At 45.0% G+C, this 1,120,854-nt stretch overlaps 13 protein-coding genes, 3 long non-coding RNA genes, 3 other non-coding genes and 4 pseudogenes across 38 annotated transcripts; 10 read left to right on the forward strand and 13 right to left on the reverse strand.

Annotated features, from left to right (window-relative positions):
- Positions 1-19,040: 19,040 nt before the first annotated feature.
- Positions 19,041-83,140, reverse strand: CCDC180 (coiled-coil domain containing 180). Its single transcript, XM_064379791.1, is given in 37 exon segments — positions 19,041-19,212; positions 20,421-20,556; positions 21,365-21,470; positions 24,392-24,503; positions 24,981-25,118; positions 25,666-25,826; positions 29,027-29,168; positions 30,051-30,117; positions 31,562-31,639; positions 33,293-33,420; positions 33,422-33,545; positions 33,843-34,015; positions 35,629-35,748; positions 38,010-38,108; positions 40,557-40,673; positions 40,851-40,995; positions 44,954-45,100; positions 46,698-46,878; positions 48,480-48,655; positions 52,493-52,719; positions 57,143-57,579; positions 57,708-57,747; positions 59,442-59,568; positions 61,139-61,254; positions 62,602-62,775; positions 64,227-64,349; positions 65,161-65,249; positions 67,841-67,920; positions 72,519-72,638; positions 73,880-74,043; positions 76,166-76,261; positions 76,384-76,494; positions 76,591-76,719; positions 77,737-77,846; positions 78,876-78,964; positions 81,487-81,677; positions 82,923-83,140. Coding segments are annotated over 37 exon segments (4,974 nt in total). The 5' UTR covers positions 82,992-83,140; the 3' UTR covers positions 19,041-19,080.
- Positions 83,141-93,800: 10,660 nt separating this feature from the next.
- On the reverse strand, positions 93,801-527,541 carry LOC105733377 (stimulated by retinoic acid gene 6 protein-like). Its single transcript, XM_064379820.1, has 28 exons — positions 527,463-527,541; positions 501,571-501,740; positions 434,332-434,472; positions 412,354-412,688; positions 355,971-356,115; positions 248,725-248,871; positions 176,964-177,084; positions 172,595-172,837; positions 166,348-171,976; positions 148,567-148,906; positions 146,669-146,875; positions 133,806-133,881; positions 131,554-131,654; positions 127,879-128,009; positions 116,821-116,941; positions 114,856-114,901; positions 113,267-113,395; positions 112,335-112,405; positions 110,508-110,619; positions 108,345-108,498; positions 104,518-104,593; positions 103,414-103,495; positions 103,179-103,227; positions 102,593-102,710; positions 101,413-101,532; positions 99,992-100,155; positions 99,110-99,256; positions 93,801-98,469 (listed from the first exon to the last, which is right to left on the reverse strand). The coding sequence occupies exons 11-28, from the start codon at positions 146,686-146,688 to the stop codon at positions 98,324-98,326; spliced, it is 1,863 nt and encodes a 620-aa protein (XP_064235890.1). The 5' UTR covers positions 146,689-146,875; positions 148,567-148,906; positions 166,348-171,976; positions 172,595-172,837; positions 176,964-177,084; positions 248,725-248,871; positions 355,971-356,115; positions 412,354-412,688; positions 434,332-434,472; positions 501,571-501,740; positions 527,463-527,541; the 3' UTR covers positions 93,801-98,323.
- LOC135274617 (armadillo repeat-containing protein 8-like) lies at positions 136,067-137,099 on the forward strand (annotated as a pseudogene).
- IGFBPL1 (insulin like growth factor binding protein like 1) lies at positions 159,513-174,160 on the forward strand. Its single transcript, XM_021671501.2, has 4 exons — positions 159,513-159,960; positions 169,643-169,752; positions 170,500-170,616; positions 172,610-174,160. The coding sequence occupies exons 1-4, from the start codon at positions 159,513-159,515 to the stop codon at positions 172,757-172,759; spliced, it is 825 nt and encodes a 274-aa protein (XP_021527176.2). The 3' UTR covers positions 172,760-174,160.
- ALDH1B1 (aldehyde dehydrogenase 1 family member B1) lies at positions 184,170-190,260 on the reverse strand. Of its 2 annotated transcripts, none has more exons than XM_064379832.1 (2): positions 190,140-190,260; positions 184,170-187,692 (listed from the first exon to the last, which is right to left on the reverse strand). In XM_064379832.1, the coding sequence occupies exon 2, from the start codon at positions 187,404-187,406 to the stop codon at positions 186,138-186,140; it is 1,269 nt and encodes a 422-aa protein (XP_064235902.1). In that variant the 5' UTR covers positions 187,407-187,692; positions 190,140-190,260; the 3' UTR covers positions 184,170-186,137. The 2 variants fall into 2 exon arrangements, with proteins under 2 accessions (XP_064235902.1, XP_064235897.1); XM_064379827.1 differs by having other exon boundaries at positions 184,170-187,699.
- Positions 316,301-325,082, forward strand: LOC135274869 (uncharacterized). The gene is made up of 3 exons (XR_010342589.1): positions 316,301-316,410; positions 322,768-322,843; positions 324,992-325,082. It is a non-coding gene; the product is annotated as an uncharacterized LOC135274869 (long non-coding RNA).
- On the reverse strand, positions 318,647-320,960 carry LOC135274867 (armadillo repeat-containing protein 8-like; annotated as a pseudogene).
- On the reverse strand, positions 405,108-405,213 carry LOC135277453 (small nucleolar RNA U13). The gene has a single exon (XR_010345047.1). It is a non-coding gene; the product is annotated as a small nucleolar RNA U13 (small nucleolar RNA).
- Positions 448,472-448,605, reverse strand: LOC135277396 (U8 small nucleolar RNA). The gene has a single exon (XR_010345000.1). It is a non-coding gene; the product is annotated as a U8 small nucleolar RNA (small nucleolar RNA).
- An 874-nt stretch (positions 527,542-528,415) lies between the features above and the next one.
- SHB (SH2 domain containing adaptor protein B) lies at positions 528,416-667,755 on the forward strand. The gene is made up of 6 exons (XM_012463408.3): positions 528,416-529,147; positions 571,965-572,085; positions 612,434-612,649; positions 630,716-630,887; positions 637,958-638,077; positions 666,845-667,755. The coding sequence occupies exons 1-6, from the start codon at positions 528,431-528,433 to the stop codon at positions 667,026-667,028; spliced, it is 1,530 nt and encodes a 509-aa protein (XP_012318831.2). The 5' UTR covers positions 528,416-528,430; the 3' UTR covers positions 667,029-667,755.
- LOC135277392 (U7 small nuclear RNA) lies at positions 649,964-650,025 on the forward strand. The gene has a single exon (XR_010344997.1). It is a non-coding gene; the product is annotated as a U7 small nuclear RNA (small nuclear RNA).
- LOC135276261 (uncharacterized) lies at positions 659,218-683,191 on the reverse strand. Of its 4 annotated transcripts, none has more exons than XR_010343833.1 (7): positions 683,087-683,191; positions 677,740-677,833; positions 676,865-677,073; positions 664,897-665,216; positions 664,653-664,735; positions 663,151-663,257; positions 659,218-660,541 (listed from the first exon to the last, which is right to left on the reverse strand). It is a non-coding gene; the product is annotated as an uncharacterized LOC135276261 (long non-coding RNA). The 4 variants fall into 4 exon arrangements; XR_010343832.1 differs by having other exon boundaries at positions 659,218-662,062; XR_010343834.1 differs by lacking the exons at positions 659,218-660,541; positions 663,151-663,257; positions 664,653-664,735; positions 664,897-665,216 and adding an exon at positions 667,556-673,350.
- A 45-nt stretch (positions 683,192-683,236) lies between these two features.
- SLC25A51 (solute carrier family 25 member 51) lies at positions 683,237-702,741 on the forward strand. 3 transcript variants are annotated; one of them, XM_012463411.3, is made up of 3 exons: positions 683,237-683,295; positions 687,278-687,402; positions 698,191-702,741. In XM_012463411.3, exon 3 carries the CDS (start codon positions 698,233-698,235, stop codon positions 699,124-699,126), a length of 894 nt encoding a protein of 297 aa, XP_012318834.1. In that variant the 5' UTR covers positions 683,237-683,295; positions 687,278-687,402; positions 698,191-698,232; the 3' UTR covers positions 699,127-702,741. The 3 variants fall into 3 exon arrangements, with proteins under 3 accessions (XP_012318834.1, XP_012318835.1, XP_012318833.1); XM_012463412.3 differs by lacking the exon at positions 683,237-683,295 and adding an exon at positions 683,490-683,579; XM_012463410.3 differs by lacking the exon at positions 683,237-683,295 and adding an exon at positions 683,701-683,836.
- Positions 702,742-704,706: 1,965 nt separating this feature from the next.
- LOC105724639 (bifunctional phosphoribosylaminoimidazole carboxylase/phosphoribosylaminoimidazole succinocarboxamide synthetase-like) lies at positions 704,707-707,849 on the reverse strand (annotated as a pseudogene).
- Positions 707,850-722,183: 14,334 nt separating this feature from the next.
- Positions 722,184-771,580, reverse strand: DCAF10 (DDB1 and CUL4 associated factor 10). Its single transcript, XM_021671502.2, has 7 exons — positions 771,019-771,580; positions 759,536-759,649; positions 742,855-743,052; positions 730,156-730,358; positions 727,175-727,285; positions 724,599-724,744; positions 722,184-723,670 (listed from the first exon to the last, which is right to left on the reverse strand). Exons 1-7 carry the CDS (start codon positions 771,555-771,557, stop codon positions 723,302-723,304), a joined length of 1,680 nt encoding a protein of 559 aa, XP_021527177.2. The 5' UTR covers positions 771,558-771,580; the 3' UTR covers positions 722,184-723,301.
- Positions 725,583-725,701, reverse strand: LOC135277461 (5S ribosomal RNA; annotated as a pseudogene).
- Positions 771,581-771,705: 125 nt separating the features above from the next.
- Positions 771,706-776,507, forward strand: LOC135276262 (uncharacterized). The gene is made up of 2 exons (XR_010343836.1): positions 771,706-771,757; positions 772,088-776,507. It is a non-coding gene; the product is annotated as an uncharacterized LOC135276262 (long non-coding RNA).
- An 11,375-nt stretch (positions 776,508-787,882) lies between these two features.
- EXOSC3 (exosome component 3) lies at positions 787,883-804,230 on the forward strand. 2 transcript variants are annotated; one of them, XM_012463414.2, is made up of 5 exons: positions 787,883-788,250; positions 788,911-789,060; positions 790,793-790,944; positions 792,057-792,263; positions 792,732-804,230. In XM_012463414.2, the coding sequence occupies exons 1-4, from the start codon at positions 787,921-787,923 to the stop codon at positions 792,256-792,258; spliced, it is 834 nt and encodes a 277-aa protein (XP_012318837.2). In that variant the 5' UTR covers positions 787,883-787,920; the 3' UTR covers positions 792,259-792,263; positions 792,732-804,230. The 2 variants fall into 2 exon arrangements, with proteins under 2 accessions (XP_012318837.2, XP_012318836.2); XM_012463413.3 differs by having other exon boundaries at positions 787,885-788,250; positions 792,057-804,230.
- TRMT10B (tRNA methyltransferase 10B) lies at positions 792,007-820,374 on the reverse strand. 6 transcript variants are annotated; one of them, XM_021671504.2, is made up of 9 exons: positions 819,721-820,275; positions 811,983-812,197; positions 811,425-811,533; positions 810,672-810,796; positions 808,335-808,487; positions 806,328-806,406; positions 805,298-805,365; positions 802,561-802,684; positions 792,007-801,660 (listed from the first exon to the last, which is right to left on the reverse strand). In XM_021671504.2, exons 1-9 carry the CDS (start codon positions 819,800-819,802, stop codon positions 801,554-801,556), a joined length of 1,062 nt encoding a protein of 353 aa, XP_021527179.2. In that variant the 5' UTR covers positions 819,803-820,275; the 3' UTR covers positions 792,007-801,553. The 6 variants fall into 6 exon arrangements, with proteins under 6 accessions (XP_021527179.2, XP_021527180.2, XP_064235935.1 ...); XM_021671505.2 differs by lacking the exon at positions 819,721-820,275 and adding an exon at positions 820,320-820,374 and having other exon boundaries at positions 799,810-801,660; XM_064379865.1 differs by having other exon boundaries at positions 799,810-801,660; positions 811,425-811,571; positions 812,087-812,197; positions 819,721-820,278.
- Positions 820,375-824,946: 4,572 nt separating this feature from the next.
- On the reverse strand, positions 824,947-915,166 carry FRMPD1 (FERM and PDZ domain containing 1). 7 transcript variants are annotated; one of them, XM_012463403.2, is made up of 17 exons: positions 914,580-915,166; positions 891,624-891,666; positions 887,179-887,283; positions 868,258-868,415; positions 867,326-867,428; positions 864,508-864,553; positions 856,852-856,959; positions 845,765-845,860; positions 839,819-839,944; positions 838,598-838,717; positions 837,257-837,393; positions 836,104-836,230; positions 835,505-835,600; positions 833,634-833,816; positions 832,453-832,600; positions 828,619-829,422; positions 824,947-827,455 (listed from the first exon to the last, which is right to left on the reverse strand). In XM_012463403.2, exons 3-17 carry the CDS (start codon positions 887,277-887,279, stop codon positions 825,081-825,083), a joined length of 4,728 nt encoding a protein of 1,575 aa, XP_012318826.2. In that variant the 5' UTR covers positions 887,280-887,283; positions 891,624-891,666; positions 914,580-915,166; the 3' UTR covers positions 824,947-825,080. The 7 variants fall into 7 exon arrangements, with proteins under 7 accessions (XP_012318826.2, XP_021527187.2, XP_012318827.2 ...); XM_021671512.2 differs by lacking the exon at positions 891,624-891,666 and having other exon boundaries at positions 887,179-887,279; positions 914,796-915,166; XM_012463404.2 differs by lacking the exon at positions 891,624-891,666 and having other exon boundaries at positions 914,796-915,166.
- Positions 915,167-997,102: 81,936 nt separating this feature from the next.
- TOMM5 (translocase of outer mitochondrial membrane 5) lies at positions 997,103-1,001,663 on the forward strand. The gene is made up of 2 exons (XM_012463401.2): positions 997,103-997,295; positions 1,001,434-1,001,663. Exons 1-2 carry the CDS (start codon positions 997,175-997,177, stop codon positions 1,001,466-1,001,468), a joined length of 156 nt encoding a protein of 51 aa, XP_012318824.1. The 5' UTR covers positions 997,103-997,174; the 3' UTR covers positions 1,001,469-1,001,663.
- Positions 1,001,664-1,018,189: 16,526 nt separating this feature from the next.
- Positions 1,018,190-1,078,945, forward strand: FBXO10 (F-box protein 10). 2 transcript variants are annotated; one of them, XM_021671514.2, is made up of 11 exons: positions 1,018,190-1,018,234; positions 1,048,373-1,048,963; positions 1,052,401-1,053,234; positions 1,058,492-1,058,641; positions 1,061,565-1,061,701; positions 1,065,861-1,065,931; positions 1,068,226-1,068,378; positions 1,069,440-1,069,709; positions 1,072,338-1,072,651; positions 1,074,662-1,074,843; positions 1,078,207-1,078,945. In XM_021671514.2, the coding sequence occupies exons 2-11, from the start codon at positions 1,048,379-1,048,381 to the stop codon at positions 1,078,379-1,078,381; spliced, it is 2,871 nt and encodes a 956-aa protein (XP_021527189.1). In that variant the 5' UTR covers positions 1,018,190-1,018,234; positions 1,048,373-1,048,378; the 3' UTR covers positions 1,078,382-1,078,945. The 2 variants fall into 2 exon arrangements, with proteins under 2 accessions (XP_021527189.1, XP_021527190.1); XM_021671515.2 differs by having other exon boundaries at positions 1,074,785-1,074,843.
- Positions 1,078,946-1,081,556: 2,611 nt separating this feature from the next.
- POLR1E (RNA polymerase I subunit E) lies at positions 1,081,557-1,098,355 on the reverse strand. The gene is made up of 12 exons (XM_012463400.2): positions 1,098,180-1,098,355; positions 1,097,490-1,097,593; positions 1,096,337-1,096,413; positions 1,094,544-1,094,629; positions 1,092,106-1,092,164; positions 1,091,171-1,091,315; positions 1,089,271-1,089,378; positions 1,088,578-1,088,674; positions 1,086,684-1,086,817; positions 1,084,053-1,084,134; positions 1,083,142-1,083,273; positions 1,081,557-1,081,952 (listed from the first exon to the last, which is right to left on the reverse strand). Exons 1-12 carry the CDS (start codon positions 1,098,253-1,098,255, stop codon positions 1,081,793-1,081,795), a joined length of 1,260 nt encoding a protein of 419 aa, XP_012318823.1. The 5' UTR covers positions 1,098,256-1,098,355; the 3' UTR covers positions 1,081,557-1,081,792.
- Between the last annotated feature and the right edge of the window lie 22,499 nt (positions 1,098,356-1,120,854).

Here is a 1,120,854-nt window from a genome sequence, read left to right on the forward strand (position 1 = left end):
ATGTGGCAAAGTGAAGAAGAAAGTAGCAAAAGAGCCTTCTCCTGGGGCTGTTTGGTGAATTTCTACTCATCAGTGGTTATCTATGGGAAATAACCACTCCCCATAGATACTCAACCACTCTTGAGACAGTGGGCTCTGCCCCAACCCACACCTCCCGCCCCCTGCCCCTGAGCCTGGGGCACTTTGTTTTTTACTTTCACGAGGTTATTTCAGTTGTCAAAAGATCAGGTGCACCTCCTGGCATTGAGTGGGTGGGGCTGGGATGGAGGGGGAAGTTTCCCTTGTCTCAACCAACATGTGAATGTTGTGCTGGTTATCTATGTAGGTGACAGACCTCTGCCTTATATATAAACACAAATAATTTTCCCCACAGTTTCACTATACAATGAATTTTCCAATGCTATTTTTATCTGTGAATTTCACTTTAGGAAAGTAAATAAAGGGATTACAAAACATTTGTCATAAAACGGGGGTGCTGGGTCAGATTATACTGCTACTTAAAATCCCCCAACAGCCAACTCCACCCAGAAAGAAGCTAATCAGGATATTCTTGTTTATACCAATAGACACAGGCATACACAAATTTATCTTTATTAGAATTCCGCATCACCCCACTACAAGATCACCTTACCTGCCCTAATGCTCACACCAGTTGGGGAAGTTAGAATCATTCTTTTTGGGGGTCTTTCTAGAGTTCACTTAGCCCCACATTATATTTCCCCTACCATAAGTAATCTTCCTCCTAATTCTCCCTCAGCCTCTCACACTCAGTCTTTTTCATTTAAAATTGGAATCATTGCTCTCAGCAGAAACTTTCTTAAAACAGGATGTTTTATATTTATAATTAGAAAAATATAGCACCTGGGAGCTAGCAGTTGGCTAAGGAGAGCTAGCAAACTGTTGACTGGAGTGAGACAGTGCAGGAGGTTTCCTCTAAGAATGTGGTTCTTAATCTGAGAGTAATAGAGTGTGTCAGCACTAACGTGGCATTTCCCTCCCTTTGTACACTACAGGTTGAACTATAAACTCACTTGTAAATTTCACTGTAATTATGGGAGATTTCTTTACAAGCAATTTATGTGTATGTGTGTGTGCATGTGCAGCCTTAGGAGTGGCAGCCCACATTCCTGGTGTTACTTGCTGGAGCAAGGGTAAGTAATAAGGACTTTGTCCTTCAAATATTAGGTTTTGTGTTCTGAGTGTTGATTTCTGCTTTTGATTGTTGAGGGGCCAGCACAGAGGCTGACAGCCATTGTTTTAACCTCCATGGGCTGAAGCAGCTTCCAGGTGATTTAAAGAGACAATACTCATACTCCCACCCCTCCCTCTTTTGGGAGCCAGACATTTAAGGAAATCTTTGTCAGGTCACTGGTTGATTACAGAAATGATGGAATAGAAACTTTAGTGACCACACAAAACAATATATATCTTGTAAAAATAGTTTTAAAAAGTCATAAATAGGTGGCCCAGCCCTCATAAAATATCAGAAATCTCTGAGGCATTGAAGAATTAGATTTTCAGTTACTACAACATGGTATTTAAAATCTCTAGCTCTCAACAAACAATTACAAAACTTACAAAGAAAGAGAAAAACATGGCCCATTCATGAAAAAAATGTTTACAGAAATCATTTCTAAGAAAGACTAGACATTGGAATTATTAGTCAATGGCATTAAGTCAACTGCCTTAAAAATGTTTAATGAGATAAAGAAAACCATAAACAAAAAACTAAAAGGAATCAGTAGGATTATATATGAACAAAGAAATAATATTAATAAATAAATAGAAATAAAAAAGAACTGAACTGAAATTCTGGAGGTGAAAACTGTAATAATGAAATGAAAAATTCACTAGAGGCATTCAACAGCAGATTTGAGCAAGTGGAGAAAGTGTCTATGAACTTGAAGACAGGGAATGAAATTATTCAGTCTGGGGAACAGAAAGATGAAAGAATAAGTAAAAGTGAACAGAGGCTAAGGGCCCTGTGGAACACCATCAAGTGAATCAAATTTACAATATGAGAGTTTCAGAAAGAGTAGAGAGAGTGGGGAAAGAAAGAACATTTGAAGAAATAATGACTAAAAATGTCCCAAATTTGATGAAAGAAATGAATCTACAGATCCAAGAAACTGAACAACCCCCCCAAGGATAAACTCAACAAACTCCTAGGATAAAGTCAAAGAGCTTCACCCCAAGACATATTATAATTGAAGTGTCAAAAGTCAAAGACAAAGACAGAATCTTGAAAACAGAAAAAGAGAAATTATTAATCACACATAAGGACTTATCAATAAGATTAAGAGCTGCTTTCTCATCAGAAACTATGGAGACCAGCAGGCAGTGGAATAAAAAAGTGCTGAAAGAAAAAACTCAAGGAAGAATTCTCTCTCTGGCAAAACTAGCTTTCAAAAATGAAGGATAAATTAAGGCATTCACAGATAAAATCTGAGGAAGTTCATTACCAGTAGACCTGTCTTCACAAGAAATGCTAAAGGGAGTCCTTGGGGGTTGAAATGAGAGGACACTAGACAGCAAATTGAAGCCATATGAAAAAGTAAAGATCTCTAGTAAAGATAGCTGCATAGATTAATGTAAAAGCAGTATTATTGCATTTTTTGGCTTGTAACTCTTCATTTCTTATGTGGTTCAAAAGACAAATGCATGAAAAGTAATTATAAATCTTTTAATGGGCATATATGTAAAATGTGTAATTTATGACCAGGGACAGTGGCTCATGCCTGTAATCCCAGCACTTTGGGAAGCCAAGGTTGGGCAACCACTTGAAGCCAAGAATTCAAGACCAGCCTGTGCAACACAGAGAGACCCAACATCTAAAATTAATTAATTAATTAATTAATTTTAAAAAATAGCTAGGTATAGTGACATGGGCCTGTATTCCCAGCTACTCAGGAGGCTGAGGTGGGAGGATTGCCAGCAATATAAAAGTAGGAGGGAATGAACTGTACAGGAGCAGAATTTTTGTATGCTTTTGCAGCTAAGCTGGTATGACTTCAAACTAGACTGTTAGAAATTTAGGATGCTGCAGTGGATGTTCATTTTTTTTTTCTTTGGTAGAGACAAGGTCTCATTATATGCTCAGGCTAGTCTCAAACCCCTGACATCAAGCAATCCTCTCACCTCAGCCTCCTAAAGTATTGGGATTACAGATGTGTGCCACCAGGCCTGGCTTGAAGTTATTTTTATTAAGATCAATTTTTTTACTTAAATGACTTGATTTCTGGGGGGTCCACATCATAATTTACTGACTTTAGATTCTGCTATTGTCAGCTTTCTTTAGGTATTATTCCTACCAAGTCAGTTTTCCTTGGTCAAATTATGCATAGCAAAATGTTAAATATACTTTTCTTACATCAATTTTCAGTGAATGATAAATTTTACCATGTGCAGTTTTAACCATGATCGGTTTTTGTGGTAGACTGAATGTTTGTGTCCCCCCAAAGTCCTGTTTTGAAACCTGTCCCCCAGTATGATGGTATTTGGAGGTTGGACCTTTGGGAGGTGATAAGGTTGTAAGGGTGGAGCCCTCATGAATGGCATGAGTGCCCTTACCAAACAAGCCACAGAGAGCTCCCTCTCTGCCTTGCCATCTGAGGACACAGCAAGAAGACAGCTGTCTGTGAACCAGGGAGTTGGCCCTCACCAGATACCAAATCTTCTGGGACTTTGAGCTAGGACATCCCAGCTCCCAGAGCTGTGAGGAATAAATTTCAGTCATTTACATGCTATCTAGTTTATGGTATTTTATTAGAGGAGGCTGAATGCACTAAGTTTTATTTTGGGTGGATTCATTTTACTGGTAATATTTACTATGAGGGTCAAAGTGTCCTTGGGGTGAATGCATTCTACTTTTTACATTTACAGACTTTCAATTTTGACCCAGCTTTGTAGGGACATGCTGCTTGCCTTAAAGATTTCACAGCTCTCAGCCCCTCCCTGCCCCATTTATGAAATAGGAAAGGATGTTCTCAGATTTACTTACAAGGTACAAACAGAAGCAAGCCAACACAGTGGTTCCAGTCATTCTGCTTGGGAATTAAAAGCAGGGGTCCCATTCATATATCCTGGTTTGGAACCAAGCTTCTCTTTCTGTGAATGAATAAACAGTGAGAAAAGAGCGACTGTGATAGGTAAACAAATGCCCGATTCATCTGAAAACAACCCCATCCCTTCCTCTCTATCTTGGCACTTACTGTAGAGAGAGAGAGAGCACTGTTAGTGCTCTCGGTTTTTATTCTCTCCTTATTCTTATGTACAGATACTCAGTTTTATTTAGGGCAGCAATTCACTACACTAAAAGACTAAAGTTGCCAACCTCTCTTGCAGCTAAGAATGACCAGACTAAGTTCAGGCCCATGAGATGTGACCACAGTGTGGTGTGGGACTTTGGGGAGACTGCTCAGATGGAACTGACACAGCTGCGGGGGTGGGGGTGGGGGGGTTGCCCTGCCTTGCCTGCTGTCTGAAATGCAAACATGGTGGCCAGTTGAGGCTGGAGCTCCAGCAGCCACATTGGACCATGAGACCGCACTGAGGATGGAAAGCACATACAAGATGCTAGAACAGAAAGACAGGTGATTCATGAACCATGGCAGTCAGTCCAAGGTCAGTATGGACAGCCCGTCTCCGTTATTTTACATGAGAAAGAAATAAATCTGTCTCTTGCTTGTGTCACATGATGGTTAATACTGAGTGTCAACTTGATTGAAGGATGTAAAGTATTGATCCTAGGTGTGTCTGTGAGGGTGTTGCTAAAGGAAATTAACATTTGAGTCAGTGGATTGGGAAACGCAGGCCCACCCTCAATCTGGGTGGGCACCATCTAACCAGCTGCCAGCACAGCTAGAATATAAAGCAGGCAGAAAAATGTGGAAAGAGAGACTGGCCTAGCCTCCCAGCCTGCATCTTTCTCCTGTGCTGGATGCTTCCTGCCCTCAAACATCAGACTCCTAGTTCTTCAGTTTTAGAATTCAGACTGACTTCTCCTTGCTCCTGTTTGCAGACAGCCTATTGTGGGACCTTGTGATCATGTAAGTTAGTGCTTAATAAACTCCCCTTTATATATACATCTATCCTACTGGTTTTGTCCCTGTAGAGAACCCTGACTAATACATGTTACTATTATTTTGGTGATTCCAGTATATGTAGCCATATTAAATGTTAACCAAAGTATGAGTGTTTTGCCATTGCTCACTGTGTGACCTTGGACAAGACACCTCCCTTCTCTGAGACATACATATCCCCATGAGCCTAGTGGCAGAAGTAGATATGGGGCCTACATGTGTGATTCTGAGATCGAGTGCTTTTATCTGTCTGACATCCAACTCCTCTTCTGTTGGAGACAGCACCTCCATATTTTCTTGAGGAACTATCCCTCTCTGCCCTCACTCTTAGTGCTTAAGTGAGACTGACACCACTTCCTGGCTCCAGTGGTGAAGATGTGACCCAGGCCTCTGCAAGTGTAGGAGGTTACACTTGTATTGCCTGGGGATTTCTTGTGTACTGCACTTGTGGACACAGTGTAGCAGGAACTCACCAGCATGTTCTCTTCTTTGTCCAGACACAGGGCCCCTTGAGCATGCCTGTCCATGGACACTAGGCCTGGCTGTTATATGTGGTGACCCTCAGCATCTGCCTGAGTTAGTGAGGCTTCTGCACCATATGCACCTGAGCCACCCCACCCTGACATCCCATCCTGTTGATGGAACTTGACACTGCATCCTTGCTGAGCACGCTTCGGCAGTTTCACGGCCAACCCCTCATTGTGCGTTTGGGAAAGTGAATCCCAGAAAGAGACAGGGCCTGGCTTAAGCCACAGATGATGCACAGAGTCTAGAGGGTAAGGGAGGGCTCCAGCTTCCTAGGCCAGTGCTCAGCCTCCTCCCAGAAGGAAATCAGAAAGAGGTTGGGGGCAGCTCTGTTATGGGTCAGTGGCATCAGCCTCCTAGCAACATGCCCAGGAACCCAGGGCATGAACAGGGCAGACATAGGGCTCCCTAAGGGCCCCAGAACAGCCTTGAGAGGACAGTGCTGGGCTTCTCAGGCCACTGCTCTGAGCACCTGGAAGCAGGATGAGCCCTCTCCGCTAGTGCAGACAGAGGTTATGGGAGAGAAAGCCTCTGTTTCCTCCTGTATTAATTAGGGTACTTGGGTGGGTGACCCCAAGGGTTCTACATACTCAGAAAGTGTCTGTTGATGTGGGTTATCCATCAGTGCCCACTGTGCTCTGAGACCCTGGGAAAATGTTCTCCACTCCCTGGACATCCTTCAGAGCAGAGAGAGGTTTGGGGCTTGGGTGATGAGGGCTTGCTATAGGCAGAGGGTGCCAGAGCACTGGACACTGAGTCTTTGGCCCAGGGATGAGGCTGGTCCTTGTTGGATTCTCAGTCTGCATTTGAAAGTAAAGGGAAGCATTGCCCTGGCCAAGGTAAGGATGCCTGACACCAAAAGAAGTGGAGGCAAAGAGGGTTCAAGGGAGGCTTCTGAGGTTTCTCACACTGCCCTTGGAGGCTGCGGACCTGCTCCTTTGCCCCTTTGCCCCCTGGAGACCCCTGAACAACCACTGCCTTGAGGTCACCCAGCCAGAGTGTGTGACTTAAGTCGAGGCGCTCCAGCTTGGGGCTGCAGTGGTAGGGCTGGCCACCAGAGGGCGGTCAGCCTCCTGTGTCCACGGTGTTGCCCACCTTGCTTTGCCAGCAACTAGAACCAGGGATGAGTCACGCAGAGGTCATGCTGTCCGGCCTCCTGCCTCAGGCTTAACTTGCACCTCTTATTTTTATTGATCATCTCCACAGTCTTAGCTAGTCAGAAGGTGGGGAGGTGGAAAGTCTGCGATCCTCCCATTTATTCATTCAACAACCATGCCTGAGCATTCACCCTGTGCAGGTGCCCTGGTGGGCCCAACGTGCTTTGCTGAGATCAGCCGAGTGGTCCCTGCCCTCCAGGAGCTCACAGTCTGGAGGGGAGATGGACAAAGGCATGTGAAAGAAAAGAGCAAGTGCTGTAGAGAAAATGAAGTAGGGTGCTGAGAGGTGGGGCTGGGAAGTCACTGGGTGGGGGCAGAGGGGCCTTACATTTATGCCGTGACCAGAAAGACCAGAGGAAGCCAGCCCTGCACACGTTGGGGAACAATGTGTCAGGGAGAAGGCACCACCAAAGCAGAGACTCCCAGGCAGCAGTGAGTTTGGCAGCAGAGATTAGAAAGAGTCAGTGTGTGGGCCGGGCGTGGTGGCTACACCTGTAATCCCAGCACTTTGGGAGGCCAAGGCAGGCGAATCACCTGAAGTCAGGAGTTTGAGACCAGCCTAGCCAATATATGAAACCCCATCTCTACTAAAAATACAAAAATTAGCCAGGCATAGTGGTGCACACCTGTAATCCTAGCTACTTGGGAGGCTGAGGCAGAAGAACTGCTTAAACTTGGAAGGTGGAGGTTGCAGTGAGCTGAGATTGCACCACTGTACTCCAGCCTGGGTGACACAGTGAGACTCCATCTCAAAAAAATAAAAATAAAAATAGCCAGTGTAGCTTGGGGGAGCCCCTAAGGAGAGGCTAAGAGAGGAGGGGAATGATGGCAGGGCTAGATCCTGGGGCCTGGTAGACTAGGTGAGTTGCCCATTCTTCTCACAACATTAGCAATGTGGAAGTACAAATATTTAATCTCTCACAATCTGTGGATCAAGAACCTGAGCACAGCTTACCTGGGTGCCTCTTCCTGGAGGTCTCTCAGGTCTCTCACTGAGGCTGGACTGTGGGAGGAGCTGCCCCCAAGCTCACTCACGTGGGTGTTGGCAGAACCAGTCTGGACTGAGCCGGAGTTCCTTTCTGTCTGTTGGCCTGGGTGTTTCTCAGCTCTTTGCCATGTGGGTCTCTATGTTGGGTAGCTCCTAACATGAAAGCTTGCTTTCTCACTTAGAGGGCTGTGACAGAGGCAGTGAGAGGAGAAGGGACAGAGAAGGAGAGGGAAAAGGGAGGGAGAAACACAGGAGACAGCAAATACGAGAGAACTGGCACTTTTTTGTAATTCAGTATTGGAAGTTGCAATGAATTGAATGTTATGTCTCCCAAAAGTCATGTGTTGATAGCCAGACTCCCAATGTGATAATATTAGAAGGTGGAGCCTTTGTGAGATAATTAGCTCCTAAGGGTGGAGCCCTCATGAATGGGATTAGTGCCCTTTTCAAAGGGACCCCTCACCTTTTTTCAAGCATCTGAGGACACAACAGGAAGCTGGCAGTCTGCTACCCTGAAGAGGGACCGCGGCAAAACTGGACCATGCTGATACCCTGATTTCATACTTCCAGCCTCCAGGACTGTAAGGAATACATTTCTGTTATTGATGAGCCACCCTGTTTGTGGCACTTTCTTACAGCAGCCCTAGCTGACTCGGGCAGGAGAGGCAACCCATCACTTTGCTGTATTCTCTGAGTCCGAAGGGGAGTCACTAACCACTTCACGGTTACACAAGGGAATGAATCCCAGCAGTGAGGTTCATTGCAAGTTGCTGTGCATGATGCAGCCTACTACATGGGCTGGGATGAGACACCTAGCTCTTATTTTATGCCACAGGATGACCATATATGAGCTTCATTTTATATTAACCCCCTCATGGTGCAGAATGAGAAATGAGGCCCAGAGTGGAAGTAACTTTTCTAATATTACACTGGTGGAACCAGGCATGTCTTCGGTTGTAAGTCCATACTGCATCCCATCCATCTTATAATTCTTCCTTCTCTTAAGTTTGTGCATTTGTTACTTGTGACACCAACCCGTGAGTGTTATGAGAATTATCTCATATATGCCTGATGATGCCTCTGGGAACTAGATGCTGGGATGATTCGCACTGTGCAGGTTGGGAGACTAGAGAGGCTCTGAGACATACAGTGCGTTTTCCAGGCCACAGAACTGGTCAGAAAAAGAAGGGTTAGAACCTAGCTATGTCTCCTCAAAACTAGGGCCCTAGCTGCATTTGGGTTTTCCCAGAGAGATGGTGCTGGCAAAATTGTGAACAGGTAAGGAGGTGACATAGGGGAGGAGGGTGAGCAGTCAGTAGCTCAGAGAGACCTTTGGGGAAGTCTCTGAAGGAAGGGGGTCAAGGTAATGGAACCTTGAAGAAGTGACCTAACCTCCTTAGTGGTGGGCCCCAACAGAACTCAGAACTTTGATAACCAGCTCCCACATTCTAGAGGGAGCCCCCCCCATCCAGCTCACTCCATGGGAGCCACTAAAGAGAATAAGATGTTCTCCTGCTATATCCCAACTTTCTGAGGCTCTGACCCCAGGAAAGCCCAGCATGAGAGCCTTTTCCATTGCTGCAGACTTTTTGGTTCAGCACTCAGTTCTGGCACCTCTGGCCATTTGGCAGGAAGTACCTGAAGGTAACACAGAGAAGTCCATGGCAGGCCCATCCAGGCCAGGCCACAACTGTGATCCCACCTGGGCAGCCCCCCACCTCTCCCCATCACCGTGTTTGTGGAGCGAGGCAGTGGAGGGAAGGCAAGGGATGAGTGGTGGACCCTTCCGGGGCCAGAGCAGGTTGTTGGGTGTTAGAACCCCGGTGGGCCTGGCAAGCTGGAAGGTGAGTGCTTGGTGAAGCACGTTTCCCCAGATGTTATCCTGTGTCCCTGAGACTTCAGCTCATTTCCTCACTGGCTGAAATTCTATGCAGTTGCCCTCCTGTGCCTTATCTGGGGAGCAGAATTTCTAATGTGGGTGTCCCGCTGCAGTGAGGCCAGGCAGGGCCCTGATGTCTGATGATCTGGCTGCCAGGCACCATCTTTGCAGAGCTCCATGTGGGAGATTAATGAGCAGCTGGTTGATGGGTTCAACTCCTCCATCTTCCTGGACAAAGGGTAGGTGCACCATGCCATCAATAATGGCCAGCACTGGTCTGGGGTGAGAGTGGGCATGGGGGTGGGATGGGGGGTGTCTCCACTGCCAGTACCATGAGATGACCAGCATGGGTCCAGAACCCAGTTTTGTATATAAGGACTCCTGGGGTCTCTCTAGCAGGGCCTTCCCACTGGATTGGCCCACAGTTCTACCCCTCAGAAATCTGGGCTCCCACTCCTCCCTCACCTGCAAGTTGGGAAGGTGGAAAGACACTTCGCATACTTGTAGGAGTATCAGAGAAAACACTTTTTCATTGTTTTCATATCAGGCTAGGCCATAAGTATTTTTGCATGTTGCTACTATTTTTGTTTTTTTTAACCACCTGCCCCAGATATCCCATGTAAGAATCAGCTCCTCTGTCCTTCCAGACCTGCTCCAAGCGTTAGAAATCATCAGGCTTAATAGGGTGGTTTATACACAAAAATGGGGAGTGGGGAAGGGTTGGTTCAGCTGTTCTCTATGTGTCTCTGCAGTTTGTCATGGCCTAGAACACATTGTCTTAGCCTCTTAGCCCACCAGGCCCAGAGCCTTGGCCTCACCTGCCTTCATCATATTCGATAAGGGGGGCTTTTTTGCCACAGCGATTCAGCCTTCCACTGCTGGTGAGCCTGGATGTGACTGCATTCTGCTGCCATTTCAGCAGGGCTTCAGGGAACACCTTATGTGTGTCCTATTAGAGAGCATTGGTTTGCTAGGGCTGCCATAACAGTTCCCAGATTGTGTGGCTTAAACAACAGAAATCGGTTTTCTCACAATTCTGGAGGCTAGAATTCGGAAACCAAGGTGCGGGCTGGGATGGTTTCTTCTGAGGCCTCTCTCCGTGGCTTGTAAATGGCCGCCATCTGTCTCTGTGTGGACACTGTCTTTACTCTGTGCCTCATTGTTTTTTTTTTCCTTGAGACAGTCTTGCTCTGTCACCCAGGCTGGAGTGCAGTGGCTCGGTGGCAACTCACCACAACCTCCGCCTCCCTACTCTGTGCCTCTTTGTGTCCTAATCCCCTTTTCTTGTGAGGACATCAGTCAGACTGGATTAGAGTCCACCTCAATGAACTCAAACTTAATGACCTCCTTAATGAGGACTGTCTACAAATACACTCACATTCTGAGGTCCTGGGGTTAGCACTTTAACATATGAACATTGGGAGACATAATCTGGCTTATACCACATACTTATTCCCGACAGAAGATAGACTCCAAGCATGGGATTGCTTGGTAGAAGGATATGCATGTGCAAAATCTTAATAGCTTCAGCCAAATCACTTTCCAAAGAGGCTGTGGCAGTTGTGTTGCCACAGAAGTCTCCAGTGGTGGCTGCTTCCCTGCATCCACCCTGACACTGGGGGATGTCATTCCTTTCCATTTCTGCTAATTCCGGTGTCCACGTGGCAAATGCCATTGTATGCTTCCTTTGCTTTTTAATTTCCCAGTTACAGGCTTGAGCCACCTGTCAGTTGTTTAACAACCATTTGGTTTTCTCTTTCCTGAGTTGTCTGCTTACATTCTTCATGCTGTGACAGTCCTTCTCCCACCCTGGAACCTCCAGGCCTTTGCCCCTCTGTTGGATCTGGGATCCTCATAGCTCAGTTTCTCAAAACTGCCTTTATTGTAAAAGAAAGAAAATTAAGTGCCTTGCTTTGAAGTCTAAAGGACTCTCCTAGGGTGGGTGTTGTAGTCTATTTTGTGCTGCTGCAATAAAACACCATTGACTGGGTAATTTATAATGAACAGAAATATATTTCTCACAGTTCTGGAGGCTGGGAAGTCCACAGTCAAGGTGCTGGCATCTTGTGAGGGCCTTCTTGCTGCATCATCCTATGGCAGAAGGGCAAAGAGAGGGTGAGACAGAGCAAGAGAGGGCAGACCCACCTCCACGATACTGACATTAATCCACCCATGATGGCAGAGCCCTTGTGACCTCAACACCCCTTAAAGGTCCCATCTCCCGATATGGTCACAACGGCAACTACTTTGCAACATGAGTTTTAGAGAAGACAAACATGCACACCATAGCAGCGGTTCCACACTGTAAACTGTCTCTCAACTTGGTGGGGGTGGTGAGGTGGGGAATCAGGTTCCCCCAGATCCTCTCCCTCCATGTCAGAAGCAGACCAAGCTTCAAGTAGCTTAGGGGGAAGGTGATGCAGCCCTAGCTTTGGGCAGTTCTTAGTTCTGCTCTGTGTGACCTTGAACAGCCATTTGACATCCCTAAGCCTGTGTTTTCTGATCTCAACAATGGGGATGCTTTTTGAGGACTCGCTAGAGCAAACAGGCTCTTAATAGGGGCGTGCTAACCTCTCTTGCTGTGGGCATTCATGTCCCTCTTCATGTACAAATCCCTGAGGAGTTGGGGCTTCCTGGTCTGAGCTCTAGCCCATGATTCTGGTGGTTTTTGGTGCTGCCTCTGACTCTGTGTCCCTCCTTGTTCCACTCAGTATGAAAATGAATTAACCCTGTACCTGGGCGAGATCTGCACAATGTGGACCCTCCAAGTAGGCATTCAGGAGCATATGGTGGCATCACTGGACCAGGCTTCCAGGGCAGACACCTCCCCCAGCACCACCTTCCTGTGTACCCACTGAGTGTTTGCCTCCATCCCACAGTTCCTGGACCAGGTGTTCAATAGGTGGGAGCCCGTCCCTTCCACGGCACAGTAGGGACTCTGCCACCAGCTAGCTGTGTGTCTTGGAAATATTGCTGCACCTCTCTGAGCCTCAGTTTGCTCCTCTGAGAAGAAAGGTGGTAAGAGGATGAACCTCACAGGGTTCTTGCAGGGACTAAATGGGGTGAGCCATGGCAGGTGCGGACCTGGCGCCTGGCTCTGTGGGAGGGGCTGCCAGATGAACTGTGGTTATTTATTTTTTGAACATGAAGTAGCTCTCTGCCTCACTCGTGGCGTTCCTACGTTTGGGAAAGCATATGGAAAGCAAACCTGTTTTCCCATTTGTGAAGAGGTTTGCGTTTCCACATAGCTGGTCTCTGTACTTGGGATATCCAAAACAGGGATCCCTGGGGGCTGGTGGAGGGGCCCTATGCTAATTTAGATATCTGGGAAGATTCTGGTTGTGGTTCATTCTTTCAACAAATATTCATTGAGCACTTACTGTGTCCAGATACTTTTCTGCCTGCAGAAAGCACTCCCTGGGGATTGTCTGAATTCTGGCTGGGGAGTCACTGGTACACTAGACATCATGAGCAGGCCATGTCCACAGTATGCTGACACCGTGATGTCCTCCTCGCCTCCTCTGGATACACATGCATTCTGCCATGTTCTCACAGATATGGTGGACCTCAGGATCAACTAAAATTGTCAGTGGACTTCAGCTCCAGAAGGAGGGGCTCCTGTTTCCCCAGAACAGTTGGGGGTATATGGGAGTCTGTGGCTGGAAAGGCTGGCAGAACCCTGGGTCTCATATGCCTTAGGGTTCTCATGAGAGGGCTGAGGTCTGGGGGCTTCCTCTGCAGGAGGAAATCAGTCAGTGAGAGTTATGGATGGGATCCAAATTCCCTGGGAAGCGAAGCGGAAGCTGGGGCTCAGAGCCATCCCCACCACAGTCCCATCCCAGCCCTGTCCACCTCCTTCCACATCCACCCCTCCAGACCCAACCTCCAGGGGACCCAGAAGAGGAGCTGTAGTGAGCAATCCACGCACTTCTACCTCAAACCTCATTCCTGAGCATCCCGGTCAGGTAGCCCATCAGAGCAAGAGTAACTGACAAGACCCAGCCCATGCAGATTCTGTGCCTGTCCTGCCTGAAGACCAGGTCTGTCTCTGCCAGGACAGCCACAATGGGTGGAGCCATCTCTGGACAGGCAGGACAGGCACAGGGGCCCACATCCAAACAAGGGTGCCCCAGGAGAGCAATGTGGAAGGAAAGGCCAGGCTCTGACTCTGCTGCCCCCACCCCTCACTACCCCAAACACCTTCTCTTCCATCTTGGGCACCTGGCCAGAAGAGTACCTTGAAGGAGCTCCATGGAAGGAGCCTGCTGCAGTGACAGCCCAAGCTAGTCAGTCCCAGAGCCCTCCTGCCCCTAGCCTGGGACCACACAGAACTGGCCTAGTGAGGAAGTGCCCAATCTCTTGGTGGGTTCCCTCCATGCTGGTGGCAGAGCAATTGACTCTGATGGATGCGTTGAGTGCTGGGCTCTTGGGGCAGGGTGGGGGCAGCCTTCCCTCTGGGACCTTTCCCTGAAACTCAGATGATATGGGCCAATCCCAGCTCCACCTCTTACCAACTGTGTGGCCTGGATGAGATTCTTAACCTCTAGGCCTTCACTGTCTACATGTGGAGGGCAGAGATGGGACATAACAGCACCTGCCTCACACAGTGGCTGTGCAGAATGGGAGGACAGAGGGAAGACAGGGCAGGACCAGGCCCCTTTGTGGGTGCAGGGTGCTCACTGAGGAGCAGCCAGGCGCATGGGTTGCCCACCCATGTACTCAGGAAACCTCACCCGCCTCAGCACTTATTAGGCACCTAATGTGGATTCTAAGACAGACACCCAAACAAAACTGCCCCTGGGGGTGTGAGGGGAAGATGTGCACCCGAATGGGGAGACAGACTAGACAGCTGATCAAGAAGGAGGCAGATGTCACCTGGGGAGGGACAGGCATGAGCCACCTTCTGGTGCTTGGAGTTAGTGAGGAAGGGCCAAGTGAAAATCCAGTCTCCCTCGCCTGCCAGTATTGGATCCTGGGTCATCACGTGCTGGTGCCCTCAGTGAACAGACACCAAAGCTCAGGGACTCCCACAAGGCTCAAGCCACATCCTCAGCTTCCTGAGCTCCAGCTCAGACCAGTGGCCCCTGCCTGGGCTGTGGGGGACTGGGCCTCTGAATTGAGGTGGGTCATGCCTGATGACGGTCCCCCTGTCTCCGGAAGCTGTTCAAGAAAGGGCTGCCCCATCACTGCCAGGACTCCCTCCGGTACAACAGAACAAGAAAGCCAAGGAGCCCTGTCACCCACTGTCTGCACCTCCATCACCCGGTTCAAATGTGGGGAAAACTGCATCATCGCCATGTGATGCAGAGACTAGACCGTATCCAGGGCCCCAGGGTCAGGGGGCTGGGAGAATAAACGGGTGAGGAGGATGTCCTCACTGACCTTGCCCTTGACCCTGGCAGGAGGGGACCTTCACGGTGGCCACCCTGGAGATGGAGCCCCAGAGAGCCCAGAAGAGGCAGCAGCCACATGCAGGTGAGGTGGGAGAGCCTCCAGGGAATCAGAGGACAGGGCTCCTTCCTCCCTCCCGGCGGAGGCCTCACATCAAGAGAGAGGGGGCCTTACTCCTCCAGCAGTGCCTGAAACGCCTCCAACAGAAGTGGCCAGAGCAAGGGCCAGGGAGAGCTGGGCTGGTGCAGGGAGTGGGAGAGGAGCAGGGAGGAGCAGGGCTGGTCCCTCCTTTGTAATCGCCAAAGCTGACTGTGGCAAGTTTGCTAAGCAGAGGGATAGTGTGGGGAGGGGCTGTGGGGAAGGCAAATCTTGGCTGCTCCAAGTAGGAGGCCTGGGTGGGTCGGGGAGCTGAGTGTGAGGACTTTGCTTAGGTAATTAGGGAACTGCGGCTGCCCCAGGTGGCTGAGATAGTTTGATCTGATCAACCTAAGGGGGATACCCGAGAGCCAGTGCTCATCAACACCCCCACCCCGTGGACACAGGGCCTGTCCCCTCCCTGACCCGTTCCACCTGACCTGGTGATGCTTGGCACTCGATAACGAATTATCCGGATATAAGTGAGCCTGGGGAGGGGCAGGGCGGGCCCAGGGTCCTGCGCTTGGGAGGAGAGAGACCCTCGCCGAGCCCTGAGCTCTCGGCACACCTCCTCTCGGGCGGTCCTCACACTGCCCCTGTGAGCCAGGCGTCGCGCGCACCGTACTGATGGAGGAACGGAGGCTCCACGGAACCACCAGCCCCCGTTCCCCACGTGGTGAAGCGGTCCAGCTGCCTCGCTGCCCAGCTGCTGGAGATTGTGGCTGCTCTGGAGTCAGACGCTCCCCAGGCACTGTCCATGGTGGCAGGAGAGTGACGTCAGGGAGCTCAGGAGTAGGTGAACAATCCCTTTCAGCTCAAGGCCTCAGTTTCCCTGTCTGTCATCTGAGAGGCTGGGCCAGAAGGTCCCTGAGCCTCTGCTCTTGTGACCGCCTCCTCTGGAGCTTAGTCTGACCCAAGTCCAAGTCCCGTTTTGTGCGCACGCCCTGCCCCCTGGTGGAACCCAGTGGTACTACAACGTGAGAGGCATGTGGTCGGGACGTGGTCAGGGGTCAGGGACATTTTTGAGGGGTTTTGGCTATCTGCCTTCCAGGAGAATCTGATCAACCTCCAGGAAAAGAGTTAGGTAAGCAGCTGTGGCATTCACTGCGGGAGGCTGGGGATGTGGAAGTCGGAGACTCTCCACTTACCAGACACTTCCTGGACCCATCCTCTGCATCTTAGACTCATAGGAAGGGCTTGATACAGAGCAGAGGAGGAACCATCCCACTGGAGGGTGAGGGGAGGCGCTGGAATCAAGGACAACTTCCTGGGGGCGGGGCTGTTTGAACTCATCTCTGAGAACAGGTAGGGACTGTATGGGATTGGAGGAGAGGTGGGAGCCCTTTTAAAGAAAGAGCTAGAGACTGGCCCTTGGCCCCACACCCCACCCGCACCAGGGCTCCACCATCATGCCCCACCAGGCCCTGTCACCCTGCTGTTCTTCCCTCTGGCTGCAGCTGCCCCAGGTGGCTGCGATAATTTCCAGTTGAGGACTTTGGAACCTGGTTCCAGGCCAAGGAGCAGCTCAGTGAGGATGGAAGATCAGGCTGGGGCAGGACTTGGGTGAGAGCAGGGGTGGACTCTGCCTGGTGGCCAACAGCAGGAAGCCTGCAGCTGTGGCTCCTGGTCAGAATCCTCCCCTAGTATGTGGTGACAGCTGGGCCATCCAGACTCCAGGTGCTGGGCAGGCACTGAGAGGGAGAGTTGAGGTGTGGCTCCAGGTACTCCCAGAGCTGCCACTCTGCCCTGTGGCTACAACCAGTCCTGCCAGTCAGAACCACCACCTGGGTCAACCAGCAACGGCCTCAGAGTCAAGGAGAAAGGCCGCAGTCAAGCTCAGGTGCCAGTGAGTGACCTGATGCATTGGGCAGACTGTCCCAGGGCTCAGTGTGGCTTTGGGCTAAGTGTGGGCTCGGAGTGTCAGACAGCTGGCACTGGGATCCCAGCTCCATCACTGAATAGCCCTGTGACTAGGGCAGGTCACCTCACCTCTCAGGGACTTGCTTTCCTCCTCTGTGAAATGGGCTGATGCTAAATGATCTGGATTAATTTAATAAGTATGGGTTATAATTGCTTTCCTCCTCTGTGAAATGGGCTGATGCTACATGACTGGGACATGGGTTGCCCTTGTCCGATAGAAGTGAGCTGGTTCCCCGGGCAGTGGGAGCACTCCAGCTGTTTAGTCAAGTCCAACTCTGCTTAGCTTCCAGGCCGAGGTGCCCTCAGGCTGCTAAGGCCCCTCTGCAGCTGTTTAAATGACAGTGTCCCACACTGCAGTCAAGACCCCTTCATGAACTGAGTTAAGTGGACTGGGCTAGGATTTAAAAAGCAGGGAGAAAATACTAGAAAGCAGACTTCTAGTAAGGTTAAGTGCTGTCCTGTGACCTGTTGGTCCCAAGTTGTGTATATGTGTGCAGGGACCCTGTGTTTAGAACATGTTTATTCTGTACAGTGGGTCAGAGTCAGAAAAGTGTGAAAACCGATGGTGTAAATGAATACTTAAGGATATGGCATAGGGTTTATCCAGTTAAAATTTACCAAGCACTTTATGCAACCTAATGCACGTTATGATTCCATTTTGTAAAAATAACTCACATATGTGGAAAGATGCTATGGACAGTGGCTGTCTCTAGATTTGTTTATTTGAGATAGAGTCTCATTCTGTTGCCTAGGCCAGAGAGAAGTAGCATATCTTGGCTCACTGCAACCTCCATCTCCTGGGTTCAAGTGATTCTCATGCCTCAGCCTCCCCAGTAGCTGGGATAACAGGTGTGCACCACCATGTCTGGCTCATTTTTTGTATTTTTAGAAGAGATGGGGTTTCACCATGTTGCCCCGGCTGGTCTCGAACCCCTGAGCTCAGGTGATCTGCTCACCTTGGCCTCCCAAAGTGCTGGGATTACAGGCATAAGCCACTGCGCCCAGCTCAGGAGTTTAAAGTTATCCTTTTGTTGGTTTCATAAGTTCTTTTTTCTACAATGCACATATATTCCTGTTGGAATAATAAGCAATGAAAGGTAGCACATTGGGGCAGGGGTGGTGGGAGTGCAGAAAAGAACAGAAGATTGCTTTTGCCTTGATGGAAGGGGGCTCCTCACTCTCCTGGCTTCAGTGCACCAAGGTCACCAAGCTAACCAAGCAGGGCCTCACTAGGTGGAGCAGACCAGGAGGACAGGTTGAGTGACCCCAGGTGAGGGAACTGAGCTCAGAGGGTCACACAGCTGTGAGGGGCTGGAGATTTATGGGCTGGGGCCTCCTAAGTCTGTGGCTGAGGAAGCCTGTCCAGATGATACACACAGCTACTGACAAATGAAACCTGTACGCTCAGGCCACTTAATTGAAGAAGAGAAAGTTGACAAGCAAGATGCCAGCAGGCTGGAGGACTCCAAGAGAATGATCTGGGCATCACAGGATTAAAGGGGCCTGGAAGATTTTTTTGTCAAATATTGCAATTTGCTCAGACAAACTGTGGCACAAATACCAATCAACATTGGATGGGTTCTTTTTTGGGTCTAGGAACCAGTGCAGAGTTGCAATTATAACCCATACTTATTAAATTAAAATATCCTTTTCCCATGACTTTTAATTATTTCATTTTTCAAGATGAAGTGCCAAGTCTGCTGTTTGGAGGTGATGTCCTTTGAAGTTCTGGTGTCTATTTTAAGTGACCAATAATTCCTGGTACTCACCCTCTCTGCTAACCACGAGGACCTCCCCTTTCATGCTTACCTTTCTCATGGGAAGTGGGCTCCACGTGGGCAGGGACTGTGCCGTGTCCTGTTCACTGGTAAAGCTACAGTGCCCAGCACAGAGCAGTGGGGGATGGATGAAGGGAGGGAGGGATGGACCAGAAGTAGGTAGGCAGGTAGATGGACAGGAAGGGAGTCTGCATAAGAAAGCATTTATTCTTGGTGGGTGGAGGGGTCACACATACAGGGCCTGGAGGGTGTGCATGGACTGCTTCCAGCTGTCCTTCCAGCGCTGAGCCTCCTTCATCTGAGATATGCAGTCATCGTGGATCCTCTTCAGCTCCTCCTCAAATGATGCTAAATATTTCTAGAAGGAAGGTAGCAGTAGGGATCCACATGAGGAGAGGCTTCTGGACCCGCTCCCCTAGGGCAATGCTGTAACTTGCTGGCAGGTGGCTGTTAACCCATTCCAGGCACTGGCAAGAGTTCCACAAGTCACTTCTCAGGTAGAAACTAGGTAGGCCTAGTTGTTTCCCCCATTTTACAAGGCAGGGAAACTGAGGCTCAGAGCCTGGCCTGGGGTCACCCAGCTAGAAGGAGGCTGAGCAGGGACTAGGACCTGTGTCTATCTGACTCTAGGCTCAGTACTCCTTCCTAAGCTCTGTCCCACACTGCGGCCTCCCGGGAGCTCAGGGGTCCTGGTTTTTTGGTAGGCTGGGTCTTCCAGGCCTCCCACCCTCATCGAACTCAGCAGACAGAGCTGCTCCCTCTGCCTTGGGCTTGGAGGGGAAGCTAGGGAAGGCTGACCCTGGGTACTTCAGGCTCTCCCAATAGGGGGGCCAGCTGGTCTCTGGGCAAGACAAGGTTTCTCTCTGGGCATCAGGACCAAAGGTCCACAGATCTTCAGAGCCAAGAGGTCCCTCAGGTGGCATCTGGGTATAGCCTCCTCTTCAGGCTGTCCCCAGCAGGTCTGACAGGCACTGGGATCAAATTCTGGCTCTGCCACTCTGTCGTGGCATAGAGGGGACAAGTTTCTTTAAGCCTCAGTGTCCTCATCAGTGAAGAGAGGAAGATAATTTTACTTCCCTTGTGGAGTTGTTAGGAGGATTCAGTGAGATGACTCATGTCAAGAGCAGAAGCTCCCAGTAAGTACTTCCCAGTAAGTTCTCAGGAGCTGTGACTGCTCCTGCTGCTGTGTCCCCCACCTGAGCCCACTGCTACCATCACTTCCGTGCCTGGTGACAACATTCTCTAGCTCTGACCCTACTGTGCCTCTGGAAAGCCTTTCTTCACCCCCAGTCTGGGTGGGGTGTCCCTCAGCTGGGCTCCCGCAGCATTGGGATCACACCTCAGACCCACACTAGCACCGGGATGGGAGATGGCCCATAGCTGCGTCCCCATGCCTGTGCACAGTGACCGTCCTGAGTATTGAGACCTGCAGCTCTGGGGTGCACTGACGTGTTGCCTGCTATACCAGCCAAATGTTGGGGTGCCAGGTGATGGGAAGCTCCCCCTTCCCAAGGCAGCCGGCCTGAGCTGTGCTCCCTGGGACACGCTCACTCCACCCCGTCTCACCAGGTACACAGCATCTCGGGCTTCCACGGCCGCCAGGTGGCCCAGGGTGGTTTTGGTGGTGGATATCGATGATGTTGGCTGGAGAAGAATCTTGTTTTGGATGGTGACTTCAGTGGGTTTGATTCCTGGCCACTTCCTACAAACAAACGTGTGTGAAAATCTCACAGGCTTGCCTTCACCATTCACAATCTACCTACCAACCCTGTTGGAAAAGCTTAGCATTTCTTTGAAAAAATTGTCATGCTTTAAATATCTTAATGAAAAGAAAAAAACGTACTGAGCATTAATGCTGCACTTCTTCAAGCTCTGTTTCATATTAGCCCATACTAGTCTAATCGCCATGCACAGTCTTGGGTTCTGGTGGGGACAGGGAAGTGTCACAGCTCTAGTTGCTTCCCCTTTCTGGGCCTCAGTTTACTCACTGATCTGCCAGCCAGGCGGTGGTTACCAGTGCCTGGTCTGCTTTTCTTACAATGCTCTAAAGACCACTTCCGAGAACACAGCTGGGCAAATCGCTGCTCTGCTTCTTCTTGCAGAGTCACACTCTTGGGGCAGAGGGGACAGGCACATTGCCAACTCTCTTCGCACACGACAGACAGCTGGAGTGGCTCACAATGGCAGCAATGACCCAAGAATGCGTCTCCCACTGAGCCAGGCCTCCCTTCCATCATGGGACCCTTTGGTGGGTCCTTCTCATGTGAACTCATAGCTGTTGAGCTGTTCGTATGTGCTGCGGCACTCTGTGTGCTACCTCATTTAACTTTCTCGGGATAACATCAAGGTAGACTGCCATGCCCATTTCATAGCTGAGGAAACTAAGGCTCAGAACACAGTACCTTTCCCAGGTCTGTCTCACTTCAGAGCCCAAGCCCCTAACCATTACACTGTACGACCCCCAGCAGATACAGCCGTTTACAATAGCCCTTGCTGCTTTTAGCTCTTACCTGCTTCCACGTTCAATCAGGGGTTGCTCACTCTCATCCTTCAGGGAGAGCCCAGCAAGTTTCCTTCGTATGAGTATTGATATTTTCTGTTTGGGGGGCTCCATTCCTAGAGGCAAGAGAAAGGCTACTGACTGCAGCCTCACCGACAGCCTGAGATCAAGGGAATTCCCCTGGCATTACATTTAGAGGAGGGAGGACGGTGCCCCTCCTCCCCAATTGCAGTTATGGCAGGCAGAGCCCTCTCCATGGAGAAGCTGAATGCAGCGGCCGTGCAGCTCAGGTGGTGGCGGGGGCAGGAGGTCATGGCTGAAGGAATCTGAGCAGTGGTGTGGGTGCTGTTCCCAGCTCCAAATCCGAGCCTGATGCTCTGAGCTTCCAGCAGTTTCCATGAGTCCCGGGATATGCTTCATAGAGCCTTCTCTGGCTTAGACTAGCTCATATGGGTTCTGAACTAAGAATCTCCCCTGGAACAAACATGTTCAAGGTTGTCCCTTGACTATCTAGCTCAATAATCCAATCTTTGATGCTCTGATGTTCTTTCTAAATCGGGGGCGAGGGGGTGGAGGGCTCTGTGTGCAGAGAGCCAGCAGGCAACCTGTACGCTCCTCTGCCATGAATGGCAGGGCCCAGTGGCCTGGCTCAGAAATCAAGTTACAGAGCAGGCAAGGGCCTCCTAGGGCCTGATGCAGGGAGTCCTCCTGGCTCAGGGGTTCCTTGCAAGGGACTGTGATCTGCTCCACTGCCAGTTCACCTGCCTGTTCTTCCTAGGGTCTCGACCCCAGTATCTCTGCAAGGCCCTGCTTTCCCAAGTGAGGCTCACCCTTGACAGAGGCCTCTGATACAGAAAAGTGGCCAGCACTTCAAAAATGTGTATACACTTTGACCCAGACCCAAATGTGTATACACTTTGCACGTCTAGGAGTCTGTTGCCCTAGAGATGCATGGATGCAGAGAGTCTCTTCAGCACAATGACAGGAGTGGGAAACTGGAAATGATCCAAAGTTCAATAGCAAAGGGACGAATTAGTAAGTTACAATGCTTATTAAATTATGGTGTGCAGCAACTGAAAATGCTGAAGAAGAGGAGTGTTGACTGGCCAGCCTGGCCAAGGTTCACCTGCAGGGAAATCAGGTCACAAAAGCGTCTAGGCACCTGCAGGGAAATCAGGTCACAAAAGCGTTCAGGCCCTACAACCTTCCCCAGCCACCCTGACACACAGGCCTGTGCCCAAAGGGAAAGGTCTGGAAGGATGAACAGCAAGTGCAAAGAGCGCTGCATTAGGGCGGAAGGACTGTGCTCTTCACTTGCTGCTTGGTTTTCGATTGAATTCCTTGTTTTACTGGAATGAACATTTATTGTTTTTGTAATAAAAACCTTTAAAAATAAAAAGGATGCATTTTAATTACTTTATAGATCAGAGATAAATGGATATTTAATGTATGATTTTAATTTTATAGTTATAAAATATGTACATTATTAAAAATGTAAATATCACTTCATGATGGAAAAAAAAGGTTTTAGGGAGATTTCTCTCCATCTCACCCAGCAGAGGTGATCATCAGCAGCTTGGTACCTGTCTCTTTGTCTCTGTCTCTCACACAGATTCATTTAAACAGATGTGAGTATGCATGTTGATATCACATATGTGTTTTAAAAGATGGGATCATAGGCATGTTCTGTTTGTCAATTTGTTTTTTCACACGACAGTCCTCCTTCATGTCTTTCCATGTCAGCACATGCAGACCTACTTTAACAGCTGCTTGGTATTTACCCGCACATCTGGCACCTCATTTACACATCATCCAATTTTCTTTTTTTTCTTTTCTTTCTTTTTTTTTTTTCTGAGTCAGGGTCTTGCTTTCTCACCAGGCTAGAGTGCAGTGGTGTGATCAAGGCTCACAGCAGCCTCGGCTTCCCAGACTTAAGCGATCCTCCCACCTCAGCACTCTCCCAACCCCACTGCCATCTCCAGGAGCTGGATCTGGAACTACATGTGCATACCACCTCACCGAGCTAATTTTTAAATTTTTAGTAGAGACGGAATTTTGCCATGTTGCCCAGGCTGGTCTCAAATTCCTGGGCTCAAGAGATCCACCCACCTCAGCCTTCCAAGTGCTGGGATTGCAGGTGTGAGCCACCATGCCTTTCCCATCGAATCTTCTGTATATTAATGTTAGTGTTGTTTCCAATTCTTTGCTATTTCAAACAGTGATCTGACGAATATTTTGGGCATACACCTTTGAAAAAGTGTCCAATATTTCTCTCAGATAAATTCCTAGAATTAGAACTGCTAGGCCAAATGTCTACACACTCAGAATTTTGAAAGGGACTGACAAATTGTTCTCCACGACAGTGGTATCCATGTACACTCCTACCAATAGTCTCTACGGAGTCTCTGTTTCTTGACATTCTTTTACAATGTTACCAAATGTCAAAACTTTGCCAGGCTGTTGGTGAGAAATGATATCTGAATCATGCTTACATTTTCACTTTTCATTATCAATAAAACTGAGCTTGTTTTACAGTGACTAGCCATAGGAACTGCTTCTCTTCTGAAGCGCATGTGTTTGTCCTTCGACTCTTTAAAAGTCTGACCTGTGAGAGTTCTTTGTACCACAGGGATATTAACCCTTTCTCTGATCTACAGGTTGTGAGGAATACTTTTCCTGTTTGTGGTTTGTCTTTCCATCTTTTGACAATTTTCCGTTTTTGTTTTGGCTACAGAGAAGGGCCAGCTGTTCCCTCTATGGCTCCTAGCTCTCCTGTCAGACCTAGAAAAGGTGTCCCTAATCCCAAAAGTATGGAAATGTTTACTTAATAGGGTTTCATTTTTTATATATAAATGTCTGGCCATCTGGCATTTGCTTTTTAATCAAAAAATTATTTTTAATGAAAACAAAAATTAATCAGTTCCCTCAATGGATAACCTGTTTTCACTCTGATGGAGCAGAGGAAAGCAGAGCCCTGCGTGACCTAGCCCTCACCAGCACCCCGGGGCCAGGGCACAAGGCTGACGGTCTCTCTTACTTGCAACTTGGACATCGTCAATGGTGACCACCTCATCCAGCTGCAGTAGGAGCTTCTCAGTGAAGGCGGCCAAGTCGGTTATGAAAACCTGGCTGTTCTTTCTGGCACATTCCTGGAAAAAACACGGTGAGCACAGTGCTACTGGGAGAGGAGGCTAGCTGAAGAGGGACTGGGTGGACTCTGCAGGGAGATCTGGGGACCCAAGCCATTATATACACTGTGTCCAAGTAACCAGCATCTGGCCCTCAGCCAGGAGGCCTCTCCCGAAACATGGTCTGGTTTAAAGATAAGAAATGATTCAGAAATGGCCAAGGGAAACACAGACAATTCACAGAAGACGAAATAAAACTAGACATGGATCATGAAACAAAACTTATCATTAGTAATTTTGTAATTAATTAATTTAGAAGTCAAAAAGGATACAAGTTAAAACAGCCAATAATGGCCATTTTTACCTACAAAACCCACCTACTCTCATGCCTTCTTTGGCGAAGATGACAACAAAGGGCTGCCCCCAGCGCCATCAGTGGCTGTTCATTGGGCCATTTTTGGAGCGTGCCTGGACTGGGGAATCAATGGTATCACTGACCTGCAGCTTCTCCCTGTTCATCCTAATCATGCTGTCCAGCTCTTCCTGCCTTTTCTCTTCATTTAAGTGTAGAGACTCCTTTTCTTGGAAATGTATGGGGTGTCCAAGATTTAGATGGAGCTTCTGGGCATTTTTGTCCTTTAATCAAACAATCCAGAATTCAGCGGTGATGTTGACCCACCAAAAGTCACTGGCCTGTGTCTTCCATCAATTATGATTATGGCCAGACTCATGTGTCCTCTGACCTGGGTGTGTGGGGGCAATGGGTGGGCAGAATAGTGGCAGAGGGGTTAACAGGGGGCATGGCTGGAGATGACTCAGGGGGTTTGGAAGAGAGAAAAGGCTGAGCATCTGCCCAGCACAATCAGAGCTTTAGTCCAGTGCTCCATATTCCACAGCTCCAAGGACCACCTTGGACAATTATTGTTATCTCAATGACTACAGCCCCATAGAACCCAGCACACCCATTATAGCCAACAAGAAGTTTACTGAACACCTTCTGTATCAAAGCTGTTGGCTCAGTTCTTATCTCGCCAGTGGCTCCTGTCCCTCATCCCCCATCCAAAAATCCCAAGCCCAGCTTACCTTCTTCCCTTGGACGTGGCCCTGCCCACCACCTGCCACCATTTCTGAACTCCCAGTTCCCCTGGTCTTGGAGTGGAAGGGCTGGTCCAGGGGCCCTCACCTTTCTTTTCTCTAGCTGCTTGTGGCATTCCTCAAACTGTCCTTGGATCTCCTTCATGGAGGTGCAAAACTTGTTCCAGTGGTGCTCCTTCAAATTTTCCATCACTAACCAACACACTTGGGGCAGCAGCTCCTCAAATCTCCTCATCTGGATTCGTAATTCTGCCAGAATTGCAGGTAGGAGGTCAAGAGAGGGAACAGAGTAGAATCAAGTTGTGGAGGCGATCTCTCCAATAAAGGCCCAAAGCACTTCCCAAAGAGAAAATCTTGGTCTCCAATGTGGTAATAGCTAGTCCATCAAAAGGGGTCCTGAGGTCAAACTAGTACAGAAAATATGATAGCCAGGTACAGTGGCTTACACCTGTAAGCCCAGTACTTTGGGAGGCTGAGATGGGAGTATTGCTTGAGGCCAGGAGTTCAAGACCAGTTTGGCAACATAGCAAGAACCTGTCTCTAAAAAAAAATTTAAACATTAGCAAGGCATGGTGGTACATGCTAGCTATTCAGGAGGCTGAATTGGGAGAATTGTTTGAGTCCAGGAGTTTGAGGCTATGGTAAACTATAACTGCACAGCACTCTAGCCTGGGCCACAGAGTGAAACCCTGTCTGTAAAATAAAATAAAATAAACAAAATAAAATAAAATAAAATAGTGGCTTAAATAAATTCAAGGGGCTCCTATATACTCTTCAGACTTCTCATCTCATTAAAATGCATTGTATCTCTCAGCATTTCTGGCAAGTTCTCATCTATTATTTCAACTATTGCTTTGATTCTAGGTCTCCCTCTTTCTCTGTATCTCCAAATTGCCATATGTTAGACCTGCTCTTTCATTCATATCTCTTTATCTCTCTCCCATATTTTCATCTCTTTATCTTTCTGTGTTACATTCTGATTATTTTCTTTGGATTTGCCTTCCAGTTCACCAATTCTACTTTCAGCTGTATGTAACCTGATAATAAAGTCATGCATAGTTTTAAATTTTCAATTCTTAATTTTTCCTTCATAGAAGTTCTATTTTATTCTCTTTCATAGCTACTTGGTCATTTTCATAGTCTCTTGCTTCTTATTCATGTTTCCAACTTCCTTTTTTATTTAACTAGAAGTCTATTATTTTATATTCTGTGTCCAATACTTTAATATCTGAAGTCTTTGCTGGTCTCCTGCTGCTGCCTTTTGCTCAAGGAAATTTGTTTCCTTGTGTTTATGGGAATTTTGTTGCTCTCTGTTTATTACTGTGAGTTGTTATTCTGGGCATTTTATCTGTGGGAATCCTTTGAGGCCTGAAGTGAAGATAGGTTTTCCTAGAGAGAATTTGTTATATTGCTAATAAGCAAGTTTCTGAACACCACCAACTCAAGATCATTTTAAGCTCAGGTATTAGCTTGAGGTCTTTTGGATGATCCACAAAAGCAAAACTGAATTCATGTTTAGATAAGTGTAAATTATCTAAACATAAATTTAGAAACCACACAAGGGCTGGCATATAGTTCTGGATTTCTTTTTGGAGTTTTTTTTCTTCACCCAGTACCACGGTTTTTGATAAGACAGTTTCCCTCTCATTGCTGGAAGGAGAAAGGGAAGAGCTTGGTTTCTGTCTCATTTGCCTTACTCTGGAAGCCCTGTTGGATTCCACCTTTAGGTAGCTTGCTCCTTTTAGACTTTCCACCTTGGAGGTCCGTGGATTTGTCTCTTGTTCTCAATACTCTGGAGGCCATGAAAATAGAGGCTCAAGTTCACCTGGGAGTCAGCAAATGCCCCTAGGGTAATAACCAGGGTTCCTACTCAATTTATCCTCAGAGTTTCTATTTTTACTTAATTTTTTGCTTTTGTGTGTTTTTCAGTTTACAAATAGCTCTCTAATGCTTTTAAAAGATTTTATTAAGAAAATATTTTATGCAGCATTTTACATGTTTTTACTGGGAGAGTGGATCCTCCATTAGCCTGCCAAGCTGCAGGAAATAGAAGTCTTCACTTAACGTGAATTGTGAGTTTACCAGAGAGGGATGCAGTCTGGCAGCATTTTCCAAGCCCATTTGACCATGAAACCTTTGTTTTGAGGACAATCATGTAGGATGGGATCCCACAGAGTTTACATGGGGGAAATTCTGAGCTAGAGAAACAAAACGATGCCTGTAGTTTCAAGTCCAGTCACTCAACAGACACAGCTATGAGTACTGTAGCTGCTTAATTCCCTGTACATGCCACGTCTGTGTGAGGGAAGGACTTAAACCTCAAGAAGGCCTTCTGTAGTAGGTGTTAGTAATATCTGCAGTCCACCGACAAGAAAACTGAGGCTCTGGCTGGGCGCCGTGGCTCACGTCTGTAATCCCAGCACTTTGAGAGGCTCAGGCGGGCAGACCATCAGAGGTCAGGAGTTTGAAATCAGCCTAGCCAATACGGTGAAACTCTGTCTCTACTAAAAATACAAAAATTTGCCGGGCATGGTGGCATGTGCCTGTGGTTCCAGCTACTCAGGAGGCTGGGGCAGGAGAGTCTCTTAAACCCAGGAGATGGAGGCTGCAGTGAGCCGAGATTGCAGATCGTGTCACTGCACTCTAGCCTGGGCAACAGAGTGAGACCTCATCTCAAAAAAGAAAAAAAGAAAAAAAATCGGAGAGATGAAATCATTTGGCCAAGTTCATATAGCTGGGAAGTGGCAGTGCTGGGTCCTGGCCCAGGTCTGGCTATCCCCTAAACTCTCCTCCTTCTACCCAGGAGGCCTCTGAAACAGCACAGTAGACCACAGCAAAGTGTGGCAGATTCATACAATAGAGTATTATTCATTGATTAAAAAGGAATGAAGTATTATTACCATCTACAACATGCATAAACCTTGAAAATTTATGCAAAATGAAATAAGACAGTCACCAAAGACTATATACTATACAATTCTATTCTCATGAAAGTAAAGAATAAGGAAGTCTATAGAGACAGAAAGTAGATTGGTGGTTGCTGCATGCTGGCGAGGGTTGGCCGGTGGGGTTTCTAAAATTGACTGTGGTGGTGATTGCCTAACTCTGTAAATAAGCTAAAAACCATTGAGTACACTTCACAGGTAAATTTTATGGTATGCAAGTATCTCAATAAAGCTGTCAAAAATACCTGTGGAAGAAGCAAAATATTTTTAGAGGTACAAATCACCATATTTCTCAAGAAAAGTGAACTTTTTTTTTGCATTGTCGCTTTTCCCCAGTAAAATCTGATTGTTGTTTTTACCTAATTTTAAGAGGTCAGCTTTTCACAGGGAAGCTCCTCTGCCTCCCCCAGATGAGAGGATCCAGGCCACGAGGCCAAGGCTGAGCTCCACCACTGGCTTCTCACGATGCCCCGCTCCCGGTGCCTACCTGCTACCCATACCCACCTATGAGGCAGGAGTTGTGGTACTCATCCGCCTGGCTCTGGTACTCCAGGATCTTTTTGCCGATGTTCTCAGCGCACTGGTCAAAGGTGTCATACATGCAGTCAGGCCTGGTGACTGGGCGTTTTTCTTTACAGTAGAACTCCTGTCGGAGAGGGTCGACCATGTGTGGGTGAGGACCCCATGGGACTCTGGCCCTTGCTCCTGGGATTCACCAGCCTGCCTTCGCCTCCACACTCCCCAGCCTTTGCTCGTGACTTCCCCTGTGGAAGTAGCACGGGCAGACACTCCTCCTTCCCTGTCCGCCCGTGTCACCTCCCTGGGCCCACCTAGAGTGACTGGGGCCATGGCCAGCCCTAGTTATTTCTCGAGGGCCCATCTAGAGTGACTGGGGCCATGGCCAGCCCTTGTTATTTCTCGAGTGAGTGACTGGCGAGAATCCTATTTATTCTTCAAGACCCAAATAAATGGAATCTCGGATTGGTGACCAGGTTGGGAGCTTATAAGGAAGTGCCAAGCTGGGTATAGGCTGCAGGCCACAAAGATGGATGAGCCAGGAACCCTGCCCTGAAGGAGGCAGAAGCCCAGTGGGAGGCAGACAGGAGAATGCACCCACATCACGGTGCAGGATGTGTGGGTGCAGGGCATGTGGGAACAGGGCCCTGGGCAGCTTGTCTGGTGCCTGCTCCCACTGCCCCACCTCTTTCTGTGCCCCCGCCATGTCTGTCAGCTTCCCACTGGGCCTGGGTGCCTTGGGGACAGAGGCTGGGCTTGTTCCTCTTGGCACACACAGTACCTGACATGTGAGTGGTGTCTAAGTAATGTTTGGTGATCAATTAGATGAATGAATGAGGTTTAGTTTCTAGAAGAAAAAAAGTCATAGGAGGTAACAGAAGCTGGGATGCTGTGGTCATGGCGGGGGTAGAATCCTCTCTTCCTCATTTTCCCCCCAGTGGCCTGATCAGCAGACTGCAGAAGTAAGGGGTGGCTTCCAGGGCAGGCACAGGCCGTGGGTGGTGGTCCTCACCTCTGCGACTGTCAGCAGGATCTTATTGCTCTCCCAGAGGAGGGTCAAGATGATCCCCTTAAAATCCCTGCAACACACACAAGACAGATCCCTGAGGGGCCTGGTCTAGACACATCAACATGGACAAAACCAAAAGAGCAGAACTCTCCAAGTGCTCTGTTTCAAGGTCACTTCTTGAAATTACTCACTGCTGCCCCCAGGACCTCTGCACACTCTGATTCCTCTCCATGACAGCAGCAATTTCCAACCACCTGGTTTTAATGCTCTTTGATTAATGCCCCCTCAGCCCTATGGCATGCTAATCAGGTGGATTTGGGCTGATTAACCACCATCTCTCCCAGCAGTCTGCTCCATGAAGGCCACCAGGGTTTAAGATCATAAATGGGAGGCTATCAAGCTGAAATGACTCCAGTGCCTGGAGTTCCTACCTAGAAAACAAATCCAACTCAGAATGAACGGTCAAAGTCTAGGAAAATGAAATGTAAGCTTAATCAGAAATCATCAGCTAAGAACTTCTCACTTTAAGCAAATATTTTCTTTGCCTTGCTTCTGTGAACACCTTATAAAAGGTTCCCCCTGGTGTCCCCTCAGTGGATCCCTGCACCGCTGGGGGTCTGGCACTGCCCAATGCATGAATAGCTGACTGCTCAAATAAACTCACCAACATTTTAATGTGCCTGACTTTATCTTTTGACACAGGACATGGTCCTGTCTGTATTTGTTCACCACGGAATCCCCAGCCCCACTGCAGTGCCTGCAGCTGGCAATGCCTTGATTAGCTGAAAGAATGATTACTCATAAATAGTTCAAATGAACAGGATTTCATGTAGGACCAAACATTCTCCTGCATCAAGCTATAAAGAACAGAAAGCCAAAGTATTCATGGTGCAGGAGTGTCCCTGGGTGTGGGACGAGGGAACTGTCTACCTGCCAGCTGGAGGCTACACCTGGGCTGCCTGATGTCACAGCCACACTTATTTTCAAAGTTCATGACCCCGAGATGAGGTCCCCAGGGTGAAAGGGCTGATGAGAGGGGCCATGGTATGGGGGTGATCTCTAATATAGAGGGAAGGGGAGCTCCTTTGTGGAGTTTGACTTTCTCTGAAGGCTTTTCATTTTCTGAACTTGGAATTTTGCTTGTTTGCTTGCAATGAAGCTATACTAAGTTTAACAGCTTTTGTTTTAATCACTAGAGTTACAATAAAGGAAAAGAGAAACGGGGGAAAGCACTGAAAAACATTACAAAAAAAAAGCTCAGATCTCGAAGGGGATCTGCTGCCTTACCACCTGGAAATGCTTGTTAGCTTGGAGAATGTGAAATTTTGATGAAAATGTTTCTCAACAAATTTAGGTGAAATGGGCCAAAACAAACTGACTTTGACCTTTGCTGTCCCCTCTCACCCAACCCCTGCTTGAACATCCCTTTCCCCTTTCTGATTTTTCCTCACATTTGCTGCTCCCCAACCCAAAACAGGCTGAATACAGTCAAAAGGAAAGGCATTGTCACTCACTCGGCGGGAGGAGGAGGCTTGTCCCCGAGCACCTGGTACTTTCTCTCCATTCTGTTGGGCTTGGAGTGCTGCATGAGGCTGTGGGACAAAGGTGGGTGGGTGGTCTGGAGGCTGTGGACAGACACAACGCAGGTCTGAGCCTGCAGGATCCCTGCCTAAATTGCTAGAGGTGTGGGACCTGCCCGTGGGCAACCCAGCTCCCATTTCTAGGGTCCAGCCCTTTGAGACGTGTCCCTTCTCAACAGCTGTGAGTCTCTACCTTATCGTCGGGTGAAACCTTTATCACCTTAACTGCTAAAACCCAACCACGGCTGCTGGGAGAGGGTGAGGGGCAGAGGTGCGCAGGTCCAGAAATTTGCATTCCTGCCTCCCCGTGATGAGGACCCAAAGAAAAAAACGTTGAGCCACAAGCAGGGTTGCCAGATTTGGCCATAACAATACAGTGCACCCATTTAAACCTGAATTTCATATTAACAGAGTGATTTTCATCATTAGTATATCATGTGCAGTATTTAGGACATACTTATGCTAAAAAAATTAGGTGGTGTTGATCTGAAATTCCAGTGTAGATGGGCGCCCTCTCTTTTATCTGGCAGCCCTAGTGACATGGACTTCCTTTTGTAACCTCAGAGTCTGAACATGGAAACTGCTCATGGCTGGATCATATAAAAATAGAGCTCCGACCCACGATGTGCAGCAACCTACTCAGGAGACCACCCCCTTATCTACAAGAAGCCACCGAGGAAGTCAGCCTGCTCTAAGTCAGACTTGCAGGAAGTGAGACTGTCATCTCTGGGGACAGTCTGTATCATCATTAATCAAGTCCTGCCTGTTTGGGGCCTACTGTTATAGGCGATAACAATAAGCCCCTAACAGGCAGGACTTGATTAATAAATGACAGCTTTCCTAATTTTTGTCCTCATTTCCAACTTCGGACCAACCAGAGAAAGTCAAACATGTCCCCTCACCAATCACCTGGGATGCCCTGCTTTCAGTGGGCAGCCTCCAGCTTCCCCGTGCCACAACTCCCAACCAGGGCACAGCTGGAGAGGAGGGCAATGCTTCCCACTCCTCTCCTGCCCTGGGAGCTCTGCTGACACGCCCTGGATGGTGGCTGACTCCCTGCTGCGGTCAGCCCTAAGTTAATAGCCTTTGCTCTTCTCCTGGTGGCCGGTCTTTGTTTCGCTCCACATTGCATGCAGCACACACGTGCAACGAGACCTTCTGGAGGGAGAGGCAAAAGAGGGATTCCCTTCACCTTCTCAAAACCAGGAATGAACCCGTGTCAACCAGGTTGACACAAAGAGCTAGCAAGTCTGCTCAGCCATGGGGCTTCTGATATGCACCTTCCATAAAATCTGCATGTGAGGTAAGCTTCGAGTTTAATGACCTTGCTGAGGCTTGGTGGGCAGGGCGCCAAGGCCCAGAACTCTTGTGCGGCTCTGTGATGTCCCTCCAGGAAAGCGATCGGCCCCCTCTTTCTAACCATGACCGTGTGTGGGAGGTGGCCGGGCTGAGATCCACCAGCACCATGGACAACCAGCAAACCAAGGATGGCGCCTGATTAAAGCCGGCGTCAGAGCTCACTCCTCACTGCGCCCCATCAAGTCCCAGAGCCGTGAGCTCTGTGGTGCCTTCTGAGGAAAAGCCTGGGAAAGCCATGGGTCATCTCCTGCCTTTGTGTGGAGAGATGGACTGGGAAGGAGCGATTCTGGCCGCCCTGTGTCCTACCTGCCTGCAGAGGTGGCAATGGCATTGGACAGGAGCTTCTTCCCAGAGTTTTCTGGCCGACACCGATGTCGCTTAAAGCCTTTGGGTGACGAGGCCCCAGGACAAGAGCAGAGGACAGGAGGTGAGGATGGGCCACACGGCACCACCAGCCTCACCCCCACTGCTGCCCTGAGACCCACAAGTCTGTGCGCCTCTACCTGTTTGGGATCGATCTTTGTCACAATGGTGGGTTGGCCATTTTGTGTTGGGAAGTCTGAAACCAAAGGAAAGGGTCTGAGCTTTTTCACGGCGACCATGAGGACTGCTCAGGCTGGGGTTCTGAGCAACATCCCAGTTAGTCCTCAGCACCATATTAGTCAGTCCTGTCACGAGCCCCATTTCAGATGAGGAACTGGGGCTCTGGGTGGGAAGCCCATTGACTGAGGTTGCAGATTCTCAGGGGTGAACCACATGGAACCCCAGTGTGCGGGGCCCCAAAGTTGGTCCCTGAAGGTCCAGGGCCAGGGGCCGGGGCAGCAGGGCCTCAGGTGCACCCCGGGGGGCCACTCACTGCAGGATCTTCCTGATCACGCCCACAGCTGGGTCCTCAATCAGAGGCTTCCCCATGTGGCTCAGCTGGGTGAAGGACTCAGGGGTGACCGGGTCCAGCTTGGCCTCCTCTTCAGGGGCTTCTGAAGATGTCAGGATGTCACTCTTCTCCTCCGGGTCCTTCAGGATGGCGTTCTGCAGGCCAGAGAGAAGGGCCTGAGTATGTGAGGACCGGCCCAGGTGCCAGCAAGGCAGCAAGCCGAATTCACGTTCTCTCCCACCCAGCCTCAGTGGAATGGCTGCAGGAAATCTAGCTGACCTCATTGAGCTACTGTTTTCTCCTCTGTAAAGTGATCTCCATTACAGAGCCATTCATTCATTCATTCATTTGATTATTCATGCTTTTAGAAGTGTTTCCCTGAGCCTGCTCTTCACAAGTCTCTGCCCATGTTCTAGGAACACAGGGGCCAGGAGGCCATATATGACCCCTGCCCTCTCAGAGCTTGTGTTTTAGACAGAAGAGAAAGACATTTAACTTGCACGCATACCAATAAATGCTTCTCCAAAATTAGAACCAGTGCTGTGAAAGAAAAGTTCCAGCATCTTCTGTGACATTGAAATGAGACCTGCAGATGTGCCCGGTCAGTGTTTTTGACCCGAGGATCGGGGGAATGAATGTCAGGCTGAGTGGGTGGCTAACTCTCCTTGAGCAGGCTCTTAGAGAAAGGGTGGAATTGGTGCCCACAGTGCCTAGGCTGGTCCCTGTTTCATTCTGAGTCTCATCTTAGTGATGGCCTGTCAACCTCTTGAGTGAGGGTCCTAGGCTGGACCCTTGGAGCCCCGTGCTGCTGGACACCCCACCAGAGGTAGATGGATGCCTCATGCTGGCTGCATGGTGGGAAGGGCCTCCCCACAGAAGGAAGGCTGGTCAAGGCTTGGCGGTGAGAGCAGGGCCTAGCAGTGCTCTACTTTGCAGCCATCAGCTCTTGGGGCCTTCCGGAAGTTCACTGAGCATCTCAGCCCAGTGTGAGGGGTGTGCAGGGGTGGGGGTGACGCAGGCTCTGCCCATAGAGGCTTGCAGTCTCAGGGCAGACAGCCTCCGAAATGGAGACCCCCACCACATGGTCTGCAGGCTGACGGGGAAGTAAGGCTGGACTACAGGCCAGGAGACCCTAAACCAGTCCAAGGGGTGAGAGGAGCCTAAGTGGGGAGTGACATCATAGGCAGAGTGAGAGGGATGAAGGGGCATGGAAGACAAGGCATGGAGGACAAGCCATGGAGGCTGCTGTGTGTCCAGTGAAAGGGTTTGGACTTTGCCCCAAGGGTAGGGGAGTGACATGGTCAGACCAGCCTCTTCCAACCATGTTCAGGGAAAGGACCATGGGAGACGTGAGAGGATGTGGGCACCAGGAAGGCAAGAGGCAGGGGGTCTGGAAGAGGTGTTGGGATGGCATGGGGAGAAGCCAGGGCTGCTCCTGGGTGCAAGTGGGAAGGAAGAGGCTGAGAGGTGGGGCTGGCCTGAGAGCCTGTGGACATGGTGAATGAGGGTCCTGATGGAGCAGGGGAGGTAGTGCCAGGAGCTGAGGGGTCTCCTCTGAGACCAATGCAAAGGAAGTGGCCCACTGGGGATTAGAATCCAGCTCTGACTTCACAGCTTGTGATCTTTCCACGGCATCTCAGTAGACCTGATGTCCAGCGGAGGCCTGGGAGTCCCCTCTTCCCTTTGGCTCTCCTGAGCCCTGTGGGTCTCCTGGGAGCCCAGACAACAGCTCACCCACCCTTTCCTGTTACCCTATCCCCTTCCTTACGGTGAAGACCAGTTCAGTCATGGACAACCTGTCCAGGCTGCAGTTGAGGTACTGAATCCTCTGGCTGAGTTTTTCTTTCCAAGTTTGGATGAAGCCAAGGAGTTCTTCTGTGGTCACCGTCTAGTGAGAACAGGGAGGAAGAAAGCCCCAGGGAAGCAGACTGCAGGAGGATGGGCAGATTCTGTGGGAACTGCAGGAACAGGGGCTGGGCTGGTGAGGATGCCTCTTGGCTTGATGGAGGCTCCTCATGTGCAGGGAGGGCCCTGGGGAGTGGGGAAGGCTGGGCTGGCTCTGCTGGTGGTCTTTACTTCACAGTGAAGGACAGTGCATACTTCACTGATGGGGACATCGGGTGTTCTCTTCCTGGATCTACGGGTTCAACGCCGGGCAAATGACTTAAACTTGCTCAACTTGGTCTCCTCATCTGTAAGATGGGGACACAAAATATTCCCTAGGATCTCCCCTGGCTCTAACATTCTATGTTTAGAAGGAAACATTTGATCCAGGTGGCAAGGGTGTGCAGGAGTGTGTAAGAGAGTGATCTGGCCATCTCCATGGCAACATCTAACACACACCACCTCGGAGCAGCACCCCACAGGTGTGCAGGAATGCGACTGCAAGGATCTTCCCTCTCGCCATATATTCAAGGCATCACTCTTGTCCCCTGATCACTGCTTTGCAGACTGTCCAGCCAGCCTCCTCCATCAACACAGGAATGCCTGCACACCCATACCCACATGCTCCTCACCTGGCTGGGAGGCTGGGCGGCCCCTGGCACCCATCCAACACCCTAACAGGAAAGGACAGAGTAGGGGTTGGGAGGTGGGGATGTGAGAGACTGGATGTTTCTGTTCTGGAGAGGCAGAGCTGCCTTAAAGAGCCTGTTGAAAAGTCACAGCTGATTAACCGCATTTTCCCCCTGCTCCCCATTTAGGGGGCTCACAAGGGAGACCAGGTAAGTCACGGACAAAATATAGGGACCACCTTTCCTCTGCACATCTGCACTGCAGGGCAAGTAATCTCAGTGGATATGTAGAAACACGTGCATGCATATACATAAGCGGGTTTAGAGGGCCTCTGTGAAAATGAGAATAGTGAGAGGGACATTTATTCTGCAAACTATGCTTTGTGAGTGTCTACACTTTTTTCAAAAGTCATGCAATATACTATATAAGAAAAAGCAATAAAGACAAAAAAATAGATGTCCTCTCAGTGCTAACAATAGAACTGCAACTCAGAGTCACTGAAATGGTAGAGAAAAGACAGGGAATGGTGAGGAGGAAGGTTCTCACTCCTGAACCTTCAGGCTGGGGTGTCTGGTTCTGGGAGCACCTGGCTGGGCTGCTGAGGAAAGGTTCCCTGGAGTGGCCTGGGTGACAGGCCAGGGAAGACCGAATGGAGCAAATTTAAGTCATTTGCCCGGAGTTGAAGCCACAGATCCAGGAAGAGAACAACCGATGTCCCCATCAGTTAAGGGTGCGCTGTCCTTCACCGTGCAGACTTGGGGATAGAGTCGTGCACTCAAGGCAGAAAAGCAAGCACATAGACACCCAGAACCCTGCTCTGAGGTAAACGCTTAAAATCACGCTCCCTTCAAACTCTGCTCCAATTCTGACTTTCCATACTTTAAACAGAGAAAACCAGTTTCTGTGCTATGATCAAAGGAAGCAAGTAGGGCTGGGTGTGGTGGCTCACGCCTGTGATCCTAGCACTTTGGGAGGCCAAGGCAGTCAGATCACTTGAAGTCAGGAGTTTGAGACCAGCATGACCAACGTGGTGAAATCCTGTCTCTACTAAAAATACAAAAATTAGCCAGTGTGGTGGCGGGTGCCTGTAGCCCCAGCTACTCAGGAGGCTGAGACAGGAGAATCACTTGAACCCTGGAGCTGGAGGTTGCAGCGAACTGAGATTGTGCCACTGCACACTGCACTCCAGCCTGGGTGACAGAGCAAAACTCAGTCTCAAAAAAAAAAAAAAAAAAGAAGCAAGTGGAAAGTCAAACAAAAAGTGGTTGTTCATGGGGCAGGGCCCTGCTTCTGTCATGCATCCGGAACTGAGTTTTCCTTACAGCAAGGGACACCTAGTGACATTCCAAGGGAGTGAGGTCAGAGGAAGCCAGACTCAGGCCTCCCCCATTACTAGATGCTGCTCCATGCCTTCTGGGAGGGGTTGGGGGTGGAGAACAGTGGCTGCTTTCTCTTCTGTTCCTTTCTTCATTCCATGAAACAGGGGTTAAGTAGGTAGGCTCGGAGATGTCCCTGCCCCACCCCACCAACCTTGTGCTGGAGAAATCCTGTACACACATGTAAGTTTATTTCAGGTTTGTGATTCTAGCATGATCTATCTTTATTATTCACATGCAGGATCTATTGAACACTTACGGTTTTCTCTCCCCTGGACTCTTGACAAGTTTTGATCTTGCTCTGAAGCTGTTGCAGAGAGAAATTTAATCCATTTGTTTGCGAATTGGATTTTGCCACCTAGAAAACCAGAGGTTCCGAGATTTTGTTTCTAGAATACATATTGTGATCTGGGGAATGTTCGGTGAAACATACCATCTGAGAAACTGATTAAGCACTGAAAAAAATGAAATCAGGGGAAGATATGCAGTTTTACTGCATTGAAACGATTTTTTCCCCTCTCAAATAAGTAAGGTTCAAGCAAAATTGGCACCCCAGAGTGTGCTGAGGGAGTTGGGAGACCAGGCTCTGCTCCAGCAGTGCAGGGCCAAGGCTGTAAAAACTCCCTGGAGAGCTTAGAGAACTGTGGAAAGGTCATGCTCTGACCCAGGACTGTGGCTTCCAGGAGGCGTCCTAAGGATGTGGTCAGATTGTCCTGGCAAGGGCACTTCTCACAGTACCACCTTTCAAAACAAGAAGCGAAATTCACCAAATTTTCCTCCATAAAGGAATGCTTAAGTAAAAATGTCAACACATCCATGGCAGAGAAGCCATCAAAATAGTGTCTTTGCAGAATATTTAAAGATTATACAGCTTATAAAACTGGTATAAATAGCAAGCAGCCAATTTTAGTATATCCCCATCTTTTCATGTATAGAAAAAAAGCTTAAAAAAAATCAAAATCTTAAACAGGAGTTATGCTATGTGGTAGAATTATGGATTACTCTCTGTTATGTATTTGTTATATATTTCCAATATTGTACACGATGGAAATGTATTTTGTTTATCACAGGTGTTAGATATTTTGAAATGCAAACCCTGTACCCTGTGAACAGTCCCCAAATATCAGCTCAGAAAAAAGAATCAGTGCCAGCACCAGCTGGAGGCTCATTAGGAATATGCTCCTCAAACAAGAGTGCGGTTACAGGCCCTGGAGCCATGGGCTCTGCTCCTTGCTGCCTCCTGCTCCTTCTGGAATGAGTGGAAGCCAGTCCTAAGCGGTTCTTCTGGGGCCTCTACCAGAGCCTGCCTTCACTGAGGATTCACTATGCTCCAGGGACTATGTCATTAGTTTAGCACATATCAGCTCATTTATTGGTGCCATGATATTTGGAATTGCTTTTATGATTCCCATTTCATAGATGGATGAATTAAACACTTCCTAGGGCAAAAGGGGGCAGGAGGCTGGGACTGGAGTCCCTGTCTCAGAGCCTGAGATGCCAGCAAACCCTTCTTTTATCAAATTGCACTTGCCACTCTCAAAAGACAAGTCTGTCTTCCTCAGCTCAGCTTGTCCTAGTCCCAGTGGGTCCTCAAACATTGTTCCCTGAATGGTCATTGACCTACGCAGATAACCCTTCGTTTCCAGTGTACCCCAAGTCTCACCCATCCCACTTCCACTCAGCTCTGGAATCAGAATGTGTCCCGGATGACCTTATGCCTAGGCCAGATTCTCTCCCACTCGGCCTCCCACTTCTGCCTCCACTCCTACCCACCTCCAGCCTTTCTGTGGTCAGCAGCCAGGACCCCACACCCTCCAAGTGCAGCCCTGAGCAGATGGCCCCACCCAAACCCTCCCCAGGCCCCACTGCCTGCCAGCTGGTGCTCTCCAAACACAGAACTTCCCACTTCCTCCCTCACACTCTTGCAGTCCTGGGCTCCAGCCCCCTGGATTTTCTCCATCACGCTTCACTTCCCACTGCCTACCTGGCTGGCTCCTACTTCTCTGGCAAGCCTCTGGAAGCCCCCCTTTCTTAGTCCAGGTTAAGTCTTCGCCTCTGAGTCCCTTCATCCCCATGGAGCCACCTTCTCCTTCTGTTGCACAGATGGTCTGTTTGTGGTTATGGCCATAAGCTCTGGTGTCGGTCAGACCTGGGTTCACGTTTTGACTTTACCCTTCAAGAGCTCTGTGTTCCTACCTAAGTCACTAAAATGCTCCTCAGTTTATCTCTAAAATGGGGATAAAAACAGCACTTGTCTCCCATAGTTCTTATGAGGACTAAGACAGCTAATTGAAATAAGTTGGTTAGCAGGATGCATGGTACTCAATAACTAGTAAATATTTGCAGTTATTAAGATTTCATTTTTGGCCAGGCGCAGTGGCTCATGTCTGTATTCCTAGCACTTTGGGAAGTTGAGGCAGGAGGATCGCTTGAGCCCAGGTACCCGAGACCAGCCTGGGCAACATAGGGAGACCCCATCTCTACAAAAAATAGAAAAAATTAGCTGAGCATGGTGGTATGTGACTGCTGGCTGGAACTACCAGCTATTTGTGGGGCTGAGGTTGGAGATCGCTTGAACCCTGGGAGTAGAGGCTGCAGTGAGCTGTGTTCACACCACTGCACTCCAGCCTGGGTGACAGAGTGAGACCTTGTCTCAAAAAAAAAAAAAATTGTGTCTGTCTTCCTGGCTTGAGAGCAAGTCCCACACACATGACAGAGACCACACTGGCATCCCAGCACCTGGGACAGTGCCTAGTGTGCAGGTGTGTGTGATAAAGATCCTTGATGAAGAATGACTCTATCCTACCTGGCACTTGATGTTCACTTGCAGATTCGTCAGCAACCGCTGGATTTTCTCTATGAAAATAAGGTCCACGAACAGGTTATGGAATTTGCTTTCAAACTTGTTGATGACATCATTGGCCTGTACAGAGAGATAAAGGGTAAACGACAGGGGCTTAATCTGGACCTTCTGGACTCTGAAAGAGGAAGGGGACAGGCCCAGTGAATGGTTGGATGAGGGCTTGGCCTTCCCTTCAGAGGGAGCTGAGCAAGGGATACTGCAGAAGGGGTTGTCCTGGGGCCTGGCTGGGGGCCCCACCTGGTCCAGGTACTCGCTCTCCATCTTCTCCATTTTGACCATGATTACACTTTCAACTAACTCTATCCGGGCGGTTTCCTTCTCCAGTCGATGAGACAGTGAATTGATTTCTTCAGGAGAAAAGTTGCCTCCCTCTGAAAACAATCTGAAAAAAATCAGAGAGAAATAAAAGCCAAAGATCAGACTTGAGAGTTCCCATCTCTCCCAAATACTGTGGCTAACATATACTTTTAATCTAGGCTTCAGGTTAGAGTTTGAGACGATGGGAAAATGAGTGCAGATGGCTTAAGGACAGGAGTAGGATTCATCAACAGTGCAGAATCTCTGTTTTTGTCAGTTTGTCAGGTTGGAGGCCTTAACAGACCCAACTGAAACAAAATTCAAAATAAAAATAGATTTTATGGAGCTGCGTAAAGGTAAGAATTCTTCATGAACCAGCTGGGCGCAGTGGCTCACGCCTGTAATCCCAGCAGTTTGGGAGGCTGAGGCAGGCGAATCACTTGAGGCCAGGAGTTCAAGATGAGACTGGGCAACATAGCATAACCCTGTCTCTATAAAAAGTAAAAAAATTAGGCAGGTGTGGTGACATGCACCTGTGATTCCAGCTACTTGGTGAAGATGGGAGGATTTCTTGAGCCCAGGAGGCAGTGGTTGCAGTGAGCTGGGATAGCACCACTGCACTCTACCCTGGGTGACAGAGTAAGACTCTTAAAAAAAAAAAAAAAAAAAAAAGAATTCCAGATGAAGTGAAACTAGAAGGGACCTTGGAATCTGGGTGGCACCAGAAGCCAAAACTTTGCACCAGAGACTTGGAGTTCAGTCTTGATGACTGCACACGTGAAGGGATAGCCTGGAGCTGGATGCAGAGGACAACGCTTGCATTATGAGACCGAGGAAGAAACGAGCCCCACCAGATTCCAGGACTCTCTCCTGTCTAGATCTGAGGGCAAGGAGGAAAGAAAAGATATCTCTCCCCTGAAAATTCATCACACAAACTAGACTTCACATACATTTACAAACTGAATTCATATTCTCTGGAGTGACCTAAAAAAACTCAAACAGAGAATTCTAATTGGTCCTGGGTAGGTAGTGCCCCTTGGCTACCCAGCAGAAACAAATAAGGATTCTCTCTGAAGGAATGCAATGTCCAGTCCAGGCCTCAAAGAATGCCACAGATGAAGTCCCAAAGAAAATGAGTGACTCGTAGTTTAAAAAATTGATAAGGAAACAAGATACAAGATACCATAAACAATAGAGAACAGAAACGGACCTCCCACAAAACCCTCAGATATTAGAAATATCAGATATAAACTACAAAATAACTAGGCTTAAGATGTTTAGAGAAATAAAAAGCTTCAAAATATGAGGAAGGAGCAGGCAGTTTTGAAAAAGTATCAAATATAACTACAAATGGGCCGAGCGTGATGGCTCACATCTATAATCCCAGCACTTTGGGAGGCCGAGGTAGGTGGATGACTTGAGGTCAGGAGTTCAAGACCAGCTTGGCCAATATGGTGAAGCCCTGTCTCTACTAAAAATACAAAAATTAGCTGGGCATGGTGGCGCATGCCTGTAGTCCCAGCTACACGGGATGCTGAGGCAGGAGAATAGCTTGAATCCAGGAGGTGGAGGTTGCAGTGAGCCGAGATCATGCCACTGCACTCCAGCCTGGTTGAGAGAGCAAGAATGTCTCAAAAAATTTTTATATGTATATATATTTTTATATCTATATATTTTTGTATGTATATACATATATACACATGTGTGTATATATCTACAAATGGAAACTATAATAATTAAAATTGAAAACTCAGTGAATAGATTTGCAGAGGGTTCAACATAGTTACAGAGTGAATCGGTGACTAGGAAGAATAATATAAAGAAATTAGCTAGAATGAAGCTAAAATATGCAAGACTGATGTAGAGATAGGCAAGATAGAGACGATTAACATGTCAAATTATAGTTCTAGTTTCTGCTACTTTCCAAATTTTCTTTAAAAAATCTATATAATCAGAAAAATCTTAATAATATTTAAAACAAATGCAAGCTTTGCAGATACCGACATGGAAGGTGCCCACTGTTAGGGCTCAGAAAATGATACACAAAAATGTGCTGCTTTAAACTTCAAACTGAGAGTACCTGGGGAGCAGCAAAGGCAGGGAAGAGATTTCTCTAAAGTTCACCTATCAGCCTAAGGCTGGATCCTCCAGAGAATACTCAACTGCTGTGAGACCCTTCCCCAGAGAGCTCATCCACCAGAAGAAACTGATGCATAGTTGCGGGAAGGAAGACTGGAGTTGACACTGTGCCCAGAGCCCAGATGGAATTGGTCCCAGGCTATTGTCTGTTCTTTGGGTCCATTAATCTTCCCTAAACATCATTTTCTCTTCCTCTAAAATTTTCTATATCTCCCATTTCTCACTCCCTTCTGAAGAGGATATTTAAGCTTCAACCATCTGGCCTCTGTTTGAGTTTCAAACTCTGTGTGACTCCTAAACACTTGCATGTTAATAAATTGGTGTGCCTTTTTCCCGTTAATCTGTTTATTGTCTTTTTTTTTTTTTTTTTTTTTTTCAAGATGGAGTCTTGCTCTGTCTCCCAGGCTCGAGTGCAGTGGTGCGATCTCAGCTCATGGAAACCTCCACCTCCCAGGTTCAAGTGATTCTCCTACCTCAACCTCCCAAGTAGCTGGGATTACAGGTTCCTGCCACCACTCTGAGCTAATTTTTGTATTTTTAGTAGAGATGGGCTTTCTCCATGTTGGCCAGGCTAGTCTCAAACTCCTGACCTCAGGTGACCTGCTGGCCTCAGACTCCCAAAATGCTGGGATTACAGGCATGAGCCACCACACCTGACCTTGTTTTATTGGCTCAAACTGTTGAAATTTCAGGGGTGGAAAGGAAATTCTTTTAGTCCCTACATCACCTTGGTTTGGTGATGGTGGTAGCGGGGACTGTGGGTCAGCATGTGTACTAGGATTCCATTTCTGTACAATACTATAAATTTTTTGCTCATGTATACATAAGTACAGGCACATAGAAAATATATTTTTGGAGGGCTTCCACTTTGTACTTTATATAAAATCTGTGTTTGATTATGCTATAATGATTAAAAGATTTGTGATTTTTAAAATAGCATATAAGCTTTAAAAAATAAATATAGCCTTCATAAATGTCAAAGACTAAATCCAGGATTACTGTCATCCAGGATTAAGATTGTAGGGGTAAAAATAAGGGGAAAGAATGGCCAATAAACACATGGAAAGGTTAACATCATTAACCATCAAGGAAATGTAAATCAAAACCACAACATAGTACCACTTCACACCCATTAAGAGGTCTATTATAAAAAACAAAAAATGCCAGAAAGTAACAACATTGGTGATAATGTAGAAAAACTGGAACCCTTGTGCACTGCTGGTGAGAATTAATCTGGCACAGCTGCTGTAGAAACAGTATGATGGTTCCTCTAAAAACCAAATGTAGAATTACCATTTAATTCAGCAATACCTTAACCAGGACCTTGAACAGGTATTTGTACACCAACGTTCCTATCACCATTATTCACAATAGTCAAAAGACGGAAACAACCAAATGCCCATCAATGGATGAATGGGTAAACAAAATGTGATAGACGCATACAATGGAACATTATTCAGCCTTAAAAAGGAATAATTTTGTGACACATGATACAACACGGATGAACTTTGAAGACACTATGCTAAATAAAATAAGCCAGACAAGAAAAGGACAAATATATGATTCCACTTATATGAGGTACCTAGAGGTTTCAAATTCATAGAAACACAAAGCAGGATGGCGGTTGCCAGGGACAGTGGGGAGGGAGGAATGGGGAGTTCTTGCTTAATGGTACAGAGATTCAGTTTGGGAAGATGAAAAAGTTCTGGTGACCAATGGTGGCGATGGTAGCACAACAACCAGGATATCCTTAATGCCACTGATCCGTGCACCTAAAAGTATTTACGACAGTAAGTTTGAGGTTATGTATATTTTGTCAAAATTAAAAATTAAGGGAGAAACAAGCCCACATCCCTACAGAGGAACTCAGGTGGCCTGAAGAGGTCCTGGACAATGGCTCCCACCTGCAGTGTTTGATGAACTCAATATTTGAGGAGCGGAGTTTGCCCAGACTCTCCTCCAAGTACTGCCGGAAGCTGCGCAGGGACACCTGGGTGACATCGACATAGCTAAGCAACTCCCGGTGCAGTGTGTTGCTGAGAATGACCAGCCTGTGAGAGACAGAGGAGGAACAGGACAGTGATGGGGGACAACCCTGGGGGATGTGGGAGGGGCAGGTGGTGATGGTGACCGGCCTGGGGGACGTGGGAGGGGCAAGTGGGGATGGCAACCAGCCTGGGGGATGAGGGAGGGGCAGGTGGGGATGGTGACCAGCCTGGGGGATGAGGGAGGGGCAGGTGGTGATGGTGACCAGCCTGGGGGATGAGGGAGGGGCAGGTGGGGATGGTGACCAGCCTGGGGGATGTGGGAGGGGCAGATGGTGATGGTGACCAGCCTGGGGGATGTGGGAGGGGCAGGTGGGATGGTGACCAGCCTGGGGTATGTGGGAGGGGCAGGTGGGGATGGTGACCAGCCTGGGGGATGTTGGAGGGGCAGGTGGGGATGGTGACCAGTCTGGGGGATGTGGGAGGGGCAGGTGGGGATGGTGACCAGCCTGGGGGATGTGGGAGGGGCAAGTGGGGATGGTGACCGGCCTGGGGGATGTGGGAGGGGCAGGTGGGGATGGTGACCAGCCTGGGGGACACAGGAGAGACAGGTGGTGATGGTGACCACCCTGGGTGACAGGGGAGGGGCAGGTCATGATAATGATGAGCCTGGGGACACAGGAGGGACAGATAGGGATGGTGACCAGCCTGGGGACATGGGAGGTGTGGGTGGTGATAGGTGACCTTCCTGGGGTGGGCATGAGAGGGCAGGGTAGTGACCTGGGCCTGGAAAGAGGACATCCTGGGAGTCTACTTGGGCTCCATGAGCTGTGCCCAGCCCAGCTCCTCTGGGTAGCAAAGGGGGCAGTAGAAGGAAGTTCAAAATTCCAGTGTCTGCAGGACACACTCTGGGTGTGCTGGATCAGAGAGGATCCTTCTCTCTCTGACCCTTGCCATCAGATTAGTGAAAGAATCCCAGAAGATCCTACTGGATCTTTGTCCCTGCTCCAGTGGGCTGTGTCTGACCCCCAGCAAGGTGGTTCCTGCACCCGTGATCCCCCAAAAGATTGCCCTGTGTGTATCCTCTTTATAACCAAGTCCACCAGAACCAGCTGTCCCTCATGTACCTGATGGCTCTGTAGACACTTGCCAGCCTCCTCCTTGTGACCTGCCTGAGGCTTCCATCTTATATCCCAAATGGCCTCTCTAGAGCCCCCTGCTGAGTGTGCTCTGGCCTGAGCACACTCCTGCACTGAGCTGGGCCAGTGCTCTTTCCCTGATTGCGGAACTCAACCCTCTCCCATCTTTCTCCATTCAGGGCTCCTCTGAGTTCATCTTCAATGCTGTCTCCTTCAGGAAGCCCTCCCTGATTTTCCCTGATGGGACATGATCTTCCCCACCACTGATATCTCATAGCACATGGTTTGCACCCTTGCATGGTGCCTGTGTGTATTCTTTGCTCTCTGGCTGCTCATTCCCTGTCTTCCCAAGCAATATTCCACATAGAGTTTGACTTGACTCTCTTGAAGAGTTTAACTCAAAGAAGGCTCTGGAGGTGCCTTCTGCTCCTGTGTCTGCAGGGAGGGTGGCTCCTTTGAAAACATCAGCCTAGCTGGGATTCCAGAGCCACACAGCTAGGATGGAGACTCGCAGGACCCCTTACTTTTGGCTCCTGGTGGCATTCAAGAAGATGTGCTCCATGTCATAAATCTTGAGGCGGAAGTTTTTGCTCCTCACGTTTTGCTCTTCTTGGAACTGGCAGAACATCAGCTGCTCCTTCTTCAGGGTCTCGGTCACCCCAGCACAGTGGCTGTCCAACCGCTCTTGATGAAGCAAGAGCTCAGCTGAAAAAGGATTAGGAGAGCTGGGGCCCTTGGGACCTGACTCACCTCAACACATTGCTTTCCCTGAACAAGGCCCGCCTGCTGCCTCTCCCAGGCCAGCTGAAGAACAGGAATGATTTAGGTCAAGGCCCCTTGTCCTGCCCCTGTTGCCTTCGTCAGGGCTTGGGCTAGAGAGGAGACCTGGCCAAGAGCAGGGAGGTCCTGTTGGTGGAGACACCCTGCCCAGAGCAGAGGAAACAAAGCCAGGGAGATGGAGAGTCTGGGGAGCAGCCGAGCAGCAAGCAGGTTGCACAGGGGGTACTGGGGAGGGCTGAGATCTAGATAAGAGGGTCTGGGGGGGTAACAGCAAGTACAGTACTGAGCAGTCTGGGTTTGCTTCTTTATATCAGTGGATACTAATGTCCAGTGAGCCTGAATTCCAACTGTCTTCCAAAGTGGACTAGTAAGAACAAGGACTGGGCTTCCAGGGCTCCATCACAGGCCTTTAGATGAGCAGAGAGTCCCTAGACCCCACCCTGTCCCCCATCTGACCCCACTATCATCTGAAGTGGGAGAAGTGCTGTGGTCCTGGTGCTGCCAAAAAATGAATGGTGTAAAGCTGGGACTTCACTTCTCTGGCCTTGTTTTCCTCTCTGTATATGGGGCCAGGGGGCCTGGGAAGGAAAAGGAGCCAGCCTTCAGGGAGCTTCTACTCAGTGCATGTAGAATCCTTTTTATTCCTCAGTGCATTTAGCACACACATTTTCCAGATGAGAACGATGAGGTTCCAAATGCCACACAAGTTGCCTGAGCCCACAAGCACTGGGATTCAAGGCCAGTTGTCAACTTGCACAACTCTTTTCCTGCTCCAGGAATAGAAGTCTGCATGGGTTCGTGACAGGGCTCTCTGATAAAGGGCTTTGAAGGAGTTGGAGTATAATGTGGGTGAAAAACCAACAGAGGTCATTGAAGGATCCTATTGAAAACATGCCCACCCTCATTAACAGAGCTTACCATGTAGGTGTACAATGCATGTCTTTTTAAGTATGATAAATGATAAAGTAGAAATAATGGCTACCACTTTTGGAGGCTGTATCTTGTACCAGGTGCTAATGATTCCTTAATATACCATTTAAAGAGGGGTTATTTCCACCTCCTTAACACCTCCATCAACCCCTTCTGCAGGTGAGAGAGGGGTCAGAGAGGTCAGGTAACCTGTACAGGGTCACATGGTCACAGGAGTTGAGACTGAGAGCTCTAATCCTTGGGCTATGAGCTTGCCTCTAGAACATCCACCATGCAGGTGTATATCTGACAGGTGTATGAGCAGATCTGAGGTCCAAGAGCTAAAACAGTACAACACTCTTCATTTCCAACTCTAACACCCTCTTGAAAAAAAACGGAAATGAAAAAAAAATATCTCACAGGAGGATTCTGAGTACTACCTTTCTCTGCAAGCCCAGGAGGTGAGAACCCCCATGTACACCTTCCATGGTGTGATGAGAACATGCTAAACATTGCATGGTACAAACTAAGGCAACTAATGAACACGGAGCCTCGGTGGAGCAGGCACTGAAGGAGGGGCTGGGGGCAGGGCAGACCTTTCCAGGCAGCGTCTGTACCTGCCCTGACATTGTGGATATCCTCTTCAATCTGCTGGGCTCTTGGCTGGTGCAGGTGTAGACGCAGCTCCAGTTCTGAATCCAGCTCATCGATCTTGGTGGCCACAATGACCCGGGTGTTGAGGGAACACTGGTCAAACCACTTCTCAAGGTGCTCGAAGAAGCCAGCTCGAAGTCTGAGGGAGAGACCAGCCAGGGTCAGCCCTGCCAGCAATCATGACCCATGAGAGGTCGTTACATGTGGAGACCCAAAGTGCTTCCCCCTTTTGCTCCTTCCTCATTTCATTTCCCAACTACATTGCATTTTATCACGTAAATGGACCGTTGCTCGCTTAACCGTACTACTGCTAGAGAACATTACGTATGCCAGATGTAGAAGTGTTTCTTTGGATAAATGACCTTGAACTGGAATTGCTGAATCTAAGATTAAAATACATTTGTGGTTTTGGCAGATATGGTCAAACTGTTTCCACTGGAAAGCAAGTTGTATTCCCATCAGCAATGAATAATAGTTCCTGTTTCTCCACAGTCTCAGAGCGTATTGTCAGACTTCCAAATTTGACAATTTTGTCATATTATGATTGAGACTGAGTACATTTTCATGTGTTTAAGATTATTCAGTCTGGGTGCTGTGGCTCGTGCCCATAATCCCAGCACTTTGGGAGACTGAAGCAGGAGGATTGCTTGAACCTAAGAGTTTGAGACCAGCCTGGACAACATGGTGAGAACGCATCTCTACAAAATACTTAAAAAATTAGCTGGGCATGGTGACATGCGCCTAAGGTCCCATCTACTCAGGAGGTCAAGGCTGCAGTGAGTCACACCACTGAACTCCAGCCTGGGTAACAGAGTGAGACCCCGCCTCAAAACAAAAAACAAAGCAAAACAAAACAACCACAAAAACCAAGAGTATTTAATTTCTCTTTCTGTGTACTGTCCCTGAATGTCTTGCCCATTTCTCTGTTGTGAATAGCTGTTTTTTTTACAAATCAGTTTCTAGGAGCTCTTCATATACTGGGGACATGAGGCTCGTTGACTTTGATGTAAGTTGCAAATATTGTTTCTCAGCAGAAATTATTTGGAAGAAAGAAATTATTGTTTCTTCTTTTTAAAAATTTATGGTGCTTCTTTGGCCATGTATTGTTAAGGATGTCAGTTTCCAAAACCTGATCTATAGATTCAATGCAATAACAAGAAACAACATAGCAGCAGACATCTTCTTATGGAAACTTGAGCTAATTTTAAAATGTATGTAGAAATACAAAGGGCCAAGAATAATGGAGGGAGAAGACTAAAGCTGGAGGACTTAAACTATCAGATATTAAGATTTAGTGTAAAGCTGTAGTGATCAAGCAGCGTGAGGTCATTGGATAGACACAGAGAGAACTGGAAAAGACGTGGCATGGCAGAGAAGTGGAGGAGAGGAGAGTCTCCTCATTAAGTGACCCAGGATCAACTGGTTATCTATATGGGAAAGAAATGGATCTTGACCCCTATTTCACATGATGAACAAAAATCAATACCAGGTGGATTGTAGATGTTAATATGGAAGTTGAAAACAATAACATTTTAAATATATAACATTGGAGAACATCTCCATGTCCTTGGGGGCAGGCAAAAATTTCTAAGAAAAGACACAAAGTAAATTAACCCTAATAGAAAAATTGACTAATTGGACCTTATTAGAAATAAGAACTTATGTTCATCAAAAGATATACCTTGAAAGAGAGTAAAAAAGGCAAGCACAGAGAGAAGATGAACATTCATCATTTATTTACCTGACAAAGCTTCATACAGAATATATAATTCAATTTTTTGTATGTTTGTTTGAGATGGAGTCTCACTCTGTCTCCCAGCCTGGAGTGCAGCAGCACTATCTTGGTTCACTGTAACCTCTGCCTCCTGGGTTCAGGCAATTCTCCTGCCTTAGCCTCCTGAATAGGTAGGATTACAGGCATGCACCACCACGCCCGGCTATAGAATATATAATTAATTCCCATAAATTAATAAGAAAAAGGACCGACAATCGACCAGAAAAATAATAGGCAAAAGATTTTGCTAGGCATTTCACAAAAAGATAACCAAATGGCCCAATGAGTATTTTAAAAGGTATACAATCGCATTACTCATCAGGAGAATACATATTAAAACCACAATGAAACACCACTATAATTACACCAGAAAAGCTAAAATAAAAACCACTGACAATACCACTGAGGCTGTGGAGCAACTGAAGTTCTCATATGCTGTTGTAAACTGTAAAACTGTTAAAACCACTTTTGAAAATTCCTTGGTAGTATCTCTTGGCCATATCACCTAAAGATGGATATGGACACACATTCTGTAAGTCAACAGTTCCACTCTTAGTTGCATATGTAACAGAAATGTATACGTATAGTCACCAGAAGACTTGTACAAGAATGTTTGGGGCAACATTATTGGTATATTGCCAAATTGGAAAGACCAAATGTGTATCAGTAAAGTTGATTAATAAAATAGATTATATTTTTTTATAATGGGATACTATACAGAAATAAAAACTGATCTCTAGCCACATTCAAGAATATATATATCTCATAAACATAATAAAAGAGTGAGTTCTGTATGACTTAACATAGGTAAAATTCAAAAATAAGCAAAATGAACTCAGAAGTTGTAATATTTGTTATCTTTGGGGAAGAGATAGTGGTGACTTGGGATGGGTACACTAAGTGGGTTCCTGGAGGGTTGGTAATGGTTCTATTTCTTGTGGGCTTAGGGTATCAACTGTGTCCTATTTAGGCAATTCATTGGGCTATACACTTATGATTTTCATACTTTTATGAATGCATATTATTCCTCAGTATGCAAACCCAATTAGTTGGACAGATAAATTGTTTTCTGGTTAGTCATAAGGCCAGATTGCATAGTGGTTGGTGCAAGATTCTGGAGTTACAGGGTCTGTCTGGATTCATATCTTGGATCAAACTGCTTTCTGTCCTGGAGATCTAGGCCAAATGACTAACTGTCTGAGCCTCAATTTCCTCATCTGTAAATGGAGTTAGTTATGGTACCTCTCTCACAGTTATTAAGGGGATTTAAATACATTCAGTAAATAATAGCTCCTGTGGTAGTCCTTGCTGACCTTTGTCCTGTCTGCTATGGAGAGGGCAGATGATGGCCTCTCCATGTGGTAGGGGAAGGAGAGGGATGACATTTGAGTCAAGAGACATTTCCAAGGTGAGATGCTGCTGAGGTGTAGGAGAAAAAGCCCAGAGAGGCCTGGCTGCACTCCTTTCATTCCTTATCTCTGCCCTCCTGCCCATGTATGCATGTGGGAGGTAAATGAACCAGGAGATCTCTAGCTGATGAGTCCTCCTATGACACTGTAGAGGCAGGAGGACAATGAGAATGTCATCCAAAAGGCAAACACAGATGTCCACATTTGATCCAAACTCAAACACAAAGGCCCAGAAACTTGGGAGTTAGGGGAAGTAAATTATCCATGGTAGGATTATGGGTCATTTCTCTATTCTTCATTGTTCGTGTATTTTCTACAGTGAAACTCTTTGGTAGTATCTAGGGATGGATATGAACACACTCTATGAGTGAACAGTGCCATTCTTATATTTTGCACATATTGAGTACAAAATGCCATACATGATATATTTATGTATGGTGTATATCTATAGAGTTAAAATAGAAAAAGAAAAGAAACCTTAAGATTACAGATGTTCCAGGAACTAGAAACCAGAAGTATCTGGCAGGGAAAATACTGTATCTCATGTCCAAAGCCCAAGCCAGCAGAGAGTCTCCTGAGGTGGGTGCAGGGGATCACTCTTACAGAAGATATCTGTGACTGCAAATAATTCCTGGATTTTGCTATTTTTTATTGTGTTTCTCACCCCTACCTTCCTTCAGTTACCTACAATTTTTTCTTTATCCAACTGGGACTTTTTTTTTTTTTCACAACATTTCACCTTGCTAACAAAACTCAGAACAACAGGATGAGAATAAAATAGTTTTCTACTCACTGTTTCTTAATTTCTAAAATTAGTCTCGATGGAATTGTCACTTGTTCTATGAACTTGGCACTGGAAGTGTCATCAATGAACATGGCTGAGAAGGTGGAATGAGACTTCCTGCAATGCTCTTCTTCTTCCAGGGGTACGAAGACAAAATAAGTGTTTCCACTGGAGGTTGTGAAGGACTCCATGTCCTCACAGTATATCTCCTCCAGACTCTCTTCCTTGTCTTCGTCCTAAGCAGGCAACAAGACTAAAGTTGACTTGATATCATCAAAACTTGGGAATGCCAACCACAGATACCTTGATATCAGAGGTTGTAAACCAAAATTTTGGGCCAAGATTATGGGCCGAATCTTGTCTATTTTTTTTTCCCAACACAGTGCTTTTAAAATTGGGAAATTCTACATAAAAATCTGGGCTTCCAATTTCTCTTTTTTTTTTTTTTTTTGAGACGGAGTTTAGCTCTCGTTACCCAGGCTGGAGTGCAATGGCGTGATCTCGGCTCACCACAACCTCCGCCTCCTGGGTTCAGGCAATTCTCCTGCCTCAGCCTCCTGAGTAGCTGGGATTACAGGCACGCGCCACCATGCCCAGCTAATTTTTTGTATTTTTAGTAGAGACGGGGTTTCACCGTGTTGACCAGGATGGTCTCGATCTCTTGACCTCGTGATTCACCCGCCTCGGCCTCCCAAAGTGCTGGGATTACAGGCTTGAGCCACCGCGCCCGGCCCCAATTTCTCTTAAAACATCAGAAAATATATCAATTCTGAGCCTGCATTCCCACATGGCATCTTTAGTTGGAGCTGAGTAATGACTGCACAGTCTTCATCATTTGTCATTATTCTGCAATTGGTCTCCAGCCCTCTTTTCTTTTACAAACCTGTGTGCATTTGAGTTTGGGATTCCTGCTTAAAAAGAAATCTAATATACCAATTATTCCACAGCAATATAGGAAATTATTCTTCTGCAATTCTATGATTATGAAATTCAAGTTATTGTTCTGTGATTTTGAATGTGTTTTGAGGACAAGATTTATTTTATGAGAGTTACTTCCCTGCACTCAAAGGAGAGCTCTGTATGCCAGCTTGGATATGGAGCTTTTGAAAATAGAAAGAGAGAAGAAATAAATAGGCTGAGGTGAAGCAAGAGAGTCTAAGTTGATCTATTCAATAAAGAGGAATTCAGAAGGAGAGAGAACCAGGGAGGGTTAAGGAAAGCCATACAAAGTCATGAAGAGTAACTTTAGAGTAGGTTGCAGGAACATGAGGAGAGGAAAGTGAATTTTAGAAAGCACTGCTGTGGCTGGGTGCAGTGGATCAAAAAAAAAAAACTGGATACTTATGCCAGTAATCCCAGCACTTTGGGAGGCTAAGGCAGTGGATCATTTGAGATCATGAGTTCAACAGGTGAAACCCTGTCTCCACTAAAAATACAAAAATTAGCTGGGTGTGGTGGCAGGCACCTGTAGTTCCAGCTACTTGGGAGGCTGAGGCAGGAGAATAGCTTGAACCTGGGAGGTGATGGGAGCCGAGATTGCACCACTGCACTCCAGCCTGACTGACAGAGTGAGACTCCATCTCAAAAAAAAAAAAAATCAAAAATGTTTTTAAAATAAAAAGCATTGTTTTGAGTAAAGAATTAGATCACTGTTGGCAAAAACAAAGTATTAATACATTATCACTGACCCCACAGAAATATTAAAAAACTTCCAACATCCATCAGCATACTATGAACACCTCTTTGCACACAAACTAGAAAATATAGAAGAAATGGATAAATTCTTGAACACATATACCCTTCCAAGACTGAAACAGGAAGAAAATGAATCCCTGAACAGATTAATAATGAGCTCCAAAATTGAATCAATAATAAATAGCCTACCAACCAAAACCAAAACCAAACCAAAACAAAACAAAAAAACAAAACCACAAACTCAGGAACAAATGGACTCACAGACAAATTCTACCACATGTACAAATAGCTGGCACCATTTCTGGTGAAACTATTACAAAAAAAATTGAAGAGTACAGGCTCCTCCCCAATTCATTCAATGGAGCCAGAATCATCCTGATGCCAAAACCTGGCAGAAACACAACAAACAAAGAAAACTTCAGGCCAATATCCTCAATTAACATTAATGCAAAAAATTCTCAACAAAATACTAGCAAATTCAATCCAACAGTACATCAAAAAGCTAATTCACCATGATCCAGTAGGCTTTATCCCTGGGATGCAAGGTTAGTTCAACATATACAAGTCAAATAATGTGATTTATCACATAGACAGAACTAAAAATAAAAACCACATGATTATCTCAATAGATGCAGAAGAGGCTTTTGATAAAATTCCACACCCCTTCAAGTTAAAAACCCTCAACAAACTAGGCACTGAAGGAAAATACTTCAAAATAGTAAGAGCGATCTATGACAAACCCACAGCCAACATCATACTGATTGGGCAAAAGCTGGAAGCATTCCTCTTGAAACCAGCACAAGACAAGGAGACCACCTTGCACCATTCCTATTCAACTAGTATTAGAAGCTCTGGCTAGAGCAATCAGGCAGGAGAAAGAAATAGGAAGAGAGGAAGTCAAACTATCTTGTTTGCAGATGACATGATTCTATATCTAGAAAACCCCATAGTCTCTGCCCAAAAGCTCTTTCATCTGATACACAACATCAGCAAAGTTTCAGAGTACAAAAGCAACATACAAAAACCAGTAGCATTCCTATACCAACAACATCTAAGCTGAGAGCCAAAACAGGAATGCAATCCCACTCACAATCATCACAAAAAGAATAAAATATTTAGTAATACAGCTAACCAGGAAGGTGAAAAGTCTCTACAAAGAGAATTGCAAACCACTGCTCAAAAAAATCAGAGATGACCAAACAAATAGAAAAGCATAAACATCCCATGTTCATGGATAGGAAGAATCAATATCTCTAAAATGGCCATATTGCTCAAAGCAATTTACAGATTCAATGCTATTCCTATCAAACTACCAATGACATTCTTACAGGATCAGAAAACCTATTTTAAAATTTATATGCAACAAAAAAAGAGCCTGAATAGCGAAGGCAATCCTAAGTAAAAAGAGCACAGCTGGAGGTATCATGTTACCTGACAGGTCTACAGTAATCAAAACAGCATGTTACAGGTACAAGAACAGACACACAAACCAATGGAATAAAATGCCTCACACCTAAACTATCTGATCTTCAACAAAGCTGACAAAAGCAAGGAATGAGGAAAGGACTACTCATTCAATAAATGGTACTGGGATAGCTGGGTAGCCATAAGCAGAAGATTGAAACTGGACCCCTACATTATACCACATACAAAAATCAACTCAAGATAGATTAAAGATTTACATGTAAAGCCTAAAACTATAGAAATCCTGGAAGATAAAACAAAAAAACCATTCTGGGGACTTGGCAAAGATTTCATGATGAAGACACCAAAAGCAATTGTAACAAAACCAAAAATTGGCAAATGGACCTAATTAAACTAAAGAGCATCTGTACAGCAAAACAAACGAAAACTATCAACAAACAGACAACCTACAGAGTGAAAGAAAATAACTGCAAACTATGCTTCTGACAAAGGTGTAATATCCAGAATCTATAAGAAATTTAAATTAACAAGCAAAAAACAACCCCATTGAAAAGTGGGCAAAGGACACAAACAGACACTTTTCAAAAGTAGACATACATGTGGCCAATCAGTATATGAAAAGATGCTCAACATCACTTATCATTAGAGAAATACAAATCAAAACCACAATGAGATGCCATCTCATAACAGCCAGAATGAATATTATTTAAAAGTCAAAAAACAACAAATGCTGGCAAGATTCGAGAGAAAAGGGTATGCTTATTTACTGCTAGTGGGAGTGTATTCCAGTGTGGCAATTTCTCAAAGAACTTAAAATGGAACTAACTACCTTTTGACCCCACAGTCCCATTATTGGGTATATACCGAAAGGAATGTAAAACATTCTACCATAAAGACACATGCATGCCCATACATTCATTGCAGTACTAGTCACAGTAGCAAAGACATGGAGTCAACCTAAATGCCCATTGACAGTAGACTGGATAAATAAAACGTGGTACATATAAACCACGGGATACTATGCAACCACAAAAAGAATGAGACTATGTCCTTTGCAGCAACATGGATGGAACTGGAGGCCATTATCCTAAGCAACCTAACAAAGGAACAGAAAAATCAAATACTGCATGTTCTCACTTTTAAGTGGGAGCTAAACAAAGAACATATGGATACTAGGAGGGAAACAACAGACACTGGGGCCTATTTGAGGGTGAAGGGTGGGAGTGGGGAGAGGATCAGAAAAAAAAAACAAAAACCTATCGGGTACTATGCTTATTACCCTGCTGACAAAATTATCTGGATATCTAACCCCCATGACAAGCAATTTACCTGCACATGTACCCCTGAACAATAACAAACCTGCACATGTACCCTGAACCTAAGATAAAATTTTTTTTAAGTATGAATATTTTTGTAATTCTCTTTCTACACCTCTATGGATACTGGGCCACTGAGGACCCCAGCTTACACTAGGGAAACACACAGAATGAGCATAGCAAACTTTCTCAATGCCCAAGAATGAATCTGTTGCTGGCCTACCTCACTCACAGATAAACTCTGTTGCTCTTCCTGTGCCTCCTTCTCCTCCTTCTCTTCCTCCAGCTTCTCCTTCTCCTCCTCTTCCTCCTTCTCATGGTCTGACTCCTCCTTTTCTCCTTGACCCTTCACATTCTTCTGGTTCAGGGATGGGTTTAAGGAACTCTCTCTTTCAACCTGCATTTCTTCCAATCCCTGAATAGAGCCTTCTTTGGACTCATCCATCTCAGCATGCAGAGGAGATTTTTTCTGCTGGCCCAGCTCCTCTTCAGTTATGAAGGACTCCATTTCTTGAGTGTTTTCTTCTTCCATCTCTTCTACTGACCTGGCAGCACTTGTCCCACTACTTATGCTTTCCTCACCTCTGCTCATGTCCTCTTTAGATCCTTGCTTCTTCCTCAGTTTTCTCATTCTCTTCTGGAAGCATTTTTCATGTGCTTCTGTTGATGATCAACATCAAAGCACAAGGACAGACAATTTACTGATGCTGCCTGGATTGGGCCTCCCAACCCACAAACGCCTAACAGTGAAGTCTTGGAGAATCAGACTTGAATTGAAAAAGTGTTACCTGGTTTCCTGAATTTGAAAATGACTTCTCCAACCAAGTTCTACAAGGAAAAACCATGAGTCACCAAAGGACATTTCTTCAGAGTGCCACTTTTAAGTGCATCTCTTTTAAATAGAAGGACCCATCCCTCCCCTTTAATATCTGATGCAGGCTTTGACCAACTCAGTTCACTGTGGTAATTGGGGTGTTCCCAATCTGGGAAACCAGTTTTTCTTAATTCCAAGAAGGCTAGTAAACCCTTACAGCACACAACAGGTAGTCACGGAATAAAAGCTCATTATGACATATTTTTTGGCAGTCATCTGGAGCAAAGGGCAAGAAAAATATAAACTGAGGGATGCAAACAAAGGGGCAGAAATCTGCTGAATTCTGTGCTAGATGGAACAGACAGAATGGGCATGATTTACATGATCCTGTGAGCCCCCTTGTAAACCCTGTAAACCTGTTTCCCAGGCTCTGGCTGAAGTTTTGGATATACTGTGTTATGGATAACAGTGCAAGCTATAGAGTGTGCAGGTCTGGATTTGATTCCCAGATCCTTATAAGCTAAGTGATCCTGGGCAAGTCCTTTAAACCCTATGGGGCTTAGTGTTATCCTCCATGAAATGAATATTTTTTAATAGTGCCTATTTTACCTTTAACCCAGATGACCCGAATCATCTCAAAGGGCAGGCAATGAGCTCACCATCCTATAGCTTGAGCTTCCCCTTCAAACTAGGTGGCACAGGGAGCATCTATTAGCAATCTAAACAGGATTCTCTTCTGGGAGGAAAGATCCTCGGGGAAGGAGCCAGGTGTCCTGTATATATGGGAAACCTTTGGCCAGGTTCGGTGCCAACCACAAGCATTTCCATTCTGGCCAGGCAGGACTATGGCTAGTGTGTGGGAAAAGAGCCAAACTCTGGGGGATTCAAACCAGGGAATCCCAGGTATCCATGCATTTGCCCAGGGAACATTTATCATATCTGAATTATGTGTAAGACCCTGTGCTGACAGCAATCAAAGTTGAATAAAAATTAATAAGGCATACATGCCCTTTAAGAAATACATTATAGTTGGGTGCTCTAGACTCCTGTATTTGACAGCAACCAAGCACAAAATGTTCAGAGCCCAGAGAGGTGGCAGGGGCTGAGCAAGGTGAGATGAAGGGTCATGCTGAATGAGTGGGAGCCTTTCCCTTGGTAGTGAACTGGAAGTATGGGTGGGTTCGGGATGTGTAGAGACAGAGGGGCCCCAGCAGAGGGAGCAGGATGAGGAAGGGTAGCAGGCAGGGGGCACATGCAGGAAGAGGGATGAGCCTCCTGGATGGGGAAGAGTCAAGGCGGGAAGCAGAGAGTGTGGGACCTTTGTGTTTATCTAGGGACTGTAAGTTGGATTTGGTGGGGGCTGCAGAGTTGATGAGGGATTTTTCAGGAGAGTAGGTGGGTCAAAGCTATATTTTAGGAGAATTATGTGGCAGTGGTAGGTATGATAAATGGAATTCCAAGAGCCCTATAAATTAACCTTTTCATTATAAGTCCATTCAGGCTTGAGCCCTGAATTCTGAGCCCTTCAGTCTCTTTTAAACTGAGAAAGAGGTGGTCTCTTTAGAGACACTTTCAGCTTCTTTCTCCTTACATTGATTTGAACTCTGCAGGGTTAGGAATGGCTTTCAAAGTCTAGACAGATCATAAGAAGAAGTCAGCCTCTCTCTTAGCTTCTTCATGAGTAGCTGTATCATTTCCCTCTCCATACCTGTTCAAAGATTTCACGCACAAAGAAGTATTGGCTGAGGGTGGAGCTGTAGGAGTTGAGTTCTTTCAGTACGATCGCTGGGTACTCCATCACTTCCTTTGTCACGAGGGTGTGAAAAGATTCATACCTGGGAGGTAGGTAGGTGAGACAGGGGACCCCAGCCAGGAACCACACCCCTGACCCCAAGGAGACGGGCTGAAATCTGGCACTTAGCTCTGTGTAGAGCTGCTGTGAGGCTGCTTTTATTGCAGCAGTCCTTGGCTTGTTTTGCTATTTTTCTGATCATGCAAGAAATATATACTTTTTGTAGAAAGTTTGGAAAACACACTCAGAGAGTTTTCTGCTTGTAACGTGAGCTTCCTTTCCCTGTCCAGGGTCCTAACCCTGTCCTTGGTCTTAATGCTGTCCTTGAACTTTACAATACCTACATTATTCCATCAAACCCCCAAATCCCCCAAGGTCCAGACTTCTGTTTCTCAGATACGGAGACCAAGGCTCATGGGGTTACTTGCTTGCCCAAAGTAATCAGAATTGCCTTCTGAATCTAAGTCCTGCAATCAATTGGCAGTATAATTCCATTTCTGTGAACAGTCCTTATGGAATCAGTTGTACAAAGTCACAAAGACCAAAGAAAATTCACAGAGAATTGTTTGTCATATTGAGGAGTTAGAACAAATAGAAACAGCTAATCAATTGGGGTATTGCTAAACCATCACGAAGTATCTATATTTACTTCACAATGCTACATGGTATTTAAAAATGGAAATGTATCTGCAGTTATGGAACAATTTGCATAGTATAATCCAACCTTTTTTTTTTTTTTTTTTTGAGATGGAGTCTCACACTGTTGCTGGGCTGGAATGCAATGGGGCGATCTTGGCTCACTGCAACCTCTGCCTCCTGGATTCAAGCAATTCTCCTGCCTCAGCCTCCCAAGCAGCTGGGATTACAGGCGCCCACCACCACGCCTGGCTAATTTTTTATATTTTTAGTAGAGATGGGGTTTCACTATTTTGGCCAGGCTGGTCTCGAACTCCTGACTTTGTGATCTGCCTGCCTTGGCCTCCCAAAGTGCTGGGATTATAGGCATGAGCCACCGTGCCCAGCCAATCCAATCTTTATTTTAAAAACACTATATATGTGTATGTTTGCAGTGATTAACTTATTTTTCCTGCTTTGACAAATAATGTACATGTTTAATTTTTTTTTTTTGAGACAGAGTCTTGCTCTGCCCCCAGGCTGAAGTGCAATGGCATGATCTTGGCTCACTGCAACCTCTGTCTCCAGGGTTAAAGTGATTCTCCTGCCTCAGCCTCGCAAGTAGCTGGGATTATAGGTGCCTACCACCATGCCTGGCTAATTTTTGTATTTTTAGTAGAGATGGGGTTTCACCATGTTGGCCGGGCTGGTCTTGAACTCCTGTTCTCAGGTGATCCACCTACATCTTTAAATTTTGAAAAGGAGGCCCCATGTTCTTGAACTTGAGCCACATTTCTTTGAAACCTCCCTCCACAAACTTTTCAACATTCTCCCTAGAAGCTTCTTTGTTGGCTGAGAGCAGGGCTGCAGAGGGCCATAATGCTTTCTAAAGTGAAAGGCATAATTTTCGTTTTAAGGACTCTTGTGCAGGCTGACCTCAACCTTGAAAATGAATTCCTGACCATCCCCTCCTGCCTTTTAGGGCCTGTTTGGCCTACCTGTATTTCATGTTCTTCAGATAATCTTTGACCTTTTCCAGGTGAAACGCCAGTGTTTCTTTGTGGCTCTGCTGCCTCAGTTGGTCCAAGAGCCTGTCGAGGTGGGCTTCCTGGGCCTGCAGCCACCCCCAAAACAAGAGCAGACGTGACCTCCAGTGATCACGGAGTGTGAGTGACCTGCACGGACCCTGCCGCTGGAACTGAGGCCCAGGTGCCTGGCAGACCTAGGACTTCCTTTCAACAAATGGGGCACCTAACCTGCCACCACCCTCTCTCTCCACTACAAGCCTCCAGACACTTCTCTGCCTGCAAGGTTCTTCCCTGCCCACATAATACCCCCAGGAAACCAGGTCAGATGGGACACCCCTGGGGACATGGCCCTCCCACCCGCCTGGTCAGGCCTACACTACACCTGCTCCTTGCTCTCCTTCTCACCAGTCGTGCTTGAAATCAGATGCTGAGTTTGTTCCCCCTACCTCCTGGACTGTGTGAGAGCAGGCAGGGCGGGGGCCAGTTGACCTGTGCAGGCAGGAGATGGCCCCAGTTATGGAGTTTTGAAATGATTCCCAACACGTGCACAGTTTGCTATATGAATGACACGTCTGACTCTAAGAACTTGGAGTGTCTTCCCCCTTTTCTTTCAGAATGTGATGTCTTAACAGATCCCACATATGAGAACTTGGAGCTATTCCCCCTCACCTTGGAAATGTTATGTCACCCTTATCAGCCCCCGATATGTGAGTTACTGACCTTAACTACTGGACCTCAAAAAACTCAAGAGTTTGATACTTTGAGAACTTAGGCTGAGGCAGGTTTCACTCTGTGAAACCTTTGAATGAAAGAGAGCTCAGGCTGTGACAGGATTGAGGCTATGAAGCCAAGCCACCAGCACCGGCACTACCCTCTGGCTTCCAGGGACCTATGTGCCATTACCGATGTCCACTGTGTTGGCTTGCAAGCCAGTTTCTCCTGAGAAACCACATGTGGAAAGAAACCATACCTGAAGCTTTTATTAGACTTTACTTCCCATGGAAGTCTGCTTCCATCCTAATTGAGCAATTAGACTTTAATAGCTTTGCAACTCAAAACAGGCTTGAAGTACCTTGTCTACGCCCTGTGGACCTATTCCCTTTGAGGTTTGTTCACGTTATTCTCCCCCTCTTTAAGCATTGTGAACCTACAAAAAAATTCTCTTTGAATGGCAATAAAGTGTGTGATTTGTGATCCCATCCTTTAATCATCTCCTTATTTGAACCATCTGTCTGTCTCTCATGCACGCTCTTACAGACACCTTTGGTTCCGGGAGATTTCCGCTGTCTCCATCTGATCCTATGACCAACGTGAGCCTCAGTGTCCCCATCTGCACAAATTTCACAGCTTAAGGTTTTCCATTTGGGTCAAGGATCTGTTTGAGTTCACTGGTGTTTGTGGTGTGAAACATGGAGACCTGGGTGGGGACATACCTGGCTCTCCAGGCTGTGCTTCTGCCGGTGCTGCTCCATCCTCTTCTCCAGCTCTAGCTCCTGCACCAACAGCTCACTCTGGTGTGCCTCCCACAGTTGCACCACCTCCTGGAAGTACCTGAAGAGGTTCGAACTCTGCCACTCTGTCTGATCTGCCAGGGTCTCGAAGGATTTCTACAATGGCAGAACCCAGAGAAGGGACCTTGAGGGTTGACAGTCCCAGGGCCAGGAAGAGGGCCCACCTGTGGGACCCCCATCTCTAACAACTGAACAGCATTGCCCAGACACCATCCCTCAAGGTCAACGTCCAGGCCACACCTGGGCTCCGGGTCCTCCCTCCCTGGAGCAGCATTTCAGGTCTGCCCAAGGCCATGCCCTTGGTCTTGCTGATCCTCAAGTCCCATCTCTAGACATGTCCTATGCCCCACAAAAGTCTCTGACAGGAAGATGGAGTCTGGGCCTAGAAGAAAGAAGGTCCATTCCTAAAAACCAGGCTGGGCACTCAGGAGGCCACAGCAACGCTGGCCTGGGTCTCTTTCCTTCTCTGGAGTTCCCTCATTCATGGCATCGGGGCCAAACACCACACCTGCTGTGAAATCCTCACACACCACTTACCTTTGAAAAAAATATACGTGTTGGCTGGGCGTGGTGGCTCATACCTATAATCTCAGCACTTTGGGAGGCTGAGGTGGGTGGATCACCTGAGGTCGGGAGTTTGAGACCAGCCTGACCAACATGGAGAAACCCTATCTCTACTAAAAATACAAAATTAGCTGGGCATGGTGGTGCATGCCTGTAATCCCAGCTACTTGGGAGACTGAAGCAGGAGAATCACTTGAACCCGAACGGTGGAGGTTGTGGTGAGTCAAGATCATACCATTGCACTCCAGCCTGGGCAACGAGAGCAAAACTCTGTCTTATAAAATTTAAAAAAAAAAGTACATGTCCTATGCCCTCATCTGGGCCAGGGGTAGGCAAGCTGCCACCTGTAGACTAAATTTGGCCCTCCACCTGTTTTTGTTTGGTCCTGAGAACTATACACAGATATTCCAGTTTTAAAATGGCTGGAAAATAATCAAAAGAAGATATTTAATGAGATAAATATTATATAAAATTCAAATTTCAGTGTCCATCAACAAAGCTATTGGAACAGTATTTAAAACAGCCATGCCATTTGTTTTTGCATTGCCTAGGGCTGCTTTTGCATGGCGCTCGCAGAGCTGACAAGGTGAGTCAGAGACCTGATGGCCCACAGACCCTAAAATAGTCACGATCTGGCCCTTCACAGAAAACATGAGCCAACCCCGGCTCAAGACAACACACATCTTGGGCTAGGAGCTTATTGTGCCTCTGCAGCCCTTCAGTGCCCAGGGTCAACAATGGCTGGGAGCGTTCATGGCCTGGAGTTCTGCGCAGCACCCATGTCAGTGGGTGGCTGGGAGGAGTCGGCTGGGTGACGCTGGAGTGGCCAGCATAAGGGGGCTGCTCTGAGAGGGGCTGACAAGGGCTAGTAGACACACTAGGAACATGCCAGTTGGAGCTCCTGCACTCTCCTTACAACCCAAGACCCCCAGGAACCTGCAACCCCACCTCAGCTCCCCAGCGGAACAGTCCCCAGCACGCACGTCCAAGAGCTCCAGGTCCTCCTCCACCTTGCCCTGGAGCGCTCCCACCATCTGGAGTAAGAACTGGTTCACCAGGGTCTCTGCCTCCTCCTCAGTGAAGGCCTCCCAGTCCAGCAGCTGCTTCTGGGGTGTGTAGGACAATGCAGAGCCTGGATTAGGGCTGCGGTCCCCACAGGCATCAACCACATCCTATGGGCCTCAGCATTGCTCAAGTCAGGCCTGGGCTTCAGGTGAAGGGCCCTGCGCCCCATCAATTCTGTTCCCCTTAGGGTCTGGGGGGCTGGGCGCAAGCTGGCTGGAGAGGTGTGCAGGAGCTCCCTGGGGGCTCCCCAAGTGGGGCCCTCAGCTCAAACATGCTTCACAACAGGTTAAGGTTTGTGGAGAGGAGTGGGGGTTGCTTACCATCTTACCAAGGAAGCAGAAGGGGATATTCTGACTCAATAGTTCCCCTACCCCAGAGAACTGGTCACAGCCGTGCTGGGGTTTGGGAGCAAGTTTACTGTCTCACTCTGTTACGCAGTGGGCATGGTGGAGAGGAAAGTAAGGCCAGGCCTATCTACGAAGGGGGTGCATCACAATAACCCCAGGACGTGACCTCCATTCATAAACAACGCTGTGTGTGACACAGAGTCAAGGGTGAAGTCTGTGGTGATCTGAGAGTGCACACACCATCTGACATGGGCTTCCTGGGGGAGGCAATGGGCTAAAACAGGAGAGATGGCAGGGATAGCTAGGAGGGGATCTGTGCAGAAGGAACAGCTTCAGAATGCCCAGAGCCCATGAGGAAGAAAAGCCTGGATGGAGGCTAAAGGGTGTGTGGGAGTGAGGTGGGGACATAGCTGGGGAGGGGAAGGCATTGGGGATGGGGCCGGGGAAGGCACTGCAGGTCCTGCCCAGGCACTCCTCTTCTTGGGCCCGCCGGAAGGGTGCCCACCTTACAATTCTGCAGATGCATCAGGCACTCCTGCCACGTCTTCTCATACAGCAGGCGGATCCGCATCAGGCAGTCCAGGTGGTAGGTGTCTCCAAGGGCAGAAAACAAAGCGTATCAGTCCAGAAGGAAGAAGGGATGAGTAAGGGGAGTGTCCCCTTTGCAAAGGAGCAAAGGTTCTCCACAGCAACACTTATTTAGGTGAAGATCAGTGGTCCCGATTCAGACCAGGGGCTGGCATCCCCTTACAAAGTTCCTGACACCCCAAGATAAGGATCTTAAATGAAGAGCTTGTCTTTATCTGTTCTGAATTCATTCTGGCCCTGACTCTTGACTCAGTTTCAGGGCTGGTGAAATTCCTTTTAGGCAGCTGCACCAAGTTGTAAACCAGTAATGACAGTGGAGATCAATGAGCATCTACTGATCCCATCTGTGGTTCATCCCTGAAAAAGTGAATGCACTAGCAGAATGCCCAGAAGCTTGCTTATTTATTTATTTTCTCTATTTCTCCTCCCTTCAGTTTCCCAGCTTATAATAAACTCAGTGTGACTCTGATGTCTAACATAAGCAACTCTGGGTTAGTGCTGCTGGCAATTTCTAGAAACTGAAAGACCACACAGAGATTTTGTAGTGGCTGTTCTTTGTCCAGGGCTGGGGAGGAGGGCAGGGTGATGGCAGCTGCTGTAGATTTAGGATACCTGGGAGGCTTGACAGATGCCCGAACTGATGAGAAGAAGCTGTCAATCTGCTTTCTCCTGTCCCCAGGGCTAGTTCCTAGGCCAAGGTGTCCACATCCTTCTGTGAGGCCACTGTGAGGGGCTCTCCCAGGTCCCCCTGCACCCCTCTGGGCGATTTGCACCCTCTGACGTCATCACCTTCAGCTCAGAATCTTCCACTGGGTTACCACTGCCCTCAGGACAAAGCCCAGACTTTCCCATGCAGCCCATGTCGCCAGCAGAGTCCGGCTGCTTTGCATCTTCCAGCCTCCCTCCCTGCTTCCAAAGGCCCCAGCCTTGTCTTGGCTTGGGGGCCCCCTACACTGTATCCTTGCTTGGAATGCCTCCTCCCTCTTGGCCTGGCTGACTCTTACCTCCCTTCCAGTTCTCAACCAGCTGTGTCCCTGACAATGGCTCCCAGGGCTGGGGACCTGTCCATTCCCTGCTTGCTCTGACTTTTGCTCTGGACTGGAAGTGCCTGAAGGCAGAGCCAGCTACTGAATGCCAAGGCCCAGCATAACACCTGTCCCTAGGAGGCACTAAATGAATGGCAGCCATTGCTATTATTTAGGGTCTCAGGGCTCATATAGAAACACCCTTAGTATTATAAACCTGAGGGCCCTAGAAACGGTGGCGGGTACTACTAGCCAAAGTACCCAAGCTAAGTCCAGCTGTGACACTTCATTGGCTGTGTGACCTTGGGCAGGATACTTTACCTCTCTGTGCCACTAAACCCTTCTCTTGCTACAAGAGGACAAAGATACCACTGACCTCACTAGGTTGCTGTGATCCTCTAAGGAGATGAAAAACTTATTACATATCTTCCAGAGCAAGTCGTGGCAAACCTTTTCTAACAAGGCTAGAGAGTAAATTGTTTTTGCTTTGCAGCCATACAGTCTCCGTTGTAACTACAGATGTTCCCTGATTTACAATGGGGTTATGTCCCAATAAACCCACCATAAGTTGAAAATATCTTCAGTTGAAAATGCCTTTAATATGCCTAACCTCCTGAACATCATAGCTTAGCCTAGACTACCTTAAATGTGCTCAGAAAACATACATCCGTCTACAGTTTGGTGAAATCATCGGGCAACAGAGTCCACCTGTTTACCCTCATGACCGCGGGGCTGACTGGGAGCTGCATCTTGTCACCATTGCCCAGCGTTTCCAGGGAGCATCGCACCATGGATCCAGGCACCATAGCCCAGGAAAAGAGCAAAATTCAAAATCTGAAGTATAGTTTTTGCTGAATGTGTATCGCTTTCACACTACTGTAAAGTCGCAAAGTCCTCAGTTGACCCATCGCAAGTTAGGGGCTATCTGCATTCATCTCTGCAATTTAGAGCAAAAGCAGCCAGAGATAATATGTCAGCAGATGAGGCAGCTAGAGTCTAACAACACTTACTGACCAAACCAGCAGCCAGCATAGGCTGCAGCCTGACTGCCCTCATTATAGAGCATTTTGAAATATCGCCATTTGTGATTGAGGACTCTGTGTAGGCAAGGCACTGGACTACCACTGGACATCCACTCCACAAGCAGGGACTATTACTCCTCTTGCCATCACTATTTTACAGAGGAGGACACTGAGCCCACCAAAGGCCCTGATTTTCCCAAGGTCACACACTCCTCTGGGAGGAGCAGAGTTGGGCGTCAAGACCATGTGCTCCACCTCACACTCTCGGGATATGCCCCTGAGCCTTCCTCAAAGAGGGCATCAGCGCCATCTCTCTGTCTCCATGCTTGGGTCAGGGGTCAGAGGGTGTGCCTTGTGTAGCTGCAGGCTGGGCAGTGAGGAGAGGAGGCCCTGGGAAGGGAGGAGGGGCCTTTTGAGCCCTCAGAGCTCACTCTTCCCTCCACACACCCGACGTGATTGCTGCTCCACCCACTTGGCTGAGCTTCGACAAAGCAGCTGCTTGAACAGAGTTCTGGAGAGATGCAGGTGGAGTCCTGCAAATGTCACTCACCTAGTTCCTTGTTCAGGGCATTGAGAGAAGAATGCCACTCAGTCAGCTGAGTTTTGTTGTAATTAGGGGGCAGGAGGTCACTGGGGAAGGAAGATATGGCAAGTCAGCCACACAGGAACAAAACATTTACTCACCAAAATGGATAGCATCTTCAAGGAACATAGCTCCAGAAAATCACGGATACAAATACTGAAGAACAAAGGGAACTGCTGGGGATTTCCTGGTGCCAAAACACCACCTGGCTGAAAGGTCTTTTAATTAACAACTTCTAAGTAATCAGTTTGTTACTTAGAATAGAAAACAAAACAGAATTTTTCCAGTGGAAAAAACAAACTGTTCATATCCCTTGACCAAGGAAGCCTACTTCTGGGAATTAATCTGAGATGGCATTATAAAATGCACAGAAACTTTATGTATTAAGATGTTCACTTAACAATCCTGTTCATAAACTCACATGATGATTTAAAAACCTTCACATCAACAATAGAAAACTGTCTAAAAAAGGTACAGCGAAATCTCTTCTGAAGTCATTAGAAATGGTGTCATAAAAAAGAATGAGATCATGGCTTTGCAGCAACATGGATGGAGCCAGAGGCCATTATCCTACATTAACTAACACAGGATCAGAAAACCAGATACCACAGGTTCTCACCTGTAAGTGGGAGCTAAACTTCGAATACATATGGGCATAAAGAAGAATACAAGCACCAGCGCCTACTTGAGGGTGCAGGGCGGAAGGAGGGAGAAGATGGAGACACTACCTACTTTGTATTATGCTTATTACCTGGGTGACAGAATAATCTGTACACCAAAACCCCACAACATGCGATTTACCTGTATAACAAAGCTGCACATGTACCCCCGAATCTAAAATAAAAGTTAAAAAAAAGGACACTGAATTATTTTTTAAATTTTTATTTTTATCTTAAGTTCCAGGGTACTTGTGCAGGATATGCAGTTTGTTACATAGGCAAACATGTGCTATAGTGATTTGCTGCACCTATTAACCAATCACCCAGATATTAAGCCCAGCATGCATTAGCTATTTTTCCTAATGCTCTCCTACCCCCCATCTCACCCCTAACAGGCCCCAGTGTGTGTTGTTCCCTTCCCTGTGTCCATGTGTTCTCATCGTTCAGCTCCCATTTATAAATAAGGACATGTGGTGTTTGGTTTTCTGCTCCTGCATTAGTTTGCTGAGGATAATGGCTTCCAGCTCCAACCATGACCCTGCAAAGGACATGATCTCATTTTTTTATGGCTGCATTGTATTTCATGATGTATATGTACCACATTTTCTTTATACAATTAGACATCTAATTAAAAAAAATAGTGTGGTAGATTGAAAAATGGTCAGCTCCCTCCCATGGGGGAGGTGGAGTCTATTTCTCCACCCCTGGAATCTGGGCATGGCCATGTAACTGGTCTTAGCCAATAGGACATTAGCAAACACAAGCTAGCAGAGGCTTGGGAAGGGCTGTGCATGGGTTTGCCCTCTCCTACTTCAGTGACCTTCTGCCACCCACTGTATGTAGGATCTCAGGTTGGCCTCCTGGAAGCTAAGAAAATATATGGAGAGAGGACCCAACTGACCCAACAGAGACTCCAGACACATGGGTGAGGCCGTCCTAGACCTTCCAGCCTTTGCTAAGCCAGCCCACACTAGGGGAACCACCCAGCTGACTTACAGAATTATGAGAGACTAGACATGATTGTTGTTTAAAGACAATAAATTTGGGGTGCTGTTGAATGGTGTGGAAGAGGTGTATTGCTAGAGGGATCATATGATTTATTGTCTAAACTAGGACATTTTTGACAGTGAAAGAAGTCACTATGAATGATTATGCCAGAACAAGATGTATAACCCAGTATGGTCTTGGGCAAACAGGGATTCAGATAACCCTACTCATAACTGGACAGTAATGAGCAAAAGGTAAGTACAAGAGTATGCATAGCATAATCGCAACTCTAAGCATTACACTAAATGTAATGTGGTCTCCTGGAACAAAGGAAGGACACGAGTGGAAAAACAGGTGAAATGCAGATGAAATCTGGGGTTTAGTTAATAGAAATGCTTCATAATGAATTTGTCACTTTTAATGAATGTCCAGTGGTACACAGGATGGTAACATTAAGGGAAACTGGGTGAAGATTTAGGGTTAGGAATTCTGTGTGCTACCTTTCTAACTTTTCTGGAAATTGAATATAACTCCAAAATACAAATTTTATTTTTTGAAAAAAAATATTTTACAATCATATGCACATATACTTACTGGGGCCAAGAAAACTCTTGGGAATTCTCCCAAGTCTTAGGATATCTCCCTGTCAAGGCCTTGGGGAATCTTAGCTAGACTTTCCCCACTGCCATCACTACCACATGCTCCTAGCAGACCCTGCATTTGAGTAGTAAAGGATCCCCACCAAGTTTCTAGAGCTTTGGGGGTTCCAGAAGAAGGGCCTGAAACTGTGGGCCAGCATGGGGTGTGGGATCCCCAAATTGCCCAATGAGATAGTCTTCTTGGTACAGCTCGTCAGGCTTGATTAGAAGGCTCCCCACTGCCTGAAAGGTCAGGGAGGAAGAGAGGACCATCTACACAGTGTTTTCTGGGTGCTATCAAGGCCTCAAGACCCAGCCTTCTCTACTGATGTTCACTGAATCTATGACCAAGGCTTTGCAACTTTACCTTTAGTCCTGTGGGCTCTAGCCTTGTGTTCACAGTACACACTTCCGGGTGCTAGAATTGGGTTCTGAACTCACCTCTCTACTGCAAAGGAGCTGTGTGGTCCTGCCAACACTCCCTCTCCCTCTGATTTGCAGAGTTGCCCCCCCTTCCTCTAGGTCAGGCCCAATGGCCTCCCCGCTTTCCCTACAGACACTGCCATTGCACAACGTCTCCAAGCTACGGCCAGAAATGTCTATGGATACATTTTTTCTCCTTGTATTTGATCCCGTCTCTCTCTTCCATTCAGACAGGTGACCAGCCAGCCCACATTGACACCCTGTGAGAGAGGGATGTGGCAGGGCAGCCTAGAAATTTTCCTGGCTTTCATTTTCAAGAGCCTAATTTCTTGGGAGAGCCTAGTGCATTGGTGAGAAGGATTTTGTGGCACCAGGCTGAGAGCCCTGGGGACCAGGTATTTCCCCAACCCTATACAAAGGGGCTGGGGAGAAATGCAAACAGAGCAGGACAGGCAGGTGCCTGGCAGTGGCAGCCTGGATTCTGCTTCCTGGTGGCACTATGGAAGCATCTGCAAGACCCAGGGCCCTGGAGGGAGACACTACCTAGGCGTGAAGACTCAGGGGCTCAGAGCAGCCTCCTTGAGGAGGTTCCTATGTTCACTTGTCTGGAGGTAGCAGGAGCCCAATGGCATTAGAGTGAACTATCACTGAGAACCAGACATCTCAACAGCAGCCCTGGCATCACATGAGATTCCAGAACTTCACCTCAAGGGATAGGATCCCTAGAAAGACCAAGTTCTGTCCAACTTAAAGAACAGGGGCTCAACGTTGGAAATAAGTTGAATTATAGAAAACAACACAAGGACTTTTCCTGTCCTGAGATGTGTATCCACCTTGTTAATTTTACAGCTCAATCCAGATGTCCAAAATGTCAAACGCAAGGAGAAAAGCTGGCCGGGCACGGTAGCACATGCCTGTAATCCCAGCACTCTGGGAGACCGAAGTGGGTGAATTGCTCGAGCTCAGGGGTTCAAGGCCACCCTGGCCAACATGAAGAAACCCTATGTCTACTAAAAATACAAAAATTAGCTGGGCAAGGTGGCTCATGCCTATAGTCCCAGTTACTCCAGAGGCTGAGATGGGAGGATCACTTGAGCCTGGAAGGCAGAGGTTATAGTGAGCCAAGAGCATAGCACTGCACTCCAGCCTAGGTGACAAAGCAAGACCCTGTCTCAAAAAAAAAAAAAAAGTTACTGCCCATGGAAACAGGAGGTTCCTGCCTAGGGGCAGCCCCTCTAGCTCAATGTGGAGCCTTAATAGTTATTTATATCCTAGGAGAACTTAGGACCTTGGGGAGGGGAGATGAGAAGAATCTGTGTCCCAAGGTTCCAGGGAGCATTTCCCCAACACACAGTACCTCCACTTTGCAGTACCATGCAAGCTCCATCCTGCTGCTGAGGATGAAAGCTACAAACTCCCCAGACAGTGGATTCCAGGATCTAGAACAATCAGTGGGTACCCTACTTAACAGCTTTCTTATGAAATCAGAGCTGGGTGGACTCACACCTGAGGAGAGCATCCACAGCCTCTGACAGGTGCCCCCAGCCTCCAGTGTCAGATGCCTCTTACCCACACCTCCAAACTGCAAAGCTCTTGAAGCCACTCTGCTCCCCAATGCCCTCCAAACCCCTCCACCTGGCCACAGGCCCTGCGTGCTTTGCTCTGTGCCTCCTCCTCCCTCACCCCTGTTCATTGCTTCTTTCAAGCTGTTTGCCAGTTACAAGAAGCTTCTTTCTGCAGCAAATGGGCCATGCCCTTTCTTGTGAGTGGGGCTGGAATGCTCCAGAATGTGGGCCCAGGTGGTCAGCCCAGGACCAGAGAGCTAGGAGTTGGCCTGCCTAGTCTGAAGGATGGCTTAGGGACAGGGTGCAGGCCACACCTGCCTCCCACACTGGACCCCCAAAAGCACCCCTCCTGGGTGACCCCTCCCACCCATACCAGATGGTGCTGAGGTGCTTCAGCCGCCTTTGCTGAAGGATGTTCTGGGTCTTCAGCATGACCTCTAGCTCCTTCTTCACAGCTGGGGGAGTATGGATACTCTCATTGGCCATGAATTCACTGGGTGGCCAGACATGTTGGCACCATAAAAGGGAGAGGAGGAGCAGGGCAGGTGTGAGAGCGGGGAAGAGAACCATGGTGAGAACATTCAGAGCCCCAGCACCCCTTCCCTGACACCACCCCAGCCCTTTCCTCCCCAGCCTCTGCTTCTCCTCCAGGACCCTAAAGAAAGGAGAGAGACAGGGAGAGTGGGAGAAACAGAGGAGGGAGAAGTGGAGGAAAGAACGGAGGGATCATCAGGTCAGTAGAGCTCTGGCACCAACAGCATGAGACCAGCAGGCTCAGACGTGGCAGGGTCCTGACCGCCGCCTGCCTGCTCCGTTACTTTGGTCAAGTCCTTCTCCTACTCTGAGCCTCCGTTTCTTCTTCTGTAAAATGGAATGCATGATCATGCCTTTCTCATTGGCACTTGCAAGCACTCAGTAAAATGATGGAAGCAAGGCCCCTAGCACTGTGCTTGGCTCATGGGAAATGCCCAGTAAACGGCAGCTGTTGCCATCACTGTTGACGATGTTTGGCATTTATAACAGCGTCCCAGTTCCAAACCCAGACACGCGCTTTCCATGCAGTATCTCGCTGGATGACTGAAGTTCCGTCACAGGTCCATTAGGATGCCTGCTTTGTGTAGGAAGAGATAGACTTCGAATATTCAAGGGCTTGGTCAAGGTCACATGGAAAGGCAAGGTGGAGCTAGGCCCTGGTACATTTTTCCTTCCACCACAGCAAAAGTGCCACTTGGCGGAGGAGGCATGGAGAAAGGACCTGTCTTCACCCTCCCTCCCACGGGAGGGAGGAAACACTCTCCCCAAGGGTGGGAAGTGTTTGCCTGAAAGATGTCCATTCGTTCGGGCCGAGTGTCCACAGGGTTATGAGTGATAATAAACAGTGGAAATTATACAGATAATTAGATGAATGCTTTCCAGCTATTCATAGGGAGATCAGAGAATGGTCATGAAACAAGGTTCATGAATAAAATATGAAACTGCATATAGCATATGGATCCAGAAGAGCCTGGGAGAAAATATACCAAAATATTTGCTATGTTTCTCACTGTGAGAAGAGATTAGTGGTGATTTTTAATTTATTCTTTATACCTTTATCTATTTCTAACTTTAAAAAGAACACAGAGAAACAGCAGCATTTTTAGGTAATGTGAAAAAGGAAGGAGAATGCCACCCCGGCCTCTGCCAGCCCCTGACGGGCTGGAGAAGGAGCTGTTGTGTGGTGTAGGCAGCACTGACCTGAAATTCTGCAGCAGAGCCTCCTTCTTGAGAGCCTTCCAGGTGTCCACCAGGCCTTGCCAGCGGTGGCGGCTGTCCAGCTCCTGTTGCAGGGTGGACTCCATCAGGTTGACAAACAGCTGGGTGATGGCTTTCCGGTTGCCCAGCAGGGCATAGTTCATGACCTGTGGTCACAGGTGGACAGGGCTCTAGGCAGGGCAGGGTCTCTCTCAGGTCAGGGCAAGGCTCAGTTAGAGAGGGGCAGTGGGAGGCTGGAGGGGGTATGTGGAGGCTGAGGGCTGTGAGTGGGGTGGGTGCAGGGCCAGAGGGGAACTGAGGGGTCAGTGGGCACTCAAAGAAGCTGCCTGGAGCTGAGTAGCCACGGACAAGGGTCTTCCTTGAAGGCTTTACCACAGACTCTGACTGCATGAGCTTCAGCCCAGCTCCAAGGTCACTTTAGATGGTTTGTTAAAGAAGGTGAAAGGAGATAGGCACTCAGTGAGCTCTAAGTGTTTACTCTTTTTTATAAATTTCTTCCAAAAACAGAGTGCGTGTGCCATCAGATACGAGCCACATAAGGTTGTTAGGAGAACTGAGACTCAGTGGGAAAACAAGGCCAGAGATAGAATATTCTTCAGCAGTCCTCCCATGGGGTCTTACCTGGGCACCCCTGGCATGGGTGTGGGGATGATCCTTCATTGCATGGCACTGTTTTGCCCTTTAGCATCCTTGCCCCTGCTTAGATGAGAGTAACTTTCCCCATCCTCCCCAGCTCCAAATGCCTCCTTGAATTTCCCAAAGCCCTCTGGGGAGGTGGCAGTATGCTGGGGCAGTGACTGAGAACCCTGCCAAGCTCAGAGGCTAGAAATTCCAGTAATGCTTTTCAGTGGAGCCTGAGGCTTGATGTTAGCCGTACTTCCTAGCTGGGGGCATTGGCAAGTATTTCCTCAACCTACAGATCCACAGCCCTAAGATGGGGTTAATGCTATTTATAGCATAGGGATTTTGTGAAAATAAATGAGAAAAATGCAGGTAGAGCAGGTAGCAAATGCAAGTTGTAATAATGAGTAGAAGCATAGGGAAGTGAAGCAGTGAAATGTACTCGGGACACTGAAATCCTTGACTTCCCCAATGGATAAAACATGTACAACTTAGGAGCCCTCCCTGATCTCAGAAGACAGCTACCACAGCTGAACTCTTTTTAATTATCCTCCCAACAAGTCCTGACAGGTATTACAGGCAGTCCTCAACTTACGATGGCTTGACATGATTTTTCAACTTCATCATGGGTTATGGAGGTGTTAAATGCATTTCTGACTGACAGTATTTTCTACTGATGATGAGTATATTGGGAAGTGACCCTATCATAAGTGGAGGAACATCTATATCATCTTCATTTTATGGACGCAGTAAGCTCCAGGGTCCGGGCTGAGCCACTTCGGAAGCTTCCACATCTGGGCAGTGGAGAAGGTCTGTGCTCACTCCTTGCTTGTGCTTTATCTGGGTCACCATGTTGTGGACGTGGGCTGGACCTGTCTGTGATTCTAAACACTGTCCTCTTTTCAGCCTGCTGTGCTGCCAGGAGGCCCGTTATCCAGCAAGCTCAGCTCACTGCACAAGACCGGGAAATGCGCAAAAGCAAAATGTGCCTTTGGCCAGCCAAAAGAGGAGTCCTCTCTCACAGCAGAGGAGTCGGGCTTTGCTCTGACTTTGGAGACATCATAAACAGCCTTGAATTTTGTGTTTTCCACCCCAAGGGAAGAAGCAGGGGGAGGCTGGGGGCATGGGCAGGGGAAAGCAGTGGGGACAGAGCCAAGAGGCAGGCTCAGCAACTGGTACTGACCACTGGTAGGAAGAGAGGCAAGAACAGGCAGAAAACTAGGCATAGCAGGCAGAGCAGGTCACTCATGAAGGTGGGAACTGCCCTGAGACAACGGTAGCCCCAAGGTGACGACTTCACAGGGTGACGCCTATTGCACTGCACACAGTAGCTGAGACATGGCCTAGTAGGTGCTCAGTAATGTCACCAGCGCTCCAGATAATAGCACTATGTTAAGTATGCCTGGTTGAAGATGGCAAGGAAATATGAAATGCACTTTAGAAAGATCTCTACTGAAAATGCTTACAATAGCAAGGTCTCTGCTTCTCTACCTAAGAGGCCCACCTGAGCCCCTTAGAAATGTAATAGATGAGAAGCCCGCCATTCCTGAGACACCAGACACCAGGCTTGGGGTGCCCCGGGTTTCCTGGGTTCCTGATCCTGCTCCTTCCCCCATGGGCTGATTCCTGCACAGGAAAACCACTCACCATGGCTTCTTTATTTATCAGCCTGTACACATCGGGCCGCATGAGGTAGGAAGTTTTCTCTATGATTTCCGCATATTTCTTCAACACGCTTTTTAGCTAGAAATGACAAGGCATCAAACTTAGTGGCTCATTTCCTGGAGAATTAAAAGGAAACAGAAGGATGCCTAATAAACCTGGCAAGTGAAAGTCACCACGGAGCCCATCTGCAGCCAACTCACTTTATTGGCTCGGGAGAACTCCAGCGAGTGCAGAGCCTCATCCAGCTCCTTAATCTCCTGCTTCTGGAGCAGGAACATCCTGGCCACCTTATCCCACAGCTCCAGCAGGGCCTATGCAGAGAAGTTTGGGTCTGGCTAGGAGCCGGTGGGAGGGAGGGAAGAAGCAGGACCCGGGTGGGGCAGGCCCAGCCACAAAGGGACCCCTACTTGGATGGTGCAGTCCTCAAGGTTGGTGTCGTTTTCCACCTTTAGGAAGAGATGATTAATATCTTCATCAGATTCGGTCAGCTTCGTCAGAAAAAGTCCCCCTGTGTCCACGATAAGAGGTTCCATTTCCTGCAACAGGCCAGGGGGATGATGGCCACGGCATCAGCACCCTGGGGAGGGAGGGACCCCTCCTTGTCATGGGGGAAGTGCCAGGCATGGTCCCATCTCAAAAATCATGATCAGTGAGTTAAGGCTCACTAGTCAGCTTACAGCCATGCCACACGCTCTGCGCTGAGCCCTTCTTCTTGGCTCATTTGATCCTCATCTCACTCTTTGAATTGGCTGCTGACATCGGGCCTAGCCTACGGTTGGTGCTCAACAAATATTCATTAAAGAAGTGGCCAAAGGAAAGAATGGCAAGTTTACTTCAGATGAGGAAACTGGGGCTCAGGTAGATGGCTTAACCAAAGCCACAGAGCTCAAGGGTGAAAGCAGACCTGGTACCTAGTTGGGACGTATGAAGAAACATGGCTGGGAGCCTGTTCTTGGTGCTTCAGGCACAGAGCCAGCTCCAGGAATCCAGAGCAGGGCAACAAAGGTCAGAGAAGACTCAGGGAAAAGGGGACAAATGGAAATCCAGGGCTCAGGGCAATCCAGAAGGACAAAGGCTGGTCTTGTTTAGGGAACATTCCAGACACCAGTGTGTCTAGAGATGAGGTCTCTGGAGAGGAATGAGAGCTGAATGGGGGGCAGTGCTGGGCTGTCGTGAAGGATGTGCCATTCTGCTCTTCATCAGCAGGACTGAGCAGGGAGGCCAAAGGCTAGGCTTTGGTATCAGACCTGGACCTGGAGGGCAGTTCTGACTCGGGCCCTTATGTGCCATGTTGGGTGAGACTCTGGGCCTCACTGCAAAATACGGTAATAATGGCACATGACTTGTAGGGCTTTTCCAAGAACCGCAGGAGCTGTGCTCACAAACATCATAACGAGCCACTCAGGAATGGCCTCTAGGGTTCCACCTGTCTACAGCTCTGTAAGCCACAGAGGTCCCCTCAGCTGGCAAGCGGAAGGGAGGCTGGGAGCAATGACACACCCACCTTCGGAATGGCACAGGAAGGGAAGAGGAGGGAAAGGGAGGATTCTCACCTTTCCGACCTGCGCGATCTCCTCCTGAAAGCTGGCCAGAGCGCTTTCGTAGCTCCTCCTCTTGTGTTCTTCTCGCCCTTGAAGGGTGCTGGTGCTTATCTTCTCAGGAACTGCGGAGCAACAACAGAGGTGATGAGGCTGCCCTCAGAGCTCTCGGGAAAAGGCAGCACAGGCAGACAGCCCTGCACGCCAAGGCCTGGCTCAGAAGGGGGACCTCAGAGCCAGACCAGGGTGGCAGAGGCCTAAGGAAAAAGAAAAAAGATGATGGTGAGCCATGAGTGCTAGAGGGACTGAGGCCTCAGATAAATAGTTAAAAGCTGAAAAAAGCTCCAAATTAGTGTGCATAGAATGTCTTTTAAAAAATTTCTATGGAAGCAAATACATATAGAAGTGATAATTGCCAGCACTTCCATAGCACTTCCTGTGTAGTGGGTATTGTTCAAACTCAGCTAGTCTTCATGCTGAGGCCAAGAGGCGGCTTCCATTCCTAGCCTCATTTTACAAGTGACTCAGTCATGGCGGTTGAAGAACCAAGTCGGCCAGCAGCTGAGCAGGGATCTGGGCACTTGCTTCCAGGATGGTGCTCTCGCCGAATGCTCTGCTGTCCCCTTTATTCATGTGGGACGCCGGATGCCACATGGGTTAATGGGGGTGGGTTGGGTAGGGGCTGGTGACTGTCTTTGGAGAGAAGAGGTGTCATGGTGAAGGGGAAGGTTTTACTTTTTCTCTCCTTTCTTTGTTTTTCTACAGTGAGCATGTATTACTTTTTTAATCATAAAGAAAAAAGGCTTCTATATTAGGATAAAGTCAAACTAGGACAATGCAGTAGGAAGGAAGAAAATGCAGATGAGAAATACTGTTGGGAACTTGCGAGAAAGCCAGTGGCATCCTTTAGCCACCCGTTTTTCATCAGTAACTGCCCTCCCTGCAGGCAGCCCCTGTCCTCCTCCAGCTCCCTGCACAGGGGCGGACTCTCGGGTGAGATGCTCAGGGAGAATGCACTCCGGGTGGCTGGGCTGAGGAACACAGTGGGAGCCTCAGGGCCCTCCTCAGAGGAGTTGCTGGGAGACCTCCCACCTCCCACCCAGGGCTCTCCCTGGCCCAGGATGGGCTTGCCTCGAGGGTGAATGGAGGCTCACCCACAGTGTCCATGAGACCCCGCACTTCTCGGGCAGCGATGGTGCTCTCACTCTCCCGGGCTTTTTCCCTCTTGGCTCTTTCCTTTTCCCTGAGACACAAGCAGAGATGAGTGAAGTCCCAGCTCCTGATGCCATTCATGGCAGCTCTGGCACATGAGGGCACCAGGAGGGTGTTCTCTAGAGGGACTGTGGGCAGCAGCAATGGACTAAGCACACCCCAATTCCAGAAAGCCCTGAGGCAGTGCCCAGGCTCCCAACAAACACCGCCTGGGTCCCCTGACAGCAGACACCGTGGATGCCTAGGTGAGAGGTCAGGTCCCTGCCTTCAGGGAGCTTGCTCTGGCTCTGGTGGTAAGCCAAGTGTGGATGATGAGCCTAAGCCACTTGCCACCTGAGGAAACTGAGGATCAGAAGGGGTACGAGCAGCCCAGTGAAGCCAGATCATGCTAGCTCTTGGCATTCATCTTCATTTGCTCCTTCAGCAACCCATCCTATGAGGTACTTGAGGTAACCCCATTTTCGAGAAAGGGGGAAGGGGCTTAGAGGAACCACAGAGTGCAGCAGAGCGGAGACTCCAAGATCAATCCTTGTGACACCAAGGCCCATGGAATTTGAGTGAGGGAGGAGAGAGCTGGGGTCCCAGGAGGAACAATTTCAACAGGGTGGACCAGTGGGTGGATGTGAAGTCAGCTTTGGAATTGGTGTCTGTCAATGCCCTGTCCATGGGACAAGCACCACAGAAATCCCACAGTTCTCAGTGACCGCTGCTATTCCTTGGGCCCCCTACATGTCCAATATTTTCCAGCCAACTTCTCATTTAGTGTTCAGTGCAGACCTAGCAGGGAGGAAGCTACTGGGCCTGGGCTGCAGCTGATGGGGCCCAAGTCAATCTTCTAGAGACAGGTCTTTCAGGCCTCATCATTCTAAATGCCCCTGGACCAAGGCAGCCCTATAGGAGTGGAGATGATGACACCTGCTATCAACTCTGGCTTCTTGGTCACTTGCCCCAGGGACTTGGGGCTTGGTTTATACCAGTGGTGATTTACTCCCTGGCCCAGGCTGGTCTTTACCCACCCAGGGGTCTGCGCACATGGGTAGATTGGTCTTGGCTGACTGAATCTTCAAGTACCTGCACCCTTTGCTTTGATGCCTGAGGAAGACAGGGTGCCCTGGCTCTGCCACTCATGTTCAACCCAGTCTTGCCTCTGCTTAGCCCTGCAAAGTGTCTAGAGGGAGTTAGCCCCAATGGATAGTTCCTCTAGATTCCCACCTGGGGCATCAGGCTGCCTGTAACCCTGGATCCCCATCTGGGGGGCATCAGGCAGGGTGAGATGGGCTAGAGAACGCTGACCTCAAGTCTGGCCTTCAGTGGGCCAGCCAGTGGATTTTTCAATCTGTCAGAAGTTAAGGGCATGAGGGTCAGAAGCTTTAGGGGTGGCTTCCCTGGGAAAATTCCAAGGCCAGGTCAGGGCAGAGAATTGTACTCAGCAATGGGTCTGTCCCTGCCCCAAAGAGGGTGAAAGGAACAATCAAGACAGGCAGAGGAGGCCTGCTTTCTGTCTCAGAGTCCCAGGCCCAGCAAGGGCTTATGGCTTGTGCAGAACTCAAAGTGCCTAAGGGAAGTTCTGCTCCTGCTCTCTTCTCTCAAGAACCCTGGGAAGATCTGTTTCTTCCTTTTTCCCATAGCTGAGAGTCAGAGCTCAGCAAACTAAAATGGCATGCTTAGAAACTTCTGAACTTGGAAGTTCACCAGAAACTCCTGATCTCCAAACCTGACTCCACCTGCTCTCATCTCAGGGAACTTCATTTCCACTGTTCGCCCAGCACTCAGGGCAGAGACCAAGGGCTCTCAGGAGCCCTCTCCTCCCCTCCAGTTCATCACTAGGTCTCATGAGTTTTGCCTCCAAGAGACACCCAAGGCCTACCCCTACTTTCCCTCTCACAGCCACCTGCAAGGTTACAAGGACAACTGCAGTGTCTTGTGCCCTGGCCTTCTGCCTCTTCCTGAAGCCCCCTACATTTTGCACAGAGCTGCCTGAGGGACTTCAAAAATGCAAATCAGCTGCTCACAGCGGTAAAGTTCAAAACACTGACCGTGGCCTGAAAGGCTGCTCCCAGCCTCATCTCCTGCCCCCTCTCAGGGTCCCTCACCTTCAGCCTTCTGGAGTGAACCAAGACCACCTTTCTCAGAGCCTTGTCCCCATACTGCACCCTCTGGTTTCGGCTGAGGCCCTTCCTCAGAGAATACTCTTGGGAATGGTCCCATACAGTCCTGACCCCTGTCCCATAGCCCCTTTCCCTTAGTCAGAGCTTTCTGCCATTGGGGGGATGTGCTTATTTATTTACTTTTGAGGTCTCAAGTTTCTTAGGGGTGGAATCCCCATACCCAGTGCCTGCCCTTAGGCACTTAATCAATAATGATTGTGGGAGTGGGAGAACGGGGTAAGAGAAGTAAACCATCCTGCAAAGTAGGTATTAACCTCCCTGCTTCAGGGGTGGTACTAGAGACTTTCTTCCTACAGGCTACTCATCTTGTGCCAGCTCTTTTTGAGTTTTTGAAGGCTCAGGGTACCCTAGTGCATGAGGGCAAGGCATGGACAGCAGAACCCACCTGTAGAGAACAGGGTTTTCCATAATCCAGTCACTGGGGAGGCCATGCATCCACCTCTGCTGTCGAGGAGACACCACCTCCCCTTCAGGAGCCTCCACCTTCCTCATCATGGGCGTCCTGCCACTCTTCAGGGTCACAGCATGCTCTGCAGCCCGCTTCCTGGTGGCTGCCAGGGAGTGGACCAGCTGCACCTGAATCCAGGGAAGACCAGGGATGGGGAAGTGGTCACAGCTGCTGACTCCCAGCACTCTCAGGCTGATGGCGGCTGTCTAGAAAGACATCTGGAGGGCTTCCCCCAGGAAGGCACTTTTCAGGAAGGCCATCAACCCCAGGGCCCTTCCCTACAGGAGAGCGCTCCTCCCTGTCACAGTCACTCAGCCACTTCAACGAAGGCCTGTTTTTAAGAAACTTAAAGACTGAGATGAACATCTCAGTCTTTTTTATAATCACAAGAAATTGGAAAAACAGAACTCACTAATAGTAGGAATTAGCTGAGTAAACATGGCATGTCCCTTTGATGGAACGTTAGGCATTTATTAAAGACGAGACACACGAAGATTTTTTTATGACCTGAGGAAATTCTTAGGAGACGATATATGGTTAAACATATCACTTAAAAACATACATTAAAAATTATAACCAAAATTATACAGTATGATCTCAAAATTTAAAATGCATAGAAAAAGGCCCTGGATGAAGTACGCCAAGAGTTAAGAATGGCCTTAGAGACAGCAGTACGTGTGAGTGATGTAATTGCTTTTTGGTTTCTTTATACTTTTATAATTTGCAGAGGTTCTACAGAGAATTATTTAGGGCTCAAATTAGGAATGCAAATCCCTTTTAAATAAGCAGTACAGAACTTCAAAGGAAGATTCGGGTCTGTGTGTTTCTTTTAAGATCTTGTTTTGTTTATACAGTGCTTTAGAGAGGACAAGGCAGTTTTAACAACCTGCACTGTTGTCAAGAGGGCTTTACTTTAATACAGTTATGGGAGTCCTAGATAAACGGGCAGGCAGTCACTCAGCATGGTGAAATACATGGTGCCCACGGGTGTGGAAAAGGATCTATGAGATACTGTTACAGAGATAAAGCAGATTTCAAAATACTAACACAGAATAAAATCTATTTTTTACATACAAAAATTAGACATGCTTTTATGCATGAGAAAAAGACAGGTCACCCAGTGGTTCCATCCGGGCTATTTCTGAGTAATTTACATTTAAAATTGTAATTTAGGTTTTCTAATTTTCAAGAAATGACATTCTAATTTTGTATTGGTACAATTCAAGAACCAGTAAGAATTATTTTAAAAATCAAAGTAATCTCAAAGCCTTTGTTTTATTCAGTTTCCAGTAGGGAAGTCCTTGGAGGGAGGGAGGTTTGGGAGAAAGCAAGGGAAGGGGGATGGAGACAGGGGGACAGAGGGCAGGCCCTACCTCTGCCTGGAAGATCTGCTGGTAGGCTTTCCCATTCGGAACCTGGGTCACCTTCCCCACTGACGACATCTTGGCTGCTGGCTGGATGTCCTTGCCGGGAAGCTGTCGTCCAGGAAACGCGTCTGGCGTCTCAACTCCAACTTCTGAGGTTGGGAAACCGCCTGACCCAAGCTCAGGTTCAGGTCCAGGCGGGATGACGTCTGGCCTCGAGGGGGCACCCCAGGGCTGGACTCCCGGGGAAGGACCCTCTGCTGGGGGTTGAGGGGGTGGGGCACGCGACTCAGGGTTTTAACTTTCAACAAAACAGTGAAACTAACCTCAGATGAGCCCCGAACTAGAGGAGGAGTCCGGTTCTCCCCGCTGTGCAGGGCGCAAATCCGAAGGGACTTTGGGAACGTGAATAATACAGGATTATTGTCAGTGCCTCACTCTGCCATGCTCTTCTGGGAAAAGTCAACAGCGCTCAAGCTGTCAGTTAGGCCTGGAACCCCAGCGCAGCGCTGAACTTGCATCCGGGACCCTAACCCACCCTCCATGGGACACTGGGAGGGCGAAGTGGAGGGAGAGTGGCCTGATTCACGCTAATTAGGCGCCTATTGTGTGCTGAGAAGACTCAGCCAGCCCCTCCCATCCTCCTCCCTAGCTCCTCAAGTAGACTAAGCAGCCCCTGGACGTCCCCCTGAGCCCGGCAGATTGGAGGGAGGTCTTGCGCCTGGCTTGGCCGCGTCCCCACCTGCAGAAGGCACCTCTCAAGGCAGCAAGGGCCGATCCAGCAACTGCAGCTGGACGCCCATGGTCTCCAAAGCAACGTGGAGGGGAGGGACTGTGCCGGCCCCGCCCACGCTTTTCTTCCCAGGGAAGGGAGGTTGCCCTTAGCAATGGGAGCGCCCCATACAGAGTAGTGAAACTCAGCTACTTCCTTCAACGCCAGTTTCTCCTCTCTACAAGGACTCCAACTCCAGGGCTGCCAGGAGCGGCACAATTAAATATTCTGAAAGGTGATAGGATATATGAGATGTAGCATTGAGCCATCATGGTCCACAAAGTCCATCCTATCTTATTTGCCTTGGTTAAAACCAATCTCTGCTGGGAGACAGCACACGGTAGTGTTTGCCTGTAAGTAAGAAGCTGAAAGACTCTGGAAGAGACCATCTCTTTCTCAGTTTAAAAGAGGTTGAGAGTTCAGAATTCAGGGATCAAGGCTTGCCTGGCCAGAGATGAAAATGCTTGTGGTTGGCACTAGACATGGCCTAGGGTTTCCCATATATATGAGACACCAGCACCTTCTCAGAGAATCCCTCCCTTTGGCAGTGATACGTTACAATTGCTACCAAATGCTCCCTATGCCAATTTTCTAGAATCAGTGATTGTTCTGTCCAGACTAGAATCAGAAATTAAGACATGGTGAGTATAAAACCCTTTCATTCTCATTCTTTGGTCCTGGTTTTACTAACAAGGGGAAGTACTATAACAATTATTAGATTCATGTTAGCTGGAAAAAGAAAATGAGGACCACCATAAGAGCAAACATTTAAAGAGAAGATTTAATACCTGCAATAATCATAAGAGGGGTACCTTAATTAACCCATTTTACAGATTAAGAAACTGAAGTTCAGAGTCAGTAACTTGGCCAAGATCTCCAAGATAGGAAGATCTAGGATATGAATCTAGATCCTGTAATTCGAGTCTTGAACCATCTGACCTGTGACTAACCAGAAAAAAAGCCAACTGATTGGATGTGCATATTGAAGCATAGTAAACATATCTAAAAGTATGAAAATCATGTATATAGCTCAATGAATTATCTGAAAGGAACATGCCCAGTACCCAGTACCCATAAGAAATAGAGCATTACTAACTGTCTAGAAGCCCCTTTTGTGTACCCGTCCCAAGTCATTGCCCTCTCTCCCCCAAGGAGAACAAATATTCTAACTTCTGAATTAATTTTGCTTCTTTAAAATTTTTATTTAAATGGAACCATACAGAATGGACTCTTTTGGGCTTATTTCATTATGTTTGTAAGTTTTATACTTTTTTTTTTTTTGAGACAGGGTCTCACTCTGTTACCCAGGCTAGAGTGCAGTGGCACAGTCATAGCTCATACTGTAACCTCAAACTCTTGGGCTCAAGCAATCCTCCCACTTCAGCCTCCTAAGTAGCTAGAACTACAGGCATTTTAAAATTTATTAAATAAAATAATAGCTAATTTTTATTTATTTTTTGTTGAGATGGAGTCGTACTATGTGGCCCAGGCTGGCCTTGAACTCCTAGGTTCAAGCAATCCTCCTGCTTCTATCTCCTGAAGTGCTGGGATTATAGACATGAGCCACCAGGCCAAACCCATCCATATTTTTGAATGTGTCTAGAGTTTACTTCTGTATATATCCCATTATTGAGAAATATATACCCCATTTTATTTATCCTTTCTATTATTGACACACATTTGGATTTTTTCAATTTGGAGACTGCCAATAATAATGCTGCTCTGACCATTCTTTTGCATGGTGAACATATGTAAGCATTTTTATTGGGTGTATACTTAAGAGAAAAATTGCTGATTCATAGAGTATGTGTATGTTCATCTTTAAGAGATAATACCAAATAATTTTTTAAAGTGGTTGTATCAGTTTACCACACAGCAGTGTATAAGAGTTCCAGTTGCTCTACATCCTCATCAACACTTGATATTGTCTCCTGTTTTTATTTTAGCCACTACATGGTAGTATCACATTATGGTTTTAAGTTGCATTTTCCTGATTAGTAACAATGTGGACACATTTCATATACTCGTTGGCCATTTGGATGTCTTTTTTCTTACTAATTTATGGGAATCCGTTACATATCATAAATATGAGGCTTTTTCACATATATCTGGCAAATATGTATTCTCATTGTGTTCTTGCCTTTTTACTCTCTTAAAGGTATCTTTCGATGAAGTGATGTTCACAATTTTAGTAGGTCCCAATTTATCCATTTTTGTCTTTATGGCCAGTACACTTTGTATCCTACCTAAGAAATCTTTGCCTGCATCAAGGTCATGAAAATATTCTCTGATATTATCTACTATAAATATTATTTTAAACTTTCACATTTAAATTTACAATCCACCTGGAATGGGTTTTTGTTTACAGTGTGAGTTAGGAGTCAAGATTCATTTCTTTCCCATATGGAGAATCAGCTGACCTGGGCCATTTACTGAAAAGACTATCTTCTCTCTATTGTTCTGCATACCTCTTTCATCATATATAAAGTGTCCAAATGTGTGGGTCTGAGTTGGGCTTTCTATTCTATTTCTCTTAGTTTCTATCCTTGCACCAGTAGAACATACAGCCTTCACTACTGTAACTTTAAACTGAGTCTCAATATCTGGTAGTGTAAGTCCTCGACTTTATAGTAGGGTGCTGAGAGTGGGGCTGGAAAGCCATTGGTAGAGGGGTCAGACAGGTTCTCATGGAGGTGACATTTATTTTTTTGCTGTGACCAGAAAGACCAGAAGTCTTTCTCTGTCAACTTGACTAGGCTAAGGGATGCCCAGATAGCTGGGAAAACATTATTTCTGGGTGTATCTGTGAGGCTATTTTCAGAAGAGATTAGCATGTGAATCAGTAGGCTGAGTAAAAAAATATATATATATGACCTTACCAATGTGAGTGGGCAACATTCAATCCTTTGAAGGCCCAAGTATAACAAAAAGGTGAAAGAAGGGTGAATTTTCTCTCTCTCTCTTTCTCTCTCTGAACTGGGACATCCTTCTTCTCCTGCCTTTGGACATCAGAGATCCTAGTTCTCATGCCTTCTAACTGTGGAATTTACACCAGCAGCTCTCCAGGTTCCCAGGTCTTCAGACTCAGACTGAATTACATCACTACCTTTCCTGATTCTTTTGCTTGACTATAACATATTGTAGGACGTCACAGCCTCTGTAATCACATTAGCCAACTCCCATAATAAATCTTCTCTTGGCTATCTATATCTATATTTATATATCTATCTCTCTACTTATGCTATTGGTTCTGTTTCCCTGGAGAACACTAACTAATACAGATTTTGGCACTAAGAATAGAGGAAAAGAATTTTAAGGATTAGTTTTCTGAACTGGTTTTGGGGTTTCTGAAAATGGCTCTCTAATCTGTTTAGATATAAAGATGCTAATGAGTCTATTTCCAGTAGTAGAGCACTGATAGTCCATGTAGTGAACTATTTATAGAGATGTGCAAAATATCTGGATTGGGTATTTCCAATTAACCACTTATAAGAAGGAAAGAGCTAAGTAAGTCTGTGTATGATACTCCAAACATTTTTGAAAACTAAGAAATATAATAGTGTTGGTTGACTGCTTCCACTACTGGATAAAGGGATGAAAGAAAAGCTATTTGAGTCAGATATTTGAATTCCAAGCTTAAGAGCCACATAAATGACTTAATTAAGAGAGTCTAGGTGTGCCCTTATCTCCTGTAGACAGAGGATTGAAATTACTGAAAATCAGACACAGGATCTTATCCCAGTAATTGGATGAATTAAAAAGCAAGCCGAACTCCAAGCCTCACAGGCATCCACTAAGTTCAGGCCTTCACTGGGAAATAAGGTCTTATATGTTGGGATGGAGATGTGTGAGAAAAACGTTGATGAAGCTGGAGACGCTGAGCTGCTAAATTTTGATGTTTTCTTTGCCAATGGAAGAGGTATCCCCATTCCCAGAAAAAGTGGCTTTCCCACCCCCAACAGAAACGGCTTCCCACTCACAGTGGTATCAGCCTTTCAACCTCCATCTGAGGGCATCAACCCTCCATCGCCTGAAGAAATAATGGCCTTATATGGGATCGTTACCATGAAAGAGGATAATGATGATTCTCCTCAAGATCTACCCGAACCACCCGTCTCTAGACCTCTAACTAGACTCAAGTCCCAGAAGGTCCCTAAGGTCAGGTACAAAGTGTGACCCATGAGGAGGTACACTACACTCCAGAAGATCTGTTTGAGTTTACTAATTTATATATGTAGGAATCCAGAGAACATGTGTGAGAGTGGATATTAAAGGTGTGGGATAATGGTGAGGGAGCATAAAGCTGAACCAGACTGAATTTATTAAATGGGATCACTAAGCAGAGATTTTGCAGCTTGAGGAGTTAGAAAGAGCTCTAACAATTTGTTTGGTTAGTTTGCTGAGTCATGGATCAAAAGATGAGCAAATTGGAAATGAATGATCCTTCTTGGTTTAAAGTAGAAGAAGGGACTTAAAGGTTCAGGGATAATAGACTGTTAAATTGAATTTGTCATTTAAAACCTAATTACCCACACTGAAAGGTCCAGAAGACATGCTTTTCTCTGATACTGTGAGAAATAAATTTATGAGAGGAGTTCCAGTATCCTTAAAGAGTTCTGCAATCTCTCTTCTCTATAGGCCAGACCTTACAGTGGAAATAGCAGTCATTCAATTGGAAAACCTAAATGAAATGGGAGTAATTGAAGTTTGAACTGGCAGGGGTCAAGTGGAGGCCCAACAGCCCATTCAAGGTGGGCTAAATTACCATAATAAATAGCTGGGTCAAAGAAACAATCAGAATTATCTGACTTGCACCTAGATCTATAATGTTGGCTACTCATTTACACCAGCGGCTTTCCAGGTTCTCAGGTCTTCAGATTCAGATCGAAATACATCACTACCTTTCTGGGTTCTTTTGCTTGACCAAAGCATTTTGTAGTACTAGTTAATTACAGTGTTCTTAGGAGTGAAACAGATAGTAAGTCTACTAAATTCTTATATGATCCATATAAGCAGAAAAATTCCAGGTCAAGTCACCAAAAGTCTAATTTGAAGCTAAAAACAATCATGGCTCCTCAATCAATTCCCAGTTTTGAGTCTGTTTATACACTTGGAACTCTTTGAATGAAGGGGAAGTTGGGCCCCCTCAAGGAAGGACACAACTGAAAATTAAGACAGTACTGTTAATCTCTCTCTCAGCCTTCCACAAGGGACAGACAGCTCTTTACCAAGGTAACTGTGCATTGACAGAAAGGAAATAATCAGACTTTTCAGGAACTACTGGACACTGGCTCTGAACTGACATTGATTCCAGAAGAACTGAAATATCTTTGTGATATCTTGATCACCCTTTCTTTCCATAAGATGTCACACTAGTCTAATATTACATTAATGACATTAGACTGATAGGACCTAATGAATGAGAATTAGCAACTACTCTAGACTTATTGGTAAGACATTTGTGTGTCAGAAGGGAAATAAATTTATAATTCATAAGACTTCTACCTCAGCAAAATTTTTAGGGTTTGGGTGGTGTGGGGCATGTCAACCTATCCCTTCTAAAGTGCAGGGGAAGATGTTGCATCTAGCTCCTCCTACAACCAGAAAGAGGCACAATGCCTAGTGGGGCTATTTGGATTTTGGAGGCAACACATTCTTCATTTAGGTATGTTACTCTGGACTTTCCAAGTGGCCCAAAAAGCTGCTAGTTCTGAGTAGGTTTGAAAACAGGAGAAGGCTCTGCAAAGGTCCAGGCAGCTATCCAAGCCAGTCTGCCACTTGGTCTGCCACAAGTACCATTGATGCAGCAGAACCAATGCTACTTGAGGTGTTAGCAGCAGGTAGGGATGCTGTTGAGAGATCTTGGCTTCCTATAGGTTAACTGCAGGTTCTGTCTTTAGAATTTTGGAGTAAGGCCCTACCATCATCTGCAGATAACTAATCTTCTTTTAAGAGATAGCTCTTGACCTCCTACTGGGACTTAGTAGAAACAGAATGCTTGATCATGCATGGGCTACCAAGTTACCATGTGCCCTGAGCTGCCCATCATGAACTGGGAATTATCTGATACATCAACCCATAAAGTTGCCATGCACAGCAACACTTCATGATCCAATGGTGGAAGATATATATATATATATATATATATATATATATATATATATATATATATCTTCCACCATATATATATATATATATCCTGAAGACTCAAGTCAGTTACAAGAAGAAGTGGTCCAAATGCCTGTGGTTCCTACTCTTGTTACAATGCCTTCTCTCTCCCAGCCTGTACCTGTGGCCTCATGGGAAGTAAACAATAAAAAGTGGAGTTACCCCACACAATAATAGTGGGAGACCTCAACACACCATTGTCAATATTAGACAGATCAACGAGACAGAAAATTAACAAGGATATCCAGGACTTGAACTCAGACCTGGACCAAGCAAACCTAATAGACATTTACAGAACTCTCCACCCCAAATCCACAGAATATACATTCTTCTCAGCACCACTTACACCTACTCTAAAATTGACCACATAATTGGAAGTAAATCACTCCTCAGCAAATGCAAAAGAACGGAAACCATAACAAACAGTCTCTCAGACCACAGTGCAATCAAGTTAGAACTCAGAATTCAGAAACCAACCCAGAACCGCACAACTTCACGGAACCTGAACAACTTTCTCTTGAATGTTGACTGGATAAACAATGAAATGAAGGCAGAAATAAAGATGTTCTTCGAAACCAATGAGAACGAAGACACCACATACCAGAATCTCTGGGACACATTTAAAGCAGTCTCTAGAGGAAAATATATAGCAATAAGTGCCCACATGAGAAGAAAGGAGAGATCTAAAATTGACACCCTATCGTCAAAATTGAAAGAGCTAGAGGAGCAAGATCAAAAAAACTCAAAACCTAGCAGAAGACAAGAAATAACTAAGATCAGAGCAGAACTGAAGGAGATAGAGACACGAAAAACCCTTCAAAAAATCAATAAATCCAGGAGCTGGTTTTTTGAAAAGATCAACAAAATAAACAGACCACTAGCCAGATTAATAAAAAAGAAAAGAGAGAATAACCAAATAGATGCAATAAAAAATGATAAAGGGGATATCACCACAGATGCCACAGAAATTCAAACCATCATCAGAGATTATTACAAACAACTCTATGCACATAAACTAGAAAACCAGGAAGAAATGGATAAATCCCTGGACAGTTGCCTCCTCCCAAGCCTAAACCAGGAAGAAGTCGAAACCCTGAATGGACCAATAACAAGGTCTGAAGTCGAGGCAGCAATTAAGAGCCTACCACCCAAAAAAAGCCCAGGTCCAGATGGGTTCACAGCCGAATTCTACCAGACATACAAAGAGGAGCTGGTACCATTCCTTCTGAAACTATTCCAAATAATCCAAAAAGAAGGAATCCTTCCCAAATCATTTTATGAGACCAACATCATCCTTATACCAAAACCCGGCAGAGACTCAACAAGAAAAGAAAACTACAGGCCAATATCCATGATGAACATAGATGCAAAAATCTTCAATAAAATACTGGCAAGCCGATTGCAACAGCACATCAAAAAGCTTATCCACTGTGATCAAGTAGGATTCATCCCGGGGATGCAAGGCTGGTTCAACATACACAAGTCTATAAATGTAATTCACCACATAAACAGAACCAAAGACAAAAACCACATGATTATCTCAATTGATGCAGAGAAGGCCTTCGACAAATTCAACAGTCCTTTATGCTAAAAAACCCTCAATAAACTAGGTATCAACGGAACGTATCTCAAAATAATAAAAGCTATTTACGACAAACCAACAGCCAATATCATACTGAATGGGCAAAAACTGGAAGCATTCCCTTTGAAATCTGGCACTAGACAAGGATGCCCTCTCTCACCACTCCTATTCAATATAGTACTAGAAGTTCTAGCTAGAGCAATCAGGCAAGAAAAAGAAATAAAGGGTATTCAATTAGGAAAGGAGGAAGTCAAATTGTCTCTGTTTGCAGGCGACATGATTGTATATCTAGAAGACCCCATCATCTCAGCCCACAATCTCCTGAAACTGATAAGCAACTTCAGCAAAGTCTCAGGATACAAAATCAACGTGCAAAAATCACAAGCATTCCTATACACCAATAACAGACTTAAAGAGAGCCAAATCAAGAACGAACTGCCATTCACAATTGCTACAAAGAGAATAAAATACCTAGGAATACAACTAACAAGGAACGTAAAGGACCTCTTCAAGGAGAACTACAAACCACTGCTCAACGAAATAAGAGAGGACACAAACAGATGGAGAAACATTCCATGTTCATGGTTAGGAAGAATTAATATCGTGAAAATGGCCATACTGCCCAAAGTAATTTACAGATTCAACGCTATCCCCATCAAGCTACCAATGACCTTCTTCACAGAACTGGAAAAAACCACCTTAAACTTTATATGGAACCAAAAGAGAGCCCGCATAGCCAAGTCAATTCTAAGCAAAAAGAACAAAGTGGGAGGCATCACATTACCGGTCATCAAACTCTACTACAAGGCTACAGTAATCAAAACAGCATGGTACTGGTACCAAAACAGAGATATAGACCAATGGAACAGAACAGAGGCCTCGGAGGCAACACAACATATCTACAACCATCCGATCTTTGACAAACCTGACAAAAACAAGCAATGGGGAAAGGATTCCCTGTTTAATAAGTGGTGTTGGGAAAACTGGCTAGCCATATGCAGAAAGCAGAAACTGGACCCCTTCCTGACACCTTACACTAAAATTAACTCCAGATGGATTAAAGACTTAAACATAAGACCTAACACCATAAAAACCCTAGAAGCCAACCTAGGCAAAACCATTCAGGACATAGGCATAGGCAAGGACTTCATGACCAAAACACCAAAAGCATTGGCAACAAAAGCCAAAATAGACAAATGGGACCTAATCAAACTCCACAGCTTCTGCACAGCAAAAGAAACAGTCATTAGAGTGAATCGGCAACCAACAGAATGGGAAAAAATTTTTGCCGCCTACCCATTTGACAAAGGGCTGATATCCAGAATTTACAACGAACTAAAACAGATTTACAAGAAAAAAACAAACAAGCCCATTCAAAAGTGGGCGAAGGATATGAACAGATACTTTACAAAAGAAGACATACATGAGGCCAACAAGCATATGAAAAAATGCTCATCATCACTGGTCATTAGAGAAATGCAAATCGCCGGGCATGGTGGCTCACGCCTGTAATCCCAGCACTTTGGGAGGCCAAGGCGGGCAGATCACGAGGTCAAGAGATCGAGACCATCCTGGTCAACATGGTGAAACCCCGTCTCTACTAAAAATACAAAAAATTAGGTGGGCACAGTGGTGCGTGCCTGTAATGCCAGCTACTCAGGAGGCTGAGGCAGGAGAATTGCCTGAACCCAGGAGGCGGAGGTTGCGGTGAGCCGAGATCGTGCCATTGCACTCCAGCCTGGGTAATAAGAGTGAAACTCCGTCTCAAAAAAAAAAAAAAAAAATGAGTAATGCAAATCAAAACTACATTGAGATACCATCTCACGCCAGTTAGAATGGCAATCATTAAAAAATCTGGAGACAACAGATGCTGGAGAGGATGTGGAGAAATAGGAACACTTTTACACTGTTGGTGGGAGTGTAAATTAGTTCAACCATTGTGGAAGACAGTGTGGCGATTCCTCAAGGACCTAGAAATAGAAATTCCATTTGACCCAGCAATCCCATTACTGGGTATATATCCAAAGGATTATAAATCGTTCTACTATAAGGACACATGCACACGAATGTTCATTGCAGTACAGTTTACAATAGCAAAGACCTGGAACCAACCCAAATGCCCATCGATGATAGACTGGACAGGGAAAATGTGGCACATATACACCATGGAATATTATGCAGCCATCAAAAACGATGAGTTCACATCCTTTGTAGGGACATGGATGAACCTGGAAACCATCATTCTCAGCAAACTGACACAAGAACACAAAATCAAACACCACATGTTCTCACTCATAGACAGGTGTTGAACAATGGGAACACATGGACACAGGGAGGGGAGCACTATACACTGGGGTCTGTTGGGGGGGAGTGGGGAGGGACAGTGTGGGGTGGGGAGTTGGGGAGAGATAGCATGGGGAGAAATGCCACATATAGGTGAAGGGGAGGAAGGCAGCAAATCACACTGCGACGTATGCATCTATGCAACAATCTTGCATGTTTTTCACATGTACCCCAAAACCTAAAATGCAATTAAAAAAAAAAAAGTGGAGTTACTTATGTCAAAACCCTAACCAAAATGGTGTCAGGGAGGAGCCATAAAGAAGAAACCCTCATACTTGCATTCTGAAATGCCTGCATATCTCCTTTATACCTCGTTAACAGAATACCAGAATAGAACTTATCACAGAATTTTTCTCCGACCTGCAGTATTTCAGGTAAGACACTTGGGCCAGGACATTTGTCTAGCAACAGCTGTCTTCTCCCAGAGAACTAACACCAATCCTGAAACCAATGAGCTTTGTTTCAGAGCAGTTTGCTTGTACTTCTTGATGACTGTATTATTTCAGTCTTTTAAAATTTACTTAGACTTTTTAAGGGCCTAACATATGGTTTATCCTGGAAAAGGTTCCATATACACTTGAGAAAAATACACGTTCTTTTGTTATTGTATAGAGTGTTTTGCATGTATTGGTAGAACTAATTGATTTATGGTGGTGTTCAAGTCCTCCATTTCCTTATGGATCTTCTGTCTGGTTGTTATGTTATAGCCATTGAAAGTAAGGTATTGACTGGTCACAGCGACTCATGCCTGTAATCACAGCACTTTGGGAGGTCAAGGTGGGTCAATCACTTCAGGCCAGGAGTTTGAGACCAGCCTGGAAACATAGTGAAACTTTGTCTTTACAAATATACAAAAAAAAAAAAAAAAAATTAGCCAGGCACAGTGGCATATGCCTGTAGTCCCAGCTACTTAGGAGGCTGAGGTAGGAGGATTGCTTGAGCCCAGGAGGTGGAAGTTGCAGTGAGCTGAGATCACACCACTGTACTCCAGCCTGGGAAATGAAGTCAGATCCAGTCTCAAAAATAAAATAAAATAAAATGAAGTACTGAAGTATCTATTGTTGTAAAACTGTCTATTTCTCCCTTCAATTTTGTCAATTTTGCTTCATATGTTTTGGAGTCTAATACATATGCATGTTTATAATTATTATATATTCCCAGTGGGTTAAACCCTTTACCAATATATAATGCTCTTCTTTAGCTCCTTAACCCATTTTTTCTTAAAATCTTTTTGTTCTGATAATATATAGTCACTCTGGCTCTTTTTTGTCTATAGATCTAGAGTAAGTCTCTGGTAGACAGCATATAGATGGATCATGTTATTTATCTTGTCTGCCAAACCCTGCCTTATAACTGGAGGATTCTAATATATTTAAATTTAAAGTAATTACTGAGAAGGAAGGATATACTTCTGTTATTTGTTTTTTGTATGTCTCATATGTTATTCTTCATTTATTTCAGTATTTTTGTGTTTAGTTGATTTTTTGTAGTGTACTATTTTGATTATCTTTATTTCCCATTTCTGCATGTTTTCAGTTATTTTCCTAGTCATTGCCTTTGGTATTAAAATTAACATCTTAAACTTATGACAACCTAGTTTGACTGATACCAACTTAGTTTCAGTTATAAACAACTCTGCTCCCATACATCTTCATCCCTTCCCCTTTATACAGTTACTGTTTTAGATTGCATCTTTATGCATTGTGGGCCCAATAACATATATTTATCATAAGTGATTTATGCTTTTGCTTTTTTAATCACAGAGGAAATAAAGGTACTCTAAATTTACAATAATACTGGGTTTTCTATTTATTGATGAAGTTGCCTTTATCAGCGCTCTTTATTTCTTCACATGGCTTTGAGGTACTATATACTTTTACTTCTGCATGAAGAACTCAAAAATTTTTTTCATGGCAGTTCCGTTAGTGAAAAACTACCTTGATTTTTGTTTATCTGGAAATATCTAAATTTCTTCTTCTCCCAAAGGAAGAGATTTTCCAGATATAGAATTTTTGATTGACAGTTTTTCTTTCATCAGTTAAAATATATCATCACACTGCCTTCTGCCCTTCATGGTTTCTGACAAGATATGCACTGTTAATCTTATTGAGGATCACTTGTGATGAGTCTTTTCTCTTTTGCATCTTTAATTTTCAACAACTTATCTATAATGTGTTTCAGTGTATATCTCACTGAGTGTATCCAGCTTCATTAAGCTTCTTGGATGTATAGATTCATGTCTTTCATCTGATTTGGAAAGTTTTCAGCCATCAATTTTTTCAAATATTTTTCTTCTCAGTTTTCTCTTTCTTCCCTTACTGGAACTCTTATAATATGTATGTTGGTTCTTTTGATATGTCCCACAAGTCCCTCAGACTGTGTTCATGCCTGTGACCTAGAAGGCCATCCTGGTGTCTTCAGACACCCTTGGTGTCTTGTCTCAGCCTGCCTGAGGGTGGCATGGGAATAGAAAGCAGTATAGCAGGTATTCCTGAAGCTCTACTACCTAAGATTGACACTGCATTCTTTTAAATATTATGCTTCTCTTAATACATTATATGTCTACCTCATTTGATTCCTAGAAATCAATGAGGCCTAGTAGTCCCAAAATAAAGTTTCTTCATGTTGAGTGTCTTCCTCTAGCATGATCTCCAAACTCCCAGGAAACTTCAAAACTGGAAAGTGTGCCTTGCCTTTTCCCCAAGACAAATAAGAAATGCCCTATTTCATACCCTGTAGATTTCTGCTCCCATGCTGTTTCCTCTTGGAAGTCTTCACTAACTTTACTCAGGCAGAATTAGTAGTTTTCTTTTCCAAGTCTCTATAGAACTTTGTACAAGCCCATGTTATTAAATGTAATGGGTTGGATCACAGACAGCTGTTACATATTAGCTTCCTCAATTCACTACAAGGCTTCCCACTGGTATTCACTCATTATTCATTCAAACCATGATGCCAGGATTGATTTTGGTAAGTGAATTCATAGTCAAAAAGGTTTATTCACCTTGATCTCATTATTTTATTCATTCCAAGATCTTATTATAAGTGTGTGCTTGGTGATAGGGAGCAAAACCTGAGAAAGCCTCTTTCTTCATGGAGCTGATATCTTAGTGAGGGGGTGAGCGGATATTAATCAGATCATCACAAAATGTTATATGACAATTAACAATAGCTAATATCTACTGAGGGTTTAGGATGTGTGAGGCACTATCTTAAGAGTATTTATCTCTATTCATTTTTTTCCTCAAAACAATTTTGGGTATTAGAGGATATTACTCTCTTTTTATAGATAAGAAAAGTGAATAGAGAAAGGCAAAGTAATTGGGCTACTGTTACACACCTACAAAGTGATGGCATGGGAATCCCAACACTTTGAGTCTTTCTTTTCTCAGTTTCTAAAAAGCAGTATGATAAAGCTTAGTTACAGAGATTAAACTAAAAGAGACAACTCTGGCAAACACCTAGCAACAGGACTAGGTTTACATTAGGTGCTTAACAATGGCAACTGAATTACAATGGCTCTGGGACTCATGAGGGGAATGGGGATTCCCTTTTGCCCTGATGGTGGGATCCTCATAATAACTGCAGAAGCTTCAGAAGGAATTTTGAATGGACAGATTTTGTACAGGTCCTGGGCCGGGTTTTTGTGCTTCAACATGAAGTGTGGTTAAGTGCTTGGCTCTGCACAGGACAAATGTCCAAGCCTCCTGGCATGACATTTGGCCCTTCTTGGGATGGTCTTGGCCGGCCCCTAGAGCTCTGTAACCTGACATGTCACATTGCTCACCCTCCTCAAACATGCGTGGGGCTTTCTAGCTCATACAACTTTACTCTTGTGATCCCCCACTAGAATACCTGCCCACCCTGTCTTTGTCTCTTCAGATTGGTGGCTTTTCCAAGTAATCTCACCCTTCTCAGAGAGAATCTGTGCATCTGCTGTATGACTAAGGCCCAAGTTAGCTCTGATCCATTCCCCTCCCATACCAGTGGTGATGGGAGAGAAAGCCTGTTGTGTGCCTGCAAAGGTCCAACAAAATTGGGGGCCAGGATCATGGTGTTCCTTCTTACCCATCTGTGATAAAGCCTGGCAAGATGGAAGCAATGAGGATGCTGTTGGATTGAAATCCACATTCTGTTCCAGAGAAAAATGGGATCTGATGGTTAAACTCTCCTGATGTACATATTTTACTACCTTCTCCAGTGACATAAAATTCTGCCTTGTAGGTAAACTAAGTGCTTTTTACCAGGTAACTCTCCAAGGCTGCCTACCCACAATGGATAGTGGAAGTCATTAATGGGCAAAGTTTGTTCAACAGACTTTTCTTTAGTTTTTTAATCTTTTTTGCCAAGGGAGTGAAATAGTCCTGAGGCTTCATCCCTCAGCCCAGGTGGCCATCCCATGAGTAGCCAATGTTGTCTACCATCTGCATGGATGGTGCCTGTGCCATACCATTTCGTTGCAGGAGACAGCTGCTGGTTAGACTGAGCCTTCTCTTGGTGGCAGATGTCCTAGCCTGGCCTTGGAGCAGATGATGGGGGCCAGCATCAGCTCTCTGAGCATGTCATCAGAATTTGGGACTCCTGGGAACTGTGCCCTAATTTTGATTTTCTGAGAATGACGAGTCTTGGGTTGTTGATTAGGGTCTGCAATAGGAGCCACCTTGTTCTGGACCTAGCTGAGACACGGGGACCTAGGATAGAATCAGAGCAGACAGACTGAAGAAAGGAGGGGTCTCAGGGAGGGGAACTCCCTCTCCAAAGCATTTGAAAGAGCTGCCTGGAATGTGTAAGATGTGGTAGAAGGAGCTAGACTGGGACTCCTGGGGACATGAGGGAGGTTGGAGGGATGTAAGTTGTCCCTCAGAATTGAGTATCTACAGTGTTGGAAATAGCAATGAATGTTATTAATCTGAGCCCTAGAGAGTCTGAGCCCTAGAGGGGCAGAGAGCCTCAGAGATCTTGTGGTAAGCAACAGGGCAGAATCATCAAAATGTAGCCTCATCTTGGAGGGCATCTGCCATGTAGCCTGGGATATGGGTTGGAGACTCAAACAAATGAAGAACTCCACTAGCAGAACTAGAGTTCATTTCCAGGAACAAGGCAGGAGGGCAGTTAACAGGACAAGGACACAAGGCCTGAGTGGGTCCCATAGTCAGGTTGACTGGGAGCTAAGCCTCCTGGGCTTCCTAGTTCAAAGAGATCCAGGGCCTGGAATATGGAGAAAAGGAACAGGAAGAGTGGACCGTGGGGCACCTCAGGGATCCCAGGGAGTCTGAGGGTATTTATTTCCTGTTGTCTGAATCCAGCGTAGGTCCAAACAGGAGCTATTACCTGCCAATTGATTTAGGCACCAGTATTTGGTGGTCTGCTGCAGCTTCCTCTCCCTGTGATCTGTGATCAGAATGTGGCAAAAGCTGACGAGCACAGGGTTGGTGTGATAATGGTCCACGTAGAGCATGCCGATCCATGCACTGAACCCTGAAATCCAGAGGCAGGTCAGGCCAGGCAGTACCTCGTGACATGGCCCGATTTGTGCTTTTCATGATATAACTGCAGAGCCAGTTTGCTCTCCAATGGTATCTGAGTCTTTTCTGAGAATCTAGAAAATGAGGTATAAAGATCTGCAGTACCCTTATAGATCATATTCTAATCTGCCCATTTTATGGGGAGCTCAAAGCTCAAAGGGTTAGGAGCTGCTGTGGCTAATTCCAAGCAAGCATCAGTACATTTATTGAATAGATGAGTGAATGAATGACTGTGGGCTCAGAATAGAACAAAAACTACTTTTGCTTCCTCAGAAATGGCTTTGAATTTGGGGCATTTCAACTGAACAGAATATCTTCTGCACTGTTTCCAACTAACAATACTAATAATTCTGAGATGTGTTCTTTCTAAAAATTTCCAGAGCTGTGCATTCATAAATTAGCTTCTAAGTGTTCAGATAGAATGTGACTACCTTTGACTCCTCTTCCCTTATACCTCAAAGGTCTGCCAAATGGGCAGGAATTTAATAGCCTTGAACTCCCTTTTGACCAGCAGGCTGCATGTGTCTTTATTACTCAGGCTTAAAGCCTCCGCTGGAAGATAAACTCTGAGCATAAATAAAAGGCATGAACTCTGGGCTTCTGATACTTGTCTTCCCAGGCAATTGCCACAAACGTGAAAGACCAGCCCTCTCCAGAGGATGTGGCCGGGTGGGTGCTCATCACTTACCCATGTCTGCTCCCTCATAGCCACTCTGCATGATGGTCCTGTCAATGCGGGCAATCAGCCACGTGCCCAGGAGGCAACTGATGAGCAGCCTGGAGAGGCAGGCACCCAGGCCCAGCATCACATTGTAGAAGAACAGGAAGTAGTTGAAGTTGTGGAACGCTTTCCTACAAACAGAAGCCGGCCCAAGGCACCACCTTTCAATAGAGCAAGGTTGCTGGGCTGAGGGACTCTGGAGTCCCCCAGACACAGGGTCAGATCCTGCAGGTCCAGGCTCAAAGCTTTGTGACCTCGTGCCATCAACGGGAGCTGACTGCCTTCACCTCACAGCACTGGTGTGAGGAATGGCTCAGGTAGTGTGGGGGCCGCTAAGCTCAGTGAAGGACGAATGTCAGTGGGGACAACCATTGTTTCATGCAATCCTTGGGGTCTGAGGCTTCCTGCATGATAAGAAATTGCATGGGGCTGCAGCTGGGTCAGTGATTATGGCAGAAGTGGGGCTTCTCCATGTCTGTTGCACCAGGGACCTATTCCCAGCTGCAGCTGCTCCAACATCTTCCAAAGGAAATTTCCCAAATGACCACCTGATCCTGTGGTTTCCTGTTGCCTCTGGAATAAAGCCCAAACGTTGCATCCTGAGTTTCAGCCCCCTCACTGCCCCCAGGGGTTTTCTGGTCTTGTTTCTTTGTGTTCCCTTCCTGTCACTCATTAAGGCCATTGCATGGCAACCATTTAGGATTCTCACTCTTCTCCTAACACATCCTGGCCTTTTGTGGCTTCCTGCCTTTGACCTTGTGGTGTTGACTGCTGGCCATACGCTCTCCTCTTCTCTGCCCGTAGAAATCCTACTGTCCTGCTGACCTCATCTCCAGAGTCCCATCTGCAGTGGCGTTAACCACCCCTGCCTCTCCTCCTCCGGTTTCTCTTCTATTCCTTTGCACTCCCTGGAGTCCTCTGTCCTTGTTGTTTATGTGCCTGTTGTCTGTTCCAGTGGACCAAGCTTCTCACAGGCAGATTGTGTTGGGATTATCTCTTTACCCTCATGCCCATGTTATTCCCACAATGAATGGATGGCTTTGAATGAACGAATTAGAAAGGATTTCCATGTGCCGAGCACTATTGTTCTAAGTTCATATTTTAACATATTTCATCCTCACAACGCCCCTTTGAGATATACACAATTATTTGTAAATGGCGAAACTGAGGTTCATAGTAAGCTCCCACATGTCACATGGCTCCTAAGGGGTAGAGCCAGGATCTGGACCCCGGCAGTCTAGCTCCAGAGCTCACCACTGACCCACTGTACCTGGCCCTCACAGAGAGTGTGGGGCCTGCCCAGGAACCTGCCATGGGAGACAGGGAGGGACTTAGAGACAGCCAAAGGCAAAGGCCCACAATTCCCTCGTTCCCTCCTTCACCATCACCTGTTGTTGAGAGCCAGGGGCTTCTGCTTGTCAGCTGTGCCCAGCTTTGGCTGTAGGAAGAAGCTGGCGGCGATCCACATCTGCAGGATCATGAGACCCACAACAATGGATATGGTGAGGCTGAAACACAGGGTGGGGCCATCCTGAGGTGGCCTTTTCCCCTCTGCCAGGCCCTTCTCTGATGCCCAGTGAGAGAGAGGAGAGAGGCTGACCACCCGGCAGAACAATGGTAATGTGAGCCCCATGCTTTATGCTTACAATGCTCACTGTGCAGAGGAGAAAAACGAGGCTCACAAAGGGGAGGTGACCTTCCCAAGACCACACATCAGGTCTTGCGGCTCCAGATCACAGACCATTACTCCAAGATTTCACTGATGTCCCTTTCTCCAGGGGTGGCAACTGAGTGAGCGGTTTAACAGGCTGGGAACTAAAGAATGGAATGGGGTTTTCGGAAGTTCCTGAGAAGACCACAAGAGAGTGGACAGGACAGTCTCTGCCCCCAACTCACAGGTGGCTTGAGGCAAGTATGGAATCAAGAAGCTTAGAGCAGGGAGGGTCCCCAGAGAGCACTGCGTGCCGTGTTGACATCCCCTGAGTGGCAATGAGAGACAGTGGCTAAAAGGAGGCATTGGTTTCAGACTGCCCAGCTCCCAATCCTGAGTCTTGCCCCTGCTTGGAGGAAATGCTTAGTCTCTCTGTGCCTCTGTTCCCTGGTCTGCAAAATGGAAGGTAACATAAGTACCAAATTCATAGGCTGTTATGAGAAAAGGTGCATACTAAATGCTCAATGAAGCCAACATTCACTTTGTCTTCCAAATGTGTAAACTAAGGCCCAGAGAAGTGGAGTAACTTACCCCAGGTCACACAGCAGATCCAAAAGCGTTGCCAGGATTCCCTGCCTCCTTCCATCATACTGCCTTGCCTCCCATTTTACCTTCCTAAACCTCAATTTTCCCAGCTGGAAAATGGACATACATGTATCCCATACATACACATGGTTGTGAGGGCATAACGGAATGGTGTGAGACGCAGCTTTTTGTGAACGCTGTTTCCCCTCCCCGTGAGTTGCTATGATGGCCCATCTTTAGGTCAGGGCCAAGACCATGTGTCCACATAGCAGCTCGAACTGCACCCCAGCTCTCAGAACATGGCAATGACAGGACACCCGCCCAGCACTTACATCCCGATGCCCAGACCTCGCAGCATCTCCAGGCCCTGGTTGTGGACGATGGGCAGCACCAGGCCGTACATGATTGCCATGCCACATAGGCTCTGCACCACATGAATGATGAGGTAGCCTGGGAGCGAAGGGGAGCTGCTGGCAACTCAAGGTCCTTCGTGAGCCACCACCATACCCCTCCCTACAGGCCACCCTCTAGCCTCCTCCCACCAGACACCCTGGCATGCTTGCTTATCTCTTTCTTCTACCTGGCAAGGCCTCACCTTCCCTCCCGTTCACTTCCTACTCCACCTGTCAGGCGCAGTTTGAGTGTTAACTCCCCTAGAAGGCATCCGAAACCTGCCCTGGGGCTGGATAGTCACAGTCTCCTCTGGGTCACCACCACCCTTAGCATACACACTCCCTGGGTTCAGGACGGTAGTGAGGAGGACCTTGAGACTATGTTTCTCCTTCCGTCCTGAAAGTTCCTCAAGGGCAGGGGCTAGGGCTGCTTCTGACCACCTCTCTCCTCCCCACTCACAGTCAGTACTCCCCAGGTGATGAGGGGATGTGTGATGAATTGAATGGGTTACCTAATGGCACTTACCCCATAGAATATAGGCTATTTGCCAGCCAGAGTACCTTGCAATGGCCACCTGAGGTTTAAAAGGAAAAATGGGTTTCAGAGCAGGAGGAAAACTTTATTACCTCTGCCACATGTGCCCAGTATCCCTTTCTCATTGGAAGTTCACCCACAAACCCAGTGAGGTGGGTGTCATGCCCACCCTCAGGTTTTGGCATAGGGCTTAGTCTAGATCAGAGAGAGACCTCAGCAGACTCACCACGCTCTCCGACGAGGCAGGGTTATGGAACTTCAAAGGCAGAAAGTGTTTATTTCCTGCCCACAGCCTCTTTATGTGCTTTCTGGAAAAGACATGGGACATCAAGTAGTGCCCATAACTGACAGTTCTTTGTGAGTAATTAGAGTCCCAAAGATAGCACAGGAAGGCCTGCAGGGCTGATGGTGGGCAGCCTAGCCTCCCTGTGCTGACTGCAGCTCACTGAGGATCTCCAAGTTGCTTTAAAATTCTTGAACTTTAGTCTAGATTACATCTTGTAAAAATAATATGTATTTACTGAGTCATAATAGTGACTGAATCTGATAGATGAGATTATGTGATAGATGAGAATATGTGTGGCCCGTCTCCCCTCCCCTCCTCTCTCCTCTGCCCTCCGTTCCCTCCCTCCCCTCCCCTCCCCTCCCCCCTTTCCTCCCCTCCCTCCCTCCCTTTTTCTTTCTTCCTTCCTTCTTTTTCTTTTCTTTCTCTCTCTCTTTCCTTCCTTCCTTCCTTCTTTCCTATTTTTACAGTTGAGAAAGCTGAAAATCAACAAAATTAAATAACTTGACCAAGCAATTAGCAGATGATCAAGTCTTTCTGACCCCAGAGACTTTTTCTTTCTCTTTCCCTTCCTTCCTTCCTTCCCCTCCCTCTCTCTCTTTCTTTCTTTCCCTCCCTCCCTCTCTCCCTCCTTTCTTCTTCCCTTCCCTTCCCTTCCTTCCTTCTCCCTTCCCTTCCTCTCTCTTTCTCTCTCTCTCTCTTTCTTTCTTTCCCGTCTCAGTTCACTGCAACCTCTGCCTCCTGGGTTCAGGCAATCCTCCCATTTCAGCATCCCAAGTAATTGGAACTATAGGCCCATGACACCATACCCAGCTAATTATTTTATTTTATTTTATTTTTGTAGAAACAGGGTCTCACTGTATTGCCCAGGCTGGTCTCAAATTCCCAGACTCAAGCCATCCTCCTGCCTAGGCCTCCCAATGTGCTAGAATTACAGGTGTGGCCACTGTACCTGGCCTATTTTTCTTCCTATATTTTCTTGTTTTTCTATGATATCATACATATTCCTGGTAAAGGAGGCACAAATGATTCTGAAAGTGATCTTACCTGTAACAGACCAAAATGTGGAACAGATAGCTCACACACGTGAGTGAGGCAGGCAAAATGGTCGCCACCCAGACTCCTGAAATATGAAAAGTGATATGAGAAGCCTCAAAAAATTAACATGAAACAGAATTTTCAAAATGCAGAATACTGCACTACAAAGTACTAAGCAAATGAAGTAGACTTTAACACATTTCTTGTGTAAGTAAACTTTTGCTCATTTTCTGTTTTATTTTAGCTGCATACACCCTTAGTATATTTCCTGCATAATCTTCTCATTTTGTGCTAATATTTTCACTCTACAGTGAATAAAGGAAGAAAAATTATGGAGTATTTTCCATATATCATACATAGCCTCTGTCCATGAAAAACATATTTGACCTCTAATTGCCACTTTCTGGGAGGAGTGTTGGTTATACCTCAACTGGGTACAAAGGTAACTGGGATCAAGATGTCTTGACTATTTACTCATCCACCCTTCAGCAAGTTTTGATATTGAGAATCTCTAATGTGCTTTTACAGAGATTGTGCGAGTTCATGAGAGAGGGATGTAGAAACAGGGAAGGAAGATGATTTGTTGGTTTAAAAACTTCTGTAGAAGTTGATTATCAATAGGTGCAGAAAAAACATTTGACAAAATCCAGCATCTCTTTACAATTAAAAACATTCAACATCTAGTGTTCTGCTGCACAGTACAGTAGCTATAGTTAACAATAATGTGTTGTATATTTCAAAATAACTAGAAGAAGGATTTTGAATGTTCTCACCACAAATAAATGATAAGTGTTTAAGCGGATGGGTCTACTACTTTAATCATCAGTCAATGTATATATGTATCTAAACAATTGTATCTAATAAGTATGTACAGTGTTTATGTGTCAATTAAAAATAAAACAAAACAACACTACTCAACATATTAGGAATACAAAATAACGTCCTTAGCCTGATAAAGAGCATCTGCTAAAAACCCACAGTTAACATCATACTTAATGGTAAAAGACTGAATGCTTTCCCCCTAACCTCAAAACACCTTATCTACTCTCATCAATTCTAGTCAACATTGTACTAAAGGTTTGGGCCAATGCAATTAGGCAAGAAAAAGAAAATAAAATGCATCTAGATTGGAAAGGAAGAAATAAAACTCTCTAGGATCTCATATATAGAAAAACCTAGAAATACACAAAAAACTATTAGAACTAATAAATGAGTACAGCAATGTTTATAGGACATAAGAGAAATATATAAAAGTCAATTGTATTTCTATAAACAAGCAATAAACAATCTGAAAATGAAATAAGAAAATGATTACATTTATAATAGTATAAAAAAATAATAAATTTAGCAAAGGAATGTACTACTTGTACACTGAAAATCACAAAAGATTTTGAAAAAAATTAAAGAAGACCTAAATTACAGGAAAGACTTCCCATGTTCACATACAGGATATTCACTGTTAACACAGCAATACTACCCAAATGGATCTATAGATTCAACTCAATTCCTCTCAGAATTCCAGTTCCATCTTAGCATTAATTGACAAGCTAATGCTAATATTCATATGAAAATGAAGGGACCTAGAATAGGCAATAAAATCCTGAAAAAGAGAAAGAAAATTAGAGGACTTACTGTTCCTAATTTCAAACTTACTACAAAGCTACAGCAATGAAGGCACTGTGATACAGACATAAGAACACACAAATAGATCAATGGAATAGAATTGAGAATCCAAATTGAACCCTCATACTTATAATAAATTTATTATCAACACAGATAACAAGACAATTCAATGGAGCAAAAATGTGTTTTTTGAAAAATGGTGCTGAAACAACTTGATATTCACATGCAAAACAATGAAGTTAGACTTCTACCTCACACCATACATAAAAATGAGCTCAAAATGGATCAAGGGCCTAAACATAAGAGCTAAAACTTAAAAAGTCTTAGAAGAAAATATGAGAAAAATCCTTGTGACCTTGGGTTAGGCAATGGTTTCTTAGATAAGACACCAAAAGCACAAGTGATATAAGAAAAAACAGATATATTTGGCTTCATCAAAATTGGAAACATTTGTGTTTCAAAAGACACCATCGAAAAAAGTGAAAAAGCAACCTGAGAAGTAGTAGAAAATATTTTCAAATCATGTATTTCATAAGGGCTTTGTAAAATATTTTCAAATCATGTATTTCATAAGGGATTTGTATACAAACTATGTAAGCACACTTATAGCTCAATAAATAAACAGACAAATAATATAATTTTTAAATGATCAAAGAATCTGAATAGATATTTCTCAAAATAATATATACAAATGGCCAGTATATGTAAAAGTACATGTAAAGATACTAAACATTATTGGCCACTAAAGAAATGAAAATAAAAACAACAGTGAGATTCCACTGCATCTCCACTAGATGGCTATAAATAAAAAGATGGATAATAATAAGTGCTGGTGAGGATTCAGAGAAATTGTAATTCCCATGATGCTGGTTAGAATAAACAGTGATGCAGCTACTTATGAAAACAGTCTAGTAGTTCAACCAAAGGTTAAAGATAGAGTTGTCATATGTTTAACCAGCTATTCCACTCCTAGATATATACCCAAAATATATAAAAATATATACAAAAAACTTGTATATCCATAGATATATCACTGGAATAGGTCATTTCCATTTTAAGACAAAGTGCCTTTCTTATTGTCTAGGGCAAAGGACCTGAATAGACATTTCTCAAAAGAAGACATACCAATGGCCAACCAGCATATAAAAAATGTTCATCATCATTAATTATCAGGGAAATACAAATCAAAACCACAATGAAATATCACCTTATACTTGTGAGAATGGCTATTATAAAGAAGACAAGAGATAAGTGTTGGCAAGGATGTGGAGAAAAAGGAACTCTAGTATACTGTTAGTGTGAATGTAAATTAGTACAACTTTTCCTCAAAAAAGTAAAAAAGCAATTACCATATGATCCACCAATCTCACTACTTGGTACATATCCAAAGGAAATGAAATCAGTATATTGAAGAGATATCTGCACTCCTATTTTCAGTGCAGCACTGTTCACAATAGCCAACATATGGAATCAACCTAAGTGTCCAACAAGAGATGAATGAATAGAGAAAATACGTCATACATTGTATACAATGGAATACTACTGAGCCTTTAAAAAGAAGGAATTCTGCCATATGTGACAACATGGATGAACCTGGAGAACATTACATTAAGTGAAATAAGCCAGGCACAGAAAGACAAATACTGCATGATCTCACTTATATGTAGAATCTAAAAGAGGTGAACTCATGAAAGCAGAGTAGAATAGTGGTTAGCAGGGGCAGGCAGGAGTGTGAGGGGTGTAATTGGGGAGATGTGGGTCAAAGGATACAAAATTTCAGTTAGACAAGAGACTAAGTTAAAGAGATCTATTTTTAAGTGACTTTCAAGTAAAATTTGAAAGACATAAATGAACATTTCATAAAGAAAGATCAAGGCTTGGTGTTTCACTTTTTCAAAATAGAAAATAATCATTTTAGTATTTTCCATTGGCATTGAGGCAAAATGGGCAATTTAAGATAAGAAAATTTTCAGGGCATGTTCATTTCAGCACCAGTTTCATTAAAGAAATGGCTGTGTCTTGACCCCTTTGTCTTTCTAGTCAACCCAGGGAGGTAAACTAGCTCTAACACATTTTTCTCCAAGTGTGGTCATCTCAGCCAGGTATATCAATACTAGAAGCCAGAAATACTACACATGTGCACCTGCCATCAGTTACAAGCCCCTCACTCAGTTTCCCACACAGGTGTGGGAACAGGTGGCTTATGATTTTACCTTTGGTAACGCTGATCAGCTCTTTCACCTGCAGGATGCCTGGGATCAGGATCCCTGAATGGTTCATGGAGGTGATGTAGCTCTCCAGCTTGTTTTCAAACATGTCCAGCTCATCTCTCACATACACAAACATGCAGAACTCGATGACAATGAACTGGGGACAGAGAGCAAAGTTTCCAGATGTTACTTTAGTCCATCTCATCATGGGAATAACACGTGGATTTTTCTTTGAGGTTGAGGCCAGGGTCTTCCAGGGACTCAAAACTCTTCTGAAAATGATTCTAGACCCTGGCTATTCTAAGATGAATGGGATTTTGAGTTCTTGGGAGATAGGAATCACTTCATGATCTGTTCTTTACCCTCCAGAAAACAAGACAAGGGCCCATAAGGGCTCAAGAAACTCTACAAACATTCATAGAACCAGTAAAAAAGAATGACTAACTTTGAATAAGGGGTGATCTGGGGAACAATTCCATCCCTATCTCCCACTGATTCCCTTCACTGATCTTGGCACATTGGAGAAAGCACTGTTTCTTGTACAAATGTCATGGTTGCCCAACATCTTAGCAACCTGTTGTTATGCCACTGCTTCTATAGTTCCTGCTGTCATTTCACTCCAACAACCCAATTGTGTTTATCTCTGAAAGTGGGGCTCATACAGAATCGTGTTCAAGCAGCTGCTAGATCCTGAATGATTTGCTAAACTTCTAGAGCATTTCACCTTATCCTTTTTCTCTCTTAAGATGGCAGGTACCTCATACCATGTCTTATCTCCTTCTTATAGACCATGAGGTTCTCCTAGCCCAGGACTAAGCTGAATCAGTTCTTTGCCCTCTTCCAACTCTTAGCACAGTGCTGGCAGAGTAGATATTCCATAAATACTTAAGAAACAATGTCATTCTAAATGTGTTATTCATTGTTGCAGAGAACTTGAAAGTTATTGTTGTCCCTTAAAATCCATCCTCACTTCTTTGGGCACGGAGCTAGACTACATTGCCCAGTCTCCCTTATGGCCACATGACTAGGTTCTTGCCAATGGAAGAAGAGTGGAAGCAATATTTGATACTTCCACACTTAGTCCATGGAAACCCTTCACATGCATCTCTCCTTGCTTTGCCCTCTTCTTGACTATGTGCAGATGGTGATGAGGTTCTCCAGGATGGTGAAGGCACATGATGGAAGAATTCTGGGTTCTTGAATGAGTACATCTTCCCCTACCTGAACACCCAACTCACCACTGTTGTGTAGATAAAAAGTATATACTGTTAAGCCACAGGAATTTAGGTTATCTACTTCAGCAGAACCTAACAAATACACTCACCTAAAAACTTAATCACAGGATTTACTTAAATAGGTATTTTCCTGGTACATTTAAAAGGAACAGAAGACAATTTAGCCTTGCCATTTTCATGCATCCATTTTGACCCTACTTTTAACTCAGCTATTTTATCTCAGATAACTTTGACCACACAAAATGTTTTGATTCTATGCTTAATAAAACACTGAAGTCAGAATTATGTCAGTACTTAAAATTTCTTGTTGAGAAAGCAAACTTAAAAAAGAATGTTTAATCTGCTTAAAAATATAGTACAGTAAACCAACTCTAGTTATCTGCTTTTATTTTTAGTTCAATGAAAATAAATTCAACTATTAATTTATAATAAATTCAATCATTTTAAATTCGAGTATTGAAAAATAATTGAAATTATTTTTGTCAGAATCAATTATTTTACATTTAAATGATTTGATTTTTGCTCACAGAAGAATTTATTAATCACAGATTCTACTATCGTGAGTTTTCTTTAGGGATCATTAGTTCTACCAAGTAAACTTTCCTGGGTCAAATTTTGCATATCAAAATGTTCTTAACTATATCTATTTTTCATCAGGTTTTAGTTGATACTAAATTTTACCATGTGGCACCTTAACCATCATAAGTTTTATTTTTTGTGGATTATTTTTACTGGTCATATTCACCATGTGGGTAAAAGTGTCCTTGGAATCAAAACAATGGGATTGAAGCATTGTACTTCTTTGATTTACCAAGATTCAATTTTGACCCAACTCTTTCAGAACACGCTGCTTGCCTCAAAGACCCCATAACCCTAGCCCCAACCCTGTGCCATTCATAAAATATTAAAAGCTTTTCTTAGAGCTACTTACAAGGTACAGGCAGATGAAAGCCAATACAATGGTTCCAATCATTCTGCTTGGGAATTGAAAGCAGGGATCCCACTCATATATCCTGGTTTGGAACCAAGACTTTTTTTCTTCTCTGTGGATGAGAAATAAATATCAAAAGATGAGAGGCTGGTAGGAAAACAAATGCCTGATTCATCTGAAAATAGCCCCACCTTCTTTTTATCTTAGAGTATATTGTAAAAAGAGATCACTGTTAGCTTCCACGGTTTTCATTTTCCCCTTATTCTTAAGGACAAAAACTGGATTTTTTTATTTATCAGAAATTCACCAAACTAAAAGATTAAAGTTCCCAACCTGTCTTGCAGCTCAGAGTGACCAGACTAAATCCAGGCCAACAAAATGTGGCCACAAGTGTGGTGTGGGGCTTTGGAGAGAACGCTCAGATGGAACTAACATAGCTGGGAAAGCTTCTTTGCCTTGCCTTGCCTGCTGTCTGAAATGCAGATGTGGTGGGTGGTCCAAGCTGGAGCTCCAGGAGCCACATTGGACCATGAGACAGCATTGAGGATGGAAAGCACATACATGATGCTAGAGCATAAAGAAAGGTGATTGGTGAACTGTCATGGTAGGCAGTACAGGGTCAAGATAGATTGCTCACCTTTAGAGTTATTTTATAAGAGAAAGTAATAAATCTCTCTCTTGGTTGTGCCACTATTACTTTGGGTTTTCTACTACATGTAGCCAAACTGAATTCTAACCAAAGTACTAGCTTTGCCACTGTATGACCATGGACCAGACACATCCCTTCTGGGGCATATGCCCACATGCATAGTGAAAGGGGCAGATGTGGTGGTGGCTTGTATGATTCTGAGATCTGGTGCTTTTGCCCGGCAACATGAATATCCTCCTCTACTGGTAACAGCATCTCAGTTTTGTTTTTTTGATACAGGGTCTTGCTCTGTTGCCCAGGCTGGAGTAATGTGGTCACTGCTGAATGCAGTAGCGTGGTCACCACTTACTGCAGCCTTGACCTCCTGACTCAAGTGATCCTCCCACTTCAGTCTCCCAAGTAGCTGGGACCACAGACGTGCACCACACCTGCCTAAATAGTTCATTTTTTGCAGAGATGGGGTCTCGCCATGTTGCCCAGGTTGGTCTTGAACTCCTGAGCTCAAGCGATCCTGCCACCTCAGCCTCCCAAAAGTACTGGGATTACAGGCATGAGCTGCCACGCCCAGCCTAACACCTCAGTTTTTATTTGGGGAACCACCACTCCCTGTCCCTGGGTAAGAGATGCTGATTCCACTTCCTAGCTCCAGAGAAAATGGAGGGACATGTGACTCAGGCTTAGTCAATCAGTGAACTCCAATCCCTGCCACAGTAACTGGTTTCAGGGAGGTGTGTGATCCAATTTGATCCAGTGAAACACGTTCGTGGGACTTTTGTTTGAGTAACTGGAAAGCAGCATTCATCTGTCTTCTGGGCTTAAACCAGGAGTGTATAAACATAGAGAGTCTGGGCGCCACCATGTGGAGGAATCCCACTTAAATGGGAGGCCGACACATTAAAGCAGAGCTGAGGGGAGATGGAGGGACAGAGACCTGGTTTTGATCATATCAGTTAAGCCTGTGGATCCAGCTTGCCTGAAACTGACTACCTCTAGACTTTTTAGTGATGGGAGCCCATAAGTTTCCTTTCTTGCTTCAATCCAGTTTGAGTTGGGTTTCTGTTTTTAGAAAATGAGGGTTTTGATCACTACAGTGCCTTTCTGGTCATCCCAGGTTCTGTCACATCATCAGGGCTCATCAGAGTGGATGCAAACCTGCAGGGAACAGAACTGTGGCTTACTGTGGGCGCGGTTTCCTCAGGAGCTGCTTGACATGCTCTGCCTGGTGCGCTTCCAGGACAGGCTTTTCTTCCTGTGAGACAGCAGACAGGCTTACACTCTGGCTCATAAATTCTTGTTAGGCTTTCGATCTCATTAAGTGGAGGCAATGGCCATAGAGGGCAGGATTTTGGGTAGGAGCTGCTCTTTTGGATTTAGCCATGCTGTGGTCAAGATACGTCTTTCCTCTCCCCCACACCCCACTGTTGAATTTGCCTCATGCCAAAGAGGCTATGTTTGCCAGTGGTTAAGGAAGAGGCTCCATAACTGAACTGTCTGGGTTCCATTCCTGGATATGCTACAGGTTATCTATGTGAAAGGAAAATATCTTGGCCCCCCAAAATCACTAAGCTAAAGGGAAAAATCAAGCTGGGAACTGCTTAGGGCAAGTCTGTCTTCCATGCTATTCCAAGTCACCCCTCTACTCACTGAGATAAATGCATATCTGATTGCCTCCTTTAGAGAGGCTAATCAGAAACTCAAAAGAATATAATCATTTGTCTCATCTACCTATGCCCTGAAGCCCCTTCTAGTTGTCCCACCTTTTCAGACAGAACCAATGTTTATCTTACAACTGTTGATGGATGTCTCATGTCTCCCTAAAATGTATAAAACCAAACTGTGCTCTGACTACACGGGGCACATGTTGTCAGGACCTCATGAGGCTGTGTCATGGGTGTGTGTCCTCAACTTCGGCAAAATAAACATTCTACATTAACTGAGACCTGTCTCAGATTTTCATGGTTCCCAGCTAGGAACTTCAGGCAACTCAACTCACCTCCCTGCATCCAAGTTTCTGAATTCAGAATGTGAGGTGTAGTAACAGTACTTGCCTCCCTGGCTGTTGTAGGGATGAAACCCATCAGTCCATGCAGTGCTCATACTTAGTACTCACCACCTGGAGCTCCCAGCCAAGGTGCACTCTCAGAGCCTTGACAAACATATACAGGAAGCGGCCCAGCAGGAAGGCGAGGCACAGCAGCGAGGGCCAGTAGAACACGAGGGTCTCGTACTTCCCCACAAACTGCAACAGAAGCAGACCACAACACAGCTCCAGGCAGGTGGGGCCAAGCCACCTGCTGAAGCTGCAGGACTCTGCCTGCCCCAGCTTGCTCCAGCAAGGCCCCCTCTCTCAGGCTTGGCAGTCAGTGGCCAATCCCCCATCTCCCAAACCCCCAACATCAGAATGGGCAGTGAACTTGGAGCACAGCAACCCTGGATTCAAGTCTTGGCACCCCCGTTTTATTTTATAAAGCTAGTTTTCTAGTCTGGGTCACAGAGCAAGACCCTGTCTCAAAACAAAACTAGTTTTCAAGGTGTTTTGTCTTTATTACGAGCTATTAATAAATGCTTCTTTGGGAAAATATACGAGTAAGAGAGCCAGAGGTGGGTAGGTAGATGGAAGGAGGAGGTAAAGTGGGAGAGAGACTGAGAGGGAGAAGGAGAAACAGAGAGGAAGAAATAGAAGGAGGGAGGTACAGAGGAAGAAAAAAACCCGTAATTGCCATAAGGCTAGGACCAATACAAGCTGAAGGAAGAGTAACAGTTCTCTCAAGAAGGTACTCATAGATTTTCTGTGTTTTTAGTTTTATTTTGATGAAAAAGATTGTTTTTCGCTGTCTCAAAGCAAATAATATTGTGACTTATCTTTTACACTTTACTGGTTGGTTTCATGTTTTTTACATTTCCAGAGTCATATTACCTCCCATGGGAAATCGGGATTTGAGGTTGTGATGTTCAGGTGTAGGATGGAGATATGCTGAGATGCAGGGCTCATGTCTTCCCTTGAGCCTCCTCTCCAACATATGCTTATGGCTAGATATAACCACTGCCAACATTTCTGTGGCTTTCATCTATATATCTATATGCTCTATAATTGAGGTTGTACCAAACATAAAGGTCTGCACATATGCACTCCTGGCCCAGGTGACTTTCGTGCAACCTGCCTGGTAGCATTTCTAGGTCCACTGTTACATCCCTCTTTACTGGAGTCCAGGGCTAAAGAGATGAACCAGTTCCCACCAACTCTGAGGACAATGCATGGCAAAATTGGAAGGGGCTCATCTGGTCCAAGTCTTCCATTTTATAGAAAAAGAGATTGGAGCTACATAGAGTGAAAAGAAATTGACTTTGGAGTCAGTCAGACCTGGCCTCAATTCCCAATTCTGCTGCGTCCTATGAGTTACTTAACGTACTTGACACTCACTTACTATACTAGTTCCTCACCTGTGAACTAGGTTTGATGAACTTCCCACCCTCACAGGGCTGCTGCGAGGAGTAAATAAGAAAACGCCTGTCTGTGAATGCACACCTTGATGAACATGGGTGCTATATAAATGGAAGCATTGTGAATGATAACAACTACCTTTTTACACACATGAGGAAGTGGAGCCCCAGAAGTGACAGAGGCTTGTTCAAGATCACACAGCAAGATGACCACAGTGATAGGACTGAAAACCCCAAAAAAGGCCGACAGAGACTCACCTGCCCATGGGGACACTGTGAAACTTGAAGAATGGTGACAGCAAACCTGCAGGAACAGAAACAGAGTTTGGGGCCCTGGGGTTCTCTCCCAGCACAGCCCCAGGAACAGCCCCTGTAAAAATGGCTCAGATTGCACCCACCCGCACCTACTTGTCCCCTTCAGGAAGGCTGATTCCCAGGCCTCCATGGACACCTCTCCCTGATCAGCCACCCTGCTCATGCCAAAGTAGGCGCACACTAAATTCATTCATTCACCTGCCCTCATGGAGCACGTGGAATGCATGATGGCAGAGCAGGAGGCCCTTAGAGAGCTCATCCTCCCTCCCGTCATCATTCAAATGGGAGCTGGAAGTCCAGAGTTGGCAAGGGATTTATCCAAGTCACACATGGGAATGGGCAGACCCAGGTTTCCTGACTCTGTGGCCTAGGCTCTTCTTGCCTCTATGTGACCTGTTTGTAGCCTCTGCTCAGAAGTAATAAGCCTTGATGCTTTACCCCACGCCCGCCCCCACATGCATTCCCAGTCCTGTTCCAGCTTGGGCCATACTCCCATGGTGCCCAAGCTGCTGAGCAATTCCCACCACCCTGTTATCTCCTGGGCAAACATCTGTCACAGGCTGATGAGATGATATTACGCCACATCTAACTGGATACTTTCCATTTAAATTTTTAAAAAGCAAGTCACTTACAAACTTTACAATTGTAGCCACTGGTGTGTCAGTTGCTTGTGAGCCCCCTGCCCGTCATCTCTAAGTGGAGCCTGAGAATCCCAGCCCCATAGAAAATGCTGGATTGGGGAAAGAGCCCAGCAAAGGAGTTGGGAACAAAGAAATGAGTCTCAGAGGCTGGAGAGTAGAATTGTTGGAGGGGTTTTCAGTCAACAACTGTTCTCTGGTGTCAGTTCTGTGCCAAGTCTGGTGCCAGTTCTGTGCCAAGTCTGAGGTCACAGAGCTCAACATGAAGGCCAAGAAGCTTGCATCTGGTGGAAGTGATTGTCCTCGAAGCAGGAGTGTATACTTATCCCTAGACATGACCCACACAGGAAATGGGGACATACAGACAAAGAGGCCAGAATACTTGGTCCACGCAAGTCTGTCTTGTTTTCCAGAGTATTTCCTGTCTTATAGTAGGGATGTAATGGTTGTTGAATGAATAAGTAGATGGATGAAGGAACGTAGGAGTCTTGTGTGGCTGGAGGTGTGTGCTAGACACGGTTGGGGGAGGGAGGGAGAGGGAAAGGCTAAACTGTGATGGCCCTGAATGCCCAGCTAAGGCACGGGAACTTTCTCCAAGGCTCCCGAGAGAAGCCATGGCAGCTTTGATGAGAAGCCTCGAAAGGGGCTCCTTTGTCTTCCAGTGGGGTCCCCAGCAGCTTACAGAAATGAGTTTTCCTCAGGAATGGAAAACAAAATACTGTATTCTTACTTCTAAGTAGGAGCTAAGCTGTGGGTGTGCAAAGGCATACAGAGTGATATCATGGACTCTGGAGACTCAGAAGGGGGAAGGGTGGGAGCAGGGAGAAGGAGAAAAAGCTTCAGATCAGTCACAGTGTCCACTACTAGGCTGATGGATGCAAGAAAATCTCAGAATTCACCACGATACAATTAATCCTTATAATCAAAAACCACTTATACCCCAAAAGCTATTGAAATAGAAATAAATAAGATTATAATTTATCTGGAAAAAAAAAAAAGAAATGAGTTTTCCTAAATCCTTGACTTCTAGGAACATTCTAATCATAAGCAGCCTTGTGTAAAGCAGATAGAATGCCAGCCTGGCCTTCTGAAGCCTCCAATGCAGTCCCCACAATGGGACCATGGATAGGTCACCCTTGCCCTCCCTGGGCCTCAGTTCAGGGCAAAGGTGTCCCCCAAGGGGAGCTCCCAGGTCACCTCCAGCCCTACGCCCAGAGTTCAGTCATACATAAGGAGTCGGGGGAGTGGGGGCAGGCAGAGACCGTCTTACCAGATAAGAGAGTAGCAGAAGCCCAGGGTGGAGCTGACCAGCTGGAACTCCGACGAGAGGCAGGCAAAGAAGGGGAAGTAAGACAGGCCAACTTCAAGGCCTCCAATCAGAAGCTCAAAGGCTGGGGAGACAGGGCCAGAGACACTGTGAGCTTCTCTTACCACTGGGTTCGGGGAGTCCCAGGGAAGTTGTGGTACCTCATGCTGACCTCTAGTCAGAGAGCTCAGGACCCAGTGAAAAGAATGGAACAGCCCCAGCCTAGGGCCAGCAGGAATGCAGGAATGTCTTTCATTCGTTCATGCAATAGACCCTTCCTGGTCCCTATTCGGTGCCAGGCACTGGGCTTACTATTGACATGAAGGAGACTTGGTCCTTGTACTTGGTGAGCTCACAGTGTAATGGATGGAAACACACTGGATAAACAAACAGACAAATGAACATGCAAAAATAGTGACTGAGGGTCAAGTATTACAAGTGCACCAGACTCAGAGAGAGGGGCTATAGTATGTGCAAAGCTGCTTGTCAACTACAGTGCACTTTACACATAAGGGAACAGCCATGTTAATCCTACCACTAACTAGCTCTGAGGTGGACTAACAGCATCCAGTATAATCTAATCATGCATGATGACCTTTTCAAAGTGTCTACTCTACCCAGGAGGCAGAGGTTGCAGTGAGCTGAGATCGTGCCACTGCACTTCAGCCTGGGAGACAGTTCAAGACTGTCTCAAAAACAAAACAAAAACAAAGTGTCTACTCTGAGCTGGGTCCTGGGCCAGGCACTCAGGACAGGAGGAATGGACAAGGTTCTTGCTTTGAGATGCTGACCATCCAACAGGAAAGACAGGTGGGAAAGTCAGTGGCATGAAATGACCTGTAAGACAGGGACATTCAGCCTGCTGCGAGGACACAAAAGATGAAGCTACTGATCTCACTTGGGGCATCAGGGAAGGCTTCCTGGAGGCAATACAACATAAGCAGGAGACTGTATGATGGAGAGAAGTAGGGAAGGAAGGACATCAAAGGATGGGAGATAATTGGCTGGTCAGTATACATGTGAATGTGAGCGGTGGAGGGTTGGCAGGAAAGATCAATACAAAAACAATAATTGCAGTGAGGATAGCAGTTGCAGCAGTAAAACATTCTAATCTCTCTGAATTCCTCCCATAGAAATAGACAGAGCAGCTAGAAAGACAAAACCAAAGACTCACAGATAACATCTGCAACAAATCTAGGTGACAGGACCCATTTGATGTCAATGTCTGAGTAAGAGGAAGCAGAAGAAAGGCAAGAGGGGGTCTGAAGGCCAAAGAGCTGATGAACTCAAAATTTCCAGCAGATACTAACTAGAAAATGCAGCTGAAGGCCACGATTCATAGGTGAGTATAAGCAGACATTAGCAGGATCTGAAGATGCTGGAGTTGTCTAAGCCCCAGGAAGTTACTACACTAATAATCTAAGGCCCTTCCCAGGACAAAGCCCCTTACTGAGCATCAATTGCTGGCAGTAGAATCCAAAATGAGGAGTAGCTGGGAAATAATGTGTCTGGACAAGGGTGGAAAAGAGAGGTAGACTCAGAAAATATGAGGAGATAGATGGATGGATGGATGGATAGATGGATAGATAGGTAGATAGTGGAGAGATGATAGTGGATGGATGATAGACAGATATTAGATAGATTATAGATAGATTGATAAAAGATAGATAGATGAGACAGAGATATAGTCACATTGTGAAAACTAAAAAGGGAACTCTAGAGACATAAAGCAAAAAATAATATCTGACCCATCCTTCCTACTTGAATTTATAAGAAAACTTATTTCACTTAAAAATGAGCCACAGATGTGTGTCTGTAGTTGCAGCTACTGCGGGGCTGAGGCAGAAAAATCCCTTCAACTTGGGAGGCAGAGGTTGTGGTGAGCTGCGATCATGTCACTGTACTCCAGCCTGGGCAACAGACTGAGACTTCATCTCAAGAAAAAAAAATTCAAAGTTATAAGAAAAAAAAGGATAAGGAGCAGAAAAATATCACTACAGATCACAAAACCACTCCAGAAAGAGGCCTGTAAGACAGATGGAAACAAAAATCTAATATTTCAATATAAGCTAAAAGAAATTAAGAAAATCATAGCATCTATGAACAAAGAATCTATAAATCAGAATTTGAAAAACTAATAAATGAAGTTATTAAAAAAAGATTTGATGACATGTTAGATAACTCAGGAAAAAATTAGAAATACAAGAAAAAAATCATTTCAGAAATGAAGACCAAAGTAAAACAAATGGAAAATTGATATCCTGAATATATGAAGAGCATCTGAAAATAAAGAACACACTATATTTACACTTCCACCTAAAACAAACAAAAACCAGACAAAATGTATAAAACAACTGCTTTCATGGCATTCGACTTCAGGCAGCAGAGGACGATAATGACTGAAGGACAGTAAACAAACAAGGTGAGCCCCACAATTTCCCTACCTTAACGTAGAATGCAGTATAGGCAGGGGAAACCCAGGCAGAGCCCTGCAGGTTCCCTGAGTTGAGGAGATAGAACTGAGACTCTAGGAAGACAAAGACAGCTAGAATTTACAGGAGATAGTACTGGAGAGGAGGGAGCTGCACAAGAGAGAGTTCTGGGAGACAGGGATCTGCGAAGGGTTCCCCTGAGTCTTCAGCTGAGTGCTGACCAGCACAGTTGTGTATGACAGAACCACTTGAAAAGACTAAAAGTAACCATGACTGCAACTCACATAGGTCCAGTATAGTGCCTGTTCTCACCAATCAGACTGAAAAACTTCATGACATCAAAAGCACAAGCAAATTTGTACTTCCTCAAAATATAAAACTTTTATGTATGAAAGGGCATTATTAAGAAAGTGAAAAGAAAACCTACAGAATAAGAGAAAGCATTTGCAAGTCATAGAATATATAAAGAAGTCCTACAACTCAACATCAAAAAGACAGAAAACTCAGTAAAAAGATGACCAGGACTTGAATAGACAAGTCCCGAAACAAGACATACAAATGACCAATAAGCACATAAAAAGATGCTCAGCATCACTAGTCATTAGGGAAATGCAAGTCAAGACAACAATGAGATACTACTGCACACCTATTAGGGTGGTTATAATCAACACACACACACACACAAACACACACACACACTCTCACACAGAGAGAGAGAGAGAAAACAACAAGAGTTGGCTAGGATGTGGTGAAAGTGGAACTCTTTCACATTGCTAATAAAAATAAAAAATGGTGCAACCACTGTGAAAAGCAGTGTGCTCAAAAAGGTAAGCATAGATTTGACTTCACAAGTGACCCAGCAATTCCACTCCCAGGTATACAACCAAAAGAATTTAAAATGGGGACACAGACACCTGTGCACCAATGTTCACTGCAACATTATTAACAATAGCCAAAAGATGAAAACAACCCAAGTGCTCATCAACAGATAAATGGATTATCAGCCATAATATAATGCAGTATCAGTCATAAAAAGGAATAAGGTTCTGATCCATGCTACAACATGAATGATTCTTGAAAATATTATGCTAAGTGAAAGAAAGCCAGACACAAAAGTACAACTATTGTTTGAATCCATTTAAAAAGAAATATCTCAAAGAGGCAAATTCACAGAGATGGAAAATATATTAGAGCTTATCAGGGTGATATAGTTTGGCTGTATCTCCACCCAAATCTTATCTTGAATTGTAGTTCCCACAATCCCCATGTGTGGTGGAGGAACCCAGTGGGAGGTAACTGAATCATGGGAGGGTGATTTCCACCATAATATTCTCCTGATAGTGACTAAGTTCTCACAAGATATGATGGTTTTATAAGGGGTTTCCCTCTTTGTTTGGCTCTCATTCTCTCTCCTGCTGCCATATGAAGAAGGACATGTTTGCTTCCCCTTCTGCCATGACTGTAAGTTTCCTGAGACTTCTCCAGCCCAGTGGAACTGTGAGTCAATTAAACTTCTTTCCTTTATGAATTACTCAGTCTTAGGTATTTCTTCACAGCAGCATGAGAATGGACTAATTTACCAGGGTCTGAGGAGAGGGGGAAAGAAAAGTTATTGCTTAATAGTTAATGTTTGGAGTGATAAAAGGTCTTGAAAATAGATATTTGTAATGGTTGCACAAAATTGTGAATGTAATTAATGCCACTGGGTTGTATATTTTTAAATGGTTAAAATGGAAAATTTGTATTATATATATTTTACTATAATAAAATTATTTTAAAGGAACAGAGCATCAATTAACTATGCAACAACTTCAATGCTCTACAATTGGAGTCCTCAAGGAGGGAAGAGTGAGAAAAAAATTTAAATAATTAATGGCAGAAATAAAGATGTTCTTCAAAACCAATGAGAATGAAGACACAACATACCCGAATCTCTGGGACACATTTAAAGCCGTGTCTAGAGGGAAATTTATAGCAATAAATGCCCATATGAGAAGTGAGGAAAGATCTAAAATCAACACCCTATAATCAAAATTAAAAGAACTAGAGAAGCAAGACCAAACAAATTCAAAAGCTAGCAGAAGACAAGAAATAACTAAGATCAGAGAAGAACTGAAGGAGACAGAGACACAAAAATCAATAAATCAAGGAGCTGGTGTTTTGAAAAGATCAACGAAACAGATAGACCAATAAATAGCCTGACTAATAAAAAAGAAAAGAGAGAAGAATCAAATAGATGCAATAAAAAATGATAAAGGGGATATCACCACCAATTCCACAGAAATATAAACTACCATCAGAGATAACTATAAACAACTCTATGCACATAAACCAGTAAATTTAGAAGAAATGAATAAATTCCTGGACACGTACACCCTCCCAAGACTAAACCAGGAAGAAGGTGAATCCCTGAATAGACTAATAACAAGGTCTGAAGTTGAGGCAGCAATTAATAGCCTACCATAAGAAGTCCAGGTCTAGACGGTTCACAGCCGAATTCTACCAGATGTGCAAAGAGGAGCTAGTACCATTCCTTCTGAAACTATCCCAAACAACACAAAAAGAGGGAATATTCCCTAATTCATTTTATGAGACCAACATCATCCTGATACCAAAACCTGGCAGAGACACAACTAAAAAAGAAAATTTCAGGCCAATATCCATGATGAACATTGATGCAAATATCTTCAATAAAATATTGGCAAACCGAATGCAACAGCACATCAAAAAGATTATCCATCATGATCAAGTAGGCTTTCATCCCAGGGATGCAAGCCTGGTTCAACATACACAAATCGATAAATGTAATCTATCACATAAACAGAACCAAAGACAAAAACCACATGATTATCTCAATAGATGCAGAGAAGGCCTTTGACAAAATTCAACAGCACTTTATGCTAAAAACTCTCAATAAACTAGGTATTGATGGCATATATCTCAAAATAATAAAAGCTATCTATGACAAACCCACAGCCAATAACCATACTGAATAGGCAAAAACTGGAAGCATTCCCTTTGAAAACTGGCACTAGACAAGGGTACCCTCTCTCACCATTCCTATTCAACATAGTATTGGAAGTTCTAGCCAGAGCAATCAGACAAGAAAAAGAAATAAAGGGTATACAATTAGGAAAAGAGGAAGTCAAATTGTCTCTATTTGCAGATGACATGACGCTATACTTAGAAGACCCCATTGTCTCAGCCCAAAATCTCCTTAAGATGATAAGTAACTTCAGCAAAGTCTTAGGATACAAAATCAATGTGCAAAAATCACAAGCATTCCTATACACCAATAACAGAAAAATGGAGAGCCAAATCATGAGTGAACTCCCATTCACAACTGCTACAAAGAGAATAAATACCTAGGAATACAACTAACAAAGGACATGAAGGACCTCTTCAAGGAGAACTACAAACCACTGCTCAAGGAAGAGGACACAAACAGATGGAAAACATTCCATGCTCATGGTTAGGAAGAATCAATATTGTGAAAATGGCCACACTGCCCAAAGTAATTTATAGATTCAATGCTATCATCATCAAGCTGCCATTGACCTTCTTCACAGAACTGGAAAAAAACCACCTTAAACTTCAGATGGAACCAAAAAAGAGCCTGCATAGCCAAGACGATCCTAATCAAAAAGAACAAAGCTGGAGGCATCACATTACCTGACTTCAAACTATACTATAAGGCTACATTAATCAAAACAGCATGGTACTGGTACCAAAACAGAGATATAGACCAATGGAACAGACAAGAGGCCTTGGAAGTAACGCCACACACCTACTCAACTGATCTGTGACAAACCTGATAAAAACAAGCAATGGGGAAAGGATTCCCTGTTTAATAAATGGTGTTAGGAAAACTGGCTAACCATGTGCAGAAAGCTGAAACTGGACCCATTCCTTACACCTTATACAAAAATTAACTCCAGATGAACTAAAGATTTAAACACAAGACCTAATACCATAAAAATCCTAGAAGAAAACCTAGGCAATACCATTCAGGACATAGGCATAGGCAAGGACTTTATGACTAAAACACCAAAAGCAACGGCAACAAAAGCCAAAATAGACAAATGGGATCTAATCAAACTTAGAAGCTTCTGCACAGCAAAAGAAACAATCATTAGAGTGAACCGGCAACCAACAGAATGGCAAAAAATTTTGCAAGCTACCCATCTGACAAAGGGCTAATATCCAGAATCCACAAAGAACTAAAACAAATTTTCAAGAAAAAAACAAACAACCCCATCAAAAAGTGGGTGAAGGATATGAACAGGCACTTTTCAAAAGAAGACATTTATGCAGCCAACAAACATATAAAAAAATGTTCATCATCACTGGTCATTAGAGAAATGCAAATCAAAACCACATTGAGATACCATCTCATGCCAGTTAGAATGGCAATCATTAAAAAATCTGGAGACAACAGATGCTGGAGAGGATGTGGAGAAATAGGAACGCTTTTACACTGTTGATGGGAGTGTAAATTAGTTCAACCATTGTGAAAGACGGTGTGGTGATTCCTCAAGTATCTAGAAATAAAAATACCATTTGACCCAGCAATCCCATTACTGGGTATATACCCAAAGGATTATAAATCGTTCTATTATAAAGACACATGCACATGTATGTTCATTGTGGCACTGTTTACAATAGCAAAGACTTGGAACCAACCCAAATGCCCATCAATGATAGACTGGATAAAGAAAATGTGGCCCATATACACCATGGAATACTATGTAGCCATAAAAAAGGATGAGTTCATGTCCTTTGCAGGGACATGGATGAATCTGTAAACCATCACTCTCAGCAAACTGACACAAGAACAGAAAACCAAACACCACATGCTCTCACTCATAAATGGGTGTTGAACAATGAGAACACATGGACACAGGGAGGGGAACATCACACATGGGGGTCTGTTGGGGGTTGGGAGGCTAGGGGAGCGATAGCAGGAGGTGGGGAGGTTGGGGAGGGATAACAGGAGAAATACCTAATGTAGGTGACGGGGGAATGGAGGTAGCAAACCACCATGGCATATGCATACCTATGTAACAATCCTGCAAGATCTGCACACGTACCCCAGAACTTAAAGTATAATTTAAAAAAAGAGAGAGGAAAAAAAATAACTAACGGCCAAAATTTCTCCTTTTCCCATCCCTCCCTCCCTCCCATCCACCCTTCCTTTCTTCCTTCCCCTTTTTTTTTTGAGACACAGTCTCGCTTGTTACCAGGCTGGAGTGCAGTGGCATGGGCTGGGCTGACTGCAACTGGGTTCAAGTGATTCCCTTGCTTCAGCCTCCCAAGAAGCTAGAACTACAGGTGCATGCCACCACAGCTGGCTAATTTTTTGTATTTTTAGTTGAGATGGCATGTCACTATATTGGCCAGGCTGGTCTCAAACTCCTGATCTCAAGTGATCCACCCACCTGAGCCTCCCAAAGTGCTGGGATTACAGGCTTGAGCCATTGCGCCTGGCCTTTCTTCCTTTTTTCTCTTTCTTTTCTTTTTTTGTGACAGGGTCTTGCTCTGTAGCCCAGGCTGGAATGCAGTGGCACAGTCATGGCTCACTGTAGCTTCAACCACCCAGGCTCAGGTGATCCTCCTGCCTCAGCTTTCCAAGTAGCTGGGAATACAGGCATGTGACACCATGCCCAGCTGATTTTATTTTTATTTTTGTAGAGGTGGGGTCTCACTATGTTGCCCAGGCTGGTCTCAAACTCCTGGGCTCAAGAATCCTCCTGCCTCAGCCTCCCAAAGTGCTGGGATTAGAAGTCTGAGTCACCTCACCATGCCCAAAACTTTTCTAAATTTGAGGAAAATCAAAATGCAGAGATCAACATACCCCAAGCGTGAGAAACATCAAGAAAATTAGACACATCATAATACAATTGTTCAAAATAAGTGCTTTAAAAAAACAAGATTTTTCCCTAACATGAAGAGCAAGAGAAGGATGCTTGGTCTGATTACTTGTACTGGGCATTATATTGGAAGTTTTACCCTCTGCAATTAGGAAAAACAATAACAATAAAATAAGAGACCTCTAGAATGGAAAAGAAAAAATAAAACTACTGCCTTTATTCACAGATGATATGATATAGTATATAGAAAATACTATACAATCTATAGAAAAAGCTACTGGAACTAATAAGTGAGTTCAGCAAGGTTGTAGGATATAAGATCAACATACAAAAATCAACTCTATTTCTATTTATTAGCAATGAACAATAAAAAATATAAAACATATAAATCTGACAAAAGATGTGAAAGGTCTATTCACTGAAACCTACAAAATGTTGCTGAGAGAAATGAATAAACTCTAAATAAAAGGAGAGATATATTGTGTTTATGGGTCAGAAGACTCACTATCATTAAAATAACAATTTTCCTAAAATGGATCTAAAAATGTACAAATGATATAATCTTAATTTCAGCATTAATACATTGACAAATTTATTCTAAAATTCATGTAGATATGCAAAGAACCTAGAATAGCAAAAACAACTTTGAAAAAAATAAATTGGAAGGTTAATACCACCTGATTTCAATATTTATTATAAATCTAAAATAATCAAGGCAGTATGATATTGGTGCAAAGACAGACAAATAGATAAACAGGAGAAAACAGAGAGTCTAAAAATAGACCCACACATATGTGGCCAATCGCTTTTCAACAAAGGTGCAAAGGCATGTCAGTGGACAAAGGACGGGTTTTTGCAGCAAATAGTGCTAGAATACTTTTTATTCAGCAAACCAAAGGCATAAAAGAACTTTAATCCACATCTTCTATTATATACTATATGCAAAAAGAAAAAATAGCTCAAAATGTATTGCAGACCTCAAAGCAAAATTTGAGGCTATAAAACTCTGGGGAAAAAAACAGAGGAGAAAATCTACATGACCTTATCTTAGAAAAAGATTCTTATATGACACCATAAGCATGATCCATAAAAGAAAAAAAACAGAATCAATTGGATTTCATCAAAATTAATGTCAGCTTCTCAAAATAGTTTGTTAGGAGGATGAAAATTTGAGCTACAGATTAGGAGAAAATATTTGCAATTGATGCATGTGTACAATAATAGTCTTACAACCAAAATATATTTTTAAAACTCTGAAAACTCACTAGAAAGAAAGCAAAAAACCCAATTTTTGACAATAGACAAATGATTTGAATAGATGTTTCATCAAAGCAGGTACAGGAATAGCAAATAAGCACATGAAAATAGCTCAACGGCATTAGTCATTATAAAAATGCAAATTCTATATAAGCACATGAAAATAGGCTCAACAGCATTAGTCATTATAAAAATGCAAATTAAAACCACAATAAAAAACCACAACACACTTCTTAGAACCGCCAAAATTTTAAAAATGGACTGTACCAGTGTTGGAGAAACTGGAACTCTCATACTGATGGGGATAATCTAAAGTGGTACAATCACGTTAAAAAGCAGTTTGACAGTTTCTTTAAAAGTATGATCTACTATATGATCTGTGTAATCCAACCATTCTACTCACAGGTATTCACCCAAGGAAAATTGAAGCATGGGTACATGAAAAGACTTGTACACAAACGTTCACAGCAGTTTATTTACAATGGCCAAAAGTGGAAATAAATCAGATATTACTCAAGAGGTGAATGGATAAACAAACTGTAGTTGATTTATAAAGTGGAATACTACTCAGCAAGGACCAGGATAAGCTAGTAGCACGTTACATATGTATGAATCTCAAAATAGCTACGCTGACTGAAAGAAGCCAGACTCCAAAAAAAAGTACATTCTGTATGATTCCATTTATACAAAATTATGGAAAATGCAAACTTAGTAGATTACTTGTTGCTTGTAAATGAGGGCAGTGACAGAAGAGGGGAGGAAAGGGGAGATTACAAAGGGGAACAAGGAAATCTCTGGGATTCCTTATCCTGATTGTGGTAATGGCTTCATTAATGTGAACATTTGCAAAACTTCTCAAACTGTGTACTTCTAAGAGGTGTGCAAGGATATATCATTTTGGTTTTAATTTGCATTTTCTTAAAGACTAATGACCTGTTAGTAGGCATTTGATTTAGGCTCAGAGCCCATGAGAGGGAACTGTACTAAACAGAGAGGTTTTAGAATGATTGTATAAGGGAACAGTGAACTTGTAGCTTAGAGTTACTCCTTCAGATGGAGCATGAGGCATGGGAAAAGATGAGGCCTCAGACTAATGGCCAAAAACATAAGCATTGACCTTTGAGGAGGAATGGTGCTCATCAATATCAAGAAGGCAGCCATGGCTATGACACAGGAGAGCTTTTGACAAGTAGGTGAGGAAGAACTTACTTCCTGAGACTTGGTACCTCATGCCTAAAGGACTTCTGAATCTAACTGGGCAGATCCCCACAAAGAAGCTTTGAAGATCTGTGGGCTAGGCATTGACCCTGGGCAAGTGACAGGCTAGCAAGAACATGATTGTTCACAGAGTTTATGCCCTGATCCCAGAGAGCACGGGCCACGTGGTCTCTGAGAGCAAGAATTTCCATGATGCAGTTTCTAGCAGTCCTAGTACCTTGGACTAGGCATTTAAGTCCTAGTACCTTGGGCCCACTGTGGGATCTGCAGGGGCTGGTAGCCTTCTGAGAACAAAAACATGACCTTATTAGCTGTGGCCCCAAAGGCAATTCCATAGGACCATCGGTTACTGAAAGTGCCCACGAAGTCCAGAGGCCTGCAAACAACAGAAACAGTGTGTGAGGCCAGAAGGTGGCTCTGAGACATTCCCACAGATCATCACCAAAGTAGTGATCCCACCCTGAGGAGGGATTATTGAAGTCAGCTGCTCATTGCAACTGACATTTCACAGGGCCCTGTGTGCCAGGCCTAGGGCTAAGCATGGATTCAGGGTACTGAAGTGAGGAGGACAAAACTCTTGCTCTGGAGGAGCTCCAAGACTAGCAGGGGATACAAGCAAGGACATCAGAAGCCATGAAGGCAAAATGGGACGAGTTTCATCTATAAGAGACACAGACAGAATGACTGAAGGACCAAAACAAGGAGTATGTGTCCGAGACAGATTAGGGGAAGCCTGCCCTCATCCAGCCATATTCTATGAGAATTTTCCTACCAATATCCCTGATGAGGGTCTAGGTACAGGTGTCACTTGCTATGTCTATGCTTGAAGAAGTAATAGGCCACCCTAAAATATGCCACTCTGGCTTATCAATTGCTTTGAGTTAAACACACTTAAAAAACAGCAGGTACAAGATCATTCTGACCTTCATGCTATTTCTCAAAAACAGGAGATGAAATTTCTGTGTAAAAAATGCTCTCCCTATACAGAAGGAAAATAACATTCTTATCATCAGGGACAGGAAGTTGAGACCAAGAGAACTTGGTACAGACCTTATTTAAATAACTCTTGCCTTCTAGTCTCCCTGCACAATTTAGTTACTTTTTCACAACTTAACTATTCTTCGTCCAATTCGATGTGTACATATTCAACTCTAACTGTGTATTTGGGTCTTCATTTCCTTATAAGGGCTCCTGTGTCACATAAAACTTACATTATAATTCTCAGGCCCAGATGAAAAATCTAAGAGGGTAGAGATAAACCTTTGCCTCCCCTAAATAACCATGCCTTCCTAGCCGCAGTTGGCTGGACTATGGGCCTGTCTTTGGATGGGCTGATCAGATGTCTGGTCTTACATTTTGAATCTGTGGCCCTAAGGACAGGAACGAGTTAGCTGTTAAGGTCCTTGTCTGGAAAGTCATAAGAAGTTGGGATCAGAGTCAACGCCAGAGGACAGCCAAGGCTATAGGGAAGCAGAGATTCTAAGTCAGTGAGGAAAATGGCAGAACGGTGCTGAGGAGGCACCAGTGACACAGAGGGGCAGAGAGAGAGAAGAAAATCAATCTCCCACAGATTCCCATCTCAAGAGATTCAGTTTCTATGAGGCCTGTTCTGTAGGTTTATGTGAGACCTCTAAATTTGTTTAAAAAAAATCCTTTCTTGCCAGGTGCAGTGGCTCACATCTGTGATACCAGCACTTTGGGAAGCCAAGGCAAGTGAACGGCTTGAACCCAGGAGCTTGAGACCAGCCTGGGCAACTTGGTGAAACTCTGTTTCTACAAACACACAAAAATTAGCCAGGTGTGGTGGTGCCCACCTGTAATCCCAGATACTTGGGAGGCTAAGCTGGGAGGATCACTTGAGCCCAGAAGGTTGAGGCTGCAGTGAGCCAAAACTGTATCATTATGCTCCAGACTGGGTAACAGAGCTAGACTCTCTCAAAAAAAAAAAAAAAAAAATATATATATATATATATATATATATATATCTTCCTTTAATGTAAACAAGCTTGTGTGAATACCTGTTTCTTCTAACCAAGACAGCTTTGTATAGGTCAGAGGAAGCAGTTGCATTTGGGAGAAGAAAAAAGGCTCTTTGAATGAAAAGGGCCATTTAAAGTGAGTCTTAATGAAAACTCAGGAGGGAAGGGAGAGCCAGGCACGGCAGGCAGGAAGTCTCATTGGCTCACTCACCTTCACCTTTAAGGCTCAGCAGGAGCACGCCTTCTAGGAAGCCTCCCTGATCACCCACCTCCAGTGAGGCTGCCCCATCTGTGTCCCCTCAGCATTAAGTTCATGTCCCTGTTCAGCACACCTCTGTCACCCAGGCTGGAGTATAATGGTGTAATTTTGGCTCACTGCACCCTCAACCTCCTGAGCTCAAGTGATCCTCTCACCTTAGCCTCTTGAGTACCTGGAACTACAGGTGGGCGCCACCACACCAGACCCTTTTGAGACAAGGTCTAGCTCTGTCATATCATTTCCTCTCTGACTTAGAATCTCTGCTTCCCTATAACCTTAGCTCTCCACTTGTTTAGTAAACTATAAACTCCTTTGGGGTGGGGACTGAGCACAGGACCTTGGAAAGAGTAGGTACTTAGCGCAGGTTTGTGGACATACATTTTGTTGAATTGAATCGAATTCTAATCAAGATTCCATCTGTAGTACTTAAGAGCTATGTGAGACACAGTTTCCTCATCTTTAAAACAGAGATAGAATCGCCTACTCTACCCATATCATAGTCATTGTGGACAGCAAATGACGAACTGCTTTATCAGCTGCACAGTGCCACACACGTGTGAGGGGTCATTGCTTGGAAAAGACGATGGGCCAAAATTATCAGATAAGCAGGGTTTTAGGTGGGAAAGTAGCCAGGGAGCAAGTCAATTGTGTCATTATCAATGTAATTCAAAGCAGTTGAATGTAATTGCTATGGCCTCCTACTTCTTATAAAGTCCTGTGCCAGCCCCTACATGCTAAATGCCCAGGACAGAACTGAAGGTCTTTATCCACCAGCTTCAGTTTTTTTTCAGTGCCTCAATCAATGGCTCTCAGGCCTGGCAGCTTGAAAAGTACGGACTGCCCAGTGGGTGGTATCCAGAATGAATCTCTCACCTGCAGCTTAGGTACCCCTTGCCTCACTTCTGACATCTGTTTCTCTCTCTTCTCCAGAGTCCTTGGCTGAGACCTCAGCAGGTCCACAGCTTGAGCCTGCTCAGGTTATAACACTGGGGGATTCAAGAGAATATAAAGCTGATCTGGGCTAAATCTCCTGTTACTTGTTAGCTTTGTGGCTGTGGACTGGTCACTTAACGTCTCTGAGCATGAGTTTTCTCATGCATTGCACAACAACTTCTACCATGCTAGATTGACAAAAGGATTCGTCAAAATTCGGCAAAGCAGATGGTTCAGTGCTTGGGTCACAGATGGTATGCAATAATGTTAACTGCATGATGATGAAGATGATGATAAGAAGTGATGAAACAGATAAGAGCAATCAGAACTCAAGGAAAAATGTGATACAAGCTGCAGAGACTCAAAATGGCAGAGCTAGAAAAGCTCTGAAAGCTCTCGTGGTGCATAACCCATGATGCCATCCTAACAAGCTTTGCTGTCTCCAATCACAGGGAGCTCTCTCCCTCCTGCCTCCTGAGGTGGCTATAGTCTCAAAGGTGGGAAGATCTTTTCCATAGTGAGCTGGGTCTCCAAGAGACGTTTTAAGCATATTTCAGCAGCCCTGGGTGCTGAGAGCCGCAATGGCTTGGAAACCAATTCTGAACTCTAAGAGCTTTGGTTGGGTTGGGGCATGGAGGGGCAGGGCTGTGCAGAGTGAGGTAGAGGTGGAGGAGGGGTCCTAGGAGCTCATAATTGGTGTTGGCTCCAACCACAGGGTACCCCAAGCTGTAGGGGTTGACTCAACTCACATGATAATTCCAAAGCAGTTCCCCAGGAGGTAAGAGGTATCGTCTCTCTGTCTACGATGCTCTCGTCTTTGGAGGAAGGACAAGATCAAAATGATGAAAAGCTGTAAGAAGAGAAGATGAGAGAGTTAGTGGGCATGTTCATCCTCAGTGTGGCCTCTAAGCCCTCCCTGAAAGCAAATGTGTGGGTCAGCAGAGTGCACAGAACGTTAGTGACACCTCAGACTCCAGAGTCAGAGGGCTGACTGCATGCACCCTTGAGCTACCAGAATGTTCTGTACTAAGCTTTCCCTCCTGTTGCCCTGAAAAGATGTAGGTTCAAATCTGGTCTCTCTCACATCCTGGTTGAGAGGGAGATTTAACTTTCCTGTACCTCAGTTTCCTCATCTGTCAAAAGGCAGTACTAACTGCCAGGTTGCAAAGCCTTCTCTGCCGCTTTCCTGTGGATTCAGTCATGTTCTCACAAACTTCATGCTCTTTCTCTCTCCTGCCTTTATCAGAAACTTCTTGAGAATTTTCTACATTTGTGTCTCCATTCCTTTACCTCTCACTGGCTCCTGAATCCCCTGACCTGGCTTCTACCCCCATCACTCTGCTGAGAAAGCTATGGCTAAAGTCACTTGATTGTTCTGTGGTTCGGTCCCACGTATACTTGAAGTCCAAATCTAGCTTGATCGCTCAGCAGCATTCTACAGTGTTGACCATCCCTCCTCTTTGAGTACTCTCTTCCCTAGGCCTTCATCAAACATGCTTTCCTGATTTTTCCCCATTATTTCTCAGTATCCTCTGCCGGATAGTTCTTTACCCCAGCCCTAGATGCAGAGTTCCTTATAGCTCAGTCCAAGGGCTACTCATCTTCTTACCTGATCTTCCCTTCCTTGATGATCTCATTATTTGTTGCCCAGGCTGGTCTCAAAAGTCCTGGCCTCAAGTGATCCTCCCACCCTGGCCTCCCAAAGCACTAGAATTACAGGTATGAGCCATTGTGCCTAGCCTCATCTCCATGTTTTAATGACCATCAATACACAGAAGACTTAAATATGAATCTCCAGCCCTGACCTTGTCCATGAACTCCAAAACTACATAACCAACTACACTGTTGAAACTTTTTTTGATGTATTGAAAGCTCAAAGCTTTTATCAAAAACTTCAATATGTCTCTTGTTTTGAGACAGGGTCTCACTCTGTCACCCGGGCTGGAGTGCAATAGCACAATCACGGCTGATTGCAGCCTCAAACTCCCATACTCAGCTGATCCCCCCACCTCAGCCTCCTGAGTAGCTGGGCCACCATCCCCAGATAATTTTTGTACTTTTTGTAGAGATGAGGTTTTGCCATGTACCCCATCCTGTTCTCAAACTCCTAGACTCAAGTGATCTGCCTGCCTTGGCCTCCCAAAGTGCTAGGATTACAGGCATGAGTCACTGTCTTATATCTACCTTAAACCTGGATCTCTTCTAATTTTCCTTAATGAGTGAATGGCAGCTGCCATCATCTTTTCAGTTGTGCAAGTTAGAAACCCAAGTCATCTTCAACCTCCTCCTCTCTGTAACCTTCCTACCCAGCCCATTACAAGTCCTATTGTTTTTACCTCCTGAACTTCTGGAGTTGACATCATGATCTAGGATGAGATAAAATCATGTCTCATCTGGATCCCTGCAACAGTCTCTCAATTGGTCTTCCTGCCTCATCTCTTGCCCACTTCCAACTCAATCTCCACATTGTAACCAGAGAGACCGTTTAAAAGCATAAATCTGATCATACCACCTTTATGGAAACACTTCCATTACTTCCCATTGTACTCAGAATGAAGGCAAAACTTAACACAGAGCCCCATAGGGCTCTACCTGGCCTGCCCTGCCCACCTCCCCAGACCTCTCCACTTCAGTTCTCTAGTCTGGCCATGGCTGAACTTCTCAGCTCTTCCCACTCTGCCTTCTCACTCCCTCCACAGAGCCTTTGCATGAGATCTCCCCTGTCTGCAACATACTTAACTACATCTTCCAACTGACATCAGCACAGTCATTACTTCATCAGAAAAGCCGGTTTGACTTCCCTAAAAGCCCATATGCTTGATTCTTGGGCCCTTAAAAGCCTTCTACTGTCATATTTTTGGTATATAATGTAAGAAATTTTGGAAGGAAACTCAGCTGATCTCTCTCCCCTGACTTTTTCAGGTCTGTTTGGGAGTCTGTGTTTGGCAGTGGCCCAGCTGCCCTTTCCTGCCCTCCTCATCCTTCCCCTGCCTTTACTTACTGATGGGATGAGGGAATAATGGAGGAAGAGCTCCATGTCCACCAAGCTGGTACAGGTGCCATTTAACCGCCCGGTCCTGCAAAATGGCCAAAAAAAAAAAATCACATTCATATCATCAGTCATTGCTGTATTCATCCACCCTTTAGTCTTGAACATCAATGTCAAGAAGTTTGTCTTGTAGCCCACTAAGACCATCTGATCTTTTTAAACTTCACTTTCTCAGAGCCAAGGATGCTCACCTGTAGTGCATCTTCCCTAAGTGGCATAATCCTCTTTCATCTTTTTTTCTCCAGCTTGATTATTTATCCAATGTCTCTGCTAACTGGAATTAAGTCCTTCATTTAGGGGCGGAATCCAGTTCTATGGGGCTCAAAGCTTATATAATTAGGGCATCCTTTTAAAGTAATACTACAAAATATCTTACTTGTTCATATTTTAAGGGAAACATATGACCATGTAAACACTTTATCAGGGTTCTTCCCACTCTCCCAGAGCCTTGGAAGGGTCCTGTGTGAGTGAGGGGCCCTGAGACTAATCGTTCACTTCACAAGAAATTAGCGTTGTCAAGATCAAGAAGCATCAGCTCACTCCTGAGCCACTGCTGAGCTGCTGGGGCGAGAGAGAGACTCCTGGACTACAGGCTGCAGACGCTGTTCTCTCCAGCCCCCACTATCTGCGGGACAGGACTGTCACTGTCTCATGTCTAAAACACATGGCAGCAGCATTATGGCTTCTCTTCAAAGAGGTGCCTCCTTTCTGGGACTCCCACCACATTTTGTTCTTTCTGCTCTGATTTCCACAAGGCCACCACAGCACATACTATCATATATGTCCACATCTTTGTTATGCTCTTCCTAACTCCAGCAGCATCCTCCAGCCATCTGCTGACCTTCGTTCCCTAGCCAGCACCTACTCTTCTCTCAGACATCTCAGAAAAGAGGACTCCTCTGGAGATTCCATAAGCATGGCATATTACCCAGTAAGTCTTTAAAATGCCAGTGCTCCACAGTTATGTCTAACCATGGATCTGAAATATCTGATAAGTGATGGGGTGGGGGTGAGTGAGACTCAAGCTATCAGATATGTGATATAACTGTAAACTTTTAGGAAGGTAAACAGACCATATAAACCAGTCTCCCCATCCCATAGAAAACCCTTAAACTGATGGATGGATGGAGGGAGGGAGGGAAGGAAGGAAGGAGACAAGAGAGAGAAAGAAAGAAAGAAAAGAAAAGAAAAGGAAGGAAGGAAAAGAAAAAAGAAAAGGAAGGCAGGAAAGAGATAGAGAAGGAAAGAGAAAGAAAGAAAGAAAAGAAAAGAAAAGGAAGGGAGGGATGACGGGAGAAAAGGAGGAAGGAAGGGGGAGGAAGGAAAGAGAGAGAGAAAATGCATAACCATACTAGAAAACAAGAAGGGGCTGTATCAGGGACATGGAAACTACCAGAAGACCTTGAAAGATGGAGGGCAACTGGGACTAAATCAGAGTAAAGGCATCAGCCAACATGGCTACAGGCTGTAGGAGCACTCAGGATGTGCTCAATACCCACATTACAAGAAATGGAAGCAGAATAGTGCTGGCAGTGGACCATGGGATGATGAATTGTGGTATCATAGAGAGGGCAATAAAGCAGGATGTCCCTGTTCAAGTGTCCTCCCACCCTCACTCATCAGCCAGTTTCTACACTGAGACTATGAACAACATAATCCTGAGTTATTAGAAGTGGTCATCTCTGGGTGGTAGAATTAGAGGCATTCTATTATCTTTTTCTTTATATAAAGAGGTACTGCTTAACAGCTGCTTATCTACCCATAGTGCTTAAGACAGTGTCTCACCAGGCATGGTGGCTTATGCCTGTAGTTCTAGCTGTTTGCAAGCTGAGGCAGGAGGATTATTTGAGCCCAGGAGTTCAAGGCTGCAGTAAGTTATGATTATACCACTGCACTCCAGCCTTGGTGACAGAGTGAGACCTTGTCAAGAAGAAGAAGTTGAAAGAGAAGGAGGAAGAGGAGGAGAAGAAGGATAAGAATAAGAGGAAGGATGAAAAAGAATTCTGAAACTTTAAGACAGATCTTTTGAAATAACGTAGGCAGAAAAGAAAATGAGAATAAAAAAGAATGAGAGCAGCCAGGTGGGAAGGCGCGAGATCGTGTGCTTGTTGGAGATCCCAATCCGTATTAGCTTCCTTTTAGACCATGAATGAAAGTTTCTGGAAGATAACTTCGATGGATTTTGCAACAAATTTGAGCTGTCCGACTCCAAAATGAGACATAAAAAATTCTGTAATTTGAAGCAAACAGAAAACAGTCTCATTGTTTTCAGAGCTGTTCCAAGATTGTTGCGCTTGCTTCAGCAAGAAACCTCAAGCGCAGAGCTGAAAACTGAATGTGCAGTGGTGCTGGGAAGTCTTGCTATGGGTACTGAAAACAATGTCAAGTCTCTACTGACTCGTATAATCCCAGCCTTACTGCAAGAACTACTGTCCCCAGACCTGAAGTTCACTGAAGCTTGTCTCCAATGCCTGCATACCATTTTCTCCAGACCTGTCACTCCAAAGGAGCTACTGTATACAGATGCCACAGTGACACTGCACTTCAAGGCACTGCTTAGCAGGTTCCACTATATCCAGGAGTACATCTGTTGGATTGTCTCACACTGCTGTAAAGGGCCAGATCATCAAACAATTTTATTTAGCCATGGCGTAGTTCAGAACGCTGCTCAGCTACTAACCTCACGGTTCTACAAAGTTCAAATGCAAGCCCTGAACTGTTTCTCAGTTTTACCAGGAGCACCCTACATCCTGGTGAATGTTTTGGTTGATGCAGAATTGTTATCACAGATTTTTGTGAAGATGTTACAGAGGGCTAAGTATATTGAGATACAACTTACATCAGCAAAATGTTTAACTTACATGCATACAGCTGGAACAATTCAGACAGATAACAACTGTATTAAAGACATTGCCTTGTTTGTGCAGTAAGAAGAGATTACTAGAGGAGAGAGTTAAAGAAGCTGAGACACTTGCCTATCTGACGGAACCAGATACTGAGCTACAGAGAATCACCAGCATAACTGCTCACCTCATTGCCATGTTTGTTGACTCTTTCCAGTATCCCAACTCATTAAATGCCATCACTGATATTAAAAGGCTTGATCATGATTTAAAACATGTGCATGAATTCTGCTAGGCTGCATTCAAGCTCTATGACTCTCTTGGAGCAAATGATGAAGACATTCAGAAGAAGAGCATTCAGACTGAAAAATACGATGGGCTGAATTGTGGCTGGCTTGTCTGAGTCTAGTGTCAAGGTGCGTTAGCTGCTGTCAGATGTTTGCACCCTTTATCGAGATCTGTGCAGCAGCTTCAAAACAGTTTCTAGGATCACATTGTCTGAAAACATTTAATGAAGGTTTTACAAAATGCACCAGATGAAATCTTAGTGGTAGCATCTTCCACGATATGTAATCTTCTTGAATTTTCTCCAAGAAAAGAGCCAATTTTAAAATCAGGAGTTGTAGAGCTACTTTGTGGATTAACCCAGAGTGAAAATCCTGCTTTACAAGTGAATAGAATTTGGGCTTTAATGAATATGGCATTTCAGGTTGAACAAAAATAAAAGCAAACATTTTACAAAGTTCGAATACTGAACAGATATTCTGGATGTTATCAGATTCAGATTTGAATGTGCTGATGAAGACACTGGGACTTCTTAGAAATCTCCTCTTGACCTGGCCTCATACAGATAAAATAATGAGTACTCATGGAAAGTGAACTATGCACGCTGTCACCTTGTTCTGGAAGGAGAACAAAACTTTAAGGTCAAAGAGTAGATACGGTGCATCTTAGTCAACACAGCAGATGAGACAACAGCAAAAGAATTTATTATGACCAATGATGATATCCTTCAAAAAATCAAATATTACGTGGACCAATCACATCAGACTGAAGCTTCCAGCTATGTTTTGTATATCAAACCTCATATGGAATGAAGAAGAATGTTCGCAAGAATGCCAGGATAAATTATGAGACATAGGCATCATAGACCTTCTACATAAACTGAGTTAGCCATGAGATTCAAACCTTTGTGACAAGGCAAAGATGGCACTGCAGCAGTACCTCTCATGATGGGAGTGCCCTTAGGCACCAGCAAGTATCCTGCATCCTTGTTTAAGAAAGTACGGAAACTAGCTTTATCTGATCCCTTCTATTTGTACAAGTCACGTTGGACTGCAGGAGCTATTTTGCAAAAGTAATTTTGTAGGCTTAGATCTCAAATTTACCTTAAGAACATTTTTGAGGTAGTAATTTCCTCAGAAGATTGCTTTTTGAGCTACATGGACTCTTTATTAGAACAATCAATCATTTTCCTTTGGGCTTACAATCTTTTGTCTATGCTGTAGCCACTTTGTGAGTGAAAATGAATATGTCTGTGTGAACACACAGAAGGGTGTGTGTGTGTGTGTGTGTGTGTGTGTGTGTGTGTGTACATGTACATCGGCCAGAATGAATGCATATGTGTGTGTGAGAGATATCTCAGATTTTTCTTTTCTTATTTTGGGTCTAAATCTCTTTTCTACAGATTTTCCAGGTTTTAAGCATTGCTTGCTGTACACAAATTTTACTGAATTATATACAGTTTGAATGAAATGTTATTTTAAATAGAAAACAATTGTTAAGTGTTCCATAAAGGTTATGCTGAATTTTGGTCAGATGAACATTTCTAAGTAAAAAATATATACATTTATGAACCTCAAAAAAAGGAATGAAGAAAGTCTATGAGAGTTAAGGACATCATTAAGCAAACAAATATTTTTAATATAGAAATGCCAGAGGGATCAGAGATAAACAAAGGCACAGAAAACCTATTTGACAAAATAATAGCTGAAAAGTTTACAAGTTTTGAGAGAAACAGACCTCTAGATCCAGGAAGCACAAAGATCCCCAGTTAGATTCAACCCAAAAACATCCTCTCTGGGGCACATTGTAATGAAATGGTCAAAAATCAAAGACAAAGAGAGAAAAAAGCTTTAAGACAAAAGCATCAAGTCACATATAAGGGAATCTCCATTAGACTCTCTGCAGATTTCTCAGCAGAAACCCTGCAAGCAAGGAGAGAATGGGATGACATAGTGAAATTGCTGAAAACAAAAACAAAAACCCTGTTACCCAAGATTACTATATGTAGCAAGACTATCATCCTTCAGAAATGAAAGAGAAATAAAGACCTTCCCAGATAAGCAAAAACTGGGGGAATTTATTACCACTAGATCAGTCTTACAAGAAATTCTTAAAGGAGTGCTACAACTGGAAGCTAAAAAAATAAATAAATAACCAGTAGAGGTACATTCGTAATCGAACTGATACTACCCCAGTGTTGTAATGGTGCTATGTAAATCTTTCATTTCTTTAGGATGAAAAGTAAAAGTCAAATCGGTCAATAAGAGCTACAATTAGTGGCTAAGGAACATGCAATAGATAATGATGTAAATTAAAGCAATGAAAATATAAATTGTGGAGGGAAAGAAATAGTATGGAGCATTTTTATGCAGCCAAACTTTAAATTATTGTCTGCTTAAAATAGTCTTTTATAACTACCAGACTCTGCATTAACCCACATTAACTATGGGGAAAAAGAAATTACAACAGACACACAAACAAGAAAAAGAAAATAAATAGAGCTTAATACCACAGAAAACCACTGAACCAAAGGTAAACAGTAAGAGAGGAAAAAAGAATCTACAAAACAGCCAGAAATTAACCAAATGACAGGAGTACATCCTCACTTATTAATAATAATTGTGAATATAAATGGATTAAATTATCCAATTTAAAGTAAGCTCCTGAATGGATTTAAAAACAAGACCCAACGATATGCTGCCCACAAGAGATAGCCTCACTGGTAGACAATCACAGACTGAAAGTAAAGAAACGGAAAAAGATATGTCATGCTAACAGATACCAAAAGTGAGCAGGAGTACTCATACTCCTGATAAAGGATAAAGGAGACACATATTTTATCTATTTTATCAGATAAATAGACTTTAAGTTAAAAACTACAAAAAGCAACAAAGGAGATCATTACCTAATGATAAAGAAATCAGTCCAACAAGTAGATTAATAACTGTAAATATACACTCAACACTGAAGCCTCCTAATATCTGATGATTACATTGTATTATGAATAATATATCGTGAATCACCCTAATATAATATAAATGAATATTGTTAGATCTAAAAGGAGAGATAGATTGTAATACAATAACAGTGGGGTACTTCAGCATCCCCCTTTCAACGAAAGACAGACCATCTAGACAGAAAATCAAGAAAGAAACATTAGACTTGGGCCAGGCATGGAGACTTATGCCTGTAATTCCAGCACTTTGGTAGTCCCAGGCAGGAGGATCGTTTGAGGCCAGGAGTTCAAGATAAACCTGGGAAGCACTGCAAGACACCTTCTCTACAAAAATTATTAGCTGACCTTGGTGGCACAGGCTTATAGTTTCAGCTACTCAGGAGGCTGAGGCAGGAAGATCACTTGTGCCCAGGAGCTTGGGGTTACAGTGACTTATGATCACATCACTATACTTCAGCCTGGACAACAGAGAGAGACCTGTCTCTATAAAAGAAAGAAACAAACAAAAAACAACAACAAACAAAGAAAAAAACAAGAAGCATCAGACTTAAACTGCACATAGACCAAATGGACTTAACAGACATGTACAGAACATTCCATGCAACACTTCAGAATACGCATCCTTCTCAACTGCACATGGGACATTCTCCAGGATAGATCATGTATTAGGCCACAAAAAAAAGTCTTAACAAATGAAAGATGATTGAAATCATTTCAAGTATTTTTTCTTCACCACAATGATATAAAAACTAGAAATCAATAACAGAAGGAACACTGTAACAGAAGTACAAGTTTATGGAAATTAAACAACATGCTCCCAAACAACCACTAGGTCAGTGAAGAAATTAAAGAGGGAATTTTTAAATTTATTGAGGAAAAATAAGAGTGGAAACACACTGTACCAAAACCAATGGGACACAGCAAAAGCAGTTCTAAGGGGGAAGTGTACAGCCATAAATACCTACATCCAAAAAGAAGAAAGACTTCTAATAACCTAATGATATACTTCAAAAAACTAGAAAAACATTGACAAACCAAATCCCAAATTGGTGGAAATAAGGAATAAAGTTGAGGGAAGAAATAAATGAAACAAGGCCAAGTAAAGCAATTTTTAATGTTTAAAAATCTTTTACTTGAGATGGAGTCTTGCTCTGTCACCCAGGCTGGAGTGCAGTGACATGATCTCAGCTCACTGCAACCTCCGTCTCCCGGGTTCAAGCAATCCTCATGCCTCAGCTCCCCAGCAGCTGGAATTACAGGTTTCCATCACCATGTCCAGCTAATTTTCATATTTTTAGTAGAGATGAAGTTTCATCATGTTGCCCAGGCTGGTCCTGAACTCCTGATCTGGTGACCCACCCTCCTCAGCTTTCCAAAGTGATGAGATTACAGGCATGAGCCCAGCCAAAAAAAAAAGCAATTTTTAAAAATTAGCAAAAATCTTTTTTTCTGAAAAGATAAAATCAACAAACCTTTAGCTAGACTAACAATAAAGAGAGAAGATGTAAATAAAGTCAGAGATGAAAAGGGGGACATTACAACTGATACCACAGAAACACAAAGGATCATAGCAGCCTCATGAATAACAACTATATGCCAACAAATTTGAAAACATGAAAGAAAAGGATAAATGGACACATACAACACCCCAAGGCTAAATTATGAAGAAACAGAAAACCTGAACAGAGGAAAAGCAAGTGAGAAAATTGAATCAGTAATAAAAAGTCTTGCATCACAGAAAACCCTTGAATGGCTTCACTGTTAAATTCTATCAGATATTTAAAGAAAAGCTAACATCAATTCTCCTCAAACTATTCCAGAAAATCGAGGGAAGGGGAATAGTTCCAAATGTATTTTACAAGGCCAGCATTATAGTGATTCCAGGGCACACAAAGAAACAAAACTATAGGCCAATATCCCAACATAGATGTAAAAATTCTTAACAAGGTACTGGAAAACCAAATTCAACAGCACATTAAAAATATCATTCATTATGATCAAGTGAGATTTAACCCAGGCATGCAAAGATGGTTCAACAAATGCATTTCAATACATGTGAAACATCACATTAACAGAAAGAAAGACAAAAACCATATGATCACTTAATTAAATGCTGAAAAACCATTTGACAAAATTCAATATCCCTTCAAAATAGAAACTCTCAACAAATTAGGCACAGAATATATGTACCTCAATTCAACAAAGGCCACGTATGACAAGCCCACAGCTAACATAATGCCGAATGGGGAAAAGCTGAAAGCTTTTCCTCGAAGATCAGGAATAAGACAAGGATGCCCACTTTCACCACTTCTATTCAACATAGTACTGGAAGTACTGACCAGAACAATTAAGCAAGAGAAAAAATAAAAGGCATTCATATTGCAAAGGAGGAAGTCAAATTGTTCCTATTTGCAGATGACATAATCTTATATCTAGAAAATCTCAAGGACCTCACAGAAAAAAACTATTAGAACTAATAAATGAATTCAATAAAGTGGCAGGATGAAAAATCCAAATACAAAAATAAATATCATTGCTATACAAAGAAGGAAAAAAGAAAGGAAGGGAAGGGAAGGGAGGGAAGGGAGGGGAGGGGAGGGAAAAAGAAAGAAAGAGACAGAGAGAGAAAAACAAATAAACAAACATAGGAATAAACCGAACCAAGGAGGTGAAAGATCTCTACACTGGAAACTATAAAACATTGATAAAAGAAAGAGGACACAAATAAATACAAAAATATTCCATATTCAGAGATTGGAAGAATTAATATTGTTAAAATAGTCATAAAATACCCAAGGCAATCTACAGATTTAATGCAATCCCTATCAAAACACCAATGATATTCTTCACCAAAATATAAAAAAAAATTCTAAAATGTATATGGGATCGCAAAAATTTCCCAATAGCCAAAGCTATCCTGAGTAAACCTGGAGGCATCACACTATTTGACTTTAAAATATACTATTAATACAAAGCTATAGTAACCAAAACAGCCTGGTGTTGGCATAAAAACAGACTCATAGAACAATGGCACAGAATAGAGAGCCCAGGAAGAAAGGAAGGAAGGAAGGAGGGAGTGAGGGAGGCAGGGAGGGAGGGAGGAAGGGAGGGAGGGAGGGAGGAAGGGAGGGAGCCAGGGAGCCAGGGAGCCAGGGAGCCAGGGAGCCAGGGAGACATACACTCTGCACTGTGTGTACTTGGCGTGCATATGGCTAAGCTATCTCCTGGCCCCTCATCCATGGAATCACTGACTGGAATCCACCCATGCGAAGTGTGAATGCCTCTGCACTCTCCGCCACTCTCCCACAAGATAATATTTAACCTAGTTGTCACTACAGGGCACCCCTGAAGCTCCATTTGGGCACTTTCAAGGGTGGGAACCCTGTACTTCCCAGGCCGACTCTGCTATCTTGCTGAGTCAGCCAGGCTCTGTGGAAACGCGTGGGCTTTGGAGCCAGGAAGACCATGAGAGTGAGTCTCAGCTCCACCACGCTCAGGCTATGTGACTGTGGGTGAGCTGCACCCCTCTCTGGGTCTTACTCTTCTCGTCCTGAAAATGGATTCAATGTCTGCCTTCCAGGGCACTGTGTGGATGGGATACAATGAGAGTCGAGTGCCCAGCCCGGCCTCATGCCCAAAGAGTAGTACTTCTTTTCTCAATTTTTTCCCTGCTTTTAGACAGCTCTGACAAAAGAAAGGTATTTTCCCTATTGCAGAACTGAAAGGGGGCTGTCACTGGTTGCATTTCTACCTCCTCAGAGCCTGGACCCTGTCTGCTCCTCTGTCCCCAGAGTATCTGGTAAGCGGTAGCAACCTCTCCCATTCCCCACAGGCTCTGCCTTCCAACCCCAGCCCTAGTCCAGTGCTAGGCATGGCAGTGCTTAGCCGGGCTGGCATCCCTGGCCTTCTGCTAGGGCTCAAAGTGCCAGGGACTCCACTACCTTTGGGCCCCTGATCATATAATGAATTGCAGTCCCCCACCTGGTTAACCAGTAGCCAGAGCAGCTGCCCACGCCTGACCCCATGACCAGTCTTACCCTTCCCTACTGCAGGAAGACTGACCCAGAGGCCAGCACCTTTGCCCAGCATGGCCCAGGTGCCCTCCTGAGCCACCGGCCTTCTTTGAAGCCCTCATGTGAAGGGGCCCAGCCAGGAAAATCTGCTTTGAGTCCAACCCAGCTCTGCTGCTAAGTGCTGTGGCTTCTTAGGCTCAGGGGACCCATGGGTCTCAGTTTGCTCACTTCTGAATTGACAGGATGGACTGCTTGGAACATGGCTCAGTGTCACAGCCACCAGTCCACTGTTTGGAACTAACTTTTCATAGGTCTGTGTCCGCCACTGGATGGGCAGCTCCTCGAGGGCAGAGGCCCTTCTCATTCAACTCCTTGTACCAGCCCCTGCCCATACCTCTGGCAACAGTTGGCACTTACTGATGTTTCCTAAATGGGTACATGGAAAGTTAACATCCCTCAAGGGTCTACTATGTGCCAGGCTATGTTTTAAACATTTAGTATATTTACTACTTCAGTTCATCCTCACAATAGCCTTATGGGAAAGGCACATTATCCCTCCATTTCACAGCTGAGAAAATTGAGACACCAAAAGATCCAGAATGTTGTCCAAATTTACAAAGCTAGCAAGTGGGGGAGCCAGGCATTGAACTCTAACAATCTGGATGATCGTAAAAGAACTCTCTGCCTGCCAAATTCTGATTTCAATGTAATTTTCAGCTCCTAGGGTCAGGGCAGCCCGGGCTCTCTCAGAATCAAGATGAGAGAATAGCAGGGGCGAGTGAAGCTTTGAGAACTAACTTCTGTGCCAGATCACTTATACACTACTTTAAGAATTCCATGGAGAAAGCAGAATTCTTTTCAAAAATGAACTCCCATGAAAAAAAAAGGTTGTTGAAGAAGACAAAATCTTTTCTTTTCTACCCCATTCCTTTTTTAACTGTCCAATGAGGCCACACTCATTTTCATTTCTTTTCACTTAATAAAAATAACAACAATAATAATGGCCATTGCTTATTGAATGTGTGCCATGTGCTGGGCATTTGGCTACGGTTCTTATAGTTATTGTCTCATTTAACCCTTAATGTCCTGTGTAACATGTACTAGTATTCCCATTTCACAGATGAGAAAACCGAGGCTTTAGAGAGGTTAAGTAAAATCCCAAAGTCACTTAGCTAGAAGGTAGCAGAGCTGGAGTTTGAACCCTTCTTATATATTCCAAATGGGAAACATATTCAGCCACTACAATGACATTAAGACATTGACAAAGGGTTCATGTCTGGGGTCCTTGGAGGGGACAGTGACACCCCTCCCCCACCCATCACTGATAAACAAATCTGAACTACATGCTCAGACTGAACCCTGCCCTGTGACAAGGGTCCTAACCAGCTGAACTCTACCTGGGAAGAGGACCATGACGGAGAGGAGGCCCTAGGAGGGATGGATAGAGGCTCTCAGGGGCATGGTGCTGACTTCAAAAGAAAGTCAAGGATCCATGGGGCACAGCTGGCACCAAAGGGTAGGCCACATTCTCTGAGTCCATGCTGGACTGTCCCTCTAATTCCAGACCACAGGGTCAATTGTCAGCCTCCTGGTTATCTGTCTCTGGAGGTCCCATGGGCACCCCAGTCTCACATGTCCCATCTGAACATCCCACCTTCCCACTCCTCTTCTGGCATCCTCATCTCAGGAGTGGCACTACCCCCAAACCATTCATCCAAGTTAGGGACCCAGAGTCATCCGCCACTCCTTCCTCTCTAATCCCCGCCGAATCGAGACATGTCTCTCCACCCACACAGCCACCACCTCTGTCGAGGCCACCGTCCTCTTTATCTGGACTCTCTCAGTAGCCTCCTGCCCGGGCTCTTCCCTCTCACCCATTTTCTACCCTGTGACCAGAGGGATCTTCCTAAAAATCCTCCTCTTAGCCTTTCTCTTCTCCCAGCCCAAGGGGCCAGCTGGAGAGAAGGAAAAGGAATAATGCTCTCAGACCTTCCAGTTCCAGGCCTTGCCCACCTCTGGCTGCCCCCAGTGCTCCCTGTCCACTGGTCCTACAAGGCATCCCTCTGGTCTATTCCCTGCCTCAGGTCTTTTCCATCCACTGTGCTCAGGCTCCCTCCCTCTTCCCGTGGGTGGGATTCCACGTATCTCCTTTTCCAAGTAACTCCTGTTATTCCTGTCGGTGTTTTCATGGCTCATTTCCCTCTTTTGTCCTCCACAGTTCTAAACAGATACTGTGAAACCAGAAGATGATGGTTGGATTTTTTGTTATATTTTGGAGTAGGCTTTCAGTTCTTGGATCTAAAACATCTGAAGGTTAGAATAAGAATTCTTAATTCCTGCCTTCGGGGCAGGACTTTACAGATCTCGAATCCTTTCACATTCTTGTTCTCCTAGGATCTTCACAAAGCTGTTTAGGTAAGGCAGGAGTATCACACCTGATTCAGAAATGAGGAAACTCCAGGATTTGAACCCAGGCCCCCTAACAACACACCTGGGTTCTGCCCACTCCACTCTGTCTCTGAACTGAAGATGAACAAAAATCTATTCACTGACCAAGTAACCCATCTATGTTATTTCCTCCATGCCAGGCTGTCCACGAATTAGCTAAAACGTGCCTTTCTCCCAGTTTTCATTAATCACCAGCATCAAAGAAGACAGTTGCTGGGAACACACAGCTATCCAGCATGGCTTGCCTCAGATCTGCCCCTTAAAGCTCACCTGGTGGTTTTGGGAAGCATCTTGGAGGGGAGGTACTTCGTGCAGCTGCGGTGGGCAACCCACTGGCAGAGGAGGCTTCTCGCAATTGTTCTCCGGGTTCCTTCAGGCTCTCGGATGTCACTGCTTCTGATGAGCTGATGTTCTGCCCAGTTCTCGTCACAGCACCGAAAAACTCAGAGAAAAGGCAAACTTTCCACAAATATTTACCTAAGAAATGAAAGCAAGCAGACAGCCCGCTTCCTCATTCCACAACACTGCTGACTGCTCAGCTCTTCCTCCCCTTCTCGTGCTGCAAATTCAGGAGTCACGCTCCTGTTTCCTTTCTCCTGGGCTCTTGCTGGCCCTTTCAAGCCCCTGCTGTGGACACCATTCCCCTGAACTCTCAGAGCTTTGCCCAGCAGCCATGGCCCCTTCGGTTAGCTGTAAAAATTATTACAGGCAATAAACTAGGACTCTGCCTTAAGGCAATAAACTAGGACCACTGGCTTCCAGATTCTCTCGGAAACAAGGCAGCTGTTTGCAGGGAGAAGAGGCTGGAGACAAGCTCAGAACTAAATTCCAACCACGTGGGAGGACCTCCTAGCTTTCTACCAGGTGTTCCTGCTCCCTTTCTATAAAGTAAGGATCTATTCATCCCAAGTCTTACTCTCCAGCCCCCCTGACATCTAGGGACAGACATAAATCAGGTCTCACCCATGGAGTGTCAGCTGAAGTGATATGTGTCACTTCTAGGCCAAGATGACCAAGGAACAAGTGTGTCTTTCCCACCTTCCTCTTCCCTATCTGCTGGTTGGATTCTAAGGCGCTAAAGGATATGAAATCACAGGATGGAAGGCACCTGGGTCCACGAATCGCCACACAGAGAAAACCGTCCTCTACACCAGCTGTCCTCTCACAGACTAGTGCATAAGCAACAAGCAAAGTTCTTTCATAATAAGCTGGTGAAGTGTGGGGCTTATTTGTTATAGCAGCTGGTGTTACCCTTACAGACACAGCACAGAATGTAGAGGACTCACAAGCACCATGTGGTCCATCCTTTACTTGAAGGATAAAGCTTCATTTCGATGTAATTACCTCTTTAAATGACCCATCTCCAAATACAGTTACATTCCAAGGTACTGGGAGTTAGGGCTTCATCATAGGAATTTGGGAGAGAGACATAGTTCAGTCCATAACACCCCTGATCAAATCAGCCATGGTGGAGTGGGAGAGGGTCATGGAGGCAGTGAACAGACACCATAACTGACAAACCCAGGCCATCTGTGTTTGCCAACCCTGACCTCTTCACTCCTGCCTGGAATGGTTCCTCTCACCTCTACTGATCCGCACTGCTCTTTTTCATTAAGTCCTGCCTCAAGCAGAATCTGCCATGAAATATCTTCTCATCACTGTGATGCAATCTTCTGTCGTGGCTTGGCCTACATCCTTCTCATGTCAAGCGTTTATTTGTTCATTTAACACATACTTCTAAAGAAGTAGTCAGGTGCGGTGGTTCCAAGTGTGGATTTGAGGGCCAACTCCATCATCTGTCAGCTGTGTAACTTCAGGCAAGTTTCACTGTTAACCTCTCTAAGCCTCAGTTTTACTTAAGATAAGCTATACCTACTTTATGGACAGTGGGGCTGAAATGAGCTAATAGACAAAATACTTAGCATGGTGCCTAAGCACTCAGTGAACACTGGCTATCATTGGGAGCCAATTATGTGCCACGTACTGAGCACACAATCACAAAGTCACAGTCCCCTTCTGGGCCAGAATGGCTTGGAAGCCACAGCTAGATCTGATTCAACATGATATCTGGGACACAGGGAAGGCCCCATACATACTTATTCTCAAAATGAAAATGATGAAAGAAAAACAAAAGGGAAAGAAAAATACAAAGATTGAGTACAACATACCTCTTGGGCTGGACGTCTAAAAGCAAAGAAACACTGTAAATGCATTTCCTCTGAAACCAGGAAATCCGTCTCCTTCACTGGAAGAAGCAATTCTTGGTGCATCTTTGTCACATGATTCATAGAAAAGAATTGCAAAGGTCTCCTTCTAGGCACATGGAGATGTTATCTCTTCCAGGAGTGCCCATCCAAGGCGTGCTTCCTGGCTTCATTGGTATTTTAAATTCTTGGATGATCGTGGCAATTTTTCTCAAAATTTTACAATTCCTCTCTTCATACCATTAAGGAAGAGTCATTATTGCGTTATCACCTACTGCTCTGGGGACATCGGGAAGGCAGCCATCTTAAAGTGGGAAGAAAAGCAACAACATGGGTTTTAAAATGCTTAAATTCAGGAAAATTTGGTTCACAGTAGTAAGGACTCACTTCTGAGGGGCTGCCATGCTCTGTACTTGGACCGTTTTGAAACTAGCATGATAGATTTCATTTGCCCTCTCTTGGGCTTTCTCACTGTTGTGTCAAACTCAAACATAGAATGCCACATTTATGTCCAGAACATTTTGACATGTGATTTCTCTTTACCATGCTAAGCTACACAAGACTTTTTGAATAATGCTTTTCCTATCCAACGTATATTAATTTCTTTGGGGGCATTTTAATACTCTCTCTGAGTTCATCTAGGTTATCGATAAAAACATTGTATAGAACGGAGTCTTCCAATCAGAGGCTTCTTTCCAGGAGTTATGCAATGGTGCTGCAGTTGGCAGAGAGTGAGGAAAGAGATTACCCACTACACCAGACCCAGGTTAGGAAGAGTTACTGTACTGAGGCCCAGTATGTAGCCCTCTATGTAGCCGGGTTCACAGCCTGGGTGATGTCGCAAAGGAAATTCAACAGTGTATCACAAAGGTTGTGCTTGTTTCCTGCGTGCTGTGAGCTTATCACAGGACAGCCTCTAGTTATTCTCCAGGGATATGGTTTAATTATTAAATTTAGAAACAAAAGAACTCAGATATCTAGAAGACCTAGTGCAATTTCTTCATTAAGTTTTGAAAGGAAAATAATTCTTGGACCCTCACTAAGCTAAAGGGAAAAGTCAACCTGGGAACTAAGTCAGGCAAACCTACTTCCCATTTTATTTTGAAATAAGATCACTACGAAGCTTTAATTTAAAAAAAAAAAAAAAGCTATACACTTTCCTCATAATTTGCCCACAAGGAAATTCTTTGTGGGCCTCAAGGTCTTTATCCTAAAACAGTTCTGTTGAATTTCACCTTGGCTATGTAAATTGATGGCTTGTCTTCACAGGTGCAGGACAAAGGACAGGCAGGACTCAAAGTTACCCCTTTGCTCCCCTGAGACAAATGCACATCTGATTGCTCCCTCTGCCCTACTGTTTATGTAAAAATGCAGGTTCACTGAGCCAGACTAAGGGATAAGCGACAATTCCTCTACCCTCCTCTCATGTAAACTGTGCATTCAGGGAAAGGCTAATCAGAGACTCAACAGATTACAACCATTTGTCTCTTATCTACCTATGACCTGGAAGCCCCCACTTCGATTGTCTCGCCATACCAGACTGAACCAATGTACATCTTACATGTATTGATTGATGTCTCATCTCTCCCTAAAATGCATAAAACCAACCTGTGCCCGGCCACCTTGGGCACATGTCACCAGGACCTCCAGAGGCTGTGTCATAGGCGTGTCCTTGACCCTGGCAAAATAAACTTTCTAAATTGATTGAAACCTGTCTTCAGTATTTTGGGGTTCACAAAGTAATATCAATGGTTTTCTGGGAGAGACATGACTTTTGACTTGGGACTATTTTTCTCTCTTTGATGAGGAATGAAACCAACCTATATTCTGATCCTGCTCCTTTCCTGTTCTCTAACAGGTTTGCTTTCCCTCTGATAGTAGAAAAAAAGCAAATCTTTTTAGCTGGGCATTCAGTGACCTTTGTGATCTGTCCCCAGCTAATCTTTCCAGACTATTCTAGAAAAGACTCAATTCTGGATAAGCCCACAGGAGAGCTGGGACTGACCTCTCAGGCTTACCCACCTCCCCTGTCTTCACTCTTTCATTCCTATCACAAATATTTACAAAGTATCTACGTACCAAGGACTATGCTAGTCCCTGAGGATAAATGCTCTTGGGACACACCTTGTTTCTTCTTCCCAGGGAGGACAAGATCTTGGCTTCAGTACAGTATCCACCCTAGGGAGAGTTTCAGCATTTTGCAATTTCACACAGACAGAATGCAGATCACTGCCCAGAAAGCTGGCTGTGACAAATTATCATGATGAGGCCTAGAAACAAGCAGGAGCAGAAGATCAGATTCTGCTAAGGCCATTTCTAGAGCACCAGGAGTGGGATCCACTTAAACTGAAGGCCAACCATGTACAAGAAAGAGCTCTGGGCTGAGATACCCAGAAACTTGGGTGCTTGCCCCAGGTCTGCCGTGAAGAGCTGTGCGACCTTGAGTGAGTCCCTTCCTATTCTGTGCTGCAGGATGGAAAGTGAATATGGCCTTTAAAGACCCCTTTTTACCTGACCCAATGCAGGTGTCATCTCTGAAGCTTTCCATGACCTCCCTCACCAACCCATTGCTTCAGGCATACCTCTGAACATTCAGTGACTTCTGTATGCATTTCTATTCTCTCCATGTGATAGATGGCTCCTTATCCCAGCACTTTGGCTTGTAATTACTAGGAAATATGTATTGAATTGAGAAATAAGGAACATTTTTAGATCTGTAATTCCTGCATTACCCACAAGGTGGCGGTTTTCTACAGGTGGTCCCAGCACAAATCTTGTATTTGGATAGAAGCCCCAGGAAGGGCCAGGTACAGTGGCTCAAGCCTGTAATCCCAGCACTTTGGGAGGTCAAGGAGGGAAAGACTGCTTGAGTCCAGAAGTTCAAGGCTACAGTGAGCTATAATTGCACCACTGCACTACAGCCCGTGAGACAGAGAAAAGGAGAACCAGAAGGACTCTTCAAAAGGCTCATCCTCTGGCCCCTGGTGGGTACGTGCTGTCCCCTTCCCCTCCACCTGTAAAGTGTCCGTCTGTCAGAAAACAATACAGGCCTGCTCTACCGTGGCCAAGCCTGGGTTGTACTATTTCCAAGCTTCTCAGCTGGCCGGGAAAGACCAGTGGTCTGGCTCCCCCTCCCGCGTCTCCACTCCCCACACAGCACTGCAGCTGTGCTGAGCTTGCTCCTGCTCCTGACTGTGCTGTGCTCTCTCTGATCCTCATGCCTTTCCACACACTGTTCCCTCCATGTGGACTCCCCATCTCTGTCGTCCTTCCAGGCCAACACCTACTGGCTCTCTGAGATTTAGTTTAGAAAGTACTTTGTCCAGGAGCTTTCCTTGACTTTCTTTTCTCTGAATACTCTTCAATATTAAAATTTATTGCATTGAAATTGCTTCCCTATCCGCCCCCCGCCGGGCCACCTTCTTGAGCACGTAGAGCATAGCTTCCTCATCTACTCCCCAGTGACCAGCACAGGCCAAGTATACAGTGAGCCAAGTATACAGAGAGCTTGCCGGATGAGGAACGAATGAGTCACTGTATCAGTGAATGTACAGATTAGGGATGTAACGTGGCAAGATGAACTGAGAGCTGCACCCCTCCCCACTAGAGGAGACATTTGCGAATAAGAAAGGGGGGAAGCTACAGCAAGTCCTTGAATAAAGCTGTCACGCTCAATGTGATTTTGTTATAACATTGATGAGAAAAAAAGAAATCACCTCCAGCCAGGACCACTGTCTGTGTGGAGTTTGCACATTCTCCTGACGTCTGCGTGGGTTTTCTCCGGGTGCTCTGGTTTCCTCCAGAAACCAGAAGATGCATGAAGATGTGCACTGGTGAGGGGAAATGGCATGTCTGCGTGGTCCCAGTGTGGGTGACTGTGGTTGTGTGTGAGTGCGCCCTGAGATGGTCAGGGTTGGTTCCCGCCTCGTGCTCTGAGCTGCTGAGATAGGGTTCAGCCCCTCGCAACCCTGAGTAAATCATTATCTCGTTATTAATCTTTCTTAAATGTACCTAAAGTTCACATTTATTTTAATGTTTATGAATAGAACTGTTTGGGGATCTTTATTTAGAAGGTTGGTAATGTTTTTGTAACCAGAAATATGCCATAGGAGCTTACCTCTTGTCTATATCACTTAGCCTATGTAAAATTGGTTTTGTTATATATTGTTGCACTTAAACTCAATTTCCAAGAACCTGTCCATGGTGTTAAATAAGGACTTGCTGCATAATTTCATGCTGATCTGGATCAGGAAGCCATCAAATGCTCCTTAGCACAATAATGGTACATTATTATTTTGAAAGGAGTACAGCCAAGGGCATATAAAAGGGGCCAACTGCTTTCCTCCTGTGAGACTAGGCTGTGCTGCCTTCTAAGAAAGTGAATCCTCCCATTGGCAAGATGAATTATCTTTCAATTATTTGTGAGAAAACTAGCAGCAGATATTTCACCCTCCTGGTTGGAAAGGAAATTCCAGGGGCTTCCAATTTGTGTCACAGAGCTGACACTGGGATTTTGCGGGTTGCCAAGTGCATCTATTCTATTTAGGAAGCGGGGAAGTAACCACAGGCTGCGTGCTCTGTGATCTGAACTTGGGCCCTGAGCACTGTCTGCCCTGACTTTGACTTGGGCTATGGTGGTTCACTCTAGTAATGGTCAGAGGTCCTTCTAGGGAGGGTTTACAGAATACATTTGTAAAGAGTCTTTCTTTAAGGGGACCCAGCCATCCTTTCAAAGAAGAGGATCTGGGTTAATCCTAGGTCTAAAAATGGGACAAGAAATTCTGGTTCTCCACTGTGGTGACTCAAATCAGCTTCTGGAAGCCAGATATAGAGTTTTCCCTGTTATATGGAGCACAAAGCCTTTTAGTAGCATTCTCATCTCTTTCAGTCCTATGGACACTGTGACAACTAGCCAATGCCAGGATTCCTGTTAGTCAAAACACTGTGATGCCCACCATCTACTGCCCGTTACAGTGTATGTGCCCTGCTCTGCCTTTGGCAGTTGGATGCTACCACTTGGCCTCTGCTATTCTTGGATCCCATTATCCCCAATGGATCAAGGAGCCCATCTCAGTGGTGACATCTCTTATCTTCATATGTGGCCAACAGAGGAGAGCCACCACTGAGTCTTCAAGGATAGTAGTGGTCCCCTCATTAATGAATTTCCCAATGTCACAGTGAAGGGAATGTCCTCTGGGACCCCTTGGAGAATGTAGTGGGTGGGTGGGTGTGTGATTTGTCCATAAAAAATCTATTCCAACATCTCCCTAAGCCTTTTTATCCCATCCCCTACAACATACCAAGGATGTTCTGGCATCTCAGTATCTTTAAATATAGGTCACCATTGAGTCCCAGTTCCACTCAAGCAGCTAAGTAAACAATAGAGTCCCTTACCCCTACAAAAATCAACACATTGAATCCAGAATCGCTGATCAGTGCACCTGAATCAATAAATTTGACCTAATGCTAAGTTCTATTCTGTCTTCCTTGGTCTAACACCCTAAGAATCTATCCATGCACATATTCTCCAGGTTTCTACAATGTAATGTAGCAAACTCCTGCCATTTTTTTGGTGGCAATCTTAACACAGGGTCCTTAAGCGAGGGAAAATGAGTCTTAGACATGACAGGCAAGCTGATTCCATTAGCAAAGGAAGCACAGAATGACTCAAGGGTTCAGGATTCTCAGCTTCATCTGAGTCCACCCAGATTTCCCAATTCCAAGTCTCAGGTTCTCATTCCCTAACTTCCCCATAAGAGACTGGCAAGGCTGTGAATTCAACTTATAATTATGCAACACACACAATTACATTTTTTGTGTCATTTTCAGCAATATTGACCCTGTTGCTGCAATAAACACATTTCTTATTTATCATTTAAGCAAATAATTTATATTACATTTGAAGCTTATTTGTAGTTAAGCTTTCTAGTTCTCTGATTTTGACCCATCTTTGACAGTTGTTTCCTGGGACCACTCCTGGTTCTAGCGCTAGATCAGTCAGGCCTAGGCAGATGACAAACGGAATTCATTTCTCTTTTTTTCTTTTTCAGGCAGGCAACAGCTCTGTTCCCTACACTGGAGAGCAGTGGCCTGGTCATAGCTCACTACAGCCTTGAACTCCAAAAGTGACCCACCCACCTCAGCCTCCTGAGTAGCTGGGACTATAGGTGTGTACCACCTTGCCCAGCAAACTTTTTATGTTTTTGCTAGTAGAAAAGAGGTCTCACTATGTTGCCCAGGCTGTCGAACTCCTGGCACAATCCTTCCACCTTGGCTTCACAAGGTGTAGGGATTATAGGAATAAGTCACTGTGCCTAGCCTACAAATGGAATTTAATACAAAGAATTATTGGCTGGGCATGGTGGCTCATGCCTGTAATCTGAGCACTTTGGGAGGCCGAGGTGGGCAAATCACTTGAGTCCCCGGCATGGTGGCTCATGCCTGTAATCTGAGCACTTTGGGAGGCTGAGGTGGGCAAATCACTTGAGTCCAGGAGTTCAAGACCAGGCTGGACAACATGGCAAAACGCTGTCTCTAAAAAAAAATACAAAAACTAGCCAGGCATAGTGGTGTATGCCTGTAGTTCCAGCTACTCAGAAGGCTGAGGCAGGAGGATGGTTTGAGCCCAGGAGACAGAAGTTACAGTGAACCAAGATCATGCTACTGCACTCCAGCCTGGGTGACAGAGCCAGACTCTGCCTCAAAAAAAAAAAAAAAGAAGAAGAGTTATTAACTAGGTAACTTAGAGGTAGCAACTGTGAAGGAGCTACCACCATTAGGGCTAGGCGAACAATGGGAACGGCTGGAATTACTAAAACTTAGACGCATAAAGGAGGGGTCCTTGGAGCTCAAGACCTCTGCAGGTCTGTGCAACTCCAAAATGTCATCAGCACTGTGTGAGCCCCAAATCTCTGCTCAGCTCTCACCTCCCAGCAGCTACCCTCTGCCAGGCCCTCAAGTCTTGTCCTGCACTTGTGCGGTACAGGGTCAGCCGAATGTCTAAGACTTCTGGGATTCCCTCTCTGTGGTTCCTCATTTTCTGTCCTAGATCCCCAAATCTCTGCCTTAGTCCTGAATCCTGATGTCTGCCTCTTCTGTCCAGTGAGACCTCTATGACCCGCTTGGCCTCCACCTCCCTGCACAGTGGCCTGGAAAGTGTCCTCAGGGAGAAAGCTTGGGTAGATGTGGGGCTCACATTGTGTGCCCCCTGCCCCTCTGAAGCATCACAGCCCTGTATTAGAACACTGTCCAGTGCCTGTCCACAGTTGTTTTCTTTAATTTGTCCAGGTTATATAATGGTTTACAGCACGACAGCAAATCCTCTATCATTCTTTTTTGGCTGCTCAGTAACTGAATTCCCATCTTTACAGGGCTCTACATCTTGCTACATCCCCTTGCACACAGTATTGAAGTGAAATCTGTCTCCCTACAAATCCCATCTGTCGTTTAGGGAATTTCCTTCTAGAAACCCACCTCACCTTCTGCTCTGTAATGGCCCACCAGAGGTCTGGAGACAGGGTTTTCACCTTCCTTTAGCTGGGAGGAAGACCATCTATGATTGCCCTGACTGTTAAAGCTTGAAGTTCAAATCCCTGGCCTATTTATGGAGTGGCCTTTGCTCACCTGAGCTCCTGTTCTCTTCCTCTGTGCTGGAAGCTCCCCAAGGACAGAGAACGTCTGTCATTTATCTCTACATTCAAGAAAGGAATGAATGGATGGGACATTCATGTCCACTTCAGCAGCTGCTGGGTGGGCATACATCTGCTCTGGACGGGGCATTGGCTAGTCTCCCCTGTGTTGTGTTTGTGTTCAGGCTGGAAGCTGAAGAGGAGAAAATCACACCCATCCTTGTTGCCTGATTACTCACCCGCATGTGTGGGATCTCTCTACCTGCCAGACAACAGAGGCACCTCAACCCCCTTCCCGACTGGAGAATTTGTCCCTACTTTCTCCCATTGTCTTAGGGGGCCCATAGGTGTGGCCCACAGTGTTAATTGGTACTCTAGGAACCAGAGAGATGGAAAAGAACTAATGTATCTGCTGGGCTATGGGCTTGTGGGCAATTTTAAAAGGAAATAGACACAACTGATCACCTTCAAAGTCTTGGAATGTTTTCTCCACCCAGATACAGGGGCTTTGATGCCACAGGTTGAGTGTTAGAAAATGAGTCTTCTGATTCAATTCTCAAAGAGTCATTATGCATACATAATGCTCTTCCTACCATTAAAAGGAATGTAGATCATATGTAAATGTACCTCTGTGAGATTGTGTATCCTAACCTTCATTAAGCACACATTAATTTCATTATAATGACACTGTTCACTTATTGCTCCTTTAATGTCTGCATAAAAAGCAGGCACACCATTTCTGTACACATTTCTCAATCATGACCATGTTTTGAACAGTCCAAGTCTCAGGGTCAGGCACTGTACTTCGGGAATGGTGGCTCAGTGTGAGGTAATTAAAGATCAACTCCCCTGACCCCAATTCTCTGACCCCCCCTCTGCTCCTTGCCAAGATTCTTTCTTAAACTCCTTCTTTTGACAAGGACCTCACTACCTCTGGAGCAGCCTAATCTCTCTTTGGACAACTATGAACCATTAGAAAATTTGAACTTATCAGGAAGGTTGTCCCTGAAAACCAGCATGGAGTTTGCTTATCTCTTCTGTTTGCAAATCCTGCTTTGTTCATTTAACAGACCTCATCTCTAAAAAAAGAAAACACAAATTGTTTAAATTAGCCAGGTGTGGTGGTGCTCACCTGTAGTTCTAGCTACTCAGGAGGCTGGGAGATGGGGGAGGATTGCTTGAGGCTCAGGAGTTTGAGGCTGCAGTGAGCTGTGATCATGCCACTGCACTCCAACCTGGGCAACAGAATGAGATAGCATCTCTCTCTCTTTTTTTTTTAAAGTGTTTCCTTCACATCGTTAGACAATCTTAAATTTTTGCATGTTTACATATTCACATATTTACAAATATCCTATTACACTAGATGTGCATTTCATAATTGCTATTTTACTAAACGCTGTATTATAAACATGTTTTCATTTCTATTAACCCATATCTTCTTTCTCATTTTTAATGCCTACATAATCCTCTATTGTTAGATGTATCATAATTTATTTATGAATGCTCTCAGTGGGCATTTAGGTGGTTTACAATTTTTTGCTGTAGTGACCAACTCTAGGACAAAATCTTCACACACAGCGATCATCTTTTTAGGACACATTCATAGAAGCGCACAGAGGGGTCAAGGAGTGAGAGCACTTTAAAAGGCCACTCCCGGTAAAGACAGCAGCCTCCAGGTTGAAAGTCATCATCGTTAGTAAGTACTGAGAGCTGCGCTGAGTGCAATACTAACGCTGTTATATGTATTCCTTCCCACCACCCCTGCAGGGTGCCTAACCACCCCTGCTCTGTGTGGCTGATTGTAAGGTAAGGCCTGGGGTGGACCAGGCAGATGACCTCCTCTGATCACCACATAAAGTGACCTCAGAAGAGGCTCCTTTCTGGGGATAAAAACATCTCCCAGAAGCCTGCAAACTGGGAAGGAACTGGGCTTGAAAAGCAAAATGAACCCCGCACAAAAATGCTGTAGCTGGTCTTCCCAGGCGGCAAGAGGCTTTCTCCATCTCTAGGAGTTCAGCAAAGAAAAAACAATACAGCACAAGGCAAATGAGGGGTGGCCAGTGAAGGCAGGAAAAGTCTCCCAAAAAACCTGGTCAGCGAGTCCCTCCCTCCATCCCATGCCTTTACCTGGCAACACATCAAATCCCAGCAGCCACGACTCTTAGGTTTTTCGTCTGGGTCCCGTGCCAGGACTTGGGCAGGATGAGTGCACAGAGCCTGACCGAGAGAAGGCACAGCGGCGCGGCATGAATAACTGACTGTAAGAACTTGCGTCTTTCCAACAGGCATTCCCCACTAAGCCACAGATACACTGACCCTTGTGCACCAAGACTTCATCAGAGCATTATTCATATCAACAAAAGGATGGAAAACAACTGATTAAATAACTGCAACTAAACACTGTGCAAAGGCCACTCTATATGAAGTCCAGAATATATCACCGTATCTCATCACAACAAAGTCACTGTGAACGGAGATGCACCATGACTTTATGTAGCATTAAGAAACACACTCACAGAGCCAATGAACTACACTCCCATTAATTGTAGGAGAAACCCAGTTTCAGAGACGACAAGAGGTGGGGAAACTGTGAAATATTCTAAGTGGAAAAACCAAGTGCAGACTAAGGTGTATGCCACACTACTGTGTGTGAGAGAGAAACAGTGTGTGTGTTTTAAAGTAAGGGACTTTTATAGGCACACGTGCTTTTATAGGCATAGAGAACATTTCTGAAAAAATACGCAAAAACACGATAGTAAGAGTGGCCTCTGGAAGCCTAGCTGGAGAATTGGGATACAAGGTGGTAGGGAAACCCTCTTTTCATCCTTAGATGTGTATGTGAAATCTGACATTTTAAACCATATAGTCTCCTTATAAAATAAAACTTAAAAAACTACTTAAGGCAAAATTAAATTAAATAACACATCCTTCTGTGAGGATTTACGGGCTTACTATCTGCAGCCAGCCTTGGATCCGGAGACCGTACGATTATCCAATCCTGACTCTACCACAGCGACCTCGAGCAAGTTTCCGCCTTCACTAGGTCTCGGTTTTCCCAAGAATCCAATCGGACGGAGGTCGGAGAGCTGCTCTCCGGGCGTCCCTCCAGCTCAGAGCCCCGGGCCTCAGGCACCGCGCTGGTCCCGGGCCGGGGCAGCGGTCTACGGGCGCCCCGCGGTGCAGGCCCGGCCAATCAGCGGCCGCGGGGAGGGCGCGGTGGCTGCGCGGCGGGCGCCGAGCAGAGCGCAAAGCAGAGGCGCCGCCGCTGTCCCGGAGCAAGCCATGCCGCGCTTGTCGCTGCTCTTGCCGCTGCTGTTTCTGCTGCTGCCGCCGCTGACCTCGAGCCTCGGGCTCCGCGACGCGGGCGGCCGGCGCCCCGACTGTGGTCCGTGCCGGCCCGAGCGCTGCCCGGCGCCCGCGAGCTGCCCGGCGCACGGGATCTCGGCGCGCGACGAGTGCGGCTGCTGCGTGCGCTGCCTGGGAGCCGAGGGCGCGAGCTGCGGGGGCCGCGCCGGCGCGCGCTGTGGCCCCGGCCTGGTGTGCGTGAGCCAGGCCGCGGGGGCGGCGCCCGAGGGCACGGGGCTCTGCGTGTGCGCGCAGCGCGGCGCCGTCTGCGGCTCCGACGGCCGCTCGTACCCCAGCGTCTGCGCGCTGCGCTTGCGCGCCCGGCACACTCCCCGCACGCACTTCGGTCACCTGCACAAGGCGCGCGATGGCCCTTGCGAGTTCGGTGAGTCGGGGTCAGGTCTCGGGTGGGTAGAGAAGAGGAGACCCTAACCTTCTGGGATGTGGAGCGAAGGACCACCCCCTGCCCAGTAGCGGATGGTGCTGCCTGGGACTCAGTTTCCCCTTCGGGAGCAGTATTTCTTATTTCTCCTTGTGCTCAGAGAGACTGGGGCCAGAATCCTTGGAGGCCAGAATCCTCACCGTAGTAGTCGAAGTTTTGGTGAGCCTGCTGCCCTTTTTGATACATAAGTACTTGGTGATGCAGTCAGTTATTTGTAGGCATGGTATGTTTGCCCCGCAGGAGACTGGGAGTTAAGGAGGGGGATCTGAGTTCCCAGGTATCCAGCTCCCGTTGGGTTGTTTGAATGGGGAGGAAGGGAAGTTGAGAATGGGGGAGGAAGATGAGTTCCAGAGTGGGGACTCGGGAGTCACCAGGCCATAGCACCAGAGCGCCAGGGCCTCAGGTGTGGGATGGGGCTGACCTGGGATGCTGAGGGAGCTCCATCCAGGAAAAGTGAGACCTAAGATCTGAAAAGATTGTGGTACTTCCCGGGCAGACCCAGGTCTCATGGTCCTAAAACATACATAATTTGGAGAGTCCTGCCTTAAGCAAAGGAACAGAACTGCCAGGGACTTAGAAACTTATGATATGCTAGGGACTTAGAAACCTAAGCTTCATTAACATTACAGTAAAATTATCTCTGAGTGCCATAGTTGCCCACCCTCTTTATGTACCTTTTGAAAACCAAACAAAAAGAAACCAAAACATTAGCACAGGGATGTCCAGCGAAGCACCCTGCTTTACCAGCTTCCTAAGCATGAGCATAGCCTACCCATTACGTTTTGGAGAAGCGCTCATATGTACTCTGCACGGAGCGGACAGTGCCGAGTTTAGGGTGAGTGAGGTGGTGAGTGAGTCCCAAAGAGCCTGGCTTTTGGCCTGGGGTTCAGGCTTCTAGGAAATAATTCTGGCCTGAGTCCAGCGACCAAGTCCAGACTTCAGTGCCTAAGTCAGTGTAATGACTTAGCTTCAGGAAAGAAGCTTAGGGTGGGGTAAGACCTTTCTAAGCCTTATGAAGTATCTAGTAGCCTTTCCCCTCAAGTAGTTCAGGTAGATGTACCTGAGTCCAGGAGATGCAATGGGTTGTTGATGGGGTGGGAAGCCTCCTGTCCTGGAAAACGTAAAACCAGTGTGTGGCTGGTTGGGCACAGAAAAATCACCATTGACTGTTCCTAGCTGAAACTCCCCGTGGAGGACAGAGCTGGCTGGGGGTGCCTCTGTGCTGCTGCTGGCTCCCTGAGTGGCCCTGGATGGGTCCCTTCCCCTCTCTGGCCATATCAGCCACAGTGGAGTCATTGTTGAGGTCCCTTTCACTTGGAACAGTTTGTTTCTGCCCTGTGGCACTTAAACAGACCTGTCTCTTTCCTTTTGCTAGTTCCTATCACTCTTTTTTATAATCTGCTTTCCTCGGCAGTTAATTCACGGGCAATTCTCTTTGTCTCCAGACAGGTAACACTTTAACTCCACATGCAGGAGACAAGAAATGCTGACCAGGTCCCCAGACTCTAAATGGTGCTGATGGTCTCAGCTTATTTGTCCCCAGAGTGGGATTCTCTTTCTAAGAGAAAGGCACCTTAAAGACATTCAGACCAAATCTGCTGTTACTCAGAGAAAGAGATGGAGACCCAGCAAGGTCAGAGCCCTTGTCCAGGATGACCAGTAAAGGGTGACCAGCTCCCAGATCCAACACCCTGTCCAGTAGTCTTTCGGCACAGGACTTGATAGTATTAAGTCAGGCAGATGGTGGTTACCATAGTTACCAGAGTGAGGCCAGATGGCAGATGGAAACTCCACACCCCTAATTCACTGAAAATTACCAAATGACAAGTAAATGTGACAGCCCCTCCACTCTGATCTATGGGCTCTGAGGCCCACCCCAGGCACAGACCCAGGGAAGAAAGATGTTTGTGGGGCCACACAGAAGCAACTCAGGATGGCTTTTCATGATCTCATTAGTGACAGGCATCAAGCCTCCCTGGGGTTCAGCCCTCCTTCTGCACCAGCCTTTGTGTCATCCACCACAGAACCAGGCGCTGTTGGCCTGTCACTTTCTGTCCTGAAGTGCTGGCGTGGTCCCTGCCCTTGTGTCTGGGATAAAGCATGAAGGTGTGGACAGGGGACGTTTCCTAGCCCAGGCAGCAGCTCATTCTGTGCTGCCCTATAGCCATCTTTTATTCAGAAGACACAGCCGGAGCGTTTTTTAACAATGCCCCTGGGGATGCTGGTTGAAGGAAAACAGACTGTGAGTCAGAGTGGGGCTGTTTCTGCTTCGAGAAAATCACCCCTCCTGACTCTTCAGTTCCCAAGCACCTAGATTTAATGGAATGAGGCCTCAGGAAGTATTATGTTGCTCACAGTGTGGGAAGGGTCCTTACACATGCCTCTGAAGAGCCTGGGGAAGCAGTTTTCAGGCTTAAATTCTGCCCTTTCCTCCTATGCCCTGAAATGCCCTGAACTGCCTCCTAATGAGAGCAATCCTTTGATCTGCACACATGTACAGAAGACTCACATGTGAATAATTCTTACTGTTGGAAATTGCTTTTGCATCCATGTTTTTTTTTTTTTTTTTTTTTTGACAAGGTCTCACTCTGTCTCCCAGGCGGAGTACAGTGGCATGATCACAGCTCACTGTTGCCTTGAACTCCTGGCCTCAAGCACTCCTCCCACCTCAGCCTCCCAAAGTGCTTAAATTAGACATGACATGCCATACCTGGGCTGCACCCATCTTTTTACACAATTTTTACAACTGCCCTGGGGAGGTCTCCTTCTCATTTAATAGACGTGAAAGCTGATGCACATGGAAAGAAATTCCCTGGAGCCACCTGGCTGGTCCCAGCTGAGACAGGGCTCCAGGGTAGGCTTGTCTGGCTGTTTTCAGATGGGCGCCTCAAGGCTAGCCTGCTAGCAACCTGATCAGGAAGGTGCTGTGCACCAGCCAGCCTTGAATCTTGAGGGTTTCTCAATCTGGATCCACCTCCCTATTTTTCCCAAAGTTTGTTGCTTGTCCCTCTATTTAGCACCGGGCTAAAGCTCCCGAGAGGAGCCTTGAAGGATGGGGAGAGAATCCCAAGACTGGCAAGGAGGAGGCACAGCATGAACCGAGGCTCAGAGGTGGGAGCCCTTTGGTGGATGTGCAAGTGGGCCGATAGGGCCGAGGCCTGGTAGTATGTTTGGGAAAGGCAGACAGAGGTAGGCCATTGCAAGCCTTGGGTGCCAGGCCGAAGGGGGAAGCTTCATTCTGCACTTTGGGAGGCTGAGGTTGAAGGATTGCTTGAAGCCAGGAGTTCGAGGACAGCCTGGGCAACACAGCAAGATCCTATCTCTACAAAAAATTCCAAAAATTAGCTGGGTATGATGACTTGTGCCTGTAGTCCTAGCTACTTGGGAGGCTGAGGCAGGAAGATTCCTTGAGCCCAGGAGTTCGAGGCTACAGTGAGCTATGATCATGCTACCATACTCCACCTGGGAGACAGAGCGAGACCCTGTCTCAAAAAAAAAAAAAAGAAGATGGTGGCGAAAAAGCAATTTCCAACAGTAAGAAACAGTAAGAATTATTCATATGTGGGTCTTCAATACATTCTGAATTATTGGTTCAGTTTCTCACTGGTAAAGTGGTATGGCCTTAGTATTGTGATGATGATGATTGCTCTCATTACTTTAAAAGGCTGGAGTGTTCAGTGTGTGTACCCTATTTGTTAACATTGGGAGTGGGTTGGGGTCCTACAGACAGCAAGTTAATGTCATGTTTTGAATGATAAATTAGATAGGAACAGGGTCCCAGCCAGTACCCACCAGGGCATTGAGCGCTGGCAGCTTCAGTGAGCTCCTGAGACCTTGAATCAGGAAATTCACCTTGGTTGAAATTCCAGCTCCACTTAGAAACCTAGGTCTGTGCTAGTGCATGTTACCAGGTAACCAGGAGAGGCAGCGAATGCCACTTTGTGAGAGGGACAAAGAAGGGGCTTGTGCTCAAAAGCCTTTCATGCTGTGGGAGGAGATCTGAGGCAGAGGCTGCAGGGAGCAGGATTAAGCTGTTTCTCATTCCACATCATAACGTGACTATTAGCATAAATTATCAGGGCTGTTCAGTGCATTGATTATTAAACTCTTTGGTTGTGTGCTTTTTAATACAAGCAGATGGGGTCCTGGGGGATGACTTTTGATACGCTTTCTTTCCCTAGCACCATTAACTTTAAAGAAATCTCAGGGGCATTTGGGAAGATTTTTTCATTCCAGCCATCAACGACCAATATAACTGACGAGGTAGGGGGACAGATCACCACACACTATAATAACAATATTGATGCCTTTCATTTGTACAGATCCACACAGTTAATAACGCAGTCACATCCATTTTCTCCCTTCACCTCGAGGATGTGGGGCTGTGGTGGTTATCATTTGCAGATAGAGGAGATGATTAACAACTTGCCCAAGCTAAAGTGGTTGGCAGCCAGACCCCTGGGCATTTGAGTCTCCCTCTGGTACTGTTTTGCTCACCCCACAGTATTGCCTCCTGTGACCATGTGCATCTGGGTGACTATCTGTCTTACATGATGGTTAGCCCTTGGGTGGGTGGATTTGTGCCATCCCTGAAATTCTAGGGCTGTTGCTGGCACAAGCGGAAGGAATCCAGTATCAGCAAGGAAGAGCTATAGGGGGATGAAGCTTCCACATTTGCAGGCTGGGCTAGCCAGAAGCCATCCTTCCTCCTGCAAGTCACATCACTTTTGTCAAAGGTAGAAAGGAAAGCCCTGGTGCCTCCAGCAGCACTGCAGCTCTGGCAACAGTAACAGTATGTGCTTGGCTTCCCAGAACGAGGGCTGTAGTCATAGCCCCTGGTGCCTCTCACTTGAGGCCAGAGGGTCTCATGCAGGCAAGGCGCCTTAGAGGAGACTGCCTAGGGACAGCACACCCTGCTGAGTCCTCCAGTCCCTCTGCAGAGTTGACAGTTCGTAAGGGGTTTTGCAAGTGTTCCTCATAGCAGCCTTTGGGGAGTGGGCTGGGGAGGGAATAGATTCCTGGGCCCTTTTTTTTTTTTTTTGAGACACAGTTTTTGTTCTTATTGCCCAGGCTGGAGTGCAATAGCTGGCTCACTGCAACCTCCACCTCCCACGTTCAAGCAATTCTCCTGCCTTAGCCTCCCAAGTAGCTGGGATTACAGGCATGTGCCACTATGCCTGGCTAATTTTGTATTTTTTTTTAGTAGAGACAGGGTTTCTCCATGTTGTCCAGTCTGGTCTCAAACTCTCGACCTCAGGTGATCCGCCCACCTCAGCCTCCCAAAGTGCTGGGATTACAGGCATTAGCCACTGCACCCGGCCTCTGGGCCCCTTTTAAAGAAGAAGAAACAGGCAAAGGCTGGGACCTGGCAGAGAAAGGATTTGAACCTGGACTCTTCCACCCCTGCCCACCACGCTGTCCTTCCTGCCTGAGGTGGCAGTCATGACATTGAACACTCCAGTGCCATGCTGGAATGAGCCCTTGGAGATAGTAGGGACTAGAAGTGTCCTGCTGGTGTCAAGGATACATTGCTTATGCTATGGGTATCTTCACAAGAGCTGTTCCCTGAGGGTGATGTTTGGGGTGTTTCATTGTTGTGTAGAAAACAGCTAATGTGACAGGCCTGTGAACGTATCCTCAGAAAGACCTGCTGGCAAGGTTGGCCCTTGGCTGGTATCTGGGGACTTAGATTTCAGGGGATTCCACTATTCTCAGAATTGATGAGAGTGGCTCACTGTGCCTGAACTGTACAAACAACGTGGTTTATGCTGAACACCCGCTTTCCTTCTCAGAGTGTGGAATTTTGGTATTCAGTTAGGCAGAGAGTGCATCTGTGGCCAGCTCCCAATAAAAACCCTGGGCACCGAGTCCCTCTTGAGCGTCTCCAGTGGACAGCATGGTTGTCACTCCATGGGGAGGGCTCTTGGAAGCTTGTGCCTGCTTCCCCCACCCTGACTTTTTCCCTTGGCTGATTTTGCCAGATGGGAAAATACTTTCACTGTAATAAATCACAGCCTGACTACCACTACATGCTGAGTCCTGTGAGTCCTCCTAGTCTTCCTAGGACATCACTGAACTGGAGAGTTGTCTTGGGGATCCCCCAACACAATCCCTAAGCAACTCATCTCTTACTCTGGAACAGAGACCATATAGATAACAAATGTTCCACTTTAGAAACCAGTGTGGAAGTCAATGGAATCATGGTGCCTGGGTTTGAGTCCCTGTTCCTCCATGCACTTCACCTTTCTGAGTCCTGGTTTTCTCATCTGTAAAGTGGGGATGCAAGCAGCTACCTTACAGGGCTGGTGTAAGGATTAAAGGGTAGTGTACCTGGAAGGGTCTTCTAGGGAAAAGGCAGGGTGGTGTTAGCACAATGGTTCAGAAGAGCTTCGGTTCTGGAGCCAGAGCGCTGGGCTCATAGCCTCCTCACTGCACCCTTTAATGCTGGGTAACCCAGGGCAGCACCACCATCTGGCAGTTGGTGAGACTGCTGGAGAGAGAAACAGGTGAATACCTGTAGGCAGGAGACAGTGAGCGCTGTGCTAGCTGACGGCATAATTACTGTTATTACTGGTACTGTGATAGTTATTGATCATAAAGAGCTACTATGGATACAAATATTTTAAATTTAAAATCAGATATGTTAAAATTAAAAGCAGGGCTGGGAATAGTGACTCATGCCTGTATTCCCAGTGCTTTGGAAGGCCAAGATGGGAGGATTGCTAGAGGCCAGGAGTTTAAGACCAGCCTGGGCAACATAGCAAGACCCATCTCTACAAAAAACATTTTTTTAATTAGCTAGGCATGGTAGTGCACACCTGTAGTCCCAGCTACTCAAGAGGCTGAGGCAGGAGGACTGCTTGAGCCCTGGAGTTTGAGACTACAGTGAACTGTGATTGTGCCACTTCATTCCTGCCTGAGTGACAGGATGAGGCCCTGACCAAAAAAAAAAAAAAAAAAGTATTACTATAACAGGAGCATCATGAAATTTTTTGAGGTCACAAAACTGTTCTGTATCTTGGCTGTAGTAGTGATTACATGACTGTATCCATTTGTCAAAACCTAGAACTGCACACCAGAAAGAATAAATTGTGCTTTTTGTAAATTTTTAAATAAATAAATAAAAATTTAAATGTCCCTTTAATGTGCTTTGACGTCCCTTTAAAAGCAGGGCCTCTTTTGTAAAAAAAAAAAAAAATTGGTATTTTCTGCCACAAAATCAATTGCAGAGACAGTATTTCTAAGGCAGTCTTTCTTTTTTTTTTTTTTTTTGAGACGGAGTTTCGCTCTTGTTACCCAGGCTGGAGTGCAATGGCGCAATCTCGGCTCACCGCAACCTCCGCCTCCTGGGTTCAGGCAATTCTCCTGCCTCAGCCTCCTGAGTAGCTGGGACTACAGGCACGCGCCACCATGCCCAGCTAATTTTTTGTATTTTTAGTAGAGACGGCATTTCACCATGTTGACCGGGATGGTCTTGATCTCTTGACCTCGTGATCCACCCGCCTCGGCCTCCCAAAGTGCTGGGATTACAGGCATGAGCCACCGCGCCCGGCCCCAGTCTTTCTTAATTGTAGTTGTTGAAAGATAGAGAAATGGAAACATGAGGAGAGAGAGATGAATTGTGATTTACTGGCTTATTCATTTAGGCCTGAAGGGATTGATGAAATCAGTTAAAATTTGACTTTACATGAACAAAAGTAAATCACACTGATTGAGTATCCCGTTGGTATCCAGGTCCTTCTGATTGTGACCACAGCGAGCCACTAGAACACCAGTTAGGGTTCTGCTGGAGGCAGCATCCCAGTGCCTGTGTGGTTGAGGAGACGCTGGCGGGACAATGTGAATAAATTAGACTGTCTTTGTCATCACAGATACATCTCCTGCTAGAGAGCTCAGTGCTGTGGCTTTCTGTGGCTGTCAGGCAATGTTAGACATCTAGAATCTCAGTTCCAGGGGCTTTGGTGACAGTCAGGCATGTGGGTTGGGCACCACCCTTCAGAGGGCCCTCAGATGGGCACAGCTGAAGGAGTGGGTGGATCAGATAGAGGGGGAGGAAAGCAGCCCAGGATGGGGAAGGCAGCCTGTATTCAACTCACCGGAGGGGTGCTGGGGCACCCAGGGGCTATGGGCTCCAGAGGGAAACCCTAGGATCAGCAGGTGGGAGTCACAGGCTTTAGCTCTAGGTGAGGATGTGCTTTTTACCAGTGGAGCCCTCCAAAGGCAGAATGGCCTGGCTCCATAGGTGGTGAGTTCCCCATTCCTGGAGGCTTGCAAATGGAGGCTGGGTGAGCATGTCATACATGGTCAGGCACAGAATCATGGGGAATTGGGATGCTAAGGAGCTCCTCTAGTTTGAGACTGTGGCTCTAAGACGATTTCCCAGAGAATTTTTGGCACCAGCTTGACAGGGTCTACTTCCTGGTCTGTCTGGAGGGGCCAAACTAGTCTCCTTTCTGTACCTTGACGCTCCTGTGTGTTTGGGTGTGATGCGACCCTGTCCCTCACCTCCTTCCTCCTGCCTTCTGCCTCCTCCCTTTGCTCTCTTTTTATATTGCAGCCTTACCGAGGTGCAGGCTTATGGATAACAACAGGGCTGTCCTTGAGTCACCAGGCAAAGCCCTAGGAGTTCTAGACTTTGCAGTTTGGTGGCCTGGAAATGAACGTGTTTGCTCCTTGATTTGTCACGTGTTTCTTCATCCAGTCATCTATTTGCTCCTGGCCCTCACTTGCATATCACGTTAACTTAAGCTATCACTTCCACGCTCATTCCATGGTTAGATCAGCTCGACTGCCCTAGGAAGCAGGGGTGTGATCCCCACCTTACAGATGACAGCTGGGTACGAGCATTCCCCAGCCAGGCCTCCACGCTGCACCTTGCCCAAGACACTGTGGCACTGGATGCCGGGGTGGCTGAGCTTGCTGTCCAGTGCAGGTGAGAGCAGGTAGAAATGCCTGGCCTTGATTCTTCCAGGCCAGCATGAGCAGAGCAGATGCCAGGCACAGGGAGGAAGACAGAGTGTGGAGTAGGAGCTTGAAACGTCTAACACCAGGTCCTGTCCAGAGAGCCCACACCCCTCCCTCTCCATCACGTTCTGGTAGTCTAGAACCACATTTGCTTGATTTGCCCAGGCTGGGGGTCAACTTCTGGGGATGAGGAGGTGGAGGGAGTGGGGAGGCTTGGGGAGTCTTTGCTCTGTGCATGCAAATGGGCATCTTGAATGGACCGCAGGGGGTTGAGCTCCAGGGTGTATGCAGCTGTTCTGCCTGGCATTCTTCTTCCCAACGCCCTCCACATGGAAGGAGAAAAGCCCATCTGTTAGAAGATTCTGCCGTTGGTGGTGTGACACCAGCCCCTCTCGGAGTCGGCTGCCATGTCTCTTGATTGAGCTATAGCAGACGGCAGCTGGAGCCTGAAAGGGGCCCTGGGAGGGAGCACTGAGGCCCTAGCTCTGCCACAGACAGCTTTGGGGGACTTTGGGAGGTCACCCTGCCCTAGCATGACTCCTGCCTAGCTCCCCTCCTGTCAGGACATTCCAGCAGGCTCTCAGTGGGCTGGGGAGTTTAGACGTGGGTTGCTTGAAACCCAGCACAGTAAAGGTTATGTCCCCTTGTCTCCTCTTCCCAGCTCCTGTGGTCATTGTTCCTCCCCGGAGTGTTCACAACGTCACTGGGGCGCAGGTGGGCCTGTCCTGTGAAGTGAGGGCTGCGCCTACCCCAGTCATCACATGGAGAAAGGTATTTCTCTCCAAGAACTCTTGTGTTGCGCGTGCACGTGTGTGTGTGTGTGAAAGAGACAGGGAGAAACAGAAAGACATGAGTGGTAAATGTGTTTTTCTTTTAAGTGTGTTTGTATATATGCCTTTATAGGTGGGCCAGAGGATGAAGAAAAGACCTTCTGTACCACTCCTTTGCCTCGAAACTTCTACCCCAAAGTTCTTCCCTTAGAAGGGGACATTGCAACCCTTCCTGTGCCATTGACACCCTTGGCCACTTAGGGACCCAGAAAGCTCTGCTGTTATCCTGTCTGCATCAGCTGCAGTGGCTGTGTGTGTATGTGTGTGTGTGTAAGTTCTACTTCACTTCAGGGCTGTGTTTTAGACAGACCTGGCTGGTGGCAGAATACTCAGTTCTATTCTAAAACCAAATCTTCCTAAAGACCAGTTTTTCAGAGACTGGCAAGAATCACAGTATATGTTGTCCCCTTGATGTCAACAGCCCTCAGACAGGTGTTGAAATTCTGAATCCTTCTATGGGATAGTGGTGATGTTCGTGTCTTTGCTGTCCAGCAGAGCGTGCTGTCTATATGTACAAGTAGGCTTAAAAAATGGCTGATGTCATTCGCATAGGAATGAGCAGTGCTAGGGTTTCAGTCTTTGAGTCAATGGGAGGAGGAGGAAGGAGGAGAATGAGGAAGCCTGTGGGACGGTTTTTATCCAGAAATGCTTTTTCTAAGCCCCCTCCTGGTGTTTATGTCCCCTGTAGATCACGCAGTCCCCTGAGGGCACCCAAGCGCTGGAGGAGCTGCCTGGGGACCACGTCAATGTAGCTGTCCAGGTGCGAGGGGGCCCTTCCGACCATGAGGCCACAGCCTGGATTTTGGTGAGTGTTTAGGATTATTGGATATTATCGACTGACCCTTATAAGCCATCCTTTATATTTCAACAACACATTACATGTTTCAAAGCTATTCTTACCCATTTCTCACTGGCCCCTCCAGTAACTGTGAGGCAAGCAGGGCAGGTTGCAGATCTGCTGGGAACATACGTGATCTGCTGCTGGGGGCAGAGTGATGGCCCCACAGGGATGTCCACGTCCTCACCCCTAGAACCCTACGATGTTACATGGCAAGTCGGTGGGAGGGAGGTCATGGTTGCTAAACAGCTGACTTTAAGATAAGGAGATTAGGCTGGGCACGGTGGCTCACCCCTGTAATCCCAGCACTTTGGGAAGCCAAGGTGGGCGGATTACCTGAGGTTAGGAGTTCAAGACCAGCATGGCCAACATAGCGAAACCCCGTCTCTACTAAAAATATAAAAATCAGCCGGGCATGGTGGTGGGCACTTGTAATCTCAGCTACTTGGGAGGGTGAGGCAGAAGAATCACTTGAACCCGGGAGGCGGAGGAGCTGAGATCATGCCACTGCACTCCAGCCGGGGCGACAGAAGAAAACTCTATCTCAAAAACACACACACACAAAAAGATAAGGAAATTAGCCTGGATTATCTGGGCGGGCCAATTTAAAGGTGGGTCTTAAAGTGTGGAAGAGGGAAGCAGAAGAGTCAGAGGCAGACTGAATTGATTTGTTGTGAGGACTTGACCCACCATTGCTGGCTTTGAAGATGTCAGAAGGGGCCACAGCTAAGGAGTGCCAGCATCCACTAGGAGCTGGAGAAGGGAAGAAAACAAGTCTTCTGAGAGCCTTCAGAAAGAATGCAGCCCTGCCGGCACCTTGACTGTAGCCCACTGATTTTAGCCCCTCTTGGGCTTCTGACCTCCAGAACTGCAGATAATAAATGTGTTTGTTTTAAGGCACTAAGCTTGTGGCAATTTGTTACAGCAGCCCAAGGAAACTAGTACACTTGCTTCACGTCACCCGCTGGTAAAGGAGGAAGAGGGCACGTTCGAGTCCTCCTCCAGAGCTCTTTCCTGCCACTCACAGCATTTTTGCTGAAGAATGCCACATGTTTGAAAGAGTGACGGAATGAGGAGCTAGGGGTCCATGTTGGGTCAGTCACTGTACTTTTCTGAGCCTCCATTTCCACTGTTGTTAAAAGAGGGCTTCAAACTGAATCACCTCGGAAGGCCTTTGTGGCCCTGACAGTCTGTGACTTACCTGTGAGTCTCCTGTAAAAAGAAGATCATAATACTCACCCTTTCCCCACGACTGGCATGAGTTTAAAATGAGCTGGTGTGCATACCCTGCTGCATGGTCCATAGTGTGATTTGTAATTGATGGAAGCTGTTGGTTGTAACAAGAGAAAGCAAAAGAGAAGTGAGCTGGTTATGGACCTGGCCGTGAGCATCCTCGGGGTGCTCTCTAAGGACGACATCCTCATTCCACCCACAGCTCTGGGAGGCTTGGTGACTCTTCTCCACCCAGCTGAGAGATGGGGATTGCAGTTGGGTGTGTGGTTTTTTCATATCAAGCATATTCCCCCATTTTCGTATGAGAAAAGACAGGGAAAAGAGGTTATCTTTGGTGGTATTTTGTAGAGGCTGCCTCTATAGGGAATACTTTGTGGATCATTCTTTGATCAGTAGATTTTTGTTCTTCTTTTAACTTGAGGTATTTTCCAAATAATCTATACCTTGCACCTTTAATAAAAAGTCCAGGTAGCTCACAGTAAAAGGCCAGTATGCAAAGGAATCATTCAGATGAGAGCCACAATAGGGAAAGTGCCTTTCAAGAGGGTCCCTGGGAAGGAAATTTAGCTCCGTGCTCCTTGGCAGCCAAGGCAAGGAGAGAAATAGAGCACATTTTACCTTATTCTGAAAAGGAGGAAGTGTGCAAACTTAGCATTAAGAACTAACTAAGGAAGTCATTTTTACTGTACCTTATATAACTGTATAAACTTGCCTGTTGTATTTCTAGATCAACCCCCTGAGAAAAGAGGATGAGGGAGTGTACCAGTGCCATGCAGCCAACGTGGTGGGAGAGGCTGAGTCCCACAGCACGGTGACGGTTCTAGATCTGAGTAAATATAGGAGCTTCCGCTTCCCAGCTCCTGATGACCGCATGTGATGGAGAAATGTACATGTTCTAAGTCATTTTCAGTATTTTACATCCATATTATGAGATATTTGAGGTGGCTTATAAGACCTGTAATTAAAAAGAAGAAAAATATATAAATGGAGGAAACCAGGGAGAGAGCAAAAGAAGAATAGGAATGTACTAACATGAGCAATAGCATCAGGTATATTCTGCACATATCTCCCTCTGAGCTTCCTAGCATGTAAAGGCAAGAGCCATGAATATGATGCGTGTCCATGAGATAAAAAGACCAGATGTATTTTCCTGTTTCTGAGGCTGGAGGGAATATTTCCTCTGTGTTCTTTTAGAAAGAGCACTGAGAGAGGTAGCAGATAGTGTCATTGTGATAGCATCCATGTGAAAATATTCCCGCAAAGGAGATGCCTGAGCTTCCTTTTGTTCAGGATGCCTGAGCTTCCTTCCCAGAGCTCAGGCCTTGCTTTCCTGTCCTCAACACTTAGCAGCACATCTCCTTGTGGGTGGGGACAGAGAGAATCTCTGCATCCCTCTGGCCAGGGTCTCCTAGTCCTTGTAGTCACACAGGTGACAGCTGGGGTTGCATCTGTTCCCTGCCTACAGGTGAACTGGGAACTCTGGAAAGGAATCACTTTATAAGCCAGTTTTTGCTCCATAAAAATCCCAAAACCTTGCTGTATCACAGCCACAGATGCTGATCATTTGCTCATGTTCCATGTTATAGCTGTGAGCTGGCTGTGGCCCTGTCCCATATGTCCCCTCATTCAGGACCCTGCTGGAGGAACAGCTCCAGTGTGGAACACGTCCATTCCATGGCCAAGCTGCACACACCACTGCATTTAAAGTTTCTGCTCAGATATGATGTGTCCTGCCTGCTTACAGACCAATCAATAGGTCTGGGTTGGAGAGGAGGAGTGGTCCCAGTGGGGATGGTGTGGGAGGATGTGCATTTCACTCGCCAGAGGCCAAAGGGCAGGGATTGCATGATCCTCTTACAGGAATCGGGGAGCAGTGGTGAACAGGCACCATCACCAAGGCCAATCAACAGGTGCTTAATAGAACAGGAAAAACTGGAAACAAGTCTGATAGGGTTTCTCAAAAGCAGGAGGATTTTGCCACAGTTTTAATCATATTATTCTTTTAGCCACTACTGTTGCAGCCTTCCATGTGCAAGGCCTTACTTCTGGTCTGTAGGGGCTGCACAGAAAAACAAAAAGTGGACATCATTATAATACAAGGAATGTGATGTTAAGGGAATGGGAAGAGATGGTAAGGTAGGAAAAGCAGCTTAGAACTGGGGAAAATGAAGGAAGAATCGTGGAGGAAGTGGCATTAGGGTTGAAGGATAGGTGTATACGTAAATAGTTAGAGGTCCCAGAAATGAGGAGAAAACTATGAAAATGTAAAACTGTGAAATAGGAATTCAACAACGAATTATGACATTGGGTCTTAAAATTGTCTTCCTGGTAATACATGACTTGTTTTTTATAGATATGTTTCCAGTTTTAAATATATATAATTTTTAAATATACATATATTTTGAGGCAGAAATGATTCTGGGGTGTCAATACATCAAAAGGATACCATCAAAAATCCTTTTTAAGGATTTTAAGACCATCACTGCTGCCTGGGTCTTGAGTTCCTTCTGCAACACACAGTATTGTCAGCTCTGGCTTGCATACCTCCAGGCACACAGAGCTCACTACCACTGATAGCCATCTGTGAATTTTCCAGTGGTTGAAAAGGTCTTCCTCTTATTAAGCTGGAGTCTGCCACTCTGAAACATCCACCTTTTGGTGTTAAAAGTACTTCTTGGGCCTCCACAGGGCCCTTCACTCTCCACTGGCACCATATCTTGCTGGGGACAGATTTGAAGTGAAGGATCATTTCCCCCACCTTCCACGTAACACATAGTTGATTGTAACAGAGCAGGTTTACTTTCTCTAATTCTTTTTCTCCTTTTCTTTGTAGGGTCTTAGAAACATTGCTCATGGGATGATGGAAAGGTCAAATAATGGATCTTTGTGCTTTGTGAAGAGTTGGAAAACCTGTGTTTGTGGATGATCCCTTTTGTATGTTTTTAAAAATTAGATGCAAACTAGATTTGTATGCAGATGTAGTTTTTAGTGGGGCAAACAGTGAGAAACGGATTTGCATGTGGCTTTTTTATATTTTTGAAATGAATTGCTCCATGAGAAGTCTTTTTTTAATTAGTCTCTTCCAGGGAGATCTCAGAATGGCATGTTTGCAATTTCTAAAGGGCTCATTTCAGCTGTGACTCTTTACCTCATTTGTCAACAACCTATTAGTGGTGCTCTGTGACTTAGTGTGTGTTGTAGAAAGAGGGACGAAGGTCCCAGCTGTTTTCTGCCTGACTGTAACTTGCTGTGTGACCTGGACAGGTCCCTTCCCCTCTCTGGGCCCTGGTCTCTTCTTCATCTGTGAGTATGGCGTTTTAACTGGATGTTACCAGTGTCCCTTTTAGCCCTGCTATCCTAGAGTAAGATGGTCCTTTGGGAAAAATACAGGAAGGTGTGGTCTGATATTTCCTCAGAAACAAATTCCATTGCTTTATAACAGGGTGTGGACAGCTGGCTGTAGCTCTCCTATTCCTACCCTTTTCCCTTTTAAAGAGATTTAGTTTTAGGTGGGATGCTTTACTGGACTCGGGAGCACCTTGGCTGGGTCTTTGGAGACCAGAGCATCCATTTGTTAGCCTAGCATTCTCTTTTTTAAAATTTTCTTTTGAGTCAGGATCTCACTGTATCACCCAGGCTGGAGTGCAGTGGTGTCATCATGGCTCACTCCATCTGCGGGGCTCAGGTGATCCTCCCCGCTCAGCCTCCTGAGTAGCTGGGACCACAGGCATGCCCCACTATACCCAGATTTTTTATTTTGGAGAGACAGGGTCTCCCTGTGTTGCCCAGGCTGGTCTCAAACTCCTGTACTCAAATGATCCTCCTGTCTTGGCCTCCCAAAGTGCTGGGATTACAGGCATCTGCCACTGTGCCTGGCCTAGCCTAGCATTCTTTAAACAAGTGGTTAGAAGCAGTGGAGACCAGGCTTCTGAAGATCAAATTGTAAAAAGGGGGTCAGGTGTTATTTCCAGACTGTGAAACTAGATTGTAGTAGAATATATTTTACTTACAGACATTTTGACCTCACCCAAGAATAAAGCTCTCCTTTTTCTTTTTTAATGAAAAAAGAAAGAATATTTGCTATCTTGTCTTTTAAAAAATAGATCATTAGGTGATTACAATTTTTAAAATAAGAATTGAGATCCCTTACTGTGCACAGTTCTTTAAGTTCATAAAGCATGATCCCAACTCTGAGAGGGGGCAAGACAGGTGTTAATGTCCCTGCCTTTTGCAGATGAAGAAACCAGGCTCTGATAGGAAAAGTTGCTTGCCAAGGTCTGAAGGCCTCTGAAAGAGGAGCAGAGCTCAGGGCACCTGGCCTTCCTTGGTCCCCTTTCTACTCCATGGTGCTGCTTCTCAGGGTCATCTCAAAACTATGTAAAGGCAGATGTTGCCAATTGCACAGGCTTCAGGGACTCTTATCAAGGCTCATCCTAACTTTTAGGGCACACTCTCATGCCACTCACATTGTGCATTACATTTTAGAGTCCTTGTTGGAAGTGAACTTTCTGCCCATAAGCCTTCCATTCCAGCCATTTCATGTCTAAAATACTGGGATGGCATCACCCTCTGTACTATGTGGCAGAGGAGACTGGCCTGGGATTCTGGAAACATGAGATCCATTTGCATATTAATCCCTGGCTTGCTGTGTGACCCCAGCAAGTCTCCTTCACTTTCTGAGCCTCAGTGTCCTCATTTGAATAAAAAGGGAATGAAACTAGATGAGTGGTTTACAAACTTTAAAACATCGGAACCTCTCTTTGAAAACAAGAGCTCAGAATTGAAATGGATGGCACTGGATGCTGCTCTTGTCTGCTGGGATTTGGGGCTGCCAGGGGGACCTGCTCACATCCCCTCCTCACGCAGCACCTCCCGCCCCTCCCTTCTCCATGCACTGTGACTTATTTCCACATCTGAGGGCCTGCAGTTAATTCTCCCACGTCCTGAATGGTTGCGAGATGATTTGGTCAGACCCTTAGGGAAATGACATCAGAAGGAATAGGGATGCTATGGCTCTGAAGAAGGTAGCAGAACATCCCACACCTGCTAATAAGTACATTTCGCAAACTCAGTTGACTCACCTCAGATTTCCCTAGTGAAAATTGAAGGGCTGGATCTCGACACAGAGAGCAGGGTGGACAGAGCCCATGGTGGAAGTACTGAGCATCAAGACTGTATGGGGCTGCCTTTAGCATCCTAATTCTGTGCAAAGACAAGTAAATAATTAATGTCATGCTGTCTGAAATTTTCACCAAAATCAAAAAGGCGCATTAACATGAGTGTTCCAACCTAATGGTTTTTCAAATATGAGTGCCCAGAGACTTCTTCAGAGGCTCAGAGAGCATGTGTGCAGCAGCTGTTATATAATCACAACCCCCGTCCCCTCCCCATACCAAACATGTGTTTTCCTACTGTTTCTATAGATGACATGATGTTACGACCTCTGCACCCTGAAAATAAATGTGTTTAAGGACAGTCTTTGTGGTGCCTTTGTCCTAGGAATGCTGTATGGGTGGGTGCAGGTCCCACTGATATTCCTTTATCATCCCTCACACCTTTCTTCTGTATGCCCACTTCAGCTATGTAGTCCAGACCCTCCTTCCCTCACACACCTGGGCTATGATCACAGCCCCACCATTCACCTTGCCTGCAATTTTTAACCAGCCCTAATCATCTTACATGACCACCTTTGACCATGTGTATCCTACTGTATAAGCATTCTAGTACCTAATTCACTTGCTGAGACATGCACTCTGTCCCCTCCCACACATTGAGTAGCATTCTCCATGTGCCAGCCGGGTACGAGATGCTGAAAATCATACGGATTCCTCCCATATGAAAGTGGGTAGAATCAGGTCCTGAACTCAGAGTCCAGTGGAGGCATGGGTGGGATAAGGTCACTATCCCTGGCGGCATAAGGTGTCTGCTTTGTGCTTAGAGCAGAGGGAGATCAAGGAAGACTTCCCAGAAGAGGAGGCAGGCATTTGAACTGGCAGGAGCGGGCATGGGGGATTCCAGGCTAAGGAACTGGCATGCAAAAAGAAGTCAGGGTAGAGAAATGTAGTGTAGTTTGTGAACGGGAGGAATAGCCAGTTGCTGCTGCTCAGAGCTGTGGTGGTGGGCGGGTGGTCGTTTTGGGCCACACCCCTAAATGCCAACAGAGGAGGTTGAACTTGCCGTAAGCAGTGGACAGCCTGAATCTCTGTCTTCTGTTGTTAGCTGGGCTTGACGAAGACAATTCCATAGCCTGTGTTCAATCCCAAATGTATCTGCTTTTCCTTTTAAACACAAATAAGGCTAGTTTTTAGTTAAGGTGGCCTTTTTTTTCCTTCAGGTTTTATGGTGAAATTAATTCCAACATCTTTAAAAACACTGCCCTACCCTCTCCTCCAGGGATGGATGGTGCAGGAGAAATGAATAAGAACAAGGAAATCCAGTGACAGTAAAAGTCTCCTCTAATGAATTTCCTCCTTCCCAACCTTTACCAGGGCCTCATGAACATTAAATCAGACAATGATAATTCTGTGATATTTTAATTAATTAAGGGAAATCCAAGTGCTCTGGCGTCTGCAGTTTAATGAATTCAGAAAGTAGAAGCCCAGCGCCCAGGGCTGAGTTGGACACCACCGCTTTGCCTACGCTCTGGCTCCACGGGGCTGACTTCTCTCCTGGAATGTGAACTCCTTTGCGATCAGGGCTCCTTTTGAGTTCAGCCTCCACTGCATCCAGCGGTGAGGAGTGTGTGGGACCAAGCAGGCTGACTTCCCTGTGTTGCCTTTCACTACGGCTGTCTCTTCCTCATGCCTACATCTCCCCCTGCCGTATTAGGGAACAGTTGATTCTTGAGGGAAGAGTAAAAATCCTGAGTACTAGGGAGTGGGCGAGCACCCTCCTCTCTTTTCTCCATGCATAAACTCACCCATCACACACATTTACAGAGCTCCTCCCATGCACCAGGCATTGCCAGGTAGCAAAGGGTCTATAGTTGCTCCCGGACCTCCGAGTCTCAGCTCCAGCACAGAGGGCTGCCCATGGTGCCAGGCAGGCATGCCCCGGTCTCTCCACTGCTGAAGGTGTATGCAGCTCTTGCTTGGGTGGAAAGGGCACTAGCTTTAGAGTTGGAAGACCCACAACCAGGTCAAGCCCTGTCACAGACTGCAAGGCCAGGTCACTTCCTTCAACTCTTGGAGCCTCCATTTCCTCTTCAATCCAGGAAGGGTCGCATCCCTGCCCTGCCCTGTTGCTCTGACAGCCCCATGTGTGAATGGCCACGCACTGTCTGTTCTGCCCAGATCTTGGAGGGCTGTGTGCTGGTGGCAGGGGGCAGGGAGAGAAATCAAGCATGCTCGGAGTATGTGAGACATAGTCTAGCAGGACAAAAACATTAGACCCGTTTCAACCAACGAGAGCTGCTTCAGGACAAGACTAAATGAAGGGTGGGTGCTGTTAGCTCAAAGGGACCAGAGATGGCTTAAATGAGCTTGGAGGAACCGTCCTGGAAGGGTGGCCCTTAAGCAGGGCTCCAAGAAAAAGGAACAGCATGAGCACAGCTGGATGGGAGGCAGCAGGTGGCCCATGAGAGCATTAAACTCAAAAAGCGTCCTTGTGAGAAGCAGCGTCCATGGACGTGCCACGAGCAGCAGGCTGGGGCGAGCTGCCACCAGGGTCTTCCACAGTGTTGAACTGTCCTGTCACAGACGATACTTCCAGTCTCCTCTTGCATCTAGACTGGGTCACGTAGCTACTGAAATGTGAGCAGAAGTGATGTGTTCCATGCAGAGCCCAGGGCCTTCAAAAAGTACCTGTGCCTTTTCTGCCCTTTTTTCCCCATTTACCAGCTGACATGGACATCTCTGAGGCCCTGGACAGGGGTTTTCACCTGGATCTATAGACCCCTTGGGATTCTATAGGTAGATTCACAGATTCTGTGAACTCCTTGAAAGTGTGCAAACTGTGTGCATGTGCATGTGTACATTCTTTTCATGGTGAAAAGGACTATTGCTTTGATTACCCTTTCAAAGGAATACAAAACATAAAAATGGTTAAGCACAGGCCGAGCGCAGTGGCTCACGCCTGTAATCCCAGCACTTTCGGAGGCCGAGATGGGTGGATCACCTGAGGTCAGGAGTTAGAGACCAGCCTGGCCAACATGGTAAAACCTCATCTCTACTAAAAATACAAAAAATCAGTCAGGTGTGGTGGCGCATGCCTATAATCCCAGCTACTTGGGAGGCTGAGGCAGGGAGAATTGCTTGAATCCAGGAGGCAGAGTTTGCAATGAGCTGAGATCATGCCACTGTACTCTAGTCTGGGCAACAGAGCAAAGCTCTGTCTCAAAAAAAAAAAAAAAAGTTAAGAACCATTGTGGATGGTGTAACCACAAGATGAAAGGGGACCTGTATCCTTGAATTTCCATGTGGAAAGAAAATGCCAATTCTCCAGGTACCTGCATTAGATTGTTACATAAGCAAAACTCAATCATTGTTGTACTGAACTCTCAAACTTGGGGGCTTATTCGTATGGCAGCTAACATGCTAGTATACATGGGAAGAATGCTTGGCTGGGAGCAACTCGTCCAAGTTGCTCTGTCCACATTTCTGGCTAAGTGAGGTGGATACAGCAGACTCTCAAAGGGCCTTATACCAGGACTTCTTGTTTTCCCTTGAGGGTCTTCCTAACTCCAGGATTAATGTACAGATCACTGGGGCTTGGGAGAATTAAGTGACACTCACAACCCAGGCTGGTCTGGCTTCTGTGCCCAACTCCACCAAGTGCTCTTAACCAAGGTCTCCAGGGAGTCCTGGTGGATGCAGCCAGGGACACTGCTCAGTGCTCCTCCCACTTGACACCTTGGGAGCCTCAGGCTTTGCGGAGGGGGGGCGGGGAGGCGGGGGGAGATGTCCTCCTCCTGGAAAGTACCCCGCCTTCCTTGGCTTCCTGCCTCCTCTCTCCCAGGTCTTCCTCCTGCTCCTCATTCTCTGTTCATTCTCTCCTTGTTGGCATTCTTAAGGTCAAGTGCTTTTGCTCCCCTTACAATCCGTTCTCAACACTGCAGCCCCAGTGATCCTTTTCAAACAAGTCATATCATGTTGCTGCTGTGCTCAAAAGCCTCTGGTGACTCCTTCCTCAGAGTAAAGGCCCCCATCAGTCCATCCACATAGTGACCTCCAAATGCTAGCCCTTTGCCCCCACCCAGGCTGCAACTTCTCTGTCCTATTTTCCCCCCTGGTTTCCTAGCCTCCTCCTGTGTTCCTGGAGCCTCCAGGCATGCTCCAGTCTCTTTCAGTCCCTTTGTCATCTCTTTGGTAGATGACCTCTGAACACCTTACTGAAAATTACACTGTCTACTCCAGCCCACCTGCTCTCCCTATTCCCTTCCCAGCACTATTGTTCTCCATAATACCCTTCACCTCCTGACAGACTAATGATCTCACCTGTTTTGGGTATGGTCTGCCTCTTCTATCACAAAGCATGTTCAGGATTTTTTTTTTCTTTTTTTTTAGTTTCCTGCTGTATCCCCTGCCCTAGAATAGCTCCTAGCATGCAGGTGACATTCCGTAAAATGTGTTAAACAAGGAATGAATAAGTAAGCATCCTACCATGTCCCTAAATGTGCAACCTCCAGGGTAGTCGCAGTGGCTGGCACCACCCCCGACGTGGTTACTGCAGCCAGAAACATGAAGTTACCCAACTTTCTCTCTTCTCTTGTGCCAAACTGTCCATCTGTCATCACGCCCTGAAGCCTACTTTCTGGCTGTCCAGGCTCTGCCAGGACCTATACCCTGGTGTACCAGCATCACTTTGGGCACAAGCAACAATGTCCTGAGAGGTGCTGACTCCAGGTCAACTCCCTCAATCTGTCCTCCACATCGATGCAGAGCCAGCTTTGGAAGCTGAATGTGATCCTATCACTTTTCTTTAAAAGCCCTTGGGGGCAGCCAGGCATAGTGACTCACACCTATAATCTCAGGACTTTGGGAGGCCGAGGTAGGAGGATTGCTTGAGGCCAGGAGTTCAACACTAGCCTGGGCTACATAATGAGATGCCCCCCATCTCTACAAAATATTTAAAAATTAGCCCAGCATGGTGGCATACACCTGTAGTCCCAGTTACTGAGGAGGCTCAGGTGGAAGGATCCTTTGAGTCCAGGAGCTTGAGACTGCAGTGAGCTACAATCAAGCAACTGCGTTCCAGCCTGGGTGGCAGAGGAAGACCCTGTTTAAAAAAACAAAAGCAAAACCAAAAAGTACCCTCCAATTGCTAGACCAAGTGTGAGCTTTCTGGAAGGATGTACAAGCCCTTCACAGTCCAGCCCTTGCCTGCCCTCTGCCCTCAAGTTTTTCCTCCCTGCCTCTTTCCTCCTTATGGGAAAACTTTCCCTTCCTCCAACCCTTCATATTTCTCAGACTCCAGGAGCATTCTTCCCTTGCCCCTCTGGTCCCCTGTTAGTCATTTAGCAGGACCCCGTGCCCACTCCCACTGGGCCTGTGCCTGAGCTGAGCTGGGAGCCCTGGGAGGCAGTGGTGTGCAGCAGTCAGAGGGCCTGAGCTTCAGCCTGGCTTCACTCACTGCTGAATATCTCCTGGGCTTGATGCAGGAGGATAATACTAAGTGCCCTGACGGCAGTTAGAAAGAAGCATGGTGAAACCTCGTCTTTACTAAAAATACAAAAATTAGCTAGGTGTGGTGGCATGTGCCTGCAATTCCAAATACTCAGGTGACTAAGCAGGAGAATGTCTTGAACCAGGGAGGTGGACGTTGCAGTGAGCCAAGATTATGCCACTGCATTACAGCCTGGTAGACAGAGCGAGACCCCATCCAAAAGAAGGAAGGAAGGAAGGAAGGGAGGGAGGGAAGAAGGAGGGAGATGGCCGGCCCACTGTGGGTGCTTGATAGAGATGTTTGCTTTCCGCTCATGATCTCATGGCCTCTGTACTTCTCACTGCACTTTCCACCTTGTTCTGTAATTGTCTCCTCTGCCCAACTGTGAGCTCCTGCAGGGAAGGGACTATCTTACTCAATTCTCTTTCCCTCAACAATCGGCCTAGAGTAGGATCATCGCCCCCCATGCCTTTGTTTTTTCTTAAGCCAAAATTATTGGTGTAAATTCATGAACTAGGTGGCCACCAGAGGTCAGCCTCACACCCAGAAGGGAGCCAATCCAAATGCAAGTTCCTAAATGGCCCTGGGGTCTGATGAAGAGAACCCTTGGGACTGAGCAGAAGCTCGGATGCCTCCAGCACAGTGGCTGGGTGTGCAGGGTTTGATGGGCTTTGCCATGGGTTCTCCAGGCTTGGAGGGTTGGTTACATGCGTTTGCCAGTATGCCCCTCTCTCTAGTCCCTCGTGCATGCTCATGGGGAACTGAATCCAGATGAGTTGCTTCTTAAACCTCTCCACTTTCATTTCCTCACCTGAAAAAAAGTGGAGAGGTAACTCCACGACTCTACTACCTGCTTTATAGGATGGTTGTGAGGCTTCTATTCCATGGCAAGGTGCCTGGCATAGTGTTTATAGAGTAAGATCTTGGTAAGACTTTGCTAAATGGATGGAAGCCCCAGAATGGCAACATCACCCTCCAAGTGTGAGTCTTGTGGGCAGTGTCTGGCCTGAATGAGGACACCCAGTTAAACCTCCCTGCTCACAAGTGTACATTCAGAACAATGAGTAGAGGGGGCCGGGCTTGGTGTCTCAGGCCTGTAATCTCAGACTTTGGGAGGCCAATGTGGGCACATTGCTTGAGCCCAGGAGATCAAGACCAGTCTGGGCAATGAGGCAAAACCCTGTCTCTATAAAAAATACAAAAATTAGCCAAGTGTCATGGCACATGCCTCTAGTCCCAACTACTCAGGAGGCTGAGGTGCAAGAATTGCTCAAGCCCAGGAGGAGGAGGTTGCAACCATGATTGTGCCACTGCACTCCAGCCTGGATGACAGAATGAGACCCTGTCTCAATAATAAATAAAAATAATACATTTTTAAAAACTTTTTTAAATGGGTGGAGGAGCTGTGATGGCTGAGTTTATTAACAGACTGACCTACTGGCTCTGTACTCTCAGAATTTCAGGGCTTGAAACAAGGGAACTTGAAGATTGTCTCTTCCAATCCCACTCCAACCTGGAACACTGTCTACAGAGTTCCTCTTTGGTTAAGGAGTACTGAAACTCAAATGAGGAATGGATTTATTAAAATACTGTGACGTTGCACATTAATCATTGGAGACACCCATCCACCAACTTCCATTTCCCAGTGTGTTTGTTCATGAGAAACTTTCACTGCTGTGTAACAGAGGTGCCAACAGCCTCCAAGAGAAATTGGTAGAACGTGCACTTTGTGAGGGGAGTTAAAGTCACCTTAGCTGCAGACAAATGGTGTAGAAGGGAGGTCCTAGGAAAGGTGAGGGACCCAAATAGACCCTGAACCCTCAAGCAGCAGTTTCCAGCCAAACTCAAGTTATGTTAATAAACAAGATCATCATGTTGCCTAGGAAAGACAACAGCATGTTTAAGAGTTGACTGGGGCCAGGCACAGCAGCTCGTGCCTGTAATCCCAGCACTTTGGAGGCTGAGGCAGGAGGGTTGCTTGAGACCAGGAGTTCGAGATCAGCCTGGGAAATATGGTGAAACCCCATCTCTACAAAAAATCCCGGAAAAAAAAAAAACAAAAAAACAATTAGCCAGGCTTGGTGGTGAGCGCCCATAGTCCCAGTTACTTGGGAGGCTAAGGTGGGAGGATTGCTTGAGGCTGGGAGGCAGAGATGATGGGGGTGTGCATTTACAGGAATGGGTGGACCTGAATGTAAGGTGACTTGTAAGCAGCATGGTCTAGAAAGATGGACCAAGAGAGGGAGGCTCAGCATTCTGCTTCTGTACTGTGACCTGACTGGCTTGGATTTGCCTTCACTCCCATCAGTTGGGGAATGAATGCAGCAAGACTAATAATAAACATTGTGAACTCAGGTTTGAAATTCTGGCAATCTGCAGCACGGGGGGCCCCCATGCTAGGCTTGGCTTGGCTTGAAGGGTGGTGTGGTTTGGAAGGGGTGGAGGGCTGTGGAAATGAGTCCAACAAGATGGGCCCACTCTGAGCAGGAACCAGAGTTTTTCTCCATGGGTCTTACCATTGCACTTTGTCGCCCAGCCAAGAGAAAACAAAAATAGAAACACTGCGGAGGGGACTTTTGCACCTGGCTGGGGATTGACTAGACTACCTGGGTCCCTTCCATCTCCCACACTCTATAAAATGTTCTAGAGTTTATATAAAACTCTATAAAATTGTTTAATTATGTAAACCATAATTAAATAATTCCACAGTTTTTTTACCAAATTGTGCAAACATTACTATTGTTCAATTCCAGAACATTTTCAAAACCTCCCAAAAAGAAATCCCATGCCCACTAGCAGTTACTCCTTTATCCCCTGGCAACCATTAACCTATGTTCCATCTCCACAGATTTAGATTTCATATAAATGGAATCATACAGTCTGTAGCCTTGTACAGCTATCTGGCTTGTTTCACTGAGAAGGAAGTTTTCGGGGTTCACTGATGTCACAGCATGTGTCAGTGCTTCATTCCTTTTTATGGTCAAGTAATCCAAGGAATATTCCACGGAAACATTTTATTAATCCACTCATCAGCTGAGGGACATTTGGAGTGTTTGGGTTTATTTTACAGATGTAATTATGTAAGCATATTCTTTGCCTACTCCTTCCCTCAAATTAAGGAAAATCAGTAGCAAAATGAAGGGCAAGTAACTAAAACAGCCAGCAACTGGCACATGGAAAAGGAAAAGCACCTCTGGGTTTTAGGTTAAGCCGATGAAGAGTGGGGCCGAGATTTGGTATCCACCTAGTTCAAAACCCCTAATGCTTTCCAAACCTGTGTCTGAGCTGAGTTCACACTAAACCATCAAGTGAAGCCATGGGAAAGTCCTTGGATCAGCAGGAAGAACTAAACTATTTTCTAGAGCATTGTTTGTTAATCTATCTTCCAGAGATTCATAGGATTTCACAGAAGCAACTCATGGGCCACCAAGGGGGCTGTGGCTGAGGGCCAGATAGGTATAACTCTGAGCCTGGTCCCCATCCCTGCTTTAAATAGAACAGTCTTGATTGAATTGCTTTATTTGTGGGGTTTCTTCTAAGAGTTAATTTGGAACAAATAAAGGGTGTTCTTGGCTTTAAAAAAGTTTGGCAACCATTGGTCAAGGTGGTTGTGGAATTGCTGGACTGGGACTGGGCCTCCGTGACAGCGGCTCTTACGAGTTCTTCTGAGGAACCTTGATAGTGACCGTCTTCACCTCTGTGTAGGCCTTAAGCCCATCCTCACCCAGCTCCCTCCCGTTTCCAGATTCCTTAAACCCTCCAAATGGCATGTGGCAGGTGACAATGTTGTAGGGGTTTACCCACACGGTCCCGGCCTGGAGTGCCTGGGTGAAGTACATGGCCTTGTCCAGGTCCCGGGTGAACACAGCCGCAGCCAGGCCATACCTGGTGTTGTTGGCCCTCTCAATCACCTCCTCAATCTTCTTGAACTTGAACAGGGGCTGCACAGGCCCAAAGATCTCCTCTTTGGCAATCCTCATGTCATCCTGCATGCCACCAAAGACAGTAGGCTTGATGAAGAAACCACGCTCCCCGAAACGCTCTCCACCACAGAGGAGTTTTGCACCCTCCTTCTGGCCAAGTTGGATGTAGCCTAGGACTCGTTCAAACTGCTCCTTGTCCACCTGAGGTCCCTGCTGGGTGTCCAGCTCAAAGGGGTTCCCTACTTTCCTCTGCTTTGCTTTCTCTACAGTTCTCTCGAGAAACTCATTGTAGATGGATTCTTCCACGAAAGTCCGGGAGCCAGCACAGCAGCACTGGCCCATGTTGAAGAACAGGGCTTCGTGGCACTGCTCTACAGCATGCTCCATGTCGGCGTCAGCCAGCACAATGCTGGGGCTCTTGCCACCCAGCTCCAGGGTGACTCTCTTGAGGTTGGAATCACCAGCTGCTTTCTGGATCAGGTGGCCCACCTCAGTGGAACCAGTGAAGGCAACTTTGTCCACATCCGTGTGCTGCGCGATGGCCGCACCTGCTGTTGGGCCGTAGCCTGTGATGATGTTCACCACCCCAGGGGGAAAGCCTGCCTCCTTGATGAGGGAGGCCAAGTATAGGGCAGAGAGGGGGGTCTGCTCTGCCACCTTCATAACCACAGTGTTGCCTGTGACGAGCGCCAGGGCGAGCTTCCAACCCTGCATGACCAAGGGGAAGTTCCACAGGATGATCTGGCCACAGACACCAACGGGCTCATGCCGGGTGAAGCAGAAATGCTCGCCATCCATGGGAATGGTCTTGCCGTGCCACTTGTCAGCCCAGCCAGCAAAGTACCGGTACACCTTGATGACCTCATCCAAGTCCAAGGCGTAAGACTCTTGGAAAGGCTTCCCATTGTCCAAGGTCTCCAGTGAGGCCAAGTAGACTCGATCCCGCTCCACTAGGTCTGCCAGGCGGTTCAGCAGCCGGCCCCGCTCAGAGGCATCCATCTGGCGCCACGGGGACCCCAGGCGGAAGGCCTCCCGGGCTGCTTTCACGGCCCGATCCACATCAGCCCGGTCACCTTCAGCCACGTGCCCGATGAGCTCCCCAGTGCTGGGGTTGACTGTCGGGAAGGTCTTCTTGCTGACTGCATCTTGTCACTCGTTGTTGATGAACAGCTGGTTGTAGCGGATGTCTGGGTTCGGCATGGGGCTTGGGAGGGCTGCTGCCGAGGAGTACCGGGCTATCCTGCCCTGGAGACAAAGCAGCCGGGGTGCCAGGAGGCGCAGCGTGCTGATCACTCCAGAGAGGGGCAAAAGAAACCAGGGTGAACAGGTGGGAGAAGCCAGGTGGTGGTACCCAAAGACCTACCAGCTCAGACGTTCCAAGATTCCAGCATAAAGGATTGTCACCTCTAAAAACATGGACTGTAAGAGCTGTGAGGGCCCTGATGAACTCCATCACGTCCTGCCTATCTTCAGCTCACTCCCTCATCTCTCTCTGCTGGGTCTCTACTCAAAAGCCACTGTCTCAAGGCCTTCCCTGACTACCCTTTATAAAATTGCAACTCTTCCCACCGCAACACTCTCTATCCCCACTATGCAACTCTTCCCACTGCAACACTCTCTATCCCCACTACCCTGCTTTGATGTTTCTCCAGCTCACATCCCAAATACTGAATTACAGGCTTTTATGTTTCTTGTCTGTCTCCCCCCACCCCGATAAAAGCCAAGCTCCATGAGCACAGGAACTTATTTTTTTGTTTCATTCACTGCTATGTCCCCGAGCCTAGAGGTATGACTGCTACAGAGCAGTGGCTTAATGCATAGTACTGAATGATACACCTTGGAAACACTGAAATTGCCATAAAGGCTGTCTAAGAATTGACCTAAGACTTGAGTAGAAATCAAAGGTACTCGGAGACAGTTTTCTCTGAGAGGGGCTTGCTTCACGTCACCTCTGTGCCTCAGTTCCTCCATATGTGAGATGCCTCATGGGGTTATGTTGAATGATGTCTTGCATATAAAAACCCTGGCAAGCTCCACTCAGAACATCAGAACTGGCCATGCCTCAGAAATTGACCTGGCTCAGAGTCCCCCAACCATAGGTCTCAGTGTCCCTTTTCAGCTTTCCCAGAGGTGCAACAAGTCAGGAAGCAGCAGATAAGAAAAGCTACGACTCTGAAGAGTGCAGACTTTGTTAAAATAACTACTGCTATAAAACTTAAACAGCATATTAATACATGTTAAATAAAAATTAGACAGAGTGTAACGTTCCCAGATTAGCTGAGGCAATTGTTCTTCAGCTAGGATTTGAATCTCTCTGCCTTTAATGTCTCATGAGTCTTGCCCGGCCCAGCAGCAAAATGGAATTGCACCTGCCTGTCCCTTCACCCCCAGCCTCTCACCCTCCACCCCTGGGCAGAGAGAGGAACAAAAAACTCAATCATGAAAGCAAGGCTCCAGATAAGTCCCCAGCCCCATAAAAATCAATGTGATGGGTGTTGTGGCTCACGCTGGTAATCTCAACACTTTGGGAGGCCAAAATGGGAGGATTGCTTGAGGCCAGGAGTTTGAGACCAGCCTGGGCACATAGCAAGAACCTTGTCTCTACAAAAAAATAAAAATACATTTGCCAAGCATAGTGGTACATGCCTGTAGTCCTAGCTGCTTGAGAGACTGAGGTGGGGGAATCACTTGAGCCCAGGAGGTTGAGGCTGCAGTGAACCATGATTGTGCCACTGCACTCCAGCCTGGGTAACAGAGCAAGACTGTATCTAAAAAATAAAAATAAAAAAAAAAAAAATCAATGCTGACCAAGACAGCCCTCCCTTGAGGGGAATTGAATCAGCAGAGTCTGCCAGGGGTGCCCCAGGGTTCCATTTAGCTCAGGGCTTTGCCACATACTGGGACAGAGCCCCCTTGCCACCAACAGGCCTGGCTCTGAGGGTGAAGAGACCAAAAGGAGGCTGGGGAAAGGGGAGTCACCAATCCATGGATAGGGATTGGAGGGGGTAAGCAGTCAGGAGGGGTGGTCATAGACCAAGGCTGGCAAAGCTTTGCAGCCACACCAAGGCTATTCCTACTCTTGGGGCCTATATGGAGTCCTTGCCGGGGCCTCCACTTGTAGATAAGAAGATCACAGCTCACATAGCAAAATGCCTTACAGTTTGCAGGCCGTCTTCTCACTGGAAATTTGCCAAGCCTCTCTGCAGCCCCTGGGTGATCAGGGTAGATGATAACCCCCATTCTGGCAGAGGCTGGGCACCAGGGAGGTTCAGGGACTCACCGAGGACACACAGCAAGAAAGTATAGGAGCCTCACCCCAGATTTCCACAGCCCTAGTTTTGCATATCCTCCCAAATATGGGCAATTTTTTACAGTTCACCCACTGCGGGAAGGACCGGACCTTCTCTATCCGCGGGGACTGCGGCGGCGCCCACCTCACCCCCTCGGCGGGGAAAAGGGCACAAACTCTGGGCTTGTCCCAGCCTCTGGGCTATGGTCAGGGACCCTATGCTGGAGTGGGCCGAATGTCGTACTAACGTGGGAAGGTCTGGGGGTGTCTGTGTCCTCGGGGCCCCGGTAGCAACACCCAGGGGCGAGGGTTGGGTTAGGGGGCGTGGAGAGAGCCCTACAGTGCAACGGCGGAAAGACCAGCCCCCAGATGGGGCCGCCGGGGCCCAGAGAGGAAAGCCCCCACGCGGCACTGGGAGCCGAGGGGAGACCCGCGTTAGTTACCTGCAGGAGGCTCGGGCTCAGGTTCAGGATAAAGCTCAGGTTCAGGTTCCAGCCCTTCCAGGTCAGTCCAGCCTGCCGCCTACGGCTCGCCCCAGGTCCCGCGTCCGCGCAGCCCGGGCTTAACGGCCGATGAGGCTCCGCCTGCGCCTGGGGCACCGCCTACTTCCTGGCGCCGTGCGCCGGCTTGGCCACTCCTCCCTCGCCCAGCCCGGCCTTGGCCCATCCCGGCCCCGCTACCCCAGGCAACCCGCACCGCTCCAGCGCGCCCTCCCTCGGGTCTCCACACGCCCAGTTTCCATGTTGCTCAGATCTAGGATCCTAAGGCACTGGTTTGGGAGCGGAAACAGAGATACCCAGAGAGGAGCAGGAGCTTCCCCAGGTCACACAGCAAAGTTTTCGGACACCAAACCCCAGCTACGTTTTGCATTTCTCCCTGCTGCAGGAAGCTGCTTAATAGACTGCCATCCTTGAGCCTCCCCCAACCCCTTCTCGGCCTCGCCTCTCCCTCACTTTTTTTTTTTTTTTTTTGCCCGGGATTCACTAATTTCTGTCCTCCACTTTCATTGCTCCTTCCTTCAGTTCCTTTAAGAAGAGTTTATATTTGGGCATTTTTCAAAGTACATTTTTGTCCTAAGGACAAAAAGTGTACACACAGTGTAGAAAGCTTGGAAAACACAGAAAAGGATGAAAAAAGTAGGAAAATATCTGTAATCTCTGCACTCACGGTAGTCAGTATTATGGTTGGGTGTTTGTCCTGCTGGTATTGTTTCCTCTGCATCTGTCAAAAATTATTTTAATAAAAATAAAATCATATAGTAACGTCTGTTGTGCTGCTTTTAAAAAATTTAAAGGCCCGGAGCTGTGGCTCACGCCTGTAATCCCAGCACTTTGGGAGGTCGAGGCGGGCGGATTACCTGAAGTCGGGAGTACCAGACCAGCCTGACCGACATGGAGAAACCCCGTCTCTACTAAAAATACAAAAAATTAGCCAGGCATGGTGGTGGACGCCTGTAATGTCAGCTACTCTGGAGGCTGAGGCAGGAGAATCGCTTGAACCTGGGAGGCGGAGGTTGCAGTGAGCCGAGATTGGGCCATTGCACTCCAGCCTGGGCAACAAGAGCAAAATTCCGTCTAAATAAATAAATAAATAAATAAATTAGCGCTGTATTTTGAAGTTTTCTCCTATCACTAATTACAGATGATATCCTCTCCAAGGATGCATAGAATTCTGTTGTAGGGGTAAACTGTTGGACATTTAATTGTCACCATCTTGTTGCTATAAAGGTTGCCAAGATGGACCACTGAACACGCATCTCACTCACTCCACCCCCACTGCACCTTCCTTCTGGCTGGAGAAGTCCAAAAGCTAACCACCATGTTTCCCAGCTTCATTTGCAGTTAGAATTCTGGATGTGGACTAGGTGCTGCCAAATAGTAGTACTCAGACAGATGTGGAAGGCAGACATGCCTTGGAGGGTATTGTCCTGCCCCTGCAGGGTGTCACTAGCAGGATGGCAGAAACGTGAGATGTTCTGTGGCAGCATTCCTTGTCCCTTCTCCAATTCCTGGCTGTGGACTGGCAGCTGTGGCCGTAGCCGCTCCTTGACCTGGCTCCCTGCTCTTTGAATGGAGGCTGCAGGAGCATGTCAGAGGTGGCCTCAGACAATCATGAGGCTGGTGGGCCACATCCATATTGTCCTGGGAGTCAGTCCTGGTCTGGCGAAGGCTTGCTTCTGCCTCTGGCACTTGCAGCAGCTCTGTGATCACCCAATTCCCTGTATTAAAGCCCTGACTCTCCATACATCTACGATGTTCACGTGCAACTGCTTGGACCTAATTCACTTAGTTCTTTCCTTAAGCTACATCTGTATGGAATCTTTGCTACCATATCATCCTTAGGATGTTCACAGTCCTTGCTGCAAAAGTTAGCCCTCCATTAAGGCACTATGATTGGCATCTTATCACCTTGATGCTCATGATTTCCTGGGGTTTCTCCAGCAACCATATGAACCCCTTGCCAAGGCCCTCCCGCTTCCCCCACAGCACCTGGACAGCCTAGCTCACCTTGGGCACTTGGCATAGCACTCCAGGATTGATTGACTTAATGATTAACTGACCAATCTTTAACAGGCCTCGTTGATAGAGGGAGTGAGTTTATGGCAAAGTGAGTTTCAGTTCTCATACATTGGGAAACTGTGGCAGGTCTAAGAGGCCAGCTGCAGATAGGAAGTGGCACCCATGGGGCAAGGTTGGAGGCTGTGCCCTTCGAGGAGCAGCTGAAGGAACTGGGCTGTTCACCCTTTAGAACTTGAAAGACAATGCTGTGCCCTCCAAATCTCTGAAGGGCAAAACCAGATAGGATATGTGGGGTCCTAGAAAGCAGAGCCAGACCAGTGAAGAATACACAGGAAGAACTCTCAGGCAAAGCAGAGCTGGCTAAGGCTGGGAAGGGCTCCCTTGAAAGGCCTCTCATCACTGGAGGAGTACAAGGAAGGACAGAACCATTTGGCCAAATCCTAGTTCAGATAAGAACTAAACAAGGGGTTCCCAAACTTAACTGCACATCGGAAGTGAGTGGGAAACTTTTTTGTTTTGTTTTGTTTTTAACAATCTCCTGGACCTTGCCTTCAGGGAGTCTAAATTATTAGATCTGGGTTGGATCCCAGAAATTTTTGTTAAATTTCTCATATGCTCCCCTTTTTTTTTTTTTTTTTTTTTTTTTTTGAGATAGAGTCTTGCTCTCTCACCCAGGCTGGAGTGCAATGCCACCATCTCGGCTCACTGCAGCCTCTGCCTCCCCGATTCAAGCGATTCTCCTGCCTCAGACTCCTGAATAGCTGGGACTACAGATGTGTGCCACCTTGCCTGGCTAATTTTTGTATTTTTTTGTAGAGACAGGGTTTCACCATGTTAACCAGGCTGGTCTCAAAACTCCTAACCTCAAGTGATCCGCCCCACTCAGCCTCCCAAAGGCTGGGATTACAGGCATGAGCCACCTCGCCTGGCCAAGTTTTTCATATGCTTCTGATATGTAACCATATTTGGGAAGTACTGGCCTAAGTGGTTTCTGAGGAGTCTATGATTCTGTCATAGATGTTTCCAGAAAGTGACTTTGCCTGCAAATGTGTTGTGTCTAGAGTCTATCCAGCATGCCTACCCTTGACACTTCCTAAGCTGTGACACATCAAAACTAACCAAAGTGATCCTGTTATAAGGTATTTACTCCCCTTCCCCTCCCCCTCCCCGAGAAAAGAACCTTCTACAGTGCTTGGCATCTTGACATTTACGGTTTGGAGAGAAGAACTAATATGCAGAAGCTGAAGGTAAAATGCACAAATTATTTTTGCAGAGGGTTGACTATTTTCCAGGAATGTGATGGATTCAGCCTTTTAATTTACAAAAAAGATCCAGACCCTTTGTAAAGATATTGGACCTGGAGCCTGTGTGGATTGAAGGGGAAAGGGTGAGACAACACAAGCCACAGTCAGGTCAGTGTCATCCAGGGATGTGTTTACACTGGGTTGGTGGGAGAAGAGAAGCGATTTCTGTCCTTCAGTGCTGTAGAGCCTTATATGTCTAGGAAGTTACCGAATCCAGCTCTGAGAATGACGAACAAACCAGCTAGATTCCAAACAAAAGGACATGCGAGCTGCACTGAGTGTTTCTTCTAACTGAGCATAATTATTTTCTGTATTTGAAAAGAAGAGGGAAGACCAGGTCAAGACACTGAGGCATTTGCAGGAAATGGAAATTTTAAAATAAAGATGCATTTAAAAATCAAAACAATACATACTTTTCTTTTTCCCTAAGTGACCCCCTAAGTGAAGCTCACTCTCTGTGAACATGAGCAAGCCTGAATATTGTTGAACAAAACCACCCCTTGAGTATTTGCCACAAACTCAGTTCTCCTCCCTCTCTGTCTTCCACCCGCTTCCCTTCCTCTGCACTTCATTTTTATAGTTGAAGAAACTGAGACCCGAAAAGGAAAAGGGACTTGCCCAAGTTCCCTTCAGAAAGGGATTAGGGGATTAGTATCCAAGTGCAGACTAGAAGCCAAGCTCTTGCACAATCACACAAATAACACTGGCCTGGAAGCAGAGCCTGCAGCTGGTGTGTGGGCATCTGCAGAGGTGGGTTTCTACCGAAGGCTTTAAAGGCCCCCTGAAAAGCATTCAGTTCACAGCTGTGGGCTGCAGAGAACACTGGTAGTAGCCTCCCTATAATGCCAGCATTTCCAGAGTTCTTGAAAATGGCTTAGTGCCCTTCACTTCCCAGCTTCCCACCACTTGTGCTAATATTAATCTCTTTCTATTCAAAACACCTAGAGAGGCTTCCATTTTCCTGACCACACCCTAACTGACAGCATCATTGAGACTAAGACCCAACTGAGGAGGAGGTTGGGGGCTGGGGGCTGGGGGGGTGCGGGCCAGGAGACAAGACTGTTGCAGTGCTTACATGTGGCAGTGGCATCTGTTAAGCACAGTTAGAGTTTATCCCAGCAGAGAAAAAGGCTCGGCTTTGACTACACTGCCCTGGCTGTGGCTCCCCTCCTCACATTAAGGCCAAGGAGAAAAGCCACGTGCAAATGAACTCAACTGTAATTGAAGAGAGAGCCATGTGCAGCTTTGGGAGCTCCATCTTGTTGGAGAGATGAGGAGGAGTTTGGGAGGAGTTTGGGTAGAGGTCAAGGAAGGAACATGGGTGGTAAATGGAAGGGATATATCAACCCTACCCTGGGGCCTGAGAGAGAGCCTGCGCTTCACATCTGCCTGTTTCTTCTCTCACTGATAAGGTGACAAGCAGCACAAAATAAATTAATGCTGCCTTAACTGTCCTAGTGAGGAAGAAGCTCCAGACTAGACACCACAAACTGGTAGCCCAAGTCTCTCAAGCCAGCATACCTGTTGTTCTATTTGGCCCCAGCAGAGTTGTGTTTTTTTTTTCTTTTTATGCTTTCTAATGCTTAAAATTTGAGATATTTTACGTTAAAATGTACATTGCTAGTTTTTCTTGAAACATTGGAAGACTTAGTACCATTAGGTCTTCACATGGATATAGAACAGCGGGTCAACTAGAGATGCAAGTAGTAGCTGCCCCCTTTAGGTAGGGCTTTCATTTTCCAGTTTGCCACAGGCCTCACCACTCCCTATTGCTTCACCCTATGTACACTGATTGTGGTAGGCAGAATAATGGCCCCAAAAGATGCCCGTGTCCTAACACCTGGTACCTATGAGGATATTACCTTACATTGCAAAGGGGGATATTGCAGCTAATGATCTGGAGGTGGGAGATTATTCTAGATTGTATAGCTAGGGTCTAATATAATCACAAGGGTCCTTGTCAAAAGGAAACAGGAGTCAGAGAAAGAGATGTGGAAATGGAAGCACAGGTCGGGTGATGCCGTCCTAAGACAACAAATGCAAGCAGTTGGAAAAGGCAAGGGACCAGCTACTCGCCCAGTGTCTCTAGAAGAAACTTATCTCTGACAATACCTTGATTTTAGTCCAGGGAGACACTTTGAATTTCTGACCTCCACCACACTCAGCTAATTTTAAAATTTTTCTTAGAGATAGGGTCTCACCATATTGCCCAGGCTGGTCTCAAACTCCTGGGCTCAATCAATCCCCCCGACTCAGCCTCTCAACGTACTGGGATTACAGGCATCAGCCACCATGCCCAGCCTGATACACTTAAAAAAGATTAGCACCAAGCTCTGTGGAAGCAGAAGAGGCAGCCCTGAGTTCCTCCCCAGACTTCTCGGGAAAAGATGACCTTTCAGTTGAGCCTGTATCAGTTAGAGTCAGATTGGATGCATATAATGAAACAGTGGTTTTCAACTATGCCTGTGCATCAGCACCACCTGGAGAGCCTTTGGAAACACCTGAGCAACACTCCACATTGTTAGGAATCCCCGGGTGTTGTCCTGGGTTATCTGGTTTTGTTGTTTCATTTTGTATTTAAGCTCCTCCATGAATTCCACTGTGTAGCCAGTTTTGAGAACTACTGACATCAGAGAAAACTGAAAATAAAAGTGACTTAAACAAGAGAGAAGTGTACTTTTCTCTCACTTAAAAGAAGTCCAGAGACAGCTGTCTGGTCTGGAGTAGGAGCTCTGCTCCATCTTCATCCCAGGAGCAGAGGTTTCTATTAAAGAGTCTTGAGGGAGAAGGAGGGGAGGTTAATACAATCCAGTGTGCAATTTGAAATGATCATTCTGGTTGCAGTGTATGTCTCCTCCAGTTTCCTAGGAGGAAATAAGATTCCAAGTTATGTTACCAAGAACAGCAGGTGTTGATAATTACTTAAGCTGGCAGCTGCTGGCACAAAGGGGATCATTATAATGTCTATTTTTGTGTAATAAAAAGTTTAAAAAAAAAAGATTATGTTACCAAGTCAATAGAAGGTGTCCTCTGGCCTCAAAGGCTGTGTAATGAATCTGCCCTTTCGTGACCTCATGATTGGGTCTGAGGGGTCCATGTCTTTCTCAGAATCCACAGTTAATTATTGAACAGCAATCACCAAACCGGGCAGAGTTGGTGCAAAGGGCACTGGCAAGGTGTCAGAGCCTGGGTGCTGGTTCCAGCCTCTCTGTGTGACCTTGAGCCACCACCTCCCTCTGGGTCTCAGTTATCACCACTGTAAAAAGAGGGAATAAGAGGAGGAGGACACAAGGGCCTCTAGGAGACTGAAGCCCCAGAAAGTTGTAGTAAAACTGTTACATAATGTTCACTGGGAGCAGAGTCCTTGGGCCACAAATTTTGGAGCTGAAGTGCATGCCATTTGACTTTCCCATCATAAAATTGACTTTTATGGTCGGTTATGGGCCACTAGAAGGCAATGGTTGAAGTACAAAATGTTGGCGGGGACCTAGTGTATCTTCATACATTTGCTGATGGAGCGAGCCTGAAATGCTGCCCTGCCATCAATGACAACAGTGCAGACCTGTCGAGGAGGGCATAAAGGCTTCTTGGATCCACAGGGCTGATGCCTAGGTGACCAGAGTAGGGAGCCACAGTGAGCGCTGATTACCCCTGCTTTCCACTCTGCCTCTCTGTCTTTAGCTAGTTCTTTCTGGTTCAAAGACAGTTGACCCTGCACAGTCCCTCATCAGGCCCAGCAGTGTCCACATCAGCAAGCATCTGCCACTCATTCCTTCTTTCACTCACCTTCTGTTACTGCTGACCCGCCTATGCTAGGCCCTGCTACTGTGGAGATGAATAAGACATCACACCTGTCCTCAGGCAACTCACAGAATGGGGAGGCAGACAGACATGCAGACTGGTGTGTTTCCCTCACACAATGTGAGAAAGAGAACTCAAAGAGTGATGCCAAGAGAGCAGAGAAACAGGAAATGGGACAAAACAACTAAACAAAGCCTGGGAAGGTCAGGGAGGCTTCCTGGAGGAGGTTATGCTTGAGCTGATTCTTGAAAGCTGAATGAAAGGGAGAAACAGCATTTCTGGAAGATAGAGCTGCATGTGCCAAAGGTCAGAAATGAGAGGGAGCCCTGTAGGGTGCAGTAAGCAGCTCCTCCTTGCCGGTGCCTGGGGTGTGATGGGATGAATGGGGGCCAGTGAGAGCCAAAGCTGGAACCACAGGAGGGGCAGATCATGAAAGGCCTGAAGTGCCTCGCTAAGGACTTTGGGTGTATCTTGAGGAGGCATAGAAGTGATGCAGATGTTTCTCAGTCACTTTACCAGCTCAGACCTCTGGTCTGTGATGTCCCTCTTGCCCGGGCCTTGCTTGGTCCCAGGCCTGCTGCTGGAGGCACCCTGCCCACTCAGCCCACCTGCGTTATAGTTTGTACATGCATTCAGCAGTTCTTGAGCTCTTGTCTCACATCCAAGAAGAATTAGGATACGCTGACACTTGAAGGGTGAGGATGGGCGGAGGAGAATTTTATTGAGCAATGGAACAGCTGTCAGTGGAGAGGGGATGTGGGGATTGGTCCCCCAGCCCTGCAGCTGGGTGGTTTCTCTCTCAGTATGACTGAGTCTGCAGCTTTTTATGGGCTCAGAATGGGGAATGCATGCTAATTGGCTTGTGAGTATGCAAAAAAGGTTAAAGTGAAGACACCACTCAAAGGTGGGCACAACGGCGTAGAAAACCAATTAGGAAAGGGTAGGCTTGTGTAAAATAGGTGAAGGATGTGATCAATCAGAGGAAAATGCGCCAAATGGGAAGACAGGGTCTCAATCTGGTCTGAGGATTTAACTTGTAGCTTGGCTTTTAGGCTTTGAACTGTCTTTGGGTTGGATGTGGGGTTTCACAGGGGACCCACCCCATCTGCCTAGGTATTTGGCTGCCTCCTGTCACTATCAGAGGGACTTTCAGGCAGAAGGGTGACTTGGTTCGATGAGAATGATTTAATTTCTTCAGATCCCATGGCAGTGAGTGAGGAGTAGGTTCAGCTCTGAGTAACAGAAACCCTCATAACAATGGCTTACATAAGAAGGGAGTTGGTTTCTCTAAAAAAGTAAAAGCAGCTCAGAGGTAAGCAGGTGAGAGAGGTGGCTCGATGCTCAAGGAAGTGCACCCCTTTTAATTCCCACTGGTCACCCCTAGCAGAGGAAATTGTCTTCATGATCCCGAATGGCAGCTACCACATCTACATTCCATGGGGCACGACGGGGGTGGGGATGAAGAAGACAAAAGGGCAAAGCGTGCATGCCTCTGGCTTTAGAGGAAGTCCGCCCAAAACTAACCCCCAAACAATCCCATTTATATCTCATTGGCCAGAACTTACTTACATGGTACAACTAGCTGCAAGGCATGCTGGGAAATAGAGTCTTTAGAGTGGTCAGAATGTTGGCGCTTTCATTTCTGTGGCTCAGTTGGAAGACACACTGGGGGCTAACTAAGAGGCTCTGCCACAGATCCCTCCAACTCTTCTATGATGACAAGATTACCGGCTTTGGTTGATAGATAAGGATACTGAGGCCCAGAAAGAGAAATTTATTCACTGGTAAGTGGTGCATCTGCAATTGCAAAGCTTGACTTGGAATGCCACACTCATAAAAGCACTAGGCAAGCTAGCAGAGGTGACTGACTTTGCACTGTCTCCCCTCTCCAAATCTGATTCCAAAACTCCCACCATAGGTGTGCCTCAGTGAGTCCTCGAGGAAAAGCAGCCCCTTTCTTTTTTATTCTTGAGACAGAGTCTTGCTCCATCACCCAGGCTGGAGTAAAGTGGCACCATCTCAGTTCACTGCAGCCTCTGCCTCCTGGGTTCAAGTGATTCTCATGCCTCAGCCTCCCGAGTAGCTGGGATTAAAGATGCATGCCACCATGCCCAGCTAATTTTTGTATTTTTAGTAGATAAGGGGTTTTGCCATGTTGGCCAGGCTGGTCTCAAACTCCTGACCTCAAGTAATCGCCCACCTCAAGCCTCCCAAAGTGCTGGGATTACAGGTGTGAGCCACTGTGCCCTGCCTGAGCAGCCCTTTCCTGAGAGGATTCCAGGATGGCTGTCCCCACCCCCGACCTTATAGAATCAGGAAGAGATCAGGGGGTGGCGGGGGGGTCCTTAGAATTTCTGGCCCAACATCACCATTGTACAGATGAGGAGACGAAGGACTGGAGAAGGGAAAGATGTCTGCAGATCCCACAGGGAGTAAGTGGGCAGGTCTGGATTGGGTCCATAGTGAGAGCCCACACATAATCCAGTCTTAGTTATGACTCACCTGGTGCTCGATGCTGTGTTTGGACAACCTTTTCAGGTAGACCGCAGCCTCATTAAGGCCTCTGCTGCAGGTTGGTGAAAGAAATTCCCCCAGGGTTGGAATAACAAAGATGCTTCCCATTGTACATCTGTTCACATGGATTATAGACCATGGAATACTCCTTCTCTGAAACAGAGTGATGATGTGTGTGAGGGCGAGGAGAGACCCACAAAGGAGAGAGGCACAAGGTGCTGTGGGCAGAGCCCCCGGCTGGGGACCTGGACCCCAGGCTGTCTGACTCACCATGTGCCCTCTGGGCCCAATTATCTGCCTGGTGAAGGGACTGCCTATCCACATAGATGGAAGACTCAAGTCAGGTGAAAGGGAGCTGCTTACTGGGCCCCCACCCTCTGGGGGCCCCTGAGGAAGCTCCAAAGGGCCCCGTGGCTCCAGGCTTTCCTAAATCTGCCCCTGGGCTGATGCCTGGAAAGGTTCATGAGGAAGGGGAAGGAAAATGACTCAGGAGCAGGAGCCAGGGAGTGTGGCCTCCAACCTGTCACAGAAGAGTCCTTCGCAGGGTCTGGAGGATGGCCAGGCCGGGTCTGTCCTCCCAGGCCCAACTTCTTGGGCCAGAAATACCTGTTAGAAAAAGGTAGAGGTGGACAGATCAGAGCTCACTGGCTCAGAAATGGCTCCACTCTCAGCTGCACTCCTGTTCATCCCCAAGCCAGGCTGGATTCTGCTGTTAAAGGGTAGGAGAGGCTCCTCAAGAAGCCTCTCTCTAGGCTGAGAAGGGCTGGAGCCTGTGCAGGGGCCCCAGCCCAGGCTCAGGGGTGAGATTTGAAATACTGAGGAACAGAACATCAGAGCACAAAGCCAGGCTGTAATTCTTTTGTGCCTGCCCTAACCCTAACCCCTGTGATCTGGTTGGCCATGGTGAATCATGCAGAAGTTTGGGGGTCCCAGGCCAAGGGCTGTGAGGCCAGAGTGGAGGTGGCAACTGGGGGCTCAGATAGGGGCTGCTTACGAACTGGTAATACATTTGGTATTAAAGTACCTACCCATATGGCTGTACTAGGGCTTTTCCACAGAAAACAAATCTTGTATTGTCATTTATGACTTGAGCCAGAGGGGGTTTATCCCTGTGATGGAAAGAATATGAATTAGCAGCATTATGATTTTGTACAGGAGAAGAGCCTGAATCCAAGGGAGGGTCAGGGCCTGTCCCAGGCCAGGCGTGGGGACTAGGCAGGGCAGGGCAGGAGGGGTGAGTAGGACCTGGGCTCTGCATCCGTGGCCTTTGAGGTGCAATTACTGCCTGCTGGGGACAGATCGATGCCTTTTAATAGACATGTTTATTTAGAGAATGAAAGGTTCTTTCAATCTTACAGAGGAGGAATCGGGAGGGAGCAGGAACAACCCTCCAGCTGAGGAAGGCTGGCATCTCAGGTCACATTCCACCTGTCTCCTGATGGGATGAAGAAACTGGTGCACTGAATGGGGCTGTTTATTCACCAAACAATGTTTGCAAACCGGCTTAATCATTATCTTCTTATCATCACCGCTCTCTCCTTCACAGAGCATGGGGCTCCCTAGTGTGCAGGCTTCAGGCCTTGCCAAACCTGGATCCTCCCTGCTTGTTTTCCGAATGCTGCTCTTTGGAGGCCCCTGAGCTCCATTCCCAAAGCTCTCCCAAGCTAGGAAGCTGTTTCTCCCTCCGGCCAAAGACCCTCGTGGAGAGCACAGGAGAGGAAAAGCAATTATTTTTGAAAACTCAAAGCCACCTCTTCAGGAAGCCCTGGAGTCCATAGTAAACTAAGTTCCCCATCTTATCTGTGAGAAACCTGAAGGAGGATTTTAAAATTCTGGTCTGCCTGTCAGAGCAGAATACGTGTAAATAGGTAATTTCCTGCAACCTTAAGGCATGCTGGGAGCCAGACGCTTACCAAGGTGACATTGGCCCAGGCGCCTGTTCTCTGCTTTGAGTGTGACACTAGAATCCCCAAACCAAGCCTGAGGGATGCGGACTTCTGATTAGATCCTGTCTGTGTTTCCCTAAGGTTTGAAATGCTTGGTTTTGGTGTACCTGAAAATGTCACTGTGCAACTGATCTACTGAATCTTCCTATTCATAAGAGGGGATATAGCAGGACGCACTGAAAGATGATCCAGGTACAGATGGAGATACTGAGGCCCAAGAGGGGCAAGCACCACTGCATTCCCCACAGGGAGTCAGTCGTGAGTCACAGCAATGAATAGTGTTGGGTGGTTTACTATGTCCTAATTACTTTACAGCATTACCTTATTTAAGGCTCATCACACCCACTTGATGGGTAGCCTAACACTGATTTTCATCTTAGAGGAGGAAACAGAGATTTAGAGAGGTAGGGGGTGGTGCTTGGTGCGGGCTACACATTAGAATCATCTGGGGGCTTCTATTAATAATAAGTACTGATTCTGATCTGACTGTTGAAGGTCCATTGAAAACAAAATTAAAATAAAAAGTACTCATGCCTAAGCCCCTCTCCTGAGTCCAAGTTTTAACTCTTAGAGTGGGCCCTAGCCGTGGGTATAATTTGAGGTGCTCCAGGTGATTCTAATATGTAGCCGGAGTTGAGACAATGGGTTGCGTAATTTGCTCAAGGTTACGTGGCCAGTAAGTGGTGGAGTCTACCTGGGGAGGTCTGACTCCACTAGGTCTCACCTGAGCATGCTGGAAATCGGTGTAATTCATTGCCTGGCAAAAAATACCTGCTCCCCTTAACAACATCATCTTCCGTGAGCCTGAAACCTCTAGAAAATACAGCCCAGGGACCAGAGGTGTGCTTTCTTTCCTGCTCTAAACTCTCCTGATGGTACCGAATGGATATGATGCTGGGTATTAATTTACTATTGTTGCTGTAACAATTACACACACATCCAAGGATCCATGGAAACTTGTAACAACTACACACACATCCAAGGAAAGTTGCAGAGGCTCACGCCTATAATCCTAGCACATTGGGAGGCAGAGGCAGGTGGATCATTTGAGGCCGGGAGTTCGAGACCAGCCTGGCCAACATGGTGAAACCCCATCTCTACTAAAAATACAAAAATTAGTTGGGCATGGTGGTGTACGCCTGTAGTCCCAGCTGCTGTAGGCTGAGGCAGGAGAATTGCCTGAACCTGAGAGGTGGAGGTTGGTGAGCCAAGATCAAGCCACTGCACTCCAGCCTAGGCAAGGGAGCGAGACTCTTGTCTCAAAAACAAACAAAAAAAAATACACACACACACACACACACACACACAATCTCTTGCAGTTCTGGAATTCAAAAGAGTGAAATCAGTTTCACTGGGTCAAAATCAGTGTCATTGGGCCAAATTCAAGGCATCAGCAGGGCCCTGCTCCTTCCTGAGGCTCCAGGGGAGAAGACATTTTCTGGCCTGAGTTTCTAAAGCTGTTTTTCTTGCATTCCTTAGTTCATAGCTCCTTCCTCCCTCTTGTCTTGCTACAGTGTTACATTGTCACCTCCTTCTTCTGGGTCAAATCTCCTTCTACCTTTCTTTTATAAGGACACTTGTGATTGCATTGAGGACCCACCTGGATAATCCAGAATCATCTCCCCATTTCTGGGTCTTTAACTTAATCACATCTGCAAAACCTTTTTCTACCTAAGGTACAGTCACAGGTTCCAGGGATCAGGACCTGGATATCTCTGGGAGTCGTCATTCAGTCTACTACACACAGGAAGGAGGGAGATACGCCTTCATTCATGTCTCCACTCAGGTTCCACACAGCCATCTGTGATCTAGCTGAAGGCCATTGGGTCAAAATCATGTTGGTTGATACTAGTTTGATCTAAATGAAGATTTTTTCTTTTGAAGAATGTTGTAGCCAGCCTCCGAATGGTCCCCAACGAGCCCTGCTTCCTGGTATTCCCACCTGCCCACATTGTGGGGTCCCTCCCACACTGTATCAGGGTGGGTCTGTGTGGCCAACAGCATATGGTAGATGTGGTGGTGGTATGTCATATCCAAGGTTAGATGATGAAAGACCGAGACCCATCTTGGGCTTTTTTCTGTCTGATCTCTCATTCTGGGAAGCAAGCTGCCATGTGAGTCTGGAGAGGCCCACCTGGCCAGGAATGGAGACCTCCTTCCAAGCTGCCAGCATCCCCTTGTATGCACTTGGAAGTGGGTCCTCCAGGCCAGGCAAAGCTTCAGGTGGCTGCAGCTCTGGCTGCAGAGAGACCTTACGAGAAACCCTGGGCCAGAACCAGCCAGCTAAGCTACTCCTGGATCCTGATGCTCAGAAATTTTTGTTTAAAGGTGTTTAGTTGGGGACAATCTATTGGGCAGCAATAGGTAGCTATTACAATAGATGTGTTCAGTCTTTGTTTCTTCTAGTGTTTGTCATTTTTAGTCCCTCCAGTGGGGAACTTCGCCAACTTTTGAGTAACTTAGAGCACTTCTGTCCATTTTCCAGAAGTGAGCAGAGATTCATTTTTCTCTTTTATAAATTTTCAGCCACCAGTCTCTCCATTCCCACGTTTTAATATGAAATGAGACAAAAAGAGGATGGCTTAGAATGAACTGATGTCTGAAAATGGAGAATTTGCTGGGACTTAACATTGGGCTTCATTGAGATTGTGGGCAAGGTTCAGAAGGAACCATGAGGACCCTCTGGACCAGCAGTGCTCAGAGGGTGGTCAGAGACCTCCTCTCAAAATCATGGGGACTTGAGACCCATCCTCAGACACGCCCACTTGGAATCCAGAGGGGTGGATCTAGGAGTCTGCCTCCTTGACAAGGGCCCCGGGGATTCTCCCCAGTACCCTGACACTGACCCTGATCCACTCTCCTCTGTTGTTGAAAGGGTGCCTTATCTGCTCAGACTGCCATAACAACATACCACACACTAGATAGCTTAAATAACAGTCCACAGCTTAAATTTATCTTCTTACAATTCTGGAGGCTACAAGTCCAAGATCAAGGCCCAACAGTGTCAGTTTCTGGTGAGGGCTGTCTTCCTAGTTTGCAGATGACTGCCTTCTCCCCTTCTTGCTGTGTCCTCACAAGGTAGGAGAAGGGGTGGTAGAGAGAGAGAGAAAGAGAGATAAAGAGAAAGAGGGAGAGGGAGGGAGGAGAGGGGAGGGAAGGGGAGGGAGAGGGGAGAGAGGAGGGAAATGGAGCTGCGATCTCATGCATATACATGAGATCCTACGGTTTGGCATATTTTTCACATGAAAAGCAGGATGATGAAGTGTATTCAAAAGAATATTGAATTTCAAGTTTAATGACCTGGGGTTTCATCTCACTTCTCCACTTAATCTTTTGTGATCCTAACATTTAAAAACTAATTTTTCCAAGGCTCAATTTCCTAGTCTGTAAATTAGGGATAACAATACTCAGTTTGCAGGGCCATGATAAGGACCGAAAGAATGAGAGCCACAGAAGGTGACCAGCACACTCAAGGGCCCAAACAAGTCCCCATCTTTGTTGGTGGAAGACAGAGGAGGGAGGAGGGAGCAACAGCCCCAGTCTGGGACCCATGGGAGCAAAGGCCCGGGGTAGGAAGCTCACGGTAGGGGAAGAGGACTGGGCAAAAGGAGGCAGCTTAGAGCTTAGAGCGTAGAGGGGTCAGCAGCTGTGGGCAGCATCTTCAGGGGCTTCGAGAGAGTGATGGCCTCTGCTGTTTATTTGCGAGCCCACTCAGCTTCTATCTAGATCTGTCTCCCAGAACCCCGACCCTGTGCCCAGAGCACTTGTCCTCCCTGCTCTGAGGGGCACTGGACTGCCCTGGGCTCCCTTCGAGAGTCTCTCCTCTTCTCTCCAAGAAAATGTACCTGTCCTTTGTCTCTTTCCCATCTCTTCTTTGCTGTATCTAAGGTTAAGCTTGACTGGAACAATCCAGAGACCAATAAGGATGTGAATGGCCAGCCAGAGAGCTGATACCTGTTCAGGCTTTGTCACCCTGTGGTTTTAGACATGCTGCTTCTCCTCTCTTGGTGTCAACTGTTTATTTGCAAAGCCGGGGCTAGACTAGGCGAATGGTGCTCAATCAAAGGCCTTTTGTAGTTGAAATATTCCAGAGGATGCTGTCACTTGGAAATACATTCTCTCAGGTGAGTGAGTAATAAATGCAACTTAAGAGGCACCTAAAATAGATCCCAGCAACAAGCCCAAAGGGGTGAGTAATGTCAGGGTCTCTGGGGATGGAAAGGATAGCGACTTCTGGGCTGGGAAACCTCCAAGTTCCCATCTCTCTGTGAGAGTCTGTGAGTCTATTACATTTCAAGTCAGCTTGAAAAAGCACTTTCCGACTAGCAAAATGGTCCTATGATGGAAGGCACCACTTTGGGAGAGAATGAGCTCCCTGTCACCAGGGTGTGCAAACAGAAGCCACACAAACCATTGGCAAGGACATTGCAGAACAGAGGTTGTAAACTGAAATGTGGTCAAAGGCCAGGAAAATAGTTTGAGAGAGAGAGAGAGAGAGGAGAGAGAGAAGAGAGACCACATTCACATAACTTTGATTACTGTACTATAATTATTACTAGCTATTGTTGTTAATCTTTTACTGTGCATAACTTATAAATTAAACTTTATTATAGATATCTACATATAGGAAAAAACATACGATACATTGAGTTCGGTACTATTGAGGTTTCAGGCATCCATTAGGGGCCTTGGAATGTATTCACACTTTCATCCTACCTGTTCCTAAATCGGGATTATTTTGTAATCTGATGATTACATGTTTATAGTAATTTGCATGTAATTTTATAACAAATAATGTATTTATAGTAATTCTCAAATCACTGGCTCTGACAAGCAAATCTCTTTTCAAAGTTTGACGTTAAATATATTTTAAAGTGATCATAATTTATTGAATATTTTAAAAAAAGAACAATGGGGAGAATAAGGGGGGCTACTATAGATATAAACAAGGGAATATTATTCAGCCTTAAAAAAGAAGGAACTGCCATTTGTGACAACATGGATGAAGACGGGGTACATTACGCTAAGTGAAATAAGTCAAGGAGATGATTCTTATTTGCGGATGTAAAGAGTGGCCCTCCGCATGTTTGATATACAAGCCCACATCATCTGCTTCGGCGGCTTCTGCATCATCAAGCCGTGAGGATGTCAGTGGTTGGATGTCAAGAGCAGACGATGTTGGTGACTATTGGGCGGGTGGCATTTCCAGTGTGGAATGCTGAACAAAGGGATGATTCACGTCCCAGGTGGGACAGAGCAGGACGGTGCAAGATTTCATCATACAATTTAACTTATGAATTGTTTAGTTTTAGAATTTTCTATTTAACACTTTCTTACTGAGGTTGACTGCGGGGTAATGAAACTGTGGAAAGTGAAAATGTGGATAAAGCGGGGACTGTTGTACCAAGGTTTCTTTATCCATCTAGCCATCACACAGAAAGATATATACTTCATGGTCTCACTCAGATGTGGAATCTTAAAAATGTGAAATCATAGAAACAGAAACTAGAAGGGTGGTTACCAGGGATCAGGAGTAGGGGAAATGGGGCAATGTTGGCCAGAAGGTACAAACTGCAGATGAAAAAGTTCTGGAGACCTAATGTACAGCATGGGTATTATTAACTATACAGTTAATAGTAAAGGAATGATCCCTTTGTTCAGCATTCCACACTGTAGACGCTGTCATCGACATCATCGGCAACTATAGTTAATAAGTACAACTATATAGTCAACAACTCTAATTAATAACAAGCACTAATGACTAATTAATAACTAACTATACAGTTAATAAAATTAGCCATGCCTGGCTAATTTTCGTCCTCGTTGCCATACAGAAATCCTTAGTGTGACTATACCACAGTTAATTGATTCACTTCTGTTACTGGGCACTCAGGATGTTTCCATTTCAGTCTGTTACAAATCATGCTGCCATGAACATTTTTGAACTTCTTTTGACGGCTGTGTGTATGCATTTCTGTCAGGTGCATACCTAGGAGTGGAATTGCTGGGTCACCAGGCATGCATGTGTTCTGCTTATAGTAGAGAATGTCAATCAGCTTTTCAAAGGGGATGTATCCATTTACACCTGACACCCCGATGGCTGTGGATGAGTCGGTTGCTCCAAATCTCCCTGTGTTTAAATATTAACCACAAATTTTTAAACACCCTTTGCAGGCCAAACAAAATACAGATTTTTATCTGTAGCCGCCTGTTTTCAATCTCTTGAGTGGAGAGAATTCAAATGGCAGAGCAGCTGAAGATTAGACAAGAGCGTTTCCAGCATCTCTTTTTGCTGGACAGCTCAAAATTGGCTCCAGCGAATGGCTCAAGTCTTTTCAATTCCTCCACTTCCACCCAATACTCACCCCCAAAGCTTGTAAAACAGGCTTTCCGCTCCCTACTTACCTCCCTAGACTGCTGTGAACATTTACTAATAAATGTCTGCAAATCAGCCAGTGAAGAGAAACAGGGCTGTAAATAGACAGTAATCATGATACTAATCAGCGTCACATCCAAGGGCGTGACTCCATTAAGCCAGCCCCTGCCCCACCACTGACCCTCCTTCATTCAGCTGCTCACTCCACTGTTCTGTAAGCAATTTTCAGGCATCTGCTCTGGGCTGGGCCCTTGGCGGCAGGCTGGAGACCTAGAGGAGCGCCTGGAAGAGTTCCTGGACTCACCCTCTGTGGTACAAAGGAGGAAATTGAGACCCAGGAACAGAAAGGAATCTGCCCAGGTCACAGCACGCTTCAGGCACAGCTAGAGGCTGAATCCCCTAACTCTAGCTCAGGCTCCTTGCTGTACCTGTGAGGTCCCAGAAATTCTCAGAAGGACCCCCTTTTCCCCTGGCACTGCCTCTGTGCCACTCCCTGTGCCCCCAACTGCCTCTAGTCCCCACCAGTTCCTCTCTTTTCAGCTGCCTTGATGAGGAAGGGATTCTCCCACCCCCTCCCAATTTCCCAGTCCTTTGCCTTCTCCTCAAATCTGTCAGACTTGCAACCCTGCCTGGTCTCACCATGCCCACCCTGCCTCTCTGTTTCTGCACTGAGGTCCTCCTGGGTGGAGACTATTCTGAGGCTCTGGTATCAGATAGACCTGGAACTAAATCCTGACCCTGCCTCTCTAACTAGATGTAAAACCTTGGGCATGTCAAGATTAACTTAACCTCTCTGTGCCTTAGTTCTTACATCTGTGAAATGGGGATATCCTCAAACAGTACTTATCTCCTAAGGCATATAGAATAAATAAAATAAAGTGTTCGGAGACCATTAACCTCAAGGCCAGGCAGGAGTTTTCAGACCCAGAGAGATGAAGGCACCAGTCCATGGTCACATAGCATGTCTGTGGAAGAGGTAGGAGCTGATCCAGGTTTCCTGGGTCCCAGACATAGGCTTCATGCACCATCTTTGAGGGATTTCTGCTGGGTTGTGCAGACCAGTTTGATAGAAATTTTAAGTCAGGTGGTACTGAAACTAAGCACCATGAAAGAAGCCCATTTCCAGCCCTGACAAAAGGCTGTTCTCTTTAATGGGAGCCAACCATATAGTAGGTGTACCACATACTTTATAGTCATGAACTCTCCTCTTTGCTACAAAGGAGGCAACCATTTTATGGAAGAGGATATTGAGGCTCAGAGAAGTCCACAAGCCCAGTAAGTAGTGGAGCAGAGTGAGAACACAGGTAGGGTATACGGAATTTGCAAGACACTAGGCTGCCACCTGCTGTGAGATTAGGTTGCCCAAATCTGCATAAACCAATCCTCACATAATTGCATGGGTGCTGGAGACTGAAGTGGGTATTGGGACCTCCTTTATTAGAACAGGAAATTGCATCTTGGATAGCTCCTGGGTCCTTACAGAATGACCTTCTTTGGAAAACCTCGAGTTTCCCTTCCACCCTCTGGCCCTACCACCCTCACCTTTGCCTTTACCTTCACTGTCAGCAGGGGACTTCAGAGAGATGCTCTTACCATGGTGTTGAGAATCACATTTTCTTTTCTTTTTTTTTTTTTTTTGCGATGGGGTGGGGAAGGTCTTTCTATGTTGCCCAGGCTGGCCTCAAACTCCTGGGCTCAAGCAGTCCTCCTGTCTCAGCCTCCCAAATAGGTGGGGAAATCACCTTTCCTGTTGTGTAATCCAGGTGCTACTCTGCTTGTTTTCCTGATCTGGCTTCTGGGCATTTCCCTTCCTGCTCTGGACCTCAGTTTCCTCATCTGTACACTGACTCAGTGGGTCTTTCAAAGTGACCTTGATTCCCAGGCGGCCACTGTTTCCTCACCAACATTTTCACCTGGTCCAGCCCAGTGAGACTCAGCTGGAGAGCAGAAGGAAAGCAAATGGATTAGAGCAATTTACATCAGGGAGTGAATGGCTGACAGCTCCCTACCACCCCCCTTCTTCCTTATCTTAGCCTTAAAATCAAAAACAAACACACACAAACAAAACACCAGGGAAGGCCGGTGAGGTGGCTCACACCTCTAATCCCAGCACTCTGAGAGGCCAAGGCAGAAGGATCATGAAGTCAGGAGATAGAGACCATCCTGGCCAACATGGTGAAACTCCATCTCTACTAAAAATACAAAAATTAGCCAGGCATGGTGGTGGGCACCTGTAATCCCAGCTACTTGGGAGGCTGAGGCAGGAGAATCACTTGAACCCAGGAGGCAGAGGTTGCAGTGAGCCCAGATGGTGCCACTGCACTCCAGCCTAGATGACAGAGCAAGATGCTCCATCTCAAAAAACAAAACAAAACAAAGCAAAACAAAACACCAGGGAAGCATCCTGGTAGCATCTTATGTGGACCGAAGAAGAGATGGGAACTAATGAGGAAGACAGGTGTGGGAACAGCAACCTCCACAGCCTGAGGCCAAACCTCAGGCCCTGGAATCAGGCAGAGCTGAGCTCAAATCAGTTCTGCCATTGACCAGAATTGTGGCCTTGCCAAGTTCTTAACCTCTCTGAGTCTGTTTCCGCACCTGCGAAAGAGAGTAACAACCCCTGCCTCTGTGACTTGTAATGAGCTGTGAGCAAGATAACACACATGCAGTGCCCAGCACAGAGCCGGGCTCCTGATGGGTGCTAGGAGGTGTGGGGTCTCCTTCCTTCTTTCCTTTTATCCCATCACAGAATGTGGGCCTCCTCCCACCTCTATCCCCGGATCTGGGTGTGTGGGTCACAAGTAGGGTGGTCTTCCCCTGCCATCCAGAATGGGAGTGTGACTAGTGACTTCACTCCCAGAAGCCCCTAACCCTACATTCTCTGGCTGGGTGCAGATTTTGGAAGCTGAGGGTTGGCTATGGGACAGGCCTAGCTCCAGACTCCAGGGTGCCAGGTGGGGTGGCGGCGGGAAGCAGCTTGCCTTGAGGCAAGTTTGGCTCAGCCCACTGCTTTGTTTAGCTTCATACACTCAACTCCTTGCTTCTATTTGAAAACCTGAGTCTGATGGGATGGCCTGGCAGCTGGCAAGAAATGTGGGGAGCTGCATCTGGGCAGTGGGAGGCCTGACTGCATGTGTGTGAAAGCCTCTCTCAGCCTGGGATGGCATTCATGCATTCACTCATTCAGCCATCAAATATCTACTAGGTGCCTGCAATCTCCCAGGCTCTGTGATAAATGCTAGGATCCAGATGCTGGGCAAGACTGATGTGGCCCTGGCTCTCCAGGATCTGAGTGTGTTGGCTGGGAAAGGGCCATTAGTCAAAGGAAGCACAAGCTGGTGTAAAGGTGGTCAGTGCTCTCGGGGACGGGCATATACTATCGTTAAGGCGAGTAATGAGCATTAACCAGGTGGAAGGGACAGTGGCTTTGTTCTGACCAATCCAATCATCCAAGAATGACTTACATTCCATGCTGCGGGACACTGTACTAAGCCCTTGATCAAACTGTCACTCTACTCACCAGGAGCACCTTGAGGGCTGTGCTGAGGAGTAATTATTCTCCCTTGGACCTTCCCTGCAAGACCCCAGCTTGATTATGCAGAAGGGACTCGGATACTAGAACTGGAATTAAAAGTCATGCAGAAAAGCAGAGAAGCCTTCCTGGCTGAATAGAGATTTCAAGAAGGAGGATCCCAGATTATCACTGGCATTATTTTGAATGCTAGGGAAGTGAGAGACTCAAGATCGAGTCCTGATTCTGCTACTCACAGGCTGTGTGACCTCAGGCAAGCCCTTTCCCTCTCTTGTCTTTAATTTCCCCTCTTGTACAAGAAAGGGGTTGAAGCAGGTCAGCTCCACAGTCCAGGTCTCAGAGCTCAGGACAAGGTCTAGTGCAGATCAGGGGCCTGGGAATGCCTGCATCATTTGTCATAGGGGAACAGATGCAGCCAGGGTCGCGGATGACACAATCGGCACTAATTGGTGTCATTCACACTTTCATCCTACCTGTTCCTAAATCGGGATTATTTTGTAATCTGATGATTACATGTTCATGGTAATTAGTGTGTAATTTTATAGAAAATAGCATGTTTATAGTAATTCTCAGATCACTGGGTCTGACAGGCAAATTTCTTTTTAAAGCTTGATGTTAAATATATTTTAAAGTGATCATAATTTATTAATGTTTTTAATAAAAGAACAATGATAGTATGGCAATGGGACACATGAGGTAGGATTCTAGATCAAAAACGAAGCAGAGATTTGCTTCCAAAGAATAGTATGTAGAAAAGGAAATAGCAGCTTCACCACGGAGAAACCCGGCAGACTCCACTTTACCCAAGTGATGCAGGTGAGCCTCACCAGTGATGTCACGTGGATCTCGTGAATCCATTGGTATAATGTAACCAGAGAGCACTTCATCTCTGCTGGGTGTTTTCCACAAACCTTAACCTGTCTAAGCATGAGAATGTCAGACAAACCCAGATTGGGGACATTCTACAGGATCCCCAGCCAGTCCTCCTCAGGACTGTCAAAGTCATGGAAAACAGGGAAAGACTGAGAAACTATCCCAGACCTGAGGGGGTCATGGAGACTCATGACAACTAAATACAATGTACGCCGGATGGGATACTGGTCCAAAAAGAGGACATTAATGGGAAGACTGAGGAAATCCAAGTAAAGTCTGGAGTTTACTTAATAGTAATGTACCAATGTCGAATGTCTGTGTTTTGATGCATCTAGCATGATAATGTGCAATGTTAACAATGGCGGAAACTGGATAAGGGGTACATGGGAATTCTCTGTACTATATGTGCAAGTTTCTTGTAAATCTAAAATCATTCCAAAGTAAAATATTCAATTTTTAAAAAAAGAAACAGAAAAACATTTGGATATTAAAATTAATAAAGTCATTTGGCAAAAAATGGAGGAAGAATGATTAATAAACAAAGAAACTTACTTCTTAGAAAATGCCATAGAAACACTCGTTTCATCCTAGTTGATGGGGTTAAGATTTTTCGTAGTTATAAAATTACTGAGAAAAAGTTTTGAAACGAAACCAAAATATGAGGATTTGTGTAAGATGTTGTCTTACAACCTCCATTCCTTGGCTTGGTGCTAAAATCAGAGCTGCAGAAGATGCAGTGAAATAAGAGTCACTAACTCTGGAAGGGCTCCGAAAGGCTTTTTAGGAGAGGGGGCATTGTGAATAGGGTCTTGAATGACATATAGGAGTTATTAAGCTAAGGAGAAAATATAAGAATAGGAATCCCTGTAATTATATTTAATAATATTTGTTGGTTACCTGCTAATTGTCAAGCACTAGACTAGGCCCTGAGACTTTAGCTATAAATTAAACCAAGAAATAGTATCTGCCTTCATGGTGTTTTTTTTTTTTTTCCTATTACTTTCTATAACAGAAATTACACTGTGGTAATGATGGTGTGTATCTGTATGTTTGGTAGGTATTCTAGAAGTATCAGTTACCGGACCTGCCCACCCAATCTGCCCACTCTGAGTTCTAAGAGATGACACTACTCCACATTCAGCCTCTGCTGCCCAGGCCTCCATGTTCTCATTCCAGGCTGGCTTTACAGGTATGAGACCTGTGCAGTTCCACAAGGTACTTGGTTTGATGCTCCACTATGGCTGTCTTGAAATTCTTAATAATTTGGCCGGGCGCAGTGGCTCATACCTGTAATCCCAGCACTTTGGGAGGCTGAGGTGGGCGGATCACCTGAGGTCAGGAGTTTGAGACCAGCCCGGCCAACATGGTGAAACCCCGTCTCTACTAAAAATCCAAAAATTAGACGGGCATGGTGGTGCACGCCTGTAATCACAGCTACTCAGAAGGCTGAAGCAGAAGAATGGCTTCAACCCAGAAGGTGGAGGTCGCAGTGAGCTGAGAACACGCCGCCGCACTCCAGCCTGGGCAACAGAGTGAGACTCAGTCTCAAAAGAAAAAAAAAAGAAATTTTCAATAATTCTACCCTTCAGCTTGCTTTGTAGTGAAGTCTGATAGGACAATGGAGCCTGCACGTGGACAGAGGAGATACGCCATGTGGTGAGGCATGCATGCACCCGGTTCAGGTCTGCAGGGACAGTGGACACTATGCAGATCAAGCAGTTGGCGTTGCCACCTGATGTGCATATACACTACACCTGGGCAGTCCAGGGTGTGGTAGGACCCTGAGGGGTGGCCAGGCCAGGACTTGGGCTCATATTGGCAGCAGTGGTGGCAGGAGTCCGGCCCCAGGAGAGAGGAAGTATGGCTACATTGCAAACAGACCACGGTTGATGGCGAATGAGCCCTTTGCCCTGCAGCAATATCATCAAGCCAGGCACCTAGGAGAGACTGAGTAAGGAGCTGCTTCCTTTCCAAGGGGGACCACCAGCAGGATAATGCATTATTGAGTGACTGACATTACTTTCAATTGTGTCCATTGAAAAATGAGGTTACAAGTATAAACTGTGATGACCTGAAAAATGGATTTGTAGAAAAAGGAGCCAAAAAAAAGCTTATAATCAATCAAGATATTACTAAAGTATTATTAGAGAATATAGAAAAGAAGAAATAAGAGACTTCATAGACTCAAAACCTCAAAAACTAACTACTAATATTTGGGTGTATTTCTCTCTAGATTTCACTATGCATATTTTTACACAATTTGGATAACATATATTCCATCAAGTGAATATACCACATTTGCTTTCCTTGACATTTATGTGGTTTCCAATTTTTTATATTAAGACTTTGCTCTACATCCTTGTGCATAATTGTACTTTTAAAGAAACTGTTCCATTTTTAAAAAGCATAAAGTTTTTCATGAATTTCAAGTAATTTTTAAACCTAGAATTTCTGTTCTTTTTTCTCTATGGTCTCCTTAGGTGAGCCATTCACTCATGTGTTTGGTTATTTTGGTATTGACTTCTCCTTAACTTTATAATAATAAAATGTAATAACTTACATGAAATGGACAAATCCTTTGGAAGATGCAAACTACCAAAGCTTCACTCAGGAAGAAATAGATAACAACAATAACCATATATCTATTAAACAAATTGAATTTAAAATGGAAAAGCTTCCAACAAAGGAAACTCCAGACTCAGATGGCTTTACTGGTAAATTCTAATACCAAGTCATTTGAGGAAGAGATAATACCAATTCTACACAAACTCTTACAGAAAAAAGAGGAGGAAACACTTTTCATTCTATAAGGCTGACATTTCCCCGATACCAAAAGCAGACAAAGACTCTATAAAAAAGGAGAAAACTACAGTCTAAAATTCTTCATGAATATAGATGCAAAAATCCTCAATAAAATATTATCAAAGTAAATTCAGCTGTACACACAAAGAATAATTCATAATTGCCACACTGGGAAATAAACTAAATGTCTTTCAACTGGTGAATAAATAAGCAAACTGTGGTGCATTTTTGCAATGGAATACTGCTCAGCAATAAAAAGGAAGATTCAAAAGGCTTCATACTGTAGTCAGCTATTTATATGACATTCTGGAAAAGGCGAAATTATAGGAACAGAAAATAGATGATTGATTGCCAGGATGGGGAGAAGGATGACTACGGAGGCACAGCATAAGAGAATTTTTTGAGGTGACAGAATGGCTCTGTTTCTTGATTGACATGGTGGTCACATGACTGTGTATGTGTCAAAACTCACAGAACTCTATACCAAAAAGCATACATTTTATTATACGTAAATTATATGTAAATACAACATGCAAATAATATCTCATTTTAGTATATGTAAAGAATGCCTTAATTTAAAAAAGAATTAAAAGGCCATCTATGCTTCCTTTTATGACATTCTGGAAAAGGCAAAACTAAAGGGACATGAAATACACCAGGATTGTAGGAGAAGGGGGTGGAAAGAGTGTCTGATTACAAAGAGGCAGGAAGTAGGATTTGGGATGATGAAAATTTACTATGTCTTGATTATGGTGGTGGTTACAAAGCTGTATGTGTTTCACAGACCTGTACACCTCAAGTTGGTGAATTTTAATTTATGTAAACCTCAAAACACCTAACTTGAAAAAGTCTTATGCCCTGGAAGTCCCATGACTGCTTGGTTTATCTATGGCAGCAATCCTTAAAAGGACATATGTATATGTTTTTCTCAAGGCATTTATTTATGTCAAATTATCAAATGCCCTGCCTCCAAATCTCACTTTCTAATCGGTAAAATGGGGATTTGGCCCTTGTTGTTGTGTCTTTTAATGGAGAAAGGCATGTGTATTAGGTTGTTCTCTCATTGCTATTAAAAATATACTTGGCCATGTTCAGTGGCTCACGCCTGTAATCTCAGCACTTTAAGAGGCCAAGGCAGGCATATCACCGGAGGTAAGGAGTTCAAGCCCACCCTGGCCAACATGGTGAAAACCATCTCCACTAAAAATACAAAAAATTAGCTGGGCATGGTGGCAGGTGCCTGTAATCCCAGGTATTTGGGAGGCTGAGGCAGGAAAATTGCTTGAACCTGGGAGGCAGAGGCTGCAGTGAGCTGAGATTGCATTATTGCACTCCAGCCTTGGCAACAAGAGCGAAACTCCATCTCAAAAAAAAAAAAAATACTTGAGACTGGGTAATTTATAAAGAAAAGAGGTTTAATAGGCTCACCGTTCTGCAGGCTGTATGAGCATGGCACCAGCATCTGCTCGGCTTCTGGTGAGGATCTCAGGAAGCTCACAATCATGGTGGAAGGCAAAGCCGGAGCAGGTGTCTCACATGGTGAAGACAGGAGCAAGGCGGGGGAAAGTGCCACACTTTTAAAAAACCAGATCTCAGCCAGGCACAGTGGCTTATGCCACTGTGAGGTCAGCACTTTGGGAGGCCAAGGTAGGTGGATCACTTGAGGTCAGGAGTTTGAGACCAGCCTGGCCAACGTGGTGAAACCCTGTCTCTACTAAAAATACAAAAATTAGCCATGTATTTTTAGTAGAGCATGGTTGTAATTAGCCATGTATTTTTAGTAGTGCATGGTTGTAATCCCAGGTACTAGGGAGGCTGAAGCAGGAGAATCACTTGAACCTGAGAGATGTAGGTTGCAGTGAGCTGAGATCAAGCCACTGCACTCCAGCCTGGGAGACAGAGTGAGACTCTGTCTCAAAAACAAAAACAAAAACCAGTTCTTGAGAAAACTCATCATCTTCAGGATAGCACCAAGCCATGAGGGATCCGTTCTCATGACCCAAACACCTCCCACCAGACCTCACCTCCAACACTGGGGATTACATTTCAGCATGAGATCTGGGTGGGGACAAATACCCAAAGTGCATCCGCATGGATTTGAAGTTTGACAATCCTAAATTCAAAATCTGTCTCCACTACTTCCCAGCTGTGTGCCTTGGCACCTCAGGTTGTCTTACCAGGCCCCAGTTACAGTTATGATAAGCACTTACCTCATAGGAAAACTGCAAGGACCAAATGATAGAGTGCATGGTCAAGTGCAATGAGACACCGAGTAAACCTTCCACAAGTAGCACCAGTGTCTCAAGTCCTGCTAGTCCCCCCACTGAACAGTACCAAACTTTACAGGGAGATGCAGGACTCTGGGATGGACATCTGTGGTGGGCCAAATATTGTGTCCCAGACATCCAGATCCTTATCCTCAGGACCTGTGAATGTCACCTTACATGGCAAACGAGACTTTGCAGATGGGATTAAGGATCTTGAGATGGGGAGATTATCTGGCTTATCCAGGCAGGCCCAATGGAATTACGAGGATCCTTATAAGGGAAAGAGGGAGTTAGGAGAGACAGAGGCAGAGAAGGGGGTGTGCAAACAGAAGCAGAGGTTGGATTGATGTGGGTCCACCAGCCAGGGAATGCAGGTCACCTGCAGAAGCTGGAAAGGCAAGGAGACGGAGCCCTTCCCCTAGAGCCTCCAGGAAGCCCTGGTGACCCATTTACACTTCTGACGTCACAAAGCCACCGAGTTTGTGGCAATGTGTTACAAAGCCATAGGAAACCAACACTGCGTTTTGAGTGAAAGGATCCTGTTTCCCAGAAGAGTGGGACTTGGCATCGTGCATGAAGGGCATGGTCTGAATGTGAATTCCATGTTCTTGAAACTGGGCCTGATGGGGCAATAGAGAATGCAGGGCCCCAGCAAACGTGGCAGCTCTGAGTAGAATTGCTCCTGACCATGTCTGACGCGTGTCGTCTGCCTCCCTCCTGGCTCAAGGGCCCACCCAGTGATCCTGCCTCTCTCCTTTCACCCCCACACCATGAAGCAGCTGCTGGCAGGCTGGACCCCTGTAGGGAAAGCTGTGAAGTGTGTGTCCACTCCAGAAGCACGATCCTTCCAGGTTTTCTCAAGGACCATCCTGAAAACTTCACCCTTCGTGTGATGACAAACCAGTCTTGAATTTGGAAGTGATTCAGATCCTGCTTTTTTTTTTTTTTTTTTTGGTTTTGTTTTGTTTTGAAGGTGCTTTCCACTGATGTCCACTGGAGGGTGCTGTGTACGTGTTTATAGGAGTCTCTGCACACAGAACCCGGCATCCGCGTGGCGTGCAAACACTGAAGTAGAGAAACAGGAACAAAGACGTATCTACACACGTGTGCCTACATTCAGACATATGGATGCACACAGACTCACCAATCATCACCCACACAGCACTCACACATATGTGTCTATCTGTATGCAGTCATGTGTCACTTAACACGGATGTGTGCTGAGAAAGTCGTCATTAGGCAATTTCCTCTTTGTGTGAACATCATAGAGTGAACTTACACAAACCTAGATGGCAGCGCCTCCTACAAACTGAGGCTATATGGATGGAATAGCCTATTGCTCTAGGCGACAGACCTTCACAGCAGGCACTGCACTGAACACTCTAGGCAACTGTAACACCATGATAAGGATTTGTATATCTAACCATAGCTAAACATAAAAAAGGTACAGTTAAAAATTCCATATTCTGATTTCACTGGGCCACGATCGCATATGTGGTCTGTCATGGATGGAAGCATCCTTACGTAGCGCATGACTATAGATGTATATAAACACCAGCAAGTATGCACGCAGACATGCACTCATGAACACAGTCACAGTGCCATAAAACACACACAAAGAGGCACACAAAGCACGTATCCACATACAGAGTATATATGTTCAGATACACACAAACAGGTTTACGTAGGTTCATCTATACACACATGCACACACACATGCACATAGACCATTAATCCAGACAGGTATATAGCCGATTATCATTAGCAGACAAACAGCCATGTGCACAGTCATGAATACACATTCTGACACGCAGACTTACGCATAAACCCAGAGACACGCATACATCGCTAAACACCAACACGTGCGCATGTACACGCACTCCCTAGCCTGGGCCTTTGTTACTTTACTTGTTCAAAACATGGAATCCCTTGAGATATGATTAACACAGTGGTGTTTTCTAAGGAAAACAATGAAAATGTCAACCTCACAGTCCCGATGGAACTGTTTTATTTGTTAAATGTTAGTGAAGGGCATTCCTAATAATACACCAAGTCTTTCAAGAGAAAACTAGTAGCCCTGCTCTGACAAAGCAGAAAACCCAAACCATAGTTTTGCAAACACCTTATTAACATATGGAAGGCTCAGAGTTACTCTAAAAGAGATTCTGTTTAAAAAAAAAAATGTGGAGAAATTTCAGATTCAGATAAAACCAAAAAATTATATATGAAGTTGAAGAAGCATTAAGTCCAAATAAGTCCTTCCTTCTCAGAAAGGGTGATGATAAAGAAACATGGAGTCTTTGCAAATGATTATCAGATGGCTAGGCCTGGATAATCTTATCAAAGCCATCGTCTTATCAAAGGCATTAAAATAAAGGAAAACATGAAAGGAGAGAGAGAAAAGGGCCTGTGAAAATAGTTGATTTGATAATAACATTGCATAGCTGAGAAAAGTCAGCTGTCAGAAATGCATTCCTCTTGGCAGCCAAGCCCTGCCACGAAGCGAGAGCGGAGCGCACCCCAGCAGAGGATCCAGCGGGAGTGTGAGCGGCTTTGCAGGGACACACGCTGGCCATTGCTCCACCTCTCTCCACAGGATCCTCAGAAGGCAGGAGAGGATGCTCAGCGTCTGGGCAGGACCCCCAGGTCCCAGTCCCACTTCTGCCACCCCCATAGTGGGTCCCTGCTCATGCCTGGGTCTTGATCTCTCCAGGTATACAGTGAAGAAGTTGCCTTCCCTAATCGCTAAAGTTCCTTCCTCCTCTGACACTATCATTACCAGCCCGCTGCACCTCTGACACCCCACTGCATCTGGTGACCAGAATCATTGCAAGTGGCTCTGTTTGTACGTTTAACAAAGTGCCGGTTCCAGCCCATCAGCTCAATACCAGTGAACAATAGCTCAGGAATAGATAAAAGGCATTCATCAGGCAGCCAGGCCCAATTATCATGTCATACTGAATGAATGTATTTTAAAATCTTTTCTGACAAGAAAATGTTCCACGTAGGTACCTTCAAATTAGCTGGAAAATCCAGAAAATTTGCTATTAGGCCTTCTTTGAAGAACCTTTATTCCCCCCCACTGTTCCAGAGGAATTCCTTGGATATTATTAATTCCTTCCAAGAGTGTGACCTTGTGCCTCCTGCTGGGACTGAAACACTTTTCCTGTCTGCTCAACTCCACGGGAGCCATTGCAGAGATGACACACACCAGGGCCCAAATGGGAGATCACCTGTCCATCAATTTCAAGTGTCGGGTGGGTGCTACTGGAAATTCTATTCAATTTTGCTCCACCAGCATTTGCTGAGCAACTGTTGTGTGTCTGCGAGCCCTGTGATAAGAGCTGAGTCCCCCGCAGCTCTTGCCCTTGAAGGGAGACTCCACTAAAGGAGACCTGCTTACTAACACATTCAGTGTCGGGGGAGGTTGTGCAGCACAGTAGAAAGCCAGACAGACTTCATTTTGAAGCCTGATTCGGCCATTGGCTGTGTGACTTTGGGCAGGGAACTGCATCTCTCTGAGCTTCCCTTTTCTCACCTGCAGAATGGGAGAGAGGCACCTAACTCTGGAGGCTGTTGTGAGGAGGGACAGTTTCAGGGGACGCAGGCCATCCCTCCCTCTGACCCACATTGTGGCCATGGCCCAGCATCCCAACCTTGCCCCTGGCTCCCTGGGCTGAAGGGTTGTTTCTGACCTCTTCTCCACTCACGACACACGGCAGTCTTTCCACGGCTTTATCTTCAGCTTCATGTTGCAGATGACTCCATTTGGCTGTGGTCTGGAAGAAGAGATTTCTTTGGCATGGCAAGAAATTGTGTCAAATGTAGAGCTACCTGAAACTCGTGGCTCTGGTGTGGAGATCTGGAGAGGCAACAGCAAGCACTTGGTGGAGAAGAGATTGATTCAGGGAATTAATTTCCCAGTGAATACAGAATGATCTGCTTGCATATTCATGTAATTGTGGGTTTGTGCAGGAGCAGTTGCTAACTAAGGGAGATTTCTCATTGACCCACAGAATTCCAGGGTTGGAGGGTGAACTTAGAGGCCAGTTAGTTCTTGTTCTACAAGCAGGGAAACTGAAGTCCAGAGAGGGGAAGGGGCCTGCTCAACAGCTCACAGTGAGCCATGGAAAAGTGGAACCTGGATCCCAGACGTCCTGTGCCCCTGGCCTCTGTTCCTCTTTTGATCCTGCTGTGCCACAGATCACCACCTAGAGAACTAGGATTGGGCTCCTCTTTCCAGCCTTCCTCCTCTACCACTGGAGCCTCTGGCCCCCCGCCCCCTCGACTCTGCCCTGCCGGAGCCTGCAGACTCTTCCTGTTCTCAGCCTTGGGGCATCTCTGGTTCTGCAGTGCCGTAGTATGGGGATCCAGCCTCTGCCAGCCCTGGGGATCCCCAGGCCTCAGGAGAAGTCCAACTGGCACCTCTTCAGTGGGATTACTCCCAACTAGTCCAAGTCAGGTTTTGTGAACGACAGAACCACAGAGTGAAGACCTGACTCCAAGTAAGCCCTCCATGAAAGGAGGAGCAATTACACCAAGAACAGATAACTGGCTCACGCCTGTCATCCCAGTGCTCTGGGAAGCCGAGGCAGGAGGATCGTGTGAGACTGGGTATTTAGACCAGCCTGGGCAACACAGTGAGACTTCATCTCTACAAAGAAATTTTTAAAAATTAGCTACTCGGAAGGCTTAGGAGGAGACTTATGTGAGCCCAGGAGGTTGAGGCTGCAGTAAGCCATGATCGCACCACTGCACTCCAGCCTGGGTGACAAAGTGAGACCCTGTCTCAAAAAAAAAAAAAAGAAAAAGGACATCTTCAATGTGGCTCTCCCTCAGTCCTGCCTCCCTTCCATGCCCCTCACGTCTCTCTCTGGATTGTACTTGGCTGTGTTGACTCTGCTTTCTGGAGGACGCAGGCGGGACACATTGCTTTCCACCCATCAGAAACGTTCTCCTGAAGTCATTCGTCTCACACCATTGTACCCCCAGATCACAGAAGCCTCGTGGTCCAGAGCATGGCTCAGAGTCTCAGCCAGGTGGGTCTGAAGGCTGGCCCCACCCCTGGCTAGCTCTGTAGCCTGAGGAGGTTGCAGAGGTGGATGCTGGGGGGCAGCTTGCTCAGCACCCTTCTGTACCCCTGGTCGGAGAGGCTGGAGAGTTGACTCTGTTTTTCTGTGCTCTCCCCACTCCCATGCAGCTAGGGCCCTGGAGGTGCCAAGTCGACACACTCCCATGAGGTCTGCAAAATGCAAGTGAGTCAGGGGTCACCTTCCTTTCTGTCTCCTTGGCTGCTCCCGGCAGTGGGCTGATGTTTTTCTGTGGCAATGACCCAGCGTCTGTTGCCCATATCCCTGGGTGTTAGAGCAGTTGCAGCGGCAGAATAATCTGAATGTCTCCTCTGCACATCCCTGGTCCGAGTGAAATGAACGAAGTACTTTCTGAAGAAAGCACCAGGCAACACATGCACAGTTAGCAAGCAGGAGGATGCACGTAGATGTCTTCCTCTTCCTACAGAACCACAGCCGAACTGACCCTATGACTAGGGTGACTGCAAAAGTAAACACAAACCACTTATCTCTTTTTTTTTTTTTTAAGAGACAGAGTCTTGCTCTGTCACCCAGGCTGGAGTGCAGTGTTGCAATCATAAGCTCACTGCAGCCTCAGCCTCCTGGGTTCATGTAATTCTCCTGCCCCACCTCCCAAGAAGCTGGGACTACCGGTGTGTGCCATCATGCTTGGTTAACTTTTAAATTTTCTGTAGAGATGGGATCTCACCATGTTGAACTCCTGAGCTCAAGTCATCCTCCCATCTTGGCCTCCCAAAGTGCTGGGCGTGAGCCACTGCACCCAGTGGATGCTATGATAATCTTAACTAAACCTGAACCTACTTTCTCTGAGCCTCAGGCTTCACCTTTATGAAGTGCTTTCTCACGCATAACCTCATGTGCTCCTCTGCTCAGCTGGGAGGCAGCAGGGGTGGGGAAGGATCACCGTTCCTATTTCCGGAAGCAGCATCAAGTGGGACCAGTGGAAGGTGCTGGGGTCAGGGTGTCAGGCTGAGCTGGGCATCAGCTGCATGAGGATCTGGGAAGGGGTGCCGGGGCCAACAATCCCAGGGCCCAAGTGTGGACTGAAGCTTCATCCAGACTAAGATACGCCTCATGAGCCTTTTACTACTGCTCTGCTTCCACAGAAACCTGGGGACTTGAGGATTACCTGTGGGGAGGGTCTCCCTTCCCTCCCACCTTCATATCCACCCAGAGGGACTCTGGGCCTGGGGACCAGCTTCATGTCAACAAGCCAGACAGTGGAACCTTCATGCCAGTGCTGTCCAGTGAGGCAGGGTGGGCTCTCTGGCTGATGGGCTGTACCCCCTGCCGGGGCAGCACGTCCAACCCCACTCTGGCCTGCCATGTGCATGGGCTTCCATGCATTGGTCATTGCTGGTGTTACCAGAGAGCCTTTGCAGGCATCATGGAAAAGAAATGTACTCAGGAGAGCGAGATCTTTCCTTCTCCCTCTCCGTCACCTCACCAGAGAGAAGAAAGGCTGGTTCAGAGTCGGGGTTCTGGCCCAATTCACTGTCCAAAAACAGCCATGCTTTCCGCCGGACTTACTTAGGGGCTAGGACATTCACTTGAAAATGGTAGGGAGGAAGATGCCCACGCACACGTTCCCATTGCGTGGATTCAGAGATCCACCAAACATTCATTCCCCGGCCACCCCTCCCGGTGGGGCCCCATGCTAGGCTCTGGGAATGCCCAGAGGAACCTGATGTCATCTCCTGCTCTTGGGGCCCTAAAGCCCAATCTGGCAGACAGACGCACAGACATTAATATAGTCCACTATGATAAGCACTGACTTCAAAGGACACTCAAAGAGGAGGCACCAATTCTATCTTCCTAGGCAGAGAGGAGGAGGATCTTAAAGGACAGCCAGCAAAGGGTGTGGGGAAGAGCATTACAGCCAGAGGGAACAGCATGAGTGAAACCCCAGAGGACAGAAAGCTCATGTTTGGGAACAACAAGAATTTTGATCTGGGTTCACATGAGTGCGGGAGGAAGAGAGACAAGGCTGGCAAGGTAGGGGCAGTGAAAGGCCTTGACAACAAGGAGAAGGAGCTTCATATGACCCTGTAGGAGGGGGAAAGAGCAGAGTTAACCTTCTGATCTCTAGGTAAGCTGCGTGTTGGGAAGGGCACAGATGAGATGACATCCATCCATCAAACAACTGCTCAGTGAGCAGCAAGTCCAGACCGGGCCTGTGCCAGGGTGGGCCAGCACACAAGTGGGAGACCAGAAGTCTCTAAAGCAGGAAGAAGAGACCAGCACTCCCGGCTCTGGGCCAGCCACAGGCTGTTTGCAGCTGGATGTCTCTACCCACCTCAGACTGTATCTTTTGAGGCAACACCTTCAGAGGCAGCCCCAGAGGCCCACAGCTGCCGGCTTCCTCCTATCGCTCTTGTAAACACAGATGTTTTACTACCTTGTCAAAGGAACACTCTTACAGTTTGCCTTGAGGAAAACAGAAATTTGACCCCCTCAGCCTCCTGAAAAACTGCAGCCTGCTCTTCTTTGAAAGCAGAGGAGGCCCTGCTTAGGCCTCGGTTCCTTCAGATGGGAAGGATAGGAGTTGGATAAGAAGGCCTCTTCCTTACAGTTTACCAGAGTATCTCCCCACTGGACTGAGGCCTGAGGGCGAGGGCTGTGTCTCCCACAGCACCTGCCAAGGGGTAGGTTCTCAAGACATGTTTGTGAATGAATGAACATACCTGAGAATGCCTTTTTGCTGTGTTGTCTCGGGATGTCGAAGCAGCCTGTGAAACACAACTTGAGGGCATGCAATGCCCTTCACCCGCTGGAGGTGAAATTTGGTGGCTGCTCCAGTGTTTCAGGCTCTTCTGCCACCAGGTTCAGGGTTGGCCATGAACTTCCCATGAGTTATTTCAGATAAGGGTCAGGGAGGTCTGGGGCTGCTCCCAAAGGACACACATTTCTCAAGGACAATTGAATCCCTCAATTCACATGACAGCTGCTGTCTGGTTCGATGCCCACTTCCCATCACATTCTAAATAATGATCCAGAAACCCCTGTTCCTGGGACCCAGTGAAAAATGACTGCCAAGGGCAAAGAGCAGCCTCAGCTTAGCCTCTTGATGGCTGCCTCAGAAAGGCAGCTGGGATGTGGTAGAAAGAACTGGACATTGGGCTGGGTGAATATGGGTCTACCCGACACACCACTGTAGCTTTGGGATGCAGGCAAGTTCCTGGAACTCTCTGTGACTCAGTTTCCTCTTCTGTAAGAGAGGAGAAAATTCAGATCCTGGAAACTGTAGGCTCAGAGTGCAAGAAGTACTTGGTTAAGTTGGGTTCCTGTCCCTGGATTCCTGCTCTCTCTCCAGACTCTGGGGGACCTTGGCAGAGTCCCTTTCTACCTGAGCATCTGCAGAGCAGACATCATAACATCCACCTCACAGAGCTGCAGTGAGGGTTAAATGAGATGATTTACATAAAAAGATTTGAAAACAGAAGTTTGTGCAATGCAACGAGCCTAATACTCTGTGTTTAAAGTATCTTCAAACAAGATGACTACATGTTCTACTAAATGCAAAATGTGTTGGCCTGGCTGTTGGAGGTGTTTTAAGTCCAGCCCTGTGAGTTAAGTCACTTTCTCTTAGTAGGTCAATGGCTGGATCTTAGGGCATGTAGTGATAGTGGGAATTTGGGACAGTGGTGAATAGGGTGATAGGAGCTGATGCTAGAAAAATGGTGAATTAAGACAAATAGTTTTAGGCTTTATCCAGTAGGTGATGTGAAACATGTAAGGTCTTTGAGTGGGAGCAAGACATGATCAGAGCTGGCAAGTAGAAAGAACATTCTGGTGGCCTGCATGGAGGAGGGAGTGGGGAGAGTGAAACTGTGGGCAGGGCAATTGAGGCACAGTTAACCTGAGGTCCAGGCGAGGGATGGCAAGGCCGAAACAAGGTCTGTGTGGTCCCGAGGTCCAGGCCTCACTCAATAATTGAATATAGGATGGGAGACTTTTTACTAAGCTCAAGGCTGAGGATAAGAGTATTAGCCTTTTGTAGGAGGGGTTAAATGTCATGAGCAGGAGACAAGCATTGGTTGAGCATCACTTCACCCCAGCATCCCAGAAGCCCCCTCTCTGGCTTGGTAATGATTTCTTTGAAGTTATCAAACACGAACAGACTTGTTTTGCTCTACTTATTAGAGTGAATGTTTTCATTTAGTCCTTTATTTTTAAGGCCACTTTCTTCCATTTAAGGAGGGCAATGACATCCATCATGGAAGTAGCACCTTCTCTCCCTAAGAAATAAAAATCCTGCAGGCCCTGGGTGGATAACAGGGTCTCTCTGTGGGGTGGTTTGAGTGAGTGAGCAGCAGGATTATGTCCGTGGGGCCAAGGCTGACCCCAGCCTCACTTTTGTCAATGTATTCCCCCTGGTGTCCTCAATCCTGACTCTCTGATGACTGGAGTCAATATCTGCTTTAATGTGTTTTGGTCTCATTAACATGGACTGGATTAACCAGCCCACATGGGCTTTTCAATTAGGAAGATAAATTTCTGACAGTGTTTACAAAGGGATTAGATACCTGCTCAGCATGTGACTTTTCTCTGACTTTTCTTCCTCTCTCCTTCCTTCCTTCCCTCCCTCCCTCCCTCCATCTCTTCCTCCCTTTTCTCCCTTGCTCTCTCCCTCATTCCCTCCCTCCCCCATCCCTTCCCTCCCTCCCCTTCCTTCTTTGTCTCCCGCTTTCCTTCCCTGTGTTCCATGAATAAATGGGCTTACTCTGTTTCCCTTTTAGGGATTGCTATGGTTTGGATCTGTGTCCCCACCAGATCTCATGTTGAATTTTCATCCCCAATGTTGGAGGTGAGCCTATTGGGAGGTGATTGGATCATTAATGTGGATTTCTCGTGAAGGCTTTTAGCACCATCCCTTTGGTGCTGTTCTCGCGATAGTGAGTGAGTTCTCCTGAGATATCTGGTCATTTAAAAGCGTGTGGCACCTCTGTCCTGTCTCTCTCGCTGGCTCCTGCTCCCACCATGTGGTGTGCCTGCTCCCCTGTGCTTTCTGCCATGATGGTAAGTTTCCTGAGGCCTTCCCTGAAGCTGAGCAGATGCCAGCATCCTGCATCCTATACAGACTGCAGAACTATGAGCCAATGAAACCTCTTTTCTTCATAAAATACCCGGTCTCAGGTATTTCTCTATAGCAATACAAGAATGGCCTAATATGGGGATATTTGGCTAGATGGGCTGGTATGAGTAGACATGGGATTACTATCATTTAACCATCCTAGGTGACATCAGTCCAGCTGCCCAGCTCTACGCCAGCCTTTGCTTGCATGCCTCCAGCCCCTGAGAGCTCACTACTTCAGGAGCCGGCCCATGTCACTGACCACAAGAAGGCTCTTCTCTGAGCTGAGCTGCCACCTGCCCCAAAAGGATTTCCACCTCATGCACTAGGCCTGCTTTTTGGGGCCCCTCAAAGCTTGTCTGCTGCTGCTGCTGCTCTGAGATGACCTTTGGGACTCATGCCTACTTGGGGGCTCCCTCTTGCTGGATATCGCACCCCTCTCAATGTCTCAATGTCTCATCCTTTGCAAGGCGGCACCATTTGCATCGTACAGCCACATGTGTGTAGTTTCCATCATGCTATAAATCGCCTTTTGCGTTCTCTTTTTTAAATTAAAAATACACCGTAAACATTATTCCACATGGTATACTACTCCTCAAAACACAACTACCCTTTTTAGCACCTCAGAGTATTCTGTGGGGAACCTCCCGACTGGCTTCCTCATCTTCCCCTGACAATGCATACCTCATTTTTCAAATGTTTTCACGGCATCTTTGTTCATCTGGTGTTTTCCTCCTACTGAATACTCTCTTCAGGAGAAATTCACATTAGTGAGATGTCTGGATCATTTATCTTGATTTGGTACATATTGTTAGATCGCCTTGCAAAATGTCTGCTGCAGGTAGGTGGTACCTCCCTAGCGAAGTGTATCACTTCCACTAGAAACTCTTTTTAATATATATATTTTTTCTTTTGTGGGAAGAAATCCATCTCGACGTTGTTTTAATTTGATATCCTGCACCAAGGATTAAAGAAAAGCTGAAGGGGGAAAAGACGTCGTTCTTTGCGTTGCATTGTTACTTGTCTTTCTCTGGTGCTAATTGTCTGTTTGAAACCTTTGCTCATTTACATATTGGGATATTGATGCTTTTCTTACAAATTCCAATGAGCTCTTGAATTGTAAAGACATTAAACCTTAGTCTGTTCTTGGTTAGACATTTTCGCCCTAGCACTTTCACTTTTATTTGAATTATGTTGCTCTTCCTGTTTTCTGCCTGGGGGAACCCACCATTTAGGACTAGAAGACAAGTTTGCACGCTGACTGCCCAGCTCCTACAACTGGCACCACTGAGGTCTGAAAGAAGAATATCACAAAAGCACTGTACTGGATGCTCTGGGTGTATCTCTTCTATTCCTCAAAGCAACCCTGACAGGATATCGTGCCTATGTTACAGATGTGGAAACTGAGGCTCAGAGAGGTGACACGTGCGTTGCAGGTCTCACAGCAGGCACGCCAGAGGTGGTGCAGGTAAGTATTATCTCCGGGCTTTTTACCCTTTTCCACAATACCGGTAGCCTGGAGGAGTAAGAAAACATCTGCTGCCAACATCTCCAGGTTTGTGACTTCAAACTCCCCTGGCAGAGGAGGGAATTACCATATTTGGGGGCAATTTACATCAAATTACCATGCACCAGCCAACAGCTGCCGCCTGGAGCGGGAGGCTGGCTGCACAGAGCCATCACATTTGTACACATGATAATGAAAACCCGTGCGCGGGCCTCCACGTTCTCCCATAAATATGGTCATTATGATCTTGTTGGCATTGCTTGTTGAATTCCATCTTGCAAATTGTTTCCCGGTTGCCTAGGGGAGCTGACTTGGGCTCTTCTCAGTCTCCTTTCCTCTAGACATGAAAGTGTTTGGGGTTTGCCCACTGGCCTCAGACCATCCTCTGGCACAGATTCTCAGGACGGCCTCCACCCCACACCACGAGCAGTCAGCAAGTTCCCACTGTGTGCGCCATGTGTGGGATTGATTGCAAAGAGCCGCAGAGCTAAGAGGGCTCTCAGGGCAGCCAACAGGCCCGCTCCTGCATTGTACAGACCGACAGGATATGGGACAGGAGTGGGATCAAAGTCCAAGATTAAAAAGGACCCTTTGCATAGCCTCCCTGTGCCGAACTCTGGAGGGGTGGCACACAAACCTCCCCAGGGCACCCGGGGCTAGGGCAGGTCATGGCTCAAAGTCCCCATTGAAAATAACAGAAATCCTCCTCAGCTAGCTGGAAGACAGGGAGTGGCAGTGAGGGGATTTGCTACAAGGAATCCCATGAAATCCAAGGTCTAAATCAGGCCACATCTCCAGAAGGACTAGAAACAGGAAGTGGAAAGTTGATAGGAAAGCAGGGCACCCTCTTCAGCTCTTGTCTGCTTCTCTCTGCACAGGGGCCCTGATCTCATCTGTCTTCGAATGAGCGTCTCCTCTCCCTCCCTCTACGTGGTAGAACATGGACACTCCAAGTGTCATGTTTCTACACGACAAGTCCAGCCATCCACAGGGTGGCTGTCTCTGGTGTCCCAATGTTAAATTCCCAAAGAACTGAAGAATGAACTCTAATGGGCTCAGCTTGGGTCAGGTGCTTACTCCTGGTGCCATTACCTGTAGTCAAGAGAGTCAGCTCAGCCTCTAACCCATGGCAGCTGACAGCCCATCCTTGTGGGCAGGACTGCAAGATTATAAGGAAAGGGCACTGAGAAGATAACCAAATTGGCTACACCTTCAGTCTAGTTCCTTTTTTTCAGACATGGTCTCACTATGTTGCCCAGGCTGGTCTCGAACTCCTGGGTTCAAGGATCCTCCTGCCTCAGCCTCTCAAAGTGCTGGGATTACAGGCATGTGTTAGTTCATTCTCACAATGCTAATAAAGACATACACCAAACTGGGTAATTTATAAAGGAAAGAGGCTTAATTGACTCATAGTTCAGCATGGCTGGAGAGGCCTCCAGAAACTTACAATCATGGTGGAAGGAGAAGCAAACATGTCCTTCTTCATATGGTGGGAGGAAGGAGAATGAGTGACAAGCAAAGGGGAAAAAGCCTTTTATAAAACCATCAGATCTGTTGAGAACTCACTCACTATCATGAGAACAGCAGCATGGGGGTAACCACCCCCATGATTCAATTACCTCCCACCAGGTCCCTCCAACCACATGTGGAGATTATGAGAACTACAATTCAAGATGTGATTTGGGTGGGGACACAGCCAAACTATATGAAGGCATGAGCCACCACACCTGGCCTAGCCCTTTTGTAATAATTACAATTTTTCCTGAGATAACTGTAGAATCACATGGAGTTGTAACAAATAATGCAGAGAGAGCTCTTGTGCACTTTGCCAAGTTTCCCCTCAATGGTGACATTTTGCAAGACCATAGTATAATATCACAATCAGAATATTTATATTGATACAAGCCACATGTCTCATTCAGATTTCACCAATTTTACTTGTACTCAGTTGTGTGTGTGTGTGTGTTAAGTTTTTTACAGTCTTATCCCCTGGGTGAGTCTTTGTATGGGATACAACCACACCACAGTCAAGTTGCTGAACAGTTTCAACACCACCAAAATTCCTTGTGTAGCCCTTTGTGGTAAGCTAAATAATGCCACCACCACTATCCCCCAAGATATACACATCCTAATCCCTGGAATCTGTGAATATTACAGGGACTTTGCAGATGTGCTTAAGTTAAGGATCTTCAAAGGGGGAGATGGTGCTGTTGGATTATCCAGGTAGGCCCTAAAAGTAATCACAGGAGTTCTTGTGAGAGGGAGGCAAGAAGGTCAAAGCAGAAAGTAGGAAATGTGATGATGAATGCAAGAGGCTAAGGTGATGCAAGGAAGAGGTCATGAGTCAAGGAATGCAGGCGGCCTATCAAAGCTAGAAAAGGCAAAAGACTGATTTCCCCCTGGAGTCTGCAGCCCTGCCAACACCTTGACTTTAGCCCAGTGAAACTAATTTTGGACTTCTGATCTCTAGAACTGAGAGAGAATACATCTGTGTTGCTTTAGGGCACTAAGTTTGTGGTCATTTATTACAGAAGCAATCAGAAATTAATATATCCTTTTATGAAGAATTCAGCAAAGTTTCCAGATACGAAATCAATGTACACAAATCAGTAGGTCTTCTATAAACCAATAGTGACCAAGCTGAGAATCAAATCAAGAACTCAACTACTGGCTGGGCATGATGGCTCATGCCTGTAATCCCAGCATCATGGGAAGCCAAGGAGGGTGGATCACCTGAGGTCAGAAGTTCGAGATCAGACTGGCCAGCATGGTGAAACTCCGTCTCTACTAAAAATACAAAAATTAGCTGAGCATGGTGGCAGGCACCTATAATCCCAGCTACTTGGGAAGTTGAGGCAGTAGAATCACTTGAACCCAGCGGGCAGAGGTTGCAGTGAGCTGAGATAGTACCATTGCACTCCAGCCTGGCCAACAGAGTGAGACCCCATCTCAAACAAAACAAAACAAAGAACCCAACTCCTTTTACAATAGCAGCAAAAAAATAAAATACTTAGGAACATACCTAACCAAGGAGGTGAAAGACCTCTACAAGAAAAACTACAAAACACTGCTGAAAGAAATCATAGACAACACAAATGGGAACACATCCCATGCTCATGGATGGGTAGAATCAATACTGTGAAAATGACCATACTGCCAAAAGCAGTCTACAAATTCAATGCAATTCCATCAAAATATCACCATCATTCTTCACAGAGTTAGAAAAAAAAATCCTAAAATTTATATGGAACCAATAAAGAACCCACATAACCAAAGCAAGACTAAGAAAAAACAAATCTGGAGGCATCACATGACCTGATTTCAAACTATGCTATAAGGCCATACTCTCCGAAACAGCATGGTATTGGCATAAAAATAGACACATAGACCAATGGAACAGAATAGAGAACCCAGAAACAAACCTTAATACTTACAGTCAACTGACCTTTGACAAAGCAAACAAAAACATAAAGTGAGAAAAGGACATCCGATTCAACAAATTGTGCTGGGATGGTTGACAAGCCACATGTTGGAGAATGAAACTGGATCCTCATCTCTCACCTTATACAAAAATCAACTCGAGATGGATAAGGGAGGTTAAATTAAAGACCTGAAACTACTAAAAATTCTAGAAGACAACATTGGAAAAACTTTTTTAGACATTGGCTTAGGCAAGGATTGCATGACCAAAAATCCAAAAGCGAATGCAATAAAAACAAAGACAAATAGCTGAGACTTCATTAAACTAAAGAGCTTTTGCATGGCAAAGGGAACAGTCAGCAGGGCAAACACACACTCCACAGAGTGGGAGAAAATCTTCACAATCTATACATCTGACAAAGGACTAACATCCAGAATCTACAATGAACACAAATAAATTAGCAAGAAAAAAACCAAAAGATCCCATCAAAAAGTGGGCTAAGGACATTAATAGACAATTCCCAAAAGAGGTTACACAAATGACCAACAAACATGAAAAAATGCTCAACATCACTAATGATCAGGGAAATGCAAATCAAAACCACAATGTGATATCATCTGACTCCTGCAAGAATGGCCGTAATAAAAAAATAATAGATGTTAGTGAGGATATGGTGAACAGGGAACACTTCTACGCTGCTGGTGGGAATGTAAACCAGTACAACCACTATGGAAAACAGTGTGGAGATTCCTTAAAGAACTTAAAATAGAACGACCATTTGAGCCAGCAATCCCACTACTGGGTATCTACCCAGAGGGAAAGAAGTCATTATTTGAAAAAGATACTTGCACACACATGTTTATAGTAACACAATTTGCAATTGCAAAACATGGAACCAACCCAAATGTTCATCAATCAATGAATGTGATATATACATTATGGAATACTACTCAGCTATAAAAGGGAATAAATTAATGGCATTTGCAGTGACCTGGATGAGATTGGAGACTAGTATTCTAAGTGAACTAACTCGAATGGAAAATCAAACATTGTATGTTCTCATTCATATGTGGGAGGTAATCTATGAGGATGCAAAGGCATAAGGAAGACACAGTGGATTTTGGGGGCTCAGGGAGAAAGGGTGGGAAGGGAGTGAGGGATAAAAGACCACAAATTGGATGCAGTGTATACTGCTCAGGTGATGGGTGCATAGCAATCTCACAAATCACCACCAATAAACACCATCTGTTCCCCAATAACCTATCAAAATAAAAAAAAGTAATAGAAAAAGAAATTAATATACCCTTTTATGACTGCACCCACCTCCATCCCAGCACCTACCCACCCTAGCAACTACTAATGTGTCTTTAATACCTAAAATTTTACCATTTCATAAATGTTATATAAATAGAATCATATATATGTAACCTTTTGGAATTTGCTAGAGATGGCCAAGAAGGGCCTCTGGATCTCCAGAGAGAGAGAAAGAGATTGGGTTGGAGGCACAGGTTCAGAGGTGATGGTGTCCCACTGCTGCAGAAGCCCAGGGGTGGCTGAGATTACCCAGGCAGAGAAGGAGGAGGGGCAGCGGGAGGGGCTGTCAACATTTAGGGCATGAGTAGAAAAGAAAGATCCTGGGAAGGACACTTAGAAGGATTATTTGGAAAGCTGGGTCATCACAGGACCAACCGGTAGGGCTCAACCCTTGGTGGCCAAGACATTTACAAGGGAGGACAGGGCATTCCTGACAACACTGTCTTCTATGGGGCATATTTTGTGTGCCTGGCCCTGCTCTGTGCGCTGCTCAGTTCTTACCACCTGTGAGATAGATTTTGTGTGTGTGTGTTTTTTGTTTCGAGACAGGGTCTCACTCTCTCGCCCAGACTGGAGTGCAGTGGCATGATCAGAGCTCACTGTAGCCTCAACCTCCTGGGCTCAAGCAGTCCTCTTGCCTCAGCCTCCCATGTACCTGGGACCACAGGCACATGCTGCCATGCTTGGCTAATTTAAAAAAAAATTTTGTAGAGACGAGGTCTCATTATGTTGCCCAGACTGGTCTTGAACTCCTGGGCTCAAGCAATCCTCCCATCTATCTTGGCCTCTCAAGGTGCTGGGATTACAGGTGTGAGCCACTGCATCTGGCTGAGATAGGTATTATTACATCATTTTAGGTGAGAAGACTGAGGCTTTGAGTGGTGAAGGGACTTGCCAAGGACACCTGGCTGGTAAGTAGCAGAGATGGGAATAGAACCTGGGCTGTCTCTATAGGCTCTGGTGATCGTGTGTTAAACTCTTCTGAGTCAGAGAGAGTGAGGGCAAAAGGAGTTGGAATGAATTGGCTTGGACAAATGCATGGGCTGGGGGCCTGAGGAAGAGAGGGCATGGCTCTGAGCCACAGCCTGCTGGCATCCGTGGTGAGGACAGCACCCTGGGGCGGGAGGAGGGGGAAGGGGGAATTTAGGGCATTGTCGAAAGAGAAGGATCTTGTCCAGAGGGAGAGGCTGGAGACTGAGGATAAACAGACAAGACTGGTGGAGTGGGGACCAGAACTCAAGGGGCTGAAGCGCCAGCCCTGCACCTGGCAGAGGATGCACTTTAACAAGAGGACTCCTTCTAGGGCTCCCTCCCTTTACCTAGGTCTCCCCTTAAAGGAAGGAAACTGCTCCTCCCAAGGCTCCTTTGCCCCTTCTCTGAGCTATGCATGGCCCCCTTGTCGCCTGGTGAGGAGCAGCAGGGGATTCTAAACAAAGACATGGGGTGGGGGAACTGGAACAAGAATGGATCATAACCATCCCAGCGCCTGCCAAGTCCCCCACCCCTCACACACACACACCCCTGGGCTCCTGCAAACACTCCCTGGCTCAGGCCCAGCTCGGGGCCTTCTGGTGAGAGCCCCTCCCTGAGAGTGCAGCCTTCTGGGCCGCTTTCTTCTTAGTAGGACTGAGCGTCAGGCGCCTCCCAGAGATTTCAAGACGGCTCCCCTCCCCCAAGGATGCCTTTGTCTTTGTCTCCATAGAAGAGGCAGCAGCAGGGGGTGGGGTTTGGAGAGGGGTAAATGAAACTGGGTCCTTGCACCCAGGGTGTCTAATTGGAGTAAAGGATGGCCAGACACAGATGCTTTTGGTGTGGGTGATGGGAGCTCAGAGGACTGAGAGTTCCCTGCCTTCTGGAAGGTAGTCAGAGAGCACTTCATGGAGAAGATGGCCTTTGGGCTGTCCTGGAAGAGCTCACTGCAGCCTCGACCTCCTGGGCTCAAGCAATCCTCTGGCCTCAGCCTCCCATGTACCTGGGACCACAGGCACATGCTGCTATGCTTGGCTAATTTTTAAAAAATTTTTATAAAGACGAGGTCTCATTATGTTGCCCAGACTGGTCTTGAACTCCTGGGCTCAAGCAATCCTCCCATCCGTCTTGGCCTCTCAAGGTGCTGGGATTACAGGTGTGAGCCACTGCATCTGGCTGAGATAGGTATTATTACATCATTTTAGGTGAGAAGACCGAGGCTCTGAGTGGTAAAGGGACCTGTCAAGGACACCTGGCTGGAAGGACAGTAGGTTAGATGGGCAGAGATGAGGAGGAAGAATTTCCAAGTGAAGAGACCACATGACCCAAGGCTCTGCGGTGGGAGAGAAGCAGGGGTGCTGGAGAGCAGGAGGCGGGCCCATGTGAGTGGCCCTGAGGAGTATGGATGAAAATGCTGAGGAAATGGGGAATGAGGCCAGAGAAGCCCCAGGCCAGCCAGATGGCAGAGACTTTGACTGTCAGCCCAGGAGCATGAGCCTGGTTTCTCAGCCCATGGGGAACACTGGAAGTTTTGATAAGGATAACGGCCCTTGTCCCTGGGCTGGAGAATAGAACGAGTGGGGTGAGGTGGAGGCAGAGAACAATGTAGAGGTCACATGCCCTGGACAGGGCAGGGCTGTTGGGGTGGGGAGAAGACTGCACATGTGAAAGCACCTTTGACAGAAGGAAGAGCTTACAGAACACCGACTGGGTGGAGGGGTGGAAAGAACAGGCAGTCGGGAACGATCCTCAGCCCACACAAGCATGCCCTCGGAGGTGCAAGTGGGTCAGGTGGAGAGTGGGCTGGGGGGATGGAAGTTTTCTGAGCACAAATGTCTGTGTCCCTTTGGGTATCTGTGGTTGGGAAGGGGACTTTGCTCTGGGTAAGATGCAGGTGGGAGGTTCCAAGCATGTTGTATGTGGCAGGGCTAGGTGCCCTACCTAGGCAGACCCAGGACCTGTTACAGGAGAGGTGTTTCAGGGAAGAGAGCAGGAGGCAGTAGGGGGCAGGAACAGGGGATGACCAGCCACTCACCCCCACATGGAATGAGCAAAAGGAGAGTTTGGGGTTTTTTGCACTCAGAGGTGATTTTGAACTTTCCGAGTGCCACTGACGGAAAGGATTTTCCTTTCCGTCAGTGAGCACCTCCCACATGCCAGCTAGTGGCAGAAACATGCTGGTTTCTGGCCCCAGCCTCTGCCCTTAAAGAGGTCTCCATCTGATGGGGAGAGAATGGGCTCCAATATTAGGCCCACTATGCTCAGTGCCATGAGAGAGGGACAGAGGGGCAGGTCAGGGGAAGAGTCCTCAAGGAGGTTTGCTCACGGGGACATGGGAAAAAGACAATTCCACGAGAGGAAACAGCCTGAGCAAAGGCCTGGAGATGGAAGCCCATCAATGTAGACTGAGCCCAGGAGGATTTGGGAAGGGGAGAAGGGGAGACAGGAGATGCAGAAGACTGAAGACGGAGCAAGCAGCTCTAGAAAGGCAGATTCAGGTGGATGCAGGGGACCTGGGTTCCGGGTACGGACGGGAGTCGTAGTGCAGGCAGCAAAGAGGGACAGTGGGATAGGCAGAAGGGAAGAATGATGGAAGTTTTTCATAAAGGCGGAGGCAGGGTGGTTGCTGGGCCTCAAAGGTCAGCGGGCCCTGGCTGCCTGCCTCGCCAGGACCTCTCAGTTTCCATTACTGCCTGGGTCCTGACTCCTTTATATTACATTTCTGGATCACCCACTCATAAATCCTCTTCCTGCCTGGGGCTGGGAGCCCTTGAACAGAGAGCAGGTTTGATTTAAAGGCAGGGCTGGCAGTAAAGGGGGAACAAAACTATTCAGAGAAGAGCACAGGCAGCATAGGCTTCCCTGGGGGTGACAGTGTAATTAAAGTGGGGTCGTCTCTCTCTTCCTGAGAGCTTCCTAGAGGATGGATGAGGGGAAGATTGCCACCTGCTACATTGGTCCACTGGGCCAGCACATTCCCAGTTCCAGGAGGAAGGGGCCAGACTCAGAGCTGCACACATCAGGCTCCAGCTGAGCTCCCTGCTGTAGTCAGTAGACTTCTAAGATTGTCTCCAGTAATCCCCACCTGCTAGTAACCATGCCCTGTTATGGTGGGAGTCTGGGGTGGAGCTAGCGACTTGTTTCTAATGGATACAGAAACACAGCAAATAAGATGAGTGCCCCTTCCATGACTGGGCTATTAATACAAAAGACTGGGGACTCCTTCTTGCTAACAGTCTCTCTCCCACTTCCCCTGCCTCTTGCCTTCTTGGTTTGCACACTTTGATCAAGCAAGCTGCCACACGCTGTAGAGGCCCACATGACAAGGAACTGATGGGGGTCTCCGGTCAACAGTTAGAGAAGAACTTAGGCCCTTAGTCCAACAACACGCAAAGAATTAAATCTTGTCAACAATCATGTGAATGAGATTGGAAGGAGATCCTCCCCCAGGCAAGTCATAAGATGAGACCACAGACCCTGGGCTGACACCTCCATTGCAGCCTCACAGAAGAGGCTGCATCTGTTATCATATGACACAGAAGATACAGCTAAGTCATGCCTGATCCCAGACCAACAGAGACTGGGAGATAATAAATGTGTACTGTTTTAAGCCACCAAGTTTTAGGGTAATTTGTTGCACAGCAATAGATAACTTGTACACCTGCTGATTTGAGCCAGTCAGTTCCTTGCTCTGAATACCAATGTGCCTATCTGAATAAATGGGCTAATAATACTCAGCCCAAGGGACTGAGCAAAGATCAGAGCCAAAAGCAGATGGGAAAGAGCTCTATACACTGTAAAATGTTGTATACATGGGATGCATTTTTGTGAATATAATTATCTCAGTGAGGGGTTGGGGAGAACACAGTTCTTATCTTGACTTCTCAACTTACAGGCTGAGAGGCCTTGTGTAAGTCAGTTAACCTCTCACTGCTCAGCTTCTTCCGAAAATGAAAGGAGATTTCAGGTAAATCATGTGCCTGGCATATAGTAGGCACTCAGAAAAAATCATGGCCCTTCTTGATTCATGTTGTTATTATTGTGGTGTTTCTGAATGAGATGAAGGGATGAGGATGGTGAATGCTGGCTCCACCTGCCACACTGGGGCAAGAACCTTGGCATCCACAAGATTTCTGAACCACCAACCTGATCTCAGCTGAGTGTGCCTCTCTGGGGAAGCTGAGGGCAGAGAGCAGATTGATCCTGCCCTAAGAATCACCCTACATTCGAGCTTGTTAAGGCTGCCTTACTAAGGAGCCACTGGCAGAGAAGCATCTGACATGGAGGATGCAGAAGCAGAGCTGGCCCACAGCCTGTTCCGCAATGAACTGGCTGCTGTTGCTTCTGGCTTTCTGAGACCAGCCTCAGAGTGCTCTGAGGATGCCCTGGAAGTCTTTGATGGGAAAGTCAGGCCTTGAGCAGTGACAATGATGTTTCAGAGCCAGGCCAGGCAGCATGTGTTCTGAGTTGAGGATGCAGAGTGATGACGGGAGATGAAGGAGAGGAGGGGTGAGAAAGGACATTCTGGGGACAACATACACCTTGGTTAGCTGTCACCATTCCTGGTCTCTGTTGGGTGTTGGGCTCTAACCAAATGGCCTCTGGACCTCCTGTTGCCTACTGGTGAAGGCCTCTCTGCCACCCTCCTGGGCCGAAGTCAGCTGGGTAAAGCAGAGCCATTGGTCCTGAGATGCACGCTGACTTACTTGCTCAGGGCCACTCAGCCAGTTGGTGGAGTAGGAAGCAGAGAATGAGTCTGTCCAACCTCGAAGCCCATGAAAAAAATCAGCTTAGAGGAGCTGTGTTTCTAAGGCTGGGTTCATTCCTGGTCCTTGAAAAGAGAGGATGAAATTGCAGAATTTGGCACATTTTAATCCTGAAGTTTTTTTTATTCGAAGGATGACCGTCCTGCAACTCAGAGCCCAAGTGTGTCCTGTTCTGAACAATAGCAGAGACAATGACCATACATAGCTACTGTGAAGGTAAAGAGTTAGGTTCCCACGGAGAGGCAATGGCATAAGAGACCTAATTGGGGTGACAGAGAGGTGTCAGAAAAGGGTCCTCTAAAAAGCAACACCTGGGCTGAGACCTAAAGGCTGAGCAAGAATCAGCAAGGGGAAGAATAGAAAAAGAGAGTCACAGGAAGAGGAAACAGTGTATGCAAAGGCCCCGAGGCGGGCAGCTGTGCAGTGTGTAAGAGATGGAAAGGAAGCAAGTCTTCCTGGAGCTCTGTGAACAAGAAGATGATTGCTTGAGGCCAGAGGACCTGAAGGCCTTGATAAGAAGTTTAGATTCTATTCTAAGTGATCCAGTTCCCACTGTTAGTGGGTTAGATCTCAAGGAGTCTAGGGGTGGGAGTAGGGGAGTGATAGATGGGTTTGGTTGGAGACATTGCCATGTCCTGATATTAGTTAGACGGGTATTGGATCTGGCAGTTGGATAAAGAGATGAAGATAAGGGAAACTCATTGGAAAGCACCTAATGCCTTTGAATGGGGTAGCCTCAGTTTCCCTAGGCAGCTGGACAGCTTGTTCCAGGCTTTGAAGGGCTGGACTGTCAGAAGCCATGGTGCTTGTCCATGTGCTCTCCAGAGTCTGGCTTTGCTCTCCAAGGCCATATGGACATCTGGTCCAGGCCTGAGTCACTTTCTCTGCCAAGTGATCCTATTGACAGGCTGTGAGGGCAGCTCTTTGCTCTGTGGTAGGCAAAAGAATGCCCTGAAAGATATCTACGTCCTCATCTTCAGAATCGGTGACTATGTCAGGTTGCATGGCAAAGGGGAATTAAGGTTGCAGATGGAATTAAGGTTGCTGATCAGCTGACCTTTAAACAAGGGGGCTACCCTGGATTATCTGGGTGGGCCCAGTGGAATCACCAGGGTCCTTTAGATGTGGGAGAGGGAGGTGGAAGAGGAGGTTGGAGTGATGTGATGTGAGAAGGACCTGATCCAAGATTGCTTTAAAATTGGAGGAAGGGGCCATGAGCCAAGGAATGCAGGTGGCCTCTGGAAGCTGGAAAAGGCAAGATATAGAGTCTCTTCTAGAGTTCCAGAAAAGGATGGAGCCCTGCCAGCACCTTGACTTGAGCCCCCTGAAACTTGTGTTCGACAACTATCCTATGGAAATTTAATATAATACATTTGTGTTGTTTAAGCCACTAACTCGTGGAAGTTTGTTCTAGCAGCAATGGGAAACTACAACAGTTGCCCTCCCTACTAAGGCTACTATCTCTGTGTGGTGGGTGGTTTTTCCTCAAACCTGTAAAGTCACCTTTTCCCCAAACCCAGGCATAGTGGAAAGAGCACTGGACCTGAAGCCTGGAAACCTGGGCCTCAGTCTCTACAGCTTTGCCAACTACCTGTGAGACCTGGGACAGCTCCTTTCCCTTCTCTGGTCTCAGTCTGCAAAGGGGCTAATACCCACCGTGTATGACACCTTGCAGGGGGACAGCACTCTGCAAGCCATAAGGTGGTGCACAGGTGGAAAGGATGTTCATGGTGCAGGGGGAGTGACAGGGTTTAAATGTTTGTCCCCTCCAAACATTTCATGTTGAAATGCGACCTCCAATGTTGGAGGTGGGGCCTGGTAGGAAAGGTGCTTGGGTCACAAGGGTGGATCCCTCGGGAATGGCTTAGTGCTATCTGCTTGGTGATGAGTGAGTTCTCAGTTCTCACTCAGTTTAGCGAGATCTGGTTGTTTTTTAAGAGTATGGCACCTCCCCACTCTCTCTCCTGCTCCTGCTCTCGCCGTGTGATCTGCCTGCTCCCCCTTTGCCTTCCGTCATAATGGGAAATTTCCCGAGGCTTTCACCAGAAGCAGATGCCCGCACTACACTTCCTGTACAGCCTGCAAAACCATGAGCCAATTAAACCTCTTTCCTTTATAAATTACCCAGTCTCAGGTATTCCTTTATAGTGATATAAAAACAGACTAACACCGGGAAGAAATTCATAGCTCTTGAAGACCAGGCATTTAAATGAGAGAAAAGACACAGGCATGAGGAAAGATATAAAGTGGAAAAGCTACAGGGAGATGTGACTGGTGGGCTCCCATCCAAGACTAGAGCTGAGCAGCACTGAACGTGTACAGGGGACGGCGAGCCCCAGGACACACAGGGGATGAAGCCCACAAGGCTGGAAAGGCAGGTGAGAGCCTGGCCTCTTAGGGCCCCGAGTGCCAGTGTATTTGTCTGTTCTCTCGGTGCTAATAAGGACATACTTGAGGCTGGGTAATTTATAAAGAGAAAAAGGTGTAATGGTCTCACAGCTCTGTATGTCTGGGGAGGCCTCACAGTCATGGTGGAAGGTGAAGGGGGCAAAGCACATCTTCCATGGCAGCAGGCAAGAGACTGTGTACAGGGGGGAAATGCCCTTTATAAAACCATCATATCTCCTGAGGCTTATTCACTATCATGAGAACGGCACAGGAAAACCCTCCCCATGATTTGATTACCTCCCATCGGGTTCCTCCCAAGACAAGTGGGGATTATGGGAGCTACAATTCAAGATGAGATTTGGGTGGGGACACAGCCAAAACATATCAGCCAGACAGAGCTGCCCAGTCTTTATCCTGAAGACAGACTCTGGGGAGCCCTAGTAGAACCCGGCAACTTATTGGAATAAGGCCATGCCAGAGGGATGAGGCACAAGGAGCACCTAGGAGACTGATGTAAGAATCTTAGCGTGGGGCTAGAGGACAGGTCCTCAGACAGGTGTGAATGCTTAGTTAGTGAATGCAGTTTGCTCATGCATGACTCTGCCCTTGCCAGCTGCGAGCCCTTGAGCAAATCACTTACCCTCTATAACCTCAGTCTTTCTGCTGTTCAGTGGGGCTTGTTGGTGGTGCTAACTCCATTATAGGCTCAAGGCAGAAAACACACCCAACACACTTGATATGGACCCCCCTGTGCTGCCCAAACCTCCAGGTTCACCTCTCACTATCCAATGTTCCACCCCATCAGGTGGACATTCTGGGTCCCTTCATTGCCCATCCATTCACACCCCTGACCACTCTGCAAAAGCAACTTCTCTTTCCTGTTGTCTGTCTATCCTTGCCCAGCAAGGGTTTCTGATGTGTGCACAGAGCATCCCCACATTCTTCAAAAGACGTGTTTGAAAACAAGAAATTGCTAGAGAGATGATTCAGTCCTTGGCCTCAGCTTGTGTCTGGACATAAGCAGGCCCATCTGTGGAGGCTGCACTGCCAAATTCTGTCACTCTTGCTCCATATGGTCTGTGCTCCCCACCCCCTACCCCACCATCTCCCTCCCAGAAGCTGCAGTCTGTGCCTGTCTCTCACTCCGCTTTGGTTGCTGCATGGAAAATTCAGCGAGGGGTGTCTTGGCTCTAGTGAGCGGGCATCTCTGCTCCTCTCCTGCCCTGTCTGGGACCACTATGGGGGCAAACATCAAGGGGGGGTTCTGGGCTCCTTTGGAACCTCTTCCTTCTTGTCCACATAGGGCCACAGTGTGGAGTCCTAGAGCTGAGAGGGACAGAGGGAGGCTGTCAGCTCCTGCCTTGGAAGTAGAGGTCTCTCCAGCAGAAAGTAACTTCCTGAAATACTGGCTCTGTCGTTCACGGGTCCAGTTCCCTTGTCCTAAACAGTGATGTTGGACAGTCTCTTTTAATCACAGTCTTGCTGGCAGGCAGCTGGACTTGACACTATAAGACCTCAATTCATTATCAAGTTGTGTGACCTTGTGTTATTGGTTAACCTCTCTGAGTCATCTTGTGACAGCTGTGACCTGAAAGTGGTCATTCCTGCCTTGTTCACCTCCTAGGTTGGTTGTTGGGGTCTAATAAGATGCCAATTGTGAAAGAGCTTGGTAAGCAGTAGGGCAGCAGAACGCAAAGTGTGGTCCCTGGACCATCAGCCACAGCATTACCTAGGAATTTGAGAAAAATGTAGACCTACTGGTCCTGAAGCTCTGGGGCTGGAGCCCAGCAATGTGGATTTCCACAAGCTTTCTGGTGACTCCCATGCCCACTAAAACTTGAGAATCTCTGGGAAGATGAGCATATGGATGAGATCATCCCCATCTCCTCATCAGTACTGGCTCGGAGTCACCTTAAGTGTGCTAGGGACTGTGCCACGTTTGGCAGTCTAAGGTTTAAAGATCTGCATGATTTCTCATCTGGGAAAATCCATTTTAAAATCAATTCATGATGTTTATAGGCAGGTAGAAAAACCAACTTCTGAGGGAGATTTAAACCCAGGATGGCAAGGGCAAAGCCTTCGGGAGCTAAGCAGGTGATGCGAACGTGGGAAGAGGCGGGGGTAGGACAGGGAGAGGCAGAGTCTGGCTGCCCTGCAGAGCTCAGGCCCTACCTAACAGTATTAAAAAATAACAAAATCCCTGAGTTGGCCAAACAAAACACATATGTTAGATGGATCTGGTTCACGGTCTGCCAGTTTGTAACTGGTACAAATGCTGAGGGGTGGGGAGGAGAAAAGAGGTTTGGTCTTAACAAAGCTACGCACTGGCCACAGACTTAGCTGCCCTGTAAAAGTGTTTGGCATGCAGTTCTAAGTCCCAGGTTTAGCCTGGGCTAACAATGGCATCATTTCATTAATTTGCTCATTTATTTATTCCACACAATATCTTTTCTAGGGCCCCTGCCAGGTTCTGTAGCCCCAAAGCTGAATCAGACACTTTCTTCAGAGGGGCTGGACCTGTCTGTGGATGCCTCCAGTGCATCGTTTTCCAGTATTCTGTGGAGTTATACTTGATGAGATAATGGGTATTCCATGGGGAATGTGGTCCAGAGTTAGCTAGGCATGGAAAGCACCTAGTTAAACAGAATTACTTCACTGCAGGACTTCTCAGAGCCTTTGCTATATTAAATGTCTGTTACACATTAAATGACCTCAAAGTATCTGGGCCTCTCCAGGGTTCCTGAAGGGCCTGTATGTCCCGACCTGTACTGGAGCTGGTGGGTAGATGTGGGATCCCCTAGAGAGTGTGGCAGGGTCAAAAGCCTGCCCTGCTGCACTTAGGCTTGGGGGTGTCTTCTTCCCCTGGGATCTTCAGGGTCTGCAGTGAGACACTGAGGGGACAGTCCTCAAGGGGTGGATTTCACTTTCTGTGGCAGTAAGAGAGCTTGAAGAAAGAGTTTAGTCCAGAGGTCTGCCGGTTCCATTTGCATTTGAGGAGTAAGATGGTGCTGGGGACGGACGGGGAGGAGGGTCCACATCGGAGAGTGGAGCACTGTCAGTGTCCCATGCAGCAGGAATGCTGAAACCTACTCCCATGCCAGTTTCTGGTTTTGGATTTTATTACCAAGAAAGGGTGAGAAAGCAATTTTGTGTATTCAAACAGGGCTTGGTCTCTTTCCTACAGTGCCTAAGCCACTGATCCGCCAAGGAGCTTGAGGAAGCCTCAGACAGAAGGCCATAGTTACGTTAACTGCTGCTTTTACAACTGAGGCTGGCTCTGACTTCTGTGAATACAATTTAGAGGTTCAGGACAGATCTGAAAACCAATCTCTCCCTTTCTCTCTTCTCAACTCTCCCCACTCATTGTCTGTGGCTGGCGTGCCTGCTCTTTTTTTTTTTTCTCTCTCTCTCCCCACCCCCTTTCTTGCTATCCTGCTGGCTCTCTCTCCCTCTGTAATCTATGAAGTCAGTCCAGTTTGGGGCTCGATATCTCTTTGTTCTGGAAATCCCCATAGCAGAAAGAGAATGAATTGCCCTTGGTCCAGGATACTCTTTCACAGAATTAAGATTGAAGCACATTCATGGAAAAAAACACACAACACAAAACAAAACAAAATAAAAATATCCAAACTTCCCTGAACATTTAATTCACAGAGAGCATGTCCAAGAATAACTTCTTGAGCTAATCAAAACTGATTCCAAAATTGCCTCCAAAGTATCTCTGATGGCTACCAGTTCAGTTTCAGATACAGGGGTCTTATGTCCACAGCAGAAAGGGTGAGAAAGTCTTACTTTCTTGACAAATCAAGTCATATTCAAGAAAGGCCTAGGGACATGAAAATTTGCTTTGGAAGAATCAGAAAAAGCTGGACGCAAGGCAGGGGCAGCATTTTTAAATGTCTATGTGAATCTCCCATTGGTGCATTCATGTGGAGCTCTCACTCATTCAATCCTCCTCATTACCTACATTCTGTGGTCCAGGGAAGTCAAGTACTTTCTGGAGGCCACACAGCAAGAAAGGGCAGATCTGGAGTGAAATATCAGTGTACCGGGTTTAGACCAGTCTGTGCTGTGTCTGGGATGGACCTAGGAGGGTCTGTGCATCTGGGGGATAACAGGAGAGAGAAGTTTAGATTTGCGGGAGCAGCAGGAGGCGCCGGCTGGCCTGTCTCTGTGACAGAAGGGAATGAGACTCTCCCCACAGACGGGCCTTGGGGATTTCTCCCCCTCACTCTGTCCTCAGTCCCTCCCTTTGGCAGCCTTGGGCCTGACAGTTTGCAGGGGATACACCAGCCAGCAATCCCAAGTCGTGCTCCCAGACCAGGAAAAACATAACTGGAAACTTCCTCCTAGTCTACAGGACAGGTTCCCCAGACTTCAGCAGACCCACAGGAATCTGCTGGTGTGGATCTGTAACACGCAGTAAGAACCTGCTGGGAGGCAAGATTCAAGGCTCACATTTCTCAGGTGACTGGAGGGGGTTCTAATTCACAGGGGACTCTGGCTTCCATCTGGCCAAGACTACAAGGAGCTCTCCTTCCCATGCTGATGTGGCTGTCTCTTGCTTTGAGTTTCATCCTGTCTTTGGTCTGTGTGTGAAAAGCAGGTTTGAGCCTGCAGGAACCAACAAACAGGAAGCCGTTCTCTTCTTTGGGGTTTAAACAATTACCGATCCCACCCAAAAACAGACTTAGAGCTGTCCCTAACCTTCCTATGACAGAGACAAAGGAAATGGATTGCCTTTGTGTACATTAGAGCATGGGGTCTAGAACAATGGAGGTCAAGGTCCCACCTTGGTCATAGCTAGGACGTCCTGATCCAAGTAAAACCAGCACCAAACACGTCCTCATGGTTGGCGGATGATTGTTTAAACAGGAGCCATGCTGCTAAAATACCTGCTCACCCAAGCAGTTGCCAAGGTCACAGCTACTATACTTTTGTGATTATTTATCTAATCCAACCTTTCCCAAAGCATTTTTCCCTATAGAATGTTAATAGGTGTTATATGGGGAGACAGGAGGTTTCTACAGTAAAATAAGGTTGGGGAATAGCTGTATTCAAGAAAATTAATTGGGTTTCTTTAACTTAAAGGCTTTTCAGAGCCTTTAATATGCTAATGTGCTTTATGCATCTCTCATGGGGGAGTAGGCAGTATCCCCCCAACCCTGACTTATTGACCACAGATCCATTTTTCTCCAGAACACCTCAGGGGACAAGGGCTTCGTGAAGTACATTGTTGGAAAGGAAGTTCTTATTTTATACCCTGGCTATACTTTTCTCAGGATTGGTACTAACCACAGAATGGAAAAGGAGGACATCAGAGAAAGAGGCTGAAGGGCGCGTGGTGGGTGGACACCCCAGGCAGCTGAGAGGTTCCTAATGGCCAGGGCAGGAAGGGAGACACTGGGCTACTCTAACAGCTATTGTTTTGTGTTTCTTGAGATGTTTCACCCCTCCCTCTTCTGCCAACAGATGTTCTACCCCTAACCAGAGTTGTATAATACTAAATATTAGATTTGATTACAAAGAGACTCTATAATAGTGGCTAAACCAGGATAAAGGTATATTTTTCTCTCCCATAAATGTGTGCAGAGGAGGCAGTTCAAGACAAGTAGGGAAAAGACATACTATCAGGCACTCAGACTCTTTGTCTTGTTTTTCTACCATATGTAGCTTCCATCACCTAAGCCACTTCACAGTACAGGATGGCTACTAGTGTTCTAGCCATTGCATCCACACTTCTAGCAATAGAAAGGGGGAGAAGGAGGAGAAAAGAGCAATCTCTCCCTTTTATGAGTTTCCAGAAATACTTCTGAACTCTTCTACTTACATCTCATTGATCAGAACTTGGACACATGGCCACACCTATTTGCAAGGGAGGCTGGGAAATGTATTAACTGGGCAGTAATATGACCAGCCCAAAAATGGAGGCTCCAGCTAGAAGGGGAAAATGGATATTGGGAGACAATTGGCACTCTGCTACACACCAAAATTATTTCCATGGCTCAGGAACTTCAGTTTGGGCCCAGAACCAATCTCAGTTCTTCTTCAGGCTGTTTTCGTTTGAAGCTAGAGAAGATTCTTTTTCTTCTATGGTTACTAAGCTGAAGAGGGTCTGAAGGGTTTGGAGCCACACTCCCCAGCATGCAGAGAAAGCATGTGTAGATGGAGAGAACAAAATCAATATGTAGAGAGGCACAAAGGTGAGAGACTGGGGGAAAGAGAATGAAAGATGGATTGATTGATTGATTCCCAGTTCTGGTCATTCCTAAAGCCAGCCTCACCCCTGCCCTCTTCTGGTCACATGAGCCAATAAATCCCCTTTTGACTTAACACTATTTCAACTTGGGTTTCCATCACTTGCTCTGAAAGAGACCTGGCTGCCAATGTTATCTGTTACTTCTGAGAGCAGGGACCACATGGATCCCTATTTTAGCAGAGTTTTTTCCTAGAATTAAATTGCAGAGGGAATTTATTACTTCATCTCATGTTGAAAGACATGGAATGACATAATTACACTTTTGCATGTCTGTGTAGGTCTTTACAGCTAAATCCATTAACTCACCTGAGTGTCACAGTCTCTCCGAGATGTAGGTTTTTCCCCTCCATTGTGTAGATATGGAACTGAAGGTCGGAGGATAATCCGGTTTCTCTACACGGCTGTTCGGCAGTGGCATCACTCACTGTTCCAGCAGCAGTTTGTGTGCAACCCCTATAAGATGAAGGCAGTGTAAGTCTCTCATAACTTGTAGGAGAATGCATTTTATATGGTGGATGAACTTCGGAAAACTTTGTCCAGATGCCTTAATTCAGGAACAAGCCTCAATGTGGAGGATGACCATTAGACCATTAAATATCAATGGTTTGCATCAAGGCTTGGGCAGGTGTGGTTTATAATTGATTTACAACTCACGCCTGGAAGCCTTGCAACAAGATTCTCTGACAAGGGCCTGCTGTGCAGGCCTTCAGTGTGGCCTGTTAAAGGGATAGTCATCATTTTCAACACCTGGTTGGAGGGGTGTCTCTGGATTATGAGAATTTCAAAGTTAGGTCTGCATTCTCATCCAGAGAGAAGGGCACTTTCAGCTGGGGTGCCCATCTCCCTCACAGAAGAACTTGGGTCATTTAGGAGCTTGCAGTTCCGCCTTATGTAGCATAAAAGAGACAACTTTAAGGCTGGACGAAGTGACTCACACCTGTAATCCCAGCACTTTGGGAGGCCGAGATGGGCAGATCGCCTGAGGTCAGGAGTTCTAGACCAGCCTGGCCAACATGGTGAAACCCTGTTTCTACTAAAAATACAAAAAATTAGCTGGACATGGTGGCGCAAGTGCCTGTAATCTCAGCTACTCGGGAGGCTGAGGCAGAAGAATTGCTTGAACCTGGGAGGCGGAGGTTGCCGTGAGCCGAGATCGCACCATTGCACTCAAGCCTGGGCAACAAGAGTGAAACTCCAACTCAAAAAACAAAAAAAGAGAGATAACATTAGTTTGGCACAGGTTTATAGTAAGAGTCACTGACTTTACCAGGGTTCCTTGTTGAAAGCAAAAGCAACTGTGTCTTTAGCAAACATTAAAAAAATAATAATCTATTGAAAAGATAATCATGTTTACGGAATCAAGACAAAGCTGGAGAAACATGTTTGGAAACGAGCAGGAATCAAAGCAGTTGTAGGTCATGAAGCTAGCTAGGGTAGAAAATCACATTTCAGCCTGGCCAGGAATGATGATCCCAACAACGGGTACCCGACAACCACTTTCATGAACGGTCTGAATGTGCTCCATCTTTACCTTGCCCACTGCCATGAGTCAGACTCCCAGGCAGGGGCCTTAATGGTTTGAGTGTCGTGGCTGCCAGACAACAGGAAGCTGGAGATCTTCTCCCTTCACCTCTGTGGGACTTGGGGACCTCCCAAAGCAGTGGACCACTCTACCAATCACAGCTGTATTTATTTTTAAAGTGGTCCAGGTGGCTCCTAGGGAATGTTGGTTTTAAGATCTGAAAATAAAATGACAGAAGCCACTGCGTTCCCACTTTTGCCCTCTCCTCCCAAGCCCTCGGAGCCGAATTCAGGAGGTCGGCAGGTGTCATGGGTTACCATGCACATTCCCTTGTCCACACTGCCACCATACTTACTTTTCAGGACTGTGCATGTCTGATCCTGCCCCTGGCCTTCATACAAGGAACAAACGCTGTACCTGCTATTCAAGGCCTTCATTATCTGACTGCAAACCAGCTTTCCCCTCCTCCCACACCTCAGCCCCCACCACCTGTTGTTCTCCTACCACGGAACTAATTACATTCTTCAAACACACGCCATGGAACATTTGGTTCTAGTCTTCCGTCTCCTCTTCCATCTGGGGAACGCCTGTACCATCCTCCCCCACTACTCCTATGACTTTATTTTGATTCATTTCTTCATTATCTAGAATACTTACTGAGTGATATGCTTTGGATTTGTGTCCCTGACCAAATCTCATGTCGAGTTGTAATCTCCAGTGTTGGAGGAGGGGCCTGGAGGCGCCACTCCTCTCCTGGAAAAGGGAAGCGATTGGATCAAGAGGGTGGATTTCCCCCCTTATTGTTCCTGTGATAGTGAGTTAGTTCTCGCGAGATCTGGTTGTTTAAAAGTATGTGGCTTCCCAATCTTCTCTCTTTCTCACTTCTGCCCCAGCCATGTAAGATGTGCCTGCTTCCCCTTTGCCTTCCACCATGATTGTAAGTTTCTTGAGGCCTTCCTCAGCCATGCTTCCTGTATAGCCTGCAGAACCGTGAGCCAATTAAACTTCTTTTCTTTAGAATTTACCCAGTCTCAGGTATTTCTTTTCTTTTCTTTTTTCAGGTATTTCTTTATAGCAGTGTGAGAACAGACTAATACAGTGAGGTAGGCAGAATGATGGCCCCCAAAAGGTGTCTACATTTCAGTCTGTGGAACCTGAGAATATGTTACATGGCAAAAGGGGCTTTGCAGACCTTACTGAGTTAAGGATGTTGAGATAGTAAGATTACCCTGGATGATCCAGGTGGGTTCAATGTAATCGCATAAATCACATCAAAGTAGAGAAGCTCCTGGTTGTGATCAGAGAGAGACATGTGCTCATAGGAGCAAGTCAGAGAGAGGGCAGTGTGAGAAGGACTTGCCCTGCCATTGCCAGCTTTGGTGATGGAGGAAGGGGCCATGAATGAAGGAACAGACAGCCTTGACAAGCTAGAAAAGACCAGGAAATAGACTCTCCCCTCGAGCCTCCAGAAAGTAACCAGCCCTGCTGACACCTTGACTTTAGCTTAGTGACTCATGTCAGACTTCTGACGTATAGAACTAGAAGGTGATAAATCTGTATTTTTTAAGTCACTAAGTTTATGTTAATTTGTTACAGCAATAATAGAAATGAATACTCAAGTACTTTGGTTTTTGCAAGGGTATGAAGAGTTATACTTTCTGAGGCTCTGCCTGTCTGAGAATGTCTGTCTATTACAGTGACCTATGAACAATAAATGATTCAGCTGACTTTAGAAAGAGCTATTGGGACATACTCTTTTAAACTAAAAATCTGCAAATTCTGTTTCATTGTTGTGCTGGAAAGGGCTAACACAGCAGGCCTGAGGCTGTATCCTCAGAAAGGCCTGCTGTCAAGGTTGGCCCTTGGCCGGTGTCTGAGAACTTGGATTTCAGGAGGCGTCCATCATTCCCAAAAAGGATCAGAGCAGCTCACTGTGCCTGAACTGTACAAACAATATGCTCTATGCCAAACACCTGTTTTCCTTTTGAGAGTCTGAAATTTTGGTGTATGCCAGACAGAGGGTGCCTTAGTGACCAGCCCCCAGTAAATACCTCGGGCACTGACTCTCTAGTGAGCTTCCTAGTAGACAGCATTTCACACATGTTGCCATTATTCGTTTGCTGTTGGCATTAAGGGTGCCCTGTGCAACTCCACTGGGAGAGGTCTCTTGGGAGCTTGTGTCTGGTTTCCCCTGGACTTCGCCCCATGCACCTTGTTTTCCTTTTGTTGGTTTTGATTTGTATCTTTTCACTGTAATAAATGTACTCACAGCTATGTAATACAGTGAGCAGTAGAACTCACAGCTATGTAATAGATGTACCACTACATGCTGGGTCCTGAGAGTTCTCCTAGCAAGCCATCAAACCTGGAGGTTGTGTTGGATATTCCTGACACACGTGTCATTGTAGCATTTAGTGCCGTGGGGGAAAAATTTGATGCCCATAACTCCACCCACCCCTTCTTTTTTTCCTTGTCTGGATATTTATAAGAATTTTCCTTTATCCTTGAAATTAAAAAAAAAAAATCACCAAAGTCAGTCAAGATGCACGTCTCTTTTCATTACTTTTCCCTGGTAGTCAATGATCATTTTTAATCTAAACATGCGAGTCTTTGGCTGGGGGAGGTTTTCATCTAGTGTGGCAGGTATCACTGTCAGAATTAAACTTCTTTTTTCTCCTCTAATTTAAAAGAGAAGTGGCACAGAGTCACCTTTGTCACTCTAGGAATGTAGGGAAATTCTTTGTGCACATAGCCTGCTCCCAAGGTTGCTGAAACAATTACAATGTATCATTGGGTGGGTGGACACCAGGCTTTTGTGTCTGAGGGCAGGGGGGTCACCAGGAATTGGGTACCCGCTAGAACCCCTCCTGACCCTGGATTACAGCCCCTGGTTGTTGGTGCTGGTGAACCCAGAAAGGACTGGAGTGGAAGGACATGTGTGTCCAGAGCCAGGCATTAGCCAGAACAGAGGACGCCGTCCCTTCCATGCCTTGGGGTGCCCACCAAGGCAGTCAGTCCCCAGCCCCAGCTATCGCAGCTTGACTCACTGCCCAGTGCTGCAGTTATCACGTGGGTCAGGGACATGGCTGTTCCTGTATTCCAGAGATGACAATTGATAATTCCCGCTGGGTGCTATGTGAATCAAGTGTCCCCTATGTTTCTGAGATGACCCACCAAAGCCAGCTGCTACAGGTTACTGCTGCCCTCACCTCACTGTCATAGCCAGGGATCACAATAACATCACTGGCCAAGATGTGAATTAGAAACTGGGAATTGAGCTCCTCATGCTGGTGATGGACTGGCTCGTATGAGAGCAGATTCCACTGGGGAAAAGAGGACTCTGGAAATTTCTGTACATGATTATTTCTTTCATGATTCTTCTTTTGCTTCTGTTATCTATTGTATAACAGACCACTCCCACAGTGTAGTGGTTTAAAACAACTGTTGGATTCACTATTGATTACAATTTTGTGTATTGGCAATCTGAAATGTTCTCCTGCTGCACTTTTTATCTCTAAACCTACGTATCTTCTTAAAACATTTCAATCAACCATTTATGAGCTGCAATGATCGGATGGCTTGACTGGGGCTGGAGGGTCCAAAGTAGCCTCACTCAGATGTCCAGCAGTTAGTGCTGGCTGTTGGCTGGGTGTCTTGGTTGCCTTCCACATAGCTTCTCACCCTCCAGGAGGTTAACTGAGCTTTTTCACAACATGGTTCTCAGGGTTCCAAAAGTTAAAATGGAAGCTCAGAAGTTACAAAAGACCACTTCTACTGCATTCAGTTGGTCAAAGCAAATCACAGGCCAGTCCTAAAACAAGGAGACAGACTCTGCCTTTTGCTAGGACTGTCAAGGTTACATTGCATGGACACAGGTGAGGTATGACCCACTGAGGACCATTTTCATAATCTACCACAGTTTCCTTCCAGAATTTCTACTATCTATAGAAATTCTATAGGGGTAAAAAAAGCCCTGATCTTTTCTCCACATTTCTGATCTTTTTACCCATCATTTAAATCTCTATTTGTATTGACTGGGTTCTAGAAGAGTATATTAAGCATATGTTTTAATTTGCTAATTTGATTTTCTACAGTGTCCAATCTAACCTTCACTGGCTCTGTTACCTTTTTATTCATCAGTTATGCTTTTAATTTGAAAAGAAGCTTGTATGATTTCAGACCAATTCTTTGCATAGGTGCAATGTTTCCCTGAATTAATTGAGAATGCAACTTAGAGTTTTATCAAAATTTCCTCCTATTTCTTGCCATAAGTCTGATTTGAGCAGTTTTCTCTCAATTCCTCAAAGATAGTCTCTTTCTTTTGAACTATTAAATCTTTTTATATCCGATAATTTTTCTCTATTTGCTCATCCTGACAAATGGGAAAGCTAGGTTTCATTAAGAATTGGAAGCTGAAATGAGTTTATTTAGAGAATGTGTGACTGTATTTAAGTCTTTCGGTTCCAGATGAGCTAAGAAGGAAAACAGTGGGATTTGATGTGTTTTTACCTTTCCAAGATAGAATTTCTATGGGATTAGACACAAACAGTCAAAAGGAGCTACATGGCCAGAAATCTTTTCTGATTTGTTGAGGCAGCTAGAAGCAAATGCAGGTGTTTCTAACCTGCACAGCTGCCCTCATTAGAGGCTAGTTGCAGGAGTGTAGGATCTTTGTTTGTGGAGATACCTAGACCCAGTGCAGGCCGAGGGGCTGCCATGGCCCACCATGCAAAGTCCAAGTCCTAGTGCCAAACTCCAGATACTATAGGTGGATGGAGATTTTAACTCCTCTCCTTCCATATACTCTTTTCTCTCCTCCAGAACTTATCACTTTAAGTTTGAGAAAAGCACTGAGACACTTTTGGGGCCCTCACTCCTCAGATGAGATTCATTTCCATTACAATGATTTCCGCTACAGTTAGCCTTCCCCGCTTGCAGTGTCTCTTATAAATGTAAGTGCTACCCTTTGTTGGTATTCATCCCTGGTACAGATTGTTCTCCACTTTTGGGAATTTGAAAGATGAGGGGAGTTAAGAGAGTTTAACCATGGGCTAGATGACCACACCGGTCCACAGGAAATAAGGGTTGGATCCCAGACAATATGGAAAGATGGAATCATAACTCCTTGCTTCCCACCCAGTAAGCCTGGAATACAAAGGGCCAAACTGTTAATGAAATGTGGACAACAAAAGATCCACTCACTTGTGTGTCTTGACCTGTGCCCTTAATTCCCACAAATAAAGCACACAGATGAGCTTATAGTGCAAATTACAAAAAATAAAGAATAACCTTCAATAAGTGAGAATCAGGCAATACAACAAAAAGCAGAATTAGACAAGTACCTCAGATAGTTGAAAATCTGATAGAGATTGTAAAATAAATATTTCATAATGACCAAAAACATTTGTAAAGGCCAGGCATAGTGGCTCATGCGTGTAATCCCAGCACTTTGGGAGGCCGAGGCAGGCGGATCACTTGAGGTCAGCAGTTTGAGACCAGCCTGGCCAATATGGTGAAACACCAACTCTACTAAACATACAGAAATTATCTGGGCATGGTGACACTTGCCTATAATTCCAGGTACTGGGGAGGATGAGGCATGAGAATTGCTTGAGACTGGGAGGCAGTGGAGGTTGCAGTGAGCTGAGATCATGCCACTGCACTCCAGCCTGGGCAACAGAGACTCTGTCTCAAAAAAACAAAACAACAAAAAAGTGTAAAGCATACAGAAGATGGCCGGGCGCAGTGGCTCACACCTGTAATCCCAGGACTTTGGGAGGCTGAGGCGGGTGGATCACGTGAGGTCAGGAGTTTGAAACCACCCTGGCCAACATGGCGAAACCCTGTCTTTACTAAAAATATAAAAATTAGCTGGGCACGGTGGCGGGTGCTTGTAATCCCAGCTTCTTGTGGGGCTGAGGCAGGAGAATCACTTGAACCTGGGAGGCGGAGGTTGCAGTGAGCCGAGATGTGCCATTGCACTCCAGCCTGGGCTGACAGAGCAAGACTCCGTCTCAAAAAAAAAAAAAAAAAAGGATACTGAAGACAAGTAAAACAAAACAATATAGGAGAGAAACAGGCAGATTTAGAAAAGAATCAAGTGGAACTTTACACTAAAATATAATCACTGAAATTAAAAACTCAATAGATAGACAATTAGACACAACTGAAGAGAATTAGTGAAATGGAAGATAGCTTTGGGGCTACTACCCAGAATGCAGTACTGTGAACTAGAGAGACTGAAAATGTGAAATTGAAGTTGAGGGGATAGAATGAGTAGCTCATTCTAGGAGGATTGAGTAAGGAGCTCCAATACACATTTAGTAGGTTTCCGTATGGTTAGAACTGAAAGGAATTGGGAGAGGCACTATTAAAAGGGAGAATGGCTGCAAATAGTTGATAATTGATGAGACACATGAAATCTCTAATGACTAAGGATATTCCCAAATTGATGAAAAGCAAGAATTTTCAGATTCTATAAGCACAAGTGCCAAACAGGATTTTTTTTTTTAATCCTAAACATATCAGAGTGAAACTACAGAGGACCAAGACAAAGAGATCTCAAAAGCAGACAACCAGACAGACTTACTAGAAATGACAGTGAGGCTGTGCTTGGTGGCTCATGCCTATAATCCCAGGAATTTCGGAGGCTGGGGTAGGAAAATTGCTTGAGGCCAGGAGTTTGAGACCAGCCTGGCCAACATAGCAAGACCCTGTCTCTATATTAGAAAAGAAAGATGACAGACTTCTCAACAACAATAATAGAAACCTTAGACAATGAAAAATAATTACCACTCTAGAATTATTTTTCAATTTAGCTGTTGCTAGCTTTATCCCCTCCAGCTTTGTAAAAGTATCATTGATAAATAAAAATTATATATATTTACAGCATGCAATGTGATATTTTGATATATTTTTACATTGTAAATGAATAAATCAAGTGAATTAACATACTTGTCACCTCAAATACAAATTATTTTGTACTATTCTCTTAGCAGTTTTCAAGTATGCAGCACATTATTATTAAATATAGTCACCCTGCTGTAGAATAGATCTGAACTTATTCAGCCTAACTGAAATGTTCTGCTTTTTGATCAACATCTCCTCATTCCCCAACCCCTATCCCTGGCCACTCATAACCATTATTCTGCTCTCTGCTTCTATGAGTTCAACTTGTTTCAGATGCCACATATAAGTGAAATCATTGTCTTTCTGTGCCTGGCTTATTTCATTTAACAGAAAGCCCACCAGGTCTCTCTGTGTTGTCACAAATGATAGGATTTCTTTCTTTCTTTCTCTCTCTTTCTTTCCCTTCTTCCTTTCCTTCCTTCCTTTCTTTCTGTCTCTCTTTTATCCTTCCTTTCCTTCCTTCCTTCTTTCTTTCTTTTTCTTTCTCCTTCTTTCTCTTTCTCTCTTTCTCTTTCTTTTGAGATAGAGTCTCACTCTGTCACCCAGGCTGGAGTGCAGTGGTGCAATCTTGGCTCACTGCAACCTCCGCCTCCCAGGTTCAAGTGATTCTCCTGCCTCAGCCTCCTGAGTAGCTGGGACTACAGGTACGTGCCACCACACCCGGCTAATTTTTTATTTTTAGTAGAGACAGAGTTTCACAATGTTGGCCAGGCTGGTCTCAAACTCCTGACCTCAGGTAATCCGCCCACCTCAGCCTCCCAAAGTGCTGGAATTACTTATTCTTAAAGGCTAAATAGTATTCCATTGTGTATATATACCACATTTTCTTTATCCAGTGATGGACACTTAGGTTGATTCCATATTTTGACTATTGTGAATAATGCTGCAATGAACATGTAAGTGCAGATGCCTCTTCAGCATACTGATTTCATTTCCTTTGCCCGTATACCCAGAAGTGGGATTGCTGGATCATATGGTGGTTCTATTTTTAATTTTTTAGGAGCCTCCAGACTGTTTTTCACAATGGCTGTATAATTTCCTACCAATAGCATACAAGTGTCTCCTTTTCTCCATATCCATGCCAACATTTTTTATTTTTTGTGTTTTTGATAATGGCCTTTCTAACTGGAATGAGGTAATATCTCATTGTGGTTTTAATTTTCATTTCCCTGCTGATTAGTAGTATTGAGCATTTTTTCATATACCTGTTGGCCATTTGTACGTCTTCTTTTGAGAGATGTTTCAGTCCTCTGTCCATTTTTCAGTTGCATTGTTTTCTTGCTATTGAGTTGTTTCTCTTTCACTTTAGTGTGTCTACTAGTTTTGGTCTTGGTGGTTATTATGAGGCTTACATAAAGCTGTTATAACAGTTTAAATTGATAACAACTTATCTTAGACCTCACACAAATAACTTCTCCCTCCCAAATTTCATGCTATTAAAGTCACAATTTACATCTTTTATGTATTGTATGTCCATTAACGCATTATTATAGCTATAGTTATTCTTAACACTTTTGTCTTCTAACTTTTACACTAGAGTTAAAAATTATTTATGCACCTTTATTACAGTATTAGAGTGTTCTGAATTTGAGTATATTCTTACCTTTACACTGAGTTTTATACTTTTATATATGTTCATGTTGTTAGTTAGCATCCTTTTGTTTGCACTTGAGGAACTTACTTTAGCACTTACTGTAAAGCAGGTCTAGTGGTAATGAACTCTCATAATTTTTGTTTGGGATAACCCTAAACTTCTATAACCCACCCATTCATTAAAAACAAAAACAAAACTCTAAAACTAATTGGACTATAAGAGAGGTTGAAAAAGTCATTTCTGGACAAATACCAAGAGAGTTGACCACCAGTCAACCCTTCCTGCAAGAATTATGCTAGGATATGTTTTAGGTAAAAGAAATTCAAGCCCAGAAAGGAGTAGTAGAATGAAAGAATCTATGTCAGGAAAGAACTGTAAATACATTGTTAAATCTAATCATGCTTTGAATGTATAAAGTACTAATTATTATCTGAAGAATATAAAAATAAGATGCCTTTACAAAAACTTGGAACCAACCCAAACATCCATCAATGATAGACTGGATAAAGAAAATGTGGTGCATATACACCATGGAAGACTATGCAGCAATAAAAAAGGATGAGTTCATGTCCTTTGCAAGGACGTGGATGAAGCTGGAAATCATCATTCTCAGCAAACTAACACAGGAACAGAAATCCAAACACCACATGTTCTCACTCATAAGTGGGAGTTGAACAATGAGAACACATGGACACAGGAGGGGAACATCACTCATTGGGGCCTGTCGCAGGGTGGGGGGCAAGGGGAAGGAAAGCATTAGAACAAATACCTAATGCATGTGGGGCTTAAAACCTAGATGACAGGTTGATGAGTGCAGCAAACCACCATGGCACACGTACACCTATGTAACAAACCTGCACATTCTGCACATGTATCCTAGAATTTAAAATAAATAAAAATAAGGTGCCTTTTACTTAAGGCACCTAAAATACCTGACAACAATGAGACAGGAGGAGTGTAACAAAATCCAAGGTGTTCTAACATCCTTAAATTGTTTGGGAAGAAGGCATAGATAGTGATAAACTTGATACTATTCAATCTATACATTGGAATCAAAGATATACACTTACACATAAAAATCCAAGATAACCAGTACAAATGGAAGCAGTATGTTTTATCTCTCAATGAGTGGAGAGGAAACACATAATAAAAGAACATTCAATCACACTGACAGAAGGCAAAAATAAGGCAAGGTGAAAATATAAAGCATTAAATAAGACGATAGAAATAAATGCACGTATATTGGTAGTAACAATATAAGTACATAAATTTTACTTATTAAAAAAAATCCAAAATTCCTGATGACAGACTAGAGACTCTCAGTCATTTTAATAAAAAATTCTATGCTATGTATTCTAGGAAAATGTTGACCAAAAGAAAGATGGCCTATTTTCCTTTGGCCTAGGAAAATAGACCAAAGTCTCTAATGACAGACTAGAGATTCTCAGATAGATGTTTTTATTAAAAGACCTGCTCTACATTCTTGGAAAATATTGACCAAAAGAAGGGTGGTATAGATATTTAGACAAATTTGATGTTAGTGTCAAATGCATTATTAGGCATAATGATGATCATTACATAATGATAAAAGAAACAATGGATAAGACATACATAAAGTCTCAAATGATACAGAAACCCTAAGGCAGGGGACAAGTTGGGTGAATTGAAGAGACAGAAAGATGGCCAGTGTGGCTCTAAACTGCCCCAGCTGGGGCATCTTCTCTTCTCACATGTACCTCTCTGAGTGTCATCTCTCCTTATCTTGATCTCAGTAATCACCTACAAGCCAAGGACTTCTAGACTTCAGATGTGTATGACAAGCTGTTTGCTAACCATTTCCATCAAGGCCTCCAGGCACCCCCGACCCCAACATGTGTAAGCTGTACTCCTCATCCCCCACCTCCTCCACACACCTACTCTTCTTCCTGTGTTCTCCCAATCTGCATGAGGTTGTCAAAATCCATTCATCACCCAAGCTAGAGAGCTGGGAGTCTTCATGTGGACCGGAGTCCTATGTTCACAGGTCTTTGCATGGCAAATTGACATGGCAACCCAAATGGCACTTAGGAAGAGGCTTGGGGGACAGGAATCAGCAAAAGGAATTAGATTATATTCTTTGAAATTTTTATAATGACGAATAATTCAAACAAAAAGTATGTATAAAAAATTTTGAAAGCCATTTAAGATCCCAGTTCCTCAAAGACAATCACTGTAATAGAGTAGTATAGGTCCTTTCAGACCTTTTAAATGTATAGGCATCTATAGGTATACGTATACTTACATTTTAATTATTTTGCACAATTGTGAATATATTACATAAAAAGCCAGTCCTTGCTTTTTTTCACTGAATATATTTTTATATCAATTTTTAACACGTGTATAATGTTTTATGCCTAGATCTTAATTCATTTTACAAATCTATAGATCTATAATGTTTCAAGTTTTATATATATATAATGTCTCAAATTATATATATATAATGCCTCAAATTATATATATATATATATATATATAATATTCAAATTTCCCACTGTACAAACAGCTGCAGTGAACAAACTTGGGGATGCATCTTTGTGCAGCTGAATGAAAAATCTGCAGAATAAATTACTAGAAGTGAAATGCCTGGGTCAATGGAGATTCACATTTTAATCCTTCATGGATTCTGCCAAATTGCCTTTAAAACCTTCTCCCAATTTACCCACTCCCCAGCTGGTGACTGGGTATATATTTCCCTACTATCTCACCAACATTAAGCTTTACTAATATTTAAAAGTGTTTTGCCAATCTGATAGGTAAAAATATATTTTTGTCATTTTATTATTATTTTTTAAATTTTATTTATTTGTTTTTGAGACAGAGTCTCGCTCTGTCGCTCAGGCTGGAGTGCAGTGGCACCATCCCAGCTCACTGCAAATTCTGCCTTCCAGGTTCAAGCAATTCTCCTGCCTCAGCCTCCCAAGTAGCTGGGGTTAGAGGCCTGCACCATCATGCCTGGCTAATCTTTTTATATTTTTAGTAGAGACAGGGTTCCATCATGTTGGCCAGGCTGGTCTCAAACTGCTGACCTCAAGTGAGCTGCCTGCCTCAGCCTCCCAAAGTGCTGGGATTACAGGCATGAGCCACTGCACCCAGCTTATTTTTGTCATTTTAATCTGTACTTCTTTGAGCACTGTATCTTTCTTTTAAGTGAATTTCTAGTCCAAGTCTTCTGCACATTTACTACTGGGTTGTTTTTCTTTTTTACTGAGTTGTAGAAAGTTCTTTATACATGAACACTATTAACCTTTTGTACATAATAAATATTGAAAATGTTTTCCCTCAATTTGTCATTTATACTTTAGTTTTATTTATAATGTCTTTTGCTTCAGAGATATTTCAAATATTTAGGTAGTTAAACCTTGTCATTTATTATTTCCAGACTTATTTTTATTTTACCACCTTGTTTTTTAATGACCTGCTAATGATTTTACTCTGTAGTTAATCAGGAGTTACTTGAGGGCCTGGGCTGCATCTTATTCACGTCGGTAGATCCTTCTCAAGAAGTCACTTGCCCTAGAGCCCTGGCGATGGTAAGTGCTCTGTAAATAAGCACATGTTTAAATTTTATTGAATTGACAGAGTTCAGTGTGCTGTAAAATAAGCAAACATAGAAAATGTAATTCCAAGATCGAGGTTGAGGGAAAAGCTCCAAGGTGCTTTGGCATACAAAGCAAAACACATGGTGAATTAAAACTCTCATTTCAATCGCTATGTGGAGTAAGATCGGGGTTAAATTCAGCTGGCAATAGAAAATTATCAAAAAGATCACAAGAAATGTGTTCTATATTGGTTTCACTTTAAAAGCTGTTTTTGTCCCTGAATTATCTGCTTTCAGAATCAGAGTTCAATATGGAAGAGTCATAGTTTAATATAAAAATAGTCACAGCTTAATATAAAAAGTCAGAATTTAATATAAAAATAACAAAGTGGGGAGTTCAGATGGTAATCTGGATCTCATGTAAACCACGTGCCCTGTGACTGGGGCCACTTTCACTACCCCGTGTCTACTCTTTGCTGGTGACAGTATACACTAATCGCAGAACACATGGGGAAGAGCAAAGGCAGGCTCTTACGTGTGAGAACTGCACACCTCAAGCTATAAAATGCTGCTCATCAAAACTTGGAAGTCCTGTGACACTGGGGAAATCCCTGGGCCTCATTTTGGCTGTTTTAAAAACAAAGGGGAGTCAGTGCATGATCCCAGCAGTTCCTTCTGAAACTGAGGTCCTAAGACTGGATGAGACTCTTCCTGTAAAACGATTTTCAGGGCCCTGCCTTTGTGGAATTCCCCTATGATTCCATCTGAGGTGTGAAGGCGAACCCATCACGATTGTTACCAGCTGTTCTGTGAGGCTGCGCCGGGAGCCCCCAAGAGCATCAACACCGATGTCTGTGTAAGTTAAATTAAATTCCAGGGTCTGGCGTGAAGCTGGAACAGGACTTGATGTTTTTATCTGTCTGCTGCTGAATTCCTCTGGGGCCTATCGCCTTCGCTGAGAGCGCATGAGGAAAAGGGAATGGAGGGGAAGGGACAGTCTTCTTTTATTTATGTAGGTTAATAATCATTTTATTTTATAAATTATACCCTGGTCACTTCCTAAAAGGACTCAAGATAATTCATGAATTCACTTGAATTATGGTACTCTATCCCTGCCCTGTGCCAGACCCAATGCTGGGGGCTTGGAAAGAGAAACACAGGGAAAAATCCAATACCGTGTCTTACATGGCATTAGAGAGGCACTGGGGTGTACAAGGGTTATGGGGACACATGGAAAGAGAAAGCAATGATGATAGTCCAGAGGTGCACATGATGGGGAAGGGAGAGGGACAGGGGATGCCAATTTCTTGAGTATCTTTTAGGAAGCAATATATCATAATGATCGAGAGCATAGGATTTGGCAACAGACAAGACTGGGCTCAACTTATTTAAATCTCAGTTTTCTCATCAGCAGAATAGAGTAATAACAGAATTTCCTTCATTGGGTTGTTAAGCAGATTAAATAAAAGATGCATATAAAGCGCTTAGCAGTGTCCGGCACATGGCAAGCACACCATATGTGGTCACTGCTTTTATTGTTATTCTGTATATAAGTCAATAAGATAGGCCTTACTATCGAAGATTGCATTATACTTAGTTTACAGGTGAGGAAACAAAGGCTCAGAGAGGTTATATAATTTGCCCAAGGCTGCACAGCTTGGCGATGGCAGAAGCAAAATTCTAATGAACTTCAAAGCCCACTTGCTTTCCACTGCCGCGCTGTGATGCTGCTGAAGGAAGGTTCCCCAAAAGACCCGATAGTTGAGTTGGGTGTTAAGGAAAGAATAGAGGTTCCTTAGTGGGCTTAGAGAAAAGGAAATGCCCTGCAACCCTGCAACCCTGCAACCTCCAAGAGGTGAATTTGGCCAACAACTTGAATGAGCTCAGAAGTGAATTTGGCCAACAACTTGAATGAGCTCAGACACTCCGGAATGGAGTGCAGTGTGGTTGACTCCTTGAGTTCAGCTGACCCAAGCAGAGGATATGGTCATTCCACGCTCAGGCTTCTGACCTGCAGAACCGAGAACTAGCAAATGGATATTGTTTTAGGCTGATAAATGTGTGGTCATTGGTTATGCAGCAATAGAAAATGAATGCAATGATTCAAGTATAAATATAAAATGAATATGTGTCAAACACTTCATTTAACTCAGTAAATGAGGGGATCCATCAGCTGTTACAGCTTGTTCAAAGAAGAATTCACAGAACTATACATGTAGGCAATCCAGAATGTTGAAATAGACACAAACGTCATCAATATCCCCAGAGCAATAAGCAATTGCATCTCCAGTGGGCAAAATTTATTCGTACTTCTATGGACTGGAACTATTTGCATTGCTATCAGTTTTCTACAATGTGTAAAATTGCAAGACAGCTTGAAAACAGTGAAAGCAGCAGATAACCCAAAAGGATGCTCTCAAAGAACATCTAGTGATCATGTTTTGCCCATGTTAAAGTCTGTCCCGGTTTTTCAGATTCTATAAGCACAAGTGCCAAACAGGATATTTTTTTTTAATCCTAAACATATCAGAGTGAAACTACAGAGGACCAAGACAAAGAGATATGGAAATACAGCTTCAAAATAGGCCACGGCCACACACATTCCTCCATAATGTATTGCCTCCACTCAATCCTGTCAGAGAAATTGTGAAGTGACCACAAGCTGGGATTCCATGAGGCCAAGGGTAGCAGGGCCTCAGTCCAGCCTTAACCCTTTACAAGCCCTGGAACATCCATTATCTGGCTCATTATTTTGTCTTTTCACAAGATTCTTATTGGTAAGGCAGAACCAGGAATTATGTTTCCAAGGAAACTGAGGCTCAGAGAGGAGAAGGACATGCCCAGGGTCACTCAGGGAGTCAATGACAGAACTTGGATATGGTCTCCCTTCCCATCAGGGCTTACCTTCTTCACTGCCCTGCCTCCTTATCCTCTGACAGGTAAATTTCTGCCACTCAGCCCCTTTCCTCCTGCCTGGTGGACCATCCTTCCTGCAGCTGCATTGCAGGGCGGGGAACCTGGGCACTGGCTATGGCCTTGCATGTCTCTTGTCCAGTCTGCAGGCAGCAATCCCAGGGCTCTGCAAACCTGGCCTGATCCAGCACCCCTGCCGCCACCAGACCCTCCCACATTGTGCACTGAGCACATTCATGCCTGTGTTCCCTTCCCTCACTCCAGCATCCCGACAGTCCCCAGAACAACGCCCAGATATGACTTGCCCAGACCTGCTGTGCCTGGGCCACCTGCTCTGCCTCCCAGGCTCTCCACCCTGGCCACCCGTCTCTGTTGGTTTCCCACTGGCACGGGGGTGGGAAGTCATCTGTGAGACCAGGCATGCCAGTCTGCTGGAGATTCTTCCTAGACTGTCCTCCTGACCCATGCCAAGCACTGGTGCAGGATAAGCCATTGGTGCCAGGCTGAGCAGCTGGCCGGCAAGCTGGCCACCTGCTCAGCTCACAGAGTATAAAGTTTATATTTTGTGTTGACTTTTTTAAATTTGTAAACTTTATTTTTATTTTTAATTTAATAGAGACAAGGTTTTTCCATGTTGTTGAAGCTGATCTCAACCTCCTTTTCTCAAGGGATCTGCCCACCTCAGCTTCCCAAAATGCTAGGATTACAGGCGTGAGCCATGGCGCCCGGCCTGCATTGACTTCTGAATCCTGGAGCTGAGACTGTTAGAGCTGACAGGTTTTGAAAATAGTCTTGCACTATTCTGATGCAGTCACTGAAGCAAGGGGAGTGACTTGTCTCAGCTTTCTAGCCCTTCACCCTTCTCGACAGGTTCACAGCACCTGGGATACCTGCTTCCTCCCTTTATTCAGTTTGCAAGCCTCTTGGAGTGGTGGCCAGACATACCTTCCTACCTGCACACCTGGATGAGGTCTGGCACATACTCAGTCCTGGAATCGTTTCAGCTCCATTGTGTGACATCAGGGTCTTAGTTTCCTCACTCCTCATCCTCTTCCCTAAATGTGTGTTTGCTACATGTCTGCTGAATATGGGCTACATTTAGAATACAAAAAGGGACAAATATTTTCAGTGATATTTATGAAGGCCTTAGAAAGCATCAAATGTATGTGATTATGGAGAACCACGTGGAAATAATATAACCAAACCCTTAGAAATTTACCTTGGTTAAAAATGTCATAATAGGGAAATGATCTTAAAGGCAATTTAACAAGTTACTGGTCTTAACTAAATGGAATGTCATTTTCACATATTTTAAAATACATCCCATTTATTAAAATTGTAATAACTTTTTAAAAGGTCCAGATGTCTTGAACAATTCTTGAGCATGAATGTTTTTAAAATGTTAAACTTTTTTTCTTCCAACTTGTGGGATGGAAAAAAAAACATTTTTTTTTTTTGTAAATAAAAGAAGGGAGGAAGAGAGAGAAAGAAGGTTAGAGGGAGGGAAGGAAAATGGAGAAGGAAGGAAGGATGGAAAGGGAAGGAAAGGGAGGGGAGAGAAGGAAAGAAGGAAGGGAAAGACGGAGAAAAAGGTTGTCACAATAGCCCTTGGTTTCCTTAACTTTGCTGGTCATACGATGCCATCAGGGTAAATGACGCCACCTCTCTGGGTCTTGGCTTCTTCATCAAAAGCTAGAGCTTGGTGCTGTCGTGAGGGAATGCTGGGTGGGCAGACGATCATTGCATTATTTATATTTCAATTATCTTAGGACCAGTCTTTGGCTACCTGACATTTGAAGCCAAATCTCTTCCTCATTCTAAGCCTTAGCTTCCAAAATGAGAGAGTTGGACTAGATAAGATGAAGGTCACTTTCCTCTTCCACAATCTGTGAACCAGCCTCTGGCAGGCTGACTGTGAAAAAGCAAAACGTGCTGCAATAAACATATGTATACATGTGTCTTTATAGTAGAATGACTTATAATCCTGGATAAAGAAAATGTGGCACATGTACACCATGGAATACTATGCAACCATAAAAAAGAATGAGTTCAGGTCCTTTGCAGAAACATAGATGAAGCTGAAAACCATTTCAGCAAACTAACACAGGAACAGAAAACCAAACATTGCATGTTCTCACTCATAAGTGGGAATTGAACAATGAGAACACATGGACACAGGGAGGGAACATCATATACGGGGGGCTGTCAGGGGACTGGGGGGAAGGGGAGGGAGAACATTAGGACAAATACTTAATGCATGTAGGGCTTAAAAGCTAGATGATGGGTTGAGAGGTGCAGCAAACCACCATGGCACATGTATACCTATGTAACCTGCACATTCAGCACAGGTATCCCAGAACTTAAAGTAAAAAATAAATTTAAAAAGAAAGAAAAAGAAAAAAGATGATTTGGGGGCCAGGAAAGTTCCAGTGTCCAGGCTCAAAAGGAGACAACTTCCTCTTTCTCAGTTTCCCCACCGTGTAGAGCCAGACAATTCAGCCAGCTGCTGGGGACCTCCAGTGAGTCCCTCCACGTTTCGGATCCTTTTGTCCTTTGTGCCTGGGAGTTGTTCAGCTCACTCTGACCTTCTGCCTGTCAGCAGGTCGCTCATCTGTCGAGCAGCTATTGGAAAGTGAAGCAGTTGGATCTAGGCAACAGGGGAAGAGTTGTTTGCTTTAGTGCTGGGTGACGAAGAAACCCACACAGCTCCTTTTGTGGGCTATATTAAAATGCATCTGCAGGCGTTATTATTCCTAATTCTAAGTAGCTTAACAATGTCTCTGAAGCAGAGGGTGTATGGAAATGGCCAGGAGTCTTGAATTTGTGGTGTAGCTCAACTGGAAAAGGGAAGGACGCTTTGGCATAAATACGTGGATGATCAAATTGGTGGCTCAGGGGTCCAGGGTTTAGAGATCCAAGCTTTGGGAATGGTTGTGGGTGGCCATTTTCACTGTGTCCACGGCTGAGTCACACCTGTGGCATTTCCACAGGGCGTCTGCTCAACTACACCTTCCCTGTCCTGGGCTCTCAGTTTTTGTGACTCAGTTTTTTATTTTTATTACAAAAAATTTTTTTTTGCAACAGAGTCTCACACTGTCACACTCCTGTGCAGTGACACAATCTCAGCTCGCTGCAAACTACACCTCCCGAGTTCCAGTGATTCTTCTGCCTCAGCCTCCCAAGTAGCTGGAATTATAGGCATGTGCCACCACACCCAGCTATTTTTTGTATTTTTAATAGAGATGGAGTTTCACCATGTTGGCCAGGCTAGCCTCAAACTCCTGGCCTCAAGTGATCCGCCCACCTCAGCCTCTCAAAATGCTGGGATTACAGGTGTGAGCCACAGTGCCCAGCCTTGTGAGGCAGTCTAGACAGAGCATGCTAAGTGGCACTGTGACAAGTGGAGGGACAGTGAACAAAGCCATACTAAGGGGAGGCATCACAGACCAGCTTGGTGTGTAAATGCAAGCAGGACTCCTGAGGGCTCGGGTGAGTTTTCTCTTTGTGCCCAGGAGGTAAGGGGACCAAATGCCTCAGAGGCTGGCATTTGAGACCCATAACCTCTCTGGTGGCAGACAGACAGTGAGGCTTGAGCTGTGACCTGCCTGAGGTCCCACGCTGGGCAGAAGCAAAGTGAGGTGGAAGGCCAGGGTTCGGCCTGGCCCATGCCTCTCCCTTTCCCACCATGGGACCTCCCAGGGTTTCCTCTTGAAGCCTCAAGACAGGCCAGGGCTGGAAGTAGCACAGAGCTGATGAAGGGGAGGCCGTGCCGTGCTGTCTGCGCAAGTCTAGAACCTTGGGCCATTAAGGAGGGGCTAAGGAATAAGGAGACTCCTGGGGCCAAGAAATGGACCAAGAAGATACTTGCCATGGGTAGGGGGATGCCACATATCTAGGGTCAGATGTATGTTTGAGGTGATTTCCGCAGTCCACCATTGCGCAAATGCTGACATTAGTGAGGCACACAGGGCCCAGCAGAAAGCGGAGCCCTGAGCTGGGAGGCGGGGAGCTGGGTGCATGGTGTGGTTCTCTCTCTGCCTCCCAGCCTTGCCCGTTCAGTGCTGAGCACCTATGATGCCAAGTGCTACACAAGTGGCTTTCATCTGCTTCACTCATTCTGTCCTTGTGCTGTGTGCTTCCTGCTCCCTGGAAACCCCAAGGACTGACTCGGGATAGGAGCAGTAGGGAGAAGACACCTGGAGAAAGCCCCCAAGGTGCTGTGGACAGAAGCAGGGTCCTTCTTACTCTCTGAGAGTCTGTGTTGATGGTGCTGAGCAAAGTGCAGTGAGTGGTATGAGGCCAGGCTCTCCTTTGTATACCCGACAATAGCGTCAGCTGGGAAGTCAACGTGCGACCGTGAGAGCTGTTGAGACCAGAATGCAAAGACACACCAGAGATAGAGTGAGTGCAGGACTGCATGACGTCAAGAGCAGAGGGGAGAGCACCCTAGGGGTCCAGCCCTCTGATGGCGCCCCCGGCTGTGACTTCGGCTCTCACGTGCGGTGGGCCCTCTCCTGGAGCCCCATTCCACAGACACCTTGGTCACACCCTTGCTCCCTTCCCAGGGGTGGTGAGCCGGCCAGAGTCCTGCCCAGCACTGCAAAGGAGAAAGAAACCAGTCAATGGAAACCCAGGGGAGCTGCCACGGGCTGTCCTGAAGGGGACTGAGCAGAGGCTGCTGGCTGAGCTACCCTGGAGGGGGCTGCTGGAGCCCCCCCAGAAGCTCAGGCTGCTCACAGGAGCCAGGGACTCTCATGTCTGCCCTGTGGGTGCCGCTGAGCAGAAGAGGAAGACAGGGATATATCAGAGGGCTCCAGAACCTGCCGTGGGAGCCCAGGCTGGCCATGTGAGGAGAGCTTCTGGTGGGCATGAGCCTCATCTTGAAGCTGGTCTCCAGAATCCAGGCTTCCAGAGGGCCCCAGGTGTAGGGTCCTTTGAAAAGCCCCTGGGTCCCGGTGCAGCCATTCTGCTGCAGAACTGGGGGCAATGGAAGCAAAGAGGATGCTATGACTCCCCAGGAATCCAGAGGGACAGAGCCAATCAAGGAAACCCCATGGATCCAGAGACATGGAGACCTGTGCCTCTATGTGGTGAGTCACTGCACGGAGGCCTCAGCTAGGCAAGGGCAGAGCCCAAGCTGGAGGAGGGTTCACAGGAGCTGGGAGGGAAGGGACACACTCGAGTGAGTCAATTTCTTAAAATGAATCTCTCTGCCTCTACACACACACGCTGGCTGTGTTTCTCAGGAGAATCCTAACACACATAGCGAAGAGGCAACCAAAGGTGGCAGAGCGGAAGCTACTATGGAACTTTGGAACCAGAGATAGCAGGCAATGACATGTAAACTGCCCATCTCCACCCCAGATGCAAAAATCCTGAGCAGCACAGCTCTCCCTGGGTCTCTGGGGGATTGGTTCCAGGACCCACTCACAAATACCAAAATTCACAGACAACACTCCAGTCCTTGATATCAAAAAGCATAGTATTTGCATATAACCTGTGTACATCCTCCACAATGCTTTAAATCTTCTCTATATTACTTTTAAATGCCTAATACAATGTAAATGAGATGTAAATAGTTGTTATATCGTATTGTTTAGGGAATCATGACTATAAAAAAAGTCTGTATGTGTTCAGTATAAACATAACCATTCTTTTTCTTCCCAAATATTTTCTATCTGTAGTTGATTGAATCCACGGATACAGAATGCATGGACACAGAGGGGCAACTGTATTTAGGATGAGACTGAATTTATCAAGGGCAGGCTAGGGGTGTATCAAGCAGGTTCAGTGCAGGGAGCACAAATCCCACTGGCCCCTTAGGCAGGAAAGGATTTAACCAGGGCATGGGTGCTTGCCCAGTCATTGGAAGGGTTAAAGAATTAGGCTCCAGGAAGAGCTCTCAGGACTACACAAAACTGACCCACTGGGGTTACTAATGCCTCTGAGAAGCCACTGGGGCTCTGCTTGAATACAAAGGCTAAAACTGCCGCTGTTGCAGCTGCTGCTGCAAAAGGCTCTGGGTACCAGGAAGCTAGAAAATGGACAGGGAACCCCACTGCAGGGAAACCTTGTTTCTGTGGCCTTGCTCGCTGGAAGAACAGCGAGCAGGGGTCAGGAAAGTGGGGCTTCCTCACTTCTGATTTGCAAAACTCATACGAGTATACCCAGTGGATGGTACTCACTTCCCATCCAAAATTCTCACCACAGGGCGTTTGGGAAATGTCATCTTAAGCTGCCCAGCCTCTCTAACCAGAGGAGGGTGGATGGAGCAAGCTAGTTCACAGGACTGTCCAGAGTACTAGGTTCTGGAGACCATGGGAGCCTGTAGAGTGCATGCAGACAGGAAAGTGAGGCTCATACAGACAACAGCAATCAGCCACAAGGTGAGCCAGCCATCCCCCAACCACGCCTGCCTTCCTAGGTGCAGGCGATAAAAGAGCACAGCTGCTTGGAGCAAGAGAGTGTCTGTTGCTCTCCATGTGGAAGGTAGACAGCATTTAGCAAGAGATGGGAATTTCAGTCCAAATGTAGTTAAGGTGGAGAGTATTAGCAGGAGATGGGAATTTCAGTCCAAATGCAGTTGAGATCATATCTTGGCTTTGTTCCCCACGAACGAACAGTTATTTGTATTTCAGCATAAAATTCAAACTCCCAGAACCTGATTAACAAAGGCAGTGCACCGCGCATTCCCCCAGAGGCCAGCCAGATGGAAAGCCCAACGGAATTCCACTTTGAAGTGTTCTGTGTTATCTGACTCATTTGCAAAAGAAATGAGCTTTATGGGATGTTCGAATGTTTCCAGACATAACTAGTTGCCCCCAAGCAAGAATAAAGTTATAATCTCTCCTTCACCTCATGCACATGCAGACGGGCACGGATGTACACAGCACGGTTAGAATCAAAATATGCCTCCCTCGCCAGGCTCTCCGGGGGGCTGGCAGGAGAGGGAATAAAAATAAAAACACCTTGGATGCAGTGATGATGGATTTGTTTCTACCCCACTTTGACAGTGGAATCAGAACAACTGTATGGCTAGTCTAACAAATTGCACACTCCTTTGTCATTAGGAAAATGCAAAATAGGGGTTTAGGTATGTTCAGTCAGCCTCTAAGGCTCTGTGGTATTAGGAAGAGCACAGATAAATTTGGGTTCAAATCTCAGCCCTGCTGATTCCCAGCCATATGACCCTAGAAAAGTAGCTTCTGCTTTTTGAGCCTGTTTCTTTTTCTGTAAAATAAGCATAAAAAATATTGATCTCATGGTACAGTTATGAGGAGAGTGTGAAAGGGCTTTGGAAACCACAAAGGGCTGTGCATACCCTAAAATTCCTCCCTTTACACACCTAGGGATTCTGCCACCCCCAGACCACTCCTTTCCCTGAATCCAACAAGCAATTTCCCACCTCTGTGCCTTCGATCATGCTGTTCCCTCTGCTTGGAAGCCTTCTCCTGCCTATTTCCCCACATCCTTGCCAACATCTGCATGTTTTTTTTCGTGTGAGTGCTGGAGTGGACATTGCCCACGTCAATTCAGAAGGTGGAAATGGTATAGACGCTTGGCTGTGTTCACTTCTCAGTAACACAGCATCTCAAGGAACCTGGAATATTAGAATTGAAAGGGCCTGCAGGGATCATTCAGTCCAACCACTTGTTAATGGGATAAGAAAATGGAAGCAGAGAGGGGCCAAGGAGTATGCTCACCTGTGCCAGGCACATCGGCAGGGTGGGTTGAGGGGCCCTGCAACACCTAGGCCACCTGACAGTGCCCTGTTGGCCAAATTTCTGGGTCTTTTCTGTTTTTCCCCATTGTATTTGTCAGGGTTCCCCAGAGAAACAGAAACAAGAAATATCTAATATATCTATCATCTATCTATCTATCTATCTATCACCTAGCTCTCTAATGAGAGAGAGAGTGAGAAAGAGACTGAGTTATAAGAAATTGGCTCATGGAATTATGGAGACTAGCAAGTCTAAAATCTGCAAAGCCAATGTTCTGTCCTATTTTGAAGGCTCGCAGGCAGGAGAATTTTCTCTTACTTGAATCAGGCTTTGGTTCAGGTCTTTGATTCTAGCCTTCAACTGATGGGATGAAGTCCACCCACATTATGGAAGACAATCTGCTTTATTCAGTTTACTAAGTTAAATGTTCATCTCATCCAAACCCCACCCATGACCTTACAGAAACACCCAGAATAATGTTGAACCAACTATCTGGCCCAGCCAAGCTGACACATAAAATTAACCATCACATGAAGGTTGAAATGAAAGTTGAAAACCTTCAGGACTTAAGTAAGCAGGAGTGTGTCTATGAGACGCATATTTAAAACACAAAGAACAGGTACACAAAGGTGATAGGTGTGGTTTGGACTTTTTAAAAAATTCAAATAGTACTTTTTTTTTTTTTTTTGAGATGGAATCTTGCTCTATCTATTGGAATGCATTGGCATAATCTCGGCTCACTGCAACCTCCATCACCCAGGTTCAAGCGATTCTCCTGCCTCAGCCTCCTGAGTAGCTGGGACTATAGGCACCTGCCACCACTCCCAGCTAATTTTTGTATTTTTAGTAGAGATGGGGTTTCACCATATTAGCCAGGCTGGTCTTGAACTCGTGACCTTGAGATCTGCCTGCTTCAGCCTCCCAAAGTGCTGGGATTACAGGCTTGAGCCACCACACTCAGCTAAAAATTCAAATATTTCTAAATGACATTTCCAGTTTTAAATGGCAGTTAATAGTACCCTCCTCCACCCCAATCACATATTTTCACTAATGCAACCCTGAAGCCACAGCATTGCTCACAGGCACACAGATAACTCAGGTGGACAGAAAATTTTCTGCTTAAATCTGAGAGGACACTCCACTAATAAGACAGGTGAAGACTGAAAAACCTTCTGGAGTTCACCTTCTGAAACACAGAATTACTTAAAGCAGATAGGAGGCCCCTGCATACCTCCTCAACTATCTGACCCTGGACAAGCCTAGAGTCAAACAAGACCAGTGAGGGCACCTTCGGTGTCCACCCTCAGCCTCCAGACACCATCTTCCCACTTAATCCAGGCCCAGGATCTCAAAGAAAATAGCTGTGTAAATCTCAGGGGAGTTTAAAATAACAATGTCAGGCCATTTGTACCTGCCAGATTGGTGGGAAAGCCGGGCAACGCTAAGCACTGGGAAGGAGATGACCAGGAGGCAGGTTCACTAACAACCAGCCCCAGGGAGGCCTCCCACTGCATGGAGGGCAGTGGAGACCATCACTGCATCAACCACTAGGAATGGGAGTCCAGGCACTCCTTCCACTGCATCTTGGACTGCAGTCTTACCAACATCTGAGTCCAGTGAAACAGAACACACTCACATGCAACAAATTTATTACTTACAGGCAGGCAGCAAGGAACAAGAGAAACCTAGGATTCACTGTAAGCTGGTCCTCCAAGGCTCAAGAAAACTGCATGGGGCAAATGGAGTCTTGCCTGCATGTTTCCTGCTTTGCACCAAAGCTGGGAGATCCCAAAAGGCAGCCCACTCTGGGTTCTAGACCCAGAGGGCCAGAGGACTCACTGGGCAAAGCTTTGATGGGAATCCTGCTTCCAGGGGAGAGAGGAACAGAACCCGGACTGTCCCAGGAAGTTCCTCCCTAACTCAAGACGTTGCATTACCTAGGTGGGACAGGAACAAGGCCCAAGGCTGCTCCCTACCTCAGGATATTGCATTCCCAGCACATTCTATAGTTACGCTTGAGAATTACAAGCAAAAAGAGGAAGACATTGGTCTGGTCCAAGCCTGCCCAGAGAACTGTCCTGCAACGACCTCACTTTAACCTTCACACCTCAAAGGACCATGGTGAATTTTGCATCATCTTCCATGACTTCTCAACAGTATTCGACACCATGGAACATTCCATTTATAAAGACATTCTTCCCTTGGCCTCCAGGAAGCCATGCTCTCCAGTATGGAGAGCCATGCCCCACCCCCTTGCTGGATGTCACCTCTCAGTCTTTTCTGTTCCCTCCTCTGTCCTCCACTTGTTAATACAGACGTGCCTCTTTTCATTATGCTTCACTTTATTGCACTTTACAAATATCACTTTTTAAAAAAACAAATTGAAGGTTTGTGGTAACCGTGTGTCTAGTGTGTCTATTGGCACTATTTTTCAAGCAACATGTGCTCACTTTGTGTCTCCATGGCACATTATGGCATTTCTAGTGAAATTTCAAATATTTTCATTATTACTATATCTGTAATTGTGATCTGTGATTAGTGACTTTTGATGTTTTTATTGTAATTGTTTTGGGACATGACAAACTGCAGCCATACAAGATGGCAAACTTCATTGATAAATGTTGTGTGTGCTCTGCCTGCTCTACTCACCAACTGTTCCCTGTCTCTCTCCCTCTCTTCAGGCCTCCCTATTCTCCAAGACACAACTATATTGAAGTTAGTTTGATTACTAAGCCTACAATAGCCTCTACATGTTCAAGTGAAAGGAAGAATTGAACATCACTCTCTTTAAATCAAAAACTAGTAATGATTAAGCTTAGTGAGGAAGGCATGTCGAAAGCTGACATTGGTCAAAAGCTAGGCCTCTTGTGCCAAACAGCTAGCCAAGTTGTGAATGCAAAGGAAGAGTTCTTGAAGGAAAATTAGAAGTGTTACTCCAGTGAACACATGGATGATAAGGGAGTAAAACAGCCTTATTGGCTGATAAGGAGAACGTTTGAACGGTCTGGATAGAAGATCAAACCAGCCACAAGATTTCCTTAAGCCTTGCCCTAACTCTCTTCAACTCTATGAAGGCTGAGAGAGGGGAGAAAATTAAAGAAGAAAAATTGTAAGCTAGCAGAAGTTGGTTCATAAGGTTGAAGGAAAGAAGTGATCTCCATAACATAAAAATGCAAGTTGAAACAGCAGGTGCTGACATGGAAGCTGCAGACAGGTATCCAGAAGGTCTAACCAAGATCATTGATGAAGGTGGCAACACTATACAACAGATTTTCAGTGTAGATGAAACAGCCTTATACTGGAAGAAGATGCCATCAAACACTTTCATAGCCACAGAGGAGAAGTCCGTGCCTGGCTTCAAAGCTTCAAAGGACAAGCTGGCTATCTCATTAGAGGCTAATGCAGCTGGTATAAGTTGAAGCCACTGCTCATTTGCCATTCTGAAAATCCTAGGGCCCTTGGGGATTATGCTGAATCTATTCTGCCTGTGCTCTTTAAATGGAAGAACAAAGCCTAGATAACAACATATCTGTTTACAGCATGGTTTACTATTTTAAGTTCATGGTTGAGACCTACTGCTCAATAAAAGATTCCTTTCAAAATATTACTGCTCATTGACTCTGCACCTGGTCACCCAAGAGCTCTGCTGGAGATATACAAGACAATGAATGTTGTTTTCATGTCTAACCCAACATCCGTTCTGCAGCTCATGGATCAAGAAGTAATTCTGAATTTCAACTCTTGTTATTTAAGAAATAACTTTCATAAGGCTATAGCTGCCATATATAGCAATTCTTCTGATGGATCTGGGCAAAGTGAATTGAAAACCTTCTGAAAAGGATTCGACATCTAGATGCCATTAAGAGCACTCATGATTCAAGGGAGGAGGTGAAAATATTGACATTAACAAGAGTTGGGAAGAAGTTGATTCCAACCCTCAGGGATGACTTTGAGGAGTTTAAAAATTCAGTGGAAGAAGTAACTATACATGAGGTGGAAACAGAAAGATAACTACATTAGAAGTGAAGCCTGAAGATACGACTGAACTGTTGCAACCTCAAGATAAAACTTGAGTAGATGATTTGCTTCTTACAGATAAGGAAAGGACGTGATTTCTTGAGATGAAATCTACTCCTGGTGAAGTGCTATGAACATTGCTCAAATGACAACAAAGGCTTTAGACTAGTATATAAAATTAGTTGATAAAGCAGCAACAGGATTTGAGAAGACTAACTCAAATTTGGAATGAAGTTAAACTGCGATTAAAATGCTATCAGAGGACGGGCGTGGTGACTCACGCCTGTAATTCCAGCACTTTGGGAGGCCGAGGTGGGCAGATCACCTGAAATCAGGAGTTCGAGAGCAGCCTGGCCAACATGGCGAAGCCCCGTCTCTACTAAAATTACAAAGATTAGACTGACATGGTGATGTGTGCCTGTAATCCCAGCTACTCAGGAGGCTGAGGCAGGAGAATTGCTTGAACCTGGGAGGTGGAGGTAGCAGTGAACCGAGATTGTGCCATTGCACTCCAGCCTGTGCAACAGAGTGAGACTCTGTCTAAAAATAAAATAAAATAAAATATTGTCAGCAACGTATGCTATAGGGAAATCTTTTGTGAAGCAATGAGTCCGTTGGTGCAGCAAACTTCATTGTTGCTTTTTATTTTATTTTTTTTTTTGAGACAGTCTTATTCTGTCACCCGAGCTGGAGTGCACTGATGTGATCTCGGCTCACTATAACCTCCACCTCTTGGGTTCAAGCAATTCTCCTGCCTCAGCCTCCCAAGTAGCTAGAATTACAGAAGCATGCCATAGCACCCAGTTATTTTTTTGTTATTTTTAGTAGAGATGGGTTTCACCATGTTGGCCAGGCTGGTCTCGAGCTCCTGACCTCAAGTGATCTGCCTGCGTCGGACTTCCAACGTGTTGGGATTACAGGTGTGACCCACCATGCCCAGCCCTCTGTTGTTCAATTTTAAGAAATTGCCACAGCCACCCCAACCTTCAGCAACAACCACCCTCATGAGTCAGCAGCCATCAATATCAAGGCAGGAGCCTTCGCCAGCAAAAAGATTACAACTCATTGAAGCCTCAGATGATCCTTACCATTTTTTTAAGCAGTGAAGTATATTTTAATTAAGGTAAGAACATTTTTTAGACATGCTCTAGTGCATACTTACTAGACTACAGCATATTGTAAACATAACTTTTATATGTACTGGGAGACCAGAATATTTGTGTGACTTACTTTATTGCAGTATTTGCTTTATTGTGCTGGTCTGGAACCAGACCTGCAATGTCTAAGATCTGCCTGTGTTGATATGTCCCAGGTCTCAGTCCTCAGATGCTTTCTCTTCACTATACACAGTTAGAGGACCTCCTTGGTCTCATGGCTTTAATACTATCTAGCTACCAACAATGACCAACTTTACATCCATACCTAAACTTTCTCCTTAAAACCAGGCTTGCTGGATTTTCAACTGCCAACTCAAAATCTCTAGTTGGATATCTAAGTGTATCCAATTCAGCCTCAGCTCAGACTGCTGTAACAAAATACCATGGACTGGGTGGCTTAAGCCACAGAAATGTTTTTGTCATAGCTCTGGAGGCTGGAATGGCCAGGCTCTGTTGAGGGCTCTCTTCTTGGCTTGCAGACTGTCCCCTTCTTGTGTCCTCGAGTGGTGGGGAGAAAGAGAGAACAAGCTCTCTAGCAACTCTTTTGATACGGGCACTAAAACCATCATGAGACTGCACCCTCATAACTTCACCTAAACCTAGTTACCTCCTTAAAACCCTCCCTCTAAATATCATCACATTGACAGTTAGGGCTTTGATGTATGAAGTGGGTGGGGGGAGTAGGACAAAGTTCAGTCCGTAGCACTGTGAGTTTTCTCAAACTTCTGATGTTCAAAGCTAACCTCCTGGTTATCCCCACAATGCTACACAGTCCTTCCTCTCTCAGTAAACGACAACTGCATCTTAGACTCAACCTTGGACTCAACTTGGACTCCTGACAGCAAATCCTTTTGGCTCCTATTCAATATATATCCGAATCCAATCTCTTCCCACCACCTTCATTGCTACCACTCAAGTCCAGGCCACTACCTTCTCTTTCTTGGAATATCATCATAGTCTCTCATCTAGTCTTCCTGCTTTTACCCTAGTCTGCCTACAGCCTGTTATCCATAGACACTCAGAGTGAGCCTCTTAAAACATAAGGCAGAGCATTGCATGTTTTTGCTCAAAACCCTCTATGGTTGTCATCAAGGTCTCTATAATGACCCAGAAGGCCCACCATGACTGGCTCCCTGACACCTCTCTGACCTTATCTCCTATCTCTCTCCCTGTCACTCAGTCTACTCTGATCATGCTGATGTCTTAGCTATTCTTTCAGGCCTCCAGGCACCCCATGTAGGGCCTTTGCTCCTGCAGGCCCCCAGATATCCACATGGCCCCTCCCTCAACTCCTTTGATCTTTGCTCGACGTCACTTCTCCATGATGCCCAGACCACCGCATCTTAGCCCCTTAGCACTCCTTGTTTTCCTTACTTGGCCTCATTTTTCTTCACAGCATTCTCACTTTTGAATATACTATTAATTTATCATGTTTATTGTCTGTTCGCCCCAACCCCAACCCCACTGACATTGTCAGAAAGGATTGGAAAACAGTCAAGGAAAAGAAAGACCAAGCAGAATCCAGGATTTTAGCCACAAAATCAGCCTGGTGAAGACCCCGCAGTCACTACCATCGAACCCTGGATGTGCCACCTGCACAGCTGGCATCTGGCCTTGGCTGCTGCTGTCGGCTCTTCTGGCCCTGAAAACTCAGTGTTGCCACAGTATATGGCCAGAGTGGAATTTTCAAGACCCTACTTCTTTAATCAACAGGCCCTGGCCAAGGCAGCTGCACTGACTTGACTGAGCCTAGACCCTAGTGGGGCAAGGGAAGCAAGGAAAGCAGGTATCGAGGAAAGCAGGTATTGGGTACAATTAATGCCCATCAGAAAGGGAGTTTGATGATAAGCTGTCAAAAAAAGGATAAGTGTCTACTATATTGGGGTATATTGGGCCATTAAGGACTCAAAAATTTCTAAAAAGTAGGAATTGTACAGCTTCTTTTATCATAGTGTAATAAAACATAGCTGTTTTGTTGAACAGGCCAAGTTCAATAGGCTATAAATCGAAAATAGGTTTATTCTTTCTCCCTGCTGTTGGTTCCATCTAGTTTATTACTTCTTCAATCCCTGGATGAAATTTTAGGTGTGTCCCATAACTTTTCCAGTCATTATTGGATAATACAAGGAATTCATCAGTCATTTTCAATGTGTGCTAGGAAAAGACATATAAAACTCCTAAATATTCCTAATTTATAATTTTTCATATCAATGGAGCAAAAGTCCTAGTTAAGCTCACTGGAAAGAGCAGGTTACAAAAAGAAACATAACTTTGTTTTAGAAAGTCATATAGAGCTTTTTAAAAATCAGCTTTGCTGAGAAATTATTTATATACAATAAAATTTAGCAATTTTATTTGTACAATATAATGAGTGTTTCATTGACATTTTTTGAGATAATTGTAAGCTTACCCTCAGTTATAAGAAATACTACAGAGAGATCCTATATACCCTTAACTAGTTTTCCCCTAGTTGTAGCACTAATGATACACTAAGGTAACAATAATGATTGTGATAATGTAACATCACAACCTGGATATTGACATTGATAACACCCACTAATCTTGTTTAGTTTTCCCTGGTTTTCCTGATACTCATTTGTATGTGTATATTTAGTTCTATACAAGGCCATCACATACGGATACACATTGGGGTATCCACACCACAGTCAAGATACTAAAGAGTTTTATCACTACAAGAACCCCTCATGTTGTCCTTTTATAACTACACCCATACTCCCCCCAGCACACACACATTGAGTTCTGACAAATGTACACAGTTATGTAATCATCTCCACAATTGTAATAAAAACATTTCTAACCCAGAAAGTTCCATTATACCCTTTGCAATCAATTTCCTCTCCCTCATTCTGCACCCTAGGCAACAACTGATCTCTGCTTTCTATTACTGTAGTTTTATCTTTTCTAGAATTTCATATAAATGTAATCAACATAATGCTTTTGAGATTTACTCATGTTGTTGCAAGTATCAGTAGTTGATTCCTTTCATTGCTGAGTAATAAAAGGAATGGATATATCACATCTTACTTATCTCTTCATCAGTTCATAGATGTTTAGCTTGTTTTTAGTTCTTCATTTTTATAAACAAAGCTATGAATATTCAAGTCTTCTTGTGAACATGATTTTATTTCTATCGGCCCAGTAGTGTGATTTTTCTATGCTAAGCATATATCATTGTGGGTAGTTTCTAAGCCTACAGCTTCAAGTTCACTGATTTTTCCTTCTTCAGAATCTAATCTCATATTACTACCATCAGTGTATATGTGTTTCATTTCAGATATTATATTTTTCATTTCCAGAAATTCCATTTGGATCTTAAATTTTACAAACGTCCATTTCGCTCCTCATCCTGGTCACATTTTCCTCCACCCTCTTGAACCTATGAATCATGATACCTGTTTTAAGGTTCTTGTCTTCTAATTCCATAATTTCTACCATTTATTGGTTTGTTTCCACGAATTAGTTTTCCATCTGGTTGTAACCCACATTTTCCTACTTCTATGCTTGTTGCTGAAGGGAGCACTTGGGTGCTGGGTATTGTAAATTTTACCTTGTTGATTGCTGGATTTTATTGTATTCTTTTAAATACCACTGGACTTTGTTCTGGAGCATGAATCAACTGCATCCTTTTGAGGGTGACAGAGCAGCCTTTAGGGTAGGGTGAATTTGGCCTCACTAGCAAGGCAACATCCTTCTGAGAATCCTACTCAGTATCCTGTGTCTTAGGAGGTCTTTCCGCTTTGGTTGTGGAGAACGTGAATAATTCTCAGCTGTGCGTGAGCTCTAGAAACTATTCTGGTGACTCCTTGGCTGGAAACAGACATATTTGTTTAGGATTTTAAAGCATAACATGAAACGCAGAAACTGTAAACTAAAAGAGTGATACATTTGACAACATAAAAATCTAAAACCTCTTCCTTGGGTTTCCTCTTGAATTCACTTCAGTTCAGCTGTTGTTTCTAATTGATTTGAGGCCAGTTGGTAAAGGGAGAGTACCAGTGGGCCCTGGGAAAGCCCAGGGCCTGAGTCTGGAGCCAGCTCTGCTTCTCACTCTGTGACCAGAGGGTAGTCGACCCCTCTGAACTTCAATCCTCTGACCTGGAAAATAGGGGACTGGATAAGCTAGTCCCAGAAGTACTTCCAGTCCTGATACCGTCCTCCCGTCAACCAGGTAGTACCCATTTTTTGTTCATCTCTTTGCCTCTGTGACATCCAACTCTCAGGGCCTCCATTCCATCCCAAAGCAGCCTTCTTAGTCCTATTTCCCTTTTTAAATATAATTTAGTTTTTATTTGATTTATGGACTCAGTCCCAGTCACTAAACTTCATTCAGCTTGGACGGCTTATTGATTTTCAATAACAGTGGAGCAGAAAAATAAAGAGATGACAGCAGCACTTGGCTGCAGACCCAGGGCCAGCCACGGGAGGCAGGAACTAATCATCTCAGGGTGATCACTCTGGCTGTCCCTGGCAGGGCAGCGACCCAGGGAGCTCAGCCAGCCTGGGACAGCACAGCAAGGCATGCAATGATTGTCTGCTTGTGATAACGTGAGCTCACCAGACTGTCCCATCCAGGTTCTAATCCCAGCATTACCTGAGGTAAGTATTTGCTCACCTCTAGAGACAAGGAGCTAGAGGGAAGCTGCACCATTTGGATCAACAGGGAGGAGGAGATGGCTGTTTATAAAAGTGCCAATGTTAAGTAAGTAAATGCAAAGATAAACTGGTGCTAAAAGATGAAAGGGATTCCCATGTGCTGGCTATGTATGTTGATTTCAGCATGGCTTCTCCTGGCTGCCTGCAGCAGCTAAAAACAGCAAGACTGATCTATTACTTCTCTAAAGAAGTGCACTGAGCTTTCTTTGGCCTCTAGACCTTTGCATGTGCTTTCTCTGGATGATAATCCAGCCCTTTCTTTGCCTGGCCAACTTTTGCTTCTCCTTCAGGTCTCAGCCTACTTGCTGCCTCCACTGGGAAGCCTTTCCTGATTCCCCCACCCGACCCTCCCTCTGGTTAGGTATCCCGACCACGTGCTCTGGCAGGTTCCTGTGCTGACCCTGTTATGACATTCATCACACTGCATTACAGTGGTCACATTAACAGTGCAATAGTTCATTGTTACAGCAATAACAATGGTCTGTTTTCTTAACTGTAGCTCCTACTTAACTCTCACTCTGCCAGGGCAGGGATTGGACCTACTTTGTTCACTCAGTGTGTGGTATATAAGAGATAGTCAACAAATATTTGCTGAATGGTTGACAGTGGAAAAGAATGATTTTCAACATTATTTGGTGATTCAAAAAATACTTACTAAGCACCAGTTCCACACCTCCTGGAAGTAGGTACTAAAGTGCATTAATTCCATTTTAAAATCCCCTTGACATCTCCTTAAATGCACGTGTAGTAAAACATCAGAGCAATAAGGTGACCAGCCCAGAGTAACACAGCCAGGATCTGGCCAGGCCAAATTGGAACCTGAGTCTGCAAATTCCTAATCCCAGTTCTGCCTGTTTCCTGCCAGGGGAACTTGGCTGGTCTCTTCTATCCCAAAGATCCCACAGTTTTCTTTTCTGTATGATGAGAGTGTCCTGCCAGACCAGTTCTTGACCTTTGAGAATTGACAAAAGCTATGAACTCTAACCCCTTTGTATGTGCTGGAAATGCACATATGCACAGAAACACTGACACATAATTTCATGGGTTCACAGACCCCATAAAACCTAGCCACAGCCCTCAGGTTAAGAGGCCCTAAACCCACCCAAAGGCCTTGCTAGCTCTCACAGCCTCTGGATGGTTTATGTTTCACCCACTGACACTGGTTTTATGAAGTGGCAAAATTTTTTCCACTCATTTTTCAAAGTCTCAGTCTCCCCTCCTCTCCCCAGCCCAGTTGGCAGCAGTTTCTCCCTGCAGTGAGACCCTATTAGCCCCTAGACCCCAGACCCCTGCCAGAATGTGGCTGTCACACTGAGTCCTGGTCCTGATTTATTCTCCATGGTGTCTCGCTGGATGAGAAGCTATGCAGAACAGCAAGACTCAGCCCTCGATAGAAGAAATGGCCAAGTTCAACCCTTAACAAATAAAACCACTGCCGTTCAGTAATTCCCATGGTTGATGAAAAATGTGATTTCCTTGCTGCAGCAAATGTGGAAGGCGGGAGATGTAAAGATGCTCCCACTTTGGTCTGTGGAAGAAACCGTAACGACATAAATCAGTGAGATAGATAACCTTCTCCTCTATTCATTATCTGGGCAGGCCAGAGCTAATGTGTTTGTTTTTTAAATCCTCTGTTGTCAGCCACCCTTCCCCCTCAAGGATGCCTGCACTTTTCTGAAACCCACGAGGAGCACTGCAGCAAAGAAATAGAACTTCCAGTTTCTGGAGATTATACTGATTCTCCAGGGTCTTAAAGGTTAGGCTGAGAATTTTATCCTGTGAGTCAGTGAGTCTTACCTAGAGGCATCTAGGCACAGACCCCTTCTGAAGCAGCTGGTGAGGGTGATAGAACCAGGGTCTTAAGCTAGAAAGATCATTCTGGTTCTGGATGGGAGCCCATCAGAGGGGCCAAGAGGATAGGGGTGCAGGCAGATAGGTGGTTGTGGGAGAAGCTGATGCAGTCAGCAGAGAGGGTCGAGAAGTCTAGGGAGATGTCTCCTCTTGTTCCTTATTGTTTTTACAATGGGGATGGCAGTGTGCCCATTAAAACTAGATGCAGGTAGGACACTGCCACTCTGCAGGTAGAAGCATCCAAGGAGATGTACGGGGAAGCAGTTGGGCAGAGCTTCTTGGAAGAACTCTTTAGAAAAGGCCTCTAAACCCATGGTGTCTTTTTGCCCTTCTCCATGTCTTCTTTCTTCCTGTCTAGAATCCAGATGAGATGGCCAGTGCTACATCTGCCTTCTTACAACCACAAGGGAAAGGCTAAGAGAACCAGAGACTGCAGCTCTGACATGCTTGAACTGCTGAGTCAATGCAAGACACTGCCTACTTCTAGACTCACGTGAGAAAAATCCCTGCAGGGCATCAGGTGGAGAAGTTATGTAGGTAGGTGGATTAATACATCTGGCACTCTGGAGAGTCATCACGTGGGGTTGATGGAAGACACAAGGGTGGGAAAGATGATGCGGGGAGTGGATAGATAGATTAATAGATGCTGATTGATGATAGATAAATGGATAGATGATAGAGATGAATGGATAGATAACGAATGAATGGATGGGTAGATAGATAAATAATAGATACAGATAATACAGATAGATGATAGCTGATATAGATAGGTAAGAGATGATGGATGAATGGATAGATTAGACAGATAAATGGATGGATGGATAGATGATAGATTACATTGATAGATGATATTGATAGAGGATAAATGATAGACAGATAGATAAAGAGAGAGAGAGAGAGGATAGAAAAGAAGATGGTCCTAGAGAACACCAATCTTCAAGGAATAGGCTGAGGAAAATGTGTCTGCAGAGAGAAAACAGCCAGAAAAAGAGAGTACACTTGGATACTGTGGGGTCCCAGGAGCAAGGGAGGATAGGGACTCTGTTAGTGGCAAGTGGTCAGCAGTACACATGACAGAGAGGGCCAGAGGCTGACAGCAGAGAAAGGGATTTGGCAGTGATCCTGCTAAGAACCAAAGGGAGAACCCTGATGATTCCACCCTGAAGTGTCAATGCTGGTCTGTCCAAGGGCTCTACTGTACCCTTCAGGCCCTCCCTATGGGGCCGTGGGCACGGGCTGGTGGCTCCCAGAAGTCCATATAGAGAACAAGACAATGGAGAGGGAATTTCTTACCCCAGTGCCTTGGCCGGGACCTTTTTGGACATGGTTACTGTGACGTGCTTCTCCCTGTTCCCGGCCTGTGTTCAGATGTGCTTGTTGACTTCGCTAGATTTGATTCTTCTTTGCTCAGAGAGTATGTGGCTGGGTGTTCAACACCAGCTCTGTCCCAGAGCTCTGTGGGGCTTTCAGCAACTGGCTCAGCAAGTTGAAGGCAGAGCAGAGGCTATGGCTCAGGCGTTCTGATTCCAAATCCTTCAGACCGCCAAACCCACGCGTGGAATATTTCCTAGGTCTGGCTTTTAACAAGCACATCAGAGTTGGCATGCCGCCGACAGTTTGCTGGCTTGGAGAGGGAACCAGGATATTTTTTGCAAATTGGGTACTCCATCATGTAGAAAAACTTCTTTTCAGAAGGTAAAACATCTGGAGTTACATAGCATGAAAGGAGACTAAAAGGCCAGGTTACATACTCAACACACAGCTCTCTGGGTTTTAATGATGCTCAAAGATTTGAAATGTTCAGCAAATCTGTTTGTTGTTGCTCTGACTTTTGATGTTTCCCTGGGGAGACGCTGCTGGTTTTTTTCTGTCTTGTTTAACCCAGTAGGATTCCTGGGGATGGATGCATCTTCTGAAGCTTGAAACAACTCTCCAGGAAAGCTCCAGATCTCCGAATCCAAGTCACAAAAAGATGCTTCTAAAAATAGAGAAAGCCTGGCAAGGATGAGGGTCTTGGCCTACTCAACCCAGCCACACAGGTGGCCTTTTTCTTTCTTGATACCAAGCCCAAAGTTGTCTGGAAACAGCAGCCCAGATTGGAGAGTATTTGGAACTTCCACTCAAGGGCATAACTGCAGTCAGGAAATCTAGCAATGAGCAGAAGACTGAAAAAAGAACAGAAATATGATAAAAGGGGAATGTTGCAAAGCTCTGAAGGCTTGGGTAGGATTCGACCAGAGACTTACAAAGGGCTAGTGCCCACTCTTCAAGTCAGGAAGTCCAAACTCCAGTTCCAACTTGCCACTGACTCTCTGGATGTTTAGCAAGTCTCTTTCCCTCTCTGGGCTTCAGTTTTCCCATCTATAACACAGGGATGGTAAATCCCAAAGCCCTATCCACTTCCAGAATTGCTGGATGATAATAGATTTGAAAGCTGTACAGATGTGAGGCATTGCGCATATAAAATAACCCAATTCTCCAGTGAAAAGTGCCAGCTAAACCCATCCAGACAGCCCGAGGGGCTCTATGGGCGGCTGTGGAAGGCTATTCCACGTGTGTTCCTCTGGAAATGGCCCTCTTTATTGGACCCATGTAAGCGAGTGTTCACAATGATTATGGTGTGTTATTCTTCAGCATCTGAAGTTCAACTGGGAATTGGCCTTGTCCCCCATCTAATCACCAAAGGATTGAGCCTCAGAAGCCTAAGGTAGATACCTATGTGTCTTCAGCTCCAGGGGTTACAGGTGATGCTTGTGTTTGGTGAGATTAAATACAACAAAATGAGAAAAGAGACTTATTGGCAGGCTTGTGTTCGGAGTTAAAGAAACTGGCTTCACCTTCAGAGTCTCTCAAGTCATCTCAGGAGCTTCTGTGTGCAGGGGACAAATCCATTCCATGTGTTTAAGAAACATCTGTTGGGAACTTCTGAACCTTGTATGTGAGTGTATGCACATGTGTGCATGTGTGAGTGTACATATGTGGCTGTGCATGCATTACATATCTGTATATGTTCATGCAGGATGTACGTATATGGGCATGGGCTATGTAGAGGTATTGTGCACATGTGTGCATTGGTGTGTATGCACGTTTATGCATGTGTATGAACATGCATGTTTGTGCATGTGTCCACATGTGTGTTTCTGTGTGCATGCAGTGTGCATATGTGTGTGTACATGTATATACTCGCCCTCTCTCTTGAGCAGGGAGGTTTGCTTAATTGCATTGTGGCCAGAGGGTGATTTAATAAGCCCTGGGTCTCCTTGTCCAACATGATGAGCTATGGAAATGGCAAAGCCTTTCCAAACCTGAAAGACAGATGAGTTCATTTTCAGGTTTTGCCATGAGTCGGTGGTCCTTGGAATGGCTAATGGCTCAGAGAGGCAGCATTTGCATCCAACAGAATCAGAGCAGCTGTGGGATTACTGGCTGAGGGGTGATTTAGGATAGTTATTTAGGAACATCTACCATTTTCCAATAATGCTTGAGAAATTGCCTCTCCTGAGAAGAGAAATTTCAAGAGGGCCTGGAACAGCAAGCGGGGAGGGTAGAGAAAATGCAGACTCCTCCAGTCTGAGCAGCACAGTTGCAGGCGTCCAGAAAGCCTGATGTTCCAGACCCCTCTAGGCACACTGGCTCCATCGATTGTGTGGCAGCCCTCCCCCTGCACCCCAATCTGTGCACATGCTCGTCTCCCAGAACCTCCCCCCGGGGCACCCCCCAACATCTATCTGATGAAATTAGTATTTGAAATACAATAAAGTGATTAGTTCACTTGACTGTGACAAACATATTTAATCTTGGCCGATCAATAGTGTCAGAAAACCAGTGCCATTAGTTAAATTATCCTCTGGACTCAGAAAAGCAAACAGCCTAATTGAAGAAGGCAAACTCCCAAGGCCTTCGTTTCAGCCCAGACACTTCCTACCTTGTCGGTTTGGCAGGCTCTGATTTGAACATTCACCATCCCCACTTTCTGTGCAGCCATCACCCCTGGGACCCTCCCTGGGCCTCAGTTTTCCCACCTGTCAGTATAGTGCAGAGATTAAGAGGAGAGACTCTGGTGTTCAACCCATTCAAATCAGCTTCACTCACTGGCTGACTGTAGGCAAGTGACTCAACTTCTCTATGCCTCAGTTTCTTCATCTGTAAAACAGGGATGTCGATACTAGTGTCTGGTTCCTTGGAAGGTGCAGGGAAAGAGACCTGGCCTGGGTTCTTGTTTGGCCACAGTTTGACCACTTTGACCCCTTCCCTCTCTCAGGCTCCCCATCTATAAATAAGGAAGTGAGATGGAGCATTGTAAAGACTCCTGCAGCCCTGATGTTCCACGAGCCTCTGAGCTAAATGTCCTTGTTGACGTGCATGAGAGTTACTACAAGTGAGCTGGGGTAGGAGGGCTAAGCGACCTCAATAACCCAATGGAGTTGTCTGTTTTTTGTTGTTTTTTTTGAGATAGAATCTTGCTCTGTCACCCAGACTGGAGTGCAGTGGTGAAATCTTGGCTCACTGCAACCTCCACCGCCCAGGCTGAAGTGATTCCCATGCCTCAGCCTCCTGAGTAGTTGGGATTGCAGGCATGCACCACCATGCCCAGCTAATTTTTGTATTTTTAGTAGAGATGGGGTTTCTCTATGTTGGACAGGCTCATCCTGAACTCCTGACCTCAAGTGATCTGCCCACCTGGCTTCCCAAAGTGCTGGGATTACAAGTGTGAGCCACCACACCCGGCACAGAGGTTGTCTTTGAAGCAACATAACTGGTGGTTTTGGACTTAGTAGGGTAAGAAGATAGTGCTAGTAACACAGGGAACCATGTCTTCTGGCTATGAAATAAAATCAATTCCACTTCATCTCGCCCATGAAGCCCCAAAGGCCTGATGTCCACAATGGGTCTGTTGGGCCAGGGGAAGGAAGTGCCTCCCTCGCTCATTTGTCCAACATTTGCTAGGTGTTGTCCCTGTGTCTGACCTTGTACTGGAGTAGTGACTCAGGGAAGGGCCAGCTCCAACCTTTGCCCTCCAGGGCCTCAAAGACTCATGAAGAACCAATCCTAATATGAGGCTGTGTTAGTTTTCCTGTACATGCTGCAACAAATTATCACAAACTTAGTGACCAAAAACAACACAAATGTATCATCTTACATTTCTGTGGGTCAGAAGTGTAAATATGGGTCTCAGGCTGAAGTCAAGGTGTCAGCAGGGCTGTGGCCCTTTCTGGAGGCTGTAGGGGGAATTCATATACTTGCCTTTCCAGCTTCCGGAGGCTGCCCGCATCCCTTGGCTGGTGGCCCCACATCACTCCACTTCCGCTGCTATCATCATATCCCCTTCTCTATCTCTCACACTCCTGCCTCCCTTTCATAAGGACCATTGTGAGTAATCACCCCATCACAATTTGCTGAACTTAATCTGCAGAATCCCTTTCGCCATGTAAGGCAATATATTCCCAGGTTTCTGGGATTAGGACACAGGCATCTTAGGGGAGTGGCATTATTCTACCTACTACAGATACCCATTCCCAAAGCTGGGAAAACAAACCAGGGATTCACTTTCCTCAATAAGGTGCCATCAGAAGTGGTCTTTGAAGCATCTGAATGGGATTTGGGGTTTGGAGAAGGGAGGAGAACACTCCAGACAACAGGAACAGTAGGAGCAAAGGCCTGGTGGTTCCAGGGGGCATAGTACATTTGGAGAACATTGTATCTGGAAATAGGCAGCTGAAACAGCAGAGAGGCAGAGGCCATGACACTGAAGGCCTTGTATGCTATGCTTCGGGGATGGGAAACCACAGAAGGATTTTAAACAGAACAGTCAGATGAGACCTGAATTTCATGAAAATTATTCTGGCTATAAGATAGGGGATTGATAGGAGGGTGTAAGGTCAGAAACACCAATAAGAAGGCTGGTATAGAGGTTCCAAGAGATGATGTAGCCTGAACTAAGTAATTGGCAGGAACAGAATTATCAGAGGCAGGAAGTGTGGTATTCAGGACCTGGGATGATTGGATATGGGGTGTGAAAGAGAGGAGAAGGCTTGGACTACCTGCAGGACTCTGCCTTGGGTGCGTGGCTGGAGAGCAGAGCTGGAGCCTGTAACTGAGAGGAGAGTCTTGTCCCTAAGTCCTTTCTTCAGGATGGCCACAGTCTCAGGTGCCGTGAGTGTGCGTGCATGCTTCCATGCTTGCATACTGCTGTCCCCACCGTGCCTGGGGTGAGGCCCAGCTGCCCTGCTCCAGGAATGGCTGGTGTTCCCCTGCAGAGCAGAACACCGATGCTAAGGGTCCTCTGTCTGCTGGAATGCTGCCTGGGCTCCAGAGTCATTTCCACATGCTGCAGACCAGGGCCCACTCCTTATCTGAGAGGGGCATAATCTGTGCTCTCTCCAGGACTGATTGTTGTTTGAGGAAAATCCACCTGCTTCCAATTACTCTGCAGGTCAGGCTGATAAAATGTTGGACTGAAGGTAATTTCCAATGGAGAAAATGTGTTGGCCTGGCATGTTACTTAAAGAGAACCATCCACTGCACAAACATCTCCTGAAGAGAACTCCATGGGGAAAGGAGCTTGAGCCCCTAGCTCTGGCTCCGGTTCCCCAGCCTGGGGGATTTGCCAGGGCTCAACTGGAAAAGACTGCAGGAGTCACCTGAGCTAGATCCCTCCCTTCAATCCATTCCATTCAGCAAGAAACAGAGCACTGTGGTGGTCAAGCCATAAGCTCTGGGATCTCATAGCCACAGTTTCTGAATCCCAGTTCTACCAGTGCCAGCCCATCAACATTATCCTCTTTGGAGTATCAGAGGAAAGCACTAAACCTTTGCCCTTTTGTACTTGGGACCTCTCCTGGACATCTCTTCCCCTCAAGTTTCCTCCTTAATAGGAATATATGTGGGAGATGAGGAAAGAGCAATTAACACCTTTCCAGTCCTTGAGTGACCGGCCTGCCCCCTGCCAATTACTGCATCAGGGCCCACCTGCTCTTGAAAGGGCTGACCAATTATCAGAAATAAGTGTGAAAGCTAGTCTGCAGCCTGGAGCCCCATTACCTGCCTCTCCATCAATGTAGAGGGGAGGGGGAGCCCCAGGCTCCATTCCCCACAGTGGGGGAGAATCAAGGAAAGATGATGAATTTTCTGAGAGCTCTTCCACCTTCAAGAAGGAATGGGACTCACTCTGCACTGCCATTGTAATGAAGCAGAGGCTTGTGCATTTAAAAAAAAAAAAAATTATATATGCATGTTTTGGGAAAATAATGCATTTAGGTATTTACCTATATTTCTTCCAACTGTATTTTCCCTCTCAGTTCCAAATAAGAACCCAGCCTTTTCTCTTCCTTGACTTGGGAGGAGCTGCTTGCAGGCATCAGTTACTTCTTGGCTTTTGTTTTCCAAAAACCTGAGCTGCTTGAGGGGTCTGTGCATGGGAGGAAGGGAAACAGAACTGGCCTGTGAGAAGGGAGATTCGCCACATCTGGGAGCAGGACCCACTCCTCAGCAGTCCTCAGAGGGGAGCGGCTGGATGACCCTAAGGAGTCTGGGTTCTGCGTCCACAGCATCCAGGCTCAACAAAAATTCCTGGGCACCACAGATGGCACAGAGGCCTCCGGGCTGATGGCAGTGACCTGTGCAGGCCAGGAGAGCAGCTGCCAGACAGAGGGCTGGGAGGCCTTCTCCCCTTTCCCTTGCACCCTCTGGGCCTGGGGAGGGTGAGACACCTCTTTCAGTCTCTGAAATGACTGAGCTTGAGTGGGTACCCTCATCCTGATAGGGGTGGGGGAGGGGATGGAGGCTGTAAGTTTAATTTAGAAAAAATAAAGTAACATGATTTGTCTTGCACATTCACGTTTTTAAAAGAAGATATAGGGTGTGAAGGTTAGCAGAAAAATAGGCCATTCCAGGACTCTGGCTTGGGTCACTGGAAGCCAGTATGAAAATTACCAGAAAGCAATTCACTAAATGTTAACAGTAGTTTTCCCTGGGTAGAGGAATTATGGGTGATTAATATTCTGTTCTTTTTTACTCGATATTCTATAAATTGTTTTGAATAAGACATTTTACTTCAGTAATAAGAAAAATAACCAGAATTTATATATGCCCTCACCCCACCACCTTCAGTGGCCACTCATTACCTGCAGGCTAAAATGGAAATCCCTTGGTGGAGGTTTTCCTGCTCCCTGAATCTACCCTCTGTTTGTGCCACTGAGCCCCTCCCTGTGTTCTGCCTCCCCTCCCCACCCTGGCCATTTCTCCCTCAAGACTCAACTCGAAATGCCCTCCCCCAAAGAAATGTCTCCTCCTTGCCCACTTCCATTGTGGCCCTTAGTACCCTGTGTTTCAATGCAGGCGTCCAGCCACATCTGTCTCCCCAGCCAGTCTGAGGAGGGCAGGGACCAAGTTTGATTCATTTCTCTTCCCAGTGTAGCTCAGGCGTGGGCACACAGTCAGTGCCTACTGAATGTTTGATAAATGAATTGTAGAGGACCTGTGCTCTTTCCCTCCTCAAGGAGGGTGAGGTGGGCAGTTCCCCCAACACATGCCTGCAGACGGCAAGATTTGAGTGGGGCCGGGCCAGGCCAGGCCAGGCCAGGCCAGGCCAGGCCAGCTCATGTCTGAGCATTGTCTTGCCTGACTGCTGCCTGTGCTTGCTGATGGGCAGATAGGAAGGGGGAGCCCCATGAGTCAGGCTGCGATGGTCTTCAGCAGGTTCTTCATGTTCTTCAGAAATGGCCACTGCTATGCACCAACACTGTAGCAAGCCATGCAGTTCCAAGGCACTCACCTTCCCATCCTCAGCTTTGCCTTCCATTTGAACCCTTCCACACCTAGGGATCCTCCACACCAAGGAAGGTGAGGCTGGCAGTGAGGAACGCCCACAATGCATGTCACACAGGCTTACTCAAAACAGCCTGGAAAGGAGACCCTCCCTTGCAAAGCATGCCTCTTCTTAACACTCCTTACAGATCTCTTCTGGACATGGCCTCATTGGAAGACAATTATCCACGGATTTCTCATGTTTCCACACATGCCTTGCAAGTGGAGGCACTGATAGGCTTCTCTCCAGACTATCTTTTCATGAGTGTTTGTATAGTGAACAGCCGCCCTGGAAGATAGAGATCATTTTTTCCTCCAAAGCAGAAGGCAGATTTGTTTGCTGTCCTGTATAATAAAAATAATGTCTCACCTTTGAGGCAAAGATAGCTTTGCTTATAGGTCATAATGAAAGATCTGGGTTATCTAAACTTGGAGTTCCTAATTTTGACACACACCCACTATGCATACCACATCCACCAGGCTGCTCAGCATCACCCCCATGGGACTTGGGGAGCAAGAACTGATATAAATATGAAGCCCATGCTGCTTGCAATGCCATGGGTAATAAAGTCTTTTGTCTCTGGTCCTGGAGTCTCGTGTCTTCTGCCAGCATCCATGAAACTGTAGCAGGGTAGCTTGTTAGCTTGCAAGTAGGGAAAAGTTTCCCTTTATAGCTCTTGACAGGAATAAATTCAAAGTAAAGATTGAATTTTATAAAATTAGATTCCAAGTTTGTTGAAGTTTTACAAAACCAAGAGTAGGTGTGGAATTTGTTCAACAGCTACTGGGAGCCAGCCCTTTACATATATAATTTCACTGAATCCTCCCCATAGCCCTGTGAAGTATGTGTGATGATGCCCATTTTACAGATGAGGAAACTGATGCTCAGCTAGGTGAGGGGACTTGCCCAGGATGAACTGAATTAGAAGCCCGATATATTCTCCCTCAGCTCTGGTGCCTCCCTCTCAGATCTCAGCAATGCAGCAAGCTCTGAGCAGCCATGGGAAGCCCATTCTAGGATGCAGTGGGTGTTTCTATAGCAACCAGCTTCCCAAAAAGTCCACACCAATACAACAAGCTTCAGCCCTAACTCTCAGGCCTCTAGGCTGCATTCGTAGGGGTCATCCTTAAAGAAGGATCTGCTGGCCTGTAGAATTGATTCAGAGAATGTTAGGGGAGATCTCAATCTTGGCAACCATTGGCATTGAAAAGTGCTTGAATGCATGTATCCTCTTGAAATGGTTAGACCAAGCTTATTCAACCCATGGCCTGCAGGCTATATATGGCCCAGGATGACTTTGAATGCAGCCCACCCAACCCAAATTCGTAAACTTTCCAAAAACATTGTAAGTTTTTTTGTAATTTTCTTTTTAGCTCATCAGCTATCATGTTAGTGTATTTTATGTGTGGTCCAAGACAATTCTTCTCCCAATATGGCCCATGGAAGTCAAAAGATTGGACATCTCTGGGTTAGACATTACCAAAATGCAGTCAAGCAGCACATATGAATCGAAGACCTAGTATGTGCCAAACATTGTTTTAGGTACTAGGCATAGAGCCATGAAGAGGACAGAAGATTTTTCTGCTCTTATAGTGCTTCATTTTTAGAAGAGGACACAGACAATAAAAAGATAAATGCATAATTTAGTAATTGCTAGTGATAAATGCTACCAGCAAAAACAAAAACCAGCCTGGCATGGTGGCATTGCCTATAGTTCCAGTTACTCTAGAGGCCGAAAGGTGGGAAGATCGCTTGAGCCTGGGAAGTCCAGGCTACAGTGAGCCATAATCATGCCTCTGCTCTCCAGCCTGGGTGCCGCGTCAAGCATTGCCCAAATAGATATTCTTTAATATCTATTAACAAGACCCTATCTCAAACAAAATAAAAATAACAAAAAGCAAATAAGGTGTGGAGATAGAGAATGAAAAAGGGTGACAAGGGGAGGTAAAGGAAGATTTCTCTGAAGAGAGGAAGTTTGAGCTGTGTCTGATGGATAGAGGAAATAAGCCAGAGACATATGCAAGGGAAGAACATTCCAGACACAGAGGACAGCAAGTGCAAAGGCCCTGGGGCAGGGAATGCTGGTCTGTTCAAGGAACACTGAGGTGGCTAGGTGTCTGGAGGGGAGTAACCAGGGTGAGCCTGTTAGGAGATGAGGTTGGACTGGGCAAGATAACAGGAAGATTCCTCCCACTGAAACCAGACAGATCTGCATTTCTATCCTAAGACCTGTCACTTTTTACCTGCAAGTTTAGATGGCCTCATTTGCAATGTGTGGCCAGCAACACCTTCCCCATTGAGATAATGTGTTTAAAACATAATGTCCTGGGCTTGACAGTGGCTACAGTAATTATTATGTTTATTATTGTTTAATCTCAATGTCTTCTCCCTCTCCTCCCATTCCTGCACCACTAGAATCGGACGCTGTTGCTGCAGCGACTTTGGGCCTGTAAGCCAGGGTGCCAGTGGGGTGGAGGGTTGAGCCTTTACCAGTAATTACTGCTCCCGGGAAGCCCTCTTGGCTCAGCTCCACGCTCAGCGTGGCGAAGACGACAGCCACTTGTCAGAAGCCTCCCAGAGAGACCACCTGGAAATGAGAGCAGCCCCAACCGGGGAGCCATGCTGAAGGGGGAAGGGCAGCGCGGGCCCCTTTGTCATTAGGCAGCCAGCGCTGGAGGGATCGCTCCGGCTTAAATTAAGGATTTAATGAGATGAGGCCAAATTAGATGCAATTAAAAAGACACTTTAGAGCTGGCAGACGACCAAGAGAGGCAGTAATGACTTTTGTAGAAGGGAATCCCACAGGCTGGGGGTATGGGGCCGGGCAGGGCTTGATTTTCTACTCCTGGAAACATTCACGGCTGGGGGAGGAGAGGATAAAATAGACTCCCTCATTGTCAAGGCCGGTACCCATGGAGCCACGCACAGCCCTCCGATGTCGGCCCAGGCTTTCAGTTTCCAAACTGGAATGTTTGGAGCCCCCAGGGATCCAAAGAAGGCCTTTAGTAACCTCTCCAAGCATTGCCTAAATAGATATTCTTTAATTATTTTACATCTTGAAACAAAAATGCTGTGCAGTCTCCCAAATGCTAGTCCAGGGAGGATGCTGCCAAACTGTGCACTCGTGCTGATGTGCTGATGCAATTCTATGTGGATCTCAAGACAGCTTCTCCGGCCCTGCCTGGGGCCTCCACGTGGATTCTGAGTGGGCGCCCCATTGTCTGGGAAGGAGGCTCACACTGTTTCCCTTGGGTAATTCAGGCCTCGACATGAACTTGCACATCATACTGTCCATGGGACCCACTGCAAGGCGACTTGCATGCTGTAGTCAATTAAACATCCAGCACAGCTGGAGACATGCTCCACACCGCAGAAGGTCTGGGCCAAAACCAAGGACTGGGGGAAGTGCCCTAAGTCTTGATGTTATCACACCGAAAGAACCCTTTAGTGCTTATTGTAAGTGCTGGGCTCCACTAGACTAACTTTTGTTCACTTAAATGGGCTCTGTTTAGCAATGTAGGGTCACACTGTTACTCTGCTTACAACACTAGATAATGTGCTTAGCATAAAATTGAATCCTAAAGCTTGAACTTAACAGGCAAAACAAAATCCATCTGACTGTTCAGAAAGTTTGAGTGAAGAGCTGTCAGACATGGGCACTGAGGCGTGAGATCTCCTCAAATGACAATCCTGAACATCCTTCCAGCTACATTTGAAAAGTATTTTTTCTGCCAAACAATGAACATTTAAGGTAAGAAACCTACTCATCATCTCCCTCCAAATGCAATTCTCACCGTTTCAAAAATGAGAGCAAGACTTAGGTATTGTTAATAATTCAACCTTGAAACAAAATAATTGCCTATTGTTCCTCTTGAAGTTTCTGGATCCATTTAATTGGTGAATATTCTGAGATAGTAAGGTAAAGTGCTCTGAAAATACGTTACCATTTGCTACTACTTTGCTGGGTGAACCAGGAATTTAATAACATAGGAAAACCAAATCAAAATACTGAAATAAATTGGATATTGATGCTGATACTCAATTGCAACTATTCTTTCTAATGTCCAATTTCAAATTATTTGGGTTATTGAAAGTCTTATTTTTCTCATTGGTTGACTTTATAAGTAGTGCTTATAAATTTGAACTGAAACATAAATTTATAATAATGTCACTCTTGTCCATTTCATGTAATAGATTTCCACCTATAAATGTGTTTGAATATTACTGATGAAATGGTTGGAAACTGCTGACCTAGTCCAACCCAGTCATGGTACAATGAGGAAACAGATCCCACAGAGGGATGGGGTCTTGTTCAGGGCCGCAGAGACAGTCAGGGGTCGAATTGGACTTAGAAGCAGGATCCTGGACCTCCAGACCAGGGATAGGATCGCAAAGAGGACTTTGGGACTCTGCCCCAACTCTGGCACCTGCCTCTGCCTGGTGCCGCCCTCTTCTATCTCACTGGGATCCTTGTGCTCGCCCTCCCTCTCCCATCCATCCCTCTCCTCACAGTGACCAAGTTCTTTCCTTCAAATCCCAGGGCAGATCACAATGCTGGTCTGATCTCTGGAGCCACCAAGTCACAAGGAGGAGCCTGATGACCCTGTTTTGGAGGAAGGGCTGTCTGAGCCAGAGGAGTGCCAGCCTGCAGCCCCACTTCTGCTCTCCTGCAGTGAGTGCTTGAGTGCAGAGAGGTGTGGCACCATACCATGTGCCTGGCATCCAAGCCCACCTCCTCTCTCACCAAATGTAAAATGGGTCACTTCCATACTGATTGTGGACTAGGGAGGTTGTGAGAAATTAAGGAATCCATCCATGTAAAGCATAGAGAAAATAGTCAATGGCTCTTAGCCATTATGATGTTTTATAATAAGAGATTGATGTAAGCCATCATTTTTTAAAAGGATTTGGCTGCTAAGGAATGTAGGGCAAAAAATGGCTTAGAAGATAAATGTAGGGCACTTGCAGTTCTTTATGCTCTGCCTTCAGCCTTCACCACCCTTCTTCCTATGCCCCGTGTGCCCATGCAGTGGTCTTCTCACTGCCCCCAGAGTCTGGCCACCTTCTCAGGCCCCCATGCCTTTGCCCAAGCTGCTCCTTCTGCCTGGAAGACCCCTGCTCTCCTCCTGAGGCCTCTGTGTTATGCCCCCTCTTCGCAGAAACCACCCAGGATCCCTTAGTAGTGGCAACTCCAGAATTTCCATAGGAGGGCTTAAGGTTAGTGCCATATTGAAAAGAGCAGGGAGCATGGTCCTAGGAGACTTGCCGGGAAGCTGTGTCTGCACAGCTCGCTCACTGTTTTTGCTTAGATTGTGTGTTTATGTGAGCTGGCTATGTGGATGGAGATCATAGGGAACTCAGGCACCATCCACCACGTTAGAATGAAGCTCTGGTCCTTCTGTGTACACTCAGTGCATGGCTCGTGCTGGTCTTGTGGCAGAGCTGGTGTTTGGTCCCCAGTGCCTTCTTGGCCACCCTCTACCCTCTGCTCAGCCTCTGCCCCCACTAGCCACAAGGCATGACTGGTTCATAAGCCCCCTCAGAATAGTCGCCAGCACCCAGATCCTCTGAGCTCATGCACCCAACTCCCCAGCTCATTTCACAGGTGGGAAAACTGAGACCCCAATAAGGATTAAGGCCCTTGCTTCAGCTACAAAATAGGTGCTTGAAAACACCTTATGTACGGAGTCAGGAGAAGGGATGTGCTATGGGACCAGAAGTCGATAATAGTTGGATTAATAAATCAAGCAGTAGATAGTGAAATAAAACAAAGTCCAGAACCTATTGAACTAATCAATAATACCTGATTGCCTGCTACAAGCTGAAAATACCGCACACTGATCGCCAAACCCCCAAACCACTAGACAATTATCATTGTATGCAGTGGCTTTCAAACTGTACCATGTATCCAGCACCTGGGGGCTCCAGAAAACCCAGACTGCTGGTCTTCACCTCCAGAGTTTCTGATCTGGCACATCTGGAGAAGGGCTCAAGAATTTGCATTCTAACAAGTTCCCAGGTGATGATGATACTGTTGGCCTCAGGGAACACACTCTGAGAACCACTGATCTAATATTTTGTCTCCTCCACCCTGAAGACTACTAGGTGGCCCAGGTGGCTGCTACAGTGGGACTCGGGATTTCATCTGGAAACCAGAAGTGTCATGGTTTCCTTCCAGCTTCATATCCCCATCACCGATGGTCCCCACTTAAAACAGGTCGGGCCAGCCTTCCTTTCACCCCTCATCCTGGCCATTTCTGCATGGCATTGAAATGGATCATTTAGCATCTTTCTCCCCCTTGTTTCTCCCTTGGCCTAGGAGCTCCTTCCAGGTGGGGACTGCCTCATTCATCTTAGGATTCCCACAGCCTGGAATAGGGCCTGAGACTGAGCTCTCATTGGACATTCCTTGATTGAGACTTGTGGTCATTGAGGCTGGTAGAAGGGAAGGGATGTGCCCACACTCAGGCCAGCAGTTAGTGGTGGAGCTGGGCCAGAACTTGTCCCCTCCTTTGAGCCTAACCATCGGGTGCCTCCAGGTGTAGCTTGTACTTGGTTAGTTTTTCCTTTACAGACACTCAGACTTCCTAGCCATGCAGCTTCCTATCCACATCTTTTGCTTTTCACTTTTCTCAGCTAGAATGGTCAAAGCCAGTGTCCAACCCCCTCCAAGACCCTCTTCTACCTGCCCACCCTTAGGGAGCACAGCCAGACTTTCCCACTCCTGAGGCTTTGTACCTGCCCATCCTTCCTCCCAGGCTGAGCTCAACTGTTCTTGACCAGGCAGTTTCTTCCACCTTAAAGCCAAGATCGAAGGCCATCTTCTTGCTACCCCTAGACTATCTGAGGCACTGTCAGCCTTTTGTCCAAAATGTGTCCCCAGTACCTAGGACAGGGCCTGATGGGGATGTGGGCTTAGTGATTGTGGTGAAGCTATGGAAAGGATGCTGTAGAGGAAGTGCAACTCCTCATCCCACAGGTAAAGGGGAAGAGATGTGCCCACGCTCCTGCAGGTGGTCATCCAGACACAGAGAGAGCTGCAGGAGTTCAGGCAGAAGTGCAACTAGACAGACCCAGGAAGAAGCCTGGGAAGAAGGGAGTCTCGGGGGTATTAACCTTCCTATTAACCTTACATGATCCAGAGGCTGCCTGTGGTGACACTGGGAAGGTAGGAGGGAGCCTGCACCTACAGATGCCACCTTCCCGGGTTCTGGTACCCAGCCCCTCGATTAGCAATTATGATAAAGGAGTCCTCTGAATTGGGATGTCCCATCAGACCTGAGTTGTGAAGACTCTGATAAACTCACTCTTATCTGCTTCCTAAATATTATCTAGACTCTCCAGCTTCTCTACCTCCCCACCTTGGCTGAGACCTCTCCCTTCTGGAAGCCCTCATGGGCCTCTGCCTTCACTTCCTGAGGCTCTCAATACTTTCTGCCTCCATTATTAAGATAATGAGGCAGGAATAATACAGGGTGATCACAGGAGAATAGAAAATTCTAGGCAGCAGTTTCACTCACACACACACACACACACACACACAACTGTTGAAATAGCTATATAACTAAAAGGAAACTGTTGAAATAGCTGCAGAATCTTGGGTCAATAAGACTCTGAAAACCAGGATGTGGCCAAGCTGGCTAAGAACAACTCAACTCAACATGGTTCTGGATTTGACCTCAGTTTCACCTATGACCTCATTATATGCTCATTAACATAATCACACACCCACCAGTGCCATGACAGTCCCGGAGCACCCAAATTTAGTGTAAAAATGGGTGGCACCACTTTTCTAAGAAGTCTTCACCTTTTCCCAGAAATCTTCATGGATATTCTACCCCTTGGTTACAGAAACCCATAAAGATAGAAACCACAAACCGTCTTGCTTGACTCTCTCATAACACACCCTCACTCCCCTTTCTTGAGTGTGTACTTTCACTATTTTCTGACTCAGCCTTGAATTCCTTCTCCGACAGTGTCTTGAGGCCGGCGTCATGAGCCAGGGTTCTAACTCAGGCCTCACTTTCTTCATCTTTGGGATGAGAAGTTTGGCTTCATCTCCAGAGTCCTTTCCATAGCTTCACCACAATCACTGAGCCCTAATCAGGCCCTGTACCAGGTGCTGAGGACACAGAAGGAGTCCCTGTGAGAAGGATTCATGTGCAAGTGATTTATCAGGAAGGTACTCCCAGGGAAACCAGTAAGGGAGTGGAAGCAGGAGAGGGACGGAAGAAGCCAAGCAAAGGAGTCCCACAGAGGGTAGCTTCGGGCTGACCCATACAGCACTCTGCAGTGTAAGTTAAGCCTCAGGGGTGTCCTGGGCCAAGACCAGGCATTAAGGCATCACAGTCCCACACCTGCCAGCCATTAGGTGAGGGGAAGTTTCATTATCAGGTACTCCAGTCTGCCTGCGTTTACTGGAAAGGTTTCCAGTAGCCTGGGACAGGCGGCCTAAGAAGCATCACAGGTGTAGCCCATTGAGAGCAAAACCCCACAGCAGGCAGGGGAGTGCACAGAGCCAGCAAAAGACAGGTGAGGGGTGCTGGGTGGAACCCCTACAGTGCCCACCTTTGAGACAAGTGCTGTCCCAAGTGTTCAAGGAGCTTATAGAGGAAATTAGGTATGTAAACAGGCTAATTCAGTTTCACCTGTGATCTTGGGCATTACTTGTCTTTACCTTTCTGAAGATCACCTTTGCAAGATCACTTGCAAAACAGGGAGTTATAAACAGGGGATTGAAGCGCGTTTTGCACTGTGAGGGAGAAAGGGAGGGGCTGAGCTGGCATTATCAAGCCCGATTTGCATCTCCCACTCCCCACCCCAAGTGCAGGCTGCTACGGCGAAGGCGGCAGAGATGGTTAAGACATCTCAGGAGTCACAGAGCCCTAGCTCCCCACAGACTAATTGCAAGGCCAGGAAACCAAGATGGACTGATGTTTCCAGGGATGGGGGCATGTTTTCATAATTCTGACAACCTCCTTTCATCCTGCCTCTCTGACAGAGACAGAGATATTAATCAAGTCATTTCTTGTAAAAATCCACACTCCCATCTTTGGTTCTCAGGGACTAGGAGGTGGGGATGGGGGAGGAACGGGGTCTGAGGCCCTGAGAGGGCTGTCTCTGGGTGACAAAACTGAGACTCTGTGAAGAGGGGGCCTGTCTTCCCAGTTGATGTTGGAACACAAGCCCAATACTTGTGGGAAGTTCAGGGACTGCCAGAGCCAAAGAAAGGGGGTTCTTCGTTTCTAAGCTGTGACTCCCAAATTCTGTTCCTCCACACCCTCCATTGCAAGAAGGGACCACCAAGGTCACCAGGAGGGAAAAGACAAGAAACTCTATTCTCACACTTCAACACACAGCATTGCATGAGAGGCCACTGGAAAAGCATTTGTCACTGGAAGAGCCCCAGGTGCACCTGATGAAGCCACTTCCCTTAGTGGGAGGAGGATGGTGAGGAGGGGAGGGGAAGGGTCCAGCAAGTTGACCTGGTGAGGCTACTCCTCTTAGGGGAGGGGTATAGGGGAGGAGGGAAAGGAGGGCTCCAGCAAGCTGAGATGGAGCCCAGCCTGGACCCACAGCTCCAGGTTTCTGGTTTATTCCCACCCCCTTATCCCTACCTCCAACAAAATCTGAAATTCAGTGCATGAGGCCTAAAAGGGACCCAAGAGGTGATTCCATGCAAATTTCCTCCTTCCGTCACTATGCCTGGGTGCTCTCCCAGCATCAGTGACAAATCCAGCCTTAGCTTGGACACACCCAGCGATTGCATGCTCACTGCTTCCTGTATCCATCCCTTCTGTCTTTGTATAGCTCTATATTAAAGTCTTCCTCCATTGCTGCCAGAAATGCCCATGGCTCAACTTCCTCACTGTGCCTCTGGGGCTATGTGGAGAGGCTCTGACTTTGTCTCATAGCATAGAGCTCTTTGGGTAGCAACAGTAGTAACTACAACTGAAATAGTACCTTACTCCTTAAAAAGAATTTCTATTAGCCCTTCCATTCAACTTCCACCTTAGGGACCCTTCATAGTAACAGTAAAGATGTTTCACTGCTTTGCTATTCGTATTTTCACCTTCACTGTGCCTCGTTTCTCACAAGAACGCTGTCCAATACGCACAGTAAGGATCCTATCTGTCCATTTGCCAACAGCGGCCAACAGAAGGGCTGGGATTTGTCAAGATTCAGCACAGATGGACCCCAAATTTCCATTTTCCCAAGACGAAGGTTTGGATGCTGCACCCCCATGGCAACGGGCACTTGTTCTCTCATCTAGCAGGTGTCCCCAGTGCTTCCCTCAAGGACCCATCCAACTTTGCAAGTCCCCTAATTGGGGTGACATTGAGACGTGTTTGGCTCCTGTGGCTGTGATATTTAAATCATCTCAGTCTCATGTGGGAGGGTAGGGAGGTGGCTGCACAGCTCTGAGCCCCAGAAGGAACCCTGAGTCTGTGAGTATCTGTCCCCTCTCCTCATTCCGGCTGCCTGCAGTCATGTGGGCCCTAATGGTTAAATTCCACATGGCGGTCTGACCTTCAGATAGAGGGTAGGTCTGGCTGACAGAAAGCAGCTGAGCGCCACTTACTCATAATGCCAGCTGATTCATTTTTCATTCACTCGGCCAGTTGGTGGATGAATTAAGTGATGCAGCCAGAATTAGCAGCTACAGGCTTCACTTTGCCAGCATTAACATCTCCAATTTTGAGCTCCTTTAGATAGACACGGTGAGGGAGAGGAGGAACACTGGGTTGGGACTTAGGGTGAACCAGGTTCAAATCCCAGTTCTGCTATAACAGTTTGGTTCTATTGCTTTGGACAAGTCCCTTACCTGTCCTGGGCTTCATTTTGCTGGTCTTTACAATGAAGGGATTGCATCTGGAGGTTTCAAAGGGAGACTTTTCATGATGTCACTCTTCACAGTCCTGTGCATGAACCAGTTAGATAAATGGCAAGGACAGACATAGAGGTTTCGAACTGATTGCCCAAGGGTTGGATCTGTCCCATGGATGTGTTTTATTTAAGAAGCATACTGTTATACAAGGATATATTTTTATTTTGAAAGTGTTGGCTGGGTGTGGTGACTCATGTCTGTAATCCCAGTATTTTGAGAGGCTGAGGTGGGTGAATCACTTGAGGTCACGAGATCAAGACCAGCCTGGTCAATGTGGTGAAACCCTGTCTCTACTAAAAATACAAAAATTAGCTGGGCATGTTGACGGGTGTCTATAATTCCAGCTACTTGGGAGGCTGAGGCAGAGAATCGCTTGTACCTGGGAGGTGGAAGTTGCAGTGAGCCAAGATCACGCTGTTTCACTCTAGCCTGGGTGACAGAGTGAGACTCTGTCTCAAAAAAAAAAAAAAAAGTGTTTGGATGGAAAATGCACATTCCAGTTTGGCCCAGTCCCCAACATCTCCTATTTTCCTACACCTGCCACCTTTTGGTCACTTATGTTACCCAATCTGGCATCTGAAGACATTTGAGTCTGCAACACCCAGGTCAGCGGAATTGCTTTCTATATGCAGAATAATAAGAGTGAAGACAGCAATTCCCACGTTTGTTTTATGCTTCCAGTTTAACCAAACCAGTTTCTATCCACTGAAGTGTCTGGCTTAATGCTAGGGCTCTACACAATTTCACAACTTTTCAATTTCCTTATTTTCTATCCACATAGGATTGTGGTGAGAATTAAGTTGGCCATATACAGTGGGGGTTAAATTTATTATTCTAAAAGCTGCTTGCCAGAGTCATTGCATTTTGGAGATGAAAGCTAAATTCACCTTAGTGGATTATTACTTGTGTGGGGAAACACACTATTAGACCTTTGTTATCTAAAACCAAGACCCAGAACTTGGTTTTAAGGAGTAAAGACAGTGGTGGAGGTTGTGATGGATGGCTGAGACCAGTAATGCTTCACATAATCAAATGAGATTAAGCCTTACTTGGGTAGAGAGTTTATGAAGTTAACTGATTCTAGATTTCTTGAGAGCTCAAAAACAAGATTTAAGGGGATCTTAAGACACAGGAAAGAGAACACAGGCCCCAGGGGCCTGTTCCCTAAGCAGGAGTGAATCTGAGCAGCATGGATCAAGGTGACTCCCCAAGAGGGTACAGTTTCTTTGACTGTAATACTCATTTTTTAAACCAAAAATTAAGTTAAGGTGACGAACATCAACACACTAGAACAGGAGTTGCCAAACTATGGCCTGTGAATTCAGCCCAATACCCATTTTTGTATGGCCTGAAAGCTAAGAATGATTTTTATATTTTTAAGCATTTAAAAAACTCAAAAGAAGAATATTTTGTAACATGCGAAAATGATATAAATTCAAATTTCAGTGTCCATAAATAGAGTCTTATTGGAACCCAGCCATACTCATTTGTTTATGTTTTGTCTGCAACTGCTTTCATACCACCACAGAGTTGAGGAGTTGCAATAGAGACAGTGACTGTGTGTGGGGCTCCCCAGTGTACAATCACTGGGGTAAATGGGCATAGATCCCTTGGAGAAGAAATTTGGGGAACATCACAGTATATACTTGCTGTGGTGTTTTGGGATCCTTTTCCCTAGGGACTAGCATCCTCCTGGATCAATGGACTCTAGATATGAAAACTGGCTCATGTCTATGAACCGAGTGGGTAAGGATGCCTTCTTACCGAGGGGCCATCCTTAGCCTCCTGCTCCTTCATTTGTGTGCTCTTCCTATTGAAGATGTTAAGTAGCACCCTTGTGGGCTGCCTGTGTATTTTACTGCTAAGGACACTGTCTTAGTCGGCTTGGGCTGTGTATTTGTCTTCAGAGAGACAAAACCTACAGGATATATGAAAAGGGATTTATTAGGGAGAATTGGCTCACATGATTACAGAGGTAGGAAAGTCCCATGACAGGCCATCGGCAAGCTGGAGAACCAGAAATGCTGGTAGTGTGGCTCAGGACAAGTCTAGAAGCCTCAGAACCAGGGAAGCCCATGGTGTAGCCCCAGTTCGAGGCCAAAGGCCAGAGAGTCCCCTGGAGGATGCTGGTGCAAGTCCCAGAGTTTACAAGTCAAGGAATCTGGAGTCTGATGTCCATGAAGAGAAAAGGTGTCCCACTCCAGAAGGGAGAGAGAAATAGTCTCTATTCTTCTGCCTGAATGTCCAAGTCAGGCCCCTACCTGACTGGAGAGTGCCCACCCATATTAAGGGTGGATCTTCCTCTGTTAGTCCACTGACTCACGCTTCCATCTCCTCTGGAAGCACCCTCACACACTCCCAGAAACAATGCTTCACCAGCCATCTGGGTGTTCCTCAATCCAGTAAAGTTGACACCTAAAATTAATCATCATAGGTTGCAATGACAAAATACCATAGACCGGGTGGCTTAAACAACAGACACTATTTCTCACAGTTCTGGATGCTGGGAAGTCCAAGATCAAGGTGCTGGCTGATTCTATTCCTGGAGAAGGCCCTCTTCCTGGCTTGCAGATGGCTGCATTCTTGATGTATCCTCACATGGCAGAAAGAGAGAGTAAGCTCTGACCTCTTCCTCTTATTATAAAGGCACCAATCCCATCATGGGGACCCTACACTCATGACTTTATCTAAACCTAATGAGCTCTCAGAGGCCTCAGCTCTTAGTACCATCACACTGTGGGTTAGGGTTTCTTCATAAGAATATGGTTGGGGGAACAAACATGCAGTCCATAATAGACACTACGTTCTATTAACACTGCTACAACTTCCTGTGGTCAGCCCCACTCAGCTCCAATCTGGCTGGTTGTTACCATATTGCCTGCATCACCACCCCGTAAGCACTGCCATCTGGCCTCTATTACTTCAAGGCCTGTGATCTTCATGGCTGTCTACAAACCCAGCTCTATGACTGCTTCTCCTCCTGTCAACATTGGCTGGCCGAGAACAGCCGCCACTTAGGGGTGTGGATGCTCCACTCACCAGAACAAACTTGATGGTTTGGTGAATGTCAAGGCATTGGGGCATCCCATGGAACATAATCTTCGGGTGGATCTTCTGGCCTCATATAAGACATTCACTCCGGCATGCTCACCTCCCTGAGCATCTGAGCCCTCCTTCTACCACCTGCCAAGGTAACTCTGGCATCACCACCTTGCTCAGGTTGTCCATCTGCATTGCCAGTCTTCTTCTAAGAGCCACCCTAGCAGTGAGTTTACCTCTAAGCCTGGAGTCCTTGCTGGGGTGTTAAGTCTCAGTGTCCCAAAAAAGTGCCCCCAAGTCAACGAATTCTCTCTTATTTAGTCATATGTTCCAGCCTCCTGGTCAAGCACCCCCAAAATCTAATCCCAGGGCTACTCTCCTGGTTTCTCATGCTGTGTGCTAGCTAAGTATTGCACCTCCTTTGAGATGTAATCTCTTACCTCCCTTATCAGACTCAGCATGTCCCAAGCCAGGTTCTAGGAATTAAGCCTGGTTATCAACCTGGCAAAGCGGGAACAGCTCCTGAGGACAGGGCTCTTGCTTCCTTGAGGAGAGAGGGCTTGGTCAGGGGAGTACAAGATTTCTGCAGTGCCTTCCTACAAGGAGGAAATGCAAGCTCCTAGTACAGAAGGGTGGGCCACCTCTGGAAATGCTGGCAGTTCAGGATGAGTCTACACAGTCCAAATTCTTGGAGACATCCCCCCGAGGTCCCTACTCATGTTTCCCCAACCAGGACCTGCCTTAGCATAACAGACCTGTCTTCTCGGGACATTTGAACGTCTAAGGCCCTCAGCAACTCTATCAAGCCCCACGTCTGCTTTCATGGCTAAGCTAATGATTTATTTGTGATGTACCAAAGTGGCAGCTCAGGCTCTCACACTTAGCCTTTAACTGTTTGTTAAGTGCCCCGAATTTCTCATTATCCCTCTGCAGGGTGTCACACCTTGGTCAAACCTGGCCAATTCCACAGTTCTTTCGGCCTTGTTCCCTCTATTCCTTCAAGTATGTGTATCATTGTACCATCAAGAGTGTTACTCTCCACTGGGACATTTTCCAGTTACCATTTTTGAAATTTTTAGCAGTTGGACCACCACATTGTGTAAAGGACCATCAGTGTCCCACATTCCATGTGTCCCACTTGGGATAGAGTCCTCCTTAACACAGCCAGCCAGTGAGGAAGCCAGACCCCAAAGCCCATCATTCTACTGCCTGCTTTCTGACACTACTTCTGTCCTCCAAGAAGCGAGCACCAGGATAGAGTCCAATGTGCAAGAGATGTATTAGGAGAAACACCTGTGAAGGAGAAAGGGTGCTGGAGTAGGAGTAGGTGGGGAGAGCCTTCAGACAATGATGCAGGTCTGACACCTATGGAAGGAGAACAGGAAGGAAAGATTGTCAGGAAGGAAGCATATCAGATCCCAAGCAGCTTGAGAAAGGTCTTTACCAGCACCAGGGAAAATTACCAAATACACATAGCCTGTTAGAGGAATCCTGTGGTAGGCAGGAAGGGGCTAGCACCAGTATCCCTCTGTACTGAGTCTTTAGCTGGGAGCAGTCCCAGAAAGCATGGCCTCAGGGTGAATGCTGTGATGGATTCAACTGTCAGTCAACTCCACCCTGTTAAAGGCTCTCTTAAAGGGACCAACACGCCCACCATAATATGTCCATTGGTTTGTCCCACCTTCCATGCAATGTCATTAAAATTAATATAGTTTACAGGCTGAGTGCGGTGACTCACACCTGTAATCCCAGCACTCTGGGAGGCTAAAGTGGGTGATCACCTGAGGTCAGGAGTTCAAGACCAGCCTGGCCAACATAGTGAAACCCCATCTCTACTAAAAATACAAAAATTAGCCAGGCGTGGTGGTAGATGCCTGTAATCCCAGCTATTCGGGAGGCTGACGCAGGAGAATCACTTGAACCCAGGAGGCAGAGGTTACAGTGAGCAGAGATCATGCCGCTGAATTCCAGCCTGGGGGATAGAGTGGGACCCTGTCTAAAAAAAAAAAATACACACACATATATATGACATATATATATGTCATATGACATATATGACATATATGACACATGACATATACACACATACATATGTTGTCATATGTTCTAGCCTCCTGAACATATTAAAACGTGGTCTTTCTCTCTCTCTCTCTCTCTCTCTCTCTCTCTCTCTCTATATATATATATATATATATACCATCTATCTATCTATATATATATACCATCAAGCCAGGCAAAGGCATGGAGTCAGATAGAATCCAATCAGGTGTTATTTTAAATTTTGTTGCAAGTGGTATCCCTGTCAAAAAGAAAAAAATAGGAAAAGAATAGGAAATTCAATTTGATATTGCACAAAGTGATAAGTTGGATAAAACTAGGAACACAATTGTTGAGGGGAGAGGTGTTGCAAACTCAAATTAGTTACGTAATTTAGGTTATGGTGTAACTTGAATCTAAGGGGCCTCAATTGAGAGTCTTACTGCACTGAGCTCAGGTGATCTGCCCATCTTGGCCTCCCAAAGTGCTGGGATTACAAGCATGAGCCATCACACTTGACCTAATTTGTTGTTTTTTATTTTTAGTGAACTTACTATAGGGTTTTGCATTGTGGTTACCATGTGGTTTACAAAAAAAAAAAAAAAAAAAAACTTATAACATTACTTTAAAGAGATGATGTCTTATTTTAGATCACATAGAATAGAAACAAAGAGAAAGTGAAAATAAAAGTTTATATTGTAACTCCATCCCCTCCACATTTTGATTGTTAGTTGTCTCAATTTACATATTTTTATATTATCTGTCTCTTAACAGACTGTTGTAGCTATTATTGTTTTTGACAGATTTATATTTTGAGTTTCATACTAGAGTTATAAGCATATTGCATATCATAATTACAGTATTCGAGTATTCTGCATTTGTCCATGTACTTAATTTTACCAGTGGGTTTTATACCTTCAAATTTTTTAAATTTTGTTTTGTTTTTGCATATTAGTGTTTTTTCTTTCAGATTGAAGAGTTCTCTTTAGTTTTTTTCTTTTCCTTACAGTGGATATTACCTCAATCTTTAGCATTTCTTGTAAGATGAATCTGGTGGTAGTGAATTCTCTTAGCTTTTGTTTGTCTGGAAGTCTATCTCTCCTTCATTTTTGAAGAATAACTTTGCTTGATATAGTATTTTTTGATGGCAGTTTTTTTCTTTCAGCAGTTTAAAAGTGTCATTTCACTCCCTCCTGACCTATATGGTTTCCATTGAAAAGTCTCTTGCCAGAAAGACTTTGTTTTATTTGTGTCTTTTCTTTTGCTGTTTTTAGGATCTTCTCTTTGTCTTTGACATTTGAGAGTTTGATTATTATATGCCGTGGAGTAATCTTGTTTGAGTCAAATCTGTCTGGTGTTCTCTGACCTTCCTATACCTAGATGTTTATACCTTTCTCAAGTTTGGGAAAGTTTTCTGTTATTATTTCTTTAAATAAGCTTTCTACCTCTTGCTCTTTCTCAGTTCCATCTTGAACATCAATAACTCTTGATTTGGTCTTTTGGGGTAATTTTCTATATCATGTAAGTAATCTCCATTGCTTTTCATTATTTTTTCTCCTCTGACTGTATTTGCAAATAGCCTGTCTTCAAGCTCACTGATTCTTTCCTCTGCTTGATCCATTTTGCTGTTGGGAGCCTCTAATGAATTTTTCAATTCAGCAAATGTATTTCTCAGTTTTAAGATTTCTGTTTGATTCTTTTGTTATTTCAATCTCTTTGTTAAATTTCTCTAATAAACTTCTAAATTGCTTTTCCGTGTTATCTTGAAGCTCACTGAGTTTCCTTAACACTGCTATTTTGAATTGTTGGTCAGAGAGCTCACACATCATTGTATTGTTAGGGTCAGTTACTGATTCCTTGCTTTATCCATTTGGAGAGTTCATGGTTCTCTGTCTGCTGTTGGTTCTTGTGGATGTATGTCTATGACTTTGCACTGAAAGATTAGTTATTTATTTTAATCTCTATATGGCTTGTTTGCATTTTATTGATATTCGCTAAGAGGTTCTTTATTGCTAAATCACTGTCTTATTTTGGGCTCTAGATGGCATCTTAAGCCCACATTTGCCTTGGCTGTAGTAAATGATTGGAATACCACCCTTCCTGAATGGGCTATCTCAGCAGTGTGGAAAGCCTGGCTAGGGGGTTGTGCCCAGGGCACCTGTGGAATGGACCTTCTACAACATGGTGCTGATGAACCACCATCTGATTTAATGTCTCCTTTGGCAAAGTTACAAAGCAGGATTTCCAGAGATGAGGATACTTGTCCCACGTCCTCGCTTTCTCTCTGCTTGTGCTCAGGGATAGTTCACTCTGTCTGTCCTCAGGGATAGTTCTCTTTGGTCACTCATGATGCTTCCTATGGGTTAGGCACTCTACTGCCAGGGAACTCAAGATGGTTGGAAAGCTGGTTGTCCACCTTGATCTCACTTTTTGTACTGTAGAAATTGTGTGTTGGGGAAAGTTTTTTATGCTCTTCATGCTGGGAAGAATGGGAAAGGGGATCACAATTGTGGAAGTCCAATTTTCTTACTGTCTGCTTACAGTTTTTTCAATTATCTGTGGCCCCAGAAACTGTCTCATCTTCATTCTTGAGTTCTGGGATATTACTGATAATTTCGGCACTGAATATTTGTTTTTGGTTTTTTATGGAGGGGGTAGTGAAGCCAACTTGCTTTCATGCTGCCATTTTGGAACCAGAAGCTCAGCCTACTATATCCCAGCATATGTGCAACAAGAAAGGTGAAGCCTCCTCCCTCTGCTATCTTTCTTTCGTTCTTTCTCCTTCTCCTTATTCTTCTTCTTTTCTTTTCTTTTTTTTTTTTTTTTTTGACAGAATCTCATTCTGTTACCCAGGCTGGAATGCAGTGATGCAATCTTGGCTCACTGCAATTTCTGTCTCCTGGGTTCAAGTGATCCTCATCACCCTGACCTAACTAAGTCTCTGCCATTTCTGTATGCCAAGGTAAAGATAGGCATTGATTAAAAGTCAAGAAAGCAAGGAAAAACTCTACATTTTGTAACCAGAACATGGGAGCAAGTGCCCAATTCCAGCTCCACCATGGACTTTCTGTGTGAGCCTGAGTAAATCCTTTCCCTGTCTGGGCCCTGGTTTCCCCTGGCATCTTTTTAAGTAAAGAAGACCCTTTCAACCAGCAAAGCCATTTCTAGATCTTTTTCTGAGAAATATGCTTTTACGTGTGCCTAGAAGACAAATAAGGTTTGCAGCAACCATAAATGATGTGCTTGCCTTGCTAGCAGCCATAAAAGATATCAATCTAAAATGTCAATCAATAGAAAAATACGTGAGTAAATTAGAGTACACACATAGACTATGTCAGTCAGGGTCTGATAAGGTTTGGCTGTGTCCCACCCAAATCTCACCTTGAATTCCCCTGTGTTATAGAAGGGACCCAGTGGGAGATAATTGAATTATGAGGGCAGGTCTTTCCCATGCTCTTCTCATAATAGTGAGTAAATCTCATGAGATCTGATGGTTATTATAAGGGGGAGTTTTCCTGCATAAGCTCTGTTTGCCTGCTGCCATCTACGAAAGACATGTTCCTCCTTGCCTTCCACCATAATTGTGAGATTTCCCCAGCCACGTGGAACTATAAGTCCAATTAAACCTCTTTGTTTTGTAAATTGCCCAGTTTGGGGTATGTATTTCTCAGCAGCATGAAAATGGACTAATATAGAGTCCAGTTAAGAAATCAAGGACCTAGAAATAGAAATTCTATTTGACCCAGCAATCCCATTACTGGGTATATACCCAAAGGATTATAAATCATTCTATTATAAAGACACATGCACACATATGTTCATTGTGGCACTGTTTACAATAGCAAAGACCTGGACCAACCCAAATGCCCATCGATGATAGACTGGACAAGGAAAATGTGGCACATATACACCATGGAATACTATGCAGCCATAAAAAACGATGTCCTTTGTAGGGACATGGATGAATCTGGAAACCATCATTCTCAGCAAACTAACACAAGAACAGAAAATCAAACACTGCATGTTCTCACTCATAGGAGGGTGTGGAACAATGAGAACACATGGGCACAGGGAGGGGAGCATCACACACTGGGGTCTGTTGTGGGGACTGGGGAGGGACAGCAGGGGGTGGGAAGGTTGGGGAGGGATAACATGGGGAGAAATGCCAGATATAGGTGAAGGGGAGGAAGGCAGCAAATCACACTGCCATGTGTGTACCTATGCAACAATCTTGCATGTTCTTCACATGTAACCCAAAACCTAAAATGCAATAAAATAAAAAAAAAAAAGACAGAAAGAAAGTGCCCAAATGGAGCTTCAGGGATGCCCTGTGGTGACAACAAGGTTAAATATTATCTTGTGGGAGAGCGGCGGAGAGTGGGGAGGCATTCACACTTCGCATGGGTGGATTCCAGTCTGTGATTCCATGGATGAGGGGCCAGGAGATAGCTTAGCCATATGCAGGCCAAGTACACACAGTGCAGAGTGTATGTCTCCCTGGCTCCCTCCCTCCCTCCCTTCCTCCCTCTCTCCCTGCCTCCCTCACTCCCTCCTTCCTTCCTTCCTTGGCTCTCTATTCTGTGCCATTGTTCTATGAGTCTGTTTTTATGCCAACACCAGGCTGTTTTGGTTACTATAGCTTTGCATTAATAGTATATTTTAAAGTCAAATAGTGTGATGCCTCCAGGTTTACCCAGGATAGCTTTGGCTATTGGGAAATTTTTGCGATCCCATATACATTTTAGACTTTTTTTTATATTTTGGTGAAGAATATCATTGGTGTTTTGATAGGGATTGCATTAAATCTGTAGATTGCCTTGGGTATTTTATGACTATTTTAACAATATTAATTCTTCCAATCTCTGAACATGGAACATTTTTGTATTTATTTGTGTCCTCTTTAATTTCTTTTATCAATGTTTTATAGTTTCCAGTGTAGAGATCTTTCACCTCCTTGGTTCGGTTTATTCCTATGTTTGTTTGTTTTTCTCTCTCTGTCTCTTTCTTTCTTTTTCCCTCCCCTCCCCTCCCTTTCCCTCCCTTCCCTTCCTTTCTTTTTTCCTTCTTTGTATAGCAATGATATTTATTTTTGTATTTGGATTTTTCATCCTGCCACTTTATTGAATTCATTTATTAGTTCTAATAGTTTTTTTTTTGTGTGTGTGAGGTCCTTGAGATTTTCTAGATATAAGATTATGTCATCTGCAAATAGGAACAATTTGACTTCCTCCTTCCCAATATGAATGCCTTTTACTTTTTCTCTTGCTTAATTGTTCTGGTCAGGACTTCCAGTACTATGTTGAATAGAAGTGGTGAAAGTGGGCATCCTTGTCTTATTCCTGATCTTCGAGGAAAAGCTTTCAGCTTTTCCCCATTCAGCATTATGTTAGCTGTGGGCTTGTCATACGTGGCCTTTGTTGAATTGAGGTACATATATTCTGTGCCTAATTTGTTGAGAGTTTCTATTTTGAAGGGATATTGAATTTTGTCAAATGGTTTTTCAGCATCTAATTAAGTGATCGTATGGTTTTTGTCTTTCTTTCTGTTAATGTGATGTTTCACATGTATTGAAATGCATTTGTTGAACCATCTTTGCATGCCTGGGATAAATCTCACTTGATCATAATGAATGACATTTTTAATGTGCTGTTGAATTTGGTTTTCCAGGACCTTGTTAAGAATTTTTACATCTATGTTGGGATATTGGCCTATAGTTTTGTTTTTTTGTGTGCCCTGGAATCACTATAATGCTGGCCTTGTAAAATACATTTGGAACTATTCCCCTTCCCTCAATTTTCTGGAATAGTTTGAGGATAATTGATATTAGCTTTTCTTTAAATATCTGATAGAATTTAACAGTGAAGTCATTGGGTCAAAGGCTTTTCTGTGATGCAAGACTTTTTATTAATGATTCAATTTTCTCACTTGCTTTTCCTCTGTTCAGGTTTTCTGTTTCTTCATAATTTAACCTTGGGGTGTTGTATGTGTCCATTTATCCTTTTCTTTCATGTTTTCAAATTTTTTGGCATATAGTTGTTATTCATGAGGCTGCTATGATCCTTTGTGTTTCTGTGGTATCAGTTGTAATGTCCCTCTTTTCATCTCTGACTTTATTTGCATCTTCTCTCTTATTGTTAGTCTAGCTAAAGGTTTGTTGATTTTATCTTTTCAGAAAAAAAGATTTTTGCTAATTTTTAAAAATTGCTTTTTTTTTTTTTGTTTTTTTGGCTGGGCTCACACCTGTAATCTCATCACTCTGGGAAGCTGAGGAGGGTGGGTCACCAGATCAGGAGTTCGAGACCAGCCTGGGCAACATGGTGAAACTCCGTCTCTACTGAAAATATGAAAATTAGCTGGGCATGGTGGTAGAAACCTGTAATTCCAGCTACTGGGGAGGCTGAGGCATGAGGATCACTTGAACCCAGGAGACGGAGGTTGCAGTGAGCTGAGATCATGTCACTGCACTCCAGCCTGGGTGACAGAGCAAGACTCCATCTCAAATAAAAGATTTTTAAAAATTAAATATTGCTTTACTTGGCCTTGTTTCATTTATTTCTTCCCTCAACTTTATTCCTTATTTCCACCAATTTGGGATTTGGTTTGTCAATGTTTTTCTAGTTTTTTGAAGTATGTCATTAGGTTATTAGAAGTCTTTCTTCTTTTTGGATGTAGGTATTTATGGCTGTACACTTCCCCCTTAGAACTGCTTTTGCTGTGTCCCATTGGTTTTGGTACAGTGTGTTTCCACTCTTATTTTTCCTCAATAAATTTAAAAATTCCCTCTTTAATTTCTTCACTGACCTAGTGGTTGTTTGGGAGCATGTTGTTTAATTTCCATAAACTTGTACTTCTGTTACAGTGTTCCTTCTGTTATTGATTTCTAGTTTTTATATCATTGTGGTGAAGAAAAAATACTTGAAATGATTTCAGTCATCTTTCATTTGTTAAGACTTTTTTTGTAGCCTCATACATGATCTATCCTGGAGAATGTCCCGTGTGCAGTTGAGAAGGATGCGTATTCTGAAGTGTTGCATGGAATGTTCTGTACATGTCTGTTAAGTCCATTTGGTCTATGTGCAGTTTAAGTCTGATGTTTCTTGTTTCTTTCTTTGTTTGTTGTTGTTTTTTGTTTGTTTCTTTCTTTTATAGAGACAGGTCTCTCTCTGTTGTCCAGGCTGAAGAATAGTGATGTGATCATAGGTCACTGTAACCCCAAGCTCCTGGGCACAAGTGATCTTCCTGCCTCAGCCTCCTGAGTAGCTGAAACTATAAGCCTGTGCCACCAAGGTCAGCTAATAATTTTTGTAGAGAAGGTGTCTTGCAGTGCTTCCCAGGTTTATCTTGAACTCCTGGCCTCAAACGATCCTCCTGCCTGGGACTACCAAAGTGCTGGGATTACAGGCATAAGTCTCCATGCCTGGCCTAAGTCTAATGTTTCTTTCTTGATTTTCTGTCTAGATGATCTGTCTTTTGTTGTAAGGGGGATGCTGAAGTACCCCACTGTTATTGTATCACAATCTATCTATCCTTTTAGATCTAACAATATTCATTTATATTGTATTAGGGTGATTCATGATATATTATTCATAATATAATAAAATCATCATGTATTAGGAGGCTTCAATGTTGAGTGTATATTTACAGTTGTTAATCTGCTTGTTGGACTGATTTCTTTATCGTTAGGTAATGATCTCCTTTGTTGCTTTTTGTAGTTTTTAATTTAAAGTTTATTTATCTGATAAAATAGATAAAATATGTATCTCCTTTATCCTTTATCAGGAGTATGAGTACTCCTGCTCACTTTTGGTATCTGTTTGCATGAAATATCTTTTTCCATTCCTTTACTTTCAGTCTGTGATTGTCTACCAGTGAGGCTATCTCTTGTGGGCAGCATATCGTTGGGTCTTGTTTTTAAATCCATTGAGGAGCTTACTTTAAATTGGATAATTTAATCCATTTATATTCCAATTATTATTGATAAGTGAGGATGTACTCCTGCCATTTGGTTGTTTTCTGGCTGTTTTGTAGATTCTTTTTTCCTCTCTTACTGTTTACCTTTGGTTCAGTGGTTTTCTGTGGTATTAAGCTCTATTTATTTTCTTTTTCTTGTTTGTGTGTCTGTTGTAATTTCTTTTTCCCCATAGTTAATGTGGGTTAACACAGAGTCTTGTAGTTATAACAGAATATTTTAAGCAGATAATAATTTAAAGTTTGGCTGTATAAAAATGCTCCATACTATTTCTTTCCCTCCACAATTTATATTTTCATTGCTTTAATTTACATCATTATCTATTGCATGTTCCTTAGCCACTAATTGTAGCTCTTATTGACCGATTTGACTTTTACTTTTCATACTAAAGAAATGAAAGATTTACATAGCACCATTACAACACTGGGGAAGTATCAGTTTGATTACGAATGTACCTCTACTGGTTATTTATTTATTTTTTTAGCTTCCAGTTGTAGCACTCCTTTAAGAATTTCTTGTAAGACTGATCTAGCGGTAATAAATTCCCCCAGTTTTTGCTTATCTGGGAAGGTCTTTATTTCTCTTTCATTTCTGAAGGATGATAGTCTTGCTAGATATAGTAATCTTGGGTAACAGGATTTTTATTTTTGTTTTCAGCAATTTGACTATGTCATCCTGTTCTCTCCTTGCTTGCAGGGTTTCTGCTGAGAAATCTGCAGAGAGTCTAATGGAGATTCCCTTATATGTGACTTGATGCTTTTGACTTATAGCTTTTTTCTCTCTTTGTCTTTGATTTTTGACCATTTCATTACAATGCCCAGACAGGATGTTTTTGGGTTGAATCTAATTGGGGATCTTTGTGCTTTCTGGATCTAGATGTCCGTCTCTCCCAAAACTTGTAAACTTTTCAGCTATTATTTTGTCAAATAGGTTTTCTGTGCCTTTGCTTATCTCTGATCCCTCTGGCATTTCTATAGTACATATATTTGTTTGCTTAATGATGTCCCTTAAGTCTCATAGACTTTCTTCATTCCTTTTTTTGAGGTTCATAAATGTATATATTTTTTACTTAGAAATGGTCATCTGACCAAAATTCAGCATAACCTTTATGGAACACTTAACAATTGTTTTCTATTTAAAATAACATTTCATTCAAACTGTATATAATTCAGTAAAATTTGTGTACAGCAAGCAATGCTTAAAACCTGGAAAATCTGTAGAAAAGAGATTTAGACCCAAAATAATAAAAGAAAAATCTGAGATATCTCTCACACACACATATGCATTCATTCTGGCCCATGTACGTGTATACACACACACACACACACACACCCCCCTCTGTGTGTTCAAACAGACATATTCATTTTCACTCACAAAGTGGCTACAGCATAGACAAAAGATTGTAAGCCCAAAGGAAAATGATCGATTGTTCTAATAAAGAGTCCATGTAGCTCAAAAAGCAATCTTCTGAGGAAATTACTACCTCAAAAATGTTCTTAAGGTAAATTTGAGATCTAAGCCTACAAAATTACTTTTGCAAAATAGCTCCTGCAGTCCAACGTGACTTGTGCAAATAGAAGGGATCAGATAAAGCTAGTTTCTGTACTTTCTTAAACAAGGATGCAGGATACTTGCTGGTGCCTAAGGGCACTCCCATCATGAGAGGTACTGCTGCAGTGCCATCTTTGCCTTGTCACAAAGGTTTGAATCTCATGGCTAACTCAGTTTGTGTAGAAGGTCTATGATGCCTATGTCTCATAATTTATCCTGGCATTCTTGCGAACATTCTTCTTCATTCCATATGAGGTTTGATATACAAAACATAGCTGGAAGCTTCAGTCTGACATGTGATTGGTCCATGTAATATTTGATTTTTTGAAGGATATCATCATTGGTCATAATAAATTCTTTTGCTGTTGTCTCATCTGCTGTGTTGACTAAGATGCACCGTATCTACTCTTTGACCTTAAAGTTATGTTCCCCTTCCAGAACAAGGTGACAGCGTGCATAGTTCACTTTCCATGAGTACTCATTATTTTATCTGTATGAGGCCAGGTCAAGAGGAGATTTCTAAGAAGTCCCAGTGTCTTCATCAGCACATTCAAATCTGAATCTGATAACATCCAGAATATCTGTTCAGTATTCAAGCTTTGTAAAATGTTTGCTTTTATTTTTTGTTCAACCTGAAATGCCATATTTATTAAAGCCCAAATTCTATTCACTTGTAAAGCAGGATTTTCACTCTGGGTTAATCCACAAAGTAGCTCTACAACTCCTGATTTTAAAATTAGCTCTTTTCTTGGAGAAAATTCAAGAAGATTACATATCGTGGAAGATGCTACCACTAAGATTTCATCTGGTGCATTTTGTAAAACCTTCATTAAATGTTTTCAGACAATGTGATCCTAGAAACTGTTTTGAAGCTGCTGCACAGATCTCGATAAAGGGTGCAAACATCTGACAGCAGCTAACCGCACCTTGACACTAGACTCAGACAAGCCAGCCACAATTCAGCCCATCGTATTTTTCAGTCTGAATGCTCTTCTTCTGAATGTCTTCATCATTTGCTCCAAGAGAGTCATGGAGCTTGAATGCAGCCTAGCAGAATTCATGCACATGTTTTAAATCATGATCAAGCCTTTTAATATCAGTGATGGCACTTAATGAGTTGGGATACTGGAAAGAGTCAGCAAACATGGCAATGAGGTGAGCAGTTATGCTGGTGATTCTCTGTAGCTCAGTATCTGGTTCCGTCAGATAGGCAAGTGTCTCAGCTTCTTTAACTCTCTCCTCTAGTAATCTCTTCTTACTGCACAAACAAGGCAATGTCTTTAATACAGTTGTTATCTGTCTGAATTGTTCCAGCTGTATGCATGTAAGTTAAACATTTTGCTGATGTAAGCTGTATCTCAATATACTTAGCCCTCTGTAACATCTTCACAAAAATCTATGATAACAATTCTGCATCAACCAAAATATTTACCAGGATATAGGATGCTCCTGGTAAAACTGAGAAACAGTTCAGGGCTTGCATTTGAACTTTGTAGAACAGTGAGGTTAGTAGCTGAGCAGCGTTCTGAACTACGCCATGACTAAATAAAATCGTTTGATGATCTGGCCCTTTACAGCAGTGTGAGACAATCCAACAGATGTACTCCTGGATATAGTGGAACCTGCTAAGCAGTGCCTTGAAGTGCAGTGTCACTGTGGCATCTGTATACAGTAGCTCCTTTGGAGTGACAGGTCTGGAGAAAATGGTATGCAGGCATTGGAGACAAGCTTCAGTGAACTTCAGGTCTGGGGACAGTAGTTCTTGCAGTAAGGCTGGGATTATACGAGTCAGTAGAGACTTGACATTGTTTTCAGTACCCATAGCAAGACTTCCCAGCACCACTGCACATTCAGTTTTCAGCTCTGCGCTTGAGGTTTCTTGCTGAAACAAGCACAACAATCTTGGAACAGCTCTGAAAACAATGAGACTGTTTTCTGTTTGCTTCAAATTACAGAATTTTTTATGTTTCATTTTAGAGTCGGACAGCTCAAATTTGTTGCAAAATCCATCGAAGTTATCTTCCAGAAACTTTCATTCATGGTCTAAAAGGAAGTTAATACGGATTGGGGTCTCCAACAAGCACACGATCTCGCGCCTTCCCACCTGGCTGCTCTCATTCTTTTTTATTCTCATTTTCTTTTCTGCCTACGTTATTTCAAAAGATCTGTCTTAAAGTTTCAGAATTCTTTTTCATCCTTCCTCTTATTCTTATCCTTCTTCTCCTCCTCTTCCTCCTTCTCTTTCAACTTCTTCTTCTTGAGAAGGTCTCACTCTGTCACCAAGGCTGGAGTGCAGTGGTATAATCATAACTTACTGCAGCCTTGAACTCCTGGGCTCAAACAATCCTCCTGCCTCAGCTTGCAAACAGCTAGAACTACAGGCATAAGCCACCATGCCTGGTGAGACACTCTCTTAAGCACTATGGATAGATAAGCAGCTGTTAAGCAGTACATCTTTATATAAAGAAAAAGATAATAGAATGCCTCTAATTCTACCACCCAGAGATGACCACTTCTAATAACTCAGGACTATGTTGAGTCATAGTCTCAGTGTAGAAACTGGCTGATGAGTGAGGGTGGGAGGACACTTGAACAGGGACATCCTGCTTTATTGCCCTTGCTATGACACCACAATTCATCATCCCATGGTCCACTGCCAGTACTATTCTGCTTCCATTTCTTGTAATGTGGGTATTGAGCACATCCTGAGTGCTCCTACAGCCTGTAGCCATGTTGGCTGATGCCTTTACTCTGATTTAGTCCCAGTTGCCCTCCATCTTTCAAGGTCTTCTGGTAGTTTCTATGTCCCTGATACAGCCCCTTCTTGTTTTCTAGTATGATTATGCATTTCTCTCTCTCTCTCTTTCCTTCCTCCTCCTTCCTTCCTCCTTTCCTCCCTCCCTCCCTTCCTTTTCTTTCTTTTCTTCTCTCTCCTTTTTTCCTTTTCCTTCCTTCTTTCCTTTCCTTCTTTCTTTTCTTTTCTTTCTCTCTCTCTCTCTCTCCTTCCTTCCCTCCCTCCCTCCATCCATCCATCAGTTTAAGGGTTTTCTATGGGATGGGGAGACTGGTTTATATGGTCTGTTTACCTTCCTAAAAGTTTACAGTTATATCACATATCTGACAGCTTGAGTCTCACTCACCCCCACCCCATCACTTATCAGATATTTCAGATCCATGGTTAGACATAACTGTGGAGCACTGGCATTTTAAAGACTTACTGGGTAATATGCCATGCTTATGGAATCCCCAGAGGAGTCCTCTTTTCTGAGATGTCTGAGAGAAGAGTAGGTGCTGGCTAGGGAAGGAAGGTCAGCAGATGGCTGGAGGATGCTGCTGGAGTTGGGAAGAGCATGACAAAGATGTGGACATACATGATAGTATGTGCTGTGGTGGCCTTGTGAAAATCAGAGCAGAAAGAACAAAATGTGGTGGAAGTCCCAGAAAGGAGGCATCTCTTTGAAGAGAAGCCATAACGCTGCTGCCATGTGTTTTAGACATGAGACAGTGACAGTCCTGTCCCGCAGATACTGGGGGCTGGAGAGAACAGCGTCTGCAGCCTGTAGTCCAGGAGTCTCTCTCTCTCCCCAGCAGCCCAGCAGTGGCTCAGGAGTGAGCTGATGCTTTTTGACCTTGACAACGCTAATTTCTTGTGAAGTGAACGATTAGTCTTAGGGCCCCTCACTCACACAGGACCCTTCCAAGGCTCTGGGAGAGTGGGAAGAACCCTGATAAAGTGTTTACATGGTCATATGTCTCCCTTAAAATATGAACAAGTAAGATATTTTGTAGTATTACTTTAAAAGGATGCCCTAATTATATAAGCTTTGAGCCCCATAGAACCAGATCCTGCCCCTAAATGAAGGACTTAATTCCAGTTAGCAGAGACATTGGATAAATAATCAAGCTGGAGAAAAAAAGATGAAAGAAGATTATGCCACTTAGGGAAGACACACTACAGGTGAGTATCCTTGGCTCTGAGAAAGTGAAGTTTAAAAAGATCAGATGGTCTTAGTGGGCTACAAGACAAACTTCTTGACATTGATGTTCAAGGCTAAAGGGTGAATGACTACAGCAATGACTGATGATATGAATGTGACTTTTTTTTTTTTTTGGCCATTTTGCAGGACCGGACGGTTAAATGACACCTGTACCAGCTTGGTGGACATGGAGCTCTTCCTCCATTATTCCCTCATCCCATCAGTAAGCAAAGGCAGGGGAAGGGTGAGGAGGGCAGGAAAGGGCAGCTGGGCCACTGCCAAACACAGACTCCCAAACAGACCTGAAAAGGTCAGGGGAGAGAGATCAGCTGAGTTTCCTTCCAAAATTTCTTACATTATATACCAAAAATATGGCAGTAGAAGGCTTTTAAGGGCCCAAGAATCAAGCATATGGGCTTTTAGGGAAGTCAAACCGGCTTTTCTGATGAAGTAATGATGGTGCTGACGTCAGTTGGAAGATGTAGTTAAGTATGTTGCAGACAGGGGAGAGCTCATGCAAAGGCTCTGTGGAGGGAGTGAGAAGGCAGAGTGGGAAGAGCTGAGAAGTTCAGCCATGGTCGGACTGGAGAACTGAAGTGGAGAGGTCTGGGGAGGTGGGCAGGGCAGGCCAGGTAGAGCCCTATGGGGCTCTGTGTTAAGTTTTACTTTCATTCTGAGTACAATGGGAAGTAATGGAAGTGTTTCCATAAAGGTGGTATGATCAGATTTATGCTTTTAAACGGTCTCTCTGGTTACAATGTGGAGATTGAGTTGGAAGTGGGGAAGAGATGAGGCAGGAAGACCAATTGAGAGACTGTTGCAGGGATCCAGATGAGACATGATTTTATCTCATCCTAGATCATGATGTCAACTCCAGAAGTTCAGGAGGTAAAAACAATAGGACTTGTAATGGGCTGGGTAGGAAGGTTACAGAGAGGAGGAGGTTGAAGATGACTTGGGTTTCTAACTTGCACAACTGAAAAGATGATGGCAGCTGCCATTCACTCATTAAGGAAAATTAGAAGAGATCCAGGTTTAAGGTAGATATAAGACAGTGGCTCATGCCTGTAATCCTAGCACTTTGGGAGGCCAAGGCAGGCAGATCATTTGAGTCTAGGAGTTTCAGAACAGGATGGGGAACATGGCAAAACCTCATCTCTCCAAAAAGTACAAAAATTATCTGGGGGTGGTGGCCCAGCTACTCAGGAGGCTGAGGTTGGAGGATCAGCTGAGTATGGGAGTTTGAGGCTGCAATCAGCCGTGATTGTGCTATTGCACTCCAGCCTGGGTGACATAGTGAGACCCTGTCTCAAAACAAGAGAAATACTGAAGTTTTTGATAAATGCTTTGAGCTTTCAATACATCAAAAAGAAGTTTCAACTGTGTAGTTGGTTATGTAGTTTTGGAGTTCATGGACAAGGTCAGGGCTGGAGATTCATATTTAAGTCTTCTGTGTATTGATGGTCATTAAAACATGGAGATGAGGCTAGGCACAATGGCTCACACCTGTAATCCTAGTGCTTTGGAAGGCCAGGGTGGGAGGATCACTTGAGGCCAGGACTTTTGAGACCAGCCTGGGCAACAAATGAGATCATCAAGGAAGGGAAGATCAGGTAAGAAGATGAGTAGCCCTTGGACTGAGCTATAAGGAACTCTGCATCTAGGGCTGGGATAAAGAACTATCCGGCAGAGGATACTGAGAAATAATGGGGAAAAATCAGGAAAGCATGTTTGATGAAGGCCTAGGGAAGAGAGTACTCAAAGAGGAGGGATGGTCAACACTGTAGAATGCTGCTGAGAGATCAAGCTAGATTTGGACTTCAAGTATACGTGGAACCGAGCCACAAAACAATCAAGTGACTTTAGCCATAGCTTTCTCAGCAGAGTGATGGGGTAGAAGCCAGGTCAGGGGATTCAGGAGCCAGTGAGAGGTAAAGGAATGGAGACACAAATGTAGAAAATTCTCAAGAAGTTTCTGATAAAGGCAGGAGAGAGAAAGAGCATCAAGTTTGTGAGAACATGAATTAATCCACAGGAAAGCGGCAGAGAAGGCTTTGCAACCTGGCAGTTAGTACTGCCTTTTGACAGATGAGGAAACTGAGGTACAGGAAAGTTAAATCTCCCTCTCAACCAGGATGTGAGAGAGACCAGATTTGAACCTACATCTTTTCAGGGCAACAGAAGGGAAAGCTTAGTACAGAACATTCTGGTAGCTCAAGGGTGCATTCAGTCAGCCCTCTGACTCTGGAGTCTGAGGTGTCACTAACGTTCTGTGCACTCTGCTAACCCACACATTTGCTTTCAGGGAGGGCTTAGAGGCCACACTGAGGATGAACATGCCCACTAACTCTCTCATCTTCTCTTCTTACAGCTTTTCATCATTTTGATCTTGTCCTTCCTCCAAAGACGAGAGCATCGTAGACAGAGAGACGATACCTCTTACCTCCTGGGGAACCGCTTTGGAATTATCATGTGAGTTGAGTCAACCCCTACAGCTTGGGGTACCCTGTGGTTGGAGCCAACACCAATTATGAGCTCCTAGGACCCCTCCTCCACCTCTACCTCACTCTGCACAGCCCTGCCCCTCCATGCCCCAACCCAACCAAAGCTCTTAGAGTTCAGAATTGGTTTCCAAGCCATTGCGGCTCTCAGCACCCAGGGCTGCTGAAATATGCTTAAAATATCTCATGGAGACCCAGCTCACTATGGAAAAGACCTTCCCACCCTTGAGACTATAGCTACCTCAGGAAGCAGGAGGGAGAGAGCTCCCTGTGATTGGAGACAGCAAAGCTTCTTGTTAGGATGGCATCATGGGTCATGCACCACGAGAGCTTTCAGAGCTTTTCTAGCTCTGCCATTTTGAGTCTCTGCAGCTTGTATCACATTTTTCCTTGAGTTCTGATTGTTCTTATCTGTTTCATCACTTGTTATCATCATCTTCATCATCATGCAGTTAACATTATTGCATACCATCTGTGACCCAAGCACTGAACCATTTGCTTTGCCGAGTTTTGACGAATCCTCTTGACAACCTAGCATGGTAGAAGTTGTTGTGCAATGGATGAGAAATCTCATGCTCAGAGAGGTTAAATGACCAGTCCAGAGCAACACAGCTAACAAATAACAGGAACTTTAACCCAGATCAGCTTTATATTCTCTTGAATCCCCAGTGTTATAACCTGAACAGGCTCAAGCTGTGGACCTGCTGAGGTCTCAGCCAAGGACTCTGGAGAAGAGAGAGAAACAGATGTCAGAACTGAGGCAAAGGGGTACCTAAGCTGCAGGTGAGAGATTCATTCTGGATACCACCCACTGGGCAGTCCGTACTTTTCAAGCTGCCAGGCCTGAGAGCCATTGATTGAAGCACAGAAAAAAAAACTGAAGCTGGTGGATAAAGACCTTCAGTTCTGTCCTGGGCATTTAGCATGTAGGGGCTGGCACAGGACTTTCTAAGAAGTAGGAGGCCATAGCAATTACATTCAACTGCTTTGAATTACATTGATAATGACACAATTGACTTGCTTCCTGGCTACTTTCCCACCTAAAACCCTGCTTATCTGATAATTTTGGCCCACCGTCTTTTCCAAGCAATGACCCCTCACACATGTGTGCACTGTGCAGCTGATAAAGCAGTTCGTCATTTGCTGTCCACAATCACTATGATATGGGTAGAGCAGGCGATTCTATCTCTGTTTTAAAGATGAGGAAACTGTGTCTCACATAGCTAAGTACTACAGATGGAATCTTGATTAGAATTCGATTCAATTCAACAAAATGTATGTCCACAAACCTGCGCTAAGTACCTACTCTTTCCAAGGTCCTGTGCTCAGTCCCCACCCCAAAGGAGTTTATAGTTTACTAAACAAGTGGAGAGCTAAGGTTATAGGGAAGCAGAGATTCTAAGTCAGAGAGGAAATGATATGACAGAGCTAGACCTTGTCTCAAAAGGGTCTGGTGTGGTGGCGCCCACCTGTAGTTCCAGGTACTCAAGAGGCTAAGGTGGGAGGATCACTTGAGCTCAGGAGGTTGAGGGTGCAGTGAGCCAAAATTACACCATTATACTCCAGCCTGGGTGACAGAGGTGTGCTGAACAGGGACATGAACTTAATGCTGAGGGGACACAGATGGGGCAGCCTCACTGGAGGTGGGTGATCAGGGAGGCTTCCTAGAAGGCGTGCTCCTGCTGAGCCTTAAAGGTGAAGGTGAGTGAGCCAATGAGACTTCCTGCCTGCCATGCCTGGCTCTCTCTTCCCTCCTGAGTTTTCATTAAGACCCACTTTAAATGGCCCTTTTCATTCAAAGAGCCTTTTTTCTTCTCCCAAATGCAACTGCTTCCTCTGACCTATACAAAGCTGCCTTGGTTAGAAGAAACAGGTATTCACACAACCTTGTTTACATTAAAGGAAGAGAATTTTTTTTTTTTTTTTTTTTTTTTTTTTGAGAGAGTCTAGCTCTGTCACCCAGTCTGGAGCATAATGATACAGTTTTGGCTCACTGCAGCCTCAACCTTCTGGGCTCAAGTGATCCTCCCAGCTTAGGCTCCCAAGTATCTGGGACTACAGGTGGGCACCACCACACCTGGCTAATTTTTGTGTGTTTGTAGAAACAGAGTTTCACCAAGTTGTCCAGGCTGGTCTCAAGCTCCTGGGTTCAAGCCGTTCACTTGCCTTTGCTTCCCAAAGTGCTGGTATCACAGATGTGAGCCACTGCACCTGGCAAGAAAGGATTTTTTTAAAACAAATTTAGAGGTCTCACATAAACCTACAGAACAGGCCTCATGGAAACTGGATCTCTTGAGATGGGAATCTGTGGGAGATTGATTTTCTTCTCTCTCTCTCTGCCCCTCTGTGTCACTGGTGCCTCCTCAGCACCGTTCTGCCATTTTCCTCACTGACTTAGAATCTCTGCTTCCCTATAGCCTTGGCTGTCCTCTGGCGTTGACTCTGATCCCAACTTCTTATGACTTTCCAGACAAGGACCTTAACAGCTAACTCGTTCCTGTCCTTAGGGCCACAGATTCAAAACGTAAGACCAGACATCTGATCAGCCCATCCAAAGACAGGCCCATAGTCCAGCCAACTGCGGCTAGGAAGGCATGGTTATTTAGGGGAGGCAAAGGTTTATCTCTACCCTCTTAGATTTTTCATCTGGGCCTGAGAATTATAATGTAAGTTTTATGTGACACAGGAGCCCTTATAAGGAAATGAAGACCCAAATACACAGTTAGAGTTGAATATGTACACATCGAATTGGACGAAGAATAGTTAAGTTGTGAAAAAGTAACTAAATTGTGCAGGGAGACTAGAAGGCAAGAGTTATTTAAATAAGGTCTGTACCAAGTTCTCTTGGTCTCAACTTCCTGTCCCTGATGATAAGAATGTTATTTTCCTTCTGTATAGGGAGAGCATTTTTTACACAGAAATTTCATCTCCTGTTTTTGAGAAATAGCATGAAGGTCAGAATGATCTTGTACCTGCTGTTTTTTAAGGGCGTTTAACTCAAAGCAGTTGATAAGCCAGAGTGGCATATTTTAGGGTGGCCTATTACTTCTTCAAGCATAGACATAGCAAGTGACACCTGTACCTAGACCCTCATCAGGGATATTGGAAGGAAAATTCTCATAGAATATGGCTGGATGAGGGCAGGCTTCCCCTAATCTGTCTCGGACACATACTCCTTGTTTTGGTCCTTCAGTCATTCTGTCTGTGTCTCTTATAGATGAAACTCGTCCCATTTTGCCTTCATGGCTTCTGGTGTCCTTGCTTGTATCCCCTGCTAGTCTTGGAGCTCCTCCAGAGCAAGAGTTTTGTCCTCCTCACTTCAGTACCCTGAATCCCTAGGCCTGGCACACAGGGCCCTGTGAAATGTCATTTGCAATGAGCAGCTGACTATTCAATAATCCCTCCTCAGGGTGGGATCACTACCTTGGTGATGATCTGTGGGAATGTCTCAGAGCCACCTTCTGGTCTCACACACTGTTTCTGTTGTTTGCAGGACTCTGGATTTCATGGGCACTTAAAGTAACCGATGGTCCTATGGGATCGTCTTTGGGGCCACAGCCAATAAGGTCATGTTTTTGTTCTCAGAAGGCTACCAGCCCCTGCAGATCCCGCAGTGGGCCCAAGGTACTAGGACTTAAATGCCTAGTCCAAGGTACTAAGACTGCTAGAAAGTGCATCATGGAAATTCTTGCTCTCAGAGACCATGTGGCCTGTGCTCTCTGGGATCAGGGCATAAACTCTGTGAACGATCATGTTCTTGCTAGCCTGTCACTTGCCCAGGGTCAATGCCTAGCCCACAGATCTTCAAAGCTTCTTTGTGGGGATCTGCCCAGTTAGATTCAGAAGTCCTTTAGGCATGAGGTACCAAGTCTCAGGAAGTAAGTTCTTCCTCCCTACTTGTCAAAAGCTCTTCTGTGTCATAGCCATGGCTGCCTTCTTGATATTGATGAGCACCATTCCTCCTCAAAGGTCAATGCTTATGTTTTTGGTCATTAGTCTGAGGCCTCATCTTTTCCCATGCCTCATGCTCCATCTGAAGGAGTAACTCTAAGCTACAAGTTCACTGTTCCCTTATACAATCATTCTAAAACCTCTCTGTTTAGTACAGTTCCCTCTCATGGGCTCTGAGCCTAAATCAAATGCCTACTAACAGGTCATTAGTCTTTAAGAAAATGCAAATTAAAACCAAAATGATATATCCTTGCACACCTCTTAGAAGTACACAATTTGAGAAGTTTTGCAAATGTTCACATTAATGAAACCATTACCACAATCAGGATAAGGAATCCCAGAGATTTCCTTGTTCCCCTTTGTAATCTCCCCTTTCCTCCCCTCTTCTGTCACTGCCCTCATTTACAAGCAACAAGTAATCTACTAAGTTTGCATTTTCCATAATTTTGTATAAATGGAATCATACAGAATGTACTTTTTTTTGGAGTCTGGCTTCTTTCAGTCAGCGTAGCTATTTTGAGATTCATACATATGTAACGTGCTACTAGCTTATCCTTGTCCTTGCTGAGTAGTATTCCACTTTATAAATCAACTACAGTTTGTTTATCCATTCACCTCTTGAGTAATATCTGATTTATTTCCACTTTTGGCCATTGTAAATAAAACTGCTGTGAACGTTTGTGTACAAGTCTTTTCACGTACCCATGCTTCAATTTTCCTTGGGTGAATACCTGTGAGTAGAATGGTTGGATTACACAGATCATATAGTAGATCATACTTTTAAAGAAACTGTCAAACTGCTTTTTAAAGTGATTGTACCACTTTAGATTATCCCCATCAGTATGAGAGTTCCAGTTTCTCCAACACTGGTACAGTCCATTTTTTAAATTTTGACGGTTCTAAGAAGTGTGTCGTGGTTTCTTATTGTGGTTTAAAATTTGCATTTTTATAATGACTAATGCCGTTGAGCTATTTTCATGTGCTTATTTGCTATTCCTGTACCTGCTTTGATGAAACATCTATTCAAATCATTTGTCTATTGTCAAAAATTGGGTTTTTTGCTTTCTTTATAGTGAGTTTTCAGAGTTGTAAAAATATATTTTGGTTGTAAGACTATTATTGTACACATGCATCAATTGCAAATATTTTCTCCTAATCTGTAGCTCAAGTTTTCATCCTCCTAACAAACTATTTTGAGAAGCTGACATTAATTTTGATGAAATCCAGTTAACTCTTTTTGTTTTCTTTTATGGATCACACTTATGGTGTCATATAAGAATCTTTTCCTAAGATAAGGTCATGTAGATTTTCTCCTCTGTTTTTTTCCCCAGAGTTTTATAGCCTCAAATTTTGCTTTGAGGTCTGCAATACATTTTGAGCTATTTTTTTTTTTTTTTTGCATGTAGTATATAGTAGGAGGTGTGGATTAAAGTTCTTTTATGCCTTTGGATTGCAAAGTATTCTAGCACTATTTGCTGCAAAAACCTGTCCTTTGTCTACTGACATGCCTTTGCACCTTTGTTGAAAAGCAACTGGCCACATATGTGTGGGTCTATTTTTAGACCCTCTGTTTTCTCCTGTTTATCTATTTGTCTGTCTTTGCACCAATATCATACTGTCTTGATTATTTTAGATTTATAATAAATATTGAAATCAGGTGGTATTAGTCCTTCAGATTCATTTTCTTTTCAAAGTTGTTTTTGCTATTCCAGGTTCTTTGTATTTCTACATGAATTTTAGAATAAATTTGTCAATGTATGCAAATAATGCTGAAGTTGAGATTATATCATTTGTACATTTTTAGATCCATTTTAGGAAAACTGTTATTTTAATGATAGTGACTCTTCTGACCCATAAACACAATATATCTCTCCTTTTATTTGGAGTTTATTCATTTCTCTCAGCAACATTTTGTAGGTTTCAGTGAATAGACCTTTCACATCTTTTGTCAGATTTATATGTTTTATATTTTTTATTGTTCATTGCTAATAAATAGAAATACAGTTGATTTTTGTATGTTGATCTTATATCCTACAACCTTGCTAAACTCACTTATTAGTTCCAGTAGCTTTTTCTATAGATTGTATAGTATTTTCTACATACTACATCATATCATCTGTGAATAAAGGCAGTAGTTTTATTTTTTCTTTTCCAATCTAGAGGTCTCTTATTTTATTGTTATTGTTTTTCCTAATTGCAGAGGGTAAAATTTCCAAAATAATGCCCAGTACAAGTAATCAGACCAAGCATCCTTCTCTTGTTCTTCATATTATTGTGAAACAGCTGCTTGAGCAGGCTAGGCACTGAACAGGGTGGGCAATGTGGGGTGGGGAGGAGCTCCAGAACATAGGAGAGAGATCAGCAAGTGAGGGGCTGACTCCTCTTCCTCCTAAAGAGAACTATCCCCAGAAAGAGGGAAATCCTGAAGTCACATTTCTTAGCTTTGGCCTTCTCTGACCTCCACTCTTAGCCATCCCCGAGGTACCCAGTGCTCTGTGTCGGCTCCTGACTCTGGAATACCCAAATGCCCACCTGCTGTCCACCCTGGTAATTGCTTATGGCTCTGGGTCTCTGCCAGCACCCTCCCTTAGGTCTCCCAGGTGACAATCTCCCTTGCCTTTTCTGTCTAGTCCAAAGAAAACCTTCTGCTATGTTCCTTAGACTTGTAAAGAGAGAAGGAGGACTGCCACAGAGGCTTAGAGGGGACAAGACTTTTGGAGGCATATAGAACCTTGCAGTGGCCATGCACACACTCCTTCCTTGGCTCCTCAGAACACACAGTGATGACAGCTGTCTATTCTGGCTCTGTGGGCTGAGGCCAGGTCTGGGCCAGGGAAAGCTGGGTTTGGATGGGTCTGAGATTGGAATCACCCTAAGAAGGTCCAATGTTCAGCAGGATCCTTCCACCTCTGACCCGTGGCTCACAGCCAAGCCGGTGCCAGTCTTCCTAAGCATGCCAGTAACACCCAGTCCTTTTAAAACCTGACTTACTAGAGATATGCTTGACCAACTGTACTACCTTGGGGGCCTAGGAGCAGAGCCATGGACAGCCCACACCTTTTCCTTTGCTCACCTCTATGCACAGACAGGGCAGAAGGAATTCATAAGACAGTTCTACAGTGTGGCCCCCAGACACTATTTTCTGTGGATGAAGCACCAAAGGAAGACAAAAGATGCCTGAGAAAGAGCATAGCACATAGATAGGGCAGGAGGGAGCTGGGATCTCAGTCAAAACACACTGTGTTTTCCCTCTTACATGAGACAATTGTACTAAGAAATCTCCTCTCAAAGATTCTCTGCTTAGTAATCTAACCACTAGCTCTAGGTGCTCTAGGTGGAGCTGGGGGGAAGGAGACTGGGAATACATTCCTTTATTGAGATCCTACTATATGCCAAGGAGTGTGGTGGGTGCTAGAAGCATTAAATCAATTAACTCCATGCTAGCATCACAGTGACCTTATGAAGTATCCTCACTGTTATAAAAATGTAGAGAGCTGAGGGCTCAGGGGTACAGCAGCAGTCCTTGCAAATGGTACCAACTGTATACAATGGCATTCATGACAAAGGGAGGTTGAGGTGGGATGTTAGGGCCCAGGTTGGGAGAATGGGGGACATCTCATTTTCTGAGAGACAGGAACAAAGGCAAGGAGATGGAAGGGTACCAAGACAGATGTGACTATTTCGTTATGTTTTCTGGGGGAACAACCTCTTAGGGGAACTAAAAAGACTTTTCAAAAAAATTTTTTTTTTTTTTGAGATGGAGTCCTGCTCCGTCATCAGGCTGCAGTGCAGTAGCGCCATCCTGGTTCACTGCAACCTCTGCGTTGTGGGTTCAAACGATTCTCCTGCCTCAGCCTCCCAAGTAGCTGGGACTATAGGTGTGCGCCACCATGACCAGCTAATTTTTGTATTTTTAGTAGAGGTAGGGTTTCACTATGTTGTCCAGGATGGTCTCAATCTCTTGACCTTGTGATCTACCCGCCTCAGCCTCCCAAAGTGCTGGGATTACAGGCGTGAGCCACCGTGCCTGGCCTTAAATTTTTAATGACAATTCCTTTTTCTTACTTGTCACTAACTTGAAGCTCAAGAAAAGGCTTCTTAATGCCTGAGTCACACTGAGGATCCTCTCACTGGGGGTAAATACCATACTAATTTCTCTGCTCATTTATGGTCATTCATGGCTGCTCCAGGTCTCTGCCTCCCTTTCCTTTTTTTACAGGTGACAAGGCCTTCTGCCTTTTCTGTCTAGTCCAAGGAAGTCTTTCTTTTAAATTTTTTTTTAATGTAGCAGCAGGATTTCACTATGTTGTCAAGCTGGTCTTATACTCCTGGCTTCAAGCAATCCTCCTGCCTTGGCCTCCCAAAGCGCTGGGACCACAGGTGTAAACCACCATGCCAGGTCCAAACAATTCTTAATGATAGAGCCTTCAGTTTGTAAGGAGGTCTTGGACAATTTACCTTCCCTTTCTGGGCCTCAGTTTCCCCATTTGTACAATGGGTGGCCTCTCTTGCTAGCACTGTGTGATCGGGCTTTTTATAGGGGCATGACACGCCATACCTGGACATCATAGGGACTGCTCAGCTCTTCACACTGCAGTGCCCACTGGTGACAAAGACACACACTGACCTCAGGGCCTGAAGGCATAGTCACCCGAATAGGCCGGGCCTCATGCAGCAAATCAAAGGAGAACTCGGGCCCTGGAGAGAGGAAGGACTCAGTGGCCTTATCTCGTGACCTTAGCATCGGTACCACTCAGGTGAACCCATCTCCTGTTCTACCCTGTCCCCACCTCTGTGCCTTTGTAAGTCCAATCTAGGAAGACTTTTCCATGCCTCTGGATCCAAAGGTTGGGTCCTTTTAGAGTGAAATCCCTTGCGGGAGATATCTGGGGAGGGGATGGAAATGTGATGGCTGTTCTCAGACAGGTGACGACTACGCAGCAGCTTCCTCTAAAGGCAGAGAACAAGGTTGGTCTCAGGCCAGGAATCGGGAAACCTGGCTTCTGTTTCTGCCTCTGGAACCCGAGGCACCTCAGGCAAGTTGCTCAAACTCTTTTGGCCTCAGTTTCCCTAGCTGTGTAATAGACAGAATACTTTATCTCCATACTCTCTCACATGGCTGGAGAACCAAATGAGAAGCCAGAAAGCAAAGGTCTGTGGGGCATTGGGTAGGGCTGGAACTGACAGGGAGAGTGCCTGAGCAGGTGCTGGGATCTTGTGTTTCCTACAGAACTTGAATGTGGAAGGAAGGAAGGAAGGAAGGAAAGAAAGGAAAGGAAAGGAAGAAAGAAAAAGAAAGAGATGAAGGAAGGAAGGAAAAGAAGGAAAGGAAGGAAGGGAGATAGAAGAGGAGAGGAGAAGAGAAGAGGAGAGAAATACAATTCACACGAATTATTTTCCTCACAATATTCTATTACAAGAATATTTGAACATACAGGAAACTTTTTAAAGTTATAAAGCAAACACCCATATACCCACCAAAATTAACATTTGGACTTATTTGCTTTATCATCTATCTATCAATTGATCCATCTGTCTATCCATCTTAGTTTTAAATGCATTTTAAAATAAGATACTCAGTGACTGGGCGTGGTGGCTCATGCCTGTAATCCCTGCACTTGGGAGGTCAAGGCAGGTGGATCACCTGAGGTCAGGAGTTTGAGACCAGCCTGGCCAACATGATGAAACCTCATCTCTACTAAAAATACAAAAAATTAGCTGGGCATGGTGGTGGGCACCTGTAATCCCAGCTACTCAGGAGGCTGAGGCAGGAGAATCACTTGAACCCAGGAGGTGGAGGTTACCATAAGCCAAGATCACACCACTGCACTCCAGCCTGGACAACAAGAGCAAAACTCCATTTCCAAAAAGAAGATATTCCGCAATTTGTTTTGCCAAGAAACACTTCAACATGTACATTAACTTGAGTTCCAGATTTTTAAGGTAAATTTACGGATTTTTAAGGTAAATTTCTATATTTATCAAATACACAAATCTTAAGTCTGCTACTCAAAGAGTTTTGCCAAACTCATCCACTGATGTAATTCAAACCTTCATCAAGAGATAGAACATATTCTTCACACCAGGAAGTCCACTCATGCTCCTTCCCATCCAATTCCAACTGCTCCCACCTCCACCTGCAAACACTTTCCTGTTTTTTTTTCCCCCACAAGAGCTTAATTGTATCTGTTCTAGGATATCATGTGAATTGAGTCATACCGTAAAAGACCTCTTTCCGTCAGCCCAGTGTTTTCAAGATTCATACAGGTGAATGCGTGTATCACTAGTTGTGTCTTCTTTGCACAGAGTAGTATTCTGTTGTGTGGGTATACCACAGTTTGTCCACTCTTCTGTTGATGGACACCTGGAATATTTCTAGCTTTTATCTATTTTGAACAAAGCTGCTATGGACTTTTGGTTTTTTAACAATTCTTTTTGTCATATGTTGTCATTTGGTTAATGTTTAGATTTATAAGAAGGATAAAGCACTGCCTACTTTCATGTCCTCTCCCATCCTTTGTCTCTGTGCAGATGTAAGCCAGCTGGTGCCACCTCCCTCCCTTTGTGGTGAATTCTGTGTTGTATTCCTCTTCCTGGTTCATCTTCATTATTACGCCTTGCTCAGGACCACTCCAGGCCACCAGGTATGCTTCAGTACTGGTAACTCTCATAGGACTGGGAGTCTATCTCTTTCCTTTTAGGAGTCCTGCTTCCTTGCAAATGCTCCTATCTCCCCCTAAGAAACCTCCAGCCTCCCCACATAAATTGACGGACATTGGCCTCTAGGCTGATTCCAAATTCTGAGTGAGCTCAAATGTTCTAAAGGAGGTCTGTTTACCCATGGCCACCAGCCTGAGTTCTTTCTGGGCTCATTCAGAGTGGCTGGGGAAGGAGCTGTGAGTCAAGGAGCAGACAGCTGGACTCCTATGACTTGGTCCAAAGATGCAGACTCACAGCCAACTCCCTGGCCCACCAGACTTCAGCACCTCTTATCTCCCTTTGATGTCTGTACTCAGGCATCATTGCCCACCTGCAGAGGGGCCACCATCTATCATACATAGTACCCAGGTTAAGAATGAGGACACTGGACACAGACACCCTGCGTCCAGACCTGTCTCTGGTCATCTCCACCTGTCTCCTATTGCTTCTGTTCTGAGAAATTTCAAATACATTGCAAAATAGAGAGAGGAGCTGCTGCTAACTCTGGCTGCTTTTGTGCCTCTGCTGAGTTCCTTCTTACCTCACACAATCTGAACTTTATGACCTACAGCAGGGCACTTCCCTCTGAGCCTCAGGTTTCTGTCTGTAAAGAGCCATGCTGGGTATTATATACACAAAGGATTATAAATCGTTCTATTATAAAGACACATGCACACGTATATTCATTGAGGCACTGTTTACAATTGCAAAGACCTGGAACCAACCCAAATGCCCATCAATGATAGACTGGATAAAGAAAATGTGGCACATATACACCATGGAATACTATGCTGCCATAAAAAAGGATGAGTTCATGTCCTTACGGGGACATGGATGAATCTGGAAACCATCATTCTCAGCAAACTGACACAAGAACAGAACACCAAACACCACATGTTCTCACTCAGAAGTGGGTGTTGAACAATAAGAACACATGGACACAGGGAGGGGAGCATCACACACTGAGGTCTGTTGGGGGGTGGGGGGTTAGGGGAGGGATAACATTAGGAGGAATAATGGAGGTCACCTAATGTAGATCACAGGGGGATGGATGCAGCAAACCACCATGGCATGTGTATACCTCTGTAACAATCCTGCAAGATCTGCACATGTTCCCTAGAACTTAAAGTATAATTTTTTTTAAAAAAGAGCCATACAAATGGCAGGTAGTGGGGTGTGACAGCTGACCTATGAGCTCGGGCAAGCTAGGTAAGCCCAGGTAAATGCAAGCCCCTCCTACTAGCTCATGTGGCCCCTCCCTCTTGAATTCATGTCCAGCCATTACCTTCATCACCCTCCTAATCCTCACCACAGCCTTGGGAGAGGGTGTGGCCATACAGAAATTATTAACCCCTTTCACAGAAGAGAAAATTGAGGAGTAAAGCAGAAAACTGACCTGTCACATCCCCACGAGGGAGGCTGGGTTTCTGACTCTCTCTGTGCCTGTCCTTCTGTTTAACATGTTAATTTATGGTGAACTCTCATGTGTGGAGAGGGAGAGGGTACAGCCTTGTGATTAAAAGCCAGTTAGGAGCCAGGCGACCTGGGTTCCAACCCAGACTCTGCAGCTACTAGGGCAAGTTACCTAACCTCTTTGTACCTTGGCTTCTAAGTAAAATTATTATTCTGAGAGTACTTATATTGTTAACAATAGTACCATTAGTACCATTACAATGCATTGTGAGAATTAAATGAGTGAACACAGGTAAAACAGAATGACCTAGAACATAGTAGATGCTATGGTTTAAGTGTAACCCCCGAAATGCATGTGTTGGAAATTTAATCCCCAACCCAACAGTATTGGGAGGTGGGGCCTCATGGGAGGTGTTTAGGCAATGAGGGCTCTGCCCTCATGAACAGATTCATGCTACTATAAAGAGGGTTGTGGGAGTGAGTCCTCTCTCTTCTGTTCCTCCTCCATGTGAGGATATAGTGCTCCTCCCCTCCAGAGGATGCAGTGTTCGCAGCGCCATCTTGGAAGCAGAGGTCTGTCTTGCTGGGAATGTGAGGCTTAATGAGGGATGCAGAAATGCATGAGGCCTTCAGGTACCTTCCCTCCAGTGGATGCAGGACTTGATAAGAGGTGAGTCTCGCTGCTCTGGGTGATGCCTGCTTGGAGCTACCTTTGCCACCAGCCACAGGAATGTGCATTTCCCAAACCCCTTCCCAGTTGCCCTGACCCCTGGCAGAGTTAGCTAGGAGCACACCATTTTCCCATAGCTCACAGCGCCTCTCCAGATGCGGCTGCAGAAAGTCCTCTCTTTGTTTAGACTATTTCCGAGGTCAGATCTCCTCAGCCAGCAGGCTCTTCAGCTAATGATGTCCGTGGAGACAGAGGAAGCTGCTACGCTCAGCCTTGCCCAGGGTTCGCCCCAGGGAGAGCCATTTGCTGGGGGCAGTTTGGCCTGCAGTGGAGCAAGGTTGGTGAGCACATCCTTGGGGGCAGGAGGCCTGAAAGTCAGGGCCAAAGGAGACTTTTCACGAGTCTCCTGCAGCTACCTCCTCCTTGTGCTCAAAGAGGGGAGACAGGCCCAGAGACCTCGGTCACCAGGAGTCAGGGCAGAGCCAGGCCTGCAATCCAGGGCTGCTGCCCCCTCCATCCCCCCGGGACAGTGGACCCCAAACTTGAGCAGGCATCAGATCACCTGGAGGGCTTGGTTAATCGTTGACCAAGGGGCCCCACTTCCAGGTTTTGATTCAGTAGGTCTGGCATGAGGCCTGAGAATTTACCTCTTGACAAGTTCCCAGTGATGCCTATGCTGCTGGTCCAGGAACCACACTTTGAAAACCATTATTTTAGGAAGCTGTCTTGTGCCTAGAAAGGTGGGATTGGAGCCCAAGAATGAGGTGCTGAGGAGGCAGGAATAGCAACTGCCTTCTGGAAGGAAATGAAGGACAGAGTAAAAATAAACTGGAAGGTTCTAGGATGGGCAGCCTTCACAGGGAGGCTGGGTGGAGAAGGGAGATGGGGAGCCTGGGCCCATTCAAACTAGAGTGAGGCAAGGTGCCTAGAGAGCAAACCCTAAGGAGACACTTACTCTCGGGCTTGTACAAGCACAAGGTCAGCAGCCGCAAGGACCTGAGAGGGAGTGTCCCCTGAGGTCACCATGTGTCTGTCAGGCTGTCCGGTCAGCAGTGCAGTCAGTGTCTTCATGAGTAGCCCCTTCTGTGGGGCTCTGCATTTCTGATGGAAAACTCCTCTTGGTTGGCAGCATGGCATTTAAAAGCCTAGGCCAAGAAGAAAGTAGGCACACACGTGTGAAAGTGAGAGCAAGAGAAGACCTGGAAAGAGGGTAGCCAAAGGGACGTACGGCAGTGTGTAGACTCCCTGCTAATTAAAGTGTGCCTCTTGGAACGGTGGTATCAACACCACCTGAGGAGCTTTAAAAAAATTCCAGTGCCCAGGCCACACCCCAGAATCTCCATTTTAGCAAGATTGCCAAGTGATGTAGGCACAGGAACATGGGGATCACCTGGAGAGTTTTGTAAAATACTGATGCCTGGGCCCTGACCCAGAGATTCTGATGCAATTGCTCTGGGTTTGGCGTGGGCTCCGGGGTTTTAAAACCTCCCGCATGTTCTCAGGTGCCACACAGTCCAAGTGTCACTGGTGTAGACAGCTTCAGAGGTCTTTAGAATTGGTATTGGAGGCAATGTGACATAGTAGAACTCACACAGGATTGTAGTGTTTGGAGTGCAAATTCTAATCTCGACTTTGCCACTAACTAGCTGTGACCAGATCACTTTTCTCTCTCAATTTCCAAAATGGGAACATTAACAACCTCCCTGGACCAAAAAGTTAATCATGATTAATTATTACAGTTCAAGGGAGTCTTGGGTAACATTTAATCATGGATACTCAATTTTACCCTTGAGAAAGCTTAAGATCTCTCTGGGTTTCAGCTTCCCCACTTGTAAAATTTAGAGATTAGACCACTAAGGGCTGGTTGTGGTTTAAATATGTCTCCCAAAAGCACATGTTGGAAACTTAATTCCCAGTGCAAGTGCTGGGAGGTGAGGCCTACAGAGAGATGATTCAGCCATGAAGGTAAAGTGAGTGCATTAATGCCATTATCGTGGGAGTGAGTTCCTTATAAAAGGACAGGTTCACCTTCTCTTACTCTCTCTCACCTTCACTTTGCTTTCTGCCATGGGATGACACAGCAAGAAGGCCTTCTCCAGATGTGGCCTCTTGATCTTGGACTTCCCAGTCTCCAGAAGCATGAGCCAAGATATCTGTTCATTATAAATGACCCAGTCTGTGGTATTATGTTATAGCAGCACAAAGCAGCTAAGAGAGACCTTTCTCCAAACTGCTGTGCGTGTTTCTCCCCTTATGCAATGGTTCCTTCTGGCAGCGACTCCTGCCCTGTCTTTCTTAACCCAGTGCTTCCTACCTCTCCACTCAAGCATGGCTCCAGAACCCCCTCCTCCAGGGCTACCTGTACCCTTCATCCTGGACTAATGAAACTATAGGTTTACATCTCTTATAGGCTCAGAGTTTACATCTTTTGGGGAGCCCTCCCTGACTCTCTCCTCTCAGGCCCAGGTTAGAGGCACCCTATTCTCCCCAGCCTCTCTAGCCCATTCTCTTGTCTGATTATCAAACAGATTATAAGAGCCCTGTAGGCACTCTCCATGTCTATGTTGTATCTCAGTAGGTATTTGCCAATTAAGTGTCTGAAAGTTAAAGGAATGGCATTGAGAGTGTGTGATCAATAGATTTCACAACGAACTCTTGCTCCAGACTTGTAGCCTTTGCCATCTTCATGCAGCTCAATGTGTAGAAGGTAACTGAAGCATGAGGAAGGTCTCATTAATTTCATTAATTTAGGTCTCTTCCCTCCTGACATTAACCTCAATTATCTAACTGCAGGAGGAACAGTTTTCTGGATGGTGAAAGATGGACTGATGTACAGGCCCGGGTGGATCTCAGCCACAGCCTCTGTTTAGAAAGCACTTTCCTATCTGCTGGCTGCTGGCTGGGAAGATAGCTGGGCCAGAATGATTATAATCCCACTACAATAGGAACTGCATTGTGTCTGTTTGGTTCATTGAAGTATCCTTAGCAAACAGTAAGCACTCAGTAAATATTAATATCTGCTCATGTAATCCCAGCACTTTGGGAGGCCGAGGCGGGTGGATCACGAGGTCAAGAGATCAAGACTATCTCGGTCAACATGGTGAAACCCCGTCTCTACTAAAAATACAAAAAATTACCTGGGCACGGTGGCGCGTGCCTGTAATCCCAGCTACTCAGGAGGCTGAGGCAGGAGAATTGCCTGAACCCAGGAGGCGGAGGTTGCGGTGAGCCGAGATCGCGCCATTGCACTCCAGCCTGGGTAACAAGAGCGAAACTCCGTCTCAAAAAAAAAAAATCTGCTCAATAAGGAGTCTCATATCATACAGATGACAGAAAGACTTCAGAGGGATGGGTGGCTCACCCAAGCCCACAAAGCTGGAGCTTCAGAACTGAGAAGTTCCAACTTCCTGTGCAAGGCCCTTTTCTACTGTCCAGGGCATGCAGTATCTGACCTGGTACAGAATTTATGCACCAAAATGTACCTTTTTTTTTTTTTTTTTTTTAAGACAGAGTCTTGCTCTGTCACCAGGCTGGAGTGCAGTGGCGCAGTCTCGGCTCATTGCAACCTCCAACTCCCTGGTTCAAATGATTCTCCTGCCTCAGCCTCCCTAGTAGCTGGGATTACAGGCACATGCCAGCATACCCAGCTAATTTTTTATTTTTAGTGCAGACGGGGTTTCACCATGTTGGCCAGAATGGTCTTGATCTTGTGACCTCTTGATCCACCCGCCCAGGCCTCCCAAAGTGCTGGGATTACAGGCGTGAGCCACCATGCCTGGCCCAAAATGTACCAACTTTTCATGTTCCCTTCACTGACGCCACATCACTTCAAGGACTGGGGTGATGGTACCCAATGCTAGTGCTTTGCTAAAGTCTTAGTAACACATTTTCCCACAGCCCAGCATCTTTGGCTTTGCCCCTGTGGAGCCAGTGTGCTGGTGTGATTGAGTGTGCCCAGTGACAGTTTGATTTCTGGTCAGATTCCTAACTGCTCATCTCACTATAAGCACAAAGCAAAAGGGTCCCCCCACCCCCTGCTCCAGCCCTCAGCTCAGCATGTGACGGGGACACTTAGTGCTCAAAGAGAAGAGCAAAGAGAGGCCGAACGAAGCACTTTGCACTTGCTTCTTAGTCAAGCACGGGCAGACGGTGGCTGTGACATGGCAATGGCAGGGGGCTCAGTCAGCGTGAAAACCGTCCCCTCTTATCCTCCAGCAGTAATTGATGGGAAACCACGACACCTGCCCAGAGAAGTCAATGGCCAGCTCACGATCATATTTCCTCATTTCTTTGAACACTTGCTGTTAACAGGACAGTCGGTGACCTATAGAGGATTTGGCTTTTAGTCTAAGCTCCACCACTAACTTACCAAGTCAACCTGAGCAAGTCAGTCTATACCATCCAGAAAGAGCTGCCTTAAAGAGTGGAAATGAATGATAGCAGTAACTATTATTTGTATAGTACCTGATAATTTTTTAAAGCACCTTCACATACATCATTTCATTTAGTCATCAGAGCAGGTCTGTGGGCCCATTTTGCAGAACAAGTAGACAAATGGGTCAAAGACTTGCCCATGGTCAGTCGCACAAGCATATGAGGCATGGCAGGGACTTGAATCCTTGTATTCTCACTAAAATTCTCTTTTTCTTTCTTTCTTTTTTTTTTTTTTGTCTTGTTCTGTCACCCAGGCTGGAGTAGTGGCACAATCACAGCTCACTGCAGCCTCAACCTCCTGGGCTCAATCAATCCTCCCACCTCAGCCTCTCAAGTAGCTGGGACCTCAGGTGTATGCCACCATGCCCAGCTAATTTTTATATTTTTCATAGAGATGGGGTTTCACTACATTGCCCAGGCTGGTCTCCAACTTCTGGGCTCAAGTGATCCACCTGCCTCAGAGTCCCAAAGTGTTGGGATTACAGGCATGAGCCCCTGTGCCTGGCTTCACATTTTTCTCTTCATTGCCAGTCAACTGACTTGGACAAACATTTTCTGATCATACACTGCATGCGAGGCATTGTGGACAAGACAACACATGAACAGGCCATGGTTCCTGCCCTGTAGAAGCCCAGAGTCCGGTGGCATAATCAGGCACATACTTTACCAGCAACCCTGCAGGGAAGGGACCAAGCAACAGAGTGTGGCCACAGCAGAAGTGTTACAGGACTGGTGTCCTGATCCAGACCCCATGAGAGGGTTCTTGGATCTTGTACAAAAAAGAATTCAGGGCAAGTCCACAGTGCAAAGTGAGAGCAAGTTTATTTAAAAAAGTAAAGCAGGCTAGGTACGGTGGCTCTCATCTGTAATCCCAGCGCTTTGGGAGGCTAAAGTGGGCAGATCATGCGATCAGGAGATCGAGGCCGTCCTGGCCAACATGGTGAAACCCCATCTCTACTAAAATGCAGAACATTAGCTTGGCATGGTGGTGCACGCCTGTAGTCCCAGCTACTCAGGAGGCTCAGGCAGGAGAATTGCTTGAACCCAGGAGGCGGAGGTTGCAGTGAGCTGAGATAGCGCCACTGCACTCCAGCCTGGTGACAGAGCGAGACTCTGTCTGAAAAAAAAGAAAGTAAAAGAATAAAAGAATGGCTACTCCATAGACAGAGAACCCCTGAGGGCTGCTGGTTGCCCATTTTTATGGTTATTTCTTGATGATATGCTAAACGAGGATTATTCATGCCTCCCCTTCTTAGACCATGGAGGGTAACTTCCTGACGTTGCCATGGCATTTGTAAATTGTCATGGCGCCGGTGGGAGTGTAACAATGAGAACAACCAGAGGTCACTCTGGTCACCATCTTGGTTTTGGTGGGTTTTGGGCGGTTTCTTTACTGCAAGGTCTTTATGACCTTTATTTTGTGCTGACCTCCTATCTCATCCTGTGATTTAGAATGCCTTCTGTCTGGGAATGCAGCCCAATAGGGTTCAGCCTCATTTTACCCAGCTCCTATTTAAGATGGAGTTGCTCTGGTTCACATGCCTCCGACAGAAGGGGTGGACGGCCCTATCAGGGTGGAGTGGGTATGGCCACATGAAGGGGGTGATGTGTAACACTCCCTGGAAGGAGGAGTGGGGGCTCAGTAGGAAAGAGAGAGAGTGGAAGAGGCAGAGACATGTCGCTGTCAGACACTAGGAGTGTGCAGAGGGGACAGAGGGTTCCCAGTGTCCAAAGATACAGTGGGAGGGGAGGCTGGAAGTTTCACTGACCCAGAGCAGGAAGAGACCAAAGAGGCCAGGAAATGGAAAAGCTTCAAACACTGTCACCTGGCTTAGATTTACATTAAAAATTAATTTAAAAATCATGTTCTTGCTATATGTTGTTTACAAACAGAAGCAAAGGAAAAAAGATAAAATTCACCTTTAATCATCTTGCCCAAAGATAACTAATATTTTCTATGGATAGATATATTCTTCTAAAATGTCATCATATAGTTAATATTTTTTCATAACCTATTTTCACATATTATTTTGTGAACGTCTTTCGTGACGTTGAATATTCTTCAACCACGGTTCTAATTTTTGGAGGCTCACAGACTCCTCTAAAGACCTGAACACCACAGACCCTCTCCCCAGAAAATGCACATTCCCAAATACAACCAGTCATGTCTGCCAGACAGAAATGCCGGCCCAGGGTTGCCAGTTCCTTGGATTCTTCCAGAGAGCTGGAAATTAATTTCTCATGTTAAATCTTCTGATTTTTAAAGGTTGGCAACTAACTGAAAATATTAAAAAATAAAAGCAAAACAAAAACACTGTGGGGACCAAATAAACTTGTCGAAGGTCTCAGTCTATTCTGGGGAAGCTGGTTTATAATCTCTGGCCAAGGCCAAGGTTGAAGGGATTTAGGGCTTATATAGTCAGATTAGTTTCTGATTTCATCTCCCATGCCACACCTTCTCACACAGCCAAACCACGCTCTACAATTCCCACTCCCACACCTCTGATCATGCAAATTTCACACATGAAATGCCCCCACTGTCCAAATCCCACCCAATCGTTGCAGGGCTTTATGACTCTGCTCCTTGGACACTTGGCATGCCTCTCTCTGTTCCTAACCACTTGTCCCCTGCTAGACTGGGAACTCCTAGAAGCAGCACCATTTGATTCATCTTTCTGCACCCCCCAATGCAGGGCCCCCAAAGAGGCTGGAGTGGATGCTCAGGAAACAGTAACGGGGTGTCAGACCCATCAGCATTTATCCTGGTGCAAGTGAATTCTTCCCTAAAGCAGACGGATGGATAATTACAGCCTGGCTTTAGCAATCTGCTATGCATTCACCCCTCAGGGTGTGTGAATTGCTGTGAAGTTCTTATGGGGGAAGGGGAGGAACAGAAAGTGATTCTAAAAGGAGGATTTAAAAGAAGAAGCAAAGGTAGAAAAGCTTTTGTAAAAGTCTGCAGACCTGAATTTGAGCCATGGAGAAAAGAAGACAGAACCAGGCAGGTGCAATCGGGAGACCCAGCCCTGCACTGCCATGACTTTGAGTAAGGCTCCTCTCTCTAAACAGAAGGTGCATAACCACATCACCTCCTAGGGCTTCTCCTTTCAGAAATAATAAGATTCTGCATAGCAGTCAAGGGGATTGATGGTATCCCTGGTTAACCCAATCCAGAAGCTATAGGCACTGACTTCCAGTGGTCTCTCTCTGACCAGCTTCTAGAAGGGAAAGTGTTTAGCCAGCTGTCCCCTGGAGCCTATTAGCACAGTTGCCTCTGCTAATCCTAGAGTGATTGCTTGGTGAGGTCCTGCAGGCCTCAAAATGTTCCCAGGCCAATGAAGATCACGCTGCTGGGCAGACTCCAGAACCAGCTTGAAATTCCTCCTGGAGCATTGAGAAGCAGTGCTGAGATAGTACCTACAGGATCTTGAACAGGTTACAGAAACTCCCTGTGCCTCAGTTTCTCTATCAACAAAATGTGAATGATAAATCCAACTTTGCTTGACAGCTAAGATTTTGAAATTAAAAAGTCCAGCACAGAGCCTGGCACATAGCAGGTGCCTAAGAATGTTAGGCCTCCCCATCTACTGGGCCTCAACTTGTTAGCAACAAGTCAAACTCTGAACTCAGCCCCAGGCAATTCTGCAGATACGAGGAACCCAGTTTTACCTTCAACAGAAAGACCCCCGCCTCACCCTGATTCAGTCTTAGCAAAAAGCATCATAGCAGGAGAAGTGGGCATAGGATGGTGACCGCAGAGGGGAGAATTGAACACTAAAGGGAGAAGAGAAGCTGGATCGGGTGTGGAGGACATGAAACCCCTCACTGGATGTCGAAGATTGTGAGTCATGGTGACCCCAGCTAAGGGGCTGTCTTAATTGTCTGGACCGAGCCTCAGACCCTGAGCAGGGCCCAGCTGGCACTTTCTAATGGCAAAGGCTGGTGACCCCTTGAGAAGGGACATTCGGCAGAATGAAGCTAGAACCCCCAGTTCACAAATGGGGAAATGGAGGCCCACAGCAGAGAGGTGAGTGCCCAGAGGTAGGGCTGGCACTCATGTTTCCTGAGTCCTTCCTGGGCACCCGCTGCCTACCAGAAGAAAAAACCAAGAGGCAGAATAGGATAATGGCTTCAGGAACACAGACCTAAGAATTCAGAAAGAAGAAATCATTGCAAGTGTTGAGTCAAACATTGCCCCCTCCCCGCCACCAGACACTCTGCTCACCTGTGTCATGCAATGTCTGCCTTCTGAACCAGCCAGTTTAGCATTGCTGGCTTCAATCTTAAAAGTTAATGCCTACATTCCTGCCTACTTTTTTAAAAGTCTGGGTTTATGTGTTCAACATGTGTGCCTCCTCTCAACCTCTGCTGCTTTCTCTATGCACTGCTTGCTCCACTGCAGTACTCTTGAATCCTGCCTCAGAACCTGGGACATAGAAAAGTCTCCACAAATGCCTGTTAGTAGGGGGACGAGTTCATTCATCTATGAGCAGGTTCTGTAGCCAGGCCCTTTGCCAGGTGCTGGAGGCACAGAGATACATCTGAGTGGCTCCCTCGTCCTGGAGAGCAGCCTCCATGGTTTAGCTGCTGCCACACATGGCTCCCTTGATTGGAGGCTCTCTGAGAGCTGTTATCCTACCTTACTCAGTTCTGTTCCCCATGGCACAGGTCTAGCTCAGAGCAGAGGCTCAGAGATCATCGCATTAGTTGAGCAGAGAAGTAGATGTTTCGACTCTGCCTTTTGACCCCAAGATATTTTTACCCCGATGAAAAGTCTATTAGCTAGAACTGCTACAACCCCTTGATGTCTGTCTCCATCTCTCCCTGTATCTCTCTTTCTTTGTCTCTGTCACTCTCCTTTCCCCTTTCCCTTCCATCTTTCCTCCCTCTTAATATCTGCCCTAGTTTATAAACTTGCTCACATTTTTTTCATGGATTAACTTAGAGATAAAGGTAAGCTCTTAGTCATTGACCCAACATGTGATTGTGATGACGGGTGGCAATAGTCAGCATAAAATGTTGACAGGGGCTAGAAGTCCACAGGGTGGAAACTTTTATTGACTAAAAATTGACCAAAGCTTCAAATCTTCTTGACACTATGTTGATTGGCTCAATATGACCCAGGAAACTTGGTCTTGGTGGAAATAATGGCCATAAAAGAGAAACACAATGACAGACACTCTCATAAGTCAATTTTTAAAAAATAAACTGATTGGTAAACCAAGTCTTCATGGTGAAACAGTTTGATCAAAATAATTTCAGTAAGTCTAAAATGGGAATGGGAAAACTTGAGAAGAAAACTAAACTGAAAAGTAATCAAATGAGTCAATTAACTTTATGGTGCTTGCTTTGAAAAATATTTTTTCCATAAGGATTCATTAGTGTTGATATAACTCTTATGAAACTGTTGATAGCAGCAGAGCTCAATCCCCAGGCTTGGGGTGCAGTGAGGGAGACACGGATGAGTGGCCTTGTTTTACCTGCCTAGCGTCTCTTATTACTCACTGTGCACACCCAGCTGGCTGTGATGGGCTGCCTGGTTCCTCCTGATTTGTAATCATCATTGTCATACCAGTGATTTTTGTACTTCCAAACGAATTGAGTTTTTACACTAATCGCTGCCTCTTTAATCAATTAATGAGACTTAAAAGGTCATCTATCATTGGAAATTGCAACTGGAATCACCAAAGCACTACATTGGCCCACAGATGCTAAAGAATTGCATCTTACATTAATAATTGTACTTCGGCTTTAATGAGATTCTTATTAACATATACATTATTAATTAGACCATTAATGCAGATGTCATTTTGAGTCACACCAGGATTCCCGATGGCTCACATGGTTATTAAACCTTGCTAATTTGCACAGCGAATTAATATTATATTAAAGGTTCTCTCCACTGTGTATACTAAATTAAAACGCTTACTTTCAATGTCTCACCCACAGCATCCATGCCTACTTGTTAGGGAAAGGAATAAGAGAGAAGTATTTCCATCCTAAAACCTGTGAGCTTTCTATCTAGCAAATAACTTTGGTGTCTGTAAGTAGATAGAGAAGAAGCTTAGGGAGTGGAGAAGAGAGAGGAAATCCCTCCCCCACACCCCACACCCCACACCACAGAAGGAGCCTACTGTTCTTTAATGAGCAAGGTTTCCTAATGTGTCTAAAATAGAATATTTAAACTTTGTCTCACTATAAAGTATCATTTATTTATTGTAAATAATCTAGGAAACATATATAAGCAAAAATGAGAAAGTTTTCATTACCCATTCTTTCAGCACTCAGTAATTACCACTCTGAATATTCTTATGTGTTATTTTAGTCTCTGTACTTACATAGACTTCGTTTTACACAAACAGAATAATACTCTATGTACTGTTTTAGAACCTGCCTTCCTAACTTAATATTTCTTGGATGTCTTTCCATATCATTTAATGTTCTTCTAGAGCATCATGAATTATCACATTACACATATCAATCTATGTGATTCTTTTCTGTGGCTGTGGGATGGTCAGCTTTGTGTGTCACCTTGGTTAGGCTACACTCCCCCAGTTATTCAGTCAAACACTAATGTAGATATTGCCATGAAAGTATTGTGTAGATATGAGTAAGGGCCATAATCAGTTGTCTGTAAATAAGGGAGATTATCCTGGACAATCTGGGTGGGCCTGACTCAATCTATTGGAAAGCCTTAAGAGCAAAGCTGAGGCTCCTCTAAAGAAGAGGAAATCCTACCTGTGGACTGCAGCTTCAGATGATGCCCAAGAGTTCCAGCCTGCCTTTCCTGCTGGCCTGCCTTACAGATTTTCAGCTCTCCTAATCAGACTCTCCAATTATGTGAGTCCTTGCTTTGCAGGCAAGCAAGAAGCAATAAATGAATACATAACCTACTGGTTCCATTTCTCTGGTTGATCCCTGATGAATGCAGGCTGCATAGGATTTTACTGCATGGCCCTACCATAGTTTATTGAACCAATCCCCCATCGTTGGACATTGGGCTGGATTGTCTTGCTGTCAACTTGGCATCATCTATCTCCTGTTTCAGGCTGGAACAATGCTTCCCAGTATGCTGTTTCCTGTGTGGTTCCAGGATGGGGATTGCTGATGGGAGAAACCCATGCAAAATTTGAAAGGAAGAAGCAAAAGGGAAGCCACTGCTGTTGGGAGGGAATGCCAGTCAGGCACAGTGGCAGTGTCACCAGGCATGGCAGCTTCAATGGATGCCATGGCTTTGCCAACCCACCCCATGAACTCTTACCTTACAGATGCACTTTGGTAGCCAGATGTGTGCAGTTCCCCAGACTTCCCCACAAGCTTGTCCCTCCCACCTGCACCACCTGCACCTGTGCCTCAGACAGAAGTGATTAGCAATGGTTTCTCCAATGCTTCAACGTTCCCTTCCTAGAACCTCACTCTCACTACTACTCTCAGATTTGCATAAGCCCTAACTCCTGTTAAATGCTTTATTCCCATAATACTTATAACAGCTGTTTTCCTGAATGAAACCACTAGTGGTTCAGGGGGAACTGGTTTTTAAGAATGGGAATGTGAAATTCTTTCAATACTATTAGAATTAAGGGCATAAATGTCACCATTGCAAAATCATGGTAGTCCATGGCACAAAGTGGCAAAACATTTCCTTAAGTTATCTTCTGTAGTCATCTAAAGTCAGGTACATAGAGAAAAAGCCAGGTGGCCAACTAGCAGCTGTAACAGAACAGTGGAAACCACAAGGACTGTATGTTAATTAGCTACTTCTGACTGTGCTGACAAATTTGAAAAAAGAAAATGGTGACCTTGGGCTTAAAGTGACCAACTGAAGGCCAGGTAGGAAAAGACAAGGCTTCGGTGACTGCCCTGAAATAATCCTTTGGTTCAAGGTCACAGAAGTCACTGATATGACCACATCCTCTAAATAGCAGGCCTGATAGAACAATGGATTGGCCTTTTATAGACTCATTTATGGCACGTGCCAGGTGACAAGTCTTTGCAGGGATGAGGTAATGTCCTTCAGAATGGGACATATGCTCTAACTCAGTGACCAATGTCTGCTACTGTTTCTCCCACAGCTAGCATTCATGGGTCCAGGAATCAATGGGAGGAAACAGAAGTAGCTCATACCGCAATCAGCCTTGATGATGCACAAGCAACATTTCCATTTCTATCACTGTGGCTTTGAGCTCCCTGGTGCAGATGTCTTGTTTCCCAAAGGAAGAGACTACTTCCATCAATGGACACAACCGTAGGTCTACTGAACTGGAAGCTCAGACTGCCACCTGGCTACTCTGGGCTCCCCGTGCCATTTAACCAAGAGGCAAGGAAGGAGATACTGTGCTCACTGGAGTGATTAGTCCTGATTACCAAAGGGGAAGGAAGCTGCTACTACACGGTAAGGACAAAGAGGAGTCTTTCTGGAACCCAGGAGATTTTTCTGAAATGCCTCTTAATACCCCCATGGCTTATGGTAAACATTCATTAAAAATCACAGCATAGTCTAATGCCATAAGATCTTCAGGAATGCAGATGTGAGTTTCCCACCAGGCAAGGAACCATAACCAGCCAAGGTGCTTGCTGAAGGCAAAAAAGATTAAGAATGGAAGTAGAAGGAAGTCTAGAAAGAATTTTCAATGTTCCAAAAGCTAAGCATACAGGTTCCCTTGTTTTAATGGAGTTCTCATATTGTGAGATGTTTAAAATAACAAGTTCTCCTAGCTGAGATTTCACAAATCTTCAAATTACAAAAAGCCAGTTTGGCCACACCTTTCCCAAGCCTTCTGTACTGAGTGAGGAAGTATCCATCTTTACCCTGTTCACGGCACACAGCTCTGTCCTCAGAGGCCCAACTGCCAGTTCACATGGTATCAGAAGGCAAGTTAGAACAAGATGCCCCTCTCCCGCCTGAGGTTTCAAACGAGTTACATTATTTCTTTTTTTTGTTTTTGTTTTTTGAGATGGAGTCTTGCTCTGTCACCCAGGCTGGAGTGCAGTGGTGTGATCTTTGCTCACTGCGGCCACCACCTCCTGGGTTCAAGGGATTCTCCTGCCTCAGCCTCCCAAGTAGCTGGGATTCTAGGGACATGCCACCACGCTCAGCTGACATTTGTAGTTTTAGTAGAGACAGGGTTTCACCATGTTGACCAGGCTGGTCTCAAAATCCTGACCTCAGGTGATCCACCTGCCTCAGCCTCCCAAAGTGCTGGGATTACAGGTATGAGCCACCATGCCCAGCCCATTATTTTTTAATAATTATTATTATAACAGTCATTTTGTATATGTAACACAAATGAAATTGTAGAACATCAAAGAACACTCAATATTCATTGAGCTGTACACTTAAAATTTCTGTACCATATGTACATTAAACCAAAATCAAGGATGTTAAATGAAATAGAAAATAACTCATCCTCACTGTAATGAGGGCTAGAGTATGATTGTTTTAAAATTGCTAACCATGTTGTACAGCACCCTTTTGTGCCCCACCTCACATCCTCCGGGCAACCTTTTCTACTCCAGCTGTTTTTGAGACAACCAGATGTGTGCAAGTGTAACCTGAGAGCAACTCATTCAGTTGCCCCGTCCCCTCCTCTGCCTTCTTGTTTTTGCCTTCTGGGGCTTTTTTGCTGTGGCCACATAGGGCATTCTGACAAATGTGCAAACTTTGAAGTACAAGGATGTTAACCTCTCACAGGGCAGCAACCTTTGCTCAATAGGGGATTGGCACAAGTGCAGAAATATTCCCTTCCTCTGCCCCATGGCAGATGGTTCTGGAAGGCATTCAACATGGCTCCTCACAGGGTCCCACCAGATGGAGCACAGGTGTTCAGGGTGCTGTCCAGCTGCATAGCTTGGATTGACTTTTTCTTTTTCACTTTTTACAGTTCCTTGGGGGTCCATTCTCACAAATAAACCACCTACCCACAGACCTTTGTTTTAGCCTCTGCTTTTTAGGGGAATCTAAGCTAAGACGTTCATCTTGCTTTCATGAACACAAATTATAATCATTTTAACACTCACTTGCTCCAATGTCTCATTTTCCGTAGAACTGCTTGCTAGATCTGACAGATTACAAATCTTAAGTAATTTAAAATACATTTTAATTTCAGGAAGCTATGTTCTCCATTGGCAACCAATATTGGCAAAGTTAAACATGTTCTGAGAGCCACAAAAGTCTTCAGAAATGCATTTAGTAAATTATTGATGCAAGTGTACTGCTAAACATCAACGGGAGAGTTTAGAAAACAATTTAAGGCTTTAGCTCCTCACAAGGTGATGCCCCACCAATAACATAGCAGTTAATTTCAATTGTAAGTTTTCACATACAGTAGTCCAAGTCAACATTCTTCAAATCATATGTCATTTAGAAGAATGAAAGACCATAATATTTTTCAGCATTACAAACCCTTCTAAAAAAAAATTCAAGTTCTATCTTAAAATATATACAACTTGATTTTGAAATTTTATATGGGTCATAATCATGCTGATTACAGAATTCACCATTAAAATTGGTCTTCTGACTTTTTTTCTCATATTCTCTTCCTTAAAGAAGTTGGCATCAATGTCCGACTTGTTTAACATTAAGAATATATTTTTCTTAAACATCGTCATTGAATTTTTCTTTAAATAATTTTTAATTCCTCTCATGCTCTCAAAGGCATTTTGGTTGTTGTCTCTTCTTACTTCTACTACTAATTTTACAGAAATCATATCAAATTGGAACTAAGAAAAGGAATTTAAACGTGGATATTTTTGAGAGTACGTCTCAGGACTGCATTCTACAATCTATATTTTTGTAAACTAGGTCTCTCAATTACAAAAGTTGTTCCTCCTTCAAAAGTAGAAATGAAACAATATGAATCAACACAGTTAGAACAAGACATTATACTTCCATCTGTCAAAAGTTGTTATAAATGTGTATATAACCCATCTTGAAAGTAAAAAATATATAATAATATTTTCTAATTTTCAAAGCAAATGGTGCCCTGAGACATGACACTCTTATGCAGTATACAACCTGAACATCTGCACATGAAAGACCTGTGGGCGATGTATCTTCTCAGCATTTTAGGGCTTCCCCATAACCTGGCCCCAGCCTACCTTTCCACTGTCCCACTTTACATGCCCTTTTCTCTGGCTGAATAATCATTTCCTATACCTGGCCTTGCTCGTGTTGTGCTGTCTGCTTTGGATGCCATTCCTGCCCTTCCCCTATGTAGTGACATCTTACCCAGTAGACAGCTCCCTCCTCCACGCCTCCAGAACACTGTTTGCAAGTCATTTGGGCCCATGTTTCTGACCAGACTATGAACTCTCCAAGACAGGAAACAGATCCTGGAGTCAAGCAGACAAGCCCAGCTCACAACAGGCTCAGAAAAGTGGGGTGAATTGAAGAATGACTAGGATCCAGGAAACTCTCTGAGGATCATGGCATTTCTTGGTGGTGGCACAGGCTGCTGTTGGTACAACGACAGGGCTAATTCTCTGAGGACCCTTCACAGGCACAGGGGGTCCCTGTACTGAGAAGCAGGGAGGCAGGGAACTATAAGGAATAAACTTTCTTCAGGAACCTTCCCTGCAGCTGAGATCTTCTGTAGACCTAGGGCGCTCGGTAACTGCCTCAGCAATTTAGCATTTATCGAGCACCTACAGTGTGCTTGGCTCAGAGATAAACCAGACAGACTCTGCCCCAAGGAATTCACAACCTAGTAAAGAAGACACATGTGGATTTGTGATGACAGCCCAGTGTGTTTGTGTCATGTGCTTTGCTAGAGGAAAATATGTTAGTCTGGGTTCCCCAGAAAAACATACATACACCATACACACATAGACACACACACACACACACACACACACACAGAGAGAGAGAGAGTTATAGAGAGAGAGAGGGTTATAGGGAGAGAGAGAGAGATTTACTATAGAGAACTGACTTATGCAGTTACAGCAACTCAGAAGTCCCAAGACTGCTATCTACAAGCTAGAGACTCAGGAGAGCCAATGGTGTAAGTTCCAGTCTGCATTTGAGTCTGAAGGCACAAGAGAACCAATGTCCCAGCTCAAAGGCAGAGCAAAGTAATCCTTTCTTACTCAGTTTTTTATTCTATTCAAGTTTTCAACAGGTTGGATGAGGCCCCCTCACACTGGGGAGGGCAGTCCGCTTTACTCAGCCTACTAGTTTAAATGTTCATCCATCCAGAAACACCTGCAGGGACACACCCAGAAATAATGTTTAACCAAATAACTGGGCATTCCACGACCCAGTCAAGTTGACACATAAAATGAACCATCTCAGAAGGATGATTTAATGCAGCTCCTGGAGAAAGGGCAATGAAAGCTGAGATGAAGGTTGAGGAAGAGTTCCTCAGGGGAGAAAGTCTAGGGGAGAACTTCCAGGCAGAGGAGACAGCACATACAAATGCAAGATGGGGAAGAGCCTGCCCTTTTGGGAGAACAATGAGTTATTTGGTATGATTAAGGTGGTGGGATAGGCCTTTGAGACAGGTACAAGCCAAATCATGGTGCCTGGGGGTTTATACTTTATCCTGAAACCAATAGAGACCCTTCAGTAGCTGATAAGCAGCAGAGTAACATGGTCAGATTAGAATTTTAGAAAGATCATCTGGGCATGATCCAGCCCTGAAGGCTGAGTCAAGCAACATGACCCTGAGGGTTCACAAAAAGGAAGCACAGGTGATATGGTTTGAATATTTGTGCCCTCCAAATCTGATGTTGAAATGCAATCCCCAGTGTTGGTGGAGGGGCCTGGTGGGAGGTGATGGGATCATAGGGGTGGATCCCTAATGAATGGTTTAATACCATCCCTTTGGTGATAAGTGAATTTTTGTTCTGTTATTTCACATGAGATCTAGTTGTTTAAAAGTCCAGGGCTCTCCTGGCCTTGCTCTCTTGCTCCTGCTCTCTCTATGTAACACGTCTGCTCCCACTTCACCTTCCTTCATGACTGTAAGCTTCCTATGGTCCTCCCCAGAAGCCAAGTAGATGTTCGTGCCATGCTTATACAGCCTGCAGAACAGTGAGCCAAATAAACCTCTTGTCTTTCTAAATTACTGAGTCTCAGGTATTCCTTTATGATAATGCAAAAAAAACAGCCTAATACAGAGAGCATATGGGTTGCCCAGAACTCTTAAGTCAGAGTTTCTGATTCAGTATTCCTGGAGTGGGGCCTCAGATTCCATACTTCTAACAAACCCCCAGAAGATCTTGATACTGCTGGTCCATGAACCACACTTGGAGGAGCAAGGGATGAAACCTATTTGCCAGCCCAGTCACTGAGGGCTGCGAATTTTTGGATCACTTCCTATACGTCCAGGCTTTCACTTACACAGGGTTGAAACCATTTTCACCGGGTCCTGCCTGTCCCGCCTCTCCCCTATAGGCACAGAGGAATCAGGGGGTGCCTACGTCGTGAGGTGGGAGCAGGGGGTCACTAGTGGATGGACAGTGGATCACAAGGTCATATGACTCAGGCTGTTGTACAAGCAGCTCCTGGTCCTGCAATACGCATCAAAGAGATGCATTCATTACACAGCCCTGGCTTCTGGAGTGCTGTGCTTTGCTCTGTGAGCGAGACTATGGTAAACCATAACATTTCAGAGTGGGTGAACAGGATGGGGGAGGATACAATTCTGGAAGGAAACAATGGCCGAGGGATCTGAGGCACCAACCTGGAGCTTGATGGATCTGGGTCACCTCCGAGTCTCTGAGGGGTGTCACAGGACAAGGGAAACAGATGTGATCTGTGGTGCCCAGCGGCTGAGCTAGGGAAAATCGATGGAATGGAACTGCAGCAGGAGACTTGATCTCACTTCACTGTAAAAAGCAAATTCCAAGAGTCAGAGCTACCCAAATAAGGATGAGATACCTTGAATGGTAATGAGCTACTTGTCACTAGAGATGTGCAAAACTGTTTTAAATGGTAAAAGGTTGAGTGGGATGACCTGTGAGTCCTAACACTTTCTTCTCTATTCATCTGTCTCAGGAGACTCTAATCATTCCAGTGAGGCCAGACATTCAGCAACCCTGCTGCCTCCAGAGCCAACCCATCCTCTGTACCAATGGTCAAGTGTTGATCATATTTTTATATTGTCCATTCATATCCTACTACTTATTCCTGGCTGTACCATGCTTCAGAGAAATTCCCCCTCTGGGCTAGAAGTCAGGAATCATGTCACCATTTTGCTCTCTGACCTTGGAAATGTTGTGCCTCCTCTCTGAACTTCAGGCCTGACATTAAATGTCATACTCTGCCTTATCCATCACCAAATATGATAAGTGAAAGTCCACTCAATACACTTAAGGTCTGCTGGTGACCCCAGGGCCTTAAATATAGTCAGTGCTCAATACATAGTTGATGAATTGGCTTATGCTCAACATAGTGACTGGAACTGTTGAATTGGACTGGACTGAATTGAATTGACAAACATGTCTAGTACAGAGCAGCAGAATGTTGGTGCTAGATGAAATTTACAAACCATTTGGACTCAGCCTCTCTTACCACTTACCCTTCCTTCCCTACCCTAACCTCATTTTCCTCTGAAGGACAAAGGAGCTGATGAGCACTGTTCTCACTCCTCACAGAAAACACTGTCTGAATCAACAAGTCAAAACACCTGTGCTAAGAGTTCTGACTTGTTGATTTTGAACCGGATCTCTTCCCCAAGCCCCAGATCTGTTCAGCCTCTGCCCACCAATATTCTTATGATTATTCCACATGCACCACACAATCAATAGGTCTCACTCCCCCTACATCTGCCCCTGCTAAGCTCCCATATCAGTGCATGGCACCACCATCCCCCAGTACCTTAGTTGAGAAACCTGGGGTCATCCTGGACTTTCCTGATTTTTTTTAAAAACTAGGTTGACTCCTGGGTGTGGAGAGCAATAAATGATTCCTGAGTTTATTCTTTTTACACCAGTAATAAACTCAATTTTACAGGCTTAGAATAATAATTTGAAAAAGATGCAGTGCAGAATTGATCTGAAAATGCACCTTTCAGCAAAGCACACAAATATCTGCTGAAATAGCCAGATTATAAATTCCATATTCATCATAGTTTTTTCTGGGAGCAGCACCCCCTCCCCACCAGGTTGGCCTTGCTGGCAGCCAACCTGGATCACACATCCTTGCCTAGGAAGGGCAGAGTCTACTTGAAAGGCTGTAGGGGGGGTCACCAAGTGGACCGGAGGTCAGGAGATCCGGCCACTTCTTTACCCATCTGTGTAAAGCACTCCGGGAGTTGGATCAGAGCATCAGAATGCAGATCCCTGGGCCTCTCTGAATCTGTAGCTGGGACCCTGGAATGTGCATTTTTAATAGGCTTCCCAAGAGATCCTGATGCAGTTGGTTTGCAGGCACCATTTTGAACACCACTTAATTAAAGCAGCTCAAGAGGTCTTTCAGTTCCTGCAAGACCACCTATGAAGCTGTGGACAGTCACCCCTGCTCCTACCCAATGCTCAGGATGGGAGTTGGCTCTTTAGTGTGACTGGAGCTGCTGCAAACCACAATTATGTGATGTCCCAACACAACCTCTTTCTCAGGGTAGTGCCAACCATGCTGAGGACCAGGTTAAGGAGTGAACCACAGGACCACCGTTTGGGGTAGTCATTTATATAGGGCACTAGAACATTTCTGAAAACATAACAAAATATATTTCCTGAAATACTCCACAAAGATAGAGCCATGCATGGCTAGAAGAAATTCTCTGATAACCTGCTTGGTTTGGTAACAGATGCTAAATTTCTTTCAAATTAGGGCTCTTACTAGCAAGCAACAGAAACAGCCTTCTAGCTGATAACAAGCAGAAAGTAAATTTAGTGAAAGAACAGTGAGCACCTCATATTAGAAAATGGGCAGTGGTCAGGACCATGGGCAGAAGCTGTCACAGAGCAGAGAACCAAGAACACGGCTAGTGGCCCCAAGTCCTGCTAGCCACAGCTCACAGCAGAGCTGCTTGCGCCAGGCACTGGGTCTGCCAGCTGCCCTGCTGCCACCATGACCCTTGGAGTCTGGCGTTGCTGCTGCACCAGCATGGAGCCTCCACTGTCTGTGTCACTGGAGCAGGTGGGTGTGAGTGCCTGTGGCCTCACTGCAGGGAGGCTGGAAAGTGAGTGTCCAGCCTTTTCTGCTTCTACTGTGAGAGTCAGGCTCTGCCAAAGCATAAGCGGGGCACTCAGATGCCAGGATGCCTCCCAAAGGACAAATGTCCGCTCCAAAGAGACCTGCTTACCTACAGAGCCCTAGTCTTATAGAATGGAATAATCAAGTTTGGGGCCAGAAGTAAATATCTCAGGAGAGTAGAAAGAGTATTAATGTCGCCATTAGCTGTCCCTTCTCTTTAGATAAATGTGAAGGCTTTCATTTTGAAGCTGAGTTAAGCTGTTCACCTGCCTGGAGGGCCAGCTCCATGTTTCAGTTAGAGCCTGCCCATTTCCCAGTCATGAGTTCTATCAGGTCAGGCCAGGAAGGAGAGACTTAGACCCTGAGATTCAGGGAGGTCTAAGGTGATATGCATGGAATGTATCTTAGTGACCCCTCTATAATTGTGATAACATGGCCTGGGAGTAGAGCGGCCTGCATTCTGGTTCATGATCATTGCAATGGTATGATCTGTGGGAAGAAATAGAAATGCTCTGAAGCAGAGAAAGGAAGAGAATATGATCACATATGCTTTCATTTGTGCCACATGCCTGCCCACCCCAGCAGGGTCCCTTGGGAAGGGGACTGGGGTGACACTGTTGCATGACCCTCCACCCTCCCCCACCTATGATTTTCACTTATCCATGGCTAATCATTCTACAGACAAAATTACCAAGGCTCAGAGAGAGTCCTGTCTGCCTTAACCCAGAAATTGCAGGAATCCAGGCAGAAGCAGGCTGCACCCCATTCTTAAGATCAGGATCAGCTTGGATTCCAAGGGGCCAATACAGTCAGCTTCTGCTAAAGACCCTAACATGCCAGTGACTCACAGTGAACATTTATTTCTGGCTCACATGCACATCTGCTGTGGGTCAGCTGTGGTTCTGGCCCATACCACCTTCATTTCAAGACCTAGACTAGATGAAAATACCTTATTTTGGTCCCATGGTAAAAAGGAAAGAGCAATCATGGAAATGTGTGACGACTCTTGGAGCTTCTGCTCAGAACTGGTTGTGTGGCCAAACCTGATGTCAATGGGGTGGAGAAATGATACAATCTTCTCACAAAGAGGGCAGGAAAGAGTGGGAAGCAGTGACACAACCCACTGCAGAGCCGTCCTCAGGAAGCCAACAGAGCGGCCCCTTGGGGGTCTCCTGCTCCTGAGCCACTCATCCTCCAGGTTCAGCCCCCGGCTGTCCCATGCCTCCTGCTCCTTCTGCTCTTTTCCTAGAGTTTGACCCAACAGTCCCAGTCCTAACTTTGAGATGTGGAGACAGGCCCACAGAGGAGACACAGGTCACTGAACTGCTCCCTAATGCCCTTCCCTGGGCAAGTGGCTCCATGCCTACCCCATCCTCTTCCTTGCCTCTCCTGAGTTCCTCAGAAATACCTCTCTGTGGAACACCGGCTGTATACCTGCTATGAAACTATAGGCTGCTCACTGAGTCTCCCAACCACTCTGTGTGGTCAATAATACTGATTATGCCCATTTCACAGATGAGGAAACTGAGGCTTCCAGTGTAAATAATTTGCCCAGGGTCATACGCAGAGATGGTGCAAACCAGGTTTGCCCAACTCCAAAGCATCCCACCACTGCCCCTCACGCTGACTCGAATCCCTTCCTCCCCAGTCCCTGCCCATGTTCATGGCCACCCAAGGTGTCATCCGTGGTCGAGATGTCACGGCCACAGGACTGTCTCCTTCCCCACCTGCTCTAATCTTTAATTCAGACCCACGAAGCCAGCCCTTCAGCTCCCATTGCCAGCACAGAAATTAGGATAAATGCGGCTGTCAGCGGCTTCCTGCCTCTTTGTTTTTTAATTTACTTAGAGTTGAGCAGCAGAGATGGCAAGAGAGGAAGCAGATGGCTCAGCACGACAGATGGGATCCTATCCAGTGACACAAGGACAAGGTGAGGAGAAAGCGTGATCAAAAGAAAGTGCAGCCCCAGTGCAAGAGTGCACTGCTTGAGCTCCCGTGCCAGGATGGTGGCACTGCAGCCCACCTGTCAGCCTCCAGGGTGCGGGCTGACACCTCTCAGTGCTGGGGCTCCAGACCTTCAGCCAACAGTGGGGACACTGAGGCTGGGAGAGTGACTGCAGCCTGCCCGGAGTCACCCAGTCAGCCATTCACAGAGCTGGGACTAGAACCCGGGACTGGGTTTGAAGAGGGCAGCTCCTGTCCCACCTCTGTCCAACCTCCTGAGGAGGATGGCAGGTGAGGGAGTTGGTAACACATGAAATTTTCCACTTGGGCCTCACCTGGCGCCCACCCTGGGTATGTCCTGCAGGGAGAATGTCACTGTTCACAGGCACAGCTGCACTTGAATGGGAGAGGAACCGGGAAATGAAAGGCCCTTTTGTTCTTGCACACACTCAGTAGACCCAGGCAGGCAAAGGTAGGTCCTGCAGAATTCCAGAGCAGGGGCTGGACCAGGCTACAGAGCCCCAGTGCAAGAAAGTGAGAGTTTGGAGTTTCCCGGGGCAATCCTGGGGGGAAGTGAGGGGAGGGGAAGAAATGGGCTCTGGAGGCCAAGAGGCTGTGATGGCCAAGTGCAAGTTTTGCTCTGGGGGAAGTCTGCTTGTTTTTGTGAAAATAATGAAAAGGGCTGTATTTTCTACCCCGCAACAGTGTAGGAAAGAAACAGTACTAGTGAGACAAAATGATGATTCAGAAAGGGAACTCACTCAAAGCCAAAGGCGACCAGGGGCAAGTCCTCTGGGGACTTACGGTGATCTTGGGGAGCAGTGGCTTTTCCTCATAATGGAGATTGGGGGTTTGAGTCCACAGTATCATAAAAGGCTGCACTGGGGATATCGTATCATGAAAGCCATTTTGTTGGAAAGCGAGGAAGGCGGAGATGGTGAAACTGCTGTCTCTACAAGCATCGAGAGGAGAAGGATCTGAGGATGAGCTTGAAGGGCATGAGGACCAGGCTCCCATCCCAGCCCTTCCTGTCCATGACCATGTACGATCCTCACGGTGGCCTTGGAGTGAGGAGACTATTGTCACTCCCGGTTATATATAAGGAAAGGGACTCAGAGAGATGAAGTGGCCTGTCCAAGGACACCCAGGGTTTAAAAGGGGGATCTAAGATTTGAACCCAGCTCTATCCAACCCTAAAAGTTCACTGTTCCTTCTCTCATGAAACCCACTTCCACTTAGACGTGCTAAGCTTGAAGGCAGGGTAAGGCCTTTGTCCCTCACTGACAGCAGCTTTTCTCACCTGCCCCCGCGTAAGCCACATAATATACTTGACATCTGTAGAAATCACAAGGCCAATCTCCTGGAGGTAAAACAGGTGCCATACACCCAAAGCAGCAGCCCTAACCCTAAAGGCCCAAGAGATGGGAGCATTTCAAGCTGATTTCTGATGTACCCTGGCTCCCCGTTACAGAGTAGGAACCCAGGCTCTCTGCAGTCTATCCAAGCAGGTACATAAGCCAGGAGCCCTGATCTCCAGGCACCTATGAGGCAGGATCTTAGCAGGATACATAAGTCAATTCAAAGAAGACACTCGAAGGAACGGACCACTACAGAGGTGTAAGGATGTTGAGGCACCCAGACACTAGCAACAGTGGGAGCCACTGACACCCCTAGGCCTAAAGGGGCAAAAAGAGGGAATGCTGTTCTTAAGAGCCTAGTGAGGCAGGGCCCAGTGGCTCGCTCCTGTAATCCCAGCACTTTGGGAGGTCGATGAGGGCAGATCACTTGAGGCCAGGAGTTTGAGACCAGCCTGGCCAAGATGGTGAAACTTGGTTTCTACTAAGGACACACAAATTAGCCAGGTGTGGTGGCACACCCCTGTAATTCCAGCTACCTGGGAGACTGAGGCATGAGAATCACTTGAACCTGGTAGGCAAAGGTTGTGGCTACCTGGCATGCCATGGTCATAGAAGGACCTAGGCTCTGCCATGACATGATCCTAAAGCAAGAAGGGAACAGGGAAGAGCTACCCTGACTGTTCCTTCTGTCCCTCTCTGATCGCCTAAGTGCCTCCCATGGGCTGAATCTAACCTAATGCCTGAGAGCAAAGAAACCCAAATGATACCATCCATGTGGGTCAGCCACCCAGAGACAGGGCAGGGTGGAGAAAATCAGAAAACGGCCCTGGAAGGGATTACAATAGAGAAGAACCAGCCCAGTTTGGAATGTACCTCCTGATCAGGGCTTGACAAGTCCACTGTTGCTATTAGGTTAGATGTTGGATATGATAACTCTACAATTAGGGACAGGCAGATTTTTCTTACTGCTTCTCCTCTTTTATAAAGTTATTGCCTTTCATGATGACCCTGAGCCTGTAGTGTCCTCTTGTCTCAGACCGCAAAGGTGAACATTATCGTTTAAGCTGGAGACGACACCGTGTTCCCCATCCCTTCCAGTTCAGGGAGAGTGGTTGAGGGGGCTCCTCCCAGGTAGTACCAGAGAGTCTACCCTGATACTAGACCCTTCCTTCCTGGCAGGGATGGGCAGTGTTCCTGGAGGACTCGAAATACTCAGTTCATATCAAGAGCCACCGTCACCAATTTTGATTGTACACTGAAGATTACATGAGTCTCCAATCAAACACAGATCTTTCCCTCCTCCTGAGCATCTCTCCTCTCCCCTTAGTCCTGCCCTGATCTGGAACGAGCCACTAGAATTCAAAATCATTCTTGGAGAAACTAATTTGAAACCTCTAAGTCACTTGAAGAGGCACAGATGGTCTGCAAAGCAATTTTCACAGTGACTTTGGGAGAAGAGGGAGGAGTGTGAAAGAGCGACCTGACTGTCACCCTCCATGAGACAATGCAGCAGGGATTAGCAAAACCACATTGTTAACATCAGCTGGAGCTTTTTCATACTCAGCACAGATTCAGCAAACCCAATCATATTGCAATTTTGATATCCTACGATTTACATGCTCTAGTCTCCCAGTAATAATTCCCAACTTACTTGCTTTCCTTCAGATTCCTCAAATTCTTTACATCCTTCAAGGTCTAGCTCAAGAGGCATCACTATCATTCATTCATTCTTTTATTCAACTGATGCTTTTGAAACCTGCTTTGTGCCAAGCACTAGAGCTCCAACTGCGATAGAGACGGACTTGGCCCTGGCCCTTGGGAACAGTTTCTCCATCACAGTCCTTTGACCTCTCCCTAAGCACCCCTCCCTGATGGCCCTATCACATTTCACCTTCGATGACCATCATATAAGTCAGTGTCTAATCCTCCCCACCAGAATGCACGCTCCTGAAAGACTGAGATGACGCCTTTCTCTAAATGGACCAGCGTAGCACCAAACACGCATTAGATCGAAATCCAACAATAATCTTTTAAACAGATGAGGCCAGTCATTTAACCTCTGTCTCTTCATCTGTATAATGGGAAACATTATCTCAGGGTTTTCTGAGTGGAATGTTCTGAGTTGATGAATGTGAAAGCACTTTGCAAATTGTATGCCTCTAAGCCCCAAAAGGGAGTAAGTCTGTATTTACCACCCACAGCAGTCAACCAAAAAGAAACTCCATCCAGCTCTTCTGCAGATCCAGGATTGCAGTGTGAATCTCTCCAGAATCCGAGAGACAAAGCAAGTGCTGAAGAACCCCCGCCCCAACCCTGCATCCCTCCTTGCAGTTAAGAGGCGGGTCAATTACCACTGACTCATTTGTAATCATTACAGTTGTCGTGAGATTTTTCTGCTGATTGCTCCAGTTAAGCAGCACCTCATCTGTGAAAGGGGCTCAGGGCTTGAGAGCTCCTTTTGTCTTCAAGCTCCATCCAGTCTCATCCGCCCTGAAGCTGGGAGAAAGGGTGTCAGGAGTGGGGTGCAGTCTGCCCTCAGTATCTATGGAGCCTCAAACATTTATCCAGGCTGACTTCTGATGGAGGAGCTTGAGAGATAATCCCATTATAGAAAGGGACCCCTGGAAATTTTCATCAAGTTGATGCATATCGTCCATATTTCATCATCACCCAGGCAGGCTTTCTCATTCTTTTGACACGAAAACAGACAGGTGGGGCTGTTTTGATTTGGGCTGCCTGGCTTTTTTCCCCAGGGAAGCCACTTCCTCTGGCTTGCATGATAATTGAATTTCACGGATGGAATCTTCCATATACTTCTCAATTAGGGATGTATACAGGGAGCAAGATTTTTCAGGTGTTGATCTATGATTGTCACTCTATTTTTTTTTACCTTTAATCTTCTTAATTTCTGCCAGCTCTAAATCCAGCTTTGCTAAATAGCATTATTCTGACTTAAATGATCTAATCTGTTTTTCGTAAACTAGGTACAGCTGAAAATCGTGTATGCGGGAGACTTCCTCATTAATCACAGCTGACAAGAAATCAGAAATCAAGCAGCAAAATAGTCTCCAAAGGCCAAGTGGGGAAAAAGTGGGAAAAGTAGCTAACTGAGTCTGCCTGCAGAGCTAGGAGGGCTGGGGCTGGTCCCAGCTCTGTTTCTGAGGCTCTGGCTAAATCTCTGTCCTTTGTGAGCTTCAGTTTCTACTTCCCTTTCTTTAAAAAAAGGAAGGAGGCCAGGCACGGTGGCTCACGCCTGTAATCCCAACACTTTGGGGGCCTGAGGCCATGGTGAAACCCCATCTCTATAAATTAAAAAAAAAAAGGAAGGAAGCAGAGATGATGGTGGGGTGTCAGATCAATTGAGTCCCCAGGGACCTTTTCAGCCGCTTTCTCTGAGCCTATACATGACCCCCCCCAGAAAAAAATGCCACCCAAATGACATCTTGGTATTTAAATGCACAGCTGAGGCTGGGTGCAGTGGTTCAGGCCTGTAATCCCAGCTACTCAGGAGGCTGAGGTGGGAAGATCGCTTGAGTCCCAGAGGTTAAGGCTGCAGCTCACTGCGAAAATCACACCACTGCACTCCAGCCTGGACAACAGAGCAAGACCCTGTCTGAAAAAAAAGGAAAATAAAAAAATAAATGCACAGTTGTTATTGACTCTTAAGAACAAGAGTCAATAACAACAAAGTGATTGAGACTATAGGTTCTCATAGTCTCTCTTATTGAGACTAAGAGAACCTACAGTCTCAATGACTTTATCACAGCATTTTCCGAAGTGAGAGAGGCAAGATGAGCACAGGTAGTGAAGGAACACGGAATTCAGTCACACAGCAAAGCTGTCCCTCTTTCAAGCCCCATCCTTCTAAGCAGCTCAAGGAGAAGGGCTTTGCTGGGTGCGAGCACATCGTCCATGCCTCTCAAGCCGGCTCATCTCCCAGGGTAACAGAGAGGCAGCAGTCCTGGGCGCGGCAGTTCCTTTGTCAAGCAGCAGATCCAGTAGCCGCCAATACCTGCTTGGTGGGGGGCTGAGTGTGGTTTCTTTTTGTTCAGTTAGGGTAAAGTGTGTTTCCTTTTAAGACATTTATTAAGGAGCTAATTTTAAAGAATATTAAGTTAATGCAGAAGCTATGTGGCTATGGCAAAAATTAAAAGTAGTAAGAAATGCCTGGTTTCTCAGTCTCTGGAAAAATATTTAGTGCCTGGTGGAAGGCCAGGTTCTATTCAGGCACCACAGACACAGGTGAATGACACCCTTAGGTCCTTAACCTCCCTCCCAATCCCCCAGTCCTACTTACTGTGTGTCCAGGCTACCCTTCCACCGCCACACCACCTCCAGCCTGCATCCTAGTACTGATCACAGAGCCAGCACATTCACCCCAGTGGGGGCCAGGGTTTCATCACTCTGCAGTAGATAACCAACTATACTGGTTTGTCTGGCCTCAGGCATTCCTGGGATTAGGGACCTTCCATTTCCAGGCAATCTGGACCATCTAGTTGGTCATCCTCCTGGTGAGCCCGCCTGCTCCTAAAGTCAGGCCTCCCTCCAGCTTCCTCGCCCTCACCCCCACCCTCTGGCTGCAGCTGTGAGGGAACAGTCCCCTCCCCCACACCCGCAACCTGGCACCCTTCCAGATTCTGGTCTCTACTTAGCACCGCCTGTCACCGTCTTTTATAACCCTCCCCCACTCCACTCAAGAGCTACTTCACACTTCCCCCATCCTCCTGGAGCCCCCGCCTCCATTCGCCACTTTTCTCCCCCTCCACAGATGAATTTGCTCCACTGAGGGTACAGAGCACCCAGACAACAGGACTGCATGAGCCCTCTCCCTCCCTGCTAGCCCCTCTCACCTCCCCCTGCACCTGGATGCATGCAGTCCCGTCCCTGCCCCCTTACTGTCCTGTATCTGCAGTCATTCCCATCCTACTGGCACCTTTCTGTCAATAAGGCCCTCCCCATCAAGCTACCCTCTCTCCTGTTGATCCCAATAGCTCTCAGGCTGTCTTTACTTCCCTTTCTCCTATTCCGGTCACTCACTTCAGGTCACATCCCTTCACTTTGGCTTCTACCTCCTCTAAAGCAGCTCTTTCTACATCTCTCTGAAGCCCTGCTAATTGCTAAATCCAGTGGATACTCAGGGTTCTTTGTTCTGAATGTTTTACAGATATTACCTCATTGGGCTGGGCATGGTGGCTCAAACCTGTAATCCCAGCACTTTGGGAGGCAAAGGTAGGCGGGTCACCTGAGGTCAGGAGTTCAAGACCAGCCTGGCCAACATGGCAAAACTCCATCTCTACTAAAAATACACAAATTAGCTGGGTGTGGTGTTGGGTGCCTGTAATTCCAGCTACTTAGGAGGCTGAGGCAGGAGAATCACTTGAACCCGGGAGGCAGAGGTTGCAGTGAAATGAGATCATACCACTGCACTCCAGCCTAGGCAACAGAGTGAGACTCTTGCCTCCAAAAAAAAAAAAAAAAAAAAAGAGATACTACCTCATTGAGCAAGATTATCTATGTGTTAACATGAAATAAATGATACAAGCTGGTGTGGTGGCTCACGCCTGTAGTCCCAACACTTTAGGAGGCCAAGGTGAGTGGGTCACCTGAGGTCAGGAGTTCAAGACCAGCCTGGGCAACATAGTACAACCCCATCTCCACTAAAAATATAAAAATTAGCTGGGTGTGGTGGTGTGAGCTGAAGCAAAAGAATCACTTGAATCCAGGAAATGGAGGTTGCAGTGAACTGAGATCATGCCACTGCACTCCAGCCTGGGTGACAGAGCAAGACTCCGTCTCAAAAAAAAAAAAAAAAAAGAAAATGAAAATAACAACCTAGCAAGATAGGTATTATTTACCCCCCATCTTTTACAGATGAGGAAACTGAGGAACAGAGAGGTTAAGTATCTTATCTAAAGTCACACAGCTACATGTGATGGAGCAGATGGCTCAGAAGTCTATGCTCCTAACACTCCCCTCTGGCACCTCTGATGTTCACTGCCCTCCTAATTTTTGTGTCCCCAGCACCTGGGATACAGTCTGGTTCCCAGGGGCCACTCAGTAAGTGTTGTGGGCTGGACTGACTGAATGCTTGTGGTGCACTCCTGTCCTCAGGGAAGTCATAGTCTAGGGGAGGCAGCAGACAAGTGACTGAACAGCAGCCACCAGTGTGCTCTGCGGGACATTTTCAGAGGCTCCAGGGACACAAGAGGAGAAGATGAGGAGGGTGATGAAGACTGATATAGTCCCGGCCACACCAGAGTGGCCACCATTCTAATATGCACCAATAACTATGCTAAATAGTTTACGTTATCTCATTGAGTCTTCAAAACAATACTGTGAGGTAGGCATTGTTTTTAAGTTTGGCTTAGAGATCAAGAAACCAAAGTTCAGAGAGGTCGGCAGGGAAAGCTAGTGGAAGGGATGTAGCCTCCGACCTGGGGCAGGATGTCCAGAAGGCATTCCAGAGGTGGTGCCTCCTGAGCAGGGTTTTGAAGTGCAAGTAGGAGCCAGTCAACTGAAGAAGTGCCCAGGGGTACTCCAGGGGGACTACACAGAGGCTAAAAAGGCCCAGAGGCCAAGAGCCTAGACCCATCAGGAAACCTCAGACAGCTGGGTGGGCTGGAGCTCAGAGGATGAAATGGGGACTGGGAGAGGTGAGACGTTCGTGGGAGGCAGATAGAGAAGGAAGGAGCCTGGCAAGGCCACAGGGAGGAATTTCAGCTCCATGGAGCAGTGGCTTTCAGATGGTGGTATATGTGTCAGAATTGCAAAACCACAGCCTTGGGCCTCCTTACCAGGTAGTGTGAGTCAGTAGATCAAGGACGAGGTTCAAGAATTTTTTGTTTTTTTGATATATGCCTCATTAAGACTCAACTATACTTAACAGCTTTGTGAAATATAATTCACATGAATACACTGTGCATATTTAAAGTATACAACTTGATAAGATTTGACATATGTTTACGCCCACAAAACCATCACCAAGATCGTGAGCTTATCCTTCATCTCCAGAGCTTTCCTCTTGTTCTTCATAATCCCTCCACACCCCATCCTCACTGGTCGGCTTTCTGTCACTACAGATTAGTATGCATTTCCAAGAATTTGACACAAGTGAAATCAAACAGCATGTATTCTTTTTTTTTTTGTCTGGCTTGTTTCATGTAGCATGATTATTTTAAGATTCATTTTGAGGTAGGCACACATTTCTATCAATAGTCTGTTCCTTTCTGTTGCAGAATGGCATTCCATTGTATGGATGTACTATAATTTATCCATTTACCTGTTGAGTGACAGATAATGCTGCAAAAGATTTGTGTGCAAACCTTTTAATGCACATACACTTTCATTTGTCTTGGGTAAACATCTTGGAGTAGGATGGCTGGATCACAAAGTGTAAGTTTAACTTTTTGAGAAATGCCAAGTTATTTTCCAATATAGTAGTACCATTTTACATCAACATCAGCAGTGGATGAGAGCTCCAATTTCCCCACATTTTCATCAACACTGGATATGGACAGTCTTTTGACATTTAGCCTTTCTGACAAGTACATAGACGTATCTTATTGTGGTTTTAAATTTCATTTCCCTAGTAACTAATGATAACGAGCATCTTCTTATGTTCTAATTCGCCTTCTTTGTTCAACTCTTTCGTCCACTTTTAAGTGAGGTTTTTGTTTTCTTTATTATTAAATTTTGAGATTTCCATATTCTCAATATACATCCTTTATCAGACATATGAATCCCAAATATCATTTCCAGACTGTTGCTTATCTTTTTGCTCTCATAACAATGTCTTTGAAGAGAAGTTTTTAACTTGATTAAATCCAATTTATCAAATTTGTTTTATTGGTTTTATTTTGTTTTGTTTTTGAAATGAGATCTCACTCTGTGACCCAGGCAGGAGTGCAATAGTGCAATCTTGGCTCACTGCAACCTCCACCTCCCGGGTTCGAGCTATTCTCCTGCCTCAGCCTCCCAAGTAGCTGGGATTACAGGTGCACAACATCACGCCCAGCTAATTTTTGTATTTTTAGTAGAGATGGGGTTTCACCATGTTGGTCAGGCTGGTCTCGAACACCTGACCTCGTGATCTGCCCACCTGGGCATCCCAAAGTGCTAGATCACAGGTGTGAACCACTGCACTCAGCCTTTTTTTTTTTCTTTTTTTTTTTTTTAAAGATGAAGGCTTGCTCTGTTGCCCAGGCAGGAGTGCAGTGGCAGGATCTCACCTCACTGCAACTCCCAGGTTCAAGCGATTATCCTGCCTCAGCTCCCCAAGTAGCTGGGACTACAAGGGTGTGCCACCATGCCCAGCTAATTTTTGTATCTTTTTTTAGTAAAGATGGGGTTTCACTACATGTTGGCCAGGCTGGTCTCAAACTCCTGACCTCAGGAGATCCACCCGACATGGTCTCCCAAAGTGCTGGGATTACAGGAGTGAGCCACCGCGCCTGGATGTGTTCTTTCTTTTCTATTCCTTTCTTCTTTCCTTCTTCCTTTCCTATCCCTTTTTCTTTTTCTTTTATTTCTGATGAGGTCTCACTCTCTCACACATACTGGAGTGCAGTAGCACAATTATAGTTCCCTGCAGTCTTGAACTCTTGGGCTCAAAGGATCCTCCCATCTCAGCCTCCTGAGTGGCTAGGACTACAGGTGCAAACCACCACACCTAGCTACCAAGCAGGCTCTTGGGGTCCCTGATTCCAGTCTTTGGCTCTTGGATGGCATTTCTGGACCTGCTCTGGACTTACCCTGAAAGGTGAGTACCATGTCAGGTAGTATTCACCACAAGCTGACTAACCAGCCCTTGGGCTTTAAGGGAACATCAGAAGTAGCCTGGGCCAGGTGCAGTGGCTCATGCCTGTAATTCCTGCACTTTGGGAGACCAAGGTGGGTGGATCACCTGAGGTCAGGAGCTCGAGACCAGCCTGGCCAGTATGATGAAACTCCATCTCTACTAAAAATATTAAAAATTAGCCTGGCATGGTGGCAGACGCCTGTAGTCCCAGCTACTCGGGAGGCTGAGGCAGCAGAATTGCATGAATCTGGAAGGTGGAGGTTGCAGTGAGCTGAGATTGTGCCATTGCACTCTAGCCTAGGCAACAAGAGTGAAACACCATCTCAAAAAAAAAAAAAAAAAAAAGTAGCCTGGGAGTACTCTTTGAGGGCCGGCGTTGTTAGGGGCCATGGAGTGAGGCTTCTTTACCTACAGAAAGAAGAGAGAAGATTAGGAAGGACTGTATCTTATGGTTTGAGTGCCAGCTCAGCCACAGTACAGTTGAATGCCAGGTAGGCTTCTAGGGTTTTTGACTTCAGTCCATGGCTCCCAGATGACAATTCTGGACCTACCCAGGGCCTGGAAGAACTTGCCATCCTAAATGGGACACAGCCTGACTGGCTTTGCCACCTGCTAATTGTAGAGCCCTAGGGCCTTGAGCAGACGTAGGTGGTAGCTTGACAGTGGTTACAGTGGACCTTGGGTGAGAGCCAGTGCTATGCTAACTTCAAGTCTAATACAGCACAGTCTTAGTGATGGTGGCCATAAGGGTGCTTGTGTCACCCCAGCTCCAGTTCCAGGCAACTTAGAACAGAGAGAGAAACTCCATTTGTTTGGGAGAAAGTAAAGGAAGAAAACAAGAAGAGTCTCTGCCCAATAACCCAGAGAAGTCTTCCTGATCTTTTCCAAGACCATCAAGGCAATACCGCTATGAGTCTGCAAGAACCACAACATTACTGGGCTTGAGGTGCTCCCAAATGCAGATTTGGCTTAGATCACAATACCCAGGTCCTTTCAAATGCCTGGAAAGCCTTCCTAAGAAAGATAAGCACAAGCAAGCCCAGAGTGTGAAGACTACAATAAATGCCTAACTCTTCAGTGCCCATATCAACATCTGTAAGGGTCAATACAATCCAGGAAAACATGACCTCACCAAATGAACTAAATAAGGGACCAGGGATCAATCCTGGATAAACTGAGATATATAACCTTTCAGATAGAAAATTCAAAATAGCTGTTTTGAGGAAACTCAAAGAAATTCAAAATAACACAGAAAAGGAAATCAGAATTCTATCAGAGAAATTTAACAAAGCTATTGAAGTAATTTAAAAGAATCAAGCAGAAATTCTGGGTTGAAAAATGCAGTTGACATACTGAAGGGTGCATCAATTTTTGTTTGTTTTGTTTTGTTTTTGTAGAGATGGGTTTTGCCACATTAGCCAGGCTGGTCTCAAACTCCTGGCTTCAAGTGATCTGCCTATCACAGCCTCCCAAAGTGCTAGGATTACAGGCATGAGCCACCATGCCGGCCACATCAGAGTCTTTTAATAGCAGAATTGATAAAGCAGAAGAAATAATTAGTGAGTTTGAAGACAGGCTATTTGAAAATACACAGTCAGAGGAGACAAAAGAAAAAAGAATAAAAAACAATGAAGCACACCATAGGATCTAGGAAATTGCCTCAAAAGGGCAAAAAGTTATTGGCCTTAAAGAGGAGGTAGAGAAAGAGATTGGGTAGAAAGTTTATTCAAAAGGATGATAACAGAGAACTTCTCAAACCTAGAGAAAGATATCAGTATCCAAGTACAAGGTTATAGAACACCAAGCAAACTTCACCCAATGAATACTACCTCAGGCACTTAATAATCTAACTCCCAAAGGTCAAAAATAAAGAAATAATTCTAAAAGCAGCATAAGTCGAGGCATAGTGGCTCAAATCTGTAATCCCAGCACTCTGGGACGCCAAGGCAGGCAGATCATCTGAAGTCAGGAGTTTGAGACCAGTATGCCAACTTGGTGAAACCCAGTCTCTACAAAAAATACAAAATTATCCATGTGTGGTGGCACATGCCTGTAATCCCAGCTACTTGGGAGGCTGAGGCAGGAGAATCACTTGAATCCGGGAAGCGGAGGTTGCAGTGAGTCAAGATCGTGCCATTGCACTCCAGCCTGGGTGACAAGAGTGAAACTCCATCTCAAAAAAAAAAAAAAATTAATAATAAAATAAATAAATAAAATCAGCAAGAGAAAAGAAACAAATAACATGCAATGGATCTTCAATACATCTGGCAGCAGACATTTCAGTGGAAACCTTACAGGCCAGAAGAGAGTTGCATGATATATTTTAAATGCTAAAGGAAATAAACTTTTACCCAAGAATAGAATATCCAGCAAAAATATCCTTCAAACATGAAGGAGAAATAAAGACTTTCCCAGACAAACAAAAGCTGAGAGACTTCATCAACACCACACCTGTCTTATAAGAAATGCTAGAGAGAGTACTTCAATCGGAAAGAAAAGGACGCTGATGAGCGATATGAAATGATCTGAAGGTACAAAACTCACTGGTAATAATAAGTGCATAGAAAAGCATAGATTATTATAAAGCTGTAATTGTGCTGTGTAAACTACTCTTAAGTAGAAAGTCTAAATGGGGAATCAATCAGAAATAACTACAACAACTTTTCAAGACATAGGCAGTACAGTAAGACATAAATAAAAATAATAAAAAGTTAAAAAGTAAGGGAACAAAGTTAAGGTGTAGAATTTCTACAGTTTTCTTTTAGCTTGTTTATTTATGCAAACAGTGTTAAGGTTTCTTTTGTTTTTGTGGGTTTTCTTAGAGATAGGGTCTCATTCTCTTGCCCAGGCTGTAGTATAGTGGTGTGATCTTGGCTCACTGCAACTTCCACCTCCCAGGCTCAGGTGATCCTCCCACCTCAGCCTCCCAAATAGCTGGAACTACAGGCTAGCACCACCACACTAGGCTAATTTTTATATTTTTTGTAGAAATGGGTTCTTGCTGTGTTGCCCCAGCTGGTCTCGAACTCCTGGACTCAAGCAATCTATCCGCCCCAGCCTCCCAGACTGCCTGGGACTCCTCTAAGAGCCACTGTACCCAGTCAGTTAAGTTGTTAAGTTGCTTAAAATAATGGGTTGTAAAACTGTTTGCAAACCTCATGGTAACCTCAAATCAAAAAATAAACAACAGATCCACATAAAATAAAAAGGAAGAAATTAAATCATGCCACCAAAGAAAATTACCTTCACTAAAAGGAAGACAGGAAGAAAGGAAAAGAAAACCATAAAACAACCAGAAAACAAATTTTAAAATAGCAGGAGTAAGTGTTTACTTATCAACAGTAACATTGAATGTAAATAGACTAAACTGTCCAATCAAAAGACAGAGAATGGTTGAATGGATTAAAAAAAAATCCAATGACCTATTTATTGCCTACAAAAAACACATTTCACCTATAAAGACACACATAGATTGAAAATAAAGGGATGGAGAAAGATATTCCATGCCAATGGAAACCAAAAAAGAGGAGTACCACCTAGATTTATGTCAGAAAAAATAGATTTCAAGACAAAAACTGTAAGAAGAGACAAAGGTGGTCACTATATAATGATAAAGGGATCAGTTCAGCAGGAGAATATAGCAATTTTAAATACCTATGCACCCAACATGGGAGCACTCAGATATATAAAGCAAATAATTTTAGAGCTAAAGAGACAGCCCAATACAAAAATATCTGGAGACTTCAACACCCCACTTCCAGCATTGGACCAAGCTTCCAGACAGAAAATCAACAAAGAAACATTGGACTTACTCTGCACCATAGAACAAATGGACCCAATAGATATTTACAGAACATTTCATCCAGTGGCAACAGAATACACATTCTTTTCCGCAGCACATGGATCATTCTCAAGGATAGACCATATGTTAGGTCACAAAACAAGTCTTAAAACATTACAAAAAATTAAAATAATCTCAAGCATTTTCTCTGACCACAATGGAACAAAACTGGAAATCAATAACAAAGGAATTTTGGAAACTATACAACAATATGGAAATTAAACAATATACTCCTGAATGGCCAAGTGGGTCAGTGAATGAATTAAGAAGAAAATTGAAATTTTTTTTGGAAACAAATGATAACAGAAACACGACGTACCAAAACCTATGGGATACAGCGAAAGCAGTACTAAAAAGGAAGTTAATCGTTATAGTGCCTACATCAAAAAAGAAGAAAAACTGGGTAGAAAGTTTATTCAAAAAAATTGGGTAGAAATAACAATAATGCATCTTAAAGAACTATAAAACCAAGAGCAAACCAAACCCAAAATTAGAAGAAAAATAATAATAAAGACCAGAGCAGAAATAAATGAAATTGAAATGAAGAAAACAATCCAAAAGATCGAAGCAACAGAAGTTGTTTTTTTTGAAAAAAATAAATGAAATGAACAAACCTTTAGCCAAACAAAGAAAGAGAGAAGACCTAAATAAATAAGGTCAGAGATTAAAAAGGAGACATTACAGCTGATACCACAGAAGCTCAAAGGATCATTAGTGGCTACTACCAGCAACTACGTACCAATAAATCAGAAAATCTAGAGAAATGGATAAATTCCTAGACACAGGCAATCTATCAAGATTGAAACATGAAGATATCCAAAACCTGAACAGCCTAATAACAAGTAATGAGATTGAAGCCATAATAAAGAGTCCCAGCAAAGAAAAGCCCAGTATCCAATGATGTCACTACTGAATTCTACCAAACATTTAAAGAAGAACTAATCCAATCCCCCTCAAACTATTCCTAAAAATTGAGGAGGGAATACTTCCAAACTCATCCCATGAGGCCAGTATTACCCTGATACCAAAACCAGAAAAAGATACATAAAAATAAGAAAACTATACGCCAGTATCACTGGTGAATATTGATTCAAAACCCCTCACAAAATACTAGCAAACCAAATTCAACAACACTTAAAAAGATTGTTCATCAAGACCAAGTGGGATTTATGCCAGGGATGCAAGAATGGTTCAACATATGCAAATCAATTAATGTGATACATCATATCAAAAGAATGAAGAAAAAAACATAGTAATTTCAATTTATGCTGGAAACACATGTGATAAACATCAGCATCCCTTTATGATAAAAACCCTAAAAAAAAACTGAGGATAGAAGGAATATATCTCAACATAATAAAAATTGTATATGGGCCGGCCGCAGTGGCTCACACCTGTAATCCCAGCACTTTGGGAGGCCAAAATGGGTGGAACACCTGAAGTCAGGAGTTCGAGATCAGCCTGGCCAACAGGATGAAACCCTGTCTCTACTAAAAGTACAAAAATTAGCCAGGTGTGGTGGCTTACACCTGTAACCCAAGCTACTCAGGAGGCTGAGGCCAGAGAATCAGTTGAACCTGGGTGACAGAGGTTGCAGCGAGCTGAGATCATGCCACTCCAGCCTGGACAACAAAAGTAAAACTCCATCTCAAAAAAAAAAAAAATAAATGAATAACAATAAAAAGAACCAGAAAACATAAGGAGCTCAAACAACTCTATAGGAAAAAATCTAATAATTTTATTTAAAATGGGCAAAAAACTTGAATAGACATTTCTCAACAGAAGACATACAAATGGCATATGCAAAGGTGCTCAGCATCACTGATCATCAGAGAAATGCAAATCAAAACTACAATGAGATATTGTCTCACCCCAGTTAAAATAGCTTTTATTCAAAAGTTAGGAAGTAACAAATGCTGGTGAGGATGTGGAGAAAAGAGAACCCTCATACACTGCTGGTGGGAATGTAAATTAGTACAACCACTACAGAGAACAGTTTGGCAGTTTCTCAAAAAACTAAAAGTAGAGTTACCATATGATCTAGCAATTCCACTGCTGGATATATACCCAAAAGAAAGAAAATCAATATATCAAAGATATCTGCACTCCCATGTTTGTTACAACACTATTCACAATAGCCAAGAACTGGAAGCAACCTAAATGTCCATCAATAGATGATTGGATAAAGAAAATGTGGTACATATACACAATGAATAACTAGCCATAAGAAAGAATGAGATCCTCTCATCTGCAATGGCATGAATGGAACTGGAAGTAATTATGTTAAGTGAAATAAGTCAGACACAGAAGACACACTGCTCATATTCTCACGTATGTGTGGGAGCTAAAAATTAAAATAACTAAACTCATGGAGACAGAGTAGAAGACTGGTTACTGGAGGCTGGAATGGGTAGCAGAGGCAGGGAGGTAGTGGGGATAGATAATGTGTACAAAAAAATGAAAAGAGTGAATAAAACCTAGTAGTTGCTAGCACAACAGGGTGACTATAGTCAAAAATAATTTAATTGTACATTTTTAAATAACTAAAAAAATATTGTTTCATAACACAAAGGAAAAATGCCTGAGGAGATGGATACCCCATTTTCCCTGATGTAATTATTATGCATTGCAGGCCTGTAGCAAAATATCTCATATAACCCATAAATATATACACCTATTATGTACTCACAAAAATTAAAAATAAAAACATTTTTAAAAGAACTTTACAATAGTAAATACTTCCATCTCCCCACTCTCAACATTTGTCTTACTGTTATACATTTACTTTTATAAAATGTTATAAATCCCATGTTGCATTATAATTATTTTCATGTTAACAGTAAATTATCATTAATAGAATTTCAAATAATATTTTAAAATCTTGTTTGCCACACAGTTACCATTTCTAACATTTTTAATTACTTTCCATGAATTCATAATTCCATCTGGTGTCATTTTTCTTCTGTTCGATCAAGTTCCTTTACCGTTTTTTGTAGTGTGATGTGCCAACTAAGAATTCCCTCCATTTTTATGTATTTTGAAGTCTTTATTTTGCTTTTGCTTTTGAATGATCTTTTTGCTGAGATATAAATTCTAGGTTGACAGGCTTTTCTCTCTTTCGGTCCTTCAAAGGTGTTGTTCCACTGTCTTCTCATTCCTGCTGTTGTTTTTCCCTCTCGTTGCTTTTCTTTTTCCTTTTTGTTTCTTCTTATGGCTTATCTCAGCTCACTGCAACCTCCACCTCCTAGGTTCAAGTGATGCTCTTGCCTCAGCCTCTAGAGTAGCTAGGATTACAGGTGCCCACCATCACACCCAGCTAATTTTTGTATTTTTAGTAGAGACAGGAGTTTCACTACATTCGCCAGGCTCATCTCAAACTCCTGACCTCAGGTGATCTACCTGCCTTGGCCTCCGAAAGTGCTAGGATTACAGGAGTGAGCCACCGCACCCGGCTTAAGTTTTTCTTTATCAATAGCTTTGAGCTCTTAGATTATAACATGGCTTGATGTCATTTCCTTCACGTTTCTTATATTTGGGGCTCACTGGGCTTCTAAAATCTGTAGCTTCATATTCATCATTATTTGTAGAACACATTGTATAAACGTTCAATCTTTTAAAATGTATTGACACTTGAAAACGAACATATGGTCTATCCTAGTGAATAGATGGTTCTTGAAAAAACCATGGGTTCTTGAAAAAAGTCAGTGTTCTACAGGCGTTGGTGTCAAAGTGCCTTATGTTGTTCAGATCTTTATCCTCACTACTTCTGTTCTAACAGTTTTATCAGTTACTGAGAGCATAAAAAACAGTTGTAGGGCCAGGCATGGTAGCTTACACCTGTAATCCCAGCACTTTGGGAGGCCAAGGTAGGAGGATCTCTGGAGCCCAGGAGTTTGAGGCCAGCCTGGGCGAGACCTCATCTCTGCAAAATATGACAAAATTAGCTGGGCATGGTGGCATGTGCCTGTAGTCCCAGCTACTCAGAAAGGGGAGGCAAGAGGATTGCTTGAGCCGGGGAGTTCCAGGCTACAGTGAGTTGTGATTGTGCCACTGCGCTCCAGCCTGGGCAACAGAATGAGACATGTCTCAAAAAACAGAAACAAAAATAAAAACTACGGTTGTGGATTTACCCATTTCTCCATTTATCGCTGTCCGTTTTTGCTTTATGTATTTTGAAGCTCTGTTATTACACACATTCACATTTATTATTATATGTGTTTTAAAAAACAATTTATCATTCTTTTATTGTCCTCATGAACTGGACCTACTTTTTGTAATGAAGTGTGTTTATCTCTGATAATACTTCTTGTCTCAAAGTCTGTGTTATCATCAGATAATATGGCCATTCCAGCTTTCTCCTGATTAGTGCTTTTGCCTAATGTATCTCTATACTTTTACTTTCAACCTATCTACATCCTTATGTTTTAAAGTATTTCTTGTAGACATTAGAAAATTAGCTCTTATTCCTTTAACCAGTCTGAGAAGTTTTGCCTTTTAATTGAAATGGTTGCTTCACATTCATTTAACATTAATACATTTAACATGACTTGAATGGCCATTTTGCTATTTGCCCTCTTTTCTGTTTTTCTCGTCTTCTTTGGGGTTAATCAATTTTTTTTAAGTATTCCACTCTAATTACTTTATTGGATTTTTCTTCTAACATTTTATTATGAAAAATTTCAAACATTCTGAAAAGTTTTACAACTTTTAAAAGTGGTATACCCCGTACTTTCTTAATAAACCTGCTTTCACTTAAAAAAAAGTTGTATTCCCATACACCCACCGTTAACATTTTCTACACCTGTACAAAAGACCTCAATTGGTCAACTCATCTTCCTGATTGGGTGCCTTATATCTTCATTTAAACAGAGTAGAGGCAACTGTATTTAAAGAGTTGCATTATAGAAATATAATTCCTAGAACACGGGAAGTGAGAGTCTCGTCTTTACCTATTTATCAGGCCTTACTGTGAGAGGAAACAGGACCATCTGGACTGTGTCCAGAGGGAGTGACCAGGTACATATAGCAAACAAACAAGATATACAGAAAGAGACACTCATAAGTCATAGCCTTACAGTCCCGTGGGGGGCGGGTAGGGGGCAGGGGGCAAGCTGTTTGTGAGAGAATCTAGGCATCAGTGTTACATGGATGCTCCAGGGAAACACATTAGTTCTTCAGTAAAAGGAGGAACAGGAAAAGGAACCATAAATGAGCAAGACCTCCTCAGGAGATAGTGAACTTCCCATCACTAGACGTATGTAAGCATTCTCTCATTCAACAGATATTTATTGTCTTTTAGGTTCAGACATTGGGCTAGGTACTGCAGAGCGAGTGAACAAAACAGGCAGGGGTTGTTTGTCCTCATGGAGGAGGAAAATATTAAACAATCCCACAAATGAGGGAGATTGGCTACAGCAGGACTTGGAGAGCAGGAGTAAATGCTTTCTGACTGAGACTAGGCAGCATAGAATCACAGGAAGCACTACATAAATGGTGGCTTTTGTTATTACATTATTATTAACTTTATCATTTGTTTTATTATTTGTTCATTTCATATTTTCTGAGCACTCACCTTGGGCCGTGCACGGAGACGAAGCTACAAAAGATGGAAAACTTGCCTTCCAAGTGGAAGGCCATCTCAGGGTTGTATTAGAAAACAGGAGTCCTCGGAGGCACTGCCTAGGAAGTGGTAAAGGAAGCCCTGGGGTGGGAGGACCGAGAGTGAGTTGAATCTTGAAGGATGGGTGGGAGGAGACTTGAAGGATCAAAAGCGGGCAAACTCTTGGTATCAATTCCCCTCACACTCCCCTTCAGCTCTCCAGGAAACCTGACAAATGCGAGGTGTCTCCTCCTCTCTCTAACCCCCTTCCCCTTCTCCCTCCTCCACCCCTTCCCACTTGGTGATGAGGGTTCAGCTCAGCTGGGCCCCTTAGCCAATTAACACTCTTTGCATCTGAAAAGCTCAAATCAGCTCCTCAGAGGTGTTAGAGATCATAGTAATTAAGGTCTCTTTCTAATGCAAATCTAAACCAGAAATGGGATGTTTGTCTCCTTGGGAAATTAGGGTCCTCAGTTCTACCAGGAGCTAGTGAAGGGCGAGGTGATGGCTTCAAGAAGCCAATTTATTTGGATGCGCTCCAGAAGTATTTGATTCAATTAAATCAAAACTGACTCCACATGGCAGTGAAAGTGATCTTTAAAGCTAGATCGGATCCCAACTCTCCCCTGGTCTCTGATGCACTCAAAATAAGTCCAAGCCCCTCACCACAGTCTCGAGGCCCAGCCAAACGGGCCCACGCCTTTTCTCCAGTCTCATCTCAGGCCCCTTTATTAAGTGCTTGTCACACTTTGCGATTATTTTATTTACTGGCTGCCCTTCCCCACATCATTAAGTAAATACATCCCTGTTGCTGTTCACCCTGGAGCACAATATATAAAGTTGTCCAAGTGAAAAACAGCTCCATTGCAAATCAGCACTTGCAATTTGGAATGTGCCCTAGAGCCATTCCAAATAGGGCTTGTATTCAAAACCAGCTCAACACCATCTTTCCCTTCTCGGCCCTGTGTGTGGCACCAGCTGTCACCGACCTCTAGTTCTGCCCTGGGTTTCCTCTTCTGGAGGATGACTGCTCACCTCCTTGAGATCCCCCTCAGACTCCTGGGTGCTCTTCCTATATGACTACTAAAAATTAGCCAAACATACCCTCACAAACACACCTCCCAATACAAAGGAAATTCCTTCAGACATAGAAACAGACAAACAGAAATAACATTTAACTCAGTCCTTTATTATTTTTTACTATCTCCCCAGTTGGAATGCATGCTTTGGGAAGGCAGGGACCTGTGTCTATCTTGGTTACCATCCTATCCACAGTTCCCAGAGCAGTGCCTGACACTTGACGGATGTTCTAGAAATCTGTTTTAAATAAGTGGATTTTTCTGAAACTGCCTATGTATAACATTGGTGTTAGAACTATGGGTGCAGAGGAGGACAAACCCAGATTCAGCCTTTAAGTAGCTCATAACCTAGTGGAGACACCCCTCCCCCTACCAGAACCAAGGACTCCTTTCTTCACTAAGCACTTGTGCCGCCCCTACACTGGAGTCACACCATAAGTTCAAGACATAAGCAAATTCCACCACATGAGTTTGGGGGAAAGCAAGGAAGCAAGAAATGATCACCTTCCCAAGGTGGGCAATTACACTTGGCAATTAACACTCCAAAATGGGCACAAAGTGGGAGACATGAACTGAGGTCTCTCCATATAGAGGGGAAAGGCTGTGCAGACACAAGGGCATGAGGCCACATGCCAGGGTAGACATACAGAGAAAAGGAAGGGGAGAAGAGAGTAAGTCACAGTGGTAGTAATAACTAATACCAGCTGCCATTTATTGAGTGGGTACCATGTGCCAGCTGAGCATCATGCTAAATGCTTTATATACATGTACTGTGTGGTCCTCACAACACCCTGGAGTAGAAATACTCTTATTATCAAGAAAATACCAGCTGCCATTTATTGAGTGGGTACCATGTGCTGGCTGAGTATCATGCTAAATGCTTTATATACATATACTGTGTGGTCCTCACAACACCCTGGAGTAGAAATACTCTTATTATCAAGAAGTTGATTGTAGCTGGACTATAGAGGGCATGCAGCATTATGTTACAGAGACTCAAGGTACTGATGGGGGCAGGGAAGAACAGGAGGTGTTTCAGTGACGGGGGAGGACATGCCCAGACTTGGTTCTTAGATTTGGGTTGCGGCAGAGGGATCTTAAAGCTCACACTTCTGCACCAGGTGAATTCACCCTCAAGTCAGTCTAAATTGGTGTCCTCATAAGAGATTCTGATGTCCGGGAAGACCCAGGGACTAGGAATGGCTTGAGAGGTTGACGAGGTCAGCAGTTGGTACAGAGGTGATCAATTCACAGCCCTCTATCCTGTCCCAGCCTCACACACACAGGCTCTCAGAGGAAGCTGGTGAGGGCTCCCAGTCTGGGCCTTTAATATACAGAGGGAAGACTGAGGCTCTGGAATGAGAAGGGACCCACCTAGGGTCAGTGGATCCATGAGAGCACAGCACATGGAAGAATTCTTCCAGAGTTTCAGTAGCAACTTTCTCCTTTCCTCCTACTTCATTTTCTCCAATGACTCATGAATTACAGATCTGATGTCAAAGTCATCTTCCCCTACTCCTCCTTCTCATCCTCTACCCCAGCAGGACAATCAATGGTGAGAAGACAATGAATACTGAAATCTTTTGTCTCCCAAAAGGTCCCAGTGCTGCAGACAGAAGAGCACTGACCATTTCTCTGGAAGACGCTGTTTGTCTCAATAATGTTCGTCCCTTGGTTATGCTTGTTCCTTTTAACATAAAATGAACAAGAACCGAGTTTCTCAGCTCTCAAAGCCTTTTCCCAAGTATCCCCTCATTGGACTCACACAGTAGCCCTGAGAATGGGGCAGCACAATATTTGTCCTTCCAGTGCATGAAAAGGAAACTGCAGCCTAGCAAAGGGAGGGCCTGTTCAAAGTCCTCCCGAATCCCAGGTTTTCATATGCCCAGGACAGTGACTTGCCATTATCCCAGACTGTCTCACTGAGTTTCTCAGCTCACTCGGACATAAACCTAGCAGGGACACTGGTCCAGTCCTTCTGGGTAGCAGTGCTAACAAGATGTTCCAGGAGTTTTTACAGTGCTCATGTATTTTAATCCTCTCCTGAAAGTCGAACCTAATAAAATCATTTGAAAATAAGCAAAAACCAATGCAAAAGGATGCCTTTCCAACCCAGATACTTATTCTGGGAGAATTGTGAAAAATTGGATGCAACATAAATAGCCAACAATAGGGTGTCTCCATATGACGGGAAATTGAGCAGCTGTTAAAAATGATATTTGTGAATAATTTTCCTGACATGGCAGAAATGCCATTAAGAAGTACAGCTTCATTCAAAAGTATAGAATATATATATGCATAGAAAAAGACGTGGAAGGAAAATTATGAAAATGTTAGCAGTGGTCCCTCTGGTTGTTGGGGTAGTAGGCAAGCATATCTTCTCTTTTCTGAACTCTTTACAAATTTATTTATTCAACAACTGTCTATTAAATATTTCCCAAGGTCAGGCACTGGGTCTGGCCTTGGGGATCTCATGGTGAACTGTAGAGGCCAATTATCTGCCATCTGGGGCCTGTGTCCCAGTAGGGGTGACAGAAAGTAACTAGGCAATCATAGATTCAAGGGATAAAAGCCATGAAGTGGCCAATACAGTGTGGCATGGGGTGACATAGCAAAGATACATATCTCTGCTTTTATAATTGAGGAGAGTTAATGTTTAAAAGGCCTAACCCACCATAATGAAGATGTTTAAATTTTTTAAAGAGCTCTCCAGCAGCAGAGGCAGCTGGTGGGGGAAAGGCCTGTGTGGGGAGAAACCCCTGGCCAGTCCCTTCCCTTCTCTGTGTGGTGGGGACCAAAAATGGAGGACTTAGCATCCCTGCTTTCATATTCCAACACCATTTTTGCAAGTGTTTTCAAGGGGCAAAATTCATCCAGCCAAGAAAGCAGTGGGATTTGCCTCCTAGCAGGGGCCAAGCTACACCTGGCAGTATCTAGGGTCATTTTCTACCACCCAAGGGTACAGAAACAGGCCTCTAGTTAACCTGAGATGCTGGACTTCTCAATGCCTGTAACACTCTGGAAAGAGTTTACAGCTGGGGCATGGTGGCTCATGCCTGTAATCCCAGTACTTTGGGAGGCCGGGTTGGGGGAACACCTGAGGTCAAGAGATCAAGACCATCCTGGCCAACATAGTGAAACCCCATTTCTACTAAAAATACAAAATTAGCTAGGTGTGGTGGCATGCAACTGTAGTCCCAGCTACTCAGGAGTCTGAGGCAGGAGAATTGCCTGAACCCGGGAGTCAGTTTGCAGTGAGCCGAAATCACACCACTGCACTCCAGCATGGCAACAGAACAAGACTCCGTCTCTTTAAAAAAAAAAAAAAAAAAAAGAGTTTACAAGTGAAGATGTGCCTCACAGGAGTCAGATGCACACAGCAGCAGGGCCCTGCCCGGGAGATATTTGCTCTGCCCCATCATCTCATCAGCTACCCATTCACAGATTATCTTGCTTTGGGGTAAGACCTTTCCTTGCATCTCTTCTTAGTGGGTGAGGCTTCTGGAAAGATAATATTCATTTTACATATGTTTTTGGAGTTTTTATCATACATAACTATAACTCTTGCTACTCTCTTTCAAAAACTTGGGCCAAAATGAAATCATGTCACTCCTGCTTTCCAGCCCCTGTACTTTTACTCACACCGTACTCTCTCTCTGGAGTTCCTTTATGTCTAAATTCTACCGCTTGGTCAAGGTCCAATTCAGATGCTCCCTCTTTGCAGGCCCTCCTTCATTTAATCATTAAGCATTGTTGTTGTCAGGCACTAAGAATACATTTACATTAAAGCTGTCCTTGTCCTAAAGTAAATCAGTCTATAGGTGGCAAATGTGGGTGATATAGTCTGGATGTGTCTCCTTACCCAAATCTCTTGTTAAATTATAGTTCCCAGTGATGGAGGTTGGGCCTGGTGGGAGGTGACTGGATCACGGAAATGGATTTCCCATGAATTGTTTAGCACCATCCCCTATGTGCTGTACTTGCAATGAGTGAGTTCTCGTGAGATCTGGTCACTTAAAAGTGGGTGGCACCTCCCCAACTCTGTTGCTTCTGTTTTTGTCATGTGATGTGCCTGCTCCCCCTTTGCCTTCTGACATGTAAGTTTCCTGAGGCCTCTCCAGGAGCCAAGCAGATGCCAGCATCATGCTTCCTGTACAGCCTGCAGAACCATGAGCCAATTAAACTTCTTTGTTTGTTTGTTTGTGTTTGTTTGTTTTTGAGGCTAGAGTGCAGGGTACAATCCTGGCTAACTGCAACCTCCACCTCCTGGGTTCAAGTGATTCTCCTGCCTCAGCCTCCCAAGTAGCTGGGACTATAGGCACCACTACCATGCCTGGCTAATTTTTTGTATTTTTGGTAGAGCTTTCACCATGTTGGCCAGTCCAGTCTCAAACTCCTGACCTCAAGTGATCCACCCTCCTTGGCCTCCCAAAGTGCTGGAATTACAGGCATGAACTACCATGCCAATCCTAAACTTCTTTTCTTTATAAATGACTCAGTCTCAGGTGTTTCTTTATAACAATGTGAGAATGGACTATACAATGGGCAAAACTAAAAGGAAATGGACCTACTTCATAATACTTCATATATGGTAACAATAAATTTATAGATATACATACAGATAGATATATAGATATAGACATATGACATCCAGACATCTCAGAAAAGTGGGAATGAGTTACTTCAGCAGAGAGGAGAGTTCATTGAGACAATGCCTGAGCTGTGTTTTGACAGATAAGTAGGAATTTCCTAGGCAGACAAAGGAGAGGAGAATGGCATTCCAGGCAGAGATGCAAAAGCATAGAAATGTGAACCAGCATGATCCATTTGAAGATCTACTAGTCATTTAGGGTCATCTCTAAGGTACAAAGTAAAAAGGGACATGTGGAGGCACCAAGAGAAAAGTAGTAGGGCCAAGATGATGGAAGATTTCACCTGGACTTTATGCCTCAAGCCACAGGGGATCAATGGACCAGTGGTGGAGTTTAAGTGAACAAATGAGGAATCAACTTTTGCCATGTAATAAGCAACCTCAATGTCAGTGGCTTAAGCAACAATCAGCATTTATGGCTGATGCATCTGGGGTTGGCTAGGGCTTGGCTGATTTGGGCTGGGCCTTGCTGAAGTGACTTGGCTCTTCTCCATGTATCTCTCATCTTCCTCCCGGAACTGCCAGGCCAGCCTGGGCATGTCTTGCTCATGGCAATGACAGAGCCACAAGAGCACAAAAGGAAACATGCATGGTGTCTTGAGGTCTGGGCTCAGAACTTGCATGTTGTCAGTTCCACCTCATTCTGTCCACCAAAGACAGTCACCTGGCCAGTCTAGATTCAAGAGGAGGGGAACCAGTGAGAGCTCCTGCCAAGTCATGACAAAGGGCATGGCTATAAGGAGAACTAGAGAGTCAGATCCATCCATGCACTCTACCACAAGCCATGTGATCAGGTCTCTGCATTAGGTCACTCGGTAGCTCTGTGGAGGGTAGATTAGAGGGGATAAGGTAGTTTCAGAGATTCAGGCAGGAACTGAACAAATGCCCTAGGACCTCACAACCTGCTCTTTCTATCTATTCCATGTACTGGGATTTAGCCAGATTACACAAAAGAAAAGCTTATCTTTGGCCTTTTGTTCAATTCTAAGAACACAGCCTGGGCATTTTGGTGCTTGCAGCAGTGCATAAGAAGCCTTTGAAATAAGCAGATATTCAATAAACTAGTGAACAAGAGTTTTCTTTAACTATCTTGGAAAAGACATCTCTGAGACAAAAACAGACCTGAGCTGCAATATTGGATAAGCCCCACTGATCACAAGAAAACCTAACATAGGTAATTGACTATTGGCAAATGCAACAGAACCAAATAAAGCAAGTAATTAACAATTATTTTACTGGGAGGAAATGGAACTACAAATCCAGGCTGCCTTGGCATTTGTCCTAGGCATCGATAAGAACAAAGTGTTTGTTAGTGGGTGAGTAACCCAGGTGTGAAATTCATCTTATTAGACTAGATCTAAAAATAGGCTTGAACTAGAGAGTGGAAAAGAACAGAATTTATCCCTACTTGCTCACTGAGGCACCCAGGGAATAAATTAAAGGTGCTGTTTTTTGTTTACAAAGAAGGAATTGTGGTAGATTGTTTGCAAAAATGACCACAGTTATTTCCCTCTCAGTGTCTCTGCCACTTTGCAGATGTGACTTTGTAGCTCTTCCTATCAAAAGTGGTATCCTCAGCTCTTGAGTCTGTTACTAGTTCTGGCCAATAGAACGTGGCAGAGCTGACACTGTACTAGTTCCAAGCCTCCAGAGGCCTCGCCCACTGCCACCTGCTTTCTTCGGACCCTTGTCTCCATGATGCGAACAAACCCAGGCTAAGCTGCCAGAGGATAAGAGTTAATGAGTCAGGCCAGTTATCCCAGCCAGGATCTTAAACATGCACAAGAGCTCAGCCCAAACTAGCAGAACCAAACTGTAGTTGCCCCACAGCTAGCTACAAAAGCAAGAGGAATTCTAGCTGAGTTCAGAAAACCTGCCAGCTGAGCTCAGTCTAAACAGCCAAACTACAGAATCTTGAAGTAAATACATGGTTGTTATTATTTTTTTTTTTATTTAAAAGAGAAAGAGAGGAAAATAGGAAGGAGGAAAAAGGAAGAGAAAGAGAGAGACAGAATGGGGAGGAGGGAGAAGGAAAAGAAAGAGGGAGAGAGAATGGGAGTATTGATTTCTTGCCCAGGCTAGAATGCAATTTAGTAATGGGTATTGAAAACCTCTTTTATACTGATAATTATACTTAATGATGTAGTCAGGAAGGAATAAGGGAAGAAGATAACAAACAAACAGCCAACCAATATTTCATTTAAACCTATGAAATGCTATGCGATTACTGAGGAGTGATTTACTTCCAATTATATAGTCACCTTTGGAATAGGTGTGAGGTGGTAATGTATGTTTTGTGTATTTGAAGTGGAGAGTTCTATAAATGTTTATTAAGTTTACTTGTTCCGGGTCTGAGTTCAAGTTCTGAATATCCTTGTTAATTTTCTATCTTGTTGATCTATAGAATCGTTAGCTCTTCTTGTTGCATTGATCCTTTTGCCATTATGTAATGTCATTCCTCGCCTCTTTTGATCTTTGTTGCTTTAAAGTCTACTTTATCAGAGGCGAGAATTGCATCTCCTGCTTTTTGTTTATTGGTTTATTTTTACTCTCTGTTTGATTGGTAAATCTTCCTCCTTCTCTCTGAGTCTTTGTGTATTGTTGCATGTAAGATGGGCCCGGATGCAGCATACCGATGGGTTTTGGCTTTTTATCCAATTTAAATATATATAAGTTTAATACCGGCGTTTGATGCTAGCTGGCTGTTTTGCCCATTAGTTGATGTAAATTTTTTATTGTGTTAAAGTTCTTTGCTTTTTGATATATTTTTGGAAAGGCTGATATTGGTTGTTCCTTTATATGTATAGTGCTTTTTTCAGAAGCTCTTGTAAAGCAGGCCTGGTGGTGGTGAACTCTCTAAGTACTTGTTTGTTCGCAAAAGATTTAATTTTTCCTTCACTCATAAAGCTTAGTTTGGCTGGATAGGAAATTCTGGGTTGAAAGTTCTTTTCTTTAAGGATGTTAAATATTGGTCCCCACTCTTTTCTGGCTTGTAGGGTTTCTGCTGAGAGATCTGCTGTAAGTCTGATAGGTTTCCCTTTATGGGTAACCTGACCTTTCTCTCTGGCTGCCCTTAGTATTTTCTCCTTCATTTCAACCCTAATAAATCTGGCGATTATGTGCCTTGGGGTTGGTCTTCTTGAAGAAGACCAACTACAGAATCTTGAAGTAAATACATGGTTGTTATTTTAAGTTACTAAGTTTCAGAGTGAGCTGTTACACGGTAAGAGGTAACTGATATAGGAGTATTCTGGATCAGGCTGGATGCGGTGGCTCACACCAACAATCCCAGCACTTTGGGAGGCCAAGGCAGGCAGATCACTTGAGCTCAGGAATTTAAGACCAGCCTGGGCAACATGACCAAACCTCATCCTCACGCAAAAAAATACAAAAATTAGCAAGGCCTGGTGGCCTAAATTCTGCATTTCTCCACTCATCTGTATCGTTTACAAACCAACCTGTACATCTCCCTGCTTCTAGGCACCACCAGGTGCATGTCTGTGGTCCCAGCTACTTGGGAGGCTGAGGTGGGAGGATGGGTTGAGCCCGGGAGGCTGCAGTGAGCGGAGATTGCGCCACCATACTCCAGCCTAGGTGAAAGAGTCAGATCTTGTCTCCAAAAAAAAAAAAAAGAAGTTTTCTGGATCAAAACAGCTTAGAAATACACCAGGACTTAGATATAATAATGACAACTGCTACAAATTATGGGGCACCTACTTACTGTATACTGGGAACCTTGTGTATCTAAAACTGTTAGGTACTTCACTTACATCACATTGATCCATCTTTGAAACCTTGCAAAGTAGAGTTATTTTCACCATTTTGCAAATGAGCTGATGAGGAAACTGAGGCTAGGGAGACAGTTTAAGTAACTTGCCCAAGGTCACTTAGCTACTGTATAGGTTTATAAGCAAACATACTCCTAGGCAAGTGGGACCTCTCAGAGGCTGAGAGAAGCCTGGGCCACTTCCAATTTTTGAGGTGCCTAACATACTAATAAAAGAAGATATGTAGAAACAATTACCAAAATTGTGATACACAGTCATGCATCGCTTAACAGCAGGGATCTGTTCTGAGAAATTCATCCTTAGGTGATTTTGTTGTTGTGTGAACATCATGGAGTGTACTTACACAAACCTAGATGGCAGAGCATACTATGTGCCTAGGCTATATGGTATAGCCTATTGCTCCTAGGCTACAAACCTGTACAGCATATGACTGTACTGAACACTGTAGGCAACTGTAACAGAGTGGTAAGTATTTGCATATCTAAACATAGAAAAGGTACAGTAAAAATATAGTATTATAATCTGGTGGGACCACTATCAAGCATGCAGTCCTTCATTGACCAAATGTTGTGATGTGGTGCATGACTGTATTTTAAATCTTTACATTTAATAAATGAGCACTTTCAATACCAACAAAAAAGGCAATGAGATATCACTGCTAATCACAAGATAGTTTCAGTATTTATTTTAAAAGCATATTAATGTAGAAAATACTACAAATGGTGTGGTTCAGCAATGGGATGCAAATGTTACTTTGGTGAACATTTCCTACTTGGATCTGGTGCGTGTACCTCTTTGATGGGACATATATCTTCCTTCGGAGGTGCTATAGTTTGGTCTGTCTGACCCCTCAAAATCTCATGTAGCAATTTGATCCCTAGTATTGGAGGTGGGGCCTAGTGGGAGGTGTTTGAGTCATAAGGGCAGATTCCTCATGAGTGACTTGGTGCCATCCTCACAGTAATGAGTGAGTTCTTGCTCTGTTAGTTTCCTGGAGAACTGGTTGTTAAAAAGAGCCTGGTGCCTCCTGCCCCACCATGTGATCTCTGCCCACACAGGGCAGCAGCATCTGCTTCTGGTGAGGGCTTCAGGCTGCTTCTTCTCATGGCAGAAGATGGAGGAATGCCTGAGTGTACAGAGAGCACCTGGCTAGAGAGGAAACCAGAGGGAGAGGAGAGAAGCGTGATGCTTCTTGTACATCCTGCAGAACCATGAGCCAAATAAACCTCTTTTTAAAATAAATTACCTAGTCTTAGGTATTCCTTTATAGCAACACAAAAATGGGTAAAGATAGGAGATGACACCAAAAGATTAAATATAAGATCTTTCATGAGGTCAGGCCCAGTCATGGGGCCCACCTGGCCATCCTGTGCCCTCAGCCCAGCCCCCATGAGAGGCCTATGCACGAGCCAAAGGAATCCATCCTATACACTTAAGCAGCTCTCGGCTGAGAAATGAGCTCCCAGGGAAGGTTCTTACGGAAACTGGAGTTTCTGCTCTCATCAGAGAATTGAGCTATCTTTACTTTATGTCACAAAATGATTATATTCTGCTATGTTTCACTCCATTGTGTCAAGGCTTACCCTGAACCAAGCAAAGTAGAGATTTACAGAGAAGTCAGCCAACATTGCCAGTAAAGACACAGAGAAAGGGATAGAAGATGCAGGGCTCTGTGTGGTTCAAAGGGTTGAGAAGGTATCTCAGAGATTACTCTGTGGCTGGATGTTGGAATATGAATAGGAGTCTGCTAGGTGGAGAAGATCATTACAGGTGGCTGGAATAGCACTGGCAAAGGCATACGGTTAAGAAAGCACACAGCAAACAGGAATGCCATAGGAATGGTGCAGAGGCCAGCATGACCGGGGTGGGTCAGGGAGAGTGGAGGCAGACAGAGCTGGAGGAGAGATGGGGAAATACTGGAGAGACTGTTGTACCTGAGAAGGCCTGGCCAGGTCTCTCTCCCTTGAGGGATGCAGGCTTTTGCTGCCAAAGAGTAATCTCAGCCTTAGAGTGCAGCTGTGTGCCTAGAATAAATCCCTATGGGATGAATTCCATCCACTCCTGGCAGCGGGTCTTTTCAAAAGACTTCAACAGCCCCTTGCTTGCCTACAGTTCTTGTGCAAGCTGCTGCAGGCCAGGTGTTCCTCGGAACCTAAATTCTGCATTTCTCCACTGATCTGTATAATTTACAAACCAATCTGTACATCTCCCTGCTTCTAGACAAATCTGAGGTCTTTTACATAGGTCCATCTGTTGAGAACAGAAAAATGTAATGAGGTCCTGGCTGGGTGCCGCGACTCACTCCTGTAATCCCAGCACTTTGGGAGGCCAAAGTGGGTGGATCACCCGAGGTCAGAAGTTTGAGACTGGCCTGGCCAAAATGGCAAAACCCTGTCTCTACTGAAAATACAAAAATTAGCTGGGAATGGTGGTGTGCACCTGTAATCCCAGCTACTCAGGAGGCTGAGGAAGGAGAATCACTTGAATCCAGGAGGCAGAGGTTGCAGTGAAGTGAGATTGTGCCACTGCACTCCAGTCTGGGTGACAGAGCAAGACCATCTCAAAAAAAAAAAAAAAAAAAATGCAATGAGGTTTTGAAATAACAAAGTCACAGTTTCCTGATAGCTTTACAAGCTTGAGAGTAAAGAAGGGCCAGGAAGGTTGTTTTCAAGGCAGAGAACATCTGCGGTGGTCTAGAATTATCATGTCTTGGCCACCTAGAGCCATCAGTGTTCTCTGAGACCTCCTGGTCCAAGGATAGAAAATATATGGCATATGTGCCACACTCCCCACATCTGGTGCCCAGGGTAGACATTGTTAATCTATTGCCACACACTCTTTAGCCAAGCCTCTCCCCATCAGGCACAGTCAGCTCATAAGTGAAAGCCACTTGATCATTCTTGATGGCTTCCATGACTCCCATTTCACAGATGAGAAAATGGAGGCACAGGGAAGTTGAGGGGTTTACCCAAGGCGAGCTCTCAGATCCTCCCCGCCATTTCAGCATGGTTTGTGGAAGACAAACACTTTTATGGTTCAACTGTAATCAGGGGATGATTCCAGCACCTGGGACAGGGTTTTAAAAGCAACATCATTTTTTTCCATTTCCAATTCTAGTTGTTATATGACAAGGCTTTAAAAAGTATATTGTTCTTATCAAAATAAAAGAACATGTAAATGGTTAGGAAGTTGTTCCCACACACCTAATAAAGCCCAAGGAATTTATTCCTTCACCCAAGGACCAGGCAGTGTACTGGGCACTGAGTTTATGAGGACACCAGGGACATCCCAGGGGCCCAGGGAACTAAATTGCCCAAATCTGATATTCTCTTGGGAGAGGTGAGAGCTGGCCTCAGAAGCAGATACAGTGCAAATCCCTTCCCAGGGGTGAAAAGGACCCAGAGGTCCCACACATGCCACCCCTCACTCAGTCCTCTATACAATCCTCTCTAGAGCCCCTGACAGGTCCCTGTTCACATACCTCCAGGGATCACTATCTCTCAAGACTGCCAACTGTGCCTTCAGCTGGTTCTACCCACTACAAATGCTTCCTTTTGCTGAAAGGGAATGACCCTCCCCATGACTTCCACTAAATTGGTCCTGCCTTTGTCCTGTGAGGAACTAGTTTTCTGAGGACCTAAGAGAGAACGTTGTGGGGGAGGGGTGTCTTGTAAAAGAAAGACAAAGCCAAGAGGAAAGGAAAGGCACTAAAACCATCTTTCCTCATTTACAGTGTGAGGAGACTATTTCCCATCCCCGCTCATAATTCTTAAGCATATCAGTGGAACATCATCTAGCCCATTCTGCCCTGGTGCATGCTGGGATGCTCGTAAATCCCAGCTCCTGCAGAAGACCCAAAATGCACTGTCTCTGGGATCTTGTGCAAGAGAACTGGTTGCTATAGTAACAACTGGAGGTAAATTTCCCAGCACCCCCAACTAAACTATTAATCAGAAACACGAGGAAAGAGCCAGGGTGCTCAATAAATCAGGGAAGAAATTAGTTCCTACTGGGAAGGACAGAGCTGGGCCGCCCTCCCACCCCCACCAAGGCCTCACTCATCCCACCCTTTGATCTTCTGATGCAGGAGAAGCAGCCGGAACCTGAGGAGAAAGCTGCCTTCCTTTTCCTCTCCAACTCTTTGTTTCTTATCCTGGTGGAGTCAGAGAGGTTCCCAAGTAGAAGCTGCACCTGGCATCGCATCAGTGAGGGACCCAGTTAGTGGCAACATCAAAGGTAGAAATGCTGGAACCTGAAAAAAGAATGCTCTGGCCAGCTTGAAAGAAGTGTTCTACTGAAGCGTGGTGATAAGATCTGGATTAGATTTAGCATTGATGGATCATAGAAGGATTAGAGAGACAGGGCCCCAAATCTTAACAAAAAGTTTGCAGATTTGTTTATTTGGGTTTTTTTTCAAGGACTTTATCTTCCTTGCTTTACTGTTTATACTTGGCTGTCTTAATAAGGAATGGTTTGGAAAACCCTTGTGATGCCTCCTCCAAGTGAACTAGATCCACCCGTTCCCATCATGCAGCCCTCTGCTGCTCTGGGGGTGGGGGTGGGCAGCTTGCTCTAATTATAGGAAACACTCCTAGGACTCAACACACCCTTTGCACACAGAATCCTGCAAAGGGAATGTACATTCCTCTCTATTCTTTGGTACAATCTCTCCCAGGGTTGCTTTTAGGCGGCATTGCTTCTCCCTTGCTCCCCACTTTTCTTGCCCATGGATGCCATCCTGGATGAAGCCCACCTTTCTCACAGAAGGAAAAATAGGGGATTGTCAGGGAAGGGTCCCATGTTAGGCTTTGTGTGAAAGCCCATCACTCCTAGTTACACTGTGACTTTGACCTCAATTGGCCCAGGCTCTTCCTGTTCCTTGAGGACAGGGAATTAAGTACACTCGAGAAGAGCAGCCCTGGCTTCACTGCAAACTCATCATAGGATCTTGGGCAAAGCCCTTCCTGTGTCTGGGCCTCAGTTTGCCAAACTGTGCAAGAAAGAGCCTCAAAGACTGCAACAGAGGCCAGCTCCAAAGGCCTCTTTGGTACTCCCTGACTCTAAAATTAAAGTTTCTCAAGCGATAAAAGAGGAAAGAAAGGTGACGAGAGGATAGAAGGGAACTTTCCATGCTAGAGGCAGGAGGCAGAGGTGGAAAGGCTGAATTAAAGCCAGAAAGAGAAAATAGGGCGACACTGGCCTCTCTTCCCCATTACACACAAAGGATGCTGCACGCAGAGCAGGTCCTTAGGAAAAGCCACTGGCTGCACAAGCCGCGTTGGCTGCTGCTCCTGTTAAGGAAGCATCTCCAGAGAACTGTTTCTAGTCTGTCTGAACAAGGAGAGCCTTGAAGTGCCCTGGAGAGGGGAACAGACTGAGCTGGGGTTTCACAGTGAGCAGGTGGGAGAGGCAGGACTTGCAAACACCCTGGCCTCCTGCCTGCAGACTTATGCAGTCTCCCCTGCCCCATGGCCAAATATTCTTGCCCTGTCTTCCTTGGACCTTTTCTATGATCTGTGCACATACTGCAGTGAAAATGGCAGAGAGAGATCCTGCAGGGATTGGTAATTTTTCACCATGGGTGGCACTGAGACTTTCCTGCTCCCTGGAGGAGGAAAATGAAGAGTTGATTAAGCACTTGAAACATCCCTGCCTGTAGACTATTTAATAAGTGCCTCGCCTGTCTCTCAGCCATAGAGCAGACATTTGGTTCGCTAATCCAATTTGGCAAGCCTCTCCCAGGCTGCGAACGCTAGCTGCTGGGCGCCATTTTGTCTGATGTCTTAGGAATCAATGCAGGCGCCCCATACTTGCTCTCACTCCTGCTTGACTGATTTCTAACGAGACCTCTCCCTCACACAAGTCACCAACAGAGAAACCTCCACGGTCCAAGAAGCTCTGAGGACCTGGTGATGATCCAGCCATCCCCCTGATTCTCTTAACATACTTCCTGAATCTGAGTAAATCAGCAAAAGCAAGTGTGGGACTGCAAAAATATTTGCTCCCTCAACTGTGATCCAAGCTATGTTTTCCACTTAGCAGGAGGAAGTCTGTAAGAAGGACAGTACTTTAGCATCTTCCATCAAAGCCTCAGCAATGGTGTTTTCAGTTTGGTATGTGATGTCTCTTACTTGGATGCAGAATTAGTGCTTGGTAGAGCTCTGTGAGTTAGTAGGGTTTCTCTTTGCCTCGGCCACCAGGAAGCTCTAATATAAATGCTGGTTCACTGTTTGAGATGCAGACATATTTTTGCCCACTCAGTGAGCTTTCTCGCCTCTCTTTTTAATAAACATTTTAAAGTATTATATCACATGTATTCCTTTAAAAAAATGTGAATTTATTATTTTCCCCCACAAATTTGCCTTAAACTGTTGGGAAGTTCCTTTCTCTCCTTTTTATAGAGAATACTCTTGGAAAAGGAAGACAGAGTGAACGTTTATTTTTTGCCTCCACGTTATTCGTTCCTCACAAGGCACAACCAGCATCTTCCTATGGGGCCCAGGCAGCTCGCTCTTAGTCTAGTTGTTCCGGGCACTTTTCTGCTCTCTGGCCTTGCAGTGGACATTGTACTTCCTGGGCCATGGCAATGGGGTTTGAGTGACACCTTAAGGTGGTCCAATGAGAGCAAATGTCAGAATTTCTGCTGGGAAATGCTGGGCAAAGATTTCTATACCTTTCTGCAGAGTCTGAACGTAAAAGGACATAGGTTTAGGGACTGCTAAAAGCCATTTTGTGACCAAAAGGGAAAAGCCTGTCAGAATGAGTCAACCTTGAGGAGGAGGAACTCAGAGACAGAAGCAGAAGTACAACCTGACATTACTTGAGCATGTATATCAAGCTATTCCTGAAGTTTGACAGTGCAGGGATATGAGCCCCAATATATTGACTTTGGGTCTGATTTCCAGTGACTTACAGCTAAAAGAGTTCTGACAGTTTCTAGGGGTCAGTGAGGGAGTTAGCTGCACCTCAGCCTCCAAGTCACCCTATCCCAAGCCCCCTCCTCAAGAGACCACAGGAGACCCTGTGACCAGTCTGGTATCCTCCCCAGGTAGGCAAAGATAGTCATGGTGGCACTAAAAGCCTCTTTGGTGTCCTGATACAAGTGTGATTAGTCCTTTTTTAATTTTATTATTTTATTTTTTTTGAGACGGAGTCTCACTGTCACCCTGCCTGGAGTGCGGTGATGCAATCTCGGCTTACTGTAACCTTTGGCCGGGTTCAAGCGATTCTCCTGCCTCAGCCTCCCGAGTAGCTGGAATTACAGGCACACACCACCACACCTGGCTAATTTTTGTGTTTTTAGTAGAGATAGAATTTCACCATCTTGGCCAGGCTGGTCTCGAACTCCTGACCTCAGGTGATACCCACCTCAACCTCCCAAAGTGCTAGGATTACAGGAGTGAGCCACCGCACCTGGCCCAGTCCTTTGTTGATGACCTCTAGGCTTATGTCTGTTGATGGTTTCCAAGTCTATCTCCAGCTGGGTCTCTCTACAGTTCCCCACCTGGTACCTCTCAGTACCTTAGCCTCAGCACCTCCCACCACTGTGAAGGCACCTTGGCCCACGGCTTCTCTCTTCTCACTCCACTCTGCCACCAACCAATTGATCACCAAGGCCAAACAGACTCTACCAGATGTCTCTCGAATCCACTTCTGCTTCTAGTCTCCACTGTTTCTGCTTCAATTCAGGGCAAATGCTGGTCTCCACATGGAAGCCTCTCCTCCAGCTTACTCTCCACACCTCCATCTGACAACTTCCCCTAAAATGCTGCCCTCACCTTCCAGCTTTCCTGCTCATAACCCTCAAGGACTCCCTCCCACCAAACCCCCCATCTGGAATTCAAGACCCTCATGATCTGACCCCAGACTGTAGCAAAAAGCACATCTTTTCCCACAAATACTTCACTTCCTTCTGCCATATATTTGTTTACATAGTTCTAATTCCTTCTATTTCTACCTACTGAACTCCTACGCATCTGTCAAAACCCAGCTCCAATGCCCCTCCTCTAGTAAAACTTTCTAATTATTCTCAGCCCACCTTAAGAGTGGAATTGTAGATTCCCACAGACCTAGAATAAATATTTTATAAAATCACATAGGCCCACTCTGACAATTTTAGGACCCAGGACAAGTAAAAGAGAACTCTTGCAGCCAACAGTGCCTGTTCTCTTCTCTTTCCACCCTTCCCCCACCTCCATCCTGCACTGTGAGGGGTCTTGTGCACACAAGCAAGGACCTTCAAGCCCTCATGTCCAAGCTCCACCCCATGGCCCCAATAGCCCCTTGCCCACTCCCCCAGCCACTGTTTGGCCATCCCTTGGGGTTGGGGCACCATGGCCTGGGGGAAGAGGCCAACACAGGTCCTAGAAGAAGACTTGGTCCCTTTGAGCAGGAAATCCCAGGGTGGAGAGTACAGGAGTGAGGTCCCGAGGGCATGGGCTCTGGGTGGGCCCTCTGTCCTGTGGGTAGGGCAGAGCTGGGCCCTATGTAGTCAAGTTCTCCCACCTCAGTGTGCACAGGCATGAGGAGCTCCTGCAAGTCTAACAAGCCCTCGGGGCATGAGGCGATTGCCAGGCAGCAGCCCACACCAGGAGTAGCAAGGGTCTAAATGTGAGGCCTGGGTCCAAGGGTGGATGGCAACATTAACCATGTGGAGTCTTTTTTGACATATAATGGGTAAAATAAACTTGGAGTTGCAGTTCTCCAGAATGAAGCCCCAAAACGGTAAGTTCACAGCCAGGGTTTCTGCGTCTCAAAGCTGTGCCGCGCTTTGCTTTTACAACTCGGTCTTGCTTACAGATTCGCCAGCAGCCCAGAGAGGCTCTGAGTTGGCAGATTGGTAGATTTGGGGCCTCCTGCCTCTAATTCCAGGCCCTTTCTCTGCCTGGTGTTGTGAAGACCGACCAGACCCGGTGGAGCAAGTATTAGAGAGGAATCAGGTCATTTCCTGGGTACGTGACTCTGCCAGTGAAAACAAGCCTCCTTGTTAACCCCATAGAGCCAGAACCATCCAAGGTAGAATCTTGAGGATGTCTCCCTAGGGGTCTTTGTTTCCTCTGCACCATCTCTCCTGGATCTAATTGTATGTCTGCTTGAGTTGAGGCATTCCAGACCAGGTTGGGCAAAGACCTTGTCTCTACTTCAAAAAAAAAAAAAAAAAAAAAAAGGCTAGACATGGTAGTGCTCAGGAGTCCCACCTACTCAGGAGGCTGAGGCAGCAGGATTGCTTCAGCCTAGGAGTTGGGGTTGCAGTGAGCTATGATCATGCCACCATACTCTAGCCTGGGCGACAGAGCGAGACTCTGTCTCAAAAACAATCATAATAAGATAATTTTTAAAAAATGTATGTCCTTGCTAACTACTCAACTTCCTCTCACCTCAGCAATTGCAGATACAGTTGGGCCTCCTCCAAACTATTTGGCCCCTGGGCAAAAAAGTCTGGCATGAAGTCAGAAGCAGAGCAGGTATAGGAGAAGGCAGAGTTTCCTTCCTTCTTTGTTGTGCCAAGAGTCTTAACCCCATGAGTTTAAAAAAAAAAAGTATATATATATTTGTCCTAGAGTCACTGAACATCAGGACTAAAAGTGCCCTAGTACAATTCTCTCACTTTAAAGATGGGGAAACTGAGGACCAGAGAGGGTGGTAGCTTGGCTGAAGTCCCAAAGCAACTTGGTATGGAGCCACGACTAGGATGTAGGTCTCCTCACTCCAGTCCAGTTCTTGTTCTGCCCCATGCTGGCTCTTTGCTAAACTCACCCCTTGCCCCGCATGGCATAGAACAGATCTCCCCCTCTTAGTACTTGGGTGAGTTTACAAAAGCCACTTGCTTACTCTGAGATTCAGTTTCCTTCTGCTCAGAGGGGAAGAGCAATTCCTACCTGCTGGAGTCATGCCGGTAGAGAAGCCAGCGCAGGGCCCAGAATGCGGTAGGTGGTTGGCCAGTGTGGGTCCTTTTCTTTGTCCATTATAAGCATGTCAAGGAAAGAAATGTTCCTTGGGTTAGCTTCCTATGGCTGCTGCAACAACTTGTCACAGAACGTCAGCAGCCGCTAATCCGTATGGGTCTGCAGCAACTACAGATTCTCAGCCTCCTCCAAGGAAAGAATTTGTCTAAGGGCATAAGGCTGAGTGAGAGATGGAGGCAAGTTTTTGAGTAGGAGTGGGTTTATTAAAAAGTTTTAGAGCGGAAGCCCAGGCATGGTGGCTCACACTTGTAATCCCAGCACTTTGGGAGGCCAAGATGGAAGGATAACTTGAGGCCAGGAATACGAGACCAGCTTGATCAACAAAGTGAGACCCATCTCTTAAAAAACAAACAAAAAAACTTTTAGAGCAGGAACAAAAGGAAGTAAAGTATACTTGGAAGAGAACCAGGCAGGTGACTTGAGGAATCCAAGTGGGCTGTCTGACCTTTGACCTTGTTTATATGTTGTCGTGCTTTCTGGGGCTTGCGTCTCTCCTCGATTGATTTTTCTTTGGGGCAAGCTGTCTGCATGCATGCTGGGCTGCCAGCACTTGGGAAGGGCCTTATGCACAGTGTGTTTAATGAAATTATACACATGCTCCCTTGAGGTGTTTTTTGCCCCTTACCAGCTGAGAGTTCTCAGAGGAAGGTCACATGCCAGTTAAATGCTGCCATTTTGCCTCTTAGTACGCATGCTTGAGTCAGTTGCCCAGTCTTATTGGGAAGCTGCTGATCACCAGCTTCAGGTGTTTTCTATCTATTGGGAGAGTGCCTTTGCCTGGCACCAGCTACAACCAATTATTATTTTAGAGAGGCAGTTTAACAACAAGCTGACCATCACCTGATCATCACCTGACATTCCTGGTGGGTGTGTTTGGCCTCTCCTGCCCTGCTCAGGTCTGCCTAACTACCTACTCTAGTAAGAGTAACAAAACAACACAGATTTCTTGTCTTACAGCTCTGGAATCAGATGTCCAAAATGGGTCTCATGGAGCTCAAATAACCGCCCAAAGAGTTCACCTTGCCCACTGCCTAGACAGAGCCCATTTCTCAAGACAGGGAAATTGCAATAGAGGAGTAATTCACACAAAGCCAGCTGTGCAGGAGACCCGAGTTTTATTATTACTCAAATCAGTCTCCCGATTACTCGGGGAACAGAACTTTTCAGGACAATTTGGTGGGTTGGGGGAAGCCAGTGAGCTGCGAGTGCTGATTGGTCAGAGATGAAATCATAGGGTGTCAGAGCTGGCTTCTTGCACTGAGTCAGTTCCTGGGTGGGGGCCGCAGAATCAGATGAGCCAGTTTATTGATCTGGGTGTTGCCCCGTGATCCATCAAGTGCAGTATTTGCAAAGTATCTCCAGCACTGACCTTCAGAGCAGTTTAGGGAGGGTCAGAGTCTTGTCACCTTCAGTTGCATGAGTCCTAAACTGTTATTTCTAATCTTGTGGCTAATGTTAGTCCTACAAAGGTAATCTAGTGCCCAGGCAAGGAGATTCGCTTTGGGAAAGGGCTGTTATTGTCTTTGTTTTAAACTATAAACTGAGTTTCTCCCAAAGTTAATTCAGCCTATGTCCAGGAATGAACGAGGATGGCTTGGAGGTTAGAAGAAAGATGGAGTCGATTAAGTTAGCTCTCTTTCATTGTCTGTCATAATTTTGCAAAGGCAGTTTCATCAGTAGGGCTGGGTCCCTTTCTGCAGGCTCTAGGGGAGAATCCATTTTCATGCCCTTTCCAGCTCCTACAGCCACCCACACTCCCTGGCGTTGGGTTCCCTTCCATCTTGAAGGCCAGGAATGGCAGCAAGTCATCCACACATAGCCTCTCTCTGACTCTCCTCTTTTACTTAATTGTTAAAACGCGAGCTCTGAATGAAGAGACCCCCAAACAGGCTTTGTGTGAGCAATATGGCTGTTTATTCACCCAGGTGCAGATGGGCTGAGGCCGAAAGGGCGTCAGCAAAGGGTGGTGGGATAGGAGTTGGTTTTATAGGTTTGGGGTGGGCAGTGGAAAGTTACAGAAGTTACAGTTTAGGGCATTTTTTGCAAGCTGGGCACAAGTTTGCAAGCTGGAGGGAGTCGAAGGGTGTGGAGTCATGAGGTTGACCAAGGTCGTTTACAAAGTCCAAAGGCTTTATCAATTGGGGCAGGTGTAAGGAACCATAGAGAATGTCTCAAAGTTAGGTAGGCGCTGCAGGGGTGGATCATTTCTTCCTCTTTTCATGATCTTCCACTTACTTTAGATTTTCCAGGAACTTATCTGGAGTGTCCGTGCAGGTCGCAGAGGTTAACATGGGGTCCATGGGGCCGTCAGTCAGCTTAAAAGACCTTACACTTATCTAAGGACCTTGTGATTACACCAGGCCCCCCTAGATAATCCAGGATAATCTCTCCTTCTCAAGACCAAAGGATTAGCAAGCTTAATTCCATCTGCAGCCTTAATTCTCCTTTGCCATGGGACATAACGCATTCAAGGTTCTGAGGTTGAGGATGTGGAGAGCTATTATTCTACCTAACACAGAATAGGCAGAAACGTCATTTTGGGATGTGGGGCATCTGAGGAAAATCAAGGCTTCACTGCCATAAAAATTCCATGAAAAATTGTGGCATGTAATCTCAGGGGATTCACTGGCTCCCATTCACAGGTCCCAGTTATGAACTCTTGAACTAAAAGGATGATGTGGTCCTCCACCCCGTTTGACATTTGTCGTAGATTTATTAGTTGTGCATGCCCATGTGTACATGTGCACACATGTGTGCATGAATGTACTGTGAGCTCACACACACACACGATACTGACTAATCCAGATATACACACATGCATACACCTGTACGTGCCACACCATTTTCCTACAGAAACAGCAATAATTTCTTTGGCTTCTCTTTGTGTGAGATGCAGCCAGGAAGGCACATAAAAAAGTCTTTCCCTGCCTTTGCCTCTCCAATCCAGCTCATTTCTCCCCTGCCCCAAGGACTGTGGGTCCACAGCCCCTCGGGCTTGTCCCTCTGCCTGACTGATCTCCATCAGTGGCCCTGGTAGGTCTGACGTGGTAAGTGCAGAGTTTGGCTCACAGAACAGCTTGGGTGCTACTCTGCACTTTCATTTTCAGAGTGGTATCCTTTTAGGGTTGCTGGCCCTCACACCTGTAAATTCAGAGCCAGAGATGCAGTCAGCAGAGACTAGTCACAAGGAAGGGTTGGCTGCATCATGCACCTGCACATACAAGAACACTCACTTCTAGGGCCGCCATGCACCGCCCACCCCCAACTGCCACATGTGCGACTCCAGGATGGCCGGTCCCAGAAAACAGGGAGTCACAGGGAAAAGAGTAGCCTGGCTCCTACCTCAGCAGGACAAATACACACAGTTGGCTCCAGCCCACTGCCCACAGATGCACTCCTCTCACCCCTGCCATGCCAGGCTCCTCTGAGAGCCCCACTTCTTCCCCAGAGCTTCCAGCCTCTGGGATAAGCCATCAGTCACTATTTACCTTGCTTGAGTCCTGCTCCTTGACCAGGTGGCAGACGCCCGAATTCCCAAGGGTAGAGAGGAGGAAGAGAGGATCACTGTGGTCTGGCCTCAGGGGAAATATTGAAAAAAATATATCATACTTCTGAGCCTACAAAAAGCAATTTCTTGCTGAAATATTTCCAGCAACTGATTATGTTGAGAGTACATCTCTCCTTCCCAGCCTTGAGTTATTCTCCTAAAAATCTGCTTCCCTCAATTATACTACCTTTGCAGGGTCTAAGGGCCAGGGGCGGAGGGGAACTAACTGAGCCACCCAGAGGGGGATCCCTGTGGCTGGAGCAAGGTTTGGAGGGGCCTGCATCTTCCCAGAGAAAAGTGCTCCTCTCTCATCTGTGGGGAATTCTGTAAACCCTCCTGGCAGCTCTTCAGAGGACAACAGTCTACAACCAGTCGGTGACAAGGACCCTCCACGCCTGCATGGAGGAGGAGCATGGGGACAGGTGGCACCTGGTTCCTCTCCCCTCCCACCTCACTGCTCATGCCAGTTAGCTGTGACAACCACTGGGCCCAAGGACAATGGCATGCTCCTGGAGGCGTGGCTTGGGGAGCACTGAGGAGGCAGCTAGGACTTCCCACTCTCACTCTCTTTATCCAGGGCCTGGCAGCTCTGGCCGGGAGTGACATAAGAGAAATGCGGACTCCCAGCTTGAGATGGAGGCACAGCAGCGAGGGCCTAGATGTGGGGAGAAGGGAAAGGAGGCTGGGAGAAGGTCATGAGGAGACAGACAGCAGGAGGAGAGGGCAGTGTGGCAGAGACTACCTGTAGCCAACTTGATCATTATTCCCCCTGCTTCCTGGTTTTGCAGGAATTGACAGTGTGCCCAGGCTCCACTGCAGCAGCCAGGAACAGTCACAGGATACCGTCAAGGCCAAGGTGATGTAAGCAGAAGCCATTTGAGGGGAGTTTCCAGAGAGCCTTTTTAGTACTGTCTGTCCTTAGACTCTGCTCTGGGCCTCCTGCTTTAGAGGGCCTCGCTCAAATGTCTCTCTCTCCCTCTCTCTGTCTCTCTCTCTCTTTCTCACACACACACAGCGTTATGGTTTGAATGTGTCCCCCAAAGTTCATGTGTTGGAAACTTAATCCCCCATGCAATAGTGTTGAGAGGTGTGACCTTTAAGAGGTGATTAGGTCACGAGGGCTCTGCCTTCCTGAATGGGCTAGTGCCATTGTCTGGGGTTATCAGGAGTGGGTTCCTGATAAGGAAAGGGGTCAGGCACCCCACGCCCTTTCTCGCACACTCTCGCATCATCCCTCCATGTTCAGATGCACCAAAAGCGCCCTCACCAGAGGCAGCCCCTCCATCTCAGACTCACTAAGCCTACAGAACTGTAAGAAACAAATTCCTTTTCTTTATCAATTACACAGTCTCAGGTATTCTGTTATAGAAACACAAATGAACTAAGACGGACACACACACACACATAAATATTTCCTAACAAACACAAAGATGGTCTCTATCCTTTGGGATCAGGTCCTCAACACAGACACAGTGTAATCCATACCCCAAACATTCATTCTTACCAACACCATGCAGGCCCAGGGATACACACGTTCACAACTCTTGCCCTGCCCTATGTCCTTGAAACACTCCGAGCCTGGAAATTTTGAAACATCCACCATTGGAGGTGGATGCTGCTCAGAGAGCAGGAAGGATTTGAATGACAGAAGAGCTTAGATAATGGAAAAACACAAGCTGCTTGATAATTCCTTCCCAGCAGATATCATGGGTTCAATATTCCTACACAACAAACTAGCATTTCCCAGTTGCCCCAAACACCTATTTTCTTGCTTCTCCTCAAGTTCTAGCCCACTATTCTAAGGTCCTCACCACTTACAGGGTTTTCACAGCAATTGTATCTGGCAGCTGAAGAACATGTCATATTCAACAACTCATATTGCTCTGAAATCTGTAATATGGAGGTCTAAACAGAATTGCATGAAGAATGATATGAAGTCTTTATGCTGGCAATCACTTAGATGTTGAATGGTAGAAAGTCAAGTTTTATTTTCATGGAGACATTTAATAAGATTTATTTAAATTTGTTAGAGTTAAGTAAAATTTCGCTTTAAGTAATGTTAATATGCATGAATTAGAATGAGTATTTTACCTTTTTTTAAATTTTTTTAAATGTGGGATGGGTAACATGCCGATGTCATAACAAGGCTCACGAGGGTGACACATCTCACGCCAGCATGTGAACAGGCAGTCATCATGCTTGTGAACTGCAATAGAATCTTACCTTTTAATTTGTTAAATAATTAAGACTTTTTTAGGAAAACAATTCTCTAGAAGATGTATACTAAAAATAATTTTAAGGCCAGGCACGATGGCTCATGCCTATAATCGCAGCTACTCGGGAGGCTGAGGCAGGAGAATCACTTGAACTCGGGAGGCGGAGGTTGCAGTGAGCCAAGATCATACCACTGCACTCCAGCCTAGGTGACAGAGCAAGACTCTGTCTCAAATAATAATAATAATAATAATTTTAATAATTGAATTTCTATGTTTACTTTTTTTTTTTGGTCTGTTGCCCAGGCTGGAGTACAGTGGCACGATCTTGGCTCACTGCAACCTCTGCCTCTTGGGTTCAAGCAATTCTCCTACCTCAGCCTCCTGAGTAGCTGGGATTACAGGCATGTGCCACCACACCTGGCTAATTTTTGTATTTTTAATAGAGACGGGGTTTCACCATGTTGGTCAGGCTGGTCTCGAATTCCTGACCTCAAGCGATCCACTCGCCTCAGCCTCACAAAGTGCTGAGATTACAGGAGTAAGCCACTGTGCCTAGCCAACTATGTTCACTTTAACTGACACCTCTTAATGAAAATATATTCAAATTCTGTATATTTTGACTACAATTACATAAAATGCATAATTATTGAATTTTGCTCAGATGATGGAAAAATAATGTATGAAATAAATATATCATAACTTCTGAATAATTGGTTTTATTATAATACATAGGTCTCATTCAGACTTTGGTAGCTAATCAACAGAATCCCAGATATATTCAGTCATAATTAAATTCAATTGTTTTTGGTGTTTCATGACTTCCAGTCATAAAAAAATTATAGCTCAATTCCACATTGAATTTGGGTGCAAGAGAAAAAAGTATAGCTTGACACGTTTTTGCCTTTGTCATTTTGAGGGTAGGAAGATGAACATGTATTACTTAATAGTCTACTGGTTTGAATTATAACTTTTAAATATATAAACATATGGTAGCTGGACCTCCCTTTGTACTCTTATTCTGGGCCCTGCAAAAGGCAGAAGCAGCCTGAGCCCTTTAAGAGGGAACAGACTTGGCTGACTTTCCCTTCTGCCTTCTTCCTACTGCCTCCTTCCCCCTCCCTTAGACATGGATGTAACTGTCGGATTTTGGCTGCTATCTTGTGACCATGAGGAAGAGTCCAAGTGAATGGTAGAAACTTAGGCTTGACCACCCCCCAAACTGCACTAAACCCAATTCAGAAACCACCCACCCCGGGACCCTTACCATTTGAGGAAAATGAATCACTATTTGGTTAAGTCATTAACCAAGATTAGGGTTTTCTGTTACAAGCAGCCAAACACAAATTCCTAGACATAAATTCCAACAAAGGTATAGAGTATGTGATTCTCATCCCACTGCTTTTCTGATGCATCTCTCCCAGCTCCCAACACAACACACTGATACGTTCATTCATTCATTCATTCATTCATCCAATAAGCATTCACAAGAGTCTATTCTGTTCCAAGCCTAGGATAGTGCTGGGCCTACCATGAGGAACTTGAAAAAATGTAGGGAGGGATCGTCATAAAGAGCTCACAGCCTCGTGATAGAGACAAGATGGAAATGAACGTAGATTCTTGCTTTACCTACAGTATTAATTAGGACATCAGTCTAGATGTGTCATCAGGAACCCAGGCTAACAGAGGCTTAAACAAAAGAGAAGATAATACACAACAGAATACTCTTAATCCATCAAAAAAACCCTGAAATCCTGTCATTTTCAACAACATGGATGGAACTGGAAGTTATTATGTTAAGTGAAATAAGCCAGGTACACAAAGACAAATATTACATGTTCTCACTCATTTCTGAGAGCTAAAAAAAGTTGAAGTTGTGGAGGTAGAGAGTGGAATGATGGTTACTAGAGGCTGGAAAGGGTGGAGAGGGAAATAAAGGGGAGTTAGTTAATGAGTACAAACATATAGTTATGTAGAAGAATTAAGTTCTCATTTGATAGAACAATAGGATGACTATAGTGAACAGCAATTTATTGTATATTTCAAATCAGCCAGAAGATTTGAAATGTTTCCAGTACAATAAATGATAAACGTTTGAGTTGATGAATATCTCAAAGACCCTGATTTGATCACTACACAGTGGATGCATGTTTCAAAATATCACACGTACCCCATAAATATGTACAATGACTACATATCAATAAAAAGAGAAGTTAATTTCTCTCAAGTGTAAAAGTCTGGGCTGGTATAGCAGCTGTGGCTGTGAGGTTGTCAGGGGTCCAGTTATAACTACCCAATGCATTCACCTTGCCCACTGCCTACACAGAGCTGATTTATCTTTAGCAAGTCGGGAATTGCAATAGAGAAAGAGTAATCCATGCAGAGCCAGCTATGACTTTTATTATTACTCAAATCAGTCTCCCGAGCATTGGGGAGTAGAGTTTTTAAGGACTATTTGGCGGGTTGGGGGAAGCCAGTGAGCCGAGAGTGCCGATTGGTCAGAGATGAAATCATAGGGAGATGAAGCTGGCTTCTTGCACTGAGTCAGTTCCTGGGTGGGGGGCTGCAGAATCAGATGAGCCAGTTTATTGATCTGGGTGTTGCCCTCCAATCTATCAAGTGCAGCATTTGCAAAATATCTCAAGCTCTGGTCTTAGGAGCAGTTTGGGGAGGGTCAGAATCTTGTCACCTCCAGCTACATGACTCCTAAACCATAATTTCTAATTTTGTGGCTAATGTTAGTCCTACAAAGGCAATCTAGTGCCCAGGCAAGAAGGAGGTCGGCTTTGGGAAAGGGCTGTTATTGTCTTTGTTTTAAACTATAAACTGAGTTTCTCCCACAGTTAGTTCAGCTTACACCCAGGAATGAACAAGGACAGCTTGCAGGTTAGAAGCAAGATGGAATTGGTTAAGTTAGATCTCTTTCACTGTCTCAGTCATAATTTTGCAAAGGTGGTTTCACAGTCTTCTTCCTTGTTGGTCTGCCACACTGGAGTTCTCTGGTCCACCTGGTCCAGGATGCCTCACCATGTGTCTACATTCCAGCCAGTGGGAAGGGGCAGGGGAGAACATACCCACTCCCCAAGTTGCACAGAGCTTACTCCCACCTCTCACTGGGCACAAGTTAATTACAGAACCGTAAGTAGTTTCAGGGACATGTGGGAAAAGTACTCTTTCTTCTGTTCAGTCTTGTGCTCAGAAAAACACTTAGGCTTGTATTACTACAGAAGAAAGGAAAACCAGTCATTTTTATTACCCTTTCTAAAACACTCCTGAACCACCAAAATAACGAACTTAGATGTCTAGGCACCTGACTTCTGGCATCACATTCCTAACAAGACACTGGTATTTCCTATACTCACCCCCTATGCCCTATTACTCATTAACTGTCTTTCAAAGATTTCATTAATGTTTTATTTCCACATATTGCCCAAACACACACACACACACACGGAACAAACAAAATATAAAACACTGGTTTTATCACGTAAGTAGAGTCACCCACTAAATGATGGGAATGAAAACCGCTTTTGCAAAATGACTGAAATAGTGAAAGAGATTTAACTTAATCCACTCCATCTTGCTTCTAACCTCCAAGCTGTCCTTGTTCATTCCTGGGAGTAGGCTGAATTAACTTTGGGAGAAAGTTATAGTTTAAACAAAGACAGTAATGGCCCTTTCCCAAAGCAGACCTCCTTCTTGCCTGGGGACTACAGGCGGTGACTCACGCCTGTAATCCCAGCACTTTGGGAAGCCGAGAAGGGTGGATAATGAGGTCAGGACACAGAGACCAACCTGGCCAAAATGGTGAAACCCCGCATCTACTAAAAATGCAAAAATTAGCCAGGTGTGGTGGTGAGTGCCTATAATCCCAGCTACTCGGGAGGCTCAGGCAGGAGAATTACTTGAACCCAGGAGCCGAGATCACATCACTGCACTCCAGGCTGGGCAACAGCAAGACTCCATCTCAAAAAAAAAAAAGAAAAGAAAGAAATTATGGTTTAGGAGTCATGCAGCTGGAGGTGACAAGATTCTGACCCTCCCTAAACTGCTCCTAAGATCAGTGCTTGGGATACTTTGCAGACCCTGCACTTGATGGATCAGCTGGCACCACACAGATCGATAAACTACTCATCTGATCTTGTGGCCCCCACCCAGGAACTGACTCAACACAAGAAGACAGTTTCAACGCCCTGTGATTTCATCTCTGACCAATCAGCACTCCTGGCTAGCTGGCTTCCCCCGACCCACCAAGTTATCCTTAAAAGCTCTGCTCCCTGAATGCTCTGGAGACTGCTTTGAGTAACAATAAAACTCTGGTTTCCCGCACAGCCGGCTCTGCGTGAATTACTCTTTCTCTATTGCAATTCCCCTATCTTGATGAATTGGCTCTGGGTAGGCAATGGTCAAGGTGAATCCCTTGGGCAGTTACAGGAATTGAGAATGCCAAACTTCAGTGGGAATTGAATGCTGGGCCATCTGCTAGGTTCACTGGCTAGCTCCGAATCTTGGTTCAGCAAACTGGCCTCACAACTCAGGATTCCAGTCGATAGCATTTCTGGTCTTCAGAAGAAGCTGAAACTGTGTGTTTACTGTTAGGCCTGTGAATCCTAAGTCCTTTGAACCAGAGTGAGTGTTATGATAGGCATCTGAGTGAAGCAGTCCATTTTGATGTGGCTATTTTCATTCAAAGGACACGTTAATGTGGTTCTTTTAACCCAAGTCAAATGGGGCTATATCAAAATGTAAAAACTGTTTTCTGTGCAAGCCACCTTTAATCCTGCCCTGTTTCCCAACTTCAATCACTGCTTGCTCTACTCCCTCCTCACTATTGTCATTCAACTGCAAAATTTATGGCCTTAGCAAATTGCCCATAATAAATGGGCCCTAGTAAAAGATCTGTAAATCCACCATTCCTCTCCCAAGGGAAATTTAATAAAAAACGAGCTCAGATAAAAACACTCATTAAGAATTGAAGCAAAGATTGATAGACAATGTTTAATTTATAATTAATACATGAAAAATTATGATCTCTTTCCCTAGGATATTTGAAAATATTTTATTCTCATGATTTTTTACCAGAATCAAAGTTGTTCCACTGATTCTCATATTTTAATAATGCCTGTGGTGGTTCTTTTCTTTGTACAAAGAGATCATATTTGAGGTTTCTTTTGGGTTGATCCATGGACTGGCAAATTTCCAAATGGCTTTGACTGAGCCATTTGGAAAGGTAATTTTTAGTCATTACCTTTCATTTTCCTTTCACTAGCTGACCTAACATGGGCAGAAATAATTAGGTTTTGTGGGGTTTATTTTTGACAACTTTGGTGGCTTTAAATAAATGTCTTTGACCCAATTTTTAAATGGTTGCAGATTTTAAGGTGCATTATCTACTAATGCATCAAATGGAACCTCTGGATCTTTAGTTGTCACGAACAGAACCACTTGAGCTGCAAGGAAAAAACTTAAACCACTTCTGTTTGGTGTTTTTAACTCTTCACTGGCTAATTTTTTTTTTTTTTTTTTAGACAAAGTCTTGCTCTGCTGCCCATACCGGAGTGCAACGGCACAATCTCGGCTCACTGCAATCTCCACCTCACCTCTCAGGTTCTAGCAATTCTCCTGCCTCAGCCTCCCAAGTAGCTGGGATTACAGGCATATGCCACCATGCCCTGCTAATTTTTTTATTTTTTTAGTAGAGGAGGAGTTTTGCCATGTTGGCCAGACTGGTCTTGAATGCCTGACCTCAGGTGATCCACTGGCCTCGACCTCCCACAGTGCTGGGATTGCAGACATGAGCCACTACACCCAGCTTCCTTGGCTAATTTCTTCTACAGTTTTTCTTTTCTTTTTTTTTATTAAATGGGAAAAAAAATTAGTACTCAAGAAGATTGAATAGGTAGCATATAATGTATCCTGCTCCAAATCCATCACCACACTCGGCTCAGTTTCCTCATCTGTAACAGGGAATAATAATGGTACCTAACTCACAGGGTTTGAGCACTCAACTAAGATGCATAAAGTGCATAGCACAGTGCCTAACACATAATAAATGCTCATTAAATGACAGCTATTGTTGTATTGTCATTACTCTTTAGCACAAAATTAAATCCTAAATGTCTTACTCCCTCCAAAAGGGATTCAATTATGATTTAATTTTATGATTTAATTTAATTTAATTTGTGGGGACATGCTCTGAAACTGGCATAATGAAAATGGTGCCTTCACAGTGGGGAAAGTTATAGGAGAAGATTAAAATTAAATCAACAATGGTGTGATGAGTTGACACTGCACGCTTCCTGATAGAGCACATGGAAAGAGCCCAGCATCATTTTTGTGTAATTCCTGCCAAACCCCATGTTGAAATTTGGTTTCCCATGTTGGAGGTGGGTCCTAATGAGAGGTGCTTGGGTCATGGGGGTGAATTCCTCATGAATGGCTTCATGAGGTTCTTGCAATAGTGGGTTTCACTCCACTGGTCCCTACCCCGACTGGTTGTTAAAGAGAACCTGGCACCTCCCTCCCCTTGTTCCTGTATGCTTCCTCTCCGGCCATGTGATCTCTGTATACTCAGGCTCCCCTTCTCCTTCTGCCATGATGGGAAGCAGCTTGAGGCCCTCACCAGAAGCGGATAAGCTTCTTGTACAGCCTGCAGAACCATAAGTCAAATAAATGTCTTTTCTTTATAAATTACCCAGCCTTGGATATTCCTTTTTAGCAACACAAACAAACTAAGACAGCTTCTCTAAGGCTAAGTCTATCAAAGCAGCATAAATGGCTGTTCCAAACAGGTATGGCCTTTGTCCTGTTGGTTTCTGTTTGACACCCATGCTAAGGAAACAAAAATGTCTTGTGTGAACAGGGTTCCAAACTACTGCCAAAAAATTTCTTTTCACCTGTTGCTGTGACAAATTATATTAATATACTTACTCATACAAAACCACCTTTATATTCCTGTAGTAAAACTGACTTGGTCATAATGTAGTGTTCTTTTAATATACTACTGAACTGAATACTAATAGTAAAATTTATGTGGGATTTACGCCTCTATGTTCTTAAATGTATAATCATTTTATTGAACAGTCTGAAGTCAGCAGGGCATAAACATAAAATAGTTTTTGGGATTTTTTTGTCCAGTCACTTACCTTCAAACAAATCCTTCCAAATCTCTTCTTCCTGCCCCATAGTGACATGTGAACTTTTCTGGTCACTTTCAATTAGTAAAAAGTCCAGGCCAACCTATTACCAGTTTAAAACTTCAGTTACAGCATCAGCAGTACTGTGTTCATGTGCAAGGATGTCAAGAATGTTTCCTTATCCAAAACTTCCAGGAAGAATTTAGAGCTCAGACAGAACCCCACAGAAGTTTCTTCACAAATGTGCAGAGGACTCAAATAAGTGCCTTGGCTTGCTCTCCGTGGTCAGCATGAGTTTACAGCAGGAATAAGGACATTCAGAATACCTGGAAGCAGTAAATGGCCTTTGGAAAAAACAAGATAATGGTGGCCTCAGGCAGAAGCCTGTCTGTTGAGTCCAAAGACAATGTGCACCAGTCTGATAATAGTTAAGGGAAGACACTGGTCTCTCATTTACCAACCACATAAGGAGGAAGTGAGTGAAATTATCTAAAATGAACGATGCCAAGGCTGGATACAAAGCAACATTCTTCATGAGGCTGGACTTGGGGGTCTCTGTAGATACTCCCCACTCCATAAAGCCACACTCAGCCTGCTCACCCCGCTCAAGAGCAGCATGGAAGGAATGAACTACTGATACGTACTGCAACATGGATAATCCTTGAAAACATTATGCATGGTAAAAGAAGCCAGCCACAAATGACAATATACTATATAATCCCATTCTTATAAAAGTCCAGAATGGGGACTCCAGAGCGGCAGGAAGTAGATTTCTGCTTGCTTATGGCTGGAGGGCAGTGGATGGAGGATAGAGGAGTAATAGCTAAAAGGGTTTCTCTTTTTGAGATGACAAAAATGTTCTAAAATTGACTATGATGATGGTTGCACATATCTGTGAATGTATAAAAAAAACCACTGAATTGTATATGCTGTTCAATGAGTGGATTATAGGGTGCTATGGTTTGGATATGGTTTGTTTGGCCTCACTAAAATTCACATTGAAATGTGATCTCCAGTGTTGGAGGTGGGGCCTGGAGGGAGGTGTCTGGCTTGGTGCCATTCTCACAGGAGGGAGTTCTCACTCTTAGTTCCCATGAAAACTGGTTGAGAAGAGGCCAACCCCTCCTCCTCTCTCCCCACATGAGTCTGCATGCCACCTTTCCTTCCCCTTCCACCATGAGTGGAAACAGTCTGAGTCCCCGGCCGGAAGCAGATGCTGGCACTGTACTTCCTATACAATCTGCAGAAGCAGGAGCCAAATAAACCTCTTCTCTCTAAATTATCCAGTCTCAGGTATGTCTTTATGGCAACACAAATGGACTAAGACATGTGGTATGCAAATTATATCTTAATAAGGTGATTTTTTTAAAAAAAAGAGAGAGAGATTTGGAGATTCTGCCAAACAATGACAAAGTGTGCAAGAAAGACATGTTAAGGCATGGTAGCCCTATGTCCTGCAGCTCTTTAGGTCTGAGATGTCTGAATTCAAAAGGACCATCTGATTGATGCAGCAGGCACAGTTGGGAAGGTTTGAATCAACGGGTAATGAGCAAGAAGCACATGCACATATTCAGAAGCGAGAGGAAGGGGATGATGAATAGTGGGGTACTCAGGCCTGTGAGCGGCCCCCACTCAGGTCACAGAACTCCTCTTCCTGCCCTCCCCTCCCTGGGAAACATTTATTTGCTTCTGATCTAGGGACAAGGAAGGGAGACAGGAAGAACTGACTTTCTATAAAAATTTTTTAAAACCTTACCTGCAGTTGACTCCCTGTGGCAGCAAAAGGGCCTTTTCTTAGAAAAAGACCCTTTGAAGTTGTACTTCCCTCCAGATTTCTAATATTCAGAGCATCTTTCCAGCTCTGGCTACTATGACAGGCCCCTAGACCAGAGCAGCTTCTCTGCACTGGGATTGAGCACCAGAAACCACCAGCATTGGGATTTCTTTGCCCCTGGTAGGAATAGAGGCTTCTGAGGAACATGTGCTCCCTGTCCACCCTCACATTCACCCACAGGGAGGAGGCCTGAGTCCTACTTATGCATAAGCCCCATGAATGTCAACTAAAAGAGAGAAGCATTTAGCCAAGGGAGGAGGAATGCCACTGCTAGGGGGCAGTGTAAGCAGGATGGTCAGTGATGTGTCAATGGCCAATGGTGATCTGGAAGTTTTAGTCCTCCCTCGGGGGTGACTCAGATGGTTTTGCATATATTGTTCCATCTACAGGGGTTGAGAAAACAGCTCCTTCTGTGCATGTCCCCCCTTTTCTATCACATTCAGCAGAGGGAGGGACTCTCAGTCCCCTGTTGAGAGGCCAGGCTGGCTTTCAGGATGGGGGAGATCCCCAGGGAAGGGCACAGTTACCCCTGAGGCTCCCAGCAGCCTTTTGTTCTGCTCCCCCTCACCAAGTCCCCAGGAAGGACAGGTCCCCCAGGCCTCTCAGGTGTGAGCTACCAAGTCAAGTGCCTGCTTTATCAAGACAGGCAATGCCAGAGAAAAGCTCCTTCACCACCACTGTCTCAATAGCAATGACGACAGGGATGCACTCTCTCACTCCAGGGGTGCCATCCCTAAAGAATAGTCAGCTATAGCAGCCACCTGGCCACAACAATGGAAGGGAGAGGTGGCCAAGGGAGGGAGAAAGGCTTTGTCAGCTTGAACCATGAGAGCAAAGAGGAAACAGATGGTTCATCCATGCAGAACCAGGTCAACACCTCACAGCAGCAGGCTCAGCGATCCCTACTCAGAAGCTAAGAATTCTTCTTAGCTCATGCTGGACTTGCCAGGGTGAGCACATGCCCTGAAAACCCTGCAAACAGAAGCACCAGATTCCATTATCTAGAAATCTCCATTACACTGTGACCAGGGAAGTCACACACACACACACACACATATACACACACACGAACAAGCGTGCACGCGTGCCCACACTGCTCCCCGAGATTGACCTCACTTGGTTAGTTTAGTTAGACCCTACTTTGTCCAGAAATACGTTAAGGAGCCTCCAAACATCGTATCTACGTGGCTGAAATGCCTGTGCTCTGTTCTCAGGCCATTTCGTCTTGTCATCACACAGAGCCGAGTTTGGAGCCCACTCCTGCCACACAGCAGCTGTGCAGACAGGGGTCTGTGCTCCACCACACCGAATCCCAAGCTTCTGCTCCCCTCTGTAGGATGGTTATAGAGATGAGAAGCTATGTAAAGCAATTAGCAATAATGGGAGCTGTTTTTGTTTAACAAAATACTTCAGTCACATTTCCCAATGGGAAGTTCTTTGCTGCTCCCCCAGCTCCCAGCTTGGCCCTGGAAGCAGTGAAGGGGAAGGAGAATTTTTCTGCCACTAAGAAAATCTCCTTGACCCCCTTTATTTTCAAAGCTCAAGCCCCTAGTGCCAGTGTCACTTTATGTAACTGGATAGCTCTTGGGAATGAGGGGCACCCAGGTCTCACTTCGGCTTAGTCCATTCTGTCTGTAGCTAACAGTTCCACCAACTGGTCCCTGTGGTGAGGGCGAGGTACTGGTTTTCTTGGTGTGGTGCTTGGCTCTGCTCCGGGAGATAGTCCCATGTCCCTGCTGGCCCAGCAGCCATTCATGTCCCCCATTCCCCAGTTGTCTGGGGTACCCACTTGCCTGGCCCAGCCACCTGGACACCCCCAGAGCCTCTGTCCCTCCTGCACTTCACCTGTTCCTTCACAGTGAGTGCAGAGGGCCCTTTCTGCACACCCTGAAGGCCTTAGCCATCTGGGAGGGCAGGCCCCTCCATCCAAGTCTTCCAGGCACACTACACCAAAGTCGTTACCCACCCTCTCAGCCCAGGCTGCCAGCAGCCTTTCAGGAATCCTCAGTTGAAGCAGGCACTGTTCTCTATGTTCACAGCTGCTGTGGATTGAATTGTGCTGCCTCAAAATTCATATGTTGAAGTCCTGACCCCCAGAATGTGACTGTATTTGGAGACGTGGTCTTTAAAGAGGTGACTAAGGTTGAGTAAGTTCATGGGGGTGGGCTCCAATTCAGCCTGACTAGTGTCCTCATAAGAAGAGGAGATGGCCGGGCACGGTGGCTCACACCTATAATCCCAGCACTTTGGGAGGCCAAGGTTGGTGGATCACAAGGTCAGGAGATTGAGACCATCCTGGCCAACATGGTGAAACCCTGTCTCTACTAAAATACAAAAAACTAGCCGGGCATGATGGCATGCACCTGTAGTCTCAGCTACTCGGGAGGCTGAGGCAGGGGAATCGCTTCAACCCAGGAGGTGGAGGTTGTGGTGAGCTGAGGTTGTGCCACTGCACTCCAGCCTGGGAAACAGAATGAGACTCTGCCTCGAAAAAAAAAAAAAAAAGAGGAGATTAGATCACAAGAAGCATAGAGCAAAGACAAAGTCCACAGAGAAGTAGAAGGCAGCCACCTACAAGCCACGGAGAGAGGCTCAGAAGAACCCCATCCTATTGCGACTTGGACCTTAGAATTATAACCTTCAGAACTGGAAGAAAATTAACTTCTATTCTTTAAGCCATCCAGTCTGTGGCAGGTGTAATGGCAGCTTCAGGAAACGGATGCAGCAAATACCCCACACCTGCCCTAAACTCCTGGGGATGCTTGCCTGGCTGCCCAAGGGATCTCCCACCACACAGCCATCATCTCAACCCCTTTTCTTGGGATCCAGATTTCACAGCTTAACCAATACCCAACCAACAAATGGGATCTAAGGCTTCCTGCAGCCTCCCCAAGTCTCTAAGAAGTATCCTCTGGGGTCCTCACTTGCCCGGTGGAGAACACAGCCTCCCCTCAGTCACTGATCCAGATTTCTGTAAGTACCTTCTCTCCAGTCCTCTGGCTGGAGCTGGGGAGGTTGCTGGAATGATGAGGCGGTGGAAGGAGCTTGTGCAGCCAGCTCCTAGTGAATCCGGAAGTAGATGCCTGGGCCTCTGATGCTTTTTGGCTTTCTTTACAACGTGTCTGTGATGGTTAATTTTATGTATCAATTTGGCTTGGCCGTGGTGCCCAGATATTTGGCAGTACATTCTTCTAGATGTTTCTGTGAAGGTGTTTTTTGGATGAGATTAACATTTAAATACATGGACTTTGAGTAAAGCAGATTACCCTCTGTAATGTAGATGGGCTTCATCCTTCTGTCGAAGGTGTGAACAGAATAAAGATAATATAAAACATAAAATAATAGACTGATCTCCCCTGAGCAAGAAAGAATTCTGCCAGCAAACTGCCTTTGCACTTGAACCACAACTCTTCCCTGAGTCTCAGCCTGCTGGCCCACCTTGCAGATTTTGGACTTCTAAGCGTTTACAATCCCATGAGCCAATTCCTTGAAACAACTCTCTCTATATACATCTACACATATCCTGTTCTATTTCTCTGGAGAGCTTGAACTGGTCCAGTGGCTTTCTTTAGATCTACTGCTTTAGGTATCAATTACTCATTCTGAGGCAATTGGAAAAGTCCCACTCACTTCCTGCCACAAGTGAAACTGGATTATAGTTTTCTGGGATCTCATCCTCAGGTTTTTGGTGTAAAGTTATGCTATTTTCAAAAAATACTCTCATATGCATTTCGTACTTTTCCCATAAAGTTATCTGTTTCCTAAAGATTTAAAATAATCCACCCATAAAACCAATTCCTTTTCTTTTCTCTTTTCTGCTTTTTTTTTTTTGAGATAGAGTCTCGCTCTTGTTGCCCAGGCTGGAGTGCAATGATGTGATCTCGGCTCACTGCAACCTCTGCCTCCCAGGTTCAAGTGATTCTCCTGCCGTAGCCTCCCTAGTAGCTGGGATTACAAGCATACACCACAATGCCTGGCTAATTTTTTGTATTTTTAGTAAAGACAGGGTTTCACCATCTTGGCCAGGCTGGTCTTGAACTCCTGACCTCAGGTGATCCACCTACCTCAGCCTTCCAAAGTGCTGGGATTATAGGAGAGAGCCACCAAGTCTGGCTCCAATTCCTTTTCTGAATGCAACTCTTTAACAACTTTATTGGTTTCCTCAGCATTTGCATTGTATTCAATATTATAAGTAATTTAGAGATGACTGAAGGCATATGGGAAGATGTGCATAGGTTCTATGCAAATATTATACCATATTAGATAAGGAACATGAACATCCATGGGGGTCCTGGAACCAATCCCCCACAGATACTGCACCAGTTTAACACCCTGCACCAGTCTGCCCTTCTCATCTGGGTGGCTTTTTCATCCTGCTGGATTATGATACCCTACACTGGGTATCAGAATGTTTTCCTTTTATTCTCTGATGCCTCATGCTGTTTGCACACCTCCTCCCCTGAACCAATACTCTGCTTGCCCCACACTTAGGCTCTGCACTCCATGCCTGGCAACACCCCTGCACAATGCCCTTGGTGCTCCACATGGGCTCTGACAGCCTGCTTCAGGTTACCAAGGCTCTCCCTCACCCCTGCAGGCACTGACCTTGCTTGGCCACAGCTAATGGCTTTTGGAGGAATAGAAGGGAAGAGGGAGAGGAAGAGCTCCAACAAGTTTAATAAAAAAAATAGAATTGTAATAGACTGTATTAAGGATAATATGAATGATATTTCTCACTTTCAGGGAAGGGAGTTATAACATGGAGAAAATAAGAGAACTAGAATGAATCCAGTGATATTGGACTAGAATTAGGGCTGTTGGTGTGAACTCACTGATTTCAAAATATGGAGATAGATACAGAAATGTAGATGTAAATATACATATATTAGAGAAGATATATATACACATATCTTCAGAAGAAGAGCATAATACTACAATGGAGAATCCTGGCAAACAGCAGGCTTATCAACTTAATGTTCACTGAAAGGGCCTGGGGTAGTGATATCCCAATAGCAATGAGCACACCTAGTGTTCAGGTCTTGGCTTCTAAATACCATCCTCCTTTCAAAGGAACAAGAGTTCCCCGGAGAAATGGCTGACTCCAGAGCTTAGAAAGGGAAAATGCAAGATATCCTAGAACATACTATCATTCTAGAAAGCAAGGTGGCTTAAAGAATGATAGAAATGTGTCAAAATGAATCAGCTTAAAGGGGCTACCAAACACCAAATCAGAGGCAATTTGGGCACTAAGATAAATAGTGATAGTAATAAACCATAACTTACTGAATAAAACAGGAAATCATGAGACTATCTGACATAAAGTAATAAATGAATAAATTAAAAGTTCAATGAAGAATAGGATATTTGCACACTCTCAAAATATCTCCCCACAAAGTACTTATTCATAGAGGAAGAGAGTAAAGCTACAGTGAGGAAGCCTGGCAGATACAAGGCTTATCAACTTGGTCAGGTTATCAACATGAACATTATGAACAACGGGATAAATCAGCATCCTGAGCCATCTGCAAGATTGCAATGAGAAGGTCACAGAAGCATCACTTCCATGTCATTTCTACTTAAGATGCATAACTTGAATCTAACTGGGAGGAAATGTCAGACAGGCTCAAATTAAAGGACAGTAAACAAAATAAATGGTTTGTAATCTTCAAAAGTATCAAGGTCATGAGAGTCAAAGAAAGACTAAGGAAGTGTTCCAAAGTGAAGGAGTCTGAAGAGACAAGAAACTAATATGTAACGGCAACACATGGCTGGGCACAGTGGCTCACACCTGTAATCCCAGCACTTTAGGAGGCTGAGGCTGGTGGATCACCTGAGGTCGGGAGTTCAAGACCAGCCTGACCAACATGGAGAAACCTCATCTCTACTAAAAATACAAAATTAGCTGGGTGTGGTGGTACATGCCTGTAATCCCAGCTACTCAGGAGGCTGAGACAAGAGAATCACTTGAACCCAGGATACGGAGGTTGCGGTGAGCCAAGATCGTGCCATTGCACTCCAGCTGGGCAACAAGAGTGAAACTCCATCTCAACAACACAACAACAACAACAACAAAAGGCAATATGTGACTCTGAACTAATTCTTTTTGACGTAAAGAACATTATTGGGACATTTGGAAAAATGCAAATAGAATCTAAGGATTAGATGGTAATAAAAGTATTGATGAAAATTTCCTATTTTGGTGAGTATAGATGACTACTAGGGAGGGTCTGCTCCTCACAGTCCCCTCTGTTCTATGCTGTGCTTCCTCTCTTGCATTGGGGCAAAGAGAAGGAAAATGGAAAAAGGAAAATGTCTCTTACTTAATTGGGCAAGCTTGTTATTTTTGTCCTAGATAATGATAACTGAGGTGTGTACGTATGTGTGTGTGTTTTATATATTTTCATGCTATGTTACTAATTGCATATTTATAATTGTTATATATTCAAAATAACTGTACCTTTTATAGAAATAAAAGCTCTTTGAGACCAGGATATAGTGTCTCATGCCTGTAATCCCAGCACTTTGGAAGATCAAGGCAGAAAGATTGCTTGAGGCTAGGAGTTGGAGACCAGCCTGAGCAACATAGCGGGACCCTCATCACTTTAAAAAAATAATAAATAAGTAAATAAAATCTCTTTGTTGCATTTAATCTGTTTGGTTTTGAATCCTACTTAGCCTGAAATTAATATTAGGGCTCCTGCTTTCTTTATGTTCATATGTGCTTAATGTAAATCATTTACTTTGATATATATTTTTTAATTGGGGGAAAATATACCATTTTAACCATTTTTAGGTTCACAATTTAGTGGTATTAATTATATTCACAGTGTTCTACAACTATTATAACTATGTCAAAAACTTTTCATTATCCCAAAAAGAAACTCTAACCATTAAGCAATAGCTTCTTATTTCCCCTCTCTCCAGCCTCTGATCATTTCTAATCCACTTTCTATCTGTGAATTTGCCCATTCTAGGTATCTCAATATTTGTCCTTTTGTGTCTGACTTATTTTATTTCACTTAGCTTGTCTTTAAGGTTCATCTGTGTTTTAGCAGGTATCACAATTTCATTCCTTTTCATGGCTGAATAATATTCTCTAGTATGTATGTAACACATTTTGTTACTCATTGACCTGCTGATAAACACTTGGGTTGTTTCCACCTTTTGTCTGTTGTGGATAATGCAGCAATGAACATTGATGTATGAGGATCTGTTTGAGTCCCTGCTTTCAATCGCTTTGGGTATACACCTAGGAGAGGAACTGCTGTATCCTATTTGCTTTTTGCATGACTGTTTTACTGTATTTTGAAAGCACCTCTTGAGGAAGCATACAATTTGAGAATTTTTGTCATAAAATAAAGGAATATAGCCCATTTACACTCATTGTTGAAATATATTATTAGTATTATATCTATCACCTAAAAATTATTTTAATGTTTTTTTGCTTCTTCCAGTGTTTGCTGTTTGGCATGCAGATCATGTATTCTTTGCTTTTTATCTTTTCCAGTGTGTGTATGTGTGTACATATCACATATGTTATATAATTATATATTATATATTGTAATGCATTTTATGTGTATTTATATATGGCACATTTTCTGTCTATAATTCTACAAATAGTTATTTTAACTTTTCAAAAGCATTCTTTAACTCACAGTATTTTTCTAACTATTAATCAAGAGTTCATCAATACTTCTCAAGTTCTCTTTGCCTCTTATTGAGAATATTTGTAACTTTTCAAATTTTGAACCACTTTTAAAATTCTTTAGTTTTTTCTGTTTAAACAGAGAATTTAAATGGCATTTGCACCCTGTAATTTCATTTCATGGTTTCCCTATTCTTGATTCTTAAATTTGCTTCATCTCTTGACAATTTTAAACACATCTCAGAGTTCCTGATTTAAAAAGGGCTTAGGGTTGTATATTTCTTAAACCCTTGCATATTTGAAGGTATCTTTCTTGAGACTTCAAACACTGTAAGTACCTTGGTTGGGCATCAAATTATCGAATCAAAATCTTTTTCTCTATTCTTCTGAAAACTCTGTAGATGTTCTTTATCCGAATTGAGGGCAATAAGACCTTGAAGACAGTCTGATTTTCTTTCCTTAGTAGATTTCCTCTTTATTCTGTGTATATACTTGTAGGCTTTTAAAAATCCTGATTCTTCAAACGTTTTTGTGGGGTGTCTAGGTAGAGGTCCATTTCCAGCAAGTTTGTCCTGGGATATATTGATCTCGAGTTATCTGCACACTCAGGGTGCACGTGGTATTTCCTTTACTGTTGATTGTGTTATGTGTAAATTTTTGGTGCAGCAAAAGAAGTAGCACTTGAGTATCAATTTCCTCAGCAAGGCAATTTACTTCTATAGGAGGGTGCAGCTCACAGAGGGAACAATGGCGAGCGCACACCTGGACAAGGAAGGAGAAGGGGTTCTTATTTGTGACTGAGGTCACCCCTACTGCTGTGTCATTCCCCTATTGGCTAGGGTTACCAAGCACTGTCTAGGCTAATTCCAATTGGCTATTTTAAAGAGAGCAGGGGTATGAGCCAGAGTGGTGGGGTGGGTAGTTTGGCGGGAAGGACTGTTACATGCAGGTCAGAGCAGGTAACCAGGGGTCAAAGCAGGTGACTGGAGCAGGTGACCAGAATGAGTCAGGATGGAGCAGGAGACCAGGGGAACAGATGTGAACCACTGATTAGAACTGGTGGAAAAGGTTGTTTAGTGAAACTACAAGGAAGTTAAACTTTAAAGTGGAGAATTAAAGAATAAGAGAGCTGAACATACTGATATACTGATTCTTTGAAGAGAAACTTGAGGTTCACTATATTTAACAATTGTTTCTCTCTGGTCTGACCCTTCAGAATCACCAAATGTCCACTTGGTGCTTCTATGCTCTCTGGTCTCCCTATCTATAAACTTTCCTCCTGCCTTTTTCATTTCTGTATCTTTCTCTCTGCATATTTGATGAGATTTCTTAACCTTGACCTCTACAGCACTGATTTAATATTTTACAGTGCCAATTCTGTTCTTTAATCTTACCCAGGGATTAGTGGTGGGTTTTCATTCTGTGATTACATTTTCAGTTTCTCTGACATAGTTTCCTTTTCTTATCAATTCCCTTTTCATTTAATCATTTTTTTTTAAGTCTCATTCTGTGGCTTTCTAAAGAATGCCTGTCCTCCTTCTCTTTATGGCTCTACCTTTATTTCATAGAGGCCGTGTCTCTGACATGCAGAGTAGGACATTGAGTAAGATTTTCCCTGCAGACCACGTTGTTAGGAAGACCCAAAATGAGGAGGAAGGGCTGGGTGCCCATGTTCTATTAAGGGGATGCAGCCTATGTAGACCCTCTGACTTGATCCTGTAAAGCCACCTCCTTGGGAGCTTTGGGCCATTCTTGGAGTTCCAGGACAGACAGCTGGGCCTGCCTTTCTGAAAACGCTCCCACAGAGCCATGACAAAGCACCAATTCCCAGCTCTCTCCCTTTCCTTGAAGTTGAGGAAGGCAGAGTTTCCAGAGCCCAAGAGGCTTCTTTTGCAGCTAAAAAGCTCCAGGGCTTGACAGAGTCAACATTGTTCCCCGAGGGGAACTCGGTTTTTCACCAGTTTCTAACCACAGTCAAGTCCTCCTTCAGTTTTCCCCCAGACTTTCTCCTTGCCTCAGCCTGGGAACAAAGGCATTTCAAATAATCCACAAGATCATGCTAATTGGCAAATAACTCGGGCTCTCGTGCCCTGAGGGGGGTCACAGGCCTGTTGGGCACTGCCAGGGGAAGAGGAAAACTGAACATCTTAGCAATTGCAACAGCTCCTATATTTAATTGTATTTAAATACGTCCCCTCAAGGAGTCTGCAGGACCTCAGGGGTACAGAAAGTTATGAGCTAAAACAATTTCTGTTAATTGCTGAACCAGACACCCAAACAGAAACCTGGGTTTGAGATTCTTGTATGGAAATCAGTTCATTCTAATTATAGGGTCAGCTAAGATCCCACCTTAGACCAGGGTCTCTCAAAGTGGCTTTCTCAAACCACTATTTCTATAAAATGTTAATAGATGTTTCTGAAAATAGGGTTCCAATGAAAATAAATTTGAGCTCTGCATAGTAAACAGAGTGGCAGGTTTCTTTCCTGCAGGACTTCTTGGCATCTGGCATGCTAATTGCCTATTATTCAGTGAATCATTGGGCATACACTGAGTATCTGTTGTGTGCCAGGCATTGAGGAAACAGAGATTTCCACATGGTCCATGTCTGCAAAAAGCTTACAGCCAATTTTATAATCCCTTAGTTCTCAGTACCTGCAACATCAGATGAAAACTTAGAAACGCAGACTCTCCAGCCTTGCCTCCACACTTACTGCATCAGAACCTGCATTGTAACATGCTTCCTGCATGATTAAAATATGAAAAGCTCTGGAATAATGCATCACTAGGAGAGAAAAAGAAGGAAAAAAGAATGGCTGCACTGGGAAGTCAGGAACTTTGCTTTGGGGCCCAGGTAAAACCATGGGCAACCGAGCTGGGGAGGAACACATTGTCCTCATTTCAACTTGGACAGTGAGGCTCAAGCCATGAGCACTGAGAAGAATGCAGTTCCATTCCGGCATAAATATTTGTTGAGGCAAGGTTCAACTCTGAGGAAAAGAAAAACCCCAAATAATAGTGTCTTAAACAAGATAAAATGTTTACTCTTCTCTTACTCTCTTCCTTTTTGTTAGAGACAGAGTCTCACTCCGTAGCCCAGGCTGGAGTAAACTGGTGAGATCTCGGCTCACTGCCACCTCCTCCTCCCAGGTTCAAGTGATCCTCCTGCCTCAGTCTCCCAAGTAGCTGGGACTACAGGCACCTACCACCAAGCCCAGCTAATTTTTTTTGTATTTTTAGTAGAGACAGGGTTTCACCATATTGGCTAGGCTGGTCTTGAACTCCTGACCTTGTGATCCACCCACCTTGGCCTCCCAAAGTGCTGGGATTACAGACATGACCCACCACGCCTGGCCTTACTCTTTTCTTACTTTCAAGAAGTCCAGCAGTTAGAAGTACTGGGCTGGTATGACATACTACAGGATCAAGGACCCATGCTCTTTCCATCTCGTTACTATATCACACATGCCTTCCATTTCCAAATTCAACTCATGGTCCAAGATGGCTGCCAGACCTCCAGCCATTACAGCTACATTTCAGCAAGCAGAAAGTGAGGGAGAAGTGCATATCCTCCTGCTTTTAATAATTATACACAGTGTCTACTTATTTCTCATTTGCTTAAATTTAATCACATAACCAAACCTAGCTGCAAGGGAGGCTAGGGGATACACTCATTATTCCAGGCAGCCATACGCCAGTTAAAAATCAGAAGTCTGCTACTATAAGCCATAGCATCTCTCAGGATCATGTTTGGTGACACTAAGATATGTAACTGACAATATGTCTTTTAGGCTGACTGACAGTGCCATGGCCCACACATACACCTCTGGAGGGCCTTCTGGAAATGGAAAACCTGAAGTAAAAGTGGAAGAACAATCAACCCCTGCAGCGCCTAACTAACCTGAGACATTCTTCTATTGTTTTTTATTCTGGCCTCGATTGACAAGACCATTGGACTTTGTAACCCACCTTGGTCAACCTCATGACTTCAGACCCTACGACCCCCTCCCAGCTTGCAAACCTACGACCCCCTCCCGGCTTCCAAAAAACCACCCTAAACTGTAACTTCTGTAACTTGCCACTGCATACCCCAAACCTATAAAACCAACTCCTATCCCACTGTTCTCCACTGACTCTCTTTTCAGACTCAGCCTGCCTACACCCGGGTGAATAAACAGCCATGTTGCTCATACAAAGGCTGTTTGGGGTGTCTCTTCATTCAGAGTGCGCATTTTAACAAAACCGAAATGAGTAACTGAGACAAAAGTCTCAATCACTGAGGTTTATTAAGCCAGCTTTAGGGCACATCCAGGAAAAACATGAGCCATAGACACATTTGTGACTATTTTTCGGGAGGTTTAGGATTTATACATTTCCTTGAAGTGGGGAAAGGCACGTAGGGTAGCCAGTAAGGCGAATAGTTACATTCTTGTGAGACTTCAGTGAGTGTCCGGTAAATCTACATTTATGTAAGATAAGGTGAATGTCTAAAGAGAGAAAGGGAGTAAAGGAAGAATCAGTTATCCAGTCTCTGGGTAGTTAGAGGAAATGAGTCTTGACTTGGTTCTGCACCTGGGGAGATAAGCTTGTAAGAGACATTATCAGTGTAGAGTTTTAGGAGCTACACTTAGATTGTTGACCCAGAGTTACAATTGGCATGTCCTTGTTTATAGAGGCCAGCAAAGAATTTACTTATGAATGATCTACGGGGGCAGCCCTTTGCAGATGCCTGAGGCTTTTACCTTCCTCTGGGGATGTATAAGGTTAGTAATAGTTATTCATTTGGAAGAGGAGGCTGCAAGGACTCAGCCTTCAGACTTAAGTTTCTCTTTTCCATAAGAAATTTGAGGAGCTCGGCTGGGCACAGTGGCTCATGCCTGTAATCCTAGCACTTTGGGAGGCTGAGACTCGTGGATCATTTGAAACCAAAAGTTTGAGATAAGCCTGAACAACATGGTGAAACCCCATCTCTACTAAAAATATAAAAATTAGCCAGGCATGGTGGCGCACACCTGTAATCCCAGCTACTCAGGCAGCTGAGGCTTGAGAATAGCTTGAACCCGGGAGGCAGAGGTTGCAGTGAGCCGAGATCATGCCACCACACTCCAGCCTGGGCAACAGAGCAAGACTCCATCTCAAAAAAAAAAAAAGGATTTTTATTTTCCTTTACATAACTTTAGATAAGGACTCAGCTTTGCTACAGATGACATTAGCAGCAGACACAGTGATGAGGCACCTATTTCACAAGACCAAATGAGTGCAGACATCAGCAGGGAGACAGAGCTGGCAAACACAAGAAGACTGTGAGTATATGTGGGACACTCTCATGGCAAAACCTGGAGAGATTTTGACATGGCTGAAGATCTAGCAGATTTTAAGTTATTATTATTAACACAACCTCCCTTCTACCCACAGTGTGTGAGAACCAGGGAGTTCAAGGTTACACTTATTTCCAGCATCAGAGGGAAGGAGGCAGTTGGCCTGGTTCTCCCAGCTCTGCTGCTTTGGGAGTTAGATGGGCTCATCCCATTCAATGGTTCATCATTTCTCAACTTCCAAATAATGAGAATAACAGTAAGTTCATGGAGAGAAATTTCTGAATTTAAATTTTTTATTTATATGTTTTCCTTAAAACACTAGTGCTTCCAACTGCTTGTCTGCTTTTGAGCAGAGATTTTTTTTCTTTAGTGAATAAATGGCAAATGGCAAAATAAATATTGATGGGAAACAGAATAAAATTGCAAGTTCAACAACTTCGCCATGAACATGTGGTTGTCACTACATTTTGCACATGTCGAATAGAGCCATGTTTCCTACAGGTAAAACTGTTTCTGATTGTCATTTGCAAGATGAACTTACATGTGTTGAGATGTCCTGGTGGACAACAAAAGGCACAATGATGTCCAGACACTCTGTCCCTAAAAGAAGTGGGGGTCCACTGCTCTAGGAAAAGGCTAAAGGCAGGCTCTGAAACTTGGGAGGCTGAATCAAATGGCCCCACCATCTTTCATAGCCCAAGCCATGATTATCCCCACTTCTCAGCAGTCACAAGCCCTGTTCAGGCCTCTCAAATGCCTCCCTCTGCACCCCCTGCACCCTGAGAGGCTAGAAAACATAAGGCTAAGGGTATGGACTCTGGAGCTGGACTGCCTGGTGCAAATCTCATCTTGACTTAGTAGCTGTGTGACCTTGCACAAGTCTAGACGCTTCATTTCTCAGTTTCTGCATTACTGAAATGGGAATAATAATAGCACTTATTGAAGAGGCTGTGAGTGAATGGACCTGAAGCATATGAGCCATATGAGTGCTGGCTCCTATTACTGTCACCATGATTACCACCTCTTAGATGAGGCCTCATGGAGGTCACTAGTGTTCTCTTCAGAGCCTTGGCCCAAACCATTGGACAGTGAGTGCTCAAAGCCCTGAACCTTCATGCACCCATCCAGAAACCGCCAATGACTCCTTGAGAGCCACAGAATTGAGTAGAAACTTCAAATCATCCCATTCAATGCCTTCGTTCCTTGAAGGAGGGAAGAAGGAAGAATATAGAATAAAAGAATGCAGGGAAGCAAGGAAAAGATTGACTAGGGTGCTGCGTGATTGCTTCTGCTAATTGGCTACTGTCATAAATGTGTGGTGAAGTTGGAAATCAATTGTTCAGCTAAGTTGGTCATCTTAGGAGAGTCTGTTCCCTGTACATTTCAAAATCTAGACTGTAATGGGTTAATGTCAAAAATAACATCACTCGAAGACAGGCACATATATATATATATATATATGTATGTATATATACGTATGCCTGTCTATAACTGGTCAGGAGAACATAGTTTTGTGAATTCCCTGGGTGTTCACGGCCCTCGACTGGTCATACTATGAACAAGATCAACCTAACAGGACTTGGAGGAGGTCATCTGCAGAATTCTCCTGCACTTGCTCTTCTGGGCAAATCAGAGGCACCCAGAGGTACTGGGACCCCCTCCTCCATCCTCTAGTTTGCTGAGGACTATCTCAGTTTGAGCAGTGAAAGCCCTGCATTGCAGGAAATCTCTGAGTTCCAAACGAGGATGGTTGGTCCCCCCAAGGACCTGGCATCAGTGAATTTAGTCTGGCTCTCAGGGACTCTACGTTTGTTTCAAGAAGATACCCAAAGAACCCAACTGTAGTTCTAGCAGGGGTTCACAGTTGATTTGTTATCAGAGCTGCTGGGAAGCTGCTGGCTTCTAACTAGGACCTTCAGTGTTGACTGAAGTTTGGGCACATGTGGTCAGCCTAGAGCCTGGGCAGCTTCAACTTCCGCCCCCCACACTGTCCCCACCCTCATACCCAGGCCTCACCAGAGATCAGCTACATCAGAATCTCTGAGGGAGGCCCCCAGGCAGCAGCGTTGTAGAATCTCACGAGGTGATTCCAACCCACAGCCAAGTTTGTGAGAACCAGTAATCTGGAAGGGGAGGCTGCAAACTTTTTTCTGTAAAGCACCAGAGAATGACAACTTTCGGCTTCATAGACCATGTGGCCTCCATCCTGACCGCTCAACTCTGCCATCGTATGGCAAGGGCAGCCACGGACAATACATGAACAAATGGGCATGGCTGTGTTCCCGGCAGAGCCAGCCTCATGGGTGTTCAGCCCGTGCAAACACAGTGCCCATGCTTAAAAGGACCTTTTTAGCTTAGTGCTCTGCTGTTGCTGTCTTGAGAGTCTTAATAGTTTTGGAACAAAGGATCTCATATTTTCATATTGCACTGGGCTCCGCAAATTCTGTAGATGATCCTAGTTCCAATAAAACTCTGTTTACGAAAACAGACATTGGGTCAGATTTGCCCCATGAGCCACAGTTTGACAACCAATCAGTGGTCTAGAGCCTTGTGCAAAGTTCAGTCCACTCGGAGTTGGTATGGAGACCAGCAACAGCAGCAGCAGCAGCTCGTGGCTTATTAGACAGCCTGAGTCTCTGGGCCAGGCATGGTAGCTCATGCCTATAACCGCAGTGCTTTGGGAGGTCAAGGTGCGAGGATCAGTTGAGCTCAGGAGTTCAAGACCAGCCTGGGCGACATAGCAAGATCTCACCTCTACTAAAAATAAAAGTTAAAAAATTAGCTGAGCATGGTGGTGTGTGCCTGTAGTCCCAGCTGTTCAGAAGGCTGAGGTGGGAGGATTACTTAAGTCCAGTAGTTCAAGGCTATAGTGAGCCATGATTGTGCCATTGCACTTCAGCCTGGATGACAGAGTGAGACCCTGTCTCAAAATAAAAACAACAAAAACCATCCCAAGTTTCACCCCAGACCTGCTGAACCAAAGTCTGCAGTTTAGCAAGATCCCCAGGTAATTCCTATGCACAGAACAGCTTGAGAAGCACTGCCCAAAGAAAGGGCTTTAAGAATGGGGTTGATTGAAGGGCATGATGGCTCATATCTGTAATCCCACCACTTTGGGAGGCCGAGGCAGGCAGATCACGAGGTCAGGAGTTCGAGACCAGCCTGACCAACATGGTGAAACCCCATCTCTATTTAAAAAAAAAAAAATACAAAAATTAGCTGGGCATGGTGGCACATATCTGTAATCCCAGCTACTCAAGAGGCTGAGGCAGGAGAATCGCTTGAACCAGGAGGTAGAGGTTGCAGTGAGCCAAGATAGTGCCACTGCACTCTAGCCTGAGCAATAGAGCGAGACTCTGTCTCAAAAAAAGAAAGAAAAGAATGGGTTGACCACAGAAATGAAGTGGGGGTGTTTTAGACAGGCATTTTCTTAAACCTGGCTCTTTGAAGCTCTGAATATATGTGTGTGTGTGTGCAAGCTAAACAAAATGCTTTGTCCTCAATGTAACCTGAACACCCATTCATCCATGCTTTCATTTACACACCACAAACATTCTCACACACATGCAGTGGTTTGCGTTCACACACAGGCACACGTCCACAGGCATACCTGCTCACTCACCTGCACACACACATTCACACCACCATTGCTGGGCCATTCAGGAAGGACAGAGGAAATGTGGTGAGGTGCTGGCAGGACCAGCCCTGTTAAGAGAGGGAAGAGGCATTCTCGGCGGTGGGGGGAGGGTGTTGCAGGCACCCAGGCCTGGAGGGGAGAGTGCTGGGATCAGCAGTTTAGCGTAAGTGGGACAGAAATATAAGGAGTAGCGGAGAAGTCAAAGCAAAGACCAAAGGAACCATAGAGGCAGGAGAAGGGCAGAGCCGAGTGAGGGCAGCCCGGAGCCCAGGAGCACTCTGAAGGTCCTCAGGGCTGAACGTGACCCCAAGCCAACCACAGCACAGGCTGCCAGAAACAAACACTCTAAGGAACAGCAACATCTGTCCTCTCTTAGTGTCAAAGGGGAGACTGAGGCCCAGAGAGGAGGAGAGGCTTGCCAAGGTCACACTGCTGGCAGACCCCTAGCTAAAGATCTAGTCGTCAATCAAATCCAGCCTACTTGCTTGCAAGTTTTCCCATCCTGGCTGGGGTTTCAAAACATTCCTATGGTAAGAGATGTTAAGGACACAGTTTTGGGGTGCGGGGTGGCAGTGGCTATTCTTTGCGGGAACAGCCTGCTAAGAATAGAGATGACAGCCCTGGGGGGACCCCCAGCTGAAGCTCAGAAGGATGTGCCCTCTGACCTGCTTCCCTTTGCACAGTGAGGGGAAGGTAGGGAGCTGACATTGTCCCTCCAGCCCCTGCACCTATGGAAGCCTCCAGAGACGGAACAAACAAAACACACTCTGTTGCTAAGTGTGTGTTTGGTCAGGAGAGAAAGCCTGGGAGAGAGGAAGCAATTATATTTAGTATTTACTGCCCCATACATGATTCAGTTGAAAAAGAATGTCACCTTTACTGTAAAAATCAATTTTAATAAGGGAAACGCTTCTATACACAACAAAATTCTCAGCCTCGGGACACATGAGCATTAATTAATAATGCTGCTGCTCCATCTTTTCTGTCACCCCCCAACCCCAATTCAACAGAAGAATTGGGCCAAAGAATTGCCATGCTGGAAGGGACAGGAACCAGCCCTTGGGGAGCGAGCCCTGTGGTCTGGAACCGACCACCTCCTAACCTCCTGGGCAGCACCAGCCAAGGCAAAAACCTGCCAGGAGCAAGCTGCTCCAAGAGACAGGCAGAGTGACTGTCCCAGGACCCAGGCAACGTCCTCAGCTGCCTGATTCAGCACAGGTATCACTAAGGGGACCCAACACACCACTTCTGCCCTCTGGGACTCAGTTTCCCCATCTGTGCAATAATGAGGGAGTTGGCCCTTCCAGCTCTGATGTTCTATGACTCTAGAGTCTAAACCAGGGTTGGCAAACTATAGTCTACAGATCCAATCAGGCCCTCAGCTATTTTTGCATAGCTCCTTAGCTAGGAACTTTAAAAATATTTTTAAAGAACTATTTTTTTTTTTTAGAAAAAAAAAAAGGAAAGAAAACCACAAGGAAGGCTATGTGACATTGTCTGTATGTGACCCGCAAAGCCTAACACACTTACTATTTAGCCTTTTACAGAAAAGGTCTGCCAATCACTTCTCTAGATAATGTTAAATGATCACTTCTCTAGATAATGTTAAATGAATTCTCTCTATCAGAATTCATAGAACGCTCTGGAACTCTTTGGGATAAGTAGGATTGATCTGTAGCTGTGCAATTGTTGTTGAATTCTCCCACCTCCACTGTCCCATAAGCTCTAGGGAGGCTTGTTCATCAATGCCTTCCTAGACCCCAGCACACAATAGATCTTCGGTTGCTATTTGCTGAATGACTGAATGAATGAAGTCCATGCTCTTACATCCTTGTAGCCTATATGCAGCACCCCTCAGCCTGAATACTCACTTCAGCATCATGCAGACTGAAACCATATACTTATTTTACCCAATTAATCATCACTGAGCACTTTACTAGAATAAGGCTCCATGCTAGGCTGGTGCCCAGGCGTGGCTCTGCCCACCAGGAGCTCAGTCCAGTAAGAAAGATCAGACACAGACACAAATAACTACAATACAAGATAGGCCACTATTCATACCCTGAAAGGAATGTAGAGAAAGTGCAATGAACACACAAAAGGAAGGGGCAATTAAACCTGAGCAGGATTAACAGTCCACTGGATAAATGCGCGAAGCCAGGAAAAGACAATTCACAAAAAGGAATGTACTCCAATGAAACAAGCATATGGGAAAGTCTTCAGCTTTACCGGTAACCAGAAAAATGCTAATAAAAATTACAAGACACTTTTTGACAATTATTAAAATAGTAAAAAAAAAAAAAAAAAAAAAATCTATTTCAAGCCATAATGCCCCGTGCTTTCAATGGCACAATGAAAGGCTCTCTTGCACAATGCTGTCGGGTGGGAGTGAAGTTGAATAACTCTTTGAAATCAGTTTGGCAATAATATCAAACATCACAAAAATGTTCAAACTTTATGACCCAGTCATTCCCCTTCCAAGAGTTGGTCTAAAGAAAATAATAAGGAGAGATTTATATGCTAATACACAGGATGACTACAGTAGTAGTTATTTGGAAGCAGTCTAAAACCTTACCATGGAATTATCTTCCCAGGATCCCTTTCCTACATGAGCTACCTGATCCTTTAAAGATCACCAAGTGAGTGGAATCTGACCCTAAACCCCTTGCTCCACAAGAGGAGCCTGCTGAGCTGGGCACAGTGGTTCATGCCTGTAATCCCAGCACTTTGGGAGGCTGAGGTGGGCGAATCACCTGAGGTCAGGAGTTCGAGACCAGCCTGGCCAACATGGTGAAACCCCATCTCTACTAAAAATACATAAATTAGCTGGGCATGATGGCACACACCTGTAATCCCAGCTCCTCAGGAGGAGAATGGCTTGAACCCCCGAGGCGGAGGTTGCAGTGAGCCAAGAGCACTCCATTGCACTCCAGCCTGGGGGAACAAAAGCAAGACATCGTCTCAAAAAAAAAAAAAAAAGGCACTGCTCCTGAAAAATAGGGTCAGTCTCTGTTTCGATGGCTGTATTGTCACATGTAAAGCTTGGGTATGGTCAGTGGGTATTTTCTGCCACATGGAGAGGAAAAGCAGAGGAAGCCAGTCGGCTAAGGGAGAGGGGAAAGAATGAAGCCAAGGCAGGCACGGACGCCTCAGACATCTGCACACAGGTTCCAGGTCCCCACAGCCCAGCAACATTTCTAACCTTGGCTTCTGGGAGATGCCTCAGTAGCCTCTGCACAGAGATCCCTTTTTGCCTAAGCTCTTTTAAGCTGAGTTTCTGTCATGTATAACTATTACTAACATATACTGCAACAGTGTGTAACCATTAACAATTGTGATTTTATGAAGCAATATAGGAAAAAATCTTTTGACCTAATAAAGGGAAAAAAATAAAAACAGGCTGGGAGTCTGGGCACAGTAGCTTACACTTGTAATACTAGCATTTTGGGAGGCCAAGACAGGAGGATTGCTTGAGGTCAGGAGTTCAAGAGCAGCCTGAACAATATAGGAAGAAACCCTCTCTACAAAATACTGAAGAAAAAAAAAAAAAAATACCTGGGCACAGTAGTGCGTGTCTGTAGTTCCAGCTAATTAGTGGGCTGAGGCAGGAGAATCACTTGAGCCCAGGCGATTGAGCTGCAGGGAGCCATAATCCTGTCACTGCATTCCAGCATGGGTGACACGGAGAGATCCCATCTATATATATAAAAAAATTAGATACAACATTACATGTGTACTACATATATCAATATATTGCACAGGGAAACTGGAAAGGAATATGTCAAAAGTTGTGTCAGCATCAGTGGTGTGATATGAGTGATTATTTCCTCTATGCCCTTACTTACATTGCTTTCCTTAAAATAAAATTCTGATTGAGGAGATGAGCCATAGACCAGAGCAACAGTGATGCTAAGTGAACATTGCTTGTTGCCCAGAGAGAGGGCAGATATGGAGCTGGGGAACAGAAGGGAAGGGTATCTTTATTACATCCAGCTAGAGAGATCAGAAAAAATGATGAAGGCAGCAGCATCTAAAATGGGGTTTGAACAACGGGAAGGACTTGAACAGGAAGCAAAGTCTACCAGGTGGGAAAGAAAATTGAGATGGAGAGAAAAGGATAAATGGGCATGGACGAGCACTGCATTTAGGGAAGGAGGAGACATTCCCTATGGCAAGAGCAGAAGATACAAAGTGGAGATCAGTAAGTGAAATCAGACTACGTTGCAGAGGTTTTAAGCTGGCGACCTTCAGGCCACATTGACCCAGTTTTTTTTTTTTTTTTAAACTCAGACAGCACAGTAAGCACATATTTCTAAATTAAGTGCTATGCCTCTCATCTCTAACTCTATCTCTTCTAAATTTGCCTTTTGTGATGACAGCTGGGACACTAATATTCGGCTTGGCCTGCTGGCGCTCTTAGCCTCTGTCAACAGGGGGCGCTAGAGAGAGCTCGCAAGGTGGAGGAGCCAGGGAACCCACACAATGAAGGTGGGAGCCCTTCCTGATCCGGCTTTAATTTGTAAGGTACGATATGCACATGTCATATGATCCAGCAATCCCTCTCCTAGGTATGTCTTTGAAAACCTTTTCCATGCACCCTGGGAGGCATGACCAAGAATGTTCAGAGTAGCGTTTCATGATAGCAAAATCCTAGAAGCAAACCAAATGCCTAATAGCAAAAGAATAGATAATGTGTGGTATTTTTACACAATGAGATATTACACAGCAGGGAAAACTAATGAACTAAGCTACAGGTATCATCATGGATGAATTTTAGAAACCTTAGGTGGAAAAAAAGGAATTTTATAGAAGACTGTGAATATTTTACTGTAATATCATACAGTATGATTTTTTATAAAGTTCAAATGCAAATAAAAGTAAATAATATATGCTCTGGAATATGTACATATATGCTAAAACTATTACAAAACAGCCAGGAAATCATAAATACCAAATCCTGGGTTGTGGTCATTTCTGGAGGAGGCAAGGGGCTAGAATAAGAAAGATGCACCCAGACACACGCAAGAGTACCAGGAAAGTTCCAGTTCCAAAAGTGGATGATGAGCTCACGGGTGCTAATTTTGCCATCATGTTTTGCAATTAATATATGCATTACAAATATTGTTCCGTATATACATAAAACATTTCATAATAAACATCTTGAAAAATTCAATCATAAAATAGCTTGTGACCAAGAAATGGTGTTTTCAGGAGGACCCTGTGGACTCTGCCCCCAAATGTATTGGTGGCTGAGCCTGGGCGAGGATGGAGGTGCTGGGCTGGACTCTGGCCAGCACCATGTACAGACATCCCACCTGTTTGCTGCCTCCCCAGGCACAGCCACCCCTGATAGGAGTCAGGAGAGCCTTGACCTGGACATTTGGACCAGCTTCCAGTTCCATGTCTAACTTACTGAGTTACCTTGATCAAGCTCCCTCACCTCGGTTTTCCCATTTGTACAATAGGAGAGTAGGGAACAGGTGATTACTCAAAGCTTTCATTCTAGTGTTATTGAGTGACCCGGGTGCCTTGATGAAAAAAGTGGATCGGGAGCTTGATAGTCCTGCTGTCACCAGCTGGGGGACTTTGGGGTTTTTTGTTTTGTTTTGCTTTATTTTGAGATGGAATCTCTCTCTGTTGCCCAGGCTGGTGTGCAATGGCGTGATCTTGGCTCACTGCAACTTCCACCTCCTGGGTTCAAGTGATTTTCCTGTCTCAGCCTCCTGAGTAGCTGGGATTACAGGCACGTGCCATCATGCCCAGGTAATTTTTTGTACTTTTAGTAAAGACAGGGTTTCACCATGTTCACCAGGCTAGTCTTTTTTTTTGGAGACTGAGTCTTGCTCTGTCACCCAGGCTGGAGTGCAGTGCAATCTCAGCTCACTGCAACCTCTGTCTCCTGGGTTCAAGCAATTCTTTTGCCTCAGGCTCCCAAGTAGCTGGGATTACAGGCATGTGCCACCATACCCAGCTAATGTTTTTTGTATTTTTAGTAGAGACAGAGTTGAGCCAGGCTGGTCTCGAACTCCTGACCTCAGGTGTTCTGCCCACCTCAGCCTCCCAAAGTGCTGGGATTACAGGCATGATCCACGCCCAGCTGACTTTGGGCTTTTTAAGAAGCAACTTAACTTCTCTCTGCTTAGTTTCCTCATTTGTTAAATGAGGACGGATCAGGTATCTGCCTCATATGGTTATTGTGAGGATGAAATAAAATAATACTTGTAAAGCATCCAGCATAGAATCTGGATCAGAAAGCCCCCAAGACAGCAGCCATTGTGTGAAAGATCAGGCAGCCTGAGTGGCCACGCCCATGCTGCGGAAGTGTCCTCCCAAGGGCCACACTCCAGGAGGTGCGCCTGGCCCATGTTGTGCCAGGCTGTTTCCTGCTTTCACCATCACTGGCTCCCCAGTGCTGTCAGGAGTAGCTCCTTAGTGTGACATTCAGGGCCTCTGCCACCTCTTGCCAAGCTCCCTCCCAGACTTCCTCTGGTGCATCCTTCCTTCTGAGTGCATCTGATGGTGTCTGAGTCTAGCTGCTGCCCCGGGGTAGATTCCCACTCCACTTCAAACCAAGGGTGTTAGTCCTGTTCACCTCACTCATTAGTAACAGACCTGAGGCTTGCTCCACAGCTCCTGGGATACAAGGACCATTGCGTGCTTTCCATGATAAAACCAGTTTGCCCTCCCATGTCCATGGTCAACAAGTAGTCCCTCAACCTCCCTTACACAGTACAGGAAGCCCCCAAGCTTACATAGTCCAGTTCTGAGGGCCACTGCCCCTTGTGGTCATGGCTGCCCCGCTTCTTGCTCGGACCCCTGGGGGTCATCCAAAGGCAAGTCACTGTGCTGGTCATCCTACTCCTCCTTCTCCACCTGCTGAGGTTCCTGGGGCTCCCAGGCTCCCATACATCCCCCCTACCCACCCAAGGAGCCACACTGCTATGAGGTTCAGGCCCCTCCACCCTCTTAGGAACCTGCCACGCCACCACCTTTCTGAAGCAGGGGATGGGGGAGCAGGATAGGCAGTGTACCATGAGGTTGGACACTCGCCGTTCAATCCAGAGCACAGGTTCTCATGTTCCCCCTGCCTCACACAACCCAGTGTGATCACCTAGGCTCAAACCTCCCACTCCATTAGAGATGGTCTCAGTTTAACTCCACCTGGCAAATTCTTCACTCTAGACTTAAGACTCCAGAAAGTCTGTTTCCTTTCCTTCCCACAGTGAAAGGTTAAAAATAAAACTAAAAGCCCAAACTTCAGAAACATGGGCAGGTTTCTCCGTGGGCAGGGAGATCTGCAGGCTACAGTGAAGCCTGGGGAGAAAATACTTTTGTTCCTCCTGGAGAGCCCACGAGAGTCAACAAAACAAAAAACCAATTAATTTCTTAATACTCCTGTTGGTTATTCAGTGTTAGCCAGAATTCAATCTAGCCCACTTTAAAAGAATAGTTCTTATCTTCCTCATCCCACAAAATGCAAACTAAAAGGATAGAATGCTGTGCACAGCACGTAAGTAATCATCTTCGAGGTGGCAGGAAAACGTCTGCCTTTTCAGTAAGAAAGCTTTGGAAACACATCATGTTTCCCTTTGACCCTGTAGTCCACTGAAGAATGACCCTCAAAATCTCCAGGTCCTAATCCCTGGAACCTGGAAAAGTTACCTCATGTGGTAAAAAGGGTCTTGGAAGGTGTAATTAAATTAAGGATCAGGCCGGGCATGGTGGCACACGCCTGTAGTCCCAGCTACTCGGGACGCTGAGGCAGAAGAATCGCTTGAACCTGGGAGGCAGAGGTTGCAGTGAACTGAGATTGTGCTATTATACTACAGCCTGGGTGACGAAGAGAGACTCCATCTCAAAAAATTAATTAATTAATTAATTAAGTATCCTAAATGGAGAGATTATCCTGAATTATCCAAGAGGACCCCAAATGCAATCACAAGTGTCCTTCTAAGAGGGAGGCAGAGGAAGATTTGCCACCAGAGAAGAAGGCAAAGTGACCACGGCAACAGAGACTAGAGTGCTACAGCCACAAGCCGAGGAATGGAATGCCAGAACCCAGCAGAGGCAGGACATGGACTCTCCTCTGCAGCATCCTGAGGGAATGAGACTCAGTCCTGTAAGCCTCAGTTTGGATTTCTAGTTTCCAAAGCTATAAGAATCAATTTCTGTTGGCTTAAGCTGCTAGGTTTAAGTTCACTGGTTACAGCAGTCATAGGAAACAAATATAAGCCCTGACTCCTAGAAACCTGTGACCTCAACTGCAGCAACCTTCTTGGTCTAGGAGGTCTGAACAATTAGGTTCCTCCTGCTTTATCTGCAGGGTACAAATAATTTGTGTCTAGGAAGAAAGAGGCAAGTGAATGAATAGATAAACTGAGGCTAGATCATAAATGATCTTAAACGACAAACTAAGGACTGAGGCTTTTACTCTGCAGATTGTGGGAAGCCATAGAAGTGGAGAAGGGAAATGGTATGAACAGATTTCTTTTTAATACACTGCAGCACTGTAGAGAAAGAATGGGAGGCAGCCAAACCATATGGCAGGACACGGGGAAGAGACTATTGTGATAATGCAGGAAAGAGATGAGGATGGCGGGAGCCTGAGAGGTCAGGTGGGGAGACACCCACAGAGGCCTCTAGGTCCTGGCACAGAATAAAGAAGGGTAGCTTTTATAAGAAGCGGGAAGAAGGAGAGCAGGTGATTCTCAAAAAGGACAAACCAGGCTCCCTTTTGTTTGGAAGAAATCTAGCCTAGGAAGAGGAAGGCGTTTGATCCCATGCCTCTGGATACATTTTTAAATGGCAAAAGCCAACCAAATCATTCACTTAAAAAAGAAACACTTTTGAAAATTCCAGGCAGATCAGCCTATCTCTGGCTAGTACAGTGATCAATATAAGTTAGTTCACACACCTGCTTTGGGTCATATTTTGCAAAGCATCCAGCCACATTTCATGTGGGGCTTTGCATGATCAATGCAGATGACACATAAATGTGGGACTTTTACAAGGGAGGTGGCCTGGTTAACAGAAAGGTACTTTAGGCTGGCCGGCAGGAGCCTGGGTTCAGTCCTGACTCTGATCCTAGCTGTGTGGCCTCAGACAAGCACTGGCCCCTCTCTGGGCCTCTGTTTGTCTCTAGATCAGCAGTGTTCAAACAGGTGGCAGAGCTCTGGGATCCTTAAGTGCACAGGGGCCACAGACAAAGGCCTTAAAAGTCCCCAGGGATCCCTCTTCTGCATCTTGCAGGAGGCCTGTTCAAAGGTAAAAGCCATTTGTTTCTTCCTTTAGCTGACATTTATTGACTACTCACTATCTGCCAAGCACTGTTCTAAGACCCTTGCCTGTGGTACTTGTTTTGCAAATGAGGAAACTGAGGCACAAAGAGATGAAATGATTGGTTTAAGGTTGCATAGCTAACACATGACACAGCTGGGATTTGAACACGCACAGTCTGGCTCCAAGGCCTGCGGTGTCAGCAGCTTGCTTCATATTTCTGTTTATTCTCTCTCTCCTCTGTGTCCCCACAGCCTCCCAGTTCATCCTCCATTGCATCTGGAGCACGCTGCTGTGATTATTTGTGTCCCCCACCCCGCACCTTCATATGTTGAAATCCTAACCCCCAAGGTGATGTTATTAGGAGATGGGGCCTTTAAGAAATGATTAAGTGCTGAGCGCAGTGGCTCACGCCTGTAATCCCAGCACTTTGGGAGGCAGAGGCCAGTGGATCACCTGAGGTCAGGAGTTCAAGACCAGCCTGGCCAACACGATGAAACCCCGTCTCTACTAAAAATACAAAAATTATCTGGGCATGGTGGTACACACCTTTAGGCCCAGCTACTCAGGAGGCTGAGGCTGGAGAATTGCTTGAATGAGACGGAGGTGGCGGTGAGCCAAGATTGCACCACTGAACTCCAGCCTGGGTGACAGAGTAAGACTCTGTCTCAAAAAAAAAAAAAAAAAAAAAGTGATTAGGTCATAAGGACAGGGCTCTTGTGAATGGGATTAGAGCCCTTATAAAAGACGCCCCAGAGAGCTCCTTTGTGCCTTCCACCATGCAAGGACACAGCAAGGAAGTGCTGTCTACGAACCAGGAAACAGGCCCTTATCTGACACAGAATCTACCAACTAGCACCTTGGTCTTGGACTTCCCAGCCTCCAGCATTGTGAGAAATAAATTTCTTTCCTTTTTTCTTTTTTTTCTGAGACAGAGTCTTGCTCTGTCACCTAGGCTGGAGTGCAGTGGCATGATCTTGGCTCACTGCAACCTCCACCTCCCAGGTTCAAGCGATTCTCCTGCCTCAGCCTCCCGAGTAGCTGGGATTACAGGCGCCCAATACCATGCCTGGCTAATTTTTGTATTTTTAGTAGAGATGAGGTTTCACCATGCTGGAACCCTGATCTCGTGATCTGCCCACCTCAGCCTCCTAAAGTGCTGGGATTATAGGCATGAGCCACCACACCTGCCCAAGAAATAAATTTCTATTGTTTAGAGGCTATCCATTATGGAATTTTCATTACAGCAGCTCAAACAGACTAAGATACACACTGTCCACTATAATTCTAGGTTGACCTGCTGGACTCTTCCAACCACTCTTGGAGTATCTCAAGGGTCAGAACAGAGTCCGTTTTTATCTCTGTTCACTCTCCCCACCCCCAAAGCAAGCCTGACACCTGCCAGCTCAGCTATCAGTGACAATGACTAAGGAATTGTCTGAACGAAGGTTGAAATGAGGGTCAGAGCAAAGCCCAGCAATAAAGCACCCCCTCTGCTCACATACTGGGCACCAACTCTGTGCCAGACCATGCGCTGGGCACTGTGGACACAGAGGAATCCAACTGGGCCCCTGACCTCCGGAAGCCCGGACAGATCTGCAAGCTGATAACAGACGCGCAGTGTGCCATTGTCTAGCATCACCCAGACAAAGCTCACTTACACTGGGTAACATCATAACGACATTGCAGGAAACCTGCCTGTGCCTCTGACAGCCAGCCCCCACCTCCCAGACTTGGAGCCCAGCCTGTCCTGGGGGAGGGCAGACAGATGGCGACTCTGGCCAGCCAGCCCCCACCCAGAGGGCTCTTCATTCCCTCATTCAGTCAGACGTGCACAGAGCAGCGTGAGGCTGGGCCTGAGAGGCACAGATGAGATGAATCAGACACGGTCCATGCCCTCAGGGATGTCACAGGCTAGTGGGCAGGGTGAGCCACAGACACAATAACTGTTTCGCTAACACGCAGGACTCTCTGAGCCATGAGCAAACCACCTCCAGGTGCCAGGTGAAGGGAGACCGATTCACATATTACAGCTTCCAGACACACATTGAACCAAACCTTGACTTTACAGGTATAGAAACTGCCCACAGTCACATCACTAGCAGAACCGGGACAGAAACTCAAGCATTCTCTCTCTTTATTCCCGATCCTCTGTCCCAGTTTGGAAAGTGGAACTGTTAGAGACTTCATATGTACCTGTTCTCCCTGGCAGATGCTGAAATGTTGCTGACAACAGACAAACAAACTCAATGCTCTCATTTCCTGGGCTCAAAGGAAAGGTGGCCACAATCTTGCTGCAGCCATTGTTCCCACTCAGCTCAGCCAAGAGCCTGCTAAATTCCAGACAGAGACACGTGGGTTGGTCCCCACCCACACCATCAGCCAGACCCAGTAGGTCAGAATCATGGCTGCCCCCAGAAGGAGCCAGCACTGCCCCCAAACCAAGCTCCATTTACAGTCCCTTCATGATGCAGGCAGATGCTGTGGTACGTCCACAGAGGGCTGGGTGCACTGGGGATTCTATGCCTAGGACAGAAGAGGCCTCCACAGCCCATGTGTGGTAGGAATCTCGAGGCTTGCCAGTGTGTGGAGGTTTTAAGTAGAACTCCCTGTGTCTGCAGTTGTCTAGTGAGCAGGAGCACAGGCTCAGGAGGACTGAACTTGAAGTAAGGTGCTCAACACACTGAACCCCATTTTCTTCATCTGTAAAATGGGGATATTGAGAGGAGCCTTGAATAGCCGTAAGGACTGAGTGGGATAATGCACGCAGAGCTCTGAGCACAGTACTAGCCTGTAGGCAGAGCTCAGCAACCCACAGCTGCTGATAATCACAGCATGAGTTGTATAAACAGTGGTATCAGAGCTGCAGGGTCACTGGAATGGATAGAGGCTACAGGTTTCAGATGGCGCCTGCAAGGTCTTGGGACTTCTAGGAGCTACCTCAGGACTCAGAAGACACATGGTGGAATCTGTCAGGGCTATCCCTAGAAGGGAACAAAGCATGGGGCAATTCAATTAACACAGGGCCACCCTATAGAGTATATACAAAATGATGATTATAAAAACAGAGTCAGTGCCAGATGATGTCCATCTGAGCATGGTCAGTCAGCAACGCCCTGCAGCACCCCAACACCCCCAAGCAAAGGACCTAAGGGGCCTGGGCTTAGCGAAGTGCCAAATATTTCTGCTCATATTCTATCCCCAGCACCTAGTGCAGAGCCAGACACACAGAGGACCCTTGATAATTATGGCAGGAGGTAAAGGGGTACCAGGCAGCGTTCTGGCCCCAGTCAAAGGACCTCCCTCTCACTTCTGTTTTATATAATGAGCTTCTATTATATGGAAGATTGTCCTTTGAAGTAAGAGAGTTTTAAAAATATAAAATTGAGGCCAGGCACGGTGTCTCACTCCTGTAATCCCAGCACTTTGGGAGACCAAGGCAGGTGGATCACCTGTGGTCAGGAGTTCAAGACCAGCCTGGCCAATATGGGGAAACCCTGCTTCTACTAAAAAATACAAAAATTAGCCAGGCATGGTGATGCGTGCCTGTAATCCCAGCTACTTAGGAGTCTGAGGCAGGAGAATCACTTGAATCTAGGGGGCGGAGGTTGTGGTGAGCCGAGATCATGCCACTGCACTCCAGCCTAGGTGACACAGTGGGACTCCATCTCCAAAAAAAAAAAAGAAGAAGAGTTATTTGGGGAGGTTGGATGGAGTTAATGAGTAATTTTTTAATTGTTTTACATATTGTCTGTTTTTTCCCAATTTTCTACAGTAAACATGCATTGCCTTTAGAATCAAAAAAGTAAAAAAAAAAAAAAAAAAAAAATTAAGATTCCCTGCCCAAGACCAGGTAGGACCCCCTGAGAGGGCCAGCCTCATTCATCCCTTAGTGCAGCAAACTACCACTATCTTATTTCAGGCCTTTGTGTTTCCAGACACTAGATATGTCTTAAACACATGGATGCCTTTTTTTTTTTTTTTTTTTTTTTTTGAGATGGAGGCTCACTGCAGCCTCAACCTTCCCAGGCTCAAATGGTTCTCTCACCTCAGCCTGCCAAATAGTTTGGACTACAGGTGCACACCCACACACCTGGCTAATTTTTTTAGAGAATGGGTTTTGCCATGTTGCCCAGGCTGGTCTTGAACTGGGCTCAAGCAATCTGCCCACTTCAGCCTTGCAAAGTGCTGGAATTACAGCCGTGAGCCACCGCACCATTTTTAATCCATTTCATAAGTCAATTGCCACATATTAATAATATTAATAAGCTCCTTCTTTTTGCTGAGCCAATCATTAAAGATTCTCAAAGTGTCATAATACATATTTTGCATTTAGGGAAGCAGTTTAAATGTTCAAGCTTTAAAACCGTAAAAGCTACTATTTTTGTCTTTTGTGCCCTGTAGATTGCCCTCTGCATTTCAAGAAGGAAACATGTCCACTCTTCTCCCTGCTTACACTTTAGCAGTTTCTTTTTTCTTCCAACTAAACTTATCACTGGTGCTAATGGTCCCTGGTGCACTGCGTGACTTTGAACAAGTCACTTGATCACCTGGACTTCAGTTACCCCGCGATAAAGACCTTTCTAGCTTGAGATTCTTACTGTCTCTCAGCTTCAGTTACCTCATGGCAGCCAGCTGACAGTTTTCAGTCTCCAGATGCCTTGGCTGGGCCCTTACATGGTCCCCCTCAAAGGCTGGGACAGTTGATTCCAGCATCCAGACTTCCAAGAGCAGTCAAAGAAGCGGCACCTTTCAGGGGCAGTGCTAAGATAGATTCAGCATCCTAAAAGGGCAAATCATTCTGATCTAAATCTTTATGGGCTCCCAGTACCTCATTAAACATCCAAGCCCCTAAGGCTCTGAATCATGGCTCCTCTTCCCTTGCAGCCCTCCAGGAGGAGTTCTGATTACCCCATAAATTACACGTTGTCTAAGGGTATCTGCAGGCCCTTCATCTTGCAATCCAGCCGCCAACGTTTTTATGGGATATGGATCCTGCCAGGCTCCCACTCCCTCCATCCCCATGGTTACCAGGGAGGGTACCAGCCAAATGCCCTCCTTGGAGCAGTAGCCCAATCTCTGCTGATGCTTCTCCTCTCAGAAATGAGTTAAATTCTCCCAAATGGAGAAGCATTTGTTCTCAGCTCTTCTACCAAAATGAAGTCCAGGTGCCCTGCAGACCCAGCTGCCTAGGTAAAACCAAACCACTTTCTAGTGGGGCTGGCCCAGGGGCCAGAACCACTACTGAGACTCCAGTCTCAGGGTCAGATTCCCAAATAGCTGTGGTGACTAGCCAGCCAAGCTGAAGGAATGGCCAGAGGAGCCATAAAAACAAGGTGCAAAGGAAGGGGCCGAGACCCTCTCAGCTCACACCCCAGGCTCAAAATCTCCCTCTCTCAGCCCAGTGGTGCCTGCCTTTGGTCCCCAGGTCTGGTGTGCCTCTACCTCACCCCTCTGGCTATTTTAATGCATGCCTACTGTCTTGGTTTGGGTCCCCCCAAATGCTGACTATGAGATAAGGATTCGGGTGTAAGCATTACCCCAGAAGACTCCTGTTGGAGAGTGAGATGTGGAGCAGGGAGTGAGTTGGCCAGCTAAAGATGCAGTGTGAAGTTTAATCCACTGGGGAACTCTAGAAGCTGGTGTCAAACTCATGCCTCCAACCAAGTACTCCACCCCTGACCTCCCAGGAGCAAAGAGCTGGGGTATGTGCACACCAACCTCAGCCAGTCATTGGCAGGAGACTGCTGGGAGGAGAAATTCTCCAGCGCTTGTGGCCTGCCATAGACTCTGGCAGGCAGAACAAGTCCTTGGGCAAAGAGATGCAGGTGCTGTGCTTGGAAATCAGGTATCCATCAAGGTGCTAGGGATGAAGGATCAGCTGCTACACCTGTTTAGCCACTTAGCAGGCAGCTCACCTCCTCAGGGAAGCTTTCTGGCTGCAACATCCTGTGCAAAGTTAAACAGTTTTATTCCTTTTTGTAATGTCACCTCCTTTAGAGGAGGCAAGAAATGCCAGGATGCTGGGACTCGGGGCAGAGAAGTGAGTTGCCCACACAGCCAGTGGTTGCAGAGACAGGCTCCTGTGACGATCTCACTAGGTCTGATGGTGTGACCAGCACACAGATGTTCCTCCATTCCCAATGCTCAGGTGATGCCTTTGTGCCCTAGGGAAACTTGGATCGCCCTGAGTTGCATGATCTACATGGGTTCCCAGAGTTCCCCGGTGAGGGGAAACACCAGTCACCCACGATGGTCACTTGCTGATAACACTCCCTTTATTGGCAGCCTTCCCTTCCCCGCCTCACTTTCTCACTCTCTTACGTGTGTTTCCTGGAATCACCTTCCAAATAGACTACTTGCACTCGAACCTTTGCCTGAGGTCTACCTCCGAGAAACCCAGGCAATGAGCGGAAGTAGAGGGACATGGAGATGCCTTTCTGGGGAAATTTCAGTAGCAAGACTGAATAGTATAAAAATGTGAGTTCTTCACTTCTGCTCCACACAGTTCCAATAAAAATTACAGTGGGAAAACTCTTAGAACATCATTTTAAAAAATAATTTAATTTAATTTAAAACATTTTAAAAATTAAGGTAGTGTGTTAGTTTCCTACTGCTACTATAACAAACAACTGCAAAGTTAGTGGCTTAAAACAACACAAATTTATTCTCCTACAGGGGGATCAGAAGTCTAAGATAAGTCTTAAGGAGCTAAGAGCAAAGCACTGGCAGGGCTGGTGCCTTCTGGAGGCTCCAAGGAGTAATCTGTTTCCTGTTCTTGTGGCTTGTAGAAACTGCTTATACTCCTTGACTTGTGGCCCCATGACTCTAATCCTTGTTTCTATGGTTTCCTCTCTCTGCCACCCATGCTTCCCTCTTACAAGAACCCTTGTGATTACATAGAGCCCCTCCCAGATAATTCAAGATAATTTGCCCATCTCAGGATTCTTAAGAATCTTAATCACATCTGCAAAGTCCCTTTTCATGTAAAGTAACATATTCATAGGTTCCAGAGATGAGGACCTGGACATCTTTGAGGGGTCATTATTTAGCCCTCCACAGATAGGAGACAAGTAAATGAGCTGAAATGGCAAAGAAAGAAATTTTTGAAAGAATAAACAGTAATGAAGGTAGACTTGCTTACATGATAAATAAACTCTAAAACCCTAATAACTGAAACTGTACTATTGGTGGAAAAAATCAACAATAATAGGATCGTAGAAATAGATACAATGATATGTTAAAAGTTGGTTTAAGATAAATGTGGTAGATCAAATAGGCGAAAAAAGGAAGAAGTTATTATTCAATATACAATCCAGTTGGTTAACTTCCTGAGGACAAATTGTTTACTTACAATTTAAAACAAAATATAGGTAGATTAAAGAATGTAATGTTTAAGAGTTTAACCAATAAAGGACTATAAGGAAATAAAAGTAAAAATATTTACTAGCTTTTGGTATTAAGAAGGATTTCTCTGCCTGTAATCCCAGTACTTTGGGAGGCTGAGGTGGAAGGATCTTTTGAGGCCAGGGATTTGAGACCAGCCTAGGCAACATAGAAAGACCCTATCTCTACCAAAAAGGAAGGATTTCTCGGTATGAAATCAATAAAATTCATAACAGAAAAGGTTAATGAATTCAACTACATAAAATTTAAAGTCTCTATGTCAAATATACCACAATATGATGGTATATTTGACCAAACAGCACATGAAAAAGCGTTTGACATCCTAAGTCATCAAGGAAATGAAAATCATTATTACAACAAGATGCCACTACAGTCCACTAGAATGACTAAGATTTTAAAAACTTACAACACCATATGTTGGCAAGATACTGAGAAACTGGAACCTCATACACTACTAGGGGGAGTGTTAAATGGTAGTCACTTTAGGAAACAGTATGGCACTTTCTAAAAACAGTTAAACGTACACTTGCCATATAATCCAGCAAACCATTCTTAGATATTAAGCCAAAAAATAAAAAATAAAAACATATGTTCACAAAAAGACTGGTACAAAAGCGTTCATTGGAGCATTATTTATAATAGCTAAATACTAGAGACAACCCAAATGTCAGCCCACCGGAGAATGAATAAACAAACTGTGCTATGTTCATACAATGGAATATCAATAAGCAATAAAAAGGAAGAGAGTATCAACTGTAACAACATGGGTAAATCTCAAATACATTATGCTGAGGGCAAGAAGCCAGACACAGAAAAGTCCATGCTTTACAATTCCACTTGCATGAAATTCTAGAAGAAGCAAGACTGATCTACAGTGATAGAGCAGTGGTTGCCTCTGGCAGAGCAGTAAGAGGGTAAGGATTGACTGGAAAGAGCACAGGGAAACTTTCCAGGGTAATAGAAATATTTATATATATGTTATTTTTTTTCAAAGTAGTGATTGTCATGAACAATCAGATAGGCATGCTCAGGGTATTGCAAGTCCTGATTATGCAGAGGCATTAATCACATTTCATGCATCTCCAATCATCATGTTCTACCTGCCCTTCAAAAGGAGGCATAGGTAAGGATCATCCCACCCGTCAATAAGTATTACATATTTTGATAGAAATGTGGGTTATACAGGTATATGCATTTGTCAGAATTCATCCAACTTACACCTAAGCTCTATGTCAGGGTGACCCATCTTTTCACTTCCCTGGGATACACTGGGAAGACGAATAATTTGTCTGGGGCCACACATAAAATACACTAAGTCACAGGATCCTTGGGGTGTCACTTTTCTGGCCAGAAACCTCTGTGGCCACTGGCGCCTTTGCCTGAGTTTTGCTTGTGCCCACTGGGCTCGTTCTGCCCACTTGGCCTGGCAGGCTTTGCTTGGCTCACACTACTAGCCTGGATCCCATGCCTTCCAAGGGTGAGCCAGGTGTGAGCGACAAGGGGTTTGTGAGTGAGTGAGCATGGGGCCTGGCTGCTACACACAGCCAGGCATACCAGCTGTGGCAGGGCAGGCAGCTCCAGGCACTGGCATGGGTGTTGGTTCCCTGCAAGGCTGCAGCTGGACCAGGCATACTGCAAGCGGTTTGCATGGCCAACACTGGGGAATGCAGTGGTGCCCAGAAGCTTGGAGACTCCAAGAACTGCAGACCCCCAAAAAGGGTGTCACAGCCCTGGCTCAGGGAGCTCCTAGGTCTGGGCTCCCCAAAGGGCTGCAACTCTTCTCTCCTTCTCATCTTCCGCAATGTGGCAAGCAAGGGACACGTTTCAGTTCTGTTTGTGTAACAGCTCTTTCAGCCCTGCCATTTAGCAGTTCCCGAGTTCTTGTCCTGCATCCAGGAAGAATGAGGTATGCAGACAAGTGGAGGGTAGCAAGGTGAAGAAGTGCTTTATTGAGTGATAGAACAGCTTGAGGAGACTCGCAGTGGGTAGCTCCTCTTCACAGGCAGGTCATCCTGACAGGTGTCCAGCTCTCAGCAGAGAGGAGATCCATAGTGGGTAGCTCCTCTCCACAGACAGGTCATCTGTGTAAGTCTGACTGAGTCCAGGGTTTTTATATGCCTCAGAGGAGAGGAAGTATGTGCTGATTGGTCCATGAGTGGCCATGAGCAGGCCCAGAAAAGCACTATAAGTTCTCAATCTGGTTGGCAGAACTCTCTGCCTGGCCCCCAGCCCTCAGGCTGTCCCTGGCCTGAAGGTGGGGTTTCATCTGGGACCTGCCCCTTTCTGCCCAGGAGCCTGTCTCCTGCCGCCATTAACCTGCCATCCACAGTGCCCACAGTGCCCAGACTGTTCATGCCAAGGGGTGCCTGCAGACCTGCCCTACCCGCTCTTATACCCACCTTGGTCTCCCTCCCCTGCTCATTGGTATTCAAAGTCTGGAGGGGGCTGAAGCAGTAAGGGGCTGGCATTTTAGCACTGCCCGGAGCATGTACCTACCCAGCTGGGTCATGACAGCACCTGGGCTCAGCCACAACTTTGCTCCAAAATTGGAGTGGGTGCTGGGAGTGGGGAGAGGCCAGACAGCAGTGAATTCAGAGCCTTTAGGGGCAGGGGGGGCTTCCTGGGCCCCTAGAGTGCAGAGATGCCTGGATGTGCAGCTGTGGCTGGGTGGCTACAGTTGTCCCAGGAGGGCAGAGCTCCCATCCCTCCAACTTGGAAGGGAGCAGGGCTTCTACCTGTTCCCAGCTCTCACTGGCTCTGTGGAGCCAGCAGCCCTGGCTACGCCTCCCCATCTGCAGCCAGCATCATGGCAGCAGCTGGGCCACCACTGCCATCACTAACACTAACAATAGGTAATGAGTGAAAAAAAAAGTCACAAAAAAAATCTCATAATGTTTTAAGAAAGTTTACAAATTTGTGTTGGGCTGCATTCAAAGCCATCCTGAGCTGCATGCAGCCTGTGGGCCACAGGTTAGACAAGCTCAATTGTGCATTTCAGTAACAAAAAGTGATGCTGAGTGTGGCGGCTCATGCCTGTAATCCCAGCACTTTGGGAGGCCAAGGCGGGCAGATCACTTGAGGTCAGGAGTTCAAGACCAGCCTGGCCAACATGGTAAAACCCTGTCTCTACTAAAAATACAAAAATTAGCCGGGCATAGTGGGGTGGGGTGGGCCTGAGGTAGGAGAATCGCTTGAACCCAGGAAGCAGAGGTTGCAGTGAGCCGAGATCGCACCACTGCACTCCAGCCTGGGCAACAGAGCGAGACTCCATCTCAAAAGAAAAAAAAAGCAAAAGAAACAAAATTAAAGGCAAGCAAATTAAAAATAATGTTTGTGAAAAATATGACAGTCTTATAACTTTAATATATAGAGTTTACTTGAAAGTCAATAAAATAGGCTGGGTGTGGTGGCTCATGCCTGTAATCCCAGCACTTTGGGAGGTTGAGGTGGGCAGATCACCTGAGGTCGGAAGTTGGAGACCAGCCTGACCAACGTGGAGAAACCCCATCTCTGCTAAAAATACAAAACATTAGCTGGGTGTGGTAGCACATGTCTGTAATCCCAGCTACTCAGGAGGCTGAGACAGAAGAATCACTTGAACCCAGGAGGTGGAGGTTACAGTGAGTGAGATCACACCATTGCACTCCAGCCTGGGCAACAAGAGCAAAACTGTGTGTGTGTGTGTGTGTATATATATATATATATATATATATACACACACACACACACAACCATCAGATCTTGAGGGAAAAAAAAAGAAAAGAAAGTCAATAAAATAACATCCAAAAGAAAGAAAAGTGAACATGAACAGTCAATTCCCCCCAAAAGAGGTAAAGACACACACATACACACACACACACACACACACACACACACACACGTATGAAAAATAGTAATAAAATAGTATGGGTGGACACTACACATGTATATACTTACATTTAAGCTCTATGTCAGGGTGACCGATCTTTGGCCTCCCTGGGCTACATTAGACGAAGACTAATTGTCTGGAGCCGCACATAAAATATACTTATGTCACAGGTGCTGCAGACTTGAAAACAAATTGGACTTAGGGTAGTAATATAATGAACACCTGTGTATCTCCTACTTAAGCTCCAAAGTATTCACATTAACGTGCCTTTTCTGAAGAGCAATTTGGCATTACCTATCACACTTCTAAATGTATATACTCTTTAACTCCATATATGTATACATACATATACGTGAAAAGTGATCAAAGAAATCTATGAAAATTAGTAATAAAAGAAATATAAAGTATAATACCAATAAATCTAGATATCAAATTAATTAACAGAGATTGTTAACAATGGTGAAACTAAATGGCTATCTGGATAAAAAAGGGGATGGGGCTTAGTAACTGCTCATCTAAGTCTTAAGCAAAATCCTTCCTCGGTCCAATCTGTTTTCAAGTCTGTAGCACATGGCAGAAATGACAATGTCTAGGTCAGCATTCTGAAACCTAACCATTGCTGTCTGGGTCACCCAGAGCTCCATTTGGAAGCTGAGAGATGGAGAACTCTGAGCCCTGGCATGTTCTCTATGCTGCCCATGAAATTTCCATCCCGACTCATAAATTCTTTCCACCTCCCTTATCTCCGCAACCCACATCATTACCTAGAGTCTTATTCATTCAGTTCTTCCATCTGTCTTCACCCCGTATCGCCTAAGTCTTTTCAATCACTCCCTCCCCAGTGTTCTCATGTAAAAGATTGACTTTGATAATCTGATATCAGTCAATAATTTCCCAGAAGGTCACAGGGCCTAAGGAAAGAGGTTTCCCTGATAAGATATCATCTTATTTCCTTTATATAGGCATGTGCTATCAGTAAATAAGCAGAAAGGAAGACAGTTCAGAGAGGTGAAATGCAATTAATAAACACACATATTAAAATATTCAACCTCACTGGTAATAAGAAAAATACAAATGAAATTAAGGCCTCATTTTTACCTATAAAATTAGAAACAAATTAATTTGTATTTACAATACCTAATGCTGATAAGAGAATAATAAAATTGGGGGTACTGTATATTGTACTGTTCTTTGAGAAAGCAATTTGACAATATCTATTGAGTCATAAAAATGTCCACACTGTTGACCCAGCAATTCATCTTCTGGAATGGCAGATTGAAGACAAAAGTCTAAAAAGAGAAGAGGAAAAGGCTTCACGTACAAAGATATTCATAGTTGTTCAGAAATCATATAAATAACCCACAAGAAGAGCGTTAATTAAGGCACATGTATAAAATGAAACCGTCTGTAGGCATTAAAGTATGACTTAATAGAAATGCAAAGCAATTTACTGAAAAAATGATCAGCTGCCCTCATGATTAAATAAAGGCAATTAAATCGATAGGGATATACCATTTTCCACTCTTCAGATGGACAAAGATTTAAAATCTCATTAGTGGCCTGGTTGGGAAAATGAGAGCATGTTTATTTACTGTTCATGGGACTGTAAATATTGTGACTTCTTGTACATATGTGGATAAACTATCCAAGCATACAAAAAAAATAGGCAGTAATATAATGAACACCTGTGTATGTCCTACTTAAGATCTGAAATATTCACATTTATATGACTTCTTTCAAGAGCAATTTGGCATTACCTATACTTCTAAATGTATATACTCTTTAACTCCAATAATTCCAATCCTAAGAATTTTATGTACAAAAATAGTTCCATCTGTGCACAAAAATAAGTTTATTAACAGGTATATTAGGCCAGGTGCAGTGCCTCATGCCTGTAATCCCAGTGCTTTGGGAGGCCGAGGTGGGTAGATCAGGAGTTCAAGATCAGCCTGACCAACATGGAGAATCCCCGTCTCTACTAAAAATAAAAAAATTAGCTGGGCATGGCAGCACATGCCTGTAATCCCAGCTATTCAGGAGGCTGAGGCAAAAGAATCACTTGAACCCAGGAGGTGGAGGTTGCGGTGAACTGAGATCTCGCCATTGCACTCCAGCCTGGGCAACAAGAGTGAAACTCCATCCAAAAGAAAAGGTATATTGAAGTATTCTTTTTAATAGCAACAGATTAGAAACAACAGAAAGTCCACATAGTAGAAAATTGTTCAACAAGCTCTGCTCCATCTCCACAATAGAACAGCATCCCGCTCTTGAAAGGGAGTGAGGTCTCTCTATATGCTAATAAGAAAGTATCTCCAAGATACGGCATTGATTGAAAAAAGCAAGGTGCAGAACAGTAGGCACAGTAGGATCCCACTTGTCTATTTTAAAATATATGCACATATATACTTGTATATGCATTAAAAATTTTGGGAAGAATTCCCAAGAAACTGATGAAAAGCAGTTTCCCTACAGGAAGGCAGGCTGAGGGAGGATGGAGAAGACTTTCATTTTCATCTTTTATTCCTTCTGAACTGTTTACATTTTGTTTTACCATATGCATGTGTTGCTTTTGTGATTCAAAAACTAACTTTAAAAGATAAGTATGAATACTGCATTGCAAATGGGAAATGCATATAATATTAACTGAACGAGATGGACTCAACTCTGCATGTCATGCACCTGGATACAGCAGGGTCTTTTGGAGACAAAGGTAATCCTGCTGTCTCTGTCCTTAACTCCTACAGCTACTCCTGAATTCCCTCCTTCTCCCCAAACTTCATCCTCTTCCTTGAGCATTAACACATCAGGTGTCTCCTCATTAAATCAAAAACAAAACCAAAAACTCAGCAGCCTCCCTGGCTCCAGCACTCCCTGTTCCTTTCATAGCCCCTCCAAGCTGGCTTCTATCCCATCATCCCCTTGTCCCCAGCTTTTTCTAAGCTCTCCAGTCACTCGACTGTGCAATTACTTTTCCATTGCCATATCACTGGAACTCTCTGCAGAGGATCACTTCCTCATTATCTCCTCCTGAGGCTTGGATTGCCCTGGACCCTTCCTGAGTCTCCCAGCTCCTGGAAGCCTCTTTCTGGCCAGTCTCCTCCCTGAACTTCAGCAGATTAAGCCCTAGCCCTCCTCTCTCATGTCTATATACAGCCTCCCTAGATGATCTCATCTCCTTGAGCTGCAGAATCCTCACTTGTGTAGTGAAGACACCCTGATACAGCCCATGGATGCTGTACTGTTTCTTGACCCAGCATACATTCCTAGGAATGACACCTCACTTCTGCTTTGGGGAATTGCTCATTCTGCATTCCACAAGGTCACAGGGAAACTGCCAATCACAATGGCCGCCATCCTCTAACTTCAGGACCGGGGTAGTCTTATTTCGTTCTTAATCCAGACCAATTAGAGTTCTCCCAGGACTTTGCTGCTGGTGGAAATTAGCCTCTTTCCACTGGAGATACTGAGCCTATCTAGTGGTGAGAACCTACATGCAGAATGAAGCCAAATATGGCCCAGTAGAATTGAGATGTGGAGAGACAAACAGAGGGACAGAGAGACTATTAACTGACATCATTGAACATCACGGAACCCCTAGGTCCAGCCATGCCTAACGTCAGAACCAACCAACCCCTGGACTTGCCACTTATATGAGCTGATAAATTGCCTTTTTGACTTGAGACAGTTAAAGTTAGGATTATGATTCTTATAAGTAGAAGAATGTTTGCTCATATACTCCCAAACTACTATCTGAAGCTTCAAATTTATAAGCACGACAGTCTGCTGGATATCTCCACTTGCAAGCCACCATGAACCTCAGCCTCAACGCATCCAGAATGGAATCCTTTGTCTTCCTGCCCCAGCTACCCAGCTCCTCCACCATGGTCTTTTCCCAGCCTCTCCAGTCACTAGACACATAAGCTAAAACAGAGCCAAAAGAAAACTTGAAATAATAGCTTTTTCTGCCTTGTTTGAGATTTTCCAATTCAATTTGTAAACATCAAATACTGTATTCAGTTGTACAAGTTCCAGGAAACTAGGTTAAAATGGCATCTTTGGAAAGATTGAGGATCAGCTATGCAGGAGCTGAGCATCAGTGCCTCAAGCAAGTGCTTTCCAAAGGTTAGACTTCCTCCCACTTCACTAGCCCAGAAATCATTGCTAATGAATCCATGAAGATTGGATTTTACCTTTCCCAAACCTAATATTTCAGCTAATGGCAGTCCCACCACTGCCAAGAGAAGCAACTTGCCAATCACTGCACACCTCCGAACCTATACTCCACTCCTCAAGAACTTTCTATGGCTCCCCTTCACCAAAAGGTTCCAACCACCCTGGATCAGCTACTGTTACCTGGACATACTGCATATGTTTCTGCCCCTGGGATTCTACTCACTCTCTTCCCTAGTCATTCTATTTCCACCTCGTCTCTGCTTCCATCCTGCCAAGGCATGGATCAAATTCTGCTCCATCCAGGGAACTGTGGTGCCACCTTCATTCCCAAGTAGGATAAAAATGCCTTCTTCTTCCAATACTCGGAGAACATATTTGTAACTCTGATGCCTCTGAGAACATATTGCCTTTGGTTAGTTTCCATGTGTGGGTTCACACAGCTCATCTCCCCAGCTAGATTGTCAAGTCTACTTGAAGTCTTGCCTTGAAGCTGGATTGATGTCTTCCTCCTCTGAGTTCCCGTAGCAACGAGGTGCATCTCTCACACTGCCTTTCACAGTGACTATTAACTGCCTCTTCCCAAATCTGCCTCTCCTCTTTTTGTGTGGGTGCAAACTCATGTCTGAATCCATCATAAGACCCCTGACACCTTTGCTTGATGCCATCAGGTACTGTCCCCTTAATCAGATGCCTTTGAGAGCTTGAATCAATTAAGCTCAGCCAGAAAGGAGCAGTGGCTGCATTATCTAGGGTAAAGGAGGTGAGAAGGCAGAGATTCCCGCCTGGGGACATCCAGAAGACACCAAAAAGTAAGCGTACATTCAAAGGGCTAGTCACCCCTTCAACCACTGACAGCCCCTTCCCTGGGATCTTGATAGCAGGTTTGCACAAGGACATCACATGCAGAAAGCTGCCAAGGCCTCTCCCTTGGAAACTCTTCAGGAGCTGAAAGAAGAATCGGAAGAGACAAGGAGAAACAGCCTAAGGAGAGGAGAAAAATCGAAAGAGCCAGGTGTCAAGGAGGCAAGGAAAGCTTTTCAAGAAAGAGGGAGTGATCTGGAGGGCTGGAGAAGGAGCCAGAAAACACTGGTTTCCATGACTGAGAGGAAGGCTCAACTAGACTGTTGGGGTAGGGAGAATAGGGGTAAGTCTGGAGCCCGCTGGAATCCTTCAAACCTGCTTGTGTAACTTAGAAGGAAAAACCCTTTTCCTTCTCTCTACCTCCAGGCGTTTGCTCAGGTGCGGCCTTCTCCTCTAAGACCATTTCCTACCTGAAAAGTCCTCTCTGCCTTCACTGCCCAGCTTGATCTCATCCCTCCACGAAGCTGTCTTCTGGATGTCCCAGTTTCTGGATGTCCTGCCTTCTGGATTGTAGGAGAGATTCCCAGTCCTCTGAGCTTAAGGCTCTGACTCTTGAAGATAAAAGGCATTTCATTCTGCTGCATGTCACACTTAGGTGTGACCTATCCTGTCCTCCAGGCTGTGACAGCAAGCTGCAAAGAATTGGGGGAGAAGGACTCCTGCAGACCCACTAAGTGCTGCACACAGGCGTGGGATGCTTTCCCTTTCTGCTCTGAAAGCCCTGAGGCTCCGCTAATGAGACAAAGCAGCCATCGGAGGTGAGGGAGGTGAGATGTGTCTTTTCCTTTTAACAAATACGCCTAAAACCTCACACCTGTTAGGATAGTTACTATCGAAAAACAGAAAATGGCAAGTGTTGGTGAGGATATGGAGGATAGATGCACTACTGGGGGAATGAATGGCACAGCCACTACAGAAAGCAGTGTGGTGGTTCCTAAAAATCATTAAACATAGAATTCTAATACCAGCTGGTGCAGTGGCTGACACCTGTAATCCCAGCACTTTGGAAGGTAGAGGGAGGCAGATTACCTGAGGTCAAGAGTTCGAGACCAGCTGGCCAATGCAATGAAACCCAGTCTCTACTAAAAATACAAAAAAAAAAAAAAAAAAAAAAAAAAATTAGCCAGGCATGGTGGCACATGCTTGTAATCCCAACTACTCAGGAGGCTGAGGCAGGAGATTCACTTGAACCCAGGAGGCTGAGGTTGCAGTGAGCTGAGATCACGCCATTGTACTCCAGTCTGGGCAATAAAAGTGAAGCTCCATCTCAAAAAAAAAAAAAAATTATAACACTACATGATCCTGAAATTCCACTTCTTGGTATATACCCAAAAGAATTGAAAACAGCATCTCGAACAGATATTTATACACCCATGTTCATAGCAGCATTATTCACAACAGCCATAAGGGAAAACAATCCAAATGTCCCCCTATGGCTGGATGGATAAGCAGAATGTGGCACATATACACACAGTGGAATATTATTCCAACTTAAAAGGAAAGAAATCCTGACACCTGCTACAACATGGAAGAATCTTGAGGACATTACCCTAAACAAAAGAGACCAGTCACAAAAAGACAATATTGCATGATTCCACTTCTATGAGACACCTAGAGTAGTCAAATTCATAGAGAAGGAAAGTGGAATCGTGGTTGCCAAAGGATGGGAGGAAGGGGAGTGGGGAGTTATTGTTTCGTGGGTAGAGTTTGAGTTCTGCAAGACAGAAAAGTTCTAAAACTGGATGGTCACGACAGTTGCACAATGGGAATATATTTAACACTACTGAACTGAACACTTTAAAATGGTTAAGATGGTAAATTTTTTGTCGTGTATTTTACCATAGTTTTTTTTTAAAGTGTGCAAAACTTACATTCTACTCCATAATATATCCATCTGATCTTAGTATTAAAATGATTCATGAAGTTTTTTCTCCCGAAAACTTTGATAACAACTGATGTTCCAGGAAAATGCCCTGTGTTTATCCCGACCCCGGGGAGGGAAGTCAGAATCCCTGTGCCTGCCCTTCCTCTGCCCTCCTCCCCCAGGTCCTCAAGTGCTCTCCTAGCTTCCTCCTCGCCTTAGGGTGGCAGAGGTTTGTTCTGCATTCTTCCATGCTGCTGATGGTAGGAACAGCCTAATCTGGAGGACCGGAAGCTTTTGAAGAGTAGGTCCAGAGAAGGAAAGCTGAGTGACATGTTAGAATTAGACCAAAGGCAGCTTCTTCAGCTGATGAATTCAGTTGCACAGAGCACTCCTTTTTTCCTTTCTTAGAGCAGTGGCTGTCTCCTAACACCCACAACTACACAAAACAAAGGAGCTCAATTCTGCTGTAACAGTGTTTCCATAATTGTGCACTGGAGTGCTGAGGCTACCCTAGGATACGCCTCTGGCTTCCTACCCGTCCATTCCCCTGTCTGCAATATCAGGCTCTTCTCACCACACATCACTGAAAGGGAATTCCTAAAACAGGGCCACTTAGCAACTTCATGTCCAACACAGACAGCTCTAGGCTATGTAAGACAGAATTGGACAAGTCTGACTCCATCCCTTCCCTGCCTCCTATGGTTCCCCCTGTCTCTAGGTCAAATCTGAAGCTCCATAGCCTTGTTCCTGAGCCTCATTGCCTGCTGCCTGCCCAATGAGCTAGAAGCCCACCGTTTCCCCCCAGCTATTGGACATTCTGCTCTCTCTACCTGATTCTAAAACCACGGTCATCCCAGAGCACCATATCTGCTCTCTTTCAGGCCCAAAGAACTTACTATCTTGTTCTTCGCTCCTCTGTTAAACTGTGGTCACCCTAAGTCTGAGGCTGTTCACAGCTCAGCTCTGGATGAGTGTGGCATGTAGGAGTCATCAACAAGCATTCTAAAGAAATTAACTAGAGAAGGCTCGCTTGAAAGAGGGTCCCAGGCTCGCTGTGATTTTCTGTCCTCTGTAGACAGTTCCCAACACCTCATGGTTCAGGTCATGGGTGGGTGCCTGATCCAGCCCAGGCCAGTTTCAATCCTTCTAGGGATTTCCCTAACAGGACCTGGGGAAAGAAGAACCATCTGTCTCTTGGTGTAAAGCTCTGAGCTGTGGGACACTGGAGAGTGGTCAGCACTGTGTCCTCTAGTGTGGACGAAGTCATCAGAGACAAAGCTGACACAAAGATAAGCAGAGATGAGACACGGTCTTGGCTGTATTAAGCTACAGGGACGTATTTGTTGACATGAGCAAGGCCTTTCTATGATTTCGTGACATGAAAAAGCCCAGTGTCTTTCCAGTAACTCCCTTTGCCCTTGGCCTAAGCTTATTTGAGTGGGGTTTCTGTGACAGCCAAAAGCATCCTGACCTTAAATGACTGAGTGAACCAAGTGTATTCTGACCTTTTATTCTGACTTTTGTCTCTGCTGCGAGGAATCCTGAAGTCAAGCTTGGAAGACTCCCTATAGGAAAAGGCCCCATATACACCTTCTCATCCACCTGGGGCAACAAGAGTCCTCTGCCATTGCCCCTGCTCCTTCTTCCCTGGCCCCAATTTCAGATGCTTTCCTCCCTCTGCCTTCCATTCTAGAGAACTCCATGAAATTCCTGACAGGCAGCTGCCGGTCTGTCCTCCTCGGTTCCAGGAGCTCAAGCCCAATGAAGTTTCCTCCCCAAAGGAGTGGCACAGTCCTATTCTTCACTTGTCCCCTGCCCAGGACTTTTTCCTGGGACCCCACATAGACAGCCTGGCCAGCAAGGAGGGGTGACTGGAATGGAGGCCAGGGGTGGTTTTTACTCCTGGGCTTGGGTGAGGAGGATGGGGGCAAGGAAATGTTTCTCTCACTGTACAAGCCAAGAGCTGTTCTGAAGTCGATTTCAAGATCCCATCGCAATCCTTTCTCTCCAGCCCCTAATCCTTAATGAGATGAGACAAGATTAGACAAGATAAGAGAATGGGTAAGAGACAGCCCGGAGCGCACTGGAAAACCCCTAGCTGGTGCAGAAGCCTCAGGTTCCAGTCACAGCTCTGCCCTGACTGGCGGTACAGACAAATGAAAGCCCCTTCCCCTCTCCAAACCTCTCTTTTTCCAGCTGTAAATTGAGGGAGTTGGATGGTTTCTAAGGGCCCGTTCAACTCTGATGGGGGAGGATTCCTCTGTTAGATGGGAAGGGAAAGGGAACAGGGAATTCCCAGGGGCAGGGGGAGACAGTGCAGCACATACATCAGAGAAGTGCAGCCACGTGGCAGCCTGGGATCCCACTCCAGTCCCAGGCACAGACAGAGACGGAGCTTGCCACCCTGCCCACGGCCCTCCCTTCAGACAGCAGGGCGATTCGGGGGTCTCCCCTAGAGATAAGAACCTCATGGACAAGGTCTCTGACTCCATTTCTTGTGAAGGTCCCTGCAGCCTAAAAAGCCATCTCTCTTCGTATCCATCCCACCACCTCTCCTCCTCCCACTTCATCTTGGCCCCCTTTGATAGCAGGGAAAAGAGACCCAGGAGACAAACCCAAAGAATAGACACCTTTGAGGGAGGTTTCAGGAGAAGAGGGTGACGGGGAAGCCACGGCTGGGAGTCAGAAGACCCTGCCCCACCCTGTGCCCCTGGTTAGTCCCTTCCCCTCTCCAGCCCCAGGTCTACCCTCTGCACAATGAGGGGTGGGGCCACTAGGCTGCTGAGAACCCTGCCTTCCAGAGTCTTTGCCCCGGGAATGATCCTAGGCCCTCAATCTCCCAGGGATAGTACAGCTTGATAATCTCATCGTCTCATTTACCTGGGGCATTTGATGGTTAGCCTGAGAAGGAGAGAGAGAAACAGTCCCATCCACACATAATATAATCCTCAGTCATCACAGGCAGCCAAGGAGCCAAGGACAAGACACAGGCCACCTCCCAGTGCCAACCCTGCCACCATTCCCACCACCCCCAATGTACAGGCTGCATCTTTTGTTTTGTTTTGTTTTTGAGACAGAGTCTCGCTCTGTTGCCCAGGCTGGATCTGGGCTCACGGCAACCTCCACCTCCTGGGTTCAAGCAATTCTCCTGCCTCAGCCTCCCGAGTAGCTGGGATTACAGACATGCACCACCATGCCTGGCTAGTTATTTGTATTTTTAGTAGAGATGGGGTTTCATCATGTTGGCTAGGCTGGCCCCAAACTCCTGACCTCACATGTTTTATATGTCCTGGAAATGCAGGTGGGGGCGGGGGGGGCGCGGAATAGAAATAATCCTTTCCCTGCCCCAAGGAAGGCATGGCCCACTCAAGTCACACCTGTGCTGTGGGAAGAGGCTGGGATCTAAGAGTCAGCTGTGCTGCCTCAGGCCCCAAGGAAAGGAGAATGGGAAGGGTGAGGACAGGGAGGCAGGAGGGAGGGGCTTCTCTTGGCTTCACTGCACCCAGTGAGCCTCCTGGTGGATCCCCGCTAAATTCCCAGGGCAAACACTCCCACATTAAAAGGCAGGTCCCAGCACAGCCCAAGGGCGGAGAGAAGTGATTTCTGGATTATGCATTTTCACCCTGTAGAGATAGATGAAGAGTTGTTTCTGCCCCAACTAGACCATGTCCTTCAAGACCAGGGCCCTGTCCTGGGAACTCACCGTGTCAAACCACCGAGATTTTAAGACTGTTACTGTGGTTAGTCCACCTGACTAATACACAATCCCAAGTGTATTAGTCAGACTCGAATGACTCGAGTCTGTTTCTTCTTAACTGTGGGTGGGTGCCTGAGGTTCTCCCTGGTAGTTTGAGGATCCCGAGGAAGCACTCTCATCCCTCTGGGGGGCCCCTCCTGTCCAGTCTGGCTCTGCACCCAACTCCATTCTTCTAACCCCCTGCATGTCATCATGTACTTCCCCCAACTCCGCATCTCGCCCTCTTTCATAGACCTTCATTTCCCCAAGAACCATTAGCCGCAGCCACATACATTGCTGAAGGTCTGAGGTTAGCAGCAGGGGATTACTTTACAGAATAAGAAAACCATTTAAAATTAAACATCAGGCATCACTCTTGCTTAAAGCTCATCTGCCAAACTTACCATGGGGAGTCTTTTATTGCTTTGGCTTCTGATAAGATTCCAGCCACTTTGTGTTTATTTATTCATTCAACAATTATTGATTGTGCACCTGCTGTTCTCCAGGCACCCCTCCTAAGTGCTAGGACATGCAGAAAACAAAGCCACCCCTTTGACTGCAAAGCTTACTTTCTACTAGGAACAAAGGACAATAAACAAGCAAATAAATACATAATATGCTGTCAGAGTTAGGAAAAAATTATTCAAACCATGAAAATGATTCAAAACATTTGTCTAACAAGCTGCCTAATTGTCATGTGATGTCCTAGGGCTGGATTGTCCAATGCGATATCCATTGGCCACATTGGCCATTTAAGTTTAATTTATTAACTTTATATTAAATGGATTAACTATATTTAATATAATAAATATATATATATCTTAGATGGGTCTCACTCTGTCACCCAGGTTGGAATGCAGTGGCGTGATCTCAGCTGACTGCAACCTCCACTTCTCAGGCTCAGCTGATCCTCCCACTTCAGCCTCCCAAGTAGCTGGGACCACAGGTGCTCGCCACCATGCCCAGCTAATTTTTTGTATTTTTGATAGAGATGAGATTTTGCCATGTTGCCCAGGCTGGTCTTGAACTCCTGAGCTAAGGCGATCTGCCTGCCTCTGCCTCCCAAAGTCCTGGGATTACAGGCATAAGCCACCATCCCCAGCTTATAAATTACATATTTACATATAATTTATATATATAAATATTAAATTATTCATGTTACATTATCTTAATATTATAGTAAAATACATATGTCAATACATATAATATTTACTATATTGATTAAATGTATTAAAATTTAATCCAAACAACTAAAATTCTGTTTCTCAATCACACCAACCACATGTCAACAGCTAAACAGCCACTTGGGGCTAGGGACTATCCTATTGGTTGGTGCAGATGTAGAACATTTTCTTCATTGGAGAAAGTCCTTTTAGACAGCGCTGTTCTAAGAGAGTCGCTTTTGCTTGACTTACTATTTACTATTGATTAGGGCCAAGACTCTAGGAAGTTAAATGTTAACTTCAAGAAGATTAATAAGCTGCAAATGATTTTTGTCCAGCAGAGATGCAAATGGTTTCTATCTGAAAGAAAAGATAACCCCAAAGGTTGCAGTTTTATCGTCCTATGGGACATTAACCAATTTAGTATCTAACTTTGCCATCTTATTCCAGCACTCTCTTTCCATTGATTACATATAGCAGGTTCTCGTATCCCCTCTTGAACCAGCTCTGTCATCTTGCTGATTCCTCACTAATGAGTTAAATAAATCACTGACACATCTCGCTGGATGCTTCTATGAAAGTCATGTTTTTGACTCTTTGGAAATTATACTTTGACATCAGGTAATGATCAGTGCTATGAAGACAATTTAAGCAGAGTGAAGAGACAGTGACCATGTGCGATCTTAGCTAGGCAGGTCAGGGAAGGCCCTTCCGGCGAGGTGACCTTTGAGCAAAGATGAAATTAAATGAAGAAGCAGCCCTTTAGACACCCAGGGGTGCAAGTCCCGGCAGAGAGGAGCAGGTGCCAAGGTGCGAAGGCAGCGTGGAAGCTGGATTGCACTTGGTGTTGGAGGCAAGCAGGAAGCAGTGTGTCCCTGGTGGGTGATGAGGTATGGAACAGATTTTGTAGGGCCTCGGAGTCCAAAAGAAGGACTCTGGATTACATTTTGGAGGTGCATAAGGTGGGGTATAACCACTCCCTCACTTATTCCAGGGGAGAGTTGAGGAACAGCCTTCGTGATGAGTCCTGCTGAGGTACTCACTGGTTGTGGGGCTGGGGAGGGGCACCCTTCCAGGAGGGGTAAAGCTCCCTTTTACCCCCTTTCCCAGAGGGGTGAAACATGCTACGTCCCAGAGGCTGCATTCACAAGGCCATGCGGATGGGCCTCCAGAGGTGTGTTGGGCAGTGCACCTGGGAGTCCCCTCCCCTCATGCTCTCTGCTTTCCCATCCTCTATCCAGAGCTGCTGGGGTCCCTGCCCAGGCCTTGTGCCTCACCTAAAGGCTCTCAAAGGAGTTCTCTAAACAAAATAACCATTTCTACAGAAGATAAATTTTGCAGACCTTTCAGAAGGTTCCAAAGCAGCCAGCTGTCAAATGAGCAGTTTGGCTTCTCCTTCCAGATAGGGAAACTGGGTTTTCGCTAGATCTGGTAATACCTTTGGGGCTTCAGAGCACTGGTGAGGTGGCTAGTATGAGTCTAAGGATTTAGGCAGGTAAAGTGAAGGTAGGAGGGGCTACGATACTAAGTGAAATGGGGGCAAGGTACAAAAAGGACCTAAAGATCTCTATAAGGTGCAGAGGGACCGTGTGGCCAAGGAGTGAGCTGTGGCAGCTGAGGTTTCAGAGGTGGGGAAGCCCCAGGTGGTTCTGGTTCAGGCACAGTGATATTTGTGCCAAATCCCAGCTCTGCTACTCCTGACCTGCGTGAGTTTGGGCAAATCGTGAGTCCTACCTCATGTGTAGAATGAGTAGAAGAACAGTGCTCTGGTTGAGTATGGTGGCTCACACCTGGAATCCTAGCATTTTGGGAGGCTGACGAAGGCAGATCACCTGAGCTCAGAAGCTCAAGACCAGGTTGGCAACATGGCAAAACCCCATCTCCACTAAAATACAAAAAATTAGCTGGGCATGGTGACGCATGCCTATAATTCCAGTTACAGGAAAGGCTGAGGAATGAGAATCGCTTGAACCTGGGAGGTGGAGGTTGTAGTAAGCCGAGAGTTGGCCACTTCACTCCAGCCTGGGCGACAGAGCGAGGCTCCAGCTACTGGGAGCATCAAACAAGATGACGTGTATAGAGAACTTAGAACAGGGCCTGGCACGAGACAAGTGCTCCATTAACATTAGCTGCTGCGATTGTTATCAAAGGTGATCCTGGGCGGTGGGGCTGAAGTGGAGTGATAAGTCCAGGGGACACTGAGGCCACCTACGTTGGCAGTGGGATGTAGGTAGAGTGAAAGTGTGTGTTGAATTGGGGCAGGAGGTGCCTGGAGGCCAACTGTTGGAATGATAATCTGCCTGTCTGGGAACCCTCCAGGGCCATGTTCCAGGCTCCTAACCCCCATCCCCTCCTCCCAAACAGAGCCTGGAGTGAGCCTAAGCCACTAGGAAGCCTTCGATATCTCCCCACATTACAGAGTCCCAAGCTTTACATATATTATATCATCCCTAACAGCCCTGAAAGACAAGCATGTTCCCCTCATTTCCCACCCCGATCCAAGGCCTGGGGTGAGTTGACCAGCTGGTGTTAGGCGCTCAGCTAGGCAGAGACTTCTTCCTTGACTTCACTCAAAGCAGTTTCCTATTTGTTGCTGTCCATATTGGACCTTCACTGAAAATGTTGCTTAACAAAAGGATGTCACAACTTAAAGAATAAACAAGGAGGGAAAGATTGAAAAGACATAGGCTTGATCATCTTAAGGGTCTGGTTAAAACTCTGACCTTTCTTGGCCCCTTTGCATGGATACCTTCCAGGTATCCCCTTAGCATCAGTAGGACCCAAAAAGGTCTCTTCCCTCAAGGTCATTGTCAGGGATGCTTCTTTAGCCTCACACAGATCCACGACCAGGCAGAAATGCCTGGGATTCTGGGAGGCTCTGCTCAAGGGCAGAGGAAGGGAGGGATGGTGCTAGAGAGAGAAGAGAAAAGGAACACGATATTGTCCCTTTCTAGATCCTTCTTGTTCATTGCAATTCCACAGTGGCCTGCATGACACATTTCAATGCACCGCCCCCCCAACCCCTGGAGTGATGCACAGAATGCAATGATCCTTGAAGCTTATCTGCTCACCCAGGCAGATCACAGGACAAAGGGCAGGCAAGGGAGAGCCTGTGCTGCTCCACCCCACTGCAAGCTCTGTGCCCACTTGCACTCAACACGTGCCACTCCCCTGTCTCCCAGGACATGGAACCATCCCTCCCCTGGGGCACTGCTCACTCTGCTTCCTCTCTCTGGAAGAGAATGTCCTTCTGAGTCAGGAACCTCCCAACCTCCACCTCTGAGTATGGAAATGACCTCCCTCCCCAACCTTATTATGGGAAGTAAGATTTTGGTTACTTTAAAAAAAATTTTTTTTGTGCTTTTCTGTGTTGCTTGACTGCATTTAATTAGCAGGTATTACAAATACAAAGAAATAGGGATATTAATTTTTTTTTTGAGACAGAGTCTTGCTCTATTACCCAGGCTGGAGTGCAATGGCGTGATCTTGGCTCACTGCAACCTCTGCCTCCCATGTTCAAGCGATTCTCCTGCCTCAGCCTCCCAAGTAGTTGGGATTACAGGCACCCACCACCATGCTGGGCTAATTTTTATATTTTCAGTAGAGACAGAGTTTCGTTATGTTGGCCAGAGTGGTCTTGAACTCCTGACCTCAGATGATCTACCCGCCTCAGCCTCCCAAGGTGCTGGGGTTACAGGTGTGAGCCACCACACCCAGCCAAAGCTATTAATGTTAAGGAGTTTTTTAATGGCTAGCTATAGTTCAAGGTCCAGAAAGCTTCCTGAGCCCCCGCCAGCAAGGACACCTACCTCTTCCAAGCCCCCAAAGCTTTTCATTTTTCTTCTCTCATGTCCCTGAGCACCATGCATCTGCAGATATAGGTGCTCTGTCTAGGTCATAGCTCCTTCCTGACCAGAGAGTGTGCTGAGGACCAAAGTGGGGGATCTGTCCCCATTGCCCACACTCCCATAACACACTCCCATAACCCTTTCAAAAACACTACAACTATTACCACCCACCAACATCATTACCACCCGCCCTGCCCCATTACCACAACCATTACCCGCTCCACCATCACTACACTCATCATCACCAATGCCACAACCACCATGGTCACCACCATCATCACTACTATCATTCCCCCTATGATGGGCCAAAAAATTAAGCCCTTAAAGATATCCACACTCTAATCCCCAGAATCTGTAAATCTGTTACCTTACATGGCAAAAGGGACTTTATAGATGTGATTAAGGGGACAGACATTGAGAAGGGGAGATTATCCTGGGTTTCCTGAGTGGGCACAATTTAACCACAAGTCTATGAAAGCAGAAAACCTTCCCTGTCTATGGTCAAAGAGAGAGATGGACAATGGGGGAAGGGTCAGACAGATATGACATCACTGGCTTTGCAACATCCCTGGAAGGAGGCCATGAGCCAAAGAATGGGTGTGGCCTCTAAAAGCTGCAAGATGAAAGGAAGTCAACTCTTCCTTAGAGCTCCCAGAGAGAAATTAAGCCTGCTGACACCTTGATTTTAGCCGAGTGAACCCTATGTTGGACCTGTGCTCTACAAAACTGTAAGATAATAAATATGTGTCATTTTAAGCCACTAAATTTGTGATAACTTGTTATAGCAGCAATAGAAAGCTAATACAACTTCCATCAACGATACCATCATCAATACCACCACAACCACAACTACCCATCGACACCACCACTACCAACAAAAACTGCCATCATCATAAGCAATGATACCATGATCACTATCACCATACTCCCATCAACAGCAACACGTTTACTCCCCAAACACCTATCACCACTATTCTTGTTCCAATCAGCATTCCCGCAGATAACACTTACCACCACCACCACTACCTACATCAGCTCTGCCACTGATATACCCATCAACAACACCACGATCACTACCGTCAATACCACCCAACAACAAAAACACTCACCTGCTACCACCACTGCCCACCATCAATACCATCACCCATACTACCACTACATACAACATCACCAACACCCATCAGTACCACCCACCACCAACAAAAGCACCCCTACCGGCAGCATCAACATAACCTACCTACCACGACCATTGCCACCACCGATGCACCCCTCCGCCTCCACCATCATTACAACTGAACATGCACAGCATGAATGACTGATTGGTTGGTTACATGAGTGAATGAATATGTGTCTGAATGAATAAGTAAAGAAACAAGGGCTGGGCGCAGTGGCTCACGTCTATAACACCATCACTTTGGAAGGCCGAGGCAGGCAGATCACAAGGTCAAGAGATGGAGACCAGCCTGGCTAACATGGTGAAACCCCAACTCTACTAAAAATAAAAAAAATTAGCCGGATGTGGTGGCGGGCACCTGTAGTCCCAGTTACTTGGGAGACTGAGGCAGGAGAATCACTTGAACCTGGGAGGCAGAGGTTGCAGTGAGCCAAGATTGAGCCGCCACTGCACTCCAGCCTAGGTGACAGAGCGAGACTCCATCTCAAAAAAAAACAAAAAAAGAAAACAAAGAAAAAGACAACCTCAGAATATCTATGAAGAAGAGTCCACTCCACCACTTGGTGACTCATGGTGGGTAACGTAGATGGATTTGTATATCTGAACTTCATCTTTTGAATACTCTTTCCTTCTTTTTGAAATAAACCCATCTGCTGCCTTCTGCAGCCACTGCCCAGCACTCCCAAAAGCACAGTCATGGAGCAGCCTCCTCTAAGATTGTGCCCACAGGGCTGGCCAGCCTTTGAGAGAGAGGAGCTGAAAGTCTTGAGTTCCTGGTGATTAAAGGGGTAGTGAGCTGCCAGCTGCCTCTGAGCTAGCTCCTGGGCAATAAGATGGGACAGTCCAAGTGGCTCTCTGAAACAGCCTAAGTAGGGAAATAGAAGGGAGAAGCAGTACCATCCCACCCCAAATTCTGGGGATGTTTCTGGGGACTTGGCTGTTCTCGCTGCCTAAGAAACCTGTCCACTTCACTCCCTGCCACTCAGCATGCAGCCTGGTGCCCTGGGGTCTGTGACTGGGCCAGTAGATGCAAGTTCTACCTTCTAGCTCCCATCCTGATGACAGCTCTCTGAGTCTATCTCTCTGGGCAATGAGGAACTCAAGAAAGACGTGCCTGGTGCAACTCCAGCTCTGATGGTCCATGATTTCACATTTCTACCAGGAAGATTTCTTAGCTGGAGAAATCAATAAGTGAAGTTAGTCTCCTTGGGTGGACAGTTCCTCTCTGACTACACCCTTAATGGCTCACATGATCCCAAAGTAGCAGTTAGGGGTGAGCATCCAAGAAGGGATGGACCCTTTTATCTTTAAGTCCCATCGGCTCAATCAGGAATTTTAAAGCTAGGAGAACTTTAGGGAACAGCTAACTGAAGCTCTGCAGTAAAAACCTTCTCAAGACTGCCAGCCAGGCAGCACCAGACCCCAGGCCAGGGCTAGATGTTCCTGCCCTTCTGAGCATTTTGTGCTGCCTCAGGAAAACCAATGGACCCCAGCACTTTTCTCAAAGTCCCACCTCATACTCACATAACTGCTGTAACCCACGCACTACCTGGAAAGCTGAAGCCCTGGGCTCCAGTGAAGAAGCTTCAAGCCATGTCATCCTAGAGGCCTCACAGAATCCAGAGCAGGCAGCAGCTGCACTTGCCTTTGAAGTGTTTCCCAGGGGCCTTGCAGAGGAAGGAGACAGGCAGTTGTAGAGCATGCTTCATTATTGTAGTCTCCCTCTGTCTCTGCTTCCCATCTCACTCACACACTGTCTGGTGGTCTCTTTCTGACTCTCTTTTGATCTCTTTGTTGGGCTTTGATTGTTTTTCATCTCTATCTCTTTCTGGCCCTGTGTTTCTTTCTTTGTCCCTATCTTATTCTCTCTTTGTTTCTCTCTCTCCTTTTTTCTTTCTCCCATCCCTCTCTCTCCCCTCCCTTGCTTCCTCCATCAGTGATTTTGCTCTTGGAATTTCAAAGATAAGTGCCAATTTCAAGGTTGTATTAATCCAGCTCTAGGAAAATCCCTATTCATGAAAGAAAACATCCAGGAATTACAACTGTACTCATAAAACCCCACAGCCTGGTGAAGATGGACGAGCCCAGGCCCGGGAGTAAGAGCCCTGGGTTTCTTTCCCAGTCCTGCCCTGATCTGCTGGGTGGTCTTGGGAAGCCTTCTTAGGGCTTCAGCTTTTGCATCTATAAAATGAGTGGGCTGGAACACATTGCTCTCAAGCACCAGCTCCAGCTCTCTAGAATTGGAAGCATTCAGATGCTCAGGCTCCACAGCACAGCCAGTGGAAATCCCAACTATGGGCACCATCGACCACTGGCTTTTGCAGGCACTTGCTGGGAATTTCACCAAAGCTCCCTGTGTCAGCAGGTGTCTGTGTGCTCAGTGACTAGGATCTTGCACTAATCCTGGCTTCTTCCTGCTCCTTTGTTTAAATGTGGAACATACATTGGGCTTGGCAGCAGATGAACCCAGCTGCCCTTCAAGAAGATCTATCTATGGTGGGTAGATCAGTGGAGGCCTCTCAAGTAGCCCAACTGGGGAGGGAGACAAAAGCCAGAAGTCCATAAAGAAGCCATTCCCTTAGTCACCAAATGTATACTGAGCAGCACCAATGTGCTGACCACCTGGCTGCCTCTGCAGACACTGCCCCTGCCTTTACCATGAGATAAAGAAGAAAGAAAACGATGCTTCTCTGTAAAGTGAATAACATTCTGCGGGAATGCACAAGTAACAGCATTTTTCTTTGAATGGGGAGATCAAGGAAAGCTTCCCAGGAAAATAACAGTTGATCTGAGGCCCAGTGGGTGAATAGAATGTCACTGGACACAGAAGTGAGGGGAGGGCATGCTCCATGCACAGGGACAGAATCAGCAAAGGAATCGGGGGCCCATCTCTTTGAGAGCAGCTGAGTAGAGCAGTTAGGTTGAGACCAGACAAGACTGTAGAGGGGTGTGGGATGCTTGAAAAGGAGGCTAAGGAGATAACCTTGATCCTGAGGCTTTGGAGAGCCACTGAAGGTTTTTCAGTAGTAGAGTGACAAGCTCAGATTTAAGCTTTAGAAAGATCCCACGGGGTCTCGGTGTGGGGGCTGAGATAGAATAGGAGAGACAGGAGGCAGAGACTTTCTGCAAGACTAAGAGAACACAGAGGCAGAGGCTATGCCAACAATCAGAATACATTTGTACATCAATGCACACACCCTACGCTATAAGGCAGGGGAAGAAGCCAAGCGGAGTGAGTCAGAGACAGGAAATGAAGTCTGAGTAGGACTTGGCAAAGGAGAAACTCACCTTAGAAGACAAATCTGTCAAGGTAGGGAGAGAGGGAAAAAGGAACATCTCAGAAGCCCTGTGAACGAGCCTTGTAATTAGAAGAGATCACAGGTGATAAATCGCCACACATCAGAGTTGCCGGAGCCTTCATGACTGTGAAACTCTTCATCTTCACTACATGGATGGAGAAATCAAGGTCCAAAAACCATAAAGGACTTGCCTGGGTCCCCTAGCAAGCCCGTGGCAAGTCTAGTCTACAATCAAGAGCTCCCACCTCCAAATTCTACAGTTCGCTCCCTCTCCAACATTTTGCCAGGTTAGTGTGTGGCCCCAACTTGCCAGGAAAAAGAACCAAAGCTGTAGGAACCACAGGAAGGTGCCTGGACTCCTAGCTCTTGTGAGAGACAAATCTAAAGGCCAGGAATCAGGGACAGGCAGGCCATGGTGGTATCAGTGGCTGTTCTGCCACTCAGAGTCCAGTGAGCACACAGCTGGGACAGGGGCCCTGAGAGTGGAAAGAAAAGAGGGAGAAGGGGGTATTTTGAAAGAAGTTAGCAGGATCAGGTGACTGGTGCTCCAGGTTGAAAGAAAGCAAGAGCCTGGGCCTGGACAAGCTCTGGCGATGTGGAACACACGTGGGATGATATTGCAATTCATTAGTGAACAAGGCCTGGTCGGAGGTGACCCCAAAGTGAGGGCGCTAGCAGGATGAAGGGGGCAAAAAACAGAAGGCTTTAGTTTGGAGTGAAATTATGAGTTTGGCTTGAACAGGGTGAGTTTGCAGTGATAATGGGGCCCCACTGGTGAATATTTTTGAGCACTCACTCTATCATGGGCACAGGGTATCTATGATATCTCCTTTAGCCTCACAAGAGCTGCTTTGGAAGACACTATTCTTATCCTTATCGGATAGATGAGGAAACAAAGGAACAGAGCAATAAATAAATTTTTCCAAGGTTCCTGGCTTGTATATTTCCAAGCCAGGCTGGAAACCCAGGTCTGCCTCACTGTTTTGCCTTCCATCACTAAGAAGCCAAAGAGAGGAGGTCATTGAAGAAGTCAAAACAGGTGAATGCTGGAAAGTAGAGAAAAGAGAGAGAAAAGTGAGAGTGTGGCAAACCCTGAGCAAGATGAAGAGTCCAGTGAGGAGTCAGAGAGGAGCAGACAGAGGTGGAGGGACAATCAATAGAGTCTTTGTCACAGGAGCCAGGGTTGGAGAAAGTTTCAAGCCAATGTCAAGGTGAGTCTTGAAGTCAATCCAAAGTGTCTTATGTGTCTAATGTGGAAGATGTAGTGATCGTCATGAACACAGAAGAACCTTGGGTAATGAGGAATCCCAGTGTTTCAGATGCCCAGGCTGCCTGGAAGACTTGGAAGGGGCAGTTAGCAGAAGAGAGTCTGGCTGGGGCAGGGTTAAAACAACAAATCCCGGCCAGGCACGGTGGCTCACTCCTGTAATCTCAGCATTTTGGGAGGCCAAGGTGGGTGGATCACTTGAGGTCAGGAGTTCAAGATCAGCCTGCCCAACATGGTGAAACCCCGTCTCTACTAAAAATACAAAAATTAGCCAGGCGTGGTGGTGCATGCCTGTAACCCCAGCTACTTGGGAGGCCAAGGCATGAGAAATGCTTGAACCCAGGAGGTGGAGGTTGCAGTGAGCCAAGATTGTGCCATTGCCCTCTAGCCTGGGTGACAGAGCAAAACTCAATCTCAAAAAAAAAAAAAAAAAATCAATACTGTGAGGACATATCAGGAAACACACCTGGGAAAGAAAAACAGACAAACTGGACTTCAGCAAACTTAAAAATGTGTGTGCTTCAAAGTACACTATCAAGAAAGTTAAAAAGCCATGAAATGGGAAAAAAATGTTTTTCAAATCGGGTCTACAGTGGTCATAATATTTAAGGAACTTTAAAGCCTCAACATTAAAATACAAATATCCCAGTTACAAAGTGGACAAAGTATGTGAAGAAATAGACATTTCTCCAAAAAAGATATATAAATTGCCAATAAGCACATAAAAATTACTCAACTTTATTAATCATTAGAAAACTGCAGGCTGCGTACAGTGGCTCATGTCTGTAATCCCAGCACTTTGGGAGGCCAAGTCAGGAGGATCTCTTGAGCTCAGGAGTTCAAGACCAGCCTAGGCAACATAGTGAAACAAATTTACAAAAAAAAAAAAAATTGTTTTAATTAGCCAGGCATGGTGGCACACACCTGTAGTCCCAGTTACTTGGGAGGCCGAGGCAGGAGGATTGCTGGAGCCCAGGTGTTTGAGGCTGCAGTGAGCCATGATTGTTGCCACTGCACTCCAGCCTGAGTGACAAAGCAAGACCCTGTCTCAAAAAAAAGAAAAGAAAAATGCAAATCAAAACCATAATGATCTATTACTTCACACCGACTAGGATGGTTATAATCAGAAAGACAATAACAAGTGTTGCTGAAGACATGGAAAAAGTGAAACTCTTATGCATTGCTGGTGAAAATGTAAAATACTGTAGCTACTTTGGAAAATTGTTTGGCAGACCCCCAAAAAGTTAAGTATAGAGTTACCATATGACCCAGATATTTTATCCCTAGGTATATTCCCAAGAAAAGTGAAAACACATGCTCAAATAAAAACTTTTACACTAATGTTCATAGCAACATTATTAATAACAGCCAAGGTAGAAACAATCTAAATCATATCAACTGATGAATGGATCAACAAACAGTGGTATATCCATACAATGCAATACTATTCAGCCATAAAAATAAATGAAGTACTAACATATGCTATGATATTGATGAACTTTGAAAATATTATGCTATATAAAAGAACCCCAATAAAAAAGGCATATTATATAATTCCATTTACATTAAATGTCCAAAATGGACAAATCCATAGAGACAGAAATAAAACGGAGACAGAAACTAAATTAGTGGCCAGGCACAGTGGCTCACACCTGTAATCCCAGCACTTTGGGAGGCCGAGGCAGGCGGATCACTTGAGGTCAGGAGTTTGAGACCAGTCTGGCCAACATAGCAAAACCCCATTGCTACTAAAAATACAAAAATTAGCCGGGCTTGGTGGTGTGTGCCTATAATCCCAGCTACTTAGGAGGCTGAGGCAAGAGAATTGCTTGAACCTGGGAGGCAGAGGTTGCAGTGAGCTGAGATCACACCACTGCACTGCACTCCAGCCTGGGTGACAGAGTAAGACTCTGTCTCCAAAGAAAAAAAAAAAAAGAAAAAGAAAAAGAAACTAAGTTATTAGTTGCCAGGAGTTGGAGGGAGAGAGAAATGGGTAGTGACTGCTTAAAAGGTATGGCATTCCCTTTTGGGGTGATGGGCATGTTCTGGAATGAAATCTTGGTGATAGCTGCACAACCCTGTGAGCGTACTCAAAAACCACTGAACTGTATACTTTATAAAGTGAATTTTATGGCATGTCAATTACATCTCAATAAAAGAGAGACAGAGAGCAGGTAGAAGTTTCTCAGGCAAATCTTGAGTGTGTTTAATCCCTCAGGGAACATCAAAGAACCCATTTAGGCTATTCAAAAGAAAAAAAACATATTTTATTCATCTGTTAAATTCTTTTGAACTTATTACTCTGAGGGCTAGCTTATGTTGCATTTTTTACTACCTTTTTATAAAGTTATATATTAGTAATAGCTAGATTTATAGAGAAGTGTCTGAAAGGTTGTTATCTGTAATGTTAACAGTGACTGCCTCTGGGAGATAGTATCTTGTGTGATTTTAAATTTATTCTTTATGCTTTTATGTGTCATTTACATTTTCTGTATGCATATTTATCAACTTTACAATCAATAAAATCCATAAAGCTCTTTTTGTTTTGGAATATATATATATATAATTGAATACATTGAAAATGTTGATAGATAACTTTTAAAATTCTTTTAACTTACATGAAACCAATGTCATTTTGGTAGTTGCTCCCAAGGTGGAAAAACTACCCAATTAGCCAAGTGATCACAATTCAATTATTTTCTGAACACTGAACAAGGAGCTGTGTGAGAGAGAAGGACGTTGAGAGCATGGTTCCTGCATTCAAGGGGTCTTTTGATGTAGTAAAGGACCTCAGATGTGTAAATAAATAACTGAAAGCAAGGCAGAACATAAAAGTCTAGAACAGAGGCACCTGTAAGATGCTGCAGAATCCCTGAGGACCCTGTGATTCCCCACTGAAGGATTCAAAATGGCAGGTCTGCTGCAGAGCCTGGCCTTGAGGCTGAGTCAGATTTCACTGTGTGGACAGCAGGAGGGACCGGCAAGAGCCAAGGCCAAAGGTGAGGCATTTCCAAGCCCGCCCACCCTTCCTGTCCCTGTATACTTCACACTCCATGCCCTAACCTTCCAGAGCTGCTGATCCTCCTGAGCACAGGCCTGGGTCTCACAACTTCAACTTGCTGCTCACATGGAATGTGCATTCCTTCTTCATCACCTAGCTCACTTGTGCTGTTCCCTCCAAGACTGGGGTCCCTGTCTCTGTTTCAGGAAGCCTCCTTTACTGAACAGATTGAGTTCAAAGCCTTCTGCATGGGTTCTGACAGCATGCTGAGTCTGCCAACACTGGTGCACTCTACCCCCTGCACTAGAATGATCTGTTTGGGTATTTGTTTCCTCCGCCAGATTCTGAGGTCCACTGAAGAAAGGCTGGAGCCTGGCACGGAAGGTTGGTGCCCAGTAAGTGCTTAACTAATGGCACGTGCACTGTGGCTAAGATGTGCAGAGCAGGAATGGCAGCCACAGCTCTGTCTGCCCAGTACACTCCCCTCCTCTTCCCCCCTCCTCCCTCCTCCCTCTTCCCTCCTCCTTCCTCCTCCCTCCTCCTCCTCCTCTACTCCTCCTCCTCTACTCCTCCTCCTCTTCCTTCTCCTCCTCCTTCTTCTCCTCCTCCTCCCCCTTCTTTTCCTCCTCCCATTGTTCTTCTTCGATTTTTTTTAGAGACACTGTCTCACTCTGTTACCCAGGCTGGAGTGCAATGATGTGATAATAGCTCACTGCAACCTCCAATTCCTGGGCTCCAATGACCCTCCTACCTCAACCTCCCAAGTAGCTAGGACTATATAGGTGCACGCCACCATACCTGTCTGGTTTTTGTTTTGTTTCGTATTTTGGTAGAGAGAGTGTCTCAGTTTGTTGCCCAGGCTGATCTTGAACTCCTGGCCTCAAGCGATCTTCCTACCACAGCCTCCCAAAGTGCTGGGATTACAGATGTGAGCCACTGTGCCTACTCCTTCTCCTCCTTTCTTCTAAGAGTCTATTCTGCCCTCCTCCTGACCACAGAGTCGGGCCAGTGATGCTGGCTGGGTCAATTATAGCTCCCCAACCCCCAGATTTAGTAACTGGTCCAAGGCTGCACTGACCCAATCCAGGCTAATCAGTGTCCCTCCCCTAGAGCAGCAGGAAGAAAGTACTTTCCTTGATGAGGAGTTAGACTGATGAGGGCCACATTCCTACTCTCTAGAGAAAACCTGTCTGCAGGAGAGAATGAGGCCATCACACAACACAAGCAGGGAGATGGCAGTTGCTTATGGTTTAGAGCAACTGCTTCCAATCTCTTCCAGTCTCGGAGGTCTCCTTCTGGTCTCGGAGGTCCCCAGAGCTGGGCTGATTCAGGCAGGCCTTTCTCCAATTCTGTGTCCTATGCCAGGACCTGTCAGTAAACATCTCTGTGGGTATAAGCTAGTGAGCTTGGGTTTCTGTCACTTATAATGAGAACATCCATGTCCAGTGCTGGGGTCCTTGGCACGATGTACATATGGAAATGTCAGCTGAGGCCAAGCTGGGGAAGACTCTAAATGCTGTCCTTGGGGGTTTAGAGTCTCTATTGCAGGTGCAGTTGGAGCCTCATGACAGAACACCAGCAACGTGTGAGTTTCAAATCATAGAGGAGGCAAGACTGGAAGCCGGTTGGAAATGCAAAATAAAACCACCTCCATATATCACAGAGGTCAAGGAGAAAGAAGATTGAATAAAACCCTGATTTTGTTATGTAGGAAAGAGCAGCAGGGCTTGTGATGAATGGGGAAGTAAAGGAGAAAGGTGGTCATGTCGAATAAATAGTCATTTCAGAAACACAGCCAACAGCTCTGTGTGCAAACATTAGTCAGTCATACAAATAGGATCTCAGGGGTTTTATAACAAGCAAGCCATTGCCAACACCCACATCTGGCAGATGATACATCCATCATGTGTAAATACTTCACTTAGCATCGATTACCCAGATCAATTTTAGGTATTCATCATTTTCCAGACCTGCAACCCAGCACAGAGAAATTACAAAGAAATACAGTAGAATGCTCTGATCATTCTACTGCTACAGCTATAGGAAAACAGGGAATAAATCCATGGCAAAACTCAGGTGGTTTTCAAGGCATAAAGAAAAAAATTATTATTGTGTTTTTCCTTAGAATTATTTCTTAACTAGATCAAGATATCATTCTTTTCAAAATTCACTAAGAAAACCATCCTCATCTTGGGAGGGAGAAAGATCGATAATGATACACAAGAAATATGGACAAGAAATGCTTGACACTGGAAGCTGCAGTCACCGACTCTGATGCTACAGTGTGACATGTGCTTAAAGGAAGAGGAAGTAAGACTAAGAAGGTGGAAGGCAGCAAGGAGTTTAGCTTTTATCTTGGCAGGTGACAGGGAGCCATATGAGTTTTCATAAGCAGGAAAAAGGCCTGGTCAGAATGGGTTCAGAAAGGGCTTTTCTAGACAGGCATGGAAGGCATTAAGGTCCCTGGATGTGCAGAGAAAGTCAGAAGACTTGTAATTGTCAGTCAGGACAGATGATGGGCTGGGTGCAGTGGCTCACGCCTGTAATTCCAGCACTTTGGGAGGCCGAGGATCACTTGAGGTCAGGAGTTCGAGACCAGCCTGGCCAAAATGATGAATCTCCATCTTTCCTAAAAATACAAAAATTAGCTGGCCAGGGTGGCACGTGTCTGTGCCAATCTCAGCTACTCAGGAGGTTGAGGCAGGAAAATCGCTTGAACCTGGGAGGTGGAGGTTGCAGTGAGCAGAGATCGCACCACTGCACTCCAGCCTGGGTGACAGAGTGAGAGCCTGTCTCAAAAAAAAAAAAAAAAGGCAGACTATAGAAGGATGGGAGTTTGGAGTGGGACATGTGGGAGGAGCCATTGGGACTGAAGTGGTGGCTGGGGCCCTGCAGTAAGGCAGGAGAAAAGAACAGGCATCTACCACGGATGGAAGCATGATGACTGAGCCCTTACTGAGTGCCAGGCACCAGGCACTACAAGCACTTTCTCCACTTGATCTGTTTTAGTTCCTCCAAACAACCCTGCAGGGTACTTGGGAATTCCCGAACACACATATGACAGAAAAGAGCCTCAGAGAAGTTGAGTAGCTTTCTTGAGGCCACACAGGTTTTTTGGACACAAAAGCCTGAGTCCATTTCAGTATAAAACACTACCTCCTGATGGACGTGACTTACCCCTTTCAACTTTATCAGGTAGATGCTGAGGCTCAGAGATTTTTAAATGCACTGACTTTTCCCCAGTTGGTCAGAGCCCCAGTCTCAGTATAAACCCAAACTCTCATTCCCACCTCACCTCCCCGACCAGCTGATCCTGTTAAATGAACCTTTGTTCCATCACAGTGAGGAGCTCCTGTCTTATGCATTGTTAAGCCAGAAAGACTTATTGGGGATGTCTTAAAAGGAATCTTGGAAGAGCCTGGGGGAGGACACGGGATGGGCGTGGGCTTCTCAGAGCCTGGAAGATGCTCTTCCTCCTGTCCAGGAGGAGCCTCTGCACCTTTGAAAATAATTCCTCCAAAGTCTCCTAAACCCCAATTCTCTATCCAGCAGCGCTGGCCTGTCATGGTAATTTCCAAAGCCGCTGCCTTGAAGGCTCACAAATCCTCTGTTCATGCTCAGACATATAAATTGCATTAGCAGAGAGGAGAACTATGCATCTGGTGGTGTGATGGCTGAAGAGAGAAGGCGCTGAGCTCAAGTGCACACACGTGAGCACACCCGGGCCTGGCCCCTCTCCAGGGGAGCCCAGACGGGAAGGATGGGCCTCTCCAGGCCTCTTCAGACTGGGATGAAAGGAGGCTGTTTCCCTCTTAAGAGCATCCTAGGTGTGGGGGAAATGGAGGTCCTGAACTAGCAAGCACACATGCACACCCCCGGGTCATTGGCACTGGAATTAAGTTCGCTCAAGAGGCTGAGCCCAGAGAGTCTGCTGGAGTGCATGGAGTAAACATCTTTTCCTGCAGACAGTCCAAAGACTCTAGATTTTTTTCTTCTCTAATGTCTCCAGCTAGTCATTAGTATTCCAATAAACAAAATATTTTTTTAATCCATGCATATTTATCTTGAATCCCTGCTCTGTTTAGCATTTGGGGTTAGGTTCTGAAGACCCAGACCTGAACTGGAAATAGTCCCTGATCTCAAGTTCTCAATCAAGAGGGAAGGCAGACAGTGCACAGGATCAAGGGCTTTTAAAAAAAGGGCTCTGGGTGGGTTTGGAAACAGACAGGGCTGGGTTCAAACCTCAGTCCCCAGGCTCGCTGGTTCTGTGGTCTTGTGCAAGTTATTCCAATAAATGAGCTTGTTTCTTCACTCATGAGGTAAAATCTATCCAGCAGGGTTGGTGTATGGGAGAAGAGGGAGAGAGACAGGGAAAGACACACACACACAGAATGAAAGAGAGAGAGAGAGAGAGAGAACCCAGCATAGAAAAATATATGAAGGCTTCCTAAGGAAATAAATGGGTAGGTTTTTTGTCTTTTGTTTGTTTGCTTGTTTTTGAGACAGTCTTCCTCTGTCGCCCAGGCTGGAGTGCAGTGGTGTAATCTCGGCTCACTGCAAACTCCACCTCCCGGGTTCAAGCAATTCTTGTGTCTCAGCCACCTGAGTAGATGGGATTACAGGCACATGCCACCACTCCTGGCTAATATTTGTATTTTTAGTAGAGATAGGGTTTTACCATGTTGGCCAGACTGCTCTCAAGCTCCTGACCTCAGGTGATCCACCTGCCTCAGCCTCCCAAAGTGCTGAGATTACAGGCATGAGCCACCACACCCGGCCAGGGTAGGTTTTTGACATACAAAATGCCAGGAAAAGTCATTGCTAGAGATTCATGGAGAGGTTGGGGCAAGAGAGAAATAAGTGGAGCACAGGATTTTTAGGGCAGTGAAACTCTTCTGTATGATACAGTAATGGTGGATATATGTCATCAAACATTTGTCAGACCCTATAGAGCTAGGCACAGTGGCTCAGACCTGGAATCCCAGCAGTTTGGGAGGCCAAAGTGGGAGGATTGCATGAAGCCAGGAATTCAAGACCAGCCTGGGCAATATAGCAAGACCCTGTCTCTACAAAAATCTTTTTTTAATTGGCAAAGCTTGGTGGTACACACCTGTAGTCCTAGCTACTCAGGAGACTGAGGCAGGACGATCGCTTGAGCCAAGGGTTCAGGACTGCAGTGAGCTATGATCATGTCACTGCACTCTAGCCTGAGTCACAGAGTAAGACCCTGTCTTAAAACAAACAAAAACCTATAGAATGTATAACACAAACAGTGAATCTTAAGGTAAACTATAGACTTAATAATAATGCATCAACATCAGTTCCTGATTCTAACAAACATAACACATTGGTTAATTTCAGATGCAGACAATAGGGAAAGCTGGTATGCATGAGGTATATGTGGAAACTCTCTCAGCAAAAACAAAGGCAGTTGCCAGTAACATGTGGCTGGAGGCTAAAGCACCTGGAAAACAGTGAGCCTGAAGAGGTGGGTTGAATATCATGTTAAGGTGTCCGTGCTTTATCCTGAAACTATGGAGAGAGGGCAAATATTTCATCAAGGGGCTTAACATGATCAGCTTGCAGTTAGATTGCTACTGGACAGACCTGAAGCTATAACAGAGGCCAGGACAAGAAATTATGAAGATCTGAGTGAAGACAGGAGCAACAGATGGAGAAAAGGGGCCAGATTCCAGAGATATCCTGAGGTTGTCTTGGATGGGACCTGGTAATTGATTGACTGATTGCCGTGAGTGGGAGAAGAGAGAAGAAAAGTGTCTAGGAGAATGCCCAGGTTGCTGGTTTCCCAACGTTAGGTGGGTGGCAGAGCTCTGGAATGAAGAAGGGGCAGATCTGAAGACACCATGACTCCATCGGCTCCAACACGTCTTTGAGAGAACATCATTGCAGGTATTGTGCAAAACACTTTCTGGAATTCTTCCAACCTGACCCTTTCTGGGGGATTGCTAGCTAAAGACATATGGCCAAATCTGCATTCTTGGATGCTTAACCTGTTATTGAGGTCTTTCCAATGCTTAAGCTAAGAGCTCTTTCTCTGTATCTTTGCCTACTGGACCTACCTCTGCCCTGGGGGTCCTCATAGATCTGCTCTCTCTGCCCCAGGGCAGCCCTTTAGAGATCTGCAGACAGTGCCCATGTCCCCTGCGTCTCTCATTCTTCAGCTGAACAGCCTCAGCCCTTCCCTTGCTCTAACACAAGATAGTTTCACCCACCCTAGACATACTCAAGGACACAAAACCTCATGAGTATCTACGCAGCCCAGAGTGAGTAGAACACTCACCTTTCTACTTCTAGACATTATTTCACTCTGAATGCCCTCTACAGGCATGCTCCACCACGCCCAGCTAATTTTTTAAATTTTTAGTAGAGATAGGAACTTGCTGTTGCCCAAGCTGGTTTTGAACTCCTGGACTCAAGCAATCCTCCCACCTCAGCCTCCCAAAGTGTTGGGATTATAGGTGTGAACCACTGTGCCTGACTGCTCTTAGAATGAATAAGACCCTGGATGACCTAGTTCCTGCTCACCTCCTCCCCATCACCCACATCTGTCTCCCTGTTTTGTGCTGAAGCCAGGCTGGTTTCTGTTCTGCCCCGGTACTTGTTCCCCCTGCCTGAGACACTCTAGTTTGCAGGGCTGGTTGATCCTCACACACCAGGTCTAAGCTCACAATTCCCCAAAAGCACTCTTATTCTTCCCAATGTGCCTCCCCCAGTCGCTCTGCCTCACCAGCCTATTAGTCCACACCACAGCACTCCATACTCACCATTTAGATCCTCCCACCCTAGAAGATAAACTCCATGAGAACAGAGACTTTGCCTGTCTTCTTCACTGTTAGCACAGGGTGGACACTCAATTCATGCTTTTTGATTTATAAATAAAGGCAATGTCCTCTCAAAGCTTGTTGTCATTTGGAATTCAATATTTTCTAATATCTTCTTCTATTCCCTGCAATATATGTCTTTCCAAGAGAGACATTTACTCTGGTTGGTTCTCTGATTAGGAACTTTTGAATCACATAAAAGATGTATGATGATACTTCTCTGTCCATGCATCCTTAGGGGTTTTGGATAGTATACTTGTCTGATAATGAGATATTCAGATTCCCTATTGGAATGTTTCAGGCCAAGATGAAATAACTACTGTCCTACTGGCCACATTAGTAGCTTGAGAGGCATCAGGAGGGACTAGTGGCCAACAGGGGCCCCACCCTCCTGGCTGAACAACTCCTTTTCCCTGTTCATGGATGCAGATTGATGTGGGCTGCTGACTGTGTCCCTGCCTGCAGTAGGCTCAAGCCATGCTTTGCTTTGCAAGCTGTTGATGCCAAATGTGATATGGGAGGAAGGGCTCATCTTGGGTGTTAGGCAGAAGATTCTTCTAGATATTTTTGACATAGTTTTTTTTCTTTTTTTTTGAGATGGAGTCTCACTCTGTGGCCCAGGCTAAAGTGCAGTGACATGATTTTGGCTCACTGCAACCTCTGCCCCAGGTTCAAGCAATTCTCCTGCCCCAGCCCATGCCTGGCTAATATTTGAATTTTTAGTGGAGATGAGGTTTCACCATGTTGGTCAGGCTGGTCTCGAACTCTTGACCTCAGGTAATCTGCCCACCTTGGTCTCCCAAAGTGTTGGGATTATAGATGTAAGCCACCATGCCCGGCCAAAATAGTTTTTTCTTAGCCAGTATTGGCTCTTTCCTCAACCCAGACTTCCATACAATTTCTCATGCAAATGTCTTCATTTCTCAGGCACATAGATGATACCTATTTAGATTGTTTCCATTCTTTTCTCTAACGTCCACAATACTTCCTTCTGTACACATTCTTGTGCACACTTTTTGCATTCTTTTTTTTATTACTGCTCCCTGTGGAGCAGTGCTGACTCATAGGCAGTGCACCCAGAGTCGGCACATTTTTGTATTCTCATCTGTTTATTTCCTCAAATACATTCGTAAAAGTAAAATTATGGAGCTGGGTCCAGAGGCAATTTGGGAGGCTGAGTCGGGTAGATCACCTGAGGTTGGGTGTTCAAGACCAGACTGACCAACATGGAGAAATCCCATCTCTACTAAAAAGACAAAATTAGCCGGGCGTGGTGGGGCATGCCTGTAATCTCAGCTACTCAGGAGGCTGAGGCAGGAGAATCGCTTGAACCCGGGAAGCAGAGGTTGCAGTGAGCTGAGATCGTGCCACTGCACTCCAGCCTGGGCAACAAGAGCAGAACTCCATCTCAAAAAAAAAAAAAATAGCCAGGCATGGTGGCATGTGCCCGTAGTCCCAGCTACACAGGAGGCTGAAGCAGAAGGATCACCTGAGCCCAGAAGATTGAAGCTGTAGTGAGCTGTTATCATGCCACTGCATTCCAGCCCAGGAAACAGAGCAAGATCCTGTCTCCAAAAAAAGTAAAATTATTGAGTTAAAGAGTATTTGTGACAACTTGAGACATATTGACCTCCAAAAAGGGTAAACCAATTTATGCTTTATCCAGTAGCACACCAAGTCCTGTTTTTGAAGGCATTTTCCAAAAACCTTTTATTCCCAAATCCCACCTCACCGTATTTCATTTCTCACAGAGAAGATGAAAACAGACTCCCCCTCTCACTGGAGAAATTTGCTGAAGTGGAAATCTATACTTTAAGAGAAGAGCACTTGTGTTAGCTGGGAAGGGTCCTCGCAACCTAAGGTCGTTCTAGGGCAAACAGAACTGGTTTCTCAGACAGACACTCTCCTTCCAGGTGGAAGTGCTCTGAGCCATGGCTGCTGTAAGCGCTCAAGACAGCAGAGAAGTTCCCGGTGACATGAGGCAGACTTGGTGCAATTCCTAAACATTCCTGATACCTCCACAGAGCTGCCTGGAGAGGAACAGTGCCAGCAGCAACCCATTCTCTCTGTGCCCCTCCCCACCTCCCCGTTCCTGCACTTTGCTTGTCACAGTTAGACTCATCTTTAGTCAAAGAAAGGCATTCTTCAGCAACAGCATTATTCTCCATCAAAATGGCAAAGATTTAAAAATGAAAATAGTGGGTCAGGCGAGGCAGCTTACGCCTGTAATCCCAGCACTTTGGGAGCCTGGGGCGGGTAGATCGCAAGGCCAGGAGTTCAAGACCAGCCTGGCCAAGATGGCAAAACCCCGTCTCTACTAAAAATACAAAAATTAGCCAGGCATGGTAGTGGGTGCCTGTAATCCCAGCTACTCATGAGGTTGAGGCAGAGAATTGCTTGAACTTGGGATGCAGAGGTTGCAGTGAGCTGAGATCGTGCCACTGCACTATAGCCTGGGTAACAGACCGAGACTCCATCTCAAAAAAGAAAAAAAAAAAGAAAGAAAATAGTATTGGCAGTTGTGCAATGAGATAGAAGAGCTCCTACTTTGTGAGTGGGAACGTAATGGGCCAGTAAATGCCCAAAGCCATGGAAATGTTCATACTCTTCAACCCAGCAGTTCCACTCCTCAGAATCTGCCCTAAGGGAATACCCAGATGCCATCACAGGTTTTATGTACATCGATGCTCGTTTCAGCATTATTCATAATAGCAACCAATTTGGAAACTACCAAAATATCTGATGATAATGAAGTGATTACCCAAACCCAAAGTATTGAATATTAAACAGCCATTAAATACTCTATTTTTAAAGAACATGTAATGACATGGGAAAAGACCCTTGACATGTGAAATGAAAGACGAAAGCGCTGCCCAATTGTCTAAATACAATGACTTCAATGTTGTTAAACATAGATCCGAAGCCTGGAAGGACACTCCCTCAAATGTTGACTGTCGTTGCTCTGGATTAAAGATAGTTATAATTATCTTCTTTGTCCTTTTTTGTTTTACTCAAATTTTTGTGTAGGCGCATATATTATTTTTCACTTGGAAAAACATATTAAAAATAAAAAGTTCTATCACATCTCAAGGCTCAGCTTAAATTACACTTTTCCCTGGAAACTCTCTCACATGGGTATGACAAGCATTACAAAGATGTGACCATTAACATGACAAGTTCCTGTAACTGTCAGACCTGGTCACTGAACCTTGGCCCCCTTGCCCTTCTTCTGTGGCACACATCTCAGCCTGTCTTGCTTGAGTTCCTTAATAAAGTGTCTGCCCCATCAGTTGCCCTCTCTCCAGACTGTCCTTCTGACAGGGACCAGAGGAGCAGGGGCAAGTCTTTTCTTCTGTTTTTCAGGGCCAAACACAGTGACTGTTTATCAAATTTGGTGAACATGATAAATCAGATTGTCCAGAGAATAAGAAATTCTAATTGTATGCAGAGGACCTAAGTCAGTGGAGTTCATATTCCAAGATAAAAGGATGCCAAGATTAGGGGAGCTCACATCTGTAATCCCAGCACTTTGGGAGGTCAAGGCAGGAGGATCACTTTAGCCCAGGAGTTTGAGGCTGCAGTGATTTATAATTGTGCCATTGCATTCCAGCCTGGGTGACAGAGCAAGACTCTGTCTCAAAAAAAAGGTGGAGGGTGCCTAGATTAAGATCAAGACCTCTGCTTCTGACTATGGCCAAAAGAAAGAGCTCAGCCAGGCCCTCAACATCAGTGCCAGCAACAGCCCCTCTTGCTCACCACATCTTACACACACTTGCTTTCTTGCTTGGTCTCTGGGTCATGGCAATCTCCTTCTAACCGCAGGCCCTTCATGCCTATTCCCTTTGCATGGACGCTTTGTCCCCTTCTAGCTGGGCATCTACTTACTCTCTGTCAAGTTTCAGCTCCATAACGGGCTGGTTAGGTCCCTCCCCATAGCTCTATTCTCTTCCTTGTACCATTACCGCAATTGTCATTCTGCATTTGTGTGAACATTTGTTTTATGCCCAAAGGGGAATTACAATGAATCAGGAGAGGTGGGCATAAAACAAATGTTCTGTCTTGTTTATGGCTGGTCCCCAGCACCAGGCACAGAGCTTGGGATAATTGTGGGCTGAATGAACGAGGTGAGCTCAATTACATGGAAAGGGCCGAATACTTAGTAGGTATTTTTCCCCCATTTTCCTCCTTTCTCAGATCTCAGAGCTGATCCAACTTCCTGTGTTCAAGCTGATGATCTGACCATGGCATCAGACTTTTATAGCTGATCAAAGCCCAGAGTGGCTACGTGATGGCGCTTAGCTCAGCCCACTTTGCTGGGGGTGTTTATGGAGGGAAAGCACAGGATCCATTTGGCTATAATCAGGGTCAGGATCAGAGCACAGGGACTAGGAAAGGAATGCTGAGCATGAGATCCAGACCATGTGACTGGGGTGACGGAAACTGGGGCCTGGGCACAGTCACGGGGAGGCCACACCAGCACAGTCGGGATTTCACGCTGTAGACCAGCTGGGGTACACAGCTTGTTTGCAGTAGAGTAGGGCCCAAAGTCCAGGCTCCTGACTCCTGGCACAGTGCTCCAAAGAGCCAACACGTGGTGTTGGAAACAATCCCAGGCTGGGCTCTGTTTTCCCACTGCCCAAATCCCTTCCAGGGAGCAGGTCTTGGTATGGCAGAGGGGAGTGAATAAAGCCTTTTTCACCAGGGCAGGGGGTCCAGAGCTGCTGCTGGCTTGGGTCCAGCTCACTGCAATGACAATATTCCTTGCATCTTTACACTGCTTTGTCATCTCCAAAGCATAGTCACTTTTGTTTTTCAGCCTCACAGTAATCCTGTGAGGATAGGCAAGCAGCTGATTAACCTCTTATCACCCATGAGAAAACAGAGGTCCAGAGGGGCGTGTCAGCTTGCCCAGACCTTCACAGCTGGTCAGTGGAAGAGCCAAGCCCCAAAGCCAGACCTCCTGACTCCCAGTCCAGAGCTGGTTCAGTGTTTTTCACACACAACTGTGACACTCAAATCTGTGTGGTTTCTTATACCACTTTCTAGTCAGTGGCATCTTAGTACTGTTGTGGATTTGATGAACAGTCAGGGGAGGAGATGATGGGGTGATGGCTGTGCTGGTACAGTCTCCTCATGGCTTTGGCTGTGGCCTGGCCCCAGTTTCCACCACCCTAGTCATGTGGTCTGGATCTCGGGGTTCAAAGTTTCTATCCTAGCCTCTCTGCTCTTATCCTGACTCTGATTAAAGGCAAAACAGATCCTGTGCTCTTCCTCCATGAATAGCCCCAGCAAAGCAGGTCAGACAGCTACGAGAAAGCCTAGGGAGTGTTTTTGATGGAATCAGAACCAGGGGTTACTTGTACGAAGAGGAAATGCACTTTCTGGTTAAGAAGACTTTGGACTGTGAAAAAAGACAGAGAAAAAGAGTTCAGAACCACTTAAGTATCTGATACAGAGTTCATTAAAAACAAGAATGATATTGGGAAAAGTCCAGCTTGGGGGGTTGAGTTCTGACCTCCAGTATGGTTTTCATGCTGTAACTTTAAGGAAGTCATTATGCCTCTTCGGGTTTTTTTTCAGACAGTCTCGATCTGTCACACAGGCTGGAGTGCAGTGGCACGATCTCGGCTCACTGCAACCTCCACCTTCCGGGTTCAAGCAATTCTCCCTCTCAGCCTTCTGAGTACCTGGGATTATAGACATGCACCACCACACCCAGCTAATTTTTGTATTTTTAGTAAAGACGGGGTTTCTTCATGTTGGCCAGGCTGGTCTCGAACTACTGACCTCAAGTGATCCAGCTGCCTTGGCCTCCCAAAGTGCTGGGATTACCGACATGAACCACTGTGCCTGGCCAAAACTGTGGGGGAGGCAGGGAGCCGGTCACCCTCCTGGTGGTGGCCTGTTCCCTGCCCCTATCTTCGGGCTTTAATTTCCTCCTTTTTTTTTTTTTTGAGACAGAGTTTCGAGTTTCGCTCTCGTTACCCAGGCTGGAGTGCAATGGTGCGATCTCGGCTCACCGCAACCTCTGCCTCCTGGGTTCAGGCAATTCTCCTGCCTCAGCCTCCTGAGTAGCTGGGATTACAGGCATGCACCACCATGCCCAGCTAATTTTTTGTATTTTTAGTAGAGACGGGGTTTCACCATGTTGACCAGGATGGTCTCGATCTCTTGACCTCGTGATCCACCCGCCTCGGCCTCCCAAAGTGCTGGGATTACAGGCGTGAGCCACCGCGCCCGGCCCCTATTTCCTCCTTTGTAAAGTGCAAGAGGGAAGGAAGGAATCAAGATATTAAGCATACGGTTTTCCCATTTTGTCCTGACTGACCTGCAAATTCTCATTGTGACAGTGTCCACACATACATTACATAAATGATCACTTGGTTAAAAAAAAAAATCCAAAGAAAATAGTCCTTGTTATGTGGGACACCCTAGAACATAGTGTGTAAGAGCTCCTGGCTTCTCTCTGAGGATCCAGCCTCCCTGGGTTTAAATCCAAGCTTGCCACTTACTATCTACGTGACCTTGGGCAAGTTACTAAACCCCTCTGTGTTTCAGTTTCCTCATATTTAAAACAAGAATAATATTTGTACCATTGCATAAAGTTGTTATGGATCAAAGGAGTTAAGAGAACTATAAAGCACTTAGGAAAGGGCCTGACATATGGTAAACACTCATTAAATGTGATTCATCATTACCTAGCAGAAGCTGATACTCTTCATTCCACTTAAATGAAATTTAAAGATAACTGAAGCTTCCCTTGGCTAAAGTGTTTAAAACTATAATTATTTCAGATATAAATTAAGAACTGTATTCATTTTGAAGGTAAATCTTTCTAAAACACACTTTAAAATGTCTTCTTCTTTTTTTTTTTTGAGACAGAGTCTGGCTCTGTCACTCAGGCTTGGTTCAGTGGTACGATCTTGGCTCACCGCAACCTTTGCCTCCCAGGTTCAAGCGGTCCTCCTACCTCAGCCTCCCGAGTAGCTGGGACTACAGGTGCATGCCACCATGCCCAGCTCATTTTTGTATGTTTTATTAGAGACAGGGTTTTGCCATGTTGGCCAGGCTGGTCTGGAGCTCCTGACTCCAGGTGAGCCGCCCACCTCGACCTCCCAAAGTGCTGGGAGTACATGCATGAGCCACCACGCTTAGCCTAAACAGCATCTATTAATTATTACACTTAAATATTGTACTTTTCCTCCTCTCCTAACTTAGGCTTAGCAAGAATGGGGGCCCCCAAAGGCAGGGGTCTCTGTCTCTGCTACCTTTCCAGTTGGCAGAAGAGTGCCTGGCACAAAATGAGTGCTCAATATACTTTTGCTTAGGAAATGAAGGGAGGACATTCATAAGCATTAGGCTCTAGGATGCTTTATAGAGATGGTCCTCTTGGAGGCTGATGAGGGATATTGAGCCATGCCTTTTCACAAATGGGCCCAGACAAGGGGCCTTTAGTGCCTGGGTTCTAAAGTTTTCTCACCTCTGTCTTTACTCTCCAGCTACCATTGTCACCGCAGTTGTCCTCCTAAATCCTGCCTTTGAAACCTGGGTCTGCTTAGAGCAAGTCACTTGGGGACTGCCATGGTGCAGGCAAACAGAAGCCAGGTCATCAGAACAGCTGCTCTGGGTGACTGCTTATTCCTTCACACACTCTATGGCATCTACCGTTCACACACAAATGTATGCGCTTGGAATCATTATGTTCCCATTTAACAGATTAAAACAAGACAAGGCTTAATGTGGTTAAATGACTCTTATGTCATCAGTAAGTGGAAAATCTGAACACTAAAATCACAGCTGCCCTGGTGCAGGGGATCAAGCCTGTAATCCCAGCACTTTGGGAGGCTGAGACGGGCAGACTGCTTGAGCTCAGGATTTCAAGACTAGACTGGGCAACATGGCGAAATCCTATCTCCACAAAAAATACAAAAATTAGCTGGGCACAGTGGTGCACATCTGTAATCTCAGCTACCTGGGAGACTGAGTGGGAGGATCCCTTGAGGCCAGGAGGTCGAGGCTACAGTGAGTTGTGATCCTGCCACTGCACTCCTGGGTAACAGGGGAGACCCAGTCTCAAAAAATAAAATAAAATAAAATCACAGCTGGAAAGCATGTTCAAACCTGGTCACCAATTGAAGTGGCCAGGTGAGAGGACAAAAGGCTGGGCAGTGGTGGGGTGGATAGGAATCAGGAAAATGGAAGATGAGGAGTACCGGGGCAGGCCGTTTGGAGATGGGCTAGAACAATTCCGCAGACAGGGCATAGGCACCAGTAGCAGCTTCGTAAGGGAGAACCATAGGGGGATGAGTTAAAATCACTTGAAGGGGCTGGAATGAAGAGCCTGCCTCCAGAAGCTTCCATCTCCTTTCGGATTCACCATAGTCTAGTGATCTGGCAGCCAAATATGTTAGAACTGCATGTAAACAAAGAGTAAAAGGCTAGGCAGGGCCAGGCACGGTTGCTCATAACTGTAATCCCAGCTTTTTGGGAGGCTGAGGCAGGCGGATGACCTGAGGTCGGGAGTTTGAGACCAGCCTGGCCAAGGTGGTGAAACCCCATCTTTACTAAAAATACAAAAGTTAGCCAGGCATGGTGGCAGACGCCTATAATCCCAGCTACTCCAGAGACTGAGGCAGGAGAATCGCTTGAACCCAGGAGACGGAGGTTGTGGTGAGCTGAGATCACGCCAATGCACTCCAGCCTGGGAGACAAAAGTGAGACTCTGCCAAAAAAAAAAAAAAAAAAAAAAAAGGCTAGGCAGAGTCTATCACCAATTTGAAAGGCTCACAGAACTTCCTAGTTTAATTCTTGGTCTTCAGCTTTGTTTTGTTAGGAAAGCTCATATAAGTAGATGGTGGTTTTTATTTTTTTTAATGCATTATGGCAATACATAATCATCTCTTGCTCTGATGAAGGCAATTCAGCCTCTCCAGTGTCCGATGAGTCAAAATCCTGAACATATAGAGTAGCAGATCAGGGGATTGTAGTGAATATATTCAGTCTGTGAAGGGCTGTCAGGGAGTGGAGGGAATGGATATGCTCTCTGTGTCTAAAAGGGCAGAGCCATAACCAGCAGAGGAAAACTACAGGACGAAGGATTTTTTTTTTTTTCTCAGTAAAGAACTTCTCAAAAATCAAGCAGTTTAAGACCAACAGGGTTGCCTTGAACAGAAGTGATCTCCCTGTCAAAGGAGGCAAGCAAGCAGAGGTCTGATAAGCACTTGGCAGGGAGGTGTAACAAGAGGGCTGGGGCTCAGGGTTGGCCCCAGTGACCTCTGATCTGAGTCCCCTCCCATCCCAAAGGGTACTTGGCTGCCCGCAAGTGAGGGCCCCTCCTTGCAGTAGGAACCTGTGTCTGGTGGATTTGCCAAGCATATTCCAGTCCATGAGAACCTTCTCTATCAGGGCTCTTGCTTTGGGATGGATCACTTCATTTCTTCAAAATTAAGATATAATTCGGCCAGGCATGGTGGCTCACGCCTATAATCCAAGCACTTTGGGAGGCCGAGATGGGCAGATTACCTGAGGTTGGGAGTTCAAGACCAGTCTGACCAAATAGAGAAATCCTGTCTCTATTAAAACTACAAAATTAGCCAGGAGATGTGGTGCATGCCTGTAATCCCAGCTACTCGGGAGGCTGAGGCAGGAGAGTCACTTGAACCCAGGAGACAGAAGTTGGGGTGAGCAGAGATCACGCCATTGTGCTCCAGCCTGGGCAACAAGAGCAAAACTTGACTACCTCATCCCAGAACATTTTCATCACCCCAAAAAGAAACCCCCACCCATTAGCTCTCGCTCCTTATTTTTCTTTCCCTCCAGCATCTGGAACCACTAACCTGTTTTCTATCTCCATGCATTTGCTAACTAAGGCTGTTTCATATTAATGGAATCACACAATGAGTGGCTTTTTGTGTCTGACTTCATTTATCATGGTTTTAAGGCTCATCTACATTGTAGTATGTATCAGTCATTTATTCTTTTTCTTGGCTGAATAATATTCCAGTGTGTGGGTATACTCCATTTTCTTTATCCACTTATCTATTGACTGCCACTTTATTTTGACTTGACTACTATGAATAATGCTGCTATCAACATGTGTGTACAAGTTTTTGTTTAAATATGTTTTTAATTCTCTTGGGTGTATACCTAGGAGGGGAATTGCTAAAATATAACTCTATGTTTAACTTTTTGAGGAATCATCACTGTTTTCCAAGGTGGCTGCACCACACTTTAGATTCCTACCAGAAATGTATGAGGGCTCCAATTTGTCAACACTTATTATTGTCTATATTTTTACTATAACTATCCTATTGAGAATGAAGTGTTATCATTATGGTTTTAATTTGCATTTCCCTGATGACTAATGATGTTGACACCTTTTCATATGTTTATTGGTCATTTGTAGATCTTCTTTGGAAAAATATCTATTCAAATCCTTTGCCATTTTTTTTTTTGCAATTATTTATTTATTTAATTTTTGCAGGGATTTGGAGGTTTTTTATTTGTTTGTTTGTTGGAGACAGGCTCTCATTCTGTTGCCCAGACTGGAGCCCAATGGCCCTAACATAGCTCACTGCAGCCTTGACCTCCTAGGCTCAGGATCCTCCTGCTTCAACCTCCCAAGTAGCTGGGACCACAGGTGAGCGCCACCAAGCCTAGCTAATTTTTTATTACAATTTGTAGAGATGGGGTCTCCCTATGTTGTCCAGGCTGTTCTTGAACGCCTAGCCTCTACCTATCCTCCCACCCTAGCCTCCCAAAGTGCTAGGATTACAGGCGTGAGCCATGAGCCTGGCTTTTCATTTTCTTGATAGTGTCCTTTGAAACAAAAAGTCTTTAATTTTGACGAAGTCCAATTTATCTACGTTTTCCTTTGGTTTGCTTGTGCTTTTGGAGTCGTATCTAAGAAAACACTAGTCCAAGGCCACAAGATTTACACCTATGTTTTCTTCTAAGAGTCTCGTAGTTTCATCTCTTGCCTTTGATCCATTTTGAGTTAATTTTTGTATGTAGTGCATGGAGAAGTCCAATATATGAAATCAACCTAAATGTTCATCAACAGATGAGTAGATAAAGAAAATGTGATATATATACACAATGAGATACTCTTCAGTCTTTGAAAAGAAGGGAATCCTGTCATTTGTGACAACATAGATGAACCTGGAGGACATTATGCTAAGTGAAATAAGCCGGACACAGATACAAATACCACATGTTCTCATTTATATGTGGAATCTAAAAAAGTCAAACAGCTAAAAAAAGTCATTACAAGCATGGTGGCTCATGCTTGTAATCCCAGCACTTTTGGGAGGATGAGGTAGGAGGATTGCTTGAGCCTACGAGTTCAAGACCAGACTGGGCAACATAGGGAGACTCCATTTCTATTAATTAATTAAAATAAAATAAAATAATAAAAAAGTCAAACTCATAGAAGCAGAGAATAGAATAGTGGTTACCAAGGACTGGGGCTCAGGGGTTGGGGAAGAGTTTGAGGAAATATTGGTCAAAGGATACAAACTTTCAGTAGATAGCAGGAATAGGTTCATAAGATCTATTGTAGAACATGGTGACTATAGTTAATAACAATGTATTCTAGAAAATTGCTGACAGGCCGGGCGAGGTGGCTCACACCTATAATCCCAGCACTTTGGGAAGCTGAGACAGGCAGATCACCTGAGGTCAGGAGTTTGAGACCAGCCTGACCAACATGATGAAACCCCCATTTCTACTAAAAATACAAAAATTATCCAAATGTGGTGGTACACACCTGCAATCCCAGATGCTCAGGAATCTGAGGCAAGAGAATCACTAGAACCCAGGAGGTGAGGTGGAGGTTGCAGTGAGTCGAGATCGTGCCAAATGGGCAACAGAGCGAGACTCCATCTCAAGGAAAAAAAAAAAAAGGAAAACTGCTGACAGAGTGGCAGAGTAGATTTCAAATGTTCTCACCACAAAAATGGTAAGTATGTGATGTAATAAATATGTTTATTAGATTAGCCATCCCACAATGTATACCTGTATCAAAATAGGGTGTACAGCATAAATACAATTTTATTTGTTAATTATAAGTAAATTAATTAATTTTTAAAAATCAATTGACCATAGATGTTTAAGTTTACTTCTGGATCCTCACTTCTAGTCCATTGATCTACATGTCTATTCTTGTGCCAGCACCAAAGAGTCTTGATTACTGTAGTTTTGTAATAAGTTTTAAAATTAAGAAATACGGTTTCTCCAACTTTTTTTGTTTTCAAGATTGTGTTGGCTACTTTGAGCTTCTTGCATTTCCATATGAATTTTAGGATCAGCTTGTCAATTTCTCAAAAAAAGCCAGCTGAGGTTTTTAGATAAGTTGCATTGAATCTCCAGATCACTTTGGGTAGTATTGCCATCTTAACAATATTAAGTTTTCCAATCCATGAGCATGGGATGTCTTTTCATTTACTTAGGTTTTCTTTAATTTCTTTCAGTGATGTTTTAAGGTTTCAGTGTACTAATTTTGCACCTTTTTTATTAAATTTATTTCTAAGTGGCTTATTCTTTGTGATGTTACCACACAGTAATATTTTCTTAATTTCAGTTTTGGATTCTTCTTTGCAAGCGTATAAAACTGCAAGTGAATTTTGTATATGGATCTTGCATCCTACAATTTTGCTGAACTCACTTATTATCTCTAAGTTTTTTTAATGAATTTCTTAAGTTTTTTTATACAGAGACAGTCCCCAGCTTACAATGGCTCAACTTATGATTTTTTGACTTTACTATAGGTTTATTGGGACATAACCCCATCATAGGTCAAGCAGCATCTGTATACCAGTTCATGCCTATTTGCGTGCAAAAGAGCTAGTTTTACTTGTATTCCTTTCCAATTTAGATGTCTTTTATTTCTTTTTCTTGCCTAATTTGTCTGGCTAGAATCTCCAGTATAATGTTGAATAAAAGTAGCAAGAGCAGACATTCTTATCATGTTCCTGATGCTAGAAAAAAATGCTTTCAGTCTCTCACCATTACATATTACCTTAGCTGTTGGTTTTTTTATACATATACTTTATCAGGTAGAGGAAGTTCCCTTCAATTTCTAGTTTCTTTAGTAATTATCATGAAAGGGTGTTGAATTTTGTCAAATTTTTTTTGCATCAATTGAAATGATCATATGGTTGTTATACTTTATTCTATCAATATGGTATATTAAATAAATTTATTTTTCTATGTTGAACCAATCTTGCATTCCTGAAATAAATCTCACTTGATCATGGTGTGTAATCCTTTTGACATGTTGTTGTATTCATTTTTCTAGTATTTTGTTGAGAATTTTTGGATCTATGTTCATAATGAATGTTGGTCTTTTGTTCTCTTGTGATGTTTGTCTGACTTGGGTATTATGTAAGTGATACAGCCAGTATCATGATAATACTGGTTTCACAGGATGAGTTGAGAAATGTTCTCATTTTGGGGAAGACTTTGGTGTTAGTTCTTTAAACATCTGGAGGAATTCACCAGTAAAACATCTTTTTTCAATGGGAAGTTTTTTTTAATTCAATATCTTTTCTTGTTATACTCTGTTCAAATTTTCTAAATCTTCTTGAGTCTGTCTCAGTTGTTTGTATCTTTCTAGGAATTTTTCTATTTTAGGTTATCTAATTTTTTGGCATCAGTTTTTGTTTGTAAATGATTACTCTGGCTGCTATATAAAGAAAGAACAGATTACAGCAGGGCAAAAGTAGACATGAAGAGGCTTGTCAGGTAGTTATTGAAATGATGGTTGGAACAAGAACCATGGAAGTGTGGAATGAGAGAAGTAGACAAATTCAGGACACATTCTGGAAGTAGAATCAACAGGTTTTGAGGATGGATTAGCTATGATAATAAGGAAAAGCAGGAAATAGAAATAATGCCCATACTTTTGTCTTGAGCAACTAAATGTTTGAGCTCTTTAGTGAAAATTGAGAGGACATGAGGAGAAATTGGTTTGGGATGGAGAATCAAGGGTTTTCTTTATGTTTGCTAAGTTTGAGATGCCTTTTAGATTTCCAAGTGGAGCTGTAAATGTGGAGACACAAGTCTGAGTTCAGGGAAAAGTATGGGCCAGAGACACAAATTTAGTACTGTTCAGCAGAGAGATGGTACTTAACGCTATGGCTCTGTATAGACTGTGCAGATAGAGAAAAGAAAAAAAGGCCCAGGCCCAAGTATTGAAGTGTTTCAATACTTCAAAGCTGAGCAAAGGAGGGGCCAAGATAAAAGGCTGAAATGGACTGGTCGTGGGGTAGGAGGAAACTTAAGAAGTGTGATGTCAGAGTATACAAGAGAAAAAAGAATTTCAGGAAGACAGGGAGTAGTTGTCCATGTCACATTCTTCAGAAAGCCTGAGTGATAACAGAACAGAGAAATGTCAGTTGCATGTAAGAAAAGGATAAGCCACTAGATTAGGAAAAAATGCTTTAAAATGTAATGCACGATTGTTGAATTTTAAATCTCCATCAAGTCTGTCTTTATGAATTGGAAAGACAAACACAAGGCATCCTCCAGTAGCTCAAAGGAGAATAGAGAACATCAAAGTGACTCAAATGATGAATCCAGATATTAGTAGGAATACCTAAGAGAAAGAACAGAGCAAAAAACTGATCATCAAAGAAAAAGTAGAAGAAAATGTCCCTGAACCAAATAAACACTGAAGCTTCCAGATAAAAAGGGCTTAAAGAATACCAGACAAAAGTTAAATAAATGAGATGTACTTTTTGATATAATCTGCTGAAATTTTTTCAGTTAGTCTGTCAATGTAGATTTATTAAGCTTCAGCTATGTGTTACACATAAATAGAAGAATATGTCTATAGGCTAATCAGAGCAGGAGAAAAATGAGTTATGTTTAAATGAAAAAAATCACATTGCCAGAGTTCTCTGAAAAAATGAAGGCAGGAAGAAAATGACATAACATCAAGAGTTTGAAGGGAAAATACTGTAAACTAAAAATCTATATCCAACCATGTTGTTATGTATGTACAAATGCAATGCTCAAGTAACTTTGGAGTATAGGTAAAGCCACCCTCTAAGAACAATTATTAGGTTTAAATACTTTTTGCTTTTAAATAAGAAAAAGAAAAACATTTTTAAAAACTGAACATTCAACTCAAAAAGAGAGTCGGGAAATTAATTCAATCAATCCAATTAGCAGATGGTAAAGGTAAATATTAAGGAATTATTTCATTGAGTTGATCTTCAATCTCTGATATCTTTTCTTCTGCTTGATCAATTCCTCTATTAAAACCTATGTATGCTTCGCAAAGTTCTCGTGCTGTGTTTTTCAGCTCCATCAAGTTGTTTATGTTCTTCTCTAAGCCGGTTATTCTAGTTAGCATTTCGTCTAACCTTTTTTCAATGTTCTTAGTTTCTTTGCATTGAGTTAGAACACGTTCCTTTAGCTCAGAGAAGTTTGTGATTACCCACCTTCTAAAGCCTGCTTCTGTCAATTCGTCAAAAGTTTTGCTCCCTTGCTAGTGAGGAATTGTGATCCCTTGGAGGAAGAGAGGTGTTCTGGGTTTTGGTGTTTTCATCCTTTTTGCGCTGGTTTCTTCACATCTTCATGGATTTATCTACCTCTGGTCTTTGATGTTGGTGACTTTCATATGGGGTCTCTGAGTGGGCATCCTTTTTGTTGATGTTGAGGTTATTTCTTTCTGTTTTTTAGTTTTCCTTCTAACAGTCAGGCGCCTCTGCTGCAGGACTGCTGGAAGTCCACTCGACTCTGCTTGCCTGAGAATCACCCGCGGGGGGTCAGAATAGCAAGGATTGCTGCCTGTTCCTTCCTCTGGTAGCTTCATCCCAGAAGGGTATCTGCCAGATGTCAGCCAGAGCTCTCCTGCATGAGGTGACTCTTTGGATATACAGGGTAACGTTAGGGAACTGGTTGAGGAGCCAGTCTGACCCTTGTCAGAGCTTGAGTGCTGTGCTGGGAGCTCCGTTGCTCCCTTCAGAGCTGCTGGGCAGGGACATTTAAGTCTGCTGTAGCAGAACTTACAAGCACTCCTTTTCCCAGGTGCTCTGTCCTGGGAAGGTGTGGTTTTATTTATAAGTCCCTGACAGGCTGTTGCCTTTTTTCAGACAGGCTCTGACCAGCAAGGAGGGAGTCTAGTCACAGTCTGCCTGCAGAGGCGTTGTTGAGCTGCCGCGGGCTCCCTGCAGCTGCTATGTATACTTCTTTGTGCTTTTGTTTATACAAGTAAGATTAGAGCTGTCTCAGTAATGGCAGACGCCCCTCCCCCCCAACAGAGCTTGACTGTCCAGGGTTGAGTTCAAACTGCTGTGCTGGCTGCGAAAATCCCAAGCCAGTGGGATTCAGTTTGCTGGTCTCTGTGGGGGTGAGAACCACGGAACCAGATCACCTGGCTCCCCACCTTCAGCCCCCTTCCTCTCAGGTGTATGAGCAACTCTGTCTTGCAGGCACTTCAGGCGCCAGTCAAAACAGCTGCTTGGATCTGTGCTGGGAACTCGCAGCACAGCCGAATCCGCTGCCCAGATTTGCCCTGGAAACCTGCAGCACCTGTCAGCATGCAGGGATCTCCTGGTCTGTGGGCTGCAAAGACTGCAAGAGAAGCACAGCATAAGAACCGGAGCTCTGGAGTGGCCAGACATCCCTGATGGCCTCCGTTGGATAGGAGGGAGTGCCCTCTGGCCCATTGCACTTCCTGGGTGAGGCACCGTCCCACTCTGCCGCGGTTTGCCCTCCTTGGGCTACACCCACTGTCCAACCTGTCCCATTGAGATGAACCTGGTACCTCAGTTGGAAATGTGGAGATCACTCGCCTTCTGTGTTGCTCTCGTGGAGAACTGCGCTCCAGAGCTGTTCCTATTTGACCATCTTGGTGGAAGTCCCTCGATATTAAGGAATTAAATACCCACACAAGCACGTGCATACATAGAAAGTAGAATTAGTAAATACCTCCAAGAGCAAATTCCTTGAAAAGACCAGCAACAGAGGAAAGTAACAATTATCTCTAACTAAGAAAAATAGAGAGAAATACAAACAACGATGGAAATGAGAAAGGTGATATGATCAGAGATTCTAAGGAAATGCTAAATTTTGAATTAAAATAAATAATCCTCTAAAAAATATAAATTACCAAATCATTCTGAAGAAGATACAGAAAAGACAGACAAAAATAGAAAGGTCTAGAAAAGTTATTTTAAAAATAAGTCCTGAAATAGGCACCAGGCCCATACAGTTTTACAAGTGAATTATATTAAGCCTCATGTAATAGATAACTCCTGTGCTATTTAGGTGGTTCCACGGCATAAAAGTTGAAATGCTCCTTAATTCATTTTACAAATCTAGCACGTCATTCACATCAAACTGTCAAGACCAGTTCAGTCATAGAAACCCCAACCCAGTCAGCACTGAAGGAATTAAGAAACAGAAACAAAGATAGAGTGCAAAAGTGGGATCAGAGTGGGAGCGTCAGGGGACTGACAGCATTTCCCAGCTGAAAGCCCAGAGTAGACTCTGACCCACGTATTTATTCTTAGTGAACAAGTGATTATTTTCAATAAGCAGGTGTTCAGTGTTTCTCCACAGAATAAAGATAGACTAAACAGGCAGATAATGCCTGTTCACTACTAAAATAGAAATAAGCTAGAAAGCACTCTTTGTGAGTCAGCAATGGGGACAAGGTCAAATATCCTGTGTTTTGGGAGCTGATTTAACTAGTGCATGACCAGTACATATTGCCTACTATTCTAGCAGATTTCTCCCTGGGGATGGCTCAGTGTTCCTTGCCATCGCCTCTCAGCAAACAACATACACTCCATCACACACATGTCAAGACCTTTTCCCAGCATCAAACCTTATGGTTTTTTATTCACAAAGATATATCAAGCACATTTAAAGCTGAATATTAATATCATATAAATACATTTGCAAAAGTAACAAGTCAAATACTGCAAATCAAATAAATATATATTAAATTACATATTCATATATAATTCATTAAATATTGCATATATTAAGTATATGCAATATAGTAAAAATATGTATCACGATGATTACAAGTCTGATTCAACATTAGAAAATCTGTTATTATAATTTATTGTTTTAAAAGACTAAGAAAGAAAAATATGATCATCTTGATACAAACCCAAAAGGAATTTAATAAAAATCCTGAAGATAAGGGATATGTAATTATATCAACACCCATTTAGAAGAAAAATCTAAGCACATATCTTAGAAAATCAGAAGTAAGAGGAGAATGGAGGCTACTCATCACTTCAGTGTCTAATATTGTCCCGAAGGGCCTAGCTAATGCAATCGACAAAAAATAAGAAAAAAACCTAAGAACTTAACTCAAAATTATTAATTAAACAAACTTTGGTATAATCGTACAATGGAAAACTGTCACACATATCAGAGAAGATGTAATGTCATGGAAAAATACAATGTATATAAGAGAAATAGTGACAAATGATACAGATTACAGATATAGGCAACGTATTGAGGTATATACAACAAAATTTCAAGTGGAGAATGTTCTGTTGATGGAGATAGTGGGCAGTGGGTTGGCCTGTTCAGTTGGCCTCTCATTCACTATTCACTGGAGTTTCAAGGGATTTCAAATAAGTAGGAAGGGGTTTGGCCAGGAAGAGAAAAATCTGACCTAATTCTTATTCTTAGGATCAAAAAGATACTGTAGTCCCCTGGTTAGTGAGGAACCCTCAAGACTTCACCAAGTTGATGGAAAACAAAAGGTTTCCCTCAGGAGACTAATCTCTTAAAATAATAAGCCCTTTATAATTGTATAGTCATTTGGGAGAACCAAGTAAAATGGCAAATGGAAATAGCACTGAATTAGGTTCCAGGTTAGCTTCACCACCAGCTCCAATATGTGACCTCAGGAAAGTCTCCTTTTCTTTCTGGGCCTCCATTTCCCCATCTATACAATGAAGGTGCTCATTGTAGAGTAGACCTCTTCAACAAACCTACCTAACCTAAGTTCTAAGATCTCACAGGTGAAACAAAAACTCACCTCCATCCCCTGAGATGGCTCGGGTGATGCTTTGGCTGCACTCCAGTCCTCTGGCGTTAGATGGTGCTCTGCTTTCCCCATAGAGGGCTGAGTCCCCGGGAGCTCAACATCCACGCCTGTCCCTCGCATCTGCTGTGCTGCTGGACTCTCTCAGATCTTCTTTGGCCCTGCTTCAGGGTTGACAGCAAAGTTATGCTCACAGTCTCCTGCACTCTCCCAACATGTTGAAACTCAAGCCTATTTGGCAAGAAATTTGGCACCATTGGTGCCAGGGATGGCAGTCTGCCCACAGCCCCACTGCGTGCCAGGCTTGGCCTGCAGGTTGGAGCTTGCTTTCCTTCTACCCAGGGCTTGAGTCACACTGGGCAGGGACTACAGGGTCTCCTGGCTTTCCATGTGGCCTGGGAGAGTTTTTGGAAAGCCTATGCCAGCTCCTTTGGGCTGTCCTTCTCGAAGAACGAGTGGTGGCCAGTGATAAAGTAGTTCCTTGCCACTGGCAGCAAACCCCTTTACACCCCAAAAGGGAAAACTTCTGAGTTTTCATGGATTAGGAAAGTTCTGCCTCTTGAGACATTACCTGAGGACAGGTTAGGCTTGAACTCTTAAGGAACATGGTGGAGGAAATCTTTCTATAGGTCTATAAGAAATGGAGGCGATGTTCCTGCTCAGGCTTCAGGGTCAAGCAGACGAGCCTGGTCCAAATGCTTAGTCCAGTTACCTCCTAACCTCTTTTGTGAATTGTTTTTTTTTCTTATATGCTGTGTTAGTTCCTTGGTTTATTTCTTACATGCTACATTTTTCCTTTGCAATGCTATAAAGGAATGCCTGAGGCTGGGTAATTTGTAAAGAAAAGAGATTTATTTGCCTCATGGTTCTGCAGGCTATACAAGCATGGCACCAGCATCTGCTCAGCTTCTAGGGAGGCCTCAGGAAGCTTACAGTCATGGAGGAAGGTGAAGGAGGAGCAGGCCAGTCTCATGGCAAGAGCGAAAGCAACAGAGGGAGAGCACTATGCTTTTAAACAACCAGATCTCACATGAACGAATAGAGCGAGAATCTACTAATTCCCAAGAAGACAGCACCAAGCCATTCGTGAGGGGTACACCCCCAGGACCCAAACACCCCCCGCTAGGCCCCAGTTCTAACACTAGGGTTCACATTTTACCATGAGATTTGGAGGAGACACACATCCAAACTATATCACATGCTTAGTATAGTGTCTGGTAAACATACAGTATAGTAATGGCTTAATAAATGTGAGTTGACTCTTCCTCCTCCCTAAATCTTCCCCGATTTATATGCCCTGCCCTCCCCCCCACACACATACACACACACACACACACACACACACACACACACTCCTTTCCCAACCAGGGCCCTGGAAGCTCATATTAGGGGAGAATTAGAAAGTAGATAAAGGGGCTGGGCACGGTGGCTCACACCTGTAATCCCAGCACTTTGGGAGGCTGAGGTGGGTGGATCACTAGAGGTCAGGAGTTCAAGACCAGCCTGGCAAATATGGTAAAACTCCACCTCTGCTAAAAATACAAAAATTGGCTGGGTTTGCTGGTACATGCCTGTAATCCGAGCTACTCAGGAGGCTGAGGCGGAAGAATTGCTTGAACCCAGGAAGCAGAGGTTGCAGTGAGCCAAGATCACACCATTGCACCCCAGCCTGGGCGACAGAGCGAGACTCTGTCTAAACTGTCTAAAAAAAAAAAAAGGTAGATAAAGGGACCAATCCACTCCCCACCATTCCCCCCTTTCCAAATGTGACTCCGTCCCCCACTCCCCATCACACTGCCAAGAGAAGGCCCAGAATCCCTCTCCCTCCACCCCCCAGAACATCACAATTATATCCAACAGTTACTGAGCAGTTTTCCTTTGCCGGGAGCTGTGCTGAATGCCTTTTGTGTAGGATTCCCCAGTCCCGTGAGCCAGGCCAGGCCACCCTCAGTTGTCCCAGCCAGGCCCAAGTTTTCAAGGCAAAACCTTCTGGGACTCCTGCAGCCCCAAAAATCTCCAAGCAGCTGGGCACAGTGGCTCATACCTGTGATCTCAGCACTTTGGGAGGCCAAGGCAGGCAGATCACCTGAGGTCAGGAGTTCAAGACCAGCCTGGACAACATGGTAAAACCCTGTCTTTACTAAAAATACAAAAATTAGCTAGGTGGTTGTGGTAGTATGCGCCTGTAACCCCAGCCTCTTGGGAGGCTGAGGCAGGAGGATCGCTTGAACTCAGGAGGTAGAGGTTGCAGTGAGCCTAGATTGCACCACTGCACTCCAGCCTGGGTGATAGGGTGAGACTCTGTCTCAAAATATAAACAAACAAACAAAGATCCCCAAGCATGACTTCCTGAGGCTGGACATTACCGAGAGCAAGCCTTTGAAACCTAGTGCTGTCCCATATGCCACCTTTCTTAGTTTTAGGATTATCATTTCAATTTTTTTTCTGAACTGATATAGCAATGTTCCTTGGAAAAGAAAAAAACATTGAAAATGAAATTTACCAAAGTCATTCTATCAACTTTGCCTTTCAGCTGGGTTTTACCGAGTTTGACAAATTGGAGTTATACTAACAGCTTTCTAGTCCTTTCATAAATATATAGATCGGCAACCCTGAAACTTGAAAGGAAAGGAAATTATCCATTTAAATAGACTGGGTCTGCCCAGCAGCTCCCTTTCCCCTTCCTTTCTCTCCCTATACATATTAACAGAATTTCTTAAGACGTCTCCTAACAGCGTTTCCACTGTAATTAATTGCTTTTCACTCAAAGTGACACATCTAAGAAATGAACTAGCACAAAGAAAGATATATTTAAGAAATTGAGAGCTCAGTTAACTTTGCTACAGATCGCTGTGAAAAGAAGTAGCTCCTTTTTAGAAAAAGAGAGACTTGAAGATTAAAGAAGTTTGCCTCACTTAGAAAAACACTACAAGAAACAGGGCAAAATGTTATCAGTGCCTGCCTGTGGGTGATGGAATGGTAGATACATTCTTCTTTGCTTCTGATGCTTTTGTGAGCTTTCTAAATGTTCAAAAGTAAGCACAAGTTATTCTTATAAAGAAAAATATATACTCAGGGTGATAGCTGCTAAAATTAAGACCCCAATATCACAAGTCATTTTCCATCTCTCACTTCCCAGCTTTTCCTGGTGGAAACATCAGGGCAAAGGAGGGGGAAGGTTGTATCATTGAGAAGGCTTTGTCCTTGAGTGAGCAGATGAGAACTCAAGAGACTGCACAATTTGCCCACAGTCATGTGGGCAAATCATAACTTGGCAAAGTTATGATTGCTCTCTGTGGCTCTAGGTTATTAGGTTATCTGCCCATAGAATGGTGTGATACTTTCCCCATTGCTCAGTTCTAATGAATAATTAATAATTGCTCTAAGGTCTAGCGCAGTGGCTCATGCCTGTAATCCCAGCACTTTGGGAGGCCAAGGTGGGCGGATCACAAGGTCAGGAGTTCGAGATCAGCCTGGCCAATATGGTGAAACCCTATCTCTACTAAAAGTACAAAAATTATCCAGGCATGGTGGCACGTGCCTGTAGTTCCAGCTACTCAGGAGGCTGAGGCAGGAGAATTGCTTGAACCCGGGAGGCAGAGGATGCAGTGAGCCAAGATCGCACCACTGCACTCCAGCTTGGATGACAGAGCAAGGCTCCACCTCAAAAAAAAAAAAATGCTCTAAGCCAGTCCAGAAACACAGGCACGCCCATTAGAATAGATACTACCAAGAAAACAGAAAATAACAAGTGTTGGTGAGGATGTGAAGAAATTGGAAGCCTTGTGCTCTGTTGGAGGGAACATATGATTGTATTCAACTGCTATGGAAAATGGTATTGTAGCTCCTCAAAAAATTAAAAATAAAACTAACATATGCTCTAGCAATTTCTCTTCAGGGAATGTTTCCAAAAGAATGGAAAGCAAGGGTCCATGTTTATTGCAGCATTATTCATGATAGCCAAGAGATGGGAACAACTTGACGTTGACAACTCTATCCATTGACAGAGGAATGATAAAGACAATGCAGTCTATCCATATTATGGAATATCATTCACCCTTAAAGAGGAGTGAAATTCTGATACATGCGACACATAGACGAACCTTGAGTACATGACACTAGGAAATAAACCTGTCACAAAAATACATACGCTGCATGATTCCACTTACATGAAGTATCTAAAGTCATCAAATTCATAGAAACAGAAAGTACAGTGGTAGTTAGCAGGGGCTGGAGGGAGGAGGTGAGAGTAGTTATTGTTTAATGGGTATAGATTTCTGTATCTCAAAATGAAAGTCTTCTGGAGCGATGCTTCACAACAATGTGAATATATTTAACACAACTGAACTGTACACATAAAAATGGTAAAACGGCTGGGTGTAATGGCTCACACCTATAATCCCAGCACTTTGGGAGGTCAAGGCAGGTGGACTGCTTGAGTCCAGGTGTTTGAGACCAGCCTTGCCAACATGGCAAAACCCTGTCTCTACCAAAAAGACAAAAAAAAAATTAGCTGGGCGTGGCGGCACAGGCCTCTGGTCCCAGCTACTCAGGAGGCTGAGGTGGGAAGATTGCTTGAGTCTGGGAGGCAGAGGTCACAATGAGCTGAGGTCGTTCCACTGCATTCCAGCCTGAGTGACAGAGTGAGACCCCTTCTCAAAAAAAAAACCAAAAAACAAAAAACGGCAAGATGATGGTAAATTTTATGTTATGTGGGGGTTTTAAAACCACAATTTTATAAATAAAAAGAATAGGTTAGGCCAGGCATGGTAGCTCATGCCTGTAATCTCAGCACTTTGGGAGGCCAAGGTGGGCAGATCACCTGACGAGGTCAGGAGTTCAAGACCAGCCTGGCCAACATAGTGAAACCTCATCTCTACTAAAAATACAAAAAACAGCTGGGTATGGTGACAAGTGTCTGTAATCCCAGCTACTCAAGAAGCTGAGACAAGAGAATCACTTGAACCTGGGAGGCAGAGGTTGCAGTGAGCCAAGATCATGCCATTGCACTCCAGCCTGGACAATAAGAGCGAAACTCCGTATCAAAATAAAGAATAGGTTGATGAGCAGGCCACTGTTGTTTCCATGGGCTTAAATGTATTTCTATAATAACCCTGGCAGTGATCTGATCAGCAGGCAGCCTGTGGTCACCCTCCATAGATCCCACTGGTTCCTTCATGTCACACCCACAGCAGGAGCCAGACAGAGGTCCACTAGACATGGAGTGACCAGAGCCCAAGAACAGGGAGGGCCCTGAAACCAAGCTGACTTCCTGTGGATGCCCTTTAACTCCTAAGTGAGCAGCCCCAGGGGAAGACAGGGTTGGCCTCGGAGCTCAGCAGGTCTGAGCCTTTTAAGAGAGGAGGGGTTGGAGTCCACTCCAGGAAGAGGAGGGCTGAGGGGCAGAAAGCTAGAAAGAGAGTTACAGTCAGGCCCCTGCAGTGTCATACATCAGTGGGGCCCAAGGATTGATTTCCAAAGCAGAAAGAGGAATCAGAGATCAGCCCTTCCTCCTGCTGGGCTGCCTTTCCTGTTCAGGTCGCTCAGCTTGACTTCTGGGTGTCACTCTGATTCCTCCAGCCTCTGATGTCCTATTACTTACATTGGCTCCTACCTCTCGTGTCTCCCTGATCTTTCTATCATTTGCCACCTCTGCTCATCAATTTCTTCATTTATTCTTCCACTCATTCTTCTGTTCATTCATTGAATCTATTATAAAGGTTAAGAGCACTGACTCTGAAGCCACACAGCCTGGGTTCAAGCCCCAGCTCTGCCCTTGACCTTGAGCAAGTTACTTCTCTGTGCCTCCATTTCTCCATCCCTAAAATGGAAATTAAGATGACCTCAAAGTGTTACTAGGACATTAAAGGACTTAAATCCATGCCTGGCATATAGTCAGCACTCAAAGCACGTTAGCTTTGATCATTCATTCATTCATTCATTGAATCAGCAAACATTCACAAAGTATGTACATCAGGCACAGGTGAGACTATATTGGGGGCAACGAAGAAAAAGAATTTAGATACAGGCCTTGCCCTTGATTTGCCTCCAGTCTAGTGGGGGAAACAGACTTATATGCAACTAAACGTAAACCAAAATAGGAAAATACGCAAAGCACCGTATGCAAGAGGGCAGAAAGAAAGGAAGAAATTATTTGTTGGGAAATGTCTTCTCAAAAATGTAGCCTGTAAGCTGGACCTATAAGTCAGTGTAAGATTCAAGAAACTGGAAGATTTAAGAGGCTGGAGGGAGCCTCCTCCTGATGGAAGCTGAGCCTAGAAATATGTGCATACTTGGGAAATGAAGAGAAGTGCTATGCCCTTGGGTTAGGGTTGCCAGAGAAAATACAGGATGCCCAGTTAAGTTTGAATTTCAAATAAACAAATACATTTTCAGTACAAATATGTCCCAAATATACAAAAAAAAATCATTGCTTACCTAAAACTCAAATACAATATAACTGAGCATCTTACGCTTTTATTTGCTAACTCTGGCAGCCCTACCCTGGGGTGAGAATAAACCTGCTTTCAAACCTGTGACCTAGGTCACAGTTCTGGGTTCCCCCCTCACCCAATTTCTGGTTTGCTACTTTCATGAGTCATTTGGCATTCTTGACCCTGGGCTTCACAGGGACCTTTATGAACTGTCAGCAAATCATTTGGTGTCACCTTGTTATTAACGGTCACTGTTCCCAACCCCCAGGCAGAGATGAATGGAAATATCTCACATTTGTTCACCCTGTTGAAGGTCACTGTGTCTTCCGTTTTTATGTTGGCGTCTTGATTTTTCTGAGATCATATCTCTTTTTCTTCACTTTGAGATTCATTAACATCACGAGGGGAAGGAATTCATTCCCTTCATGGCTGTCGGGAAGAGGGGTGGGCAGCGGGGGAATCCAGCAGAATGACGTCTCTGAAGCCTGCAGCACTGGCCGTGAGGTGCATTGAAAGGACCAGGTGTTCAGGGTGGGCCCGGAGCTGCTACAGGCTGATGGCGTTTTGTGCCAGCTCTTGGGGCATGCCTAGCTTCCACCCAAGCTGGGCCTTCCAGAGGTTATCAGCAGTGAGAGAAGCAGCTGCTAAACCTTCACCTACAGAAGAGTAGCCCGGGCAATCTGCAACCAAGTCAGAGGCTGAGAACATAAAAGGCAGTCCTCGGGACCGTCCCCTCATTCATAAAACATGCCAGGCAAAGTCATTTCACGCCCCAGCATCCACCCGCTGTTCCAGAAAGGTACACCTATTCATCTTCCTCAAAAATGTTTATGGAGAGGAATTATCAGCAAGAGAAAACAAATCCTCGGGCGACACAGTGCCCTTTGTGGGCTATTTCAGTGGAACCTTGACAATGGGGATGATGTCTGGCTTGACTGTGGTATGCCTGAGAGCACCAGGGAGAGACAGCCTTTAGAAAAATCCCCGGGGTGGGGGATTCTGACACCCTGGTACCTGCCTATGTGACGGCTTAGCAGAAAGATAGGTGTTGAAATGAAGTTTCTGAGGTTAAAGGAAAGTGGAAGAGGGTGTTCTTTTCTTGTTGATACACTCAAAGCTTAAGCAGGCTCTCAGGCCAGAAGACATGAGACAAAAACTAATAATGAAAAGAAATGACCCCCCACCTCAACTCAGCTGCCTCAAGCAGGACGATTTTTCCCATCAGGTGCCACAGACACAGAACAGAGGACTTAATGAGTTTCTCAAGGGCCTCGAAAAAGGTTCCATACACTGCCAAAATTCTCATTGACTCCAAGATACAAAATGAAAATTCCGCAGTCAAAATGTAATGAAATGCTCTGAAATTCTGTGTTATATCAACTCTATACATTGTTATACTTAATATCTGTAATTTTTTATATTTGAAAACAATTAACAGATTATTTCACTTCAAGGAATAACTTGTACAATGATTTCTAAGAAATCATAGCCATTGAAAATAAAATTAGCAAAATAATCCTCAAAGCAAAATTATTAAAATGCCCCCAAAACTATTTTAGAGAAAATGAATTGCATTTCCCCCAGGGGGATGTGGGGGCATTTTGGTGTGTGCTATGTCATGGGTCAGTGTGTCTAGAAATTAGACTGCTCAGCTTCTACAAAGGTCTTTGAACAACCCTGGTCCTATGGGGTCAGGGCCCCATCAAAAGTTGTAAAGAGAGCAGGTATACACAGATAGAAGTGAGAAAGACATGGCCTTTTGCAGCCAACTAACTGTTTTGTTCATGTAACTCAGAGACCACTGAAACTGAAAGGAACCCTGGTCATCATGGTGCCCTCTGCAAAGGTGGGCTGGTCTCTCAGTCTCCAGACATCGAACTTATTTGGTAAAATGAGACACCTGAGGCTCAGAGAGGGAGAGGTCACACCTAAAGTCACACAGTACAAGCTTTCTTTAGGGGTCATAGACGCAGGGCTGAGGAACTACAAGGTTAGAGATCAGATTCCAGACCTCTCCCAGACTCAGCCCTTGCCACTGTATCTGGGCTTCCTGCTTCCTTCTCCAGGACACTGGTTCATGCCCCACTTTTGGCAGAATATCTGATCCTCTGGACATTCACTCACTGGTTTAATTTTGGAGAGTCTAGTTCATATTCTTAGATGTTTGTCGATGTCTAGTTCATATTCTTAGATGTTTGTCGATGTTTGCCATCCATTTGTTCATCCTTGGGCTTTCCTAACCTTGGTCCAGGCACGCTGCTTCCTAGGCCTTCTGGTTGAAGGCCCACCTTATCCTGTGCAAGTCACCTAGGCCAAGATGTCCTTTCCAGCCCAGGCTCAACTAGCAGACCAGCCAGCTGGCTGATCCCACGGCCACAGCAACATTTTGGCACCTGGACCATGCCCTCGGTCTCCCCCTTGTGGCCATTGGGAGAGGTGCACAGCCTGGGACTCCGTCCACCCCATGTGTGCCAAGTACATTTGAGCCAGCTTGATTATTCTTTCTAGAAAGGCTTCCTTATTCCTGGATGACTGTTACTTGGGCAGCATTACTCTCCTTCACTCCTGCTCTTCCATTTAATTGCCCATGGCAGCCTCAGCCTCCCTGTTTGAGCCATTGGTCCACCAACTCCCAAGGACTCTTGAGCACCAGTTGAAAGCCATAAACATGTGGATAAGGATGCAGAGGAGATGTCAGATGCAGTCCATGGTGGGAAGTTACAGCCAATAAAGGCCAGTCAAAATGCTCACCAAAAATTTAAAAATAATTTGAGGATCAAATTATGCTGTGCCAAGAACTTCAAGAATTAAGAAATGGTGGCCGGGCCTGGTGGCTCATGCCTGTAATCCCAACACTTTGGGAGGCCAAGGCAAGCAGATCACGAGGTCAGGAGTTCGAGACCAGCCTGACCAACATGGTAAAACCCCGTCTCTACTAAAAATACAAAAATTAGCTGGGCATGGTGGCACGTGCCTGTAATCCCAGCTAATCAGGAGGCTGAGGCTGGAGAGTAGCTTGAACCCAGGAGGCGGAGGTTGCAGTGAGCCAAGATCGCACCACTGCACTCCAGCCTGGGTGACAGAGTGAGACTCCATCTCAAAAAAAAAAAGAATTAAGAAATGGTGTAAAGTGGCTGGGGAGGCCCCTGGAGAGAAAAAGAATCAAATTGGTCTTAGAGAGACAGGAAGTCTTTTTAAAACAGACGAAAGGACAAATAGCATTCTGCAAGAAAACAAAAGCTGTGAGAAGCAATAACTAACACTGGGCAACATGGGGAAACCCCATCTCTACCAAAGATACCAAAAATTAGCTGGGCGTGGTGGCACGCACCTGTGGATGCAGCCACTTTGGGGGCTGAGGCAGGAGGATCACTTGAGCCCCAGGAAGTCAAAGCTGCAGTGAGCCAAGATTGTACCACTGCACTGCAGCCTGGGTGACAAAGTGAGACCCAGTCCCAAAAAATAAAAAAAAAGGTAAAAAAAAAAAAAAAAAAGAAGTAAAAACTAAGGTAGAATTATGGCTTAAATAATATTTTTAAGGAAAAGGTCAAATGGAGATGAACTCTTTCTTCTTATCTTCTCCAGGTGCTCAGATTGCTTTGTTAGTTCTTTTTTGCAAAGCATGTACCACACTCTGACTCTGCGATGTTTATGTGGTCTCCCTTCTGCTGTTCATTAAGACCCTCTTGGTTGCAAGTAACAGAAATCCAACTTAAATTAGCTAGGGCAAAAAAGAAATGTATGGATGGAAATAACTGAGAAGGACACAGATAACACTGCATAAGGTATGCCTTCAAATCCAGGGTTGGCACAATAGAATCAGTGCACTCTCTCTTTCTCCCCCTTTTCAGCTCTGTTTTTTGCTCTGCTTTTCACCCTTTGGGGGCCTCATTCTCTCCTACCACAGCTGGGCTTCCTCTAAGAGTCAGGGATAATGGCTTCCAAGGTAACCCGTTTCACGTCCTCCCAGCTGTGACCCCAGGGGCAAGAAAATGTCTTCCCCACTTGTCCCCAAGGAAAGCCTTTCCTTGACCAGCACCCCTTCTCTGCTCTCCCCTGGATCACAGGAGCTAGAAGCCTGGGATCTACATGTCCCAGAATCTCTGTCTTCAGAGTCCTGCATTGAAAAACACCAATGAGAAGCACCTGCCAAGATCTAGAAGGTAGAAAGAAGGCAGAAGTCAGATTTTTGCTCCTCTGGCAATGTCAAACTTTGAGCTTAGAAAGACATGGCATTTTGCAACAGGTTCAAGGTATTTTCCTGAAAATCTCAGGCCTTGGGATTGGAGGCAGCTGAGATCATCCCTAGTAATTTTCTGAGTTCCTTCGAATTCCCTATGAGAGCTAGTGACAAAACTAGTGGCCTTCTTTGACCTTTGCTTGTCCAGACTGTCTTTTGCATTTTTTGTCCAGATTTTGCAAGCACTTGATTGCCTTCATTAAATCCCTTTCCACATGGAAGGCCTAGAGTGCTTTCTGTTTGTGACCATACCCTAAGTGATTTATGCATGCATCCTTGTCCAGGAGTGGGGGTGGGGTGGGATGAGGGAAGTTGGGGGTGGGAAGGATGCTAGGAGCCAAGTCAAGAGCAAATAGTCGAAGAAATGTTCAGGTAGGGGATGAGGTGAGACCATGAAGGGTGCTGAGTGTCAGACAGTCAGACTTGATGTGCTGGGGAAAAAGGAAGCCAGGTGAATATGATGACGAGGCCACATTTTAGGGCAACCCATGGTGGCATGTATGGGACAGATTAGGATGACGGCAACAGAAAGGAGGCAGTAGCAATAGAAGTGTCCTAGAATGGGGAAATGGGAAAGTACAAAAAGGGTGCGTCTGACAGGTGTGTTGGAAGAAAAAGTAGGATATTTTGGTATATTGTATTTAAGTACTTAATAGCGGCTGCCATTTATGGAGTTATGATTGATTACGCATCAGGTGATCTGCTAGGTTCTTTACTTTTATTTGTTATAATCCTGCAAGGCCAAAACCATCTATATTTATAAAGAAGAAAACCAGGTTCTATAAATATTCATTGATAGGCTCAATCAGCCAGGGACGTGAGCCAGAACTTGAGCTCTCCTCTGCTGCCCTTCACAGCCTACATTCATCCCACCCAACTGGGCTGCTTTTCTTTCCACTCTGAGACTTTTTCTTTTTCTTTTTTTTTGAGACAGAGTCTCACTTTGTCACCAGGCTGGAGTGCAGTGGCACAATCTTAGCTTACTGCAACCTCTGCCTCCTGGGTTCAAGTGGTTCTCCTGCCTTAGCCTCTGGAATAGCTGGGATTATAGGTGCTTCCCACCACGCCAGGCTAATATTTGTACTTTTAGTAGAGACACAGTTTGACCATGTTGGACAGGCTGGTCTCGATCTCCTGACCTCGTTATCCCCCGCCTCAGCCTCCCAAAGTGCTGGGATTGCAAGCGTGAGCCACCGCACCCTGCCTGGCTCCGGGCCTTTTAACAGCATAAAGGGCCACTCTCGATCCTCACCTGGTAAGAGACAGATAATCAAAAGAGCAGAGCCTCTGTCCACCTGACATGAAGCTCTAAGAGGAAATGACCAAACAAATCCAAACTGATGGATATTCTGTAAAACAACCGGCCTGGTCTCTTTAAAAAACATCAGTGTTATAAAAGACCAAAAACCAAAAAAGACTGAAATACTCTTTGAGATGAAAAGAGACTCAAGAGATCGACAAGTAAATGCAGTAAGTGATCCTGGATTGAATCCTGAATCAAAAAGAAAAACTATAAGAAACATTTTGTAAACAACTGGGAAAATAAACCAGGTATCCGTTAAATGGTAATGTATTAATGTGAAACTTCCCAAGTGTAATCATGGTATTATGGTTCTGTGGGAAAATGCCCTTGTTCTTTGGAGATAAACTGAACAAGGAGATAAACTGAAATATTTAGAATTAAATCAACACAACGTTTCCAAGTAATTCTCAGATGGATTAGCAGAATTAGGTAGGTAGGTAGGTAAGGTAGGTAGAGAGAGAATGCAGATGTGGCAAAATGCTAACAATTAAAGGGTTGGGGGGGTTTCTATACTATGCTTGCAATCTTTCAGTAGTCTGAAATTTTTCAAAATAAAAATTTGAGGGAAAAAACCTTAAATGTTTCCATTGTCCCACCCCCGCAACATAGAAAAAAAGAGAAAGGCCTTTAAGTTGAACACACCTGAGTTTACAACAAAGGGTCTGCCATTTCCTAGCCATGTGACCTCTGAGCCCTCAGCGGGAGGAGTGTGCAGCCACGCCAGCCTGCCATGCTTCTGTGGGGGCGATGATAGGCACGATCGGTGTGAAGCCGGGAGCTCAGTGTCTAGCAGTGTTCTCACTGTTTATATTTGTTCTCTTCCCTTCCTCCTTTCTAATCCCCATTTCATCTGCAGAATCCATTAAACTAGGCACTGAGGGAGATTAGCTCGGGATAAATAAGGACAACTAAGGACCCTGCAGGGCACACAACTGAGACCACGTGACGCCCCTGTGGGGACACTGACCATAGCCTGCCCGCCTACCTATGATGCAGGCTGGCCGACCCTCTGAACGTCAGACTTTTGGCTGGGGACGTCGACCAGCCGAAAGTCAGAAATGCCTCCATCCCAGAGTTTGTCACCCATAACTTGCTGGCTCATGTCACAGATGAGAACTCAGACATTAACCAGAGTTTCTCAAAGTGGGGTACTCGGCCCATGGGCAACAGAATCAGCTGTGGCTCATGTGAAAACACAGATTCCTGAGCCCCATTCAGCTCTGTTGAGTGGGCTTCCCTGGAGTGGCTGTGGCAGCATCCATGCTAACACTGATGGCTAGGTGGCTCTGAGGCACACTTAAGTCTGAGTGCCCCTGACCTGCACTGTGGCTGTAGGAGATGTGCTACCTTATTGTGAAACTGGTCCACTGGAGGAGTGAATTCCTGTGGTGAATGCCCAATAATAAACATGCAAAGCCTATATCCACCACAAAAATGTCTGTCAATAGGAGCAAACAGAAATACAAATTGACATGTACATAAAGATAAAAGCAGGCTGGGCACGGTGGCTCATGCCTGTAATCCCAAGACTTTGGGAGGCCGAGGCAGGTGGATCACCTGAGGTCAAGAGTTTGAGACCAGCCTGGCCAACATGGTGAAACCCTGTCTCTACTAAAAATACAAAAATTAGCCGGGCATGGTGGCAGGCACCTATAATCCCAGCTACTCACGAGGCTAAGGCAGGAGAATCACTTGAACCCAGGAGGCAGAGATAACAGTGGGTTAAGATCATGCCACTGCACTCTAGCCTGGGCAATAAGAGCCAAACTCGGTCCACCCGCCCACCTCCCAAAAAAAAAAATAAATAAATAAAAGCGGGAGGCTTAGGAGGAAAGCAGTGCTTCTCTCTGTCCTGTACCAGTTCCTGACTCAAATTGTGCAAATGAGACACTGCCCAGCCTTGGACTGAGGAGGTCCATAGTCTAGAGCCCCCAAACCATCATTGTCTGCACCTTAAGACTGAAAGGATCAGAGTGGGCTCTAAGGCCTGGGCAGAAGGAGCCCCTCCACCCACCAGGACTCTGGAAAACTGCAAAAAGCAACAGCTCTCTCCTCTGGACATTTGCAATATGCAGGGATTCTATCTTGTAAACCCTAAGAGATCCAAAAATCCTAAAGATGAGATGCTCACTTAGATTCTGCTCCGAATCTGCCAGTGCCTCTCTGCACTATGCCCAGCAGCCTCAGAGGACTCTCTGCGGGGATGGATGCTCTGTGGACGCCACTTAGGTGAAGGAAGATGACAGCGGTCATCTGGTTTCCCTGAGGACCCTGCAAGAGCTTGTTAGTGGATGTTTGGTTTGGAGGGTTACTGAGCTTCTTCCTCTCTCTTCCAGCCCAGGAGATCAGACCATTCGGCCAGGAACGTTCCCTTCCAGTCCTGAGAATCCTCCATGCCAAACTAGCTCCTGCTCAGGGCAGGCATCTCCCCACAGGGTCTGGGTTATTTTAGGAGACTTGATATCCTGCACTCAGCCCTAGGGAGGAGAAAAAAGGACTGACAATTGGGCGGTATCCACCCCCATCCCCAGGCTGAGAAAGATGACAGACGGCCATTTGCAACTTTAACTCTTTCTTGGCTCTGGCAAAGACCAATACATCCCACTTAGCAAAGCCTCAGATGGCAGCGCGGTAACCATTTCAATTCGAGAAAAAAAAATAACAAAGTGTAGTAGGAGGAAATTATGCATGGAAAGTGACTTTTACAAATTGCCTTTAAATATTACAGCCAAAGTGAGAGGCTGGGAATTGCATCAGAACATTTTTTGGTGTGGTTTACACTGAAGAAATCAACCACTTCCCCAACTGCAGGGCTTCAAGTAATATTTCATCTTTCCAGGAACACCAACGTTTAGTTTGAAAATAAGGAAAATTGGATTAAACTCTTCAGATGTTGGGTGTTTTCCCGGCACCCCAGCACATGAAGTCATTCACAAGTAAACCCAGGTAAGTTTAATCTTGGTGGCTTCAATGTTTAATGCCTTTATGTCCTTTTTTTCTTTTTCTTTTCTTTCTTTATCTTTTTTTTTGAGACAGGGTCTCACTCTGTCACCCAGGTGAGGCTGGAGTGCAGTGGCACAATCATGGCCCACTGCAGCCTCGACTTCCTGGGTACAAGCAATCCTCCCACCCCAGCCTCCCAAGTAGCTGGGACCACAGGTGCACACCACCATGCCTATCTAATATTTTATTTTATATTTTTTGTAGAGATGGGGTTTGCCATGCCCAAGACCACCTCGGCTGGTCTCAAACTCCTGGGCTCAAGCAATCCAGCCACCTTCTCCCAAAATGCTAGGATTATAGGCATGAGCCATAGTGCCCGGCCTATATCTTTTGTTTCAATTGTTGGAGACAGTGTGCGAAGCCCAGGTCCAGCAGCTGGGTGGGTCTAACATCTGGAGTGCTTTGCACAGAGAGGATGCTCTGCGGGAAGATGTGGGAGGGAGGGAGAGATGGACACAGCCAGCAGGAGGAGAGTCTGCAGTGATTCTACAAAGATAAAGGTACCTTTTTGCACTCAGTGGTGTGGTTTAGGGCAAGAGGCAATAACTCAGATTTAAGAACTGTGACTTGGTGGATGTCTATTGGATTCAGTCCCACACACAGTCACTGGGGCTAGCACTTGGCAGGCACTGAGCAAATCCCAGGGTAGACAGAGTGAATAATGCATAGCCCCTGCTGCCTGCCCTCCAGACCTCTCTGAAGAAAAGGAAAACCACACGTCCTGGACAGCTGGTAATCCCAAAGCTTAATCCCCCATAGAAGAAAATCTACAGGTGCTGGTGGGAACATAGTATTTAAGGCCTCCTCAGTTGCAGAAAAACACTGCTGTGTTCTTGATCACCACTTGCTTTTTTTTTTTTTTTTTTTTTTTCCTGTTGTGTTGAGACAGAGTTTTGCTCTGTTGCCAGGCTGGAGTGCAGTGGCACTATTTTGGCTCACTGTAACCTCTGCCTCCCAGGTCCAAGCGATCCTCCTGCCTTAGCCTCCCAAGCAGCTGGGACTACAGGCATGTGCCACCAGGTCCGGCTAATTTTTTGTATTTTTTAGTAGAGCTGAGGTTTCACCGTGTTAGCCAAGATGGTCTTTAACTCTTGACCTCATGATCTGCCCACCTCAGGGTCCCAAAGTGCTGGGATTACAAGCGTGAGCCATCATGCCCAGCCCGATCACCAAAGCAAAGCAAGCACAGCCTTCCTGCTCCACTCTGACACCTGCCTTCTCCAGTCTGCCCCAGTTCTGGCCTGATCTGAAGCAGAAGCTCCTAGCAGAAGCAAGGCCTGACCACCCACCCAGCCCTGCAGATATTCCCAAGGCCTGATTCTCTCTGCTGCCAGCCTCCTTAGAACCTGGGGCTTCCTTGGCACCTGGCTGCTCTGTGATGCCCTCTGGTCAGGCCTGATTTCTTTTCTCCCCACATTCACTTTCTCCTTGTCTAAAAGCTCCACAGTTCTTTCTGCCAGGCCCTCAGGCTGTGTGACCCAGACCTTTCTGCCCCTACATGCCCCTGTGTATTTCTGGCTCTTACTGGCTTAACTTGACCTGTTGCCAATAAGCCCCAGGTTTCAATGGCGGCCTTCAAGACAGTTATCAGTCTGACATTTGGGACTGAAAAAGCCACTGCCCTCAGTGGATTTGCAGCCTTCATAATTTATGCTGCACTTGCCAGATGGCAGGCAGTTTGATCATCAAGATGCATTGCTGCAAAGCAATTCAACTCATTTGCTCTCCTAGCATCCACCTGTAGATCAGGCCCCTGCGTACACAGCCCCTTGAGTAAGGTCATCAGAGAAATATACATTTCCAGTCTGGAATATGTATATTTTCTCTGGTAACCTTACTCAAGGGGTAAGTAATACTTGGATTTCAGGTAAATAAATAATATTTAGCTATAAGTATGTCCCAAGTATTGCATGAATGTCCTTTGTTGTTGCTGTTTTTGAGACAGGGTATCCCTCTGTCACCCAAGCTGAAGTGCAGTGGCACAATCATGTCTCACTGCAGCCTCAACTTTCCAGGCTCAAGTGATCCTCTCACCTCAGCCTCTTGAGTACTAGGACTACAAGCTTGCAAAGCCACGCCCGGCTAATTTTGTTTATTATTTTTTTAAATCTTTTTTGAGATGGAGTCTCGCTCTGTCGTCACCCAGGCTGGAGTGCAGTGGTGCAATCTTGGTTCACTGCAACCTCCACCTCTGGGTGCAAGCGATTCTCCTGCCTCAGTCTCCCGAGTAGCTGGGGTTCCAGGCACCCACCACCATGCCTAGCTAATTTTTGTGTTTTTAGTAAAGATGGCATTTCACCATGTTAGACAGGCTGGTCTCTAATTCCTGACCTCAAGCAATCTGCTGGCCTCAGCCTCCCAAAGTGCTGAAATTACAGGTATGAGCCACCGTGCCCATCCTAATTTTGCTTATTTTTTGTAGAGACGGGGTCTTACCATGTTGCCCAGGCTAGTCTCCAATTCCTGGGCTCAAACAATCTTCCCTGCCTTGGCTTTCCAAGTGCTAGGCATGAGCCGCCATGCCCAGCCTGTTTTGTTTTTTCTAAATATGGCAGCCCTATCCTAGGACACCTCTACTATCCTGAATGGAAAACAATGATCTGCCAGCTCTCATCTCACAAACAGGGAAACTAGCCCCAGAGGTCACAGAGGAAGTCAGATAAGAACTCAGGGGTCTTGACCCCAGACTGGAACTCTTTTCTTCCATTACATTTAACTTTGCTAAAGGCGTATACCTTCCTCTTGCTAGAAGGTGACTGTCAGTTGCCTGGAAGTGATTTCAAAGGGGTCACTGAGGTCATGACTTATGACCTTTCTGCTCTACCTCCATTCTCACCTCCACCCCCGTTTCTGTTGCTGCAGGTATCACAGAGGCTGTCCTGGGTTATGGCCGTTCTGGGGCCTATCATTAATGGACATCTCAGGGAGGAAGTGGGCTGTAAGTGGCAGGGCCAGAGACAGCTGTGAGTGAGAGTTCATAATTGGGTAACACAAGGACAAGTGGGATTTGAAACAGGCAAACACCAGGCAAAGCATGTTGGGAGAGGCCCACTTAATTCACAGAGACACTTGGAATTAGCTGTAAATTCTCTGGGAAGAGATCAAGGCAGCGGCATAAACAGCTCAATTAAACTGTCAGCTCAATGCTCGGTGCTCGGTAATGGTCAAAACACAGACTTTAATCTAGATATAGAGGATTATTTCTCGACCCATAATGAGATCCCTAAGATTAGTTGTACCTGATGTGGAGAGAACATCTGGCTCAGTGACACTGGCGACAGACTTGCATGTCAGCAGGACTGGGACTTGTGTGGAAGGGGCTAACTGGATGCCACAACCTTCCTGAAGCCCCCTCCCGATGCCAGGAAGGCAGGGATGAGTCATGTTCTGCTTCCTCCATTTAAGAGATCTGGGAACAGAACCCCAGAATGCATGTGCTTCAAAGTACAGCAAGTCAAAACAGTATGGCTCTGGCATAAAAACAGACACATAGACCAATGGAAAGAATAGAGCGCAGAAATAAACCCAAGTATATATGGTTAACTAATTTTCGACATAGGCACCAAGAACACACAATGGGGAAAGGACAGTCTTTTCAATAAATGATGTTGGGAAAATTGGATTTTCATATGGAAAATAGTAAAATTAGACCCTTACCTTACACCAGACACAAAAATCAACTCAAAATAAATCAAAGACCTAAATGAAAGACCTAAAGCTGTAAAACTCCTAGAAGAAAACACAAAAGAAAAACTCCTTGACACTGGCCTTGGCAATGATTTTTTTTTTTTTTTTTTTTGGATATCACACCAAAAAGCATAGGCAATGAAGGCAAAAATAAACAAGTGGAACTACATCAAATTAAAAAGTTTCTGCGTAACAAAGGAAAAAGCAAAATGAAATGGCAGCCTACGGATTGGGAGAAAACATTTGCAAACCATGTATCTCATAAGGGATTAATATTTAAAAGATGCAAGATACTCAGCTCAACAGCAAAAGCATTTTTTTGTTTGCTTTTTGTTTTTTTCAATTTTTAAATAACCCAGCTTAAAAATGGGCAAAGGGCCGGGTACAGTGGCTCACGCCTGTAATCTTAGTACTTTGTGAGGCAGAGGCAGGCGGATCACCTGAGGTCAGGAGTTCAAGACCAGCCAGGCCAACGTGGTGAAATCCTGTCTCCACTAAAAATTCAAAGATTAGCTGGGCATGGTGGTGGGTGCCTGTAATCCCAGATATTCGGGAGGCTGAGGCAGGAGAATTGCTTCAACTTGAGAGGCAGAGGTTGCAGTTAGCTTGAGATCACACCACTGCACCCCAGCCTGGGCAACAGAGTGAGACTCCATCTTCAAAAAAAAAAAATTAAAATTAAAATGGGCAAAGGACCTAAATGGACATTTCTCCAAAGAAGACATAAAAAATGGCTGATATATATAGGAAAGGTGCTCAACATCATTAATCAACAGGGAAATGCAAATTAAAACCACAGTGAGATACTGCCTCCCACCTCTCAGGAGGGCTATTATCAAAGAGATAGGAGATACCAAGTGTGGGTGAGGGTGTGGAGAAATGGGAACCTTTACACACTATTGATGGGAATGTAAATTAGTGCAGTCATTATGGAAAATGGTATCAAAGTTCCTCAAAAAAATTAAAACTAGAACTGCCATATGACCCAGTAAGCTCTCTTCTGCGTATATACACAAAGAAAATGAAATCAGCACCTCACAGAGAGGGTGAACTTCCATTGCAGCATTATTCACAATAGCCAAGATACAGAATTAACCTAACATTCAGTCGATGGATGAATGGATTAAAAAATTGTGGTGGATACTCCCTTTACTCTGATGTGATTATTACATGTTGCAGGCCTGCATTAAAATATCTCATGTATCCCATAAATACATACACTTACTATGTACCCATAAAAATTAAATATATACTGAGTGCAGTGGCTCATGTCTGTAATCTCAGCACTTTGGGGAGGCCAAGGTGGACAGATCACTTGAGCCCAGGAGTTCAAAACCAGCCTGGGCAACATGGCAAGACCCTGTCTCTACAAAAAACTTAAAAATTAGTCTGGCATGGTGGCACACAACTGTAGTCCCAGCTACTCAGGAGGCTGACATGGGAGGATCACTTGAGCCTGGGAGGTTGTGGCTGCAGTGAGCCGAGATCATGCCACTGTACTACAGCCTGGGCAACAGATTGAGACCCTGCCATAAATAAATAAATAAATAAAAACTAAAAAAAAAAATTATGTACACACAATGGGACATTATTCAGCTTTTGAAAAGGAGATACGGCCATTTGTGACAACATGGATTAACCTGGAAGATATTCTACTAAATGAAATAAGTCAGATACAGAAAGACAAATACTACATGATCTCGCTTGTATATGGAATCTGTTTTTAGAGAAAGTTGAATACATAGAAACAGAGAGCGGAATGGTGGTTACCAGAGGAGGGGAGAGGACAAGGTGGGAGAGAATGGGGAGATGTAGGTCAAAGGGTATAGATATGTAGAAAAAAATAAGTCTACAGCTATAATATATAGCATGAGGATTCAAGCTAATAATATTGCACTGTATATTGGATATTTGCCAAGAGAGTAGATTTTAGGTGCTTTTACCACACACAAAAAGGTAACTATGTAAGATGATGTGTTAACTTGCTTAACTTGACTGTAGAAATTATTTTACTATGTATATGTATATCAAAAATCATGTTGTGCATCTTACATAAATATTTTAAAATACAGTAAGTCTGGCATGCCCCTACCTCCAGGCCAAGGCTAGCAAGCTGAAGTGGACAGAGATGCCCAGCTGTTACCTTCTGTTCTTCCATCCTCCACCATCTCAATCACTTCCATCCACTCATTCATTCAACAAAGAGTTATCATGTGCCTGCTGAGTATGACTAGAGGCACTATTCTGGACACTGGAGATATGCAGTGAACAAAAGTGCAAAGATCTCTTTCCCACTGTGGGGCAAGACAAAGAATATACAAGAAATATAAGTAAAATATACAGTAGGCAAAATGAGGATGAGAGTTCTTGGGAAAATAAAACGAGAAGACGGATGGCAAGCGTTGAGTAGGGACTACAATTCTAGACACTGGGCCCAGGGGAGGCCTCACTGAGCATGTAACATTTAAATAAAGACCTGAAGGAAGTGAAGGGTGAGCCAAGGGGATAGCTGAGGAAAAACACTCTAGGCAGAGGAAACAGCAGTGCAAAGGCCTCAAGGCACAAGTGGGCCCAGAGGCTTCAAGGAACAGCAAAGAGGCATCCTGGCTGCAGCAGGAGAGAGAATACAGTGTAAGAGGAGGTTAGGAATTTAAGGGGACCAAGTCATATAAGGTTTTATGGGCCACTGTAGGAATTTTCACATTTACTCTTAGGAAAATGAGGATTCCAGGTGGGATTTGAAGAGAGGAAAGACATAATCAGACCCATTTTTAATAAGATTACTGGCTGCTGGGCTGAGATGGAAGCAGGGAAAATGGGTAAGAGACTCCCATGATAATCCAGGCAAGAGATGAAGGAGTCTTGGTCCAGGGTGGTAGCAGCAGAGGGGGTGAGAAGTGGCAAGGCTCTGCATATACTTTGCCAATGGGCTGGATGAAGTAGCAATGAACTAAGGGGTCAAGGGTGACATTTTTGCTTCAGAACTTTGCTGAGCTCTAATAACTCCAAAATCTACACCCCCAGCCCAGACTTGTGCCCTGACCCTCGCAGCTATTTATACAGGTAGCTAATGCCAAGTCAACCACCTTCTCCTTCCTCCAGTATTACCTTTCACAGGGAAGTGGGTGGTCATCACTCACTAAGTGCCCCAAAGGCAAAGAATTGAGAGTCAGGCAGAGTTTGTCCTCTAAAATGACTTAACACCCTTTCACTGCTTCAACGTTATTTATTCATTCAACAAAAGTACTGAGTGCCTTCTTGCATTACGTAACATCCTCTGCACCATTTTCTGGTTCTTTAACATTCCATTAACTGCTCTGCCTACTTTTTGTCTCTCCCCATGAAATATATCTCACACACTGCTTCCCAAATAATCTTTATAAAATGCAGAAAAGATTAAATAATTAATTTCTTTGCTCAAAGATCTTCACTGGCTCCCTATTGCCTATAAGATAAAAAATTCTCCAGAGTTTGATATTCAAAGCTCTTCCTGATGGGGTAGTCTATCTTTCTACCACTACCCACCATTCCATGCATTCACAGATTCTCAGCTACTCCCACTCCACTTGACAATTCACTATGGTCCAAGTGGTTTACTACATGTTCCTGCTTCTGTGCCTTTCATGACATTACGCCCTCTGTCTGGAATTCTCTTGTCAACTACCATATCATAATGCTACTTACTCTTTAAGGCCCAGACCAGGTATCACCTCTACTAAGAACCCAGTAAGATCTACCCTGCCTCATGATTAAAATCTCCCTTCACCATAGCCCCACAGCTCTTTGTCCCTTGCTCCGTCTTGCACTTCTCTTGTCTTGCCTTGGATAATTATGGGGACTGGCTGGTCTAAATCATCTCTGCATCCCCTGGGGCCTGGTACACAGACAGGGGACTGACATTAACATTCAATGGACTGAACTGAATAATGTTACCTAAAATAAGTAGAGTCTGTTGGCTTGGTGCCACTATTTTTCTAGACCTGTACAAATGGCATAGCCTTCCTCCATATAGAAGGAGGTGTAGACAAAGGAGATACCATGCCCCTGGCAGCTTGGGGAGCTCTTGGCCTAAAGGGAGAAGCTGAGATAGAACAGAAACAGGACCATACTCAACCCTTCCAATAAGAAAACTAGGGTGGGACTGGGGAGGACATGAAAAGCAAAAATTCCAAAAAAAAAAAATGATGGGCACAGTTTACAGCATCAGATAATGTTGAGTTTGTGATGTCAAGAGACTGAGGATCAATCCACTGGTCCCGGCGTGCCCTCTGTAAAATGGAGTGGCTGGCTCTTTGAAAAAAGAGTCCGTCCAGCTCTTACTTCCTACAGTGCTCTAATACTTCTACAACTGTCTATCTTCCTAAACCATTTGACATCGTCCTTAGGAAGGTTTTGCTATTCCCTTCAGAATGATTATTTCAGACTCCAAGTCATGGATGGTTGTCTCTACAAGCTCCCAAAGGAAAACACCCATGTGGTTTTTGCCTGCTTGAGGTAAATACCACCTTAGGCCAGCCACCCCATCTGTAAACCAGGAATAACACCAGATTGCAGGGATGTTGAGGAGGGTTAATTATATACAGAGTGTCTAAGGGTTGAGCAGATACACAAGTGCTCTGGAAGTTCTTGGCATAATACTATAGCATTACAATAATTCTGGCTTGCAAATTATACCCCAGCAGAGGTATCACCTGAGAAAGTGGATCCGACCCTATGGCCTGCTAAAAGTGACATGGAAAAAATAAGATATGAAATATAACTTCTCTTCTTGAACCTTTGAAAAAGGCAGGGTTAACTCTTCTATGCGCAAGGCACATGCAGGTAGCAAGCTTCCAGATTCTGGAGAAGACTTTCTTGTCTCAGGTGGCCTGGCCTATTGCCAGGATCTGAGCACAGAAGTAGAAATAGGAAGGAAGGGAGCTGGGGAGGATTTGTGGTTGGATGAAAGGTGGAGTGCAAGACAGGGATGTCCTTCCTTTTCACGTTCTCTCTTTCTCTCTTTTCTGTCTTTTTTTCTTTTCTTTCTTTTCTTTCCTTCCATCCTTCCCTTTCTTTCTCTCTCTCTCTCTCTTCCTGTCATCTCGCTCTGTTGCCCAGGTTGGAGTGCAGTGGCACAATCTCAGCTCACTGAAACCACCGCCTCCTGGATTCAAGCAATTCTCCTGCCTCAGCCTCCCAAGTAGCTGGGACTACAGGCTCATACCACCATGCCCAGCTAATTTTTTTGTATTTTTAGTAGAGATGGGGTTTCACCATATTGGCCAGGCTGGTCTTGAACTCCTGACCTTGTGATCAACCCACCTCGGCTTCCCAAAGTGCTGGGATTACAGGCGTGAGCCACCGTGCCCAGCCACCTTTCAGGTTTTCTACTGGGGCCTCCTTATATGCAAGATAATTAGGTGCCAATGTGGCAGAGGAGCAATTCAAAGGGTAACAGAGATATTTAAGTCTAGGGATAACCGAAATGAACATCCTAGCCAGGTTAACTTCTGGGCTAACCTCTCTGCATGCACCAGACACATCACACACACACACACACACACACACACACACACACACACACCCCTTAGATTATGTCCTGTGAAATGCTAAGTAAATAGATCTCAGGCAATAAAGAGGCTGTGTAGTTGGCGATAGCATCTGTGGCTGTGGGAAGTCACACGGTGGGTTTGGAAAATTCAATTGGCCATAGAGGATGACAACATTGTGTAACCAAGGAGGGAAAGGGCAAATAGCTTGATTCTGGAAGAACAAATTTGAAGTCAGCTCCACTTTACCACTGTGTGTGGCTGAGCAGATAGAGGTCAGGCTTCACAATAAGACTGACTTGGAGTACTGCTTCTATCACTTCTGCGCTGTGGCCTCAGGCATGAGTCTGGGTGGGTTAGAGAGGAAGCAGTAACAGCTCTCAGCCCTTCCCAGTCCAAATGTCTCAGACTGAAAGTTGACCTCCACTTCCAGCGGGGCCAGAACTATAATCTGATCAAAAGAGCCCCTGGCCTTGCTGTCTGCCCTCAAAGGTCCCACTGTTACTACAGGACACAGGAAAAATAGACTCCCCCAAAGCGCATCTAGAATAGATGGACACCAAATGCAGACTATTGATTTGGGCTATTGTTTTAGTAAATCAATATTCTTAAGAGAATTTCTCAGCTCTCAGGTACTCACACCTTAGGGTTAAGCCACAGTTTGGGGCTTGCCAAGACAAATTCAAAGTAACACCAGACCTCGTGACAGCTACTTCATTTTCAGGCAGCATTTCCCTTTCAACAGGGAACATGCCGCCTCCCCTGGGTGCAGACCCCAGGAAAAGTTACACTGAGCAAATAAATCGTACTGCTCCTTGGGCCTGTTTCCTCAATTTTGGTTAATAATCAAAGGATGATCAGAAATCGCAAAGAAAAAACTCTTGGAAATGACATATTTATGATGCCACCCGACTCAGGAGCTGGCATCCAAGTGTACCTGTCTGACTTTCCTCTACGCCTCAGTTTCTCCATGTAAAATTTTTTTTTTTTTTTTTTTTTTAGATGAAGTCTCACTCTGTCGCCCAGGTTGGAGTGCAGTGGCAAGATCTCGGCTCATTGCAACCTTCACCTTCCGGGTTCAAGCAATTATTTGTCTCAGCCTCCCGAGTAGCTGGGATTACAGGCGCCTGCCACCATGCCCGGGTAATTTTTGTATTTTTAGTAGAGACGGGGTTTCACCAACTTGGCCAGGCTGGTCTTGAACTCTTGACCTCGTGATCCACCTGCCTCGGCCTCCCAAAGTGCCGGGATTGCACCGCGCCCAGCCGAGGTCCCGTATTAAATGGAACACTGCTAGCTCCTACAACATAAGGCGTTAAACGTTCCCACAACTTGCTCCGCCAGGCTGGCAGTGAACAGCGCTAAAGCCTCGACTTCCTCAGAGGTGAAAAGGTACGCAAACATTCCGACCTCCCTAGCCTTGCTCTCGGATTAGTGCTGGGCCCGGCTCCCACCGCCTATCCCGGCCGCATCCGTCATCTGGACTGCTAATACACTTATTAGCATAAAGATTCCTTCGAAGACCTGGCTCACGGGGCTGAACCGGAGTCTGTCCCTTTAAGGAGAAGAGGGAACAACCACTCTGTCCCCTAAGGGCACTCGCACTGCATTTCCTCCACACAGGTCACGCTGTAAACTAGAAAGGTTCCGTGTTAATCCACCCCCATTCCTCAACCCCAACAAGGGGATACCTGGAGTGAACAACGCGCGGGTCCCGCGGGACTGCGTACAGGTTTGGCCTCTGCGCGTAGCACACTCAGCCAAGCAACCTCTAGCAGAAGGCGGCGGCGGGCTGCAGGCGAGGCGGAGCCGGCCGCGCGGCGGGACCCCAGCGCCCTGGGGCAAGACCCTGGTACTGGCGCCGGGGCGGCCGCGGGAGGTGGCGTGTGTAGGAGCAGAGAGGTGCGCCCGCCCGGGCCCCTAGCGTGAGGTGGGCGGGGCTTGGGCTGCGGCCCCGGGCCAGGCTCGCGGGGGTGGGCGGGGCTGGGTCTGCGGGGGCGGGCCGCGCGCGCGGGCTCCGGGAGGGCGGGGCGGCGGCGCGGGGCGGGCTCTGGCGGCCTGAGTGTCACACACGCGGCGGCTCGGGAGGCGGCGGCAGTGGCAGCGACAGGCGCCGCCGGGACGGGCACGGGCGCGCGGGCTCGGGCGGGCGCCGGCTGCCTCCCTCCGTCGCTCGCTGTCTCTCCCGGCCTCATTCTCCCCGGCTGTGGGACCGAGCTCGCCCCAGCGCTCGCAGGAAGGAAGAAGGGAGCGAAAGACGCCAAGAAGTTCCCGCGGCAGCGGCGGATCCCGGCCAAGGCGGAGGCTGCGGCTCCGACGGGGCAGGAGCGCGCTCCACGGCGTCCGCGGCGGGGGGCGCTCGGACCTTCCGCTCTCCCCCGGGCCGTGGGCCGGGACCCCATGAGACGGGCCCACGAGGGGCGCAAGATCCCTAGCTCGGGCGGCGCTAAGCGGAGGGCGGTGCTGTAGCTGCCGGAGCCGGAGAGCGGCCGGCAGGAGGCGGCGGCCTCGAGAACTTGAACTTGGCGTCGGGAGCGGGCGCCCCGGACACCCACCGCCGGGGCCGGGGCGCCGAGGGACCTGGGCGGCAGTGCTGCCCCCCGAATGGCCGCGGCGGCGGACCGGGCTACCGCGCCGCCGCCCTAGGCGGCCACTCGCCATGGCCAAGTGGCTGAACAAGTACTTCAGCTTGGGCAACAGCAAGACCAAGAGTCCCCCGCAGCCGCCGCGGCCAGACTATCGCGAGCAGCGGCGCCGGGGCGAGCGGCCCTCGCAGCCCCCGCAGGCCGTGCCGCAGGCCTCCTCCGCCGCCTCGGCGTCCTGCGGTCCGGCCACCGCCTCCTGCTTCTCGGCCTCTTCGGGCTCGCTGCCCGACGACAGCGGCAGCACCAGCGACCTCATCCGCGCCTACCGCGCGCAGAAGGAGCGCGACTTCGAGGACCCCTACAACGGGCCCGGCTCGTCGCTGCGCAAACTGCGCGCCATGTGCCGCCTGGACTACTGCGGCGGCGGCGGGGAGCCAGGCGGGGTCCAGCGCGCCTTCTCGGCCTCGTCAGCGTCGGGCGCTGCGGGCTGTTGCTGCGCCTCTTCGGGCTCGGGGGCCGCCGCGTCCTCGTCCTCGTCCTCTGGCTCCCCACACCTCTACCGCAGCAGCAGCGAGCGGAGGCCCGCCACGCCGGCCGAGGTGCGCTACATCTCCCCCAAGCACCGCCTCATCAAAGTGGAGAGCGCCGCGGGCGGCGGAGCCGGGGACCCTCTGGGGGGCGCCTGCGCGGGCGGCCGTACCTGGAGCCCGACGGCTTGCGGAGGCAAGAAACTACTCAACAAGTGCGCCGCCTCAGCGGCGGAGGAGAGCGGGGCCGGCAAGAAGGACAAGGTAAGGTGCCCCTTGGCCTCTTCCTGAGGTTCCAGAGCCACCGTGTGCCCGGGGAAACCGAGGCACCCATCGCTCTCGTATCGAGTCTCTACTTCAGCTTCGGCCTAGGACCTTGGGTCGGGGCTGGCATTCTGCTTCCCGTTTCTGCCCCCTCCCGCGCGCTTTCCCCGGGACAGGCGGCCTCCCGACCCCACCTCTTTCGCTGCTGCTCCCAGAACATCCCTTCTTTGAGCCCACTGCCCTAGCGAGAGCGCCCGGCCTAGCCTTGCCCCAGGAAAACGGACCCAGCCAGCCTTCCCGGCTGCCAAGGAGTAAAGTCAGAGTCAGAGCTGTCACGGACTTAAGAGCTTTGACTCCTGACTCCCCCTACTCCAGTCCCCACCCTCCGCTCACGCTCTAGGTGGGGAACTGAGGTCCAGAGCAAGAAAGGGACTCGCCTGATATTACATAGCATTCTCGGTGGCAGATCCGGACCGGCTGTCTGCAGCGTGTATATGTCAATCCCTCGAGGCCGCCCTGCCCGGCCCTGCCCCGCCCCACCCCCAGCTCCAGGATTCCAAATCCGGGCTGCCTGGTACCGGAGCTGCTCCGGGAACCTCCACGAGTGCTTTTCCGGTTGAAATGCGCTGCCTCCGAGAGCGCTCTTCACCGAACCCGTCAGTTCCTCCCGCCGCGCGAGGGGTCAGCCTATCAGGCCTGGCTGGAAGGAGACCCTACCCCTCCTATCCTCACCTGCTTCCTTCCTGAACTCACCCCCACCCCTTACAGTCCCAGGAAAACGGGGGGACTTTGTGACAACCACCTTCCTAACTCATCAGGCCATCTAGATCCCTCCCTTTGAAGCAGACGAGTTAATTACAGCCAGACTAGGCTCCCTCCTCCCCCTTCACACTCTTGTGAAGCCCTCCCTTCCCCCATAAAATAATACTTGTTCTGTCTACTTCTGGTGGAAGGTAGTGTTTTGATTAAATCTGAGGCCCGGTGGGAGAGCTCCTTCCTTCTCAGCGCCCTGGCGCGTGGCCGTTGTTCTCCCCACCTTCTTTCCCCAAAGGTAAACCTTTGCCCAGGCCTGGGCTGGGGGAGACTGATTAAGAGTCTGAGTTCCTTTTAGGACTGGATGTCCAGACAGGAGGGAGACAGGCTCTTACCTGCCAGCTGGTGCTTGGAAAGGGATCTTTTTTGTTTGCTAGGAAAGAGGAAGAAGGGAATGTCCCTCCTCTAGTTTTTCTGCCTGGCCTCCTCTCCCCGAGGTCCCCAGAATATCCCCTCCCCTGCTTGATCTGCATTGGGCATTTTATGGAGGATCCCACCTCTCCCTGGAGGCAGTTTGGGGCACACCCTCGGAAGCTTGGACTCTGGGTTTCCTAAGCATCCAGGATGCCACACCTAGATGACGAAGAGCTGGGAGCCAGGTGGCCACCCAGGAGCTGTCTTGGGAGAGGGGGTAGATTTCCCTGGGAGTCACTAGGACCCTGGGCTTGTTTTTGATGAATGAAGGAAACACCAGATAGGCTCCGTGTAGTCTTATGCATGGCCCAGGCTTGGCTTGGTGCGGGCGCTGGGGAGACCTGGAGATCTTGGATATGGAAGGCACGAAAGGGTCATGGCCAACTGCACTGGACTTTATGCATCCTTCTTGTTACCCTGCAGCCATGCAGCAGGTGGGCAGATCTCCTTTCTCTCCCACTGCTAGTGGATCAAAACTTCAGTAAACTTTTTTTCCCAATGGCAATTAAGACTGTTTCAAACACTGAGAAATGACTTGTTTTATAGCCAAGATGTCAAAATGTTTATGACTTGGCTTCTTTTCATCACCAGATATTTCTTACTGGTCTTCTCTGTGCCCTCCTCTGCTGGGTGTTGGAGCAGGGCCCCTCTGCAGTGAATGCTATGACAGGGGCCATAGTGGCATAATGGTGATGAGTGCTATGATGAGACCTTGTGTTACAGGGTTACAGGAGGACTGAAGGGCAGGGGAGAGGTGGAGGGGGGTGCTTGGAGGAGTGCACCTTAGAGGCAGGGCCATTATTGTCAGGGAGGAGTGGTCAGCATGGTTGGCTGGAGAAGAGCCTTGTGCTTCAGGGAACTGCAGGTGAAGTCCCTTGTGGCTGGATTGAGAGGTTAGAGTTGGGCAGGGCCTGGATTGGGGAGGACCTTGTAAACTACGCACAGAGGGGGCCTGTGAAGGGATTTAGCTGCTGTAGTATTTTGATCAGATATGTTTTTTTAGAAGATCTCTCTGGGCTGCTTTTCACCTACTAGGTTGTGACTGCAAGACCTTTGATCTGAGAAGTTGTCCAGCTGTTCTTTCTATCCAGGAGGGAGGAGGCAGCCAGGGAGGGTCAGCAGAATGTTCTAGTGCAGTGATCCTCAAACTTTAATAGTGCGCCTAGAGGGCTGGTTACAACGGATTGCTGGGGACTACCCTGTAGCAGCTGACTGAACATGCCTGGTGGGGGACCTGAGTGTTTGCACTCCATTTCCCAGGTTGCAGGGGAAATGGCTGAGGGTCCTGGGACCATGCTTGAAAAGCACTCGGGCAACATTGGCTTCTTAACTGTCCCTCTGGGTCTTCTGGTCAGGTTAGCTTTGGAATGCAGAGACTCTGGATACCCTTGTTTCTGCCATTCTGTGTGTGGCTACCCGCTGATCCTGGGCTAGCACCCCTCCATCCCCACCCCATCAGGCAGTCAGGAAGCAGTCATTTTCACATTATTTCCAGCCAAACAGCTTTTGGGAGGCCAGGCACACTGTAGATCCAGCCTTCCTTATGCCCCTCACTCATGGATCCAGGAAAACCCACTTCTAGCACCTCATTTAGTCTTTATCCATTGTTTGAGGTCTCACCCTGTCACCTAGGCTGGAATGCAGTGGTGCAGTTATGACTCACTGCAGCCTCAACCTCCCAGAGTCAATCTTCCCATCCCTTAGCCTCCTGAGTACCTGGGGCCACAGGCACTCATTGTCACATCTGGTGGTTTTTTTTTTAATCTGTAGAGATGAGGTCTCGTTAGGTTGACCAGGCTCTTGGGCTTAAGCGATTTTCCCACCTTCGCTTTCCAAAGTGCTAGGATTACAGGTATGAGCCACAACACCCCATCTTCTTTCCCTTTTAGAATTATTTGGAAGAGAGACTAGCCTTATTCTGCTGGTTTCTCCACTAACATAGCCCACTTTTTCCAGCATTTACTTTCTGCTCAGAGATGTCTTGGTGTAAATATGAATGAGGAGGGGAGGTAATGAAGGATGCAGGAGACTTGTCCATGATCTTTGGCCTAAGCCCCTGGAGGAGATTGACAGAAATTTCATTCTTTGTTTCCCAGTGTTTTTATCTTGGAGAATTTGAAGAGATCTTCATCGAGGAGGTGGCTTTGAGCTAGATCTAGAGCTGGAAGTGGAGTCTCAGCACAGGGGAGAGGGTGACTGCAGGCTGCAGGAGTGCTTACGTGTCAGGGCGTGTATATGTAAGGGTGTACATGTGTGTGTGAACATGTATGTGTGGATGTACATGTATGTGTGCATAAAACCTCAATGTAAGGCCTGTTCGTGGAAAGCAGCACTTTCATGGAGCTGGGCTTTGTTTGGTGAATGAGAGATGACAGTGTGTGAGAGAGGTAGGGGCTTGAGGTTGGACCCCACAGGGGAGTCCTTGAAGATTGTTGAGCCAGGGAAGGGATGTACTCAGAGCCACGGTGGAGGGGCATCAGGCTATAAACAGCAACCAAAATCTGGGGAAAATGGGATGGAAGTTAGGGGACAATTGTAGTTTAGGTGAGGGCCTGAGCTTCTGGGAAGAGAAAACAAAACTGGAATAGGTAGACACATTATTCCTTCAAGTTGTGCTTTATAAAAAAAAAATGATGACAAAAGAGGCCAGTTACTTTGGTAGTTCTCCTTTTGTGCAGCCAAACAGGTCTCATCCAGTTATATTTTCCGCTGAAGTCTTGTTTCTTTATTATAATTAAATAAATGTCTTTTCCACCACAACTAAGTCAAGATCATCATGACATCAGTTTTCCCAGGTTTTAAATACATACTAATGTGTACCAACACTTTATATTTTGTCAGCATCCAGAGTTGAGTTAAATAACACTTTTTCCATAGTTATAGAATAAATAATATCATGTCTAACTTTCTTTTTTTTAAAACATCCAGCAAAAAGTTTCTAAACTGCCTGGTAGGCAGGGGGAATTCAGAGAGAAATAAGTTGTGGCTAGCTTTCCAAGAAGGAAGCTTCTCAGTTTGCAGTTGAATACCAGCTTCTCCACGTCTAGTCAGGGAGACAGATACAACCAGAGAGACAATATCACAACCGGAGGAATGCCAGAAGTGTGTGCAGAGGGCTGGGAGGGCCTGAACTTGGCTGGGAAGCCAAAGAAGGCCTTCAGGAGAAGGCTGCATTTGAGCTGAGTGTAGAAGGATGAATGGGAATTCCTGAGGCAAGGGAGTGGGGAAGAGGGCCTTCATGCAGAGGAGGGGATAAAGCAGTTTGTGCCCCTGCCTGGAGGCTGGAGAGGATGGCTGGGGGCAGCAGGGCAGGTGTGGCAGGAGACTGCAGAGGGAGGTTGGAGCCCACAAAGGGAAGAAAGTCCTCCTGTGCCTTGCTGTGGAGTTGTGAATTGTCATTTGTCCCATTTCACATAAAATCATTGATGTAGGGCTTGATCGAAGCCAGGGTCAAATATGAGTTGTCAGTCATTCCCATTTGATGAACAGCCACATTCTCCAGTTCTTAAAATGTCACTGACGGAAAAGGTCAGGGCCACACTTAGTAGCTATGGTTTGGCTTGAGACACTTCCCTTTTAAGTCCCATCCCCTGAAAATAGTGTGAGAAATGCTGCATATCAAATCCAGTTTTTCCTGGTTGATTCCCCAGAAGGGAAATACATTCTCCAGGCTTCATAGTAATCACTTAATCTGTCATTTAATCCTCACCATCCCACTGGGAGAGGCTTGGGTACTATATTAGCTATTGCTGCATAACAAATCACCCCAAAACACCCACAGTTTGAAACCAGGGGTCAGCAAATGTTTCTTAAAGGACCACATATGGTAAATGTCTTCAGGCTTGCTGGCCGTGCGGTCTCCATCATAGCTCTTCAACTAGGCCACTGTAGCTTGAAAGCAGCCATAGACAATATGGAAATTAGTAGGAACGGCTGTATTCCAATAAAACTTTATGTACAAAAACAGGCAGCTGGCCTGTGGGCTGTAATTTCTCACCTCTGCTTTCAATGATAGGCTTTTATTATAGTCATGAGCCTGCATATCTGAGTCGTTTTTTCTGGTCTCAGTTGGGCTTACTCATGCCTTTGCAGTCACTGGGGATGAGGTAGGTATGTAGCCCTGCTGATCCTGGCTAGGCTTTCTACGTGTTTGGTGGGCTGGTTTAGGATAGACTTGGGATGCAACAATTCAGCTCTGTTTGGTGTGGTCTCTCCTCTGGCACATGTTCATATGATGGCAGCAGGGTGTTCCAAGAAAAAACAGAAGCCCATAAGGTCTCTTAAGGTTGGAAACTGGCACACTGACCCTTCTACTGCATTCTGTTGATCGAAGCAAATCACAAGGCCAGCCGCAATTCAAGGAGAGAGGAGGAGCTGCAGTGTCCCATGGCAAAGGGCAGGGATACAGTGTGCAAGGCATTAATTAGGGCCTTCAGTGCCATCATCTCCCAGCTACTTGGGAGGCTGAGGAGGCAGAAAATTGCTTAAACCGGGAGGCGGTTGTTGCAGTGAGCTGAGATTGCACCACTGAACTCCAGCCTGGCGATAAACTCCAGCCTGGCGATAAAAACCTCTCTTTAGAGAGGTTGATGACTTGCCTAATGTCACAATTGCTACCAAGTGATAGAGCAAGGATCACACCTGTGCTGTCTAAAGTTCAAAACCTATATGCTTCCTCTGTTTTCGTGGTTTCAATGGAAATACAGTAGTAAGGGTGGGATATTTGCTGGGATATGTGTTACATGTCTCCTCCACTTTACTTAATGCTCCTCTTCTTGCATCCCTCTGCCCTCATTTGTCCGCTTTCAGCCTTTGCTTTGGTGTCCCTAGAAGAGGCCCTAGAGCTGGCTTTTCTGTTTTTCTCTCCCCCATCTGCCTCAGAGTTCCAGAAATGAGATGTTAATGCAACACTTGAGTTATTTTATAGAGAAATTCTGAGCACAGAGTTGGCACATCCCAAGGGACAGCTGCACAAAACGTGAGTCTTGTAACTGTCATGTCTTCTCTTTCTAACACCAAACATTCCTTCCCTTCAAGGATTCAGGAGGCTGTGTGTGCTCTGTTTGGAGGAAAAGACTGGCGGTACATTGGCCCTCATCAGCAAGGAACTTAAGTTTCCTTGAAGGAGATCAGGTGACTGTCCCCTCTAATCTGACAATCTCAGAACATGACTGATTACCCCAGGGCTTAACCCCCATGATTTGACCCCATCCTTTCTCTGCCCCCAGAGCATTTCTGACCCATAAAAATTAGCTTTAAAAGTCAAATCTGAAACAGGTGTGGTTTCCTCCAATCAGTCAGCAAGGTCGACATTGCCTGTGGTTAAGCCTTCCCCTGATTAATTTAGCTTGTGCTGGGAGAGCCCAGAAGTGGTGGCCTGTGGGGAAGGAGTAGGCCAGGTTTGGCCCTAGAAAATAAACTAGGATGCGTGGCTTTGCAACAGAGTTGGGATGCTGGCTGGCTGACGGCAACACACCTTGTAGCTTTCTGAGGTTGGTTGATGGTGGTGGTAGTGGTGGTGCATTTTTTTTGTTTGTTTTTGAGACAGGATCTCACTCCCATCCCCCATGCTGGAGTGCAGTGGCACGATCCAGCTCACTACAGCCTCAACTTCCCAGTCTCAGGGGATTCTCCCACCTCAGCCTCTCAAGTAACTGGGACTACAGGTATTCACCACCATACCCGGCTAATTTTTTTTTTTTTTTTTTTTGAGACGGAGTTTTCCTCTTGTTGCCCAGCCTGGAATGCAATGGTGCGATCTTGGCTCACTGAAACCTCTGCCTCGTGGGTTCAAGCGATTCTCCTGCCTCAGCCTCCCGAATAGCTGGGATTATAGGCACATGCCACCACACTCTGCTAATTTTGCGTTTTTAGTAGAGACAGGATTTCTCCATGTTAGGCTGGTCTCAAACTCCTGACCTCAGGTGATCTGCACACCTTGGCCTCCAAAAGTGCTGGGATTACAGGTGTGAGCCACCACACCTGGCTGTATTTTTTTGTTTGTTTTTTTTAGTAGAGATGGGGTTTCACGATGTTGCCCAGGCTGATCTCAAACTCCTGGGCTCAAGTGATCTGCCTGCCTTGGTCTCCCAAAGTGCTGGGATTACAGGTGTGAGCCACTGTGCCTAAAGGGTGGTCCATTTTCCACAGGACAAAGGTAGTGGTCATCTCTGACTTCCTAACTTTCATTTGGCGTGTGCTGACTGAGGAATTGCTATATACAGGCCACCATCAGTAGCTGTGTGGATACAAGGATGAACCAGGGCCTGGATAGTGCCTGCCTCAGAAAAGCTTATCTTCTGATTGAGGACACAGGAACCAAGGTTGAAAACCAGATCTGCATATCAGAATTTATCTGTAAATGAATTGGTTTGGGTGAGCTAAAAGCCATCTTGGCATAGAGACTGTTCTGAGCATGGCCTTCATTTCATGGAGCCACAGGAGAAGCAGTGTGAGGAGAAGATACTTGAGTAAAAAAAGCACATTCACTTGAATTAAGGGAGCTTTCCACTACAGTAATGTTAGCTAATACTTTTATTGTACATACTTTGAGCTAGGTACAGTCTTGTGTGCTTTGTCTGTAACTTTACTCCTCACTACAGTCCTTTGAGATGGGTACTACTACTGCTACTACTATTCTCATTTTTACATATGAGGAAACCAAGGCACAGGGAGGTTAAGTCACTTGTCTAAAGTCAGGTCGGCTGGGTATGGTGGCTCATGCCTGTAATCCCAGCACTCTGGGAGTTTGGGGTGGGTGGGTCACCTGAGGTCGGGAGTTCGAGACCAGCCTGGCCAACATGGTGAAACCCTGTCTCTACTAAAAATACAAAAATTAGCTGGATGTGGTGGCGCACGCCTGTAATCCCAGCTACTTAAGAGGCTGAGGTAGGAGAATCGTTTGAACCCGGGAGGCAGAGGTTGTAGTGAGTCGAGATCCGGCTACTGCACTCCAGCCTGGGCAACAGAGCGAGACTGTCTCAAAAAAATTTAAAAAGTCAGTAAGTGGCAGAGATAAGATGTGAAGCCAGATCCAGCATCTGATTGTAACCACTGTGCCATACTATCTCAAGTTGCACAGTCTTATGCCCGAATTTGCTCTATTGTCTCTGCCTTTTTTGTGGCTAGACTTACTCTTTGTAAAATACCCCCTCTGTTGGCATGGTAGAAGTGACTGATTCCAGCATTTATGTAAGTATTCCACAGCTTAAAGGGCACTTTCACGGTGATAATTTGTTTGCTTCTCAGAGCCACTCTATGAGGGTGCTGTATCTCCCTTTTGCAGATGAAGAAACAGAGGCTCACAGGGAGGACTGCATTCCTCCCTGCCTCACAGCAGAGGCAGAGCTGGTGGCCAGTACCTGCTGTGTGTGTTGACCTTGTGTTGAGGCCAGTGCCCTTTGGGCCGGGGTGGTGTGCAGGTGACGTGGCCGAAGCTGGAGTCTACAGGAAAAGTGATAGCCTGATTGATTTCCGCTTCTTCCCGTGTTTTGATTCTGAAACACTTTGCTGAGACCATTAAGAAGCATTGACAGAGAACCTTGCTTCCACAGTGGAATTTTCCTTCTCTTCCTGTTTGGTATTTTCCAGTAATATTTCTATTAATGTTTCACTTTCAGAGGTACTAACTTCCTGAGAGTTTGAGCTTTCCTAACTGCTGAGGCAGGAAGAACTGAATTATCGTTCAGTTCCTTTCCATTTTCTCCAAGGGGAACTCTCTCTGGATTTCCCATTATGCTGTAAAGGAAGGATCTTGGATGTGTGGGTCCAGGAGATGGAGAGAGAATTAGAGCCCTAGAGAGTGACTCAGGCCCAGTGTTTTCCAAGCAGCACTTATTAGTACTGGTCAGAAAGGGACTTCCCAGGGCCGAGGAGGGAAGAGTGACTCGACAGCAGGGTGGGTGGGGGAATCGGATCCACTGGCCCACTGCCGGGCCTTGACTTACAGGCTGGACCGAGATTTCCCAGCGGGACTGTGAGAGCCCATGTCAAATCCTTTCTTCTCATTCATTCATTCATTCAGTAGACATTGTTGAGAGCCTGCTACGTGCTGGGGATTGTTCTATTTAGGTGCTGGGAATATAGCCGTGAACAAAGCAGATAAGAGTCTATGCTCCCCTGAGTTTGCTCTCTCATGACAGGAGTCAAGCAAATATAGTTAATGTCAGGGGTAGGGACTGTGGAGGAAAGTAAAGAGGAATAAAGAGGCGAGGGCAAGTGTGAATTTGGGAGTGATGTTATTTTATATGGGTGCTCAGAGAGGACCTTGCTAAAGGTTGTGATGGCATAAACCACCTGGCCCCCAAGGAGGATGTTACAGGCAAAGGAAAGGGCCACAGTGCGGAAGCCTGAGGCAGTAGCATGCCTGGTGGTTCAGGGAGCAATGCCAAGATCTCCGTGACTGAGTGGAGCAGGCAAAGAGGAGGCGTGGAGGCAGATGCAGGCTGAAGGTGCGGGGCAGAGGATGTCGGACCTCACAGGCATTGAAGAGGTTTCCTTGCTAACCCTGCATGAGATGAGGGCAGCGGAGGGTTCTGAGCAGAGGAGCTGACCACACATCTGACTTGGGTTTTAAAAGGGTGGTTCTAGAGATTCTAGAGCGGAGGGGACCTGCGGGCAGACCACTAGAAGCAGGGCACCAGCAGCAGGTGATGAGAAGAGGTCAGATTCCAGAGTGTGGTGAAGGTCAAGCCTCAGGATTTCCTGACAGAGATGAGGGAGAAGAGCCAGGATGGCTGCAGGGTTTTGGCCCTGAGCAGCTGCAATAGTGGATTCAGCAGCTGAAGCCTAGGGGTCCAGAGTGGGATGCACCCTGCCGTCTGGGGCCAGGAGGTGCCTGAGATCCCAGGACATGGATGGCCCTCTGGGTCTGGGGGAGGAAATGGGGAAAACCACCAGAAAGAGGAGGCCTCATGGAAGGTGGGTCTAGAGGAAGGTGTGGATGGTGCATCCGAGACAGAGGGGACCCCATCCACAGTGGCTGAGATTGGAAGGGGAACTCTTCTGTGTGCAGTCAGGGGTGGCCAGAGCTTGGGATGTGCCACGCTGTATTGGCCAGGGATAGAGGAAGGTGGCAAGGGGCAGGGTCCCGCCTACCACTGGCCTGAAATTGCCCTGATACTCCTTATTTAAAAGAGGCCACCTGCTGTGTTGCATGGCTGCGCTGGGCACCACGGAAGGGTGGAGACAGTACAGTGATTAAGTCTCCAGGGACAGGGCTGGAGCAGCCACTGTTTTGCTCAGTAGAGCATTTCATTGTTGACCGATTCTGAAAGGAAGTGCTCCCTTATATGGGTTTGCTGGTACATGGGCTATGGGGAGGATGCAAACAGAACTAGAAGAATGAGAGTTTGCAGGTTTCTCCAGGCCATGGCTGAATTCTCAAAATGAAAATCATCAGAAAGACCCTAACAGTGAAACTTTACCATTTTGTTGGAGGTGCACTCCCAGAAAGCCAGACAGCCCAGTAATCCCTCTGGTGCATTCCAAAGCCACACATGTAATTGGGGACTGCAAGGCATTTGCAGAATGGCGCGGTGCCTACCTGCCCTGTGTGGGATCCTTCCAAGTTGGCTGTGCTCTGAGCCAGTTCCTCAGAAAGGGGCTAGCTTGCATTTTGAGGTATATTTCAACATTTATCTCTTTACTAACCTTTTACTGCTAACAACAAAATTAAGAAAAGTTTGGTATAGAAAATATGAGTAAGCAAAACTAAAATAGAAACCAACCCTAAGTCTGTAATTTAAAGAAACCACCATTAACATTTTACTGCTTTTCTATCTAGCCATTTTTCAGTGCATATATTTATTTATTTTTCCCTTCACAAAAATTAATACCATATTTATTTTTTTTTAAACTTGAAGACACGGAAAGATGTCTCTAATATATTAAATATTTAACAACTGTAATTTAATAGCAGCATTGTATTCTGTTCATATGTTAGACTTTTCCTCTTTTTCACCAACTTAATAGTACCTTAATGAACATCTTTGTAACTTAATTCTTTGCATAAGTCTGTGATTATTTCCTTGGGGGTTGATTCTGAGAATTGTTGAATAAGACAGTAAAAAGTTTGCTACATACTTCCAAATTCTATTCTAGAAAGACTTTAGAAGTTGACACCTGTTTTACCCTTCTCACACAATGCTGGGAATTCTATTGCAGGTTAGTTGCGTTTGCAGTTTCCTGGTTTCTTGGTGCAAATGTGCCTTGACCATTTGTGTTGCTTTTCCAAAACTGTTTATTATCTGTTCCTTCTTTTCTACTGCAGGGTTATCTCTGTTGATTTATAAGAGCTCTTTGTAGATTAATGATGGGAGTCCCTTGCCTGCCATTTGGGTTGCAGAATACTTTTTAAAGTTTATAATTTGCCTTTTGGTTCTATATCTGGCAGTTGTTGGTTACAATGAATTGTTTTCTATTTAATCAGTCTTCATGTTCATGATTTCTTGAGCATGCTGCTGAGAAGTCTTCCCGTCTGGGCGCAGTGGCTCACACCTGTAATCCCAGCACTTTGGGAGGCCAAGGTGGGAGGATTGCGTGAGCTCAGGGGTTTGAGGCCAGCCTGGGCAACATGGCAAAAACCTGTCTCTACTAAAAATACAAAAAATTAGCTGGGTGTGGTGGTGTGCACCCGTAGTCCCAGCTACTTCAGAGGCTGAGGCACTACAATCACTTAAACCCAGGAGGCAGAGGTTGCAGTGAGCTGAGATTGCACCAGTGCACTCCAGCCTGGACAGCATAGCGAGTGTCTCAAAAAAAGGAAAAGTCTTTCCTGCTCTAGTATTTGTATTTTCTTCTAATACTTTGATGGATTTTTTTTTTTTTTACATTGAAATTTCCATCTCTAGAGTTTGCTTTCACGGTATGAGGTAGGGTTGTCATCTTATTTTCCTAAGGGCTAGTGTTTTTCTGGACACCCTGTATTGCTTGTTCATGATCTGTCTTTTTCTTCAGGTACCTTTTTTTTTTTGGAGACAGAGTCTTGCTCTGTCCATTGCCAGGCGCCAGGCTGGAGTGCAGTGGCGCCATCTTGGCTCACTGCAACCTCTGCCTCCCAGGTTCAAGCAATTCTTCTGCCTCAGCCTCCCAAGTAGCTGGGACTACAGGCACACGCCACCACGCCCAGCTAATTTTTGTATTTTTAGTAGAGACAGGGTTTCACCATGTTGGCCAGGATGGTCTCGATCTCTTGACCTCGTGATCCACCTGCCTCGGCCTCCCAAAGTGCTGGGATTACAGGCGTGAGCCACTGTACCCGGCCCAGTTACCTTTTTAGACTTAAATATTTTGATTCCATCTTGCCCTGACAGTGTTTAGGTCTCATCAGCAATTATGATAATAACGATAAAGGCTTGTCTTTATAAAATGACACCTTTCTTCTGCAGATACCCATGCTCTTATTACACATTCAACTCCTAACATCTGAGGTAAGTAACTGAGTATTAACTAGGACTTCATCTATACTCACCACAGCAAGATGCCAGACCTGCTGTGATGGGTGGGATGTGGCCAAGACAGCCTTGCCTTGCCTCTGGTGGAGTCAGCATCCTCCTCTGAAACCGGAGGTTGGGCTATCTAGGTGTATTTGGGGCAATCACTGACACTGGTCTGCCCTGCCCATGTGGCTTGAACCAAGCCAGTGTTTCAGTTTGCACAGTGACTTTTGTAGAGAAGGGGGTGTAGCGTTCAGTCATCCGACCATATTCCAGCACTGGGTTGAGTCCTGTGGGACAGTCAGAGACAATGAAGCCTGGGTGCTCTAGCTCAAAGCCCAGGAGTGGGTATTGGAGAGGAAGGAATTCATTGCCCACATAGACAGGCAGGTAAATGACTCCCTGAGCAGACAAGAGAAGCATTTGGGCTGAGGTGGGTGTCGCCGGTGGGAGAGTTCAGAATGGGTAGGATTTGAAGGTGTGGCTTGTGTGTGGGCCACATGATTTTGGTCACTCATATTTTTTAACCCCTGCAAAAAGTCCAGATGATGATAATTCAAGTTCTTCCTCCGCATGCCACTCTTTTCTGTTCCCCATCAACCCAGGTGTCCTGTGCCTTCAATCAGCAAAAGATTTTTTTCCAGACTACTCGGCCTGTTTCTCTTTTTCTGGCTCATGCTGGTGTCAGGAAAATCTATCCTGCAGTGTTTGCTATGAGGCTTATGACATTAACGAATTGCTATTAAAGGAACAGATTAAGTCCAGGAGTGTTCGTGGGGAATAAGTGCAGGAAAAATGCAGATTTCTGAACATTGCTGAACATGACCACACTATGTGTCGCATCACGTCACTGAACCCAAGACCAGCCCTGGCAGCACAGTAGAATTACCTGCACAGCATTTTGCAAATTTCAGTTCCCTAGGCTCTCATCCCAGATTAATTAAACCATGGTGTCCAGAGATGGGACCAGGGCATCAGTTATTTTTGAAGCTCCTAGGCGATGGTGAACTGCAGTCAAGGTGGAAAGCTGCTATCCTGGACCTTTGGTGTCCCAGAGAGCTGGGGATCATTCCATCCAACCCTCTTTCATCCATACTGAAAAATTCCCACTGTTGAGATTTGTCACCTTTTGTCCAGCCACCTTTGCACAGCTGGGATTGATCTTTTTTTTTTTTTTAATGTTTTCTCCAGCTTGTTGAGCACCTGGTATTCACAGGAGCTCTGTTGGCTGAACTCTTTTTCTTTGTAGATTCTGCTACTGTCTTGGTTTGACTCTCTGAGGTCAAGTAGAATCAGTCTAACCTTGCTTCTCTCATATAAGGACCCTCAGATGTGCGATTGTATCTTAAAAGGCAGAGAGAAGCGGCAGGCTATAACATTGCCCACACAGCCAGATTCCCAGCCAGGACCCCAGCTGCTTAAGGGCAAGGACCCTTTGATGTCACAACTGTGGGGGTCTTGATGGAGCCCAAATCTAGGAGCTCCCTGTGGGCAGGAAGTAACAGACCAGAGCAGGTTCTCAATGGGTGAATTGAGGTTGGCACCGAGGTGTTAACTGTGCAGGCAGGTGACTGGATGGGGAATAAGATCAGATTCCCAGGTGGATTTGGGGAGTCTCTGCGGAGGAGCAAAGGAGCTGACAGGAGTGGATTCCCGAGGAGTAGGTAGCAAGTGGATCAGAGGTTACCTGGCTGAAAGCACTGTGATGTCGGCCCTAGGCATTCCCTGTCCTGGTTCTTGGCCCCCTTTTGCGGGCTAGCTGGCAAGGTCATGCACCACGGGAGCCCAGGGCTGTTGCTCCAGACACCACAGAAACCAAGTGTGTCCCACTGTGGTGGCATGAAACACTGGCTTTAGGGTCAGAAGTCCAGAGTTCAAATCCTAGCCCTGATACTTAGAAACTTAGTAACTTGGGACAAGTGATTAAATTTTCTGGGCCTGGAATGCCCCATCTGCTATGTAGGCATAATAGTAATATATGGTGTTTCCTGACCATTTGCTCTGTGTCACTACAGGTAACCCTTTCAATACTTGATCCTTACTGTGGGTCTTTGAGGTGGTGCTGTGAGAAGCCTGGTTTTACAAATGGTAAGGCATTTGGGAGATGAGGTTCAGGGGAAGTACATAAGGTCATTGTGAGGATTAAATAAAATCATTTGTTGAAATGGCTGAGCACAGTGTCTAGCATTTAGGAAGAGCTTTATGAATGTTTGTATATTTTTTTTGGCCTGTGTGTCTTGGGCCTCAGTCCAGCTTTGAACTTTGGACTTTCTATATCCACAGTAAAGTCAGTGGGGTTGCCCTTTCTGGGCTAACGATGTGGTCCTCAAAAAGTGAACCTATCCTCATCTTGATGGGTCCGCTTATAGTTAAGCTTTAACTGGGATCACCACTCTGTTCTAAGAGCTTGATGTATTAGCTCACTGATCCCCACAACACCCCATAGGAGGCAAGTTCTATTAAAAATACCATTTTACAGATGAAGAAACTGAGGCAAACAAGTTAGTATCTTATCATAGGTGACACTGCTAGTGGTGGGCAGAGCTGTAGCTGCGGTTCCAGCCAGGCAGTCAGTCTATGTTACACAGATACAGGGGACAGTGACAGGGGTCAGCTCTGTGTCAGCTGGTGGCCATTTAGAAACCATAGCTCTCTTTTGTTGATAAAGTGTCTGGTTTGGGCCAGATTCTCTCCATAGGCATTCTCAGGACAGTGCTGCCAAAGGGGCATCAAGGAAGGCTTCATTGAGGAGGTGGCATGCAAGCTGGGCCTTCATGGATAGGGAAGATTTGGATTTTTAGAGATTAGTGGATGTGAAGAGGACCTCCTGGGACAGGGGCCATCTGAATGGTCCCTAGTAGATGATGGAAGAGAAGCCAGGTATGGGAAGGCCTTCAGGGCCAGGCCACAGTTTGGTCTTTATTCTGGGGGTAATGAAAGGTGGTAGAGGGAGGAAGTGAAAGGGTCAGTTTCACACTTTAGGGAAACCTGCGTGTCTGTAGCTTGAGGGACAGGTTAGAGAGGGTAGGGGTGGGGACCCTAAGCTGGGCCTGGAGGTGGGGAACCCAGTTAGGAGGATCAAATGCTTTAGGCAGAGGCACCAAGGGCCTGAAATACTGCAACTGACTGCCCAGGCAGCTCTCAGATGACACTGGGCAATCGAGAAATTGACCGAGTGCTTGTCAAGAGGATGGATTTTTCTGTCAATAGCTGAGACGTCCTCTGTGGGAGTTTGTGAGTTACTCAGTCCATCAGAGCATTTGTCCACATTCTGTCAGAGCCAGACAGAACAGGTGCCTGGGTCACAGAGTCTGGGCCGGGAATGGTCCTGCTGTTTGGAGAGCTGGGCAGAGAAGGCCTTGTACGAGTTAGACTGCCTGTTTCTGCCGAAACATGGAGCAGGAAAGGACAGAGCTACCAAGCAGCCCATCGGAGAGGGAAGATGTGGGGGGACTAAGGAGATAGGGGAGCAGGTTGTGTGTGTTCTGGGGGTGGACAGAGCTAGTCACCTGCCCTTGAGACGGAGCCTCTGCTCTCCCATCAACACCTTGTGGAGTTACAGCCTTTCCAGGATGTCCAGGCAAACGATGGCAATTAGAAAGAAGCCATGTAAAGTTGCTGGTGTCGTAGCTGAAGTCTTCAGAAGACGGCATTGCAAGAGGGGAAAGGGAAAACCAGGGCTCTGAGCCAATGCAGGATGTTGACCTTGGGAGGATGTCCTCCCAGGGAGAAGCTCTTTGAAAAACAATAAGTGCTCAGCCTCCTTTGGGTCCCCAGAGGAAAAGAAACATTAGCCTTGATGAAGATGTTTGCTGGGCTCAGTTGAAGAGCCCCTTGAGGATCCCTGGACAATTCCTTACATATTCACTGCTCCATCAGAGGGCCACTCTGGCCGTCAGAGCTCGCTTTACAGGCTCAGAAGAAACGCTTTGAAAAGATCTAGGAATAACATTGCCGTCAGCCGGCTCCTGCTTGTCGAGCTTCTGTGGGGCTCTGGATTATCTGAAAGCCATCTGTGGTGTGACTGTGAAGTGACGAGATGGTGGGAGTTGGTGTCATCACTTCCTTGTCACCCACAGGACAGCTGAGAACACTGTCACAGCCTGGATGACACTCCCAGGCCTTGGGCCTGAAGGCTGTCAAAGTGCAGGCACCCAACCTGGGCATCTTTGAAGTCTTGCCTTCTTGCCCCTTGTCCCTCTACCTTGAAGGTTTTTTTTCTTTTTTTTTTTCTAGATGGAATCTCGCTCTGTTGCCAGGTTGGAGTGCAGTGGTGCGATCTTGGCTCACTGCAACCTCCGACTCCCTGGTTCAGGCAATGTGCCTGCCTCAGCCTCCCGAGTAGCTGGGATTACAGTCATGTGCTACCATGCCCAGCTAATTTTTGTATTTTTAAGTGGAGATGGTGTTTCACCATGTTAACCAGGATGGTCTCAAACTTCTGACCTCCTGATCCACCCACCTCGGCCTCCAAAAGTGCTGGGATTTCAGGCGTGAGCCACTGTGCCCGGGCTGCCTTGAATTTTATGTTCAACTTTGACCCAGATTCTTTGTCACTTGCAGACTAGGATAGAAGTGGGCCTGGTTTTGAAAAGGCAGAGAAACTTTTCTTCATCCAGGCAAACTGATTTGAGGAATCCTTGCAGATGATTAGACGTGAAGGTTTTAGTGGAAGCAGAAATTGTGACAACTCAGAGGATGCTAAGTAAGCAGTTTGGTACTAAGAGGTTGCAGTCAGCGGTTGAGGCATGCAGGCATGTTCTTTTGTGTGTGTTTTATACTGTTCAGTTTTCTCCCCCTCACCCCCAAATTAGATGTCTCTCCTTTTTTGTATCTGCCTGGCCAATTTGGGAATGGTTATCCTAGAAAATATCTTACCCTTTGCTTTTGATGGTTTCTCTGATTATACCTTTTTTCTACAAACTAGCAGACACTTAAGAGTATTGGATTTCTTAACATTCGGCAGCTTCTAGTTCCATATATATTCAAACATTTACTATGAAAGTAAATTTCAGTTGTATACATGCATTCATTTAGAGTCATTTTATGCCTGGACATTTCTGACGGCCACCTTCATAGTTTTAGGGAAGGGACTTTAGATCTGTGAAGGGTACTGAAACAAAACATACATTTTATTCATACATTCTTGTGTCTTCCCAGACTTTTCTTTAAAAAAAAAATCCCGGAAAGAGAAATCAAGGCTTCCCTTGCAGGAAGAGGCCTGGCTGCCTTAGAAGATCCATATATTTGAATTTCAAAGGTTTGTTTGAATGTGAAATCTAAGGTAATCTTGCATTCATAGTCTAAATTCAGAGATGAGCAAATTAGATTGTCATTATTAAGTCTATTCCTTAGACTTAATTGGGCCATGGCATTTTTTGCTGCTTAGTTCTTTGGTGGTAAAAGGGAACCTTTCCCATTGCTGAATAAAAGAAAGACTACTTGGGCCCTTTTGCTGAAGGATTGTGACATTTCCCTGCATAGTTCTGGGGTTGGACGGTCAAGACATTGACAGGTGGATTTAAGATTACAGGGTGTGACTTGGGGATTGTAGCAAGCTGTGTTTCAGATCATCATGCATTTGATTTGCATGATGTCAGCTGGGTGCGGTGGCTCGCACCTGTAATCCCAGCACTTTGGGAGGCCAAGACAGGAGGATCACTTGAGGTCAGGAGTTTGAGACCGGCCTGACCAACATGGAAACCTCGTCTCTACTAAAAATACAAAAATTAGCTGGGCGTGGTGGCACATGCCTGTAATCCCAGCTACTTGGGAGGGTGAGGCAGGAGAATCACTTGAATTTGGGAGGCAGAGGTTTCAGTGAGTCGAGATCATACTATTTCACTCTATCCTGGTCAAGAAGAGCGAAACTCCATCTCAAAAAAAAAAAAAAAAAAAAAAAGATATCCCCATGGTACCTGCTCAAATACGGGCCTAGGGGCCTACGAGGGAAGCAGTGTGGGCCAATGAAGGAGCCCTGCCCAGGGTTAGTCTGGGTTCAAGGTCAGACTGTGACTGTGGGCAAGTCACTTGACCTCTCTGAGCCTGTTTTCTTTTTTTAGTTTTGTTTGTTTGTTTGAGACTGAGTCTTGCTCTTTCACCCAGGCTGGAGTGCAGTGGTGCAATAGCTCATTACAACCTCTGCCTCCTGGGTTCAAGCGATTCTCCTGTCTCAGGCTCCCAAGTAGCTGGGATTACAGGTGTGTGCTACCACACCCAGCTAATTTTTGTATTCTTTTAGTAAAGATGGGGTTTTGCCATGTTGGCTAGGCTGGTCTCGAACTCCTGACCTCAGGTGATCCGCTCATCTCGGTCTCCCAAAGGGCTGGGATTGCAGGCATGAGCCACCACATCTGTCTGAGGCTGTTTTCAATGAGGATCTTGGCTGGGCTCTCACACCTGTAATCCCAGCACTTTGGGAGATTGAGGCAAGATGATCCCTTAAGCCCAGCTTGGGAAACATAGGGATACCTTGTCTCTACACAAAAGTTTTTAAATTAGCCAAGTGTGGTAGCATGCATCTGTGGTCTCAGTTAATTGGGAGGCTGAGAGAGGAGGATCACTTAAGTATGGGAGGTTATGGCTGCAGTGAGCCAAGATGGCACCACTGCACTCTAGCCTAGGTGACAGAGCAAGACTCTGTCTCAAAAAATAAATAAATAAGATAAAATGAAAAGGATGTTCATCCCCGTCTTGAGATAATCTGAGAAGGTGCCTGTGAATGGACTGTATAAATCAAAGTTGCCTAAAAATGTTGTAGACTTGGTTTTAGGTCAAAAAGTGACCGGAAACAGAGAACAACATGGAGAAGCTTACAAGTTGTTACCCTGTGACCCCAGTGGTGCCCTCCTAGGGAAAAACACCTAAAACATTTGGCAAAACAAAAAAACTGGAAATTCCCTAAATATCCAACCATGGGAAATGGCTAATGTGTGCCCTAAAGTGAGAGGGAATGTAGCCAACAAAAGCTGAGCTGAGTAACTCCACTGCAAAATTATCAAGATGGAAAACACTCAATGATGTAATACTTTATCTTTTATATATTTATCATTATTATTTTGAGACAGGGCCTTGCTCTGTCACCCAGGCTAGAGTGCAGCAGTTCCATCATAGCTCACAGAAGACTCCACCTCTGGGGCTCAAGAGATCCTCCAGCCTCAGCCTCCCAAGTAGCTGGGACTACAGGCACTCACCACCATGCCCAGCTAATTTTTAAATTTTTTGTAGAGTAAGGGTCTCACTGTGTTGCCCAGGCTGATCTCAAACTTCAGTGATCCTCCTGCCTCAGCTCCCAAAGTGCTAGGATTACTAGTGTGAGCTGCTGCAACCGGCCAGAATCAATACTTCTTTAAAGGCAGGATATAAAAGATGATGAATATGTATATTCTTTTCCAATTATGGCATTCCCAGCTACCTATGTAGAAAAAAAGACTGGAAGGAAATCAACCAAAATGTATACAATGGTTATTGCTGGAAGGTTGGAATATTTTGTAGTTTTTAAAAACAAATGCAAATCATTTAATTACTATTGGAAATGTTTTAAAAGTAGTAACGTTGCAAGCAACGTGGGGAGAGGGATGAGAAGGTGAGATAAGGGAGCATAGGCTCTCCACCTCCCAGCAGAGTTTTTGCTGGGACCATCTGAATAAGTTGTTGAACTTCAAAGTCGCTGAGTGTCTGTCTCATTGTGTTGGAATGCTGGCGATGAGGATCGCAGGAAGTGGTGACAAGCCCTTTGTTATATAAGCTCACCAGGCTTGCTCATTGGTGCCAGCTTTGGCCCTTGGTGTTCGATCGGGACTTTATCTGTCTGTGTCTGGGACCACAGCCTTAGCTCGGGCAAGGGCCTGAGCGGGAACCGCATAGTCAGGCACAGGAAGCTGCAACTCACACCCTTGTTTGCTTAACACCCGCTGGCACTTTGGGCTATTCCGTGAAAGGAGAAAGGACAAAGTGGAGGGATTTACTGGCGCTCTTCCTGAACTGTAAAGATGGGGATTTTCCCTTGCCTCTTTGGAAGAAATCTGTCTTCCGTCCTCCAAAATGCAAGAGCAACCTGCTTTTTGATCTGCTGTTTCTCAGTTCCTTTTAGTTCTGTGTTTATAACTGTGGTCCTGCTGAAGGCATTAGCCAAGAGGAGTAGGAATGTTGCAGTTCCAGAGCCAGATTGCACTTTTCCCCTCTGTTAACTTCCCCGTTGGAGGCAGGCAGGGCCAGGCCTTGCACAGAACAGGTGCTCAGTGAAGGTTGCAGTCTCCAGGAGTTTTCTGTACCGAAGAGGGTGTGTGTGTATGTATGTGTGCGCGCACGTGTGTGTGTGTTTGCATGCACGCTTGTGGATAAGAAGACTGGACTGTTGCAACTAGAAAGAGCTCAGCCTTGTGCCTGAAGTGCCTTAGCTGCTTCCAGTTCAGCATCTACTGTATGCTATACTCTATTGGGTGCTTTAGGTACCTCTCTCATTGGAGTCCTCACAGGAACTCTGAAAGGAAGGTTCTATTTTTCATACAAGTAAGCAGACATGGAGAGGTCAGAGGACATGCCCAAGGCCTGCCAAACTTCCATTTTTATTGACATTCCTGTGTTATCTGGATACCAGGGACTGGGCTCCTTGAGAACATGATCTCATTTTTCACTCACCTCCCCCGCCCCCCACAGTTGGCACTGAACTGAAACACTGACCACTCTGGGTGCATTGAACCTTGAGGTGCCAAAGCTAGGTGATGTTGGCAAGTCCCCTCGCCTCCCTGGTGTCTGCATTTGTAACATGGTCAGGTGTTCTTTTCTCTCAGCAGGCCCAATCTTTTCCCAAAACTCCCCAGGACAGCCCTTAACAGTCATCTCCAGACCGCAGGTTCCTGTGGAATGTGGTTTATCTTGTAAGAGGTAGTCATGAGCCACAAGTGACGAAGGGATTTTTACTATCAGGCTGAGGTCCAAACATTATATGACTGTTGTCCCCAATTAATGAGATACAAGAAACAAAGTTGTGCAACTTGACAGTGAAGCCACATCTCTCATTGCAATTTCAGTTCCTTCCATGTTAGAGGCATGTGTCCTGCCCCTGGCAAGCTTGCCTGTTTCATTCCTTGGCATGATCACCCACCTTTTCACCTAAATTGGTTTGGAAAAGCCGTGGGCAGTTTCTAGAAATTAAATCCACTCCAGAATGTGGAAGATTGACCACCCAAGATGTTCAGAGGAATGTGGTGTCTCCTGAGGGCCCTACTCAGAGAACAAGGACCTAGGAGGGCTTCAGGCACCAGTATGTTGTTCTCAGGGCAACTGCTTGTTCCTGTTTGTGTGTATTCAGTTCTCATGTGTCTAACACAGAGGTCAGCAAACTTTTTCTGTAAAGGGCCAAATCGTAAGTACTTGTAGGCTTTGCAGCAACACGGTTTCTGTTGCCTGTTTACTTCTTTAGGGGGCCATAGACAATATATAAATGAACGTTGCCACGTTCAGCAACACTTTATTTACAGAAGTAAAGCTTTGCCCATCCCTGGCTGAAAACCTTAGGCGCTGCTTTTTTTTTTTTTTTTGAGACGGAGTCTTGCTCTGTTGCCCAGGCTGGAGTACAGTGGTGTGATCTCAGCCCACTGCAACCTCCGCCTCCCAGGATCAAGTGATTCTCCCACATCAGCCTCCTGAATAGCTGGGATTACAGGCGTGCACCACCACACCCGGCTAATTTTCGTATTTTTAGTAGAGATGGGGTTTCACCATGTTGGCCTAGCTGGTCTTGAACTCCTGACCTCAGGTGATCCACACTCCTCAGCCTCCCAAAGTGCTAGGATTACAGGCATGAGCGACCTGCACCCAGCGCCTCTTTTCATAATCATGACCTCTGTTGACTTGTCATCTCTGTGTTTTACACATACCCATTTCAACCTGTTTTGACCCCACCCCCTCTTGGTTCCTTTCAAGCTGTCTCTGGCCTAGACAGCCTAGAAGATCTTTAATCAATCCTTACATTTCACAGAAGTTGCCAATGATCTCATGTCAAAAAGCATATGTCTTTTAAAAATGCACCGTTTGTACTGTACCTGTGTTGTGCTGTGTAGGATCTCTTGTGTCAGGTTCATTACAAAGTGGTAGGAAATTGATACGTTGTCAGATTACTTTTTGTTGTGGCTCCTTTTTTTTTTTTGCTTTGGTTTTGGAGACAGGGTCTTGCTCTGTTGCCCAGGCTGGAGTGCAGTGGTGCAATCTCGGCTCACTGCAACCTCCGCCTCCTGAAATCAAGTGATTCTCCTGCCTCAGCCTCCCAAGTGACTGGGATTACAGGTATGCGCCACCACACCTGGCTAATTTTTGCATTTTTAGTAGAGATGGTGGTCTCACCATGTTGGCTAGGCTGGTCTCGAACTCCTGGCCTCAAGTGATCCACCCACCTCAGCCTCCCAAAGTGCTGGGATTATAGGCATGAGCCACTGCACCCAGCCTGTTGTGGCTTTTACAAACGCTATTAGAGGAAAAGTCCCATACCTGATATCCCATGTTGCTGGAGTCTTGACCCTTTTGATCTGTCCTTCATCTTCTTGTCTTCCAAAAGTGACTCTGGACATGTCATCATTTAGATACTACCCATGGCTTGTGTCATGTCCAGACTCATAGCTTGACATTCCAGCTGACCCTTACTGCTTGGAAAGGTGCCTTGTTACTCCATCCCTTCCATGATAGCCAGCTGGGACCCTCTGGCCTTGTGCCAGGATGCAAGGCTTACCTGTATGCCTCTGTATCTTCATGTGTGTGTCACACCTTTATCTTCCTCGTCCTCTTAGGTGCACCTACAGGCACATACCACCACACCTGGCTAATTTTCACATTTTTAGTAGAGATGGGGTTTCACCATGTTGGCCAGGCTGGTCTTGAACTCCTGATTTTAGGTGATCACCCACCTCGGCCTCCTGAAGTGCTGGGATTATAGGCGTGAGCCACCACCCCTGCCCCTGCCCCTTTATTTTTGAGACAGAATCTCTCTCTCTTGCCCAGGCTGGAGTGCAATGGCGAGATCTCAGCTCACTGCAACTCTGCTCCCAAGTTCAAGTGATTCCCCTGCCTCAGCCTCTGTCCTGCCATTTGTGAGGCTTCCTGACCTCCCACCCTTCCTATATGTCCACATCTCTGGCGGGAACAGTCACACCATGTCATGGCTCTTGGAGAACCACGGTGAGAGACCTGCACCTTGCACAGTGCCTGACCCCAGAGTGGGCACAGAAGTACTTGTCAGATAAGTAATCTCAGAGAGGTTGATTGAAGGCCCAGTATGCTCTAAAACCCCAATAGTCTCAAAATTGCCAGTAACTCCAAAACGGAACAAAACCTCCAAACCCCAGTATCCCCGAGAGCAGCCAAAACTACATTTTAGGCATCTAGTGGCCTTGTGCAGGCCTGCGCTGCTTGCCTTTTGGTGTGGCGGTGAGGCTTCTGGGTGAGTGTGTTGGTGGCATTGGAAAGAGCAGCTTTCATTCTCTTAGGTGGTAGGTGGGAGTGATGATCAAAAACAATTACCAATGACTGAGCACCTCCTCTGTGCAGAGCTTTGAGCTAGAGACTTCTGTGTGATCTGCAGAGGATTCAGGGCTTGTGAGACCTTAGGAGTGCTTCAGCTCCTTCAGCGTCATGCTTGACACATAATAGGTACTTAGTAAATATTTCATAGATGAATAAATGAATTAGACTAGAAGGAGACTTTTCTGGAAAGATTTGTTGCAGCCAGACTGAAGGGCTGCAAATACCATGCTAAAGAGTTAATTGAGCCTTTGGCCCACAGGCAGTGGGACTCCAGGACAGGTTTGTGCAGGGAGGGACGTCTGCACAACATGTGTCATGCTTACCCCATTATTTGCCCTTTCCGATGTGACTGCGATGCCAGATAATGTTAGGTGTTGAGTTGCACAAAGCTCTTCCTTGTGCTCAAGAGAGGCAGGGCCAGCCTTGAAGCCAGTTGGTCACCGGCCTCCTCCCTGTAATTTATGTGCAGTGGCAGGTTAGAGAGGGCTGCCAGGCAGAGCCAGGGCATGCCCACTTCTCTAGGTCACCGCTTCGGTGTGCTGGCTCCAGCATAGGGGCCACAGCCCTGGCACAAGGCCTGGCCCTGAGCTTACTCTGCTGCCAGTGCATTCAGGGAGGATGGTTTCTATGGCAGGGGAAGGGGGAGCATCACCGACCCTCCATACCTCTCCCCTCCAGCTCCACGTTCTCAGACTTAGACACCTTGGGTTTCTCTCCCACCTAAAGATGGCTGTCTTGACAGCGGTGCTCCCAGCAATCACTTTTTCAGGGAGGCTGCAACTCACTGCTTTTAGATGGGGAAATGCACAGTTAACATGTCAGTCCCCAGAATCTAAATACCTGGAGCAGTTATCCCGTTCAAAGGAGGGTGTTTCCCCCCCTCCCCATTCAGTTCCCTCTTGTTTACTGGGTGATGTTCTCAGGCATGGGCACAGTGGGGAATGCAGAACAGAGCACTGTGACTTAGAAGCTGGGGGCAGAGCAGTGGACACAAATCCTTCCACCGCAAAGCAAGACATGGTGTTACAGGGTGTCCAATGAATTGATTCTGGGAGAGGAATCTGGGTAGGCTACTTGGAGGAGGTGATTTTGGTCTGGCCTTGAACACTGGCTAGGGGAAGAATGAAATGTACTCTAGGCAGAGGGCACAGCTTGGCCAAAAGCATGGAAGTTGGCAAGGACAAGTTGGGTCTGGTGAGAAAGGTGGAGGACTGGCTCAATGGAAACAGGTGGGGCTGTGAGCGGTCTGGCTGACTTGGAGGTTTGAGCAGCTCCTAGGGCCTGGCCTGAGACTTAGCTGGGTAGTCATGGGTCTGAGGAGATCCTGTGACTGCAGGGAGCCTGGGAAAACCCAGAGCCTGGCCTGGCCCAGGGCAGACATTTGGTGGGAATGGTGGGAATTAACAGGAATTCGACTTCGAGGCTGGGCCAGGTCACCGCAGGAAAGCGCATGCTTGGCCAGGCTGGAATTGGGCCCCTGCTGTTCTGGCTGTGGCTGCTGCTTTCTTGGCCCAGCCTTCCAAGAGCCTGTCACAAGTGATTTCCGAGGGAAGCCAACAGAGGGGCATGGTGGAAATGTCACTCCCTGGGAGGCAGATCCCTTCTTAAATGCTCAGTTGAAGGTGGAGGCAAGAGAGCACTGACCCCTGCACCGGTACTTTACAGTTTGCCCTGAGCTTCCCCAGAGTCAGAGAGACTGGGGATTTTCCCTTCCCATTTTAGTGTTGGAGAAGTGAACTGCTTGGTCACCTAGGAGTCAGGGAATACCTGAGTGGGGCTGGGGCCTCCCCACACTGGACCCAGTGTGTTACACACAACACTACTCCTCAGTAATGAAAGGGCATGTGGGCAGTTTGGAGGTAAGGTTAGCAGTTAAACGGTAACTGAAGATGGTGGGTGACTTCTCAGCTTACTGTGTCCTGGGCACCATGCTAAACTCTGCTTTGCTTTGTTGCACCAACACTCGTGGGTAGGTATTTTTGTTACCCTGATAAGGAGACTGGGAGGGTTTAAGTAACATACTTGGTGACCCCACACAGGACAGATGTGGCAGTCCCACCCCAGGGCCTGCGCTCTAAACCTTGATGCCGCCCTGGCGAAGCCAGACGTCGGCACGTTTCCCCTGTCTGCCCCAGCGCTCCTGGTGTACTTTATAATTAGAACAGACTGCAGCACCAGCTAATGACTTCCTCATGAGATTAATATTCAGAAACTCAGGAGAAAATTGAAGAACAAGAAAGGAAATAGGTAGAGAATGAGGTTGTTTCCACTAAGGCCCAAAGCACTATTTAAAAAGTGTGTTTGAGAGCTGACTTGGGCTGTGTTTTGGCAGTCGGAAGGCTGGCACTGTAAGTACCTCTCCTCTGCCTGTGCTTCATGCGTTCAGTACCGGCCCTTGCCATGACCTCTTTGTGGAGGGCAGCTGATCACATCCCTCCTGTCAGAGCATAAGCCTGAACCAGTTCCTCGACTTTTCAAAACCTCCGGTGACTTCCCACTGCCTTTCAGAATGATGTTGGGTTGCTTTAACCTGTCATCCGCATCTCCACCCCATCCCCACCCCCAACGAGGTCTTCTCTGTCTCCCTTTTCTTCCCAGAACTCACTGAAGTTTTACACCTCTGCTCTTGCCTATGCCCATTTCTGAAGCAGGCATGCCTTTCTCCTTCCCATCACCCATCCAGCCTAGCAAATGTAGGTTTGGCTCAGATCCTGCTACTTGGCAAAACTCTGTCCAACGTAGTCTCCTTCTTGCCCCATACCATGGGTCACGCCTGGGCCTTGTGACTCCCTGGCCCATCTTGTGTGATAGTGCTACAGTTTAAGGTCAGATTCTCTTCCCCACACATAGCTCCCTCCTGGCTGGCGGATTCACCAGTGCATGTGCATGGTTATGGAAGGGAGCTAGGGTAGAACCTTTACTGGCAAAGTTAAAATGCAGGCTCTTGATTAGGGGAAAGGGCTTTCTGGGTATCAGGCATGAAGGAGAAGGGCTTGTTTCAGTTTGTGTAGAAAGAAAGCAAAGGACTTGGTGGTGGCCACTTTTTGGCCCTCCATCCCTGCCCAGAAGAAACTAACCTGTGGCTTGTTAGCCTGGAGAAGAGGACTTCAGTAAGGACAAATGTCCTCAGACCTCCTCTGCCCGAGTCCTACCAGGTGCCCAGTCCTGTGGAAGTTAACTTTAAGCATCTCTGGGGCAGTATCTTCCACCCCAGCCCTTCCACGTGTCCCCAGTGCGGCTTCGTTCCCACTGCACCCCACCCTGCACCCTCCCTTGCCCTTCATCTCCCAGAGCACACGTCACACCCTGCTCCAACACTTTCATGCTTCCTCTGTTTATGACAAAGCCCCAAAGACATTTAGAGCCCTCAAAATCCATTCTCAAACTCCTTTTCTTCATTTTACTCTACACCTCCCTACAAACTCTGCAACATCGTAAACTAGTCTCTTGACTGCCCCTTTCCTCACCTGCAGCCCCCCCAACCCCCATAGTGTGCCCTATTGTTGATAACCCCTGTGTGAGCCAGGGGAGACCACCACCTCCTCCAGGAATCCATCCCAGCCACTCCAGCACTACCTGCCCTCCCGCCCACCTGGCAACTCACTCGCTCTTGGTGGAATGGCATGCAGTAGCTGGGGATAGGGGTAGCTCTTCATTTGAGCAGAGCAGTGGAGCTGTGGCTGGCCCTGTGCCCTCTCTGTGTCCCTCCACTGAACTGCATGGGTGCTGCTACATGTCTGGGGAGGCCTCCCTTCCCAAGCCCCCGTTTAGGCATAATGGCCAGCCTTCATGTGGCAGCTGCACACACGTGGTGGGTGGTCTCGTTTCCTCCTCAGCAGACCATCGTCTCTGTCTTACCCTTGAGGCAGCCAAGACTTGCCCGAGGTCACACACATGGCCAGCCAGTGGCGAGTGGAGGCCACACCCTAGCCTTGCCTTGTCCAGTGTTGCCCTCTCTGATTCTCTGGACCTGGATGTTCAGCTGCCGTTGGCGATGAGTTCTGAGCTTTGGAAGGAATTGCCTTCCTGCAGCCAGTGGCTATGGGGAGAGACCCCCTGACCTGAGGCAGTGTACTAATTTCTGAGGAGGAAAAATCCCCAGGCTTATCCTCTGTAAACAATCACCACAAGAATTAGGGGGTTATAAAGGAGCCTGGCCTGCAGCTCCAGAAAGTGGCCTCAGAACCCAAATCATGGATTCTGGCTCAAAATAAGACTGTGGCCCAGGGATTAGTGGAGGGTCGGGCATGGGCCACCAGACTCCCATTGAGAGGCCTTTGAATGGGATTCCTCCTCCTTTCCCCTCATGCTCCAGCTGCGAGTAGCCCCAGAGGCCTGTGGCCTGTGGCCTGTGGAACTAGCTGCTGCCCTCACTGAGGCAGAAGGGGATCACAGGCCTGGCCTGCCTGGCTTGGACTCAGGAGGGAGCTGAGCTTCCCTGAGGTGCTTCTTCTATCAGGGCTGTTTCCGGATGACCCCCTTGCTACATGTTTTACTGTGGTTGTGCTGTCAAGTTAAAGAGGTTGTTCAGGAAGTAGGATTACAACAGGACCTTGTGGTGGCTTTGTAACCTCTGCTCTGTAGATGGCGGGGAGTGAGCCCACAGGGAGGGGCCAAGGGTAGTAAAATCCAGAATCATGGAATCCATTCATTCACAGAGGCCTTTGCCATGAAATGGGGTGGGAGTCCTTGGCCCCAGGGCCATGACCCCCTTTGGATCTTGCAGCCCTGAAGTTGCAGTGGCACATATGGGCTAATGACTGAGCAATTCCCATGATGCTGTAAAGTCTTGCCCTAGGCTTTCTCTTGTGCTTATCATTCAAAATGCACTTTTTTGCAAAAGAGCCCATTTTGTCAGTCTTCTGGGTTAGATGTAATGATAAATCAGAAAAGTGGTTGTTTTGTCTGGTTTGGAGATGACATTGGAGGCTTAAAGGCCTGACAGCAGTGTCTGACAGGGCACTTTATCTTAAGGATGCTTTTCGCCATTCTAACAATGTTATTATCCACATTTTTTTCCAGGGAAGAAAACGTTCTCTGGCAACCCCTTTTTTGCACTGTAGTGCCCTGGGCTGTCGCGCCCGCCCACCGGCCCTGCCTGATAAGCTTCAGGAGTTCAGAAACATGTTTTTCTTCAAGGCTGACAGTCTGTCTCAGAAAACTTCCATCTCCTCACTTCCTCGGCTCCCCATCCTGCCTGCTCTGTTCCTGCCTTTGTTGTCTTTAGCAGACATTCCCTCTCCGGGGTTCCATCTGCCTTTCCCCACTTCTCCTTGATACCTTCCTGGTGAGTGGCCCCTGCACACTGTCACTCCCCAATGCCCAGTTTCTCCCCGCCCCACCCCTGGGGCCTCCTAGATGCCCAGGTAGCTCATCTGTTGGCCTGGAAAGCTCAGCTCATGACCTGAGTTGGAAGCAGAGTGGGCTGCATCCCTGTGTCCTGGGAAAGGAGGCATTGGGCTGGGGCAAGAGAGAGTCTGGGAGTCAGGCAGACTCACTGCTTTCCTTTGCTCTGTGACCTTGAGCACATTTCTTAACCTATCAGAGCCAGTTTTCTCATTCGTAAAATACATTTTTTCATCTACTCAGTACCTTACTGTGTGCCAGGCCCTGCATTAGGCTCAGGGACCAAAAAGATAAAGTGAACACAGACCCTGTTCCAGAGTCTCCAATTTGGGGTTGGGAAGGGATCTTAATAATTGTGGTAAGATGACTTCCTGGGTGTTTGGGAAGGGGAAGTGACAGACACAGATGTGTTATGAACTGTAAAGTGCAGGGGACACGTGGAGAGTAGAGTATTGGTTCCTGGGGCTCCTGGGTCCATTGCTTTTGTGATAAAACAGGGCCCACCTGTGGCTCTCTTAAGTCTGGAGGTCCTCTCATACCTGGTGCCTGTGTGCCCAGCCTGTGGTGTGCTGCTGAGCTCTGGCCTGCATGGAATGCCTGGACTGGGGCACACGTGTGTGGATTGTAGGGTGGGGAGGGCAGAGCCGGACAGCCAGACCCAGGCTGTAAAGCAGGGGTAGGGGAAGATTCTGGGTGCTGTTTGGAGTTCTCCAAATAGAGTTTGTCAATTGCTGAAATGTCAAGAAGGATTTTGTTTTAATGAATTAATAGACTTCTTCACTTTCACTGGCTGTGTAGCATGTCTCCACAGCTAACTCACCCTGCTCTGGAGCTGGCATTGTCAGATCAGAGGTGTCATAGGCCTTCTGGCTGGAGTTCCTCTTCCATAATTCTGGTGTGGCCTGAGCCATAGTTGTTTGCACAAAGGAGGAGATTGGTTTTAGAGACAGTCAGAAAGAGATTCACTGAAGGTGGCTTGCTTCTCTCTGTGTGGGGTTGTGAGCAAGCCTGGGTTTCCAGCGTCCCAGCTGTAGGGTGATGAAATGGGTGCACCATGGTGTTCTGATTTACCACTAGCCAATCATAAGGGACTGTGGCCTGATCCACGTGGACTCACCCCTGAGGCTTTCATAGGTATCACAGGGTGCATGAGCCCGTCCGTTATTGGCACAACAGCTCTGGGCCCTCCGTGAAGCAGGCCTTTGCAGTGTCTAAACAGGCCCATAGGGTCCCCATTTGGTTTTGTCCATGTGCTTCCTCAGGGAGGTGCCTGCTTAGTCTCTGGGACAGGGCTCCAGCCTAGGAGAAAATGATACCTCGACTTTGGGAGGGGAGCAGCCTGCACGAGGGAGGGTGGCTTCTGGGGACTCCTCTGATTCTGTGCAGTCTCTGATACATTTGCAAAGCCATTATCTGCTCCAAACCCTGGGTGGGACATAGGGAATGAAATCCAGGGTAGGGGCCAAGCAGATAGGAGCCCCGCATAGTACCATTGCTTCAGCTGGGTAAATGCACCAGAAGAGACCTCTTGACTCCGCTCCATCCCTCTCCAGGAGGCGCCCCCTGCCATCGACAGCAGATGCTATCAGGACCCCACCCTGTCCCTTCTGCCTCCCCAGTCTGGCCTCCTCTAGCTGGCTCATCCACATCTCTGTTCCCAAGGGCTTTTCTAGACCGTAGGAATGGGGACAGCTGCTCTGCCTACACCAGGAGCTCTCAGGAGTTGTTGCCTGACCCCCAGCTCCCTCACCCTTGGTAAGGTAATTCTGGGGGTGGGTTGTGCATGGTTTCCCAGAGTTTCCTCATCAGATCAAGCTCCAGTTGCCCACCTTGGGTAGCTGGCTTAGTAACCCAGCTTTCCTGATACTCACCTCAGGCCCATTTTCCCTCTCCCCGGTAAGTGTCTCCTCCTAGATGAACCACGTGCACTTGAGTGCTTGCTTCAAGGTCTGTGTCTGGGTTCCCCATGGCCTGTGGCCTCTAGAGGATAAGAGCAGCATCTTTTCTGTGTTCTCCAGTGCCCTCGTGCCCTTGCTTATGCCAGCATGATGTGTCAGGCACTATGTGTCCCTTGGTTCATTGACTCAGCTTCTCCAGCACCACAGAAGGGAGATGTTTTCCCAGTGAAAGTGGGAGAGCTCAGACTTAGAGAAGGTAGAGCCTCACAGCTGGTGAGAAACCTGTAAGTGCTGGAACTCAGGGCCTAGAATCTACCACCCTGGAGGCCCCACCCTGCCCTGCCCCGTCCCTGGCTCCAGCCCAGCACACCTTGCTGGGGCCCTGCTGTGCGCCAGGGACTATGTTGTGACAAAAGGGAGCAGAGCTCCAGAACCTGCCTTCCCAGTGGAAGGGAAGCAGACAGGCCTACAAATAGCTGCAGTTCAGGGCAGGATGTGAAGGCACCTTCACCCAGGCATTTACTCCCCGTGCCTCCCCATGCAAATGCCAGCCTGCCTTAGGGAGGTGAACTGAGTAATGCCCATCTACCCTGGGGGCCTGGATGCTCCACGAGAGCCGGGGGAACAGGCCTGCCTTTCCTCTCCTCTGTCTCCCCGCCACAGAGCCCATTGCCTGGCACATGGAAGGAGGCTGAGGTGATAGGCCTGAACAGCGATAGACACCGTCACAGATCTGCTTGACATTGCAAAGCCCCAGCCACAATAACTTTCCTGTACATTAGAAAGCGCTGAGTACATGTGAGAAACAGGCCTATGGGGTACAGGGATGGTTTCCCAGCCTAGATGACGGCACAGGAGAAAGAGTTCATCAAGGCTTGGTTGCTGGAGGATACAGCATTATTTTAAAAAGTGAATCAGCATTTATGGAGCACCTGATATTAAGCAGAATATAATTGGGAGCCCTCAAACACGGGGCTGGTAATTGTGGCTGATGTTGCGTATCCTCAATAAAGAGAGAGTGACTCTTGGGGAGAGCAGCTGTTTAGTGCTGCTTGTACCTTAAAGGGCCCTGGCCCAGCCTTTCAGCTCCCCTGTGGGAAATGTGCGTGAGTCATCCTAATGGGCCCCGTTCAGGGAGAAATGATCCTTCACTTAGCGCGGGTTCATGGGCCTCTGCAGCTGATCATTGAAACACACTGTGCTGGCCCAATCTCGTGCTCCTCGAGGCCTGAGCTCTTTCTCCCCTTTAACCTTGGCTTCTAGCACAGGTAGCACACATGAAAGAGAGGGTGCACTTGGTGACCCTCAGGCCCTGGCTGGGCCATAGACGCCTAGCTTTGAAAGGCACCACATTGCACAGGAAAGGCCTTTGGCTTACAGGCGCTGCTGTTTTGCTTTTACATACTTTTCCTGTGAGTACACTGGAAGTTATTCTTACTGTACAGAGCCTTATGTTACCATGAGAAAGCCTCATGGGCATTCCTGATCCTTTCTTGGGAAGGGAACAGGGGACCAACAGGCTATGCCTATCAGAAGCAGAAAAATGCCTTGAATTAAGCTGTCTAAAACAATGTGGGAGGCATGCTGTAATACATAGTTCAACAGATGGCATAGGTCCTCTCGTGGTTGGGATTTGGTGGGAGTCTGGTCCTGTCACCTGCTCAGGAATGTTCTGCTATGTCACTTGTCTACTTGGAGCGTCTGGTGGCTCCTCATCAACATGGGGAGAGGGCATAGTCTGGAGATCTGATGTCCAGGTGACCTTGGCAGGACCCTTGCCCTCTCTAGGCCTTGGTTTCCTCCTCTGTTAGAGGAGGGACTCTGCAGACTGGATGATGTGTTGAGCTGGTGGTGATCACACCTGACACAGCACTTGCTGTGTGCCAGCCCTGTTCTGAAGACACCATGTGCATTAGCTCAGGTAGGCCTTGTCCCATCCTCATGTCACAGATGAGGAAGGTGAGGACAGATGGCTAAATGATTTGTGGAACCATCCGGCACCTATGACCCTGAGCTTAACTAGTACCTTCACCTTACCCTTCCAGGCTTTAGCTCTGAAGGAGAACAGAGAGGAAATCTTGTTCCTACTCTTTGTGACCAGGGCTGGTCTGAGAGCATTTTCTAGACAGTGGCCCAGGCCCCTAGAGAAGCACTCATACCCACTAGAGCAAGAAGCCTGAGAGGAAGGGCTGTCTGGGAAGGTGGGCAGAGGTTGATGGGGTCTCCAGGCGAGCTGAGCAGAGCCAAGTTGGAGTTCAGGGGAGAATAAGGGGCAGTTCAGTCAGTGGCTCCATGGAGACCCAGCCTGGCCCAGGGCCCACCTCCCACAAAGAGCTGTCCACGGCGATGGGTGGTTGGTCCTTGTAAGAGGAACAGGGGTGGGGGAAGGGGTTCTTCTGTGAGGCAGTTGAGGTGGATATGCTCTGAAATTTTTAAAGGTGATTTTAAGAGGAAAGTTAGTGGTATACCCATTGAAGAAATTGTGTGGACCAGAGAGTTCAGAAGCATAGGTTGGGTTACCTGTTCCTGGCATTGACCTTACTAAGATCATCTCCACTCAGGGCCTTCTGTCCCCAGTGGATAAATGGTTTTAAGACTATGCATGGTGTCACTTTCTTTAGTGGTATATGTTGGGATTCTGTGTAAAATTCCCTTTGCAGAAATCATGCACACCTAAGAGTTTGAGACCTAGCAGAATAGACCATCCTCCAAGGGTCCTTTCAGTAGACTACAGACCCCTCCCTGGGTGTTTTTGTCCTCAGGAGCGATGTGCTGGATTTTCTATCCATAGTCCCTGGCTGAAAGCACTTAAGAAATTCTAGGATTGGCCAGGCACAGTAGCTCACACTATAATCCTAGCACTTTGGGAGGCTGAGGTGGGTGGATCAGGAGGTCAGGAGTTCGAGACCAGCCAGGTCAACATAGTGAAACCCTGTCTCTACTAAAAATACAAAAATTAGCTAGGCATCATGGCACGCACCTGTAGTCCCAGCTACTCGGAATAGAGTCGTCTGAACCCGGGAGGCACCACTGTACTCCAGCCTGGGCAACTAACTAACTTTCTTTCTTTCTTTCTTTTCTTTCTTTTCTCCTCTCTCTCTCTTCTCTTTCTCTCTTTCTTTCTTCCTTTCTTTACTCCATCTCACAAAAAAGAAAGAAAGAAATCCTAGGATTGAGGTATTTCTCAGTTCAAAATAGAACCTCCCACCACTTGAGAGATGCTGAAAAGCCTTTCTCTACCACTTGAGGTTCTGGGGTAAACAGAGGGTGGAGCCAGGCTCTGTTCCCAGCAGCCTCCTACCCAGGACCCACAGCTCACTCTGAGGGGGTGAAGCTGGAAGACAGTGGGCTGTGTGTATGACAGAGAGAGAGAGAGAGAGAGAGAGAGAGAGAGAGAGAGAGAGAGACAGGCCGAACAAGCAGGCCTGAGAGGAGCTGACAGAGGCTGTAATTTGGAATGTGTTTTTCCTAACAAGTTGGAGCCTGCAGGTGTCTAGGCAAGCAGCTGTGACCGTGGGAGGGGCAGGACTGGAAAGACCAGTGGTGACCACTTTAACCCCCCACGCTCCCAGCCTCCTGACATGAGGCAGGTCACTGCCAGGTCCGTAAAGGAGCGTTTAGGACAGAACATCTTAGGTTAGTGCAAAGAAATGGATAGTGGCTGCTGGGAGGCAGATTTCAGTTCAGTGCAAGGAAGACCACTTTAATAGTGATGGCTGTCCTAAAGGACTGTGTTGCCACATCATGTGCTCCCGGCCCCTGGAGGTATGTGGGCGGAGTACTTGGCAGGGGCCTTCACGCATGCAAGAGGGGGCTTAGAACTTTGAGGTGACTCTGCATGCGAGCCAGATCTTAGAAGGTAGAAAGTGAACCAGTTCTAAGTGGAGTGGAAAAGCGACCTACCCACCCTCTGATTTCCAGCAGTTGCAGCTGAGTGCGTGAATATAGCTAATTAATCTTCCCTAAATTAATTTCCTTACCATGTCAGCGATGATTTATTGGTGTGCCTATAAGGAGAGTTGGTCTATGATGATAGTCAAAGCTGAAGACAGGAAGAGGCTAGCAGGGGGGCGCTTGTGTATATGTCTGCGTGGGGTGTCCCCACATCCCTGAGTGGTGGCACAGCCTGGTGCTGTGGATAGATCCAGGGCGCTGGCCATAGGCAAGGACCACATAGTGCTGTCTCCCAGCACACAGGCAGCAGTGCCTTGAGAGTCGTGAGAGCTTCTCCACCACTTGGCCAGGTGCCCCAGTTAGGGCATGAATCTTACCCAAAGCATGAAAGGGGGAAAAAGGAGCATTCACAAACATTTTCCTTTTTGTAGTTGAGAAATAGGACAGCTGTTGTCATGCATAATTGTAGCCATTTTGCCTGGTAATCACTGGGGCCTTAGCAGGGGTTTCTTTTCATGTCTTTGTCTTGTCTTCCCTGCCAGATTTTTATCTTCTCATGGGCAGAGACCCTGCCTCAAGGTGTTTTTCCTTACCGTGTCACTAACAGTGAAAAAAAGACACTCTCTCCTTTGCCTCACCACACTTACCTTTGTCCTGGAGGTGCCACCTGCTCTGTAACGAGAACATGGCCTTTTCTTTATAAATTACTGACACATCCCTGGATCATCTGATTATTTGCTTGTTACAACTTTGATGTGAAGCTGAGAAGGCAAAGCACCCTGCTCCATTTCACAGGTGACCTGCTGAAACTCAGAGAAAACAGGTTGCCCGGAGTTACCCAGCAGGGGTATAGCAGAGCCAGTTCCAGAGCTCCACTTGCCTGGACTATCCTTGCTTGGCCGCATCCTTTCTGCACTGCCACCTGCCTTTCTGTATATTTGCACAGCCTCGGGCAGCTGCTGCAACCTAGCTGCCACTGGTCAACCTCGGGGCTTTGGAAATGCTGCCTGCCTCAGCTGTGGTGGAGGTTCTGCAAACAGCCACCCACTTAGCCAGTCCTTAAAGCCAGGGTTCTGCTTGAGGCAGCTCAGACCTCTGTGCCCAAGTTGAGTCGGGCTCTGCACTGGATGTGCACTGGAAAGATAGAGTGGCATCTAGTCAGCTGAGCTTCCACCCAAAGCAGAAGCCCATCGTAGAGCTTCTGTTTGGACACCCTAAGCAGCAGGGGCTCCCTTTCCCAGGCAGCGTGTTCCTTTATTGGCTGTCAGATATCCTTCCTGAATCACCTAGTTGGCCTCTATGGCTGCTGGGTCTGCACAGAACATCTGTCCACTGCCTCTTCTCTGATCAGCCTCTTCATTATTCGAAGCCCTCTCCAGACCCCCAAATCTCTGTTCTTTAGTGTCATCTTTGTTGGCATGGCAACAGAACCTCCTTCCTGTGGACATCAGGCCTACCAGGTCCTGTGTTATGAGGGGTCCCAAAGGAGGACAGGGACTTTAGGCATCGGAGAGGGGACAGAGACACTTCTGCTGCTGCTGCCACCTCACACCCCCAAATGCTATTTGCTCATTTTCAAGGAGCCCTCCTGACCCCCAGAGTTGGGGAGAGGGACTGGGCTCCTGGCAAGCCAAGACAAAGAGCCCCAGGCCATCATTCTCTCACAGTGACCCCCGCACAGCCAGTGGCAGGCCTGTATCACACACCACCACACTGCATTTTTAGCCAGGCGAATAATGAGTGTTAAATTACAACGCAGTCAGCACCTCGGGTCTGCGCACCCACAGCCTTGCTAAGGCAAAGGAGAGAGTGTCTTGTTTTCACTGTTCATTAGCGTGGCCCCAGGCAGAGGGGCTTGGTTCATGACCTTCCTGTGGTATTCCCAGCAACACTCTGTGGGTGTATGTGATGTGATGAGGGGAGGCATGGCTTCATCAATCATCAGATTCTCAAAGAGCTCTGTGGCCCCCAAACTGTTAAGGAAATTAGTATACAGTCTTAAAGATGAATCAGTGAGAAAAGGGTCTGACTGGGAGCATTGAGAACATTCTCAAGTGCATTCATATGTGGTTTGCTTTGGAGTAGAGCAGAAAGAAGTCAAGGGCCTGGCAAGAATCAGGGGCCTTGTAGGGTGCTGCCTCCTCACTTTCCAGGGCAGGAGAGCAGCACAGAGACCCTCTGGCCAGCAAGCTCATGTCTGAACTGGTAGTTCCCAGACAGCAGGGCACATAAGGGTGACCATGGGGCAATAGGGACAGTGTAGGCCACCCAATCCTGAAAGATGGCAGCCACTCTGCCTCTCTCACCGTGTTTTTTTTTTTGAGACAGTCTCGCTGTGTTGCCCAGGCTGGTGTGCAGTGGCGCGATCTCAGTTCACTGCAACCTCCGCTCCGGGGTTCAAGCCATTCTTCTGCCTCAGCTTCCCAAGTAGCTGGGACTACAGGCATGCGCCACCATGCCCAGCTAATTTTGTATTTTTTAGTAGAGATGGGATTTCACTATACGTTGGCCAGGCTTTGTCTTGAACTTCTGACCTCAGGTGATCCGCCTGCCTCAGCCTCCTAAAGTGCTGGGATTACAGGAGTGAGCCACTGTGCCTGGCCATGCCTCATCATTCTTTTTAGCAGGTTTGAGCAATTTCAGCAGGGATTCCCTTTGCATTTCTGCAGTGGCTTCTCTTGGCACTGCCACCAGTCCTTCCTGGAGCTGGTGATTTTTCTGGAGCAAGTTTATTGAGAGCAAAGTGGCCTTGGCCTGAAAGCTGTTGTGGGTTTAAAACAGAGCCTTGCCTTACACACCCTTAGGGCTAGGATCCCTGTTGGGCTGCCCCCACCCGTTCCCTTTTGGGGTAGGGGCAGGGCAGAAGTCTTTTTTATTTCTTTTTAATTTTTTATTTCCATAGGTTATTGGGGGAACAGGTGGTGTTTGGTTACATGAGTGAGTTCTTTAGTGGTGACTTGTGAGATTTTGGTAGCCCTCTCCCCCTGCACAGGGTGAATGTGGAGCCAGCCTACATAATTGCAGAGAGGTTGCCATTTCCTCCACGTCTTAGATCTTGGAGATGGCATGTTGCGTCTTCTCTTTCTCCAGTTGACCCCAAGGGAAGAAAGCAAAAGGGCAGCAGTTAATACAAACTTCTTGTTTCACTTCAATGAACAGGGCTAAGCAATACCTGGGCAAAGTGAAATTCTAAAGTAATGTCTAGAGGCTTGCCTCTAGACTGGTGGGGAAGGGTGCTGGCTCTAGCTTATTGTTTCCTAAGCTTTCCTGATAAGGATCACCTGGCCTGCTTGTTAAAATACAGATTATTGGGGCTAGGAATCTGTTTCCTTAACAAGCATTCCAGGCCATTCCTATCTTCAGGCAAGTTTGGGAAACAGTCTGTCTACTGTACCAAAAATAACTTGTGGAAGAGGAGTGCTTTTAAGCAAGTTTAGTTTTGCATATAGTACATGAATATGTTCTCCTTGTTAGAAAATGTTTTAACATTACAGAGAAGTAGGTCTTCTTTTGACTTCCCCTAAGCACCCCATTATGAGTCCTGCCCTCCTCCCCAAACGGGAGTCAGTTTGGAGTGTACATCTCCCAGAGCTTTTCTTTAACTTAATAGAGATGCAGGTTTCTGTTTTGTTTTTCATAAGTAGGTATCATGTTGTGTTTATCATTCTACAGCTTGCTTGCGTTCCATTCAGAGCTATGTCGTGGAGCGCTATGCCAACTCACGCAGAGCAATTGCTTTTTTTTCTTCCCCCCAGCCTGCTGCATAATGTTACATGGTATGGGAAAGCACAGTTTATTTAGCAGTTCCCCTGTTGATGGATGTAGCAGTTTCAGGTGGTTTCTCATGATTACTTCAGGCAGCATCCTTGCCCATGGACCCTAGTGCACATTTGGGAATAAATACTGAGAAGTTAAATTGCTGGGTCAAACTAGGTGCATTTGGGGATTTTAATGAATTCTGCCCAAAGTTAACCCTTCTAAGTGTCTCCACCAAAGTACATTTCCACTGAGCATGTGGAGAGGACCCAATTCTGCATGCAAGTGCAGCTGTCCCACAAAAGCAACTGAAACTCACCAGTGCACAGGGAAGCGTGGCCAAGGGGCAACACCCACCTTCCTCTAGTCCTTTCCTTTGGAGATGAACAGCTGCTGACTACTTCCTATCACAAAGCGAAGCTCCCAAGATAAAAACACAGGGGCCCCAGCAGTATGTGCGTTCCAGAGAGGAGGCTTGGAGAAGCCACCCCCAGGCCACTGCTGGTTTGCTAGGTGACTGTAACAGTGCCCTGCCCTCTGAGCTGCAGTGGGCCCTGTGGAAAACAAGGGGAGGCTAGAGCAGGTCTCTGGGACGACAAGCCTATGGAAGCCCTTTAGGGGCTTTGGGCTGACCTGGGGTCTGTAGTTTTGTCTGAAAGCAAGAAAGATGCTTGTCTGGGGTTTAGCACTCATCCCCAGAGGCCAAGCAAACCAAAGAAGATGTGGCTCACTGGCTAAGCAGCGGCACTCTACAGCTGTTTTTTCTGCTAGTGCTCAGCTCTGATTCTGTGGTTGCCAGGTCTCTGCCAATCTGAGATCAGAATCAAAAAAAAGCTTCTTGTGTACCCAGGTGGTCTGGCCTGCAGAGGAGTCTCGGCTGGTTCCCTTTTGGTTGAATTGTTCGGTTAGATGTACAGGAATTGTCCGCTAACTGGGAAATTTTAAAGCAAAGCAAAATCAATCTCATCAGAAATCCAATCTCACATCTGGAGAAAACTCATTCCCTTTCTTTTAGCTCAGAAAAGCAGCAAACCTCCTGCCTGGCCCTCTGGACTTGCAGTGAGCCCTGGGCAGCTTGGACAGTGGTTACATTGCCCAGTCCTGGTGGCTGGGGCCTCTGGTAGTTCACAGGGCACTCTGACTGACTGCCTCTCAACTCTCTTAACACCTGGTTGAATTTTTATTCCCAAAACTAGGACATGATTTTGCAAAAGGTCATACAGTTCAGTGTAGTGTTTGCCAAGTTTCAGGTTGCTCAAACCTCAAGTTTCTTTTTCTCCACCAACCTCACTTTGAAGTTTAAAAGCAAATTGATTAAATATACATTTTAGGAACTTTCCGATTTGCTTCTTATACTAACAGAATTCTAGACCTCTTTTTTTTTTTAATTGAAAGATTTTCAACTGTCAGCAGGTATAACTGGAACCATATGTCAGCAGAGACCAAGGGCTTTTCCTGGTTTTAGGATTTGTAAATTCTTATTGAAAAGGAAGTAAGCAGAGCAGGCAGCTCTGTGACAGCCTGAGCTCAGATCTCATTTTAATTAGAAAATATAGGTAGCACTTGCTGAATCACAGGCCTTCCAGAACGCCTGTCCCAGGGCAAGCAAAGATTTGGTTTATATCCTGCAAACCTCTGTGTTTGCAAATTACAGAGCACTTCTGAGAGCTGGAATGGCGATTTCTAGATTACCATGGAGACTGGAACCCAACTGCCCCTCCCACCCTACCAGCAAATCCCCCAAAATGATTTTGTTTTCCAGGGGAAAAAATGTTTCCCCTCCTTATTTCAGAGTAGATGAAGGATGTTCATGTTGAAATGAGACAGTGAGGAAGTCTGGGACAAGAGAAATGAGATTAGATGTCATCCACAGCAGCTACATTTTCTCCATTTGGATGTCTGGCCACTTTTGAACTCTGAGACACAAAACTCTGCACCTGACCAGTGTCTGAACTGTTCTGTTTTTGACAGCAGTTCATGTGTATAATTTTCTCCCTAATGTGTTCTGCAAATGGTAGAGTAGAAATAACAAATGAAAGACATTGTAAGGCCTAGCTCTCTCCCACCCCTTCTTTCTCCAGCCTGCTGTCATTTGAGCTCAGTGAGTCTCAAGAAAGGCTGCCATTACAATGTCAGCATCTGGAAGCCACCCCCACTGCGACTCAGAGCCTCACCCACAGCCACGGAGAAAGCAGTGGAGTAGGGGCAGCGGGAGCCGTAGATGCTCTAGTGCTGGGCACTCTGGGCTTCAGTTTTCACTGATGAGCTTCTCTTGCTTGGGGAGCAGTAACTGCTGTATGCTAAACCTCCTGTTGGCCTCCAGCCACTTGCCAGGGACAGAGCTGCTGCCTGCTGTCCCTCCTCCGGCACCACATTCCGGGCAGCTGGCGGTCACTCACTCACCCTGCCAGGGTGGCTGCCACAAGCTGCCATTTACCAGGCAGACAAAGGGGGATTTTCCCTTCCCGTGAGTTTGCAGGCCCCTCAAATGCCTTACATTCCAGGAGCTAGAAGAGAGAGTAGGCTCCTGTGGTTTCTAATTAAACCCACAATTTAAATAACAATTCACGTAACCCCAAGGGTTGAGAGGAACACTAACCTACCCCCTCCCAAGAGAAGCAGCCGGTTGGTACTGGCTGAGGGCTTGGCCTTTGCCAGATAATGTGACCAAAGAGGGCAAGAGGAAAGTCCCAGGGCAAGTTTGTGATAAAGCAGGGTTACGCAGGAGGGGCATGGATTAGGTGGGTTCTGTGCCCCTCCTAAAGGTTAGGAAGTAAAAAGGAGGAGGAATAGTGGCCACGTTTAATTGGAGCCTCCAATCGGGAATTTTTGCTTTTCTCCAGGGAAACTGTGGAATGGTGGTCTCTGAAGTGTTAGAATCTCAGACACTCAGGTTTTCATGGGAGTTCCCCCCACCCCCAGGTGACTCACTCTTTGTCTGTGAGTTGTAGAATTTTTCTCTGGGGAGAAGAGGCAGGGGCATGTTCTGGAATACAGACAAGTGGGGAGCTTAGGCAAGGGCCCTGGGAGGTGGAAGATCTGACCAAGCCTCTGCTCACACTGGACCTCAGTTTCCCTGTGTTGTCCAGGGGACTTTGTGTTTGTTGTTTCTAGGGTCCTTTATGGCCCTGACTGACTGACTGTCCATCCTTGGACTGCTTTTGTGTTTTTATTTGGCCTGTCTGGGGCTACAGTGATCTTTATAGTATGTTGATCTCACCAGATTGTTGTCTGATGACCCAAGGTGTGGTTGTGTTCCAGGTTTGGGGAAATGGAACGCTGAGCTAATTATCTCTAGACAAACTCTTCTGTGCCTCAGCCAGCACCAGGGGCTCGTCAGCATTTCTAGGCTTTCTGAGATCTCATTTCCAACTTTTCCTCCACTTCCATTCCATTAAGCCCAGCAACTCACATTCCCTGAGGATGCCCTCCAAGTTCTTGCCTCTATATTTAGTGTACGTTGTTACCTCCACCAGATGCCCTTCTGTTCTTACCTCACTGTGCCCGGAGCGGGCCAGGCATATACCAGCTCAGAGGGCCTTCCCCGCGGTGGAGCCCTGCCAGTGTGGGTCCCATTCGTCAGCCCTATGAGACGTGGAGCTCCCTGAGTCTGGGTGTCAGCTTTGGTTCCTGCCTTCCCTGCCTCTCCTTGCTCATCTAGCTGAGGCTCAAAGCATAGCTGTGAAAAGATGTGAAACAAAAAAGCCAAAGATGGACTCACACCTGCCATCTTCCTCCTTGCAGGTGACCATAGCAGATGACTACTCAGATCCCTTTGATGCCAAGAATGATCTCAAGAGCAAAGCAGGAAAGGGGGAGAGTGCTGGCTACATGGAGCCCTACGAGGCGCAGAGGATCATGACAGGTAAGTGGAGCTGCAGCACAGGGGCTCACGGCTCAGTGGGAGAGAAGAAAGAGGAAGTGAAGGTACTGTTGGGTGGTCCCCAGCTAGCTTCAGTGGGGGCATGGTGTGTGCTTTCAAGGTGGTAGGTGGAAGCAGTGCTGTATTAAATCTTTTCCATGGTTTACCTGCTTATGTTTCACCTATATTGGGAAAAAAACTGGCAGGGCACCACGATAGTCCAGATACAAGGGTATCACATACAGTTAACCAAAGGTAGGGGCCAAGAAATAAGTGGGGAGAAGAGGGAGAAAAAGTAGTTTTATCAGAAATTTCTGAGTGAAGAAAGATACAGCATTTGAGACATGAAACTTTACTTGGAGCTTCCTCCTAGGCAGGGCAAAAAGGGAAGCAGGCTGGGTCACCTGGCTTTCATTGCTTAGTAGAAGAGAGCTGACCAGATTACTAGTAGAGACAAAATTATTTCTGGCCACATACCCAGAAATCTTTGTTTTGGAGTTGGAAGCAGCATAAAGAACCCTGGTGTACATGACAGGGTTACAGGAAACATGGAGACTTTCCCTTCTGGCCATATACCCAGAAATCTTTGTTTTGGAGCTGGAAGCAGCATAAAGAACCCTGGTCTACATGACAGGGTTACAGGAAGCATGGATATGTTCCCCCCAGTGGCTGATTTCCTGTTGGCCCTTGTCAAAGCAATTATGTAGAGTCAAGAAGAACGTGGCTGGGCATGCAGCATCCGGGGGGCCTATTTTAGCCAAGATAATACAACACTTGGAGGATCTTTAAGGAGTAAAGGGTTATCAGACATCAGTCATCTTGTAGGCAGGATTGGGGGAAGGTAGAAAGCAAGAGGGAAACACCTGTTATGGCTTCTCCTGGCTCAAGAGGGCAGCTGTGTGGGCTGGCCCCTGTGACCTCACATAGGCAGGGCCACGAACTGGGGCACATCAACACATTGTGCTGCAGGGTGCAAGAAAGTGACTGGGAGCAAGTTCAGGCCGTCCTGACTTTGGAGGCCTACCGAATCGGTACCCTGTATATCTGGGGACTTGGGATACAGATACCTCTTTCTGTGGCCCTCTTATTACTTATTTGTCTAGGGGTTTTTTTTGTTTTTGTTTTTGTTTTTTTGCATTCCTACCTTTAAGAAGGGAGAGGAAGTGGCATTTACTGAGCACTTAGCATGTCCATGTCTAATGTCAGCTTACTGGGCTGTGGAGCCCATGCAGGTTGATTGTTGAAGGATCTGGGTGCACCTTCTGAGCTCTGCCTCTGGTGTTCTCTGTCTCCTGCTCCTCCTATTCATGGAAGGAGATTCTTTGACCACCAGTGTGGCCTCTAGGACTGTTGGCCACTTTGTGAGGGGCAGCATAGAGAGCAGTGGACCAGAGGGACTTAGGTGCAGCCTTCTGGAGGGTTTCCCTCACACTCAGTCCTGTCTTTCTAATCTCCTCTGGGAAAGCAGCCTCAGCGGGCAGCAAAAGGCCAAGAGCTGAGCTTGTGTTCGGTGCTAGGGTCCTGAGGGAAGGCAACCTGCTATCTTTCCCTTGGGGAAGCACGCTGACTCGGGGTGTTCTCACCACAGATGTGTATGCATGCCTGGGCCCTGCGATAACTGCAGCCAGCGCACCCCATCGCCTCCACCAGGCCTGGTGAGACACCAGCTCCGAGGAAGTCCCAGGACCAGCTCCAGCCCTTGGGCTGTGGCCTGTACCTCCCTGCAGCTCCGTCAGTCTTGCACTCAGCAGGCGTTGGCTCCAGCTTAAAGGGGTGGTGGTTACAGCAGTGACTTTGGGTCATGTTCAGAATGTCAGGGTGGGGAGGGATCATTGAGGTCATCTAAACCTAACAGCCTCATTTTACAGATGGGGAAACTGAGGTTAGGGAGGGACAGAGACTTGCTTGAGGACACACAGTGAATTGATGGCAGAGTACAAAATATGGCCTGTGCTTTGCAAACTTTGGGGTAGGGTACTGAAGGAAGTGTTGTATTAGTGTCAGATGCCCGGGCACCCTAGACATGAAGAAATGGCAGGAGCCTCTGCCAGGGACTAGACTCCATGCTGGGCACTTTTACATATACCCTCATTAAGCCTCCTGATGTCTCTTCAGAGGAGATGTCCCATTTTACAGCTGAGGGAAACTGAGAAGTTCAGCTCCTTTCCTGGAGTTGCACCAGTGGAAGTAAGTGGCTCGGTCTGAGTGCAGAACGTGGCACAGGGGCTGGAGGTCCCTCAGAACCACAGGCAGGATGTTGTTATAAGAGTCCAGACTCGGGAATGAAGGGGGATGGGAGAGGGCATCTGCTGGGAACCCGACCTCGTGGAGGGTTTTCCCCTGCCTGGTGCCTTAGGAATGGAGCCAGAGTCCCCTACTGGGTGCTGCTGAAGACCTCAAAGGTGAATAGCTGTTCATTTGAGTAGAAATAACCTGAGGGACTTCGGCTTTTTTTTTTTTTTTTTTTTTTTTTTGAGACAAAGTCTTGCTCTGTTGCCCAGGCTGGAGTACAGTGGTACAATCTTGGCTCACTGCAACCTCCACCTCCCAGGCTCAAGCAATCCTTCTGCCTCAGCCTCTCAAGTAGTTGAGACCACAAGCACATGCCACCTTGCCAGGCTAATTTTCTTGTAGTTTTTTTTTTTTTTTTTTGAGACGGAGTTTTGCTCTTGATACCCAGGCTGGAGTGCAATGGCGCGATCTCGGCTCACCGCAACCTCCGCCTCCTGGGTTCAGGCAATTCTCCTGCCTCAGCCTCCTGAGTAGCTGGGATTACAGACACGCGCCACCGTGCCCAGCTAATTTTTTGTATTAGTAGAGACGGGGTTTCACCATGTTGACCAGGATGGTTTCGATCTCTTGACCTCGTGATCCACCCGCCTCGGCCTCCCAAGCTGGGATTACAGGCTTGAGCCACCGTGCCCGGCCTCTTGTAGTTTTAATAGAGACAGGGTCTCACTGTGTCTTCTAGGGTGGCCTCCCACCTTGGCCTCCTAAAGTGCTAGGATTGCAGGCATGAGCCACTGCACCTGGCCGACTTTGACTTTTTAATGGGGGCACACCCCACAGGGTCAAGTCCAAGGCAGGTCAGTTTGATTTAGCGAGGAACCTGTTAAGACCTCATGCATTCTCTTTCCAAAGAGGCATTCTAGCATATGCTACCCTGTGTTTACATCCTAGCTTGGCAGCTATGCCCAAGTTTACCCACATTTCTTGTTTTTCAGAATACAGGTGATTAAAAGGGGTGTTTTCTGGTTGTAACAATCCTTGCTGAAGCTCCCCTTGACTCAGAATTATTTGTGTGTAATTCTCTGGGCATCACCCCAGTGATTGATGGCAGGGCTGGATGTGGGCTAGGATGGCCATTGGTGTGTAGATGCTCCAGGAGGCTTGCAGAGCTGACATGAAGCTCTTCGAGGGGGAGATGGTGGCGGAAGAGAGGGTGGTGCTGGTGATGGCAGTGGAGTGGGAGTGACATGGAAAAAGTTAAACCTTTTAGAGTGACCCTTTTTAGATGATATTACATTTTATGTGTGTGTGCATGTAACTTGTAGTTACAGGGCAGCATCTTGAATCAATAAGCGTAATGCTGACAAGAAGGCCGTCCCCTCTCTCTGCTGCAGACGATGTACTTATGCAGGAGGAATCTGGGCTGGAGTCAAGCAGATCTGGGATGGCCACTTTCCACCTGAATGACCCAGGAACTCGGTTGTCCCCTGCAAGGCAGTAGCCTCAGAGCGGGCAGTCATTAGTGCTTCTAGCCACTTTGGGCTGCTAACTGGCTGTGTGACGATGGGCAGCACATTGTGTGCCCTCATGTTTACTTATGTATGGAAGGATGGGCCAGTGATAATAACAACAGGGAGGCAGCTGGTAAGCTCTCTAGTACTTTCTTACAGCACTTGATGTCAGTTCTTAACTGGGTCCTCACCATTACCCTTTGGAGTGTAGGCTGCCCCACTTGACCAGTGGAGAAACCAAGTCACAGAGAGGTTAAGAAACTAGCCCAAGACATCCCAGCTAGTAGTAAGTCAGTAATGGGGCTGACTTCCTAGCCTGTTTGAACCATCATTTGGGGCATTCTTTCCAGGGCCCACCCAGCCCTGGTGCACTGCAGTTTGCTCTTCAGATTCCCCAGCACAGCCAGCTTGGGCAATGATTCACTGACAACGTTTTGTCCTCTGTGTCCCTCGGCTCCATGAAGCAGGTGGTGGGGAGCATGGCCCAGCTCTGTGGGCTGTAACTAGGATGGAGGGCCTGGGGAAATGTGCCTGTTTCTCCCAGGGGCTCCTCTCACTCCTGCCCTCTGAATGTCTCAGCTCATCCTCTCCATGGGCTCCAGTTTATGTCACCTGCAGGAATATGTTCTGACTCCCAAGATGGATGCTCAGCCCTTCACAAACCTCAGAGCCCAATTGCCTGGGCCTCACTTGCCATCCCCATAGCCTCTCTCACCCCAGCAGCATCTCTGAGGGTGTCTCCTTAAACCCTGTAGCTCTATGGAACCTAGTTGGAGATCTAGTGACCTGGCTTAAGCTTTCTTTTTTATAGGTAGGGAAACTGAGGTTCAGAAAAGTTATAATCCTTTTGAGATTTTTTTTTAAAACCCACTTATTAAATGTGAAGCTGTCTTGTAAACCAGTGAGCTGCCCATCCCTAGAGGCATCAAAGCAGAAGCAAGACAGCCAGCATTGGGCAGTGACATGAAAGGGAGTTCAGTCTCAGATGGGTGGCTGGCTCAAGCCACTTCTGAGGTCTGCATTAACCCTGAGCTCCCAGGATGCCATGATTCACTGTGACCTGCCTTTCAAGCACAGTGACTGTCATTAGTCACCTAGGACCAGCCCCACAAAGATAGCACCTGAGACCAACTCTGAATAGGACTGGTCTGGATAGGGCTGGCAGCTTCCTTTCTCACTGCTGGCCTGGCTAATTGTTCAGTCCTCTTTCCCCTTTTCATCTTCCTTGACTCGTCTCTCATGATACAATTCTGGTCTTGGCCTTTTTCCATGCCCTGCTACCCATCTGGGCCTCAGTTTCCTCGTGTGTAATTTAAAGAGAAAGAACCAGAGCATTTCTGGGTTTTCTTCATGCCCCTGCGTCTGTGTATTTGGAATCCACAGGCCACGCCTCCTGTTGAGCCAGTGATCAGGCTGCTTCACAACCCCTTCTTTGCCTCTTCAGGTCTTGATTCCAGGCTTAAGGTCCCCAGGTGCATGGCATCCTGCTGATGCAGTACAAAGGGCACTCGATCCCTATCAGACCGACTTGGGTGCCTGGGTGGGTGACGGTGCTTGACTCACTGAGGGCTGTGGTGTCATTGTAAAATAGGGCCTGTGATGCTGATGCCCATGTGGAAAATAAGCTTTGCACATGTGCATGAGATTGTTGTTATTGGGGATGAGAGGGCCTGTTTGGTCCTTCCTGTGGTATACTGTGCTGTTGAATTATCTAGTTACTCCCTGTAGAATCCCCCACCCATCTGGAAGTAGGTTACACCCTTGCCAGTGCTGGAGCAGGTTGTCCCTGGGCCCTGTGCAGTGCACTTGGTCATCACAAGGGCTCCGGGCCAGGCTCTGTTGGAGACTGGACCGAGTAATTGGGGGCAGACACCACCACTGCCCTCCAGGAACATGCACAAAGCAGACAGGCATGGACCTGGAGTGGTCAGTGGTGGGTGCACTGAGGTGAGCATGTGGCTCTCCAAGAGTTCAGAAATGGGAACAAGGGCTTCCAATTTGGGTGATCCAAGTAGAGTGGGTTGTGGGAGGTGGTGGTGACGAGAACTGAGTCAGACAACCCAGGCTATGGGGAGGGTTTGAGAAAGGCATAGAGGGTGGGCCCTTGTTGCTAGAGAGGAGTGGCTGGAGATGAGGGTTTTGATAGGATAATGATAGGAAAAGCTCATGGGGCAAGAGCATGTAGATATTGATTGGGATCTGGAAGCCCAAGTTAACCAAAGGCAGAGAGTGTTTCAGTACCTGAGACCCTCTCTCCACTGGCCTTCAGCCCTAGGAATTCTCAGAGGTACCCAAGGAGTGGTGGTGACATGCATGACACTCACTAGCTTTTGCAAAGGGCTTCCCTGTGTGCCAGACACTGCTCCAATACTCTCCATTCGTTAACTCACTTAATCCTCGAAACAAGCCTGTGAGGTATAGGAATGTTCATCATCCCCATTTTACAGAGGAGAATACCAAGTCTCAGATTAAATAAGCAGCAAAAACAGAACCAATAAGCACCTTCTGGAGTCCTTGCTTACAGGCAAAACACTCTCACATCTGTCCTGTGCTCCCTAGAGGGTCTGAGGAATAACTGGGAAATTTACAGTCACTTAGGCCGCCTTTTTAGAAGTGACTAACCCTTCCTCTGGCATCCTTTATAAAACTGTTCAAAGTCATCTCACTGGATGAATCCTTAAGCATTAATTGAAAGCATCTTTACATAATTTTTAATATGTAAGCAATTACACTTTAAAAAGTCCTTAGCATGTTTTTATTATTAAATCAACTTTATAGCCTAATAAGAGGAAATTAAATGAAAGTCATTTCACACAGAGCCCCCCTGCTCCGACGTGGCTGTTTTCCTTGCTTACAACTGACCTTCTACCCTTTTTAACTCTGTGCTGGTAGGCACGGTCCAGATGAAGCCAGTGACCAATTTTAAAGACAAGAGGGTGTGTTCTTTTGTATTTTCTTGTCCTCTGGCCTGGCCTCTTCTAGTAGCAATTTGCTCCCTGGGAGAATCGTGAAGTTTATCATATTAAAGACTGTGTTCCAATTGTGACCTCTTTGTTTCAGGAGAAAGGAGGCAGGAAGTACAGGTTCTAGCATTGGCTCTGCCCCTGACCTGCTGTGTAACCTTCCACAGGTTGCTTCCCTTCTCTGGGCTTCAGTTCCCTCATCTCTAAAATCAGATTCTTCCTCCTTCACTGGGTGTCAGGAGGATTCTGAGAGGTTATGGGTCTGGGATGACTTCATAAACCCTTAGGTTTCCCACCTCTGTGATCACACTGGCCTTCTCCAGCTCCCCTTGTGAGGCCTGGTTCTAGCATGCATGCTGCCATCTGTCCTCTCAGAATAGACAGGATACCATTCTGGACAGCCAGCTCTAGAGGCCCTTCCTAGAGCTCCTGTTCTCTCCTTCTGGAATGAACTCTCCTGGAGACCAGCAAATGCTTCTCAGAAAAAGGAGCCTGTGAATCTTGCCTGGATGTCAAAGAGGCTGTCTCTGGCCACCCTGCCCTAGACTTCTGCCTTCATCTCATGTTTGCCATCAGCCCTGCCCCCTGGTTCCAGGCAGCACTGTTCTCCTGAAAGTTGGGAAAGCAGAGGGCCTTCTGTCTGGGTCCTGAGTCCAGGCCCTTCCCAGCCCCAGCTCTGTAATGCTGTGGACTCTGCTCCCAGTATGTCCACACACTTGCCTCCCTGCACAGCTCTACTCCCCAAAGCCTGTAACCTGAGCCCCCTCACTTCCATCTCTCTGGCTGTCTCACCCTCTGTAGGCTTCAAGCTCCTCCCTGGCCTGCCCTCCCCACCAAGTCACCGGCAGGCTTAGCTCGTCCTGGTGGTCACAGCTCTCCCCCAGCTGGACGATGACAGGATGAAACTGTCCTTGAGGAGCAATGCTTTTGTCCTCATATATGCTTTCTGCCCAAGGCCCAGAGAGGGGTGCGCACCAGCCAAGTTCACACAACAGCAAGCCACAGGGTGAGTCTCCTGACTTCCATCCTGGAGCTCCTGGACCTTGTTTTGAAATGTTGTGAAATCTGTTGTCACATCCTCCTGCCTGGCAGATAGCAGGCTTGGTCATGGACTGTGCAGAGTTCCCTGGCTGGTCTGTCATTTACCAGAATGACTTACCTACCGGACAGGAAGGAGATCATCAAGTGTAAATAGATTTTGTATTAGTCACCTGATGATTTTCCGATTCTTAAGAAACAACAGGGCTCACACACCCAGCCCAGTGGTGCTCATCTGTAGAGCTGTGGGCCTGGAGGGAAGCGGGAAGTCTGGGTTTCCATGGTGACCAGCGGGCCATTCTAGGAGCTGCTTCCTATTCTCTCACTCCTGCTCCCCTCTTGTCTTTGACCCCTGACACTGAGCACGTTCAGTTTGTCAGGAAAGTTGCAGCAGGCCTGGAACAGGCCAAGGAGAGTAGACAAGTCATTGACAGCACCCCTGCTGTGGGCTGAGGGTCCTTGCCCTCCAGGTGCTCCTGTCACATGGGGAGGGTGGACAAGGGCCTAGAGAACACTTGATATCTGTAGTATAAAGCAAGCTAAGAAAAATTACACTGGAGAGAGAAATCTGGTCTTGGAGAACACAGAGGAAGGAGTAGTATAGCCTCCAGGACCAAAGTGCACTGCACAAAGCAGATGCTGGGTGGCATCCTAGCAAAGCCACACTTGAGGTCCTGACTCAAAATGACCTTCCCAGGGAGGCATTCTGGCTACTTCTCTTACATTTCCACCCCTCCCCCTCTCTCTGATGTTGTTCCTTAACACCTGTCGTTTTTTAGCATACTACATATTTTATTTACATTTTCCTTTTTTTGTCATCTATCTCACCACTGAGATGTGGGCTTCACAAGGTCAAAGATGTAGATTTTGCTCCCTACTGGAACCTAAAGTACCTGGTACAGAGTAGTAGGTGGTCAGTAAACACTGGTTGAATGAATGAGTGCACTAATTCACTCCAGGGACCTGGGCTGGTCCACAGAGTGCTGGGTGCCCCTCAGGAGCGCAGGGACCGCCTGTCCTCCTCCAAAGAGTGCCAGATCTGGAAAGTCTGAGTTTAACCACTTGCTAGGTGGTCAGGGAGGAGCTGCTTTGGCCTCAGGGTGGGAGTTGGGTGGGAGTTCTGACCAGTTCTGTCTCCGCAGCTGGTGGACTGCATAAGGGATAACTGATCCTGCCTTGGCTCCTTCCTCTCTGGGCCGAGAATTCCGTGAAGGAAGGGACTGGTCTTAACCCATCTTCATTTCTCCTCTGGGCCCAGTAAATATTCACCGATTGAATGAATGAGTACAGGAATACAGGTCTGTGTGGAGAAGAAATGAAAGAAAAGGAAACAAACAGGTACTCACTATAAACAGCCTTTCCCATTCTGCTGAGACTTGCTTGCTTGAAGTCACAGGTCCTGGGTCAGGGGAAGAATGCAGTGCATTCATTCATTGGCTGGGTGGCTATTTGTGAGCACCTGCTGTGTGCTGGCACTTCTACTCCAGGGTCTATCCATGAACTGTTCTCATGGAGCTAACAGTTGAGTGAGGGACTGAGGCGGCTGTGTTGCCTAGCCATGATTCCCTGAAATTCATTTCCTAGACACTCCAGCTCCGAGTTATCAACAGCTGGAAGTCAGGGGCTTTCTCAAAGACCTGAGCAGAGTGGAGGCCAGGGCCAGGGCCACCTTCAGTAGGAAGGATGTTCTCAGTGCTGTCTTATGGGAATAAGGGGGACAGCTGTGGCCCAGTGGCTGGCAGGTGTGTTCTTCTGTCCTTGGCCCCAGTAGAGAAGCATAGGCCCTGAGGGTTTACGTGGGTTTTCCCCATGTTGCTGGCACTAAGCCTCATAGGTGTGAGGGCCCAGCAAACAGATTGCAGTCCTCCTGAGCATTTGGCAGTGAGGGCCCAGGCCCCTTGGAACACAGCCCTAACTCCTCATCTTTCCTAGTAGCTGTTAGAGAAACGTGCATTGTACCCAAGGTAGAAATAAAGGAACAGGAATGTGAAATGGAGGAGTTCGTCTCCATAGGCCTGCCTTAGCCTTGTATTTCAGAACCCCAGAGACATTAAAAGATCTGAAAGTGCAGAAACTGATAGAGATATCTGTCCTGAAACAGGCTCAGGGAGACTCAGGTTAATCCGCAGCAAAGCTCCTGTATCCTGTACCCACCCAGCTCCCTGCGTGCTGGGCAGGGTGTGGAAACCGTGCGGAAACCCACACTGCAGGGGTGTGGCATGATTAGGAAGTCATTTAAGAAAACAGGCCCGCCTGGGAGTGTGGGATGGAATCCAGCAGCACCTAGGAAGAGGCAGGGAGACAGGTTCTATGGTTCCAAGGCTACGGCAGTCATCTAGGCCAGGTCTAGATGTGGGGGCTGTGGGGTCAGGGTAGGTGTGGTGGAAGGGCCCGCCAGCCAGTGGGTGCTGTGCAGAAGGGAGAGAAGCTGGGATGACACCATCGGTGGGGCCCTTAGTGGGAGGGTGGGAAAGTCAGTCACCTGATGAGACCTGTCCTATCTGAGAAGGGAAGGGAGGTTCCTGGGGAGGAGTCAGAGTTGAGATGTGGTCACCCTTGAGGTGGGAGCAGCCATCTGGGTGTGCTTGGGAGAGATTGAATGCATTCATGTGTTAGGGAAGGTGCTGGAGTCAGATCAGAGGAGGGCCCCAAACTGTTCCAGGGGCCTGGGGGCCACCACCAGAAGTCCTGGACTGTGTTTCTGGTCTGGGGAGAGGGGTAGTGTGCAGGGACTGGCCAAGGAAATGGCTGGCCACAGTTTCTGCCTTTCAGAAGCCTGAAGGAGGAGATTCCATGATTTGCCCCACACCCTATTATTTGACTAATTAATTAGTACTCTCCTCTAAGTAGGGCTCAGGCTGACTTTCTGGAAGCTTACAGAGATGACAGAGGTCTGTGTTAAAGGGTGCCTTTTATAGATGATGCCAGAGGTCTGTGTTTAAAGGGTGCCTTTTATGCATGATGCCAGGAGTCTCCCTAAGGCTCTGAGAGGCAGCAGGTGAGATGATTTCCATTTTGCAGATGAAAAGGCTGAGGCTGATGAGACTTCTGGCCCCTTCTCCCTGCAGGGGTCCCTGCATGGGAGGGAGCTGAGTAATAATAGCAGGTGAATCCTGCCTCGGAGGCTGCAGTGTGGCAGGTACCTCAGGTTCAATGCTCTTCCCCTCCTCGTGGAGAGTCCCTCCCTCTCTCTTTCAGCTCGCTTGGCCTGTGTGTGTTCACATGGTTAGTGAGGGCTGGCTGCAGTCATTTTCCAAAACAGGTAGCTGAGCAGAAAGAAATAAAATGCTACCTCTTCACCCTCTCTTTCAGGTTATACGCTTGTCATTGTACCTGGCCACCTAAAAAGTGATGCACCAAAAGAGGGACTGTCTCCCAAGCCCAAGCCTCAGCTTTTAGGCCTGTCCGTTCCCACTGCCCCAGTCACCCCATTCTGTCTATATGCCGACACAACCCTCATCTTGTCCGTCGTGACATACCTGCTAGACTGGAAGCCCCTGGAGGGCAGGATGCAGGGTAGGCTGGGGCTGGAGTATCTTGCACTTAGACTGTCGGTGCCCTGTGTTTAAGGTCTTGGCCTGGAACTTTCTGGTGAAGAATGTCCCCTCATCCAGAACTTGCTGGTTTTGATGGAGTGTTTTGTACACATGATGAGTAAACATCCCCCAGAGTTCTCAGCTTCTAGAACCAAGCCTCATGCCCGCTGGGCCAGCTCACCTCTGCCCTGGACAATGGGGCAACGCATGTCCTATCCCCAGCACCCCAGCTGATCTCTCACCTGCTGGCCTGTGGCCCTGTTCCCTCCCATTTACTAAGCCTCGAGTCTCTGTGTGGATGCTGGCACATGCACTAATTCCCCCATGCTCCCAGACACCAGCCCTTTCTGAAGCCACCCTCTCTGGCAACTCCTCACCAGGTCAGGGTCTTCCGAGTCTTCGTGCTGCCCTAGTGGGCCTCTCTTGGCCCCTGGGTCTCCCTTCCCTGCCCTCTACCTTTTAGGCTGGGTACTAGAGCCCCCAGTTTCCTGAGGTGAATGGCTTTCATCATGCCTGCCTTCAGCTCTAACCTCTTGCTGCCCAATTCCTGACACCTCTGGCTTGGCCCCTCCGCCTTTGCCAGCACAGACCTCAGGGGTAGGGAAGGGTGTGCCCACCTCCTCAGCAGATCTTTATTCAATGGGCTCCATCAGGGCCCTTCCCTTCCAAGTCCCACGAAGCCCCCAGCAGCTCAGGCTTACCTTCCCCAGAAGCCTCTGCACGCCTCTGGCTCCCTGGCCTGCTGCTTTCCCCAGGCGCCTGTGGCTCAAGGCAGAAGCAGGCCAGCTGGCATTCAATTTTCTGCTCAGGTGATGTTTACTGAGAAACGCTGTGACCTCATGCCCTTCACAGTGTCTCTCCTAAGCCTCCCTAAGGCCCAGGGAGGCAGTGCCTGGGTTGTTTCCATTTGCCAGTGAGAAAACAGGAGCAGAGGCTTCAGTGATGGCTGGGGGCCTGGGAGCGCCTCCAGGAACCTGGGAGTTGTGTTCCAAAGCTCAGGCAGGAGCAGGTCAGGCCGTCAGTGGGCCAGATGGACCGTGGGCTGAGGGAAGCCCGTAAGCCTGAGATGGATCCCCTAGGCCAGCTCCTGCCTGCCCCAGTAACAGAAGCAGAGGCCTGGAGTCAGGAGGCTCCCCGCAACAGCCTCACCACCCTGCAGAATTGGGAAACAGCCGGTGGGCAACAGCATCTTCCCTTCCTTGACCTCTTCTAGGGTTTTCTTCTGTTTCTGTGCTGCGTCCCCTTCCCTTATAGAGAGCTGCTTCTGCTGAGCGAGTCTTTGCTAGGGGAAGGGTTAGTGCTGAGTTACTGGGTGGCCTGCTCCGGTGGGTGCTTTGGGACATAGTACAGTTGGGACAGTGTCAGAGGCGGGTAAGATAGAGGAGGGGCAGCCAGGCCCCATGCCCCTGTCTTGCCCTTCAGGGTAAAGCTCAGGAGGGTCTTCGTGGAGCATCCCTGGAAGCCCTGCTGTTCTGGGGACTGCAGTGAGCACAGGGGCTGGGAGGTGGTGCCCACCTTGGGCCTCCTCTCAGGAGGGCTGTCTACTGGGATGTGACTCATGACTGCTGTCACGCGTGAGTGTAGAACCCTGCCCTCGTGGGACTGGGAGCCTCAGGGAGGGTGTGGCCCATTCTGCTTAGTTGGGGGTGGGTGTTATTTAGGATTGGGTGGGAAGGGTGGTGGGAGCAGGTGCAGCGAGGGGTATGGCCTAGCCCCAGGCTTTAAGGGTGGAGTTGGAAGAAATTGGAGGCTCCGGCCTAGGACAGAACCCAAGGAGGTCCTATATTTAGCTGCAGGGGACTCAGAATTATGGAAAGCACCCACCAGGGGCAGGCCCCTAGGCCTTTGGCTCACCCATCCCTGCCCGCTTCTCACTCCCATCCCCAGCACAGCCCAGGCTGAGCCTCAGAGGAAACTAGACAATATTTTTAATTATTGTATAATTTACATCCAGAAATTAGGAGGAAGGGCTTTGTCCTTATTAATAGCCTCAGCCTATTTACCCCCAAGACTTGAAACTAATTTTCATCTGGACCAGGATTTGTTGTAAATTCCCAAGGCTCCATACTAATAAAAAGTTTCCAGCTGCCTTTTGGGCCTCAGCCCCATCCCCTGGGCTTGGCTCCCAAATTTGCAGCAATGTATGATTTCTTGGGGTGAGAAGGGGTGGATCTTAAAACTCACGGTCTCCACCCTAGGGAACTTAATGCAGGCAGGGTCCTGGAGTCCTCAGGAACTAGTACTGCAGTTAAAATACACAGTCTGTTTTTAGCTCACTTTTTAACTGAACTTTTTAACAGTATGTGATGCTGTTGGAAAAGCTTGAACTCGGGTATTAGAACCTATCCCCTCTCTGGAAGTCTTTCTTAGAGTGAGAATTTTAGAGCTGAGCTAGGTTGGGGGGCTAGACAGAGGGTGGTGGGGTTGGGGTGAGGGGGATATGGGAGGAGGGTTCTCCCAGCTGTCCCGGGAATGGTGGCTGAGCTCAAGTCCTAGCCCAGGGCCCCTTCCAGTCACTACAATGTCTTTTTGTTATATGGCTTCTGTGATTTGGTAGTGCCCTTGCAAAGCAAGGCCTCCTACCCTGCCTTCCCCTGCAGGAACCCTATCCAGGTCCGTCATTTGCTCTGCCTCTAAGTCCTCTTTATGCAAGGAGTGATGATGGCCTTTACACCTCTCTGTTTAAGCATCTAGGAGGAAAACTTCCTTGTTTCAGGAAATCTGTGGCTTTGTGGAAATTTCTAATTCATATTGTCAGATTGTTGGCATTTCTCTGATTTCTTTCAACACCTTGGCCTTCAGTTATTTGTGTGGGGTTATTGCTATCACCATGTATATTTATTTCTCATTTTGGTCTCCCATATCTCATTTCATCCTCAGAACAACCTGGAGGGCAGTCCTTGCTATCCTTTTTTTAAGGCAGACAAACTGAAAACCAGAGAATCGAAGTAGCCCACCGGGGTCAGCCAGTAGTAGTTCCAGGACTTGAGTGAGGGTCTCTTTGCTATATCGTCAGTCCCTGTCGCCTTTCCCTCCCTTCCATTAAAGAGTCTGTGCTCGGAGTCAGGTCCTGTGAGGTGGGATCAGGTTGGATGAAAGTCACTCATCACTCTTGCTTTCTAGAGCTTATGGGGAGGACACAAATGATCTTTTCTCTTCTCTCCTCTTCGTCTCCTTTGGCCTCTTATCTACAGAGGTCTCAGCGGGTAAGTGTAGGTGAATTGCCAAGGGCACAAGTCATTGTTCTAACTCCACGGCGGACGCCGGGAGAGAGCCTTTCTGCCGTTGAGCACGCGACCCCCCAAGGAAACTAACCCTAAACTTCTGGGGCCAGCCAGCCTCCTTTTCACTCTAAGAGGCTGCTTGTGCCTCAGTATCCCCGGCACCTGGTCTCACCATGCAGCGAGGCAGGACTGCAGACCTAGCTTGAAGAATATCCAACCCAAATCTCCTGGACATGGCTTCTAGGTCAAAGCGTCCAAAGGGTTTGGCCTGGAGAAGCTGTCCTTGGCTGAAGGTTGGAACTGGGCAGGCTCTCCCCAGCCCACAAAGAGCCTTGCACGTCTTCACATTCAGGGTGAGGAAAGGCATAATTGTGTCTGGAAAGAGCCCTGGGTTTGACACTAGCCACGGAGCTGTAATTATCGTCTTTAATTACACAATGGTGCCTTTGCCAGGAAGATGTGCTTGACGATTATCTCCTCTCTTGACAAGGGTGGTTCTGTCTCCCTTTGTAAGTACTGATGTAAACACACAGGCTCACTTGAGACTTCAGGATTACCAAAGAACCATTCAGGGTTGCCTACCTAAGGACCCCTGCCTTTTGGAGGAGAAAAGGGCAAGCCAGATATCAGCCACGCAAGTGCTTTCTTGCCTGCTGCTGAAAAACAATGTCCACTTTCCTCTGAGTTGACTTGGTCTCTGAAACTGAAAAAAAGAACACACTTTTCCCTGATGCTTAAAAAGAAAGAAAACAGGAAGAGCAAAAAGCCATGTAACAACAACATGTGTGTTTACATACCAAGCACATCCCTGCTTATTTGATTCTCACACCACCCTGGCGAGGTAGGCAGGGCATGTGGCGCTATCTCCATCGAATAGATGGTGAGATGAAGTCTCAGAAAGGATAAGGGACTTTCCCTAAGTCACGCAGAAAACCAAGACTAAAGCACCCTGACTATAAGCCAGGCTTTGGCACCTGCAGGGCAGTATTTTGGTTGATTTTGTGAGCTCCCTCAACCCCAACTCGCTCTGGGGCTCATGTGGCAAGTAAAGCCCCTCAGCCTTGAGGGGCTTCTGAGGGCCAAGTGCCATGCACTGTATAGGACTGAATTGAGGGGCAGCCCCCAAAGACTTCAGAGGCCAAATCACACTACATTCTCCAGTGGACTGTACAAGTTAGCCAGCGTTGCAGACAGAATCAGCCCACCTAGCATTGGAACAGCCCTACTGGGGAATCAGCACACAGTGCAGAGGATGGGAGGCTTGGTAGAATGTCCCCTCGCCCCCCAGGCTCTGCTCACCACACTAGGTCAGGGTGAAGGGCATGCTGCCCTGAAGACCCATGAGTGCAGGGCAGTCCAGGGTCAGTTGGTGCCTTCCAGGGTCAGTTGGTCAACATAGAGAAACAAGGGCAAGATGGTGGGCAGTGGTGAAATGCAGATTCCTAGGCCCCATCCTGTAGCGGCTCTCACTGAAGCCCAGGAACCTGCATTTTAATACATGGCTCCATGGTTCTGAGACAGATGGTCCCATGGTTAGAGAGTCCCTGCTTTAGCAGAGGACTCAGGCCTGGGGTCTCCTTCAGTTCTTCAAGCTGTGGTCTGGCCTGGTCTGGTCTGGTCTGCCAGCAGTACCGTTTCTCCGTGATTTATCCCTCCCTGTCTTTTCTCTCTCCATTGCATGGCGGGAGGGATGGACATCCATTCTGTTGTTTCCTTGAAACTACCTATGCAAGTCCTGAGGACCCAGCCCTGGGGCTATGGAAAGGAATGAAAACCACCCACTCAGGTGTGGTGCCCCAGCCTTGTGGCTCTTCTTGTCAGGCTTCACAAAGCTGTGATTCTTATGGGAATTTTGTAAATCTCTGAATGGCCAAATAGAACAGGGCTAGGGGTAGAGGGCATGGGGTGGCTAGTGGGGAGAGTCATGAGCCGAAGGGTACAGGAGTGAATCCCAGCGACTCTGACACCTGGTTTGAGCTTGGACAAAGCATTGCCTCAGTTTCTCCATCTCTGAAGTCAAGGCTTCAACCAGATCCTGAGATGACTTCAGTGCTAACCTGCCATGGTAGTAGGGGCAGTCACACAAAGACATGCTGGCTGCACACAGGGACATGATCCCCCAAAACACAGAAACCCCCACGTGTTGCTGATGGCTCGGCTGCTTCCAAGGCTGCCTTTGTTCAGTCAGACCTCTACTCAGTATGTGGCACTTGGTGTCAGCAGCTTTCACTCAGTGCTCTGGAAACCTGTTTATGAGCTAAAGTCACACTAGCCTCCCTGGGGGATATCTTTCCACAGAAGCCTACTTCCGAACGGGGCCTAATTGCACCATGCATACCTTTAAATAATTTTTTTCAGTGTATTTTAAAGAGCTGTCATTTTGCACGTGCATCATTGGAGTAAAGTGGAGCAGCCATTTGAGCTCCTGGGCACCCTGAGTCTGCAGCAGGCTTTCTTCACCCCTCACAGGGGAGAGACCTCAGGGAGGAGAGAAGCTAGGAAGTTTGACAGCGGAGTGAGATCAGCTCTCTTGCTGGTCTCAGCCCTTCCCAGATTCCTCCTCACTGTCCCTTGATGAGTTTCCCAGGACTGGCTAGATCATGTTACTCTCCTGCTCAGAGATCTCCGCTGGGTTCTACAGATGTGAGTCCAGACTTTCCTCAAACCCTACACCTCCCCCAGCATCCCCCTAGAGGATTCCCAGGGCAAGGCAACACCCCAGCACCCCCTTGCTTTCCTGTGTAAATGCTCACTGTCCTCTTGACTGAGGGGCCCTGTGATCCCACAGTGACTTTCTCCCTCTTGTTCTGCCTTGCTCTTGAGTTCCTCCAGCAGCCTGGGCAGGGCCTGAGTGACTCACAGTGGGTCCCCCAGAGCCCAACACAGAGCCTGGCTCTTGGGAAGAGCTGGTTGAAACTGGATGAAAAACAAGCCTTTCCTCTGCTCCCATCTCAGCCTTGCCTTTGAAGTCAGTTTAATGGCTGCAAACCTATTAATCATTGTACTGTTGGATTTCCTGTTTGTCCCTAAAAAATAAGTGTCAAAATAGGATTTTGAGGACAGGCACGGTGGCTCACACCTGTAATCCTAGCACTTTGGGAGGCTGAGGAAGGTGGATTGCTTGAGACCAGCCTAGACAACATGGTGAAACCCCATCTCTACTAAAAATACAAAAATTAGCTGGGCATGGTGGCATGTGCCTGTAGTCTCAGCTACTCAGGAGGCTGAGGCAGGAGGATTGCTTGAGCCCAGGAGGTGGAGGTTGCAATGAGCTGAGACCATGCCATGGCACTCCAGCCTGGGCAACAGAGCCAGACCCTGTCTTTAAATAAGTAAACAAAATAGGATTTTGAGACCATCAGAGCATGTGCTTTTTGGATTTGAAAACAGGCAATGCAAAGACCATGTGTCTGGGGGTGGTGGGGGAGGTTGTGAGTCTCTGGGGCTCCTGCGGTTCTGGGAAGTTTACCGTTTATGGAGCCTTGGTGGTCAGGAAGCCCAGGCCAGCAGGATAGCGGTCCGGCTCAGTACTTTGATGGGGCCCTGGCCCTAGTGTTTCCTTCCCTCCTCCCTCCAAGCTGCCTGCTGCCGGCCACTGTAACTCAGAGCTCAGAGAAACAGGAATGCTATAAATCCCCATCGCGCTCCTCTTTACAAGAAGACAGTTGGGCGCGGTGGCACTTTACAAGGGAAAGCAGCTCTACCACAGCAGAATGCAGCAAGTGCCTGTCACACGAGAGCTGTCCTGCCTCTGCCTCTGCTTGCACGATTGGACACAGCAGGTACCACTAGCCGGGAAGAAGCATTGCTCTTGTTCATCCCCATCCCATTCCAGGGCCCTCTGCCCCTTAGCAGGGTCTCCTCCTGGGCCATCTGCCCCAAGGTGACGGAGCAGGGTGCCTCTGCCTACATGTCTGTAATGTGAGAGGTACAGGGCTCCAGGCCTGAGGAGGATGGAGCTGGACAGTCCAGAAGGCCAACCACAAAGATAAGATAACTTGGGTAGCAGTCCTTTAGGGGTTTGCTCACTCTGCATTCATTTTGCATCCTCCTGTGCCAGCTCCTAAGCTAGGCATCCAGAGATTGACATAAACGATACCCAGGTCCCAGTGAATGTGGACTCAGGTCTGACATATCTTGAGCTTTACTTTGTGCTGTGGACACCCCTGCAGAGATATTTTGATCACTGGGGTTCCAGGGGAAAAGGAGGCAGGAAAGTCTTCCAAGGAGTTGGAGCTTGGCCTAAGTCTTGAAAGATGAGCAGCCCAGGAGAGAAGGGGCTCTCTAGGCAGCAGTCCGAGCTCAGACCTGGAGGAGAGGACTAGCTAGCGGCTCTGGGGACCCACTGGTGGTTTCGTAGGTGCTGAGATGACACCTGAGTTGGGTCCTGAAGTTAACTCAGAGGTGGTGCCATGTAGGAAAGAGGGAAGGGATGGCTTTGCAAATGGAGAGACGCCTGTGGCTGGCATGGCTGCAGCTTCAGGAACTTGCAGAGTGGAGATATGTGACTGCCAAGATGCTCGATGCCCAGTTCATACAGGGCTCTCCGAGCCCCCATGGGGGCTTGGACTGTATCCTCAGGACTATCTGGAGTTACTGAACCTTCACCTGCTCCTACCTACCTCCCGCCTGTCAGATTACTATTTCCCTGACTCAAACTATTGAGCTCATTGAAATCCCACTGACACCAGGCAGGCATACAGATTTACCACGTAGAGCCTCTGCTTTCAAACCTGGGTCAAGTTGGAAAATTAGTCCAGGATAAGAAGGTAGATATGGAGAGTCTCAGGGCAGTTAGAGCCAGCACTGGAAATGTCTTAAGGCCTTGGGTGATTAATTGACGTATGAATCGGACAGATAATCAGAGCTACTTTGGGGCACCAAAGGGACAGAATTCTTCTCCAGGATGGTTAGGGACTACACTAGAAGGAGGTGAGATCTAGGTCCAACCTTGAATGCCTTTGGGTGTTGAATGAGGAACTGAAAGGAAGGCCATTGCTGGGGAGGTGGGGACAAGCAGGCTCCAACCTTGGCCCAGAGCCGACACATCAGTGGACACTCTGTGCCTGTCCAGCATTAGGAGATGGGGAGCCAGCCAGTCCTATAGAGATAAGGGCTCTAGACTCTCACCTAAGTGTTCATTGACTCACCAAATATTTTTTAAAAACTGCTGCTTTATTTAGGCTCTGGGCTCCTATGTACATGATCACAGAATTCTGCACACATACAGGCCTGAGGCGTGAGTGAAGGACCCTCCACCTGAGGGCTGGACAGGCTGCAAGGCTGTTCTCCCTATGTGCTATTTCTCCCTGTTGAGCAGGCTTCAACCATGAGAATCAGCTAAGCTCAGACTTTATGATCCAGGTGAGAAACAGGAAAGTTCATCCTGGGTGTGAGGGAAGAGGAGAGGTCCAGATGCTCCTAGAAATGGAGTTGCTTCATCCAACTTGTGGACAGATGGCCTGGCAGCTTCCTCGGGAGGCTGCACTGTGTCCACTCCACCTGCAGACCCTGGCTGACTGTGGGCACACAGAATGGCTGCAGTCATTTCGGCTTGGATATTATTCAAAACCACCATTTCAGGTTGTCCACCACATAAAAAAGTCTCCACAAAGCACCCTGGTACATTTCATTTTAAACGGCGGGAGCTTCCTGGTGAACCCTGTAAGAGGAATTAGTTGCAAATTAAACCCCCAGAAAACAGAATGATTTGACCTATTATATGGCATTGTTGGGTGAAAGCCAACTGGATGTTGAAAGACACCTGCCTAAGATGGTGATTTGGGTCTCAGAGCAATTGATCTTAAACCCCTCTGGCAGATGTAAGGGAGTGCCATCAAGGGTCCTCAGAATGGTGACTTTCTCTGCAGAATAGATGAATAGATGAGAATGACGGGAATCAGCCAGCATGGAACGAGGCCCCTGCAGGTGCTGGTGGCTTTCTGGATAAGTTTGTCTTCTTCCTCATTTTGAGCACCCTTTGTCTCATTGCTCCCTCTGCCCCCTAATATTTCTTCTGCTATTAATATACATGGCATTGACAGTGAGGAAAGCAAGCTAGGAAGGAGGCTCCCGGCCAGCAGAGGAAGAATGAGAGTGTAATGGCCTTTGGGGTAATGCGAGACTCAGCAGGGCCTCTGAGGTCCTCTGCTCCCCAGGCTTGGAGCATGCTGTGACCCAGGCTGGCCTGTGGAGGAGGCTTTTTCCAGACTGACAGCCAGTGGCCAGCCCCTCTGCCAGAGTTGGAAAAAGCAGGGCCTTCTTCCCATCAGCCGTGGGCATGTGGCTGGAATATCAGGCCCAGAGGCCAGCAGGTGTACACAGCAGAGGAGGGCTCATGCTAAGAGGAGTTTAAAGATTCCTTGGGAGGTTGGGGTGGGACTTCCCCAGGGAAGCGTCCACCTCTTTGTCTCACCAGGACAAGGATGAGTCAGATGAGCTGGAGCCTCGGTGGTCATGTGGCCTGTGGCTGGTGCCTCCCTCCGTCAGGGGACGTGAGTGAAATCTGAAGTGCATGCTGTGTGGTGGCAGCTGTAACGTGACAGCTGCTGCCCGCCCGCCCTTCCCCCAGCCTGTTCTCGAGTGAGGAAGCTTGTCTGGCAGCGCCAACTCAGCTGTCATCCCACATCAGTTTTTGTAGGTTCCCAGCTAGTGGAAAAGTGCCAAACACAAGCAGATGATATACTTAATGAAACACTCAGGAAGAACGCTTCAGTTCCAGATATTAGGGATTTGTATGTCATGTTTCTGGGCCCTGGAATCAGATCTTGCCTTCTCAGCCTTGTCACAGTGTGCAGGGTTCTTCACCTTTTAGGGTGAATATAAAAAAGATTGCATGATGAGGTAGAAGTTTATGCTGTCAAAGGGCAGCATACATGACTGATATAATGAAAGAAAAATGAAATGAGATATGTTCTCCATGTGGACATCATAAACCGATTGACTAGGAGTCATTTATACCAGATGTCAACTAGAAGGAAGGTTGTGTGTGTGTGTGCACTCTGTGTATATTCCTCATACGTAATATCTGCATGGAGTTTATGGTTTACAGGGATCTTTTATATACCCTTCGTTTGGTTTTATTTTAAACAGCCCCATGAAGTCGATATTAATATCCTCCCCACTCCACAACAGAGGTTGCCAAGGCTCTGCTGGGGCAAATCACTCCCCAGAGGGCATAGGCTGAGAGGCGGCACAGCCAAGGTTTGAACCTAAGTCTCCTGAGTCCAGTTCCAAAACGTACTTACTGGTATTTGGAATTGCCAATGTATTTCATGTGTGGAATTGAAGGGGAAATAATCAGTCAGTTGAGTTATATTTGTATTTATTCTAACCTGATCAAGTTTGAATGAGGAGTAGGACAGAAGAGAATAATATTTATATGCACAGTGCTCTTCATTGGTTACTCTTTGAGATCTGCTGATGTCATTTGTCTTTTGAGGAGCTGGAAGCACAGAGAAGTTGGAGGATTTGCTGGGGTCATGCAGCTTGGAGTGGCCAGCTGAGGATCCAATCCAGATTTCATGGTCACTTTCTACTCTCTCACACTGCAGTGTTGCTATAACCATATATAAATATAAAGTAACAAAGGGATAATATGAAAAAGGGTGATTCTGTAAATAAGTGAAACCACTGAGGTTAATCAGCCGCCTATGGTTCGATCATTTTGTAGACAAGCTGCAAAGGAGAGGGACAGCTGTCTGGGGTCTCCCAGCAGCAGCCAGGGCCAGGCTCCTGACCCCAGCCATGTTCTCCCATTCCCCTCCTGGGTCTCAGCTTCAGGCATTTCTTCACAGTCTTAAGTTTTTTGTAGGTCTTTGAGCCAATATACAGGAATACTCTTGGAGTTGATCTCAGTTCTGTATTGCAATCTTCCTAGTTAGAAGAGAACCTTAAAATTCCAAAGTTCAGGCAACTCTTCTCTACCAAGTGAGGCTGTAATCTCAGGCTTATACAGAAATTCTATATTTCTCAGCAGTGAAGTCCACATTCGCACTCCCAGTTATTTTTAGGTGGGAACTTCATATTTTCTGTTTCATACCACATTGGCTTCCCTGCCTAACAGGTTATATTTTCTGTCTCGCAGTAGTGTTGGAGTGGCCTTATTTTTAGCTCAGTTCATTTTTCTTCCTGTGACTTCCGTTTTCTTGTTTAACACACACGCGCACACACATTCACGCAGGCATCCGTTCCCATCGCACTTTCCCTGCCAGTTCTCATTCACTTGGTCACAAGACTTCATCCAAAAGGCAAGTGTTAAGCCTCATCTCATTCCAGGAAGAAAGGAAGAGGAAGAGCCTTCAGCAAATCTCAAGAATCTACTTGTAACATGGGCTGCTGCTTGTCATTTTATTAAAATCTCTTCACCTGTCACTCACCTCGTCTACTGCTGACTCCTGGTTGAGACACTCTCTTGTGCACACCTGATAAGAAATGCTTTTGAGCCCCCTTGCAAAAAAAACCTATTGACTAGGGTTGGGGGGATGTTCAGAGGCTTGGGTATTAGGTTTCTAGAAGGCCTAGAGTGTAAGAGTGCATGTCTGTGTGTGTGTGTGTGCGTGCGCACACACGCATATATGTATGTATATGGTGCTCATCAGACCCTGTTTCCATCCCTGATACCTGTAGCATTTGATTCTAGCTGTAGGCACTCCCACGGAGGGTACTTGCCTGTGGTCCCATGGTTGATGACCCTTGTTGGTGCTGTTTAGTTCATTTACACCATGCTATATGGTGGCAGACCAGTAGTGAGAATCCAGTCTAAAATGTTAGGACACAGCCAGGGAACATGACTTACCCAGTCCCTTGCATGGGATAAAGTACGGGGCAGACCCCAGGCTTTTGCTCATCCTGAGTCCTCAGAAGCCTTCAGTGGCTCCCTGCTGCCCCTCCATTGAAGTGTGAGCCTCTTTAGCCTGGTGGTGCTTGAGTAGGTGACACACTTAACTAAATAGCCACAAAGAAGAGCACATTTTTAGGCTGTGAGCCTCTCTGAAGCTGGACCAGGTTTTTATCTTTTATTTATTTATTTGTTTGTTTGTTTGTTTTGAGACGGTGTTTTGCTTTTGTTGCCCAAGCTGGAGTGCAATGGCATGATCTCAGTTTACTGCAACCTTTGCCTCCCGGGTTCAAGCAATTCTCCTGCCTCAGCCTCCCGAGTAGGTGGGACTACAGGCATGCACTACCATGCCCGGTTAAATTTTGTATTTTTAGTAGCGACTAGGTTTCACCATTTTGGCCAGGTGGTCTCGAACTCCTTCCTCTGCCTTCCAAAGTGCTGGGATTACAGGCATGAGCCACCCTGCCCTGCTGGACCAGGTTTTTATTGTTCAGTGTTTTCCCATAAACCTGCAACACCGGGACTCGGAAGGGGAGGAGTGAACTAGTAAAGTGATTTGTTGTTAACCTCCTTTTTCACCTCCTCTAGCCACATGGGTTTCCAGAGTTGGGACTCTTCCAGAAGCACGTTTCTGGTGTGGGAGCCTGGAACCCCCTGTTAATCTGCGGAAAAGAACCTGTCGTGGTGCTGCCTGTAACCCCTTCAGATCCCTCAGTGAGGCGTTGCCTCTTCTGAGCAGGCCTCGGATCTCTTTTACCCCCAGGCACACCTCCCTCCACAGAGCATGGCCTGCGGGTTATCATCCATTTCAGTTTGGTTTTTGGCTCAGAGCTTTGCTGATCAAAATTAGGTGATGGGCATCACTTTGCCTTGTGACTTAGAAGAGAGGGCATCAAGCTTCCAGGAGAGTGGGGCCCTCTGCAGTGAAACCATGGGTCCCAAAAGATTGTTAGGCCTGTCCTTGTAGCTGCGTTTTTAGGGAAAGCTTTCATCATTTCCATGCTGAGACCATAACCATGGTTCTTTAATGTGTCTTTAAATATCGAGTACCTCTGTGGATGACCAGGGTCATGTTTGAGGGCATGTTATAATTAAAATGTACAGCTTGGAGTTAAAAACCAAAACATAATTTGTTCCAAATTTAATTTCCTAAACTTCAAAATGTATGAACATTACATGAAGTGAAAACTGTTTAGAAATACTCATGAAAGCAGAAACCTGTTTGACCGGAATGTTTAGTAGAAGTTGATGGAATTCCATGACACAGTGCTCCCCGAAAGCATGGAGCCATGAGGAGGGCATGACAGACTCTGATCAGGAAAGCAGAGGTGGGAAATCCTAGCTCTGCCATTCCAGCTCAGGTATCTGCCCTCTCAGTCTCAGCCTCAGTTTCCCCATCTGTCCTAGGGGTGATGTAGAAGTGCTGGCACTATGCCTGGTTCCACATACGCCCTCAACAAGTGCTGTCACAGATACTGATAATACCAAACAGGAAAGTCTTCATGTGCCACATTTGCAACTTCCTTTTAAAATTTTAATTATCACATTAAGTAATACGTGCTCTGAGTAAGAAGATTCAGCATACAGGTATATAGCAGGTAAAAAGTGAAATCTCCCTCCAGAGACCAGGATTGTTAATTATTTGTTATGTATTCTTATAGCCCTTTTCCCATTCGCTTACAAAAATACACATCTGTGCATATCTACAAACACAGTTTTCAACATAAATGCTATCCTACCAAACATTGTTCTTCGTCACAGATGTTGTCTGAGGTCATTCGTTGTATTGAATGATTCTGTGTGACTATAGCACAGTGTATTCAGTTGTTTTCCTCTTGATAGACTTGTAGCTTATTCCTAGTCTCTGGTCCCTTCATTCTGGGCTCCCTTCATTCTGTAGCAAACATTTGTGAGCATTTATTTCTGCCTGTTGGTCTGGATGATAGTTCTGTAGAGTAGGTTTCTAAAAGTGGGAATTTAGGCCACAGAATATTTAATTTTTGTTAGCTCTACCAATGTTACCTCTGAAAAGGGCATTTCCAGTTTATACTCCTTCAGCAGTCTATGAGTACAGTTCCCGTCTTAGAATAGACCAATGTTTTTTAAAACATTTGTTTTCTGTGCTAAATTCTGAATTTACAAAAGGCTGTTTATGTTATTCCTTCACCAGTATTTACTGAGCATCTGTGGAGCTGGATTCTGCTCTGGGAATCACAGGGGATGTGTTAAGATGAATTCAACTGGCACTTGAACCCCAGAGGTGGAGTGGGGGGGGGAGTTGAGCACACAAAGGGCTAGAAAATGGAAGAAGCCTCAAGGCTTTCAGAGTGGGGAAGACATGACAGTGAGGGTGTCGGATTCCTCTCTGGGCCCCTGTACCACCCCTCGCACTCTTGACAGTTTAGAGTACCTGGTGCTCTAAACTGAACAGAGGCTGAGACTTGAAGCTGGGGGCAGCAACATGTCAGGTAAGACATGTCAGCATGTCAGGGCACCTGGAAGGTAGCCCATTGGAACAGACACCAGAGGAGATGAGGCCGTCTCTACTCAGGGTGCCTCTGCTCTCGTGTTTTGGAAGTTGATGACATCTTTCACACAGTATGGAACCTTTTCAGGGCCCTGAGGGAGGGGCTTTTCTTGTTTCTTCCAGCACAAAAATGTTCGTTATCCAGATGTTTCCTTCCACATAATTCTTGGGATGGTTGTGTGGATGGCATCTATAACAGCTATTGACAGGAAAGACGTCACCTATGAGTAGTTTTGAACAGTGGCAGCTTTCAGGTTCCTGGCTCTTCTGCATGGCATCCCACAAACACCTTTTCCTTCCCCACTCCTCTTTAAAATGAAAGCAAAAACAGCAAGAATTAAATCACTTTAATAGGGTTTCATGTGCTGTAACACCAAGACATACAAGATGTGCTGTTCGAGTTGGAAAGGCCATTAGGGTAGAAAGTGGAAGTCACAGGAACTGTGCCGACTGCTCACTCCTCACTCTGTGACTTTGGCAAGGCCCTTCAATTTTGAGTTTCTCGTTTCCCCACTTAAATGGAGTTGCCAGCTCTGTCTGCAATCAGGTGGTTACAAGAACCAAATAATGCAAAGGGTTTTGTGGACCGTGAAGTGCTATGTGAAAGGAGGGAGTCTTGCTGTTAGTCGCTTTTGTTAAATTTTGGTTGGCCCCTGGCATGCTATCGATCTCTCCTGGGCCAGGTAGGGAGCCCCACTGAGATCCTTGGTTTCATGGCGGCTTTGCTACTGTTCAGTCTCCTGAAGGTAGAATTGCAGGTCCTCTTAGGGAACTGCGGTTCAGCTGCATGACTCGTTCTTTGGGGTCAGGAGAAGTGGCAGGCAGATTCCTCTGTATTGTGACAAAGGTAATTCCTCATAGACTTGACTCTGAGTTGATCCAGTGTTTGCAGGAACTTTGTTTTCTAAGAAGAGAAACAGACAAGCAGCCTGTCTAAGGACCATGTTCTGGCTGTGTAGGGAAAGGGCTCTCCATAGAGGCATGTATTAGGGTTCTCTAGAGAAACAGAGCCAATAGAATGTGTGTGTGAGAGGGTGTATGTGTGTGCGTGTACAAAGAAATTTATTATTAAAAAATGGATCGTGTGATTATGGAACCTGGCAAGGCCCAAGATTTCTTGGTAAGTTAGTAAGCTGGAGACTCAGGAGAGCCAGTAGTTTCCTACCGGTCTAAGACTAAAGGCCTGGGAACCAGGGGAGTCAATAGCATAGTCCAAATCTGAAGGCAGGAAAAGGGCCAGTGCCCCATGTCAAAGGCAGTCGGGCAGGAGAGGTCTCTCTGACTCGGGAAGGTCAGCCTTTTTGTTGTGTGCTGACCTTCAACTGATTAGGTGAGGCCCATCCACAACGACGGGTGTGCAATCTGCTGTGTTCAGTGTACCAATGTAAATGTTGATGTGATCCAGAAACACTCAGAATAATATTTGACCATATATCTGGGCACCCCATAGACCAATCAAGTTGACATATAAAAGGAACTATCCCAGGCAGGGAAGCCCAGCTTTGGATAGGAGAGAAGCTTCTCAGTGGGCAGGGTTCTTGTTGCACATGGTGCTTGGATTTTGGAGGGGTTTGCTGGAAGGTAGTCAGGATACCGAGGTCAGCATCCAGCATGCTGGTAGGATGGGTGCTCTAAACAGGTCCCCTTCCTCCTTAACTTCCTGGAGCCACAGCATTAGCAAGTTGTAAGAACAAGAAGAAGCCGGTGTGAATATCCACTCGTTATAGAAGCAGACTGAGGAACCCTGGAGTCAGAAAGGCCTCTGAGATCATCTGGTTCAACCCTTCTCATCTCACCTGCAAGGAATATTAGCCCTGATGGATTGGGCAGCCTGCCAAGGTCACACAGCCGGTGAGCGGGGAGCCAGGCTGGTCCTGGGCTGGCAGCTTCGTCATCATTATCCAGAAGGCAAAGGTTGTCCCTCAGTCCCTGGGGGGATTAGTGCCTCTCTTGAAGCAGTTCCAAAGTGAGGAAGGCTAGGCAGAGCCCGTGCCAAGATCTCAGCAAGTCACTTCCGCCGGGGCAGCTGTGCTGGGTACTGGGCACATTGTCAACAGCACCCCTCAGCTTGAGAAGTGACCCTGTGACTAGCCCCAGGTATACAGGTGGGGTTTGACACTTTGGTTGGGAAGCCTGGCGTGTGGTGAGGGGGTACATCAGCCCAGGTGACCAGGGACCCCAGGGTATATAGGTAGAGGGGAGGGTCCTCTTCAGCAGAGGGCCCTGGCTCTACTCTGGGCAGCTGGCACCCTGCCCCCACTGCCAGTTTGTAATTACTAAGCACCAGCCAGACCGGCACCAGCAGCCTGTGTTGGCCGACCCTCTGATGCATCTAGAACATGCTGGATACCTCTTTGGTGGGCCACTCTCTTCTTCATGATACCACCCTGTACTTTCCTCCCAGGCCGCCTGACCATGATGAATCCTGTAGAGACCTGCATGTGGTCAGATAAACCTCAGGGTTAGAGGGCAGGGAGCCTGAGATGACCTCAGTGACCCTGACTAATGACCAACTGACAGCCAGAGGGAGGAAGTGACTTACCTGGTGTCACTCAACCCGTTATGACCAGGACGGAGCTGGAGCTGGGACTATGCTCTTCCAGCGCCTGCCTCCTTTGCTGACCTGAGTGTGTCTGTATTCTGCTGTCCCTGGTGGAGTGGAGGGAGCACTGACTTGGGCTGGAAAGACAGTATAGATGGCTGCATGGTTAAGGACATGGGTTTTGGAACCAGGATGCCTCTGTCCCTTCCTCGCTTGCCCCGTGGCTTTCCATAAAATGGCAGTGTCTGTGGGGTACCACCTCATGGGGTTGTCTTGAGAGTTAAACGAGAAGCTAGATGGCATGCACTTAGCACAGACTCCAGCACGCACTGCTTCTAGAATGGTGATTACTGCACTATTGACAGTTGACTCTTTGAGACCTTGGCCCAACCACTGAGCTCTGAGCTATGGACTTGTAGGAGTCAGGTGAGGAGGGGCCTGGATGCACTATAGCCCCTCTGATACTCACTCTGGCAGTTTTGTGAGAACTGCAGGTGAAGCCGCTTGGTGAGCAGGGAAGCCCCCGCAGTGTAAGGGGTGTAGCTGTGACTGGTCTGGCATGAAAGCCTGTCCCCCATGGCTTTACCTCATTAGCGTGTGGCCCCAGGCCTCTCTGGAGGCAGACCTCACCACGTCCAGCAGGCTGGAAGATTGCGTGCGTGGGACACTGGCCCTTTGTGCAAATGTGGTCTGTTGAGACTCAGAAGGCACAAGCCCAGATGCACATCTGCCTCCATCCGCAGCCCTGCGAAGTCCCTGCTGGGCCCTGGCTCTGTCTGCAGCACAGGGGTCCGGGGATGCCTGCCCTCTCATGATTGGCCTGAGGTTACTGGTGCCACCCGTGCTTACCTGACTCCTACTCCTCATCCCAGTGGACATGCCAGCATTTCCACGTCTGGGGACTGTTCACAGGAGCGTGTTTTGCTTTCTGGAGCTGTGGGTATTCTCTGTCCACTTCTTGAAAGGGTGGAGCCCTAATTGTTTGGAGGACCTACCCTTCAGATTATCGACATCTGTTACCACACCCCCATGTTTCCTGCCAGCTTCTTAAAGGATTTTGTGTATGTGAAGCACAAACCCAATGAGGGCTCCTGGCCCACCTTTCCCAGTTGCCTGCCTTTAGAGGCTGCACCCCTAGTCCTGGCATCCCAGACCCACCATAGCCTGGCCCCGCCTTCATTGGGGGCCACTCCCCATTTCCTTCTACCTCATGAGCATTAGGCTTAAGGCAACAAGAACCGTGATTTTCACCTCCACATCCCCCAGCTTTTCTCTCTCCCAGACTTGATTTATGCTTGTCCTGCCCCAGTTACCCTTTCTCAGATAGCTTCATCTTCCTCCTCTCCTTGAGAGCCTTCTACACCTGGGCCTACCCCTTGCTGTTGGTGACACCAGGCAGGTTTGTTGGCATCCCTGGCCCTCAAGGTGTCTCCTTGCATAAGGACTTGAGAGTCTGTGAAATGCCACCTCCTCCCTGAAGTTTTACTGAATCCTAGGGCTGGATTTCCTTTTTGCCTCCTGCGAGCTGCTAGTACATGCAGCATTCTAGGGCCCTGGGAGCCAGGCAGAGCTAGGCTGTTCCTGGCTTAGCCTCTGCTTCTGTCTGAACCTCGGTTTCTGAATTATAAAATGCAGTATAACTCTTGCCTCTCTGTCTTGAGGATGAGGAGTAGTTTACTTCCAATGCCTAGGACATAGGACAGTGCCCGGCACAGGCAGGTGCTCACTCTGTCCAACTGAGTGCTTACAGACAGCGGTATCCCAATTCTCCTGCTAAGCCACAAGTTCCCCAGGAGGCAGAAGCCTCATCTAACGTCACAGGAGTGCTCAGCATCTGGCCTCAGGTCCAACGTGGCACATAGTAGGGGCTCAGTGGGTCTTCGAGGAAGAAGAGTAGGCACCCCACTTGCCTGTGTAGTTGGATCTTGGAGTGAACAAGGATTTAGAAAGCAGTCTCCTAAGTAGAAGTGGTTCTTTTAAAAGGAGACCCGTTTGCCCCCTGCCTTTGGCCCTCAGAGCAGCAAGCGCGCCTCAGTGAGTCTCCACGGGGGATGGCGCCAGAATGCGGGCCTGCAGCAGCTCCGAGGTCTCCTGCACGCAAAGGCAGTCACTGGAAGATGAAGAGTGACGGCAGGGCTGAAGGACACAGCATATCATTGCAGACAGCGCTCCACGGCGAGGTCTGCATGGCCTTTTTACCCACAGTGAAGGCAATTAGTTGCCGTCAAGTTTGCAGACTTTGTCTCCCCTCTAGTAGTTCAGGCCAGAGGGGATCACGAGAAGAGCCTGTCCTATACTGATGACCAATGGAAGGGAGCAAACCCAGGCACCCTGACTCCAGACTTGGGCCTTTCTCTCGCCCTAGGGCTGAGCATAAAAGATCCAGCAATACAATTTCTGCTGGGCAGCCACAGGCCCTGCTCTGCTTCCGAGGTGACCATTGTTCTTGTCCCACAGCCATGCTTCCTCGGTGCCCGCCCTCTGTTGCATGGGTGTTTCTGTGCTTGCCTGGAAAAGAGATGGCAGAAGAACTCCAATTAGTCAGTCTCCTGGCTCGTAGACAGCTCCGGAAACTAGACTAGATAGAGGAGGAGGAGGTGGGGCCTCCTGCTGTGTGACGGTTGGGGTGGCTCCAGCTCCATCTCTGAGCTGCCCTGCCCTGCTCTGCTCTGCCCTTGCTGGCCTGCAGCACACCCCAGAGGCCCCTTGCTGCCCTGTGCCACTCACCCTCAGCCTCCGAGGGACCCCTGAATTCAGATGTTGAAGCACCCTGGTTAGGGGGAGTATTCTTCTCCAGCAGATGTTTGAATGGTTTAGATGGGGAGAAAGTCATCTCCCTTTCGATGTGGCACCTGGAACTTGGCTGTTTTTGTCGCATGTCTAATTAGGAAGAGCCGCCTGCCACTCCCGCGGAGTTTATCACTCACTCCCTGGTGCCCGGTGTGCTTTTAACACCTCAGGGACCTGACTGCAGTAGATTCCCTGGCCCCCAGAAGACCAGAAACAAGACAGACTGATTTTTAAAAAAAGATGCCAGAAAGCATCTGGGAAAGGCCAGAGAGCCCTGGTCCAGGAGTTAAGGAGCCTGGGACCTAGTCCTTGTGACTTTCTTCCCTTCCCCAGGCCTCAGTTTCCCTTCTGTAAAGTTGGGTGACTAGACAGACATGAGATCTGCCCTGTGTGTTTTATGTTATGTACAAGAACTGACCTGGATGGCTCCCACATGGGGGTGTCAGATTGTTAAAGCGCCACTGATCTCGGGAACTGTGGACCCAGAAATGGGAACAGGCTCCAAAGTTGGTGTTGGGACCCTCCCATTCCCAGTGCAGTGTTGGCCTCTGGGGCTTTAGTCAGCAGGCCTTCTGTGGCTCTGCAGGCAAAGACAGCCTCGGAGGAGGAAGAGTCTTCGAGATGGGGCTCCAAAGAAGCCTCCAGAAGTGGTCATTGAAATGATAATATTCACTAAACGCCTTCTGCACCAGGCACTGTTCTAAACATTTGATGTATGTGGATTCATTTAATCCTTGTACATCTTTCTCCAGTGGGTGCTGTTGTCTCCCCTTTAGAGATGAGGAAACTCAGGTAACTTGCCGCAGGTCACCTGTTGGAGCCAGGATTTGGGCCAAGCTGTCTGGTGGGATCGGCGTTTTCACCCAGCACACAGTGCTGCTGTGCCTGTTGGTTTACCTGGACTGAGGAATTTGCCTCCATCCAGGTAGTTGGCATGGGGCAGCCCCAGTCAGTGGCAAGTGCATCATTCCAGTAATACAACCCTTCCTGACACCACTGGGGCCCTGAGCCTAATCTACCTGCAACCCTGGTATCTCAGGCACAGATCCCTGGTGGCTGCAAAGCCATGTTAAAGAGATCAGATGGCACAGCTGGCATGCCCACCACTGGCAGAATAGAAGTTTCTTGGGCCGAGAGGTAGTGGCAGGGCTTGGGAATGGAGAGCCATACAATTCTACCTAGCTCTGTCACCCTATGATTAGGGAGTGGTATGAATTCCCAGACAAACCTAGCTGGGAAAATTAGAAGTGAAGAGCCTACAGGTCAGCGTCTGTCATTTCCAGCGAGGCTCCTGCACGTCTGTGCCAGCCTATGTCCTGCCCAGCTCCTCCCTGCCCAGAGGTTCCTGGGCATAGGTCCTTAAACATTCCTGGGGGTGCTGCCCTGCAGTACTTAAGGCCATCCAGAAATCCACTTCCATCTGCCTCCAGCATCATCTCCCACTGGGCACCTGTAAGTCCCCAGCCCTCCCGAGCAACCTCATGTACACCTTAAGCTTCTGATTCTCCTGGGCCTCTGCCTCGGTTATTCCTCTGTCTGGTAACCATTTTCTCTGCCACATCACTGTGCTATGATCTCCTGTTTAAATTCTTTACGGCCCTCTCAGATTCCCCTAATAGAAACCTGTCTCTTAGTTATCAAATTGTGGTATCAAGTCTGTTCCTATTAAGAAGCCTGAGCTGTGTCTGTCCCTGTTTGGAGCTCTGCCTCTCCTACGAAGGGCTTCATGAAGGCCTTGTTCTCAGGTGAGCCACCACGCCTAGCCCGTCTTCTTTGAAAATATATATTTGAGACTCTCCATAATGAAATGTTTAGGCATACGTCATTTTATATTGCACATTGCTTCACTGTGGTTTGCAGGTATTGCATTTTTTTTATTAAATGAAGGTTTTTAGCAACCTTCTGTCAAGTAAGTCTGTCAGCATCATTTTTCTAACAGCATGGGCTCACTTTGTGTCTCTGTGTCCCGTTTTGGTAATTCTCATAACATTTCAAACCTTTTTTACTATTATTATACCTGTTTTGGTGACCTGTGATCACCATATGTTACTATTTTACTATTTAGATGTTTCTATTGTAATTGTTTTGGGGCACCACAAAGTGCACCCACATAAGATGGTGAACTTCGTAAACGTTATGTGTGTTCTGACTGCTCCACCGACTGGCCATTCCTCTCTTTCCCTCTCCTTGGGCCTCATAAAACACAAGAATGTTGAAATTAGGCCTATTAATAACTCAACAATGGCCTCTACATTTTCAAAGGAAAGGAAGAGTCACACATCTCTCACTTTAAACCAAAACCTTAGAAATTTTTGGCCTAGTGGGGAAGGCATGTCAAAAACCGAGATCAGCCAAAGGCTAGGCCTCTTGCACCAAATAGTTAGCCAGGTTGTGGATGCAAAGGAAAAGTTGTTGAAGGAAATTAAAAGTGTTACTCCTGTAAATACACAATTGATAAGAAAGCAGAACAGCCTTATTGCCAATGTGGAGAAAGTTTGGTCTGGAAAGAAGCTCAAACCAGCCACAAATTCTCTTAAATCAAAGCCTAATCTGGAGCAAGGCCCTAATTCTTCAATTCTATGAAGGCTAAGAGAGTGGAGAAAGCTTCAGAAAAGCTAACAGAGGTTGGTTCATGAGGTTTAAGGAAATAAGCTATCTCCATAACATGGAAGTGCAAAGTGAAGCAGCAAGTGCTGATGTAGAAGCTGCAGCAAGTTATCCAGAAGATCTGGCTAAGATCACTGATGAAGGTGGTTAGGCAAAACAACAGATTTTCAGTGTTGACAAAGCAGCCTTCTATTGGAAGAGATGCTATCTAGGACTTTCAGAGCCATAGAGGAAAAGTCAATGCCTGGCTTCAAAGGACAGGCTGCTTCTCTTCTTAGAGACTAATGCAGCTGGTGACTGTAAGTTGAAGCCATTGCCCATTTGCCATTCTGAAAATCGTAGGGATCTTGAGAATTATCCTACATCTACTCTGCTCTTGCCCTGTGAATGGAACAATAAAGCCTGGATGACAGTTCCTCTGTTTACAGCATGGTTTACTGAATATTTTAAGCCCACTTTTGAGACTGACTGTTCAGGAAAAAAAGATTCCTTTGAAAATATTACTGCTTATTGACACTGCTCCTGGTCACCCAAGAGGTCTGCTGGAGATGTATAGGGAGATGAATATTGTTTTCATGCTTGCTAACACAACATCCATTCCGCAGCCCATGGATCAAGGAGTAATTTCAACTTTGAAGTCTTATTATTTAAGAAATACATCTCATAAGGCTACAGCTGCCATAGATAGTGATTCCTCTGATGGACCTGGGCAAAGTAAATTGAAAACCTTCTGGAGAAGATTTACTATTCTAGAAGCCATTAAGAACATTGATTCATGAAAGGAGGTTAAAATAGCCACATTAACAGGAGTTTGGAAGAAGATTCCAATCCTCACAGATGACTTTGAGAGGTTCGGGACTTCAGTGGAGGAAGTAACTGCAAATGTGATGAAAATAACAAGAGAACTACAATGACAAATGAAGTCTGAAGATGTGACTGAATTGCTGGAATTTCAGGATCAAACTTGAACAAACAAGGAGTTACTTCTTATGGATGAGCAAAGAAAGTGTTTTGAGATGGAATCTGTTCCTGGTTAAGATGCTGGGAACATTATTTAAATGACAACATAGGATTTAGAATAGTACATAAACTTCGTTGATAAAGCAGCAGCAGAGTTTAAAAAGATTGACTCCAATTTTGAAAGAAGTTCTACTGTGGGTAAAATGTTACCAAACAGCGTTTTGCTACAGAGAAATTTTTCCTGAAAAGAAGAGTCAATCTATGTGGCAAATTTTATCTCATTTTAAGAAATTTCCATAGTTTTGAGGGAAGGGGCATGAAAAAAAATTTCCACAGCCACCCCAGCTTTCAGGAACTACCACCCTGATCAGTCAGCAGCCATCAACGTCAAAGCAAGACCCTGCACCAGCAAAAAGATGACTCACTGAAGGCTCAGATGATTGTAAGCAGTTTTTGGCAATAAAATATTTTTTAAATTAAGGTATTACTTTTTTAAGACAGTGGTATTGCACATTTAATAAACTACAGTATAGTATAAATATAACTTTATATGCATTGGGAAACCAAAAAATTTTAACAGGCGACTGCCACCATGCCTGGCTAATTTTTGTGTTAGAGGTTGGGTTTCACCATATTGGCCAGACTGGTCTTGAACTCATGACCTCAAGTGATCTGCCCACCTTGGCTTCCCAAAGTGCTGGGGTTAGAGGTGTGAACCACTGCACCCAACTTTGGTGAGGGTTTTTTTGTTTGTTTGTTTTTTTCAGGGAGGCACAAAGTTGGTGAACACTGGAGCAAGTATAGCTTGTTGCTTGTGGACTGGGCAATCTTTTAAACCCTCATCAGATCCACTTAGGATTATCACCTGCTCTCTTCGAGCCCAGCCCTTGCCTTCTCCAAATTCCCATGGGCAGGCCCCACCACGGCCGCAGTCTGTGGTCAGCACACCCGCCTAGCCCTCCTGGTGAACAGGCCCAGGCAAGTTCTTAGGGTCCCTTTCAGTTCTAACATTCTCTGATTCTAAAGAAAGTGCTTTATTCTTCTGTTCATTCTATATATGTAGTTCCACTTACAAACCTTTCTGCTTCGGAGGTCAACAGAAACCCCCAGCCTGTTAATGTTTCTGCTTTCTACCTAAGAAGCATGAAATTACAGCCTGCCACCTAATATTAAAGGTCATTTTGCATGAATGTATAGATGGTGATGTCCAGATAGCTTTTGACTGAAAACATATGGTCACAGACTCCCCTGTGAGATTGGTCTCTGGACTGTCATGGATTGGCCCAGTTAATAAGGAGGACAGGCCTGATAGGCAGGCAGGAGACAGCAACATCTGGCGAGCTGGCCTGGCACAAGGGCCTTCGGTTTCCTGGGGCTGTTGGTGAACCTCTCCCGGGAGAGAAGATGCTCCCAAATGAGCATTTTTCTCAGGGAAAGGGCTTCCTAAACACACACAGCTCCTAGAAGCCCAACCTGCTTAAAATCATATTTACTCTCATGTGGCTTAAAATCCTATTTGCTTTCATGTGTTCCTCGTCTAATTACATTTTTTCTGCACTAGTGTCTTTATTCATTATTTAAAACAACTTTCAAAAATAATTATGCAGTAATCCCTTCTCCTCTACACAGTAGCCGTTTACCTTCCTGTATTAGGTTTTTCAGCTCTTGGTATTGTGGATATCTGTACTACAACGTTGCTGTCTTCAGAGTGTGGATATTAGAGGCCTAATGTGTGATGTCAGTATTAACCAGTGCCCAGGCAAGGAGCAGAATTCCCTGTGGGGTCCTGCTCACATTGCCTGAGACTTGTTTAGAAAGCCTGCATTATGCTTTGCCCTCCACTCATAAAAATCTTGTATTTTACTTTTTAGCTAAGCATAATTAATTTCATGCATGCTTTTCCATGTCACTACATAATCTTCAGATTTATCATTTTAATGGCTACTTAATATTCCATCCAGTTAACATGCCATAATTTACTTAACTGTTCCCTATTGTTGGGGCCGTAATGAAAATTTGAATTCACTGTGTAAGATTGGCGGGGAGGGGGGCTTGTTTTAATTTTACTATTATAACATCCCCTGCCCTAACTGCATGCCATTACTCGCCCAGCTTTGGTAAGGCGCAGATGCTTCTGGACCAGTAAATCCTGCATGAGAGGTGTGTGCACAAGTCCCTCTGATTTAATAGCTAATCAGTTTACTGCACATGTTTTCCTTTAAGACTGGTATTTATGTAGAATATCCGTCTCTTCTGAATATTGTGTAACACTAAACTATGCATTTGGCATATTGTCCCAGATCCTTTATCACTGCTGTCAGGGACTTTCATAAAGTATCTGGAATTTGGGAGTAAATAGTGGTTTCTGGCTGTCAGTTCTCTTTCATTTATCCCACCACGTTCACTGAGTATCTTGTAGCGAGAGTGAGCAAAAGCACTCCTGGTTATTGGGGGCCAATGGGAAGTACATCTGTGAACTGTTTGTGGTTCCTTTAGATTAAATGCCAAATTGCATGAAAAGTGCTTCATCATCTATAGAGTATATGGGGTGGTTGTTAGTCCTGCTTTTGTGAAGGAGGGTGAAGAGGAAGATAGTTTTCCCAGGTCAGTGCCTTCTTGGCTGCCATATCCTCAGCCCCCGGAATTCTGCAGACAGGAGGCTAGACTTCACTCTCAGAACTGAGGAAGACGAATGGAGGTGATGAGGACCCTACAAAGCAATAAGTAGCAGATCAGATAGTTTAGTAGATTTAGTGATTTACAAAGTTGTCCACCATTCTTAACAGTTGGTCCTCACCTTAAAGTGACAAAGGCCTACCACTCTATAGCTTTTCCCTTCTCTTTTCCTGTTTCTCCCTCTGTAAAAAAGGAAGCATCATCCTCAAAACTAATAAATGATCCCAGTTTACTCATGGGACCCAGTAAAAGCTGTGTTTGCCAAAGTATGGGACATTCTTTCATAGATGTGATATTAGGTGTCCTGAGAACTACATGGTGAGGAGGTTTTTCCCTTTTTATTCTTTCTCTTTCCAGAGAGAGAAAATTATTCATATTTGCCAGAGAAAGTGTCTGTTTGCTGATTGCATTTCCCACCAGTTCTCCAACACTTGCACATCTCCCCTCTCAGCAGAGAAAGCAAGCCCCACACTCAGCCTCCCAGCAGGCATCAGCACCTACCTTGGTGGTTCTCATTCATTCTGCTTAGTATCTATTTTTGGCAAAGAATGATGGCTCATGGGATGGTGATCTAAAGTCTCCTTTTTAAATGAATTTATTTTATCTAAAAAATGAGGCAAGATAAATAAAAATGATAAGTAACCACCCAGTTACTACTACCACCCAAGTGGTATGCAGAAATGGCGCAGGTCATGAAGTCACATGACTAAATAAAGTTTGGGAAATACTAGCATAAAGTTAATTCATGTAAACACTAACGATCATGGGCATAGCATCCTTGGCTTCTGTTTCATCAGGGCGTGTGTCCACATGAGCTGCCCTGGATCATAGAGCCCAGTCTGAAAGCAGCTCTTTTGCTCGGAAGGGCTGATGTCATTTGTGTGTGTTTTATCAGCTGCTCTTCAAGGAACATAACTCCTGTGGCTTCTGCCATATCTTTATGCCATCAGAACTCTGATTTTGGGAAGTCCTGAAGAGAGCATTGAGCTCGCTTATAGTCCTCAACCCCTTTTGCATCAAGCCTCACCTCTACTCCCTCACCTCCTTGGACCTGGTGCTCCAGACAACAATGACAGTGAATATTCATAATGAAGGACTATTAGCCTGAAAAAGAAACTCAGACACATGCTGCAACATGGAAGAACTTTGAAAACACTATGAAACTGAATGATTCCACGTTATTCAGGATGTGCCTAGAGCGATCACATTCATAGAGACAGAAAGTAGAAGGGTAATTGTGGGGCCTGGGGAGGGATAATAGGGAGTTGGTGTTTAATGGGTACAGGGTTTCAGTTTGAGAAGACGAAAAAGTTCTAGAGATAGATGGTGGCAAAGATTGCCAAAAGTGTGAATGTACCTAATGCGACTGAATTGTACATAAATCGTGGCTAAAATCGTCAGTGTTGGCTGGGGGCAGTGGCTCACATCTCTAATCCCAGCACTTTGGGAGGCTGAGGCAGGCAGATCATATGAGGTCAGGAGTTTGAGGCCAGCCTGGCCAACATGGCAAACCCCATCTCCACTAAAAAGACAAAAATTAGCCGGGCATGGTGATGCACATTTGTGATCCCAGCTACTCGAGAGACTGAGACATGAGAATTGCATGAACCCAGGAGGTAAAGGTTGCAGAGAGCTGAGATTGCACCACTGCACTCCAGCCTGGGTGACAGAGTGAGACTTCATCTCGGAATAGAATAGAATAGAATAGAATAGGAATAGGAATAGAAGAGAGTCAATGTTATTACATGTATTTTACCACAATAAAAAATAAAGTAGGCAGCGAGCACATTCTTTCCAGTCTCATTGCATTGGCTTGCCCTGGTCCTACCACCAGGAAACTGCCCCTCTCGTGTTTCCACTTGTCAGAGCTGACAGTTCAAATTCCATCTCCCTTCCCTTCCACCCTGCCACTCCCAGCCCTGCACTGAGCCCCTCTCGCCACCAAGCATGATGGTAAGTTAGGCACATGTTGTGTCTGCTGGGAACAGTGGGCTTCCTGAGAGCAACCTCCATGGTAAACCTTCCCCACATTCCCCACTTGGGCCATGCACATAGTATCCATGATCAAACAGCAGGTCAAGTTTCCCTGTTTGACCAGGAAGTGCCTGATTTTAGCATCCTAGCATCCATCTTTCCAGCCACCACTGGCCTCCCAGGACTGAGCAGCAGCCAAAATGAGCACCTCCTGTCTGAGACCGCATCTAGACAGGCAATCACCCATCAGCCCACACCGGTGCCAGGCCTTAGCATCTTCTTTAGAAGATAAGAGCTTTCTTTCTTTATTCAGAAGTGAAGCTGGACAGCCTCTCCAATCCCTAGATAAGTTCAGTCTGTTTAGAAGATGCTCTGGGGGAGTTAGAAGAAAAGGAAAGGGGTCACTCGGGCTTTGCAGTGGAGAAAAGTGGCCTCTGGTCTCCTTGGGGAGGCTCTTATTGGTTCTTTTAAATGCGTGTGTGAGCTGGTGGGAACTGCATGGCCCAGTCTTCTCCTGTATAGATGAGGACTGAAAGTTCAAAGAGGGCAAGGAACTGCCCTAGAGGGAAAGACCCCAGCTTGTCTATGAAGCAAGGGGTCAGAAGCTCTGCGTGTTCTGGGCAGGTGTCAGGACACACCTGGAGCATCATGTTCACATCTGGGCTCTGCCTCTTAAGACTGAGATTCACAAGTGGATGGAGGCAGGGCTGTCATTAGGTCTGTGAGCCTGTGAGCCAGCCTGGCTCAGGAAGAGCAGAGACCCGGCATTGGGGGTTGGTAGGGTGGGTAAAACCCAGACAGGGGCCTGTCTCTGTGTCATCCTCACCTCCCTGCTGGCAGCTCTGAGTTTGTGGTGCTTCTGGGTGGGAATCCAGATGAGGAAGCACATACTGCAACATCCATTTCATCTCTGCTTCCTTCCTTTTTGTCTGCAGAATTTCAGAGGCAGGAGAGTGTCCGGTCCCAGCATAAAGGTATCCAGTTATATGACACCCCTTACGAACCCGAAGGCCAAAGTGTTGACTCAGACTCAGAGAGCACAGTCAGCCCCCGACTGCGGGAGAGCAAGCTGCCCCAGGATGATGACAGGCCCGCCGATGAGTACGACCAGCCTTGGGAGTGGAACCGGGTCACTATCCCAGCCTTGGCAGGTAAGGAGCCCTGACCCCACTCAGGATGCAGCTGCTAAGCCGTGCTCAGCACTCACTTTGGTCCCAGCCTGCACTCAGGACAAACTCCAGGGCTGTTTAATAATCCAGCTGGGTGGTCCTTTTTCTCAGTACCCTCAAAGATATCGGCTGCAGAGGAAAGGGAGAGGTGAGGGAAGGGAGACCAGGCCAAGGAGAAATTCTGGGCCTGGCTTCCGGGGTCTCAGTGTCCAGCCTCCGCACTCTTCAGAGACGGACAGCTCAGATGCTCTCATTGTCTGGCTGTCTTGAGCCTACTTATTGATAATGCCCTGGCTCACTGAAGCCAAGATTTCAGTTTTCAGAAGGAACTTTCTGAGAAAGTAAGAGGAAACCAGTGTGCACAGCAGCTCCTGTTGGGCCTGAGCGGGCTCAGTGACCCCATCCACCCCTGGGAGCTGAGCTAGGCCTGCACAGCTCACAGGGCCTCTGTGCCTCCTATCCCAGCTTCAGCGTGTACCCGCTAACAGAGCACAGGCGATGGGCAGAGCCCAGCCCCTCCCGGATGACTGTCCCCTGGCCAAGAGCTCCTTGAGTGACTTGAGTGTCCCCTTCCTCCTGACTCAAAGACTGCTTTTCTAGAATGTGGGTATCGGTCACAATTCTAGAACTCCTCTCCCACAGTCCTTTTGAAAAGTGATCTTGGGCACATGCATCCTAACTCATAAACCTAAGCTCATACCTTTGTATTCTAATCCCACTCCTTAGAAGTTATGATGCCAAAGTTATGATAAATTCAGAAAAGGCATTGTTTATAATCATGGAAAATTGAGAGCAACCCAAATGTTTCAGCATTGGGGATTGGATTTCTGTGCATCTATATGGTGGAATATTTATTGTGCAGCCACTAAAAAGTGATGTTTATCAAGAGTTCGTAACTACCTAGAGAAATGCTTATGTCTAATTAAGAGGTGAAAAGCCAGATGCCAAACAGTTTTTACATATCTGAGAGTTTAGGCGTGTAATTTTGAGTAACATTTAATTCCTACCACATTGACAGTCATAAAGGGAAACTTTTTCATTTGTTTAAAATTTATTTTGCCTTAAATCTCCCTTTTTTTCACATACAACTAGACTCTTCCTCCCTTTCTAATCCTGAACAGTGAGGCCTCTGCCCTGCCCTTATCCCAGGCCCCTTAATTGCTGTTGTAGCCATTTCAGTACATATTACTCACAGTTCCTTGGATATAGCATGCCCTGCACAAATCCCATTTTTCTAACTAAAATGCCCTTCCCTGCTTGTCTTATCTGGAACAATCCTGTGCCTCCTTTGAGGCCCAGCTTACACATAACCATCTCTCCAAGCCCACCTGGGTACTCAGCCATGCACCCCACAGACTCCTGCTGCCTCTGGGCCTGTCGAGTTTCCTGCACACATCACTACAGGACCATTTCTCACACCACATCAGGGTTAGTTCTGTAGGTGTTGGTCTCGCCTGCCAGGCTGTGAGCTCATCAAGGACAGCCTGTCTCATCACCTTTCTGTAGCCCCAGCCCCTGGCTGAAAGCCAAAGACAAGAGTCATCCTGTGGCTGGAGGTCCTGGGTCCACCCAGGTCTCCCCTCTGCATTTTACAGCCTCCCCTATTCTCTTGAACCAAAGGAATCCAAGGACTGTCCCCTGGGCATGGCTGATCAGGGGCTGTGTTTCTCTGGGTGTGGGAGGAACTGGGGCCACCCAGGAGCTTGCTCTTTGCAAACACGAGTTTGATTAAAGGGCTAAAAAGGCTCATGTGGCAACTTTCCCAGACACCGAGGGCTCACATTATAGTGTAGCACCACAGGCAGGTGTGGGACCTCACCCTCCCCTGGACTGACCATCTGCGGGCCACTAAGGGGCTACCCTTGCCTTTGATGCTCTGGTCTAGTCTGGCATCTTGTTACTCAAAGTGTGGTCCCTGAACCAGCAGCATTGGCATCACCTGGAGCTGGTTAGAAATGCAGGGTCTGAGGTCCCATCCCAGGCCTACAGAGTCAGAATCTGTTTTAACAAGATCTCACGTGATTTGTGAAAGTGAGAAGTACTTCCCCTATAGGATATCATCTTTCAAGAAAACTCTCAGGCCAGAACTTCCCCGTTTCTGCCCAAAGGTGGTTTTAGGACTCCTGTTCTAAAAGGGTTAAACTGTTCTAATAGAGTTTAGAAGGCTTGTTCACAAAGAGTTCAATTAGAAGAGTTCTTAAAGGTCTCAGATAGAGCTGTCTCATTAGAATGAGTTTCTGAGCCTACAAGTATCCATTTTGGCCTGGGTTTTGTGTGGCGGAGTTGCCATCATAGGTGTCTTGAGCAATCTGAGTTATTGGGCTATTGATAGAAGATAGACACAGAATCACATCCAAGTCTGTGTCTCATCCGGTCACCAGCTTCTGTGGGTCCTGCTCCAGGGCGGGCACTGCTGTGTTTTTCCTAAGCAGTTTTTGGCTCAGTTCTGCCTCCTGGGACAGAGAAGGAGGAGGCCATCTCACCAGGGGCTGGAGAGGTTCTGTGGACACCAGCCTTCTCTCCCTGTGTCTGTGGACAGAGTCTATCAGGTGCAGTGTGGGCAGGCAAGAAGCATCCTCATTGTTTGCTGTCGCTGGAGGGAAAGTGGAGAGGTGGATGGGCCACCTCTCAGGTGATGAGGACGAGTTGAAGCAGCCTGGTTGGATTGCTGATGTGTCATCACAGTCCCATGGGTAAGCCCAGAAGTACAGCTGCCGGGGATTGATGGTGAGGACCCCCACCTGAGTACCTGAGTCAGTGGTGTGTGTGCATGTGACAGTGTACGTCCACCTGCATGTGTGCGAGTGCGTGTACTCGTTGGTGTGGTCAGTGGGTAAGGCAGCGCTTGGCCGGGCCCCATCCTTAGCATAGTACCTGTTGGAAATGCCCTACGCAGTTTTTTCTTGACTCTTGGGACTCTCTGCGCTGAGTCTTAGGAGCCTGGGGTGCAGGATCCATAGCTGGAGGAAGAGCTGTATGGGATGGAGTTGGCTGGGCAAAATCATTACCCTCTCCTTTCACCCCTTATATTTGCTGATTCTGCAGGCTTGGCCTGGATGGGGAAACTTGGTCTGGGAATGGGATTGATGCTTTCAAATTTCCAAAGGGTGTAGAGTATGGGGGCCCCTAAGGGACAGACCTGGGCCTGTCAAGAGGGGGAGTCACAGGGATATAGGACCCAGGTGAAGGGTAAGAATTTTGGTTAGACAGCAATGTGTGTAATGAGCTTCCCAGCACTGGCGGTTTGCAAGCAGCAGCTTGAGTGAGGCAGGGCTCTGACGGAGGGTGTGTCGTGGGAGTTTGGTCTGCAGCCAGCTCTGGGGATGCATCCAGGCTTCATTTCATCAGAACCCCAGCATGCTGGTCAGAGACAAGGAGAGGGGAAGATGGCTGAATTAACTTCATCCATCTATGAAGCAGAAGTGCTTTCCAGCTTTCAAAGTGCTGTCCCAAATTGCGTTTGTGAAAAGAGGCACCTCAGGCAGTGCCTCAGCATTCTCCACCAGAGCGCCCTTCTCAGGCAGTGTTTGTGGAAGTTAGCGCCTCCCTTTCCATCTCATCAGGCTGGTGCTGCCGCCACGGGAACGCTTAGTTATCACTTCGCAGTTGTCATGAAAGCAGCTTTTATAGTGTGTGAAGTGACCTCAACTTCTTAGGAATGAAAGTTACCCCTTCTCTGAGAATGGCTAATGTGGAATTTAATTAGGGATTCAGGGAGTTGTTGGTGAGAAATACTTGGAGCTGTCTGAGGAGCCCTGGGTGTTCGTTGCCTGCTCTCCTCCAGGAAACTGACTGTGGCCTCACCAGACTCCCACTCCCATTTATCGGATCCCAATCAGACAAATGCCCAGTCAGGTTCCACCACTAGCTACTGGCTGCAGGGAGTGGGCTGGGGCTGGAGCTCTGCCTACACAGAGAGGTGGTGTGACCTCCATCAAACAACCAGCCCCCTTCCCAGCCAGCAGAGACACCTGTCTTCCAGAGTGGGCTAGACTCTGTTCCTGGTCTACTTTGAATCACCCCGGGAGTCTTCACAGTGACCAACAAATTGCAAGGCCGGCAGGTGGGTCTAGAAATGGCCTTCTTGCTCTGTCCCAACCCACCCACCCCAGATGCAGCTTGGGCTGACACAAGGCCTACGTGGCCCTCCCTGCTCAATGTTGGGAAGGGGACCCTTGTCCCCTTCAGATGATGTCATGGTGTCTGGGGGTGGTGCAGGTTGGTGTGGCAGGTCTACCTGGCTGCTAGGCTTTGTGGCACAGATTGCAAGATGGACAAATGGAGCCGGAGCAGAAAGTGGTCACGTAGGGAGGGGCCCACAGGCAGGGACCAAGGAGCTGTGGTGGATAGCTGGTAGAAGCAGACCCGGGTGGGGGTGGCATGGATTTGGTGTCTTCACATCTCTGAAGGACCAGTGTGAGGACTGAGAATGAACCTGTCCTGGGAGTCTCAGTTTCCTCACCTGGGAAGTGAGATCAGTAGTTCCCACTTCAGAGGGGTCTTGGTGAGGCTTGATGGGTATCACATCAGGAAAGTGCTAGTGCTGTCATTGCTAGTATTTACTGAGCACTTTCTGTGTGCATTGTCTAATTCCATCCTCACAATCGCCCTCTGGGAGGTTAGTTTTCTCCTTTTACAGATAAGGAGGCTAAGGTCCCATGAGAAGAAATAACTTGGCCGGGGGCCTAGCCCGTGGCTAGTCAGCAGCAGAACTGGACTTTGAACCTGCCAGCTCTGACTCCAGAGCCCTTGCCCTAAACCAGTCAAATGCCTGGCCTCCCTGGTGTGATCCAGGATGCTGCAGGAAACGTGGTTGGAGCTCATCCTCCCATGGCCCTCAAGAAGTGTTGCATACCCTTCATCTCACTTGCACTAATTTCTGCCACATCTACACTGGGATATGTTACTGGGTGGTGGCTTCCCATCTGAAATGGTTCCAGCCAGAGATTCTGTAGGGGACTGGGTCCTGGAGGTTCATGCCTTCATTGGATTGGGCGGGAACCAGCGCCATCCCATAGGTTGGCCATGTTCTGCCACATGAGAGGGGCCCTCAGCACAGAGAGGAGTCCACATACCATAGAGTCCCACTCTCCCTACCCTTCTGGAGAAACTAAGGCTCAGAGTGGAGAAGGGAATAGCTGGAGACCTCAAGGCAGAGTCAGTCAGGCCATGCACAGAGGAATGGCCAGCATTTCCTTTTAACCCAGTGAGTAGAGTAACGGCTATGTCTTTAATAATTTGCACTTGTGTCTGAGAAGTAAGTAACTGCCACTCTTGAGCTTGATGGAGGAGCCAGATGGCAGCAGGGTGTGTGAAGGGCACCTTTCAGACCTTCTTGAGAAACTAAGTCATTTCATTTTCAACTCGCCATCTGAAGCTTTGTCTCCATGAAAGTTACTCTTCAGGCGGTGTCCTGGGCTCAGCCAGGTCTGCCTCCCAGCAAAGATAAAAGACAGACACACGACTCAAAAAGTGCTCAGCATACTTATTTCAGGTACTTATCTGTCTTCCCCACTAGCTCCTTGGCGATTTCTCTGCCCTAGAAGTTTAGGACAGTGTCTTGCATGTTGGGTCCCATAGGGCAGTGGGAGGAGTCAGACAGTCCCAAGTTCACATGCCACCTCCACCCTTTACTGCTTCGGGACCTGAGACCAACTGTTCAGTCTCCCTGAGCCTTAGTTTATTCATCTGTAAAATGGGGATGGTCATCTTGTCACACTGGATCTCTGTGATAATTAAATAAAGGCAAAAGATCTGAATGAAAAGATATGGTAAGCTCTGCGCCTTCCCATCCTACGTCGACATGTCTATGGATTGCTTGGTTTGCCTGGAGCAGTGAGTCTTAAACTTGCACATCTTAGAATCACCTGGAGGAAGTGTTATACAGATTGCTGGGTTTCACTCCCAGAGTTCATGATTCAGTAGATCTGGGGTGACGGGAGTTTGCATTTCTAACAAGTTCCCAGGTGATGCTGATGCTGCCATCTGGAGACCCCACTTTGAGAACTTAGAGTCTACAGAGTACAAGCTTTGTCTTAGCTGTGGGGTGGGGGTAGAGTCAGGGAGGGGAAGGCACCTCCTCCAGGAAGCCTTCCCTGACACAACCAGTTCCTTCGCCTCCTCGGTGCTCCTACTGCACTCTATTCTGGAGTATACTGGCTTATTCTGAAACAGCTAGATACACACTTGTCACTGTCAGCGTGTGGGGTGCTTACGCTGTGGTGTCACCCCTTAGCCAGCCTCCCTCTTGAGTTTTGACACCTTCAAAGCCTCATCAAATGAGGCTAAAAGGGCAAAGAAAGGGAAAGTAAGGTCCAGGTAGGTCTGTTTCCTAAACAGCTGTGAATCATCTCAGAGCCAGCTAAACCAGCTAATTTAAAATAGTCCTATTAAGGTAAGGAAGTGTGGGGAGGAACCAGGGACAGGAAATTAACATTTATTGAGCAATAATTATAAACCTGGCATGGGTTAACCCTACAAAGCCTTGCAAGGTAGGGGTCACTTCATTGTCGTCATTCAGATGACAGTACCGAAGCTCAGAGAGGGTAGGCAGCTTGCCCACAGTCACACAGCTGTGAACTCGGGCCAGTCTGACTGCAGATAACTTGTTCTCTCCACTGCTGCGTTGATATTCTTCGTGTGGCTGGGGTCAGGCTGGACATTCCTTTGCACACCAGTACAAGGCAGAAGCAGTTGTACCCATACCATGTTGCCTTTGTGACTTGTTACTGTCCCCCAATAAACACAGTTGCTCTGAAGCTGGTTTAACTCCACCCTTGTGTGTAGGGCACTGCTCCGCACTTGGTATTCCCACCGAGCTATGTGACTCCTCTTCATGTGCTCAGAATAAACAGGGCCCCCGCGTCTGCAGAGGGTTCCTCAGGGGTCTTAGACCCAGCCACCACCACCTGTCCTAGCCAGGAGAATACTGTCTCTTCCAAACTGACTCCCCTCAGGCTCCCATGATGCTTTCTGTCCCCTGCATAGCTTCCCAGAATGCCTTGAGCCTGAGGAAATTAACAATTGTGTTTGTACCAAATGCTTTTTGCTATGTAATGAGTAACAGTTGTAATTAATGTTTAACACGTGTGAACAGCAGGTCTGCCCAGGAAAGGAGGGTTTCAGTGAGAGATGTGGAATCACTTGCTTCCTTTGGCTAATGTGTTACTGAGGGACAGGTTTTTCCAGTTGGTTTTTCTATTTGACGTATGAATGGATTCGTTTAGTAATCTAAAAAAAGCAAAGAAAAACATCAATGTTTAATAGCTTTGGTTCATCTGCTAATTACATCAATAGAAATATTCCTCCAAGTGTCTTTGTCTACTCAGTGGAAAAAAAACAAAGATTTGATAGAATACCTTTGTTCTTCTGTTTGGCAGCTCAGAGATCTTCATGTGGATGGAGATTTTTAAGTTCCCTGAGGTCAGAGACCCTGCCTGTCTTGTTCACACTTGTGATCTGTGCCTGGCACACAGTGAGCGGTCAGATATTCGAGTAAATCAGGTTTACACAATGTAAACCTGCAAGTGAGCATTGTGGCTCACACCTGTAGTCCCAGTACTTTGGGAATCTGAGGCGGTTAGATCACCGGAGGTCAGGAGTTTGAGACCAGCCTGGCCAACATGGTGAAACCCCGTCTCTACTTGAATCCAGGTCTCCTGAATCCTGGAGGCCCCTTACAAGTTCAACATAAATCCTGTATGCAGTGCAATACAGTCTCAAAAACAGCCGTAGTAACCACAGTGATACATCTATGAGCACTTGCTGTGCCCCCAACTCTCAGTGCACAGTACCACCCCCACTGTACAGATTAGGAAACAGACAGCTTGCCCCAGGTCATCCTGCCAGCAAGTAACAGCACAGGACTTTAAATCCAGATACCCCTGGCCCCAAAATACAAAATTAGCTGGGTGTGGTGACAGGCACCTGTAATCCCAGCTACTTGGGAGGCTGAGGCAGGAGAATCACTTGAACCCCGGAGGCGGAGGTTGCAGTGAACCGAGATCACGCCACTTACTCCAGCCTGGGCAACAGAGCGAGACTCCATCTCGAAAAAAAAAAGTATTTGAATAAATCAGGTCTCAGGAAAACCAATCCCGTGTTCTCTTAGGAGCAGTAGAATACCGGTAAATCTTGTGGCCTGCCCACACACAGATGGTGTGTTTTTATGTCTTTCTTGTGTGCTCTGTGTTTATCTGCCTCCTCACCAGGTGAGGCAGGGGAGGGCATTTGTGAATAGCAGTTGACTGCTGTGGCTGCCACCTCTGGTCTCAACCCCCAGGGAGAAGTGGACAGCATGTTCCTGGCTATCTGAGGATTGGCTATGAATCAAGATGCCACACTACAGGCTCGGAGACTGGTGTGCTGATTGGGGGCAGGCAGCCCTAGCAAACCATGTTTGTGGCCAGTACCTGGCTTGTCCCCCAAGCTCCCACTCCCTGTCTCTCCTGGCCTCCCTCACAGCCATCCACGTTGGGCAACAGAGAAATATACACAGTGGGGCTGGGGCTTTTGGTCTTATGGACAAGGAGACTCGTTTCCACAAATGCCCATCTGGCCCCTTGCAGGTTCTTGGGCTTGTGGATGGGGAAAAAGTCACTTTCCCAGGCTCTAGGATTCTAAATAAATGTCTGTGAGAGTCTGCAGGTGAAAGTTTCAGGAGACTTACCATATCAGACATGTAGGTCCCAGGTATGTTTGACAGATGAGCCTGGCCTAGAACTCAGGAAGGAACTCAGGTGCTGGGGCCAGATGTATCTGGATTTAAAGTCCTGTGCTGTCACTTGCTAGCAGGATGACCTGGGGCAAGTTGTCTGTTTCCTCATCTGTACAGTGGGGGTGGTACTGTGCTCTGAGAGTTGGGGGCACAGTGAGTACTCACAGATGTATCACTGTGGTTACTACAGTTGTTTTTGAGACTGTATTGCATTGCACACAGGATTTATGCTGAACTTGTTAGGGTCCTCCAGGATTCAGGAGACCTGGATTCAAGTCCAAGTTCATATCTAGCTGTTGACTTTGGGTGAGTCAGTCCCTTTTCCAGCCCTCCATTTCCCATCTGTATAATGAGTTATAACAGTAAAGATGGCTTGCTTTGGCAGCCATAGAGGCCTCTGCATTTGGGTTATTTAATCATCTTCATCAGACTTTATCTTTAGATTTCCTGTAGCCAAGCAGCAGCCCTTATGGTGGGGTCTTTGCTCCCAATAATGACGTTCATGTTTTCTCTGGGGATGTCACAAATAAGAGGAGAAAGGCACATCCCTTCTGCCAGGCCCGCCATCCCATCCAGACTTGGACATGTATGTGCGGTGTTCCTGGAACCCAGGCGACATCCTGGCACCTGCCTCACAGCCTTCCTGATTGCCTGCTTTGTGGTGAGTGGTGGGCCGCCTCTCCTCACAATGAGGACCTCTGTTCTCAGGCACCTCCCTTAACAAGTGGCAGCACAATACCCTGAGGCCTGTATGTGTCTTTTCGAGGCGAACACAGAGGCCTCTTGTTGGTGATCCTGGAAATACAAATCAAACATTTGCTGAGCCACTCGTTGTCCTACAGGTACCTGGAAGGAGCCTATACTCACTGGGTGGGTGGGGTAGGTGGGTGAGCAAGACTCGCTCTTGAACTGGAGGGAAGAAGGGGCCTCATGTGTCTGGGCCTCAGTTGTGTCATCTATAAAATGGGAATTCTAATACTTGTTTGAGAATTCTAATACTTGTTTTGCTGTGTGTTGCTGAGAGTCAGATGTAGTACATTGTTTAGAAAGCTGAAACAGCAGAGGCCTGTTGTCATGGGAACAGAGTTTCAGTCATCTACAGGTGTTAGTACATTGTTGAGAAAGTTGATGGCATTTTCACAGACTCCAGGGGTCATGTCGTCCACCCCACCTCCTAAACCAGTGCATCATCTCCCTTCCTTGCCTCTTCCTGGGGTCACACAACTACCTTGGCAGCAGCCCCTTCTGTGCTGTCCACCCCAGCTCTCCCCACTCTCACCCACCTTTCCCCCTCACCAACACCTCAGAGCCCCAGCCTAGCTGTTGGCACTGTGCAGGAACCCCTGCAGGGACTGTGTGCAAGGCCTCAGGCACCTTGATTCTGCCTCTGTACCTTGTTTTTATAGAGTACTAGAACATTCATGAACCAATACCAGGCCCGAAACAGTCTTCAAGCCCCTCCTGTGAGCCACGTATAGTTTACAAATGTGGCCCATGTTCATTCCAGCTCACCCATAGAAGGGCTCATGAAGCCTGTGGTGGCTGAGAGCTCCTTGCTAGTCAGTCTGCACACGGTGCCTTGTTTTTCATCATTCTAACCTTTATTGCCTCTGCTTAAACTCCATCTTACACTGGAGAACTAAGAGGGTCATAGACTTCAGGCCAGAAAGAAACAGCCAGACAGTCTGAACTTGGAGAACCATGCCAGTCTTCTCTGGGGCCTGTTGCTCCGTTCCAGTTCTCTTTGAATGACCCCCTATCCCCAGGGGCCACTGCCCGCACCCTTGATCAGTGGTGAGGGCAAGAGGATGTCTGGCAGATTGTCAACTCTTCTCTCATCGCACCTCCGCAGGAAAAGGCACTCCTGGGTAGGGGGCTGCCCAGGACTGCTGTCCCAAAGCAGAGAGCTCAAGGGCTAGTGCTGGGACCCACTGCCTGTCATAGCAACCTGTTCCTATTGGCCTGGGCAAGTTACCTGACCATCCTCACTTGTAAAAACATGTGCAGTACCCATCAATGATAGACTGGATAAAGAAAATGTGGCACATATACACCATGGAATACTATGCAGCCGTAAAAAGAATGAATTCATGTCCTTTGCAGGGACATGGATGAAACTGGAAACCATTATTCTCAGCAAACTGACACAGAACAGAAAACCAAACACTGCATGTTCTCATTCATAAGTGGGTGTTGAACAATGAAAGCACATGGACACAGGGAAGGGAACATCACACATCAGGGCCTGGGGGTAGGGGGCTAAGGAAGGAATAGCAGGGGGTAGGCGGAGTGGGGAGGGATAGCATTAGGAGAACTACCTAATGTAGGCAATGGGGAGATGAATGTAGCAAACCACCACCATGGCACCTGTATACTTATGTAACAAACCTGCACAATCTGCACATGTACCCCAGAACTTAAAGTATAATAAATATATACAAAAAAAAAAAAACACAAAACATGGGCAGTAATAGCACTGACCTCATAGGTTTGCCACAATGACTAGAGGAGAACATGGACTTTAAGTCCTCCATGGTGCCTGCCCATGCACAGGAATCACTAAATAAAGGGTAAACTGGGCCAGGCATGGTGGATCCTTCCTGTAATCCCAGTATTTTGGGAGACTGAGGTAGGAGGATCACTTGAGGCCAGGGGTTCAAGACCAGCCTGGGTAAGATATTGAGATGCCACCTCTACAAACTTTTTTAAAAAAAACTTAGCCCACCATGGTAGCATGCACCTGTAATCCCAACTGCTCGGGAGGCTGAGGCAGGAGGATGGCTTGAGCCCAAGAGTTGGAGATTACAGTGAGCTGTGATCATGCTACTTCACTCCATCCTGAGTGACACAGTGAGACCCTGTCTCTTAAAAAAAAAAAAAAAAAAAAAAGATGAAGCCATTTTTCAAAACTGTTCCAAAATCACTTGAGGAGGGAGTCCAGCTCCTGAGTTTCCTTTATTGGCTGATGAATGGAAGGTTTATAGTCCTGCTGAGCAGGGTACAGATTCGTTCCTCCAACAGATATTGAGTATCTACTGTACATGAGGCACCATTTTAGGTATTGGGGATTTAGCCTTGAACAAAACAGAATGAAATGCCCTGTCCTCTCGGAGCTTCTGACTCCGGAATTTCAGCAGGAGTCATAGACAAAGAGGTGGTTTCTGATACAGGCATTGTATCAGAGCATACATGTGACAGTGGGTCGGGGTCTCCTGCTTACAGAGGGCCTGCCTGGACCTTGGTACATCATCTATTGCCACCTCCAGAATCCTTCACAGTATAGGTGTCGTCAGCCCTGGTTTGCAGATGAGACAGCGAAGGCTCAAAGAAGTTTAAGAAACAGACCCCAAGATACTCAGTAATGACAGAGACAGGATTCGAACCTAGGTCTTCCTGATTCCTCATCCGTGGTGTTAAGCTGCCGCAGCCCCTCCATTCCCTGGGTGGGTTTCAGCCATGGGCCGTTCATTAGAGCTAGCTGCAGATCGGCCATGGGGAGACTCCTAGGAGACCGAGGCACAAGGCCCCATCTCTGCAAAGTGTCTGGTTCTGAGAAGACATCTCTATGCCTCAGTGCTATAAGGCCAGTGCCAGGACAGTGGTGCAGATTTGGAGCTCAGAGGAGGAGAAAGGAATTCTACCTGGGGGTCTAAGGCAAAACCTACTCTAGGAGGTAACCTTGGAGCTGAGCTTTGAAGAATAGCTGGGGTCTTTGCAGACAGAAATAGTGAAGTAAAGGAATTCTAGAGGGTAGACTTAGCCAAAGCAAAGCCCTAAAGACAAAAAAAAGCAAATGATAGATCTGAGGACTGGCTGTCCTTTCTGATTGGAACCTAAGGGTGGGTGTGGAACCCACAAGGGTTTTGTAGGGGAAGATGCATTATTACATCAAATTCAGAGGATCTTGAGCGCCAGAGTGAATTTGCCCTTTGTCCTGGGGCACTAGGGAGCAAGGGAGGGTTTGCAAGCCTAGGAGAGCTACGCTTTAGAGGTCCATTGGCTTTTTGGAGGTTGCTCTCTGGCCAGCTCTGAACAGTGGACAGGACAGTGGAAAGAGATCCACCCTGAAGGAACACATTTATCTCATCCAAGCACCTTCTCCACAAAAGGTACTTCTGTGAGTTAGGGGCGGACAAGAGACTGGAGAGAGCAAAGAAGAATAAATCCCAGGTGCTGTCCCCATAGCACCCAGGCTGACTAGAAAGAGTGGTGTGGATGCCCCTTGAGGTACAGGAGACGTACTAAGGACTGGGAGCCACTGAGACAGAGATGATGGTTCCCTGCAGGTGGGATCAGGGTAAGCTTTGTAGAGGAGGTGGCATCTGTGCCAGACCTTTTCTAGATGTCGTTCAGATGGAGCAGAAGGGTGGTAACTCTAGGCCTAGAGGTAGGAAGTGTACAGCAGGGAGGCCAGACGAGTGAGACCCGGCTCCTGCCAAACCAGCAGCCCTCAGGTGTTCTTGTGGGGAAGGAAGACCCAAGGGTGGGATGAGGCTGACCCCGCAGACTGCAGTCCTGGGCGCAACCCTTGCCCTGCTATTTGGCTTTGAGACCCTGGAGGAGTTCCTCCTACCCTTCCTCTGGACCTCTGTTCCTCACCTATTGCCTGCATGGCAAGGCCAGTAAAAGGGATAGAGCTATATGTCTTGATGCTGTCTTCCGTCGTTGGCAGTGACCACACTTCAGGACTGATTGGTAAAAAATCTGTAATACAAGCAGAAAGGGGATCAATCCAGATGGGAGGGCTGGGAAAGCTTCCCAGAAGCAGGGCACTTCAGCTGGGTCTCAAGAAATGAGTCCAGTTACTGTGCCAGAACTTTTGGAAAGAGATTTGGGGCAAGATGAGGGTGGCTGGCTGGCTGGGTTCTGGAGGACATTGACCAGGCGCTCTCTCCCATCAACCACCAGGGTCTGGTCCCCATCATCAGAACCAAAGTCAGAAGAACTCCCAGCGCCTCATCTTGCCCAGCTCTTAGTCTCACTTTCCTCCTTCGGATTCCGACTTCCATTTTTAATTGCCCATCGGTGGAATTAATTAGATTCTGTCATTTTAATGACTCACGGGGGTAGCATATTTTTTCTCTAAATGCAGATATTCTTTTGAGGGATTGTGTCTTTATCTTTTGCAGAAAAATCACTAAATTAAAAGAATTGCCATGTAAAATTGCAGATTAAGGAGAAACTTAATTAGAAGGAATGAGAGCAGTTGTGTTTGGAGCTTTTGTTCTTAACATTTTTTTTCTTAAGCTGCCGAATCACTGCACTTGGAGTTCGTATATTTGTATTTTAGATGAAATGATTTGCCTAATTAAGCCTGTCACTCATCACCACCTGTTCTCTCTAAGATATATGGCTATATTATTAAGCTTGCCAGGAAATGTATAAATTATTTCAGTGGGGAATTACAGTGTTGACTAGGACGTTACTAGTTGTTATCCAATTTATCTGGTATGAAAACCGATAAAGCAAAACAGCAGCTCATTAAGTTTCTTCATTTAATCACTTATTGAGCACCTGTTGTGTTGACGGTAACTGGGCTAGGCATGGGGTAAGGGGCACATGGTACAGCTCCTACCCTCAGGGGGCTCACCAGACACGCAATTAGGATGCTAAGATCAAGGTGAGTCTTAGGAGGGGTGAGGTCCAGGAAGGCTTCCTGAATGAGGTGACCTTGGGAGGGTAAGTGGAATCAGTCAGGTGAAGAGGTTGGTGGACTTGAGGCTGGACAAGCAGCCAGGTCCAAGAGAGCTTTTTAGGTTGTGCCAAAGAGCTTGGGCCCCCTCCACAATCATGGTCTGTGCTCCGTGCCTCTCTGCTCACCTTCTGTGTCAGAACATCGACTGTAGAGATTTATATTGGCAGAAATCCCCCAATCCTGATTTTAACCAGTGGAGTGCCAAGATGTCAGGAGTGAAAGTGACTTATAATTCATCTGGTCCCTCAGTCTTCTGAACCTGTGGCAAAACTAAGCCTAGAACCTCACTTCCAGCTCAGTCCCCTTCCCTTGCCAGGCCACTCTGCTGTCCTTTGGCACTGGCAGCCCCACAGGCCAGGATGCCTGCTGAGTTATATCCTCTCTATTACTGACAACCAGAAAATTAGCAGCAGGGAGGCATTGTGGAGAAGTGTAGGATGGTCCCATGCTCCCTGACCTATCCCCTTCTGTGCCCATCCCAATGGAGACATCACCCTCCTCCAAGCCAGAAATCAGTACATCACACAGCAGTCCTCCCTGACTCACTTCCACAAGTAATCAAGCTCCTACATCCTCTCGTCATTGAGGGGGTCAGCCTCCATCACCTTTCTCTGACTGGTCTTTCCACCTTCAGGACTGACCCCAAACCCACCCTCCACCTGCAGTCAGAGAGGTCTCTAAAGCCCATTCTCTGATTATCTCCATCCATAAGTTCAAGTGCAAGCTCTTTAGAAAGGGGCTCCAGGATATGTGGCCCCATCTTGTCTATCCCGCTTCAGGGCTCTCCCCTGCATGGAGGGCTCTGCAAAGTAGGTGCTTGGGTAAGACCCTGCTTCACCTCTTTCCTTCTCCCAACCCCCCAGTCCAAGACCATATGTCCCATGATTGGTTGCCATGAGGGCTGCTGTCATTCAGCCGGAACCCCAGTGAGAGATCCAGGCTACTGGGAGGCCAGGGAGGGGTAGATGCTGGTGGCGATGTTTGTGCCATGGCCCCAGCTCCAGGTTTTAGCTCACTGCCACAAAAGCCCCTTTAACAGATGATGGGAAAGGGCCTTCTCACTCTCCAGCCCCAGGACTTGTCCCCTGGGAAGGCCTTGAGGTCACTGCTGTCTGTGTGTGGTTGGACGCAGGCAGAATGGTAGCCAGAAGGAAGAGCAGGAACCCCCAGTGAGCCCTCGCTCTGCCCCCTCTCCATGCCACCAGCCCTGGCATCTCGGAGCTGTGGGCATCTCTAGATTTAGTCTTGGCCTTTACTGCTTTCCTGGAAGCTTAATTAGGGTCTTTGGTGAGTCTTCCTCTCCTGGGTAAGGCCAGCTCATCCTTCCAGCGCTTGGGCCAACAGCCTGTAGTCACCTGTAGTCCTCCTCCTCTTATGCTACACTTTGCATGCACAGGCGAGCCCTGCCATCTCTGGCTGCAGAACATGGCCGGATCTGACCACTGGCGGGCACTGCCTCGCTGCCCAGCTGTGTGCACGTGTACACGTGCTCTGTCTCCTAATTAGCCAACTGTACTTTTTAGAGCAGTTTTAGGTTCACAGCAGAATCAGGCAGTGTCCAGGCTGTTGCCATACACCCCTTGCCTCCTCTTTTCAGCACAGCAATCCTGTAAGGAAGTGCCTGGTCAAAATGGCTCTCCACGTCTCTCAGAACAAAGCAAGAGTCCTTCCCAAGGCCAGGAAGCCCGACTTCCTTCCCAACTCCCTCCAGTCACCCTGGGCCATTTTATGGCTCACTCTAGGCACAGTCCCACTCCAGGGCCCTTGAACTTGCTCTTCCTTCTGCCTGGAGTGTCCTTCCCAGAGATGTTGCTCGCTTCCTTCAGGTATTTATTCAGATGTCACCTTTGGAGAAGGCTTTCCTGCCCTGCTGTATTTTTCTCCGTGGCACTTGTCACCAGCCATTAATGTGCAGACTGATGTATTGTCTGCCTCTCCTCACAAGGCCCCTGGCTCCAAAAGGCCGGAATCTCTGTCTGCTGTTCCCACCGCTGTCTTCCCAGCCTTGAACTGTGCCTAGCGCATGTGGACGAGTGGTTAGGAGCATCATCGTGGGTGAACTGCCTGCTGGGTGTCACTGCTAGGCGGCAGGCTGGCTGCACACTCAGCACAGTCCTGAGAGCAAGTGGGTCCAGTGTGTCTGGAGCCTTCTGTTGGCAAGAGCCTCCCTTCCCACTGTTTTCTGAAGTGGTTAATGGGGAAAGAGTGTCTTAGAGGGACAGAAATGCCCCACGGTCCCAGATAGGGAAGAGGGGTCAGAACAGGCCCATCGCGTTCCTCGGTTCCAGTAGACAGCACGTTCCCCCCGGCCCCCTAGGGCTGAGGTTTCTCCAGGGCCTTCTGTGAGCATGAGGGTTGATTGCTGTGTGTCTTGCCGGGCTTGGAGGATAGCTCGCCACATTCATGCTTGCTGGTTACAGGAGAGGTTTCTGCCTTTGTGTGGCATAGCCAGGGATGTGTTCGTGGGCCTGAAGCTGGCTTCGGCTTTAGGAACCTTCTTTGCAGGCTCTAGCCTTGTTTCTTAGGCACCCTCTGTGTGTCAGGCACTGGAGTGTTTTCTCTCATCTGACCTTCTCAGCAGCCTAGTGAGACAAGAAATTGGGACTCGACGAGGTTCAGTAGCTTAGCTGCAGCTTGCAGCAAATTGCCAGCAGGTTTAGGAGAGGAACTCAGGTCAGTTCAGCTGCTTCTGTGAGGTGCCTAGTACTGTGTGTACATCAAGGAGACACGGTAAGTGTCATTTATAATAACAGAGCTCAGACTGGATTCCAGGCACACTGATAAGATTTCTAGGTGTGTCACCTGCTTTAATCCCTATGAAATGGGTGCTGTCAATATCCCTGTTTTTCAGAGAAGGAAACAGGCCCAGCTAGACAGCCAGCAAGGTGAACTACCTTGTCTCCAGGAACCCTCTGGCAACTCTAGTTTCAGCTCAGTGCTTCCTGTTCTTTGTGGTGTCTCCAGGGTCTCCCTCAAGGAGCATTCTCCCCCAGCCTGTGGGGTGATCGGTGCTTCCACAGGCCCAGGGCGGGGAGAAGAACATGTGGAATGGCCCGTCCTGTGCTATAAGCACTGCTCTAGCCTCACCTGGGTGCTGGGTCCAGGACAGGGTCAGCTGTGCCTGGGCCCATGCAGGGGATCTGAATACAGAGGAGCAGACTTGGGGGGTGCAGCATGATCCCCCAGTGGCACTCCGTAGGAGTTTCCCAGGGGCAGATGTGGCCAGCATGGCCTGAGGTGGGATGAGAGGAGACGAGCCACTTGGACGCAGATTTTTTGGCCCAATACAAGAAACAGCTTTTCCTCCTGAGAAGTGTCCAGAGGACAGAGCTCCCCCAAGGCAGTGCCATGCCCCCTTGCTAGAGGGTGCAGGGAAGTTCCTATGAGGGTTGAGCTGAGCTCAGTGGCTTCTGGAGGCTCACCCAGCCCCTCACACACACCACTGGGCTGTGACCACCTGGGTGTCCTGTCTTAGGAGGCCAAAATCTTTTGTGCCCTGTTATTTCTTTGCTTGAAACCCTTCCTCCTGCAAGTTGTAAAGTACCAATAGAACAGCTGAATGATACCCACCCTGTCCATCATAGTAGCTCCCTGGGCTGCGCTCTGCTAACCCTGTACTTTCTCTCTCTCCCCACAGCACAGTTTAATGGCAGCGAGAAGCGGCAGTCATCCCCCTCGCCTTCGCGGGACCGGCGGCGCCAGCTTCGTGCCCCTGGAGGGGGCTTTAAGCCTATCAAACATGGGAGCCCTGAGTTCTGCGGGATCCTAGGAGAAAGGGTGGATCCTGCTGTCCCCCTGGAGAAACAGATGTAAGTTCTGAGGGAGCAAAGCCCAAACTCACCTCTCTGTTCACCTAATTTTTGCCCTCTCTTTCATGTTATCTTTTAAAAATTCACAGACTGGGCCAGGCGTGGTGACTCACACCTGTAATCCCAGCACTTTGGGAGGGCGAGGCAGGTGGATCACTTGAGCCTAGGAGTTCAAGACCAGCCTGGACAACATAGTGAGACCCTGTCTCTAAAAAAAAAGGAAAAAAAAATACAAAAATTAGCGGGGTATGATGGCATGCACCTGTAGTTCCAGCTACTTGGGAGGCTGAGCAGGAGAATCAGCTGAGCCCAGGAGGTTGAGACTGTGGTGAGCTGTGATCACAATACTGCAGTGAGCCTAGGCAACAGAGCAAGACCCTGTCTCAAAAAAAAAAACACTCCCAGACTGAGACATGCTAGAACTCTAGGGGCCTTCTAGTCTGCCCCTACCTCCCCCTCCGCATACAGATGGGCAGTTTGAGGATCTTGGAAGGTTGAAGCAAGCTCCCACCAAGCCAGTGGTAGACCCGGGATTAGAACAAACATCTCCTGGCTTCCAGCCCCGAGCTTGTTCTCTCCACCCTGTGTTGTCACCCTTACCTTCAATGGCAGGAGGGACTGCAAAAGAATCTACAGGATTTACTCCTTGTTTTTACATCTTAGTTTCTAATTTCATCATGCAGTAAATAAGTTCTTGGAAAACTAAATATAAACTCAATCTTTTCCACTAAGTGTAAAACTATGTGTAAATTAGATTTATTTTCTAGCTGCAGTGGTCTTGCTCCGTGTCTGCTTGATACTATTAGAGTTGAGCAGGGCCTTTCCACTCTTGATGCGGGTTTTCTCAGCCCCTTTCTCTAGATATTTCCCACCTCCAGTCAGTGGGTGGCCAAGTTCCATCCATGCTGCCCCCAGGGTCCAATGTCCCTTCCGTCCTTGCTGCCCCCAGCACTGTGCGGGGCCCTGCCCTTTATTGGCCACCCCACCCCCACCCCCTTGGCCATGGTCATCATCTCCCTGCTCTGCCAAATCCTCCCTGGGTGCAGGTTCCTGCTCTGCTCTGAAACCTTCAGTGGCTTCACATTACCTCCTGGATAAAGTCCCACCTCCCTAGCCTGCCGTTCATTCTGTGAATTGTCCCCAAACTATATTTTCAGTTTCTAGCCATGCCTCATACCTGGACTAGAGTGAGCTTCTCCAGGAACTTGATGAAGCAGGTATGGGACCTGTGCTGGTGTCCTTGGGTATCTTGTCTGCTTAAACAAGCAAATGTGCAATAAAGGGTTGTCAGCCCATTGCCTAGATGAGAACATCAGGGCTCAGAGTGGTGCAGATCCTTGGCAAGGACTCAGGGCTCAGAGTACCCCCAACCTTGTGACTCAGACCCCACCCTGTCCCCTCCCCTGTCCTCCGCTTACTCTTTGCTCATTCTCACCCTTAGCCTGGCACAGAGTAGGCACGCATAAGGCCAGGAGACTCGGTGACACCATGCATGGTTCGTGAGCCCTCCCTAGTGTGTGTCACATACTGTGTTCGTCTTTGCCCAGGGATTCTGGTCTTGGCATGGCCGGCAGGGCATCCCCTCACAGGAAATTCTCACTTGGTGAGCAGGATGCAGGATTTTCCGAATGACATCATGTGCTGCCCTTTTAAGCAAGTGCTGTCATCTCTGGAGGCTTCTGCCGCCTTGAGAGTGCTCCACTCCTGCTGTACAGACCACATCGGGGAGGTGCTCCCAGCCAGCTGTGAATCGTCTCTCACAGCCATGCAGATCGACTGGCAGGTTTTGCTTATTTCTGATCAAACTGTGCACTTTTCATCAACAAACTACGACCCACAGATGTTCAGCGTGTGTCCTAACCAGCAGTGGCCAGGTCTGCCTGGGTCGATCTGGGCACAGCCTGTCCTCTCCCACCCCTGGACTCAGCCTTCATTGAAAGGCAGGGGAATTGGGCTTCCTTTCCTTTCCCATTCCCTCTTGACAGGGCCCCCAGCCAAGTCCAGAGTCATGACTGGCTTTTCCTCCCCCACCATCTCATCTCTCCAGGATTAACTCCCCAAGATGAGTCAGAAGACCTGACTCATCACCCAAGGGATGTGCTTAGGGTAAAATCTCACTTCAGATAGAGCCTGATGACCCCAGTAAAGAGGATCACCTAATCCCCCACCTGGACTGATGCTGCTCTAGAGCTCAGGAGGCATCCAGTCTGATCCTCTCATCCACCCTAGCGCAAAGGGAGAGAGGAGGGGGAGACCGAGGCACTGGGGGTTTGCCCCAGGTCACACAGTGTGGCTGAGGATGGGCAGGCACACGTCTGCCTGGGTGCCCATACTACCTGCCTTCCCTCCTGGGACAGCAGAAAAGCTGCTCCAGTGCTCAGAGTCTGTCCCCACTGCCTCCTGGAGAAGCCCCACCCGCACCCCCTCTTCTTCTTCCATCATTACCATCAGTATATACATGTGTTCCAGTAACAAACTTTGTCAACATAAGTTAAAAAAAAAAATAACCTTGACCCAACATTCCTCTCTAGGTACTGCCCCTCCTGAGAACAGAAACTCCATGAGGACAGAAACTTGTCTAGATCACCACTGCATCCCCTGTGCCCAGAACAGTGCCCAGCATGTAACAGGTGCTGAATAAGTAGGTGCTGCATGAATGAACAGAGTCTCCAAAGAGCTACCAGCACTTCTCCCCTCTGTCACCTCCCCTTCTCTCTCACCCACCACAATTAGTCTCCCTTTTATGTCCGGGTCCCCAGACAACCCCCTCAGTCCTCTGTGGCAGTCAGCACAGTTGACCACTCTCCTGGGCCTCTGCGCCTGTTTTTCCTCCTGCCTCCCTGGCCACTCTTCCATCTCCTCTGCTGGCTCCTTGCCTCTGCTTGACCGGAAGGTCGGCCTTTCCAGGACTCAGTTTCCAACCACGTTCTCTCTCTGGATTGTCTCTCCCAGGGTCCTGGTGGTGACTCACAGATGCGTAGCCCTAGCCCACCCCTCTCCCAGCGCTCCTGACTCCTACTTCCAGTGGCTTCCTGGCATCTCCACTTGGCTGACAAGTGGGCATCTCAAACTTAACATGTTCAAAATTGGGCTCCTGATCTTCTCCTCGAAACTTGCTCCTCCCCCAGCTTCCACATCTCCAAAATTGGTGTCACCATGGCTGAAGCCACAAACTTGGCATCATCTTGATTCCTTTTTTTGCTTGACATCAGCATCTGTTGTGTTATCAAATTCTGCCAGTGCTCCCTCCAAAGTACCACCAGAATCCATCATTCCTCCATCTTTGCAGCCGCCTTCCAAGTGAACTACCGCAGCAGCACCCTAACTCGTCTCCTCTGGCCCTCCTTAGGGCAACCTGACTGACGGTCTGTGAGATTTCCCAGGGCAAGTAACAGCTCCTAACACTCTTATTGCTGAGGATAAGATCAAACTTCTCTTGAGCACAAGAACTGGCCATGCCTCCTGCCTGCTGCTCACAGTGCCTGGGCCCTTCTTGCTGCCTTTCTGCTCAGTGAGGGCCCCAAGCGCATTCCTACCTCAGGACCTTTGCACTTGCTGCTGCTTTTGCAGAGAAGATGTTTTCTTTGGCTCTTCACATGATTGGCTCCTTCTCATGTTCTCAGGCCACATGTCGTCTCCTCAGGGGCCTCCCCTGCCCATTCATTTCTAAATAGCCATCTTACCCAACCCCAGTCACTTGCCTTATGGTAACCCCAGGAAGCTTGCATAGCTCTTGTCACTGTCTAGAATTGTTTCCTGTATCTCTTTGTTGACTCTCCCTCTCCCTCCATCAGCCCTATGAGATCTAAGGTATACTGAGTGGTGAATAAATACTGGATGAGCTCATGGGTATTGGCCAGGGTGAAGAACGATAGTTGAGTCTCCCTCACCCCCCTGGTTCTGACCTGACAGGCCAACTCCATGAGGTCCAGCCCATTGCTGAGATGACCTCCTGCCTGGATTCTCTTTCCAGGTGAAGCAAGGCCTACATGGGCCCAACAGTTGTTGTGTGTAGCCGCCCCACAGGACCACCCAGCCCAGCCTGACTCCTGGTCTCCAGCCTTGTGCTGACAGGCTTCCCAGTGCTGGCCCGGCCCCCAGATCCAGCACCCTCTGCTGTGTTCCTCAGCCCCTTGTACCCTGCCCTCACTTCTGTGTGGAGCACTGGGGGAGGGACTGGCAGCTTATCCTGTGTACCACCTGGGATTCCCCTTGACAAGGATCCAGAGGCCATGCCCCCTCTCAGAGCCAGGCTTTCTCCTGAGCTCAGGGAGGGCGGACGGCAGGCAGCGCCTCCCCAGAGACCACTTCCAGGCCTTTCCCTGAGGACAGCTCAGCTTCAATGGCTGGGTCTTGTTTTCCTAATAAAACATTTTTTGTCAGCTCACTGGGGGTGTGTTGCACAGTGAAATCTCCCAGCGGGCAGCTTTCCCAAACTTGTTAACTCTTACTTCTGAAGTCGCTGCTGTCTTGGTTTCTCCTTATTACAGCCATATAGCCTTTGTGGGCCTTCGTGTCTTGAGAAGTGTTTCAATTGTGGCAACCCATGCGTCCCCCAACTTCACCTTCCTCTTTACGTATTTCTCTGTAACTTTAGAAAGAAAGGGGTCTGTGGTCTGCATGCTCTTCCTGTCTCCTCCCCTGAAAGGTCTCCGCCTCAGATGTCCAGCTTGGTGGCTACCACCTGGACCGTCCACCACTTGGCCACATTCCCATTGGGATAGGAACACTCACATGTACTCTCCAGTCCTCGACTTTAAAGTTGATTTTTTTTCCTAGGGTTATAATTTTGTTGTGGCCACTGCTTCTAGCTGTTGAGCTCTGCCTTGTGAGTGGCAGGAATTGCATGGGGATGGGCAGTGTGGGTCTTTCTCTGAGGAGCATGTCAGTGAACTCTCAGAGCCACGGTTTGCAGGACACTCTGAGACAGGCACCAGGAGACAGCATCCCCACTTGCACCTGGAAATGTGAAATGCAGCCTCTGGATGGGCAGGGGCTGCAGCCATTGTAGATGGGGATGTCACCACATCGCTTTCCACTAATGCTGCAGCTGCTTCAGTTAGGACTCACCCCACACCAGGCTCTACGTTAGCCCTTCCTGCAAGGACACTTGTTTCATTCTCACAGACCAAGAGAGGCTGGCATGATCCTCACTTAATACAAGTCGCCTGGTCAGCGGCTTGCCTGGCCGGTGGGCAGCAGAGCCACCATTCGAAGCAGCATCCATGCCTCTATGGACGATGCACATTCCAGCCACAGCACTGTCCAGTGTCTCTGCCTCTCCTGACTGAGTCTCACCCCCTCCACTGCCCGCCGGAGACCATCATGTAAACAGAAATGTATTTTGAGTGTGTCCACTCATAGGCAGTGAGGATCTTTATTCTTTCCCGGCAATTTTACCTTCAGCTCTTCGAGTCATGAAAATCAGTGAGCCAGGCACGGTGGTACATGCCTGTAGTCCCACTACTTGGGAAGCCGAGATAGGAGGATCCCTTAAGCCCAGGAGTTTGAGGCTGCAGTGAGCCATGATCACACCACTGCACTTCAGTCAGGGTAACAGAGTGAAACTCTGTCTCTAAACACCCCCACCTCCCCCCTCAAAAAAAACAAAAAATCAAAGGAAAGAAAAAGGAAAATCAGGCCAGATGTAACAGTTCACGCCTGTAATCCTAGCACTTTGGGAGGTGAGATGGGAGAATCACTTGAGCTCAGGAATTCGAGATTAGCCTGGGCAACATAGTAAGACCCTGTCTCTAGAAAAGATTTAATAATAGCCGGGAATGATGGCACACATCTGTAGTCACAGCTACTCAGGAGACTGAGGTGGGAGGATCACTTGAGCCCTTGATATTGGGGCAGCAGTGAGCTATGATTGCACCACTGCACTCTAGCCTGGGTAGAGTGAGACCCTGTCTCAAAAAAAAAAAACAAAGAAAATTATTGTTCCCATTTCCTCCTGTGATGCGAGTTAGGGGATTAGTTGGGCCCTCTGCACGGCAATCCTCCCCTCAGATTCTGCTGTCTGCCCTCCTCTAGCATGCCTAGTGTCTGAGAGCGGTGATGCTAGATTCCCACGTGCCCAAGCAGTGCCAGAGCCATCTGGCAGGAGCATGGACAGCACCTCACTGCCCCCCGTCCACGTCTCTGCACACATCACTGAATCAGAGCATGGCCTTCCTGTCAGCACCCTCTGATGGTTTCCATGTTGCTCAAACGGAGAAGAGCCCCTGTCGCAGCCCCATTTCAGGACCTCTTGCCCACCCCTCCCCCTTGCTGCCTCTCTTTGTCCATGCTGGCCCCTGGCTGTTTCCAGAACACTCTAGGCAGCCTCCTGCCTTGGCCTTCGCTGCTCTTTTGTCTACCAAGAAAGCTCCTCTCCGGCTTCCCTCCTCACTGCCTGCAGGGCTGCACCGAAACATCACTTTTTTTTCTTTTGTTTTTGAGACGGAGTCTCACTCTCACCCAGGCTGGAGTGCAGTGGCACGATCTTGACTCACTGCAGCCTCTGGCTTCTGGGTTCAAGCGATTCTTCAGCATCAGCCTCCTGAGTAGCTGGGATTACAGACACCCACCACCACGCCTGTCTGATTTTGTATTTTTAGTAGAGATGGGGTTTTACCACGTTGGCCAGGCTGGTTTTGAACTCCTGACCTCAGGTGATCCACCCGCCTCTGCCTCCCAAAGTGTTGGGATTACAGGCATGAGCCACCGCACCTTGAAAAGGCTTCCCTGACAGCCTGCCTGAAACAGTCCCCCATCGGCCCCCAGCCGCATGACCCTATGCCACTTCATCTCCATGGTGCCCATTCCCACACCGTGTGCTCTGTGATGACTTGAGTGTCTGTGGCCCGACTCCCTGCACCCGAGCATAAGCTTCCCATGAAAGGTGACTGGCTTTCATTTACTGTGCTCTCCCCAGGACCCAGCAGCAGCAGGCGGACAGTGGCTACCCATGGACTGAAGCCTGCTTGCATAGGGAGGCCCCCTGCCGTGCTCAGCCTCCTGAGGCCAGTCAGGGCCATGGGAATCCTGTAGAGCTGGGCTCTGACCACTCTCTGCCCTCTCCACAGATGGTATCACGGAGCCATCAGCAGAGGAGATGCCGAGAACCTGCTGCGACTCTGCAAGGAGTGTAGCTACCTTGTCCGGAACAGCCAGACCAGCAAGCACGACTACTCCCTCTCCCTGAGGTGAGTGCTGCCCGAGCACCCCAGCCCTCCTCGACAGCCACCGGCCGCTGTGCCTGTGGCAGAAAGACGCGCCAGTGTCCCCTGGGAAACTTGCCAGCGCAGGTTATTTCAAGCCTGGGTCTTTCAATTTGATCCTGTTCTCCTGGGATACAGAGGAGTTTTTATGTTTGCCATCACTGCCTTCCCAGAAAAGGAAGGGCCTTTTCCTAGGATTTTATATCAACTGTCCGAGAATAGCTTTCACATCTGCTGTGAGCCGGGGTGGTACAAAGCTCTTAAAGCATGCCTCATTCATCTCTCAAAACCCACGACAGTCCTTTGATTTTTTTGAGGAACATATCGTCCCCAATTTGCAGATGAGGAAACAGACTAACGGAGGTGGGTGTGGCTGGCCCAACTCACCAGGCCAGGATTTGCGACCGGCCCTTGACTCTCTGCCGCTGTGAGCATGACCCTTTCCTAGCACTCTGGCTTGCAGTTTAGGTGGGCCCGAGTTTGGGCATCACACAAAGTCTAGGAGGAACGCCAGGAAGAGCTGGTGTTAGTGCCTGTGGCAGCTTTGGAAACTCTCAGGTCTTTCTGACCCATGAGACATTTCTGTCAGGATGACCAGACACAAAAATAAGAAAAGGGTGTTTTAGTTGGATGCTATTGCTGGATGGGACCCAAAAGAATGTCTAGACCCATTTTACAGACAGAAAAACTGAGGCCCAGAGAAAGGAGGGATTTGCCAAGGACACCTAGAGAGTTGGTAACATAATTGGGGTGTAAACCCAGGGTCCTCAGGCAGCACAGACCCCCCAGAAGCAGTGAAGTCCTCTGCCTGCCATCCTCTCTGTCCAATTCACCACTGTTAGAGGCCATGGGAGGGAAAGCAGGCCTGCAGGGACACAGCTGTCAGGAGAGCCTACACACATGCCGGCCCTGTAGACAGAGGTTTCAGTAAAGCCAAGGAAGGTAGAACTGGCCTGTGCTCTCTGCTCACAACTGATCCCTGCCCCCATCTTCTGGGCTTTGCCCTGAGAGGGACAGTAACAAACTGCAGAGTCAGGAGGGCGGCAGGCATGGGCAGGCAGAGGCAGGGAGGGCACACAGGCTCTGGTAGTCTGCCTAGAACAGAGGGAGCATGTGGACATGGGGTGAGGACCATGCATCTCTCAAGGACTGTCAGGGCAGAGGGAGCGGATGTGCAGATGGGGGACTTGTGGGCAGACGATGGATAGGCAGATTCCAGCTCTGCAAGAAGAAAAGTTTCCTAACAGCCAAAGCGTGTCAAGAATTACAGCTACCCAAGCTGCCTCAAGGTGGTGAGCCTGTCATCACTGGGTGAATAAGACCAAAGGCTAGACCACCCCCTAACCAGAGAGGACGCAAAGGGAATTTCTAGCCAGTGATAGGGCACTCAAAACAAATAAGAAATAGGTACCTTGCTCTTCTCCAAGCTGCTCGTGTCTGCATAATTCATTGTCTGCTATCAGACCTGATGACTTAAAGAATTGGGTCAGTTATGGCAGCCGAAGAAAGTGCCCCACTGCAACTGGGGCCAGGTGGGAGGTGGCCAAAGCCAGAGGAGCAGAATTGGACTGCAGAAAGGGCAGCGGCAAGGGGGTCATGGACACCACCAGGCCTGCCAATGGGGCCACCAAGGTGAATGGTGCTCTTCTGGGCTGTGAGAGGTAAAGGAAGCAGGCGGCATCAGTGGCAGGACTCAATGTCACCATCCTTCCCTGCATCTTGGATTCCTCGGTGCTCCAGGGACCCTCTAGGGCACTGGTCATTTGGAGTTGTCACTCTGTCTCCCTCCCCATCTGTCTCTAAGTTTCTCAGTGAGCCTCATTCCTCCTGGAATCGCCATGCCTGGGGGCCTGGCCTAGAGGGGCCTCCATGAAAGGATTGGGGAGGATGGGACAGAGCACTCCATGCCAAGCCTGGCCATTCGTCCTCGAGGGCCAGAGCCCCATCAGCTGCTCCAGCTTCCTATTCATCCACTGGGGAAGTGCTGAGCCCTGAACTGAGGGCTTGCCTGGCTGCCACTGGGGCCTCTTGGTAACTCCAGTGCTGACCTGCCTTCGAAGGAACAGCAGCCTATTGAGTACCCAGGATGTGCCAGGGCTGAGGTCCCAATCGGGGAGCAAACAAGGAACCTAGAACCAGTGGCAGAAATAAGAGCACCAGCTGTCTCCTGCGGAAAACGTTTCTCAGTCCCCTATGCAGTACACCCTCAGTTATCAAAGCAGGTCCAGATGCCAGCTCACAGTGGGGCTCAGAGGGCCAGAAGCATCATTCCGTCTCCTCGCTGGGATGTGCCATTTCCTAGAGGGTAGGACCACCCTTGACAACACCTTGATTCTGCAGTCACAGTGTAGGCATATAGTCCCAAGGGCCCGGCTGCGTGTGGTGGAGAAGGCAGGGGACAGGCCTCCTACACGCCTGGCTTCCTGCACTCACTGGCCTTGTGGCCTTGGCCAGTCACACCATCGGGGCCTCAGTGTCCTCATCTGTGCACTGGGGATGGCGATGAGCTGCTGACAGACAGCATGCTTGGCCCAGCCAGCACCGTGTCAGTGTCATCTAGTATGATTCCCATTACCCTGCCCTGCTTCCTGGAGTTTTTAAGAGCCACAGGAAGGACCTATTGTCCAGAATTTTGGATGGGAGTCCTGTCCTGCCACTTGCTGCTCCCTGTGTGACACTGGGCAAGTTTCTTCCTCTACATCTGTCCAGTGGGGAGTTGGGCTTCGATGGGCTCTAAGGCCACCTCCACCTATGACATGAGGGGCTCTCTAACTCCCCCCATGTCCCTGTCTGTGGGCTGGACCACCTGTGCCTTCCAGGTGAGGGGAGGAGGTAGAGGGAGACTGGGAAGGTGGCCCAGAAGGCTCTACCATCAGGCCCTGAGTTTGTCTTCCTGGACCCATTCCGTGGACCCCATTATCAGGACCTGTCATTTGGGTGACCCATCTGTGCCCAAAGGAGCTGGAGGTGAGAGTCTTGTTTTGCATGCAGATCTAGAGGCATTAGATCACCACCTCCAAAGGTCAGGGGATAGCCTCACCTGCTCAGCTTTGCCCTGAAGAATGCCAGAAGTGGGGATGTGGGCTGGGCTAGGCATTCTATGGCTAAGCCAGGCAGCCCACTCAGGGAGGTGAACTTGCTTCCCAGAGGAGCACAGCTCCCAGTGACCAGTCCCACTGCTGGTTGGGAGGCAATGCCCTGGAATGAATCACCTCAACCACAAAGGGAACAGTCCTGGTACTGCATGTCCTGGCTGCCTGGAGCGAGCACCATCTTTGCCAGCCACCAAGTGAGGGGCCTGATTTCTCAGATACTCCCGGCCTCCTTGGGCGGGGTGGATGGGGAATGGCATTCCTGATACTGTCAGGAGCTTGGTGCAGTTGACATCGGAATTCCAGCTATGCTGGTTCCCCGCCTCTGGCCATTTTCATGTGAGCCTTGGGTCCTGCCTGGAGAGTGTTCTAGGGTGGAGAAAGGATCTGGGGGAGTCCAGCCTCAGAGGACACCCGATCCACCCTTCCCTCAGCAGATATTTTTCAGAGCCCTCTGTACCAGGCATGGGGCTGGGCATCAGAGACAGTGCAGAGGTGAGAACAGCCAGACCCAGCCTCCAGAGCTCAGCCTGACCAGGCCAGCCTGTGTTATCTTGTTGTTCACAGGTCTGCACAGGGGATCTTGGGAGCCCTGAGTTGGCATGTGGGTGGGCAGTCCCTACCACAGAGGGTCAGGAGAGGCTGCAGGGAGAAGGTTGCAACCGAACCTTAAAGAGAAGCCAAGTGTTGCCCATGCAGGGATGGCTAGCAGGGCAGCTCAAGTAGAGGGGACAGCCCAGGCAGAGCCATGGAGGTACAGGAGAGCCTTGGCAGGTCTCGGGGGCTCCCAGAAGAGTTGAGATGTAGTTCTCAGTGATGGGGCCACTAACGTGCAGGTTGCACTCACAGGAGTCCTGCTGCGAGCCATTTTCTTCCTCATCTTAGGCTGGGGAACGCTGAATGCCTGCCAGGGTCCACAGCAGAGCCAAGACGGGACTCCAGCCATGTCCTCCCATCTCCTCCCTAGCATTCCTTACATTCAGTCAAAAGGTCTTCCAGTGTCAAACCTGGAAGTGACTTTGAGGCCCATTTACTCCAATCCCTTTGCTTCATGGGTGGGGAAACTAACACCCAGAGGGGATTCGTGATTGATGTAAGGGTACCCAGCTGGCAGTTGACAACTGACCACAGAGATGGTGACAGCTTCCCACTATGATGACCAGACAGATCGTGGATCAGCCCAACCTGTCACCTGTCTGCATTCCACCCCCAACTTTCTGCACCTACAGTGACCCACAGTGGTGCCTGCACACCTCATCACATTTCAGAGCCCCCTCCATGGCAGGGGGTCCCCACCTGTGAATTGTCTTCAGCGATTCTGCCTGATTGCTCTTGAACACTTTTCTCATCCCCTCCTGCCTGCAGAACTCTCCCCCTTAGCTGCCCGCCAACTCGCTGGCCTGGCATCTACCACTGGCCCCTGGCTACTTTCACCCCAGCCTCAGGAAGCAAAGGGTTGAACTGAGAAATTAGCAAGAACATGTCAAACTCTTAACACAGTTTCCCGTCTCTGCAAAGGCTGGCAGGGGAGGAAAGGGATGAAAAGCCTTGAAAAAAATCTCATTGAAAGGCTCTTCAGGCACTTTGGCCTGTGAATGACTGAATGACTGTAAGTGAGTTCTGCTTTGGTGAGTTTTTGCAAAGGAATGTGGACAAGATGAGGGAAGCAGGACTTCAAAGACTAGAGGGTTTGTAGCCGGGAGGCAGACAGTAGGGAGCCTGGGTGAGCACCTGACCTCCAATTCTGCTTCTGCCCTGGTGGAGCAGGGGTCCTGTGTGACCCATGGGAAGGGGCACTGAGTGGCACCTCTGAGGCCTCTGCAGGCAGCAGCTTTGACAAGGACCCAGCCCCTGCTCAATTGAGGTGGTGAGAATCCCAATTCCAGTGGGGGATATGGCCACATACAGTCCTCATGAAGGGACCTTTGGCTTTCTAATCCCTGAAGGCAAATAGCCTGGCATCTTTCACGCGTGACCTAAGGAGCCGCCTCTGAGGTCTGGCCTGATTCCATCATGCCATGGCACTTGGTCGTTCACAGCCTGACAAGGAAAGGAAAACACACATACCTGTAAGTCATGGACAATGTATTCAGTGCTGCCCAAAGTAGAAAGTACTCTTTCTGTGAAAGGTTCCAGGCTATGAAAGAGGGATGGAACTAGGAAGGGGAATGCAAAGGATGAGCAGGCCTTAGGCAGGCTGCATAGAGAAGGGGCCCAGAGACAGGGCAGTGCAGAGCTTGCAATAAGAACAACAAATGACACATTAATCTGAGTCCAAGAGCCCGAATTACCAGGTGGAGGGGTTGGGGCTTTAGCTGTGAGGCAACAGGGAGTCCCTGAAGGTTTTAAGCAGGATGTGTGCTATTCTCAGGCCTGTGCCATGATCCCCCATCCCTCATTATGTCCCTACACTTGCCACATGAACTGACACAGACTGAGAGCTGGGGAGGGGCCTGTTGTAGGAGTCCAGAAGGCAAGCAGCATGTGGACAGGCATCCCAGGGAGATCAAGACATCCCAGGGAGATCGAGACAGCCCTTTTCAAGATGGAAAGTAAAAACATAGGCTCTGCAGTCAGGTACCTGAATCCAAGTCCTGCTTCCGTCTCTCACCCACACCTGATGCAAGCAAGGTACTGTGCCTTCCTGAGCATCACGGGGTGCTTGCCTCAGCGAGAAGTAAGCATTGGCAAGTAAGCCCTGCACACACATGGTGCTCAGTATATACCAGTCTCTGCTTCTCCCAGCTTTCCAGAGCCTTCAGAAATCACCGTGGAAGCAGCAGAGTGGACAGAGCCCTGGGGGTGAGTCCAGGCTTTCCTGCTGCACTAAGTGACTTGGGCAAGTATCTTCTCCGCTTGCATTGACAAAATGAGGATCTGGGGTCTGATTAATAAACTTGTTTCCAGTTTAAGGGTTCCATGACTAGACCACTTTCCTCTCAGTCCAAGGATGGCAGGAAGGTCCCATCTCCTTCTCTCTAAGGAGGGGAGGAGGGAGGCAGGACATTATCAAGAACGTGCCTCCTGTCCTTCAGATTGCTTGATGGCAGTTGTATCCGGCATAGAGCAGCAGGGTTTGTGCTGACTGCTGGGTACTCAGTCTTCATCCAGCAAATGCCTCCTGTGACTCCAGAGGAGGGTAGGTGGGTGCAACAGGGCCAAGAAGAGCTGAGGGGCACTGGGGGTGCACAGCAGTTACGGTTGTTTTTCTTTTGTCTGTCCCTTCATTGATTAATATAGCAAAGAGGAGGGTTTTCAAACAGTAGGCATGTCTGGGTCCAGGCAGGCAAGTGATTAATCTTAGTTTGTTGCTGCTGACAGCTAGGAGCAAGAAATAATAAAGGTTTGTGGAGGGTGGGAGTGGGGATATGAGGAAGGCTGCTGTCCCTTCATCTGTCAGCAGGGAACAAGTCTCCACCTCCTTCTGCCGTCCAAGCATCCCTTTGTGGGTTAGCATCTGAGACTCCAGATACTTAGCTCCATCGTGGTTGCCTGCTCCCATATGTGAGCCACCAGGGCAGTCCCTGCAAGGCCACAGCGGGGCCTCCCTGGCTGTTGTTGAGTTCCCTGCACAGCTCCAGAATGCCTGAACTTAGTCAGTCACTGTATTCCCCAGCCAGGTCCCTGCAGGGATGATGAAGCCTTTTAAGGGCAAACTTCAGGGAAGGCAGGTGTGTGCAGCTTGGGCACAGTACTGCTCGCCTTGGGACCCCCACACTGCCCAGCTGTGGTCGCGGGGGCCCTGAGCTCCTGGCCACGTGCTCTATGACCCCCAGCAAAGGGAGCTCTGCACAGTGGTGAAGACGATGGCTCTGGATCTTGGCTTAGGCTCTTGAAACCCAACTCTACCACATACTAATAGGGTAGTGTTGGGCAAGGAGACTGAACATCACTGAGCCTCAGTTTCCTCATCTATAAAATGTGTTTCACAGGTGTATTAATGAAGAGACACTATATGTGAAGTGCTTAGCATATGCTCTGCATATAGTGAGTGCTGTATCAGTGGTAGCTCAAATGTCTTTATTAGAGACTTCAGAGAGCCACAGGTTGTTGGGGAAAGACCTCAGTGTGGCCCAACACCTTGCAAATTGGATTCAACATGGGCGTCTCCAGCTATGCCCACATCCACTCTCCTTTACGATGGTGAGTTCTAGATTTTTATGTGGCTACAACTGGAAAGAATCCTGGAGAATCTCACAGAGCTGGAGTCCAATCCAGGCTACCCTCTTCCTGGATAACCGCTCTTGAATCTGTCATCTCTCTTGCATTCTGTGCATGGTGCTTTGGTGTGACCTTGGATGAGTGAGTGAACTTCTCTGACCTCCCAGTTGCTCATCAGGAGCTGGAGATGGTGACCACTCAGCAGGTATCCTTTTTCATCACCATTCTGCTGCCCCTCCAGCTCTCCGGCCACGTCTTCCGAACTTACGGTCTGGCCTCCTCATCTCCAGGGAAGCATGTTTGCAGCCAGTCAAGGTAGCAGCTCTGGGAGTACACTGAGAAGAAATCTTGGGGTTTAGGGAACAGAAAGAGACTTTTTCTATTTTCTGGTCCAATATCTTGAACAAGTGGAGATACTGAGGCCCAGAGAGAGGAAGAAGCTTGCCTGCCTCTGGCTTTCCCAGCAGGCCCTGTTTGCTAGCAGCATTTGAGCTAGCCTGAGTCAGGGCGGCAGGGGTGGTGGGGGAAGTGGGGGTCTGCCACTTTGCTCTTAACACGGGGAGAATTTCATGTCCTTTCAGGGCTGATGGAGAAAAAATGAACTTTCTGCTCTATTAGCATGCTTCGTATTTTCTCCTTCTAAAAGGTTTAAAGGAAATGCCACAATTAGGAGCTGCTGCTGTAGGCAAAACAAAGACTCCTCAAACACTCTTTGCAGAGGACTAAATGAGAACAGTGAACTTTAGAATGTGCAGATGCCTTGCAGGATAAGGGAGTGTACCGTTGAAAGGACATTGTGGGGAATATTAGATGACATTTCCCTTTATTCAGAACTACAGAGAAAATGAGCCCTGCTGGTGGTAAAACATCGCCAAAGAATACCACCCTCAACATTAGACTGTCACCTCTCCTGGACTCGAAGCTTAGCCCTTTGGTGATTCTGGTGCAGTGGGGGTGGGGAGTGTAGGAACAGCCCTGGGCTTATGCCCTGGAGACCTGGGTTCAAATCCTAGCTCTGACTCTGACTAGTTGCAGCCCAGTCACCATGATTCGCACCCTTCCTTTCTGAAAGGTTCAGGCAGACCCTAGTTCTCTGAGCCCTCTGTTTATTCTGTAGCACGGCAGGTGTAAATCCTGCCCCACCACCCGCTCTGGGCTGCTGTAACGTGTGACTAAAGTGATACAGGTCAGCATGCCCAGCACAGGAGCTGATATTTGGGAATAGCCAGCTTTCACACTGAGATCGTATGTTTGAGGAGAGTAGCAACCATTGCCTTCATTGTTACCAATAAAGAAACTAGTGTTCACATTACATCACAGTTAATGAGTAAAGAGATGCGATTGCAACACAGATCAAGGCCTCTTTCTGCCTTGTGGGATCTCTCGGAGTAGAAACACCACCCTTCCTCTCCAGCAGGCACTGAAAAGCCCAGCCAATGCCCAAGGAGGTCTCTGGACCTAAGCTGGATTTTCTGACAGGACGTGGGACCATGAGCCCTGTGCCCAGCATTCCTCAGGCACCTTCCCTGGGCAGTGGTGACCTGGCGAAAGCCCAGAGACCTGAAACCAGAGGGGCTGGTTCTGTCTGGCTAGAAACCAACAGTGTCAGCATCCACGACCCAGCTGGGGGAGTCTGGTTTCTTCTCTGGGTCCAGCCCTCAAGCAGTTGTGAAGAAAGCGCAACTCATTGCTCCTACTTTACAGAAGTGGAAACAGAGGCTCAGAGAGGCTCAGGAACCTGTCTAAGGCCATGTTGTCAGGGAAGGGCAGAGGCTGAGCCTGCCCAGCTCCTGAACCACTGTTCTTTTCTGACCCCTCTCAGCCATTTGCTCCAGCTAAGCTTAAAAGTTCTCCATAGCTGGGCATGGTGGCTCATGCCTGTAATCCCAACATTTTGGTAGGCCAAGGCGGGCAGATCACCTGAAGTTGGGAGTTCGAGACCAGCCTGACCAATATGGAGAAACCCCATTTCTACTAAAAATATAAAATTAGGTGGGCATGGTTGCACATGCCTGTAATCCCACCTACTAGTAAGGCTGAGGCAGGAGAATCGCTTGAACCTGGGAGGTGGAGGTTGTGGTGAGCTTAGATTGCACCATTGCACTCCAGCCTGGGCAATAAGAGTGAAACTCTGTCTTAAAAAAAATAAAAAAGTTCTCCATTTGCACCCAGGCCATTCAGGGGGGCCAGCGGCGGGTGGCCTACAAAGCTGGCACGAGAGAGGTTTAGGAAGCCCCATCTGGCCCTGGGTGTGTGATAGATCAGGAGTGGAGGACTACGGCAGTGGGAGTAGGAAGGAGATGCAAGTGGGGGTAGAATTGATGAGGGGGTGGCGGAAGAGTGAGGAGTCAAGGACCACATCCAGATTGCAGAGCGTCTGAGTGGATGGTGGCACTCCCGGCTGCAACGTAAACCTGGAAAAGACCCAGGAAAACACACTCCCCCCAGCTCAGCTCCCCGCTTCCCACTGCCGCCCAAAACCCAGAGGCAAGAGGTGCCTGCACTCATTCCACCTCAGTCTGCCAGTTCACGACCCAGTGCACCAGCCCCAAACCTGGCAGTGCCAGATGCGCCCATTAACAGGCTGGGGTTCCCTCCCTGGCCAGCTCCATCTCCCCTCTGAGCCAGGCATGCAGCATTGCCCTTTGTTTTACCGGAGCCTCCCGGTATTCTCCAGTGTCTGAGCAGCCCCGATTACATTTCCAGCCAGTTTTTAATTGTCTCATATCAGCCTGCATAAATCTGCCTGTGCTACTCCGCCACTGGGGAGGCATTCCAACTACCTGTCCGTCTCCTGGAAACCTCTCGTGCCCCGGGACAGTTGCCTTTTGAGGCACTGGGTGGTCTCTCAAAATGAGAAAAACATTTCTTTCCAATCACATTTCTAACCACCTTGTTAATTTGAATTATTTAACAATATTTTTGCAAAAGCCATCTGGGAATGAGTTGGTTGGCGATTTGGGAGAAGGCATACAGGGTGCTGCAGGGAAGGCCATGAGGACAGCTGCAGATGCCACATCTGCCATCAGTGAAAGGGTGGACACATGGAGAGGAGGGCTGTGACTGGGAACCCGGGGATCACAGCCCGAATCCCACCATTCCCACCAGCCAGGAGGTCACCAACAAGTCACTTCCCATCTCAGCCTCTCAGCCCTGAGGGCCTGGATTTGCAAGGGCAGTGGAAGCTCTGGTAAACTCTGAGAGGCTGTACAGATGCAGGTGGGGTTGTTTGCAGAGTTTTTGTGCTGTAGGGGCTTATTTTACTGATAGCTGGGTAAGCGATGCAAAGGTCCCAGAGGAAACCTGACTGGCCCTGACCTAGAGGCATTTGGTGGGGCATGAAGCAACTCACTTCCCACAGTAAAATCCCAGTGTTAAGGCAGGGCCTGACTGTTCCCCAGACCTCTGGGCAGTCAGAGCCCAAAGGGACTTGAATCGTCCAGGTCAAGACGCTGGCATTCTGATGGGGTCAACTGAGGCACAGGAAAGGAAGAGGACCTTCCTGAGGTCCTGTGGAGGGCTGCTGAGAGAGCCCCCAGATGTCCCAGCTCCCACTCCAGGGTTATCACCCTTTGGGGCCCCGTAAGCACGGTACTTTTTTCTCTCATTTTCTCTGCAGACGTTCTCAGTTCTTGAGGCAGATTTATAAAATCAGATGTCAAATTTTATAGCCCTCATCTTCGCTCCCGCAGCTCCAGTGCTAGGCCTATAAAATGATGTGTTGTTGTGTGTTCAACCACTCGGATGCACACGCCCTTGCCCTCCTCTGGAGCAGAGTCCGTTCAGTCCCTGGGTCTGTGTCTCACGCTTGCTATTCTCTAGGCAGCTCCCCCGTGAGCAGCCTCCATCCTCCTTCCAGCACAAGTGTTTTCTGCCACTTTTAATAATGCTGTGCTTTTTTTTCCCCCTCTCTTATCTTTTTTAAGATTATTTCACCCAAGAGGAATATCAGAAACAATTGGATTTGGCAAAGCCAGCTTATTACAGATGCCTTAATTAAAACCATTTTTTAATTTTAATTTAATTTTATTTTATTTTTGCCATTTCCTTTGGAAAATCCACACACTGCTTATGGCCTCAGGCAGCTTGGAGATCACCCTACCATGTTTTAAGCACAAGCTTTCAGGGCAGGGCTTATAGACAAGTCAGCAGCATGGCATTCACCACTGAGCTCTTATCGTGCACTGGGCTGTCAGCTGGGTGAGGAGACAAAGAGACACGTCAGACTCTAAGCTCACAGTCTAGACAAGGAGACAGGGCGGTAGGGAAGTCCTGTGATGGACAGAGGTGTGGCAGAGAAAGAGCGAAGGAGAGAGAAAGTAAGGCTGACTAGGGGCATCTTGGAAGTCTTCCCTGAGGAGGGGTCAGTTGAGGAGGACTTCATATGACAAGATTTTTGAGAGGAGAAAACTGGGGAAATTATTGGAAGCAACAGCTAAGTACAAGGACGTTTAGGTTGGAGATTAGAGGAGAGGCCTATGCAGTGTCCTTCCTCCCTATAGTCCTACCTTGGCTGGGGTGGCCAGCTGTCCAGTTTTCCCTTGGAAGTGATAGAGCTTCTCTCTGTTTTGTAAAATGTCATCCAGTTTTCGTTTCCAGGTTAAAACTGAGGTGCATAAAACATTACAGCTCTTCTAGAATTTGTCTAGCAGATTTTCCAGTTTCTACTAGAAACTCCCCCAAGAAAATATCTAGGTACATAAAACCAGGGACCTTGCTTTCTAAATTTGCCGTCTAACATCTGATTTTGACCCTCACGGTTATAGTGTGAAATGATTTGTCATGTGCTAGAACATTTCTTGGCTGAGGGTTCCTTTGGAAACATGTCTTTCTATCTCACCACCTCAGAGGGCCTGGCACATGGTAGGTACTCAGGAAACATTTGGAGATTTTATTCAGGAGAAAAATAATCAGAACATTCAGAATGACCCATGATGATGATAAAAACAGATTACAAAGTTCAGCCCAGTCGGTAACTGTATGTCACATGCATGTATGCATGTGTGTGGGAAAAATACAGGAATGCACTATGTTAAAATCTGATTAACCACTATCTGCGGTGATGAAATGGCAGATTTTTATCTTTTTTTTTTGTTTATTTTGGATTTGTGTTTTCTGGATTTCTCACAGTGAATCTCGATTTTTTTTTTTTGAGACAGATTTCCCCTCTGTCGCCCAGGCTGGAGTGCAATGGCGCAATCTTGGCTCACCACAACCTCCGCCCAGGTTTAAGCAATTTTCCTGCCTCAGCCTCCCAAGTAGCTGGGATTATGGGTGTGTGCCACCACGCCAGGCTAATTTTTGTAGTTTTTTTAGTAGAGACAGTTTTGCCATGTTGGTCAGGCTGGTCTCAAACTCCTGACCTCAGGTGATCCTCCTGCCTCAGCCTCCTAAAGTGCTGGGATTACAGGCATGAGTCACCTCGCCCAGCCTCTAACAGAGATTTTTTTTTTCTTTAATGAGGCAGAGGAGGAAGCTCATTGGCTATGGAGTTAGGAAACCTGTTTCTGGTCCCAGCTCTGCCTTGAGGTTTTCTGTGTGACTTCTCTATGCCTGTTATTTGGGGGTACTTTAATTGGCTCAGTAGAGAAGGAGCATATCATGGCTAAGAAGGTAGACCACCTGGAGCCAGAATCCCTCCCTGGTTCAAATCTCAATTCTGCTTCTTATTAGCTGTGTGACCTCCATTTCTGCATCTGTACAATGGGAAGAGTAATAGTTCCTACATCTCAGGATCGTTGTGAGGCATAAATGCAATCATGGTCCAGGACCACGATTTTGTACACTCTGAAGCCCTAGCCTGCTCTCTCTGGCTCCCCACAGCAACCTGACTTTACCCTCAAGGAGAAGGGCTGAGAGAGATGAGGAGCTCTCACCTGTGGCCATACCAGCTCTACATCCCAGCCCTCCATCCATTCAGCAATTCCCCACCGCCTCCCAGTCTGCCAGAGAGCAAGCCATGTCCCCATCATTTCCTCCTTGCACTACAGGCGTATGCCCCACCAAGGCTGAACATGGCCTCGCAGGGAGAAACACATTTGCACGGTGCCGGGCGGGCTTAGCTCCTCGTAGAGCTGGTGGTAGGAAGTGACTTGAATAGGCATCCGTCGTAGAGTGTACTCAGAGGCAGTAAGAACGATGCCAATAACAGTGATGAGAAACTCGAGGCAGTGTAGGATTCCGACACATCCATCAGCACTGAGGCAGCAAACGCAGGAGACTGTGTGACCTGGGCACCGACGTTTCACACACACAGCCTCCAAATATTCGCATAACCCCATGTTGAGTTCAGATTTTCAGGCTAGGAAAATACATTTTTTTGTTGTTCTGAATTGCTCCAATCCTAACTAAAATGTCATCTCTGAAGAAGCTAGGGTTACCTGTTTTACTTCTGTGGGAGTTGTACTTTCAGGAAGCAATCGGTTCCTAGCATAAGTAACTTTGTGGAACTCAATTACTTGCAGACGTGCTGGGGGGAGAAAACAGCAATAATTAACGTGGTCAAACCCAAGCCAAATAATAAAATGAAAGGTTTGTTGTCTGTCAAGGTAGAAATCAGTTTCATTAGGGAGCAAAGAGCCAGAGATTTAATTTTGAGAAAATTCTCCACCCTGTGGAAAGAGGTTGTCAAGAAGCTGCCTTGATGAATGTCCAACATGAGAGTATTTTCCCCCCAGAACCCAGAGTACGAAGAACTGACAGTGACCTTTCAAAGTTACATTTCCAAACCTTCCAAGTGTGGCCAAAGCCAGTGGGCTTTTGCTTCTTAAAGTTCTTGGACCCAGCTGGACACGTGGCTCACACCTGTAATCCTAGCACTTTGGGAGGCCAAGGCAAGGAGGATCGCTTGAGCCTAGGAGTTCAAGACCAGCCTGGGCAACATAGTAAGACCTGGTCTCTACAAAAACAAATTAATTAGCTAGGCACAGTGGCTCACACCTGCAATCCTAAGCTACTCAGGAGGCTGAGGCAGGAGGATCATTTAAGCAAGTTAAGAAGTTAGAGGTTACAGTGAGCTATGAATGTGCCACTGTACTCCAGCCTGGGCAACAAAGCAAGACCCTATCCCTTCCCCCCACAGAAAGGTTCTCGGCCCCATGCCCCATTTGGTGTGGTCAAGAGATGAGTGTTACTATACCTGACGACATTTACATGTCAATAAGATCCTGTCTCTTGGGACTTGGGAGGGGGTAGAAGAGAGGGGGGCACTCAGGAGGTCAGCATCCCAAAAAGGAGTTCAGCGGAAGCTCAGGGGTGTCCACGCGGGTTCATGACGGAGTTGTGTCCAGCCAGCAGGACTGATGGCCAAGCTGGATAGACCCCACGGGACCCTGTTCAGTTGCTGGCTCCCACTATGTGAGAAATGGCAACTGCCTGGGGAACGGGCAGCAGAAGCGACCAAGATGGGAAAGGACAGAAAATTCTGCCCTAGGGGACAGCTGGAAAAGAGCAGCCCAGGTCTTCCTGTCTCTGTGGCACCTTCCCAGGGCAGAAGCAGTGGCCTTGGCCTACAGAAGCTAGAACTCCGAGCTGGGCTAACCTCAGCAAGCTGTAGTTAGTCACGTTTCAGCTCAGGACATGGAAGAACTTAACCATGGGCAAAGCTGTCTAAGTTTGGAAAGGGTTGTCTTAGTGGGGAATGAGCTCTCTGGCAGTGGTGGTGGTAAGCAACAAAGCTGGGCACTAAATATTGCAGCTATTACAGAGGAGTTTCCATCATCAGATGAAGCTAGAATGGTGGTTCTCAAACTTGAACATGCATCAGAATCTCTTAGAGGGCGTGTTTAAAACAGATTTGGGTTGCAAAGAGACCCAGGGAGCCACAGGCTGAACAAGTAAGTCTCTGGGTATTTGTGGACATTGTAGGGTACACTTGAATAAACTATTTTTTAAAAAAACCTGCACTCCTCTTCCAGCCCTGGGGCTCTGGGGTATCTATAATGAAGGTGAGTCCTTTTGTTTAATACCCTGAATAGCATTCCTTCCTTCCCATGTGGTGTGAGCATCTCCTATGTGCCAAGCTTCAAAGGTTGTCTCTTCATTATGTAAATGGAGAAACCAAGGCCTGAGAAGGCAGAAGCCAGGACCCCCATGCTCAGATCTGAGCTCTTTGCTTAGCTTTCAGTGGATTTCAGGGAATACTGTAAACTATTCTCCATTTCACAGATGAAGAAACTAAGGCATGGATTCCCAAGAACTCTTGGGAGTTTTTCCACCAGGAACCATGGTCATTCATATGATTTGCTAAAGGTTCTTGGCACACTATCTGGTTAGTTCCCAGTTAACCAGATGCCTTTGAAATTCCAAGGAGGAAGAACCACCCTCAGGTTAGATTCAGGGGCCTCTGAGCAGGCAGATCTGTCTTAATTTGCAGTTTTAAAAGGACCTTCTGGATTTTCTTTCTTTTTTCCAAATAAAGTTTATTGTGTATAATGAAGGTATACACCATGATGTTATAGAATACATATAGATAGTAAGAAGGTTACTATAGGCTGGATACAGTAGCTCATGTCTATAATCCCAGTGCTTTGGGAAGCCAAGGCGGAAGAATTGCTTGAGCCTGGGAGTTGAAGACTAGCCTGGGCAACATAGTGAGACCTTGTTTCTTTTCTTTTTTCACCAAGAGTAGTATTTCCTTTAATAAAAAAAAGGGTGGAATGTATATAATAGACAAAGGATAACCAAAATTTGCCAAGTTAGGCTAGTAAGAAAATCTTTTTTTTTTTTTTTTTTTTTGAGTCAGAGTCTTGTTCTGTCATCCAGGCTGGAGTGCAGTAGCACAATCTCGGCTCACTGCAACCTCTGTCTCCCAGGTTCAAGCAATTCTCCTGCCTCAGCCTCCTGAGTAGCTGGGATTACAGGTACCTGCCACCACACTCGGCTATTTTTGGTATTTTTTAGTAGAGATGGTGTTTCACCATCTTGGCCAGGCTAGTCTTGAACTCCTGACCTTGTGATCCACTCACCTCAGCCTCCCAAAGTTCTGGGATTACAGGCCTGAGCCACAGCACCCGGCCGAGACCTTGTTTCTATAAAAAGTTTTAAAAATTAGCCAGGCATGGTGGCGTACCCCTGTCGTCCTAGCTACTTGGGTGGTTGAGGCAGGATCACATGAGCCCAGGTGTTTGGGGTTACAAAGTGAGCTATGATTTCACCACTGCTCTCCAGCCTGGGCGACACAGCAAAACAAAAAGGGTTTCTGTAGTGAAGCAAATTAACATATCCCTTGCCTTTCATAGTTACCATGTGTGAGTGAGAGAGAGAGAGAGAGAGAGAGAGAGAGAGAGAGAGAGAGAGTGTGTGTGTGTGTGTGTGTGTGTGTGTGTCTAGAGCTGCTAACATCTACTCATGTAGCAGGAATCCCATATAAAATACAATTTGTTTACTACCTGTGGTCCTCGTGTTGTGCATCAGCTCTCTAGACTTGTTCATTTGCATGTCTGCTCCTTTGTACCCTCTGACTTACATCCCCCCATCTCCTTCCCACCCTGCTCCTAGGACCCACTGTTTTCTTCTCTATCTCTACATATTTGAATTTGTTTTAGATTCTACATGTAAATGAGATTAATTATACAATATTTTTCTTTCTGTATCTGGTTTATTTCACTGCCCCTAATGTCCTCCTGGCCTGTTCATGTGTGGTAAATGACAAGATCTTTTTTAGGGCTGAATAGTATTCTCTCATACATACACCACAGTTTCTTTATCCATTCACCCTTGACGGACCTTCAGTTGTTTTCATAAGCTGATTGTTGTGAATGGCACTGCAGTGAACATGGGCGTGCAGATGTCTTTACGAGACAGTGATTTTATTTCCTTTGGGTATATGCCCAGAAAAGGGATCGCTAGGTCATACAGTAGTTCTACTTCTAATTTCCTTACAAAGCTCCTTACTGTTTTTCATAACGGTTGTACCAGTCTACATTCCCATCAATAGTATACAGAGTTTCCTTTTTTTCCTCATCCTCACCAACATTTGTTATCTGTTGACTTTTTGATAATAGCCATTCTGCTGGGTATGAAGTGATACCTCATAGTGGTTTTGACTTGCATTTCCCTGATGATTGGTGATGTTGAACATCTTTTCATATGCCTGTCAGCCATTCTTTTATGTCTGCTTTGAAGAAATGTCTACTCAGGTCTTTTGCCCATTTTGTAATCGGGTTATTTGTTTTTCTACTGTGGAGTTGTGTGAGTCCTTTATAAATTTTGGATGTTAACCCCTTATCAGATATATGGTTTACAGATTTTTTTCCCAATCTGTAGTCTACCATTTCATCTTACTGTTTTTTTTACTGTGCAGGGTCTTGGATGTAGTCCCATTTATTTATTTTGAACTTTTGGTATGATATCCAAAAAAATCTTTGCCAAGGCCACTGTCCAGGAGCTTTTCCCCTAGGCTCTCTTCTAAGAGTTTTATCGTTTCTGTTCTTATGTTTATGTCTTTTATCCATTTTGAGTTGATTTTTGTGTATAATAGAAGATATTCATTCTTTTGCATGTGGAAATCTAGTTTCTTAGCACCATTTATTAAAGGAATTATCTCTTCTCCATTGTGTCTTCATGGTACCATCACCAAAAATTAGTTGATTCATGTATGTTTGGATTTGTTTCTGGAGTCTCTATTCTGTTCCACTGGTCTGTATGTCTGTTTTCATGCCAGTACCATACTGTTTTGATTACTATAGCTTTGTAATATAATTTCAAATCAGGAACTGTGATGCCTCCAACTTTTTCTTCCTCAGCATTTTTTGGTTACTCAGGTTCTTTTGTGGTTCCATATGAATTTTAGGATGGTTTCTTCTTTTGCTGTGAAGAATGACATTGGGGTTTTGATAAGGATTGTTGTTGAGTTTCTCATCTTTACTTTTTTTCTTAAATAAAACTATAAGTTGGATCAGATGCTTTGTGGGTAGTGAGTCCGCTTCGTTGCTCTGCTGGTGAGCACCCTTGGTCAGTTAGTGAGGAGGCAGCCTCCTGCTGGGGTGGGCCGGGAGGACTGGTGAGGGTGAGCACCTGCTTTAGCAAGGGCCAGGGTCCATTAGGTGACTCAGGATGAGAAATGAGGAGGCAGGGCATTGCTGCTTCCTACCCCTCCCTGGATCTTCCTCCCCCTGCCACATCCCCACCCCAGCTTGTCACACCCCATTACTGCAGACTCAGTCTTCTGGTCTTGTCAGCGAATCCTCCATAATGGAGGCATGGAGCAGGGGCTTCATTTTGCAGAAAGAGAGCAAGCCTCTACCCTTCTCTGGGCCTCAGTGTCATCTGTAAAATGACATTGAAGAACCAAATGGTCTCAAAGTATCTGGTTGGTGTCTTGTCTCCCTCAGAAATGTTGCATACAGAGCAATGCACACATAAATGCCATTGACCATCTATGACCAGTTTCCTGTTTAGTTTTTTCTCTGTTTTGTTTTTTGAGATGAGGTCTCACTCTGTAACGCAGACTGGACTGCAGTGGCATGAACACAACTCACTACAGCCTCAGCCTGCCGGGCTTAAGCAGTCCTCCCATCTCAGCCTCCCGAATAGCTGGGACTACAAGCATGCACCGCCACGCCCGCCTAATTTTTTAATTTTCTACCGAGATGGGGTCTCATGATGTTACCTGGGCTGGTCTCACAAACTCCTGGGCTCAAGAGATTCTCCAGCCTTGGCCTCCCAAAGTGCTGGGATTACGGGTGTAAGTCACCACCCGCAGCTTCCTTTTCTGTTTTCATATTGATCCTTTGTGCAACGATGTGCCTTAGAGAGTGTTGTGAAAGAACACTTGATATTTGAGGAAATCTATCTCAGGGCAGTAAATGCCTTGCCCCATGTCACCCAGTGACAGAGCTGGGCCAGAACCCAGGTATCCCACCCCAGCCAGGCGGGCTACCCAACTGTAGGAGACGCTCCTGCAGCCAGGGCCTGCCTGGCTATCCATGACTTCTGGGCTGCCAATACAGCCGTGAATGACAGAGCAGACAGATAGGGAGCCTAGCTCAATGCTCAGCCCAGACGGCACAGAGTCAGCCAGACACACCAGACAGGCAGCCCCTTGCACAGTGGCTCCTGCCCAGCAAGTGAGAACAAGGCCCATGCCAGGAGCCCGAGCCCCTAGTCCTGCATGGGCATCCGTATTTTCTGAAAGGCACTGTTCGTCGTTTAAAAAATTTTAAATGCATTAAGCTGGAAGCTGCTGCCAACCCCATTTCACATCATACTTATCTGAGGGGGCTGCCAAAGCATGCAGATGTGTACCCGGGTGACCAGGCTCCAACGACATCCTGCACACTCAGTGGCACCTCCTCACCTGGCGAGCCTTGCTTCCCGCTGTCCAGACCTCAGGTCATCTTTATGGGTGAGCAGTGAAAGCTCTACTTCCCAGATGAGTGACCTGAGCTCAGACCTGGCATAGCTCAGGGCAGGGACTCAGACACAGGTGTGGGTGGCCCTGAGCCTGGGTTGAGTCCACCACCATCCTCAAGCACTCCAAGGCTCGCCCCTCCAGCCCTGCCTGGGTCGACCCCAGGGTGCCGGGGCCCCTTGGCCTATAAAAGCCATTGTGCGCTCTAAGTCCTCCCCTGCCTTCCCCCAAGGCTGCCTTGGCCCAGCCTCTGTGTGGTCCCTGCTCTGAAGCCCCCTCAGATGCAGTGCATCTCTCCGCATGTGCTGCTTAGGTGGGACTAGGGGGTCCTATCCTTGGAAACAGCCTGGAGCCCTCTGGAACCAAGCCATTTGGCAGATTTCGCTCTTTGTCTTAAACCCTTTCATAAGGGGCCAGATGAGCTAAGATTCGTCAAATGTTCACACTTCATGTGGAGGTTCTCATCTGCCCCTCACCACAGCTGCAGGGGTGGACTCTGGCTATTCCCATGTCGTGGATGAAGAATTCAGGGCACTGGCGTCTAGTGAGTCGTGTGGCTTTAGTTAGCGTAGGCACTGTTGAAAGCTGGGCTACATTATTCTTTGTGGTGGGGGCTGTCCTGTGCATTGTAGGATATTTAGCAGCATCCCTGGCCGCCTCTTACAAGATGCTAGTAGCACCTATGTGTCAAGACATTGCTGAATATTCCCCAGGGAAGAGGGAGTGTGAAATTGCCCCAGGTCAGAGTCACTGCTTTGAGAAGCATGTGGGCTGGGACAGCCTTTTCCTCAGTAGAAAGAGATTACCCTTGGCCTGGATTCTGTGGTGACACAGGCATACGAAGCCTGCTTTTGTCATTTTGCTGTCCGAAAGCCCAGGATCCATTGTGCCCAGCGTACCCACCTGTTTCCCTCCATGAGGGGACTCACTCTGCCCTGCTGTGTTGTTCCTCCTGCTGGGGTGCCCCCACCCACCCTGCCATGTCCCTCACTGGCGGCAGAGAACTCAGCACTGAAGGGACCCCCTCCAGCTTTTCCGGAGGGAGACGCTAAGGCCCAGGGAGAGGGGACTTGCCCAGCCAATGATATCAGTGGGATCAGAGTTTGAACTTCCTCCCCTTGGGGGGTGCCCAGGGCTGAAGAGTGGGGAAAAAAATTTCCAGCACACATAGGCCTTCATGTTCCTAGAAAAGTCCTCAATTGGAGGTAAAAAAGAAAATAGCCCTAGGCCCTGTTTCCCCTTCATGAAGCTTTGGCAGCACTTCACCATCCCCCTCCGCTTCTACCTCCACTCTCCTCGCGTTTCCATGTGCACTTGGCTGAGAGCTGGTGGGAACCCTGACAGGGGACTGCAAAAGGCATCCAGCAGGATCCCCCGCCCAAGTGTCGTTGCCTTCCCACTTACACACCTCCGGTAATGGGAGGCTCACTCCCCTCAGCTGTGAGCCCTCATCGTTTAAAAACCTCTTGTCTGACAACGTGTTGATTTTCTCCTGAGAAAACTGCCCAAAATGGGTTCATTTTGACATACCTACTACTTTGTGTGCTGAAACGAGCCTTATGCCTCTACATGTTCGCCAGGAGAGGCATCTGCCAGCTCTCCTGCCTAGAGATGGCTTTTTGTCATGATTTACTGAAGGCCTTCACCCTGGGCCGCCAACTTAGAGCTTGAGAAATGTCCAGGCGTCTCGGGAAGGCTAATCGCTGCTGATGCATTTATTGAAAGTCTAATTATTTGGTTGTAAATCACATCATTTCGCTCAGCAGCATTTACATCTAGACATTTGTTCACAATAACTTAGCGTGTGTGTCTTTGGCTTGTCACTGTGAAGGCTGCTTTGGAAGCTGTGGGCGGGATGCAGGTGTTGGCCCCATGGCCTCCCGAGCTCCTTTATCCCAGCTCCCTTGACTCGTAGAACATCTCAGCTAGAAGGAGCTTCCGTGCCCCCTGCCCCACGCCTCACACAGTGGCAGAACCTGGTCACACAATGAAATGCACTGACGTCCTGGTCCCCTGGCTCGGGAAGCCTTGATAGCCTTGCACTGTGACTAGCCAAGTTGCTTCTCCCTCAGTCCCTTGACCTTCTCATCTGTGGAGTGGGTATCTTGCATATAATGCCAGCCCTCCCAGCTTCCTTGGGAAGCCACAGGTTAGTCCAGTCATGGACCAAGGGAGCATTTAAGGTCTTCTCAGCCATGCCCGAGTCAGGCCAGGCCCTGTGTGAGTGCGATCTGCCTGGGCTCTGGGTGAGTAATTGGACCTCAGAGGTGGACTGTTGAAATATTTGCTGGCGGAAGCCACATTTCTCGCAGCATTGGGGTGTCTGTGAGGAGGTAGCCCAGGTCCATGCAGCAATCCATGCATTTGGGATTGCTTTCTGCTAAGATAGCAGAGCCCTCTCTTTACTGAATGCTATACTGAAACAGTGGCCTAATTACCTCTTCAGAAGGGCCCCAGATCTCCACCCCCTCTTTGTGTACCACACATTGAAGGAAAATGGGGTGGAGTGTCTGCCTGGCAGGCTGGCACCGACTCCAGCTCTGTGAAGATTCAGTGGACTTGCATTCAGCCTCACTGCTTACTTGGGTGACTGCATAGTCCCAGGCCAGCCACTTGAGCCCTCTAACTCTGTTTCCCCACCTGTAATCTGGAGGCCTATCTCTTGGTGTTTCTCTGAGGATGTACGTAGAGCTCTTGGCAGTAAAGCCACAGTCAGTAAGATGGGTAATGCTGTGCTTCTCGAATCTTCTGGCACTAGTGTTGCTGGAGTGGCTGCATCTTGCTCGCAGGTATGAGGAGGAGAGTTTCTCTGGAGGCATAGACCTAGCAAAATGGCCCACTTCCCTGGAAGTCAAAGAGATGGCGGGAGGAGAGCAGAAGTTGTGAGTCATAAAGGCACTGCTTTCAAGAGGCAGCATTGCCATCCTCCGGGTAGGATTCTGGCAGAAACTACCCATTTTACAGGCTTGTAAGTGGCAACGGAGGTAGCTTGCCGCAGTCACCCTCCAGACTGGCTCTCTCACCCACATCACAGCAGGTCAGCGTTAGAGCTGGGCCTGACTCCCTTTGGTTCAGCACAAGCTTCTGTGTTTGCCTCCACCCTGTTGGAAGCAAGTACATGTCTGTGGGGGTACAAGGGCCTTCCCCCATGACAAGCACAGAGGCGGTGCTCCCAGGGCTCAGAGTGTGAGCACTCGCTGCCCTGCTCACCAAGGCCAGGGCACCTGTGACACCTCCTTCCCCTGAGAATTATCTGACAACCGATGGTTGAGCTCACTTTAAATGCACAAGCTCATTCTGTCTCCTTCCACCAACCTGGCCCAGAAATCTTTGCACGATGTAAGATTTAAATGTTTAAAATGGCCCAACAGCATTGTGCCACCTTCTTTGGGAAAATAAAGTCATAAGAAACAGTGGGGAGAAAAATACCAAAATAAAATGGCCCAACAAGAGGAAGAGACACAGCCACTTAGAGCTGGAGTAGGGAAGGCCAGGGCCAGTGCTCACTTTACCCCTTCAGAGGACCATGATTTTGCAAGGGAACTTATCTCACATTCATGTTTTATTTAGGCCTGGGCAGAGATAACTGGGCAGCTTAGAAGCCTCAGAAATAAGTCCTTTTCAAGTCCTAAGGGAAGAGGGATCTAACCCATTCTTCCCTGTGGCCTCCCATGGGGAGACTTTCTGATTTGAAAAGCATGTGCCTGTGTGCTGACCTTGCAGGAATGACCCTCTGGAAGCTCACCTGTCCTTCCCACTCTGCCAGTCCTCGCTGGCTCATCCTGGGACCTGTGCTGGCCAGAAAAAGCATCCACTGTGTCCAGCCTCAGAGTAGGAAGCTTCTCCCTTTGCTGGGCCACAATCGGGTATAAGGTCAGCCAGCCCCCAGCCTGGGGAGCTTATGGTCTGAAGGGGAGGACACATGGGGCCTCATTGCCCCAGCTCTGGGTAGACTCAGATGGACGGATGGACGGACAGAAGGACAGATGAACAGATGGAATGGATTGGATGGATGACGGGCTGAGTGCCCAACTGTGTGTCAGGCATGTGTGTGTGCCCAGAGGCCAGAGCAGGCTAAGGCTCAGCCTGCTGGGAAACATCACAATGGACAGACAGGATTCTCAACCTCTGGTTCTCACTGAGCTTCAGGGAAGACAGATTTTGGGGCAGAAAGAACCCAAAGGCCCACCTGCACACCTGGATCCATCTTGTCGGGTAGCTGAGCAGAGAAAGAGGAGGCAGTGGTGGGAAGTTCAGGGCTCTGAATGCCAGGTTTTGGAGTTCAGCAAACATAGGTTCAAATCCTAGCCCTACCATCTTGCATGAAACAAGGCACAGAAGCTTCCTGAGCCTCAGTTTCTCCATCTGTAAACAGTGATCAGTATAACAACTTAGCACCATTGCTCTGCAGTTTAAATGAGATAATATGCAGCAACAGCTCAGCTCAGAGCCCAGTGCCAGTAGGGGCTCTTGAAGTACTGGATGTCATTACATCTCTAGTGGTCATGAGGAGTCTTAGACGGTTTAGAGCTGAGGGCCAATGTTCTGGGAACATCTGGGTCAGGACAGCAGCTCCCCATGCACCTTTCAGGCTAAGGTAAACCAGAAATCCCCTCTGTGTCTGGAGTCCTATAACTGGGTCCCACACGTTAGTCCCAAAGGGCAATTTCCTTCCTTCTCCCACATAAATATTATATGCAAGTATTTTTAAGTCATTTCATCATGAAAAGAAGCGATTTAACATAACTATTACCCAGGATTCTTCATGAAATATGCATCAAGCAATTAGGTCTAAAAGCGAGAGGTGAGGCCTCGCACCCTGCTCAGCGGCCGGCAGCTGCGGGCTGAGTAATGTTTTATTAAAGCCCGTGATTGCGCTGCGAGGTGGGGCCTGTTATTAGCCCTCCACGCCTGGCACGTTTGATAATCCTGATGATGAGGAGGTGCTTTTTGTGATGATAATGAGCGATCTGAACGCCTGTGACAGCTCCAGCACCCTGGCCTCTGCCAGCCTTACAAGACTCATTAGATAGGTCACCGCCAGAGACACCTCTCATTGTTACTTTGCCCTTGCCAAGATGTCCTATCAAAGGAGACGGGGCTGACACAGGAGCTTGGCAGGCGCAGCAGCCTGTTGAAGCTCCCCAGGGGCAAAGCCTTCCCTGAACGATGATGGTGCAGATGATGGTGCCGAGGTGCCGAAGCCCATGCTGCCTTGAAAAGAGTGGGAGGAGGTGTGGCCCAGAGCCCAGCTCAACTGGCTGAGGATGCAGGGCCTGGGCTCTGGGCTCACCTGCAGCCTGCCTTGCTGCGTTCCTTGGGCCAGGGTAGTGTACTCTGGCCTCAGTTTCCTCTACAGTACCCCAGGGGAGTGAGAGGTGACACCCAGGCTGCCTGCAGCTCGGAATACATTCTGTCCAGAGCAGCCATGCATTCCTGGGCTTACTCCTTACCTGATGAACCCCTCTGTTCTCCACAGAAAATTTCATGCTTCCTTTGCTCATGCCGGCGTCTCCTTTTGTGTGAAGGTGGGAATCATTGAAGCCACTCCTGGCAGCTGCTTTTAAATTTTCAACTGTTAGGTGGCATCTCCCTCATGGGGACCTTAACTAATCAGAATGTATTGTCACAACACATCGCCTGGCTGCGTGTGGACAAGGCATCACCTGACCCTTGCACTGGTTGAGGATTGGCAGATAGTCTTGGGACCTCGGACCCCTGGGAGGGGGGTCACCACCTTGCCTCCCAGGCTGGGGGCTCCACCAATCAGAACATACCATTCCCAATCCTCAGCACGGCCCCTTATGTGGGTGCCACATATTGTCTTTTACTCCCAGCCCCTCTACTGTCTCTGACCTGCCTCAGCCCTGCACCATGGATGCTGTGGAGGCAGATCAGCATGGAGGGGATGTTTGCTCAGGGTCTGATGCCTCTCACCCACCCCCCTGCCTGGCTTCACATGGAGCACTGAGGGTTTCATGAGGCCCTCTCTTGAGTCTGGGGAGTGCTGAGGTCAGGAGCACTGACTCTGGCATCTGCTGCTGCTGCTGATCACTGTGACCTTGGCTAGTTACCTCCCCTGTCTGCACCAAAGTGCTTAAGGACATAGAGTCTGGCCTACAGGGAGGATTGTCCCTGAAGGCAATCCTGGCTAAGGCCCCAGTGAAAGCAGGACTGGAGGTGAGGGCAGCTGTGAAGGGAAGGTGTGAGGCTGCCTGCAGACTGCTTCCTGCAGGAAGCCCTCAGGGGCTAGGCAGCAAATTATGTTTACACATGTGGAATTCAGGACCTAGGCCTGAAACCACCCTCCAGGGCCATCTAGTCAGCTTCCCTGTGGATGCATCGGGAAGAGGGACAGAGCCCAGCAAGGCACAGGACAGCCTGAGGGCCAGGGAACCATGGGTGTGGCGCTTGAGCCTGGGAGGGTCAGCATGTGAGAGCACCTTTCTCCCTCTGCCTGAGAATGGTCAGGCCACAGCCTGGGGGTTCATGGAGCCCAAGTGCTGGTCCCAGCTCTGCCTTAGTCTCTGAGCTTCATGACCAGCCTGCCCCATCGGCACAGCCTGGCTCAGGGTGGTAAACTCGTGGGTGCTTACACAGGCAAGATAGGAGTGTGTTGGAGGGATAAACAGCAGGCTCAGACAGACAGGAGGGACTTCCAGCAGACGTCTAGACTCTTAGGCTGGCAGCTGCCCCACCTTGTTATCTGTCGGCAGCCAAGGTGCAGAGGACAGTGCATGGCTTTTAATACTTGGTGGCCATTCTAAGCCCCTGGCCTGGAAACAGAAGAACTTAGCTTCTGCTTCAGGCTTGGTCAGAGCCATTGCCGCCATCACTGCCCACCTCCCTTGCCAGATGCTTTAGAACAAATCCGTGTGAAATGTCACCTTCACCCATGTGAGTTACTCTCCTAACCTTGAAAATGAAAGTGGCTCACTCCCCTGCAGCTTCATACCTGCACACAGGCGGACTCGGTTCCCACCAGCGGCTGTGATCCTCTGCCTGACACCTCCTCCACTCTGTCCCCCAGGCATAGATCTGTGAGAATCACAAAGCCTGATGGTCCGGTACCCCAAAAACATAACACCACTCCACACATGTACACAGAGGGGAACGATGTGCCCAGGGTCACACCTCCACCCCGCTGGGTGTCCCTGGCACCTGCAGCCCCTCCTTACCACCCCTGCTCTCTTGCTCACCCACACCCCTTCTCCAGACAGAGCTGGGCATGTGGCTCTGAGATCTCAGCCTTTTAACTCTTCTCCTGTTTTCTCAGCCACATGGTTTCAGTGTGTTACTTAAGCAGTCACAGCTCTTTCCCAGCTGGCACAGATCTGCGGTGTCTTTAGGGTGGCGGGTAGGTGAGTCTTCACTGGAATGGAGTTTTACATTCTTCGTGTAATGCATGCACCGTTTCCTTTCTGCAGCCTAAGCAAGTGCGCCGCCTGCTTCTCAGATGTGTCTCAGCAATTCTCCGATGAAATGACCCTTCACTGAGGAGCAGAACTTGCCACAGGCTCTGTAATTAGAACATTGCCAGCCTTAAAAAATCTTGATTTAAATTTCAATTCTTTACAGGAATTATTCTCTCTTGAAATGTAATTGCTCTCCCAACGATTTTCTTTAAGTTGAGGATGACATCTCTAAATACATTATTATGAGCAGATATATTGCTTAGTGCTCGCACTTCATTAAGCATTTGTTCTGCCCATTTGAAAATGGTCCTGGAGCCCAAATTAAGGTGTTAATAGAGCAGGCAGTCATAAGCTTGGGAAGCCCAGTCCTGACTGGAAGAGATGTGTTCAAGCTCTGCAGAGCCCCTGTGGAGGCTACAGCGTGAGGGGTGGAGCTAGAGCCGAAAGGCTGCAAACCTTCATGGCCACTTAGAGCTGAGTTCAGGGAGTCTCTTGGAGGCCGTGGAGATGGGGGCAGGAGATTTGTCAGAAGCTTCAGCTTTCTAGTGAAGGGACAGACACCTGATAAAGTGGACTATGCTTTGGAAAATCTAAAGCATCCACAGGCGTGGTGGCAGAATCACAGTAGAATCATAAAAGGCCAGGCATGGAGCCGAGTGGGCAGGCAGAGGGCAGCCTGGACAGAGCCAGGCTGGTGGAGGGGTGAGGGATCCAGTGTGGCTGCATCCCCACAAAGAGTGGGAGAGGTCTGCCTGGGCCAGGCAAATGCTGGCAGGAGGACCGTGGCCTTGGCTCTCCATGAGCTGATGCAGGCAAGCTTCAGGGGCTGTGGGCACACAGGCTCTGCTCTGATCTCTGAGGAACCCACCCACTGCTTTTCCTTGCGCAGACTTCATGTGGCTCCTCCCAGGCAGGTCTGAAGCCAGCACGGTGGACACAGACTGGGCCCTGCTCTGTGGCAAGCTCAGAGGAGCTGGGATGGTGGCTAAGTACCTACCGTTTAGGAAGGCATGTGTGTCTTCAGTGCCATAGATGAAGAAAGGAGCTCTGCCTGTGGGAGCCTGGAAGACCACCCAGCAGGGGCAACACAGGCTGGACCTTGGGGGAAGCAGGGTTTATGGAGAAGGGGAAGATGCAGAGGGCAGGTAGTGCAGACTTTCTGCCCATATTCCATTGGCTATGCCAGTTACATGACTAACTGCCTGCAAGGGGGAGGCTGGGAAATGTAGTCCCTGGCTGAGTGGCCCCTTCCCAGTGACACTTTCCTACTACTGAAAGGAAGGCCAGATCACCTGCCATCCCTGCCACAGAGTTTCCTCCTCTGGAAACTGGGGGTGATGACCCCTGCCCTGCCCACTTGTCATAGCATTGGGGACGTGAACACTTTGCACCTGTCAGGCAAGGCTTAAACAGGGATCTGCACTGGTAATAGAAAGAGGGACCAAATTTTGTTTTGTTTTTCTGAAGAAGCCCCCGGAAGCACTCAGTGTTGGAATGCTGTCCTGTAGCAGTGGCGGCTGCTGCTGGTTCTGGGTCAGATGCCAGAATTGGAGGTGCGTTTGGGTGCAGCTGCATTTCATCTGGTCCTGGGCCTCGGTCCTGGCTTGGAGAGGTGCGGCTCGCAGCCACTTCCTGGCTGGGATCCCTTCTGTCCCAGACATCTGAGGAGTCCCTTGGCCTCAGCCTGAGTGTCAGAGTACTAGTTCTGCTAACCTCTGTGTTTTGTTCACAGGAGCAACCAGGGTTTTATGCACATGAAACTGGCCAAAACCAAAGAGAAATACATTCTGGGTCAGAACAGCCCTCCATTCGACAGTGTCCCGGAAGTCATCCACTACTACACCACCAGAAAGCTGCCCATCAAAGGGGCCGAGCACTTGTCCCTCCTCTACCCCGTGGCTGTGAGGACCCTGTGAATGAACCAGACCTGCCCTGCTCTGTGACAGAGCCTGAGACTTGGAGGCACCCAAGGGCCCCCCACCAACCAGCCCGGCAACTGTTGCTGGCTGTGTCGTTTGTGTTGTGTGTATGGTACTAGCACACCACTGCATGTCTCTAGAATGCTGTTGCCACTTACGGGGGCTGGAGAAGACCTGGATAAAGACAGGGGTAGCCAACACACCACCCCAGCCCCCACCCCCACCCCCTCCTTGAGTTTCTGTGAATTAAAATATTTGCAAATCCAAAGAGATGCCTTCCAGGATGAACAAAGGCAGAGCAGCTCCGAGGGGCGGGGTAGGGCGGGGTGGGAACTCCCTGGCTGATATCTCTTTGTTCTCCAGCTGTCTCGAATTCACACCTGTGTATGGGGCAAAGTTTTCCCACAGGGCCTCCCCCTTTCCTCCCGCACTGGTGCTGGGAGCCCCAGAGCCCCAAATAAGAGCCCCACTGATGCTGGGAGCTTTCAGAGCCCTGGAGGCCCCAGGGTTCCTGCCCCCGCTGGGGTGTGTGTGTGTGTGTGTGTGTGTGAATGTGTGTGAGTACAGATGTGAGGAGGTGATCACACACAGATGGGTAAGCCCGCTGATCTACTTGTAGTCACTCAGTGTAATCATTAGGCGATCTTCAAGGAATCATTGTGCAGTCAAAAAGAGGATTCAATTATTTATGAATAGGGTGTGTAAATAAAATAGTCATTTAATATATAGTCTTATCCTTGTTTTATATACTGCAGAGGTCTCTGAGGTGCAGTGCTTGTCTGCTGGTTTCACTCCCAGAGCAGGGTGTGTCTCCTCTGGGCTTGCTGCTGTGGCGGGCTCCAGGGAGAGGAGGGAGGCCGAGGCCTCAGCTCCAGCCCTCAGTGCTCTGGCAACTGGGCTGAGGCAGTCGGTAGCACTCTGGGTGTCAACCCAGAGCTCAGAGTTCAGGCTCCAGCAGCGGTCACAGTCAGAGCCTCAGCCTGCAACAACTGGGCTTTCCCTCCTGCAGTAGGACATTGGTGTTGACACCCCCACCGCCCAGGGCACAGTACCCAGCTGACTACAAAGGGCTGTCTCCTCACTATCTGTAAGCATCAACTGGGAGGTATTTAATGTGTAGGGAAAGGGAGACAGAGAGGAAATGTGATTTGCCAAGGCCACACAGCTCACTAGCAGCAGAGTGGCACCGAAGCTAGTGCTCTTTAGTTGGCTCTGCATGGCCTTGCCCTCACCCTGCCATGGAGGAGGCAGAATCCTGACCTCCCAGGGACATGGAGTCCTCGGTGGTCCACACTGCTTCCACACATGAGCACATGTATGCGTGCACGTGTGCGCGCGCACACACACACACACACACACGACCTCTCTCTTGCTTGCCACTGTCCTGGACAGCAGCAGGGATTCCTCCCACACAGGCTGGGTAGCCCCAATTAGGCTATGAGTTTCTCAGCTCTCCTGCTTTTCCCACCCACCCAGCAGCATGAAGGTGTGGCCGCCCTCTCCTCAATGAGATACAAGGGTTCCAGAGCCTTCGCCAGGCCCCAGCAGGTCTGAATGAACTGGAGGTTCCATGACTGTCATCCATGGCGCACCTGGGCAGAGCACAATGGGCCAAGTTTGAACGTCATCAGCAGGTTCAGACAGCACTGCTGCATATGTCTTTAGAGACTGGAGGTGGTTCAGCTCACTGTTCAGATGCAGAGACAGAAGCCCAGAGAAGGAGGACTCGCCAAGGCCACATGTGAGCTGGGACAGAGCCCTGCCCCTTTAGGTGGCTACACAGACTTCAGCGGTTTGTCCAAAGCCTTGCCCTCAGCAACCCCTCGTCGGTGACCAGTCTGCCTGTTGGGTTGACCTCCTGGGCCTTGTCAGTCAGTCCACGTGGCCCAGCCCTCATGAAGCCCACGATGGCTGTGGCCGGCGTCTAGATTCTAACGAAGCCAATCCTTTATTTGCCTGTTTGGCATTTCCTAAAACATTCCTCAATGACGGAGGAAGGCAGGGATGCCCTGGAAGGATTCATGCTTTCCTTTGGCAGGGGGAGGTAGCAGGTAAATAACAAGATGAGTGAGGAGTTGGCACTTGTCCAGAGAGAGGAGCCTGGATCCCAAGGCTTATCCTCAGGGGAGGCCCATGAGAAGCTGAGGAAGTCGGGGGTGGAGGGGACAACCCTCCGGTGACCCTCCGGTGCAGGGGGGAGGGTGAGACCTCACATTGGCAAGTTCAGGTCTGGCCATTTCCTGAGGCCGCTGGGTGGAGCTGTACCTCACGGCCCTCCTCTGTAGACAGTCTCCCCGGGCAGAATGCTCCTCAGGAAAGGCTCTGGGTGGGTCTCAGTGGAAGCTGGCAGCTGTGCCCTCTGGCCCTGACTTGACCTCTTAGGGTATTCCTGGGACTCTCTCTCTGTCCCCGGCCTTCATCTTCCTGAAGTTTCCCTGGGAAGCCCCTCCGGACCAGTTCAGGGACAGAGGCCGGCAGAGGAGCCAGCTTACAGGAAGGGAGCTACTGAAAAGAATTTTTTGCCCTTAATTTTATGAACCTCTCCCTCTTCTTCCTCTAATTGTGACCGTTTCCTCTGTCAGCCTGTATTCATGTTTTCTTGGACATCTAACAATTGAAACAGCTTTTCCCTTTCAGAAACACTCGCATTCAGGTTACTGGCATTGGTTTGGTTTTTGTTTTGGGTTTTTTTTTTCATCTGCTGCCAATTAGTGGGGGAAAAAATTGGGCTGGATTTCTTTGAGAGAAAAGAAAAGCCCCTGCCACACAACAGTGCGCCCTCGGCACTTGCCTGAGAACCTCCAGCTCGAGCGGCTGTTTCTTTCTTTCTCTCCCTTCTTTGCTGGCTTTATTATTGACCATAATGCCCTGGCCACTTGAGTAGCTCTGTCCTTGAGCACCGAGGAGTCAAGGGCCCTTCTGGCAGCCCCCCAAACAGGATGGCCCCCATAGAAAGAAAGGAGGCTTTGTTGGGGAAGAGGGCCCAACTGCCTGCCAGTCCCGTCCTGAAGTGAGAAGAACGGCCCAGGCTGACACTGTCCTGGAGAGAGGCTCCTGGTGCAGCCTTTGCGGGAAAGGGGAGCGACGGCTCACAGCCTTCAGGAGGGCAGGCCCTGCCCTCTTGGGGTGGCTGCAGGCTGGGGCCCCTCTGTGGCCTGAGTGTGAGCTGGAGGGAAACCCGAAGCAGCTTCCCACAAGGCGTCTGGTCCACAGGGTGGAGCCCGAAGGCTCACTCTGCCACATTCCTAGAACCAGCGGCCCCCTTAGTAAGATTCTGAACACGAAGTTCCAGTAGCTCCCTAGACTCGCTCTCAGAAGTGGTGATGTCACGGACCAAGGGCCTGGCAAGGACTGACAGCCAGGGTCACCATTTGCTCTTGCAGCCCTAGGGACAACACATGTAGAAACCCTGCCAGGAGGGCAGGCTGGCATTTGGCATTGGCCCACAGATACCATGAAGGGTCCTGGCTGAATCAGGCAGCTGTCCAGCCAATTGCCATGCCTGTCCCTTCACCCTTCCAGAATTGGTGACCAGTGAAGACCACATCCGGCAAGCCATCCAGATGGACTGCAGGGCCCACAGTCTTAGATGTGGGCGCATGTCCTAGAACCCCACAGGGACCTATTCACAGGCGCCCTCAGGACACAGGTGGCCCTCCACCGTTCTGCCTCCCTCCTTGGGCCTCTTCGTATCCCACTGGGAGCCTCGAACCAGCCACCTAACATTCCAATTCTATGTGACACACTGTGTAATAATGAATATTTAATGAGAAGCTCTTAATATACTACAAGTGTCTCATTTACCTTTTGGTTTTGTTTTGTTTTTGTTTTTGTTTTTTTGGAGACAGGATCTTGCTCTGTTACCGAGGCTGGGGTGCAGTGGCATGATCTCCACTCACTGCAACTTCTGCCTCCCAGGCTGCGGTGATCCTCTCACCTCAGCCTCCCATGTAGCCGAGACTACAGGCATGCACCACCATGCCCAGCTAATTTTTTTTTAATTTATTTTATTTTATTTTATTTTAAGATGGAGTCTCACTCTGTTGCCCAGGCTGGAGTGCAGTGGTACAATATCACCTCACTGCAACCTCTGCCTCCCAGGTTTAAGCAATTCTCCTGCCCCAGCCTCCTGAGTAGCTGGGACTACTGGCATGCGCCACCATGCCCAGCTAATTTTTGTATTTTTAGTAGAGACGGGGTTTCACCATGTTGACCAGGATGGTCTCAATCTCTTGACCACGTGATCCGCCCACCTCAGCCTCTCAAAGTGCTGGGATTACAGGTGTGAGCCACAGAGTCTGGCCTAATTTTTCTATCTTTAGTAGAGATGGGGTTTTGCCATGTTTGCCAAGCTGGTCTCAAACTCCTGGGCTCAAGGGATCCTCCCATCTTGGCCTCCCCAAATGCTGGGATTATAGGCAGGAGTCACCATGCCCAGCCACACTAGTGTCTTGTTTAAATGCGCCTTGAGCATGCATATTTTAGGTTTTGTTTGTTTAATGCAGCCATGTGCCCCAGGATTCTAGCTGAACTGTCTTTGGCCTGCAAAAGCTGAGCTCTTGCCATCAGCTTCCAAAGGTGGATTGTTACAGAAAAAAAGCAACCTTTTTGCTTCCTAATTATGAAGAAGAGAGAGGCCTAATGAGCTCAATGGAAATAAATGAATTTGTTTAGCAGACATTTGAGTGCCTACTGGCCCTCAGGTCTGGTGGATACAGAGGTGAATGGGACTCAGCCCCTGCCCTCATAAAGTTTCCAGTGGGTAAAAACAGTCCAAGGAGCTGTGGGATCCCAGATGAGAGGGAATTGAATCTGCTTGCAGCAGTCATGGAAAGTTGGGCCTTGGGATATGAGTAGGGGTTCAGCAGGGAGTCTGGTGGGGTGGATGGTCTGTGCAGAGGTAACAGGTGGTAGATTCATCAGGGCGAGTCCATCAGAGCCTGGTGTGGTGCAGCCTGCCTTGGTGGGAGGTGGCCAGACTCCTGGGATTCCAGGGACCTCATCCCGCAGAGGCAAAAGAACAGGGCAGGGCGGGGAGAGAGTGTTCATCTCGTCATGCCTGAAGTAACTATTGGTCTCCCCAAAGATGGGAAGCTTCTGGCCTCCTGTTTCCTAGGGGAGCTGAATCCTTAAGGTGCCAAGGACATGAGTCTTGGCACGAAATCTGCCATTGTTTGCCACCATCACCATGATGTAATCATGATGACAGCATTATGCAGCCCCAGGTCCACCTGGGAGTTCTGAGCCCAAGCCCCTCCTCACCTATACCCAAGGGGGCACAGCATTCCCCAGCGTGTTGGGGGCTGCTCTGGAGTGATTCCCCAACTGCCTCCTCCCTTGGAACTCACCTGCCACTCTCCTCCCTCCCTCCCTCCTCCTTTCCAGGAATTTGGCTGTCTGTCTTCCCTGCTGGCCCCCTTCCTCCCCGACTCCCCAGGACCCTGGGCTTTGGTTCACCTCTCCTTCCCCCGTCCCTCCATCCCAGTGTCCCAGAATCTACACCTCCGACTGCCAGGCTCCCTTACAACATTGACACCAACACCCCCGTGCCCCAACATACACACGTGCGTGCACGCACACACACACGCCTGGGGAACACCCGTGCTCGGGGAGGGCAAAGCCCTGGCTGTGGTCCTGGTGACAGAAAACATTCCTGAGCTTGGTCAGGATGGAGGAGCCACAGGCAATGCCAGTGCTCTGCCACCAGGAATTTCCTGAAGGTAAGGAGAAAAGGTCACCTCTACACTGTGTTATGCATGGTGGTGGTGGTGGTTGTGGGTATTTCTGTTTCAGTTCAATTTAACACATATTGAGCATGAAACAGACAGGACAAACTGGTGACTAGGAACAGGAGACTGAGCACAGTAAACTCCTTCCTTTGATCAGAGTCCACAGGAAGTGGTGGGCTGCCAGATGCTTTAGTCCTGCACAGAGACCCAGCAGGGTGGGCCAGAAACGGAGTCCCAGCCAGGGACAGAGGCATGCTTAAGGCCACACAGCAGGTCCCTCTCCACATGCCTTGAGAGTGACCAGGTCCAAGGGTCATCTTGGCCAGTGCAGCTCTGGGAAGACTAGGGTATGGCTGGGGGATTCTTCTCAGAGTCGATGACCCATTTTTTTCCTCACTGGCTCCCCACCTGATTGGGAGCATCCCAGGCCTGTAGTGACTGGTGTCATCTCTGGCTTGGGAGACAGTTTCCGAAGCCATGATCTGACCAGGGTGGTAGGAAGTCAACCAGTGTGGCTCTAGTGCCCTCGTGTGGTTTTCTTTAGTATTGAAGCCAGTCCCAGGGAGCAGGAATGCAGCCTCCAAGTCACCCTGTCAGTTACAGAAGGAGAAACTGAGATCTAGAGAAGGAAGAGGCAGGTGTGTAAACAGATAAATGGCAGGCAATGCAGAGTGATGGATGATGGGTGGGACAGCAGAAGTGGTATCTGAGCTGGACCTCACATGCAGGAAGTAGGGGCATTCTAGGCAGAGGCAACAACTTCAGCAAGAGCTGGGAGATTCCCTCTGAATCCTGATCCAGTGCTTTTCCCACTGCATTCTACTCTAAAACGCACCCATTCGTGCCCACTGGAAGGGAGGTCAGGCTGAATCAGAAGGGCTCAGTACAGAAAGATTTTATGCAATATTATTTCAAAGTTACTGACTTCCAATTATAAAATTAACATGTACTGTGGCCCAGTGCAGTGGCTCACACCTGTAATTCCAGCACTTTGGGAGGCCAAGACGAGCTTGAGATCAGAAATTCAAGACCAGCCTGGCCAATGTGGCAAAACCCCATCTCTACTAAAAATACAAAAATTAGCCGACCATGGTGGCAGGCACCTGTAATCCCAGCTACTAGGAGGCTGAAGCAGGAGAATCGCTTGACCCCAGGAGGTGGAGTTTGCAGTGAGCCATGATTATGCTACTGTACGCCAGCCTGGGCGACAGATCAAGACTCCATCTCGAAAAAAAAAAAAAAAGTTTGTACTTGTGGCTGGGCATGGTGGCCCACACCTATAATCCCAACTCTGGAAGGCTGAGGTGGGCAGATCACTTGAGGCTAGGAGTTTGAGACCAACCTGGCCAACATGGCGAAACCCCATCTCTACTAAAGATATAAAAATTAGCCAGGTGTGGTGACGGGCACCTGTAGTCTCTGCTACTTGGGAGGCTAAGGCAGGAGAATGACTTAAACCCGGGAGGCGGAAGTTGCAGTGAGCTGAGATTGGGCCACTGCACTCCATCCTGGGTGACAGCACGAGACTCCATCTCAGAAAAAAAAAAAATTGTATTTGTATTAGGGAAATTTGTATTTCAGGAAAATACAAAGAAGAAAATAAAAATTACCCTAAACTCAAACAACAGTATATTAACATTCTGAAGTATCTCCTCAGTCTTTTTCTCTATGCATATATATAATTTGTTTTAAGATGGAATCTCGCACTGTCACCCAGACTGGAGTGCAGTGATGTGATCTCAGCTCCCTGCAACCTCTGCCTCCCAGGTTCAAATGATTCTCCTGCCTCAGCCCCTGAGTAGCTGGGATTACAGGTGCCCACCACCACCACACCTGGCTGATTCTTTGTAATTTTAGTAGAGACAGGGTTTCACTATGTTGGCCAGGCTAGTCTCGAACACTTGACCTCGTGATCCACCCGCCTTGGCCTCCCAAAATGCTGGGATTACAGGCATAAGCCACTACGCCCGGCCCATATATAATTATTTCAAATAAAATTGGGCTCAAGCCATGTTTACATAGTTCTATAGTAACATAGTATCATGTTTAACATCTTCCGCTTAACATAGTATCATGTCCCTTTTCCTCTGTTATTAAATCTCCTACAATATGATCTTTTATAGCTGGAGTGCAATGGCGCGATCTCGGCTCACCGCAACCTCCGCCTCCTGGGTTCAGGCAATTCTCCTGCCTCAGCCTCCTGAGTAGCTGGGATTACAGGCACGCGCCACCATGCCCAGGTAATTTTTTGTATTTTTAGTAGAGACGGGGTTTCACCTTGTTGACCAGGATGGTCTCGATCTCTTGACCTCGTGATCCACCCACCTTGGCCTCCCAAAGTGCTGGGATTACAGGTGTGAGCCACCGCGCCCGGCCCAATATTTGCTATCTTAACTTATTCAAATTTTTGTATGACCAGCTCTGTGGGGAATTGTTCAGAAATCTTTATCCAGATTTCTGGCTTCTTGTAAAGAGAAATTCATAGATGGGGCATTATGAGGTCAAAGGCTAGGCACATCTTCAAGACTTCCTATCCTCCAGAGATGTATCAGTTCCTCTTCTGCTGCTATGTCTGGGAGTGCCTCCACAGATAAGCTGTCCTATTACCTTTAAAGACTTTTCACAGGCCGGGCGCAGTGGCTCACGCCTATAATCCCAGCACTTTGGGAGGCCGAGGTGGGTGGATCACAAGGTCAAGAGATCGAGACCATCCTGGTCAACATGGTGAAACCCCGTCTCTACTAAAAATACAAAAATTAGCTAGGCATGGTGGCGCATGCCTGTAGTCCCAGCTACTCGGGAGGCTAAGGCAGGAGAATTGCTTGAACCCAGGACGTGGCGGTTGCGGTGAGCTGAGATTGTGCCATTGCACTTCAGCCTGGGTAACAAAAGCGAAACTCCGTCTCAAAAAAAAAAACTTTTCACAACTTGGACTTTGCCTAAAACATGAGACATACTATAAGCAGTTTTTCTTCATCAGGGACAGCATGAATTCAGGCTACCCATGGGGTTGGACAGGAGACTGGCCTCTGCATGTAGGGTGAGCAGTTGTCCCTATAAGAGAAGCTTTCCAGGGTGCAGGACTCTGAGGGCTAACACTAGGATGGTCCCAGCAAGCCAGAACAGTTGGTCTGTTACCCTGGGGGCAAGCCCCTTAGCTCCCATTCAGTAGACCCTCCCTCTGCCCCTGTGAGAGAAAGAGCCAGGGTCAGGAGCTAGAGCTGGAGCTGGGGCTGGGAAACCCAGAGGAGTTCAGAAGAAGCCCTGCCCTTCTTGGGTCCAGGACACAGGTGAGCAGAGAAACAGCCATCGCCCAGTGGGTGGTAGGGGGGCACAGTCTAATTTCATCCCTTTCCAGCTGTGCGACCTGGGCAAGTTGCAAAGCTTCTGCTTCCTCTGCTGCAAAGTAACACAAAAGCAGCAGCCTCATGGGGTTACTGCAAAGGTTAGACGCAGTGTTGAATGACTGCCCTTAGCAGGGCTTAGTGTCATCAACCTTCAGAGGTCAGCTAGGATGAGAACAAGGTGTGATGGCAGAGGCCAGTAGAGCCACAGAATTTCAAAGGAAAGAGGGGCTAGGGTGCCAGAAAGGCTTCCTGTGGGAGGCAAGAAGTGGAGTCTATTTTACAAATAAAAAATGCTCCAGCCCCACTGGACATCTCCTGAAGTGAGGATTACAGCTCTTAAGCTCCTCTTCCTCTACAGCTGGAAGTCCCAGAACAGTGCTCACAGAGTTTTCTCCATCCTCTCTCTCAGCATCTTCTAACATCTCCTCTTTCTCTGTTATTTAAATTAATTCTAACACACTATAGTTATTATCTAAATAATAAGCATCTGTTGTGTTTACCATTTAAATAATTACATTTATTTATGTCAATATTAAACCTATTTCTTGTCTTTATTGTTTAAATGTTAAATCTGTGCAGCAGTTTTATTCTTTAAATATTAAACATGTATTGTGTTCGTTATCTGTTGTGTCTCCACCCACTAGAACATAACCAGAATGGAGACTCCACACAAGCAGGGATCTCAGACAGTTCCTGGCATACAGTAGGTGCTCAGTAAGTATTTGTTAGCTGAAGTAACAATGATAAAAGATCCTACCTGTGGTGGGCTTACTCTACGTGCACCTCACATTGTACATGCATTGGTCTCCCACAGTGAGAGCTGTGCTGTGCAGATGAGAAACTGAAGTTCAGGCCCGGTGTGGCAGCTCACGTCTGTAATCCAAGTACTTTGGGAGGCCAAGGAGGGAGTAGCACTTGAGTTCAGGAGTTCAAGACCAGCCTGGGCAACATGGCGAAAACCTGTCTCTACAAAAAAATACAAAAATTAGCCAGGTGTGATGGTGCATACCTGTAGTCCCGGCTGCTTGGGAGGCTGAAGTGGGAAGATCACTTGAGCCAGGAGGTGGAGACTGCAGTGAGCCAAGATCTCGCCACTGCACTTCAGCCTGGGCAACACAGTGAGGCCCTGTCTCAAAATAAACAAACAGGCTGGGCACGGTTGGCTCAAGTCTGTAATCCCAGCACTTTGAGAGGCCAAGGCAGGCAGATCACTTGAGGTCAGAAGTTTAAGACCAGCCTGGCCAATGTGGTGAAACCTTCTCTCTACTGAAAATACAAAAATTAGCCAGGCATGGTAGTGGATGCTTGTAATCCCAGCTACTTGAGAGGCTGAGGCAGGAGAATTGCTTGAACCCAGGAGATGGAGGTTGCAGTGAGCCAAGATTGCACCACTGCACTCCAGCCTGGGCAACTTAGTGAGACTCCATCTCAAAAAAGAAAAAGAAACTGAGGTTCAGAAAGGTGAAATGATGCCAGGAAACGTAAAAGTTGGATTTAGTGGTGGAAGCTAGAGAAAGGTCACAGCCCAGAGGAAAGTGGGATCTAGAGAGAAATTGCATGGTGCCGTCTACCCCAAGAACGAGAGAGAAGTGTGGCATTTTGAGTCCCTGAGCACCACTGCCCCCTCCATACCTGAAGGAGAATAAGCTTCCATCACATTGGATCCGCCATCATGGGGAACCTCCCTCAGGGTCTTGGAGAATGGTCACCAGGAAGAACCTTCATCCTGTAGATGGAAATATTGAGGCTGGTGAGGGGCTCTCCAGTGACATCACTAGGAAGTGGTGGATCTAGGATGCAAACCCAAGTATTCTGACCTTGCAGAATTGAGTTCAGTGTTTCCCAACTGGCCTGACCATAAGGTTTACACATGGTTCTTATAAAAATACAAATTCCTAGGACATCTGCTTGGTGATTTTTATTCAGGAGGTCTTGGGTGAGCCCTGGGAGCCTATATTTTTCACAAGTTCTCCAGGGGTGTCTTATGATGAGGGAGCTCAGGAGATACTCCCCTGGGGTCAAGGCCAGGCTGCCCACTGCCCTGCAGCTCACCATCCGCGTGGGCGTTTGAACAAGTGCCAGGTAAAAGGAAAGCATCAACTATCACACTGCACATCTGTGACTAGCCCCAGCCCCAAAACAACAGGAGTGGCAGAGTCGCAGCCTCATCTCTCACTAGGTACAGAACTCAGATCATGGGACTTCTCTGAGGTCACAAAGTATGTGAAAATCAGAGGAAGTGACATATCGTGTGGCTGCTTGGGAAACCCACAGAGTGTTGAGCAAATGCTTCTTGTTTCATTGACTTGGCCCTTGCTAGGTAAAAAATGTGCTTGCATTTCACAAGTATGTGTCACTCAGACAACAAGTAAGGTGTCCCTGATCTTACCCAGAGGTCAGCAACCTTTCTGAACTCTGGGAGTTGCCAGGCACATGAGGTTTGCCTATTGGTGTGCTGGGAGAAAAAGCCGGGGTATAGAAATTATGTTAGGGAGAAAGAACCACCCGGTGTCTCCCTTTGTGTGTGTGTGTGTGTGTGTGTGTGTGTGTGTGTTTTGAGACAGAGTCTCTGTTGCCCAGGCTGGAGAGCAATCTCCCGAGTAGCTGGGATTATAGGCATGTGCCACCACGCCCGGCTAATTTTCATATTTTTAGTAGAGACAGGGTTTCACCATGTTGGTCTTCGAACTCCTGACCTCAGGTGATCCACCCACCTCAGCCTCCCAAAGTAGCTTGGATTATAAGCATGAGCCACTGTGCCCAGCTGTCCTTTCTTATACACTTTTTTCCATCCCATGCTTTTTCTGGAACCCACCTTGTTTGAATCCTAGTTTTCCTTTACGGATCACCTTTTCCAAGTAGCCTTCCCTGATTACAGCTGGTACAACTTCCCTCTCCCATCAACACTCGTAGCACTTGGTATGTGCCGATCTCAACCAATGCTGATCATTTCTCCTTAGGACTGTTTCCCCTCCGGGCTGCAGGCTCATTCACTCACGCATTCCTGTGCCCCACAGGACCCTGTGTTTCAAACCACAGGTCACTATCACAGGTGGGGATGTCAATTTAAAGCTATTACTTCCCAAAATTGCCTGAGAGGAATCAGCTAGGGCTAGTGTTAAATATACACAGGCCAACTGGCCTCTCTCCTGGGAATTCGGATTTAGTCTGTCTTAGAACTGACGATATGTATATTGGGTTTTTTTTGAGATAGGGTCTAACTCTGTCTCCCAGGCTGGAGTGCAGTGGTATGATCACAGCTTACTGAAGCCTCAACCTCCCAGACTTAAGCAATCCTCCCACCTCAGCCTCCCAGGTAGCTGGGACTACAGTTGTGCACCACCATGCCTGGCTAATTATTTTATTTTTTAAAGATAGGGTCTCACTGTGTTGCCCAGGCTAGTCTCAAACTCAAACTTCTAGGACCTAGAATCTAAGTCAATGCTTTTCAATCTGTAATGTGAACATAGCACAGCTGGTGAACTTGTTAAATACCAATCCTGGTTTACTCCGGCTAGAAACCTTCATTTCTAACAAACTTCTGAGTGACTCAGTGCTGATGCCGTAAGTGTATGGCCCATAGGTAGTTTGGCCAAATTCAAGAGAGTCTTATCTTCAGGCACATTGGGGAAGCAAGAATTGAGTGCTGTTCTCAACCTCAGCACACCTGGGGAGCTTTTAAACTACACTAAGTTTCAGGTCCCACTGCAAACCAATTAAATCAGAACCTCTGGGGGGAGGGGAGCGTGGGAGTTGTTTTGTTGTGTTGTTTTCAAAGCTTCTCAGATGATTTTAATGTGAAACAGGGCTAAGAATCACTGATTCAGTGGGTCCCCACCAGCATTAAAATAAATGAATGGGTAAATGGAAGAGAACAAACAATCCCACGGGCTTGTGGGGTAAACCCTGGGTCTCCTTTATATGTGATAAATACAGATGCATGTGAGTTGCTGGATCAAAGCAGGTTTGGACATGAGTGAAGCAGAAAGGGAGAAGGTCCTGGGGTTCACAGAACAGCCATGGGGACAGACCGCAAGAACGGGGGGTGGGAGCCATGGAGGGTGGAGCTGACAGCACCAAGGGACTCTGCAGCAGGAGGTAGTGAGGTCAGATGGGGTAGCAGTGACCAGAAGCCTCTGAACTGAGCCATGAAAGAGGAACAGGACACTGTCATGAAGCAAGCAAGACCTTTTAGGCAGAGAGGACAAAACATACGCAAGCATAGGGGCGTGAAAAGAATGCACAAGTTCAGGGAAGGGAACGCCAAGTGGCTGGCTGGCCCTTTGCCATTTGGTACTGAGGGGTGTGAAGCGGAGTGGCAGAGATTGGCAATGATTGCGGGGGCCTGGGAAATGTGAGCTGAAGAGAAAGGAAGATCACTGACCCCTTGTTAGGGAATGACCTAAGGTGACCTTATCTGGGCAGAGCCACTCACAGTAGCTGAAACTCCACTGACAGTTTGCGTAAGGCTGTTTTCGTGCGCCTCAGAGCCCATGAAGTCTGAGGGCACCAGACAACTTTCTAGAAAGCATTTTTTGGTGGGAGGAGTGGAGGGTGATGAAGCAAAGATCCACCAGCAACATTCCTATGATCCTTTCCCCCAAGAACCCAGGTCCTTCCTTTCAACAGCTCTGCTCTCCACCTGCATTTTGTTTCGGCAAACATGTTCTAGGCAACCTTTGTGCCAAGCACTGAGTTGGAGAGCCAGGAGAAAGCCAGACAGCTCTGCCCTTGTGAGCTGGCAGTGGGAAAGATCACACCTTCATAAGTGACTACAACATAGAACAGGATGTCAGAAGCCGCCCCCCCCAGACTCTGTGTCATGGGAAGGCAGAGGCAAGAACAGTCAACCTTGCCTGAGATGATCAGGGAAGGCTTCTAGGAGGAAGAGGAGCCAAAAGGACCTTGAAGGGCTAACATATTTGGTGAAGAGCTTGTGTGTTACTGGTGAAAGGGGGAAACAGGTTTAAGGAACACAGAATTTGTAAAACACTGAGACTGCATGTGGCTAAAACATAGAAGATAGTTGGGGTTGAGGTGGACAGAGTGGCAAAAGGGCCAGGACAGGACAGCCCGTGCACCAAGTTAAGGAGTTTGGATTTACTGGAGGAAGCAAGAGGGAAGCATTGGAGATTTTTAAGCTGGGGGATGACATGATCACAGCTGGGTTAGAGGATATCTGACAGCTGACATAGTGGCTGGAGGTATGGAATGCAGGAATGAGTGGATGAGGACAGAAATGAAGGGCTAACTTTATGATGGATCCTGAATCCAAAAATAGAGGGTTTTCATCCCCAACATTCATATGCCCAAGAAGAGCCAATTAAGGGCCTGAGGATTTCTGACAAGGAACTGAGAGCTGGAGGAGCAGAGGCCGGCGCTGTGGCCTGCAGCATAAAAGCAGCAGACTGGCTCAGCTCCAGACCTGAGCGTTCCCGTTAACTTGGGATTTTCTGAGTCTGGTGTGCCCCAACTGTGTGTTTAATAATCTTTTCCTTCTTGTTCAGGTTTTACCGCAGGAGAATAACCTCTCCATTCTAATCTGAAATTAATTATTTATGAACATGCTGGATGCCTGCCTGGTTTATTTATTTTTTGAATAATACACTGAATAGGCATTCACACAAGACAAGGCAAACATAATTTCGAGGCAAAGGCCCTTTCCAACTGTTGCCTAATTAATTGTTCTAAGCCACTGTGTAGCCTTGTCCTTATCGTTCGGAGTCCAAAATCTACCCCTCGCATACTAATGAGATGGCAGGTGCCTGTGTCTGACAGTCAAGATTCGCACTATCCAGCTCCACCACCTGACCCTTACAGTCTTATCTTCTGTTACTATGACTTTCTCCACTGGGCCAAATTCCAGTCATCTACCCTCCAAGGCCCAGTTCAAACGTCTACTCTGTGAAGCCATCTCTGGTTCTCTCTCAAGGGGGAGATCCCCTCATGCTTCCGAATTTCCAGACTTTTGTTTTTGTATACTTCACCAGACGCTAAGCTCCCCAGGACCTGGCACGTAGTAGGTTCCTCAACGCAGCATTTGCTGGAATGCGGAACGTGGTCTCCAGCTTCCCGAGAGGCAGCTAAGCGCGGCAGCCAAAGCGGGGCTCGGCAAAGACCAGACCCGCCTTTGGAGTCAGAGTCTACGAAGTGCTCTCGAGGGAAGGGGACCCGCGGGGAACGTCGCCCACCCGGAGCTGATCCCCCCAAGAACGCTTCACTTGGGCGGGGTTACTGTTTGGGCTCGCCCAAAGCACAGGGCACACACTTCACAGGTCTACAAGCCTCCTGAAACGCCTCTGCCTCAGGCCGCCCTTTCTGTTCCCTTTAACGCCTCCCATCTGTTGTGCGCGTTCCAGTTTCCAACCCGGAGTCAGAACCATCATTTCCAAAGAGTCCTACAACAGCTCAGAGACGCATACAAGGCACGGGTTACTTTTCAGACGGGGCATTCACACAACACAAGGCAAACATAATTTTGAGGCAAAGGCCCTTTCCAACTGCAATTGGGGCTGAGGGTCCAGCGACTCGTCCAAGGTCACTTTCAAGAAGTATGAGGACTATGACTTTGACCCAAGCCTTCTAACTCCCCGTTACAGCTTCTCCCAAGACCCCCGCAGGTTGTCTGAGCTTCAAAGGAAAAAGTTTAAAAGTGATCCGTACGCACAAAGCGTTCTTCTGTGAACTGCGGCATGGGTCACTGATAAAAGATTGCTCTAAGGGTTTGAAGACACCCAACGATGCTCCACAGAGGGGCCAGGACGGCACTTCCGAGTTTTCTGCAAAGGCGCTCGTGCCCCGAAAACCGACAATGCCCCTAAACCCGCCAATACCCAGACGTCCCCTGCAGGCAGCGCGCTACAGAAAGCGTTGGCTGTTTCTGGCACGCTGAGGCCACCGTACGGCATCAAGAGTGAAGCAACCCCGCTAGCGGAGCCTCGCAGCCTGACAGGTGTAATGGGGTGGCCCTCTACCTTACCCGCCGCGGCGACTAGCGGCCCGGAGAAGTAGGCTGGCAACATCTGGCGGGCCGCGGGCCGAGGGAGAGGTGGCGGGGCAGTGTCTCCCTCACGTGATCCGAACGGCGCCGAGCGCGTCGCACTGCGCCCCCGCCCCGGGGTCGGTCACGGTCTGCGCCTGCGTGGGCCCTGGCTTGCTCGCCGTCCTCCTGGACGCCGGCGGCGATGGGTGAGTGCGGGGCGGGCGTGGGGAAGCACCGGGCCTCCCTCTTATGTGGTTGCAGGGAGGAGAAACGCGCCGAAGGGCCCGTCGTAGCAGCCGGCCGCCCTACGGGCCCACCCCCGTTTTCTGCGCGCTCCGGCTTCCCTGGTCCGGCCGCTGTGGGCCCCGCCCAGGCGGCGCGCGCGGAATCACTTCTGAGCCTCCTCGGCTCCCAGCTCTCCCGCCTACCGCGAGAGAGTGTCCGGCTTCTGGGCGACCTTTCCCGCGAAGGAAGCTGTGCCTTCACACGGGTGCGTCTTGGGCTGGGGAGGCACCTCCCTGGTGCGCCGTAACCGCAGGGGCGGGGAGGAGCCGGGCTCTGCCTGCGCCTAGGGGAGAGCGGGGCTGGCCCCGCACGAGGGCCCTTGCCTCCCGGGAGACTGGAATTTCGGTCTTTTCACCTCTGGACCCCTGACTGTGGAGTGTCAGAGACGGAAAACGACTTAATGATCTAGTTCAACCCCCTCCCCGCTTTTCACAGGTTGGGGAAGTGAACGCCTGGAGAACGGTAAGTTCAGCTACGTAGCCTGGCAGTGCTTGTTCTGCGACACCATGTTGCATCGCGTTGTAGGAAGCTCACTTGTATAAGGATTTTCGGGGACGGTGGTGGTGGTGTTAGTCTCCATCCATTATTTGGTGTTAAGTTTAGCTAGATGGAGTATGTCAGCACCTCAACTTCTGCATAATCTTTGCTTTGCACCTCACAGGTCTACCTAGCTGATCTTAATTCCCACCCTCTGTTTCTCTCTACTTGTAATCTGTGAAACAGAAGCCCTTGAAATATATAGCCTCCTCTGCCCGTGCTTTGAAAGGATTCCATAGGATCAAAAGGTGCTAGGACTCTTGAGATCCCATAGTGGTTCAGAGCACAGGATACCGCTTTAGAACTGGAATCACCTTTAGCGCATCTCAGGGGAAAATAAATTAGGAGTTGACTCATCTGATCTCTCTTTTGCTAGATGAAAGCAAACACAGATTAGTGGATTTTAAAATCAGATATTGCTTTGTCTTTATAGTGGCAAGAAAGTTTCATAACTAGGACTAGACCCGGGCTGATCTTGTTCTGAATGCTGACTCAGACCTGCTGACTAGTGGAAATTCACATCCTTTGAGAATTGGAATCACCCTCTCCCCAGTTTTTGCAGAGACCTTTGTGCTGGGGTCATATCTGGATCATGCTTATCCATGTAGGCTGTAAATTAAGGTTTTAGACTTTACATTGTTTTCTCAGTCACAGAAGCTTGACACTTGTAGTTGCTTGAAAGTGAAGTTCATTAACTTTGCTTCCTTGTGATGCGATAGATTGTTTTACATAGCAAACGTGTAGAGTTATGGTAAATAAATTTTGCAATAAATTGCAAAGAATTATGCACATTAATGAATAAAAATATAAAGATCAGTTTAGCAAAGAAATTTAACCATGCTCACAGTATAGGTAAACATGCAAAATTCTAAACTTCATTACCAAAGAATGCTGTGCACATTATCCTTCTGTTGCTAAATTAAGAACCTATTCACACCATCCAGGTCTGTAGGATTAAACTAGAGAAAAAGCTTTAAATCTATGAAGTCCGGGAGGGTTTCATAACATTTTTTCCCCCATCTAGGCCTAGTTTTTAAATCTGAGAATCTGAATATACAATAATGTTCTTAAAATCATTTGATATGGTGGCCAATAAATGGTTAACTTCTGTTAGCTGTAGTTTTCTGCTTGTGTAATAATAGTCCCCATTCTCACACAGAGTCATAAAGTCACCTTTATTTGCAAAATTTCAGAAAGTAATACAAGTACCATTCCAGGAAAAAAAGTGAACATGGATAAAATTTTTATTGTTGTTCACAAATAACTTGGCTTGTACCATCAAGGAGCATATGTAAACAACTTGTAGGTGATGACTTTAGAATTAAAAATATTTTGTGTGCTCAATATGTAAAAATGGTTTTGACATTCATAAATTGTCACAATATCATGTAATATGTACATTAATCTGGATATTCGTGTCGATTTAACATTGTTCAATTCTGAAACTGAAGAAGTACAAAGCAATACATAGGTACGTAGGTATCAAGCATTTTTGTACTAAGTTTTAGTACTTAAAATATTGATTAATCTTAGTTTGTAAGTGTATACTAAGAGTTTTTAACTCTTACCTATCAGCTGAAATAGTAAAAAGTAAGGATGTAGTAGACCAATAATCATCAAACTTAATAGCCTGACAAACTTCAGTGTCTAGAATATATTTTTAAGTTAATCATATTAAGCTCCAAACCTCAGTACATTAAGAAAGGGAGAGAAGAGAGGGAATGGATGATATTCTGGAACCTTTTTTTTTTCTTTTAATCCTATTTTTATTTTGAATAGCAACACAAAACTGACTTACTGAAGATTTTGGGACACTTATAAGCAAGTAGAGTTGAGATGAAATGCTAACTCTCTTTAAAAAGTAGTAGTAAGGGTTTTGCTCAAAGGAAAGTACATAGCCTTAAACAGTCAAGTTAAGAAACAATGAATACGCTGGGTGCGGTGGTTCACACCTGTAATCCTAGCACTTTGGGAGGCCAAGGCTGGTGGATCACCTGAGGTCAGGAGTTCAAGAACGGCCTGGCCAACATGGTGAAACCCTGTCTCTTAAAAAAGGAAAAAAAAAAAAAGAAAGAAAGAAAGAATAAAAATAATTGTCTCACTTAAGAATTACAGGAAAATGGCTGGGCGCGGTGGCTTACACCTGTAATCCCAGCTTTTTGGGAGGCTGAGGTGAGCAGTTCACCTGAGGTCAGGAGTTCAAGACCAGCCTGACCAACACGGAGAAACCCCATCTCTACTAAAAATACAAAACTAGCCAGGTGTGGTGGCGCATGCCTGTAATCCCAGCTACTTGGGAGGCTGAGGCAGGAGAACTGCTTGAACCCAGGAGGTGGAGGTTGCAGTGAGCTGAGATTATGCCACTGTACTCCAGCCTGGGCGACAGAGATCACGCCACTGCATTCCAACCTGGGTGACAGAACAAGACTCCATCTCAGAAATTTAAAAAAAAAAAAAAAAAATAGTAAAATTGGTTATTCACAAGCTACTTCTTTGCTAGGAGAGAGAAGGTTATAAATTAGATAAACTGATAACCATGCTAAAAAAAAAAAGGGAACGTAAATACACAAGTTAGAAATAATTTTTTAAAACAGCAAGTGTTGGATGGGGGCAGTGGCTTGTAATCCCAGCACTTTGGGAAGCCAAGGCAGAAGGATCACTTGAGCCCAGAAGTTCAAGACCAGCCTAGGCAACATAGTGAAGCCCTCTCTGCACTAAAAAAAAAACGCTTTTGAAATGTTAGCCAAGCATGGTGGCATGTGCCTGTGGTCCTAACTACGCAGGAGACTGAGGCCCCAGGGGGCCCAGGCTGCAATGAGCCATGATCGTACCACCATACTCCAGTCTGGGTAACAGAGCAAGACCCTGTCTTTTTTGTTGTTGATGTTGAGACAGAGTCTCACTCTGTCACCCAGGCTAGAGTGCAGTGGCATGATCAAGGCTCACTCCAACCTCCGCCTCCTGCTTCAGTCTTCCAAGTATCTGAGACTACAGGCACGTGCCAGCATGCCTGTATTTTTAGTGGAGATGGGGTTTCACCGTGTTAGCCAGCATGATCTCAACCTCCTCACCTCATGATCCGCCCACCTCAGCCTCACAGAGTGCAGATTACAGGTGTGTGCCACCGTGCACGTGTGCCCCCCGTCCAAGACTCTGTCTTTTAAAATAAAAATAGGCTACATGCAGTAGCTCATGCCTGTAATCCCAACACGTTGGGAGGCCAAGGTGGGAGGAACACTTGAGCCCAGGAGTTTGAGACCACCCTGGACAACATAGTGAGATCCCGTCTCTACAAAAAAAAAAAAAAAAAAAAAAAAAAGACCATATAAATTAAACCAGAATTCTTTTTTTTTTTTTTTTTTTAAGGAAATCCTTTTATCAAAATTGACTCCAGAAGAGAGAACCTAACAGAGCAAAAACAATGGAAGAAATTGGGAACATTATCAAAAAGCTATCGTCCTGCCAAACTCCAGGCTCAGATGGTGTTACAGGTAAATTCTTTTTCAAACTTCAAGGAACAGATGATTTTATAAGATATAAATTGTTGTACAGTATAATGATGGGGAAATCACTTATTCTTTTTACAAAGCCAGTGGAACGTTGACACTGGCACTTGATGTGAAGATAGAATTAAAACTAAAAACTTACCTGAGTGTCATGGCTTATGCCCATAATCCCAACACTTTGGGAGGCTGAGGAGGGAGGATTGCTTGAGCCAAGGAGTTCTAGACCAGCCTGGGCAACACAGGGCAACCCTGTCTCTACAAAAAAGTGAAAAACTAACCAGGCATGTGGCACACATGTGTGGTCCCAGCTGGGAGGATTGCTTGAGTCTGGGAGGTTGAGGCTGCAGTAAGCCATGATTGTACCACTACACTCCAGCCTAGGTGACAGAGTGAGACCCTGTCTTGCAAAAAAAGAAAAAAAAAATGACAACATGATCTGTTATGAACGGTAATATGACATTTTAAAATATTAGCAAATGGAAATTAGCAGTATGCTGAAAGAATATTTCACCACAGCCAAGTAGCATTTATCCTCATGTTGCAAAGATGAGTAATCACCAAGAAATATGCTAACATAATACACCAAACAAATACATCAGAAAAGAGTAATAATAATAATAGCTTGCCCTTGTTGAGTACCTGCTGTACACTAGACTGCTCTCCCGCGTGCTTTATATGGTATTAGCTCAGTTAATTGAGCTAGTCTATGAGGTAGTTAATAGTCATGTTTTATAAAGAAAATAAACTATAGATTAACTAGTCAAAGGTCACACAGTACATGTGTGGTGGAGCTAGGATTTAAACCCAGGTAATTAGTAGTCTCCAGAGACTGTACTCTTAAATATTACACTGACTCTATCTCCAGTGTTTATATGATCATCTCAGGAGCTTCCTAAAAGCATTTGATCAAAGTTTAAGATAGACTCTTGAGTTATTGATGGTGGGAAGGTGTGGAGGTGATTGAACTTCAGAACAAGAAGAAGAAATGTATATTTCCTTCCCATGTTTGAAAATTCTCTACGAGACCCTTACCAGTTGACTAGAAAAATGGAATCCACTTTTATTTTTTATTTTGTTTATTTTTGAGATGGAGTCTTGCTCTGTCACCCAGGTTGGAGTTCAGTGGCGCAATCTCAGCTCACTGCAACGTTGCTTCCTGGGTTCAGGTGATTTTCCTACCTCAGCCTCCTGAGTAGTTGGGATTACAGGCACACGCCATCACGGCTGGCTAATTCTTGTATTTTTAGTATAGATAAAGTTTTGCCATGTTGGCCAGGCTGGTCTCGAACTCCTGACCTCAAGTGATCTGCCTGCCTTGGCCTCCCAAAGTGCTGGGATTACAGGTATAAGCTACCACGCCCAGCCTGGAATCCATTTTTAATGGGAAGCACAATTTCATAGTTAATAGTTGGGGGCAGGAGCTTAAGTTATAGTTGCAGCTATACTAATTCTTTGAATATAGATTGAAGTCTTGGGGTTTTTGGCATGATTTGTGAGAGAAAATTATGAGATAGGCCTCCTTCATGTTTACAATACAGTTGTACAGTTGGGCAAGGGTAGATGATAAACAGGGAGGAGGGATACTTGAGTGGAAATAAGTCTTATATGGCTCAGCTGATAAGTGAACGTTTTTGTGTCTTGATGGTTTGTTTCCCTGTGTAAACTTGAAAACTGTGAGGACTTGGATTATAAACACTCAGATGACAAGAACTTCCTGTTTAAAACCAAAAGCCAGCTTAATGGTAATCTCTAGGAGAGTTCCCACAAGTGTCAAGAAAAATATAAGAACTATAATTTTATATATATGTAATTATATAAAGATTATAATAATTGTAATTTATTATAATCTCACTGTAATTTAATTTTGTTCAGGAAGTATTTGTCAGTTCAATAAGAAGAAAGAACTATACATACTATAAAAGAGAAGGCAAAATTTTTTGCAAGTGATCTTTTATATTGTGGAAACTGAAAAAAATTCACCAAAAAACTGAGACATAGTAAGGATTCAGTAAATTAGCTAGTTCTAACCTTAATACCCAAGAATTGTTAGTTTATTTTCTTATGCAGACAAAACCAGTTAGAAAATTGGTGGAAGTAAACAGCCTATGAATAATAATAATCAGGCAGGGTGAAGTGGCTCTTGCCTATGTTCTCAGCACTTTGGGAGGCTGAAGTGGGAGGACAGCTTGAGCCCAGAAGTTCAAGACAAGCCTGGGCAACATAGTAAAACCTCATCTCAGAAAGAAAAATATTAAGAAATTTAAAACAAAATTGTAAGTATATTGTAAGTACATCTATATTGTAAGTATAGATGTAATACTTAGATGTAAAATACTTAGGTGTGAGAAATAATCAAGATCTATATGAAGAAAATTTTAATGCTTTAAGGTTTGCAAAAAGTTCTAAGTAAGGCAGGGCGCGGTGGCTCACACTTGTAATCCCAGCACTTTGGGAGGCTAAAAAGTGGATTGCCCTAGGTCAGGAGTTCGAGACCAGCCTGACCAATATGATGAAACCCCATCTCTACTAAAAGTACAAAAATTAGCCAGGCATAGTGGCATGCGCCTGTAGTCCCAGCTACTCAGGAGGCTGAGATAGGAGAATCGCTTGAACCCGGGAGGCAGAGGTTGCAGTGAGCCAATATCAAACCATTGCACGCCAGCCTGGCCAACAAGAGCGAAACTCTTGTCTCAAAAAAAAAAAGAAAAATGTAAGTAAATTGGAAGATACCAAGTTCTTACAAAGTCAAGATTCAATTTCGAAAAGATGTTGAGTATTTAAAATTAAGATAGATCTTGTGTCCTGTCTGTCATTTCCTCCAGATAGCTAGTTAATGACCTCCTGCTGTACGGGGCCTTGACACCTTCCATGATTGCATTTATCTCCCTATAGTCTAATATTAATTTGCATGTCTTACCTCCCCTGACATAGGTACCTGACATACGTACGCTGTTTAATTTATACTCTTTCCATCTAAATACCACTAAAAATTCAAAATTAATACTATTCTGAACCTTAAATATTTATTTATATTATTATTATTTTTGAGATGGAGCTTCTCTCTTGTCGCCCAGGCTGGAGTGCAGTGGTATAGTCTCAGCTCACTACAACCTCCGCCTCCTGGGTTCAAGTGATTCTCCTGCCTCAGCCTCCCGAGTAGCTGGGACTACAGGCATATGCCACCATGCCAGACTAATTTTTGTATTTTTATAGAGATGGAGTTTCGCCATGTTGGCCAGGCTGGTCTCAAACTCCTGACTTCAAGTCATCCGCCCACCTCGGCCTCCCAAAGTGCTGGGATTATAGGCATGAGCCACTGTGCCTGGCCACCCAGCCTATTTTTAACAACTATATGTCTCATCCTGTGGATACATCTTCCACCATAAAACACCAACAGGATTTTGGGGGAGAATACACTGAAGTTTACCTGAGAAAAATGAGAGGGCCAGGAAAACTGTAACAATTCTCTTTAGAGGGGGAAGGCCCTACTAGATGATGAAGCATATTTTGATGCTGCAATAGGTTAAAATAGGCTAGTACTAGAGAAGAAATACTAGGATTTTTGTGGAAAAGAACAGAGTGCAAAAATCAATGCAAATGCACATGCGTATTTAGATTATGCTGCAACTGGTGAAAACAGAGTTCATTAATCAGTGATATTGGCAGTCTCTTATCTTTGCCTCACTCCTTATACTGATATTCCTGAAAGATTACAGTATAGGTGATAAATGAAACCATAAAAATTATGGAAGGGCCTGTAATCCCAGCACTTTGGGAGGCTGAGGCAGGCAGATCACTTGAGGCCAGAGGTTTGAGACCAGCATGGCCAATGTAGCAAAACCTTGTCTCTACTTAAATTATAAAAATTAGCTGGGCATGGCAGCACAGCTACTTTGGAGGCTGAGGCAGGAGAATCACTTGAACTGGAAAAGCAGAGGTTGCAGCAAGCCGAGATCATGCCACTGTACGCCATCCTAGGTGATAGAGTGAGACTCTCTCAAAAAAAAAAGTTGTGGAAGGAAGCCTGGATTACTTGGAGTAATGAAGACCTTCTAAGGAGAACACGGAATCTAGAAGTTGAGATATATTTAATATCCAATTCAAGAGCTTCAGTGAATAAAATGATACAGACATGGAAAAATTATTTGCCATGATTTGACTAATAACTAGATTCGTTTTCTTCATATCCAAAAGATATTTTACAAACCAATCAGACAACCAAAGCACCAGCAGAAAAATGGGCAACATATATGAAAATGTATAGTGAAGAAGTGGTCAATAGAAATGAAAGATGCTGAATCGTATTCAAAAATTTTAAATGGCAGGCAAGATGGCTCACTCCTTGTAATCCCAGCACTTTGGGAAGCTGAGGCATGAGGATTGCTTGAGTCTAGGAGTTTGAGACAAGCCTGGCTAACATAACAAGACCCCTTCTCTACAAAAAAAAGTAAAAAGAAAAGTTAGCCAAATGTGCTGGTACTGTATGCCTATAGTTCCAGGTACTCAGGAGGCTGAGGCAGGGAGGATCATTTGAACCTAGGAGTTTGAAGTTACAGTAAACCATGATTGTGCCACTGCATTCTAACCTAGGCAACAGAATGAGACCCTGTCTCAAAAAAAAAAAAAAGTTTTGGGGGCCAAGGCTGGCGGATCATCAGGTCAAGAGATTGAGACCATTCTGGCCAACATGGTGAAACTCCATCTCTACTAAAAAATAGAAAAATTAGCTGGGTGTGGTGGTGCGCACCTATAGTCCCAGCTACCCAGGAGTCTGAGGCAGGAGAATTGCTTGAACTTGGGAGGCAGAGGTTGCAGTGAGCTGAGATTGTGCCACTGCACTCCAGCCTGGTGCCTGGCAATAGAGTGAGACTCTGTCTCAAAAAAAAAAAAAAGTTTTGAATGGCAAAGCAATTCACATGGCATAGGTACAAGGTTGCCCATTGCTGCGTTATGTAAAGGCTAAATAGAAAAAAATAATACCCAGAGGCATAGTTCTACTATAAAAACACATGCACATCCGTGTTCACTGCAGCACTGTTTGCAGTAGCAAAAATATGGAATCAACCTAAATGGCCATCAGTAGTACACAGGATCAAGAAAATGTGGTACATGTAGTCCATGGAATACTATGCAGTCATAAAAAGAATAAGATTATGTCCTTTGCAGAAACGTGGTTGGAGCTGGAAGTCGTTATTCTTAGCAAACTAACTCAGAAACAGAAAATCAAATACCACATGTTCTCAATTATGAATGGGAGCTAAATGATGTGACCTCATGGACACATAGAGGGGAACAGCACACACTGGGGCCTATAGGAGGGAGAAGGGTGGGAGGAGGGAGAGGATCAGGAAGAAATAACTAATAGGTGCCAAACTTAATACTTAGGTGACGAAATAATCTGTACAACAAACTCCATGACAGAAATTTGTCTTCATAACAAACCTGCCCATGTACCTTTGAACTTAAATTTTTTAAAGGCTGGGCTGGTGGTTCATGCCTGTAATCCCAGCACTTTGGGAGGCCAGGAGTTCAAGACCAGCACAGCCAATATGGTGAAATCCCATCTCTGCTAAAAATACAAAAATTATCCAGGCATGGTGGCAGGCGCCTGTAATTTCAGCTACTCGGGAGGCTGAGGCAGGAGAATCGCTTGAACCTTTTAGGCACAGGTTGCAGTGAGCTGAGATTGCTCCACTGCACTCCAGCCTGGACGACAAAGCGAGACTCTGCCTCAAAAAAAACCCAAAAATGTTCAAAAAAAAAAAAGTGGGGGCGGGGGCACAGATTTATTCAGACCTTTCCTCTAGACAGTTCTGAAAGATCCTGGGATTAAAAACCTGTATCTTTTACATACACACTCACACACTTGGCAAGCTGAATTGTCCACAGGCTTTTCCAAACTTTAATAATACAAAACAAAACCATAAAAAAGAAAAAAAGACCCAGCAATCATAAATAGGAGATGGAATAAATTGTATATAGTGCAGTCATTTCATAGAGTACTGTGCAACCATTCTAAACAGAGGTATCTCTTTGCTGATAGTAGATTCCAAAATGCATTGTTATACACCTTACTTTTTTCATTTAGTTGTGTGTGTGTTTTAAATGATGAGTAGATTGGAAGAAGGCATGGAGAAGGGGGTGGGGTGAGTGTGGACAGAGTTAGGTTGCTTGCTGCAGGACCCCTTGCATTAGTTCAGGTGAGGTGAGACCCGAGTAGGCTGGTGAGCTTGGAGGAGAGACTCTCTGTGTATTTAATTGATTTCCAGCTTTTTTTCTCTATTCGCTTAGGTAATACACATTTATTTTGTGAATTTTTTTTTAAGTGATTATTTTTTGTTGTTACTGGATCGACAAACAGCCCAACTCCAAGGAATTTGGGATCTCTCAATGGAGCATACAGGTGACTTCATAATCTAACTGCATTAGTACCCACCAAAATTCGAAGTAATTCCAAAATTGCAGTTAAACAAATTTTCAGAGCAGATTTCTTCAACTGAACAAAATATTTTGGACCTTAGAGGTAGTATGGCTCTCCTGATTAGGGAGGGGACAGTGAAAGATTTGACCTCGTGACACTGCCTAGCTTTCTGGATATGACCAGGTGACTTTGACTGAGAAGTTTCCTGACTCCTCGTATTACCTTCCTTAGGGTAGACTTTGGGCCTGCAGTGACATTAGTCCTAACTTGCTCTCAGTTGAGAAGAATTCATCTTTTCTAATAGAAACATGACAGCAAAGCAGCTCAAACTCCAAAGAGTCATTGGGCCATAGATTGTACAGATGTCTACATTTTCTTAATAATAGTCTGTATTCTTCAAAAAGGACACACAGATCTTGGTGTAACATACTTAAGTAAAATAGTTTCTTTCATCTGCTTTACAAGAGAAAGAAAAGAATGTTGGCCAGGCACAGTGGCTTTCACCTGTAATCCCAGTACCTTGAGAGGCTGAGGCGGTGGATCACTTCAGCCCAGAAGCTTGAGACCAGCCTGGGCAATGTGGTGAAACCCATCTTACAAAAAATACAAAAATTAGACCAGGCGCGGTGGCCCATGCCTGTAATCCCAGCACTTTGGGAGGCAGATCAACTGAGGTCAGGAGTTCGAGACCGGCCTGGCCAACACGGTGAAACTGCATCTACTAAAAATAGAAAAACTAGCTGGGCATGGTGGTATGCGCCTGTAATCGCAGCTACTCAGGAGGCTGAGGCAGTAGAATCACTTGAACATGGGAGGCAGAGGTTGCAGTGAGCCGAGATTGTGCCACTGCACTCCAACCTGGACAATAAGAGTGAGACTCAGTTTCAAAAAAAAAAAAAAAAAGGGAAGAAAAAAGCCTGTAGTCCCAGGTACTCAGAAGGCTGAGGTTGGAGAATTGCTGGACTCCACGGGGTTAAGGCTGCAGGTGAACCAAGATTGCACCACTGCATTCCAGCCTGGGCAACAGAGTAAGACACTGTCTCCAAAAAAAAAAAAAAAAAAGTCTATGTATGTGTGTGTATATATATATAGATATATATAATGTAGTATTGTTGAGAGGGTCTTGAGATTTTCCTGAGAGTCCTAGCCTGCTTCTCTCTCCTCATCAGCTCAGCTACCCATCTTTCTCCACCTACATTGTGCCCCTGCAGGGCATACACAAGTAATCTCCAAGAATGTGATGACACTGCTCTTTTGGCCCAAAACCTATGCCTTAGCCTGTGCCGCTCCATCGGCTAAAATGTGTTTCACCGTTACGTGCATAGTGACACTTACTCAGCCTTCAGAGTGGAGCCCAGGGGTCCTGTTCTGCCTGTCATTCCCTCCAGACAGCTGATTAATGACCTTCTGCTGTATGGAGCCTGATACCTTCCATGACTGCATTTATCATCTCCATATAGTCTAATTATTTGCATGTCTTATCTCCCCGACATAGGTACCTGACATACATACACTATTTAATTTTCACTTTCCATCTAAATACCACTAAAAATTTAAAATTCATACCATACTGAACCTTAAATGCTTATGTTTATTAACTATATGGCTCATCCTGTGAATACCTCTTCACTTGGACATTGTATCCTTTACTGTTGAGCATTTTTATTCAGTATTTGCTGTTAAAAGCCTTGCTGTGACTATATTATGGCTGAATCTTTGTGTACATGTTGTGTGAATTATTTTCTTAATCTATAATCTTAGAAGGAAAATTATGGTTGTGTGTTTGTATTCCATGTTCATTACATATCGGTGGCTCCGGCACATATAACGCCCCTTAGTAACTGATGCTTTCTGATTCTTTCTGTGCCTCAGCTCTATGCTTTTTTACTTGGAGAGTAGTCATGGTTCTCTTTAACATCTTTTGTCCTGAATGTTTAACAGTTCACCACAGCATGTGTGTAGTATGAGGAAGAAAAAAACATACGGAACTTGGCAATTTTTTGTTCTAAGTCAGAGACCTAGACATTTTTCCATTGCTTTTATTATTTCTCATTGAAACCCTTAAATATGGTTTGGATTTCTTCCACCGCTTAGCTGTTGTGAATAGTACTTCTGTGAACATGGGTGTGCAAGGTCTTTGAAACTTTGCTTCAGTTATTTTGGTTATATCCCCAGAATTAGGATTGTTGGATTGTATGGTTTTTTTGTTTTGTTTTAAAAAAAAAAAAAAATGGTATTACCGTCACCCAGGCTGGAACACAGTGATATGAACACAACTCACTGCAGCCTCAACTTCCTGGGCTCAAGAGGTCCTTCTGCCTCCACCTTCCCAGTAGCTGGGACTGCAGGTACATGCCACCATGCCCAGCTAATTTATTTTTATTTTTGTAGAGACAGGGTCTCACCGTGTTGCCCAGGCTGTTCACAAATTCCTGGGGTCATGCGATCCTTCCGCCTTGGTCTTCTAAAGTGCTGAGATTACAGGCGTGAGCCACTGCACCTGACTACTATTTTTAATTTTTAAATTATTGTTACTATTTTTAGAAACAAGAGTCTTGCTCTGTTGCCCAGGCTGGAGTGCAGTGGTGCAATCATGGTTCACTGCAGCCTTGACCTCCCTGGCTTAATTGATCCTACCGCCTCAGCATCCCACATAATTGGGGCTACAGGCATGTGCTACTATGCCCAGCTAATTTTTAATTTTTTGGTAGGCATGGGATCTCTTTATGTTGCTGACGCTTGTCTCAAACTCCTGGATTCAAGCGATCCTCTCACCTTAGCCTCCCAAAGTGCTGGGATTACAGGTATGAGCCACCATGCCTGGCCATCTCTTACTGTTAAGGAATTAAAATCCAATTTAAAAATATTTAGCCTGATACACACACACATGTACGTATATACACACAGACATACACACACGTCTGTAAATGTATTTATATATATTTCTATTACATCTAAGATATAATACAAATAAAGGTGATTATTCCTTGTTATCCCCCAAATAAAGGTGAATTCCAAGACCAGCACTGGAAGGTAGGAATTGTTCTGAATGACCCAACTATTTGGTTCTGGACTCTTTCAGGGAGAAGGAGGGGGAATCAGATTTAGATGACTGGCAAGGAAAGATCTTGCATTTTACAGAAGCAGGTGTATTATAGGGGCGGAACTTTGGCTAGTTCCACTCAGCTCAGCCTATGTGTGCAGGCTTCAAATCATTTTCAGCACTATCTGGTATAGCTACCTCTTATCCCAGGGCAGCCTCACACAGTCATTGCCATCTGTGATACGGTAGCAGGGATATGAACCTTGGAATCAGTCAGACTTCATTTCAAAATGCTGACCCCACCAGTTACTAGCTTTGCCTTGAACAAAAGAAAATACTGGTTTTATTCATTTGTAAAACTGGAAAAATAATACTTTCTGGCATTGTTTTGAGAATTCGTATATGACAATGGAGTGCATGGTACATACCTGCAGACCTTCCTTGCCCCGCTCATCCCACACCTCCGTCTTCCATGATGCATGTTCAGTGTCCCTTACCTGTGTTCCCACATGGATAGTTATCAGAGAAGCTGTCACATTGGTCTAATTGTTCATCTTGGCAAATTCTATTAGTTTGTAAGTTCCTTATCTTTGAATCTCTAGCAACTTAGCAGAGGACCTAGTTCATAGTAGGTACCAAAGAAGTGTAAATATGAATAGAATGAATGCATGTCTTGCTATAGAATGTGGGTCTATTTCAGCAGGATAATATACTGTTATGTAGTGTAGTCAGTACTTACGAACTAGTCTAGTGGCTCTTAAAATTTTTTGGTGTTAGAACTCCTTTACACTCTTAAAAAATTACTGTGGGCCCCAAACAGCCTTTGTTTATATGGACTCATATTCCAGGTCTTTAGGAATTTAAAATATTAATTTTAAGGTGATGATAAACACATTACATGTTAACACATTTCCATGAAAAATAACTATTCATGCCACCCATTTTTTTCTAATGATTTTACAGTCATTACAAAATATCTTAGAATTTTCTAAGCCTCTTTCATGTCTGACTTAAAAGACAGATGGAGTTTCCTGTTTACTGCAGTCTGTTGTGATACGTCGTTTTGATTAAAGTATACGCAAAAAATCATGCCTCACTTAGATACATAGTTTGAAAAAGGAAAACCTCCTAGACTCCCAAAAGGATCTCAGGGACTTCCAGGGGTCTTCTGAAAGTGCTTTAAGAATCATTGATCTAGCCTGGGAAGGAAAGTGTGGTGTCCAGATATTAGAGGATGGATTAGGGAGAAATTCCATGTGTTTAGCTCTCTATAAAAACGGGTTTACCCGTTGTCATTTATTATTTGTAGGTTAAAAAAAGTCCTTCATGAAAAAGAAAGATCTTAAGCAACATGATGGATTCAGAAGCTCATGAAAAGAGACCACCAATACTAACATCTTCAAAACAAGATATATCACCTCATATTACAAATGTTGGTGAAATGAAGCATTACTTGTGTGGCTGCTGTGCAGCCTTCAACAATGTCGCAATCACATTTCCCATTCAGAAGGTCCTCTTTCGACAGCAGCTGTATGGCATCAAAACCCGGGATGCAGTACTTCAGTTGAGAAGGGATGGGTTTCGAAACTTGTATCGTGGAATCCTTCCCCCATTGATGCAGAAGACAACTACACTTGCACTTATGTTTGGTCTGTATGAGGATTTATCCTGCCTTCTCCACAAGCATGTCAGTGCTCCAGAGTTTGCAACCCGAAGCGTGGCGGCAGTGCTTGCAGGGACAACAGAAGCAATTTTCACTCCACTGGAAAGAGTTCAGACATTGCTTCAAGACCACAAGCATCATGACAAATTTACCAACACTTACCAGGCTTTCAAAGCACTGAAATGTCATGGAATTGGAGAGTATTATCGAGGCTTGGTGCCCATTCTTTTCCGTAATGGACTCAGCAATGTCTTTTTTTTTGGCCTCCGAGGTCCCATTAAGGAGCATCTGCCTACTGCAACGACTCACAGTGCTCATTTGGTCAATGACTTTATCTGTGGAGGTCTGTTGGGTGCCATGTTGGGATTCTTGTTTTTTCCAATTAATGTTGTAAAAACTCGCATACAGTCTCAGATTGGTGGGGAATTTCAGTCTTTCCCCAAGGTTTTCCAAAAAATCTGGCTGGAACGAGACAGAAAACTGATAAATCTTTTCAGAGGTGCCCATCTGAATTATCATCGGTCCCTTATCTCATGGGGCATAATCAATGCAACTTATGAGTTCTTGTTAAAGGTTATATGAAAACACCATCAGTTAAGTGCCATTTTTCAACTGAACAGACCTTCTAAGAAGAATGTAGTTTGGCCTCTTTCTTAGTTGGCCAAATACAAGTTGGTGTCATAACTCCAGGCCACAGTGAGTTATGGGCAAAGCTGTTTTCCTTAAGCCTCAACAAAACAGAATGAAAGGTTCCAATAGGCAAGTATGGGGGGTTTTGTTTGTTTTGTTTTTTATCATTACCTAAGAGCTTTAGGCTAATTGCCTGGTAAATAACTGTCCATCTGATGGCCTTTGACAGGGAACTTAATCCCCAAGATAGGATTCTTTTCTTCAAATCAGTCTTGAAATCTTCTGCATTGAAACATAAGTGTTTGTGACTGGCCAGAGAGAAGGTCCTCAGGGGCCAGGGGCTTCTCAGGCTTACTTTCTTACTCCATTGCTTGCTTCTCTGCCCTCAGGAGCAGCTGTAGAGGGTAGTCTTCATTAAGCTCAAGCATATGACAAAGGAGCAGAACAGAGCAGAAAAGCAGCTTATTAGGTATAGGCTTTTCATGATAAATTGCTTGTATTCATTTTGAAACTAAGCATCTATTGGATAGTCATTATACTATTTCTATTTAGATAGGGTAGATCAAGGAGCTATGAAAGTTTGCATTTTGCTTTCTAGGTTTGAAAGTTTTCTGATTTTGACTGTGACCTTCAACCCTTCCAAAATATCCTTATGTTAATTTCACTTATTTCATTGCCAAAAGATGAAGGGACTTAAATTTTGTTATAAGTGTTCCATCCTGTTAAGAAGTTTTCATATTAATTGTGTATAGATAAAATTCTGTTTAGCTTCGTTTCTTTGAATTATTGGTGCCATCTCAGCAAAGGTCTGTGGTTATTTTTCCCCTTGAGTAGGAGCTGTTCATAGCCAAGCGTGCTGTTCTCTTAAAACTCTCCTTTTAAAAAATAAACACTTCCATAACATTTTGTTTTGGATGTCTATTAATGCAATCCTGCTTTTCCCCCCTAGTTTCTAAATGTTACAGAGTGGGGAAAAGGCTTAGGATCGTTTTCACCTCACAGTGTTGGCTGTCTTTTATTTTACTCTTGGAAATAGAGACTTCATTAGCGTTTTGAGATTTTGGGAACCCAGTTTTACCATCGTGTCAGTACAAGATAGTTTGAGAGCATATGATCTAAATAAACATGTTTGAGGGGTTAGTTTGAATTTTAAAAGTAGGTAATAGCCAAATAGCATTCTTATCCCTTAACAGACGAAAACTTCTTTGTCAAAGGAATTGGAAAATGTGAAAATATTTTTTCCAGATAAAGCAAAATTATTCATATGCCACTTCCAACTGACTAATGAAAGATAAGAGACAGACTGAAAAAGAGGATTATAAATTCTAAAACCCTTTCTGTAAATATGTAGTTAAAGATTGATTTCCAGCATCTGACATGATGATAGGTTTCATGTTAACCAGTTTTTCTTTCTGGGTGATTGCATGTGAGTATGTGCACATACTGACCAAAATAAAATCAGGGTCTTAACTTGGTAGTTTATTGAAAGTTTCTGGGCAGATAGTTCATAAAAGCTGTTTACCTCTAAATGCAGTGTGGCTGGTTAAAACCAGTGAACATCCTTCTTCCAGCTGTAAAGGATGAAGCATATTAAGTGTTAACCAGGCAGTAATGAAGCTAAGTAGCCATACAGCAGCTCTGTCTGACAATGTTGTGCTGGATATTGCAGTTTACTTTAAGATGCAGATGTAAGCATTTAAAAATAACAATAATTTGGCACCAAATAAATATGAGTAGCGTCCTTTGGCCTATTAGAGTCAGGATTTGAAGGAAGTTGAGTTTGAGAAATGAATGAATAAAGGTACCTTGGTGCCTGACTCCCTCATTCCTGTATGTGACTCTGAGCACTCATAGGTGTGTCCAGCGACTCAGCACAGGGCAGGTGGGTTAGCCTGGGGTTCTACCTTGGCCCTGGGAATAGATACTGTTGGGCCTTTGGTTTTGTTGGGCTTCCTTTTGTCTTTACACTCCATACAGGTGGTAGAAATCTAAGTTCTAAAGCACTTTTGTGAAATTCAAGCTAAGTGAGAATTCTAAGGAAAATGCTTTGGTCAGTGCTGTCTCAAATAAGTGGCGTTTAAAAACAGTTATTAATAAATATTTTTAATGGTTTTAACTCGGTATTTTTTATTATTTCTTTGTCACTCTTTACAGCTTTTGAAGACCAAACTGCAGATACATTACCAGGGATGGTTTTGTGTTGTCCTATAGACTTCTTAAATTTGACAAAAAATTCAACAGAACTTGTAACTGACAGCTTTGTCTGAACTTGAAGTCAAAATGTGTTGTTAATAGGAGATTCTAACTATTGTTTTTACCTTCAGTGTGAACTAGCATGGTAGTAATTTTGAAAAGGCAGGCCGAGTGCAGTGGCTCCTGCCTCTTGTAATCCCAGCACTTTGGGAAGCTGAGGTGGGCGGATCACTTGAAGTCAGGAGTTGGAGACCAGCCTAGCCAACATGGCAAAACCCTGTCTCTACTAAAAATACAAAAAATTAGCCAGGCACAGTGGCACACACCTGTGATCCCAGCTACTCGGGAGGCTGAGGCAGGAGAATTACTTGAACCCAGGAGGTGGAGGTTGCAGTGAGCTGAGATCATGCCACTCCACTCCAGCCTGAGCTATAGACTGAGACTCCGTCTGAAAAAAAAAAAAAATGTGAAAAGGCAAACATGATTGAATATCTGAAAAGCTTTAAAAGTGGGCTTTCTGTTACATATGTGGTACAAATGTCTCATGAGCGCAGGACACTTACGGTCTTGTGTCCTATACTTCATGTTTGATGCCACCAGAAATGTTTTGAATTCTGTATTTAACACACTTTGAGTGGTATGAGCCCTCAGGACTGCACCACAGAGTAAACACAACCTTTATATGGTGGCAAATATGTGTGTCTTTCTTGTTTCATTTGTGGTTGGGGACAAAATCCATGTTTTTGTCTAAATAATCGATACTCAACAAGATTGACTGTATAATCAGCGGATATATTGTGAACTGTGCAATAAAACAGAATCGTGTATATAATTACCTTCATATACCTGAAATTCCTAAGCTCAGTTACAATGTAATACTCAATATAAGGCTGTGCAAACAACACATAAGGGAATAATGGTGGTTGACGGGATCTAAAGGGCTTTGAGTGAAGCCAGTCAGGTTGAAGTAACACTGGTTTAGGGTAGAGTGAGGGGTATGCAATCATGAAATGAATTGAAGAAAGGGTAAGCACTCAAACTTCATTTCTTTTAAATTAAAATATTTCTTATGTGCAAATGCATATCAAAGACTTGAACAGGGATTCTCTTGAAATCGGGGAATTTTTAGTTTTTAATGCTGTCTTTGTTTAATATTAAATATGTGTTGCCTAATGGCTCCCAAATGGTGTGGGAGTCTATAAATGTTCCTCTGAAAGGTTCATTATTAAAAGTGGTTAAGCATACAATGCTATTTTTGTTTGATAGTTTGAGTTTCATGACCATGTGAGTTTAAATGAAATCTGTTAAATGTTTCAGAGTTAACACTTCTTTTTTTTTGATGATTTGGAATAAAGTTTGTTTTTTAAGCCCCTCTTTTTGGTCTCCTCTTATGGTTGAGTAGTTCCTTATTACTAGCACGTTCCTTTTCTGTGGTATTAATAATCTGTTAGTCTTTTTATTCAGAAAACATTTAGCACACTACCTTGACTTTTAGCAACTTAACCTGGGGATGTTGCAAGTAAAACATTCCTTTGTTTATCCATCTTACTTGTTCAAGAGGGGTTTCATGTAAGTTTTATTTTCGAGGTAGCTTAACTGCAAAGCTTTTTTTTTTTTTTTTTTGGACAGGGTCTCTGTTGCCCGGGCTGGAGTGCAGTGGCATGATCATGGCTCACTGTAGCCTCAACTTCCTGGGCTCAAGTCATCCTTCTGCCTCAGCCTCCTGAGTAGCTGGGACTACAGGCACTTGCCACCACGCTCAGCTAATGTTTGTAGAGATGGTGTTTCGCCATGTTGCCCAGGCTAGTCTTGAACTCCTGGGCTCAAGCAATCTGCCCACTTTGGCCTCTCAAAGGGCTGGGATTACAGGCGTGAGCCACTGTGCCCATCCACATTTTATTTCTTAAAGGTCTTCCTCATATGTTATAAACTTCCCTACTGAATATAAACTTTCTTGATTTAGCTTATCAGTATTTTCTGTTGTATTAGAGTAGCCTCATGTAATGTTTACTCCCAAGTTAAATGGTCTGGATATTTGTGCTTTTTTCAGTTTTTTTTTTTTTAATACCTACTTTTGCCTTCAGAGCTTCTCCTTTCTATTGTGGCTCATTGGTTAGGAGAGTGTGAAGTTTTAGCCATGTTGAGGTTGCCTGATAATAGCAAAGTAAAGGAGCTGTTGCTTCTAAAAGTCCTGTTTGCAATTGAAATTCATCATAAAGAGAAAGTGCAATATCCTGAACTTGTAAAGTTGGAATTGATAAAAAATGGTGTTTAATAATCACATCATCTGATGAAATGTTTTAACCCAACTCTAGCAGCCATTGTAGAGTTCTAGACCTCCAGAGTGAGGAATAGGCCTGACCAGGAAGAGCCCTGGGAAACCTCTGCATAGCTACGGAGCACTCCCAATCCCCGAGAGGCTGACTCCCATCTTACATCTATTTATCTGAAGTTTCCAACTAGGGAATTTTTTCTCCAAAAGAGCATAGCTGATTTTAAAGTAGAAATTGAAAGTAAAATAGGATTTATCTCAGTTCTCATTTCCCGTCAATCTATTCTTCATATTGTCAATAATTTTTTTTTTTTTGAGACATGGTCTTACTCTGTCACCCAGGCTGGAGTGCAGTGGCAAAATCTCGGCTCACTGCAACCTCCGACTCCGATTCAAGCGATTCTCCTGCCTCAGCCTCCTGAATAGCTGGGATTACAGGCACCCACCACCACACCCAGCTAATTTTTGTATTTTTTCCAGTAGAGGCGGGTTTCACCACATTGACCAGGCTGATCTCAAACTTCTGACCTCAAGTGATCCACCTGCCTCAGTCAGCCTCCCAAAGTGCTGGGAATACAGGCATGAGCCACCATGCCCAACCGTCAGTAATTTTTTTAAATGTCACTTTAATAAATGCCTTTCCTCAGCCATAAAGACCAAACACCTTGCCGTGGCCTAGAGGGGACAGGATGATCCAGCCCTTGCCTCCATTACTCTTGTCTCTAGCTAAAACTGCCCTGCTGTCTCTGCACTCCAGCCACTGGCCCTTCCTAATTACTTGGACCACGCTGTACTCATCTTGCTCCCAGCCTCTACCCATGCAGTTGCCCTCTGCCCTCAGCACTCCCTTTTTCTACTTCATTTATCAACTCCTGTCCTTCAGATCTCAATTCAAATGTCACTTCCTTGGGGAAGCTGGCCTACACTCTCAGGACTTGCTTCGGTTCCCCCTGTCAGGCTCTTCTTATGTCACCATGTTTCTATTTTTCACAGCACTTACCTGTTTTAATTATGTTGTGAATTTTTTTTTTTTTTTTTATCTAGAGAAGCATGTATTCACTAATATATTTTATTTGTGTTCTGTAATTTTTTTCATCTTGCTTGATTTTTCTGCAGCTAAATTAGAAATGTGTACTTTTCCCCCTAAAAAAATGCAATGATGTTCTTTCTCTGATTTTCTTGTCACCTTTTTTCCAGGAAATCCATGTGTTCAAAGTGCTTGCTTGCAGTTTGCCCCATAATAAATGGTTGTTTAATCCAAATATATGAGCAGCAAACTGCTCATCCTTCTGTAGAAAGTATGATTGAACAGCTGAGACCACACATCCTGAACCCTCAGTCTGGTGTGAGGGGAAGACAGCAGATAACTGGATATGCAGTGTTCCCAAACATCACTTATCCCAAACCATTGCTTCTCCCTGCCACTGCCACAAATACAGTACGAATGCCCTCTCTGCATACTCAGCTTTAATCCTCAGAGTTTCATCTAGTCCTTGATGTGCAGATGTTACTCAAAGTCCACATGAAATGCCAAAATTTCCACAGGCCTTCTTGATTTTTTTCACAGTGACTTAAGATCAGAAATAGAACCCAACAGTACTGCAAGACTGCACTGACTCTGATTTCAAAAGCGAATCTACTCTCTACAACCCACACAAAGTTTGTCTTTACCATCTGCAAGCCTTCAGAAGTTACACTGAAGCCTTGGTAAGACTTTATCTTTTGGCCAGGAGTCGTGGCTCACGCCTGTAATCCCAGCACTTTCAGAGGCTAAAAACTTTCAGGAGGATTGCTTGAGCCCAGGAGTTTGAAACTAGCCTGGGCAACATGGCAAGACTCTGTCTCTATTTTTTTTAAATAACATTTTTAAAAGTATGATTAAAAGACTGTCTTTCAATTGGCTCTGATCTCCTGATGGTCAGTGTCTCTAGGAATCAGTATCAATAACATCAGTGGGAACAATTTATTTGCTGGTCACATCAACAACAAATTCAATCTTCATATCAACCAGTGTACAGTTCCGGGGGCAACCAAGATCTCTCCAGAATTTCAAAAACAGCCTATGTAGCATGACTCATGATATCCACTTCAGTTTTATACCAAGCACAACAAAGCCAAATTTTGCTGCAATTAGCTGTTCCCTAGACCACTGTGGGTCATTATTGGTATCATCCTTGAAAAACATGTCCTCTTTAGGTGGGTAAAACTCATATCTTTCCTTGACACCAGGATTTCTTTTGAATAAATAACCAGTTGCAAACCCATTCAACTGGAATTATTTCACACTGAGGCACAATGAAAGCTGTCTCATTTTCTGGTGAAAGCAGTTTTAATACCTGCTTCCTGTAATAGAAAAATGCAACTGGTAATTTTATTTGAAATTGCAGCTTTTCCTTCCAGGTGATTCTAACTGCATTTCCTGCTGTAGTCTGGTCCTTGGACTGCAGGAGGACTTTTCCTGGCCTATCTACCAAACAATTCATAGACCTCTTGTTTTACCGTCATACAGTTTTTTTTACCAATGTTCAGTACCTCAGCTGTCACCATTATCCTGAGTGGGATGAGAGTTGCACCCATGCTGAGAGGCAGAAATCTCTTGTGAATATTTGATACGTGTTGCTTATTTATTTATTGCACAGATTCTTACTGTCACCTAGGCTGAAGTGCATTGATGCAGTCTGGCTCACTGCAGCTTCGACCTCCCAGGCTCGAGCAGAACTCCCATCTCAGCCTTACTAGTAGCTGGGACCACAGGCGTGTGTCAACACACCCAGATAGTTTTTGTATTTTTTTGTAGAGATGGGGTTTCACCATGTTGCCCAGGCTGGTCTCAAACTTCTGAGCTCAAGTGATCCACCCGCCTTGGCCTCCCAAAGTGCTGGGATTACAAGGTGTGAGTCACTGTGCCTGGCCCTGATGCCTCTTTAAAAAGCCAGTCCTGATAGGACCAGTGGTTCACACCTGCAATCCCAACATTTTGGGTGGCCAAGGCAGGAGGATCTCTTGAGCCCAGGAGTTTGAGAGTTCAAGTCTAGCCTGGGCAATAAAGATTTTGTCTCTAAAAAAAAAAAAAAGAATCAAGAATGATGGGACACACAGGTACTCAGTATCACAGCATTCTGGAATATTCTATCTGACCTTCATTTTTTAATGGATCATAGAGATTGTTTAAGGAAAAGGTAATTTTTACATTGATCTCAAAGTACTGAACTGTTTTAGCTTAGGCTGCCATAACAAAGTACCATAGACTGGATGACTTAAACCAGGGTTCCCCAACCCCCAGGCCATAGACAGGTGCCTGTCCGTGGCCTGTTTGGAGCCAGGCTGCACAGCAGGAGGTGAACAGTGGGTGAGTGAGCATTACCGCCTGAGCTCAGCCTCCTGTCAGATCAGTGGCGGCACTAGATTCTCATTGGAACACAAACCCTATTGTGAACTGCAAACGCAAGGGATTTAGGTTGTACACTCCTTATGAAAATCTAATGCCTGATGATCTGAGGTGGAACAGTTTTATCCCAAAACCATTGCCTTGCTCCACCCATCTGTGGAAAAACTGTCTTCCATAAAACCAGTCCCTGGTGCCAAAAAGGTTGAGGACTACTGGCTTAAACATTTATTTCTCATGGTTCTGGAGGCTGGGAAGTCCAAGATCAAGGAGCTGGCAGATTTGGTTCCTGGTGAGGGCCCTCTCTGGTTTGCAGAGGGCTATCTTCTTGCTATATCCTCACATGGTGGAGAGAAAGTTCTAATCTCATCCCCTTTATAAGATTACTAATCCTATCATGGGCATCATGACCTCACCCGATTACCCCTCAAAGGCCTCACCTCCAAACACTATCACATTGGAAGTTAGGGCTTCAATAGATTGATTTTTGGGAGGACGCATTCAGTCCACAACATAAGCTGCATGATTGATGAGACTGTTCTTTATTCTCCTTTAACTTCCAAACACTGCCAGTGATCCTTTACTCTGAGAAATGTGTAGCCAATTTGAGATAAAACACTCATGCATGAGTCAGGATTCAGATGTATAGGCACTCCATTTTTCTTTTCATTTTTTTGAGATGGAGTCTCACTCTGTCACCCAGCCTGGAGCGCAGTGTCACGATCTCAGCTATCTGCAACCTCCACCTCCTGGGTTCAAGCAATTCTCCTGCCTCAGCCTCCTGAGTAGCTGAGATTACAGGTGCGTACCACCGTGCCCGGCTAATTTTTTTTTTTTTTTTTTTTGAGACAGAGTTTCGCTCTTGTTACCCAGGCTGGAGTGCAATGGCGCGATTTCGGCTCACTGCAACCTCCGCCTCCTGGGTTCAAGCAATTCTCCTGCCTCAGCCTCCTGAGTAGCTAGGACTACAGGCACGCGCCACCATGCCCAGCTAATTTTTTTTTTAAATATTTTTAGTAGAGACGGGGTTTCACCTTGTTGACCTGGATGGTCTCGATCTCTTGACCTCATGATCCACCCACCTCGGCCTCCCAAAGTGCTGGGATTATAGGCATGAGCCACCACACCTGGCTTTTTTGTAATTTTTAGTAGAGATCGAGGTTTCACCATCTTGGCCAAGCTAGTCTTGAACTCCTGACCTCTTGATCCACCTGCCTTGGACTCCCAAAGTGCTGGGATTACAGGTGTGAGCCACTGTGCCTGGTCCAGCACTCCATTTTTCTTACCTTTCCTTGCCTTGTTTCTGAATTGTGGAACTCAATTGAATGAAATTGACTAAGAAGAGCAAGAAGAAAGTATTCTTTAAAATAGTTTGTCATGGACCACTGCTTTGTTACTGTTAGAAGCACCATTAAGGCAGTGACTTGTTTACATTGTTTTAGGGCAGCTCACCTCTATAGCTGCTCTACCTTTCATCATCAACAGAAATAAAACTCAGCGTAGGTACTCTTTATTAAGCAATTACTTCTTTCTGATGTACACTAAAAAAATGCATTTAGTTACACTGAGATGTTCTTTCTTTGTTTCAGATAATATGAAGAAAAATAAACTATCTCTTTTTCAAGGATCATGATCTCTATAGTAGGTGTTTTATAGTAAGTAGCATTCTCATTTCCTTGGGCAAAAGAAGCTTCAGAATTTTTCTTAGCCCCCAGAATTTTTCTTCCCCAGAGTTTTCTGGGGAAAATGTGACTAAACAAATTTCCAAGTTTTCATAGGCTTCCCACTCCTCACTAAATAGCAGTGATAGAGCTTTGAGAAGGACCAAGAGTAGGAAAAAGTGGGTACAAATGGAAACTGAGGATCTTTCATTTGTGACCTGTGTGTAAAATATGTAAGTAAAGAGTAAAAAAATTAGGAGGCGAGGACCTCAGTTTGAAGATACAATTGATTTGGTTTTGGTTTTTGGTAGAGATGGTGCCTTGCTATGTTGCCAGATGGGTCTTAAACTCCTGGCCTCAAGTGATCCTCCCACCTCAGCTTCCCACAGTGCTGGGATTACAGGTGTGAGCCACCATGCCCAACCAGCAACAGGTTTTATATACCATGAGAAAGTTAAAGGGAAGTCTAAGAAGATTAAAGCTTTGCTGTTGCTATCTAGAGCGCTTGAAAGCTTCTGCCACTTGTGATCCAAGAACAGGAATGCATGTTGTTTGTGTTTGGGAGCAATACCAAATATATTTGAGTTTATTTCAACTCAAACTAGAGGAAAACAGAATCCCCATTAATTTCAATTTGTGCCTTTTACAGTTTTTTCCTCATTTATTTTATTTAGTGAATATTTATTACACCTACTCAGTATTGTAAAACTGCCATTTCAGGACAAATAGTTTTGAGTTAAAAGGTTCTAGACTTATGGAAAATACAGAGCATTGGCTGCCTGAGACAAGTTCCAAAGTAAAAATGTAAATGTCCCTTGACTCCTCCATTGCCTCCCAGGCTGGATTAGACCCCTTCTGTGGCAAGTGGTAACTGTTTCTTGCTTGTCTCTATCTGCATGTTTGCACTGTATCTGCCAGGACAATGGGATCTCCTTGAGGGCAGGGTCTGTCTTACAGATCTCTGTATGCACAAACTAGAGGGTCTCATATTAAATATGTTTAATGAAGTAATCAGTCTGATCTCTGATATTTTCATTATCAGTTATTCGCCCTGTTTCAGAAAGACTTTTAATTTCTTAAGAATTTCTTTTAGAAATCATCAGGAGGAATACATAATGTATAATCTCACTTATATGAAGTTCTAGAAGAGGAAAATCTATAGCAGAAAAAAAGAAAGAACAGTGGTTCTCTCTGGGAGGATGGGGCACAGGTTCACCGGGAAGGGGCAGAAGAGAACTTGCTGGGGTGATGGTCATGCTCTATATGTTGACAGGAGTTTGGGTTACACAGGTGTATATGTTTTTGCAAATTTAAGTAATGTACAGTTAATCCGTGTACTTCATTGTGTGTAAATTTTACAACAAAAAACTGTTAAACTCTAGTCAATGATATGCATGTGAAGAATTTTAGAAGAATGAATACAGATGTCAGCAATTTAAAATGTATCAAAAATTAAGATGGACGAGGCTGGTCGCAGTGGTTCACGCCTATAATCCCAGCACTTGGGGAGGCCAAGGCAGGTGGATCACCTGAGGAGTTTGAGACCAACCTGACAAACATGGTAAAGCCCCATCTCTACTAAAAATACAAAAATTAGCTGGGCGTGGTGGTGGGTGCCTATACTCCCAGCTACTTGGGAGGATGAAGCAGGAGAATTCGCTTCAATCTGGGAGATGCAGGTTGCAGTGAGCCGAGATGACGCCACTGCACTCCAGCCATTCCAGCCTGGGCAACAGAGCAAGACTCTGTCTCCAAAAATAAATAAATAAATAAAAATTTAAGATGGACTGATGGATAGAGTTAGTTAAGGGACAAAACAAGTAAAATATTAACGGTAAAACCTTGGTAAACAATGTTCACTGTAAAGTTCTTTTAACTTTGCTGTTTGGATATTTTCATAATAAAATGTTAGGAAAAAGCATTAGGGGATTTATCATTATTGCTGAAAACTTGAGAAACTCAGTTTAGTTCTTCTAGTATGCTATTCTTAGATTGCTATGAAGTTATATCACTGAAATACTTGCTAGAAGGGAACAAGTGGCCTAGAAATTTCTGTGGCCTAGAAATTTACTTGTCTTCCCCACTAATGATAATAATATGGCAGTTCCCTCCCACTCAGGACTACCCGCTACAGATTGTGTAGACAGACAGGGCTGGTGGCTAAAACAGAGACTAATCTTTCAAACATTCTTTCTTAAGACTGCCCAGACATAAGGGGTCTACCCACCTCCTGACTAGCAGGGACCAGGCTACCAGGAAAATTATGATTTTTCCTGCAATACACTGCAACTTTCAATAAATGCCAGGAAATCTCTTTTAATTACATACATTTATTAAATATGCAAGAAAAATACTATTTAGGTAATGACTGCTTAAGAATAAAGGCAATGTGTTCAGAACAAATCTGATGCTTTATATTTTAACTTTGAAAAGTAATCCTTTCACAATTAAATTTGGATCCTTCATTTTACCCCAACAAAAACTAACCTTTTATAGAGAAGGGCTTTAACAAGTAATGTCAACAAAGCATTCTAAAGTACTCATAATTTAAACAACTTTCAAGAAGACAACATTTTTTTTGGACAGGGTCTTGCTCTATTGCCCAGGCTGGAGTGCAATGGCACGATCTCAGCTCACTGCAACTGCTACCTCCCAGGTTCAAATGATTCTCCTGCCCCAGCCTCCTGAGTAGTTGGGACTACAAGCATGCACCACCACACCTGGCTAATTTTTTGTATTTTCAGTGGAGACAGCGTTTTGCCATGTTGGCTACGCTGATCTTGAAGTCCTGACCTTAGGTGATCTGCCTGCCTCAGCCTCCCAAAGTGCTGGGATTACAGCCGTGAGCCACTGCACCCAGCTCCCTGGAAACAACTATTTTAAAAAAAAAACAAAAAACTTTTTTTTTAAGGCTGAAAAGTATTTTCAGTTGTGTATGCCCTGGTTAGAGTTTCAGCTGTTTCTTTTCTGGCTTTATTGCTATTGTTAGCAACAGTTGCAGCTAGTTACAGCTCATAACAGGGAGTGTATATTTCTGTAGCTGCTCTCTCATTTTGAGTTAAAAGATAAGCTACACAGCACCAGGTCTGTTCCTGAGAAGGTAAGATCATCTTAGCTTACTTAACTGCCCAGTAGTGTAAATATCATTTTGTTTAGCTTTGTTTTGTTTTAAGATGGAGTTTCGCTCTTATTGCTCAGGCTGGAGTGCAATGGCGCGATCTCGGCTCGCTGAAACCTCCACCCCCTGGGTTCAAGCAGTTCTCCTGCCTCAGCCTCCTGAGTAGCTGGGATTACAGGCATCTGCTACCATGCCTGGCTAATTTTTGTATTTTTAGTAGAGACGGGGTTTCACCATGTTGGCCAGGCTGGTCTCAAATTCTTGACCTCACCTGATCCACCCACCTCAGCCTCCCAAAGTGTTAGGATTACAGGCGTGAGCCACCACTCCTGGCCAATATCATGTTTTAATCAGGGAACTCTTTAGCTTCAGTTCAAGAAGTGCAAACCTGATAATGTACTGAAAATGATGTAGCTGAAGGGACACATTGTTCTTCCATGTTAGCCTCAAAAAGGTAAGAGGTTCTCTAATTGGACTTCTGTTATCTACACAGAGATCCATGGCCTCTGTCAACCATGGAAGTTCTAAACCTTATCTGCATTTTCTATATCTGTGGTTCTCAAACTCTGGTCCCTAAGACCTACGGCATCAGTGGAGAACTGAATAGAAATGCAAAACTAGGGCTCCCACTCCAGACCTACAGAACCAGAAACTCTGGATGTGGACCCAGCAATCTGTATTTTAACATTTTCCAGGTGATTCTAATACACAGTAAAGTTTGAACACCACTTTTTTTGTCTTCTGCCAGAAGGGAGGAGCCTGGAGGAAAACTCAGTGGACAGGCCCAGTGGTTATATAAAAGCTGGACTTTCCCAAGAGGGGATAAAATGCTACAAAGGTAAGGGGTAGCATGAAGTCTCTCCAAAGAATGAGAATGACACTCCCTGACTAGGACAGAGTCAGAGGTAATTAATACGGTATTACAGCAGATGCTTCTAATACTTGGTGAGAGGACAGTGGTAAAGCTGGTTTTGGCCCAAGAGTACTTTCCCATTGTCTTGAGTACTTCTTTAGGGGTGGAGGAGGCATGGATAAGAACCTGACTCTAAGGCCTAAGATGGCAATCTATTTCTGCCCAGTATACTCACTGGGAAACACTGCCAAATAGAGATGATGCATAGTTTCCTTAATCTAGACACCAGATAACTGCTGGTGACTGATAACATCTCTGTTAATACATCCACCTTTACTGCATCGGGAACCAGCCAATCCTAAAACCATTATTGTGGAAAAAAATATATGTAGTTGAAGCCACACAGATCAAGAGAAAAACTTTAAGAATATGGCTCTGGAAGGAATAAACCTTAAAAAGTTTTAAGCTTGCTTATCTTTGCCCTTTAATAATATTGTGGATTTTTTTAGCCTGGTATGTAGTTTTTGAGGGGCAGCAACCAACTGTACATAATGTTCCATAAATGTACATGTGTCATGATTTAAATACCTGTTTCAAGTTGATATCCTAAATAGTTACTAGTTTTTATTTATTTATTTTTGAGACAGGGTCTGGAATGCAGTGGCATGATCAAAACTCACTGCTGTCTCAACCTCCTGGGCTCAGGTGATCGGCCCACCTCACTGTCTGCCCCCTGTCCCCCAACCTTCCCCATTAGCTGGGACTACAGGCTTGTGCCACCATGCCCAGCAAATTTTTTGTATTTTTTTGTAGAGATGGGGTTTAACTACGTTGCCCAGGCTGTTCTCCAATTCCTGGGGCCAAGCAATCTGCCTGCCTCGGCCTCATAAAGTGCTAGGCCAGCATTATTTGTTTTAAAAGCATATGACAGCTATAAGCCAAAACAGCTAAGCTAGTAGATAAAGATCTGGGGAATAAAAGCACTATGTGTTACAAGACAACTCTGAAAATATTACTGGCCTTATACACATAAGCAGAAGCTTTTCAACTTTTTCACAATGATATTAGAATAATTTTACCTAATTATGGAATAAAGCTGCAATGCATTTCTCTTACAGTATGATGCCTGTAGTCACAGTGTCTAGTTTGCAAGCAGTAAACATTTTCTCACTGAATTTTCAAAGCTGTATAGCAACTGAAGTTAGGCTATGAAGTCAGACAGAACCATGTAAGAGTCTAACTCTGAAGCTTACTAGGTATATGAATTTAGGTAAACTAAGCCATAGTTTCTTTCTCTGTAAAATGGGAATAACAGTACCCATTTCATAAGAATGCCTTAAGTTATAATTAAATAGTGCCTGTGAAGCACTAAGGCTAGTACCCAACACTAGGCCTGTATTCAGCCAGCACACAGTAAGTAAACAGAACAATAGCCCCCCAAGGATGTCCATATCCTTAATACCTAGAACTTGTATGTAATGTTAAAGGGCAAGGGCTAATTAAGGTTGTAAATGGAATTAAGTTTGCTAATCAACTGGCCTTAAAATGGAGAGATCCTGCATTGTGCAGTGGGCCCAATGTAACCACAGAGGTCAATGTAAGTGAAAGAGGGAGGCTAGAGAGTAAATGTCAGTGTCAGAGAAAGATGAGAATATGCTGTTTGGCCAGTCATGGTGGCTCATACCTGTAATCCCAGCACTTTGGGAGGCTGAGGCAGGAGGATCACTTGAGTCCAGGAGTTTGTGCCCAGCCTAGGCAACATAATGAGACCCTGTCTTTACAAAGATAAAAAAATTAAGTAAATTTTTTAAAAAAAGAATAGGCTTTTCTGCTGGCATTGAAGGAAGAACGAGCAATGAACTAAACAATCTAGGCAGCCTCTAAATGCTAGAAAAGGCAAGGAAATGAATTCGTCCCTTAAGCCCCCAGAGGAAATACAGCCCCACCAACACCTTGATTTTAGCCCAGTGAGACCCATTTCTGACCTCCAGAAGTGTAACAGAAATTTTTGTTGTTTTAAACAGCTGAGTTTATGGTAATTTGTTACAGCTGCAATAGAAAACAAGTAACATTGTTGATTCATTATTATGCATGCCAAATAATTATTTCCTTTTCAATTAAAAAATATATTTTTAAATAGCCCAAAATATGTCAGTCATAGAGTTAACTGAAATAGTGATAATTTATGCTATGGTTAGTTAAATCAGTTTATATGAATGATTAATTTCACAAAATAATTTGAGTTGAAAGGGATTCACTCTTTTTTTAATCGCCGATGGTTTACCAAAAGAGCGTGCCAAATATGATTATCATCATTCTGGTGAATGAAAATTATCTGGTAAAATGAACCATCAATCACACTGTTAAACAATACAACAAGAAAATGAAATTCTTGGGAACACTGTGAAAAATAGCATGTTCTAAGTTTATATAAGATCCAATCTCTGTAAACAGCTTGACAAAAGTAAAAATCCATCAATGATGCTTCCTATTGCTAAGAATACAATTTTCACTGAATAAAGAACTAATTTTTAAAACTCTACAACACATTCATACCAAATAAACTTGTAATGGCTAGAACATTAGTGAACATATGTGAAAGAATGCAATCTTAGTAAATGTGTTTTTAGTGTAAAATGCCAATTCTACATTTTAGATAGTGGTTTTCCCAAGATGAAATGTACATATACCAGCTGAGGTGCAGTTTATCCCTGGAGGTAGAGGAAGAAATTAGAACTTTAATTTTTAAAAATCTTATCCTTTTAAACTTTCAATTTTCCTCTGTGTATGTTTTATAATGTACTTAACAGATCAGTGCATAATAGTATACCCATCATTTACAGATAATCAAAATTTGGAGAATCTTAAATTTTTTCTGATAGAGAGTGCAAGACTGAAAAAGTCCAGAATATCACTAACAAGAATTACCAAGCCATTGCCTTTGTCATAGCCTTGTGCTTGATTTTGGTCTAAAAATGCATATATAGGTAGTTTAAACAAAAAATGTCCAACAATTACTAAATGCAAGTTTGCCATCAACCTTTTAAACAGGTTAACCACACACAAAAAGTGTGTCAGATGTTTCAAAGTAGCATTTATTTTTTTAAAAAGCATGTTATGAGGTAGACTTATATCACATATTCAGTGCATTTATAATATAAAGGTTTTTTTAATTAAAACCTTTTATTTTTATGTAGGTATGTATATAGATAAAATAAACTCATCTACAACTCTACATTCATCCATTTGAAAGACTCAAAACAATTCAATTAAAAAGGTAAAAAGCAAATTATAGTTTTATATAGCTTTTATAATTCTAAAATGAAGAACATTTGATCTGTCCAAAAATTTATGGGAGAGAGGTGGTTTTAATTTTAGAAGTTACATTTTATAGCTAGTTCTCAATGAATGTGAATGTCTTTATTAGAAGGTAAGTGAAAGATACTATAACTCTTATTATTTTGTTGCCATCATGTCAAAATGATTACATCTAAGTAGGACCAGCTACATAATTTGTGAGCCCAGTACAAAATAAAAATGCAGTCCCTTTGTTCAGAAAGTTAAGAATTTCAAGATGGTTATAGCAGAGAATTAAAGTAAGCATGGGGCCTTTCAACTTTTTTTTTTTTTATTATTAAGACAGTCTCTCTGTTGTCCAGGCTGGAGTGCAGCGGTGTGCTCTCGGCTCACTGCAGCCTCAACTTCCTGGGCTCAGGTGATCCTCCCACCTCACTTTCCCAAGTAGCTGGGACTTGGTGCATGCTACCATGCCTGGCCAATTGTGTTTTCATTTTTTTGTAGAAATGGGGTCTCACTATGTTGCCCAGGCTGGTCTCAAACTTCCAGGCTTAAGCGATTCTCCTGCCTCGGCTTCCCAAAGTGCTGGGATTACAGGTATGAGCTGCTGCCCCCAGCCTACATGGAACCTTTCTAAATATGGGGCATTATGTAACTGCACATGTGCAACACCTATAAAGCCAGCCCTGAATCGAAGTCTCTTTCAACTACAGCTATGGAATACCAAGACGATAGTTATCTTTGTTGCTTGAGTTCCCAGTACTATAAACTAGGCATATAATAGGGATTCATATGTTTGTTGAATGAAAAACTGAGTCTTAACTGGTAGTTTTCCAAGTCAATGAGAAATGCTTGGTTGCTTATGGTCAAAATGAATCTTACCCTGATTAATATAGTCTGTTAATTATAATAATAAATGGTGGATTCCTCTATTACTGAATAGTCTGCACACTGCATTCTGCTAGCTTCATGAGAGCTTGAGGCCACATATAGTGAAGGTTCATTTGATTCATTCAACAAATATTTATTGAATGACTACTCTGTGTCCAGTCCTGTACCAAGCACTGAGGATACAAGAATAAATAAAACAGTCTCTGCCCTCAAGGAGCTTACAGTCTAGCATAAGAACTTAAAACACCTCAGAATCTACTGAGAAAACTTTCTGGGTATCTAGTATATTATGTGGAATACTCCAAATTTCCTAAAAATATGAATCTAAAATTTATCAGAAAACACAATTGGGCAACTGAAGATGCAGTGAAATTTAAAAGAAAATTCAGATATTCACCCTTTAATGTAAAAACCATGAAATCTAAATGAGGGAGAAACTTCAGAAAGCTGAAAATTCTACCTATTTTAAAGACTTTGGACCAGATTAAACTTTAAAAATTATTTTATTATCTCTGGGTGACATTTTCATTTATAGTGGCATTTATATACACATACATATAGAAGGTGTATGTGAGATATATTCCTTGGGGCTTTTGATAAAACCCATATCTTTATCCCTAGTTCATTTACAACTAAAGAGAGCAGCATAATGGTAACTTTGAGACTTTCCTTTTGATAATAATTTCCATTATCATTTGAATGGGAGAATTTCTTAGGACATGATTTAGAATCATTTCTAGGATATAAATTTTGGTATAATCTTATTGTATAATGGGACAAAACTGTGTCTTTGTAACAATATGTGATAATTTTAAGCCTATGTTTTAATATTTATGGACAGAGTTTAACAGTATCCAAAATACTCTATGTCTGTCTGAATTTTTTTCCTGTACTCTTCTTTTTTCTTAAAAGCATGATAGACCCCTCTGCAAATACAGAGCCTTTGTTGTTGCTTTGCTGTACTTTGGTACATTGCTGTTTATTCCTTAATCTAGCAGCATCCTTAGTTTGTAGTATATCTTACTTAGTTGCAACTAAAAAAAATTGCTAGCCTAGGCCTTAACTGGGAGTTTCTATTCTCTAGAAGGTTACTGTGAACCTTTCAGAATGGTGGAAAACAACCAAAAGAGCTGTCTCAAAGACTGTGCCCTCAGAGTTTGTCCAGCTCTTACTGTAGACACTCTGGACAGGCATGGTTATCTCATGTCCAAGCTCGTAACAGATGAACACAGCACATTGGAAGAAACTGGGGAGCCTGTCAGAGGCAGGCATATCGATAGTGTGGGAGGAGACATAGCAAATTGCTTAGCAGATATTTAAAAATTTTTTAAATCCAACAGCAATCTGAGGCAAATGATTCTGTATACCTCAGGGCTGAGAGAATCACTTTATAACCTATTTGTTATAGCCCTTTACATTTTATGAAGTATTTTACATACATCAGAGCTGGATACTTATAATAATACATTATGAATATAACTTTAACTTTTCATCATGAAAAAGTGAATTATACTGAGCATGATGTTTAAGAAGAAGGCAGGAAGGTATATTAACATACCTGAAATACATCAAAAATAATTACAAGTTTTACATTTTGGCACTTAAGAGATATACATTAGTTATCCAAAAATTCATATGTATGGTTTCCTTCAAGACCAACATGGGGTATCACTGTGTGAATTTTGACAGCACTCAGTGACTGCTGGTCATTAAATGGGAATGATTGTCATCAGTGTAAGTATCACACTATTTCTCCTGCTAAGTGCAAGTTTAACCGACACTTATGGATGCCAATACCACATATTCTGACAGATAACAGAAACACTAGGCTTTTATAAGATTCTCAGAGTGTTTTCCCTATATTGCACTTTCTAGATAACACAATTTTAACAATGATATAATGTGATCTTGGTTCTAGACACAGAAGTGGGGAACACATGAATTTACCTTTTTCTTGTTTCTTTTCTTAAAATTTTTGGTATAGTCTCTTAGGAATATAGCAAGGAGAAATAACAAAATATACATGTGCTTTGGGCTTCTGAGGAAAAAAGACAGGTGTCTTCTGCCTTAGCCATTTCATTTTCACAACTGAAAATAAGGAACTACTGTATATTTGATGTCCTTAACTCATTAAAGAAATCATTGCCATAAATGCACTGTTCTGCAGAAAACTTTTTAAAACAGGCGAACAATTTGTACTACATTTACTAACAATTATACTACATTACCAATTATACATTTACCAATTGTGAATAAAAAGTACTGGATAAAATTCAGAGTAAAAACATCAGATTAGATTTTACACTCTAAGTGAATGGGACTTTGAAATGTTAAGATGTAATTTCCTCTAATACTATAGCATTCCTGATGCCCTTTAATTCCTTGGTTAATATTCCTTGATAACTTTTTGATCATTGCCATACCTCAAGGAGGAGAACAAAGGTTCTTTTGAGCTTGCTGGCTGTTAATTTTTAATTCTCACCTGTGTGGCTCTGTTTTATACAAGGCCATTTATCCTTCATTTTTCTTTTCTATTTTACAGCTGCTTATTCTGCTTGAAGTTTTTTAGTTAGGAATGGCCAGAATGTATGCCCTGAGTTCATGATATTCACATGGAAATTGTTAATCTTATAAATTTTTTACATGATACAAATGGTAAACTAGCTCTATAATAATAATAATTTAAAAACTTCCAGGGATACTAAACAAATAACAGGCCAGTTTACCATACTTTACAAACCAAAGAGCACAATAGTAAAGCAGTAAGCACAGGCTTTGGAGAAAAACAAACCAACCTGGGTTGGAATCCCAGTGCTGCCACTCACTGCCAACTCTATGACTTTTAATGCAAGTCATTTAATCTTTCTGACCCACTATTACCTCCAAAGTAAATTGGGGCTCATTCCACCTATCCTGCAAGTTTTTGTGAGGGTTAGTAGTGAAATCTGTACATTATTTGATACATGATAGGTACTCTACAGTAGTTAAATAATTATTGACTGAATTCTGAGTTGGGCAGTCTGCTGGTTCTGCATCTGACATGGAACTCTTTCCAGAGTTGATACAGTTTATGAAACTTCTTTTGAATATCAATATGATCAATGTACTTGGTAGGTTTTTTTTAAAAAATAATAATGTAGTTTGGGTGTCTTCACCTCCAAAACTAACTTTATTTTACTTCTATTTTTATATTGAGGTGGAGTCTTGCTGTTGACCAGGCTAAAGTGCAGTGGTGCGATCTAAGCTCACTGCAACCTCTACCTCCCAAGTTCACGTGAGTCTCCTGCCTCAGTCTTCTGAGTAGCTGGGATTACAGGCCTGCCACGATGCTTGGCTATGATTTTTGTATTTTTAGTAGAGACAGGGTTTCACCATCTTGTCCAGGCTGTTCTCAAACTCCTGACCTCAAGTTATCCACTGGCCTCAGCCTCCCAAAGTGCTGGGATTATAGGCATCAGCCACCATGCCTGGCCTATTTTTATTTTTTGAGACAGGATCTGGCTCTGTCACCCAGGCTGAAGTGCAATAGTGTGATGTCAGCTCACTGCAGTCCCTGTCTCCCAGGCTCCAACTATCCTCCCACCTTGGCCTCCTGAGTAGCTGGGACCACCATGGCGTGTACCCCCATGCCCATCTAATTTTTGTATTTTTGGTAAAGACGGGGTTTTGCCATGTTGCCCAGACTGGTCTGGAACTCCTGGGCTCAAGTGATCCTCCCACCTTGGCCTCCCAAAGTGCTGGGATTACAGACATGAGCCACTGTGCCCATCCCTATTTTCTTTTAAAAATATGTTTTTTACAAAATTTATAGCAAGTCTATGTATTTGCTGTGCTTTGTGGTCATTTTTTTCAATGACAAAAAATTTCCGATTTTGTTAAGTTCTATGGTAAAATGATCTAATTTCAAAAATTGGTTCTAGAGCTAAGATCCTTATAACCTCTATAAATGTGTGTGAATAATTAGTTGGCAGGTCCTACAAAGACATGTCATTTTTATTTATGTATTTGGGTTGTTTTAACTGTTCTGTAATATTTAAAATACTTTTCTTCTTATAGCCAGAATTCTCAGCATCTACTCCCATGCCTTCCTTTTTAAATCTATTGGCCAGTTTAAGGGTATTCACAATAATACAACTTAAAGACAAAGTGCCCATAAGTCATTGTTTCTAACAGACAGCATAACACCGTAGAAATTGCCCTGAGCAAGGAGTTAGAAGACTGGAATTCAAGTCCAAATTCTGCCACTAACTTTATAAGATGACCTTAGGCAAGTCACGTCACTTCTCTCATTTGTCAAATAATGTGGATGATTCTATTCTAAGTTATTTTCCACCTCCAAAATTGCTTTCATTTACTACTATTATTTTAACAATGATGAAAACACTTTCTGGGAATTGTCTTAAGCACCAGATGGGTAGAGAAGAATTTTTTTTTTTTTTTTTTTTTTTGAGACGGAGTTTCACTCTTGTTACCCAGGCTGGAGTGCAATGGCGCGATCTCGGCTTACCGCAACCTCCGCCTCCTGGGTTCAGGCAATTCTCCTGCCTCAGCCTCCTGAGTAGCTGGGATTACAGGCACGCGCCACCATGCCCAGCTAATTTTTTGTATTTTTAGTAGAGACAGGGTTTCACAAGAATTTTTTTTTTTTAAGACAGAGTCTCGCTCTGTCATCCAGGCTGGAGTGCAGTGGCGCCATCTCGGCTCAGTGCAACCTCCATCTCCCAGGTTCAAGTGATTCTTCTGCCTCAGCCCCCTGAGTAGCTGGAATTACAGGCGCACACCACCACTCCCAGCCAATTTTTGTATTTTTAGTAGAGACAGGGTTTCACCATGTTGGCCAGGCTGGTCTCAAACTCCTGACCTCATGATCTGCCTGCCTCAGCCTCCCAAAGTGCTGGGATTACAGGTGTGAGCCACCACACCAGGCCAGGTAGAGAATTTACTGCTGATTAAGGTTGTGTTTTTCAACCTGCAATCCAGAGACCCTCAAAATAAAAATTACTTGAGGGTCCTATGAAAAATACAGATTCCTGTCCTCTCTGTGGCTGAATCAGAATCTCATAAGGTGAGGCTCAGGTTTCTGCATTTTTCACAAGTCTGTAATGGTTACAATGCACCCTAATGTTTGAGAACCAGTGGCTTAAAGAGAATGCGACCTAAGAGGGCAAGGCTACTGCATAGCTTAAATTGCTCCAGCCTTTGGTAATCCCTTCTAACCACAGTGCCACCCATGTGGAGGAGCCTGGAAGAAAGCTGTTACTCAAAGCAGAACAGTCAGCCTTGTGCTTGGGTCCAGCTTCATGCTTGCCATGTTTCATAACAAAACACAAAGACAAGTCTTCATATCAGCACTTAGTCTTGATATCCAAGTCACTGACTACCATACTTAATGATAACAACTTGAAAAGGACTGCAACTCTCCCCTCACTAATGGTGACAGAGTTGGCTTATGACAGCTGGCTCAGGGAAGAAAAATGAGTAAACCTCTACCTCTTTACTGTTGATTCCTCCTCTACCCCAATACTGTTAACACATCATCCTGTGTGATTCAAATAATCTGGCAGATGAAATACAGAAAATCTAAGTCACATTGTTCTCATCACTCTATGGCCAGATATTGTACTAATCTAATTTAAAAAATCCTTTTCTGTACAATAGAAATAACCAAAGCCCATTCTGTCTCCTTCTTTCCTGTCTAATGCCTTGATAGGAACAAAATATCAAGTAAGGATACATGCTAGAGATGTTAAATCATACAAGTAAAGTAAATTACAAAGAGAGGTGATAATTTTTTTTCTAGAATTTCACAATCCTCTCATCATGACTTTGTATAATTTTAACAGGAAACTTAAAAGACATTTTGTTGCAAGACTGTCTTAATGATTATAAGAATAATGCCATTATCTATGCTTAATATAGATAAACATAACAGCAACTTTAAAAGGCCAAGTATACTCATAAGTGAAGATGACATTTCTTTTTCAACAACCAATATGCCAATATCCAACTTCCAGGTTTTATTCAACTCTAATGTCATGAGTTTCTCCTACCCCATTCAAAACTCCTGCCAAATGTCCACAAAATTGACACCAAAATCAAAAAAACAGAAAGAAAGAGAGGGGTAGGGAGAGGGAAAAGAGAGAAATAGAGAGTGAGGAAGGAAGAAACTTGACAAGAGCTACCATGCAAAACAACCAGAAGAACTGGAATTCAGTGGCACAGATCAGCAGGAGCAGAGGAATGCTGAAAAAGATGATGCTGCATAGAGTCTAATTTGGAGATGCCGGTATGATGCCAGATGACCAAGTACTCAGGTCACAAGTGTGTTCATGGACCCATAAGAACCAGGATCTTGACCCAAACTCATAAGATCTTCTAAAAAGAAAATACTTCACCTAAATTGAAGTAATTCCTAAGTCAAACACCAGAAGAGTTCCTTATTTGATATAAGTTGTGCCTAAAACTTTGGCTGATACAAAGAAACCCGTCCACTAAGGCACCCTGAGGCAATCTGACAATGTGTTGGAGAGAACTTTGTTGTCAGTACCACATCATTATGAGAGTACAGAGAACGGATCACCCGCAAGGGACTGGCTTCTTTGGGCAAGCAGTCGACAAGTTCACTGCACTGTTTGTCAAATCCCAACAAGCGAATCCCATAGCCATGTGGGGAAGAAATCATTCGCCCATCAGGGCTGAAGCAAAGTTCTTTGATGTAACCCCTGCCTACATTGGCTTCTTCAATGTAATGAGTCAGTCGTAGAGAACAGCGAGGTGAGACAGGTCGCACTGGAGCTCCTTCTTGGAATTCATAGACACAAGTACACTAGGGGGAGAGAAGGGAGACAAACCAAGGTTACAGAGCCCAAATAGTGCTACGGATATTCCTTATTTTTAAAATGCTCAACAGATTGCCAAAGCCACAGAATTGTTACGAGACATCACTCAGAATAATGCTATCCCCCTCCTAACTAACATACCCCATAAGAAGGCCCCATACCTTCTTATCTTCATAAGCTGAGGTTATTCTGTGCTATGACACTTTAAAGCCTTTTGTTCCCTGAGGCTGCCTGTGACTTCTGTAGAAGTACATTCTCTTTTCTAAGGGCAACAACAATGTTGATATTTTAAAAATTCCTGGAGTACGTCCTAGAGTATCTTACCTCTTCCCCTACACAATTCAAAAGCTCGTCTCTTCTCTCCTTTCAGCTGTGGCCTCTAGGGCCTCTTGGAAGACTCTTGTTTTACAAGGTGATGAGAATCAAAGTCATTTAACACCTCTCCCCCTAGTCATCAGTATAGCCCCTTCCTTTCCCAGAGTTTCCCCTGGTTTTTTTATTAAAAAAAAATTATGACCCTCAATTGGCTTAGTAAAATTTCACATTTAGCCAGCTGAGCTGAGACATTTCAGATCTATGTTTATTATACAAGGGTTTGTTGTTGTTGTTGTTTTTAAAGGTGAGATGAAGGAGGCAAAATTTAAGAAGCTGGGCTAAATCCGAGCTGATGCTAGCCTTTAAAGTACTTCCCAGCTTTCTAAACCCTGGCAGGAGAGGAGTAAGAAGAGTTGGTAAGGGATAATGATACCATATGAAGCAAGAGAGGACAGAAACAGGAGACTCAAGAAGCAGGATCTCTAGCAGTATGCCCTTGATGGCAGAGACTGCAGTCAGTGATCAGCCTAAGGTCTGCACACATGGCAATGGCAATTTGTCCAAAGAGCTCTGTTGAAGGTGGAGTGCTGCTGCCTGTACCTCCTCATCATCACTGTTGCTTGAGCACCGAAGAAGAGTGGCCCAGCCTTTTGGGTGCAGCTGTAAGGATGTGATGCAGTTTCCATGGTCACTCTCACCAAGAACTTCAGGGGTTACAACTTCAAGACTATTTCGTGGTGAAACTCCTGAGATAAAAAAAAATGAGGATGTGGGATTTGTATTATCAAAAAACTAAGTCAGTTCATCAGAGTTTTATTTCTGACAGCCACCTCCCATGCCTTCATTCCTTAGTCTGCCCCTTATGCTACCATATGTTAAAGAGCGTGGTACTCCCCAATGTATGGTGTGTGAGTTTTGGCGGCGGGGACGGGGGGTGAAGGTGTGGAGAAAGTATATAAATAGAATGAAAGAATCCAAGTTCCTGCAGCAGGTTTTGTCACTGACCTAAGGCTAAGGCATAGAAGCTGACTAGGGATTCTTTTATTTGGATCTTACATCTCAGAATGCTCTTTATTTAAGTAAGAACCAAAGTAATATTGACATGAAAGGACTCTAGAAAGGTAAAAGGTAACAATTCTCATCTCATTGTACCTGGTGCTTTCTGGTCCAGAGAAGGAAATACTTGGAAGCCATGAGGATTGCCTTTAAGCAAATAAAAAGATCAGGACTTATGCTGCCCCCACCCAACAACAGCACTATAAACAAAAAATAAAATTTTGGAGATGAGGAAGGACACCTCACATAAAGGCATGTCAAAACAAGGGATGAGAGACACTGCCAATCATACATCTTCCTGGTGACTCTACTATGCCCCATCATTTCCTTCTACCTAACTCCCAATGAAAATGACTGCTGGAGTAAGCCACTGTTACCAGTGCGAGTATATTATATCCTGTGCTCCTTGGAGGTTCCTCAGGAGCTGGTAAAAGTGGGAAACCATGTGTGAGCTGAGGTGGAGATGAGGAGGTCAAGAGCCTTCCTAAGTTTTATTTTATATATATATATATATATATATATTTAAAAAGCCTACAGCACCCAGTATTTCCAGGTGATCTCCCATCCAAGTACTAACCAGGCCCGACCCTGCTTAGCTTCCGAGATCAAACGACATCAGGCACATTCAGGGTAGTGTGGCCGTAGACTCTAATTTTTCTTGAACCAGAGCTACTTTAATTTTAACTGGGCTACATCTCTAAGAATCCACAGCAGATTTCATGTCAAAAATAGAGTTCTAATGCTGAAATGCATTTGAAAGCCTCTGTTCTACGCAGCTATTATATCTGCCAAAGGATACTGTTAACATACTCTGACATTTGAAAATCCAAAATTTCCAACATTTAGAGCAACTTCACCTATAAGCCCCACCTTCTCTCATGTTTTCCCTCTTTTCACCCTCTCATTTTTCTCTTCTTTCTTCCTAGCCTCCTCATATATCATCTCTTCCTCATTCTTAACTGTGTGTGGCATAGAACTGCTGTATATTTGTGTTTGTGTGTTTACCACTGGTCAATAACAAGCAAGCATGTTAACTATTCTTTTCTTCTTAAATTAAGTTTCTTTTTCTTGTGGATGGTGTAGTCAATCAATAAAGATTTTTCTCAGTGATTATTAGAAGCCTTGACTTGTTTCCCATAGCACAAGTAGAAGGAGAACAGGAAGAATCTGCAAAAGATGTTTGTGTTACAAATCAAAGGAAAAATGTTATATTTCTGGGCATAAATCTTTAGGAGAAGGAGTCTTTAATCCTAAAGTGAACTATAAGTGGACAAGCCATAGGTTAGGTTAGAAAGAGCTCTTAAACCATTCTACTGACATAAGTAGCCATGCAAGATAACCAGCATCTACCAGGCAAAGCCACCCAGTGAAAACACAAATTAGAACTCTAAGATTTAGTCTCTGCCTAAAATAAGCAAGGTAGAGATATGTCTATCTCCAAAAGTGACCCAAAATAAAAAAAAAAGGCCATATCTGGCTCTTAATACTCAGTTCACAAAGAGAAGAATAAACAATAAATGCTATAAGAGCTTAGATGCGGATTAGTATGAAGAGGAACAGTATGTGGAATTTGTATAGGTAGAAACCATTTCAATTGTGGGGTGGAAGGTATAGGGCCAGAATGGTAAGGAAAAAACTGGGAAATACAGAGTGGGGCCAGATTGTAGCTCACTTTATCCCACAAATCCTTTGAAGCTGTCAAGCACTGCACAGACAAGAAAATGGTAGAGCAAAACGCCTGAGGGGAACCAGGTGGCTTTCACAAGTACCTGAAAATTCATGCCTTATATTTATACAGAGCTTTCACATGCATAATATCATTTAATTTTCACAACAATCTTGATTGAAATAAACATTTCCAAACTACTTCCTCTCCAAACTAAGTCCAGCTAATAAAACCAAAGCTAAAATTCCATTAAAGATTTAACTCAAGATATTCAACCCCAGAGACTCTCGGTTAGCTTTCTGAAGATGATGACTGAGGGATAAATCACCTCATCTCCATTGCTTTTATTTTTATGGATTATAACCAATTTAAAATCATAAAATTGGTTTTAATCAATCAGTCAGATTGGCAGAATCTGTTGTTACAAGATTATAAAATCCAACTTTTAACCTACCTTCTCTTTGAGAGGCTCGTGACATGTGTTTCTCAGAAGAATTAGAATCACTATGATGACAAGGTGAGCCAGAAACTCTAGGACCAGATGAACTTGATGAAGTGGTCAAATCTTAAAAATATAAAAAATTCTGACAGTAAACCTAGCATAACTCTGGTAGTGGCTCTTAACTTTTTAATTTTTTAATTTTTTTTTTTTTTTTTTTTGAGACGGAGTTTCGCTCTTATTACCCAGGCTGGAGTGCAATGACACGATCTCAGCTCACCGCAACCTCCGCCTCCTGGGTTCAGGCAATTCTCCTGCCTCAGCCTCCTGAGTAGTTGGGATTACAGGCACGCGCCACCGTGCCCAGCTAATTTTTTGTATTTTAGTAGAGACGGGGTTTCACCATGTTGACCAGAATGGTCTTGATCTCTTGACCTCGTGATCCACCCGCCTCGGCCTCCCAAAGTGCTGGGATTACAGGCTTGAGCCACCGCGCCCAGCGAACCACAGTTTTAAAATTTAAAAAATAAATGCTTATATAAAACTGGCCTATAACTAAGACTAAGGAAGGCAAGACAGCTCTTTGAAGTGTTTTAAGATCTAGTCCCTTTCTGAGTATTTTATATCAAAGACTTGACTATATGAAATAAAAATGAAAAACCAAATAATCATAGGAGCATCTTTGGATCCTCATCATTTCTGTACTAAAATGGAACAAAAAAAATTCAATGAAAATGAACACTAAGCTCTTAAGCCTATAGTTTAATGTTAAAATAGGGTCCAAACAACAGGTCCGTTACCAGAAACATGAAGAGATTTTTCTTTAAGTATACCAGAAACTTCCATTATCATTCTTGAAATTATATGAATAGTCTTTTTTTTTTTTGACACAGGGATCTTGCTATGTTGCCCAGGCTGGACTCTTAATTCCTAGGTTCAAGTGATCCTTCTGCCTCAGCCTCAGCCTCCTGAGTGGCTGGGCCTACCGGCATGTACCACTATGCCAAGTTTATGTAAATACCCTGAGATGTGACACAAAGTTTACATTGAAAAAAATAAAATGAGTATCAGGTAGTGGAGTCTGATATATTACTCCAAATAGCAATCTCTATTTCATCATCACATTTTGCTAGTGGTCCCATGCCTATGTTAGGAATTCATACTAGTCTAATTTCCTGTAACATTATTTAGTATCAGAATTATCCTTAGAAGACTGAAAACCTGGCAGGGCGCAGTGGCTCACGCCTGTAATCCCAACACTTTGGGAGGCTGAGGCAGGCGGATCACGAGGTCAAGAGATGAGGACCATCCTGGCCAACATGGTGAAACCCCATATCTACTAAAAATACAAAAATTAGTCTTTTTTTTTTTTTAAGTGGCTATAGTCCCATCTACTCAGGAGTCTAGGCAGGAGAATCACTTGAACCTGGGAGGTGGAGATTGCAGTGAGCCGAGATCATGTCACTGCACTCCAACCTGGAGACAGAGCGAGACTCCGTCTCAAAAAAAAGTAAATAAAAATAAAAAACCTTGTGGGTTTTTGAGTTGAAACAGGCCAACTAGACATTCTAAATCACTATTTTGCACTAAGCTAGAGTTGCTTACCTTTTTTAACTTAAAAGGCAAATTTGAATCTAAAAGGATTATACTCGTATATTTATTAGATCCCTTGTTTGCAAGTAAGTTGGTAAAACTTAAATTTCTACTTTTACCAGTTACACCAGGCAACTGCAGTACAATGATGTCTGTACTTTCCCAAAGGAGTCTTCAGAAGTGGCTCTGTGTACATGGAGAAAGATTCCAACCTTTTTTTTTTTTTTAATTTCCTTTTTTTTTGTTTGTTTGTTGACACAGGGTCTCTCTCTGTTGCCAGGGCTGGAGTGCAGTGGGGCACAATCATGGCTGGCTGCTGCCTCAGCCTACCAAGCTCAGGTGTTCCCCCTGCCCCAGCTTCCTGAGTAGATGGGACTATAGAGGCATGCTACCATATATGGCTAATGTTTGTATTTTCTGTAGAGACAGGGTTTCACCATGTTGCCCAGACTGATCACAAATTCCTGGGCTCAAGCAATCCACCCACCTCAGTCTCCAAAGTGCTAGGATTACAAGCGTGAGCCACTGCACCTGGCTAAATTTTTAAGTTATTTGTAGAGATGAGGTCTCCCTATGTTGCCCAGGCTAGTCTTGAAATCCTGGGCTCAAGCGATCCTCCAACCTTGGCCTCCCAAAGTGTTGGGATTACAGGTGTGAGCCCCCGCACCTGGCCCCAGCCATATGAAGCTGCCTTTTAATAGCAATTTATTAGCATTCTGTTCCAAATGCTTACGTCTTTTTTCCCCTGGATTTTAAATGATGGGTATGTCCCCAGACCAGTCCCCTCTTTCCCAAAGGTAGATGAAATATAGTCTTTTAAAAAATTACATAATGTTGATAAAATACAAAACTTAAGTTTTTCTGAACCCTAAACTCACTTAAGTCTAACAAAATCAGCAATGGGAGAAGAGACAGAGCTTTAGCAAGAGTGTTTAGAGAGTAATGAGATAAGATGGGACCAGCTGCCTGTGTCTGGACATCTATAAGTCTAGGATACAGATAGACTTTAAACTAAAACTATATTGACCATGACTTAATAAAAGCTCTGCTTGATTCCAGAGGGCTTAAGACCTTGTGCCATTATGAGTTTTTGAGATAGTGATGATTCAAAATTACTGATGAAAAGATCCTGTGGCTAGCATAAAGCTAAAGAAAATATTTTTAGGGTCAGCAGTTATTCCTCCTAGTCCACTTGTGATTCAGAGGTACATATTAATGATATGTCAGAGATACATACAAATCATTATACTTGCTTGGATAAAAAGCCATCACTGAGCTTTCTGAAGAATGTTTTTTAATTGTCTTCCCCTTTTCCTGCTATCATTCTTGGATAAGAAACATATATCATCTCTATTTTTGAGATTCTTGAGAAAAATCTTTTTGGCCAACAAAGAAAAGCTTACCTGAACTTGAAGTAGTTCTTCTTGCTCTTAAAATGGGATAGCTGCCTACTTCTAAAGACTTGGTTAAGTCAAGGTCATGCAAAATTAAGAGATATCCAGAGGATGTTGAAATCAGCATTTTGGAACAATCTGGTGTTAACCTCATTCGCATGAGAAAACGTGTGTGAAAGAATTTCTTATGTGGACACCCATCTTCTGTATACCTACAGGAGAAACCAAGCCAACAAAATCTAGAGTTATCATAAATGTAATGGTTCAGTAATAATCATATTTTTTTGCCTTTCAAAATAGAATTTAGGGAGGATGAGGAGAGCTTGTCAGTGGGTTCAAAGTTACAATTAGGAAGAATAAGTTCTAGGGTAATATATTGGACAGTAGGGTGATGATGGTTAATAGTAAGATACAGTATATTATAAAATAGCTAGAAGAATGACTGTTACATTTCCTCACCACAAAGGAATGATAAGTGCATGCTAAATACTGTTTTGCTCATTATACAACATACATGTATCAAAACATCAAGTTGTACCCTATAAATATGTACAGTTACAATGTATCAATTAAAAAATATTTGAGGTTAGGCATGGTGCCTATAACCCCAACACTTTGGGAGGCCAAGGCAGGAAGACTGCTTGAGTCTAGGAGTTCAAGACCATCCTAGGCAAGATGGTGAGACCCCATCTCTACAAAAATTTTAAAAATTAAAATAAATTAGCTGAATGTGGTGGTTTGTATCTGTAGTTCCAACTACTCAGGAGGCTGAGGTGGGAGGATCACTTGAACCTAGGAGTTTGAGGCTGCAGTGAGCTATGATCATACCACTGCACTCCAGCCTAGGTGACAGACAGATAGACCCTGTCTCTATTAAAAACAAAAATCGAAACTTCAAAAACGAGATGTCTTTCCAATAAATTTTACTTTTTATGTTAATAATTATTAATATTTAAAATAATACTGTTGTTTTAATCAATTGTGAACTAATAATATTGTTATCATTAAATCCAGAAGAAATGTAACACTAATAGCCCTGTGGTCACAGAAAACAAATTTTAAAATTAATGTCAGTTTACATGCATATTTTTGATGCAGATAAGAATGATCAATAGGCTGGGTGTGGTGACTCACACCTACAATCCCAACGCTTTAAAGGCTGAGGTGGGAGGATCGATGGAGTCCAGGAGTTCAATACCAACCTGAGTAACATAGCAAGACTCTGTCTCTACAAAAAATAAAAACTTAGCTGGAGACTGAGGTAGGAGGATGGCTTGAGCCTGGGAAGTGGAGGATTCAGTGAGCTATGATTGCGCCACTGCACACCAGCCTGAGCATATAGCAGGATATAATTCTATGAGAAGAATATAATGAAAATATGAGTACCAGAAAAAAAAGTTGTGTAACTTTTAGCTGTTAAAAAAATAGAATTTAAAGTCAATGCATATGTAGATTTACATACATGCTTAACAATCCTTTTGCTCATCATTCCTTCATTCATCTCCAACATTTCTTTTTTGATCCTTTCTTTCTGAAGTGTATCTCTCAGATTTTTGTTTTGTTTTGTTTTGTTTTTTTTTGAGACAGAGTTTCGCTCTTATCACCCAGGCTAGAGTGCAATGGTACAATCTCGGCTCACTGCAACCTCTGCCTCCAGGGTTCAAGTAATTCTCCTTAGCCTCCTGAGTAGCTGGGACTACAGAAATGCGCCACCATTCCCTTGGTAATTTTTGTATTTTTAGTAGATATGGGGCCAGGCTGGTCTCAAACTCCTGACTTCAGGTGATCCACCTGCCTCGGCCTCCTCCCAAAGTGCTGGGATTACAGGCATAAGCAACCATGCCTGGCCAGAATTTTTTAAAGTTAAACTTTGTCGAGGTAAATTATCTCACTTTTTATTGTTCTGAAAATCTCTTTTTTTTTTTTTTTTTTTTTTTTTTTTTAAGACAGAGTTTCATTCTTGTTGCCCAGTCTGAGTGCAATGGTGCAATCTCGGCTCACTGCAACCTCCACCTACCGGGTTTTAATGCTTCTCCTGCCTTAGCCTCCTGAGTAGCTGGGATTACAGGTGTCTACCACCACATCCAGCTAATTTTTTGTATTTTTAGTAGAGATGAGGTTTCACCATGTTGGCCAGGCTGATCTCCCAACTCCTGACCTCTGGTGATCTACTGCCCTCCCAAAGTGCTGAGATTACAGGCATGAGCCACCATGCCTGGCCTGTTCTGAAAATCTTTATTTCACACTTTTTTTAAGAGACTGGGTCTCCCTCTGTTGCCCAGGCTGGGGCGCAGTGGCACAATCACAGCTCACTGTAACCTCAATTTCCCAGGCTCAAGGGATCCTCCCACTTCATCCTTCCAAGTAGCTGGAACTACAGGTGTGCACCACCACTCCTGGCTAATTTTTAAATTTTTTGTAGAGATGAGGTCTTGCTATGTTGCCCAGGCTAGTCTTGAACACCTGGTCTCAAGTGATCCTCCCACTTCAGCCTCTCAAAGTGCTGAGATTATAAGTATGAGCCACTATGTCCAGCTCAACTCAACTGAATAAATGTTTAGCTGAGCATATAATCTTAGGTTGTTATTATTATTATTTTTTTTTGGTGCTGTTCACATTTTATTTCGAAATAAAATTAGGAAAAGTGAGACAGTGGCGCTGTCTGTGTAGCAGGGTGCAAGAATTCCAGCCCACACTCTGGCCAAACACTGATCAGCTTACATACAGGCTGCCTACCAGTTCAGGAACAGGGTAGGCAAATTAATTCCCTTTAAGGTTAACCAGGATTCCTGACGCCCTATCAAGCTTTCCCTTTACTGTTCATCTGCTGTCATACCCCAGATCCTGCCCACTCCAGAATACATCCATTTTTATTAATCTAAGGAGGAGCATACACTGGTAACCGGCAGAATGGAAACCCGGGAACTCCAGGTCAGTCAGTCACAGGGTGGGCCAGCAGGCTGCTCTGAAGCAGGTTAGTTCCTGATTCCCTACTCACACAGGGGTTGTTATTTCTTTCTGAATATTTAGGATAATGTTCCACAGGGTTCTAGCTTCCATTGTTACTGTTTGTCAGTCTGCTATTAGTCTGACTGTTACTTTGGATAATTTATCTTTTTTACCCCCTCTGGCTAATCTTCTGTCTTTAGAGTACTGAAATTTCATTGGTATATGTAAATTTGGATCTCTGCTTATTTATCTTTATTGGGATTTGTTCGACTTTCCAAGTCTTAAGATTCATATTATTCATATATTCTAAAAGTTTCTCAGTCATTATTCCAATATTGACTTTCACTGATTTTCTCTTCTTTTGGAGCTCCAAATATGTTTCAAACATTTATGTTTGACTCTCCTTGTCTTATAACTTGCTTTTTCATATTTTCTATCTTTTCATTTCCATATGTTATATTCTACGTAACTTTTCAATATCTATCTTCTAATAGATTTTTTTTCTTCTTCTTCTTCTTTTTTTTTTTTTGAGGCAGGGTCTCACTGTGTCACCCAGGCTGGAATGCAATGGTGTGATCTCAGCTTACTGCAACCTCCGCCTCCCGGGTTCAAATGATTCTCCTGCCTTAGCCTCCCAAGTAACTGGGATTACAGATTGCCACCACACCCGGCTAATTTTTGTATTTTTAGTAAAGACAGGGTTTCACCATGTTGGCCAGGCTAGTCTTGAACTTCTATCCTCAAGTGATCCACCCGCCTCGGCCTCCCAAAGTGCTGGAATTACAGGCATGAGCTACTGTGCCCAGGCAGTTTATGCCTTTACTTTAAAATTTGCTTATTGGCTAGGTGCAGTGGCTCATACCTGTAATCCCAGCACTTTGGGAGGCTAAGCGGGGAGGACCATTTGAGCCAGGAGTTAGAGACCAGCATGGGCAACATAATGAGATGCTGTCTCTACAAACAAATTTAAAAGTAGTGAGGCGGAGTGGCATACACCTGTGGTCCCTGTTACTCGAGAGGCTGAGGTAGGAGGATGGCTTGAGCCCAGGAAGTCAAGGTGATAGTAAGCTATGATTGTACCACTGTATTTCAGCCTGAGCGACAGGGTGAGACCCTATCTCAAAAAAAAAAAAAAAATTTTTTTTTTTTTTTTTTTTTTTTTTTGACAGAGTCTCACTCTGTCACCCAGGCTGGATTGCAATAGCACAATCTTGGCCCACTGCAACCTCTGCCTCCCAGATTCAAGCAATTATCCTGCCTTAGCCTTCCAAGTAGCTTGGATTACAGGCGTGTGGCACCACACCAGGCTAATTTTTTTATTTTTAGTAGAGACAGGGTTTCACCATGTTGGCCAGGCTGGTCTTGAACTCCTGACCTCAAGTGATCTGCCCACCTTGGCATCCCAAAGTGCTGGGATTACAGGCGAGAGCCACCATGCCAGGCCTAAAAAAAAAATAAATTATTTTAATGGTGTACTTGATGTCTGAAATACTGTGGAATGGCTAAATCAAGCTAATTAATATATACATTACCTCACATTAGCATTTATGATAACACTTAAAATCTACTTTTAATAAATTTCAATTATATAACAACAGTAAAATGTTATTAACAATGGTCATCATGTTGTACAATATAAATCTCTTGAACTTATTCCTCCTAACTGAAATTTTGTATTTTTTGACCAACATTTCCCCTCTACTGTACTCCAACCACCTGTCCCCAGTCCCAGCTAACCACCATTCTACTATCTGCTTCTATGAGTTTTTGACTTTATTAGATTCTACATATAAGTGATATTTGTCTTTCTGAGCCTGGCTTATTTTGCTTAATATAATGTCCTCCAGGCTCATTCATGTTGTTGCAAATGACAAAATTTCCTTCTTTTTTAAGGCTGAATAGTATTTCGCTGTGTATATTACAACATTTTAAATACATTCATTCATTGATGGATGTTTAGGTTAACTCCGTATGTGGCTATTGTGAATAGTGCTGCAATGAACATGGGAGTGCAGATATCTTTTTGACGGTGATTTAATTTCCTTTGGATATATACCTAGTAGAAGGATTGTTGGACTTATATGGTAGTTCTTTTTTGATTTTTTGAGGAACCTCTACTGTTTTCCATAATTTATATCAAATGACCTTTGTTAACTCTAACTCTGATAATTTCTCTGAGGAATTTTTAAGATTTTCTATATAGATCAGGGGTTAGAAAACTTTGGCCCATGGGCCAAATCTGGCCCACTTACTGGTTTTATTTATTTTTTATAGACAGGGTGTCAATCTGTTACCCAGGCTAGAGTGCAGTGGTGCAATCATGGCTCACTGCAACCTTGAACTCCTGGGCTCAAGGGATCCTCCTGTCTCAGCCTCCTGAGTACTTGGGACTACAGGCGCATATGGCCACAGCTGGCTAATGTTTTAAAATTTTTTTAGAGATGAGGTTTCACTATGTCGCCCAGGCTGGTCTCAAACTCCTGGGATCATGCAATCCTCCTACCTTGGCCTTGCAAAGTGATGGGATTACAGACATGAGCCACTGTGCCTGGCTACTGCCTGGTTTTATAAAGAAAGTTTGTATGAATGCAGCCACATCTATTTATTTATGTATCATCTGTGACAGCTTAGAGACCATATAGTACACAAAGCCTAAAATATGAACTACCTGGTCCTTTACAGAAATAGTTTGCCAACCCCTGATAAATCATCTGTGAATAATAATGTTTTCTTATTTCCAATCCATATATAATTGTTTCCTTCTTCTTTTATTGCACCAACTAGTACCCTCCCCTACTTCACCCCATGACACTGGTGAACAGTAGTGGTAACAGTGAGCAAGTTCTCTTTCCAGATATTATGGAGAAAACTTCTTAAGGTTCACCATTTAAAAATGTGCTGTAAGCCGGGCATGGTGGTTCATGCCTGTAATCCCAGCACTTTGGGAGGCCAAGGTGGGTGGATCACCAGGTCAGGAGATCGAGACCATCCTGGCTAACATGGTGAAACCCTGTTTCTACTAAAAATACAAAAAATTAGCCAGGCATGGTGGCACATGCCTGTAATACCAGCTGCTGGGGAGGCTGAGGTAGGAGAATCGCTTGAACCTGGGAGGCAGAGGTTGCAGTGAGCCAAGATCGCAACGCTGCACTCCAGCCTAGGCGACAGAGCAAGACTCCGTCTCAAAAAAAAAAAAAGTGCTGTAATTTTTTTAGTGTATACTTTTGATACATTTCCTACATTTCCTTCTATCTCAAGTTAATGATTCAAGAATTTAATTGAGGCATAAATTACATGCCATAAAAAGTCACTCATTTTAGGTGTACAATTAAGTAATTTTTGATTAAATTTACAGAGTTGTGCAATCATCGACACAATCCAGTTTTAGATCATTTTCATCACCTTAAAAGATTCCTCCTACCCATTAGCAAGCATTCTCTGTTCCCATTCTCAGCTCCAGGCAACCACTAATCAACTTTCTGTCTCTATAGATTTACCTATTCTGGATATTTCATATAAATAGACTCATACAGTAAGTAGTCTTTTGCAAGTTGGCTTTTTTCACCCAGCATAATTTTTTGAGGTTCATTCATGTTGTAGCATGTATCAAGTCTTTGTTCGTTTTCATTGCCAAATATTATTTTGTTGCATAAATATAACACATTTTGTTTATTTATCACTTGCTGGATATTTGGATTAGTTCCATTTTTTGCTTATTATGAGTGCTACTATAAACATTCATGTACAAGTCTTGGTGTGGCCATATACATTCATTTTTCTTGAGTAGATATCTAGGAGTGGGGTTGGTGGGTCATATGGTAACTCCATGTTTAACATTTTATGAAACTGCCAAATTGTTTTCTAAAGTGACTATTCCATTTTACATTCCCACCAGCAATGTGGGTTTCAGCAATGATGGTGCCAGTTTCTCCAAACCCTTGCCAATACTTGTTACAGATTAATAATATGGAGTCTTCTAATCCATGAACGTGGAATACCTCTCCATTTATATACATTACATTTATATTCCCTTTGGCAATGTTTTATAGTTTTCAGTGTACAAATCTCATATTTATTTTGTTAAATTTATTCGTACGTATTTTACCCTTTTTGATGCTATTGTGAGTGAAATTATTTTCTTCATTCATTTTTGGATTGTTCATTGCTTATAAGTAGAAATATAATTGATTGTATTAATCTTGTATATCTTTTCAATTGACTAAACTTGTTTCTTAGGTCTAGTGGATTTCTTGGTAGTTCCTTACTATTTTCTATATACAGGAACATATCTCCTGCATATGAAGACAATTTTACTTCTTGCTTTCCCATCTGAATGTCTTTTCTTTCTTTTTCTTACCTGATTGCACCTCCAGTGCAATGTTGTACCTCCAGTATAATATCAAATAAAAGTGGTGAGAGCCTTGCTTCCAATCTTAGGGGGAATACATTGAGTCTTTCAATGTTAAGCAAGATTCTTAGCTGTTGAATACATTCTCTTTTATGCCTAGTTTTATCACAAAGAGATTTTTGTCAAGTGCTTTTCTGTCTTGATCATATGGGTTTTGACCTTTATTAGTATGATGTGTTATATTAACTGATTTTGGTAGTTAAACCAATCCTGTATTCCTCGGATAAATTCCACTTGTTGATGACATAAAAATGTTTTACATATATTGTTAGCTTTGCTAATATTTTGTTGAGGATTTTTCCATCCGTTTTTTCAGAGTTTTTTTTTTTTTTTTTTTTTTTTTTTTTTGAGACAGAGTTTCGCTCTTGTCCCCCAGGCTGGAGTGCAACGGTGTGATCTCAGCTCACTGCAACCTCCTGGGTTCACATGATTCTCTTGCCTCAGCCTCCCAAGTAGCTGAGATTACAGGCATGTGCCACCACACCTGGCTAATTTTTGTATTTTTAGTAGAGATGGGGTTTCACCATGTTGGCCAGGCTGGTCTCAAACTCCTGACCTCAAGTGAACCACCTGCCTCCGCCTCCCAAAGTGCTAGGATTACAGACGTGAGCCAACGCACCTGGCTGTGTAGTTTCTGTTCTTATGGTGTCTGTCTGGTTTGGTATCAGGATAATACTAGACTCAAAGACTGAGTTGGAAAACATCCTATCTCCTCTATATTCTGGAAGAGTTTATGAAGGATTATTATAATTTACTAGGTAAATATTTGGTAGAATTATTCAGTGAAGCCATTTGATTCTGGTCTTTTCATGTGGGAGTATTTTTAAATTACCAATTCAGGCCAGGCACAGTGGCTCACACCTGTAATCCCAGCAACTTTGGGAGGCAGAGGTGGGCAGATCACCTCAGGTCAGGAGTTTCAGACCAGCCTGACCAACATGGTAAAACCCCATCTCTACTAAAAATACAAAAATTAGCCAGGAGTGGTGGAGGGCGCCTGTAATCCCAGCTACTTAGTAGGCTGAGGCGGAAGGATCACTTGAACCCAGGAGCCAGAGGTTGCAGTGACTGACTCCATCTGGAAAAAAAAAAAAATTTACCAATTCAATTTCTTTACCTGCTGTAGGTCTATAAATCTACAGATTTTCTATTTATCTTAAGTCAGTTTCAGTAATTTATGACTCCCTAGGTATCTTATCTGTTCATCTATGTTGCCTAATTTGTTGCCATAAAGTTGCTCATAGTATTCTTTATTAATCCTTTTGATTTCTGTAAGGTTGGTTATGATGTCTCCTTTCTTTTGTTTTTAATTAGGACTAAATGTTGAATCTTATTCCTCATTTGAAACAATCATACAGCTTTATCCATTTTATCTGTTAATGTGGGTAATTATATTAATAGAATTTCTATTGATATACCATCTTTTCATTCCTTGAGTAAGCCCAACTTGTCATGATATTTACTATATTGTAGGGTTCAATTTCCTTGTATTTAGAATATTTGTATTTACATTCATATTACAGATTGGCATTTCTTTCTTTTCTTTTCTTTTCTTTTTTTTTTTTTTTTGAGGCAGAGTCTTGCTCTGTCACCAGGCACCAGGCTGGAGTGCAGTGGCACAATCTTGGCTCACTGCAACCTCCATCTCCTGGGTTTGAGCAATTCTTCTGCCTCAGCCTCCCGAGAAGCTGAGACTACAGACGCATGCCACCACGCCCAGCTAATTTTTGTATTGTTTTTAGTAGAGACGGGGTTTCACTATGTTGGCCAGGATGGTCCCAATCTCTTGACCTCGTGATCCGCCCACCTTGGCCTCCCAAAGTGCTGGGATTACAGGCGTGAGCCACCATGCCTGGCCGTTTTTTTAAATATTATCTTTGTTAAGTTTGGGTATCAAGGTTATACTGGTTTTTTATAGATGATGCAAGGAGAATTCCCTTTTTCAAGAATCTGATCAGTTTAATAAAGTTAGAATGTTCTCTTATTTGCAGTATTTGGTAGAAGTCACCTGTTAAACTGACAGCCCTGCTCTTTTATTAGTACTGTAGGTAGGTTTTAATATATTTTTTCCATTTCTTTAATGGTTATGGCAGAGGTGATATTCAGAATATTTAAATAACAAGCATTGCATGAACACTTGCCAGTCAGAATAGATGCAGATGGCTGTGCTGGAACAGGGTACTGGAATCACCATATTGTCTAAGGGGGACTTTTGCTACTGAATCATGGGAAGGTTTTGAGGGAGGTATCCCTAGGAGAGAGGCCTGGGTAGTCACTGGGTGTCAGAGGGTAACTCAGAGCAGTGCCTATATACCAATTAGTATGAAAGAAGTTCAATATTTTAATAGTACTTTGGCTAAACCAGTATATAGTGGCTAAATATTAGTCCTGGTAATAGGTCTATTTCAGGTTTTCTATTTCTTCCTTGGCCACTTTTGCTAAGGTGTATTTTTTTAGTAAACTGCCTATGTCATCAAAGTTTTCAACTATATTGGCATAAAGCTTATCTATCATTTTATTCTATATTGTTGTCTCCTTTTTTATTACTGGTATTAGTTATTTGTGACTTTTATTTCTTGATGAAATTTGCCAGAGAATTGCCTATTCAATTAGCTTTTTTCAAAGAGCAGGCTTTTAAAAATCCTCTATTATATTTTCATTTTTAACATCATCAATTTTGTGCTTTTAAACTTATCATTTCCACACATCTACTTGCATTGGGTTTATCCTTTTAGTTTTTTCAGTAAGATGCTTAGTTCCTCAATTTTCAACCTGTATTCAGTATGATTTCTTCTTTGATCCATAAATTATTTAAAAGTGAGACTAAGTCCCTAAACATGAGAATTTTTAATTATTAACTAAATGGTACTAAGATCAGGGAAAATTGTTTGTGTGATAATAGTTCTTCAATACCAGCTAAAACCTACTTTGTAGTTCAGTACATGCTCAATTTTTATACCTGTTCTAAGTTCACTTCAGAGGATGTTTTTACTAGTTTTTGGGAGCAGAATTCTAAATATGTGTAATATATCAAACTTATTAATAAAATTAAAATCCTCCACACCCTTATCCATTTTTGTCTTTTTTTTTTTTTTTTTTTTTTCCTTTTTGAGACAAAATCTCACTCTGTCACCCAGGCTAGAGTGCAGTTCCGCGATCTTGGCTCACTGCAACCTCCACCTCCTGGGTTCAAGTGATTCTCCTGCCTCAGCCTCCCAAGTAGCTGGAATTACAGGCACCAGCCACCATGCCTGGCTAATTTTTGCATTTTTAGTAGAGATGGGGTTTTGCCATGCTGGCCAGGCTGGTCTCAAACTCCTGACCTCAGGTGATCCACCTACCTCAGCCTCCCAAAGTGCTGGGATTACAGGCATGAGCCGTCACGCTTGGCCTAATTTTTGTATTTTTAGTAGAGATGGAGTTTTCAGCATGTTGGCCAGGCTGGTCTCCTGACCTCAAGTGATCTGCTCACCTCAGCCTCCCAAAGTGCTGGGATTACAGGCATAAGCCACTATGCCTGGCCCATTTTTAGCTATCTTATCTATTAGTAAATGAGAGAATGCTGTTAATATTTTCCACTGAGATGGGGATTTCTCACTTCTTTCTTGTAATTCTGTCTACTTTTTCTTTTTTTTTTTTCTTAGCATTTATATTAGCTTGATACTTTTGCTTTTTATAGTTTTACACTATGTTTTTAGGTGCATATAAGCTGATAATTCTTTTATATTTTATGAAATGAATCTTTTGTTAGAGAACCTTTTTATCAATAATAATGCTTTTTGCCTTAAAGTTTATTTTATCTGCTATTAATTTAGTTATAACCGTTTTGCCTTTGATGAATGATTATGTTTTTTTCTCATCCTTTTACTTTCAACTTTCCCAGGTTTGTATGCTTTAACTGTGTCCCTTACAAAGAAAATATAGTTCTGTTTTATTTTTAATCTAATTTAACACTATTTTTAACTGGACAGTTTCATCCATATATGTTTATCACAATTATTAATATTTGGATTGAAGCTTAGGTTATCTGCCTACCAGTTTTATGCTTTGTGAAATAACAAAAAATATTTTTCCTGAAGTTCAGGAAACTCATTTTATAAGCCAGTTTTCATCATTAACTATATGACTTGCTCTCCTTCTTATATAATTTTCTCCAACATTTTTAGTTGCAGTATATGACTAGTTTTGTGCTTCCCAATTTACCTGTTCTTTTGAATAATTCTCTTTTTTTCCTTCCCTTCTCTGCTTCTATGGGATTAATCATGTTTTATTAGTTTTTTACCCTCTACTAATTTGGAAGTTATCATTTATATTTCTGTTCAAATTTTATTTCTAAATTTTAGTAAACAAATTCATTTAGTAGGTATGCTTGTCTTTGTCTAACGATAACCAATAGTTTTGTCTTCCACTCAAAGAGTATTGATAGCTAGAAATCTCTAAGAATAGCCCCTCTCTTTTTACATATGACTTCTAAAAAGAATATTTCAGAAATGATGGCCACACAAAATGGCTCATGCCCATAATCCCTGTACTTTGGGAGCCTGAGGCAGGAGGATCACTTGAGCCCAGAAGTTTAAGACCAGCCTGGGCAGCATAGCGAGAACCCCTCTCTACAAAAAATAAAAAATCGGGGGGCATGAATGATCATGGTGTGTTTACTACATTATCATTTCACCATGGCTAGCAAAGCAGGCATATTTTAATTATTTTTCAAACCTCAACTCTTTAAATGTCAGTTTCTTTATAAGGAGACATTTTACTGGAATGTTTCACAACAGAGGCATAAAGGGCATTTTAGGTGGGACAATTAGTCCACTGTGCACACTGATCTGTGTACTGCAGGATGTTTAGGAACTCTGGTCCTTGCTGACTAAATGCTAGTAGTTATCTCTCTTCCCCCATAGTGACAACCAAAACTGCCCCAGGCTTTATTTCCAAACATTCCCTTTCAGATCAGTACCACTCCAAATGAAATCTACTCTTTCGATGCATGAAAACAAAGAACAAATATTACAAAATAAATGTATGTAGAATTGGAGGAGCAAAAAATGAGAAATAGTTTAGTTTCACAGGAGAAATAACAAAAATATTTTTTCCTTAAATTCAGGAAACTCTGTAAGCCAGTTTTCATCATTAACTATACTAGTTGGATTCCTTCCTAGATAATTTTCTCCAAAATTTTTAGTTACAATATATGACTAGGTACAAGTAACAAAAGATATCATCACTTTTTGATTGTTTTTCCTAAAGCCAATTTCTTTCTTGAGGCTAGGACAGAACACTGAATTTGTTCACCATCTTTAAAAAAATGTTTTTGTTCGTAATCCTAACATGATCTCCTATTCACAAACCTGTTAGTGTCCCAAATAATGACATTTCCATCAAATCCTGATGTTACTAAGAGTCTTGTATTAGTATCATATTCGATGTTCTTCACCCAGCTTGTGTGACCATGTAAAGTGCATACTTTGGTGTTCAATTTTCTCAGATCCCATAGTGCTATTGTAGTGTCATCAGAGCAGGTAGCAAACAGCCGGTTATCAAGAAATCTATAAAAGCAGAAACAAAACCCTGGTTCATTTAATCTCTTTTTAAAGGAAACTTGATTTAAGAAACAGTCACTATATTACCTAGTCAAGAAATAAATAAAAAGGACTACACACTCACTATATAAACCCAGTGACCCTGATATACTATAAAAAGTATACTTCACATAATCACAGAGCCAGGATACTATGCTTTAATGACAGTCACATTGCAATTGGATCCATTTGCTTTAAATTACCGATTTTTATTTGGAATTGGAAATAGGGGTAAGTGTTTGGAAAACAGTGATAGAAGGGAAAAAAAGAACTTGAGAATCTGTATAGGAAATAAAAATGATAAGAGAGAATTTAATAGGAGATAGAGGAAGTTTTGAAGACTTGATTGTTGAGAGGGACACAACACACAAAATCAAAATCATGAGAAATATGTGCTCTGCTACAAGGAACATCTTTTTCTATTTAGAACACATTTACATACAAAAATTGCTAAAAGAATTGCCATTATTTTAAATCTTTTAACTCAAGGTTATTTGCCAAATAATCTCTTAGCAACATTTTATTAGGACCAGTCAAGATTAAGAAATAGACTTAAAATACTCTATAATTCAGACTTTTTATTATTTTACACTAACTTCTTAATCCTTAATGACAATATATTTAATACAAATACTTAAAAAATAAACTATTCATACTGAATTTTTGTTTAACATTAGAATGCTTTCTTTAATACATGCTGTTATCCTAATCTCTTACAGAAGAAATGAATTCTGGCGCTTCTTCCAAGATAAATTTATATATAATTGTCAGAAATCAACCTCAATATCCACAAATACCATAATGACCTTCCTAAAATTGATCATGGTTTTCAAATGCCAGGCCTTTACAAAGGTTCTTTCTGTTACCTGAAACAACCTTTCTCCTGCCCATTGATCTGGCTAATTCTTGCTTTCTTTTTAATACAGTCATGTGTGGCTTAATGATGGAATACATTCTGAGAAATGTGTCATTAGGTGATTTTGTTGTTGTGTGAACATCATAGAGTGTACTTACACAAACCTAGATGATATAGCCTACTACACACTGAGGTTATATGGTATATAGCCTATCATTCATAGGCTACAAATGTGCATAGCATGTTTCTGTACTAAATACTGTAGACAGCTGTAACACAATTGTAAGTATTTCTATATCGAAAGATAGAAAAGATACAGTGAAAGTACTGTATAAAATATTTAAAATGTTACACCTGTAAAAGGCACTTACCTTCAATGGAGCTTGCAGGAGTGAGAGTTGCTCTGGATGAGTCAGTGAGTGAGGATTGAGTCAGTGTGAAGGCCTAGGGCATTACTGTCTGTTATTGTAGACATTATAAACACTGTACCCTTAGGCTACACTAAATTAATTTAAAAATTTTTCTTCAGTAATAAATTAACATTAGATTACTATAGCTTTTTTTACTTCATGAATTTTTAATTTTTTAAACTTCATTCTTTTGTAATAACAGCTTAAACACAAACACATTGTACAACTGTACAAAAATGTTTTTTCTTTATATCCTTGTTTTATAAACTTTTTTATATTAAAATGTTTACTTTTTAAACTTTTTTGTTATAAACAAAGACACACTTTAGCCTAGTCCTACACAGGGTCAAAATCGTCAATATCACTGTCTTCCACCTCCACATCTTGCCTCACTGGAAGCCCTCCAGAGGCAATAACACACACAGAGCTGTCATTTCCTGATAACAATGGCTTCTTCTGAAATACCTTCTGAAGAACCTACCTCAGGCTGTTTTACAGTTTACTTTTTTTAAAAAAAAAAAAAAAAAGGAGGAGTACATTCTAAAATAACAATAAAAAGTATAACATAGTAAGTATTAAGCAATAGGAACTTTTCAGCTCCATTATAATCTTCTGGAACCACTGTTGTATATGGCATCACTCACTGAAACGTTATAATCTTCTGGAACCACTGTTGTATATGGCGTCACTCACTGAAACGTTAACGTGGAGTATAACAGTATTCAGCTGTTATCCCCTCCAGGACTCCTTCCCTGTTTAACCAGCCTGGTAGACCTACCAATTCTCTGAGTTCCCAAAGCATTCTGGGAGCTTCTATTGTAATACTCAATATTATACTGTAAGGAACAACTTTACAAGGCTATAAACTCCTTGAAGGCAGAAAGAACCTGTCTGCCTAGGCTCATGGTTAGATCTGCAGTATATAATACACATGGTGCCAGACACATATGCATTCAACAAATAATTATAAAAGAAAAGAATATATAAAAAAAATGAAAGCGGAGTTCACTGCCCAGCAGAAAAGACATTGTAACTACATAATTACACAAAATAATTGTGTGGAGGGTGGCTGGGAAAGACTTCATGATGGTATCATTTGAATTGACTAAAAGATGAGCAGGAAATCCCTAAGTGGTCAAAGGTTAAGCAAAGGTGGCATGTAAGGGGATGGTGTCCTCTGAGAAGCAGCAGTTAGGAGTGCTGTGTGTGGGAAAGTAGAGATGAGTAGGGAATACATTATGGATTTATTCTATGGTGATTTCCAGTAACTATTTTTTAATTATAAAAATACATTTCCTGGCCAGGTATGGTGGTAGCTCATGCCTATAATCTCAACACTTTGGGAGGCCGAGACGGGCGGATCACTTGAGCTCAGGAGTTCAAGATCAACCTGGGCAACATGACAAAACCCCATCTCTTATTTTAAAAAGAACAATAACAAAAAACATTTCTATTGAAAATACTTTTAATGAAAAAAAATCCATCACAAAAATAATCACTTTCTTGGTGTTTAGCTTAATTTCTAGGTTTTAAACCTAATTCTTTTTAATTTTTTTTTTTTGAGACGAGTCTTGCTCTATCCCCCAGGCTGGAGTGCAGTGGCACGATATTGGCTCACTCCAAACTCCGTTTCCTGGATTCAAGTGAGTCTCATGCTTCAGCCTTCAGAGTAGCTGGGATTACAGGTGCCCGCCACCACACCCGGTTAATTTTTGTATTTTTAGTAGAGACAGGGTTTCATCAGGTTGGCCAGACTTGTCTTGAACTCCTGACCTCAGATGATCCGCCCGCCTCGGCCTCCCAAAGTGCTGGGATTACAGGGGTGAGCCACCATGCCCGGCTTCTTTTTAAAATGAATATGCAATTGTGGGGTATTTGTATTGCTTGTAATTTTTTACTACTAAAAAAACACTAAGATGAGCATACTTACAGCCAAATATTAATCACATCCCTATTTATTTCTCTAAGTATATTCCCAGAAAAACATATTGCTAAAATAGAATTTTTTTTAATGTGCATTTTTTAAAAATATAGTCAAATTGTCCTCCAGAAAAACATACCAATATACAATTCCACCAGCAGTTAGAAGAGTGTCCATTTTCCAAATTGTTGCCACATAGGTCTTTAAAAAAAAAAAATTTAAGTGCTAGGGAAAAAAAAAGTCATCTTAAGTTGAAACTTTTATTTTTAGTAAAGTTGAACCTTTTTCACATTTATTAGAAAATTATGTCTTTGCTGTTCATGTTCCTTGCTGATTTTACAACTGTAGTATTAATTACTGAGTTGTAAAAAATATCTTTAAATATGTCAGTTTTTCGAATACTGTGCATTGTATATATTTTTCTATCTATTTCTATATTTTAATATGGTTTATGTTTTCTTACCGTATCAAAATTTTAATTCCTTTTTTCTTGAGACAGGGTCTCACTCTGTTGCCCTGGCTGGAGTGCAGTGGTGATTATGGCTCACTGCAGCCTCAACCTCCCAGGCTCAAGCAATCCTCCTGTCTCAGCCTCCTGAGTAGCTGGGACTACGGGCACATGCCACCATGCTCAGCTAATCAAAATTTTAATTCTTATATTGTCAAATCCATTTTTCCCTTATAGGTTTACCTTTACTGATTATGCTTTTTTTGTTAATGTTTGAGACTGAGTTTTGCTCTTGTTGCCCAGGCTGGAGTACAATGGCATGATCTCAGCTCACTGCAACCTCTGCCTCCTGGCTTCAAGCAATTCTCCTGCCTCAGCCTCCCAAGTAACTGTGACTACAGGCATCCACCACCATGCTTGGCTTATTTATTTATTTATTTATTTAGGATGTTGTCTCACTCTGTCTCCTGGGCTGCAGTGCATGGCATGATCTCTATTCACTGCAACCTCCACCTTCTGGGCTCAAGTCATTCTCCTGCCTCAGCCTCCAGAGTAGCTGGGATCACAGGCACCCGCCACCACACCCAGCTAATTTTTGTATTTTCAGTTGAGACAGGGTTTCACTATTTTGGCCAGGCTGGTCTTGAACTCCTGGCCTCAAATGATCTGCCCGCCTCAACCCCCCAAAGTGCTGGGATTACAGGTGTGAGCCACCATGCTCGGCCCTGATGATGCTTTTTAAAGTAAAACTAGTTCAATGACTTCCATATTTGACAGAAATTATGTGACTGAGACTGGGCACTGTGGCTCATGTGTAATCCAGCACTTTGGGAGGCTGAGGACAGCTGATCATTTAAATTCAGGAGTTTGAGACCAGCCTGGGCAACATGCTGAGACCTTGTTTCTACAAAAAATACAAAAATTAGTCAAGTGTGTTGGCACGCACCTGTAGTCCCAGCTGCTCAGGAGGCTGAGGCAAGAGAATTGTTTGAGCCAGGGAGGCAGATGTTGCAGTGAGTTGAGATAGCGCCATTGCACTCCAGCCTGGGCGACAGGAGTGAAACCCTGTCTCAAAAAACATAATTGAGAAAAATATATACAAAAAATATGTTCTAAAAGGCTACTGTAAAGTTAGTAAAACTTTTTTTTTTTTTTGAGACAGAGTTGTTGCTCTTGTTGCCCAGGCTGGAATGCAATGGCGCGATCTCGGCTCACTGCAACCTCTGCTTCCCGGGTTGTTCAAGGGATTCTCCTGCCTTAGCCTCCCAAGTAGCTGGAATTACAGGTGCCTGACACCATGCCCAGATAATTTTTTCTGTGTGTGTATTTTAGTTAAGATGGGGTTTCACCATGTTGACTAGGCTGGTCTTGACCTCCTGACCTCAGGTAATCCACCCACCTCAGCCTCCCAAAGTGCTGGAATTATGGGCATGAGCCACCACGCCTGGCCTAGTCAACCTTTTTTAAAAAAATTGAGCATATTCATATATTTGAAAAAAATTGTTTTAAATAACAAAGATATTTTATTCAGTCTACAGAAAATACTTAATGCACAGAGAGATTTAAAACCCCAGTGGGTTTTTTTTGGGGGGGAACAGTTTCACTCTTGTTGCCCAGGTTGGAGTGCAATGGCGCAATCCCAGCTCACTGTAACCTCCCACTCCCAGGTTCAAGCAATTCTCCTGCCTCAGCCTCCGAGTAGCTGGGATTACAGGCATGTGCCACCACACCTGGCTAATTTTGTATTTTAAGTAGAGACAGGCTTCCTCCATGTTGGTCAGGCTGGTCTCAAACTCCCTGCCTCAGGTGATCTGTCCGCCTTGGCTTCCCAAAGTGCTAGGATTACACGCATGAGCCACTGTGCCCAGCCAAGAAAGGATTTTTTAAGATACAAAAAGCATAAATAATTAAGGATTGATCAGTTCAACTGCTTAAAAATTTTAAACTTCATTGTAATCAGAGACATTATAACAATGTGAGAAGATAGGCTATAGTTGGTAGGAGAAGATGTAAAGATATATTCAATGTACACAACCAGAAGAGGATTAGTATATAGGTTATTTAAGATAATGCTTTAGCAAAATAGGCAGAGAATCATGTAAGATAAACTACAATGAGCTATAGAAAGATTTTCAAGCTTATTATTTATTATGGAAGTGCAAATAAAAATAATAAATACCAAGTGTTGGCAGAAAAATGCTTGGTATTTCTCTTGAAATGTTGAGAAATACACACTCAGATATTACTGATGAAGTATAAATTTGTAACATTATTTTGAAGAGCAGTTTAGCAATATATGGTGAAGGTGAAGATTAATTTTTTTAAATAATTAATGCAGGCTGGGCATGGTGGCTCATAATCCCCCGCAAAAAAAACTCCTTTCTTACACTTAGAAATCCCCCCCTAAAAAAAAAAAACTCCTTTCTTACACTTAGAACACAACTGTATTATATACTTTCTCCTAAAATTTTAAAGGTTTGCTTTTATAATTAGATCTTTAATCTAACTGGAAGTTATTTTCACTTATGGTGTGAAGTAGAGATCTAATTTTATTCTATTTTTTTATACATGTAGCCAAACTTCTCTTTTCCATTTCCACCCCCTGCTGACTCATAATGCCCCTACTATCACATACAACATTTTTATAGATACATAGGTCTGTTTCTGGGATATTCCATTGTCACTTGATCTACTCTAGTTTTAAGACTGCATGCTATAGGCATGCACCACCATGCCTGGTTCTTATTATTCTATGTAAGTTTTAAGATCAAGTTTTGTGAAAAACTCTGTTGGTATTTTAACTAAAACTACACTGAATTTATAGAATAATTTGGGGAGAATCAACTTTATGATACTGACTTTTTGCCTCCAGAGAAGATTTGCATTTCTTTGTTTGTTTTCCTTTTTTTTTTTTCTTTTCTCTGAGAGGGGTTCTTGCTCTTTTGCTCAGGCTGGCCATGAACTCCTGGGCTCAGCCTCGGCCTCCCAGGAAGCTAGGACTACAGGTGTGTGCCACTGCGCTTGGCAGACTTACATTTGTTTTTACAGGTACATGACAGTGCTTCCAACCTGGATCCAATTGAAAATTGTTGGCTGGAGATTTTGAACCATATGGTAGTGTGAATTTAGGTCCCATACATGCATGAGTGCTGGACTGTGGTTAGATATTCACAGAAGAGGGCCAGGCACAGTGGCTCATGCCTGTAATTCCAGCACTTAGGAAGGCCGAGGTGGGAGGATTGCTTGAGGTCAGCAGTGTGAGAGAAGCCTGGGCAACATAGCAAGACCCTGTCTGTAAAAAAAAAAAGGTTTTTTTTTTTTTTTTTTTTTGAGACGGAGTTTCGCTCTTGTTACCCAGGCTGGAGTGCAATGGCGCGATCTCGGCTCACCGCAACCTCCGCCTCCCGGGTTCAGGCAATTCTCCTGCCTCAGCCTCCTGAGTAGCTGGGATTACAGGCACGCACCACCGTGCCCAGCTAATTTTTTGTATTTTTAGTAGAGACGGGGTTTCACCATGTTGACCAAGATGGTCTCGATCTCTTGACCTCGTGATCTGCCCGCCTCGGCCTCCCAAAGTGCTGGGATTACAGGCGTGAGCCACCGCGCCCGGCCAAAAAGTTTTTTTAAATAGCCAAGGTAGTGGCACACACACCTATAGCCACAGTTACTCGGGAGGTTGAAATGGGAAGATCCCTTGAGCTATGCAGTGAGCTATGATCATGCCACTGAACTCCAGCTTGGGCAACAGAGTGGGACTCTGCCTCTAAAATAAAATTTTATTTCATTTTTATTTAAAATATTTTATTTTAGAGAGAGAGTCTCTCTCTCTAAAAGGATTAGTATGTAGGTTATATAAGATAACGCTTTAGCAAAATAGGCAGAGAGAGAGTCTCTCTCTAAAATAAAAATAAAATAAGATATTCAGCCACTCCTCTCCCCAATGCCACAGCCTAGATGAACAAGATGGTTTATCTCTAGATCACCTTTTTGCTGAAAGTAAGCACTTTTGGGGTCACAGCCTATGCAGAGTCACTTTCTACTAAACTCCTCACCTTAAACTGGTTCTAGAATTAATTCTCCTGCTCCCTTTACTTCTCATACTTGTCAGAACAGAAGCTCAAGATCATCAGTACTTGGCAGAAGCCTTCAGGGTAAAAGCCAACTGAATACCTGTTTACTTCTTTGCATTCCTGATTCCATTTCATTTTTGGCCCATGGACTCGTTTCTTTCTTATGAGCTCAACTACACATTAGAAAAATATAGGCTAGGCACGGTGGCTCACACCTGTAATCCCAGCACTTTGGGAGGCTGAGGCAGGTGGATCACCTGAGGTCAGGAGTTCGAGACCCACCTAACCAACATGGAGAAACCCAATCTCTACTAAAAATACAAACTTGGCCAGGCATGGTGGTGCATGCCTGTAATCCAGGCTACTCAGGAAGGCTGAGGCAGGAGAATCACTTGAACCCGGAAATGGAGGTTGTGGTGAGCCAAGATCATGCCATTGCACTCCAGCCTGGCAACAAGAGCTAAACTCCGTCTCGGGGAAAAGAAAAAAATACATATACATTACATTTTATCCAGCATTTGTTTTTAATTAGAAACACTGTTCAGGATATTTTTTGTTGTTAAAAACATGTATTTGTTTAATGTAAATACATTAAATCTAACACCATTTTGGTAACTCTGTTTTACATCTTTTCTTTTTGTTTTTGTTTTCTACCTGCTTGTTTGCTTGCTTGTTTTTGAGATCTCAGATGCAGAAGGTGGGGTTAATCATACTTTTATCCTATTGTAGCATGTTTTCATCACCAATCTTTGCAAGGTTCCCAGGTCACTTTTTTGTCTAAGCATTTGTTTCCATTTATCCCCACCTCCAACTTTCATTTCCTCCCCTACCCATTTATGCAATGATTTTGTTCTGATTGCAGTGTAGTGATACATTGCTTCTGTGCTTCTATATGTTAGTGTTCTTACGAAATAGGTATTCTGGTCTTATTTGGGTGTATGTTTTATTTGCATAAATGATAATGTATTACATATTCTGCTTTTTCTTCATTCTAAAAACCTACTAGGTTCTGAAATCTCATACATGTGGCACAGGTATATCTAATCTGGGTTCCCATTGCCAAACATCACCCTGGCATCACCTGACACATTTCACCTGTGCATTCTCCCATTGATGGTGGGCACCCAGCTGGCTCCAGTGCTCTACCACACACTTAAACTACACCAAACAACCTCAGACCTGTGGTCTCTTGTGGATCCCACAGGAATGTCTCTGGACTGTATACTCCTGCTGGGTCATAGCGTTAGTAGCCCCAGATCCTCCCAGAAAGGTTGTAGCATCCACACCCCATCAACCATTATGACACAGAACCCATCCATGCCAACATTTGGCTTATCCAGCTTTTAAATTTTTGCCAGTCCAATAGATGTAAAGGGGCATTTTATTCTAATCCTCATTTGTGTGATTACTAACTTTGAGCTTCTCTTTACATACATAATAGCTGTGGGGGTTTCCTTTCTATCAACTGTTTGTCCATATCCTTTGCCCATTTTTCTACTGGGGTTGCCATCCTTATTTTTATTTGCAGGACTCCTTGTATATTCTGGGTATTAATCCCTTATCAGTTTTTAACATTGTAAATACCTTTTCTTATTTGTTCAGCTATGCATTAACTCTGTTCATATTGCTTTTTTTAAAAGAAATATTCCATTTTTTAAACTTTTTTTTTTTTTTTTTTGAGACAGAGTCTCACTCTGTTGCTCAGGCTGGAGTGCAGCAGTGAAATCTCAGCTCACTGTAGCCGCCACCTCCGGGGTGGCGGCTACAGTGATTCTCCTGCCTCAACTTCCCGGGTAGCTGGGATTAGAGGTACATGCCACCACGTCTGGCTAATTTTTGTTTTTTGGGTGTTTTTTTGGTATTTTTAGTAGATACAGGCTTTCACCATGTTGGCCAGGCTAGTTTCCAACTCCTGACTTCAGGTGATCCACTTGCCTTAGCCTCCCAAAGTGCTAAGATTCCAGGCATAAGCCACCCTGCCCAGCCACTTTTCTAAACTGTTTAGTTCAGAAGTACATGTGTAGGTTTGTTATATAGCTAAACTTGTGTCATAGAGGTTTGTTGTGCAGATTATTTAGTCACTCAGGTATTAAGCCTAGTACTCATTGGTTATTTTTCCTGATCCTCTCCCTCCTCCCACCCTCCACTCTCTGGAAGGCCCCAGTGTCTGTTGCACCCCTCTATGTGTCCACCATGTGTTCTCATCATATAGCTCCCACTTCTAAGTGAGAACATGCAGTATTTGGTTTTCTGTTCCTGCATTAGTTTGCTAAAGATAATGGCCTCTAGCTCTATCCATGTTCCTGCAAACGACATGATCTCATTCTCTTTATGGCTGCATAGTATTCCATGGTGTATATGTACTACATTTTCCTTATCCAGTCTGCCATTGATAGGCATTTAGGTTGATTCCATGCCTTTGCTATTGTGAATAGTGCTGCAGTGAACATATGCATGCATGTGTCTTTATTCCTTTGGGTATATACCCAGTAATGGGACTACTGGGTCGAATGGTAGTTGTTTTTAGGTCTTTGAGGAATCACCACACTGTTTTCCACAATGGTTGAATAATTTACACTCTCACCAACAGTGTATAAGTGTTCCTTTTTCTCCATAACCTCGCCAGCATCTGTATTTTTTTGACTTTTTAATAACAGCCATTTGTTCAGGATATTTTAAAATCTCCTACTGCCTAATTTTTATCTGCTTGATTTACCAATTTTGGACAGAACTGTATTAAAATATCTCACTATCATTGTAGACTTCTAATTCTTTATAATTCTGTTTTTGCTTTGTGTATTTTAAGGCTATATTTAAGGTGCATTCAGGTTCATAATTATTATATCTCCTGGGTAGACTTTTCCTTTTATTAATGTGTACTGTTTCATTTTATATTTATTAAAGCCTTTGGTCTTTCATCTGTCTGATATTGATCATTTTTATCAGTATTCTTTTCCCATTTCTCAGTGGTTTTATTTTTGGTACTGCTAAATAGCGATAGATCAACAGATAAATAATTTGGCTTTTTATTCATATTATTGACTCTTAATAAAGAAGATTAGTCTATTTATATTTACTTTGAACTACTCATATATTTGGAACTCTTTCTACTTCTTGTTTTCTATATTCTATTTATGATCTCTCTTTTTTTGCTTAAATTTTTTTTTATTTTTTTAAACTCTTACTGAAATGATTAAGTTTTCACTATTTTCTTTTGCCCTCCTGCTGCTGCTTTCAGAGGTATAATGGTTTGTATTTCCATTATTTTAGTCATCTTTTTTCATCACATATATTTAATTATATATTTTCTAGAAGAGTTTTAAATTACTTATTTTTGTCTTCCTCTTGAACATGAAGAGGGCCTAAACATATTATACCTTCCCACTTAACAAAACTCCCCCATGCATACAATTTATTTGTTGTTACAATCTAGAACCATACTGTCCAATTTGGTAATGTAGCCATTACCTACATTTGCTTTTGAGTTCTTGATAGGCAGGTCTGAATTAAGATATGTTCTAATGACCAGGTGCGGTGCCTGATGCCTGTAATCCCAGCACTTTGGGAGGCCGGGTCAGGCGGATCACTTGAGGTCAAGACCAGCCTGGCCAATGTGGTGAAACCCCTCTCTACTAAATACACAAAAATTAGCTGAATGTGGTGGCATTTGCCTGTAATCCCAGCTTCTTGGGAGGCTGAGGCACAAGAATGGCTTCAGTCCAGGAGATGGAGGTTGCAGTGAACCGAGATCGTGCCACTGCACTCCAGCCTGGGTGATAAAGTGAGACTCTGTCTCAAAAAAAAAAAGAAAAAAGATGTGCTGTAAGTATAAAATTCAAACTGGATTTTGAAGACTTAGCATGAAAAAAATGAAAGTAAAATATCTCAATAATTTTTATATTGATTACATGTTGAAATGATAATATATTGGACATACTACGTTAAATGAGTTATTAAAAATTAATTTTATCTTTTTTCTTTTTTAATGAGACTATAAAATTAAAAATTACATATGTGGCTAGCATTACATTTTTATTGGATAGTACTAATCTAGAGTTTTAATTTTAATTTTGTTTTACATGTACCCCCCAAAGCTCCTAATTCTTTTCTTCCTCCTATTAATGACAGTTAACATTTTACCTAATTAAATTCTTCAGTCTGGATTAACAGTTTACTTGGATATAACATGGTATTGAACATTATTTTGCCTTCATATTGAATATATTAATATTACTCCATTTTCTCCTGATATCAACCATTGCTAATGAGAAATCTGTTTGTGTAATTATCGTACTTCTGTAGGTAATCTGGCTTCTAACTTTGGTGGCTTCTAAGATTTTCTCTTGATTTTTGGTATTCTAGAGTTTCACCACAACCTGTCTAGATGTGAATTTATCTTTATTTAAACTGCTTGATGCTGGGAACAGGCCCTAAGCCTGTCATAAACAGGTCTTAAAGAAACTGGCCATAAACAAGTTATCTATAGCACTATGACATACTCATGATGGTAGTGACGCACATTGCTGGAGGTTGTTGGTTTACTGGAGTAAGGGAAATAAATGCCTGACCCATACAGGACAGAAGACTGCTTAGGGCGTTCCGGAACCACAAACAATAGCATGAGGGACCCGCACCCTGCCATGTTCCAGTTGCAGTAGATAAATGCGTCAGAGCCTGTTTCTTCCCACTAGTGAAGAATGCTTTGTTCCTTGTGAAGAATGCTTTTCGTTAATCTATAAACTGTAGTAATGATGATTATCACTTGCTTGCTGTCAATAAATATGTGGGTCAAACTCTTTTCGAGGCTGTCAGCCAGGAATGCTGTAACCCCTGATGTTCCACCTTTTGCACTCTATCTCTGTTTCTGTTTCTTAAATCCTTCAGCGCCATCTGGGTTGGGGTCTCCATGACCGAGATGGTCTCAGCAGCTTGACACTATAAAATTCATTTTTGATTTGATGTCTCAGGCCCTTCAGTGCTAAAAATTCTCAGCCTTTGTTATCTTCAAAAATTAGTTTTCTACCAATGTTTTTCTATAACTCTTTATATACACTGTAATCTCTCAATTAATCCTGTCTTTCAACTACTTTTTCATATTTTGACCTTTTTTCTGTGTTCTGTGAATTTTTAGTGCTATATTCTAACTCGTTAATTCATTTATCAGTGGTGTAAAAGGTAAAGTTTATCCCATCTATTGAGTTTTTTATATACCAATGACATAATTTCTTTTTCTTTCTTTTTATAAAGATAGTCTTGCTCTGTCACCTTGCCTGAAAGCCGTGGTGCAGTCATAGATCACTGCAGCCTTTAACTCCTGGGGTCAAGTGATCTCCTGCCTCAGCCTCTCAAGCTACTGCAATTGCAGGTGTTAGCCACCAAGCCAGGCTTGACTTTTTTTTTTTTAATTTTATTTTTCCATAAATTATTGGGGTATGAGGTGGTATTTAGTGACATGAGATATTTAGTGGGGATTTGTGAGATTCTGGTGCACCCATCACCCGAGCATTACACACTGCACCATATTTGTTGTCTTTTATTCCTTGTCCAACCTCCCACTCTTCCCTGCAAGTCCCCAAAACCTAATTGTATCATTCTTATGCCTTTATGTCCTCATAGCCTAGGTCCCACATATCAGTGAGAACATATGATGTTTGGTTTTCCATTCTTGAATTACCTCACTTAAAATAACAGTGTTTAATCTCATACAGGTCATTGCAAATGTTGTTTATCCATTACTTTTTATGGCTGAGTAGTATTCCATTGTGTATAAATATACCACAGTTTCTTTATCCACTGGTTGATTGGTGGGCATTTGGGTTGGTTCCATGATATTGCTATTGCGAATTGTGCTGCTATAAATATGTATGTGCAAGTATCTTTTTCGAATAATGACTTCTTTTCCTCTGGGTAGTTACCCAGTAGTGGGATTGCTGGATCAAATGGTAGTTCTACTTTTAGTTCTTTAAGGAATCTCCACACTGTTTTCCATAGTGGCTGTACTAGTTTACATTCCCACCAGCAGTACAGAAGTGTTCCCTGATCACTGCATCCCCACCAACATCTACTGTTTTTTGATTCTTTGATTATGGCCATTCTTACAGGAGTAAGGTGGTATTGCATTGTGGTTTTGATTTGCATTTACCTGATCATTAGTGATGTTGAGCATTTTTTCATATGTTTGTTGGCCATATAAAGCATTCTTTTTCTGAGAATTGTCTGTTCATTTCCTTAGCCCACTTTTTGATGGGATTGATTGCTTTTTCCTTACTGATTTGAGCTTGTTGTAGATTCTGGATATTATAGATTGTGAAGATTTTCTCCCACTCTGTGAATTGTCTCTTTTTTCTGCTGACTGTTTCTTTGCCATGCCAAAGCTCTTTGGTTTAATTAGGTCTCAGCTATTTATCTTTGTTTTTATTGCACTTGCTTTTGGGTTTTTGGTCATGAAATCCTTGCCTAAGCCAGTGTCTAGAAAGGTTTTTTCAATGTTATCTTCTAGAATTTTTATAGTTTCAGGACTTAGGTTTAAGTCCTTAATCCATCTTGAGTTGATTTTTGGATAAAGTAAGAGATGAGGATCCAGTTTCATTCTCCTACATGTGGCTAGCCAGTTATCCCAGCACCATTTGTTGAAAAGGGTATCCTTTCCCTACTTTATGTTTTTGTTTTTTTGTTTGTTTTGTTTTGTTTTGCTTTGCTTTGCTTTGTCAAAGATAAGTTGGCTCTAAGTATTTGGGTTTACTTCCGGGCAGCTTGACATTTTTAATTTCTAAGAGTTCTAACTAGTTCTTTACTACATTGACTTTTTCTTTTACAATCTCTTTTGTTTCAGTTTTTAAGCTCTCTTTAATTGGAAAGTATCCCTTTATTTATTTATCTGAGCATCCTAAAAAGGCTTAAAAATTTCTCTCAATCATTGGAATACCATGCAGCACTTAAAAAGAATAAGATAATCCCATGAGTATTAATATCAAATGATCTCTAAACATGTTATTAGTTGAAAGAGGCTAGGTAAGTAATAGTATGTATAGAATACTACCATTTATATAAATATATATATACACATATATATGTGGGTATATATATTTATGTTTGTATATGCAAAAACTATCTCAGAAAGGATAGCAAGAAATGGGTAACAGTGATTGCCTGTGGGGAGGTAAACTGGGTGGCTAGGTGACAGAGGTGGAGATAGACTTACTTTTCACTGTTTACCTTTTTTGTACCTTTGAATTTTGTACTATGTGCAGCTATTACCTAGTCAAAAATAAATAATTTATTTTTTAAAATAAAGTCTTTGTTGAACTGCTCCATAAAACTAAATTCATCCAGAGAAATGCATGTTCTGGTGGCTGATTATATATCTTTATAAATTTAGAATTTGGATTATAGGTTTCTTTTGAGTAGAAAAAGTTTTTAATTTTTTTCTCTCTTCTCCTATTTAATGGTTTCAGAGTTGCTCCCACTTGGCCTTCTGGGCTCCCAGTTCACAACTAGGCCTTAAAATGACATTTCGGGGCTACAGTTTAATAATGACATTGTAAATGTCATAGATACACATTAAGTCACTGACTCAGCAAGTGGCTTCATTCAGTAGCTACTGATGAGGCTGTGTCTTTATCAGCTAAAACCTATAGCTTCGGGTAGTGAATAGCTTTTTTCTCTTTTCAGCCTTTCATAAATAAGACAGATATTTTAACCAAACCCCTGACTTCATGTAGTGATTCTGGCTCTGGTTCCTGCCTCGCATGAAACACTTAAGCATTTTTTAATCCTTTTACCTGACAGGAGCAAAACTACTAGGTGTCAGTGCTAGACTGAAAGCCAACTGGTCTGTGGTTTCAGCCCTGTTTAATTTGTGTCCATGTTTCATTTCTGGCCCACAAAGATGTTTATGTTGTTTCAGAACTTGCTATATTTTTTGTGCTATTTAATTTATTTTGTTCTATGTGTTTGGAGCATAGGAGTTACATCAAAATACAGTATTTACTTTGAATAGTAATTTCCATATTTCCTTTTATAGAAAATTAAAAGTAATAATTATAAAAGTAATATAATCTCATTACATAGAAAAAATATAAAATTACTCATAATCCACCCATTCTAATTACTGTTAGCATTTTAAAATATTTCCTTTTAATCTTTTTCTTCTGTATCATCTCCTATTTGTATAATTCTTATCACAATTTTAACCTATATTATGCCAAGCATTTGCCTACATTGCTATGTAGTCTCTATGACAATCATTTTAATGACTGAATATTAATCACCAAACTGCTCAATTATAATTCACTTCCCACATTACTGATAATTAAGGAACTTCCAATGATGCTGCAAAGAAATTGTCTGTGCATGTACTTTTTTCTCTTAACAGTTTGTATTTGTGGGGTGGTGGGGTGGGAGTGAGAGGTGATAAGCAATGGGACTGCCATCATTCTACACAGATCATTAGCACAAAGGCATTATAGGACTAGCATAATACATGGCTGAGGTTCATAATGATGACACTAATATATGAAAAGGTAAAATTATATAGAAGTTAAAAATGTATTTCAGAAAGATTCCAATCCAAAATAGCTAACAGTTTTGTAATTAAAGGATTAGTTTTATAAGGGATTAGATTCACAATTCACAATGTGGATCATCTAGCACTGCTGGATAAGGCATTACACATTTTCACTAACTTCCAAAACAGAACATTTGGGGCCACACTGATAAAGTTCACTTTTTCACTATAATACTAACCTGATATTATTTACACAGTCTTCATGAGCTTCAGAAAGTGTTTTTATGTGCTTTGAAGATATAGGATCAAAAAGCAGAACTTCAGTTTGTTCACAAGCAACTGTCAGCACTGACCTGAAAGCAAATGACACATTTATCTTGTTTAGTTTTCTGGCATTCGCTAGTTATTGATGTTCACTTATTTATAATCACACAAGCTATAGGTAAATAACTTTTTTTGCCCATGTTAGTAGCAAATATTTAAAAGATTGATACTACCCACAGTTGGCAAGAGTAGTAGGAGATGGTACTCTCATACATTATAGTGGAGTATAATCTGGTATAGCTTATGTTTGGACAGCGCCTCTAAAGTATCAAAATTTAAAATGGGCATATGTGTTTTGACTCAGCAATTTTTTCTGGGAATTTAATTTAGAGAACTAATCACAAATACAAAGAAACATATAAAGATATGCTTCATTGTAAAATGGAGAAATTCAAAATATCTTAAATGTACATGACAGACAGAGTGATTGATTATATAAGCTATGGTACATAATACTTTGAAATACTGTGTAGAATTTAAAAAGAAAGGGTTAGCTTTATATGAATATGAAAGAACTCCAAAACATATTTTTAAATAAAAAAGTTGGTTGCCAAAAAGTATACACTGATGAGACAACTTAGGGGGAAAATCATATACAACCAAATTATGTATTTCTTCATCACTCTCTATAAAATATACTGGAAAATAACTGGCATATAACCTATCAGACTAGTTAAACATAGTCAAACGTATCAGTCTTTTCCTTTATGGTTTTTTAGGTTTGTCTCTTGTTTTAGGCCTTCCCTACTGCAAAGTTGTATTTTCATAAAACTTTTACAAACCTCATTTTGATTTGTGGAAATCTATTGAGTTTTATTTATTTTGATTAATTATTAGTTTTTTGTAAGCCCTGCTCTTTCAGATTCATTTCATTTCTAGCAAATGAAATCCTGACTATTTTATACAACTAAGATGAATGTAAATAAGATAGAATTTTAATAGCCAGGGTCTCTGTCAGCAGTGGTGCAATCTCAATTCACTGCAACCTCCACCTCCTGGGTTCAAGGGATTCTCCTGACTCAGCCTCCTGAGTAACTGGGATTACAGGCACCCACCACCACACCCAACTAATTTTTGCATGTTTAATGGAGATAGGGTTTCACTATGTTGCCCAGGCTAGTCTCAAACCTCAAGTGATCTGCCTGCCGCCTCCCAAAGTGCTGGGATTACAGGTGTGAGGCACCACACAAAGTCAACCTCTGGGATATTTTTAATCTTAAATGAACATTGTATAAAAGGGATCTATAAAACTGATAGTTATTGTTTTGTTTGACTCAAATTACAGTATATTTTTGTATATGGTATGATATGTATCTTTTAAAAGATACGCATTTGTTTAAAAGATACATATTGCTTTGTTTATTGCTGGTATACAATTTGTTCCAGTATCAAGGCTGATCTTATTTATATTGGTTTGTAATGCCATCTTTACTACATGTAAGTTTTGTTCTTGACTGTATATTGGTTATTCTATGCAACACCACAGTATCTTAATTTCTAGAAGGCTTATAGTATATTTGCTATATGGCAAAGCAAGACCCCTTCATTTGCTTTACAAACACTTTTTCTTGGCTAATATTATGCTTTATCTTCAAGTAAATTTTATATATACCATGTCAAGTTCTGCTAAAACAAAACCTTGTTGAAATTTTATTGGAATGCACTGACTGTACACATTACTTGGGTAGAATTGATATAATACAATATTGATTTACCTCATACAGTAATATGCACATTTTCCCACATAGTATCTGAGTAAATCTTGGACCTTTGACCATCCTTATACACTCAGAATCAACGTATCAATTTATGTACACACACACACACACACACACACACAATCCAGGTGCAGATGTTAATTGAGATTATATTAAATCTATTAATACCAAAAAGTTTTGTTTTGTTTTGTTTTGTTTTTTGAGATGGAGTATCGCTCTTGTTGCCCAAGCTGGAATGCAATGGCACAATCTCAGCTCACTGCAACCTCCGCTTCCCAGGTTCAAACGATTCTCCTGCCTCAGCCTCCCAAGTAGCTGGGATTACAGGCAATTGCCACCACACCCGACTAATTTTTTGTAATTTTAGTAGAAACAGGGTTACACCATGTTAGCCAGGCTGGTCTCGAACTCTTGACCTCAGGTGATCCGCCCACCTCGGCCTCCTAAAGTGCTGGGCTACAAATGTGAGCAACCATGCCCAGCCCAAAAAGTTTTAATGGAACTGATATCTTTACAATATGGAGTCTTCCAATCCAGGGACTTAAGTAATATATCTCCATTTATTTAAATTTTCTGTAATTCTCTCAATAAAATTGTATAGTTTCCTCCATATGGCCCATGCCTACCTTCTGTTGGACTTATCCCTGGGCACTTGATTTTTTTTTTATGTTTTTATAAATGTTCTTTTAAAATTTTTGCTTATGCTGGACACAGTGGCTTATTCTTGTAATCCCAGAATTTTGGGAGACCAAGGAGGAAAGATTACTTGAGCTCAGGAGTTTGAGACCAGCCTGTGCAACACTTTGTCTCTACAAAAAAATTAAAAATTAGCTAGATATAGGCATAGTGGTGCACACCTGTAGTCCCAGCTATTTGGGTGGCTGAGGCGGGAGGATCAGCTGAGTCAGGGAAGTTGAGGCTGCAGTGAGCTATTATCATGCCATTACACTCCAGCCTGGCTGACAGAGACCCTGTCTCAAAAAAAATTTTTTTGTTTGACTGTGTTTATTGCTGATATATAGAAATGTAACTGATTTTTAAAATACTGATTATCAATCTTACTATTCTATTATTTGGGGTTTCCTTTGTTGATAATAGTACCATCTACAAACAATTGCTTTGTTCTTCTTCTCTTTTTTTTGAGACAGAATTTTGCTCTTGTTACCCAGGTTGGAGTGCATGGCATGATCTCAGCTCACTGCAACCTCCGCCTCCTGGGTTCAAGTGATTCTCCTGCCTCAGCTTCCTGGATAGCTGGAACTACAGGTGTGTGCCACAACGCCTGGCTAATTTTTGTATTATTAGTAGAGACAGGGTTTCACCATGTTGGCCAGGCTGGTTCTGAACTCCTGACCTCAGTTGATCCACCCCACCCGCCTCAGCCTCCTAAAGTGCTGGGATTACAAGCGTGAGCCACCACACCCAGCCTGTTCTTTTTAAAAACCTTTTTCCTTCTTTTTGTCCTTGTTGTTATACTGACTAGGACTTTCAGAATAGTGTTAAATAGAAATGTTAATAACAAGTACTCATCTTGTTCCTGATCGTCAAGAATATATTCAACATTTCTTCGTTAAGTACAATGTTTGCTACAGGTTTTTGGGGCAGATTCCTACTATTAGATTAAGGAAAGTTCTGTTTCAATTTTGCTAAGCTTTGTTTTCATGAATAGATGTCAAACTGTATAAGATATTTTTCAGCATTTATTAAGATATTCCTATATTTTTCCTTTAATATATTTAGTTATTTACATTAATTTATTTTCTAATTTCAAATCAGTCTTTCATTTTTACCTCATTGCTATATTCAGTTGGCTAATATTTGGTTTATGATTTTTCCATCTTTATTCTTCAGTGAAATTGCATGGTAATTTTGCTTTCTTGTGCTGTTCATGTCAGATTTTGGTATAAAGGGTATGCTAACATCACAGAATGAGTTAAGACTGGCCCTTGTTATTTTATACATTGGAATAGTTTCTGTGAATTGGGATTATTTATTTCTTGTAAATTTGGTAGTATTAGCCTATAAAACCTAACTACTGCAATATTATTGGTTATGGTACTACTTGGGCTCTCTAATCTTTTACTAATGTCAGTTTTGGTAATGTCTACTTTCTAGGAATTAGCCTATTCTTTTGAACTTTAAAACTATATTGGCATGAAGTTGTTCACAGTATCTTCCGTCTCTATTTTTAAACTTTTAAGGCCGAAAGCAGTGGCTCACACCTATAATTCCAGCACTTTCAGTGGCTGAGGCAGGAAGATCTCTTGAGGCCAGGAGTTCAAGACCAGCCTGGCAGCATAGGAAGAGGCAGGAGAATTGCTTGAACCCAGGAGGCAGAGGTTGCAGTGAGCCAAGATCATGCCATTGCACTCCAGCCTGGGCAACAGAGCGAGACTCTGTCTCAAAAACAAAACAAAACAAAAAAAAAAATACACAAACCATGTGAATGCATCCCAATGAATTAAGCCATTCTCCCAAAGGGTGCACACTCATGTAACTGTCCCATAGGTCAAGAAACATAATGTTACCAATATAGCCCACTGTCTGTCTCTTCTTAATTGTTAATCCCTCCTTACTCCTAATACCACCATCCCAACTTCTAATACTCCCTTAAACATTTTTTAAATGATAGAGTATGTATTCTTTCATAGCTGGTTTATTTTACACAATGTTATATTTTGTGAGATTCACCCATGTGGCTGCTAGAGCACTTGCATTCTCAAGTGTTATTCCACTGTATAAATACACTACAATTTATACTTTCTACTATTGGTAGACAGTTGTGTTCCTTCTACTTATGAATGACTGCTTTAAATTCTGGTACATGTCTTGTGATACAATTATGTATACATTCCTGTTAGCCAGATACTAGGAATAAAATAGAATTATAGGGTACACTAGTTTGATCATTTATAAGATAGTGACAGGCTGGGCGCAGTGGCTCACGCCTGTAATCCCAGCACTTTGGGAGGCTGAGGTGGGTGGATCATGAGGTCAGGAGATTGAGACCATCCTGGCCACCATGGTGAAACCCTATCTCTACTCAAATACAAAAAAAGTTAGCCAGGCGTGGTGGCACATACCTGTAGTCCCAGGTACTCGGGAGGCTGAGGCACGGGAATCGCTTGAAGCCAGGAGGCAGAGGTTGCAGTGAGCCAAGATCACACCACTGCACTCCAGCCTGGTGACAGAGCAAGACTCCATCTCAAAAAAAAAAAAGATAGTGACAAAGGCCAGGCGCGGTGGCTCACGCCTGTAATCCCAGCACTTTGGGAGGCCAAGGCGGGTGGATCATCTAGGTCAGGAGTTTGAGATCAGCTTGACCAACATGGTGAAATCCTGTTTCTACTAAAAAAAAAAAAATTAGCCAGGCATGGTGGTGGGCACCTGTAATCCCAGCTACTTGAGAGGCTGAGGCAGAATCACTTGAACTAAGGAGGGAGAGGTTGCAGTGAGCCGAGATTGTGCCACTGCACTACAGCCTGGGTGACAGAGTGAGACTCTGTCTTAAAAAAAAAAAAAAAAAAAGATAGTGACAAATAGTTTAAAAGTGGTTCAGTTGCATTCTGATCTTTTTATTATCCTTTTTAAAATCTTCTTTATTATCCTTCTTTTTATCTTCTTTGGGTATAATTTATTGTTCTGTTTCAAAGTTCTTGAGATGCTTACTTAGCTTATTGACTTCCAGCCTTCCTTTTCTAATATCTGCATTTAGGGATCTATAGATTTTCCTCTATACATGGCTTTAGCTGCAATTGCACAAATTTTGATAGTGTTTTCATCATTCAGTTTTAAATATTTTATAATTTATACTGTGATTTATTCTTTGACTCACAAGTTATTTAAAAGAGCATTTCCAAAAATAAAGATATAATAAAGATATTTTCTAGTTATTTATTTCCTGAACTTTCATTGAAGAACAAACCCTGCTCAATCTCAATGCCTGGAATTGTATGAATTTGCTTTTTGTGTTGTCTGATGTTAACGTAGTACACCAACTTTCATTTAGCTAATGTTAGCAATGGTATGCCCTGACATCCTTTTACTTTAAAACTCTGTGTATTCTTACATTTCAGGTATGTCTTCTGTAAGTGGTTTAAAAAAATCTGATCTGACAATCATTGTCTCAGTCAAACTACATTTAATGTAATTACTAGCAATCTTTGAGTTCAAATCTGTCCCCTTAGAATTTCCTTTCCATTTGTCATGTCTGTTCTATGTCTCTTTTCAGCTGCTTAAAAAAATTTGTTGGCCAGGCACATTGGCTCATGCCTGTAATCCTAGTGCTTTAGGAGGCCAAGGCGGAAGGATAAGTTGTGGCCAGGAGTTGGAGATCAGCCTGGACAACATATGGAGACCCTATCTCTATAAAGAAATAAAATAGCCAGGCATAGTGGCTTGTGCCTACAGTCCTAGCTGCTCAGGAGACAGGTGGGAGGATTGCTTGAGCCTAGGAGTTGGAGGTTGCAGTGATCTCCAGCCTGGGCAATAGTGCAAGACCCTATCTCTAAAACGTTACGTATATATTTACTACTGATATCTCCCCATACATTATTTAGTATGTTAAATATATTATTTTACTATTCTTTTAGCAAATACCTAAAGAGCTAATGTCATGCATCAACTTTTTAAAGTGAAGTACAAAATTATTACTTCCTGGATAATGCAAGAACCTTAGCTCACTTCAACTTCCTTTATCCCATCCTAATATTTAATTGTTTAGGTATAATTATATATAAATTTAATGCTCTACTAAACATTCTTATTGTTTTATACCATTCTCAGCCTGAGCAACAAACTGAGACCCTTGTCTCTACAAAAATGTTTAAAAATTAGCTAGGCATGCTGACATGTGCCTGTGGTCCCAGCTACATGAAAGGCAGAAGCAAGAGGATTACTTGAGCCCAGGAAGTCAAGGCTGCAGTGAGCTGTGTTCACGCCACTGTTCTCCAGCTTGATGACAGAGAGAGACTCTGTCTCAAAAAAAAAAAAAAAAAAAACTTAACATTCATTTTGATTTACATGCATATTTACTTTTTGTTCTTTTTATTTCTTCCTGTACCTCTGATCTTCCATCTTTTTCCTTCCTTCTAAAGAATAATTTTTGTTACCTGTTTCGGTGTAGATCTGATAGTGGCAAATTCTCTCAATACTTGTCTGGAAATATCTTTGTCTCTTGACTTCCATTGTTTCTGCAGTGAACTCAGCTCTCTCTTTGAGCCTCCTTTGAAAGTAATCCATCTCTTTCCTCTAGCTGCTTTTAAGATTTTCTTTGCCTTTGTGCATGTATATGTTTTATTTTGATTTTAGCAGCTTTACTCTTGCAGCTAAGTGTGGTTTTATCTTTCTTTCTGTTATTTGTTTGTTTTTGAAGTAGGGTTGGAGTGCAGTGGTGCTGGAGTGCAGTGGTGCAATCTCAGCTCACTGTAACCTTGACCTCCCAAATTCAAGCGATCCCCCTCCTTCAGCCTGCCAAGTAGCTGGTACCACAGGTGTATGCCACTGTGCCTGGCTTATTTTTTTGTATTTTTTTGTAGAGTCAGGGTTTCACCGTGTTGGCCAGGCTGGTCTCAAACTCCTGAGCTCAAGAGATCCAACCACCTCAGCCTCCCTAGGTGCTGGGATTACAGAGGTGTGCCACCATGCCTGGCCTGCTTTTTTTGTCTTTCTCTTGCTTCAGATTTATAGCCCTTCTTGAATCTACAGTGTCTTTTGTTAATTTTTAAAATTCTTATACATTTTCTGTTCAAGTATTGATTTATCCCCATTCTCTTTAATATCTTTCTGAAACTCCACTTACATTTATAAGATCTTTTCCCTGTATTTTATGACATATATCAATCTCTATGTCCCATTTTAGTAAATTTGAGCTTTATTCTATGTATTTTTTTCTCATCTATTCTCAAGCTCACAAGTTACTGTACTTTTTTCTCATCTATTCTCAAGCTGTTACTGTACTTCTTTGTTCTAGGATTTTCTTTTTATAGATTCTAGTTCTCTGCTAAATTTCTCCATCTTACCTTTTAATTCCTTGAACATATTAAATAGTTTTAATGTCAAATCTCCTGTGGGTCTATTTCTATTGTTTACTGATTTTTCCTGTTTTTTCAGACAACGAATCTCCTTGTATGAGTGCTCATCACTGTATACAAAAATTATAGGGATTAATTTAAAGCACTGGATGATATATTATCTTTTTAAAAAAATTTCTTTAGAGACAGGGTCTTGCTCTGTCACCCAGGCTGAAGTATGGTGGTGTGATTATAGCTCACTGTATTCAAACACCTGGGCTTAAACAATCTTCTTGCCTCAGCCTCCAGAATAGCTAGGATGGCAGGCACACACTACCTTGCCCAGCTAATTTTTAATTTTTTTTCAGAGATGGGTTCTCTCGTTATGTTGCTCAGACTGGTCTTCCAACTCCTGGCCTCAATGAATCTTCCCTCCTCAGCCTCCCAAAGAACTGGGATTAAAGGTATAAACCACAGTGCTCAACTGCATATATTTTTTTCCATATAAGATTCATATTTAATTATGCCAAGTAAGCTAGAGTAGAGGTGCTGTCAGTCTGAGATCTTCTTAATCTACATAGGAAATGAGATGATTTGAAGCTGGCCTTTAGTCCCTATGAGTATGGCCTATTCTTGATTCACCCTTAGTCCTAGGATATATTGGGTTGGGGGAAGGGAGTTTCAATCCCAAACCTAAATTTCAGATCCTAAATTGCAGTTTTTGTAACCTCATCTATCCCACCCATGAGTCCATCAGAAATACCATTCAGAGCCAGGTGCGGTGGCTCACACCTGTAATCCCAGCACTTTGGGAGACCCAGGCAGGCAGATCACTGGAGGTCAGGAGTTCAAGACCAGTCTGGCCAACATGGCGAAACCCCACCTCTACTAAAAATACAAAAATTAGCCAGCCGTGATGGAAGGTGCCTGTAATCCCAGCTACTCAGTAGGCTAAGGCAGGATAATCACTTGAACCCAGGAAGCGGAGATTGCAGTGAGCCAAGATCGCACCACTACACTCCACCCTAGGGGATACAGAGAGACTCTCCCTCCAAAAAAAAGAAAGAAATGCTACTCAGTCTCATTGTTGCTGCTGCTTTTGAGATTGACAGATGCCTCTCAGAGAAAAATGAGCTCAAATGCTGGGTTCGCATCACTGGCTTTCCTATTTTGTAGAACTTGACGCTGCAATTTCTTCATTGCCCTGGTAATTCTCTAATCCCCTCAAAATATTAAATATTTAATATTTCCTCTAGCTTTTCTGATTATTCTCAGTTGGAAGGTTGGTCCAGACCATCTACCTCTTGCATATAAAGTTGTCTCCCACTCCCCACTCCCCACTTTTTTTAAAATGTTGTTTTGCTCTCGTTGCTCAGGCTGGCTGGAGTGCAGTGGCGAGATCTCGGCTCACAGCAACCTCTGCCTCCTGAGTTCAGTTCAAGCAGTTCTCCTGCCTCAGCCTCCCCAGTAGCTGAGATTACAGGTGTCAGCCACCACGCCTAGCTAATTTTTTGTATTTTTAGTAGAGATGGGGTTTCACATTGGCAAGGCTGCTCTCAAACTCCTGACTTCAGGTGATCCAGCTGCCTCAGCCTCCCAAAGTGCTGGAATTACAGGCCTGAGCCACTGCTCCTGGAAGTCCCCCACCTTTTTTTCTTAAGATGGAGTTTTGCTCTTTTACCCAGTCTGGAGTGAAGTGGCCCAATCTCAGCTCACTGCAACCTCTACCTTCCAGGTTCAAGCAATTCTCCTGCTCAGCCTCCCGAGTAGCTGGGATCATAGGTGTACCCGCCACCACACCTGGCTAATTTTTGTATTTTTAGTAGAGACAGAGTTTCACCATGTTGGCCAGGCTGCTCTCGAACTCCTGACATCAGGTGATCTACCCACATCAGCCTCCCAAAGTGCTAGGATTACAGGTGTGAGTCACCACACCTGGCCTCTGTCCCTTGTTTTATTCTGAATATTGTCTGTGCATTTTCTCAATATCATGAATGCTGTTCATTTTTATAAGTTTTCAAAGACAAACCTTTGTCCCTATTCAGTAGTTCTGTTGGTTTTTAAAATTTCACTAATTTCTACTTGTTTTACTGTATCTCCTTCTGCTCTCTTTAGATTGATTTTGCTATTATTTGCAGATAACTTTGCTATTCTTTCTTGAGATGAATACTTAGCTTATTAATTTTCCTTGTCTTCCTTTTCAGTTTATTAAATACTATAATTTTCCTGCGAAGTACAGCTTGACTTGTATCCAACACATTTTGAGACACATGATTTTATTATCATTTAGTTCTGAACCTTTCTAATTTCAAGTATTTCCTATTTGACCCATGAATTTATCAATGCTTTTTGAAAATGTATGAGACATTTCTAGTTGTATGTGTGTGTGTGTGTGTGTGTGTGTGTGTGTTGAGACAGGCTAGAATGCAGTGACACCTTTGTCACCCAGGCTGGAATGCAGTGACAACCTCAAACTCCCAAGCTCAAGCAGTCCTCCTGCCTTAGCCTCCTGAGTAGCTAGGACTACAGGCACATGCCATGTCACACCAGGCTAATTTTAAAATTTTTTGTAGAGACAGTCTCTCTTCGTTGCCCTGGCTGGTCGTGAACTCCTAGCATATCCTCCCACCTCAGTCTCCCAAAGTGCCAAAGTGCTGGGATTACAAATGTAAGCCTCTGTGCCAGACCTCCAGTTATCTTTTTAATTACATTTGTCTCTTGACTTCCAGAAAACATTATATATACTTTACGCATTATTTAGTAGGGCTATCTACTATCTAGTTGAACCACTAAGTCCCAAGCTCAATGAAAACAGTGCCATTAGCTGGGTTTGCTCAGCACAGTTACTCCTGCATTTGGAACATAGCAAGTGTTCAACAAATATATGCGGAATGAGAGAAGGGATGAATGAACAACTGAGTAAATAACCAGCAACCCAGAGCCTTTGATGGTGTAAGAATTATATTACCTATGTCACCTCATGGTGGAACTGTGCAATTTTTTTCCTTTGATGGCTGACTTGTGTACTGATAAGACAAAGTTTTAAATAGATGATTTTGGAAAGTTCCCGTTAAACCAAAGCCATACAAGAAATATTTAATCAGCCAAGAAAAAGGCTGTAGTCTAGTCTGGGGACTTCACAAATGGCCTAAATCATGAGAGCCACGTCTCTAAGGTCTTAGTACTCTATCTTTCTTGAGCAAAGGAATGCACTTGTCCCATCATGGCAAGTTCAGGCACAGAATGCAAGGAATCTACAGCCTTCCTGTCCCCAACACAGGTTTAGGTGGGAAAACGCGAGCCTAGGATGATGGGGAGAAAGTGGGCATTTATTCAAAACGTATTTACTGAGCACCTACTGTGTACCAGAAAGCCCTAGTTGTGGGCCGGCTCTGACAGGTCCGCTGTGTGGCTTCGGGCATTTCTCCTTCACATAGCCCAAGTCCTGAAGACGAGCAAGTGGGGTCCCGCCTGCCTGCCTCAGAAAACTGGGCTGGGGGTTCCGAGAGCGAGAATGCGCTTCAGAAAGTGCCAGGCGGCACGAAGGCCAGCGGCCCCAAGCGGCATCGCTAACCTCGGCTCGAGCCAGAGGAGCGAGCCAGGGCGGCGATCCGCGGGCAGCAGAGCCAGGCGGAGGCGGGCACCCGCCCTCCGAGGGGCCGCGCTTACCCGTCGGGCGAGTACTCGAGGTTGAAGACGGCGCCATGGGTGCGGGTGCTGAGGTACACCGAGTCCGCGGGGTGGATGGAACCATAGAGGCTAGTCATGGTGCGGAAATTGTCCCGCGCTGGGTCCACGAACAGCCCGCGCCCCAGGCTGCGCTCTTTCAGCCACCTGAACAGCCTGGCGCCAGGGCCGCCCATGCCCGCGCTGAGGCGGTGCTGGCCCCGACTCTCGGCCTTATAGTCTGGCCCGGGCCGCCGGCGCGGAGGGGAGGGAGGTGACGGCTCTCCCTGGGAGGAGGCAGCCGAAGACTCCGGGACTCCGGGCGGCTCGAGCTCTCCGGCGCGTGGGGCCGGGGACAGCGATGGGGCACCGGGGCGGCGAGGGCTCCGGGCGGGTGGATGAGGAGGGGTCACATCAGCCCCTGGCTGTAGAGGTGAGGGCGGCCTGGCGGCTGCTGCCTGCCCCTCATAGGGCGCTGGCTCCTCAGCCCAGGCTCCGGCCGACCCGTCCCCTCCAGGACTATGGGACCCGAAAGGAAACATGACCAACGCCCCCGCCCCCTGCTCCGGGCCTCTGCCCCGCCGGCCGACACCTCAGCGCCCCCACTCAGCTGCCACTTCCGGCGTGTAGCGGCCTAACCCCTCCGGCTGGAAACCCGCTCCGTCCCTTGGCCACCGTCCGCCGGGGACAGGGAAAGCTGAGACACCGCCGGGCTGGGGGCGCCACAGCCCCGGGAACAGAGGTAGGAATTGAGGTAGTCTCTCACTGGTGTGAGTGACTGAGGATGCGGGGATTGGTGGTGGGATGCCGGGCTGTATGGGGCATTAGCATCCGGGCACTTGATCTGGGTGGCAGAGTCGGTCTGTAGTTGTCAGTGACCGGTGGCCGCGTGCCTGGGGATGAGTGCGCCTGACCAGTCAGTCTTGTGAGGCTGAGTATGTACTGGTGTCCACACTTTACACTGGGATCAGGGAGGGATTAGGAATTAGTGCATTAGGCCACACAGAGCTTTCCAGATAGCTTGGAAAAACATTATTTCTGGGTGTGTCTGTGTGTATCTGTGTGTTTCCAGTACAGATTAGGATTTGAATCAGTAGAAGATCTGGTCTCACCAATGTGGACAGGCATCATCGTATTCATTGAAGACTGAAAAGGAACAAAAAGGCAGAAGAAGGGTGATTTTACTCTCTCAAGTTGGGACATCCATCTTCCACCCTTACACCACATCAAAACTCTTGGTTCTCCTGGCTTTAGACTTGGGCACACTCATCGTCAGTTTTCAGGTCTTCAGTCTTGGACTGGGAGTTATGCCATTAGCTCCCCTGATTCTCACACCTTCAGACTCAGACTGAATTAGACCACCAGATTTCCTGGTTCCCCAGCTTGCAGACTGCAGATCGTGGGACTCCTCTCTAATCATATGAACCAATTCACATACTAAATGTTCTCTTATATCTCTATCTCCTATTGGTTCTTCTCTGGAAACCCCCTGGATAGGTCCTATCTACTTGCCTGGCATTTACACCTGACTCTTCATGTGTATGCCAGCAGGTACATCCTATGGAAGCCATCCTAGAAGGCCTAGGCTGTGGGATTTTGTAGCTCTGTTACCTAGCTTTCCCTGCATACTAGCCAGCGTAGGACAACTATTTGAGTAACCAGGCTATACATTAGCCACTGGTCCAGGAGGCTGCCAGACCAAAAATCTTTGCTCATACAGACTCATGCTCTTGGGAATCTGAATTGGGAAATCAGAAGTGAAGCAGTTGGCCATGATGATTGGGATTGAAAAGTCATAAGGCAGAGTGAGGCCACTGGAGTCCTGACCAAGCCAAAGGAGTAAGAGGAATCATGAGAAAGCAGCAGCCAAGAGAGAGAGAAAAAATCCGGCTTAGAGGGTGAAGAAGAAAGTTGATGGTAGGAGGAGATACAGATAGAAAAATGAGACAAACTTAAACAGGTTAGACTTGTTCTTTGCAGAGTCCCCTATGGTCCTCCTGCAGAAAGTCCCTTATATCAGAATGGTGGCTCAATTTCAGTGTCAGTTTCCTGTGGGATGGTCACTTGATTTCACAATACCTGAAACAGGACTTATGCATTAACAAGAAGAATCAGGGGCCAGGCACAGTGGCTCACACCTGTAATCTTAGTGCTTTGGGAGGCCAAGGTAGGAGGATCTTTTTTTCTTTTTCAGGGTTTCACTCTGTTGACCAGAGTGGAGTGGAGTGATACAGTCATGGCTCACTGCAGCCTCAACTTCCCAGGCTCAAGTGGCAGGAAGATCTTTTGAGGCAAGGAGTTTGAGACCAGCTTGGGCAACATCATGAAACTCTGTTTCTCTATGAAAAATAATAAAATCATTCTGGTGTGGTGATGCAGCTTGTAGTCCAGCTGCTTGGAAGGCTGAACCAGGAGGATCCCTTGAGCCCAGGAGTTCAAGGTTACAGTAAGCTGTGATCACCCATGGCACTTCAGCCCAGGCAACAGAATGAGACCCATCTCAAAAAAAAAGGAATCAGAATGACAACCAAGAAAACAAATGTGTCCTTTCAACCAGGGAGCCTTCTGTAGCCCAAAGAAAACAATGTACTCAAGAATTAAAGTGATCCTATTATATGAGCTTACTGAAAAATAAAAAGCAAACATTCATATAATGTTTAGTATGTGCTTAATATTATGCTGAGTAAACTGAGCCTATCATATAAGCATATTGAAAAAATAAAAACATTTATGTAATGTTTAGTATGTGCCTAATATGCTAAGCTGGTTCATATATGTTAACTCAAAACTCAAGGTATGTTGGTACCATTATTATCCCCATTTTAGAGATGAGAAAACACAGACATGAAAAAGAAAAGTCAGCCTGAGAGTGATAAAGCCAGGATACAAATCCAGGCAATCCAGCTCCAGGTTCCATACTTATAACCAGGTGCCATATATACAATTGTAGATTGGCTCGGATCTACAGCTGTTGCTGTACATACAAGCTCATGGCCAAGAATGGCAACTCAACGGTATTTTTTTTTAAACCCCTAAGTCAAAGCCAACCTACAAATATCAAGTCTGGCTCCCCCTTTTGCCTGAACCCTTTTAAATTCTGAACCTTTGAATAACTGTAATACCATGAAAAAGAACAACTTCTATTTGTTGAGTAAGTGTTTCACCAGGCTTATGAGTAGGAGCTTTGCAAGCATTGTCTCTAAATTTCCGTTTACTGGTGGCAGCCATAACTTGGCTACCATGAGGAAATGCAAGCTCAGTATTGCCACAGCTACAGATTTTTCAAGAGATGCCACATGTGGAAGTTCAAAATAAGGCCTGCTGTCAGCTCAATGATGCTGCAAGAAATAGGACATAGGACAATATACCTCACACAGCAAGGAAATGCCTTGTGTGGCTGTGAGTAGATCTTTGAGAAAAGACAGTCTCTGTTTTACAGGCATGAGCCACCGCACCCAGCCTCATATTCGCTTTATTTAAGAAGTACTGGAGGTTACGGACCTCTAGCAAAACGGACAGGTAAAGCAAGAAAGTGGAACAAAAGTGATCTAAGTGGATCTAAGAAGGAGAGCAGTGCAGAAAGGTACAAAAGATAGGTGTACAAAAAGGGAAGAAATATGATAAATGTTACACTATGTATCAACCTTGAGAACATGCCAAGTGAAATCAGCCAGTCACAAAAGGACATATACTGTATGGTTCCACTTATATGCAGTACCTAGAGTAGTCAAATTCACAGAGACAAAAAGGAGAATGATGGATGCTGGGGACTAGGGTGAGGTGGGGATGGGGAGTTACTGTTTCATAGGTACAGAATTTCAGTTTTGCAAGATGAGAAGAGTTCCGGAGATGGATGGTGGTGATGGTTGCACAACAGTGTGAATGTACTTAACACTTCGGTATGTACTGAATGTACATGTCAAAATGGTTAAGATGATACATTTTGTTATGCGTATTTTACCACAATTAACAAAAAGACAGCTGTGCAGCAGGCCTGAAAAGCAGCCCACCCAAAGTGGGAGGAGGACAGAGTGGGAAGTCTCTAGGAGAAAAATGGAAATGGAATGTTGGAATCTATTAAAATGAGGCAAAAGACTCTGATGCCACAGTAGTGGAAAAAAATAACAAAGAATATAGAATAACAAGCAACTGACTGAAATGAAGCAATCACCAACTCCAAGAAAAATAAAGGATTGTGTAAAATGTACAGTCTGTCAAGGCAGATAACAATATTTGCACTGGTAATGTTGTAAAAAACTGGCTTCTGATTTAACCAAAAATTGTGCTGTAACTATGTTGTGTGTTGGCAAAGTGTGGAGAGGGTGAAGGGTGTGCAAATAGGAAGAGCCAAAACCTCATTTACCTTGTCAGGAAGTCAACACATTCTCTTGAAATTAAGAAATCATGCAATATCAGTGTAGTATATTTAAATGTTGAGGTAAAAAAAAACAGAGAAAAGAGCTGTCCATGAAGGTGGTTGTCTTTTCAGATAGGAACTGGAGGGTGGCAATGGGTAGGAATTTTTTTTCATCTTCCCAAACTGAAACTTTGTATCCTTAGACATTAAGGCAGCTAAGGCCCATTTCTGCCCCTCCAACCCCCACCCCCAAGCACCTGGCATCCACTGCTCTTTTTCAGAAGCCTTGTAGACTCAAAATTATCTGCACTGTTTAGGTGAAAACCAAAAGTGGAGATTTTTAAAGGTGTAAGTCATGTTACTGTTTTTCCTCAGGTATACTGTTTTCAGCCTAGAGCAAAAGTAAACTTTAAGTGGTCTCTGCAGGTATATCTGACATAAAATGTTCATAAAGCTGGAGAAATACCTAGCAAGTGTAACAGTTAGTGGAGCTTTCCCTGGCACAGAAACTCCTTCACAGACTTTACACAATGTCTTTGATATACCAGTTTCTAGGTTCTTGGGATCTGAATGTGTATGTGCATGTATACAGATTTGGTAGTTTCAATCTGGTGTGTTTGATGCTATGATAAGGTATGAACAGTGAGCTATGGAAACACGGATGAGGGACAGTTCAACCCGGGGTCAGAAGATACTCTCTGGAGGAGCTGGTGATCAAGCCAGTTTTTAAGGAGAGGTTAACCAGAGGGAGGGAGACTGGATTATTACATGACACGAAGAATGGCACAGATCAGGACTTGTTTGGGGAATTTACAAGGGATTTGGTGTTGCTCAAGAAATGGAAGTCAGGGAAAAGCAGGATGAGGGTAGCAAGGTGAGCAGAGGAGAGGGTCACAGAGAGTCTTAGTTTTTTCTCTGTAGGTGATAAGATGCTCTCGGAGGACTTTCAGGCAGGAGAAAGGCATGGTCAAAGCTGTGTTTGTTATTTGTTTTGCAACAAGTTTTTCCATGTATTTGCCCCATCAGGCTGAATTGTCATCAAGAAGACATCTATTTTGCCTGTCTTCATATTATGTTTTTAGTTATGAAAAATTTTCAAACAAAATTGGAGAGAAGAGTATTAAAAAAAAATTAACTATGTGCCCATCATCCAGCTTCCATTATTAGGATTTTGCCACATTCAATTCATCTCTGTCTCTCTCTGTCTCTCTCTGTCTCTCTCTCTCTCTCTCTCTCCTTTTTCTGTGAAAATAATTCTTTATTGTGGTAAAATATATATAAACATTAAATTTACCATTTTAACCATTTTTAGGTATGTAGTTCAGTGATACCAAGTACATCACATTGTTGTGCATCCATCACCACAATCCATAGCCAGACCTTTTTCATCTTCCCGAACTGAAACTCTACCCATGAAACACAGTAACTCCCATTGTCCCCTCTCTCCAGCCTCTGGCAACTAACTATCAACTTTGTATTTCCATGGGTTTGAAGGCATTTCATATAAATGGAGTAATACAATATGTGGCCTTTTACTTAGCATAATATTTTCTAGGTTAATTTTACATTGTAGCACATATTAGCATTTAGTTCCTTTTAGGCCTAAATAATATTCTATTGTATGATATACCATACTTTATTCACTCATCAGTTGCTGGGGATTTGCATTATTTACACTTTTGGCTATTATTAATCATTATGCTATGAACATTCATGTGCAAGTTTTTGTGTAAACATAAGCTTTCAATTTTCTTGAGTACATCCTAGAAGTGGTATTTTCTCTTTCTTTCTTTCTCTTTCCTTCCTTCCTTCATTTCATCCTTGCTTTCCTTTCTTTCTTTCCTTTCTCTTTTCTCTATTCTCTGTCTTTCTTCCTTTCTCTCTTTCTTTCTCTTCTCTTCTCTCTTCTCTTTTCTTTTCTAAGATGGGGTCTCTGTTACTCAGGCTGGTCTCAAACTCCTGGGCTCAGGTGAACATCCCGCCCAGCCCTTCTACAGTGCTGGGATTACAGGCATGAGCCACCACACCCCCGGCTGGAATTGTCATGTTATCTGGTAACTTTATGTTTAACTTTTTAAGAAGCTGCCAAACTTTTTCAAACAGTTTTCAAAGTGGCTATACCATTTTACAATTCTACCAGCAAGATGAGTGTTCCAAAATTTCTATATCCACAATAACACTGGTTATTATCTGTCTTCTTGATTATAGCCATCCTAGTGGAGGTGAAGTGATATCTCATTGTGATTTAATTTGAATTTCCCAGATGACTAATGATACTATCTTTTTATATGCTTATTGACTGCTCATATATCTTCTCTGAATAAATGTCTGTTTGGATCCTTGGCCCATCTTTAAATTGGGTCATCTGTCTTTTTATTATTGAGTTGTAAAGGTATTTATACATTCTAGATACTTGCCCCTTATCAGACATATAATTATTAAATCTTTTCTCCCATTCAGTGAGTTATCAGTTCTAATTTTGATGAAATCGATTTTTTCAATTTTTTCCTGAATGTTTGTGCTTTTGGTGGTATAGTGTCTTAGAAACCACTGTCAAATCCAAGGTCACAAAGATTTGCCTCTGTATTTTCTTCTAAGAGTTTTATAATTTTAGTTCTGACATTTAAGTCTTTTACTCATTTAATTTTTGTATATAGTTTAAGATGGGGTCCAACTTCATTCTTCTGTATGTGTATATCCAGTTGTACCAACACCATTTGTTGAAAAGATTATTCTTTCCCCATTGAATTGTCTTGGCATCCTTTTCAAAAATTAGCTAATCATAAGCATGAAGGGTTTTTTAAAAAAATTTATTATACTTTTAAGTTCTGAGGTACATGTGCAGAACCTGCAGGTTTGTTACATAGGTATACATGTGCCATGGTGGTTTGCTGCATCCATGCCCACGTCATCTACATTAGGTATTTCTTCTAATGCTATCCCTCCCCAATCCCCCCACCCCCTGTTATCCCTCCCCTAGCCCCCTCACCCCTACAACAGGCCCTGGTGTGTGATGGTCCCCTCCCTGTATCCATGTGTTCTCATTGTTCAACACTCACTTATGAGTGAGAACATGCAGTGTTTGGGTTTCTGTTCTTGTGTCAGTTTGCTGAGAATGATGGTTTCCAGCTTCATCTATGTCTCTGCAAAGGACAGGAACTCATCCTTTTTTATGGGTGCATAGTATTCCATGGTATATATATGCCATATTTTTTTTATTCAGTCTATCATTGATGGGCATTTGGGTTGGTTCCAAGTCTTTGCTATTGTAAACAGTGCCGAAATAAACATGTGCATGTGTCTTTATAATAGAATGATTTATAATCCTTTGGGTATATACCCAGTAATGGGATTGCTGGGTCAAATAGTATTTCTATTTCTAGACCCTTGAGGAATTGCCACACTGTCTTCTGCAATGGTTCTAATTTACACTTCCACCAACAGTGTAAAAGTGTTCCTGTTTCTCCACATCCTCTCTAGCATCTATTGTCTCCTGATTTTTTAATGATCGCCATTCTAACTGGCGTGAGATTACCATCTCAATGTGGTTTTCTTTTGCATTTCTCTAATGACCAGCGATGATGAGCTTTTTTTCGTATGTTTGTTGGCTGCATAAATGTCTTCGTTTGAAAAGTGTCTGTGCATGAAGGGTTTTTAAAAAATATTTTTTCCCATCTCTCAACTTTTAGCTGAAGATAATGGTTTATTTCTGTGTCTTAATTCTATTCCATTAATCTTTGTCTATCCTTATGCCTATACAGCATTGTCTTGATTACTATAGCCTTGTAGTAAGTTTTGCAATCAGACATGTAAGTTCTTTTGTTCTCACAAAAGAATAACTTTGTTCTTTAAGATTGTTTTGGTTATTCTGAGTCTCTTGAATTTCCATACAGACTTTAGGAGCAATTTGTGATTTTTTGCAATGAAGTCAGTTGGGATTTTAAGAAAAATTGGATTGAATCTGTATTTCAATTTTGGGAATAGTGTTAGCAGTTTTTAAAAAATTACTATTTTTTGTAGAGATGTGGTCTCACTTTGTTGCCCAGAGTGGTCAGGAACTCCTGGGCTCAAGCAGTCCTCCTGCCATGACCTCCCATTAACAATATTAAATCATCTGAACCATGAAAATGGGGTGGGGTGCCATTTCAATTCTTTAGGCAGGCAGATCACGAGGTCAAGATATTGAGACCATCCTGGCCAACATGGTGAAACCCCGTCTCTACTAAAAATTACAAAAATTAGCTGGGTGTGGTGGCGTGCGTCTGTAGTCCCAGCTCTCAGGAGGCTGAGGCAGGAGAATTGCTTGAACTCAGGAGGCGGAGGTTGCAGTGAGCTGAGGTTGCACCACTTTACTCCAGCCTGAGGCCTGGCAACAGAGCAAGACTCTGTCTCAAAAATAAAAATAAAAAAAAATTATTTCAACAATGTTTTGTAGTTTTCAGAGTTTAAGTTTGAGACTTCTGACCGGGTACAATGGCTCACGCCTGTAATCCTAACACTTTGGGAGGCTGAGTGTGAGGATTGCTTGAGCCCAGGAGTTCAACATCAGGTTAAACAACATAGTGAGACCGCCCCCCCCCGCCATCTCTACAAGTTAAAAATAAAAAGTTTGACATTTCTTTTGTTAATTCTAAATATTTTCTTTTCTTTGATGCTATATAGTGGCATTATTTTTATTTTTAAAGTTTTATTTTTGGGTTGTTCATTTCTTTTCCTTTTTTTTTTTTTTTTTTGAGACGGAGTTTCGCTCTTGTTACCCAGGCTGGAGTGCAATGGCGCAATATCAGCTCACAGCAACCTCCGCCTCCTGTGTTCAAGCAGTTCTCCTGCCTCAGCCTCCTGAGTAGTTGGGACTACAGGTGTGGGCCACCATGCCCAGCTAATTTTTGTATTTTTAGTAGAGACAGGGTTTCACCATGTTGACCAGGATGGTCTCAATCTCTTGACCTCGTGATGCACCCGCCTCAGCCTCCCAAAGTGCTGGGATTATAGGCATGAGCCACCGTGCCCTGGGTTGTTCATTTCAAGGGTACAGAAATACAATTAATTTTTGTATATCCTGCAAACTTGATGAACTTGTATTAATTCTAATGGGGTTTTTTTTGTATGTGGGGGTGCCTTAGGATTTTCTATATACCATATCATATCATATCCTGTGCAAATATAGATGGTTTTAATTTTTCCTTTCCTATCTAGATATCTTTTTTTTTTTTTTTTTTTTTTTTGAGATGGTGTTTTGCTCTTGTTGCCCAGGCTGGAGTGCAATGGTGCGATCTCGGCTCACTGCAACCTCTGCCTCTTGGGGTCAAGTGATTCTCCTGCTTCAGCCTCCTGAGTAGCTGGTATTACAGGTGCCCGCCACCACACCCAGCTATTGTTTTTGTATTTTTAGTAGAGACGGGGTTTCATGATGTTGGCCAGACTGGTCTCAACCTCCTGACCTCAGGTGATCCACTAACCTTGGTCTCCCAAAGTGCTGGGATTACAGGTGTGAGCCACCGCACCTGACCTTAGATATCTTTATTGCTTTTACCTACCAAATTACCCTGGACAGAACCCTCAGTATAATGTTGACTGGAAATGGCAAGAGCAGACTTCCTTGTCTGATTCCTGATCTTAAGTGCAAAGCTTTCAGTCTTTCACCGTTAAGTATGTTATCTGCAGGTTTTTCATAGATGTCCTTTATCAAATGGAGGTGGTTCCTTTCTAATCCTAGTTATTGAGGTTTTGTTTTTTGTTTTTAAATTATGACAGGGTGTTAGACTTTCTCAAATGCTTTTTCTGCATGTATTGAGATGGCATAATACATTAACTGATTTCAGATGTTAAAAGACCTTGCATACTTGGGATTAATTCCACTTGGTCACAGTGTACAGTCCTTTCTATATGTTGCTGGATTCAGTTTGCTTGTGTTTTATTGAAGATTTCTGTATCTGTATTTATAAGGAATATTGATCTGTAGTTTCCTTTTCCTGTGATGTTTTTAGTTTTGATATTAAGGTAATACTGGCCTCATCAAATGAGTCGGGATGTGTTCCCTCCTCTTCTGTTTTTTGTAAGAGTTTGTGATAACTGGTATTGATTCTTATTTAAATGTTTGGTATAATTCATCAGTGAAGCCATCTGGGAATGGGCAGACTCTACCTTATTGCTATTACTGATGAGTTTGTTATTACCACTTGGTATGGTTTGGCTGTGTCCCCATGCGAATCTCATCTTGAATTGTAACTCCCACAGTTCCCATGGGTCGTGGGAGGTGACTGAGTTATGGGGTGGATCTTTCCTGTGCTGTTCTCAGGATAGTGAATAAGTCTCACAAAATCAGATGGTTTCAAAAACGGGAGTCTCCCTGCACAAGCTCTCCCTTTGCCTGCCACCATCCACGTAAGATGTGATTTGCTCCTCCTTGCCTTCTGCCATGATTGTGAGGCCTCCCCAGCCATGTGGAACTGTAAGTCCATTAAACCATTTTCTTTCCAGTCTTGGGTATGTCTTTATCAGCAGCATGAAAATGGACTAATACACAACCTCATGAGACCTTGTGTCAGTTGTCAATGTATTGTCTCTCTGGTTCAAATGCTGGGAGCAGGCCCTAAGCCTGGCATAAACAGGCCTTAGGCTGGGCGCAGTGGCTCACACCTGTAATCCTAGCACTTTGGGAGGCTGAGGCGGGAGAATCACAAGGTCAAGAGACCGAGACCATCGTGGCCAACATGGTGAAACCCCATCCCTACTAAAATACAAAAATTAGCTGGGCGTGGTGGCGCACACCTGTAGTCCCAGCTACTCGGGAGGCTGAGGCAGGAGAAATGCTTGAACCCAGGAGGCAGAAGTTGCAGTGAGCTGAGATTGTGCCACTGCATTCCAGCCTGGCGCCTGGCGACAGAACAAGACTCCGTCTCAAAAAAAAAAAAAAAAAGAAAGAAAAGAAAACAGGCCTTAAAGAAACTGAGAAACTGGCCATAAACATGATATCTATAACACTGTGACATCCTCGGAATGGCAGTGACGCACATTACTAGAAGTTGTTGATTTACTGGAGCGAGGGAAAGAAATACCTGACCGACTCTTGGAAGGAAGACCACTCAGGGCACTTCTGAACCACAAACAATAGCATGAACGACCTGTGCCCTAATGACATGTTCCAGCTGCAGTAGATAAACACGCGAGAGCCCGTTTCTTGCCACTAGTAAAGAATGCTTTGTTCCCTGTGAAGAATACTTTTAGTTAAATGATGATTATCACTTGCTTGCTGACAATAAATGTGTAGATCAAACTGTTCGAGGCTCTCACCTGGGAATGCTGAGGCCCTGTTGCCCCACACTTTTTTCTCTCTATCTCTGTGTCTGTTTCTTAATTCCTTCAGTGCCGCCTGAGTTGGGGTCTCCACAACCAAGCTGGTCTCGGCACCAAATTTATCCTTCAGTGCCTACTCTGAGAAAAAGGGTCTGAGCCTTAAATTTTTTTTTCCTTTGTTCTCTATCGTGACGATGTGCTTTATAGGTAGAAGGCCCTGAAGAGGCATTTCAGGAGGAATGGGTTTTGCTTCCTGGTCCCATTGTGCTCACTGGCACACTTCTGCAGCACAGCAGCTTCTCCACATCTGTTCCTGCTGTGATTGGTGGCCAGAAACACTCAGCAGCCAGCAGTATTCCTTAGCACCCTACTGGGCAGTTTTATAGCAGAGGCTTCCAGGAGACCCCTCCCCATTAATATGTTTCCTCAGGACCCTAGAAGTGCCAGAAAATTTTAGAGGGTAGATTTATGGCAAGTTTCACTGGCAGATTCCCAGTGACTTCTTGCCATTTAATGAGCCATAGCCATACTCTCTTCAAAAGGGTCTCAATCAGCCCTGGCTGGAGGGGAGAGGCTTCTCCTTGGGAACTCTATCGCAGGATTAGGGTAGCAGCTGTTTCTTATATCTGCTATTGCTATTCTCTTTAAAGCTCTCCAGTTATTTTGTTGTTGTTTGAGATGGAGGGAGTCTCGCTGTTGCCCAGGCTTGAATGCAGTGGCACGACCTTGGCTCACTGCAACCTCTACCTCCCGGTTCTTCTGTCTCAGCCTCCTGAGTAGCTTGGACTACAGGCACGTGCCACCACACCTGGCTAATTTTTGTATTTTTAGTAGAGACAGGGTTTCGCCATATTAACCAGGCTGGTCTCAAACTCCTGACTTTGTGATCCGCCGGCCTCACCTCCCAAAGTGCTGGGATTACAGGCATGAGTCACTGCACCCGGCCAGTTCTCTAGTTCTTATTAGCCACTGCTTCATTATTCCAACACGCTGTTATAGCTAATAATTCTTTATATTAAACTTTCCCTATTCAAATGAGTGTGGTTTGTCTCCTGATTAGACCCTGACTGATAAAGATATCTTAAGCTTTTCTGTGGATCCATCTATGCCTCGACCTTGTATATAGAAGGCATTCAATGTGAATACAGTCCCTTAGCAGCATCACGACATACAGTTTTCTTATGTAGTTGTCACAACTTCAGGCACTTTCATCCTTCTCATATTTCTTTAGCAGTTACTGTCTGTGCTCAGGAATCTTGCTGTGTGGCAGGAGATAAGAAGAGAGAATCAGTAGTTAGAAGAATACAACAGCAAAAGCGGCCTTGGTGAATAGTCCAGAATGATAAAAACTTAGAGCACTAAAAAAAATTGAGTAAGATGACACTGCAGAGATAAGCTAGAGTCAGATGATGACAGGCCTTGAGTTCTACTGGGAAAGGCAGTCTGCTGTGGCCTTGAGCATCTCTGCACATGCTTGCTAAGTATGCCAACGCAAGGCCTAACTTTTCCCTAATACTGAACCATTTCTAGCTAGTCACATTGGTATTTAAGTAGGTTAGGATGACCACAGCATAACTACCATGCAACAGCTCACTCCCTTAGGGAAGGAGGCTAGTTTGTTTGCTACTTGCCACAAAAGATGCTAGGCCCTTAGCCCTGGATCCCTCAGTCGTGGTGCAAACCGCTGCATGTGCAGCCACTGTCTGGGCCCACTGCATTTACTCCATAGGACTTGGGGACAGGTCAACTAGTGCTACCATGCTGATACTCCTATTGTATGCTGTGTTGAAAAATTTCTTCATCTGATCCACCAAATCTCATCTACATTGGTACCAATGGAGTTGTAGCAGGTGAACTTGCTTTCTTGCTTAGTCATCTCCTTTGGAGTCTGGGACTCTTCTCTAACAAAAGGTGCCATGACACAGGCACACACACACTAGAAAATGAGAATAAACATGAAAGATGTTTCCTTATTTGAGAAATGCAGATAAATGGCAAAGCTGTTGGAAACCAGAAAACCATATAATTTTGAGTATTTAAAATTGGTTCTGTATTGTGATACACCAAGACCAAACTTGAATGTTATTCCACATAGGGAATCTTGCCAACAGAATGTAGTTCAGATTTGGGGAATGACGGTGAGGAAACTATATTTTATGGAATTGCTAACACATTTAAAACAGTAGTTGATAAGAAAAAAACTTGTGTTCTGGGCCGGGCATGGCAGCTCACGCCTGTAATCCCAGCACTTTGGGAGGCCAAGGTGGGCGGATCACCTGAGGTCAGAGGTTTGAGACCAGCCTGGGCAACGTGGTGAAACCCTGTCTCTACTAAAAATACAAAAATTAGCCAGGTGTGGTGGTGCGTGCCTGTAGTCCCAACTACTTGGGAGACTGAGGCAGGAGAATCACTTGAACCCAGGAGAGGCAGGTTGCAGTGAGCTGAGATCGCACCACTGCACTCCAGCTTGGACAACAGACCAAGACTCCATCTTGGGAAAAAAAAAAAAAAAGTGTGTTCTTTTACTTTTTACAATAAATCCTGTTTCAGAAGTTACGATCCTTGTGTAAAAACATCTGTAGCAAGTTGTCTCTCATTTGTGCCATGATAATTGTGGGCATTTATGTTTTTAGATTAAATCCTGTATTTGAATAAAGATGTTAACAATACCTTCATGGACTTTTACGGTTAATTTCAGTATGTAAATTAGCATGTAGTTCATTTATAATTTTGGGAACTAGTAAACTAAAAACTATTAAAAGTTCACTCAAATTATCACTTCCATTGTAACACCTGTCCTGACCCCTGCCTTCCTTCCATGTAGAGATAACTTTCATCCTCTGTACCCTCAGGGCTGACACTCTATTCCGGTTGTTGCAGCCTCCTTAACGCTTAATATCTTCATGTGGAGAAAGTGAACTCCCCCAAGTGCAGGCACTAGGACTCAGCTGCCTCCTCAGCTCAATTCCCGGCTGAAAGCAAATGCTCAACTAGTGTTGTTGTTTAAAGGAAAAAATGCCCAACCTCACCAGCTCGTAAACGAAAAGCAACCGTGAGATCCCACCTTTCCAACTTCTAAACTAGCAAAGATTAGTTATATAAAGAGGAAGTTCTGGAAGGAGTCCAGAAAGCTGCAGTCTGGTCCAGCCTTTCTAAAGGTAAATTTGGCACTTTCCCCAAGATTCATACTAATGTTGTATAACCCCAAATTCAGGCTCATGTGCCTGATGCAGAGCTGAAGCCAAATGCTAAGACACAGGTGCCTGTAGATAGAGAAAGGTTTGTTCAACTGGGCCAAAGCAAGAAGGTCAAAGAGCAAGATCTCTCAAATGTGGCTTAACAAAGAGATGACTGCGAGTGTTTTTATGGGGCTAGGGTGTAAGGGAGGAAGAGCTTCCGGGAATAGAAGAGGAAAGTCTGTGCCTCTACAGTCTCAGATAAAACTTTGAGCAACCAGACTTATGGGCATCAGCAGCTGGTCAAAAAGTCCTTAATGGCATTCATTGTTTCTGCAAAATCTTTTCATGACCCTGAAGTTATCTCTCCTGCTAGTCAAAGAAACAGGACATCAGCAGTTTATGATTATATTGTGGGAACAAGAGATATTGGGCAAAACGCGAGCGCTTACTATGTGCACGCAAGCAAGGGCCTGATCAGAATTTTCACTACGGCCAGGTGCAATGGCTCACGTCTGTAATCCCAGCACTTTGGGCGGCCGAGACGGGCGGTCATTTGAGGTCAGGAGTTCGAGACCAGCCCGACCAACATGGTGAAACCCCATGTCCACTAAAAATACAAAAATTAGCCAGTTGTGGTGGTGCATGCCTGTAATTCCAGATACTCGAGAGGCTGAGGCAGGAGAATCGCTTGAACTTGGGAGGTGGAGGTTGCAGTGAGCCAAGATCGCACCACTGCACTTCAGTCTGGGTGGCAGAGCGAGACTTTGCCTCAAACCCAAAACAAAACAGGAAAAAAAAAAAAAAAGACCAAACAGATTTTTCAATAATTCAGTTACTAAAAATGCCAGAGTACTTAAATATCAAGGGGCCTGGTTACACTCCGAATGGGGGAGCGTAGGCCAGAGGCACTGGAAAGGGGAGCAGCCTCGACTGTTTTGGCTCCAAACCCGCAAGCCTGACAGAGAATCGGGCGTAATCCACCTCAGGATCAGCAGGGAAACACGCGCCGGCGGAAGGCAAAGCCTCCTCCTCATTCCCCAATCATTGCACTTTTCCCACTTTTATAATCAGAGAGGAAGCACGCGCTGCTCGAAAACGTGAACCGTGACCCATGGGACCCTAGGACCAACCCGCGCGCCCTCGAGAGCTTAAAGCCGGGTTTCAGACACTCGTTCGCGGCCTCGGGCTCCGACCTGACAGCGGACGAATTCCCGCCGCCCAGCACCGACTGCCAGCTCTCGCCAGGACGCAAGACCCCGAGGCGGCGAACCACCGACGCGGCTGCGCCCGGCGAGGTGAGCTGGCTGCGGTCCCTCGCGCCCCGCCCGCTCTGGGCGTGTCAGGGTGGGCGGTGCTCAGGAGTGGCCCAGCCCCGGCCCTCGGGTCGCGAGAAAACTTTCCATCCCGGCCTCAGCTGTTTCATCTGTTGACCTGCTAGAGCGCTACACCACTCGCCACGTGCGGCCTCCGCTAGATCTGATCCGAGTTTCTTCCAAAGACTTCACTACCGACGTGGGGTGAATGAAGGACAGTCCAGAGAACATTTCCCCACCTGCCTCTTTGCCTGGCCCGAATGTGAGGTCGTTGACCGCCCTTCAGCCGTGGCGTTGAGCCTGCCAACACTGAAGCAGGCGGGGTCACCCAATACTTCTGGAGTGGGGAAGAGAAAAGCACAATTAATACTGTCCCTGCCACGGGAGCTCCCACTTTTACCAGGGAAACTAACCTGGAAGTCGGAGCCCCTTTTATTTGTTGGCTTTTTATTACACCTAGCGGGGAAAATGGCTTGCCAAATTTGGAGGGTGTATTAAAGATGATCTGTCTCAATCATCCTAAAAAACATAAAAGTTCGGTCGGGCGCGGTGGCTCACGCCTGTAAGATAGATGGCTGGCTACAGACACAATCACAGCCACCTTGTACTGGCACCTGTGTGCTGACGGCAATGAAGCGTCACAAACTGGTCCAATCCAACCGACCGCTACTGCCGGAACCGGAAAGTCATCAAGGGCGGGTGTTGGAAGCTGAGCGGAAGCGGAAGGCGGATACCGGAAACGGTGTTTGGGGCGCCCGCAATGGCCGAAGCTGCGTCTGTAGCTGCTGAATCTCTTGCGGGCGGCGGGGCGCGCGCTGCACGCGCAGTACTAGGTCAAGTGGTGCTCCCGGGTGAGGAGTTGCTCCTGCCGGAACAGGAGGACGCGGAAGGCCCTGGCGGTGCAGGGGAGCGACCGTTGAGCCTGAATGCTGGAGCGCGCTCGCGGGTGCGCGTTATTTGCGGCCCGGGCTTGCGGCGCTGTGGGGACCGCCTGCTGGTCACCAAGTGCGGCCGCCTCCGTCACAAGGAGCCCGGCGGTGGCGGCGGCGGCGGCGGCGGCGTTTACTGGGTGGACTCTCAGCAGAAGCGGGTAAGCTGGGACTCCGGAGTGGTAGCCCTGCTTTAAGAAGACCTCCCAAAAGAAGAAAGGATGGGACCCTGAAGCCCTCCTTGTTCAGACTAACCTAGGGCCCCTAGAACCGCCGTAGTCTTGTGCCCACTTTTCATGTCCTTTAGAGGGTCCGTGAACCATAGGAACACAGCCTGAAAAGGGCGACCAGGAGAGAAAACGTTTGGAGACCATTAGTCATGATTGTAGTCTTCAAAACCCCAAAGGTCAGGGAGCAGCAGGCTTTCCCTTTGGAGTCTCAGAGCGCAGGACCAGGCTCCATGAGTGGATGTTAAGGGGAGTTAATTTCTCTTAGGACAGGTAAGAACTTTCATACAGAAAAAAATGTCTGTCTATGGAATGGGCTTCCTTGCTTGTAAGGATTCTTTTGCCACTGGATTTATGCTACAAAGCTAGGGACTTATTGTTTGGGATGCTGAAGAAATACGGTGTTTGGGCTCAATTAACAGACTACCAGAAGCTGAAAACTCGACACTTTATGTGATTTTCTTTTACCGAAAGTGGCATATGATCGGATTTCTTTCTCTTTTAATGACAGTAAGGTAACCACAAAGGACTTGCCGAAGGTATCGTCCAATGGTATCTTATTTATTGCTGTTTTCTCATTGTTTCCTTTTGTAGTATGTTCCAGTGAAAGGAGACCATGTGATTGGCATAGTGACAGCTAAATCTGGAGATATATTCAAAGTTGATGTTGGAGGGAGTGAGCCAGCTTCTTTGTCTTATTTGTCATTTGAAGGTGCAACTAAAAGAAACAGACCAAATGTGCAGGTAATGATGGGAGCCTTTGGTTTCAAAGCAAGAAAAACATCCATTCCCTAGAACACTCAAATATCCAGAAGGCTACCTGAATTGTCTCCAAAGCATGACCTAGATCTCTGTGCATGCATGTAATTGCCCCAGGCTCCCAGAGTTTCTTCAGATGCTCCAGGACCAGAGCCACATGCTTATTTGACATTGACTACATTTGTTCTTGGCATGTTTCATTTCTACTGAGTTGAAAGGTTCTGTCATCTCCATTATTTGTTATGTCCATATCCTCTGGACAAGGAAGTCTTCTGGAGGCTTAGAGGAGGGACAAGTTGTGCACATTTTGACATTATCAGCTATCCATCCATCCTGGCTGTGGGTCCTAGGAGCTGAGAGAGGAGTGATATTATTGCCTTGGGTTTTCAGTTTGGGCTTTTCAGGTAGCATAGCCGCACTCTTGTCTACCCCAGCCTGACATTTAGTGATTTCTTTGCTGCTTCTCATTCACTTCTCATGCATATTTAGTTGCCTAACCTATTTTGATCCTATTTGATTCCATCTCTGATCATTGGTATGTCCATCCCTTTATCTCCACTTTGCAAGTTCAGGCTTTAGCTCCCTCCTGACTGGACTCAAGTCACATTAATCCTTGCCTCCACACTTTTACCTCACTATCCAGGGTTTTGAGAGCAGACATCCTCATTCAGTCACTTTCTGGAAAAGAAAAAACAAGATTGTCCAAAATCTACAGAATTCCTTGGCATTACACTCCAGGTGTCTTTCCTTATCCCTAATTATATCCTTCATACAGCCCTACTTGAATCACACCAAAAACCACTAAACCTAATTTCCTGCCCTTATTTCTTTGCACATGCTGTTCCCTCTGGTTTGCACTATTCCTTCTCAGCCTGTGGAACACATTCTTATCTTTTTAGACCTAGGCTAAACACAACCACCTCTCTAAAGCCATCCCCAGTTGTCACTTTTCTCCCATCTTTGCTCTAGCACTTACTGGATTTAGTATATGTACCTCCCCACAGCCCTCCAAGACCAAATGCTTCTGAAAAGCGGAGAATGTTTTCTTCTATAGTTTACATAGTCACCAACAAACAGTAGGTACTTAATACATTTTGTTGAGTAAACAGAACGAGTTCACTCTCCATTTCCTCAGTTTCATCACTTTAAAGTTTAGCTCTATGAGGTTTTTAAGTAAATCTTGCAGGGAGAAGTGTCAGTGAATTATTTTGTTTTGCTTTGAATGATTTGCATGCTGTGAGTTCCTTCCTCTCTCTGTAAATCTGTAATTCTCTAGGGTGGTGTCACCTAATATAACTTTCTGCAGTGATGCTGTTTTACATCTGCACTGATTAGTATGGTAGCCACTAGCTGTTGAGCACCTGAAATGTGGCTAATGCAACTCAGGAAATTAATTTCAAGTATCTAATTTTAATTAATTGTGAGTTCAAATAATTAGCTACCTACCATATCGGACAGTGCAACCCTAGAGGTGTTCTCTGGCCTTGAGATGGCTCCTCCTCTGTGATTTCCTGGTTGGTGAAAGGGAATGATACATGGGTTCCTTTTTTTCACAACACTCAACTCCAAAGTGACTGTAGAAATCCTGTAGTGTAGTCAGTCCCTTAGCCACAGAACTGTAGGTGGCTGGCATTGATGGCTGTGGGAAAGAACCAATAGCAGCACCTGTAGAGTAGTTTGCTGAGAGGAAATGAACTGGTTTTTAATATCATTATAGGTTGGAGATCTCATCTATGGCCAATTTGTGGTTGCTAATAAAGACATGGAACCAGAGATGGTCTGTATTGACAGCTGTGGACGAGCCAATGGAATGGGTGTCATTGGACAGGATGGTCTGCTTTTTAAAGTGACTTTGGGCTTAATTAGAAAGTAAGTCCTGATGTCTGCTGGCTTCCCTGCCTTTTTTTATAATTATACATTGTTGAAAAGTTGGTTAATCTTCAGGATTCAGATTCTTTGTGACATTTGAATTCCTCCTCAAAGTTAAAAATCAGTATCCATTTTAACACATTTGGAAACTCATGAATTTAATCCTATCTTCTTGTAAACATATAAAATTTAGATGTTTGGCTATGTAGTTTCTGGTGGGCTAACACTTCATGCTTTAAGTTCTTACTCTGTATTCATGTCTTCCCTCCCAGGCCTGTTCCTCAGCTGATATACTCAGCCCAAATGTGAAAACTGGCCTTTCCCCTCTTCTGAGTCAATTGAATACAGATGTACTCTGTAGTTGTTATCAAATTATCAAATTTTTCTAATTATGGGGGTCACATGCAGCTTAGATTGTGATGTTCAAGCTTATAATGTTCAAGCCTATGTAGACATTCACAGAAGGCTTCTGCCATTTGGTCCTGGTAAGTTTAGTAGTTCCCACTGAGGCAGATTCTGTTTTTGGTGTTTAGAACTTTACCCATCCAAAGCTGTGCCATATTCAGGGTCTTTACTCCTATAACCAGTGAAGTTCAGAATTATCTTGTATGCCTCTTCTTGCTACATATCCTAAAGATCTGGAGAATTATGTTTGGACATCAGAAAAGCATGTTATTAACCAAGCAGCTCCCTTGTGGTTTCAAAGAGCCAGTGTTCCTCTCCAAGTACTGAATTTAACACAAGAGAATAACATGGTCAGGAAAATAAGTGTAAAGTGTCTTTTAGCACTGTAGATAACAAAAAAGTTATGTTTCCCAGTCTAGAATTAAGGTGCTCTGACAATCTAGAGGAATGATTTACATTTTTTGCAAAGTTGGTAACCTAGGGAGTTTGATTTCTTTGTAGGGGATAGCCCAACTTTGTCATCTCTAGTATACCTTTGAAAAGTGTAAAGTTTCTTGGAAGAAAGGAGGCAGCAGATGTCATCAAGTGCCTTGTTCTTGTTCAACAACTATGGAGAACTGCTCAGAGAAGGAATCACATTCTAAAGGAGACTCTGGACACATCTTTGCCACTTTATTAAATTTCATTTTCTTTTCTCTTCCCACCAGGCTATTAGCTCCAGATTGTGAAATCATACAGGAAGTGGGAAAACTCTATCCACTGGAGATAGTATTTGGAATGAATGGAAGAATATGGGTTAAGGCAAAAACCATCCAACAAACTTTAATTTTGGCAAACATTTTAGAAGCTTGTGAACACATGACATCAGATCAAAGAAAACAAATCTTCTCCAGATTGGCAGAAAGTTGATACAGGTGGGCTTTTTTAATAGGTCAGTTGAGGCAAAAAACTATGGGTTTCCTAGGGAAAACTTTTTTCAGGTGAACCTCTCTCCATTTAAATACAAGATAAGGTGTGAATGTACATATTATCTTATTAGAGTCCTAAAATGTTTTTATAAGTTACTGGTTTTCACCCACACTTTCATGGGAGAGAAAATCATTGCAAAATCAGGACACATTTTTTTTGTTCTGTACAATAAAGTTCACTAAAACATTAGTATTATGATTTATTCAGAGTTAACTCCCTTAGTATTGCTAGAGTACAGCTTCCATAATTAACTGGAAGTCAGCAGTAAAATAATTTTCTGATTATAAGGGTAAGCCACATTCATCAGAGAAATGTAGAATACATAAAAAGTATAAAGCAGCAAAGAAATGTCACCTATAATCCCATTATTCAGTGGGTGAGTATATAACAGTGCAATACCATGTGTTTTCCAGGTACCAAGTATTGTTGTGTTTTGCATGGATTAACATGGATTAACTCCTTTATTCTTACCAACTGCAGAAGACTCTTATCCTCATATGAAACTGGGGCAAAGAATTTAACTTGGCCTACATTCTCTACTCTGTATGTTTATCAAATTGAAATTATAGTTTTATAGCTTATATGCTACTTTGTAATATACTTTTGTCTACTTCAAATAGCATGATACATTTCACAACTTCCATGAAAAATTCATTAGTCACATATTTCATGTTCTAGGATATTTTTGATACAGTTTATTATTATATAAATAACACTGTGAGGATTTCTGAATCCATATGTGGCCAAGTCTTATTTTGCTAAAATCATTTCCTAGGAGCTAAGCAAAAAACTACCTGTTCCAGTTTGGATAAATGGTTAAGGTTTGTAACACAGTTGTAAAGAAAACTCTTCTATGCCATTTAGTCTATTAACCAAAACCTTTAGGGGTAAAAAAAAGACTGCCAGGTGATCCACATCAGCAATTCTTGGTTTATAGACCTCTTTGAGAATACCTGAGATACAGATCCCCAAAGCCTATCCATAGAAAGTCCCTTTTGGATGAGATTTTAGAACTCTTTGTTGATGTCTATATGTTGATATAGACCACAGAGTTTGGTGTGTTCCTAATGTTTTCTGAGGACTGAACGGTTATTTTTATTTCAGTAGCTTTTGGGCGTACAAGTGCTTTTGGGTTACATGGATGAATTTCTTTATTACGTTCTGGGGTACATGTGCAGAATGTGCAGGTTTGTTATATAGGTATACGTGTGCCATGGTGCTTTGCTGCATCCATCCCCTTGTTGTCCACATTATGTATTTCTCTTAATGTTAGCCCTCCCCAAACGCCCACCCCCGCTATCCCTACCCTAGGCCCCCAACCCCCTAACAGGCCCCAGTGTGTGATGGTCCCCTCCCTGTGTCCATGTAGTCTCACTGTTCAACACCCACTTATGAGTGAGAGCATGTGGTGTTTGATTTTCTGTTCTTGTGTTAGTTTGCTGAGAATGATGATTTCAAGCTTCATCTATGTCCCTGCAAAGGACAGGAACTCATCCTTTTTTAATGGTTGCATAGTATTCCATGGTGTATATGTGCCGCATTTTCTTTATCCAGTCTATCATTGATGGGCATTTGGGTTGGTTCCAAGTTTTTGCTGTTGTGAACAGTGCTGCAATAAACATGTGTGCATGTGTCTTTATAACAGAATGATTTATAATCCTTTAGGTATATACCCAGTAATGGGATTGCTGGGTCAAATGGAATTTCTGTTTCTAGATCCTTGAGGAATCGCCATACTTGTCTCCACAATGGTTGAACTAATTTACACTCCCACCAACAGTGTAAAAGCGTTCCTATTTCTCTACATCCTCTCCAACATCTGTTGTCTCCTGATTTTTTAATGATCACCATTTTAACTGCTGTGAGATGGTATCTCAGTGTGGTTTTGACTTGCATTTCTCTAATAACTGGTGGTGATGAGCTTTTTTTCATATGTTTGTTGGCTACATAAATGTCTTCTTTTGAAAAGTATGTTTATATCCTTCACCCACTTTTTGATGGTTTTTTTTTCTTGTAAATTTTATTAAGTTCTTTGTAGATTCTGGAAATTAGTCCTTTGTCAGTTGGGTAGATTGCAAACAGTGTTTTCTCCATATTGTTGGTTGCTGGTTCACTCTAATGGTAGTTTCTTTTGCTGTGCAGAAGCTCTTAATTAGATCCCATTTGTCTATTTTGGCTTTTGTTGCCATTGTTTTTGAGGTCCTTACCTATGCCTGTGTCCTGAATGGTATTTCCTAGGTTTTCTTTTAGGATTTTTATGGTGTTAGGTCTTAGGTTTTAAATCTTTAATCCATCTGGAGTTAATTTTTGTAGAAGGTGTAAATAAGGGATCCAGTTTCAGCTCTCTGCATATGGCTAGCCATTTTCCCAACACCATTTATTAAATAGAGAATCCTTTCCCCATTGCTTGTTTTTGTCAGGTTTGTCAAAGATCAGATGGTTATAGATGGGTGGCGTTACTTCTGAGGCCTCTGTTCTGTTCCATTGGTCTATATCTCTGTTTTGGTAACACTACCATGCTGTTTTGATTACTGTAGCCTTGTAGTATAGTTTGAAGTCAGGTAGCGTGATGCCTGCAGCTTTTTTTTTGCTTAGGATTGTCTTGGCTATGTGGGCTCTTTTTTGGTTCTGTATGAAGTTTAAGGTGTTTTTTTTCCAATTTTGTGAAGAAAGTCAATGGTACCTTGTTAGCACTGAATCTATAAATTACTTTGGGCAGTATGGCCATTTTCAAGATATTGATTCTTCCTAACCATGAGCATGGAATGTTTTTCCATCTGTGTCCTCTCTTATTTCCTTGAGCAGTGGTTTGTAGTTCTCCTTGAAGAGGTCCTTCACATCCCTTGTTAGTTGTATTCCTAGGTATTTTATTCTCTTTGTAGCAATTGTGAATGGGAGTTCACTCATGATTTGGCTGTCTGTTATTGGTGTATAGGAATGCTTGTAATTTCTGCACATTGATTTTGTATCCTGAGACTTTGCTGAAGTTGCTTATAATCTTAAGGAGATTTTGGGCTGAGACGATGGGCTCTTCTAAATATACAAACATGTTGTCTGCAAATAGAGACAATTTGACTTCCTCTTTTCCTAATTGAATACCCTTTATTTCTGTTTCTTGCCTGATTGCCCTGGCCAGAACTTACAATGCTATGATGAATAGGAGTGGTGAGAGGGCATCCTTGTCTCATGCCAGTTTTCAAATAGAATGCTTCAGTTTTTGCCCATTCATTAGGATATTAGCTGTGGGTTTGTCATAAATCACTCTTATTATTTTAAGATACATTCCATCAATACCTAGTTTATTGACAGTTTTTAGCATAAAGGGCTGTTGAATTTTGTCAAAGGCCTTCTCTGCATCTATTGAGATAATCATGTGGTTTTTGTCTTTGGTGCTGTTTATGTGATGGATTACATTTATAGATTTGCGTATGTTGAACCAGCCTTCCATCCCAGGCATGGATGAAGCTGACATGATTGTGATGGATAAGCTTTTTGATGTGCTGTTGGATTTGGTTTGCCAGTATTTTATTGAGGATTTTCTAATAAATGTTCATTATGCATATTGGCCTGAAATTTATTTAGTTGTCTCTGCCAGGTTTTGGTATCAGGATAATGTCGGTCTCATAAAATCAGTTAGGGAGGATTGCCTCTTTTTGTATTGTTTGGAATAGTTTCAGGAGGAATGGTACCAGCTCCTCTTTGTACCTCTGGTAGATTTCAGCTGTGAACCTACCTGGTCCTGGACTTTGGTAGGCTATGAATTGCTGCTTCAATTTCAGACCTTGTTATTGTTCTATTCAGAGATTCAACTTCTTCCTGGTTATTCTTGGGAGGTTGTAAATGTCCCAGAATTTATCCATTTCTTCTAGATTTACTGGTTTATGTATATAGAGGTGTTTGTAATAATCTCTGATGGTAGTTTGTATTTCTGAGGGATCGGTGGTCATATCCCCTTCATCATTTTTTATTCCATCTATTTGATTCTTCTCTCTTTTCTCTTTTAGTCTGGCTAGTAGTCTAGTTTGTTGATCTTTTCAAAAACCCAGCTCCTGGATTTTTTTTTAAAAAGGGTTTTTTGTGTCTCTATCTCCTTCAGTTCTGCTGTGATCCTTAGTTATTTCTTGTCTTCTGCTAGCTTTTGAATTTGTTTGACCTTGCTCCTCTAGTTCTTTTCATCATGTTAGGGTGTTGATTTTAGATCTTTCCTCATTTCTCATGTGGTCACTTAATGCTATAAATTTCCCTCTAGACACTGCTTTAAATGTGTCCCAGAGATTTGGTACGCTGTGTTTTTTTCTCATTCGTTTCAAACAACATATTTATTTCTGCCTTCATTTTTTATCCAGTAGTCATTTAGGAGCAGGTTGTTCAGTTTCCATGTAGTTGTGCAGTTTTGAGTGAGTTTATTAATCCTGAGTTCTAATTTCATTGTACTGTGGTCTGAGATACTATTTATGATTTCCATTCTTTTGCATTTGCTGAGAAGTGATTTACTTCCAATTATGTGGTCAATTTTAGAGTAAGTGTGATGTGGTGCTGGGAAGAACCAGGTTTGCTTGGTCCAGATCTGAGTTCAAGTCCTGGATATCTTTGTTAAAATTTTCTGTCTCGTTGATCTAATAATAACAGTGGCGTGTTAAAGTCTCCCAGTATTACTGTGTGGGAGTCTAAGTCTCTTTGTAGGTCATTAAGAACTTGCTTTATGTATCTGGGTGCTTCTGTATTGGGTGCATATATATTTTGGATACTTAGCTCTTCTTGTTGCATTGATCCCTGTACCATTATGTAATGCCCTTCTTTGTCTCTTCTGATCTTTATTGGTTTTAAGTCTGTTTTATCAGAGACTAGGATTGCAACCCCTGTTTTGTTTTGTTTTTTTCCTTTCCATTTGCTTGGTAAATCTTCCTCTGTCCCTTTGTTTTGAGCCTATGTGTGTCTTTGCACATGAGATGGGTCTCCTGAATACAGCACACCGATGGGTCTTGACTCTTTATCCAATTTTCCAGTCTGTCTTTTGATTGGGGCATTTAGCCCATTTATGTTTAAGGTTAATATTATGTGTAAATTTGATCCTGCCATTTTGATGCTAGCTGGTTGTTTTGCCCGTTAGTTGATACAGTTTCTTCATAGTGTTGATGGTTTTTACAATTTGGTCTGTTTTTGTGGTGGCTGGTACTGGTTGTTCCTTTCCATGTTTAGTTGTTTCCTTCAGGAGCTCTTGTAAGTCAGGCCTGGTGGTGACAAAATCTCAGCAGTTGCTTGTCTGGAAAGGATTTTATTTGCCTTCACTTATGAAGCTTAGTTTGGGTATGAACTTCTGGGTTGAAAATTTTTTTCTTTAAGAATGTTGAATATTGGCCCCCACTCTCTTCTGGTTTGTAGGGTTTCTGCCAAGAGATCAGCTGTGAGTCTGATGGGTTTCCCTTTGTGAGTAACCCAACTTTTCTCTCTGGCTGCCCTTAGCATTTTTTCCTTCATTTCAACCCTAGTGAATCTGATGATTATGTGCCTTGGGGTTGCTCTTCTTGAGCAATCTTATGGTGTTCTCTGTATTTCCTGAATTTGAATGTTGGCCTGCTTTGCTAGGTTGGGGAAGTCCTCCTGGATAATATCCTGAAGAGTGTTTTCCAACTTGGTTTCATTCACCCCATCACATTCAGGTACACAGATCAAAAGTAGATTTGGTCTTTTTGTGTAATCCCATATTTCTTGGAGGCTTTGTTCATTTCTTTTCACTCTTTGTCTGATCTTGCCTTCTCACTTTATTTCGTTGAGTTGATCTTCAATCTCTGATATCCTTTTTTCCACTTGATCGATTTGGCAGTTGAAACTTGTGTATGCTTCATGAAGTTCTTGTGCTGTTTTTCAGCTCTATCAAGTTGTTTATGTTCTTCTGTATGCTGGTTATTCTAGTTAGCATTTCATCTAACCTTTTTTCAAGGTTCTTAGTTTCTTTGCGTTGGGTTAGAACATGCTCCTTTAGCTTGAAGAAGTTTGTTATTACCCACCTTCTGAAGCCTGCTTCTGTCAATTTGTCCAACTCATTCTCCATCCAGTTTTGTTCCCTTGCTGGTGAGGAGTTGTGGACCCTTAGAGGGGAAGAGGCGTTCTGGTTTTTGGCAATTTCAGCCTTTTTGCACTGCTTTCTTCCCATCTTTGGTCTTTGAAATTGGTGACTTGGATAGGGTATCTGAGTGGACATCCTTTCTGTTGATGTTGAAGCTATTTCTTTGTTTTTTTAGTTTTTCTAACAAACAGGCCCCTCTGCTGGAGGTCCACGTCAGACACTGCTTGCCTGGGAATCACCCGTGGGGGCTGCAGAACAGCAAAGATTGCTACCTGTTCCTTCCTCTGGTAGCTTTGTCCCAGAAGGGTACCCGCCAGATGTCAGCCAGAGCTCTCCTGTATGAGCTATCTCTTAGGATAAACAGGGGTCAGGGAGCCACTTGAAGAGGCAGTCTTTCTCTTATCAGAGCTCAAGTGCTGTGCTGGGAGCTCCATTGCTCCCTTCAGAGCTGCCGGGCAGGGACGTTTTAACTCTGTTGAAGTGGAACCCACAACCACCCCTTTTCCCAGGTGCTATGACCCAGGAAAGTGGGGGCTTTATTTATAAGTCCCTGATGGGCTGCTGCCTTTTTTCAGAGATGCCCTGTCCAGCAAGAAAGGAGTCTAGTCACAGTCTGCCTGCAGAGGCCTTGCTGAGCTGCTGTGGGCTCTGCCCAGTTGCTGTGTAAACTTCCCAGTGTCTTTGTTTACACAGGTGAGGTTAGAACCACATACCTGAGCCTCAGTAATGGTAGACGCTCCTCCCCCACTGAGCTGGAACATCCCAGGTCAAGTTCAGACTGCTGTGCTGGCTGTGAGAATTTCAAGCCAGTGGATCTTATCTTGCTGGTCTTCATAGGGATGGGACCCGCCGAGCAAGATCACTTGGCTCTCTGGCTTAAGCCCCCTTTTTTTCAGGGGAATGAGCAGTTCTGTCTCTCTGGTGTTCAGGCACCACTGGGGTATGAGGGAAAAAAATGCTGCAGTTAAAACAGCCACCAGTATTGTGCTGGAAACCTAGGGCGCTGGTGTTACAGGCACCGGAAGGATTCTCCTGGTCTGCAGGTTGTGAAGACTATGGGAAAGGCACAGTATGTGAGCCAGTGTCTGCAAAAGTCCCTAATGGCTTCCCTTGGCTAGGAGAGGGAGTTCTCCGGCCCCTTGTGCTTCCAGGGTGAGGCAATGCCCCACCCTGCTTTGGTTTGCCCTCCTTGTGCTACATCCACTGTCTAACCAGTTCCAATGAGATCAATCTGGTACCTCAGTTATTGTTGGGAATGTGGAGATCACTCACCTTCTGGCTTGCTGTCACTGGGAACTGTGGACTGGAGCTGTTCCTATTCAGCCATCTTGGCAGAAGTCTACATGGACAAATTGTATGGTAGTGAAGTCTGAGATTTTGGTGTATCAGTCACCTTAGTACTATATATTATACCCAGTATGTAGTTGTTTTATCCCCACCCAGTTTCTGCATCTTTGTTGCAAAATACATTGTTTTATTTTTTTATGACTGAGTAATATTCCATGGGATAAATATATCACATTTTCTTTATCCACTCATTGGTTGATGGGTACTTAGGTTGGTCCCATATCTTTTATTATTAATTGTCTGGCCAGTTTTTAAATAATAGACACTGATAAAATTTATCAGATATTCTCAGTTCCTTGGGAATTAAAGTGTGAAGGGGAGGAGACAGAGCAGAGAAGTAACCTTTTGGTCTTTTGAGATATTGAATACATTTTTCTCAGTTTGCTAGCTACTTAACTAGCAAGTTAACCCAAACTGTCAAAGAGTAACTAAAGCAAATATGTCTAACTGGGACATAAGGAACATGAGATTTGTGTAATAAGAAGTAGGTTAACACTTTCTGGCTATTTTCCAAGACAGACTTTTATCAATACTGTGTTTCTACTTGACAATTTAATCTGTTTGTTAGTTACAAATACATATGAAGAGTCTAGTTGGTACCAGGTTCAGAGAGGACAGAAAGATAAGTACAAAGATTTGTCCTGTTAGGACCCTACCGTGAGGAAGGATTAAGAAGAGAAGCCCTCCATGCCCATACTCTGCAAGGGAGAAAAAAAGGGTAAGAGCCACAGGAGGGAACATAATCCTATGGGGACTCAGTAGCGATAGGTCAGAACAGGCTGGCTCCTACAAAGCTTATTACTGAGCTTGGAAACGATGAGCATGGTCAGACAAGGCTGCAGCAGGTCAATTTTATGAGGCCAGTTTAGTGAATATTAAACTCTTGATATAACCATTTAAACAATTTCTAGAATAGGTCTCTCACAAATAGATGTACAAAAGTTGAATCAGCACATCCAAAGCCATGTGGTTTTGAGGCTAATTCCTTTTTACATAAAGTTTTTATTACTTATCTGGGCACTTCCTGTGAGCCAGGCACTATGGGAGATTAAAAGAGCATTAAATGGGCCGGGCGCGGTGGCTCAAGCCTGTAATCCCAGCACTTTGGGAGGCCGAGGCGGGTGGATCACGAGGTCAAGAGATCGAGACCATCCTGGTCAACATGGTGAAACCCCGTCTCTACTAATACAAAAAATTAGCTGGGCATGGTGGCGTGTGCCTGTAATCCCAGCTACTCAGGAGGCTGAGGCAGGAGAATTGCCTGAACCCAGGAGGCGGAGGTTGCGGTGAGCCGAGATCACACCATTGCACTCCAGCCTGGGTAACAAGCGAAACTCCGTCTCAAAAAAAAAAAAAAAAAAAAAAGAGCATTAAATGTGGTCCCTGCCACTAGCTTATTGTCAATCTCTGAGAAGATATTAAGTAAAGGCAATTATGTGCCCTGCTCTTTGGTCAAGGTACCTCTAGCACCTCACTCCTTCAACTACAATTTTTTTTTTTCAGCTACTTAGGAGGCTGAGGCAGAGGAATTGCTTGAACCAAACTACAATCTTAATTTTTTTTTTTTTTTTTTTTTGACATAGAGTCTCACTCTGTCACCCAGCCTGGAGTGCAGTGGTGAAATCTTGGCTGGACTACAGGTGTGTGCTACCATGCCCAGCTAATTTTGGTATTTTCCTTAGAGACAGGGTTTTACCATGTTGGCCAGGCTGGTCTGGAGCTCCTGACCTCAGGTGATCTGCCCGCCTCCTTCTCCCAAAGTGTTGGGATTACAGGCATGAGCCACTGCACCTGGCCACACGGCTGCACTCTTTAGGCCCATCATTCCACTGAGTTCCGAAGAATATAGCCTTTTCCTGAAGAAACTCCTTTCTTCAATGCTTCAGGCCAGTTGTGAGTCTCTAAGTAAGTGGACAGGATATCAAACACTGAGAGTAAACAGAAAACACAGAGGAAAAAAACAACGGGTAAATGAGTAATGAAAAGGATGTTCTGTAATATTTCATTTGACAAACCTACTCTGCACCACACCTGGTACTAAGGTCCTGGGGGGAAACGAGGCAAGGACACAGGCTCTGCTTGCTCTCAAGGACCTCAGCCTACCCTGAAAGATACAGGCCTGTGACTGGATAGCATGTAACAGAAAGGAACATGGTAAAATGGGAACACAGAAGGGCCTGCCATGACCTGGGATGGGGAAAGAAGCCAGCCAAGATGCTCCTGAACTCCTGAACTGAACGCTGAAGATCAAATAGGAATTCACTGGTCAGTGAGAGGTTAAAAGCAGGACATTCTAGGGCTGGGATGCAAGTATGAGCTGCCACACCTGGCCTTTTTTTTTTTTGGAGACAGAGTCTCACTGCTTTCCAGGCTAGAGTGCAGTGGCACAAGCGGCTCACTGCTACCTCTGCATCCCAGGTTCAAGCAATCCTCATGCCTCAGCCTCTGGAGTAGCTGGGATTACAGGTGCACACCACCGGGCCTGGCTGATTTTTGTATTTTAGTAGAGAGGAGGTTTCACCATGTTGGCCAGGCTGGTTTCAAACTCCTGACCTCAGGTGATCTGCCCACCTCAGCCTCCCAAAGTGCTGGGATTACAGGCGTGAGCCACTACACCCAGCCAAGGGGACAATTTAAACTATCTTTAACATAGTGACAAAGAAGAAAATAAAGAATACCTCGTAGTGGCCAGAATACATGTCACAAAGTGCATGCAATAAAGTCCACACACATTAGTCAGAGGAGACTGACTCAAAGGCCACTTAAACACAGTGCAAAGCAGCAGCACCAGAACTCACCACACTGGATGGGGGCCGTGTAAGAATTACCTTGATTGATAGCTAATATCTCCGAATGATAGTTTTTCCCATTATGGTTTCTGACCATGTATTCCTGGATTGGCAAGCGTGCAGTCTTGACACAGTATTCCCGGGCCTTTTGAAATGTCACCTTCTGTAAATATACAGTTAATATTTTTCTTATAAAAGTTATACATGAGTATATTCTCATTGTAATACATACAGCATTAAAAATAAGTAGCCTACTGTGGAATGGAAGAAACTGCAGATAATGAGTTAACTGTCTCAAGAAAGAGCCTATGTGACATCTCACTTTTTGGGGGATCACTTATCCACAGTCCTCCACTCACTACCACTTAAAACCAAGAGGGAAAGAGGCACATCTGCGGCTGCAGTAGGCATCAAAAGGCAGGCCCAAGCAGTCTAATCAATCGGAGCACATTCCAGGCCCTAACTAAGTAAGACCCAGTTCTCAAAGTCTGGAACTTCCAGCTCATTGCCAACAGGCAGCATCAAATTAATTAGAGAAAAGGCAGACAAGATTCAAGATAGGTACACCACTACCACAAGTGGCATTAAGGTGTGAGAACAGCCCAACAAAAGATGGGCCAGGTGCAGTGACTCACTGCACTTGGAGGCTGAGGCCAGAGGATTGCTCGAGCCCAGGAGTTCAAGACCACCCTGGGCAACATAGGGAAACCCTGTCTCTACAAATAAAAAAGTTAACAGTGTGGTGGTGTGTGCCTGTAGTCCCAGCTACTCTGGAGGCAGAGGTTGGATGATCACTTGAGCCTGGGACATACATCAAGGCTGTAATGAGCCATGATTGCACCACTGCACTCCAGCCTGAGTGACAGAGTGAGACCCTGTCTCAAAAAAAAGGGCTCTGAAAACTGCAAAAAGGAGTCATAAGAACTCAAGAAGTCCATCAATTTGAGGCCATTTAGGGTCAGAATACAGAAACTGATGTCCCCTTTTAAGATGTCCCTCAGTCATGAAGTCCCTCAGACTAAGTCATGACTCGGTCAAATTACATTTGCTGCCTTGTAAGAAGCACAGGAAAAATTTTCTACATAAAACTTCAGGATTAAAGAGAAAGGTTCAGATTACTGGGATGATCCGCATGCGGAGGCTTGGAAGGGGTCTCAGTAGTGCTAACTATCTCACTCTAACTCCAAACAATGTTTGTTCTCTAAGACTTCTCCAAGTGGCCATGTGGCCACTCAATGGACAGCTCTTGTGACAAGGAGTTCATGCATCCTGGGACAATCCACTCCAACTTTGATAGTACCAGCTGACAGGATAGTCTTTTTGATCTTGAGACAAACTTTTTGGCAAGAATACTTCACCTCAGGAGGCAGAGATTGTACTTCTGTGAGTGATACTAAGTTTGATCAAGTTTGGATAAGATGGTGACCACCGGAATGCTTTACTGTAATTGTAAATCTCTGCCTTTGTTATCTGTAGGGTGATACTTTGAGACCATGTAAATAGCCAGTTCCTCCACAACCTTTCTTTCAATTGTCTGAGTCAATGATTATATTAGGAGTGACAGAATGATGATTTTCTAATTCTATTATGCATTCCTCATTTATTAGCTGGTGTTCTTCTGTAAGTACCCCCTACTCATTTTCTAGATGACCACTATGGAGTCATGGAATACAAATGTTTTTTAAATAAATGCAATTAAATTAACCTATCATCTGTGTTAAACATATGTATATCTCATACATACAGGGATAGAACACGCCTACATATATGTAAAATACACACACACACACATATGCTTTGTGTTCATATAATGTCTCAAGAAGGATAGACAAGAAAACTTGTCTCTCGGGAGGGGAACTGGGAGACAAAGGTAGGAAACAGACTTATTTTTCACTACTCTTTTTTTATATATTTCTTATCTATGTAATATGTTAATTAGTAAATATAAACAAAATTATCTTAATAAATACCTGTATAACAAACATTTCAGAATTCCAGTGACACCCCAGTTATTCCTCTAAAACTCCAACAAATCCAGACCATCCTAGGAGTTTTTAGTTTTGGAATAAAACTATTTCAGCAGAGAGGTCAACCCAAGAAGGAGCAAACTATCCTTTCAAAGAACAAACAGCTGCTAAGAATGTTAAGTCGATGCTCACTTGGTCAAGATCAGAGCTATCCTTGCAGAACTGAAGAGAGGAGAGAAGCTCAACAATGGCTATTTATATAATTACCAAACAGCGCCCAGTCCAGTTCCTGAGTCTCGACTGTGCTGACACTGCTCATGAGGACAGAGGGAACTTCACCAGCCAGAGGGCCAACCAGGTGGGAATGGCTCTTTCTTCCTGTCCCCTGAGTTCTTTTTTTTTTTTTAAGACAGTGTCTCACTCTGTAGCCCAGGGTGGAGTGCAGTGGCGTGCACTCCACTTGGTTCACTGCAACCTCCGCTTCCTGAGTCCTTGTTCAAGGAATTCTCCTGCCTCAGCCTCCTAAGTAGCTGGGATTAAAGGCATGCAGTACTGTGCCCAGCTAATTTTTGTATTTTTTGTAGAGATGGGTTTCACCATGTTGACCAGGCTGGTCTTGAACTCCTGAACCTGTGATCCGCCCGCCTCGGCCTCCCAAGATGCTGGGATTACAGGCATGAGCCACCGCACCCGGCCTCCCGCCCCCTGAGTTCTCAGACCTTCTAGGTGAGATTATGACAGAGTACATGCCTCTAAAAGTAAGCACTACTTTTGAAAACACAGATGTTGGGGCTGAAATGTATACTTACCTTCTGAATGCTTTCATCCACAAGTCCACCGAGGATGTAAACTTTGTTTAGATCAACATCTTCAAGAGCTAATGAAAAAAGGAAGGCCACTGAGATAAAATCTGTTTTATAATTTCTAAATCCAAAGAAAGCAAAAGGAAAGAATTATTAACAATAAAAGTAGAAATTTAGTAAATAGAAAACAAAAACTTGCTCAATAAAACCAAAAGCTAATTTTCTAAAATGGCAAATAAAACAGACAAACTGTAGCATATCTAATCATGAAAAAGGGTAGCAAACCCAAATCAACATTAGATTCAGAAAGAAACAAAATTAAAACTGAAGAATGTGAAATAATTAGGTGAGAATACTATGATCAGCTGAATACGAATACATTTGAAAATTATGTGAAATGAATAATTTTCTTGAAAAAAAGATGTCTAACATTGATCCAAGAAGGGCCAGTGGGGCAGCTGACCGAGGACACTGGGAAGAACTGGCAGGCAGCAGACAAGGTCTAGATGAGGATGGAAACCGTAAGTCTGTGCTGCTGTGAGCCATGGTAAGACACATCAAAGCATCCAGCGAGGCACCTGCCCATGAGAGGAGCGCAGCTCATGTGCATTACTTTTTTCTGTGTGTGGGGATGTCCTTGAGGGACTTTAATAAATTCTGCCACAGAATAATGAAACACAGTGTTGGGCCGGGCGCGGTGGCTCATGCCTGTAATCCCAGCACTTTGGGAGGCTGAGGCGGGTGGATCATGAGGTCAAGAGATTGAGACCATCCTGGTCAACATGGTGAAACCCTGTCTCTACTAAAAATAAAAAAAATTAGCTGGGCGTGGTGGCACGTGCCTGTAATCCCAGCTACTCAGGAGGCTGAGGCAGGAGAACTGCCTGAACCCAGTAGGCGGAGGTTGCAGTGAGCCGAGATCACGCCATTGCACTCCAACCTGGGTAACGAGCGAAACTCCGTCTCAAAAAAAAAAAAAGAAAGAAACAGTGTTAGGAACGATGGGCTATATGAATCCATGTATTCAAGTACATACCGTGTTCCGAGTCAGGAGTCAGGTACACAAGGGTTTCCAGAGGAAATAAACTAAAGCAGTCTTCTTCTGTTATGTCTAGCTGGAAAATACAAACAGTCCAATGTTAAAACAGCTCACAGCCAGGTGGGGTAGCTCATGCCTATAATCCCAGCAGTTTCGGAGGCCAAGGTGGGCAGATCACTTGAGCTCAGAAGTTTGAGACCAGCCTGGGCAACATTGTGAAACCCCGTCTCTACTAATACAAAAAAATTAGCTGGGCATGGTGGCGCGTGCCTGTAATCCCAGCTACTCAGGAGGCTGAGGCAGGAGAATTGCCTGAACCCAGGAGGCGGAGGTTGCGGTGAGCCGAGATTGCGCCATTGCACTCCAGCCTGGGTAACAAGAGCGAAACTCCGTCTCAAAAAAAAAAAAAAAAAAAAAAATAAGCCAGGCATGGTGGCATGCACCTGTAGTCCCAGCTATAATACTTAAAAGGGTGAAGTGGAAGGATGGCTTGAGTCCAGGAGGAGGAGGTTGCAGAGAGCCAAGATTGTGTCACTGCACTCCAGCCTGTCTCAAAAAAAAAAAAAAAAAAAAAAATCAAAACCACTCAAAATTCAACAACTAGTTACTGGGCTTAAAGTGTCTATCAGGCATGGCTCTAGGTGTGGATCAAGGGACTCCATGTGTGACAGCTTGACAGCTTCTTCTCAGAAAGTACTTAGAAGGGAAAGTAGACACAGACATTGAAATCTATGACGTGAGGTAGTGATACAGGGTTCTGACAGCGGTACAGGGAGTATGCCCCAGAACTACAGATGAGGGAGCAACATCAGGGATGACCTTCTGGTGAAGGAAATGCTAGAACTGGGTTTCTGAAAGGAGCATTCTTTTTTTAAGATAGAGTCTGGCTCTGTTACCCAGGCTGGAGTGCCATAGCACAGTCTAGGCTCACTACAACCTCCAACTCCCAGGCTCAAGCAATCCTCCTTCCTCAGCCTCCTGAGGCAGTTATCCTTGCAGAACTGAGGAGAGAAGCTCCTGAGTAACTGGGACTACAGGCCCATACCACTGCACCCAGCTAATATTTGTATTTTTAATAGAGACAGGGTTTCACCATGTTACCTAGGCTAGTCTGGAACTCCTGAGCTCAAATAATCCACCTGCCTCGGCCTCCTAAAGTGTTAGGATTACAGGCGTGAGCCACCATGTCCGGCTTCAAAAGAGATTAGTATTGACATACACTAAAGGAGAAGAATTCAAAGCTGAGGGAATCACCTAAGAAAGGCATGAAGGCAGGAAAGTAAGGGAACTATGGGGGACTGTTCGGCTTATGAAAGGAATCATGAAAAAAAAAAAGTACATAGAAGAAAGCTGGAAATAGCTGCACTACAAGAGAGACAGTTAAGACAGTAACAGCAAAACAGCTGGCTGTGCAGCCCCGCACAATGTGTCTTTCACATTCATCAGTTCTGGGACCTTCCTGGAGAAGGCCACAAGTGCTCTGTCTCAGCTACACAATGCAAACACACCAGGCATTTTCAGTGACATTTCTTAGAAACTGATCTGGATTCTGGTACATATATGTATCACGACATTTGAGATCCAGAGAGAGGTGAAAAGTACCTTAGTACCCCTAAAACTTATCTTAAATTTCCATTACTTCTGAAAGGATTCATTCTCTTCCCCCAAAACTCATGGTTCCCCAACTCACCATTAATGGGAACAAGAAAGAAGTTGTAGCATTTCCCAAAAATATTCCTGGAGTATACAGTCTAGCATAAAACATACAGGATACAAAATATAATCCTAGACACTGGTAATATTACTTTGCCAATGCAGAAAAAGGATGAGAAAAAAATTTTAATGTAAAAACTAATGAGAGATTCTGAGTATTTTTTAGATTTCAATACTGAAACTATATCATTATATATATATACATATATATGAAAAAGTAAAAAAAAATTACTATAACTCCCCAATTACTTTTCAAATGACAATTCAAATACAGTGTAAAAAGAGACTTACCAGGTAACTAGAAAATCCATCATTCATCCTCAAACACTCTTCATAAATGGGACTGTCTGTTGTGAATCCAGTGAGGCAGATCCAAAATGGCCTGTCAGCTTTTTTGTTTGAACCATACAACCTTCGAATCTGTCCAGCCAGTCTACTTAATTCCTTCAAGGAAATAAGAACAACTCAGGGCGAAAACATGCCAACTCAATCTAAATTAGTTATCAAGAAATTGCTATGATAAGTTCACTGAATGCTCCTCCAGAAAACCCCGTGAACTAGGAGTACATGTGTGCGTGTGTTACACGCTATGGCATCACATCTAACAGACAAAATGATACTAGTCCAGAAAGAGTGAGGCAGTGGAAAACTGAGAATTTGCCCTCCTGCTGGCCCTGTTAAATGTTTAATATATGAAATTCTTATTTTAGCTTTAATCTAAAATCTTATGGTGTAATACTATTTAAGATATTAAAGAGGTTAGATTAATATACAGAAGTTTTTATAGAACATCAGATAAATTTGGTACCTTCTTCCTAACTTCAGGCAATACAATAGGGTTAGAAGTTTTAACTTTCTACCCTGAATCACAGACAATGCTCTTATATAAAAAGAGCAATTTAGCTCAGGTAGGCGAAAAAGACTCTGGGTTTGATTTAATCTGCTGTCTTAAACAGTATGGATTGTTTTTTTTAAGACAGGGTCTGGCTCTGTCACCCAGGCTCAAGTTCAGTAGTACAATCATAACTCACTGCAGCCTCAAATTCTTGGGCTCAAGTGATCCTCCTACCTCAGCCTCCTGCGTAGCTGGGACTACAGGTACAGGCCACCATGCCTGGCTAATTTGTAATTTTTCAGAGACAGGGTCTTGCTATGTTGCCTAGGCTAGTCTCAAAACTCCTGGCCTCAAGTGATCCTCTTGCCTTGGCCTCCCAAGGTGCTGGGATTATATGCAGGAGCCACTGTGCGCAGCATAATAGTAGGGAATTCTTGGTTAACATTTTCAGAGGGCTAGAGTTAGAGGTTTCAGGTAAGAACCTCAGATCTACAGTTTTCCTAACTTCTCTGAAAAAGATGTAAACACTAGCATACAATAGATGTCTGAAAAGAGAGTTTAAAATTTATATACTGTGATATAAGGCCTAAAATCAAGGCCCAATATTACGGTCTGCCTTGACATCTGTTGAAACTGGGAATACTTCAGATAGCCTAATAGTTTCCTTCCCATTCTGCTCCCATAGATAAGGTCTCCGGGCTTTAAGAAACCCTTTTTATCAAAGGTCCAAGGCATAGTCTCTGTTTATCCCTAAAGAGTGAGTTTTGGTTCCCTGCCAGCCCATGGAATTCTCCAAACAAGTGAATCACATCCTCCTATAGTAACGAGGGGGCACCTCACCCCCTGGATACTGCAAAGCCCACCTCGGACAACCCTTTGTTGTTCATTCTATTCTTTATTAACAATCTCCATGTGGCCCTGTATGCTGCACAGTATCTTCCTCCCCTGGGTTGTAAGTTTACGAGATGAATGAGCTGCTGTTGACTCTCATCTGTCCAGTGTCAGATGTCATGCATTCTGCCACTCCCAGAACTCTAGTGTGGGAATCCTTCCCTCATCAATAGGGTGAATGAGCATCAATTAAAACACAGACATTGAGGTCAGGCACGGTGGCTCACACCTGTAATTCCAGCACTTTGGGAGGCCAAGGTGGGCAGATCACCTGAGGTCAGGAGTTTGAGATCAGCCTGGCCAACATGGCAAAACCCCATCTCTACTAAAAATACAAAAAAAAATTAGCAGGGCGTGGCAGCAGGCACCTATAATCCCAGCTGCTTGGGAAGCTGAGGCAGAGAATCACTTGAACCTGGGAGGTGGAGCTTGCAGTGAGCCGAGACCTTGCCACTGAACTCCAGCCTGGGTGACAAGATCAAGACTCCATCTCAAAAACAAAAACAAAAAACATGTACAATGCAAGAAGTTCTTCTACCAGGTAATCTTCCCACAACATGGTATCAGGCAAATATTCCTCTTCCCAAAGATTTAGTGTCTGGAAAACTGAACATGAAAGGTTGCATCCAGACTGAGGACACCATGAACAGAGAGGCAAAGATACTGGGCTTAAAACAGAAGACAAGGTAAACATTTTCAAACTAAACCAAGCTATGTACATTCTCTTGAGGTTCTTTACAACAGCCACCTTGGAACTTAGTAACCCAGTGTAGAAAATCAAACACTTTACTAGTTTACTAAGGAATCCCAGAAGCTGGTGTTGGCCATATTCTTCGTGAAAGCTGCACCCTTCTGGACCTCCCTCATGAGAGCAGAAATTCCAAGCTTAGTGGATGTTCTACCTTCTTTGACATGTGGTGGCTCATACTCAAATCGATACATAGTCTTGGTCCTGAGTGTTTGGCTTCCAAAAGTTTTTCTTTGGTTAAAGCTTTCAGGAAACGTTTGCTGTGCTGAGGACAGATGCCTAAAGCAGAAATATCAGAAAGAAATAAAAGTGGAAAACCAGAGGAATAATATTCTGTAAGAAACAAATCTCCCTAGCCAGGTGAGGTTTTTTTGTTTTTGTTTTTTTTAATATAAAGTGAAACTTGATACTGGTGTAAGATATTCATTAGGAAATTTACACAAAACAGATTTGTGAGGAATATGGGCTTTGGAGCACACAGCAGGGTTTAAATCCAAGTTCAATCTGTTCATTGATTAGCTGAATTATCTTGGGCATAATTATGTTACTTAATTTCTCTAAGCCTCAGTCTCTTCACCTACAAAATGGGAATAACAGTTCCTCTCCATTGAGGTAATCCATGTAAATTCTTAAAACTGAACCTAGCACATAGCACTGAATAAATATTAGCTGTTGCTGGTATCATTCCTTCTATTCTGAGCTTATAAACACATACGTTAATTAGACAGCTTATATTTGAAAAGCAGCCTTAAATTTTGCTTTTGTTGATGCTTTGATTCCCAAGAAAATGGGTCCTACATCCCAGGTGTTTCTTTTACTTAAACAAAATTCCTACTCTCCTTGGAACATGCAGACACATTTGCTAAAAAATAAATATGATTATGCTAGCAGTCTCATTTATTGTCACCTGGATTTTCTGCACGACTGGCTTTTCTTCGTTCTTTTTCTTGCTTTCTTTTGCTCTTCTTTGCTGCAACTATCTTTTCCCAGTGTCTCTGTTTTCTCTGTACATTTTTCTTATCCAGAAAACAAAATTGTTTGAGAACTTCGTAAGCTCCAAAAAGGAAAACGAACATTAGAAACAGTTACTTATTTTTCTCATTTATATATAAAGTTTGGAGAGAAAAAGGAAATTACTCTTAAAAACAAACCTAGACCAGATTGTGTTTAGAGAAAACAGAGCCCCAGAAAAAGAGATGTGACCTGCTCAAGGTCACAGAAAATTCATTAGTGACAGGGTTTAGATTTCCTGACACTTCAGAGGTATATCAAAAATTCCTTTTGAACTTTACTTTTCCTATGACGCAAATGAAACTAAAACTTTAAACCAGTTAGCAGAAAATTAATTCATCACTTAAAATACACAAAACTCATTCCCAGTCTCTCTTTTCATTAGCAGTATCCACCCTTAAAACGGGTCTCTGAGAATTCCATCACGCAAGGCCTATGGCCAGAATGCACTCACTGAGCACCATGCTGTACTGCCTGCAGCCAGGGTCTCTCCCTCCTGGCACTCGCCTTCTGCATCAATCTGCAAAAGTTGGAAGGCTTCAGGAAGTCCATCTTCACCTGTCTCCTCTAGGATGCCTTCTTGTCCCTGCTGCACAGGTGACTCTGCTTTCTGAGTACTCCCTTCCAATTTCCAGTCCATGTGCTTAGTCCTCTGGCCCTTCAACCAGACTGGAAAAAGGCACAATTATGTGAGCTCTTCCATTATTTCACTAACATAGGTATCTCCCTACATCCAAATGACAAAGTGTTATTGTGTTACTGAAAGATCAGAAGTGTGAAACATACCCAGATTTACTGAAGTGAGAAAAGCATGTGTCTTCCAGAGAAACGATTCAGCAGAGAAACAGTTCAGTATTAAGGAAGCCAAATACACTTTTTGTTTTTTTGAGACAGAGTTTCACTCTTGTTGCCCAGGCTGGAGTATAATGGCATGATTTCAGCTCACTGCAACCTCCACCTCCCAGGTTCAAGTGATTCTCCTGCCTCAGCCTCCTGAGTAGCTGGGATTACAGGCATCTGCCACTATGCCCAGTCAATTTTTGTATTTTTAGCAGAGAAGGGTTTCACCATGTTGGCCACGCTGGTCTCAAACTCACTCCCGACCTCAAGTGATCTGCCAGCCTCGGCCTCCCAAAGTGTTGGGATTACAAGCATGAGCCACCACACCCAGCCCCAGATACCCTTCTTAGAGGACATGCACACCTGACATCTCCAAGCAATCAATGATCATCCATTGCTGCAGTGACACAGATAACCAAGTTATTTATTGTGTACTTTAAAATGCATTATATGATTTGAGAGTAGGACAGAGACTGCAAAAGCCACTTCACCTCCCCCATTGTGTTTCAACCAATTTATTTTCAAAATGGTTCCTTTAGCAAATATTTACTGAACACCTACTATAAGTAAGGTACTGTACTACAGACTTCCTGGGAGGATGAAGCTAAATACATGGTAGAGTGATATGAAACCAAAAATTCTTTTAGGTTGTGGGTATGTATCATAATTAGTTTTTTTAAACTATGTGTTCCCTCCAACTCAGCTGAATACCACTGCAGCAGAAAGCCACAGTCACCACTGAAAACGTTTAATATTCCTCAGAAGGGCTGAGGTTGAAAACTATGGTCAAGCACTGTTCCAGAACACTTAACAAATGATGTCCTAATTTCAAGTGAGGTTCAAAATCTGAGAAAGATGCCAGTCAGAAATGCTTTAGTCAACAGTCAAGTACCGTAGACCAAGAGCGGTGTGACCATTACCTATGGCTGGTCCTCTGAGTCTAGTCACACAACCACTATTTTATGAAAATTGTATCTTAAAAAGTTTAAGTTTATGTAGTATGATTCATGTATATGGCAAAAAGACATATTTATAATGAAAAGTAATGATCCACACTCCTCTCCCTTCCGCCTCTAGTGGCAACCCTTGTTAACCAGTTGTTTTTCATTCTTTTGGTAATTAACTCCTTAACCTGAAATACATGCTTACATCATTATTTCATGATTCATCAGCTTTGAATGTATTGACTCCCTATGAAACGTAAGAATTCAAATCACTAAAGTCAATCCTTATTATTATTACTATTTTTGAGACAGGGTCTGTTACCCAAGCTGGAGTGCAGTGGCACAATCATGGTTCACTACAGCCTCATCCTGCCAGGTTCAAACAATCCTCCCACCTCAGACTCCCATGTAGCTAGGACTACAGGCATGCATCACCATGCCTGGCTAATTTTTAAATTTTTCTGTAGAGATGGCGGTCTCCCTATGTTGCCTAGGCTGGTCTCCAACTCCTGGGCTTCCACCTCAGCCTCCCAAACTGCTGGTATTACAGGCATGAATCACTGCAGCCAACCAACCCCTACTATTTTATTTATTCTGAGATGGGGTCCCGCTTTGTCACCCAGGCTGGGGGGCAGTGGCGCAATCTCAGCTCACTGCAACCTCTGCCTCCCAGGTTCAAGCAATTCTCCTGCCTCTGCCTCCCATGTAGCTGGGATTACAGGTGTGTGCCACCATGCCTGGCTGATTTTTGTATTTTTAGTAGAGGTGGGGTTTCACCACGTTGGCCAGGTTGGTCTCAAATTCCTGTCCTCAAATGATCTGTCCACCTCAGCCTCCCAAAGTGCTGAGATTACAGGTGTGAGCCACTGTGCCTGGCCTATTGTTTTTAATTCTTTATTAGTTATCTTGATCTTGAAATTTTTTCTGAGATCAAGTTACCTTGATCTTTAAATTTGTCTGGCAAAGATTTTAAGGGTACAGTTTAATGAATTTGTGTGTATGGTAAAATACACTAGCTCAGTGAGCTTTAACAAATGTATAGGGCCTGTGTTACTGACAATCCCATCAAGATATAGAACATTTCCATCACCCCAGAAAAGTTTTTTTGTTTGCCGTATTTCTTTTTTGTTTTTGAAACTCTGTTGCCTAGGCTGAAGTGCAGTAGCACAATCTCAGGTCACTGCAACCTCCGCCTCCTGGGTTCAAGTGATTCTCCTGCCATAGCCTCTTGAGTTGCTGGGACTACAGGCACGCACCACCATGCCCAGCTAAGTTTCGTATTTTTAGTAGAAATGGAGTTTCGCCATGTTGTCCAGGCTGGTCTTGAACCCATTACGTCAAGTGATCTGCCTGCCTCAGCCTCCCAAAGTGCTGGGATTACAGGCGTGAGCCACCATGCCTGGCCTCACCCCAGAAAGTTTAACTTTTTTCTCCATTTTCCATATCAGTCTTCATCCCATTCCCACAACTTGCCAAAGGCAACCACTGTTCTGTTTACTATAACCATAGATTAGCTATATCTATTATGCAACTTCATATAAATAGATGCAAACAGTATGTACTCTTTAGCACTTGACTTCTTTCCCCTCAAAATATTTGAGACTTATACATGCTACTGCATGTATCAGTAGTTTCTCTTTATTGCTGAGTAGCATTCCATTGTATGAATATATCACAATTATGTTCATGGGTTGAGACTTTTACAGCTTAGGAAATAAGTCTGCTACAAACATTCTAATACATGTGTTTCTGTGGACATATGTTTTCACACCCATTGACTAAGTTTTAAGAGTAGAATTGCTAGGTCATAGGTTGGGTGTGTATTTAACTCATAAGAAAGTGCCATCCATTTCCCAAAGTATTACACCATTTTACACTGCCTGTCAGCAATGTCTGAGCATTCCAAATGTTCCACAGCATCACCAACATCTGGGAACCCCTACACAGATTTCTGGAGCTCCTTTGCTACACAGCTCCCTCCTTGCCAGTACCCTAGGGCTCCACAAATTCCAGCCATCTCAGCAGCCCTAAATTCAACTGTTTCTTCCACCCAGGGACATCAATGCACTCTGTATGGGCTCTGTGTCACTATGCACCCTCAGGCAGAAAGCTGGGTGACTGTGGGGCTTAGCTTGTGAGTTGCTTTTCCCTCGAGGATTACAGTCTTGTAATCCTTGTAATCCCTGACTATGGCCCAATACCTGAAAACAATTTCTTCATATACTTTGTCCAGTTTTATAGTCTATTGTAGGAGGCTAAGTCCAATACCCATTCCTTCTGTCATGACAATTACCAGAAGTCTTCATTACTTTTAAGAATATTTTAAACTTCTATTTCTTGTTCAAGTTACGTAGTATTTCTGACTCCCCAGTATCTTTAGGCTGTGAACATAAACGCCCTTATATTTCTATCTCTGTTCCTCCTTTAATTTTCCAACTGAGCCTTGAATTTTATATGGTCAAGGCAGGTTTTACATTTTGTTCCGTCATCATAAATAAGTGGCATAGACAAAGGTCTACCCCCGTGGTATTTTCTAAAATTTGTAAACCAATTTTGTAAACTGATTATTATTTTCTGAGGCAGGGTCTCACTCTGTTGCCCAGGCTGGGGTGCAGTGGTGCAATCATTACTCACCGCAGCCTTGACCTCCTATGCTCAGGTGATCCTTTTGCCTCAGCCTCATGAGTAGCTGGGACTACAGGTGCGCACTACCATGCCCAGCTAACTTTTGTATTCTTAGTGGAGACATGGTTTCGCCATGTTATCCAAGCTGGTCTGGAATTCAGACAATCCAGGCAATCCACCTGCCTCAGCCTCCCAAAGTGCTGGGATTACAGGTGTGAGCCACTGCACCTGGCTGTAAACTGCATTTATATTATAACTCCATAAATGTCATTCACTGTAGAGATGGCTAGTGTCCTAGAAGTATATTTTCTTTTTCAGTCTGACACCTGTGCTTGGAAAACATTTCTAGTGTTGAGTTCATATTGCCTTTTTTCTTGTACTCCATCAAGTGCTCACAATTGGGCCAAATTTTAGTTTTCAGTTTAGACACAACTTAAATAGGTTTAAGTGAAAAAATCGTAATCTTAGAATTCAGACACATTTCCCATCTTGCCACTTGTAAGCGATAGGACAATAGCTAGAAGATTTAAGTCTTTCCCATAGAGTCTCTCCACAAAACAGGATAAAACCACCTCACAGGATTGTTGCAAGGAGTAGATACCTTTCATTTACTGATATAAAACAAGTACTCATGAAATACTTGCCACTGCTAACTACTATTCAAAACCCCTTTAGTGCTGTTCTTATAGTTGTTCTTAAAAGGTAAATCTTCTGAGCAGTTTTGGTTATTCATCACACATCATGTGAACACATGACTACCAGATATATTCCTGAAGATGACCAAGTAAATTACCTTCTAGATTTTTAAAATTAAAGATTTGAAATTTGTGTCCATTTGTCTGTCTAGGCTAAAGTTTATTTCTGCTTAGAAATTCTTTAAAACACAGTACAAATTAATTTTTAAGTGTATTTACATATAGACTGTATCAAAAAGAATTAGTGGCATGTATAAAATTTCATAATGTATATAATATTTCCAGAGAAATGAGGAAAATACTAAGCTGGCTGGGCACAGAAGCTCATGCCTGTAATACCAACATTTTGGGAGGCTGAGGTGGGAGGATCACATGACCCTAAGGGTTCAAGACCAACCTGGGGACCAAAGTGCGACCCCATCTCTACAAAAAAATAATTAGATGGGCATGGTGACACACACCTGTAGTCCCAGCTACTTGGGAGGCTCAAGCCAGAAGATCACTTGAGCCTAGGAGATTGAGGCTGCAGTGAGCTATGATTGCACCACTGCACTCCAACCTGGGTGACAAAGCAAACCCTGTTTCAAAAACAAAACAAAAAATCCAAACTATCCTTAAACACTTCAGAAGCACTCCACATGAGTGAACAGTGAAGCTGATTATAAATTTTTTTTTTTTTTTTAAGATAGGTCGTGTTATGTTGTCCAAGCCAGTATCAAACGCCTGGTCTCAGGCCATCCTCCCACCTCAGCTTCCCAGTCACTGGGTAGAGGTGTGAACCACTGTGCTGGCATGCACATATATATATATATATAATTTTTTTTTTTTTTTTTTTTTGAGATAGAATCTTACTCTGTCACCCAGGCTGGAGTGCAGTGGCGTGATCTCAACTCAACTTACTGCAACCTCCGCCACCCAGGTTCAAGCAATTCTCATGCCTCAGCCTTCTGAGTAGCTGTGACTACAGGCACGTACCACCACACTGGGCTAATTTTTTGGTATTGTTAGTAGAGAACTGGTCTCACCAAGTTGGCCAAGCTGGTCTCGAACTCCTGACCTCAAGTGATCTGCCCACGTCAGCCTCCCAAAGTGCTGGGATTACAGGCGTGAGTCACCTCGCCTGGCCCATAAATATATTTTTTAACAACAGATATATAGACCCTGTTATGACAGTTCTTTTAGATCAGACTTTGCTATACCAACCATCAGAGTCACCTGCAGTTTTCTGCATACAGGCATTCAGAGAAGAACAAATGAAAACATTAAGATAAACTAACCTATAACTGACAACTTCATTTTATTAGGGTGAGAAAGACACCACCAATTTAATAAATGCTAGTTTGTTAACAACCATGTGATCTCTTCCTCCTTTAAACTTCATAGCATTCTGTATTTTTACTCGTGTTGACCATTCATTTAGTTAATAAACATTCCACTGAGCTCCTCCTGTATGCCAGGCTTGTGAGGGAACGATTGGGAGGCAGTGGACATAAAGCTCTCTTTGGAGGTAGCTTGGCTGATGAGGAGAAAAGAGATCTAAGATAGGAGATCCTAGGAGCTACAGACTTCCACTGCTGTTGTTTTTAAAAATTGGAAAATCTGTGCTGGTATTTTCTCTCCCATCAAACTGAATTCCTTTGTAGGAGGGCTTATACCTACATTTATCTAAACACTGAAGAGTTCACAGAATAGAACTTTGAAAACAGCAGTGTTTATGTTTGTTGAATTGAACTGAATTTTACTGCCACCACTCCCACTCCCTTCCTTTCTTTTCCCCTCTTCTTACCTGGTGCTTCTCCAAATCTCTATAGTCCCTGAGAATGTTTCTTAGACCAGGAAACTAGGATTCAATAATCTTGAAAATCAAATAAAAACAACTCCAACTACTACCAGAAAAGTAATATAAGCTAACATTCCTGAAGGCGGGGCCCACCTTTTTTGTATCTCTGGTGACCGGCATAAGGCCTGGCACAGAACGGAAGCTCAGTAAATGCTGATTAGGTGCTTTCCACCTAGGGATCCTCAGAAAGCAAAGATGAAGTTGGACATCACAGAAGCAGAGATCTGCTCAATATGTGTAGGACATTATCTACGCCCAAATTTAGCATTTCATTTTTTTTTTTTTTTGACACAGGAATTACCATTTTAACCATTTGTAAATGTGCAGCTAAAAACATATGAAGGCACTTTCAAAGGCCAAGCAGGTGGATCACAAGGTCAGGAGTTCAAGACCAGCCTGAACAACGTGGTGAAACACTGTCTGTACTAAAAATACAAAAATTAGCTGGGCATGGTGGTGCATTCCTGTAATCCCAGCTACTTGGGAGGCTGAGGCAGCAGAATTGCTTGAAGCCGGACCCAGGAGATGGAAGTTGCAGTGAGCCAAGATCGCGCCACAGCACTCCAGCCTACAGAGCAAGGCTCCGTCTCAAAACAGAACAAAACAAAAAAACACATGAAGGGCATCCACACTGTTTGCCACCATCACCACCGTCCATCTCCGGAGCTTGTTCATCTTCCTAAAGTGAAACTCTACGACCTTTATATAACTCTCCATTCCCCAATCCTGGCAGCACCTTTCTATTTCCCATCTGTATGAATCTGACCACTGCCCTGGTTTGAATGTTTGTCCCCCTCTCACATTCAGGTTGAAACTTAATTGCCATTGTAACAGTATTGAGAAGTGAGATTTCATTTATTTTATTTCTCATTTCTTCATTCAAAATCTTTTCTGAGCCTCCATTATGGGTCCGGTGCTGAGTATTGGGACTGTTCATTACTTTCATCCAACAAAGTTACTAAGCACCTAATAGTACATCCTGGGACTTGGGAATGACATTTATTCTGTTTTCATGGGGCTCCAATTATCTGACCCAGCCTTGCATGACAGCTGGTCTGTTTCCCCACTAGATTATAAACCCAGGGAAGAATTCACCTGTACACCCTTAACACCAAGCCTATGAGCATCCTAAGTGTTTGATAATCAGGCTCTTCTGCTTAGAACTCTGCCGTACCCTCCACTCTCCGTTTCACTTAGGGTAAATAGCCCAAATCCATACAATGACCTATGCAGATCATTAAGGTCTACCTTTTAGTTTCCTCTGCACTCTGTGGTCTGTTTGCTGTTCCTCAAACATACCGAAGACTTTCCCCCTTGAGGGCCTTTGCATTCACCGTTCTGTTTACCCTCAATGCTCTTCCCTTAGGCACTTAAGACTACCTTCCTCCCCCTCATTCAGATGTGTACTGTCCAACATAACCTATTTTGCTTATTTTTTGTCGGAACCTTCTTCATTCCTACAACGTAGGCAAGTGTTGTTTGCTTATAGATGCTCAATAAATACTTGCTGAGTTCATAAATCCTCCACTCCGCACTCCCACCCTAGGTTGGCAGAGGCCTCAGATCTTTGCGAGCCCAAGTGCCACCGGATGGGCATCTACGCTGCGGCTAAATAACGGCACATCGACTCCAGCCTGAGAGCACCCCGCGTGCGGGTCCCTCCCGGCCCACAGGCTGCGCTTGCGAGTGGAGGTAGGAAGAGAAAGCACTAGGAAGGTGGACTACCATAAGCCCCATGACTGCTAAACGCTGCTTTCCCAGCGTCCGCCCCGCCCGCGAGGGAAGCGGCTGTCCCAGGTCGGACCCCGCAGTCTCCTACCCGCTCCCGAAACCAGCCGACAGCGTACCTGATCCCTTCACCCCACGCAGCTACGGCGGCGCGCGTCGGATTCCGCCTCCGGCCTCGCTTCCGCTTCCTAACCCCGCTCCGAATGGCATCCTGGGAATTGTAGTTTTTCACCTGCTGGCAGCTCATGGGGCCGGCCCGGAGGGGTGGCTCCCAGCCTTGGCTCTGGGGAGCTGCGTCCCGACGTGGGGGTTGTTCAGTTTCTCTGAGCCTCGGTTTCCCCGTCTGTTAGACGGCGATTACAACCCCAACCCCTTACCAACTTTACAGGGCTCCTGCAGGTGACCAGGTGCTTTGTTGGTTGTCAAGGGCTGGACATTGCGAAACTGGGGTGTGTGAAACTAAAACAAAATTCTAAGCTCCGCAGCCGACTGAATGGACCTCTCTCTCGGCCAAGGGGATTCCAAAGAAACCTTAAAACTAATTAAGGCCATGATGGGAAGCGGGAGTGGAACGGGGAGAGCCGAGGCGACGGTCGCACATGCCTACTGTTACACCCCGTCGTCCCTTTCGGAGTTTAGACCCAGGTGGGACTGACAGAACAGAATCTTTGTAGCAATAAGATACCAAATTCCAACCTGACATCACATGACAGAAAAAGAAATCGAAAGCTTACCCCAAAATACGTTTCTTTGCCATAACTTGAAATGGCCCTGCAAAGCTATCTTGTGTTTGGGGTATAGGAGAGGGATTTGCATCTGTAAAGAATCCCTATTAACGTAACTAGAGCTTTTCCCTTCCAGGCCCTCCCAATTCTGAAGAGATTAACTGAGTCTAGCACCTTTTTTCCCCTTCCTTAACAGGTGAAACCAAATTTGGGCCACCCATCATCCACAGCCTTGCCCTCCCCCAGGCTTTGCCACAGTCAGCAGAGCCCACGAGCTGACACAGCCCTTTTCTGAGTCCACAACAGAGACGTCAGGGCTTTGACAAGGATGATTCTAGCCCCTGGGCACTCTTCTTCCTCCACCAAAGACAGGAAGCGGCTTGCCCAAGCCTTGGCCTCCTCATCAGTCACTCTTCCTTCACTCCTGCAGTCCTGGGGTCTCACCCATTCAGAGAGACTCCAAGCTGAATGAGCCCAAAATATCTCCCAGTCAAGAAACTACAGCCTGGTTGGATTCCTCGTTGGCCCCACAGTTTCCCCCTCTGGACTTTTCTTTCCACAGCTCCTCCAGCACCTACCATCCATCCTTTATCAGCTTCCAGAATTGGGAGGGCCTGGAATGGGAAAGCTCTAGATACTTAATAGAGATTCTTCACAGATGCAAATCCTTCCTCCACCCCCAACACAAGACAGCTTTGCAGGGCCATTTCAAACTCTGGCAAAGAAACGTATTTTGGGGTAAAAGTTTTTGATTTCTTTTTCTGTCACATAATGTCAGGTTGGAATTTGGTATCTTATTGCTACAAAGATTCTGTTCTGTCAATTCCACGTGGGTCTAAACTCTGAAAGGGATGGGATAATATTACTCATGTCCATGTAAAAATTTTTTACAATTTTTTTTAAATACAGATGGGGTTTTGCCATGTTGCCCAGGCTGGTCTTGAACTCCTGGGCTCAAGCGATCCACTAGCTTCAGCCTCCCAAATTGCTGAGATTACAGGTGTGAGCCACCATGCTCAGCTGCGATTTTAAATACTAACACTAAATATTAATTTCCCTCCCCATAAGTTTTTTTCTAAAGCCTAGCTTTAACATCTCTGCTCTGCTCAGAGATGGCCCTGGCTTCCCACTGTCTGTTGAAATGCCACAGTGGGGCTTGCACATGGCTTAAATGATCTTCAATGATGCCTTCAGGTTTTAGCTCACACCACACCTACCAGTCCCTGCACCTCACACTGAGCCATACTGAACACTTTGCCCCACTGACTCCCTACCACTGCTCTTGTGTCCTTTGCCTCTGAATAAGTTCATTGCCACTTTCCAATGGAAGGAAAAAACCTTTAGCTGGTCTCACTGCTTCCCCTAACGCCCACTCCATCTGTTTGCCATGTGATTGTGTGTCTCTCCTGACGTAAAATCTAACCCCCTTCTCAAGGTCTTGTATTATACAACCCAGCTCCTGCCTGCCCCTCCCAGCTTCATCTCCTATTGCTCTTCCTCTAGCTTGCTATGTTCCAGTTGCACTGATCCGGAAATGCTTCAAACACACCATGAGCCTTTGCAAATACTATTTATTCCCTTTCTTCTCACATTTTCCATGGCTGGCTTCTTATACTTTAGGCCCCAGCTTCAACATTCCCTCATCAGAAAGGCCTTTCCCGACGACCACTCTGGCAAGATTGGTTCGTTCTATCCCTGTTTTGTCATCTTTTTGGTTTGCTTTATATCACCTCTCAGTCAGTAATGGATTTTTTTGCTGTGACTTTCTTACTACTCATAAGTTCCTTGAGGAGACTATGTCTACCATGTTCATGGTTGTATTCCCAGTACTACTGCATAGAAAATATTTGTTGACAGAATAAATGAATGATTTTTTTCTACTTTCTTGACATATCCAAATTCTATCTATCAAATCCAGGACCTGACACACAGTAGATACTCAATAAATACTTCTTGAGATGCTAGTTATAATTAATGCTGCCTTCTGCAGGAAGCCTTCCCTGATTACTACTCTGCCGCTCACCCCAAAGTGACTTCTCTCCTTAGAGCTCTTACAGCACCTTATCTGTTCTCTTTGGAGGCCCTGAGTGAACTGCACCTTATGTTGTAAGCCTCTATCTCCACATGTCACCTAATCTCTATCAGGAGCTTTTCAAAATATTTTTACCCAACTATTTACATTCATAATGCTGCATCAGGCATCACCTGGCATGGGCATCCCATGAATGTTTGTGAAAGAAATGAATCAGCCAATGTGATGGTGGGTGGGGAAAAAGAAGGAAGAGTGTAAATGTCCCATGGTTAAAGAATTTTTTTTTTTTTTTGAGATGGAGTTTTGCTCTGTCGCCCAGGCTGGAGTGTAGTGGCGCAATCTCAGCTCACTGCAACCTCCGCCTCCTGGGTTCAAGCAATTCTCCTTCCTCAGCCTCCTGAGTAACTAGGATTACAGGAGCCTGCCACCACGCCCGGCTAATTTTTTGTATTTTCAGTAGAGATGAGGTTTCACCACATTGGGCAGGCTGGTCTCAAACTCCTGAACTCAGGCGATCCGCCAGCCTCAGCCTCCCAAAATGCTGGGATTACAGGCGTGTGCCCAGCCAAGTCGCTAAACAATTGACTCTTGCATTTCAGGGTACCAAGCCCCATTCTGCCTATCTCATGTTGGAGGCTGTGTGACTCAAAGATTAAGTGCTAAACAGTGCAGGGGAAGTTGCACTGTTCCCTGCTTCTTTAGCTTTTTAACAAACAATGAAGGGTTTCCCAGCACTTCTGGAACTTAGTCCTCCTCATGGGAACTGCAAAGAAAAACAGCAGCTCCATACAGTAGCAACTCAAGCCAGTTAATGACTTTAAGGGAGGAGAAGCAAAGAAAAAGGAAACATTATTGAGTGCTGAGCTGGAAGTTTGTCTTCTTTCTGCCTTCCATGATTATTTATTCTTTTTTTTTTTTTTTTTTTGAGACAGAGTTTCGCTCTTGTTACCCAGGCTGGAGTGCAATGGCGCGATCTCGGCTCACCGCAACCTCTGCCTCCTGAGTTCAGGCAATTCTCCTGCCTCAGCCTCCTGAGTAGCTGGGATTACAGGCACGCGCCACCATGCCCAGCTAATTTTTTGTATTTTTAGTAGAGATGGGGTTTCACCATGTTGACCAGGATGGTCTCCATCTCTTGACCTCGTGATCCACCCGCCTCGGCCTCCCAAAGTGCTGGGATTACAGGCGTGAGCCACCGCGCCCGGCTATTTATTCTTTACAATAATGCTGAATATACATTATATAACAATCTCCAGGGTGTTGGTTGTATTAGAAAAATGCATTCAAGGTATCTAAATAAGGCATCTGGCATATCATAGACGTGTCTGTAATCCCAGCTACTCGGGAGGCTGAGACAGGAGAATCACTTGAACCCAGGAGCAGAGGTTGCAGTGAGCCGAGATTGCGCCACTGCACTCTAGTCTGGTGACAGAGTGAGACTCCGTCTCAAAAACAAAACAAAACAGGAATAAGGTGTAAGATTCAGGGATGCAATCAATTCCAGATAAAGCACGTGTGGCCTTACAACTAAGGGACTTCCTGCCACCTAGTGGCAATCTATGCTTGCTGCAGCGGGGCAGCCGAGAATCCCAGGCCTCCTGGTGCAGGCGCTGCAAACCGTAACTTGTGAAGGTCGAAATCTATCAAATATCATGGGTATTCACTCCTATTTGCAAAGGTTATTGCCAAATTGTGATCTGAGAGGTCAAGACTGTTTTTCAGTGACCCCCACCTTTCTCCTTCACCCCTGCATTCTTGAGTATTCCTTTTGCTTCCACACCCCTTGAGTATGCTCCTTTAATGAAAAACACTTTGCTGATGGTGATCTAATGAATCTGTGCCCTAGAGACTTTATAAGTGTCCTGACCAGGGGTAGAGACTTGTCTTACTTATCTGTAAATCCCAAGGCCTGGCACAAAGGAAGTATCCAGTGAATGTTTGTTGAATGAATATAAGTGAATGCTTTTGACCAAACTCTATGACTCAGGCCAAGATTAAGCAGCAGTTTATTTGAATATTCTATATAGTAAACATTTGAAGAGGGTGGTGGGAAAGTGGAAGAGGCTTCTCAGGGAAGTGTCCAAGGCAGAACAAGGCAGGAGGCCCTTGGGCCGTTGACCTGCTTACAAGGCCGTGGATGCCCGGAACTTCTGGGTCAAACAGAACACGGCAGCTGTGAGGGCTGTGCACTGACGAGCCAAGAGTTTCACACTCAGGTCGTGGTAGCCTCTCTCGCAGGTGGATTTAGCGGCCTCTACAAACTGATGGTAGGTATACACCACGTCCCTCAGGTTCCCCGCTGCCTCCCTGTGCCGGGCAGAGCAGCGGCTACAGTCCGTGAACTGAAAGCACAGGCCGGCCAGCTGGACCAGGTGCTGGAAGGTGTCACGCACGGCCCCCTGCATCTCTTCAGGGGACTGGTCCATTCTGATCACATGCTGACAGCTCGACAGGAGCTTCTGGGAGCCCATGCAGAGGCGGCTCCGGCTTTCGGTAAAGTACCAGGTGCATTTCTCTGGGGGATGTTTGTTTCCAATCTCCCAGGAAGTTTCTAAAATGTCTTGTAGCTCCAGCAAGCTCTCCATGAGTTGGATGAAGCCCTCAGGGGTGCTGGCAGGGGTGGCTTTCAGCTGCCTCAGTGCCCTGGAGCAGTACTCTGGCCAGATGTGGCTTTTCCTCGACAGGGGTGGGGTGCTGCAGCTGTGGGCTCGGGCAGGCCTCCAGGGCAGAACCATCCGGCTTCCTGCAGAGGGCGGTGAGGTGAGGGGGGCTGTAGGGTGTGTTTCCAAGTCACTGTCTTCTTCCTCTGTCTCAGGCTGCGGGCCACGGAAGCACGTGGCATATGAGAACTGACAGCTGCACTGCTCCATCCCTATCCTGGGAGCCACCATCTCATTCATGCCTGCAAAACCCAAAGATGTGGCCATCCTGATGGCAGAGACTTCAGGATGGCTTTCTGGGGCAAAGCACAGAAAAGATTTCTCAGCAGGAAGGCAGATGCTAGAGCTGTCACTTTTGCTTTGTGAGAGTAAGCAATGGTTTGAAGTTTCTAAGTGAGGGTCCTCTTGCAGACATGGTAGTGGCTCTGGCAGGGAAGGCCCGGGATTAAAACAGACCCACTCAGGGGTGTCCCTAAGGGCTGTATCTTCCCCTGTCACATGGTTAGGTGTGATCTCCCCTACCTTGATCCCCTCTGTAGGGAGGGCTGATGAAATGGTCTGCTTCCCAAGAAAGAAATCAGGGTCTAAATCCAACTCTACTAATAGTTTTTGTTCTTGAGCCTGGCAGCCTTGCCTTTGGGTTTCTCTGCTTTGTCCTTGAGGGTCTCTAGGGGGATGTGGTGGGATCTGCTCAGTCCCTGTTACAGGAGCATCTAAAGAAAGGGAGGTTACTATTTTACCAGCTGGAGAACTAACATCAAGAGTCTGTGAAATATTATTTGACACATCAGCCGGGGAGTCACCTGAATCCTTTCTAGATTCCTCCTGAAATATGTCGGTGCCATTTTTGTTTGTAACTTCTCTGTCTCTTTCCAAAGATAGTTGTCTTTGTTGCTCTTCCTTTGTAGGGATAGAAGCTATCTTCTCTCCTGGATTTATTCCACATTCATCACTTCTAGGCTCATCTCCAGGAGACAACAAGGGCTCTGTGTATTTGGGGGCAGTTTCTTGTATATGATTTGTACAAAAAGATTCCAATCCCATTTCCAACTGGACTTGTCCCAGCTCTAGTGTGTCTCCTTGACACACATTAAGTAACCCCGGGTTGATGGCCAAGCAGACTCTGTCTGGGTTAGGGTCACCACTGGAGAGGGAGAAGGAGCTGTCCCCATGCTCTATGGGGAGTTCTTTGGGGTCACTGCTATCCGGGTCTTGAGATAGAGATAGTATTTGGGAAGGGCTGGCCTGAGCAGTATCTGGGCCAGATGAACCCGAGTTAGAGCAGTGAGGAGTGCTTTCTGAGGAGCTGGCAACAGGGACAACACCAGAATTCTCTTTACTGTTGGGGTCAATCCGGAAGCGAATGGCAGAAATAGAAGACACTCGAGAGTCGATGACTGATTTGGTTTCCATGGTTTCGGGCTCCATCTCCATGACCCTGGAGGCTGGGTTTGAGCTCTTGGTCTCCCTCAGGGGAGCCAGCAACCCCAAGGCCTTGGTCTCCAGAAGGCCAGGCTCACCCTGCATGTCCTGCAGAGAGGACACAGTTGGGGAGGGTGCACCAAGGGCCAGGTAGGGCTCCCTGTCATAGTAGCACACGTCATCTACACTCTCCAGGGAGGCTGATGGTACCAGGGGAAATGAGACCTGAGAGGTGTAGTCGGTCTGTAGGAAAGACCTTCTTTTCCTCAGGGTCTTGGCATACTTCTTCACCCCTCCCCTCCTGCTTGTCTCTCTTCCATCTAGCCCGGAAAGCAGGCTGTTCTCAGGACTACAAGCACTGGCCTTGTTCTGCAAGCTTGTGGCACTGGGTTCTGCAGCAGAAACAGCTCTGGGTCCTGGAAGTCAGGAAAGAAAAAATACGTAAGAAAGCAGAAAAACAAAGAGGTTTATAGAGCTTGGGCTCAGGCCTAGCTTCACCAGGCTTGCCTGGGTTCAAATTCTGGCTGGGCTGTGTAACCTTGAGCAAGTTCAATCCTCATGTCCTCAATTTCCTTATATGAAAGATGGGGATAATAATTGTGATAGACTTTTTTTTTTATTATTTTTTTGAGATGGAGTCTTGCTCAGTTGCCCAGGCTGGAGTTCAGTGGCATGATGTCTGCTCACTGCAACCTCCGCCTCCCGAGTTTAAGCAATTCTTCTGCCTCAGCCCCCTGAGGACCTGGAACTACAGGCATCTGCCACCATGCCTGGCTAATTTTTGTATTTTTAGTAGAGATGGGGTTTCACCATGTTGGTCAGGCTGGTCTCGATCTCCTGACCCCAAGTGATCCGCCTGCCTTGGCCTGGGATTACAGGCATGAGCCACCTTGCCTGGCCAACATTTTTTTTTTTTTGAGACAGGGTCTCACTCTGTCCCCAGGCTGTAGGGCAGTGGTGTAATCACAGCTCATGACAGCCTTGAACTCCTGAGCTCAAGCCATCCTTCCACCTCAGCCTCTCAAGGTGCTTGGATCATAAGCTTGAGCCACTGCACCTAGCTGTGATAGACATCCCACATGTCTGTATGAGGAACTTGATAGAAACACAGACACCAGATCCCCTACCTTCTTATGTCAGGGTCCCTTGGACCCCAGAAGGCCTTGTGGGGCCACAGATGGCCTGTCCACCAGGTTCTTCTTGCTTGAAGACCTCCTTTAACACAGCCTCAGGATCAGTGATGGCATAGCAACTTCGCTCTGCCGGGCACCCCTGTCAAGCCCTTTTCTTTTCCGTAAATTCTTTCCCTCCCACGAGGCCCAGCCCATTTGCCCCCTCTTCTGGGAAGCCTTCCCTGACTCCCACTGTTGGATGAAGCCCTCACATCTCTGCTTGCCGCAGTTCTCTTAACCTCCCTTGCAGTGCTGCCACAATGCCTAAAATTTGGTCCATGGAATCTGGATCTACCTCCTCAGAAGTGGACATGAATCTTCCTCTTAAGCTTGGCTCCGGGCCTTGGCCCCTGGGAGGTACTCAGGGGCTGCCTGCCGGGTCTGCAGACCTGCACGGGAGGGCTCACCTGAGGGCGGGCCTGGAGGAGTGAGCTTATCAGCAGCGTCATAGTATTCCTCATCTGAGCTGCCATCCTCAAAGGCCAGTGGTGGGTGCAGGGCCAGGGATTCCAGCATGGAGCTGGACTGGGCCTCGGTCCAGCCCTGCTGACCCCAGGCTGGTGGGGCACCCCCTTGCCGGGAAGCTGTGCTCTCGGAACTGTCACTCAGGTGGCTGGCCGGGGAGACACTGGAGCACAGGCTGTAGTAGTCGGCGCTGCCTTCATACAGTCTGGGGTCCAGCCTGACTGTGCTCAGTTCTGGTGTCCAGCCAAATGTCTGCGGAGCAGCACTCTCAGAAAACTCTGTCTTCTGGCACTGCGGGTTGGCTTTCTGAGCCAGGTCCAGGAGGCAGAGGAAGCCACTGGTTTCAATCCTGCTCCTCTCCTCCTGGCTGTCAGAATCAATGCTCTCCGGGAGGCCTGGTGAGCCAAAGTGGAAGAAGGCGGACCTGCTAGAGGAGCAGGCGTCTAAATCATCCTCTTCCAGAGCATCCATGGACTCGCTCGAGCCGCTGGTCCTGTAGCCGCGGCTCTCAGTGTTAGCTGAGTCAGACGCCTCGGACTCGGCACTGTCTGTCATGCTGCTGGCCCCGCAGGTGCTTGGGCCCCTCCTCACCACCTCAGGTGTGGGGCTGTTCCCAGGAGGCTGCTCCTCCTTTATGAGTGATCTGCAGGGTCCTAGCTTCACCAGGCGCCTGTCGGAGAGAGGCTCAAGAATGCAGTCCACCTCAGAGGACTCCTCTGAGTCACTGCAGGCCCTGGATTCATAGCCTGCAACACAGGGTACACCAAGGGTTACAAAACAGAATTCTCCCACCTGTGTGTCCTTCTAGCCCCTCAACCCCCACCCAACCCTGACAGACGAGAAAACTGAGGACCACAGGGTGGCCAGCCTAAGATCGTGCTATACTGATGAACATAGGATCCGAGGGACTCTCGCTTCCATGTTCTCCCTACACTATCAGACCACCTGTCCCACATCGCTCTGAGCTAGAGGAGGCTGGATTAACTCCATCCCCACCTCCGAGGAGAACTGTCTGTTCGTGGAAATGCGGTATTTACTTTGATTCCTCTTTGCGTGGGCAGCACTGCCCAGGTTTGGTAAGCCCCTCCCCAGACCTCAGCTCTGTCCTGTCTGGGCATCCAAGTCAGACGGGGAATCATATTTTAAAAATACCACAGATCCTTGGCCCTGCCCATGATGTACTGAGTCAAATCTCTAGAAGAAGGGCCTGAGAATCTGTATTTTTGGCAATTTTATGGGGAGTATGAGGCTGCTAGGCTGGCACCATTCTAAAGCCTGGCCGTCTGGATCCCCGGGTGCTATGGGCCTTGTAGGACAGTGAAAACTCATCCAGGGGCAGGTTCCCAGGAAGGACTGATGGTAGGAGGGTGGGGAGCACTGAGGCAGGTTGCCATCTCTTTTTTTCTGTTAGCCTCCAGAGTGATCTTTCTCAGACTTCTCTCTGGCCTCATCACAGCCTGCTTAAACCCTCTGATGGCTACCCCTGGCTACGGGGACAAGCCTGCCCTCTCCCACAAGTTACAGACTCTCGCAATATGGCCTTGTTGCCCTTCTCACAGGTCGGCCCTGGCCCCTCACCCACAGTTAGTCCTCCCTTCCCTCAAAGACTGGCCCTAAGGCCTCCTCCGCAGGTTCTTTCCCGCCTCCCAGGATGGCCCTGGACCCTCCTCTGCAGCTTAGTGCCCCCCAACAGGATGGTCTTGACCCCTTCTCTTCAGTCCAGCGTCCCTCTCACAGAATGACCCTGAGGCCTCCTCTGCAATCTACCTGCCCTTCTCATGGTGGGGCTCCTATCTCTTTTCACCACCTCCCTTTTCCCTTCTTGCAATATGGTCCAGCCCCTCCTCAGGCACCCAGTCCCCCATGGCAGCCTTCCCTGCCATGCTCCAGCCACACATAGGGAGAGCTTCTTTCACGTCACGGCCTTTACCTTGTGTCACTCCTCCAGGCCCCCTCGGCCTTGAATGATCTGTGTTCCTTTCCATGCCTGGTTAACTCCAGCATGTTCTTTAAGATGGATTTCCAATACCTCTTCCTCTAGAGCACTTTCTCTGACAGGCAGCAGCGGTCCCCCCAGCCCCTCTACAACAGCCCTGTTCCCACTCCATCTTGTCTCCCTGAGCAGGCTCTGAGGAGTCACCCCTCATTCATAAATACATTGTGTAAAAACAAAGGTAACAGGCCGGGTGCGGTGGCCCACACCTGTAACCTCAGCACTTTGGGAGGGCAAGGTGGGCAGATCATTTGAGGTCAGGAGTTCGAAACCAGCCTGACCAACATGGCGAAACCCCATCTCTACTAAAATACAAAAATTAGCCAGGCCTGGTGGCATGTGTTTGTAATCTCAGATACTCGGGAGGCTGAGGCAGGAGAATCACTTGAACCCAAGAGGTAGAGGTTGCAGTGAGCTAAGATTATACCACCATACTCCAGCCTGGGTGACAGAGAGAGACTTCCTCTAAAAATAAATAAATAAATAAAATAAATAAAACAAAGGTAAGAGATATTCCAAACTCATCACTTTCTAACCGTTTTACTTTATTTTATGAATACCTAGTCTCTTGAGATGATTTCTACTTTATCCATGTAGAGGAAACACGCTACAATGGTGTGTTACTAATCACCTCTTCTCATCTCCACATGTGGTCACAACACATCGTGGTACCTGAAATTACTCATGGTGAGAGTGTTGACACCATGAAATTGGGCAATTCCTTCAAATCCCTTTTTTCCCCCTGCATGGAGTTGTTAAACATTTATCAGCATAGCCCTGGGGACATGCTGCACCAATGGTGCTGAAGCAAAAGTCTGACAGAAACTGGGAGTTGGCCTGGGAAACTGTCTTACTTCCCTTGCAGAGAAGTTATTTTATACTTCAAGAGATTGCAAAAGAGTGCATGGGTATGGAAGAGAGGCCTGGTCATCTACTTAAATGACATCTCTTTTTGATGAGAAATAAATGACATCTCTTTTTGATGAGAAATAATTACAATCTTTGAGATGGAGTTTCACTCTTGTTGCCCAGGCTGGAGTGCAATGGTGTGACCTTGGCTCACTGCAACCTCTACCTCCTGGGTTCAAGTGATTCTCCTGCCTCAGCCTCCCAAGTAGCTGGGATTACAGGTTTGAGCCACCACACCTGGCTATTTTTTTTTTCTTTCTTTTTTTTTTTGGTGGCACATATCACAGGCATGTGCCACCATGCCAGGCTAATTTTTGTATTTTTAGTAGAGACAGGGTTTCACCATGTTGGGCAGGCTGGCATCGAACTCCTGACCTCATGATCCGCCCACCTCGGCCTCCCAAAGTGCTGGAATTAAAGGTGTGAGCCACCACAGCCAGCCTAATTTTGTATTTTTAGTAGAGATGGGGTTTCACCATGTTGGACAGGCTGGTCTCGAAATCCTTATCTCAGGTGATCCACCCACCTAGGCTTCACAAAGTGCTGGGATTACAGGCATGAGCCACGATGCCTGGCTGAGAAATAATAATAAAACACAGTGAATCTGAGGGATGATCTTAGAAATACTGTAAGGAACTAGAGCTCTTCCACAGCATTCCTTGGTTTCAGGAAAATTTCAGATACAAAGAAAACTTCTTGGTTTAGTATTTATGAAAGATCAACTGTTTACTAGGAAATAAGCAGAGAAATAGCTCCCATCCACTTGAGCTGAAGTCTCGGCTCAATTCAATTCACCACCTCCCTTTAGGCTGCCCCTACCTACAAGGCCAGTGAAAGGGGCCTGTCCTTATTGGGGCAAGATTCGGTGCCTCACCTTCTTCTGCAGATACCCGGTGTACTTCTTGTTTGTTTCCAGGCCAGAGGAAAACTGAGGTAACCGGGTCAACCAGCAGCCTGTAGTACCCAGCAATCAGGCAGGCTAAGTCTTTTGCACTGTTGGATTCCAGCAGCAAAGTCAGAACCTTTGAAAGCAAAGAGAAGTCTCATGTTTATTAAGGACCAAGGGACAGTCTGAAGACTGACAACAAAGCCATGTGGGACCAACGAGAGATTCCATGTAAATCTGGCCATGGTCCACAGGTAGGTCGCCCGGTGCCCCATATTCTCACTTGCAAGGCTTTAAATGAGGATATTCATGTACTCATACACAGACACCATCACGTGTGTGCACCTGTGCATACACACACACTCACACACACAGTAGGTTCTTCCCACCCAATCTATATGTGTCTTCTGCCTCCTCATCCTCTACCCCAGCCCTATATCCAAACTGCTCCATCCCCCTCATCCCCAAACTTCAATGGGGACTTTTCAAGACTTGACTTAAAAAAGAAAAAGGAGCAAGAACAAGTGGAGAATGAGGGAGAGAGTGATAAGAAGAATAAAGCACCACTCTTGAGTATGTTGGGACTAAATCAAAGGAGGGCAGGATAAAAGTAAGACCTTCCAGAGAGGCTTAGGAGGTAGCCTGCACTATTTACCCTTATTTCTATTTTTGTTGTTTTGAGATAGAGTTTTGCTCTTGTTGCCCAGGCTGGAGTGCAGTGGTATGATCTTTGCTCACTGAAACCTCTGCCTCCTGGGTTTAAGCAATTCTCCTGCCTCAGCCTCCCAAGTAGTTGGGATTACAGGCATAAGCCACCATGACTAGCCCACTATTTACCTATTTTAATGCCCACAACTCAAAGCTTTTGGGCAGCCATCTGGTCCCATGCATGTGACAAAATCCTCTGGTGTTCTCCATCTACGTTTTTAAACCCAACAGGAAAGCCCATGGTCCATCTCAGTTTGTACAAAAAAACCTTTTAGGACCTCTTCAGGAAAATGTACCATTTACCACTTTCCCTTTGATAGAACAGGAGGGACAATTCATACTCTTAAGCAGATATTGGACATTAGACTTTATTATTATCTTAAACTCAGATAAGCTAGCCTGGCCCCTATTTGGCCCCAAATTCCAACAGTTGAGTTCAGAATCTCTCCCCATTGTGTTACCTTGACGTCCTGAAGATACACTTTGACCATGCCCACTTTCTCAGACTCTTCTGTCAGCTCTACGCGGCTGATGCTTGCAAACTCTGCCAATGTGGATATGATGTTAAGTTTGCTATTGATAATCTGGCTAATCCCATACTTGGCTCCAACTAGAAGGGCAATGTAGGATTCTCTATCCTGTAACTGCAGAGGGTGGGAGGGGAATTAGTTTCCATTTGCAAGCTAGTGAAAATACATTTCACATGTAAGAAATAATACCTCTCTCTGCAAACTCCTTGACTCCTACTTCAGGTCCTACCCACCACTCCCCTAGACTATTGCTAGCTTGGGCCCCGTCAACAGCTAAATCTAAGTGTAAATTTATCTCCCCCAAAACTCTTTCCAATACAGCCCTAAGCCACAGCCATAAACACATCTGTATTTTCACATCTATATATCTATCTTCATGCTCTTTGAATCCCTTCCCTGCCATCTTTTCCTATTTAAATCCTGATCCTTCTTTAAAAGCTTACATCAAAACCTACTGCCTATGGAAAGCATCTGCCTGATCTCAGCCTCCTTAAGCCAGAAATGTCCCTTTCCTCTCTGTTGTTCCTGTCCCACTCCCTCTTACTTCTCTACTAGCACGGAGCACTTACGACTTCTTATTTTAATTATTTGTATCCAAGTCTCGTTTTCCAAGTTAAGTTCCTTGACAACAGAGTCTGCCTTTATCTCTATTTGTAACCCGCAGTGCCCAGCAAGCGCCCTGAACCAGTTCAATGTAGTTGGTTGCTTCTCCCACTGCCAGTTCTTTCCTTAGACAAGAACAGTAAAGGGAGATTGGGGACTGGAACGGGACAGCTGGGAGAGGGCAGAATTAGCCCTTGGAAAAATTGGGAAGTTTTTCTGGTACCTTCAAAATTTCCTTTCTGTGATCTAGTTGCTTTTCCACCTTTTGGGTCTTCTACTTAAACAAAGACTCCATCTATGTTTCCCCTTCCCCTAACTATCTGATGCTCTTCCTTTCTATCAAAGCACTATTCTCATCTACATTGTTAGGTTAGCAATCTGATTACACTGGCCCATGACTGAGAGGCACACCAAATCTTTTGAAAGGACTTTGGTTAAAACCCCACTCTAATTGGTAAATTGGTTTTGTGCTGCAGAGTTCTGGGGCTGACACTGCTGAAGGAAAGTGCTCTTAAGCCACGCCCCCCAGACACTGACTGCTGCACAGCACACGCTCTAGGCCTAGGCTCCAAAAACAGAGGCAGGAGGAAGAATGGGAAGAGAGCAGAGGGCTTTTCTGCTTCTCCTCTCCCTTCTCAGCCCCACCCTTCATTCCTCCCTTCTTCTGAACAATCAGAGCCTCAGCTTGGCAGTTGAACACTCTTATTTTTCTTTCATGATTTCCAACTTTCCTCTTCACCCTCATAAACCCAAAGCTCCAGAGTGAACTGCTTACCATCCCCTTCCAACCCAGAATGCCTTTTCCTCTCTACTGAAGTCTGGCCAAATTCAGCTTCCTCTTGCCTCTTTCCTGAATCCCTTCTCCTTCCTATACTCACCCTGAAGCAAGCAGTGCTGCCTTCTGTCTCCAAATTCCTCAGCAATAGGCCTAAACCTGTCTCCTGGCTTTGCAGCTTGCTTCATCCTTCAAGGATGGAAATCACATCTTACTCAGCCCGGCTTCCCCTAGTATCTCTCACAGGGGTAGCACCAAGCAAGGGCATGATGAATATTTTCCAGTAGGGTACTATTTAGTTTCCCAAACAAATTCTAGTACATGACAGAGTCCTTAGGAATTTTAGGCTAAAAGACACATTGATTTTCTGAGGATATCTCAGGTCCCTTACGTCAGTAGGATTTCACAGTTCTCTAATACATACCATTAAAGTAGCATTAAAGATTCTTCCACCATATGTCTTGAGTTCTCCGAGGATCTGTAGATAATTTAAACGTAGCTGGGCAGCAGAAATAAGTTGCTTAAATAGAAAAAAACCCAAAAAACAAAAAACTCGAAGTCAGGGCTTTACATTGGCCTAAAATCCAGGTAATGTTGAAAATGTTTTCCACAAGAACAGAACACCAAACACCACATGTTCTCACTCATAAATGGGTGTTGAACAATGAGAACACATGGTCACAGGGAGGGGAATATCACACACGGGGGCCTGTTGGGGGGAGGGGGGCTAGGGGAGGGATAGCAGAGGGTAGGGGGATTGGGAAGGGATAACATTAGGATAAATACCTAATGTAGATGACAAGGAGATGGATGCAGCAAACCACCATGACACATGTATACCTGTGTAACAAACCTACACATTCTGCCCATGTAATCCAGAACCTAACGTATAATTATATATATACACACACACGTATATATACACATACATACACATACACACACACACACACACACAGAAAATATTTTCCCCAAGGTTTCACAGCAGATAGCTGGGTGGGTCGGCAGAGGCACCTTCGTTACCTTCTGTCGGGGTTCCAGCAAATTCTGGTTCCTCTTCATGTGGAAGCTAATGGCTTTCTTGATGTCTTTGCCTTTCATGTTTCGGAGTAAAGTTGGTGATATAAAGTTCTCTATTCCCCAGTCTTTCCTGCCATGAGACATGGAGACAAGGAGGCCCATTTCTACAGTGTACTTGGCTCTAATGAAGAGCATAATTACAGTTGATTCAGTACTTAGTATTCCCATAATACAGCAATTAACAAGCCACTTTCTCCTCCTCTTTTTCTCTCTCACACACATACATACACACACTCTCCACAAAAATCCCTGCAGGCATTCAGGAATTAAATCCCATTGATCATTCCGAGAGCACATTACTCTTGGTGTGGTGTGACACTCTACCAATCAGAGCAGGAGTTCTCAATTTTTTTCACTATGAAATACATTGCAAATAATGACAGCATATGTACAACACACTCTTGTGGGGCAACACAGAGCTCCTGTGAATGCCCTAGGCCGAGCTCCAGAATGGGGCCAGCCTAGCAGCCTCAAAATCCCCCAGAAACTTGCTAAAAATACAGATTCTCAGGCCCTGCTACTAGAGATTGGACTCAGTACATAAGGGGTAGAGCCAAGGATCTGCTGTATTTTTTAAAATGATTCCCCATCTGATTTTGATGCTCAGGCAGGACAGGGCTGAGATTTGGGGAGGGGCTTAGCAAACCTGATTGATGCTGTCCAGAACAATTCTAAGCTAAGAATCAGAAGGTGCTGGAATCCTAAGATTTGAAACTGCCCTTGTGAGACATAATGTAATAGGAACTGGCTCACATCCATGGGAAAACTGATTTCCAAAGCATTCCCACCCTTAGAAAAGCTTAACACTGATGCTGGCAACTGATTTCCCAAGACATCCTCCCAGGAACTTGGAATTTACAAGGGGATCCTGTGTCATTCCATCTGGAGTTGGCTTCTGTCCCAGAGAGAGCAGCCAGGTTCAGACATCTGGGGAAGCCAGGTCGGATTAGAGAGGATGCAGAGGGAAATGGATGGAAAGACAACAGACAGATAGATGGGTAGGTGGGTGACTGTCTGCTTTCTGTGGCATCTGGCCCTCCTGGCCAGGGGCCAGCAAGTTATAAATGCAATGCAGCTGCCATCCCCTGCCACTCACTCTATATACTTTAAAGAGATCTTCTGTGGCTGGGCACAGGCGTAGATCCGCTCTTGGATGTGCAGGGCCGCGAGTCGGAGTGCAGAGCTACATTTCATTTCTACAGCAAAGCGCTCCTGGAGCACATCGCTGCAGCTCTAGAAGAGATGGGATAGAGCAGATGGGAAACAGAAGCAGACATATTGTGTCCCCTCATTCTCTCAGGTGAAAGGCAGCAGGACCAGGAGCTCAGCTTTGAGAGCTGGGTCTCACATTTCTTGGCTGTGTGACCTTGGTTAAGTTACCAAGACTCTCTGAGTGTTTGGTGTCTTCCATTGGTAGATGAGGATAGTAAAATCTACCTTAGATGGTTTCTGTGAGGCTTAAATTAGATAATGCATATGAAAGCAGGTATAAGGCACACAGTATTATGCAAATATAAAGTACTGATGGCATTGTGGTTGCTATTACTATTATTATTATTTTCTGCCATCATTTCTGTAAGACTTGAGGCAGGCCAATCCACCTAGTCTGAGTTATCTGTAAAATGGTGATATCTGCCAAATGAATCTTTTTCTTTTTTTCCTTTTTTTTTGGAGACAGAATCTCACTCTGTCACCCAGGCTGGAGTGCAGAGTGAGAGGTATGATCTCAGCTCACTGCAACCATCACCTCTGGGTTCAAATGATTCTCCCACCTCAGCCTCTTGAGTAGCTGGGACTATAGGTGCATGCCACCAAGCCTGGCTAATTTTTTGCATGTTTGATAGAGACAGAGTTTCACCATGTTGGCCAGGCTGGTCTCAAACTCAAGTGGTCCACCTGCCTTGGCCTCCCAAAGTGCTGACATTACAGGTGTGAGCCACTGTGCCTGGCTCCAAATGATTCTTTTTCATCAGAATAAAAATGACATAATAACTCTCATCTAAGGAGGTAGAATAAAGAGAGCACCAGGCCACAGATCAAGAACCAGGTTTTGGCTCTGCCACTAAGTGGGTGACCCAGGCAAATCACATGACCTTTCCAAGATTCAGTGTCATCATTCTAAAATGAGGCTTTGAAGCACTAAGGCCCCTTTTAGCAATAAAAACTGTAATTCTAAAGATCCTAAAATAGTACTAGAAAATGTATCGTCTACATTGAGGACTGAGCATGAATTTCATTCTTACATTGCAAATCTGCTAACACAGCAACTCAGTGATGGAAAAGGGAATGCTGAGCGATAGTCAGGCCCATTCTCCTTCAGATAAAGATAATCCTTACCAAGGAGTTGTTTAATTGCCTTGAGCTCACGTTCAAAATAACCCAGTGTGCCATCTTTGAGAACAACCACTGTTATTTTGGGAAGCACAGACCCAGTCACCTGCAGATAGAGGTATTCAAAGGCCACGGGGTCTTCTTTCAGGAGGTCCAGGGGGTCCTTGGGAACAAAACATACCCTGAAGAGGCAGCGGTAGTCATGTGACTCCTCCCTTTCTACCACCTGTGTTGGGTAAGGGAGACACTGTTAATCTTCTAACCACCTTTGTCCTTGCAGTCATTCCACAAAACTACTCTGTAAAACACAGATAGTGAAAGACAGTCCCCAGAGATGTCAATTCTAGTGCTTCCCAAGACAGCCAGAGACCTTTGCTCCTACTTTGACTTTCTTTCTCATGGATATAAAATGTAAAAGGTTCAAAAGGCCACCATTTCCCACTCACCCACCCTCAGTTTCCCTTTCCAGGGGAAACTCCTGTTTCCAGTTTCTTGTGTGCCCCTTCCAGAGAGCATTATCGTGTTTCAATATACATCTATTCTTTTCTCTTCCACAAATAGTAATACAGTATACATACCATTCTGCACCTTATTTTATTTCACTTAAACTATCTTAGGGATTTAATTTTATTTTCTTTCCCAGTGCAAATGGAATAGAAGCCATTAAAATGTTTGCAAGCAGTTAACCTTCTAATAGGTGAGTGCATTGGGTAAGAATTAATCTGCAAAGAGGAATGCTCAGGGTGGGTTTTATGAGGTTACGTCTTACTCATTTCCAACTGCTAAAATTCTCCTCATCTTTGTAACAGACTCAACAAAGATTTGTTGAACTAACCTGTGTTTAGCTTTAAAAAAGATGGGAGATTGAGTGGTATAGACTGTTTGGTTGTGTTTGCCCTATTCTGCCATCAGGAATCATATCAGGGAGGTAAGTCCCACCGGAAGGGCTTAGATGCAGCAACAAATGCTTCCCTAACACCTCAAAGGCAGCAGGTGCAAGGGAAGATCATCAGAGCTAGAAGCAGAAGATCAAGGTTCTATCAGCTGTGTTACCTTGAGAACATCAACTTCCCTCTCTAAGCCTTTGTCTCCACATCTGCAAAATGGGAACCTTAAACCTGTGTTCTGCCTACCTCATACTAGTAGATGAAAATCAGGCTGATTCTTGTCCCATAATCCCCAGGCTGAGTGAGCTCTGTGCCTTCTGGGGCAAGAGAAAGTGCATCAAACATGCAGACGTGCTGAGCCCTGTCCCCAGAGGTTCTGGCTGAGCCGTGCAGCCAGCCCAGCCCATGCCTCCCCGGAGCAAGCGGCCAGTCCTTCCTACCTGCTGAATGAGTTCCTCTTCATGCAGCAGGTGCAGCCGGGAGATACTGTACTGCTCTTCCAGGGCCAGTGCAAAGTACTCAATACTTCGGATGGACAGCTTCTCCTTCACAGTGAGGATGATGTCCTAGCAGGCAGAGAGGTACAGGGGTTACTCAGGGAACAGGGAGGACTTCCCTGACCTTCCTGCCATTCCTCAGTGCAGCTAGGGAGAGAAAAGTCTGCACTGATGGGCCCACTGCCGACTTAGGTAGGAGTCTGGCCCCACTCATCAGGCCCTAATGACCCTGCAGCCACAGCTCCCCTCTTCTCAAGCTCCACTGCCACCCATATAGCCACGCTGTCTTGCTTTACTTGGAAAGCTGAACCCATCCAGTGGAGGCTTCTGCCTCTGTGCTATGTCTCTAGACTTACTCTCTCTCTGGAGTTCCCAGTCTGGTGGGTTTTTTTTGTTTTTTGTTTTGTTTTGTTTTGTTGTTTGAGACAGGGCCTTGCTCTGTCTCCCAGGCTGGAGTGCAGTGGTGCAATCTTGGCTCACTGCAACCTTTGCCTCCTGGGTTCAAGCAGTTCTTCTGCTTCGGCTTCCTGAGTAGCTGGGATTACAGGCATGTGCCACCACGCCCAGCTAATTTTTCTATTTTTAGAAGAGATGGGGTTTTGCCATGTTGCCCAGGCTGGTCTCTAACTCCTGATCTCAAGTGATCCTGAACTCAAGTGATTTGGCCTCCAAAAGAGCTAGAATTACAGGTGTGTGCCACCATACCAGACTAATATTTTTGTATTTTATTAGAGACGGGGTTTCACCACGTTGGCCAGGCTCCCAGTCTGTATCTTTGACTGCTTACTAGATAGACTCCCACTACCCACTCACTATGCAACTGAGGGAAACGTCTCTTTTTTTTTTTTTTTTTTTGAGACAGAATCTCGCTTTGTCACCTAGGCTGGAGTGCAATGGCACGATCTCAGCTCACTGCAACCACCGCCTCCCTGGTTCAAGCAATTCTCGTGCCTCAGCCACCCAAGTAGCTGGGATTACAGGTGTGCGCCACCATGCCCAGCTAATTTTTGTATTTTTAGTATAGACGGGGTTTCACCATATTGGCCAGTCTGGTCTCAAACTCCCAATCTCAGGTGATCTGCCCATCTCAGCCTTCCAAAGTGCTGGGATTACAGGCGTAAGCCATCACATCTGCCCACAACTGAGGGACACTTCCGAACCTCAGTCACTTCTTCTGCAAAATAGAGGACAATAATGCCTACTTCTGAGATTGGTTGATGGGACAGAATGGTTGTGAATGCTGTGCTGACACATTCTGGTTGCCATGCCACACTCTTCTTGCTCACTAGAACAGCCCTCTGTGACCACGAAGTCTTTGCTGCCTCGGAGCATTCACACATGCTGTTCCCTCTGCCTGGTATACTTTCCCCATTACTCTTTCTAGGTCTGTTTCTTTCTCTTCCTTCGGGTCTTAGCCCAAATGTTACCTCTTAGAGAGGCCTTCTCTGGCCAGTGTACATAAATGTAATCATCCCTGTTATTCTGTGTCCCGGTGTCCTGTTTATTTCCCTCACCATTATTTAATATTATTTTCTTCAATTAACAGCCATGGTAAAGTTAAGTGAATGGGGTTCTAGACCTACACTCCCAATTCCCAGCTATCATTGCTCCTTCTCTCCATGCCTCAGTGTTTCCATCTGCAGAATGGTAATAATATTAACATGTATCTCATAGGGAGTTGTTGTGTACATCGAATTGATTTCCCCATAGAAGGCACTCAGAACAGTACCTGGCAGATGGTAAGTATTCAATGCATGCCAACTGCTAGTCTCTGTTTTCCTGCCTGTTGTCTTTCATCGCACTAGATGGTAAACTCTCTGAGAATGCGCGCCTTGCCTGTGCTGTGCTCTGTTAGGCAGTATATTCAGTGCTTGGCACTTAGTAGATGCATACAAACTTTCACTTGGTGAATAAACAAAAATCATAAATGTCCTGCCAGAACCTCAAACATAGTAAGTCCCACGCCATTAGGTGCTACTTCCTTCTCACGACTCCCAGTTCAGAATCCTCTCTCCACTTGTTCATCACCCCCTATAACTACCCCGTGACTAGTCCTGAAGGGGCTGTTTACTTCTGCAGCTCCACACCATTAATTCAGTGCTGACCGTGTGCCCAGAATTGTGCTGGCCCTGATGGAAAGCCTGTCTCTTGACTCTGTCCCTTCTTCTCCATTCTCCCACATCTACCTCGGCTTGGGCTCATGCATTCTGCCTGGCTTTGTAGAGGGATGTCCTGTGAACCCTCCTGCCACCCATCTGTTCCCCGCCTTGCATGTAGAGCAAAGGTTGGCAAACCGTAGCCTGTGGAGCAAATCCAGCCCACTGCCTATTTTTGTAATTAAGGTTTTATGGGAATATAGCCATGCACATTTGCTACAATGGCAGAGCTGAATAACTATGACAGAGATCCTGTGGCCTGCAAAACCTAAAATATTCACTGTCTGGCCGATTACAGAAGGTTTGCTGACTCTTGATCTAGAGGAATTTGTCTAAGACTTGTACTAAGCATGCTCTCCCTTGCTCAAGAACATTCAGTGGCTCTTGATGGCCCACTGGCCAAAATCCAAACTCCTCACCTTAATATTCAAGGCTTTCAAGGTATCAGGTGCCAACCCACTTCTCCCACTTTACGTTCTGCTGCTTATCCCAACACACTCTGCCCACAAGCCCCACACTTGTCAAACTTGCCCATTTCTGGGTCTTTGTAGGCACTGTTCCCCATGACTGGATGTTGCCTTCACACATTACTCCTGGCCCACTCCAGTCAAAAGCCCATCTATCTTTCTGAGTCTGCCAGGCAGGCTACCACTCCACTCCCCAAGAGGCCTTTTCTTGCCACCCAGCCATAAGTTGCTCTCCCCTGAGCCTGCACCACACGGCTTCTGTCCCGCTTCCACGGTCTGAAGCACACTGTACCTCATTTCACTGTGAGTTGTGTCCAGGTCTCATCTCCTCACCCTAGCCCCATCCCAAGACTCCAGGCTTCCTAAGAGTGTAACCCTGGGTTATTTATTCATTTGTTTATTTATTTAATTTAATTTTTTTGAGACAGAGTTTCGCTCTTGTCGCCCAGGCTGGAATGCAGTGGCGCAATCTCGGCTCACTACAACCTCTGCCTCCCGGATTCAAGTGGTTCTCCTGCCTTAGCCTCCCAAGTAGCTGGGACTACAGGCGTGCATCAACATGCCTGGCTAATTTTTGTATTATTAGTAGAAACAGGGTTTCACCATGTTGGCCAGGCTGGTCTCAAACTCTTGACCTCAGGTGATCCAACTGCCTCGGCCTCCCAAAGTGCTGGGATTACAGGCATGAGTCACTGAACTCGGCTCCTGGGTAATTTATTGCCAAGTTGTTGGTGATAACAGAAATGCCTGGCACACAAAAAGTGTCAATAAATGTTTACTGGTCAAATGACATATTCTTTTTCCTGATTTAGAGAAAGAGGGTTTTCTAATACAAGAACTTTTCTTCCCTTGGTAAGGGAAAGGGGAAGTCACTGATGAGCTGACAGTAATTTTTCCTTTTTTCACTCGTAAGATTTATTTATATCTACTGCTCTCTGTGTCATAAACAGCTAAAGGCTTTGCTTTAAAAAAATTTGGCTACTACAGATAAGTAAGATTAACCAGTATTATACTGGCTAAGTCCTTGTTCATTTCCCCAACTCTCTCTATCATCTTAAGTTTAATTTCCCTGTAATGTGGGCCTTTATTGTAAATTACCTCAAAGTCCTTTTGACCACCAAAGGAGGACTTGCTTTAAAGAACTCTTCCATTCCAATCCAATCAGTAACCCCTTTAATCAAAGATGACGAAAGTAGAACTCTTGTCTAATTCATTTGCAAAACTTCCCTTTTATGCAGAATGGCAGAGTGACAAGATCCAGCACAGAGTTCAAAAACAGACCAAGTTTGAAGCCAGTTCTGAGCTAGCTGACCTCGACAACTTCTGGACCTCTTGGGCCTGTATTCTCATCTGCAGAATGGGGATAACTAGTTACTTCACAAGGTTGCTAGGGCATTAAATGAGATTGTATATAAGGAAGTGCCCAGGAAGAGTGCCTGGCGTGTAGTTAACACTTAAAGTCTATTCCTCTCTCACCTTCCTCCTCCAGGCTTGGAGTTCCCCTGGTTCAGAAAGCCCTTCTCCAGCTTCTTCTAAGTCACATTTAGGAAGAAATAGAATAGGGCATTTGGAGCAGCTGTAGGAATTGCCAAATGAAGGTGCAAGAGAGAAACACTAGATGTGTGCATGTAGGTGTATGTACATTTTACATATGTGCGCACGCATGTGCATGTGTGTGGTGTGAGTGTACTGTGTGAATGTCTGTGTGTGCATGTGTGTCTTGGCTACTGTTGATCACCTGTAGCGGCACTGGCCTACTTGAACCTGCTCTCCCCCTTGTACCAGAAGAGCTGGGCTCAATGTTTCCTCTTACATGGTTTTTATGTTCAAACAACTTTGCTTCTTCACTGCAGCCTCACTCTAACACTATTTACTCCCTTGTTCAAGAACTGTTGGCACCATACGTTATTATCTATGGATAAAAGTCAAGCTCTGTTGTTGCCTGGCATTTGAGGCCCTTCCCAGCCACTCCTCCCACAAGAAAACAGCCTGTGCCCCAGTCCTGCTAAATAGTTTGCTATTTCCTGGGCAATGCCCATTTTTCTGGCTCTCTGCGTTAGTTCATGTGACTCTCTGATTGATATGTACCCTACCCTCAACTGCCCTGTCCCTACCGGCCCTTGTTGAAATCTTAGTTGTCCTCCAAAGCTCAGTGCAGTCCAGCTTCTTTCCCAAGCCTTGTCTGATGTCCGGACAGGCTGGAACAGATGGTACTCTTCACCTTGCACGCAGCTTATTTCATCCTGCCGTGGACTATTGGGCATTCCCTGAATGTCCACCCTCCCTAAACTAGACTGCAAACTTCTGAAGACAGAGACCACCCTTGACTAAGCTCAGTAACCCCTCTCAGAATCTCATACGGGGAAATTGTAAAGGATAAGTTCAATTGACTTTTATTTATTTATTTATTATTATTTTTTAAAGACGGGGTTTCACCATGTTGGTCAGGCTGGTCTTGAACTCCCGACCTCAGGTGATCTGCCCGCCTAGGCCTCCAAAGTGCTTGGATTACAGGCGTGAGCCACCACGCCCAGCCCTATTTTTTATTTATTTTTGAAACAGAATCTCGCTCTGTCACCCAGGCTGGAATGCAGTGGTATGATCTCAGTTCACTGCAATCTCCGCCTCCTGGGTTCACGCGATTCTCCTGCCTCTGCCTCCTGAGCAGCTGGGATTACAGGCGTATGCCACTGTGCTGGCTAATTTTTGTATTTTTAGTAGAGATGGGGTTTCACCATGTTGGCCAGGATGGTCTCAAACTCCCAACCTTAGGTGATCCGCCCATCTCAGCCTCCCAAAGTGCTGAGATTACAGGTGTGAACCACTGTGCCCAGCCAATTGACTTTAACAAAGAACAGAAAAGGCAGAGCCTGGGCCTTTCCTGACATCTCACCTGGGTTTTCAGCTGCTCTAGTGTCTGGGGTAGCAGGTAGAGTAGCAGACAAATAGCAGGGAAGCCTGGTGGTTATGGGTGAAGGTTTAAGAGTTCTAATCTGACCTTTGGGCAAGTCATTTAATCTCTCTAATTCCTGATTTCCACCCTCTAACCCCCACCCAGTTAAGATGATGGTAAAAATACCATCTTTCTGGGTGGTTGTGCAACTAAATGAGATAACATGGCACTTGGCTTATTATTATAAGGGCTCATATTACAGGGTCCATGGTGTTTGTGAGACCACCAAGGCAGATGCAGGGCAAGATGCCTGGAGGGTCCTAGCAGCCAGAACATTCTCCTGGGAAAAGAGGTTCAAGTTTATTCTTAATACCTTTACGGTTGTGTTTGCTTCAAACTTGAAAGCTTTGGTCTGTCCATTCTCCAAGTATAGCTTGAGCACGTTGGGCATACACAGCAAAGAATTACCCTGTAAAACACAAAAGTAAAAAAAAAGTGAGAAAAAAAAGAAAAAAGGAGAGATCCAAGATGGCCAGTTAGGAGCAGCTCAGGATTCCAGGTCCGAGTGAAAGCGCAGAGGGTGAGTGGACACCGCATTTCCAGACGGATTTTTACTGCCCACAGACCAGGAGATTCCCAGGCGGAGGAGCCCCACGGGTCGCCAGGGCGGCTGTTTTGGCTGGCGCAGCTGTTTTGCCTGTGCCCTGGCTCAGCGGTTCCCAGTGCAGAGTAAACGAGACTGTGTCCCCTCTTAGCCAGCAAGGGGAGCTGAAACAGGGAGCCAGGCCAGGAGATTCCCAGGCAAAAAAAGCACCACGAATCTCAGAGCCGCAGTTTCAGCCAGCACAGTGGGTCACCGCACGGGAAATCACACAGATCCCGGTGCTTATTCAACAGACAACCAGGTCACCTGGTAGAGAGCCGACCGTTCAACTAAAAAACAAAAGGCTCTGAGGCAGGGAGCCAGGTGATCAGGCCTGACTGGTCCCGCCCCCACAAAAACAAAAACAAAAACAAAAAAACAGCAATTGGAAACGCTCTGGGTTGAGACTTTCACAGCAAGCACAGCTGAACCTGGGACGGTCCAGCTCTGTGGGGGAGGGGCATCCGCCATTACAGAGGCACTCTACCACTACAGAGACAGTCCGTCATTCCTGGAGCAGCCTGCAGTTGCTGAGGCAACCCGCCATTACAGAGAGAGTCCATCATTACAGAGGCGGGCGACCGTTGCTGAGGCAGTTCTAACTACACCCATATAAACAGGACTGCAGGGAAGTTCACACAGCAGCTGGGCAGAGCCCACAGCAGCTCAGCAAAGCCTCTGCAGGCTGAGAGTGACTAGGCTGCCCCCTTGTGGGCAGGGCAGCCCTGAAGAAAAAAAAAAAGGCAGCAGCACAGTGGAAACTCATAAAGCCCTAACTCCCTGGGACAGAACACATGGGAAAAAAAAAAAAAGGGGGTTTATGAGTCCTGCTGCTGCAGACTTAAATTTACCGGCCCAGCAGCTCTGAATGAACAACAGGGCTCACATCTCAGCACCTGATATAATATAAAGGACAGACTGTTTCCTCAAGCAGCTCCCTGACCCCCATATATCCAAAGAGTCACCTCATAAAGGAGAGCTCAGACTGACATTTGGCAGGTATCCTTCTCGGACAAAGCAGAAGAAGAAACTGGTAGCAATCTTTACTGTTCGTCAGCTGCTGCAAGTGATCCCCAGGCAAGCAGGGCCTGGAGTGGACCTCAGCAGTCCTACAGCAGAGAGCCCAGACAGTTAAAAGGAAAACTAAGAAACAGAAATAACTTCATCAACAACAAACAGGACGTCCACTCAGAGACCCAATCAGAAAGTCAACAACTACAAAGCCGACAGGTGGATAAATCCACAAAGATGGGAAGAAACCAGCGCAAAAAGGATGAAAATACCCGAAACCAGAACACCTCCCCTCCTACAAGGGATCACAACTCCTCACCAGCAAGGGAACAAGACTGGATGGAGAATGAGTGTGATGAAATGACAGAATCAAGCTTCAGAAAGTGGGTAATAAGAAACTTCCATGAGCTAAAAGAACATGTTCTAACCCAATGCAAAGAAACTAAGAACGTTGAAAAAAGATCTGACGAAATGCTAACGAGAATGGACAACTTAGAGAGGAATATAAGTGAATTGATGGAGCTAAAAATCACAACACAAGAACTTCGCAAAGCATGCACAAGTTTCAACAGCTGAATTGACCAAGCAGAAGAAAGGATATCAGAGGTCGAAGATCAACTCAATGAAATAAAACGAGAAGGCAAGATTAGAGAAAACAGGGTAAAAAGGAATGAACAAAGTCAACAAGAAATATGGGACTATGTGAAAAGACCTAACCTACGTTTGATAGGTGTACCTGAATGTGACGAAGAGAATGAATCCAAGCTGGAAAATACTCTTCAGGATATTATCCAGGAAGAGTTCCCCAACCTAGCAAGGCAGGCCAATATTCAAGTCCAGGAAATACAGAGAACACCACAGAGATATTCCTCAAGAAGAGCAACCCCAAGGCACATAATCGTCAGATTCACCAGGGTTGAAATGAAGGAGAAAATACTAAGGGTAGCCAGAGAGAAAGGTCGGGTTACCCACAAAGGGAAGCCCATCAGACTCACAGCAGATCTCTCAGCAGACACCCTACAAGCCAGAAGAGAGTGGGGGCTGATATTCAACATCCTTAAAGAAAAGAACTTTCAACCCAGAATTTCATATCCAGCCAAACTAAGCTTCATAAGTGAAGGAAAAATAAAATCCTTTGTGAACAAGCAAGTACTCAGAGATTTCATCACCACCAGACCTGCTTTACAAGAGCTCCTGAAAGAGGCACTACACATAGAAAAGAACAACCAGTACCAGCCACTCCAAAAACACACCAAATGGTAAAGAGCATCAACACAATGAAGAATCTGCATCAACCAATGGGCAAAACAGCCGGCTAGCATCAAAATGGCAGGATCAAATTCACACATAACAATATTAACCCTAAACGTAAATGGACTAAATGCGGCAATCAAAAGACACAGACTGGCAAATTGGATAAAAAGCCAAAACCCATCAGTGTGCTGTATCCAGGAAACCCATCTCACATGCAAGGATACACAAAGGCTCAAAATAAAGGGATGGAGGAAGATTTACCAAGCAAATGGAGAGCAAAAATAAGCAGGAGTTGCAATTCTCATCTCTAATAAAATAGACTGTAAAGCAACAAAGATCAAAAGAGACAAAGATGGACATTACATAATGGTAAAAGGATCAATGCAACAAGAAGAGCTAATGATCCTAAATATATATGCACCTAATACAGGAGCACCCAGATACATAAGGCAAGTTCTTAATGACTTACAAAGAGACTTAGACTCCCACACAATAATAGTGGGAGATTTCAACACACCATTGTCAATATTAGACAGATCAACGAGACAGAAAATTAACAAGGATATCCAGGACTTGAACTCAGACCTGGACCAAGCAAACCTAATAGACATTTACAGAACTCTCCACCCCAAATCCACAGAATATACATTCTTCTCAGCACCACATCACACCTACTCTAAAATTGACCACATAATTGGAAGTAAATCACTCCTCAGCAAATGCAAAAGAACAGAAACCATAACAAACAGTCTCTCAGACCACAGTGCAATCAAGTTAGAACTCAGAATTCAGAAACCAACCCAGAACTGCACAGCTTCATGGAAACTGAACAACTTTCTCTTGAATGTTGACTGGATAAATAATGAAAGGAAGGCAGAAATAAAGATGTTCTTCGAAACCAACAAGAATGAAGACACCGCATACCAGAATCTCTAGGACACATTTAAAGCAGTCTCTAGAGGAAAATATATAGCAATAAGTGCCCACATGAGAAGCAAGGAGAGATCTAAAATTGACATTCTATCGTCAAAATTGAAAGAGCTAGAGGAGCACGATCAAAAAAACTCAAAACCTAGGAGAAGACAAGAAATAACTAAGATCAGAGCAGAATTGAAGGAGATAGAGACATGAAAAACACTTCAAAAAATCAATAAATCCAGGAGCTGGTTTTTCCAAAAGATCAACAAAATAGACCACTAGCCAGATTAATAAAAAAGAAAAGAGAGAATAACCAAATAGATGCAATAAAAAATGATAAAGGGGATATCACCACAGATGCCACAGAAATTCAAACCATCATCAGAGATTATTACAAACAACTCTATGCACATAAACTAGAAAACCTGGAAGAAATGGATAAATTCTTGGACAGTTGCCTCCTCCCAAGCCTAAACCAAGAAGAAGTCAAAACCCTGAATAGACCAATAACAAGGTCTGAAGTCGAGGCAGCAATTAAGAGCCTACCACCCCAAAAAAGCCCAGGTCCAGATGGGTTCACAGCCGAATTCTATCAGACATACAAAGAGGAACTGGTACCATTCCTTCTGAAACTATTCCAAATAATCCAAAAAGAGGGAATCCTTCCCAAATCATTTTATGAGACCAACATCATCCTGATACCAAAACCCGGCAGAGACTCAACAAGAAAAGAAAATTACAGGCCAATATCCATGATGAACATAGATGCAAAAATCTTCAATAAAATACTGGCAAGCCGATTGCAACAGCACATCAAAAAAGCTTATCCACCATGATCAAGTAGGATTCATCCCGGGGATGCAAGGCTGGTTCAACATACACAAGTCTATAAATATAATTCACCACATAAACAGAACCAAAGACAAAAACCACATGATTATCTCAATTGATGCAGAGAAGGCCTTTGACAAAATTCAACAGCCCTTTATGCTAAAAACTCTCAATAAAATAGGTATCGATGGAACGTATCTCAAAATAATAAAAGCTATTTATGACAAACCAACAGCCAATATCATACTGAATGGGCAAAAACTGGAAGCATTCCCTTTGAAATCTGGCACTAGACAAGGATGCCCTCTCTCACCACTCCTATTCAATATAGTACTGGAAGTTCTAGCCAAAGCAATCAGGCAAGAAAAAGAAATAAAGGGTATTCAATTAGGAAAGGAGGAAGTCAAATTGTCTCTATTTGCAGACGACATGATTGTATATCTAGAAGACCCCATCATCTCAGCCCACAATCTCCTGAAACTGATAAGCAACTTCAGCAAAGTCTCAGGATACAAAATCAATGTGCAGAAATCACAAGCATTCCTATACACCAATAACAGACTTAAAGAGAGCCAAATCAAGAACGAACTGCCATTCACAATTGCTACAAAGAGAATAAAATACGTAGCAATACACCTAACAAGGAACATAAAGGACCTCTTCAAGGAGAACTACAAACCACTGCTCAATGAAATAAGAGAGGACACAAACAGATGGAGAAACATTCCATGTTCATGGTTAGGAAGAATCAATATCGTGAAAATGGCCATACTGCCCAAAGTAATTTACAGATTCAACGCTATCCCCATCAAGCTACCAATGACCTTCTTCACAGAACTGGAAAAAAACACCTTAAACTTCATATGGAACCAAAAGAGAGCCCACATAGCTAAGTCAATTCTAAGCAAAAAGAACAAAACGGGAGGCATCACACTACTGGACATCAAACTATACTACAAGGCTACAGTAATCAAAACAGCATGGTACTGGTACCAAAACATTGATACAGACCAATGGAACAGAACAGAGGCCTCGGAGGCAACACAACATATCTACAACCATCCAATCTTTGACAAACCTGATAAAAACAAGCAATGGGGAAAGGATTCCCTGTTTAATAAGTGGTGTTGGGAAAACTGGCTAGCCATATGCAGAAAGCAGAAACTGGACCCCTTCCTGACACCTTACACTAAAATTAACTCCAGATGGATTAAAGACTTAAACATAAGACCTAACACCATAAAAACCCTAGAAGAAAACCTAGGCAAAACCATTCAGGGCATAGGCGTAGGCAAGGACTTCATGGCCAAAACACCAAAAGCATTGGCAACAAAAGCCGAAATAGACAAATGGGACCTAATCAAACTCCACAGCTTCTGCATGGCAAAAGAAACAGTCATTAGAGTGAATCGGCAACCAACAGAATGGGAAAAAATTTTCACAGCCTACCCATCTGACAAAGGGCTGATATCCAGAATTTACAATGAACTAAAACAGATTTACAAGAAAAAAAACAAACAAGCCCATTCAAAAGTGGGCGAAGGATATGAACAGATACTTTACAAAAGAAGACATACATGAAGCCAACAAGCATATGAAAAAATGCTCATCATCACTGGTCATTAGAGAAATGCAAATCAAAACTACATTGAGATACCATCTCACGCCAGTTAGAATGGCATCATTAAAAAATCTGGAGACAACAGATGCTGGAGAGGATGTGGAGAAATAACACTTTTACACTGTTGGTGGGAATGTAAATTAGTTCAACCATTGTGGAAGACAGTGTGGCGATTCCTCAAGGACCTAGAAATAGAAATTCCATTTGACCCAGCAATCCCATTACTGGGTATAGATCCAAAAAATTATAAATCGTTCTACTATAAGGACACATGCACACGAATGTTCATTGCAGCACAGTTTACAACAGCAAAGACCTGGAACCAACCCAAATGCCCATCAATGATAGACTGGACAGGGAAAATGTGGCACATATACACCATGGAATATTATGCAGCCATCAAAAACGATGAGTTCGCGTCCTTTGTAGGGACATGGATGAACCTGGAAACCATCATTCTCAGCAAACTGACACAAGAACACAAAATCAAACACCGCATGTTCTCACTCATAGACGGATGTTGAAAAATGGGAACACACGAACATAGGGAGGGGAGCACTATACACTGGGGTCTGTTGCGGGGGAGTGGGGGGGGACAGCGGGGGGTGGGGAGTTGGGGAGAGATAGCATGGGGAGAAATGCCACATATAGGTGAAGGGGAGGAAGGCAACAAATCACACTGCCACGTATGCACCTATGCAACAATCTTGCATGTTTTTCACATGTACCCCAAAACCTAAAATGCTATTAAAAAAAAAAAAAAGTATTGTTATATCCCTGATTTTTTTTCTTCTGGAGACAGGGTCTCACTCTCTCACCCAGCCTGGAGGGCAGTGGTACAATCTCTGCTCACTGCAACCTCTGCCTCCTGGGTTCAAGTGATTCTCTCACTTCAGCCTCACAAATAGCTGGGATTACAGGCAACTGCCACCACGACCGGCTTTTTTTTTTTTTTTTTTTTTCCTGGGACAGAGTCTCACTCTGTCACCCAGGCTGGAGTACAGTGGCATGATCTCAGCTCACTGCAACTTCTGCCTCCCAGGTTCAAGCAAATCTCCTGTCTCAGTCTCCCGAGTAGCTGAGACTACAGGTGCATGCCACCATGCCTGGCTAATTTTTGTATTTTTTAGTAGAGATGGGGTTTCACCATGTTGGCCAGGCAGGTCTTGAACTCCTGACCTCAGTTGATCCACTGACCTCAGCCTCCCTAAGTGCTGGGATCACGGGCCTGAACCACTGTGCTCAGTCTAATTTTTGTATTTTTAGTAGAGACGGGGTTTCATCATGTTGGCCAGCTGGTCTCGAACTCCTGGCCTTAAGTGTTCTGCCTGCCTTGGCCTCTCAAAATACTAAAATTACAGGTATGAGCCACCGTGCCTGACCTGTTGTATCCCAGTCACACCTTTCCTGCCCCTGGGTATGACAAATCCTCGGTTGTCTGATCCTGCCTGGTTTGGAGAGCAGGATCCTCCCTAACCTCCTCACTGTGTCAGGGGTGGCTTCTCGGCACTTGGGAATTTCTCCAATGCACAGGCATGCATTGTCAAGGGATACCCATGAGGACTGTTAGGTATGATAAATGGTGGAGAAGAGTGAGCCCTTCCACAAGCATACTGATTGCACCACATGAGCCTGTGTGATGTCTCATGACCGTCAGCTAACATTTCACTGCTGGTTGCACTCTTATAGGATGCAATTTGGCAAGCCAGATGACCAGCATGCACGCTGTTCAACATGGGCCTTTCAGAGATTCTTAGACTCTACCTTGTGGGACTGGGGTGGGATGGGGAGGGTAGGGGAGCCTCTCCTATCCTCATTTTATTGCTGCATTCCCTATAATGAATATCACCAAAGGGCAGAGGGATGCTCTCCAATACACTCACCCCAACTATCACCCTAGATGTGTGAGGTCCCCGAAGGGACTCTGCCACTCTTGTAGGGCTATTTGGGCAAAAGGTACAGGACTAGTCTGTGTTTGGTGGCCCCATGCCAGCTAGAGCTCCTGGGATGAGGCAGGAGAGGGTTTTAGAGAATCTCCCAGCCCTCATAAGAAGTGACTTCTGAGTGTTTGCTTTCAAATACAAAGGACCCTTGGGGCTGGTGTCCTCCAGAAGCACAGAGGGATTTTAGAGTACCCAAGATTTGAGCTAGAATTGGCCCCCTGCATTCATCTCTATAAAGAGTTTGGGTATAAAGCCCACCTGGGTAAAAAAAGTTTATAATCTTTTTCCAAAAAAACCTTTCAGATTTTTCAGATGACAATATTGAATCTTCTAAATATAAAGGTGTTTGTATCTTCTAAGCAAAACTCACAATCATCACTCTCTATAACTTTTTTTTTTTTTTTTGACAGAGTCTCACCCTGTCGCCCAGGCTGGAGTGCAGTAGTATGATCTCAGCTCACTTCAGCCTCCGTCTCCTGGGTTTATAACTTTTTTTAAAAACACAATATTTTTATGGAGGAAAAAGGAAGATGTTCATATTCCAGTGCTATTTCACATTACATCAGGATGAGGGATTTCAGACTGCTTACTCTGCTGCCATCTTAATTCTGTGGCTTTGGGTGTTTAGAAATCTTAATTTTGGGGTTTCCCAAGTAGGAATTTTTTTCCTTAGTACTTTCTTTGTGATTTAAAAGCTTTTCAAAAGATATATTCATAACAACAATACGTAACTACCACCACTTACTTTCTGCTAAGGCTTCTTCCAATTTTTATCTGTATCTGTAAATAGTTTTTAGAGAGCTGTAATAATTTAATATGCATGATGCTATGTTCATTTTCTACCCAATTCACATTTCATATACAATTTTTAGGTGGGCTTTATATTTATAATTTTAATGGCTTTATAATATTCTATTGAGTTGAAATATCGGAATTGATTTCACAATTCCTCTGCCCTAGACAATTGAGCATTTTTTTCCATTTTGGGAGCTATTTAAAACGTTGATACTATAGATATCTTTAAATATATGGATTTTCATTTAAATTATTGTATTCACTAATAGGAATGCAATCTCTGGGTCATTTTTTATGGCAGTCATTAAATTTTGTTTTTTTTTTTTCACCTCAAAAAATTTAAGCCAATTTATAAAGCCATCAGTAGTGCAAGACTGTAATTACTTTCTCAGCATTGGGCTTACAGTTTTTCTCTATTTGTGCTCATTTGCTAAGTATAAAGTTATACCTTTTAATATTTTTTCCTTTGTATAACTGTGAGCAAAGTCAAATATATTTCAAATATCGGTTTACTACCTCAGATCCTTCTTAACACAGTGATTATGTATCCTAAGGCAGTCTTACTATGTTCCAAGGGGAAAAGTTTAACGGCCAATTTTATCAGCTTTTAAACCCTTGAAAGGAGGAATAGGTAGGTCACAGGGATGAACTCTTGGTTTTGCTATCTCTGCCTTGTGTGACTGATGTAGAGACTCCCAAAGATTCTCTGAGGTGCCCCAACCTTCCAAGTCTTCCTGGAGACACCTTTTTAGAACCTTGTCCTTTAAACTCCCCATCCCCACCAAAACTCAAAGCCAGTTTTGTAGCCAGGTCAGGTGAAAATTGTCCTTATACGGTCCCCTCAACATAGATAGCAGTGAATAGGAAGTCATGGCCATTAAAACAAATCAACCAAGTGACCCTGTCCACACCTGTAGTGCCTTTACTCTCTACCTGTTATGCTAGCTGGTTCTCACCCTCACTACTCATCACTGTGCATGACTCGAAATGAAGAGTCATGTGTTGAATCTAAACTTAATTTTCTTTTTTCTTTTTTTTGAGATGGAATCTCGCTCCTGTAGCCCATGCTGGAGTGCAGTGGTGTGATCTTGGCTCACTGCAACCTCTGCCTCCCAGGTTCAAGTGATTCTCCTGCCTCAGCCTCACGAGTAGCTGGGACTACAAGTGTGTGCTACCACGCCCAGTTAATTTTTGTATTTTTAGTAGAGATAGGGTTTCACCATGTTGGCCAGGCTGGTCTCGATCACTACCTGGTGATTGGCCTGACTTGGCCTCCCAAAGTGGTGGGATTACAGGCATGAGCCACTGCGCCCGGCCAAATCTAAACTTAATTTTCTAAAGAGGCTCAATCCAATTTCACAAACATGACTCAAATATTGCTGACTGACAGGTGTTTTCAGAGTAAAGCATTAGGCCTCCCACTGGCCCCTTCCTGAACAAGTCCACCTTTCTCTCTCAAGTCTATCTGAAGGTGTGCTCTATTAAGTAGCAGGGCAGGTAGAAAATAAGGGCTCTGTAGATGTAGACCAGGTCACCTGGATCCTTTGTTAAAATGGTGGTAGCCCCCACCCCCTCTTACTCCCATGGCCTTTGCTGGTCTCTATGGTGAGGAGACCAGATAAGGACAAGTTTTGACTTTAAAGTTTCTGAGTCTAATTTTAAGAAATTCAGAATGGCAATAGTTATAGACTACTGGGAGAAATGTGTAAATTATGAATAAATATGCCTTTTATCCAACACTCCACATTAAAATCAAACTCTAGCCACATTTTCCCGTTACAAATTTGTCTTCTGAACCCCCAACCCTGGGTCTCTCCATATTAAAAAGGACTAGACAGCACATCATAGTGAAAAACCAAAGAACTGAAGTCACGTGGGCCTGGGCTCCTGCATTTTCTTGCTATGTGATCTTAGAGGTTAAGTGTCTTAATCTCTCTAGGCCTCTGCTTCCTCTTTTGTTAAAACACCTCCCTTGCAGGGTATTGTGATAACTAAGGACTGTGTACACGCAAAGTTAGGTCACATAATAGAGGTTCAATAGATGATGGGCTCTTAAAAATAAAAAGCAATCCCATCACCACTGGCATTATTATCAATAGATCACCTTCAGAGGGAGTAATAAATTTGAAGATGCAAAATGAGAAATTAACTAGTGGAATCAGTTGGAATTTCATGGGCAGAAGAATGGAGTCACAGAACCATAGAGAGCCATACTCAGTGCTCTTCTTCCCAGTCCCCACCCAGGGCCCAGAGCTCCCACCAGCTCTCCCAGTCCAGGGTCTGCAGGCATCTGACAGGGAGGGTGCACAAAACCTCTTGCAAATGCACTACACCTCTGTATCCTCTCTGTGCTGTGGGATTCCAGAGGTTCAGGGAGTTATGTGCCAGAAGGCAGCTTGCCAGCTTCATAAAGAGTAATTTCAATCCCTTGACTAGTGACATACCTGGCTGTGTCCACTGATGAGCACTTCTTCAGCAAAGTGCACCTTCACAGGGTTGGTCTTTAGCCTGGCTCTCTTCTCCTCGGTCAGGAAGGACGATTTGGGGACTCCCTGTAAAATATCAACATGATGCATTCTGAAGCAGCACTTTCATAAAAGCTTGTATAACTAGCTTCTCATTTCTTAAAAACAGAAACTTTGATAGCTGTTGCAGATTTGATTTAAACCCACAGGAAAGAATAATAACCCATTAAAGGTATTTTCATAAAATCTAGGGATCCCAAGCCAGATAATGTTCTCACATGCCTGAGAATAGTTGGAAATTCAACATGGTAGCAAAATAGCTGTGATATGACGAAGACAAAAGGTCCTGCCCTATGAACGGGAAGATGTGAATTCCAACTCATGTTTTACTGCTCAATAGTTGTGAGAACTATCTCAAACACAAATTCTTATGAAAGAAAACCACATGAATGTGTAAAGCACAACAAAATAACTCTCTGTGACTTTGGCCCAGTCCTTGCCCCTCTCTGGCCTTCAGAGTCTTTCCATCTGCACAATATAGTAGTTAGACAGGATTTCCTGAAACTCTGACCCTTATGACTTATCCTTGGCCCCACTTTGCTCTTATCTTTTGGGAGGTACCCTCTTTTCCCAGAAGTAAAGAGTCATCACAGGTTGGTATGAGTATATAGTGAAGCCTTTGGCCTTGATCATATCAAGCCAAATTGTGACACTTCCTGAATACCATGTTACATGATCTAGACCAACAGGCTGTGACCTTCCTGGATGAAATCCTGACACACTATATTCCAGCCTAACATCCTATGTTCCCTTGGTGTGGACAGTCCTTTAGGCCAGCCTCTAGAATGTTTACATGTGTAAGAGTTCCAAGATGAAACTCTGGGCCATGTTCTGTGAAGATGGGAGAAGAGATACATAACAGCAATCAGGGAAACAGCTGGAAACAATGTTCATAGACTCAAATACCAACTGACCAAAGCCATGAAGTACATGAAATGAACAAGTAGCCCCCAAATTTTAAGGCAAAAAGATAAATGTGATTCTCATGGGTAACTAGAACCTTGGCATGACAGGATTCATGACTATGACTCAACCTCTCAAATATATAATTTGTTTTAAAACAAAAAAAATAGTAGAAAAGAGGAGAAATAATAATGTTTACAGAGAAGTACACCTGTAGAAATTAGAGAAGGGATAGAAGGAATAAGAGAAAAAGTTACAACCCAAAATTAGTGATAAGACTATCAGATTGCTTTGAATGAGTTCAAGACTCCCATACCACTTGAATCTAGGGGGCTTGTTGACCTATTAATGTAAGTTGGTATCCTCCATGAAACAAAGAACGGAAGAAACGTTAGGAGATTAAAGATGGTCCAATATCAAGTTTTCCAGAAAATGAATATGGAGGATTTAGGAAAACACATATTGGTAAGTCTGTCATTAATTCTTAGCAAAATCAGGTTGGGTGCATGGCTCCTGCCTGTAATCCCAGTACTTTGGAAGGCCAAGGCACATGGATCACCTGAGATCAGGAGTTCAAGTCCAGCCTAGCCAACATAGTAAAACCCTATCTCTACTAAAAATACAAAAATTAGCCTAGTGTGGTGGCACAAACCTTTAGTCATAGCTACTCAGGAGGCTGAGGCAGGAGAATCACTTTAATCCAGGAGGTGGAGTTTGCAGTGAGCTGAGATTGTGCCACTGCACTCCGGCCTGCTGACAGAGTGAGACTCTGACTTAAATAAATAAATAAATAAAAGATTCTTGGCAAAATCCAAGATAAGAGATAGAGAGCTTTAAGACAGTGATCACTAACAGCCAATATGGAGTTACCAAGAACAAGTCAGAGCCAACCAAGTTCATTTTTCCTTTGAAGATAGAGTCCATATTGGTAGACCAGGGTTCTGTGGATATAGTAGGATTCCTTCATTCTTGCAAAGCATTGGATAAAGTCTCCTATAATCCCCCTGTGGAAAAGGCCAGATGCAGTGCCATTAGGTGGGTTCATACACTAGTTGACGTGCACTCAAAATAGTCCCGATTTCTAACTCAGCAACTTAGTCTCCCTTCGGCTCAATCCTCAACAGTGATGTTTAGCAATGTCTTGGTTGAAGCCAGAGAAAGTGAAGTTGCCAAACCTGTGAAGGACAGAGCTGCAAGGTGTCATCAGATATCAGGCAGCAAGAATTTGGGGGGGCAAGGTCAAGGAACTGGGAATTTAAAAGAGGGATGCATGGGAAACTTAAGGACTGAGATAGCTATGGGTCAAAGGCCAGGAAATCACCAAAAAGAAATATAAGACAGTAAAAGGAGTTGGGCTGTCAAGAGCTGCAGGGAACAAGATAAAGGACGTGGTCAAAGTAACAGGTACAACCATCACCAGCCTACAGACTCAAAGGAATAAGAAATCAGGGGCAGAACAGAAGAGAGATGCAGAGAGGAAAGGAATCTGCAGGAAGAAGCCACTGTTGTCTCTCACCTTCAGGAGATAAATCCTGAATTAGGCCCAGAGCTGGATTGTGCTCAAGAAAATCAACTGGCAGGAAACTGAAGGAACTGGAGTAGACTTAGGAAGGGGAGGGTCCCTGACAGGAAGGGAGAACGACTACAGCTATCAACTGTACAAATAGGCCTTTCAGCCCCACAATTCCCTGAGTGTAAAATCTCAGCATGCCAGAACACTGGGCAAAAGCAACATCACAGGGATTAATGTGAAGTGTGGCACTGAGCATCTAAAATATCAATTGCACAAGCATGGTATTTAAGGGACTTGGCTTGAAAGCTACTCATTTAAAAGCCAGCTCAGTATTTAGTTGGCCACCAGTTTCACCCAAGCTGACAGTGTGATGGAGCCTGCTAAAATGTTGACCCAGTTTTGGGCTTTGCCAGCATTCTTGGTGCATATCCATTCCCCATGATACTCAGCATTGGTCACTGGTGGAACTGTGGTTCTTTCTGGGTGTCACTATTTGGGAGAGTCATCATGAAATTGGAATCTGTCCAGAAAGCTCTCAGAGAAGTGAGAATTCAGAAAAACACATCTATGAGGAATCACTGATGGAACAGTTGTTTAGCCTAGAGAATATCACTCTTCCAAATCTTTGCCATTTCATACAAAGTGGACTTGCTCTGAACTAGTTGGTGGGAGTCACAGGGAAGAAGGGCCATTCTTACATTTGGGCCCACCCAACCATGAAACTGGCTGCTTTGGGAAAAAAAACATGCTGACATGAAAGTGCCTAACACACAGCCCCCACTGTGGCTCCTGCACTATTATACCTGAGCATCAGCTCTGCCATCCTGCATATCTTGGCATCTGGAACATATTATAAACCACCTCCTTACACCCACTTCAGTCATCTAATATTTTAAAGAGACAATTCAAAGGATATGAGCTACTCATTATTCGAGAACGTCTAAGCTCTCCCTGGATTCTAAATTAATTAATCAGAAAGCAGCAGACCTCAGCTGATAAAATCTCTTTGTACATGTTTTTTGCTGAACAAAAAAAAACATAAAACATAAACAAAAACATAAAGTTAATGTTTAAAAGGGCACTGAAAGGGACACTTTGGAAAACATTCCTATATCTTTTTGCAATACCCTCTGCCCTGGGCTACACAATGTCACTCATGAAGGCAGCAGGGTTTACAGAGGTACAATAGCATAATGCTAAAGAATGTGGGTTCTGGAGTCTACCTGGAAAACAACCCAGCTTCACTGATTTCTGCACGTGAGACCATGGGCGTGTGAGGCCATGGCGTCCTCATCTGTAAAAGGGGGATAATGAGTGTATCTTCCTCATAGCATTTCCTTTTGGTGCAAATTAAATAAAACATTAAATGCTGGCATTAATATTATTACAAATAATGTATTATAGACAATGAATATAGACAATATAGATCTACAAATTTAAACCAGTACAACTCAGTGTTCTAGAGAAGCAGTAATTAATGGTGCAACTGTGGATTTTATCATTCCTAATCAATTTCAAGTAATTTGAGGACTACAAGAATCTACCACGACAACAATGAGCCTCCTTGCTAAAGCAAGACATGTATGATCATTTTGCAATGTTTTTAAAATTCTTTGGGGCCACGTGCAGTGGCTCACACCTGTAATCCCAGCACTTTGGGAGGCAGAGGCAGGCAGATCACGTGAGGTCAGGAGTTTGAGACCAGCCTGGCCAATATGGTGAAACCCCATCTCTACTAAAATATATAAAAATTAGCCAGGCATGGTGGTGCATGCCTGTAGTCCCAGCTACTTGGGAAGCTGAGGCAGGAGAATTGCTTGAACCCAGGAGGTGGAGGTTGCAGTGAACTGAGATTGCACCACTGCACTCCAGCCTGGGTGACAGAGCAAGACTTCGTCTCAAAAATAAATAAATAGGCCAGGAGCAGTGGCTCACACCTGTAATCCCAGTACTTTGGGAGGCTGAGGTGGGCAGATCACGAGGTCAAGAGATCGAGACCATCCTGGCCAACATGGTGAAACACTGTCTCTACTGAAAATACAAAAATTAGCTGGGCATGGTGGTGCATGCCTGTAGTCCCAGCTACTCAGGAGGCTGAGGCAAGAGAATCACTTGAACCCAGGAGGCAGAGGCTGCAGTGAGCCAAGATCGCACCATTGCACTCCATTGAGATGGAATGAAACTCCATCTCAAATAAATTCATTCATTCATTTGTTCATTCATTCATTCATTCATTCTTCGGGGCAGTTCTGGTGAGAGGCCCAGGAGCAGGCTAGCCAATATTTAGGACATTTCTCAGAGGCACTGGTGGCCATAGACTGGGCTAATGCCAGTTCTCCCTGAGAGACCTCCAGAGCACAGTATTTACGTTCCTCTCTTCCTGAAAATCTTGTAGGAATCTCAGGAGTGGTACTGGACACATACCAACTTTCATCTTCCCATACTTTTTATTTTTTAAAGGATTTAGCTCTATGCTGTTTCCCTCACTCCTTACATTAAGTGTTTTCTTTTGCTCATTTCTTGGAAACAGAGTAGGAAAAAACCTGCCTAGTTAAAATTAAGATACTCTCCAATGAGACGATAACCAGCTAAATAAAAAGGACATCCTAACACCTGCACTACCATGTATACTGATCAGATTTCCCTGTTTCCATATTGGTTTCACATTATTTAATAGACAAATTCTGTTAAGAATAGAAGAAATTCCATTTATCTATACATAAAATACTTGGTCTGACATATTTATGGCAAACATCTTCATCTTAATTAGGTGGGTTTTTTCCTACTCTATTTCCAAGAAATAAAAACAAAATATAACACTTGTCAAATACAGAGAGGAGACAATTTCTCTGCTTTCTAGTGTTATGAAGTGTTTGGACCACAGAAGGTTTATATTTTCACATAATCAAATCGCCTTTGTTCCACTGTGCTTCCTTCCACGCTTTAAATGCATAGGCAATCTTTCTACAGCCTATGGCCAGACAGACATCTATCCATGTTGTTTGCATTTTTAGAGGGGAGACTGTATTTTTTCCAAATACTTAAACAAACGTCCAAGTTTGATTTCTTGAATAATTGCCTTTTCTCCCACTGATTTGGAATGCTATGTTTTTCACAAAATATAAATATATATTTATATTTTGTTTCATCATGTTGGTCAGGATGGTCTCGATCTCTTGACCTTGTGATCTGCCTGCCTCAGCTTCCCAAAGTGCTGGGATTACCGGTGTGAGCCACCGCACCCAGTCAGATTTTTTTTTTTATATATGTCAGTAATATTCTAGTTTCCTCCATGTGAGGCTCACATATCTCTTTCCCTTAAGGTTTGTGTATTTTATGTAACTTTTGTCCTTAAAGAAATAGCCCTTGGACTTATCAACACTACAACCTTTGTTTTTCAGAGGATCATTTATATTTTAATTTTTGTTACTTTATTCTGCTTTATGTTTGTTTCCTTAATCTTTTTTTCTAACTTCTTGCACTGAATATTTAATTGCTTTATTGCTGTATTAAATGATAAAAATACTTAAGGCTATGAATTTTACTCTGAATATAGCTTCCACTATACATAATTGGTTGTTTTTTTTTTTTTTTTTTTTTTTGAGACAGAGTCTCGCTCTGGTCACCCAGGCTGGAATGCAATGGCATGATCTTGGTTCACTGCAACCTTCACCTCCTGGGTTCAAATAATTCTCCTGCCTCAGCCTCCTGAGTAGCTGGGATTACAGGCACCTGCCACCACACCTGGCTAATTTTTTATTTTTAGTAGAGATGGGGTTTCACCATGTTGGTCAGGCTGGTCTCCAACTCCTGACCTTGTGATCCACCCACCTCAGCCTCCCAAAGTGCTGGGATTACTGGCGTGAGCCACTGCACCGGGCCCCATAATTAGTTTTAAGAAATACAGTTCTGGCTGGGTATGGTGGCTCACACCTGTAATCCTAGCACTTTGGAAGGCCAAGGCAGGTGGATAACCTGAGGTCAGGAGTTTAAGACCAGCCTGGCCAACATGGCAAAACCCCATTTGTACTAAAAATACAAAAATTAGCTGGGCATGGTGACACATGCCTGTAATCCCAGCTAATTGGGAGGCTGAGGAAGGAGAATTGCTTAAACCCAGGAGGTGGAGGTTGCGGTGAGCCAAGATAGTGCCATTGCACTCAGCATGCTTGATGGGAGTGAGACTCCATCTCAAAAAAAAAAAAAGAGTACAGTTCTAATTTTCAATTATTTTCTAAATAGTCTATAATGATAATTTTGCTTTTTCTATTTGACTCCATCTTTACTTAGGAAATTACATTTTTATTTCCAAATGGCTGAATGGTTTTTAATTAAATTTTTACTAGTTATTAGCTTCTATTTTATTATATTCAGAAAGAGAGACCTGCACAGTTTTTCATTTGGGGAGTTTATTGAGTTTTCTTGGCAGCCTGGAATGTGGTCAATTAGATTAGATTATTAAATGCATTATTAAAATTCTCTATGCCCCTCTTTTTTTCTTTTGGTTTATTTGTGGCCAAGGCTAAGAAGTATATATTGAAATTTCTCACAATGAAAATGTTCTGTCAACTTTTAAAAAACTTTCTCATTAGTAGTCTTTCTTTTGAAAATTTGATTATATACTTTCCCTAAATAATATATAAGGGGCTCCTCGGCCTGTGGTGGTTTCAGATTGCCACTTCCTCCCTGTGTGTCATCTACGCCACACCATGCCACGTGGTGAGCCTTAGAGCTGATAAAACACACTTGCATATCCAACATCTCATTTGGTCCTTCTAACAACCCATTAGACAGACAAGGCAGTTATTGTCACAACCACTATTTTACAAAAGTGAAAACTAAAACTAAATGGTTTGCCCAAAGTCATACCACTCAAACCTGTCTTGAAACTTATCTTCATCCTACTGTGCCCAATCATAGGTGTATCTCTTCCACTGGACCATCAATTCTTGAGGCCTGCACCGTATCTGTTTCCTCCATTGTATTTGCATGGTGGAGGTCTTCAGATAACACGGACTGACTGGCCACCCACTGCCAGGCAGCTCTCACCCTCCACTCTTTGCCTTCCCTGATGACTTTATGAGGGATATCCTCTGGGGGAACAGGGTCTTAGGGACAGAATGGTGAAACTAACACACAGGACATAGAAGGAGATTTACCGACGTGCAGCGAACAACTGTGATTGAAAGAGAATCTTCTGCTTCCCTGAAAAAAGAAAGAATAAAGACAAAAACATTTAGTCATTCTGTGTGATAGATGCATGTGCATGTACACATGAAGCAACCTCCTTTGCCTTAGCTTCTTTTTTTTTTTTTTTTTTTGAGACGGAGTTTTGCTCTTGTTGCCCAGGCTGTAGTGCAATGGTGCGATCTCGGCTCACCGCAAACTCTGCCCCCTGGGTTCAACCGATTCTCCTGCCTCAGCCTCCCGAGTAGCTGGGATTATAGGCATGTGCCACCACACCCAGCTAATTTTGTATTTTTAGTAGAGATGGGGTTTCTCTATGTTGGTCAGGCTGGTCTTGAACTCCTGACCTCAGGTGATCCACCCGTCCCAAAGTGCTGAGACTACAGGCATGAGGCACTGAACCCAGCCTGCCTTAGCTTCTTTGGCTCAGCAAAACTGGGAAATACAACAACCTGCAAAGAAACTTAAACTGACCCAGAGAGCTCCCCCACCTGGAGGAAATCTTCCTATGTCCACCTCCACCATCTAGCCTACATCTAGAGCCACAACATTTATTAAGGCACTTAGCCTTAATTTAGTCCCATACAATGAAGAACTCATCCAGTGGATACTAGTTAGATTTATGTCCCAAAAAAATTTTTAAGAGAAAACATGGCAATAACACAGATAACTTAGGTTGCTATTTCAGAAAACTCAGGCTAAACATTTCACTAAATAGAATGAATGTCTGTGGGTAACATTTATCAGATGAAAGCCAAAGAGTTTATGGTGTTTGCGCACGAAGTCAGTGTAATGAGCCCAATCATGTAATCAAGACAGTAGACATCTCTGTCTTGCATTATCTCTTAGATTTCAAAAGTGATCAAATCAACCAGATAACTGCCAAACCTCTACTTTATATTGTCGGGCAGAACAGAGAAAATGGATTCATATTTTCCTTTCTCTTTGCCATTGCTACGTAGAGAAGCAGTTTGCAAAATAATTTCATTTGACTTCTTGCAATATGAACATTTAGGCCAATTGCTGCTGGTGAGTTATTTCCTCAAATGCATAAACTCAGCCCAAGATGCGTTAAGTGTCTGGGGACTTCCTCTTTTCCATTTTAAATAAGAATAGGCCTTTTCTGAGATAAATCACAATAAACCAAAGTGCAAGTGCTCTAAAGGACATATTGGCCTCACAGTATTGGGAGGAATTTGAGATGTTTTCTTGCATTGTTGTGTCATTTTGTTTTGCTTTGTGTTTTTCCTTTTACATATGACACTGAATAATACATGCTCTTTTTAGATACTGGGAACTAAGCTAAAAAAAATTGAGGCATCCTGGGATTCTCACATGCAAAATACAGCAGAGGGCATAGATGCACACAGCACACCTCAAGTCACGCACCCCTGCTCAGAAGCCTTCAACTGCCTGCCCTTTCAGGGGGAGAATCAAATCACACTGAAACATGCTGTGCTGGCATTCAAGACCCTCTATCATCTGGACTTCACTTCCTAGAACTTTTCTCCAGGCAAACTGAACTGCTCAGCAGCCCCTACTCCCACCCTGTTGCTCTGCTTACTCCTTTGCCTGAATCACCCTTCACCTCCATCTTTTGGACCAAATTTTACCCAGCATTAAAGACACAACTGAAATATTTCTGGGCCCTTCTCTGTTTTGTCAATCTACAATTTCTGAGCAAGTTGGAGGACTCTCCAGCATTTACAGCATATTTCCTCGGCTTTTCTTTTTTCTTTTTTTTTGAGACAGAGTCTCACTCTGTTGCCCAGGCTGGAGTACAGTGGTACGATCTTGGCTCACTGCAACCTCTGCCTCCCAAGTTCAAGAGATTCTCCTGTCTCAGCCACCTGAATAGCTTGGAGGGGAAGACCACTTGAGCCCAAGAGTTTGAGACCAGCCTGGGCAACATAGCAAGACCCCAGCTCAAAAAAGGGAAAAAAACAAATTAATACCACCCAAAAGCCAGATAAGCGATTCATAAAAAAGCACAAACTGAACTACATATATAACTTCAAGTTAGCTTTCACCTACCTCTACTTCTCTCCTCTCTGTATATTAGCCATTAGAACAATGTTGAGTAAAAAATTTAAAAGCCAAAGCTTGCATGTGGCCATAAAACGTCTGCTTGTCCTCTTTACTCCTATCAATGGCACTCCTCCATCTTAAAGTCTGGGCTGGCTAATTCCCAGCACTAACCATAGTCACTCATTGAACTGAGCACCCATTGTGCCCTGGTCTCAAGAAATCATTGTCTAGGTAGAAAGCAAGGCATTTCCATAAGTCACAATGACACGAGGCAGAAGGTTTGGAGGTGCTACATCAATGAAACTACATATATGCCAACCAGGATGCACCTGCAATTACATTTAAGAAGAGATATCAAGAGGGATAAAGAACAGATCTGGTACCAATTTAGTTCAATCTTTGGCATATGTTACAATGTGCCTACAAACCCTTAGAGGATAGGGGCTATGTGTTATTTATGATCATTACATTCCTGCAGTGCCCAGTACAGTGTCTTGGGCATAGCAGGGGTTTGACAAATATTGCACTCTGTGCCTCCCATGCTCTTTTGTAGGCAAGTGAGAGAGAGTGGACTGTAACAACCACCACCAAGAAGCCATCTTAATAGATAGAGTTGGAACTCTAAAACGAGGCTGTCCTTGCTGCTTTAAAATAGACTTTAGCCTTATTAAAATCAGGGGATCAGTTATGGCATTCCTGTTGCCCAACTTTGCTCTTTGATAATCTGTACAATTCTGTAGATGATGGAAGACTATTTAGTACCTGAGAATATCGACTGCGCGTTGCCAGGAAAGGTCTTCAGCAGGCTCATTGTTCATTTGGAGGATCTGATCACCAGGGAAAAGCTTGCCATGAGCAGAGCCTCCTGTTAGACAGAAAATAAGTCATTGGTGCTCATGCCGGGAGGACCCAGACTCCATGTGTAATAGCAGCACAGCAAAAATGACAGCCTGATCCAGTCCCCAGGGGTACTGGCTCACTCCCCCACCTTCGGTCAGGCTTGGGCTCATGCGGGTCCTAATTTTCTTGTTTATAAATCATGGATAATGTACCTATCATCTATCACCAACTTCCAGGGATGTTAGAAGACTGTCCTGAGAAAGGAAACTAGCAGAAACCTTCTAAATCAACAGAGTTGGCCAGTAAATCTACTCCACTCATCTCCAATGAACTCTGGTGTGTGTATGTATGTGTAAATAGAAATTAACACATTTTAACAAATCCCAGATTAACACACCTCAAGTTTGAAAACAAGCACTGGACTTTTCCCATCTGCTCCTCTTCACCCTGGTACAGCCTATATTTCATAAGGTTCAAGTGAAGACAAATCAAGTTTCTATTACTGTCTGACCAGAAAGTCTCCCCAACTAGGAGCATGTGGGGTTCAAAGAGGAGGGCTGGCTTAGCCAGATACTTTCACTGCCCCTGAGACCAGCCAGTGAGTCATGGCTGGGCAAAGCCCTGGCCAAGGCCAGTGGGAGCCTGGGGTTTGGAGCAGCAGGTGCACCGGGGGCTTCCTCCCTCCCAGCATCAAAGTGAGGTGCAAAGCCCAAGACAGAATTAGGAAAGCCTTTTCTAACTTCCTAGGGCAGCCTTTTCTGTATTTTACTATAGGATAGAGAGACCGGGGGAGATTTGGGGCTATTTCCCCTTAAGAAGCCAAACTCCTTTTTCATTTCCCAGTCATCCCCTACCTGCTGTGACAGCCACCACTGTAAGGGGAAGGCTCTCGGAAATGTGAAATCCATAGTCCTGAAGGAGGGCGTCTTTGTCTATCTTTACTGTGTGCCGCACAGGAATGAGGGTCTGAGCTGGGTTCCTGGGGGGCCCATCAGCTGCAGCAACCTTAGCCCTAGAATAGAAGGAATAAGTAAAAAATAATAATAATAATAGAAAAAGAAAGAAAGAAAGAGAAGATTCCAGCTGTTGGTCATGAACTGGGTCAGCCCCAACACTGGAGAAAGATGCAGAGCTAAATAGATATCAACTTGCCTCTTGAAACAAATAAGACACAAACCCCACTAGCAGAACTTAAGGCTGTCCTCTAAAAGAGAAGTCATATTGCCAGGCATTCTTAACGAGCTTATGCTAAATATCTAGAAAGCACCCATGAAGTGCTATGGACACACAGAGAAGGGGGAGAACAGTTTCAACTTTGTAGGGCAGAGAATAGGGAATCAGGGATGCATCTGGCACTTCGAAGAAGTGGCATTTGTACTGCACTGTAAGACATGTCTAGGGTGGACCTATACAGCCCAGATCCTGGCACAGAGAAGATATTCAATAACTGCTCCTAAGTGAATCAATGAATGAATGGATGCACTGACGGAAGGACAGGCAGATGGGCATCCCAGGCAGGACGTATTGCTGGAGTCAGAGGGACAAGAGAGGATAAACATGGATGGTGAACGGAAACAAGCAGTTGTCGGGTTCAGACATTTGACAACGGATCATTTTATAGTAAAATTTTTTTCCTTTGGTGATTTTTTCTTGTTTCTTTATGATGAGTTTTGCTTCCCTTTGAGCTTTGTAAATGCAAGGATTCCAACATAAAATCCTGGATAGCAAGGACTCACTCTGTATCAATCTTTAAAACATGTATGTTCTTTAAAAGCACGAAAGTTCTATTTTCTATCTCTCAAAGAGAGAAACCACAAAGTGAGTTACAAGTTATTCTTCATTTGTCTGTGGCAAATAATTTTTCCTTCTAACAGTCAGTGGTTCTTTCTGAGGAAGGTCAAAGAGTGATGGGATGAGGTGTTTATTGCCATTATAAACAACAGAATTGTGAAGGAGTAACCGCTCTCTTGGGGCTCTGCAGTTAAGGTCTATCATTTATTCTCATCCATTTACCAAACACTGTCAGGAACCCTGCCTAATGCAATAGGCCTTCACTTATCTGAAAATCATCTCTCTCTCATTTATAATGATCTCCAATTTCAACAAGGATCCGGAAATAGGAAAAACAGCCTCACAGAGCCAAATGCAGGGGACAAGCCCAAGTCCAAAGTCTCGTGTACATTATCCACCAAGGAGCTCCGCAGGCCCTGGCTTAGAGCAAATGTAGGCTCTGTATGAACAGACGATCCAGCCCACACAACTTAGAAGCAGAGAGTCTCTCTTCTGGGCCAGCATGCAGGTAATACTGAGCTGAGGCAGCAGAGAGACTCAATGAGAGGAAAGAAACAGAAAACTGAAAATTCACACTGAATAAAACCCATAGCTCTTACTGATTTTTTTTTCATTCTTTCTTTGTCTTTTTCATATTTATTTATTTATTTTAAGATAGGGTCTTACTCTGTCACTCAGGCTACAGTGCAGTGGAACGATCTTGGCTCACTGAAGCCCCCAACTCCTGAGTTCAAGTGGTTCTCATGCCTCAGCCTCCCAAGTAGCTGGGACTACAGGCTCATTCCACCACGTGTGGTTAATTTTTTTGTATTTTTAGTAGAGAAGGTGTTTCACCGTGCTGCCCAGGCTGGTCTCAATCTCCTAAGCTCACGTGCTCTGCCTCCTTGGCCTCCCAAAGTGCTGGAATTACAGGCATGAGCCACCATACCCAGCCTATTCCTGATTTTTTAAAAAACATTTAAAGCTATAAAGAGTCTTCCTAAATGCAATAAATAATACTCTATACTAAAAGTCAAAATTCAACATTTGACATTTCAGGTGTGGTGCCTCACATCTGTAATCCCAGCACTTTGGGAGACCAAGGCTGGCTAATCACTTGAGTCCAGGAGTTCAAGACCAGCCTGGGCAACATGGCAAGACCTTGTTTCTTCTAAAAACACAAAAAAATGGTGGATCCAAGATGGCTGAATAGGAACAGCTCTGGAGTGCAGTTCCCAGCAACAATGCAGAGGGTAAGTGATCACCGCATTTCCAAATGAGTTTTTACTGCCCACAGACAAGGAAATTCCCAGGCTGAAAAGCACCATGAGTTTCCAGCACAGCTGTTTCAGCTGGTGCAGAGGGTCTCAGCACAAAAACTCACAGAAATATGGGCGGCCATTTCAACTGGCTCCTGGAACACCTGGGAGACAGAGCTGCCCATTCAACTGAAAAAAAGGGGGCTAAAACAGGGAGCCAGGTGATCTGGCTCAGGGGATCCCACTTCCACAAAGACCAGCAATCTGAAACACTCTGGATTGAGAGTTTCACAGCAAGTGCAGCTGGACCTGGGATGCTCCAGCTGTGTGGGGGGAAGGGCATCCGCCATTACTGAGGCAGTCTGCCATTACTGAGGCAGACCACCATTACTAAGGCAGTTCTAACTATACCTCTGTAAACAAAACTGCAAGGAAGTTCACATAGCAGCTGGGCAGAGCCCACGGCAGCTCAGCAATGCCTCTGCTCTGGAGTGCATAGTCTGCTGGCAGACTATGACTAGGCTACCTCCTTGCTGGGCAGGGCAGCTTTGAAAAACGGCAGCAGCATGTCAGGAACTTATAAATAAAGCCCAACCTTCCCAGAACAGAGCACCTGGGAAAAAAGGCAGTTATGAGTTCCACTGCAGCAGACTTAAATGTACCTGCCCAGCAGCTCTGAATGGAAGAACAGAGCTTCCAGCACAGCACCTGAGCTCCTATGAGGGTCAGACTGTCTCCTCAAGCAGCTCCCCAACCCCTGTATATCCAAAGAGACACCTCATAGAGAGCTCAGGCTGACATCTGGCGGGTATCCTTCTGAGATGAAGATAATAGAAGAAGAAACTGGCAGCAACCCTTACTGTTTGGTAGTCACTGCAGGTGATCCCCAGGCAAGCAGGGTCTGGAGTGGACCTCCAGCAGTCCTACGGCAGAGGGGCCTGACTGTTAGAAGGAAAACTAAAAAACAGAAAGATATAGCTTCAACATCAACAAAAGTGACATCCACTCAGAGACCCCATCCGAAAGTCACCAACTACAAAGACCACAGGTAGATAAATCCACAAAGATGGGAAGAAACCAGAACAAAAAGGATGAAAACACCAAAAGCCAGAATGCCTCTGCTCCTCCAAGGGATCACAACTCCTCACCAGCAAGGGAACAAAGCTGGATGGAGAATGAGTCTGATGAATTGACAGAAACAGGCTTCAGAAGGTGGGTATAACAAACTTATCTGAGCTAAAAGAACATGTTCTAACCCAATGCAAAGAAACTAAGAACCTTTAAAAAGGTTTGATGAAATGCTAATGAGAATAAACAGCTTAAAGAATATAAATGACTTGATGGAGCTGAAAAACACAACATGAGAACTTCATGAAGCATACACAAGTTTCAATGGCCGAATTGACCAAGCAGAAGAAAGGATATCAGAGATTGAAGATCAACTCAATGAAATAAAACGAGAAGGCAAGATTAGAGAAAAAAGAGAGAAAAGAAATGAACAAAGCCTCCAAGAAATATGGGATTATGTGAAAAGACCTAATCTACGTTTGGTAGGTGTATTTGAATGTGACAGAGAGAATGAATCCAAGCTGGAAAACACTCTTCAGGATATTATCCAACCTAGCAAGGAAGGCCAACATTCAAGTCCAGGAAATACAGAGAACACCACAAAGATATTCCTCAAGAAGAGCAACCCCAAGGCACATAATCATCAGATTCATCAGGGTTGAAATGAAGGAAAAAATGCTAAGGGCAGCCAGAGAGAAAGGTCAGGTTACCCAAAAAGGGAAGCCCATCAGACTTACAGCAGATCTCTCAGCAGAAACCCTACAAGCCAGAAGAGAGTGGGGGCCGATACTCAACATCCTTAAAGAAAAGAGCTTTCAACCTAGAATTTCATATCCAGCCAAATTAAGCTTCATAAGCAAAGGAGAAATAAAATTCTTCACAAACAAGCAATTGCTGAGCGATTTCGTCAACAATAGGCCTGCCTTACAAGAGCTCCTGAAAGAAGCACTAAACATGGAAAGGAACAACCAGTACCAGCCATTCCAAAAAAATACCAAATGGTAAAGAGCATCGATACAATGAAGAAACTGTCAACTAACGGGCAAAACAACCAGCTAGCATCAAAATGGCAGGATCAAATTCACATATAACAATATTAACCTTAAATGTAAATGGGCTAAATGCCCCAATCAAAAGACACAGACTAGCAAATTGGATAAAAAGTCAAAACCTGTTGGTGTGCTGTACCCAGGAAACCCATCTCACATGCAAGGACACACATAGGCTCAAAATAAAGGGATGGAGGGTTTACCAAGCAAATGGAGAGCAAAAAAAAGTAGGAGTTACAATCCTAGTCTCTGATAAAATAGACTTTAAACCAACAAAGATCAAAAGAGACAAAGAAGGGCATTACATAATGGTAAAAGGATCAATGCAACAAGAAGAGCTAATGATCTTAAATATACATGCACCCAACACAGGAGCACCCAGATACATAAAGCAAGTTCTTAATGACCTACAAAGAGACTTAGACTCCCACACAATAATAGTGGGAGACTTTAACACTCTACTGTCAATATTAGACAGATCAATGAGACAGAAAATTAACAAGGATATCCAGAACCTGAACTCAGATCTGGACCAAGTAAACTTAATAGCCATCTACAGAACTCTCCACTCCAATTCCACAGAATATACATTCTTCTCAGCACCACATTGCACCTACTCTAAAATTGACCACATAATTGGAAGTAAATCACTCCTTAGCAAATGCAAAAGAATGGAAATCATAACAAACAGTCTCTCAGACCACAGTGCAATCAAATTAGAACTCAGGATTAAGAAACTAACTCAGAACCACACAACTACATGGAAACTGAACAACTGGCTCTTCAATGTTGACTGGAAAAACAATGAAATGAAGGCAGAGATAAGGATGTTCTTCAAAACCAATGAGAACAAAGACACAACATACCAGAATTCTGGGACACATTTATAGCAGTGTCTAGAGGGAAATTTATAGCAATAAATGCCCACATGAGGAGCAAGGAAAGATCTAATATTGACACCCTATCATCAAAATTGAAAGAGCTAAAGGAGCAAGATCAAAAAAACTCAAGAGCTAGCAGAAGACAAGAAATAACTAAGATTAGAGCAGAAGTGAAGGAGATAGAGACATAAAAAAAACTCTTCAAAAAATCAATAAATCCAGAAGCTGGCTTTTTCAAAAGATCAACAAAATAGACTGCTAGCCAGATCAATAAAAAAGAAAAGAGAGAGAATCAAATAGATGCAATAAAAAACGATTAAGGGGATATCACCACTGATTCCACAGAAATACAAACTACCATCAAAGATTACTACAAACAGCTCTATGCACATAAACCAGTAAACCTGGAAGAAATGGATAAATTCCTGGACACTTGCACCTTCCCAAGCTGAAACCAGGAAGAAGTTGAAACCTTGAATAAACCAATAACAAGGGCTGAAGTTGAGGCAGCAATTAATAGAGTACCAACCAAAAAAAGCCCAGGTCCAGATGGGTTCACAGCCAAATTCTACCAGACATACAAAGAGGAGCTGGTACTACTCCTTCTGAAACTATTCCAAACAATCCCAAAAGAAGGAATCCTTCCCAAATCATTTTATGAGACCAACATCATCCTGATACCAAAACCCAGCAGAGACTCAACAAAAAAAGAAAACTTCAGGCTAATATCCATGATGAACATTGAGGCAAAAATCTTCAATAAACTACTGGCAAGCCGATTGCAATAGCACATCAAAAAAGCTTATCCATCATGATCAAGTAGGCTTTATCCTAGGGATGCAAGGCTGGTTCAACATACGCAAGTCTATAAACATAATTCACCACATAAAGAGAAGCAAAGACAAAAACCACATGATTATCTCAATAGATGCAGAGAAGGCCTTAGACAAAATTCAACAGCCCTTTATGCTAAAACTCTCAATAAAATAGGTATCGATGGAAAGTATCTCAAAATAATAAAAGATATTTACGACAAACCCACAGCTAATATCATACTGAATGGGCAAAAACTGGAAGCATTCCCTTTGAAATCTGGCACTAGACAAGGATGCCCTCTCTCACCACTCCTATTCAATATAGTATTGGAAGTTCTAGCCAGAGCAATCAGGCAAGAAAAAGAAATAAAGGGCATTCAATTAGGAAAGGAGGAAGTTAAATTGTCTCTATTTGCAGATGACATAATTGTATATTTAGAAGACCCTATCGTCTCAGCCCAAAATCTCCTGAAACTGACAAGCAACTTCAGCAAAGTCTCAGGATACAAAATCAATGTGCAGAAATCACAAGCATTCCTATACACCAATAACAGACTAAAAGAGAGCCAAATTAAGGCGAACTCCCATTCACAATTGCTACAAAGAGAATAAAATACCTAGGAATACAACTAACAAAGGATGTAAAGGACTTCTTCAAGGAGAACTACAAACCACTGCTCAATGAAATAAGAGAGGACACAAACAGATGGAAAAATATTCCATGCTTATGGTTAGGAAGAATCAATATTGCAAAAATGGCCATACTGCCCAAAGTAATTTACAGATTCAACACTATCCCCATCAAGCTACCTATGACCCTCTTTGCAGAACTGGAATAAACCACCTTAAACTTCATGTGGAACCAAAAGAGAGCCCGCATAGCCAAGACAATCCTAAGTGAAAAGAACAAAGCTGGAGGCATCACGCTACCTGACTTCAAACTATACTACAAGGCTACAGTAATCAAAACAGCATGGTACTGGTACCAAAACAGAGATACAGACAAATGGAACAGAACAGAGATCTTGGAGGCAACACCACACATCTACAACCATCTGAACTTTGACAAACCGGACAAAAATAAGCAATGGGGAAAGGATTCCCTGTTTAATAAATGGTGTTGGGAAAACTGGCTAGCCATGTGCAGAAAGCAGAAATTGGACTCCTTCCTTACACCTTACACTAAAATTAATTCCAGATGGATTAAAGATTTAAACATAAGACCTAACACCATAAAAACCCTACCAGAAAACCTAGGCAAAACCATTCAGGACATAGGCATAGGCAAAGACTTTATGACTAAAACACCAAAAGCATTGGCAACAAAAGCCAAGATAGACAAATGGGATCTAATTAAACTTAAGAGCTTCTGTACAGCAAAAGAAACAATTATTAGAGTGAACTGGCAACCAACAGAATGGGAAAAATTTTTGCAAGCTACCCATCTGACAAAGGGCTAATATCCAGAATCTACAAAGAACTAAAACAGATTTATAAAAAAAAAACCCATTCAAAAGTGGGTAAAGGATATGAACAGACACTTTTCAAAAGAAAACATATATGAGGCCCACAAACATGAAAAAATGTTCATCATCACTGGTCATTAGAGAAATGCAAATCAAAACCACATTGAGATACCACCTCACTCCAGTTAGAATGGTGATCATTAAAAAATCTGGAGACAACAGATGCTGGAGAGGATGTGGAGAAATAGGAACACTTTTATACTGTTGGTGGGAGTGTAAATTAGTTCAACCATTGTGGAAGATAGTGTAGTGATTCCTCAAGGACCTAGAAATAGAAATTCCATTTGACCCAGCAATCCCATTACTGGGTATACATCCAAAGGATTGTAAATCATTCTATTATAAAGACACATGCACATGTATATTCACTGTGGCACTGTTTACAATAGCAAAGACCTGGAACCAACCCAAATGCCCATCAATGATAGACTGAACAAGGAAAATGTGGCACATATACACTATGGAATACTATGTAGCCATAAAAAATGATGAGTTTGTGTCCCTTGTAGGGACATAGATGAATCTGAAAACGAACATTCTCAGCAAACTGACACAAGAACAGAAAATCAAACACCACATGTTCTAATAAGTGGGTGTTGAACAATGAGAACACATGGACACAGGGAGAGGAGCATCACACACTGGAGTCTGTTGCGGGGGAATAGAGCAGGGACAGCAGAGGATAGGGAGGTTGGGGAGGGATAACATGGGGAGAAATGCTAGATATAGGTGACAGGGGGATAGAGGCAGCAAACCACATTGTCATTTATGTACCTATGCAACAATACTGCATGATCTGCACATGTACCCTAGAACCTAAAGTGCAATAACATATATATGTTAAAAAAAAGAAAAAAGGAAAAAAAAAAGGAAGAAAGAAAAGATACGCAATACTATTAGTCAGTACGGAAAGACAAATTAAGACCTCAGTGAGATATTACTCTGTATTCTTTTTCGTTTTGTTTTGTTTTGAGATGGAATCTCACTCCTGTTGCCCAGGCTGGAGTGCAGTGGTGCAATCTCGGCTCACTGCCACCTCTGCCTCCCAGGTTCAAGCAATTCTCCTGCCTCACCCTCAAGTAGCTGGGGATTACAGGCCTGTGCCACCACACCCGGGTAATTTTTTGTATTTTTAGTAGAGACGGGGTTTCACTGTGTTGGTCAGGCTGGTCTCAAACTCCTGACCCCAGGCGATCCATCTGTCTTGACTTCCCACAGTGCTTGGATTATAGGCATGAGCCACTGCGCCCAGCCTGTATTCTTAGAAAGAGAGAGAAGGTCTTGTTATGTTCCCCAGGCTGGTCTCAAACTCCTGGCCTCAAGCAATCCTCCTGCCTCAGCCTACCAAAATGCTGGGATTATAGGTGTGAGCCACCATGACCGGCACATTCTTTAGAATTGCTTTTTAAAAACCTGACAATGCCTAGTGCTGATGAGGTTGTGGATCCACTGAAAATTTCATACATGCTTCGTGGGAATGCAATGTGGTACCGCCTCTTTAAAAATCGTTTGTCAGTTTCTTATAACATTAAACATACCCTTACTTCATGTTTCATCAGTTTAATTCCTAGGTATTTACCCAAGAGAAATTAAGACTTAATGTTCACATGAAAATTAGTATGCGTATGTTTATAGTGGTTTTATTCATAAATACCAAAAATAAAAAACAGCTCAAGTGTCTTTCAACTGGCACATGGATTTAAAAACAAAACACAGCCACAAAAAGCATTCAGCAATTCATTAAAAGCAGATTAACTGAATGTACATTTGGTGTTAGGCATTCTTGATGAGCGAATGCTAAATATCTGGAAAATCCCAAGAAAGGATTCAAGTAATAAAACTAGTGATGTGTATTAATGTAATTCAGGGGAAGAAGGATTTATTTAAAGAAAAATATATAACTTTCCTTAAAGCAATAAAGGAAAACACAATAATTGGGTTAAAGCTATGCTGGGTTCCTGGATGGAAAGACTAAATATCAAAAAATAAAAGTTCTAAATTAAATATAGATTTAATGTTATAGCAATGAAAAATTCTTCCGGATGAAAAAAAAACTTGACAAATTGATGGTAATAACAGCAATAACAACAACAATGATAACATTTATGAATACTAACTGTATTTTAGGGAGTGATGTAACATACATAAGCATATATATCTCTCACTCAACCCTCAAAATAAACTTGTGAGGTGGATATGATTAGTATTCCTATTTTACAGATGAAAAGACTAAATCTTGTTCCAAGAGACTTTAACTTGCTTAAAGTCACACAGCTGGGAAGCAGGTTTCAAACTGGGGCTACATTCTTCAATAGGTACATTAGCACTACTTCTATAGCAGTGTGATCCAAATGAAGTATACATACCACATACATAAATTTAAGTTTTCTAATAGCTACATGAAAACAGGAAAAAAATAAGCAAAATAAATTTTAATAATACATATTTTATTTAACTCAATATATCAAAATAGTATTATTTCAACATATAATTAATACAGAAATTATTGATGAGAGATTTTGCATTCTTCATATTAAATCTTTGAAATCTAGTGTCTATTTTACACTTACAGTGCATATCAATTTGGACTCTAAATTTTTATTGGAAATACTTAGATTTCAGAAAAGTTACAGCTGAAAAATAAGCACTTCTTTCAGACAAAGGCAAGAATCAAAACTGCATGGTGTAGCTTTCACCAATGAAACTGAATAGAAATTCCAGAAAGTCCTTTAAGTGTTTGCGAGTTTCTTAAAAACTAACCATGGTGTACAACATGATCCAGCAATTCCACTCCTGGGTGTGTACCAGAGAGAAATGAAAATATATGTCCACAAAAACTTGGACATGAAAATTTATAGCAGCATTTTCTGTAACAGTCCAAAAGTAGAAACAACTCAAATGTCCATCAACTAATGACATGGATAAATAAAATACAGTATTCCACAACAACATATTTGGCAATAAAAAGGAATGAAATACAGATACATGCTACAAGATGGATGAATCTGGCTAAGTGAAAGCCAGTCACAAATGACCACATACTGTATGATTCCATTTATGTGAAATATCTAGAACAGACTAATCTATAGAGACAGAAAGTGGATTAGTGATTGTCCAAGGCTTCAGGGAGGGAGGTTTGGGAGGTTTCAGAGTCACTGCTAATAGGCATAGGTTTCTTTTGTGGGGGATGAAAACCTTCCAAAATGGACTTGTGACAGTTGCAGATCTCTGTGATTACACTAAGAACCACTGAATTGTACACTTCAAATGGGTGAATTGTATGGTATTTAAATTATCTATCAATAAAGCAGTTGAAAATAAGTAAATCAAAATAAAATCTTGAAGTGGGGAAAGCTTATAATACAAATATATGAAGAACGGGCATAAATACATAGAGCAGATACCCACGTTTCACATGCTCAAAGCAAGTGAACTGACAGCTCTCACATGAAGAAAGCAAGCTGGCAATTAACACAGAACAGGTACAACCTTATTAAAGAAGTCCAACCGAAAGGGCTATGGAGTACTAGTACGTGTCATATCAAATATAAATACAAATAATAAGACCCAACATGTGCTGGTCCTGAGATTAAGGGATGACAATGTAAATTGGCAATTCAAACTCTCTAGGAAATCACTGGTGAAACTGTAACATGAATTTAAATTTTAAATTTGATCTTCTGTAACCATTTTGATTGGTATTCCTTGAAGTGGTGACCACAAAGGAAAAAATATAGTATTATTCATGCTGGACCATGAGTTCCTAAAAACAAGGGTGGCACCCATTAATCTCCATGTCTCCCATGCCTAGTTAAGTTCTAGAACAGAGTATGATCTCAAGAAACCCTGATTCTTGAGTATTCAAAAATATCAATCACAGTTTTATTTAGAATAGTAGGAAAACTCAAAACAACCCAATAGGAAATAGATAAACCAAACACGACAAAGAATTACCCCAAAGACTCCACATCAAAAAGTGTTATGGGTCTATATGCTTCATACGATGAAACAGCCTAGAAATACCCTTCCAGAGCACCCTGTCAGCTGTGGTTTACCCTTCCTAAGTGAGAGCTGGGATTATTCTGCCCCTAATAATTCCCCTCCACCCACAGAACAAAAGCCAAACTCCTCAACCATGCCCTCGTGGACCTGTGTCCTCAGGCTTCAGTCCCTAGCCAGCGGCCACCCACCACGCCCCTTCCCAGGCCTTCACTCCAGACTGTTCTTACCTACTACATCAGTTTTACCTCAGGGCCTCAGCTTACGCAACTGCCTCTGCAGAAAGTGTGAGGCCAAGTCAAGGTCCAGCCTAAAGGTGACATCTTCCTCCTCTGATTTCCTAGCCAGACATAAGTACTCTCATCTTGGAGCTCTGACTCTCTTTTATGGCTTTGAACACCCAAACCTTTATTTAAAGTTATCTGACTCCATATATTGTTATCCTTAATAGACTGTTCATTCCTTGGAAGGAGGAACCATATTTTATCCACCTCTATATTTCTCACGTTGTCAAGTGACGATCTTTGCTCACAGGAAGCATCAGTGCTTATTGGGCAAATAAATGAGCTAAATACTATACATACCTAAAATGGTACTGCTAATATAGTTATACCTCTAATATAATTAGCAAAAGGTAAAAATGCATATACAACCAGTAATTAACAGCAATTTGAATATAAGTAACACAGTTGCAAGTCTGTCATTTTCCTTTATGTTTGCTTAATTCGATATATAGCTCAACCCTATGACTATTGCCCTAATCAGAATTTATCTTCTCCATGTCTCAGAGCTCAGTAAGGATAATGACAATTGCTCAAGCCAGCATCCCAGAGTCATCCTTGACTTTCCCCCACTCTCACCCTTCAAATCAGTCACAACATGAAAAGATCTTAGAAAGGGTCCATTTCTTTCCATCTCCACAGCCACCATTCTGTTTCAGGCCCCCATCACCAGCCCTACTGACAGATTTCTATTGGGCTCCTAACTGGTCTCCTAGCTTTCCACTCTCATCTCTCCTGAATGATTCTCCAGCTAGCAGCCAGACTGGTTTCATAAATACAATCCTGTTCCACAATGTGTCTCCCCTGACTAAATGGCCTAATTCAAAATCCTGAATGTGGCTTAATACAGCTCCTGCCCATCACTCCAGCCTCCAGAACCAAGTCATTCATTATCTTTGATATTTTTATTCCAGCCAAACTAGTCTCCTCTAAGTTCCTGAAACACATTGGCCTTTGGACAAGCTCTTCCCTCTGTCTAGAATAACTCACCTGCCTCCAACACACACACACACACACACACACACACACACACACACACACACGATTTCCCCAACATATCCAATCATGCTCTCAACTCCTACTCAGTCTTCTGATTTTGGTGGAATATCTCCTACTAAATGCACCTACAGACCAGTGTAAAGTCTCTTGTCCTCTCTGGACTAGTTTGTGTAGCAAGAACCACCTATTTCTTGTCCCATGTGCTGAACTCAGTACCAGCCATAGAGTAGGGCTTAATAATTGTTTGGAAAACAAAAGAAAGAACAAATCTTACTACAGGGTTTCAACAGAATCCATTTTGAGGCTTTTCAAACGGGCAGGCTCAGTTAGCTTCCATTTGGAAGAGTGCGGTCCTCCACAAGGGTGGACAAAGACACTACACTGTGTTGACTAATCCCTGGACAGTGCCGGTGGCTTTGGCCCAAAATCTGGATTTGACATTTTCCCCAAAGGCCATGTTCTAGCTTTTGTTTGGAAAGGGATTAACCTAAGTACATGACCAAACTGTGGCCTCTCCTCACAGAGAACATTTAATATTGACAGTAAGTTAAAGGAAATGATCTCTGCAACAAAATTTCCTCCTCTGAAGCATCTTATAAATATCAAACTAAGCACCTTTCTCAAAACATATTTCTGCTGCCTTTGTAATAGTTTCAAACTATAAATGTGAGGTCATTTTTGTGACCTTACACTGGAAGAACAGAAGGCCTACAGTTACACTAATGAAATTCCTGCTAAATAACTGGATATACCCTAAGGTAGAATCCAGAAAAAAACATGTTACGTTTATTGTGAAAACAGTTTCATGTAGACAAATTCTACATTTCATAGCTCATAAGTTTGTACTGAGCTGGTTAATAACACTGAAAAGGAGAACTACCAGATGGATACTGATTGCACTTCAAATATTCTCTGGTTTTTTATCTGCTCTTTGGTATTTTGGAAAATATATTTTACCTCTCTCCTGTAATGACAAAGAATCCACCTCCGAGTTCCAGCAGGATGTGAAGAAACAATTTTGAATCTATGTTTAAACACTTTATTATGTTCAGCTTGAGTGATTTTAAAAGCTAAATCTGGAATAAACTGGATTTCATAATGTAAAGACTATTCAAAGAAAGCAGAAATAGAGGCAGCAGTCTGTACCAGAAAGAAATGTAGCATGTAGTCACAATCACAGGAATGTGCTTGTGGCTGTAACAATTTCTAGGGGGCCATTCACTGTGGATATTGTGAAGGTAGTACTCCTACAGTTGAAAGGAGAAATTCTTCCATTATTACTTTAAAAACAGAGTTCAGGAAATAACAGTCCAGGAGCCTTCCAGACTATTCTCAAAGCTTTCTACTTTTGCCTATGGGTCAAAATGCAATAAAATAAATTGGTGTCTGAGGCTGGGCGCAGTGGCTCATGCCTATAATCCCAGCACTTTGGGAGGTCAGGGCACACAGATCATGAGGTCAGGAGATCAAGACCCTCCTGGCCAACTTGGTGAAACCCTGTCTTTACTAAAATACAAAAAATTAGCTGGGTGTGGTGGCACGCACCTGTAATCTCAGCTATTCGGGAGGCTGAGGCACGAGAATCAGTTGAACCTGTGGGGTGGAAGTTGCAGTGAGCCAAGATTACCCCACTGCACTGCAACCTGAGCAACAGAGCAAGACCCTGACTAAAAAAAAAAAAAAGACAGAGAGACAGAGTGAATTCAGTAAATCTCATGCTTATTTGTTTTAATAGTATAATAAAATGTTTCTAAAGTTAATATGATGGAATAGTGGGTAACAGTAAAAACACTGAAAATGAAGAGTGATAAAAGTTCAGTTTAGTAGGTAATGAGGCTGGTCAAGGTGGCTCACGCCTGTAATCTCAGCACTTTGGGAGGCTGAGGCCAGTGGATCACTTGAGGTCAGGAGTTTGAGACCAACTTGGCCAACATGATGAAACACTGCGTCTACTAAAAATACAAAAATTATCCAGGTGCTAATTTAAATTTTATGGGAAAAAAATACCAATGGCAAGTAAAGCAAGTACAACTGGCTGAAATGACAGAGTTTTTAAAAGTCAGAAAAAAAACAGAATTGCTAAAATATTCATGTAAAATTATGTGACTGCAGATGCATATCTATATTTCCTCTTTCTGCACTACAGAAGACATTTCAATACACTTCCTTGATTTCTTGCCCCAGCTACCAGGAAATTCAGGGCTAATGTTAGTATTCAAATGCTAAATCCTTAGTCTGATTGGTTTGCAACCTATTTATAACATTTCTTATTTTAATTTTCCCACATGTTTTAAAACTGTAATCATGAAAAATTCCTTTTAGAAGAAGGAGGGATGGACATTTTAAATATATTTCAATGAATAATACAGTCCTACTATGAAAGTCCTTAATCAGTAAAAATGTATTGAGCGTTTGTTACATACTATGCACTCTGTTAGGGCAGAAACAAAAGTCAGGGTCCCTGGTCTCATCTATGACAGGAAGTTTGGGGGAGAAAAGCGATATGACAGCAGAGGTGATAATGAACAAGTAAATAAATCTATACATCGTTATAAAGTGTGATGAATGGGCAAGTAGCCTGGAGGAAACAAGCAGGAGAATGTACTCCATGTGTCTTAGGTGGTCAGGAAAGGCCTCCTAAAGAAGGTGATGTTTAAATGTAACCTGATAGAGAAAGACCTGCCATAAAAAGAGGAAGTAAAAGAACTTTCCAGGCCAACTGAACAGCAAGTGCAAAATCCCTGAGATAGGAAAAAGCTTGATGAGTTCTAGGTATTGAAAAGAAGCAAAACAATGGAGAATGGTGAGCAAGGGAGCAAGGGGAACAAGGTGAGGTTGGACAGCTGGGCTGGGGACAGACTGTGAAGAGACTTGTAGGTCATGGCAAAATGGTAGGTGAGTCATTGAATGGTTTAGGGTGGGGTAGAGCTGGGGGCTAACATGGGATAGGAACATTTTACATTTTGAAAAGTCCATGATAGCTGCAAAGCGTAGAATCAGCTGGAACAGAGAAAAAGCAAGTGAGTGATCCTAGCAGGGCTCCCAGGGACAGAGAGGTGGACAGTTCTGAAGGCAAACTGACAGGAGCTGCTGATGGAGTGGATTCAAGGGATTCAAGGAGTCAGGATGATGCTCAGGTTTCTTGACTAAGGTTGTAGGTGGTACCATTTAGTCTATTCCTGGGAAATGAAATTATTTACTCCACACTTAGCTTTTTCAGTTATTGATCATTTTCAAGCAATCTGAGGACATCCAGGATTAGAGATGAGAAGAAATTCACACACAGTACATGTGATTTATCCTAGAAACATGGAAATTATGTCTTCCATGGGCACTGACAGGAAACCTTTCTCTTTGTTCTTCTCTTTCTCAAGCATTTGGAAAGTAAAACTCCCTAGACACATGGGAAGATGTTTAATATCACTAACCATCAGGGAAATGCAGATAAAAACCACAATGAGATACCACTCCACACCCACTAGGATGGCTACAATAAAAGAGATAACAGCAAGTGTTGGCAAATATGTAGAGGTACTGGAACACTCATATACTGCTGGTGGAAAGGTGGAATGGTATGGCCACTCTGGGAAACCGCCTGGCAGTTCCTCAAAAGACTAAACATAGAGTTACTATGTGACCCAACTATTCCACTCCTAAGTATATACTCAGGAGAACTGAAAATATGTTTAAACAAAAACTTTTACACAAATGTTCATAGCACCATTATTCATAATGGTCCAAAAGTAGAAACAACTCAAATATTCATATCACATACATATCTATCTACCTATCTAATCTTATTTGGCTTTATATATCAACCCAAATGTTTATGTTAAATCAACTGATGAATGAACAAAGAAAATATTCCATAATGGAATATTATTCGACAATAAAAAAAAATGAAATACTGATCCACACTATGACATGTCATACTGATCCATGTCAGTATGATAAGCAAAAGAAGAACACATTATGCTAAGCAAAAAAATACATTATGCTAAGCAAAAGAACACATACTGTATAATTCCATTTATGTGAAATATCCAGGATAGGCAAATCTATAGAAAGTAGCATGGTGGCATGTGCCTGCAGTCCCAGCTATGTGGGAAGCTGAGGAATGAGAATTGCTTGAACCTGGGAGGCAGAGGCTGCAGGGAGCTGAGATCACACCGCCGCACTCCACCCTGTGTGACAGGGTGAGACTCTGTCCCAAAAAAGAAAAAAAGAAAGTAAATTAGTGATTACCTGGGAGTGGCAGAGGGGAGAACGGGAAGTGACAGCTAAGGGGCACAGGGTTTCTTTTTATAGTATTGAAAATGTTCTAAAATTAGATTGTGGTGATGGTTGCATAATTCTGTATATATACAAATATATGCTAAAAATCAGTGAATTGTACACTTTAAATGTGCAAATTTTATGGTCATATATCTCAAAAAAGATGTGGAAAAAAAACTTACTAGAGGTCAACGATACCTTTCATTTATAGTCTGTGAGAAACCAGGATGTTAAGAGGGTTCCAAGGCAACGTCAAGTTAAACAGCTCTCTTTTTCTGAGGGACTTCTTGGAGCCTTTAATGTGTATTATGTACATAATGTGTATAATAAATCACCAAGTGGTGAGAGGCAGAAGTAGAATATAGGATGCATCATTTCCCAAACATATATGGCCACAGAATCTCTTTTAATGGAGCAGCATCACAAAGGACTAGGTTCTGCAGACCCCAGCATGGGAAACAATGTGCTTAGCAGTTTTGCCATTCATTCATCAAGCACTACCAGACCAGCTACAACAATCCTGCAAGACAATCACTTTTGGGCCATAGAGATAAGGCCAATACTTTCCCTGACCTCACAGAAGGCAGGCCTAGAAGAAAGAAAATGAATGGGCTCGAATAAGTTGAATGCACCAGGGGTAGCACAATGCCAATGCTACAAATAAAATACTATGGGGTCCCACAGGAGAAATTCATCCTGATTCTAGACTGAGGAACACTTCATGGAAGACCCAGCACTTCAGCCAGGCCTTAAGCTGCGGGGGGTTCTGGCCACATGGAGATGGGAGGAAGGGATCTGGCACAGGAGCCCAGGTCCAAGGGGTGAAGGAGAAGACAGGGTGCTCATAATAGAACAATGAGTAGTTCCCTTCAGCTGAAGCACATTGTGAAAGAAGCAGAGTAGTAAGACACATCGCTGGAAAGGATTGAGGCTTGAAATGTCAGACCAAAAATGTTTAAGTTTCCTCCTATAATAAATGGGGACCCATCTAAGCTTTCTGAGCATGAAGTAAGAGTGGTCCTAAACAAGTCAGTCTTTGAGCCTTAGGTGTTTCATCTGTAAAATGGGGCTAATTCTACCAGTCCCATCTTATCTGACCTCAGTGTGTGAGGATCAGAGAACTTGGCCACAGAGCAGTGGAGCCCTGAGCAAAGTTTATGACTCAGCAGCAAAACAGCTGTTTCCAGTTCCTTAGGAGGAATGTGTGTCTCAGAAACACCTGACATGTAATATTTCATCTCTGTGGCAGGGCCAGATGGGAAATCTGAGCAAAAATGAACGCTTCGAAACAGACCATATTTTAAACTTCTCCTGTAGCCATGAAATCAGATCTGTATTTGATTTCATTTTCTTTGGTTCAGAATGAAATAGGGACCGCAAGGAAGGAACAGCTGCTGGAAACGAAGACACAGGAAGAATATAAACAGCAGATTGCCTGACTTTCATGTCAAGTACTAAGACAAGGGGTGTGTGTGTGACATAGAGAGAGAGAGCAAAAGAGTGTATGTATGAATGTATGCTCCAGAGAGTATATATGCATGTGTGTATGAGTATGTATGAGTGTATTTCTGTGTGTATAAGTCTGTGTGTGAGTGTGTTTATAAATGTTGTAAATGTGTGTGTGAGCTGGGGTAAGTGTGTTTGTGTGTGTGTAGGTACATGTTGGGAGTAAGGTATAGGGAAAAGCACTCCAGCAAAATTACTGACCTGTTTACACTGCTCCCACCTGATGGTGTAAGAACAAAGCAAGCCGAAGACAACGATCCCAAGGTGCTGCCAGGACTGGCACAAGCTCCTCCCCTGGGACACCAAACCTTTATAGATGGAAATCTCTGCAAACCCAGGAGCCTTACCGGCCTGAGCTGTCCCGGGAGCGCCGAAGCCATCTTGCCACCATTTGTTCTATTCTATGCGCTTTCCGAGTCTGGAATAAACTGGTCTCCAGCTCTTCCATCTACCTAAAAGGAAGAAGAGTGTTCTTAAGATGCTAACCAAAATATTATCAAGAGGATTTTCACAAATCAGTATGATGCTTTCTGTATTTGCCCATTGTAAGACATGCTGATCGAATAACTCATGTTCCCCTTTTGCCTAAAATCAACATAAACAGGTGTTCAGTGTCCGCAGGGTGAACATCTTTAGCAATGCTCAACCTTGCAGCAAACAAGACTGGGTTTGTATCTTACATAGTTAAACATAAAGATGAGAGTAAAACTGATAATGTTTCTCAAACTTTGTGACTGTGACACACAGGAAGAGACTCGTTACCATGTGACACTGTCCTTCCCTCTCCCAACTGTGTGTGTAACCCTGGACAATGTGGTTCAGTTTTGCCTGCCTCAGGACCTGCATGGACATGGAAATGTTCTTCATCATATTGTGCAGATTCTTCTGAGTGCTGCTGCTTTTGTTCCATCTTTTATATTTAATTTTTGAATAAGTATTTCACTTATATAATTCAACACCAGCTTATAAAAAAGATATACAGTGATTGTATTATGTGCTTAAAAATTTAAGAGGGTAGATCTCAAGTTAAGTGTTCTTTATCACAATAAAAAATATGTAGACAGTGAAAAGTCTGTCTTATACCCTTCCTTGTTCCCACCCATCCAGTTCCCATCCCCATATGTAATCACTGCTCTTGTTCTCCATTTGTCCTTTCAGAGTTTCTTATTTTTTCTTTTGGAGAATGGAATCTTCCTCTGTTACGCAGGCTGGAGTGCAGTGGCACGATCTCAGCTCACTGCAACCTCCACCTCCCGGTTCAAGTGATTCTCCTCCTCAGCCTCCCCAGTAGCTGGGATTACAGGCACATGCCTCTGTACCTGGCTAATTTTTGTATTTTCAGTAGTGACAGGGTTTCACCATGTTGGCCAGGCTGATCTTGAACTCCTGACCTCAAGTGATCTGCCCAGGTTGGCCTCCCAAAGTGCTGGGATTTTAGAAATGAGCCACTGCACCCAGCCTATCTTATTCTTTTAAAAAAAATTATCTTAGAACACTTTTAGATGTATAAAAAGGTTGCAAAGATAATACAAGTTTCCCATATCCCTTCATTCAGCTTTCCCTATTATTAACATTTTACATAATTATTGTACCTTTGTAAAAATTAAGACATTAACATTGGTACAATATTGTTAACCAAACTATAGATGGTGTTCCAGTTTTACCAGTTTTTCACTAATGTGCTTTTTCTGTACCATGATCCAATCTAGGATACAATGTTGCATTTAGCCAGCTTTGTTAATTTTCTCCCAATGCCATTTCAACTGCTCTAGAGCAGCGGTCCCCAACCTTTTTGGCACTAGGGATCAGTTTTGCAGAAGACAATTTTTCCACAGATGGTGGGGGAATGGGATGAAACTGGCATCATCCCAAATCATCAGGTGTCAGATTCTCATAAGGAGCATGCAACCTAGATCCCTCCCTTGTGCAGTTCACAGTAGGGTTCGTGCTCCTATGAGACTCAAATGTGCTGCTGATCTGACAGGAGGCGGAGCTCAGGCGGTAATGCTCACTCCTGCTGTGGGTCCCAGTTACCAACAGGCTGTGGATCAGTACTGGTCCATGGCCCGGAAATTGGAGACCCCTGCTCTAGAGCATAAAAAAGGAAAGATTCCTAAATCTTTTTAAGGAGCCAGTAAAACATTGATACCAATTCTGACCAAAACAATATAATAAGATACAAATACAACTTCCCTTATGAAAATAAAAGTAAATATACTACATAAAATATTAGCACAGAGAATCCAGCAGCAATCAACAGCGGAATCATGGGATCTATACCAGGGATACAAGGAAAGAAAACGAACCAGGTTGTAAAAATGAAAACATCCTAAGTGATCACTTTGAAAACCCAGAGACACACTTTTCAGGCAAATGGAAGCCAAATACGAATTAATGGGTAAAAAGGCTAACATGAACATAGGCTGTAATCAAAAATAAATTCCATTTAGATCAATGGATATTCAGTCTAGCTTTACTCTACAACGGGGATGTGAGACCTGAATACTGTCTTCTGTTCTAGGCATCTCACTTTTTAAAAAATATAAAAAGAATAATGGAAAGTAGATTTCTGATTTAAAATAGGGTGAACTGAGACAAGGTCTTAACTTCTTCCTAAATCCTATAAATCACAATAAAGGAATAAAAAACATATAAACCAATAGGATAATGAATACAGAAGAGAAGACAATAGATGACATGTCAATAATGTTTGGAAGAAAGTGTTTGGAAGAGAGTTAACTGAGTTTTCAGAACAAAGGAAACAGAAATCTATGTGCCTTCAGAGGGGAATTCTGATGAAAAATGAGCTGATGGTTAGGTGTGGTAGCTCAGGCCTATAATCTCAGCACTTTGGGAGGCTGAGGTGGGCAGATTACTTGAGTCCAGGAGTTTAAGACCAGCCTGGGTGACGTGACAAAACCCTACCTCTGCAAAAAATACAAAAATTAGCCAGGCATGGTGCCACAAGCCTGTAGTCCCAGCTAATTGGGAGGCTGAGGTAGGAGGATTGCTTGAGTCTGGGAGATGGAGGTAGCAATAAGCTGAGATCATATCACTGCACTCCAGCCTGGGCAACAGGGTGAGACCTTATCTCAAGAAATGGAATGGAAAGTTCGGAAGAGAGCAAAGGGAAGGAGAAGGGAGGGGGGAGGGGGAGGGGGAGGGAAAGAAGAGCTGATTTGCCCAGTGGCTCAGGAATTAGAGGGAGTAAGTATAGGAGAAAGCAGGGATAAGCATAAGGCTGAAAATATGGAAATACCCACCTAGACAACTATCTCTTTCCCATCCTGCTGAAGACAAGAGGCTTATTTTCTGGAGAAAATGAACAAGATAAGCTTGGGGAGACTAGGCACAACAGATGGTGCAGGAATGAAAACAGAAGGAGTAAGTAAAACTCTTCTAACTAAATGACAAGACCACTAGCCCCTTCCTTTGCCCAATTCTCTGAATACTATCAGCAAGTACTTTATATCCTGCTATGGTTTGAAGATTTGAATGTGACCCTGAAGTTCATGCGTTGAACAGGGTTGAGAAGTGGAACCTACAAGAGGTGACTAGGTCATGAAGGCTGTGCCCTCATGAATGGATTAGTGCCATTACTGTGGGAATGAGTTCCTGATAACTTTGATCCCTTTCCACACTCTCTTGTGCACTCTTTTGCCCTTCCACCTACTTCCATGGGATGATACAGTAAGAAGGCCCTTACCAGATGCCAGCACCTCAATATTGGACTTTCCAGCCTCCAGAACTGGGAGAAATAAATTTCTTTTCTTTATAAATTACCCAATCTGTGATATTATTTTATAGCAACACAAAACAGACTAAGACATGTCCCAAGCAAAAGATTAGAGGATCCTTCTCTGGAGGACTGAATAGCATCATAAAAATACCTTCAGATATTGACATTTTCAGGATCCTCCGCAAGGAAAAGTTAACTTGCTGCCAGATCACCTTGCATTAAAATGTTTTAATCAATGAGCCAGACCCATCATACAAAGTTTCCAATTATTTGTTTTACTGCTTTACTCTTATGAATATTTAAAGAAAGCATCCATTATAAAAAAAATAGACCAAAACAAACAGAAAAGTTCATAAGAACAGAGACAATGTAGAAAACAGGAGAAAAAAATTTCAATCTACAACTTAAATCTTCAAAAAGATAAAGTATTATGTTCATGAAACAAGAAGAGGATTTTTTTTAAAAAAAGGAACTATCAGAGAATAAGAATGAACACTTGGAAATTAAAAATAAGACAGCTAAAATAAAAAATTCAATTATTAATAAAAACAGAAAAATACAGTCAATGAAAGACTATAGGAAGAGTAAAGTCAAAGACAGAGAAAACATAAAAGACTATAAATGTGTAGTATCCATCCAGGAAGTGTAATATTCATCTAATACAAGTTCCAGAAGTAGAAAATACAGGAAATGGAGGTAAGAAAATTGCCAAATAATTCAATAAAAATTTCCCGAAGAACTTAACATTTCAGATTAAGAATATGTACTAATTGTCCCCCCTAGTGAATGAAAAAAGACCCACATCAAGTTATAACATTGTAAAATTTCAGAAAATATCTTCTAAACTTTCAGAGAGAGAAAAAAAGATCACATACAAACAAATGAAATTAAAAATGGCATTAAACTTCTCAGTAATAACAATGGAAGCTGGGAGCCATTCAAGTTCTCAAATTTTTAAAGGAAAACCATTCTCAATCAAGAATTCTGTACCCTGTCAAACTACCAATCAAGTACAAAAGAAATTTTCAGATGTTCAGGTCTCTAAAAATTTACCTTTTCATATATCCTTTTCAGGATGCTGATAGAGGATGTGCTCCTGCAAAACAATGAAGTAAAGAAAAAAAGAAATGAGACCCAGGATATTATGGATGGAACATAGATAAGAGGATAAAGAAACATCCTAGATGACTGTGAAGGGATGCATTAAGGTAACACCTGTATAAAAGACCTAGAGAGCAACTGTTGTGATGCGTGAAGACAGAGGTCTTAGGAAAAAGAAATAGAAATGGGTAAGTTTTTTGACATGTTTGATGTAGAAAATTTCACTGAGAGGCTGTTGGAGGGTGTGGGAGAATTAGCAATAAGTACAGGAAAAACTAAACAGAACAAAAACAGAGGGAATTATGAAATCCAAGGAAAATAAAAATTTGTATAAGAAAATAAAATTATAGTTCACTACTTGGCTCAGCAATGAACAATATTTACATTGTCATGATAATGTAAACACTGAAAAATGGTTTCTCAAGAACAGTGATATAAGGATATTGGAACAATATGGTGAACGGAAGCAAATGTAGTAGCCTAAGAACTAAATCCTCATTTATCATAAAAATTAGATAAACTTCAAAATCAATAAATTAGAAAATAAGAATGCATATTTCTAGTCTTTGAAATATGCAGGAAAATACCAGAGGAAATGGCTAGAAGAGCTGAAAGAGTTTCTAAGAAAAGAAATTAAAGGGTGAGGAGGTGTGGGGCAGGAAATGTTGTATAAGCCCTTAATACTATCTTATTAAATGATTTTTAATGATTTTCAACTTAGTTTTAAAAATTGAAGAATATATGCTTCTAGTAACATACACAGAAAAATATAATGAAATAAAACACTTATAATCCTACCTCCCAATTAGCAGCTTAATTTTTCATTGTTTCATGCTTACATATCTATATGTTTCTTAATTAAAATGAGATATCACACCTTCCCACTTATGATTTCATAAACATCATTCCATGTTAATATTTAAGCATTTACACCATCATTTAAAATTGTTATATCATATTATTTTCTCTAATCATATCATAATTTATTTAATAAATCTATCATTGGACATTTGTGTTGTTTCCAGTTTTTTACTATTATGAAAGCTTTACAATAAAAATCTTTATTCATGGCAAATGGCTACTTCCCAGGTATTTTGGGGGGGATAAATTCCTAGAAGTGAAATTACTGGACATAAACATATGTTCACTTTTAAGAATTTGGATGTATATTGTCAAACTGCCTCCAAGAAGTTATCAATTTGCACTCCTGCCAGGACAGAGCTTTTGAATAGTATCACTTAAAAAAATTGGCCATGGCCAGGTACGGTGGCTCACGCCTGTAATCCCAGCACTTTGGGAGGCCAAGGCAGGTGGATCATGAGGTCAGGAGTTTGAGACCAGCCTGGCCAAGATGGTGAAACCCCATCTCTACTGAAAATACAAAAATTAACTGGGCATAGTGGCGTACGCCTATAATTCCAGCTACTCAGGGGGCTGAGGCAGAAGAATCGCTTGAACCTGTGAGGTGGAGACTGCAGTGAGCTGAGATCGTGTCACCATACTCCAGCCTGGGTGACAGAACAAGACTCTGTCTCAAAAAAAAAAGAAAAAAAAAGAAAAAAAAAATTGCCTGTAGGATGAAAATTATTGACTTAAAGGTTTATATTTTGAAAAACACAGAAGACAAAAGTAAATTATCCTCCATATTCTTATAAAAACTAGACAGTATTGGCTGGGGGCGGTGGCTCACACCTGTAATTCCAGGGCTTTGGGAGGCTAAGGCAGGTGGATCACCTGAGGTCAGGACTTTGATACCAGCCTGACCAACATGGCGAAACCCTGTCTGTATTAAAAATACAAAAATTAGCTGGGTGTGGTGGCGCATGCCTGCAATCCCAGCTACTCAGGAGGCTGAGGCAGGAGAATCGCTTGAGCCTAGTGGAGGTTGCGGTGAGCTGACCTCGCACCATTGCACTCCAGCCTGGGTGACAAGAGCAAAACTCTGTCTCAAAACAAACAAACAAAAAACCTAGACATTATCATTTTAAAAAATATTTGCTCATGGGATGGAAAGTAGCATTCAATTATTGGTTTAAATATATATTTACATATAATTAAATATACATTTATCAACAGAAAATGTACATACTTATATATATTTCCTTATATATGTATATACTTATATATGTTTTTGTATAAATATATACAAAAACATATTTATTGTATATATAGGAAAATATTTTAAAAATTAAATATCACACATAAATCCATAACATTGAAAATTATACAAAATAAGCATACTACTTCAAGTACTCAACCCATTCCCCTAGAGGTTAACATAGTTAACAATTTGGTATGTATTCATACCAACTGTCCTGAATTAGTAGAGACCTATATCATGTATATTAACACATCTTTTCTACAAAAATAGGATGCTATACTCAGTAGTCTGTACTTTGTATTTTTTAACCTGCATATATATCCTGTACATCTTTCCAGATCAGAACTCATTACAGCTCTGATTGGAAGTTATTTGATTACTAACACAGCTCAAAATGTTTCATGTGCTTTTGGCCACTTATATTTATTTCTTATTACTTTACTGTTTCTGATTTTTTCTTATTTTTCTGCTGGAATGTTTGCCTTCTTGTCACCAATTTGTAAAAGCTCTTTTATAATAAGGATTATTTAATGTTCCTTTGCCAAGGACACAAAATCACATCATATTTCTTTGAAAAATATGATTACCATGGAGGATCAAGAATGTAGGTTATAGTGTCCTGACAATTCAGAGACTAAACACAGAAGACAGAAGAATAAACATCTTGCAAAACCCAGGGGATCTTGTTTTCAAAAATCAACTGCTGCAGTCAGGCCCTCTCTAGGATCAAGTCCATTGGAAATTCTAGGATATTGATATTAACTTGGTCTGTCTTATGTCTGAGCATCAGACTTTCCTATGGGGTCTAGGAAAGGAGATTCAAAAGCAAGTCATAAAAACACATTGAAAAATCAAAGAATATTTATTAAATAAAAACTTGGGGTTGGCCCACACGATCATGGTTCACAAAGAGCCCAAGGGCCACCATTTGGAAGACACATATTCCACAGGATTCTGGGATTTAGAGACAGGATTAATGGGGAAATGCCACAGAGTGGGGGACTCTAGCTCAGACTAAGGCAAGAAATTCGTGTTCTTTGTGATCCAAGCTTGGAATGAGTTTCCTCAAGAATTGTTACGATCTTGGATACTGAAGGTATTCCAGGAGAGGCTGCATAAACTGCATGGATATCACAGAAGGGACATAACAATGGCGCACAGGTACATATCCATGGAATACATGGAGCAAATGACTTCTACAGTTCCGCCCATTCATGCAATTTGAAGTCTCCACTAGATCTAGGAGCCAGGCAAGATGGTATCTGTTGTAGTCTGTCTTGAAATTCAAAGCCCCACATTAACCAGAGTAGTTGGAAATCCTGAAGTAAGCACAGCACTGGAAGATGCACAATGTCTGACCTCTACATTTTGATAGTTTCCACATGACTGCAGAGTTGTCAGGGATCTCCAACATATCCATAGAACTGAAGACTATCAAGCCTTTCCATTTCTCTTGAAAGTCTTCAAACTATAGTGGTTACTTTTTAAGAAACTGCTGCCAAATACAATTTAGCTAACTGGTTTCTATAAACAGACATGGTTCTAATTAAGAGAATTAATTTGTGTTATATATCTGGACTGTGGGTAGGCATGTACCTTCATCCAGGGATCCCCAAAGACTAAACAAATGGCTACATCAACCAAGCCATTAAAAGTCCTCCCTGACTCAGCAAGGTCTGAGCAGGAGAGTTTAAAGTCGAGAGAATGACCTGCTAATGGTTTTAATGTTAGCCTCCAGATTGCTGGGCTAATGGAAGGAAATAAATGTCCATATAATCCAAAACGTTTGAATCTTCTCTACAGTCCCACTGCCAAGAAGTCATCTGGCTCTTACGTTCTGTCATTCCCTGTTGGACCCATCTTATTGTCACAAAATTTCTTTGCATAAAACTGAATTCCACTCATCTGCAGCTTCAGTCCTCCACACCATTACTGCCCTCTGGCCATTCCTACCACCACCACCCAGAATAAATCAGCTCCCTTTCTGGATTTAAACATAGAAATCTTTCAGTCTTTCAGTCTCCTTTGTCCCAAATTAAACATCCTCAGTTTCTTCAACAGTTCCTTGTAATACAAGATCTTTTTAGAGCATACATCAACTTGGAAAAATCCCTTAAAAGAAATGAACCCTCAGATTAAACACAATTCTGGTTACCTGGAACAATGTGAATATAAAAAGGCAAACTCTCTCAAAATATTTTGTAAATGGAGAAGAAGACTAAATATGTCAAGGTGATAGCTATTTTAAAGGCAAACAGACAATTAAGGTTATAAACCCTTCAAAAGGGATACAAAAGGTGATAATAAAAGACTTCAGGAAACTAGCACATGCTATTGAGAAACGAAAACATCAATGGAGGCAGCAAAGGATAAAAGAGAAACTGAAGAGCCAAAAAACACTTGCACTAAATCGAAATTGTAAATAAAACTAGATAGCACTTCAAGAAAAACTGTCAGAATCAAATTGAGGATTTCAACTTACAAATAATAGGGCTAGCCGAGAAAATGGAAAAGGAATGCACAAAATTGTAATCAAAGAAATAATGAAAGGCAAATTTATTAAGCTAAAAAATATGTTTCAAAAATAAAGAACACAAAATACAAAGAGCCTCCAGGAAGGCTCTTCACGTATCAACCCAAATTCTTAAACTGCGAAGATTAAAGCATCATCCTTAAAACTTGTTTTAAAAAAGGAAAAGAGAATGATCATTTGAAAAAGAAAGATTGGCCGGGCATGGTGGCTTATGCCTATAATACCAGCATTTTGGGAGGCCAAGGCAGGTGGATCACAAGGTCATGAGTTTGAGACCAGCCTGGCCAACATGATGAAACCCCATCTCTAGTAAAATTACAAAAATTAGTCAGGTGTGGTGGTGCATGCCTGTAATCCCAGCTATTCAGGAGGCTGAGGCAGGAGAATCACTCGAACCTGGGAGGCAGAGGTTTTGGTGAGCCAAGATCACGTCATTGCACTTCAGCCTGGGCAACAAGAGCAAAACTCCATCACAAAAAAAGGAAAGAAAGATTAGGTTCGTATATTTTGTAGCATATTATTGGGGTATTGATTCAAGTTCATTATTTTTTTTCCTCTGGGAAATGTACAAGCTTTACAAGTGATACTTGAGACACTGTTCTTGAAAGACATCTTGGCTTGGTGTGGTGGCTGGAATTCAAGCACTTTGGGATACTGAGTGGGGAGGATTGCTTAAGCCCAGGAGTTTGAGACCAGCCTGGGCAACACAGTAAGATCCTGTCTCTAGAAAAGATTTCGAAATAGCTGGGCATGGTGGTGCACACCTGTAATCCCAGCTACTCGGGAGGCTGAGGTAGGAAGATCACCCGAGCCCCGGAAGTTGAGGCTGCAGTGAGCCATGATCGTGCCACTGCACTCCAGCCTGGGTGACAGAGTAAGACCCTATCTCAAAAAAAAAAAATTGGGGAATCATGCTTGATTCTTTCCCTGTTTCATGCCCCACATTGATTCAGTCACCAAATTCTGTTGACCTTAGTCCCAAGTGTCTTAATCTCTCACCTCCTCTCCTTTCTGAGTGCTACTGCCTGAGTTCAAACTTTCATTGTGTCTGAAGAACTACAATAGCCCTCAGCCAGACTCCTTACTCTTCATCAATCTGTCCTCCATGTGACTGCCAGAGTGATATAACATGTAATTCTAATCACATCACTTTTATTTTCAAAATCTTCCAGTGGTTCCCCTTCATCTTTAGGATAAAGTCTGAGCTCAGCAATTATAGTAATGTCAATAACACAATTATGCTAACAACATTACCACTTACTATGTGCCAGGCCCTGGGCTAAGCAATATACACAGGGTATCTTATTTAATACTTACAATAATTCTCACTTATTAAAAAAGGAAACTGAGGCATGAAGAAGTTAAGTAAGCTGGCTAAGAGCACACAGCAAGGAAGTGGCAGAACTGGAATTCAAAATCAGATTAGCTTGCTTGTCTCTGAAGCTGGACTCAGCAATTCCATCCCACTGCCTCCCTGCTGGCCTTGGGATGGCAGTAAAGCCTTCTGTAATCTGGCCCCGCCTACCTGCCAACTTCATCTCCCTCACACCACACTCTGCAGAACTGCTTTACCTGTTGTTCCCCCAAAGGGCCTTGGTTTCTCATGCCCTCGTGCCTCTGCAGATACTGTTCCTTTGCCTAGTCCATACCCCCTGCCTGCACATCCATCAAATTCCTACTCGCACTTCAGTGAACAGGCACAGTAGTGTACTGAATTAGCACAGAACACTCCCCTGTCCAGCTTATTTTCTCATCTGTGGAAACAATGATAATGATCCCTGCCCAGCTATGCATCAGGGTTGGTGTAAGGCTTACATTTCATTATATTGTGACAATGCTTTGAAAACTATAAAGTTCTATGCAAATGTGCCCAGGAAACATCTCTTTTTCTGAAGCAGTGTGAGCTCAGTTGTGTGACCAAATTTGCATGTGGCAAAAGTTTGAAGTAGAAGTCGATTTCTGCCACAAAAAGGAATGAGGTACTAATGCATGGTACAGCATGGATGAAACTTGAAAGCATTATGCTAAGGGAAAGAAGCCAGACACAAAAGCCTATATGATTTCATATAAATGTCTGATTCCATTTATATGAAATGTCCAGAACAGGCAAATGTATAGAGATAGATAGAAAATTGATTAGTGATTGTGAGGGCAGTGGGGAAGGGAAATGGGAACTGACTGCTAACGGATAAGAGATGTCTTTTTAAGGTGATAAAAATATCCTAAAATTAGACAGTGGTGATAGCTGCACAATTTTGTGAATATTCTAAAAACCACTAATGGTATATTCAAAGGGCCAATTTTATGGTATGTGAATTGTATCTTAACTTTAAAAAGAAAAACAAAAGTTTATTTCTGCCCAGTTTCACCCTTCTATCCTCCTTTCCTTGCCAGTAAGTAATAACCCCAACTCCATAAGAAATCTGCTTTTCTCACCTTTCCCCCATTTTTTCTTAGTAAAACCCTACAAGCCTTAGAAGCACATGGAAGGCTGGTTAAAGCATAAATGTCTGAGCCACAAAGTTTCTGGTTCAGGAGGTCTAGGGTGGGGCCCAAGAATTTGGATTTTTAACCTCCCTCTAGATAAAACCTAGGGGACGCTGAAAGGAGCACTGAAATAGACATCAGGAGGCCTGGTTTCCTTCCTGGCTTTGCCATTAATAAAGTCTGGAATTGCACAAGTTGCCAAGCCTCTGGTTATCCCTTTATCTTAACATTGCACTAAATTGTATTAGCTTGTCACTTAAGTCTTCCAGGGATCCCCATCCCTAAAATCCAACATCTTCCTGGATGTACAACTCTTGTCTCCCACCATTGTTCACAAAAGACTGCTCTCCTGACCAATTTGGGGAAGGAGGGAAATCAGCAGTTTCATCTGTAGATTTCATTCACTCCTCATGACAACCCCATGTAGTGGGAATCCAAAACTCCATTTGGAGGACAAGAAACTGAGGCTTGGAGAGGTTAAAAAACTTCCTCAAAGTGGCCAAGGGGAACCCATGGTCCATCCTTCTCCTGTTAACGTAATTATCTGTTCCAAAGCTTCTCTGTCTCTCAAAAAACAAAACAAAACAAAACAAAACAAAAACCCTAGGTAGCCTTTCTTGTGTCTTTGTTCCAATCTTTCCCACTTTCTGGGACTTATTCAAATCCCAAGTAACCGTCAACACTTAGCTCAAGCCCCACCACATCTAGGACAGGTTCCTGGCCACCCACCTACCATGTTCCACCAGGTTCCCCAATCACAGAGCTGCTGTGTAGTGTCCTGCTCTTCCATACAGCCTGTGACCATCTCCCTTATGCTCTTTGTCTTGTGTTTTCTAATGTCATATGGATTCAGGTCTTGTTTTCTGCCCCTCAGATTGTGAACTCCTTGAGGGGAGGAGAAAAGTCCCCTGTTTCTTTACAATCCCTGCAGAGCCTAGCAGAATGCCTTCAGCTCAATCGAGATCTGTTGAATAAATAATGGCAGGTTACAGATGTCTGAAATGCTATGCTTAGATGAGAACCCCAGAACAATAAGCAGCTGTAACTATTGAACCTTCTAAGCCCAAAGGAAAAGCTATTGGCAGATATTTTAGGGAAGTTCACATTACATTTCTAATGTCAATCATTTGACGTTGCCTTGGTTCATCACCATGATCATAGCTTAGTGAGAGATAATGAGCTCACACAACTGCATGAATTTCTTAAAAAGAATTCAGATTGCAATGACGCTTCATCAGAAAAATGACATTCTTAGAAAGGAAGGAAGGGGGGCTTATCTATTAGACCACATGATTATTTCTCAAAGTGCAGTTGCAACCAGGACCCCAGGAAGGAGTTTCAAACCTCTCTTCCCTACTCAGGGATCTCAATCAAGTCTTTCACAGTAACACAGTAACCTGACATTTTAACTTCACAAGAAATTTCACCCATGGCCATAAAAAGTAGAGGTAAAGCCAATTGCATATTTTCTTTCTTTTTTTTTTTTTTGAGACAGATTCTGGGTTTGTCACCCAGCCTGGAGTATAGTGACCCGATCTTGGCTCACTGCAGCCTCTGCCTCCTGGATTCAAGTGATTCTCTCACCTTAGCCTCCAGAGCAACTGGGATTACAGGTGCATGCCACCATGCCTAGCTAATTTTCTTGTATTTTTAATAGAGATGGGGGTCTCATTATGTTGCCCCAGCTGGTCTCAAACTCCTGGCCTCTAGTGATCCACCTGCCTTGGCTTCCCAAAGTTCTGGGATTACAGGCATGAGCCACCATGCCCGGCCTGAATTGTTTATTTTCATTTCTTATTTTGGGATAGTACTGCATATCATTCCTGCTCCGCCTCCATCTTCCCTTCCCTCCTTTAAGCCTCTGTCTACAACAGGAACTCCTCCCTCTTTTTATTATAGAAAAGGGCTTTGAATACCTGAAAGGGGGTTTATCATGGACCAGAGAAAAAACAATGCTCACAACTGGTTCTCTGGGTTTACTAAGCCCTTCATTCACATCCAGAAGCTCTAGTTGCCTGCATCTTCTGCCATCTCACCTTGCCTTACACACAGATGAAAAGGAAACGCAGGAGGTGGGAAAGCACCCTGGACCCCCATCACTCCAGGGTGGCATTCCCCAAATGACAGTTGACCTCAAACTGCCCTCCTGACTTTTGCCATGTCAGCTAACTGCCAGATCACCACACCTGCAACACACACGGTCTGCATAAAACAAATTCTATGATACAGTGCTTCCCATTTTAGCTTCATCCTAGACAACAGTATTCATTTCAACCACAGGTTTGATCATGCTGGATGTGTTGTTTTCTTTCTGGTGTACATTAAAATAAATATACAACAATTTAAACAAAAAGCACTCATTCACATATCCACTAAAATAGACTTGAGTGTCACGTGGTACACAGACGAGCCTTTGGGAACACTAGTTCAGGGCATCGTCATGGCCCGCAGATTTCCCATCTGCCTAACAGGATTAGACATCTCTTAGAAAGGGCTTAGCCTCTTATCTAGATCAGTACAGATGGCCTCTGCATGGCCCTTTGAGAGCTACAGGGTGGCAACAGGAACAGACAGCTCTAACGGGGATCCAGGCTATGCCTTTCTCTTGCTAGGAATCTGAGGGGATGGGGACCCAGGCCACTCCTAGTAGAAGACTGGAAGTTGGTCACACAAGTCATCCACTTTACCAGATGAATAGTAGCCCCAGAAAGGATGTGGGAAAGGGCTGAAACTAACACCAAGGTCAGCACTGATGTGACCTGCAAGGCCTCACCTCACCATGTTTGTCTTACTGCTGACCCTCAAGCAGCCTCAGTGATGGATGCAAGTGACACTGCTGACTCAGCTGCGGCTGCTGAACCTCTTGTCTCCACCCTGGTAAAGAGCACTGTGCAGGGAGACAGGGGACCAGCAATCAGTTTCCCGCTCTGCTAGCTACCAGCTGGACATGTGACCCAAGTCACATCCCTTTCCTCCATGTCTGTTTTCCCACCTGTAAAGGTAAGAGTTACACATGGATAAAATTTGAAAATACTGTGCTCCATGAAAGGAGCCAGTCAAAAAAGACCACATATTCTATGATCCCATTCATATGAAAGTCCAGTGGGGAACTCTGCAGGACAGAAAAGAGATTAGTGGTCGCTTAGGGTTGGGGAAATGGGGCATGGAGGAGTGATAGCGAAAGAAGGTTTCTTTTAGAGGTGATGAAAATGTTCTCAGGTTGACTATGCTGATGTTTGTACTATCTGTGAATATACCAAAACCTCTGAATTGTATGCTTTGGATGAGTAAATTGCATGGTATATGAATTATATCTCAATAAAGGTGTTTTACAAAAACAAATGCCATAAAAGGAGAAAAAGAAAAGTGATGGGGTTAGAAATGTGACCTCAAAGCCCTTTCAAATCATGAGTTTCTGACTCTCTTTAAACAAACTACAGTTCCCCAAATGCTTCTGGTCACTAGCCTTCTCATCAGTTTTGGGCAGATTGCTGCTCTCTCAAAAGATGTTTTTCACCCAACAAACATCTGGCCCTATGCCAATATCTGTGAGGAGCAGGAAGATGCATCGGCCACAGTGTCTGCCCGCTAGGAGCTCCAACACACGATAGATGGCAATGCCATGAGAGAGGGCTGCACAGAGAGGAGGGCTCAGAAGAAGGGGGATCACCTCCAGGTCAGGGGAGCACCGAGATTGGAGGCTTCTCCATACCAGAAGCACCTGTGCTAGGCCCTAAGCAGCTGATGAGGACCCTGGGGTCTGAGAAGCTTACTTGGAAAATCTAAGGGCCCAGACCAAGTGCAATCTATCGGGGCTTTTCTGGGCCCTGCCCTGACTTGGAAGGCTCATACAGACCATTAAGTTCCTGGAAAGTGCTTTAATGGCAGAGGTGCAGCTGACTCTGCAGTGACTCCAGGTCTCACGGATACCTTCACTTCCTTCATTCATTCTATAGATATTTATTCAGTATCCTCTATGTGCTTGGCACTGTTCTGGGTCTTGGGAGTCATGAGGAACAAAAAAGACAAAAGACTACCCTCATGGAGTTTACATTCTAATATAGGTTCTCACAAGACAAGAAACAATGGACAAAAAAGGAAATCAATTAAGACTGTTAGAAAGTGGTAAGTACACCAGTGCAGTGGCTTGCACGTGTAATCCTAGCACTTTGGGAGGCCAAGGCAGGTGGATCACTTGAGGTCAGGAGTTCAAGACCAGCCTGACCAACATGGTAAAACCCCGTCTTTACTAAAAATACAAAAATTAGCCAGGCATGGTGGCAGGCACCTGTAATCCCAGCTACTTGGGAGTCTGAGGAAGGAGAGTTGCTTGAACCTGGGAGGCAGAGGTTGCAGTGAGATAGGAGTGCACCACTGCACTCCAGCCTGGGCAACAGAGTGAGACACCATCTAAAAAAAAAAAGAAAGTGGTAAGTACTAGAGGGGAAAAGAGATAGAATTAGCATCAATGCATTGAAGCTGGAGGTCAGGGGTAGGTGGAATTTTATTCATTCTGAGATCTCCCACACATATCTCCAGAGAGCTGTAGGTCTTTCCTTTCTTTTTCACAGTTCTTCCCCAGTGACCTTTCATGTCGACAGCACAGGCCTTGTCATGTCCTGTTCCAATCCCGACTCTCTCAGTCAAATCTCTAGCCAAGGGCTTACCCATGACACACCTGGACAAACGTCACCATGGGTCCTGTTTCCATTTCTTCCTCTCTGAGTCAATGCTAATATCCACAGATTCAAGAAACACTAAATGATCATCAACAGTATGCCAACTACAGGGGCGGTGGGGGATACTGAGATAAGCAGGCACAATTCTCACCTCAAGGAGTCTGCAGTTTACCAGGGAAGTCAGACACATACACACCTAATCAGAATTCAAAGCAAAATAAAGGAAGTGCTAGCAACATAAGCAAAGGTTGCAAGGTTTTTGGACCACGGTCTATAGTTTTCAAAGCACTCTTATGGGCAGATGATCTTGTTTGGTGGTCACATCATGATACTCCTCCTTCCCTGCTTTCACAGTGCACTGCTGGGCTCACAGTTCTTCCCCAGCGACCTTACATGTCAACAGCACAGGCCTTGTCATGTCCTGCTTCCAACTCTGACTCTCACTAACCATGTGCTAACCTTGCAGGCTTGGACAAGTTACCGTAGCCTCCCTGAGCCTATACTGTCATCTACGAAATGAGGCTGACTTCACCTGCCTCACAGTAAATTAGATAATATATATGAAGTTCTACCAGCATGCATGGCACAAAGAAAGTCCTCAATGACAGCAGCTGTGATGTTATTCTTTATTTCAAAAGGTTATCCTCTTGAAACTTAACTTTCATCTGTCTTTTTTGTCTTCCTAACTCAATTCCTAAACTGTATTTCTCTCCAATTGCCCTCAGTCCTAACCACTGGGTAATAAATTACTGAATGAATGAATAAACCAATCAATCAAACAACTAAAAATTGGAATGAGGGAGACAGAAAAGACATGGACGACTCTCAGGCTTCTGGTTTGGGTGGCTGGGGAGGGTGGTCCCTTTCACCACGAAAGGAAACACTCGGAGGACAGGACTGAAAAGTAAGATGAAGAGTTTGGTTGAGAAATGCTGAATTTGCAGTACTGAAGGACAGTCATCATGTCCAGTAGATAGTTGAAGCTTAAAATAAAAATCTGACAGTCATCAGGTTGTAACTGTGAGGTTGAATAGTTATCCTAAGAGAAGCTGCATATCAGAACAAGGGCCCTGTGCATAAGACCAATGCCCAGGCTCTACCCACCCACCCCCAGATGCTGATTCAACTCAACTGGGATGGGGCCTGGGCAGGGTTTGTTACAGGAGACCTTGGTAATTGTAATGTGCAGCTAGAGTTGAGAACCTTTAGGGTAGGATGAGAAGAGCTGAGGAAGGAATTATGGCGGCATCATGATTTTACAGGCTGAAGAACCTAGGAAGCCATGAAAGGAAACTGAGAATGAATGGTTAAAGAGGCCTGAGAACAACCAAAGAATCCTGGGGAGAAAAAAAGGTTCAGAAGACTATGCAGACAGTTTGGTGGCTCCTCAATAAGTTACATGTAGAATAACCTTGACCTGGCAATTCCACTTCTTGGTACCTACCCAAAAGAAATGAAAATAGATATTCAAACAAAAACTTGTATACTAATGATCATAGCAGCACTATTCACAATAGCCAAAAGATAGAAATGAACCAAACATTCATGAACAGATGAATGGACAAACTCCTTGTGATATATCCATGTTATGGAATATTATTCAGCCATAAAGTGGAATGAAATACTGATACATGCCATGACATGGGCAAACCTTGAAAACATCTATGCTGAGTGACAGAAGCCAGACACAAAAGGTCACATGTTGTATGATTCCATTTATATGAAATATCAAGAACAGACAAGTCTATATAAAGACAGAAAGCAGATTTGTGGTTGCCAGGATTGGGGGAGAAGGAAATGGAGAGTGACTAATGAATGGATATGGGATTACTTTTTGGAGTGATGAAAAATTTCAGAACTAGGTACTGGTAACAGTTGTACAATGTTGTAAATGTACTTTATGCCACTGATCCATATGCTTTCACATGGTTTAAAAATGGTAAATTTAATCTTATATGAATTTTACCACAAAAAAGTATACAAGCAACCATGTCAAATACAGCCAAGACAGCCAAAAGATCCATCGGAAAAGGGTCCACACACTTGGCAATTAGGACCTTCAGATAACCCATTCTCCTTGGTACCTCCTGTTACTGTACAGCTGCACAAAGTATCTGGGAGCTGGGCTAGAAGCCTGTGAGGGTCTTTCCAGCTCAGAGGTTATAAAATCTGGTCATCTTTAGTGTTCCTTTGCCATTCAATGTGAAGTTATTTTCCTCTCCATAGACTTTTTGGTTATTACAAATGCCCTGAATCTGTTAAAATTATCTCGACAACCATCTGGGCATAATTCAACAAAATTGTGGAATGTAAATTCAAAGTCTAGATTTGTTTTTTTTTTACTATCAAATGATTCATCTGATGTCATTACACACCAACTAATTTTCAACAGCCTCTGGGCATGTTTGATACCACACACACCAAAACCAAAACCCACAGCAACCACAGTGTTTGGGAAATTCAGACTAAGGACCCTCAGAGTTCTGGCCCATATGAAGCTGCCTGCCACCCTGGTGGACTGAGATTTGACTCCACATTTCTGTGTCTGGGGAAGGAAGTCAGGATTACAAGCATATAACACTAATAAACAGTAACAACCACCACCACAGCACAAGCAACTGAGAATGGCTTGCAGGGCTGGTGGGCCCAAGACATGCCTCTCAGAGCTCTTGCCCAGACTGTGACATCAAGACTCTGTCCTGGCTTTAAGGTCCCTTTTCTGAAAGTCCTCGCTCTTTTCGTAGACTTGTTGCTGGCCATGGGCTTGCAGGCCCCTAGACTCTGCATTTTTCAGTTTCAGTCCCTGGACACCAGACTCCACTTTACAGGGTCTACAGCCATCTCAAGTCAAGGGGTTTAGTCCAAAAGTCAGAGCAATTCGTTCCATTAGATCCTCTTTCCTCTGGGATCTGTACTGGGTGTGGTAGAGGAGATTGAGATTAAGCAGACACAGCCCTTGCCCTTGGGGTGTTCATCGTGTTATAGAGAAGACAAGCCACATAGAAAACTCCTAACCAATATAAGGCAGAAAGTAGAGCCCATAAGAAAGGAATGTCTAAAATGCTGTAGGGAGTCTAGGAAGAGCTCCTGCCAACAGCAGGGCAGTGTGTGTCTTGCTCATCTCTGTATGGGGCTTAGGAAATGCTGATTGCTGTCAGACAGCCAAGAATGCCAGGTGCCACCTGCCAATCAGGACCCTATGCAAGGGTTCAGGCCAGCAGGCCACTCTGGCTGTCTTAATTAAGCCCTAATTAAGCATTCTGCCCGGAAACCTCTTCTCCCTCCTGTAGAGCTGCCCAGTTTACAGCAAACAATTCAGGGAACCGGGTCAGCTGTTAGGAGATGGCAGCCAGTAGGAGCGGCACTGGCAGCTGTGAATGAATGCCAACTCGATTCAGAGATCACTGAAAACCACAGGGCCCAGGAACTCAGAAATTCAACCCAAATTAAGCATTCTGCCCTCTGTCCCTAACCTCAGTAGAGAAAAGTGTCCAGTTTGGGTCACCCCATTTTAAAAGCACATAGAGATGATCAGGGCTGGGAGTTCTGCCTAAGGAAAACACTATGCAGCAAGATGCTCCTGAGGCACAAGCTCTAGGGATGAAAAACAGAACAACTGGCCACAGGAGCATGCTTAGGTAAGTTACAGCATGTCCTCTTCCTTGAATTTCCAAAAAACGAGAGCCAGAAACCATGTAATATTCCACAAAAAGTCTGATTTAATGTAGAGTATAAACCATAGTCCATAAAGCTGTATCTATGCTCTGGGTACAACTGTAAAAGTGATGCTGGGCACAGACAGGCAGGAACACAAAACAACAAGTTTGATCTCATAGATGCTGGGTTTAGGCAGCCAATTCTTTTTGTTTTTATTTTAATTCCCATTGTTACTGTTTGTGCAGCAATAATACCTCTTTTTTTTAAATAATACTTTAAGTTCTGGGGTACATGTGTAGAATATGCAGGTTTGTGACATAGGTGTACATGTGCTGTGGTAGTTTGCTGCACCCATCAGCCTATCATCTACATTAGGTATTTCTCCTAATGCTAAATGAAATCTCTTTTAAGGATCAGAGAGATCATCTCTGAAAAGTGAATCAAAGTTTTAAGAGTTGAAGCAAAGGTTCCCCAGGGAGTGGCAACAGGACAAGTGAACACACACCAGCCCGGGCATCAGCAGGTGCACACCTCGTTTGCCCTGGCGCTGCACCCTGTTTGGCTTTTCAGCAAGCCTCTTCTAATACCTCCATTTTCACCTCTAGATCTAGGAGGATTCTAAGGCCCCTGCCCCAAGTTCATGATTCTGACTGGTGAAGAGGTCATATCAGAGGTCTTATCTATTCTCTCATGTACAGATACTGACCAGCCCACACTGGGACACCCCTTGGCACCTACATCATGAGCACCAGTAAACACCCTACTCTCCTCACTTCTCAAGCACAGAATCCAGGCATCCACCTGAGAGTCTTTGTACCCTCCCCCCATATCCAAATACGTTCCAACTCCTATAAATGTAACCTCCTAACTATCTCTCAAGTTTCTACTTCTTTCCATCCCCACCGCCATCACACACATTCAGACTGGCATGACTTTTTTTTAGACAGTCTCACTCTGTCACCCAGGCTGGAGTGCAGTGGCATGATCTCGGCTCTCTGCAACCTCCACCTCCTGGTTTCAACTGATTCTTGTGCCTCAGCCACCCAAGTAGCTGGATTACAGGCATGCACCACCACACCAGGTTCATTTTTGTATTTTTAGTGGAGATGGAGTTTCACCGTGTTGGCTAGGCTGGTCTCCAACTCCTGACCTAGGGTGAGCCACCTGCCTCAGCCTCCCAAAGTGCTGAGATTACAGGTGTGAGTCACCATGCCCCACCAAGATCTCTTGCTCTTCTTCCAATCTATTTCACAAACCACAGAGTAATCTTTCTCAAAGATGAAAATCTGACCTTGTCACTTTCCTGTATAAAACTCTATAATGTCACTGCATAACTTTTAGGATCATTTTTTTAGGGACCATGGTGTGAATTCTAGAGCCAGACTTCTTGGGCTCTGATATGGTTTGGTTTGGCTGTGTCCCCATTCAAATCTCAACTTGAATTGTATCTCCCAGAATTCCCACATGTTCTGGCGGGGACCAGGGGGAGATAATTGAATCATAGGGGCCAGCCTTTTCTGTGCTATTCTGATGATAGTGAATAAGTCTCATGAGATCTGATTGGTTTATCAGGGATTTCCACTTTTGCTTCTTCCTCATTCACTCTTGCCACTGCCATGTAAGAAGTGCCTTTCACCTCCTGCCATGATTCTGAGGCCTCCCTAGCCATGTGGAACTATAAGTCCAATTAAACCTCTTTTTCTTCCCAGTCTCAGGTATGTCTTTATCAGCAGCATGAAAACAGACTAATATAGTACCAGTAGAGTAGGGTGTTGATAAAAAGATACCCAAAAAAATGGAAGCGACTTTGGAACTGGGTAACAGGCAGAAGTTCAAACCATTTGGAGGGCTCAGAAGAAGACAGGAAAATGTGGGAAAGTTTGGAACCTCCTAGAGACTTGTTGAATGGCTTTGACAAAAATGCTGATAGCGATATGAACAATAAGGTCCAGGCTGAGGTGGTCTCAGAAAGAGATAAGGAACTTATTGGGAACTGGAACAAATGTGACCCTTGTTATGTTTTAGCAAAGAGACTAGTGGCATTTTGCCCTGCCTTAGAGAGTTGTGGAACTCTGAACTTGAGAGAGATGATTTAGGGTATCTGGCAGAAGAAATTTCTAAGCAACAAAGGCATTCAAGAGGTAACTTGGGTGCTGTTAAAAGCATTCTGTTTTAAAAGGGAAACAGCATAAAAGTTCAGAAAATTTGCAGCCTGACGAGGCAATAGAAAAGAAAAACCCATTTTCTAGGAAGAAATTCAAGCCAGCTGTAGAAATTTGCATAAGTAGCAAGGAGCCTAATGTTAATCCCTAAGACAATGGGGAAAATTTCTCCAGGCAATGTCGGACATCTTCATGGCACCCCTTCCATCACAGGCCCAGAGACCCAGGAGGAAAAAGTGGTGTTATGGGCCAGGCACAGGGTCCCCATGCTGTGTGCAGCCTAGGGACGTGGTGCCCTGTGTCTCAGCTGCTCCAGCCATGACTGAAAGGGACCAATGTACAGATTAGGCCATGGCTTCAGAGGATGGAAGCCCCAAGCCTTGGTAGCTTCGATGAGGTGTTGAGCCTGTGGGTGCATAGAAGTCAAGAACTGAGATTTCGGAACCTCCGCCTCGATTTCAGAAGATGTATGGAAATGCCTGGATGTCCAGACAAAAGTTTGCTGCAGGGGCAGGGCCCTCATGGAGAACCTCTGCTAGGGCAGTGCAGAAGGGAAATGTGGGGTTGACGCCCCCCCAGAGTCGCTACTGGGGCACTGCCTAGTGGAGCTGTGAGAAGAGGACTACCATCCTCCAGACCGCAGAATGGTAGATCCACTAACAGCTTGCACTGTGAGCCTGGAAAAGCCGCAGACACTCAACGCCAGCCCGTGAAAGCTGCCAGGAGGGGTGCCATATCCTGCAAAGCCATGGGGGTGGAGCTGCTCAAGACCATGGAAACCCACCTCTTGCATCAGCATGATCTGGATGTGAGACCTGGAGTCGAAGGAGATCATTTTGGAGCTTTAAGATTTGACTGGCCCACTGAATTTTGGACTTGCATGGGCCCTGTAACTTCTTTGTTTTGGCCAATTTCTCCCATTTGGAATGGCTATATTTACCCAATATGTATACTCCCATTGTATCTAGGAAGTAACTAGCTTGCTTTTGATTTTACAGGCTCATAGGCAGGAGGAACTTGGCTTGTCTCAGATGAGACTTTGGACTGTGGACTTTTGGGTTAATGTTGAAATGAGTTAAGACTTTGGGAAACTGTTGGGAAGGTATGATTGGTTTTTAAATGTGAAGATATGAGATTTGGAGGGGACAGGGTGAAATAATATGGTTTGGCTGTGTCCCCACCCAAATCTCAACTTGAATTGTATCTCCCAGTATTCCCATGTGTTCTGGGAGGGACCTAGAGGGAGGTAATTGAATCATAGGGGGCTGGTCTTTCCCATGCTATTCTCATGATAGTGAGTAAGTCTCATGAGATCTGATAGGTTTATCGAGGGCTTTCACTTTTGCTTCTGCCTCATTTTCTTGCCACTACCATGTGAGAAGTGCTTTATGCCTCCCGCCATGATTCTGAGGCTTCTCCCGCCATTGGAACTGTAAGTCCAATTAAACCTCTTTTTCTTCCCAGTCTCAGGTATGTCTTTATCAGCAGGGTAAAAGCAGACTAATAAAGGCTTATATCTCCGCCATGCCACTTGCTAGATCTTTGACTATGGGCAGGCTACTTCACAATTTTGTGCTTTGATTTTCCCACTTACAAGATGCCAATAACAATAGTACCTCCTCATAAGGTTGTTGTGAGAATTAATGAGGGAATGCATGTAAACAGCTTGGAACATCACTAGGCATATGATAAGGCCTTCATAAGTGGTAACTGCTGTTATTATTTATAGGACTTCAAGGACCAACCTGTGCAGGCCCCACTTCCCTCTCCAGCCTCTTCACTTTCCTCTGTTTTACTGCTCTCCACTTCCCAGGAGGTTCCAGACCTAGCAAATCTCTTCCTTTTTTGTTCACGGCACTGAGCCTTTGCATGTGCTGTTTCATTGCCAGGTATACCCTTCCTGCTGCTGGCTTCCCCAGTTGACTTTTTAAGCAGGTTTATTCCTTTTTTGTTCACAGCACTGAGCCTTTGCATGTGCTCTTTCATTGCCAGGTACACCCTTCCTGCTGCTGGCTTCCCCAGTTGACTTTTTAAGCAGGTTTACTGAGATATGATTCACATAGCATACAATTCACCAATTTAAAGAACACAAGTCAATGGTTTTAGTGTATTTATAGAGTTGTGCAACCATCACCACAATCCATTTTGAAGCATCTTCATCAATCCAAAAAGAAACCTCACATTCATTAGCAGTCCATGTCCCCCAAGTTGTCTCCCTGCAAGCCTAGGCTAACTAACCTACCCCAGTAGAGTTGTTTTGTTTTGATACAGAGTCTTGCTCTGTCACCCAGGATAGAGTTCAGTGGTGCCATCTTGGCTCACTGCAGCCTCTGCCTCCCATGTTCAAGTGATTCTCCTGCCTCAGCCTCCCGAGTAGCTGGGATTATAGGTGCCTGCCACCACATCTGGCTAATTTTTGCATTTTTAGTAGAGACAGGATTTCATCATGTTGGCCAGGCTTGTCTCAAACTCCTGACCTCAGATGATCCACCAGCCTCGGCCTCCCAAAGTACTGGAATTACAGGTGTGAGCCACCATGCCTGGCCCCCAGTTAGTTTTTAGGTCTCAGTTTATATCCCATTTGTTAAGTTTTCTCTGACCTCTACTCTCGGTCGGTGCTCTCACAGTACCCAGTATTTTCCTCTTTTAGACGATATTTGACTATTTACTTCTATATATCCCCTGCTAGAATATAAGTTCCACATTGAGCAGGGCCGTGGTTTTCTGATTCACCATGATTTTTCAGTTCCTAAGAGATGTTCACTAAATACTGATTGAATGACTAAAATCAGTGGTGCTAACTAGCCAAAGCCCAAGCCTATAAAGACAGCCCTAGTGAAAAAATCAACAGCAACAGAGCCTTCTCTCTACTACAAATACTAGAAGTAACAACATATTTAAAAATTCATGACATTCAAGTTTCCTACAGCTATTCCCATTAGAGCCAGCACTGAAGTAAGGCAGATCCTTGCAAAATGAGTTTGATTTAGGCACTTTAACAAAGTAAGTCCTTGAGTGAGAGGGAAAACAGCTCTGGAGGCTGAGTGGGAAAACGCAAGGAAGAGCCTTTAGGTGTTGAATAGGCTTTGCTTGATACTTGTAGATTTTATGTGATCTAGCATTACCAGGTCATTACTGGATAAAACGAATATAAATACATTTTGTTTAAAAGACAATGTTAAAAAGAAAAGAAGGAAGAAATTAGTTCTGGAAGTTTCCTACAAAGCCATTCTGTTAAGTGATTTTTATTTTCCTGTAGATTCCCCATTATAACATTAGAGCTGCATTCCCCAGACGATAATCTAGACCCTGGATGCTTATTTGAAAATTCAATGATTATAAGAAGAAAGGCAATTACCTCCCAATTAAACATTAAGACAATTTTTCAATCTATCAACAAACTGCTGCAAAATAGTTACAAAATAAAAACAACAAGTCTCCCTCTCATGTCCTTCAATCTACTTCATACGCTGATGGCAGATTAGCTTTACTGAAAGCACAGCTTGGTCATACCTCCCCCTTATTCAAAACCCTTCAACGGCTCCCCATTGCCTTCAGGATAAAGAAGAAACTCCTAAGTGAGTATTTGATGATTCTTCTCCTTTTGACACTGACCTACTTACATGGCCTCATTTCTTTCTAATCATCTTCGCATAACCCCCATCCTCACAAATTGCACTGAGCCTCCCGCCATGCTTTGATCTTCTTGCACCTTTGCCTAGAATATTCTTTACTCACCCCCAAACTCTCAATGTCAAATTCCACCTCCTTTTAAGCTTTGCCCAAATGCTGCTATCTTCATGAGGTCCTCCCTGATGTCCTCCTCCCTCACACATGCTCTCTACCACCTTTAGGCTTCCACAACCCTTTTACTACAAAAGATGATTCTCATGTATTAATCACTGGCTAGCTTGTATTATAGTTATTTTTGAACATGTTCTCTATCTCCTGATAAACTCAAATATCTCTCCCCCAACACTTAACATGTGCCATGCAAATACAAGGTACAAAAAAATCTGCAGAATGAATGAATAAAATAACAAATGATAGAAAATCCAGTACAATACAGTTAGACACAGTCTAATTTATCACTGTGCTTAGAGAAGTAGCAAGTTTTAAACATAGAAAACATACCTCAGTGGTTGAGACATTTTTTTCTACCTGCAAACCTGTTTCTGTTGAAATCCCCTATTTACTGGCCCACCTATCTTTCACTCCTGCTAGGTATGTGTGTATAGTGGTAATGCAGAGAAGCAGAGTAGAGAAATGGAGTCATTATTCAAAGCTGGCAGCAGCAACAGAGAAACTCTCTCTTTGGTAAAGAAAACTCAGAATCCACAAAAGAGACAAAGTGAATCACTGCCCTGGGTGTCAAACACACAAGAGTCTGACTTAGGCCATGGCAGGCAGTGGTTCTCTAACTTCACTGCCTATCTGAGCACCTGGAGGACTTGTTAAAACACAGATTGCTGGGCCCCTCCCCCAGAGTTTCTAAAGGTCTGGGGTGGGGCTGAGAGTTCACGTTTCTCACAAGCTCTCGGGGAATACAGATGGGAATCACACTTGAAGAATCATCAGCGCAGATCATCAAATGAATCAAGTGAGTCAAGGTCAAGGGATCAGTTGCGGTATATGGCATAGCCATTTCTAAAACTAGAAGATTCACTTTAATTAAATTAAGGCATACAGAAAAGTTAAATTAAATAGTGATTTTTTTCCCCTTCTCACTCACTTGTAATTCAGAGGCTAAATTCTACAGAGCTGACCAGAGAGGCATGAACAAGGAAGTTAGGGGACCTGGGTCCAAATGTGATTCTGTCACTAGTTAGCTGTGTAACCAAAGACCACCCATTATCCTCTCAGGACACCACCTGAAACAAAGACTTATTCAACCTGAAAGTCTCTAGTCTGGGGTCTCACATCCTATGATCCCCCAATTTTGAAAACCTGTTGGCAATTTAGTTCCAAAGGCATTTAATGATTATCTTATTTATATATAAAATGATTAAGGATACTGCCTTTTGAAAACACAAAACCAATGTGAGAAATAATCACCAGTTAAATTTGAGGAGCGCCCATAATAAATAAATTGCAATTATGAAGGTTGAAAGAATCTCACTCAAACAGGTTTCATAAAGGATACGTGCTCAAGAACAAACATACCATGGAAACAGATTTTTTTAAGATATGGAGAGGATATCACAATAGAAAAGAAACAAAACAGCTCCCTTGCCAAGAACAGTCTAGAGAAAGCAGCACACGTTACAGAATCAGAAAACACCAACTCACCCGTGGCGCAGAGCTGAAGGGACTCTTCCACGGAAAGAAATCTGCACCTCTTTCCCCTGCTGGCACCTCCCCTCCATCCCAGGACACTGTTCCTGGGCCTCCCAGCACACAGCTATTTTTAAAGATAGAAGGCCATATTCCCAAGATTGTGGCCACAAGAATGTGAATATCAAATGACCTTCCCATAGCTCATCGATAAGCCCAAGCAAAACTGACCGCCAGGCCGTGTGGGCAAAGTTGGGTGGTATCTCTGTGGCACCCTCCTCACAGGACCGTGACCCTCCTCATCTGCGGATACTGGGCAGCTGCAGTTATGCCTCTCAACACGTGTCTGGCTTCTCTCCTTTCAGCACGACAGGCACAGGAGTCCTGCAGATCCCATTCTCATCCTCAAGACCTCAACCACTTGAACCAGTCAAGAGAGGAAACCCTAGAGGTCCTTGATTGGCAAACCGGCTTCCTCTGTGCCAAAGGCAACACAGAAGATGACATCCACATGATGCATCCATTTTATAGTTGTAGAGTTGATTCTGTGCCACGTAATACTTGGTCTCCTGCTAGTTCTGCTCAGTCGTCTTCAGTTGAAGTTAATAGCAATGGCATTAGCTCACTAAGCCTCATGGCATCCCAGGGAGGTAGGTCACCTCCAAGCACATTATCCCCCCTTAACAGATGGGGAAATGATGCCAGAGGAAGATTAAATAACCTGCCCAGCCTCACATAGCCTGCCACAGGCTGGGAGCACAAGACGATCCCAGCCCTCATGCCAGCTCATGGACAAAGAATACTCTGGATAAAGCCCTTTGCAATTTTAGGATCCCATGCAGTGTGGGTGGTTTGCATTTCAGAGATTGAAAAAGAAATAAGTACAGGGGTAGCCTTCTTTTTTTTTCTTTTTATTTTTTGAGACAGAGTCTCCCTCTGTCACCCAGGCTGGAGTGCAAAGGCGTGATCTCATCTCATCTTTGCCTCCGCCTCTGCCTTCCAGGTTCAAGCAAATTTTGTGCCTCAGGCTCCCAAACAGCTGGGATTACAGGTGCGTGCCACCACGCCTGGCTAATTTTTTTTTTTTTAATTTTTAGTAGAGATAGGATCTCACTATGTTGGCCAGGCTGGTCTCAAACTCTTGACTTCAAGCGATCCACCCACCTCAGCCTCTCAAAGTGCTGGGATTACAGGAGAGAGCCATTGTGCCCAGCCCGGGGGGAATCTAAAACTGCTCCAGGTCAGGTGCAGTGGCACATACCTGTAATCCCAGCACTTTGGGAGGCTGAGGTGGGCGGATCTTTTGAGGTCAGGAGTTCTAGACCAGCCTGGCCAATATGGTGAGAACCTGTCTCTTCTAAAAATACAAGAAAATAGCTGGATTTGGTGGTGCACACCTGTGATCCCAGCTACTTGGGAAGCTGAGGTGACAGGATCACTTGAGCCGGGGGAGAGGCAGTTGCAGTGAGCCAAGCTCATGCCACTGCATTCCAGCCTGGGTGATACAGCAAGATCTTGTCTCAAAAAAAAAAAAAAAAAAAGCATGCTCCAATTGTCTCTCTTTTCCCATGTCTCCCCAGAACACCGTAAGTGAGGAATACTTTTTAATACACAGCTACTAACTGAAAGATGGTGTGGGCACTGATGCAAGCGGAGGACAGAACTGACTGGGAGGGAGCAAAGGGCCTCAGTGAGAAGGATCGAAGGAGAAGGAGGCCAAGTAGGATTCTATCAGTGACTCTGTATCTTAGAAGGCAAGGCACAAACTGGTGACCACTAGCTTGAAATGCCCATTTCATTCTTTTATGCAATGAGTATTTGCACATCTCTATAGCCAAGACGCTTGAAAAGTCATCAAGGAGCGCACATAAATCACTAACAAAGTAAAAAAGAGTAAGGACCAGTGCAGACAGGTGAGTGGAATGCCTGAGAGTTTGATAGCGGGAGATCCCATCCAGCTGTGGATAAAGCAGAGCGAGCTATCAGGGAAGACTTTGTGCAGGAGGTGAGCAGAGCATGAAGGACCTGCAGGGGTACGGAGAAAGGCAATTGGAGCAGTGCCTGGGGAAGGGCATAAAGTACACAGAAGGGAGATGGCACAAGGCTACCCTGAAGACCAAAGGTTCAGGTTAGCATGAAGGTGGTGATGCATAAGAATTATATGAAGTAGGGTGGAGGTATCGGAGTGAGATTGGCAGAAGCCAGATCACCAAAGGCCTTAAGTGTGGAACTAAGGACGTTTACGTTTCACTCCTAGCCACAGTACTCAGCATTGTGACTTGCTCAGAGTACACATTCAATAAATGTTAGTGGGGCAAAATGCAGGAAGGCAATTTAATTTCTGAGTAATGCAGAACAACTGTGAAGAAGATGCCCCAAAAATGCCCCATTTTCTTTTACCAATTGATATCTAGTCAGAACTACTACTACCTACCTAAAATTTGCTAAGTTCTGCCCCACATGGAGACCAGAGAATACTTGCCATCAGCTTCTCACCCAAGAACACTGTGAAAATTAACAATGAGGTAATGTCTGAAATGCTCAGAGCTCTTTGGAGATGTGTGGCAAAAGGCATCACTATCATTAATATTTAAAAAGATTCTACCCAGCTCTGATCTCTTTTTCTGCAGACTAATGTTACGTCCACAGGATAAGGTGATGCCAGATTGGTCCCTAAATAAACCTCTCCAACAGACAGTGCCCAACACAAGTGCAGACTCCTGAGCCCCTCACATGGGGCTGATGCGGTCCGCAACCATAAGGCAGGAGTCGTTTCTCACCACCCCAACGGTGCCAAAGAATTCAGGAGCAAAATGCATTAGATAGAAAGTGATCTTCTGTGGGACCCCACTTTTAAGCATGAGAAAGCCCAGTGAAGTCTTCAAGGGGAATCATTTTAGCAAAACCCACATCCTAAGCCAGTTAACATTTTTAGGTCTAACGCAGTGCCCAAGAAAGGAAGAAATAAGAATAGCTCCCTGGGCTCAATTACAAATGGAGTGGAAAAAATAATTTCAAAAGTTCAAGGGGAAAAAAAATCAATCTATTTCCTTCCCCCAAAGCTTTCACTTCTATAAATATATTCACACAAATGGACCTAAGACCACTCTTCCTTCTGAAAACACCACTTGTCTGGAATTTGCAAGATAAATGATGTGCCCATCTAGTTTTCCACCTAGTGAAGTTCAAACAATACTCTCCAAAAGCTTATCTCTTTTTCCTAATTGACACTTATTCCCCGCCTCTTATAAAAGTAATACATGTGCGTGGAAGATTTTGAAAGTTTTCTTTTTTAGAGAGAATAAAAATTGTCCACTAAAAGCTACAAGTTGCTAATTACTCTTCCAGTCTTTTTGTGTGAAAATACACATTTTCAACATAATTGGGAACTTAACATATATGCTGGTTTCTCAACTGAAAAACACACTGTAAACATTTCCCTGTGTCTTTATTATTCTACAATTTTATTTTTTATTTGCTATAGATAAGAGTGCCATTTTTTAAAGCTAAGCCCCTATTGCTGGCTATTTGGTTTATTTTCGATGTCTGTACTATAAATATGTTGAGATAAACATCTCTGATAATACATCTGTAATTATTCTCTTAGGATAAATTCCTAGGAATGGCACTGCTGGGTGAAAGACTATGTACAAGTTTTTAATGCTTTTGATATAGCCAAATTGCCCTCCAGAAAGGCTATCCCAATGGTGCTCCCTCGGTCAGTAGGAAAGCTACTTCCCTCAATTACTCAGTCACCCCTAATTTATTAGATTTATAAAGGGGCTTCTGTTTGCAGTTCTTTTCTTTGCTTTTATTGCTGCTTTTATTTGCAGTTCTTTGATTATTCCAGAGTCAGTTTTTTCCCCCAATGTTTAATGTCTATAGTATATCTTAGAGTATATTTTTACTGTGTGCTTCTATTCAACAAGAAGTCTATGTCCTTGGATGAAGCTGGAAACCATCCTCAGCAAACTAACACGGAACAGAAAACCAAACACTGCATGTTCTCACTCATAAGTGGGAGTTGAACAATGAGAACACATGGACATGAGAGGGGAACAACACACACCGGGGCCTGTGGAGGATGAGGTGAGGGGAGGGAGAGCATCAAGACAAACAGCTAATGCATGTGTGGCTTAAAACCTAGGTGATGGGTTGATAGGTGCAGCAAACCACCATGGACATGTCTATCTATGTAACAAATGCACACATTCTGCACATGTATCCCAGAACTTAAAGTAAAAATAAACAAAGAAATAAAAAGTCAATGTCTTACACCCCCTCCAAAGGGTGTCTCCCCCACCCCACCACCAAGGGCAGCCCAGTGGTCTCCTTGCTCTGAATCTGCCACCCACATTTCCACCTCAGTGCCCTCCACTCCTCTCTCAGGAAACATTTCACAGTTCCAGCAGGTGAGTCAAACACAGAACCTAATAATCAGTCATTTATTCAGTTATTCATTCATTCAGGTGATATCTCTTGGGTGTCTGTTATGCTCCAGGTAACATACTAAAACAGAAGTATAGTCAGCCCTTCATATCTGTGGCTTCTGCATCCATGGATTCAACCAACCTTGAACTGAAAATATTTGGGGAAAAGATGTATGGTTGTTTCTATACTGAACATGTACAGACTATTTTTCTTGTCATTATTCCCTAAGCAATACAGTATAACAACTATTTACATAGCATTTATGCTGTATTAGGTATTGTAAGTAACATGGAGATAATTTGAAGTATACAAGAGGATATGCATAGGTTATATGCAAACATTATACCATTTTATATAAAGGACTTGAACATTCATGGATTTTGTTATCTGCAGTGGGGGTCCTGGAACCAATCCCCGTGGGATACTGAAGGATAACTACATAGACAAAACACTATGAGAAGAGGAGAGGGAAAGTCATGAGGTCAGAACAGCAGAAGAACATTTGAATTGAAAGACAACTAGGAGTTTTATTGGTGGATGGAGTGGGGCAGTGGATCGGCTAAGCAACGGGAATAGCACAAGCAAAAGTCCAGAGTCTTGCTAGCACCTTGTCCATTGAAGAAATGTTTTCATTATTAAGGCAGGAGAACAATGGGCTGAGGATGAGACTGAAAAGTTAGCTCAAGTCAAATTCCCACGCTGAGTTCACCTGCTGATCTGCCCCTCCCCCGCATCTCCACTCTGGCGCATCTCCAATGCAGACTCCTCCAAAAACCTTCCTGGAGAAGCATCTTCAGCATCCATCTATCCAGATCTCTCAGCCTGGGGCAGAAATCCTGGCAATCACACCAATTTACTCAGCAATCCCCAGTGAACAGATCATTCTGTTCACTGACTCTTGGGTATAAGACTTATTAGTCCAGCTAGAGAAGAAATTTCTGGCTAATGATGTCTCTCATACCTCTAGGCTCTCAACACTAGGTTAAACTTATAATGAGCAATCAATAAAAGCCTATAGAATCTAAGCAAATTAAATGGGGCAGACTAAATACAAGAGAGGGATGAGTGTGCATAAGTTGTACACATCTAACTGTCACCCAGACAGCTAGGAAAATTGAAACTGTCTTTGAAAATCAGCTTCTGAACACAATCATGGCAAAAGATGGATTAATTCTTTTTATGCATGTAATTCTGCATCTTCCCAGACATTTCTCAGGCACACAAACAGTACTTGTTAAACTGAGCTGCGTGTCCCAAGAGCTTCTGTATATAAAGGTCAATCTATTCTGAAGACTTGGATTCTTTTTTTTCTTTCCAGGAAGGCAGGAGAATAAGAGAGGAAAGAAGGTCCCTCACATAGGCCATCTCTGCTGGGATTTTCCATACCGATAATTCCAATTCAAAGCAAAAAATCCTAGTGCCACCTGGAAGACCTAGTCTCCATCATTCATGCTTTTATGCAGTGACAAACATCTCTAGATAGCTCCTCCATGAGGTCAATGAACCCACACATTCCTCAAGTGGCTAGTCTCTCCCTGCTATGTATGGTTCAGATCCCTCAGCCTTGTATTCATCCCCTACCACAGCATTCATGATGCTGACTTATTTGTCCCCACACTAGGCTGTGACCTCTATAAAGCCAAGGACTGTAACTCCATCTGTATTTGCTCTGGCACCTAGAACATGACTTTCCACATAATGAATGCCCATGGTTCGAATGCATCCCCCAAAGTTCACGTGCTGAAACCCTGATCCCCAATATGGCAGTGATGGGAGGTGGGGCCTAACAGGAGATGTTTGGAGCATGGGAGCAGCAACCTCATGAACAGACTAATGCTGTTACTGCAGGAGTGGGTTTGTTATTGCAGGATTGGGTTCATTCCTCTTGCCCTCTCTTTGCCCTTGTGCCATGGGATGACACAGTAAGAAGGCTCATGAAAGATACCAGCCTCTTGATTTGGACTTCCCTGTCTCCAGAGCTACAACCAATAAATCTGTATTTATTATAAATACCCAGTCTGTGGTATTCTGTTATAACAACATGGATGTGAGGGTGATCTGGCTGCGACATCTGTCACCACACTGATCACCAGGGTTGATTTGGCTGATCTGGTTGGCTAGGCAGGTGTCCCTTCCTCCTTCACCACTCCATGTGCTTCCCTCTTGAAGCTCGGTCAGAGAAGATGACCATCCCCGATAGAGAAGGACCAGTCTTCAGTCAAGGGTATATGAGTAGCTGTGCTCTCCTGCTAGAACCTCCAAACAAGCTGTTATAGCAACACAAAACAGACTAAGACATGCATTATCTATTTTGTGAAATTAAAGGTCATGTCTAAGCTATAGAGGACCTTGGAAATAACCTAGTCTACAGATAGGAAACAGGCCCAGACAAGGGGAAGCAATCTTCAAATTCACACAGAAAGGTGCTGGTAGTTAGCAGGCGGAAGAGAAAAAGAAGCAAAGATGTCAGGAATGCTGTAAGCTTGAGGAGTTAGGACACTGGGGGGCTTTATGAAATTTGGAAAGGATAACTTTCCAAAGGCAAAACTAAACTTTGTTCCGGACAGCCTCTAACTCACAGAACCAGTCTTATCTCTCTTCTCCATGACAGCTCTTCAGATAATATAACAAGAATCTTAACATGTATTGAGTATTTGCCACATGTAGGTGGAAAACAGGGATCATTATCCTCCCTCTGTCTTCTTTTCTGTAAGTTTAACATGCACAGATAATCAATTAAGTAAGCAAGTAAACAATGGGCCTCAGATCATGCAGCTGGTAAACTCAGGCCTGACGGAGTCAAAGGCCTGGGCACTTTCTCCTGTACCCTACCGCCTCTGTGACCCTGGTACTAAGACTACAAGGCACCAAGAAGAGCCAGCTGGACCGAGTAGGAAAGTTCCCAGGTCAGTTTAGCCATGTCCCAGAACAACAGGCAGTAGTTCCAGAGGCTGGACATTAGGTCTACAGCCTCTCCATCCTCTGAAAGTGGGCACCACCCCTCCGAGTCTCTGCTAGTGATGATATAGCAAACCAACTACAGAAGAGGATATACGATGGAGAAACACAGAGGCCCACCTATGCTCTTGGCCTAGCCAGGATACTACTGATGACTGTAGAGACCAATGAAGGCAGCTGGGAGCCAGATGAAGCTAAGGAAGTAATCATAGTCATGCATTCATTCATTTCATCAGTCAACACTGTACACCCCAAGCCTCTCTCTAGATTCTGTACTGCATGAGCAGCAAGGCTCAGTTCCTGTCCAGGAAGCTCACAGTCAAGTGGGGAAGGTGACACAGCAATACCCCATGACCACACAATCTGGGGAGTATTGCCTTGGAGAAATGAAGGGGCAGTCTGAAAAAGATAACCAGACAAAGCATTATATTTTGATGTGGGGCTATTTCAAAGTAGCTACACTAAACAAGCCTTGTCAAAACGGAAAATCACTGTTCTTTAAACCCAGCAAGAAAATGAGAAGCAGAGATCTCTAAGCAGTGCAGTCTGAATATCTTCCTTACTAGATGGTCCTTAAGGTTCCTGTCAGACCTGAGCTGCTTCCAGTGCAGCTCCATTGGATGATGACCAGGAAGGGGGCCACCTGAGGTCAACTTTGGGTATACTGTTCTATCCATCTTTCTCTTCTTTCTCTCTTAGTTACCCATTAGGGCTTGGTTCAAATGCCAGTCCCTCCCAGAAGCCCTCCTAGATCTCCCCACAAGGCATAGCCAGCCCTTGTTAGGCTCCTACGGGTCTCTGCAAAACACAGCCCCACTTGCCCAGCACTGACTTACTTCCAGCTGCAGGTGGGGAGGGACAGTCTGATTCATCTTTCTCCTCCCTCCCCAGCCCCCATCCCCACACAGGCCTTTCTTAGCAAAGCACATTGAAATGAGTAGAGCAGCCATCTAGGAGGATGCCATGGGACAGGAATCCTGGGGGCAGCAATGAGAGGGGAGTCTGAAGCTGCTCAGTGTCCAGACCCTCCCAGGCCACTGTCCTTCCCCAGCTTTCCCTCAGCTCCACTATTGGCTTCACCAGACTCAGACTCAGCACTTCTGCTTGCCCCTCAGCGTGTGTGTGTGTGTGTGTGCGCGCACACACGTGCACGTGCGCTTGAAGTGTCAACTGCAAACAAAGCAACGCACTCCCTTTGTGGAGAAAAGCACATTTTAGTGTGAGTTGCATTTAGAGAGCCCAGAAGCCAGCAACAGACTGGAGATCACACTTAAAGGACCATGGAACTCAAGAAACAGGCTAGTTGTAGAGGAAGAAGATGATACTACAATGCTCTTACATGGTTGCCAAGGAGCATTTCCTGATTTTTTACAGAAAGAGATGTGTATTTGGGCACTGAGAATAGAAATAATTTCCCTCAAATTCAGTGAGCCAATCTCAGTCTAAATTCGAGGGAAAATGTGAGGGCATATGTCTTGTGTCCCTATGTGTCCCTTCTTTGTCCAGGGCACATTCACTCTGTGGGATCTTCCCTAAGTCTAAGAACTGGCAATGAATATTTTAATAGCCACAGCTTCTCCTTCCCATTGATAAAACCTCCACTGATAAACTTCTCCTTCCCATTGGTAAAACCTCCAGCAAGCTGGTGGAAACGAGGGTATGCACCAGAAAGACCTGCGCTTTCCTAGGCAGCCTAATTCCCAAGGGCCCCACCCACATCTGTACCACAGGAGTGATCAGAACAGCCCCGGCACCCTTCAGAGCAGCAGCCAGGATGCTGAAGGAAGGAAGGAGGAGACAGAAGACATGCAGCCTGAGGATCTGCAGCCAGTGACCCTGGAGAGCTGAGTTCAAATACAATCGAGACAAAAGGGAGTTGCAAAAGCAGAGGAGGTAGAGAGCCAATGGGTGAATGGTGGCCACCCTAAAAAGATATCCAAGTCTTGGCCAGACGTAGGAGCTCACACCAGTAAGTAATCCCAGCAGTTTGGAAGGCTGGGGCAGGAGGATTGCTTGAGCTCGGGAGTTTGCTTGAGATCAGTCTGAACAACATAGCAAGGCCTCATCTGTACTAAAAATAAAATAAAATAAATTAGCCAGGTGTTCACCTATAATCCCAACAATTTAGGAGGCTGAGGTGGGAGGATCACTTGAGCCCAGGAGATCAGCACTGCAGTGAGCTTGATCATGCCAGTGCACTCCAGCCTGGGTGACAGAGTGAGACCCTGTCTCAAAAAAAAAAAAAAAAAAAAATTCCAAGTACCAATCCCAGGAACCTGTAAATGTGATCTTATTTGCAAAAAGGATTTTATACCTGTAATTAAATTAATGATCTTTAGATGAGGTGCTTATCCTTGGATTATCCAGGTGGACCCTAAGTCTTATGACAAGAGTGAAACAAATAAAGATTTGAAATAGACAGGAGGAGGCAATGTGACCAGGGAGGCAGAGACTGGAGTGATGCGGCCACAAGTCAAGAAACGACAGTGGCCAGCAAGAGCTGGAAATGACAAAGGAAGGATTCCCCTTAGAGACCCTAGTAGGAGAGCAGCACGGCCAACACCTCGATTTTGTACTTCTGGCCTCCAGAACTGTTAAAGGACAAATTTCTGTTGTTTAAAGCCAAGACTGTGATGATTTCTTACGGCATCCCCAGGAAAAAATAGAGCACCTAAGAAGCACTCAGACAGATGGGGAATTTGCATCCCAGAGAGGGGGCTAACTCCCCCGGGGCCACCCCACATCAACACTGGGCCAGGATACTTGGGTCTCTCTGACACCAAAGTGTGTGCAGTTCCCTAGTGGCCCAGGGCAGAGCCCAGAAGGGGGACCCACCTGGAGCTAACTGGTCTCAGGCTGCACTAATGCAAGCATAGATTCTGAAGTGAGGCTGCAGTTGGCTTGCGCCTGTCTGGGCTGATCAGACCCCCACCTACACAGCTGTGTCCCATTCTTAGCTTTTCAGAGGGCCAGATAAACTGGGCATTCTGCCTGAAGAAGTGAAGATGTGGGGGCCTGATCCCTGTCTTTGAAGGTCCAAGTGACCTAACTAGCTGTCACAGGGAAGAAGAAATGGATTTTTGTGCGGGGCTTCAAAGGGCAGGATCAGGGCCAATGGGGCAACCATTGCCCAGAGGAAGATTTTTGGCTTGGAATGATGAAGAACTTTGTAATAATGAGAGCCAACTGAGGATGGAATAAGAGTGTGATGGGGGTTGGCAGGTCCAAGCAGAGGGAGGCTGGGGATGCTAGGGGAATTTCTGTACCACACACACAAAGGCAGTACTTGATCATCTCTGGAGCTGGCAGTCTTGTTTGAGGGTCTATGATTGGTGGCTAAAATATCTGGAAACATATGTGCGAATCCAGGTTTCAGCACATAGACAAGGCACACTCTCATTGAGACACTTATTATGCAGCTTTTGCAAAGAGCTAAGTACTAAAAAATAACCAGGAATAAGCTTAAGAAAGAGATCATCTATTCTTCCATCTCCTATACACAAAATGTCCCTCACCCCAGGGAGAAAAAAAGAGGCCAAGTATGTATCTCCACAGAGACATCATCTTCTAACCAGACCAGGAACTAACAGCACATTCACAAGTACCAGGGAAGCCCTGGACAGTCGGAGCTGGTGTCCTTTTCCAGGGAAAATCAGAGAGAACAGACTCCAGCTACCAAATAAATTATTTTATAAGAACAAATAAATGCCATCCTCGTCTTTAATAATTGTTTTTCCTTTTGCAGCCTTCTGAATTCTACACTAGAGCAAAGAAAACAACAAAGCAGTAAGTCAGAAGCTTCACACGTTAATGCCCACAGGCCAGCGTTGGACAGGGGTTTTAATTGGCGGGGGAGGTGGGATTGTTATTGTTGGTTTTAACAAGCTGTAGCCTACACCGTGTATCTAGATACTCAGAGAACAGGAAGCACCGCATTTCTCAGCTGCCTGCACATCTGTCTTAAGTCAAAAATCTCAGAGAATGATGCACTGCTGCATCCAGATGAATTCCTCTGAAGCTCTTTCCATTCAGGATTTTGAAATTTTGCCATATTACCCTTTTACTGAAGGAGCTGAGGTTCTCAGATAATTCCTTGAAAGAGGTCAAAAGAGCTTTTAAATTTACCATCTTATCTTTTCTAACCTGTAATTAGTGTTTTTTTTTTCTTTTTCTCCAAAACAACTAATATTAAGGGCACATATCACTGAGCAGCCAGCTTGGGAAATGACTGGTAGCCCAAACCACTTCTAACTGCTGGCAAAAAGGGCTCTAAACATCAGGTGAGTTCCTGAAAACACTGTGTCAATTGATGAAAATAATGGTTTCTGCCCTCAAATCAATCTGCCAAGCACCAAATCCGGCTTCCCACTGTCCTTCAGGCAGATAGATAACTAAAAAAAAAAGTCTCAGATTTGCAAAGCTACATCATATAATCTGTAGTCACCAAAACAAATTTAAGCCATTGTTAGTACTGCTTCCATGAACATAAGAATATTAAGTTTAGTGTATCTCAGGATACAGTACAACTATGATAGCTATGCATAAATCAAAATTTTATATATTGAATGATGTTAAATGCATAGGTATATTTGGTGTTTGAAAGCTTTCTATAGTGATCTTTTTTACAATAAAGAATACTTGCATAATATAAACAATGATTGTCAAAAGCTTCAAGGTTCAAATTTTACATAGTATATTCCTTTAAAATAGGCCACATTGAAAAGCTAAATTTGAAATTCAGACTCATCTTGGAGGTTGCATCAACCCATCATCAAATGAAGGACCTATATCTTGAGGCATCAGGATGCCACGAGTGAGTTCAGCTGAGAACCATATGCAACCCCCTAAGCATCAGCCTCATGTTTCTAACTTGACTCAAATCATTTCAGATATCGGGAAAATCACAGGCTTTTTGTCAATCCAATACAGCAGACACATTATCAAGCCCACACTAGGGTTGGGCTCTGTGAAGAAGGCTGTGGGGTAGAGAGAAGAGGGACATCATGCCAGCCCTCCCAAGGGCTTTATGTGAGCTGCAGCCACATACGCAAGGGATCTCACACAAAATCCTTCAAGGCTGACAGCAATAATTTCTCCTTGAGAGGTACCAAGTATCAAGGGATGGTGAAAACCCTGGGATGAGGGGATCTGGAAGACAGCTTCCTAAGGGTGGTAGGTTTTGAACTTAGCCTACAGGCATAGGCAGGGCCACCAAGGCTAAGGCACATGCTAGACAGAGGGGCTAGATGGGGGAGCAAAGGCTTAGAGACTTGAGGCCAGGGGGATTAAGAGTGGCGGACAAGGTGCAGAGAAGGGGGAGTGAGAGAAAGGATGGAGGTAGCCCATCACGCCTGCTGGGCTGAGGACTCGGGACTTCAGTATTCATACACGGATGACTCACTGAAAGGCTCAGAGGAGGAGCATGATGAGATATGAGCCACACTTTACAGTACAGAGCATCGAAGCCTGATGCTCAGAGAGAATGGAAAGATGGGGGCATGTTTGAGAGATTTTGGAATTAAAGATAACATGGCTTGGTCACTGAATAGATTTCAGCAAGGAGGGAACAAGGGAGAAGGCACAGATGACTAGCCTCCCCTGCTATAGTTTCCAGCCTGGGAGGAGGAGGGGATAATGGCTTATGGGTACCCAGCAGCAAGCGGGCAGGGTCAGTGCTTTGGTACCAGGGCTGGTGCCACCAGGGGCTCAGCCCCACACTGCTTTCCCTTTATGCATCAGTGAGCACCTCTGGGAGGGAGGAAAAGAGGGAGGGAAAGAGATCCTGAAGAAGAGTCTACTGTACAATAGTAGCAGCAGCTCACCTCGCCACTCAGCCTGATCCTGCAAGTGAAAGTGCTGTGGGTGCTTATTTCTTCAAAATTCCTAAAATATAATTTTGCAGTCAAGGGGCAGAGAGCCTGCTCAGGAGTCTCCCCAGTAAATGTGTGGATAATACCTGTGCACACAGCCCGTCTAGTTGTACTTGCACCAAGCCCTTTCAGGCCTCCAGGCCTTTGCATTTGCTTTTCCTTCTGCCTGAAACAGTTTCCTCCTCCTCTCACCCTCAATTGAACTTTTATTTGGTGCTTACTATATACCTGGCGCTATTCTAAGTACTTTACATTTATTGACTCATCCAGTCCTCCAACAACCCCCTCAAGAAGGTACTGTTATTATCCCTAGTTCACAGATGAAAAAACTGAAGCTCAGAAGATTAAATAACCTGACAGTGGAATATATTTAGTTAGCTAAGGGGCAAGTATTCAAATCCAGGTGGTGTGGTCCCAGAGTCTGCATTCTCATACATTAAACTACCCTACCTCTGACAGATACAGAGCTGCTGCACTGACCCTCATCCAGCTCCAGGCAAAACTGGCTCCTTCTCTCCTGTGGTTCTCGATGGCTCAGATAGGCCTGCCCTGACCACCCTCAAATGGAGTCCCACTCCTATTACTTTCTCTCACATTTCCTGGCTTATTTTCTTCCTAGACTTTAGCACAACCTGTAATTACCTTATTTATGTACACTTGTTCATTATTTTCTCCAACTAGGATATAAACTCCAGGAAGGCGGAGAACTTGCCTTTTGTTCCAATGTATTCTCGAGGCACCTACAATTCTCTGGCAAAAAGCAGGTGTTCTATGGATAAACATTGATTGAAAAATAAGAAGGACAGTACCATGGATGCTACATGGTGTTACACAGGATCATAAAGCATTGCAATGTTATTCTTCACCCTCCTGTTCTATTCTTTTTTTTCTCTCTTTTAAGAGATGGAGTCTCGCTCTTTTGCCCAGGCTGGAGTGCAGTGGCATGATCATAGATCACTGCAGCCTCGAGTGAGGCTCAAGTGATCCTCCCGCCTCAGCCTCCCAAGTAGCTGGGGCCACTACAGTCAGATAATTTTTAAATTTTTTGTAGAGATGAGGCCTCACTAAGCTGCCCAGGTGGTGTCCTATTCTTTGACCACTGCAAATCTAAGGCAGAAGGGAGCCAGTACCCTGCTCCCAGTTATATAGACAAAGTTGATATATTTAGAGCTGTGTCTGACTGTCAAATCTGTGCCCCCCCGCCAACCTGGGCCCTTGAGCACATAGTGATAAGCTTGTGTGAGGCAGGGATTGAGACTTCTGATTAGCCCTCTGTGACCTCTCACCACCTAACAGTATTTTCAAAGCATTGCCTGTTGTTTATGTTAGTATCTGATCTGAACACCCTCCAAATAACAAAAAGCCCCTGCCCCTTGAATCAGGCGGCACCTCGTTGAGTACATATCACATTGTCACAAGAACTCCATGCTGGTGGTGAGGTTCTAAATCAATGCACATGCTTAAACAAAAAGCACTATTTACTCCAATGGTGCCTTCAAACACTTATTCAGCTTGCCCATGAACCCTCTGATAAAAAGAATTGACTTTCATCCAACACCTATTACATGCAAACATCCTGTTAGACACTTTTACACCTGATCTCATTTAATCTTGTGAGTTTGGAATTATTATTATTCCCCTTTTACAAATCAAAAAAGTGAGGCTCAGAGGCCCAATACTCCTTAGCCAGCAAGGACTCCAGCCCAGGTTCACAGCGTTCAGAATCTCCAGAGCCTCCAGAGCCTCTTCCCGATGCCCTTTTTCTGAAGTGCTCTGCCTTCGTGCTTCCATCAGGCTCACTCTTCTCACCTGTGTCTCATCCTTTCCCAGTTCTCACCAGTTCCTTGCTCTTACTAGTTCCTTGACCTACACATGGCCTTTCTATTCCTCACCACCTGTTGAAACCCTCTTCCACCTTCCGTTGTAAAGCCTTCACCAATATCTGCAGTTGGAATTCACCCTCCTTAGTGTTCACAGAGCTCCCAGGCGATAAAGCCCAGAATGAAGGTCCTGTGGCAGAAGCCTCTTTATTCCTCATCAGACCCTGAGCTCCTTGAAGGTAGGGCCTGTTGGTAATTTTCATGTTTATGTCCTCCCGAATGAGTAGTGAGAAAGTGCTTGCTGAACCAATCAAGAATGAAGAGGGAAAAGACTAGTGGCATTTGAATGCATCTGAGACATAAAAGGCTCTGGACAAATTAGCTTTGAGAATGGGGTCTCATTTGGGAAAGGCAAACTTAGGTACCATAACTCTGCTCTGGTTACAAAGCGCACCCTCACCGAGCTCTCTGATTTCATAACGCTTGAAACTTAAAACCAGGATATCGAGGAAGGAAATAAAATCATAAAATCACTTCTGTGAGAATCCTTTTCTGGTAATGCATTTCACCCACACACTAGGGAGACACTAATTGCAGCAAAAAGGGAACAAAATATTGGGCAAAAGAATAAAGTTTGCCTTCTAGCATGTCACAGTTAACTACCTCGTGCCTGTTTTGCTGTGACTGTGCCAGGATGCACTGGTCCTGGAATATATGAACTTGGCTCCTCAACCGTACCCATACTCAACACCAACCAAAGGATGCCCCAAATTCTCTTGATTGGAAATCATCTCAACCGTCATCTTAGACTAGAAGCAAACAGATGCCGGCCTCTAGGTCAGGACCCCTAAAACAGTGCATTTTTTTTTTGCCCAAAACCATTCTGAGGTTTTTACAAAAATAACCAACTCACAAACAGAAATGCTTCCTGATCTATAAGCTACTTTGAAAACAAATCATTGTCGTTGAATATTTTATGATGGTCCAAAGCACTGAAGAAGGAGAGCTGAGCGTTCACCAATCCTCTCCATGTCTATTTTGGGACTTCCAAAGCAAACTGCAAATGCCTCCTTTATTTTCTAAACTCTCATTTGCAAGTGCTAGATGGATTCCTGGTGAAATATTGCCTCCACCCAAACTGACTAAATGCAGGGACCCGGAGGTTCCGCTTCTCCAGAGTTTACAGCTGAAAGACCTCAGAGAACATCTAACGAACATGACTTCCACCCTATTTTATAGGTGGCAAAAGCAGGAGGCACTTGCCCAAGGTCACACAGACTGATGGCAGAGGAGCCACCAGAAACCAGAGTCCTGCCTCCTAACCATAGAAGCATCCCCTGCTCCCCGGGGCTGACTCAACGCCCCTCCTAAATCTCAGCCAAAGCCGCTGCAAGTTAGCGACGCGCGACCCTAGAGACTGACTTCTGTGGGTCATTCCTCTCCACCCGCAATTAGTTCTAGAGCTGAGACACTCAGGGATGCCCCTCTACTCAAAAAATGACAACACAGGCATTGGCACTGCAGTTGATTCGTCCCAGGCGACCCCCTTCTGGTTCAGGTGTGGCCACGGAGGATGAGCAGGGAGGGTTAGTCTGAGGTCACTCAGAAAGTTGGCGCTGGCCGCAGCCTCACCTGAACCCAGGTCTCTCCCTCTCCCGCGTTGCCGCTCTTTCTACTCACTACACCATGCAGATCTCGGAAACTTAAGCACACATCGCTACTGTGCAAACAGTTAACTGTGGTAGGTCCTGAGCTAGCCCGAGGACGCGCCCCCGAGCCGGGCGTGGGGACACGAGGACCGGAGGCGGGCGCAGGTCACCCGGGGCTGGTGGTGCAGGCGGAGCGCACGGCGGAGGGCGGCGCGGAGGAAGCCGAGGCGCAGGCCCGGGGTGTGGGGACAGGCAGGCTCCCCAAAACTTTGCGGTGCCGGGACCCCTCCCTTACCTGCAGAGGAGGTGCCGCCCGCGCGGACGGGGACCTAGCGGGCTGACGCTCTCGGAGAGGGGCGGCCCCGCCCAGCGGCGGGCACGGTCGCGGCGGCCAAGGCTCGGTCGGCAGTGCTGCTCCAGCTCTGCTCGGGCTCCGCCTCCCGCGCCGCGGCTGCCGCCGGAGGGGGTTGCCGGGCCGGGCCGCGCCCGCGCCGTCTGGCGGCGGCAGGTGCTGAGGCTGCAGCTGCGGGGCCGCCAGCTGCCGGCGCCGCGACCCCCGCCCCGGGGGAGGAGCCCCGCGCGCCGCCTCCGCGGGCTCCAAGGTCCCGGCCCGCCGCAGTGGGCGGTCCCGCTCCCACCCGGGCCCTGCCTCCGCCGTCTGCCTCAGCTCACCTCCGGGGCACGCAGCGTCCGCCGAGTACCCAGGGGGAGACTGAGGCTGGGAGAGGAAAGGTACTCCCCAAGGTCGCCCAGACCCGCGGTGGCTGAGCCAGAACTGGAACCCAGAAGAGTTCCAAAAACGACCCCCTTCTTACGCCTCCTTACCCCCAGGAAGAGCCCCAGCTACGGGGAACCCTGGGGGACGAAGATGACTCTGACTCCCCCCCTGCCTCCCACGCCCCGCAGGTGCGCAGCTGAAGGGAGAGAGGAGGCATGGCCCACGTTGGGCACTGTGGACCACCTCCCCTGCCTCTGTAAACTCCTTTGACGCTGGGAAATTGTTCTCCCAGCTTTCCTCGGCCCTCTCCAGTCATTCCCTCTTGGACTCCTTGAGGGTTCCTCAAACCAGAAGCTCTAAAATGCCGCAGCACCCTGGGACTCTGCACTCAGCCCTTTTCTGACTCCCTGAGCCATCTCACCCAATGCCCTGGCTCTGGTCCTACCACCTCTCTGACCATCATACCCAAATGCATGTGTCTATGCACGAACTATATTCCGTGCTGAACTCTACTGCACACCTACGAGGTCTATATCCTGCATTAGACACTGAAGATACAATACACCTTTAATAAAACAGTCCCTGCCCTCACAGAATGTACAGTCTAGGACTATGATAATACAGTGTAGTTCCTGTAATAATAGCCCGATCCCACGGGGCCAAGGGCACCACACAGGCCTGCACTGACTGAGTGAAGGCTTCTTAGAGGGGCCATGCTCTAAAAGGAAACCTGAAAGGCCAGTGGAATTGGCCAATGAAAGGGAGGAGTGTGGATAGAGCCTTTCAGGTTGAGACCACAGGAACCAAGACCACAAGATGAGAGGGATCCCACAGAAGGAGTGGCAGGAGTTGAGATATGAAGCAGGGGAGTCAGCAGGGGCCAATTCCTGGTCAGGGTGTTTGCACCGTGTTCTCAGCGCACTGGCAGGCTCATGGCAGGAGTTCTGAGTAGGGAAGAGGCACCATCAGATTGGCACGTTAGATCATTCTGGGGATGGTGCACAGGAAAATGTTAACAAGTGCATCCTTCATCTAAGGGTGGTGCGGGGGAACTAGCAGCACTTTGGAGCCAACATGTACTGGATGAAGGCCCGTGCTCCTCCTCTGTGTCCTTCCTTTCCAAATCCAGGAGTCCATCCAGAAACTCCTGAGTTGCTCCATCGCTGAAAGACCTACGTAACTGCACCCAAAGCTCCCTTTTCTCTCAATGCCCCAGCCCTCTGCCACCCAGATTCACAGACTGAGTGAGTCTTTTGCTTTCCTCACGGGTCTTTGCTCTAGATGTGGTGTACAAAGTTATGCCCCAGGGGACACAGCAGCTTCAGGGTGGAAGATTCCAAAGCCACAGTGGAAATAAAGAAAGCTTTTAAAAAACCAAGTATTCTGTCTCTCTGAATTATTTCTTACAATTACATGTGAGTCTACCATTTTCTTTTTTTTTTTGGAGATGGACTCTTGCTCTGTTGCCCAGGCTGGAATGCAGTGGCACAATCTTGGCTCATCATGACCTCCACCTCCTGCGTTCGAGCCATTCTCCCGTCTCAACCTCCCAAGTAGCTGGGACTACAGGCTCATGCCACCCTGTCCAGCTAATTTTTGTGTTTTAATAGAGACGGGGTTTCCCTATGTTGGCCAGGCTGGTCTTGAACTCCGGACCTCATGATCCACCCACCTCAGCCTCCCAAAGTGCTGGGATTACAGGTATGAGCCACCATGCCCAGTGACAATTTTCTCAAAATAAAGTTTAAGTTTAAAATTATTTTGTAGATAAAGATTAATAATCAAATTACTCTCTCTAAGGCAGGTTAAACACCAAAAATCATAGCACTTGTCAGAAAGTAAGATAAAAAGTATTCTCCTGGCCGGGCGCGGTGGCTCAAGCCTGTAATCCCAGCACTTTGGGAGGCCAAGGCGGGTGGATCACGAGGTCAAGAGATCGAGACCATCCTGGTCAACATGGTGAAACCCCGTCTCTACTAAAAATACATAAAATGAGCTGGGCATGGTGGCGCGTGCCTGTAATCCCAGCTACTCAGGAGGCTGAGGCAGGAGAATTGCCTGAACCCAGGAGGCGGAGGTTGCGGTGAGCTGAGATCGCGCCATTGCACTCCAGCCTGGGTAATGAGCGAAACTCCGTCTCAAAAAAAAAAAAAAAAAGTATTCTCCTGTCCAGTGAGTACAAATGTTCCCCATGGAACTTTGCCCTCTCCCCTCCATTTCCTAGCCACCTGTGTCAGTGTCATCCTCTCTAGGTGCTGGACCCAGCCCCTGAGCCCGCTCCCCTCAGATTTCCATTCTGGTCCTTCTTGCCCCTCAGCCTCCTTTGCCATTGCTTCCTCATGTCCCTCCTTGGCCTCTTTCTCCCTTCACTCACTGAGCAATTCTATTGGTTGCATGGTTTCAGCCAAACCTTCTGTCCTCCAAACCCAGAGACACAACCACCTGCTGGACATCGACTAAATGTTCCTCATGTGCCCCAGTCTCAACAGAGCCAAAACCAAACCCACATCTTTCCCTCAAATTACCCCTTCTGCATCACTTCCCTATCTCAGCTGGTGGTGGCACCTCCTTTCTCTGGGCACCTAAACTAGAAACCAAAGGGACAGTCTAGACTCTTCCCTCTTCCTGGCCTTCATACTCTACTGGCCACTAGGTCCAATCAACTGTCTCCTTAACATCTCTTACACATGTCTCCTCCCCCTCATCCTGCTGTCCGTGTCACCATTTCTTGCCAAGGCTGTAGTAACTGCCTCCAGTCTTTCCTATTTTCATCCTCCACATACTGCCAGTGATCTTTTTCAACCACAGACCTGACCAGTGACTCTCCTGCTGAAGCATTGTTCCTTCTTGATGGTGCAATAAATTCTTAACTACTTAGCATCATGCGACTCCACAGTGATCCTATTAGCCCTGTTGCCCCCATCTCTACTTCATCCCACACCTGCACACCAAACACCTTATGTTCCTAGGGTACCTTATGTAATAAAAGACACAGAACATAGTGTTAAAAAAAAATGTAGTCTTGAGCCAAACTGTCTAGGTTCAAATCCCAATGCTGCTGCTTTTTAACCTATGTAATTTTGGAAAAGTTCCATAACCTCTCAGTTCTCATTTTTTTTTTTTTCTCTGCAAAGGGAGCATAACAAGAATACCTATAACCTAGGGGTGTTCTAAAAAATAAGAGTTCCTGGAGATGAAACAGCCTTTATTACTTGCTAGCCAGCACTATTAGGAATGTTTCTAATCATTATATACAGTGAGGATTCCTCTACTTATTTTACAGAGAAGGAAACTGAGGCTCCAAGAAGTAAAGTCACTAACCCAAGATTCCACAGCTTTAAAATAGCTGCACTAGGATTCATATGAAATTCTAAATCCTATACTGCTAAATACCTTACATAAGCTAGTATTGCCCTCTGGGAGGCTTCCTTGTTTTTCTAACCTTTAACCCAACCTGCTGGATGAACTTTTCTTCTTCCTTTAAATCCTGGTGAAAAATATATTGTCCTCCATGAACTCTCTGCAGTCCTTGCTTTGCGTCTCTGCTATACCTATATACAGCATACGGCAAATAAAGCACCCAGCACACCCATTACAATGATTTGTTTACATGTCTGTCTTCTTGAGTTCTTCTTGAGAAAGACAATGTCTTATTTATTATTGCCTTCCTATAATTCCATAAATATTTATTGAATGAATGAATAAATCAACAAATAAAATATATGTGTTTCTCAAGTTGTACCCTAACTGCTGCCATTTGGATATAGATTACTTTTCATCTCTGTTTTTGTCACTCTGAAGAGTGATTTTTGGTTATAGGATAGTATCAAATGATTCAATATTAATATAGAACAAGATCTAGTAAGAATGAAATTTCTTCTATTGCTATGTGGTTGTGCCTTGCCCCTCTCTGATGTCTCTCCTTTTTTTAGTGACACTATGTAATAGCCCATAATGAGAAGCTGTGTTGCATCCTAATGAGACTTCCTGACTCAAACATCTGAGATTTGAATGTATTTCCCATAAGTACCATTTCAGCTAAAAGTTTGCTTTCTCTATGGCAATGAGTATGCCATTTGTCATCTGTTAAGTGCCCATACCTTTCCCTTACCTGTATGAATCTCCTTTGCACTCAAACACTTCTGAGATCTGACTTAATAGTTAGCTTTTCTATACAGTTTCCTTATTAGAATGCCTAACTCTTCCTGACTTCATATCTATTGTTCCCAAAATAGAATACCAAATTTCAGCTTTTCTGCCTCAAATTCCAGCTGTACTGTCTGCAGTGATTTAGGACAAGTTTCTGTTCTTCCTCAGAATGATCAAATCCCATATGGTTAAAAAAAACCCGACCCTGTTATTTTCTGTGGAGCAGTGTTTTTTAATGCTTTTAAGTGTTTTGGATGTTAGAAATACTTATTTTGTTTACCACAACACAAGTAAATTGGCAATTTCAATGCCTTCATATCAAAGTAATGAGAAGTGGTATGGGCGAAAGAAAGAACACTGATATGGGAAGCGGAGGGAAAAAGGAGCTCTCGGAGCATTCTACCACCTTGCCTGAGTCCTCTCAGTCTTCAAGTCTCAGTGAATTCAAAGAAAGAGTAGGACCAGAATTACCTTCCAGATCTCTTTCAGATCTAAAAAGACATGATTCTTTAATGAGCCTCTAAGTGGTTATTCATTCATTCAGTCAACATTGTCCAGTGCCTACTATAGACTTAAGCCTTCTGAAGTGAATCCACATTGGATAGAGGATAAAATGATTTGGTTAAGAGAGTGTTATTACACCACATAAACTGATTGTGTGTTTTTAATATTCAAGGTCTTATGCAGAAATATAACAAAACGGTTACATCAAGACTTTGGTGAGCCAAGACTCAGGGATTACTGGAGTACTGCAAGAGGGTTATTAGAAATAGCCCTATCTGGGATCTATACCGATACTTCTGCTGAGCTGCTTGTAGAAAAGCAGTGCCCTAGTGTTCTAGACTCTAGTTCTATCCCTCCCTTGCTATGTGGCTATGGGAAAGTCACACCACCTCTCTGAGCTACACTTCACTCCTCTATAAGAAGAGGCAATGATACCTGATGACAACCAATGTACCCTGATCTCTAAACCAAATGATTCTTTAAGAGTAAGGAAGCTAGGCCGGGCGCGGTGGCTCAAGCCTTTAATCCCAGCACTTTGGGAGGCCAAGGCGGGTGGATCACGAGGTCAAGAGATCGAGACCATCCTGGTCAACATGGTGAAACCCCATCTCTACTAATACGAAAAATGAGCTGGGCATGGTGGCGCGTGCCTGTAATCCCAGCTACTCAGGAGGCTGAGGCAGGAGAATTGCCTGAACCCAGGAGGCGGAGGTTGCGGTGAGCCGAGATCGCGCCATTGCACTCCAGCCTGGGTAACGAGCGAAACTCAGCCTCAAAAAAAAAAAAAAAAAAGAGTAAGGAAGCTAAAGCGTTATCAGTCATGGAGAGAGGTATGGCTGTTGGCAAAAGAAACTGGGTGCTTATCATGAGGACTGTATTACTTCTTGAGGACAATTAGATTGTTGCTTTAAGGAGAGAAAAGATGACATAAAAACAACATTTTCAGGCCAGGTGCAGTGGCTCACACCTGTAATCCCAGCACTTTGGGAGGCCAAGGCAGGCAGATCACCTGAGGTCAGGAGCTTGAGACCAGTCTGACCAACATGGACAAACCATGTCTCTACTAAAAATACAAAATTAGTTGGGTGTGGTGGTGTGAGCTTGTAATCCCAAATACTCAGGAGAATTGCTTGAACCTGGAAGGTGGAGGTTGCGGTGAGCAGAGATGGTGCCATTGCACTCCAGCCTAGGTAACAAGAGCGAAACTCCGTCTCAAAAAAAAAAAAAAAAAAACCAAAAACAAAAAACATGTTCTTACTCCCAAGATTCTAGGACACAGAAGCAAACTTTCACTGCTTATTTCTTAAAAATGAATTGTGCAATTCACTGGATAATACTAAGAACAGGGAGTTGAGCTAGAAAGTTCATTATCTGTTTACTGGTGAAGAAAGATCAGTCTCCCAACACGCTCCAAACCTTGCTGACTGCTTATCGTAGTCATTCTCCCAAAGATGATCTATTTCTACCTTTTTTTTTTTTTTTTTTTTTAGTGGCAGGGCAGGAGGATGGAAAACATGTCTCATTTCTAGATTGCTTCCTTAGCTCTCATCTAAGCCTTGTCTTCTTATATTTCTTTTCCTGTTCCTAATCGCATTCTCTGCTCCTTGACTGGTATTCGAATTTATTGCTAATGCAATGGACACAATGACTCAGTTAGAAACAGAGGAAGGCAATAAGATATTTGTATAGAATTCGGAATGATTATCACAAGTTTTAAAAAATATTCAAGCTCTTTATGTCTCTTGTCAGATGAATTTTTATCTCATTCCTCAGGTGACAAACATTTCAATGTTTTGAGAGACAGCTTTGAAAAGATAGGGCTGGCTTCAGCATCTATTACTCTTGCCTTTTTATCTCTTTTTCAAATTCTTTCTCTCTCTTTTTTTCCTGCTGGCTCAGCTCTTGGGAGATCAGCTCCTGAGAGGAAGGCATGTCCTTGAGGTTGTGGCCAGCATCAAGTGTGGCCCTACCTTGGTCTTAACAACTACATCTGGCTCAATTCCCACCGGCTTCATTCTGCTTTGCATCTGTTGGGTGACTGCAACTTTTCACTACTACTGTGCTCCCCACAGCCCCCAGGGGCAGATGCCACCCTCTCTAGCACTATTTTCTTCAACTCCTTTACTTTCGCATAGCACTTTTCAGTTTGCAAAACACCAAAGAGTAATCATCTCATTTTATTCTCTTAACAGTTCCTTGAGTTATGCAAGACACACATTACAATCCCCACTTTACAGATGAAAATGAGGCAAGCTCAGAGAATTCAAATGATTGGCATAAGGTCACAGAGCTGGTAAATGGGATTCAGATTCAGATTTACCTGGGAAACAGAGCTCTATTCTTGGGGCAGGACAGATGACTGTAATAGAATTGTGTTATGAAGAAACTTCCTAAATCACCTTAGCATGCCTACCCAGGGGGCTTCTCTGAAGATGGGGGCCTGCCTCCTGACCCCCTCTCTATAACCCACCTCCCTGCTAAGGGGACCCAAATTGGGAGACACGCAGTAAATGGGGCATAGGACACTGTTGCCTATAGATGGAGCACAAAGGAGACTCACACACACACACAAAATCCCAGTGCAGGATTGGCAAAGGGCGGTGTCACTGCCTCACTGTCCATAATTGCAAGAAGGACCAAGGCCCAGGAGCCTGGGAAGTAGTCAGCCTCACTAGTGAGTCTGCAGGGAAGGCTTTCAATCCTGGGCTACCTGAGGGGCCCAGCTGACCCCAACTGAGCAGGGCCCCTCAACAGGTGAGGAAGAACTGTCCCCACCCACTTCCTGCACATAGCTCTGCAGGAAGACCCCTGATTCTGTCAAGGCCTTCCTCTATAGAATGGAATGTCACAGGTGGGCCACACTGTACCCTCAGGGTCACGCCTAACCCACATAGCATCTTTATGTGAGCTAGAAAAAAGCTTCCCCTTTCAGATGCCTTTGTGAAAATGAGAAAATATGCTTCCTTCCCTTGGGCTGATGTAGCTCCCCACCAGGGTACACAGCTCGGCAAGTGGATTTTAGCTCCTGTTAATCCTCTCCACCAGGTGCCCTTGCAATAAACAAACTACACAATGACACACAGCAGCCCAAACCCACCCCATTAATTCTGGGAGTGTCCAAAGATCCTAAAAGCCTCTTCCACCTCACCTCAGCCTGCTGGACCCAGTTAGGTAGCTCTGTTCACCACCAGGCCACTGGAGAAGCATCCTTCTTTCCTTTTGTGATCACTGAACTATTGTACCCAAGAGGCCACAAAATCCCAACTTGCCCAGGTGTTGATATAAGTAGCCAAAGCAGATCAGAGATTATTTAAGGAGAGTCAATAGCTCGAAGGAGCACAATCAAGCCGAATAACTAAAAGAGATGAATCACATTGAGATCGATTTAATAGAAGAAAAACTAACTTTTTAAAATAAAAAAAATAAGGAGATTCAAGTAGAGATCAGAAAGAAATGATGAAAATGAGGAAAAATTATTTTTGAAAGTTAAATATACAATTTTTAAAATTTTCAATTGTGGTAATGAAAAATGTAATGAACACCGCTGAAAGCTGATTTAATGATCTGAAAGATAAAAAAGGAGAACTACCCCAAAGTACCAAGCCAAAAATAAAAAGAAATAGAAATTATGAGTGAAAGGATTTTCAAACACTGATGAATTATCTAGAAGATATCCAAATAATAGTACCAAATAGAGCAAAAAATAACAAAGGAGCAAAGCAATAACCAAAAAATAATAGAAAAAAAAGACTAACAGCTAGGCACAGTGGCTCACACCTGTAATCCCAGCACTTTGGGAGGCTGAGGTGGGTAGATCATGAGGTCAAGAGATTAAGACCATCCTGGGCAACATGGTAAAACCCCATCTTTACTAAAAATATAAAAATTATCTGGGTGTGGTGGAGTATGCCTGTAGTCCCAGCTACTCGGGAGGCTGAGGCAGGAGAATCGCTTGAACCGGGAGGTGGAAGTTGCAGTGAGCCAAGACTGCATCACTGCACTCCAGCCTACAACAGAGTGAGATTCCGTCTCAACAGAAAAAAAAAAAAAAAAAAGAGAAAAGAAAAGAAAAGAGAAAAAGACTAAGTTCATAGTCTTGAATTATCAGATAAAATTTCTGCACTTAAATTACCTATACATTAAATGTATGGACTTGAGTTATCAGGTAAAAAAAGACTCTAGTTTCTATACTGTATTAATTTTAAAGCACATACCTAGAACTTCCAGTCCTAGGTATTTCAGTGAAAGAGGTAAAATGTCAGGAGTAGTCGACTGTAATAAGTTACTTATGTACAATATAATACTTGAGCAACAACTTTAAAAACTATACAGAGAGATACACTGAAAAATACTTTAGATAAATCAAAGTGGAATTCTAAAAAAAGCCGGAGCAGTCCACAGGGAGGCAGGAAAAAGAAAAAAGAGGAGTGAGAAGTAGGAAACAGATGGGAGAGAAAGCGTCCAAGACATTCCCCTGTGCAGAAAGAAAAGAAATAACAACATAGCAGAGTTCAGTTCGAACATTTCAATAATTATATTAAATGTAAATAATCTAAATACACCAATTAAAAGACAAAGATTGGCAGAATGGATATTTAAAAATATATCCTGGTGAAATTTCTGAACTCCAAGAATAAAGAGTAAATGTCATGAGCTTCTAAGCAATGTGAATAGCTTACCCAAGGAGGAAAAAGAATTATGTTATGCATCTGGAATTATGTTATGGATCCCACAAATGGTCCTTGCTAAATTTTATTGAGACCTAATATTTGTTAGGCACTGTTCTAAGCATTTTATCTCATTTCAATAATGCTGTGAATTATATTAATATCCCTACTTTATAAATGAGAAAACCAAGGCTAAATGTTCCCCTGGTCACTCAACTAGGAAGACCTTGGATTCAAATCCAAGAAATCTAGTGAAAGAAACTAAATAATAAGTCCAAGTCGGGGGTGGGGAGGGAGGGGACGGTGGGGAGGGATAACATCATAGGGAGAAATGCCAGATATAGTATGTACCAAAAGTAAAATAAATTAAAAAAAAAAAAGTCCAAGTCAGCTACCTGAAGGGGAGAAGGATGAAAGGGTGATAGAGCTTCCAGGCAGAGAGAACAGCCTACGGAAGGTTCTAAGGATGGAAAGGAATATCTATTATACACTATGTATTTTTAATATACTATCACAAAAACTCCAACAAGCAAGTATCATGTGTCTTTTCTGGAGATGAAGACACTCTTCATGGTTAAGTAACCTGTTCAAGATCATCCAGATAGCTGGTGTCGGTGATTGAGTCAGTCTGGTTCTGCTACCCGCTTGTTTTCTGTCAACAGGTGAAAACAGCTTTGGGAGCATATTTCCCATGGTGATTGTCTTTCTCACCACAATAGTTTCCCTGTAGTGATCCAGAAATTAAAATTTTAAAGAGCAAAGGGCCTGTCCTACCTTTCTAGGTTATTTTGATCAATCCTGCTCTAGGTCAGAGAGATCTTCACCTATAAAACATAGAATTAGACTATATCAGTGTTTTTCCAACTTTGGTAGAAGGGAGATGAGTAGAATCCTTTATTCAACTCAAATCCTACTAAACAGAAGCCCCTTATAGAGGACAGGTATAAGCACAGTGAATGAAAATCAGAATGAAAGTAACTGGGGGTTGTCGGGGAGGCACCAAACTAGCCTGGACCCCTCCAGCTAAAACATTCCCTAAATTCTGAAAACAGTGCATGGAGAGTCTCCAGACACAGGGGAAAGTCTTGGAAGGTTTCTCTCCCATCTTTGGTGTAGGATAGGGAGAGGGAGGGATGATCTAGATTTTCTTACAAACAAGCCTTTATTCATGTTTTGTTACTATGTACTGTGTACTGCAACACTGTGTTTCAGCCTGTTCTTTGAATCAGAGGCGGATGTTCTGGAAAGGATATGGGCTGTGGAGTCAGACATGGCTTGAATGCCAGCTGTTGTTAGCTTTATGACCTTGGACAACTAATGTAACTTCTCAGTTTTCTCATCCTAACACATAGATAACACTAACCTTGAAAAGTGTTGTGAGAATTAAATTAACTAATAAGGATAAAGCACCTAGCACAGGATCTGGGCATTCAATAAATAGCAGCTATTGTTATTTTGAAACTCCCAGATCTTGACACTTTAATTCTGCCTTTTCTTTTGCAATTCATTCTTTTTTATGCAGACCAACTGGTATTAAGAGAGATGATACTTCTAGCAAAAAAAGTTTCCATAAAATAAAACATGCTCTGTAATCCCAGCACTTTGGGAGGCTGCGGTGGGCAGATCACTTGAGCTCAGGAGTCCAAGACCAGCTTGGGCAACATGTGAAATCCAGTCTCTACAAAAAATACAAAAATTAGCTAGGTGTGGTGGCGCGATGCCTGTTATCCCAGTTATTCGGGAGGCTGAGGTCGGGGGATGGCTTGAGTCCAGGAGGTCAAGGCTGCAGTGAGCCCAGATTTTACTGGGCTCCATTGCACTCCACCCTGGATAACAGAATGAGGCCTTGTATCTAAATAAATAAATATATAAATAAATAACATGGTGGCTTATGAAAAACCATGTACTTATTAATGCCACTGAAGACATATTATTTTCATAATCTGGATCCTGATTAATGACCAGTTCACATGCTGATTAACCTGAAACCAAATAGCAAATACTCACAAAATAATCCATTGTTAAAACATCATTTTTTTTTTAAAAAAAGGATAATTTTATGAGTTTCCTATGGACAAAGATAATCTTACTTTACAGACTTCCTGTCTTAAAATAAGTAATGTCTTGTGCATCATGATGTAGTTGGAGGCATAGCCTGAACTTTCAGAGCCTGGAAGGCCTAGGAGTATACTTTACTGGAGACTAAAATCATGGCAGATTTCCTATAATGGCCTATGAATTCCTGCCACCTCCCTTGAAGCCTAATGAGAGAACATTTCAGAGCATATGGTACTTTGTCAACTGATACTAATGTGTCCATTAGTGCAGCTCCAGAGGGAATTTCAGTCTGTGCCTAGAGAACGGTCACTTGGGGAACAGAAATAGCTACTTATAGCCCCTTCATGTTCCGTAATTATGTCCTCAGTTCAGCCACCCCCTTCTTCAGCCCTACCAGGAAGAGGCATAGAATAGGGGTATCCCATTAATGGTATTCATGTTACCTATGCCTGAACCATAATCCCTTAACACGTATCACCTTGATTTCCTTCAGAGCCCTCATGCAGACAATATCTCATTTGACTTTCATAATACTCCTAAGTGAGGTATTGTTATCCAATTTTGCAGTTGAGGAAAACAGAAACACATAACAGTTAAACCATTTGCTTGAGGCCAGAGATAAGTGACAGAGCTCTGCGTAGCCCCAGTGCTATGCCCCAAACTCATGCTGGGTGTATAGAGGCATCTACTTGGCCTGGCGGGGTTTTATGAATTGTTTTGCAAGGTGTGGCCCAAATGAAGTATATGCAATTCTATGCACTCATTCAAGTAAAATTGGCTGGGAGCTTATGGGTAAGGCACCATGCTAAGTGAGGTGTCCTGGGAAGTGCATGGACTCTGGAGTCATCCAGCCCATGGATGTATGGTCATCCTGGCCTTAGTAAGTGCTCATAAAATGCTAGTTACTTTTACTGAGAGGTTTTTTTTTGAGGCAGAGTTTCGCTCTTGTTACCCAGGCTGGAGTGCAATGGCGCGATCTCGGCTCACCGCAACCTCTGCCTCCTGGGTTCAGGCAATTCTCCTGCCTCAGCCTCCTGAGTAGCTGGGATTACAGGCACGGGCCACCATGCCCAGCTAATTTTTTGTATTTTTAGTAGAGACGGGGTTTCACCATGTTGACCAGAATGGTCTTGATCTCTTGACCTTGTGATCCACCCGCCTCGGCCTCCCAAAGTGCTGGGATTACAGGCATGAGCCACTGCACCCGGCCTACTGAGAGGTATTAAGGAGGATACAGAGATGAGTCAGACATGGTCCTGACCTTCAAAAAGCTCTTCTAGGAGACGTAATGTATGTCTTTAAATAACTATGATAGAAAGTAGAATGTGCTTTTTATCATCAGAGGTACAGAAAGCTTCTAAGGCCAAACTAAGGGTTGAGGTGTCCTGCAGAGCCACAGCAAATTCACAGGGTTACAGTGGGATATTTATTTTTTCAAGGGAAACGTGGTGACACCCAGAATCTACTGGACATGTGCAAACTACCAGCTCCAGGCAGATCTCAGATCATGCTACATTCTTATGACATCATATCTTTGCAAAGCTGAGTTTTCATTAGTTGCTGTGATAAAAAAGCAAGTGCTTTTTTAGCACAAAACCCAACATGGAAGAGGAAATGTGTACAATCTGATCCAAGGTTTGAGAAGTTGTACAGCACCCAACAGGCACACACATCCCATTAGTAACTTACTGTGGTTATTTTAAAGGTAAATAAAAGCATAATTTTAAAAATGTATGTGCATTTTTTTCAAACAACTACTAAATTATTAGGACTTCAATGATTATTAATTATTTGGATCTAACTACTTAATTTGGAACTATTACATATTTATTTTTGCCTGGGGGTGCTATGAAAAATTACCGTGGGCACCATGAAATGAGAAAGTTGAGGAACCTCTGTTCTCAGGCATTTCATAGCAGGAAGTCACTTTAAGAGAGTGGAGAGCTGGAACTGTGAAGATCAGGATAGGCGTTGAGGAGGAAGTAAAGCCAACATTTGAAGAAGTGCCTTACTAAAGTAAGGGTGCTAGAACACATTAGAACAGTCTGTAATGACTCTTTCCTGGGAGCACTCAAGATCTTACTAAGTAGGGAACTTGCAGAATTTTTAGTAAGCCCGTCAGTTGAAAAGGCCTTATTTTCTTATCAACTTTGAAGAGTAAAAGATTTAGAAAATATCTCCCATGAGGTCACAAGCAGGAGACATCCTTAACTTTCTGTACCGTGGTCCTAAGATGAGACCCCCTCTCTCTGGGATGATATGTAAACAAAAGTTGTTTAATACATCAAAGATTTACTAAAATGGGATCCGTTCCTGAAAATCTGTGGGCAGAGTTTTATCATCAGACCGGTGGGCAGCCATCTCCCTGGCATTATCAGGCTGCTCTCTGGGCCACAGAGACATGGACTGCTTGTAACACAAGTCCTTTCATTAAAAAGCATGAACCAGGTCAGGCACGGTGGCTTATGCCTGTATTCCCAGCACTCTGGGAGGCCGAAGCAGGCAGATCACCTGAGGCTAGGAGTTTGAGACCAGCCTGGCCAACATGGGGAAACCCTATCTCTAGCAAAAATACAAAAATTAGCTGGGTGTGGGGGCACATGCCTATAATCCCAGCTACTCAGGAGGCTGCGGCAAGAGAAACACTTGAACCTTGGAAGCGGAGGTTACAATGAGCCGAGATCGAGCCAATGCACTCCAGCCTGGGAGACAAAGACTATCTCAAAAAAAAAAAAAAAAAAAAAAAGCATAAACCACTTTCCTTTGAAATCAGAATTAAAAGCCCACAGTTGTGGGTTATTTATTCAAAAGCTAACGCTCAGTGATCTCTTTTCTCTCTCGGCACACTTTTTTTACTATCAGCACCACCATTTGTCCTTGTGTAGCACTTTACACTTCTCAATGCACCTTCCCACCTAGCATGTCCTTTTCCCCTCCAATCATTCTGAAAGGCAGAGGACAGATGATATAGCTCCTTTCTCACAGATGAGCAATCCTGGGCCTGCAGAGATTAGCTGACTTCCCGGGAACTTTTCTAGTCTATGCTTACGCTAAGTGAAAGAAGCCAGACTCAAAAGCTACATTCTATGATTCCATTTATTTGACAAAGGCAAAACATTAGGGACAGAAAACAGATCAGTGCTTGCTTGCCAGGGTATAGGGGTTAGGAGAAGGGCTGACCACGACGAAGTAAGGGGGAAATTCGGGGACTGATGGGACTATTCTGTATATCTATGGTGGTGTTGTTTACACAACTGTATATATGTTTTGATAAAACTCACAGAACTGTATACTAAAAAGGGTGATTTTATTAAATGCAATTTTACTTTAATTTTTAAAATTGAAAAAACATCAAGCCAGTTTGAAAAGGGGGAAAGTCATAATGTCTAATGAGGAATTAAATTGAATGCCAAACTGCTGAGCAATACCAACCTTCACCTCTGTTTCACCTAGAAAATATCAAATAAATTCTATGTTGAACATTAATGGTTTATAAAATAGCTCTCTTTAGTGGGGACTTGTAAAGAAATTTTGAGTGCTCTCTTCAAGGTTGGTGCCAGGCAAAAAGAAAGGCTACCAAAGCCAGGCACAGTGGCTCATACCTGTAATCCCAGCATTTTGGGAAGCCAAAGCAGGTGGATCACAAGGTCAGGAGTTCAAGACCAGCCTGGCCAAGTGAAACCCTGTCTTTACTAAAAATACAAAAATTAGCTGGATGTGGTGGCACGCACCTGTAGTCCCAACTACTAGGGAGGCTGAGGCAGAGAATTGCTTGAACCCTGGGTGCAGAGGTTGCAGTGAGCCAAGATCATATCAAAGTACTCCAGCCTGGGTGACAGAGCGAGACTCCATCTCAAAAAAAAAAAAAAGAGAGAGAGAGGCTACTCATAGAGGACAGCCAATACATGAACAATGCGGTTTGTTTTAAATGCAAATTAAAATGAATTCTCATTTCTCCACTGTCATAATGGCAATTTCAATAATATCTGAAGAGTGAGAATGAGTCAAAAGACAATGGATCGATGTCTTCAAAATTCTGAGGAAATTGTTTTCCACCTAAAATTTCATAGCCAGCCAAACAATTGGCCAAGTCGAGGACATAATAAAGATATTTTCATACTTTAAAAATCTCCAGGACAACGAGAACACATGTACCACAGAGAGGGGAACGACACGCACCACGGCCTGTTGGGGGGTGGGGAGTGCGTGGACAGAACTTAGAGGATGGGTCAACACATGTGGCAAACCACCATGGCACGCGTATACCTATGTACAAACCTGCACGTTCTGCACATGTATACCATTTTTTTTTTAGAAGAAGAAAAAAAAATCTCCAAAATTTTACCTTCCATGTATCTTGTCTTAGGAAACAACTGGAAGAGCTTCCGTAAAAAAATTGAGAGTAAACCAAGAAGGAAAAAAGATACGGGTTTCAGAAAACAGAAGTTCAAAATAGAGGAGATTGAAGGGAAGTGGGAAGTGGCAGGACAAGAGCTGTGCATTGCAGTAGGGCTAGAACACAACCATTCTAGATTAGCACAGGAAGGACAAGGACCATGAGAAGGAAGTTTGTATGGGAGAAAAGAACAACTGCTATGTTTAGCAGATAATCCAAAGGTTGATAGGTACATAACATATATTGTAGAACACTTTGGGAAAACTAGTAATAAATACAGAGGAAATTGCACAAATGAGAAAAACACCCTAGGGAAATTACTAACTCCAAGAAAAGCTAAGGGTTGTAAAAGAAAAACTAAGAATTGTATAAGATATGTACTTCTTGGCATAGCAGTGAAGGAAATTTACAAAGTCATAATAAGTAAACACTGGCTATCGATTGAACAACAACAACAAAAGCAGTTAAATCTGGGGATTGATGAAGGTGGGAAGCATGGAGACTGTATAAGAACTAAGAGCTTGGGGCCGGGCGCGGTGGCTCACGCCTGTAGTCTCAGCACTTTGGGAGGCCGAGGCGGGTGGATCACGAGGTCAAGAGATCGAGACCATCCTGGTCAACATGGTGAAACCCCGTCTCTACTAAAAATACAAAAAATTAGCTGGGCATGGTGGCGCGTGCCTGTGATCCCAGCTACTCAGGAGGCTGAGGCAGGAGAATTGCCTGAACCCAGGAGATGGAGGTTGCGGTGAGCCGAGATCGCGCCATTGCACTCTAACCTGGGTAACAAGAGCGAAACTCCGTCTCAAAAAAAAAAAACTAAGAGCTCATCCTACCATAGTAGGAAATATATTTCTATTATTTCTATAGGTAATGTTTAAAATTGATAAATTAACATATAATAGTATAAGCATATGATTTAGAAATCTGGAGCCAAATAAAATAGAAAAGAGGATAATTGAGCATGGTTCCCTCTGGGGAGAAGAACAAGGTGTTAGAGATGGGGCAAGAAACTGCCATTTCTTTTTAAATACTGTTGTAAAACACCTCTATCATGGTGGGAATGTTTGTACCACAGAAATTTGTAAAAACTCCAAATCAGGCCTTTTTCTTTTATTGATTTATTAATTTAGAGATAAGCTCTCACTCTGTCACTCAGGCTGGAGTACAATAATTATAACTCACTGCAGCCTCAACCTCCCAAGCTCAAGTGAGTCTCCCACCTCAGCCTCCCAAGCAGCTGGAACTACAGGTGAATGCCACCAAGCCCAGCTAATTTTGTTTGTTTGTTTATAGAGATGGGGGCCCACTATGTTACCTAGGTTGGTCTTGAACTCCTGGGCTCAAGCAGTCCTCTTGCCTTGGCCTCCCAGAGTGCTGAGAATTCAGATGTAAGCCACTGCACCAGGCTGCTTTTTTTTCTTTTCTAGAGACCTAGTTTACAGCACACCACTGGTTCTCACAGGTTTCTTTTATAAAAGTTTTACTTTGATACAAATAAAACTATTTAAAAAAATAGGATGGTATTGCCTAGTTGTTATGAGGTCTTAAGAAAAAGAACTTTCTCATACACTGCAAGTGAACATGAACATTGTTCCACATTCTAGAAAGCAACTTAACTATATGTATTACAAGCCTTTTAAAAATAGGCCAGGTGCAGTGACTCACATCTATAATCCCAGCACTTTAGAAGGCCGAGGTGGGCAGATTACTTGAGGTCAAGAGTTTGAGACTAGCCTGGCGAACATGGTGAAGCCCCATCTCTACTAAAAATACAAAATTTAGTTGAGCATAGTGGCAGGTGCCTGAAATCTTAGCTGCTTAGGAGGCTGAGGCAGGAGAATCGCTTGAACCTGGGAGGCAGAGGTTACAGCAGTGAGCCGAGATCATGATTATGCCACTGCAGCACTCCTTCCTGGGTGACAGAGTGAGACTCTTAAAAAAGAAATATATATATATATACCCCCTTTGATTCAAATAGCCCTATTGTAGAAATTTATCTTCAGGAAATTTGTGGGGATTTTTTTAACCTGTCTAGCATCCCTCCCTTTGAGAACTCATCCCTTTCTTATTCAGTACTAATCTTGTTTATCTATGTGATTTGAGGGCAGCTGACCCCACCCACAAGGTGCGCTAAGGGCTCAGTCTTGGCTAATTACAGTACTCCAGCCCATGTTATAATGATTGGTTCAAGGATGGCATGTGACCCAGGCTGGCCAATCAGTGTTTCCCTGAGATTTTTGCAGGAGCTGTCACAAAAAGTGCTTTTTCTCTAGAATTGTGAGTTATGAAGACTACATAAGCTTGTAACTGCCAGTGATGACCTTTGCCACTTTGTGGAGAGAGAGCCTGCCTACAAATAAAGCCTACACAGAAGAGAGTGCTATAGCACTTGATGGCGTTGCTTGAGCACTTGAATTCAGCCATGTCTAAAGCCAATGTGTTCCTGAATTTTTCAGTGATTACCACAGTAACTTCCATTTTTGTTTAAAATAGTTTGACTTGGTTTTCTGATACTAACAGCCTAAAGAGCTCTAATACAGAAAACACCATGAATAGGCCCAATGATTTGTTAACAAGAATGTTCATCAACATATTGAACAGAATATTAGGAAATTGAATACAGGTTCAACAATAGGATACTGTTAAATTATGGTACATACATTAAGTGGCACAATAAATGCTTTATTATAGAACTGATGCCATGGAAAAATGTTCCTAACATATTTTTGAGTTAAAAAAGGTAGGTTTATATAGATGTGTTAGATAATCCCATTATTGTACATGCTGTAATGTCCATCTATGTACATAAAAGCATTACCAGCAATTTTTCTTCTTTTTATGACCAGTATATGTATCATAATGAATATGTATTACTTCTGTTATCAGGGAAAAAATATGAAAATTATTATCTTAACTTTTACTTGAGTTAGTATAAAGAAATGTGGAGGACAGGCACATTGGCTCATGTCTAGAATCCCAATACTTTTGGGAGGTTGAGGTGGGAGGATCACTTGAGGCCAGGAATTTGAGACCAGTCTGGGCAACATAGCAAGACCCTATTTCTGCAAATAATTTAAATATTAGCTGGGTGTGGTGGCATGCACCTGTAGTCCCAGCTGCTCAGGAGGCTAAGGCAGGAGGATTGCTTGAGCCCAGGAGTTCAAGGTTGCAGTGAGCTATGATCATGCCTCTGCACTCTAGTCTGGCAACAGAGCAAGGCCTTGTCTCTGAAAAAAGAAAAAGAAGAAAGAAATATGGAATTTGTGAATTTATTATTCTAAACTGTATTGTTTGGTGACTCTGATATCAAGGTGCACATTGGAAACGCTTCAGAGTTTACTGCTAAGAAAATTCTTTGTCTCTTTTGACAAACCTACATGCTTCCCTTAATCAGTTAATAAAAGCTATCTAACTCATCACACACTTCTTTTTGCCCAGACTGTCAAGAAAATCAGAGTTACTTTTAATACTGAGCGACAGCAACTGTTTCTGGCTGATAACAACCAATCCCATGGCTTCACAGCCTCTCCTACTGGTTTCCAAATCTGTATTTGTGTACCATGCCATTCAGCTATTGTAAGGATGCTCTAAGGACGTTTTTGCTTTATTGTTATTATTTTTTGTTATTTTGCTTTTAGCTTTCTTGCTTTTAACCATTTTACCAACATTTAAGTGCTTTTTAACATGCCGTTCTTCCTTTCCTTTTCCATTCAGTGATCTGCTCTTCTTCTTCAAGACCCAGGCAACCTTACTTCGTCTGTGAAGTGACACCCAAGAAGTGCAGACAGACTTAATTTTTCCTTTCTTCTATAGGACTTTCTATTTACCTCTATCACCATACTTAGCACATTTATATTATCATTGTTGACATTTGCGTCACTAGAATGTGAGCTCCTTGAGGTCATGGTGTGAGTCTAAGGCCTTTTTCTATCTATGACACTGTCCAGAACATTAATCATTGCCCAGAAAAAGTCAAGTTACCTAAAGGAAGCTATTCATCCCTGCACTGAGTAACAAAGAGGACAGCAAAATCATGGAGGCTCTACAAAGAACCAGCTAAATACCTTCTGGATGAGTTTGTCAGAACGTCTAAATCAGGATGCACATTGTCCATGGTGAACTCTAATTCCAGACACAGGGGTCATAAGAGTGTTTTAGACTTCTGAAAAAGTTATGGGTAGAAGCCTGGCCTCAAGTGATCTGCCCACCTCAGCACATTGGGAGGCAGAGGTGGGCAGATCACCTGAGGTCAGGAGTTCGAGACCAGCGTGGTCAACATGGCGAAACCCCGTCTCTACTAAAAATACAAAAAATGCCCAGGTATGGTGGTGCACAACTGTAATCCCAATGACTCCAGAGGCTGAGGCAGGAGAATCACTTGAACCAGGAGGCAGAGGTTGCAGTGAGCTGAGATCAGGCCACTGCAATCCAACTTGGGTGACAGAGTGAGACCTTGTCTCAAAAAGAAAAGGAAAGGAAAAAGAAAGAAAGCCTGACATAGAATAGCTTCTAGGGAACATCAACAGTGCCAACATTTCACTGGACCTAACGCACTATCAATTGTAAGACATATTCCAATCTTAGCAGTTAAAAAGGTGACCTTCTTAGTCAAAGTATGGCAAGTGATGTGGACCGAATGGTGGTGTCCCCTCAAAATCACATGTTGAAATCTAATCTCCAATGTGATGGGGCCTTTGACAGATGATTAGGTCATAAGAGTGAAGCCCTCACAAATAGGCTTAGGTTGAGGAGACTGGAGTCATCATCACCTTCTACCCCATGAGATACAGCAAGATGTCAGCAGTCTGCAACCCAGAAGAAGGTCTTCACCAGAACCCAGCCATCATGACAACCTGATATTGGACTTCCAGCTTCCTGAGCTGTCAGAAATATATTTCCATTGTTGATAATCCACTCAGTCTAAAGTGGTTTGTTATAGCAGCCTAAACCAACTAAGACAGTAACTTGCTTAATGCATGTCTCAGAGAGAAGCCAAGAGGAAGGCAGAGCAGGATGGAGAGCTCTAAGTATTCTAAACTCTGAAAAGGTTATACAGGCCCACCAGGTCTCCATTCCTGCCCAGAGAATTTCAACATTTTTTTAAAAAGAACTGAACTATAAACTAAATATAAAGAGGCCCAATAAAGTTCTGATATTTCCCATGAGGATAACTTTAATGTAGGGAAGCATCAGGTATCAAATGTTTTCCAGACAAAATGATGTTAGTGGGTGGCCCTACATTGCTAGAGCCCTGAGCATGCAATTGATGTGCCTACAATGGGTCATCTGGTACTGGAGGAAGGGAAGGATGGGGGCTGCAACTCAATCCACTCCATATAGAGCAGCCCCCACTCCACTCCATGACCAAACAGCTGTGAATGAATAACCTCCAGCACCAACATCTGCCTCAATTGCCCACATCTGCTTTATGTGGGCTTCAATTACTTCATTTACGGAAATGTAGACTGACTAGTCCAGTGGGTCTCAAACTTGAGTGTGCAACAGAATTACCTGCAGGGTTTGTTAAAAGTCATATTGCTGGGCCCTACCCCAGAGTTTCTGATGTAGTAGAATTTCCTTTTTTTTTTTTCTTTTGGAGATGGAGTCTTGCTCTATTGCCCAGGTTGGAGTGCAATGTCACAACCTTGGCTCACTGCAACCTCTGCCTCCCAGATTCAAACCGTTCTCCTGCCTCAGCCTCCTGAGTAGCTGGGACTACAGGCATGTGCCACCATGCCTGGCTAATTTTTATATTTTTAGTAGAGGCAGGGTTTCACCATATTGGCCAGACTTGTCTTGAACTCCTGACCTCAGGTGATTCACCCATCTTGGCCTCCCGAAGTGCTGGGATTACAGGCATGAACCACCACACTCGGCCTGATACAGTAGAATTTCTAACAAGTTCCTAGATAATGCTGATGTTGCTGGTTCAGGGACCACACACTTAGAACCACTGACCTGATCTCCACCATTCATTTTATAGAGAAGACGCTGGAGCACCAGGAAGGGAAGGAGCTTGTGAAAGATCACACACTAAGATTTTGGTAAAGTCAGGCCTAAGTCCCTTCTCATTATTCTACATCAAATGGTCTTCCCTCAGGTATGCAGTTTCCCTTAGCTGCCAACCCAGAGAGACATGGTTAGGGTCTGATAAGCACTTTGCACCTACAAAGTTTGTTTTATGTTTAAATTTTAAATACAGTTGCTAATAATCAAATGAGACTCCTGGGATCTTTAGGCTTATTAATAAAACAAATCCATCCCATCAAAACTATTATTTCTGTTTGCTTTTAAAACTTGACTTCTCTTTCCTCCTCCTCCTCCTTTCTTTTTCTCTGTTTTTCTTTTTTCTCTCTGTCTACATTCTTCAGAGCAATTTGCAATAAGATTTCCCCAAAGACTAATATGTTTACAAGTTCTCTTTTGTCCTGAGTCCAAGTGTTTCCTTCACATTTTCCAGTAAAACTCCATTCTGCTACCGCCTCATCTATTACCACAGAAGCAGAAGAAAGACAACTAAGGCTAGAAGTATTGGTGCACACAGCCTTGCAGCATAAAGCACTACAGAAAGCCTTCCGCAGAAATCCAAATTCACAGCAATTAGGAGAAAAGACATACCTAAGCAAAGGCTTGTTAGTCTGAAAATTACTTTTATCGTTTAACGCAGATTTCAGTAAGTGTCTATTATGTGCAAAACAGCATGCCTCACTAGTAACTGGGGTCTACCAGGACTGGGTTTTCCCCTTTGTCTGAGCCTTATTCTGCTTTTAAATGTGCCATTATAAGTTACGGTCCTATTTCTGAGCACCTAATACATGTCCTGTGCATTGTTTAGGAGCTCAATAAATGTTTGTTGAGTTGAGCTGAATTTAAACCTGGATGGGCCCTGCTGATAATTATTAAGGACCTCCCATTTTCCTCATTCCTTGGTAGCCAGAACAGGCTATGTATTTTCCCAGCCAAAGTCTGGCAACTTTATCACAGTACCTAAGGAAGAATGCTCCACCACTAAGCATCCCAAAACTAAAGAGATTAAGTGTAACCCACTTGGGGGAAGGCATAATAAAACACAACTTAGCTGTTTAAAATGAAAACTATAGCCTGGGCAACGAAGTGAGATCTTGTCTCTAAAAAAAATTAAAAATTAGCTGGACATGGTGTGGCATGAGCCTGTAGTCCAGCTACTCAGCAGGCTGAGGCAGGAGGATCCCTTGAGCCCAGTATTTGGAGGTTACAGGCAGCTGATTGTGCCACTGCACTCTAGCCTGGGTGACAGAGCAAGATCCTGTCTCAAAAATAAATAAAATAATAAAATAATCCCAACAATGGAGATGAAAGGAGAGGACCCTAACTCTTAAGACTCACTTGCACAGTGATGTAGGAAGGTGCCAGATATATAAAGAACAAGAAATAAAATTTTGTCAGGAGAGCAATTATTTCAGAAATTGAAGAAGGCAGAGGATTAAAAAGTAAACATGAAACTTATGGGGAAGCAAAGAGGTGTTCTGGGGGTTTAACATGGCCCTTGAACCAGGAAGAAGGAAGATGAGGGAAATTCTACAACTTGGGAAATTGAGGTAAGGGGCTAAAGATGGAAGGCAGAGGACTTTAAACTGGAGTTGAAAGAGTGGAACAGGAAAGGCCTGTGCTTCTGCAGGACCATGGGAGCTGACAGAAAGGGTTCTGGGTAGATGCAGGAAAACCTGAGTCAGCAAAGATGGCCTCAAAGGTGGAGTAACTAGCAATGACTACAAAAGGCCATTTATGTGTGGAGCTCTTACGTTAAAGGGAATGAAGATACACTTACAGTCACCTGCAAAGCAGGTGCACTCTAAACCAGTGCTGCTCAAACTTCAAAGTGAACACAAATCCCCTAGGGGCCTTGCTATAAAAGAGGTTTCAGGGCCCCACATCCCAAAGATTCTGATTCAGTAGGTATGTGGTAAAGCCAATAATTTATTTATTTTTTTCTTTTTTTGAGACAGGGCTCACTCTGTTGCCCAGGCTGATTACAATGGTGTGATCACAGCTCACTGCAGCCTCTATTACTCGGGCTCAGGTGATCCTCTCGCCTCAGCATCCCAGGTAGCTAGGACTATAGGTGCATGCCACCATGCCCAGCTTTATTTTATTTTATTTTATTTTATTTTATTTTATTTTATTTTATTTTCAGATACTGGGTCTGGCTGTGTTGCCCAGGCTGGTCTCAAACTCCTAAGCTCAAGCGATCTGCCTGCCTTGGCCTCCCAAAGTACCCAGCCCCTCATTCATTCAGTCATTCATTCATTTATACATTTATTTTTATTTTTGAGATGGAGCCTCACTCTGTTGCCCAGGCTGGAGTGCAGTGGCACAATCTCGGCTCACTGCAACATCTGCCTCCCAGGTTCAAGCGATTCTTGTGCCTCAGTCTCCCGAGTAGCTGGGACTACGGGTGCATGCCACCATGCCCGGCTAATTTTTGTATTTTTATTTTTATTTTTTGGGGATAGAGTCTCACTCTGTCACCCACGCTGGAGTGCAGTGGTGCGATCTCAGCTCACTGCAACCTCCGCCTCCCGGGTTCAAGCTCACTGCAACCTCTGCCCCCTGCCTCAGCCTCCTGTATAGCTAGGATTACAGGTGTCCCCCACCATGCCCGGCTAATTTTTGTATTTTTTAGTAGAGACAGGGCTTCACCATGTTGGCCAGGCTGGTCTTGAACTCCTGACCTCAGGTGATCCACCTGCCTTGGCCTCCCAAAGTGCTGGGATTACAGGCATGAGCCACCACGCCTGGCCATTTTTGTATTTTTTTTCGCTCTTGGTACCCAGGCTGGAGTGCAATGGCACGATCTCGGCTCACTGCAACCTCCGCCTCCTGGTTTCAGGCAATTCTCCTGCCTCAGCCTCCTGAGTAGCTGGAATTACAGGCACGCGCCACCATGCCCAGCTAATTTTTTGCATTTTTAGTAGAGACGGGGTTTCACCATGTTGACCAGGATGGTCTCAATCTCTTGACCTCGTGATCCAACCTCCTTGGCCTCCCAAAGTGCTGGGATTACAGGCATGAGCCACCACTCCCGGCTCACTTTTGTATTTTTAATAGAGACAGAGTTTCACCATGTTGGCCAGGCTGGTCTTGAACTCCTGACCTCAGGTGATCCACCTGCCTTGGCCTCCCAAAGTGCTGGGATTATAGGCATGAGCCACCACGCCTGGCCGTTTTTGTATTTTTAATAGAGACAGGGTTTCACCATGTTGGCCAGGATAGTCTCATGGCCTCGCAAAGTGCTGGGATTACAGGTGTGAGCCACCGCACCTGGCCCTCATTTACCTTTTTAACGAGCTTCCTGGTAATATAGCTGCTGCTGATCTGCAGATCGCTCCTTGAGAAGTGCTGCTGACAGCCACCCAGGTGGGAAGGAGCACTCTGGGCCTAGAGGGGCAAAGCTGTGTACATGAGGAGGGCTCCCCTTTGGAGAAGATGCACCACTCCACCCTCGAAATAGCTGCAGGGTGAAAACTGCATCATGCCCCATCCCCACCCCAATTCTCTCTTCTCCGTTCTACACCTGTAGTTCCTTCAGCTCCTTGCATATTTTCTCCAGGTCCTTTGGCTTTGGAAGCAATTCAAAGCAATTATATCAACAAGACCCTGGGACAGGTCCATGACCAGGTGACCCTTTAAGGATTTAGGAACTGTCCAGGGTTCCAACTGTCATTTGGTTGGCTTCATTTATTTGTCCTGATGTCTGGGACCAGCAAATGTGGAACACTCGTGAGAGTCTACCTATACTTGAGGAAGTAAGCCATACAGAAGACTTCCCTCAGATGACTTCCCAGCAGGGAGCTCTCTGTCTGCATTTCATCTAATGCACTTCACAAAATCAAAGACCTGAATTCTGAAACAAAATCACCAGTATTAGAGATGGAACAACCCTAATATCTCATTTAGGGCCTATCCCTGAGGATCAGACTAAGAAAAGCAATTACTGTACAAGAACTGAGTCTTTTCACACATAGAATTTAGAGATTTCCAACAGCTTTGAAGGGCTTTTCATCTTTCAAACTGCTACCTCCTCCAAATCACAGTGTGTGCAGCTGTTTAAAGCTGTGAAAGGAAACTAGTGCATTCAGATGAGAAATCTTATGTTCAGACGTGGGATACTTAGTCAGAGCTACTAATGATGTCTCACTCCAAGAATATCTGAAGAAATTTTTCTTTGATGGAAGAAGTTAAATATTTCTCAACTATTTTTAACCCTTAGTGGTCTTAATTTTTTTTCTGACATATTGTTAGAGGGTATAGTATGTTAAGTGAGGTAAAAATTCTCACAGTAAGAAAACCAACTGAAAGACATCACACTTGGATTATGAGAGAAAGGGTGTACATGTTCAGAATTCATTTCAATTTAATTCAATGCCATAAACATTGATTGAGCCACCCTCTGGGTAGACACTGTGCTGGTAGGGTAGAAAGTACCTAAACAAAAAATGGAATGATCCCAGATGACAATAACAATCCCTCACTTCCTTTCAGTGATTTACACCAAAAATTAATTTAAAAACAGTTTTACTCCTTTGTCTCATTTTATTTTCACACTAACCATACAGAGTAGGTATAGCAGGAACTTATATCATTCTACAGATAAACTGAGGTTCTAAAGTTAAATTATGTCCCCTCACCCTTCGTCATTTAGGTTTTATTACTAGCTTTTATTATCAAGAGTGTGAACTGGAATCAAGTGTTGAGGGAAACCCCTTTGTTGAAATCCTTGGGATTTAAGAAGCTCAAAGACATGAAACATAAAAGCTAAAATATAGCAGAATGTAGCACTCTGTGTTGCTTAGTCTCCATTTATTCCCCCTTTCCCTCTCCCTCATACGTATTTCTGCCCACTGTCTCCTGCTCTGTGCCCTCAGAGGCCCACCTCTGTAACTGCATTACGTAGTCATGTTTCAGGTGAGTTTGACCAATGAAAGGAACCAGCAGGAGAACAAAGAGGAGTAACTAAGAGAGGGAGGGCTAGTTCTTTTCCTGGTCCCTTACTTGTCCTTCCTAGACTACAGCACCTGCTGGGTGGCCCTTGCTCTAGGGCTCCAGCTGTCACTGGAAACTGGTACTACTCCTTCCTCGCGTTTCCCCTTAGGGATGTTAACAGCTTCCTACTCTTGGTTCCCTTGACCTGGCCCACACCTCTGCAAGTAGTGCCTTCATTACCGTCTCTTGAACCACCTCAGCTAGATCCTATTTTCCTGCTAGGGCCCCGAACCATGTGTACCTCTCCCTCATCACCCTAATCTGCAAAAATAACTCTCATACCCCAAGGAACATAGGGAGCATAAAATGTCCACAGTCATAAATTCATTGATTTTTTTCCCCCTTTTAATAATTAATGTTTGTTTCTCCAGTGCTTATCTGTCATAATCCTACCTAGAGCCCTTATTTATCCCTGTCCTGAACTTTTGTTACGGTCTTCTTAGTAGACTCCTGTCTCTAAAACCTCCTACCTCCAATCAAGTCTATCTATAGCCTGCTACTGGATTAAGCTTCTTGGTGCACAATTCTTATCATATCATTTCTGTGATGGCTCTCAAGTGCATAGAGTTCAGACTCCTTGGCCTAGCATGCAGGGCTCTCACTTGTTTGTCCACCCACATCTACCACTCCCCTATGTCTCTGTGCTCTCTATTCCCCAGCCCCTTGCCAAAATGTATAATCTTCATTTTTGTTCACACAGTTTCCTTAGCCTAGAAGGGCCTTTACTTTGAAACTCTTCACAGACTTCAAGGTTCAGCCTAAAGGCTGCCCCCTGTCTGAAGACTGTCTGTTTCCTTAAAGAGATAAACAATTGCTTTTTCTTCTTCACTCTCATGAGTCTCTTTGTGTTTCTTTCTTATGGCACTTAGTACGTTGAACCTTTCAGTACATGCAGTTATCTTTGTCCATCCTCTTCCATATCCCATTCCAGGCACCTTTCCCAACCAGAGGCTGTCTGGTTCATGGTGGTACCCCTAACAATGAGAACAGGATTTAGGATACAGTGGTCTCATCACACACACCTTCCATGAATTAATGCATCGATGAATCCAATGTAACATCCCCTCAGCACCTAACACAGTGTCTACCATGTGGTCAGACTTTAAAATATTCCAATGATCTACTGAACAGCAGGATAATAAACACTAAATGTCGTATGTGAGATCTGCATATTTGCCTATTTTCTAAGATTATTCCTTAATCTGAATATATATTATTTTATATGTCATTTTTTAAAAGATTCCTCTTTGGAGAAAATATTACAACATACATAAGCATTTCTTTTTTTTCTTTTTTAACTAAATGTGCCAAAGCTGAACAAGGCCTGTAAGAGGTTTCTGAAGGGCAATTGGATGCGTGCAGCTTTGAAATATCCTACTTCTTTCTCATTTCCTATCAGTCAGTCCTATCCTCTCCTTGCATCCAATTTTGTTTAATGAGGCTACTGCAATGTATTTATTTTGGGGTGATTGAATTTAGAAAGACAGTCATCTAACACGCAATTGCTGCCACAAGCTGAATGGCTGAATCATAACAGAGATGATGGCATTAATCCGAGGACAGCTGTTTCTTATCATTTCTAACACAAAAAAAGCTCAGACCAGGCTGGAGTTTCTGCCTCAGTTGCAAGGTGGGACTGATAGAATCTGAAGCAGAAACGCTTCTGGACAGGGAGCAGTAGACAGGGAAAAAGAAGAAATGCCCTGTGAGGGACTAAGCATTTGGTCTTTAGAACTTTGTCTCTCTGATGGTGTGAGGGTTGCTTCTGACCCTCTGGGATGCTCACGAAATTCCAATTATAACAAGATAGTTTGATAAGGATAGCAGAAGTATCTGTGTGTGTAACAAATATTTTAAGAGTTCACATGTCTGTTGGTAATCCTTTGCAGCTATTAAAGCAAAATGATTCAAATACTGGCTTACATTTGCACAGCACCTTAGAGTTTACAACATGCATTCACATTCACCATCTCAGGCAAAATAAGCAGCCGCCACCCATGTGCTCAGAGCTCAGGGGCATACCCAATATGACTCCCAGGGAGCTGGGGAGCTCCTTCTAAGGAAACCTCCCCTGGCATTTGCCTGCTTCAGATACCCATAATCCACTATGAAAGCATGACTTCTTTGAACTCAGATACTGTTACTGTTAAAGCAAAAACGTCTCCAGAAGCAAGCATAAAGCCAACTCTGCAACTGATTTACACCTGAGTATGAATGCATTCTCAGCACCTTCTCAGTAGGACAGCTGGCTGAGGTTTTGAGCAGTTGTGTCAAAGCGACTTCCTCTTATGTGGTACTATTGTGAGCTCTCACTGGAGGACCCCTTAACCTGAGCAAAAGCATCCTGTTCAGGCAGGAGCTTTCTCCCCAGGCCCTAGAAATCCCAGCAGCCCTCACCCAGCTTCTCATCTGCTGGCACCTATTCACTCCTTTGTAAATGCATCTAAGGTGCTTCCCACACTGGCTCTCCCCTGTAGGGGCCCATATCTGCTCCCTGAAGCATTCTTTGCCTGAACAAATCCTGGGAGTGTCGGCCAATCCTGAAGCAGCAGCTACTCCTCCTTGCTCCCCAGCCAAAGCATTAGCCAGCCCTGCTCTTTTTCTGTAAATTTCCAGGGCGGGAATCAGACCCAGTCCCCTGAGGCCCCAACTACAGGAGACACAGCTCAGGCTCTGAGAGGCCCTGCTGAAGTGAGGTGAGATAGGCACCCACATACCCGTTCCTCATCCTCTGGGGCCAGGAGCAGCACTTAGCACACCAGCTGCTTCCTCCAGAGAAACCCTCTTCAAAAGCCTCCAGTCATTCTATCTTTCCACCCTTGGTGAGGGTGACCATGCAAGAGTTACGTAACTACTTTCTGCTAAATCCTGTTTTAAGCTCTCCTGGGTGGTCTGTCCCACTGCTTTAGGTATCTGATAGCTATTGTGTCTGAATTCTCTGTGGAAACTTCTAGTCTAACACTCTGTTACAATTCACTCATTTATTCAGTGAACAATTAATGAAGGTCTACCCTAGTGCAGGCCTTTCCTGTTCCCTGCCTCCTTAATCCTCCTCACTTACTCATTCTTTGCCTTCCTGATATAAAATATTGTGATGAAGAATCAGTCACTCCTTCTGTCGTTATCCCTGCTTCTCTCTTCACCAATTTCTGGCTATCATTTTGGATATATGTGAGAAAATATTTTTATTTTCTATACAAAAATAGGTCATGCAAACTGAAAAGAATTAAATTAAAACTACAATAAATAATAAAAATGTTGGATTTCAAGTCATCTTATGAGCCTAGCACTTTTTTTAACAGAAAGCATTGAAGGTTGACTCTTGAGAATTAGGTTCTTTGAAATGCTATTGCAAATATACATTATTAAAATATTATAGTAAAGAAGGTGCTTTATCATCTCTTCCTACTACACAGTGCCTGGAATGGTAGGAAACAAGCTGAAAATAAACAAAGGCTAGAAGATATTTCATTATTGCTTTAAAAAACTGTGTCATACTTTCTATAGCATATAAATACAGATACATGAAAAGGATACACTAAAAACAGGAGTTGAAAGGAAGACCCAGTGCTCCAAGACTGCTCTACCAGACAGCTGGAACATCAGACAGGCTTTCTGAAATATCATATAACAGCTGTCTACTATGCTAAGCCCTTGAACATTACCCCAAATAGGTTTCTTTAGAAATAATCATGATGATCAATAGCAACCATTTACTTAGGGCCTTCTCTATGCCCGGTGCTGGACTAAGTGATTTATGATACATGCTATTTAATTCTCACAACAGTCCTATGAAGAATATGCTATTTATTCCCATTTTATAGATGAGGAAAATGAGCCTTGGTAACTAAGGCACTTGCCTCAAGTTGTGTGCCCTGTCAGTGGTGAAACTGCTCATTATTTTTGGTTCTCAGCAATGCCAAGCCACTGCTCCTTCCATTCCGCTATGATGCTCTGACCTGGAGGCAGATAAATGCAAGTGTTCCACTCCTAATTTTACCTATTTGTGTAGAAGTGAAGGGCAAAATGGAATTTTAGCCTCATCTGGAAGCCTTTGGTTTTTGTGTTTTTAAGAGCCACCTTGACCGAAGTGGCCATTGGACTGGTCTTTGTGTTAGTGAAATCTCTAGCGATCACAGTGACCCTCTGTTACAGGGTAAGGGTGGAATGCAGCTGCCAACTGCCTCCCAGTCATCTCCTATTGAGGAACGTATCACAGCACCCACTCCAGGATGTGGGGGACGACGGGGGCAAATGAATCTGGGAATACAGGTTTTTTTGTTTTTTGTTTTTTCTGTTTACTCAGTGTCAATTGGCACCCACAAAAAGCAGTATGTAGCTAGTAAGCACCTTCACTATATCAAGCTAATCCACCAAGACTATATGGCAGGGTCCCCACATATGACTCAACCTTTTTAGATTCCATTTCTTTCTTTCTATTTTTTTTTTTTTTTGAGACAGGGTCTCACTCTGTTGCCCAGGCTGAAGTACAATGGCACAGTCTCGGCTCACTGCAACCTCCAACTCCTGGGTTCAACTGAGTCTCCTGCCTCAGCCTCCCAAGTAGCTGGGATTACAGGCGCCTGCCACCACACCTGTCTAATTTTTGTATTTTTAGTAGAGATTGGCTTTCACCATGTTGGCCAGGCTGGTCTCAAATTCCTGACCTCAGGTGATCCCCCCACCTCAGCCTCCCAAAGTGCTGGGATTATAGGGGTGAGCCACTGTGCCCAGTCTCAATTCAATTTATCTGCAGCTTTTGTCCTCCCCCATTTCTGCATTAATACATCTCTCTTTTCTCCCTCTTACCTTCTTTATCCTTCTCCCACAAACATTTGTTGAGCACTTGCTATGTGCCAAGCCCTGAACTAGGTACAAGGAAATAACAAAGATTAAGGCTTTGTCTCTGACCTCAAGGATTTTCCAATTATAATCCTGGGTTGTGAACCTCACAATGGGGCACAGGTACAGGAGGGACGCATGTCACAGAGGAGATGTCAGCAAAGGTTTACATGGAAAAAAAATGGCAACCTTTCCAAGTCTTCCCTTTTTGGAAAAAATTTCATCCCCACTTCAACCTGAATTCTAGTCCACTTTAAACCTCTGTCATAGAACCCTATGGCATGTTGGGTTACATTAGTCACTTTGGGCTGGGTTTATCTCCTCCATTCCATTCAGTATAATTCACTCCACATAAATCCCGTGCTAGGCTGTGCTGTGGGAGAGGAAAATGATAAAGTCAATCCCAGGACTGGCTCAGCAGGGAACTCACAGGAGGAAAACCACACAACAGAAGGATAAACCAAGTGCAACGGAGGATGACAGGGACACAGATAACATCCCATTAGAGGAGCCAAATGCCATGGAGTGCTTTAGGGAAGAAGTGGCATTTGAGAGGAGCTTTGAAAGGTGAGCAAGATTTCTCTAGTCAGAGATTGAAAGACAGACTATACTTCATAACAGATTCAGCGAAGGCGAGAAGAAGGGGAAAGAATAAGACTGTGTTTGAGGGAACTGCAGTAAACCAGTGAGGCTGGCATATAGGCTATATGGTCAGGGAGAGGTGTATGATAGGAAGAAAAAAACCTGGAAAGGTTAATTCGGACCAGTTTCTGGGGGCTGTCAATACTTTTAAGATATTTAGATATCTAAATATGTAAGATATTTAATACTTGTAAGAATTTAGATTAAGATATTTAAACTTAATATGTAGGCTATTTCCCATCAAAAATGCTTTCCCCATTTTGTGACTAAAGTTGTTTTGTATGGATTATGCATGAGAAAAGAGACAAGGAGACTAATTCGGGATGAGTGTAGTATTTCAGGTAAAACAGGCTGTTGGTGCTGGTGAGAAGTAGCAGTGGAGGTGGAGAACTGCCCCTCTTGAGTCAGGGGCTGAGTGTCACCTATTCATGTGTCCCCTGTATTAGCCAGCACTGGTCCCCCCGTTTCATAAATATGTGTGGGATTGAACTGTATGAAAGATTCAATTTGAAAGTATGAAGTTATGTCTGGAAGGTGTCTTGTCCTTTTTGTTTTAATCCTGTCACATAGTCATTCAATGCGAAGTCACAGTACGTCCCTGCCGAAGGCTATCATTATCTGGCAGTTATGTGGCACCTCAGAGCAGTAGCACCTCATTTGCAGTCCTTAATTACCTCATGCACCATTTTAATTGGTCTGGGATTGTCTTTGTGGACAGACTTCGTTTCCTTTCTGGAGTCAGCTAGGGCTGCCCCACCCTTTCCTGCAAGCTCAGTCGTCTGAGCATCGCCAGCTGAGACTACTCAGGAAGCCTGCTGAGCTCCAAAGCATGCAAAGAATGGGCTCTCATGGGGAGTTCTAAAGACCAGAGGGCTGCTAGGACCCACAAAAGGGCAGCTGTCCAGTGAACTCACAGTCACTTTAAGCAGGCCTTTTTAGGAAAGTAGGGAGGAAAGTACAACAGGGGCAAACTGTGGGGACCACCCAGAGTGTGATACAAGAATTCCAGATGAGATCTGATAATCACATCAATAGGGATCTTTAAAAATTGTTAAGATGACCCATTCAGAAAGTAATCCACCTCAAGAGATGGCTTAGAATTATAGAATTAATGAGGACACAGTGTCTTCCGAATCCAGCCAAGTGGTTAGATTGGATTGGGATCATGATTCGATTTAATCAAAAGATAATAATGGCTAAGTTTACTGAGCATTTATTATGTGCCAGACACTTTTCTAAGCACTGTACCTACATTAGCATATTTAATCCTCACAATAATTCTATAAAGTGAGTGCTATCATTTCTCCATTTACAAGTGAGGAAACAGACACAGAGTGAGTAAGACTTATCCCAAGTCACACAGGGGGCAAGTGGTAGAGCCTGAATTTAAAACCAGGCAGTCTGGCTGTAGCACGTACTGAATGCAACATTCTCCCACCTTTCTGAAGTCAGAGTGTCTCTTGTTCTCATCACTCTGGCCAGCAGGACTGGAGGACAAAACAGGCCTCAATTGTACATATCATTCTGAGATATAAAGGTATGTCAGCATGGCATAAAGGAAAAAGCTTAGTTCTGCAGCCAAACAGACCTGCTTAGAAACCTACTTCCATCATATATTAGTGATCTTGGGCAAGTTACTTAGCCTCTAAAGGTTACAGTTTCTTGGGTGCAGGATAGAGATTAAGAGCAAAATCACATACCTAGGCCTGAGCCTGGCATAGTGTGGGCACTCAGTAATGACTCTTAGCATGGTCTGTGTGCAGTCTGGGAGAAGCCAGCAACGCATAAGAATGGGTTCTTGCTGAAGTTGCTTATCAGTATAAGGAGATTTGGGGCTGAGACAGTGGGGTCTTCTAAGTATGTAAAATCAATGTGCAGAAATTACAAGCATTCCTATACACCAATAACAGACAAAACAGAGAGCCAAATCAAGAGCGAAATCCCATTCACAGTTGCTACAAAGAGAATAAAATATCTAGGAACACAACTAACAAGATGCAAAGGATCTCTTCAAGGAGAACTACAAACCACTGCTCAAGGAAATAAGAGAAGATACAAACAGATGAAAAAACATTCCATGCTCATGGTTAGGAAGAATCAATATCATGAAAATGGCCATACTGCCCAAAGTAATTTATAGATTCGACGCTATCCCCATCAAGCTACCACTGATCTTCTTCACAGAACTGGAAGAAAACACTTTAAACTTCATATGGAACCAAAAGAGAGCCCACATAGCCAAGACAATCCTAAGCAAAAAGAACAAAGCTGGAGGCAACATGCTACCTGACTTCAAACTATACTACAAAGCTATAGTAATCAAAAGAGCATGGTACTGGTACCAAAACAGAGATACAGATAAATGGAACAGAACAGAGGCCTCAGAAGCAATGCCACACATCTACAACCATCTGAACTTTGACAAACTTGACAAAAACAAGCAATGGGGAAAGGATTCCCTGTTTAATAAATGATGTTGGGAAAACTGGCTAGCTATGTGCAGAAAGCAGAAACTGTACCCCTTCCTTACACCTTACACTAAAATTAATTCCAGATGGATTAAAGATTTAAACATAAGACCTAACACCATAAAAACCCTACCAGAAAACCTAGGCAAAACCATTCAGGACATAGTCATAGGCAAGGACTTCATGACTAAAACACCAAAAGCAATGGCAACAAAAGCCAAAATAGACCAATGGGATCTAATCAAACTTAAGAGCTTCTGTACAGCAAAAGAAACAATCATTAGAGTGAATGGGCAACCAACAGAATGGGAAAAAATTTTTGCAATCTACCCATCTGACAAAGGGCTAATATCCAGAATCTACAAAGAACTAAAACAGATTTACAAGAAAAAAACAAACAAACCCATTCAAAAGTTGGTGAAGGATATGAACAGACACTTTTCAAAAGAAGACATATATGAGGTCAACAAACATGAAAAAATGCTCATCATCACTAGTCATTAGAGAAATGCAAATCAAAACCACATTGAGATACCATCTCATGCCAGTTAGAATGGTGAGTATTAAAATATCTGGAGACAACAGATGCTGGAGAGGATGTGGAGAAATAGGAACACTTTTACACTGTTGGTGGGAGTGTAAATTAGTTTAACTATTGTGGAAGATAGTGTGGCAATTCCTCAAGGATCTAGAAATAGAAATTCCATTTGATCCGGCAATCCCATTACTGAGTATATACCCAAAGGATTATAAATTGTTCTATTATAAAGACACATGCACATGTATGTTCATTGCTGCACTGTTTACAATAGCAAAGACCTGGAACAAACTCAAATGCCCATCAGTGATAGACTGGACAAAGAAAATATGGCACATATATACCATGGAATACTATGCAGCCATAAAAAACGATGAGTTTGTGTCCTTTGTAGGGACATGGATGAATCTGGAAACCATCATTCTTAGCAAACTGACGCAAGAACAGAAAACCAGATACCACATGTTCACACTAATAGGCAGGTGTTGAACAATGAGTACACATGGGGACAGGGAGGGGAACATCACACACTGGGGTATGTTGGAGGGTGGCAAGCTAGGGGAAGGACAGGTTGGGGAGGAATAACACTGGGAGAAATGCCTGATGTAGGTGACGGGGGGATGGAGACAGAAAGCCACCATGGCATATGTGTACCTATGCAACAATTCTGCAAGATCTGCACATGTACCCCAGAACTTACAGTACAATTAAAAAAAAAAAAAAAGAATGGGTCCTTGAACATCCAGCAGTGTCTAGAGAAAAAGACTTCCAAGTATAAGAGGGGTCATTCAACACTATGTTTCCTGTAGCTTGGTGGTAATATCCCCCAGGAACACCAGCCCCCTTTATTCTAACTCTGGGATCACTGTTGTGCCTTCAGCCTATGATTTGGTCTTTGTTCCTACTGTTCTGCCAGCTCTGTCCTGAGGGGTCTGTCTAACCTTGTTGTTCTGCCTCCTAGAGACATGGAGAGACTGGACCCATCTACAGCACCATAAATCAAGCCCTACTTCTGATCCTAGAATTTTCAGTTATGGTTTCATGCTAAGCCTCAACTTCTGACTTCTGTGCTTAACCTTCAAGTGGATAAATCTAACAGTAGTATATCTATCTGGTATTTCTTTTCAGTGCAAGTGGAATTTATAAGAAAACTGTTCTTTTTCATGGTGGAACAGCAGGATGCAATAGTAAGTGGCCTGGGCTCTGACCTCTGTCTCTACCTCTTATTAACCATGTGACCACGAGCAATTCCAATCCCTGCCTTCCCTCAAGAGTTCTTAGGATGATGGAATAAAAGAACAGATGTGGGCCGGGCACAGTGGCTCACGCCTACAATGCCAGCACTTTGGGAGGTCAAGGCAGGCGGATCACTTGAGGTCAGGAGTTTAAGACTAAACTGGCCAACATGGTAAAACGCCGTCTCTTCTAAAAATACAAACATTAACTGGATGTGGTGGCACACACCTGTAATCCCAGCTGCTCAGGAGGCTGAAGCAGGAGAATAGCAAGAACTTGGGAGTGAGCTGAGAATGCACCATTGCACTCCAGCCTGGGCAACAGAGTGAGACTCCATCTCAAAAAACAGACACGATCATGTGTTTTGATTACAAAGAAACACAGTAATGGAATGGAAGGGGTTATTATCACTGAGGTTTTATCTAGTTTGGGAAATTCTGACAATGTTAATTAAGATTGCCCTAAGCCATCTGGGACTTGGGGTGCCCTAGAATCTGAGGCTATAAAGTGTTGTCAGTACTAAGGGCAACAGTGAGTGATCCCGAAAGATTTAGAAATGAGATTGTCCTCTGAGAGTTGAAGTAGGACATCAACATATAATGTATTAAAGTAGAGATTTGCTAAGTCACTTTAAAGAAACAGAATGGTTCTCAACCAGGAAAACTTGATGAAATCTGATTGAAAATATTACTACAGATAAGGAAAGCTCAATCAAAAGAGAGGCTGATGAGCTAAGAAAACACTAGAGACTGGTAAATGGCTCATGTCTGTAATCCCAGCACTTTGGGAGGCCAAGGTGGGTAGATCACCTGAGCCCAGGAGTTCAAGACCAGCCTGGATAACATGGCTAAACCCCATCTCTACCAAAATATACAAAAAAAATTAACCAGGCATCATATGCCAGTGGTCCCAGCTACTCAGCAGGCTGAGATGGGAGGATCACGAGCCTGGGAAGCGGAGGTTGAAGTGAGCTGAGATCACGCCACTGCAATCCAGCCTGGGCAACAGAGCAAGACATCTGTCTCACCAAAATCAAAACCCTCCCCGCAAAAAAAAAGAAAGAAAAGGAAAGAAAGAAAACACTAGAAAAGATAACAACCCTGCTAGGTCAGAAAAGCAAGTCTTGGCAATGTTCACCTAATACCATCCAAGGCAGAGGGGCTCTGGTTAAGAAGGAGACTTGAGTAATTCTGAAGACAAGTACCTCCCTACTAAAGAGGTCTAGGCCAGATGCCTCTAAACATTCTTTTAATTTTTTCCCCTTGTATTTTAATTCCAAACTTATCAAGCAATCTAATTATTGTTTAGCTTCTCACATAGATCCACCTACAGGAAATAAATACATTAGCCATGGGACTTAGGCATCCCTTGGCAATTGTATTTCTTACAATGAGGTAATAAACTGACACCTGATTATAATATGACTTCTCATGTGGCCTACTTACAGTGCTAGAATGCTCTAGTCATAGGCCTGGAACATTTGAAACCTTCAGCAATTCTAGTTTTCCTTGTAAATTAATAAGCTAGTGCCCTGGTTATGCACAGTAGCCTTGTGAGCCAAGACACTCTTGAGTGCTGACAAATCAGACATCTGAGCCTCAGGGGCAAACAGCCAGAACCTGGACCCTGCAAGTTCATTAAGGTAATGCCCCACTGTGAAGGCTTTTGGGGAAACATTTCAGCTGGCCTTTCCCTGGAGTCATTCAGTCCAATTTCATTGTCCACATCATTCCTTTTGAAACGCTACGGAAGGAACTGACTCCCCCATGCAATGCAGGGATTCCCTCTATGGCAAAACCTACAAACAGATGAGTATGAATAAGTCCATATTCTTCATCCTGCCTGTCTCATTGGGATCCCAGCCTGCCTTCCCCATGTTATTTCCCAATTTTTCCCTACATGCACTCTGAGTTCTGGATTTGGTATCTTTGTCTATTTTGTCCATTTCTGCCTAGGATAAACTTTTTCCCTCTACCCCTTAGCCCCACATGCCAAATCCCATCTTTGATTCAAGACTTGGGCTAGGTGTCCTCTCTTCCACAACCACTTCTATAATTGCTACCCCATCTCTGAAGTCCCATAGTTCATTTCTGTTCACTTGCATCTTCTACCTATGTTAGAGTGATGTCGTAAGAGAGGGCTCCAAGAATTTCAGAAATAAAGTCCCCTCTTTGCTGACACCATTCTTCCCTTATAAGAAAATCTTCCTGGGAAGTCAGATTCATTCAGTCTTTCATTTATTTATTCAGTTATTTCACAAATATTTTCTGAGTGCCTCTATGTGCCAGGCAGTGGGAGGCAATGGTGAACAAGATTGACAGGCCTTCTGACCTCATGCAGATTCCAGTCTAGTAAGAGAGGACAGACACTAAAGAAATAAACATTTAATAAATTATGGCTGTAATAAGTGCCACGAAGCAGTACATGGTTCACTGAGTACAGAAGAGAGTACAGAAGAGGCTCACCAGGAAAGTTACATTTAAGTTAAACCTGAAGGTATGTAGGAGCCAAGAAAAGAAGAGAAGGTACTTGAAAGAGTGTGAGTTGAATGATCTCAGGGGCCAGTGTCACTGAGCTGTGGCAGCCTGATGTTTTCAGTCCCTGGTTGACTACCCTGTCCTTGGATAATGCTAGGAACAAATTTTAAAATATTTTCCCTCTGCCTCTCTGTTTTCTAGCTCCAGGCAGACTATCCCTTTACACTAACAGCCAGCAAAGTATCATATGATTTGTTGTATTTAAGCTCTCTCAGACATAATTACATTCCCATTATCCAATTGATTTTGTTGATTTGTTTCACATTAACTTTTCCTAATTTCATTCTCAAAGGGGAACATTAACTTCATGCTTTAAGGAATCTTATTGTCAATCTCATCTACCACCTGTAAGATACAAAAATCTTTGTTATCTGTTGTATCGCCAGTGCTATGATGCCTGCCACATACATAGTAGGTGCTCAGTATGTATTCAATGAGTGAATAGATGGATGGATAGATGGATTTTATCTTCCCTCTTCCACCAGGAGCTCTCTAGGAGCATACTATTTGCATAATTCACATATGGGTTCCTCAAGCACTTAGGACAATGTCCTGCACATGGTAGGTAATCAATCAATAAATTATTTGAAAATTAAAAACCACCTTGCCTTTGCTTAAACTTTTTCATGACCGGAAAGAAGTTCTTGCTTTTTCAGGCAATTGGTGCTAGTTGAACTGCTCCAGCTGTTAAAGTTCTTCCCATTCTCAAGTTAACATCTGCCTCCCCACTGGTCCTAGTTCTGGCCTCTGGACCCATAAAGGACAACTCCTCATCCTCTGCCCCAGGGACCCAGACTGGAAACAGTGCTAACAATAATGAATGTTTACTTTACAATTAATAATGGTTTAGTGGTCAATCCCCATCACACACCTGGGATATAGGTCAGAGTTTCTGCCCCGTGGTAGACCATCTGATATTGGGAACAGTGACTAGGTTCTCATAGTCACTTAAAAACAGGACATCTCTCCAGTGTGAACTCAAGTCCTTTAAAATACTTTGAAGTAGGTCAGGTGCAGTGGCTCATGCCTGTAATCCCAGCACTTTGGGAGGCTGAGGTGGGTGGATCACCTGAGCTCAGGAGTTCAAGACCAGCCTGGTCAAAGTGGTGAACACCGTCTCTACTAAAAATACAAAAATTAGCCAGGCATGGTGGCACATGCCTGTAATCCCAGCTACTTGGGAGGCTGAGGCAGGAGAACCGCTGGAACCCAGGAAGCGGAGGTTGCAGTGAGCCGAGATAGTGCCACCGCACTCCAGCCTGGGTGTCAGAGAGAGACTCCATCTCAAAAAAAAATATTTTGAAGTACTCCTAGCATACTTCAAAGGAGGACACACCCCTGACAGGTTTGTGGGTGTTCTGAACTCCCACAGAGAGCCACTGTGCAAGCAGGTTCTCTCTCCAGGTCAGGAACTCAGACCGGAAACAGTGCTAACAATAATGAATGTTTACTTCACAATTAATAATGGTTTACCAGTTAAGCCACATCACACCCCTGGGATATAGGTCAAGGTTTCTAGGCCTATAAATGGTCAAGGAAATGAAGCAGAAGACATGAGCTTAAGTGTATTTTGCATATGTGCTGGGGCCTGAGTGGAGAAGAGAACCACTGAGCTGAGGGCTCAGGAAGTCAAGAGCCGATATCCAGGCTGATCCATTGGAATCACCACTGGCCTCTCTCCTAGGCGGAGAGAATCACTTTAGCCCCATCGTCATTATAACCAGATCTGTGAAATGCTGCAAATGCTAAGATAAGGAGTAAAGGAATACAGAGACATACACTGAAGGTTTACTATGTGCCAAGCTCTGCATTAAGCTCTGTACACTAAGATATGTCAAAAATGTTTCCAAATACAGCATCTTACACATAACAGACCCAAAGCTATGCATACAGGTTTAATATTATTTGAAATAAAGGGTGTACTACCTGGAGGCTCAAATATCTTTTTGTCACACATAGATTTTATTGTAGTGGGATTTGCTCCAAATCCTCTTAGAACCAATACATGTGGGCAAAATAAAATAAGGGCACATATTTGATTTCATCAATTTCAGTGTATTGTAAATGCACAAGACATTTTAGTGATGCCCTTTGAAAAACAGAATTGTTTCATAATCATTTTATAATTTGAAGAAATCTCATATGTATATTAGATCTTCAAGAGTAAGGCTTCCTGCAAGCAATGATTCTTAACCTGTTGGGAGATTTTGAGTCCTTTGAGAATCTGGCAACAGCCATGTGGGCTGTCCCCAGAAGAACACATAAATTCGTATAAGCACAAAAAACTGCTTATACAACTTCAGGGTCTGTGAATTCAAGGTTAAGGACATCTAACTTCTCACATACATTACTAATGAGAATGCAAATTTCTGTAAAGGTCAAGAAGAGAAATCATAATTATAAATGCTAGATAGGAGGGTCAGGCTTTGTTAAAAATAAAAAAATACGAATGCACATACCCTTTGACCCAGTATCTCTTCTTCTAGGAAGTTATCCTACAAATATATTTTTACATGGATGAAATGATGCTTACACAAAGATATTAACTACAGCATTATTACAGAAAAAGATTGGAAACAACCTAAATGACGATCAATAGGGGACTGGTCTATACATATAATATAATGTATCTTTGTTTAAAAGAATATGAAAGTTATTCATGTGCTGATATAACAGAATCTCTAATATATATGATATAATAAATGAAAAAGAGATATAGGACAGTGTAAACAGTATATCATTTGTTTGTTTGCTTGTTTTTTTAGATGGAGTTTCACTTCTGTTGCCAAGCTGGAGTGTAATGGCGCAATCTCGGCTCACTGCAACCTCCGCCTCCCAGGTTCAAGCGATTCTCCTGCCTCAGACTCCAGAGTAGCTGAGGTTACAGGCACCCGTCACCATGCCCAGCTAACTTTTTTGTATTTTTAGTAAAGACAGGGCTTCACTATGTTGGCCAGACTGGTCTCTAACTCCTGGCCTCAGGTGATCCACCCACCTCAGCCTCCCAAAGTGCTGGGATTAAAGGCATGATCTACTTTGCCTGCCCAGTATACCATCTGTATATGAAAAAGGAAAATAGGGGGATGTAAAATGATGCAGTTGCTCTCGAAAACAGTATGGCAGTTCCCAAAAATTAAAAATTAAATTACTCTATGATCCAGCTCTTATACTGCTGGGTATACAACGAAAAGAACTAAAAGCAGGGCCTCAAGGAAATATTTGTACATCCATGTTCCTAGCAGCACTATTCACAATAGCCAAAAGGTAGAAGCAACCCAAGTGTCCATCGACAAATAGATGGACGAAACAAAGTGTGATGAATACATACAATGGAATATTATTCAGCCTTAAAAAGGAAGAAAATTCTGACACATATTATAGCATGGATGAACCTTGAAGGCACTCTGATGAGTGAAATAAGCCAGGCAAAAAAGGATAAGTACTGTGTGATTCCACCTATATAAGGCACTCAGAGTAGCGAAGTTCGCAGAAACAGAAAGTAGAATGGTGGTTGCCAGGGGCTGGGGGCAGGGGAGATGGAGAGTGATGATGATGATGATGATGATGATGATGATGATGATATGGAGTTTTGCTCTTGTTTGTTGCCCAGGCTGGAGTGCAACGGTACAATCTCAGCTCACCATAACCTCCACCTCCCAGGTTCAAGCAATTCTCATGCCTCAGCTTCTTGAGTAGCTAGGATTACAGGCGTGTGCCACCACACCCGGCTAATTTTGTATTTTTAGTAGAGACAAGATTTCTCCATGTTGGTCAGGCTGGTCTTGAACTCACGACCTCAGGTGATCTTCCCGCCTCAGCCTCCCAAAGTGCTGGGATTACAGGCATGAGCCACCGCACCTGCCTGAGTTATTATTTAATGTTATAGAATTTCAGTTTTTCAAGATGAAAACAGTTCTGCAGATTGGTTGCACAACAAATGAATGTACTTAACACTAGTGAAATGCACCCTTGAAAATAAGATTAAAATTTTGTGTTATGTGTATTTTACCACAATTTTTTAAAAGGTCAGGAGAAATGAAAAAGTATATACATATAACATATATTTTAAATGTTATATATATTATTTATATATGTGTACACCTACACATATAAGTATAGAATATCTGGAAGGACACAGAATACACCGGTAACATAGGTTGCTTCTGAAGAGGATAACTAATGAAAAGGAATGGGAGACCATTTTTTAAATTGCGAAATATATTGCATATATAAAATTGCATATAAAATATGTGTGCACAGTTTAAAGAACAAGAATAAAATAACCAGCCTTGTAACCACCTCCTAGGCCAAGAAACAATATTCCCTTTTCCCCAGAACTTCCCAAGGGTCCTTCCTTGATCACATTCTTGGTGGTAAACTTTTCAGGACATGCCCTTGCAAATTTGAATTTATTACTGTGTGTTACCTAGTAAAAAATGCAAATTTGAAAGCCTCTGCATTCTATGTCATGAGATGGTAACTGAAACGTGCTATGGAAAACATCACTGCACTAAAAATGTGAGCTACATCTAATAGTCACAAGCTTGGGCATCTCAAATTGAAAGCAAGTGGGCCTTATACCAGCCAGCACATGCCATACAGGTAATACTCATAGTGGGTAAAACCCAGCTCTGGAATCAAAGTGTTTGTGTTTGTAACCCAGATCCATCATTTAATATTTGTATAAAATCAAGCAAGTGCTAGCTGGGCGCGGTGGCTCACACCTGTAATCCCACCACTATGGGAGGCCAAGGCAGGTGGATCACTTGAGGCCAGGAGTTCAAGGCCAGCCTGGCCCACAAGGCGAAACCCCATCTCTACTAAAAATACAAAAATTAGCCAGGCGTGTTGGCAGGCACCTGTAGTCCCAGCTACTTGGCAGGCTGAGGCAGGAGAACCACTTGAACCAAGGAGGCAGAGGCTGCAGTGAGCCAAGATCACGCCACTGCACTCCAGCCTGGGCAACAGAGCGAGACTCTGTCTAATAAAATAAAATAACAGCTGGGCGTGGTGGCTCATACTTGTAATCCCAGCACTTTGGGAGGCTGAGGCGGGTGGATCACAAGATCAGGAGTTCAAGACCAGCCTGGCCAATATGGTGAAACCCCATCCAAAAATACAAAAATTAGCAGGGCATGGTGGCAGGTGCCTGTAGTCCCAGCTACGAGGGAGCCTGAGGGAGGAGAATTGCTTGAACCCAGGAAGCAGAAGTTGCAGTGAGCCGAGATCACACCACTGCACTCCAGCCTGGGCAACAGAGCAAGAGTCTGTCAGTAAGTAAGTAAATAAATAAATAAATAAATGTCAAGCAAGTCCTAAACTCACTTTCCTCGTTTATTCAGTTATTCAACAAATGGAGTGTCTCTTGTGTGCTAGACACTGCTCTGGCCACTAAGGATACTGCAGTAAAAAAAAAGAGACAAAACTCTCTCCCCTTGCTTGAGGTGATAGATATCCCAATGACTCTGATTTGATCCTTACACACTGTTGCTTGCACCAGAATATCACACATACCTCATAACTATATACAACTATTATGTATCCATAATCCACATTCATGAAGCTGACATTCTATTGTGGGGAGACAGACAACAAATAAATAAGAAAAATATATAGTATGTTCAATGGTGGCAAGTGCTGGGGAGAAACTAAAATTGGGAACAAACATGAGGGCTGATGGCCCAGGGGAGTTGTAAACTGAATGGGGCTTCAGGGCAGGCCTTTCTGAGAAAGTGACATTGGACCTGAAAGAGAGGCAGCTCCCAACCCTGTGGAAAGGGTGGTGGGAAAGCATTCCAGGCAGAGCAAAGAATCAGGGCCAAGACTCTGGGGCCAGAGTGGGCTTGGCTTTCCTGAGGAAGAGCAAGGAGGCTGGAGCCCAGGAAGCTAGTGAGGAAGGCTGAGGGAAGGACAGCCAGTGAGAGAAGATGTGGGCCCCTGTGGAGGTTTTGTAGCCATTGTAAGGGCTTTGATTTCCACTCTGAGTCAATGCGAAGCCACTGGAAGGTTTTGAACTCACATTTTAACAAGAGCACTTTAGCTACCGTGATGAGAACAGACATGAAGCGGGAGAGGGTGAAGGTTACTACAATCATCCAGGTGAAAGGGGATGGTGGTTTAAAGCAGGGAAGTAACAGTGGAGGAGTGAGAAGTACTCTGATTCTGGATATGCTTTGAAGATGCGGCAACAGGATTTGCTGACTAGATTAGATGTGGGGTCTGAGAGAAAGAGATGAGTCAAAGATGACTCCAAGGTTTTGGACCTCAGCAACCTGAAGGCTGGAGTTGCAACTACCTGGGATAAGGAAGACTGAAGGGGAGCAAGTTACTTGGAGGCAGAGGAACATGAAGGGAACATCAAGAGCCAAGTTTTAGACATTTTAAACTTGAGATGCCTATTTTTTTAAAGACAGAGTTTCACTTTTATTGCCCAGGCTGGAGTGCAAATGGCACAATCTCAGCTCCCCACAACCTCCGCCTCCCGGGTTCAAGTGATTCTTCTGCCCCTGAGTAACTGGGATTACAGGCGTGCACCACCACACCTGGCTAATTTTTTGTATTTTTAATAGAGACGGGGTTTCTCCATGTTGGTCAGGCTGGTCTCAAGCTCCTGGCCTCAGATGATCCGTCCACCTCAGCCTCCCAGAGTGATGGGATTACAGGCATGAGCCACCACACGTGGCCTGAGATGCCTGTTAAACATCCAAACAGAGATGTTGAGTGAACAGTTGGATGTTTGGTCAGGAATTCAGGAACACAGTTGGATTATAATGATATTCATCTGTAAAACTGGGATGATATAGTAACACCTACATAATAATACTTATTATTGGGAAGATTAAACAAGGCAATCCAGGTAAAGCTTTCAATGCACACAGGGCCTAGCACACAATATGCTCCCAATACATTTTAGCTATCATTCTTATTGAAATTTAAATACTCTCAGTATTTTTACCATATAAATACGAGCATGGTTGCTTTTTTTTTTTTTTTTGAGACGGATCTAGGATCTAGGTCTGTTGCCCAGGCTGGAGTGCGGTGGCACATCTCAGCTCACTGCAACCTCTGCCTCCCAGGTTCAAGTGACTCTCCAGCCTTAACATCCTGAGTGGCTGGAATTACATGTGCCTGCCACCACACCCAGCTACTTTTTGTATTTTTAGTAGAGATGGGGTTTCACTGTGTTGGCCAGGCTGGTCTCAAACTCCAGATCTGCCTGCCTCAGCCTCCCAAAGTACTGAGATTATAGGTATGAGCCACCGCACCTGGCCAAGATGCCTATTAAACATCTAAACAGAGATGTTGAACAGACAGTTGGATATTTGGTCAGGAATTCAGGAGCATGGTTGAACTGTAATAATATTCATCTGTCAAATCAGGGTGACATAATAACACCTACATTATAATGCTTATTATTGAAAAGATTAAACAAGGCAATCCAGGTAAAGCTTTCAGTGCACGCAGGGCCTAGCACACAACATGCCTCCAATACATTTTAGCTATTATTCTTATTGAAATTTAAACACTGTCAGTAATTTTACCATTACTATAAAGTTACGAGTATGGTTGCTTTTAAGATTAATAAGTTGTTTCTGTGTCAATTCCCAGGAATGATTTGCAGAAGAAAACAAAGTCTTGCCAGGCACAGTGGCAAGTGCCTATAGTTCCAGCTACTTGAGAGGCTGAGACAGGAGGATCGCTTGAGCCCAGGAGTTCAAGTCCAGCCTGGGCAACATAGTGAGACCAATTACCCTCCTCCCATCTCAGGAAGGAAGAAAGAAAGTGGAAGGAAGGAAGGAAGGAACAAAGGAAGGAAGGGAGGGAGGGAGGGAGAGGAAGAAAGAAAGAAAGAAGGAAAGAAAGAAAGGAAGGAGAGAGAAAGAAGAAGCCTAAAAGGAAGGAAAGAAAGAAAAAAAGAAAGAGTGAAAAAGAGAGAAAGAAAGTAGACAGTACCTTTGGAATTGGTTTCTAGGCCCCAGAGATGAAAACTTTGAAGAGTTGCACATGCTTTCTAGTCCTTACAAGTCATGCCATGTTTCTTAAATAATCAGTATCTTACTTCATCAACCCAGAATTTATTTCAAGCTTTGGAAAGGGTTTGACATGGAGAATGAGGCAGCTTATCAGGAGAAATTGAATACTAGCGAGGACCCTGTGGGGAAGACATTTCCAGCCTGTTCATGTAGCCTTTGTGACACAGAGTTTAAAAGGAATAAAGTATGAGAACTGACTACCCCATCTCGCCTTCAATAGCTATAGATATTATCGCAGGCCACAGCTGATCTGGCTCCTTTTAAAATTGATTCACAAAAGACATGACCCATGTCTTCCTGAAATAGCAAGCTTCTCAGAGGAACTTCCCTGGAAGAAGCACACACTTGCTATCGTCTATTAATTTATTCAGTGATCTTTAGCTGTTTTATGTTGGGGAAGTAGAAATGACAGCTGGTATGGTTCTATTACACATTTCTAGATCTTTGAAGCAGTGAGCTTCTAACATCAAAACCTAAACAATGAGGTTTCTCATTATTTTCACATCTCTTTGAATTTTGTCTATAAATCCCTGGCCCTGTAATTCTCTTTAATATCTATGAAAGGCCAGATGCTCAATAAATACCCATTAAGAATCCTCCTAATCTCCACTTATATGCAAGGAAACAGGTATTGAAGTGGTTTAAACAGTTCAAAAATGATTGTGTAACATATAGATGACTGAGGTCACGTACAATCACAGATCTTGTTTGATGAATTTAGCAATGGCAGCACCACCATAAGGACACAAGTGGACATACCAGTGAGACAGAAAAGGAACAGTAACAGAGGAGGCGTTCTTTCCCCTAACCCTTGTTTTTTTTTTTTTTTTTTCCCATGTTTAAATGAGGCCACATAAACTGAATAGACTGCTGCTTATGAGGAGGTCATTGCTCAATTAAACTTCATGAAACATCGATTTCATTTATTTCCTCTGATTCTTTTGTTTCTAATAATTTTATTTCTTTTTTGAGATGGAGTCTCACTCTGTTACCCAGGCTGGAGTGCAATGGTACGATCTCGGCTCCCTGCAACCTCCACCTCCTGGGTTCAAGTGATTCTCCCTGCCTCAGCCTCCCAAGTAGCTGGGATTACAGGCACCTGCCACCATGCCTGGCTAATGTTTGTATTTTTAGTAGAGATGGGATTTTGCCATGTTGCTAGGCTGGTCTCAAACTCCTGACCTCAGGTGATCCACCCACCTTGGTCTCCCAAAGTTCTGGGATTACAGGTGTGAGCCACTGCACCTGGCCTGTTTTTCTGTTTTAAAGGAATCTTTTTGGTTTCCTATTAATTTTTAAGTAAATTTTAGTTTTATATTTCCAGCCAAGCTAAGAGGGAAAAAAAACGGGGTTTGTGCATATTGTATATTAAGTATGGTGGTGACAGAAGAAAAGGCTATTTAGCAAGAGACGCTTTATACCCCAACTTCTCTTTGGCTTTAACATTTAGAACTCAGGGCCACCTGAAAAATACAGGTGTCTTTTTGTCCATGAGCAATGCGACCATAAAGTTTGTCATCCAACCCAGAATGCTTCTGAGAGTGAAACAAGGTAATGTAAAGAATGCCACCAGTACAACAAGCAAATCAGACATCACTTTCATCACCAAATAAGTCCCTATTCTATAACAATTTTTTCGTCACTCAAGAGGCTTGATCCAATAGAAGATTCCATGGCTAGCACACAGAATAAATGTCCTCTTCCACCAGAATAAATATGCCCTACCATTTTATGAATACAAGAGCAGGTTTCTTTCCTTCTCCCTTCTCTTATCCAACTATCTCTACTGCCATTTTAATTACAGAGTCCTCTTGCAGATTCTGTCTACCCAGACCTGCCATAACCGTAGGTAGCCCCTACATCCTTCCTCCAAAAAGTTCATCCAGGAGTCTAAAGATTATACAACCCATCTCCCGAATTCAGTTAGTGGGCAGTAAGCTGAATATTTAAAATTCCACTAAGGCTGATTCATGCCTGTAACTCCAACTATTTGGGAGGCTGAGGTGGGAGAATCATTTGAGCCCAGGAGTTCAAGACCAGCCTAGGCAACAAGATGAGGCCCTTTTTCTACATAAAATTTAAAAATTAGCTGGGCCTGCACCTGTAGTCCCAGCTACTCAGGAGGCTGAGGTGGGAGGATCCCTTCAACCCAAGAATTTGAGGTTGTGGTGAGCCATGATCATGCCACTGCACTCCAGCCTGGGTGACAGAGTAAGAACTTATCTCAATAAATAAATAAAACAAAATTCCATCAAGAGTGACAACATGATTTAGAATTAGTCTTATCTGCTGTACAAACCAGGGCAGAGGTCCTAAGGCAATTTCCAAAGTCCTATCAGAGAGGTGACCTTTCTCATCACTAACAGGGGGCTCCTCTAGCACACAAAATATGCACAATCTAATTCTATATTTATAGTGGCTAGTGCCCAGAGCAGGGGCTGGTGTAGAGTGAGTTCTCGGAATATGCTATGGGATGACCAGGCTGCTTTCTCATCTTTGTCAGCTCTGGGTTCTTGAGTACCCATGCTTTTCCTCCCCCTTTCAATGCAGTGAGGGGGAGTCCTGCTATGATCTGTCAGCTCTCTGGGCTGGGCTTTGTTGCCAGCCATCAGGGACTGGCTAGCATTCTGCTTCTCTCAAGGATTGTACTGAGTCAAACAGAGCTTCCCACAGACTCCAGGTATCAGGTTTGGGCACAGGCTGAGTCTGCTGGGTTCCATTCAGTTCAGGAACTTCCAGCAAAGTCCATTACCTTCCCAGCCCCAAGGTGGGTGCTGAAAACACAGACTAAAAGTCATATACAACATTGAAAGGTTATATATGCACTGAAGCATGAGGGCTAACAGCAACAACTCCACAGCGGAACTGCCTCAGTTTGTATTCCAGCTCCACAGTGTACCATCTGATTATCCTTGGGTGAACATTTAACATCTCTATGCCTAACTTTTCCATTTGTAAAATGGAAATAATAGAGCCTGCCTCAGAGGGTTGACGTGAGAATTACATTCAATGATTTAGAACCATGCTTGGCACAGCGGAAATGCTCAATAATGCTAACTATTACTATTTTTGGGTTTTGGCTCCTCTTCCTGAGGCCCTAATGCTTGGCCCACTTCCCTTCATTCTCCCTGGTTCTGGCTGATTCCCTCATTTTTCAGGAAGGTCTTTTCCCTGCTCCTGGCCCACATCAATGCCGAGGATCACGGACACACATCTTCACGCTAACATTTGGCTGGTGCCTTGTCCATCAGGATTTAAATTCAAAACCTTTATGAGGTTAAGCAATTATCTACCATCCCTGAACACAAGTGAATCATTACATAACTATTTTTCTAAGAAGGAAAGAAAACTTGGTCCACACAGAAGGAGGACCAGATTTGGAAGGAGTTGCTCTGAGCCAAGAGCCCCTGTTTCTAAGCATACCTTGTGACTACATATTTCCAGTTCTTTCAGGGACAAAAGTGGGAGTTTCCACCCACCTCTCAGAAATTCTGATACCAGTGAACAAAAAGAATCTTCTTAGAATTTTTAACAATCACACTGTTATTTTCTTCTCTATTCACCCTAAGTTCTCTATCGGGTACGAGATCTTAACGAGTAATGATTTGGTATAATATATTTATTCAATTAGGCAAATAGACACTTTTCTTTGTGCTTCCCGGGGGATCTTTAATCACCAAAGCCACTGCTACTCAGTCAAGAAAGGTAAACTTTGAAATAAACTGGATTTTTTTCACTTAGATTAAGAAAATTCTGGATTTCTATGGTTTTATAGTTCATAGCCTCAAACTCCAAATAATTTTAATTCATACACTTAACAGTTCCATTCAAAAACATTGCATTGTTAGGCCTGCCCCAGCCAAGTTCCAAGTGGTACTCTTTGCATCATCTCCAACACTTAAATTTCAGATCATTTCAGTGAAAGCAAATAATCAAAACTATTAGGCCAGGCGCCACGGCTCACTCCTGTAATCCCAGCAGTCTGGGAGGCTGAAGGGGGTAGATCACTTGAGATTAGGAATTCGAGACGCAGCCTGGCCAAAATGAAGAAACCCACCCTGTCTCTATTAAAAATACAAAAAATTAGATGGGTATGGTGGCACGCACCTGTAAGCCCAGCTACTTGGGAGGCTGAGGCAGGAGAATCACTTGAACCTGGGAGGTGGAGGTTGCAGTGAGCTGAGATTGCACCATTGCACTCCAGCCTGGGTGACAAGAGCAAAACTCCATTTCAAAAACAAAACAAAACAAAAAACCTATGAGCCAATAAACATAAAAACTTTCCCCAAATGTGACCATTCTATTAAGTGTAAATCACCACTGCTCTGCCACCCACCTCCCCCACTCCAATCCTTGGGAACGTTTCCTTCTGATGGATCTGAGTTAAATTCTTAAGACACAGCGGTGAACTATTGTGTCCCAGAAGTCTCTACTTCCAGGATGACTTAAACACATCTCTGACCTAGCTTGTTTTTCTGTTTTTGTTTGGTTTTTTGTTTTTTGTTTTGCTAATAATGTCTGCTGACCTGAACCAATGGTTCAGTTGCCGTATGCTCCTAACACACACTTACCTCCTTCCTTCCACCAGTGTCCACAGTCTTCACACTGATCACCAAATCCCAGCATCAATCCTGGAAGAGATTGTAGAGACCAGCCAATCCAAGCCCTCATTTTACAGACATGGACTCTGGAGCCTACCAAGAGATAGACGCAGCCAGGGTCACGCAGCTCATTAATGCAAGAGCTGGGACTAGAATTGCTTAACTGGAGATTCATCTCCCTGTGGTGTCATTCTTCTTCCAACTGGTTCTTTTGCCCTTTGCCCTAGTTGGCTTTCCTGCACTTGCACACAGTCCACACCCTCCTGGGATCTGGCAGGAGCCTATGAGGCTCACCTGGAGTGAACTAACTCAGCTCAGCTGGCCTGGGGCTCTTTACCTGCAGAGGAACAAGTATCACATGGCTCTTTTGGAAACATAAACATTGTGTGGTGATGCACACAATATTCAAGTATATCCATCACCACAGGTCTACCAAGTCCACCATGCTGAGAAGCAAACAGAGCTTACAAGTCATTTATAATATCTGAGACTGTTAAGTTCTTTTTTCCTTTTTTCCTATAGTTTCAGGTTACACTGCAATAGAGGTTTGGTAGTGCCCCCTAAAATAAACTTATTTACAATAAACATTTACTTGGGAGATACCGAACAGTTCTCATTTACTAGCCACTGTGTTAGCATGGAGTTATAAAAATGAGAAGATGTGATTCCTGCCCTTATTTGGTGGAAGAGACAGACACATAGACAGTGGCAAGATATTATGCTAAGTGCTTCAATGCTTGGACAAAAGTAGGCACAGGTGTCATAGACACATAGAAGCAGCAGCTAAGCCAGCACAGGAGGGCTAGTAGAAATTTTTTCATGACCTTTTTATTTAGAATAGTTTAAGATTTATAGCAAAGTTCCAAAGATAGTGCAGAGAATTCTATATACTTCTCACTCTGGTCTCCCCCAGTATTAACATCCTATATTTCAGTGGTACCATTGTTACAACTAAGGAACCAGCACTGGCATGTAACCATTAACTAAACTAGTAAAGACTTTTTGGGGCTAGGCGCAGTGGCTCACGCCTGTAATCCCAACACTTTGGGAGGTGGAGGCAGGTGGATTGCCTGAGGTCAGGAGTTTGAGACTAGCCTGGCCAACATGGTGAAACTCTGTCTTTACCAGAAATACAAAAAATTCGCTGGACGTTGTGGCAGACGCCTGTAATCCCAGCTATTCAGGAGGCTGAAGCAAGAGGATCACTTGAACTCGGGAGGTGGAGGTTGCAGTGAGTCGAGATCCCGCCACTGCACTCCAGCCTGGGCAACAAGAGTGAAACTCCATTTCCAAAAAAAAAAAAAAAAAAAAACACGTTTTGGAAAAGATGGTATCTAAGGTGATTTCTTTTTTCTTTTTGTCTTTCTTTTTTTTTAGAGATGGAGTTTCACTTTTGTTGCCCAGGCTGGAGTGCAATGACGCCATCTTGGCTCTCTGCAACCTCTGTCTCCAGGGTTCAAGTGATCCTCCTGCTTCGGCCTCCTGAATAGCTGGGATTACAGGCGTCTGCCACGACGTCTGGCTAATTTTTTGTATTTCTGGTAAAGACAAAGTTTCACTATGTTGGGCAGGCTGGTCTCAAACTCCTGACCTCAGGTGATCCACCCGCCTTGGCCTCCCAAAATGCTGGGATTACAGGCACGAGCCACCACGCCCAGCCATTTCTGAATCACATTAGGAATTAGCCAGATGAAGAGATAGGAAAAGGGATTTTAATCAGAAAGAATTCATGTGCAAAGACCTATCTTCCTCACTAACATCATCCCTTTTCATTCACTCTCTTCCTCAACCTGTTGCCTCTTCTTCACTCTTCCTCTATTCTTCTCTTCTCCCACTCAATCTTTCACCTCTATCTCCACACACTGATCTACTGGATGTTCCCTAAACTCACCAAACTCTTGGCTTTGGGTCTTTGCACTATAAAATGTATATTTAGAAAGATCACTCAGGCTGCAGGGTAGAAAATGCGCTAGCAGAGATAAGACAGAAGAAAGAAGACCAATTAGTGGATGGCCTGAGCAAAAGTGGCAGTAGTGGGAACAGAAAGAATATAATGACTTTTAGAGATATTAAGGAGACAGAATCAACAAAACTTAGTGGCTAATTCAATGTAGGGCCTATGGCTGGGGGAAGAGTCAAGTTGACTCCCAGATTTCTGGCTTTAACAACCAGAGGGAATGATCGGTAGTGCCAGTCATTCGGCTAGACAGCATAAGAGTTAAGACTGATGGCCGGGCGCGGTGGCTCAAGCCTGTAATCCCAGCACTTTGGGAGGCCGAGGCGGGTGGATCACGAGGTCAAGAGATCGAGACCATCCTGGTCAACATGGTGAAACCCCGTCTCTACTAATACAAAAAATTAGCTGGGCACGGTGGCGCGTGCCTGTAATCCCAGCTACTCAGGAGGCTGAGGCAGGAGAATTGCCTGAATCCAGGAGGCGGAGATTGCGGTGAGCCGAGATCGCGCCATTGCGCTCCAGCCTGGGTAACAAGAGCGAAACTCCGTCTCAAAAAAAAAAAAAAAAAAAAAAAAAAAAAAAAGAGTTAAGACTGATTAGACGGGTGCCATGGTTTGAACATGTCACCAAAAATTCATGTGTTGAAAATTTAATCCCCAATGCAACAGTATTAGGAGGTGGAGTCTAATGGGAGGTTTAAGTCATGAGAGCTCCACTCTCTCAAATGGATTAATGCCCTTATGAAAGGACTTTCAGGAGAGGGCACTCTCTTGTCCTCCTACCTTCTGCCATGTGAGGATACACCAAGAAGGCCCTCATCAGACCAGATGCCAGCGCCTTGACCCTGGACTTCCCAGTCTCTATAACTGAGAGAAAATAAATTTCCATTCTTCATAAATTACCCAGTCTCAGATATTCTGTGATAGCAGACACAAATGGATTAAGACAAATGGGAAGATCATTGATTGTGCCTTGAATGAACAGGTGAAGCGTTTAGCCGCGGGACATCCGAGAAGACAGTGAAGTCAAGAGGTTGGTTAGATATACAACTCTCTGTTTCTGGAGAGAAGTGAGCTGGAGACGTATGTGGTAAACCATTAGCCTAAAGATGGCAATTGAGGCCAGGCAAGATTACCCATGAGTGCAGAAGAGAATGGGATCCAGGAAAAGTCCTTAAAGAATGCTGCCATTTAAGTGTGACCCAAAGAAGAATGTGGGAGGAAGCTCTGGAGCATCTAGCAACGTGAAAAAAAAGCTAGAAGAATGTGGTATCCCTGAAGCTAAGAGGGGAGAGCTTTCCTGAAAAGGCCATGTGGCCAATAGTGTCAAATGCAGTGGGTTTGAGGCCCACAAGAGTCTCTTGGATTTGGCAATAAGGACTTCTGTCAAAGGAAGAATTTCAGAGAACAGATGGGGCCAGAAGCCCGATCTGTCCTTAGGCTGCAGAATAAATAGGAGGTGGCCAGGCATAGTGGCTCACATCTGTAATCCCAGCACTTTGGGAGGCCAAGGTGGGCAGTCTACTTGAGGTCAGGAGTTTGAGAATAGCCTGGCCAACATGGCAAAATCCCATCTCTACCAAAACAAAACAACAAAAAACAGAAACAAAAATTAGCTGGGCATGGTGGCACACACCTGTACTCAGGAGGCTGAGGCAGGAGAATCGCATGAACCCAGGAAGTGGAGGCTGCAGTGAGCTGAGATTGTGCTACTGCACTCCAGCCTGGGCGACAGACTGAATCTCCATCTCAAAAAAAAAGAATAAATAGGATGTGAGGAAAAGAGGACTGTGGGTGCCCTGCTGCTCTTTTAAAAAGATTTATTGTGAATCAGAGGCCAGAGATAACTCAAATGGGACTGACAAAGGATGGTAGACACTGGGAGTTTTTTGGTTTGGGTTTGACAGGGTCTTGCTTTGTCACCCAGGCTGGCATGTGGTGGCACGATCATGGCTAACTGCAGCCTGTGCCTCCCAAGCTCCAGTGATCCTCCCACCTCAGTCTCTGGAGTAGCTGGAACCACAGGCATGCACCACCATGACCGACTAATTTTTTTTTGTAGAGATGGAGTCTCAATTTGTTGCTCAGACTCATCTCAAACTCCTGAGCTGAAGTGATCCTCCTGCCTCAGCTTTCCAAAGTGCTGGGATTATAGGCATGAGCCACCATGCCCGGTCTTATAGATACTGTTGTAGTATCTTTGGGGGGTGTGTGTGTGTGTGTGCTTGTGCATGTACATGGGAGGAGGTAGGGCCAGATAGCTCAGAGTAAATCAATCATCATTAACTAGAAAAGTTAACTAGAAAAAATTACTTGCTCCATTTAGAGTGTGCTCAATTCATAATTTTTCTACTGAAAAAATTATTTCTTATTAGTAGTAGCTACCATTTACAAAGTGTCCACCATAAGCCAGGCACATTATGTACATTATTTTATTTCACTCTTTAAACAACACTTTGAAGTAGCTACTATATCCTTCTGTTGCAGATGAAGAAACTAATGCCCAGAAAGGTTAAGCATCTGGCACAAGGCCTCAAAACAACTTTCTAGAGGAACTTAACCGAATCTTCACTCCAAAGCCCATGCTTTTTCTACTGCAACTGCATGACCTCTCCTAAATGATTCCTACAGCTGGCCTTCATTTCACAGTGCAAAAAGCAAAAACTAAAGCAGTGGCCAGGGAATTCCACTCACCACTGTGAGAGACCTGAGGGCAGAGATGGATAACTCAGACACACACTTCTTGTTCAAGGACAATATCTGAGTAAGGAATAAACAGTCTCTGGCTTTGAATCCCAGAGCTCCTTGTCGGGGACCCAATGTGTCCCTTTGGGGTGTGTGTGTTTGTGTGTGTGTGCGTGCGTGTGTGTGTGTGCGTGCTTGCACATGTACATAAGAGGTAGGGCCAGATAGCTCAGAGTAAATCAATCATCATTAACTAGAAAAGCGGATGTTGTGAGTATGGGAAAATTGTAAAATTTTATGAGAATTTTGCAAAAATTGTTTTTCACCTGGAGAAAACAAGCATCAAGGACGACCCAAGCTGCCACGAGGAAGAATGATAAGCCTTGCATTTGAAACTCTGGAGGACATAACTGGGGCTAGTCGATATGTGGTATGGAAAGGCAGGTTTGACTCTAATAAGAAGAGTTAGGCTGGGCATGATGGCTCATACCTATAATCCCAGCACTTTGGGAGGCCAAGGCGGATGGATCACGAGGTCAGGAGATCTAGACCATCCTGACCAACATAGTGAAACCCTGTCTCTGCTAAAAAATACAAAAATTAGCTGGATGTGGTGACGTGCACCTGTAATCCCAGCTACTCAGGAGGTTGAAGCAGAAGAATCGCTTGAACCAGGGAGGCAAAGAGTGCAATGAGCCGAGATTGCACCACTGCGCTCCAGCCTGGTGACAGAGCGAGACTCCATCTCAAAAAAAAAGAAGAGTTGCCCATCCAAGGATGGACAGAACTGTGCCACAAACTGGTCTTTCCTGTGACTAGGACAGTCAAATCGAAGCAGGGGTGTGGAAGTTAGGGGCCAAGGATTAAAGAAGGCTTGGATGGTGTTTTAGACTATTCCAGATCTGAGATTTTAAGAGACCCTCCAAAGAAAATGGTTAAGATGAGGTTTCACATATTAAGACCTTGCCTTTATTCTCCCAGAATGAATCCTAAATATTATGCAGTGGGAAGATTGGTATGTTCCTTTATTCACAGGCTGTACAATGTATAACAACTTAACTTTGATAAGAAAGGAAAAAATGTATTCCTACCTTTAGGAAGCTCTGTGTCTTCTCTAAGATGAGACAAGTGGTTATCTACCAGTATTTTTAGCCAGTAGATAACCTTGTCATCCTGATAATGTCAGGGACAAAGTGTGGAGAATGGATGCTGGTAGCTTTACCTTTGTTTCTTGTGGAGATTAGAAATAAGGAGTTCATTTCTTGCTTTCTCAAAGGGCTCCTGACAGGGGATTACAGCAATCCTAACAGAATAAGAAGATCTGTAATCACTGAATCAATAAAAGATTCTTTCTTTTCTTCCTTTCACTTGATAAATATTAATTGAGCACTTACTATATTACAGGCACTGCATTTTTATTGAAAGGCAAGAAACTATACCGAGCTGTGTAAGCACATTTTCATAACATATACATGTCTCTTTTGTGTGATGGGGATAGGATGGGAATAATGGCAAAATCAACTCTAACCTCTGCAGGAAGACGGCTAGAAATTAGTATGTGCTCTAAACGATGTAAATGCAAACTAAGCCCTCAGTACATTTTATTTTTCCTGCTGCAAAATAACTTCTAGCACAAGAAAGCAAACCTTTTCTAAAAACAAAATCTCCCATTCTTCGTTTGTAGTTCTAAAGGCGTAGAGACCTGACATCTACACCCTTGGCCAGAGTGTACTCGATTCCTCAGGAAAAAAGAGGGTCACTAGGAAAAAGCTGAGAACTCTGGATTTAAGGTAGTAATTCTAATGATCAGGGAAGATTTTAAGTGTGCATAAAAATAGTGCTACAAGGATGTTCATTGAAGTATTATTTATAGGAAAATATGGAAGCAACTGAATACCCAAAGGAAGAGGTTTAGTAAATAAGTTATGGTAAATCCATATACTGAATGCCATACAGCGACGTTTAGAGGAATATTTAAAGATATAGGAAGATAGTCAATATCACTTAGTGAAAAATGCAAGTTAAATTAGCATATACTAAATGTTCTATTTTTGTAAAAATACACAGATATAAATGGGTGCAGATACACACATACACACAGACACACACACACATACACACACACAAGAAAGAGCAAGAGCTATACATGTATATGACAGAAGAAAGGCCAAAAGAATTACCACTAACGTGAGTGGTTGTAGCATAATGGGGAATTACTTTATTTTTCTTTAATTCTGTATTGTCTAAATTTTCTTATAGTAAACATATACTTTTTGTGAAAAAAGCAAGTTATTTAAAGAATGATATGTGTTTTGTATAATTATATTACTATAAATAAATAAAAGCAAATACATTTTAAAGTTCATTCTATAACTCTGGCTATGATACACTAAAATTATTTAATTGATTTTTTTTTTTTTGAGACAGAGTCTTGCTCTGTTGCCAGGCTGGAGAGCAGTGGCGCAATCTTGGCTCACTGCAACCTCTGCCTCCTGGGTTCAAGCGATTCTTCCACCTCAGTCTCCCGAGTAGCTGGGACCACAGGCATGTGCCACCACACAGGGCTAATTTTTTTGTATTTTTAGTAGAGATGGGGTTTCACCATGTTGGCCAGGATGGTCTCGATCTCTTGACCTCGTGATCCACCCGCCTCGGCCTCCCTAAGTGCTGGGATTACAGGTGTGAGCCACCACGCCCGGCCTATTTAATTGATTTTTATTTAGCCAAACAAAAAACAACCTGTCCTAGAAGAGTGAGAAATAAGTAACTATATAAAAATAATATGTAGGGTGGGGTACAGAGGCTCACACCTGTAATCCCAGCACTTTGGGAGGCCAAGGCAGGTGGATCACTTGAGGTCAGGAGTTCAAGACCAGCCTGGCCAACATGGTGAAACCCCATCTCTTCTAAAAATACAAAAATTAGCCAGGTGTGGTGGTGCATACTTGTAATCCCAGCTACTCAGGAGGCTGAGACAGAATTGTTTGAACTCAGAAGGCAGAGGTTGCAGTGAGCCAAGATTGTACCACTGCACTCCAACCTGGGCAACAGAGCAAGACTCTGTCTCAAAATAATAATAATAATATGTAGAATTTGAGGGAAACTTCTTCTGGGGACAATTTCCTTTCAATCTAATAAACAAAGCCACTGATTTTTAAATTCTAGACACTAGTAGATATGAAATGCATTCATTTGCTCATCCACTTACAGGGTACTTACTGAGTTTTTACCATGTAAATACCTGTCCTCGGTTGCTTGGAGGATTAAAGAATGAGCGATGACATGTTCCTTGTACTTGAGGTGCTTACAGTCTACCTGGCAAGAGATGAAATATTCATGAATTATCCAGAAAACAAAGCCCTAAAAGTTAGAACTGAGAATAGGGTGTCACAGAAAGCAAATGCCAGTGAGGTGAAGGCTATCAACATTCTACCTCTCCTTTAAGCTTCTAAGGTCCCCTCTTCCTGAAGAGGCATTTGTCTCTTAGTGAGAAGTAATTTCTAGAAGTAAGTTATCCTCTTTGCTAGATGAAGACTCTGGTTAGCATCTATCATGGAGCAACCTTTACCAAGAGCCCAAGAATCATTTCTTTGTCCTGACCCTTATTTCATTCAACTTGGGTCCTGACTGGACTTCAAAGTTAAGTTATTTTAGGAATTCCAGACCATGTTCACCTCCTGAAGGAATGAGGAAGGAGAGGTGTGGAGCTGGATAATAACACAGTTCATATTAACAACTGGTGATGGGTGTGGCAGTGTGGAAAGAAGAGCTGCATTTAGTCTGTTGATGAATAGCAGCCACCCCTTATCCTGTCCCTCCCAACCTGGGGTTTAACAACACTCCATTCTTTTCATCTTTACCTCTGAGGGGAGGATTGTCAATGAGAATATTCACAAAGTATCGAAAGCAACAAGGTATGATAAGGAAAGGTACTAAATTGGGAGCCCAGAGACCTATCCTAGTCCCAGCTAGTTCTAACTAGCTTCCATTTGGGCCTCAATTTCCCCATCTGCCAAATGAAGGGGTTGAACTGTTCAATACTCAAAGACTATAGCTCCCTATAAATTAGGAATCACAGGGTTCCTGTGATTTTATGTTGGATTTATTCCTCAATCATGAGTCATCAGTCAATCTCTGACTTTGCAAACACAAATTCCTCACCAGTGATGGAAATTAAAGCACTTAATTCTCTTATGAGTAGGTTGTACACTCTGAATGGTGTGTACTGTACTGTCTGGGAAGTCGAGGCAAAGGAAATGGCTCTTTAATCCCTCCTGGGATCTAAATGGAAAACAAGACAGGCTGTGACATCAGCTGCCATTTCCTCTGAGATCAGACTAAATAATACAAATATCAATATTAAATTATGCAAGCACACTTTTTATTTTTGCCTTTCATGGCAAATCACAGTGAATCTTTTGCTCTTAGCTTTTAGTTCAAGGTTATGTAGGAAGAACAGGAAAGATGAACACAGAATTACAGCATTTTTAGAGCTGTAAGCAACTTTAAAAATTAGACCCGACCTCTCATTATCACATCATTAAGGAAAAATGAGGGGTCCAAGGTGTGAAATAGCTCCATATAATGTTGACTTCTGAAGCATATTCTCTCAATTCACCTCACCTAAACCCACTGTCATTGGACAATACCATTACCTATAAGCCAAATAAATAAGCACTTTTTTTTTTTTTTTTTTGAGATAGAGTTTCACATTTGTTGCCCCGGCTGGAGTGCAATGGTGTGATCTCAGTTAACCGCAACCTCCGCCTCCTGGGTTCAAGCAATTCTCCTGCCTCAGCCTCCCGAGTAGCTGGGGTTACAGACATGTGCCATCATGCCCAGCTAATTTGTATTTTTAGTAGAGATGGGGTTTCTCCATTAGTCAGGCTGGTCTCGAGCTCCTGACCTCAAGTTATCCATCGGCCTCAGCCTCCCAAAGTGCTGGGATTATAGTCGTCAGGCGTGAGCCACTGTGTCCGGTCCTAAATAAGCACTTTTTAAAAAGCCAAAAAAGAGAACCAAATCTCTCTTCCTGAGTTTCCTTCATTACAACTAGATGAACCACGTAAGGGGAAAACTGAATTCACCAGGAGGAACGTATCCAAAACAAGAATGAGTCACCCTCCTAAACTGTATCCAAAACCAATTATTCACGCCAAGATCTAGCTACTCCATATTTCTATCCACTGCCTACTTCTGTCTCTACAGGTACAGAAGCACCAGGCCTAAGAAAATTATTATGAAAATAATGTTGGCCTTTAACAGACTAGCCATGTGGTACCATACCCCCTGCCAGGTGTAAAGGTGCTGCTTTAGCTGGGCATGGTGGTGCCTGTCTGTACCTATCCCAGCTACTTGGGAGGCTGAGGCAGGAGGATCCCTTGAGTCCAGGAGTTTGAGACTAGCCTGGGCAACATAGCGAGACTCTGCTCAGAAAATTAATTTAAAAAGGACAGCTTTAATATAGGGAATAAAATTCAAATGCTTAAAACCTGTTTTTTTCACCAAGAAACATGATTTTTGGCTAATTTATCCCCTCTTTCATTGCCTATGGATCCAGGCAAGTTACTCAAAGGCATCTCTGCAGAGAAAATAAATTAATTGGTACTTTCATATGTGAACTATTTCTCTAAACTTGGTCAGTATTAGGTGTTGAAGTTACTGGAATCATATAACAAGAACTCATCCCTTCCCAATCACTTTGCCTTCCTATTCAGATGGATGAGATATGCCTTAGTGTTACATCCGTCCTACAATGGGAAACACACACACTGACCATTTTGATATCTGATCACATTTGATGATATTTTCATAGTCATACGCTCCATACCAGAAAGTTCTAGATGACACAATTAAAATTTAAGATGCATAGGTTGTTTTAAAAAATGCATAGACTGTTAGAACTGGAAGAAACTTTCAAAAGCATCTCATCATATGCCCTCCCGTTCCAACTAAAGAAATAGATCTGGGTGCAGTGGCTTATGCCTCGGTCAGGAGACTGAGGCAGGAGGATCACTTGAGCCCAGGAGTTTGAGACCAGCCTGGACAACATAGCAAGACCCTATTTCTAACAAAATATATTTAAAAAACAAAAACCAGGTTTAGTGGCATGTGCCTGTAGTCCCAACTACTCAGGAAGCTAAGGCAGGAGGAGGACTGCGTGAGCCCAGGAGTGTGAGGCTGCAATGAGCTATGATCACACCACTGCACTCCAACCTGGGTGACAAAGCAAAACCTCATCTCTTAAAAAATAAAAAAGAAGAAAGAAATGGAATTGCAGTGAAATCAGATACCTGTCCCTCATAACACCACTAGTTGGCAGCAGTGCCAGATCTAGAGGCCGTGTCTCCAGTTTTCCTCTTCATGTTCTTTCCACAGTCCTTGCTGCTTTCCAACATCACTGTAGGCTTTCTAAACACTCACGAAGGGTTGGCTGGAGGCTATTCCTTGGGAGTCAGCCCCTCCTATTCCAGAGCTGCCTCTGCTATTCCACCGCATGAGTTATAGTTGCAAAAGATTGCTAAAGCTGGAATAAGCAGATGAGTTCCCTTTCTTGCCCCAGTGTCTTACATTCTGTCAATCAGAAAGATGACAGAAGTTATAGTTATTAGTTGCTCTCATAGTAAGTTATTGTCCTAATTTATCCAAAGTCCATTGTTGCTATGCAATATGCAATCAAGAAGGAACATTTTGGTTTTGAATTATGTGAGCAATTCAGTCATCTGGTTTGTGTGTAAGAAGTAGATATGGCTTGCTGGGCACGGTGGCTCACGCCTGTAATCCCAGCACTTTGAATTACGAGGTCAAGAGATCGAGACCATCCTGGCCAACATGGTGAAACCCTGTCTCTACTAAAAACACCGAAAAAAATTAGCTGGGCGGGGTGGTGCACACTAGTAGTCCCAGCTACTCAGGAGGCTGAGGCAGGAGAATCGCTTGAACCCAGGAGGCAGAGGTTGCAGTGAACCAAGATCGAACCACTGCACTCCAGCCTGGGTGACAGAGGGAGACTCCATCTCAAAATAAGAAAAAAAAGGAGATACGGCTAGCTGGAATGTGTAACTTGGGGCAGCAGCCTGCTAACTCTTGTTTGGATGATTCTGTGACAGGAAATCTGGTTGCATCACACTCCTAACTTCTGACTCCAGCGATGTCCATCCATGTGGGCACTAACTGTTAAAGACTGACAGGTGAGCAGTAGAGTGCAGGGGAAAGATAACTCAACTTGACATAATTATCTGCATTAGAACCCTGTCCTGTGCATCGCCAGCAGAATGACTTTAGACTTTAGTGCACTTTAGACTTCAGCTGCGATGTTCCAGATCAAGGGCTTCACACAGAAGCTGGACTTGGTTTCTGAGCCTCCTTCTACTCATCTGTAAAGTGCTGATCAGATTTGAACTTGCTTTATACATATTGTGTTACTTGGCTAACAGTGTTTTAAAGACCTCTGTGCTTCAATAATCTGTAAAGAGGCCAGGTGCGTGGCTCATGCCTGTAATCCCAGTACTTGCGGGAGGCCAAGGCGGGCACATCACTTGAGGTCAGGAGTTTGAGACGAGCCTGGCCGAACTGGTGAAACCCTGTCTCTACAAAAACCACAAAAATTAGCCAGGGGTGTTGGTGCGCACCTGTAATCCCAGCTACTCGGGAGGCTGAGGCAGGAGAATCACTTGAACCTGGGAAGTGGAGGTTGCAGTGAGCTGAAATCGCACCACTGCACTCCTGCCTGGGCGGCAGAGCTAGACCCCCTCTCAAAAAAAAAAAAAAACTACACAATAATATGAAAAATATTAAAAATTTGTGTCTCTGGGGCCCCACAGCCCTAAGTATAGAACCCTGCCCTGCCATGTAGTCGTTGTATGATCTTCGGCAAGTTTCATCTTTGTCTCTGTTTAATATAAAATTTCAAATATACTCAAGAAAGGCTAGAATAATTAACTAAAGTACCAGTCACCAGATTCAGCAATTTTTAATATTTTGCTGACATCATTTATCGCTCTCATCTCAATGCTTTTTTTTCCCCCCGAGGTATTTCTAAGCACATTTTGGGGGCCGGGGGCCGGGGGCGGTGGCTCACGCCTGTAATCTCAGCACTTTGGGAGGCTGAGGAGGGAGGATCTCTTGGATCCCGGAATCCATCAGTTTCAACAACAATTAGCAATAAATAATAATAAAAAAAATTAAAGCACGTTTTGGCCAAGTTGTTTTAAAGATCTCTGTGCTTCGGTTTTCTAATCTAGGAAATGAAGATTATAGTACTGAATTCACAGGGGACAATTATATTGAGTATTCAACGTTAGCTATCACTATTTACGGTGATACCTATGTGCCCAGCCCCCTCCAGGGCATAAAAGCACTCTGCAGCGCAGCGCTCCAGGCTCAAGACAGATGTTATTATTACTACTATTATTATTTTTTGAGACGGAGTCTCGCTCTGTCGCCCAGGCAGGAGTGAAGAGGCGCGATCTCGACTCACTGCAACCTCCGCCTCCCAGGTTCAAAGCGATTTTCCTGCCTCGGCCTCCCGAGTAGGTGGAATTAAGGCATGCGCCACCGAGCCCGGCTGACTTTTTAATAAGACAAATATTATTAAAGACAGCGTGGAGAAACCCGAGTCTGCGTCGCTGAGATTTCAGCCGGCCACTTCAGGACTCCCTTCAGATTCCCTGAGTCAGAACGTGGATTGTCCCTAGCAGGCATCCATTGTCGAGTGTGGCCACGAGGGGGCGGGAACAGGAAGTGTGGATAGGCCGAGTTCCGGGCGCGAGACGGCTACTGGGAAGAGCAGAGCGAGGTGGCTTAACGTTGCTAAGTCAGAGCCGCGATGTTCCGGATTGAGGGCCTCGCGCCGAAGCTGGACCCGGAGGAGATGAAACGGAAGATGCGCGAGGATGTGATCTCTTCCATACGGAACTTTCTCATCTACGTGGCCCTGCTGCGAGTCAGTGAGTGTCTCCCGGGCTGTGACCGTGAGACCGGCGGGTAGCTCACGGATGCCGCACCTTAACTCTAGCCCTACAGGCCATCGGGGGCCCTTGAACTGAGCTGAGCCGTAGCGGGGAGCAAGGAGCCTGCTCTCGGTCAAGGGCGACGGGCATATGCTTGGTTTCAAGTCTGCACGTCAGGGTCGGGTTACTGAAGTGCACGTGGTGGCCCGGCGCGCGTGGTTGATCATCCTGGTTCTCCTAGCTTTAAGAATGTTTGGGCCGAGCGCGGTGGCTCACGCCTGTAATCCCAGCACTTTGGGAGGCCGAGGCAGGCGGATCACGAGGTCAAGAGATGGAGACCATCCTGTCCAACATGGTGAAACCCTGTCTCTACTAACAAACAAAAATTAGCTGGGCGTGATGGCGCGCGCCTATAGTCCCAGCTACTTGGGAGGCTGAGGCAGAGGAATTGCTTGAATCCGGGAAGTGGAGGTTGCAGTGAGCCAAGGTCGCGACTCTGCACTCCAGCCTGGGTGACAGAGCAAGACTGTCTCAAAAAAAAAAAAAAAAGAAGAAGAAGAAAAAGATGAGTTGCCCAGCGCGGTGTCTCACGTCTATAATCCCGCCTAGCAGTTTGGGAGGTCGAGGCGGGCGGATCTTTTGGGGTCAGGAGTTCGAGACAAGGCTGGCCAATATGGTGAAACACCGTCTCTACTAGAAATATAAAAAAATTAGCTTGGTGGCGTGCGCCTGTGATCCCAGCTACTCAGGAGGCTCAGGTGGGAGGATTGCTTGAACCCAGCAGGCGGAGGTTGCAGTGAGCCGAGACTGCGACACTACACTCCAGCCTGGGTGACAGAGCAATACTCCGTCTCAAAAAAAAAAGAAAAAAGAATGTTTGAGCTGAAAGAGCTTCAGTAATTATTCCCCAAGCAACTCCTTCGTTTTGCAGACAGAGAAACAACCAGAGTAGGGAAATAACTGGCCCAAGGTCATTCAGCGATTCAGTGAATGATCTTGACCTAAAATCCAGGGCTCTTTTTTTTTTTTTTTTTTTTGAGATGTATTTTTGCTCTTGTTACCCAGGCTGGAGTGCAGTGGCACCAATTTGGCTCACTGCAACCTCCGCCTCCTAGGTTCAAGCGATTCTCCCACCTCAGCCTCCAGAGTAGTTGGGATTACCGGCACCAGCCACCACACCCAGCTAATTTTTGTATTTTTTTGTTAGAGATGGGGTTTCACCATGTTGGCCAGGCTGGTCTCCAACTCTTGACCTCAGGTGATCCTCCTGCCTTGGCCTCCCAAAGTGTTGGGATTATAGGCGTGAGCCACCGCGCCGGGCCTAAAACCCAGAGCTCTTAACTCAATACCAGGTTCCTTCCCTTCCCTTTCTTTTTTCTTTCTTTTCTTTTCTTTTTATTTTTTTTGCAAAACAGAGTCTCTCTCTGTTGCCCAGGCTGGAGTGCAGTGGTGCAATCTCAGCTCACTGCAACCTCCGCCTCCAGAGTTCAAGCCATTCTCCTGCCTCAGCCTCCCGAGTAGCTGGGATTACAGGTGCGCGCCACCACACCTGGCTAATTTTTGTATTTTTGGTAGAGACAGGGGTTTCACCATGTTGGCCAGGCTGGTCTGGAACTCCTGAGGTGATCCACCTGCCTCCACCTCCCAAAGTGCTAGGATTACAGGGTGAACCACCATGCCCGGCCAGGTTCCTTCCCTTTCAGAAGTGCCGACCTTTGAAATCCAAAGATCCAAAAGGTTTTGTTTCATTTCTGTTTCTTTGTATAGAGCGTGAAGTAAATGATTGCTGTTTTAGAAAGAATGGGAAGAAAAGGATATGAGTCTATAGGATTAATGCAAATACTTGGAGTTTTTTTTTTTTGTATATTTTACAGTTGACAGTAAGTTACTCCCATTATATAGTCTTGCTTAACATTGGCCCTTTGAGGGAGGCAGGGCTTAAGAGTCTTTATATCCTTTTACAAATGAGAACTCGATTTTCAGAGGGAACTTATGCAAGGAATGAAGGTATTGGAGTTACAGGAACACTGAATGTACGAACTGGAAGCAGCTTTATGATCAGTTCTTGAATGCCCTGCCTTCTCGTTCTCAATTCAGTGTCCTTTCCATTGTTCTTTGCTGTATATTAATGGCCAGTCTGGATGGAGCAGGAGGGATGGTTCAAATAAATGAAGTCCATACCACGGTCATCCTATTGAAGGCTCATGTTAGGCCTAGACCAGACTCACTGATACTAAGATCTCCCTTATTCTGTGTCTCTTTCACTGTCTGTGGTATTACTTTGCTTTCACAGGAGAGGGAGCCGTAGGGAACAGAAACACCCATATCATCCTAATTCAACAGTTTCTTGCAACTCCCAAATTTACTTGTTTCCTGCCTCTTGCCTTTTTTGTTGACCTAGTGCCAGTAAAATATTTGCTTCTTCCCAGTGACCTTTATATTTGATATGAATTGTTTATTTTCACTTTTAAGTTAAAATATAATTTGTATATTATACAATACACTCATTTAAAGTGTATAATTCAGTGGTTTTTAGCAAAGTCAGTTGTGCAGCTATCACAGTCAACTTGACAGTATTTTCTTTCCCCCTAAAAGAAACACCATACCCGTTCATTGTTACCCTGTTTCCCCTTTTCTCCAGGCTTTGACAACTACTAATTTTTCTTTTTTTGACACAGGCTCTCACTCTGTTGTTCAAACTAGAGTGTAGAGGTGGAGGCTGCAGTGATCATGGCTCACAGCAACCCTGGCCTCCCAGGCTCAAGCAATCCTCCTACTTCAGCCTCCTGAGTAACTGAGACTGCAGGCACACACCACCATGCCCTGCTAATTTTTAATTTTTTTATAGACACTAGGTTTCATTAATGTTGCCCAGATTGGTCTCGAACTACTGGGCTCCATCAATCCTCATTTCCACCTCCCAGTGTGTTGGGATTACAGGTGTGAGCCATCACACCCTGCCCTGGATATTTCATTTAAATGGAACTGTCAAATGCATGGCCTTTTGTGTCTGGCTTTTTCCACTTAGCATAACATTTTCAAGATTCATCCATGTTGTAGCATGTGTCAGAGCTTCATTTTGATGGCTAAATAAGTTTCCATTGGATGGATATATCACATTTTGCCTATCCATTGATTATTTCATGGATTTTTTTGCCATTAAGAATTAGTAGAAAAGATTGGATATACTGCTGACTTTATCAGCTTCTGACAGATCTGTGTCTTCAGTTTAATATTAACAAATTGAGCTGGGTACAGTGGCTCTTGCTTGTAATTCCAGCACTTTGTAGGGCTGAGGCAGGCAGATGGCTTGAGCTCAGGAGTTCAAGACCAGCCTTGGCAACATGGCAAGACCTTGTCTCTTAAAAAAATATAAAAATTAGTCAGGCATGCCCAACAACTCGGGAGGCTGAAAAAAATAAATAAATACAATAATATTAACAAAATGTTCTATGAGTATTGAGAAGAAGGAATTTGGGGCAGCTTTTTTTTTTGGTCAACACTTTTACACGGGATGGTAATATTACTTCTTTACTATATGTCGACACTTAGTTTTCTAGACATTTCTATGTACATGATATTATTAGACCCTCTTAATGACCAAGATAAGACTGTATCAGATATGATCTAGAGCATGTAAGTGATTTATCAGTAATCAGTAAGAGACCCAAAATAGGTGTCCAGCTCTTCTGGCTCTAATCCAGTGTTTTCCTATATCCTCTGCCTTTCAAATGAGTTTTTAAAGGTGAAAAATGCCCATTTGTTTCCTCTAGAGTTTTGATCCTTTTACAGTTAAAATAAATTGCCAGAGTAAAGGATTGTCATTTGAAAGAGAATTGGATTTATACTTTATGGTCCTAAGGGACAAACTATCTGGAGAAAAGGTTTTATGTAGTATAATAAGAATGAAACTTACAATAATAGCTGAATGACAGCAGAATAGACTGCTTTGGAAGGCAACGAGTCCCTTTTGCTGGGTTATACAGGTAGATGCTTGACCATCATTTGGAATTATTTTCAAATACATGTTGAATAAACCTATAAGGTTTTCTTCCCCAGTCTTACAATTCTATAATGTAGCCTATGGACTAATAAATTTGAAAACTAATTTTAGGTTTATTTGTTTTTCTTTCAGCTCCATTTATCTTAAAGAAATTGGACAGCATATGAAGATGGGAGATCACATATGAATGCATGATATGAAGAGCCTGGTTACAGTTTCTACTCTTCTCTGCAAGTGAATAGGCCCAGAAAGTTGTAAGAGACTCTTTGAATGGACATAAAATTTCTGCTTGTTAAGAACAAGTTCGGTTCTGGTAACTGACCTTCAAAGCTAAAATATAAAACTATTTGGGAAGTATGAAATGATGTCTTGTGATCCTGGTATACCCTTATCCCTGTGACATTTGGCCTCTGACAATACTGGTATAATTGTAAATAATGTCGAACTCTGTTTTTTTAGCAAGTATTAAGGGAGCTATGTCTGAAATGGCACTGTCTTGTCAGTCATTTCTGTTTACCTTTTCCTTCTGTCTGGAGTGTATTTGTGACAAGTCCCTTAAAATTAGTTATGTTTTATGGAAATCAGCACACAACCACAATGACATTTAAGCACAGGATCATTAGTCTGTTTTTAATAAACATATCAATTAAGAAAAATTGGGTTTCTATTTTTCTTATCCTACTTTTTGCTGCAAACCAACAATCACTAGTGAGACTATTATAATACTGAAATTATTAAAAGCTTCAGTAAGTTCATCTTGTTTTAGACTAGAGAATTTGCCAATCCTGATAAAGTGTCATTGTGTTTTATTGCCAGGCAATCTTAATGAAAGGCGGCATTACTGCTTGATGCTGAGCATATGAAATATTAATACTACCAAAGGAAGAAAAAACGATATTTTTAATCAAATAGTTCTCCAAGGTTTGTTGGGGGAAAGGGATGGATAGTCCATAACCTTCTCCCCAGGGGCCATTACATATACCTCTTTAGCTGATTTTGTTGGTATTTACCTTTTTGTCTCTAAACATGATGGTCGTGATTGGGATTTAGGTTTCTTTCTTCTTCATAGCTCCATCACTCACACATATCTTGTCATTTCTTCCTTCTAAAGGATAACATAGTATGATTTTGAGTAGGGCAGTATCATTAGGATTCTGAGAATAGTGACTGATTTTCTTTTCCTGTATATCTTTTTGGTTTTTTCTAGGCTTGGTTTTTCTATGGAATTTCCACTAAATCAACTAAACTTTTTGCCATTTATCTAAATCACTCACAGCATTCAGTTTTATTAGGTACTCTTTCATCTTCCTAAGTCTTTCCTGGAGTCTTCTGACCTGCCCCTGGCTGGACTGATAACCTCCTATGCCTGATGTGTGGCTATATTCTGGGAACTTCCTTCACTATTGTCCAGGAACTCCTTTTCTTCTCTCTTATTGTATCTCTTGTTTTCTGTTACCTAGTGTCTTGGTTTACTCCCTTGTTTTGATGGAGCCTTTTTTCTCCAGCAGTGTCCTGAGAAAGGTGGCATAGGAGGTGAAAGACCTTGCTGGTCTAAAAATGTCTTTTTTTTTTTTGGACACAGAGTCTTGCTCTGTCAACCAGGCTGGAGTGCAGTGGCGTGATTTTGACTCACTGTAACCTCCACTTCCCAGTTCAAGCGATTTTCCTGCCTCAGCCTCCTAAGTAGCTGGCATTACAGGCATGCGCCACCATGCCTGGTTAATTTCTGTATTTTTATTAGAGACAGGGTTTTGCAGTGTTGACCAGACTGGTCTCAAAATCTTGACCTCCAGTGATCTGTCTGCCTCAGCCTTCCAAAGTGCTGGGATTATAGGCGTGCGCCACCATGCCTGGTCGTAAAAGTGTCTTTATTCTATAGTTTGCTGAATATAGAGTTGTAGGTTAGAAGTATTCTCCTTCAGGATTTTAAAGCAAAGCCTCTGGCTTTCAGTGTTGCTGCTGAGAAATCTCAAATGATTTTGATTCCTGGTTTTTTTTGTGGGACTAAATTTTTCTTCCTGAGAAACAAGGATCTTTGTTCAGAGTATGCTTATATTCCATGATGACTTCATTTAGCGTGTGTTTATTTTAATTCACTGTGGTGGGCACTTGGTGAACGTATTTCAACTTGAAACTTGTATTTTGTAGTTCTCAGAAATTTTGTAGGTGTTTAAAATTTTTATTATTTTTTATGGACATATGTATTTATGGGGTACATGAGATTTTGATACAGGCATACAGTACATAAAAGTCACATCAGGATAAAGGGATTATCCATCACTTCATTTATCATTTGTGTTACAAACATTCCAACTATACTTTTAGTTCTTTTTAGATGTACAGTAAATTATTATTGACTGCAATCACCTGTTATGCTATCAAATGCTAGATCATATTCATTCTGTCTAACTATATTATTATGCCCATTAACCATCCCCGTGTTCCTTCCCTAACCCTTCCCAGCCTCTGGTAACCATCATTTTACTCTCTATCTCCATGAGTTCAGTTATATTAATTTGTAGCTCCCACCAATGAATGCTTATAGATTTTTATTGACTTTTTTCCCTCTGCTCTCTTTTTAGAATGATAGTACTTTTAATGTTTTTTTCTTTATAGTCTATTTTATCTATAATTGCTTTTCTCTTTTTTTGTTTGTTTCATATTAGATGCTTTCCTTGGTTGTTTGCTCATATTTTAAAACTGGGGACTAACATGGATGAAGTCTCTGAGTAGAGCTCGTTGATGTTGAACGTTGCCAAACGGCCATCTATTGGGCCATTTTTGTTGAGAAAACTTTTTGTGTCTCTATCTTTATTTATTTCCTATTGACCTGGTCATTCCTCAGAGAACAAAGACTCTTCCAATCTTCAAAGTGAAAACAGGCCTGCCAACATTCTGGGATTCAAAGGAATAGGGCTGTGGTGAGGCTCAGGGCAGAGAAGTGTGTGTGTGTGTGTGTGTGTGTGTGTGTGTGCGTGTGTTTCAAAATCCAGTATGCATTTGCTCGCTGTACCTCTATTATGAGTATAATACCCCTGCCCAAACTGCCTGGCATCCCATAACCTAGAGACCCTCTATTTTACCCTTTTCAGAAAGTGAACTTTTTTTTTTTTTTGAGACAGAGTTTTACTCCAGGCTGGAATGCAGTGCACAATCTCAGCTCACTGCAACCTCTGCTTCCCTGGCTCAAGCAATTCTTATGCCTTAGCTACCTGAGTACTGGGATTACAGGTGCACCCTATCATGCCTGGCTAATTTTTGTATTTTTAGTAGGGACAGTATTTCATCATGTTGGCCAGGCTGGTCTTGAACTGCTGGCCTCCGGCGATCGGTTCGTCTCAGCCTCTCAAAGTGCTGGGATTACAAATGTGAGCCATTGCACCTGGCCTAGAAAAAAAACTTGTAATTTTCAGAGGGCATTGTGTAACAGAGGCTATTTAGCTGCACCGAGTTACAGAGAACATCTGATTACTTAAACCTTGCACCAATTCTTATTTTAATGTCTACCCTTCTACCCCTTATTTCTAGAGGTACCTGAACCCACTAGTTTATGAGCCTTTTAGGGACTTTGTGATATAAATTAGGTTGTGGGGTTTTTTTTGTTGTTGTTTGGGTTTTTTTGTTGTTTAGGGGTGTTGTGGGGTTTTTTTTTTCCTACTGCTAGCTCAGAATTCAGTTTTCCAGAGTCTACTGCATTACTTACTGTTGATCTGTTTTCTAGCTTCCCACATTTTATTCGTGTTTCCTCTTTTCTTCCATCCTTTTAGGTTTATATCTTAAAAACCTTTACTGTCATTTAGGGGGATTTTGGGAGGGATTGGAGGTAGATATACATGCTTAATCTACCATCTTTATCTGGAAAACAAAAATTTGATTCTGTGGTTCTGTATTTATTTCTTAATTAAGAAGGTGTAGTATATAGCACTGTGGTCATGAATACTGGCTCTAAAGACAGCCAGACTTGATTTTGAGTGTTGGCTCCAATACTTACGAGATGGGTGATTTTTAGCAAGCGAGCCTCTCTGGGTCTCATTTTCTTTGACTATAAAATTAGGACAATAGGAACATCTCTCTACTTCAAAGTGTTGTAAAGATTAAGTGAAAAAATGCAAGTAGAGCAGTTGGCACAATTGCTTGACATTTGATAAATGTTATTAATGGTTAGTCTTTGGTATATGGCATTTAGAAGTGATTTGTGCTTGCATTCATGGCATAAATAGATCTCATTCCTATTTACAGATGCTATGAGATAGCATACTGATCCTCTAATTGTGTACAAACTTTAAACACATAGGTTCATTATCTAAAAATAGCCTTAACCAATCAATATTAATGCCATTTTACAGATGGAGAGGTTGAGACTGGGCATTTCAGTGGCCAATATGTAGCAGCTGGCTAAGGCTTAAGGGACTTTTTTTTTTTTTTTCATTTTTAAAAATTATTTCTTGTCAGTCGTGCTTATCCAGGGGACTTTTAATGTTTACTTATTGATTGTACCCTATCCTTACATGCTTTTCTTGGAGGAAAATAGTGTAATTGTTACCCTAGATTCAGTGTATGTTCAGGCTAGAGTAAGAGAAAATGTGGTGGTTCAGCTTTTGTGGCCAGCTTTTTAACATTCAGGCCATAAACACCACAGAGGGGTTCAATACTTGGAATAAACAGTTTTTAAATAGTACATTAAGAAATAATTGGAGCTATATACACTTTGATCTATGATAGAATGAACATGTTTAAAGTAATAAAACAGTGATTTGGTGACCATTTCACACTTAGCCAAATTTTGCTCTTTAGTAAGGTGTCCTGTAGGCCAAATCCAGCCAGCCATCTTTTCTGTAAATAAAGTTTTACTGGGACACAGCCACACCCACTGTGTTTGGATATGTAATATGAAATCAGAAAGGACCATAGCAAATTTGAGTTCGGTAAACTCTTGAAAGGGATACATTGAAAGAAATGGGGATATTGAAAAATGTTTATTCTCCACAAACAGGTTACCAGCTTAGTAGGAATTTTGCTCCTAAATTAGGGTAGTGTTCTTCCTGCTGTCAGTGCAATGTTTAAAAAAAACTGCTTTATCAAGGCTGAGTGCGGTGGCTCACGCCTGTAATCCCAGCACTTTCTGAGGCTGAGGCAGGCAGATCACAAGGTCAAGAGATCAAGACCATCCTGACCAACATGGTGAAACCCTGTCTGAACTAAAAAATACAAAAATTAGCTGGGCATGGTGGGATGTGCCTATAGTCCCAGCTACTCAGGAGGCTGAGGCAGGAGAATCACTTGAACCTAGGAGGTGGAGGTTGCAGTGAGCCAGGATTGTGCCACTGCACTCCAGCCTGGCAACAGAGTGAGACTCCGTCTCAAAAAAAAAAAGAAACAAAACTGCTTTATCATTGCTCTTTATAGTTCTGTGGAGTAAGTTACCATTACAATTAACAATGTGTGCAGTAGTTAACAGGCTGGCAAATTTGGGCCTACATTTGAAATGAAGAACAAGTACAAGAATCAGGACTTCTTTTTCTATTCCCCCTCTTTGCTTGAGGTAAGCTTATCTCTTATAAGATCCAGGCACCAGTCTTTTTACTCTATTTTGCTTTTATAGCTTGATCATGTAATAAATTCTGCATGTAGCTGAGTCATCAAGCCACTAAAGCAGGGGTTGGCAAGCTTTCTGTTGGTCAAATGGTAAATATTTTAGGCTTTGAGGTCTCTTATGATCTCTCCACTCTGCCAAATGCGGTTGATAGTATGAAAGCAGCCAGGGGCAGTATGTACATAAGTGAGTGTGGCTGTGTCGCAGTAAAACTTTATTTACAGAAAAGATGGCTGGCTGGATTTGGCCTACAGGACACCTTACTAAAATAAAGAGCAAAATTTGCTAAGTGTGAAATGGTCACCAAACCACTGTTTTATTACTTTAAACATGTTCATTCTATCATAGATCAAAGCCCCAGAGATTACAAATTTATTCATGAGCATTATTGAGTTCCTGCTATGTGCCAGGCACTGTGTTAGGAGTTGAGGATATGGACAGGCAGGAGACTGCCTTTCTGAGGTCTGTTATCCGCCATAAGATGCCATGTGAGTAAATATCTCAAAGACCTAAAAACCTTGCTGGAGGCTCAGAGAGCTTCCCTGAAAACATGACATTTAAAGGAACCTGAAGGGTTAAGATGAGGTTATGTATGGGGAATAGAAAAAGGTGGAGGGTCAGGCAAGGATCATGTTGATCAAGGTAGGGAGTTCAGAATTGTCCACTTAAAACATTGGATGCAATATGGGTACTGTATTTGAAGGAGAGGTCAGAAGGGTAAATGAGCAGCTCAGCATTGATTTAGATATGTGTGGTCAGGAAAGAAAGGCATCAAAGAAGACTCCCTGATTTCTGGCTTAAACAGTGGGTTTGTTGTGCCATTTGCTGAAGTAAGGAACAAGTTTCAAGGGGTAAACAATGGGTTCAATTTTGAACCTGCCAATTGGAAGTATCCTTGAGATGGAGATGTTGAGTGGGCACTTGGATATCCAAATACAGCCAACCTTTTGACTTATTTATTTATTCATTTATTTTTGAGATGGAGTCTTGCTCTGCTGCCCAGGCCTGGGGTACAGTGGCATAATCTCGGCTCACTGCAACCTCTGCCTTCTGGGTTCAAGCAATTCTGCCTCAGCCTCTCGAGCAGCTGGGATTACAGGCACCTGCTACCATGCCCGGCTGATTTTTTTTTTTTTTTTTTTTTTTGTATTTTTAGTAGAGATGGGGTTTCACCATGTTGGCCAGGCTGGTCTTGAACTCCTGACCTCAAGTGATCCACCCACCTTAACCTCCCAAAGTGCTAGGATTACAGATGTGAGCCACTGTGTTTAGCTAACATTTTGACTTAAAATAAACATTAGCAGTTTCCTCTACATGGATGGTAATTAAAATCATGGTATGACAAGAGAGAAACTCTATAGAGAGAAGATAAGCCAGGATTAGAAAGTATTTCAAGAATGACCACATACGCAGCGAATAATAACATTTATAAAGATGGCAGAACAGGTAATTTGCCCTAGATGTAAAGAGGACCAGGTCCATGGTAAGGAAGAGGAGGAAGGAGTACTATAAATGTCTTAATTTCCTATTGCTGCTGTAACAAATTGCTATAAACTTTGGGACTTAAAACAACATAAATTCGTTATCTACAGTCCTGAAGGCCAGAAGTTTGACGGGGGTTTTGTGGGGTTAAATCAAGATTTCAACAGGCCTGCATTCCTTATGGAGGTTCTAGGGGGGAATCTGTGCCTTGCCTTTTCCAGTTTCTAGAGGCTACCCACGCCAACTTCTGCTGTGGTCACTGAACTTTCTCCCTTTTAAAAGGACCCTTGTGATTACAGTGAATCTGCCCAGATAATATAGGGTAATCTCCCTACCTCAGGATCCTTAATGTAGTCGTATCTACAAAGTTCTTTTTTCCCAATGAGGTGACTTGTTCATAGGTTTGGGGATTAGAATGTGGACATCTTGGGATGGAGTGAGGGTATTATTCTGACTACCACGTGTGATAGGGTTTAGAATTGTTGGGAAATGTTGACAGTTCCCTTCTGCCCAAATTTGCTTTCTCTGGGAGGTCGTTTGCTGACTTCAGCCTTTCTTAGTCACTCAGCCCCACAGTCACAACCTAGAGTTAATTCTTTTCTCCAACACTAATAATTCTTTGGCCCTACTAGGCCCTATAATTTATTTGTCCTACTACCTCAGTCTGTATGCTGTCTTTCCCAAGTACCTCTGCTTAGATTCCATTAACCGTCTTATATGGTTTGATGCTGTGTCCCAAATTTCCTGTCGAATTGTAATCCCCACATGTCAGGGTAGGGACCTGGTAGAAGGTGGCGGATCATGGGGGTGGTTTCCCAATGCTGTTCTTGTGATGATGAGTATGTTCTCATGAAATCTGATGGTTTAAAAGTGTGTGGCAGTTCCCCCTTCGCATTGTACCTCTCCTGCCACCATGTGAAGGTCCTTGCTTCCCTTTCTGCCTTGATTGTAAGTTTCCTGAGGCCTCTCAGTCATGTTTCCTGCTCAGCCTGCAGAACTGTGAGTCAATTAAACCTCTTTTCTTCATAAATTACCCAGTTTCCCGTAGTTCTTTATAGCAGTGTGAAAACGGACTAGTACACTATCATTGTAATTGTTCTGTATACTCCTACTCTCTTCCCTCCCTCTAGCTTCCTTGTACTCCTAGCAAAACAACCCTGGTTAAATCCAATCTGAGATTAATGTGTAGGAGGTTTCGAGGGGAGTACTTTTGGGAAAAACACTTCAGAGAGCAAGTAAGTTTGGGCAGGGCAAGAAATTGAATTATGATAGAGTCCCAGGAAACCCCTCAGTCCTGGGCAGACTAGGATGGTTGGTCATCCTAGTTGCAGCAGCAGCTTTAGTTGATCTTGTAGGTGTCTTGGATGCTGGGATGGCCTTCCAGAGAGATTCTGAATCAAGGCAAGGGGGCAGGGCCTTTGAACCCCTACAGAGACTAGTTATTGGATGCACAGAGGTCTTTTCCCTGTTATTGAAAACCTACTTAAATACATGTATTTTCTTACATATTTTTCTGTCTCTCATATCTTTATAAAGAAGGGGCTGAATAAACGACTGCTGAATTGAAAGGGGAAAAATGTTGACTTCTTGGATGTGACCTACTGACCAGGCCTCAGAAAACTATCCCCAAATAGGAAGCAAGGTCTTCCTTCACATTCACAAATACTTATTCAGTGACTGCAGTGGGGTAGGCAGTAGGGCAGGTGAGGGATACAGCAGAAAATTCAGTCATGGTTCCTATCCTTACTTGTCTTACAATCTAGCAGGGGATTCAGTCAGACCTTGCATAATTTTATCACTAATTACTTCATTATATAAACTGCTATGAGAGTCAGGAATAGGTAGCTATGAGAACATGGAATAGGGGAGCCCTGACCTATTTGGCTGGGGAGGTGGTAGGGAGGACTCCTTTAGGAAGAGACACATAAAATAAGGTTTGGGTGAATAGGAATTGGCAGGGTAGAGTGGAGAGTCTTTGAAAAAGTGTTAAAGCAGATGTGTTTGAGGAAGAAAGACCAGTGTGACTGAAGTGTGTTGTGCACAGAAGAGCAAGAAAGCCTCAGTCCTTCCAGAAACTCCTGTTATTTATTGTGTTTTCATACTTGAGTCTAAGACATTCCATTCTGACATCTGCTGGCTATTTTATATACTGCAGTTCCAAATTCCACTACACAAGAACAACCTTTAATAACCTATTTTTTGAAATTTGTAATAATAAATTTTAGATAAAACACAAGATCTTTTCTTTACTCTATATTATGGACATCACCCAGGAGACAGTGAACTGTTGTCACTTACAGGCTACTTGTGTGTGCTCGGTATTACAGATACGCATATGTGGTGCCAATTGCCTAATTTAGTATAAGTTCATAAAAACATAGAAATCACATATATAAAAGTTGAATATACTTGTTTCCAAGATGTTAAAACATGACAAAATCATTTAGCACTTTGTCTTTTTTTTTTTTTTTTTTTGAGACGGAGTTTCGCTCGTTACCCAGGCTGGAGTGCAATGGTGCGATCTCGGCTCACCGCAACCTCCGCCTCCTGGGTTCAGGCAATTCTCCTGCCTCAGCCTCCTGAGTAGCTGGGATTACAGGCACGCGCCACCATGCCCAGCTAATTTTTTGTGTTAATAGAGATGGGGTTTCACCATGTTGACCAGGATGGTCTCCATCTCTTGACCTCGTGATCCACCCGCCTTGGCCTCCCAAAGTGCTGGGATTACAGGCGTGAGCCACCGTGCCTGGCCTAGCACTTTGTCTTTTAAACATAATATATGATGAAATATTTTCAGAGTTATGAAATATATTCTTAAATTGTTTCTTTCCTTCAGAAATAAAACATAGCTAGTTTTAGTCCAACAGTCATTTTAAGACTAAAAAAAATCTTCTTTAATTATGTCTAATAGTTTTTCTTTTTCTCAGTCACATTAGTAATAGTAGAGTTGACCCTTGAACAACACAGATTTGAAGTGCACAGGTCCACTGACGTGCAGATGCTTTTTAATAAATATTGGAAGATTGGAGATTCGCAACAATTTGAAAAAAGCACACACCGCCGGGCGCGGTGGCTCACGCTTATAATCCCAGCACTTTGGGAGGCCGAGGCGGGTGGATCACGAGGTCAAGAGATCGAGACCATCCTGGTCAACAAGGTGAAACCCCGTCTCTACTAAAAATACAAAAATTAGCTGGGCATGGTGGCGCGTGCCTGTAGTCCCAGCTACTCGGGAGGCTGAGGCAGAAGAATTGCCTGAACCCAGGAGGCGGAGGTTGCGGTGAGCCGAGATTGCGCCATTGCACTCCAGCCTGGGTAAAAAGGACTGAAAAAAAATTAAGAAAAGGTATGTCATGAATGCATAAAATATATGTAGATCGTAGTCTATTTACTGCCATAAAATGCACACATCTAGTATAAAAAGTTAAGATTTATCATAATTTATGTACACAAACAGACCGTACATAGCAAGATTTTGAGGTCCAGAGAAAGTTAAACAAAGGTGCAGTATTAAATCATTACTGTATGAAATTGTCTTTTGTAATAGTGTACTACTGTAAATCCATAGCCACCTCTTGTTGCTACTGCAGGGAGCTCAAGTGTTGTAGGTATCCACTTAAAACGCCATGTAACGCTCATCTCTGCATGAGCAGTTCCTCTCTCCAGTAAATTGTGAATCGAAGTAAAAAGTGATCCCTCCCTGTTCTTGCATATTTTTTGTGTTTAATGCCATATCGTAAAACCTTGAATAACTCCATCGGATCCATATAGAATGCCACTAATGATGCTGGAGGTGTTCCCAAGAAGCAGAGAAAAGTCATGACAGTACAGGAAAAAGTTGAATCGCTTGATATGTACTATAGATTGAGGTCTGCAGCTGCAGTTGCTCTGATTTCAGACCGGATTAATCTTGTAAACAAACAACCTAAACTTAGAATATATATAAATACAGTATAGTACTGTCAATGCCTTTTCTATTTGTGATTTTCTTAACATTTTCTCTATCTTTGTTATAAGAATACAATATGTAATAATGATACAAAGTATGTATTAATCTATTTTTTATGTTATCAGTAAGGTTTCCATGCAAAAGTAGGCTAATAGTAGTTAAGTTTTTGGGGAGTCAAACTTATATGCAGATTTTGACTGTGCAGGTGTCGGTGCCCCTAACTCCCACATTATTCAAGTGCAATTGATTTTCCTTTCCACTTAAGTCTATAAAGGTCAAAAGTACAAAAAAGAAATTATTACATGAACAGATGTACAAAGATACTACTGCATTTGAAACTAAATGTTCCATAGGCAGCTGCCTCACCATACAGTGACTTGAAATGTTCATTAAAAAAAGTATAAATTTGGTGAACAAAATGATTTAGAGACAGCAAGTTGTAATGTAGAAATTGTGGGTTGTTGGAAAGTGGAGGTCTGTCTACATGGAAAGAGCATTAGAATTAGGATTTCGAAGTCCTGTATTATAGTTTCAGCTCTGCTATTTATTATGTGACTGTATGAGTCAGATTTTTTAGTTGCAAACATCAAAACCCAATTTTGACAGAAAAAGAAAAGTATTTTATTAAAAGGATAATAGGGGAGTTGAGCATCACCAAGAGGCCTAGAGATCAAGCTTGGAGAGTAGACAACTGGAACATCACCCTTTGTCACTTGGTCATACTCCACAGAGCTGGTGCAGTGAAGATGCCATTTCTGCTGAACATTAGGTGCCACCAATTACTTTGCCAAAGCCACATACACAGAACCCTGGATCAGGGCAGCCAATGTTGTTCTAAGAACTTGCTGCACTTGCCATGGTCCCAGAGAGAATTATTGCAGAGACTTTATTGTGTTTCTGGTTCTTAATTCAAAATCAATAGTAATTTGTAGCATTAGAGTCACAAGGGGACACAGAGAAAATACCTGGAAATTAGACTTTTTATTTTTTTGGAGACAGAGTCCCTCTGTCACCCAGGCTGGAGTGCAATGGTGCAATCTCAGCTCACTGCAACCTCTGCCTCAGGTTCAAGCGATTTTCCTGTCTGAGCCTCCTAAGTAGCTGAGATTATAGGCATGTACCACCATGTCCAGCTAATTTTTGTATTTTTACTAGAGACAGGGTTTCGCCATGTTGGTCAGACTGGTCTCAATCAGACTGGTCTCAAACTCCTGACCTTGTGATCCACCCACCTCGGCCTCCCAAAGTGCTGGGATTACAGGTGTGAGCCACCGCACCTAGCCAAATTCCTACTTCTATAGTGAAAGGCATGTTCTGCTTCCCAGCAAACTCATAAACAGGGAATTCCCAAATATAGGAAAGGACCTCAGATCCTGGGCAGCCAAAAAGGATGGTATGTCCACTATGTTGACCATGGACACCACTCTGTGAGCCTACTTTTTCTAGAAAGCAAAGTAAATAAAGCTCACGTGGCTGAGGAGATTGTGTATGTTCACTTACTCATTTGCCAGTAAACATCTACCAGGCACCAGGGTACAAAGATAAATAAGTTTCCTCTCAAGTCTAATGGTAGGATAGAGGCATGCACAAATGAGATGAGGGCAGAAAGAAGAGAAGGCTGAACTGTAGTTTACGAATGATGTTCTTACATTTAAGTAGTTACATTTTTAAAAAATTTCCTGGCCAGGCACAGTGGCTCACGCCTGTGTCCTGAAGTCAGGAGTTTGAGACCAGCCTGACCAATGTGGTGAAACCGTCTGTACTAAAAATAGAAAAATTAGCCAAGTGTGGTGGCACGTGCCTGTAGTCCCAGCTACTCGGGAGGCTGAGACAGGACAGTCACTTGAACCCAGGAGGCAGAGGTTGCAGTGAGCTGAGACTGAGCCACTACACTCCAGCCTGGGAGACAGAGCAAGACTCCATCTCAAAAAAAAAAAATTCCCTGGTCGTATGTGGTGGCTCATGCCTGTAATCTCAGAGCTTTGGGAGGCTGAGGTGGGCGAATAACCTGAGGTCAGGAGTTCAAGACCAACCTGACCAACATGGTGAAACCCCATCTCTACTAAATATACAAAACTTACCCCGGCCTGGTAGTGTGCACCTGTAATCCCAGCTACTCGAGAGGCTGAGGCCGGAGAATCACTTGAACCTGAGAGGTAGAGGTTGTAGTGAGTCCAGATTGCAGCATTGTACTCCAGCCTAGGTGACAAGAGCGAAACTCCATTTCAAAAAAAAAAAATTCCTGGCTGGGTGCAGTGGGTTACGCGTAATCCCAGCACTTTTGGAGGCCGAGGCGGGTGGATCACGAGGTCAGGAGATCAAGACCATCCTGGCTAACACACAGTGAAACCTCATCTCTACTGAAAATATAAAAAATTATCCCAGCATGGTGGCACATGCCTGTAATCCTAGCTAACTGGGAGGCTGAGGCAGGAGAATTGGTTGAACCTGGGAGGCAGAGGTTGCAGTGAGCTGAGATCGCGCCATTGCACTCCAGCCTGAGTGACAGTGAGACTCCATCTCAAAAAAAAAAAAAAAAACCAATTTCCCATGTGGCATGTGATGCTTGCACCACTAACAGGGAAGACAGCTTGCTCTTGTAGGACACTGCTGTAGCACTTCTTTGAAAGTCAGCTGTTTTATAGAAACACCAAAATGATAATGTCAGCTGGCACAAATCCAGAAATTCAAGCTTTTGATCATTTATTGACAGTCATGTCTGGACTGCCAGTTTCATGCAGGACACTTTTCAAAGGATTAAACATGGCATAGCTTTGCCAGTCAGTAAGGTAAATTATCAGGCTTATTGCAGTGTGAGACCACCCCTATGGTCTTTCTTCTATAGCTAGCTACTGTACAACTTTGTATCTTAAATTGTTGGCTTGAGGTTTCAGTGTTTGGTTTTCCCATTTATAAAAGAGAGCAGCTATATGGTAACTTAGACCTCACCCAGAATCATATCATGTTCATCATATGGTGATAATAGATGGAATACATTTTTATGCAATATAGGAATATATTCTGTAAAACCAGGGACTGAGAAAGGTCAGTAGGACCACAGGGTCAGTTATTTCAAGCCACAGTTTGGTGTAATAATTTCTTTTTCACAGTGTTCTTGATAAATTATGTTTCTGTAGCTGACATTCTCTCATATATTCCAGAGGTCTGTATCCAACTGCTTTTTAATTTTTTTTTTAGAGACAGGGTCTTGCTGTGTTGCCCAGGCTGGTCTCAAACTCCTGGGTTCAAGCGATCCTCCTGCCTAAGCCTGCTGAGTAGCTGGGATTACAGGTGAACTGCTTTTTTAATCATTCTACTTGGATGACACACAGGCATTTCAAAATTAATTATTTCTAATTGATAGACAATTGTATGTATGTATGGGGTCCATGTGATATTTGACTCATGCATACAATGTGCAGTGATCAAATCAGAGTATTGTAGATATTCATCATCTCAAAAATTTATTTGTATTGGGGACATTTAAATCTTCTAGCTATTTTGAAATATACAATAAATAGTTAACAATAGTCACCTTACTGTGTTATCCAACACTAAAATTTATTCCTTCTATCCACATTTTTACCCATTAACCAACTTCTCTCCATCCCCTTCCCCTTCCAGCCTCTGGTAACTGTCATTCTACTTACCAACTCCATGAGATCAACTTTTTTTTTTTTTTTTTTGAGTCTGAGTCTCACTCTTATCACCTAGGCTGGAGTGCAGCGGTGTGATCTCGGCTCACTGCAACCTCTGTCACCCAGGTTCAAGTGATTCTCCTGCCTCAGCCTTCTGAGTAGCCACTGGGCCTGGCTAATTTTTTTGTATATTTAGTAGAGACAGGATTTCACCATTTTGGCCAGGCTGGTCTTGAACTCCTGACCTTGTGATCCACCCACCTCAGCCTCCCAAAGTGCTGGGATTACAGGCGTGAACCACCGTGCCCAACCAAGATAAACTTTTTTAGCTCCCATGTATGAGTGAGAACTTGCAATATTTGTCTTTCTGTGCATGGCTTATTTCACTTCGCATAATGACCTCCAGTTCCATCTGTGTTGCTGCCAATGACAGGCTGAATAGTATTCTGTTGTGTATATATGCAACATTTTTTTTATCTATTCATTTGTTAATGAATACTTAAGTTGTTTCCATATCTTGGCTATTGTGAATAGTGCTACAATAAAGATGCGGATGCAGGCATACCTTTGATATGCTGATTTCCATTCCTTGATACATATCCAGTAGTGGGACTGCTGGATCATATGGCAGTTCTATTTTTAGTTTTTTTGAGAAACCTACATACATTTTTCTATAACGGCTGTATAATTCAGTGTATGAGAGTTCCCTTTTCTCTGTGTCCTCACCAGCATTTATTTTTTTGTCTTTTTGTTAATACCCATTCTAACTGGCAGTGTCAAATTTAACAAGTTCAAAGGGAGTTCTTGATCTCCCCTTACTTTCAAATATGTTCCCCTTACAGTAGTTCCCATTTCAATAAATAGCACCTCCATGGGCCCAGTTACTAAGTTAAGCTACCAATTTCTGCTTCCACTCTTAACTCCTGCCTTCTCAACATAGTAGCTGACATAAACTATTTTAAAAGGTATCAAATCCTCCACCCCTTCAATGGCTTCCTCTTACATACAATTTTAAAATCCTTACCATGGCCTACTAAATGCTGCATGATCTGGCCCCTACTTACCTTTCTGACCTCAGCTTATACTGTTCTCTCCCTTAAGAAGCTTCAGACAAGCTAGGCATTTTCCATTTCCACAAAGAGCAATCTTTTCTCCTCCAATCCAACCCACCTGGTCAAAGAGCTTTCAAGGGGCTTACCCTGCCCCTCTTCCATTTGGCTAACTCTATCTTACTCTGAGAGGTCTTCCTTGACTACCCTTCCTTGGTCCCTAATTTATTTAGTTTTATTTTTGAAACAAGAGTCTTACCCTGTTGCCCAGGCTGGAGTGCAGTGGCATGATCATCACTCACTGTTAATCTCGAACTCCTGAGCTCAAGTGACCTTTCCTCCAGCCTCGGCCTCCAAAAGCGGTGGGATCACAGGCATGAACCACCACACCTGGCCCTGTTTTTAAATTACAGTTCCTTCCGTGCATTTACTATAATTTTAAACACATTGGTTTAAATGATACTTGATTACTGTCTACCTTCTCCACTAGAGAATTAATTTCAGGAGAACAGGAACCGAATCTGCTTTGTTCAGTTTGTGCTCATAATAGTAATGGCACCAGCAGCAACAAACATACCGCGTGTATTTTGTGGCAGGCATTATGATAAGCGCCGTACATACAATTAATTTAATATGTGCTTCTAGTATATTGCCCGTCAGGTAGCCAATGGTCAGTTTGTTCAATCAATGAACCCAGCCCCTACATGCTCACCTACGGGAAGCCTAGCATCCCCGGAAACTGCTCATTATACTGTTAGATAACCGGTGCTCACAGGAATCTTCTTTACACTGTATTGGCCTTAGCCTATCTCCCTGAAGTTTCCACCCACTGGTTCTATTTCTGCCCCTTCTGGGGCCACGCAACACGAGCCTGAATCGTCCTTCCGCAAGCTCGCCTTTGCAGGACCCTGAGACCCACGCGCTCCCTTCTCGTGTCCCTTCCTCCCGCCTCCCGGTACCCCTCCTGCAGATACAGCTTTTCTGCATGGTGGTCGGGAAGCTCAGCCCCGGCCAGCCAGCTGCTCCCGGCATCCTTCGCCGCCTCAGGCGTCACGTGACGGCGGCGGCCCCGCACGCTCCCCAGGCAACTGTCCGCCCGCGGGCGGGGCCGGCCGCGCGCCGCAATCCTACCGGCTGCTGCGGCCCCAGCGGGGACGGCGGGCGGCTTCCAGGGCACCGGCGGCCGCGGTTCGGACTCGGCGGTGGGAGAGCGCCCTGCAAGGTAAGCGGCCAGTGCGCAGCGGCTGCGGGCGAACTTGGACGGCCGGGGGAGGGAACCCGGGGCACTTCCCCAAGCTACCGACCCAGGAGCCGCCGCTCGGTCCTGGCCGAGGCTGAGCGTCTGGTCGGGCTTCGGGCTTCAGGGGTCTGGCGGGACCGGGAGGGGTGCCCTCAGGCCGCCCGCGGCTCCGCGCTCTCCTGGCACCTGGAGGCTCTGGCGCGCCGACGGAGAGCTGTGCCTTGGTTTCCCCTCGCATAAAACTACCGGACGCGGAGGATGTATCTCCGCAGTGCCTCCAGCCCTGAGATTTTGCGAGTAAAGTCGAAGAGGAAGAGGCTGCCTCTTGGGATTGGAAGAGCCTTCACCTAGGAACGCAGAGGCAAATAGGGGGCTGGGCACCCACTGTGTATTTTATGCAAATCGCAAGCCTCTTGAGAGACGGTTTCTTCGTCTTTAAACAAAAAGTGATAATCCCTGTCCTGCCTTGCTCTTAGGACTACAGTGAAGAACAGAGGGGAAAGTCATTTGAGGAGCCAGAACTCTGGAGTCAGTCAGCTCTGGGTTCAGATCCCAGTTCTGCCACTTACTGGCTTTGTGACCTTGAGCCAGATCGATTCCTCATCTGTTAAAAGAAGTTAGTAAACTCATGGGTTGCTGGGAGGATTAATTGTAAAGGGTTTTGCACACCGTGTCTGGCACAAAAGCCTCAGGAGATAATGCTGTTAATAAAAGCATTATTAGTAAGCTAGAGATTGCCCCCATGTGAAGCGTTTTTCAGCAGAATAATCACATTTGTTTCTATGTTTTTAGTCCTAAAAACAGTGCCGTTTTGGTTTGTAAGACCCTTTCCCTTTTTCTCATTCTGGGCCCCCTTTGCCTTCTCTTTTACAATTGGCATATGAACCTGTTGTTCCTACCAAATGAGTCAGACTGGATGGGAACGTCAGTTTACTTAAGCAGATGGGTATCAGACTCCCCCTGAGGGGAGAGAAAAGTGTCAGGCATGTGTTGCCACCAAAAAAAAAAACCACAGTACAGCGACTGACTGTCAGAGCTGGAGGATGCCTGGGAAACCATCTAATCCAGCTGTCTTCTTTGCCAATGGAGAGACTGGACTCAGAAAGAAGGAGGAGGACAGGACTTTGATATTGCTCAGAACCCAACAGAGTGTTGGCAATGGGTAGTGGAGAGGATGAACCTTTTACCTCAATTCTAATCTAATTCTGCATTTATTCAACAGCTATTTATGGAACTCCTACTGTGTGCTTATATACCTACTGGATCTGGACATAGACCTGTGAACAAGACACACATGGTCCCTGTCCTCAAAGGGCTTTTTCCGTGGCTAGCTATGTTAGTTTGAGGTTATATAATGTGTGTGTGTATCCATTTAAACCCAACTTGTGAAATGAGACATACATGTATATCCATCTCCCTGCCGGTTCTCAGTACATTTTAAAATAACAATAAGCTCCAGCTCCCAGTGAGCTTACCTCATAGCAGTTGGCCTCCAGGGACAGGAACACACAGAGAGGCCTGAATTGTTTCATGATCCCTCACACCAGTTCCAGAGTCCTTGTTGGAGCCTGGTGAGATTTGAGAGACTAGAGAAAAAGCTGCTTTGCCAGGGCTTTAGGGAAAGGATTTCCTTCTGGCCTGGAACACTTGGATTTCTTTGTCTTTCTGGTTGCAGACCTCTTATTGTTTTTAGATTTCTGAAAAGAGCCACCTTCACCATAGTGCCTTCATTTTGGTTGCTGTGGTTATCAGGGGAATTGTGTTTTTATGATCGCACAAGTAGCTGTTATCAGGGGAATTGTGTTTTTATGATCGCACAAGTAGCTGTTAAGCGATAAATGGTCAAGCAGTCACTAGTTCACCATGAGTTTCCATTCTCTGGTTTGTTTCAGTTGCAGTGCAGTCACACTGTCCCTTGCTTCCCTCCCTCCTTTTTTCCTTCAATAAATGTGCATTGGTGGCAGTGGAGTGCCAAGAGGAGTGAGAGTGAGTAGAAATAGAGAAAAACATATATAAACTCTGGCCTTAGAGACCTCAGATTCTTTGGCAGGGATAAAACTAAGGGGAGATTACTGGGGTCTCTGATTATGTAGATAGGGAGTCAGCAAGAGCTCTCAGAGATGGAAGGGATAGTGTCCTGGGCAATCAGGAAGACATTATCTTGCTTTTCATAGGAAGATGTGAAATAAATTCCTTTTATGTGCTTCAATCATGAAATAGATGGAACAAGCATTTTGTTCTTTCAGTTTGCCTTAATGAATGAACCTATTCTTGAGTTACCTATCATGGATTTTTTTTGAAATGTCTGCTAATTTCTCTCATTACCCTCTTTCTATTAGTTTCTTATTCACCTAAAATGTTTGATATTATATACATAAAGGTATGTATACAAAGAGACATTTGATTAAGATTTTGTCTATTTCAATTTAGATGTTTAGATGTTTAACATACGTGTCTCATTTCACAAGTTGAGTTTAAATTCAGTCTTGTATTTCCTTATTTTTTCTAAGTAGATCCCCAAGTCCCCTCTAATGCCCTTATTAGTGAGAATTCCAGTGTCTCCCTCTCCAAGCTCTCTGGGGGCTTATACATTCCAAAGGGGTCAGTCTTAACCGTCACTCTCCAGAGGAGAGAGAACTGCATTGTCTGAGCAGTCCACACACACTGTCATCCTGATACAGCTATATGGTATCACTACTGAAGAGCTGTCCTACACAGTCCACAGATGTGTGGTCACTGCTGCTCAACGCCCTTATTGGACCAAACCCCTGTCAGCATGATTCCATGCTTGGATTCCAAGGTTAGAGCTTTATTAGTTTGTGCTTGTGTGCTCAGCCATTCTCCCCAAGGCACCTCACTCTGGGTCTTCTGTTGAGCTTTTCACCAGACTGGGTTCCCCTGCTCTCCTGGAGAGTTCTCTTTTAGGGCATTTGGGGTCCTTTCCTGCTAGCAACCCAAGAGATTTCTCTGTTTTCAAACCCCTTATCACAGTTTGCGGGCTTCTCTTCCTAACCCTTACCCAAATCCCTTTGGCATGTTGGTTCCGCATACTCTCCAGGGTCCTGCCTACCAAAGATTCTCAGTAATGGCAGCCTTCAACAAGATATCTACCCCAGGACTTTGGGTGCCTACTCACCTTACTTTTCCATATGTAAAGAGGGGTCCTCAGGTCACCCTGAGCAAAGCACAGATTTGTTCCCAGGATATGCTGTCTACACCTACAGTCCTAAGAGAAGTAGGCATTCTGGAAAATTTACTTGGCATGTACCCTGTTAGGGATTTTGCAGGCAAAGTTTTAATTAAAAAATAAAGGATTTTAGTTTTCTCAATTTTTCTAAGAAACAATAATCAGTATATTTATTTCATTTATTTGTTTTAAACTTTTTTGAATATGAAATGCAATAAATGTGCATCGGAAAAAACACAAATATATAGTTTAATAAATAACTATAAGGGAAATACACATGTAATCACCACCATATCAAGAACCGGGACATTGCCAGTACTCAGTACCTGCTTCCAAATCATAATTTCCTCCCCTAGAAGAAGTCATCTTGACTTTTGTGATAATCTTTTTTTTGCTTTTCTTTGTAACTATGCATATATCCCTGAACAATATAGTTTAAGTTTTTTTACTTCATACATAAAGAATCGTGCTGTTTGCATTTTGTATTTTGCTTCTTTTGCTCAACTTGTTGTTTGTGAGATGCATCCATGTGGCAACCTCACTTTCATTGCTAACAGTGTTTCATGGTATGACTGTGTCACAATAGACTTATTCATTCTCTGGTTGTTGGATACTTGAGTTGCTTATAGTTTGTGGGGTTTTTTTTTTCCCTTTTCTTTTTTTTCTTGTTCCTCAGCTGGAAGCTTATAGTTTCTGACTGCCAAGCACATCCTTAGATATTTTCTGTGAACAAATTTTTTATTGTTTTTTTTTTTGAGACGGAGTTTCGTTCTTGTTGCCCAGGCTGGAGTGCAGTGGTGCGATTGCAGCTCACCGCAACCTCCGCCTCCCAGGTTCAAGTCATTCCCCTGCCTCAGCCTCCCAAGTAGCTGGGATTACAGGCATGCACCACCACACCTGGCTAATTTTTGTATGTTTTTAGTAGAGATGAGGTTTCTCCATGTTGGTCAGGCTGGTCTCAAACTCCGGACCTCAGGTGATCCACCCACCTGTGCCTCCCAAAGTGCTGGGATTACAGGCGTGAGTCACCATGCCCAGCCTATGTGAACACGTTTCTTTAGGTTATATACATTAGAGTAGAATTGCTTTGCTAGATAATGCCAAACAGTTTTCTAAGGGATTGTACCAATTTACTTTCCTACAGGGAGTATATGAGAGTTCCAGTTGCTTCATATCCTGGCAAATAGTTGGTTTTATTGGTTGTAATTTTTTAACTATTTTCATGTGTGTGTCATGATATTTCTTGTGGTTTTAACTTGCTCTCCTTCGTTACTATTGATGTTGGGCCCTTTTTTTTTTTTTTTTTTTTGAAACAGGGTTTTGCTTTGTCACCCAGGCTCGATTGCAGTGGCATGATCATGGCTTACTGTAGTCTCAACCTCCCAGACTCAAGAGAACTCTCCCACCTCAGCCCCCTGAGCAGCTGGGACAGCCAGATAATCTTTTTTTCTTTTTGAGACAAAGTCTGGCCTTGTCGCTCAGGCTGCAGTGCAGTGGTGTGATCTTGGCTCACTGCAACCTCCACCTCCCAGATTCAAGCAATTCTCTGCTTTAGCCTCCCAAGTAGTTGGGATTACAGGCACCCACCATCATGCCCGGCTAATTTTTGTATTTTTAGTAGAGACGGGGTTTCACCATCTTGGCCAGGCTGGTCTTGAACTCCTGACCTCGTGATCCACCTGCCTCGGCCTCCCAAAGTGCTGGGATTACAGGCATGAGCCACAGCGCATGGCTGCCAGATAATTTTTAATTTTTTTTTCTGTAGAGACTGGGTCTTGCCGTGTTTCCCAGGCTAGTCTCAAACTCCTGGACTCAAGCTCTTCTCCCATGTCAGCCTCCCAAAGTGCTGGGATTATAGGTGTGAGCTGCCACACCCAGCCCTTTAGCAGTTTTTTATCAGTTAGTTGGATTGCCCCTTTTGTGAACTGTCTATTCATGTCTCTTGCCATTTTTAAGTGTTTCTTAGTGATTTTTCAATAAGGAAATATATAAAGGATATATATATATATATTTTATCACTAAAGAAAATACATTTCCTTTGTATATTTTGGTTAGTGGCTCCCTGTCAGTTGTACATTTTAAAAATATCTTCTTATACTGTGTGGCTTTCTTTTTACTTTCTTAAATTATGTTATCTTAGATCTCATTCTGTAGAAGCAGGGCATGAAATAGGGATTCTTGTTCAAGTGAGACTGTGGAAGAAGCGCTCAGGAAAAGGAATATGAGGGAAGCAGGATTGAAGGAGGAAAGTCACAGCCTGGTGAGGGGGCAGTTACAGTTCTCTGGAGAAAGGGACATCTGTGAGTTGTTCTCAGCTGACACTTAACATCTGAGTGATGGGTGTGCTAGCCAGTAAAAAGGATCTGGGTGGAACCAGTAGTAGTCTCCGAAGTCCACCTCTTGCACCATTCAGATGGGCTTGCTTCTTACGTTAAGTTCACTCTATCCAGGTACAGCTTCTCCAGGATTCTGTTTAGTCACAATTCCTGGGAAAACTTATAAGAGGAAGATTAATGGGACAAACTGCAACCCTTGCTGCTGCAGTTGGTCCAGAAATCTAACAAATGCCCATCTCATCCTCTTCCACCATCCATTTTTGTTTCCCCTCCTTTATCCTTTGAATGTATGATAGAACTTGGTGATGCAGCCACTTAGGCTTGGAGGTATGTTTGTTTTCTTTACAGTCTTATTTTTGACCACAGATTCAAAGTCTTTAATGGTTCTAGGGTGATTTTGTTTTTATAATTTCTTAACTAAGTAATATTTTCCTAGGAATTTATCCCTTTATGTTTGTTTATATAAAGTTGTTTATAATGTTCTCTTATCTTTTGGTGTACAACATCTGTAGAGATATCTATGCCCTCTTTCATTCTGATTTCATTTTAATGCTTTTTTTCTTCTTTTGATTTCAGTAGAGGTTCTTTTCAGAGAACCTGCTTTTATCATCAGTGATAGTCTTCATAATAAATTTGTTTTCTGGCTAGGCACAGTGGCTCATGCCTGTAATCCCAGCACTTTGGGAGGACGAGGCGGGCGGATCACCTGAGGTCGGGAGTTCGAAACCAGCCTGACCAACATGGAGAAACCCCATCTCTACTAAAAATACAAAATTAGCTGGGTGTGGTGGTGCATGCCTGTAATCCCAGCTACTTGGGAGGCTGAGGCAGGAGAGTCGCTTGAACCTGGGAGGCGGTGATTGCAGTGAGCTGAGATCACACCATTGCACTCCAGCCTGGGCAACAAGAACAAAAGTCTGTCTCAAAAAAAATTTTTTTTAAATAAAATAAGAAATAAATTTGTTTTCTGTTTCATAAGTTCTGCTCTGTTATTCATTTTTCTCTTCTATTTTCCTTGGATTTATTTTGTTCTTTTTCTGACTTCTTGAAATTGATCTTTAGTTTCATCAATTTTTATCCTTTTGATTCTTTCCATTTAAAATTATACTTTTTTTTTTTCCAAATTCTGTTTCAGCAGGAGTTCAGAAGTTTTGATATGTGGTATCTTTGTCATTTGTTTATTTATTTTTTAATTTTTTCTGAGATGGACTTTTGCTCTTATTGTCCAGGCTGAGGTACTATGGCACAATCTTGGCTCACTGCAACCTCTGCCTCCTGGGTTCAACTGATTCTCCTGCCTCAGCCTCCCAAGTACCTGGGATTGCAGGCATGTACCACCATGCCTGGCTAAATTTTTTGTATTTTAGTAGAGACAGGGTTTTACCATGTTGGCCAGGCTGATCTGGAACTCCTGAGCATCCCAAAGTGCTGGGATTATAGGTGTGTGCCACCATGCCCGGCCTTCTTTGTTGTTTATTTCCAAAAATAGTATAATTTCCATTGTCATTCTTTCTTTAACCAATAGGCATTATATTTGAGAAATGTGTTTTGTAATTTCCAAACATACGAACATTTTCTAATTATCCTTTATTAATCAACTATGGTCAGTGTGTTCTGTTTTTTGTTTGTTTGTTTGTTTGTTTGTTTGTTTTCGAGACAGTTTTACTGTCTCCCACGTTGGAATACAGTGGTGTGATCAGAGCTAACTGCACCCTTGAACTCCTGACTCAAGCAACCCTCCTGCCTCAGCCTTCCCAAGTAACTGGGAGGACACACAGTGGTATGAGCCACTGTGCTCGAAGCTGTATAATTTTAATCCTTTGAAATTTCTTAATACTTCAGTTAGAGCTCTGTTTATGGTCAGTTTTTATAAATGTTCCATGTGTGTTTGAAAGTGATGTGCATTCTACAGTTACTGGATTCAATGTCCAATGAAATGCCATTAGATCAAGTTTATTAATCATGTTCAAATCTTCTTTATCCTTACTGTTTTTTTTCTTTTTCTTTTTGTGCCTATCTTAGCAATTATAGAGAGATGTGTCTAAATATCCAACTATAATTATGAATTTGCCTACTTCTTTTTTAAATTCTTTTGCTTTATATCTGTAAGCCCATATTATCAAGTACATACAAACATAAAGTTGTTTAATTTTCTTGGTGAATTAATTCACCTTTTATCATTATGAAGCTGCCCTTTTTGTTTCTAATAAATTATCTTTTTTGCCTTACACTTATCTGATAGTGTAGCTATGCCATCTTTTTAAAAATCTGTACAAAGTAGATTTTTTTCCATTAGTTATATATTTTCTGTAACTGTGTGTTTTAGGTAAGTCTCTTATAAATAGCATATAATTGGGTTTTGGTTTTCTTTAAACCCTGACTTTCTTTGTTTTTTAATTAGAACATTTAGTCTATTTTCATGAATGGTACCACTGATGTATTTGGGTTTAGGTCTGCCTTCTTATTTTATGCTTTCACTGTGTTTGTCCTGCCAGTTCTCATTTCATTATAGCTGTCCTCCCTTGTTTGGGGTTATTTTTCATCATTCACCTCTTTTTTTTTTCCTGGTAATTTGGATGTTTTACACTTTTTCTTAATGGTTGTGCTTGAAATTTCAGTTTAACCAAAGTTGATAGATTTCCGTTATAGGTGGTGAATATCCTTACTTTTTTTTTAAGAAACAGGGTTTCACAGTGTTGGCCAGGCTGGTCTCAAACTCCTGACCTGAGGTGATCCACCTGCCTCGGTCTCCCAAAGTGCTGGGATTACAGGCATGAGCCACCGTGCCTGGCCCCTTACTCTTTTCTTTTGGACAGACAGTACAGCGACCTTAGACCACTAGAACTGCATTTATCCTTTTTCCACCTTAGGGTAGATGAGATATAAATACAATCTATCAACTTTGATTGGAGTCTTACTAGCCTACAGAGAGAAAAAGGAAGAGAATAAGAATTTACTTCCGGCTGGAGGTGGCTCAGCCTGTAATCCCAGCACTTTGTGAAGGCTGAGGCGGGAGGATCACCTGAGGTCAGTAATTTGAGACCAGCCTGGCCAGCCTGGTGAAACCCTGTCTCTACTAAAAATACAAAAAATAGCTGGGAGTGGTGGCAGGCACCTGTAATCCCAGGTAATTGAGAAACTGAGGCGGGAGAATCACTTGAACCCAGGTGGTGGAGGTTGCAGTAAGCAGAGACCATGCCATTGCACTCCAGCCTGGGCAACAGAGCAAGATTCTATCTCAGGAAAAAAAAAAAAAAAAAGAATTTGCTTGAGAAAACTATGTGTTTGTCAGGACTTGTTTGGTTGTCAGTGATCAGCTTAAACTATCTGAACTTGAAAAAGAACATCAGTTGGCTTTAAAAAGAAAATGTTTCTGTGTCCCTGCCTCTTTTGTCTTTTGCGGTCTCTCCCCTTGGTTGTCTTGAGTTTTGCTTCATTCCTTATATGGACTCTTTTGAGTTGCCCCATTCCTTGCAAGGGGAAGGGGGATTTTTATTGTCTTCTTCGGGTCAGGTTTCCATCCTGTGAGATAGAGGACTGCAGCAATCCCAGTGGCAGCCCTAACAGGACTAAATAGAGTGGGAGTGGGGTTCCCCTGAGGATGCAGAAGAGGGAAGGTACTGGGCAAACATAGTAAGGCCTGGTGCAGTGGCTCATGCCTGGAATCCCAGCACTTTGGGAGGCCAAGGCAGGAAGATCTCTTGAGGCTAGGAATTCAAGGCCAGCTTGGGCAACATAGCAAAGACCCTGTTTCTACAAAAAATTTAAAAATTAGCCGAGGGTGGTGGCATGCACTTTTGTAGTACCAGCTATTTGGGAGGCTGAGGTGGGAGGATTACTTAAGCTGCAGAATATGAGGCTGCAGTGAGCTGTGATCACTCCACTGCACTCCTTTCTGGGTGACAGAGCAAGATCCTCTCTCTAAAAAAGAAAAAAATCTTGCTCTATCCCTACCCCTTTACTGGACCAGAAATAGATATCAGACCCAAGAGTAGTGCCAAGTCCATGAGAATGAGAAAAAAGATGAACATTCTCTCAGAAATGTGAATGTGGGGGTTGCAAAAGGACACTTAATTACAGAGATGGAACCTGAAGTGGTAGAGAGAAGCCATGAGCTAGAGCCAGGCTTATGAGGGGTCCTGGCAAGCTGATCTTAGGAGGAAGGAGAAGCAATGAGGTAGAAAAAAGTGTGTATGGACTCCAGGTATGAGGAGAACGGAGCAGCCCGTTCAGAGTGGCTAAGACACATGAAGAGTCAAGACGCTCATACTCCAGCTGCTGAAGGCCTTGGGGCTCCTGTGGATCCAGGCCTTTGCTTCTGGAGTCTGGGAGACCCAGTCCTACTGTGGTACTGTTCCTGAATTTCCGTACAATCCTATCTTCCTTAATAGTGCATGTATTCTCTTACGATAAACCCTTTCTTATTTGCACTTGCAGTCAAAAGACTCTCTAGAACAGATAGATGTTCAGAGCCTGGGGGCAATGTCCACATTAGTGAATTGCTCGCATGCCAGTGCTGTTCTAGTCATACTGTTCTGCGTAACAATACTTATTCTCTTGGTCATTGAATGGTGGGAGCTCCAAACCTTGTTGGCTTAGTTACAGTAAAGAATCCTGTACAACTACTGCTTGGCCTGGTAGTGTGTCTCTGCCTTATTGGCTGGGGAAGGGGGGCAGTGAGCTCTACTTCCTCTCTAGTCTCTCTTTTCTTCTTCTTTTCTTTTTTTTTGAGACAGAGTTTCCCTCTTGTTACCCAGGCTGAAGTGCAATGGCACGATCTTGGCTCACCGCAACCTCCGCCTCCTGGGTTCAAGCAATTCTCCTGCCTCAGCCTCCGAGTAGCTGGGACTACAGGCATGCGCCACCATGCCCAGCTAAATTTTTTTGTATTTTTTTTTAGTAAAGACAGGGTTTCATCATGTTGACCAGTATGGTCACCCGCCTCATGATCCACCCGCCTCATGATCCACCCTCCTCAGCCTCCCAAAGTGGTGGGATTATAGGCGTGAGCCACCACGCCTGGCCCTCTTTTTTTTTTTTTTTGAGATTGAGTCTCACTCTGTCGCCCAGGCTGGAGTGCAGTGGCGTGATCTCCGTTCATGCAACCTCAGACTGCCAGGTTCAAGCGATTCTCCTCCCTTAGCCTCCCAAGTAGCTGGGACTACAGGCTCGTGCCATCATGCCCAGCTAATTTTTGTATTTTTAGTAGAGACAGGGTTTCACCATGTTGGTCAGGCTGGTCTCGAACTTCTGAGCTCAAGTGATCTGCCCGCCTCGACTTCCAAAAGTGCTGGGATTACAGGCATAAGCCACTGCACCTAGCCATCTAGTCTCTTTTTTCCTTACCTCACAATAGGAAATTTATTGGCTATAATTACTTTTTTTTTCTAGGATATGGAAAGGGTTGATGCAAAGTGTGATGCAGAGAAAAGAAAGGGAAAGGCACTCAGGGAAAGGAAAGAATCTTAGGAAAGAGGGAATTCGTTGTCATGCATTCTGTTTGCCGTATAAGGTATGGTGTTAATTGCTTTCCATCCATTCTCTGATTTCATCCCCGGAACAGTTTCCTGCAGTAGCATTGTCTCCATTTTTATAGATGAGGAAGCTGAGACAGGATGGTCTGACTTCACTGAATGTGTCATTTCATATGTACAGTATTGATCACTTGATGTGGAATTGCCTCTAACTGAGAGTGATTAAAGAGAAATGGCTGGGAGGCAGGAGGGAGAAAGGGACCGTGATCAGATAGTTCCCTCTGCAGACCCAGCTGTAATGTCTGAGTTGGTTGAGGTCCACTTCAGCTCTTTATTTATTCCTTGTTGCTGCTGCCCTGCTTCTTGCTGACTCAGGGGTCTGCTGCTGAGTAGAGGTGCCCTTGATTTTCATAGATTCTGGCTTGAGGTCCTACGTCTTTGGCTACGTCTTTATTTATTTTTTTTTTTTTGAGACGGAGTTTCGCTCTTGTTAGCCAGGCTGGAGTGCAATGGCTCAATCTCGGCTCACCGCAACCTCTGCCTCCTGGGTTCAGGCAATTCTCCTGCCTCAGCCTCCTTAGTAGCTGGGATTACAGGCACGCACCACCATGCCCAGCTAATTTTTTGTATTAGTAGAGACGGGGTTTCACCATGTTGACCAGGATGGTCTCGATCTCTTGACCTTGTGATCCACCCGCCTCGGCCTCCCAAAGTGCTGGGATTACAGGCGTGAGCCACCGCGCCCGGCTTTGGCTGGGCTTCTTAACAGAGTACTGCTTTTTCCAACATTGTGTAGTGATATTTTAGTGCATAACAATTGCAGGATCAAATTCATTCTTATTTCATGATCTATGAGTTTATATATATATGCGATGGTGAGGCTAGAAGTTCCTATATCATCACTTCATAAGTTAAGAACCCTAATACTCCAAGAAAGGAACTAGAAGGCAGGTGGTGGTAATGGAAAGGCTTTGGACTCAGTCCAATTTAGTAAATCCCAGCTTACTAAGTAAAACTGAATAAATGTTTACTCCTAGGAATTGAGGATAAGAATACTGTGTTTTGGTTGATGGCCGGGCGCGGTGGCTCACGCCTGTAATCCCAGAACTTTGGGAGGCCGAGGCGGGTGGATCACGAGGTCAAGAGATCGAGACCATCCTGGTCAACATGGTGAAACCCCGTCTCTACTAATACAAAAAAAAAAATTAGCTGGGCATGGTGGCGCGTGCCTGTAATTCCAGCTACTCAGGAGGCTGAGGCAGGAGAATTGCCTGAACCCAGGAGGCGGAGGTTGCGGTGAGCCGAGATGGCGCCATTGCACTCCAGCCTGGGTAACAAGAGCGAAACTCCGTCTCAAAAAAAAAAAAAAAAAAAGAAACTCTAAACTTTCCCACATCTTCTTGTCTTCTGAGCCCTCTAAGTCTCTAGGAAGTTCCAAACTTTCCCACATTTTCTTGTCTTCTTCTGAGCCCTCCAAACTGTTCAACCTCTGCCTATTACCCAGTTCCAAAGTCATTTCCACATTTTGGGGTATCTCTACAGCAGCACCCCACTCTCTGTGGTACCAATTTACTGTATTAGTCTGTTCTCATGCTGCTATGAAGAAATACCCATAACTAGTAATTTATAAAGAAAAGAGGTTTAATTGACTTATAGTTCCGCATGGCTGCAGAGGCCTCAGAAAACTTAAAATCGTGGCAGAAGGCACCTTCTCACAGGGCAGCAGGAGAGAGAATGAGTGCAAGCATGGGAAATGCCAGATGCTTATAAAAGCATCAGATCTCATAAGACTCACTCACTGTCACAAGAACAGCATGGGCGAAACAGCTTTCATGATCCGGTTACCTCTACTTGGTCACGCCCCTGACACATGGGGATTATGGGGATTATAATTCTAGATGAGATTTTGGGTGGGAACACAGCCAAACCATATCAGGCACTAAGCATTTTTCTCCTTGAATTGTGGGGTTTTTTGTTTGTTTGTTTTCTGTTTGTCTTTTGGGTGTTTTTTGGTAGACATTATCTTTGTTCTGCCAGACCTGAGAGCCAGTCTTTATCTGATTCCCACTGACTCACAAGGTGCTAACCACTTGGTCTTATACACAGCAAGTGTTGAATACATACTTGGATTCTTATTTACTACTTTTTTATTCCACAGGGATCTGTGTGGCAGCAGGGAGTCTATAGCTAATGATTTGAGTAGTCTCAGCTGTGCTAATATACCAGCTAATGATGAGAGTGGTTATTTATTCAGTAAATGATGGTTGAGCATCTGCTATGGGCCAGGCATAGTTCTGGGCATAGTACAAAGCAGTGATACAAAGTTTCTGCCCTTCAGGAGCTTACATTTTACTCAGGGGAGTCAGACAATACATAAAGAAAAACATATAATTCCACAGTGAATTTCCCTCTAGAGGTGCCCAGGCTCTGTCACCTGGCGCTCTGAGTCTGCAGGTATGTTTCCCTTTTCCCATGGTTCAGCCCTGTGGAATAACTCAGCACTTCCTCTGTCCCCTCTGCCCCCCTCACAGATCCACTCATACAAAAGCATATGTAAGCGATGGAGGTATTACTAGAGATCTTGGGGGAGGAGCAAAGCAAGGGCTTCACTTTATACTCAACTGTTAATACCAAAGGGTTCCCCTGTTGCCACTTCCTCCCACCACACGACTTCCAAGTCCAGATCTCTGAGGGATGTTTGTCTTCCTGAGCCCAGCTTGCCTGCCCATCTTGGTGCTCAGTGAACGGCACATGGAGCCCACCCTTCTCAGAAGCAGTAGGAGTACAGACAGCAAATGAGCAAAACAGCACCTTCCCTTCAGTGCCTCACAGGTGCAGAGCTCTGGACAGTGCTGTGAGGGAGGTCGTTCCCACTTTCTCCTTTATGGTGCTTTTCCATTTCATGCCCTTTAGGTGTTAGAGTGGCTGAGGGCTTGTTCATCAGACTGCTTCTCTCTCTCAACTCTGTTATTGGTGATCTCAGCCCATGCCATGGCTTTAAATGTCATTCAGGTCTCTATTCAAATGTCACTTCCTCAGAGATCTTTCTTGACAACCCTGTCTCATACCCCTTAACCTGCTTTATTTCTCTTCATAGCATTTATGTTAGTATCTTTTCCGTTTATTGTCTGCCTCTGAAGATAGGTCTCATTGACTGCTTTTCAGTTCTTGGAACAATGCCTGGCACATAGTAAGCAATCAACGAATATTTGTTGAATAAATGATTTTTCTCTCTGGAAATTCTCAAAATCTTCTTGAGGTGTAGCAGGCCAGCCATTGTCAACCTCAGTTTAGAGGCAAGGAAATAGGTTCAGAAAGGTTCAAGGACATGCTGAAGTGACAGGGCGAGACAGCAGCAGAGCCTGCTTGTTGAGAGCCGAGTCTTATGGGACTTGCCTCCTGAGAGGGTGGCCTTTGCCTTTCCCACTGAGGCTGGGGATACCAGATGGCCCAGAGGCATGTGGATACCTCTAGTGGGAGGTTAGGAGAGTGCTACACAGAAACTCTGAGTTCTAACACTCTTGGGAACATAAAAAAACGGAACAAGGTTGGGCATGGTAACTCATGCCTGTAATCCCAGTACTTTGAGAAGCCAAGGTGGGAGGAACATTTGTGGCCAGGAGTTCAAGGCTGCAGTGAGTTGTGCTCATGCCACTGTACTCTAGCCTGGGCAACACAGAGAAACCTCATTTCTAAAAAATAAAAAAAATTTACAAACGGAACCACTTGGGGCCTACTTCAGGCCATGCTCCCTCCATCCCAGACAGGCTCCCATCATTGTTTTTCCAGTTCTTTACAGGCATCACACTCCAGGTGCACAGGCTCTGGGGACATTTGTTACTTTTAATTCCACATGCAGAGGTCCCAGTGGTAAAAAGAAAGGGCAAAACTTGAATGCATTAAAAAAAAAAATGTGTTACCTTGTTCTAAGAAATCCCTGTTGCTTCATGGATCCCCATGGATTAGTGAAAAGATATAGTAAATAAAGCCAAATGGAACGATAGGGAATGTGCATGTGAGCTCGGAGTCCAGAGAGGGTAATTGTTGGCTTCATTCTAGATTCAGAGCCCTGGAGTTGGGTACACAGGCAAGTCTTGGGGGAAGTAAGTGCTGAAGGGTCGAGAGTAACCTGCTGGGAAATACCCCTTCCCCCGAGAGGCCAGTGGCTAAGCCATGTGCTTCCTACTATTGGTGGGCTTCTTGGAAACTGAAGCTCTAGTAATTTCTACATCAGGTGGCTTGGTCCCAAATCCCCCAGACACCCAGACATCATCCTAAGGGAAAGAAACTATAATTTAATATTTGCAAAATTGTGAGTTCCTGCCTTCACTGTTCCACCTAAACACCTCTCCTGGATGGATCTCCTTAAAATATAGCTCTGATCAGGCCACTTCCCGCTGAGAAATTTATAATAGACAAGTACAACCTTCTTAGTCTGGCATTCAAGACCTTACCCATCATGCAACTTGTGTAAGAGGGTAGAGCCACAGTGGCTTCAAGGGGTCAGAACTGACACTACCTGGGAAAGAGTAGTGAAGTCAATCTCAAGGTGTCCACGGTGTTATGATAGTGCCCTTTAGAGTTTCACATGCTCTTTCAGCCAGAAATGGCTGGGCTGTGCTCTGGTAACAATCTGCAAGTTCTTAGTGCCTTAACCCAAACAAATGTGTATTTTTCATCATGGTGTATGTCCATCTGGGCTTGGTTGGAGTCTCTCTGCTTACTCTAATCATGTAAGGATCCAGATTCTTAGGGTAACTGTCATCTCAAATGTTGCCAGTTGCTGTGCCAGAAAGAAAAGCAAGCTCTGGATCATCTTGCATAGGCAATGAAGTGCTGTAGTTGAGAAGTAACGCACACCTCTTCTACTCAAAACCCATTGGCTAGTACTAGTCTTGTGGCCCCATTTGACTTCAGGAGGGATCAGATGTACATTCTCTTCCTGTGCTCAGAAGGAAGGAAAACTGGAAATAGTTGACGAAGAGCAGTGATTCCCAATACAATGTGCATTCGATTTTTTAATCATCACGGCAAGCCTTTCGGGTGCTATCAATTTATATATGAGGAACCTGAGACCCAGACAGGTTAAGTGACTCACTCAAAGTTACATGCAACTTGATCCTAGGGCTTCTGGCTTTGAAATTATTGGTCTTTGCATGATACAAAGAGAGCCCTTCACTGCAAGGGTTGAAGCTAAGGAAGAAGGACGCTGCATCCAAGTGTGGGTCGGGTCCTTTATCACAATCACCAGGTAGCTTGTTAAAAATGCACATAATTGGTTCCACTCCAGAGATTCTGATTCTGGAGGTCTGACATGGAGCTAGGAATAGGCCCCAGGTGATTCTTCAGTGATGATTGAAGAGCCACAATTAAAGAATCACTGCTATGGGAGGTCCTACTAAGTCTGGCTTAAAGATTTTCTTTGTTCTTGATCTCTATAAGCTGCAATAGTGCTTAATTCTTTCTATCTCACATTGTTATTAGCTATGACAGCAAATGTTGCTATCACCTGCTGGTTGATACATTAATTATTCACCCAGAATTTGAGGTGGGGGCATGATGGGGGCTCACCTCTGCTTATTCATTTACTTTAAAACACTGCTATTAAGTGTGTACTTTGTGCTGCATATTGGATGGTATATGGGGTTCTTGCCGTATTCTCTGTAACTGAATTATGATAGCCTAGGGTGTTTCTTATTGATGAGCAGTTATGGTAAACATGGGAAACCCATCTGGGACAGAAATTGGCTGTGTTGGGTACTGTGGGAGGTCACATGGGGCACACAACACACTGACGGGGTTGAACACTTACATAGTAAAGTAAACTAGGCTCGAGTTGACAAGAAAGCTGAGATGCGTTTATGAGGGTTGGTGGTTGCGATTTGGGTCTCTCTTATAATCCCTCCTGAGAATTAGAATACTGACCATTAGCAATAGGTCCCAGGAGAACCCTAATGAAAACACCCACAGAAGACCATATGGAAGCCTCTCACCTGGAAGGTTGTATAGGTTAGATTTCTTTAGTGTTAGCTGGTTCACTCTTGAACACCTGTTAGAGTTGCCCCTTGTAGGAGGAACAAACATCATAGATAAAGCATCTCAGAAAGTGCACAGTATATGTTGCTCCCTGAAAGAAGAGCATACGGTTATACTCAGAGGAGCTCAGAAACCAAAAGCAAACTGTGGGGACAATGAGAACAGAGTCTAACAAGTAGGTCAAAGCTCTTAGTAATGATGAAAGATACTCCTTTCAGATGCAGCAGTTGGTGCTGGTTAAAGTGAGATCACCCACTGGGAGGAAATGTTTGGGTAGTTGATGGTTAGCATACTTTCATGTGGAAGGTTATTAAAATGGGGATAATGATGTTCTTCTGGTGGTTTTAAATTGAAGTGGCTAAATAATAAGGAAAAAAGAAATGAAACCAGGACAGCTAGAAAATATTATAGATGAGCTCCTCTTTATAGGGAAATAGATAAGAAATGTAGAAAGATAAATGTAAACGGTGTGGGGACACAGGATGTAAACTGTTATGTGGGGGGGAGACTATCTGAGCTAGCTAGAAATGAACCATGTGAAGGGTCAGGGCTAGATAAAATATAATGTGTGAAGTCATTGAATTCAGAGAACCGCATCTAGGTCACCAAAACTTTATGGAAAGACAGCAAAATAACATTTTAAAATTACTTCTCAAGTGAGACAAGCCAAGAACATAGTTGGAGGAGAGAGCCTAACTGAGGCTGAACTGCATCTACCCCACTCAGAGGGGTCCTGGCAGTGCTCCTTCCTCATGAGAATGACTTTGTGAGGAGAAAAACAACATTCGAATTGGGAAAAGAATAATTGGAGGCAGAGCTACCCAAGGCCTCCGGGAGGGGTAAAGAGGTCTGGGGTAGAGTTTGGAAGGGAAGCAGAGTGCAAGGATGTGAAGTTGTGAGGGGAAGAGTGAGTTATGTGAGAGTTCAATATAAAAGGGTTCATTTAAGCTGCCAGAGGTACTACTCTCTTGTGATGATGGCCAGATCAATTGTAGGTAATCATAAATTGTCACTTATTGTCATCATTGCCTGAAAGAACTCCATAGTCTGGGAAAAATCAGAATAATCTCACTCTCATAGTGCCCGGACACATAGACCCAGTATTGGGATAATCTAGGCACCTCATAGCTAAGAATGTTCTTGTCTTTTCTGTTGCCCTGAATAGTTGTAATAGAGAATGGAGTCAGCACCAGGTATTGAGTCTTCAGAGAGAAAAGTACCCAGTCCCTTTCGTAAACAATCCAGTGGAGGATGCAGAAGGCTTAGAAACAATGACCAAGCTAGTAGAAAAAGCATCTCTAATATCCAGATTGTGGTTTTGACATATTCCATTAAAGAATTCAGAACAGGCCAGGCACATAATCCCAACACTTTGGGAGGCTGAAGCAGGCAGATCACCTGAGGTCAGGAGTTCAAGACCAGCCTGGACAACATGGCGAAACCCATCTCTACTAAAAATACAAAAATCAGCTGGGCGTAATGGCATGTACCTGTAATCCCTTGAGAGGCTGAGGCAGGAGAGTCGCTTGAAACCAGAAGGCAGAGGTTGCAATGAGCTGAGATTGTACCACTGCACTGCAGCCTGGGCAAGAGTGAGACTCTGTCTCAAAAAAAGAGAAAAGACCGTAGAGCAAAAATATGCTCAACCGACTTACCATTTTTTAGCAAAAGTACAAAAGCAATTCAATGGAGAAAGGATAACCTTTTTAACAAATGGTCCTGGGACAGTTGGATAACCATAGGCTAAAAAAAAATTAGCATAAACCTTACACTTCAATAAGAAATTAACTCAAAATGGACTGTAGGCTTAAGTATAAACTATACAACTTTTAGAAAAACACACAGGAAAAAAAATAAGATCTAGAGTTAGGTAAAAAGTTCTTAGACTTGACACCAAAAGCATAATTCATAAAAGGAAAAAAAATGTCAAAAATTGTGGTGATACTGTGGTGCTGACGTAAGGATTGACAGATAGATCAATGAAACAATAAATAGTCCAGAAATAATCCCACACTATCAATGTTTGATGTTTTGAAAAAGTCACCAAAGCAACCCAATAAGGAAAGGAGACTGTTTTCAACAAATGGTGCTAGGATAACTTGATATCCACATAGAAAAAGAATGAACCTCAACCACCTCATACCATAACAGAAATTAATTCATGATGGATCATAGAACAGTATGTAAAAGTCAAAACCACAAAGCTTTTAGCAGAAAATACAAGAGACTATATCCGTGACTTAGGAATTAACAAAGCTTTTTCAGATAGATAGAAGAAAATAATCATAAAAGGAAAAAAAATGGTAAGTTAGACTTCATCAAAATTAAACACTCTCATCAAAAGATTCCATTAAGACAATGAAAAGGCAAACTACAGATTGGGAGAAAATATTCAAAGAACGTATATCTGGCAAAGGATATATAAAGAAGTCCTATAATTCAATATAAAAAGACAGCCCAAATAAAAATAGACAAAAGGGCCAGGCACAGTGGCTTACACCTATAATCACTGCACTTTGGGAGGCTGAGGTGGATGGATCACCTGAGGTCAGGAGTTCAAGACCAGCCTGGCCAACATGGTGAAACCCTATCTCTACTAAAAATACAAAAATCAGCTGGGCGTGGTGGTGGGTGCCTGTAATCCCAACTACTCGGGAGGCTAAGGCAGGAGAAATCACTTGAACCAGAGGTGGAGGTTGCAGGTTGCAGTGAGCCAAGATCATGCCATTGTACCCTAGCCTGGGCAACAAGAATGAAAGTCCATCTGGAAAAAAAGAAAAAAAATAGAAAAAAAGATTTGAATACTTCAAAAAGGAGATATATGAATGGCCAATAATCATATGCAAAAAGTCTCAACATCCTGTGTTATGAAGGAAATGCAAATTAAAACCAAAATGATATACCATTACATACCCACCAGAATGATAAAATTTTAAAAACCAGCAACAGGTTGGGCATGATGGTTTACTCCTGTAATCCCTGCACTTTGGGAGACTGAGGCAGCAGGATCACTTGAGCCTGGGAGTTCGAGGTTGCAGTGAGCTATGATCACACCACTGCACTCTGGTCTGGGTGACAGACTGAGACCCTGCTTTAAAAAACAAAAACAGGCCAGGCGCGGTGGCTCACGCCTGTAATCGCAGCACTTTGGGAGGCCAAGGCGAGTGGATCATGAGGTCAAGAGATTGCGACCATCCTGGTCAACATGGTGAAATCCCGTCTCTACTAAAAATATAAAAAAATTAGCTGGGCATGGTGGCGCGTGCCTGTAATCCCAGCTACTCAGGAGGCTGAGGCAGGAGAATTGCCTGAACCCAGGAGGCGGAGGTTGCGGCGAGCCAAGATCGCGCCACTGCACTCCAGCCTGGAGACAGAGCAAGATTCTGTCTCAAAAACACACACGTGTGCGTGCACACACACACACACGACCTGAATTGGTCACTGCCATAGTCTGAATATGTCCCCTCAGAATTTTTGTGTTGGAAACTTAATCCCCAGTGCAACAGTGTTGGGAGGTGTTTAGGTCATAAGGACTCTTCCCTCATGAATGGAAGGGTTTGTGGGGCATACTCTCCATCCTTCCGCAGTGTGCAGACACAGATTTTCATCCCTCTTGCTCTTCTACTTTCCACCATCTGAGGACACAGCAAGGATGTCCTAACCATGTGCCAGCACCTTGATCTTGGACTTCCCAGGCTCCAAATCTGTAAGAAATAAATAATCTGTTCTTCACAGGTTAGTCAGATTCAAGAATTCTGACTTAGTTGCACTGAACAGACTAAGGCATAAATTGGTACTGGAGGAGTGGGGTGTTGCTATAACAAATATCTAAAAAATGTAGAAGCAACTTGGAACTGGCTAATGGGTAGAGACTGGAATGGTTTTGGAAGCAAATGCTGGAAAAAGCCTTCATTGACATGAATGCTACATTAAGGGTGGTTCTGGCCAGGCAGGGCCTGGGAAAAGAAGGGATATAGAGGAAACCTCATTCTTAGAGATTACTTGAGTGGTTGCAATAGTGAAGACTACTCTGATGAGGTCTCAGACAGCAATGAGGAACAAGGTATTGGAAACTGGAGGGAAGATCATCTTTCTTATAAGGTGGCAAAGAACTTGGCTGAATCAGTGTCTATGTCCTAGGACTCTCTAGAAGGCAGAAAAGAGAGAAATCTAGAAAAGCTAGGTTATTTGCCAGAGGAAATCTCTAAGCAGCAAAGCATTCAGGATGCTGTATGGCTGCTTCTAACTGCTTATAGTAAAATGGGAGAAGAGAGAAGGATTTAAAGACAATTTATAATTAAAAGGGAAGCAGAATACAAAGATTTGAAAAACTAGAGAAAACCAAGGGTGTGGCCAAGTGACTATTTGATTTTCAAGGCTGCTTCTGCTGTCACAGGCCTTGAATGCTAGGGCTATGAGGGCAAACTAGCTTAAAGAGACAGGCCCGGGGCACTCTTGGGACATTCGAGCTCATTGCTCAGGGACGCTTCAGACCTCTGTTCCCAGGTCACCCCACCTGTGGCTCAAGCAGGCCAGGTGTGACTGGGCTACAGATTCCAGGGCACAGTCTACCTTGGTGCTATCCCCTTGGGGCTAACTCTGCAGACTTGCAGAGTACAAGAGCTGGGGAGGCATGTGTACCTCCTCCTACATTTCAAAGGATGCTGCATAGAGCCCCTATTTGGGCATTACCTAGTGGAGTCTTGGAAGCAAGGCTTCTCTCAAGACTCCAGATGTGTAGAGCCACCAGTACACAGCGCCAGCCTGGGAAAGCCACAGGTATCAACTACAACCCTTCAGAGCTGTGTGGGCTGTGTCCAGCAACGCCGTGGAGGCAGGGCCTTCCAGGGCCTTGGAGACCCAGCCCCTAACCCCTTGTGTCCAGAATTTTGGACATGGAGTCACAGAAGATTATTCTCCAGCCTTAAGATTTAATGTTGCTTGCCCTATTTTGGACTTTCTTTGGGCCAGTGACTTTTTTCTTCTTCTCTGTTTCTCTCTTGGAATGGGAATGTCTATCCTGTGCTATCCCAACATTGTATTTTGGAAGCACATAGCTTGTTTGATTTTACAGGCTCACAGCTGGAGGGGAATTTGCCTCAGGATGAATTGTGTCTTGACTCTCATCCATATCTGGCTTAGATGAAACTGTGGACTTAGACTTTAAAATTGATACTGGAACAAGTTAAGACTTTTTGGGGGCTATTCAAATGGATGTATTTTGCATGTGAAAAGGACATAAATTTTGATGGCCAATCACCTTCAGAGAACAACAGAAAACAATTCATTATCTTGAAAAGTGAGAAATAGGCTGAGTGCGGTGGCTTATGCCTGGAATCGCAGCTCTTTGGGAGGCGAAGGTAGGTGGATCATTTGAGGCAAGGTTCAAGACCAGCCTGGCCAACATGGGCTGGTTGGTCTTGAACTCCTGGCCTCAAATGATCCAAAACTACAAAAATTAGCCAGGTGTGGTGGTGCAGGCCTGTAGTCCCAGCTACTTGTGAAGCCAAGGCAGAGAATTGCTTTAACTCAGGAGGCTGAAGTTATAGTGAGCCGAAATCGCACCACTGCACTCCAGCCTGGGCAACAGAAAGAGACTCTGTCTTAAGGGAAAAAAAAAAAGTCAGGCACAGTGGCTTATGCCTGTAATCCCAGCACTTTGGGAGGCCGAGGCAGGTGGATCACTTGAGGTCAGGAGTTTGAGACCAGCCTGGCCAACACAATGAAACCCCTTCTCTACTAAAAATACAAAAATTAGGCATTTTGGCCAGTGCCTGTAATCCCAGCTACTTAGGAGGCTGAAGCAGGAGCATCACTTGAACCTGGGAGGCAGGTTGCACTGAGCCAAGATCATGCCACTGTACTCCAGCCAGGGAAACAGAGCAAGACTTTCTCAAAAACAAACAAACAAAAACCAAAACAAAACAAAAAAAGAAAACTGACAAAAGGAAAGCATCAAGCTAGCTCTTCCTGTATGTGCTATGCCACGGGATAACCAAATAGTGGATGCATAGAATTATAAAACATCCTTATAAAATTATTTCAGCTAATCAAAGCCAAATGAGTTTTGATTGGGCTTTGGTTTTTGTTTTGTTTTGTACTGTTTTTAGTGTTCTTTGGTGAATTAAGACTATTAACATTTCATTACTGCCAATGAATTGATGGATAGAGGCATTGAGCACCACTGGCTGCTAACATCAAAAAAGAGAACCAGAAATATGGCTCCTAATAAAAAGGTACAATGCCACTTGTAGTGTTGCTAAAGGGGTTGGACCTGAGTTTGAGCAAGCCTCTGGATCCAGCTGCGAGCATGCAGCACATGCAGATGACAGGAACAAGTGAACTCTCCTGCGAGTAATCATGCAGTCAGCAAAATTCAGACCATGAGAAACTCTGGTCAGATGAGTCAGGGTTTTCAACAAATACATTGTAAAGAAAAGAAGGATAGAGAGGAACCTACAGATGAAATGAGAATCAAAAGACCTATCAAGCCAAAAACTTAAGGACAAAACTAAAAACTATCGCCTCTAAAGATGCATACTGAGGTGATAAAACCATGAAGAAATGCTTGGATATAAGTTCAAGATTGAACTTACTTTTTGAGGAAGGGTTGGAATGGGGGACACAGAGAGGCTTTTAGGGTGGCTAGCAAGATTTTGTGTTTGATCCAGGAGATGGTGAACAGGATACTTGCCTTGTAAAATGATTCTCTAAACTACGTATTTGCTTTGTGTGCTCTGTGTTTTGTTTCACATGTTTAAAATGTTAGGTAGAAATGTTCTCAGGGTGCTGTGGGAGCCCAGGGGAGGCACTTAATTTCTGAGGGGAGAGGATAAGGAAAGGGCCTCTGAAAGGTATTATTGAGAGGGCAAGGGTAGGTTGGGAGGAATGTCACAGATGAGGCTAGAGAAGGAGACAAGCCCACAACTGATTTTCAGTGCAAGGTTTGACCCAGGACTCCATGGGGAACCACTGAGGAATTTTAAGCCAACAAGTGACAAGGTCAGAGTTGTATTTTAGAAAGATCCTTATGGCAGCTGTATGTCAGATGGATTGGATGGAGATGTGCCTGGTTCTGGGAGACCAGTTAAGAATCTGTCATGGTAATCCAAACCAAAGATGGTAAGGCCAGAAGTCATTCAGGGACAGGGAGGATAGTGAAGAAAGTACTAATAGGAGAGATTGCTTAAGGAGGCAGAAACACAGAGAGTATCTGGGTTAGAGAGGGAGGAAAGGAGGAAGAAAAGAAATCAAGGAGGTTTCTTTAGTTCTGACTTGGGCAGCTAGGTGGAAAATGATGGTTCTGTTAACCCAGGAATACAGTACAAGGAGTGGAGCAGGGATGGGGAAAGATGATAATATCTACTATAGTTTTTTATTTTTTGATATGGAGTTTCACTCTGTTGCCCAGTCTGGAATGTAGTGGCACAATCTCGGCTTACTGCAACCTCCACCACCTGGATTCAAGTGATTCTCCTGCCTCAGCCTCCCGAGTAGCTGGGATTACAGGCGCACACCACCACGCCTGGCTAATTTTTGTATTTTTAGTAGAGATGGGGTTTCACGATGTTGGCCAGGCTGGTCTTGAACTCATGACCTCATGTGATCCACCAGCCTTGGCATCCCAAAGTGTTGGGACTATAGGCATGAGCCACTGCGCCTGGCCTCTAGTGACAGTTTTTAGATGTATGCACCCATATGACTAACACACCAGTCAAGATACAAATATTTTCTTCACCCTTAAGTTCCCTTGTAACCCCTTCAAGTTAATTTCCACCTTGTTGGCAAGCACTGTTGTATTGTGTTTATTTTTTGAGATAGGTTTTGCTGTTGCCCAGGCTGGAGTGCAGTGGCGCCATCAGCTTATTGTAACCTCAAATTCCTAGACTCAAGGGATTCTCCCACTTCAGCCCCTGAAGTAGCTGGGTCTACAGGTGCACACCACCATGCCTGACAAATTGTTTTAACTTTTTTGTGGAGACGGAGTTTTGCTATGTTGTTCAAGCTGATCTCAAACTCCTGGACACATGCTATCCTCCAACCTCAGCTTACCAAAGTGCTGGTATTACAGGCTTGAGCTGCTGTGGCTGGCCTAAGCACTATTTTGATTTTTATCACCATAGACTAGTTTTGTCTTGTTTGTTTGTTTTGCTTTGTTTTTTGAGATGGAGTCTTGCTCTGTTGCCCAAGCTTGAGTGCAGTTGCGTGATCATATTTCACGACAGCCTTGATTTCCTGGGCTTACGTGATCCTCCCACCTCAACCGCCCTAGTAGCTGGGACTACAGTCATGTGTTACCATGCTCAGCTAATGTTTTTTGTTTGTTTTTGTTGAGAGACAAGGTCTCAGTATGTTGCCTAGGCTGATGTCAAACTCACACTCAAGCAGTCCAACCTACCTACCTGGACCTCCCAGAGTGCTGGGATTAACAGATGTCAGCCACTGCACCCGGCCCCAGCATATTATTTTTGAGGTTCACACATATTCTTGCATGTATCAGTGGTTTATCCCTTTTTATTGCTGAGTAGTACTCTGTTGTACAAATAAACCAGAACTTGTTTATCTACCCTTCTGTTGATGGACGTTGGGGTTGTTTCCAGTTTGTTTATTTGTGTTACTATTATGAATACAGCTGCTGTAAACATTCTTGTGTAAGCCTTTTTGTAAACACCTGTTTTAATTTATCTTGTATAAATAACTAGGAGTGAAATTCCTGGGTCATAGAATAGGTGTGCATTTAACTATAGAGGAAACTGAAACACTTTTCTAAAGTGATTCTAAGGCCGGGCACGGTGGCTCACACCTATAATCCCAGCACTTTTGGGTGGCCAAGGCGGGCAGATCAGTTGAGGTCAGGAGTTCGAGATCAGCTTGACCAATATGGTGAAACCCCATCTCTACTAAAAATACAAAAATTAGCTGGGGGTGGTAGCATGTGCTTGTAGCCTCAGCTACTCAGGAGGCTAAGGCACGAGAGTTGCTTGAACCTTGGAGGCAGAGGCTGCAGTGAGCAGAGATCATGGCCACTGAATCCAAAAAAAAACCAAAAAAGACAACTCTAGGAGTTATTCCATGATTTTTTTCAACCTACTAGTGAAGGTCTTTTGTCACCTTTGTTTTGTTTTGTCTTTCACTGTTTCTTCTCCCTTCTTATTAAACTCTCAGCAACTTGAGCACAGAGACCATGTCTTAATCCCAATTTATTAATATTTTCTTTTAGAACCTGTTACATAATAAGTCTTAGTAGATGTCCATCAAATGAGTAAATGAACAAAATTAAACACAGAAATTAAGTGGAAAATTAGAATAAATTTTCATAGCAGGTGATCCCTACTACGTCTGATGAAGTCTTGCCCTGTACATGTGCAGCCTAGCCTTCAGCCTAGGAATTGCCCCCTACCCCACCCACTCTGTGCTGTTCACTCTATTTTGGCACCTTGCCTCACAAATGCCAGCCTCTTCAGCAGCACAGAACTCAAATCTGCCTGTTCAGTGGGACTGTCACTCTGCTTGGGCTCAATCTCCTTACACCATAGTAAGACAGTGCCTTGGAATGAATGCCAGGGTGTTCTTGGCACCCACTTTCTATGTTTCCTTGCTTTACAAAAATCAGTCTTTTTTTTGAGACAGACTTTCGCTCTTGTTGCCCAGGCTGGAGTGCAATGGTGCTATCTCAGCTCACTGCAACCTCTGCCTCCTGGGTTCAAGCAATTCTCCTGCCTCACGTAGCTGGGATTAAAGGTGTGCACCACCACGCCTGACTAATTTTGTATTTTTAGTATAGATGGGGTTTCACTGTGTTGGTCAGGCTGTTCTCAAACTCCTGACCTTAAGTGATCCACCCACCTGGGCTTCCCAAAGTTCTGGGATTACAAGCGTGAGCCACCGTGCCCAGCCAAAAATCACAGTCTTGAGCAGCTTGCTGCTCAGTGCCTGAAAACACACATTCACTTGCCTCATATATTTTGTCCAGCTTTATAGTTGTTTATGGCAAGAAGGGAATATCTAGTTTCATTTATTCCGTCACAGCCTGAAGTGGAAGTCCGGGTTCCGTTTGGGCATGATGTTGAGTTTTTGGTATCTATGGAACATCCAGGTAGAAGTGCCCAACAGAGAATTGGGTATTTATGTATGGAGCTTGAAAGATGATTGGGGCTAGACATTCAAATTTTGTAGTCATGTGTTTCCAGTGGTAGTTGTAGCCAAGGGAATGACTGTGATTGCTCAGCTACAAAATGGATAGAGAATGAATAGAAGAATCATTTCTGTTTAACAGGCTGAGAAGCCAGGCTCGATGGCTCACACCTGTAATCCCAATACTTTGGGAGGCCAAGGCGGGTGAATCACAAGGTCAGGAGTTCGAGACCAGTCTGACCAACATGGTGAAACCCCATCTCTACTAAAAATACAAAAAAAATTAGCCAGGTGTGGTGGCATGCACCTGTAATCTCAGCTATTCAGGGGGCTGAGGCAGGAGAATTACTTGAACCCGGGAGGCAGAGGTTGCAGTGAGCTAAGATTGCACCACTGTACTCCAACTTGGGCAACAGAGTGAGACTCCCGTCTCAGGGAAAAACAAGCCTGAGAAAGTATAGCTAAAGAAATAAATGAAGAACAGGAAGCATCAGTGTCATAGAAGCTGCCATAAATAAACTGGCATCCATCTGGGGAAGTGGCAGATGTCAGGACCCCAGACTTTTCTCTGTAATACTTAACAATCCAGAGCCCAGCTTTTCTCTGCTGTTGCTGAGGACTTAGTAAAGTCTCGCTGGTGATCACTAGAGAGGAACCTACATACCTGGGCTCCAGTACAAATCTGTAGAATTAAAGCCACACCAGTCTTGATGAAGCTCAGCATTTCTTTCACACCGAATCACACATTTGTGCTCCTAGCCTTCTTGGGGCTTAGATAACTAACAAGTATGATTAGCATTTTCATAAAATTGCAAGAATACCCAAGTCCCTGGAGAGGTTAACAGTTCAATGAAGGTCAGTTGTTTCTAGTCCTACTTTATTGATTTATTGAGATGGAGTCGCATTGATTGATAATGATTGAGATGGAGTCACACTCTGTCGCCCAGACTGGAGTATAGTAAAGCAATCTTGGCTTACTACAACCTCCGCCTCCCAGATTCAGATGATTCTCCTGCCTCAGCCTCCTGAGTAGCTGGGATTACAAGTGTCTACCACCAGGCCTAGCTACTTTTGGTTTGGTTTGGTTTGGTTTTGAGAGAGTCCCGCTCTGTCGCCCAGGCTGGAGTGCAGTGGTGCGATCTCGACTCACTGCAACCTCCACCTCCCAGGCGGGTTCAAGCAGTTCTCCTGTCTTGACCTCCTGAGTTGCTAGAACTACAAGTGCATACCACCATGCTCAGCTAATTATTTTTATTTTTAGTAGAGATAGGGTTCCACCGTATTGGTCAGGTTGTCTCCAAACTCCTGGCCTCAAGTCACCCCACTCAGCCTCCCAAAGTGCTGGGATTATAGGCATGAGCCACTGCGCCAAGCCTAATTTTGTATTTTTTAGTAGAAATGAGGTTTCACCATGTTGACCAGGCTGGTCTTGAACCCCTGACCTCAGGTGATCCACCCCACCCACCTTGGCCTCCCAAAGTACTGGGATTACAGGTGTGAGCCACTGTGTCTGGCCCTGGTCCTACTTTCTAGTTGTCTAGAGACTATAGGGTTTCAGACTTGGAAGTTGCTCTAAGTCATCTACTTGGCTCCCTTACTTTTTAGGTGGGAAAAATGACACTCATAAATGAGAGGGCTTGAACGAGGTATAAAAAACAAATAAATGAAGCTGGCTTACATTATCAGGGATATCTGATGGCATTCAAAGGGCAAAGATAAAGCTGAGCTTTGAGAGTAGACCAGAGCCATGACCTGCAGTGCTATAGAGAAACTGGATGCCCCTTGCTTCTGCCCTTTTCTCTGCTCTTTTCATTCTTCTCTCATTGTAGATCAGCTTCTCCTGTCTCGCCTCCTCCTGTGCCCCAGCCTAGGGAAAATGATAACCAGAGGCTTTTCCTGAGTTTATAGCTTAGGAAAAAGGCCACTCATTCCCTACCATTCAGGAATGAGGCCAACCTGATTCTAGAATTGCAACTCCTGTTCTCCTAGAAAAGGTCTTGATGGCCCCATTAGAACCACCCAGAGTCCAATCAGTTGCAGTCAAGGGGTCGGGGATCCTTTGTTCTACACATACATCTGCAGGGAACCCTACCTCTGTAATCATGTGATATAAATCACTGGTAGAGGAGAAGAAGAGTTTTCTAGAAAACGTAAGTAGGTAGATGGCTGGGCAGCCAGCCCATAGGTGTTCAGAATAACCAGTAACTGCTCAGGATAACCAATGGCAGAGCCAGGACCAAAACCCACAGCATCTGACTCAGTACTAGTTCTTTTGTGGGGCTGCCCCACTTGGGGAAACAGTAATTACTTGATCTATGAACGAGCAGAGACAGACAGATGGACAGTCACTGCCTCAGTTCTCGTTCCTATTAGTGTGAGGAGATAGAAGTCTCTTCCTTCAGAGTATAGGGGATCCAGAGCTCTAGGACTCTAACAGCCAAAGGTGGGTTCCCTCTTAGAAATTCAGACTTGTCTAGTTGCAAGTCCCAAATCAAACCAGCTTAAGCAAAAGGGGGATTTAGTAGAAGGCCATTGGGATATCCTACAAAATTGAAAGAAGCACTGTAGATTCCAAGGCATCTTTAAGAATCTGGAATCAGTACTACTAGGACACACACACATGTGTTCACCTTTTTTTCTTCCTCTTTTTAAAATGTCATCTTTCTGTTTGGCTCTTTATACCACAAGGTTTTCTCTACAAGGTGGGGAACCTGGGAGTTCTGGAGTCATATCCTTATAGCATCTGACCATAGAGAAAAGAGAGTCTTCCCTGCTAATTCCTGGTGGAAAACTCTAGGGTAGGATTCAGTTTGAAAGGATAGAGTCCTCTGACTGGCTGGGCCTTGTTTACTTGCTCACCCTTGGGCTCAGAAAATGGCAATGGGGTATTTTAAGAAAGGGACTCGTAAGGAGGAGAGATAGAAACCTTTTTTGTTTTGTGTCTGTCTCCTAGGTGACCATGGAGGCTGGTGGCCTCCCCTTGGAGCTATGGCGCATGATCTTAGCCTACCTGCACCTTCCTGACCTGGGCCGCTGCAGCCTGGTATGCAGGGCCTGGTATGAACTGATCCTCAGTCTTGACAGTACTCGCTGGCGGCAGCTGTGTCTGGGTTGCACCAAATGCCGCCATCCCAACTGGCCCAACCAGCCAGATGTGGAGCCTGAGTCTTGGAGAGAAGCCTTCAAGCAGCATTACCTTGCCTCCAAGACATGGACCAAGAATGCCTTGGACTTGGAGTCTTCTGTCTGCTTTTCTCTTTTCCGCCGGAGGAGGGAACGACGTACCCTGAGTGTTGGGCCAGGCCATGAGTTTGACAGCCTGGGCAGTGCCTTGGCCATGGCCAGCCTGTATGACCGAATCGTGCTCTTCCCAGGTGTGTACGAAGAGCAAGGTGAAATCGTTCTGAAGGTGCCCGTGGAGATTGTGGGGCATGGGAAGTTGGGTGAAGTGGCCCTGCTAGCCAGCATTGATCAGCACTGCTCAACGACACGCCTGTGCAACCTCGTCTTCATGCCAGCCTGGTTCTCACCCTTCATGTATAAGGTGGGTGTCCACATCAATAGATGGCCTTTCTAGTCCTGACCCCAGAGGCTTGGCCTCTTTTCTGGGTTTGTAATCCCTTTTTTTGTTGGAATCAAAAGTTAGGAGTTAGTATTATGCTCATACTCCTCTGAGTGCTGAACCAGTTGAAAAATAGGTACATGATCAGCATAGTTCAGAATTCTGCTTTATTCCTGGGAAAGCTGTATTTAAAAATGTGGCTTGGGCTTGGAGCCAGAATTCTTTTCCACCTCTTCCCTTTCCAACTGGACTAACTGGAGCCTCAGTGGCATGCCACTTGGTGACAGGAAGCAGAGAGTACATGAACTGCTCATGTAGGCATGCTCAGAGCGAGAGCCACAGAGGAGAAAGGCTATGCAGGACCATGTTACATTCAGCATGTGAGTCCTACCTTGTGTGGGATCAAGGAAGGTCAGGCTTTTACCACGATTTGCTCATTCTCAAGGGCGATGGTGAGAAGGTCAGGAAATATTTGTCCAACACATTCCTTCCATGAATGCAGAGCAGAAGATGGTTCATAGTAAAGCGTGTATCCAGTTGTTGGTAATTCTTGGCAGAGTCTATAGCTTATACATTGCCTAGAAACTTGGATTATGTAGGTGGTCAATAAAAATTATATTGCTTTCCTGCCTGCTCATAAAAAAATAAAAGATTTGGCCGGGTACAGTGGCTCATGCCTGTAATCCCAGCACTTTGGGAGGCTGAGGTAGGCGGATCACAAGGTCAAGAGATGGAGACCATCCTGGCCAACATAATGAAACCCCATCTAGTCATTTCTGACAGTCATAATGTGTGCATGGTGCATGCTTTATAGCCATTATCTCATGGATTCCTCTCCACATGCCTATGAGATAGGTAATGTCATCTGATTTTTTTTCTTTTTTCTTTTTTTTTTTTTTAAAGATGGGGTTTCACCATGATGGCCAGGCTGGTCTTGAACTCCTGACCTCAGGTGATCCACCCACCTTGGCCTCCCAAAGTGCTGGGATTACAGGCGTGAGCCACCGCGCCTGGCCGTCGTCAGATTTTATAGTTGAGGAAACAGGCTCAACAAGATTAAGTGACATATCGAGAGTCTCAGACTTAGTAAGATCCAAAGCCTATTCATAATCTAGGTGGCTTTCCGTCTGTGACCTTACTGGACTATCCACAGCAAACATTTGTAGTAGACGAAGTAGATGTGGTATGCCTGTTGTGCAAATGAAGGATACTGAAGGTCAGAGATGGCAAGTAACTTTCTCAAGTGGTTAGATCTCAAATTCAGGCTTCCTCATCTAGATGCTTATAAAATTACATCCTGCAATGTTACCTGAAAGCTTGAAAGCCTGTGTTTTCGCCCTAGAGTATTTCAGAAGAATTGATGAACGTCTCTGGTGCTGGTCTGCAGACCCAGAAAGAGAATTTGTTTCTAGAAAGGAACAATGCTCCAGACCCATTTTACAATAAATTTATTCTTAGCGTAATATTTTGACTTTAGCCTCTACTTCTCCCTCAGAAGTACAGCCACAGATCCTTACAGGATGGGGCCTGGCCTTGGACTCATTTGTGGCCTGCCCTCTGGCTTGGTGCTTAGTATAAGTTAGTGTTCAGTCTTGGTTGTTTTCGAACTAAAGGAGGCCTGGGGGCCTGGGGTGACCTTGCCTGAAAAATGCAAAGGCCAAGGTGATTTCACAGCAGTTTTCAGTGACTTCCATGGAGAACCTTAGCAGTGGCCCTGCATCTCCAGAGAGCTGGCTTTTGTCTTTAGAGGGAAAATGGATTTAAATAGCAAGGAAAAATTAGATTAGCCATAAGGAAGAACTTAGAGAAGTTAAGGGGGCTTAAATTCTGGGACAGTCTGTCAAAAAAGGTCACTGCTAGAGGATTTAAAAAATTGTTCAAGGGGTAGGTATGTCTGGGTTATTAAATGAAATCATGAGATACTCCCTCATTTTTATGGTTCAGATACATCTGATGAAACATGTGAAATCCAGAAGCAGTTCTTTTTCAGGAATAGAGTGAGTGGGCCTCGTAAGACTGTTTCTCAGTCAGGCACAGAGAGCCTAGGGGCCCAAATGAATCAGGTGGGAGAGTTTAGCACTTCCCCATCCCCACCCCAGACTCGAGGACACTCTGTTCCTTGTGTCCCTGACCCCAGATGATAATAACTGACCTCTTTTTTTTTTTTTTTTTTGATTTTTTTTTTTTTGAGACAAAGTTTTGCTCCATCGCTCAGGCTGGAGTGCAGTGGTTCTTTCTCGGCTCACTGCAACCTTCACCTCCTGGGTTCAAGCAATTCTCCTACCTCAGCCTCCCAAGTAGCTGGGACCACAGGTGCACACTGCCATGCTCGGCTTATTTTTTATGTTTTAGTAGAGACAGGGTTTCACTGTGTTGCCCAAGCTGGTCTTGAACTCCTGAGCTCACACAATCCACCCACCTCTGCCTCCCAAAGTGCTGGGGTTACAGGCATGAGCCACTGTGCCTGGCCAATAATAATTGACTTTTATTGAGTGCCAAGTTTGTGCCTGGTATGGTGCTTTGTAAACTAGTGAGCCCCATGCTGCAGACAAGGAAACTGAGACTTAAAGAGGTGAAGTCATTTGTCCAAGATAACACATGCAGTCAACCCCTAGAGCCCCTGCTTTTTTTTTTTTTTTTTTGCTTTTTTTTTCTCCGACACTGAGTCACACTCTTTTGTCCAGGCTGGAGTGCAATGGTGCAATCTCAGCTCACTGCAACCTCTGCTTCCTAGGCTCGAGCTATTCTCATGCCTCAACCTCTTGAGTAGCTGGGACTACAGGCGCACGCCACCATCCCTGGCTAATTTTTGTATTTTTAGTGAAGATGAGGTTTCATCATGTTGACCAGGCTGGTCTCAAACTCCTGACCTCAAGTCATCTACTCATTCAACCTTCCAAAGTGCTGGGATTACAAGCATGAGGCACCATGCATGGCAGAGCCCATGCTTTTAACCACTGTTCAATATTCCTGACGATGGCAGCATACCGTGCCCCTCTCTTTAGAGACATACTTTACTGTGTGCCATGTGTATCAGTTGCCACACAGTCAGGACTCTTTCCTAGTACATGTGGCCAGGCCTCTGTCACTGCCTGTCCCAGCCCAGGCGCATGGCTTGAGACTTGAGGTTTTAGGAAGAGTCATGCTGCACTGTGAACTTCTCTGCCATCATCCACTTGTCTCTGTTCCTTTGAGATGAGAAGGATGGAGGTGTGGGCAGCTCTGGTTTTCCTCCCTCTCTGATGCAGAGCAGCTTCCCAGTTCCTTTTGATGACAGCTGATATCCATGCCCTGGTGGGGAGGGGAAGATGATCAGCAGAACAAATAGCCTTTCCATGTTCTACCCTCCTTAAAGGGCAGCAAGAGTGCAAAACAAATCTCATCCCTCTTACAGCCGTTTTCTTCTTTTCATTCCCCAGACAACAGCAGGTCATGTTCAGTTTGACAACTGCAACTTTGAGAATGGGCACATCCAGGTCCGTGGCCCGGGGACTTGCCAAGTGAAGTTTTGTACCTTCAGAAACACCCATGTCTTCCTACAAAACGTGCCCCTGTGTGTCCTGGAAAACTGTGAATTTGTGGGCAGCGAAAACAACTCTGTGACTGTTGAGGGTCACCCATCTGCAGATAAGAACTGGGCCTACAAGTATCTGCTAGGGCTTATCAAGTCCACACCCACTTTTCTCCCCACAGAGGACTCTGACTTTTTAATGTCCCTGGACCTAGAGAGCCGGGACCAAGCCTGGAGCCCAAAGACCTGTGACATTGTTATCGAGGGCAGCCAGAGCCCTACCAGCGCAGCCTCTAGCTCCCCAAAGCCAGCCTCCAAGGCTGGCTCACAGGAGGCAGAGGTGGGTAGTGATGGCGAAAGGGGGGCCCAGACCCCAGACAGCAGCGATGGAGGCCTGAGTCCCAGCGGTGAGGATGAAGATGAGGACCAGCTGATGTACAGACTATCCTACCAAGTACAGGGCCCACGCCCTGTACTGGGGGGATCCTTTCTGGGCCCACCTCTACCAGGAGCATCCATTCAGCTGCCCAGCTGCCTCGTGCTGAACTCACTGCAGCAGGAGCTGCAGAAGGACAAGGAGGCCATGGCACTGGCCAACTCTGTGCAGGGCTGCCTCATCCGCAAGTGCCTCTTCCGGGATGGGAAGGGAGGTGTCTTTGTCTGCTCCTACGGCAGAGCCAAGATGGAAGGAAACATCTTCCGGAACCTGACTTACGCAGTGCGGTGTATACATAATAGCAAGGTGCTGTCATGACTACATTGGTGAGGGGGGTCCTGTGGCTATAGGTAGGAGGGGTTTGATGGAGCTATTTTGCATTTAAAAAATAATTTTCTTTGAACTTACTCACACACACTTGACATCATGTCCATCATCTGATTTGGAAAGGGCAAAAACAGTTTTCCTCATTTCACAGAAAGAGAGGCCCAGAGAGAGAAGGTGGTTTACTCAGGGTCACGTAGCAACTTAGGCAGAATTGAGACTAGAAACTCGGATCTTCTGCCTCTTTTGACTATGTCATGCTGCTGCTCACACATCTCACCCATGTCAGAGTAGGAGAAACAAAGTCATTGTCCTGGATAAGAGAAAATTCAGGGAAATATGATTACTACCTTCACGCCAAACCTGAGTGAGGTTGTTGGGAAGGCTTCCCAGAAGAAGAAACCTCTATGCTGGGTAGAATGAGTAGAAGGTCCGGGAAAAACTGGACACGTGATGAGAAGGGGGTGGAGAGTGAAGGTGTCCCAGCAGCAGGAACATCCTGTGCCAGGGCCTGGGAGTGAGGTTGAACCATGCAGCGGGGGTAGGTTGAAGGATGAAGCTGGGGGTGAGCAAAAGCTGCTTTGCCCAGGCCTGGAATCCCCCTTGAGACATTTGGACTTTATGCTAAGAACAGTCCTTCTAGCCACTGCTCTAATCAACACCTTGTATATGCTGGCACTTAGGGCATCGCAGAACAATCTGCAAATCTGTAAATGGTTGATGACAGGAAGGCCTTCTGAAGGGAAAGATAGCCCCTGTAGAAGAAAGCATGGCATAGCACCTAGGATTGAGTCTCACCTCTCCACGAATTCACTGTGAACATTACCTTCACTTCCATAAAATAGAAATAAGCATTCCTGCTTTTCTTCTCTCACTGGTTGTTGGAGGGTCCCATGCCATAATACTGGCGGAAGTCCTCAGTAAACTAAAGAACATTGTACAAAGGTCATTTATAGAGTGTTGCAGGCTTCTAGAATGGCTAATAGCAATTGCATTTTAATTAATTAAATTGTGTTTTACCCAGCCCACTTCCAAAGAAAATTTCAGGTGGTATTACTTTGAAAGCATAATGCAAGACTGCTGTACACAGAATAAAAGAAAATGGCCAAATAAAAAGGGAAAGGTGATAGCTTTGCTGTCATGAGTACCACGATGAAAGGATCTGGTTCAAGCCCTCAAGGAGGGCATTCTTCCTTGCATAGTTATTGAGAATATGACTTTCTAGTTAAATTGTGGCTCTGCCCCTTAAGTCCTGTGGACTAATGTTACTACCTTTCTCCAAGGCATGATGAGGATTAGCTAAGGTCACATATTTGAAGTGCTTAGCAATGTGCCTGGTATATAGCAAGTGCTTGATAAATGTTTTAATTAATTAATTTTTTTAAGACTACTGCAGTCCAGTTTGAGAGGCTCTATGGTAGAGGTAAACCATGGGTGGCATAGGAAAGGGAGTACTGACCCAGCCTCGAGGAACCAGAGGAGGTTTCTTGGAGGAACAGTGCCTGGACTGAGCTGCACAAGAAGAATAAGGGTTGGCAGGGTGAAGCCATGCGGCAAAGGAGGTGTGTGTGAAGGCCCAGAAGTAAGGGAAGATGCACCATTTCAAGCAAGGCCTTGATCCTTGCTCCTCCGCAGAGGGCTGTCACCTGGCTCTGCCCTCTAGAACATCCCAGATGCTCATTTGGCAGATGCTCAAATGCCTTACATAAAATGGTAAAGGCTGGCAGGATGGGCCTGGTTGCTTGAGGCTCCAAAGAGAAAAGTGTGACCGACTGATTTTCTTCTTTATGTGTCATACATTTTAGTTGGAAATCAGTTAACTCATGTAGGACAGTAGAGACTGAGGTCATTAGTATTTTGTTTAGAAATGGGCACACCTCTTCTTTTGCCTGGCTTTTAGGGGACTGGTCTAGTTAGGAGCTGAGCCCATTTGAATCATAGTGATGATATGATCATCCTTAGTGTCCCGCAGGCTTCAGATCCCTCCAGTTACCTTGTGCTAGTTTTCTACACTTCAGGTCATCCTTTGCACCCATTCCTCAAAGAGGTGATCTCTCCCTGCTCTCGCCCTCCCCAGCAGTAGACTGCCGTTATTTGTCACCCTGCGTGATGGCAGGGTTTCTCTCTTGTCCTGGGTCATCCTTCGTCTAGGTAGTGCTGTGTCTGTGGTCTTGAGAGTAGGACTTTTTCAGTGACCCTGCCTCCACCCTCAGCACTAGGGGAGCTCTGATGATCTGGGCCTAAGATACTTTCCTCCCACCACCCCCAGAGATAGTTTTTTCCCTGTTCCTCCATGTGTAAGATTTATTCTATAAGAAAATTAGGGGGAGCCGGGCGCAGTGGCTCACGCCCATAATCCCAGCACTCTGGGAGGCTGAGGCGGGTGGATCACAAGGTCAGAAATTCAAGACCAGCCCAACAAACATGATGAAACCCCATCTGTACTAAAAATACAAAAATTAGCCAGGCGTGTTGATGTGCCTGTAATCCCAGCTACTACTCAGGAGGCTGAGGCAGGAGAATCGCTTGAACCCAGGAGGCGGAGGTTGCGGTGAGCCGAGATCACACCACTGCACTCCAGCCTGGGTGACAGAATGAGACTTCAAAGAAAAAGAAAAAGAGAGAGAAGAAAGAGGGAGGGAGGGAGGCATGCACACATGCAGGCACACACACACACATGAGGGGTTGATGCCTCTCTCACTTATGCCCCTCAGCCTGCATCAGGAGGGCACTGTCTCCAGTCTCTGATCTGCCCCTAGTCTTTCTCCATGAGCACCTAGTGAAGTCCACAGAGAAGTGAGCAGATGCAGCTACTCCCAGGGTTTCTGTACTCACAGTAGTTCACAGCTGGTCTTTAACAATGCATCAGAAATGTTAGCTGAGTTCTCCTTACTGGCGTGCGTGGCCCCAGGAGCCCTGCATTCTGCAGGCAAGTGCTCAGGCCTCATCTCCTTGGAGGCACCTGTCTCTGTAGCATTCAGGCTAGCTGGTTGTCCTGCAGCCTCAGCTCTGATGGGTTCCAGAAAGGTTATGTTTGTATATATTATCTTCTTTCTACTTCCTTCATCCTAAGCAGAAACTGAAACCTTACAATTTATACTCTTGTTCTACTTCAGTCTTCACAGAATTTTATCCTAATGAAATATATTAGTAGTAGTACACAATTTATAATATATTTTATTATTGATCTATAATTGTTTAAGACAGCATAGATAGATGTATTACAGATTTTTTATATACTGTCATCCTTTGGTATCCGTGGGGGCTTGGTTCCAGGATGCCAAAATCCACAGATGCTCAAAAGCCTTATATAAAATGGTGTAGTATTTGCACATAACCTGCACATATCCTCCCATATTTCAGTCATCTCTAATTATAATACCCGATACAATGTAAATGCTATGTAAATAGTTCTTATACTGGATTTTTAAATTCAATTTTATTTTTGTAACAGGATCTCACTCTGTCATCCAGGCTGGAGTGCAATGGTGCAATCTTGGCTCACTGCAACCTCTGCCTCCCTGATTCAAGCAATTCTCCTGCCTCTGCCTCCTGAGTAGCTGGAACTACGGGAACCCACCACCATGCCCAGCTAATTTTTGTATTTTTAGTAGAGCCAGGGTTTTGCCATGTTTTCCAGGCTGGTCTTGAACTCTTGACCTTAAATGATCTGCCTGCCTCAGTCTCCCAAAGTGCTGGGATTACAAGCATGAGTCACTGCGTCTGGCCTGTTTTTTTTAAATAATGTTTATTATTGTTATGATTATTTTTTAATAATGTATATTCAGTCTACAATTGGTTGAATCCCTGGATGCGGAACCCACAGATATGGGGAGGCAACTGTACTTATTAAATATAAAAAGAAAATGTAATTGGAAATACATTCCTTTAGTAGCAGGTTGCTGGGTTATGGTACCTTGTTTGAAGGAGGTTTTCTTATACCAGCATTTGTAATCATCCCTTAGTTTAGAGGCTCAGTAATTACCACCCCAGGATGATACACCATGAAAGATTCAGGATGTGCAAGAACAGGCCTTTGTTTTATAAAGCGGAAGGAAAGGTGGGAGAGGAGAACCTGTGTGGTACCTTACTCTCTGCGCTGTCTCAGACAGGTGGATTTTAGTGAAGGGGCATTGGAAGTGGTGGTTCTGGAACTTTATTTTATTAAAAGTAGCTGCCCCTGCCAGGTGCGGTACCTCACTCCTGTAATCCCAGCACTTTGGGAGGCTGAGGTGGGTGGATCACAAAGTCAGGCAATCGAGACCAACCTGGCCAACATGGTGAAACCCTGACCCCATCTCTACTAAAAATACAAAAAAAATAGCTGGATGTGGTGGTGCGTGCCTGTAGTCCCAGCTACTTGGGAATGGCTTGAACCCGGGAGGCAGAGGTTGCAGTGAGCCGAGATCACACCACTGCACTTCAGCCTTGCGACAGAGCAAGACTCCATCTCACCAAAAAAAAAAAAAAACAAAAAAGATAGCTGCACCCTTGATCCCTGGGGAAATCTTCATGCAACCTTAGTGCATATAGAGTCTGAAGACCACTAAATCTCATGTTCCCTTAAGTATCCTTTCTGTCCCATCATCCAGGTATGCTGCTTGCAAGTTCTGAGTATGGAGCACAGGGCCAAGCTTTGATCCGGGTTCTAGTTAAAGGACCAATGTGGGCCAGGCATGGTGGCTCATGTGTAATGCCAGCAATTTGGGAGGATCACATGAGCCCAAGAGTTCCAGACCAGCCTGGGCAACATAGTGAGACTCCATCTCTATAAAAAATACAAAAATTAAAAACAAAATTATTCCAGCCCACATGCATAGTAAAAATAAAAATAAACAAAAATACAAAAATTAGCCTGTAGTCCCAGCTACTCAGGAGGCTGAGGTGGGAGAATCACTTGAGCCTGGGAGGTGGAAGCTGCAGTGAGCTGAGATCACACCACTGCACTCCAACTTGGGTGACAGAGCAAGACCCTGTCTCAAAACAAAAACAAAAACAAAAAAAAACAATGTGAGGCTGGTAAGGAGGCTGCAGGGCAAAGCCAGGTGGGGCCTAGAGATGGCTGTGTCCTGGGAGCACACCGTGGACGCATGGCTGTGCCAGCATTGAGGCGTTTCTCTCACCTGCGGGGTAAACTGCATGGATCAGGTGGTGAGGAAAAGACTCAGGTGTTTCCCCCAGGGGTTTCTGAAAATATCTTTGTGACAGGAAAATAAATGGCTTTCTCTTTTCTGCTTAGATTGTCATGCTCAGGAATGACATTTACCGCTGCCGAGCGTCAGGCATCTTTCTTCGCTTGGAGGGTGGTGGCTTGATTGCCGGCAACAACATTTACCACAATGCAGAGGCTGGCGTAGACATCCGGAAAAAGTCCAACCCACTCATACTGGTACTGTTCTTTGTGTTCCCTCCCTGTTCAGAGTGCCTCTTGGTTTTCAGAAACCTTTACTGAGGACATTTAAATACACGTTGCCCTGTATTTATGTGCTTCTTGTTTGCAGGTAGCTCCTGCTCTGTCTTCTGTGTCTCCTTGTGACTCTGTCTGTCTTTCTCTGTATTAGCAGTAACTTTGGACAAGTCATTTTCTGGCCATCTCCCCATTAATAAAGAGGAGAACCAGAAAGACAGGGAAACCTCACAGGGCCCTCAGCTCTCATGTGCTGTGGTTGGCTTTGAGTTTGATAAGGAGAAAGACAATGATGTCTATCCTAAAGACACTTGGATTCAAAAATAAACAGAAACAACATCAGCAAACCCCAAGTTAGTTTATTCATTTGTGTAAAAGGACATTTAGTATATTTAGTTCTCAAGATTATTTTTTTCATGGATATTGTGAGGCCAATTGAGTCTGATTTTCTACCAGTGTGAAAACCACTTAAAATCCTAGAATATGTGGCCAGTGACATTAGAGACCAGATCTTTTTCTGCTCTGGCTTTTCCTGAGAGGCAGGTTTGGGAGTTGGGGGTTTTTTGTTTTGTTTTTGCACAGATTTGTGGGGTATGGGAGAAATTTTGTTACATGTATACTGAGAGACAGATTTCCCACAAGTTGGGAAATGTAACAGAATTTTTATGGTACTATTTTGAAAAAATAGTAGCTACCATTAATGCATGATGCTTATTATATGCCAGATACCTTTCTAAGCACTTTGTAGATATTTACTTATCATTTAATGCTTACAGAACCCTGTGAAGAATTATTATTATCCCTGTTTTGCAGTAAAGACGTAGAGCACAAAGAGGCAAAGGATCCTGCCCAAAGTCCTATACCTAGTGACAGAGCTGGGATTTGAATCCAGGCAGTCTGACTCAGGGTTGATGTCTAAATCCATTATATCTTGACTGCCTATGAAGATACAGAGAAAAGGCTGGGCACAGTGGCTTACGCCTGTAATCCCAGAACTTTGGGATGTCAAGGCAGGAGGATTACTTGAGTCCAGGAGTTTGAGACCAGCCTGGGTGACAGAGCAAGACCTTGTCTCTACAAAAAAAAAAAATTTTTTTTTTGAGACAGAATGTTGCTCTGTCACCCAGGCTGGATTGCAGTGGCACAATCTCGGCTCACTGCAACCTCTGCCCCCAAGATTCAAGTGATTCTCCTGCCTCAGCCTCCTGAGTAACTGGGATTGCAGGCATGTGCCAACCAAGCCTGACTAATTTTTGTATTTTCAGTAGAGATAGGGTTTCCATGTTGGTCAGACTGGTCTCAAACTCCTGAGCTCAGGCAGTCTGCCCGCCTTGGCCTCCCAAAGCACTGGGATTACAGGAGTGAGCCACCACACCCGGCCCTTCTACAGAAAAAAAAAAAATTTTAATTAGGCATGGCAGCTCACACCTGTAGTGCCAGATACTTGGGAGGCTGAGGTGGGAGAATTGCTTGAGTCTAGGAGGTCATGGCTGCAGTGAGCCATGATTGTGCCACTGCACTCCAGCCTAGGCAACAGAGCAAGACCCTGTCCCAAAAAAAAGAAAAAGAAAATATACACAGCTAGCCAGTGTCTTCTGCCAATCCCTTCCCCTCACTGTGTTTCTGCCATGCAGCTGGTAGTTGATGCATGGCCTTGGATTAGGAAATTATTGCCATTCTGGCTAGAGAGATGAGAGGGGTCTCCTTTCCGAGGACAGAGGGACAGCAGGTAGAAGGGGGAGGGGAGTGGTACATTTTAGTCCTGGCGTTGTGAAAGGGTGTAGGGATGGAAACGCCACTACATATTCCCTTCAGAGCTTTTCAGCCCTGTACGGGACTTCTCTTAGGCAGTGGTTGCCCTGATGAGCCTGCTGAATCCTTCAGGAGAAATCTGAAAGGAGTAAGAATAAGGAGAATTTGCGCACAAAACACTTGAAAGCCAACTAGAATTTTATTTCTGTGAAATCGTTTTGGAAGAGATGCAGCTAACTTCCCAACTTACAGAGTATAGAATTGGTCTTCAGCTATAAATTAACAATTAGAGTGAGATAATTTTATTATTATTCTAATCTAAAAACATTAAGTCACTGTGCAAAAGCAACTAGCTGAAATGGGAAAGAGAAAAACTAGGTTCCAGATCTGGCTCTTCCACAGACATACTATGTAATCCTGGGCCTGTTTCCCCATTCACACAAAGAGATATTAGAAATGAATATCTTGCCGGGTGTGGTGGTTCCCATCTGCATTCCCAACACTTCGGTAGGCCAAAATGGGAGGATCACTGGAAGCCAGGAGTTTAAGACCAGCCTAGGCAATGAAGCAAAACCCTGTCTCTACCAAAAAAAAAAAGAATATCGCTAGGCATCCTGGCGATGCCTAAAACCTTATGCCCAGTGGGACAACTTGGCCCCCTGGTGTCTACATCCTTGCACTGGCCTTCCCTGAATGAGAAAGGACTAGAAGTCAAATGACTCTGACCCCTCTCTGGATGCACTTGGCCAACATTTGTTTGCATTGGGATGTTGCCCTTCCCTGAGAGGTGGCCTCCCTGGACCCTGGAAGGTATGGCCTGGCCAAATGATTGTGCATTTGGGGGACTCGTTAGAGGCTCCAAAACTTTCAGTAGGCTGCCTTGCAGGTGAAGAGCGAGAGCCGTCCTAAGAGGCTGGGCAGTGAAGACTCCAAACTTCATAGTCTCCGTTATAGGTTTTGATGTGTGTACTGGTGCGGGAAGGGCAGGGCACCAGCATGGCCCATTCCCTTTGTCATGGGCTAGGGATCTTACAGTGACATCATTTTCTCCACTGTGTTCATCCCACCTTGGCTGTGTAGGCGGCAGTTGGGCACTCTGCTTCTTGCTGGCATGTCTGATCCAGCTTCTGTGGTGTCTCATTTTCACTTGCAGTGTAACCAGATCCACCATGGCCTTCGCTCTGGCATTGTCGTCCTTGGCAATGGGAAAGGCATCATCCGGAACAATCAAATCTTTTCCAATAAGGAGGCTGGCATTTACATCCTGTACCACGGAAATCCCATCGTGAGGTGTGTGCTGCTGTTTCCCTCCTTCATCTTCGTTAACCTCCTCCCTGTCTTTCCTCCATTCGAAAACACTCTTTATGGAAACAACTGTACAGACGCAAGCAGAGAAGAGACTTCACTATCATCCCACCCCAGTAACACAGCTGCTTTTGTGTTTATGTGCCCTTCCAGTTAACTCTGTGTAGGCATGCTATTCGGCAGTCACTACTGAGCTCGTCTAACACGGGCAGACTCTGCTCCCTGGGAGCTTACTCTATCCTGGAGAAATGGACACAGAAGTACACCAAGGCAGGGATGGAACAGAGAGTTCAACTCACCTAACAATTTCAGTTAGTTGATAGTGGTGACTGGGGATGCTGTGTGAATATCCTGGCGCTGCACCTGGCCTCAGCATGAAAGCGTGCTGTGGTCAGGGACTAATAGAAGTGATAGGTGGGAAGCAGCAGTGGCAGTCCTGGGACCCTGTCTGCCACCCCAGCTCTAGTATAGGCAGACTGTGATAATGCTGTCAGAGTGGTACCACAAGGACAGACTCATTCTGACTAGGAGGAGGTCTGACTAGGAAGGCCTCATTTAGGAGGTAGCATCAGAGCTGGATGTTGGAATATGGGTAAGACTTGGACTCGTGGAGATGGAGGTAGGGAGGGGTTGGTGGACGATCCTAGTAAAGGGAACAGCATGAGCAAAGGCAGAAGAGCACAGCAGACTGAGGGGTTAGCAAACCATCCACTGTGGCTTCAGAAAAAATCTGACATGGTGTGACAATAGTATAGAATATTTTTAATTGGGATGGTCCCAGAATATCTTGAGCCCTTTGGTCACTGCAGCATGACCCTTAACGTCCTTGTAGCAGACCATCTGTGCCACACAGCAGAGTGGAAAGGAATGATGGAAAGAAAGGGTTGGGCCAGGTGAGGAAGGCCTTATGTAGACCAAGCTGAGGCGGGAAAGCCTATTCTTTCTACACAGCAGGGACTCATTAAAGGCTCTGAGCAGAAGACTCACACGGTTATGTCCATGCTTTAGGAGAATAGCTGGTTTTAATGGGCACAAATATATTCAGAGCATTTTTCACCCCCTGTATTATTCCATAGGTACTTTTTTCCATGTTGTTGCATGGCCTTTACATTCATTACTTTGGAAAGTTTCACCACATTCCAGTATTTTGATACTCCATAATTTTTGAACCAGACCTAATTGCTGGTTCAAAAATTATGGAATATAATCCTGTTTTTCACTGTTACAGCTTACTAAAAACAGTTAGTGGTCACAGAGCTCTTTCTCTTCTTCTGCATTATTGCCTTACCAGAAGAGTGTGTATTTGTATGTATGTGTGCTGTTCATTTAACACACATTCCAGCTACTCTGTATAAGGGGGCAGTTATATACAACCTCTGCAGGAACAGCCCCTGCTCCGTGGAGTTTACAGTCTCATGCCCGAGACTCATACTCACACAGCCATGATGGAAGACTCACCAAAATGAGCGCTTTAATAGGGGTTTATGCAGACTGCCCAGAGGAGCTCAGCCGTGATCTCAGCTGAGCATGTCAGAGAGCTGACATTTAAGTTGTGCTTGAAAGATAAATAGGGTTCTATTGGCAGGGAAAAGGCATTCTGGGTCAGAGGCAGTGAAATTCAGGGTATGTCTGAGAAAATGGTGAGAAATGTGGTGTGTCCAGGCATGAGATGCTAGAGGGATAGTGCAAAGGTAGGTTGCTGCTGGATGCCAGAGGACCTTGAATGCCAAGCGTGATAGGCAGAATAATGGCCCCAAGGATATCCATGTCCTAGGCCCTGAAACCTGTGCATATGTTGCCTTACAAGGCAGGAGGAACTTTGCAGATGTGAGTGAGTGAAGGACCTTGGAGAAAGATGAGGGGAGATTATTTTGGATTATACGGGGAGGCCCAGTGTAACCACAAGACCCTTATGAGAAGGAAGCAGGAGAATCAGATTAAGGGAGCAGGGGCCATGCGCAGTGGCTCATGCCTGTAATCTCAACACTTTGGAAGGCCGAGGCGAGTGGATCATTTGAGGTCAGGAATTCGAGACCAGCCTGGCCAACATGGGGAAACCCTGTCTCTACTAAAAATACAAAAATTAGCTGGGCATGGTGGTGGGCGTCTGTAATCCCAGCTACTCAGGAGGCTAAGGCAGGAGAATGGCTTGGACCTAGGAGGCGGAGGTTGCAGTGAGCCAGGATCGCGCCATTGCACTCTAGCCTGGGCAACAAGAGCGAAATGCCGTCTCAAATAAATAAATTAATAATAATAAAATAAATAAGAGATCAGGAGATGTGAGGACAGAAGCAGAGGTCAGAGTGATTGAGGCCACAGCCCAAGAAGTACAGGTGGCCTCTAGTAGCTGGAAAGGCTAAGGAATGGATTCTTCCCTGGAGCCTCCAGATAAAACGCAGGTCTGCTGACACTTTGATTTTAGCCCTGTGAAACCCATTTTGAACTTCTGACGTCCTGAACTGAAAGACAGAAATTCATACTGTTTTAAGCCACAAAGTTTGTGGTAATTTGTTACAGTAACAATAGGAAATGAATACACCAAGCTAAAAAGTATGTGCTTTACCTTGGGGATGCTGGGGAACCATTAAAGAGTTTTGGGTGAGGAATATCATAATTATATCAGTGTTGGGTTTTTAAAACATAGTCATCTTGAAAGAATAGGATGTGCTTTTTTTTTTTGAGACAGAGTCTCACTCTGTTGCCCAGGCTGGAGTGCAGTGGCATGATCTCGGCTCACTGCAACCTCCACCTCCCGGGATCAAACGATTCTTCTGTCTCTGTCCCAAGTAGCTGGGACTACAGGCGTGTGCCACCACGCTGGCTAATTTTTGTATTTTTAGTAGAGACAGGGTTTCACCATATTGGCCAGGCTGGTCTCGAACTCCTGACCCTAAATGATCTGCCGCCTCGGCCTCCAAAAGCGCTGGGATTACAGGCGTGAGCCACCACACCCAGCCTAGGTTGTGCTTTCCTTCATTTCTTTGCAATGAGAGGTAAGAATCTGGAGCAGGATACAACTTTGGAGATCCCTGAAATGGCCTGGATGAGACAAACCATAGCATATAGTTTTGCAACAGAAAGTTACATAACCGATTATGTTTCTCTTTTTTCCTTGGATGCAAAGAAGCACAGGACTCAACTGCTCCTCTGCAGTTAATATCCCATCTGGGCTCTTGGTACACTGATCTGTCCCCTTCTTCTAAATGTTTCCTCATTCCTCCTGTCTCTTTATTCTGCCTGCCCCATGTACGTACGTGCGCGCGCGCACACACACGCACACACTCAGACACACACACACGCACGCATGCACACAGATGCACACACACGAGCACACAGAGGCACACACACACAGACACGCACACACACGCGCACACATGCACACGCGCGCACACACACACACTTCTCCAAGTGGCCACAGATTTTTTTTGGAGGTGAGATTTGTATTAAAAATATACCAGGGGTCAGTTACACCGCTAGTCCCAGCTACTTGGGAGGCTGAGGTGGGAGGATCACTTGAGTACAAGAGTTCAAGGATAGCCTGAGCAACATAGCAAGAACCCATCTCAAAAAAAAAAGTGGTAAACATTTTCTGGTTGCAACATTTGAGAATTGGATAAAATACATATAAGGCCAGGTGCGGTAGCTCACGCCTGTAATCCCAGCACTTTAGGAGGTTGAGGTGGGCAGATCACTTGAGGCCAGGAGTTTGAGACCTGCCTGGTCAATATAGCAAAACCCCGTCTCTACTAAAAATACAAAAAATTAGCTGGATGTGGTGCACACATGTAATCCAGGCTAAGGCATGAACATTGCTTAAACTCCGGAGGTGGAGGTTGCAGTGAGCTGAGATCATGCCACTGCACTCTAACATGGGCAACAGAGCAAGACCTCAAAAAAAAAGTCATAGATGTAGATGACAGTCAAGTGAGGCTACAGTGAACTGGATATCACTGTGCTCATATAGCATAGTTGGGGGTTTAGTTTTTTGTCAGGCTGTCCCAGTGACAGCTAAACACTTTAGGAAATGCTTTTATGCCCCTGTGGACTTGAGCCATAGGGAGGCCCACAAAAGAAGGCAGGCTCCTGGAAGCATGACACTGGTCCCCTGGGCTCACCTCTTTATTTTGTTCTCCTTCCACTTTAGCGGGAACCACATCTTCAAGGGCCGTGCTGCCGGCATAGCAGTGAATGAGAATGGCAAAGGCCTCATCACAGGTATGAATGGAACTGCCCGGCACCTGGCAGCCAGGCCAAGGTCCCCTCCCATCACCCCTGAGCTTCAGGACCTCACACTGCTCCTTTACCCCCACAGACTGTGGCCTCCTTCTCTTACTAGTGGGCCAGAGCTCAGGGATACCAGCTACATGGTAGCCGTGCATCTCACAGGAAGGTTCAGAACAGAGCGGGTGTCTGCTCCTTCCAGGCCCAGAGTGGATAGGTTCTCACCAGGTGGCTCACAGAACACTTTCAGAAGCACTGATGCCCAACCACCTGTCCGAATCCCTCTTCTTGGTCTTTGTATGGACCTCTGCCTGCTCTGTAAACCTCCACCTGGCTAAACCCTGCTCATCCTTTGGGTCTTAGCTTAAGTGTCACTTCCTCAGGGAAGCCTTCCCTGACTTCCCCATCGTACATAGATACACTTACCATACCCAGGATACCTCCTCTCTAGGGCCTTTGACTTAATTGCTGAGTGGTTTGTGGTGTCAGTCTCCTCTGTTATAAAGTGGTAAATTCCAGAAGGTGACAGTCAAGTCTGTCTGGTACATCTGTGTAGCCTTAGCGCAGAGTAGAGCCACGCCTGGAATATGAAAGAGTTTCCACAAATACTGGTCCAGCGAATCCCCCTGACTGAACTCTGATCAGACATGTTCCAGGAGCTGCAGGCTGTAGGCCAAGTTCCAGGAGCTGCAGGGGCAGCAGTGAACAAGGCTCTCAGCCACTGACATTTTAGGAGAGGAAGTGAATAAATAAAAGCCTACGTATATGAGCAAAAAGCATCCTATCTGAGAATGACAAGTGCTCTGTGGATAATTAAGGCAATAGTTGGACTGGGTGGGCATTTAGGATTGTTGGTCAGGGCAGCCTTCTGAGAAGGTAACAAGGAATCCAAGACCCCGAGTTGCTGGGAGGAGCAGGGAAAGAACCTCCCGTGTAGGGCCACCCATGGGAACAGACTTGGCATGACTGAGTGGAGATTGCTTGTGGGACTGGAGCATGGTGTGCAAGGGGCCTGCAGTGGGGTCATGGAAGCAGGAAGAAGCCAGTCACACAGAGTCTCCTGAGCCATTGCAGCCATTGCGCCTCAGTCCCAGGAGACTGCCTCTTCCCTGCCACAGTGTTGGGGCAGCAGTGTCATAGACCCCACGTCTGACCCATGACTCTTTCACCTACCCTTGAGAGTTGGTGGTGCCCAGGAGGAGGAGGGGATAGGTCTGGTCAGAGTTCAGAGCTGAGGCTGAGAAGAACAGGTGGGGCTAGCACCTTCTCATGGGCTTTTGGGTAAATGGCTACATTCTGCCTCTGAGGACTCTAAAGCCAGTTTATTCTTTTTTTTTTTCTTTCTTTCTTTTTTGAGATGGAGTTTCACTCTTGTTGCCCAGGCTGGAGTGCAATGGCGCAATCTCAGCTCACCACAACCTCTGCCTCCTGGGTTCAAGCGATTCTCCTGCCTCAGCCTCCCGAGTAGCTGGGACTACAAGCATGCGCCACCACACCTGGCTAATTTTGTACTTTTAGTAGAGACGGGGTTTCTCCATGTTGGTGAGGCTGGTCACAAACTCCTGACCTCAGGTGATCTGCCTGCCTCAGCCTTCCATAGTGCTGGGATTACAGGCATGAGCCACTGTGCCTGACCTATACTTTGTTTTGATTCCTTGTTTTTGTTTGTTTGGTTTTTTTGGACACCAGTGTCACTCACCAAAGCTAGTTTATTCTCTTTTTTGAGGCAGGTTCTCAGTCTGTTATCTAGGCTGGAGTGCCATGGCACGATCATAGCTCACTGCAGCCCTGACCTTCAGGGTTCAAGTGATCCTCCCACCTCAGCCTCCCAAGAAGCTGGTGCACACCACCACACCCAGCTAATTTTTTTGTAATTTTTGTAGAGACAGGGTTTCACCATTTTGCCCAGGATGGTCTGGAACTCCTGAGCTCAAGCAGTCTACCCACCTTGGCCTCCCAAAGTGCTGGGATTACAGGCATGAGCCACTGCACTCAGCCAAAGCTAGTTCATTTTTAATCATCAGTCCTCAAAGCCATTGAATATAGTAGGTGCCGGGGAGATAGGAGTGCACGAGATAGACACAAGCCTTGCCCTTGGAGAAGGGAGTTGGCGGATAAGTCCCTGAAATATCAGACAGCAGACAAGATTTAGAGTGCTAATTGCTAGCAGGGTAAGGCCAGGGCCTCCTGGTCTGGAGTGGCCTTGATCAAAGCTGTCCAAGTCCTCTATTTGCCAGCATTGGAGCTGGCCCTTGGGTACTGACCACCTTTTCTGCCTCTCTCCTTAGAAAATGTCATCCGTGAGAATCAGTGGGGAGGTGTGGACATCCGCCGTGGAGGGATCCCCGTTCTCAGGAGTAACCTCATCTGCTTTGGCTATTCAGATGGTGTGGTCGTGGGAGACGAAGGCAAAGGCCTCATCGAAGGAAACACCATCTATGGTGAGGACCATGTTCCCAGCCCAGCCAGGGAGGCAGGAAGCCCGGGTTCCATCTCCAGCTTGTGGGTCCTGAGAAGGTCACTGCCTTTCCCCATGCCTCAGAAAGACCTCATCTGAACAGGCACTGTCAGGTCCCAGTCACCCAGGCCCTCTCAGAATGAAGAACCTCTTATAAATCACTTTGTAGTCCAGATTGACCCCATGGGGTTAGCAAAGCAGAAAGCTTTAGCCCCATTTAAAATAGCAAAAGACAGGAGTTGTATCATGTCTAAGGACAGGACCATTTAACCCCTGGTACATATGCATCTAACTTCTCTCATCCTTTCTTTTGATCCAGAGAACTGAAAATATAATGGGAAAACAAGATAATAACAGGAAGAAAACTATTCTCACTCACTCTGTGACTTTGGGCAGAGCCTTAATCTGTCTGGACTCTCTCTCTAATAATACAGTGATAATATTAAAGAAGACTCGGGCCCACCTCTCTGCTCGGCCCTTTCTATGCACGATCAGATTTAATCCTCATGACTGCCTTCTGAAGGAGGTACAGTTATTAACCCCATTTGAAAGATGAGAAAACTGAAGGACAGAGAGAGGTTTGGTAACTTGCTCAAGGTCACACAGCTGGGAAGTGGCAGGGCTGGGATTCAAACCAAGGCTGCCTCCTCCTATGTAGGGAGGGATTGGTGCCCCCTTGGCACTGTCGCTATGGGTTCATGTGCTTCTGATGTGGACATGTGGACCTGACAGTCCTTAGGGTACTTTTACACTGTGTGGAATGGGCCAAGCTTCTGAGGTTCACCTGATCCTGCTGACCTCTCTTGTATGAAGGAGAAGTCTACAGCTAGAGCCATAAAGTGATTTGTTTGAGGTCATTAGCAAATCACGGACTCTCTTCTAGGCCAGTGGTCATTAGCAAATCAGGGACTCTCCCAGGCCAGTGGTCATTAGCAAATCAGGGACCCTCTCCTGGGCTAGTGGCTTTTGCTTCCCCTCTAAGGGAGATTCAGGTGCCACTTCACCTGAGTTCAGTGTTGGTGACCAGCTCCTCTCACTGTCCAGCTAACAAGGGCTGTGGTGTGTGGATGATGTCGTCCAGCCTCCCCCACGTTACCAGCAACCACGTCAGCTACAATGGCCTGTATGGAGTGGCAGTGTTTAACCAGAAGTTTGGCTCCAGCGAGTTACCTCGAGGCCATAGGGCTCAAGAGAACTTCAGCGAGGATGGGGACACCATCCTCTGGGAGACAGAGCTAGAGAAGGAGGACGACCCACTGCGCCGGCCCATCACCATAGCTCTTGTTGAGTCTAACAGTATTAATCACAATGGAGGTGAGTGTACCCCTCAGCCCCTGCTCAAGAACTTTCCATGGCTCCTCACTGTCTTAAGGGCCTTCTGCAGACTGATCCCAACTTGCCCTCAGGCCTTATCAGCCACTTCTTCCTGCCTGATATCCAAGCCCCCTTCATTTACTCACTAAACTTGAATCCATTATTTCCTGCCTCCTAACCTGCTGACTTCACTCACACATTTCTCTCGCCTGAAATTTCCTTTTTCCCATCCACACGTCTCAAACCAACTTGAACTTCAAAACTTGCTGCGAATGTACCACTTCATTATTTCCTCCTTTGAACTAGACCCTCCCCATCCCCAGTGGCACTTGTTATGGCTGTTTGATCAACACAGATAAGCCATGAACTTGAGACAGAACTGAAGCCCACCTATCTCAGTGTCCCTGTACCTGCAGTACCAAATCCCACTTCTGGCACACATGCTTTCAATCAATTCTAGGATACATTTTTCACAATTTAACATCTCTCATGAGATGCATATCATGGTTTAATTGACAGTGATTTTTCTTTGTTAGAGAGGCAGAAAATGAAAGTGTTTTCAATCTATGTTATCTTAAACCTGATGAAAAATGGAGGCCGGGTGCCGGGGATCACCCCTGTAATCCCAGGACTTTGAGAGTCCAAGGGCAGGGGTGGGGGAGTGGGAGCGGCAGGTATAGCTTGAGGCCAGGTGTTCAAGACCAGCCTGGGCAACATAACAAGACCCGGTCTCCGCAAAAAAATAAGTAAATAAATAAAAATAATGAAAAATTAGCTGGATCTGGTAGTCCCAGCTACTCAGGAGGCGGGAAGATTGCTTGAGCCCAAGAGTTCAAGGCTGCAGTGAGATACCAGCCTGGCGACAGGACCAAGACCCTGTCTTAAAAGAAAAAAAAGATGGTAGAAGATGTTTGATATTTCTTGAATTAAAAAAAAAAATTACTGTGTAGTTTAATGCCAGGGCTCCCAAAGCTGACTGATTATCAAAATCACTGTGGGGTGGGGGTTAGAGGGTAGGGTGGAGGGGTGGGTGGGGAATGGAGGAAGGCTTATTAAGAACAGATTCCAGCCAGGCGTGGTGGCTCACGCCTGTAATCCCAGCACTTTGGGAGGCCGAGGCGGGCGGATCACCTGAGGTCGGGAGTTGAAGATCAGCCTGACCAACATGGAGAAACCCCATTTCTATTAAAAAAAATTTAAAAAATTTAAAAAAAAAAAAAAGATTCCTGGGCCAAGTGCAGTGGCTCACACCTGTAATCCTAACAATTTGAGAGGCCAAGGCAGGAGAATCATTTGAGTTCAGGAGTTCAAGACCAGCCTAGGTAACAGAGAGAGAAACCCCCCCACCATCTCTACTAAGAAAAAAAAATTTATTTTGAATTAGCTGGGCGTGGTGGTGAGTGCCTGTAGTTTCAGCTACTGAGGAGGCTGAAGTAGGAGGATGCTTGAGCAGAGTTTGAGGTTGCAGTGAGCTATGATGGTGTCACTGCACTATAGCCCAGGTGATAGAGCAAGACCCTGTCTCTAAAACAAAATAAAATAAGATTTATGGACTGGTAAGTGCTTGCCTCTGGTAGTGGTAGAGGGCAGGGAGATGGATAATGCCCAGCCCCAACCCACTTACTTGGAAAATGAGTTCTGTCCCCTCCCAAGTCAGGGTTTCCTCCATGTGGCCATGCTGTCTGTCCAGTACGACAGGCAAAGCCACCTAAGTTCACAAATAGACATTTTTTGTTGTTCTCAGCCAAGCCAGGAGAAGCAACAGGCTGGTGCCACCAAGATACTGGAGCTTGCAGGCTCATGGCTGCAGACACTGCTGCAGGGTCCCAGCCACTGTCCTCCACACGACCTCCCCCAGCACTGCCCCAGCCCCAGCCCCCGTTGCTCTTGTGGTGGGCAGAGGGACCTACCGCAGAGCCCTCCCCTCTTCTCCCCCAGGTCTGGCTGCTCTGCTTTCTTTTCCTGACAAGCCATGGGGCTGTAATCTTGCTGATTTGGGGCTTTTTTCCTCATGCACCTGGTGTCTCTAAGTATACACAACCCCAGGCATCGATTTTCCTTTCCCAAATTTCTAACACATGTTATTTCGCTTCATAAGTTTTTCTACTCCAAAATTACCCAATTTTCATTAAGAAGAAAATTTCCCAAATAGTAGGGAGGCAGGTTCCAGCTCAGTGTAGGAAGGAGAGCAAAGCAAAACCTTCTAACCTTGCTCATTCCCTCTGGACGGTTAGATCTGCCTGTCCAGAGGGGGAATGAGCAACCTTGAATCAGTAGTGAGCCAGGTCAGTGGAGCCAGGTACACGTGGCAGTAGGATGGCGGAGATGTAGGAGGCATTCAGGCACACTGTGGGAGCTCAGGCCAGAGGAGAGTCTTCTCACAGCATGTCTCCCTGCCTACACTGAGCAAGGACTTCGTTCAGAAGAAACAGTGTTTTTTTGACGCACGTGGATTTCCTCCTGCTGTTTCATCAGCTTAGAAGATGCAAACTCAAGGGTTGGTTCTGAGTGTTGCTACCTCTTCACTCCATTCTCTTGGAGTGCACAATTCAGGGAAGGCTCTTCCTGACTGGTGGTGTCAGGGCTGACCCTGGGACCCCCTGTGCTTTCCAACCCCTCCACCCATAGCCTCAGGACTCTATGTCCAGAGCAGCGAGGCACTGCATGTTATCACTAATGTGATCCACGCAAATGGGGACAGAGGCATCACTGTGGCCCAGAGCAGCCAACTCACCCGCGTGGCTAACAACAGCATCTCCTGCAACCAGCAAAGTGGGGTCAAGGTTGAGGCCCAGTGCAAAGTGGAGCTCCGGGGTAATGGTATCTATGACAACAGAGGCCAAGGCATTATCACCAAGGGTGACAGCACCATCGTCATTGAAAACGACATCATTGGCAACCGAGGCAGTGGGCTGCAGCTGCTCCCCAGGTCCGACACTAAAGTGAGTATTTGTGCATGTATGTGACGTGTGGTACCCACACAGGGCACAGCCCTGTGACAGTCCTCATGCCCTCTGCTGAGAACAGAACCATAAGCACTCAGCACTGCAAGGGACAGTATCCCTCCTCCCAGGACTCAGCCTGGGAAATGTGGGTGGGACTTCCCACAGGAGGGGCAGATAAACTGGGTCCTGCAGGATGAACAAGGGCTCACCAGCAGGAAGCCAGGGGTGAGGGGTCACTTCCTTGTCATGGCGTTGGGAGCCTCCCAAGGGATAGTCATGGTCTCCATATCAAGGGCAGGGCTATTTCAGCTCTCTTCAGTGTCTGGTGTACAGTAGATGCTTCATGAGGAGAGAGATCCTGCCTCGGGGCCTTTGCACACACTCTTCCCTGTACACCCCGCGTACCCCCTGCCCCTTTTACACTGCAGTCCTGCAGCTTAGCTGCGTCTTCAGGAAGAGTCCCTGACTCCCCACCTTCCACTCCAGGCTGTTTGAGGTACCACCCCTTGTCTGGTGCCTTTGCCCACCCCTGTCCCACAGAGCACTCTCACACTGTTTGGTATCTCTTCCTTTACCCATCTGTCTCCCCACCGGACTGTGGTGAGCTCTGAGCACCTTTCTGTGCAGAGCCCTGTTTCAGTGTGGAGCCAAGCAGACCTGGTCCCTGCCCTTGTGGAATTACGATCCCAAAGGCTCTATCTTTATTTTTAGTTCAACAGTTTTGGGGGTACAGGTGGTTCTTGGTTATATGGGTACATTCTTCAGTGGTGGTTTCTGAGATTTTGGTGCACCCATCACCCAGGCAGTGTATACTGGACTCAATATATAGTCTTTTATCCCTCACTCCCCTCCCCCACTTTCCCCCCAAGTCACCAGAGTCCATTATATCATTCCTATGCCTTTGCATCCTCATAGTGCAGCTCCCGTTTCTAAGTAGTGAGCAAATAAGGAGAACATAGGATACTAGGTTTTCCATTCCTGAGTTACTTCTTAGAATGATGGCCTCCAAGTCCATCCAACTTGCTGCAAAGGCCATTATTTCATTCTGTTTTATGGCTGAGTAGTATTCCATGGTGTATATATACCACATTTCTTTTTTGTTTTTTTTTTTGAGATGGAGTTTCACTCTTGTTGCCTGGGCTGGAGTGCAATGATGTGATCTCGGCTCACTGCGACCTCCACCTCCCGGGTTCAAGATTTTCCTGCCTCAGCCTCCCAAGTAGCTGGGATTACAGGCATGCGCCACCACACCTGGCTAATTTTGTATTTTTAGCAGAGACCGGTTTCACCATGTTGATCAAGCTGGTCTCAAACTCCTGACTTCATTTGATCCACCCGCCTTGGCCTCCCAAAGTGCTGGGATTACAGGCGTGAGCCACCATGCCCAGCCTGTACCACATTTCTTTATCCACTCTTGGGCTGATGGGCAGTTAGGTTGGTTGCATATTTTTGCAATTGTAAATTGTGCTGCTCTAACCATGTGTGTGCATGTGACTTTTTCATATAATGACTTTTTTTCCTTTGGGTAGACAGCCAGTAGTGGGATTGCTGGGTCACCTAAAGCCTCTTTACAGTTCTGCAGCTTCATGGGTTAATGTCTTACCACAAGGAGTAAAGAGTGCCTGGGCTTTGCCTCTGAGCACTCTGGGGGCAGAGGAAAGGAGAGAGGCACACACTTTTGCCTCAGCTGAGTTGCCAGTGGCCCTGACTTCAGACACTACCTCCCCTCTCTGCCAGGCCTTTGCATATTGTTTCTTCTTCCTGGAACAGCTCTCCCTGTTCTGCATCTGATAAATGCCTACAACTTACCTGTCACCTCTTCCAGGAAGCCTTCCCTGGCTCCTGCAGGCTGTTCTCCGTGCCCTTCTTTTGAGCTCATGTGGCTCTTCATTGGCCTGCTTAGCACATTCCTGCCCCTCAGTTTTAGAACTGATAATTCACTTGCCCAGCTCTCCCACTCAGTCTGTGAGTCCCTGAGCTGTGACAAGCTCTGGCTGCCTCTCCCAGGTAATAAAGAACCGGATCCACTCCTTCCGGGCCTACGGCATCACAGTGCAGGGCCGCGCCAAGGCCCTGGTGCAGGAGAACATCATCTTCCAGGGCAAAACCAACAAAACCATCTTTCAGCAGATCTCAAACAACCGAGAATGCGTCATGCAAAACAACAAGTTCCTGGTTTTCAAGAAAAAGTAAGTGCCTGGGGTTGCCTGAACCAGCCTTCTAGAACCACAGTAAGCTCCCTGAAGAAGCCAGGCCCGCACCCAGCGATTGTGGTTGCTCAGGCTCCCTGCAACCCTGCCAGCTGTTGACTCCAGTCAGAAAAATGCCTGTGCCAGGCTCTGTCAGGCCAGGGCTGAGGACTCCCTGGGAGGGAACAAGCTTTTTCAGAGTCAGGGATACATAGTTTCAGATCGCAGCTCTGCAGGTTCCTTGCTGCTGCTGTACTTTAGTCGCTCTGCCTCAGTGTATCACAGTTGGCACCACCCATCTTCCCCAAACCTCTCTGACCTTCCATGTTCCCCATTTCAGCAACATCGCCATCCACTCAGTGTTCTCACAAAACTTCTGCTCCCTTTTTCTCCCTAATACCAAGATGTCCAGTCTTGGAACCAGGTCTTGTTGCTTCTGCTTCTAAAATGTTCCCATATCGGGCACCTCCTCTTTCCCAACTGCCGCCACCCTAATTCAGGTCTCAGCACCTCTCACCCTACCCTGTGCCACCTGCATTACTGCGATGCACAGCTTTTCCAGCTGTTTCTGCATGGACCGTGTTCTGATTGGTCTGTGCTTTGCCAGCCTGGTTGTAAAATCATACTGACATTTGCTGTATCAGTCCTGCACTGGCAATGTCACCTGTCCCTCTGCAGCAGCCTCCAGCCAGTCTCCCTGCCCTCAGCCACCCCCTGCCCCACTCTGTAGGTTGTCCCGTGTATCCCGCCAGGTTCCTCTTTCTAAGTGAGAGCTCTGGTTGTCTCACTTCCATGGTTAAAAACCTCTGATGGGGCTGGGCGTGGTGGCTCACGCCTGTAATCCCAGCACTTTGGGAGGCCGAGGCGGGTGGATCACGAAGTCAAGAGATCGAGACCATCCTGGTCAACGTGGTGAAACCCCGTCTCTACTAAAAATACAAAAAATTAACTGGGCATGGTGGTGCGTGCCTGTAATCCCAGCTACTCACGAGGCTGAGGCAGGAAGAATTGCCAGAACCCAGGAGGTGGAGGTTGCAGTGAGCCGAGATCGCACCATTGCACTCCAGCCTGGGTAACAAGAGCGAAACTCGGTCTCAAAAAAAAAAAAAAAAAAAAAAAGAAAAAAACCTCTGATGGATCTTCATGTTCTTTCTGTAGTAATGATCTCCATACTTTTTGTATTACACACACTCTTGGGAAAAATATTTTGTTAAGAAACCCCCAATGTAGATATACCTATTTATTTATTTAGAGATGAAGTCTCACTCTGTTGCCCAGGCTGCAGTGCAGTGGTGCGACTCCCAGCTAATTTTTGTATTTTTAGTAGAGATGGCGTTTTGCCATGTTGGCCAGGCTGGTCTCAAACTTCTGACCTTAGGTGATCCACCTGCCTCAGCCCCGCAAAGTGCTGAGATGACAGGTGTGAGCCACCACACCTAGCCAGGATACCTATTTATAACTTATATGTGTCTATTGTAGCAGTATATTATATTATAAACTATACCCAAAATAGAAAATTTTCAAGTATAAAGTTAAAAACAAATCAAAATTCTAATATTTTCTTCCCATATCCCAGCAGATTATATTGTAGATTCCCTGGGATCCACCTTTCTCCCTTTTGGAGACCCCAGGGTACAAGATACAGCCCAGAGTTGGCCAGTGCCAGCTCTGGTATTGTCCAATGTGCACCTTGAGGTCCTAATTGTCTTTTCTATCCTCTCATTTCATTACTCCTTCTCAGTAGTGCTCCCCTGTTGCCAAACTCAAACACATACAGTCCTCCCAACATAGCTGAGGCCTTTTTACTCACCTGTTAGTAGCCAACCTCTGATTCTGTTCACACCTTTCCAATCCTTTCATTGTAACATGATTATCATAAAAATACATGTAAGACAATGGCCTTAAGCAAATAGAAATTTGGTGTGTGTAAAGTTGGTTCCTTATAACTCAAGCATCAGAAAACTCTGACCACAGCTTCACTATGATTTGATTTTTCCCCGCCCCTCCATACTCTCTATAAGAGTTTGGATGACTAGAAACCCACCAACTTCCATCCCCAATAGATTTGGATTTTCCAAAATGTCATATAAAAGAAATCCTGGGCCAGGCACTGTGGCTCACGCCTGTAATCCCAGCACTTTGGGAGGCCGAGGCGGGCGGATCACGAGGTCAGGAGATCGAGACCATCCTGGCCAACATGGTGAAACCCGTCTCTATTAATAAAGAAAAGAAAGAAAGAAAGAAAAGCCTGGCCAGGTGTGGTGGCTTATGCCTGTAATCCCAGCATTTTGGGAGGCCAAGGCAGCTGGATCACCTGAGGTCAGGAGTTCAAGACCCACCTGGCCAAAATGGCAAAACTCCATCTCTACTAAAAATACAAAAATTAGGTGGGTGTGGTGACGGGCACCTGTAGTCCCAGCTACTTAGGAGGATGAGGCAGGAAGATTGCTTGAACCTGGGAGGAAGAGGTTGCAGTAAGCCCAGATGACACCATTGCACTCCAGTCCATCTCAAAAAGTAGTAATTTTTAAAAATCCTGCAGTATGTAGTCTTTTGAGTCTGGCTTCTTTCACTTAGTCTAACACAGTGGAGATTGATTCATGGTATTGTGTGTAAGGCATTCATTCCTTTCGATCACTGGGTAGTCTTTGCTGTATGGGTGTACTGCAGTTTATTCACTCATCAACTGAGGGCTATTTAGGTGGTTTCTAGTTTTTTGGAGATTATTAATAAAGCTTCTATAAACATTTGTGGTCATAGAGCTGAAAAGAAATGAAAATGAAAGAAGAAAGGCTGGGCACCGTGGCACGCATCTGTAATCCCAGCTACTCGGGAGGCTGAGGCAGGAGGATCACTCAAGCCCAGGAGTTTAAGATCAGCTTGGGCAACATAATGAGACCCTGTCTCACATCACCCTATGATCTTATCCATTCTTACTTAAAATGGGGAAATTGGCTGGGTGCAGTGGCTCAAGCCTATAATCCCAGCACTTTGGGGGGCCAAGGTGGGAGGCTCACTTGAGCCCAGGAGGTTGAGGCTGCAATGAGCCATGATCGTGTCACTGCACTCCAGCCTGGGCAACAGAGTGAGACCCTGTCTCAAAGTGGGAAAATTCAGGCCCATAGACCTTGTCCAAGGTTACATGCAGAGTTGAAGGCAGAGTTGGATGTGGAATGCAGGACTTTTGCCCCTTAGCTTCTCAGTATTCCACCTCTTTGGGCTCACACTAAACTGGAAGATAGAACCTACATCCAGATTTCAACACCTAGATCCACCAATATGGAACCAAAGTTAAGACTGTGCTGTGCACTGCAGCACTGCAGACCTCTCAGAAGTTCACCGACTTCGGTTTTGCACCTCCAGGTCTGATACATGGCGCCTGGTGAACCCACCAGCACGGCCCCACCTCGAAAACTCTCTCAGACGCCCCTCAGCAGCCCACAATGGACAGAAGGTGACAGCCATGGCAACGAGGATCACAGCCCGCGTGGAAGGTGGTTACCACAGCAACCGCAGTGTCTTCTGCACCATTCTGTGAGGACACAGACCTGTGTGCTCCCTGTAGGTAGGGCCACATCTGTGTCCCCAGCTCCCAGCCTGGGGCTGGGGTGGGATTAGTGGCCTGAGGAGAGGAAGGCCAGCTCCCAAAGGACTTTACTGAACCGTACTATGAATGTGTCAAAGTCCCAAAGCCAGGTGAGTTCACCCCACAGCTTGAGGAAGGGGGCTGGATGCGGGGCCAGCTCAGCCTGAACAATCCCCTCCCACTCGGCCTTTCCTGTGGGGCCCTCACCAGCCTGCAGGGGTTGCTGTCATGCACTTGGCTGCATGGCTGGTTCTATCGGGCCCTAGGTGCTGCTGTGTTGGGTGTGATGGGAGGGGGTGGAGGGAGCCAGAAGCACTGGCTTCTCCTTGAGGACACTGGGCACAAGAGTGCTGGCCTCTTCTATCCCTGACACAGTCCTTTGCACTTGTTTGGTGGCCCCAATGTGAGTCGCTGTACAAAATGCTGCCTTTACTATTTTCTAAGAAATGGCTTTTCTGTGAACCAAAAGTAACAAAAACCTCAATAACCAAAATAAAGTTCTATATTTTAAAAGAGGCATTTCTGGAAGGCTCTCCTTGGTTTGGGCATATACTGGGGCTTATAGGTGGGAGAGTTGTGTCCAGTCATTCCCAGAAATTAAGCCTCAAAGTGTCAAACCCATGTGAATTTTAAAAGTAATCACACATTCTAGCCTGAGGATGCATTAGAAGTCCTTTTCTGAGAGACTTTTTCCAAGGAGTCGTCACATACTTGATTTTCATGGCTCAAAGAGGCAAGTCGATTCCCTGCCCACACCTCTGCTGGAGGAAGACAAAGTATGCTCCAAGTAGCACCTGCCTCAAAGCTCAGGCTAAGACTCCTTTCTATCGTGACTCCCTAACAGAGGCCCCTAGGTGCTGGGTAAACTTCTCTCAGAAGAGCTGAGCTCTCCCTCCCTTCCTTCACCGACCCAGACTTCCAGGCACTGAGTATCACAGATCTCAGCTGCTCCCACTTGAAGCAGGACCCTGGAGGTCGGAGGATGGGCCCAGGCCACGTACCTAAGCCTTCCTGTGTCACACTCCTGTCTTACAGCACCCCTCTGGACACCGCTTCTCCATCTCCTCAGTGGCACATACGATTGGTTAGCAGTTAGTATCCATTAATGTCCTTCTAGAATGCCTCCTGTAAGTAGAGGCTGGTGAGCTGAAACCTATTTCAAAGACTCCCTTGCTGCTAGGATTCTATATCCAAATTAGGCTCCTATATATGTGCACCAGAAGGAAGCAAGGTGGAGGCCAGCTGCCTGATCTTTTGGCTGTCTTTGCTGACAAGGTGGTGGAAATGCAAACCCTAAAAGCATGGGTGGCTGAACTCAGCATCCCAGTGTTGAATCTCCAGAAGCAGTTACGGAGTAGAAATGGCTTGAGTCCCCTGATGGCAACCCCAGCAGTGTGTTCTTAAACTCAGCAGTCCTGATGGCAACCTTCCAATTCCCAGTCCTCTAGCCCATCTCACAATTCTTTTTTTTTTTTTTTTTTGAGACGGAGTTTTGCTCGTTACCCAGGCTGGAGTGCAATGGCGCGATCTCGGCTCACCGCAACCTCCGCCTCCTGGGTTCAGGCAATTCTCCTGCCTCAGCCTCCTGAGTAGCTGGGATTACAGGCACACACCACCATGCCCAGCTAATTTTTTGCATTTTTAGTAGAGACAGGGTTTCATCATGTTGACCAGGATGGTCTCGATCTCTTGACCTCGTGATCCACCTGCCTCGGCCTCCCAAAGTGCTGGGATTACAGGCGTGAGCCACCACGCCCAGCCCATCTCACAATTCTATAGCACCCTATCCGTATAGTAAAATCCTTTCTTAAGATACCTAGAGCAGCCAGGCATGGTGGCTCACACCTGTAATCCCAGCACTTTGGGAGGCCAAGGTGGGCAGATCACAAGATGAGGAGTTCAAGACCAGCCTGACCAACATGGTATAACCCCGTCTCTACTAAAAATACAAATATTAGCCAGGCATGGTGGTGCCTGTAACCCCAGCTACTTGGGAGGTTGATGCTGGAGTGCAGTAAGTCTAGATCACGCCTCTGCACTCCAGCCTGGGCAACAGAGTGAGAGAGACTGTCTCAAAAAAAAAAAAAAAAAAAATACCTAGAGCAAATTATTTTCTGAACTGAACGCTGACTGATTCATCCTTTTCAAGGTAAGGTTTTCAAAGCTGACTCCTGCCTTCTATGTGGCTTGAGCCAGGCAGAGAAGTTGGGTCACCACTTCCTCTGACTTGGCTCCACCCCATTACAACAGGCTGTACCCTACTGGTGTGTAAGAACCCCATCACAATGGTGACCCAGTTAGCTTCTGATAAAGCCTGAAGCATCATTTTCCAGGTGTGCTGAACCTGATCCTCCTTCCTCACCACATACTCCACTGGCCCTTCCAGACCTAAGCACACCACTTCACATTTCTCTTTGGAAACCTTCATCCATTAGATTTGACTCAGCCTAGGATGGGCACAGTGGCTCACGCCTATAATCCCAGCACTTTGGGAGGCCGAGGTGGGTGGATCACAAGGTCAGGAGTTCAAGACCAGTCTGATCAACATGGTGAAACCCCGTCTCTACTAAAAATAAAAAAATTAGTTGGGTGTGGTGGCACCCACCTGTAGTAATCCCAGCTACTTAGGAGGCTGTGGCAGGAGAATCACTTGAACCCAGGAGGCGGAGGTCCAAGTGATTGATCATACCACTGCACTTCAGCCTAGGCAACAGAGCAAGCAAGACTCCATCTCAAAAAAAAAAAAAAACAATTTGACTCAGCCTGCTGAGATCTTTGAGCCTAAGCCAGGCCCCACCCTCCCAAATCCCCACACAGGTGAACCAACATGGGAAATTTGCCATTTATAATCACAGCAATAACACCAAAGGAGAGAGATGAAGTCCAACCTGGCCATCACTTTATACTTCTGCATAAAATAGCACAATGGAGATGCTGGCTTCTGGCTTCATACCTGTGCCAAAGCAAGGCTGCTTTTTTTCCTTATTTTACTTTTTTAAGACAAGGTCTCACTCTGTCACCCAGGCTGGAGTGTGGCCATGCAATCATAGCTCACTGCAACCTTGATTTCCCAAGCTCAAGTAATTGTCTTGCCTCAGCTGGGATTACAGGCACACACCACCAGGCCTGACTTTTTATTTTTTTATTTTTTGCAGTAGAGACAAGGTCTCCCTTATGTTGCCCAGACTGGTTTCGAACTCCTGAGCTCAAGTGATCTTCCCACCTCAGCCTCCCAAAGTGCTAGGATTTCAGGTGTGAGCCACCATGCCTGGACCTTTCCTTTTTAAAAAATAAAAATGGAAATGAATAGGACCAGTCAGTGGCTAAGATGCAGCCAAAATCTCCTGTCTGGAAAGCAGGCATCTAGGTAATCTTCTTCCGCTTTGACAGGCGGTCTGAGGTCTGGGCGGGAGGCAGCGGGAGGGACAGGGTGCCCAGTTTATGATCTTCTTCACCACCGGCAGCCACAGACACCCTTCTTTTGGAGATCTTCAGCCTCATGGCTTTGGCTATCTCCATCATCCTAAGGAAGACACAGACAGAACAATCGGAGAGACTCCTCAATGTGACTGTTCAGGGAGGTGTGGCAAAAGGTAGCAGCACATTCATGCTCCAGGCCATAAAGACAGAATCCCAAAGGTTGCCAGCAGAAGCAAAGCCCCAGGCAGAGGGGCAGGCAAGGTCCCCTCACCCACTGGAAGCCATCAGACAGACAATTTCATTTTAATGCGCTGCCCTTCGAAAGATCCATGTGGGTGATGAAAAACCAGAGTATCTTAGAGCCCCATGGACAACTTTCTTTACCACCCATAACCAAATTTTTAGCAATCAGCATTGAGCACTTACTAGAATCTGACAGGTTCCAAGTACCTGTTGTCTTTTTTCAGCCTCAGTGCCTGTGGACAGCTCTCAGAACAGTCCCTCCATGGACTGGTAGGAGAGTCCAGACAGAGGTGTGTTCACTGGCTCTCCTAGACACCATCTGGGTCCCTGGATATCACATGCCCCTATATCACTGACAAAGATCAGCTGACCCCACAGTTTAGGTTGCTGGGCAGCTCTGCCCCTACTGTCTGAATCTCCTCTACAAGGTTAGAGGGAGCCTGAAAGGTCACCCCCACCAGCTCTTCCAGTCGGGTCAGAGAAGTGTAAACATGACATCCCTGCCAAACAGCTGTTCCACCTGTCCTTGAACACCTCCCCTGGGCAAGCCCTTCCATCTGATTCTGAGGAAGCTCTTCTTACTAAGTGGAAGTTGGGTTCTCCTACAACTTCCACCCTGGGCTGCACCCTCAGAACCATACAAAAACCCTCTCCCCAGTGACAGAAATTCAGAGAATGGAGGCTGCTTGGTTATTGAGGAACAGAATGTTATGGAAAGGCTCATGTCTGAAGTCCAACTGCTCCCCTCTTGGTTGTGTAACTTTGAGAAAGTCATGTACTTTTCTAAACCTGATTCTTCAACTGTTTTCTAGGGAAATCAACGAGATAATGATATAATTTAAGACTGTGCTTTGCAAATAGAAGGCACTCAGTAATGTCTAGTTGCTCATTCAGTCAATGATTGATTCACTGAAAATAGACCTCTAGTTCCAAGTTGTTCCCACATTTAAAAATCCTCAGTTCCCTTAGTGGCGCCTCGTGCTTCCCAGTGGTACCAGAAGTAAGACATCAAGGCTTCTGCAGGGAGCTCTTTATTCTGTTGTGCTCACCTTTTCTCACTGAGCTTCAAGTCCCTCTGTAACATTGTCAGGTCAATTTGGAAGTCATTTATGTGTAAGGCAAGTATGATCACATATGCAGTAATCTTCGCCTTCATAGAATCCGAAATTAAGTTCCGTAAACTAGAAAATCAGTGGCAATGAAGAAACAAAATTAAAGTCTAAGACAATTTCTCCAAAAGCAAAATAAGAACATCCAAGCATATTCCCATATGCACTCAGGAACTAAAGGAAAGGAAAAGGAATGTGGATGGCTTCTTTGCCCTCCCAAGGTTCCTGGGCCTCACACACAGTGGAGCAGTGTGCCAGTCCACATTTCCCTCTGAGGGGGAGAGAAAAAACTGGGCCTACATGCTCCCTGGGCACCACTAGCACTTCGAGCTGGTGAGGGCCCTCTGAGTCTGTCCCCGCCTGCACAGCAGAGCTGCTGGGAAAATAGTCATTCCCAAATCAACTGTGCTGATTCTTCCAAGCACACCCAGGAGCAGGAATCACATTCCATGCAGATGGCAGGAAAGCAAGCCCAGGGGCCCTGCTTATGGGTCTTTCCCCAAAGTCCCCAAGTTGGCCTGCCCTTTTATGCAATGCTGTCTTTCTGCAGAACACCAGCTCTGTGGGACATCAGGAAGGGCTCCTCAAAAGAAGTATGTGAAGTAAAACAAGTCTCTATTGTAGGACTTCCCACAGCTTCTAAGATTCCCAAAAGACAATACTTTTCCAAAAAGGACAGAGTAATATTTAGCGTTTGCTAAACTTACTGGGGCCCCAGGAGACTTCCAAATGGCAGCAGTCTCTTTAGCACTGCATATCTGTGGACGTGAAATTGAGTCCAAGTCCCTGCTCCTCACTCCCCCAACCTGCTTTCCCTTGCACAGGAAAAATCCCAGAAACCACCCCCTGACCTGCCATTGTTGTATGTCAAGCAGGTAAAGTGCTTCAGCAGTTTGGTGTTGATGATGTGGGGAATGTCAGGTCCCAGGGCATCTACAACACAAAGTTAAGTTTGATCATTTTCTCTTTTTTTTTTTTTTTTTTTGAGACGGAGTTTCGCTCTTGTTACCCAGGCTGGAGTGCAATGGCGCGATCTCGGCTCACTGCAACCTTCGCCTCCTGGGTTCAGGCAATTCTCCTGCCTCAGCCTCCTGAGTAGCTGGGATTACAGGCACGTGCCACCATGCCCAGCTAATTTTTTGTATTTTTAGTAGAGACGGGGTTTCACCATGTTGACCAGGATGGTCTCGATCTCTTGATGGTCTTGATCCACCCGCCTCGGCCTCCCAAAGTGCTGGGATTACAGATCATTTTCTCTTAAAACTCTCAGGCCACACCTCAACCATGAGCTGAGAGAAAAGGCCAACAGCTGGGCCACTGTAATGACCAGAACCAGGTGGTAAGAGAAGCAGGACCCACAAAGCAGAACAGCCATGGCAAAATGCAAACATGCTCGGTGCGCTTCTGCTGGCAGACCTCCCTGCTGCGATTATATGCGTGAGCCACAGGAGTCCCATCAGGACGCAGATTTAACATGACGTTAGAAAACAAAATTGTGCTGAAAGTTTAGAGAGACAGAGAGGGAAAGGTGGAATTGGAATGTGAAAATAAGAACTAAGTGGCCGGTTGAGGTGGCTCACACCTGTAATCCCAGCACTTAGGGAGGCCAAAGCGGACAGATCACCTGAGGTCAGGAGTTTGAGACCAGCCTGGCCAACACAGTGAAACCCCACCTCTACTAAAAATACAAAAATTAGTCAGGTATTATGGTGTGCACCTGTAATCCCAGCTACTTAGAGGCTGAGGCAGGAGAATCGCTTGAACTCGGGAGGCGGAGGTTGCAGTGAGCTGAGATTGTGACACTGTACTCCAGACTGGGCAATAGAGTGAGACTCCATCTCAAAAAAAAGAACTAAGCAAATACAGACTGGGCACGGTAGCTCATGCCTATAATCCCAGCCAGCACTGTGGGTGGCCGAGGCAGGTGGATCGCCTAAGGTCAGGAGGTCAAGACCAGCCTGGCCAACATGGAGAAATCTCGTCTCTACTAAAAAAACAAAAATTAGCTGGGTGTGGTGGTGCCCACCTGTAATTCTAGCTACTTGGGAGACTGAGGCAGGAAAACTGCTTGAACCCAGGAGATGGAGGTTGTAGTGAGCTGAGCTCATAGCACTGCACTCCAGCCTGGGTGACAGAGTGAGATCCTGTCTCAAAAAAAAAAAAACATGACTAAGCATATATAGTCACGCCCCACATTATAGTGTTTTTTTTTTTTTTTTTGTCAATGACAGACCACATATGTGACAATGGTCCCATAAGACTTTTTTAGACATAGGGTCTTGCTGTCACCGAGGCAGTGATGAAATCATAGCTCACTGTAACCTGGAACTCCTAGTCTCAAACATTCCTCCTACCTCAGCCTTCCAAAATAGCTGGGACTACAGGCATGTACCACCACACCCAGCTAATATTTTTAATTTTGTAGAGACAGTGTCTTGCTATGCTGCCCAGACTGATCTCAAACCCCTGCCCTGAAATGACTCTCTCACCTTGGCCTCTCAAAGCGCTGAGATATAGACATGAGCCACCATGCCCAGCTGGTTCCATAAAATTATAATATCATAGTTTTACTATTCCTTTTCTTAGATATATTTAGATACACAAATACCACTGTGTTACAACCGCCTATCATATTCAATAGAGTAACATGCTGTATAGGTTCGCAGCCTAGGAGCAACAGAATATAGCATATAGCCTAGGTGTATAGTAGGCTATACCATCTAGGTTTATGTAAATATACTCTATGATGTTTGTACAATGATAACATTTCCTAAGGATACATTTCTCAGAACATAGCCCCATCCTTAAGCAACACATAACTACACTGAAAAACAACAGTATAGACTACTGGATGCCCAGTTACAGTAACAACAACTAAACACACCCTGTTCCTAAAACCACAGACATCTCCTCCTGAGTTTCCAACTTTGGGTAGGTATGAATGTGTGACCCACAAAGAGTCCTAGCTACAAGTGACACTGGGTTACCATCAGACTGACTCTAGTTAGAAATAAGCCAACGCAACACAAACCTGCCACAAGCCTTCGAGATACATGTGTATCTCATATACATATATATATATAAGCGCTCTCTCTACACACACACACACACACTCACACACTCTCTCTCTCTCTCTCTGGCTGATGTTTGTTCTAATAGTCCCTTAAAGTTTTCATTTGATTTAACCTGGATACTCTACTTTGCCTAATGAAGAATAGAAGTAGCAAATGTCAGCTCTGGAAGGGCCCTGAACTATCATATAATCCATCGTGCCCCAATTTTCAGATAAGAAAATGGGAGATCCAGATAGAAAAACAGGCCTGGCAAGTCCCCTTGACATGTCAGCAGTACTGGCAGGAATCTCACAGTTGATGGACTTGGACAGACATATCCATTTTCTTCTCTCATTAGAACTCACCTAAGAATTATAGACAAATAATAGACTGGAAACAATTAGAATAAAATGTTTATCATAGACTTACTTTTCCGCTTCACTACCCTCTGAGCTCGAAATTTGATGAGGGTATCCAAAAACCATATGCATCGGGCCTGGCGGTCGCGACTCTCCACATTTGATGGCAAAGACTTCAGTGCGTCTATGACAAACGTGCAATGGCTAAAACAAGGATAAGAAAGGGATGCCTGTGTCAGGGTAAGATGTGCTGTCAGGAACTATTTCCCTCTTACAATGAGAATAGCAGGCACCTCTCACCCCTGACACACTCGACACCTGATGAAAGCCTGGGCAACAAGGCAAGATCCCAGCTCCACAAAAAATTGCCAGCATTGGTGGCACACGCCTGTGGTCCCAGCTACTCGGGAGGCTGAGGCAGAAGGATCACTTGAGCCTGGGAGGTCAAGGCTCCAGTGCACTGTGTTGGCGCCACTGTACTCCAGTCTAGGTGACAGAGCAAGACCCTGTCTCAAAAAAAAAAAAAACAAACAAAAGCAGCTGATGAAGGACCAGCACACTCAACATGCCTTATAACAGGAGGAACACAGTTTAGAGCAAGGATCGATAAAGGGCTAGACAGTAAATATTTTAGGCTTTGGAAGCCACACAACCTCTGCTGCAACTACTTGACTCTGCCATTGTAGCGCAAAAGCAGCCACAGATATTACTTAAGTAAATGAACAGGGCTGTGCTCCAATAAAACTTTATTTATACGTTACTTATTCACAGGCAGCAGGCTAGACTTGGCATGTGGGCCATAGTTTGCTGACTTCTGTTTTCACAGTCAGGAGCATAGAGTCTGCAGGCAGCCTTCCTGGGTTTCAATCCTTTCTCTGCCATTTAATGGCTTGGACAAGTTTCTTGACATCTAGTGCCCTGGTTTCTCCACCTATAAATTGGGGCCAGTGATAGTACAGGTACTCTCCTCCTAAGGATTTTTTTCTGGATGAAAAGAGACAATGCCAGTAAAGCACTTAGAACAGTGCTTGGCACAAATGGAAGGGTTCAGTCAATGCTCACCATTATTTTCATGCAGTTCTACTGCTAGCAAGACCCTGGACTCAGAGATAAAAAGGCTCTTCAAGATCATCTCATAGCTACCTCATTTTACAGATGGAAAAACTGAGGCTTCAAGAGGGAAGATTAGGGCAGAGCTCGAGGACTGTTTTCAGACATCCAGCTCAGAGCTCATTCCTGCACCTGCCCCGAGTTACAATCACATTAAGACAACTACGAACTAGTAATGAGCTCTTCTTTGGAAATAAATCTTTGAAGCAAAAAAAAAAATGTAATAATAATAATTCCAAGGCACTGGACTTCACTGACCAGTAAAATTTTAAAACAAAAATTGGAGAAACAAACCTCAGATTGACAATTCTTCATCAAAATGAAATTATTAAAAGAAAAAACTCAAAAGCAGAAAAACTCACCGTCATCATAAAAGAAGCTGTTTTAATGCGAAAAGAGGATGAAGGAAATAACCTCTGAATTATTGAAAATATACACTACTTTAAATACATAAATTTAACGTTAGAAAAGCCTGCCTAGCATATCCTCACAGAGAAACCATCACTTTGGCCAGCACTCATTCCCAGGCCAGCATTTGGGCCCTACCAGTGACAATCAGCATCAGCATGACACTGGTTGACACAGCAGCTCTGGTTCCCAACCCCGGAGTAGAAGGCCTCACCGACTTCTGCCCTGTCGCAGGTCCCAAGCACTCAGAGACCAACCCTCTCCCTTGTTGTGACCCACAGCTCCTGGAAGCCCAAACATTCAAGAAAACACTGGCTTATTCATGTTCAAATGCTGACCAGACACACCTGCTCACTGACTGACACCCAAAGGACCTGCTCAGTGTCTGACTACTGTTGTGTCCCAACAGCACTCCCTGGAGCCCCCATCTGCCCAAGTCGGGGTACCTGTTCTCCTCAATCATCTTCAGTATTTCTTCTGATGTGACGTTCCTGAAAGCTTCAGATGGACTCTGAAGAGCTTCATACTCCACAGGGGAAAGAACTAGTTACAGGTCAAGAATATAATCCAACCAAAAGAGAAACATCCAACTAGCCTGATCATCTCTTTCACAGACAGGGAAACTGAGGCTCAGAGAGGCAATCACACAGGGCAGATCACGTAAGGGCAGAGCTCGGTGACTCAGTTCTCAGACTCCCAGCCCAGAGCCCATTCCCTGCCCAGCCTTTTCTGCCTTTTCTAATCACAAAGCCACTGCAGGCCTTTTCCTTCCTACTGGACCCATAGAGTGGTGAAATTCTAGGCTCCAACCCTTCCTCTTACAAAACTGGTCTGCCCTAGACTTTGGGCATTTAGCTGGTTCAAAAGTTGTATTTTGACTATCCATGTAGAGTGACCCCCACAGGTCTGAGCTGTGGGCATTTGGCATTTTGCTGAGGAATGGATTTGAATCCCAGGGGGCTGGTCCCTTAGTGAAGCCGAGTTGACCTCCTGGCAAGAGCACTGGGCAACTGCAAAGGTTTGGATGGAGTTCTTGTGAATGTCACAAGAACACAGACACCCTCAGAGAACCTGACTGTGCACTCACGTGCAAACATCCCAACTTGTGAAATAAGGCAGCTCTTCTACTGCAAGGATACGATCTTCAAATTTATACACATCTTCAGGCTTGGCTGCATCATCATAGCAGGGAGGAAGGTAGAGGGAGTCATCTTGCAAGTCATTTTGGATAGCATCACTGACCAGAGCTTTTCAATAAAGAAACAATCCATGTATCACCCTGTTTGCTTCAGGTTCGCCAACATTCCTTTCAGTCTATGCATCTGAGACCACAAATGATCTGGAAACCCCGAGTCTCAATGCATCTGGCAAAGTGACCTGGCCTCCCCATCAGGCTGACTGCTTCAGGACTGCCATCTTCACTCATGAACAAACACGAGCTAGGCACTGGAGAAGGTGGAGGTGGCAAAGTTTTCCTCAAGTAACTTACAATAGAGTTGGGAGAGACAGCTGTGCTAACAAGCATTTACAATACAAAATGAAAAAGTGAAGGGCATCCAAAATAGCCTTTAATGGCTTAACTTCTAATATATTTTGCCACACATTGTAGGTGAAAATAACCTTTCAGAATATAACACTAACTGCCCTACAAGAATAACTATGTGGCTAGGTGTGGTGTCTCACACCTGTAATCCCAACACTTTGGGAGGCCATGGCGGGAGGAGGGCTTGAGTCCAAGAGTTTGAGACCAGCCCGGGCAACATGGCAAGACCCTGTCTCTCCAAAAGACGCCTGTGGTGCCAGCCACTGGGAGGCTGAAGCAGGAGGATCACTTGAGCCCAGGAGTTTATGGCTGCAGTGAGCCATGTCTGTACCACTCCACTCCAGTCTGGGTGATACAGCGAGATCCCATCTCCAATACATACATACATACATACATACATACATACATACATACATTTGTAAACATGTTGAAATTTATATAATCATAGGGTATGGAAAGATTTTCCAAAAATTACTAGAATTCCATTCTTAATAGAAAAACTGCCCTGCCCACAGTAACAGTGGTATGTGCCTATAATCCTAGTGACCTGGAAGGCTGAGGCGGGAGGACTGCTTGAAGCCAAGAGTTCAAGATCAGCCTGGGCAACATAGCAAGACCTCATCTCTGAAAACAGTAAAAAGAAAGCTGCTCTTATATAAACTTGCTCTTACGTTCTTATAACGTATTTGAACAATAAATACTTTTTTTTTTTCTGAGATGGAGTTTCGTTCTCGTTGCCCAGGCTGGAGTGCAATGACGAGATCTCAGCTCACAGCAAGCTCTGCCTCCCAGATTCAAGCAATTCTCCTGCCTCAGCTTCCCGAGTAGCTGGGATTACAGGCATGTGCCACCACGCCCAGCTAATTTTGTATTTTTAGTAGAGACGAGGTTTCTCCATGTTGATCGGGCTGATCTCAAACTCCTGACCTCAGATTATCTGCCCGCCTCAGCCTCCCAAAGTGTTGGGATTACAGGCATGAGCCGAAAATTAAAATTTAATTGTATTTTAATTTTAAAATTTATTTAAAATTAAATGTTAATTTTAAAATAAATTTTAAAATACAATTAAATACTCCAGCTGCTGAATACCTGAAAAAGAGCCACCAATCCCAAAGTGAAATGCCACCTCTGGAGGCTCATTTCCATCAACACATCAGCCTTTTTGACCAAAGCTTCCCTACAACTTACAAGGAGAGACCTGAGGCCTTCTCCCTCCTCTGTGCCCTGCAGGCCGTAACCCCAGCACCATGACCAAGGCACACACATACCCATCCCGTGCCTGTCCCTGTGCTTGACTGTGCGATCACTAGAAGACAAGGCCATGTCGGATGTTTCTTACTACTTCCAGAGCCTGTCTCTGAGAAGGCCTTCAGCAAGAGGCAGAAAGGAATCCAGCCCTAGCTCCCAGTATTCCATCTGTGGGTGGGTAAAAGATCTCAAGAGAAGAGAAAGCTGTCATTATGGGCAGACTCTTACCCCAAGTTCCAAATGCTTACCAGTCACACCCTTTGTATCAATGATAGTCTCTGCAGCTTTAGCCACTGCACGATTCAAAGAATCACCACCAACTTTGTTCATTCTCCTGGCGTTCAGAGCTCGTTTCTGTTTGGTGGTACCAAAGGCTTCAATACAAGAATCCATCTGTGTAAGAGATAAACCTGGTTATCGGAGACAAGACAGGCAGACACTGCTCCTCCTAGCTGTGTCACTATGGGGACACTCTCAGCATCCTGAAGCCATCACTACCTCACCTGTGAATAAGGCTGAATCATACCTATTTACCTCATAGGATTGCTGTAAGCACCAAATGATATTAACAGACTGACCAATCAACAACATCTCCATCAGTAAAATAAAAAAACTTGACTAGAATTAGGGCTGGTAAATCTGTAGCACACAGCTTACCATTCTCCCATCCTACACCCGTAACAGACAGGGCTAAGAGGTCACTGACTCCTTCCCTCTGAGCCAAAAGGTAGCCTCACACCCCTTCTCAATACAGTGCTCCAGAGAGCACCAGAGATTCAATCGATTTGCCATCTTGGGGTGAGATGACCTTTGCAGGGACCTTCTACACTGAAAATCCTAAAGTTTACTTTGTTTTAACATGAAAGTTTTCAGGCTACAACCAATATATTCTAAAACTTGGACAAAATCCTAAAAATAAGCATCATGCTACACCTGTATCAGCCCGGAGAACCAACACCAAACACTGGCATAGAGCTGTGTGCCCCAGATGGGAGAGGGGCTGTTCTCTGTGGGACGAAGGAGGCTTCTGCAGGTACAAACTAACTGTCCAGAGAAACAGACTGAATGAGCTGGGAGCAGCCAGGCAGACCCCTGAGTTCAATAAGCTCATTTTAATGATGGAAAAACCAAGGTATAGAAGGAACTTGCTTAAGGTCCCACATCTTCATTTTCTCACACTCACCTTTTCTCTGTAAGTTTTGGTCTGACTCTCTTGTACCAGTTCACTCTCAACTGATTCATCTATCAAAACACACAAAAACAGACAGAAAGAAAAGTCAAGTGGAAGGCTTACAAATAGTAATAGTGTTTAATATTCATTTGTCTATCTAAGAATAATAGATTTTTTTACTATAGGACTTCCCTGAGCCTAACATGAGTGTATACTGTGAATATTTAACATGTAGCTTTAGTATACAATTAAAGAACTTGGAGAATAAATGAGAGAGTCAAATGAAGGGGTCATCCGGCCCAACCTCTTCATTTTAGAAATGACTCGCCCCAGGTCAGTTCAGCAGGTGGTGGTCGACAGGATTAGAAAACAAGTCCTTGGCTCTTCTGAAGAAATAATTTTGCTTTATTGGTGAAGGACCTAAAAGCAGGCATGAACATGAGGTATGTGGTATTTATACGATGCCCTCTAATCATCTACAAATTACTCAAATAAGGGGCAGTAGAACCTAGTAGACAACAGCACAAGCTCTCGAGTGGCCTTGCCTGTTATCTCAGACATCACCTATGACAAGGTCATCTAACCTCTGTGCCAGTTTCATCATTGGTTAAAAAGAAAAACAATAGTACTTACTCCAGAAGGTTGCTGTGCACATCAAAAGTGCTTAGAACACTGACTAGCACATAATAAGGACTTAAGATAAATGTTATCTGTGTGTGTGTACCAGCTAGAATAAACTCCTATTTACAAACTTCTTACATATAAAAACAAAATCTGTTTAATCAACATGTTAAATTACAATTTTCCTTGTCTCCTTGGATTTTATAAGAACAATTGGAGGATGACTTAAATATAGTTATATATGTTTGCAAAGCAGGGGGACCCCTAGGAAATTCACAGATGGGTGTCAGGACTCAAGAGCCGTTTAAAATTATGTGTAAAATTTGGCCAGGCACAGTGGCTCACACCTGTAAACCCAGCACTTTGGGAGGCTGAGGTGGGTGAATCACTTGAGGCCAGGAGTTCAAGACCAGCCTGGCCAACATGGTGAAACCCCATTTCTACTAAAAATATAAAAATTAGCCGGGCATGGTAGCGCGCACCTACGACCCCAGCTACTCAGGAGGCTGAGGCAGGAGAATTTCTTGAATCTGGGAGGCGGAGGCTTCTGTGAACCCAGATGGCACCACTGCATTCCAGCCTGGGTGACAAAGTAAAACTCGGTCTCAAAAAAAAAAAAAAAAAAGAAAAGATTAGGTGTAAAATTCCATATTAAAAAAAATCCCATATATATATTTGTGTGTTATGTATGTTTGTCAGAAGTAGGTCCAGGTCTTCATCAGATTCTCAAAAGGGGTGGAAGCACTGTTTTGAGAGAATAAAGCTGGAAGTAATGCTTCTGAGGTATCAGGCAGATTCACAATGATCCCAGTGATTCTTATCTACTACCCTATCCTGCCACGGTTCTCAATATTTAAGGGCATCGCTAAGGATTCAAGTTCTGAGATTTAAGGAACAAAAGCTCCTTAAGTGTGACCCTCTTATTTATTATTTTGGAAGGTCTCACTCTAGCCCTGAGCATTCTAAGATGACAAAGCAGAGAAGTAATGTAAATTCTTCCACTAGATTAGGGAAATAGATCTTCCCCAAATTAGTGAGGAGACTTGTCCTCAACATGAAAGTTACTATACAACCTAATAAGCAATTTTTTGTCTACCAGAAATTCTAAAACCTCTTTATCCTAACTATAACGGTTAAGAATTAAGAAAGGTCTTTGATGGAAAAGATTTTATATCAGATATGTCCTTTAATATTCTGCTCTGATCATTGCACAGCTTGCTTTTATGAACCTCCCACCTCAAGTCTCTAAACACCATAGGGACAGGATCTGTGTCTTGCTTACTGCCATATCCACAGCCTCACACCTGGTGCAGGAGATCATCAATAAGTGCATGCTGAATACAAACCTCCAGGCCAGGCTCAGTGGCTCATGCCTGTTATCCCAGCACTTTGGGAGGCTGAGGCAGGTGGATCACCTGAGGTCAAGAGTTTGAGACTAGCCTGGCCAACATGGTGAAACCCCGTCTCTACTAAAAATATAAAAATTAGCCGAGTGTGGTGGTGTGCGCCTGTAGTCTCAGCTACTTGGGAGGCTGAGGCAGGAGAATTGCTTGAACTTGGGAGGTGGAGGTTGCAGTGAGCCGAGATCGTGCCACTGTACTCCAGCCTGGGCGACAGAGTGGGACTCCAACTCAAAAAAAAAACAAACAAAACAAAACACGATATATATATAACCATTTTCTCAACACAGACAAAGCAGAGAAAAAAGAATAAAATAAATAAATGAAAATAACTACAAAATGTGTTTTATAAATCTAAAACTCAAGCCAATTAATCCAGCAAACCCAAACTATGCAGTGTTTCTGTCAGCTTTCGTGACTGGGACCTACCTGAAAACAGTGGCTGCATGTTGAACAATTCAGCATCATATACTTCCATTTGGCCAGAGGTCTTGTTCAAAATTCCCACAAAGTGCCTGAATAAAGAAGGAATAATACCAGTAACAATGGATTATTCAAAAATATTATTTGTACAGCTTCCTTTTTCCTTATTTTTTTTGAGACGGAGTTTCGCTCTTGTTGCCCGAGCTGGAGTGCAATGGCACGATCCTGGCGCCCAGCAACCTTTGTCACCGGGTTTAAGTGATTCTCCTGCCCCAGCCTCCTGAATAGCTGGGATTACAGGCATGCACCACCAGGCCCAGCTAATTTTGTGTTTTTAGTAGAGATGGGGTTTCTCCGTGTTGGTCAGGCTGGTCTCGAACTCCTGACCTCAGGTGATCCATGTGCCTCGGCCTCCCAAAGTGCTGGGATTACTGGCATGAGCCATCACACCTGGTCTTTTTTTTTTGAGACAGAGCAAGACTCTGAGCTGAGATCGTGCCACTGCACTCCAGCCTGGGAGACAGAGGCTCTGTCTCCCAAGCTGGAGTGCAGTGGCACGATCTCAGCTCACTGCAACCTCCACCTCCCAGAGCAATTCTCCTGTCTCAGCCTCCCAAGTAGCTGGGATTACAGGCGCACACCACCATGCCTGGCTAATTTTTGTATTTTTAGTAGAGATGGGGTTTCACTATGTTGGCCAGGCTGGTCTCGAACTCCTGACCTCAGGTCATCTGCCTCCCTCAGCCTCCCAAAGTGCTGGGATTACAACAGATGTGAGCCACTGCGCCTGGCCCTTTTCCTGTTTAAAAGTTTTCAACCTTCTCTCTGCCCGCACACCTGAGGAATGTATCACCTACTCATGGGTAACAATAATCTCCCCTTCCCTCTACCCCAAAGCAATTCTCTGCAGGGAGAGGGAAAAGGAAAGGATGGGATGGGATGGGGGGACATGAGGTAGTTCTGGAAAAAAAAAAAAAGCTACCAGGTGATTCTGGTAGTTAATCACATTTGGGCTCGCTGCTGTACTATAATGAAAAACTCTTTTGGGGTGTAGGAATCTAGAATTACACTAGAATTTATGGCACACCAGTTTTACGGTGGCAAAACCAAGTAAATGGGGAGGAGATCAATCAGAACTAGAGCATCTTTGAGAGGGGAGAGTGCAGGTTAATAGTTCAGAGATCTATACACCAATCTGACCTCTACTGGAGTATGGTCTAGAAAGGCTCTGAAAGGGCTTGGTTTGTGCTTCATTGTTGGGTACCATCACGGGGTCCTGTCTTCATCATGCCAGCCCCCGAGAGTTACACAGTTCTGGCTGGACAATCTTCACTGTACAGAGAACACTAGGGGATAGTGATGGGCAGAGTTGCCCAGCCACTCAGTCAATCAGCAGCACAGCTGGACAGGAATCCCAGGCTCCTCTTTCTCAGCCCAGACCCTTCAACGCTACCAAATTCTTTACCTGTCATTAGTTCCCAGTTAAACTTCACACAAGCTTTGACCTAGTCACACATTCCAAATTAATGGAGAGAGCTGCCTTTTGGAATAAGACCCCTATAAATAAACAAGGTTACAAATGAATGAGGTTTTTAGGAAATTTAAGTTCTCTTTTCTTTATAGTAATGTCTATAGGCTGAGAGGGGAAGGCTCTGGGTCTACGAAGAACACAGGGATCATCTTGTAAACTTCTCTAGATTTCTCCTGCTGCCCCTAAAACATACTGGAAACAGCAGTGCCAATGCTGCCACCACTCCCATCCCCGTCACCCTTCCCACTGTCCCTTCCCCTGCCATTACCTGCACAAAGTGTTGCATTTGAGGGCTCCAGTCCCAAAATTGTTTCCCACATAGGAAAGCCTATCTGTTTCAGCTGCCTAAAATGCAGAGAGGGGAAACTCCATTTACAACTAATGTTGAAAGGTATTAAGCATCATCTCTCTTTTCTACATTTGCTGAAGCTTTAGAATCCAGACCCGCAACGGATTAGAACTAGTTCATCTCTGGCAGATGATCCAGCCCCACTATCTCTAAGGGAATAGGGGGTGTCCCTGGAGGGAAAGCAAGATGACTTTTGAAAGAGAAGCCTCAGATATTGCTAGCTTCTAAATGGTATGAAAAGTTCTTGGGGGAATTCTACCACAGGACTTGAGAGAGAGGCCCTGGGCTTCTAGCACTTACAGGTATGCAACAAAGTGATTCTGTTGGCAATGTCTCTTTGGCCCAAAGTCCAAGCCCTTTTTGATCTTCTTTGCCCATCTCTCCCATGACTATTCTTTATATACACTCAAGACCATGGCTGACTCACTTCCCAATCATAAGCAAGCTTTCCTGCTTCTCTGCATTTGTCCTCACTATCCTTTCCACTTGGAACATCAAACCTTGACTGCCAAACTCTCATTCCATCCTTCGAGGCTCAGCTCCAACACGCTCTCCCCAAGGAAGGCCTGGCAGAGACCTCTCCTCCCACTGAGCTCACTCTGCCCTGTACTCTTCCCATGTGGCCTCAGAGCTTTGTGTAAAAGTGTCCCTCACAGCCAGTTCTCATCTCTCTAGAGCTGAGCTTCTCAATCCAGGGAAATCCACTCTGGTGCTACTGGCATCTAGTGGGTAGAGACCAGGGATGCTGTCCCCACAACGAACAATTATGGGCCCAAAATGTCAATAGTCCTGAGGTTGAGAAACCCTGCTCTAGAGTATGAACTTTCTCCGAGTGGGGCCAGGCCTGATTTGGCTGTTTCCCTAGAAGCTTGCAGCACAGGGAACAGAGGGGGTTCCATAAATGCTTGTTGAAAGAACAAATGAACGAAAGATGGAGTCTGTCCCTACATCCCAAGTTGCCGGGCAGCAGAGTTCTTCAAAGGTCCTTTTGCTATTCCTTTTTTCCTCCCCTCACTCCTTCCCACATCCACACACTCCCAGGGTGGAGGCACCTGGCAACTAATGCACTTACCAGGATCCGTTGATTCCTCTTCCTGGGGTTGGTGGAATCTTTGTTCTCATACAACGTAAAGCGCATGTTGCCTGGACTCTGCAGCTTCCCGTTGGAGAACTGGACTGTAACAGTGTAGCCCAAGAATGAGATGAGAGCAGAAAGACACATAATGTATGACGGGACTAGACTGTCACTGGGAGGAAGGGAGTGTCGGAATGGGGATGGCAAGGAAGCTTGGGTCCTGACCCCAAGGAGGAGATCCGGGCCAGCTGAGAAGAGGGAATAGGGAGGTGTGAGAACCCTGGTGGGGGCTGTGACAAGAGGGAATGTCTGGGCGAAGGAGCCTGGCAGCAAAGGCCTGGTCCACACCTAAAGTGACAGAAAGAACCCCTGCCCAGTGAAGAGAGGGAAATGGGGGAGGTGTGAGACCTGGTGGGTGAGGGGACAACAGGGTCCTGGACACAGCCCTGGAGAGCGAGTGCCTGGGATGTTCCTATCCAGGTGGGAGGTAGTGACAGAAAGACGGCGGTTTCAGAGGGGAGCCCTGACCGAGCCCAAGAGAGTGGTGAAGACTAGAGGGGTCCTGGACCCGTTGGGAGGGACCTAATGGAGGGCGAGAGGGCAGCTGAGGCACCGAGACGGAAGGGGAGAGGGTAGACGGAAGGGGAGAGGGTTAGAGGAGCTCTGCTCCAGCTCCGCTGTCTTTACCCAGTACAGCTCTCTGGCTCCCAGCAGGCGCCCCACAATACAGCCACTTCGCACTCGGCAACACCTCTGCCGCCATCTCGACTGTCTGGCCTCCAAGCACAGGAGTTAAGATAGCAGCAGCCACAAGAGCTCGTTTAAACACGCGGGAAGTCCCGGCCGCGCGGTTAGCGGAAAAGGCGTGGCTCCGCCGGGCACCGCCCAAGGTGCGCGAGCCACGTGGCCCCGCCCGCCGCGTGGAGAGGCGCAGTTTCCGCCTACACGATGCCACACCCCCCGCACGGCCGCCGAGGCGCAGCACCTGATTGGCTCAGCGCTCGCCGCCACTCTGGGTTTTGTAGTTCCAGAGGCCGAGGCGCCAAAGGGTCCTGCGGCTTCAGTCTAAGCTTCCTGTGGGCTTTCATCCCGCTCAGCACCGTCTAGAGAGAGAATCGTCTCTCTGACTCTCCTACCGTGACAAACACATCTTCCCAAAACCTGAAAGACCAAGTTCAAATTTAGAATTCTCTGATCCGAACTGTTTGAGCCCCAACTAAATGTGGCAGCTGGCGAAGAACCCTCTGGAGAGCCTCCCACCTACACAAGAGGACATCCAGCTCTAGGTACAAGCTTTGTCCACTGTAGGGCTGTTGGGCCCCACAGGGTCATGGGGTGTCCCTTAGGCTGTGCTGAAGTGCAGGATCCAAGAAGTAAAGAGACAGGACACTGAAGAACTGGTGAAGAGCATCTGGACTCAGGGGACCATGCCACGTATGAGCGGAGACAGGAGAGGGCCGGAACGTTTAGAAGCATCTGTATTTAGTAGGTACAAGCAGGGGGAAGGGTTGTAAGTTAGGTCATCATCTATAGGCTTAGTGACAGGGCATACATAATCACGTGAGTCACAAGCGAGGGGGCCACCCCATTATGTCATCTGGGCAGAGAGGTAGGCCGTGTGCAGTAGTAGAGGGTCATGTACAGAAAAGGGGTCCACCCCCATTAGGTCACCGAGGCAAGGAGGTGGGCTGTGTGCAACAGGTGTTGTGGCAGCACTTCTTATCTGGGGGCTGGAGAGTCAAAGGATTTCTAATAGAAAGATAATGTAAGCCAATGCAGTGGGAGCTGACAGACTTGTGCTCTTCTCTTAAGATATTTATGGGAGGCTGATTTGAGCTAACGCAGAAGCGAGAAAAGGCTGACAGGGTGTACAGCCACTGTGACTGGTCACATCAGAGGGGTTCTTCTCCCTCGATTATTTGCAGGATCTCAGGCCTGAGGCCTACTTTCCACAGGAACTGGATGCAAGGTACTACAACTCCTTTATCAGGAGGAGAGGCTCTTGCTCCAAGCCTGCCATACAGCTTATGACCTTTCAGGCAGGGACGCCACCTGGGTCTTTGGTTCTCGTCCTGATCTGGCTGTTTTCCCGTGTACTGCTTCTGTTCTGTGACTGCTGTAGGCATTCCTCCTACTATAAACTACTATGCGGTTATATAGAAGGATTCTATAAATCAGCCCTAAATGTGTCAGTACAGCTCTGACTACGATACCTATATGATTATATAGAAAGATTATATGGAACTAAGTATGATTATATATATAAGCTAGATATAAGTAAGCAGTGAGTTATACTTCAGGCACTAATTGTGCCTGGGGTCTGCACAGTTCTCCTTCCTTGGTCCCCCTGGGGGGTGTTACCCACAGTCCACAGTCTGGCCAGCAGCTCCCTGCCATGGGCTGTGGCAGGCACACCTGTGTCCCAATCAACCCTGAGGTGAAGGAACAGAAGCCCAGCAAACCCAGAGCATTTGGGCAGGAGATTCTGAAGTGGAATAGAAGAGGGAGTCTGAGCTGATGGACGTGTCCCTTTTTCACTGCGGATTCAACCCTTCTTCTGCACAGGGAGTTTTCAGAGCAGAAAAAGGGCGAAAGCAGGGCCTTTAACATGGACCCTAGCCAAGGACCCTGCCCAAAGATGCATACCACTGAACAGCAAGAACTGGGGTTGACTCCTCTCTGTCCTCCAAATCACCTTCTTTCAAGACTCTCTTCCTTCCACACATGCTCACATCCGCCTCCAACACTCAGGACCCTAGGACTAACCCTAAAGCCTGCATGCCCCTTTGCCTGAGCACTTGTCACACTTTTCTAATTACCCAATCTCAAACTTAAAGAAACACTGCAAGAACTTTTTTTCTCTGAAACATGAGTAAGTTGTCAACCTGATATCCTTTCACCCCTGAAGACTATAGTATTTCCTACAGAAAAGGACATTCCCTAAATAACAAAACAGCCATCAGACTCGGCAAACTGCCAGGTGCAGTGGTTCACGCCTGTTATCCCAGCCACTTTGGGAGGCAGAAGCAGGTGGATCTCTTGATTCCAGGAGTTTGAGACCAGGCTGGGCGACATAACAAGACCCTGTCTCTACAAAAAATAATTAGCCAGATGTGGTGGCACACACCTATCATCCCAGCTACTCAGGAGGCTGAGGTGGGAGGATCGCTTGAAGCTGGGAGGCAGAGGCTGCAGTGAGCTGTGATGTTGCCACTGCACTCTAGCCTGGGTGCCAAAAAAAAAAAAGGGAGTTAACACTGGTACATTACTACCATATAATCCTCACATCTCATTTAAGTTCACCCATTGTCCCAATTTTTTTGTTTGTTTGTTTTTTGAGACAGGATCTCACTCTGTCACTCAGGCTGGAGTGCAGTGGCAACCAGGGCTCACTGCAGCCTTGACCTTGCAGAGTCAAGTGATCGTCTCACCACAACCTTCTGAGTAGCTGGGAATATAGATGTGCCACCACACCCAGCTTTTTTGTTTTGTTTTGTTTTAATTAAATTTTTTTTTTTTGTAGAGACTGGGTCTCACTATGTTGCCAGGGCTGGTCTCAGACTCCTGGGCTCAAGCAATCCTCCCGCTTCAGCCTCCCAAAGTTCTGGGATTATAGGTGTGAGCCATTGCAGTTGGCCCAATCATGTTTTTATAGCAAAAATGTCCTGTCAAGACATTTGGCTGAGTGCAGTGGCTCACACCTGTAATTCCAGCACTTTGGGAGGCCGAGGTGGGTGGATTACCTGAGGTCAGGAGTTTGAGACCAGCCTGGCCAACATGGTGAAACCCCATCTTAAAAAAAAAAGAAGAAGAAATGTAGGATCTCCAATCCTATCAGATCTTCTGAATCAGGATCTGCAGGTGATTCATGCGCACTTGAAGTTTAGGAAGCACTGTTGTACCAGACTGATTCCCTTTTAAGGCACATCTTTGCCAGTCAGTCAAATTCTGTGAAAGTCCTCTGGATTGACTGTTTTATATTGAGATGAAAGACTGAAGAGTATAACACCCCTACTGAAAGCAAAAACTCCAAGAATTACCACAGGCAAGAATTCCAAATTATAGAGATTGTATCCATGAAAGTAAAGTGTTGACGGTGGGGCAGCCGGGAAGGGGATCATAGTATAGCCCTGTGTTGTTTAATTATTTAACACTGATTCAAAAGACACACATATACACACTATGTACATATACATACATGCCTGTATAACTGGGATGGGGCAGGATGGAGGGAGCCCTACTTAAGCATTAACAAAAATGCAAAAGCCTCTTTTATATTCAAATCATGGATAATCACAGGCAGAATTTACCGCATATATTTGTTTGGAAATTTCGTTTGAAAATAATTCAGAGACATCTGGAGTTCTTCTCTCTTAGTATCATTTTTCAGAGAGGGAAAATGGTTTTCAAGAGGGGGAAAGGCGAGGGAGAAGAGCAAAGTCCTCCTTTCCTGGGGTAATATCTCCATCTGCTGGTGTTTCAGCATAACGCTAAGGAAGACCTGAAAAGGCAAGTCAGATTCCATGCTGTTTGCAATGACTTGTCCTATACTCTGGGAATGTCTTCTTCTGTCTCACCTCTTCTCTTCCTTCCTTGTGCCTCTGCTTCTCTTTTTCCTCTCTTCCTTTCTTTTTTTTTAATTTAAATTTAAATTTTTTTAAAGGCGGGGTTTCACCATGTTGGTCAGGCTGGTCTTGAACTCCCCACCTCAAATGATCCGCCCACCTCGGCCTCCCAAAGTGCTGGGATTACAGGCGTGAGCCGCTACTCCCGGCCTCCCTTCCTTTCTTCTTCTGTGTTTGTCTCACTCTCCTGTTCTCTCCTCTGTCATTCCCTCTCTTCCTTCATATCCCTGATGCAGACTGTCTTTGCATACCTACACACATGGATGACTCACTCCTTGTAAGGTGGACTTCCCACCTTGAACAGGTTTTCTGCTTACATAGACCTGACTCTGAATCTACCTTCTGTAGCTTCTCCCTATAGCTCCAGTTCTGCACTCCAGGGCCATGCAGAACACAATCAGCTCTTCTTCCCTGTGCCCTTCAAAAGCCTGGATGCTTCTATCATGCTTTCCATGTATCTGTTCCTCTCCTGTCTCAGCAACTCCCATCCAAAGTTATCCCTCACATACCAAAGTTTCTAGGCCCCTTCTCTTCCTGGTAACCTCTGCTAGACATATGCCAGTATATCTGGATCCTTCTCATACCGCTGGGTTCCATATAGATCAGTACTCCAGCACTGGGCTGGGTAGCACAGAACATGGAGAATTCAACACATCCTTTGTGCATTTATTGTAAACATCTATACTGCTCAATTAAGTTACTGGAGTTAAGAATGAACAAAAGTGGGTTGGGCGCTGTGGCTCATGCCTGTAATCCCAGCACTTTGGGAGGCCAAGGTGGGCAGATCACAAGGTCAAGAGTTCAAGAACAGCCTGGCCAGCATGGTGAAACCCCATCTCTACTAAAAATACAAAAATTAGCTGGGCATGGTGGTGTGTGCCTGTAATCCCAGCTACTTGGAAGGCTGAGGCAGGAGAATTGCTTGAACCTGGGAGGCGGAGGTTGCAATGAGCCAAGATCATGCCACTGACTCCAGCCTGGGCGAGAGACCAAGACTCCATCTCAAGAAAAAAAAGTAAAGACAAGAAGAATAAACAAAAGTTCTTAGCTTTGCTTCTGCTAAGTTATATCATCCTTGTAACTTTTTCAAAAAACAAAAATTCAGAGCTTTGTACTAAGGGCTGTTAAATTTACTCAAGTTAATTTAGCCTGCTAATATGTATTTAAATTTTTCTTAATATTTATTAGATTTTTTTAAACTTTTCAAAAAAATACATAGTTGATGTTGAAAATACAGAAAAATATTAATAATAAAATTACAGTAATCTATGATCCCTTCCCCACGAAAAGCAAACATTGTTAAATTCTGTTTTATTTATTTCTAGTTTTTTTCTCTGTGCATATGCACATTTATATAATTGATATAATATTGTATTCAATTTTGTACCTCCATTTTAAAAAATTTCACCCAGCGCCTTGGGAGGCCAAGGTGGGAGGATTGCTTGAGGCCTGGAGTTCAAGACCAGCCTGGGCAACATAGACTCTGCCTCTACAAAAAATAAAAATATTAGCTCGGCGTGGTACCTGTACCTGTGGTCCCAACTACCAGTGGGGCTGAGCTGAAACAACTGCTTGAACCCAGGAGTTCAAGAATGCAGTGAGCCATGATTGCACAATTGCACTCCAGTCTGAGCAACAGAGCGAAACCCTGTCTGAGGGGAAAAACAAATACTATGCCTGCTATTTTGGATGAAGCTCTAGGATTTGAATTGAGTTGAAGAACATGAACTTTTTTTTTTTTTTTGAGACAGAGTTTCACTCTTGTTAACCAGGCTGGAATGCAGTGTCACAATCTTGACTCACCGCAACCTCTGCCTCCTGGGTTGAAGTGATCCTCCTACCTCAGCCTTCCAAGTAGCTGGGATTACAGGCATGTGCCACCATACCCAGCTAATTTTGTGTTTTTAGCAGGGACAGGGTTTCTCCATGTTGGTCAGGCTGGTCTCGAACTCCTGATGTCAGGTGATCCGCCCGCCTCAGCCTCCCAAATTGCTGGATTACAGGCATGAGCCACCATGCCCAGCTCCAAACGTGAACATTTTTAAAAGATTCTTTTTTTGTTTTAAGTTCAAGGATACATGTGTAGGTTTGTTACATAGGTAAACTCATGTAATGGGGGTTTGTTGTATAGATTATTTCATCACTCATGTATTAAGCCTAGTATCCATTAGTTATTTTTCCTGATCCTCTCTCTCCTCCCATCCTCCACCCTCCAATAGGCCCCAGTGTGTGTTGTTCACCTCTGTGTGCCCATGCATTCTCATCATTCAGCTCCCACTTATAAGTGAGAATGGTATTTCGTTTTCTGTTCCTGTGTTAGTTTGCTAAGGATAATGGCCTCCAGCTTCATCCATGTCCCTGCAAAGGACATGATTTCATTCTTTAAAAAAGATTCTTAATACACAGTCAAATTTATCTCATAACAATTTTCAGATGTTTGTTTTAAAATCTTCATGCTGTCTTCTAACATTTTACAAGACATTTCAAAAGATATAAGAATTAAAATCTACGATCCACAGAAAATGGAAAAAGCATACTGTAGGGTGAATACTGCTGAGCCTCTAGAATTACCCTTTTAGGTTCTGTCAGTTTTATTGGCTTCACAAATTGCCATGGTCTGAATGTCCTCTCCAAAACCCATGTTGAAATTTAATTGCCATTGTGATAGTATTAAGAGGTGGGTCCTTTAATAAGTGGCTAGGGGCGGGGCGTGGTGGTTCACGCCTATAATCCTAGCACTTTGGGAGCCTGAGGTGAAAGGATTGCTCATGAATTCAAGACCAGCCTGGGCAACATAGTGAGACCTTGTCTCTACAAAAAAATAAACAAAATTAGCTGAATGTGGTGTCATGTGCCTATGTTTCCAGCTTCCAGGGACGCTGAGGTGAGAGGATTGCTTGAGCTGGTGAGACTGAGCCTGTAGTGAGCTGAGACCTTGCTACTGCACTCCAGGGTGGGCAACAGAGTAAGACCCTGTCTCACACACACACACAAAGTAATTAGGTCATAAGGGCTCTACCTTCATGAATCAATTAATGCCATTATGATGGGAGTGGGTTAGTTATCACAGGAGTAGTTTCCTGATTAAAAAAAGTCTAGTTCAGCCTGATTTCTGTCTCTCTTTGTCTCACACACTGACTTGCCCTTCCACGCTGGAATCACCAAATTCCAATGCCATGCTCTGTGATTTCCTGGACTCCAGAACCACAAGCCAAATAAATCCCTGTCTTTATGAGTGATATGGTTTGGCTCTGGTCCTTACCCAAATCTTGTGTTGAATTGTAATCCCCTGTTGGAGGCAGGGACTGGTGGGAGGTGATTAGATCATGGTGGTGGTTTCTTTCTTTCTTTCTTTCTTTTTTTTTTTTTGAGATGCAATTTCGCTTCTGTTGCCCAGGCTGGAGTGCAATGGCTCGACCTCAGCTCACTGCAAACTCTGCCCTCCAGGTTCAAGCAGTTCTCCTGCCTCAGCCTCCCAAGTAGCTGGGATTACAGGCATTTGCCACCACACCCAGCTAATTTTGTATTTTTAGTTGAGACGGGATTTCTCCATGTTGGTCAGGCTGGTCTTGAACTCCTGACCTCAGGTGATCCATGTTGGTCAGGCTGGTCTTGAACTCCAGACCTCAGGTGATCCGCCTGCCTCAGCCTCCCAAAGTGCTGGGATTACAGGCATGAGCCGTGGTTCCCGGCTATGGTGGTGGTTTCTAATGGTTTAGCACCATTTCTCTAGTGTTATCTCATGATAAGAGTTCTCATGAGATCTGGTTGTTTAAAAGTATGTAGCACCTCCCCCTTCTCTGTATTCTTCTTGCTCCCACCATGTAAGACAAGCCTGCTTTCCCTTCACCTTCCACCATGATTGTAAGTGTCCTGAGGCCTCCCCAGCCATGCTTCCTGTAGAGCCTGTGGAACTGTGAGGCAATTAAATTTCTTTTCTTTATAAATTACCTGGTTTCAAGTATCTCTTTATAGCAGTATGAGAATGGACTAATATATCCAGTCTGTTTTGGTTATCTGTTATAGCAACATAAAATGGGCTAAGATGTGTTTTGAAGCTTCCTTAATAGAAATATGTTCATTCAGGGGTGTTACCTCTTCTTGATTAATTAATCCTTTTATTATTAGAATTGTCTTTGTTAATGTCTTACTGTATAACTTGTCTTAAAATCCACTTTATCAAATATTAACATAGTCACTCCAGTTTTCTTATAATGGTTGTTTATATGGTATATCTTTTTCCATACTTTTTACTCTTAATCTATTTATGTCTATATTAAAAACAGGTTTTTTATGCACAGCATATAGTTGGGTCTTTTTTTTTATTCAATCTAACAATCATTGCTTTTTAATTGAAGTTTTTAGAACATTTACATTTAGCGTAATTATCAACATGATCAGGTTTAAATCTGCCATTCAGTCACTGTTTTCTATTTGTCCCATCACTTTTTTATTCCTTTTTCCTGCATTCTTTTGGATTATTAGAATATTTTTTAGTATTTATTTTATTTCCACTATTGGTTTATTAGATATATCTCTTTAGTGTTTTCAGTGGTTGATCTAGAGAAAGGGGTGGCAAATATGACTGTCTTAGTCTGCTTGGGTTGCTATAACAAAATATTGTAGAGTGAGTGGCTTAAACAACAGGCATTTATTTTTCAGTCTGCAGGCTGATATCCAAGATCAAGGTGCCAGCAGATTCAGTTTCTGGTGAGAGCCCCCTTTCTGCCTTGAAGACAGCCACCTTCTTGCTGTATCCTCACATGACAAAGAGAGAAGCTCTAGTGTCTCTTTCTCTTCTTATAAGGGCACCAATCCCATCCTGGGTGCTCTACCCTCAAGACCTCATTTAAAGCTAATTACCTCCCAAAGGTTCCACCTCCTAATACCATCACAATGGGGCTTAGGGCTTCAACACATCAATTCAGGGGGAGGAGACACAAACATTCGGTTTGTAACAATATCCCACTGACTAAATTTGGCCCTTGATCTATTTTTGTATAATCTTGGGCTAAGAATGTTTATACATTTCTTAAGAGTTGCAAAAACAAAATAAAACAAAACAAAAGGAGGAAGGAAAATATGTGATGAACATGCAACAGAGACCACATGCAGTTTGCAAAGCCCAAAATATTTACTGTCTGGCCCTTTGCAGAAAATATTTGCTGACCCCTGCTCTAGAGTTTATAACATACATCTTTAAAATATCCATGTACATTGAGATACTATTATACCATTTTACATGCAATGTAAAAGCCTTTCTTTTAAAGAAGTTGAAAAATAAACAAAATCATATTTTTATCATTCATCTCTAGTCAGAATTTGAATGTTTCCCATCTCTTTGTGAGTTTTGAGAATTGTTCTTTGCCTGGCCTTATAGAGTTTCATCTTACTCATACACAGTTTGGTAATCAATAAGCCTCTGGAAGCTTCCTATGCAGATTCTGGAACACTTTTTATACCTAGGTCTCTCTTCTCAAGTAATTTACCCTGCAAATTCCTGCTGACTCACTCTCCTGGAATTCCAGTCTCTCTCTTCAAATCAGTGAGAGACTACCATGTTCTGTTTGGATTCTCCCTCCTTTGCCATTGTCCAGAAAGTGTCTCCAGGAAGAAAGCTGGAGCAATTGTAAGTCCTTTGCTTTTTTTCCCCCACTCTCTCAGGAATCAGTTTTGTGCTGCCTATTGTCCAATGTCTGAAAACACTCTTTCACATTTTTTTTATAGTTTTCTAGGTGTATACTCAGGAAGGGCAAGTATGGGAGCAAGCAGTTAGTTACTCTGTTATAGCAAAAGTGAAAATCTCCTCATTCTTTTTTGTTTCTTCCTTTTTATTTATTTATTTATTTATTTATTTATTTATTTGAGACAGGATCTCACTTTATTGCCCAGGCTGGAGTGCAGTGGCATGATCATGGCTCACTGCACTCTTGACCTCTCAGGCTCAAGTGATCCTTGCACTCCAGTCTTCCAAGTAGCTTGGACTACAGGTGCACTCCACCAAGCCTAGCTAATTTTTGTATTTTTTGTAGAGATGGGGCCTCCCTATGTTGCTCAGGCTGGTCTTGAACACCTGGACTCCAGTGATCCTCCTGTCTTGGACTCCAAAAGTGCTAGGTTTACAGGCATGAGCCACCGTGCCCCACCTCCCTCAATTTATTTGTTTGACAACTGCATAGATTCAATTGTATGGATATATGCTAATATATTTAATTAGTCCCCACTGATAGTTTGTTTTGGATTCTTTTTTAATACAAATAATGCTGCAATAAATAACTGTGCACATGTGATTTTTACACTTGTGTGTTTGTGTAGGATAAAATTCTAAAAGCATGATTTCACTGAATATGAGGTTATTTGTAGTTGAATTTTTACCAACTTAAGGTTCAGTGATTGGAGCCCTACAAATTAACTGAAAAAGGACAGATGGATAGAAGAAAAGACAAGTTTACTCATGTATGTGGAAGTGACACTCTCTACAGCTAGAGTTAAGGATTTATATATCATCTTAATAAGAAGAGATAGGAACTTCAAGGAAGACAGTTAGGACTTCCAGGGAAAGCAAATGGTGAGAAACTAGTGAGAAACAAGCGAGAGCAAAGAAGTGAAGGTACAGGAAATTTTGATAACCTTTTGTTTATGTAATTTCTCATCCAGGTGCAAATGATCTATCTCCTTTCTGGTTGTAAACCAACTGGAAAGGGGACTGATTATGGTTGCATTTTCAGGAGGCTTTGCTTAAATCAACAAAAGAAGCTTAGATAAAATTTTTTCTCTATGGCTGCTGTTTGTTATATGTTTTCAGCTTAAAATAATCTTCATAGCATATCAGTAGTTCAGAGTGGATTCCATTGGTAGATATTGCCAAATTGACTTCTATAGAATCTGTATCAATTTCTACTCCCACTAGCTATGAATAAGAGTGGCTGCTTGTAACTAAACCCTTGCAAACATGGCGTGTTATAAAATGTTTTGATTTTTTTCTGATCCGGATAGTTGAATAATGATATCTCATTGTATTATATTTAGTATTTCTTTTGTATGAGGTAGATTGAGAATCTTTTCATGTTTATTAGCCATTTTATATGTCCTGTTCTAAGAATTCTTTGTATCCTTTGCTTGTTTTTATAGTTGGTTGTCGGTCTTATCAAGACACAGGAACTCTTTTTATATTAAGAAACATAGTCTTTTTAAAAAAATCTATGTTATGGCCAGGCACATTGGCTCATGCCTGTAATCCCAGCACTTTGGGAGGCTGAGGTGGGAGGATTGCTTGAGGCCAGGAGTTTGAGATCATCCTGGGGAACACACTGAGACCCCCATCTCTACAAAAAATAAAAATTTGCCAGGCATGATGGCACATGCCTGTAGTCCCAGCTCCTAGGGAGGCTGAGGCAGGAGGATTGCTTGAGCTTAGAAGGTTGAGGCTGCAGTGAGTCAATCATGCCACTGTACTCAAGCTTGGGTGACAGAGTGAGACTCTGTCTCTAAAAAAAAATTTTTATAAATATATGTTATGTGCTGCAAATAGTTTTCTCTGTTGTTTTTCTTTCAATGATGGACTTTTTTTGCACGAAAGAAAAATGTAAATTATTGTTTAGCTTCATTTATCAGACTTACTTTCTACTTCAGGTTCACACCTGTAATCCCAGCACTTTGGGAGGCCAAGGTGGGCAGATAACCTGAGGTCAGGAGTTCAAGACCAGACTAACATAGTGAAAACCCGTCTCTACTAAAAAATACAAAAATTATCTGGGCATTGTGGCATGAGCCTGTAGTCCCAGCTCCTTGTGAGGCTGATGCAGAAGATTTCCTTGAACCTGGGAGGTGGAGGTCGCAGTGAGCTGAGATCATGCCACTGCCCTCCAGCCTGGGCTACAGAGCAAGGCTATCTTTTTTTTTTGAGACAGTCTCGCTTTTTCGCCAGGCACCAGGCTGGAGTGCAGCGGCGCGATCTCTGCTCACTGCAACCTCTGCCTCCCGGCTTCAAACAATTCTCCTGCCTCAGCCTCCTGAGTAGCTGGGACTACAGGCGTGCGCCATGACGCCCAGCGAATTTTTGTATCTCGGTAGAGACGGGTTTTCACTATGTTGGCCAGGATGGTCTCTATCTCTTGACTTCGTGATCCACCGGCCTCGGCCTCCCGAAGTGCTGGGATTACAGGCGTGAGCTACCGCGCCTGGCTGCAAGACTATATTTAAAATAAAAAAAAGGTTCCAGGTTTTCTTCTTTTGATAGTATAGTTCAAAAATTAGATTTGATTAAATTGATGTCAAATTTGTTGTAAAACGTCAGCTGTTACCAGTTGAGGGTAGTTGTCCATGTTCTTTGGCATTTTGAAGGAAGAATTGGACAAAACACACAAACAAAGCAATGCAGTGAAAGCAGAAATTTATTTTAAGCGATAGTACATGCCAGGGTTGGGAGCAGGGTTGAGCAAGTCTCAAAAGCATCCAATACAGAATATTCTGGGGTTTAAATACCTCTAGAGGTTTCCCATTGGCCCATCATCAGTGTGATTGGTTGTAGGTGAAAACCAATCAGAATAAAGAGCAGACCAGCAACCAGTCTGATTGATTGCAGGAGGGGACCAATCAGCATGAAAAGTAGGCCCACCATCGGTCTGTTTGGTTGTAGTAGAGACGCTCTCAGAGGTATTTTAATTTTTCGACTGCCAGCCAGAAAAAGGAGGGGTTACAACTGCCACGCAAAAAAAGGAGGGACTGAAAAGGGAGTAGCCTCTGATATCCAGTCAGCAGGACTTGGTGGGAGAGTCGCGGCCTCCAGACCCTGTTCTCCTGCCTCACAGGTAGATATCTAACTTATTTTTTCTATGACTGTCTGGCCTAAGCTTTCAATATTATCGTCTCTTACGAATCTTAGAGTCTGTATGTCTAATTTCAGGAATTTTTTTTTTTTTTTTTTTTGAGACGGAGTCTCCCTCTGTAGTGCAGTGGCACGGTTTTGCTCGCGGCAACCTCTGCCTCCCGGGTTCAAGCGATTCTTCTGCCTCAGCCTCCTGAGTAGCTGGGACTACATACACACGCCACCATGCCAATCTAATTTTTGTATTATTATTATTTTTTTAGTAGAGACGGGGTTTCACCATGTTAGTCAGGATGGTCTCAGTCTCTTGACCTCGAGATCCACCCGCCTCGGCCTCCCAAAGTGCTGGGATTACAGGTGTGAGTCACTGCGCCCGGTGTCATAAAGTATCTTATTGATACATTTTGGGGAAAATGTATATATTATTTTAGGAATAATTTTGTCAATGATTTGAAAATCCAAGCAACATCAAATTCCAGGTTTTCCTAAATACTACTAAAATGACAACACCTGTTGTAGAAACTAAAGTAATACAGCAGTCTGTAAAACTAAAAATTAAGGAGCCTTCCGCCCCGACTTTTTTTTTTCTTTCTGAACGGAATCTCTCTCTATTGCCCAGGCCGGAGTGCAGTGGGCACGATCTCGGCTCACTGCAACTTCCGCCTCCCGGGTTCAAGTGATTCTCCTGTCTCAGCCTCCTGAGTAGCTGGGATTACAGGCACACACCACCACAGCTGGCTAATTTTTTGTATTTTTAGTACACACGAGGTTTCACCATGTTGGCCAGGCTGCTCCCAAACTCCTGACCTCAGGCGATCGACCTCCCAAACTCCTGACCCGCCTCGACCTCCCAAAGTGCTGGGATTACAGGCATGAGCCACCGCGGGAGGTCTAAGGAGACCCTCTTAAAACATCTCAACACCACCCTCACCCTCCCACTCTCCTTCCCTGAATAACATTATGAACATTTGATAGTATCCTTTCACCCTCAGTCATACATTCACAAACTGTGTGTTTGTGTGTGTGTGTGTGTGTGTGTGTGTGTGTTTGCAAATTCTTTCTTTTTTTCTTTAATTGTACTTTGGGCTCTGGGGTACATGTGCACATCCTGCATCCTGCAGGATTTTTGCATAGGTACATATATGCCATGGTGGTTTGCTGTCTCCATCCCCCTCAACCCCGTTGCCTACATCAGGCATTTCTCCCAGTGTTGTCCCTCCCCATCCTCCCCACCCCCCGCTGTCCCTTCCCTCCCCTCCCCTCCACCCACCCACCTAGCCAAGTGAGTGCTGCTGCCTTCCCTGTGCCCAAGTTTTTCATTGTTCATCACCCATCTATGAGTGAAAACATGCGGTGTTTGGTTTTCTGTTCTTGAGTCAGTTTGCTGAGAATGATGGTTTCTAGATTCATCCATGTCTCTACAAAGGACATGAACTCATCGTTTTTTATGGCTGCATAGTGTTCCATGGTGTTTATGTGCCACGTTTTCTTTGTTCAGTCTATCACTGATGGACATTTGGGTTGGTTCCAGGTCTTTGCTACCATAATCAGTGCAGCAATGAACATACATGTGCATGTGTCTTTATAATAGAACAATGTATAATCCTTTGGGTATATACCCAGTAATGGAATTGCTAGGTCAAATGGAATTTCTATTTCTAGATCCTTGAGGAATCACCACACTATCTTCCATAATGGTTGAACTAATTTACACTGCCACCAACAGTGTAAAAGTGTTCCTATTTCTCCACATCCTCTCCAGCATCTGTTGTCTCCAGATTTTTTAATGATCGCCATTCTGAGATGGTATCTCAATGTGGTTTTGATTTGCATTTCTCTAATGACCAATGAGGATGACATTTTTTCATATGTTTGTTGGCCGCATAAATGTCTTCTTTTGAAAAGTGTCTGTTCATATCCGTCGCCCACTTTTGAATGGGTTTGTTTATTTTTTTCTCGTAAATTTGCTTTAGTTTTTTGTATAATCTGGATATTAGCCCTTTGTCAGATGGGTAGATTGCAAAAATTTTTTCCCATTCTGTTGGTTGCCGGTTCACTCTAATGATTGTTTCTTTTGCTGTGCAGAAGCTCTTAAGTTTAATTAGATCCCATTTGTCTATTTTGGCTTTTGTTGCCATTGCTTTTGGTGTTTTAGTTGTGAAGTCCTTGCCTGTGCCTATATCCTGAATGGTGTTGCCTGGGTTTTCTTCTAGGGTTTTTATGATGTTAGTTCTTATGTTTAAATCTTTAATCCATCTGAAGTTAATTTTAGTGTCAGGTGTCAGGTAGGGGTCCAGTTTCAGCTTCCTGAATATGGCTAGCCAGTTTTCCCAACACCATTTATTAAACAGGGAATCCTTTCCTCATTGCTTGTTTTTGTCAGGTTTGTCAAACATCAGATGGTTGTAGATGTGTGGCATTGCTTCTGAGGCCTCTGTTTTGTTCCATTGGTCTATATCTCTGTTTTGGTGCCAGTACCATGCTGTTTTGATTACTGTAGCCTTATAGTATAGTTTGAAGTCAGGTAGTGTGATGTCTCCAGCTTTGTCCTTTTTGCTTAGGATTGTCTTGACTATGTGGGCTCTCTTTTGGTTCCATATGAAGTTTAAAGTGTTTTTTCCAGTTCTGTGCAGAAGGTCAATGGCAGCTTCATGGGGATAGCATTGAATCTATAAATTACTTTGAGCAGTGTGGCCATTTTTGCAATATTGATTCTTCCTAATCATAAGCATGGAATGTTTTTCCATCTGTTTATGTCCTCTCTTATTTCCTTGATCAGTTGTTTGTAGTTCTCCTAGTTCTCCTTGAAGAGATCTTTTACATTCTTTGATAGTTGTATTCCTAGGTATTTTGTGTTCTTTGTAGCAATTGTAAATGGCAGTTTGCTCATGACTTGGCTGTTTGTCTGTTGTTGGTGTATAGGAACGCTTGTGATTTCTGCACATTGATTTTGTATGCTGAGACTTTGCCGCAGTTGCTTATCAGCTTAAGGAGGTTTTGGGCTGAGATAACGGTGTCTTCTAAATATATGATCATGTTGTCTGCAAATGGGACAATCTGACTTCTTCTTTTCCATTTTCCATAATTGAATGCCCTTTATTTCTTTTTCTTGCCTACTTGCTCTGGCTAGAACTTCCAATACTATATTGAATAGGAGTGGTGAGAGAGGGCATCCTTGCCTAGTGCCAGTTTTTAAAGGGAATGCTTCTAGTTTTTGCCCATTCAGTATGATATTGGCTGTGGGTTTGTAGTAAATAGCTTTTATTATTTTGAGATACATTCCATCAATACCTAGTTTATTGAGAGTTTTTAGCATAAAGGGCTGTTTAATTTTGTCTAAGGCCTTCTCTTCAGCTATTGAGATAATCATGTGGTTTTTGTCTTTGGTTCTGTTTATGTGGTGGATTACGTTTATAGACTTGCATATGTTGAACCAGGCTTGCATCCCCAGGATGGAGCCTACTTGATCATGGTGGATAAGCTTTTTGATGTGCTGTTGGATTCAGTTTGCCAGTATTTTATTGAAGATTTTTGCATCAATGTTCATTGTGGATATTGGCCTGTAGTTTTCTTTTTTAGTTGTGTCTCTGCCAGGTTTTGGTATCAGGATGATGTTGGTCTCATAGAAAGAGTTAGGGAAGATTCCCTCTTTTAGTATTGTTTGAAATAGTTTCAATAGGAATGGTATCAGCTCCTCTTTGTACATCTGGTAGAATTCAGCTGTGAACCAGTCTGGACCTGGACTTTTTTTAGATGGTAGGCTATTAATTGCTGCTTCGATTTCAGACCTTGTTATTGGTCTATTCAGGGTTTCAACTTCTTCCTGGCTCAGTCTTGGGAGTGTGCAAGTGTCCAGGAATTTATCCATTTCTTCCAGATTTACTGGTTTATGTGCATATAGCTGTTTGTAGTAATCTCTGATGGTAATTTGTATTTCCAAGGAATCAGTGGTGATCTCCCCTTTATTGTTTTTTTATTGCATCTATTCAATTCTTCTCTCTTTTCTTTTTTATTAATCTAGCTAATGGTCTATTTTGTTGATCTTTTCAAAAAACCAGATCCTGGATTTATTGATTTTTTTGGAAGGGTTTTTCGTGTCTCTAACTCCTTTAGTTCTGCTCTGATCTTAGTTATTTCTTGTCTCCTGCTTGCCTTTGAATTTTTTTTTTTTTTTTTTTTTTTTTGAGACAGAGTTTCACTCTTGTTACCCAGGCTGGAGTGCAATGGCGCGATCTCGGCTCACTGCAACCTCCGCCTCCTGGGTTCAGGCAATTCTCCTGCCTCAGCCTCCTGAGTAGCTGGGATTACAGGTACGTGCCACCATGCCCAGCTAATTTTTTGAATTTTTAGTAGAGATGGGGTTTCACCATGTTGACCAGGATGGTCTCGATCTCTTGACCTTGTGATCCACCCGCCTTGGCCTCCCAAAGTGCTGGGATTACAGGCGTGAGCCACCGCACCCGGCCCTGAATTTTTTTGATCTTGCTCCTCTAGCTCTTTCAGTTTTGACTATAGGGTATTGATTTTAGATCTTTCCTTCTCATGTGGGGATTTATTGCTATAAATTTCCCTCTAGCCACTGCTTTAAATGTGTCCCGTAGATTCTGGTACATTGTGTCTTCATTCTCATTAGTTTCAAAGAACGTTTTTATTTCTGCCTTCATTTCATTGTTTATCCATTCATCATTCAGGAGCAAGTTGTTGAGTTTCCAAGTGATTGTGCAGTTTTGAGTGCTTTTCTTAATCTGAGTTCTAATTTGATTGCACCGTGATCTGAGAGACTGTTTGTTATGATTTCTGTTCTTTTCATTTGCTGAGGAGTGATTTACTTCCAATTATGTGGTCAATTTTAGAGTAAGTGTGATGTGATGATGAGAAGAATGTGTATCCTGTGGATTTAGGGTGGAGTGTTCTGTAAATGTCTATTAGGTCTGCTTGGTCCAGATCTGTGTTCAGATCCTGGATATCCTTGTTGACTTTCCGTCTTGTTGATCTGTCCAATATTGTCAGTGGAGTGTTAGTCTCCCACTATTATTGTGCGGAGTCTAAGTCTCTTTGTAGGTTGCTGAGAACTTGCTTTATGTATCTGGGTGCTCCTGCATTGGGTGCATATGTATTTAGGATAGTTAGCTCTTCTTGTTGCATTGATCCTTTTACTATTATGTAATGCCCTTCTTTGTCTCTTTTGATCTTTGTTGGTTTAAAGTCCATTTTATCAGAGACTAGGATTGCTACCCCTGCTTTTTTTTTTTTTTTTGCTCTCCATTTGCTTGGTAAATCTTCTTCCATCCCTTTATTTTGAGTCTATGTGAGTCTTTGCACATTAGATGGGTCCCCTGAATACAGCATACTGATGGGTCTTGACTTTTTATCCAGTTTGCCAGTCTGTGTCTTTTGATTGGGGCATTTAGGCTATTCACATTCAACGTTAATATTGTTATGTTTGAATTTGATCCTGCCATTTTGTTACTGACTGGTTGTTTTGCCCATTAGTTGATGCGGTTTCTTCATTGCATCATTGTTCTTTACCATTTGGTATGTTTTTGCAGTGGCTGGTACTGGTTGTTCTTTTCCATGTTTAGTACTTCCTTCAGGAGCTCTTGTAAGGCAGGTCTTGTAGTGACAAAATTTCTCAGCAATTACTTGTCCATAAAGAATTTTATTTTTCCTTCCCTTATGAAGCTTAGATTGGCTGGATATGAAATTCTGGGTTGAAAGTTCTTTTCTTTAAGGATGTTGAATATTGGCCCCCACTCCCTTCTAGCTTATAGGGTTTCTGATGAGAGATCCACTGTGAGTCTGATGGTCTTTCCTTTGTGGGTAACTTGACCTTTCTCTCTGGCTGCTCTTAGGAATTTTTTCTTTCATTTCAACCCTGGTGAATCTGACAATTATGTGCCTTGGGGTTGCTCCTCTTGAGGAGTATCTTTGTGGTGGTCTCTGTATTTCCTGGATTTGAATGTTGGCCTGCCTTGTTAGGTTGGGGAAGTTCTCTTGGACAATATCCTGAAGAGTGTTTTCCAGCTTGGATTCACTTTTCCTGTCACATTCAGGTATGCCAATCAAGCATAGATTAGGTCTTTTCACATAATCCTATAGTTCTTGGAGGCTCTGTACATTTCTTTTCACTCTTTTTTCTCTAATCTTGCCTTCTTATTTTATTTCATTAATTTGATCTTCAATCTCTGATGTCCTTTCTTCTGCTTGATTGATTCAGCTGTTGAAACTTGTGTATGCCTCACAAAGTTCTCGTGCTGTGTTTTTCAGCTTCATCAAGTCATTTATGTTCTTCTCTAAGCTGGTTATTCTAGTTAGCATTTCATCTAACCTTTTTTCAAAGTTCTTAGTTTCTTTGCATTGGGTTAGAAGATGGTCTTTTAACTCAGAGAAGTTTGTTACCACACACCTTCTGAAGTCTGCTTCTGTCAATTCATCAAACCCATTCTCTGTCTTGTTTTGTTCCCTTGATGGTGAGGAGCTGTGATCCCTGGGAGGAGAAGAGGTGTTCTGGTCTTTGATGGTTTCATTGTTTTTGTGCTGGTTTCTCCCCATCTTGGTGGATTTATCTCGCTTTGATCTTTGAAGTTGGTGATTTTGGGAGGACCCTCTTTGAGTGGACAACCTTTCTGTTGAGGTTGGAGCTATATATTTTTTGGTCTGTAGAGGCGCTACTAGGCTGCCTTGGATTCAGTCTGGCTGCTGGGTGGGTAGTCTCCCCCCGCCCCCCCGCCCCGGAGTTTGTTTACAAGGGTGATATTAGTCCCGCCCTCTCACTGGTGTCTCTCCTCCCCCAAGCTCAGTCTCCCCAGTTGGGGTCAAACTGGTGTATTCACTGTGAAGCTCTCTAGCGCACTGGCTTCAGTTTGAATTTTGTGGGACCTGCAGGCCGTATGGCCTGTTTCCCTGCTTTCAATTCTGCCTCTTTCTGTGGGATGGGTAGTTCCATCCCGCTGGCGTTAGTCCATACTTCCGCCCAGGTCCTTGCCGACAACTTGTAGCACCAGGCAAGCCATCACTCAGATTTGCATCGATAACCCATGGTGCCCCTCAGTCCTGCGGGGCTCTCGTGGACCATGGGTTACAGGAGGAATGAGGGAAACACAGGATCAGAATCGGAGCATCGAGGGGGTGAAGTCCCCAACCCTCCAAGCTGACTGCATGTTCCAGGTGGGGACGCACCCCACCCTGTCTCCGTTCGCCCTCCCTGGGCTGCTCTCGCTCTGCTTTGGCTTCGGCTCACCTTCCCTGGGCTATTTTCAGTGACCTACCAGTCCCACTGAAGTGAACCCGGCAGGTTGCTTGGAATAATGAAGTCCTCTAGCCCTCTGTGTCTCATTCACTGGGAGCTACATTCTGGTGTTGCCTCTCCCGGCCATCTTGGCGCATCCCCCTCACATTCACAAACTTTTACGTGTACCTCCACATGTGGGTTTTATTTATATTTATATATTTATTTCTGAGAAGGAGTCTTGCTCTGTTGCCCAGGCTGGAGTGCAGTGGCTGATCTCTGCTTACTGCAACCTCCATCTCCCGGGTTCAAGTGATTCCACTGTCTCAGTCTCCTGAGGAGCTGGGGTTACAGGTGCCTGCCACCATGCCAAACTAATTTTTGTATTTTTTTTTAGTAGAGACAGGATTTCACCATGTTGGCCAGGCTGGTCTCAAACCCCTGACCTCGTGATCTGCCTGCCTCATCCTTCCAAAGTGCTGGGATTACACGCATGAGCCACTGCGCCCGGCCACAGGTTTTTATTACTTTTGTATCCATGGGAGCCTTAGTAATGAAGGAGCCATGATACATATTTATCAAATTTTTGATATCTTCTGTAGTTGCACATTTAAGTTTGTTCTCCCCCCATGCCCACCCCTTATACTTAAAAAGCTGTGGTAAACGGCCTTGGGTTTATTATTCTACATCTGTGTATTTTGGTAGTATACATTTCTAGAAAGGAATTGCCAGCTAGAAGGGAACTAATGCATATTTTAAATATATATATATATATAATTATTTTTATTTTTTTTTTTGAGACACAGTCTCACTCTGCTGCCCAGGCTGGAGTGCAGTGGTGCGATCTCGGCTCACTGCAACCTCCGCCTCCTGGGTCCAAGCAATTCTCTGCACCAGGCTCCCGAGTAGCTGGAATTACAGGTGCTCACCACCACACCCGGCTATTTTTTGTATTTTTAATAGAGACGGGGTTTCACCATCTTGGTCAGGCTGGTCTTAAACTCCTGACCTTGTGATCCACCTGCCTTGGCCTCCCAAAGTGCTGGGATTACAGGTGTGAGCCATCACACCCGGCTGCATATTTTAAATTTTGATAGATACTACCAAGTGATTGTCAAACAGGGCATCAGTGATACTCCGGTCCACAATATAGCAGGTGTCCACTGCCACACACTCCTAAATTCTGAATGTACAACTTTTTAAACTTTTGCCAGCCTGTAAATCTGAGGCAATCTAGGTCATAGCATTTACTGTTGAGAGCCACATACGCAAAAGGATCTCTTGTATTGACTGGCTTACTGTCAGCATTCCGTATTTTTCTTATTTTACAGCCCAATCTGGCAGTACAATATGTGTGATGGCTATAGAGCGTCAGCGAATCTTAAGGAATAGATTAACCATCAGACTCCACCGAGGCCTTAAAGAAATCCACTAGTTGCTTTTTGAAATCAAAACTTCCGACTAGTAAATGAATGAATGGAAGCAGCTGTAAGGGTATTCGGTGTATTCAATTCTGTAAAGCAGGGAGTTCCTTTCCCCTCCCTCCACACCAGACAGAGTCTCACTCAGATCGCGGGGCGATCTTGGCTCATTGCAACCTCAGCCTCCCGAGTAGCTGGAATTACAGGCGCCCGCCACCACGCCCAGCTAATTTTGATATTTTTAGTAGAGACCGGGTTTCAGCATGTTGGCCAGGCTAGTCTCGAACTCCTGACCTCAGGCGATTCGCCTGCCTCGGCCTCCCCAATTGCTGCGATTATAGGCGTGAGCCACCCTGCCCGCTCGGGAGTTCCATTTTTAAGGGAGCTTCTCCACGACCCTTATCCCCCACCTCCCAGGAGAACCCAGCCGCGTTCGCGAGCCTGCCTTTGTCTCCGGAGCCACGCAGAGCTAGCTCCCAGACAAGCTGTGCAGGAAAAGGCAGCTCTCTTCTGCCGTCTTCATCCGAGGAGAGGGGGCTTATTCCCTGGCCCCAGTGCCCAATGCTCAGGGCTCGGGTTCTTCCTCCGAGTGTGCACCGGAAACCCGAGGGTCGCACTGGGGTTCCCTCTTTTCTGATCGTGTCCCACACAAGTCCGTGACCCTTCCGCGTTTGGGAATGAGTGGGAGAGCTTAGCGCTTCCTATTTTGTTTTTTGGGGGTGCAGGTGATTATAAACCTGGCATGCACACCACAGGTTTATTTAACCTGCAGCCGAGTGTGGGGCCAAGCGCCAGGTTCCTGGGGCGCCAGCGTTCCCAGACGCGCAGCCACCTGGACTGGACGAGGGGCGGGGTCCGACATAACTGTCATCCGATGGAGGACGTTTTTTATTCACCGATTTTACCGTGGACTTTGGCTTGGTTCAAACTAAAGAGCCTCTTGGAATCTTCTCTTTCCCCACGTCTACTAAGTGGGAACTCAATCTCCAACCCCGTAAGTGTGTGGGTTCTGCGAAGGGTATTCACCTGGAGAGGAGCCTAGGGTCACTGAAGTGGCGGGCACCACGAGGGTAGAAAATCCTTCAGGACCAGCCAATGGCGGGAAGGCCTGCTCTGAGGGCCTGCCTCACGGGTGCTCTCAGACCTCAGGCAGTCGTTGTTGTGATTTGCAGGATTAGGCGGAAAGCCCTCTTGCCTCAACCCCAGAGGGTTTTGATTGGCTGCAGCGAACAATTGCTTTTCTCTAGTCCAAACCTGGAGC

This window comes from Aotus nancymaae, unplaced genomic scaffold (genome assembly GCF_030222135.1).
Source record: "Aotus nancymaae isolate 86718 unplaced genomic scaffold, 86718_ANA_hifiasm-v0.15.2.pri h1tg000003l, whole genome shotgun sequence".
NCBI classification, from domain to species: Eukaryota; Metazoa; Chordata; class Mammalia; order Primates; family Aotidae; genus Aotus; species Aotus nancymaae.

Excerpts from the sequence above, each read along its gene's own strand:
- LOC105733377 (XM_064379820.1), bottom strand. The coding sequence starts at position 146,688 with ATGCTTCCCAAAACCACCAG. Across the intron at positions 110,620-112,334 it reads CTGAGGAAACCGCGCCCACA|AGAAGAAAAAAAGTCTTGGT; the intron begins GTAAGCCACAGT and ends TCTCATCCACAG. Across the intron at positions 103,228-103,413 it reads CTGCCTCGTCGGAGAGCGTG|GTGGCCATTGCAAGGTACTC; the intron begins GTGAGTCTGCTG and ends TTTAAACCTCAG.
- ALDH1B1 (XM_064379832.1), bottom strand. The coding sequence starts at position 187,406 with ATGGATGCCTCTGAGCGGGGCCGGCTGCTGAACCGCCTGGCAGACCTA.
- SHB (XM_012463408.3), top strand. The coding sequence starts at position 528,431 with ATGGCCAAGTGGCTGAACAAGTACTTCAGCTTGGGCAACAGCAAGACC. Across the intron at positions 529,148-571,964 it reads GGGCCGGCAAGAAGGACAAG|GTGACCATAGCAGATGACTA; the intron begins GTAAGGTGCCCC and ends TCCTCCTTGCAG. Across the intron at positions 638,078-666,844 it reads GACTACTCCCTCTCCCTGAG|GAGCAACCAGGGTTTTATGC; the intron begins GTGAGTGCTGCC and ends TTTTGTTCACAG.
- SLC25A51 (XM_012463411.3), top strand. The coding sequence starts at position 698,233 with ATGATGGATTCAGAAGCTCATGAAAAGAGACCACCAATACTAACATCT.
- IGFBPL1 (XM_021671501.2), top strand. The coding sequence starts at position 159,513 with ATGCCGCGCTTGTCGCTGCTCTTGCCGCTGCTGTTTCTGCTGCTGCCG. Across the intron at positions 159,961-169,642 it reads CGATGGCCCTTGCGAGTTCG|CTCCTGTGGTCATTGTTCCT; the intron begins GTGAGTCGGGGT and ends TCCTCTTCCCAG. Across the intron at positions 170,617-172,609 it reads AGGCCACAGCCTGGATTTTG|ATCAACCCCCTGAGAAAAGA; the intron begins GTGAGTGTTTAG and ends TTGTATTTCTAG.
- DCAF10 (XM_021671502.2), bottom strand. The coding sequence starts at position 771,557 with ATGTTTCCTTTCGGGTCCCATAGTCCTGGAGGGGACGGGTCGGCCGGA. Across the intron at positions 724,745-727,174 it reads ACGAGCCTCTCAAAGAGAAG|GAGTTTCACCACGAAATAGT; the intron begins GTAGGTTAAAAG and ends TTTTTATCTCAG. Across the intron at positions 723,671-724,598 it reads GCAACAGTGATGATGAGGAG|TGTACTTGTGTCTATGAATT; the intron begins GTACAGGCAGCA and ends CTCTCCCCCTAG.
- FBXO10 (XM_021671514.2), top strand. The coding sequence starts at position 1,048,379 with ATGGAGGCTGGTGGCCTCCCCTTGGAGCTATGGCGCATGATCTTAGCC. Across the intron at positions 1,048,964-1,052,400 it reads TCTCACCCTTCATGTATAAG|ACAACAGCAGGTCATGTTCA; the intron begins GTGGGTGTCCAC and ends TTCATTCCCCAG. Across the intron at positions 1,061,702-1,065,860 it reads CACGGAAATCCCATCGTGAG|CGGGAACCACATCTTCAAGG; the intron begins GTGTGTGCTGCT and ends CTTCCACTTTAG.
- TRMT10B (XM_021671504.2), bottom strand. The coding sequence starts at position 819,802 with ATGCAAAGGCCCTCAAGGGGGAAAGTCTTCGGTATGTTTGAGGAACAG. Across the intron at positions 812,198-819,720 it reads AGTGCAGAGGAAACTAAAAG|TCTGGTTGAAGGGCCAGAGG; the intron begins GTAGACCTTAAT and ends GCCTTTTTCCAG. Across the intron at positions 808,488-810,671 it reads GCCACCACATGTCAAAGAAG|GAATTAAGTAGACTGGCTGG; the intron begins GTAGAACATCCA and ends ATTTCCTTGAAG.
- FRMPD1 (XM_021671512.2), bottom strand. The coding sequence starts at position 887,279 with ATGGAAGAGCTGGAGACCAGTTTATTCCAGACTCGGAAAGCGCATAGA. Across the intron at positions 868,416-887,178 it reads TCCCGGGACAGCTCAGGCCG|GGCTAAGGTTGCTGCAGCTG; the intron begins GTAAGGCTCCTG and ends CTTCTATTCTAG. Across the intron at positions 837,394-838,597 it reads TTGAATACCTCTATCTGCAG|AGCTGCAGCGATGTGCTCCA; the intron begins GTGACTGGGTCT and ends CATCTCTTCTAG.
- TOMM5 (XM_012463401.2), top strand. The coding sequence starts at position 997,175 with ATGTTCCGGATTGAGGGCCTCGCGCCGAAGCTGGACCCGGAGGAGATG. Across the intron at positions 997,296-1,001,433 it reads CGTGGCCCTGCTGCGAGTCA|CTCCATTTATCTTAAAGAAA; the intron begins GTGAGTGTCTCC and ends TTTTTCTTTCAG.
- POLR1E (XM_012463400.2), bottom strand. The coding sequence starts at position 1,098,255 with ATGGCGGCAGAGGTGTTGCCGAGTGCGAAGTGGCTGTATTGTGGGGCG. Across the intron at positions 1,089,379-1,091,170 it reads TGATACAAAGGGTGTGACTG|CTCTGGTCAGTGATGCTATC; the intron begins GTAAGCATTTGG and ends TTTATTGAAAAG. Across the intron at positions 1,083,274-1,084,052 it reads TTGACATACAACAATGGCAG|TTTACGGAACTTAATTTCGG; the intron begins GTCAGGGGGTGG and ends CTGATTTTCTAG.
- EXOSC3 (XM_012463414.2), top strand. The coding sequence starts at position 787,921 with ATGGCCGAAGCTGCGTCTGTAGCTGCTGAATCTCTTGCGGGCGGCGGG. Across the intron at positions 789,061-790,792 it reads GAAACAGACCAAATGTGCAG|GTTGGAGATCTCATCTATGG; the intron begins GTAATGATGGGA and ends ATATCATTATAG. Across the intron at positions 790,945-792,056 it reads ACTTTGGGCTTAATTAGAAA|GCTATTAGCTCCAGATTGTG; the intron begins GTAAGTCCTGAT and ends TCTTCCCACCAG.